Consider the following 1,153,433-nt stretch of genomic DNA (forward strand, 5'->3'; position numbering starts at 1 on the left):
GAAAAAATGAAGCTTTATTGTATAATCTGTCTTAATACAAAACTAATCTTCTATTCCTATAAACCCTCCTTGGCAGCTGGAATTTAAATCAGCAGGAACATAAAAAATGAGCTCAGTACCCATAATTCATTGCTTCTGTCACCCGTTGTGTCATGACCCTCCCCTGCCTAAAAAGGCAATGCAGAATAGACCGAGTATTAACTGTTCTAATAATATAATTGACTAATAATGGATAAGGTTACCTTGAAGTAAACATTTTTTCATTTTTGATCTGAAATTTAGGCAGTAATAAAACAGAAGGGAAGTTTCATGGGTTTAAGGGATTGAACTGTGCCACAGAATAGCTGTGCATTTTAGTGCCCAAACCTGCTTTGCTGGTCCTTTCTGCTGAGTCCCTTCTGATACTGATGATTCTAAAACTGGAGCATAGAAATACATTGTGAAGCATTTCTATTTTAGATTGAAGTTGATATCCTTATTGCAAGCAACAAGCATCCAGTTGTGAAAGCTCTTGCTGGGGGGAGGACTCTACAAAGGACACAGAGGATCTCCACAGTACCACTCTAGGCATGAAAGATCACCTCCTCCTTCCTTAATATTAGCAATGTACTAAGTAACCAAATTCTACATACTTGAAGAAGTTCGTTGAATTGCCAGGAAAGTGGAAATAGGAAACTTAGCCATTATGACTGAAATCACCACTGAAGGTACTGTGAAGGATTGCAGAAATAATGTGTTTCATGTGCTTAATGTCTACATTTGAATGCTCTAAAGAGAGAAAGAAAATCTGTGTTGTGCTGTTAAAAGAAGTTCCAAGTTACTGTGTGAATTGGAATTTACTGCATCAGAATTAGATTACCATAGCTTTCCAAAAATAGCACAGATTGCGCAGTCTGAGAAATTATGTGGGAGAGTTATAGCTGGAGTATGAGGGAGATGGGCAAATTAATTTAAGATGCATGCATTTCAAATTAATTAGGGGAATAATGATTGTGGCAGAGTTGTTGAGATTTCTCACGGATGGCAAAATTAAACAGATCGCTAATATTTGCTCCATCAATTTGTTTGTTTGTTTATTAAAAAATCATTAGATACAAAGAAAGAGATTGATATGATTTAGTTAAAAAGCACCATTATTTGTGCTTTGATTAAAAATTATCCATCGTGTTTTTCTCAACAAGTATGTGGGCTAAAGAATACTAATTGTATTATTTGGAAAGGCCAGATGTATTGTTCAAATTATTTAGGAAGATAATAATAAAATTGTTCAAATTACACTACTCCATTAATAGTGTAAACAGTGCAGTAAACTGTTTCTGCTGATTACTTTCAATGAGTTCAAAGTAATTAAATTGGACAGTTACGTGGAGTGCATTATACTCTCTATTTCAAACCAAGGAAAGGTGAGAATTTAATCTCCTTGCAAATCCACAAAAATATATTCAGAATTTTATTTTCATTAGACTGAGACAGTAAGAATGGCCTGAGTGTAACTGAGGATGATTCCACCTGATATTCTATTTATTAATATAAGTGGGTAGATGATGAGTTGAGTTCTGTTTAGGACATTTATGCAACCCTGCTCAACCTTCTTCTACATAATGCATGCAGGCAATGCTTTATATATGAAGAAGGGTTCAGTCCTGAAGAAGTGTCTCAGCCTGAATCAGGCTGAATCTTTTCCATAGAAGTTGCCTCATGACCTGCTAAGTTCCTCTAGCATTTGTGTGTGTTGCTTTAAAAGGAAAATTTGCTGTTTATTGTTAAAAAGTTTTATCAAGAAATGGTGATAATATATTTTCTGATTTTCAGTGGAGGTTGCTATTTTTCCAACCTTTTCCATGTTTCTGGGTTTATGGAGACAAATACTTCATATGTGACACTGCAAGGCAAGAATATACACGTTATGGCCACAGGTTGCACAAAAATGTGTCTTAGGTTTTCTTGAGCAGCTTCTCCAGGTGTGGGAAGTCAATCTTTCTGTCTCTCTAACTAAAACAATGCTGATTCCAAACAAATACCTGCAAATTAGAACTTCTGAAAGCTTTAGCTGTTTTGCATGTTGGGTCAAAAGAATTTGGCATGGTAGCGTAGTGGTTAGCATAACGCTTTAAGGTACAGGTGACCCAGGTTTATTTCCCGCTGATATTTGTAAAGAATTTTTGTATTCTTTCCATGACTGGAAGGGTTTCCTTCCACAATCCAAAAATGTACTGGTTGGTAGGTTAATTAGTCATTGTAAATTGTCCTGTGATTAGGCTAGGATTAAATTGAGGGATTGCTGGATGACATGGCTCGAAGAGCCAGAAAGACCTTCTCTGTGCTGTCAATAAATAAATAAATATCCTTTGTTACATTAAATTTAAATGTTAGAGAGCAGTGAATTGATTGTTAGACATTAACATGTATTCTCTTGCTTTCGGAGCCATCTCCCAGCTAATCTCAGCCTGGGAGGCAATATTGAGTGCAGACCTGAACTGAGTTTGCAATAGCTTGTTTTAGCAAAAATAATTGATGCAAAGTTCAGGATTAACATCACACTGATGAAGTCTCTGAATGAGGTTTTTCTCAGTGATAAGAAAAACAGAGAAAAGGATCTCTGTGACAAAAGGATAGAAATATCATGTTTCTGGACTAGAAATCCAAAGGTCCAGACTATTGATCTACAGACAAATTCAATATATACCATGGTATCTGGAAAATTCAAGTCAGCTAATTAATTAAGTTATAAACCTTGAATATAAGGCTGATATCATTAACAGTGTCCAGGAAATTACCAGGCTGATGTGAAAAACATAAATTGTTCATTATGTCCATGTAAGGAAGAAACTATACTGTTTTTTCTTTTCATTTTCTGGCCTATATATGCCTTCAGATACACAACAAAGGTTAGGTCATTATTGGCATCTTGCTTCCAATTTTGGATTTGTGACTTAAGAGAGAGTGTGTAGGTCCTAGAGAAAGTGCAGAAAAGACTTAACCTAAAGAATCTAGTGACAGGAGGTTTCAGATAGAGTCATACAACAAAGTCATATACCACTATAGCAGAGAAAGAGGTACTTTGGCCCACCTAGTTCATGCTGAACCATTAGTGTGTCTAGTCACATCAACCTGCACCACGGCCATAGTCCTCCATGCCCCTCACATCCATGTCTCTATCCAAATTTCTCTTGTGTCAAAATCGGCTCTACATCCACCACTTGTGCTGGCAGCTCATTCCAATCTCTCACCACCCTCTGAGAGAATAAGTTCCCCGTCAAATTCCCCTTAAATATTTGAACTTTTACCCTTATCGCATGACCTTTAATTCTAGTCTCACCAAACCTCAATGGAAAAACCTTGTTTGCATTTGCCCGATCTATATCCCTTATAATTATGAATACCATCATCAATTATCTTTCTGTCAGGGAATAAAATCCTAACCTATTTGATCTTTCACTATAACTCAGGTCCTCAAGTCCTGGCAACGTCCTTGTAAATTTTCTCTGTACATTTTCAATCTCATATACATCTTTTCTGCCGGTAGATGACCAAATCTGAACACAATACTCCAAATTGGGCCCCTCCAATGTCTTGTACAAATTTAACATAACTTCCCAAATCCTGTACTCAATACATTGATTTATGAAGGCCAATGTGCCAAAAACCTTCTTTATGAGCCTATTTACCTGTGACACCATTTTCAAGGAGTTACGTATGGTTCTGTATTCCCAGATCCCATTGTTCTACGCACTTCTCAGTGCCCCAATCTTCACTGTTTAAGACCTACCCTGGCTGGTCTTCCCAAAGTACAACACCTCACACTTGTCTGCATTAAATTCCATTGGCCATTTTCCAGCTGGTCCAGATCTTGCTGCAAGTGTTGAGAGTCTTCCTTGCTGTCCACTACACCACTGACCTTGATGTAATCCACAAATTTGTGGATCCAGTTTACCCCATTATCATCCTGATCATTGATATAAATGACAAACATTAATGGACCCATCACTGATCCCTGAGGCACATCACTAGTCATAGGCTTCCAGTTAGAAAGGCAACCATCTACAACCAATCTGGCTTCTTCCTCAAAGCCAATGCCTAATCCAATTTACTACCTCGTCTTGAATGCCAAGCAAATTGGTCAACCTTCTTGACCAACCACTCATGCGGGACCATGTCAAAGGCTTTGCTACAGACAACATCCACTGCCTTACCTTGATCAACTTTTCTCATAACTTCTTTGATAAGCTCCTAAAGATTAGCTAGACATGACTTACCGTGCACAATGTCATTTTGACTATCCCTAATCAGTCCTTGTCTATCCAAAGAATTATATATCCGGTCCTTAGAAAGCCTTCCAGTAATTTCCCCACAGCTAGCCTATAATTTCCTGGCTTATTCTTAGAGCCTTTCTTAAACAACTGAACAACATTAGTTATTCTCCAATCCTCTGGCATCTTGCCCATGGCTAATGATTGTTGTAAATATCTTTGCTAGGGGCCCAACAATTTCTGCACTAGCCTCCCACCGGGTCTGAGGGAACAGACCGTCAGGCCCTGGAGGTCAATTGATCCTAATTTGCCTCAAAACAGAAATACCTCCTCTTCTGTAATCCGTATATAGTCCATGGTCTCACTGCTGCATTGCCTCAGATCAATAGACTCTGTGTCTATCTCCCAAATAAATACAGATGCAAAATATCTATTTAAGATCTCTCTTATCTTTGGCTCCACACATAGACTACCATTCTGATTTTCCAGAGGACCAATTTTGTCCCTTGCTATCCTTTTGCTTTTAACAAATCTGTAAAAGCTCTTAAGGTTCTTCTTCACCTTGCCTGCCAGAGCATCATCATGTCTTCTTTTATCCTTCCTGATTTCCTTCTTAAGTTTTCTCTTGCATTTCTAATACTCCACAAGTACCTATTTATTCCTATTGGCCTATACCAGCTATGCACTTCCTTATTTTTCTCAACCAGGGCCTCAATATCTCTCATAAAGCAAGGTTCTGTAAACTTGTTATCCTTGCATTTTATTCTGACAGAAGCATACAAACTCTGTGCTGTCAAAATTTCACTTCTGAAAGCCTCCCACTTTCCAAGTACAGCTTTGCAAAAAACAATCTGTTCTAATCCATTCTTGCCAGATCCTTTCTGATGCCATCAAAATTGGCCCTTCTCCAATTTAGAATCTCAACCTGAGGACCAGACCTATCATTTTACATTAAGAAAGGGGATGTGCAGGAGCTTTTGGAAAGTATCAAGTTGGATAAGTCACCGGGACTGGACGGGATATATCCCAGCTATGGGAGATGAGAGAGGAGACTGCTGAGCCTCTGGCAATGATCTTTGCATCATCAATTTGGACAGGAGAATTTTCGGAAGATTGGAGGGTTGCAGATGTTGTTCCCTTATTCAAGCAAGGGAGTAGAGATAGCCCTGGAAATTATAGACCAGTGAGTCTTACCTCAGAGTTGGTAAGTTGATGGAGAAGATCATGAGAGGCAGGATTTATGAACATTTGGAGAGGCATAATATGATTAGGAATGGTTAGCATGGCTTTGTCAAAGGCAGGTCATGCCATATGAGACATTGCATTTTTCAAGGATGTGATTAAACACATTGATGAAGGAAGAGTAGTAGATGTAGTGTATATGGATTTCAGCAAGGCATTTGATCAGGTCCCCCATGCCAGGCTTACTGAGGAAGTAAGGAGGCATGGGATTCAAGGGGACCTTGCATTGTGGATCTAGAATTGGCTTGCCCACAGAAGGTAAAGAGTGGTTGTAGACAGTTCATATTCCGTATGGAGGTTGATAACCAGTGTGATTCAGGGATCTGTTCTGGGACCCCTTCTCTTTGTGAGTTTTATAACTGACCTGGATGAGGAAGTGGAGGGATGGGTTAGTAAATTTGCTGATGACACAAAGGTTGGAGGTGCTGTGGATAGTGTGGAGGGCAGTCAGAGGTTACTGTGGGACAACGATAGGTTGCAAAACTGGGCTGAGAAGTGGAAGGTGGAGTTCAACCCAGATATGTGTGAGGTGATTCATTTTGGTAGGCCAAATATGATGGCGGAATATAGTATTAATGGTAAGACTCTTGGCAGTGTGGAGGATCAGAGGGATCTTGGAGTCCAAGTCCATAGGACACTCAAAGCTACTGCGCAGGTTGACAGTATGGGTAAGATGGCATACGGTGCATTGGCCTTCATCAATCGTGGGATTGAGTTCAAGTGCCAAGAGGTAATGTTACAGTGATATAGGACCCTGGTTAGACCCCACGGAGTAAATAGCTAACACAAGAGGGCATAGTTTTTGGCTGCTTTGAAGTAGGTACAGAGGGGATGTTGGGGGTAAGTTTTTTACACAGAGAGTGGTGAGTGCGTGGAATGGGATGTTGGCGACAGTAGTGGAGTCAGATACAATAGGGTCTTTTAAGAGGCTCCTGGATAGGTACATGGAACCTAGAATATTAGAGGGCCATCGGTAACCCTAGGTAATTTCTAAAGTAAGTACATGTTCAACACAGAATTGTGAACAGAAGGGCTTGTATTGTGCTGTAGGTTTTCTATATTTCTGTTTTTCCACAATACCTTGAAACTAATGTCATTGTGATCACCAGATGCAAAGTGTTCTCCTGCACAAACATCTGTCACCTGCCCTGTCTTACTCCCTAAAAGGAGACCTAATATTGCTCACTCTCCTTGCTGGGACTACTATGTACTGACTAAGGAAACTTTCCTAAACACATTGGACAAATTCTTTTCTATCTACTCTTTTACCGTATGGGAGTCTCAGTCAACGTGTGGAAAGTTAAAATCACCTACTATCACAATCTTAACTTTCTTGCAACAGTCTGCAACCTCTCTACAAACTTACTCCTCTGAATCCCATGGTCTTTTGGACGATCCGTAACATAACCCTAATAACATGGTCATATCTTTCTTATTCCTCAGTTCGACTCATAAAGCCTTGCTAGACAAGCTCTCTATTTTGTCTCGTCTGAGCACTGCCATGACATTTTTCCTGACTTTCAATGCCCCTTTAATCCCTCCTGCTCTATCATGACAACAATAGGACCCTGGAACATCGAGCTGCTGGTCCTGCCCCTCCTGTACCTAGGTTCACTAATGACTACAATGTCATAATTCCATGTGATAATCCATGCCCCAAGTCAATCCACCTTCCCTACAATATTCCTTGCAATGAAATATAAACAGCTCAGAATATTAGTTGCAACTCTACAAATCTCTGGTGAGACCGCACTTAGAGTATTGTGTTCAATTCTGGTCACCTCATTATAGGAAAGATGTGGAAGCTATGGAGAAGGTGCAGAGGAGATTTACCAGGATGTTGCCTGGTTTGGAGAACAAGTCATATGAAGCAAGGTTAGCAGAGCTGGGACTTTTCTCTTTGGAGCGTAGAAGAATGAGAGGGGACTTGATAGAGGTCTACAAGATTATGAGAGGCAAAGACAGGGTGGATAGTCAGTACCTGTTTCCCAGGGCACCAATATCAAACACCAGAGGGCATAGGTACAAAATTAAGGGAGGGAAGTTTAGGGGAGACATCAGGGGTAAGCTTTTTGCACAGAGGGTTGTGAGTGCCTGGAATGACTTGCCAGGGATGATGGTGAAGGCTAAAACATTAGGGATATTTGAGAGCCTCTTGGACAGGCACATGGATGAAAGAAAAATGGAGGGTTATGGGGTAGTGTGGGTTTAGTACTTTTTTTTAGGGATTATATGGGTCAGCACAACATGGAGAGCTGAAGGGCCTGTACTGTGCTGTAGTGTTCTATGGTTCTATAGTCTCACCATGCTTGACTTTTCGATTCCTGACATTGTATATAGGCTTTAGCAGTCTCTTTCTCCGCCACCACTCCACTATCTGTTCTGGTGCTTCGGTTCACAGATGTAAGATTATACAGGAGACATTGAGGTGGTTGCCATTGAAGTTTTCTTTTGCAAGAGAAGTGAGGATGATTTGCTTTGTACATAGAGTTGTTAAGATCTGGAATTTATGGCCATTAAATATGGTGGAAAGAGAACCAGTGCATTCAGTAAGTAATTGAACAGGCATTTGAAACTGAATAATTTGTGGTGCCATGGGGGACGTGTAGTGCAGTATCTAAAAGAGTCTAACCAACTATTCATGACAGATAATGAAGTGCAGAATAAAATGACTGGATCGCACACCAGCTTGGTATTGACAGAGTGAAAACTATTTCTTTTGTTAGATTAGACGGATGAACAAGGTCATATGTCTACATCCATGCTGTCTTGCATCTGTGGTAATTCTGATGCCACATAGAAATGATTTGACTTGCTTTGCAGATCCACTAGGTTGCTGGATCATAGTGACACACTATTTATACTGAAATGAAATGTCATCGGAGCATCAGGGGAAAGGTCACCTGAGGCTGTCTGGAATAATCCAGACATAAAGTTTAAGGTATTAAGTTAGTTGCACTGATGAAAATGACACTGATCTTCTCACTGAAATAGGCTGCAGCATTTGAAGCAAGTGAACCCATAGCTTTCTGAGTGAGGAAAGTGCTGTCATCAGGAATTCTGATGGATAGAGAAATCCACATAAGAAAACTGGGCTTGTAAAATCTATGAGCAAGATGGCAGTGTGATAGAAACTAACAGATCTGATGATGCATCACTCTCAGTTTCATCAATCTGGCGCCTTCCTTTATCTCACAATCTTCCTCGTATCGTCACAAACTCAGGGAGACTCATACTGTGAAGCCCATTTCTTCAAGCTAAATTGAAAATTTCTCAAGCAATCCTGCCAATTCTGGACAATGTTTCTCACCCTCTGCACGTCGCCTTGGCTGAACAGAGGAGAACTTCTAGTAATAGACTAAGACAACTGTGCTGCTTTAAAGAGAGCTATACGAGGTCATTTTTACCCTCGGCCATTAGGCTCTATAATGAGTCAACCTATAGCTGGCGAAGTGATGAACCCCCCTGTTAGAGTGTTTATGGTAACTTATTTTTTATTCTTTCTACTTCTATTCTAATATTTGTATATTTGTATATCTGTGCACTTGTAATGCTACTGTGACACTGTAATTTTCTGTGGGATCCATAAAGTACCTATCTATCTATCTTTTTTCCTGCAAAAGTTTTAGCAAATTGTAGCAATTTTACCAAAAATGACACTCTTCGTGCTTTTAATTCCTTATTTCTTTTTTTTTCCTCCCCCTATGGCTGAATTAGGAGAGTGACAATTAAAATTTAATATTCAAGTGTTTAACCTGAAGATGTCAGGAGTAGAGCAGTGTATCATTCTGATGCTGGGCGGAACAATCTAATGGGAATATAATAGTAAAGTGGTTCTGATACCAGGCTAATAACCCATTAGGCCTGCACTTTGTGCCTTGACAACTGAGCTAAAAATGATCAAATCTTTAAACAAATCTGAAATGAAATGTCAGTGTTATAATGTGACAAAGAACATTCTAGATTTGTGTAAAATCTTCATCACTCTCCTCCCCCTTCTTCCACCTTCCCTTTGTCTCACCTGTCTCATGTCAGTTTGTATGTTACACAGTGGCAACAGAGGAGAACCCAAGTGCAGGACACTGGCACATCGACTGAGTTGGGGAGGCTGGCGTAGACCTGAACGTAGAGCAGGAAACCAGAGGGATCTTGATAAGGAGTCAGGATTCACAGGGACTCTCTAGAAACTACAGCAGAACTTAGAACTAACAGTTCTAATCAGAACAGGGAACTAAGTATCATACGAGAATTGACCAACAAACTGGCAACCTGTGTTGCATTCATACGAGTCATCCTCGTATTTATTTCCCAGTCTCTGATGAAAGCCAGGTGTACGATTATTGGGTAACTAGCAGCAATTGACTGAAATTGGGGCATGATCAGGGAGAAAGAAGCGTTAAAGGGGAACGGCCAACCGGAACCATGACATTGTACGACGTCTCCTCCTCCCCCCTTCTTTTCCAGTCCTGATGAAGGGTCTCAGCTCAAAATACTGACTGCTCATTCCCCTCCATAGATACTGCCTGGCATAGTGAGGTCCTCAAGCATTTTGTGTGCGTTGCTCTCTCTGTCTTTATCTCTGTTGATTGGGGAGAAGATAGCATAGGACGTGTAGAATTTTTGACCTGTGTTCTCACTGAAGACAAACTTCATTTATTCATGAGGCAGTAATGGGACAAACAGAACTTTAAAAAACTCAGAATCCATGTGCATCCCATTTTAGGATGACTCTTTTCATCTTCGTGGATACCTCCTTCGTGTCTATGGAAGGTTAGCATGTGGTGCTGGTTTACACTAAGGTCCAGAGAGGAGCCTAGAAGGACAATGTTGTTGCAGACATTCCTATCAGGTTGTACTTACCGTTCCTCTTGTCAATATGGAGCATATTAACTATTCTACTTGGTAGAGGCTTCCATTTCTAGAAATATCACTCCATGGTGCTTGACTCAATGGTCTTCTGCATTCAGAAATCTAATATTAAGTTTCAATCTCTGTTGAGTTGCAGCTCAGATTGTTTTCTTAATTGTTTTAATTTTATGTTTTATAGATCTGTAAGAATGGTTTTTGGGGATGGAGAGGGAAAGTGGAGTCAGGTTCTAGATTAGGGACACGCATGTAGGGGAATTAAAAGTCAGGCCGGAGTCTAATTTTCTGCTCCATGTTTGAAGGCCAGTGATATGGACGTGGGACGTCCATGGTCGGAAGTTAGATGTCAGACTATCAGGGAGAATGAGGGCCTCCCCAGATCAGTGTTGTCAACGGGTTCAGGAGTTGGAGCTCTGTGTGGGCAGGAAGGACAAGTCCTGATGACCCTTTGGGTTTGTGAATCGGTGAGACTGGAGTTGAAGCCCCAGTTTTCCAGGTCCGGCCATTGTTGAGTCTGGAGTTTAAGGCCTGATGTTTGGTTATCGGTATGGCCTGGGGTTGAAGGCTGAAGGTCATATCAGAATCTCTGTGAATCCAATGGAGAGGTCAAAGCCGGTGACTGCAGGCCTGAATCCGTATTTGCTGGTGTTAAGTGGCTGCGTATGTGCATGGGTGGAGGGAGGAATGGGGCTTGATTCTGCTGTTGTTGCTTGTTATGTTCTGTGTTGTTCTGCTGAGCATCGTGGCTATGCTATGTTGGTGCAAGCATGTGTGGCAACATTTGTGGGCTTCCTCCACATTCACTTAGGTGTTCGATTGCTAATGGAAATGATGCATTTCACATTTTTTTTAATGTACATGTGACGAAGAAAACTTGAATCTTGAATGTTGAATCTGACGGTGCTGGTGATACTCAGAGACTACTTACTGGCAGCAAACAGAACAAAGGAAACAACTCAATAATTAGTAAATAACACTTTTTATGGTAAACTTGCACTGCAAACAACAGCCTGTAACTTATCTTTGGACTTGGAGGAGATTCAATGCAGCATAACCGAGGCGAGGTGAGACAGAATCGAGGTGGATCGATTGATTTAAACACCAGGCTGAATGGAAGCAGCGAAGTCCAGGCCCCGGAGCAACTCGAAGCAGCCAGCGCCCTAGGCCAAAAGTGAGGAAAGACCCGATGATCAGCCGCTGGGCCAGATTGAAAACGTTGGGGTGTTGGGGCCGGAGGCGAGGGTCAGGCCGATTCGGCTTGCTGCTCCGCAATGTTTACTCGGCTTTGCGCTGATCTGAGGCTGTTGTTTCCCGTCTGTGAATGGGCTGTCTTTCATGAGCTTCAGTTTTGAATGCAAATTTGTTGGCTTTTATGGTTTGCACAATTTGTTTCTCTCTCTCTCTCTGCGCGTTGTGTGTTTGATGGTACTCTTTTGATGGGTTCTTTTGGGACTCTTTTTTTTGTGATGGCCTGTAAGGAGAGAAATCTCGAGGCTGTACAATGTATAAATACTTTGATAATAAATATACTTTGAACTTTGATCTTTGAAGCTTGTCACCACAGTAACTGTAGAACACAGGCATGGTTATTGATTCCTGTGGTAGGCTTGTGTAGAAACTGAAGTAAATTGACTTCATTACTTGATTGAACATATAACTGCGTATTGCTCATCACACGTCTTACCAGTCTTAGATCCACACCTCAGACTCTTTCTGTATTAATCTGTTTCTTCCACTCTGCCGCCAGATTACTGAATGGACAATAAATGCATGTTCACTGCTTCTTTTCCTGCTCTCTTTTTGCACTATTTATTTAATTTAACTTTTAAAATATATTTTCTTATTGTAATTTATAGATTATTAAAAATTTTAATGTTCTGCTGCCATAAAACAAGAAATTTCACGACATACGTCAGTGGTATAGACCCGATTCTGATTGGGCTATCACATGGTACTCTACACGGTCAGATTAGAATGTGAATTGTGGGAAGTTACAGAGTCAGCTGTTTACAATTTGCATTATTACAGAAAACTGCAAAAGCCACTGAATGTTTAAAATTATAAATTTAAACGCAGTTTCTCAGACGGACACTGTTTTGGGAATTCAGAATTCCTTTGGTCCACCAATTTTCTCAGATTTGGAAGTGAAATTACAGATGTGTACTTACAAGAGGACCTTTCCAGTAGGTTTCTATTTATCAATTGTGTCAAAATGCATTTTAGCTTTGAATTTGGTGTCCAGATGCGTATGAAATTATTATGTAATTTCCTCTTAATTTATAATACATTTCCCTGGAAATGCATAACTTAGTATTGACAGAAACACTGGAGCCGGAATGATTGGTGCTGAGAGTGAGCTGAGACAGTATGAGTGAATTGTATGTTATTGTTCTGAACAAGCTTTGAATGACCAGTGAATGTTCCTCAGTTTTTCCTATGTCAAGCTAAGAAAATAAATGCTTCTTCTTATTAGTGGATGAGTGATAAGTGATGCCACTTTTAATCCAGTGTAAAAGTTCAAGCCCTGTTGCTCCCTCCCATTTGTGCGCAAACACTGCCCTTTAACCCCAGGACAGGCCCCCAGTGGACCCAGCCTCAGGCCTGAAGACACCATTTCAAACTTCCCATCGGACTTGCAGAGATTCTTAATTACTTTTTACTGGAATTGCATGAAAATTACTATCCATCTGCTATCACTGTGATCTTAGTTACTTGATTATACTTGTTGCATCTCTGCAGAACTACATATTAATTAAATAAAAGCACACGTGTGGGGGATGGCTTTAATTGGTGTATTCATGTTGCAGCAAAAGGGATAGAGAACACTGTGCATGTACAAACAACAGGTCAATACATAGTGTGGGGGGGGGGCATTGCTCTAAAAGAAATAGACCCATACATTACCTTTAGATTGGTGGTGGTGGTGGCATCCGTCGGTCTCTAGAGACCATGGATCTGCTCCTGGAGTTTCCAGGGCGCAAGCCTGGGCAGGGTTGTATGGGAGACCGGCAGTTGCCCAAGCTGCAGGCCTTCCCCTCTCCACGCCACCGATGTTGTCCAAGGGAAGGGCACTAGGACCCATGCAGCTTGGCACCGGTGTCGTCGCAGAGCAATGTGTTGTTAAGTGCCTTGCTCAAGGACACAAACACGCTGCCTCAGCTGAGGCTCGAACCAGTGACCTTCAGGTTACTAGTCTGATGCCTTGCCCACTAGGCCATGCGCCAACACTTTAGATTATTGCAACATAAAACTGAATATGGACAAAACATTCAGTTTCCCTTTTGTAAACCCATATTCCAAATAAACATGCCTTCACAATAACAGTCCACAAGTAGCTTCACCGTTCTAAAGATTCAGTCTTTTGGGTGGCACTCAGTTTCTTTCAGGATAGTGCCCCTGGACCTGTGGAGTGGCATCAGGTTTGATGGGCGTCTTGTCTAAGACAACGTTCTTGTTTTCGGTGTCACGTCGCTGTCAGTGACATGATCACCACTGTGAGGTAAATCCAGTGACTGTAATGTGTCTGTCTTGTTGAATGCAATCTGCTCGTGTGTTTTCTTTGGTTGGGCATCCAGTATCTGGTCCACGTGATCTCTCCATGCCTGATTTCCAACATCCACTGTGTACATCAATGGTTCAGTTCTTCAAACTATCCTACTGGGTGTCCACTTGACTTCTCAGTAATCATATGCTAGGACTTCCTGTCCAATCCAGAAGCTCCTTGCTGCATCACTTGGCATCTGGCTGAATAGTTTATTCTGCACTTCCCTTCAGAGGTCTGTTTTCAGGAGGCCTATGTGAGATCTCAGGTTCCTGTTCATGAGCAGCATAGCAGGTGTTTGATTTATCATCGCATGAACGGAGTTCTGAAACACAAAAACTTTGTCCACGTTGTGATGTAGAGAAATATCCTCCTTGACCATCATTTTAATGGACTTCTTGAAGATTTGGATGAACCTTTCAGCTAACCCATTTGTAGCTGGGTGAAGAGGAGTTGACTTGAAATGTCTGACGCCATTTTTCTTCATGAACAGTCTGAATTCTTCTAACATGTACTGTGGTCCGTTGTTCTGGTAAGCTGCTTCTGGCGAAGATAGTCCTCAGAGCAGAGACGGTCTTTGTTGAGGTTGTTGACTACATTGATATAACCTCCGGCCATTTTGAATGAGCATCCACAGCAATCAGAAACTTGGAGTCCATAGATGGCCCAGAAAAGTCAACATGTACTCGTTGCCATGGTGAAGATGGCCACTAACGCTGCCTGTGGGGGTGCACTTTGAACCTTTTGGCCTCTCAAACAGTTTTTGGCCAGGGCTTCAATTTGTTTATCTATTCCCTTCTCAACCACCTTCCGATTAGCATTAAGCAGCTGTGCCAGAGTTTGGTTAGTGCTGCCACTGCCTGTTCATGTCACATTGAGAGCTTTGATTGAGTGCCAGTCTAGTTGGATTTTTCTCAACCATTTAAATTTGAGAAGTGCTAGCCCTCCACTTCTCAATACATAAAGCTCTAGCTGCTGGGTTTGACTTCCATACATCATACCTACCTTCAGTTTGCCTTTAGGAGACATTTTTTCACCTGTGTTGGTCTTTAATATCACTGAGGTCTTCTCTAATGATATCTTAGAGAACTGTCTGTTGTAGTCTGCCTCTGAAATTACAGACAAAGCTGACCTGTTCAAATGCATTTTCACTTTTACAACAGACACAGCTATTGTGATCCATATGATTTTGTCATCTGCTTCAGTAATACGATTCAATTCTAGGCATGACAGCTCACCTTTGTCAGACTCTGTGTTGTCTGTTTCACCTTCAGTCACTTTATGTAATTGCTTGGTTTTGCGTGTGAAACTCTTCACTCGGTGTGGTTTTTTCTGTTTGGTTGGGCTTTTTGCCTGACTTGCACACTCTGTCCATGTGACCCTATCTGTGACATTTTCTGCACATTTTTTCCATAAGCCAACAAGCACTGGGGAAGGGTCTCTTATCCGTAGAGGCCGCCTGGCCTGCTGAGTTCCTTCAGCATTTTGTGTGCGCTGCTTGGATTTCCAGCATCTGCAGATTTTCTCTTGTTTGTGATAATAGTTCATTAAACCACAGTTGTGGAGAATGTGTTTCAAGGAATGAAGGTCTAAAGTTCACTTGGCATAATTTTCTCAGTGGATATAATGAACACAAAACAATCAATTATGACAGACATAAAAGATTCTGCAGGTACTGGAGATCTTGAGCAACACACACAAATTGATGGAGGAACTCAACAAGTCAGGTATCTATTAAGGGGAATAAACAGTCGATATTTCAAGCTAAGACCTTTATCTACTGAGGGGAATAAAGAGTCGATATTTTGGGCCAAGACCCCTCATCAAAAATGGAAAGAAAGAGGGCAGAAACCAGAATACGAAGGTGGGGGCAGGAAAAGGAGACATACTGACATGTGATAGCTGAGACCAGATTAGGGGAAGGTGGGTGTGTGGAGGAGAGGTAATGAAGTTAGAAGTAAAGGTCTGAAGAAAAAAGGTCTAAGAGCATGGAATAAAGGGAAGGAGGATGGGACCTGAACGATACTTACCAAGCTATAAGTAGTAAGCCTGCTTACATGCAAAGGGCAAATAATTTGAGGAGTTCTATCTAACAGAAAACTGTTTTATTTTCCTCTTAAACAATCTGCTGATCTGTGGCAGTCTTATTCAAAGAAGCATATCAAATACCGTCTATGAATTTGCTGCCGATTCAACCATTGTTGGTAGAACCTCAGGTGGTGATGAGAGGGCATACAGGAGTGAAATATGCCAACTAGTGGAATGATGCCGCAGCGACAACCTGGCACTCAATGTCAGTAAGACGAAAGAGCTGATTGTGGACTTCAGGAAGGGTAAGACGAAGGAATACATACCAATCCTCATAGAGGGATCAGAAATGGAGAGAGTGAGCAGTTTCAAGTTGCTGGGTGTCAAGATCTCTGATGATCTAACCTGGTCCCAACATATTGATGCTGTTATAAAGAAGGCAGAACAGCAGTTATGCTTCATTGGGAGTTTAAAGAGTTTTGGCAAATACACTCAGAAACTTATATAGTTGTACTGTGGAGAGCATTCTGACAGGCTGCATCACTGCTTGGTATGGGGGGCTATGGCACAGGGCGAAAGGAAGCTGCAGAGCGTTGTAAATCTAGTCAACTCCATCATGGGTACTAGCTTACAAAGTATCCAGGACATCTTCAGGGAGCGGTGTCTCAGAAAGGCAGCCTCCATTATTAAGGACCTCCAGCACTCAGGGCATGCCCTTTTCTCACTGTTACCATCAGGTAGGAGATACAGAAGCCTGAAGGCACACACTCAGCGAGTCAGGAACAACTTCTTCCCCTCTGCCATCTGATTCCTGAATGGACACTGAATTCTTGGAGACTACCTCACTTTTTTAATATGCAGTACTTCTGTTTTTGTACTTTTTTATCTATTCAATATAAGTATACTGTAATTTCTCTTCTAGATTGTGTATTGCATTGAACTGTTGCTGCTGTTAACAGATTTCACGTCATGTGCTGGTGATAATAAACCTGATTCTGATTCGATAGCATAGCCTCAGAGCAAAGGGATGCCCATTTAGAACAGAGATGAGGAGGAATTTCTTGAGCCAGTGGGTGGTGAGTCTATGAAATTTGTTGCTACAGGCAGCTGTGGAAGAAAAAAAATAGGCTGCTAAATTGATTGAAATATTCATACTGTGATCCAATAAGACCTAATAGGATTTCAGTACCACTTTGATTAAAACATATTTCAGCTCAGTATCTGATGGCGGCTGAGCCAAAGAGAATTTGAAAGCTAAGTTAAATTTAATCTTCGTGGCATTAGCAGGGGGAGGAGAGCTCCTCTAGCCTCCATAAGGAAGCAGAGATTGTTGTGAATGCAGATCCAACGGACCCATCCCCCTTCCAGGATATAGTGGCCTTGTTGGAAACCTGCCTCCATCAGACACAGAGCCATTAAAATCTAGCAGCCTGGTTTCAGCTGCTGTTCTGTAGTGTTTGATAATGAGAAGAAATTGGCTGACCCAGGACAGCCCAGTACTCAAAATGGAGCATTGGAAAATTGCAGGAATTACGGAGTCATAGAACCACGTAGAGCAGAAACTTTGGCCTACCATCTCTATGCTGCCCACTGTATCTTTTTATGTTAATCAACTTGCCAACATTAGTCTCACAGCTTTCTATGCCTTGGCGATTTGAGTACTTGTCTAGATGCTTCTTAAATGTCGTGAGGCTATCTTCACCATTACTTCAGGCAGAGAAGTCCAGACTTCAACAACTCTCTGTATGAACAGTTGCCTCCCTGTCTCTCAGTTATCTCTTATTTCTCACCTTAATCCTATACCCCTTTGCTTCAGGCAACCCATTCACGAGCAAAAACCTTACAATATACTCTATCTATCTATCTCCATTATAATTTTCTCACCCTTCAGCATCCTCCAGTCCAGGTAAAACTAACCCAGCCTAGCAGTCTCTCCTTATAACTGAGAAGCTGTAAACCTGGCAACGTTCTGTCAGTTCCTCTGCATCCTTCCCAATGCAATCACCTCATTCTCAGAGTGGTGACTGAAGTACATTTATCTCATAGTGAGAGGCTAATTGACTTTATATAGCAGATGTAGCCATTTCCTTGAAATATTGATTTCGATATTTAAGTTTGCTTGAGGGTTACTGCTGATCGATGAAACATGCTTGCTTTTGTTATCTATGGCTTGGGGCTGGCTGTTTAACAGTGGTTCAAGAAGATGGCTCTGACTCTCAAAAGCAGCAATGGATGAGCAATAAATCTTCCCTTCCCAGTGATACATGTCCTGAAAAAAAAACGAGCGAGTGAAAAGATAATGCCATTAGATTTTGGCAGCAGAGGATGTTTAAACAATGCATTATTTCAAAGCACCACATAATGAATGAGGAACTTCTCTGGAATCTGGAAATTCATGCATTCTATGTCAACATTATAAAATCACGATAAAAAAGATTAGGAATATTGTTAAAAGGAAAACCAGGAGGGCAAAGAGGGGGTATGAAATGGATCTGCTGGGGAAGATTAAGGAAAATCAAGGTTTTATGGCTAGATTAAGAATAAAAGAGTGACTAAGGAGAGAGAGTCCTTTGAAGGCCAGCCGACCCCCTACCTCAAGCCACAGGAGATGTACTGGATTTTTAGCAAATATTTCTCGTCAGTGTTTACTGAGATAAAGGAAACAAGTGGTGATGATTTGGAGAACATTCATATTACCAGGGAGAAGAAATTCACAGCCTTACAACTCATTAAGGTGAATAAATTTCCAGAACCTGGCCAAATGCATCCTTGATTCCCCTCGCACTGAATGTCAACCTTTCAATCTTCAGGCCTTGTTACTCACAGGCTGGTGTTAATATTATTTTGTGGCTGCATGTGCTAGATTGTAACTGTAGGTGCTGTGTGTGACTGTACGTACTGTGTTTTGTATCTTGACCCCGGAGGAAATGTTTTGTTTAGCTGCATACATGGTTGAATTAGGATAAACTTGTACTTGAATTTGAGATTGTGGGAGGCTAGAGGAGCAATCACAGAGGCCCTTGTGGGGATAATTGTTTCATTGTTAGCCACTGGTGAAGTTCCCAATATTGTTCTGTTGTTTAAGAATGATAGGACAAATCAAGGAGCAACAGGCTGAGCAGCCTGACGTTAGCAGCAGGGAAGTTATTGAGGGATTTCTGAGGGACAGGACCTACCAGCATTTGGATAGGGTGTCATGATAGCCAAGTTGTTAGCGTGATGCTATTACAGCTCGGGGTATTCTGGCGTCCAGCGTTCAGTTCTGGTGCCCTCTGTAAGGAGTTTGTATGGTCTCCCCATGAACCGCACGGGTTTCCTCCGGGTGCTCTGGTTTCCTCCCATGGTACAAAAACTTACCAATTAGTAGGTTAATTGGTCATTGCAAATTGTCCGTGATTCAGTTAGTGTCAAATAAGTTGGCTGCTGGGCACAGCAGGTTGTTGGGCAGGAATGGCTTGTACTCTAAATAAAAAAATTGAATAAATAAAAACTGATCAGTGACACTCCTTCACTGATGTTCTCACAACTGGGAGTCCTGAGTTCTACTAACTTCACCACTGCTCCTGATGGTTCTAATGCACATCCTCCTTTTCTTTAATACAAGTGCCACCACGTAGGATGTGTATGGGAAACACATCAGTCTCGAGATTATTTAGCAACTGGAAAGGAATAGTAAGCAGGCAGCAAGCATTGGACTAATGAGAACATTTTGTTCATAGGCTGGTTGCTACAAATTTACATTGCTTATAATGAAAGGAATGGACCCCTGGTTTGATAATGAGATATACGCTGGGCCATGAAATTATTCATTGAAGTGATATACACACCTGGTTTTGCTGATAAGTCCACAGTGCTTATTGATATCTAATTTCTATACAACACAATGGTGAAGATGGGACTTTGACTCCACAGGACATATGCATAAGCATATGATCAGATAGGTTGAATCCTCCTGTTACGTCATTTACTCCCTGCCACAGACCCAATCAGGTAGGTTAGGGACTTTGACACTTTAGACCATAGGGCATGGGAGCAGGATTTAGCCATTCAGCCCATTGCCCACTGCTCCTGCCTTCTCCCCGTAACTTAATCAAGACATTACCAGAGACTTGACCAGCTGAGTAATCTCTTTGGTCGGTAATTCTTCCAAGTGTTATTCAACTTGGTTAACTTCAACATATTCAACAGCATTGATTCATGGGCTAAAGGAGGATGGTACATGGTAAGCAGGAGGTTCCATCACCATGTAAGGCTTGGTGTCCTGATGGCATCATAGCTTGGTGGCATGAGACTTCACGGATACGGAGTCAACATGAAGATGCTAAGGGCTAGTTCCTCTACTTCCTTTTCACTGTGCCACAAACTCTGGTGGATCTGTCCTGCTACTGGGATAGGACGTATCTACCTACAAAGGAGTCTCCCACTATCTGAAACACCCTGTCCACTCTATCTAGGCCAGTCAAGGGTATAATGTAATATTTCCCACTTGTCTGGAAGAATGCAGTATCAACAGACTTAAGAGAACCTTCAGCACCTGGGACAGAATGTCCCACTCGGCCAACCTAAAATTTCATTTCATCCATCATTGGGGCAGAGTAGTCGCAGAGTGCACCATAAACAGAACACACCATGGTTACTGACTTGGATTGCTCTGAGGGCATTGCTCAAAGCTTTGCTTTTCCCTCCCTCACTAGGAAACGCAAGCACAACAGAGGCATGGAGACACCACCACCTGCAGGTTCCCCTCCAAGCTTCTCGTGCCTCTGCAGTGACATTGCAGTCCTTCATCAATGTTGGGACTAATCTGAAAACTCTTCCTCAGCAACATTGCTTTCATCACTTTTGAGTCATTTATGTTCATCGTTTTTGAACGTAAGTTCATGGTTGTTAGGTCATCGGGGGAGTGTTTTCAATGGATGAACTGCAGCAGTTCTTTAGCCAGAGGGTGGTGAATCTGTTGACTTCATTGTCAGAGATGGCTATCGAGGCCAAGTCCTTGGGTATATTTAAAGAGCAGGTTGATAGGTTCTCGATTAGGAAGGATGTTAAAAGTCACGGGGTGAAGGCAGGAGAATGGTGTTAAAAGGAATATAAATCAACTATGATGGTGCAGATGTAAGACCATAAGAACATTAATATCATAAGACATAAGAGCAGAATTAGGCAATTCAGCCCATTGAATCTGCTCTACCATTTCATCATGGCTGATCTATTTCCCTCTCAACTCTATTCTCCTGCCTTCTCCCTGTAACATTTCATGCCCTGACTAATCAAGATCCTATCAATCCCCACCTTAAATGCACACAGCCAGCTATGGCCATGAATTCCACAGATTCACCACCCCAGCTAAAAAAAATCCTCACCATTCTAAATGGATATCCCTCCATTTTGAGGCTGCGTCCTTTGGTCTTAGACTCCCCCGTGAATGGAAATATCCTTTTTGAGGCCTTTCAACAGTCGGTAGGTTTCAATGAGATCCCCCTCTCACTGTTCTGAATTCCACTGAGTACAGAACCATGTCCTTCAATTACTGCTCATATTCATTTCTGGAACCATTCTCATGACCCTCCTCTGGACCCTCTCCAACGTCAGCAGATCTTTTCTTCAATAAGGGGCCCAAAAACGCTCACAATACTCCAAGTGAGGTCTCACCACTGGCTTATACAGTCTCAACATTAGAACTTTGCTTTTATGTTCTAGTCCTCTTGAAATGAATGCTAACGTTGCATTTGCCTTCCTCACTACCGATTCAACCTGCAAATTAACCTGTAAGGAATCCTGCATGAGGCCTCCCAAATCCCTTTGCACCTCAGATTTTTTTTAAATGTTTCTCCATTTAGAAAAGAGTCTATGCTTTTGTTCCTTCTACTAAAGGGCATGACAATACATTTTCTGATGTAGTTTTCCATCTGCCGCCTCTTTGCCCATTCTCCGAATCTGTCCAAGTCCTTCTGTAGTCTCTCTGCTTCCCCAACATTACCTGCCCCTCCACTTATCTTCGTATCGCTCACAAACGTGGTCAGAAAGCCATCAACTTCATCATCGAAATTATTGACAAACAAACTGAAATGAAGTGCACCCAACACAGACCCCTGTGGAGCATCACTAGTGACCAGCGACCAGACTTGATGGGCCGAATGATGTAATTCTACTCTTATGCTTCTATGCTTCTTTATGGTCTATTTTGAGAAGGTGCATCAAGACCTACACATTGCAGTCAATGCCAGCCTCATTACTGACGTCCAGATCCAAAAAATAAATATAAAAATCTCTGTGGTGACCTTCCCTGAAGTTTTAGTCGCACTTCCAAAGCACCCATTGAAAATTCTTTTTATATCCTTCATTTGCATATGAATAAAAATTGCAAGTTTCATCTTCACTTCCTAATAACAGAAATAATAAAAGATTTTTTTATATATCTTGCTCTGCTGTTCCAGCTTCCACTGCCCTCAGTGCAGCTGGCATTCCCAAATTGCGTTTGTCTATGTTTTGTCTCCGATGACTAGCACCCAGACAGATGGTCATTTGCTTGGCCAGAAACTGGCCGACTGACTCACTCTAAATACAGTGTCTAATGGTAACAAAGATCCAAATATACATATCACATGATTGTTGCCAGCCTCATTCCTCTGCAGAGCAGCAAGTAAAACCCTTGTCCTAAACAATAATTTTTAGGTCAGGTTTTCTATCAAATATAGAAATTGTGTTTTAAAACAACGTGGACATGAAGTATTGGACATTTTCTTGGCATAGTTTCCACCAGGGCAGATATGCCTAACACAAGGGAGCATCATTTTCTGGTGACTGGAGGAAAGTATAGTGTGGGATGTCAGAGGTAAGTTTCTTACACAGAGAATGGTGAGTGCATGGAACACACTGCCAGGGGTGGTGGTAGAGGAGGATATATTGGCATTTAAAAATCTCTTAGACAAGCACATGGATGTTAGAAAAATGGAGGTTTATGTAGGAGGGAAAGTTTATATTGATCTTAGTGTAGATTATAAGATTGACACAACATCATGGGCTAAAGGAGGGAAAGGTTATATTGATCTGAGAGTAGCTTATAAGATTGACACAACATCATGGGCTAAAGGGCTTTTTCTGTGCTGTAATGTTTTATGTTCCATGCTCTAGTTATGTTCAGAAAACGGAGGAGCAGACATGAATGCAGGCGAGGACTCCACATATGTCATATACCACTTATATCAGAGTGTGGTATTGCCAACTCTGTGTGAACAAAAAACTTACTGTAGAACAGGGGTTCCCAACTTTTTTATGCCATGGACCCCTACCCGTAACCAAGGGTAGGGAAACCTTGCTGTAGAAGCACTTTACCACTTTACAGACCAATAGCAGGCTATTTGGGCCGAGGAGGTCAGAGGAGATTTATGCCGGGACATGAAGAACTGATTTACGGAGAAAAGGTGAGCAGGCTAGGACTTTTCCATAGGACAGTGGGAGAATGACAAGTGATCTTATAGAGGAGTAAAACACTCTGAGGGGTGTAGATAGAGTGAATGTGCATTGTCTTTTTTCCAAGGGATGGGGAATCAACAACTAGAGGACATAGGTTTAAGGTGAGAGGGGAGAAATTTAGTAGGAAGCTGAGGAGTAACATTTTCACTCAGAAGTGAATAAGCTGCAGAGGAAATGGTTGAGACAGGGTACACCAGCAACATCTGAAGTTGCTTGGTAGGTAAAGTTTAGAGCACGGGTTCCAACACCAAACACCAGACCTGCAGACAATCAATCTGGCTAGAAGTTCCTTCTTTCAAAATTCTCTTGGAATTAGCTAAGTTTTTGATATACTTTGAGGCCTTACGATGAAAAAGGAGCATACCATACTCCTTTCACAATGCAAGCTCACAACGTTTAGAAGTAACTCCTGACTGAACATAATGGCATCTTAAGAGTATACTAAGTCATGATAAAATTTCTGGCACTACCAGCTATAAAAAGTGAAAAACATGACTAGTGTTACAAGAATTGCCCCTTGTAATAATGATCAAGGAGACACAGCCAGAATCTGTATTAGCCAACAAGTACTGTTATTGTCTCAATGGAAGAACATGTGAACTTAAACAGCCGAACGTCTGTGTTCACACCAACTAAAATTTCCCGACATTCCATGAACAGTCAAAGAACAGAAAATATAATAGCATTTAAAAAGAATTTTCTGCCGCTGGCAACGTATTTCTCCTAGTCCCATTTCTAATCTCCACATGTCCATGGGGCACCTACCATCCACAATAGTTGTTCTACAGAGTTACCACTGCCAGCACACTTGAAGCATCTGTTTTTATATTCATTCTTTACCATTTCAAATATTGCCTTCCAGTGTCATTGGCTGTAGGTCATGTGCTTGACCTTTAACATCTTGTTATTGGCTCTGCTCCAGGCCAGCATCTATGTATTACCCTTTTCCCAGCAAGTGACAATTGGTAATTTATGCTGTTTTGTTCTCAGTCAGCAACCAGATTGGTTCATGCAGAACAGATACAGACTCCAACAATCAAAAGCCTGAATGTTATATTTGAACATCAAAAATCTCACAAATAACTTCTTATCTGGAAATAATCTCTAGTCTAGCAGGTTCCTTGAAGCATCATTGTGCCTTCTTTAAAAGATTGATCAAGCCAAACAACTTAACCTCACAAAATGGAGAGCAGGGTGCCTTCATAAAATGGCAGCCTCCATCCCCAAGCACATGGCAAGAGCAAAGTCAATGGGTCAGTCTGTTTCCACCGTCCATGATTCATTCCAATTCATTGACTTGTAGACTGTAGTTTTTTTCTGGCCCACACTTGGCACAGACATGACTTAGAACTGGGAAAATATCATGTTTCAGTGACTGAAGTAAGACATTAGTGAATAATTGTTGTACCTGAAAAGGCATTGCAGTAGGTAAGGAAGCTGATTATCTTGCCAATCATCTTTATTGCTCTTAATTGTAAACCAAGAGCACAGTTGCTGAAACAAAAAGCTGTGAATGGGGACAAATGGATCTCCTTTTAAACCTACATTGCCAGAAGTATGTTGACATATCAAAATGCTGACCATGTCAACTGTCAAATGTGTGAAGTAACAAATACCAGTAGCTGTGCCAGCACAGGGATATTAATAATGCAAGTTCACAAAGTCCGTTAAAGCAGCGACTGTCCTTGACATTTGGGTAGCATTTCTGATTCTCAATTCCCAATTCAACATTTACTCCTTTCACTTTTGCTAGAATTAAAAGCCTGCACATAACAGGAGCCACTGTTTACAGATTGGAAATTGTTGATATCGGTGTTGTGGCACAGGACTTTTAAGAGCTTAAAGACAGGAGCATATGGAGGTGAGGAGGGAAAAAGAGATAAGAGTGGGGAATGGAAGAAGAAGGAAGGGAAAGGGGGAAAATTATCCAAAATTAAAGAAATCAATGTCATGCCATCAGGTTGGAAGCTACCCAGATGGAATATGATCTGTTGCTCCTCAAACCTGCGAATGAGAGAGTAAATTTGGTTTAAGTTTAGCAGTTCAAAGGATCAACCAAGTCCTCCAGAGGACACTGATAAACCTTTTAATCTATTTTAATTTGGATATTTGGAAGATTTTTAAATGCTCAAGCTAGTGCTTTAGGACATTTATTTTTTACGAATGCTTTAAATCTACTTTTTGCTTAAATCCTATTTTTATAAGTGCCAAATATGTTGGAATGTTTGTGAACATTGCTTGCATTGAAATATTATGGGAATGCGTCTGGCCACCTGCATTCAGTGAGACACTGAGTCTCTGATCAGTTGGGAACTGGTCGACCCTGGAAGAAACAGCACAGTTCAAGCACAAGTGATTGATGAGGTCAGATATGTTGCCGGGCAACAAAAGATCTAATCTAATATGTCCTGTGTCAGGTGTGGCTGGTGTCCAGATACTTGGAAATCATACAGCAACCCTGGTGTAGTCCGACCATCTATATTTGTGTATGCAACATAATCTTTCCTTTATGTTCTAGTGCTCCAGATATACATAAAGTGGCCATTTTATTTTACATTGGTACTCCTGTACATTGCTTGTTAATGCAAATATCTAATCAGCCAATCATATAACCACATAACCATGTAACAATTACAGCACGGAAACAGGCCATCTCAGCCCTTCTAGTCCATGTCGAATGCTTACTCTCACCTAGTCCCACTGACCTGCACTCAGCCCATAACCCTCCATTCCTTTCCTGTCCATATACCTATCCAATTTTACTTTAAATGACAATACCAAACCTGCCTCTACCACTTCTACTGGAAGCTTGTTCCACACAGCTACCACTCTCTGAGTAAAGAAATTCCCCCTCGTCTTACCCTTAAACTTTTGCCCCCAACTCTCAACTCATGTCCTCTTGTTTGAGTCTCCCCTACTTTCAATGGAAAAAGCCTATCCACGTCAACTCTATCTATCCCCCTCATAATTTTAAATACCTCTATCAAGTCCCCCCTCACCTTCTACGCCCCAAAGAATAAAGATTTAACTTGTTCAACCTTTCCCTGTAACTTAGGTGCCGAAACTCAGGTAACATTCTAGTAAATCTTCTCTGTACTCTCTCTATTTTGTTGACATCTTTCCAATAATTCGCTGACCAGAACTGTACACAATATTCCAAATTCGGCCTTACCAATGCCTTGTACAATTTTAACATTCCATCCCAACTCCTATACTCAATTCTCTGATTTATAAAGGCCAACATACCAAAAGCTTTCTTCACCACCCTATCCACATGAGATTCCACCTTTAGGGAACTATACACCATTATTCCTAGATCACTCTGTTCTACTGCATTCTTCAATGCCCTACCATTTACCATGTATGTCCTATTTGGATTATTCCTACCAAAATGTAGCACCTCACACTTATCAGCATTAAACTCCATCTGCCATCGTTCAGCCCACTCTTCTCACTGGCCTAAATCTCTTTGCAAGCTTTGAAAACCTACTTCATTATCCACAACGCCACCTACCTTAGTATCATCTGCATATTTACTAATCCAATTTACCACCCCATCATCCAGATCATTAATGTATATGACAAACAACATTGGACCCAGTACAGATCCCTGAGGCACACCACTAGTCACCGGTTTCCAACCTGACAACCAGTTATCCACCACTACTCTCTGGCATCTCCCATCCAGCCACTGTTGAATCCATTTTACTACTTCAATATTAATACCTAACGATTGAACCTTCCGTGCGGAATCTTGTCAAAGGCCTTACTGAAGTCCACATGGACAATATCCCCTGCTTTACCCTCGTCAACTTTCCTCGTAACCTCTTCAAAAAATTCAATAAGATTTGTCAAACATGACCTTCCACATACAAATCCATGTTGACAACTCAATGCATAAAAGCATACAGACACGGTCAAGAGGTTCAGCTGTTGTTTAGACTTCACTTGAGACTGACCTGTAAACATCAGAATCGGGAAGAAATGTGATCTAAGTGACTTAGACCATGGAATAATACAAAGTAGTCGCTAAAGATTACAGAGAAAACAACCAGTGTGCAGCAGTTCTGTGGGTGAAAACACCTTGTTAATGAGAGAGGTGAGAGGAGAGTTGCCAGACTGATTCAAGCTGCCAAGAAGGTGACAGTATCTCAAATAACCACACATTTCAACAGTGATGAGCATCTTTTTAAAATTTATAACTCATTGGACCTTGAAGTGGATGGACTACTGCAGCAAAGACCATGAACATATACTCAGTGGTCACTTTATTAGGTCGAGGAAATACCTACTACAGTAGCCACTGAGTGTATATTTTCATTGTAATACTATTGTTATTAGCTTGTAAGGATCCTGTATTGCTTAGCCTTTGACTGAAGGAATTTCTCCTTATTTCAGCCCTAGATGGTCCACCTCTTCGCTTGAGACTGACTTGTATCACAGCCTCTCTGTCATAGGTAGTCATCAACTGAAAGTCATACGGAACAGAGACTGGACCATCTGCCATTTATGTCAGGCCGACCATCAGGTACTTAATGAGTTCTGATGAAGTGTCCCAAACCTAAGACATTAACTGTTTTCCTTCCTGCAGTTTCTGACTGACCTGCTTAGCTTTTCCAAAATTTTCTGATCTCAATTCAGTTTTCCACTTTCTGCAGCTTTTATTGAGTGGTCCAAGATGGCGCCAGCAACTAATGTGACTAATGGTGATGTCCTGCAGACAATTCACAAAGCTACTTCTTCCTCTCCTTTTAAATATATGTCTGCTACTAATCTGTGTGCAATTACCTCCTATAATTTACATTTTGATCATGTGTTTTCAGGGTGACTAAGGGACCTGGCACTTTTGATGTCTCCGAGCGTATACGGTGTGGTTGAAAGTGAGGTTGGGAACGGAGTGTGCGGCCTAATGGCAGAGCGCAAATCCATGATTGGCTCCAATTCTTGACCAACTTGCTGGTTAAAGCGTCGAGAGTGATTGAAATCAACAAGGACGAGAGTGGAAGGCATGCTCAGCGCGTCAGCCTGTGTTTGATCAGTCTCTCTCTCTTCCTCTCGCTCGCTCTGCCAGAAGAAGGTGCAGGAGACTTGGTGTTTCTGGTTACTCCATTTTTTAATTGCCACTTTGCACAATTTTGATCAGGGCGGACTGGCTCTGCGGCTTCCAGTCAATGAACAACACGGCACTAAACTGAACATTCCGAGAAAGTTTCAAGGACTCTGTGGTTTGATGTTTAATATTTTGTGTGTTACCTGCTCATATTTTGCTGGTTGTGTGAGTTGATCTTTTTTTGGATGTTTGAGTTTGTTTTAAATGGGTTCCATGGTGTTTCTTTGTTTTGTGGCTATCTGTGGGAAGACAAATCTCAGAGTTGTATACTGCATACATACTCTGATAATAAATGTACTTTGAATCAAACATGAAATGGCAACCAATTAATCTGAAAATGACCCAGGATTTATTTATGGAATGATTTGGACTTCTCATCAAACTCAAGTTGAAGGTAGGCATTGTAAAACCTAACTTTGAAAAAAATCTAGTGTCTCGTCAATGTTGTGACAATTTCAAAGTTCAGATTAAAAGTATATTTTATAATTTTATTAAAAGTATATATGGTTGTAGATGGGTCATATTCTGAACGGAGGTCGGTGACCAGTGGGCTGCCTCAGGAATCTGTTCTGGGACCCTTACTCTTCGTGATTTTTATAAATGGCCTAGATGAGGAACTGGAGGGATGGGTTAGTAAGTTTGCTGATGACACAAAGGTTGGAGGTGTCGTGGATAGTGTGGAGGGCTGTCAGAGGTTACAGCGAGACATTGATAAGATGTAAAACTGGGCTGAGAAGTGGCAGATGGAGTTCAACCCAGATAAGTGTGAAGTGGTTTATTTTGGTAGTTCAAATATGATGGCAGAATATAGTATTAATGGTAAGACTCTTGGCAGTGTGGAGGATCAGAGGGATCTTGGGGTCTGAGTCCAAAGGACGCTCAAAGCAGCTGCACAGGTTGACTCTGTGGTTAAGAAGGCGTATGGTGTGTTGACCTTCATTAATCATGGAATTGAATTTTGGTGCTGAGAGGTAATGTTGCAGCTATATAGTACTCTGGTCAGACCCCACTTGGAGTACTGTGCTTAGTTCTGGTCGCCTCACTACAGGAAGGATGTGGAAACCATAGAAAGGGTGCAGAGGAGATTTACAAGGATGTTGCCTGGATTGGGGAACATGCCTATGAAAACAGGTTGAGTGGACTCGGCTTTTTCTCCTTGGAGTGATGGAGGATGAGAGGTGACCTGATAGAGGTGTATAAGATAATGAGAGGCATTGATCGTGTGGATAGTCAGAGGCTTTTTTCCCAGGACTGAAATGGTTGCCACAAGAGGACACAGGTTTCAGGTACTGGGGAGTGGGTACAGAGGAGATGTCAGGGGTAAGTTTTTTATGCAGAGAGTGGTGAGTGCGTGGAATGAGCTGTTGGCAACGGTGGTGGCGGTGGATACGATCGGGTCTTTTAAGAGACTTTTGGATAGGTACATGGAGCTTAGAAAAATAGAGGGCTATGGGTAAGCCTAGTAATTTCTAAGGTAGGGACATATTCGGCACAACTTTGTTGTCCGAGGGGCCTGCATTGTGCTGTAGGTTTTCTATGTTTCTATGTTAACCCATAAAAAAGGAAAACCATCAAACAGCAAATATGCAAAGAGAAAATAAACAAATAATGCAAACAATAATCGTAAGGAACTAGCTCTCTGAACTGAAGCCCACAAAACGAGTCTGAGTCTGAGATCCATAGTCCAGCAAGGAGCAGAGTAAATGTCGCAGAACAGCAGGCTCTTGCCTCGGGCCCTGATAACGTGACCTTTTAAATTTGGCCCAGTACCTAAATTGACATCCACACATCAAGTTCAACTGCTTCGATGTGCTCTGGGGCTTGGACTCCACTGCCTCATTTCAGCCTGTACCCAACATTTCTGATTCGGCCTGGTGCTTAAATCTCCGTCCAAACATCATGTTCAGTTGCCTTGATATGCTTTGGGGCCTGGAACCCACCACTTCGATTCGGCCTGTGTGGCTCTTAAATCATTGTCCAAACATCATGTTCAGTTGCCAAAGTATCATATGGTTAACATTCAACAACCTGATTGCTTTATAATCACCACATGTTACCAAGGAACCATTGGACTTTACCATCATAAATTTGGGTCTACCTTCATTCAAACTCAGAAGAAATGCTTTAGAGTGAAGTTGTTTATTTCAGTTCTTGCTATACATTTTTCCTTCAGAGCACAGAGTATTAGGTGTGGTGTGATGTGTATAGATTGGATTCCTCTCAACTTTCACTTTGCCTTGAATCCTTGGAGTGTTGGTGTTAGTATAAACACTTGAATGTACCCTTATGACCTTGTCTTGTGATGTGAATTTGGTTAAAGCACTGTATGATTCAGTCCACTTTATCTTCAAAGGATGTAACCATTTTTTCCTTTCAAGGTTTGTTTGCTTTCAGTACAATGATAGACAATTTGACCTTGTATGTGTATAGAACTTTCAACTCTATTTATTTCTCTGTGACTAGTGAGTGCTCCTTGTGAGATCTCTCACAGACTATTCATGGTTAATTGGTTCTGAATTGACTCATATTGATGCACTGGTGTTAACCTTTGTGGTTAATGTTTAACTCCTGATAATTTTATAATCGTTTTTCCTTTGGTGACTGTCAACTGTGTTGTGGGCGGCACTGCAGTGTAGTGGTTAGCACAATACCAGCGAGTTGAGGAGCGGCCAGTTAGCAAGAGGCAGTGCGTAAAAAGAGCTACATTTCAATCAGGTCTGTGTTCTTGATTTAAAAAGACAGAGCTTCATGGTGGTTTCTCTGAGCTGTGGAGAGAGGCATTCATTGGAAAAGGGCAATAAAAATAATGTGAGTGCAGGCGGATTGGCCTTTGTTTGGAGTGTGCCAGTATTTAGAGTGGCCTTGGTTCATCAAGCTTATGTGAGGTAAAATATTTAATAGGTTTCTCTCCTTCTGTCCATATTTGTTCATCCTTATCTGTTAGGGCATAGTAGTGTCATGGGAATGACTCCAGGGGCAATGTTTTGTATTATGTGTGGGATGTGAGAAGTGTAGATGACCTCCAGTCTCCCGGATAAGGACATTTGCACCAGGAGCACTGAGCTACAACTCCTGAGAGAACATATTAAGGAACTGGAGCTGCAGCTCAATGACCTTTGACTGATATGGGAAAATGAGAAGGTCATTAACAGGAGGTAGTTATCCCTAGGTTGCAGGAGACAGGTAACTGGGTGACTGTCAGGAGAAGGAGGGGAAATGCACAGCCAGTGCAGAATACACCTGTGACTATTCCCCTCCATAATTAGCACACAGCTTTAGAGACTATTGAGGGGGATGACCTACCAGAGTAGAGCCACAATAACCGGGCATTTGGCATTGAGTCTGGTGCTGTGGCTCGGAAGAGAAGAGAGGTGAAGATGACTGTAGTGTTGATAGGAGATTCCATAGGTAGAGAAACAGAGACGAGGTTCCGTGAGTGTGATGGAGACACACAGATGGTATGTTACCTCCCAGGAGCCAGGGTCAGGAATGTCTCATATTGGGTCCATGGCATTCTCAAGGAAGAAGGTGAGCAGCCAGAGACTTGGTACGTATTGGTACCAATGACATAGGTAGAAAAGGCGAGGAGGTCCTGAAAAGAGATTTTAGGGAGCTAGGTAGAAAGCTGATAAACAGGACCTCCGAGGTAGCAATCTCTGGATAAGAATAGGATGATAGGGCAGGTGAATATGTGGTTGAGGAACTGGTGTAGGGGGCAGGGGTTCAGGTATATGGATTATTAGGGTCTCTTTTGGGGAAGGTATAACCTGTAAAAAAGAGATGGGTTACACCTGAACCCGACGGGGTCCAATATCTTTGCAGAGAGGTTTGCTGGATTTGCTTAGGAGGGTTTGAACTAAATTGGCAGCTGGATGGGAATTGGAGTGATAGTGCTGAGGATGATGTGGTTGGTTTACAAATAGATCTATGCATAGTGAGACTGCAAACAAGCAGACGCTGCTGATAGGGCAAAATTGCAGTCAGCAGGATGAGTTGCAATGTAAAAGTCAGACAAAGGTGTTATATTTGAACGCGCACAGTATGCAGAATAAGGTCGGTCAACTTGTAGCACTGTTGTGGATTGACATATGTGATGCAAAATCTGCAGAAAAGAGAAAATCTGCAGATGCTGGAAATCTGAGCAACACACACAAGATGCTGGAGGAACTCGGCAGGCCAGGCAGCATCTATGGAAGAAAGTACAGCTTGTACATTTTCCATAGATGCTGCCTGGCCTGTTGAGTTCCTCCAGCATTTTGTGTGTGCAGCATGTAAGAGGTAGTATGAATTATGGCTGAAGGAAGATTATAGCTGGGACCTTAATATCCAAGGATACACATTGTATTGAAAGGACAGGCAAGAAGGCAGAGGGGTTAGCATTGCTCTGTTGTTAAAAAAAATGGAATCAAATCATTAGAATGAGGTGACATAGGGTCAATAGATCTTGAATTGTTGTGGATAGAGCTAAGGAACTGTAAGGGTAAAAAGACACTTCTGGGAGTTTTAAACAGACTCCCAAATAGTAGTAAGGATGTGGTCTTTAAATTACAGTAAGAATTGGACAATACATGTCAAAAGGGCAATACTACAATACTCATGAGGGATTTCAATATGCAGGTAGATTGGGAAAATCAGGTTGGTGCTGGATCTCAAGAGAGGGAATTTCTAAAATGCTCATGAGATAGCAGCTCATGGTTGAGCCCACTAGCGGATCAGCTATTCTGGATTGGGTGTTGTGCAATGATCTGGAATTGATTGGCGAGCTTAAGATGAAGGAAACCTGAGGGGCAGTGATCATAAAATAAGCAAAATCACCCTGAAATTTGAGACAGAGAAGCTAAAGACTGATGTATCAGCATTACAGTGAAGTAAAGTGAATTATAGAGGCATGAAAGAGGAGCTGACCAGTATTGACTGGAAAAGAGCACTGGCAGGGATGAAGGCAGAGTATCAATGGCTGGAATTTCTGGGAGAAATTCAGAAGGCACAGGATACATACATCCCAAACAGGAAGACGTATTCTAAAGGCAAGATGACATAACCATGGCTAACAAGAGAAGTCAAAGCCAACATAAAAGCCAAAGAGAAGGCATATGATGGTGTACATCCCAGGGTTATGAAAGAGATTGCAGAAGAGATTGTGGAGGTGCTACTAATGATAAGAAATGCTGAAACTGGAGAGAGTTCAAAGGATGTTGATGAAAATGATTCCAGGATTGAATGGCTTATCATATGAAGAGTGTTTAATGGCTCTGGGCCTGTATTCACTCAAATTCAGAAGAATGAGCAGTGACCTGATTAAAACTTATTGAATACTGAAAGGCCTTGATAGGGTGGATGTGAAGAGGATGTTTTCTATGGTAAGGGAGTCTAAGACCAGAGGACAGAGCCTCAGAATAGAGATGCATCTTTTAGAATGGAGATGGTGAGAAATTTCTTTTGCCAGAGAGCAGTGAATCTGTGGAATTCATGGCCACAAGCAACTGTGGAGGCCACGTCTTTATGTATATTAAAGGCAGAGGTTGATAGATTATCTGTTTGGTCAGATAGGGAGAAGGTAAGAGATTGTGGTTGAGAGGGAAAATGAATCAGCAGAGCAGCCTCGATGGGCCAAATGGACTAATTCCGATCCTATGTCTTATGGACCTGGATTCAATTCCTGCTGCCATGCTAAGGAGCTTGTATGTTCTCCCTCTGACCACGTTGGTTTCCTCCAGGTGCTCCGGTTTCCTCCCACGGTCCAAAGGCGTGCCAGTTGGTAGGTTAATTAGACGTTGTAAATTGTCCAATGATAGGCTGGGGTTAAATTGGGATTTACTGGTTGGGATGGCATGAAGATCTGGAAGGGCCTGTTCCACAATATAAATAAATAAACAAACAAACAGACAAATAACTAACGTACTCTGCTTTTGGACAGATGATTTCACCTTGCTTCACTGATTGTCAAAGTTCTTCTGTGACATCATTGATTGACGGGGCCCTGGGCAGAGTACTGCCAGCCAGGCTGGGCCCAGCTTCTTTGAGGAAGTTTGTGCCCGAGACATGCTGAGTGTAGGGGAGGGTTCAGCAGGTATATGACTGGTGGGTGTGACCAGTAGCAACTAGGTAGAAATACTAGACTATTTTATCTGTCCTAGTTGTAGACATGTCAGTTAGTAGATTAGTTGGTCATGGTAAGTTGTCCTATGATTAAGCAAGGGTTAAATCGTTGGGTTGCCAGGTAGAGGACTGTAGGGCCTGTTCTATGCTGTATCTCTCAATTAGAATAAATATCCTCAGCAAATCCCAGAGGACTGTAGAGCCAATAAAGTTCTTATGATATGCAGTCACAATTGTAATACAGAAAACCACCACAGGCAATTTACAAACTTCAATCTCTTAAAAGAAACCACATGGCAATAACAGTTTGTTTGGTATGATGTTAAATGTGGAAAAATATTGCAAGATCTCTATAGCTAACTCCTCTGATCTTCTCCATCTACTGTCACGGGATCTTTTACATCCACCTGAGGGACAGACTGGGCTTGAATTAATAGTTCATCTGAAAGATAGCGTTTTCAGTCCTCTGTGCTATACTGGACTGCAATAGAACCCACAACCTCCTAACTCAGAAGTAACAATGTTATCAAATGACCCATAGCTTGAAGGTATTATAATGCGTACTGCTTTAATGCCTGGTATATGTATCTGAAGTTGCAGAATGATCTATTGACCCAGCATATGTAATTACAAGCCCAGCCCTAATCCTGAATGTACTTGTACGACCGGGCTCAAGGACAGCTTCTACCCAGTTCTGAAAGATAACTAAATAGTTTCATAGTCCAATACCTAGCTTAATCATAGGACAACTTACATAGTACAAACTCAGAAGGCAGTTTGCCTCCCAGGTGCCAGGGTCCACGATGCTTCAGATCACGTCCACAATATCCTGAAGAGGGAGGATGAGCAGCCAGAAGTCATGGTACATATTGGTACCAATGACATAGGTAGAAAAAGGGTCCTAAGAACTGAATACACGGAGTTAGGAAGGAAGCTGAAAAGCAGGACCTCAAGGTTAGTAATCTCAGGATTGCAACCTCTGTCACGTGACAGTGAGGATAGGAATAGAATGAGGTGGCAGATAAATGTGTTGCTGAAGAATTGGTGCAATGCGCAGGAATTCAGATTTCTGGATAATTGGGACCTCTTTAGGGACAGGTGTGACCTGTACAAAAGGGACAACTTGCACTTGAATTTGAGGGGGACCAATATTCTTGTGGGGAAGGTTACTGGACCTGTTGGGTGTGGTTTAAACTAATATGGCAAGGGGATAGGCCATGATGGAATGGCAGAGCAGACTCAATGGGCTGAATGGCCTAATTCTGCTTCTATGTCTTGTGTTCTTATAGTCTAATACAATTGATTTTGACTTCGCCACGTATCTCATTCTGAGCTTCCAGTGCAGGTAAACTTATTATTCACCTGCACTGCATTTTCTCTGCAGCTGTTACATTTTCTTTTTCATTGTTATTTTTTCACCTTACTCTACCTCAAAGCACTGTGCAATAATCTAATCTGTCTGAACAGCATGCAAGACAAGCTCTTCACTGTATCTTGGCACATGGAACAATAATAAACAAATTCCAATTCCAAAGCATGTGCTGGGGCACAGCAGTCAACCATTTTGCTTGTTAATTCTGTTGGAGAAAGAATCATAAAGAGAAAGGCTTAAAAGTACAATGTAAATTGTCATATATAAATACCCTTGAACGTATGACAGGCTGCAAGAATCAATAAAATGTTGATAAATTAGAAATGTGTCCTGCTGCATTGTTTCTGATGACTGGAGAGTAAGTAGTCTTAACCTTACAGTCCTTATACATTTTCTGTTCGAATGGGCAGATAGGCAGCTAACTTTTATCAAAAGTTGTATGGGCACCTCTCTTTAGTGATTCTTCACCCATGTCCAGAGTGCATCTTCTCGTAGCAAGAATGTGTCTTTAAGTCAGGAACTACAGATATTGATTTGCTTCTGCAAGACTCCTTTGATGCTTAAATGATCCTTTTTGTTATTTTGGGAGATTTAGAATGGTAGCATTGCGAGTATTTACTGTCATAGCGGTGAGTCCCTTTCTTGAACCACTGCTGTCCATTTAATGAAGGTGCTTTGCAGTGAGTTCTGACATTTGGACCCGTTGATAATGAAGGAACAGTGATATTTTTCCAAGTCCGGATGATGCTTCAGAGCAGGAACTGCAATTGGCTGTGTTTGATTGTGTCTGAAGCCCTTGTCCCTTTCAATGGTACTGGCTGTAGATTTGTAAGATGCTGTCAAAGTAATCGAGTCTCACTGAATTTTGTAGATGGTATAAATGGCAGGTAATGTGTACTGGTGATTGAGGAGATAAAGTATCAATCAACCAGGCTGTATTGAGCTTTTAGAGTGTTGGTGGAACTACATTCATTCAGACAAGTGAAGAAATTTCCATCACACTGGTGGAATGAATGCCTTAGAGATGATGAAAGTTTTTATCACATGAGGAAGTGAGACACGTCACAGAATATTCAGGCCTCTTAATTTTAAAAATAAACCTTATTTTTGGTATTTATACAAGTAATACAATTGGTACATGCTTTTCTGTGCATTCATTGTACCATCTATTCAATACCTTACAACGCATCAAAGCCAGTCGCATCCCCTCCAATAACAATGTGCCCATTGTTTTCAGAGAGAATGCGTTTGGGAGCTCGTGGACAGGGCTCAGCCTCTCAGTGTCCAGGGGTGGTAGGGCTCTAAAGCCTGGTCCTCTCTGGAAAGTCTCCACAATGGCTGAACTGAGCATCTGCCTGTGACTCAACACTTACTCTTGCACCCTGGAATGTGCCAGCTATCAGCAGTCACACGTGGACATCTCCTGATAGTGAAAAACTGAAGGTGCTCAGGCAGACCAAAGAATGCTTTTTGTTGAGTTGATGGTCTTCCAATAGCAATTGTTAACTGTCTCAGGAGCAATGTTAAGCAAGTGCCTAGGGCAAACCCCTGTATGGAGTTTGCATACATGTCCATATCATAGCAAAATCACAGTCTATCGGGACATAGATGATCATTTCATTGGACAATGGCTATTTCTGGGACAGCATACAACAGGAATGAGACTCAGTGTGCAGGAAGGATATGATGTGTAGAATTCTTTTTCCCTGTCATCCGTGTGAAGTCTTGGTGCTTGTGTGTGAATTCTGGCAAGGAGACATCCTGCCAAATGGTTTTCATAGTCTTTCATGGCAACCATCTTGTGGGAACCACCATGTCCTCCTACTATAGGACCTATGGACTTCTTTTTGATGGATCTGTGTTCCTCTGAATGTTGTGTGACAGCTAGATCAGGCCTATTAGTCGCAACAGCAAGGACAATGAAAACAAGACTGGGGTGGTACTTGACATTTGTGTAGTCGGGCTTTTTGCAAAGTTTGATACAACCATATACAAAGGTGATCTTCAGGATGAGGGCTATGCTGGATGCACTTCCCCTCCTATATCAGGACACTTGTGTATCATGCTCTGAAGGAAGAGGTCCATTCTGGATCTCTAGATAAAATAGAAGATGGTTGTATGACTATTAAATTAATGGCTCCATCTGTTTAAGTAGACAATGGATGCGCCCGTTCTGGGGCGCAGACCCGGGTGATGAATATGGAGATTCTGGGCTGCCCAGACATCAAGATCCCCCTCTCGGCCTCGCGGATGTGGTCCAGAGGAATGCGAAGCAGTACATTTGGTATCAGCTTGGCTGCAGGAGGTGGCGTGATACATCATCCAACCACCTTAGGGGCTCCACGCTGGATTTGTGTAGGGTTTACTCCTTAGCCTTCTCTTCTCCTGAAGATACCCAGAAGACAGTGGGATCCGTAACCCTGGATATGGGCCCATACCAGTACTGTCAGCCGGAGACAGCTGAGCCCGGGACTCGTGTAAGGCAGGGTCATCACGCCCTGTAGTAGTGACATATGGAGCCACTACCCACGACCCATTGTGGCTATACAGTGCAAGAATGGGGTATGGGCCACAACTGCAGCTTGGGCTGCCCAGACTGAGTAGTCTGGCACTGAGTAGTGCCCAGAACACTACTGTGATCCTGAAGAGGCAATAGTTACATTGCTGGTCAAACTGAGTTCCCAAGTTATTACTGATAATGAGTGGGGAGCACTTATCAATGTCTAGGGCAGGTGGTTAGGTTCACTTGTGGAGATGCTGTGGTACATTTTTAACATAGCTGTTATCTACCCCTTAATAGCCCGAGCCTGAAAGTTACTTTGCTCTTATTTGATGTAGGCTGTGGACTGTTTCATCTGCTGATGTGTTGCAAAGAGACTAGAACATTGTGTAATCATCAGAGAACATCTCCACTTGTGAGCTTCTAGAAGGAGGAGTTTATTGATCAAACAATTAAAAGATTTCTGCTCTGGGAATGCTGTGCAGGAGGGCCTCCTGCAGTGTTGCTTGTGCTACCATTTACTAGTGCTTACTTAATGCCTGATGTGCACAGTAGGAAATCATTCAACTGTCGGCTATGATTAAAGTCCTGATTTACATGCAAATAGCAGTAATGTCATGAATGCGTTTGGAAAATGTAAGTAAACCTGTTCAATGCCCTGTCCTGAATGTGATCCAATTGTCATATCTTTATGCAAAAAGAAGTTTGAAGTCTGGCCTTTAGACTATGGGATGTTATGTTGAAGTTGTATAAGATGTTGATGAGGCCTAATTTGGCATGCTGTGTACAGTTTTGCTCACCTACCTACAAGAAAGATGTAAATAAGATTGAAAGGGTGCAGAGAAAATTTACAAGGATGTCGTCTGGTCTGGAGGATCTGAGTTATAAGGAAAGATTGAATAGGATAGGACTTCATTCCTTGGAACGTAGAAGACTGAGGGGAGATTTGATAGAGGTATACAAAATTATGAGGGGTATAGATAGGGTAAATGCAAGCAGGCTTTTTCCACTGAGGTTGGGTGAGATTACAACTAGAGGTCATGAGTTACGGGTGAAAGGTGAAATTCTTAAGGGGAACATGAGGCGGAACTTCTTCACCCAGAGGGCGGTGAGAGTGTGGAACAAGAGGCGGATGTGGTTTAAATTTCAATGATTAAGAGAAGTTTGGATAGGTGCATGGATGGGAAGGGTTTGGGGGTGTAGGTCGATGGGACTAGGCAGTTTAAATGATTCTGCGCAGACTATATATCTGAAGGGCTTGTTCCTGTGCTGTAGTTTTCTATGACCAGCTTAGTTCCTTGTCTTTTCCCTGCTCCCTGTCAGTTGTCATAATGACATAGAGGCTGGAGTAGGTCACCTGGCCTGTTGAGCCTGCTCCACCATTCCATCAAATCACAGCCGATCTGGCCATGGGACTCAGCTCCACCTGCACACCTGCCTTTTCCCTAAAACCATTAATTCCCCTGCTTTGTAAAATTGATGTAACTGTATCTTAAATATATTTAATGAGGTAGCCTCTACTGCTTCCCTGGGCAGAGGATTCCAGGGATTCACTACTCTCTGGGAAAAAGGTTGTTTCCTCACCTCCATTCCAAACCCATTCCCCTGAATATCGAGGCTATGTCCCCTGGTTTTACACTCACCAGTGCAAAATGCCTCTATTTATCTATCCCTATCGTAATTTTATGCTTCTATCAGAACCCCTTTCATTCTGAATTCCAGTGAGTATGTCACAGGCAATTCAATCCCTCCTCATATCCCAACCACCTTATTTCTGGTATCAACCTGCTGAACCTCCTGTGCACTGCCTTTTTATAGCCTTGCTTCCCTGTTTGACTCTGATTTGAGCATCCTTGTATACCTGTCATAACATACAGGTAACTTGAGTCTGCCTCATCTTATCGCCTACTGAGATCCCATTTATATCTGTTTGTTTCCATAACTCCCATTGAACTGTTTACCCATCACTTAAAGATTAGATTAAGTTTAGTTTTCTTTGTCACATATACATAGAAACATACAGTGAAATACATCATTTGTGTCAATGACCAATACATTCTGAAAATGTTCTGGCGACAGCCCGTAAACGTCACCATGTTTCTGGCACCAACGTAGCATGTCCATAACCCATACATCTCGAAACCCTAATAACCGTAACCCAAAAACACTCAAATTTCTACAGATGTGTGGAGAGCATTCTAACTGGCTGCATCACCGTCTGGTGTGTGTCAGCTACTGCACAAAATCAAAGTAAGCTTCAGAGAGTTGTACAAACTTAGTCAGCTCCATCATGAGCACTAGCCTCTGTAATATCTGGGACATCTTCTAGGAGCAATGCCTCAGAAATGAGCCATCCATCATTAAGGACCCCCATCACCCAGGTCATGCCTTGTTCTCATTGCTCCCGTCAGGGAGGAGGTACAGAACCAGGAAGGCACACACTCAGTGATTCAGGAGCAGATTCTGCCATCTGATTTCTGAATGGACATGGAACCCATGAACACTACTTCACTACTTTTTAAAATTTCTACTTTTGCATTACTCATTTAACTATTTAATATATATATACACTTAATGTAATTCACTGTTTTTTTTCTCTTTATTATCATGTATTGCATTGTACTGCTGCTGCATAACATCAAATTTCACGATGTATGCCGATGATATTAAAGCTGATTCTGACGCTGATCTGTAGAATGTGGGATGAATCAGAACACCCAGAAGAAACCCACACAGTCATGAGGAGAACATACGTCCAATACATAAGAGGGAATTGAACACCGATCTTCAGATTGCTGGCACTGTAAAGCATTACACTAACTGCTACGCCACCCTGCTGCCCTTACCTCACCTGGCGAGTGTGCAAGCAAGTAATATATTCAAGAAATTCTCGAGTCCCTGTTGCTAACCCCATGATACTCCTCCCAGTTTGTTACTCACTCCTTATATTCCCAACGTATACAGCTAGTTTCCTAAGCTATCTCCCCTCTTGACATCAAAAGTCCTGCTCTCTGGAATTCAAACCACCAATGACGGAGGCCTGGCCTAGGAAGACCACCAGTATGTTTGCAAGCATTTAAATATGGGCGTAGTTAATTGAACCAAAGCCTTAGTGATAAATAAATTTTGATGTGGTGGCTCAGAGATCAAAGCATCATTCCAGTGCATGTTGGAATACTCCCATCTGTCTACAAAACTGAAAACCATCTATTAGCATTTTGGATACTCTGCCAGAACTGTTCTGATGGAGATCAAAACTCAAGGTGTTGATCTTTTGTTTTATTCTCCAAATGTTGATGCATCTTTTGGCTAACCCTAAGTCTTGTTGCAATTGAGAATGAATATATTATAGGGAAAGAAATTACTGAAGATCTTTGTTTTTCAATAGAAATTTCAATTCTTTTGGACTTTAAACAGGAAAATGGTATGGTATCTGGTAATTAACCGCGGATACTTCATTTATATTCAGCCATAATTCCACTGGCATTTCCATAACATTAGCCTGTTGTTCCCAAAGTATTTTACAAGAGTCGTACACATTCATTGATATTTCATTAGCTTCTCATTAAATCTAGCTACATTAAGTCTTTGATAATTTACCATTCAATTATTCAGAAATCCCAAATGTTTGGCATCTGGTAAAATAGGAGAGGTTTACCACATTCCCTCAAAGCTCAGTGGAACCCAATTTCCCATGTTCCCTTTCAAGTTAACTAGGACCCACGTTCAGATTTCCAATTACCTTGGTTCCCATGCTCCTTTAAACTTACTGTTTATTATAACACAGTAGCATCTAAAAAAAAACTTGAATGAAAAGTGTGTTGGGGTCTTAAGGACTTCTAATAAGTCTAGAAGATCTGATAGACCAGCACTACTGGGTTCACAGATGTGCTGGATTATTAGAGATTTACAGTAGGACACTTACTGGCGATTGAGTACTGGGAAGATTTGAGAGTGATGAAATTTTAAATATGAAATATGAAGCAACACATCTTAAAGTGGAAGCTCTTCTTGGTGACAAAAGGTTGAATGTGTCCACTCCTGCTGATTTGCTTTTGCTGAGCTGAGAAGATGGAATAAATTTCTCAGTGCCAGAAGAGACAGTCAGGCAAAGGCTTTTGAACCGTGTGGCGCCTAGCAGCAAAGCTGAAATACCGACCGAGAATATACAGATACACAAACCAAGGCTCCAAGTATTGAGTGCAAACCAAAAATAGGATTAGATAAGGACTAATCTCATTAAAGTGTCAGTCCCTACATTTTCGAAACATCTTCCGTGTTTAAGATATCTTCCTTTGGAAACTATTCCCCCACTTCAGATCCATTCATGCTCATCAGCAAAGGACAAATTATTTTCCTTTCCAGTTTTCTTCTTGTTTGATGACTGGTGCACATTTGTACTTCTATTCCATCATTACATTGTCATGGCAACAGGGAAGTAATTCTTTGAAGCTTGCAATAGCCTAACATCTTCACAACAAACTACCAGTTTACACATTGATAATTCTAGATAAAGAACAAAAAAGTTGCAGGATCAGAGGAGCGTTTTTGCAAAAGTATTCAAAATAGTTCTTTGTGGCTGTTAACAAAATGAGTGATGCGGGCCATAATATTAACTTTAGTACTCTTTATCTATTTGAATAATATCAGTGCAGCCAATATCTATGAAGTGAACATATTGGCATAGAAAGTGGATTCATGTCAGGAGAGCAAAATGGAATGCATTTTGGGAACACCACAACACCCTAATTTACCTGGATGGTATTTGTAGTAGTATCCACACTGGACTTCGAGGTGAGTGGTCCCAGGTTCGAATCTGGCTGGCTCCCTGCACGCTTTCCATCCGTGCTGGGCTGAGTGTCGAGCTAGCAACTCGGCCTCATAAAAAACAGACAAATGCTAAAGAAACTGCAAGATTGCCACCTGTTGCGCCACAAGGCGCGGAGGGGAACAAGAGCAAAAATACCCTATTGATATTATGTAGTGTGATCAGTCCCCCGATTACATTAGCTTGACACCTCTTGAAAATGGCCGAGATAGTGACTTGTGGAAAAAATGGATCTAATAACAAGCATCGTAGAGTAGTTACTCGTTATTCTGGCTAATCTATGACAAAGTATTTTTTAGACAAATGATAAAATAAATAATAATCAGAGATGCTGTGATATTTATGTGTCCAAATGACAGAGAACCTCAAGTAATTGTACCATTTCAATCTTTTTAATTCCAGGGATATGTTTGTATCCTTAGAAATTGCTCATTCATTAAATTTGGTGATCTCTTGGATATGGGCATCTTCCTCCATCGTGTGCTTGGCCTTCTGTATTTTTCCTCTCTTGCTCTCAGTAGTTACATTGTGGGCTTAGCAACACACACAAAATGCTGGAGGATTTCAGCAGGCCAGGCACCATCTGTGGAAATAAGTAAACAGTCGGCATTTCGGGCCGAGTCCTTTCATCAGGACTGGGGAAAAAAATGAGAAGTCAGAGTTAAAAGGTGTGGAGAGGGGAGAAAGAAGTTCAAGGTGGTAGGTGATAGGTGAAACTGGGAGAGGGGGAGGGGTGAAGTAAAGAGTTAGGAAGTTGATTGGTGAAAAAGATAAAGGACAGGATGAGGGGGAATCTGATAGGACAGGGTGGAAGATCATGGAAGCAGGATTTGTATAGTTCTTTTACAATCTTGATTTGTGTATTTCCATACTCTTTAGGTAAATGAAGGTTTCAGTCTGAACCTTTGATGAGAACTGCTCAATGAGATTAATTAGTATTTTCACAACATCTGGAGAATTTAATTTCTTTGACATAGGAACATATCCAAAACTAATGACTGAAACACTGCTGTGGTGATGCCTTATTACAGCAAATCTTGTGAAGACAAAAAAAATTATTCTCCTGATTTAATGACTTTTTTTCTGCTCGCCCAGCAACAATTTAAACTAATTTGCACAACACGGTTAGAAATTATTCTGACTAAGGAATCAATATACTTTAAAACTGCTTTCTTTATTATATGTACCGACATTAGGACTTTGGTTTGTATTGCCATAGAAATGTTTATGTTTTGGAGATGTTTATTCATGTGCAGTATATGACAATTATCATTAAAGTTTAGATTATGTGATATTGTTGTATAACTGCTCGCTGTTACTGTTAGATATGTGGGTTAAGACCAAAGGAAAAATGTCTGGAGTCACTTTGCACTTTAGTACAAGGGTGTTTATTAGGTGGGTCAAAAAATAAAGCTAACAAAAATTAGTGAGAATAGTGAAAATTGCTAATATTTCCAAAAAGATATTTGCCAGAGAACACACTAATAGCTCCATTCTTGCCCAGTGTGACCTCCTGACAGCCCTGATCTCTCTCTCTCTCACATTCAGGGTGATGAGCCCCAATTATTAGGCACCAGGACATACTGTCTTTAATTACTCACTAAGTTAACTTAAGACAGAATAGGATGCACCCCACAATGTGGTTGTAATCAAATTTACAAAACAAAACAGGAGTATCTACCCTAAATACAGTATACTAGCAACGTATACACATTTACACATCCTCATTACATCTGCTGTGTATGGTGGGAAAGGCACCATAAAGCCAACCCAACTGCATCAGCTCAGTTTAGGACCAATTATGAGAACATCCCAGGGCAGACATTGCATACACTCAGTACAACAGCAGCAGAATGACAAGGTAACTTTTGTGTGTGTATGGAGTGCATTTACCTTGCTCTCTACATCATAATGACCCTTTGATTTATTTCATTAGTAGCCAATGGAGCTGCTGAAGGAGCTTAAACTAGATTGATAAAAAAACAAAAACATACACTCGGTGGACATTTTATTAGATACACCTGGATACCTCATTGATCCAAATATCTAATTAGCCAATTACAGCAACAACTCGATGCATAAAAGCATGCAGACATGGTCAAGAGGTTCAGTTTTTGTTCAGACCAAACATCAGAATGGGGAGGAAATGTAGTCTAATTCTGACCATGGAATGATCGTTGATGCCAGACAGGATGGTATGAGTATCTCAGAAACCATTGATCTCCTGGGATTTTTATGCATGGCAGTCTCTAGAGTTTACAGACATTGGTATGAAAAGCAAAACCAAGACATCCAGTGAGCAGCAGTTCTGTGGGGAAAGATGCCTTGAAAATGGGAGAGGTCAGAGGTGAATGGGCAGACTGGTTCAAGCTGACAGGAAAGCAACAGTACTCATTACAACAGTACTGTGCAGAAGAGTATCTCCGAATGCACAAGATGCTGAACTTTGAAGTGGAAGGGCTACAACAGCAGATCACAAACATACAATCAGTGGCCACTTTATTAGGGACAGGAATGTATACTTCAGCCAAGTTGTTTGTTATCCCACTGTGCAACTTTATTTTCAAAATATTCAAGATCAGCTGAAGGTAAATCAGATAAACCATTGTGATTTGCTGATAAACCAACCGCTGTCCATAATGCTGTCATTAAGCAAGCTTTCAGCATGCTTTGTATCTTTTTCTGATTACCTGGCAATTTCTACCCATGACAGACCTCGGAATAGAGTGTCTGCTTTGGGATTCTGATGTCAGCATTCAAATGATGTAGCCTACCTAACAGAGCCACCCTCATTTAACTAGGGCCTTAATACTGGGAATGTTGACTAGGAGAAGACATGGTTATTGTTTAACTTACCCTTCTGGTGAATAAACTCAAAGTCAAGTTTATTATCAAAGTATGTATATGGTATGTCACAAGACACTACCTCAAGATTCATTTTCTCGCAGACATTTATAGGAAAATAAAGAAATGTGATAGAATGGATGAAAAACTATACAGAAGCAAAGACGGACAAACAACCAATGTGCAAAGATGACAAATTGTAGAAATAAAAAAATAAAATGAAAATTTATAAAAAAATTAGTTGGATTTCTTAGAGGAAGATTTGGTGTTATCTCTCCAGTGCTTTGAGGTTTCTGCTGTAGGTTGTCCTCGCCTCACAAGAATGTAGGATGGTGCAGATCACTGCTGCCCAGTAGACCATGAATCTTGTGCCACATTTGTTATTCAATTAACTGAAGACTGTGCAGCTTTTTGTCAGTCGTGGCTAGAATATGTAGCTGGTCCAGTCATATTTATTCACTTAATATTTTGATAACATGAGCGTCAAAGGCATAGGGAGAGCCCAGTTTGAGGCTTGACAATTCTTTGAATGGAATCAGTTCACCACATCTAGATGCTTTCATGCACACCTTGAAAGACAGAATAACACCCCAGCTATGTGAAGCCCCACAACATCTGGCAGCCCTGTGATCTCTGTCTCAGAGACCAAAGTCAGAATATCCTTCAAGAGGGAGAACCCTTGCAAGGATCTATCCTGGACCCAACACATTGCTGCAATCATAAATAAAGCATGCCAGCCACTACATTTCATTCGGAGTTTGAGGAGATTTGGTATGTCAACGAAGTATCTTGCATGGTGATGACCAATCTGACTGCTTACATCACTCCCTGAAGTAGATGCTCCAAAGGTTAGGAGCTCCATCAGGGACACAACCCTCCCTACAATCTAGTACATCTTCAAGAGAAAGTGCCTGAAAAAGGCAGTATCCGTCACTAAGTGCCCTTGCCATCTGGGACATACCCTCTTCTCACTACGACCATTGGGTAGGAGGTAAAGGGGTCTGAAAATGCACACTCAATATGTTGAGTGTACATCTTCCCTTTGCCACCAGATTTATGAACAGTTCATCAACCTATGAAACCACTATTTTATTCAGATTTAGCACTATTTATCTATTCATTGTACTTCAGTCTAATTTTTTATGTCTTGCACTGGACTGCTGCCACAAAGCAACAAGTTTTATGACATCTGTCAGTGATAATAAGCTTGATTCTGAATTGCTCGGCCACTGGAAGAGACATGACTGAGAGACTGCAGCACAAGTTCACTGTAAAAGCTTAGAGTGGCTGTGGAAATGGTGCTGGAGCTGACTCCGAGACAGGGGCCACTGAGTTCAGGGCAATCCCTTTGCTAGGCAGAGGTCCCAACCTTTTTTCAGTGAGGGTGTGTTTTAATTTTAAAAAAAACAAGCAGTACCTTTTGGCCGTCATTTACAAATGTATAAGTACTCTCAAGATAGTTTTTACATTATGATGACAAATATAGAGAAAGCAACTGAACTTGGAATGTAATTTTATGTCATCACAAGTGATTCTAACATCTGCTCTTGGCATTTAGTAGGTAATATCATCATGGAAATCTTGTTGAGATACTCAATTAGATCACACTATTGCTTCAAAGATAGGCTAGGCATGGATATGTTGAGGCTTATGACTCACTTTCATTATTCCATCTACGGGGTGCAAGTTGGAGGGCTGATGGAGTACTTTCCATTTCCCTGCATGAACAAAGTTAGCAACAACTTGCCATAATCCATGACAAAGCAAATTGTTCAAATGGTTCTATTTAATTTCAGAGAACATATACAGTAGACAGCCTGAAATTCTTACTCTTCACAGACATCCATGAAACAGAAAAAAACCCAAAGAGTGAATGATGGAAATGTTAGATTCATTGATATCCAAGGCAAGGCCATAAGTATTCATTCCATTTACTGAGGGAGCATAGTGGGTGCCATATGGCTTGTAGTTACTTGCAAGGCTACACCAACAGCACCTCCCAAACATATGAACTCCAACACCAAGAAGGGTAAAGGTTTCAGGCACAAGGGAGTACTGCTAAGATCAAGTTTCACTCTAAGGCACACATTGCCCTACATGGCAATATATCACCTTCATAATCATATGCAGTTAGTACTCTCTTCATTTCTTTGCTCTTTTTTAGTTTAGTGATAGAGTGCGGAGTTGGCCTTTCTTCCCTTTGGGCCACGCTGCCCCAGCAGCCTCTGATGAATACGATTAACCCTAACCTAATCACAGGACTATTGAGAAAGACCAATTAATCTACCCGGTACATCTCTAGACTGTGTGAGGAAACAGGAGGGCCTGGAGGAAACCAACACAATTCATAAGACTGTAAGATATAAGAGCAGAATTACGCCATTTGGCTGATTGAGTTTGCTCCGCCATTTCATCGTGACTGATCCATTTTCATCTCAGCCCCAGCCTCCTACTTTTCCCCAGAACCCTTCATGCCCTGACTAATCATGGCTGAAAATGTGTGACTGAGAAGCGGGTGCTGGGAGCAGGGGTTCAAGTTCCTGAATCATTGGTTTTTCTTCTGGGGGAGGTATAACGTGTTCAAAAGTGACCGGTTGAACCTGAACTCAAGGAGAACCAATATTCTTGTAGGCAGGTTTGTTAGAGCTGTTGTGGAGGGTTTAAATGAATTTTGCAAGGGGATGGGAACCGGGATGAAGGTATTCAGGATAGGATGGATGGTAAAAAAGCAAAGATAGCATGCAGTCAGACTGTCAGGAAGGACGGGCAGATGATAGGACATAATTTCAGCCAGCAGGCTGGATATTAGTGCATTAGGGATGCAGAATCAAAAAGGTAACAAATACAGTACTCAAACTGTTGGATCTCAATGCACGGAGTACAAGAAATAAGGTAGATGATCTTGTTGCACTTTTACAGGTTGTCTGGTATGATGTTGTGGCCATCACTGAAAGATGGTTGTAGTTGGGAGCTGAATGCCCAGGGTTAAACGCTGTATCAGAGGAATAGGAAAGTTGGCAGAGGGGTTGGTGTGGCACTGCTGGTAAAAAATAGCATCAAATCAGTACAAAACAGTGATATAGGATTGGAAGATGTTGAATCCTTGTGGGTTGAGAGAAGAAAGGACCCTGATGGCAGTTTTACACAGGCCGTCCAATAGTAGCTGGGATGTGGACCACAAATTAAAAGAAGAAATAGAAAAGGCATGTGAAAAGGGCAATGTTGTAAGAGTCATGGGAGATCTCAACATGCAGGTCGATTGGAAAAATCAGGTTGGAAATGCATCTCAAGAGAGTGAGTTTGTTGAATGCCTACGAGATGGCATTTTAGAGCAGTTTGTCATTGAGCCTACTTAGGGGATCAGCTGTACTGGATTGGGTGTTATGTAATAAGGGAGCTTAAATTAAAAGAACACTTCGGAGACAGTGATCACAATATGACTGAGTTCAACTTGAAATTTGATGGGGAGAAAGTAAAGTCTGATGTAGCAGTATTTCAGTGGAGTAAGGGAAATTGCAGTGATATGAGAGAGAAGTTGGCCAAAGTAAATTGGAAGGAGATGCTGACAGGGATGACAGCAGAGCAGCAATGGCTTGAGTTTCTCAGAAAAATGAGGAAGGTGCAGGATAGATATATTCCAATAAACAAAGAAATACTCAAATGGCAAAATAGTACAACTGTGGCTGACAAGGAAGGTCAAAGCTAATGTAAAAGCAAAAGAGAGGCAATACAACAAAGCAAAGAGTACTGGAAAGAGAGAGGATTGGGAAGCTTTTAAAACCCTACAGAGAGCAACTAAAATGATCAGTAGGAGAGAAAAGATGAAATATGAAAGCAAGCTAGCAAACAGTATCAAAGTGGATAGTAAAAGTTTTTTTCAAGTTTGTAAAAAATATAAGAGAGTTGAGAGTGGATATAGGACCATTAGAAAATGAGGCTGGAGAATAATAACAGGGGGTAAAGAGTTGGCAGATGAACTAAATGAGTATTTTGCATCAGCCTTCACTGTGGAAGACACTAGCAGTGTGCCAGATGTTCAAGGGTGTGAGGGAAAAGAAATGAGAGCACTTACTATTACAGGGGAGAACATGCCCAAAAAGCTGAAAGACCCAAGGGTACAAAAGTCACCCGGATCAGATGAACTGCACCCTATGGTGCATGAGGCTGCTTACCAAGCTAAGAGCCCATGACATTACAGGAAAGTTACTGGCTTGGTAAGAGCATTGATTGACTGGTAGGAGGCAGCAAGTGGGAATAAAAAGATCATTGTCTGGTCGGTGACTAGTGGTGTTCTGCAGGGGTCGGTGTTGGGATCGCTTCTTTTTATGCTGTATATCAATGATCTGGATGATGGAATAGGTGGCTTTGTTGCCAAGTTTACAGATGATACGAAGATTGGTGGAGGGGTAGGTTGTGTGAGGAAACAGGATACAGAAGGACTTATACAAATTAGGAGAATGGGGAAGAAAGTGGTAAATGAAATACTATGTTGGAAAATGTAGAAATAAACGTGCAGACTATTTTCTAATACTGGAGAAAATCCAAAAACCTTGGATGCAAAGGGATTTGGGTGTCCTTGTACAGTGTATCCTAAATGTTAATTTGCAGGTAGATGTGGTGCTGAAGAAGGCAAATGCAATGTTAGCATTCATTTCAAGGGATCTAGAATACAGGAGCAGGGATGTGATGCTTTATGAGGTACTGGTGAGGCCTCACCTTGAGTACTATGAACAGATTTGGGCTCCTCATCCAAGAAAAGATGTGCTGGCATTGGAGAGGGTTCAGAGTAAGTTCACAACAATGATTCCAGGAATGAAAGGGTTATCATATGAGGAAAATTTGATAGCTCTGTATCTGTATTCACTGGAATTTAGAAGGATGAGGGGGGATCTCATTGTACCCTTTTTGAATGTTGAAGGGCCCCATGGTGGGGGTGTTTAGGACAAGAGGGCACAACCTCAGGATAAGGGGTATCCATTTAGAACAGATGTGGAGAAATTTATTTTGCCAAAGGGTGGTAAATTTGTGCAATTTATGATCATAGGCAGCTGTGGAGGGCAGGTCATTGTGTATATTTAAGCAGAGCTCGATAGATTTTTGATTGGACATGGCATCAAAGGTTATGGGGAGAAGGCCAGGGAGTGGGGCTGAGGAGGGGAAAAAGGATCAGCCATGATTGAATTCCGCTGCAGACTTGATGGGCTAAATGTCCTAATTCTATGGCATGTGTCTTACGGACTTATGGTCTAATCCAAATCTATCAACCTCTGCCTTAAATATACACAATGACTTGGTCTGCACAGCCATTGAATTCCACAGATTCACCATTCTGTGGTTGAAGAAATTCCTCCTCATCAGTAGATATCCCTCTATGGTCCAAGCCATCTCCACCACCAGAAACATCCTCTCATATCCGCTCTATGCAGGCTTTTCAACATTTGATGGGTTTCAATGAAATTCTACCCCCCTGCCCCCACCTCATTCTTCTGAATCCAAGGGAGTATAGGCCTAGAGCCCTCAATTGGTCCTCTTATTCCTGGAAGTATTCCCGTGAAACTTCTCTGAAATCTGTCCGATGTTAGAACATCCTTTCTTAGATAAAGGTCCCAAGACTGCTCACTGTACTTCTAGTGAGTTTGGAACAGTGCCTCATAAAGACTCAACATTACATCCCTTCTTTCATATTCTAGTCCTCTCGAAATGAATGCCAGCATTATATTTGCCTTCCTCACCACGGGGAGGATGTACAGAGACTCATTACAGGACAGTGCTGGGATTGAACTCTGAACTCCAGAACACCTCAAGTTGTAATAGCATCGTGTTAACTACTACACAACCCAACAACATTGCGGAAGTACCTTCACCTGAAGGATTATTCCCTGAGATTCAGGAGTGTGGGTTACTAACAGTACTATCAGGCTGAGAAGGCTTATTGAGAAAGTAAGGAGGCATGGGATCCAAGGGGACATTGCTTTGTGGATCCAGAACTGGCTTGCCCACAGAAGGCAAAGAGTCATATTCTGCATGGAGGTCGGTCACCAGTGGTGTGCCTCAGGGATCTGTTCTGGGACCCTTACTCTTCGTGATTTTTATAGATGACCTGGATGTGGAAGTGGAGGGATGGGTTAGTAAGTTTACTGATGACACAAAGGTTGGGGGTGTTGTGGGTAGTGTGGAGGGCTGTCAGAGGTTACATCGGGACATTGATAGGATGCAAAACTGGGCTGAGAAGTGGCAGATGGAGTTCAACTCAGATAACTGTAAAGTGGTTCATTTTGGTAGGTCAAATATGATGGCAGAATATACTATTAATGGTAAGACTCTTGGCAGTGTGGAGGATCAGAAGGATCTTGGGGTCCAAGTCCATAGGACTCTCAAAGCAGCTGCGCAGGTTGACTCTGTGGTTAAGAAGGCGTACAGTGTATTGGCCTTCATCAATCTTGGTTGAATTTAAGATCTATGAGGTAATGTTGCAGCTATATAGGACCCTGGTCAGACACCACTTTGTCTGTACCAAGTGTACTCAGGTACAGTACTCAGTTTTGGTCACCTCACTACAGGAAGGATGTGGAAGCCACAGAAAGGGTGCAGAGGAGATTTACAAGGATGTTGCTTAGATTGAGGAGCATGCCTTATGAGAATAGGTTGAGTAAACTTGGCCTTTTCTACTTGAAGTGACGGAGGATGAGAGGTGACCTGATAGAGGTGTATAAGATGAGAGGCATTGATCGTGTGGATAGTCAGAGGCTTTTTCCTAGGGCCGGGGAGTAGATACAGAGGAGATGTCAGGGGTAAGTTTTTACTCAGAGAGTGATGAGTGGTGGCTGCCGGCAATGGTGGTGGAGGCGGATACGATAGGTTCTTTTAAGAGACTTTTAGAGCTCAGTAAAATAGAGGGCTATAGGTAAGCTTAGTAATTTCTAAGGTAGAGACATGTTCGGCACAACTTTGTGGGCTGAAGGGCCTGTATTGTGTTGTAGGTTTTCTATGTTTCTAACTGGTGATAAATACTAGACCTTTTAGTGATGCACCTGCCCAAAAACTGAATAAGTAAAAAAAAATCTCTTACCATGTGAGTGTGTCCACATCCAAGACACAATAATGATACTTAATATTATCAACCAATGAAACGCTGGTAGAAGCCGCATTGGTTGTCACAGCAACAATGGACTTAAACCTGTATTATGTATTGGAAAGGCAACACATTACAGAAGAGGAAATAATTGGGTTTTTTCAAAGAGGCACTGATCTACAGCACATCAATGGAATTGGCAAAACCCAGAAGTAATGAAATGGCAGTCACATTAAGGCAGCTTTGAGTGCTGCTTTCTCTCAGAACATCTGCTCTTTTGGCATTCTAATGCTGACCAGTATGACAGGAAGCCAACTGGACCAGACAACCCTGGCAGCAGCAGATGTACACAGTCAGACACTGACATATTCGAGTACCTAGAAGTGACTGGTCACAGGCACCTCCGAGGTTCCCAATATGAGCAACTGCTGCTTTCTACCAACATTGCCAAGATCAAAGTGCTGAAGTTAATAAGTGGCAGTAACTTCAAATACATCAGTAACACTTCATTGAGAATGATACTCTCAGTTTAACTATTCACCACTCTTTTTTTCTTGAGTGGGCACAATCGGAATCACAGCAGAGATCTGAGGCAGTCACATAGCCAAGCAGGAGCAAATGGCATTTATACAAAATTTGGACAATTGCTTCTATGAGACCCCAGTGGCATTTTAACCAAACCCTGAATGCTAAATCTATTTTTACATTCCTCTTTGGTGAAATAACCAACATTTATTTAGAAGGACAAAGATGATCTTCAATTAGGTTAGAATATGTCCACAGTGAAGCCAGTAGCGGCAAGAAAATCTTCAAGATTCAAGATTGTTTGCTGTCGTTTGACAGTCCACAAGTGTAACCTATTTACTTACTGCCTGTTTAGGGCAGCAGTGAGGTTCCTCCATCTCCCTGGCAGTGTTCAGGGCTTCCTTCATCCTGCCAGTAGCTTCCTCTTGGTTTTCACTACTCTAGGCCATGTAAGTCCTGGGTGGAGACTGAGGAGTACCATCGCACTCAAATGATTCTTCATTGCGCTTTCTGGAACAGTTTTGTTTGACCAGTCAAGGTAGCTAGCTCTGAGCTAAACCCCCAATGGCATGTTGCTACCGGACACCTGGTCCTATTCTCAGGTTCCGGTTCCACATCCTTTATAATGGGATGGGAATTATAAACACCGTTAACTTATTATGGATTATTTCTTCACTACATGTATTTTCTTACCAATTTTACTGTCTTTTTAAATGCTGTAATATATAAAAAATATTATTCTGTGCCACCTGTTGAAATAAAATCATTAACAAGAGTAATTGCCATTGTTTGCCCATTGTAGCTGAGGGCAAGATATTAATGAGTTAATGACTGAATATAATGCAGGCAATTGATCACTGTAGTGTTGTAGATTTATTGCATTATAGCAAGTCTACACGGTCCATTTGATGCTTTGGTTTTATTCTTCTCCTTTGAATTGGTTGCCTAAATTATACGGCAGCAACATTTTATCTTCCTGTTGAAGTACATTTCAAGAGCTAAATGGTGTGAAATGGTTTGTGCTGAAAAATAGTTCTAAGATTTATATTATAACGGGCAAGGATGATACCAAACATGAAGTTGAACATTTCTAAAGAAGTAGGCTATGTTGCCAGTCAAGGTATTTTTAATCAGTACTGTCTTCATATCACTTTATGTTTTGATTATAATGCAAGCTTCCCAGATATAACAGCCCTGAAATGATTCTTCTTTCAAGTTGCCAGACCAGTTAGCTAATTAAGTTCCTTGATGTTGCTAGCCATGCACAAACAAAATTAATGTCACTCTTCCAATTGTTTGTTGACTCAAATTTTAAATACTTTAATTAGTACCTCTGTTTATTATCTTATACTTTTCAAAAGTTTATTCCTTTTTAAATCATTGAATAATCTGCAAGGGTTTTCTAAGCAGAAACTTCAAAGTTAAATCTGAATACATTATCAGCATAAAGTTTGAGAAGGAGGTAAAATATCTTGCCTTCAGAAGCTTTATTTTAATCATTCTCTTGAATAATATCAGAAACCAAGATTTTCTCAGATCTTTTAATGCTGCCCTCCAATTATGGCAGCAAAAATCCAATGATACCATGCCATCATTAAATCATTTCACAGCAGTTTCAAATTTGTAACTGCACTGATTAAAATCAAGGGATGAGAGAAAAGGTCACACATTCCTGCACTGCTTGTGTCATTCCCCATCAGAGAGTTACGCAATTACTTTCCCGAATTCTGCGGCTGTTGTGTGACCATGTCGAGAAACGTGTTCCAGTAAGCTCTGCATTAACTCCAACTGTTCCTTGATTAAAGGCTCTTCCTGCAAAGAGAAATATTAAAAAAGATGCAGTAGGTGGTTATATATTTTAATCTATGTTTCCCCTTACTCTCATCTATTGCATAATAATTTTATACAGTCCAGTTATTCCTCACTGTGATTAATTAAGCAAATTCACAGATCAATCAGCCTTGATCAGGTAATACTTTGTGCCCAGTTGAATTGAAGTAGCTATATGCAGACCCTATTCAGGAATGTGGTTTCATGTGGATTGCTTGCAACAATGATCGGTATTGTAATCCTTCTATCATCATACAGAACCAGGAATGTTATTTTTACCCAAGCTCTTCTGTATCATTACTGACTGGGTCAGCAATTTGATTTTGCTACTGGTCAGTAAAATATTGTGCAACTTCTGCTTATGCGCTTCACTTCCCAGTATCGAAGAACCTACAGATGGGGTTACGTCTCTACCAAAGGAGGTGTAAGGCTTCTCTCTGCTAGCCTGCAGGTCACCTTTGGGCAAGGTGTAGCACCTGCTTAGCCCCCGCCAGCCCCCATCCGATCAGGGTCATGTGAAGCCAAGGAAGCAGGTGGTGGATGGTTGTACGAGCAGCTGGTGCATATCACAAGTCCTGGTTTGTGCAACCACTGACAATCTCTGATAATGCCTGGGGTCACCACCTTGTTAAAACACTGCCTAGAAGAAGGCAGTGGCAACCCATTTTTGTAGAAAACTTGCCAAGATCCATCAAGGTAATGGCGAGAACATGATCGACCACGTCATACAACACGGCACATAATGAATGAACAAACAGCTGTGTCAATGTTAATTTTTAACTTGCAAATATCTGTTCTACTGACAAAAACAGAAGAAATTCTATTGATGCTGTAAATCCAGAGGAACATACACAAAATACTGGAAGATGATATAAGATCAGGCAGTATCTATGGAGAGAAACAAGCAGTTGACGTTTCGGGACAAGACCCGTACTGATGAAAGTGCTTGGCCTGAAATGTAGAATGTTCTTTTTTACCTCCATAGATGCTGCTTGACCTGCTGAGCTCTTGCAGAATTTTGTGTATGTAGTACTGACAGATGTACCTGGTCATCATTCGTTGTGTGAGTGTCATTTATCACATACACATTTAACTACTTCAATATAATGTTTTGAGCGATGTCCACGACCAGATTCTCTAGACTTCCCTGCCTTTCAGTGCCACATGGCCCATGGTTTCCTACCCTTTATGCTCACCTCACCATGCCCCAATGTGGTAGATGAAGATAATGCCTTACTGTATATGTCGCCTTCTACATTTTGGAGGTCTGTGGTGATTAACCTATTTTACTTCTGCCATCAGAGATTTATCAGTACATTGACTAAAATGCATTTTCAGTTAGATAAACACACTAGTGTATTCATCAATGTAGATGCATGAAACACCTGTGTGAGTGACAGAACGAGAGAAACACCACACAAGTTTTCCATACAAATGTCCCCTATCCTGCTCCTCCCACACAACCATCCAGCTACCATCTGCTCAATTTGTGGAGGAGTCTTTGGTTGCCACATTAGCTTTATTAACAGAACAGTGACTACCCTCAACCACCAGGCTCTTGGACCAAAGGGGGTAACTTCACTCAACATGACTTGCCCCATCATTGAAATGTTTCCATGACCAATAGACTCACTTTCAAGGACTTTTCATCTTATGTTCTAGATATTTATTTCTTATGTATTTATTATTGTTGCTGCTTCTTTTGTATTTGTCCAGTTTGTTGTCTTCTGCACTCTGGTTGAACGTCCTGGTTGGACACTCTATCACTGATTCTGTTATAGTTATTAATCTATAGCTTGTTAAGTATGCCCAAAAGAAAATACATCTCAGGGAAGTATATGGTGACACATATGTACTTTGATAATAACATTTACTTTGAACTTTGAGAACACACCAAGTGCAAGTGGATGTAAATCACCTTAGGCCTAAAGGCTCACTATTTTTTTAAGTTCACAATGTTATCACTGATTATCTCTCTGGTATTTGGCTAAAGATACCAGATGAAATATTTGAGACGACATCAGATGAAAATGAGTTGTTAGTATCGGAACCATCTCATTAGATGGGACATCCACCATGTTGTATGAGCTAGAATGTTGTGGGCATAAATATTCACACCATTTCCACTCATGGTATGGCAGAATTTTCTTTCACTCACAGTCTACAGCATTTGTTCTTCAGCATTTTCACTTGTATTTTCTAAAAAGTTATTTGCTGGGAAGAAAATATCAGATCAGTCAATCAAGTTAAGTCCCAGATGTCTCTTGTGCTCTGACATATTTCCAATGTTCAAGTGTATTCTATTTAGCACAACACTTTACAGTACCAGCAACCTGGCTTCGATTCCTGCCGCTGCCTGTAAGAGTTCTGTATGTTCTCCCTGTGACTGTGTGGGTTTCCTCCGGGTGCTCTGGTTTCCTCCAATGGTTCAAAAAGACGTACCAGTTGGTAGGTTAATTGGTCATTGTAAACTACCTCATGATTAGGCTAGGATTAAACATGGAGATTGCTGGGCCGCATGCCTTGAAGGGGCGGAAGGGCCAATTGCGCAGTGTATCTCAATAAATAAAAATATAGAGGCTGGCTTACACTTTCTAATTCTCTGTTTCAGTATTGAGAGATTTAACCTTCTGCTTTACCAATCTTTCTTTACTTTGCTGATTCTGGAAATACAGACCATTACAGTGGCTATCCCCTCCTTGTTGCTAGTCCAGTGTCTTCTTCTTCATGTCCGGCACAGTGGAGTATTATAGAAGTTGTGTAGGCTGATAGTTTCAAAGAATAACACATCTGATTATTCTGGCAGCTGACACACAATTGAACTTGAAGCATGATACAGACAGACAGACATACTTTATTGATCCCGAGCGAAATTGGGTTTTGTTACAGCCACACCAACCAAGAATAGTGAAGAAATATAGCAATATAAAACCATAAATAATTAAATAATAAGTTAATCATGCCTAGTGGAAATAAGTCCAGGACCAGCCTATTGGCTCAGGGTGTCTGAGACTCCGAGGGAGGAGTTGTAAAGTTTGATGGCCACAGGCAGGAATGACTTCCTATGACGCTCAGTGTTTCATCTCGGTGGAATGAGTCTTTGGCTGAATGTACTCCTGTGCCTAACCAGTACATTATGGAGTGGATGGGAGTCATTGTCCAAGATAGCATGCAACTTGGACAGCATCCTCTTTTCAGACACCATTGTCAGAGAGTCCAGTTCCACCCCCACAACATCACTGGCCTTACGAATAAGTTTGTTGATTCTGTTGGTGTCTGCTACCCTCAGCCTGCTGTCCCAGCGCACAACAGCAAACATGATAGCACTGGCCACCAGAGCCTCGTAGAACATCCTCAGCATCGTCCGGCAGATGTTAAAGGACCTCAGTCTCCTCAGGAAATAGAGACGGCTCTGACCCTTCTTGTAGACAGCCTCAGTGTTCTTTGACCAGTCCAGTTTATTGTCCATTTATATCCCCAGGTATTTGTAATCCTCCACCATGTCCACACTGACCCCTTGGATGGAAACAGGGGTCACCAATGCCTTAGCCCTCCTTAGGTCCACCACCAGCTCCTTAGACTTTTTCACATTAAGCTGCAGATGATACTGCTCGCACCATATGACAATATTTCCCACCATAGCCCTGTACTCAGCCTCATCTCCCTTGCTGATGCATCCAACTATGGCAGAGTCATCAGAAAACTTCTGAAGATGGCAAGACTCTGTGTTGTAGCTGAAGTCCGAGGTGTAGATGGTGAAGAGAAAGGGAGACAGGACAGTCCCCTGTGGAGCCCCAGAGCTGCTGATCACCTAATATTGTAATTATAGGATCACTTACTATGAAGTGTATTTCTTTGTGGTAACAGAACTGAGAGAACAATCACACCTCCAGAGTTCTAGGCCAGGAATTTGGGGTCTTCTGATTGGTGAGTGCAGAGTTCATGGCCTGCAGTTTGGAGTCTTGTCATTAGTGAGTCTGGAGTTTGGGATTCAGTCATCGACAAGTCCTGGGGTCTATACCAAAGGAAGTCCAAATGTCGAAGATCGAATTCAACGAGTCCAGGGGGCCGATGGCTGAAGCCCTGGGTCTATGACTTTGTAGGTCGTGGGGGGAGAATTCAAAGGGCCGATGCTTGCATGTGCGCGAGCCCATTGGAGGCTGAAGGTCTGGAGGCAGCCTATCCTGGGGTTGGAAAACTATGTGTGTGTGGGAGAAGGTGGCTTGTTTTGTTATTGTTGTTTGTTTACATTTACTATCAAAGTATATACACAGGATACAACTCTGAGATTCATCCTCCGGCAGGCCGCCATAGAACCTGGGAACCCGTTCAAAGATAACATCAAACATCCAACACGCAAGAAAAAGAGCAAATTGTGCAAATGGCAAAGAGTGAGCGAACAACACACAGAATATCAAACATCAAATGAGGAGTCCAGGAGCATTCAGTTTAGTCCAGTTCAGCGCCACTCCCCAACTGCAGGCTGCGGAGCCAGTCTCCACCGAAGCACCCTAGTCATAACTGATTGCCTCAAACTGCCCAACAACAGTAAATAAAAAGAGTGCCCAGTAAACAGTAACACATACAACATGAAACTTAAAGTTTTGCAAATCAAGTTCACAGCCACAAGCCATGAATCTGGACCTGGTATAACCCAGGGTGATGTGAGGTCTAGTGTCTTCCTTTGTTTAGCATTGATTTACACAGTAGTGCATCAAAGGATGGACATACACTGTGGTGCTTGTACTGATGTATTTTTAAAACACTGCTGTACATGAAGAATGATTACCATGTGAATGTAATCCACCTGCAAGGGAATAAATGTGTGAATCAAGGGTAAGCAGTGAGAAACTAGAAATATCAGCCAGGAGGCTGTGGAAACCTTTGACCACCTTCTCACAATTCTTTTTCTTGTTCATTTGTTATGTGCCTTGTCGTATGACATGGGTGATCATGGTCTGTCCATGGCCGTGATAGTTCTTGGCACATTTTTCTACTGAAGTGGTTTGCCTTCAGTAGATGCACTGCCTTCTTTTGGGCAGTGTCTTCACAAGATAGATGGCCCCAGCCAGTATCAATTCTCTTCAAAGATTGTCTGCTTGGCATCAGTGGTCACATAACTAGGACTTGTGATATGCACCAGCTGCTCATACGACCATTCAGCAACTGCTCTTGTGGCTTCACGTGACCACGATGGGGGTACTAGGTATGTGCTCCACCTTGCCCAAGGGTGACCTGCAGGCTAGCCAAGGGAAAGGGAGCCTTGCACCTCCTTTGGAAAAGATGTATCTGCACCCCACCACCCAGAGATGCTCCATTATCTCCATATTCATAACTCTGAAGGCAATTTCCTGATTCAGTTACTCTCCTTGTGCTAGAAGCAGTTTTTTCCTGCAAATTGATATTAAAAAGGAAATCTGTTGGAAGGGGAACACTGGAACAAGAAAATATGACCTGCTCTGAAATATTGTGGACATCAACCTTCCTACTTGTCTGTGAGCATAGAGAAGTCATTGAACTTTGTGCTGGCAGAGTGCTTGATGTTTGATATTTAGTTAGTGACCAAGGGAACATACCATAGTAGGACAGACAGAAATAATCCTGTATGTACATATATAAATAGATCAGCATTGACTGTGTTCTCTCTGCGTTTGTCTTCTGTGAGGGCAAAACCTATTCAACAGAAGACGTACTGAAGGTGGCTACAAAAATGTCATTTTATACATCACTTGACAACCTTACGTAAGTCAAAACACTTCTGTCTTGTGTACTTTTTTGGGTTCTGAGGAAAACCTTAAAGTGTGGCTGCAAAATTCAAGTCCTTTAGTCAAGAGGGAAATTGAAATGATTTCAGTTCATTATGATAGATTAAGGATCTGGCAGTATAGTGTTGGGGCATTGGATGCAGAGTGAGGTGAATTTCTGTGGGTTTCCCCAGAGAAAATAAAGTACTTTTTATATAGTAGGAGAACATTTAATATTGTTGTTCAAATCAGGATGTCTGGAAAAATTTTTTAAAGGCTTAGAATGCGATTAGGATGGAAAATGTTATATTGGCCTTTAGTTACAAGAAAATTAGAATAGAGGAAACAATGGCCATCTTCTGATTGGACAGAGTCCAATTGATTATCTTGAGGCTTTAGCTCTTCGAGGCTTCAGTCAGAGAAAGCAAAGAAAAGAAAATAATCTAGGTTCTTTTTCCTTCCCTTCTTTACATCTGCTTAGCTAGGACAGTAGAGATGATAGGTAACAGAGCTCAGTACTCCTCATGTGGGAAGGCAGGGAGACCTCCAGTGTCACTGACGACTACAACCATGAGAAGTGCATCCAGCTGCAGCTTCTAAAAATCCATGTCGAGCAGTTGGAGCTGGAACTGGATGAACTCCGGATCATTCGGGAGGCTGACGGGGTGACAGATAGGACATATAGAGAGGTAGTTATACCCAAGATGCAGGACGCAGTAAACTGGGTGACAGTGAGGAAGGGGAAAGGGGTTAAGGAGCCAGTGCAGGGTTCCTGTGGCCACCCCCCTCAACAACAGTTATATCATTTTGGATACTGTTGGGGGGGGGGCGACATAAAAGAGTGGCTTAATCTCTGGCACTGAGTCTGCCTCTGTGACTCAGAAGGGAAGGGGGGCAGAAGAGGCACACTGTGGTGATAGGGGATTTGTTAGGCGAATGGACAGGATGTTCTGTGGCTGAGAATGGGATTCCCAGAAGGCATGTTGCCTTCTGGGTACCAGGGCCTGGGACATCTTGGATCGAGTCCTCAGCATTCTTAAGTGGGAGGGTGAACAGCCAGGGATCATGGTACGGGTAGGATGAGTGACAAAGTTTTACACAGGGAGTTCAGGGAGTTAGGTGCTAAATTAGAGGGTAGAATCTCCAAGGTTGTGATCTCAGGATTTCTACCCATGTGATGTGCTAGTGAGGCCAGAACTAGGAAAATTATACAGTTTCATACGTGGCTAAGGAGTTGGTGCAGGAGGAGGGCATAGGATTTTTGGATCATTGTGCTCACTTCCATGGAAGTTGGGACCTGTACAGAAGGGGCAATTTGCATCTGAACAGGAGGGGGACTAGTGGGAAGGTTTGTTAACACTGCACGGTGAGGTTTAAACCAGAGTTGCGGGGGGAAGTGAACCAGTGTGCTAGAACAGTAAGTGGAGTGGTTGTGGAGGCAGATGTTGGAACAAAATTGGGAATCAAAAGGTTCGGCATGGTGTGACTTGTGTCCTGAGTCGCATATATTTCTTGGTTGCAGGAGGGGCAAGACTGGCAGCTCAGTATTCTGGGGTTCAGTTGTTTTAGGTGTGACAGAACAGGAGAGATTAAAGGAGGAGGGGTGGTGTTACTAATCAGGGAAAATATCACAGCAGTGCTCCTCAGGACAGATTGGAGAACTCGACCACTGAGAAGTTTTGGGTGGAACTGAGAAATAAGAAAGGTATGACCACATTAACGGGGCTATAATACAGATCACCCAACAGTCCTAGGAATTTAGAGGAACAAATTTGCAAAAGAGATCACAGACTGTTACAAGCAACATAAGATTGTGACAGTAGATGAATTTAACTTTGCACATTTTGACCAGGAATCCTATGCTGTAAAAGGACTAGATAGGATAGAGTTTGTCAAATGTGTTCAGAAAAGTTTCCTTCAACAGTATGTAAAAATCCCAATGAGAGAGCATGCAATAATGGATCTGCTATTAGAGGACAAGATAGGACAGGTGACAGAAGTTTGTGTAGGGGAACACTTTGCATCCAGTGACCACAATGCCATTACTTTCAAAGTAAATATGCAAAGAGATGGGTCTGGTCTGCGGGTTGAGATTCTAAATTGGAGAAAAGCCAACTTTGATGGCATCAGAAATTACCTGGCAAGTGTGAATTGAGAAGGCCGTTTTCTGACAAAGGTGTACTTGGAAAGTAAAAAACTTTGCAAGTACAAAACTTCAGACGAGGTGAAGGAGAATCTTAAGGGATTCTTCTGGTATGTTAAGAGCAAAAGGATTGCTAGGGACAAAATTTGTCCTCTGGAAGACCAGAACGATAATTCATGTGTGGAGCCAAAATAGATAGGGAACATCTTAAGTGCATTATTTACATCTGTATTGACTTGTGAGTTGGATGCAGTCAATAGAAGTGAGGCTAAGTGGCTTCAACTTCATGGATCCTGTACAGATTACAGAGGAGGAGGCATTTGCTACCCTGGATAAATCGCCAGGGCCTGACAAAGTGCTCCCTTGGACCCTACAGGATGCAAGTGCAGAAACTGCTGGGGTCCTAGCAGAGACACTTAAAACAGGAGAGGTACCAGAGGATTGGAGGATAGCCAATGTCAGTCTGCTGTTTAAAAAAGGCTCTAAACAGAAGCCAGGAAATTATAGGCTGGTGAGTCTGACATCAGATGTGAGAAAGTTATTGGAAGGTATCCTAAGGGACCGGATATACAAGTATTTGGATGGACATGGTGATAGGGATGTCAGCATGGCCTAATATGTGGTAGGTCATGTCTGAGCAATCTTATAGAGTTTTCTGAGGAAGTTACCAGGAAAGTGGATGAAGCCAAGGCAGTGGATGGACTTCAGTAAGTCATTTGACAAGGTTCTGCATGGGAAGTAGTCAGGAAGGTTTAGTCTCGCGGCATTCGCGGATGAGGTAGTAAATTGGATTAGATATTGACTTTGTGAGAGAAGCCAGAGAGTGGTTGCAGATGGTTGCACCTCTGACTAGAGGCCTGAGGTGTGCCTCAGGGATCAGTGCTAGGTCCTTTGTTGCTGGTCATCTACAGTATATCAATGATCTGGATGATAATGATAACAATCAGCAAATTTGCAGATGACACCAAGATTGGGGGTGTCATGGACAGTGAGGGAGGCTATCAAGGCATGCATAGGGATCTGTAGCATCTGGTAAAATGAGCTGAAAAATAGCAGATGGAATTTAATGCAAACAAGTGCAAGGTTTTGCACTTCGGTAGGACCAAACAGGGTAGGTCTTACACAGTGAACGGGAGGGCACTGAGGAGTGTGGTAGAACAATGGGATTTGGAAATACAGGTACATAATTCATTGAAAGTGGTGTCACAGGTAGTTATAGTCATAAAGAAAGCTTTTGGCACATTGGCCTTCATAAATCAATATATCGAATACAGGAACAAGAGAAAACCTGCAGATGCTGGAAATCCAAGCAATCAAAATTCAGTCCGGCCAAAGGGTTTTGGCTTGAAATGTCAACTGTACTTTTTTCCATAAATGCTGCCCGGCCTGCTGAGTTTCTCCAACATTTTGTGTGTGTTTATTGAGTGCAGAAGATGGGATGTTATGTTGAAGTTGTATAAGATGTTGGTGAGGCCAGATTTGGAGTACTGTGTGCAGTTTTGGTCACCTACCTACAGGAAAGTTGTAAACAAGGTTGAAAGAGTTCAGAGGAAATTTGCAAGGATGTTGCCGGGTCTGAAGGACCTGAGTTATAAGGAAAGATTGAATAGGTTAGGACTGTGTGTTTTAGAACATAGAAGATTGAGAGGAGATTTGAGAGGTATAGATAGGGTATGAAATCCCCTTTTACAGGGCGTCTCTTTGGAGGTGGCTCATGAACCCCTTGTGAACAGCCACCAGACTTGGCGTTGAGAAAACCACTTTTCTCAGACTCCTTACGTTTGGTTTAGATATGACCTGGGTCCCACCAAACCCATGAGGTTGGGATGTTTTGCCCACTCAAACCCTGGTTTGTGTGAATGCTATGAGCTTTACTGTCCCATGCAATTGACCGTCAGCAAGAAATAACAGATCACACACTGCATATAATTATAAAGAAGGCATATTTATGAATGTTATCTTTACCAAACAGTTATAAAAGAAGAGAAATAATTTAAAAAAACAAAAAGAAAGGGCCCATTATAATTAAACAGTCAAACATGCACACACTTGGAGCTCAAATCTTCCAAAAGCCGTTGTGTCCGATGTACTCACTACACCAACTCGTATTCGCTGCATTCTGCATTCCTGCCAGATCGAATCCTTCGGCTGGTTCTCTTGTGCTTCTTCTTGCTCCACCTCCTGCCGAAAAAGACCTTGACCCACCTCAGTGTCCTTCACAAAAACTTCTCCCCCAGCGTTCTCTAGAACTTTGTTCCAGTTCGACCCTGCAGATTGGATGACACAGCATTCCTAAGCGACCCTAATTTTTAACAGTAACCCAAACAATGCCAGTAAAACACACTGCTTCTACAGAAAAACCGTTACACAAAATACCCTACAACATTTGGGTAAACACTTTACCAGGCCATTACAGGTAAATGTAAGCAGTCTTTTTCCACTGAGGGTGGGTGGGTCTACAACCAGAGGACGTGGATTGAGGGTGAAAGGTGAAGAATTTAAGTGGAACATGATGGGAAAGTTCTTCACTCCGAGGGTTGTGAGAGTATGGAGTGAGCTGCCAGCACAAGTGGCGTATGCGAGCTCGATTTCAATGTTTAAGAGAAATTTGGATAGTAGGGTTATGCAGGGCTATGGTCCAGGTGTAGGTCATTGAGAGTAGGCAGTTTAAATAGTTTCAGCATGACTAGAGGGGCTGAAGGGCTTGTTTCTGTGCTGTATTTCTCTATGACTCTAATATTCACTAGACTGATTCCAGAAATGGTATGTATAATTAATGCAAAAGATATTGAGTAGACCAGCTGTATATCTTCAAGAACTTAATGAAATGAAAAGAAGTCTGACCAAAACTTCTAAAAATCTTATGTACTTAACAGGCTGGTTGCAAGATAGTTCAGAAGCAGCATCTTACAATGTGGAATCGCCCATTTAGGACTGCAATGTACAGAGTAGCAGAGCTTTTTGCAATTCTCACCTGACAGGGCTGTGGAAGCTCAGCTATGGAATTTACTCAAACTGTAGACAGTTGGATTTCTGGTTATTAAAGGAATAAAGAGCTATAGGGATTGGGCCAATAAATGGCCTTCGTATACTGTAGCGTAATCACTCGAATCAAGGTGTTCTCCCAAGGAGTTCTTGCCTTGATATAGAATACCTGTGTATGACTTTGCATAACGTGGGGAGGCAGACGTCACGTAGTCTATGACAGATTGGGATCAGGGTCCAGTAGCATGATATGCAAGATGGCTGCTGCCTTTCTGCATTTTCACTGCCACTGTGATGTGACGTCGTCTTCTGCCTGCTCCACCGTTAAAATCTTGGTGGGATCACTATTTTTTCTGAAACTTCCCTTTTGACTTTGTCGCTATGGGTGACCCATGGGAGTTGGTCTCCAGTGGGCTTCGCTCTAGAGATCTCAGGAGCTCACAAGGCTCCCCACCATGCCAAGGCGACGACCTCAAAGTAGAGCTTTTGATGAATAGTGGAGCGGGCCCAGGGATCTATTGTCCTGCTCCTTCCTTCTATGTTTTGTTCTCACCTGCTGCAGAAACACTATGTGAATACATTAAATGCCTCTATTATACTCCCCGTTTCTCAAAAGCTTTTTTTTTTGCCTTTGTTGATTCTAGGCTAAACTTCTGAATCAAGTAAAGCACATTAATCAATCTTTGAAATATAAGGTGTCTGGAAACAATTCCAGTCTCTCCGGCAAGATTTGCATGTAGTTGATGGTTAGAAAGTGACCGATATACCATATATCCATACGTGTTTGGAAGAGAAATTAAGGTTAGACTAGAGAAATAACTTAACAGGTTAAGTACATAATCCATTCACGTCACAGATGATAGTTGCCAGGTGAATTTATTTTGCCAGTAACCACTGGCAATATTGGAATATTACCTTTGGCATTTCATTGGTATATGGTATGGGAGTCTTCAAAAGAACCCTGAAAGGGAAAAATAGAGATATTAAAGATGGAAATAGAGCTGTTTCTGAAGATGCAAGCAAAGGAGTTGCCATTAGGTGCCATTAACCCTACTAAGCTCCACCTTGTTTCATTGACGGAAATAATACATTTCACTATGTACTTTAATATACACATGACAAATAAAGTTAATTCTTCTCTTTAAAGTCTGTTTTAAAGTGATCGATCTGTGTTTTAAAGAGGTAGACGGTCAGGTTGTAGTCATATGAAAGCACTCATGCACTACAAATGACATCATTGTGGTGAAAAATCAGCAATGCCATTTCCGAAGCAGAATCGGAATCAGGTTTAATATCGCTGACGTACAATCAGTGTCCACTTTAGCAGCTACACCTGTTCAGCTGCTCGTTAATGTAAATATCTAATCAGCCAATCATGTGGCTCTTGGTCAAGAGAGTCAGCTGTTGCTGAGTCTAAGCACCAGAATGGGGGGGGGGGGGGGGGGGTGGGGAAGAAATGTGATCTAAGTGACTTTGATCGCTGAATGATTGCTGATGCCAGACGGAGTGGTTTGACTGTCTCAGCAACTGCTGATCTCCTGAGATTTTCATGCCCAGCAGTCTCTAGAGTTTACAAAAAGTGGTACAAAGAACAAAATAAAATGTCCAGTGAGCGACAGTCCTGTGGGAAACAAGGGGACTGGTTCAAGCTGACAGTAACTCAAATAACCGTGCATTACAACAATGATGTGCAGAAGAGCGTCTCTGCACACCACATCAAACCTCGAAGAGGATGGGCTACAGCAGGAGATCACAAACCTAAACACTGTGGCCGTTTTATTAGACGCAGAGGTACCTAATAAAGTGGCCACTGGGTGTACGTCATGAAATGCATTACAGTGCAATACACAAAGAACTATCAGTTACAATAAGTATATATGTAAATTCAAAAATTCAAAAAGAGAACAAAAATAATGACGTAGAATTCACGGGCAGTTTTCAAGTTACCATTTTCAAGGTAATACTTAAAAAATCGTAGTATACTAAAAGATGTGTGGGTTAAAAGGGTTCTTGAAGAACATACGTGGAAATCCTTGAAACCTGCAGCACAGTCTTTTCATACAAGAGAAGGGATGTCATGCTGGAACCAATTAAAAGGTCACAGCTAGTACGGTTCTGGCTATCAAGTACATAGAAGTGCTTAAGAAGGCCTTGGACAGAAATATTGAATGTTTATTCCTTTCCATAGCTACTGTCTGACCTGCTGATTTCCTCCAGCATTTTGTGTGTGTTACTGTGGATTGCTAGCATCTGAAGAGTCTCTTGTGCTTGTGACGGAGTCAAGGAGCAGTGCTTAGGATGTTGCCTGAGCAGAAACTGGCTCAAGTTGATTTCTTTGAAACAAAGGAAACTGGGGGGCAGATGTAATTGTGGGATGTACTGTACAATCACGAGAGAGGCCAACATAGTCTACTTCCCCATAGCAGAAAGGACAGTAACTAAGGGCCACAAATTTAAATGGTCAAATTTAAAGAAGGCATCTGAGGAAATATTTTTTCACTCAATGAGAAGCAGGGTGGAGTGGAGGGGGAAGGGGATTGGGGTTTGGGTGCAGGCTTGTGGCTCCCAGCCTGAAAGGACTGTGGAGGCATAAGTTTTCACCACACTTAGCAAATACTTGGGGTGGGGGGAAATATTAGACAAGTCAGAACCTACAATGTTCCACACCAGAAGCTGGGAAAAGTAGTTCATTTTTTGGTATGATGGCTGAATGACTGCCTTTTGCATTTTTATGACAACATAACTCCCAGTTTTTAATGTCCTCCACACTGTTCCCATTGTGTGGAATGGATTAAAACCTATCTCTTATTCAAAGCATTTAAAATTATGTTAGATGATTATAAAAAAGATCTGTAGCACATTTTAAAGATCTTCGTCAAGTTATCTATATATTATTGATTTATTTTCACAAATATTGGATTATAATCTTGACTATAACATTAATTATCCAGGTTATCCAGTGAGCACTGCTGGCTTTGATGACAAGAATGGAGCTGTTGCAACATCTATGGCAAAGATGTCGAAAAAATCTGTGTCTGATGATCTGGCCTCAACTTTCAGCTCTCCAGCAGCATGGTTCCTAGTCGTGGCTTTGATTGTAACTTGGTCCACAGTGGCTATTGTGATGTTCGACCTGATGGACTACAAGAGCCTTGTTGGTATGTAAAGCAATCCACAAGAAATATTGCATCAAATTTGCAGATAAAAATGGAAGGATTGTAAAAGCAAACATATGCTTATTGTTGTACATTATGATAAAAGTGGGTGGAAACATTTTCAATGTCTTTAAACATTGTTCAAAGTGGGAATTTACTATTTTAAATTAACTACTAAGGTAGTTTTAAATTGAGAGTTTGTTTAAAAGAGCATTATATTACCAAAGCTAGTCAAAATAGACAGTTGAAGATTTATTTTCTTGATATTGGATCGAATACTTACAAAGCTGGAGCTGATCGTTTTCAGTAAATTGCAGGAGTTTACCAGATGCTCATTAAAGGAGATACTTCTCCAATTCTGATGAAGAACCTCATTTGCCAAACTGTGCATATTAGTAATTCAAATTAATATTCTAAACACAAGCCAATATTTATGATATGCACTCTTATCTCGTGAAATTTTTGAGAAATAAACACTCATGGGAAATGCCAAGTGCTGAAAATGGGACTATCAAATATTACAACACTGTGTGGTGTTTCACTAGTTTGCAAGTGCAGTGGTAGAAGTATCCCCTCTCTCAACCCATGAACAAAAAAAAAGCATCAGGCGTGAATACTATTTTTGTCATAATTAATTTAATTTTGAGCTAATAGGTACTTTTAACCGATTAACAAAATTGAAAATTGAAGAGTTCTAAAAACAATCTTCACTGTTTCAAGAAAATCGGCAGAAAAATACATTCAATTTGGTCATGAATATTATTTTAGCTTTTGCTTCATGAGTATCATGATGTACAATTGAAAAAACATCACTACTTTTTATCATTTTGGCGAGGTATTCTATTGACACTTACTTTTATTGCTGGAGGTTTAATGTAGTTCAACAAAAATATGTGACCTCTTAAACTCAGTAGCTCTAGAACCTCGGTCTTACCCGCTGTAAAGCACTCTCTTCCACATATCACCTCCTAGCTTCTCACTTCATCCCCCTCCCCTGCCCAGCCAGCTACCTTACCACTCACCTGCTCTCACCTATTACCTGTCAGTTTGCACTTCTTCCCCTTGCACCTACCTTCATACACTGGCTTTGTCTCCTTTCCTGTCCATTCCTGGTTCTTGGCCCCAAAAGGTAGACTGTTTATTCCCCTCCATAAATGCTGCCTGCCCTGCTGTGTGCCTCCAGCGCTTTGTGTGTGTGTGTTATAAAGCACTCTTTCTCACTAAACTTTGATGCTGTAAAATAGACTAGCAGCAGATTTCCAATTGTTTTTATTATCAGATGTTGACTACTGCCTGTCAATGTAATTCATTTCAAATTTGATGGTGTGAATAGTTTATATGCAGAAAAATGTACTTATACTTAATAATAGCACCCATTCCTTAAAAGCAATCTAAAATAATTAGTGCTTTCTACCTTCCACGCATTGGAATCATTTTGCTTATTTACAAAGTTCACAAGTATTTTGTGGTGCGGAGTCCTGTGGTTTCATGACATCAGATGAGTGTCCAATATCATTGAGGTTCTAGTCTGTAAGGTAACCCTAAGGTATTAAATGAGATATCATTAAAATACAAATGTCTTTTGTCTAAATCATAAAATACTTCGAAAGTGGTGCTTGTACTGCTTCAAGATTCCCTTCCTAAACCCTGTCTGGCAGGTGACAAAGTTGTCACAGATGATATTCTAACCATTTCTCAGTTTGGCCTTCCAAGGTAACTTTGGGACCATTTTCTGATAGCTTTGCTTGGCTGGGAAACTACTGGACAGAAAATTTCCAGAGAGTTTACAGGATTTGCTGATGAATTAGGCAGCATAATAATAATGTTGGTCTGATCAAACAGATCAGGTGACAAAACAGCAGCAGAATATACAGCAAAGGCCTGCAGAGATTGCAAGAAGGCATTGGCAGGCAAGTCTTATTAAAATCAATGACAAGGCAAAATATTTCCAATAATAATTCATACTAGCCAGTAAAAAGTAGTAATTTAACTTCAAGGTATCTACCTACTTGGAAGTAAAGTGGATCCACATCTTTGTTCCAAATAAGGAGCTGTTTGCAGTGAAGATTTTGTTCTGTTGGTGTTGCATTTGCACTAAACTTGTATAGCTGGAAATTGTCTTTAGACAGATTGCATCATAATCAGAGTTAATTTTAAAAGTTAATGGTAGCAAATGCACGATTGAAGATTGAACTAGCACTTATTTTGAGTGTGCTATATAATATCAGCTACATATTAAAGTGAATTTTGGTACAATTATACTGCATGTCAAAGACAATTTCTTCTTGCTTTGGCTCGAGTAACACTTATTATCTAAAATGGTTGACATCGTAGCCATCACAGACATAGTAAAATTAATGTCTATTTGGTCACATTTAATTCTATATTATATTTGTGTCATCTCTCCAGAAATTCTGTATCAGTGAATTGAAAAATTAATTCAAAAAAATAATCTTTAATTTTAAAAATCCTTTCTGATTTTAAACAGCATACTAGATACAAGGAGTTATAAATAGTTTGTTAACAAATTGCAGCTCCCTTTCTGTTGTACAAACATTATAACAAGTGATAGAACAACTTCTACACAAAAAAGAAGTCTGCAGAAATGGTACTGCAGCTGGTAAATATTCTGTCCCCTAGTTAGAATTGGCTCACAGTTTACTGTGTTCAAAGGATACATTCTGAAAGAGAAACATTCTCAGAGTTCTCTAAAGGAAATCAGTGCTCCGATGACAGTGAGGTCAAAGTTGTGACCACATCATCATAATTAAAAGGAATGAATCATCCCTTGTGGGTGTTGATGAAGATAGGGAAGGCAACTGGAGAGGCTTTGCTGTTAGCATCATTTAGAGAGATGCTAATCTTCCCAGCAAATGATTTTTGAGCCAGTGTAAATGGAAGTGAGCCAAACTGGGAGTTGAAGGTATAATCAACAATTTATACAGCTATCAGGCAATGATGCTTTAAAGGGCATTGTTGCTAATTATAAGACTGTCTTTAATAGATTAGCACATTTCACTTAATAGGATAATTAAGTTGGAGGGAAGCTGTCTTACTAATTGACATGTTTCTATTTACATATTAGCTGTGTAGTCAATTTATTTATAGAAAACATTGAGCTTAATTTCAACTTAGTATGCTTGAGAGTTTAGAAGACATTCTAAATAACTAACAGCTAATTAGACCACACTCAGGTGATTTTAACTGCCTCTTTGAAAAACTACAGGGATGGAAACAGGAGTGACTGATATAGCGACATATACTTGTTTTCATTAATCTGTAATACATGGAGTTTTGCATCAACCCCATCTCATTAAAGCAATTGCAGTTCTATTTCACAGGCCTATTTTGTCCTGTTTTGTGAAATACCCATTATCTCCTTAATTTATAAATTTGCATTGAAAACCTCCATACAGATAAAGCTGTTACTATGACAACAGTATTTCAAACCCATGTCTAGATGCTCCCAATGTTAAACTATTGAGAGAAAACAGACTTTTCAAGTATATTATACCTTTATTTTTAGCTTAGAAACTGATGGACAAAAGATGAAGTCTAGTCACATCAAAACTTTATACATTGTTACTAAAGTTCATTCCAATGAAGTCAGTAGAATTGTAGGCAGATCAACTTTGTAGTATGCTTAATTCTGCCAGTCAGAGATGAACTGCTAGGTGCCATTGTTATTGATGAGATGGGTATAGAATGCATAACTTCCCTCATTCTGTCATGGAATCATAAAGGATGAAAACAGGCCTTTCACCCCCCTGAATCCGTGCCAATGACTGAGAATTGATTTTCATTAATCCCATATTAATCTCATTTTAGTCTCCTAACAATTACATTCAGTATCACAGATTCTACCACTCACCTACACACCATGGACAATTTACAGCATCCAATTAGCCTGCATGTCTTTGGGATGTGGGAGGAAAGTGGAGCATCTGGTGGAAATGCACATCCTCACAGGGACAAGATGTAAAATCTTCATAGACAGCCGCTGTGAGTCGGAATCTCGATGTGCTGGACTGCTGTGGTGTTCCTATCCTTGTCTGATACTGTGATAGAACAAAGTCTTCCACCAGACCAGTGGTCAATGTCCAGAATAGGAGAAAGGTTACACATAATAAGTGTATTTTACCATAGATTAAAGTTAATTGAAGACAATGGTCATCAATGTCTGCAATTGAGCCATGCACAATCAGGGTTTACTCCTGAAGCTGTTCCAATGACTGTGTACTGCCTCAAGGCAGCAGAGGTTTGAGATAAGAGTTTTCTTTTAGATGAGCTGCCAATTATGGCTGACAAGTTCCATCTGCCCAAAGATTTTAAGATGCCCGTAAATTGCCTTTGTCCCTTCTCCTGTCAGTAGAAACGCTCCACTGGGCTTAATAACTAAGCCACACACAAAGGCCAGGAGCTGGACTTGGTTGTTGGAGGCTATTTGAGTCGCACACCATTGGGAGCACTTAATAGGCAGTGGGAGCTTGTCCCCAATACCTCCCCCAGTTATGACAACCTTAAGGAACCGAGTCTCTGGCTAGATTAAAATATATTTTAATTTAAAAAATGTAAAATAAAATTAAAAACATGTAAAACAAGGAAAAAATAATTCAAGCTATTCCAACCTTTATTCTTTTCCACAGGTTTATCAACTAATTCATAAATGCTTACATCTTATTTGAGCAATTAATGTTCCACAAAGGGATAGGGAAGTCAGAAAATTAAGCAACCTATTCAAAGTTTGATTGGCTGTCAATAACAATAAAATCTAAATTAACAGTTTATATTAAATATCTTCATTTCTGCTGCAGTTCTAAACAATAGAAATATTAATTGCTAATGCTTTTAAAGTATTCCTTCAATGGGTAGTACCTGAAGACTTTCATGTGTTAAAATGACACCTGGTTCCAGTGGGCTTTGCCCTACAATGTATGCACACCCAAACACATTGCAATGTAGCCATTTCCTAATGTTTTTACTGTCACCTTTCATTGAAGTGATGAATGTTTCTCTGAATTCCTTTGGCATTTGAGTCATTCCTGGGTCCTCATTATTTTTAATGCTTTTCCTCCTCTCTCGACCGATCATGACACACTTCATCTCGCTGGCATCCCGGTTTCTAAAGCTGACATAGATCCTGCCTATTCTCTGTACTGTGACGAGCCCTGTTTGCCACCTGGTAAAGACATACTGCATGCAGTAGTGGTGTTGGAACTGCTTTGATTGCCTTTAATTCTGAAGTGTTTGAAAATACATTTAGGTCTAGCTAGTGAATTGATCCTAATCTGGCATGGCTGATTTTCCAAAAATAATCAAACATTTCTACCTCCCCAATTATGGAGATGATCTATAAATAATTAATTTCTATTATGCCAGCAATGTACTGAATGTTTCTCAATATGTCTCCAGATGCCTGTAGCTGGATGGTTAATACATATGACTCAACACAGACTTACCATGCTCATTAGAAAAAATGAAAGCTTATTTAACTTTCTTGAAATTAGGGATCTAACAGCCTGCTTTTATGTAAGGAAAATCATAGCATGAACCTTGATCTTTTATTTATATATTGGATTTAACCACATTTATTAGGAGGAAGGAAAGAAGAAGACAATTTATAATCAACCCTTACATTCATCTGTGTCATCCTGACTGTTACTATGCCAAAAAATATTTGTGTGAATGTATTATCACAGCACATGAGAAAGGCTGGTTTCTTTATTAAAATGAACAATATCTAGTTCTGGATTGCTTACAAAAGGTAGTTGGGAGCAGATCTAATATAATATACACCAGTGAATGAATTAAATGTATAGTTAAAACAACAGACCTCGAGAAGGACCATAACCTTGTCATAGGGTTTGGAGGCTTCAATGCCTCAATGACAGGGAGAGCTATGTTGGCTGGAGTCAGGGGCTTTTGCCATGGCTCTTGGTAGGGTCAGCAATGCCAAACAGGTAGAGAGGCCTTTGACCTGTTTGACATGGGTGACCCTACCAAGTGGTTCACTGATCCTCCAGGTTTGGGCCTTCACCTCAGCGCTAACAACACTAACGTGTGAAACACAATTGTTATGGAGACAGCAATGAGGAATCCTTCTGTATCAGTGTGCTACTGCATGGACAGACAGAGATGGGGGGCCTTCATTGCTGCCCTAATCACCAGCAGCATAAAAGGCAGTAGTAAGTAGAACAACAAAACCACTTTGATAGGACATCTGCAGTAGGCACCAATAAGTACATAACTGAAAGGCTATCATAAAATGGTATTTACACACACAGTGGAACTTATGAAATCCAAGCAAAGATAGCTTTCAGTGTGCTTTTGCTCCATTTTCAAATGTTTCAGGCTGACTTTATGACAGCTTTATATTTTCTGATTGTCTCATGGTACACAAAGTCAAAGGTGAACGATCATCAGAAAAATAAATTGGCACTGGATAATTTAGTGAAATTGAAGTATATTTAACAAACTCTAACATCTGTAGAATTGCAAAAGTAATATATTCAGGGCAAAAAAGATATTTGACAGTATTATTATTTCTTTGGTAAGGTATGAGTAATTGCTTTCTGCAAGATTTCAGAATTATAGATTAAGCCAAAGTAATAATGAATATTTGTGGTCAATAAAATATTTCTGTATGAATTCAGATCATGAATTCATAAACCTCAGTAGCGTCAGTCACTGCTATTAACTAAGATTCTTCTTAGGAATTGATTAACAGAGCTATCAAGTCATGGAGTAGCCCGAGCAGAAATACACCCAATCGGAGTAGGTTCATAGATTGGTTCTGGGATTAATGTATGAGGTGCACTTGTTGGCTCTGGGCCTGTACTCGCTGGAGTTTAGAAGAATGAGGGGGAATCTCATTGAAACCTAATGAATATTGAAAGGCCAAGAGAAAGTGGATGTGGAAAAGCTGTTTCTTCTGGTGGGGAGTCGAGCACCAAAGGGCGCAGCCTCAGAATCGAGGGATGTCCATTTAGAACAGAGGTGAGGAGGAATTTCTTTAGTCAGATTGTGGTGAATCTGTGGAATTCATAGTCACAGACAGTTGTGGAGGCCAAGTCATTGGGCATGTTTAAAGATGAGTGTTATATTTTGTAACTCCAAAACATTAAATTAATTCAAAGGAAGACACGGGAGTCTGGGAATGTAGGCTTAACTTTGTGGTAGAGTCAAGATGTATGTAGTTAATGTGTTTATACATATAGCCTGTAATGAATTATTTAAATGAACAAGAATTTAAATCAACCAATATAGATACAGAAGATTACTCAAATATTATTGAAATATTGAATACACAACAATGACGCTGATAGGGCAGCAAAGGCAGGAAAATGGGGCTGTGGGGGATAACAAACCAACCATAATGGAATGGCAGGGCAGACTCAATGGCTAATTCTTTTCCCATGTCTTATGGTCTTATTGAAGCTTCCGCCTCACGGCTCCAGACCCAGGTCTAATACCGACCCCTGTGTGGAGTTCCCCATCTGGCTCTTCCAGCTTCCTCTCACATCACAAAAGGTGTGCCGATAGGTTAAATGGTTTGTGTAAATTGTTGCTACGTAGGTGGTGGCAGGAAAATCAAGGGATGAATTGCTAGGCATAAGGAGACTGTGCTTCTTGGAAAATCCATGGGTGGATTTGGATTTATGGGATTGGTCTGAGAGTTAGTATAAACTTGATGGGCCAAATGCCCTTCTTCTATATCTTAGGAAAAATATGAATCAAAGTACAACATAAAAAGTAGCACAGCCCACCATGATTATGCTATAAACACCCATCTACACGAATCCTAATGTTTCCCTCGTAGACTTCCCCATATCCGCTTGAACAATCCACTACCATCTACTTCTGGTCTGAACCAGGTATTCAAAGGACCAAAAAAACATATTTTATATAATGACAGATATGAATCACATAAAGATAGAAACAAATCAGTTTTTTACCCTTCCCCTCCCCTCTTTCTTTTCCCCACTCTGGCTTTTTACCTCTCCTCACCTGCCTATCACCTCCCCCGGGTCCCCTCCTCCTTCACTTTCTCTTGTGGTCTTCTCTGCTCTCCTATCAGATTTGTTTTTCTCCTGCCCTTTACTCTTCCTACCCACTTGGCTTCACCTTTCACATTCTTGCTAACCTCCTTCCCCTCTTCCCACTTCTTTATTCTGGCATCTTCCCCTTCCATTTCAGTCCTGAAGAAGGGTCTTGGCCTGAAAAGTCGACTGTTTCTTCATTTCCTTAGATGCTGCTTGACCTGCTGAGCTGATCCAGTGTTTTGCGGGTGATGCTTTGGATTCCCTGCATCTGCAGACTTTCTCATGAATCACATAGCTGCTTACTGTGGTCACAGAGGCTAGATTGCTTAGTTCAATTTGCAGAATTCATACAGTCAAAGAGTCATGAAAAAGTACAGCACAGAATGAGACCCTTCAGCCCATCTAGTCCATACTGAACCATTTAAACTGCTTAGTCCCATTGACATGCACCTGGCCCATAATTCTTCATATCCCTGTTATCCATGAACCTATCCAAACTTCTCTTAATGTTGTAATTGAGCTCGCATGCATCATTTGCAATGACAGCTCATTCCACACACTCATGACCCTCAGAGTGAAGATGTTTCCCCTCATGTTCCCCTTAAATTTATCAGCTTTCACTCTTATTCTATAACCTCTGGTTTTAGTCCCAACCACCTCAGCAGAAAAGCCTACTTACATTTACACTATCTATACACCACATAATTTTCTATACCTCTATCAAATCTCCTCTCAATCTTTAATGTTACAAGGAATACAGTCCTTAACCTTTTTAATCATTCCTTCTAATTCAGGTCCTCCAGACCCAGCAATTTTTCTCTGTACTCTTTCAACTTTGTTTACTCCTTCCCTGTAGATAGGTGACCAAGGCTGCACACAAGACTCCAAATTCAGCTTCACCATCACCTTATACAACTTTAACATAACATCCCATCAATAAATTGGGCTTCATAAATCAATATTTTGATTTATGAAGGCCAATGTGCCAAAAGCTATCTTTATGATACCATCTGTGATGCTACTTTCAATGAATTATGGACTTGTATTCCCAGATCCCTTTGTTGTACAGCACTCCTCAGTGCTGTTGTATTCACTGTGCAAGACCTACCCCGCTTGCTCCTTCCAAAGTGCAACACCTCCCATTTGTATGCATCGCATTCCATCTGCCATTTTTCCAGCTGGTCCAGATTCCACTGCAAGCTCTGATAGTCCTCCTTGCTGTCCACTGCACCCCGAATCTTGGTGTCACCCACGAATTTGCTGTTAATCACATAGTCGTCTAAAGCATTGATATAGACGACAAACGACAAGACCCAGCACTCCACTGGTCTTATGTTCAGACTCTTGAGTAAACTGTTCCACAAAGCATACAGAATGAATGACCTGAGGTGCCATTCTTCCCTTCTACAGTAGTAGCTTTTCATTCACCCAACCCTTATCACCCACATCCCCATTTTATACAAATAGAAGACTTCACATGAGGGATGGTGCAGATCTGTTCCCTAAACATTCCATGTGACTAAACAGGATATTGTGCCCTTCTAAATTTAGTTTATGAGTGGGGAGATAATTTTCCTTTCATGAGCACTAATGTCTACTTTCTTAACATAGAGCATGGGGCATAGAAGAGTCCAGCACAAGAACAGGCTACTCGATCCACAGTGTTGAGACGAACCAGCTGAAAAGCAAATCAAAAACACCCAAACACTAATCCATCCTACCTACACCATGTCCATATCCCTCCATCTTCACTACATCCAAATGTCTCTGATGAATTTGCCTCCACCACCATACCAGGCAGCACATTCCAGGCATCCATGACTCTCTGAGTGAAAAATTTAACCCTCCTGTTCCCCTTGAACCTATCCCCTCTCACCTTCAATGCATGCCCTTGGGTATTAGCCCCTGGGAAATCGATACTCTCTGTCCACTCTATCTGTGCCCCTCATAATCTTGTGTTTATTTCTATGTCCTCCATTACATTCTTGCGTAGTATGTGGCATGAACTGCAAACTATCTGTGCAACATCCTTTGTTGTGGACTTGCCTTCCTCCTTGATCTATTGGACTGATGACCACCCATTTCAGTTTCTTCAACAATTTTCAGCCTTCGACTCAATCATTAAACATCTTCTGCAAATGATTTCCACATCAATAAATCTCCCCTTGTACTGCATCACCTTCATATTTCCTTGTAAGTTACTTTCATTTATCTTAGCATCTTTGCAATTAGCAAATTAAAACCTTGAACAATGTAAGTGATAAATCCCACTTCCATAACACAGTATAATCAAACTCGTCCAGCTAACCTCTGAGTCACAGCTTTCTTGGTATTCGTTATCATGACTGGAAACCATGATGTTTGATGGTATTCTTGTTCAAGTGACCCCAGCTGTGAAACACTTCTTAGTGTTTTAGTATTCCCGTTAGATTCATCTCTTCTTTGATGAATGGATGAGAAGGTATGGCATTGATTAATCTATTTTGGCTGTCAATTGAATCTAATTTAATTAATTAATTGATTGGCTGAATAGTCACATTTATATGGTGATTTTCATGAGCTCAGAACATCTAAAGTTCAAGTTCAAATTTAATTGTCATTCAACCATATACATGAATGCAAACAAATGAAACAGCGTTCCTCTGGGGCCAAAGTGTAAAACGGGGTACCAACAGTTACACCCAGCACACATAGCACATGCAGTAAACTAAGACTGCAGAAAGTCATACAGCTACAAAAAGATTAAAAATTAATAATAATATATAGCCCAAGTCCCTGGGTGTCATGGCTTGTAGATTGACGGATGATATGCCATAGCCACATTTCTGCAAGGACAGCCTGCAGCAGTTCCTTATCTGGTAGCTGCACACAAATGCAATCTAGCTTGTCTTTACTGGAGGGACCAGCCCCCAACCCAGTAAGGAATCCACTGGCACAGAGCTCCAGCGACTCCGTCCCTGGTGGATGCAACAGGTGACCCGCTAGGTATGAGGACCAGGCCCACCCCACCATTGAGGCACGCACCACTGGTCTCCCCAATGAACTAGTGAATCGGACTTGTAGTATTCTACACCAGCAATGTCCAGCAGGGCCTCATGGTCACAATAAAGTTCAAAGTGCAAAGTACATTTATTATCTAAGTATGAATACAGTATACACCCTTGAGGTTTGTCTTCTTGCAGGCAGCCACAAAACAAGCACAAAGAACCCATTCAAGGAAAAACCCCAAACAAAACCATCAAACGCCTCCTGAGAGGAAAAAAGCACAAACGATAAAAAGTAAACCAGAGACCCAAAAAGTGAGTCCTCAGCGCTGTGCTGATGTTCGCAAAAAAATGAAGAAAGAAGTAAACAAAAACACAAGGACCATGGACTGCAGAGCCCCTGAAAGCAAGTCCACAGCCATAGAGTGCTTGAAAATAAAAATCTCCAAGCCAATCATTTCCACTATTTGTTAGACGATGCCTCCTGCAACGAGACCAGCTCCACCTCTATTGAGTTGGGTAAACCTGCCATACTTGAGATTCTTAATATCCATTAAAGTGTAAATGCACTTTATAGTTAATGAAATACAGTCTCTGTTGTAATATCATAAAGAGTACAGTGTATTCCCACACAGAAAGTCCAGTGAAATTTAAGGTTATACAGTAATTTTATGAAAAATATTGCTTCCAGTTCTAGAGAGGGTTTAGCAGAAGGGATTTCTGTAATTGTAGAGCAATCTGCTTTGTTATATTAGTTACTGCTAATGCCTTCTGAAATCGTAGCTCTAGTTATATGAATTAAATTTGGACTAGAATTTTGGAACCTACAACAGAAATCTGCTACCTTTTTTCTGCCCTGAGAAAGACAATCAATATGTTAGAATATAGAAAAATCATAAAAATAGGAAAACATAGTATTCTCTCAGTACAATTTGAAATGCAAATTCACTGGATTTCACATAAATGCATGTTTACCTTTGACTTCAAAAGTGATGCATTGTGTTAGTATTATTTCTGGTGTTACTGTCACTGATCCTTACAGTTCTGATAAGCTTTCTCTATTGGCTTGTCAGAGATAATTCTGTATTACAGCACATTGAGCACAGTGAACTGATTGTGCAAAAAACCAATGAATTATAGGTTTATTAGGCCTTACAACACTGTCAGTACCAGTGATGCCAGAATACTTTATGAATTATATTTTTATTCCTTAACCTTGCATCAGTTTTAGCTTTTGAACAATTTTTTAAAAGTATCTGTTAAAATACTTTAACTTATTTATTTATTTATCTTATTAATATAATACCCAGTGTTATTGATTGCAATTGATTCAAATGGTTTTATTTTGAGATATGCATAAGTACATAAATTCCATAAAGAGGAATTAATTTTAAATATATTTAAAGTTCTTTTGCAAAGTTTGGTTATAATATGGAAAAAATAACACATTCCTTTAATCTTAGTAATCAATATCTATGAAAAATTAAACAGAAAAGTGTTCATAACTTTTGGAAATAAACTTTGAAACTTTTATGCTTTTTATAATTCTAATTTTACTCCCAAGAATGATTTTAGAATAGCCTTTTATCTTGTTGTTTTTGAATTTCTACCAAACATACATAAATATTGTATCATACATATGAGTTAATCAATATTCTAAATGATTGCTAGATCAATGTACTAGATAAGGACTTCTCGTACAAAATGATTCTAAAAATATAATACACTTTTTAAATTTGGAGGGATCTGATTGGATAATTTTTTTTGGCATGTTGGGTGATCCAATTTCTGTAAGAGTAAAAATGTTATTAAAATTGATGATTTACCACATTGATCACAAAACCTACTATCATCATTTTGTGTCCTCTGTGTTTTTGGTGTCAAAATGCATAGAGGACCTTGGACAGGCATTATAGAATCAAATGATGTGCAGCACATGTCTGAATGCCATGGCATATACTCTGTGTTGATCACTTATGATAAAGCAAGCTTTCACAGTTACTGCGAAACCTACCTCTGACTTAAAGGTACTCCACTGAGACTTTGTCTCGGTACCCATCGCAACACTCTCTCTCAAACTTGCAAACCTTGCCCCACCCTCCATCCTCTGATCTGAGCTAGTTTACTTGGCAATTTGATAGTTCTCAAATTTATCCATGAGAGATCTGTCTGGATATTTATGTTCTACCATCTTTCTGCAATGCCTCGTCCAGCAGTCAGATCTCTGACTGCAATCCTCCACTGCCCAATGGTCAATTATGTTGCCTAATTACTGACTCCCACTCAGAAGCCTGCAAACCTGAACCACCAGTTATTGACTCCAGTACTTCTGCTGCTAATACATCCCTGGCCTGACCCCAAACCTGTCATGTGGAATCCTACAAAATTTACTGGCCCACCCATCCTCCTTTAAGCCATTCACCCATTATTTTGACATAATTCCCACATGGATCAGGATTCCTTTGTGTCCTCTATATCAGTGAATTCTCATTAGAAAGACCACATTTTGAATAGCTCATTCCTTAATTCCTTAGTGATGTCTTACTAAAGAATTAAGCAGTGCTCTAAATGTTGGTCCAGTGCTTAATAACTATTAAGCAAGCCCTTTCAAATATCATCGAAATCTCAGGCCAATGTATTTTCAGACATTGCTTGTCATTCTTAGCAAATAATTCACAAGGTAACATTTACAGCCTCTTTTTGATGAAAAATAATCATTCATCTTAAAAATCCTTAAAGGCACCAAATTTCTCAAAAGATGGTTGAAGAAGTTTGGTATGGGCCCCCAAATCTAAGAACTTTCTACAGGAGCACAATTGAGAGCATCCTGACTGGCTGCACACTGCCTGGTATGGGAACTTACCTCCCTCAATCTCAAGACTCTGCAGACAGTGGAGCGGACAACCCAGCGCATCTGTAGATGTGAACTTCCCGCTATTCCTGGTTCCTTTTTGCAGTTTCAGATCTGTCCTCAGTGTCTTCCTGGCCTCCTCAGTGATCAGGGTGTCAGCTGTTTTCTGTGAAGTGACAGCCACAACTCCAGGCAACGCTTCCCAAGCTGCGTCTGAATTATCAGCGGAGGTCGGATTCACTGCTTATCTGCTCTTTAAGAAACGACAGCATGATTTGAATTAGCATAGGTCGGTTTATTTGTGTGCAGGATACTCAATATTACTTGAGTTTGTGCTACTGGGGAAAATATCAGAATTAGACATAGGCACAATCCACATAGACTACCAGAATGAGCACCGATGGGTGTTGGATCCTTGACTTCCTCACTGGGTGATCACATCTACGCGAATCGGAAAAACATCTCCTCCTCACTCATAATAAACACTAGTGCACCTCGAGGATGTGTGCTTAGCCCATTGCTCTACTTTCTCTACACCCATGACTTGGCACATCTCCAAAACCATGAATAAATCTGCTGACGACACAACTATTGTCAGCAGTATTTATTTGGTGATGAGGAGGCATACAGGAGCGAGATAGATCAGCTGGTTGAGTGGTTTTGCAGCAACAGCTTTGCACTCAGCCTCACACTGACCAAGGGACCGATTGTGGACTTTAGAAAGGGTATGACAAGGGAACACATACCCGTCTTCATCAAGGGATCAGATGTGGAAAGTGTGAGCACTTTCAAGTTTCTGGGTGTCAACATCTCTGAAGATCTATCCTCGGTCCAACATATTGATACAATTACAAAGAAGGCACAGCAGCGGCTATATGCCATTAGGAATTTGAGGAGAATTGCTATGTTAGGAAAGACACTCACAAATTTTTACAGATGTACCGTGGACAGCATTTTGACTGGTGCATCACCGTCGGGTATGGAGGGGCGACTGCACAGAGCCAGAAAAACTTGCAGAAAGTTGTGAACTCTGACAGCTCCATCATGGGCATTAGCCTGCCCAGCATCCAGGACACCTGCAAAAGGTGATGCCTCAAAAATGCAGCATCCATCATTGAGGATCCCCATCATCCAGGACATGCACACTTCTCATTGCTACCAAAACAGAGGAGGTACAGAAGGTAGAAGGTAGAAAGGCATAGACTGCTTTCTAAATAGGGAGAAAAACCAAAACTTGGAGGTGCAAAGGGACTTGGGAGTGCCTGCGCAAATTTCCCTAAAGGTAAATTTGGAGGTTGATTTGGTGGACGGGATGGCAAATGCAATGTTAGCATTCATTTTGAGAGGACTAGAATATAAGAGCAAGGATGTGATGCTGAGTAAGGGATTTTCTGAGACCACACTTTGTGTATTGTGTTCAGTTCTGCCCCTTATCTACTAAAAGATCTGCTAGCATTGGAGAAGGTCCAGAGGAGGTTCACAAGCATGATTCTGGGAATGAGAGGGTTAATGTATGAGGAGTGTTTGATGGCCCTGGAACTGTTCTCCCTGGAATTTAAAGAATGAGGGGTTTCTTATTGAAACCTTCCAAATATTGAAAGGCCTCAATAGAATGGATGTGGAGAGGATGTTTCCTATAGTGATTGAGTCTTGGACCAGAAGGCACATCCTTAGAATAGATGGACATCCACTTAGAGGAGAGATGAGAAGGGATTTCTTTAGCCAGAGTGTGTTGATCTGTGGAATTCGTTGCCATGGATGACTGTGGAGGCCAAGTTGTCGAATATTTTAAAGTGGAGGTTGATAGCTTCTTGATTAGTCAGGACATCAAATGTTACGGTGTGAAAAAGCAGGAGAATGGGATTGAGAGGGATAATAAATCAGTCGTGATTGAATGGCGGAGTAGACTTGATGACACCATATAGCCTAAATCTGCTCCTTTTCTTATGGTCTTATATTAAACTTGAATCTGATTCTGGTCTGCATCTCCCCCATTTTACACATTTTCACTTAGAGAACACAGAACATAGAACAGTATAGCACAATACAGGCCCTTCTGCCGACCCTTTAACATATCCAAGATCAATCTAAAGCTTTCCTCACCCATTGCTTTCCATTTTTCTTTCACTTGTTTGCCTTAAATGTCCCTAATGTATCTGTCTCTACCCTACTGCTGGCAGCATGTTCCATGCACCTACCACCCTCTGTGTAAAAAAAGTTACCTCCAACATCCCTATACTTTCGTCCAATTATCATAAAATTATGCATCCTTGAATTAGCCATTGATGTTCCGAGAAAAAGTATACATGATTACATCTTGTGGTTTATGCTCATGAATAGAATAGAACTTTATTTTCATTGCTCAAGACAAAGAGATTGTGGTGCTATCCAGTCCTGGCAAGACAGATATTTACAATGCATGTGCTATGACTTAATTTAAAAATCCTTTATTTAAATGCAACGAGTGACTTCAATAGTCCATATTACTCAAAGGCCATTGGCAAGCTGGGGAGTTGCATTATTCAGCTGTACAATACCCCTCAGGAAGAAACTGTTTTTCAGTCTTACTGTCTTGGCTAAGATCTTTCTGCATCTCCTACCTGATGACAGGAGATTGAACAGACAGATGGGTCTTTAATGATGTTACAAGCATGCCAAAGGCATCAAGAGTTGTACATTGTCTCCAAGTCCAGTGTTTGAGTTCTAATAATGTGCTGAGCCGTTCTAATCACCCGTTGGAGTGCTTTGTGATCGGTCTTTCTGCAGCTAGAGTACCACACTGTCATTCTGTATGTCAGTATGCTCTCTACTGCACATCAATAAAAGTTGGCCAGCAATTTTTGGGGCAGATTAGCTCTCCTTAAGCATCTCAGGTAGTATAGTCACTGTTGTGCCTTTTCTACTATCAAGGTTGTGCTGATGGACCAAGACAACTCCTCAATGATGTTCATCCCCAAAAACTTGAAAATAGAGACCCTTTCCACTACCTCACCATTTCTGAATAGTGGGGCTTTTTCATGGATCTTTGACAGTTTAACAAGATAAATCGTCTGAATTTTCGTTACATAGAACATTGAACATAGAAAACCTACCAGCAGAATACAGGCCCTTCGGCCCACAGTGCTGTGCTGAACATGTACTTATTTTAGAAATTACCTAGGGTTACCCATAGCCCTCTATTTTTCTAAGTTCCATGTTCCTATCCAGGAGACTTTTAAAACACCTCCACCATTGTCGTTGGCCACCCATTCCACGCACTCACCACCTTCTGCGTAAAAAACTTACCCCGACATCTTCTCTGTACCTACTCCGCAGCACCTTAAAACTGTGCCCTCTCCTGTTAGCCATTTCAGCCCTGAGAAAAAGCCTCTGGCTATCCACACATTCAATGGCTCTCATCATCTTATACACCTCTATCAGGTCACCTCTTGTCCTCCGTTGCTCCAAGGAGAAAGAGCAAAGTTCACTCAACCTATTCTCATAGGGCATGCTCCCCAATCCAGGCAACGTCCTTGTAAATCTTCTTTGCACCGTTTTTATAGTTTCCACATCCTTCCTGAACTGAGGTGACCAGAACTGAGCACAGTACTCCAAGTGGGGTCTGACCGGGGTCCTATATAGCTGTAATATTACCTCTCAGCTCTTAAACTCAATCTCACAGTTGATGAAGGCCCAATACACCGTATCCCTTCTTAACCACACTGTCAACCTGCGCAGCAGCTTTGAGCGTCCTATGGATTCGGACCCCAAGACCTCTCTGATCCTCAACACTGCCAAGAGTCTTACCATTAATACTATATTCTGCCTCATATTTGACCTGACATAATGAACTACCTCACACTTAACTGGGTTGAGATCTATCTGCCACTTCTTAGCCCAGTTTTGCATCCTATCGATGTCCTGCTGTAACCTCTGACAGCCCTCCATATTATCCACAACACTCCCAAAGTTTGTGTCATCAGCAGATTTACTAATCCATCTTTCCACTTCCTTATCCAGGTCATTTACAAAAATCACAAAAGGGGTCTTACAGGTTTACGTGGCAAATAAAAATATAATTAGAATTGTATTCTCTAACTATGCAATAATTAATGTCAAACGCTTGAACAACATAGGCATCTCACTGTTTTGCCGAAAGATAAATTGCCAACTTATATCAAAATATGACATTAACAATTTTATGTTTGCTTCATTCAATAAAATATCACATGCACCTTAAACCCGAGAACAGTAATTCTGCACCATTTCTTCATCTATCAATATACTTTTAAAAAGAAATTGCATCTGAGTTGTTAAGGAAGTCCCACAAAGTATAAAGAATAACACAGAGAGTGATTAGTTAACTAAGTAGAATGAATTTTAAACCCTCAGTTTTATCTCCCTTTGAATCAGTGTTAGCTACGAGCTTGCGAGGAATTTTTTTCTGCACTATCAGCTCCTGTCACATACACCACAAACATGGTATCAAGGAGACTAGATGATCTCTTCTGATTTTTCTTCCTGTGTTGCAAGTTTGTATTACTCTTTGTTCTCCCTTTCTTCATTCATCTCATCCTAACAGGAAAACAGCAAGTTGGTGTCGACAAAGTTTTAAAAGAAGCACCGAGCCTCAGAGGCAAGAACTGGTTTTATGTTGTTCATTAGAATTTTGTTGGCATTACCTTCAAGGAATTCTATCACTTGAGCTTCCATCCCAAATCAATGTGGTAAATAGTAATGCATTCATAAAAAATTGTGTTCTACCATTGACCAAAAGGTGTAATCAATAGAAAAACTGTGTTCCTTGAAGGGAAGTATTTTTGCAGTGGATTGAACACGGATTATGTGACTTTAAAATGCTTGCATTATGAGTTTCATCAGTTGTGACATATTAGTCCTCAATCTATGTCTGATTTTACTGGATATTCTCCACACTGGTTATTTTGACAGGGTGGAATGTATTAAAATACTTCAATATTCCATGAAAATGGACTGATTGGAAAGGAATCAGATTGTACCACATAGAAATTCAGTGAAGTTAAGATACTGAATATCCAAAACAAATGCTAACATCCTGGTGTAGTGCGTTTAGCACTACTGACCGGGGCTGACTAGACAGTTCCCATTCAATGATCAGAAAGATAAGAGAGCTTTACTTTATTCCTAACATGTATTGAAATGTTTAGACACTAATACATAGGTTTTTGGTTTTGTGAATGTTCATTGCATGTTTTCTAAATGAATTGCATCTCTGTCTTTGCTTGTCTGCTTCTGCCTTTGTAGCACCTTTGCTTGCTTGGAAAAATGCAGTATATACAGGCTTCACACAGAGAATCAGGGAAGTTGTTCTTTTTACATCCCCCTGAAGGTAGCAATGGCCTCAATCCTTCAATAAATTCCTCTGTGCATATTCTGTGAACACTGTTGGCTCAAAGCGTATGGGAGTGTATTTTCATTTTGACTGCCTGGCGTAAGCATTAAGTCACTGGATACAGAACCTTTCAGCTGATTTTCAGCTGGGTATGACTGGGGTAAGGATGAGGAGTGTAAAGGCTTTATACCATGTTGATCCACTGTCTAGGTACTGTCTTCCCACTGAGATTTGAACTCGGAGTAGTGACGATACAAATCTAATCCATAACGCCATTAATTCTCACTGCAATAAATTGTACAGTCTGTTTTATCATTCTAGGCTTCATCCTTCCTTCAGTAAATTATCCAAATCATAGAGAGAATATCACAAAACTTATTTAACAAACATGCATTCCAAAGCAACTGTGACTAAATCAATTGAAATTTCATAGTATTTTTTGTGCCCTTGAGAATTCCTCCGCAAATCAATTCATGTACTTGGACAGAGATACTCCATGGAATTTCCAGAATTAATATTTGTGTCACGTTTTCACACATTCACACAAATTAACACTGTTTGCATAAATGGATCTATATCGGTATAATCAAAGAAACATGAATTTCAGATTTGAATAAAATCAATGTTAGTTTTCTGCCAGTCTCATTAATGAAAGTTATTTTCTATTTTTAAAAACATTTCTGACTGGTTTACTTCACATTTTAAATATAATCTTTATAAAATATTTTCAAAATAAAATTTTGGGCTATTTGGAAAAATTATAAGATTTTTGATTTTATTTATAAATAAATAGCACCTCATCAAAATCTATGGCTTCACTCATTAAGTAAATATTCATACGTACATGCAGTAGGTAATTTAAAAAATGCCTGATGCTTTTTAATTTCTTTCATTGCATCTGGTAAACTAGTTCAAAGAGATTTCCCTAGCACTGTTATGAAAAATATATATATATATACACACACAATACTTCTGAGTAAACATTAATAACTTAATCATTTCTGTAAAGAAAAGTTCACACAATACATGATTTTGCTTATGTTTGATTTCTCCTTTTAATCTCTGAACCATGTTCTTTTTTGTTACTGCTCTTTCCTTATATGCATTCAGGAGGTTTTAAAGAATTAAGCTCAGATCCTATGAAAGTCATAGATGAGGCTGTGGAGGATACCTCAAACTGGATCTATGGCTTTATATCTTTACTGTCTGATATATTATCAACAAAAGAATACCCTGATGACGATATGGATGAAGGTATTGGGAATCTGTAGCAGTTGCACATTATACAATAAAAAATGCTTAGGATGATTAAATTATATAAACTCTGTATCCTAACGGCTTAGAGTAATTACAGTTACTTAGTATTTGTGGCATCATTTAAACTTGAGTATTTTAATTTCTAAGCTTGCCCGTTTAACTATTTGGTTCTTCATGAATTTGGAAACTTTGTGCATTGAGAAAATAAGTGGTACATTTCTGTTTTATTGCCAGGTATAATGAAGGTTATCATCTCTTAATTCCATCAGTTCAGAGAGTAGAAAACAAAATATTCAAATTATTAATTGTATTTTATTAAATAGGCAAACAATCTATTTTGTGCTTCTATGAGGAAATCTGCATTTGCTGGAAATTCAAACAACAACACACACAAAATGCTGGTGGAACACAGCAGGCCAGGCAGCATCTATAAGGAGAAGTGCTGTCGACGTTTCGGGCTGAGACCCTTCATCAGGACGTCTTGGCCTGAAACGTCGACAGCACTTCTCCCTATAGATGCTGCCTGGCCTGCTGTGTTCCACCAACATTTTGTGTGTGTTGTTATTTTGTGCTTCTACCTTTTTATGAGTATTACAAATTGTTTGGAGCAATGGGTTAGGAACTTCCATTTTATCCCAGGAATGTCTGATAAGATGAAAATCTCCTGTTGTTACATTCAGTATGAAGTTTGTTTGATCTGCTACAAACCACTTCCCTCCTGATAAAGTTACAACAGGGTGAAAATGTCATTTCACACCAAACAACCACTCTGATTTAAGACGTTCAGAAGATAACTTGCAATGCTTTATTGACCCAGAAGTTATCTAAAATACTAGCATATCTGTTGTATCAGATTTGAGTGAGCTTGATCAAACACCTCATTCAGGCAACATTAACCCTGGAAACAATTGGATAATATATAAAAGAAAACAATTCACTTTCTAGTATGGGTAACAGATCCATCCTTCTAACACGAAGCATCTCCTACCGAGCATGTCCTATATACAGTATATATACATATTCAGATATATATCTACAAAGGATTTCCATTCATTAACTTGCATCAGCAAAAAGTCTGAGATATAATTTATATTGTCAACGAGTAAGAATCTACGGTGGTAATCTATATTTTATAAGATTGCCCCCATCAATTTTTAATTAGTTCTGCCTAACACTTTGCCTGTAAATAAAGATTAAAAGCTTTTTTTTAACTGAAAATAACCAGAGGATAAAACAAATATGATACTTCTAATATTTTTTTAATCTGTGAAAAAAGGTACATAGTTTTTGTCAAAAATGTGTTTTATAGCTATTTGCCATCAAACCTACCACTGTAAAAAGAAAACGATCCAATGCTTTATTTCCTGAAACTGCCTTAAACAGATCTGGCTGCCCTATTAACAGGTTTGAATACTGGGATAGCAATGAGCCATAATTCCATTTTGTTTTAACTCCTGTCCTAACATGATCCCCAAACCATTTTTGTCGTCACACTGTTCCTTCAAATTGGGAAGGATAAAAAATGCCATCCAAGACATGCTGTGAATGGATGATCATGTTTGGAATGATGCTTTGGTTAAAATGCCTTTGTGCCATGTTGATGTTCTTGATTATAGTTATCATTCTTCCTTTTGAATGTCTTATTTTATTTCCAAATAGCCAGTTTCTAGTCAGTGTGTTGAGTGGAAAGAGCAATCAAATGCTTTTTGACTATGTTGATGCCTTGTGAGTGTCAGTGCCAATTCAGTGTATATGATTAATATACAGTAGCATGGATTTTGAGCTTTGATCTATAACTCCTCATAAAAGTAAGTGCTACTAAAGATATGCAAAAGATGCTCTGACTAAAATTAAATCTTTGAATTTAGTTGTGAAAGTCAAAGAAAAAATTTATCAGAATCAGAATGAGGTATAATATCATCGGCATATGTGACAAAGTTTGTTGTATTTGCAGCAGCAGTACAATGCAATACATAACACTACAGAAACAAATGTAGTTACATTCAAAAATATAAATAAAGGAAGTAGTGAGGTACTGTTCATGGGTTCAATGTCCATTCAGACATCAGATGGCAGAGGGGAAGAAGCTGTTCCTGAATCATGGAGTGTGTGCCTTCAGGCTCCTGTACTTCCTCCTTGATGGTAGCAATGAGAAGAGGGCATGTCCTGGGTGATAGGGGTTCTTAATGATGGATGCTAGCTTTTTGAGGCATCGCTCGTTGATGATTTTCTGGATATTATGGAGGCCAGTGCCCATGATGGAGCTGACTAAGGTTACAACTCTCTGCTGCTTACTTTGATTCTGTACAGTAGACCCTCCCACCCCCACCAAACTAAGTGATCGGTTTAATGCTGTAAGTTGCTTTTCAGTTCATATGCTCCACTTAATGGCTCTCAGATTTGTTGCTGGGGACATCTTCTTGTTATTGTTATTCTTCTTCAAAGACCCAAAATAAATTTATTATCAGAGTATGTATGCTGTCTACATTCCTGAGATTCGTCTTCTCACAGACTGCCAAGAAAGAAAGCAACACCATGATTGGCTTTATTATTGTTAACCCGAATCTAATTCAGTCTTTGTATTTGTACATTCACACTTTTGAACATAATTCAGTGAATATCAGTCTGAAAATGTACTCCTAACTCATGCCCCTCTCCATACTTCCAAAGCACCTTACAAAGTGTAAGCAAAATGAAGTTGATTTAAGGCAGCGGTTCCCACCTTGGGCTCCACAGACCCCTCCGTTAATGGTAAGGCTCCATGGCATAAATGTGGTTGGGAACCCCTGATTTAGAGCTATTTTGCAAGAAAAATCTTGCGGTGCAGTAGTTTTAGACTTATCAAAGTTTAGATTAGCTTAGCCACAGTCCCCATATGCAGGAATAAAAGTATGGGGATGCAAAAATGGACAGAATTTGAATAAATGAGTCTATAGTGAAACAAACCTCCAAGAAGACCACAGCAACATGCACAACACACTGGAGGAACTCAGCAGGTCGGGCAGCATCCGTGGAAATGAGCAGTCAACGTTTTGGGCCGAGACCATTCTCAGGACCTGACCACTTCATTTTCACTATGGATGTCCAATCATACAATTCCATTCCCCATCAAGAAAGCCTCAAAGCCCTCCGCTACTTTCTGGACAATAGACCTCACCCGTTCCCCACCACCACCATACTCCTCCGGCTGGTGGAACGGGTACTCACACTTAATAACTCACTTTCTTCAGACCAAGGGTGTAGCTATGGGCACTCGCATGGGCCCTAGCTATGCCTGCCTCTTCGTTGGTTATGTGGAACAGTCTATGCTCCAAACCTATACCGGTACTACTCCCCAACTTTTCCTTTGCTAAATTGATGACTACATTGGTGCTGCTTCCTGCACCAATGGAGAGCTAGTCAATTTCATCGACTTTACCTCTAACTTCCACCCAGCCCTCAATTCACTTGGTCCATCTCATACACTTCTCTCCCCTTTCTTGATCTCTCAAGAAAGACTGTCCACTGACATCTTCGATAAACGCACTGACTCTCATAATTACCTCAACTATACCTCTTCCCACCCTGCCACATGCAAAAATGCTATTCCCTATTCCCAGTTCCTCCATCTCCGCTGCATCTGCTCCCAGGATGAAGCTTTCCGTTCCAGGATATCTCAACTTTCCTTTCTTTAATGATTGTGGTTTCCCTTCTGCCGTCATCAATAATGCCCTAACCTGCATCTCCTCCATTTCCTGCACTTCGGCCCTCACCCCATCCTCCCATCAACATAACAGGGACAGAGTTCCCCTTGTCCTCACCTACCACCCCACCAGCCTCCGGATCCAGCACATTATTCTCTGCAATTTCTGCCACCTTCAACAGGACCCCACCACTAAGCACATCTTTCCCTCTCTACCCCTCTCCGCATTCCGCAGGGATCATTCCCCTTGTGAGTCCCTGGCCTGCACATCCCTCCCCACAGATCTCCCACCTGGCACTTATCCCTGCAAGCGTAAGTGCTACACCTGTCCCTACACCTCCTCTTTTACCACCATTCAGGGCCCCAAACAGTCCTTCCAGGTGAGGCAACACTTCACTTGTGAGTCTGTTGGGGTCATCTATTGCATCCGGTGCTCCCGCTGCGGCCTCCTCTACATGGGTGAGACCCGACGCAGATTGGGGGACCACCTCATCGAGCACCTCTGCTCCGTCCGCCGCAACAGACAGGATCTCCCGGTTGCCACCTATTTCAACTCTGCTTCACATTCCCATTCGGATATGTCCATACATGGCCTCCTCTACTGCCATGATGAAGCCAAACTCAGGTTGGAGAAGCAGCACCTCATATACCGTCTCGGTAGTCTCCAGCCCCTTGGCATGAACTTTGAATTCTCCAACTTCCGGTAATTCCCTCCCTCTCTCTTCCCACATCCCAGTTTCACGCTGCCTCCTCCTCCAACTACCTATCACCTCCCTCATGGTTCCGCCTCCTTCTACTACCCATTGTGATTTCCCCTTACATTCCTTCTTCACCTTTCCTGCCTATCCCCTCCCTCCTTCCCCTCCCCCACCCCTTGACCTTTCCCCTTACTGATTTTTCACCTGGCACCTACCAGCCTTCTCCTTCCCACCCGCCCCCCGCACCTTCTTTATAGGGTCCCTGCCCCCTCCCTCTCTAGTCCTGATGAAGGGTCTCGGCCTGAAACGTTGTCTGTTCATTTCCACGGATGCTGCCCGACCTACTGAGTTCCTCCAGCATGTTGTGCATATTGCTTTGACCCCAGCATCTGCAGAGTAATTTGTGTTTAAGAAGACCACAGCCTTGTCATAGGGTTTGGAGCCTTGCATACCTCAATGACCCAGAGAGCTTTGTTGGCCTTGTGCTTTGGCTCTTGGTAGGCTCACTTGTGCCAAACAAGTCAAAAGGTAGAGGCTAGTCTTAGAGGGTTCCACTCGTCTTCCATGTTCACGGGTTCAGCTCAGGGCTAACGACCCTGATTGGTCAAAAGAACAATTGCTACAGAAACAGCAATGAAGAATCCTTCTTTACAGACAGAGATGGAGGACTTTCATTGTGGTTCTAAACTCCAACAGCATAATGGGCAGTAAGTGAATAAGTATTGTATAGAAAAACAAAAAATAGAATCGAGAAAGGTTGGGGAGGACGATAAAGAAATTAATAAAAAAACAAAGATAAGCGGATGAATGTTCTAGAATAGGGGCTCCCAACTTTTTTTATGCCATGGACCCCTACCATTAACCAAGGGGTCTGTGAGCCTCAAGTTGGGAACCCCTGTAACTAGAGCAGTTGAGGTAAAAGGCATGTTTTATGAAGAATGGAAATTAGGACATTGGAATATCCAACTCTGGAGAAAAGTAGGAAAAGCATAAATGAGGATGTCAGTGCAGGTGAGGGAAATTGGAGGTGGAAGCAGATTATAGAGAGAATATAAACTCTCCATTCACTCTAAAGTCATTAACACCTGTTATAAGCTTAGGTGAGATCAATTAAGCCAGCAGAACTGCTAATGACCTAAAAATTGAGTTGGTTAATGCTTCTTGTCAGCAATGTGTGACTGTTCTTCGCTTATTTGATGGTGGAAGGAAACTACAACCATTTCAGGGTCAAAACGGCACCACGGTAGAATTTTGACTCAGCTCTAGTAGTAACAAATCACCTTTGCATTGACCAAGTGATTGCTCTATTAATCAAGCAGAGAACAATGCTATTCTCGGTGCAATTTGGAAATTAGGTCTCGTTGTTACTTGAGAATTCCAGAGCAACCTTGTTTTATGCTTTCCTAGACCAAGATCTAACCAAGTTATCTGCTCTCCCTAACCCCCATCCCACTCCTCATGATGCTGATTCCTACACTTTCCTCACTTACCAACACTGATCTTGCACCCTCTCCTCGATGACCAATTGCAACCCTTTAGCAATCACCTTTGGTCTTGCATTGTCAAGCTTCAGACCCACTCTCAAAGACTCCAGGCCCTTTGCTACTGAGTTCCAATATGTTTCCTACCCTCTATGCTCCCAATGAATCTCTCAGCCCTGTCCTGGGATCAATTTTCCTGTATTCTGATTTTCCAGTGTCAAGATCAGGGTTCCCAGCCTGGTTTCCACAGACCCCTCGGCTAATGGTACGCATCTATGGCATGGAAAAGTTTGGAACCCCTGCTCTAGATACAGGAAGGTGCATTTTCACATTTTTATCTTCAGTCTCCAGAGTACCTGGTGACTCGGATAGTATAGGATTTTGCATTGGTAGGCTTATGACTGGCATTATTATTGGTATGTCCCCTAACAGCATTTTTAATAATACTGAAGATTCCCCAAGTCAAAACAATATTTACTAATTTGTCCTTTTGAATAGAGGAAACAATATATACAAAATAGATGCCTGGTAACCTCTTGTAGTCTTCTCCACCATTCAATATGATGAGGTTTGATGGTCCACCTCAACCCTTTCCTACCTTGTGGCCTAAATCCTTAATTATCCTTAAACCAGGTCACTCAATTTACTTGTTAGGTTTAATCTTCTGTCAGTAGCGGAGGGGTATTCCATCAGCTAGGCTCAGTAATGGAAGTTCATAGACCCCTTGCTTAATGGTATTGGTCCATGGTGTAAAAAAGTTTGGGAACTCCTGTTCTAGATAATGTATCTCTATAAAAGCAGTGATCCAACCAGTAAGCATTGACTGAATATATATTCCATATCAGTTAAAACATTGCTGAATAGTAAAAGAAATATGATAGGTGCTATGAAAAGGAATGGCTTATGTGTGGTTAAAATGTGCCTTAACACACAAAGCGAGCAGTAACACGTCGACGACTTACTACGCCTTGTGCTTGAGTTTTAGTAGGTGTCAGAGATAGGAATACCACCCCCATCTCCTTCTATTCCCCACTCTGACCTTTTTACCTCTTTTCACCTGCCTATTACTTCTTCCTGAGTCCACTCCTCCTTCCATTTCTCCTATGGTCATTTGACCTTTCCCACCTACCTGGCTTCACCTATCAACTTCCAGCTAGCCTCCCCCACCCCATCTTTTAATTCTGGCATCATCCCCCTTCCTACTCAGTCCTGAAGAAGGGTCTTGGCCTGAAATGTTGACTATCTATTCATTTCCATTGATGCTGCCTGACATGCTGAGCTCCTCCAGCATTTTGAGTGTGTTGCATCAGAAACAAAATCTCCATTTTTCCCTTGGCTTCACTGTTGGTGCCTCGGATCATTGCAGATTATTGTTATTGAGCAACTTGATGGGTTTGGTTGCAGAAAATGACTGTAATATGCAGTGGAGCAGAATTCATAGGACATTATTGAATATATCAAAGTAGTACCAAGAGACTGTGTGAATCACTGTGCAAGAAGGCAGAGTCTAAACTGCAACAGTGGGCTTTAAGCTGATTGAAGTGTTCAGTGTTCCTCTCCTGCAGGAAGAATATTCCTGTGGCTACAACAGCAATAAAAGTAAATGGGATTTTTGCCAAATCGAAAAGCGCCTGAAAATGTGATTATTCCTAAATGAGACTGGCACAATTGGCTAATCAGGTTGGAGTCATTAAAATGTAGTTAGACAGAGACCATAAAGCTAAATTATTCTTTAGCTTCTGTTAAGCAATAGATTTTTATTTCGGACCAGTGTCTGTGGCTTGCGAGGTGCAGCAAGAAGGTTCCAATCAATGCTGCTGATTCTACTAATTTAAACGGAGGGGGAAGAAAGCTTAAAGCATACGAGTTTGGAAAACAGTATGAGAATATACAGAATCTGTATAAGAATTCAACCATTCTGATATGATTACAACACTCACAAGTTAAATACCCTTCAGGGACCAGGAATGTTATTAATGCGGTTCATTACAGATTAGGAGACTCTTCCGAAGATATCTTGCGTTCTATTTTTATATGTTGTCTATGCCACATGTAGCTTTCCTCATAAAGTGTAATGGAGTGTTATCCCTGTGTCTGAAAACTAACTCACATCAGATTTTCAGCATATGATTCTGAAAAATCCATAAAATATAGTTTGAAAGGAGGCTTTCCTGTTGATCTTTGGTTTGGATTTACTTCATCTTGCTAATCCAAAGCTCCATTAAATATTTGTTTCCAGAGCCCTCCTCACTTAACCGCCTTAAGTATAAACAGTCATTTTGGAATTTGCTCATTGATCTTATTTTGGTGTGAGGACTGTTCATTGCTAGTACACCAGCTTGCATATCTTCTTCAGCCTGTTTATTCACATTTCACTCTCTTTAATTTCCTTCAAAAGTTAACCCATGATTACCTTTAACTCAAATACATTTATACTACTCTCTATCCATCTGCCGCCACATACCAACTAATTTCATGATATATTCCAATGATAATAAACCTGATTCTGATTTTGAACTTAGTTCTGACTAAGCTGTTAGCTTTTAATGTGTTTGAGCATAGGCAATTGCGTTCGTTCTTGTTATACTTGAGAATTAGAGAAAAATTATGAACTTATTTCTTTATTGACATACAACGTGGAATAGGCCCTTCTGGACCTTTTGGCAATTTGAGCTTCACTATCCAGTAACCCCCAATTTAGACCATTTCGAAGGAGGCCATTAGGCCTATCGAGTTTGCTCCGCTATTTAATCATGGCTGATCCTTTTTCTCCCCTCCTTAGCCCCACCTCCCAGCCTTCTCCCTGTAGCCTTCAATGCCATGTCCAGTTAAAACCTACCAATCTCTGCCTTAAGTACACCCAATGACCTGGCCTCCACAGCTGACACCCTCTGGCTAAAGAAATTTCTCTGCATTTAAACAGACATCCCTGTATCCTGAGGCTCTGCCCTCTTGCCCTAGACTCCTCCACCATGGGAAACATCCTCATCACATCTACTCTGTCTAGGCTTTTCATCATTCGAAAGGTTTCAATGAGATCTCCCCTCATCTTTCTAAATTCCAGCAAGTACAGACCCAGAGCCATCAAATATTCCTCGTCTGATAACCTTTTGTTCCCGGAATCATCCTCATGAATCTCCTCTGAACCCTCTCCAATGTCAGCACATCTTTTCTTAGATGAGGAGCCCAAAACTTTTCACAATTCTTAAGGTGACGTGGTTTAATCATAGCCTAATTATGGAACAATTTACAACAACTGATTAAGCTTCCAGTCGATATGTCTAAGGTCCATGGGAGGAAGCTGGAGCACTCAGCGGAAACCCATATTCTTTTTGCAATGAAGTTTAAAAGGTTCTAAGCCAAATTTATAAAATTTTCAGGAAGTTCAACAACCATCTGGGTCATTTATAAATTTTACTTCACACTGCTCAGGAATACTTTACCTTTGTTGGGAAGGCTAGGAGCTGTGAGTTTCCGTAAGACTATCAGACATAGGAATAGAATTAGGCCATTCAGCCCATCACACTGAGGGTGACTTCACTGTTGCATTTTCAGTGCACTGTGGAAAAAGATAGGGATCATACTCACAAACTGTACTGCTGCTGTGCATAAAGGTCGATTACATTCTTATCAATTGTAACAACAGGAAGTGATAAATAGTTATTTCATTTGTAGATTGGAACTCCAAAATATTTGTAAAAATATTGCTTTACAACAATGGTCCATTAATTTTCTACTGATTATACACATTTTTTAAGCTTTGAATTTGAAATTTATATTACTTTTTCAAATTTGAGAATATGAAATCTTTATTTTTTCAAATTTTTCAAATTTTCAAATTTTCAAATTTGAAAATTTGAAATCTGAAAAATAATTAACTTTCTCTTTAATACAAATCCAAAGTGGGCATGAAGAGATAGACTTTCTTTCATTAATTATTTTATTCCATTCTTTTCTGAGGAGGAAGTGTTGATGTGCTTAACTGCTAATGTGTTGCATGCACATTCTGTGGATATAGCAGAAAATGGAGAACGCTTAATAATACTTTGGAATTTTAATCTTAATTATCCTAAGTCATTGTTATTTTTAGCATGCTATTCTGTTGGATGATTATAGATCTGTGTAATATTTTGACGCACCAATCTTGTGTTTATCTGCACAACATGATGACTCCAGCTCATCTTGTCTTTGTTCTGGTTTAGGTGAAATCGAATCCCAGACAAAAAAGAAAGGTGGGTATTTACAGCATCACATGTGCACACTGAATACAGATACAATTTGAAATGTTGCTAGTGGTGGCATTTTCAAGTCTCAAGTCAGCTCAACATTGTATGAGTGACATGGGGTCTTTTCATGGGGGCAATTCAATCTTAACTAGATTGTACTTGTAATAATTAACTGACAGACCCTTAATGCTCTGTTAACCATAACACACAATGCCTTCACAGGCCAGTGGAAATGCAGAATTCCTGAAAACATTGCTTTGTAAAACATGAGTGGGCCAGATTCCTGGTGCACTGTTCATTAGATTTTTCAAGTTGTAATTAATTATGTTAAAATATGGTGCTGAGGAAGTCTCTAATACTTGCTATATTTCAAAAGAGACAGGGTGAAATAATTATATCAGAGGAACATGATGATTTTGCCAAAATATAAAATTACATAAAGTAGAGGTACTTTAGTGAAAGAAAGACATGATTCATTCATGATATAAAGATATTATCAACAGACTGTACCAAAACTGAAAGAAAATAAATAACTATCATTTTCATAGGAGATTTCTAAGCCTCCTTGATCCTGCCTCTGATATCTGCTGGGTGTGACTTTGTATCAGCAGAACACAATTAGGCATTGTTTATTAGCTTTTTATAAAGTTAGAAAAATCTATTCTTGAATCATTTTCAGGGTTTGCAATATAATTTATTTAAATATTATTTGCTTTTAATAATGAAATGCTGAGTAGCGTAGAGTTCAAAGTTCAAAATAAATTTATTATCTATGTTTGTGTATGCCACCATACATAGTATCTTGAAATTTATTTTTTTGCAGGCATTCACAATAGAACAAAGAAACACAATGGAATTGATAAATAACTACACACAAAGACTGACAAACAACCAATGTGTAAAAGAAGACAAACTGCTGAAATAAAAAAATAAATAATACTGAGAATGTAAGTTGTAGAGTACTTGAAAATGAGTCGATAGGTTCAGGACCCTGATGGTTGAAGGGTAATAATTGTTCTTGAACCTGGTGGTGTGGGTCCGAAAGCTTCTGTACCTTCTTCCCAATTGCAGCAGTGAGAAGAAGGCATCCATTCCAACACCTCCCTCTCCTTTCTCAAACTCTCTGTCTCTATCTCTGGTGACAGCTTATCCACTGATGTCTTTTATAAAGACACTGACTCTCACAGCAACCTGGACTAGACCTCTTCCGACTCTGCTCCTTGTAAAAATGCCATCCCCTTCTCCCTATTCCTCCATCTCTGCCACATCTGCTCTCAGGATGAGGCTTTTCATTCAAGAACCAAGGAGATGTCCTCCTTCTTCAAACACCATCAATACTGTCCTCAACTGCATCTCTTCCATGTCACACACATCTGCCCTCACCCCATCATCCCACCACCTCTCCAAGGATAGGGGTCCTCTTGTCCTCATCTACCAGCCTCCATGTCCAGCACATAATTCTCCATAACTTCCGCCATCTCCAAAGGGATCCCACTACCACACGCATAATTCCCTCCCCTACCCCCCACTTTCTGCTTTCTTCTGGGATCACTCCCTTCGCTTCTGCCCTGTCCATTCATCCCTCTCCACTGATCTCCCTCCTGGCACTTATTCTTGCAAGCTGAACAAGACCCCACACCTCCTCCCTCACTACCATTCAGGGCCCAAACAGTCCTTCCAGGTGAGATGACACTTCACCTGTGAGTCCAACAAAAACACTTCTACTGTATCTTGGTGTGGCCTCCTGTATATCGGTAAGACCAGAGGTAGATAGGGAGACCGCTTTGCTGATTATCTACGCTCCATCTGTCAGAAAAAGTGGGATCTCCCAGTGACCCCCCATTTAAATTCCACTTCCCAATCCTATTCTGAAATGTCAGGCCATGGTCTCCTCCATTGTCGCAATGGGGTCACATTCAGGTTGGAGGAGCAACAGTTTATATTCTGTCTGGGTTGCATCCAACTTGGTGGCATGAACATTGATATCTCAAACTACCATTAACCCCCCCCCCCACCCTCTTCACGTTCCCCATTCCCACTTCCCTCTCTCTACTTTTCTCTGTACCTGCCCATCATCACCCTCTGGTGCTCCTCCCCCTTCTCTTCCTTCCATGGCCTTCTGTCCTCCTCTATCAGATTTCCCCTTTTCCAGCCCTTTAACTTTTTCACCAATTAACTTCCCAGCTCTTTACTTCACTCCTCTCCCCCCTCCCAGTTTCACCCATTGTCTTGTGTTTCTTCGTCCTATCCTCCCACATTCTTCCTCTGACTTCTCATCGTTTTTTTTCCAGACTTCATGGAGGGTCTCGGCCCGAAACATCGACTTTTTACTCTTTTCCATAGATGCTGCCTGGCCTCCTGAGTTTCTCCAGCATTTTGTGTGTGTTGCCTGGATTTCCAGCCTCTGCAGAATTTCTCTTGTTCTTGAGAAGCATGGCCTGGATGGTGTGGGGCCCTTGTTGATGAATGCTACTTTCTTGCTCCTTGTAGTTGTGCTCAACTGTGGGGAGGGCTTTTCCTGTGACAGACTGATCTATATCCACTATTTTTTGTTGGTGTGTCCGTTCATGGGTACTGGCTTTTCCATACCAGGCCATAATGCAACCAGTGAGGATGTTCTCCTCTGTGCATGTATAGAAATTTTTCAAACTCTTAGTTGATGTGCCAGATCTGTGCAAACTTCTAAAGAAAGTTGAGGTGCACCAGTACCTTCTTTTTAAAGGCACATGTGTGCTGGTCCCAGGATATATCCTCTGAAATGTTATTACAATAGCAAATTATCCCTCAGGGTACATTGCAGGATTTTCTCAGGGCGGTGTTCTGGGCCTAAACTTCACCAATGACCTTACTTCCACTGTCAGCATCTCTGCTGATTATGGATCATTGATCAACTACACTCGCGTCTCCTTAGTAAATGAAGCAGTCTATGTTAAAGATCTAGAGAATGTACAGACATGGGAAAGTACCGACCAATTCCAACATGCATTTTCGTTGTGGACATCAACATCTTGGGATCTCTGTTGAACAGAAGTTCACCCAAGCCAGCCACGCAAGTACAAGAGATTGAAGGTCAGATGGGCATCCTGCAATTACTAAATTATCTCCTAACATCTTAAAACTTGTTTCCCATCTGGAAGGTGGACGTTAGGAAGACTCACAATTCAGTCAGATGAATGCAAGTCCAACAATGCTCTGCTCTGGTTATCTAACTTAATTCAATATCACCTTCCAAATTTAAAACCACCGTTGTGAGTGTAACAGGTGCCTGGGAATATCACCATTCACACTTTCCCTTTTAAGTTACACTCTATTTTTGATCATATATCACCCTCCCTTCATTGCTACTGAGACATAAAAAAATGAATTAAACTATTAACAAATTTCAGTAATAAAAATTAAAGCATAAACACATTGGTACTTGATTTAAAACATTTAAGCAAACTTATTTAATTAAAATCTAAATTATTTAATGCTATTTGTGTCTTCCAAAGCTAATTGGAAATTATTGGGATTGCAGTCCATTTAGTTCAAAAGTGTCAAATGGCTGTTCCAGTCCAAGTTTAATTTAGCATGGCCTCAGCAGACACATTCATCATTCCGATTACTGGAAAAGTTTGGGTCCGTCACTGTTAGAATCCATGAGGAATCAGTGCCAGAATGCAGTCAGCAAAATTCCACTACCGATGGTCTTCGAATATCTGGACAGCAGAAGTGCGTACACTAGGCTGCACTTAATCATCTATAGCATGGCATTCAATACCATCATCCTGTCAAAACTAATTAATAAGCTTTAAGACCTTGGCCTCAATTCCTCCTTGTGCAATTGGATCCTCGATTTCCTCATTTGCGGTCCCCAGACAGTTTGGACTGGCAACAACATCTCCTCCACAATCTCCATCAGCACAGGTGCAGCTCAAGACTGTGTGCTTAGCCCCTGCTCTACTCACTTTACACTTATGATGTGTGGCTAAGTACAGCTCTAATGCCATATCCAATTTTGCTGGCGACACCACTGTTATAGGCCGAATCAGAAGTGATGATGAATCAGCATATAGGAGGGAGATTGAAAATATGGCTGAGAGGTACCACAACAGCAACCTCTTAAGCAATTTCAGCAAGTCTCAGGAGCTGATTATAGACTTCAGGAGGAGGAAACCAGAAGTCCATGAGCCAGTCCTCATTGGAAGATCAGACTTGGAGAGGATCAGCAACTTTAAATTCTACAGGTTTATCATGTTGGAAGGCTAAGCATGTAAGTGCAATTATGAAGAAAGCACTACAGCACTTCTACTTCCTTAGAAGTTTGCGAGGATTCAGCATGATATCTAAAACTTTGACAAACCTACAAATGCATTGTGGAGGGTATATTGACTGGCTGCATCACAGCCTGGTTTGAAAACACCAATGCCCTTGAAAAGAAAATCCAACAAAAAGTAGTGGATATGGCCCAGTCCATCATGGGTAAAGCCCTTCCCACCACTGAGCACATTGACACAAAGTGTTGTCACAGGAAAGTAGCATCCATCATCAGGGACACCCACCACCCAGGTCATGTTCTCTTCCTGCTGCTGACATTAGGAAGAAGGTAAGGGAGCCTTAGGTTCAAGAACACTACCAGGTTCAAGAACAGTTATTACTCCTCAACTAAAGGGGGTAACTTAACTCAACTTTATGTGCCCCATCATTGAAATGTTTTCACAACCTATGTATGGACTCATTTTCAAGGACTCTTCATCTGAAGTTCTCAATATTTATTGCTTATTTGCTATTATTATTTCTTTCTTTTTGTATTTGTGCAGTTTGTTGTCTTCTGCAAACTGGCTGAACACCACCATTGGTGTGATCTTAGTTGATTGTACTATGGTTATATTGGATTCATTGAGTATGCCCACAAGAAAGTGAACCTCAGAGGTGTATACGATGACATATCTGTACTTAGATAATACATTTACTTTGAACTTTGAAGAATATTCAGAGCATGCAGAACATTTCTTAGGAAGATTAGTGTAAGCACTATATAAATGTCCCCAGAATTGGTGGGCATAACAAGAGTATTCAATATAAATTATATAGATTTATAATGGTCTTCCAATCAAAAGATGCAAGAGACTGTGCAATATTTTGACATTCTGTTGCATATTTATAATCAACATCATGCCATTCAATCTGGAGCCTGATTACTGTACAAAATTCATGCATAGAATGCTTGTGGAAATTGTAGTCTTGACCTCATGGGATGTGCTTTTGCATGGAGACATCTGGTCACACAAGTTATTTCAAACAATGAGTAATACATTACTGATGTCCCTCCTGCAATTTTCCACCATGTTTATGAGTAGGAGATACTTGTGATAATCATCACCTGCTTTTACTTAAAGGCCACATTCCTATCTGGGCTACGGTGAGAAAGCCTGGCAGTGAGGTTCCACCAGGATTGTTATTGCAATCATTCTTCTCGAAGTAAAGTGCATTTTTTTTAAGTCCACGGGGCAATGAGTTCCTCAGTCATTTGTCCCTCATGACCACCTCCTCACAGCCAATGTTATATGATATCCGCTGCTCCCTCACTCCTTGTCACGAATCTGCACCAAAGTGAGTTCAGTAAATCCAGCTGTGATTCCATTTGTATTCATCACCCTCCGAGATAGCTGAGATATAACCATGCTTGTAAGTAACTTAAGGATAATCACGTCAATCAATTTAGACATACCAAAAATCCAAAGACAGAAATAACTGATCATTTAATCAATTAATCTATTTTGTGTTGGTTGATAGATTGTTATGTATAACACACGAGGTATTCTAATAACTTCTATATTCACTTGAGAGACAGAATGGAGTTTCAACTTAGCAGCTCTCACTGAAACATTGTTCTTGTCCAATGGACATAGCTGCTCTTCATTTCTTACTCAATTTCACTCAGAATTCAAAAATATTGATTCACTTGTTAACTTTCCATGTATCATTTTATTATTCAATACAAGCTCTATAAGTACTGAAACCTTGAAAATTTTGTGCCAACCCTAAATCTTTTAGAAGTAGAGTGCCCTGAAGTCTGCATATTAATCCTGATCATTTTTACACTCAAGCCCTCTATTTGTAAAGCCAAACGTATTACTTTAATTAATTTTAGCTTTTTGATTAACTTTAAATCTTTTACGTTCCATGGAAGCTTTGACAATTAGATTTGATGTATGCTTTACTGTTGCCTGGAGATCCCATTTCCCAAATGTCCCATATGCCAACTTCATTCTGTTTGAAGTGAAATTTGCTCCATTCTAGTCTCTTGAATTCCATAAATTATAATTTTGCAACATTATAAGTCAGTTTGCATCATATAGATGGAATTTGAAAATGTATTTAAATAAGTAATGGTCTAATTATATACTTACTTGTGATATTAAACGATGGTTTTATTTCACTTTTTTTAAATCTATTTTAGGAGTTTATCACCCCCCAGCTAAAAGAAAAGGTTGGTAATCTCACTGTAAAAAAACTTACTGGTCTTATTGGTAAAATTAATCTCAATGCTTAGTGATCTGAATTCATAGTCATTAATTACTGAAAGAAAGCCATATGTAGACATGTTGAATTAGGATGGAGTTGCACCAGCTGTACAAACTTAACTGCCTTCAATTTAATTTCTCAAATTTATTTGAATGCAGATTAATTAGAATAAGCATGTTTAAGTCTTGTTCAGATCTTTTCTGCAAACTGATGGTATCAGAATCAGATTTAATATTGTCGCTATATGTCATGAAATGTGTTAACTTTACAGCAGCAGTAAAATGCAATGCAAGATAATAGGGAAAAAACACCTGTGAATTACAATAAATATATATAGTTAAATAAGTAGTGCAAAAATAGGAAATAAAAAAAGTAGTGAGGTGGGTTCAATGCCCATTCAGAAATCAAAGAGCAGAGGGGAAGAAGCTGTTCCTGAATCGCTGAGTGTGTGCCTTCAGGCTCCTGTACCTCCTTCCTGATGGTAGCAATGAGAATAGAGCATGTCCTTTTCTATTTTTTAAATATCCTTGCATGCATATGCATTCTTTTTACAATCATAGAATGTAGAATATTACAGCACAATAGGGGTCCCTTCAGCCCGTGATGACTTTTTAAGATCAATCTAATCCTTCCGCACCCCCCCCCCCATTTTCTTTCATAGATGTACTTACCTAAAAGTCTCTTAAATGTCACTAATGTATGTGCATGGGTGGTGGGGTGGAGATACATTTCTTCTAAAGGAGGTGCAGGGTGCTCCTTTCCTCTGCTAGCCTGCAGGTCACCCTTGGGCAAAGTGTAGCATCTGCTTAGCCCATCAGTCAGGGTCAAGTGAAGCCATGGGAGGAGGTGGTGGGTAGTTGTATGAACGCTTGATTCATATCATATCCTGGTTATGTGACCACTAATGCCAGGCAGACAGTCTCTGAAGAGATAATGGCTGGGTATTGATAATTGACACCTGTCTTGTAAAGACACTGCTCAGAAGAAGGCAATGGCAGATCAGTTCTGCAGAAAAAATTGCCAAGAACAGTCATGGTAATGGAAAGACCATGATTGTCCACATCATACGACACAGCACATAACTAACGAACCAATATATCTGTCTCTATCATCACTCTGACAGTGCGTTCCATGTGCTTATCAGTCTTAAAAAACCTAACTTTGACATCTCCCCCATACTCCCCTGAAATTATCTTAAAAATTGTGTCCTCTCCTATTAGCCATGGCTGTCCGGGGGAAAAAAAACACCGCCTGTCCATTCTCTCTATGCCTCGTAACATCTTATGCACCTTTAATAAATCATCTATCATCCTCCTTTGCACCAAAGAGAAAAATCTCATTTAATTTTGCCCTAAAACCTTCACATTGTCTGAGCAGGAAAAGATGAAATTGTATGTCTTATTTTCACTTCTGCAAGAATCCAAAAGGGATATAGATTTCAATCTAAGATGGAGGAATTGAGCTCCCAAGCTTTATTTGTAAGAGCTGCCAGTTCATATCACACTCCACATGTAGCCTGGCTATTTTGTAGGAAAAAAATGTTGAACATTAATACAACTTTTCTCACATTACCAACTGAAAAGAAAGACACATGATAGCAACTGGGTACAAGTAACCTTTCCAGGGCCTGGTCTGATTGCTAAAGAATTCAGAGGATGCAACTAGATCCAATCTCATGTGCTGCAGTAACTGATTTTGCCCTATTCATCTGTTTCTCACACTTCCTGCAGCATAAACCTAACTAATTTTCTCTCTTCACCACTTCTAATGAAGGGCCTTTAACCTTCAATCTGACCTTAAACTTCGACAAAATTCTATAGACGTGTGGTGGAGAGTATATTGACTGGTATGGAAACACCAATGCCCAAGATCGGAAAATCTGACAGAAAGTAGTGGATACAGCCCCATCCATCACAGGTAAAGCCCTTCCCACCACCGAGCACTGTCGCAGAAAAACAGCGTCCATCATCAAGGACACCCACATCCAAGTCATACTCTCTTTTCCCTGCTGGCATCGTGAAGGAAGTGCAGGAGCCTCAGGACTCACAGCAGGTTCAGGAAGTTACAACCCTCAACCATCAGGCTTATGAACCAGTGGAGATAACTTCACTCAACTTCACTCGCCCCATCCCAGAACTGTTCCCACAACCTATGGACTCACTTTCAAGGACTCTTCATCTCATGTTCTCAATATTTATTGCTTGCTTGCTTATTTATCTATTTATCTATTTATTTATTATTTCCTTTATTTTTCTTTTGTATTTGCACCATTTGTTGCCTTTTGCACATTGGTTGTTCGCCTGTCCTGTTGGATGCCATTTGTCATTGATTCTTTTAGATAGATAGATAGATAGATACTTTATTCATCCCCATGGGGAAATTCAACTTTTTTTCCAATGTCCCATACACTTGTTGTAGCAAAACTAATTACATACAATACTTAACTCAGTAAAAAAAATATGATATGCATCTAAATCACTATCTCAAAAAGCATTAATAATAGCTTTTAAAAAGTTCTTAAGTCCTGGCAGTTGAATTGTAAAGCCTAATGGCATTGGGGAGTATTGACCTCTTCATCCTGTCTGAGGAGCATTGCATCGATAGTAACCTGTCGCTGAAACTGCTTCTCTGTCTCTGGATGGTGCTATGTAGAGGATGTTCAGAGTTTTCCATAATCTATGTAGAGGATGTTCAGAGTTTTCCATAATTGACCGTAGCCTGCTCAGCGCCCTTCGCTCAGCTACCGATGTTAAACTCTCCAGTACTTTGCCCACGACAGAGCCCGCCTTCCTTACCAGCTTATTAAGACGTGAGGCGTCCCTCTTCTTAATGCTTCCTCCCCAACACGCCACCACAAAGAAGAGGGCGCTCTCCACAACTGACCTATAGAACATCTTCAGCATCTCACTACAGACATTGAATGACGCCAACCTTCTAAGGAAGTACAGTCGACTCTGTGCCTTCCTGCACAAGGCATCTGTGTTGGCAGTCCAGTCTAGCTTCTCGTCTAACTGTACTCCCAGATACTTGTAGGTCTTAACCTGCTCCACACATTCTCCATTAATGATCACTGGCTCCATATGAGGCCTAGATCTCCTAAAGTCCACCACCATCTCCTTATTAGATTTACTGACTGTAATTACTCAGCATTTGAATGGAATTTATCAGAAAGTATTTGGCAAACTTTGGGAATTATGTCTCTGCAAATTTAGTTCATTAGTTCTTGAATGAAGATTTCCTGCTCCTAATTATTTTTGTTACCTTACATTTCCCAGGATAAATAATTCCCTGAAGATAACTGCTTTGGGAATTATTTAAATCTAGTATATTTTTTGTTATAAATAGATAGTGGAATGCTATTGATTTTATTGAGAGCAAGTGCATTTTTTATTTTGACATAACTGGAGGAAGATTATAACTGCATGAGATTTACAGAGATTTGGAAAATTCAACCATAGGAATTCTGAAATAGGTTTAAAAATGCCAGAACAAAATTGCTTGTCAACATAAACCAGTATATCTGACATTCCTAGTTCTAATGATGAGTCATGGACCCTGAATGTTGACTGCTTGCTTCTCTTTCATAGATGCTGCCTAATTGGCTGGCTTATGCCAGCATTTTTTGTTTTAGTTTCAAATTTCCAACAGCTGAAATTGGAAAGAAAAGTCTATATACTATATAGAAACATAGAAAATGTTATCTTGCTATCTTGACAATTGTACTCCACAAGAACTCTCTCTTATGAGTAGAACTGTGATTATTTTTCATCAGACTGGAAAATATGTGCTGGAGTCTTTGAAAAGCATTAAGTTAGATAAGTCGCTGAGACCAGATGAGATATACCGCAGGCTACTGTGGGAAGTGAGGGAGGAGATTCTGAGCTTCTTGTAATGATCTTTGCATTATCAATAGGGATGAGAGAAGTACCGGAGGTTGAGAGGGTTGCAAATGTTGTTCCCTTGTTCAAGATAGGTAGAGATAACCCGGGAAATTATAGATCAGTGAGTCTAACTTCAGTGGTGGGCAAGTTGTTGGAGAAGATCCTGAGAGGCAGGAAATAGGAGCATTTGGAGAGACATAATCTGATTAGGGGTAGTCAACATGGCTTTGTCAAGGGCAGGTCATGCCTTACAAACCTGATGGAATTCTTTGAGGATTTAACAAAACACACTGATGAAGGTAGAGCAGTGGATGTCGAGTATATGGATTTCAGTAAGGCATTTGGTAAGGTTCTCCATGCAAGGCTCCTTCAGAAAGTAATGAGGCATTGGATCCAAGGAGACCTTGCTGTGTGCATCCAGAATTGGCTTGCCCACAGAAGCAAAGGGTTCTGTATTCTAGTAGATGGTTTGTATTCTGTATGGAGGTTGGTGACCAGTGGTATTCTGCAGGGATCTGTTATGCGACCCCTCCTTTTGTGATTTTTATAAATGACCTGGATGAAGAAATAGAAGGGTGGCTTAGTAAGTTTGCTGATGACACAAAGGTTGGGGGTGTTGTGGATAGTCTGGAAGGTTGTCAGAGGTTACAGTGGGACATCGATAGGATGCAGAACTGAACTGAGAAGTGGCAGATGGAGTTCAACCCAGATAAGTGTGAAGTGGTTCATTTTGGTAGGTCAAATTTGAAGGCAGAATATAGTATTAATGGTAAGACTCTTGGCAGTGTGGAAGATCAGCAAGATCTTGGCGTCCCGAGTCCACAGGACACACAAAGCTGCTGCACAGGTTGCCGGTGTGGTTAAGAAGGCGTATGGTGTGTTGGTATTCATTAACCATGGGATTGAGTTCAAGATCTATGATGTAATGTTACAGCTATGTAAGATCTTGGTCAGACCCCACTTGGAGAACTGTGTTCAGTTCTGGTCACCTCACTACAGGAAGGATGCTGATACTATGGAGAGAGTGCAGGGGAGAGTTACAAGGATGTTGCCTGGATTGGAGGGTGTTCCTTATGAGAATAGGTTGAGAGAACTCAGCATTTTCTCCTCAGAGTGACAGAGGATGAGAGGTGACCTGATAGAGGTGTATAAGATGATGAGAGGTATTGATCATGTGGATAGTCAGAGGCTTTTACCCAGGGCTGAAATGGCTAACACGAGGGGCATAGTTTTAAAGTGCTTGGAAGCAGGTACCGAGGGGATGTCAGGGATAAGATTTTCACACAGAGAGTGGTCGGTGTGTGGAATGCACTGCTGGCAGCTGTGGTGGAAGAGGATACAATAGGGTCTTTTAAGAGCTTCTTAGGTAGGTACATGGAACTTGGGAAAATATAGGGCTATGTGGTAGGGAAAATCTAGGCAGTTTCTAGAGAAGGTTCCATGGTCAGCACAATAGTGTGGGCTGAAGGGTCTGTAATGTGCTATAGATTTCTATGTTCTGGGCCTACCTTTTGGAAATGTCATTTCAAAAAAAACAACAATCATTTTCTTTTCTCCAGGTGAAACTCATCTTCCATCTAAAAGAAAAGGTTAGTGATTTTTCATCTTTAATATTGTGCAATGAAGATTTTTTTTAATAGATTGAATGACAAATCAAATATTGCCAACCTAAAAATTAGAATATCATTGTAATTATTTTGGGTGTCTCAATTGTATTCATTAATTTGTAGGATTCTGGTTTTGTTGAACTTATAGTTGTCATGTTTTGGCTGTCAATGATTAAAAGTATTTAAATTATGTTTGTATATATTTTGTATAAAATTGTGCTTATGTGTATGTGAAGTATATAGTAATAATTCAGCTTTCTCAATTATGTGTTACTACAGAACTACATAGAATGCTGTTATCTTCTTAAATGCAGAAGTTTCAGCATTTTTGCTCCTCAGATTTAAAGTATTCCAAAATTCACTCTATATCTCCTGGGTCTTTCAATTTCCAAATTGCCGATTTGCAATTGAACAGTGAAAGGGATCTCATATTTGATTGTCTATTTGTCAGAGAAGGATGTACAACTGCATATTTTCTATGAAACAATGTAGATAAATAACTTCTGCAATTGACACTGATTCAATTCAGTTTGAACAACAGAGCATTTTTGAACATTTCTTATTCTGTGAAGTACCTGCATTTAAGCCTGATATTGATCATTTTCATTAGATCAATAAGCTCTACAATTGATGATACAATTTAGCATTATTATACTAAAAATAAAGACTTATTTGGATTTGTTATTTTACATTACTTGTAGAAGTACAGAAAGTGACTATTTCAAAGGAGCTTCATTTTTTACTCTTGTTATTTAATGCAGTATTATGAATTTACCAATTTGCTATAAAACTAACTTTATTTGATTGTCTGTACTGCAGTAAACCACTTTATTTCCATTGAATCACAAACAAGAGTAAATCTGTAGATGCGGGAAATCCAAGCAACACACACAAAGTGCTGGAGGAATTCTGCAGGCCAGGTGGCATCTATAGAGAAGAGTACAGTCAACGTTTTGGGCTGAGACCCTTCAGCAGGGCCACCAGCATTTTGTGTGTATTGTTATTTCCACTGAATGTTTCTGTAATATGCATCAGAGAGTCTGCTTTGTAAGTGTGTTAAGTCATTTTACCTATTCTTAAAGAACAGCATTGAGCTATACACACAGTGGCAACTTTATTAGGTGTCTCATATCTATTAAAGTAGCCGTTAAGTGTATGTTCATAGTCTTCTGCTCCTGTAGCCCGCCTACTTCAAAGTTCAAAATGTTGTGTGTTCAGAGATGCTCTTCCACACACCACTGTTGTAACACGTGATTATCTGAGTTACCTTGGTTTTCCAGACTGCTGCCGCAGTCAGGGTATTCTCCTCTAACTTGTCTCAGTAACAAAGCATTCTTACCCACAGAAATGCCACTCATTGGATGTTTTTTTTTTGTTTCTCACACCATTCTCTGCAAACTCTAGAGCTAGATGTGCATGAAAATCACAGGAGATCAGTAATTTCCGAGATAATCAAACCACCCCGTTTTCCACCAATAATCATTGCTTGTTCAAAGTCACTTAGATCACATTTTGTCCCCATTCTGATGTTTGGTCTGAACGACAACCAGATCTCTTGCACGCATGCATGCTTTTATGCTTTGAGCTGCTGCCAGATGATTAGCCGATTAGATACTTTCATTAACAAGCAGGCATATAGGTGTTCCTAATAAGGTGGCTATTGAGTGTATTTTTAATATTACTCCAGAAAAGTTTTGAACAACCTGAGGGGGGCAATTCACGAGTAAATAGTAAATGTTCACTCCACTTAACAACAAAATTAACTCAATTTTTGAATGATTAAAGATCTCAATACTGCTGCTGGTTGATCACCTAGTCAAGCAGTATTATTTCAGCTGTAAATGTAACATCTTCGACACTATGGATGATCGCCCAGATATATATCGAACTATCCAATTATAGACCCCAACGTTCTGCCAATCGTCAGTCCTCCTAATGCGGGACAATCTGATCTCCCATGTCACAATACTCAGCTTCAGATCTGAGAGCAGTTTGATTCAGTTGTGAATGTGCAATAAGTATTCTATGGTATGAATTAGTTATCCTTCAGCATCAAGTAGAGAGTAGCACCAAGGCGTTTGATCATATCTGAGGTGAGAAGAAATTGACGCAGGCCAGAAGATACAATGACACCTGAAAAAACATTAAAAACATGTTGTGGTTTGCAAGGGATTAATCATTCCAGCCCCAGGACATAATTGCAAGAGTTTCTCAAGGAAAATTTGTGTTTGGCTATCCTGATCTTTTAAATCAAATCAAGTTTAATAATCATTTAAATTATACATAGCTGAATGAGACAACGTTCTTCTGGAGCCAAGGTGTAAAACGTTCAAAATAGCAGGCAAACATTCAAAAACAGTGAATAACATTATTCAAAATAGTGAGCAAAGAAGCATATTCACTTGAAACAAAAACATATACTGGTCCTGAGTGACAATGTCATCCAGCAATGGATAGTACGTTCTCCCGGCAATGTACAGACATTCGCAATATAGCCTGACATTCCACTGCTTGAATATGGGACAGCAGCACTGACAGGAGAGGCCGGGCCCCAGTCGCGCTTGGACGCCATACTGTAAATGCTTCCGCGACTCTCACCTGATCTGCAGCAGCAGGCAAGGCCTAGTCCTTGCTACAACCGAGGCTACGCAGCTCCCATGTCGTCTGGTCCCATTCAAGGGTAACAGGCCTGTAGCAACTTACGTTATCACTGTCCAACAGAGTCTTGCACTCACAAGTGAAATGTCCGAGAATGTACGAGACCATCTCCCACGGTTATACTGCACCAACTTTGATGCCGCTGAGTAGCGGGAAGCAACACGACCTGCAGCTAGGTCAGCTCCTCCGAACCGAAACCAACTGCTCCAACTATCCGAATGGCTACTCTGAGATCTCGACCAGCTCCTTCGACACCTTGGCCGACCCCCTTTTGACATCTTGGCGGGCGCTGCCACTGACACCAGTCCAGCTACTCCAATCAATGAGCAGCTCACTGATGGAGCAGCTCTGCAGTACCTAATGTTCTTGGAGCAGAATTGTCTTTGGATCATGAAAAAACACAACTTACAAAGCAAAAAGCACCTTTGGTTGGCCCCTGAGAGGCCATTGTATTTGCACAGTCACCATCTTACCTTGTTTTATCATCTCTTTGGAATTTGATCATTATAGTTGTTTACTGACAATTCCAAGGTGTTCACTTCCACTTACAATTTCTCCAAAAAAATGTTGGCTGTCCCCTCACTGCCCTAGAAAAAGGTGTTGACTGCCCCATCACTCCCTGGGAAAAAGGTGTTGGCTGTCTATTCTTTCTACACGCATCATATAAGAAGCTTACTAGCCAAGACTTGGCTAGGGAATGATAAGTAAGACCTTGGCATTGTTGACAAATATATAAAAACAATCAGTGGCAAATTTCAGTTGTCTTGATACTTGAGTTAGATTTTGATAATTATTTTTGAGGATATGCGACACTAAGATATAGGGGCAGAAATAGCCCCATCGAGTCTGCTCTGCCATTCAATCATGGGCTGATCCAATTCTTCCAGTCATCCCCACTCCCCTGCCTTCTCCCTATACCCTTTGATGCCCACAATAGTAGGACCATCTCTCTTGGTCACAGTCATCACTGGAAAGTAAAAGGTTTCCCTGTGAGTTCACTGTGCGACATGAGCAATTTAGATGCAGGTGGCTTCACCACATGGAGTAACACCATTTCTCAGGCACACAGCTTTGAGACGTGTCACAGTGTGATATAAAAAAAAAAGCAAGTTGATGCACCATCAGTAACTCTCTCTGAGATGTGAAGGCGAGATATCGGCTTTTATTGACTGGAAGAAAGAACAAGCAGTGGTTGACCACCATACTACATCCTGGAGAATGAGGCCGGGCTCAGGCCTCAATCGCCTTTATACCGGGGTCTGTGGGAGGAGCCACAGGAGCAGTCAGTGGGGGGGCGTGTCCAGACAGGTATATGTAGTTCACCACACGTGCAGATTGATTCTAATTATTATTCATTAGTTTTAAAGACACTTTTCCAATTTGAGTTTGGAGGGGAGCACTCCCAGAGAATACTATCCTGTTAGCAACATGTTTGAAATCCTTTGGGCAGCTTTTGGGATATAAAAGGCACCAGCTTTTGAAAAAAGAATTGAACAGGAAAATCAAGGTGAAAGGTTTGGTAGGAAAGTCACAGCATCATCTTTCTACTGCCTCATACAGGTTTTATCAGATTTATGGCTAAACTCACTGGACTAGCTGGGAAAGCAGCAATAGTCATTAACAGTTGCAAAACTGAACAGAAAAAGTTGGTTCTGAATATCTCTGAAATTCTGAAAGTCTCAATCTTTATTCAGTTGGTGCCCTTGTACAACATAATAAGCTGAGTATTTAAGTAATTCAAGGTTCATTCATTTGAAATTTGTTATATGTACCGTAGATTCCGGATTTTAAGCCGCTACTTTTTTCCCACATTTTGAACAGCTTTGAACTTTGCGGCCAATAATCCGAAGCGGCTAATGCATGATTTTTTTCATGCCGCCTCGTAAACATTTTGCCTCATAACAGTAGACCAATAAAATTGATGAGTAGTTCACAGAGGTCCAATGAAATTGTACGATAAATCAAGCGCACTTTCACAATTAAATTATTGTAAATCAGTCATTTGTACTCACCCTCATCAACATGGAAAACACTCGAAGCATTGTGCTGCCTACTTAGTTTAAACTATATTTGTTTTCTGTACTACATCGCGGGATGCTATGACGTCACACCCGGTTTCGCGGTGTCTTGTGGGAAAATGCCGGTTTGCGATGAAACGGGACGGAGGGAGGGAGCGCATTACGCGAGCGGCTTTGGATCTGAGCGAAAACGCTGCTTTTAAGTTAAAGGTGATCAATAACTTTTCCTGGTAGGCTGCAATATATATATTTTTTTACCAGTCGTTAGGAGATATTGGAATGTTGTTCAGTAAAGAAGTATACGCAACGTATATTTAAAAGTAGCCGCGTACGGGCACGGTTCGAAAAAAAGCATTTGCAATATTTATTTGTTTTTGTTACCATATGGATTTAATTAAAAGTTAAAAAAATCCTCACGTGTAATATCTTTGTGTGTAAATATCTCATATTACAACGTGGGACACCTGCGGCCGAAAATCCGGTGCGGCCGAAAATCCGGTGCGGCCTAAAATCCGGTGCGGCCTAAAATCCGATGCGGCCTTTACAATTAAAAAATTGATTTTATTTCTAAAATTAGAGCCAGCGGCTTTTAATCAGGTGCGCTCTGTAGTCCGGAATCTACGGTAGTTTTTCAGATTATTACACATGTACTTTACAAATGGCTGATTGTTTTACTAACTGTACAAGTGAGCTGTATAACTTTATAAGTGACAGTTTCCAAACACCTAGCATTTTTAAAAAATATCGTTTTTTTTAGACAACACATTGTGCAGTTGTTGCCACTGATATCCAGACCTGCTATTGGCAGGAATTTAATCTCCTTTTCGTTTCCAAAAACACTAAATGCAACACATTAATAGTACCAGTGCATTTTTTGGTTGTGCACACGTGAAACACAGCACTTATTGCCACAAAGTCTCCTCTAGCCCACCACACAGAGGTCAACACAGGCCTTAGACTCTAGAAGGTTCCAGAAAGATACCCTTTTATGCTGAAGTCTGTGATCTATTGCAAGTGGGTAGGTCTGTTTCTTCACTGGTTACCTCATCAAAGCTAGCTGGTCACAAGTTGTGGTAAGACCTTTGGAAATCAAATGATAAGGGTTAAGTTATCCCTCTCTGTCACAGCTCCGGACCTCTCTCCTGCATCTGCCATGGACTTCTCTGATAGTGTTGGTCCATGGCCTCCTCTTGTGCCAAGATGAGGCCACCCTCAGGGTGGAGGAGCAACACCATATACTCTGTCTGCTTAGTGTCCAACCTGATGGCATGAATATCAATTTCTCCTTGATAAAAAATACGATCCCCTCTTCTATTACTTCCCACTCTGGCTTATTATTTCTTCTCACCTGCCTATCACCTTCCCCTGGGTCCCCTCCTGCTTCCCTTTCTCCTATGGTCCACTCTCCTCTGCTATCAGATTTGTCTTCTTCAGCATTTTACCTTTCCCACCCACCTAGCTTGACCTATCACATTCCAGCTAGCCTCTTTTTCTTCTCCCCACCTTTTTATTCTAGCATTTCCCTCATTCCTTTCCAGTCCTGAAGAAGGGTCTCAGTTTGAAATGTTGACAGCTTATTCATTTTCACAGATGCTGCCTGACCTACTGAGTTTCTCCAGCATTTTGTGTGCTTGTTGCTTAAATTAATCATGTTCCTGGCCCTAAGTTAATATTGAGTGATTCGCTCCAATCTCTTTACACAGTGGAAACTTACGAACAGATAATGGCGAGAGCAAGTTTGATCTGATATATATTCAGAAAAATGAGGGGTGACCCCATTGAAACTTATCGAATGTTGAAAGACTTCAAAAGTTTAGTTGTGGAGAAGATGTTTCTGATGGTGAGATTGTCTAGAACCAGAGAACATAGCCTCAGAATAGAGGGACATCCATTTAGAATAAAGATGAGGAGGAATTTCTTTGGACAGAGAGTGGTGAATCTGTGGAATTTGTTGCCCCAGGGACTGTGGAGGCCAAGTCATGGGGTATATTTAAGGCCTGTGGATTCTTGATTAGTCAGGGCATGAAGGGATGTGGGTGGAGAAGGAAGGAGATTGGGGCTGAGAGGGAAATTGGATCGGCCATGATGAAGCAGACTCGATGAGCCATGTCCTGTTCTGTTACCTTATCTTGTAGTCTTATTCCAGCCATTTCAAAGAACAAAAGGGGATCTGAGGGAATGATTAAACTGTTTCCAGAGATTAACTAAATAAAAGGAGAGGCAGAAAAGTTAGGAATTGAACAGGGCTTAAAGAATTGGATTTGCAGCTGAAAATGATAGAATGAAAACTAGATCAGGATGGAAGAGGTAACAGAGATAATTTGGGGTATGAAGAGATTTAAGCCTGAATGAGAAGATTTGAACTTTTGAAGTCCAGAGAAATTGAAAAAAGAATGTTATTTAGTGAGGATAATAAGAATGTATGAATCAGAGCAATTGCAAGAAAATTATAGATGTCATTGCTTTGGATTGTGTGAAGTGGACGAGTCAAAATCCATCCACTGAGATAGCAAAATATCTATTGTCCTCCCATCCAGTGTATGGAGACAGTAGTGCAGATGTAACCTACGTGGTACAAGCATTTTCAGTCTGATAACAATAATCACACCTGCAATGTAGTCACCCCTTTACATCTTGCTTCTTGTGATTAGTTTGGTGCCAAGTGTTGTAACAAGTTTAGATGAGAAATATTGCACAACAAAGGGACAATAGCAGGCTCTGTGAGCTATTAGATGAATAAACACTTTTTTCTGAAAATTTAAAAGACTGAAATAAGAAAGGAAGTGTCCTCACTCAGACTTTACCTGACAGAGATTGGAGAGATTCTCATAAAGTTATACAGCATGGAGTCAGTCCATTCGACCCAAATCATCTGTGCTGACCATGTTGGTTGCCTTCCCAAACTAAAAGGAAAGATGATTGGTGAGGAAGGCAAATGCAATGTTAGCATTCATTTCAAGAGATCTAGAATATGAAAACAAAGATGTAATGTTGCAGCGTTACAAAGCACCGGTGAAGCTTCAGTTGGAGTATTGTGAGCAGTTTTGGGCCCCTTATCTTAGAAAGGATGTAAGGAAACTGGAAAGGGTTCAAAGGAAGTTCACAAGAATGACTCCAAGATTGAATGGCTTGTCATATGAAGAGCATTTGATGGCTCTGGGCCGGTATTCTCCAGAATTCAGAAGTATGAGGGGTGACCTCATTGAAACCTATTGAATGATGGAAGGCCGTGATAGCGTGGATGTGGCGAGGATGTTTCCTATGGTGGGAGAGTCTAAGACCTGAGGACACAGCCTCAGAATAGAGGAGCATCCTTTTAGATGGAGATGAGGAGGACTTTCTTTAGCCAAAGAATAGTGAATCGGTGAATCTGTGGAGGCCAAGTCTTTATGTATAAAGGTGGGAAGGCAGGAGCATGAAGGACGAATGTCCTGTTGATTCTTTGTGTCCAATTGCCTCATGTAGAACAGTCATGTTGTTGAAAATTTGGATGATAGATAGAAGTCTGTGAACTAAAACTCTTCACTTTCAGAAAAAAGTGAAATTTCAATGTCTATCATCAGCCTTCCAATTGACATGATGTCAAATATTTATCCATGTTATGACAAATATTCAATTATTAGAAGTCAACATCTTTCTCTGAGTTTTAAATGCCTGTTTTGATGGTGTCCTTGTTCTTTGAAATTATTAATAAGGTACTATATTTCATGAAGTGAGCTTAAATATGTTTGGCTTTCAATAGCTACAATTACCTTCCGTTAGACACAGTTCCAAGGAAGTAGTGGGTCAGTTATAGACCCCATTATAATAAATAAATAAACAAGAAATATCAAGAACATGCGCTGCAGAGACCTTTGAAGAGAGTCCATATGTTGCAGAATCAGTTCAGTGTTGATGTGATTGAAGTTATCCTCTCTGGTTAAGGAGCCTGAAGCTTGAGGAACCTGGTCGTGTAAGTCCACATGCTCCTGACTGCATCGGTGAGAAGAGCACATGACCTGGATGGAAGTGGTGGTGGGGCAGATTCCCTGATGGTTGATCCTGCTTCCTGATGACAGTGCTCCTAGTAAGTGTACTTAATGGTGGGGAGGGTTTTACCTGTGATGAACTGGGCTGTATCCACTACTTTTTGCAGTTCTTTCCATTTGGATGACATGGGAGAGCCATTCATATGCCTTGAAAATATTAAATTGACTGCCTTGACAGAGAGTAAAGCTGGAGGCCAGAATTCACCACCTTTCAAGAATTTCCAGAGGAGTTTTGTGTGCTGAGCTCATGCTGACCTACACCGATGATTTGATCGCATGGCTTGAGGCCCGTGCATCACACAGGACTCTCTCGACCCGCATGATTGACTGTGTCAATCCAGATCTGGTAAATTTGGGGATCTTGCCAAATGGCCGAGCGTGTGAGTGACAAAGCACATTGAGCTAAATCTGAGCTCAGCACATTAACACTGAATCATGATGTGCAACTCAAAGCAAAATGATTTTATTTGTCTCAGCAACTCTCTATAATGGTCATTTGAAAATCATGGTTGTGTTGACTTGACTGTGGAGCTCCAAGTAAAGTAGCCTGCACTGATGAGTGGAGGAGAGTTATTGTTACCCAAAGTTCAGAGAGTCATAGAAAACTACAACACAGAAATAGGCCCTTTGGCCTATCAAGTCTGTGCTGGACCATTTGTTGGAGAAAATAAACGAGACATGAATATTATGCTTTGGAACAGACTGTGACTAATGTCCTAAAAGTTAATTGCCTATAGCTATAACCAAAGGTTTTATACTAATTATCAAAATGGCATTGTTGACTCTAAAGGGCATTGTTTTCAGTACAGACTGATTTGAGAAATAAGAGAAAGTCATTATGAAAAATCAGCAATTTTGGTTTCATAATTTTCAATAAAAGGAATAATAATTAATGGCATTTGTGATATTTTACATTAATAAATCAAGATGAAATCAGCATGTGTTGAAACAAGGAGCAGATAGGAGGCCTATTTGTCATAATGAGAGTAGTTACTTTACATAAAGACATTGCCAAGTTCATTGGGCTTTTTAATAAACTTGATTGTCGTGTAATAAAGAACAAGATTGGTTGTTATGGAAACATGGAATGATGTTCATCATTTTTTGTGTATTACATCTATTGGTCATGCATCTTTTATACTCAGACTTTATCAACAATCTATCATAATGAATAAAGGAGAGAGATTAAGATAAATCACTGTATTTGAACTGTCCTTCAGTGCAATTATATCCTTTTTGCCATCTGCAATAAGTCATAGTGAGATTGCTGCCAAATTAAGGCTATCTGTCTTAATGCCAGCTGCTCCCTCTCCTTGTGTGGACAATATGAGTACCCATGAAGTAATGCATTATATTCAAATTTTATCAATAGATTGCAGACTGGGATCATGCTTCATCAGTGTAAGTGTGCAGATCATTATGCCTCCCAAAGTGGTTGATCAAGTCAGAAGTTTCAGGCTTAAGTAACTTCAAGAAATCTCATGGGTTTATACCAGAGGAGAGCCAGATAGCTTCAAAAGCCTATGTATTTGGTAATGGGCTTAAGCAAGGGTTTTAGGTTGAAGACCTGTATAGCTTGTTGAAGAGGGTCTATGTCACATGCAGTTTAATGTCGAGAAGATAAGGTGTGAATATCTTCATACGATTGTGAGTGCTACTGTACAATGTTCTGAAAGTTGCTGAATTATCCAAAATACCTGAAAGCATTGGGAGGAAATGGGACCACCCCAGGGTGCAGCATAGAATGCATAATCGGAACTTTCCATAGTTTGGAATACCCAAGATGTTTAATGATCTAAGAGAAAATAAAAAAATTACATCATATAAATAGCATAACAGATGGGATGAAATGTGAGCATTTCTTTGCCTTCAGTGAGTTCATATGAATTAATTTTTAATGCTTGTTTGTCATTTTTCAGACTTCGAACTAGCTAGAACTTTTCTTCACATCTCAAAGTAGGTGATTACCTTAGAATGCTGTGAGCCAGATCAGAGTCAGGGCATCTCAGTGGCATAAATCAAGTTTTAAATTTGATGAAGCAGAATTCTGTTGAGGTAAATGCTGAGAATGATGGGCACTTCAAGATTCAAGTGTTTAATGTCATTTCCAGTACACAAGTGTAAAGTAGAATGAAATAATCATTATTCCAGATCTGATGCAGCACAAAAAACACAATAAGCACACAACAATAAAAAGTACATAATAAACATAACTTATATAACGTAGCTACTATACATGGAATGATTGTATGTCTAAAAAGTGATGCTAAGCACAGGAGTATGTGAAAGTAAGGTGACTTTGACCGGAAATGATAAGCAATAGTGGTTGGGCTGGCTTAGTGGGTGGAGGTGTTGATCAGCCTTAATGCTTGGGGAAAGTAACTGTCTTTGAGTCTGGTGTTCCTGGAGTGGAGGTCACATAGACTCCTCTCGGTTGGGAGTGGGACTAACAGTCCTTGAGCTGGGTGGACGAGATACTTTATGATATTGCTGGCCTCTTTTTCTGTGTCAAAGTGATGTCCAGTGTGCTATGGACACTGCAGACAAATGAGTTTGCAGAACTTCAAAAGCTGGATACAATGTGCAGTCACTTTCACGTTGCATATTTAATGAAGATAACCGAAGACAATTTCTACCAAATTTCTATTATTTGATAGAGACTTGAAAACAAAGAAGCTTGGCTTTTATGATTCAGTGTTTGGAAAAGATGGCATATCAGTAAAGCAAAGAAAGTGCCAAGTGAGAATTTGCAAACACCATGGTCTGCTATTGAGATAGGCCAATTAGAGCTGATATGTGGTTTGAATTTTCATCTGCAATCTCACCCTCATTAAAGAGCTATTTTAAAAATGAATAGAGGCACAAAATTTCAAAGGGGCGATACATTGAAGAAAACCTTTCAGCAACTGGAAAATTAATTATGATGCAAATACATCTTTCAGACGCTGTAAAATGTGTAATTCTGGCTCACTGCAGCATTGTGGGAGTTTAGAAATACTTCGTCAAACTAGATCATTCAGAATTGCAAAATACTTTTAACTATCATAGGAAGGCCAATATTAAATCCTTCATTCTGGATGTGCAAACAGAAGATGACATATCAGACAGAACAAATATAATCTGACAGTTAGCAGCCTAATAATTCTAGTCCATCATTAGAATGTAGTGGAATGGTGCAGACACAGGGATTATAGACTAATGGTATGGCTCCCGGCACAGAAGTTGTGGCCAATGCAGTGTTTTACAGATTTTGTTTACATGTGCCTAAGACTTTTACACAGTACTGTATGTGATAAATAAATCTAAATCTGAGGTGAAGAAGCAAGGAAGCAAAGAGATCTCAGACCAAACCATCGACTGCTTATTCCTTTCCAAAGATGATGCCTGATACTCTATAGATGCTCCTGTGAACAGTATATGTTGTTAGAGATGCAGAAATCATCATGTACTTCTTCAAAAAAAAAAGAATAACTGATATTGTGGGTCAAAAGATAAAATCTTAATGGCCAGAAGTGATGCATTTTTACTGTGAAAGTCATACCTAGATCAAAAGCTTACTAATAACAATAAAAAAAAATTGTTACAAATCAGTAGCATTCAAATGTCATCAGGATTTTAATGCCAAAGTAGGAAACTTGTCAAGGAAATTTACTTTCATAGTATCAGCAAAGAGACCACAAAATAAAGACATTACTGAGTAATAGAAGAACCATTTCTTTTCATTGACAGGCAATCTGAGAAAACTACAATCATTCATATTTTATCCAGGAAGTAAACTTTGAAAAGCCTGAGGCTGTACAACCTTAGGCATTTACAGAACAGAAGACCACATGTCATATATGTTGGAGCTCTTTGGTAAAGAAATCTTTGGTCTAGGCAGTCCAATACAAGCAATCCGTGAAATGAATAATACAGCTATATTTGGCACTCCCTGTCTTCCATAGTCTTCTGCCCTCTCTGATCAGATTCCCCCTTCTCCAGCCAATGTCATTCACCAAACAACTTCCCAGCTCTTTATGCTTCAAGCTGTCATTAAGGAAGAAATTGCAAAACACTTAGAAAGGAGTGGTTCCACTAGACAGACGCAGCATGGATTCAGAAAGGGCAGGTCCTGTTTGACAAACTTACTGGAGTTCTTTGAGGACATAATGAGTGCAGTGGATGGAGGGGAACAGGTGGATGTCGTACACTTGGATGCATGTAAGTATACATGTAAAAAGGCGTTCGATAAGGTGCCACACAAGACTTATAAATAAGATACGGATGCATGGAGTTGGAGGAAGTGCATTGGCATGGATAGTGGATTGGTCAACCAATAGAAGGCAGAGAGTTGGTATAAATGGATGTTTCTCCGGTTGGCAGTCAGTGGTGAGTGGGGTGCCGCAGGGGTCTGTGCTGGGCCCACAGCTGTTTACCATTTACTTTGATGATTTGAAAGAGGGGACTGAGTGTAGCATAGCAAAATTTGCTGATGACACTAAACTGAGTGGAAAAGCAAATTGTACAGAGGACGTGGAGAGTCTGGAGAGGGATATAGACAGGTTAAGTGAGTGGGTCAAGGTTTGGCAGATGGAATACAATGTTGGTAAATGCGAGATCATCCACTTTGGAAGGAGTAATAGAAGAGCAGATTATTATTTAAATGGTGAATGATTGCAGCATGCTGCTGTGCAGAGGGACTTGGGAATGCTTGTGCATGAATTGCAAAAAGTTGGCTTGCAGGTACAACAGGTTATTAAGAAGGCAAACAGAATGTTGGCCTTCATTGCTAGAGGGATTGAATTCAAGAGCAGGGAGGTTATGCTGCAACTATACAGGGTACTGGTGAGGCCACACCCAGAGTATTGTGCACAGTTCTGTCTCCATACTCGAGGAAGGATATACTGGCTTTGGATGCTCTGCAGAGGAGGTTCACCAGGTTGATTCCAGAGATGAAGGGTTAACCTATGAGGAGAGATTGAGTCAGAAGAATGAGAGGGGATCTTATAGAAACATACAACATTTCGAAAGGGATAGTTAAGATAGATGTAGGAAAGTTGTTTCCATTGTTAGGTGAGACTAGAACATTGCCTCAAGATTCTGTGGAGAAGATTTAGGATGGAGATGAGGAGAAACTGTTCTTCCCAGAGAGTGGTGAATCTGTGGAATTCTCTGCCTAGGGAAGCAGTTGAGGCTTCATCATTAGATATATTTACGATACAATTATATAGATTTTTACATAGTAGGGAAATTAAGGGTTATGGGAAAAGGCAAGTAGATGGAGCTGAGTTTATGGACAGATTAACCATGATCTTACTGAATGGCAGAGCAGGCTCGATGGGCCGGATGGCCTACTCCTGCTCCTATTTCTTATGTTCTTATGTTCTTATATCACCCCTCCTCCACTCCTGGTTTCACCTATCACCTGCCACTTATTCTGCCTCCTCACCCACTATCTTATTCTGACTTCACCCCTTCCTTTCCAGTCCTGATAAAGGGCCCTGGCCTGAAATGTCAACTGTTTATTCTTCTCAAGATGGCATGTTAAATGTGTTGGAGCTCTTTGGACTGGATAGTGAAAGATAAGCAGTGCATGAAACAAATAAAACGGGTGTGTTTAGCACTCAGCAGTAAACAAATGGTATATGTTGTTTTTACTCTTGCTTTTGCTTCTCAGTTTAAATTGGTATTGTGCACCAGAACATGCAGCATGAAGAAATCCATTTCAATGTGGCACCCTCTCCGAGAGACAGGGAAATTGTGAATTGGGCAAGTCAATCTGTAGTTCAGATCTCTAAAACTAATGGGAACATGTTCTATGTATGGTGACTACACTTCAGAACCATGTTTATCAAAAAAAAAAGGGTCTTAGATTATCCTAAATCCTTTTCTGCAGATGCTGCTTGACTTGCTGAGTATTTTCACCTTTTTGGTTTTTATGTCACAACTTGTCACTGATCACCTGAGTGGAGATAGGCCAGCTACCTGGGATAGAGATATATTTAATTTTCTTTTCCATGCCTGAGGTTACATTGAGGCTGGTTATAAATGATGTACCTGTGATATTGTCTAACATCATTTTGCAGCATTGTTTCAAAATCAAAGTTCAAAGTAAATTTTTATGCCACCATATATTGCCTTGAGATGTATTTTCTTGCAGGCATTCACAGTAGAACAAAGAAGTACAATAGAGTCAATGAAAATTGACACAAAAAGATGGACAAACAACCAAAGTGCAAAAGAAGACAAGCTGCACAGATATAAAAAAATAATTAATTAATGAATATTGAGAACATGAGTTGTCCTTGAATGTTGGCCTACAGGTTGTGGAATCAGTTCACAGTTGTGCTGCTGTGAAGCATACGTTAAGACTATTGTGCTCAGGGATTTCATAACAATCTTTTCCAGAGGTTTTTATTTTGCACGTGATATACAAGGCCTGTTTTGCAAATAATCAGGACATTTCACCGGTTTTCAGCACAGTTATGCATCGTAGCTCACTATTTATGTCAGATGTTGTGCTGGGGGCTGAAAGAGGGAACTACTAAGCAGATGGTATTGGTGAAAACTGTTCCTGCAAATTGAAAGTGGGGAAGGAGCTACTGAGCAGATAGGTTACTGGGAACAGATATTCTGGTTCACCGCCATTCAGCTGAACGTTCTGGCAATGCACGTGATCAGACAATATGATTTCATTTTATAAACAGATTAAATAAGATCTATTGAAATAAAAATGAGGTGTTGTCCTTCAAAAGAACAACGTTCAAATGGCAGAATTTCAGAGGGCTGACTGAATTCTTATGGTCATTTTTATATGTTGTTTGCATCGTTATCATCTTTGCTCTTGTAACGCACTTATTTATAAAAATAGTTAAGTAGAAACTAATCATGTGAATTTGAGTTATTTCTGAGTTTTAATCAAGGATAATATTTGGAGTAGATTAATATGCTTGTAAAATAATAATTTTCCTTGTTTTTGTCTTTTTTTTTCAGCTCCACCACTAGGTAAGAAGAAACTTCCGATGTATTTCTCTTGTTCTTTATACTCTGACAGTGTTGTTGATAAGAGCATGTAATGATACAGGCAATAAGGTGAAGGAATTGTATTCTGCACTTTTTTATTAAAACATTTTATTGGATATCTATTTTAAATGCCTGTTTACTATTCATGATTAAATTAAACCAGATTTTGATGTTTCAAAGATAGTCTTGCACACCATTGTTAACAGAGTTGCCTTTCCTTGACAAAGGATGTTGTTGAACAACATTATTGCTTTCGTTGTTTACTTTTTCATTTTTCCTCAATCTCAGTGTTTGTACTTTCACTAACACAGAGAGTAAAAAACTGAAACCAGAAAAGAAGATCAAAATAAAAGAAGAAGTGAAACAAAAAGCTCCGTTGAAAGGTAAGCTCCAACCAGGACCTACAGAGGCAAAGAAATGTTTGTAGCTTCCTTGTGTAGGTGAAAACAAAGCATCAACATCATTAACACAAGAGATTCTGCAGATGTTAGAAATCTTGAGCAATGCTCACAAAATGCTGAAGGAACTCAGCATGTCAGGCAACATCTATCTATAGTGTTGAGGTTTGAAACGTCATTATTTATTCCCATCAAGATCATTCTTCACTCTTTAAATGAAATAATCTAATTCAAATTCTAAGAATATAACTAGCCTGTATGCATCTCCAAATCAGGGGGTTCCAAACTATTTTTTTATGCCATGGACCTCTATTAAGCAATGTGTCTGCAAATCCCAGGTTGGGAACCCTTGCTCTAAATGCTACATGGGTGTATATGGGCACTGTACCTACAGGTGGCTGTTGTTAGGCAGTAGGCAAGAACATTATTCTTTTTTCTGCCAACAAAGAGCTGCAACAATCCCTAGATGGTAGAGCACAAGATTCCAAGATTGCATCAAATGGACCTTTTAACAATTCTACCATATGGCCAGTTTCTGCGTTGCAGCTGATTGTTCTGCTGGGTTTTAGAGTTGAATAAAATGAGCTTTTTCTGAATAATTTGGCCACAAAAATCTCTCACAATCTTTCACCCTTTGTCTTTGATCTAATATGTCCGTAGAATTTTCTGATTAACATCCCACACAGTCGACGTTTCAGCTGAGACCCTTCATCAGGACTGGAAAGTGGGGGGGTGGGGTGGGGGGGTGAAAGGGGTAGTCAGAATTAGAAAGTGGAGGAGGAGTAGAAGATATATAAGGTGGCAGGTGAGGGGGAGCGGCTGAAGTAAAGAGCTGGGAAGTTGATTGGTGAAAGAGATTAATGGCTGGAGAAGGGGGAATCTGATCAGAGAGGACAGAAGACCATGGAAGAAATGGAAGGGAGAGGGGCACCGGAGGGAGGTGATGGGCAGGTAAGAAGAGAAGGTGTGGGAGGGAAACCAGAATGGGGAATGGTGAAGGAGAGGAGGGAGGTAATTACCAGCAGTTTGAAAAATCAATGTATATGCCATTATTCCTTGTATTTCTGGTAATAACCACCCCTCCTCTTTTTCAATGTTTATCTGAAAAACAGGTCTCAGACGTTACTAACTCATTTTCTGCAGATGCTGCTTGACTTGCTGAGTATTTCCACCATTTCTGGTTTTTATGTTACAACTTGTCACTGATCACCTGAGTGGAGATTGACCAGTTTCCTGGAATAGAGATATATTTATTCTCTTTTCAATGCCTATCCTGAGGTTACAATGAGGCTGGTTATAAAATACATAAATGTGATATTGTCAAACATCATTTTACAGCGTTCAGTCAAAATCAAAGTTCAAAGTAAATTTATTATCAAGGTATGTATATGTCACCATATATTAATTTGAGATTCATATTCTTGCAGGCATTCACAGTAGAACAAAGAAATACAGTAGAATCAATGAAATACTACACAAAAAGACAAACAGCCAATGTTCAAAAGAAGACAAACTGTGCAGATAAAAATATCAATAATAAATAAACAAACAAGTAAATAATGAGAACATGATTTGTAGTGTCCTTGAAAGTTAGTCTGTAGGTTGTGGAACCAGCTTAGAGTTGTGCTGATGTTAAACATGTATATGGTGTTCAGGAATTTCATAAATATTTTTTTTCCAGAGGTTTTTATTTACACATGATATGTAAGGATTTCTTTTGCAAACAAGCAGAATAATTCACCGGATTTCAGCACAATTATGCACAGCAGCACAGTATTCATGTCAGATGATGTGCTGGGGGCTGAATATGATGGTATTGGTGAAAACAATTCCTGCAAATCGAATGTGGTGAAAAGGGTTACTACGCAGATAGGTGATCTTATACTGGGAACAGATATTCTGGTTCACTGCCATTCAGCTGAACATTCTGGCAATGTTTGTGATCAGACAATATAATTTCATTATATAAACAGATTAAATAAAATATATTGAAATCCAGATTAAGTGCAACCCTTCACAAGAACAACATTTAAATGGCAGAATGTCAGAGGGCTGACTGAATTCTTATGGCCATTTTTATATCTTGTTTGCATAGTTAACATCCTTACTCTTGTAAAAATGGTTAAATAGAAACTAGTCATGTGAATTTAAGTTATTTCTGAGTTTTAATTAAGGGTAATATTTGGAGTAGATTAATTACTTGTAAAATAATCACTTTCCTTTTTGTTGTCCTTTTTTCAGCTCCGCCACGAGGTAAGAAGAAATTTATCTCTCTTATTCTTTAAACTTTATGCAACTCTGACAGTATTGCTTAATAAGAGCATGCAATGATACAGGCAATAAAGCAAAAGTACTGTATTCTGCACTTTTCTACCAGGGCATTTTATTGGATTTTCATTTTAAATGACTGTTCTCCATTCATGATGAAATTAAGTCAGATTTTGATGCTTCAAAGACGTTTTTGCACACTATTACTAGCAGAGTTGGCTTTTCTTGGGAAAGGATGTTGTTGAACAACATTATTGCTTTCGCTGTTTATTTTTCATCTTTTCTCAACCTCAATGTTTGTACTTTCACTAACACAGAGAGTAAAAAAATGAAACCGGAGAAGAAGATCAAAGTAAAAGAAGAAGTGAAACAAAAAGCTCCGTTGAAAGGTAAACTCCAACCAGGACCTGCAGAGGCAAAGAAATGCTTCTTGTTTCCTTACGTAGGCAAAAGTAAAACATCAACATCGTTTCCACAAGAGACTCTGCAGATGTTTGAAATCCTGAGCAACACACACAAAATGCTGAAGGAACTCAGCAAGTCAAGCAGCATCTATATTTAGTGCTGAGGCTTGAAACACCATTTGTTCATTCTCATTCATTACATGAAATAATATTCTTCAAATTCAAGAATATAACTCACCTGTCTATGCCTTTAAATCAAGGATCTTTTGTTTTTTAATGCCATGGACCCCTATTAATTAAGGGATCTGCAGACCATTGGTTGGGAAACCCCTGCTCTAAATGCTACATGCAGATATAAGAACACTGTACCTACTGGTTGTAGCAAGAACATTGTTTTCTGCCAACAAGTAGCTGCAAGCACCCCAGGATATTAGATCACAAGATTCCAAGGTTGTATCAAGCGGACCTTGTAACTATTCCATGATATGGCCAATATCTGCATTGCAGCTGATTGTTCTGCTCAGTTCTGGAGTTGAATAAAATGAGATTTTTCCAAATAATTTGGCCACAAAAATCTATCAGAATCTTTCACCCTCTGTCCTTGGAATAATATGCCTGTAGGAGTCTATGAAAGGGAAGAGGAGAATCATCAGAGGGAGGTGATGGGCGAGTAAGAAGAGGTATGAGAAGAAAACAGGATTGAGGAATGGTGAAGGGCAGGGGTAAATACTGGAAGTTCGAGAAACTGATGTTCATGACATCTTCGAGAAATCAATGTTCATGGCATCACATCTCAAACTTCTGCTTATTATCCCCCCTTCACCATTCCCCATTTTTGCTTCCATCTCACATCTTCACTTCTTACCTGCCCATCGCCTCCCTCTGCTGCTCCTTCTCCTTCCCTTTCTTCCATGTTCTTCTGTCCTCCCTGATCAGATACCCCCTCCTCCAGGTGCTTATCCCTTTCGCCAATCAACTTCCCAGCTCTTTACTTCACTCCTCCCCCGCCCCCACCTGGTTTCACCCATCACCTACCACCTTGTACTTCTTCTTGCCCTCCCAAACTTCTTATTCTGACTTCTTTCCTTCCATCCCAGTCCTGATGAAGGGTGTCAGGCTGAAAAGTCGACTGTTCACTCTTTTCCTGATGCTATATTCTATGTGTTGGAGCTCTTTGGACTGGACAATCAAAGATAAGCAGTGCATGGAACAAATAAAACGGGTGCGTTTGGCACTCAGCAGTAAACAAATGGTATTCATTGATTTTACTCCTGCTTTTGCTTCTCAGTTTAACTTGGTATTATGCACCAGAACATGCAGCATGAAGAAATCCAGTTCAATGTGGAACCCTCTTCGAGAGACAGGGAAATTGTGAATTGGGCAAGTCAATCTGTAGTTCAGATCTCTTCAAAACTAATGGGAACATGTTCTATGTATGGTGACTACACTTCAGAACCATGTTTATCTAAAAACAGGGTCTTAGATTATACAAAATCCTTTTCTACAGATGCTGCTTGTATTGCTGAGTATTTCCACCTTTTTGGTTTTTATGTCGCAAGTTATCACTGATCACCCGAGTGGAGATTGGCTCCTCAGTTGGAATAGAGATATACTAGCTTTCTTTTCCATGCCTATACTGTGAGGCCATTTATAAAATATGTGAATATAATATTATCTAGCATTATTTTAGAGCACTGAGTCAAAATTAAGGTTCAAAATAAATTTGTTTTCAAAGTTACCATATATTGTATTATACTGAGGTTCATTTTCTAGCAGACATTCACAATAGAACAAAGAAATACGATAGAATCAATGAAAAACTACACACGAAGATCGACTAACAACCAATCTGTAAAGGAAGACAAACTGTGCCAATAAAAAGTAACAATAATAATAAATACAATAGTAAATATATAATTAATGAGACCACAAGCTGTAGTGTCCTTGAAAGTTAGTCTATAGGTTGCGGAATCAGTTAGAATCGAGGCGATGTTAGGCATACATATAAAGTATGGTGCTCAGGAGATTCACAACTATCTCTTCCAGAGGATTTTATTTACACATGATATGTAAGGACTGTTTTTGGCAATCAAACAAGATAATTGTGCAGGAAGGCACAGAGTCGACTGTACTTCCTAAGAAGGTTGGCGTCATTCAATGTCTGTAGTGAGATGCTGAAGATGTTCTATAGGTCAGTTGTGGAGAGCGCCCTCTTCTTTGTGGTGGCGTGTTGGGGAGGAAGCATTAAGAAGAGGGACGCCTCACGTCTTAATAAGCTGGTAAGGAAGGCGGGCTCTGTCGTGGGCAAAGTACTGGAGAGTTTAACATTGGTAGCTGAGCGAAGGGCGCTGAGTAGGCTACGGTCAATTATGGATAACTCTGAACATCCTCTACATAGCACCATCCAGAGACAGAGAAGCAGTTTCAGCGACAGGTTACTATCGATACAATGCTCCTCAGACAGGATGAAGAGGTCAATACTCCCCAATGCCATTAGGCTTTACAATTCTACCGCCAGGACTTAAGAACTTTTTAAAAGCTATTATTAATGCTTTTTGAGATAGTGATTTAGATGCATATCATATTTTTTTACTGAGTTAAGTATTGTATGTAATTAGTTTTGCTACAACAAGTGTAAGGGACATTGGAAAAAAAGTTGAATTTCCCCATGGGGATGAATAAAGTATCTATCTATCTATCTATCTATCTATCTATCTATTCATCAGTTTTCAGCATGATTATGCATAGTAACTCAGTATTTATGTTAGATGTTGTGCTGGAAGCTGAAAGTGAGAACTACTGAACAGGTGGTATTGGTGAGAACTGTTACTGCAAGTTGGATGTGGGAATAGGAGTTACTGAACAGATAGGTGATCTTACACTGGGAACAAATATTCTATAAACAGATTAAATAAAATCAATTGATATCAAAATGATGTGCTGTCCTTCACAAGAGCGATGTTCAAATGTCAGTATTTCAGAGGGCTGGATGAATTCTTATGGTCATTATTATATGTTGTTTGCATAGTTAACATCCTTACTCTTATAAAACACCTATTTATAAAAATGGTTAAGAAAAACTGATCATGTGAATTTAAGTTATTTCTGAGTTTTAATTAAGGGTAATATTTGGAGCAGATTAATTACTTGTAAAATAATCATCTTCCTATTTTGTTCTTTTTTACAGCTCCACAACTAGGTAAGAAGAAACTTGCAATGTATTTCAGAATCAGAATCAGGTTTAATCAACGGTATATCTTGAGAAATTTGTTAACTTTGTGGCAGCGGTAAAATGCAATACATGCTAAATATAGAAAAACTAAATAACAATAAGTGTACTTGACAAGGTACCCCATGCAAGGCTTATTGAGAAAGTAAGGAGGCATGGGATCCAAGGGGACATTGCTTTGTGGATCCAGAACTGGCTTGCCCACAGCAGGCAAAGAGTGATTGTAGATGGGTCATATTCTGCATGGAGGCCGGTGACCAGTGGTGAGCTTCAGGGATCTGTTCTGGGGCTCCTAATCTTTGTGATTTTTATAAATGACCTGGATAAGGAAGTGGAGGGATGGGTTAGTAAATGTGCTGATGACACAAAGGTTGGCGGTTTTGTGGATAGTGTGGAGGGTTGTCAGAGGTTACAAAGGAACATTGATAGGATGCAAAACTGGGCTGAGAAGTGGCAGATGGAGTTCAGCCCAGATAAGTGTGAGGTGGTTCATTTTGGTAGGTCAAATATGATGACAGAATATAGCATTAATGGTAAGACTCTTGGCAGTGTGGAAGATCAGAGGGATCTTGGGGTCTGAGACCATAGGACACAAAAAGCTTCTACGCAGGTTAACTCTGTGGTTAAGAAGGCATATGGTGCATTGGCCTTCATCATTTGTAGGATTGAGCTTAAGAGCTGAGGGGTATTGTTGCAGCTATATAGGACCCTGTTCAGATACCACTTGGAGCACTGTGCTCAGTTCTGGTCGCCTCACTACAGGAAGGATGTGGAAACCATAGAAAGGGTGCAGAGCAGATTTACAAGGATGTTGCCTGGATTAGGGAGCAAGCTTTATCAGAATAGTTTGAGTGAAGTCGGCCTTTTCTCCTTGGAGTGAAGGAGGATGAGAGGTGACCTGATAGAGGTGTATAAGATGATGAGAGGCATTGATCATGTGGATCGTCAGAGGCTTTTTTCCAGAGCTAAAATGGCTGGTACGAGAGGGTGCAGTATTAAGGTGCTTGGAAGCAGGTACAGAGGAGATATCAGGGGTAAGATTTTTACACAGAGGGTGGTGAGTGCTTAGAATGTGCTGCCGGTGACGGCGGTGGAGGCGGATACGATAGGGTCTTTTAAAAGACTCCCGGAGAAGTATATGGAGCTGAGAAAAACAGAGGGCTATGGGTAACCCTAGGTAATTTGTCAGCTAAGGACATGTTCAGCACAGCTTTATATTTCTATATACATATGTATATTAAATACTTAAATTAAAATAAGTAGACAAAAATGGAAATAAATAAAAATAAGTAGTAAGGTAGTGTTTGTGGGTTCAATGTCCATTTAGAGGGGAAGAAGCTGTTCCTGAATTGCTGACAGTGTGCCTTCAGGCTCCTGTACCTCCTCCCTGACTGTAACAATGAGAAAAGAGTTTGACGTGGGTGGTGGGTGTCCTTAATGATGGACGTCCCCTTCTTAGGGCACTGCTCCTTGAAGCTGTCTTGGATACTACGGAAGCTAGTACCCACGATGGAGCTGACTGATCTTACAACTTTCTGCATCTTACTTTGTTCCTGTGCAGTAGCCTTCCCAAACAGAGACTGATGCAGTTAGTCAGAATGCTCTCCGGGGTACATCTGTAGTAGTTTTTGTGTGTTTTAGGTGACAATCTCCTCAAACTTGTAAAGAAGTATAGCCTCTTCTTTCCTTCCTTATAGCTGCATCAATAGGTTGCAACTAGGTTAGGTGCTTAGGGATATTGACACCCTGGAACCAGAAATTGCTCCCTTTCTCCACTTCTGATCACTCTATGAGGAATGGTTTTGTTCCCTAGTTCTAACTTTTCTGAAGTCCTCCTTCAGCTCTTTGGACTTACTAATGTTTAGTGAAAGTTTGTTGCTATGCCACCACTTAACTAGCTAGAATATCTTGCTCCTGTATACCTTCTCATCACCATCTGAGATTCTGCCAACAATGGCTGCATCATCAATAAATGTATAGATGGTATTTGAGCTATGCCTAGCCAAATAGTCACGGGTATAGAGAGAGTAGAGCATTGGGCTAAGCACACACCCCTGAGTTGCACTTGTCCCTTAACCTTGATACAACTCTGACAGAACTGTTTCATAGGAACACATAATGATGCAGGCAATACAGTGAAAAAATTGCATTCTATGCTTTTGCAGAGGGAGGATGTAGTTGAACAACAATATTGCTTTTGTTGTTTATTTTTCATCTTTTCTCAACCTCAATGTTTGTTCTTTCACTAACACAGAGAGCAAAAAAATGAAACCGGAGAAGAAGCTCAAAGTAAAAGAAGAAGTGAAACAAAAAGCTCCGTTGAAAGGTAAACTCCAACCAGGACCTGTAAAAGGCAAAGAAATGCTTGTAGCTTCCTTGTGTAGGAGAAAACAAAACATCAACATCATTAACACAAGAGATTCTGCAGATGCTAGAAATCCTGAGCAATGCTCACAAACTGCTGAAGGAACTCAACAAGTCAGACAGCATCTATATTTAGTGCTGAGGCTCGAAACGTCATATGTTTATTCCCATCAAGATCATTATTCATTCTTTAAATGAAATAGTTTTGTTCAAATTCTAAGAATATAATTTGCCTGTATATGACTTTAAATCAGGGGTTCCCAACCTTTTTGATGCCACGGACCCCGAGTTGGGAACCCTTGTTGTAAATACTGCATGGGGAGATATGAACACTGTACCTACTGGTAACTGTTTTTAGGCAGTAAGTAAGAACATTATTTTTTCTGTCAACAAGAGCTGCAAGCATCCCTAGGTAGCAGATCACAAGATTCCAAGGTTGCATCAAGTGGACCTTGTAACTATTCTATGAAATAGCCAATATCTGCATTGCAGCTGATTGTTCTACTCAGTTCTGGAGTTGAATAAGATAAAGCTTTTTCTATATAGTTCTGCCACAGAAATGTTCCATAACAATCTATTACCCTATATCCTTGGTATAATATGTTTGTAGCAGTTTCTAATTAACCTCCCATACACATTGGTAAACTTCTACATTTCATCATATAATTAATTACATTAAAAAGATTTCATATGCACAGACTAGTCCCAGTTTCACCCATAGATTTACCTATTGCCCTATCAATTTTGCTCATAAAATATAGGAAGGAAACATGGATTTCAGAAGCGCACAATCACTCAAACTTAAAAGGAAGATCTATAAGCCTTGTTACAATAGTTCAGCTTTATGTTCATTGAAATTGTATGTTTATAAGTAATGATCTGATTTTATATTGTAATAGTAATTGTGCAGATTTAGTCATTTGAGAATTAAATGTCTTTCAGAAGTGTGTTGCTTGGCAAAATTAATTCAGAACAATTCGGCACACTTGTAAAATTTAGAGCATGGGTGTTTAGGAGTGCAATTAGGTGATAGAGATTTGGAACTCTCTCCATTAATAGCTTGTGAATGCAGGGCTGATTAAAATGTTCATGACTGAGATCGAGTGATTTATTTTTGGTGATGGGTACCAAGGGATTCAGAACAAAAGCAGGTAAATGTAATTCAGCCAACATTTAATTGAGTGGCAGAACACTCAAGGGGCTGGATTTTCCCTGTATTGTGCTGATAAAAATGAACTTAATTTAGTATTAATTCTTTTACGAAAGAAGACAGAGAGGTTGTTGATAAGGTTTTACAATGAAGGAATTGGACACAATCCGATTACTAGTTTTGGAATTGCCTTTAGAGACTTGAACTGTAAGTATGCAGATGGAGAATAAGATACAAGTGTTATTGTGCCTAATCAGTGTGGTTGTTAACCTGATAGTTAAAATGAGATAACTGAAAATATCAGAAGAGCTCTAAGAATCAAATATGTGCATCAACATTTTATCATTCCACTGAGTAATTCACTATTACCATGAGACATTAAATAGCTCCCAAGAACATTTCCCCTGAGCAAAACCCAAGGACATACAATTTTACATGCACACTATTTCCGGAAAATTACTTTGAATCCTAGTTGCCTGTAAATCCTTTCTGTTGAAGACTCAGAAGCTTAAATGAGATAGGCCACTTAAAGAAAAAAAACTTCTTTTTCCCAGTAGATAAAAAAGTCGAAGTAACTAAAGTTGAAGAAAAAGTGAAGAAACGGCTTAAGATTATAAAACTGGAGAAAAAGGAAGAAAAAGCCAAGAAACCAGAAAGAAAACCTCAGGAAGACAAAGTAAAGGCAAAGATTCAAGTAAAGAAAGCACATGAGAAACTCAAGACTGAAACAGAACAGAGAGGTGAAAAGAGAGACAAGAAGGGGCCCAGTGAACAGAAGTCTGAGAAAACAAGCAAAAAGGAAGTAAAAGTGAAAGATACCAAAGAAGTGAAGCAAAAAACAAAAGATAAAGGTGAAAAGACAAATATTTACAAAAAAAATGTTAGCAATAAAATACAAAGTAAGGTGACAGAGAAACATCAAAAGAGAAAGTATGGGGCTTAAAGGCAATTTTTATAGATGCTAACTGTCCAAAGCAAAAAAAATTGATGTTTCTATTGGCTTTACTTTGATTTTGTGATATAAGAAAAATCAATGATCTTTTCATAATATTTATACCAAAATCATAAGAAAGGATTAATATAACTGTGAAAAGACAGTGCTTTTTTTCCAATTGTTTATTTGCACTGAGTATCAGATTTTATCTTAGCCTCACCTATATAACTCAAATACACAAAAATCAAAGTGAACCGACAGCTTGTAATAGGGTCTATCTATGCCTTTCATTGTGATCACCGTGAAAAAGATTTTTGGATATAACTCATTAGATATCTTAAGTATGGCATGGTTCATAGCCTCTTAGTTCCAACCATCACAGATCAAAAGGAAAAAGAAAATTTCCTTTCAGCACACTTCGCTAGCATGACTATTCAACTAGCATGAAATCTATTCAGTGACATCAATAATAGGCATTGTCGTTGTTTTACAGAGGGCAAATGTACTGCTGTTAAAAAGAAATGAACATTTAATTTATCCTAACCTTTTTGACTATTCGAAGAATAATTTCGCAATCAAAATACGCTATTGCTAACTACCAAAATAGCCTGCTAATTAAGCTTGTAAAGCTCATTATTGATCTCATCAAATTCAAGATTCTTGGAAGTACCTGATTCTTTGTCAGAATAACACTTTATGCATTTTGCAATGCCAGCATTTGTTCTGCATTTTGAAACATCCAAAAAGACACTCTGGAGTGAAAAGTGAAAATTAGCATGCCTCTGGTAATTCTCCAATAATATAATTATGTTTGAGTGCAGAGCAGGACATTGTAACTCAGGAATCAGCTCTCAATCTTGCTGAAACTTCCACTTAAAAGACATTTTCCGCCTGCAGCTGATTTTGGTGGAAACTTAACACTTTGCTAGGGAATGTTTTGTCAATGATTGACAATGTCAATCAACACTGACAATATGAAAATTACCAATCTAAAATGAACTTGTCCTATTGCACCAAGAATGCACCTACAGTTCTCAATTACTCATCTTAGTGTGTCAGCATTGTCAATAGTGTCAAGCAGAATCCCAATAAAATGAGTTCATGTAAAAACCACATATGATTTGATGCCGGTTGCTGTCACAACAAAATCTCTGTATAAGTTTGCCATTATATATCTTTCAATAGTAATTTCCCTAAATTTCAGAAATAGCGTAATGTTACCAATAATTAGTCATGTAATCACATTCCTGATGGACATATTTTTCTTCTTTATTGATCCCAAGAACAACCCAAATGAAGAGTTATTCTCTGGTTCCCCACATTTCTTTTTATATGAATTGAAACCTCTGTAAACCGTTCTCTCCCAAAGGAAGGGAAAAAATTGAGTCCGAGAAAATGAAACACAAGTACACATTTGATGCTAAGTTAATGCATGTGTAAGTGTTTCGTTTACATGGAAGTAGAGGCAGAGTTCAAAGTTGTTTGTTCCATCACACTTTACAGCTGAAGCTGATACCCAACCCTTCCCCTCAATTTCATCCTGTTCATTGCGCATTGTCTTCATTGCTGTTCTTTTCCTTCTGCCCTGACAGATCAGTATCAGTTCTGTCGCTATGTGATTGACATGTACACTCTTGGGACTATATATCCAGGTACATTTACATCCTTATAACCTTTCTAACCAAATCTGACTCCTCCCCCTCACACCATTTGTCATTGTTTAACTTGGAAATCTCTAACACTTATATGATGACCAATATTGGAAATATTTCCATTTGAAATCATCCTGAGTGATCCAGATATTAATTTTCCCATGTAGAAAAAGAATTAATTTGTAAGACCAGCCCTGCATGAGATTTTTTTTCACATTTTTCGCTAAATATTAATTGGATTGACATAAGGATCTTAAAAAGATCTTGCCACATATAAACAACATCATTAAATATTGGGATTGTAAGCCTTAGATAGATTAACAAACAAAATTGCAGATGTAGCACAGCAAGAATTTGAATACTTTTTAAAACATTGGTTGCACCATTCTAAATAATTCAAACAAATTCACTTGACATTCATTGCTGGCTCTTAATTCAACTGTTATCACTAACTGTGACATAGAAAGAGATGAAAAGAAAAAGTTGTTCTGTTCTCCTCTGTCATTTGGACTTACTGGGCAGTGAAATGCCATTTTCTGCTCCACATTGCAAAAGCAGCAATTGCACATTTGGCTGAGGAAACACAGTTTGCCTAATTAATGAGTTCCAAGAACTAATAATTTCTTTATTTTGCAGATGTTAACATATTTTAAAATTTGGATACATAGATCTTGAAATTCAATCATATAATACAGCATTTTTCAACAAAAAATAAATACAAATTTTCTTTAGTCTAATGTGATAATAACCAGTGTCAATTTGCAACACTCCATCAATTTGATCAAGCACAAGTAATTTGTCTGTATGGGCCGGTAACTAGTCAAGGAATAACATTGTTTATCACTCAACTAACTGTTCAGAACATTGTGTGGGAGATTAGACTAAGTGTTATCATTGTTGAAGATTCCAGGGTCATTTAGTTGTTCACATTCAGGAAAATCCCATGTTTATTCCTGATCCTTTGGATATTCCACATGACATGTCCTTCCTAAACCCTATCTTGCTCTTGAGGCCTACAAGAGACATGCTAATCTTTTTGCATAGTTCTGTCGCTTGCTCAGAATCCTCTTCTTCTTGGCCCCACTCTTTCTTGTAGTTACCACACAGCTCCTCCACCTCCTAAATGGTTGTGTGTGTATTGCTGTGACTTTGAATGTGCCTCGCAGAAAATGGAGCTTTAAATGTAGAAGGTCTTTATTCAGCAAGGCTAGCAGGAATGTCAGAGGAATCCCTCATTGGAAAACTCTGGAAAATATGAAGTCAAGTTACATTGAGATTTTATACTCTTAAAGCACAAAGATAACAGCAGATGATTAAGTAAAGTTCTGACTTCAACATTTCAGATGAAGGTAAATTACTCAGTAGAATTTTTTATTTGCATTGGGAGCATTTCTGAACTGACAAGGGAAAGAGTGATTGGACTCCAGACACTCAAAACAGCTTTCGATTACCACAGTGTAGAGAGATGTTGCACTCTGAAGGCTATGGTGTGTAGTCATGCAGCTATCTGTGTCCTCAGTTGAAGTCTGATTCTTGTTTGTATTCATTGGCTGCTACCCCCATCCCATAACTCCTGAAAGACAGGAGTCTTTCAATCTTACAGTTCCTAACAAGACTACCTACTGCACTCATTTAGATGCACCAGATTTCTATTTTTCTTAGAAATTCATATTTTTAGGTATTGGTGAATGAAATAATTATAGCATTCACGCTAAAAATTATCTTAAGCAGTGACTCTGCATCTGGAACATGACATTTTAATAATAATATTAAATATAGCATGAGCATCAAGTTTGATGCCTTTTGTATTGCATTCAGTTTTAAATTTGGATTAAGCACTTAGAGGGGTGTCAAAATGAGTTATGTTAAGGCTTAGCCAGTAGAACAGAAAGCTGCCAAAAAGTGTCTTGATACTTGTGAGAAGTGTCAGTTTTAGTCAGTTTAGTCGCTATTCTATTTGTCTATGACCTAGTGCAGTCTGTAGAATTATCCTCTTGTTCTCTTCATCTATATTGTGGACAGTTGAGATTTCCCACAGACCTTGACATCATACACTTCTGTGGCAGAGAAAAAAATTATCAATGCATAATTGGTCAGTGGTACTTTGGATTTTAGTTACTTTCCAAGGTTACATAATATTATGATAACAATAATGGATTTGTGCTTGGGCATATGGTAATCAGGTTTATAATGGTTTGGTAAAGTTAGCTTTACTTTTAAATTTACCACGAGGATTGGATGAGCAAGGCTTTTCTAATGGATCACCCAAGTAAAACTTGGCCCCCATCAACCCTGGCATATCAGTGGAACTCTTTAATTAACTCCATCTTTTAATAATTACCCTGATACCCAGATGGTCTGCTTTGGCAGTGTCAGCCCTCTCTACACTTCTCTCTGTTCCACCACTTGGGCCTTACATCAGTCCATCTGGCTTTGGGCAAACACAGTGCAGCCAAATCATTGAGGACAGGACGTTGAAATAGAGAAAGATTCTATGGACACCCTGGCCACTTTCTTTTAAAATTGCTTTTTGTTGGGAGTTGCTATGATAATGAAGGAAGGTTTAAAGCTCTGAATAGATGTGGACCTTTAGTTTTATACATATATGTTTTAAAAAAATCAATTATTTCTCTTAATAATTATAAAGACATTGCTACTGATATTAATTATTCAGACTTTTGTAAGCCATTGGAGTTTCTAATGACAAGCTTTGTAATTAGCTTCAGCTACAAATAAAGTTTGAATATGAACATGATTTGATGTTTTGTTTGATTTCTTTACCTAAACCACCTAAATACTCACTCCAAATGTTCCGGTTCTCATGCAACAATTTGGAAAAAAATTATTAACTCGTGTAACTGCTGCATCTGCATTGTTCAAATCATGTTCATACGGTTCATGATGATGTGTTCTGCTGCATGGCTCCATTAACCCTTCAGTCGTCTTGTTTGTTTGCAAATAATGTTGGGCAACTGATCACTTATAAGTCAAAGAATAAGCTTGCTTTTGCTATTTTGGTTGTGTTATACAGTATATTGCAATCAACCCAGAGTTTGTTTAAATTCAAAATAGTGTAGGGAAACTAATAAGAAATGGCTGAGAATATATGAAGGAAATGGAATGTTATTAACATATGCTAAGGAATATAATTACTCAAACCTTAAAGAAAGAAAATCAATTAACCTAAGAGATATAGCTGATGCTAGAAATCTTGAGTGACGAACACAAAATGCTGCTGGAACTCAGCAGGTCAGGCAGCATCTACGGAGGGGAATAAACAGTCAACGTGTCTGACAAAGGCCCTTCATCAGTTGCTGTCCAACCTGCTGAGTTCCTTCAGCAATATGAGTGTGTTGATCATTGGCTGAACATCAATTGTTTTAGACTTCATGGCTTAAAAGGTAGGAGCTTTCTTGACACTATGCAGGCATGCCTGAAGCAAGCTAATCACTAAACTTTGAGAGACTTCTAGTAGCAAAGCTGATTTCAATTATATGTAGGAAGGGCAGGTGTGCAGGCTACAAGGGGGAATAAGGTGGTTTTGACCTAATCTATCTGAAGATGGGGAAATGATCAGAATACAGTGATGGCTTGATGAGAGAGGTTGTATCAAGGAGTAAGGGTTAAGAGGAATGTGTATTTAATTTAACCTCATCAAATGAAAGAGCAACTTGGAGGTGACAGGTCAGTTTATTTAACATTTCACCTTATTTTAGCCTGTACATTATTTTCCTTCACACTTTCTTACTGCCTGGTGTTTAGGGCAACAATGAAGGTCCTTCATCTCTGGTAGTGTTCAGGGCTTCCTTCACCGTGTCAGTAGCTTCCTCGGTCTTCACTGCCGTCAGTCATGCAAATCCCGGGTGGAGACTCAGGAATATCATCGTACTCTGATGTAGAAGGATTCTTCATTGCAGTTTCCGTAACAATTTTGTCTTACCAGTCAGGATTTTTAGCCCTGAGCTGAACTCCCAAACCTTGAAGATTTGAGCTCTACCCTTTGACTGTTTTGACATGGGTGACGCTACTTAGAGCCAAAGCATAAAGCCCTGACTCCAGCCAACATAGCTCTCTGGCTCACTGAGGCACACAAGCCAGGATATTGTTCATGGAAGAATATCAATGGTTTGCCTAAAATGTGTTCAGGTCATTCCTAAACACCATCCAGCAAATGAGGTGTAGTCACTCTCACAAAGAGGGATGTGATATTGAATAGTTTCAAGTTCAAAAGTTCAAAGTAAATTTATTATCAAAGTACATATATGTCGCCATAAACAACTCTGAGATTCACTTTTGTGGGCATGCTCAATAAATCCATAAAAGAATAATAAGCATAATAGAATCAATGGAAGACTGCACCAATCTAGACATGCAAGTAGTGTGACAAGGACAATAAAATATGCGAATGCAAAAAATTAATAATAGTACATAAATAATAAATTAATAATAAACAAACAAGCAATAAATATTATTCATCGGAGATCAGGTTACCACAAGTGAGTTCAAAGGTGTGGGGACATTTCAGTTGAGTGAAGTTATTCCTTTGGTTCAAGAGCCAGATTGTTGAGGAGGAATAGCTGTTGCTGAACCTGGTTGTGTGAGTCTTGAGGCTACTGTACCTTCTTCCCAATGGCAGCAGCATGGCCTGGGTGGTGGGGTTCCCTTATGATGGATGCTGTTCTCCTGTGACAACGCTTCGTGTAGATGTGCTTAATGGTGCGTAGGCCTTTACGTTTGATGGACCGGGCTATAAACATGACTTCTTGTCAGATTTTCTTTTCAAGAGCATTGGTGTTTCCACACCAGGCTCTGATGCAGCCAGTCAAATTACTCTCCAACACAAATCTATATATCTATGTTCAGAGTTTTATATACTTTGCTGAAGCATTGTTAATTCCTAAGGAAACAGAGGCACTGCCGTACTTTCTTCATAATTGCATTTACGTGCTGGACCCAGGACAGTCCTCTGAGTTGACAACACTGAAGAATTTAAAGTTGCTGACCCTCTCCGCCTCTTGATGCCCGATGAGGACTGGCTCATGGACCTCTGGTTTCCTCCTCCTGAAATCTATAATCAGCTCCTTGGTCTTGCTGAGTAAGAGTTTGTTGTGCTACCACTCAGGCAGATTTTCAGCCTCCCTCCTATATGCTCATTCGCCACCATCTTTGATTTGACCTACGACAGGGATGTCATCAGCAAACTTGAATATGGCATTGGCACTGTGTCATTAGTGTAAAGCAGGTAGAGCAGGGAAGTAAGGCGTGCCTTGTGCTGCACCTGTGCTGATGGAGATGGTGGAGGAGATGTTGTTGCCAGTCTGAACTGACTGGGGTTTGCAAATGAGGATATCAGGGATCCAATTGCACAAAGAGGTGCCGAGGCCAAGGCTTTGAAGCTTATTGATTAGTTTTGAGAGGATGACAGTATTGAATGCTGTGCAATGGTAGATAAGGAGCATCCTGATGTATGCATCTTTGCTGTCCAGATGTTTCAGATCCAATGAGAAGGCAGCTCCTGGGACCTGCTGCTCCACAGTTAATCTGCTTTGGTGGTATTGACTGAGGGATGCACATTCGTTGGGATGTCAGGGTTTTCTTTATTCCTCTTCTTCAGACTAGAGGGGTTCTGGTTTAACAGCTCATCTGAATGGCACATCTGTGTCACTGGAGCACTTGCTCATGACAGCAGCTAAGGTTTTGTGCCCAGGTCTTTGAAAGACATGAACCTACAATTCTCTGACAGGAATGAGAGTGACACTAAATAATTCTCGGGATCAGGGGGTAAAATAGTTAACTACTCATAGCCAAGGCCAGATATATATCTGTCTACGGATAAGCACAAATGTTAGTAACCAGTTTAACTAAAAAAAAAATACAAAATAAAGGATGAAAATAAATCTTCAGTCCAGGAAATTGGCACTGAAGTTACATCAGTTTAGATCAGGGGTTCCCAACCATTTTTATGCCATTGACTCCTACCATTTACCAAGGTTGGGAACCCTAGGTTTTGGTCATCTAGAGCAATGGTATTTCTGAACTCTTTATTTTCAAGCGGGTTCAAAAAATGTTTAGAATTCATCCTAATTTGCAGAGATAAATCTTCACACCAGGAAATTGGCATCTCATTTCATGTTATGTCAGTTTAAACCATCATGGTATTTCTGAAATTTTTATTTTCAAGTTTTCAAAAATATATTCTGAATTTATCCTAGTTGTCACAGCAGTTTTTTTAAAAAAAAAATTACACACAGTAACACTAATAAGCAAAATTGATTCCTTCTCTATTTGTTAAAAATTTACATCTGAAGGACTTTTGAAAACTGACAAGATTGGTTTGAATAGATTTGATTTATGGTTTCAGCATCCATTGTGACTCACCTTTTATAGCAGACCACTTCACTGGCAAATATGAATGCTTCAGTATCTGAAAGTAATTGGCCTGACAAGCAGGTCTGACGGACATGGTTCCTTGATGATTGCAAAGTACCCGAGAAATGATAGATGAAAGCAAAGTTTGGTCAGGGGTTTTATAATTGACCACTTTCATTTTAGTCTCAGTATAATGATTATTCTGGCCCGGATGGTTGAATGTGATGCAGACAATTATGCTGCAGTAAAACTTTGACTTATCTCCCTGGAGAAAACACTTTAACTTAACACAGGCAGTAAAATGACACGCAGAATTAAAAATTGGCTTAAAATTACTTAAGCCTGCCATGTGAAGGAGAGATTTTTCTATGTTGAAGTATCCTTTTTAATAAGTACACTGTAACATATGCTTCTAGCTCTAGAATCAGAGAACATTACAGCACAGAAACAGGCCCTTCAGCCCATCTAGTCCATGCTGAACCATCAATCTGCCTAGTTCCATTGACTTGCAAGTGAAGGGACTTGAGCATCCACAGTTTTTGGTATCCACGGGGGGTCCCAGAACCAGTCCCCCACGGATAAAGAGGACCGACTGTATACAGCATAAAAAGAAGCGGTCCCAATACTGACCCCTGAGGAACACCACTAGTCACTGGCAGCCAACCAGAAAAGGATCCTTTTATTTTCACTTACTGCCTCCTACCAATCAGCCAATGCTCTAACCATGTTAGTAACTTTCCTGCAACACCATGGGCTCTTAACTTGGTAAGCAGCTTCATGTGTGGCACCTTGTTAAAGGCCTTCTGAAAATCCAAATATACAACATCCACGGCATCCCCTTAATCTATCCTATTTGTAATCTCCTCAAAGAATTTCAACAGGTTCATCAGGCAAGATTTTCCATTAATGAAACCATGCTGACTTTGTCCTATCTTGTCCTGTGTCACAAAGTACTCCATAACCTCATCCTTAACAATTGACTCCATCATCTTCCCAACCACTGAGGTCAGGCTAACTGGTCTATAATTTCCTTTTTACAAAAGTGTTAATGGTATTTGCTAATGCCTCCACAATCCCTACCATACCTTTTCAGAACCCTAGGGTGCAGTTCATCTGGTCTGGGTGACTTTCAGATCTTTAGATCTTTCAGCTTTTTGAGTACATTCTCCCTTGTAATAAATAGTAACTGCACTCACCTCTCTTTCCTCACACCCTTCAACACCAGGCACACTGCTAGTGTAATCCACAGTGAAGAGTGATGCAAAACACTCACTTAATTAATCTGCCATCTCCTTGTCCCACATCAATATTTCTCTGGCCTCATTTTCTAGAAATCTTGTATTCACTCTTTTAATTTTTATATACTTGAAAAAGCTTTTACTATCCACTTTGCTACTGTTTGCCAGCTTGCTTTCATAGTTCACCTTTTCCCTCCTAATGATTATTTCTAGTTGCTTTCTGTAGGTTTTAAAAAGCTTCCCAATCCTCCATCGTCCTGCTAATTTTTGCTTTGCTTTGACTTCCCTTGTCAGCCACAACTGTCCTATTTTGCCATTTGAGTATTTATTTGTTTTTGGAATACATCTATCCTGAACCTTCCTCATTTGTCCCAACAACTCAAGCAAGCCATTGCTGCTCTGCTGTCATCCCTGCCAGCATCTCCTTTCAATTTACTTTGGTCAACTCCTCTCTCATTTCCCTTACTCCACTGAAATACTGCTACATCAGACTTTACTTTCTCCCCATCAAATTTCAAGTTGAACTCAATCCTATTGTGATCACTGGTTCCTAAAGATTTCATTGCCTCAAGCTCCCTAACCATTTCCTGTTCATTACATTATACCCGATGCAGTGTAGCTCGTCCCTACTTGACTCAACGACAAGCTGCTCTAAAAAGCCATCTTGTAGGCACTCACGAAATTCACTCTCTTGAGATTCATTACCAAACTAATTTTCCCAATTTACCTGCGTGTTGAAATCTCCCATGACTATCATAACGTTGCCTTTCTGACACACCTTTTCTATTTCCAGTTGTATTCTGCAGTCCACATTCCAGCTACTGTTTGGAGGCCTGTATAAAACTGTCATGAGAGTCCTATTACTCTTGAAGTTTCTTAACTCATCCCACAAGGATTCAACATCTTCTGATCTTATGTCACATTTTTCTAAAGATTTGATGCCGTCTTCACCAGCAGAGCCATGCCACTCCTGTCTACCTTCCTATCCCCCTGATGCAATGTATAACCTTGGACATTCTGCTCCTAACTACAATCATCCTTCAGCCGTTTTCTTTGCTGTCTCCCCCGATCAGTCCTTGCCTTTACAACTGAGTGTAAATCCTATCCTCAATATTTTTTTGAATCATTTTGCTGCGGCTGAAGCTTATCAGCCTACTTCCTGGCCTATGCCTATAATTCTAGAGTATGGAAGCAACATTAGCTACTTTCCAGTTTTCTGGTACTTCACCTGTAGCTAAAATGACACGGATGTCAGAGCCCAGCAGCTATCTCCTGTGTATAGATTTCATCAGACACTGAGGGTTTTTCTGCCTTAATATGTGTTCATATCTCACACAAACTCTCATTATTAATACATACATCTTCCAAGCTATCTGTGTGCACCTCTCCTAACACTCTCCATCTTCCCATTCCTGGTCCCTGGCGAATACTGATGTGATCTATTCTTTTCCTAAGAAACTTCTGGGTATATCTATATTTTAAAAAATAGAATTTTCTTTATTTATGTTGGCCAGGGTCATTTCATGCCTCCCTTTTGCCCTCCTTAATGCTTCCTTCGCATCTCTCTTATACCCTCTATAGACCTGAGAGGATTCACTTAATAACAATTTCCCATACCTGATGTATGCTTCCTTCCTTTTTTTCCTAATATAATCCCCAATTTCCTTTATTAACTGAAATTCTCTAATCCTACCATCACTGCTTTTTAACTCACGCTGGGACATGCTATGTCAGGAAATGGAATTGGAATACCACAAACGTTCTTTTTCTTCTCTCTCCAACCCTGTTCCTTTGCAATTTGAAAAACATCTGATTTCTAATTTCACCAGTTCTGGTGAAAAATCCTTGACTCATTCTGTTAACTTCATTTCTCTCCCCATGGATGCTGCCTTGCATGCTGCGTATTTCCAGAATTCTATGCTTCTAATTCATTCCTAAAATTGCAGTTATACAATTTATTGGAAGTAGCATAATTTCCATCAGTCATGTCGATGATGCACTGGCCAGCCTTGTGCATCTTTTGGAGTTAATTCTTGTAAATAGGTGCAAGCTTACTCAGTTCTAGTTAAATTATTTTAGATAAATTAAGCACAATACACAAGTAAATTAGAAATCCTCTTGGCTGCTGAACTCCATAGTTCTGGCCAAAGGAGTTCATTTGTCTCTCACTGAGGCTTACAAGCCTAGATGTCTCAATAAATTAAGTTGGAGATATGAAAAATATTGGATATAATTTCAAACTTTACTGCTATCACAGAACAGCAATTTTCAATTGGTAGTCAGCTACGTCTGACTGGATATATTGGAAAGGAGGAAGGGCAGCTGTCAATGGAAAATGAAGAGAAATCTTTATCCAAAGGCCGATGTGATGCAATTGTCAGTAGGGCCTGTAAATTGGACTCCAGCAGGTCCACTTGTGGAAGAAAGGCAGTGAAATTCACTTGTCATCATTTTGAAGAGTAATTGAATTCAGAGTGTAGGGGAAGTGCTCTACTTATGTGTTCCAAGTGCTGAGTGACCTAACTTGCAACCTTCAAAGCAGCCTTTGATGCACATGAAATAGATGGTTGTTGAAGAACTCCCTGTTATATACACACGGTGCTGTAGACCTCCTGTCCCTAATAAAACAGCCACTGAGTGTACGTTCATGGTTTTCTAGTGCTGCAGTCCATCCACTTCAAAATTTAATGTGTTATGTATTCGGAGATACTCTTCAACATGGTTATTTGAGTTACTGCCTCCTTCCTGTCAGCTTGAACCAGTCTGGCCATTTTCCTCTGACCTCACTCATTAACAAGGCATTTTTACACACTGAACTGCCGCTCACTATATATTTCTTAGTACTTTACACTATTCTCTGTAAACTCCAAAGGCTGTTGTATGCAAAAATCCCAGGAGATCAGCAGATTATGAGATAGTCAAACCACCCCAGATGACACCAACAATCATTCCATAGTCAAAGTCTCACAAAATAACATTTCTTCACCATTCTGATGTGTAATCTGAATAACAATGGAACTTTTTGACCATGTCTGCATGCTTTAATGCATTGAGTTGCTATCAGATGATTGGCTGATTAGGTGTTTGCATTAACGATGAGCTGTATAGGAGTTTCTAATAAAGTGATCACTAAATGTATCTGAGAAGCCCTCATAGTTGTCAGGATTATAGAAAGGGTGATGAAACACAACAGAAGACTATTCAGCCTCTTGATCTTATTCTACTGTTCAATCATGTCATAGTTATGGTGTATCTGAACTCCTTAAACCCACCTTGATATACTAGTAAGTGAAATTGGTAATTTGGCTTACTGTTTTCACACATACTGAGGAACAGCAAACAACTTTATTTTACATTCTATCCAACCTCACAAAAGGTTGGTTTGCAGGTGAAGCGGGCTATCGAGAAGGCAAATGGAATGTTGGCCTTCATTGCTAGAGGGATTCAATTTAAGAGCAAGGAGGTTAGGGTGCAACTGCACAGGGTACTGGTGAGGCCACACCTGGAGTACTGTGTGCCGTTCTGGTCTCCTTACTTGAGGAAGGATATACTCGCTTTGGAGGTGATGCAGAGGAAGTTCACCAGGCTGATTCCAGAGATGAGGGCGTTAGACTATGAGGAGAGATTGAGTTGTCTGGGACTGTACTTGCTGAAATTCAGAAGAATCTTACAGAAACATATAAAGTTATGAAAGGGATAGATAAGATAGAGTCAAAAAAGTTGTTTCCACTGGTAGGTGAGACTATAATTAGGGGACATAGCCTCGAGATTCGGGGGAGTAGATTTAGAATGGAGATGAGGAGGAAATGCTTTTCCCAGAGTGTGGTTAATCTGTGGAATCTTCTGCCCAATGAAGCAGTGGAGGCTTCCTCAGTTAATATACTTAAGACAAGGTTGGATAGATTTTTGCATAGTAAGGGTTATGGGAAAATGGCAGGCATGAGTCATGGCCATATCAGCGATAATCTTATTGAATGGTGGAGCAGGTTCAATGGGCCAGATGGCCTACTCCATGTTCTTATGTTTTTATGTTTAGACAAACTTCTTTTCTGCTTTCCTGTACACTTTGTGTACATGCCATGAAATCCTTGATTCCATAATCATTTCTTCTGCCAAATAAAAGTTTATCTTCATTAGTGCTTGTTCAATTGTCATGTTGACAACCGCTGTTTAGAGTAGAATGTTTCAGATTTCCATGAATCTTTGTGTGAAAGTCCTTTCATCCTGGCCTCATTCCCTACTCAACATAAACTCCTTATATCAATCTTATATGATTTTTCGATCACTTGAAATATACCGTGGCATTTAAGACAAGTGATTTGGAACTATGGAAGTCCAGGTACGACCTATGGAAGGCTATTTTAAGGCTGAAAAACAATACCAATTGAAGTTAGAGACAGAATTGGATGCACATCGGCTCTGGCAGGGTTTGCAGGCCATTAATTCCTGTAAAGCAAAACCTACCATCATAAATGGCTGTGATGCTTCACTCCCAGATAAGTTCAAAAGTTTTAATGCATGCTTTGAAAGGGAGATTGAAAGTACACCTGTGTGAATCATTGTAGCATCTGGTGTCCCTATGATCTCTGCCTTGGAAGCTGATGTCAGAACATCTTTCAAGAAGGTGAGCCCTGGGATGACGTCAAGCCCTGATGGTACACCTGGTAAGGGACTGAAAACTAGTGCCGACCAATTGGCAGGAGTGTTCAAGGATGTCTTCAATCTCTCACTATTGCCCAGAGGTTTCCTCCCGCTTCAAAAGGGTGACAACCATACCAGTGCCCAATAACAGCCGGGTGACCTGCTTCAAAGACTATCACCCAATGGCACTCGCATCTTCAGTAATGAAGCGCTTTGAGAGATTGGTCATGGCTAGAAGTAACTCCTGCCTAAGCAAGGACCTGAACTCGTTGCATTTTGCCTGTTGCCACTATAGGTCCACAGCGGATGCAATCTCACTTGGCCTTAGATCACCTGGGCAATAATAATACCTATATCAAGCTGCTGTTTATTGATTACAGTTCAACCTTCAACACAGTCATACCCTCAGCTCCAACAATCATCTCCCAAACCTGGGCCTCCATACCTTCATGGTTCCTTGACTCCCTCACTGGCAAGGCAGTCTGCACAGATCAGAACGAACTTCTCCTCCTCACTGCCAATCAACACAGGTACACCTCACGGACACATGCTTAGCCCACTGCTCTACTCTCTCTACACCGACAATTATGTGATTAGGCACAACTCAGATGCCATTTGTAAATATCCTGTTGACACCAATATTGTTGGCGGAATTTCAGATGGAGTTGAGGAGGCATACAGGAGCAAGATAGATTAACTGGTTGAGTGGTGTTGCAACAAGAAGCTTGAACTCAACATCAGTAAGACCAAGTAATTGATTGTGGACCTGAAGAAGGGAAAATCGAGGGGATATGCACCAGTCCTCAACAAGGGATCAGAAATGCAAAAGGTAGCAGTTTCATGTTCCTGGGTGTCAACATCTCTGAGGATTATCCTGGGACCAACATATTGATGTCATTACAAAGAAGGTGCTAGAGGGGATTATATTTCATTAAGAGCTTGAGGAGAATAGGTATGTCACCATACACGCTCACAATTTTCTGCAAATGTAGTGTTCAAAGTTCAAAATAAGTGTATTATTAAAGTACGTATATATCACCATATACAATCCTGAGAGTAATTTTCTCACGGACATTCACAGTAAATACAAGAAACACAATAGAATCAACAAAAGACCAATTTCTATAGGGTGGACAAAAACGAACATGCTGTAGCGGTGTGCTACACGCAGCGCTGAAATAACGACACGGAGTTGATAAACTGCAGCCAAAGAATCAGTTTATTTTAAATTCACAGTCTTGCTTTAAAGCCTGTCTCCCCCACCCGATACCTTGAGAGGCACGTACTCAAAACTCCTTGAGGCTATCTTCCTTTGTGCCTGCACTCTGGCTAATTGTCAGCCGGTTCGAGTGTGCTAGTAATTGGGTCGCCACATGCAAAAAATAAACTGCAAGTACAAAAAGCGAGGGGAAAAAAATAGCAATCATGAATAATTAATATATATGGAGAACGAGATGGAGAGCCCTTGGAGGGTCCAGTTCAGAGTGGAACAGTTCAATGATGGGAACAAGTGAAATTGCGTGAAGTTATCCCCTATGGTTCCAGAGCCTGATGGTTGAGGGGTAATAACTGTTCCTGAACCTGGTATGAACATGAAGGTACAAGATGAGGGTCCTGAGACTCCTGTACATTCTTCCTAATGGCAGCAACAAGTAGAGAGCATGTCTTGGATGGAGGGGGTCCTTGATGGTGGATACTGCTTTCCTCCGACACCATAGATGTATAGATGTGCTCGTTGGTGGGCACGGTTTTTGATGTGATGGAGTTCTATCCAAAACTTTTTTTAAGCTTTTCCATACAAAGGCAATTGTGTTTCCATACCAGGCTGTGATATAATCAGTCAATACTGTATACCCTACACCACATACCTTTAGAAGTTTATCAAAGTTTTAGATGAAATGCTGAATGTAGAGTGCATTTATTCTCCATCGTTAATTGAATGAAAGTTTTGATAAACCATTTCAGAGCTTGGTCACCAATTGATTCAAACAAATTAATGGATCTTTTATCAAAGATAGGGAGATGAAAATGTGTTTACTTACCTAAATGATACCAGCTGGGATTCTGCATTGGTTTGGCACTGCCATTATTGATAATTATATGTCTGCACAAAGATTAGGTTTCTTGCCTATCAAGGTGAAGATAGGAATGTTTATTTAGATCAATCATCCAGCATTTGATGCTAGGTCAGTAGTGCAACCAAAGTCATCAATGCACTGATGATCTGTTACAGCCTTGATATTATTCTGATTATTTTGTGCTCAACCCCTTTCAATAACCTTCATGACAAATCATGGCCAGATCTAATTGCAGCACTCCTGAATGGATCTACTCAAAGCAGGGTGATGTGAACCAGAATGCCAGAGCAGATAGTGGAGTGGTTGTGGGGAAAGATGTTGTAAGCCTTAACAAAGTCAGGAATTGAAAGGTTAAGTACAATGGGACTAATGTTCTGAGTTGTGTATGTTTCAATGCAAGGAATATTGTAGGAAAGGTGAATAAGTTTAGGTCATAGATCAGCATGTGGAGATCCATTAGTGAGATCTGTTTACACGAGGGGCAGGTCTGGCAGCTCGGTGTTCTGGAGTTCTGTTGTTTCAGATGTGATAGAGTGGTAGGGATTAAAGTTGGAGAAGACAGATTATTAGACAAGGAAGATGTCATGGCAGTGCTCAGACAGGACAGACTGGAGAGCTCATCTACTGAGGCTATACAGATGGAACTGGGGAATAAGGAAGGGATGATCACATTTAATGGGATTATATTATATATTGCCCATAGTACACGAGTGGTGCAAGAAATATAAGATTGTGATAGTAGGTTATTTCAATATTCCACATATTGACTGACTCCCATAATGTAAAAGGACTGGATGGGATAGAGTTAGTCAAATATGTTCAGGAAAGTTTCCTTAATCAGTACATGGAGGTCACAACAAGAAAGAGTTTGATACTGGATATCTCCTATTAGAGGCCAGGTGATAGAAGTTTGTGTATGGGAACACTTTGCATTAGTGTTCATGATGCCATTAGTTTCAAGATGATTATTGAGAAGGGTAGGTCTGTTGATTGTGGTGTCAGGAATAAAATCACCTGGTGCCTGTAGCCACTGCCCCTATAGCAACTCAACTGCAGAGAACTACTTGTCTTCTTTTGGAGACATTTTGAGCCCCAGTTGTACCCACAGGCAATGATCATGCTAACACTTATCCATCAGGGAGTCTCTCAGAGCAGCCTTTAAGGGATGGGTGAAACAGTTCACACAGGCCATTGGACTGCAGGTGAAATGCCGTGGTGTGATGCAATTTAACACTGAGTTTCTGGGCCATTGTGGTTCAGAGATTTGACATGAACCGGGGAATGTGGCCAGAAGAAGTATCAGATGGGGTGCCAAACTGAGTGACTTAGGAGTTGATGAAGGCCCGAGTCACATCTGCAGTCATCGTCAATGCCAGAGGGACAACCTCTGACCACCTGGTGTTATTGTCCACCATGGGAAGGAGATGTATGAAACCATGGGAGAGAGGGAGAAGACCAACCAGATGTGGTCAAAAAGTTGTGCAACGACCTCAGAAGCTGCTGATGGTGCCTGAACCTTACAGTCAATTTTCGCCCTCTGACACCTAACATTCCAGTCCCATATAGCTTTGTAAGACTGTGCGACACAAACTTTATAGCAGATTCTGTGAAGCTATCCTGCCAGGATATAAGAAGCCGTGAATGGAGTTAAAAATAGCACACTCCAGTTTGCAGGCACTACAGGGTGAGACATTGCACAGGAGAGAAACTTCTGCATCCCTGAACTTGACATCAGCCAGCCGCAGGCCTGTGACTGCTGCCCTGTAAGCTTGGACATCTTGGTCAGTAGCTTGTTCAGCTGCCATGCCGGTATAGTCAACCCCAATATGTATGGCATCAACAGCAGGCTGAGAGTCACAGTATTATTTTTCCCTTCGATGTGCTGTATGTCAGAATTGAATTCTGACATGTCGGCCAGCTGACATAGCTGTGTCAACATTTCAGCCATAGTGTGCCATCGTGTGCAGGAAGGGTTTGTGATCAACAAATGCGGTGAAATACTGACCCTCCAGTCGAAAATGAAAATGGCGGACAACCAGAGAAGCTCGCAGTCAAATGTGCTCTACTTCCCCTCATGGGGTGGGGGGGGGGAGGGAGGGGGTTTGCAGAGTGTTGGATGAAGAAGGCAAGCAGCTGCCTTATGCCTCCACCCAGATGTTCGTGTACAGCGCCCACAGCATAGTTTGAGGCGTCAGTAGTAATGGCTATAGGTCCATTGGGGAGCAAGTGCACCAGCAGGATCGCATTCAGAAGAGCTTATTTGGTACCATCAACTGTTCTGGTGATGTCTGTTGCCCACTCAAGCATGTGATTAGGGGCATTGGCTTTAAGGGCACTGTGCAAAGCGAACATAAATTCAGCAGCTTGCAAAATGCAATGGTTAAAGAAGTTCACTATACCTTAAAACTCCTGCAGTACTTTGGTAATACGAAGCAGTGGAAAGTCCACAAAAATCCATGCCTCACCTTCTGCAGAGATGTGCTGGCCAAGAAAGTCAATAGTAGACAACCAGAACTGGCTTTTAGTGGGGTGAATAATCAGCCTATAGTGGCTTAAGCAGTTGAAAAGTGCTGAAGTGTTCAGTTTTGGATGAACTAGTGACAAGAATATCATCCAGGTAAACAAAAAGAAAACCTAAGTCTATTAACATGGGGTCCATTAGTCACTGGAAAATCAGTGGAACATTTTCCAGGCCAACAAGCATGTGCAGAAACTCAAGTAGGCCAAATACAGTTAAAATGGCAATTTTGGGAACAAGCACAGGCACTTGATGATAGCCCCCAATTAAATCCACTTTAGAAAAAATTATATTTCTGATCAAACGTGGCAAGAAGTCTTCCATATTGGGACTGGGTAAGGTGGTGGCCTCATTAAGGCGATGGTGATCATCGCATGGATGCAACCATCAGTGGGCTTAGGGACCCTGTGGAGAAGAAGAAGGAGGTGCATAGCAGGTATAGGCAGGAAGGAATAAATGAGGTACTTGAGGAGTATAAGAAATGCAAGGCAACACATCAGAAGGAAATCAGGAGGACTAAAAGAAGAAATGAGATTGTTCTAACAGACAAGGTAAAGGAGAATCCCAAGGAGATCTACTGGTATATTAAGAGCAAATGGATAGCAAAGAGAACATTGGTCCTCTTAAAGACCAAACTGATCATCTATGCATGGAGCCAAAAGAGATGGGTGAGATCTTAAATTGATCTACAGGCTTATTAACTAGGGAGATACACACAGAGTCTATAGAAGTGAGGAAAAACAGCACTGAGGTCATGGACTATATGCAGATTATAGAGGAGGCGAATTAGGGTGGAAAAATCCCCATGGACTGACAAGGTGTTCACTTGGACCCTGTGGGAGGCTAGTGCAGAAAATGCAGGGATTTAGCAGAGATATTTAAAACATCTTTAGCAACAGGTGAAGTGCCTGAGATCGGAGAAGAGCTAATGTTGTTCTATCCCTTAAGAAAGGCTCTAAGAATAAACCAGGAAATTATGAGCCAGAGTGTCTAACATCAGTAGTGGGTAAGTTATTGGAAGGTATTCTAAGGGACTGGATACATACAGGGATATGGATAGATCAGGACTGATTAGGGATAGTCAACATGGCTTTATTGAGAAGCAAGGAGTAGGTCTTTCCAGCCCTTCGAGCCATGCCCTCCCAGCAACCCCAACAAACCCAATTAACTCTAACCTGATCTCGGGACAATTTACAATGACCATTAACCTACCTGGTACATCTTTGGATTGTGGGAGGAAAATGGAGGAGCTGGAGAAAACCCAAGCATTCCACGGGGAGGATGTACAGAGGCATATTACAGACCAGCGCTGGAATTGGGCACCCAACTCTGGAACGCCCTGAGTTGTGATATGGTAACTGCTACAATGTCATGGCTTTGTACATGGTAGATTGTGCCCAGTCAACTTTATAGAATTTTTTGAGGATATTACCTAGAAAGTTGATGCAGTGGGTGTTGTTTAGATGGACTCTAGCAAGGCTTTTGACCAAGTTTCAAAGGGGAGATTAGTCAAGAAGGTTCAGTCACTTGACATTCAGGATGAGGTAGTAAATTGGATCAGACGTTGGTTTTGCCAGAAGCCAGAGAGTAGTAGTAGGTGGTTGCCTCTCTAACTGGAGGCCTGTGACTAGTGGTGTGCCACAGTGATTGGTGCTGGGTCTACTGTAGTTGTTACCTATATTAATGATCTGAATGATAATGTAGTGAACTGGATCAGTAATTTTGCAGATGACACAAAGATTGGGGCATAGGGAACAGCGAGGGAGACTTGCAAAGCTTGCAGTGGGATCAGGACCAGCTGGAAAATGGGCCTAAAAATGACAGATGGAGTTTAATGCAGACAAGCGTGAGGTGTTGTACTTTGAGAGGACAAACCAGGGTAGTTTTTACACAGTGACCAGTAGGGCGCTGAGGGGTATGGTAGAACAAAGGGATCTGGGTTCATAATTTATTGAAAGTGCTGTCACAAGTAGATAGGGTTGTAAAGAAAGCTTTTACACATTGGCCTTTGTAAATCAATGCATTGAATACAGGAGTTGGGATGATATGTTGAAGTTGGATAGGACATTGATGAGGCCTAATTTGAAGCATTTTGTACAGATTTGGTCACTTACCTACAGGAAAGATGTAAATAAGGTTGAAAGAGTACAGAGAAAATTTACAAGGATGTTGCTAGGTCTGAAGGACTTCAGATATATGGAAAGGTTGAATAGGTTAGGACATTAGGACATTATTCCCGAGATCATAGGAGAATGAGTGTAGATTTGATAGAGGTATATAAAATTATGAGAATAAACATAAGTAGGCTTTTTCCACGGAACTAGTGGTCATGGGTTAAGGGTGAAAGGTGAAACATTTCAGGGGAACATGAGGGGATACGTTCTTCATTTGGGGGTGGTGAGAGTGTGGAACGAGCTGCCAGCAGAGTGGTGAATGCGAGTTAAATTTCAATATTTAAAAGAAATTTGGATGGGTATATGGATAGCAGGTCTATTGTGGAATACAGCTTGGGTGCAGATCGAATGGACAAGGGAGTTCAATATGGAATAGCTGGTCTGAAGGGCCTGTTTCTGTGCTGTAATGTTTGATGACTCTGACTAAGACTCCAGACAGCTATAAGACAAATTGCTCTCTTTATATTCAAGCTCTCTTGGGATATATTTTGAAATACTGTTAGCTTTAAAAATATTTTTTGCATCTTATTTCTTGTTTGAATGGTTTGAGGTACCTTGTCTCCTGATTATCCAAGCATTCCTATGTTCTCATGAGGTCATAAAATGATTAGCCATGTGATTGAGCGATTGCATTTCTGATCAAATTATGATTTTGTTAAGTCATCCTGTTTTTCCAAAAAAACTGATCCTTCGCATGAAACGTCAACCCAATATATAAATTAAAACGATATGTTACTGTACACACCCTTGGATATTTATTAACTTGCAGCCATTTACAAGAAAAAAGAAATACAGTAGAAGTTTACAAAGAAAGTGCACAGAATCAAACAAGACTGACAAATATCCAAGATGAAAAAAAAGACAAACTATGTAAATCTAATAATAATGAGATCATTGGTTGTAAAGAGTCCTAGACAGTGAGTCTTCAGATCACAGAATCAGTTCAGAGATGTCCTGAATGAATTTATCTACACCAGTTCAGGAGCCTGATAGTTATAGCATTATAACTGTTCCTGAACCTGGTGGTATGGGACGTAAGGCTCCTGTACCTCCTTCTTGATGGTAGAAACAAGAAGAGAACATGGCCTGGATGGTGGGGGTCATTGATAATGGATGCTGCTTTCTTGTGTCATTGTTCCATCACATATACTCAATGATGGGGAGGGCTTTACCTGTGATGAACTGGGATGTATCCATTACTTTTTGTAGTCTTTTCCATTCCTGGGCATTGCTGTTAGCATATCAGGCCATCATGAAACCACTTAAGATACACTCAATGGTGCACCTATAGAAGCTTGGTCAAAGTCTTTGGTGACATGCCAAATTTACACAAACTTCTAAGAAAGTAGAGGCCTTGTCAAAGCAAGGCAAAATGTAAAAAAGATTATAAGCCATTATGTAGAACCAAAAATACTTTACGATTTGATTAACAGATTAAGGTGCTACCTAGGCTAAAGTAAATACCTACTTTATATTTAGGAAAATATTTTATAATGTGAGGGGTCCCACAACCCAGCTAAGTGGGGCTGTTGTAACGTTAAAATTGCAGTGCTAGCATTGGAGAGAGTCCAGAGCAGGTTCAAAGGTTCTAGGAATGAAGGTGTTAGTATACACAGAGCATTTGATGACTCTGGGCCTATATTCACTGGAGTTTAGAAGAACAAGGGGGGGGGGGGGATTTCATTGAAACATATCAAATATTGAAAGGACGTGGAGAGGATGTTTTCTATAGCGAGGGAGTCTAGGAGCAGATGTTACAGCCTCAGACTAAAGGGACATCGATTTAAAACAGAGATGAGGAAAAAAATTTTTAGGAAGAGGGTACTGAATCTGTGGAAGTCATTGCCACAGATTTCTGTGAGGCCAAGTCATTGGATATATTTAAAGCAGAGGTTGATAAGTTCTTGATTATTCAAGTTGTCAAACATTACGGGGAGAAGCCATGAGAATAGGGTTAAGAGGATGAGCCATGATGGAATGGTGGAGCAGACATGATGGGCTAAATGGCCTAATTCTTCTCCATATTTCCATCAGGTAGAACATGAGCTTTGAAGTGGAAACATGGAAATTTTGTTTCATGATGGATCCATAATGAATAAAAATATCAGAAAGGCATTTAATGGCAATTAATGGCAATATTTTGCACAAGACTCACTTGCAGCTAATCAGATGTCTGGTCGTTTTGTTTTTTCAATATCTTAGTGAAAATAAAGATAATTATGAGTGTTATTCATAAAGCTTCAAGTACTTCATTGTCACAACATTGTCACTGCTCCTCAAGAAGTCAAAGCTTTTGTGTAAGTTATTTCTTTGAGCAACCCACGTACATTTGTTGAGGTAGACGGATATGTTTGGAAAAGTAGTCTCAGAGGGAAGCTGCTTGTGATGTTAACTGATTTCCCTTTGATCTATGCATTTCTTCTTGTTTGATTCATCTTCCACATGAACCGTAAGCATTGATAGATTTTTGATAGAGACACCTACTGTCTAAGGATGTTTCATGATGGTAATAAAACCCGGTTCCAAAGCTGCATAGAAATGCCTTCGATGACAGAGGAACGTCAAAGAAAAGCACTAAAGTATCCAAAAAAAAACCTTAATCCACAGGGCAAACAGCATGATTAAAATCACTTTATGTTGTGAATTGCTTCTTTGGCATTTTTTAAATCTAACAATGGTCGGTACTTAATGTCCTTTTTTATTTATTAAAGGATGCGTGTTTTACTCTTGAGAAGGTAGTTTTGAGGTGCCATCTTGAACTGCTGTGGTCCTTTGGCTGTGTTAAATCCACCATGGTGCTCAGGAAGTTTCATGGATTTGACCCAGTGACAGTGAGGAACAGCAATATATATTTCCAAGGCAGGATGGTGTCCAGCTTAGCGGTGGTGTACCTTTGTTTTTGCTTCCCTTTGGTAGAGGTCGTGGGTATGGAAGGTGCTGTTGGAGGAGACTTGGTGGGTTGCTACAATGCACAGGGGACAGATAGCTATGAGATAGATAGATAGATATAGACAGATACATTATTGATCCCAAAGGAAATTACAGTGTCACAGTAGCATTGCAAGTGCACAGATATAAGTATTAGAAGAGAAGTAGAATGAATAAAAAATAAGTTACCACAGTCTAACAGGATAGGGCTATCGTTTCCCCGGCTATAGTTTGATGCATTATAGAACCTAATGACTGAGGGTAAGAATGACCTCATAAAGTGCTCTTTGGAGCAACGCAATCTATTATTAAAAGTGCTCCTCTGTTCAAACCAAGGTGGCATGCAGAAGGTGAGAAGCATTGTCCAGAATTGCCAGCATTTTCCGTAGGGTCCATTGTTCTACCACAGCCTCCAGTGTGTCCAGTTTGACTCCTGTAACAGAGCCAGCTTGTAAATTTACTGTACATTGGTGGTGGAATGAGTGAATGGTTGTGGATGGGGTGCCTATGAACTGGGCTGCTATGTCCTGCAAGGTGTCAGGCTTCCTAAGTGTTGTTTCCAGAGGCCCAGTCAGTAGTGAGAGCAGAGCACAGCCATGAGGTTTCTCACAGGTTGGCAAAACTTGTTTCAAAGGAGAGCTTCATGGGCATTCGGACAGTCCAGAGGCCCAATCAGTGGCAAGAGCAGAGCACAGCGAATTAAATAAAAGTAGAGGAGGGACGAGCGGGGTGGCCATTTTTGGGAGTAGGCTAATGGTGAGAGTAGGAGTGTCAGGCATTGGCTCAAAGAAGCATTGCATCGGGGTAAACTCTTGTTAAGGTTCCAGGTTGTGGATTACAGGACGAATGGAGACAGGCTCACCCCGACCAACATCAATGAGTCTGCAGTTGAGAGGGTGAGTAGCTTCAAGTTCATTGGTGTACAGATCTCACATGGACGGTACACACTGGCTGTGTGGTAAAAAATACACAACAGTGTCTCTTCCACCTCAGGCAACTGAAGAAATTTGGCATGAGCCTTCAAATCCTCAAGACCTTCTACAGGGGCACCACTGAGAGCATCCTGACTGACTGGATCACCACCTGGTACGGGAATGGCACCAACCTTGATCACTGGTCACTGCAAAGAGTGATACAGACAGCCCAGGGCATCTGTGGATGTGAACTTCCCTCCACTGAGGACCTTTATACCAGCAGGTGCAGGAAGAAGGACTGAAAAGGTCATCAGGGACACCAGTCACCCCAACAATAAACTCTTTCAGCTGCTTCTATCTGACAAGTGATACTTCAGCATTAAAGCCAGGACTAACACACTACAGGACAGCTTCTTTCTACAAGCCATGAAACTTATAAATTTACATGTCTGTACATTGTGACGGAGTCATAACACAACCATTTTTACTCCCTCATGTTGTGGGATGGATGTAAGATTTAAGTAAATTCAAAATCATTGTAGTAAGTGGCCGTTGTGTATTCTTCATACTGGATGTGGAATGCATCCGGCTGCAGCTCCTTGAAGACCGTGTTAGGGATCTGGAGCAGCAGCTGGATGACCTTCGGCTTGTACAGGAGAGTGAGGAGATAATCGATCAGAGTTACAGGGAAGTAGTCACCCTTAAGTTGCAGGAGGCAAGTAGATGGGTGACTGTCAGGAGAAATGGAAATGTGAATAGGCATTTAGTACAGAGCACCCAGTGGCTATTCCCCTCAAAAATAAGTGCATCGTTTTGGGTACGGCTGTTGGGGATGATGTCCAGGGGAATGCCATGGAGACCAGGTTACTGGCACTGAGCATAGGTCTGTGGTGCAGAAGGGAAAGAGGGGGAAGAGGGGAATGGTAGTGATAGGGGACTCAATAGTCAGTGGATATGAATGAGACACCCAGACGGTATGTTGCCTCCCAGGTGCCAGGGTCAGGGATATCTTAGATCTTGTCCACAGCACTTTTGAGAGGGAGAGAGAGCTTTGTGGAGAAATTTCTTCAGCCAGAGGGTGGTGAATTTGTGGAATTTGTTACCATAGGCAGCTGTGGAGGCCAGGTCATTGGATGTGTTTAAGGCAGAGATTGATAGGTTTTTGATTGGACATGGCATCAAAGGTTATGGGGAATGGGGTTGAGGAGGGATAAAAAAAAAATCAGCGATGACCGAATGGCAGAGCAGGCTCGATGGGCCAAATGGCCTAATGCTGCTCCCATGTCTTCTGGTCTTTTGGTCTTGAAGCTGCACTCATCCAGAAAATGGAGAGTATTCCATCACACTCTGGACTTGAGCCTTGTAGATGGTGCACAGGCTTAGGGGGGGTTAGGATTGTGATATTCTCACTACAGAATTCCTAGTCTCTGACACACTCTTGTATCCAGATTATGTATGTGACTACCCTCACCGATTTTCTGGCTTATAATAACCCCCTGGGATAATGATGGTGGGGTTTTCATGATAGTCTTGCCATTGAATTTCAGAGTATGCCAGTGGATTTTCATTTGTTGGACATTGGTATTGCTTGGCACTTGCATGGCATGAATGCTATGACCTCTGGAGATGACATGCAAAGTAACACTGAAGTGAAAAAATAGGCTCAAAAAATTTACTGGAACACCACTTAACTATTCCATTGTTATTTTAAAATTGAGGCTTCCACCTTTTGAAGCATGTCAGCTCTGACTTTTCTGTAGTTGAACTACACGACTTGTGTAGAAAGGGGAAGCTGAGGGGCTCTTATTCACGCAGAGAGAGGTGTAAGAGTGGAACAAGCTGCCAGTGGAAATGGTGGATGTGAGTTTGATTTCAACATTTGGTTAAGTACAATACATAGATGGATCGGGTTTCATGGGTTATGGCACAGGTGTGGGTAGATGGGATTTGGTGGAAAATCAGGCTGGCATGGAGAAGAGGGGCTGAGAACCCGTTTCTTCACTGTAGTACTCTATGACACTATTTTCTTGCTCTTGGTTGACAATCCTGGTAACCAGTACCCACCCAAACCGACTGTCGAACAATTGCGGATTTAAGAAAAAACAGCTGGGGATTCAAATCCTGACTTGTATCCAATTTTTATTGCTGCAGTTTGTTCTGTGAGGAGCACAAGAGTGGTGTAATTTCTGCTTCTGAGATAGAGCAAGGCGAGTAGCAGAGGGGGACTTGAACTCTCAGTTTTAGGTAACATTGTCATGTCAAAAGTGGAGGGCTTGAAGAAATCTGAATAAAGACTGATTAGCTCTGATTCCAGATCCATAATTAGGATCTGGGGCTCCACAGCTGTACAGAGAATTGAGAAGGAAAAGTTTGATCAATGGTAAAGATATAAAAGAAGGACTAACAAGGCAACAAAAAGACAGATACAAAACAACATAACTGGAGCCAATAAAATGCAAAAGAATATTCAGTCCATTACTTTTCACTGTCTCTCCATCATGAACTGTGGCACGGGGTCGTTGTTAGTCTGCGTTTCCTGTATCAACTATTAACCTTCCTCACCAGTTGCCATGGAACCTTTTAAATGCTGAATGTTTCAGACATGGACTGTAGTGTCAAAGACGACACAATCTGGGTGTACGAGTTTCAGAGAATGGGTTTCCTGCTCTGGAGATATGAATAGACAGGAATGTTGAGTGAAATGTGCTGAAAGGTCAATATATTTTAAGGCTCTTTAGATCCACAGTGGAACTGCAAATATTGAAGCAATTCTTGTGGTTTTATTTTATTACAGTGCTTAGAAGAGGCAGATGGGAATTGTTAAAATATGCTTATAGAGTGGATGGCAGTAATTGATTCTAACAGCTAATTTTCTCCCAGACCTGAAGCACCACTTGAGCTTTGGTCTTGCTGGTCAGATGGCACCTGAGTGCCTCAGCCATTTATCATCCATTATGTAAGTGGTGCAGCCTCCCTGTTTAACTGACTTTCTTCAAGGTGGAGGTCATTGTTTCTTCCTACTGCTCAGGCCAGGACATTGTGAGTGCAGACTTTTCATTTCCTAAAATATGAGGCCTGAAGGTGGAGCATACTACAGATATTGGGTTGAGGTGGGAGGGAGGGATGTTTAAAGGAGGGAGTAGGGCCAGTTTTTTAAAGCAGAGTACAGTATGCTAGGTGCTTAAAATGCTTCTGGTAGGGGAGGTTGTAGAAGCAGATCAAAATCAGCCTCAGAGTCAAGTTTAATATCACAGGCATAAGTCGTGAAATTTATATATATATATATATTTATATATAGAGGTAATTCAAGATATTTAGAGGAATAGATAGAGTGGACAGCCAGTGCCTCTTCCCCAGGGCACCACTGCTCAATACAAGAGGACATGGCTTTAAAGTAAGGGGTGGGAAGTTCAAGAGGGATATTAGAGGAAGGTTTTTCACTCAGAGAGTGGTTGGTGCGTGGAATGCACTGCCTGAGTCAGTGGTGGAGGCAAATACACTAGTGAGATTGAAGAGACTACTAGACAGGTATATGGAGGAATTTAAGGCGGAGGGGATATATGGGAGGCAGGGTTTAAGGGTCGGCACAACATTGCCGGCTGAAGGGCCTGTACTGTGCTGTACTATTCTATGTTATAAATTAAATAGGCAATGCAAAAATAGAAATAAAAATGTAGTGAGGTGGTGTCTATGGGTTCAACGTCCATTCAGAAATCAGATGTCAGAGCGGAAGAATCTGTTCCTGTATCAATGAGTGTGTGCTTTCACATTTCTGTTCCTCCTTCCAGGTGGTAGTATTGAGAACAAGGCATGACCTGGGTAATGGTCATCCTTAACGATGGGTGCTGCCTTTGAGAGACATCACTCCTTGAAATTGTCCTGGATACTATGGAGGCTAGTGTTCATGCTGGTGCTGACTGTCTGTAGCTTACTTTGATTCTGTGCAGTAGCAATTTTCGAATGTTTTAGACCATAAGAAATAGGTACAGAATTAGGCCATTTGGCCTATGGAGTCTGCTCCACCATTTCATCATGGCTGATCCAATTTTCCTCTCAGCCCCAATCTCCTGCTTTCTCCCTGTATCCCTTCATGCCCTGACCAATCAAAAATCTATCAACCTCTGCCTTAAATTTACATAAAGACTTTGCCTCCACAGCTGCCTGTGGGAAAGAATCCCACAGATTCATGACTCTTGGCTAAAGGTTGTTTCCTCTAATCTTAGACTCTTCCACCATAGGAAACATTCTCTCTACTTCCACTCTGTCAAGGCCTTTCACTATTCGATAGGTTTCAATGAGGTTGGCCGTCATTCTTCTGAATTCTAATGAATACAGGCCCAGAGCCATCAGACACTCTTCATATGACAAGCCACTTAATCCTGGAATCATTTTTGTGAACCTCTTTTGAACCCTCTCCAGTTTTAGCACATGCTTTATAAGACAAGGAGCCCAGATATGCTCACAATACTCCAAAGTCTCACCAGTGCTTTATAAAGTCTCAACATTTCATCCTTGCTTTTATATTCTCATCCTCTTGAAATGAATACTAACATTGCATTTGCCTTCCTCACCACAGACTCAATCTCCAAATTAGCCTTTTGGGAATCCTGCACAAGGACTCACAAGTCCCTTTGCACCTCAGTTTTTTGCATTTTCTCTCCATTTAAAAAATATTCAAACCTTTAACTTCTTGTACCAAAGTGCATGACCTTACATTTTCAGACACTGTCTTCCATCTACCATTGCCCATTTTCCTAATCCATCTAGATCATTCTGTAGCCTCTCTACTTTCTCAAAACTACCTGCCCCTCCACCTGTCTTCATATTGTCTGTAACCTTTCCAACAAAGCCACTAATTCCATCATCCAAATCGTTGACATATAACGTAAAAAGAATTGTTCCCAACACAGACTCCTGCAGACTAGTCACCAGCAGCCAGTTAGAAAAGGCTCCCTTTATTCTCACTCTTTGCCTCCTGCCAATCAGCCATTGCTTTATCCATCTAGAATCTTTCCTGCAATACCATGGGCCTGCAGGTCGTTAAGTAGCCTCATGTGCTTCACCTTGTTGATGGCCTTCTGAAAATCCAAGTATACAGCATCAGCCGATTCTCCTTTGTCTACCTTGCTTGTTACTTCTTCAAAGAATTCCAACAGATTTGTCAGGCAAGATTTTCCCTTGAGAAAACCATGCTGACTATGGACTATTTTATCATGTGCTCCAAGTTGTCTGAGACCTCATCCTTCAACATTTTCCCAACCACTAAGGTCAGACTAACTGGCCTATTGTTTCCTTTCTTCTGCCTCTCTCCCTTGAAGAGTGGCCTGATATTTACAATGTTCCGGTCTTCCGGAACCATTCCAAAACCTAGTGATTCATGAAAGAGCATTACTAATGCCTCCACAATCTCTGCAGCCACCTCCCTCCGAACCCTGGGTTGTACACCATCTGGTCCCGGTTACTCTAGTTATGGTAACTTCACACACTTCATTCCCCCTGACACATGGCTCTTCCACCATACTATTAGTGTCTTCCATTGTGAAGGTTTCTCCAAAATATTTGTCCACTATTTTGGTGTTCCCCTTTGCTACCTCTCTGTCATTATTTTCCAGCAGGGGTCCGATATCCACTCTCACCTCTCACTTATATTTTGTGTATCTGGAGAAAATGTTAGTGTCCCCTTCAATATTATTGACTAGCTTACTTTCATATTCCATCTTTAACTTCTTAATGATTATTTTAGTTGACTTCTGTTTGTTTTTAAAGCTTCCCAATCCTCTAACTTCCCACTATTTTTTGCTTTATTATATGCCTTCTCTTTGGCTTTTATATTGGCTTTGACTTGTCTTGTTAGCCACGGTTGTGCCATCATCCTTGGATCTCATTTGCCTTCCCCATTTTGTCAGTTTGAAAGAGAGCAATCAACCTGTCTCAGCCTTCTCTGGTACTTTTCCTTTTTGCCTCACAGTATCGCCACACAAGCTATTAGGTCAATGAAGGTGAGGTCTAACAATGTGATCCGTACACAGTCCACATACTTCACCAAAGATGTTAGTATTCATTTTGAGAGGACAAGAATATTAGAGCAAGGATGTAATGCTAAGGCTTTATAAGTCATTACCATGACCAAACTTAGAATATTGTGAGCAGTTTAAGGCCGGTTATCTATCCTATTATATTGAGAAACAGTGCAGAATAGACCCTTGCAGTCGTTCGAGCCACACCACCCATCAATCCCTGATTTAACCCCAGCCTAATCACAGGACGATTTGCAATGACCAATTAACCTACCGACTGTACATATTTAGACTGTGGGAGGAAACCTACACGGTCGCAGAGAGAATGGAGTCAGTGGTTGGAATTGAACCCGTGTCACTGGTGCTGTAAAACATGTGCTAACCACTTCGCTACTGTGTCGCCCCAAATAAAGGAAGGGCTGCCATGAGAGAGGATCCAGAGGATGAGAATGATCCTGGGAATGAAAGGGTTAATGTATGAGGACTGTTTGATGGCTCTGGGCCTATACTTACTGGAGTTTAGGAAAATGAGGTGGGTATCTAATTGAAACCTATTGAATATTGAAAGGGCTAGATAGAGTGGACCAGGAGAGGGTGTTTCCTATAGTGGGGGAGTCTAGGGTCAGAGATCACAACCTCAGAATAGAAGAATGTCCTTTTAAAACAGAGATAAGGTAGAATTTTATTTGCCAGAGGCTGGTGAATTTATGGAATTCATTGCCACAGATGGCTATGGAGGCTGCCTTTGGGTATAAAAAAGTGGGGTTGATACCTCAAAGGATACAGGGAGGAGAAAGGAGAACAGGGCTGAGAGGGATAATAAATCAGCCATGGTGGAATGGCAGAGTAGTCTCAATGGGCCAAATGACCTAATTCTGCTCCTATGTCTTTTTGTCTTATGATCTTATAAAGGATCTCTTGGTGCTCTCAATGCATAAACTGAAGGTTCACAGCACCATATCTTCACTTTGAATGGTCACAAGCCAGGGATTTCCAGATATCATTGTGAATATTACATTTTGTTAAGGAGGCTTTGAGTGCAAGTTTCATTCTTTTCATCATTCCACCTGGTAACCTCATCCCATGTCAGAGATCTGGCACCATGCATTTGAATTGGCTGAATGCCACAAGGGTCTTTATCTTGGAGGTAAAAATCTGGGAGTGGACATTGGTCCTGACGAAGGGTCTCAGCCCGAAACGTCGACAGCGCTTCTCCCTATAGATGCTGCCTGACCTGCTGCATTCTACCAGCATTTTGTGTGTGTTGTTGAGTGGACATTGGTACTGGTTTGCTCATCCTTCCAGTGAACTTGGAGAGTTTGTTGGAAGCGTTGTTGATGTTATCATTAAATACTTTTAAGGTCCTTGATGAGAAGCATGAAGGAACTGCTGCAATTGATTCGGTATCTGGTCTTGATCTTCATTCCTTTCCTCAAGTGAACAAAGACTATGCTGATGCATTGAAGGTGATGGTGAATTCCAATATCAATGCCTGTCACTGTTAAGTATTAGTTCCCAGTATATGAAAATTGTCTTTCAGAATTCAGAATCAGAATCAGGTTTATTGTCACCAGCACGTGTCATGAAACTTGTTAATTTAGTAGCCGCAGTTCAATGAAATACATAATCTAGCAGAGAGAGAAAAAAATAATAAATAAGACATAATAATAAATAAACATGTAAATCAATTACGTATATTGAATAGATTTAAATATTTCAAAAGATTGAAAGAGTTTGGAGAAAATCTACAAGAATGTTGGCAGGACTTGAGGACCTGCGTTATAGGATAAGAGTGAATTGGCCAAGACTTTTCCCCTGGAGTGAGGGAGAATGAGGGGAGATTTGATAGAGGTATACAAGATTATGAGGAACGTAGATAGACTAAATGCAAGCAAGCCTTTCCCGCTGAGGGTGGGTGAGACTAGACTTAGAAATGGTGGGTTAAAGGTGAAAGGTGAAGTGTTTAAGGGGAACATGAGGAGCAACGTCTTCACTCAGAGGGAGCTTAGAGTATAGAACAAACTGCTAGCAGAAGTTGTGGATGCAGACTCAGTTTCAACGTGTAAGATAAATTTGGATGGGTACATGAATGGGAGAGGTATGGAGGGCAATGGTCCTGCTGCAGGTCAATAGGAGTAGGCACGTTAATAGTTGAGTATGAATTTCTTTCTGCACTGTATTATGCTACGACTCTTGTCATAAACTTTATTTGTTAGATGGTGGAGTTATGCTAGGGTGGGGGTGGGGCAGCAGGTTGTTAGCACACCCTTTGTATTGCGTCTCAGGCGCATTGAGTCATGTACCTCAATAAATAATTTGAGGAAGGGTTAACGCTCAGCCTTGACCAGCCCAAGTCAAAGTTGAGTTTATGTGAACAAATGCATGTCTGCACAGGTGCAATGAAAAACTTACTTGTAGCAACATCGCACGCACATAGCATCATATAAACAGCATTCACAAGAAAAACATAAGTTAAACATAAAGTATATACAATTTTTTGCAAGAAAGAACATGATTATAACATAAAACTGACAAACTCCATTTTCAGCCAAAGTGATCAAAATGGCAATAGTGTTGTAGTGTGTTTGGTTGTGCTGCTTAGTTTAAAAATCTAGACAAGATGGTGCCGATGATCATCAGCGATGTTCTGTGGGCAGCAGACTTTGAACCAAACAAGTGAAGGAAAGTAGTTCTTGAACCCTGTGCTGTGGGACTTCAGGATTCTACACCACATGGTAGCTGCAAGTATATGTCATGGTCTGCATGTTGCCTTCTTGAGGAGGGGTGTTGTTGCAATATATTGGGCTGAGTCTTCTCCTCTCAGCAGCTTCTTACTGTATATTCCTTTTCATTCAAGCTGCCATACCTGATCACGTTGCAACTGCTCAGGATACTTTCAAACAGTACACTTGTGGAAATCTCCTTGCGTTTTCGGTATAAGCTAAACCTCTTTAGGTCTTCAAGGATTATCATGGCCTTAAATATTGTCAAGGATCCCACCCATCCATTCTTCATCTTCTTCGACTTTCTACCATCAGGCAGGAGACTCCGAAGCATAAAAACAAGAACGGTCAGGTTAGGAAACAACTCCTTCCTTCAGGCTAATAGGCTTCTGAACTCCCTGCCGCATCACGTTTGAAGTGACACTGTTTAATTTGTTCTGTACACTGCAATATTTAATTTATGTACTATACTTTGCTTATCTATGCGTAATGCATTTGTAGATTTAATTCTTACTTTCTTAAGTTATTGTGTGTTATATATATATGTGTACTACTGATTGAGAAGTTGCAGAACCTGGACCTCTGTATCTCCCTCTGCAATTAGATCCTTGACTGCCTAACTGGAAGACCACAATCTGTATGGATTGGCAACGACATCTCCTCCTTGCTGACAATCAACACTGGTGCACCTCAAGGGTGTGTGCTTAGCCTACTGCTCTACTCTCTATATACCCATGACTGTGTGGTTAGGCATAGCTCAAATACCATCTATAAATTTGCAGACAATTACAACCATTGTTGGTAGAATCTCAGGTGATGACAAGAGGGCATACAGGAGTGAGATATGCCAATTAGTGGAGTAATGTCGCAGCAACAACCTGGCACTCAACATCTGTAAGACAAAAGAGCTGATTGCGGACTTCAGGAAGGGTAAGACGAAGGAGCACACACCAATCCTCACAGAGGGATCAGAAGTGGAGAGAGTGAGCAGCTTCAAGTTCCTGGGTGTCAACATGTCTGAGAACCTAACCTGGTCCCAACATATCGATGCAGTTATAAAGAAGGCAAGACAGTGGCTATACATCATTATGAGTTTGAAGTGATTTGGTATGTCAACAAATACACTCAAAATCTTCTATAGATGTACTGTGGAGAGTATTCTGACAAGCTGCTTCACTGTCTGGAATGGGGGAGGGGGCTACTGCTTAGGACTGAAAGAAACTGCAGAGGGTTGTAAATCTACTCAGCTCCATCTTGGGTGCTCGCTTACAAAGTACCCAGGACGTCTTCAAGGAGTGGTGTCTCAGAAAGGCAGCATCCATTATTAAGGACCTCCAGCACCCAGGGCATGCCCTTTTCTCACTGTTACCATCAGATAGAAGGTACAGAAGCCTGAAGGCATACAGTCAGCGATTCAGGAACAGCTTCTTCCCCTCTGCCATCCAATTCCTAACATTGAACCCTTGGACACTACCTCACTTTTTTTTAATATATAGTATTTCTGTTTTTAATAAAGTTTGTATATTCAATACGTATACTGTATAAAGTATACTGAATATACTGTTGGCGCGTGGCCAAGTGGTTAAGGCGTTCGTCTAGTGATCTGAAGGTCGCTAGTTCGAGCCTTGGCTGAGGCTGCGTGTGTTTCCTTGAGCAAGGCACTTAACAACACATTGCTCTGCGACAACACCGGTGCCAAGCTGTATGGGTCCTAATGCCCCTCCCTTGGACAACATCGGTGGTGTGGAGAGGGGAGACTTGCAGCTTGGGCAACTGCCGGTCTTCCATACAACCTTGCCCAGGCTTGCGCCCCGGAAACTTTCCAAGGCGCAAATCCATGGTCTATCGAGACTGATGGAGGGCTACACTACACACACTGAATAAGATTTACTTATTTATTTATTATTATTATTATTTTTCTCTGGTAGATTATGTATTGCATTGAACTACTGCTGCTAAGTTAACAAATTTCACTTCACATCTCGGTGCTAATAAACCTGTTTCTGATTCTGATACTGTGCTTTACACCTTGTTCTGGAGAAATGTCTTATTTGACGGTATAGAAGTGTATGGTTAATCAACAGTAAGTTTGATTTGACTTGACTATTAAAAAAGTAAAGATGCTGGAATGCCTTTCTTATGATTGCATTTATGTACTCTTTGTATCAGAGGAGAAACAACTTAGGTGTAAGGAGGTGGTTGACGATTCTGTCCCTAAATGGGATTCTTAGTTTGAAATCATGGATTTTCATTTTAGATGAGACATTAATCTAAGTCCATGTGTTGTAATTTAGGTGGAGGCTGAAAATGTTGAATTGTTTAAAGCAGTCAAATAAAATAGTTCAGTGAATGCATTACCCCCAACAAGCACTCTCACGATAGATTAACTCATCAGTTATTTCATTGCTTGAGTGTACAAAATGATTATTGTATTTGCAATGGAACAAGAGTCAGCATTTCAAAGTAACTAATTGTCTGTAAAGTGCTCTGGGCAGTGTTTGATGCTTGTGATGAATTGGTTGTTAAGTACAGTTCATTATTTAATATTTGGATTATATGACACTAATCAAAATTGAGTAGATTTGCAAGTTATATTGCCAGCGATGTATTTGCAAATTTTGCTGATCCATCTTTAATTTTGGTAGTGCTAAGTTCAAATAGTGAAGGCACAAGGATTTTAGTCGAGAGCAATTCTATTTCTTCACTATGGATCTCTTCCGAGAATGCCATAAGCATACGTTTTCCACTGACAAAATAATTTTTAAAACTTAAAATCTCTCCCTGAATTTCATTACCTGCTTTCCTTTCTGCTACATAATCTCTTAAATATTAAAAAAAATCTAGGTCTAAAAATAACCTCCCAGAATGTTGTTTTGCTTCTAGCCTGCAATATCAAAATTCCTGCACTTTCAGGACACAAATTCCTATTAAAAGAAACACTTCTATATTCCACCAAGTTAATGGTTTTTGAAATTTATCTGACAATTAATAATGACATTATTTATCATTAATGCTCAGATTTTTACTTAATTATTAATTTGAAATTTCATGTGGCATTTCCTAATTTATGTCCTCCAGTGTATTTTGTATTCAGATATTAATTATTCAAATGTTTTGTAAAGAATCAGTCAATTTTTGCTTTGCCCCTTTGACTAATTGTGTGCATGTTTTGAGTAGATTGCGCTTTCCTTATTTAAATTTTAATTTTTTGACAACTGTGTTCTTGCTTGTGACAGTTTTCTTGGTAATTTGCTTACTATACCTGAAGTAACGTCTTGCATATTTCTTTACTGAACATTGATGAGAAAGAAAACTTAATTAAAAATTCTGAGCTCTACCTGTAGATTAATTACGTTGTCTTCTCTATTCCCATATAAGTTGTAGTAATTATGAATATAATCCCTCTTATATTTTAATTTGTAACTTCATAATTTGTATTACTTAAATAGTTATCTATTTTTGTCTTCTTTTGTCCTTTGTCCTGTCTAGTAAACTTATTAACAATTAGTTAGCAGATTCCCAAAATAGATGCTCATTGCATTCAAATTGGCAGCTGAGTTTCCTCTATCTCAAAAATGATTATTACATTAAGTTTTGAACTGATTGCAAAAGGCATTACACCACTGAGGTAATGAAAGGAACAGTATAAATTTAAGTTCTTTCTTTTCATTTTGACTATTTTTATTTTGGTCCTGAATTAACATCATTCATTATCCTCCAGTTCAGCATTGGAGTGACATTGCATTGGAAGGTTGAACTTGCTCTTTTACTGGGTAGTTGTATTCATAGTGTATTCATATTCATAGTATTCATAGTTACCTCTTGGAAATTAAATTGAGTACCATAATTCAAAGTGAAGTTGAGAAAGGTCACAGGTGCCAGGAGTTTTGTCCCACTTCATTGTGTCAGGCTTACCATGAGTTCCAGGCTTGAATAAATCAGCAGCATGAAGGGAAATTGTCCTACACTATTGTTATTTGAGTGGACCTACTCCAATTCAATTGTGTCATTAACACAAGAGGTTCTGCAGAAGTTGGAAATCCAGAGTAACACATACAAAGTGCTTGAGGAGGTCAGCGGACTAGGCAGCACCTATGGAAAGGAATACATTGTTTCAGGCTGAGACCACTTATCAGGACTGGAAAGAAATGGGAAGAAGCCAGAAATTGGACTTCTTTTAAAATCAACTGTAATCTTGTATTAATTTGCAACAAGCAAAATAAATAATTTTACAAAGTTATACCTCTGGATAATTTGGCTTCCTCTTAGAAATCCAACTCCTAATGTTATTATAATGATTATTTCTTCCACCTGCAAGTCATTAACTAACAAAAGGATTAGCTTCAGTTACCTACATTTGAAATTTTTTAAAACATTGGAACGTGGGGCTTCACTGAACTCCACAATTGGAGATTTTACGATGAAAATTTTAATTAGTATCAACTTCCTGTTTTGTTTCCTTGAATGGTGTTATGACATGCACTCATCTGCGCTACCTGCCGAGGTTTAGATGCTCTAATTCCCTGGAGTACGGCGAGCTGGCGTGGCTCCTTTAAAGAATCTGCACCATCCTGCAAATTGGCAATCATGGTTTTGATGCCAAGGATTGCGCGTTTAAGGAGCACCTGGACTGAGGTTTGGTGTTCAATCATAAGCCCATTTGTAATTTCATCTAGTGTTTGTTTTGTGCTCAGATTCTTGATCCACTTTGGAACCTTGTCCCAATCCTAGCCTTGGATACTCCAGCATCTGGGTCCAAGCCATTCTTGTCAAGGACTCTCGTCACAGTACGATTGAGTCAGTATGGACCCAGCAGGGTATCTTTCGTCTGCTGTGACCAGCTACAGTGAAAATATTTCCCAACAGAGCCTGGAGATGCATGACCTCCAGGTAGCCATTGGTCAACTCTTTAAGGAGGAGGCCGGAGTCACTTGAGGGAACTAGTCGGTCCCACTTCAGAACCAGTACACCTTCCAAACCCAGAGAGATTCGACAGTGATCGGGTTCTTGCTGCTGCTCCCTCATCCAGTGCTTGTTAGTGTTTGAGCTCCAGCCGTCCCGGTTCCCTTTGGAGTGTGGAAAGGTGGCCTTCATTATCTTGCCTAGGCTACCATGCAATGGGAACACAGATCAGAGATTCGCTGGGACTCGGAGGAATTCATGGCCACCATAAGGGAGGTGCTACATCACCCCACTGGAGACAGCTGAATCTCAGACCACCTGATGAAGGTTCAACAGGGGAGACGGTCAGCAGCCGACTACGCAATCAAATTTTGGGCCTTGGCCCGGGAGAGTGGTTGGGGAACGGAGCGGCCTTGGTCATGCTATACAGCCCCAGGCTCCAAGATAAATGGAAGGATGCCCTCACCATGGGAGAGCCAGCAGAGGGCTTAGAGGTTCTTATCAACCAATCCATCCATCTTGACGATCGTCTGACAGAGCATAAATGGGACTGCGTCATGAGGTTGAAGAGGACCCGCCCGAGTCCGGGGTCAACACACTGTTGTTCCATACCCCAATCCCGGACCATGACCAGATGTCCAGCCCGTCGCCTGCTCACGATCCAGTTGCACCCATGCGGGTCGGTTGCACTCAACTCCCCGCCAGTGAGAGGGCTTGGCACCGGAGTCAAGGTTGCTGCTTTTACTGTGGGGGAGCAGGTCAGCTGTGGGATGAATGCCACCTGGGGAACTGCTAAGACCATCAGTGTCAGGAGGACTGCAATGGTAGCAGCTACCATTTTCTCACAACTGACTTGGATGGCCGCCCGCTAAGTTCTGGGCCGATCCAGCAACAGACTGTGGTTTTGCAGATGAGCGTAGGGGATCATATGGAAGACAATATTTCTGCATTATTGACTTTCCACTCATACCTTTGATCCCCAGGTACCCTTGGCTGTCTCAGCAGAACCCATCTGTGGATTGGAGGGAGGGAAGAATTACTGCTTGGTCCAGCCATTGTCATAGGGTTTGTTTTCGGATTGGTGTTCTAACCCCGAGACTTTCCAGATACCAGCAACCAACAAGGGGACAGGTCTCTGCTCTGGGTGGCCTGCAGCCTTCAGAAAAGCCAGTCCTACCTTCAAGGCTCCAGCCATTAGGCTTGCGCGAGTCCCGAGCCCAATCCAGTCAGGAACGAGATCTCCAGTTCAGCGGCGAACCAAGGAGGTGCCCAAGCAGTCTGGAACACTAGCAGCTAAGCCAAAGGGGCACCAGTTGCCTGGTCCCACCTAAGGGGAGGGCTCCAAGATGGAGATCCTTGGAACTTAGTCCGTACAGCACAAGGACCATTTGTCGCTCCTCGCTGCCAATGTCTGAGGAGACGGACGAGGATTTGGCTTGTCAGTTGGCTTCTGTTTTTACTAAAGACACAATATGTAGATAAACCAACTAGAGGAGAGGCTATACTTTATCTGGTATTGGGAAATGAACCTGGTCAGGTGTCACATCTCTCGGTGGGAGAGCATTTTGGAGGTAGTGATTACCACTCTACCTCCTTTACCATAATACTGGAGAGGGGATAGGAGCAGACAATTTGGGAAAACATTTAATTGGGGTGGGGGAAATATGATGCTATTAAGCAGGAACTAGGGAATATAAAATTGGGAGCAGATGTTCTTAGGGAAATGCACAGCAGAAATGTGGCAAATGTTCAGAGATGGGGCTAGAAGAGGCCATGAGAAGGCCTTGGGGAGCAGGATTAAGGAAAACCCCAAGGCATTCTACAAGTATGTGAAGAACAATAGGATGAGTCATGCAAGAATAGGACCAATCAGGTGTGATAGTGGAAACACGTGCATGGAGCCAGAGGAGGTAGTGCAGGTACTTAATGAATACTTAGCTTCGGTATTCAGCAGTGAAAAGGACCTTAGCAATTATGGGAATGACTTGCAGTAGACTGAAATGCTTGAGCGTATAGATGTGAAGAAAGAGGATGTGCTGGAGGTTTTGAAAGGTATTAAGTTAGATAAGTCACTGGGACTGGACAAGATATAGCCCAGGCTACTGTGGGAAGCAAGGGAGGAGATTGCTGAGCCTCTGGCAATGATCTTTGCATCACTAATAGGGACAGGAGAAGTACCAGAGGATTGGAAGGTTGCAAATATTTTTCTCTTGTTCAAGAAAGGGAGTAGAGATAACCCAGGAAATGATAGACCAGTGAGTCTTACTTCAGTGGTGAGCAAGTTGTTGGAGAAGATCCCGAGAGGCAGGATTTATGAGCATTTGGAGAGACATAATCTGATTAGAGATAGTCAGTATGATTTTGTCAAGGGCTGGTCATGCCTTACAAACATAATTGAATTCTTTCAGGATGTAACAAAACACATTGATGAAAGTAGAACAGTGGATATAGTGTATATGGATTTCATTAAGGATTTGATGAGGTCCTGCATGCAAGGCTTATTCAGAAAGTATTGAGGCATGGGATCCAAGGAGACCTTGCTTTGTGGATCCAAAATTGGCTTGCCCACAGAAAACAAAGAGTAGTTGTAGATGGTTCGTATTCTGCATGGAAGATGGTGACCAGTGGTGTGCGTCAGGGATCCGTTCTGGGACCCTCCTCTTTGTGATTTTTATAAATGACCTGGATGAGGTAGTAGGAGGCTGTGTTAGTAAGTTTGCTGATGATACAAATGTTGGGGGTGTTGTGGATAGTCTGGAGGATTGTCAGAGGTTACAGTGTGACATTGATAGGTTGCAGAACTGGGCTGAGAAGTGGCAGATGGACCTCAACCCAGGTAAGTGTGAAGTGGTTCATTTTGGTAGGTCAAATTTGAAGACAGAATATAGTATTAATGGTAAGACTCTTGGCAGTGTGGAGGATCTGAGAGATCTATGGGGTCCATGTCCATAGGACACTCAAAGCTGCTGTGCTGGTTGACTGTGTGGTTAAAAAGCCATACAGTGCATTGGCCTTCATTAAACGTGGGATTGTTTTCAAGAGCCGAGAGGTAATGTTGCAGCTATATAGGACCCTGGTCAGACCCTACGTTGAGTACTGTGCTCAGTTTTGGTCACCTCACTAGAGGAAGGATGTGGATACTATAGAAAGGGTGCAGAGGAGATTTACAAGGATGTTGCCTGGATTGGGGAACATGCCTTATGAGAATAGGTTGAGTGAACTTGGCCTTTTTTCCTTCGAGTGACGGAGGATGAGAGGTGACCTGATAGATGTGTATAAGATGATGAGAAGCATTAATCATGTGGATAGTCAGAGGAATTTTCCCAGGGCTGAAATGGCTAACAGAAGAGGACATAGTTTTAAGGTTCTTGGAATTAGGTACAAGGGGGATGTCAGAGGTAAGTTTTTCACACAGAGAGTGGTGGGTGCATGGAATTCACTGCCAGCAATGGTGGTAGAGTCAGTTATAATAGAGTCTTTTAAGAGACTCTTAGAAAGGTACATGGAGTTTAGAAGAATAGAGGATTAAGAGGCAGGGAAACTCTTGGCAGTTTCTAGAGTATGTAACATGGTCGACACAGCTTTGTGGGCCAAAGTGCCTGTAATGTGCTGTAGAGTTCTATGTTCTATGTTCATTAAGAAAATATATTGGTGGCCTGGAATGGTGAAGGAGGTCTATCAATACGTGTAGGCATGTGAGGTGTGCAACTGGAACAAGGAGTCCCTCACCCAACCTCAAGGGTTCCTTCACCCTTTGCCTGCTCTGGAAAGACCTTGGGCTCACATCTCCATGGACTTTGTTAATCCTTCTTTGCAGTTCTTTCTCTCTGTCGCTTCCTCTCCCACTCTCTGCCACATGGCATTACTTGCTGCTTGGTTTACTGCAACATGGTCATACTGACCTCATCCGTTATCTGCTGAGGAAAGCTGCTATTTGAAATTAGTGGCAAAACATCCCCCAAAAAAAGCAGTGGGAAAACTATTGGTAAACACCTTTGCCTGCTTACTTTCCTGACTGGTGGTTCTTCTCCTTCTCTATTTTCCACATAGATGGCAACACACAAAAATGCTGGGAAACTCATCATTTGATGAGTTCAATAATGAAGGATTTTGACAGATATTCCCTTGCATAGATGCTGCCTGACCTACTAAGTTCCTCACGCATTTTGTCTGTTTTGCTCTGGATTTCGAGCATCAGCAGGATCTCTTACATGTGGATGGTAAATCCACATTTCTTATGTTTTGTGTTCTAATCCTTTTAGAAAACACTCATCTGTCTCATCATTGTCATTATTATGTTCTGTGTCATATGACGTGGGTGATCATGGTCAATGACCTTGATTGTTCTCAGCAAATTTTTCCACAGAAGTGTTTTGTCATTGCCTTCTTCTGGGCAGTGTCTTCACCAGAAAAGTGACAATACTCTTCAATACCCTTCAGAGTTTGTCTGCATGGCGTCAATGGTCGCATAACCAGGACTTTTGACATACACCAGCTGGTCATGCAACCATCCACCATCTGCTTCCTTAGCTTCATGTGACCCTGATCAGGGGACTAAGCAGATGCTACACCTTGCCCAAGAGTGACCTACAGGCTATCAGACGGAAGGAGCGACTTAGACCTCCTTTGGTAGAGACGTAACTCCACCCTCTACCTAACCGATCTGCCTACACATGTGTTACCGTACCTATTGCCTGCCTTTGAAAGAGCTGTGATAGTACTAAGACTGGCTCAAGCATAGTACAAAACTCAGTGCAAATCTGGTCACTATATTTTTCCAGTATGAAGCTTTTAATTATGCCGTAATATAAATATCCTTCCATTGGATATTTAAAAATTATGCAAGTTATTATATAAACTCAATTTTCTCGATTAATGGAATAAATCTTTTCAACCCAGGACGTTCGGCAGTTACTGATGTCACTCCAGCTCCAGAACTTGCAAAGAAACCTCCTACAAAGAAACCTCCCAGCAAGCCACCTCCTAGATCAGCTGCTCCAGGTATGTCTAAGTTCTGTGACTTACATGTCATGTATAAATATAATGTCTCTGATAGTGGCCTTTGATAGTTACTTTAAAATCTTGCCTTTTCCCATTTTACTGGCAAAAGTTTTTGTGACTTTTGGAAAGAAATTTAAAACTCAACTTTGAATTTGAATTTATTGTCATGTGCATAAATACAGTGCACCAGTGTCATAAAAAACATGCTCCCAGAAGTATCACAAGCACATAGCATCATATACCCAACATTTACAAGGGAAACATAAGTTACCATAAATCTCACACAATTTTCATAAGAAAGAACACAATTATAACAAAAAGACTCAATTTTAATGCAAGGTGATCTCAGTGGTCATAGTGTTGTAGTGATCAGAGTTGTGCTGCTTGGTGGTTGCAGGGCAGTAACTGTTCTTGAATCTGCTGATGTGAGACTTCAGGCTACAGTCCACCCTGCCCATTGGTAGCTGTGACATGGCCAAGAAGGTGGGACCTTTCATGATGTGTGTTGCCTTCTTGTGAGAGAGTCCCCTGAAGATAATACCGATGGTGGGAGTGTTGTATCCTTGATGTATTCAGCAGAGTACCCTATTCTTTACAGTTTATATTTACAAAAGGGTTATCATTGGTAATTGGGATGATATATATACACATGGGTGGCGGAGTGGAGAGACGCCTCTTCCAAAGGAGGCGTAAGGCACTCCGTCCCTTTGCTAGACTGCAGGTCACCTTGGGGAAGGTGTACCACCTGCTTAGCCCTCCAGATCAGGGTCACTTGAAGCCATGGGGGCAGGTGGTGAATGGTTGTATGAGCAGCTGGTTCATATCACAAGTCCTGGTTATGCGACTACTGATGCCAGTCAGACAATCTGTGAAGAGTATTGATCATGGCTGGGCTCACGTGTCTTGTAAAGACACTGCTTGGAAGAAGGAAATGGCAAACCACTTCTACGGAAAAATTTGCCAAGAACAATCATGAAAGACGATGTCTGCCAACAGCAAATGACATGGCACATAATGCTGCTGCTGATAATATATACACAAAGAAAAATTACAAATGGAATAAAGAGAAGGCACATATATGAATGAGGGGATTTTAAATTTAAGAGAATTGATAAGGATGTGTAGTTGCTTATTTACTAAATAGGATGTGGAAATTTATTTGGAGTTTGTGGGAAGTGCAAAATTTATCCATTGCATAAGATATTTATTGGATAAAATATTCCATTCACTGACAAAATATTTCCTTTCATATGTTCCTTATGTTTGTTCCAATTTTCCATAACTACTGAGAGCCACCAAACAGTGACAAATTCACCCACAGATAAGGAATCATGTTCACTCTCCTATCAATGGCCCATAAGTAGGTTTTCCGACATCTATTACTAAGAAATTTATTTGTAAACACTCTCAAAAGCCCAGTAAATAAGCAAAAAATGTTACCTTCAATCAGTAACAACTGTTTTTCACTCTGGTGACAGCTTAGATACTTTGCATGAGAGGCAAGTTGATATTTTCACTCTTCATACAGTCAGTGTCCTTTCAGGGATTCCATGAAAACACAGTGTGTTTGCTGTTTCTTGTCTGTACTCTTGATATTTATTCTATGATTAAGTCTGAACTTCACCTCTGTGATGCTCCCAGTAAACAACAACAATTTTGCAGAGAAAATATACAAGAATGTTTCTGGAACTTGAAGTTTAAGGGAAAGGTTAGGACCTTATTCCCTAGAGTGTAGGACAATGAGGAGAGATTTGATAGAGCAGGGTAGGTTTCAATAAGTAGGTACATTTAATGTCAGAGAAATAGATACAATATGCATCCTGAAATTCTTTTTCTTTGCAAACATCAGGGGAGTCCCCCAAAGAATGAATGACAGTTAAATGCTAAAACCCCAAAGCCTCCCCCCAGCTCCCCCCTCCCTTGCATAAGCAGCAGCAAAGCGACAACCCCCCCTCCCCACCAGCAAAAAAGCAACTGCACCCCCCACAGAGCACTCCAGCGTGCAGCAAAACATCAATAAAGACACAGACTTGTACTACCCCAAAGACTACTCGTTCACCCAGTATTTGACATACCACAGGCTCTCTCTCTCCCTAATAAGGAGAAAAGAGGTGTCCCCGTTTCTCAGATTTATGAGTGGTATAGATAGGGTAAATGCAAACAGGCTGAGGTTGGGTGAAACTGAGGTTGGGTCAGGGGCTAAGGGTGAAAGGTGAACTGTTGAAGGGAATCTCTTCACTCAGAGGGTGGTGAGGGTATAGAACAAACTGCCAGCAGAAGTGGTGGATGTGGGTTTGATTTCAGCATTGAAGAATGGGTACATGGATGTGAGGGTTATGGAGGGCTGAGGTCCAGGTGCAGGTCAATGGGACTAGGCAGCATAATAGTTTGCATTGGACTAGATGGGCTGAAAGGCCTGTTTCTGTGCTGTACTGCTCTACGACTCAATGTGCATCCTGACCTCAGGTTATCAAATAACTTTTACCGGTTGGTGCAGCCATTGCATCTACTCGGTGGGGAGGGAAATAAATTGTGACTGAAAGGTCACAAAGACAGATTCACCAACTGAAAAGCTTCTATGAAGAACAACAAATATCACAATCAGAACCAAATTTATTGCCTGTGCTGAAATTTGTTGCCTTGTTGCAGCAGTCAAGTGCAGGCATAACAAGTTACTGTAAGTTACAATAACAATAAATACATAGAGGAATACTGAGGTAAAGAAGTCCATGGGTTCATGAACCGTTCAGAAGTCTGATGGCAGAGGGGAAGAAGCTGTTCCTAAAACGTTGAGTTCTGGTCTTCAGGCTCCCGTACCTCCTCCCTGATAGTAATCATGAGAAGAGGGCATGTCCCCAGATGGTGAGAGTCCTTAGTGATGGATGCAACGTTTTTGAGGCACCTCCACTGGAAGATGTCCTCGATAGTGAGGTGACTTGCACCCATGATGGAACTGGCAGAGACTCCAGCCCTCTGAAGCCTCCAGGTGGCGATGCAGCCAGTCACACTGCTCTCCATAGTACACCTGTAGAAATTCCTGGAGTCTTTGGTGGCCTAACAAACCTTGTCAAATCTAGTCAGCTGCTGCTGTGCCTTCTTTGTGGTTGCATCCGTAGAGAAGGCCCGAAATAGATCCTCTAAAATGTTGACGCCCGGAATGGGAAACGGCTCGCTCTTTCCATCACAGGCCCTTCAATGACCAGTGTACGTTCTCCCAACCTTCCCTTCCTAAATTCCACAATCAACTCCTCGATTTTGCTGACTTGTGTGCAAGTTGATAGCCATGATTTAGTGATGCAGACAACAGTGAAGCCATTTGCCTTTTCTGTCATTGTGTCAAGGAAACAACAACAAATGCATAATTTAATGTGAAATATTAAGTATCTCATTGTGTTTTTAGTAATTCAGTTTTCTATATAGGAATGACTGGAAATCACTTGAATGGATATTGGCTTACTATATTCACAAATTAATATCACTATAAAATACTGTGAAATGTTATGCTTTATTGATGACATCTACTGTAAATTCTTGTTAACAGCATGCTAAACATAGCATCTGGCCAGACTTGCTGGCTACATAAAGTTAATTTATGTTTATTATAGGTCTTTCACACGTGTTTCAGAGACCAATGAACATACACATTTAAACCTGTTTGAGGATTAGATAATATGTAAAAATACCAATTGCTCTACACTTTAAAAATACCTAAAATACATTACATGTTTAATAATAAAATAATTGAGAAAATAAGGGGCAAGGTAAATAAATAAAGAAAAATAAATGACTTCCTCTTCCATCAAAATTAGTGACTTTGTTCAAATGAACAGGGTTCCACTGTAGCGCTAACCACTTCTTCATATAAAGCTGAAAGGGCTGGATGTGAAATACGTTCAGTTTTGTGTTTGAGCTCCATCCTTCAGCTCACTGTGTAATCAAACAGTGTTATGAGAGGTCAAACGCACCAATATTTGATTTCCAGCTCATTCCTGAATGAGTGAGGATTGGACTGACCTGCTCTGTGCACTCTTTACAGAACCAGAGTATAACAGGCAGCCTCAAGCAGTCAGCCTCACTGTTGCTTCGCTGCTAACTGATCCAGATTCAGATTTATTTCTTTATCACATGTAACATCGAAGCATACAGCGAAATTCATCGCTTGTTGTTAACAAGCAACTCAACCTAAGGATATGTTGGGGGTAAGCTGCAAGTGTTGCCACACATTCCAGTGCCAACAAGAATCACCCACAATGCTCAGCAGAACAACACAGAACACACCAGCAACAAAGCACTCACACTCATGGGCTGGTCTCTGGGTCCCCAGCCTCCAGTGGACTCCTGGGTGCTCGCTGCCATTTTTCAGGTGTAAAAGTCAAAGGCTAACAAAATGTTAATTAATTTTAATTGATTTAATAAGGATTCATTACCTCAGTTTAATAGAGATTTAATCACCAGATTTTCATATAGTCTCTTGTTCAATTTGTCTTTTAAGCACTTGCTGCTATATTTTTTTTCATTTCTGTGAGTAATGGTGGGAATATAATTTTCAGCTTTATTGTAAGTGCATTCTTTCAGGCTCTCTGACGCTGTTTTAGCTGATGCTCTCTTTAACACTGACATTGAGCTATTTTGTTTGGTTGACATACTATGTTGTCATGGTAACAATTTGGTTGTAGAGCACTGCCAGGAAATGATGTGGACTCTTCAAAAAAATAAGTTGGTTCTTTTAAATCCATATATGACAAAAGACTCCTACTTTTTAACTGCAAGTTATTTTTCATGATCAGAAATTGTATGATGGCTAAGAAAATTTTAACATACTCTCCAGCGCAAAAAACCTGAAGCTGGGAAGCAAAATGCATCAAATCAAATTGTCCCAGCAATCATGTTATTGATGATATAGTACAGTTTGATCTCTAGAGCCTGTGTCTTTTAGGTATTTTAGAAGTGGCATTCAGCTTTTTCCATATTTACTGTCACATGTAAATCCTTTATTCTTAATACTTTTCATCGGTTGAAAACTTTTGGCAGTGCCTCTTTGCAGTTATGCCCTACTGGTTGATCCATTAGTTTGTTAGTGATGTGTGCTTTTTGTAATTTGTACTCTTGATATTTATTGCTTTTATGATTCAGAATGAGTACAATGGAATTATTATTTGTCTACCACCTGAAGGTCTGGGATATTTGAATGTAACACATTGTAGAAGGATGAGGGTACGTATCCTCACAAGCTTTCTCCTCCATGGATCATGGCTAACCCATTCTTGTCTCAAATAAAAATGTGGATGTCACTGGTAATGCTGGCATTTATTGTCGATGTTTTATTGTCTTTGAACTGGAGGTTTTTAAGAGTCAATCACATTGGTTGAACTAGAGACATATGTAGGCCAGACTGGGTAAAGATGTCACAACTCCTTCCCTCAAGGACATCAGCAAACAGCTGGTTTTGAGGGAATTAGGTGGTTTTACAGCTACAGTTAATGAGATGAGTTTTTAAAAAATAGATCACACATCAATTTAATTACATGTTTAAATTTCCCAGCTAACAAGATGGGATTCAAACATCTGATTAGCTAAATCATTCAGAACTCTGGCTGCGCTGCACCAGCATAGCGCTAACATTAAAAAAATGGGAGCAGGGTGGGGCTTGAAGATCCATTTGACCCAAAGGCAAGGAATTAAATTCTGGCCACAGCAGAGTAATTAGGACAAAATGGTATTAAAAGAGCTTTCATCAGTAATGATAACCGTAAAATTACCAGGTTGTCATCAGTTTCCACCTGGTTAATTAAAGTCCTTCTGGGGAAGACCTACGCAACACCTAGATTATATGTTACTTCAAAAGCAGCAATATAGTTGACTCTGCCCTCTAAAATGTCCGATGAAGCCTCTCTGTACAGGCTAATTAAAAAAGGACAATTAATTCAGGCCTTGCCAGGCATGTTCAAATTCTCTCAGCAGTCATTGTAGAGGTGGCATTGGGTTTGATTGAGAAACTGCATGATTTAGAAACTGATTTCAGCACTGTATACTTTCTTTCCTGTGCAGAATCCTTTATGAGTGTACCTCATTGCAATTTAGATAAATTAACAATAAATTATTGACCCATTAGTTGGTAAGTGATGCTTGTTTTTTTCCTAATTTGAATTCTTGATAATTATTCTAATTGATTCTTGTTATTGTGGAGGTAAAATTTAAATTCAAGTAGTTTGGTAAATTTGGAAAATTAGAGACTTAATCACTAACACTAACCATGAAATTATTGTGTTGTCCTTAGAACTCATCTTCTCACACTATTGTCCTAACCAGGGAGGTAATCTCCTGTGCATTAACTGTTCCTCAAACCAGACCCAACAGTTTGATTAACTCTTCATTGGCTTCTAGAATAGCCAAACAAACCACCTAGCTCAGGCCAATTAATGATGGACAATAAGTGGTGGCCTTGTTATTCCCATCCTGAATAAGAATAATAGAAAATTCTTGCACGTCTTTATTACTCTTTGACAAACTATTTAAATTAAACAAACTTTTAAGTGGTGAAATTATGGAAAAATAACTTTGTTCATTTCAGTCAGAAAAATATCCTAAGGCACTTCACAGCTTGAATGATTCAACACAATGTGATACTGCAGTATAAGAGAAAAACACAGGTGAATTGTTAATTTTTGTTAGAAGCATTTCAAAACAACTAAAAAGAGGAAGAAGTCAAGGTTTAAGGAGGGACTCCAAAGACATGCATCAGAAGGTTTTTCCAACAACTGCAGACCATTCAAACCCAGGGGCCATGCTCTGCTGGAATTAGAGCTGCCTGATAACGTAAAACTGTAAACTGATTTGAAGTCAAAGTTCAAAGTAAACTTATGATCAAAGTACGTATAGTTCACCATATACCATCTGAAGATTCATTTTCTTGTGTGCATACTCGATAAACCTATAGAATAATAACCATAACAAAATCAATGAAAGACTGCCTAACTTGGATGTTCAACCAGAGAGCAGAAGACAACAAACTGTGCAACTACAAAAAGAAAGAAATAATAAGAAGAAATAAATTAGCAATAAATATTAAGCACATGAGATGAAGAGTCCTTGAAAGTGAACCCATGGGCTGTGGGAACAGTTCAATGATGTGGCAAGTGAAGATGAGTAAAGTTATCACCTGTGGTTCAAGAGTTTGATGGTTGAGGGGTAGTAATCTGCCTTACTCAACTGCATTCCTGGGGGTTTAAATTACTTCTTCACTCCACGTTCTTACCTGAAGTTCAATTCCCCCAGTACTTAGTGAACAGAGATTTTTTGTTTGCTTATTCATGGCTAAGTGTCAGAAAGCAATTCACAATTCAGAAGCAGTGGAGAGGTCAAAATGAGGAGTTAGGGATATCATTAGCATGTAACCTTTTTTAGATGAAGCTGCTAAGGGGAAATTTTTGCAAAGGAAGTACAAGTGAAGGTTAATGATAGATCCTTTGGGATTTTGTGTCTAATAGTCTGAGTGATGAGAAGAAAAAAAACATTCCCTTTAGTTCTATTGATCTGACTGGACAGAAAGGGTTGGAATAGGAATGCATAAAGGAAGCAAGAATTTGTAAGAAGTGGAGGGATTTGGAATTCAAATTGGTTTATTGTCCCATTTATCGAGGCTCATTAGAAGTATACCGTTCATCCAGATCAAATCATTACATAGTGCATTGAGGTGGATTTAATGTGAAATGTTAATTTACTTGCTGGTCAAAAGTTGCTTCTGCCTTAGCAGTTGCTGTTTGGCCTATTGAAGGATGCAGTAGCTTTTTCTCATTGATTGCCTTGCATGCCATGGCAAAGATTCCTCGTTCTCTGCACCTCTGGGGAGGGGGGAGGCGGGATATAAGAATAGCACATGCGAGAGACTTGTGCACTTCCCTTTGTCTCCAGGGGCTCATCTTCACACTGAGTTTGCAACCAGTGCTGAAGAACCAGATATAGGAGGGAACCCATATGCACACTTAGCTGATTACCTGTTTGTTGAATGTTTAGTTCTGCAAGTTGTGTAACTGAATGCTTAGTGTCAATGTAGGGTGACTTACCAAAGTAACTGTTGAGTTTGAAGTGTAACTGAATGTTTAGTGTCAATATAGGGTGACTTAGATGAGCTCTTGTTTGACATGGATTGTTGGTCAAGTGTTTTACTGTTTGTCTGTAATTAAGTGGATAATGTGTTCATTCACAATCCTTATCTTCTGTTTCAACCACCGGATCTTCAAATCTGTTCTTAGATTACATCTGGTAGTGCAGGCAGGGTTCAGTGGCTGGATGGAAGACAAATATCCTTAGAAGGTTATATAACAGAAGCCCCTGTGTGGATGGTGTATGGGGGTGTCAGGCTGGAAGGTGATTATGGGGAAGAGAGGGTAGAGTGGAGTCCAATGATTCTCCCTCAAAATGATTGCCCTTCCCCTTATGTACCTCCTGAAACAATACAGGCTAGGCTGATGACCATGGTGCCATACCCTCTATGGGGGGGGGGGGCACCAGAGGGGAGAGGAGGAGGAGGATGAGGACCGGGAACTTGTGTAGATTAGTTGAATGGGCCTCTCCATTGATAGATAGATAGATAGATAGATAGATACTTTATTCATCCCCATGGGGAAATTCAACATTTTTTCCAATGTCCCATACACTTGTTGTAGCAAAACTAATTACATACAATATTTAACTCAGTAAAAATATGATATGCATCTAAATCACTCTCTCAAAAAGCATTAATAATAGCTTTTAAAAAGTTCTTAAGTAGTTTACTTAAATACATTAAATACAATCAACCCCGGCACTTTAACATATCTTACTCCTGGCGGTTGAATTGTAAAGCCTAATGGCATTGGGGAGTATTGACCTCTTCATCCTGTCTGAGGAGCATTGCATCGATAGCAACCTGTCGCTGAAACTGCTTCTCTGTCTCTGGATGGTGCTATGTAGAGGATGTTCAGGGTTTTCCATAATTGACCGTAGCCTACTCAGCGCCCTTCGCTCAGCTACCGATGTTATACTCTCCAGTACTTTGCCCACGACAGAGCCCGCCTTCCTTACCAGCTTATTAAGACGTGAGGCATCCCTCTTCTTAATGCTGCCTCCCCAACACGCCACCACAAAGAAGAGGGCGCTCTCCACAACTGACCTATAGAACATCTTCAGCATCTCACTACAGACATTGAATGACGCCAACCTTCTTAGGAAGTACAGTTGACTCTGTGCCTTCCTGCACAAGGCATCTGTGTTGGCAGTCCAGTCTAGCTTCTCGTCTAACTGTACTCCCAGATACTTGTAGGTCTTAACCTGCTCCACACATTCTCCATTAATGATCACTGGCTCCATATGAGGCCTAGGTCTCCTAAAGTCCACCACCATCTCCTTGGTCTTGGTGATATTGAGATGCAGGTAGTTTGAGTTGCACCATATCACAAAGTCCTGTATCAGTTTCCTATACTCCTCCTCCTGTCCATTCCTGACACACCCCACTATGGCCGTGTCGTCAGCGAACTTCTGCACATGGCAGGACTCCGAGTTATATTGGAAGTCTGATGTGTACAGGGTGAACAGGACCGGAGAGAGCACGGTCCCCTGCGGCGCTCCTGTGCTGCTGACCACCGTGTCAGACCTACAGTCTCCCAACCACACATACTGAGGTCTATCTGTCAAGTAGTCCACTATCCAATCCACCATGTGAGAGTCTACTCCCATCTCCGTTAGTTTGTGCTTTAAGATCTTGGGCTGGATGGTGTTAAAGGCACTAGAGAAGTCAAGGAATGTAATCCTCACAGCACCACTGACCCCATCTAGGTGAGAGAGGTGAAATAGAGATCAGGGAATTCTCCACTAATGAGTTGGTGATGGGTAAAGAACAAAAGTCAGGACAGCATCTGGCCACGTGCTTATTGAGGATACAGGATACAGAGGCTACTGGAGTGAGCCTATCTAATAGAGAGATGGGCGTTTTGTTGACGCAACATATGGTCCATAACACCCTGACGATGCCACTCACTTCCCATAAGCATAATGCATCATTATGGGATCGGGTGGCAGCGGTGGTCCCTTGCTGGAGGGTCTACAAAAGGCACTGGCAAACCTTCAGAGGCAGCAGGAGTCGGGGGGAGGTTGGCACTTTCCTGCTCCACCCCCGTCAGGAGGGAATTATTTGCCATGCACCCCTAATTCCAGGTGAATGGTTTGAGTTTGAAAAATGTTACCGCGTGTGTGCGTGTGTGCATGCGTGCGTGTGTGTGTGTGTGTGTATACAGAGTCTGTCGTGTTTTTAAAGTCTGTATTGGGAAGGTGTTTTGAATTAATCCTGCACTACAGTGGATAAGGTAGCAAATTGAAATATTTTGCTACATGGTGAAGAGATTTGCAGGAACTCTTATTTTTAAGAGGGCTGTTCACAATGAAAGGTGGCACTTGTGCTGTTATTAATCAAGGATGCTGCACTTATATTCCCTGTGAGTCTGGGAACAACCTTCACCTCACTGATCAGATCTGACAGAGAGTGGAATCAGAATCACAATCAAAATCAGGTTTATTATCACCGGCATGTATTGTGAAATTTGTAAGCTAGACAGCAGCAGTTCAATGCAATACATGATAATATAGAAAGAAAAAAAAAGTAAATCATAGTAAGTAAATATATATTAAATAGACTAAAATAGTGCAAAAACATATAATGTATATTTTTAAAAAGTGGGGAAGTGTTCGTGGGTTCAATGTTCATTTAGGAATCGTATGGCAGAGGGGAAGAAGCTGTTCCTGAATTGATGAGTGTGTGCCTTTAGACTTCTGTACCTCCTTCCTGATGGTAACAATGAGAAGAGGGTATATCCTGAGTGATGGGACTCCTTAATAATCGACACTGTCTTTCTGAGGTACTGCTCCTTGAAGATATCTTGGACACAATGGAGGCTAGTCCCCAAAATGGAGATGACTAATTTAACAAATTTCTAATTTCTGTAGCTTCCTTGGGTCCCATGGAGCAGCCCCTCCCAGACCAGATAGTGATGCAGCCTGTCAGAATGCTCTCCATGGTACATCTAGAGAAGTTTTTTAGTGTATTAATTGACTTATCAAATCTCTTCAAGCTCCTAATGAAATACAGCCACTCTTTTGCCTTCTATATAGCTGCATTGATATGCTGGAACTAAGTTAGATCCTCAGAGATCTTGATACCCAGGAAATTGTTCACTCTGTCCACTTCTGACCCCTCTATGAGAATTGGTTCATACTCCCTCGTCTTACCCTTCCTGAAGTCCCCAATCAGCTCTTTCGTCTTACTGACATTAAGTGCAATAATTGAGTAAATAAGATTAAGTGGAGTTCAGTTCCATAGGAATAACACTTGGGGGGGGGGGGGGGAGCTGGTGACCTTTTGGGGACTAGGAGACTGCTGGACTACTGTAGTCCACTGGGGTGTGATTACTGGGGTGAGAGCCCTGTGTTTTATATATAGTTTAGTGGGGCACTTGCAGGGGCCATGTGAGTCTGAGGGTCAGATTGTCACGGGGTTGCATCTTTCAAGCGGTGAGATGTAATGTGAAAGGTAAGTTTACTTGCTGATTGAAAGCGGGTTCCACCGTGCCGGTCGTTGATTGGTCCATTTGACGGGCACAGCAGCTCTTTCCCATTGGCTGCCTTGTGCACCATGACACCTGTTTTCAGATTCAAGCAGCTGGGGATATAAGTATAGCAAGCGGGAGAGATTTGTGCATTTTCCTTCATACCTAGGGGCTTATCATCACACTGAGGCTGCGAACAGTGCTGAGGACCCATTGGGAAAGGACGCTGCAGATATAGAGGGCCCATACACACTCTAAGCAAAGTATTTGGAGGGGGATGGAGAGCAGCCAGATATCTTGGTACATATTGATACCAATGACATAGGAAGGAAGGGCAAAGTGGTCATGAAAAGAGAATTTAGAGAGATAGGTAGAAAGCTGAGAAGCAGGACTCCCGGGTAGTAATTTCTGGATTACTGCCTGTGCCATGCGCCAGTGAGGGTAGAAACAGGATGATTTGGCAGATAAACGCGTGGATGAGAACCTGGTGCAGGGGACAGGGCTTCAGGTTCTTGGATCTTTGGGATCTCATCTGGGGGAGTTATGACCTGTATAAATGGGATGGGTTGCACCCGAAACTGAGGGGCACCAATATTCTCACAGACAGGTTTGTTAGGGAAGGGTTTAAACTAATTTGCCAGAGGAATGGGATCTGGAGTGAAGGGACTCAGGGTAGGAGAGATGGTGAAGAAGCGAAAATAGCATGCAGTCAGACTGTGAGGAAGGGGAGGAAGATGATAGGACATAATTACAGTCAGCAGGGTGAGTATCGGTGCATTAGGGATGCAGAATCAAGAAGGGTAGCAAATACAAAACTCAAAGTGTTATATCTCAATGCTCAGAGTATAAGAAATAAAGTGGATGATCTTCTCGCACTTTTAAAGATTGCCAGGTATGATGTTGTGGCCATCACTGAATCGTGGCTGCAGGATGATTGCAGTTGGGAGCTGTATGTCCAAGATGACACATTGCATCAGAGGGATAGGAAGGAAGGCAGAGAAGGTGGCATGGCACTGCTGGTAAAAAAAATTGCAATAAATCATTAGGAAGACGTGACATAGGATCAAAAGATTTTGAATCCTTGTGGGTTGAGTTAAGAAACTGCAAGGGTAAAAGGAACCAGACGGCAATTATATACAGGCCTCTAAACAGTAGCTGGGTTGTGAAGTATAGGTTACAACAGGAAATAGAAAAGGCGTAACAAAAGGCCAATGTCATGATAATCGTGGGAGATTTTAACATGCAGGTAGATTGGAAAAATCAAGTTGGTGATGGAGAGTGAATTTGTTGAATGCTTACAAGATGGCTTGTTAGAGCAGTTTGTTGTTGAGTGTACTAGTGAAAAAGCTATACGGGGTTTGGTGTTATATGGTGCATTTTCAACCTATCACTGCTATGGGCAGAAGTTCCCACTTGCTTCAAAAAGGCAACAGTGCCTAGGAGGAATAATGTAAGCTGACTTAATGGCTATTGCCCTATAGCACTCATATCTACAGTGATGAAATGCTTCAAGAGGTTGGTCATGACGAGACTGAACTCCTGCTTCAACAAGGACCTGGACTCATTGCAATTTGCCTATCACCACAATAGGTCAATGGCAGATGGAATCTCAGTGGCTCTTCACACAGTTTTAGAGCACCTGGACAACACAAACACCTACATCAGGATGCTGTTCATTGACTATAGCTCATCATTTAATACCATCATTCTTACAATACTCATTGAGAAATTGCAGAACCTGGGCCTGTGTACCTCCCTCTGCAATTGGATCTTTGACTTCCTAACTGGGGGACCACAATCTGTGTGGATTGGTGATAACATATCCTCCTCGCTGACGATCAACACTGGTGCACCTCTCTATATACCCATAACTGTGCGGCTAGGCATAGCTTAATTACCATCTATAAATTTGCTGATGATACAGCTACTGTTGATAGAATCTCAGATAGTGACAAGAGGGCGTACAGGAGTGAGTTATGCCAACTAGTGGAGTGGTGTCGCAGCAACAACCTGGCACTCAAAAGAGCTGATTGTGGACTTCAGGAAGGGTAAGATGAAGGAACACATACCAATCCTCACAGAGGGATCAGAAGTGGAGAGAATGAGCAGTTTCAAGTTCTTGAGTGTCAAGATCTCTGAGGATCTAACCTGGTCCCAACATATGGTCAAGGGATATGGGGAGAGGGCAGGAACAGGGTACTGATTGTGTATGATCAGCCATGATCACAGTGAATGGTGGTGCTGGCTAGAAGGGCCAAATGGCCTACTCCTGCACCTACTGTCTATTGTCTATATCAATTAATAAGGCAAGACAGCAACTATACTTCATTAAGAGTTTGAAGAGATTTGGTATGTCAGCAAATTCTTTCAAAATCTTCTATAGATGTACAATGGAGAGCATTCTGACAGGCTGCATCACTGACCGGTATGGGAGGGTTTCTGCACAGGACCGAAAGAAGCTGCAGAGGGTTGCAAATTTAGTTGGCTCCATCTTGGGTACTAGCCTACAAGGAATCCGAGACATCTTCAAGGAGTGGTGTCTCAGAAAGGCAGTGTCCATTACTAAGGACCTCCAGCACCCAGGGCATGCTCTTTTCTCACTGTTACCATCAGGTAGGAGGTACAGAAGCCTGAAGGCACACACTCAGTGATTCAGGAACAGCTTCTTTCCCTCTGCCTTCTGCTTCCTAATGAGCATTGAATCCTTGAACACTACCTCACTTTTTAATATACAAGCGGTGATTGATATGTTCATGGCCTATGGTAGAAGGAGTCGATTTTAGAAAATCTAGCACATTTATTTTCCAACATAGTCCCCTCCTGCATTTACACACTTAGTCCAGCGGTCGTGGAGCATACGGATCTTGGACCTCCAGGAAGTGTCCACAGCAGGGGTGATTGATCAGTTCGTGGCCTAGGGTAGAAGGAGATGAGTTATATAGCTATCGTTACATGCACATGCAGGTCAACTCTTTGAGTGATTATGCAGAAAGTTTGAAGTTAATAACTGATCGCCTTCTACCTTGGGCCACAAACTTATCAATCACCCCTGATGAGGAAGGTGCAGGATAGCTGTATTCCAAAAATGAAGAAATACTCAAATGGCAAGATAGTACAACCGTGGCTGACAAGGGAAGTTAAAGCTAATGTCAAAGCAAAAGAGATGGGCATACAGCAAACAAAAATTAGTGGCATGATAGAGGATTGGAAGCTTTTAAAAACCTACAGAGAGCAACTAAAAGAATCATTAGGAAGGAAAAGATGAAATATAAAAACAAACTAACAAGGTGGATTGAAAAAGCATTTTCAAGTATATTTTTTTAAAAAAGAGAGATGAGAGTGGATACGGGACCATTAGAAAATGAGGCCAGAGAAATAATAATGATGGGGAAACAAGGAGATGGCAGATGAACTAAATTAGTATTTTGCATCAGTCCTCACTGTGGAAGACACTAGCAGTGTGCTAGATGCTGAAGGGTGTGAGGGTAGAGAAGTCAGTGCAGTTACTATTACAAGGTGCTCAAAATGCTGAAAGACTTAAAGGTACATAAGTCACCTGGACCAGATGAACTGCGCCGTAGGGTTCTGGAAAAGGTAGCGGTAGAGATTGTGGAGGCATTAATGATCAATGTTGGAAAATGCATGGTCATGCACTTTGGTAGTAGAAATAATTGTGCAGATTATTTTCTAAATGGGGAGAAAATCCAAAAATCAGAGATGCAAAGGGACTTGGGAGTCTATGTGTAGAACACCTTAAAGGCTTACTTGCAGGTTGAGTCAGTGGTGAGGAAGGAAAATGCAATGTTAGCACTCATTTCAAGAATTCTAAAATATAAGAGCAGGGCTATGATGCTGAGTCTTTATAAGGCACTGGTGAGGCCTCATCTTGAATATTGTCAACAGTTTTGGGCTCCTTATCTACAAACGTTTGCAATAAAAGACGTGCTGGCATTGGAGAGGCCTCAGAGGAGGTTCGCAAGGATGATTCTGGCAATGAAAGGGTTATCATATGAGGAACGTTTGATAGCTTTGTGTCTGTGTTTGCTGGAATTCAGAAGAATGAGGAGGGATCTCATTGAGACCTGTTGGAAGTGGAAAGGCCTAGACAGAGTAGATGTGGAGAGGATGTTTCCCATGGTAGGGGAGTCTAAGACAAGAGGGCACAGCCGCAGGATAGAGGGGTGTTCATTTAAGACAGAGATGCAGAGAAATCTCTTTAGCCAGAGGGTGGTGAACTTGTGGGACTTGTTACCACAAGCAGCTGTGGAGACCAGGTCGTTGGTGTATTTAAGGTGGAGATGGGTAGGTTCTTGATTGAATACAGCGTCAAATGTTATTGGGAGAAGGTCAGGGAGTGGGGCCGAGAAGGGGAAAAAACGGATTAGCCATGATTAAATGGTGGAGCAGACTCAATGGGCCAAAAGGCCTAATTCTACTCCTGTCGCATATCTGTTTGTTAAATGTTTGTTTCTGTAGCTGTACAAGTTGGGGAGAATTAACAAAGTACCTGTTGAATTTGAGGTATTACTGAATGTTTAGTGTCATCATTTTTGTAACTTGGTGGCTTAGATGAGCATTTGTTTGTCTTGGATGTTTGGTTAGGTGGTTAGGTGTTTGTCTATAAATAAATGTTTAATGAATTCACTTGCAATCTATATCTTCTGGTTCACCAAATGGATCCTCAAATATATTTCCAGATTACAGTAGAACAAGGTAAAAGAATAACGATTCAGAATAAAATGTATCATCTGCAGAGACAGTGCAGTGCAAGATAAACAATAAGATGCAAGCTCATAACTAGGTAGCTTGTGCAGACCCAGAATCAACTCCTACAACCAAGACGGAGTAGGCTCCAGAACCTGAGATTGTTTCACAGCCACAAGTTTCACTGGCCAAGCAGAGTGACCCCTTGTCAGGAAAGACGCATCCCACAGGTGTAAGAAATCCAGCACAGTGATTAAATCTTTAGGCCTGAATGGGACAATTTAGAATTTACTATGCTGTGGATGTCTGTATAGTAGTTATATTATATCATATACTGTGAATTTAATTGAGATCATTTCCATGGTGAGGCCGAATTTGGAGTATTGTGAGCAGTTTTGGTCACCGAATTACAGGGAGGATATTAATAAAGTTGAAAGAGTGCAGAGAAGGTTTACAAGGATGTTGACAAGACTTGAGAAACTGAGTTACAGAGAAAGGTTGAATAGGTTAGGACTTTATTCCCTGGAGTGTAGAAGAATGAGGGGAGATTTGATAGAGGTATATAAAATTATGATGGTTATAGATAGAGTGAATGCAAGCAGGCTTTTTCCACTGAGGCTAGGGGAGAAAAAAACCAGAGCACATGGGTTAAGGGTGAAGGGGGAAAGTTGAAAGGGAACATTAGGGGGGGCTTCTTCACACAGAGAGTGGTGGGAGTGTGGAATGAGCTGCCAGATGAAGTGATAAATGCGGACTCACTTTTAACATTTAAGAAAAACTTGGACAGGTACGTGGATGAGAGGGGTATGGAGGGATATGGTCCAGGTGCAGGTCAGTGGGACTAGGCAGAAAAAAGGTTTGGCACAGCCAAGAAGGGCCAAAAGGCCTGTTTCTGTGCTGTAATGTTCTCTGGTTCTATGGTTCTATGTTGAGTTGGAGTTTATATCCCAGCAGGAAGAGTGTTGTGTATTTAATATTTCAGTAATATTTGAGTAATATTGTAAATACATTGTTTGATTAAGCATTATTTGTTGTATACATAATTCATTATGGGTTATATGTAAAAGTATATGAATTCCATTATGCCAGTGTATCATATGTGCATACCTCACGTTAACTAGTGTGCACACGTTATTCGCAGCTGTGTGTTTTTATGTTCTGGAGTTACAAATCATAATAGAAGCTATCCTTCAGGTGTTTGTACCTTCTGGGTAGTCTGGTATCCTTGAGATGCGTCCACAAATCTCTGGAGTTTCTTGTGATCATAGGCAGAGCATTTGCCGTACTAAGCTGCAATGCATCTGGATAGGACGCTTTCTGTGTTATGTTCCAACAGGAACATGCTAAATTTCTTTCACTTCCTGAGGAAATAGAACAGAGATTAGATTTATTGGCTGTACCATTTATTGGTTGGACCAGGACAAGCTATTTGTGATGTTCATTCCTAGGAACTTGAATCTCAGCACCGTTGATGAAGACAGTAGCATGAAAATTGCCATTTTTCTGAAGTCAATGACCAGCTCTTTTGTCCTGCTGACTTTGAGGAAAAGGTTGTCCCTCTGGAGCCCGACTCATTATTATTTGAGATACAGCCCACTACAGTGGTATCATCTGCAAAACTGGAGGTAGAGTTAGAGTTGATGGATTAGGCTAGTAGAGAAAGGTGAAGGTGTATGATTAACCTAGTTCTCAGCCTCATTTGTGATTTTGATAAGGGCTACTCTGTTGCTAGGCACAATTAGATTTGAGAAGCAATGACACATTTCAAGGACTCTGGTTGAAAATGGAGCTGTATTCAGAATACAAAACACTAGGGACCTGTGAAGAATTGCCCAGATGGTGTTGATGATGACATACCTTGGGAGGAAAGCAGAACTAAATTTGAAAAGAATAAATAATAACATCTCATGTAAAGTCATGAAGTCTATTTGAGTTGTCAGCAGTTTGTTGGGAATAAGAATAGCAGGAGGTGAATCTTAGGGTCAAAATGAAGTGGGAGAATGTCAGGAAAATGTGAATTCAAGAACAGAGAAGAGAAATCTCGGGATTACTTCTTTGTGTTAGGGGAATGGAAGGGAAGAGCAGGCGAAAATGAAAAATTGTTTCAGTCTTAATGATAAGAAGTTCCAAGAACTCTTTCCTGTATAATCAACAGAGTTAATGAAATAGATAGCAAACTATTTGGCCATCAGCATCAATGCCTGAGGTACCTCACTGGTCACTTCATTCCAATTAAAAATAACCAGTTACTCCAGCTCACAGTTCCTTGATCATTAACCAGTCCAAATCTAGGACCATGCATTCTAAACCTGCTTAGTAATTCCTTATGAGGCACATTACTGAATGCTTGCTTTTACTCAGTGACTTCTTTATTAGGAATACCTGTACACCTGCTCTTTACTGCAAATATCTCATCAACCAAACAAATTGCAGCAACTTAATGTATAAGAGCATGCAGACATGGTCAAAAGGTTCAGAAAGGTAAATTGCGGAGCAGACTTGATGGGCCAAATTGCCTAATTCTGCTCCTATGTCTTATGGTCTTATGAAAATAGGATTTAAGTGTTTTTGACCGTGGGATAATTGTTTGTGTCACACTGGGTGGTTTGAGTATATCAGAAACTGCTGATCTCCTGGAATTTTCATGAGCAACAGTCTCTGGAATTTACATAGAGTGGTGCAAAAAACAGAAAAAAAAGACATCCAGTAAGCAGCATTTCTGTGGGTGAAAATGCGTTGTTAATGAGAGATATCAGAGGAGAATGACCATACGGGTTCAAGCTGACAGGAAGGTAACAGTAACTCAAGTAGCCATGCATTACAACCGTGGTTTGTAGAAATGCATCTCTTAACATACAGCATTGAGCTATAGCAGCAGAAGATCAAGAACATGCACACGGGGGCCACTTCTGTTAGGCACCTCCTGTACCTAATAAAGTTGCCACTGGGTGTCTACCCAACTGCAACACATCAACTGATTTACCCTTTTCGATTTCACTGCTTACAACCTCAAAAATTTCCAAACAAGTTTGTCAAACGTGATTCCCCTTTATACATCTCTGCTGACTCGGGCCAATCCTCTTTATATATAATAGAAGTATAGAAAGAACTTGCTAAATATAAAAAATAAGTTTAAAGTATTCAGCCTACATTACTCAAATCATTATGTGTCTTGAATAAATTAGTTTTGATTGTCTTGATTTGTAGATATTGAGTACATATATAGATATAGCATCATATATACGGTCACATCGTGTATTGTCACTGAAAGTTTACTTCTGTGGACAGAAAGGATACTACACCTAATATTCAGATCTGACAGCTTATGACAAATTAGAGAACCTCAAGGTCCATGATAACACCATGCGTTTAACTTTCATGGTGCTATTAATGTTGAACATCATTTTTCAAAAACGGCTTATTTTTATTTCTCGAGGGTACACCAAGGGCATAATGTGAAGATGATTGGAGGAAAGTATAGGGGGATGTCGGAAGTAAGTTTTTTTTTTACCAAGGGAGTGGGGAGTGCCTGGAAAGCAGCACCAGGGTGGTGGCAGAGACAGATATGCATTTCAGAGACTCATAGACTGGTACATGGATGAAAGAGAAATGGCGGGCTAAATGGAAGGGAAGGGTTAGATTGATCTGGGAGTATGTTAAAAGATTGGCACAACATCGTGGGTCATGGGGCCTAAGCTGTGCTGTACAGTTCTAAAAAGTAGAAAAAAAGAACTAGATGATCTACTTTTTAATTATCTCTGCAATTAATTAATTGAATTAAACTAAATGGGTGATTCAGCAAGAATAACGACAGTGGACTAATTAACTCTGGAGATGAATGCTTCAGGATGCAATTCACTGCACTTTCATAGGATACCTTCAGGCATCAAGTACTTCTACAAATTTCTCTCATACTTTTTTTAATGTGAACTTTGGAATTATTACCAGGTTATAAGTTTTAAGGTGAAATCCTCAAGTTTACGAGGACTTCCTCTCACTTTGTCTCTTTCCCTTTTTGATTAAGTTATTGGTCATTCTGAGCTGTAAGAGATCAGAAAAGGGTTAAAAGCGATGGGATTTTGAATTTCTGCTTTTGGAGAGGAGCAGATTGTTTTATTTTACCTCTAAAATTAGCACTTGTGTGAAAGATATATGCTTTTTAAATAAAGGTGGTACTAATGGGAGTTCAGGCAAATGTCTGGAGTGCAACAGATAGCCAAAGGATATTACAATGAATGATTCATCTGTTATTAGTGCTGCATTGAAGCTGATTCCTAGTTAAAGTTTGTGACAATCTGATGTTTGATAAGACCAAGATAAATGTCCATAGAGAATTTGGGCCTTTAATGCTAAGGATCCAGGATATGTGGTATCGTCAGTCCTGTGCTTGAGTCCAAATGAGAATCAGGTTTAATATCATCAGCATATGTCATGAAATTTGTTGTTATGTGGCAGCAGTACATGCAATACATAATAATAAAATAACTGTAAAAAGTAGTAAATTAGTGGTCATGAGTTCAATGTCCATTCAGAAATCTTATGGCTGAGGTGAAGAAGCTGTTCCTGAATTGTTGAGTGCGTGTGATTCGGCTGCTGTACCTCTTGTCTGATGGCCAGGATGAGAAAAGGGCATGTCCTGGGTGATGGGGGTCCTTAATGATGGATGCTGCTTTTTTGAGACATTCCCCCCCCCCCTTGAAGATTTCCAGAATGTTGGGAAGGTTGGTGCCCATGATGGAGCTGACTGAGTTTACAACTTTCTGTAGCTTACTTTGATCTTGTGCAGTTACTCCCCCCTCCCCCCCCCATTGCATACCAGACAGCGATACAGCCAATTAGAGTGCTCTCCACGGTACATCTGTTGAAAATTGTGACTGTCTTTGGTGGCATACCAAATCTCCTCAAAGTCATGAAGGCACAGAATCAAAGAAAAGTACAGCACAGAAAGAGGCTCTTTGGCCCATCTAGTCTGTGCCAAACCATTTAAACTGCTTTCTCCCTAATGAAATATAGCCAAGGTCTTGCCTTCTGTACAATTACGTCGATATGTTGGACCCAGGACAGATCCTCAGACGTGTTGACACCCAGGAACTTGAAAATGCTCACCCTTTCCACTTCTGATCCCTCGATGAGGACTTGTGTGTGTTCCCTCATCTTACCCTTTCTGAAATCCACAATCAATTCTGGCTTGTCAAGTTGCTTCAGTGGCTTACCAGCGTCAGGTCTGCCCACCTGGATCTTTTCCTTTGATTTAAGCTAAAAACACAGATGCAGCTGAAGGCTAGGCCATTCACTTGAAGCAATCTGACTCTTATTTTTGACAAGTCTAAGAATCGGGGGCATGAAGGGAGTCAAGAATTAACATCCCAGATATTGTTTGCAAGGATAAGTCAAAATTCTCATTTTTGGGCTGCAAGACAGAAATCAATCCCTGTTAGTAAAGGCATGATTCTCCTTTTCATTCCTGTTATGGAATTGAATTTTGTCGGTGAAGTGAAAGGCAGTGTCCTGCTGGAATGCACATTTAGCACCACTAAATGGGGATGGATTTAAGGGCTACATGCACTTCAAATCTCTCTGCAAAGATTTGACAGCATAATCCAAGCAGATGCTTCAGTGCAATATCAAGGAAATGGGGCTCGGTGGTATTTATTTTCCTTTGGATCACCTATCAGTCTGAGGTCTAATTGTTCTCTCTGGACACTGTGGAGGAAGAGGAGTGGAGTTCTTCCAATATTCTGGTCAACATTTTATCTTACAACTACAGACATTAAAGCAAATCATCTGGTTGTTTAGCCTATTCCTTATCGGAGCTCTCTATGTATAAATTAGTTTTGTGTTTCCCTCAGGTGTCATCACATTGTCCAGAGTCATGAAGGCCAATATATATATTCAAAATGCTGGAGGAGCTCAGTAGGTCAGGCAGCATCTATGAAAATTAATAAATAGTCAAGCTTTTGGCCTGAGACCCTTCATCAAGACTGGAAAGGAAGAGGAAGGATGCCAGAATAAAAAGGTGGGAGGGGAAGGAGGTCAAGTGAGAATGCCAGAGTAACAAGGTGGGGGAAGGGGAAGGAGGACAAGGTAGAAAGCCAGAACAAAAATGTAGGGGTAGTACCAGCATGAAAAGTTCCTTAGATACTGCCTCCCCTCTTCCACAATTCTGTGTGCGTTGCTTTGGATTTTCAGCATCTGTGGAATTTCTTGTGTTCAAAATATATTGTTGCCTTCCTCACATCTACTTTTCTGAGCCATAAGATAGAATACAGGCACCTGATCCTTTTTCATTTAGTGCCCTTGCATTCAGACTCTCCAGGGAGAAGGAGGGAAAACAAAACTCAAAGAATGAAAGATTTACTCCACATTTTATTTAAATGAGCACACTTAATTGGTGCCTATTGTAGGCCAGGGAATTGCATAACCCTAGAGGAAATCCTGGATATCTTCAGGCAGCATAAATGTGACAGCAATCTAATATTTTCACACTCATCCCACCATAGGAAGAAAAATTGTACCTCTGAAGTATAATGAAGGAGAAAATGATCATCATTACAGTTTATAATGCAAGGTTTTCTGCCAAAGAGTGTCAATGTAGAAAAGGATGGTAAACATTTCTCAGTGGATCAATGAGACCATATAGAAATTAAAGTACCACTAGCTGGATATTCAGTTTGTTATTCCACTGTGACACAGTAAGCAAAATGAGGATCGTAACATTGTGTATGAAATAACTGAACTTGTCAATCGAACCACAATGCGATTGCCTTCACACTGAAACTGTAACAGAAAAGAATTAATAAAATATAATTACACTAGTAAGCACCCGCTGCACATCATACAATTTTCCTAAGTTTATGCCTTCTCTGCTATCATGATTTCCCTTACCTGAAAGTGTTTCGCTGGTAGGAGAATCAGATAGTCTGCTTCAGAACATAATGTAAACATTTTGCCTTCCTGTTTGGCTTACTTCAAAGGACCTAATTTAATGCAATACACACTGTATGCTGTGTATTCAGCAGATCAGGCAAAATCTATGGAGAGGAATAGACAGTTGACCTTTCCGGCCGAGACCCTTTGTGCTAGGAATCTCTTTTAGTATAGCTTACTTATTTCCCAGGGCCGTATTTCCAGCCTGTTATGCAGAAGTGCATGTAATTGCAGAGAATTTATGGTATCAGTGAGCATGCCTTTTCAAACAAGGGATGCTGGAAATCAAAGTAATATGTAAAATGCTGAAGGAACACAGTAGGTCAGGCGGCAGCTATGGAACCCTGTTGATACTTCTTTTGCCCTGTATATCTTACTGCAATGGAATCTCATTCATTCATTCTGATTATTCTCCAATCCGCTTTAAGCATCTATGTCTACGTTTTGAGAACCTAAACTTCAAAATTTCCTTCGAAGTAAGGAATGCATCTATGAAATGCTCCTGTTTGGTCATGATCTGGTGAACTACAGTTTATTTTGTGGATAATACTGTGAGAATGCATGGTATAATGGATAGCATAAAGGTATTACAGTGACAATAACTCAAGTTCAATTCTGGCGCCCTCCAGCAGAGCTTCCTACGTGCTCCTCATGACTATGTGCGTCTCCTCCAACTGATCTAGTCTCCTCCCACATTCCAAAGATCCCCAGGTTAGTAAGTTGATTGGTCACTTGGATGCACTTGGGGCAGCGTGGGTTCATTGAGGCTGGCATGGTAGCAGAGTGGTTAGGGCAGCACAACTACAGTGCCAGCGACAGGGGTTCAATTCCCGCTACTGTCTGCAAGGAGCTTGTATATTCTCCTCTGGGTGCTTCAGTTTCATCCCACATTCCATTATGGGTGAGTAGGTTAATTGGTCACTTGGGTGTAATTGAACAGCATGGGCTCACTGGGCTGGAAGTCCCGTTATCTTGCTGTATCTCTAAATAAGTAAAGTTTTTAAAAAGGTGTTGCAGGTTTGTTGGCAGTGTAGAGCCCCATTTCAGTACCTGTACACAGACCCATGGTATTAAGATAGCCTGGTATCAAATGACTTCCCATTGTTGCAGAGTGATAGCCGGGACTCTTTGCCATTTGTTTCATAGAATACATCCTTTTGGCTGCTGTATCATACCGGTGAGCTACTCATCAATCACTATCTCTGTAATCCCTTGTCAAACATTGTCTTCACACATATTTTCTCATCCTCACGGTTGTATGTTTGTCCCGTGGTGCGTGCAGCTGTGCGAGCTCCTGCTTTGGTTCTTGAGAGTGACAGATGGTACACTTGCATACGGTGGTTTCTGAAAGTCAGTTGCTGTCCATCTTGTTGAGAGAAAATGACATTTTTCAATCATTGCCTCTGGTTTATGATGTCAGAGTGAGATAAGCTGGAGAGTCTCCCCCAGAGATTCTGGAATGGTCTTCTGCAGTTGGCAGGTTTATTAGGCTTGTACTTTTAGTTTTAATACTGAATAAGCAGAACTGCTATATTCACTTACCTTTCTGGAGACACAAAATAATCTGCACACTTCAATACCCAAGACATGTTTATAACGTAAAGATCATGCTACTTTTAAATGCCTTGAGGAACAATTTTGTTCACGAAGATTGTTGCTGAAACCTTGAATCCACTAACTGAGCACCTCTACTTCCTTAGAAGTTTGTGAAGTTTCAACATGACATCTAACAGTTTGACAGACATCTGTAGCTGTGTGATGGAGAGGGTACTGACTGGTTGCATCACAGCCTGGTATGGAAGCACCAATGCTCTTGAATGGAAAGTCCCACAAAAAGTTGTGGATAGAGCTCAGAAAATCACAGGTAAAGCTCACCTGCACCAAGGACCACAACTACGAGGAGTGCTGTCACAAAAAGCAGTACCTGTCATTAAGGACATCCACCATCCAGGCCATGTACTCTTCTCACTGCTGGCATTAGGAAGAGGGTAGAGGAACCTTAGGATCTACACCACTATGTTCAGGAATAGCTATTACCCATCTTGAATGAGATGGTAGGTGACCAAAATGCATGCAATACTCCAAATTAGGCCTCACCAATGTCTGAAACAACTTCAACATAACATTCCATCTCCTGTACTCAATACTTTGATTTATTAAGGTCAATGTTCCTAAATCCATATTTATGACCCTATCTACCTGTGACACCACTTTCAATGAATTATGGACGTGTTCTCAGATCTCTTTGTTGTACCTCACTCCTCAGAGCCCTACTGTGCACTGCCTAAGACCTACCGAAATGCAACACCTCACACTTATCTACATTTTCCATCTGCCATTTTTCCAGTCCGTCTAAATCCCACTGCAAGCCATGATAGACTTCCTTACTGTCTACCGCACTCCTAATCTTAGTGTCATCTGCAAATTTGCTGATCCAGTTAACCACATTATCATCTAAATCATTGACGTAAATGACAAACAACAATAGACCCAGCACCGATCCCTGCAGTACTCCACTAATTACAGGCCTTCAGGCAGAGAAGCAACCATCTACTACCACTCTCTGGCTTCTCCCACAAAGCCAGTGTCTAATCCAATTTACTACCTCATCTTGAATACTGAGTGACTGAACCTTCTTAACCAACCTCCCATGCGGGACTTTGTCAAATACCTTGCTAAGGTCCATGTAAACAACATCCACTGCCTTGCATTCATCTACTTTCCTGGTAACTTCCTCAAAAAACTCTATAACATTGATTAGACATGACCTACCATGCACAAAGCCATGCTGACTATCCTTGATCAGTCCATGTCTACCCAAATACTTATATATCTGATCCCTTAGAATACCTTCCAATAACTTTTCCACTACTGATGTTAGGCTCACGGGCCTATAATTTCCTGGTTTATTTCTACAGCTTAGCTTAAAAAGCAGTACAACATTAGCTATCCTCAAATCCTCTGGTACCTCATCTGTCGCACAGGATGATTTAAATACCTCTGCCAGGCCCTGGCAATTTCTGCACTTGCCTCCTGCAGGGAACACCTTGTCAAGCCCTGGGCATTTATCCACCCTGAGTTGCCTTAGGAACAGCAAACACTTCCTCTTCTGTAATCTGTATGGGATCCATGAAAGTTGCTGCTGCTTTGCCTCACTTCTATAGACTCTGTGTCCATCTCCTAAGTAAATACAGATGCAAAAAAATTCATTTATGATCTCCCGCATCTCCTTTGGCTCCACACATGGATTACTCCTCTGATCTTAGACCTTAAGACCATAAGATGTAGGAGCAGAAGTAGGCCTTGTGGCCCATCGAGTCTGCTCTGCCATTCGATCATGGGCTGATCCAATTCTTCCAGTCATCCCTACTCCCCTGCCTTCACCCCAAACCCTTTGATGTCCCGGCTAATCAAGAACCTATCTATCTCTGCCTTAAATACGCCCAATGAATTGGCCTTCACAGTGGCAAGTGAAGTCATGCCCTCTTGTCCTAGAATCCTCTAGCATGGGAAATAACTTTGCCATACCTAATCTGTTCAGGCCTTTTAACATTCAGAACGTTTCTGTGAGATTTCCCCCTCATTCCCCTGAACTCCAGGGAATACAGCCCAAGAGCTGCCAGACATTCCTCCTATGGTCACGATGCTGGAAGAACTCAACAGGTCAGTCAGCATCCGTGAGAAAAGAGTAGCCAACGTTTCGGGCCGAGACCCTTCATCAGGAAGGGTCTTCATCTTCATCTTTCCTGATGAAGGGTCTCGGCCCCAAACGTTGGCTACTCTTTTCTCACGGATGCTGCCTGACCTGCTGAGTTCTTCCAGTGTCGTGTACGTATGCTTTGATCCACAGCATCTGCAGTTGTAATTTTGTGTTTTTATTCCTCATATGGTAACCCTTTCATTCCTGGAATCATTTTTTCTGAATCTTCTCTGAACCCTTTCCAATGTCTGCACATCCTTTCTAAAACAAAGAGCCCAAAACTACACACAATAAAGTGTGGTCTCATGAGTACCTTAAAGAGCCTCAACATCACATCCCAGATCTTATATTCTATACCTCTCGAAATGAATGCCAACATTGCATTCGCCTTCTTCACAACTGACTCAAACTTTATGGTATCCTGCACAAGGATATCTAAGTCCCTTTGCATCTCTGCATTTTGAATTCTCTCCCCATCTAAATAATAGTCTGCCCATTTATTTCTTCCACCAAAGTGCATACACTTTCCAACATTGTATTTCATTTGCCACTTCTTTGCCCACTCCCCTAAACTATCTAAGTCCCTCTGCAGGCTCTCTGTTTCCTCAAAACTATCTGCTCCCCCACCTACCTTTGTATCATCAGCAAATTTCATCATAAATCCATTAATCCTATAGTCCAAATCATTAACATACATCATGAAAAGCAGCGGTCCCAACACTGACCCCTGTGAAACTCCACTGGTAGCCTGCAGCCAGCCAGATTAGGATCCCTTTATTCCCACTCTCTGTTTTCTGCTGACCAGCCAATGCTCCACCCATGCTAGTAACTTCCCTGTAATTCCATGGGCTCTTATCTTGCTAAGCAGCCTCATGTGTGGCATCATGTCAAAGGCCTTCTGAAAATCTAAGTACACCACGTCTACTGCATCTCCTTTGTCTACCCTGCTTGTAATTTCTTCAAAGAATTGTAGTAGGCTTGTCAGGCAGGATTTTCCTTTCGGGAAACCATGCTGGCTTTGGCCTATCTTGTCATGTGCCTCCAGGTGCTCTGTAACCTCATTCCTAACAATCGGTTCCAACAACTTCCCAACCACTGATGTCAGACTAACAGGTCTATAGATTCCTTTCTGCTGCCTCCCACCTTTCTTAAATAGCAGAGTAACATTTGCAGTTTTCCAGACATCCAGTACAGTGCCAGAATCTATTGAATCATGAAAGATCATCGTTAATGCCTCCACAAACTCTCCTTCAGAACCCGAGGGTGTATTCCATCACATCCAGGAAGTTTATCCACCCTCAGACCATTAAGCTTCCTGAGCACCTTCTAAGTCATAATTTTCACTGCACATACTTCACTTCCCTGACACTCTTGAATGTCCAGTATACTGCAGACATCTTCCACTGTGAAGACCGATGCAAAATATGCATTCAGTTCCTCTGTCAACTCTGCATCTCTCTTTACAATATCTCCAGCGTCATTTTGTATTGGTCCTATAAGTACACTCAACTCTCTTTTACCCTTTATATACTTGAAAATGCTTTTATTATCTTCTTTGATATTAGTCACCAACATCACTTCCTTCCTAATGACCTTCTTAGTTCCCTTCTGCAAGTTTTTAAAAGCTTCCCAATCCTCTATCTTCGCATTAGCTCTGGTTCCTTTGTATGCCCTCACTTTTGCTTTTACTTTGGCTCTGACTTCACTTGTCAGCCATGGTGGTGTCTGTCTTCTGTTCAAAAAATGTCTTCTCATTCGGAATATATCTGTCTTGCACTTCCCTCATTTCTCACAGAAACTCCAGCCATTACTGCTCTGCTGTACTTCCTGCTAGAGTCCCTTTCCAGTCAACTTTGGCCAGTTCCCCTCTCATGCCATTGTAATTTCCTTTATTCCACTGAAATACCGACACATTGGATTTTATTTTTTCTCTTTCAAAATTCATCGTGAACTCGATCATATTGTGATCACTGTTCCCTAAGGGTTTCTTAACCTTAAGCTCTCTTATCACCTCTGGATTATTACACAACACCCAATCCAGCACAGCTGATCCCCTAGTAGGCTCAACAACAAGCTGTCCTAAAAAGCCATTCCTTCAACATTCTACAGATTCTCTCGCTTGAGGTCCATTACTGATCTGGTTTTCCCAATCCACTTTCATGTTAAAATCCCCAATGATTATCATGACATTGCCCTTCTGACATGCCTTTTCTATCTCCTGCTGTAATTTATAAGACAGAGGATGATATTGTCCCTTGCAATCCACTTGCTCTTAATATATCTGTAGAATCCCTTAGGATTCTCTTTCACCTTGTCTGCTAGAGGAACTTCGTACCTTCTTTTAGCCTTCCTGATTTCTTTCTGGAAGACAAGTTTAGCATGGAGAGATATTTGATGGCCAGCACAGGCATAGAGCCTCTTTCTGTGCCGAATACTTATATGACTGTATAACAGTTATATATTGCATAGCTAGATTTTAGCAAATTATTTTGTACCAGTATTTGTATGAAAATTGCATATTTGGAACAGCAAACAATTATGCAAGGGGTTAAGTTGATCTAGTTACTTTCGGAATTAAACAGGGGAGCAATTTTGATCAGAATACTGTAAAACAAGCAAAGTCATAACAAGAATAGACATTTGTCAGATAAAACTGTAGCTGCAAAGTCTAAAGTGATTCAATATGATAGGTGGCATAACGAGAACATATGAAAATATAACTTTAAAGAAAGTGATGGGATAGCAAGAGATATAGGTGTGGAAATGCACAAGTATTTGCCTGTGGCAAAAAAATTTTAAGACCTTAAGATATAGGAACAGAATTAGACAATTTATTCTGCCATTTCCTCCCAATCTCCTGTTTTCTCCACATATCCCTTATTGCCCTGACCAATCATGAATCTAATGTACAAAGCACATGAAATCCTTGGCATAGAGAATAAAAGTAAGTAAATTATACCAAATCATTATGTCATTGGTTTGGCCTTAGGTCCAGTTCTGAGTCCTTTTTTTTAAAGAGTGTCATGGTCTTAGAGAAGGTGCAATGAAATTTTACAGAATGATGCCAAGATTAAAATGATTAGATTGAAAGAATGGAGAATCCTGGATTGTTCTCTTTAGAGCAGTGTTTTTGATCAATTTAGTTAGAACTACTGAAATCAAATTCAATAGAAACCTGCAAAAGAAAATTGAATACAAATCTGAAAAATCACAAGGTTGAAAAAAGACAAGGAAGTACAATTTCACAAAAGTAATGGATTTTTAAACTATTGGAAACAACTTTGTTAATTTACTGGGTGAATGATAAACCTGGCAGCAAGAAAATCTCCCAAGTCAAAAAGTGAAAGATTCTGGACCCAATTTAATGATAAATTTGTGCAGAAGTTTTGGCCATTGCTTGTATTTCCACTCACTTGACTTCTGGAATGAACAAGCAAGAGATGATTACAATTTGTGAATGCTACTCTTGCATGCATTTAGTACTGGAAATCAAAGACAAATTTCTGCAAGAACTTGGTAATTGTAACAAATTGTTCTGCAAACCATGAATCAATTCTGGTATTAGTTCCATTAATGAATACTGACTCTTTCAATATCAACAGTATTGAGGATCATTAATTTAAACAACCATATTCTGGTGGTGGTAATACTCAGTTGCAAATGTACAATGGGAGATGCTCTTATGGCCAACTGTTCCCAGAATAGTGCCATTTACATTAGTTATTTACGTATTTTATTGAGATACAGTGCAGTATAGGTCTTTCTTGCCCCTCGAGTCATACCACCCAGCAAACCCCCAATTTAATCCTAGCCTAAACACAGTACCATTTACAATGACCAATGTACCTATCAACCAATATGTCTTTGGACTGTGGAAGATAACTGGAGCACCAGGAAGAAACACACATGGTCATGGGGAGAACATACAAACTCCTTACAATCAGGGGCAGGAATTGAACCTGGGTTGCCTGTATTGTAAAGCTTTGTACTAGCCACTACATTACCCATGAGCTGGCATCTTGTGTAAAGGCAAGGAAAATGGTCCGGGAGTTCAAAATTCCATCTTGAGCCCGTTCTTGGCCTCCATCAAAGCTAAAGTGTCACTGTTATTCAAAGAACTGCACCTTTGTCTTTGTCAGCGCTTTGGAACGTCAACTTGGATTATGAGATGAAGTGCTAACTTTGCTGATCCGGAAAATGGATCAAACAAGCATCTGGCCCTATCAAAGGAAAAACTTAAGATGATTATTGCCTTCAGTCGAACTACTTACTTCTTGCAATATGCCAGCAATCTTGGATAGTTTTGGCCACAGGTAATAGTTATGCCTATTTAACTTTCTCTAGAGTAGCTTAAAGAATTATCTGGGTACTTGGTCATGGCTGTATGTAGCTAATGAAATGTTGCACCTATATCCAAAGGGGAAAACATGAGGCAGATGTGATTACTGAAGATGGATTGAGGTACATGTTCCTGATTTCAAATTTGCTCCTGATTAATTCAAATTTCTTGCTGGAAGCTACTTAAAAGTATTACAATTACCAGCCATGAGCACCAAAAATGATGATGTTTTGCACCTTTGAAAGAGCCCAGGAACTTGGAATATTAATCTCAAACAATGGTAGTTTTATTTCCTGATAAATTGGAAACCATGCGATAGGATTTCAGTCAATAATATCCAACCACATGGCCCATGGCAATAAAAAAGCTAAAAAGGTGGAAGTGAACATTGTCCCTGGAGCTTTTTAAATTCTCATTCTCCTTAATGGCACTGAGAACACTATAGGAACTCAAGGTGACCAAGATGAAGTCCTAGACTGTAGCACTATTTCAATCTGCAAGGTGCACAATGCCACTTTGAAAATGTGAATATATTAAGTATCAGAAATAGCTAGCCTGATCACTGTTAGGGCTTTTGACTGGCAATTAAAATATTTGTAAGCATCCATTTATAACATTGCATGACATTTTCCGGGCCAATTCTACAATTTATGACTTGTCCTAGCAAATAAATTGGGGGGAAATAAGCTGTTGCTGTAAATTTTGAGTGTTGCTGGGAGTTGTTCATAGTCTTCACCGTTTACCTCCTGCTAGAGGAGGACTGATCGTACAGCATTTGGATGTCTGATGCACATTAGGAGATGATCAAATGGGAGAAGAGGCATGGGAAGCAGTGTCCCTCAATTCTTCAGAAAGAACCATTTCCATGTCTTAATGACTCAAATGCAATGTACAAGCAAGTTAGACATTGCTTGGATGATTGTCATGGAGATATATGACTCTGTGGAAGAAAGACATAAGATAATGAAGACTAGGAGTTGAGGATGCCATCATCTACCTGCTGAACTGTGTCTACGCCCACCTGGACAAGCCGGCGAGCACTGTGAGGGTCATGTTTTTTGACTTCTCCAGTGTGTTCAACACCATCTGCCCTGCTCTGCTGGGTGAGAAGATGACAGTGATGCAGGTGGATGCTTCCCTAGTGTCATGGATTATCGATTACCTGACTGGCAGACCACAGTACGTGTGCTTGCAAAACTGTGTGTCAGACAGAGTGGTCAGCAGCACTGGGGCTCCACAGGGGACTGTCCTGTCTCCCTTTCTCTTCACCATCTACACCTCAGACTTCAACTACAACACAGAGTTTTGCCATCTTCAGAAGTTTTCTGATGACTCTGCCATAGTTGGATGCATCAGCAAGGGAGATGAGGCTGAGTACAGGGCTACAGTGGGAAACTTTGTCACATTGTGTGAGCAGAATCATCTGCAGCTTAATGTGAAAAAGACTAAGGAGCTGGTGGTGGACCTGAGGAGGGCTAAGGCACCGGTGACCCCTGTTTCCATCCAAGGGGTCAGTTTGGACATAATGGAGAATTACAAGTACCTGGGGATATGAAGGGACAATAAACTGGACTGGTCAAAGAACACTAAAGCTGTCTACAAGAAGGGTCAGAGCCGTCTCTATTTCCTGAGGAGACTGAGGTCCTTTAACATCTGCCGGATGACGCTGAGGACGTTCTTTGAGTCTGTAGTGGCCAGTGCTATCATGTTTGCTGTTGTGTGCTGGGGCAGCAGGCTGAGGGTAGCAGACACCAACAGAATCAACAAACTCATTCGTAAGGCCAGTGATGTTATAGGGGTGGAACTGGACTCTCTGACGGTGGTGTCTGAAAAGGGGATGCTGTCCAAGTTGCATGCCATCTTGGACAATGACTCCCATCCACTCCATAATGTACTGGTTAGGCACAGGAGTACATTCAGCCAGAGACTCATTCCACCGAGATGTAACACTGAGTGTCATAGGAAGTCATTCCTGCTTGTGGCCATCAAACTTTACAACTCCTCCCTCAGAGTGTCAGACACCCTGAGCCAATAGGCTGGTCCTGGACTTTATTTCCACTTGTCATGATTAACTTATTATTATTTAATTATTTATGGTTTTATATTGCTATATTTCTTCGCTATTCTTGGTTGGTGCGGCTGTAACGAAACCCAATTTCCCTCGGGATCAATAAAGTATGTCTGTCTGTTACACTATAGCCAAGACTCTGTTGTCTGCTGGAATCAAGGTCATAGCAACACTGCGTTTTCAGGCTTTCATTGAAGAAATAATACACACCTTGCAACCTCTGAACATTCGGAATATCTCTGTGTCTCTACTGTCTCCGTGCTTACATTCTCCAGAGTTCTACTAGGTTTATTTTTTAAATTATTTTAAATGGTTTTAGTTGGTTATATATTTTGAGGTGTAAAGTGCAGATAGTTCTTAACAATTTCATGCTTTTATATTGGTTACATACTTTTCTGAATGTCAAAAATAATGGGAAATTACTATCGTATTCTTCGTGATTTTCTTGCAGACATTTACAGGAAGAAAAAAAAGAAATACAAAAGAATTTTACTAAAAGCTATACATAAATAGACAGACTGACAAATAAACAGTTTGCAAACGAAGACAAACTGTGTAATAAAAATAATACTGATTTGTAAAGAGTCTTTGAAAGTGAGTCTGCAGGACCTAGAATTCGTTCAGAGTAGTGATGAATGAAGTTATCCATGCCAGTTCAAGACCCTGATTGTTCCTGAACCTGGTGGCGTGGGACCTAATGCTTCTGTACCTTCTGACTCATGGTAGTATCAAGAAGAGGGCATGGTCTGGATAGTGGGGTCCTTGATGATGGATGTTGCTTTCTTGTAGAAGCACTGCAGGTAAATGTATTCAATGGTGAGACAGTTTTGCCTGTGATTGACTGGATTGTATCCACACTTTCTGTAACATTTTTTTTTGTTCCTGAGCATTGATGTTTCCATTCTGTGTTGGAAAGAAAGTAGTTAAAATACTCTCAACTGTGCATCTGTACAAATCTTTGCAAAGTTTTTGTTGACATGCCAAATCTATACAAGACTAGTAAGAAAGTACAAGCAGTTGTGTGTATTCTTTATGATTCTAATGCTAGTCCCAGGACAAATCCTCTGATATGTTAACGCCAAGCAACTTAAAGCTACTAAACTTCTCCACCTCCGTTTCCCAATGCAGACTGGCTCATGGACCTCTGATTTCTTCCAACTGTGGTTGATAATCAGCTCTTTGGTTTTGCTGTTGTTGAGTGAAAGTTTGTTGTTATTGCACTACTCAGCCAAACTTTCAATCTCAATTCTCTGTTGTTGGCCAAATCAAGGGTGGTGATGAATCACAGCCCGATTCATCAGCACCTTTTATTCGGCCAACAACAGTGAACTTAACATCAGCAAGTTTACAGACAGTGTTGGTGCTATACTTAGACACACAAGTATAAAGCAAGTAGAGCAGGAGCTAAACACAAAATATACAGTGCCCCTGTACTGACGATGGCTGGGGTCCGCCAGTGAGGAAATCGATGAACCAGTTCCCGTTGGATGTACGAGGACAAGTCTTTTGTCTTGAGAGGATGATAATCCTGGGTGCTGAGCTGTAGTCAATGAAGAGCATCCTGATGTTTGCATCTTCATTGTCCAGCTGTTCTAGTGCTGAATGAAGAGCCAATTAAATGGCATCTCCTGTTGATGTGTTGGTCTGGAAGGCAAATTGGATTTTAGTTGGTTATTCAAAAAGTTCTCCTTTCTGCAATTGGAAATGGATTACATTCGTTTGAATGCTACCTAATATTATGCAGAATTTCCTTTGCAAAGCATTTTAATTAAATTGAAATGCATACTAAATCATCAATGTAGAGCAATGATTGGTTAAAAAGATCCTAATAACCTTGTACTTTTTTGCTTATTATTTATTTTTGCATCCAAAAGGTATCTACATTTAAATGTTATGTAATCATTGTGTCATTTTATGAGAATAACCCAGTTCTGAAGGAAATAATGATGTTACATTTTCAGGTAAATTTTATTACCTATGATATGGGTTCTTGAAGATCAGCTAAAAGGTCAGAAGAACGTTTTTTTTATGTGTCAGCATGAGGGAATTTGTAGAATGCCTACAAGATGTCTCTTTAGAGGATTTGATGAGGGAGTTTAAGGTAAATGGATCCTCAGGAGGCAGTGATTATAATCTGTCAGAATTCACCCTGCAATTTCAGAGGAAGAAAATGAAGTCAGATGTATCAGTATTACAGTGGAGTGAAGTTAGCTACAGAGACATGAGAGAAGATCTGGACAAAGTTGATTGGAAGGGGCCACTAGCAGGGATGATACCAGAGCAGCAATGGCTGGAGTTTCTGGGAGCAATTTGGAAGGCACAGAATAGATAGAAGAAGTATTCTAAATGTAGAATGACACAACCATGGCTGACAAGGGAAGTCAAAACCAACATAAAAGCAAAAGAGAAGGCATATAATAAGAGCAAAAATTAGTGGAAATTTGGAGGACACTGAAACTTTTAAAAATCAATGATAAGCAACTAAAAAAGCCACAAAGAGGGAAAAGATGAAATATGAAGATAAGCTACCTAATAATATCAAAGAGGCTACCAAACATTTTTTTTCTGATATATAAAGAGTAAAAGAGAAGGGAGAATGGATATTGCACTGTTGAAAATTAACGATGAAGAGGTAGTGAAGGGGGACAAAAGAATGGCAGAACTTTATAAGTACTTTGCAACAGTCTTCGCTCTGGATGGCATGAACAGAATGCCGGAAATGCATGAGTATCAGGGTACAGAATTAAGTGCCGTTGCTGTTATGAGGGAGCAGATGCTTGGGAAGATGAAAGGTCTGAAAGTAGTTAAGTGACCTCAACCAGATGGTCTACACCTTAGTGTTCTGAAAGAGGTGGTTGAAAAAATTGTGGTAGCATTAGTAATGATCTTTCCAGAATCACTAGATTCTGGATTGGTTCAAGAAGACCGGAAAATTGCAAATGTCACTCCACTTCTCCAGAAGGAAGAAAGGCAGAAGAATGGAAATTATAGGCCAGTTAGTCTGACCTCAGTGGTTGGGAAGATGTTGGAGTCGATTGTTAAAGAATGTGATTGTTAAATATTGTTAAAGAATGGAGGCACATGATAAAATAGGCTGTAGTCAGCATGGTTTCCTTAAGGGTAATTCTTGCCTGACAAATCTGTTGGAATTCTCTGCGGTAATAACAAGCAGGTTAGACAAAGGAGAATCAGTGTATGTATACTTGGATTTTCAGAAGGCCTTTGACAAAATGATACACATAAGGCAGCTTAGCAAGTGAAAGCTCATGGTATTTCAAGAAAGATACAATCATGGATTTAGCATTGGTTGGTTGACAGGATGCAAAGAGTGGGAATAAAGGGAGTCATTTCTGATTGGCTACCAGAAAATAGTGGTGTTCTGCAGGGGTTAGTATAGGGACTGCTTGTTTTTATGTTATATATATGATTTGAATGACAGATTTAATGGCTTTGTGGTCACGTTTATGGATGATATGAAGACCACAGGACCATCAGACGAGGAGCAGAGTTAAGCCATTCAGCCCATTGAGTCTGCTCTGCCATTCCATCATGGCTGATCCTGGATCCCATTCAAATCCATACACCTACCTTCTCACCATATCCTTTGATGGCCTAACTAACAGGAAACAATCAATTTCCCTCTTAAACATACCCATGGACTTGGCCTCCACCACAGTCTGTGGTAGAGCATTTCACAGATTCACTACTCTCTGGCTTAAAAAAATCCTCCTTACCTCTAATCTAAAAGGTCACCCCTCAAATGTGAGGCCGTGCCCTCTATTTCTGGATACTCTCAGCAGAGGAAACATCCTCTCCACATCCATTCTATCTAGTCCCTTCAACATTCCGTAGGTTTCAATAAGATCCCTTCTAAATTCCAGTGAGTACAGGCCCAAAGCTGCCAAACACTCCTCTTATGTTAACCCCTTCATTTCCGGAATCATCCTCGTGACCCTTCTCTAGACTCTCTCCAATGACAACACACCCTTGCTGAGATATATGGGGCCCAAAACAATTGACAATAATCCAAGTGCAGACTAACTAGTCCATCATCTCCTTACTTTCATATTCTATTCCTCTTGAAATAAATGCCAACATTGCACCTGTCTTCTTTACTACAGACTCAAACTGTAAGTTAACTTTCTGGGAGTCTTGCATAAAGACTTTTAAGTTCCTCTGTACCTCTGATGTTTGAACCTTCTCCCCATTTAGATAATAGTCTGCACTATTGTTCCTTTTACCAAAATGCATTATCATACACTTCCCAACACTGTATTCCATCTGCCACTTTCTTGCCCATTTTTCCAATTTGTCTAAGTCCTGCTGCAATCACATTGCTTCCTCAGCACTACCTACCCCTCCACCTATCTTTGTAAGATCTGCAAACTTTGCTACAAAGCCATCAATTCCATTATTCAAATCATTGACAAACAAGGTCAAAGGTAGCGGTCCCAATATTGACCCCTGAGGAACACTACTAGTAACTGGCAGCCAACCAGAAAAGGTCCTTTTTATTCCCAATCATTGCCTCCTGCCTGTCAGCTTTTTGGCTATCCATGCCAGTATCTTTCTTGTAATGCTATGGGATTTTATCTTGTTAAACAGTAACATGTGTGGCACCTTATCAAAAGCCTAATGAAAATCAAAGTAAATGACATCCACTGCCTCTCCTTTGTCCACCCTGCTTGTTACTCCCTCAAAGAATTCTAACAGATTAGTCAGGCAAGATTTCCCTTTACAGAAACCATACTAACTTTGACTTATTTTATTATTAGTCTCCAAGTACCCCAAAACCTCATCCTTAATAATAGACTCCAACACTTTTCCAACCACTGACATTAGGCTAACTGGCCTATGTATCCGGTGCTCCTGATGTGGCCATTTATACATTGGGGAGACCCGCCGCAGACTGGGAGACCGATTCGCCGAACAACAGCGCTCAGTCCTCCAGCAGTGGCGGGATCTCCCTGTGGCCGCACACTTCATTTCCACAGACCACTCCCACTCCAACATGTCTGTCCATGGCCTCCTCTACCGTCAAGATGAGGCCACACGCAGGTCGATGGAGCAATGCCTTATCTCCCGCCTAGGTAGCCTCCTGCCTGCCGGCATGAACATTCAACTCACAGACCTCCGTTGACACCCCTGCCGCCCCTTACCCCATCCCTATCTATAATTTTAGTTTGGTTCTCTTTCTCTCTCTTTTATCCCCCTCACTATAATCTCCCCCCAGCCCTACCTTTCTCTCTCTTTTATTTCCCATAATTCTCCACCTTCCCCCCAGCCCATTTCCCTTCAGCCTATCACTTCCCAGCTCTCTACTTCATCCCTCCCCTCACTTCTTATCCCCCCTCGACCATTCCATATTACTACACTCCTGATGAAGGGTTTCGGCCCAAAATGTCGTCACTACCTCCTCCCATAGATGCTGTCTGGCCTGCAAAGCTCTGCCAGCATTTTGCGTTTTTATTTGGCCTAAAATTTCCTTTCTTTTGCTTTCTCCCTTCTTAAAGGAGTGACATTTTCAATCTTCCATTCCTCTGGGGCCATGCCAGGATCAAATGATTCTTAAAAGATTGTGACCAATGCATGCGTTAGCTCTTTAGTAACCTCTCTCAGGACTCTGAGATGCAGTCCATCTAGTCCAGGTGACTTGTCCAACTCAAGACCATTGAGTCTGCCGGGCACTTTTTCCTTTGTAATAATAAACGAAGACAGGTGGAGGAGCAGGTAGGGTTGGGGAAGCAGGGAGGTTGTAGAAGGACTTAGACAAATTAGGAGAATGGTCAAAGAAGTGGCAGTTGGAATACAGTGCTGGGAGATATATGATCATGTACTTGGATAGAAAGAATAAAAGCATAGACTGTTTTCTAAACACAAATTCAAGGTGTCAATGGACTTGGGAGTCTTCATGCAGGATTCCCTTAAGGTTAACTGACAGGTTGAGACAGTTGTAAGGAAGGCAAATGCAATGTTAGCGTTTATTTTGAGAGGACCAGAATATAAAAGCAAGGATGCAATGTGCAGGCTTTATAAGGCACTGGTGAGGCCTCACTTGGAGCATTGTGGGTAGGTTTGGGCCCCTCAACTAAGTGTAACACCCTCACTGAGCTCCTTAGCTGGCTCTGTGAACAGCCACATGACTCAGCGGTGAGAAGGCCTCCTTTCTTAAATAATGGACATCGAGGGTCGGTATGATTTGGGTCCAACCAAACAGGAAAGTTGGGGAGTTTTAATTAATGGAACCCCAATTTGAGGGAAAGCTGTGTAAGTACTGCCAATATACAATTATTTGTCAGTAAGGAGTAACAGATCGTACACCACATAAAGAAATTTACTAATTTCAGCTTGATCAAACAGTTATTAAGAGAAAAAATTGAAAATAAAAAAATCAAAGTATCCATTACAATTAAACCAGTCGAAAAGTGCACATGTCGTTGGAGCTCGATTTGTCCAGAAGTTGGGTATGACTGTTAATCACGGCACTGAATTCTCATCACCAATCAATGGTAGAAGTTCCCATCTTGGACTCCTTTGTCTTACGAATACCTCCTCGCAAACGTGTCTTCCCGTTGAATTGAATCCTACGGCCATCTCTCCCGATCCTCTTTTCTCCTCATCTCCTATCAAAAGATCACAAACCTTACCAGTTTCTGTCACAAATCTCTCTCCGCCCAGCTCTGTCTAGAACCTTCTCCCGATTCCACCATCCTGATTGTCTGACACAACATTCCTAAGTTCAACATCATAGCACCTTATCTTTAGCCGAAACCAAAGCATTCTACCAGCAGGACACACTGCTGTTACAGTAATTTCACTTAGTAGCTTGCTGTATTAGCAGTAAATATCTTAACCCGAGCATTACAAAAGAAAGGATGTGCTGACATTGGAGAGGGTTCGAATGAGGTTCACGAAAATAATTCTGAGAATGAAAGGCTTATTATATGAGAAGTGTTTGATGGTTCTAGTCCTGTACTCACTGGAATTTAGAAAAAAAGAGGGGTAATCTCATTAAAGCCTATTGAATATTGAAAGGCCTAGATACAGTGGATGTGGAGAGGATGTTTGCTATAGTGCGAGTCCAGGAACAGAGTGCTCAGCCTCAGAATAGAGGGACATCCATTTAAACTAGAAATGGAGAGGAATTTCTGTAGCCAGGGGGTAGTGCCTCTGTGGAAATTTTTACCACAGGCGGCTGTGAAGTCCAGGTCATTTAAGGTGGAGATTGATAGATCCTTGATTAATCTGGACATGAAAGGTTATGGGGAGAAGGCAGGAGAATAGGGTTGAGATGGAAATGTATCAGCCATGATGAAATGGTGGACAGGCTCAATGGGCTGAATGGCCTGCCTCTGCTCCTATACCTTATGGTCTCATGGTTTTATGGCCCTGCACATTTAAATAAGACAATATAAAAATCACAAATCATTCCACAAAGCTTTCCATTATAATATTATTTACGGAATGGCATGCCTATAGTGGAGGTGGTGTAATGAAAGTTCACAAGGTTGATTCATGTAATGAGGTGGTTGACAAATGAAGAAAGGTTGAGCAGGTTGGTCTCATACTATTGGAATTTAGAAGGATGAGAGTGTGTTTCCCCTGTAGAGGCATTTAGAACTAGAGATACACATTTCAGAACAAGGGGTTGTACATTTCAGAATAAGATGAGAAGAAATTTCTTTCTTCAGAGGATAATAAGTCTTTGGTATTCCCTATCACAGAGAGGCACAGGAGTGGAGCTATGGGATATATTCATGCTGGAGATTGGGAGATAATTGTACTACTAGGCAGGTATGGGCGAGCAAGAAAGTAGCGTTGAGTTCAAGGTTGGATCATTCATGAAAAACAAAACAGGCTTTAGGGATCAGCTGGTCTCTTCCTATTTCTCATGTTTTTATGTTCTTATTATGCACGCAGATCCAATTTTGCAAAGGAAGAATTAGTGTTCTTTACGGTTCTCCTTAGAGCAAGTATGATCAGATCGGGTGTATTTAAGGAGAATACCCAGAGCAAGTTCTCCACTCATAACTGTATTAAAACTGTCAGGTTTTTATTCACATTGAAGCTTCCACTTCAATTTAACCATTGTGAAAACTGAAGGCATAAAATTCAATAATCCGTGGAGCTGGATATACTCTGTTTTAATTGCTCACCTGTTCTACTCCTAATAAGCTGAGCAAATACACCCCACGTCTGAAATAAACATGGATCTAATTGTATCTTTAATGTGGTAAAACATGCTAAATTGCTTCACAGTGACACTGAGCCAGATAATGAGACAACTGGGCAGAGAAATGGTGAAATATTTGGTCAGTGAGGTAGGTTTTAGAGCAATTCAAAATAAGAGGGGGGGGGGGTTCACAAGGAGGTCCAAAAGTTCGGGGACTAATATCACACTTTGGCATTATTTCTGGTATGAATGGGTAAGCTTTATTATCGTTAGATGTATCAAGATACAATGAAAAATTTCTCTTGCATACCGTTCATTCAGATTCATTCATTATAGCACTGTGTTGGTGCAGTACAATGTAAAACAATAATAGAGTACAGAATAAAGTTACAGAGTAGGTGCAGTGCAGGTAGGCACTAAGGTATACACGCACAAGGTAGACTATGATGTCAAGAGTCCATGATCTTGGTGATACATGCTTATAGGCTTTTGTATCTTCTGCCTGATAGAGGGGTGTGTGGAGAAGGGAGTATGTCCAGAGTGGGCCGGGGTCTTTGCAATGTAAAGATGGCGGCATTACTGAGGCAGCACAAAACGTAGACAGTCAGGTACAAATCTTGTGAAGAAAGGATTAGTGGTCATTCCAGAGTGTACCTTTGGATAAGTATACCTCTGCTATTTTCAGATAGGGTGTTGCTGAGGAGAAAGCCCAGAGCAAATTCTCCACTCATATAGAGCACAGAACATAGGAACAGTACAACACAGGAACAGGCCACTTGGCCCACAATGTTGTGCGGAACCAGCTAAGAAGCAAATAAAAAAAAAACCCAAAAACAAATTCCTCCTACCTACACCATGTCCATATCTCTCCATCTCCCCTTCATCAATGTGCCTATCCAAATGTCTCTTAAGAGCCTGCAATATATTTGCCTCTACCACCATACCAAGCAGTGCATTCCAGGCATCCGTGACTCTCTGAGCAAAGAACTTACCCCTCACATACCCTTTGAACCTACCTCTTTTCACCTTCAATGCATGCCCTCTAGTTATCTGCATTTTAAAATAGTTGGGTTTTTATTGACATTTTGCAAACTTAAATTCACTGGATTGGGTCACCCTGCACATCTGCACCCAGCGGGACTAGATGTAGAGGACTAATGAGATCAGCTCTCCAGATACAAATCAGATTATTGGAGCCCAGATTGCATGGAGCAGTGAACCTCCATGTTCCAAAAAAGTAGGACTGAACCTGCCAAAGTTCAAATGGCACTGATGTTCAGTTATCTAAAAGACACTAAAACTAAATTGCTTCAAACTTTATTAAAATAAGTTTTTAACAATATTGAAAGTAAGGTAATTAAAATCTTCAACAAAGGTAAAAAAAAATAAAATCAAATGCTTTATTTCATATTTACTCCAGCCACCCAGGGTCTTGTGTGAAAATAATGGGATCTAGATATGGGGTCTGACTTGGTGGAAGATCTAAACAGCAACATTCCAGTATGGTGCTGGGAAACTCAAGCAAGTCAATGCCTCTCCATGGTTGTGAAGTGATGCTCAGTAAACCTCAGACTTCCATCTGTGTAAAAGTGTAAAGTCCCACAAATCTCTTGAAGCTTCAAAGGCTTAAAAGAACCATTGACCTGATGATTAAGATTCATTCTATTAATTGCACAGTTAGTAATATCAACCACAATATTACACCTTTGTTTGGCAGAGTGTTCGAGGACAGACAAAATTAGAAGTAATATTGGAATCAAATTTCTCAAAAGTAAAGGATGAAAATGCATGAGATTGTTCAATTTGCTCTGATGAAACCTTTGAGTGCTTTTCTTGTGGAACTTATATACCAGATTCTTTAAGCTGCAATTCCTTTTAGTATTCTGCTCTGCAATTCTACTGCTGTGCCGGGAGATCGAATTTTAGGTAATCTCTAGGTTGTGCTTTCGTAAGATTATAGCAATGACCTGTTATTCTAAATCCCTAGATTCATATAAAGAGCTTCTCAAATTCTCTCACGTCAATTCCTTTTGTAATTTTGGGGATTTAATTCATGTTCCCTTCAATTTTCTTTGTTGAACCGAGAGCAAGTTGAAGCTACTCAGCCACTCCTTGTGCTGAAGCAATGATTGAAACCTTTAAATGATCCTAATTACTTTGATTTTGGCCCTGTGACGTTATTCATAGTCTAGCTTTCAAGCAGAACATGGTTGTTCTGCATTATTCCATCAAGATTTGCTTCTAACAATAGTATTGCTGAAATATGTTCATGTTACTTGATATGGAGCATATATCTTGGACCGTTTATAATTTGCAGTGGCTATTTATCCACCTTTTTGATCTGTACTACAATGCATTTGACCATCTTTGAATTTGACTAAATATTCTATTTTCCTGTGTGGGGGGTGTGAGAACATTATCTTCAGTGAAGATAGATAATAGATAACATGATTCTTTCATAGATTAATAAACTATATATAACAGCAAAACATGGGTGTAGGAGCCATGCATCTATTTTCTATCTGTATTGTATTTTGTGGCCGGTTTATTGTCATGTGGGTTGGGGAGTGATAGAACCAATGTGTGCAGTTACTGTATGTGTTCATGGTCTAGTGGAGAGGGGTTAAGCCATCGAGAATGATTTTTTTTGCTGACTGAAAATTAGGACATTATCAGAATGCTAACTAAATCATTAACTTCACTGAAATATGTGTAGAACACTAATTCTGATATTGCTAAATGGAACGGTAAGATAGCTATATCATGAGTTTAGTTAGTTTTTTAAATCACCATAAGATTGCTCATCTTTGCTGGTTTTTTTAATAAACGATCAAAAGTACCTTTTTCAATTTTGGAACTTCATTAGTTGAAAGTGCGTCATACTGCTTAGTCTCTCAGTGGTTTTGGTTTGTTTTAAAATAACCTCTACAACAAGAAAATAAAACAGGAAGGGGTATTTTCACGGTATTCTGTCTACTATTTAGTTCTCAGTCAACACTACTGACGCCAGGATATCTGACATTGCATTACTACCTTACACAATTCATGTAATGTCTATCTTGACTGCACTTTTCCTATATTCCAGCATTTTGACAATATTTTATTGGCTGTAAACTCCTTTGGCACATCCTGAAAAGGGCATGAACGGCATCACATATATATGTAAATCTCTTTTCGTTTTAAAAGTTAAGGTTTTTCATTAACAAACTCTAACTGTGGAACAAGCTCCTTTCAAAATCTGAAGTAATTGAGGTTAACCGTAGATGGGCCAACAAGCGCTGGATCTGCACAACGGCCGGGAATCTAGTTTTTCTATAAGAATGTGTAATGGAAAAAGCTACTAAGACAGTAACATTAATGTACAGACTGATGAAGGCTGTTTCAAAATCTTAGGTTGTTTTTTGAGAGCCAATTCCTCCAAAACTAATCTGGAACTTTTCAGTTTCCTTTTTGCTATTAAGTGCTAGTGAGATAAAAAAACAACAGGTATTTCACTAATCTAGGCTTGTGGGGAAACATGCATTACTACAGATGCAGTTAAAATGCCCAGAAAAAATGTCCTTCTTCTGTCAATAACTGATGATTTGTCTATTTCTCATTCTAATTTCCATTGAAACAAGGGAAGTGCATTGTTTTATAGTGTAAACATTTGTCAGGAGTGAAATTCAGCAGTCGTCAATCAGGATATAATCCAACTATAGAACATAGAGCATAGAAAACCTACAGCACAATATAGGGCCTTTGGCCCACAAAGTTGGCCTAAACATGTCCCAACCTTGGAAATTACTAGGTTTACCTATAGCCCTCTATTTTTCTAAGCTCCATGTATCTATCCAAAAGTTTCTTAAAAGACACTATTGTATCCGCCTCCACCACCGTTGTCGGCAGCCCATTTCACGCACTCACCACTCTCTGTGTAAAAAAAAATTACCCTTAACATCTCCTCTGTACCTACTCCCCAGTACCTTAAACCTGCGTCCTCTTGTGGCAACCATTTCCCATTTCAGCCCTGGGGAAAAAGCCTCTGACTATCCACACAATCAATGCCTCTCATCATCTTATACACCTCTATCAGGTCACCTCTCATCCTCCGTCACTCCAAGGACAAAAGGCCGAGTTCACTCAACCTATTCTCATAAGGCATGCTCCCCAATCCAGGCAACATCCTTGTAAATCTCCTCTGCACCCTTTCTATGGTTTCCACATCCTTCCTGTAGTGAGGCGAACAGAACTGAGCACAGTACTCCAAGTGGGGTCTGACCAGGGTCCTATATAACTGCAACATTACCTCTCGGCTCCTAAATTCAATTCCAGGATTGATGAAGACCAATACACTGTATGCCTTCTTAACCACAGAGTCAACCTGTGCAGCTGCTTTGAGCGTACTATGGACTCTGACCCCAAGATCCCTCTGATCCTCCACACTGCCAAGAGTCTTGCCATTAATACTATATTCTGACATCATATTTGACCTACAAAAATGACCCACTTCACACTTATCTGGGATGAAATCCATCTGCCATTCTCAGCCCAGTTTTGCATCCTATCAATGTCCCGCTGTAACCTCTGACAGGCCTCCACACTATCCACAACACCTCCAACCTTAGTGTCATCAGCAAACATACTAACCCATCCCTCCACTTCCTCATCCAGGTCATTTATAAAAATCATGAAGAGTAAGGGTCCCAGAACAGATCCCTGAGGCACTCCATTGGTGAATGACCTCCATGTAGAATATGACCTGTCTACAACCACTTTTTGCCTTTTGTGGGCAAGCCAGTTCTGGATCCACAAAGCAACGTTCCCTTGGATCCCATGCCTCCTTACTTTCTCAATAAGCCTTGCATGGGGTGCCTTGTCAAATGCCTTGCTGAAATCCATATACACTACATCTACTGCTCTTCCTTCATCAATGTGTTTAGTCACATCCTCAAAAAATTCAATCAGGCTTGTAAGGCACGACCTGCCCTTGACAAAGCCAATGGGGTGGGGGTATGGGGATAAATTCCCACTACATGCTAAATGCTCTCAATGGCTTGCATCTGAAATAGCTCTGACAACTAAGCCCAGCTTCTGGCCTTCAAGTATGGCTTAGCTACTAAGCACAGCAGAAGCGATTCTGCTGACAGGAGAAGGGGCAGAGGCAGGTTACCTGCACCTTAAGACCAGTTGCTTTAGGCAGATGGGGCTTGTCAGACATGGTTGACAGCTCATCAAGGAGAAGGAAAACTTTGAACTCAAACCTCCACTACCTTGCAGATATACTCACTCATGGGGAATACTTCAGGAGTAATCCCTGAGGAAAATTCTGCAGCTGGAGCCCCTAAGGCATTCCTATGTTGAGTTCAATGTTAACTGGACACTCCTGGTGCCAAACCACATTGGTCTCGCTGTCCCCTTGGATTCATCAGCTGCGTTCAGTGGGGGAGACTACTGCACCGTTAACAGCTTGCTCTCCATATCGTACTGACCTGGCAACACACACACAAAACGCTGGAGGAACTCAGCAGGTCAGGCAGCATCTATGGAAAAGAGTAAACAGTTGAGACTTTGGGCCGAGACCCTGCATCAGGATGCTTCATCAGATCTCTTTCCCATAGATGCGGCTAAGTTCGTCCAGCATTTTGTGTATGTGGCTTGGATTTCCAGCATCTGTAGATTTTCTTGTCTTTGTACTGCCCTGGCTTGCATATTGACTTTGGATAACTGGGACGTAGCATCCATGGTCGACCCCGACCAACGGAGGCCATCATCATCAGTAGTGTCTTTCAACACCTTTGAAGCATCTGCTAAGACATTCAGCCGAAGATAAAAGAGAGAAAAAATATTGTGAATACTGCATATTGGAAACAAGAACAATGTCAGTAATACAGAGAAAATCCAACCTTAATCTGATCTTTCCATTGATATTGTAGGGTATTTCCAGCATGAAACAACTTTTATTTTGTTAATTCCGTTTGTGTAAGTACAAAGTGTATGAAAAACAAATCTCAAATGATGTTAAGGTACCAATGAAACATTCACACATTTAGACACAAAGTAATAGTTCTAACTTCCTTGCTGCATGAAGCTTTGTAGATCAACATTAAAAAGTCAGCCCACTCTTTGATGTAATAAAGAGACATTGGAACAGGGGATCTTTTTGAACTCTGTTATGTTTTTGAGTTCTTTTTTTCTCAGCTCAGACTAACCAAAGGCTTTCTATAGCCTTTCTAGTGTTTGGATTTCAGTATTTTCAGTTGTTCTTTGTACTGTAATCCACTGGATTGAAAGCCTAGCTCATGATGTTCCCTTGCATGGAACAGTGAAATCATCACCATCAGCTGTGCAGATAGGACTTAGTAAATTATCCTGTGGATGGAGGACATAAAGTAGAGATAGATGGTTTTCCTCAGACCAAAGTAAGGTAGAATCACTGTAGTTGACTTCATGGCTAATCCTGTTCAAAGTTTAAAGTAAATATATTATTAAAGTACAATGAGACTGCATTGAAATTTATCTTCTTTCAGGCATATATAGGAAATACAATAGAATTTATGAAATCTGTCCAAAAACAAACATGGACATACAAGCAACATATAAATGAAGACAAACTATGCAAATGAAAATAACATGATTTAAGTTCATTTAATATCAGAGAATGTATACAATACACAACCTGAAATTCTTACTCTTCACAGACATCCACGAAACCAGAGACCCCCTAGAATGAATGATAGAAAATCAAAGACCCCTCCCCCACCTTTGCAGAAGCAGCAGCATGAATTACTCTCTCTTCCACCCCTACTCATGCCAGCTAAAGCACTGATAAGCCCCCCACCACCAGCAGCAAAAGCCCCCAAAGAGAACTTGATCCGGAGTCCATCAAAACTATTGTCCACAATCTAGCACCCAGCATGTTAATATCTCAGACAGGCTCGCTGGGGAAAGAGAGAGGTTGCTTCTTCAACAATCAGAGCAAAGACCAGCAGTTTACTGTTCTGATGTTACAATCTTCCACATCACTTCTCCAAACCCACCGCCCCCCACCCCCCATCTTGAGGCTTTCCCTCTCCATCAAAAGAGAGAGAGAGAGAGGAAGGGACGGATGGACCATTCGGGTACAGAGATTTTCTTCCGACAGTATTAATTGGGGAAAAATACTTCTAATAGGAAAGCTCATAATATAGGGTAACATCAATAACAGAGATGTTGCTTCTGGTGGCGGGGTAGCATAGCGGTTAGCGCAATGCTTTATAGTGCCTGCAATCACTGGGCTTCAATTCCCGCAGGAGTTTGCACATTCTCCCTGTAACTGTATGGCCTTACACCTGGTGCTCTAGTTTCCTCCTACATTTCAAAGACAAATGGATTAGGGGTCATATGTTGCGGGCACGCTGTGTTGGAGTCGAAGTGTGGCAACACCTGCGAACTGCCCCAGCACGTCCTTGGACGGTGCTGGTTGTTATGCAAGATTAATGCTAATTTTGATGTTTTGATGTACGTGACAAATAAAGCTCATCTTTCTTTTGTTCTGTGTGTGGGGTTCCAGAACTCTATCTTTAAGAAGGCCATAGATTCTAACATTGAACAGACTTTGTCATCAATGCCGACTTTAATTGGCATGGAGCTTGGGACTGTGAGAGAACTCACCACCGTACCTATCTCAAATACCAGAATCATGTGTGGAACATGCTCCAGTCCTCAACTAGTAGTGATAGTGATATAACTGTAATGATGCAATTATTTTAATTTCAATTAGTGAAACATGTAAAACATTACATTAAATATCAAATATGTCCATATTCAGCCAATAATGTATACTGTTAACTGTTCATCAGTACTAAGAAAATGAACATGATTTTTTTAAACATAAGTGACATCAATTCAGAATCACAGTATTTGAACAATAAAAACAGAACATTCTGGAAACACTCGGCAGACCAGGAACCATTTCAGGAAGAAGAAATAGAGTAAACAGCTGAGGTTGATTAATCTTTGTCTGAATTGGGGAAGAGAGAAAACAAATTTTGCAGAGATGGATAGGAAATTATTGCTGTGATTTTGTGAGGCAATACTAACTGTACAACGATTTGCTGAGGGATAAGTTGATATTTAGAAATGGACATGTTATGTACTTACTTTATACTGCCCAACATCTTGTGCAAAGAAAGACAGCAAACAAGGATAGCTGAAGCCCACTCTGAGGTCAATCTCCGACTGAAAATGATCATTGCGAATTTCAGGGTTTTAGCCAAACCTCGCTTAAGCTTTCCCATCTGTAATAATGATGGTTATCACATCATTAAAGGATTTTCACATTAAATTTAGTGCCAGTAACTACTAGGGCATGATAGAAAATGTTAGAACAGAACGAAATTTTGAAATTTAAGGTCAGTATTTGTATTTGATGTATTTAAAGTACTGCACAGTACCAGGCATTGGCCTGAAGAGCTTGCGCCACCCAATTACACTCATGTGACCAATTAACCTACTAACCTGTACATCTTTGGAATGTGGGAGGAAACCAGAGCACCTGGAGGAAATCCATGCATTCATGGGGAGTCAATGGCGGAACTGGACCCAGATCGCTGGCCTGAAATAGTGTCATGCTAATCACAGTGCTACATGCAGCCTTGTTATGTTTATTATTTTTTCTTCATGGTGCATACATTTCTAAAATATGGGAACCTACTGTAAGTAAATGACTTTTAGGAAGATGAATTCAAAAGGCCAAATCTTTTCTGTCTTTAGCTGGCTTTTCTAAAACTGATTGGGGGTTTGCTGTAAAGGCAAAAATGCATGAAGTAATTTAAAGTCATCTAGAAATTTATTGAAAACTGGAATAAAGTCACTGCACCACTTATAACCTTCAGGGCAAATGGCTTTGAAAATGCGTTCTGGAACCATACCATACCTCCTTTTCCTTCTGAAACCCACTTATTTAAACATGGAAATGCATTTCATGGAAACTGTTATTTCATTGAAAACTTATAAACAAATCACAAGTCAATCAGTTGAACTGAGCTCTTACTACAGAGTGAAGAAAGGTTCTTCATATATCGATCTTGGGAATTCCAATAAACATATTTGAGAGCAAGATGCTAAGTGATCATGACAGAATTCTTACCAGAGTGACACCCTTAAAGCATAATTATATTGACAACATAATACACTTTACTGCAAACTCCATTCTATGCCCTCTGGTTCTTCATCCTCTCACTGTCCCGATCCTTCATGATTTTTAGCAAATAGATCAGATCCCTTCTCAACCTTCACTACTCCAAAGAAAACTATTCCATTTTCTTCAGTCACCCTGAAGCTCCTAATCACCGGAAACATTCCAGTAAATCTCTTCTGGACCTTCTCTAAGGCATATTTCCTATCAGATATGATCAAAATAGAGTTCTACTGTGACCAAACTAATGTTTTAATGTTCACAACTTACATGCTCACAAAATCTCTGCTTCAGTCCCTTTGGATTTAAAACTATGATTTATATTTCCCCTCCTCATTAAAATTCAATATCTTATATTTTTGGTTTTTTTTCATATTTCCTTAGAATCTTAGATTATAAAATTAGTCCATTCAGTTCGTAAAGTCAATGTCAACACTGAGAGCAATCCCATTCCCTCACCAGCTTCCCTGTAAACCCTTATTCTCTCATGTGTCAATTAATACCACCAGCCCCTAACAACAACACTCCCCCACCAACATAGAGTATCACCCTCATTTTGTTTAATGCATTTTAGCCAATTCACCTAATAACCAGCAGATCTTGATAGAGTCATAGACAAGTACAGCACAGAAAGGGGCCCTTTGGTCCATCCAGTCCAAACTATTTGAACAGCGGACTCCCATCAACCTGCGTACTCCTATCACCCATGTACCTCTTCAAACTTCTCTTAACCATTCAAATCAAGTTCACGTGCACTATTTCAGGTGCCAACTCATTCCACCGTCTCATCAACCTATCAGTGAAGAAATTTTTTTGGATTTATTAATTTATTTCCATAATTTATGTTAATTTTTACGTCTTTCTCTCTACTGTTGCCACAACACAATAAAATTTCATGTCATGTAAATCAGTGATTAAGCCTGATTCTGATTCTGACATGGGGAGAAACTGGAGCACTCGAAGGTCAGTTTGGCCACAGAGAGCGTGGAAGCTCAATGCAGACAGCATTGGAGGTCAGAATGGAATCTGTGCAACTGAAACTATATTGATGCGCAGCCAGCACTGTTGCCATGTCGCCCGGCTAAATTCCAGCTCCAATATATTAACACATTCCACTAGCATCCATGCCTATGAGACCATGAGACCATACGATGTGGGAGCAGAATAAGACATGTAGCGCATTGAGTCTGCTCCACCGTTTAATTTCCATTCTCCCCCTCAGCCCCAATCTCCTGCCTTCACCCTGTATTCCTTCATACCATGACTAATCAAGAATTTATCAACCCCTGCCTTATATATACCCAATGACTAGGCCTCCACAGCTGCCTGTGGCAATGAGTTCCATAGATTCACCACTATCTGGCTAACAAAATTCCTTCTCATCTCCATTCTGAAAGGAAGTCTCTCTATTCTGAGGCTGTGTTCTCTGGTCTTAGACTCTCCCACCACAGGAAACATCCTCTCCACATCCACTCTATCTAAGCCCTTTCATCATTTGTTAGATTTGCATGAGGTCACACCTCAATCTTTTGAATTTTGGTGAGTAGAGGTCCAGAGCCATCAAACGCTCCTCCTATGAAAAGCCTTTCAATCCCAGAATCATTTTTGTGAAGCTCATTTGAACCCTCTCCAATGTCAGTGCATCCTATATCCTCCTTATGTTCATCAGAATCTTCATTATCATTTACTATGCTTCCCACTTTTGTCTCAATGTTTAATCTGAACAGCCATGACCAAGTGCTTAATATATTAGTAAGAAAAATGGTAGTGACAACTAGGGAATAAAACTGGACTTATCTATCTAACCCTAAAACCTCTCACTGTAGCTCTTCACTGCAAATCATCTATGCAAGGTTGACTGTCTCAATTTTTTTTTCACTTCTCTCACTCTAATCTACCCACTTCTGCACTTGTAGCATTCTACTCACTAAGGGCCATCCCCAGTGCTACAATCGAACACCCGAGTCAACGGTAATCCTATGTGGCTTGGTGAACTAACATCTACCCTGCAGAGGTCAAACATCAGTTTTCAAACTCTTCCTCATAATTTCCTCTGGATCATGACTCAACTTTAGATTGTCCCTGTCTTCATTTTCTTCAGAGATCATCCTCCATAGCATCCATCCCAAAAGTCTGGCAAACCCACACAATTAGCCTCTACCTCCTCACTAATTGCTCCAATTTGTTCTTGTCCCAGAGAAGTTATGCCTTCATTCCTAAATCTATCCCATTGAAATTTGTGACACCTCCAGCCCTGACCACTCTTTTGATCATCTAAGGTCTCTTCTGCCTGAATGAAAGCATAATCAGTTCCCCTCCACCATTATAACCATTTGCTTTCATTCTCAGACTGAACAGTTAAACTTGCTTTCTTTCACTCAAGGTGCAGCTCTGGGAATTCTCTGTGCCCGACTCTTTGTGGGATATGTGGGACAAACCTTGTTTCAGTCCAGCTCAGCAACCACCCCCCCACCAACCCCTCCGCATCAATGGCTGTATGCACCAGTGTCTGTATGCACTCATTCACAGCTTAAAAACTTAACTACTTCTGTTGCCAATTTCCCCCCTGCTCTCACATTTACAAAATCCATCTGTGGCACATTCTTTCCCTTGCTGGATATCACTGTCTCCACCTCTAAGGATATTTTACTGACTAAAGTCTTGTTTATGCACCACCTCACCCTGCTTGGTATAAGGACTTCATTTTATTTTGCCATTTCCTCTGTCATATTGCCTCTGATGAGGAGGTTTTCCAAAACGACTTTCCTTCTTTCAATTGTAGTTTCACACCAAGACGAGGTTTTATTATGTGTTATTAGTTATTTGGTGTGTCACCAAAGACTCCAGCGAATGGAGGGCATTCTAGCCAGTTGCATGATTGTCTGATATGGAGGCACCAATGCCAGGATCAGGAACAGCTGCAGAGGGTTGTAGACTCAGCCAGCTCCATCATGGGCACAAGTCTCCTCACCGTCAAGGCCATCTTCAAAAGACAATGCTTTCAGAACGGGGCACCCATCATGAAGGACCCTCACCACACACGATATGCCTTCTTCTCATTACTAATATCAGGGGGGAGGTACCCAAGCCTGAAGACACAATCTTAACATTTTAGGACCTGCTCCTTCTCCTCTGCCATCAGATTTCTGAATGGACAATGAACAATACTTCCTTAATTTTGCTCTCTTTTTGCAGTATTTATTTATTTTTTATATTCTTTTAGTTTATGGCAATTGTAATGAATTGCACTGAACTGCTGCCACAAAACAACAAATTTCATGACATATATCAGTCAGGTTTATATCAGTGATAATAAACCTGATTTTGATTCTCTTCGGTTGTCCATCAGAGTCCGATGACAACATTTACTCCTTTAACAGTGAGATCTTTGATGACTGTACAGTCCTATCCTGGACCCACAAGTTCTATTGCAGGTAGGACATATATATGTGGTATTGGTGGTAATGATGGAAACCATGGCTGCATTTCTCCTGGCTCTCTTCTGCTGTCTTCTGGTTGTTCTTTCCATCTCCAGAATACGAACCTCATCTCTACACAGCTGTCGCCAAGTGTTACGGCCAGCAGCAACATCCTCCAGGTCCTCAGGTCTGATCTTGCACTTCCTTAAAGCATTCTTCATCTGATCCTTATTCACTTCTTCGGCCCTCCAGCTGAGCGTTGACCATGATGTAGCTGGCCATGTAACACTCTGCGGGGTAGCCGACATGGGGGCATCCTTATCACGTGCCCCAGCCACTGCAGCTGATGCTGGGCGATCAGCTGATTCTACTATGGTTGACAGAACACTTGGCCCCATTTCCTATTACCGACACTTTTTGTGCTCAACTCCTCAACTCCTGGCCAGAGCAAGGATAGGGTTCTCCTGGCCCTCTCCTATCACCACATTCAGTGAGATTCCACTACACAACACAGCCTTCCTTCCTTTTCCCTCTGAGCATGTTAAAGAGCCTGTTCCCTTTACGAACTGGCATATTTGTCAGATTTCTTTTGGAAGCAGTTTAATATGGCAGAATGTGATGCGATGCAAAGTAGGCAGAAACATAAAGAAAGGCTAGAACATTTTACTTAAAGAGAGGCATAAGTCACAAAGCGAAGCTGTTATGCAAGGCTCTGCTATTAGCCAGCCCACAGTATTTTGTCAACTTTAAGGTGCTCTACTTTACGAAGACAAAGTATTTGAAATGATGCGGAGGTTCATGAAAACCAAATTGTTATCAGGAAAAAGATTGTTCTACATGGAGTGATCTGATAAATCAACAGTACCTGTCAGTCCTTCTCTGTTCCATTGCAGTAGGCTTGGCATATTTGCTAATTCTATCACTCTTTATTTCTCCATGCCCTTGTCAAGTAAGTTTAAATCCTTCAAAAACTTTCCAGCTAACCTTATTAGAGAGTGTTGTGCATCTGTATCAGATGAGGCCCATCCATCAAACACCTAAACTTGAAATAACAATACAGTTCTGCATTATGTTTGTAATATGATGTTAATTTTGATTAGTAAATTAATATTCCATATAAATAGCTTCTTGAATGTAACTTCACTTGTAAGTGTTTGATGGCTCTGGACCTGTACTCACTGTAGTTTAGAGGAATGAGGGGGATCTTATTGAATATTGGAAGACAGAGTGGATGTGGAGAAGATGTTTCCTATAGAGATGGAGCCTAGGACCAGATGGCACAAACTCCGAATAGAGGGACATCCATTTAGAACAGAGAAGAGGAAAAATTTCTAAAGCCAGAGGCTGGTGAAGCTGTAACATTCATTGCCGCAGATGGCCATGAAGTCCAAGACACTGGGTATACTTAAGGTGGAGGTTGATCAATTATTGATTAATCAGAGCATCAAAGGCTACAAGGCTAAGGCGGAAGAATATGGTTGAAAGGGATAATAAATCAGCCATGATGGAATGGCAGAGCATACTCGATGGGCTGAATTGGCTTAATTCTGCTCCTATGTCTCATGGTCTTGTAAATTTTATCAATGGCCTTTGTGAGTTTGTCAATTTGTGACATAATAGCGCAGGAATGACTTGACCCTTTGCAACAGTAAAGATGACTGATAATGATGTGAATTGATATTTTGTCAACTTGGGAGTCTTTGTGCAAAATACCCTGAAGATTAACTTGCAGGTTTAATCGGTGGTGAGGAAGGCAAATGCAATAATAGCATTTATTTCCAGCAGTCTAGACTACAAAAGCAGGGATGTGATGCTGTGGCTTTACAAAGCACTGGTGAGGCCTCACTTTGAGTAGTGTGAACAGTTTTGGGCTCCTCATATAAGAAAATATGTGCTAGCATTGGAGAGGGTTCAAAGGAAGTTCACAAGGATGATTCTGGGAATGAAAGGTTTATCATACGAGGGATGTTTGATGGCTCTGGGTTTGTATTCACTGGAACTTAGAAAGATGAGGGGAGATCTAATTGAAACCTTTTGAATGTTGAAAGGCCTAGACAGAGTAGATGTGAAAAGGATGTTTCCCATAGTGGGAGAGTTTAGGACAAGAGGGCACAGCCTCAGGATAGAGGGCATCCATTTAAAACAGAGATGCGGGGAAATTTCTTCAGGCAGTTGGTGGTGAATTTGTGGAACTTGTTACCACAGGAAGCTGTGGAGGCCAGGTCATTGGGTACATTTAAGGCAGAGATTGATAGGTTCTTGATTGGACGTGGCATCAAAGGCTACAGGGAGAAGGCCAGGGAGAGGCCCTGAGAAGGGTGAAAAAAAGATCAGCCATGATTGAATGGTGGAGCAGACTCGATGAGCCTAATTCTGCTCCTATACCTTATGGTCTTCAAGTCAAGTCAAGTCACCTTTTATTGTCATTTTGACCATAACTGCTGGTACAGTACACAGTAAAAACAAGACAACGTTTTTCAGGACCATGGTGCTACATGAAACAGTACAAAAACTACACTGAACTACATGAAAACAACACAGAAAAAAAAACTACACTAGACCTACCCAGGACTGCATAAAGTGCACAAAACAGTGCAGGCATTACAATAAATAATAAACAAGACAATAGGCACAGTAGAGCGCAGTAAGTTGGTGTCAGTCCAGGCTCTGGGTATTGAGGAGTCTGATGGCTTGGGAGAAGAAACTGTTACATAGTCCGGTTGTGAGAGCCTGAATGCTACGGTGCCTTTTCTCAGATGGCAGGAGGGAGAAGAGTTTGTATGAGGGGTGCGTGGAGTCCTTCATAATGCTGTTCGCTTTGCAGATGCAGCGTGTAGTGTAAATGTCTGTAATGGCGGGAAGAGAGACCCCGATGATCTTCTCAGCTGACCTCACTATCCGCTGCAGGGTCTTGTGATCCGAGATGGTGTAATTTCCGAACCAAGCAGTGATGCAGTTGCTCAGGATGCTCTCAATACAACCCCTGTAGAATGTGATGAGGATGGGGGGTGGGAGATGGACTTTCCTCAGCCTTCGCAGAAAGTAGAGACGCTGCTGGGCTTTCTTTGCTATGGAGCTGGTGTTGAGGGACCAGGTGAGATTCTCCGCCAGGTGAACACCAAGAAATTTGGTGCTCTTAACTATCTCTACTGAGGAGCCATCGATGTTCAGCGGGGAGTGGTTGCTCCATGCCCTCCTGAAGTCAACAACCATCTCTTTTGTTTTGTTCACATTCAGAGACAGGTTGTTGGCTCTGCTCCAGTCTGTTAGCCACTGCACCTCCTCTCTGTATGCTGACTCGTTGATCTTGCTGATGAGATCCACCTTGGTCGTGTCATTGGTGAACTTGATGATGTGGTTCAAGCTGTCTGTTGCAGCACAGTCATGGGTCAACAGAGTGAACAGCAGTGGACTGAGCACACAGCCCTGGGGGTTTCCCATGCTCAGTGTGATGGTGTTGGAGATGCTGCTCCTGATCCGGACTGACTGAGATCTCCCAGTCAAGAAGTCTAGGATCCAGTTGCAGAGGGAGGTGTTCAGGCCCAGTAGGCTCAGCTTTCCAATCAGTTTCTGAGGAATGATTGTGTTCAATGCAGAACTGAAGTCTATGAACAGCATCCGAACGTATGTGCCTTTTTTGTCCAGGTGGAGGGTAATGGTAATGGCAATGGCGTCATCTGTTGAGCGGTTGGGAGAGTACGCAAACTGCAGGGGGTCCAGTGAGGGGGGCAGTAGTGTCTTGATGTGCCTCATGACGAGCCTCTCGAAACACTTCATGATGATGGATGTGAGTGCAACGGGACGGTAGTCATTGAGGCAGGACACTGAAGACCTCTTCGGCACGTTGGAACGGTGGCGCTGCTCAGGGATATGTTGAAGATGTCAGTGAGAACATCTGCTAGCTGGTCTGCACATCCTCTAAGCACTCTACCAGAAATATTGTCTGGTCCAGCAGCCTTCTGTGGTATCTTATGGTATCATTTCAATTGAGGAACAAAATAAGTCTTTTCCATGTTGCACACACCAAACAAAGTATTGAGAATTATTCTTGATAAACTTTATAAAAATGTTTTTGGTCCTGCTTTTCTGATTATTAGGTTGAGCTTTTGACAATGATTGTATTTACAACCAAGTTTCTACCTGCAATAATTTATTAATTCTCATTCCCATTTTCTTATTAGCTTCCTGCTGTGACAATATTGCATCTGTCTTGGTGCTTCTTAAAACATTATTTGGGTTTCTAGTATTATTGTCAATAAACTCTCTGCAAGTTATAAAATATTGTATTCCCAGTGCAAATAAAGGGAAGGTTACTTTAACGTAAAGGTGAAGCAAGTCATTGATGCTGTGCTCAGCTAATTGTACGTGTCTAATTGAAAAATTTGGTTTTAGCAGAGAACTTCGTTTTTAATTGTTGAAATTCATGAAAGTATTAAAAGAAATCACCTGCCAGTTCAGCATTCAAGAATTGATTTAACTCTATTTTGATGACAGTTCATGCATTACAGTAGTGCAGAGGTTAGTGAGATGCAATTATAGCTCAGGTCGATGGAGTTCTTTAAGGAGTCTCTTATGTCCTCTGCATGGAATGGTGGATTTTCACCGTGTCCTTGAGTTTCCTCCCACATTCCAAAGACATACTATGTAGGTTAATTGTTTATTGTGAATTGTCCTGTAATTGGGTTTGTTGGGAGTTGCTGGGGTGCCGTAGTTTAAAGGGCTGGAAAGGGCTTACTCTGCACAGTATCACTGAAAATAAATGAATCAACTGCCACTGAAAATGTGGAGCCTGCAACAATATGTTTCAAGATACCCACATTAGCCAGAGGCCGAAGTAAAAGGGTGAACAGCCTCTCACTTGTGACACTGAGGAGATGGGATGACTCAGGGTGACTGCAGTGTGCATCAATTCTGCAGAAGCCGTTGGCATTCTCTACAACCTTCTCTGGTTCTTCTTGCATGCTAAAGGATCAGTGTAGCAAGATCTGGATAACAACTTGCGTGCTTATTTCTTTGGCTGACCCACATAAGATGCCCCATAGGATAATGAACTGGAGCGGTCTCTCCCTCTTAGGCAGCGATTTGCAGAAGAGATGTGGATGGATAATTACTAAAGCATATTGCCAAGTATACCATAAGACATAGGAGCAGAATTAGGCCATTTGGCCCATTGAGTCTTCTCTGCTATTCTATCATGGCTCATTCATTATCCCTCTCAATCCCATTCTCCTGCCCTCTCCCTGCATCCATTGACACCCTGATTAATAAAGAAACTATCAACCTCAGCCTTAAATATACCCAATGACTTGGCCTGCATAGCCATCTGTAGCAATCAATTTCACACATTCACCACCTTCTGCGAAAGAACTTTTTCCTCATCTCTGTTCTAAATGGATGTCCTTCTAGTCTGAGGCTGTGCCCTCAGTCTTGTGTCTTTTCAACTACATATCAATTAAATAAAAGCGTGCACGTGGGAGATGGCTTTAACTGGTGTATTCACATTGCAGTGAGAGAGAGAGAGAGAGCTAGAACAATGCGCACGTAGACAACAGATCAACGCACATAGATAAGTTATCAGTCCATACACAGTGCTAAGGGGAGTCATTGCTCTAAAAGAAACAGATCCATATACTACACTCTGGTCCTAGACTCACCCACTACAGGACACATCATCTGCACATCCTATCTAGGTGTTTCAATAATCAATAGGTTTCAATGAGATTCCCGCCAGACTTCTAAACTCCAGTGAATGTAGGCCCAGAGTCACCAAATGCTCCTCGTGTGTTAACTATTTCATTGCTGTGATCATACTCGTGGAAGTCCTTTTGACCTTCTCCAAAGCCAGCACATATTTTCTAAGATAAGCAGCCCAAAACTGCTCACAACTCTCCAAGTGCAGTCTGACCAATGTGTTATAAAGCCTCAACATTACATCCTTGCTCTTGTTCTCTAGTCTTCTCAAAATGAATGCTAGCTTTGCATTTGACTTCCTCACCACCGACTCAACCTGCAAGTTGATCTTTAGGGAATCCTGCATGAGGACTCCAAGTCCCGTTGCATCTTTGATTTTTGAATTTTCTCCCTGATTAAAAAAACAATCCACCCCATTATTTCTTCTATCAAAGTACATGATATTATATTCCAACTACCACTTCTTTGCCCTTTCTCCTAATCTGTCTAATTTCTTTTGCAGACACCCTGCTTCCTTAACATTACCTGCCCTTCCATCTATTTTCATATCATAGAAAATAGGTGCAGGAGTAGGCTATTCGGCCCTTTGAGCCTGCACCGCCACTCAGTATGATCATGGCTGATCATCCAACTCAGAACCCTGTACCTGCTTTCTCTCCATACCCCCTGATCCCTTTAGTCACAAGGGCCATATCTAACTTCCTCTTAAATATAGCCAATGAACCGGCCTCAACTGTTTCCTGTGGCAGAGAATTCCACAGATTCACCACTCTCTGTGTGAAGAAGTTTTTCCTCATCTCGGTCCTAAAAGGCTTCCCCTTTATCCATAAACTGTGACCCCTCATTCTGGACTTCCCCAACATCGGAAACAATCTTCCTGCATCTAGCCTGTCCAATCCCTTTAGAATTTTATACATTTCAGTAAGATCCCCCCTCAATCTTCTAAATTCTAGTGAGTATAAGCCTAGTCGATCCAGTCTTTCTTCATATTAAAGTCCTGCCATCCCAGGAATCAATCTGCTGAACCTTCTCTGTACTCCCTCTATGGCAAGAATGTCTTTCCTCAGATCTAGAAGACCAAAACTGCACACAATATTCTAGGTGCGGTCTCACCAAGGCCTTGTACAACTGCAGTAGAACCTCCCTGCTCCTGTATCATCTGTAAACTTAGCCACAAAGCCATCAATTCATCATCCAAATTTATTGACATATAATGTGAAAAGAAGTGGTCCCAATGCTGAACCTTGCAGAACATTGCTAGTCACTGCAGCCAACCAGGAAAGCTCATTTTATTCCCACTCTTTGTCTCCAGCCTGTCAGCCAATCTTTTATCCATTCAAGTATCTTTCCTGTAATATCATGGGTTCCTGTCTTGTGAAGTAGCCTTATGTGCAGCAACTTGTGAAAGTCCTTCTTAAAACCCAAATAAACAACATGCACTGACTTTCCTTTGTTCATCCTGTCTGTTATTTTCTCAAAGAATTCCAAAAAATTTGTTAGGCTTCTCAAAAGGAAACCATGCTGACTTAGGTCTATTTTATCATGTGCCTCCAATTACCTCAAAACTTCGTCCTTTATAATAAACTCCAACATCTTTGCAACCACTGAAGTCAGGCTAATTTATTGGCCAATAATTTCCTTTCCTTTTCCTCCCCCCCCCCCCCTTCTTAAAGAGTGGAGTGATTTTTCACCCTTCCAGAACAATGCCAGTATTTTGAAAGGTCGTTACTAATGCCTACACAATCTCTTCGCCTACCACTTTCAGAACCCTGAGTTGTAGTCCATCTCGTCCAGGTGACTTTCAGACCTTTCACTTCTCAAGCACCATAACTCACTTCTGTCCCCTGACACTCCCACATTTCTAGCATTTTGTTAGTGCCTTCCACAGGGTCAACTGATGCAAAATACTTACTAAGTTTGTCCACCATTTCTTTGTCTCGTATTACTACCTCTCCCATGACAGTTTCCTGCATTCCGACCTCCACTCTTACCTTTGTTTTACTCTTTATGTATCGGAAAAGATTTTTTGCATTCTCTTTTATGTTATTGGCTAGCTTACCTTCATATTTCAACTATTCTCTCTTTATGACTTTTTAGTTGCTTTCTATTGGTTTTTAAAAGCTTCCCAATCCTGAACCTTTGCAATAATTTTTACTATATTATTTGCCCTCTCTTTTGCTTTTATGCTGTCCCTGACTTCCCTTGTCAGTCATGATTGACTAATTCTGCCTTTAGAGTACTTCGTCATCTTTGGGATTTATCTACACTGTGTCATTTGAATTGCTCCCAGAAACATCAACTATTACTGTTCTGCCATCACCCCTGATCATTTCCCCTTCCAATCAACTTTCCCAGCTCCTTTCTCATGCTTTTCTCATTCCTTTTACTCCACTGCAATACTGATTTTAGCTTCTCATTCTCAAATTGCTACTTAAATTCTATCATATTATGATCACTGTCTCCGAAAGGTTCCTTTACCTTAAGCTTCCTGATCAAATCTGTGTCATTAGATAACACCCAATCCATAATTGCCATTCCCTTAATAGGCTCAATCACATGCTGCTCTAAAAAGCCAACTCATTGACATTCTACAATTCTTCTCTTTTGAGAACCAACCTGATGTTTTTCATTCTACCTGTATATTGAAATCCCCCATGACTATCGCAACATTGCCCTTTTTACATGCCTTTTATCTCTCCCATTGTAACTTGCAGCCCACATCCTGGCAACTGTTCGGAGGCCTGTATATAAAATACCAGAAACTGTATTATCTTCAAGGCTCCAGCAGTAATTAAATAATGAAACCAGATATTTCTTTCAGCAGCAGACAAGCTTATCACCAATGGCTTATTTAGCTGAATAAGTTACAATTAGGGCAAGGTATTAGTTTTAGCGCTGGTCTCCAATTCCAGTTCTCTTAATGAGCACTTGCAGGCAACCTAACTGGCAATCACTGTCTGTTCTCAAAGTAAGCTTCAACTCCTTTTCAAGACAGTGTTTTGTGCAGAACGGAATTGAGAGCAGGGTTTCAGCTTAATATTAGATGACGCATGTGTGTCATTGTTTTGTGTTGAGGAGAACCGCACAAACAAAAGCTCCCTTTTTCTGAATAATAAGGAAAAATATAATTTGTGTATGTAGCTGGGAATTCAATAGCAAGAAAGGAATTGTGTTTAAGTTTAGTTAGACTTTAGAAAATTCAAGCTCAGATTGAAAGCAAAGAGCAATGTGAATGAAATGCCAATTTCACCAGAAAATAGATTTTCTTTTCCCTTCTGGGCCATGGATTTTTATACCATGTTACTTCAAGTGATAGAAAACAGACACAGGCACATTGACCAAGCATATCCACACCTACCATGAAGCAGATAGCTGTACTAATCCTAATTATCAGAATCAGAATCAGGTTTGATATCAAATGTTGGCAAATTTTAAACAATTCTCTATTCATTGATTTGTGTTCATTTACTGAACTTCCTGGAGACCTTTGGATTCATCACTATAATGATACAGCTCTCAATCTGACCAGAGCAATATGTAGAACTCATAATGAATTCATTCATTATGTTCCATGTTGTATGAACTGAGCAATCACGGACTTGATTACTCTTGGCAAGTTTTTCTACAGAAGTGGTTTGCCGTTCCCTAATTCTGGGCAGTATCTTTACAAGACAGGTTGCCCCAGCCATTATCAATACTCTTTAGAGATTGTCTGCCAGGTGTCAGTGCTCAGTGGACTTGTGATATGCACCAGCTGTTCATATGACCATTCAAGACATGCTCCCATCGCTTCACATGACCCTGATTGGGGGGGAGGGGGAGGAGGTGCTAAGTAGGTGCTGCACCTTGCCCAAGGGTGACCTGCTGGTTAGCAGAGGGAAAGAGCACCTTACACCTTCTTTAGTAGAGACGCATCTCTACCCCGCCACCCAGAAATATATGTGCTAAATAAATACGCAAAGAGTTGTCCATACTCTCAGGATCTATCAACAAACCATTATCTTATTTTTCTAGTGTTCAAGAAATTACCAAACGCATATACCTTTTTTCTTTCTGGTATATTAACTCTTTCTTCTTATTATTACTTTCTTCTTACAGAGGTGAAGGATGCTGTTCCAACTAAACACAAGGAGATTAAAAGTAAGTACTCTACCCCAATAATAAGGATTAGTTTTTATTTGAAATTATCCTCTTTACCTGAAGACTATCCTGATAGAATTCTAATTAAAATATTCAATGGAGTTCTTGACAGTGATTTATGTTTGTGTCTTAATGTCATGAACGCCTCAAGGTTTAGGCACTCAAATGTTTTTTTTGAATTTGAACTAAGTGGACCAAAACAAGAGATAATTAATCTTTCTTTTAAATGCTATGTGTCAAATAGGTATAAGAAGCATGACTAGCAAAGATTTATGATCAACGATAATGCTCAATGCTAAAATCTGATGATGTTTGAATGCATTTCGTGCTCTTTCCCAACATTACCTCATCTTCATATTCAATTCACATAATTTGAATCCTCTACAGAAATTATTTTCCTATTTATAAATTTATAAATAGCAAAATCTTGACTGGAGGTAAAAATGATCTCTATCAATCAGGGAAGTGATGTCTGTAAAATCCCATTTCTGAAAAAATAAATACACAGTTTGAGAATTGGTCCCCCCCCCTGGGGTGCATAGATTTAGTTGACTGATGTCTGTCAGATTCATTTATTAAAATCTTTGAAATAAAATGCTTTTAGGAGCTATTTTGAATACTGTATTATATGGGACTTGTCAAGGCATAGGCAGAGATGATGTTTTCCATGGCTGGTGTGTCTGGGAGTCAGTCTCACAATCAGGCGTTGACCATTCAATACAGAGATATGGGAACGTTCCTTCAATTAGTGGTTATGGAATCTCTTGAAATTATTACAAAATATAAAGCAGAAGAGAAGTATGACCATGATTTAATTGAATGTGGAAGGAGATATGAAGTGCTGAATACTCTACTCCTGTTTCTTATGTTTTAGGCTTTTCCATAATTGATCACCCCAGTAGTAGGATTTTCTGGAGACTAACAACAAAGGGTTTCAGGATCAGCACCTAACCTAATAATCCTTCTGCTTCCATTATTATATATGACGAACCATTCAATATTTCAAAGAATGCTAAATACACATATTGTAGTGTTTCCATGAGACCATAAGATATAGGATCAGAATTAGGCTATTCAGCCCATCATGTCTTCGCCATCTCATCATGGCTGATCCATTTTTTTCTCTCAACCGCATTCTCCTGCCTACTCTTCATAACCTTTCATGCTCTGGCTAATCAAGAACCTATCAACTTCCGCCTTAAATATCCCAGTGACTTGGCCTCTGCCTGTGGCAACAAATTCCACAGATTTACCACCCTCTGGATAAAGTTATTTCTCCTCATCGCTGTTCTAAATGAATGTCACTCTATTCTGTGGCTGTGCCCTCTGGTCCTAGGCTCGCCCACTATAGGAACTATCCTCCCCACATCCATTCTATCTAGGCCTTTCAATATTCGATAAGTTTCAATGAGATTACTCCTCATTGTCCTAAGTTCCAGTGAGTTCAGGGTCAAAGCCATCAAAAGCTCCTCAAATGATAAGCCTCTCAATCCCAGAATTATTCTCATGAACCTCCTTTGAACCCTCTCCAATGTCACCACATCGTTCCTTGTGTATTACCCTGGTTGAGATTTTTACTGCTATGCTGTAAGTATTTCATTTTAGCAGATCTGTAAGAACACTCTGTCCTGTTTTCAACCTGTCTCGCTTTGAGCTGAGATGAGGGGCTTTGTTGAACAACTTCAGAATGTGGCGTCAGCCAGTCTGGATGGTGGAACTGGGAGAAGGTGTTAGAGAATGCTGGGCAGAGAGGCATGACCATGGTGTGGGTCAAGGTCTTTGTTGGTGGGAGCTGGGAGAAGCCAGGAGGGAAGATGGCTAAGTCTGCCAGCTGTGTTGCACAAGGTGATTTGTGCTGATGAATGGCCTCAAGGAGGAAGGACCAATGCTCCAACGGGGGAGGCCGGTTGTTCGAGATGGATTTCAAGTGACATTCAGAAGGTGCAGTATGTACATCAAAAATAACGGCTTCTGGAAAATCTGTACTCCACTGTGCACACGTGACTGTTTTATCCTTTTAGGTTTTTTTCTTTCTTTCCTTTAATAACTGGTTGCTTAAGTTAACATTTTTAAGTATGCTTCTTTATAATTGCATACAGTATATGATCTGTTGTATACGTTCTAGACGTACGAAGCCTGAGAAAGGTGAGTTTCTCACCACAGAGTCCCAAGCCGCATTTTCAGAAGCGCCCAGTAAAAAGGGGTTTCACTTGGATAAGAGACCCAAAAATGCTCACAATACTCCAAATGCAGTCTAATCAGTGCCTTATACAGCCTTAGCATTACATCTTTTGCTTTTATATTTCAGTCCTGTCAAAGTGAATGCTAACATTGCATTTGCCTTTCTCATCCCTGATTCAACCTGCAAATTAACATTGAGGGAACTCTGCAAAAAAAGCTCCCAAGACCTTTTGCACCTCAGATTATTGAATTTTCTCCCTGTTCATAAAACAATCCTTCTATCAACGTGCATGACCATATACTCCCTGAGACCTTCACTTCTTTCCCCATTCTCCTAATCTGTCCTTCTCCGGCCTCTCCACTTCCTCAGCTCTACCTGCCCCTCCACCTGTCTTCATATTGTCTGCACACATGGCCACAAAGCCATCAATTCTGTCATCCAACTCATTCACATACGACATAAAAAGAAGCGGTCCCAACACCAACCCCTGTGGAACACCAGTAGTTGCTGGCAGCAAATCAGAGAAGACTCTCTTAATTCTTGCTCTTTGCCTCCTGCCAATCAGCCAACGTTATTATTTTCCCTGTAGTGCCATGGGCTCTTATCTTGTTTAACAGTCTCATGTGCAGCACTTTGTTAAAAGGCTTTCTGAAAATCTATGTATACAACATCAACTAACTCTCCTTTGTCTATCCTGCTTGTTATTTTTTCAAAGGATACCAACAGATTTGTCAGGCAAGATTTTCTTTTCAGGAAACCATGCTAACTTTAGCCTATTCTACCACGTGCCTCCGAGAACCCTGAAACCATATTCTTAATCATGGAATCCAACATCTTTCCAGCTGTTGAGGTCAGACTAACTGGCCTATTACAAACTTGAGAAAATCTGCAGATGCTGAAAATCAAAGTAACACACACAAAATGCTGGAGTAACTCAGCAGGTCAGGCAGCATCTATCGATCGGAGTAAACAGTCAACGTTTTGGACTGAGACCTTTCATCAGATCCAGTTCTGATGAAGGGTCTCAGCCCGAAACGTTGTCTGCCTACTCTTTTCCATAAATGCTGCTGAGACTTGCTGAGTTCGTCCAGCATTTTGTGTGTGTTGCTTGGATTTCCAGCATCTGCAGATTTTCTTGTCTTTGTACTGCCCTGGCTTGCATCTTGACTTTGGACAACTTGGACGTAGCATCCATTTTCGACCCCGACCAACAGAGGCCATCATCATCAGTAGTGTCTTTCAACACCTTTGAAGCATCTAATAAGACATTCAGCCGAAGATAAAAGGGAGAAAAAATATTGTGAATACTGCATATTGGAAACAAGAACAATGTCAGTAATACAGAGAAAATCCAAACTTAATCTGATCTTTCCATTGATACTGAAGGATGTTTCCAGCATAGACAAACTTAATTTTGTTAATTCAGTTGCTGTAAGTACAAAGTGTACGGAAAACAAATCTCAAAAGATCTTAAGGCACCAAAGACACAAAGTGACATTTCTGCCCTATAATTTTCTTTCTTCTATCACCCTCCCTTCTTGAAGACCATAAGACCATAAGACATAGGAGCAGAATTTAGCCATGTGGCCCATCGAGTCTGCTCTGCCATTCAAACATAGCTGATCCTTTTTTTTTCTCCTCCTCGACCCCATTTCCCAGCCTTCTCTCCGTAACCTTTGATGCCATGTCCAGTCAAGAACCTATCAATCTCTGCCTTAAATACACCCAACAGCCTGGCCTCCACAGCTGCACATGGCAACAAGTTCCACAAATTCACCACTCTCTGGCTAAAGAAATTTCTCCGCATCTCTGTTTGAATGGATGCCCTTCTATCCTGAGGCTGTACCCTTTGTCCTAGACTCTCCCACCATGGCAAACATCCTTACCACATCTGCTCTGTCTAGGCCTTTCAACATTCAACATTTGCAATCTTCCAGATCCCTGGAACCATTCCAGAATCTAGAAAGATCATTACTAATGTCTCCTCAATCTCTTCTGAATTTGATGACCTTTTCCTAGAATCATCGAATATCTGGAATGATACACAGGCGAAGAAAGCCATTCAGTCCAGTGTTCTGGTGCCATCTCTAAGTGAGGACCATTAATCTGGTCTCAGTTTATTTTCTATGGACTTGCATATGTCTTAGTGTCTTCTCTTCAATTTCATATACAGTGTTCTCTTGTAATTTCTACAAACACACTTTCAGTCAGTGTACTCCGGACCACAGAAATGAGTTGATTTGTGTTGTCTTTGTTCATTCTGAGAATCACCTTTTGTTTGTGTCTAATGGCTATCAAATTTATCACCAAGGGAAGTATTTTTTTCTCTCATTTATGTTGTCAAAACAGCTTATGATTTAGAATATTTTCATGCAGTCTCCAGTCTCCACTGCTGCTCTGGTTTCTTCAAATCATTGACTTCTCTCATTTTTGACACTGTTCCAGCTGATTTCTTCTGCACCTTCAATGCTTTGATGTTCTTCATAAAATGTGTCTCACATAACCGAGTCCTACAGGAGTAGATCTTGCAATAAGCTAAGATTACAGACCACTATGTCGCTTAACCCGAGGCAAGTTTTTCAGCCTGAGAATAGGAAAGTTGTCGAAATTTTTCTTGACCCTTTGTGGAGTTCACTAATACAGCAAAGGGACAACTACATTCGGCAAGGCCACAGATATTGCCGCTGGCTTAGAAACTTATCAAAGCAGGAAACCTAGGTTATTTTTAATGTAGCACAGAGGCAAGTCCCGATACTGGGATGCCTGGATGATGAAAATCCAGAAAAATACTCACGCAGAGGCTCGGCAATATTTAGAAATATTTTTCTGCTATTCTGAATTCCGTTCCAGTTTTAAGATACCAAAAGCCTCATTAACAGACTTCTCATCCTGTCCTGCCACAGTTAAAAGCTGTTACACATAGAGAGGAAATCTTGGTTTCTTTATCCCTGTAAGAGCCATTCATCTGTTCTCTATCTGCGTTTTATTCTGTATTGCATGTTCTGTATTCTGTTATTTAAGGTAGCTAGTCATGTAGGAGGGGCGTGGTAAATCAAAGGGAATGAATTATATATTCATGTTTATTCTGGTTAGTTTTTAGTGCTGGGACTTCTGGGTGTTATATCTTTTGTTGACCACTTTTCTTCGCCAAATTACATTCGCTTAAGTCCGCTTAAGTACATTTAATAGCTTTAGTTTTAGTTTTGTAAATTTCATTGTTTCAAGATTGTATGTTTTGTTCATTGCTAATGAAGGATCAAAAACATTTCTTCGACTTTTTTGAACATTATTTGATTGAGGAACGACTGCTCAGGCATGTGGATGTCAGCGAGTTAGACTGGCGGGGGGAATTTAAGAAGAAGACAGCTTTATGGAGCAGGTGACAGAGTAGAGGGAGTCAGAGTAAGAGGGCTTTGGCTCAATGGGGCTTCGGCAATAATGGGTCGATGTGTGGTAAATTACTTCTGAAGAAAAGAAATAGGAAGTATGTCTGTGAGGCCAGTGTTCTGTACTGGGTGTCGGATGTGGGATGTCCGGGAGACTCCCAGCCTCCCAGATGGCCACATCTGTACCAGGTGCGTCGAGCTGCAGCTCCTTAGGGGCCATGTTAGAGAACTGGAGATGCAGCTTGATGACCTTCGTCTGGTCAGGGAAAGTGAGGAGGTGAGAGAGAGAGGATCTATAGGCAGGTAGTCACTCCGGGGCCTGGGGAGACATATAAGTGGGTAACAGTCAGGAGAGGGAAGGGCAAGAGACAGATACTAGAGAGTACCCCTGTGGCTATCCCCCTTAACAATAAGTACTCCTGTTTGAGTGCTGTTGGGGGAAATGACCTACCTGGGGGAAGCAACAGTGGCTCAGAAGGATAGGAAAAGGAAGATGGCAGCAGTAATAGAGGATTCTATAGTTAGGGGGTCAGACAGGTGACTGTTTGGATGCAGGAAAGAAACACAGATGGTAGTTTGCCTCCCAGGTGCCGGGGTCTGGGATGTTTCAGATTGCGTCCACGATATCTTGAAGTGGGAAGGTGAACAGCCAGAGGATGTGATATATATTGGTACCAATGACATAGGCAGGAAAAGGGAGGAGGTCCTGAAAACAGACTACAGGAAGTTAGGAGGGAAGTTGAGAGACAGGACCTCAAAGGAAGTAAACTCAGGATTACTGCCTGCACCACGCGACAGTGAGAATAGGAATAGAATGAGGTGGAGGATAAATGCGTAGCTGAGGGATTGGAGCAGGGGGCAGGGATTCAGATTTCTGGATCATTGAGACCTCTTTTGGGGCAGGCGTAACCTGTACAAAAAGGACGGGTTGCACTTGAATCCGAGGGGGACCAATATCCTGGCAGGGAGGTTTGCTAAGGCTACTGGGGAGAGTTTAAACTAGAATTGCCGGCGGGAGGGAACCAAACTGAAGAGATGGATGAAGGGGCATTTGGCTCACAAATAGAGAAAGCTTGGAGACAATGTGAGAGGGAGGATAGACAAGTGGTAGAGAAGGGATGCGCTCAGGCTGATGGTTTGAGATGTGTCTATTTTAATACAAAGAGTATCATGAACAAAGCTTAGAGCATGGATCAGCACTTGGAGCTAAGATGTTGTGGCCATTACAGAGATTTGGATGGCTCAGGGGCAGAAATGGCTACTGAGAGTGCCACGCTTTAGATGTTTCAGAAATGACAGGGAGGGAGGCAAAAGAGGTGGGGGCATGGCACTGCTGATCAGAGATAGTGTCATGGCTGCAGAAAAGGAGGAAGTCATGAAGGGATTGTCTACTGAGTCTCTGTGGGTGGAAGTTAGGAACAGGAAGGGGTCAATGACTTTACTGGGTGTTTTTTAAAGACCACCCAATAGTAACAGGGACATAAAGGAGCAGATAGGAAGACAGATTCTGGAAAGGTGTAATAATAACAGGGTTGTCATGATGGGAGATTTTAAGTTCCCAAATATTGATTGGCGTCTCCCTAGAGCAAGTACCCCAGAGTTTATTGAGAAAGTAAGGAGTCATAGGATCCAAGGGGACCATGCTTTATGGATCCTGAATTGGCTTGCCCACAGAAGACAAGGGTGGTTGTAGACGAGACATAGTCACAGAGGTCAGTGACCAGTGGTGTGCTTCAGGGATCTGTTCTGGGACCCCCTGTCTTCGTGATTTTTAAAAATGACCTGAATGAGGAAGTGGAGGGATGGGTTAGTAAATTTGCTGATGACACAAAGGTTGGGGCGTTGTGGATAGTGTGGAGGGCTGTCAGAGGTTACAGCGGACATCAAAAGAAAGCAAAAGTGGGCTGAGAAGTGGAGTTCAACCCAGATAAATGTGAGGTGGTTCATTTGGAAGGTCAAATATGATGGCAGAATATTGTAATAATGTTAAGACTCTTGGCAGTGTGGAGGATCAGAGTTTTCTTGGGGTCTGAGTCCATAGGACACTCAAAGCAGCTGCGTAGGTTGACACTGTAGTTAAGAAGGCATATGGTTCATTGGCCTTCATCAATCGTGGGATTGTATTCAAGAGGCAATGTTACAGCTGTGTAGGACCCTGGTCAAACACACTTGGAGTACTGTACTCAGTTCTGGTTGCCTCACTACAGGAAGGAAGTGGAAACTACAGAAAGGATGCAGAGGAGATTTTCAAGGATGTTGCCTGGATTGGGGAGCATGCCTTGTGAGAATAGATTGAGTGAACTCGGCCTTTTCTCCTTGGAGCAACAGAGGATGAGGGGTGACCTGATAGAGGTGTATAAGATGATTGTGTGGATAGTCAGAGGCTTTTTCCCAGGGCTGAAATGGGTAAAACGAGAGAGCACAGTTTTATGGTGCCTGGAAGCAGAGATGTCAGGGGTAACTGTTTTATGCAGAGAGTGCTGGGTGTGTGGAATGGGCTGCCGGTGACAGTGATGGAGGCAGATACAATAGTGTCTTTTGAGAGACTCCTGGATAGGTATGAGGAGCTTAAAAAAATAGAAGGCTATGGGTAACCCTAGGTAATTTCTAAAATAAGTACATTTTCAGCACAGCATTGTGGGCTGAAGGGCTTGTATTGTGCTGTAGGTTTTCTATGTTTCTATTATTGTTGGATCGATCAGATAGCGCATCATACAAGATAACTCCCTGTGTGGTCAGCAGCACAGGCATTGTATGTTCGAGTTGCTGCTACAATCCACTTTAAAACTGCATCACACAGAATAATTACAGCTTATACATCTCTCTACCAACAAGTATTACACTAGAAAATGCAATGTGATACAGGAACACTTCTCACAAATGTCAAAAGGGATTTTTGAAATCAGAAAGAGAATTGAAATTGCATTCTAAATGTGCAAAAGGTGCTCTTCAAAATATTAATATAATATTAATATTAGTTATTAATATTTTAAATCAAAATACTGTGATATTCAAAGGAAGGCCTCATCCTTTGAATAGCTGAAAAGGTATGAAACTGAAAATGAGGTTCATTCACAAAAATAAACAGAAGTTTTGCAGATTTATGTTAGAAAGTTATGGAAAAATGAGATGGAAGTACATTTCTTTTCTCTATGCCAAAGTTCTGCTCAGAGATGAAGAAAAACTATCAAAATTGTTTTGGGCATATTTCTACTGGGGTGACAACTTATAGGTGCCCGTACAGATTGCCATTCCAGCTAATCTCCACCTCCCGTACATGCAGATCTTAGACTAGCAAACAGAGTACGTATTTTATTATTATTATCTTCATGTCATAGTGCTGTTAGAAATCAGATCATTCTGCTAATTTTATTTTTAGAAATCAAACCTCAATTGTAAGATCTATTAGAATTAATTTTCCTGGGATATTTAGTTATTTACCATTTTATATTCGCTTTTTGAATTAATATGACCTTCAAACAGATTGGTCAACAAAATGCCGGTTCAGGAAATATTACTTGCAGTGTCAGTTTTGTACCTTTCCCTATCTCATTGGAATGTGCCTATGCAGAGCACCACGCAAATATCCCCTGAACTTTTTTCACATTTCTGCCATATATTTCCCTGAGAACATCTGTTCCTAATTTATACTGCCAGGATATTGGTCCCCCTCAGATTCAAGTGCAACCCGTCTTCTTTGTACAGATCACGACTGTCCCAAAAGAGGTCCCAGTGATCCAGAAATCTGAATCCCTGACCCTGCTCCAATCTCTCAGCCACGCAGTTATCCTGCACCTCATTCTATTCCTATACTCACTGTCTCATGGCACAGGCAGTAATCCCAAGATTCCCACTTCAGGATATCGTGGACACGATCTGAAACATCCTGGACCCTGGCAACTTGGAGGCAAACTACCATCGTGCTTCTTTCCTGCGTTCACAGAATCGCCTTTCTGACCCCCTAACTATAGAGTCCCCTATCACTGCTGCCATTCTCTTCCTTTCCCTACCCTTCTAAGCCACAAGGCCAGACTCTGTGCCGGAGGCGCAGCCACTGTTGCTTCCCCCAGGTAGGTTGTCCCCCCCAACAGCACTCAAACAGGAGTACTTATTGTTAAGGGGGACAACCACAGGGGTACTCTCTAGTATCTTTCTCTTTCCCTTCCCCCTCCTGACTGTGACTCATTTATCTGTCTTGAGGCCTCAGAGTGCCTACTTGCCTATAGCTCCTTCCTCTCTATCACCTCCTCACTCTCCCTGACCAGACAAAGGTCATCGAGCTGCATCTCCAGTTCCCTAACCCGTTCCCTAAGGAGCAGCAGCTCAACGCACTGGGCATGGAACATTTCTGTCGGTGTTCTACGCCAGTCCAGAAGGTCCAGAACTGTGAGTTTGCTCTCAGGTTGGCAGAGCAACAAGCTTTCTCTTTCCACTGATGGATGCAAGCTGCATTCACAGAGGATCCTTGTACAAGAACAGCTGGGGAAATGGGAAAGGCAGGTTTGAGTCACTACAGGGTCAGTACATTATGAATATTACAACAATCAAAATATAATTAGTGCTAGGTAGCATCTGTGGAAAGCAAAACAGTTTAGGAGAGGAAGTTTAGATCAATATCCACATTGGGCACATCTGAGGAGTGATAAGATATAAATTCCTGTATGTTATGTTTATGTATAATATTTCCAAGCTTTTTGATGAGGTGATGCAGCAGTGTGGACTTGTGCAGGTGCAGAGATGCTTCTAGAGGATACAGGCAGCTTAGATGAATGTGTGTGGCTATCCTTTTGATAGGCTAAATAAAAAATACAGAGTCTACCTCAGGTTCCTTAAAGTGTTGAACAATTAATCACCAGAGAGTGGTGAATCTGTGGAATTTGTTGCCATGGGGAGCTGTGGAGGCCAATTTAGTGGGTATATTTAAGGTAGAAGTTGAGAGATTCTTGTTCAATCAAGGCATGAAGGGATACGGGGAGAAGGCAGGAGACTGGGAATGAGAGGGAAAATGGACCAGCCATAATGAAATTGTGGAACAAATGGGATGGGCCAAATGGCCTAATTCTGTTCCTACAATATATCTTATGTTCCACCTGTATTCTGTCACATGGCTCATAATAAACACATGTTGTGTATTTGAATTTCTTAATATGTTAACAAGTTAATTTAAAAGTTTAGCATATTCAACCTTTTTACTCATTTTACAGTAGCATATTTTCCAGGTGACTGAATGGTCTTTTTAAAAATTTATCCACAACTTTCATCAGTATTCCTCAACATGATTGCAACGACACCACTCATCATTACTGGAGATGCAGTTAAGCAATGAAATTAAAGCAAAGGTTACTTAGTTACCTGGGAAAAAAAGATATTTATTTTTTCATTGGGTCAGTGGTTACAGATTATATTGAATTGTTGGCGCTCCAGTTGTTAATGATAAATTTAAAAATGTACTTCTTTTCTCTAGAACCAGAAGTGGCTTCCAAATTAAAAGCAGCTTCTCCACCTCTGACAATAAAACCAGGTAAGTAAATATATCTACATGGTGAACATTGATAATTATTTCTGAAAAGACCAGAGAAAGCCGAGATTTAAATTATGAACACAGAATGGCAACTATGCGTGTTGACATGAAGGATGTTGTCACATGGAAATTTACAATTAGGGGATGAATTCCATTCCTGTACAGAAAGCTGAAAAGTGTTCTTCTTTGTGAGGGCTTATAATACTATGCATGCCATTGGTTGAAATCTGGAATTTGGGGAAAACCAGCAATCCTGAAAAATTTTGGCTTACTGAGAATCCAAAGATGGTGACTTTCATTTCTAAAATGGAACAGTTACTTGACATATAAGTGCCTACACTGCAGCCTGGCTGATAATACAGGTTTGATATGTCCTGGAAATAGCCTTCTATCACATTACTAGTGCCATAAAAGCTGTGAGAGGTTCTGGTGACCATAGCAGTAGAATCTCATCAAATAAGTAGCAAAAGTCACCTGCATTAGAGCCCAGGCTAATAAAGGATATGCCATCTACTGTGATCAAAAATAGCTAATGGCTCCCATGTTCCACATGCCAGCACAGAGGTCTTGGTCAGTTAGTAAACAGGTAGAACTGGCAGCTATTCGGAGCGGTGTAATTCTTCCACAGGGTGTGATGTACAGAGAAGTAGGAGACACCATCTGCTGGTGAAATCTACCATGTACGTTCCTTTTTGAAAATGAACTCCTGAGAATCTGCTGTTTTTCTGTCAGATTTCTTGTCTTTCTCTAACAGCACAATAACGTATGTTTATCATTTCTATTCCATTGAAAAAAATTGTTTACAGTAGAGAAAGGAAGGCATCAAACTGCAAAACAAGCAGCAAGTAAAAATTGCATATTCAGAGCACATCATCTACATCATGGGCACCGGAATTCTTGCTCCAGTTTAATGTTATGCCTCTTATGGATTCTTTGTAAAATTTTGTTTTTGCATAATTATACTGTATATTTTATTACTTGCCCTGTGTAACCACAAGACTCCTGCCATCTAGCTATTCTTATTGAGAAGGGCATCAATGCAAGTTGCACCGATGGAGCCTCTCTCTAGTCGTCCATGACTGATGCACATGACAGCCACAGTCACTCACTTTCCCCTTTTCTAACCTGTAAGCTCCACACTGCTGATAATATTCTGCGCTTGTGCATTGAACCAATTTATTAACAGTGCCTGTATGCTTAAAATATTTTCAATATGATCTGAATATTTGCTGCTGTTAGAAATGTAATTTTAAATAAAAGTTCAAGGACAGCTTAAAGTACATCTGATTTAGTTAAAAATAAATTACAACTGCTATCAAAATTCTTTACTATCTATATATACTAAATATTACTAATGTTTTAAAGTTAACATAACTTGAGAGTATGGCTTAAGTTCATTAAAAATACATGGAACAGACTAAAGAGTAGTACATTGGTAGATTTTACACATGTATAATTTATGACAATATCATTAGTGACAGAGGTTCATTATTAATGATGAATTTTAGTGGTAGGGTACGTTACTGTGATGTATTATCTGTTGTACCAACAAAAATATGATTATGAAACAAAAGCCAGACAGTGTATAACCTTAGAAAGATCTGTGTAGCAAGTACAAAATTGATATCAGAATTTATGTGGATATTATCCGGTATTTGGATGGTGGGGTGGAGATGTGTCTACCAAAAGAGGTGTAATGGTCTTTCTTCCACTAGCCTGCAGGTCACCCTTGGGCAAGGTGAAGCACCTGCTTAGCGACCCAATCAGAGTCACGTGAAGCCATGGAAGCAGGTGGTGGATGGTTGTATGAGTGGCTGGTACATATCACAAGTCCTGGTTATATGACCATTAATGCCAGGCAGACATCATTGAAGAGTATTGATAATGGCTGGGATCACCCATCTTGTAAAGACACTGCCCAGAAGATGGAAATGGCAAACCACTTCTGCAGAAAAATTTACCAAGAACAATCATGGTCATGAGAACATGATAGCCCACATCATACAATATGGTACCTAGTTATAGATAGATAGATAGTTACTTTATTGATCCCAAAGGGAATTACAGTGTCACAGTAGCATCACAAGCTGATAAGGATTATTTCCTCTGAAAAAGACGTCTTTTTTTTTATTTTACAGGTCTGCTATTTTCTTTTTGAATTTTTGGAAAAATAATATATCTTAAGTTATCCAATTTTGTCTTTCCACTTTAGAGTCAGTTAAAGAGAAGCCAGTTTCTCCATCAAAGGAAACAGGTAACTATTAGATTCTTTCATTTGTGATACATATGTACAAGAATTTACACTTCAATTCAAAAAATTTTTTATTTGAGTTTTGAGAAATTATTGACAAAATATGACCTGCCATTTGGCAGTGATTGATGCCTGCCATTGATTGTGAAATGAACGGTGCAGACAGAACCAGGATATGTGAGTTAATGGAGAAGGAACAAAACAAATTAAACAAGTTAAAGGATAGTGAACAAAGAGAAAAAAACCCAGAAAATTACAGTAACAATATTCAGTTTTTCATGTCTCACAATTAAATGTCAATGGAAGAGATACTACTATGTGCAAGGATTAATATTCGGTACCAGAGAATAATTAGCACTTACCACATTGGTAAAATTACTTAAGAGTAGAAATTCCTTAACTTAGTTTTCTGGGGCAAATTTTCTTATTTTGTACAAATGCTGCTCTCTGTAGTTAAATGGGGAACCAAACAAAAGAAACCATTATGGTAAAGCTACTTAGCTTTATGGTAAAAAGTAACCCCTATTTAACTTTTTAAATCATGAATCTATACTCATCATATTTAACTATAGCAATGAAGGGAGAGATGTATTACATTCTGATGCACATTTTTTGATCTATTATTAATTCAATTGACTGAAGCAATTCATTGTTATGGTGTTGGATGAGTATATTTATGGCACAGAGACATAAAACAAACTGCAGCTGAAGATCACCAAGTATGCTTTAAGGCATATTGAGGTACAGATTCTATCACATCAATTAAATCAAAACAATAATAAAATAGCACATTATACAGAAATGTTAAATATCCACTGTGTTAAGTGCAAGGAATGTTTCTATAATATTTATTTCTGTTTTAAGAATAGATTTTGCCTGAGTCAATCTGACCCATAAAATGGAGCTTGACATGAGACTGAAATAATGATTGCCTAGAAACTGGATCATGTAGCATCATCTCCTGTGTACATAGAAATTCTATTTCAATGCAGAATCAACTAGAGAAAAATTATGAACCTGCAGCAAATTCTGTAGCACCCGCCTTTCGTTTCTGTCACCTTTGTGGCCAATGTATTTGTGGTCTGCGGTTGGTCGGTGCCCCAGTTAGAAGAATTCCTGAAATGTGTTTGTGTGCTCTGAAAGGATTTCATCACAGGGAATCTACCTGAGATCTCAGGCCACACAGTCTGGCCTAGGCAATGTACCTCAGACAGGTCATGCTTAAATGTTTCATGTTGAAATCCACTCTTCCTTTTCACCCCCAACCAATTCAGACCATAAAGACTAACCCTGTCCCAATCCTCCCCAGGATCTCTTCACTATCACCTGCAGTTCAATCACAAGAAAGATCATGCAGCTGAGGAAGAAAAACTCCACGAGAGTCCATGTTTAACTTAAGAAGATAAAGAAATCATCAAATATTAGGCAAAAACTGATATTTCTCCTGGACCAGATGGTCTGAATCAATGAGTCTCCGGAGAAATGACTGCAGAAAAACTTGATACTTTGATAGGAATCTTCCAAAATCTCCTGGATTTTGGAGAAATTCCAGAGAATTGTAAAACTCTAAATGTAATACCGCTATTGAAAAAATGCAGAGGATACAGAGCAGCAGATGTAGATTAATTAACTGAACTTCTGTCATTGGAAGATGCTGGAAGCAGTTATTAAGAAAGCAAGACACAACTGTTAGAAAATCATAAGACAATCAAGTATTGCTAATCAAGGATGCCTTTGCATTGAAAGCAGTGTGGTAAACGTTCATGAGGTTAATTTCTGGCATGAAGAGATAGACATATGAAGATTGATTGAGCAGATTAGCTCTATTCTTATTGGAGGAGTTAAGAAAGATGAGAGGCAATCTTATTGAACCATTTATGTTTCCAATGGGAATTCATGGGCAGATGCTGAGAGCTTGTTTACTCTAATGTAGTAGTTAGAATAAGTGGTCTTAGATTCAAAATAAGAGGTTGCCCATTATCACATGGTGGTGAGCAAAAATTACTTCTCTGAAAGGATTGAAGATCTTTGCAGCTCTGTTCCCCAGAAATCTGTGCAAGTGCAGTCAAAGAATATATTAAAGCTGTCGTCTAACCATCATTTAAACTATAAGAGAAGTTAAGGAGTGTGAACAGAACTGTTAAACAGTTTCAGGACCAAGAATATTTCAGCTGTAATTTAAACGAATGGTGGCACAGTATTGAGAGAGCCTTCTCCTGCTCCTCTTTATGATGTTCCTACTTCCAACACATTTAATGATCTCTAGTCCAACCTGGTCAAGTCTTCTGCCTTGACCCAGACAGGAAATACCCCAAATGTACTTTATCCTGCCCAACACCCATGCTAAGCCCCGGAAAATGATCCTGAGCCCCACAACTTGCTGTGTCCACTCCTCTGCAATGGGGAAAACATAAAACGTCTGATCACACTTTTGAGTCTTTATGGCTGCAGGGGCTTAAACAAGGTGCCTCCCAATGACCCCATTCAAGCAATAATTGTTATGTCAAACGTGAGGAAATCTGCAGATGCTGGAAATTCAAGCAACACACACAAAATGCTGGTGGAACACAGCAAGCCAGGCAGCATCTATAGGGAGAAGCGCTGTCAATGTTTTGGGTCGAGACCCTTCGTCAGGACTAACTGAAAGGAAAGGTAGTAAGAGATTTCAAAGTAGGAGGGGGAGGGGAAAATGCAAAATGATAGGAGAAGACCGGAGGGGGTGGGGTGAAGCTGAGAGCTGGAAAGGTGATTGGCAAAAGGGATACAGAAGGGAAAGGAAAGGATCATGGGACGGGAGGCCTAGGGAGAAAGGAAGGGGGAGAGGAGCACCAGAGGGAGATGGAGAACAGGCAGAGTGATGGGCAGAGAGAGAAAGAAAAAAAAGGGGAGGGGAGAAAAAAACGAAAAAAAACTAAATATATATCAGGGATGGGGTAAGAAGGGGAGGAGGGCTATTAACGGAAGTTAGAGAAGTCAATGTTCATGCCATCAGGTTGGAGGCGACCCAGCCGGTATATAAAGTGTTGTTCCTCCAACCTGAGTGTGGCTTCATCTTGACAGTAGAGGAGGCCATGGATAGACATATCAGAATGGGAAAGGGACGTGGAATTAAAATGTGTGGCCACTGGGAGATCCTGCTTTCTCTGGCGGACCGAGCGTAGGTGTTCAGCAAAATGGTCTCCCAGTCTGCGTCGGGTCTCACCAATATATAAAAGGCCAGACGGGGAGCACCGGATGCAGTATACCACACCAGCTGACTCACAGGTGAAGTGTCGCCTCACCTGGAAGGACTGTCTGGGGTCCTGAATAGTGGTGAGGGGGGAAGTGTAAGGGCAGGTGTAGCACTTGTTCCGCTTACAAGGATAAGTGCCAGGAGGGAGATCGGTGGGAAGGGATGGGGGGGATGAGTGGACAAGGGAGTCGCGTAGGGAGCAATCCCTGTGGAAAGCAGAAAGAGGTGGGGAGGGAAAGATGTGCTTGGTAGTGGGATCCCGTTGGAGATGGCGGAAGTTACGTAGAATTATACGTTGGATCTGGAGGCTGGTGGGGTGGTAGGTGAGGACAAGGGGGACCCTATCCCGAGTGGGGTGGCGGGCAGATGGGGTGAGGGCAGATGTGCGGGAAATGGGAGAGATGCGTTTGAGAGCAGAGTTGATGGTGAAAGTAGGGAAGCCCTTTTGTTTAAAAAAGGAAGACATCTCCTTCGTCCTGGAATGAAAAGCCTCATCCTGAGAGCAGATGCGGCGAAGATGGAGGAATTGTGAGAAGGGGATAGCATTTTTGCAAGAGACAGGGTGGGAAGTGGAATAGTCCAGGTAGCTGTGAGTGTCTGTAGGGTTATAGTAGATATCAGTAGATAAGCCGTCTCCAGAGATGGAGACAGAAAGATCAAGAAAGGGGAGGGAGGTGTCGGAAATGGACTAGGTAAATTTGAGGGCAGGGTGAAAGTTGGAGGCAAAGTTAATGAAGTCGACGAGCTCAGCATGCGTGCAAGAGGCAGCGCCAATGCAGTCGTCGATGTAGCGAAGGAAAAGAGGGGGACGGATACCTGTATAGGCTTGGAACATGGACTGTTCCACAAAGCCAACAAAAAGGCAGGTATAGCTGGGACCCATACGGGTGCCCATGGCTACACCTTTGGTTTGGAGGAAGTGGGAGGAGCCAAAGGAGAAATTATTGAGAGTAAGAACTAATTCTGCTAGACGGAGGAGAGTGGTGGTAGAGGGGAACTGTTTAGGTCTGGAATCCAAAAAGAAGCGGAGAGCTTTGAGATCTTCCTGGTGGGGGATGGAGGTATATAGGGACTGGACGACCATTGTGAAAATAAGGCGGTGGTGGCCAGGAAACTTAAAATCATTGAAAAAATTCAAAGCGTGAGAAGTGTCATAAACATAGGTGGGAAGGGATTGAACAAGGGGGGATAAAACACTGTCAAGGTATGTAGAAATGAGTTTGGTGGGGCAGGAGCAAGCTGAGACAATGGGTCTAATTGTTATGTTGTGTAACTTCAAAACATTAAACTAATTCAAAAGGAAGACACAGTAGTTTGAAATGAGGGTCTAATTTAGAGTTCACTGTAAGGAGGCACGCACTTATCACGTGGGAGTGTGATGACATCTGCAATTAAAATATTTATACATGTAATACATAATGGATAATTTAAACAAACAAGAATGTTTAATCAACGTGTGTGTGTGTGTGTGTGTGTGTATATATATATATATATATACCCACACACAAGATTACTCATATATAACTGAAAAATTAAATACTCCACAATAATCAATTCATAAACTGGTGAATATCAGCTGATTACACCTGACTGGCACTTTACACGAGATATTCCAAACCAGGCTCTGTTTTCTTGAATGCACAAGTGTAAAGGTGTATGTTCAATGTCACTCCGTTACTAATCTGAAAAAAAAACTCACAAAGAGTTCAGTACTGTTTCTTGAAAACATTTTCAAAGGGCCGGGTTGTACTCTATCCAACCTGCTGCCCATACTTGACCTCCATCTTCTCTCCAATCCTTCCAATGTAACTCATAACAAGATCCCCGCTTGACTTCTGTGGTAACACAGCTACTACTGAACATGATCATCGATTGCATGAATGTAGTGTGGAGTAGGCCTCTGTTAGTCTCGATAGACCATGGATTTGCGCCTTGGAAAGTTTCCAGGGCATAAGCCTGGACAAGGTTTTTTTTTATGGAAGACTGGCAGTTGCCCAAGCTGCAAGTCTCCCCTCTCCATGCCACCAATGTTCTCCAAGGGAAGGGCATTGGGACCCATACAGCTTGGCACTGGTGTCATCGTAGAGCAATGTGTGGTTAAGTGCCTTGCTCAAGGACACACACACAGCCTCAGCCAAGGATCGAACTAGTGACCTTCAGATTACTAGACGAACGCCTTAACCACTTGGCCACGTGCCAACACACACACGCACACACACACACACACTCACACGCGCACACGCACGCACACGCACACACACACGCACTCGTACGCGCACGCACGCACGCACACCTTACCCATTAAATGAAGGTCTATGTACCCATTTAAGAGGCTATCCAACTAATTGTAGATTAAGTCAATCAGAAGGGAAAGATACAAAGTCACCATGTTTCTAAAATGCCCATTAGAGAAACTTATGCCGTAATTTGAATGTTCCAATTTGCAATTATGAATTTATCTTTCCGTGATTGACACATGAGAATGAACATTTATAAATGCTACTAGATTTGATTTTCTTTCTGCTTGACTCTGGTTGGCTTGGTAGAAAAGTAAAGTAAGCCTTTTGACAGAAAGTAGCATTCTTCGTGTTAATAGGGGCAGAACTGTTTCTGCAGGTTCTGCCATTCCACCAGTCTGCAAGGAACAATGCCACTGCAACATACCAGCTGGTTCTATGACAAGCTGAGAAAAGAAGCATAGTCATGGCATTATCACATTTCTGAAAATTCTCTCAACCAGCTTATCTAATTTTCTCCTTCGAAAATGGAGGCAGCTTCGGGGCTTATACATTTGTCGCTCTTCCCACTTTTACACTTATGTAATGCATGGTTAATTCTCTCATAAAAAAGTTTATTACAACATTTATTTGCCCAAGTTTACTGTGACAAATAGTGTGCCAGCACTCCATGCATTTTAACTTAAAATCAATCAACAACCTTTCTTTAACAAATAATTGATTCTATTCATTATTTACACTTAATTAATTATCTGAGACCAAATCACTTGAAATTGGTGAGGCTGGTGAGATGTTTTACAAATCAGTAATCAACTGAGTAATAATGTACTCAATGTTCTTATCAAGAGAGAATAAAAGGGAGTGAGATAAAGAGAGAGAAAGGAATGAAGAGAGATACTATGCCACTTCCAACCCCATTGCTAACAATATTATTCTGTGCAATTTTCATTGCCCTATTCATGTTAAATAGGAAGCAGCTGAATTCACTATGCCCATGTTACATTATGGTTGTAAGTAAGCTCCATTAAGTAGCCTTGCAGTTCTTATTCCAGCAATATTTTTTTTATTTCACAGTTCCATGGGATCCTATGAATTAGAACCCAACTTGTAAAGTGTTTCATATGGTAGCAAAGTCTAGATCTATGCTAGGCATCCACTCAACTCCGGCATTACCTGTCATAGCAACAGGACTTGATTCTGACGAAGGGTCTCAGCCCGAAACGTCGACAGTGCTTCTCCCTATAGATGCTGCCTGACCTGCTGCGTTCCACCAGCACTTTGTGTGTGTTGCTTGAATTACCAGCATCTGCAGATTTCCTTGTGATTACCTGTGATACTGTATTTTATAAATGACAAAATAACAAAATACAGCCTCCATCAAGGTTAATGGTAATTAAGGGTTATGAGGAAAAGGCAGGTAGGTGGTTTTCAGCCATGATCTTGCTGAATGGCAGAACACACTCTATGGCACAGATAGCCTACTCCTGCTCCTATTTGTTATGTTCGGATATTCTTAACGTGCTGTGCAAACTTTACCAATGAGAAATTCTTCCAAAACAGTCACTATTAAACAGAATTTGCATCTATTATAAGACCATAAGATATAGGAATAGAATTAGGCCATTTGGCCCATCAGGTCTGCTGTGCCATTTCATCATGGTTGATCCATTTCTTTCTCAGACCAATTTCTTGTCTTCTCCCAGTATCCCTGCATGGCCTAACCACTCAAGAATCCACCAAGCTCTGCCTTAAATATATCCAATGACTTGGCCTGCACAGTCACCTGTGGTAACAAATTCCACAGATTCACTGCTCACTGGCTAAAGCAATTCTTCCTCATCTCTGTTCTAAATGAACATCCCTCTATCCTCAGGCTGTATTGTCTGATCTTAGACTATCCCACCACAGGAGACATCCTGTCCAAATCTATCCTATTGAGGCTTTTCAACAGTCGATAGGTTTCAATGAAATGCTCTCCCGCCCCACCATTCTTCTGAATTCCAAGAGCACAGATTCAGAGCTCCCTGGTTTAATTCTGTACCAGACATCTGCAAATCGTTCTTGTTTTATTGGGTAGAGAGTCTGAGACTTGACTAACTCACACAGCGTCAGCTCTCTTGTATCTGGGAGTTGGTCAGTAGAACTGACATGAAAATCAGCATAAACTCCCAAATTTGAGCTCCCTAACTCACTCAGAAGAATCTCACTCAAACAAGTGATTCGGAGAAATTGGATGCCTTATTGAAACCCCATTGATACTGGAAATGTAATAATAATTTTGTGTGCCTTCACTTAATCTAATCAGCATTCCTGTAAAATGTAAATTACAGAGTTAATCTCTGGATAGATACATTTAATTAACAATCAATATAAATTAATGCTAAATCCTTCCCATATCATTTGATCATCCAGAAATACACGCATACTTGCACCCAGAAAGCACTAAAAAAACAACAAGGAGGGAAATTAATGGCATTTGAACACATTATTAATATGTAAATTGATCTGTAGGTTGCAACAAGGGAGACCTAACCTATCAATTGTAGATTATCACTGGCTGCTGATGGATTTGTACTGCCTCATTGTCAATACCACCAAAAGAACATTTTACATTTACCCTCCTCTAGATATGCATTTTGCTGTTTTTTCACATTAATTTCCCATTGAACTCACCACAGAAAATGTGAGTACCTTTTCAATAATTGTTAATGACTGCAAATAAATAATTCTCCCCCAGAAAGTGATTAGATTTGTGCCTTCAGGATAAGTGTTATTTTTAAAAAATATCATACTTGGGCCATACTGTTTTATTTTCATAATTTTACTGCCTGTCTCTTGTTTCTTCTGCCTTCATCCAATTCTTATTTCTCCCTCATTTGTATTCCCTCCCAAGCCCTCTCACATATATTTCTCATTTCTTAAATCTCACTTGTTAACGAGATAGATGGCTAGTAATAAGTGGTTAAGGAGATCAATAGCTAGTAATAAAATCAGACCTGTTACCCTGGTTGAAACTGACACCGAAAATAGGATCGTCTGCGCAATCAATGTAATTGGTCAAGAGGACTTCCAAAGAAAAAAAACATGATAATTTACAGACGGTGATAATGGCAACTGCATTATATCAGATGGACACTAATCTGGGTAGGTGACAGGCCTTAAAAGGCACATTCTCCAAGGCAGCTAAGCAGCAGCAATATACACTTCTACAAATGCCCTAGAGGAGGAGAAGCTGATAATGAACAGTTTCTAGAATTAGTTGTCAGTGTGGTGGGTTCCAATAAGGGGAAATTTAAAAGTTAAAATGGAAAGAATAAAATGTGTTATAATCATGAAGGGACAGTGTATACAAACATAAGAGTTAGGGTGAGAGCATGGACCTACTCCCATTGTTATTTGCTCCATTTTAATGGACATATTCATAAGTGAGATAAATACCAGAAAGATGGTTCTATATGCCATGTGTCCAGGAACCCTCAACCCATTATTATATGACACCAGCAAGAAAGGGCTTCTCCAAGATTTTCTCATCAAGTCAAGTCAATTCAGGTTTATTGTCATTTAACAACATGTATGTATACCACCAAATGAGACAATGTTTCGCTGGACAAGGGTGCAAAGCATAATAGTACTCTTAGCACACATGTAACACACAATAACTTAGGAAAGTACGAAGTAAATCTACAAATGAATTACAAATACTTAAAATAAAGTGAATAAATGAAATATTGTAAAATATTGTACAATACTTTGTACCGATATTAGCCATTTGATTGTATAGAAAGACAGTTGTAGCCAGCCTTTCAATAGTGGGATGATATTCAGTGCAGAACGTTCTGCAAAGGAGGATATGAGGTATTACGAGATGTTACCGGGGTTCTCTCTCAACAATATTTTGTGTAAAGTAAATGGAGGGGCACGTTGTCTGATTTGTGGATGATGATGTTGCATACTTTTTATTTTAAAACATCACTTGACCGGGGAGTTTTCTCCTGCCAGTGCACTTAGAGCCTCCTTCCTCTGCTCTGCTGGTTGATGAGCCTGCTGGGACATTTTTCTCCTTTTCTCTTTCTTTTGCTCCAGCTGTTCGTCCACCTCACAAAGCACATCGATAGATTGCTCCCCCTTGGCACCACTGGTGTGAGCATCAAGACATCCTTGCACCAGAGTCACATTTTCAGAAGAGCAGTGGCATTTTCCCTAACAGTTCTGATTCCTTCATAATGAATTCTGTGTGACATGGAAGGAGCCATTCAACCCATCAAGTTGATGCCAACACTTAAGGCTATCCCTTTCCCTTACTTACTTCCCTGCAGGCCGTTCTAACTCACATGTCCACTCTCCTGCTCCACTGTTGATCTTCACATCAGCCACATACTCTAATGGTAATTTACCGTACTTCTGGGTTTTGGGAGAAAAATGAGGCACCTGGGGGATTTCTGTGGGGTGACAGGAAAGACGTACAATTTCATGCTTCTATGTTTTATGGTCCTCGAAATCCCTACCCTACTACTCTGCATAGTTCAAGCAAACCCCTCTCTTGGGTTCCCTGACCTTCCCTGTTTGTCCCTCGTCATGTCACAGGATCAAATATTCTGTCCTTCCTCCTCTCCTCCCCCTTGCCACCAAATAAAAGTTGCGTCAACTGAAATGCCACGGACTGTTAACCCAGACTGAACCCAGTTCCTCCACTTTGCCTACGTGAATCAGGCAATGATTCAGGCAATGAATCCAACCCTAATTTTTTAAATTTCAAATGTTTATTTTTCACTTCAGGATAAATACAACAATTGTAAAGCTTTTTACCATAATATTAATGGTTGGATCAATATGCAGGTGCATGAGCAACTAAACAGGAAAGAGAGCTGAACATGCTGTTGGATTTGTCGTCAGTCTGTGTAATTTGTAACTCTGTGACTGTTTTTTTTTCTCTGACCTGTAAATAGGTCTTCTGTATTTCATTTAATAAAAGCAGATTATTTATATTCTCTTATTTAGCAAAGAAGACATTATCTCCTCCTGCTATCAGAGAAACTAAAGGTTTGATAAATGCATACACATGCACAGGCATACGAGTGATTAAGCTGCATGTCTGAAACAATGCTTCAATAAGTTCTGCATTGAGATTGATGGCATTCTAATGGCAACATCAGGTATTTCATTAGAAATTTGCTAAAGGCCTCATGTGATGGCAATATGAAAGCTTTGCAGATTCTAATGTGTAATAAATCTATTGTCCAGAAGCCTGTTTCTTTATCTACGGCATGCACTTCAAGCATTTCTTTAACTTCATAATGTTAACCTCATTATTCCCAATAGGAATTCTGCATAATTTTCTGTGCAATATTTTAATGGTAATGCCATGTGAAGGATACTCTCGCGGAGATAAAAAAAAAATAGAGCGTTATGCTAATTAACAGATCATTAGAGAGGATGCAAATATTTTCACAAGTTTAGAACTAAGAACTTCTTAAAATTACCTTTAGTTAATTAACAGCTTGCTGTATATTTCAAGCTGAAGGATGAAATGATAACATCATCTTGGCATATGCATCGTGTTTCGTTGTTGCTATTAGTAAGGATGCTTGTTCTGAAGCTTCTAGAATATTCTTGTCATTGGAATTATGCTAATACCACACTTGCAGTGCACAATCCAGTCATAAATGGCAAAGACAATGACCTCAATTGATGTTGTGGATAGCAAATGGAAAAGCTATTATATTAGACAAATTCTTACAAAAGCTTTGGCAGCTTATTACCAAAAATATATTTAAGAGGAAAAAATAGTTGATTATTAAAGTGCTTGGGAGTATGGAGAGGAGATAAATTTGCTCTAACATCAGCAAGTTAGATAGCAGGATGGGCTGCTGTAATGGTGGCACAGGATAGAGAGAGGCATGGGGAGAGGGGGTTGAATGTAAAACAGCTGACAGTTCAACAGCAGTGAGGCAGGGGAAAGTTTGAGCCTTACATCACTGTGTGGCAGGTAAACAGGAAAGTGGTTGCGCAAGTACAGGCAGGCTTCAGAACCAGCCCATACGTTCAATGAGTTTTGTCAACTATTCACAGCTTACATAGCAAGGACAGAATTTGTTTTCATAACTAACAAAGCTTATCAGGCCCAAGACTGTGCTAAGAATACACAGGCACTGACTGGTTCATTGAAATCAAGTAATTTTACTCCAGATATTGACTTCAACCATATTATGCATGGTTCACAAAAATCTGAGGACACCCTGTGTGTAGTGTAGGTGTAGAAAGTGGAAACATGCAGCTCTTTGACAGACTGAGCAGTTACAAATGTACCACAATCGGAAAATAGGGAAAATTTTCAGTGATTTAATATAGTTCAAAATAGTATCTGTTGCAAAGCTGGTATGATATCTAGCGTGGATTAAATGATCACAATATGAGACATTCCTGAAAACAGCAAAAAATATGTGAAGTTATATCTGTTTCTGAGGGAGGTGTGAAACTAGGCATTGTGAAGTACAAGCAGCAGCAGTGAGGCAGGTTCTCCAGTACATAAAGTCAAGGTAACGTGAGAATATGCATACAAGGGAGAGTTCCCAATGTTTATAGAAGCCAGTTAGTCTATGATGGACATGTATATATCGGATGCACACCGCACACACACACACACACACAAACACGCACACACACACACACACAAACGCGCACACGCATACACAAATGTGTACATGCACACCGGTGCACACACATACACATTTTTAAACGGTGCTTTGTAATGATCTCATTGTGACAAAAGTACTACGTGTGCAATTGTTCTCGCTTTATAATAAATTGTGCACCCTTCTCCAGCTCATATTATTAGAGCATGCCAGAACTCCCAGTCTATTTTGACAGTCCAGCTGCAAATTATTTGCAATGATTTTGTATTAATTAATCGTTGTTCATAAAAAATTTACTGCCTTCTACTGTTTTCATTGGCACAATAATATTGACCCTCTTCTTCAGCTGAAAGTGCTGACTAGTACTGTGATAAGGTTAAATTAATTTTAGCTGGTGCAAGGAAAAAAAATCACTTCCCAATAGCAATTCATATATCAGGCTCCATAAGTTATCAGAGAGAAGATAAGTTTTCTGTTCCAGGATCCGTCTGAATGATTTTCTTTAGGCATTCCTCGCTTCATTTATTAATGGCAACTGTAAGATTAGCTTACATTGTTAAATGGCGCTGAATTGCTTTGCATATAACAATGGGTCTTAAAATTGAATGCTGCTTAAATTTTAACACATTTATGATTCTGTATTTTTGTTGCAATCCTCAGTTAAACCGAAGGATGCTGATCAAGAGATCAAAAGTAAGTGGTACACATTTATATTTTCAACTAGCATCATGCAAGGCTGTTTCACGCTTTCTCACTTTCTGTTGGTTGATTGAAATGACTTCAATGTGTAACAAGTACATGACACACTTGGACTTTATCATCAAACACTCCATCATTCTATTCTAAAACCCGATGGAGCCAGTGTCCAAAGATTGGACTTCTTTGCATCTGTTTCTAGTATAAATTGTATATGGAAAGCATTTTGTGTTTGTGTTGCAATACCTGTTTCTTATTGATGTACTGCCCATCAACAAATTAGAATGGGGATATCCTGAGTTAGTTTGCTTATTTCTCTGTGGAAGTCTGCATATTTGTTTTTGTCTTTGACAAACAAGACTCATTTTAATTACTTAATAAACTCACAGTATAATGAAGATTACTTTATGTTGAGAGTAGATTACATGAGAATTAAAGTCTCCTCCATTCTTATATGTAAAGGGAGAGCATCCGCAATAATATTTGCAGTTTTGTAAATAGCAAGGTTGTTTAAGACCAGATACTCCAGAACTGCAGTAATTTTATGTATTGCTTTGTAACACTGCTGTAAAAATAATCAAATTTCACAACGTATGTGAGTGATGATAAACCTCGCTAACCCCCTTCCCTGGCACTCATTCTCTGCCACCTGTCCCACACCCCTCCCGTGGCACTCCATCCTCGCCATTCCCAACATCGTTTGCTCCCACCAGATTTACAAAGTCATTCTTTGCTCCACGTTGACAAATACAATTCTGTGCAAATGTCCTGGTTTTGAGGTACATAATGGTCAGTTGACTAAATGGAGTAAAAAAAAACACAGCATTAATAATCAGAAAGGGTATTTGACAAAGATTCAAAAATTCCAATATTCAAAGATTCAAAGTACATTTATTATCGAAGTATGTACATACAGAATGCAGCTCCAAGATTCGTCCTCCAGCAGGCAACCAAGGAACAATCACCATGGAACCCGTTCAAGAAAACACCAAACACCCAGTGTGCAAAAAAGGAACAAATTGCACGAAAGGCAGACAGCGAACAAAGAATGCATAGAATATCAAACATCAAACCAGGAGGCAGGGTAGCAGGAGAGTATGGGGAGGGAAGGGAGAATGAAGGGTATTGACTGGACTCTGGTGACATTCAAAACCTCCCGTTCCCCCTCACTCAATACAAACAATGATGAAAAAAACATATTCCAGAAGTGGTTCAACATTAATGCATGATGAAAGAGCTCACAGAAAAATTCACTCTGCGATATAGATTGGATTGAAGATGTTGCGATTCATCTTGAGTAGAATAAGGTTAGTTTAACATATAGTATTTTACTTTCTTTAAACCTATTTGATCTTTCTTTTATGGAACCAGAGGAAGCCACTACAAAGAAACACAAAATTTCTGCTGTTGCATCAGGTAAATACTGAACAATACTGGGAATTAAAATACAATTATGCCATCTACTGGTTGCAGTAATTTGGAACCATCATTTATTCTAAATCTGTTTATTGATGGAGATGATTTAATATGCAAAAACAGTAAATATACAAACCTTATTGATAAACTCTAAAGATATCTAAGTCTGTATTTTATATTTTTTCATTACAGTGAAAGAAACGAAAGAGAGTTAGTAATATTTTCCTATTTTTAAAGCAGATTATGACACTTAGAAACAACGTTTTTGTTCTTCTTGGCATCTTTGCAATTGGTCCCATTTCTCAATGTACTGCCTAATTACAATGCACACTGTCTGAAACAAGTGCCAAGGCTAAAGCTTATTTGAATCGATCAAAAGAATTTGCTGTTAAGTAGAATCTATAGATTTCTTAATACAAACTTATTAAACTGTAAATTGTTGCTTCATTATGATCAATGTCTTGTCATAATACCACTTAGGTAGTGGATTCCAATTTTATAATATAAAATTTACAAGTAAAAATGATTAGGAAAAATATCAGATAATCTTAAACACCAAATAATTCACCGCTTGTAAAAGCAAAATTGTGCAAATGCTGGCAATCTGAAACAAAACCTGAAAATGGTGGAAATGCTCAGCATCTGTGAAGATTAACAAGTGTGAGGTCAGGATTCTGATGAAAGGCCACTGAGCTCAAAGTTAGACAATGTTTTTTTCTCCAGAGCTGCTGCCTGACTGGTTTATTTCTTTTGGATGTAGACGAATTATTGTTAGCCAGTTTGGCCTGAGCAGTCCAAATCCAAATAATTAGCACGGTTTTGAATTGGCCTCATAAGATTATTGCATTACGTTGTTAACAGAGTTTAGCAGTTCAGGACAGGATCATTCATTTTCACAGGTATCTATGGTGACACATATCTATATCCAAAGAAATCTGAGGTATCCTCCTCATAAACTCTCTAACATCATTCGGACTGCCAAATACCTATGCTCTCCTTCATAAAGAATGATTTAACTTGAAATAGTAGAAAGTAATGAGAGTACAGAAAATGTAAGGCATAGGAACAGAATTCGGCCATTCAGGACATCAAGACTGCTCTGCCATTCAATCGTGGCTGACATATAATCCCTCTCAAACCCATTCTTTGATGCCTGATTAATCAAGTGTCTATCAACCTCCACCTTAAATATACCCAATGACTTGGCCTCCGCAGCTGTCTGAGGCAATGAATTCCACAGATTCAGTACTCTGTGGCTAAAGAATTTCCTCCTCAGCTCTGTTATAAGTGGATGTCCCCCTATTCTGAGATTTTACCTTTTATCCTAGATTTCCCCCCCCCCCATAGGAAACATCCTCTCCGTATTCACTCTATCTAGGTCTTTCAATATTCAATAGGTTTCAATGTGATCCCTCCTCATTTTTCTAAGCTCCAGCAAGTACAGGCCCACAGCCATCAAACACTCCTCATATGCTAACCCTTTCATTCCCAGAATGCCAATCTTCTATCCAGGCTACTATCTTTCCTGTAATATCATATACTCATATCTTGTTAAGCAGCCTCACATGTAACATTTTGTCAAAAGCTTTCTGAAAATCCAAATGAACAACATCTACTGACACTCCTTTGTCTATCCAGCTTGTTATTTCCTCAAAGAATTCCAACAGATTTATCAGAGGTGATTTTCCCTTAAGGAAACCATGCTGTCTTTGGCCTATTTTATCATGTGCTTTCAAGTACCCTGAAACATCATCCTTAATAATAGACTCCAACATCTGAAGACAGGCTAAGTGGCCTATAATTTCCTTTCTTCTGCCTTCCTTCCTTCTTGAAGAGTGGTGTGTCATTTGTAATTTTCCAGTCCTCAGGAACCATTCCAGAATCCCGTGATTCTTGAAAGATCATTGCTGATGCCTCCACAATCTTTTCAGACACCTCTTTCAGAACCCTAGGATGTAGACCATCTGGTCCAGCTGACTTACCTACCTTCAGATCTTTCAGCTTCTCAAGCATTTCCTTCCAGGAGAAGATGGCGCCAGCGGATGACGCCACCGGGGCAGCATTGATTTTCCATGAAGCTGCTTGTTTCCACTTCTTTTGCGTCTTCTTTTTCATTCAGCTGTGGTTCTGGTACTGTTGGAGCATATGATCTACACTTTCATGGTATGTTTTCGGGCAGATTGAGTCATCGGGCACTTTGCTGTCTCTGAGGGTGTTCACTGAGGAAGGTGTGGCCTCGAGGCCTGGAAACTTGAAGACTGAGTGTGAGCTCCATCCTTCGTCAATCTTGCCAATTAGAGCATTGAAGAAGATTGAAGACATCGAGGCAGGTGTGGAAAGTGTGCAAGTGTTCAGAGCTCACTGCTGCTGGAGGAAGGTGTCTGTGTGTAATGGTCTCTCTCTCTCTCTCCCTCTCACTCACTGCTCCCAAAGGAAAGTCCCTGAGTCTGAATGGTCTCTCTCTCCCTCGATGCTGTCCAAGGATGGTGCCGAAGTTCAGGATCTACGGTTTGTGGATTGGAATGTAGTTCATGTTCAACAGTTCAATAGTTCCATTTACTATCAGAGAATGTATACAGTATATAGTACAACCTGAAATTCTTGCTCTTGCTCCTTAGTTAAGGGGCAGAGAGGTGTCATACAGTGTGAGGGAGAATAACTAAAAGAAAACTTGCTGTTACAGTGTTAGAGTCTTTTTCTAAGCTCTTCGGCTTGAGAATTGGCAGCAAACTCTCTCACCAATGAGAAAGAAAGAGAGAGACAGCAGATCGCCAACTACAGAGACCTCCGACAGCTGATCCGCTGTCTGCAATATTCCATTTTCTCACCCCACGCTTCAGTTGGTGGTATGGGCATAGAATCAGCTTGTCCACAGGGCTGCAAAGCCTTGCAGCCCCAAAGGCCTGCTTGTCTTCTAGGCAGCACCATTGTGAAATCAAAAAATGGCGGTCAGTGAGCCTCGGGAGCAGGACCCATCACCATAAAGAACCACAGTTTGAGTGCGGCTGCAGGTGAAGGGCACTGACAGAACCCATCCACCTTGAAAAGGGGGAGAAAAAGAGACATTAAAGGTAGAAATTAAGCTGCTTCCGCAGATGATCTTGAAGAATCTGCTCCTCGATGTCATCGTAGTTCTTTTGTTGTGATTGTGGTTCTGGTTGCTCCTTTTCCTGTTACCATTTTGTGCACATTTGAATCGAGGTGGCCTGCAATTAGCCGAACTAAATTATGCCTGGACTCGTTTGATTTCATGTTTTATAGCCTGTAATTTTTTTTGTGCATGGGAGAGGTTGATGTTTGTCTTTAAAAGGGTTCCATAGTTTTCTTCGTTTTGTGGCTGTCTGTGGGGAAGACGAATCTCAGGGTTGTATATTACATACATACTTTGATAATAAATATACTTTGAGCTTTGGACTTTCTTCTTAGTAATAGCAGGTATACTCTTTTCTATCAGCTGACACTCTTAAATTTCAGGCATACTGCTAATGTTTTCCAAGGTGATGCAGAATACTTAGCAAGTTCATCTGTCAATTCTTTCTCCCCCACTACTACCTCCCTAGTGTCATTTTACAGTGCTCTGATATCCACTTTCACCTCATTTTTCCTCTTTATATATCAAAAAATCTTTTGTTTTTCTCTTTTACCTTCCTTCATACTTAATCTTTTCTCTCCTTATGGCTTTTCCATTGCCTTCTTTTGTTTTTTAAAAGCTTCACAATCTTCTATCTCCCCACTATTTTTTGCTATATTATATGCCCTCTCTTTTGCTTTTATGCTGCCTTCGACTTCCCTTGTCAGCCACGGTTAAGTAATCCTCCCTGGAGAATACTTCTTCATCTTTGGGATGCATTTGTCCTACACCTTCCCAATTGCTGCCAGAAACCGTACTTTAGAAAGTAAGTACTGAGATACCAGACTTGCAAGAATATTCTAAGACTGATCCAGTGCACTGAAGCTCCTCTTGTATTAAGTCAAATGAATATTGTTATTGCTAGTAAGTAATTGCAGTTGCTTTTTGTTTTTCTTTTCTTTTCACAGTCAAAACTACAGCAGCAGTGAAATCAGCCAAAGATCTGAAAGAAGGTAATTGTGATTTGGTTGTCTTACAACATTCGGGTTATATCTTTGATCATGGAGTGAAAATACTCTGAGAGTCTGTAGGAGAGGAACTGTTTCATTAAACTGATGTTTATTGGTTTGACACACTTCATTTATTTTGAGGTTTAGACAAATTAAAAATGCTGTACACACAAATACAGGAAAATATATTAATGAATGCAACCAAGGTAATGGAATCAATATATCTAACCCACAATGCACATTGTACTTCACGGTAATCTATGGCATTCTCCCTCACATGAAAGTAAGTTAATCAAGATCATAAACATGAGACATCTCCTGATGGCTATAAAGTGTCATTACTTTCTTTGCAAATATAGCACCTCTTGGCACTAGCGTGGAAATTATTATGCTAAATTACAGTTGTGCACACTTCAGAAGGCTATAATCATCTCTCTCATTTGAGAGGACATGCTCATTTTATTATAGGGGAATGACTACAGAACATCAGTTAGGCATCATTTTAGCATAATGCTTATATTTTTGGGAGCTTTATTATACAGATTTTATTGCCATGGAAACCATTGGTGGAAATACATTTTAGTTGTTTGTACAAGCCATATAATGGAGTAGTAACTAATGACAATGAAACCAAATTTCAGAATGCAACATTTAGCTTTATAATAATCTTGTTCCTTTAATAAAATCAAATAAAGACACACTTCCTCCCCCATTCAGTGCAGGTTTACCTGAGACTTCTTTCATGTAGCAATCCCGCTTCTCAACAGAACTCACTCAGGTGTAATACCCCAACTGCCCTTGCAGAACATCCATTAAATGGTCTTTCCTGCTCTCCACGTTCCATTGATAGTTTTTGAGACTGTTCATATGTTCACATGTATTTAAGTTGATTATTGATGTTTGTGCCAACTATTGATTGCTCCTGGCTGTTTGCGCTATGGTCTTGTAGATTGTTGGTTGAGTGTTGTCTGTAATGGTACTGACCTGTGTTTAATGCTTGGCACTGAACCACAATCAGTTCTGGCATGTTCCATATGCCGGCAATAAAGTGATTCAGATTCTGACATTAGAAATAATTGTGATGCACAGAGGCTTGAAATGCCATTATATTGGAGATATTACTATTAATAATGTTAATTGGAATGTTAGTTCTTCTGATTAAGTACGTGGTGGCAAGAGATTATCGTTTAACTTTTAGCATTACGAAGTGAAGGGAGAAATGGGGGGCAGTGTTGAAGTGTGGAGCAGAGGCTGCTTTGGTAAAGACAATAGAAAAGGCAGACAGCAGGATACTTGCAAATGAAAACTGGATACTTGAAGAGGTAGCATATCAGAGAATATAGGGAGCCGGGTTTACATTGTTCCCAAAAGAGCCAGTGTAGAACAAAAGGCTAAATGATTTTCATCGGAGTGATCAGCATCTATGATTCTACAGAATTCTCCAATGGAATATCATAAAGACTATTATTGCAGGAATTATGAGTTTTCCATTTGCTTTGAACAAGTTCAATGACATACTTTTCCATTAAGGAGAGCAAGGAGAAATCAATTGCAAAATCCAAGCTCTAACTTCAGAGCCAAGGCCTGTGCTAACTCTGGGGGACATGAAGTTGGTGATCGACAGGATAGTCTAAGTCAAAGAAGCAGGCTAGATTTCAAATTAACGAGTTCAAAGTCATTAAAATAGAATTTTTCGGAGATTCACTTTCTTTTGTCTTGAAGTAACAGTCTGGAATGAGCAAAAGGACAATGACATTGGATTTTGTGGGACCTTGGACAGAAAGATGAATTGTGTTGAGAAGTAAGGTCAGCTCTCTTTTGCTTGGTTGGTGAGCTCTGTTTACTTTGATAAAGTCAGTTTTGAAGGACACAATCTCAGAGTAAGAGTGAGATTATAAAAGCAAGAGATTCTGCAGATGCTGGAAATCTGAAGGTTAAAGTACATTTAGCATCGAAACATGTATGCGGCATGCAACTCTGAGATTCTTCTTCCTGCAGATGGACACGAAACAAAGAAATATAATGGAGCCCATTCAGAGGAAAGCATCAAACCCCCGATGTGCAAAAAAAAAAGAGAACAAATTATGCAAGTAGAAAAAATGAGTGAAAAACCCACACTATATAAAACATAACGACAGAGTCCTGAAAACGGTCAAGGAGAGTTCAGATAGTTCAGTTTGGTTCAGTTAGCACTGAGCCCAAGATCCAAGTCTCTGGCACCATTTTCCAGCAGCAGTGAGCTAGAGGAAAGAAAGACCAGTTGAATGCAAGGCCTTCCTCTGGCAGTAGCGAACGAGAGAGGGCGAGCGGGACCAGTCACATGCAGGTAGATGGTGCCGAACACCTGCTCACCTTCCACTCTCGTCTTTGTTGATTTCAATCTTGCACAAAGCTTTAACTGGTGAGATTGGCGAGAAAAGGAGTCGATCATAGGCTTGCACCCCATCTCTGAGTACCACACAGAACATGCTAGAGGAACTCAGCAGGCTCCCTGGATGCTCCCCGACCTGCTGAATTTCTCCAGCATTTTGTAAGAGTGTGATACATGTCACAATGGAAGTTCAGTCAGCATGGACTTACCATTGCAACAGCACCTTTTAAAAAGAAATGTGTAAAATTCACAGCTAAATTTCCTGAATTCCATGCATTCATCATTTTGATCAGGCCATTTGGTTCACCATGTGATGCTGATCTTGATGTCAATTTGTACTAAACGTGTATCATCCATTCCCTTCATATTTGTGTGTCTGTCTCATTCATTCATTCATTCGTTATATGCCATGTTGTATAACATGGGTGACCAAGGTCTTTCCATGACCATGATTGTTCTGGGCAAATTTTTCTACAGAAGTGTTTGTCATTGCTTTCTTCTGGGCAGTGTCTTTACAAAATTGGTGACCCCAACAATTATCAATACTCTTCAGAGACTGTCTGCCTGGCATCAGTGGTCACATAACCAGGACATGTGATGTGCACCAGCTGCTCATACGACCATCCACCACCTGCTCCCATGGAATCATGTGAGCCTGATCAGGGGGCTAAGCAGGTGCTACACCTTGCCCAAGGGTGACCTGCAGACTAGTGGATGGAAAGAGCACCTTACACCCACTTTGGTAGAGGTATATCTCCACCATGCCACACAAATGCATAGGTAAAAGCAATGTGGTGTTAATCATTCCAATGTATTTTCCAGTCTTTAATACTTTAATAGAACAGATTTTTTGATCCAAGCTACTTATGAAGCCTAGATCTGTCTCTCCGGTATCAAACGAACTCAGGTGTACTGTGGGTACATTCTAACCAGCTGCATCACCGTCTACACAAAGTGCACTGCAGATTCTGTGGTCAAAGCAACATGTACAAACAAGCTGGAGGAACTCAGCAGGTCCGGCAGCATCCGTGGAAACGAGCAGTCAACGTTTCGGGCCGAGACCTGACGTAGGGTCTCGGCCCAAATCGTTGACTGCTCGTTTCGACGGATGCTGCCCGACCTGCTGAGTTCCTCCAGCTTGTTTGTATGTGTTGCATCGCCGTCTGTTGTGGGTGGGGACAGGGGGTCTACTGCAGATGATTGAAGTAAGCTGCAGAGAGCTGTAAAATTAGCTCCAACATGGTCACTAGCCTCCATTGTCTCCAAGATGTCTTGGAGAGGTGCTTCAAAAAGACGGGGAAAATCATTAAGGACCCCCATTATCTGAAACATGCCCTCTTCTCATTGCTACCATCAGGAAGGATGTATACAAGCCCAAAGACACACACTCAGTGATCAAGGAACAGCTTTGTCCCTGCTGCCATCTGATTTCTGAATGAACATTGAACCCATGGATGCTACCTCACTACTTTTTTATTTCTATTTTTCTGCACTACTTATTTAATTTAACTATTTATATTTATTTACTGTAAATCAGTTTTTTTTTTCTTTTCTATTATTATGTATTGCATTGTACTGCTGCAAGGAAAGTAACAAATTTCACGACATATGCCGATAACATTAAACCTCATTCTGGTGATATCAACAGTGGTATCACATTTAGAACACATTTCTGGTGAGATTTTCAACCAATTTGCCCTGAATCAAAATTGTTGTCTTTATCTCAGAAGAAAACAAAAACAGATGTGAATAGTGCTGGAGGCTCAGAGTGAATATTAGTTAAAGACAAGACATCCCCTTCTACAATCTGCCAAGACAACCTCAAGCAGACAAATCCAGGACGGTGCATCATTCAGTACCTTAGCCAGGCTTCCCTTGGAATTAAATGCCCAGAAATGCTGGAAGAAATCCTGCAAGAAAAAAGAAACAATAATTCAGATTGGTTTATTGCCATATACACCAGGGTGCAATGAAATTACTTGCTCACTTAAAACGCAGAGAGTAAATATTATACATGGCAATAATAAATAAGATCTGCAGTGATGATCACAAAACAAGAGAAAGCTGCAAAGATTATCGTGCCTCTGAGGCACTTCAAAATGAAATGTTAAGGTGACAATAATGGAATCAATAATAAGGTAGTATTAAGAATCTGAAATGAGGCAGCACTACCAGGAAGGGGATGTGGAATCACAAAGAAGAGAAAATCTCCAGATGCTGGAAATCGAAGCGACACACACAAAATGCTAGAGGAACTCAGCAGGCCAGGTAGCATCTATGGAAAAGCATATGCTTAGGAATAGTCAACATGGCTTTGTCAAAGGCAGGTCGTGACTTACGAGCCTGATTGAATGTTTTGAGGACATGACTAAACACGTTGATGGAGGTAGCACGGTAGATGTAGTGTATATGGATTTCAGCAAGGCATTTGATAAGGTACCCCATACAAGGTTTATTGAGAAAGTAAGGAGGCATGGGATCCAAACGGACATTGCTTTGAGGATCACAGAAGGCAATGAGTGGTTGTAGATGGGTCATATTCTGCATGGAGGTCGGTCACCAGTGGAGCTCCTCAGGGATCTGTTCTGGGATCCTCACTCTTCGTGATTTTTATAAATGACCTGGATGAATGAAGAGTTAAAATTGGCATGTCGCAAAGGTAATGATACAGTTGTCATGGGGGATTTCAACATGCAGGTAGACTGGGAGAATCTGAATGGTACTGGACCCCAAGAAAGGGATTTTTTGGAGTGCCTCCGAGATTGATTCTTAGAACAGCTGGTACTGGAGCCTACCATGGAGAAGGCAATTCTAGATTTAGTGTTGTGCAATGAACCGGATTTGATCAGGGACCTCGAGGTAAAGGAACCATTAGGAGATAGTGACCATAATATGATATGTTTTAACCTATAATTTGAGAAGGAGAAGGGAAAATCGGATGTGTCAGTATTACAGTTGAACAAAGGGAACTATGGAGCTATGAGGGAGGAGCTGGCTGAAGTTCAATGGAACAATACCCTAGCAGGGAAGACAGTGGAACAACAATGGCAGGTATTTCTGGGAATAATGCAGAAGGTGCAGGATTGCTTCATTCCAAAGAGGAAGAAAGATCCTAAGGGGAGTAAGGGGTGGCCGTGGCTGACAAGGGAAGTAAAGGGCAGTATAAAAATAAAAGAGAAGAAATATAACATAGTAAAGATGAGCGGGAAACCGGAGGACTACAAAGCTTTTAAAGAGCAACAGAAGATAACACAAAAGGCAATACGCCAAGAAAAAATGAGGTACGAAGGTAAACTAGCCAAGAATATAAAGGAGGATAATAAAAGCTTCTTTAGGTATGTGAATAGCAAAAAAATAGTTAAGACCAAAATTGGGCAATTGAAGACAGAAACGGGTGAATTTATTATGGGGATCAAGGAAATGGCAGATGAGTTGAACAGGTACTTTGGATCTGTCTTCACTAGGGAAGACACAAACAATCTCCCAGATGTAATAGTGGCCAAAGGAACTAGGGTAAAGGATGAACTGAAGGAAATTTATATTAGGCAAGAAACGGTGTTGGATAGACTGTTGAGTCTGAAGGCTGATAAGTCCCCAGGACCTGATGGTCTGCATCCCAGGTTACTTAAAGAGGTGGCTCTAGAAATCGTGGACACATTGGTAATCATTTTCCAATGTTCTATAGATTCAGGAACAATTCCTGCTGATTGGAGGATGGCTAATGTTGTCCCACTTTTCAAGAAAGGAAGGAGAGAGAAAACAGGGAATTATAGACCAGTTAGCCTGACGTCAGTGGTGGGAAAGATGCTGGAGTCAATTATAAAAGATGAAATTACGACACAGTTGGATAGCAGTAGAAGGATCAGTCCGAGTCAGCATGGATTTATGAAGTGAAAATCATGCTTGACTAATCTTCTGGAGTTTTTTGAGGATGTAACTATGAAAATGGACAAGGGAGAGCCAGTGGATGTAGTGTACCTGGACTTCCAGAAAGCTTTTGATAAAGTCCCACATAGGAGATTAGTGGGCAAAATTAGGGCACATGGTATTGGGGGCAGAGTAAGGACATGGATTGAAAATTGGCTGGCTGACAGGAAACAAAGAGTAGTGATTAACGGGTCCCTTTCGGAATGGCAGGCTGTGACCAGTGGGGTACCGCAAGGTTCGGTGCTGGGACCACAGCTGCTTACAATATACATTAATGATTTAGATGAAGGGATTAAAAGTAACATTAGCAAATTTGCTGATGACACAAAGCTGGGTGGCAGTGTGAAATGTCAGGAGGATGTTATGAGAATGCAGGGTGACTTGGACAGGTTGGGTGAGTGGGCAAATGTATGGCAGATGCAGTTTAATGTGGATAAATGTGAGGTTATCCACTTTGGTGGCAAGAACAGGAAGGCAGATTACTATCTAAATGGAGTCAAGTTCGGAAAAGGGAAAGTACAACGAGATCTAGGTGTTCTTGTACATCAGTCAATGAAAGCAAGCATGCAGGTACAGCAGGCAGTGAAGAAAGCTAATGGCATGCTGGCTTTTATAACAAGAGGAATTGAGTATAGGAGTAAAGAGGTCCTTCTGCAGCTGTACAGGGCCCTGGTGAGACCCCACCTGGAGTATTGTGTGCAGTTTTGGTCTCCAAATTTGAGGAAGGACATTCTTGCTATTGAGGGAGTGCAGCGTAGGTTCACAAGGTTAATTCCCGGAATGGCGGGACTGTCATATGTTGAAAGATTGGAGCGACTGGACTTGTATACACTGGAATTTAGAAGGATGAGAGGGGATCTGATTGAAACATATAAGATTATTAAGGGATTGGGCACACTGGAGACAGGAAGCATGTTCCCGCTGATGGGTAAGTCCAGAACTAGAGGCCACAGTTTAAGAATAAGGGGTAGGCCATTGAGAACAGAGATGCGGAAAAACTTTTTCACCCAGAGAGTGGTGGATATGTGGAATGCTCTGCCCCAGAAGGCGGTGGAGGTCAAGTCTCTGGCTGCATTCAAGAGAGAGTTAGATAGAGCTCTTATAGATAGCGGGGTCAAGCGATATGGGGAGAGGGCAGGAATGGGGTACTGATTGTGTATGATCAGCCATGATCACAGTGAATGGCAGTGCTGGCTAGAAGGGCCGAATGGCCTACTCCTGCACCTACTGTCTATTGTCTATTGGATGTGGAAGTGGAGGGATGGGTTAGTAAGTTTGCTGATGACACAAAGGTTGGAGGTGTTGTGGATAGTGTGGAGGGCTGTCAGAGGTTACAGTGGGACATTGATAGGATGCAAAACTGGGCTGAGAAGTGGCAGATGGAGTTCAACCCAAATAAGTGTGAAGTGGTTCATTTTGGTAGGTCAACTATGATAGCAGAATATACTATTAATGGTAAGACTCTTGGTAGTGTGGAGGATCAGACGGATATTGGGGTCCGAGTCCATAGGATGCTCAAAGAAGCTGCGCAGGTTGACTCTGTGATTAAGAAGGCATACGGTGTAGTGGCCTTCATCAATCGTGGAATTGAATTTAGGAGCCGAGAGGTAATGTTGCAGCTATAATAGGACCCTGGTCAGACCCCACTTTGAGTGCTGTGCCCAGTTCTGGTTGCCTCACTACAGGAAGGATGTGGAAGCCATAGAAAGGGTGCAGAGGAGATTTGCCTAGATTAGGGAGCATGTCTTATGAGAATAGGTTGAGTGAACTCGACCTTTTCTCCTTGGAGCGACGGAGGATGAGAGGTGATCTGATAGAGGTGTATAAGATGATGAGAGGCATTGATCATGTGGATAGTCAGAGGTTCATTCCCAGGGCTGAAATGGCCAGCACAAGAGGGCACAGTTTTAAGGTGCTTGGAAGTAGGTACAGAGGAGATGTCAGACGTCAGTTTTTTACGCAGAGAGTGGTGAATGCATGGAATGGGCTGCTGACGACAGTGGTGGAGGCAGATATGATAGGGTCTTCTAAGAGACTCCTGAATAGGTACATGGAGCTTAGAAAAATAGAGGGCTATGGGTAACCCTAAGTAATTACTAAGGTAAGGACTTGTTTGGCACAGTTTTGTGGGCCGAAGGGCCTGTATTGTGCTGTCAGTTTTCTATGTTTCTAGTACAGTCGACGTTTTGGGCCAAGATGTCTGATTGTTTCAGACTTCTGATAGTAGTTGGGAAGGAACTCTTCTGCACTCTGGTTGTCAGGGCTCTCAAGCTCTTGTATCTTCTCCCAGAAGATAGAAGAGCAGGGGCAGTCAGGACCTTCTGCGTACCACAATTCCTGAAGAAATGTGGACTGCATAGTCGGAGAGTAAGATTTCAAAAGAAGTGAGTGGGGGCAGTAACATTCTGCACACCACAATCCCTGAGGAGATGTTGGATTGTGTAGTTGGAGAGCAGGATTGTGACTGGGGGCAGTCAGGACATTTTGGGCACTACATTTGCTGTGGAGATGTGGGATTGCAGAATGTGAGAGTACAAAAGAAGTAAGCAGGAGCAGTGGGGAAAGAAGCTGTTAAGCCTACATGCAAAGTCAAGAATCAAAAGGTTGAATTGTGTATATTTCAATGCAAGGACTATTGTAGGAAAGGTGGATGATCTTAGGGCATGGATCAGCATGTGGAATTAAGACATTGTAGCCACTAGTGACACTTGTGCCAGGAAGGGTAACTCAATGTCCTCGGGTTCTGTTGTTTTAGTTGTGATGGGCTGGGAACGATTAAAGGGGGAAGGGGGAGAAGTGACATTATTAGTCAGGGACAATGTCAGCAGTGCTCAGGCAGTACAGACTGTGGAGCTCATCTGCTGAGGAGCAGGTTTGCAGAAAGATCTCAGACTATTACGAGAAACATAGGTTGTAATAAAAAAAATGAGGAGGACAAACCAGGATAGGACTTACATGGTGAATGGTAGGGCACTGAGGAATGTAGTAGAACAGATGGATCTGTGAATACAGATCCATAATTCCTTGAAAATGGCATTATAGGTAGACAGAGCCAACACAAAAGCCAAAGAGAGGGCATATTATAGAGCACTGTATTTCCTAGAGTGTAGGAGAATGATGCAAAATTTGATAGAGGTATACAAAATTATGAGGGCTGTAGATAAGTTAACTGCAAGCTGGCTTTTTCCACTGAGGTTGGGTGAGTCTAAAACTAAAGGATTAAAGGTGAAATGTTTAAGGGGAACATTTTCCCTCAGAAGATTTGTGAGAGTGTGCAACAAACTGCCAAGGGAAGTGACGGATGTGGGTATGATTTTAACATTTAAGAGAAATTTGGATAGGTATATGATGGAAAGGGTGGAAAGGGTTAATGTCTAGGGGCAAGTTGTTGCCCTGAGTTCCTCCCACATCCCAATCATGTGAAACGTAATTGGTTGTTATAATTTATCCTTTTATGTCAGTTAACAGCAAACAGAATCAAAGTGGATGGACAAGTGTGAGAGGGAATAAGGTGCAAGGGTACAGGGAAATGAGGAAAGGGTAATATTGAAACCCAGCTTGGACTCAACCGACTGTATAGACTCCCCATGTGTTGTTGTAGATATATAATTTTCAACAGATCAGAGGCGAATAAGTAGGGGAGTAGGTACAGAGGAGATGCCAGGGTTAATATTTTTACTCAGAGTGGTGAGTACGTGGAATGGGCTGCTGGCAACAGTGGTGGAGGCGGATACAATAGGGTATATTAAGAGACTTTTGGATAGGTACATGGAGCTTAGAAAAATAGAGGGTTATTGGTAAGGCTAGTAATTTCTAAGGTTGGGACATGTTCGGCACAACTTTGTGGGACGAAGGGCCTCTAGGTTTTCTATGTTTCTGTGTTTCTAAAACCAAGAGAAAGCTATCTGCAGAAGAGTTGGCCCACTAATAGTTGGAAGTTGTTGGGAAATCGTCTGTAAGGATGTTAGTGCCTCAAAATTTCTCCACTTTAGGCAATGCAGTCCCTTTCAGGTGTGAATGCTAAAACTGCATTTATCAAAACTAGAATGCTCCCCACTTTGCTTATAGAACATTCCTCAGCTTTTTCAGTATTGCAAGGATCCAAGTACTTTAAGCAGAATATCTCATCACACACAGCTTGCAGAGATCCTGAGGCAATGCATATGAGAATGAAGTGGCTTTAACTTCTACTGCGGTAACAGCGTAAGCACCTGTGCTTGCTGTTAGAATTACCTCAGGATACTTGCAGGCTGTCTTAAATGATTTGTGCCAGATACAAAAATTTATTGTTTACTTCTACATGGTAGGAATCAAGAAAAATTCTGTCAGTAAAGTAGTGAACCTTCTATTTCTGAGGAAGATAATTTCTGTATTTGCACCTGGAAGAGACATTTAGCTACCAAGCAAAATTCCCCAAAGGACAGGCATTCATAATGAAAGATACTACTTTTACAGATACCTTTCTTGTAACCTATTGCCATAGTTACCTTTGAACAGGAAGGTGCCTCCTGCATATATAGTCCTTCAGAAGTCTGTGAAGGTCCCTCTGTCCCCTGAAAGTATGTAGCCACCTCCTTCTCATCGATATACAATCCAGCCATTCTTTATGGGCATTCCTCAGTCACCAAAATTGCTGACTGTGTTGTGTGACTTATTAAGCTCACTTCCTGTATCAGAATTGTGCTTCTAATGGCTGATATTTAACCCCAGTGCCCCCAGGTTCTGAAATGGAGTTGTATTATATGAGGGAGCCATCTGATTTTGTTTTGGAAATGGCACAATGATTTCCTTTTCAAGCTCTGTGAAATGGTATTAAGGAGATTGCTAATGCCACTTCGATGCCAAGAAGATGCAGTTTATTTTCTAGATTACCATTTCCAATTTGAAGAACAAATCAAGTCAAGACAAGTCAAGTTTATTGTCATTTAACTATATACATGTATACTGTAATGTATGGACCTATTTCTTTTAGAGCAATGACTCCCCTTAGCACTATTTATTGACTGATAACTTATGCATTAATCTGTTGTTCTCTTGCTGCAAATGAATATATCAGTTAACCTCACCTGCATGTGCGTGCTTTTTTTAATTGATGTGTAGTTGTATAGATACCCACATGACAAATTAGCAATGAACACCATCCTGAATGTCAACGAGTATCACCAACTGCATCAATTGTTACATCATGACAGAATTCAGAGGAAGGGAGAGAGACAGCAAAAGGGAAAAGTGAATCAGTGCAGTGAAGGCCGTCAGGGACGCTAAGAAAGGAATGTGTGAGTAAGTGCATGGTACACAGTGAGAGATACACAACTATCACAGTTAAAGTAACAAAGCGTTAGTTAGGAAAGATGACAAATGTGATAGGGCTGATGAGGACTGGGAACCATATATCGAGAGGGCTGAACTATATTGTAACACGAATGACATGGATGAGGAAAAGATGGTCTCCGCACTTCTTAGCTTACCGGGTGCTAAAACATATAGGCTTTTACACAACTTAGTAACTCCTGAAAAGGCAGGAATCAAGATGCTCAACGATATTGTTGCAATTTTACAAAATCACTTGAGCTGTAAACTGCTAGTAATAGCTGAGAGATTTAGCTTGCACAAAAGAAACCAGTCAAAGGATGAAAGTATTTCAGAATATATTTGCAGAACTATGCAAACTTTCCCAGTACTATGACTTTAGAGATGGATTTCTGATGCATTAAGTGACAGGCTTATATGTGGCATGCTTGGTCAAAGCACTCAAAAGAGTCCAGTGTCAGAAAGAGGAATCAACTTAGAATGGGCATTGACCATGACAATATCATTGGAGACAACAGAAGAGGATACATCGGAACTACAGAAAAATAATTTAGAATGTAAACCACACAAAATGTTCCTGAATGGTGCAAAAAGCCAGAAATGTTAACGATGTGGCAAATCCTCCCATGATGCAAGTGACTGTTGGGTCAAAGAAAAAGTTTGCTGAAAGTGTCACAGACAAGGTTACAGAGATAAAGTGTGCACATCAGACAAAAAGCACAACAAAAGAGAAAAACAACACCAAGTGAAAAGTTTTAAACACAAAACTAAACAAATGCACAGTGACTGAATGTGAAACTGAACCAGACAACACAGAGTTTGACAAAGGTGAGCCTAGAACTGCATAGCATTACTGAAGCAGATCGCAGAATCATATGGATCACAATAGATCTGTCAGGTGTAAAACTTAAAATAGAGCTGGATACAAGGCGAGCTTTGCCTATAATTGCAGAGGCTGACTACAACAGACTGCTTTCTAAGCTACCATGAGAAAAGACCTCAGTCATGCTAAAGACCTACATAGGCAAAGAAGTGTCTTCCAAAGGCAAACTGAAAGAAAATGTGATGTATAGAGACAAAGCACTGCACCTGGAGCTTTATGTGTTGAAAAGTGGAGGGCCAGCACTTTTTAAATAGAATGGTTGAGGAAAATCCAACTAGACTGACACACAATCAACGCTGTCAATGTGTCATCAACAGGGAATTAACAGGCAACAGGCAATGGTTGCACTAACAAAGACTGTCACGACTTCTTAATGCTAATGAAAAGATGTTTGAGAAGGGTATTGGTAAACTCAAAGGCATGAAGGCCAGAATTGAACTAGATGAAGCAGCAACACCAAGATTCTATAAAGCGTGTCTAGTGCCTTACGCACTACGTCCTAAAATGGAGGCTAAACTTCAGAGCTTGGATGCACCTGGCATTCTTTCCCAGGTTGAGTGGAGTGATTGGGCCATACCCAGTGTCCCAGTGATCAACAACGGGAAGGCTAGAACAGTGAGAAGTGAGAACTTCAAAATGAGTGTCAACTCTGTGCTGTGTACTGTGCTGTTTGCCCTGCCATGAATAAAAGAAAATTTTGCAGCTTTGGCAGGCAGAGAGAGGCTTTCAAAGATTGACTTGTCATAAGCCTATCTGCAAATGGAGATTGACGAGTCAAGCAAGAAGTTCCTCACAATCACACTCACAAGGGGCTGTTCCATTATAATTGTCTCATCTTTGGCGTTGCATCATCTCTAGCAATTTGGCAAAGAGCAATGGACTGAGTGCTCCAAGATATCCCAGGACACATGCAATGTGTCCCCTCATGGCATTGGTGCTGTTCTATCACACACTATGAATCGTGTTGTGTTTCCCTCTAAACTGCACACCAGAGTATTTGAAAATCTGCATGAAAGATATCTGGTTACAGTCAAGATGAAGAGTTTCACTGGGAACTACATGTGGTGGCCGGAAATAGACAGATTGAAGATTTGACCAAAAGATGTTCGGGATGCCACAAAGTTCTAAATACACCCGTAGGAGTGGCTGTTTTCTCCATCGCAATGATCATATTTTGACTTTGCTGGGTCATTCATGGACTCCATGTTCCTGATTGCTGTGGATGCTCATTTGAACTGGCCTGAGGTCAACCACCTCAAGACTGTTTCCACTCTGAGGACTAAAGTTATGGACAAGGAGGAGATTTTTCTACAACATAAAATGGACAACTTCCTTTTTGTGTATTGGAACTATGTTCGTGTGTCAACAAATCAAACATCTGCAATGCTGTTCATGAGCAGGAATCTGAGGTCTTGCATAGATCTCCTGAAACCAGATCTACAGAGGGAAGTGTGGAGTAAACAGTTCAGTCAGTTGCCAAGGAAATCAATAAGAAACTTCAAGGTTGGACAAGAGGTTCTAGCAAGTGATTACCGAAAAGACAAGTGGGCACCCAGTAGGAAGAAGCTGTTTCCCATCTGCACCGTTCTTGTCTTTATGCACCGTAGTCTCCTCCCTGATGGTAGAATGTCAAAGAGGATCCTGGATGGATGGGTGGGATACTAAGGATTCTGAGTATGCAGGACTCCTGATAAATGTCACTGATGGATAGTAGGAGACCCCTATGATCCTCACGGTCATTCTCACAGTCCTTTGTAGGGATTTCCATTCTGATGCTCGGCTGCTCCCATATCAGATGGAGATACAGCTTGCCATAATGCTCTCAATGGTGCTCCTGTAAAATTTAATTAAGATGTGTCAGGGGAGCCTTACTTGCCTTAATTGCCTCAGGAAGTGGAGGCATTGCTGTGCATTCTTATTCAGGGAGGTGATATCGAGGGACCAGATGAGGTCGTCAAGGTACCCCATGCAAGGCTTATTGAGAAAGCAAGGAGGCATGAGATCCAAAGGGACGATGCTTTGAGGATCCAGAATTGCCTTGCCCACAGAAGGCAAAGAATGGTTGTAGATGGGTCATATTCTGCATGGAGGTTGGTGACCAGTGGTGTGCCTCAGGGATCTGTTCTGGGACCCTTACTCTTTGTGATTTTTATAAATGACCTGGATGTGGAAGTGGAGGGATGGGTTAGTAAGTTCGCTGATGACACAAAGGTTGGGGGTGTTGTGGATAGTGTGGAGGGCTGTCAGAGGTTACAGTGGGACATTGATAGGATGCAAAACTGGGCTGAGAAGTGGCAGATGGAGTTCAACCCAGATAAGTGTGGTGGTTCATTTTGGTAGGTCAAATATGATGTCAGAATATAGACTCTTGGCAGAGTGGAGGATCAGAGGGATCTTGGGGTCTGAGTCCATAGGACGCTCAAAGCAGCAGCGCAGGTTGACGCTGTATTTAAGAAGGCATACAGTGTAGTGGCCTTCATCAATCGTGGAATTGAATTTAGGAGCCGAGAGGTAATGTTGCAGCTATATAGGATCCTGGTCAGACCCCACTTGGAGGACTGTGCTCAGTTCAGGTCGCCTCACTACAGGGAGGATGTGGAAGCTATTGAAAGGGTGCAGAGGGGATTTACAAGGATGTTGCCTGGATCGGGGAGCATGCCTTATTTGAATAGGTTGAGTGAACTTGGCCTTTTCTCCTTGGAGCGACAGAGGATGAGAGGCGACCTGATAGAGGTGTATAAGATGACGAGAGGCATTGATCATGTGGATAGTTAGAGGCTTTTTCCCAGGGCTGAAATGGTGGCCACAAGATTTCACAGGTTTAAGGTGCTGGGGAGTAGGTACAGAGGAGATGTCAGGGGTAAGTTTTTTACACAGAGAGTGGTGAGTGCGTGGAATCGGCTGGTGGAGGCGGATAAAATAGGGTCTTTTAAGAGACTTTTGGATTGGTACATTGAACTTAGAAAAATACAGGGCTATAGGTAAGCCTAGTAATTTCTATAGTAGGGACATGTTTGGCACAACTTTGTGGGCCAAAGGGCTTGCATTGTGCAGTAGGTTTTCTATGCTTCTATGTCCATGATATGAACTCCCAGGAACTTGACGCACTTAACTCTCTCTTCGGAGGAGCCAAGTATTCACAGATGGGGATGGTTCATCAGCACCTTACTAAAGTCCACTATCATTTCCTTGGTCTTCTCCACATTCAGACTTAGGTTGTTGTCCTCACCTCAGTCCACCAGTCACTCCACTTCCTCTATGTATTCAGACTCATCATTGTTAATGAGGCCGACCATTGTTATTTCTTCCGCAAACTTGATATGAATTGAGCCAAATCCTGCGACACAGTCATGCTTCGGCAGTGTGAACGGCAGCAGGCTAGGCGCACAGCTTTGGGGAGCACCAGTCCTCGGCGTTGTGGGACTAGAGACATTGCCGCCCACGCAAACTGCCTGTGGCCTTTCTGTCAAGAAGCCCAGTGAGGACAGTTTCTGGAGTATTCTGATGCTAAATGCCAAAACTAAGTCTATAAACAGCAACCTGGCATATGAGGTGCCAGATGGGATAGGACAGAGTGACTCATCCAGAAAGCAGGGGACAAATACAAGACTATAGCTTACTGTCAACCAGGCCAAATTACTTTTCCTGAATTCTTCTGATTCATTTGTTTTCTGATGTCATGTACTCTCTTGTATCATATTGTCCTTATGATACTGTGAACAGACAAGCAGTTTGCTTCCATTCGCCTGCCAAACTCACTAACGATTTGGTGTGACAGTATATAGCTGCAGTGTTACTTCCTGACCTTCTGCATTTCCCTTCATTCTGTTTGAGAGGCTTCCCTTTAGCACCAAGTTAGCTTCCGGCACAGCCAAGTTGATCAGCTCTAACTTTGAACGCATGCCTCATGTGATGCCTTGCTGCAGGTTTGAACACTTGCAGATGGGTGCAATTACTGAGTGCTCAATCTATTATTTTATTTATTTGTTTAGTGGTACAGCCTGGACTAGGCCCTTCTAGCTCTTGTGAGCTGCGTCACCCCAGAAACCGTCGGCAACCCCGATTTAACCCAAACCTAATCAAGGGATAATTTACAATGGTTAATTAACCTACTTGGTACATCTTTGGATTGTAGGATGAAATTGGAGCGACTGGGAGAAAAAACTTGCATTCCAAAGGGAGGATGCACAGACTGCTCACAGTGGGCATTGGAATTGTAGTCCAAACTTCAACAATATGAGCTGAAATAGCTTTGTGCAAATCCATGCATTTCTGTGGCATTCACCACGGCAGCGTATTAGCTAATAACCATTTAACTAACGTACTGCACGCAAAAATACATTCTTCCATATTTAAAAGTAAAAATTAACTTTGTTTGTCACACATACATCAAAACATTGAATCATATAGTGAAAAGTATTTTTCTGTGTCAACGACTAACATTGTCCAAGTGTGGCCCTGGTTTTGTTGCCAGCATAGGCTGCTCACAGCTCACTAACCTTAACAGCATGTCTTTGGAATGTGGGTGGAAACTGGATTTTCACATAGTTACAGGGAGAATGTACAAACTCCTTTCAAACAGTGGCAGGATTTGAACCTGTATCCATGATTGCTGGCACTAAGCCTAAGTGCTAACCGCTGCTCTATCGTCTCGTCCTTCTACACTAATGTGTCGCCCTTCAAAGCCATTGCATTTAGTGTTTAACACTAGCTATGCCACCTAAGTTCACTTACGAATATTTCATACCAGTAACCTAGATTGGAAATCTTGTAGCATCAGTTTTGGGCAAATAAATGAAGTCCTACATGTACCATGTACTGTTAATTTAAAACAATCCAGTTTAAGACTCTCCTGCGAGGACCATACCTATCCTTAACTGTAGCTATCCGAAAAGTTAGGGAATTGTGAGCACTGTTCCCTACCTGCTCACTCACTGAAAGGTCAGTCGCCTGGACAGGCTCATTACCCAACACCAGGTCCAGTGTAGTCACTCTTCTCATTAGACTGTCTACATATTGATCTGAGAAACCCTCTAGGATACACTTAACAAATTCTGCCCCATTGAAACCCTTTGCACTTAGAAGGCCCCAGTTTATATTAGGGAAGTTGAAATCCCCCATGACTAACAACCATTTTATCTTTACACATTTCCTTAATCTGTTTACATATACGTTCCTCAATGTTCTGGTGGTTATTGGGGGGGGGGGGGGGCGTGGGAGGTGTCTGTATGATTACACCCTTCCTATTTTTGAGTTCTACCCAAACGGTCTGTAATGTCTCCCCTGTGTGCAGCTATGATATTGTCTCTGATTAGTTGATTTGCTAATTTTTTTTTGTATCTGTTTGTAAGGACACTTCTATTAAGAAAGTATGCTCTGGTATGGGAAGAGTGAAGAAGTACACGGAATTCTTCAATTTCCTAGGCAGTCCCTTGAAATCATGAATGAATCGCCTCAGCTCTGGTTTTGTGGTTTTGGATGTGACTGATGAGATCAGTGTAAGAACTGTAGACTCTTCCAGTGATGAGGTAAAACATGGCTGATGAGATGGGTGGATGGATAAATGTTGAGGCAGTGCACACCTTCTGCCACTTACACAGGACATCTGTGAGCTTCCAAAGCATAGCCTTGAATACTTGATCTCATCTCAGATGCCCCTTCCCTACTTTGAGTAAGTGTGTTCCAGATAATATTGCGTTCCTTCAAGGTATAATTGAGCACATTCTTGAACTCTTTGGTCTGTCCAACTGGTAATCATTTCCCACAGCAGTTCTTGCAAAAGTATCATTGTGTTAGGCATGTGAATGACATGGTGGTCTGCTGAATGTAGCCAAATGAGAAGTAATTAGAGTTTTAATGATATGGATTTTGGCTCAGGAGAGGGTGCTGACATTGACTTGCTTGTCCTTCCATTAAAGTTGGGGGATTTTGCAGAGACAGTGTTATGCCTTCTGTATGTAGTTCATTTCTTGAAGCACAAAGGAGGGGAGAGATCACTGTTGCCCAGTAGATCATGAGTTTTGTTTCCAGATCTGAGGTCTTGATCTTCAAATACCTTTTTCCTCATTTAACCAAATTCTATACTGGCACATTGATGATATTCACCACTTTCATCAACGCCTTCCTTCTCCAAGTGGTGGCTCCCGAGGTACCAGAAGTGGTTCATATTTGTCAGGATGTTGCCGTGACCCGCCGCTGTCAGACAGCACTGTGATGGAATGGAGGGAGCATCAGTACAGGATACTGGTCTTGCAGATTTCCATTAGACAGGACAATAGAAAATGCATGCACTTTGTTCAAGAAGGGAGTGTCACAATGTAGGAAACAATGGGTCAGTTCTTGGGGAAAATATTGTCCTCTTTTACTAGAAAAGTTACAGCAAGACGTTTGGAAAAAATGAAGACAATCAGGTAAAGTCGACTTGGTTTCTTGAAAAAGACATCTTGTTTCACCAATTTATTCTAACTCTTTGAAGAGCTAGTATGTGCTGAATATAAAGGAGAACTATTAGAGGTACAACCCTTAGATTTCCTAAGATGTTTGTTCATATGTTTATAAGTACTTTTTACAGTGAATGCACTTCACAGTCTCTGAAGCTGATGTGAAAGAATCCTTCAGAAGGATGAATCCATGGAAAGTATTTGGCCCAGATGGGGTATTTGGCTGAGTACTGAAGACCTGTGCCGATTAGCCTACTGGAGTGTTCACTCAGATCTGTAACCTCTTGCCTCAGCACTCTGAGATACCCACTGTTTCAAGCAAGCTTCAATTATACCAGCATCTTAGAAGAAATTGGTAAGCTGCCTCAATCACTATTGTCCCATAGTACGTCCATCCACGGTGATGAAATGTTTTGAGAGATTGATGAAACATATCAACTACTGCCTGAGAAGCGACTTGGATCCATTCCAATTTGCCTACTAGCACAACAGGTCCACAGCAGATGCTATTTCTTTGCCTGTTCCCTCAGGATTCTCCAGATCAACTACAACTTGGCATTTAATACTATCATTCCCTCAGAACTAACCAAGAAGCTTTGAGTCATTGGCCTCAATACCCCCTTGTGTATGATGTCCTCACTTTGCAGGCTCCAGTCAGTTCTGAGTGGCAACAACATTTCCTCCATGATCTCCATCAGTACAGGTGCCCTATAAGGCTGTGTGATTATTCTCCTGCTCTACTCGCTTTACACTAATGACTGTGCTGCTAAGCACAGCTCCAATGCCATATTTAAGTTTGATGGCAACACCACTGTTGTAGGCCAAATCAATGGTTGTGACAAATCAGCATACAGGAGGGAGATGGAAATTCTAGCTGAGTGATGCCACAACAACTCAATGTCAGCAAGACCAAGGAGCTGATTATTGACTTCAGGAGAAGGAAACCAGAGATCCATGAGTCAGTCCTCATTGGCGGATCAGAGATGGAGAGGATCAGCAAATTTAAATTCCTCAACGTTTTCATTTCAGAGGACCTGTCCTCAGCCCAGCATTTAAGTGTAATTATGAAGAAAGAATTGCAGTACATCTACTTTATTAGGAGTTTACAAAGTTTCAACATGACTTCAGAAACTTTGACAAACTTCTATAGATGTGTGGTGGAGTGTATATTGACTGGCTGCATCACAGCCTGGTAAGGCAACACCAATGCCCTTGAACGAAAAGTACTACAAAAATTAGTGGATACGTCCCTGTCCATCATGGGTAGAGCACTCTCCACTATTGTGCTCATCTGAATAGAGCGTTGTCAAAGGAAAGTAGCATCCATCATCAGGGACACCCACCACCCATGTCATGCTCTCTTCTCGCTGCTGCCATCAGGAAGAAAGTCTAGGAGCCTGGGGATGCACACCTCCAGGTTCAGAAACAGTTACTATTCCTCAACCATCAGGCACTTGAACCAGAGGGGATAACTTCACTCATTTTCACTTGTCCCATTACTGAACTGTTTCCATAACCTATAGTCTCACTTTCAAGGACTCTTCATCTCATGTTGTCGATGTTTATTGCTTATTTATTTCTTTCTTTTGTTTGTTTTTGCACACTGGTTGTCCGCCCTGTGAGGTGCAGTCTTCTAATGATTCTTTTCTTTTCAAATCTTTTTATTATTATTATTCAAAAATACACAGGTACATCAAAGTAACAACACTTACAATGCCTCAAAAAATAATCTAAGATTGAAAATTTGTTTGAATAGATTTTTTTTAATTCACAAAGTCTTCTAATGATTCTATTATGGTTATTGGATTTACTGAGTATGCCCACAAGACAATGAATCTCAGGGTTGTATGTGGTGACATATATGTACTTCGATAATAATTTTACTTTGAACTTTGAATATCTGTGCCAATATATTTTTTTTTATCAAACTCTTAGCTGAAACCACTTTGCATTATTATTATAGATCATTACAAACTCCCAAGTCATCTCTAAATTGCAGTAGAGTTAAAATCATCATTCAGTAAAAAAGAAGTTTCATCTCCATATATCTGTGAAAGATCAGAAGGACTGCATATCCAATTTTATAACATAAATTAAAGCTGTCACATACTGAAGTTGCAGCTGCAGCTTGACCAAATGAGGGATAATTCTAATCAGAGATTCATTGCAGTTCTGTTCCACTTAAGGCCAAAGATTAAAGGCAACTTGGAGATGAGATAATTGGTAGAGTTTTAATTTGGTCATCAATCCAAGTGGAACATTTCTGAAAAAAATGTATTGTGGGGCACCATTGTTGAGGATAAGCAATCCTTACTATTTCAGTAAGTGCATAACCGATGACATTTACACATACAAACTCGGAGAAGGTGTAGTTCATTCAGTCCCTCATGTGTGTTCTTCAAAGAAACAAGATCAAGGTTGGTCCATTTGCAACTTCGACTCCTTATTCAAATCTACCCTATTGCTTCCCATATTTATCCATCTCTGCCTTAAAAAATATTCCAAAATTACTTTTGCAGCCTTCTGAGAGAAAAAAACTGCCAGAACTCTGCTATTGTACATACTGTATGATGTGACTTTTGCTGTAGGTTCTCTGGCAAGAAGGAACATTTCCTTAACATTAACCTTGTCAATACTGTCAGGATGCATCAACAGAGAGAGATAAAAAGCTAAGATGCCATTTTCTTTTCACAGAAAAAGTAAAGAAACAGAAACTCGCGACTGCTCCGCCTGCTGAAAAAGGTAAAGTGTTTCTATTATCTGAAAGCTGTCACATGGAAACACTGGTCTAACAATTATTTGAAAGCAATAATCTTGTATCTAGTGTGGCTGTCAGAGCCATTAATTCCATCACAGATGTTTTTGTAATGTTAGTGAAAAATCTAAACAGCAGAAAACATCAAAATAAAAGTTATTTTAAGTATACTGAGATGTACAAAATGAAAAGAGGTATAGATAGAGTGAAGAAGCAGAGACCTTTTTCCCAGGGTGGAAATGGCTAATACAAAGGGGCGTAATTTTAAGGTGATTGGAGGAAAATATAAGGGGGATGTCAGAGGTAAGTTCTTTACAAGGAGAGTGGTGAGTGCAGGCGTGCTGCTTTGATTTTTCACTAACATATACCAAAATAGCTGTGTTAGAATTAATGGCTTAGCCAGCCACACTAGATAAGAGATGATTGCTTTCAAATTATTGGTTTATTAGTCCTATGACTAAACTTGTTTGATGAATAATTAAAATAGCGTGCTGGGAGCAACATAAAACATACTAAAAAATGAGGTTTTGGGCCTACTAAAGCTTAAGTCTGGGGCAACATGTGTTAAACAGCAATGAGTCCAAAGGCAGGCCTAACAGATGCTGATATCAGTGTGTCACTGGAATCCTGGATACCAAGTCGCGAATGGAGATTGTCCAACTAATAGGAGGAGGATTGAAACATATTCTCCTCTAGAGTGATGGTGGATCTAGCATGAGTGCAGAAGATGAAGCTAAGACTTCAGGTCAATTTTCAAACAGAACACTGAAGTCTTCAATGTCTCACTGATGCACCATCAATAACTCACGCTGAGACTTAGGAAGTGAGATATCGGCTTTTATTGACTGGAAGAACAACACTACATCCTGGGAAAATGAGGGAGAGCTGCAGACCACAGTCGCCTTTATACAGGGGTCTGTGGGAGGAGCCACAGGAGCAGTCAGCAGGGTCTGTGGGAGGAGCCACAGGAGCAGTCAGACAGGTATATCTAGTTCACCACATTCACCCCCCCTTTGTTTAAAAAAAAAATCCCCAAGTATATTTACAGGTTAAGTCTATCAGGTGGTCGAATCATTCGCTGCGATCTACGTAGCTCCGGCTGCAATTGCACAGGAGCCGGAGGTGGTGTTTGCACCGGAGGCGGAGAGTGGGTTGGTTCTGTCCCAACAGGAGGTGTCAGGGATCCCTCGCGTGTGAGCGAGGTCCCTGGAATAGACGCGTACGGGATGCCCGGTACATGAGCGTCGTGAGGAGTCTGGGTGTGGCACGGTGCGTGCGGTGTCACCTCGGGTACAGGGTTCATAGTTACCGTGGAATGCTCGGGGTAGTGGTCTGCTGCTCCGGCGGGCGCCAGGTCACGGACAGAGACCGTGTCCTCTCGCCCATCAGGCAAGACCACGTAGGCATACTGGGGATTAGCATGCAGGAGGTGAACCCTCTCGACCAGCGGTGAGTACTTATTACTCCTCGCATGTTTACATAGCAGCACTGGCCCCGGGGACGTCAGCCAAACTGGTAGGGTGGTCCCACCGACAGACTTCCTGGGAAAAGAGAATAGGCGTTCGTGAGGGGTGGCATTAGTGGACGTACACAACAGGGAGCGGATAGAGTGGAGTGCCTCAGGGAGGACCTCCTGCCATCGGGAGACCGGCAACCCTTTTGACTTAAGGGCTAAAAGTGTGGCCTTCCACACTGTGGCATTCTCCCTCTCCACCTGGCCATTCCCCCGGGGAATCGCGCGGCTGGACCGCTTCGGCGTACAGCTGCGCAGCCTCTAACGTATCGGCCGTCTCTATCGCGGAGCGTAAGGTAAGATCAGCTTTTTCCAGCAGCCGCTGGCGCAAATACACTGACCTGACCCCAGTCACAAAAGTGTCTCGGACCAAGAGTTCCGTATGCTGTTCCGCTGTGAGCGCTTGGCAGTCACAAGTCCGCACGAGTGCCTGTAGAGCTCGGAGAAATTCAGCAGTCGACTCCGTAGGCCGCTGTTTTCGTGTTGCCAAGCGGTGCCGGGCATAAACTGCGTTTACCGGCCGCAGGTACTGTCTTTTGAGGGCGGCAAGCGCCCCCTCGTAGGTGGAGAGGTCCCTGATGAATGAATAAACTTTTGGGGCGACCCTCGAGAGGAGAAGTCTGAGCCGAACAGCCGAGTCGGTGGCACGAACCTCCTCCAAGTACGATTGGAAGCACACAAGCCAGTGTTCAAAGGCAAGAGCTGCTTCATGGTCTTGGGGGTCCAAATCTAGGCGTTCTGGGCGTAAAACGGTTTCCATGTTGTAATTTCCAGTCAATAAAATTGATGCACCATCAATAACTCACGCTGAGACTTAGGAAGTGAGATATCAGCTTTTATTGACTGGAAGAACAACACTACATCCTGGGAAAATGAGGGAGAGCTGCAGACCACAGTCGCCTTTATACAGGGGTCTGTGGGAGGAGCCACAGGAGCAGTCAGCAGGGTCTGTGGGAGGAGCCACAGGAGCAGTCAGACAGGTATATCTAGTTCACCACACTCACTCCACGCAATTTCCAAAAATGGCTGAATACAAGAAATAAGGGGTAATTCTAAATTGGAGGTTCATTGGAGTTCTGTTCCATTTAAGATCAAAGATTAAAGGCATTTGTAGCTGAAGCAACATGGATTGAGATAATTGGTAGAGCTTTAATTTGGTTTTGGTTTTTAATTTTTATCTTCAGTAATTTAAGTAGGATTTTCTGAAAAAGAGAATTCTACCTTTCTTCAATGTTGTTATTAATTAAGTGAAAGCACAAAGCAGTACTTCAAAATACCTCTGGATTGTGGAGCCATATTAGCATTGCTAAAGGTGAACATTTTCCGTTAAATTCAAACACACCTCAGATGTAATGGACAATGTGCTGACATTGATCACTCATTGCAAAGTGTACAGGTGAGTATTGTGCTGCTTTTTGTGCTACCCATTGGTAATGACTTGAAATTATCACCTTGGCTCCCACAGTAAATGTGCCGTATACTTAAAACCATTGGATCATAGGATATAGATACAGAACTAGGCCATTTGGCGCATCATGTCAGCTCTGCCATTTCAGCACAGCTTGTGCCTGTGAAACTATATACAACATCAGTTCGTACCTATGTGTGAGGAAAGGGAAAAACTGAGACCATTCTTATGACAAATATTAAACTTTAACATATACACTCAGTTGCCACTTTATTAGTTAAAACTGTACAACTGATTGTTAATGGAAATATCTAACAAGACCATTAGACATGGGAGCACTATTAGGCCATTTGGCCCAATGAGTCTGCTCCGCTATTCAATCTTGGATGATTTACTATCCCTCTCAACATTCTCCTGCCTTCTCCCCATAACCATGACATTATGACTAATTAAGAACCTAACAAACTCCGCATAATCGGCCAAATGGCCTAATTCTGCTCTTATATCTTTTACCTTATGGTCTAAATATACTCAATGACCTGACCTCCACAGCCACCAGTAGCAATGAATTCCACAGATTCACTCTCCTTTAGTTTAAAAAATTCCTCCTCATCTCTGTTCTAAATGGACATTACTTGTCTTACACCAACTCATTAGCCACATGTTAAACTGTATAATCTTCTTATTTCTGGCCTCATTAGCATGTGGCACATATGGCAGTCCTGAGATCACAACCCTGGAGTTTCTCCTTTTAGCTTAACATCTAACTCCCTGAACTCTTTATGCAGAACCTCGTTGCTCATCCTACCAGCATCTTTGGTACCTATGTGGGCCACGACCTCTGGCTGTTCACTATCCCACTTAAGAATCTTCCAGAAACATTCCAAAATCTAGTGATTCTTGAAAGATCATTACTAATGCCTCCACAATCTCTTCAGACACTTCTGTCAAAATCCTGGAGTGTACACCCTCTGGTCCAGGTGACTTATCTACCTTCAGACCTTTCAGTTTCCCAAGAACCTTCTCTGTAGCAATGGCAACTTCACACTCTTCTGACCCCTGATACTCTCGCTATTCCTGCATACTGCCAGTGTCTTCCGCTGTGAAGTCTGATGCAAAATACTTATTCAGTTCATCTGCCATTTCCTTGTGCCCCATTACTATCTCACCAGTGTCATTTTCCAGCAGTCCGATATCCACTCTCACCTCTCTTTCACCTGCAGAAACTTTTGGTATCTTCTTTAATATTATTGGATAGCTTACTTATATATTCTATCTTTTCAATTCTAATGACTTGTTAGTTGACTTCTGTTGGTTTTTAAAAGCTTCTCAATCCTCTAACTTTACACAAATTTTTGGTCTAATTTCTTCTCTTAATTCTTGCCCTAACCCTGGCCCCTGGAAGACAAGGTACCATCCGGGTATCTATATCACCTCCACAGAATCTTCTAGTAATACACACAAAATGCTGGAGGAACTCAGCAGGCCAGGTAGCACTTATCTCCTGGGATTTTCACACACAACATCTTCTAGGCCAGCTGGCATCTATGGAAAAGAATAAGCAGTCGATGTTTCGGGCCAAGACCCTTCATCTATTCACTTGGTTTTCCAGCACCTGCAGATTTTCTCTTGTTTGTGATTCCACAGAATCTCCTATCTGCTCCTCCACTAATCTCCTATCATTACTGCATGCCTCTTCTCCCCCTTTTCCCTTCTGAGCTGCAAAGCCAATCTCAGTGCCAGAGATTAGTCACTGCAGCTTCTCCCTGGTAGGTCATACCCCCCCCCCCCCCCAACTGTATCAAAAGTAGCCTAACATGTGACAGCACGTCAATGCATAAAGCATGCAGACATGTTAAGAAATTCAATTGTTGTTCAGACCAAACATCAGAATTGGACAGAAATATGATCAAAGTAACTTTGACCATGGAATAATTGTTGTTGACAGACAGTACGGTTTGAGTATCTCAGAAACTGCTGATCTGGGATTTTCACACACAACATCCTCTAGTGTTTACAGAGAATGGTGTAAAAACTGTAAAAAAAAATGCAGCGAGTGGCAGTTTCGCGGGCAAAGACACCTTATTAATGAGAGTTCAGAGGAGAATAGCCTACTTGCTTCAAGGTGACAGGCAGAGACAGTAACTCAAGTAACCATGTTTTAAAGCAGAGGTGTCCAGAAGAGCCTCTCTATATGCTCAATATGTCAAACCTTGAAGTGGCTGGGCTACAACAGCAGAAGACCACAAACACACAGTCACTGGCCTCTTTATTAGCAACAGCAGGTACGTAATAAAGTGGACTCTGAGTGTGTATCAACAAATATCATCAGACATATTTTTAAATGGATAACCACAGTGTATAATATCTGAAAATTATTGAAATAGGTACAAGATAAAGTATTCTGCCTCTTGAGCCTGTTCCCCAGTTTAATTAAACAATTGTGTTTTCAAAATTACTTCAGCAAAATGAGAGAAATATTTATTAATAGCATTTTGATGGAGTCGCAATAGAAGACTGGAATGACTCCTGCAATAAAATCAGATATTTCCCATGTTATTTCCTTTCCTGCTTTATTAAGGTTAAACTTTGTGCATTGCTGAGGATCAACAGGGGCATGGCAAATGCCTTTATCCCCCTGGATTAGTAGAAGCTCTGCTGCATATTCATGGCCATAGCATCTGCATGCTCGGACCAAGACAAGCTATTGGTAGAACCTAGCTCACAACCATCACAACCTCAGCTTCACTAGTGTAAACAAGAACATGTCTACCATCCATTTCCTGATGTTACTGACCAGCACCTAGGTTTCACAGGCACTTAGGGAGAGGTTGTTGGCACGGCACCAAGTTACAAGATTCTCCATCTCTTTCCTGCACTTGACTCATTATTTTGAGATTCGAACCACTGCGGTGGTTTCATCTTCAAATTTGTGGATGGAGTTAGAGCAGAATCCAGCTGCACAGTCATGAGTGTATAGGGGGATGAGAACACAGCCTTGTAGGGCAGTTGCTGACGATAATCATGGCAGAAGTGTTACTGTCTATGCTTACTCTTTCTGTGATTCTACAACTTATGACATCTACACATTCAAAATAGGAGTGCATTTAGGTCACTCAGTCCCTTAAGCCTCTTCTTCAAATTAATAAGATCAAGGTTGATCTATTTGTAATTTCAACTCATTATTCAAGTTTACCCTATAGCTTGCCAGGTTTTTACTACCTCTGTCTTAAAAATATTCAAAGACATTGTTCTATCATTTTCTTCAAGAAAAAATGAATGCTAGAACTCTGTTACTGTATATGTGACGTCTTATTTTTAGACAGTGATCCTTTGCTCCAGATTCTCTTTGTCAATATTGTCAGGATGTACATCACGAGTGGGGGAAAAATACTAAGTTGCTATTTTCTTTTTACAGAGAAACTAAAGAAAGAGAAACCCACCACTGTTGAAAAGGGTAAAACTTTTGGAGATTTAATTCTATTATGGGCAAGTTATTGCATGACAGAGACAAATATAAAATAATTTGAAAGCTGTAATCTTGTAACTAGTGTCACTGGTAAAGCTACTAACAGCTGCCTCTACCTTCAGTGGGATCCTACCACCAGACCCATCTTAACTGCCCCCACTATCCGTTTTCCACAGAGATCACTCCCTCTATCATTTCCTTGTCTATTCCTCCCTACCGGGACTTATTCTTGCAAGCAACAGAAATGCTGCACTTGCTCATTTATCTCCTCCCTTACCTCTATTCAGGGCCCCAAAGGAGAAGTAACCTTTCACCTGCGAATCTGTTGGGTTTGTCTATTGTATCCAGTGGTCGCAATGTGGCCTTCCACATTACGTGAGACCTGACGTAAATTGGGGGACCACTTTGTTGAGCACTTCCGCTCCATCCGCCAAAAGTGGAATTTCCTTGTGGAAGACCGTTTTAATTCCCATCCCCATTCCTGTTCTGATATGTCGGTTCATGGTCTCCTCTTTTGTGGCAGTGGGGCTGCTATCAGGTTGGAGGAACAGCACCTCGTCACCCATCTAGGTAGCTCCCAGCATGATGGCATGAACATTAATTTCTTCTTCTAGCATAAAAAGTTCCATCCCCCTTCTCTCTTCTTCTGTTCCCTCCTCTGGCCTCTTGCCTCTTCTCCTTGCCTGCCTCTCACCTCCCTCTTGTGCCACTCCTTCTTCCCTTTCTCCCATGATCCACTCACTTATCCTATCAGATTCCTTCTTTTCCAGCCCTGTACTTTTCCCACTCACCTGGCTTCACATTTCACCTTCTAGCTAGTCCTTCTTCCCCTCCCTCTACCCTTTTACTCTGGCATCTTCCCCCTTCCCTTCCAGTCCTGAATAAAGGCCTTGGCTCAAAATGGCAACTATTCATTCATTTCCATAGATGTTGCCTGACTTGCAAAGTTCATCCGCATTTGAGTGTGTTGCTCTAGATTTCCAGCATCTGCTGAATCTCTTGTTGCTTTTCCTTCTTTACTAAGATTGAATTTTGTGTATCTGTGTGCCAAGGCACAAGCATACAAACCATGTGAGGGTAAATGGGATAGGTGTAGATCAAGAATCAAGGCTCAGCTTTATTTACCATATACATTTACATGTATTAGGAATTTGCGGTGGTGTGTTGGCGCAACATGCAACTGCAAAAGAAAATTCAACAAATATAAAAATAAAGAATTATATAAAAAGTCCTGCTGAAGGGTTTTGGCTTGAAGCATCGACAGTCCTCTTTTCCGTAGATGCTGCCTGGCCTGTTGAGCTCCTCCGGCATTTTGTGTGCATTGCTCGGATTTCCAGCATCTGCAGATTTTCTCTTGTTTGTGATTAAAAAGTAAAGTTAAAATATGGGTTAAAATACAGATATGGAATAAAATGTGCATAAATTCATAAATACCAGGATGTATTTACAATGTAAACAACGTTATAATACATGGTTTAAAGTATAGTGCAGTGAGAGGGGTAATAGATAGAAGGGGGTGAGGTGCTAACTAGAGTGGTTGATCAGATTAACTGCCTGGGGAAGAAGCTTGTAAAATGGTGCAACATTTTGTTGTAGTAGCTATAAGCGCTTTCCGGAAGGGAGCTTTTGGGAAAAATACAAAGGCTTTGGAATAGTAGAATGATTGGTGTGGATGTGGTCACAGTGGGCTGAAGGGCATGTAAATTAGTTAATCACTTGTACTGAGCTGCAGTAATAGTTTTGAAAGTCACCCATACAGATCATTTCATCACATCCATACATCAAGTTGGAACAACAGAGTGCAGACTAAAAAGGCGCAGCTACAGAGACACTGCAGTACAGACAGACGTTAAGATGCAAGGCCACGATGAAATAGATTGTGCAGCCAAGAGTCTGTCTTATTGTACAAAAGGTCCGTATAATAGTCTTATAACCCTGAAATAGTATCTGGTAGTACATGCTCTCAGGATTTTGCACTTCTCTCCAGTTGGAGGGGGAGAAGAGTGAATGTTCCAAGGGGATTTTTTTTTCAGTGTTTTGGCCTCTTTACTGAGTGATGCACCATCAATAACTCTCGGAGACGGGAGGCGAACGATAGGCTTTTATTAGCTGCAAGAGACCACGATCAGCAGCAAGAGACCGCCACACAACATCCTGGAGACTGAGGGAGGAGCAGTGCCTCCAATCGCCTTTATACAGGGGTCTGTGGGAGGAGCCACAGGAGCAGTCAGCAGAGGGGTGTATCCAAACAGGTATATGTGGTTCACCACACTGAGGCAGTAAGAAGTGTAGTTTCTGTGATGTGTTGCGATGTGGCCACCATTTATTGTGTTTACCGGCAAAGAGTTGCCATACCAAACTGTGTTGCATCCAGATAGGATGGTCTCGAAAGTGCATCAAGAAAAGTTGGTGAGGATCAACAGGGACATGTCAAGTTTCTTAATCCTTCCAAGGAACTAGAAGCTCTGTTTCACTTTCTTGGACATGGCATCTATGTAGTTTGACCAGGAGATGTTATTGGTGATGCTTTCTCCTGGAAACTAGGTCTCCATAAGCTTTTTCACATCATTACTGTAAACAAGAACATGTGCACCGCCCTATTTCCTGAAGTAAATGGCCGGTTCTTTGGTTTAGGGGAAAGTTGTTGTCTTGACACCATGTCAGGAGGCTCCCTATCTCTTTCCTGTATTCGAATCGTTGTTTGTGATTCGACTCACTACACTGATTTCATCTGCAAAAATGGAGATGGAGTTGTAGCAAAATGTAGCCACAGAGTCAGGGGACTGAGGATGCAGCCTCATGGGGCACCAGGGTTGAAGATAACAGTAGTGTTGTTGCCTAACCTTACTGCGTCTGTGATTCAATAATCTATGACACATACACATACAATGTAGGAGCAGCTGTAGGTCACATAGTCCCTCAAGACTGTTCTTCAAAGAAGTAAGTTCAAGGTTGATCTATTTGTAACTCTGACCCCATATTTAGGGCCACCCTACTGCATACCAAGTACTCAGGATCAGAATCAGGTTTAATATCAGTGGCATTTGTCGTGAAATTTGTTGTTATATGGCAGTAGTGCATTACAATACATTATTATAAAAACTAAACTACAGTAATAAATATAAATATATTTATATTTATTAATAGTTAATATAAATAAGTAGTGAAAAAAGATTTTTTAAAAACATAGCATTGAAGTAGCATTGGTGGGTTTAATGTCTACTCAGAAATCTGATGGCAGAGGGGAAGAAGCTCTTCCTGAATCATTGAGCGTGTGCCGTCAGGCTCCTGTACCAATGAGAAGAGGGCATACCCTGGATGATCGGGGTGCTTAATGATAGATGCTGCCTGGGTACTGGATTTATCTATATCTGTCTTTAAAATATTCAGAGACTTTCTGAGAAAAAAAACAGGACTCTATTCCTGTATGTGTAATGCCTTATTTTTTAATCAGTGAGCCTTTGCTTTAGGTTTTCCCACAAGAAGGAGCAATCACTTCACATCAACACTGTCAATACTCTCCGGATGTACATCAGCAGTGGAGGGAAAAAACTAAGATGTTGTTTTCTTTTCACAGGGAAAGTAAAGAAACAGAAACCCACCACTGCTGAAAAAGGTAAAGCTTTTGAAAATTTAATTCTATTATCTGGCAAGTTGTCACATAACAGAGACCTGTATAACAATAAATTGAGAACTATAATCTTATATCTAATGTGGCTGGCAGAGTCATTAACCTAATCAGAACTGTTTTAAATATTAAACAGTAGCAAATATCTAAAGAAAACCTTGTTTATAATAAGGTTCCTTAAACCAATTTCAGCCACTGCACTGCTTGTAACTCATGGCCGGACATATCCCTTACTCTTAAGTTACCATCAAGCCAGGTGACTAACCCTATTCTGAAGAATAATTGTGATAGCATGCTAGGAGCAACATGAAACGCCCTAACAAACAAGGTTTCAGCCCAGCGAAGCTTAAATATGTGACTGTACATGTGTCAAAAAGCAAAAGGCAACTAAGATATGCAGATATCAGTCAATCTCTGTAACACTGGATACCAAGTTGTGAATAGTGGTTGACCATCTAGTGAGAGGAGAAGGAGGATTGAAACCTATTCTCTGCTCGAGTGACAGTGGATCTAAGCTGAGTGCAGAAGATGAAACTGAAACATTTGGCTCAGATTACACTACAGAACATTAACATTAACCAGCCGTCAGTAACTCACCCCATATGAAAATCGGAAATGGCTGAAAGCATCTTAATGACCCTAAGTGTACCCTGACACCATACCCTCCCCCCCCCACCCCATCAACGTCCTATCCAAATTCCTCTTAAGCGTTGAAATCAATCTTGGCTCACATCCACCACTTTCATTGTGGGCCCATTCCACACTCCCACCAACCTCTGAGTGAAGATGTTCCCTTTAAACATTTCTCTTTTCCTCCTTAACCTCTAGTTCTAGTCTCACCCAACCTCAGTGGAAAAGGTCTGCTCGATTTACTCTACAATCCTCATAATTTTGTATATCTCCATCTATACCCCTCGTAATTTTGTATACTGACTCACCTAGACATTCGATGAAGTACCAACATCAAATTGCTTGACTATCTATACCCTGGATTCAGCTTTGACTCAGAGAGAAACTGGATCATCCACACAAATGCTACAAAACCAGGTCAGGGGCTGGATATTCTGTGGTGAATGTCTCAACACTTGCCTCCCAAAGGTTTTCCGGCCACAGGCTTAAGTCGAGAGTGTGGTAGGATGCTTTCCAGTCGATTGGATGAATATAGCTTCGACAGCACTCAAAGTTAGATGTGTTCCTGTCAAAGCACGTATATGATTAGCATCACTTCAGGCACACACTCCCTCTACCACTGCATGCCATGACTGAAAGATGTACCATTCAAATGATGGCACCTTCCAATTCTCAGCTGCAATTTCCTTCCAAGCCAAGTCTTTAATTGTTGATCATGTTATGTAACAGCGCGATGAGGATACACAGACTAGAGCCTACCACCATCTGTTTAAGGGTAAATCTGGGTGAGCAATAAATACTGACCTTAATATGTCATAAATTAATAAATCAAATATAATCTTTCTTACAGCTGGATGCTCTAATTTTTTAAAGACTTTTAGCATTCTCCAGAGGACTTCTCTGCAAAATGTTATTGATTCATAAAATGATTTCTGGACAAAACTGTGCATAATAGAGTGACATAATGGAAGCATTCTTAAAGTTTAGTTTTGTCACATATATGTTGAAACATCAAAACCTACAGTGACATGGTGTCATTTGCTTCAAAGACCAGCACAGTCCGAGGATGTGCTAGAGGCAGCCCACAATTGTCACCACGCTTCTGATGTCAATGTAGCATACCCAGAACCAATGCTAACCTGGTCACCTCACTACAGGAAGGATGTGGATATGACAGAGAGCATGCAGAGGAGATTTATAATGACGTTGCTTGGATTGGAGAGCATGCCTTATGAGAATACGTTGAGTGAACTCGGCTTTTTCTCCTTGCAGCGATGGAGGATGAGAGGTGACCTGACAGAGGTGTATAAGATGATGAGAGTCATTGATTGTGTGGATATCCAGAGGCTTTTTCCCAGTGCTAAAATGGCTAATACGAGGAGGCAGAGTTTTAAGGTGCTTGGAAGTAGGTACAAGGGGGATGTCAAAAGTAAGTTTTTCACACAGAGAGTGATGGGTGTGTGGAATGCACTGCTAGTGATGATGGTAGAGGTGGATACAATAGGGTCTTCTAAGAGCCTCTTAGATAGGAACATGGAGCTTAGAAAATTAGAGGGCTATGTGGTAGGGAAATTCTTGGCAGTTTCTAGAGTAGGTTACATGGCCGGCACAACATTGTGGTTCAAAGGGCCTGTAACGTGCTGTAGATTTTCAGTTTTCTGCGTATTTGGAATGTGGGAGGAAACCAAAGCACCCAGAGGAAACCCATGTGGTTATGGGGAGAATGTACAAAAATCTTACAGACTGCGGCTCACTGATGCTGGCTCAGAGGTGCTGTGAAGTATTACTCTGACCTCCGCACCACGCCGCTACCTTTTGTTGCATGCACTGAGCTTAGCTACCTGATAAACTGACAATCAGCCTTTCAAACAATGTCTCTGGACAATATTGCACAAAGTTGTTTCCTTTCTACTGGATAGGGAGATTGTCTATTTGAACCAATCAGATAATGCCAATTGAATCAATTAATTCTCCATTGTTGTCTGAAAGTGCATGGGACAGAAAGAATCGTATCTAAGAATAACAGTTGGAGAGTTCCTTTTATTTATTTTTGTTAGTCCTCAGCTAAACTGTGTATTAAAAATAATATACCAGTTTGCCACTTCTGGCTTTTTTTTTTGCAAAAGAACTGTCAGAGGTGACAGTTTGTTGCTTAATATGAAAATGTACTTTGCTCAAAAAAAAGTGTCCTTTTCTGCATTTTCTTAATTGTGATGGAACTGTCAGTTTGATAAATTGGCAAGTGACAGCTCACTGTCTCTGCTTACAAGACAAAAATAATTCTTCCTTAGTGATGTAGTACCGTAACTAGCACAATGAGCCCACATTGTCAAATTATACCAATTAACTGACTAACTTGTACATATTTCAAATGTGGGAGGAAAGCGGAGCAGAAGAAACCCACATGGTCACAGGAAGAGTGTACAAGGTCCTTAAATGCCGTGGCAGGAAATGAATCCAGATCACTGGTACTGCACAGCAGCCAATATGCTATGTTGAAGTACAACCAATGCCATTTTGGTTTATCATTTTGGTTGTGTCTCTGATAGACAACTATAAAACTGCTAATTGTGTTGTGGTGCCTATTTTAAGAGCCACGGTAGAAATTGGTTGCATCACAGCCTGGTATGGAAACACCAATGCCATTGAACAGAAAATCCTACAAAAGGTAGAGGATTCGACCCAGTACATTACAGGTAAAACCCTTCCAACCATTGAGCACATCTACATGAAACGCTGCTGTAGGAAAGCAGCATCTATCATCAAAGATCCCCACCACCCAGGCCATGCTCTTTTCTTGCTGCTGCCATCAGGTAGAAGGTACAAGAGCCTCAGGACTCACACCACCAGGTTCAAAGACAGTTACAACCCCACAACCATCAGGCTCTTGAACAAAAGGGGATAATTACACTCACTTGCCCATCTATTGAGATGTACCCACACCCAATGATTTCACTTTAAGGACTCATTATCGTGGTATCTCATGTTCTCATTATTTATTGCTAATTATTTATATTTGCGTTACACAGTCTGTTGTCTTCTGCACTCTAGATGATCCCTCATTGATCCTGTTATAGTTGTTATTCTATAGATTTGCTAAGTATCTCCTTGGGGAAATTAATCTGGGTGTTGTATATGGTGACATATATGTACTTTGATAATAAAATTTACTTTGAGTAAATTTTGAATATTAAATATCCTACCTGCTGTATTCAGAGTTACTGCCATCCTTTGACTAAACAAATAGTCCATATGTGAATGCTGGGAGCCAACAAAAACATAAATTTAGAAGAAACACAAAATGCTGGAGGAACAATGATTCAAGAGGCATCTATTTGGGTGTGTTGACTAAACAGTTGACATTTTGGGATGAAGCTCTTCATCAGGACTGTAAATCAAAAGTCCTTGTCTGCATGTGGAATGGTTCATGTTGACTTTGGAGTTGCTGGCCGCTGCTAGCTATATGAAGTGGCATTAATCATCAATTAAGTACGGTAGCTAATCATAGACTGGACCATTCAAATCAATGCAAGTCAAGCCATTAAGTTCAATCATCTATCTCTGTTGTTTGAAATTAAATCTTTGTGCATTTTTATAGTAGCACACTTTGGCAAAATTTCATTAGGGGAGGGCATAAGGTGGGATTTGTGTTTCATGATAACCTCTTCGTGGTGCTCGGACGTTGCAACCTTGTGGCATTCTTGTTCTCCTGATTTGGAATATCTAATAATTAAGTGCCATCCATCTTACTTACTGAGAGAGTTGTCTTCCATAATCCTGACCTTAGTTTCCACACCATCAAAGGCAGATGTTAAGCAAACACTTGATATATTGAGTGCTGCTTGAAGAAATCGCTAGCCAGTTATTATCAATGTATCGCCAGCAGCAACATGGCTCCCAACACACCCGACCACTGTTACACTATGATTTGGAATGCCTATAGTTCCATTCCTGGAGCATTTTGTTGGTAATGTGTTTTGCACCTTGGTCCCAGAGGAATGTTGTTTTGTTTGGCTACATTTATGTATGGTTGAATGCTAAATAAACTTGAATTTGATTTTGAGGAAATCCAGTCATCTGACTGTCCTCCTGCCAGCACACAGGCAGAGGCTAAAGAGCAAGGTATCAAGGACAACAAAGAGGCAGAAGAGTGGCTAGAGGATTGCTTCACCATGTTTAAGGACTCATCAGAGAATGTGAATGAATGGTCATCTCAGACTTCATCAAGACTTATGTGGATGAGAATGTCCCCACAACATCATTCGGTGCCTTCCCCAACCTGGATGAACAAAGAGAACCACGAGCTGCTGGGGGCTAGTTCGGCAGCATTCAGACCTGAAGACCGTGGAAAGTACAAGCGGTCCTGGTATGACCTCCGGAAAGCCATTTCACATGTGAAATGGCAATTCTGGACCAAGTTTGAATGGCAGAAAGATGCTTGACAGGTGTAGCAGGGATTGAAAGCTAATACCTGCTACAAAGTGAAACCAAGCAGCATATGTGACAATGAGGTTTCACTTCCAGGTGAGCTCATTACCTTTTCTGCTCACTTTGACTGACAGAACATGTAGGCAACTTCAACAACTCCCACTGCCTCCAATGTCCCTGTGATTTCAGACTCGGAGGCCAACATGAGAGCATCCTTCAAGAGGTAAAGGATGAAAGCATCTGGGCCAGATGGTGTACCTGGCTGAATACAAAAACCTGTGCTGGTCACCTGGCTGGAGTGGTTACCGTCACCTTTAATCTCTCACTTCAGCAGTGTCAGGTACATACCTATTTAAAGCAAGCTTTAATTATATGGATGCCTAAGAAGACCATGGTAACCTGCCCCAATGACTATTGTCCAGTAACACTTATATCCATTGTGTTGAAGTACTTTGAGAGGTTGGTGATGAAACATATCAACTCCTGCCTGAGAAGCAACTTGGATCAGCTCCAGTTTGCCTCCATCATAACAGGTCACAGCAGATGCCATTTCATTGGCTCTTTGCTCAACCCTGGAACATCTGGGCAGTGAGGATCCATATATTAGGATGCTCTTCATTGACTACAGCTCAGCGTTCAACATTATCATCCCCTCATAACTAATCATAATGCTCCAATACCTAAGCCTCAATTCCGCCCTGTGCAACTGGATCTTTGTTTTCGGCACTTGCAGACCTCAGTCAGTTCTGATTGGCAACAGCATCCTCCCGCAATCACCATCAGTACAGGCGCACCACAAGTTTGTGTCATAGCTCCCTGCTCATCAGGGGATCAGAAGTGAAGAAGGTCGGTAACTATAAGTTCCATGGTGTTAGCAGTGCCAAGGGTCTGTCCTGGGTCAAGCACATAAGTGCCATTACAGAGTAGGCTTGGAAACACTTCTAATTTCTTAAATTTTGCAAAGATCTGCCATCTCATCTTAAAACTTTGACAAACTTCTATAGGTACACGGTGGAGAGTATATTGTATCATGGCCTGTCATGGAAACACTAATGACGTTGAACGGAAAAGCCTACAAAAGGTAGTGGACGCAGCGTAGTCCATCACAGGTAAAGCCTTCACCCAAATGAACACACCTACAAGGAGCACTGTTGCAGGAAAGCATCATCCATCATCAAGGCCTCCACCATCATCCAGGCCAAACTCTTTTCCTGGTACTGCCATCAAGAAGGAGATACAGGCTTTAGATCCTACACCACCAGGTTCAGAAACAGTTATTACCTGAAACCCATCAGGCTCCTGAACCAGCATAGATAGATAGATAGATAGATAGATACTTTATTCATCCCCATGGGGAAATTCAACTTTTTTCCAATGTCCCATACACTTGTTGTAGCAAAACTAATTACATACAATACTTAACTCAGTAAAAAAATATGATATGCATCTAAATCACTATCTCAAAAAGCATTAATAATAGCTTTTAAAAAGTTCTTAAGTCCTGGCGGTAGAATTGTAAAGCCTAATGGCATTGGGGAGTATTGACCTCTTCATCCTGTCTGAGGAGCATTGCATCGATAGTAACCTGTCGCTGAAACTGCTTCTCTGTCTCTGGATGGTGCTATGTAGAGGATGTTCAGAGTTATCCATAATTGACCGTAGCCTACTCAGCGCCCTTCGCTCAGCTACCGATGTTAAACTCTCCAGTACTTTGCCCACGACAGAGCCCGCCTTCCTTACCAGCTTATTAAGACGTGAGGCGTCCCTCTTCTTAATGCTTCCTCCCCAACACGCCACCACAAAGAAGAGGGCGCTCTCCACAACTGACCTATAGAACATCTTCAGCATCTCACTACAGACATTGAATGACGCCAACCTTCTAAGGAAGTACAGTTGACTCTGTGCCTTCCTGCACAAGGCATCTGTGTTGGCAGTCCAGTCTAGCTTCTCGTCTAACTGTACTCCCAGATACTTGTAGGTCTTAACCTGCTCCACACATTCTCTATTAATGATCACTGGCTCCATATGAGGCCTAGATCTCCTAAAGTCCACCACCATCTCCTTGGTCTTGGTGATATTGAGACGCAGGTAGTTTGAGTTGCACCATATCACATGGATAACTTCCAACACCCAAACACTGAGGTCCCAACTGATTCCACAATCTGTGGATTCACTTTCAAGGGCTCTGCAACTCCTGTTCTCAATATTACTTATTACATATTTATCTTCTATTATTATTATTATTATTATCATCATCATCATCATCATCATCATCATCATCATTATTATTATATTATTATTTTTTTCTTTTTGTATTTGTACAATTTGTATTTTGCACAATAGTTGTTTTTCTTCCATCTTAGTTCGTATGTAGCTTTTTTCATTGGTTCTATTGTGTTTATTCTATTTATTGAGAATGCCCACAAGAAAATGAGTCTCAAGCTTGTATCTGATGATGTATATGTACTTTGATAATAAATTTGATTTGACTTTTGGAACATTCTTTTAAGGCAGGGATTCCCAACCTGAAGTCCATGATCCCCTTCCTTAATGGTACTGGTCCGTGGCATAAAAAAAGCTGGGCTCCCGATGTTATTGCAATGTAGGAACTTGATAAAATATTTGAAACAGAATGATCTATTTCCATATCCATTTTAAGGCAAATCAGATTGATTGTCATTGCTTCCTGTAATTAATTTGGATCTGCTGCCAACATCGACTTAGACTTAGGGAGTAGTTAAGTCAAATGATCAATTGGTACCGTGTGCTCCTCAGGAATTAGAAGCAGGCTGTTAAAGATTTGAACATAATGGGAAGGAAGACAGTAAATGGATTACAGAGAGAACAAGAATATTTTATCATGGTCCATCTGCTGTTCCATAAATCTCGATAGAAAACAAACAGTTCTCTGTCTCACATATCTCAATTGTTTTCTCTGTCTAACATCACCTAGTTGACTTTTGAATTTTTATTACATCTCTCTGTACAATTCAGATATACTATTACATTTAATAACCAATCTCATTAAACCAAAGCCATCTGGTTACCTACCTCCTTCTAACCTTAAGTCCTGTATGCCATCTATATTTTTGGCAGTTGTATTATTGAAGTTTTGTTTATTTATTTTGTTATGGTGCCATTTTCCATGCCTACACATGGTAGTTCAGTTGCTCATTAAAAGAAGGCTGTTCTTTCAATCTTTGCAGCATCTACTTTTATGCCAAAATGTTCCCATTACAGTATTCTGGAATTACATGAAATAGCTCAAGTGAAGCTTATAACAAGACTTTAAACAGCAACTTCTCCTGACTGAGAAAAAAACATGAGAGTGACTTTGTTATTGGCACTCATGACACAATGATGTGCCACAATCTTGACAAGCTTGAACTCATTTCCAGTTGGGAATGATGAGCAATCTGAATCGGACTCAGGTTTAAATTTGTCGTGAAATTTGTTATCTTTGAGGCAGCAATACAATGCAATACATAATAATAGGGAGAGAAAAAAAGTAAATTATACGAGATATAAGACTATACAACCATAATATATATGAGCAGAATTAGTCTATTTGGCCATTAAGTCTGCTCAGCCATTTCATCATGTCTGTTTCATCATCTTTCAGCCCCGGTCTCCTGCCTTCTCCCATATTGCTGCATGCCCTGACCAATCAAGAATCTATCAGCCTTTGCCATAAGATTCCCACCCTCTAGCTAAAGAAATTCCTCCTCTTCTCTGTATCATCTGCAAACTTTGCAACAAAGCCATCAATCAATTCCATCATCCAAATCATTGACATATAATATAAAAAGAAATCGGCACAACACAGACCCTTGTGAAACACCTCTAGTCACCAGCAGCCAACTAGAAAATGCTCCCTTTATTCCCACCCTTTGCCTCTTGCCGATCAGCCACTGCTTTATCCATGCTAGAATCCTTCATGTAATACCATAGGCTTGTAGCTTGTTAAGCAGCCTCATGTGTGGCACCTTGTTAAGGGCCTTCTGAAGATCCAAGTGCACAACATCAACCAATTCTCCTTTGTTTATTCAAAAGAATTCCAAAAGATTTGTCAGACAAGGAAACCATGCTGATGCAGCCTGTTTTATGATATGCCTCCAAGTACCCTGAGACTTCAGCCTTAATAATCCACTCCAACATCTTGCCAACCACTGTCAGATTAATTGGCCTACAGTTTCCTTTCTTCTGTCTCTCTCCCTTCTTGAAGAGTAGAGTAACATTTTCAATTTTCCAGTCTTCTGGAACCATCCAAAATCTAGTGATTCTTGAAGGACCATTACTAATGCCTCCACAATCTCTTCAGCCACGTATTTTAGAACTTTGGGTGTACACCATCTGATCCAGGTGATTTATTTACTTTATTGTCATCAAACAATTGATACTAGAGCATACAATCATCACAGCGATATTTGATTCTGCGCTTCATGCTCCCTGAATCAAATATCGCTGTGATGATTGTACGCTCTAGTATCAATCGTTACCTTCCGACCTTTCAGTTTCTCAAGAACCTTCTTTCCAGCAATACATACATTAACTAGTTAAATGAAACAAGTAGTGAAAACAAAGATGTAGTGAGGAAGTGTTCATGAGTTCGATGCCCATTCAGAAATCGGATGGCGGGGGGAAGAAAATGTTCCTGAATCGTTGAGTATGCGCATTCAGACTTCAGTGCCTTCTTCCTAATGGTCATAATGAGAACAGGGCATGTCCTGGCTGATGGGGGTCCTTAATGATGGATGCCGCCTTCTCGAGGCATTGCTCCTTGAAGACATCCTGGACACTATGGTGACTGCCCATGATGGATCTGAAGTTTTCTACTCTCCACAACTTATTTCGATCTGTGCAGTAGCCCTGCCCCACCCCATACCAGATGGTGATGCAGCTAGTTAGAATGCTTTTGACAGTACATATGCAGAAATTTGCGAGTGTCTTTGGTGACATACACTCCTTGCCAAAACTAAACCCTTCTTGTGGCACTTCCTTGAATCTAAGAACTTGTTCAGGGACTGTGACCAAGCTCAGATGTGATCCAGGCATATTAGCTGTGACTATACCTCTGAGGACTTCATAACTTATATTTTTAATCACGTGATTATCACTTAGTATTCTTGTGTTCTTAGGCTATCAATGCAATACTAGTGTTCGTCAAGAAGGAACTAAAGTTCTGAAATACATTTAAAATTTTGTTTTATAGAGAAAGAAAAACAACAGATGGCAGCTATTGTTGTGAAAGGTAGAGTTTCCATTTTTTTTGTTTATTGCAATATAGTAAGACATTGGGTATTATTGAGAGTATATTTCCAGTCTGAGTCTTGCTGGGGTGAATAGTTAGAGATATTGACTAATGCAGAATCACATTTGGAATCGCGTTCTCTCTTTTGTGATCTCGGTTTGAATGCACTGAAATATTCATCAAAGTAATTTTTTTCTGGATTTAGTGCGAAGTAATAAATTAGAATAGTTATTTTATTGTGAAAATGAAAGAATGCATGCAATTTTAAGTAGCAAGTGATTTGAAATGATAATGGGGTGGGGAAATATTATGGGTATAAGATTAGACAACAAGCACTTTCCTTCACTTGTTATCATCTAGAATTAAAGATCTCTACTATTTTCTCTGTATCATTTACGGTCCATTTCTGTATGGATTGAATAAATTGCATGGCATTGATGAATTGTTTCAGGTAAATGTTCATGAAACTTGTCAAAATTGGGCCTAATGATGCAGCAAGTGTTTAGCAGCAGACAATTGAATTCTTGACAATAAATTTATGTCTGTATGAATGCAGGGTAATAGCACTATCAGTGTGTATCTGTTGTAATTATTGATGGGAACATAAAAATATCGAACATGGGAAGAAGTCTGCTCCATTCAACCCTTTGAATCTCCATCTATCACTGCAATTATGACACTCATGTACATTCTTTGAGCATATACTTCTTGAAGCATTTTATATTCAGAGAGTTAGTATCTCTTAAAATAAGTGAGATTCAACAATCCCATGTGGTCATTAGTTCCAGAGGTTTACCATCTTCCAAGTAAATATAATTTTATTCATCCTCTATCTCTTGCCTGTACTCTCCATCTGTAACCATTCATTGTGACACCCAGGCAAGGTGAAATATGCGCCCTGCATCCATTCTGTCTAACTGTGTCAGTATTATGTAAATTTTAATCAATATTCCACCTCTTTTTTTCCAATTGCTAATGAATACAAACCTAATTTCACCCTATCAATCATAATGCTGAACATCCATTGCACTCTCTCTAATACAAATAATTCTTTTCTTTAAAAAGGATATTAACATCCCAGACGTGGTTTCACCAAGGTGTTGATTTACCCAAATCCTCTCGCTATGGAAGACAACTTACCATTTGCATTTTTCATGTTTTATCAAGTGTTGCCTTTCTTGGTGTAAAGTGGGAGAGCAGGTTCACAGATCCAATGAGTGAAAGAGGGACATAGAATTAAAAATGCATGTGTGAGGTATTTATTTAGCAAACCAACAGCGAAACACTACATTGGGCATCTAGCTAAACAAGTATTCGCCTAAGCTATCCAAAAAACCACCCCTACACCATGCATTCAGTTCCTTTGAATCATCAGATACTATGCTAAACCCCGATTTATAAAACCCAAGAAGTAAGCATACGACTAACAGATACTTAACTAAACAAACCATGGGGGTAGGAGGGGCCTGTCAATGTCTACAATGTTCTTTCTCAGTGGTCCTTCAGGACTAGTTGCAAACTCAGCCTGAAGTCAGTCCCTATGGGTGACAGGAAAGAAAGAGAGTGAACCCTCTGCACGTGCCATCTTTTATACCCCCAGGGTGCCCAGAACCAGAGACGGGTTCCATTGCACCCAAAAGCTAACCAAAGGGAAAAGAGCATCACAAACTTTAAATGAACCAATCAGCAAGATGACAATGACTTTCAAACAGAATGAACTACACCCTCAGAGGATACTTAGACACAATACTAACCCCATAGTCAAATTAGGAATTATAAAGCTCAAGTGTTTAATTGAATATTGTGTACTGTCTGATATTTTGTGGTATGGTTTTGTAATAGGGCAACATGCCATGCAGCATCCACACAAACGAGATTTCACAAGTTTGGTGGGGCCAGAGACTGTCTTCCCCTAGACTAATGCCGGCAGCCGAGCCTGAGGGTTACATACGTTATATACAAAACAAGTAAACCATAAAAAGGATTCATTGAAGTTGTAGTAGATATTACAACGTTATTTGTGTAGAGTAGATGAAAAGTTATAAAATTTAAGTAGCTCGGTACTACAGAATGGAATACATTGGATGGAAACTTTTATTGGTAATTTTCATTAAATATACTATAGTTATATTCAAATTTCAATTTGTTCCACATTTGCAAGGATGAGTTATTAAAGCCTAGGTTTCTTTTTCCCAATGTAACTATTTTTATAGAGTTTTAACAAGTGTTATTGTTCAGTACCCTGCCATTCAAATTCCTTCCTTCTCAATGAGACCACATTATATATATATCAGATGAGGATTTGTTCAGAGGAAGGGTTTGTCCATGGGGCAGATACTCAGGAGAGCAGATAATGGAGGTTAGAGTGGATGAGATGTCAGAGGTGAAAATATATTATGCAGGCTTGGTTCAGAGAAGAAATGATGGTATAGCTGGAAAAGGATTTGAATTTGGAGAAAATGCAGAGATTAACAATGGTGTGCAAGATTATTAATAGCTATAGGCCTTGGAGTGGAAAACAGAAGAAATAATGTTACAGAGTTAATCAATGGAATATTGCATTGACAAGAACTGTTGGTCAAATAAATGAGAGCTGGTTACAGAAACTCTCGTGAAAGGCTGAAGATATTACCTGCAATTGGCAGAATGGTGTTGAATAGGGGTTGTGTAGGAAGAAATGTGGGGATAGCCAGAGTGAGATGGAATAAATTATTAAAAGATAACACCTTAAGCAAAACCTCTCTGGAAGAAGCAGCACATGCAAAATGCTGAAGGAATTCAGCTGGTCAGGCAACATCTATGGAAGTGAATGAACAGTCAACATTTCAGGCTGAGACCCTTCTTCAGGACTCTGGAACCTTGGACATCCCAGCACCAGCCCACCAGGTTGTGTTGCCTTTAAATGATCTTGATAAAGTTTCAATGTTCTGGTTAAGGCCTGCTTTCATACCTGAAACCTACAGCACCACAGGAACTACAATGTACTGTATGATTTTAAGCAAATAATATAAACATAAGGGTTGCTTGCTGTTTAATTTTACATACTCTAGAAAGAGAAATATAGTGGTTAAGTTACTGACCTATCATTCACAATGCTAGAAAATTAATCCTGAGAACTGGAATTTAAGTTCAAGCAATTAAATAAATGTTGAATTACACACAATAAAAAGCTAGATTTTATGATAGTATCCATAACATTTGAGGATTTTATGAAGCCCATTGGGAAGGAATGAAATAAGCCATCCCCATCAGTATGGCCTTCAGAACTAACCCATCAGGTTGGCTCTTAACAATCTCTTCAGTTCAAAGCCACTTAGGAACAGAAAATAAGTGATGGCATTGCCAGATTACACCTTATAGATGAATAAATAAAAAATATAAATTGCCTTCTCGCTGTCTTCCATACTGTCAAAATTGTACGTGCAGAGAGGGCGGAACAGAAGTCTGGATGTGAATTGTAAGGACATTAATTAAGATTCTATTTTGTTGCTCACAGAAATAATGTGATAAGTGATAACATTTCTCTTCCAAGCTGCTATTAATGGATATTTGTTGAGTCACTCCTTGTGGTTGACTAGGAGAAATGCAAACAAAAATTCCTGAATAAGTTGCTACTTACCAACTCTGCTGTGGTTTTTCGGTTACTCACAAAGAGGTCGGACAGAGGAGGTAAAATTACTTCATCAGATAATTAAGTGTCTTAGCCCTGCTTTAACAGAGAGGTTATGAGATAGACATTAGATATGATTAATATGGATCTGCAGAAACATGGAAAGTAAAGGAAATAAATCATAATCATAAAAACACAAAATGCTGACAGAACTCAGCAGGCCAGACAGCATCTATGGGAGGAGGTAGTGACGACGTTTCGGCCCGAAACATTGTCACTACCTCCTCCCATAGATGCTGTCTGGCCTGCTGAGTTCTGCCAGCATTTTGTGTTTTTATTTATTTCCAGCATCTGCAGATTCACTCATGTTGCCTCTAAATCATAATCATTATTGTTTTATAGAAAAAGAAGAGAAGAAGAAACCTACAGTTGCAGCAAAAGGTAAAACAATTGAGTGTGTATGCTCTTAAAAGCAATAGAGTAGCTGATGGTCCCCACACTGGCTACATTTCTTCGTCTCAGTAATGTGGAAGTTGCTGAGAGTATGTACCAAGAAGATAAGAGCTCAGTTTCAGATGAATGAAGCTCAGTGTCATGCATAGGAATATTATGTGCTACCCCTGTATTATTGATGAAAGCTGAAAGCATCTGAGGCTAAAAATGAGCGTTTAGCTACATTTGTTTGTAGAAAAAATAAATAATATCAAAATCAGGTTTACTATCACCGGCATGTGTCGTGAAATTTGTTTACTTTCTGGCAGCAGTTCAATGCAACACATGATAAAAAATATAGAGAAAGAAATCTGAATTACAATAAGTATATATATATGTCTATTAAATAGACATATTAAATAGACAATTGATATAAGTAGTGCAAAAATAAAACAAATAAAAAAGTAGTGAGGTAATGTTCATGGGTTCAATGTCCACTTGAAAATCAGATGGCAGAGGGGCAGAGGCTGTTCCCGAGTCGCTGACTCTGTGCCTTTAGCCTTCTCTACCACCTTCCTGATGGGGGTCCTTAATGATGGACACCGCCTTCCTGAGGCACCATTCCTTGCAGATGACTTGATACTACGAAGGCTAGTACCCATAATGGAGCTGACTAATTTTACAAGTTTTGTCAATCTTGTGCCTCCTACCCCCGCCATACCAGATGATGCAGCCCGTCAGAATGCACTCCATGGTACACTTGTAGAGGTTTTTGAGTGTTTTAGCTGACAAACCAAATCTCCTCAGACTCCTCATGAAATTTAGCTGCTGCCTTGCCTTCTTTGTAGCTGCGTCAATATGGTGCATCCAGGTTAGGTCCTCAGAGATACTGACACCCAGGATCTTTAAATTGTTCATACGATGTAATATAAAACAGACCTCAAGAATAAACCTTATTGAACCTCAAGGAGCTCAATACTGTGAACTAAACTCCTTTAATAAAGTAAGTTTATCAGAACTTCGAGAAATATTTACTCTGCTAAAACCGTTCACTGGTATCCTTGATCCTATTCCCACAGGCTTTTTACTAGAAATTTCTGATACAGTAATCGACAGTGTACTCAACATTGTTAATTGCTCACTAGTTTTTGGTATTTTTCCTTAAAAACTGCAGTAGTTCGATCCCTGCTTTACAAAAAGATCTAGAATGCTCTGGTTTGGACAATTTTGACTTATCTCCAATGTGCCTTTTCTAAGTAAAATTTTAGAAAAGTCGTTTTTTGACAATTAAGTGATTACCTGAATTAAAAAGTCTATTCTTGACGAGTTTCAATCAGGTTTTCAATCAAATCATAGTACAGAAACTGCATTCCTTGTTCTCTTAGATCTGAGCACAGCATTTGATACCGTAGATCTCAGCATTCTCATAAACTTCTTTAGTCAATGGGTAGGCCTTTCTGCCTTAAGCTAGTTTCAGTCTTAAATAACAAGAAGAATATTCGTAGTTAACAGTGGTGATTGTGTGTCTACAATCTACAATATTGTGTTTGGTGTACCTCAAAGATCAATTCTTGGCCCATTTTGTTCTCATTCTACGTGGTCCCATTAGATCAAATTATTTCAAACCCCAAAGTGAATTCCCATAGCAACACAGGCAGCACACAACCATATTTGTCTATTATGTCAGATGACCCTGAGGCTCTAAACCCACTGGCCTGTGTCTTACTGGCTTTATGGAATGGATGAGTTTGAATTTCCTTAAGCTAATTAGGGGGGATAAAACAGAAATTTTGGTTATTCCTAGCAATATAAAAAGTGTGAATTTTAGAAATAAACTTGATCATCTGGCAATCGAGCCAGAAGTAAAAACGAAATAGGCCTTATTATTGTCTCTGAGCTAAATTTCGAATTACATATTAACCATATTATTAAGTCTATGTTCTTTCATTTAAGGGACATTGCATGAGTTCCACTCCTTATAACGTCTCAAGATGCAGATACACACTTTTGTTTTTAGCTGATTAGACATCTGTAAAACACACAATTCAGAACTGCCTAAGAAAGGTATAAATCAGCTGCAGCTTGTTGAAACTGCAGCAGCAAGAATCTTAACCAAAAAAAAGAAAGTATGGGCATTTCACCTGTTTTGGCATCATTACACTGGCTGACTGTGTCCTTTAGGATCAATTTTAAAATTCTCTTAATTGTATATAAGCCTCTGAATGATCTTACTCCTTCATACATGCCGGAGTGTCTGTTCCCTTACATCCCTAATCGTAATCTTAGATCCGTGAATACTGGTTTTACTCAGTGTTCATAGAACAAGCAAAAAAGAACAGGAGATGCGGCCTTTTGCTTTTGTCACCAAAAATCTGGAATACTCTTACGACTGAGATACGCCAGGCCAGTACTGTGGAATATTTGAAGACACCTCTAAAACCCTACTTCTTTAATTTGACCTACTTATAGGTTTACTTAATGCCTGTTAATATTGATTGCATTTTTATAATGTGGCATATTTGATTTTTGCTAAGAGAAATCATGGTCAAAGGCCATGATTGTCCATGGCATATGATGATGATGATATTTGATTTCAATTTATTTAATATAATATTTGTCTTTGCTTATGATTTTTAATTTTGTCTTGTATTTTTCTGACTATTTAATTATCTTTGCATTCTGTATAAAGCTCTTTGAGTCTGCACCTTAATGTATGCAAGGTGCTATATAAATAAAGTTATAATTATTATTAGCAAACTTGTTGATACAAATGGAATTCTATATGCCATGTATTTAATTCTGGGATAAAGAACAAAAATATTTGGAGTTGTGATTTATCCTTGTGAATGCTATAAAATTTAGGCTAAAAGGTTATCAGTTTTCAATTACCAAATACATTTGGTCTTCATAATCACGTGAAAGAAGCTAGCATTGAATGAAAAGAAAATGGCCCAGGATTTTCAAAGATCAATAAATCATGGAAATATGTCCTTCAGCTCACTTGGTCTGTACCAAACATTTACATTAATCCAAACCAAATCATGCTTTTTCTCCCAACGTTCCGAGCAACTTCCTTCCCACCTCCGCCCCCCCCCCCCAAGTTCCACTATTTACCTACGCATTATAGGAAATTAGCCTATCATATTATAATGCTCCTGAGATACATCTTAGGATGCATTGGGCCACATCGTCAGTGATGTAACCTGGGGTCATCGGGTGTTTCGGGTCTTTCAACACCAGACACTCTCTCCCAGGCAACCAGCCAGGGTTGATCAGTCCCCGAGCTGCGTCCCAGCAGTATTGGTCCATGGGTCACACATCTTGATCAATAGCCATCTAGACTCGCACAGCAGCCTCTATGATGGTCCTGATGGCTCTTTGCTTTGTAGCCCCTGTAATGCCTAGAAGAGAGTAGGTCCTGCACAGTGAACAGCTAGCAAAACCTGTATTCTCCACCTCTTTAGGCTCACATCATGCCCTCCACCCCTGTCTCTGGCACTGCTCTACCAGCCCCTAGTATTTGGCTTTCAGACGCTCTAATGCCTCGTCAATCCAATCTTCCCAAGGAACTGTCAGTTCTACCATGACCTCCATACAGTACATTTTTGGTATTCGAGCAGAAAGAAGTGAACCCAGGGGAAGCCCATACAGTCACAAGGAAACAAACTATACTTAAATAGCATAGGGCTGGGATGTGGGTCACTGCAGTTGCATTGCAGACCTGGGTCATCTCAAATAAGTTTTAGATGAGCTTGCCATATTATGGGTTATTTATCCTCTTATGGAAAACAAAGTACTGTAATTAATTATATTTTTCAAATGCTTATCTTTTACTTTTTATCCTGCCTCCCGTTCTTCTACATTTGGTGTATAAAGTTTTGTCTCACTTGTCAAAGGATAGGCTGGTAAATATACTTCTATAGTTTTGTTTTATGCGGCATTATGCTACTTACATCTCTCATCTTGTCTTTCAGCTAAAGCTACTAAAGAAAAAGCCTCAGGTAAGCTCTTATGACCTAAAAAGAAACACTGAAGGGTCATATAACTTACTTCTGTCTACGATTAAGAAGCAAATTTTACTTTGAGATATGGGCTCAGTATCTTTTTATACAAAAGCTGCAGATGCATATCTTTTTCCAGTTGGATTTGGCCCAGCTCTGTGGCACCACTCGAACAGGTGGCGGAGCATAATGGATTAGAAATTCTTAACAGCTGATCACCAGCAGCTGCTACCGGTTCTCTTTTCATCATTAACAGGGACCAGGAGCAAGTAGGTGCACAGCCATGAAGCGATAATGTCATAAATCCAATTTGTTTTCACTTCTGACCTATTTTCTGTCATTCATTTCCATGCCAAATCAAAATGGCCATTCTGCATGGGTAGTCATCAGCAAGAAAGCAGGAAGAATGAATTGGGAAATGGCCTTTTAGCAGCCCGCTTAAAGTTTATTACTGAATTTTTTTTTTGTTTGATGTTGCCAATTAAATTGCCATCTGTTCAGCCTGAACTTGAAGCATGAGAAGGAAATTGAGGTATAAATATGAACAACTATTTATTAGAGAGGTGACCTGAGAGGAAGAACTGTTGTTAGTGCTCAGGACAAATGCTGCAACTTTTATTGATTCCAACACATACAATAAAGGTGCATTTGAAAAGCTAACACAAAATACAACACGAGGCCATACAACACTGGAGCAGAATAAGGCCATTCAGTCCATTGAGTCTGCTCTACCTGATTTATTTTGCCTTTCAACACCATTCCCCTGCCTTCTCTCCATAACCTTTGACTCCCTTATTAATCAAGTATCTATCAACCTCTACTTTAGACATACCCAATCACTTGGCCTCCACCACTGTCTGTAGCAATGAATTCCAAAGATTTACATCTTGTTGCTAAAGAAACTCCTCCTCATCTTTACTTCTATTCAGATTGAATTGAATTGACTTTATTTCTTACATTCTTCACACACGAGGAGTAAAATCTTTACGTCTCCGTCTGGATGTGTAATGTGCAAATTATAGTAATTTGTAATAAATAGTATGTCCAGGGAGATATACAACAGAACAGTCAATATAGCTTAGAAATACAATTGTGTCAGTGTGAATTAATCGGTCTGATGGCCTGGTGGAAGAAGCTGTCCCAGAGCCTGTTGGTCCTGGCTTTAATGCTGCGGTACCGTTTCCCGGATGGTAGCAGCTGGAACAGTCTGTGGTTGGGATGATATGGGTCTCCAATGATCCTTTGGCCCTTTTTTTTATGTATCTGTGGCTGTAAATGTCCTGAATAGTGGGAAGTTCACATCCACAGATGTACTGGGCTGTCCGCACCACTCTCTGCAGAGTCCTGCGAATGAGGGAAGTACAGTTCCCATACCAAGCAGAGATGAAGCCAGTCAGGATGCTCTCAATTGTGCCCCTGTAGAACGTCTTTAGGATTTGGAGACTCATGCCGAACTTCTTCATCTGTTTGAGGTGAAAGGAATGGCGGGTTATGGGCTGAGTGCAGGTCGGTGGGACTAGGTGAGAGTAAGCGTTTAGCACAGACTAGAAGGGCTGAGGTGGCCTGTTTCCGTGCTGTACTTGTTATGGTTATGGTTATGGAAAGAGGCACTATTGTGCTTTTTGATGTGTTTCTCGGTATGTGTATACCGAGCAACTTAAAGCACTTCACCCTCTCATCCCCAGATTCATTGATGTCAATAGGGGTTAGCCTGTCTCTGTTCCTTCTGTTGTTGTTGTGGCTATCCCTCGAGGTCGAGGATGATAGTCTTCATTCCATTGATCTATTTGAAGATGCCTGTGCGTGTATTTGTTTAACATGTACTTGATGTTGCACTCCAAGAAGCACGCGATACTTCACAAATCAACCAACTGATTCCAATGGCATGGAAACCACGATGATTGGAGCTGATGGATTTGTTGCAGCCTTCATCTGCCTTCACAGCCACTGGGTTTAAAGTAAATTCATCCACCTGTTCCACCGTCGAGGTCTTGGTTGGATTGTTCTTTGTCAGGGACCTCACCCTCGACCTTACCGCCATGGGTGACCCTACCAGGAGCATAGTTCCAGACGGTATCGCTCTCGGGATCTCGGGTTCACACAAGCTTCTCCGCCATGACAAGGTGACAATCCACGGAGAAGTGTTCCTCCTGTAGTCTACAACCGGCTTGTTTGTTTTTGCGACTTTGAGGGGCAGGTTGTTTTCTTGACACCACTGTGTCAGGGTGATGACATTTTCTCTGCAGGCTGCCTCGTTATTATTTGAGATAAGGCCAATCAATATAGTATCATCTGCAGATTTAATTAGCAGATTGGAGCTGTGGGTAACAACACAGTCATGTGTGTACAGACACTAAAGGAGAGGGCCTAGGACACAGCCCTGGAGGGCTCCTGGGTTGAGGATCAGAGGGGCAAAGGTGAGGGAGCTGACTCTTACCACCTGTTGGTGATTTAGCAGGCTGTCTAGGATCCAGCTGCACAAGGCAGGGTGATGGCTGAATTCTCTGAGTTTCTTGTCAAGCCTGGAGGGAATTATGGTGTTGAATGCCAAACTGTAGTTGAAGAACAGCATTCTCACATAAGCATCCATTTTTACTTTCTTTTTTTAATTAATTTTTTAATGTATTTTTACAATGCGACAAAACAATAAAAAAGAGGTTTATACAGTACAAAACAAACATATCAAATGAACAGTTCATAACAATTAAGAAAAAGCACCCATAGCAGAATCGTATAAGGTTAGTTACCCTACCACTACCCTCACGATATATAAAAAAGTTATCAGAACTTTATCACCACAGAGCTGTATTTATAAAAAGAAGCTATATTGCCTGCTACCAGAACTATAATATGTTTACACATCAAATAAAAACGTAAATCTTAACTGTAAGAAGCTGGAAGTAAGGAATTTAAATGCAAAAGAATAAAAGGGAGGAATGCATCCTTAACCTAAAAGGGAATTATGAAAATATTCAAGAAAAGGTCCCCACGCCTTTTGGAACTTTATGCCCGAATTAAGAAGTGAATAATGAATCTTTTCAAGGTCTAAGCAGGACATAATGTCTCTGAGCCATTGAGCATGAGTGGGTGGGGCAGCATCTCTCCACCCAAGAAGGACTGCATGTCTAGCCAAAAGAGAGGCGCCAGACAATGTACAACGCTCAGTCGGAGTCAGGTGCATGTCAACTTTTCCTAAAGTACTGAAAAGAGCAATCAGAGGGTTAGGTTCCAAGTAGCAGTTAAATATTTGAGATAAGCATCCATTTTTTCCTGGTGTGCAAGTACAACGTGTAGAGCTGTGACTATTGCGTCATCTGTCCATCGGGTGCGTCGGTAGGCAAATTGTAGGGGGTCCAGTTTGGGTGGTAACATGCTGCAAATGCAGTCCTTGACCAGCCTTTCAAAGCATTTGTTTGCTATTGAGGTGAGTGCAACAGGACACCAGTCATTCAGGCATGCTACATTAGTCTTTTTAGGTACGGGGACATGGTGGATGTTTTGAAGCAGGAGGGCACTCTGCGCTGGGAGAGGGAGAGGTTAAAAATGCCTGCAAACACACCAGCCAGTTGTGTCACACACACTCTGAGTACCTGCCCTGGGATGCTGTCCGGTCCCACTTCCTTGTGGCTGTCCTCTCATTGGAAACACCTGTGTACTTCAGCCTCAGAGATGACCAAGGTGCCGGTCACATCGGCGGCTCTCCTCGGGGCTTGGTTCAGTTCATCTGGGGGAGAGGCAACGATGTTGGCAGCACCACTGTGAAGTCTGCGATGGTGTGCAGACCTTGCCATATGCTGCAGGTGTTGCTGGTGGTGAGTTGTCTCTGGATCTTGCCCCTATATCGTTGTTTCACTACCTCGATGACTTTGCGTAGATCGTAGCTGCATTTCTTGAGTTCCTGGTGGTTACCGATGGCGAAGGCTCAGTCTCGTGCAGTGAGTTCAGCACACACAGAACTGTTGATCCAGGGATTCTGGTTTGGAGAGACATTGACTGATTTTTGGGGGAAGGCGTCCTAGGTTCATTTCTGAATGAAGCGCGTGACCCCTTCCGTGAACTCGGAAACATCCTCATCATGAAAGACATTCCAGCTGATGTCATCAAAGCAGTCCTGTAGCATGGAGATTGATTGGTCAGTCCAACAGTTTTAACTATGGCCATCTCTCGTTTCAGCTTCTGCCTGTACACGGGCAGAAGCAAGATGGAGGTGTGGTCAGACTTCCTAAACGGTGGACGGAGGAGCACTTTGTAAACATTGTGGAATGGTGAGTAGCTGTGGTCGAGTATGTTATGTCCTCATGTGTTCACCTGGATGTACTGACAAAACTTCAGAGAGACTTCAGTCAGCGATGCTCAATTAAAGTCTCCAGTGATGATGAAAGCAGCCACCGGGTGTACAGTCTCCAGCGTGCTGATGGTTTCATACAGTTCCTTTTTTTTAATAAATTTTTTTATTGTATTTTCAAATGGTTACAGAAGGAAAAAAAGAATTATCAACCCTTCCCCCCCCCTTAACTCCTCCCCCTAACATATCCCTGTAAAAAGAGAAAAAAAAGAGAAAAAAAAGAAAGAAAGGATGCCTGGATATCGGAAGATCCCCACATGCTCCATGGAGTTCATAATAACTTTAGTATATATATTTATTTATTTCCCCAAATAACCAATAATTTTAACTTCGGAGCACCTATATATTTAATCCTATCTTTTGTAAATAAGGGCGCCAAATTTTCAGAAATATTTTGTATTTATCTCTTAAATTATAAGTAATTTTTTCAAACGGAATGCAGCTAAAAGCTATATCTATTTTCATTTTCTTAATGTATGTTAAAATTCTTTTTCTTTTCACCGGTCCATTAAGCCCATTAACATTAAAACTTTAAAAAATCAGTAAATTAGTCATTATTTTTAACAGGGTTACTCCAGTCTATAGTAATACCTAACTTTTCAACTTTCGTAGTACCTTGGGTAATCTTTTTAAAATTCTCCGTGTTGCTATGTGTCTCCCCCCGATTGTCCAGGCAAAGAAAGAAAGATTAAAGAAAAATAGATTATAAAGATAAAAAAAACAAAATACCCCCCTACTGATGTTGTGAATAAAAAAAAACACAACATTACCCCCCTCCGTTGTGCAGGTCATGGCAATCGCCATGATTACACACGTGAATCCCGTAGCAATCGATCCGAAGTTCCCCAAGCTCCCCCATAACATAAAAAAGTATATATAAGAGAAGAAAAAATAATATCAATACTCTCAATTAATATTTCTCAAATTTTTACCTTTCTCCCCCTGTAACATATAATTAAGAATATATTTAAATATTTTTCTGTCCTTAAACATCCATCAACTCCATTCACTGTCCCTGTCTTCATCTTTAATCTGTTTCACTTTTAAATCTTTGGCTGTGGTTAGCGAATATTTGGGAGTTCTTGTGCAAATTCTTCCGCATCCCAATAATCAGTAAAAGATCTTCTTTTTCCATCATCCAAAAAAATTATCATGGTTGCTGGGTGTCGCAATATAAATTTATAACCCTTTTCCCATAAAACTTTTTTTGCTGGGTTAAATTCCTTCTTCCTCTTTAAAAGGTCATAACTTATATCAGGATAAAAAAGAACTGTTTTCCCTTCTATCATCAATGGCCCGTTTCTCTTTCTGGCACGTTGGGCAGCCGCCTTCAGGATCTTTTCTTTATCTTGATATCTTGAGCATTTTATCAAGATTGGTCGTGGATTTTGATCAACTTGAGGTCTTGATCTTAAGGCTCTGTGAGCCCTGTCAATTTCAATGAACTGGGTTCCTTCTTCCATTTCCAAAATTTCCAGAATCCATTTTTGAAAAAAATTTATTGGATCCTCTCCCTCTATACCTTCTTTAAGTCCAACAATCTTAATATTATTTTGTCTGTTAAAATTTTCAAGTACATCCACTTTTTCCAACAACCGTTTTCTTTCTGATGTCCAGGCAGAAATATCATCTTCCATTTTATTCACTCTATCAATGGTGTCTCCCATTATTTCTTCCGTTTTTAATTTTCTTGTCCATTTTGTCCTGTCTTTTCATCATTTTATCAAACATAATCTTCATATTTTAATATCTTTTTTATTACTTTTAATGCTTTTAATTCATGCATTATTTGCACCAAAGATTTTTTTATGTCTCCAATATCACCTCCAACCTCTTCCTGTTGCTCTTCTTTGTTTGTCTCTTCATCTTCGTCTGATTTATCCAGAGAATCTGATTCCACCTCATATTCATTTTCACTTTCAGTCCCGATCATGGCCGGGATTTGTAGTTTGGGTTGCTCGTGTTTGCGCATGCCCCTTCCTTCACACATGCGCAATTCCTGTTGCTCTTTTTTTTTGGAAACGGTTGATGTTGCCGTAGTTTCCTGTTCTGTATCGCCGGAGGTAAAATGCACTTGAGCCCGAGGCTTTTTCATGGCTGCCGGCCTTGATTCTTTTCCAACTTGTGTTGTCTTCAAAGTAGTAGTTTTCTTCTGCTTCTGTTTAGGAGACATATCTTAAGACAATCCTGAGTAGTTTATAAGTAATTTTTTAAAAGTATTTACTAACTTTTCTTCACTTAAACATTATTTTACTGGTTTTTTACGTGAGAGCTGGATTTCCACGTCACGATCCTACGTCATCACGTGACGTCCCCATACAGTTCCGTGAAAGCCAGGTCAGTGTCAGCCTGTGGCGGAACGTGCACCGTTGTGATGATAACAGCCGTGAACTTCCTAGGCAGCCAGATAGATCTGCACAGCAGCACAAGGTCTCCAGATCTGTAAATAAAGATGCAATGGCACAAATGGTAGAACGCAGCAGATCCACCATTGCTCCTGCCTGTCCCTGTGCCATATTGTTTTCTCCACAAAGCCTGGCTCCCATTATTTTGGCATGGACCTAAGCAGCATAGGCGATTTCTCTCAGCATTCACAAAATGGTTTTGGCAACCATTGAAACCCCAGCCCTTGCACTTGGAGAAGCTGGAGCTTTTAGATCTCTTTAATATTCCCAGACATTGAGTGGAGTCCAGACTGCAGTATGGAAACAAGCCCATCAGTCCAATATGTGCATCAAACACCAAATTGCACTACCCCTGTATTGATCTCAATTTTATTCTTTCCATATTCACATCACCTCCCCTAAATTCTAGCTCTCACTTACACAAGGGGCACTTATCAGTGGCCACTTGACCTACCAACCTATACATCCTTTAGTGGGCTAACAGACAACTTGCTGGACAATTGTCCTGAAACGGGTTTAAACGGAAACGTCTGACAATTCTTTTTTGTCCCGACCCCTCACAGTTGCTGCTCGGCCCACAGGATTCCTCCAGCAAATTGTTTGTTGGTCCAAATTCCAGCATCTGCAGTATCCTGTGGTCTCCACCTTTCTCTGAGATCTGTGAGGACAATGAAGTATCCACATGCTGAAAGGGAGAACCTGCAGGTTCTATGCGGACAGCACCGGTGGTCTTGTTTCATTAACACTCAGGATAAATTAAGCAGATTGTTCAAAAATATTAGTTCTTTGTTCTCAACTTTATAATTCTGAAGACTCATGCCATACTAAAACAAATCGATTATTAAAAGTAACTGAAATCAGTATTGAAAACTTTACGATCACCTCTCTCTGAGCAGATAATGTATTTCATTGATTTGTAGAGGTAATACTGTGTTGCACCAGGTTAAATGTGGTTCAGGTTCAGGGACAGATTTGATAGACCTGGGAAATCTTGGAAAGAGCCTATTACCCTTCTGGATTTTACATCAAGCCCAATGGTCACCTCATTATAGGAAGGATGCGGATGCTATGGAGAGGGTGCAGAGGAGATTTACCAGGATGTTGCCTGGTTTGGAGAACAAGTCATATGAAGCAAGGTTAGCAGAGCTGGGAGCTTTCTCTTTGGAGCGTAGAAGAATGAGAGGGGACTTGATAGAAGTCTATAAGATTATGAAAGGCATAGATAGGGTGGATAGCCAGTAGCTGTTTCCCAGGGCACCAATAGCAAAATTACAACACCAGAGGGCATATGTACAAAATTAAGGGCGGGAAGTATAGGGGAGACATCAGGGGTAAGTTTTTTACACAGAGGGTTGTGAGTGCCTGGAATGACTTGCCAGGGATGGTGGTGGAGGCTAAAATATTAGGGGTATTTAAGAGCCTCTTGGACAGGCACATGGATGAAAGAAAAATGGAGGATTATGGGGTAATGTGGGTTTAGTACTTTTTTTTAAGGATTATATGGGTCGGCACAACATGGAGGGCTGAAGGGCCTATACTCTGCCGTAGTGTTCTATGGTTCTATGGAAGCAAGACTGGCCAGCTGGCAGCACAGGTGGCTAAAGTGACGTAGACTAATACTGGCTCTGGAAACTCTTTTGAGGATGTTTGCATTCCAGAATTGATACCAGCTTCAGGTAGATTTCTCACAATAAATAATATTAATAAATGTAATTGGTAATAAGCTTGTCTAGTTATATATAGAGGAGATACACTATCTGAAATATGTTATTGAGGAATCTTGCTGAAATGGCTAATGCTGAATCTGAAATAGAACTTGGAGTTAAGCAGAGATGGAATGTCCAACATGGAACTATCCATACCAACCAATGGGCACCACTCTGTAACAATCCCCTCTTCTAGTACTTGGGCATAGCTTTCTGTGTCTCAAAGTCTTGAGAGTTAACAGAGCAGATTTCCTCTGCTCTTGCCAGTACTAATGTTGCGATTCACCTATATAACTCAAAGGGCACGCAGAATAGAAGATGGTTTCAGTTGTCAGAGATAATCATCCCAATGTAGGATTTTGTGAATAAAACATGCAAAAGCCATGTTATGTGCTTAACAAAAGCCACAGCCCTTTACTTCCATTATGAACAAACTAAATGCAATAACCTTACACTGACGCTGTTACATTTTGACATGATGTTGTGTTCTTAACATGAACACAACAACTCAAAGACGGTGTTTGTGAAGTATGTAGAACAGTTTCTATTATGAACTATTTGTGTCATCTGTCACCCATTACATACACCAGCCCCAGGACATTACTGTTCTTCATGACAGTGTCCTGGGCCCAACCATCTTCAGCAGCAACCTCACTTTCCATCACAACATAAGAAATGGGGATATTAGCTAATGATTTTCCACTTTGAATTCTACTTGCTGCTCCTTAGAAAATAAAACAATTAAAGATAGCAAGCAACAAGACCTGATAGCATTCAGGCTCAGACTGAGAACACTTACACCAAGAGGCACCAGATAATGACCATTTTCAACAAGGGTATACCTATGACTTGTCTTTGCATTCAATGGCTTTACCTATGCTGAATTTTCTACCGCCAATGTCCTAGAGGTCACCATTGACAAGAAGCTCAACTGGACCAGCCACATAAATGCCATGACTACAAAAATGTATCAAGCGCTGTGTATTCCTCAATGGGTGACTCGTGTCTTTACAACCCAAAGCCTTCCCACTATCTACAAGGCACAAGTCTGAGGCATGATGGAATACAGCAGTTGACCGTAAGAGTGCATTCCCAATGTCATTCAAGTAGCCCAACCTGAAGGACAAGATTAAAGGAAAATTTATTATCAAAGTACAAATGTTTGTACATATAGAGCATGTCACCATATACAACACTAAGATTCATTTTCTTGTGAGCATACACAGTAAATCCAAGAGGCACAGTGGAATAAATGAAAGAATGCACTCATTGTGATGGACAAACAACCAATGTGCAAAGGACAACAAACTGTAAATACAAAAGAAACATGAAAAGAAGTATTTCAGTGATGACATGAGTGAAGTTATCCCCTCTCCTTCAAGAGCCTAATGGTTGAAGGGTAATAACTGTTCTTGAGCATGGTGGTGTGGACCCTGAGGCTTTTCCTGTACTTTCTTCCTGATGTCAACTGCGAGAAGAGAGCATGGCCTGGCTGCCATAGCTCAAATGCCATTTATAAATTTGCTGATGATACAACTGTTGTTGGTTGAATCTCCGATGGAGACGAGGGGATGTACAGGAGCGAGATATGCCAACTATTGTGTTGTTGTCACAGCAGTAACCTAGCACTCAACATCAGTAAGCTAAAAGAGCTGATTGTGGACTTCAGGAAGGGTAAGACGAAGAAACACATACCAATCCTTATAGAAGGATCAGAAGTGGAGAGAGTGATCAGCTTCAAATTTCTGGGTGTCAAGATCTCTAAGGATCTAACCTAGTCCCAAAATAATGATTCAGTTTTAAAGAAGGCAATACTATACTTATTTAGGAGTTTGAAGCGATTTGGTATGACAACAAATACACTCAAAAACATCTATAGATGTAAGGTGGAGAGTATTCTGACAGGCTGTATCGCTGTCTGTCATGGGGGTGGGGGGGCACTACTGCACAGTATCGAAAGAAGCTGCAGAAGGTTGTAAATTTAGTCAGCTTTATCTTGGGTACTAGCCTACAAAGTACCCAGGGCATCTTCAAGGAGCGGTGTCTCAGAAAGGCAGTGTCCATTACTAAGGACCTCCAGCACCCAAGGCATGCTCTTTTCTCACTGTTACCACCAGGTAGGAGGTACAGAAGCCTGAAGGCACACACTCAGTGATTCAGGAACAGCTTCTTCCCCTCTGCCATCCAATTCCTAAATAGACATTGAACCCGTGAACACTACCTCACTTTTTTTAATGTATATAATTTCTGCATTATTGCACAATTTTTAATCTATTCAATATATGTATACTGTAATTGATTTACTCTTTTTATTTATTATTATTATTACTTTTTTTCTTCTTCTTCTGTATTATGTATTACATTGAACTGCTGCTTCTCAGTTAACAAATTTCACGACACAAGCCGGTGATAATAAATCTGATTCTTTTGATCGATACTGATTTCCTGCGACTGTACTCCATGTATCACAAACACAAGAAGGCCTGCAGATGCTGGAAATCCAAGGAACACACACAAAATTTTGGAGGAACTCAGCAGCCCTGGCAGCATCTATGGAAAAAAGTAAACAGTCGATATTTTGGGCCAAGAATCTTCATCGGGACTCATAATGCTGCAATTACTCCTGTCCCTCTGATCCAGAAATCTTGCCCTTAGGTTCTCAGTCTTTTTCTCCAATGACTACATTTGTTAACAAGATGCTTGGAAAAGGATTTTTCATTCCTTAGCACTTCAGTTTGACTTGGAGTCCTCCCTTCCTCTCTCCCTTTCGGCCATGGTGATGTATCTTCATTCACTTAAAGACGCCGTACCTGCATCCGTGACCTTCAGAAGATCGTGAGATCACTAGTTCATTAAGATGGTTCAAAAGTACATTGCTTACAGGGAAATTACAGGCTGCAGATTGCAGTGACAGTACTTCAGAAGCAGTGTATTTAGAAATTTTGTAATTTCCCCCATCACCATGGTTCACCAGCACCATCTTTGAACAAAGCATCCAGTTTGATCTACCACCCTAAACATTTATTCCCTCCATCACATAGTGTGCGTTACACTGGGTACGGTAGTTAATGTTAGTGTTCTGCAGTTAATTGCCCAGGTTACTCCAGATCCGATGCAACATAAAAAAAAACACAATAACACAATAAAAACACAATAAATGTAAATACGTAAGATTAGCTTACAGTATACACACAGAAGTATACACTTTATTGTATGTACATAAAGTGGCGATAGGAATCTTTAGGTACCGGAGTATCTGTGCATACGATGACTCTGACTCGAGCAGGAAATGATGAAGTGGTTGTGTTGGGGATCTGGACGGGTTTGTTAATGGGTGTAAGTGTTGATCAGCCTGACAGCTTGGGGAATGTAACCGTCTGGTGGTCATGGCATGGTGCGGCATATCCTCTTCCTTAATGGGACTGGGACAAACAGCCCACTGGCATACGGGTGGGATCTTTCATAATATTGCGGCTTTATTCTGTATATACTGTATGTTGTTGATGGCAGATAGGCTGGCGCCAGTGATGCATTGCGCGGTATTAACCACCCATTGTCCTGCCCTCCTGTCCACGGCAGGCAGTTACTGTACCACACTGTAACGCAGCATGTTAAAATGCTTTCAACTGTGCATCTGCAGAAGGCCGTGAGTATTGATGTACATTGTCCCGCTCTCTTCAGCTTCTTCAGAAAGTAGAGGCATCGGTGAGCTTTCTTGACTGAAGCACAATTAGGAATTTTAAATAAACATTCACATGGCCAGCAATGCTTTGATTGTAGAATAATGAATTAAACAGTGATTTTACAGTCCAGGTGTTGGTGTGATGTAACAGTCATACCTTTGCTTCGCTCCGTTACTTGAAGCTACCTATGCTGCTGGATTCTCCATGGCACACAAGGAGGCAACATGATCTTTCATTGGCTGCCAAACTCCCAAACTGGGGAACCCTACATGTTCAGTCTGTACCAGGTTAAACCTAATGCAAGTATAGTGGTCTATTCAAATCAGCTAGAGACACTGACTGCTAAGGAAAGGATGCAAATTATATCATTTAGTTTCAAAGTTTTAAATTAATATTTAATGTATGAATATGATTTTAATGTTTTAAATATATTATTTTAAACTTTATCTGTCCACCGTAAATCAATTGGCTGATAGGTTGAGGCATCTGGGTTCCCTTCAGGGGCTGTGCTGGAAAAAAATCAGCATGGTTTAGGGGCAGAATCAGAATCAAGTTTAAATTTCACTGGCATATGTTTTGAAATCTGTTGTTTTGCAGCAGCAGTATATGGAATATCTAATAAAAAAACTATAAATTGCATTAAGTATATATTTAAAATAAATTAAATAAGAGGCATAAAAAGAGAGGAGAAAAGAATATAGTGAGGTAGCATTCATGGAGTCAAAATCCATTGAAAATCTAATGACAGTAATGAAGATGCTGTTCCTGAAACATTGAGTGTGTGCCTTCAGGCTCTTGTACCTCCTCTTTGATGGCCCCAGTGAGAAGAGGGCATGGACTGAGTGAATTGGGTCCTTAATAATGGATGACACCTTTTTGATGGTGTCCTGGGTGCTGGGGAGTGTGGTGCCTATGATGGTGCTGGCTGAGTTTCTAGAGTAACATTACTGCAGCTTAGTCTGATCCCATTCAGAGTCCCCGTCTTACCAGACGGTGATGCAGACAGATAAAACGCTCTCCCAAGTACATCCGTAGAAAATTGTGAGTGTCTTCGGTGACATGCCAAGTCTTCTCAAACTCCAAATGAAATAGAGATGTTGTCGAGCTTTCTTTGTAATTGGGTCCAGAGTAGATCTTCAGCGCTGAAGAAAGCCAGGGACTTGAAACTGCTCACCCTTTTCATTTCTGATCTATCAATGAGGACTAGTGTGCACTCCTTCAACTTCTCTTTCCTAAAGTCTGCAATCAATTCTTTGGTCTGCTGACATGGTTGTTGTTGCAACACCACTCAACCAGCTGATCTTTCTCATTCCTGTATGCCTCTTCACCCTCTACCAACAACACTTGTGAAATCAGCAGATTTATAGATGGCATTTAAACCATCCCTAACCACAGAGACGTGGGTGCAGAGGGTAGGGAAGTAGGCTAAGCATGCATCATTGAGGGTCGCCGGTGTTGATTGTCAGCGAGGAGGAGATGTTATTTCTGATCTGCTCAGGCTGTGATCTTCCAGTGGGGAAGTCAAGGATCCAGTTGAGGCCCACTGTTTTGGACTTGTTGATTAGAACTGAGGGTATGGTTGTGTTGAATGCTGAACTGAAATCAATAAGCAGCAGCCCAAAGTAGGTATTACTATTGTCCAGGTAATCCCAGGCCAAGTGGAATGGCAAGTAGATTAATTATTTCAGAAAATTGAAGCCTTATCCATATAAATTGAATCAAAGCAGAATGGTAATCAATAAAGTTAAAACAATACTGAGCAAAATAACCAATAGCAAAACATACCACCAAGGTATTGATTAAACTGCATCAAATTGTAATTAGATTTCAGTTTAAGCTTTTTTGGGTTGATAACTGAACACATAGTGGACTTTTGTATAAAGAAATGCCACAAAACAGATCCATTCCTTGCCTGAATAAGGTGCAAAGAAAACCCGGTCAGGAACTGTTTGAGAAGTTAAAGAAATGAAAGGAATTAATGGAGAATATTCTTCCTCTACTTCTTTTTCTTAAGTTCATCATCCTTACTGGCATAGGCCACTGACAAACCCCCCCCCCCCACTGCCCTGCAAAAAATGCAACAAGAACATCCCCTAATACCCCTCCCCCTGTACAAAAAAACAAACCAAAGCGCATCAAGAACTTCGAACACCCCAACCCCTTCCCCCCACATGGAACACAGAATGAACATTGGCCTCCAAATTTCCCTCTCCTCACACAAAAGTACTAACAAAAAAAATCAAGAACATCAACTCCTGGACCCTCCTCCCCCGCACAAAACCCACAAGAACATTGACCGCACAAATCACCCTCCCCCACAGAACAAGCGAAAAAGTACAGAATATAAAAAAACTGTAAGACTGGAAAGAAGAACTCCATAGACCAAAGTCTACATCTTATCCATGTCCGTATCCAAACTACAGAAAACCTCAGCAGCAGGCCACACAGGCTCCCCTTTCCTGCAGCAGAGTGATCCCCACCAGCAACCAGAAAGCAGGCAGCCGGCGCTCGCCCCCCCCCCCCCACCTCCATTCACCTCCATGTTTCAATCTCCATGTCACTTTAATCAGCAAAATGGAGTCAAACATCGACTCATGCATCCTTGCCTGAAGAATCCGCTCGGAGACAGCAAAGCACTGCATCATCCAATCGATCTCCACACTGCAAGTCTCAGGCTACAACAGTCCCAGAAACGTGTCAGAGATGAAAAACAGACATGGAATACATAAACGAAGAGAAATAAAATAGTTTAGTCGCAAACTCGGATATGTCGGCCGGGTGGAATTGCTGCTGTGCGGACCAAGGGTCTGATATTTTGGCCATCGTGTGCACGACGTTTTTGTGGTCAATGAACGCTGTGAAATGTCGACTCTCTAGAAGAAAACGGAAATCGTGTACAGCCAGATAGAGACCGAGAAGTTCATGGTCAAAGTTCCTTTCGGGTGGATGTAGCTGCCAGTTGAAGAAGGCAAGCAGGTACTACACGCCTCCCAGTAAGAGTTCATGCCCGGTGCCCACAGTAGTAGCAGCTATAGATGCATTGGGGAGCAGGTTTGCATTAGTAAGAAGTCTTTTGGTATCATCAAGTGCCCTCGTCATATTTGCTGATTAGTCAAGCACTTGATTAGGGCACTATACAGGGGGAGCATTAGTTCGGCAGTTTGCCAAATGAAGTGGTGACAAAAATTCACCCTGCTCAAAAAACTCCTGTCGATTTTTTGGCAGCACAGGGCGGTGGGAAATCCACAATAGCAGCTACTTTTATTGGGAGGGGTTCTGTACCTTCTGCGGAGATGCAAAGGCCAAGAAAATCAATGGTTGACAACCCAAACTGGCATTTTACAGTGTAAAGAATCAACCTGTGTTGGCTTAAGTGCTTGAGAATTGTGTGGAGATGGGATATGTGCCCAGATTGATTGCACTGGTGACAAGTATGTCATCCAGGTAAACAAAAAGAAAATCTAAATCTTTTAATACAGAGTCCATCAGCCGTGGGAAACTCTGTTGCATGTGCAAAAACTCAAAGAGGCCAAATGGCGTTATCACAGCCGTTTTGTAAATGTTGTCTGAGCGTAAAGGCACTTGATGGTAGCCCTAACTAACTCGACTTTGGAAAAAAGTTGCTAAGTGTGACAAAAAGTCCTGGATGTATGGGACAATTAATGACGGAGAGTGGTGATCTTGTTACTGTGTCAGAAATTGCCACATGGGCAGGAACCACCATTGGACATAGGGACCATATGGCAGGGCCGAGCAGTCCAGGAGCTATTCCATCAGCATACAATGCCAAGTATTTCCATGTTGGTAAACTCGGCCTTCGTGGTTGCCAGCTTTTCTGGGTCCAGTCTACGTGCACGGGCCTGGACTGGTGGGCCAGTTGTAGAAATATGGTGCTCGAATCCAGGTTTTGTGACTGTAGTTGAGAATGTGGACTTGGTGAGGTTTGGGAATTCACTCAGCAGTTGGCTAAATTCACATGCAGTGGTGCATGTGCTTGACAGAACCATTGTGAGGAATGACTCAAAGTCCTTGACAACTGCAAGCCGGCAGTTCATATGATCAACTAATAGTCCTTGGGCACACAGGAAATCTGCTCTGCGCAGAGGTGTAGCCACTCCAGCCAGGACTAAGTCCGATGTGTAATATCACCCACTAAAGCAGAGCGTCACCAGCCTTGTCCAGTAGATCTTGATCTCACTACTGTTGGCAGCTTCCAGTGAGGTTCCATCGCTCTTTGCCTTCTCTGGCAGCAAACTCAATTGAGCACCCTTCATACAGGACTATTTCCAACCTGATTTTCCCAATTGACCTGCATGCTGAAATCTCCCATGACTATAATAACATTTCCTTTTTGACACACCTTTTCTATTTCCTGTTGTAATCCGTGGTCCGCATACCAGCCACTGTTGCGAGGCCTGTATATAACTCCCATAAAGGTCCTTTTACCCTTGCAGTTGTTTAACTCAACTGACAAGAATTCACATCTTCTGATCCAATGTCAAATCTTTCTACTGATTTGATGCCATTCTTTACCAGTAGAGCCACATCACCCCCTCTACCTTCCTGTCCCTCTGATACAACGTGTAACCTTGGACATTCAGCTCCCAACTCCAACCATCCTTCAGCTATAATTCAGTAATGGCCACAACATCATATCTGACAATCTGTAATAGTGCAACAAAATCATCCACCTTACTTCTTATACTCCATGCATTGAGATCTAACACTTTGAGTACTGTATTTGCTACCCTTTTTGATTCTGCGTCCCTAATGCACACACTCACCCTGCTGGCTGCAATTTTGTCCTATCATCTGCCTGCCCTTCCTGACAGTCTGACTGTATGCTTTCTTTGCTTTTTTAGCATCCGTCCTATCCTGAGTCCCTTCACACTGGTTCCCACTCCCCTGCCAAGTTAGTTTAAACCCTCCCCAGCAGCTCTACAATCCAGCTCACAAGAATATTGGTTCCCCTTGGGTTCAGATGCAACCTGTCACTTTTGAACAGGTTATACCTCTCCCAGAAGAGATCCCAGTGATCCACAAACCTGAAGCCCTGCACCTTGCACCAGCTTCTCAGCCACTCACTAATCTGCCAAATCATCTTGTTTCTACCATCACTGGTGTCTGGCACAGGTAGCAATCCAGAAATTACTACCTGGAAAGTCCTGCTTCTCAGCTCTCTAAATTCTCTTTTCAGGACCTCTTTGCTTTTCCATCCCATGTCAAAAGGACTGAGGGGATTATGAGGCAGAGAAATGTTAGCGAGTTCTGTTACACAGCTGGAACAAAATAGCCTTGATAATAGAACTGGAGTTCTGAATGTCAGTCTGTGATGTTTTATAGTTTCAAAACATTAAACGAATCCAAAGGAAAACAAGAGAGCCGAGAAATGTGAATCTTAAGTTTGTTTTTTATTTTAACTGAGGCACACAGGTATCATGTGATAGCATCATGACCTATGCAATTCATGTATGTTTACATATAACCCATACTTAATTATTTAAATGAACAAGAATTCTTAATCAAACTATATATTTACAAAATTTCTCAAATATCAATGAAATATTAAGCACACAACACAGTTCTTTGTTGAAAACTGTAGAAGTGTGAGCAGCCTCGCTGGCTTCCAACATTTTTAACTGGAAAAAGTTATGCTTCTTCGACAACATAAACCAATGCAGAAGATTTAAAGCAACAAATATATGAAAGCTGATTAAATATTTACAGGAGACAGTGCTAAGGGTCAGCAACTAAATGAAGAAAAGGAAGAATTCAAAAAGAAAGTTAATGGGAATCCCAGGCAATCCATAAGATGGAGCAGAGCACTTTGCCAGAGTTGTAGCAAATTATTTGGAATGGGTAGGAGTGAAATAACAGGAGCAAATGTTACCATTTACAGGAGCAGTGGCTGAAGTTATGGGGGTTGTGGGCAGATGAGTGGTACATGGAGGAAGGAAAGGAGTTGCAATCATGTTGCCTATGGCAAAGAAGAATAAAGTTTAATAACCAGAATTACAGTAGATTCCAGTGATGACTTGGAGAGGGGACAAGATTTTCCGGTTTGGTGAGTAACTGAAGGATTGATAATGATGATGATGCATTCAAGAATCTTGGACAAAGTGTTAATGATAGGACAATAATGGAAGAAAACTCAGAAAATCATTAGATTGTGATGATGTGCAATTATAAATCTCCTTTCCCCTGCCTCAATGTAGTAATGTGTTTAATACAGGATTCACTATCAGAATTTCCATCTAATTGTAAAAATATAAAATGTCAATGCACGATTAACAAAAGCAGTTACTGGGTCAGTTCTATATACAATTTTCTTTAGTGAAAGCAATATCAACAAATTGATGGAGTTGGATTCCCAGTCATTCAATGTCCTGTATGGTTTGTATTAGATGCCTTTAGTAATGTGTTCCCTTGCTTAATCTGAAATTGTAACCTTTCTCAGCCAAAATATGGCAAGAGCTGAGAAAAAAATCAATTCTGTGTTACATGAATCTTTTGATTGGCCATCTTCATGGCTAAATAAAAACACATTTTAATTGTCTGCTTTTCCTTTCAAGCTCCTGACAAGAGCTGTTTTCATTAGACCATAAGACCATAAGGTATAGGAGCAGAAGTAGGCCATTTGGCCCATTGAGTCTGTTCCACCATTCAATCATGGGCTGAACCAATTCTTCCAGTCATCCCCACTCCCCTGCTTTCACCCAATACTCTTTGATGCCCTGGCTAATCAAGAACCTATTTATTTCTGCCTTAAATATACCCAATGACTTGGCCTCCAAAGCCACTTGTTGCAACAAATTCCAGATTTACCACCCTCTGACTGAAGTAATTTCTCCACATCTCAGTTCTAAAAGGACATCCTTTGATCCTGATGTCATGTCCTCTTGTCCTAGAATCTCCTACCATGGGAAATGAGCACGTCATATTTAATCTGTTCAGACCTCTTAACATTCTGAATCTTTCTTTGAGATCCCCCATCATTCTCCTGAACTCCAGGGAATACAGCCCAAGAGCTGCCAAACATTCCTCATACGGTAACCTTTTCATTCCTGGAATCATTCTTGTAAATCTTCTCTGAGCTCTCTCCAATATCAGTATATTCTTTCTAAAACAAGTAGCCCAAAACTGCACACAATAGTCCAAGTGTGGTCTCACGAGTGCCTTATAGAGCCTCAACATCACATCCCTGCTCTTATATTCTATACCTCTAGAAATGAATGCTAACATTGTATTCGCCTTCTTCATAACTGACTCAACCAGGAGGTTAACCTTTGGGTATCTTGCACAAGGACTCCCAGGTCCCTTTGCATCTCTGTATTTTGAATTCTCTCTCCATCTAAATAATAGTCTGCCCATTTATTTCTTCCACCAAAGTGCATACACTTTCCAACATTGTATTTCATTTGCCACTTCTTTGCCCATTCCCCTAAACTATCTAAGTCTCTTTGCAGGCTCTCTGTTTCCTCCACCTATCTTTGAATCATCGGCAAATTTAGCCACAAATCCATTAATACCGTAGTCCAAATCATTGACATACATCGTAAAAAGCAGCAGTCCCAACGCCGACCCCTGTGGAACAAAAGAAGTAGTTTTTTGTTTGACCTATGTTTGGTTTTTTTGAAGTGGAGAATGTAATCTGGCATTTGTTACTTGCCTGCATTAACAGAATGGGGGTACTTAGGGAATGGAACATAATATGAAATGGATTATCTGATTGCCTGGTACTTTCAAGTAAACAATTCTCGCTAACATTTTGATACCCAATTGAAATTACAACTTTACACTTCAGAGATCAACCTTTTCTGACACATGAAGAAGATTAAACAGTATAATGTTTGAAATGTTTATTTCAAAGTACAATATTAACACCAAGTAGGTGAAGGCAGGTTGATTAGTTTGTGGTGTATATGTACACAGCATTGATAGGTTACAGTGCTGGAAATGGCACATAAATTCAGTGAGATTTCTGTTTCCTAATGCTTTCTCTCTGCGTGCCAGAGCAGCGTAGTGGTTAGCGTGACACTATTGCAACTCAGGGCATTCCGGAGTTCAGAGCTTAATTCCGACACAATTCTGTGAGGAGTCTCTGCATGTCCTCCCCATTGAATGCATGTGGATTTTTCCATTGGTGCTCCAGATTCCCCTCACAGTCCCAGATGAATTGGGTAGGGAAAATGACTGGGTTGGTCATTGTAAATTGTCCTGTGATTAGGTTAAGGTTAATCGAGGTTGTGGGGCAGCGTGGCTCAAAGGGCTGGAAGGGCCTACTAAACGTAGTATCAAAAAATAAATAAATGAAATCATAGAACATAGAGACATAGAAACATAGAAAACCTACAGCACAATACAGGCCCTTCGGCCCACAATGCTGTGGTGAACATGTACTTACTATAGAAATTACCTAGGGTTATACATGGCCCTCTATTTTGCGTGCAATCTATGCTCCAAGGCAGCAAACAACTTCCAAGCCAACTGGCGCATGCAGCGCCTCAAGGTGAGTCAAGAAAAACACAGGAAGGCGTCCGCTCCTGCCCCAACAGGCGGTGCTCCTTGCCCCATCTGCAACCATATCTATGCTTCGGACTTCGGCCTCAGAAGTCATATGCGTGCCCACAGATGTTGACTGCGCAACACATTCATCTTCCTCGGACTTCGAGAGAACACTACTATTGACTATATTTTTCTAAGCTCCATGTGCCTATCCAGGAGACCCTATCATATCCACCTCCATCACTGTTACTGGCCGCCCATTCGATGCACTCACCACTCTCGGCGAGAAAACCTTACCCCTGACATCTCCTCTGTACCTACTTCCAAGCACATTAAAACTGTGCCCTCTCATGTTAGCCATTTCAGCCCTGGGGAAAAGCCTCTGATTATCCACATGATCAATGCCTTTCATCACCTTATACACCTTTATCAGGTCACTTCTCAACCTTCATCGCTCCAAGGAGAAAAGGCCGAGTTCACTCAACCTATTCCCATAAGGCATGCTCCCCAATTCAGGAAACATCCTTGTAAATCTCCTCTGCACCTTTTCTATAGTTTCCACATCATTCCTGTAGTGAGGCGATCAGAACTGAGCACAGTATTCCAAGTGGGGTCTGACCAGGATCCTATATAGCTGTAACCTTACCTCTCGGCTCTTAAAGTCAATCCCACGGTTGATAAAGGCCAATGCACCATATGCTTTCTTAACCACAAAGTCAACCTGCGCAGCAGCTTTGAATGGCCAATGGAGTTGCAAGATCTCTCTGATCCCATGTCTCCTTACTTTCTCAATAAGCCTTGTGTGGGGCACCTTGTCAAATGCCTTGCTAAAATCCATATACACTACATCTACTGCTCTACCTTCATCAATGTGTTCAGTCACATTATCAAGAAATTCAATCAGGCTCGTAAGGCGCGACCTGCCTTTGACAAAGTCATGCAGACTACTCCTAATCATATTATGCCTCTCCAAATGTTCATAAATCCTGCCTCTCTTTTCCATCAACTTACCTACCACTGAAGTAAGACCCACTGGTCTATAATTTCCTGGGCTACCTCTACTCCCTTTCTTGAATAAGGGAATAACATCTGCAGCCCTTCAATCCTCTGGAACCTCCCCCATCCCCATTGATGATGCAAAGATCATTGCCAGAGGCTTAGCAATCTCCTCCCTCACTTCCCACAGTAGCCTGGGGTATGTCTTGTCCATTCCTGGCGACTTATGCAACTTGATGCTTTACAAAAGCTCCAGCACGTCCTCTTTCTTAATTTTATAATGATATAGCTTAACTTATTTTTGTAAAACATTGCATGAACATTGCAAGTCATTGGACACATGGGAAGAGATGGCTAAAGGGTAAAGGGGACAAAGAATATTGTTTCAACAAAGGATGTTAATATCTGCAGGGAGGTTGTTGAAACAGTTAACTTTGGTCAATTTAACAAGAACCTAAATGAGTGTCTCAAGCATTGTAACTTGCAACATTTCAGGCAGAGGTATAGGATATCAAGTATGTCTCTGTAGTTCAAAAGCAAAATATTGTAGATGATAGGAAACTTAAATAAAACCTGAATGTGTAAGAAATACTCAGCATGTGTGTACAGATTTTGATATTGGTGCCTATGAATTCATATTTTAAAATTTCCTGTCACTTTTGCAGAAATGGAGAAGAAGAAGGCTCCAGCTTCTGATAAGGCAAAGAAAGGTATTTATTTTAATCTTCTGAGAATATGATTGATCACATTTCTGATCAGGTGGATGCCAGTGAAGAACAATAAACATCTCTTAAACATCACAATAGAACTATAGAACATTACAGCACAGAAACAGGCCTTTTGGCCCTTGTTGGCTGTGCTGAACCATTGTTCTGCATAGTCCCACTGACCTGCACCTGGGCCATATCCCTCCATACCCCTCTCATCCATATACCTGGTCAAGTGTTTCTTAAATGTTAAAAGTGAGCCCGCATTTACCACTTCATCTGGCAGCTCATTCCACACTCCCACCACTCTCTGTGTGAAGAAGCCCCCCTAAAGTTCCCTTTAAACTTTTCCCTTTTCACCCTTAACCCATGTCCTCTGTTTTTTTCTCTCTCCTATCCTCAGTGGAAAAAGCCTGCTTGCATTCACTCTATCTATACCCATCATAATTTTATATACCCCTATCAAATCTCCCCTCATTCCTCTACGCTCCAGGGAACAAAGTCCTAACCTGTTCAAACTTTCTCTGTAACTCAGTTTCTCAAGTCCCGACAACATCCTTGTAAACCTTCTCTGCACTCTTTCAACCTTATTAATATCCTTCCTGTAATTAGGTGACCAAAACTGCACACAATACTCCAAATTCGGCCTCACAAATGTCTTATACAACCTCATCATAACACTTTAACTCTTATACTCAATACTTCGATTTATAAAGGCCAATGTGCCAAAAGATCTTTACTACCCTATCTACCTGTGATGCCACTTTTAGGGAATTATGTATCTGTTTTCCCCGATCCCTCTGTTCTACTGCATTCCTCAGTGTCCTACCATTTACCTTGTATGTTCTACCTTGGTTTGTCCTTCCAAAGTGCAATACCTCACTCTTGTCAGTATTAAACTTCATCTGCCATTTTTTAGCCCATTTTTCCAGCTGGTCCAGATCCCTCTGCAAGCTTGGAAAACCTTCCTCACTGTCCACCACACCTCTCTGTATCATCAGCAAATTTGCTGATCCAATTTACCACATTATCATCCAGATCATGGATATAGATGACAAATAACAATGGACCCAGCACTGATCCCTGTGGCACACCACTAGTTACAGGCCTCCACTCAGAGAAGCAACCCTCCACTACCACTCTCTGGCTTCTCCCATTGAGCCAATGTCTAATCCAGTTTACTACCTCACCATGTATACCAAGTGACTGAAACTTCCTAACTAACCTCCCATGCGGGACCTTGTCAAAGGCCTTACTGAAGTCCATGTAGACAACATCCACTGCCTTCCCTTCATCCACTTTCCTTGTAACTTCCTCGAAAAACTCTAATAGATTTGTTAAACATGACCTACCACGCACAAAGCCATGTTGACTCTCCCTAATAAGTCCCTGTCTATCCAAATACTTGTAGATCCTATCTCTTAGTACTCCTTCCAATAATTTACCTACTACTGATGTCAAATTTACCAGCCTATAATTTCCCGGATTGCCATTAATCCAATAATTACCAATAACAATATTATAAACCAGTAATATTTTTGTTCCACTATTGAAAGCCATGTAATGTTATAGAATACTAAATTTACATGTCAATATTAAAATTGTAAATTGTGATTGTCTGCTGATTTAAAGCTTTTTCATATTTGATTGCCTTGGCCAAATAATGTGCTCATTATCCCATGGACATTCCTATTGCTGAGTCTTGTTCCAGTTTACTGATAAACCATTTCCCCATTCCTGATGAACTTACTGCTGTTGAGGTACTTTCCCGTTTGAGCTTGCCTATTATAGGTCAATCTTCAAATTTTTGTTTCTCAACTTACTCATTAAGGGCATTTATACCTTGGATAGGTAACAGAACGAGCCCAGAACATGTTTTTACTTTCCATCTGATCTTTGTTACTAAAGTGAGAGAGAAGTTAATTATTTCACAAAGAAGTGGAAATTTGTGCATTTGGATTTTCGGGAAGCTTTCAATAAGTTACCAACAAACAATGTTGATGATTAAGATAGAAAACGTGAAGATGGAAATCATATACTGATGGTTTATAAATTGAGATGGGTTATCTGAAGAAAGCACTCCAGTCAGTAGGGAACTTCTCATGGAGTGAAACAGAGATCTGTGGTTTGAATCTGAACTATTTACACCTATATCAATGGTTTTTCTGAGGAGTCCAAATGTCATATATCTAAGTTTACTAATAGCAGAGACCTAGCTGAATTTCTGAGTAGGGAGATGAATATAAAATGGCTTCAAGGGGATGCAAATGAGATAAGAATATAAAATGAACAAAGAGACAAAACTACAAAAAGGAATATAATTTGAAAATTGTTATCCTCGGTGGTGCTCAAGCAGAATAGTAAGGTATTTTTAATATCTTAAGGATTTGAGTAATGCTGCTGTTTATGAGGCCCCATGTGCTCTTGTACACTAGGCCATAAGACCATAAGATATAGGAGCAGAATTAGGCCATTTGGCCCATCGAGTCTTCTCCACCATCCAATCATGGCTAATCCTTTTTTCTATCTACTCCTCAACCCCAGTTCCTGGCCTTCTCCCCGTAACCTTTGATTGCCATCCAATCAAGAACCTCTCAATCTCTGCCTTAAATACACCCAATGACCTGACCTCCACAGCTGCATGTGGCAACAAATTCCATAAACTCACCGCATTTGAAAGAGTGAATCAAGAATTGGTTCATGATATAAAAGGAGCTGAATTTACTCAATTTGTTGTGGTTAGAACAGCAAGCAGTGATTTTATTAAAACTTACAGAAATTTCGCAAGGCACCACAAGCTGAGCCCACAAAACAAGGACAGGTGCATAGACTTCTGGTTTCCTCCTCCTGAAGTCAATAATCATCATTTTGGTCCTGACATTGAGTGAGAGGTTGTTGTTGTGGCACCATTCAGCCAGATTATCATTTTTCCTCCTACCTATATGATGATTCGTCACAACCTTTCAATCAAGGGATGTCTGTGTGATACAGGAAAACTGCATTGAAATAGATGATCAGATATGAATGAGATGGATGGTGGAGCAGCCCCAAGTGACCAAAAGGCCTTCTCCTTGCTTGTTACTGATATTTTTCTCCTGGTGGAGATGGATCACCCAATCATTAGATACCTTGTTCTTTTTATTGTATTAGGTAGCATCAGTCATAAAATCCTTGCCCTCTTCAGTGTCCTTCCCTTAATAGGAAATAGTTTAATTTCTCAGCCAAACATACAAAAGAGCTGAAAAAGCAAGCTCATGCTATGAACCTTTTGTTTTGCAAACTACAAATAATAACAGAACCTTTAAACTTTCTACCTTCTCTTCAACCTTTAGCAGTGAATTACCTTTTCATTTTTATATATATTTACTTATTTAGAGCTACAGCTCGGTCACAGACCTTTCTGACCCAATGGACCCATGTTTGCCAGTTACGCAGACATGACCAATTAACGTATAAACCCGTATGTCTTTGTAAAGAGGGAGGAAACTGGAGCATCCACAGGAAACCCACATGGTCATGGGGAGAATGCACAACTCCTTACAGACAGCGGCAGATGTCACCTCAGGTCTCTGGCCCTGTAATAGTGTTATGCTCAGAATCAGAATCAGATTTAATGTCACTGGCATACATCAATTCGTAACAAGGTGGATGAATTGAATGTGCAGATAGTTATTAATGAATATGATATAGTTGGGATCACAGAGACATGGCTCCAGGGTGACCAAGGATGGGAGCTCAACATCCAGGGATATTCAATATTCAGGAGGGATAGACAGGAAAGAAAAGGAGATGGGGTAGCATTACTGGTTAGAGAGGAAATTAACACAATAGAAAGGAAGGACTTTAGCCTGGAGGATGTGAAATCGATATGGGTAGAGCTGCATAACACTAAGGGGCAGAAAACGCTGGTGGGAGTTGTGTACAGGCCACCTAACAGTAGTAGTGAGGTTGGGGATGGCATTAAACAGGAAATTAGAAATGCATGCAATAAAGGAACAGTAGTTATAATGGGTGACTTCAATCTACATATAGATTGGGTGAACCAAATTGGTAAGGGTGCTGAGGAAGAGGATTTCTTGGAATGTATGCGGGATAGTTTTCTGAACCAACATGTCGAGGAACCAACTAGAGAGCAGGCCATTCTAGATTGGGTATTGAGCAATGAGGAAGGGTTAGTTAGCAATTTTGTCGTGTGAGGCCCCTTGGGTAAGAATGACCATAATATGGTGGAATTCTTCATTAAGATGGAGAGTGACATAGTTAATTCAGAAACAAAGGTTCTGAACTTAAAGAAGGGTAACTTTGAAGGTATGAGATGTGAATTAGCTGAGATAGACTGGCAAATGATACTTAAAGGGTTGACGGTGGATATGCAATGGCAAGCATTTAAAGATCACATGGATGAACTACAACAATTGTGCATCCCAGTTTGGCAAAAGAATAAACCAGGGAAGGTAGTGCACCCATGGCTGACAAGGGAAATTAGGGATAGTATCAAGTCCAAAGAAGAAACATATAAATTAGCAAAAAAAAAGCGGCACACCTGAGGACTGGGAGAAATTCAGAGACCAGCAGAGGAGGACAAAGGGCTTAATTAGGAAAGGGAAAAAAGATTATGAGAGAAAGCTGGCAGGGAACATAAAAATTGACTGTAAAAGCTTTTATCGATATGTGAAAAGAAAAAGATTGGTCAAAACAAATGTAGGTCCTTTACAGTCAGAAACAGGTGAATTGATCATAGAGAACAAAGACATGGCAGACCAATTGATTAATTACTTTGTTTCTGTCTTCACTAAGGAGGACATAAATAATCTTCCGGAAATAGTAAGGGACCGAGGGTCTAGTGAGATGGAGGAACTGAGGGAAATACATGTTAGTAGGGAAGTGGTGTTAGGTAAATTGAAGAGATTAAAGGCAGATAAATCCCCAGGGCCAGATGGTCTGCATCACAGAGTGCTTAAGGAAGTAGCCCAAGAAATAGTGGATGCATTAGTGATAATTTTTCAAAACTCCTTAGATTCTGGATTAGTTCCTGAGGATTGGAGGGTGGCTAATGTAACCCCACTTTTTAAAAAAGGAGGGAGAGAGAAACCGAGGAATTATAGACCGGTTAGTCTGACATCGGTGGTGGGGAAAATGCTAGAGTCAGTTATCAAAGATGTGATAACAGCACATTTGGAAAGAGGTGAAATCATCAGACAAAGTCAGCATGGATTTGTGAAAGGAAAATCATGTCTGACGAATCTTATAGAATTTTTTGAAGATGTAACTAGTAGAGTGGATAAGGGAGAGCCAGTGGATGTGGTATATTTAGATTTTCAAAAGGCTTTTGACAAGGTCCCACACAGGAGATTAGTGTGCAAACTTAAAGCACACGGTATTGGGAGTATGGTATTGATGTGGATAGAGAATTGGTTGGCAGACAGGAAGCAAAGAGTGGGAGTAAACAGGACCTTTTCAGAATGGCAGGCAGTGACTAGTGGGGTACCGCAATGCTCAGTGCTGGGACCCCAGTTGTTTACAATATATATTAATGATTTAGATGAGGGAATTAAATTCAGCATCTCCAAGTTTGCGGATGACACAAAGCTGGGCGGCGGTGTTAGCTGTGAGGAGGATGCTAAGAGGATGCAAGGTGACTTGGATAGGTTAGGTGAGTGGGCAAATTCATGGCAGATGCAATTTAATGTGGATAAATGTGAGGTTATCCACTTTGGTTGCAAGAACAGGAAAACAGATTATCTGAACGGTGGCCGATTAGGAAAAGGGGAGATGCAACGAGACCTGGGTGTCATTGTACACCAGTCATTGAAAGTGGGCATGCAGGTACAGCAGGCGGTGAAAAAGGTAAATGGTATGTTGGCATTCATAGCAAAAGGATTTGAGTACAGGAGCAGGGAGGTTCTACTGCAGTTGTACAAGGCCTTGGTGAGACCGCACCTAGAATATTGTGTGCCGTTTTGGTCCCCTAATCTGAGGAAAGACATTCTTGCCATAGAGGGAGTACAGAGAAGGTTCACTAGATTGATTCCTGGGATGGCAGGACTTACATATGAAGAAAGACTGGATCGACTAGGCTTATACTCACTGGAATTTAGAAGATTGAGGGGGGATCTTATTGAAACGTATAAAATTCTAAAGGGATTGGACAGGCTAGATGCAGGAAGATTGTTTCCGATGTTGGGGAAGTCCAGAATGAGGGGGTCACAGTTTAAGGATAAAGGGGAAGCCTTTTAGGACCGAGATGAGGAAAAACTTCTTCACACAGAGAGTGGTGGATCTGTGAAATTCTCTGCCACAGGAAACAGTTGAGGCCGGTTCATTCGCTATATTTAAGAGGAAGTTAGACATGGCCCTTGTGGCTAAAGGAATCAGGGTTCTGAGTTGGATAATCAGCCATGATCATACTGAATGGCGGTGCAGGCGCAAAGGGCTGAATGGCCTACTCCTGCACCTATTTTCTATGTTTCTATGTTTCTATCAAGAAATTTGTTGTTAGGTGAAAGCAGTACATTGCGATAATTAATAAGTTACAAAAAGAAATATGTACAAAAATTAAAGAAGTAGTGCACAAAAAAGAACAAAAAATAATGAGGTAGTCTGTTGTGCCTTCTTTGCATTTTCATCAATATGTTCAGCCCAGGATAGACCTTCAGAGATGTTAATGCCCAGGAACTTGAAACTGTTCACCCTTTCCATTGCGGACCCCTTGATGAGGACAGCCTCAATTCCCTCAACTTTCCCTTTGTGAAGTCCACAATCGATTTCTTGGTCTTACTGACGTCGAGCGCAAAGCCATTGTTGTGACACCACTCAACCAGCTGATCTCTCTCTTTCTCTCTCTCTCTTTCATGCCTCCTCGTCATCATCTGACGTGCTGCCAACAATAGTTGAGTCATCAGCAGATTTATAGATGGTGCTTGAGCTGTGCCTAGCCACACGGTCATGGGTTCAGAGAGAGTAGAGCATTGAGCTAAGCATGCCCCCCTGAGGAGCACCAGTGTAGGTTGTCAGCAAGGAGATGTAATTTTTGGAATCTGCGTAGACAGTGGTCTACCGATGAGGAGGTCAAGGATCCAGTTGCAGAGGGAGGTACAGTGTCCAAATTTTGGAGCTTATTGATTGGTACTGAAGGTATGATGGTGTTGAATGCTGAGTTGAAATCAATAAACAGCAGTCTGATGTAGGTATACCTATTGTCCAGGTGATCTAAGGCTGAGAGGAGAGCTAGTGAATTTGTATCCCCTGTAGACCTTTTGTGATGATAGATGAATTGCAGTGGGTCCAGGTACTTGCTTATGCAAGAGTTGATTCTATCCATAACCAACCTGTCAAAACACTTCATCACAGTAGAAATGAGTGCCACTTGATGGTAGTCATTAAGGCAGCACACCTTTCTCTTCTTAGGCACTGGTATGATTGCCTTTTGAAGCAGGTGGAAGCTCTGATTTCAGCAATGAGAAAGATTGAAGATGTCTTTGAACACTCCTGCCAGTTAGTTGGCCCAGGTTTTCAGAACCCTACCAGGTACACCATCAGCGCCTGACACCTTGCGAGTGTTCATCCTTTTGAAAGATGTTCTGATGTCAGCCTCTGAGACAGAGATCACAGGGTCATCAGACACTGCAGGAATATGTACAGGTGTAGCTTTATTCTCCCTTTCAAATTGTTCCTTCACTCTTAAAGTAGCCTTCTGTAGGTTGTACCTGGACTGCTCTTTAGTTCAAGTTAAAGTACATTTATTATCAAAGGATGAATGAATTATGCAACATTGAGATTCGCTTGCTCACAGGTAGCCACAAAGCAAGAAACCCAAAAGAACCCGATTTTTTAAAAAAAAGAATAAAAATAAAAATAAATGATCAACACTCGGTGTGCAAGGAAAAGAAAAAAAAATCAAATCATGCAAACAATTGAAGTGAACAACAGCATTCCGTTTCAAAATTGAGTCCTCAGTTCTGAATATGAAAACAGAATATAGTATTAATGGTAAGACTCTTGGCAGAGTGGAGGATCAGCGAGACCTTGGGGTCCATGTCAATGGCAGCAAAGCTGCTGCACAAGTTTACAATGCTGTTAAGAAGGTGTATGGTGTGTTGGCATTCATCAACCGAGGGATTGAGTTCAAGAGCCGTGAGGTAATATTACAGCTATACAAGACTTTGGTCAGACCCCACTTGGAGTACTGTGTTCAGAAATGATCACCTCACTACAGGAAGGATGTGGATACTATAGGATGTGCAGAGGATATTTACAAGGATGTTGCCTGGATTGGAGAGAGTGCCTTATGGGAATAGGTTGAGTGAACTTGGGCTTTTATCCTTGGACTGACAGAGGATGAGAGGTGACCTGATAGAGGTGTATGAGATGATGAGGGGCATTGATCATGTGGATGGATAGTCAGAAGCTTTTTCCCAGGGCTGAAGTGGCTAACTTGAGGGGGCATCGTTTTAAGGTGCTTGGAAGCAGGTGCAAGGGGGATGTCAGAGGTAAGCTTTTCACACAGACAATGGTGGGTGCATGGAATGCACTGCCAGTGGTGGTGGTGGAAGCGGATACAATTGGGTCTTTTAAAAGCCTCTTAGATAGGTACATGGAGCTTAGAAAAATAGAGAGCTGTACGCTAGGGAAATTCTAGCAAGTTTCTAGAGTAGGGCCTGTAATGTGCTGTAGATCTCTATGTTCTATGTAACCCTGGAGTAGGCCCAAAGCCTTGCTTCTCAGTTCATCATATTAGCAGGCACGGACCGCAGCAGCTGGGGCAGTCTTCACTGCCTCAATACCATAGAGATGACCATTGTGGAGAACAAGCAAAATTGGCTCCCCAGTGACACCCTGCTTTTCAGGCTATCTGGGCCGGCATTTAAGTTGACCAGGCAACCGAACAGTGGGAGGCTCCGACCCCAAAGGAGCTCTCAAGCTCTTCAAATCATTTCAGGGCCCAGAGAATCTCCTCTCTCTGGGCCCTGACTTCTCCCTTCAGCACCCAGAGTGATCCAACCTCACTCCTGGGCCACTATACAGGCATCAGAACTCCATCTGCATTGATTCTCCAACACACGATCCCAGCTCATTCCTTGAACTTGCCTCACCATCGTTTGCCCCTTCATTGTTGGTGGTGATAACTTCATACAATTTACCTCAGAAAAGGTATTTTTGGTGACATTTGTAGTCAGATTTCTTAACTTCTTGACTGCCAGAAGCTGTTGCTTGCATTCAGTAGTGCCATCTTCACTGGAAGTAGTTTTAGGTCATCAGCCTTAAATGCCACAGATTCAGCCAGCGGATAAAACAGTGCTGTGTCAAATATTTATTTCAAAAATCAGTATCAGCTCTTAGACATTGAACCTAAGTTGCTTGTTTGTTGTGCATACATACATAAAGTTAATGAGTTACAGTTGAAGTGCTGCAAAGTCATAATAAGTACACTTTCTGTTTCTTAATGCTATTCTCTGAACTCACAAGTCTTAATTTATTTTGTGCACAAACAATGGGAGAGAGTCTATTTATGTATGTGTTTATTTGTTTATTTATATATTTATTCATTAATTAATTTATGTATTTATAAGTAGGCCCTTCTGGCCCTTTCGGCCTTGCCTCCCAGCAATCCCCTGACTTAACCCCTAGTCTAGTCATGGGACAATTTACAATGACCAATTAACCTTACAACTGGTACATCTTTAGACTGTGGGAGTAACCTATGTCAGCATTGTGTTAACTGTGCACCAAATTGGAATACTAGCACCATGCTAGTATTTTTTAGCAGAACACTATGGAACTTTGCCCAGTGCCAGGAGGAATCATGAGAAAGTAATCTTCTGGAGAATTAACACAAAGAATAGTAACTTACAAAGCTTCAGGCAGAGCTATGGATGTGATATTAGCCCGAACAGTTGAGAGGCAAAACATTTGCAGAAGATGAGGCCCAACTATTCTGGAAATATTCGCCATCTATGGAGAGGTTTTGATATTGATGTGAAGGAAATTATAGCTTAATTGTTCCTCTGTCATTTTTACAGAACCAGTGAAAACGAAAGCTGTGGCTTCTGATATGGCAAAGAAAGGTATTTTTTTATTCTCTAATATGAATGGTCACATTCTGATCAGTTGGATACCAATCAGAGACAATAAACTTCACTTAGATTATCAACAATATTGTCATTCCACTATTGAAACCCATGCCATTTTCTTGAATACTAATTTCATTGTGAATACCTTATTAAAATTGCGGTTTTAGCATGTGTTTGTCGGCTAATTGAATGCTCTCTCTTACTTGCTTAACTTCTTGTCTCTGTGTCTTCTCTTACTGACCCGTGGGCATTGCTATTGCTGAGACTTGTTACAGTTTACCAATTTTCAACTCCCCCACTTCTGTTGCACTTACTACTGTTAAAGTACACTTCATTTTGACCCCTGCACTTCATAGGTCATTCTTTAAAATTTTGTTTCTGAATTCACTCATTAAAGACATTTATACAGTGGATGGGTAACAGAACTAGTCAAGTGCATGTTTTTACTTACCATCTTTCTTGCTAAAGTGAGAGAAATATCAAGAATCTCACAGATAAGTCGGAGGTGGTGCATTTGGATTTTCAGGAAGCTTTCAATAAAGTCCAATAAAAAAGGGCGGTCAATAAGTTAGAGAATATGATGATGGGATAATATACTGACATAAATTGAGAGCTAGTTATCTGACAGGAAGTAACGACTGGGATTGAGTGACCATTTCTCCAGTCAGCAGGCAGCTTCTTATGGGATGCAACAGAGGTCTGTGGTTTGGACCTCAGCTGTTCACATCTATATTGGTAATTTGACTGAAGAGATTAAACGTCCTGTATCCAAATTTGCTATTAGTAGAGATCTAGTTAGGTTTCTGAGTAAGGAGATGGATGCAAAGCGTCTTCAAGGGAATACAGTTAAGATAAATGAATGAACAAGAAGGAAGATAATTTGAAAATTGTGACGTTATCCACTGAAGTGCACAAATCACAAGCAGGGTATATTTGAATTCTTGATGTGATGAATCTGAAAAGTACCCATGTGTTCTTGTATACTAGCTACTAAATGTCAATTTACAGCTAAAACAAGTGATTAGGAAGGCAAATGAGAAGTATTTGACTAGTGGATATGAATGTTTTACTGGCATTGTGTTGGGCCTTGGTGACCACAGCTGCACAACGCTGTACAGTTTGGATCTCTTTCCCTGATAAAAGATCAGCATGCCATCTCAAAAGAGTGAATCGAGAATTTATTTGTGATCTGAGGGGTGCTAGACTTTGCTAGACTTGTAGTGGTTAGAGCAGGAGGCAGTGAACTCATTGCGACCTATGGAATTGTGACTGAGTCACTCGAGCTGAGCCCACAGATATTAAGGCTGTCTGTGGTGTCCTGTCTAAAGTGTCACAGTCACAGAATAAGGGGCTGGCCATTTAGGACTGTGAATATGAAAAACCTATACATGCAGAGGCCGTAACCTTTAGACAGAAAGTTAATCACTGAGTTTATTCCAAGCTATGCTTATTACATTTCTGTGAGATGGGGGAGCCAAGGGATGTGTGGATAGTGCTGTAAAATTGTACTGAAATAGGTGTTCAGATATGATTTAGAAAAATTAGAGTCAGGCCCTGGTGATCAAAAGCCATTCTCACAGCCTATTGCTGATATTTTTCTCCTCGTGGAGATGTGTCTTCTAACCATCAGATATCCCGTTATGTTTATTGTATTAGGGCTTTCAGAATCAAAAACCTACCACAACCCTTTCTTATTATGAAATCAATTAACTTCTTAGCCAAACATAAAGGAAAGCTGACAAAGCAAGTTTGAGTTATGAATCTTCTGCTTGGCCATCTCCAAGTAAAAGCAATGTCTGCTTTAAACTGTCGGCTTTTCTTTCAAACCCTAGCAGTGGGCTACGGCATGAGTTGGCGATACTCTCAGCATGATGCCTGTCACTTCCAGCCCAACGAGCCCACGCAGCGTAATTACACCCATGTGATCAATTATCCTATTAATCTTCATGTCTATGGATTATGGGAGGAAACTGGAGCCCCCAAATGAGACCCACATGGTAAACAGAAATGTACAAACTGATTACAGGTAGCGGCTGAACTGAACCCTTATTGCTTGAGCTGAAATAGCAGTAAGATAACCACTACATTCCTGTGCCACCACTTTTCTTTTAACAGTAAATATTTGTTTAGACAATATTTGGTTTTGGTGAGGTGAAGAATGTAATCTGTAACACACAAAAAATGAGGGAGGATCTTGGCAGGTCAGGAGGCATCCGTGGAAATGAACAGTCGATATTTTGATTGTTTGTTCATTTTCATAGATACTGCCTGACTTGCTGAGTGTCTCCAGCATTTTGTTTGTGTTGACCTGGATTTCCAGCATCTGCAGAATCTCTTTTATCTATAATGTAATCTGGCATTTCATACCTATCTCCATTTGCAGGACTTGTACAGTTTAGTGAATTGATCATAATCTGAGATGGATTTCCTTGTATTGACTTTTAAAAGTCTGGCTCAAAGTTTCATACATAATTGAATTGCAACTTTTACCTTTTGAACATCAAACTTTTCTGAGGCATACAGCAGATAAAGTAGCATTGAGTAAAATATTTATCTCAAAATTCAATATGAACACTTAGACATTGAACCTACGTTGATTGTTTGTTGGACACATTTACACTACATTAATGGGTTACAGTTCAAGTGTTGTGAGAGTTTTGAATCTTTGAACTTGAAAGTTTTCTGTTTCTTAATGCTTTTTCTGTCAGCTCACATGGCCTAGTTTATTTTACAAAGCATTGCATTCGCTCGTTAAGTTGTGAATGTTATAGTCTTGGTGCATAAATAGTTTTAGAGAGATGTAAGATGGAATACTAGCACCATGTAGAATATTTTTCAGTGAAATATGTTGGAAGCTTGCACACTGCCAGGAGAAATTATGAGAGAGTAATCTTCTGAAGAATGAGCACTTAAAAGTATTGGAACTCACAAAGCTTCAGGAGAATCTACGGATGTGATATTAACCCAACTAGTTGAGAGACAAAGAAGTCTGCAGATGATGGGATACAAATATTCTGGAAACATTCATCATCTGTGGTGAGATTTTGATATTGATGAAACACAAACTGTAGTTTAATTGCTCCTCTGTCATTTTTGCAGAACCTGTGAAAAAGAAAGCTGCAGCTTCTGATACAGCAAAAAAAGGTATTTTCTGCCCTCTCAGAAAATGTTTGGTCACATTCTGATCAGATGGTTGCCAATCAGAGACAATGAGCTTCATTTGGATTATCATCAATATTGTCATTCTATAATTGAAAGACATGTCATTTTCTTAAATACAAATTCATATGTATATACATTGTTAAAATTGTAGTTGTAGCTTGTGATTGTCAGCTAATTTAAAGCTCTCCCTTACTTGCTTGATGTCCAGACTCTGGGCCAATTAATGCAATCAGTGTCATGTCTTGTTGTGCTTGGACATTGCTATTGCTGAAGTTTGTTGCATTCTTCTCTTGCACGTACTGCTGTTGACGCACACTCCATTTTGACCCCTGCTTATTATAGGTCATTTTTAAAAATTTTGATTCTGAATATATTCAGTAAAGACATTTATACAATAGATGGGTAATAGAACTTGTGGATGTTTTTACTTTCCATCTGCTCTTTGTTACTGAAGTGAGAGAAATATGAAGAATCTCACAGTTAAGTAGGAATTGAATTGAGTTGAATTAACTTTATTACTTACATCCTTCACAAATATGAGGAGTAAAAATCTTTACATTACATCTACATCTAAATGTGTAATGTGCAATTATAGTAATTTTGTAATAAATAGTATGTACAACAGGACAGGTGCATTTGGCTTTTCAGAACATTTTCAATAAAGTCCGATAAGGAAAGTTAGAAAATGTGATAATATGGATAATATACTGACATAAATTGAGAGCTGGTTATCTGACAGAAAGGAACGAGTGGGTTTGAGTGAGCCCACAGATATTAAGACTGTCTGTGGTGTCCTGTCTAAAGTGTCACAGTCGCAGAGTAAGGGGTTGGCCATTTAGGAGTGTGGTGAGGAGAAACGTATACACGCAGAGACAGTCATCCTTAGACAGAGCGCTGTGAGGGTTTATTCAATGAGTTTATTCAAAGCAGTGATCATTTCTTTTCTGTGAGGCTGGGGAGCCAAGGGATGTGTGGATAGTGCAGTAAAAATGAATAGACGATCAGCTATGATTTAGAAGGATCCTGGAACGGACTCTAGGGATCAAAATGCATTCTCCTGTTCTATTTCAGATATTTTCCTCCTGGTGGAGACGGATTTCCCAATCATCAGAAATCCCACAATGTTTATTGTATGAGGTGTCTTCAGTAACAAACACCTTGCAACTTCCTTTATTATGAAATTGTTTAATCTCTTAGGCAAGCAGTAAAAAAAATTGACAAAGCAAGTTTATGCTATGAATCTTTCGCTTGGCCATCTCTAAATGAAAGCAGAGCCTTCAAACTGTCTGCTTTTCTTTCAAACTCGAACAGTGAGCTACTGCATGATTTAGAGATGCTGCACATTACAATGTGCTTCCAGCACAATGAGCACACACTGCCCAATCACACCCGTGTGATCAATTAACCTATTCATCACTCAGACGGATGGTTTGAGATGTGTCTAATTTAATGCGAGGAGTATTATGAATAAAGCGGATGAGCTTAGAGCGTGGATCAGCACTTGGCGCTATGAAGTTGTGGCCATTACAGAGACTTGAATGGTGCAGGGGCAGGAATGGTTACTTTAGGTGGCAGGTTTTAGATGTTTCAGAAAGGATAGGGAGGGAGGCAAAAGAGATGGGGGCGTGGCACTGTTGATCAGAGATAGTGTCACGGCTGCAGAAAAGGAGGAAGTCATGGAGGGATTGTCTACGGAGTCTCTGTGGGTGGAAGTTAGGAACAGGAAGGGGTCAATAACTCTACTGGGTGTTTTTTATAGACCACCCAATAGTAACAGGGACATCGAGGAGCAGATAGGGAGACAGATTCTGGAAAGGAGTAATATTAACAGAGTTGTTGTAGTGGGAGATTTTAATTTCCCAAATATTGATTGGCATCTCCCTAGAGTGAAGGGTTTAGATGGGGTGGAGTTTGTTAGGTGTGCTCAGGAAGGTTTCTTGACACAATATGTAGATAAGCCTACAAGAGGAGAGGCTGCACTTGATCTGGTATTTGGAAATGAACCTGGTCAGATGTCAGATCTCTCAGTGGGAGAGCATTTTGGAGATAGTGATCACAATTCTATCTCCTTTACCATAGCATTGGAGAGGGATAGGAACAGACAAGTTAAGGAAATTTTTAATTGCAGTAAGGGGAAACATGAGGCTATCAGGCAGGAACTTGGAAGCATAAATTGGAAACAGATGTTCTCAGGGAAAGGTACGGAAGAAATGTGGCAAATGTTCAGAGGGTATTTGTGTGGGGTTCTGCGTAGATATGATCCAATGGTACAAGGTCTGTGGTGTACAAAGGCTGTCGTAAATCTAGTCAAGAAGAATAGAAGAGTTTACGAAAGGTTCAAAAAACTAAGTAATGATAGGAATCTAGAAGATTATAAGGCTAGCAGTAAGAAGGTTAAGAATAAAATTAGGAGAGCCAGAAGGGGCCATGAGAAGGCCTTGGCGGGCAGGATTAAGGAAAACCTCAAGGCATTCTACAAGTATGTGAAGAGTAAGAGGATAAGATGTGAAAGAATAAGACCAATCGAGTGTGACAGTGGAAATGTGTGTATGGAACCAGAGGAAATAGCGGAGGTACTAAATGAACACTTTGCTTCAGTATTCACTACGGAAAAGCATCTTGGTGATTGTCAGGATGACTTACAGTGGACTGAAAAGCTTGAGACTGTAGATATTAAGGAAGAGGATGTGCTGAAGCTTTTGGAAAGCACCAAGTTGGATAAGTCACTGAGACCGGAGAGGATGTACCCCATGCTAGTGTGGGAGGCGAGGGAGGAGATTGCTGAGCATCTGGCAATGATCTTTGCATCATCAATTGGGATGGGAGAGGTTCCAGAGAATTGGAGGGTTGCAGATGTTGTTTCCTTATTCAAGAAAGGGAGTAGGGATAGCCCAAGAAATTATAGACCAGTGAGTCTTACTTCAGTGGTTGGTAAGTTGATGGAAAAGATCCTGAGAGGCAGGATTTATGAACATTTGGAGAGACATAATATGACTAGGAGTAGTCAGCATGGCTTTGTCAAAGGCAGGTCATGCCTTACGAGCCTGATTGAATTTTTTGAGGATGTGACTAAACACATTGATGAAGGAAGAGCAGTAGATGTATTGTATATGGATTTTAACAAGGCATTTGATAAACTACCCCATGCAAGGCTTATTGAGAAAGTAAGGAGGCATGGGATCCAAGGGGACATTGCTTTGTGGATCCAGAACTGGCTTGTCTACAGAAGGCAAAGAGTGGTTGTAGATGGGTCATATTCTGCATGGAGGCTGGTGACTGGTGGTGTGCCTCAGGGATCTGTTCTGGGACCCCTACTCATTGTGATTTTTATAAATGACCTGGATGAGGAAGTGGAGGGATGGGTTAGTAAATGTGCTGATGACATAAAGGTTGGGGGTGTTGTGGGTAGTGTGTAGGGCTGTCAGAGGTTTCAATGGGACACTGATAGGATGCAAAACTGGGCTGAGAAGTGGCAGATGGAGTTCAACCCAGATAAGTGTGAGATGGTTCATTTTGATAGATCAAATATGATGGCAGAATATAGCATTAATGGTAAGACTCTTGGCAGTGTGGAGGATCAGAGGGATCTTGGGGTCTGAGTCCATAGGACACACAAAGCTTCTACGCAGGTTGACTCTGTGGTTAAGAAGGCATATGGTGCATTGGACTTCATCAATCATGGGATTGAGTTTAAGAGCCGAGAGGTAATGTTGCAGCTATATAGGACCCTTGTCAGACCCCACTTGGAGTACTGTGCTCAGTTCTGGTTGCTTCACTACGGGTAGGACATGGAAACCATATTAAGGGTGCAGAGGAGATTTACAAGGATGTTGTCTGGATTGGGGAGCATGCCTTATGAGAATAGATTGGGTGAACTCGGCCTTTTCTCTTTGGAGCAACAGAGGATGAGAGGTGACCTGATAGAAGTGTACAAGATAATGAGAGGCATTGATCGTGTGGATAGTCAGAGACCTTTTCCCAGGGCTGAAATGGCTAGCACAAGAGACCATAGTTTTAAGGTGATTGGGAGAAGGTACAAAGGAGATGTCAGGGGGTAATTTTTATACGCAGGGAGTGGTGAGTGCATGAAATGGGCTGTCAGCAGCGGTGGTGGAGGCGGAATTGATAGCGTCTTTTAAGAGACTCTTGGATAGAAACATAGAAATATAGAAAACCTACAGCACAATACAGGCCCTTCAGCTCACAAAGTTGTGCCGAACTTGTCTTTCCCCTAGAAATTACTAGGCTTACCTATAGCCCTCTATTTATCTAAGCTCCATGCACCTATCCAAAAGTCTCTTAAAAGTCACTATCGTATCCACCTCCACCACCCTTGCCTGCAGCCCATTCCACGCACTCACCACTCTCTGAGTAAAAAACTTACTCCTGACATCTCCTCTGTACCTACTCCAAAGCATTTTAAACCTGTGTCCTCTTGTGGCAACCACTTCAGCCCTGGGAAAAAGCCTCTGACTATCCACACAATCAATGATTATCTTATACATCTCTATCAGTCACCTCTCATCCTTTGTCGCTCCAAGGAGAAAAGCCCAAGTCATTCAACCTATTCTCATAAGGCATGCTCTCCAATCCAGGCAACATCCTTGTCAATCTCCTCTACATCCTTCCTATGGTTTCCACATCCTTCCTGTAGTGAGGCGACCAGAACTGAGCACAGTACTCCAAGTAGCTACATGGAGTAGCCATGGATGGCTACACGGAGCTTAGGAAAATAGAGGGCTATGGGTAAAGTCTCGGTAGTTTTCAGGTAGGGACATGTTCGGCACAGCCTTGTGGGCCAAAGGGACTATATTGTGCTGTAGGTTTCCTATGTTTCTATGTTTCTATCTGTGCTTTTAATTCTCATGTCTTTGGAATATGGAAGGAAACTGGAGGACCCGAATAAGACCCATATGGTCAAGGAGAGAATGTAGAAACTCTTTACAGATAGCAGCTCAATCAAACCCTGGTTGCTCATGCTTTAATAGCTTTAAGATAACTTTTTTTTTTAAAGAGTAAATATTTGTTTGGATGGTAATTAGTTTTGTTGAGGTGAAGAATGTAATTTGGCAAAACGCACAAAATGATAGAGGAACTCAGCTGGGCAGTCAGCATCTATGGAAATGAATAACCAGTCAATGTTTTTGATTCCTTGTTCATTTCCATGGACGCTGTCTGAGCTGCTGAGTGTCTGCAGCATTTTGTGTGCGTTGCTCTCAATTTGCAGCATCTGCAGAATCTCTTGTGTCTATAATGAATTTCATACATACCTGCATTGCCCGTCTTGTGCAGTATGGTGCACAGTTCATAATGTGAAATAGATTATCTGATTTACAGGTATTGAATTTTTAAGTCTAGGTAAAAGTTTGATACCTATTTGAATTACATCTTGGCATTTTGGAGATCAAATGCTTCTGAGGCATAACACATCGTTACATAAAATTGCTTATTATCAGCACTTGGATACTGAACCTACATTGATTGTTTGTTGGACCCATTTACACTACATTAATGGGATACGGTTCAAGTGTTGTAAGGTTTTTGAATCTTTGAACTTTAAAGATTTCTGTTTCTTAATGCTTTCTCTGTCAGCTCACGTGGCCTAGTTTATTTTACAAAGCATTGCATTCGCTCGTTAAGTTGTGAATGTTATAGTCTTGGTGCGTAAACAGTTTTAGAGAGATGTAAGATGGAATACTAGCACCATGTAGAATATTTTTCAGTGAAATATGTTGGAAGCTTGCACACTGCCAGGAGAAATTGTGAGAGAGTAATCTTCTGGAGAATGTGCACTTAAAAGTATTGGAACTCACAAAGCTTCAGGTGAATCTACGGATGCGACATTAACCCAACAAGTAGAGAGACAAAGAAGTCTACAGATGATGGGATACAAATATTCTGGAAATATTCGTCATCTGTGGCGAGATTTTGATATTGATGAAAAATAAACTGTAGTTTAATTGCTCCTCTGTCATTTTTGCAGAACCTGTGAAAAAGAAAGCTGCAGCTTCTGATACGGCAAAAAAAGGTATTTTCTATCTTAGAAGAATATGATTGGACATATTCTGATCAGATAGTTACCAATTAGAGACAATAAACTCCATTTAGATTATCATCATTATTGTCATTCCATAATTGAAAGACTTGCCATTTTCTTAAATACAAATTTATATGTAAATACGTTGTTAAAATTGTAGTTGTAGCTTGTGATTGTCAGCTAATTTAAAGCTCTGCCTGACTTGCTTGGCTTTTGGTCTCTGGGACAAATAATGTGCTCAGAGTCTTCTCTTGTGCTTGGGCATTGCTATTGCTGAAGTTTGTTGCAGTTTCTCCATTTACCAATTCCCCCACTTCTCTTGCACGTACTGCTGTTGACGCACACTCCATTTTGACCCCTGTTTATTATAGGTCATTTTTTAAAATTTTGTTTCTGAATATATTCAGTAAAGACATTTGTACAATAGATGGGTAATAGAACTTCTTGTGGGTGTTTTTACTTTCCATCTGCTCTTTGTTACTGAAGTGAGAGAAATATGAAGAATCTCACAGTTAAGTAGGAATTGAATTGAGTTGAATTAACTTTATTACTTACATCCTTCACAAACATGAGGAGTAAAAATCTTTGTTATATCTCCACCTAATTGTGCAATGTGCAATTATAGTAATTTGTAATGAATAGTATGTACAACAGGACAGGTGCATTTGGATTTTCAGCAAGCTTTCAATAAAGTCCAATAAGGAAAGCTGGTCGATAAGTTAGAAACTGTGATAATATGGATAATATGCTGACAAAAATTGAGAGCCGGTTATCTGACAGTAAGTAACAAGTGGGATTGAGTGACTATTTCTCCAGTCAGCAGGCAGCTTCTCATGGGATGCAACAGAGATCATCTGTGGTTTGGGCCTCAACTGTTCACATCTATATTGATAATTTATCTGAAGAGATTAAATGTCCTGTATCCAAATTTGCTATTAGTAGAGATCTAGTTAGGTTTCTGAGTAGGGAGATAGATGCAAAGTGTCTTCAAGTGAATCCAGTTAAGATAAATGAATGAACAAGATGGAATATAATTTGAAAATTGTGATGTTAGCCACTGGAGTGTACAAATCACAAGCAGGGTATATTTTAAATCTTTATGTGATGAATCTGAAAAGGACCCATGTGTTCTTGTATACTAGTTAATAAATGTCAATTTACAGACAAAATGGGACAATTTACAGACAAGAAGGCAAACGGGAAGTATTTGAGTAGTGGCTATGAATGTTTTACTGCCATTGTGTTGGGCCTTGGTGACCGCAGCTGCACAACGCTGTACAGTTTGGATCTCTTTCCCTGATAAAAGATCAGCATGCCATCTCAAAAGAGTGAATCGAGAATTTGTTTGTGATCTGAGGGGAGCTAGACTTTGCTAGACTTGTAGTGGTTAGAGCAGGAGGCAGTGAACCCATTCCAACCTATGGAATTGTGACTGAGTCACTCGAGCTGAGCCCACAGATATTAATACTGTCTGTAGTGTCCTGTCTAAAGTGTCACAGTCGCAGAGTAAGGGGTTGGCCATGTAGGAGTGTGGTGAGGAGAAACGTATACACACAGAGACAGTCATCCTTAGACAGAGAGCTGTGAGGGCTTATTCAATGAGTTTATTCAAAGCAGTGATCATTTCTTTTCTGTGAGGTTGGGGAGCCAAGGGATGTGTGGATAGTGCAGTAAAAATGAATAGACGATCAGCTACATGGAACAGGCTCTAGTGATCAAAATGCATTCTCCTGGCCTATTTCTGATATTATCCTCCTGGTGGAGTCGGATCTCCCAATCATCAGAAATCCCACAATGTTTATTGTATTAGGTGTCTTCAGTAACAAACACCTTGCAACCTCCCTTATTTTGAAATTGTTCATCTCTTCGGCTAATCTCCTGAAATTTACAAGGCTTCAGGTAGCGATACGGACATGATAATAATATCAAAAAGCTGCAAATGATGGCATCCAAATGTTCTGAAAATATTCACCATCTGTGGAGAGATTTTGATATTTATGTCAGTGAAATTATAGTTTAATTGTTCCTCTGTCATTTTTGCAGAACCAGTGAAAAAGAAAGCTGTGGCTTCTGGTACGGCCAAGAAAGGTATTTCTTTTAGCTCTAAGAATACTTTTGCTCATATTTCTGACCACTTTCTCGATTTTTCAATTGCCCCATTACTGTTCCACTTCCGGCTGCTGGGGCACACTCCATTTTGACCCATGCCTATAACAGGCCATTCTTTAAAATTGTGTTTCTAAATTTACTTATTAACGGACGGGTAATAGAACTGTAGCAATGGGGGCCAAACCAAAACCCAATCAGTTGCTGCTGCCATTGACCTTACAGATTTGTTATTGTTGCATTGCATGCCCTCACTCCAATAATGGTTGCTCCAGAAGTTGAGGATATGTATTTCATGGATTACTCCAAGTTTCACCTACCGCCTGGCATTTCTCTGTCCCCTCCCGCCATCTTTCGAGTGTACTGCTCAGCTGTTTTTCTCCAGTCCTGCCAAAGGGTTTTGGCCCAAAACATCGACTGCACTGTTTTGCATAGCTGCTGCCAGGCCTACTGAGTTTCTCCAGCATTTTGTGTGTGCTGCTCGGATTTACAGCTTCTGCAGACTTTCTCGTGTCTGTGATATGTATTCAAACTTCCATTAGCAATTAGCAAATATACAATCTTGAAGCAATGAAAAATAAGCGTGCGTGTTACGTACACGCAACCCTGTAAAAGTATCAGCAGCAATAGAACACACCTGGAGTCTGGTTTTGCTGTTAACAATCACTATTTTATTAGTAACTGCGTAATATATTAACTTAAACCAGGTAAACCAAGCGTTAACAGTGTTATGCATATATAGGTGTAAAAATAAAGTTCCCAAACTTATTCAAGCTCAGGTGGGAAGAGTTACAATCTTACGATGGTATGTAAGAAAAGTTCAGTTCAAATGCGCAGGTTAATTAATGCGCGATGTTTGTAATCCAAAGGCGAATGTTGTGAGAAAGCAATTATGTCGATATTCCAGATCCACGACAGCAATACAAAATAACACTAGCAGTAGGTTTTATCTCCGAAGTTGTTCCACTCCACACACGAAGTATTGCCGACAGTGATCTTCAACAAATATCCTTTCAACACCAGTGGTACCACACCCGAATTCAGCTACGGGTCATCCCAAAGTGGTGACCACAGGATATTCAAACAGAATCCAGGTATGGATTGTCTCCAACAGTAGCTTATCACAAAGGGGACCATTTTCAAGGGAACCACCTCCCAGGCAAGGGTCGACACACCGGTAGATTCCACAAGGCTACCCCAATCACACACAACGTGATAGCCACTTATCCAGTTCCACGACATACAAAATAACTCCAACAATGATTTGCCACAGGCGTGCCTTTCTCAAGTGAAATACCACACCCAGACAGAGGGTAAACACACACGTGACATTCACAAAGGTTATCCCCTCACCAGAGACCCCGCTCCTGTGGATTAACTCTGTGACAAACACACTTCCGTATCCGAGTGTGTGGTAACTTCTACTTTACAAAAGGACCACTCGACAATTTTATGGACAAAGGATCATCTTTATCTGGGATGGCAAATGATATTTACAATACAGAGGCTTCCAGGTACCTCGTGCGGCGTGGGTGGAGGAACTATGTACAATGCATACTGGGAGTAAAGACCCCGCCAACCCCGGATCCCGCCTCTTGTTACCAACAGCTTCCTGATTAGTATTAACTTACTGTTAATAATACTCACATTACAACACTTCTCCTCCTTTAAACTCCAACATTCCCCAAATATAAAAGAACCAGGAAATAACAACAGTGGTATCATTAGCAACAGGTTACCAATACAAAACACCTAAGAAACGTGGCAAATTCAATATTCAATCTAACAACAAAAAAAAGCTATCCAATCAAAGATTCAGTCTGTCAGGAGGTTTGCGAGGGTGCTGCGATCTACGCACTACCCCCGGTGACCCAGCAGGCACTGCTGGTGAGGATATTTTGGGTGGATCTAGTGTTGGGGACATGAGAGGGGTCTGTGTGAGAATGTCCATCCTCCTCAGGGGACCCCGACCCCTCTGCCAGTGTCTCTTCCTGTGGCAAAGTCATCGGTGGACATGCTTTCCTGGTATGCATCAAGTGGTCATTGCTCCTTAACTGTTTTGGACTACTGAGCTTCTTTGAAATCGGTGGCAAGCTAATCTCAGCATTATTGGGATAAACGGCATCTGCAGGTTTGCCACCTGGCTTTGAACGCACTGAAAGGGGAACTTTGGTTTTTAAATCATCATCACGACCGTGGCTCAGAATAGACCCAATTGCAAATTTTTCATAGAGTTCCTTGTTATAACTTGGAACTATCTGGAGTTCAACAGCAGGAAATTGCAATGCGTTTCGGAAAACCTCTTGTGCTTGAACAAAGGTCTTGTCTGTTAAAACACAGTCACTGATTTTGATGATACATTCATTCTCCTGGAGCAGGTTCTCTTTTCTTGAATGGCCGTTCTCTTCAATACTCAGGCCAAGGAATCTTCCACTCAGCGTAGAGTTAAAGGGTACCACATGGATTCCCAAGGGGCTGTCATCTCCGGAAAATTATACCTTCTTTGTCAAATCACTTAGAGTGCTTCTTGAATGCTCTGCTGGTTGTACTGGAGGCTCTGTTCTTAAATCATCTGTGGGTGCCTCGTTTGCTACTGTTATGATTGGCTTCACATGCAGGTTCCTGTTAGCGGGATCATCAGGCTGAGATGCACCTTGCTGTGACTGGGCAGGTGGTACAAGAGCTGGGTCACTGCTTCGCCGTACTAGAAGTGGTGTGCTGGCTTTCAGTGGCGAGGGGGTAACTTCAATTGCTCCTGTAATAGGCTGAAGAGCCGCAAGCTGTGCTGCGAGCTCAGTCTCAGATGTGTCCGGACTATGTCTGTCACTCACATTGCCATCAGTGACTTCATCTGCACACTGTGCCTCTCCGTCTGCTTCTCCTAGGTGGTGTGTGGCTGCCTGAGTCTGTTGAGCTTTCCCCTGCCCAGGCTTAACCTTACCCTTTAAGCTCCTGCACTTTTTAGCTAAATGTCCCTTTTTGCTACAAGCATGGCAGACAGTATCTTTGAATTTGCAATCATTTGCACAGCGCGTCCCTCCACACCGAAAATATTCCACCTGCTTTGCCTGTTTACCAGTCTCCCTCCTGACTTGGTGCACTGTCGCTGACTGCGACCCCCCCATGTCCTTTCTGGATATCCTTAGCATTATTAGCATCCATCTCCCTGCCTTGGGCAATCTCTAGGGCTTACTTGAAGTCAACGGTGGGGTTTCCCCCAACAAGCGGCATTGCATGACGTCATTTTTAACGCCGCATACTAATCTATCAAGGAGCATGTCATCCAACACGGCTCCGAAATCTCAATGCTCCGACAGCTACCGAAGCTTGGCCACAAAATTAACCACACACTGACCTGGCTTCCTGAAATGGCTGTGAAACTTGAACCGTTGGGCTATCAACGAAGGTTTCGGAATGTGGTGGTTCCCCACGAGCTTGACCAGTTCATCATATGGAATTTCCCCTGGTTTCTGTGGCTTGGCTAAGTTCCTTATTAGCTTGTAAGTCTTTGCCCCCCATCCCCCCCACACACACTCAGGAGAATAGAGCGCTTCTTAGCCTCCTCAGTAATTCCATAGTATTAACTTACTTTTAATAATACTCACATTACAACAGAATGGAAACAAGCTCACCCTCACTGGCTACTTGGAGACAGAGTCTAGACAGTGATCTCTTTGTCACAAGGTTTCTTCTGTTTCAAACCTTCCTCTCCTCTCCTCTCCTCTCCTCTCTGCAAACTTCTTCTCGTTGCAGCGACTTGTGAGAGTCATTTATTAATACTCTGGATCAATCTCAACTCGCCCCTTTGGGATACTGAAAGTTTAAATCAGCGACCGACTCACTGGTGTCGTCTATTGACCAAATCCATCTTGACTCTGACTGTGTGTGTCTGTGTGTCCTTGTATATTCAAAACAAGCCGTGCACTTGCATAAACAACTGATTGTCCATCAAATAACTCCACCTCTCTCACCATAGTAACCAAGCAATATTGTAATCAGTAGAAATCCAACCGTGTCCAAAAGTCAGTCTCATTCTCTCAACGCTTTAAAGTGATAGTCCGCAGAAAAAATGAACCCTGGGGGTATATAACAGTACCCAAGTGTAAGCTAAGCTTAAATAACTATTATTGAGTGGTCAGCAAAAGGTAGGACATTCGCCAGCTACAAACTGCCCCGAACAAAGCATGAAGTCATTCTCTTCACTTTTACCACATCCCCACTCATGTGAATAGTTACCATAACAAACATAATAAAAGCGCACACAGAATACAATACAGATAGAGGAAAAAATGCATGCCTCCTACACAAACCATTTAAGAGAAATGCCCTTGTTTTGCATCTGACAGAAATGTCAAGAATCTCACAGATAAGTGGGAAGTGGTGCAATTGGAAGCAAGCTTTCTCAACAAAGAAAATTGGTCAGGAATTAGAGAATGTGGAGATGGAGAGATAATATATTGATATGAATTGAGACAGTATATTGGCTGATAATTTGGCTGAGAAGACTAACTGTCACGTACCCAAGTTTAAGCAATGGGAAAGAGATTGAAGGTGGAATGATTACTGCAGTGTAGCACTCTTTTGAAGAGAACTATTTTGGAAATTTGAACACCACCAGGAAGGAGGATGAGACTGTAATCTTCAGAGTAAACACTTTAACTGTTGGAATTTACAAGCCTTCAGGCGAAGATATGGGATATGAAATTAATCTAAATAGTTGAAAGGCAGAATAAAAAATGCAGATGATGAAAGACAGGAATAAAATCCAAATGTCCTGAAAACATTCAGTAACTGTGGAATAATGAACTGAATTGACTGCCTTTTTTTTCCACAGTGAGATGGTTGTGTCTTTTTTTATGATATATTTTTTTCTTTTGTTTTCCAATTTATTTTTCTTCAACTTTGTTATATTTTCAACTTATGAATGATATATATTGTGTTCTTTTTCTTTTTATTCCTTAAAACAATAAAGCGATGTTTAAAAAAAAACTGTGGAATAATTTTGATATTGATGGCAATGAAATTATAGTTTAATTGTTCCTATGTCACTTTTGCAGAACCAGTGAAACAGAAAGCCACAGCTTCTGATGTGACAAAGAAAGGTATGTTTTGTCTTGTAAGAATATGATTTTGTCACACTTCTTATCTGTCAGATGCCCACTATAGACAATAAACTTCACTTTGTTTAGCAATAACATTTTCATTCCACAGTTTAAAGATCTGGATCACTGACTTTTATCTGAATACTTGGCATTGAAATTGTCATTATAAAATGTACAGTGGGAATTTTCCAGTGTGTATATTTGCCTGTTCATGAATTTTGCTGTAGAACTCCCATCAAAGGAGACACTTGTGTCTCAACCATTTTCCAGTTTCCCACTTAAGTTGGACAGATCCGGCAAATAACTGAAGTACAGTGGACTCCAGTTAAACAGGCCATCATTTAATCAAGGCAGCTGCTTATTTGGGACAACTCTTAAAGAACACAAACAAATTAAGAAAATAGCTGGGCTTCCCTTTGCTTATTTAGGACCACATGCTGCTTAAATGGAGCAGGCAACATTTGCCGAACATTTTCTAACTAGCGTCAGTCGTGTGTACACTAGGAGCCTGTGTTAATTCTGTCCCTTTACAGTCAATCAAAAGAACACAGCAGCGTACACTGGATGAATTCCTCTCTCAGTAACTATTAGGAACTAGTACACAGTTTATAGCATAGTACTGGTTTTGTTAGTGTTTATTCATTATTTTATTTAAATGTATCATTTGTTATGCAGTTAGACGTTAATTTGTCTTTTTTTTTTATACCCTTTTAATATTTCCATGAAACTTGAGCTGATTAGGGCAGCCACTTATTTGGGCCAAATTGTACTGGTCTCACTGTGTCTCAATTAACCAGAATCCATTGTACTTCCACCAGATATTGTGGCTTTAATCTAATCAGCATAGTTGCTTGTTTTCACGGTGCATAATCTCCAGCTATTTCTATGTTCCCTCTCACCTGTTTAATGACAGCTTCTGTTCTCTTGGCCTAATAATGTCTCTCAGAGTCTCCACTCGTCCTCTGGACGTTGCTATTACTGGGGCTTGTTGCAGCTTCCTGATTTTCCTCATTTCCCCATTCCTGAAGCTATCATTGCTACTGACCCTTCCCTATCACAGGGCATTCTTTAAAATCTCATTTCTGAATTTACTCATACTGAAGATGGGAGCCAGAATGAGTTAAGGGCATCCTTTAACTTATATCTGCTCTTTGTTACTAAAGCAAGAGAAAATTCACAGGTAAGTGGAAGCCAATGGATGTGGCACATTTGGGTTTAATGTCAACGTCTCACAGTCCTTCGACTTGTCATGTGAATGTTGCTACCACTGGGGGTTGGTTTTTCCTGATATTCCCATTTCCTATTCCGGTAGCTTTCAGTGTTCCTATTGCCTGCTCCAAGTTGCCCTTCTCTGTCACTTTAAAGTGGCATTTCTGAATTTTCTTGAGAGCAAGCGGTTACACCCAGAACCCGTTTAATTAGGTATCTCCTGTACCTAATAAAGTGGCCACTGTGTATGTTTGTGATCTTCTGCTGCTGTAGCCCATCCACTTCAAAGTTTGATGTGCTTATGTTCAGAGAAGCTCCTCTGCACACCACTGTTTATTTGCGTTATAGTCACTTTCTTGTCAGCTTGAAGCAGTCTGGCCATTCTCCCCTGATCTCTCTCAAGTCATTTTCACCCACAAAACTACTGCTCCCTAGAAGTCTTTCTTTGTTTTTTCACACCATTCTCTGTAAACCCTAGAGACCCTTGTGCAAGAAAATCCCAGGAGATCAGCAGTTTCTGAGATACTTCAACCATCCCATCTGGCACCAACAAACATTCCATGAGCAAAGTCACTTAGATCACATTTCTTCCACACTCTGAAGTATGGTCTGAACAACTGAACCTCTTGACCATGTCTACGTGCTTGATGCATTCACTTGCTGCCATATAATTGGCTTTTAAGATATTTGCGTTAATGGGCAGGTGTACAGGTGTATCTAATAAAGTGGCCACAGAGCGTACAGTCATACATAAAATCAGCATTTAAACTGCAGGCATGGCATGGCACTTTGGTAATGATAACGTGGGTTCTCCTGCTGCTTAAACTGGGAACTGCAAACTATTTATCCTGACATCGATACTGGAAAAATGCTAGAATCTATTTTTTAAAAAGAAGAATAGGATAGTTGGAAAGTAATTGGATAGATCTAATATTTTGGATAGAGCAAGAGGCCCAGTGACTCCCCTCGCACCACCACACAGTCGTATCCAGGTTGGCAATTCCCAGAGTCAGAGGTCTTTGAAATCCAGAAGTTGAAGCACAGAGAATTGTGATAAGATGGGTCCTGGGATTGATACCAAGGTTGAAGCACGTAGGTTAAAGACTGAAGTCAAGTCTGGAGGTCAAGGTCCAGCATTCAAAGCCCCTGGGTCACATGTCTAGAAGTCAAAGGCTGACGTGTGTGAGTCTGAGAGTTCAGGTCATGGACTGGAGTGGGGAGGCTTGTTGTCTGTGAGACTGAGAGTGCAGGGTGAGTACATTGGAGGTGATCTACCCTGTGGTAGGAGGCCTGAGAGTGTGTGTGAGTGGGTGGGAAAGGGCCTGGTTTTGCTGTTGTTGTCTTGTTTTGTTGTTGTTTCTGCTTGTGTTGTTCTGCTGACCATGGTGGGCATGCTGTGTTGGTGCCAGAATGTGTGGTGACACTTGCAGGCTGCTCTCAACGCATCATAAGGTTGTGTTGGTTGTTAACGCAAACAGCACATTTCACTGTATGTTCTGATCATTGTACATGTGATAAATAAATGAATCTGGAAGAAACATCATGTTTAACAAATCTCAATAATATTCTGATGAGTGACATAGATAAGGGCAAACCAGTTGATGTGCTGTATATGAACTTTCAGAATCCCTTACACATTATTAAACAAATTTTTGTTGAAAAGATGGAATGAAGTGTGGATTGATTAATGGACAGGAGAAAGAGGACAGTTAATTGGTTAATGGACAGGAAACATCCATGTCCTTTATGGGCTGGGAGATGGCATACAGATGAATACTGTGACCCCAGATATTCATGTTCATGTCAATGATGAGAGGCCCAAACATATTTGATCCAAATTTGCAGATGATACAAATAAGGCTGGAGGAGTGAGTTGTCTAAAGATGCAAAGAAGCTGTAGGGAGGTTAAGTAAATGGGCAAGTACAAAGCATAATGAACGTTGAGTGGAAAAACAAGTGATGTCATTTGCTGGGGTTGGAAGAAGACAAAGAATGTTGAGCGGTGGAATCACCTGCTCTTGAATGTGGCCAAAACCAGGGAGAAGGCGATGGATTTTAGGAGGAAGAGGACTGTGACGAGTCATGCATACATTCTGGGAGAAGTTGCGGTGGAGATGCCTCTTATTGTTAGTGGGGAGGGGATCGTTGCTTGCTGCCACTTATGCTTGGGAGGGAGGGGAGCTGGGGGGACTTTGGAGTTTTTACATTTAACTGTCATTCATTCTTTGGGGCACTCCTCTGTTTTTGTGGATGTTTGCAAAGAAAAAGAATTTCAGGATGTGTATCATATACATTTCTCTGACATTAAATTGGACCTTTGAACCTTTGGTGAAGGAGAACAAACACCTGAGTGTTCATCTTGACAAGAGACTTGACTGGAAAACCAACAGCAAGGCTGTTTACTAGAAGGGGATGAGCAGACACTACTTTCTAAGGAAGCTGAGATCCTTCAGTGTGTGCAGCAGGATGTTGGAGATCTTTTACCGGTCTGTTGTAGAGAGTGCAGTCTTCTTTGCTGCTTTATGTTGGGGGAGCAGCATCGGTACTAGTGATGCAAAAATACTAAATAAACTCATCAGAAAGGTTGGATCCGTCCTTGGCTACAACCCGGATTCTTCTGAGTTAGTGGTAGAGAGAGGTCACTAAGCAAACTGTTAGCCACTATGGACAATCTAGCACATCCTCTCCATGACCTACTGAATAAGCAGTGGAGCACCCTTTCGAACAGACTCATTCAGCTCCACTGTCGCAAGGATTGTTACAGAAAATCTTTCCTACCAGATGCAATAAGCATATACAACAGTTCAAATCTGTGTGACAGGAGAACATACATCATATAACAATAATCTCTGTTTTATTATTTTGTACATTATTGTACATTGGTAAATTATTATTGTGCATGTTATTATTCCATATGTTATTATTAGTTAAGCCTGCACATGGCTAAGTGTGTTTTTAAATGTAGCTGCTGTGACGAAAGAATTTCCGACTGGGGATCAATAAAGTACTTATTATTATTATTAATTTATTTTACCTGGTAAGAAAATTGAAAAATATTGGTGCTCAAATGGACCTGGTGAACATGTACAATGATCATTAAAGAGAAATGTGTCGGTACAGGAAATGGGAAGATAAGTGGTGATCTCTTGTGATGCCATTTATAGTCAGAGAGCACTACAACTAAGACTATGACTATCAGTGGCTTCACAAGAGAATGCAGACACTGAATCTGGAGCAACAGACAATCTGCTGGAGGAACTCAGTGGAGGGAAATGGAGTCATCGACCCTCAGGATGCAATCCTGCATCAGGACTAGGGCGAAGCCCTGATGCAAGGTTTCGGCACAAAATATTCCTTCTCCCTCACAGATGCTGCTTGACCCACTGAGTTAGTGCAGCAGATTGCTTGTTGAGGCAAGTGGTATGCTGGCTTTTACTGCAAATAGTTTTCAAAACAAGAATAAAGTTCCGTTCTGGAATTATGTAGCATGTTATTGAGAAGTGTGCTTTGGAATTGCAGCTATACATATAGCACACTTACGTAATTGCAGTTATAACTGTGCTTGAACTTTCTGTGCTTTGTTCTTTCTCGTTGTTTTGTGTGCAGGGGCAGAGATTTGGGAGTCAATGTGTCTGTTCCATTTTTGTCCGTTTTTTTTAGTATGGGGAGGAGGGATTTGGAGGTTGATGATTGTGCTGCTGTTCTTTTCTTTCTTGGTTTTGTGACTATCTGGAGAAGAAGAATTTCAGAGTTGTATACTTTGATAATAAATGAACCTTCAAACATCTGATAGGGATGTCTTGAACATTTTGGACAAGTACCACTTCCTTATTTCAGGAAGGATATGAATATTATAGAGGGCCTGTTCAAAAATAAAAAGTAAATTTATTATCAAAGAATGTATGTGTCACTATATACTACCCTGAGATTCATTTTCTTTCAGGCTAACTGCCAGTAACTAATGCTGTTCTGCAGGGATCATCGTTGGGATCACTTCTTTTCATGTTTTATGATAATGATTTGGATGATGGAATTGATGGCTTTGTGACCAAGTTTACAGACAATACTAAGATAGGTGAAGGGGAAGGTAGCATTAAGGAAGCAGTAAGTCTTTAGAAGTACTTAGACAGATTAAAATTGGCAAAGAAGTGGAGATGGAATATAGTGTAGGGAAGTGTATGGTTATGCACTTTGGTAGAAGGAATAAAGACACAGACTATTTACTAAACATGGAAAAAATTCAAAAATCTGAGGTACAGAGGGACTTGGGAATCCTGGTACAGGATTCCCTAAAGGTTACCCTGCGGTTTGAGTCATAGAGTCATTGAAAAATACAGCACAGAAACAGGCCTTTTGGCCCATCTAGTCCATGCTAGGCCATTTAAACTGCTTGCTCTCATCAACCAGGATGGTAATAGTATGCATAGCCCTCTTTACTGTCCAAGACCTACCTAAACTTCCCTAAACTATCCAAACTATCCAAACATTGAAATCGAGTTCGCATGCACCACTTGTGCTGGCAGCTCATTCCATTATCTTACAACCCTCTGAGTGAAAAAGCTTCCCTTCATGTTCCCCTTAAATTTTTTATCTATCACCCTTAATATTTGACCTCTAGTCCCATCCAATCTCAGTGGAAAAAGCCTGCTTGCATTTACCCTATCTACACTCCTCATAATTTTGTATACCTCTATCAAATCTCCTCTCAACCCTAACTTATTCAACCTTACCATATAACTCAGGTCGATGGGCAATGGTAAAGAAGGCAAATACAATGGTAGTATTCATTTTGAAAGGACAGGAATACAAAAGCAAGGATATAATTCAGAGACTTTGTAAGGCATTGGTCAGACTGCACGGAGTATTATGAACAGTTTTAGACCCCTTATCTAAGAAGAGATGTGCTGGCATTGAGAGGGTCTAGAGAGGGTTCAGGGGAATGATTTCAGGAATGAAGGGGTTAATGTGTGAGGCGCGTTTGATGACTCTGGGCCTGTACTCACTGGAGTTTAGGAAAATGAAGGGGCTCTCATTGAAACCTATTGAATATTGAAATGCCTGGATAGAGTGGATGTGGAGAGGATGTTTCCTATAGGGTATATGTCTAGGACCAGAGGCCACATTCTCAGAATAGAAAGATATCCTTTAAAACGGAGATGAGGAGGAAATTCTTTCACCAGATGGTGTGTCAAATGTTAACAGGGAGAAGGGAGGACAATGGGGTTGAAAGGGATTATAAATGGCCTAATTCTGCTCCTATGTTTTATGGCATTGTGGTCTTTTGGTTTAAAAACTGCATACAGCCTGACAAACAATGTATAAAAGAAGTCAAACTATGCAAACAAAAAAAAATTAGTAATTAAATAATACTGAGGACTGTTGACCAAAGCAACTCTTTGGATTGGATAGAGGAACGAGTAAGCAGGCAGGGCTTAAACTTACTAGAATTAAGAAGAATGAAAGATGGTCTCTTAGAAATAAACAAAATCCTATATGGAGTTTCACAGAGTGGCTGCACGGATGATGCTTCTCCTTCCTGTGTCACACTCAAAGTAAGGAGTTAGTCATTCAGGACCAAGATAGAAAGAAATCTTTTCTCCAAAAGGATTCTGAGTCTGCAGTCAGTAAGCTTAGCTGGCTCACTGGCATATCCAGGTCTTTATAACATTGCCTGAGAGATCTGAGATCAACAAACACGAGTATAATAATTGAACATACCAAAGTGAGTTAAGGCATGATCTAAAGATTCATATGAATGTTAACACAGATTTTTATACCTGTAACTAAGGCTGCACTGGCTTTGACAGTTTAATTGATGTGGATGTGGAGAGGGTGTTTCCTATATGTTTCCTATATATATCTCTTGCCACTAGAAACATCTGTGTAATGTAGCTGAAATTCCTTGCTATTGAATTTTGCTAACAGGGTATTAAAACTACTGATTACTGACAAACATGGGAAACATAAGTTTACCAGCTTTGCTAAGCTTTCCTTCCTGCTAGTGCAAGATCTGTCTAAGGGATTGGATGTTCTTTCTTCTATGTTTAGAAATTATTCAATGATGTTAGAATCCGAAGGCATTTCTTGACTTCCATAAAAATTAAACCTATATTGCATTCAATTATGCAAAAAGATGAGCACATGGATAAAGTAAAGTTACTTGAGAGAATTACAGCAGAATTAATTGTGTCAGAGGTAAATATTTTGAGGGGGGCATTTTTCAAGGCCTGTTTGTATTCTGATATGTCTGTTCTCATCCGCTGGTTCTTAAATTTTGCCTTCACTCTCTTGTTGTGAAATGTCTACATGCTTCAACGTGCTATGTCAGCCAAAGTCACTGTGCAAACTTCAGTTGTAATAAGAAGGCTTCCACTACACCTCATTAGGACTTCAACTTGACAGAGTTTTCAATCAGATCATACCACTGATGCATTATTATTTGGTTTGTGTAGATGTCTCACCGGCATGTGAATCCCAGGGACACAGCTGCTAAGACAGAAATCTTGTTCCAAACACTTATCAGCTAACTTTCATATTTAAGAGTGTCATTCTTCCTGCCTTCAAATAAAAATAACTCAATAATTAAAAGTTAAATGTTAATAGATAATTATAGTATTACAATCTCTACTGATACATGGAAAACAGAAGTGTAGGTGCTGGAGTTGGAAACTAAAACAGAAAAGATGGAAGAACTCAGCCGGTCAGGCAGCATCTGTGGAAAGAGAAATCATTCAATGTTTCAGGTCAGTGACTCTTCCTCAGAACTGAATCCACTCTGACGTTTCTAACAGGTTTGCTTACCTTGAACAAGTGAATCTTCTCTCCCTCTGGTGAGATTTCCAGCAGTAGCAGTTGTGATGAAGAGTCACTGACCTGAAACTTTGACTGATCTCTCTTTCCTCAGCTGCTGATTTCTACCGGCATTTAGTGCATATGGATGGCAGATGAATCGTTGATGAGTGAGTGAATGGTGAACTGACAAACAAGAGGAGAAAGAAAGTATCAGTGCACATTTAGTGATTAATCGTGGGCCCTCTAGTGATGGGCTGAAGGACGTTTCAATGTGGTATGATTCTGCGACTGTACAACTTTTGAATCGCCATCATACAGGACTACAAGAGCTGCTGCTTATTGACTACAACATGTACATAAAGAGCAAGGATCTGACCTTAGACCATAAACATGAGGGAGTCTGCAGATGCTGGAAGTCCAAAGCAACACACACAAAATGCTGAGAAACTCCGACCTTGGATATTAATCTGATGGAATTAAATGAAATACTCAGATAGTCACATGAGTGAAGACATGTAGCAACTTGGTGCTCCAACAGGAGTCCCGCACACTTATTTAACGTAATTAGCATTAAAGGCCTTGTACATGTTCCTACATGCAAAGCTTCTTTCCGTAATGTTGTTTGGGTGAACAGAAAGTTTCATACATCTGCTTTTTACAATGTACAACTCATTCACAAGATTCACAAGACAAAGGAGCAGAAGTAGGCCATTCAGCCCATCGAGTCTGCTCTGCCACTCCACCATGAGCTATTCTCCCATCTAGTTCCAATTTCCGGCTTTTTCACCATATCCCTGGATACCCTGACTAATTAGATACCTATCAATCTCCTCCTTAAACACCCTCAATGAGCAGGCCTCCACAGCTGTATGTGGCAACGAATTCAATAAACCCATGACTGTCTGCTTAAAAAAATTTCTCCTCATCTCTGTTTTAAATGGGTACCCTCTAATTCTAAGAGTGTGGAATCTTGTCCTGGACTCACCCACCAAGGGAAACAGCCTTTCCACATCTACTCTGTCCAACCCTTTCACATTCAAAATGTTTCTATGAGATCCCCTCACATTCTTCTATACTCTAATGAATACAGTCCAAGAGCCAACAAACGCTCCTCATATGTTAGCCCCTGCATTCCAGGAATCATCCTCGTAAATCTTCTCTGAACTCTCTCCAATATGTACCCAAACCACAGTGAAATTTCTGTTTTCTGTGATATGGACATTTACAAATGAAAAATAATAAATTTTCTTTATGGCTTATAGAATCAAAGAAAGAAAAAACAAAGACTTCAAAAGAGAAAGGTGAGTTTTTAACTTACACACTTCTACGATAATGATAATATTTCAGAAACTAGAAGGAGCAACATAATGAGAAGTTCAAATAAATGCATAGAAAATGGATTTTGCTGCAACCTCTTTCTTGAAAAAGGGAGTAAATTCCAAATTAACCTTTTAAAGTCCATCGAAAATGAATTTTTTCACTTCTAGTGCTTAATCATTATAAAAAGTATACATCATAATAAATCAACAGGGCTCGGTGTTGGGACTGCTCCTTTATGTTAATGACTTGGATGATGGAATTGATGGCTGTGTGGTCAAGTTTGCAAATGATACAAAGATAGGTGGAGGGGCAGATGGTGTTGAGGAAGCAGGGAGACTGCAAAAATACTTGAAATACTTGTCGTGAATAAAGGAGAAAAATACAGCTCACTATAAAGGTGAAACACGGTATGTTTTTTTTTTCAGTTCACCCATCAAAAGACAAAGAAAAAAGTGGTTCTTTGCTGGCTATTGTAATGTTCAGGAAATTCTATATGTATGAAATGTCTTCTATTTTATGAATCGATTTGGCCAAAGATGCACTTTAGAACATATTGGTCACAAGTGCTCAAAGAGGCAAAATTTCTGGGAAAAGAAGGACTGCTCAATTTCCCTGCAGTCAGTTCATGCAGAGAGCTGGAATGGCTGAATTTCTATTATCCAACAGTTATCCAGTCCAACGTTCCTGTGAGGATCTTAACACTTCGATCCTTTGGGCCAGGTTCTGCTGCCATGAGTCTCCAACCAGGCCCACATCCTGTTCATTTCCTCAGCTGTTTAACTGATCATCAACATAAACTCTCTGTGATTCAGCCCTTCACTCATCCCTACCCTTAACCCTATCTGATCAAATCTATCCTTCAACCTCCGACTACCTTCCGTCTTCAACATGCCCAGGTGTATTTAGCGGAAACCAAAGGAGCTTCCAAAGGAGTCAGATCTTCTTTTAGCATATTCATAAAGTTATTTACAGGATCTGGACGAGGTCTGTATTTAATATTGCTCTCCAGTTGCCCCAGAACTGAGCATGATTAAAAGAAACTGAAGTTATTCATAAACTAGTTAATGTAAGGATTACAGGGTGCCTTTCTTGAGGACATCAGTAAACTAGATGGGTTTTACAATTAACCATTCATTTCATAGTTGCTGAGATTATGCTTTTACCCCAGATTTAAATTTGGATCTCAGAATCAATGGTTCTGAATTCTGGGAACTATTCTAGTAAGAGAACTGCTGCACTACTGTACAGTATGTCTGAGACATTGGACCCAGACACAACATTATCTGTCTTTTGTCGATAGCAAGAAGTGTGCAGTTGCCATGATGAAAAAACACACGAAAGTCTGCAGGTGCTGGAAATCCAAAGCAACACACACAAAATGTTGAAGGAACTCATCAAGTCAGACAGCATCTATGGAAACAAATAAGCAGTCGGTGTTTTGCGTCGAGACCCTTCTTCAGGACTTCCTCAAGTGCCTGGGAAATTCATAAGCAAACTTTTAGAATTCTTTACCTAAGCTTCCATGCCACATGATCTCTCTTTCAATTAAAATTTTCCTTCAAAATCAAATCTTTGTACCAACTCCGTGCTGTTTGGCTTAGTACTTCACTGGGTGCTTTGGTATCATGTTCTGTAATATAATGATCTACAGGATATTTTAATGTTAGTGGTGTCATCTTCAAGTGCAGCTTGTTTTATATTGTACAGAATAATCTGTGTAAGAATAGAGCTCCTGAAAATTCTAGTTGCACAATTTAATATTTTTCTATTTTCTTAAATGTGTATTAAAATTTTCCTCAGGCCTGAGTACCCCAAAAATTACACTGAGATCAAATTTGGATAGTCAGCTGTATTGTCAGACAATTGAGTATTATGCGCGTTACTTGTATAACTCGTAACAATAATTTATTTGCAGAAATTGAAAAAGAAAAGCAAAGAAAGCCTTCAACCAAGCCAAAGGCGAAAGGTAAAAAAGTTTATTTTGCAACTGCAGAAAAGCTTTCCTCGATTTCGGGTTTATGAACATGTGGTGTAGATGAGCAGCTACGCAAAGCCTGCCCTGTACCACGAGAACAGAACACCATAGCTAGGTCCTTCATCTTCCCTGCCCAACCAACGACAAATACAAAGGCTGTTCAGGACCAGCGTGAGAACTGGCAGATGGTTTTCAATGCAAACAAGTGTGGGGTGTTGCACTTTGGGAGGACAAAGCAGGGTAGGTCTTACATAGAGGCACTGAGGAGTGTTATGGAACAGAGGGGTCCAGGAATACAGATCCATAATTCCTTGGAAATGTCATCACAAATAGATAGGGTCATAAAGAAAGCTTTTGACATATTAGCCTTTAAAAATCAATGTATTCAGTAAAAGAGATAAGATATGTTGAAGTTGTATAATACATTGTTGAGGTCTAACTTGGAGTACTGTGTGCAATTCTAGTCACCTACCAACAGGAAAGATATCAATAAAATTGAAAGAGTACAGAGAAAGCATACCACCAAATCCACAAAGTAAGCAATAACTATCTTAGACTAAAGATGTGTGTACAAGGAAAACAGCTTTAGTGCATTTAGATATGAATTAATTTTGCAATTGTTATGCTTTCTGATTTAAATGTCAACAATACATTACATAATGAATAAACTCTTCTCGGGCTTCCAGCCAGATACAGGTATTGATTATAAACAATGTTTTGATGACGAACTCTGCCATTTTCATCAGGGTATCTGTACCCGTCTGGAAGCCCGAGAAGAGTTTATTTGTCATATTCAGCGGGAAAGCACTAGATTCTTTTTCAATCCATTAACATGTTTGTAATACATCAGAAGAAATATGAAAGTGAAAGATTCAACAAATGATTTGTGATGCAATGTCCCAGAAAGCTCTCTGTTTAATGATAAAAGATTAGCTTTATTTGTCATATTTACTCTACTGCAAAACATTGACACATATAGTGAGATTTATCATTTGCATCAATGACCAACATAGTCCAAGGATTGGGCTGGGGCAGCCTGCAAGTGTCACCATGCTCACCATCATAGCATGCCCACAACTCACTAACCCTAACCATCCGTACTTTGGGATATGGGAGGAAACCAGAGCATTCAATGGAGGAAACCAATGTATTCACAAGAAGAATGTACATACTCTTTACAGACAGCGATGGGAATTGAACACCAATCAGTTAACATGTATGCCTGCCTGTTATGCTACTAGTGTTTAGGACAGCAGTGAAGGTCCTCCATCTCTGGCGGAGCTCAGGACTCCTTTCATCATGTCAGTAGCTTCCTCTTGGTTTTCACCACTGTCAGTCATGCACGTCCTGGGTGGAGACCATCACACTCAGATGTAGAAGGATTCCTCATTGCTGTTTCTGTAACAATTTTGTTTTACTAGTTAGGGTTGTTAGTCCTGAGATGAACCCTGAACCTGGAGGACTGGTGAGCCACTCTTAGTCTGTCCTCTACCCTTTGGTATGTTTGGCATGGTGACCCTACCAAGACCATAAGCATAAAGCCCTGACTCCAGCCAATATAGCTCACCAGGTCATTGAGGGATGCAAGCCTCCAAACCATGATGAGGCTGTGGTCCTTTGGGAGGGATCAATGATCACTGGTACTTTCAAGCAACTGTGCTAACCACTACACTACCATGTTGCCCATCTTGGCTACCCATCCTCACCATTTAATTTGATAGTTCAGTGTGGAAATAGATTTGTCCTCTTTTATCATATTTAAAGTATCTCAGACATATAAAAGTACAATATTAATAGTGGAAGAAGGATATAATGATGCTGAGAGTCATTTTTAAGATACTGACATCGCACCATTTGTGCTTGACGTAGAATATTAAATGGCTTGGTACATGTCCATTTGATACTCTGCCTCTGTTGGTTTCCAAAGCTCACAATTGATTGACATGATGTACTGTTTAAAAAGAGATATGGTTCCATTCAGAATAACCTACTTATGACAGTAATCTCAGATGTACAGACAAATTATTTAAATATTCAAGCAAAAAGGGTCCTTCAGTCCATCTCTTGATTTATTTTTAATTGCATTAAATCGTATTATTTGCCTTTCTCAAGAGGACAAGTAATTGACTGAGTTTGTATAGAATCATCCTTCCATATAATTATCTAGCATCAAAGAGGAGTTGAAGGTGCTTGTACGTTATAGCAACAGTCAAGTTAACAATGATCCTGTAATTCATTCTTGGCAATGTGCAAGCTCTTATTCTTACAGTCTAATGAATGCACACCCATTTTGATCCATTTGCGTTGCTTCTGAAGGAAGTTGGTTTGATAAAACTCCATTGTTTGATCTTAAAAAAAGTATTAAAAGGGAAACCAAAAGAGCAACATTATTAGAGATTGAAAGATCGCTCTTTCGAGTTTTCAAGCACTCTTAACCTGTATAACAACTTGTAAGCAAATGAAGGTGGAATAATCGTTGTGCACTTAATATTTCAGTAGTATTTGGATAATCTTTTGATTAAGCATTCTTGTTCATTTAACTAATTCAATGAGGGTTAAATGTAAAAATTGGTGAATTGCATACGTCAGGATGCCTCCACACAGATATGTGTATGCTTTGCTTAAAGTGAAAAACAACAGAAGTTGTAATATTGTCTGATTCAAGCACAACAATCAGGAGTCTAAAAGATTTACATTCAGAGGCAAGACCAGAAATTACGTCTGAGATAATACAAAACTTATTTGGACTTAAAGTGAAGTCTATGTTTGATGTGGATTCCAGCACATGTTGGATTAGAAGGAATAGGCAAGCAAATAAATTAGGAAAGGAGGGAACTAGACAAGAAGTGGACATTCAAATAAATCACAGTAAAGGAGAAATGAAAAGCATTATTACAAGTGAAATCAAAAAATAGTGGAGAAAACAATGGGATGAAGAGTGAACAGGAAGTCATCTTTATAATATCTAGAAAGATATCTAGGTTGAAGAATGCAAAAAAGAGCAGGAGGGAGGAGGTGATGATATCATTAGAAGGGAAAAGATGAAATATGAAAGCAAGCAATGTCGGTAGAGATGCACCTACCTCATACACCAGAAGGAGACCATGAACATGTTCAGATTCAGATTTATTGATGGTGGAGGCTAAAACATTAGGGGTATTTAAGAGCCTCTTGGACAGGCACATGGATGAAAGAAAAATGGAGGGCTATGGGGTAGTGTGGGTTTAGGACTTTTTTTTAAGGATTATATGGGTCGGCACAACATGGAGGGCTGAAGGGCCTGTACTGTGCTGTAATGTTCTATGTTCTATGGTAAGCCGGCAAATAATATCAAAGCAGATAGTAAAAGTGTTTTCAAGTATGTTAAAAATAAAAGAGAAATGAGTGTGGAAATAGAACCACTAGAAAATGAGACAGGAGAAATAATAACAGAGGACAAGGAGATGGCTGCTGAACTAAATGAGTATTTTGCATCAGTCTTCACTGTGGAAGGCACTAGCAGTATGCCTGATGTAGTGTGTGAAGGAAGAGAAGGGGGTGCAGTTACTGTTACAAGAGAGAAGGTGCTCAAAAAGCTGAAAGACCTAAAGGTACATAAGTCACTCAGACCAGAGGAACTGCACCCCAGAGTTCTGAAACAGGTAGTGTTAGAGATAGTGGTGGCATTAGAAATGATCTTTCAAAATTCATTGGTCTCTAGCATGGTGCCAGAGGACTGGAAAATTGCAAATGTCACTCCACTCTTTCAGAAAGGAGGAAGGCAGCAGAAAGGAAATTATAAACCAGTTAGCCTGACCTTGCTGGTTGAGAAGATGTTAGAATCGATTGTTAAGGATGAGGTGATGGAGTACTTGGTAACACAGGATAAGATAGTACAAAGTCAGCATGGTTCCCTTCAGGGAAAATCCTGCCTAATGAACCTGTTGGAATTCTTTGAGAGATTACAAGTACGATAGATAAAGGGGATGCAGTGGATGCTGTATGTTTGGACTTTCTGAAGGCCTTTGACAAGGTGCCACACATGAGGCTGCTTACTAAATTAAGAGCCTATGGTATTACAGTAAAGTTACTAACAAGGTTAGAGCATTGGCTAATTGGTAGGAGGCAGCGAGTAGAGCTAAAAGGATCCTTTTCTGGTTCGCTGCCAGTGACTAGTGGTGTTCCGCAGGGGTCGGTGTTGGGACCATTTCATTTTATGCTGTATATAAATGACTTAGATGTTGAAAGGCCTGGACAGAGTAGATGTGGAAAGGATGTTTCCCATGGTGGGAGAGTCTAGGACAAGAGGCCACAGCCTCAGGATAGAGGGGTGCCCTTTATAAATAAAGATGCAGAGAAATTTCTTTAGCCAAAGGGTGCTGAATTTGTGGAATTTGTTGCCACATGCAGCTGTGGAGGCCAGGTCATTGGGTATATTTAAGGCAGAGATTGATAGGTTCTTGATTGGACATGGCATCAAAGGTTACAGGGAGAAGGCCAGGAAATGGGGTTGAGGAAGAGATAGAAAAAAAAGGATGAGCCATGATTGAATGACAGAGCAGAATCAGTGGGCCAGATAGCCTAATTCTGCTCCTATGTCTTATGGTTTTATGGTCTTATGTTGATATTGAGGTTTGGACACACAAAGTTAAATAGTAGATTGTTTTTAATGAAACACAATAATGGGAGATGTGAGTATTGTCATCAACAATTAACTGTTGCGCAGGTACTGGTGAAGGGTCAAAGGTATAATCAAGAGGGACGATAGTTGATTTTAAAGTTATCAGGGAATAAAATACAGTTTAACATTAATAATGTTTTGCTGAATGGATCATAGGATTATTGATTCCTTCAGAATACAAGTCTTTTTTATAGAATTTAGTACAAATATAAATATATAGGATTTCAAAATCCTGACCCACACTGCAGTACAGAAGGTGGTGGTAATGCACCTTAAGGCTGTTTGCCAACCTCCATAAAACCTCAGAAGAAGAAGGGGAAAAGTAAAAATGGAACTAAGACATGCATTCCCGGCTACATGTTTTATTTCAATGAATTTTACGCTTTGGACTACAAAACAGTACAATGGCGATGAGGAAGTTTTAAACAAGCCCAAGATGACCATCTACCTGTTGAAGCACAGCAAGATGTTTGAGTTAATAAAATCGCAGCACTTTCTTTGTCTTTGATAGAATGGCATTTCTAAGTAACTAAACTGTAGCTTACAGATCTCCAACTAAGACTATATACTGGATAAAAGATAACTCCTGTGGGAATAACATCCATAACAGTGAAATACCACAACCAACAAGCCACATTGGGCTTGTACGTGGTAAAAACAGTCGGTCCAGTATTTTGGTGGGGCTGGTGGGGGGGGGGGTGATTTGGTGTTCGATTGCCTAAGACAACAACAGCTTGATTGGAAATGCAGCCACCGTATGCATGTCATGTTCTCTCCAGCAATAGAGTCAACTGAAAGCAAATTAAGAAAGGTGTTAGATGATGCCACAGAGGTGTCTAAGGATGGCACTGGAACACTCAAACATATCAAGGGTAAAATAATGTTAAATGAAAATGCCACGCCCAAGTTTTGCAAAACACATCTGCTTCCTTGTACCATCCATGATAAAGTAGCCAATGAGCTAGATTGCATGGAGGTTGCAGGAATTCTTTCCAAGCTTGAGTGGAGACCGTGAGCAAATTCTTTGGTCCCATTAGCCAAGAAGAATGGGTCTTTCAGGATCTGTGGCGATTTTAGTGTCACTATCAACCCAGTACTGAGAGTAGGTCAATATCCTCTGTCCAGGTTAGGGGATATTTTTGCAAACCTTTCTGGAGGGGAACACCTCAGCAAAGTGGATTTAGCTGACGCTTACTTATAGATGGAGATGGAAGAAGAGTCTAAAGCACTTCTCACCCTAAATACTCACAAAGGGCTTTATCGTTATAATGGCCCATTTCTGGAGTAGCATCTGCAACTGCACTCTGGCAGGAAGCTCTGGACCCGGTGCTGTAAGGCTGCCCAGGCTCTCAGTGCTACCTGGTTGACATTGTTGTAACTGGTGAGGATGACAAGGAACATCTCCAAAATCTCAAGACAGTGATAAAAAGATTAGAAGATTATGGGCCCTAGCACAATGCAGCAAATGTGAATTCTTTAAACTACGGTAAGCGTCACTTACTGTGGTCACACTATTGACACACAAGCATTACACAAGGGTACTGAGAAAATACACTCAGTGGCGGATGCCCCAAGGCCAAAGGACATGTCACAGTAGTGGTCCTTTTTGGGATTTGTCAACTACTCTAACAGGTTCCTGTCAAATCTGACTATGGAGCTCCATCCCTTGAACTCATTACTACAGACTGGGGAGAAATATACAAAGCAGTGAGAGGTAGCTTTCCAAAAGGTAAAGGAAATGGTGATGTCACACACTGTACTCATACATCATGATCCACATCGTCCAGTGAAGTTTGCCAAGTACTGTTCAGGAAAGGTGTCTGGAGCTATCAAACCAATTCCTGCAATCTTAGAGTCAACTCCTACAACCACCATGGAGGAAGCCCACAAATTGAGATTGCTTCAGAGGCACAAGACTCAACACACACACACACACACACACATATATTCTATATGTTATTGTAACTATATTCTGTGATTAGGCTTTTTTGTTCATTTAAATAATTTATTACAGGTTATATGTAAAAATAAATGAATTGCATATGTTTTGATGCTACTATGCGATAAGTTCACACCTCACTTAAAGTAAAAACAGAACTAAGTCACACATTCCCAGCTCAATTAATTTTATGTTTTGGAATTACAACACTTGACAATTATCCCCTTTGTTCTCATGCTAGGAATACTTCTATTATTTATTGCACCATTGAGTTTATGTTAATTCTGTTTGTGATATGAAAAAATATGTTTAAATCACATTGAATACAGAAAGAGGTCATTGTCTTTGTGACAAATCTCTGAAAGACAATCTGTTTCTTGCAATTCATGTATTAATTTTCCAGCCCATGTTTACTGTCAGCAAGTCCTTCTGCCGAAGATCATTTCAATGAAACTGAGGCAATATTCCATGGAGTGCTTTATTGGATAACACCAGTGTATTTAGGAGGTTGTGGTTCATCATCAGGATCTGTTGCAGATGAAATGTACGGTACCTGAATACTAACTAAACACTAGATGCAGCCCCTGATGGGAACAAGCTCATTGTGCACTTACACTGCAGAAGTTTCTATTATGTTTGTAATTATTTCATTAAATGTACAAAAGGGGCTTACAACTGAAAAGTGCTCATTATTGCTAATCGAAATAGGAGTACCTGTTTATGCATTACAGAAGTTACAAGGATAGCGTGACCATCTGCCAGGAGTGGAGGTAGAGGCAAATGTGTTTGGCACATTGAAGAATCTCTTAGATAGGCACATGGGTGAAAGCAAAATGGAGGGCTAAGTGGGAGGGAAGGGTTAGATTGAGTTTAGAGTAGGTTAATGGCTCGGCACAATATTGTGGGGCTGAAGGGACTATACTGTTCTATGTTTCTAGGTTCGTCTGTAATTGCAATGTTCAAATGGACATACTATCCATATTAATTTTTGTCAAGTTGCAGAATTACCGCACACACCAAGTGTCCCACATTTCTTTGTCTTTTCATAATTTATTGCTCGATTATAAATAATTTTAACATAGTTGATGAATAATTTATATTAGCCTTGTGTTAAAATGAGATTATATTTGTAATTCAGCATTTTTTATTTATCAAGGTTTAAAATCATCCATAGAGGGTCTGGCTATTGACCAGTGATATATATTGAAGAGGGTGATGATGTAGCTAATCCACCCTAATTAAACCAATAGCACAGCCTCTCATGTCACAATGGTGCTAAATTCTAGATTGTATATTAGAAATAGATATACTTTCATGGGAGATCTTCACTGGTACGCAAATGACTTTCTGGATAAAGCATCAAATATCATTCATTAGCTATGTGCCATGACATGGTCTTTTCATGACCATAATTCCTGTTGGCACCACAAACATAAATTGTCTAAATATATTGGATATTTTCTTTCCTATATTAAGTGCAACATTAGATCCCATTTGTAACGATGATCCCTATTATTCTCAATGCGAATCTCATAAAAATCCGCTCATCGTATCACAGATCAGGTATTTTTTTAGGAAGTATTGTCCCCTCCCCCACAGTGTAAAAAGGATGATACTAAAAATGATGAAAGCATAAATGTGAAATGTCTCAATGTGTCCTCCTGATCTCCGTGATTCAATTCCCACCTGTCTTATTGAACCTTTTCTCCAAATCAGCAGCTTTCTGCTGTATTTCAATGAGAACTGCTGCCAAATTAAGGAGTTAGTCGTGAAAGGGCCACAGACACCAGTAGGAAAAGATAGAATGAAATGCTGATTATTCAAAAATAAGGATAAGGCTTTGAATTGGTGGCAATATATACTCATAATTATATTTGTTTGTTTTAACATTGTATTTGAGTTTATGCAACATATTTTCAGTAATGTTTTCATGGATTAATGAAACACATGTATTTATACTATTGAAATTCAGAGATTATTGGTAGAATGTTTAAAAATATCAGAAGGAATTGTTAGATTGATCTTGGAATAGATCAAAGGGCCAGCACAATATTGTGGGCCAAAGTGTCTGTTCTGAGATGTACTGTTCTATGTTTCTACTTTCATCTATAATTGCAATGTTCGAATGGACATACTATCTGTATCAATTTTGCCAAGTTTCAGAATTACAACAGAAACACAGCAACACCAAGTGCTCTACAGTTCTTTGTATTTTCATAATTTATTCCTTGATTATAAATAACTTGAAAATAGATTAGTGCCTAATTAGTGCCAACTTCCTAATTTCTATTCTTTCACAATTATGCCTCTCCCTAAGTGGCTGAAATATTTGAGTTGGATTTTTTTAGTCATTAAGTTCATTACTACATGTGCAACAGAAGGTCAGATGGCTGTCAATTTACAGAAATTAAAACAAGCAAATAATATGCCAAAATTTAAATCAAACTCAACAGAGTAGACACAGTTAAATATGTCTACTCTGTTGTTTGCAAAGCCGATTTGGAAATTAGTTTTGATTATTTTAAGACCAAAAGACCATAAGACATAGGAACTGAATGAGGCCATGCAGCTCAGTGAGTCTGCTCCGCCACTCAGTTATGGCTGATTTATTTTGCTCAACCCCATTCTCCTGCCTTCTCCCTTGTGGTGAACTACATATACCTGTCTGGACACGCCCCCCCCCCGCTGACTGCTCCTGTGGCTCCTCCCACAGACCCTGGTATAAAGGCGATTGAGGCCTGAGCCCTGCCCTCAGTCTCCAGGATATAGCATGGTGGTCAATTGCTGCTTGTTCTTTCTTCCAGTCAATAAAAGCCAATATCTCGCCTCACATCTCGGAGAGTTATTGATGGTGCATCACCCCTGTAAACTTGATGCTCTTACTAATCAAGAACCAATCAACCTCTGTTTAAATATACCTATTGAATTGTCCTCTTTAGTCATCTGTGGCAATGAATTCTGCAGATTCACCATTAAAGAAATTCCTCCTCATCTCTGTTCTAAAGGGATTTTCTTGAATTCTGAGGCTGTGTCCTCTGCTCTTAGGCTCTCTCACACTTGGAAACATTCTCTTTTGGTGCATCCTATCTAAGCCTTTCAATATTTGGTAGAGTTCAATGAGGTCGGCCCCCCCCCCCCCCAATCGTCTTCAATCTCATTCTAAATTCCAGAAAGTACATGTCCAGAACCATCAAATGCTCCCCAAACATTCATTCTCAGGATCATTCTTGTAAACCTCTCAATCCTCTCTAATGCGAGCACATCATTTCTTAGGTATGGAGACCAAAACTGTTCACAATACTTTGAATGTGGTCTGACTAATGCCTTACAAAGTCTCAGAATTTTATTCTATTCCTAGTGGGTATGAGTGAAAAATGTTAGATTGCAAATTTACCATGACAGCCAAAACATGGATTGATGCTGAAAGAGATGCAGCTCCAGATTCAATTGCACATTAATGAAAATGTTGAAAAAATGAAGATGCTGGAAAATTAAAAATAGAAACAGAAAAATTTGGAAAGATTCAGCAAGTCAGGGAGTTTGCAAATGCTTTGGGTCAATGACTTTCAGAAATAAACTAAATTTAAACTGTAAATGGAGGGGGGGTGAGTTGTAAGTGGAGTGAACAGAGAAATGATCTTCGAAGAATCACTTCAATCTGGCCACTAAATGTTCACATTGTTTGTAAATGATTTGGATAATAGAATTGATTGATCTGTGGCAAAGTTTGTGGATGAAACATAGATAGGTGGAGGGGTAGGTAGTGCTGAGGAAGCAATGCAATTGCAGCAGGGTTTAGACAAGTTGGAAGAATGGGCAAAAAATGGCAGATGGAATACAGTGTTGGGAAATGTATGATAATGCTTTTTGATAAAAGGAACAATAGTGCAGACTATTATCTAAATGGGGAGAAGGTTCAAAGATCAGAGGTGCAGAGGGACTTATGTTCAAACATAAGGGATGCAGAGGATCTTGTGCAAGACTCCCAGAAGGTTAATTTACAGTTTGAGTCTATGGTAAAGAAGGCAAATGCAATGTTGGCATTTATTTCAAGGGGAGTAGAATATAAAAACAAGGAGATCATGCTGAGGCTTTATAAAACACTAGTCAAGCGGTACTTGGAATATTATCAACAACTTTGGGCCCCATATCTCAGAAAGGATATGTTGTCATTACAGAGAGTCCAGAGGAGGTTTACGAGGATAATTCTGGGAATGACGAGGTTAACGTATGAGGAGCACTTGACAGCTTTGGGCCTGTACTCACTGGAATTTAGAAGATGCGTGGGGATCTCATTGAAACCTACAAAATGTTGAAAGGACTAGATAGGGTGGATGTGGAGAAGATGTTTCCTATGGTGGGAACATCCAGAACTAGAGGAAAGAGCCTCAAAATTGAAGTAACCTTTCAGAACAGAGGTAAAGAGGATTTTTTTTTTTAAGCCAGAGAGCAGTGAATCTGTGGAATGCTCTGTCACAGACTGTGGTAGACGCCAAGTCCATGGGTACGTTTAAGGCAGCAGTTGATGGCTTCCTGATTGTTCAGGGCATCAAAGGCTTTGGCAGGAAGCAAGTGTGTGAGGTTGAGTGGGATCTGGGATCAACCATGATGAAATTGCAGAGCAGACTCGATGGGCTGAATGGCCTAATTCTGCTCCTATGTCTTATGGTCTTCTGATCCACCCACTTATTGGGAATGAAGAAGTGGTGATATGGTCTTCTGAGCTTTGTCAAATGGATTGGGTACAGATTGTTGGATGTGACATTTGAGGACATCCTGACTTTGACCATAGGAGTGAGATCATTGAACCTATTGAAGAACTGCATTCAAGCTTTAGTGCAACACATACAAATGCTGGAGGAGGAACTCGGTAGGTCAGGCAGCAACTATAGAGGGGAAAATCTGTCAATATTTGGGGCTAAGGCCCTTCATCAGAACTGGAAAGGAAGGGGGAAGGAGGAAGTATAGCTTTAGTGCTTTACTTTTGATGTTGAGTATCAAGCCTATGTGACTACACTCTGTTTTAAGCGTCCGGTGTTTGAAGCCTAGAATCCACCCCCCCTCCCTCAAGCAGGGTCTGTGGTGCAATGTTGCAGGATCTGAGAGAAATTACTAATTTCCATGTAGAGTTTTTCTTCCTTCTCTACCAGTTCAGAAGAAGGTTTAGAATGACTCCTAACTGAAGTGGTGTGGGCCAACTTTAAGTTCAAAATTTAAAGTAAATTTATTATCAACGTACATATATCTCACCATGTACTACCCCGAGTTTCATTTTAATGTGGGCATTCACAGTAGAAGAAAGAAATACAATAAAATCAATGAAAAACTACACACAAGCAAAGACTGACAAACATCCAATGTGAAAAAGAAGACAAATGGCCAAATACAAAAACAAATCATAATAAATAAATAATATATTTTACTGAGAACATGAGTTGTACAATTCTTGAAAGTGAGTTTCATCTGTTGTCGAATCAGTTCAGTGTTGAAGTGAGTAAAGCCATCCCACTGGTTTAGGAGCTTGATGGCTGAAGGGTCATAAATGTTACTGAGCCTGCTGGTGTGGGACCTCAAGCTCCTCCACCTCCTTCCTGATGGCAGCAGCAAGAGGAGAGCATAGGCCAGATGGTGAGCGTCCTTGAAGGTGGATGCCAATTTCTTGTGGCAGTGCGCCTTGAGATGTGCTCAGTGGTGGGGAGGGACCTTCCTGTGATGGACTGGGCTGCATCCACTACTTTTAAATTGTTGGAAGACACTTTAAATATTATTACTCATGTTATTTGACTCCTGTTGAGGCATGCAACTGCTCACAAAGTTGTAGTGCCTGTTGCATCAGGAAGTGATACCAGAATTTCTTATTTATATCTATGTTTTTAGCAATTTTAGACAGCACAGTGGCAGTACATCTGTTTAAGCAAGGTCAGACATTACATCATGCAGATAAATTATTCATTTGCTTTCTGTGGTTTCTTATGATGTAAAGTCTTTATATAGATGCTCCACAAAGTTGACTACTTTGAACAGATTTTCATCATTATTAACCCTGAAATAACTCTGGTGTATCAAGCATTATCTCTTTCATAATTGTCAATCAGAGCAAAATGGTGTAAAAGTGGAAAATGAGACCATTGAACCTATCTTAGGTAAGATTAGTCAAAGATAAAGAAGGCTCATTCAATACTTTTGTGGACACCCAGGTGAAAATTGTCAGGACTAGTGTAATAGAACACATTAATTTTAAAAGGGTAGTTTTACCATCATTCATTCTTGGAGAAATATTTTATCTTGAGTACCTTCAGCACGGTGATTTTCATAATAAGAGCAAAGGACAAATATCAGGAATTTGATCAGAACACCTATTATTGGCATTTTGCCATTAAAAAAGAAAGTTTTGTATGAAGTTGCAAATTAGCATCAAGCAGTACTGAGTCAAAGTCAGTTTCATAGAGTGCAGGCTGTCTCTTGGTAACAAATGTATTCCACTTTACAGATATCCTTAAACTGATTTTCTCCATGTTAGAAAACACACAAAGTCATGTGAGATAGGAGCCACATTGTAATCTGCAGGCAGAAGAACACATAAGACTGATATTTACTCGATTACTAAAAGTGGAACGAGAGGAGAAACTAGTTCCTCATTTCACAGAACAAATATATGGAGTTTTGAATTTAATAATATTATGGGAGCTTGTTCATACAAATGTGTGCCTGCAAGCTGGGTGTTTGTAACTGGGAACAGCCTGTAGGTATAATTCATTTAGAATGATATTGAGGATCTTTATGTTTACTGGCTGAAGGGTCAGTACAGCTGAACGAGGGGCAATGTTTCCATCCTATTGGATTGGCCTGGACCTTGAGCTGGTGTGACCAGAACACTAACCCATTCAGATCTCTGAATGAAACAGATACATTTCTAAGCATTATATTTTCTGTTTCATCTGCCCAACCTTTAACAAAATACCACTGGTATGAAAACTTCCATTTGTACAAGCCAATATTTGCTCAAGGTACTTTAAGTTTCTTTTTAATAATTTTAGTTGTCGCCAGAGTATAAACAATCAGATAAGGATTAAAAACAGGACGAAGCAATTCGACCCATTTGTCTACCCTGCCATTCAGTAAGATCATGATAGATTGTTTTTCTTACAGCTGCTGTTTTTGCATTAACCTTGTGTACTGTACTGAGCAAATGTTTTAGGCTCCTATGTGTAGCTAGGGTTGCAAGACTTTCGCACAGTAGTGTGTTTGTCAACGTGGAGTGGAGAGTGAGTTTGTGAATCTGGCGAGAGCAAAGGATATTGGGAATGGTAAGGGTGGAATGCTGCAGGAGGGCTGTGGGAAAGATGGCGGAGAAGGAGTGTGAGGAACAGGGGGGTGGGGCGGGGGGGGTGGTGTTGGGGAGTAGCACAGGTGTAGACACATCCAGCCCTGAGACATCAGGCAAGGACATTTGATTCCAAACAACTGGTTTATTGATCATTACAGAATGCCTTTCTAGTGCTTGACCTTAGAAACTAGTTGACCTGTATTTCACAACCACTTATTACTGTGATACCTTTATTCAAAGTATCATCATCCTTAATTCAAACCCTGATTTAGGCAATGTTATCAAACTCAGTTCTTACTGATGGATCTCTGTTTAATTTCTGCTCCTTAAAGTTCTTCCAGGAGTCAAGAATGGTGAGGAGTCTTAATTCTAGGATTTCAGTTTATTTTAGAGTACAAGCAAGCACACAAATACTTAGCCAACTAAGCAAAAAGCTGAGAAATGATGCCAAGAGGCGAATTAATGCTAAGGGATATAAGGCAAATGAATAAAGATGGCACTTCTGAAAAATCTGTCAGTTTTATAGATCAGACATTCCAACATAGAAATACACAGCACATTACAGGCCCTTCGGCCCACAATGTTGTGCTGAACATGTAACCTACTCTAGAAATTGCCTAGAATTTCCCCAGCGCATAGCCCTGTATTTTTCTCAGCTCCATGTACCTATCTAAAAGGCTCTTAAAAGACCCTATTGTATCCATTTCTACCACTGTTGCCAGCAGTGCAGTCCATGCACCCAGCACTCTCTGTATGAAAAACTTACCATAAGACATAGCAGAAGAATTAGGCCATCTGGCCCATTGAATCTGCTCCGCCATTCAATCATGACTGATCCTTTTTTTCCATCTCTTCCTCAACCCCAGTTCCCAGCCTTCTCTCCATAACCCTTGATGCCAGGTTCAATCAAGAACCTGTCAATTTCTGCCTTGAATACACCCAACAACCTGGCCTACACAGCTGCATGTGGCAACAAATTCCAAATTCACCACCCTTTGGCTAAAGAAATTTTCCCGCATCTCTGTATTGAACGGGTGCCCCTCTATCCTGAGGCTGCGCCCTCTTGTCCCAGACTCTCCCACCATGGGAAACATCCTTTCCACATCTACTCTGTCTAGGCCTTTCAATACTTGAAAGGTGTCAATGAGATCCCGCCCTCATACTTCTGAATTCCAGTGATTACAGACCCGGAACCATCGAACGTTCCTTGTATGATAAACCTTTCATTCCTGGAATCATCTTTGTGAACCTCCTCTGGACCCTCTCCAATGCCAGCACATCTTTTCTAAGATGAGAGGCCCAAAACTGTTCACAATACTCAAGGTGAGGCCTCACCAGTGCCTTATAAAGCCTCAGCATCACATCCCTGCTCTTGTATTCTAGACCTTTTGAAATGAATGCTAACATGGCATTTGCCTTCCTCACCACCAACGCAACCTGTAATTTAACCTTCACAGTGTTCTGCACAAGGACTCCCAAGTCCCTCTGCATCTCAGATTCCTGTATTTTCTCCCCACTTAGAAAATAGTCTGCACATTTATTTCTACTACCAAAGTGCATGACCATACATTTTCCAACATTGTATTTCATTTACCATTTACTTGCCCATTCTCCTAGTCTGTCTAAGTCCTTCTGCATTCAATCTGTTTCCTAAACACTAACTGTCCCTCCAGCAATCTTTGTATCATCTGCAAACTTGGCAACAAAGCCAGCTGGTTCATCATCTAAGTTACCCCTGATATCCCTTCGGTACCTATTTCCTAGCACCTTAAAACTTTGCTGCCTTGTGTTAGCCATTACAGCCCTGGAAAAAAGCATCTGGCTATCCACACGATCAATGCCTCTCATCATCTTATACTCCTCTATCAGGTCACCTCTCATCCTCTGTCGCTCCAAGAAGAAAAGGCCAAGTACACTCAACCTATTCTCCAATAGGTACACCCTCCAATCCAGGCAACATCATTGTAAATTTCCTCTGCACATCCTTCCTGTAGTGCCAGAACTGAACACTAAGTGGGGTCTGATCAAGCTTTTATATATCTTAGATAGTGATGAATTAATTAATATGATATATAATTAAAACAATTGCATCATGAGAGTAATGTGCCAATGAAAAATGAAACAGATAAACCATTAGTTAAACCATTAGTTTAGTTGCTGTACGGCTTTCTGCCACTGAGTATGAAAATTACATGAGTTTGTTAAAAGGTACAAATCTTATATCAGGTTTTATTTAAAAAGGCGGTGGTTTCCAACATTACCAAAACATAACCATTAATTCAATAAATGCTTCATTTGTTGCCCCGGAGATGTAATATCCCAAATGTAATTTACCATGTGGAGGAAACGAGCACTGGGAAATATTGAGAGATTTTCCTGAGGACTAAACATCAAAGGTTTGCTGAGGAATATTTTTGTATGTCCAATATACACTTTTCTGATGATAATTAGATGATAAAAATCCATGGAGAAATGTCAGTGCTAATGCTATTGGTTGCAATGGTACAAGAAGTAAAATTGCTGAATCAACTTTTGAACTTTGAGTAACAGTTCAACATTTAATAGTGGTTAGGAGTATTTAAAGTTATATCTTCATTTGCAATAATACCAAACAAGGCAGTAAGGGGATTTGGGTCAAATTGGACCCTAAAAAGTTGTGAGAAGGTATGAAATACTTCCCACCAAAACTTTTCAATTTTCGGGCAAAACCAAAACATATGAATTAAAGAGGCATCTGCAGAGTTGCATTTATTACAAAGTTGAGAAACATTCGGGTAAAAACTGGACAGCTTCTGTTTAGAAATGTAAGCTCTATGAACCACTTTAAATTGTAGAAGAGAATGACGAGCACAGAAAGATGATTTATTAACCCGTTTAAGGATTTTATTCCATCTATCATCAGAAATCTGACAATTTAGGACATCCTCCCAAGCTTTTTTTATTTTATCTAAAAAGTCTTGTCTAGAATCAATCAACAAGTTATAGATACTGGTAATAGAACCATTAACAAAAGATTTTAAATTTAAAAGATAGTCCAGTAAATTTTTATCAGGACCTATAGGAAAAGTAGTTAATTGGAAACATAGAAAATCTCTATTTTGAAGGTATCTGTAAAAATGTGTTTTTGGGAGAGTAAATTTATTTGATAATTGGTCAAATGAAGTTTTAGTTTTTACCTCTCTTTTAGCAAGAAGAGCAATCTTGCTTAAGTGGAAGGAGTCTACCCCTCCTACACATCTTCAATGGCTACGTGATATTATGTCTTATTTAAATTTAGAAAAGATCCGCTGCTCAGTCTTAAATTCGAAACAATCTTTTTATGATATCTGGAGACCTTTCCAAAATTACTTTTCCAATTTATAAAGTTTAACAGTGCACAGACTTTTATGTATATTTTTATCTTCTCTTCTTAAGTGAATATGTCTTTTTTTTTCTAATTATCCATTGTCATCCATCAGCTTTTTTCTTTGGTAGTTGGTAGGGGGTTGACTTTTTTTATATAAAAAATTCTTTTATGATGTATGACTTATCTTTAAATTTTTGATTACAGAGTGGTATACCTTTATGTGTTATGCTATAACATTTTGATCAATTTTATTACAATATATGAATGTACACAAGTTATGTTGAGATGTATCTATGTGTATCTCTGTAAATCTTGTTTTTTTTCTTCTGAATAAAAATATTGTAAAAAGAAAAATATTGTAAAAAGAAAAGAACATTTAACAGTGGTGCTGTATTTAATAACAAGGTAAGTTGGCTGCTGTAAAGTGAGGAGATATTAGCAGGTGGTGATATAAAATAAAAGAACTCATCCAAATGAAGAAAATAGAAAGCATACTGCTGGGCCAAGAGTAGAGAGCTAAGGCAAATCATGACTGAAATGATGGAACATTTAATCTAACTGAGATAGGAGGCTGACCTCAAAATGTGTGCTGAGTGTTGTAAGCAAAATCAGGCTCTTGAACCAGCATGAATAACTTCACTCACCTACAACTCTCTTTTTCAGTATTAACTCATTATTTTTATTTGCACTGTAGATCTTCCTTTGGACATTGGTTGTTTGTCAATCCTTGTTTATAGTTTTTCATAAAATCTACTATATTTCTTTATTTTCCTGTAAATACCTTCAAGAAAATGACTTTCAAAGTTTATATGGTGGCATAACATAGAAATCGAAACATACAGCACACGCCAGGCCCTTCGACTCCCAATGTTGTGCGGACCATGTAACCTACTCTAGCAGCTGCCTAGAATTTCCCTAGCGAAAATCCTTTTGTTTTTCTAAGCTCCATCTACCTACCTAAGAGTCTCTTAAACATACATATATGTACTTGGTTAATAAATTTCCTTTGACTTGCTCCTTTATGCACCCAAAATTTCCCTGGTGAAATTATAACAACTTCCATTGTCATGATGCTTTTAGTTTGATGCAAGCGTTGTAGAATTTCAGAATTTCAGATTTATTCCTAGCCTAATCATAGGACAGTTCACAATAACCAATTAACCTACCAACTGGTACATCTGGACTGTAGAGGCAACAAGAGCATCTGGAAGAAACCCATGCAGTCACAAGGAAAATGTATAACCTCCTTACAGAGTGAGGTGGGAACTGAATCCGAGTCACCTGTATTGTAAAATGTTGTGCTAACCGCTACACACCAATGTTTAAGTACTTAGATGTGCCTTGTAGCAAAGGCCCAAAATTAATCAAATATTGTTGCTGATATTATGAATGAACTAGTTTTTCTGTTGTAATGGATCTTAATTAAAAATGGTTTTGCTTGAGGGTGCAGATGACTAATATATATTTGTTACACAATTGCCAATATTTATTCTTACCTACAGAGCCAGAAAAGCTACAAAAAGCAAAATCAGCTCAAACAACAAAAAGAAAAGGTAACTGTAGTATATTTAATATTTTAATAATATTTGAGTAATATTGTAAATATATAGTTTAATTCATTATGGATTATATGTACAAAGTACATAAATGGTGTGCATCATTACACCACCATGTCATGTGTGAGTGCCTCACTAAAGCAAAGCTAAGTCGACCCGTATCCCTGGCTCCTGTGTTTTACTTTCAATTAGTTTCTGGAGTTACAAAACGTAACAGTAAAAAGCAAAGATGATATGACTAGTCATAATGTGTAATTTCAACATTATTAGTCAATGTTTTGATTGATAATTTATATAAGAATGAAGAACCAACAGTTTCCAAAAGTGGAAAGAGGGTACTACCTGAAGTACACAATAAAATCTGATACAGAAGTCAAAAGTTGGCCGTTTATCAAAGGAACTAGGATAGGAAACTCACTACACAGCTTTTAATTAATTGAAGCTCACACTTTATTGTCTCTGCACAAATAACAAGGCCACTATGTTGACCCCAGGCAAATAACAGAGAACAAGAATTCTACTGTTCCCTCTGCACCAGTACACACTCAGACCACTTTCCCAATTTATAACAGTAAAATAGGTGATCTCCGATGGCCAGATAATCGATCCGTTCTTCTCTCTGCCCCTAGCATGGGTGTTTTTCCTTGCAATGTGTTACCGCTGATAGTGCAATTGAAGTGTCCACTTTTATATTTATTCTCTATCAATGGAAATGTAGCATTTCAGTGTCATTGGATAAACATCACCTGGTTGACCCTTAACACCTTTTTGTTGGCTTTGGTTCTGGACTACAACCCATATTGTTCTATGGTTTCTAGCCCCCCCCCCCCCCCCAACCTTGATTCTTTGTTCCTTTCAATTCTGACTGGTAATAACCTAAGCGACTCAGACGCTCAGTCTAATGAGATTGCAGATTGCTCCTCCGGCAAGTCTGGCACTTAACGTAGTAAATAGCTACTTGTCTGAGAACAGTCTCAGGTTTACCAGAAGCTCCTTGTGTCCACGTTCAATTGTTCTGATTAGATTATCCCAGAGCAAGTATCAGTTCAGAATCCACAAAATGTGGAGGGTGGGGTGGAGACACAAAATGGGTGTCTCCATCCTACTGTCCTTGACTGATTCGATTTCGATATTTTCTTCCATATTTCAAATCTGCCATGGCCAACTAGAAGTGCGCTCCATCATGGCGGCCAGCGATTTGCATATTTCCTCAACACACTGCCACCTTTGCACATCTGCTCCATGTTATGTGCTCCACGATATCTAACATTGCTGCCTTCTTTATACTGACATGCACCAGACACTGTGATTTGAGAGGAAAATCAAGGAACTCGCAGACGTAACCCGTGGCGAGGTGCTTATGTCACCTGACCCTTTAACATATGCACGGTTAAATGTGTTAAAGTTAATGTATTCACTGGACACCTGACATGATAGGAATGGTGTCCACCCCATAACTGTAGCAAGAAATGGGTGGATCCAATTTATTTTGGGGCATTACATTCAATAATGTAGGAGGCAGCATGGTACCATAGCGAGGAGCACAGTAGTGCAGTAGCATAGGACATAGTCCAACACTTTACAGCACCAGCTGTAAGATCAGGACTCGATTGCCGCCTCTGTCTATAAGGAGATTGCATGTTCTGCCAGAGACTGTCTAGGATTCCTCCGGGTGCTTTGGTTTCCTCCCACGTTCCAAAGGTGTACAGTTAGGGTTAGTGAGTTGTGGGCCAGCTTTGCTGGTGCTGGACACTTTATGGGATCCCCAGCACAATCCTCACTGATCTGATTTGATACAAACAACATATTTCACCGTATATTTCAATGTACATGTGACAAATAAAAGTAATCTTTCTTTTAATTTCTGCTGAAATAGCATGTTAAGGCACAAAAATTCTCCTGTGATTTTACTAATGTTTGATGTACATTTGTTCATGTTTATTTAATATTTATGTAAGATTGAAGTATGAACAATATTGATCTTAATTCATTTGTTCACCAAATGCTTAGAGGTTGAAACTATGAAGAAAGTGAAACCAAAGCCTGCAGGGAAAGGTAACAAAGTTTAAACTGTATTAATATTAATCTGCAATTCTGACATCCCATCGCTCTTCTTTTCCTTTGCTAAAAGTACAGACCTGCCTGTAGGTCTCTGAGGATAAATGAATATGCTACTGATATTCATAGGAATAGAGATTTGTCCAGTTAAACCAATATTTATCCATACAAATCCATCAAGTAAATAATCTTGACTATTTTGAAAGAATGATAATGATGGCAAAATATGATTAATGTATTAAGCAAACTGGGGCAGCACAGTAGCGTAGTATAGTTGAATTTTCAAAAAGACTTCAGACAAGTTTCCACACATGAGGCTGCTTAACAAACTATGAGCCCATGGAAGTAAAGGAAAGATTCTAGCAAGGATAAAGCAGTGGCTGATTGGCAGGAGGCAAAGGGTGGAAATAAAGGGAGCCTTTCTGGTTGGCTGATGGTGACTACTGGTGTTCCACAGGGATCTGTGGTTGGACCGATTCTCCTTACATTATATGACAATGATTTGGATGATGGAATTGATGGCTTTGTTGCAAAGCTTGCAGATAATATGAAGATAAGTGAAGGGGCTGGTTGTTTGGATGGAATACAGTGTTGGGAAATGTACGATAATGCATTTTGGTAAAAGGAACAGACTATTATCTAAATGGGGATGTTCAAACATAAGGGATGCAGAGGATCTTGTGCAAGACTCCCAGAAGGTTAATTTACAGGTTGCGTCTGTGGTAAAGAAGGCAAATGCAATGTTGACATTTATTTTAAGGGGAATAGAATGTAAAAGCAAGGAGATAATGCTGAGGCTTTATAAGACACTAGTCAGGCTGCACTTGGTATATTGTCAACAACTTTGGGCCCCATATCTCAAAAATGATGTGTTGTCATTAGAGAGAGTCCAGAGGAGGTTCACAAGAATTATTCCAGGAATGAAGGGGTTAACATAGGAAGAGCACTTGGCAGCTTTGAGCCTATACTCACTGGAACTTAGAAGAATGTGAGGGGGGAATCTCATTGAAACCTAACAAATGTTTAAAGGACGTGATAGGGTGGATATGGAGAGGATATTTCCACTAGTGGGGTTGTCCAAGATTGAGAGCTGACCTTTAGAAACAGAGTTAAGGAGAAATTTTATCAGCCAGAGAGTAGTGAATCTGTGGAATGCGCTGCCACAGACTGCTGTGAAGGCCAAGTCCATGGGGATAATTAAGACAGAAGTTGATTGTTTCCTAATTGGTCAGGGCATCAAAGGATATGGCGAGAAGGCAGGTGTATGGGGTTGAGTGGGATGCAGGATCAGCCATGGTGGAATGGCAGAGCAGTCTCAATGAGATGAATGGCCTAATTCTTCTCCTATGTCTTATGGTCTTATAGAGAGGCAGCAGAAAGACTTAGACAGATTAGGAGAATGGGCAGTGGAATGGCAGATGGAATACAGTGACGGGAGGTGAATGTTCATGTACTTTTGCAGACGAAAAGAAAGGGTTGATTATTTTCTAAATGGAGAGAGAATGCAAAAAACTAAGATGCAAAGGGACTTGGGAATGCTTGTACAGAATTCCCTAAAGGTTAATTTGCAGGTTCAGTCTGTGACGAGGAAGGCAAAAGCAATGATAGCATTCATTTCAAGAGGACTAGAATATAAAAGCAAGAATGTAATATTGAGAATTTATAAAGAACTGGTGAGGCCTCTTTTGGAGTATTGTGAGCAGTTTTGGGCCCCTTATCTTAGAAAGGATGTATTGAAAATGGAGAGGGTTCAAAGGAGGTTCAAGAAAATTATTGCAGGATTGAATGGCTTGTCATATGAAGAGTGTTTGATGGCTCTGCCTGTATTTGCTGGAATTCAGAAGAATGAAGGGTGAAGTCATTGAAACCTATTGAATGGTGAAAGGCCTTGATAGAGTGGGTGCAGAGAGGATGTTTCCTCAGGAAGAACCAAGGACCCAGCCTCAGAATAGAGGGGTGTCCTTTTAGAATGGAGATGAGGAATTTCTTTAGCCAGACAGTTGTGAATCTGTGGAGGCCAAGACTTAATGTATATTTAAGGCAGAGGTTGATAGATTCTTGATTGCTCAGGGCATGAAGGGATATGGGGAAATGCAAGGAGATAGGGGCAGAGAGGGAAATTGGGTCAGCCATGATGAAATAGCCTAATTCTGATCTTATGTCTTGTGGTCTTATGGTTTCTTATGGTAGTAGTTAGCACAACACTTTACAGTGCAGATAACCAGAGTTCAATTCCCACTGCTGCCTGTAAGGAGATTGTACATACTCCCTGTGATTGCATGGGTTTCCTCCAGGTGTTCTGGTTTCCTCCCACAGTCCAAAGACTTACCAGTTGGTAGGTTAATTGGTTATTGAAAATAATCCCATGATTAGGCTAGGAGGTTGCTGGGCAGCATGACCTGAAGGGCTGGAGGGCCTATTTCACGTTGTATCTCAATGAATAAAAATAATTAAACAAAATTAAACAAAATCTAACTAAAATCTGTAAAGATTGTCTCCATGAATGCTTTCCCAACATTGAGTCATAGGATACTACAGAACAAAAAAAAGTTCCTTTGGTGCTGAATCTACCTAGTCCCACTGTCCTGCACCTGGACCATAACTCTCCACATCCCTCTCATCCATGTACCTATCCAAATTTCTCTTCAATGTTGAAATCAAACCTGCATCCACCAATTCCTCACAAGCTTAAGTGTTTAGCTTACTAAATCTGCACTTTGATTGTATCTGATACATCCCAAAGCTGAGAATATAAGTAATGTGCTACTGACAACTAAAGAAGAGTCGACAGCTTTTATATTGTTTGCCTGAGAGATATTTAGCAAGCAGTTAAATTTTTCTCTCTTACTTTACTCCATAATGCAGCGTTGAATTTACCGTCACCTTCGTGATCATGAAATGGAAGTTAATCAATGAGCAAGGAGTCAATCTTTATCAAGCAAAGGCAAAAATATAGATTGATGCCAAAACTGATCATTGACTCTGTAGGAGCCATACGTCTGTTTTCTATCTGGATTGTATTCTGGGTTGCGCCTTCATTATGTGTATTATGGTAGCTAGTCACATGAGTGGGGCAGTATGGTGAAAGCGAAGGGAATAGGTTCCGTATCCGTGCTTTCTTCTGGGCAGTTTGGAGTTGAGGACCGACGGATGTCACATCTTTTGTTGACCACTTAGTTACGCTTAAGTTTCATCGCTTCTTTTTTTATTTTGCTAGTTGCTAATAAAGGATCAAATACAGTTCTTCAATGTTTGGAACATTATTACTGGAGTAATAATGATTGGAGGACGCGTCACACAAGAATAACAACACGTGCTAGGTCGCCAACAGCAGTGCTGGCAAATGTGTGCATGAAATTGTTGCCTGCAGTTCTTTTAACTTGCTGATGCTGATGATTGGATTTGGTTCAGATATCAAATCCTCTGCAGTGATATTCCACCTTTCATGTTTGTACAATATTAGTGTCACTCCATCAACTCTACAGTTATTTTGCTTTCACATGAGTCTTTAGGCTGGAAATTGACCTTTGTTCATCTATATTGAATATACTAGGTAGTAGCATATGTGCTTAACTCTTCAGCAAAATTCAATTCCATTTACCGGTAAGTTAATGTTTGGTAATGCTGCTGTGGATAAATCTCTAGCTCAATGCCAAATAGTTTATTCATAAAAACATGTCCTGTGCTGGGTACATTTATGAACCAAAGTTTTGGACCTTCAGCAAGATTACAACCAATATATCTGGTTTTCATTTAATTAAAATTAATTATTTTTAGTTTAAAAATTAAAACACTCTTGAAGGCCTACTTGGAAATGTTGTTTCACTGATAAACATATTTCCCAACACTAAGTGCCAACCAGGGAGAACTCACATTTTTTTTCAAAACGTGATATATAGCTTTAAAAGCACACATGCGGAGTACTGACTAAATTTATTTTTCTTTGGTTTAAAACTTGAACACTAAAACTGAAGGTGAAAAATGTAGGGAGAAACTACAAATTAATGTGAATTATTGAAAGAAAATAAAAATTTGATCCAAATTGTTCAGCCTGAAGCATTTTGTACCAGCAGCTGAAATACCTAACAGAAGTTTTATATTCAATTAAACAACTAATACCCTAGGTTAAAAAAAAGAGAGGCACTGTGTGAGGCACTGTGTTTTGGTCCCATCACCATACATTTCTTGGTAGATTGCTGGTGTTTTAGTCAAACGTGCAGAGGCGTTGAACCAATATGCATGCCAAAATTCATTATGTCATTAAAAAACAGAGTCAACCTTTATAACTTTATAAATTATCTAAATAATGGTATGTTCCTCTAAAGTACTGGTTTCCAATCTTTTTTATGCCATGGACCCTTACCATTAACTGAGGGGGCCTGTGGAACTCAGGTTGGGAACCCCTGCTCTAAACTATCCATCTCAAATGAGGAATTGTCAATAACAGAACAATTTACAGAATCAGTCCACAGACCATATCAAATCAGTCTGTGACTTTGCTGTATCCAGTTACATTTTTCAAGAATGAATACTGTTGCATCTTATTGATTGAAATTTTCTATCAATCAAAAGTAAATGCTTTTATCAAACATTAATGAAAACCCAAAAAAAACGCCTTGCAGAAAGCCAGAACTAAAGAAAGAACAGTTCAGGTCCTAATTATATTTAATGGTGAGTTAAGTGTCAGTCAGAAGAGGGGCACATTTTCACTTCTGCTAAAACCGTGGCAATATGCTATTGATACGAAATAGGATTTAACCCCCATTATGTGTATCAAATGGTGTTGGTGGCACTTCTAGTGTGGTAGTGTAGGGGGTAGTGCTTGTCACTCTTGCTTTCAGCTTCCACCACTGGCTCGCAGACTCATGAAAGGAGAGCTGAATGTGAAAGTCTGTCCCTGCCTGTACATAGTCTCTCCAACAGCAAGCCTTGTGTAGTGCCTCCATGCTGGCAACACACAGAAACTGACTCCGTTTGGACTCAGGCTGAACTACAGAGGACAGGGCGGAGGTCTGGCCCCTGCACATGGAGCACGCAGGCCCACCGATGTGCGGGCACGCCCTGGTGCTCGTGAACTAGATCCCCAGCTGTGGGTAAATAGCACACCTGTCTTGTGGACAGTCTTGGGAGAGGCGAAGGCCACGGGAGGAAACCCAGACAGAAAATCTGGAGTGGAGCCCCTAATAAGGCAGCTGGACTTTACTGAACATCCTTCCGGCAGCTCCTGCAACCAGGCTGGTGCCAAATGCATTGCTTCACTTTCCTTTGGACTATACGGTGAGGCTGAGAGGAAGCTCTTGACAACTGGGCATCCCAGGATCTCCATACCTCCCGGCCAGGCTTATGTCCGATGAGGTGTCGCTTCTCCATTGATCTTTGAGCCAGATGGATGCCACCATCATCAGAATGAGAATCAGGTTTATTATCACCGACATGTGTCGTGAAATTTGTTAACATGATCATCATCATCAACCCAAATCACGTTAATTGGATAAACTTCATTTCTGGATTTCATGTCTCTCATAAGCAAATCCATTGGCCTGACTACTGGTTGTGGACTCTTCGAGCTATGTTTCTGGAGCACTGTCCACACCTTCCACTAATGGCAGGTAGCAGAACATCCTGCAAAAGTTGTGCACTTCAGCTTCCTCAGATCTTTCTCACAAAGAAAAATCTGACAGATTTGACTTGCATCAGATGTCTTCTGTTCAAGTGCGAAATAAGAGGACGGAGTTTTTCATCTTTCCTTAATTCCGTTCTATAAAAGTACCCTTTCTCTTTTATCTCTGCAAATCTCTACTTTGGGATTGCCACATGAAGAGTTACCTATCCCTTGTTAGAGATCCTACATCAAGAATTCCAGGGTCTTGATTAGCATGAAATTTCCTAAATCCCAGTTTGCAGACATTGTTTGAATTTTGACACGTTCTTAATTGTTCTTTGTACTTTTGGCTTTCGCCTGACAGTTTCAACGTATTTTCTTTATTTGTCTGGAACACTGTTAGGATCTACTGCATCATTAAATTTCTTGCTCCACAAGCATACTCTCGCTGCCCCTTAACATGCATGAAAATTGATGTCATTGACACCAGAGTGGCCTGCCTTTTAGCTCTAATGCATTTCCCAATCCAGTATGATCCACTTCTGTCACCAGTCAGATATTGAGTAGACAGTGAATTGGTGTCAAAAGTCAAAGTCAAAGCCAATTTATTGTCTAAGTATGTATATGTCACCACACATTACCTTAGAATTCATTTTCTTGCAGACATTTACAAGAAAATAAAGAAATGCAATAGAATTTCTGACAAGAAAAGAATGATAAATAATAGGTAAAGATTGATAAAACAATCATTGTGCAAAAATAAGACAAATTGCTTAAGTAAAAAAATAAATAATACCGAGAATCTGAGTTGTAGACTGAGTTGCAGATTCCAAGATATTGAGTCTATAGGTTAGAAACATCGAACCATAGAAAACCTCCAGCATATTATAGGCCCTTCGGCCCACAAAGCTGTGCCGAACATGTCCCTACCTTAGAACTATCTAGGCATACCCGTAGTCCTCTATTTTTCAAAGCTCCATGTATCGATCCAGGAGTCTCTTAAATGACCCTATCATTTCTCCCTCCACCACCACTGTCGGCAGCCCATTCCACACACACAGCACTCTCTGCATAAAAAAACTTACCACCGACATCTCCTCTGTTCCTACTTCCAAGCACCTTAAAACTGTGCCCTCTCGTGCTAGCCAATTCAGCCCTGGCCAAAAGCCTCTGACTACCCACACAATCAATTTGTGGGACTGTAGGATTAGCTCGGAGTTGTAGTGAGTGAAGTTATCCACACCAGTTCAGGAGTTTGATGGTTGTAGGTTAATAAGTGTTCTTGAATCTAGTGGCGTAGGACCTAAGGCTTTTGTACCTCCTGCCTAAAAGAGACCATGGCCTGGATAGTGGGTGTCCTTGATGATGGATGCTGCTCAGTAGTGGAGAGGGCATTTCCTTTGATGGACTGAGTTACATGGACCACTTTCTACGTACTTCCTTTTATCATCTTCTGCTTTGTAATTATAAGGCTTCAAATGTGACATCTCTACAGGAGTATCAGATCTTAAAAGATGCATGAGATGGGTGATGCTTTAATAATACTAAAAGGCAAAAATTATCATCTGCACTGTTACTGTATATACCAACGTAAACACAATACAAATTGAGCGTGTAAATTGTGAGACTGATACTTTTTAATATTTGTGTGTAAAGCAGAATACTTAAAGCATCTGATTTAATTGTTTTCTAATTGTTTAGAGACTGTTACTGTGAAGCAAGAGAAACCAAAGCCTACAAAAAAAGGTAACATGGACATTAAAACAATGAAATAATTAAGTATGTTTCTAACCTCACAGGAAAACTTTCACTTAGTCTTGAGGAAGGGGTGGGATTATCACATCAAGCGTACTATAATGCATTGCGGTGTACAGCTCTTGTTGGCCACAAAAGGAAAGTGAATTTTAGAACAATGATAATCATTTCAAAAATGTTTAATTACATCATTAATCTTGAAAGATAATTAATGGCTTACTAAGCTTCCGAAATGATGGGCAGGAATCCAAATGGGCTTTTGGCAAAGGGCCCAAAATGAGTACAAACATTTGGCCCTTTTCCCAAGCAAGCTAACTTTCTCATCCCAACATCAGTTTTTTTGAGGCAGCCAGTGCTAACACACACAATTAAACAAGCTACAGACTGCTGGTAGAAGCACAGCAATTCTAATGCAGCTCACCCACCAGAGGACAACTGTTTAGTACTGCAAGGCTCTTCACTTCCCTATCACAATCATTGACTTAAAAATCACTGATTCCTCTTTACTCAGTCCGCAATACTGCAGCTGCCAATCTCTTTTGGAATCCAAATGAAATCAAGGTTCACACTCAAAATGCTGAAGGAACACAGCAGGCCAGGGGGCAACATTGATAGAAAAGAATATACAGTCAACGTTTCTGACCCAAAATGTCGACTGTTTACTCTTTTTCATAGATGATGCATGGCCTGCTGACTCCCTCCCGTGTTGTTGTGTACTGCTCAGATTTCCAGCATCTGTAGATTTCGTCTTGTTTGGGAAATCACGGTTGGAGCTTCCTGCAATACCTGCCCAATCCACCTCCTGTAGTACGGTTGATTGGGAATAGGTATCTACACTGACTATAGGAGTAGGATCTCGACAAGTTCTTCTCTTTATTGCAAAAAAAATCTCAGATTTTTTAAACAACAGAAAAGCTTAAGTAAGTAGCTTCTTAGAAGACATTCTTCTTTACAATTATGTTATTGCTAAACGGGCTCATTTTATTGCAAAGGCAAATACAGTTAACTGATTAGAGCTATTGGAACTTGCAAAAGCTTATTTTTGACATTACAGTAGTTTTAATTTTCTGATAACTTTTTGGTGTAATTTGATGCATATCAAATTTGCCAGTCATTTGATATATAAAGTCACAAAGCTAATTAGATTTGCTTCCCCAAATAAATGATAGAAAAATGTTTGTTTAATTTAGCTCTAAGATTAATTTGAAAAGGACATAAATGTAATATTTGTATATGACCGATGCACAGGCTTCTTTTGCTGTCAGTTGATTTTTGGAAATGAGTTTCTGCGTTTTCAGTTTGCACTTTGCAATATTTATATGTAATGTTGTCAAGTGTCTGTGCATCTCAGAAAGATAAAATGCTTCAGCTTCTTAATCAGGTTGTTTTTGAAATATAAGCAGAATGTGCTGGACACATTCAGCCAGTTTAGGCAATGTGAATGAGAATCATGTTTCATGTTGAAGTCGTTTAATCAGACTTCAAACATCTACTGTACTCCCATTTTCTTTTGGCATCACCCATGAATTGTGCTAGTCGAATGAAGCAGTTTTAATCCATAAGCTTAATTTAAATGTAATTTGCTTAATTCTGCCAAATTATTACAACATTGTGATTTCATGTTGTCATGAAATATGTTATTTGATAGAATTCATAAGGAAATGTCAAAAATCCACATATCAGAATATGTCAGCCTCTTTTATGTAGACAATAATTTTCTCTGTGCTTCTCATTCTATTCATATACTGTATAAAGCTTTGAGATAAACAATTTTGCAACCTCAACTGGTTTTTCCCTCTCCTTTGAGGCAGCCATCTTATAATCATAGAGCCTGGTGCACAGGAGCTGTTCAGCCCATTGTCTGCTTGCTCTCAGAAAGACAATCCATCAGTCCCATTCCCCCACACCAGTAGCCTTGCAAGGTTTCCTCTCTAAAATGTATCTCATGTCTTTTTGGAAGCTATGATTCATTGTTTCCATTCCCACTGTAAGCAGTGAATTTAAGTTATAGCTATTCAATATTATGCTTTTGTTCACAATTCTATGTTCTCCTCAATGCCTCCTGGGCCCCCTCATCTTTGAGCCAATTGCTGACAGAAACATATTCTTTCTCGTTATCCAAAGAAAACTGTTAAACACCTCGATAAAATCAGCTGTCAATCTTCCTTGCTTTGAGGACATCAACATCAGCTTCTCCAAGTCTAAATTATTTCTGAAACCTCTCGTCACTGAAATAATTCTAGCAAACACTTCAACACTTTGTCATGTCCTTTCATCTCCTTTCTCAAGCAAAGTGATCCAATTGGATGTCAGGTTCCAGTTGTAACCTCATTAGTGGACCATGCACAAGGCTCATGAGGGAATCCTGCCTGAAGAAAGCTTTCTGCACTTATTTTTCTAGTCTTTTTTGATAGCTTCAGTTTTGCCCACTCTCCCCACAGTCAGTCCCTGTTCTTCCCTGCAAGCATTTCTCCTGCTGTAAATGTTATTTTGTTTAACTGCAAAGGCACTTAGCATTCGTTGCCTTGCCCTTCTCAATCAAACCATGTGGCTTCTTAAACTCCCTGTGCACATTTTTGCAAACTAAAAGCAGATTAAACTTTGAAACATTCAAAATGACTTGCATTTTTCTCTGCCAAGCCTTCCTTGGTGTACCATCTGCAGGAACTTATGAAAGATGCTTGATGAAATCATTAGTGTTGGGTACAATAAACCTGACTCTTCTTTCTCTGTATTCAAAGGAATCTCACCAAAGTTAACCTCCACTGGAGGATCTTACTGCCCTTTAGCAGTGAAAGGGGAGGATTACAGCCATTGTTGGGGCAATTTTTCATTTCTGTGCAATAATTATATATTATATATATTACATATAACCTATGACCTCAATTATATATATAAAATAACCTGAATATACCTGTAAGTTAATTTGTATGTTAATGTGACTTCAGATGTAGATCTAATAATTACCTAAATTGTTATAATTTTCAATACCTGTGGAGAGGAAAACAATTTTCAAGCCAAAGATCATCCATCCGAACTTTCGAATCCATTTTGAAATATCAACTATTTTTCTCTTCATTGGTCCTTTCTGGTTAACCTTGGTTCTTTCTATTTTCATGAACAGAAGAGATCCTGCAGATGCTGCAAATCCAGAGCAACACACACAAAATGCTGGAGCAACTCTGCAGGTTTGGCAGCATCTATGGAGACAAAGAAACAGTCGATGTTTTGGGCCAAGACCCTTCATCAGGATTTGAAAGGCTGGATAGCATTTATCATTTTTATGTCCTGATGGAGGGTTTTGGCCTGAAACGGCAACTGCTTTTTTCTCCCCTTTTCATAGATGCTGCCTGACCTGTTGAGATCCTCCAGCATTGTGTGTGTGTGTGTGTGTGTGTGTGTGTGTGTGTGTGTGTGTGTGTGTGTGTGTGTGTGTGTGTGTGTGTGTGTGTGTGTGTGTGTGTGTGAGTGTGCGTGTGTGTGTGTGTGCGCGTGTGTGTGTGTGCGCGCGCACTGCTTTCAGATTTCCAGCATTAGCGGTAGTTTAATGTCATTGAGAACATCTGGTTAATGTCCATCCAACCATCATTAATATTAATTCTAATCCAATGTTTAGAGGCAGAAGCTGTGAAGCAAGTGAAACGGAAACCTGCAGAGAAAGGTAACACAGAAACTGTTTATGTGCACATCTATTCTCATGGCTATTCTCTTTCCCCCAGAACCACAGTATGTCTCTGGGCTGGCTGGGTTATCATGAACTGTTATTGGTATTAGCACCTCGGCACCTGCTGTGGGTGCTACATGGCCTCCTCCCTGATGGGAGTGGGACAATCTATGAACAGTGTGGGTAGGATCCTTCATAATGTTACTGGTCCTTTCCCAACACCTTTCTTTATGTCTTTAAGGAGCTCCTTCAATATTTCACCTTTCACTCTTAACCCATGACCTCTAGTTCTAGTTTCTCCCAGCCTGAGTGGAAAAAGCCTGCTTGTATTTATCCAATCAATACCCTTTATAATTTTGTACACCTTTTGAAAAAATAAATAAACATTTAAAAGACTGAAAGGTAAAACTGTTGATCATTTCTGATCACTATTCAATAACAGATTGATACACCAATAGTAAGGAAGAGTCTATTTTAAAAAGGCTGCAAAATTTTTAACTCAGATTTTCATAATTTTGTTCCTTAACAGCAGAAAAATCAAAAGTAACAAGTGAGTGACTTTTGTGAATATTTCATTCTTGTTTGCTGTTGTGTTAAATGATTAGAGCTGCTGGCAAATCCATTGCAAATTGGGCATGAACTTTCAATTTACACTATTTTAAGATTGTTGGTATCTTTTGTTCCCTGAATGAATTACAGGAAAATCATTATTCTTCACCATACAAGGCACATCATTTTAATGTAACATTGTAAATAAGCAATTATTGATGTTTCATATTGTTCACTTCTAACTTTGGGATATTACAAGTTGTAAGAGCAATCTATAGTCTATTTCTTCTTAACATTACCCTCCTCAGCAAAACTCAATGACACATAAATTCTAGCAATGCTTTATTTTACTTGTGTTTGGTATGTTTGGAAGCATTCAATAAGATGAAATTAATCTTATTGACTCATATTCCTGACTTTCCTGTATGTTGCATTAAAAAGCGAAAGGAGGCTACACTGGGTTGACCATTAACATCACAAACATCTTGTTATAGTGTCAGTTGCATTCTGATCTCAATATGGGTGAAAATCCAAAGCAACACTGACAAAATGCTGGAGGAACTCAGCAGAATCTATGGAAAAGAGTAAACAGTCAATGCTTCAGGCTAAGACTCTTCATCAGTCCTCACCCAACATCACAATTTCAACCTAATCTCAACCCAACATCACAGCTCCTGAAATCAATACAATGCTGAAATGAAGGCCAATGTGCCAATTGTTTTTTTTATGATACTATCTACCTGTGACCCTACTTTCAAGGAATTATGGATCTGTAGGCCCCGATTGCTCAGTTCTACTGCACTCCTCAGTGCCCTACCAATCACTATGTAAGACCTACCCTGGTTGGTCCTCCCAAAGTGCAACACCTCACACTTGCCTGCATTAAACTCCATCTTCCATTTTTCAGCCCATTTTCCCAGTTGGTTCATGTCCAACTGCAAGCTTTGATCATCTTCCTCGCAGTCTACTGCATTCCCAATCTTAGTGTCATCTGCGAGTTTGCTGACCGATATACGACATTATTGGTTTACCAGATCATTGATATACGGTAGATGCTGACCTAGCACTGACCCCTGTGGCACTCCACTAGTCACAGGCCTCCAGTCAGAGAGGCAGCCATCTACAACCGCTCTCTGTTTTTTTTCCATAAAGCAAATGTCTAATCCAATTTACTATCTCATCTTAAATGCCAAGTAACCGAACCATGTGAAATCTTGTCAAAGACTTTGCTGAAGTCCACAATAAAAACATCCACTACCTTGCCTTCATTAGCTTTCCTGGCAACGTCCTCTAAGAACTCTATAAGATTGGTTAGACAGGACCTACCACACACAAAGCCGTGTTGACTATCCCTAATCAGTCCCTGTCTATTTAAATACTTATACAGTCAGCCCTCCTTATCCACAGATTCCGCATGCGTGGATTCAACCAACCGCGGATCGGGAAAACCCAGAAGTTCTCTCTCCAGCACTCGTTGTTTGAACATGTACAGACTATTTTTTCTTGTCAGTATTCCCAAAACAATACAGTATAACAACTATTTACATAGTATTTACATTGTATTAGGTATTATAAGCAATCTAGAGATGATTTAAAAGTACAGGCCGTCCCCGGGTTATGAACTAGTTCCATTCCTGAGTCCGTCTTTAAGTCGGATTTGAAGTCGGAACAGGTACATCCAGTATTATTTAGCGTCAGTTAGTCTTTCGTTTGTCTTATTATATAGTATATATTTTACCTTTCTATGCATATAAAACACTTAAGAAACGTATGTACTTCAATAATTAAACCACTGCATTGCTTAGTAATAATTGTAGCTTTCATCGGGGCAGGGCCTTTCTCATGCTCCATTAAAATTATTCCGAATGTTGATCGATGTAGCCGAACGCTTTTCCAAGGACCGATGGCATTTCACCTCTTTTTGATTGCTTTATTACTTTCACTTTATTTTCAATTGTGATCGTGATTAATTTCGTGAACAGAAACACTGTGGATTCAGAGCTGCGCCGCTGGGTCCTAATGTCCACCGCACTGAGACAGGTTAAATAAGGTCTGGGGTTCCACCGGGTCCTAATGTCCACCGCACTGAGACAGGTTAAATAAGGAACTTGAGCATCCCCGTTTTTTGGTATCCATGGGGGGGGCGGGTCCCGGAACCAATCCCCCGTGGATAAGGAGGGCCGACTGTATACAATATCTGGACCATTAGAATACCTTCCAATAACCTTTCCACTACTAATGTCAGACTCACTGGTCTATAATTTCCTGTCTTATTCGTAGAGCCTTTCTTAAACAATGGAATACCAGTAGCTATCCTCCAAACTACTGACACCTCACCTGTAGTTGAGGATGATAAAAATATCTCATTTAGGGCCCTGTGCTTGCCTTCCACAGGGTCCAAGGGAACACTTTGTCAGGCCCTGGGAATTTCTCCGCCCTAATTTGCCTCAAGACAGCAAACACCTCCTCCTCCGTAATCTGTATAGGGTTCATGATCTTGTTGCTGCATTTCATCACTTCTGTCCTCTTCCTGAGTAAATGCAGGTGCAAAAATAAAATTTAAGACCTCCCACATCAGTCTGGCTGAACGCAATCAAAAGATTTCCATTTTGATCTTCCAGGGGACCAATTTTGTACTTTGGGATCCATTTGCTCTTAATATATCTGTGTTTACTTCCATATGGCTGCAGATGCTGAGAATCCAGAGCAACACATACAAAATACTGAAGGAACTCAGCAGGTCAGGCAGCATGTATGGAGAAGAATGAAAACAACTGTTGTTTCAGGCCAAGACCCTTTCTCGATCAGGAATGTAGACAGTTTATTCCTCTCCACAGATGCTGCCTGACATGCTGAGTTCCTACTGCATTTTGTGCGTGTTTATTTGGAATTAAAATGACTTCATTTTGTATATTCATGCCAATTAAGAACACTTTTCTTGTTATGGTTTTTTATCCTTATCATCAATGGTAATTAAATAGAAATGAAATGGTGAAGGGAAGGTTGGTGAGAAGAATGCAGTGTTGCCTCATTTTTCTATGTAAATCAGAAGGAAAAAAAACAGAATTACACTCCTGTGTGTGACAATAATTGCAGGACTGTATATTCATTTTGAATATTTTGAATATACGTTTAAGAGGTTACTATCTGGCTAATATTCATGCTTAATGAAGATCTGATTATCAATGAAACTAATTGTCCTTTAAACAATTAGAGGCAGAAGAAATAAAGAAAGTGAAAACAAAAGCTACAGAGAAAGGTAATAAATATTCCTGGATTTCATTGCTTCAGGTGTGATAGAATCGGAGGGGCAAGAGGGGGAGGTGTTGCGTTGCTTTTCAGAGAAAATATTACAGTGGTGATTTGGCGGGATAGATTAGATGGCTCATCTAGGGAGCCTATTTGGGTGGATTTGAGGAATAGGAAAGGTGTAGTAACACTTATAGGGGTGTATTATAGACCACATAATGGGGAGCGAGAATTGGAGGAGCAAATTTGTAAGGAGATTGCAGATATTGGTAGTAAGCACAACGTTGTGATTGTGGGAGATTTTAATTTTCCACACATAGACTGGGAAGCCCATTCTGTAAAAGGGCTGGATGGTGTGGAGTTTGTAAAATGTGTGCAGGATAGTTCTTTGCAGCAATACATCGAGGTACCAACTAAAGAAGGGGCAGTGTTGGATCTCCTGTTAGGGAATGAGATAGGTCAGGTGACGGAGGTATGTGTTGGGGAGCACTTCGGGTCCAATGATCACAATGCCATTAGTTTCAATATAATTATGGAGAAGGATAGGACTGCACCAAGGGTTAAGATTTTTGATTGGAGAAAGGCTAACTTTGAGGAGATGTGAAAGGATTTAGAAGGAGTGGATTGGGACAATTTGTTTTATGGGAAGGATGTAATAGAGAAATGGAGGTCATTTAAAGATGAAATTTTGAGGGTGCAGAATATTTATGTTCCTGTTAGGTTGAAAGGAAAGGTTAAAATTTTGAGGGAGCCATGGTTTTCAAGGGATATTGGAAATTGGGTTTTGAAAAAGAGAGAGATCTACAATAAATATAGGCAGCATGGAGTAAATGAGGTGCTTGAGGTATATAAAGAATGTCTAAAGAATCTTAAGAAAGAAATTAGAAAAGCTAAAGAAGATATGAGGTTGTTTTGGCAAGTTAGGTGAAAATAAATCCAAAGTGTTTCTACAGTTATATTAATAGCAAAAGGATAGTGAGGGATAAAATTGGTCCCTTAGAGAATTAGAGTGGACAGCTATCTGCGGAGCCAAAAGAGATTGGGGAGATTTTGAACAATTTCTTTTCTTCGGTATTCACTAAGGAGAAGGATATTGAATTGTGTAAGGTAAGGGAAACAAGTAAGGTAGTTATGGAAACTATAATTGTTAAAGAAGAGGAAGAACTGGCGCTTTTAAAGAATATAAAAGTGGAAAAGTCTCCTGGTCCTGACAGGATATTCCCTAGGACCTGGAGGGAAGTTAGTGTAGAAATAGCAGGGGCTCTGACAGAAATATTTCAAATGTCATTAGAAACAGGGATGGTGCCGGAGGATTGGCATATTGCTCATGTGGTTTCATTGTTTAAAAAGGGTTCTAAAAGTAAACCAAGCAATTATTGGCCTGTAAATTTGACGTCAGTGGTGGGTAAATTAGTGGAAGGTATTCTTAGAGATGGTATATATAATATTCTGGATAGACAGCATCTGATTAGGAACAGTCAACATGGATTTGTGCATGGAAGGTCATGTTTGACAAATCTTATTGAATTTTTTGATGAGATTACTAGGAAAGTTGACGAGGGTAAAGCAGTTGACAAGGTTCCGCACAGAAGGTTAGTTAGGAAGGTTCTATTGTTAGGTATTAATATTGAAGTAGTAAAATGGATTCGACAGTGGCTGGATGGGAGATGCCAGAGAGTAGTGGTGGATAACTGTTTGTCAGGTTGGAGGCCGGTGACCATTAGTGTGCCTCAGGTCCAATGTTGTTTTTTTTTTCAAATACATTAATGATCTGGATGATGGGGTGGTAAATTGGATTAGTAAGTATGCAGATGATACTAAGATAGATGGCTTTGTGGATAATGAAGTAGGTTTTCAAAGCTTGCAGAGAGATTTAGACCAGTTAGAAGAGTGGGCTGAAAGATGGCAGATGGAGTTTAATGCTGATAAGTGTGAGGTGCTACATTTTGGTAGGACTAATCAAAATAGGACATACATGGTAAATGACAGGGTATTGAAGAATGCAGTAGAACGAGTGATCTAGGAATAATGGTGCATAGTTCCCTGAAGGTGGAATCTCATGTAAATAGGGTGGTGAAGAAAACTTTTGGTATGCTGGCCTTTATAAATCAGATCATTGAGTATAGGAGTTGGGATGTAATGTTAAAATTGTACAAGGCATTGGTGAGGCCAAATTTGGAGTATTGTGTACAGTTCTGGTCACCGAATTATTGGCAAGATGTCAACAAAATAGAGTGAGTACAGAAGAGATTTACCAGAATGTTACCTGGGTTTCAGCACCTAAGTTACTGAGAAAGGTTGAACAAGTTAGGTCTTTATTCTTTGGAGCGTAGAAGGTTGAGGGGGGACTTGATAGAGGTATTTAAAATTATGAGGGGGATAGATAGAGTTGACGTGGATAGGCTTTTTCCATTGAGAGTAGAGGAGATTCAAACAAGAGGACATGAGTTGAGAGTATAGGGGCAAAAGTTTCGGGATAACATGAGGGGGACCTGCTTTACTCAGAGAGTGGTAGCTGTGTGGAATGAGCTTCCAGTCAAGGTGGTAGAGGCATGTTCGATATTGTCATTTTAAAAAATTGGATAGGTATATGGACAGGAAAGGAATGGAGGGTTATGGGCTGAGTGCAGGTTGGTGGGACTAGGTGAGCGTAGGCGTTTGGCATGGACTAGAAGGGCCGAGATTGCCTGTTTCCGTACTGTAATTGTTATATGGTTATATAATATAATGTTACATCAACAGAAAATTTACATTTGATGGTAACTTTGCAGATCTTCCTTTTCTACATTGTACATTTCCTTGTACATTTAAGAGATTACCATCTGTTTAATATTCAGTTTCGATGAAGATTTATCAATGAAACTAATTGTTTTTTTTATTAATTAGAGGCAGAAAAAATAAGGAAAGTGAAACCAAAAGATATAGAGAAAGGTACTACAATATTACACCAACAGAATATGTATATTTGATGGTAGCTTTGCAGATCCTACTTTTCTAATGTCAAATGGTAAAAATGATTCCCTCGGGACATTTAGTGCTCCACAGTTGCCGAGGAGATCTTGGATTGCTTAGAGGGAGATAGAATTTCAAAGAAGTTGGCATATTTTGTGTATCACAGTTCCTGAGGAGACATTGGATTGTGCATGATTAGGTATTTGACAAGATCCAATAAAAAGAAGTTAGGTTAAGCAGAGCGGCCATTGTGTGAATGGGCCAGTGTCTAAGTGGAGAGTTGAGGCTTTGGCCTATCAAGGCTTTGGTGAGGAGGGGCAGATTTTTTTTTCCGTTACTCCTTTCCTTTTTTTCTTTTTGCACACTTAGAGCAGTGGGGATGCCAGATAGGGTACTGGAATGCTCCTCTTGCAGGATGTGGGAGGGCAAAGAGACCTCCAGTGTCCCTGATGACCATACCTACAAGAAGCATTTCCTGTTGCAGTTTCTATTTTTTAGACCGTGTTAAGGAGTTGGAGCAGGAATTGGATAAACTCCAGATCATTCGGGAGGCTGAGGGGTTGGTAGGCAGGACATACAGGGAGGTACAGCAGTTATCCTCAAGGTGCAAGATGAGTGTAACTGGGTGATGGTCAGGCTAAAGTGGGTAAGCAGCCAACGCAGAGCACCCCATGTGTGTTCCCTTCAACAAAAAGTATATGCTTCAGTACTGTTGGGAGATGGCCTAGCAGAGAAAAGCTTTAGCAGTCAGGTCTCCAGCACTGAGTGTGGCTCTGTGGATCAAAAGGGGAGGCAGTGGGGGAGAAGAGGTGAGCTGTAGTGATAGGGGATCTGTTGGTTAGGGGAACAGAAGGGATGTTCTGTGGATGAGAATGAGATTCCCAGATGGTATGTTACCTCCAAGGTGCCAGGGTCAGGGACATCTCAAATTGAGTCCATAGCATTTCTTAAGTGGGAGGGTGTGTAGCCAGGGCCTGTGGTCCATGTTAATGGCATGGGTAGGAGGAGTGATGAGGTCTTGCAAAGTGAGTTTAGGGAATTAGGTGCTACGTTAAAGGACAGCACCTCCTGGCTTGTGATATTGTTACGTACCCCGTAACTGGGTGTCTAACCAGCAAAGATAGAAGAATCCGTTGGAGTCTGGTGGTACTATTTTCAAACAGTGTTTATTAGTAAAATACACAAATCAATATCAACAATGCAAATATATAGATAATACACGTTAGCAATACTAAACCAAAAAGTGTGGGTATAATAATAATCAATAATAAACAAGCTCTATCGATGTCTAGGGGATAATGGATTGTCATATGTGAATATAAAGTTCAGTTCAGTTCATACATACTGAGGTAGATGTTGGTCGCTGTGTTGTAATTGTTGGAGAGAGAGAGAGAGCGAGCGAGCGAACAGTAACGGCTACAGACAGGCAAACCTTTCTTTACGTTCTTGATCCGTCAATGTGTTGTGGCCATTCAGGTATGACCCCTCTCTCCTTCAGCTAGACCGTTCTTCTGTGGTGGACTCGTCACTCTGGCTTGAGTGGACACACACACAAGCCCCCAACGGCCCTGCTATAACACTGTGAGTTAAACTGACCGATCCTTTGTTCAGTCCCTGATGCCCCACACCTTCACATGGGTTCCACCACTCAAGCAGTGCTCAAAAGTGTGTCTCCTGGTGTGTCTGAGGGGTGTCTCCCCAGACCTCACTTTTATCCCTACTCACGGGGTTTCAGTTGTCCATCAATTTTGAATGGCTTTGTCCATCAAACCAGCCCACTCCGGCTGTCCACTGAGGAATTTTAATGAACAGAATGGTATAAGGTAAACAACCCTCTCAGAAGCCATAAGTCTTTCAGAAGTCATAATATGGTGAATCAACAAGTCTCTCTCCCCTCTCTTATCAGTAGCAGATGTTCTGGTATGTTTTTGTTCCATCTCTCTCTCATTAGCAGCATAGCAACAGTAACGGTTTATGATTCTCCCAGGGGTGGGGGGACATGGGCAACTCTGCACCCTTCTGCCCATCAGAGCTGTTCATCCTTCGTAACGATATCGGGACTGTTACCTATGCCACATGCTAGTGAGGCTAGAAACAAGAAGATCATGCAGTTTAACGTGTGGCTAAGAAGATGGCGCAGGAGAAAGGGCTTCAACATTTTGGATCATTGGGCTCTCTACAGGGGAGGTAGAACCAGTACAGAAGCAGGGCAGCAGTGTACTGGCATCAGTCTGGACTTCAAGGTGAATGGTACTGAGTTCAAATCCGGCTGGCTCCTTGTACACTTTATACCCATGCTGGGTTGAGCATTGAGGTAGTAACTTGGCCTCATAAAAAAAAGTGAAAACTACAAAAATTCCACCTGATGCGCTACACGGTGCAAAAAAGAACAAGAAGAAGAAGATGGTGCGGGAGGAAGGGCTTCACATTTTTGGATCATTGGGCTCTCTTCCAGGGAGGTGGAACCTGTATAGAAGGGACAGTTAGCACCTGAACTGGGCAGGGGAGGGGCAGGGGAGGGGGTGATCTAATATCCTAGAGGGAAGGTTTGTTGGTGCTACGTGGGGGTGGTGGAGGTGGTGTTTAAACTGGAGTTGCAGGGGGATGGGAATGAGAGAGCCAGAACAGGTAGTGGAGTGGTTTTAGAGAAAGATATTTTTGAGCTAATATACAAAGTCAGGAATCAAAACGTTGAACATGGTGGGACTAAAGTTCTGAGCTGTGTATACTTCAGTGCAAGGAATATTGTAGGAAAGGCAGCTGAACTTAGGGTAAGGATCAGCATGTGGAATTATAACATTGTAACCATTATAGAACCATAGAACATTACAGCACAGAAACAGGCCTTTTGGCCCTTCTTGGCTGTGCTGAACCATTTTTCTGCCTAGTCCCACTGGCCTGCACCTGGATCATATCCCTCCATACACCTCTCATCCACGGACCTGTCCAAGTTTTCCTTAAATGTTAAAAGTGAGCCCGCATTTACCACTTCATCTGGCAGATCATTCCACACTCCCACCACCTTCTGTGTGAAGAAGCTCCCCCCCCTAATGTTCCCTTTAAACTTTTCCCCCTTCACCCTTAACCCTGTCCTCTGGTTTTTTTCTCCCCCTAGCCTCAGTGGAAAAAGCCTGCTTGCATTCACTCTATCTATACCCATCATAATTTTATATACCTCTATCAAATCTCCCCTCACTCTTCTACGCTCCAGGGAATAAAGTCCTAATCTATTCAACCTTTCTCTGTAACTCAGTTTTCTCAAGTCCTGACAACATCTTTGTAAACCTTCTCTGCACTCTTTCAACCTTATCAATATCCTTCCCGTAATTCGGTGACCAAAACTGCGCACAATACTCCAAATTCGGCCTCACCAATGTCTTATACAACGTCACCATAACATTCCAACTCTTGTACTCAATACTTTGATTTATAAAGGCCAATGTTCCAAAAGCTCTCTTTACGACCCTAACTACCTGTGACACCACTCTTAGGGAATTTTGTATCTGTATTCCCAGATCCCTCTGTTCTACTGCACTCCTCCAAGCCCTACCATTTACCTTGTATGTTAAACTTACAAGTTAAACTTGTTTGCAGGAGGGGCAGAACTGGCAGTTCAATGTTCCAGAGTTCTGTTGTTTTAGACCATAGGGCAGGGGGGATTAAAGGGCGAGGGGTGGCATTACAGACAGGGAAAATATCGCAGCAGTGCCTAGTTAGGACAGACTAGTGAGGCAAATGAGGAATAAGGTATGTTGGTACCTTCCACTGGACAGTCGGGGAATGTGGTGTGGAGCTAAGCTAGAATCAGTGCTGCCCCTAGTGTCTGCTCTGCAGAAGACATGCTGCCTTGTGTTTGACAGCAGTCTGCCGCAAGATTCTTAATTCCTTGAAAGTGTTGTCACAGGTAGATAAGGCCATAATGAAAGCTTTTGGCCTTCATAAATCAGCATGGAGTTGAGATGTTATGCTGAAGTTGTATAAGACATTGGTGAGGCCTGATTTGGAGTATTGTGTTCAGCTTTGATCACCTACCTACAGGAATGTAGTAAACAAGATTGAAAGTACAGAGAAAATTTACATTACTGGATCTGGAGGAACTGAGTTATAAGGGAAGATTGAATAGGTTAGGACTTTATTCCCTAGAGCAGATAGGAATGCAGGGAGATTTGATAGAGATATACAAAATTATGTGGGGTATAGATAGAGCAAATGCAATCAGGCTTTTCCCACAGAGGTTGGAGTGAGACAAGAACTCGAGATCATGTGTTAAGGGTGAAAAGTGAGATGTTTAAGGAGAACATGAGGATGAACATCTTCACTCAGAGGGTGGTGAGAGTGTGGAATGAGCTTCCAGTACAAGTTTTGAAATTTGAAATTTTAAGAGAGATTTTAATAGTTACATGGGTGGGAGGTGTATGCAGGGCTATGGTGCAGGTGTTGGTTGATGGGACTAGGCAGATTAATATTTCAGAATGGATAGGTGGGCTGAAGGGCCTGTTTCTATTAACAGTGAACTTATTTACTTATTTAGAGATACAGTACAGTAACGGGCCACGCTGCCTAATCACACCCTTGTGACAAATTAAACAAATAACCCGTAGGTCTTTGTCATGTGGGAGGAAACCAGAGCACCCTGAGGAATCCCACACAATCATGAGAAGAACGTACAAACTCCTAGCAGACAGCGATAGCATTGAACCCATGCTACGGGGCACTGTAACAGCACTGATTCCAATTTTATGTCATTCAATATCAAGATAGATAGATAGATAGATAGATACTTTATTCATCCCCATGGGGAAATTCAACATTCTTTCCAATGTCCCATACACTTGTTGTAGCAAAACTAATTACATACAATACTTAACTCAGTAAAAATATGATATGCATCTAAATCACTCTCTCAAAAAGCATTAATAATAGCTTTTAAAAAGTTCTTAAGTAGTTTAAATACATTAAATACAATCAACCCCGGCACTTTAACATATCTTACTCCTGGCGGTTGAATTGTAAAGCCTAATGGCATTGGGGAGTATTGACCTCTTCATCCTGTCTGAGGAGCATTGCATCGATAGCAACCTGTCGCTGAAACTGCTTCTCTGTCTCTGGATGGTGCTATGTAGAGGATGTTCAGAGTTTTCCATAATTGACCGTAGCCTACTCAGCGCCCTTCGCTCAGCTACCGATGTTAAACTCTCCAGTACTTTGCCCACGACAGAGCCCGCCTTCCTTACCAGCTTATTAAGACGTGAGGCATCCCTCTTCTTAATGCTGCCTCCCCAACACACCACCACAAAGAAGAGGGCGCTCTCCACAACTGACCTATAGAACATGTTCAGCATCTCACTGCAGACATTGAATGACGCCAACCTTCTAAGGAAGTACAGTCGACTCTGTGCCTTCCTGCACAAGGCATCTGTGTTGGCAGTCCAGTCTAGCTTCTCGTCTAACTGTACTCCCAGATACTTGTAGGTCTTAACCAATAAGTGTAAACTGCACAATTGTGCATTTAAAATCTGCAAGAGGGGTAATGTAAGTTTTATTTAAGAACTTTAACAGATGTTAAAGTTTTTAGTTATAGCAGATATGTGTGTATCTGCCATGGCATATCATAAAGCTGCACTAATTTAAATAATCTCACATGTGGATGGATGTAATTCCCAATCAAAGGAGTGAAACATTAATGAATGTTTCTCCTGGTCACAGATCAAAAACAAACTTAAAAAACTGGATACTGGAAGCCTGGAGGCCTGGCCTGGAGTTGTAGTACTACTGTATATGTGTGTGGGTGGGTGACAGGAAGGAAAGCGGCTTATTTTGCTGTGTTATTCTGTGATTTGTATTGTTCTGTTGAGTGAGCATCTTGGGCATGCTATGGTACTGCCAGAATGTGGGGCGACGCTTACGTTGCCCCAGGCAAATAACATATTATTGATTTTTAACACAAATGACGCATTTCACTGGATATCTCGATGAGAAATAAATCTGAATCTGAATCTCAAATGAGTTCACCAGTAAGTGAAGTCCATCTCTTCCACCAAAAACAAACGGTGATTAATTCATATTTTATCTTCATTTGTCTCTAAACAGCGGTGAAGCCTGAAGTAACAAGTGAGTGATTATCGTGGTTTCGAAATTCTATTCCTGTTGCTTGCAAAGTGCTTTGTTGGCATTACAGCTTTCATTCCTACTTAAAATGGAAGATTAAATATAGAACTGCTATCATGTAGAAAGCAAATTGGGCATGGATGACTTGCTGACATGTTTCTATGCTTGTGATATTTATGCTTATAGATTGCTGATATTTCAATTTGAACCAAATTTGCATATTTTGTTTCGTATATTACATGCATAATTATGGTTAGGTGGAACGTAGTTAATTGGTGTGAATGCTAATCCAAATAAAAAAACTAACTAGCAAACTGCAGCCTCTTTTATTAACCCCGTCAACAAAATTTCAAGCTGTAAGTATGAGACTTATTTTGTATTCTGCCTTTGTCATGTGTATGTTGTTTTTGTGCAACTTAGCTCAGTTGAATCTAGTTTATTGGCCGTAGGCAAATTTTATTAAAGGAAATGACAGAGCAACTGTTTCATTGTGACTATCACCAGCATTATTGCACTGTTGTTATATGGCAGTTAGATTCTTATCAAAGATCAAGTTGATTCGCCATATACATTTACATGTATTAAGAACTTGCTGTGGTGTGTTTGTCTGGATGTGACATGCAAAAAAACAAGTAAACAACATTGGGTAATCAAAATCAGAATCAGGTTTAATATCACTGGCACGTGTCATGAAATATGTTGTTATGTGGCAGCAGTGCCTTGTAACGTATAGTAACAAGTTATAAATTAAATTAAATAAGTAGTGCAAACTGAGAGTGAAAAGAAGTAGTGAGGTGGTGTTCATGGGTTTCAATGTCCAGTCAAAAATCTGATGGTAGAGGCGAAGAAGCTGTTGCTGAATTGTTCACTAATTATACAGAATAAAGAATTATATAAAAGATAAAGTTAGAGGTTAAAGGATGTTGGATGCAAATGATTTGCCACAGTGGTCTTGTCCACATCCAAGTTGCTTTTCCATTAGCAAGCTCTAGTTTTGATTTGCACTTCACCTACATATAAACAATTGCTGCATAATTAATACATTGAACTCACTGTTATATAACATGTAATATATATATGTGTGTGTGTGTGTGTGTGCAAATATATATATATATATATATGTATTTACACACACACATACACAGTATATATATAGTCTTGTACAAAAGTCTTAGGCACATATCTGTAGCTAGGGCACCTGAACTTTTGCACAGCACTGTATACTATGTCTTTCTGGTTACCAAATTACACTAACACTACCGAGCTAGTACAAAGCTAAGTACTCTTATTTCTGTTTCCCAACTGCCTTCCTATTTTAACCAATACATAGTACTGTGCAGACAAAGTCTTGGCCACCCTCACTATATATATGTGCCTAAGACTTTTGCACAATATTGTATAGATAACAGTAAAAATTATATTTGAACCCACATAAAATTTTGCACTTTACGATTGCTACAGTTAGTGTCTCTGTAAGAAAATGTTGTCAGTGCTTAGTGTGTTCTGGTAAAACTTTACAGTGGTTAAATTTGATTTACAGTATCATAAGCACAGAAAAAGGTCTGTTGGACAAGCTGTTTGTGGAGTCATCGAGACAAAGCCACATTTAGAAGGAATCAAGACTTGCTGAGAGAAGAGATTCCTCCCTAACTGCATCTCAAATGGACATCACCTCACTCGCAAACTCCAGATTCAAATTCAGATTCATTTATTTATTACGTATACATCAAAACATACCGTACAGTGAAATGCACAATTCGCATTAACAACCAACGCACACAAGGATATGTTGGGGTCACCACACATTCCATCGCCAACCTAGCTCAGCAGAACAACACAGAACATAACAAAAAGAAGAGAACAAACAAGGACAGCAGAACAAACCTCTTTTAACCTCCCACCCCCCACCCACCCACACGATATCTCACTAGAGGCAGAATGCTCTCATTAAATCTCTGTCCCATTGCATTATACTTCTGTTGTGCTTTGTGCATTAGTGTAACCTATTGGAAAAATTTAAATATTTTTCCTGCTCGGAATCACATCCTGATGCACAACGCTTGCTACTGCAAACTCAGATTCATAATTACGGAGTAAAGAAGAACTTTTAATTGGTGCTGGCTCATTTTAATCTGTTCTATTGCCCAGCCTCTGAGCTTGAAATTTTCATACATAGAAAGTTTGTTTACTTGTGTAGGTGGATGCTAGTTTTTTTTAAAAAAAAGGAATGATATCTAATTTGTTTTTTATCTGCAAGATGGCCATTGTCGTTGGGAGCAGTGATTGGGTAATGTATCAATGATTTAAGTTGGGATCCAAGTGAATTCAACTGACTGCTCCTTTTATACTTATTACTCAAGAATGAAGTACTGAATGGATGCTACCAGCAACCATTTACTTGGCCACATCCACCTCCCTATGCACAATATTATTTATTGTATATGAAGTGTTCAGCAGGTTCAGTGTTAATTTATAATTTATGTGCAATTGTATTATAATTGAACCTAATTCAATTGTGGTTAATATGTTTAGAGACAGAAACCATGAAACAAACGAAACAAGCACCTACAGCTAAAGGTAACATGTCTCCACTATGTTACCATGACTAATATTTCAATATATGAAAACAAGTTTTATTTCCAATTGTGTGTCTCCTTGGTGAGCTCCATTCAAGTTGTCTTCTCTCCCTATAAACACTGTCTAATTAGAGTTGCTGAGATTAGATTTTTAGAGCAACAATTCATATCATTCAAAATTTATATTTAACAGTAAACATTATTTGTACTGTGAATTTAAGTATATAATTTTCCCGTTGTAAGACTTCTGGTAGCAAGTGTTATTCATAGTTTGCTTTATCAGTTAAATTATTGATGTTCAAAAACTTAACGATTCACAGCAAGTGTATCCTTTGAATAAAGTAAGAAGAATTCTTCCTCATGGTGTGAATCAAGAATAATCTATTTATTGTGCTCTTCCATCCAAACAGTTTTGGTATCCGGCCTATGAGAAGATTAGTTTTATTGAGACCAATACAGCACAAGAACAGGCCCTTTGGCCCACAATATTATGCTAAACCAATTAAATTAGTAATCAAATCACCAACTAAACTAATTTCTTCTGCTGACACAATGTTTATATCCTTCCAGTTCCCTCACATTCATGTGCCTACCTAAACCTCTCTTAAGAGCCTCTGATGTACCTGCCTTTCCCACCACCCCAGGCAGCGCATTCCAGTCACCCACTGTGGTCAAATTTACATTGTGATACATAATAATTTAAAAAACTATAAATTACTGTAAGAAATATACAGTTCTGTATATAAAATAATTTAATTAAGCAAGCTGTGGAAAAGGAGAGCAAACACAAATGGTGAGATGGTGTTCATGGGTTCATTGTCCATTCACAAGCCTGATGGTGGAGGGGAAGAAGCTGTTCCTGAAGCACTGAGTGTTTATCAAGAAGACTGCTACCTTTCGTTTCACTTCTATAACCAAACTGCAGAATGTTCATATACCAAGGAACTTCCTTTACATTCCTGCTTCCAGACATTTTTTTTGTTCACTTTCACTGTAGTTAATCTTTATCCAGTTCAACTTTTGCCACAAATGGAACTACATTTTATTAACAATTTGCAACAACCCTTTAATCTGCCATTTTATCAGATTCACTGCTCGGCAGAAAATTATGCTCCTGACACCAAGAACCCAACATGCATAAAAAGCTGATTACATTGAATAAGTGTGAGAAAGCTATTCCAAAGAGAAAAGAAATGACCTAGGCTAGCGTTCCTTGTTGTCTAGAAAGGCTTGGCTATGGCGTAAGTTTTAATCTATAATTAATTGTTTGTGTTCAGATGATAAGAATACATTATTCTTATTGGATATTGAAGTTAAAAATATTTCTTGATCATTCTTAACATTTATAGCATATCACCAAGGTTAACTTCAACTGCCAAAATGAACTGCTTTAAAAACAGTATATACATGTGGATGCTACTAGCTGCCATCTTGGAACTATTTGTACCAAACTTTTATTCAAATGGGATTTCATATATCCATAGAATGAACTTACAGTACATTTTATTGGAATTTTGTCAACATTCAAGCACAAATAATAATTGATTAATACTGAACCTAATTTATGTGTTTATCAATTGTTTAGAGACAGAAAAGACAAAGAAAGTGAAATCTAAACCTCAAGAAAAAGGTAACTTAAAAGTTAAATTAATTACTTAGTGGAATTATGTCAACATTCAAGCATAGTTAATAGATGATTAATATTGGGCCTCATTCATGTGTTTATCAATTGTTTAGAGACAGAAAAGACAAAGAAAGTGAAATCTAAACTTCAAGAAAAAGGTAACTTAAAAGTTAAATTAATTACTTAGTGGAATTATGTTGTTACGTACTCCGTAACTGGGTGTCTTACCAGCAAAGATAGAAATGTCCGTTGGAGTCTGGTGATACTATTTTCAACAATATTTATTAGCAAAAATATACAAAATAATATCAATGCAAAAATACAGAGAATATACGTTAGCAATACTAAACCTAAAAGTGCGGGTATAATAATTATCACTAATGAAACAAGTTATATTGTTGTCTAGGGGTTAATGAATTGTCAGATGGAAATATAAAGTTCAGTTCAGTTCATGCAGGCTGCGGTAGTTGTTGGTCGCGGTGTTTCAATTGTTGGAGAGAGAGAGAGAAAATGTGCAAACAGTAACAGCTATTATCTTGCCAACCTTCCTTTACGATTTTGATCCATCGATGCGTTGTTGTTGTGGCCATTCACGTATGACCCCTCCGTCCTTTAGCTAGACCGTTCTTCTGTGGTGGACTCGTCACCCAGGCAAGGGTGGACACACACACAAGCCCCCACCGGTCACGCTACAAAACACTGAGTTAAAATTTACCGATCCTTCGTTCGGTTTCCGATCTCCCACCCTGTCTCATGGGGGTTCTGATGCTCACTAGCGTTTCTCCTGGTGCATCTGAGGGGTGTCACCCCAGACCTCACTTTTATCCCCACTCACGGGGTCTCAGGTGTCAATCAGGTTGGGATGATGTAACCCATCAAACCAGCCCACTCTGGTTGTCCCCGAGGGGTTTCAATGAATAGAACAGTACCAAATAAACAATCTTTCTCCAAAAGACAATAGCAGTAATCAATGGTAATCCTACTTTTGTTAGTAGGAGCCATTCCACCATGGGGTACCTTTTAGCTGTGTCTCTCTCTCTCATTAACTTTCATGAGCTGTTATCAATAACAACTGCCCAGGCAGCTTTCCTGTGTCTGTCTTACTTCCTTGGTAGCAGCATCGAAATAGTAGTGATTTGCGATTCTCCAAAAGGGGGGCATGGGCCACTCTGCACCCTTCTGCCCATCAGAGTTGTTCATCCTTCGTAACAATGTCAACATTCAAGCATAGTTAATAGATTATTAATATTGGGCCTAATTCATGTTTATCAATTGTTTAGAGACAGAAAAGATAAAGCAAGTGAAACCAAAAGCTCAAGAAAAAGGTAACTTAAAATTAAACTAATTAGTTATTGGACTTGGGTGAACTTTCATGCACAATTAGCAGATAATTAATATTGGGCTTAATTCATGTGTTTATCATCTGTTTAGAGACAGAAGAGATAAAGCAAGTGAAATCAAAACCTCAAGAAAAAGGTAACTTAAAAATTAAATTAATTAGATAACGGCATGTTTCTTATCTTAACAATGTATTTTATTCCAATGCTAAATATATTCTGGATATGCGTGATGGATGTGAAACCTACGGAGAAAATTGAAAAGCTGCTCCCAGAGTATTTCTCTCTGAAGTAGCCATTTCCTATCTCTTATGTTGTGGTACTGTATTTAAGTCATTTTTGGGCATATTGTTTGGGTTGTAGATCCTCAGTGAATTTGATGGTCAATAACAATGGAAAGCTCTTCCTGCTTTCAGGAGATAGAGAAATAAATCTATGGAATGGATACATTGACAGTCAGAAGGTGCGATGACACTGGAATTTTAAATGTGTTTTTTGTTATGCATTTAATATTTCATTAATATTTTAGTTATATTGTAAAGATATTGATTGATTAAGTATTCTTTCTTTACATAATTCATTACGGGTTATATGTAAGAAGACCGTGAATGGCATATGTCATTAGGCAACAACGTCATATTTGCATGCCTCACTGAAGTAAAAACTAAACATGCATGAGTTATCCTCTGCTCTGTATTTTTCTTTGAATTAGTTTTATACTTTGGAGTTACAAAGCATAACAGTGGTGATGAGTGTGGAGGAGGCTGATGTGGTCACAGCAGGAGTGTTTGCTTCTATGTCCAGGAAGTCTGGGCAAGGTGTTACTGTGTTTTTCACCCGAGCATCCAGGATTTGGTCCACATAAGTTCTCTCCCACCTGTACTCTATACATCAGTGGCCCATCTATGGCGGAACTTATACCCGGCTGCCACTTTTCAGTCGGGAAATCGCGTGCAAGAACTGACTGTCCCACACTGAAGCTCCGTGTTGACTTAGCATTCAAGTGTTCAAACATCATGCCATACATCTGGTTTGAGAAGATCCATGTGGGACCTCAGGAACACCATCGCTGGAGTCTGGTTAGTGGTTGCATGTACTGCATTATGATAGGAAAGGAGGAAGTTGTCTATCTTGTGTTGTAGTGATCAATCTTCGCTGTCCCTTGCCTTGAGGGCTTTCTTGAATGTTTGTACAAATCTTCCTGTCAAGCCAATTGTTGATAGATGGCAAGGGGCCAATGTAAAGTACTTGACCCCATCGTTCTTCACCTAACCCTGGAGACCTAACCTAACTGCCTCCAACCTAATGCTGGAGACGGGAGCTAAGGTTCATGGTTCTTTACTGGTGGAAACCCAACTTGGCACACATGTACAGATCAATATGCGCCTAATATCAGAAGAAACGATGTGTGCCTACAACATAAAGTAGTCCCTTATTATACTGTAGGTCATACAGTACAGGGTGTAAAACATTTCAACCATTACTTTTATAAGAGAGTTTAACTTCATTACTGATATCAACCATTAGTTTCCATTTTCAACAGTCAACTGTTTCCATTAGTCAACAGAAGGGTGTTCCACTAACAGCAGCAGCACAAATGCAGAAATTGGCTCTGTTTCTTGGAGGACATAATTACAAGATTAAATTCAAGAGGATGACTAATCAAGGAAATGCTGATGGATTGTCCAGTTTATCCTTGAAAAAGAAAATACCAGAAAGATTTAAAAGAGGATACACCTCTTGACGTATTCTCCTCAATGCAAATTCAAATACAAGATTGACTTTCATTGTCTTTCAATCATACATGAATGCCCATGAATACTGCCAAATGAATCAACATTATTTGGGGCTAAGATGCAAAACACGGTACCAACAATCACACAGCACAAGGCAATTATACCATATATAAGAGTGTAAGTACATGTAAGATTTCAGTAAAGTACAGGTACACAAAAAATATAGTCCAAGTCCCTGAGTCCATGAATGTTGCAGCAGTCTGCAGTTGAACACAATACAGCTTGCCTTCTGCCAAGTGAACTCTGGCAGCAGTACCCACTCCAATTTGGACTCCGTGCCACACCTCTTCTGGTGGAGTACACCAACTCCAACGTCTCTCTTCTGGGTGGCTGTAAACAGGGAACAGGCAAATCAAAAGTCTCCCCACAATGGCAGTGATGATGCTAAGGGAAAGCAGGAAAGATTGCACACCGGCGCAGATCTATACCATAACAACCTAACTGGCTGGAATGTGCAGCAGAAACTCAATTTCTCCCATTTTTACCAGCCCTTGATGGGGGTTGCCATATGTGGGAATTTAGAGTAGTTGTACCACCCAAGCTGTGAGTTTACACGTCAGAGGTTATCTATGCCTGGTCAAAATGAAAGTATTGGCTCAAAGCTTTCTCTGGTGGCCTGTGATAGATCAGCAGATTGAGCAGCTGTACGAGATGCCAACATTTCCAGAAATTTCCAAGAGCAGCTCCTTTTCATCCTTGGGAGTGCCCTGCGTTGCCCTGGCAGGGGATTCATGTGAATTTTGCCAGACCATTCATGGGCATAAGCTTTTTGGTAGCAAAGGATACAGCTACAAAGTAGCCAGACGAGTTCCCAATAGCCTCCGCTTCAGTCTCACACAATGTTGAGGTGGTGAGAAGCCTCTTCTTAAGGACTCGTTTTCCAGAGCACTTCTTGAACAGGAATGGAATAAGATATATTACATCTGCACCCTACCACCCAGATACAAATGACTTGATGCAAAGTTTTGTCCAGAGCCGAAGGAACACACTGCGAGCAATGCCAACAGAACACAATACATTGACACTGAATTAGAAGCTCACCAATTTCTTCCTTGCATATCACAGTGCAGCACACCCAACACCAACAACTCACCAGCAATATTGTTCTTGGGTCATCACTTAGGTTCTCAGTTGGATCTCCTCAAACCCAGTTTCAGAAGAGGTACGCAGGAGGACCCGAACAATGGAGACAAATTGAAGGCTTCTCAAACACGAATGTTCGAGGTTTCACTTCCGTTATCCCCAGCTGCATAAATATTGAGTTACAAAACACAACATAAATGATATACATGAGTTTGTTGCTAGGACAACATAATGAGGGCCATTAAGTCATTTGATGAACTTACTGAAGTGTGACAGGCAGTCCATTACAAAATCAGAACCTACTGGAAGTACACAGAAAGTTAAGCAACAACTGAAAATAATCTGTTTTAACATGAATGATTAATATCCTTTCATCGGAATTCAGAATAGCTTCTGGAATGAAGGATGCATAGATAGGAGGGGAATAGATACAGTAAATAAAATCAGCACTTCCCATTGAGATTGGGTGTGACTACATCTAGAGGTCATAGGTTAAGGCTGAAAAGTGAAATATATAAGGCGACCATGGGGATATTTCTTCACTCATATGGTGGTGAGAGTATAGAACGAGCTTCCAACAGAGGTGGTGGTTGCAGGTTCGATTTCAACTTTTAAGAGAAATTTGGAAGGAACACACAATGGATGGGAAGGGTATGGAGACCTAAGGTCTCAGTGCCAGTTGATGGGACTAGGCTGATGGACCGGAGGGACACTTACTATGCTGTAGTGTTCTATGACTCTGTGTTTTCAGTTGCCAAGCAAAGGGGGGGATGGAAGGGTGTGATGGGGTGAAACAAGGAAAGCTGAAGTTAAGATCATTTTTCTGGTTGAGAGCGGAAGTGAAGGCAGGTATATTTTTGCTGTCTCTCTGAGAAAGATGTAAAACAGATGAATGGGAATGAAGTTTGAACTGATCAAGAAAATTCTCCTGAACAGGGTCTCCTGCAATCTTAGTCAATTTGATGGCCATAGTGATTGAATTCCCACTACTCATTGGAGGGAGAGATGTAAATCTATGCAATGGACCAATTGGAGTTCCACTCATGACAAGAGGGCCAGAATATAAACTGAACACAGTATTTAAATTGTTTTCATGGTACACTTCAGTATTACTTTTGGAGCAATACATTAAGAAATATTATAGCAGGCTTGATGGGCCAAATAGCCTATTTCTGCTCTGATTCCTTCCTATGCTTATTGATGAACAATATGGATATTATTGGTGCAAGTCATTCAGTTGTAACCAATAATATTTCATTAAAGTAATACTTCCAGCATCTTCTTGAAGCAGTGTATTGATCATTTGAGTCATGGGTAAATTAAGCGCTTGGTTTTTTAGTGGAAACCAATGGCTCTACTTACCTGTCATACCCAGGAATGAAGACTGACAATACAGTGCATTAATTGGTTTGAGCCACTTGGACTTGGAGGTATTTTTAAGGAGTCAGTAATCTGAAACATGTTTGTCGTTGCCAATACTTGGACTGTGAAAACTTGTATTTGTTCCTCAGTCATATTTCATTTACTTGTGCCCAAGGAGAACAGAGTGGCTCCTGTCACCACACTGTTCAGAAATACAAACAGAGAAAGGCATTTGTACACAGAATTGACCAGCAATTACAGATATTGACCAAATTGTAACCTTGTGTATATTCTGATTAATTGTTTGCAAGATCAATTGTCATTCACAATGCAGGGGTTAAAAGCCAACAGGCACCACAAGGCACCACAACTGATGATACTTTGAAGTATAAAGTAGTTGTTCTTTAGTGTGTGTTTTTTGAATCCTTCTGCGACATTCTCATCTCGTATGTCAAATGGCTCCGAATCCCTGCTGTGCAAAGGGAGCTCTGCTCTTCAAAGATCTTTCTTGCATGGGTTGACAGCACAATATCTGCTTAACCCTTGCTTTGCTGTGACTTCCACAAGTTAAGTAAAGGAGATTGCTGTGTCTGCACAACTACCTATCAAATAAATAAAGGCATGCAGATGGGAGACGAGATTAACTGGTGTATTCAGATTGCAGAGAGAGAGAGTGAGAGAGAGAGGGATTAATGCATATACATGGACAACAGATCAATGCACACGAGTAAATTATCAGTCCATATGTAGTGCTAAGGGCTAAAAAAATAGATCCATACAGTACACTTCCTAACCCTTTAGATTAATGTAACATAGAGCTATATATCTAGCAAAGCATTTAACTTCCCTTTAACAACTCATATTCAAATAAACATGCTTTCACATTAAACGCCCATGATTAACTTCACTACTGTATATTAAAGGTTCAGTCCCTTTGGATGGTGCTCTTTTTCTTTCAGGATAGCGCCTTTGGACTGTGGAGTGGCATCAGGTTTGGCAGGTGTCTTGTCAAAGACAACTTGGTCTGTTGCAGGTGTCACGTTGCTGTTAGTGACTTCATCATCACAGAGAGAGGTGAGTCTGGTGGATGCAATGTGTCCATCTTGTTGGATGCAGTCGACTCAAGTGTGTTCTTTAGCTGAGCATCCAGTATCTGGACCACACGACGTCACCATGTCTGATCTCTAACATCCACCGTTACATCAGTGGTCCGGTTTTTGTAGCTATCCTACCGGGTGTCCACTTGTCTTCTCAACAATCATGCGCTAGGACTTACTGCCCAATCTCGAAGCTCCTTGCTGATTTACATGGCAAATGGCTGAACTGTTTATTATGCACTTCCCTCCGTAGATCTGGTTTCAGGAGGCCTATGCGAGATATCAGATTCCTGTTCATGAACAGCATTACAGGTGTTTCATTTGTCGTCTCATGACCAGAGTTCCAATACACAAAAAGGAAGTTGTCCACCTTGTGCTGTAGAGAAATGTTTTCCTTTTCCATAGATTTAATAGATTTATTGAAGGTTTGGACAAACCTTTCTGCTAACCTATTGCTGGGTGGTGAGGAACTGACTTGAAATGTTTGATGCCAGTTTTCTTCTTGAATAGTCTGAAATCTTCTCACATGTATTGTGGTCCATTGTCACTCAATTTGTTCTGGTAAGCCACTTCTGGAGAAGATAGTCCTCAGAGTGGAAATAGTCTTTTCTGAGGTGGTCAGCTTCATTTATATGACCTCTGGCCACTTCGAATGATCATCCACAGCAAACTGTAACATGGAGTCCATGAATGGCCCAGCAAATTCAATATGCCCTCCTTGCATGGTGAAGATTGCCACTCCCACGGGTGTAACACCAGCTGTGGGGGTGCATTTTGAACTTTGTGACATCCCGGACAGCTTTTGGCCAAATCTTCATTCTGTCTATCTGTTCCTGGCCACCACACGTAGCTCCAGGCTAGACTCCTCATTCTGAATGTACCCAGGTGTTTTTCATGCAGATTCTCTAACACTCTGGCACGTGATTTAGAGGGAAACACAACATGAGATCCACACACCAGTGTTTTTTGATATACACACAGTTGGTCTCATCTCACTGAAAACTCTGGAAACAGAGGACTACCATGAGCTGGCCACCATTGCATGGTGATGTCATAGACTTTTGACAATAATGGCCATTCATTGTTTCCCTTTATATTTCAGAACTTGTTACAGCAACTGATCCACCAATCCTGTGTGGAACTCCTCTGCTGGGTCACAGAATGATGACTTTTCTTCTTCAGTTGCCAACAGTGGAAGGCGTAGCAAATCATCAGCATTGGCCAGTTGTTTGGTACCCTTGAACTCTATGTCATATGAGTGGGCTTCTAGGAAAAGTGCCCAGTGTTGTAAACGGGAGCAGTCATCACTGGGATTTCCTTCCTGGGATTGAAAATGAACACAAGTGGATAATGGTCTATCAGCAGAGTAAACTTTTGTCCATAGAGATAATGGTGGTACTCTTTTATTCCCCATTGTAGACTAAGAGCCTTTTGGTTGATCTGTACATATTTGCGTTCTGCACTTGTTAATGATCTTGAAGCAAGTGCAATCAGACGTTCAGATCTATGTTTCATAATGTGTGACAAGACGGCTCCAATGTCATAAAAGGATGCATTGCACGCCAATCTGAAGAGCAGAGATGGGTCATAATGGGTGAGCAGTTATTAGTCTCTCTGTTTCCTTGAATGCTCTTTCACATCTTTCTGAACAATACCACTTTGCACCTGTCTGCAACAGTACGTTCAATGGGTCCAATATGGTAGCAATGTTTGAGAGAAACTGGAAGTAGTAGTTTACCAGGCCCAAGAATGTCCTAAGCACTGCTTCAGTCTTCTGTTGTGACTTATGTGAGCCATGCTTGTCAATGACACATCCACAATATGAAATTTAATTCTTGAAAAACTCACATTTCTCTCCCTTTGCACGCAGATCATACTCACTCAGCCCAGTTTTCACTTTACCAAGGTTCTGGAGGTTCTCTTCATCATCCTTGCTAGTCACAATGATGTCATCAAGGTAACATTGTGTTCCTATGATATCTTGGAGCACTCAATCCATTGCTCTTTGCCAAATTGCTGGAGCTGATGCAATGCCAAAGATGAGACGACTATACTGGAACAGTCCCTGTGAGTGTAAATTGTGAGGAACTTCCTGCTTGACTCCTCAATTTCCTGTGGCAGATAGGCTTGTGCCAAGGCAATCTTTGAAAACCTCTCCTCGCCTGCCAACAATGTGAAAATGTCTCCTATTCACAGCAGGGGGTACTGCACAATACACAGCACCGGGTTGATGCGCCCTTCGAAGACCCTGCTTATGTGAACAGCTCCAGCCTTCCCTTTCTTGATCACAGGGACAATGGGCATGGCCCAATCACTCCACTCAGCCTTGGAGAGAATATCAGATGCCTCTGAGCTCTGAATTTCAGCATCCACTTTAGAATGTAGTGCGTAAGGCACTGGATGTGCATTATAAAATCTTGGTGTTGCTGATTCATCCGGTTCATTTCTGGCCTTCATGCCATTGAGTTTACCAATGCCCTTCTCAAACACCTTCTCTCTAGCAATAAGCGGCTGTACCAGTCTCTGGTTAGTGCTACCATTTGGGCTGCAATTGCCCATTGATGACTCATTGAGAGTTTTGATTGTGTGCCAGTTTAGTTGGATTTTTCTCAACTATTTATGTCTGAAAAGTGATGGCCCTCCACTTTTCAATACATAAAACTCTAACTGCTGTGTTTGGCCTCCATAAGTCACATCCACTTTCAGTTTGCCTTTGGGAGATACTTTTTCACCTGCGTAGGTCTTTTCTAATGTTAGAAAACAGCCTGTTTTGTTCAGCCTTTGGAATTATAGACAAAGCTGACGCTGTATCCAATTCCATTTTTAGTTTTACACCAGCCACATTTATTGTGATGCTTATAATTTTGTGATCTGCTTCAGTAATGCTATGCTGTTCTAGGCATGACAGCTCACCTTTGTCAGACTCTGTGTTGTCTGATTCTGTTTCACATTCAGTCACTGTGCATTTGTTTAGTTTTGTGTTTGAAACTTTTCATTCTGTGTGTTTTTTCTCTTTTGCTGTGCTTTTTGACTGACTCGCACACCTTGTCTATGTGACCCTGTCTGTGACACTTCCTGCAAACTTGCTCTTTGAACCAATGGTCATTTGCATCATGAGAGGATTTTCCATATTGATAACATTTTTGGCTTTTTGCAACATTCAGGGACATCTTGTGCTTTTAACATTCTCACCTCTTTTTCTGTAGTTCTGTGCTAACCTTAGCTGCAGTCTCTAACAATATTGCAAAGGTCAATACTTGTTCTAAGGTTAGGTCTCTTTCTGACAGTAGCCTCTTTTGAGTGCATTGACTATGCATGCCACATACAAGCTCGTCCCTTAGTGCATCAGAACGTCCATCTGTGAAGTCACAGTATTGGGGAAGTTTGCGCAGTTCTGCAATGAATTCAGAAAGTCTTTCATCCTTTTGTTCTTTTTGAATTTCAGCTATTACCAGTGGTTTAAGGCTCAAGTGGTTTTGTAAAATAGTAACAGTTTTGTCGACTGTCTTGCTTGCTGGCTTTTCAGGAGTTACTAAGTTGCGAAAAGCCTGTACATTTTAGCACTAATTAAGCTAAGAAGCGTGGATACTTTCTTTCCCTCATTCACGTCGTTCATGTTGCAATACAGTTCAACCCTTTCCATATACCACTCCCAGTCCTCATTAGCACTATCAAATTCGTCAACTTCTCCAAATAAGGCCATCGTCAAAAGTTATTAACTTTGCTAGCTGTGCATCTTTCACTGGGTACTATGCAGTTACCCTTTGTTAGGATCCACGACCACCTTCTCCATACTGTTTAGCTCTTTCCTCTCCCTGTCTCTCTGCAATCCAAAGTCTGTCGTTGGTGCAGTTGGTGATGTTTGCTGACATTCGGGTTCGTTCTCGTCACCAATTTGTTGAGTCTGTACAACTACATATCAAATAAATAAAAACGCACACGTTGGAAATGAGGTTAACTGATGTATTCACGTTGCAGAGAGAGAGAGGTCAATGTACGTGAATAGACAACAGATCAATGTTCATAGGTAAGTTATCAGTCCATGAGTAGTGTTAAGGGGAGTCATTGCTCTGAAGGAAATAGAGACAACCACAGTTCACACTGGAATGTGAGGTCTGTGATCAGGTGGGACTGAGAGGTACTGAAAGACTCGTGCTGGTAGTTACTGTCACACAAGGTACTGACAGTAGCATTGATGGACAGACTATCCAACAACTTGAAGGCAGTGTCAAGATAAAAAAAAATGATAACTTCAGATGGAAGTACATTGAAAAATGTAGTTAGTCAAACTACCCAAAGCAGAAAGTACATATTCCCAAGAACCTTGCTGTTTCCAGGAACTGGTAAGTGTTTGTTAGTCTTAAGCACAAGGAGTGAAAAGGAGCAATAAAGATGTACAAGTTGTAATTAGGAATTGAGAGAAAAATGACATTGGAATCCAAGTGATTTCTTGGTGTATGGTCACAATATATTTACCCACTTTTGTCTCCACTTTGAACTCAGAATCAGAATCAGGTTAAGATCAACAGTATATGGGTAGTGGGTCCTGACGAAGGGTCTCGGCCCGAAACGTCGACAGTGCTTCTCCCTATAGATGCTGCTTGGCCTGCTGCGTTCCACCAGCATTTTGTGTGTGTTGCTTGAATTTCCAGCATCTGCAGATTTCCTCATGTTTGCTTGTCGTATAATTTGTTAACTTTGCGCCAGCAGTACAACGCAATACTTGATAGATATAGAAAAGAACTGAATTACAGTAAATATAAATATACAGTTACATTAAATAAGTAATGCAAAAACAGAAATAAAGAAGTAGTGAAGTGGTGCTCATGGGTTCAACGTCCACTCAGAAAAGGATGGCAGAGGGGAAGAAGCTGTTCCTGAATCACTGAGTGTGTGCCTTCAAGCTTCTGTACCTCCTTCCTGATGGTAACAATGTGAAGAGGGCATGTCCTGGATTGTGGGGGTCCATACACTCAGTAGCCACTTTATTAGGAACAGGAAGTATCTGATATTGTATTGAAACTTTAACTAAAATACATTGTGAATGCACACAATGTACATTCTTTTTGGAGATGGAGCCATTCTATGTACAGTGTTTGCTATTTATTGCATTTGCACACTCAATAGTCACATCTGTACAGCTGTACATTAATGCAAATATCTAATCAGCCAATCATGTGGCAGCACTCAATGCATAAAAGCATGCAAATATGGTCGATAGTTTCAGTTGGTGAACAGAGCAAACATCAGAATGGGGAAGAAAATTGATCTAAGTGACGTTGATGATGGAATGATTGTTGGTGCCAGATGGGATGGTTTGAGTATCTCAGAAACTACTGATTTCTTTGTATTTTCATGCACAATCTCTAAAGTTTACAGAGAACAGAGCAAAAAATTAAAAAAAAGAACACATCCAGTGAGTGACAATTCTGAGGGCAAAGTTGTCTTGTTAATGAAAGAGATCAGAGAAGAATTTCCAGACTGGTTCAAATTTCAATCTGACAGAAAATCAACAGTAGCTCAAATAAGCATGTGCTACAACAGTACTGTATAGAAGAACAGCTCTGAATGCACAACATGTCAAACCTTGAAGTAGCTTGGCTACAGCAGCAGCAGACTATGAATATACACTCGGTAGCCACTTTATTAGGTATCTAATGTACCTAATAAAGTGGCCATTGGGTGTATATACCCAGATGTATGGAGTAACCATTAAAAGATTATATTTGGTTCCTATTAATGAAGAATAATATGATGTGTATTGATATTAAATTTCTTTGTGTTTAGAGGCAGAAATGATGAAGCATGTGAAACCAAAATCCACAGAGCAAGGTAAGGGAAAGATTTAACTAACAAGATACAGACCTATGTTTTTACTTTCACAGCTCTCCTTTCTTCCACTGCTAAAAATACATGAACACTTTGCGTCTCAGGGGATACACGTGTCACCATGTCTAACACTCTGTATGGCAATTTGTTTCTGCGAGCAATAGAGAGAAGATTTAGATTAGACTTGTTAAGTTCATGTTTATATGTATGGAATTATCTTGAAAAAACGATCTAAGAAATGTTTGATAATAACACTCCAGGTGATATATAAGAAAAACCAAATAAGTATAAAAATTATAGAACTACTGGGCGTATCATTGCACAGATACCAATTACAATCATTCACAATGTCATTGCAGAGGATAAAGATGTGCCCCATGGTATCACTACAAACTGATAGTCCTTGAACAATAGAAGTGATTGGTATTGCTTAATGAAGGTAGACATATTATATATACAAGTGGACAGGCAGCCGTCGATCCCAGGGGATCATGGGTTTCTGCCTCTGGTGGACTGTGTCCTCTCCAGGGCGCAAGCCTGGGCGGGAACATTTGAAGAACCGGCTGTCGTCCATAAAGTGGGATCCCCCTCTCTATGTCACTGATGTAGTCCAAGTGAAGGGTAAGCGCCAATTCGGCTTGGCACCAGAGTTGTCGCAGAGGCTACCAGAGTGAAGTTGTAAACAACATCAAACTGCCTTAGGGACCCCGGCTCCAGATTTCTTCCTCAGAGTTTACTCACAAAGCCTTTGCCATGGGTGGGTCTGGCTGCAAGGCAGCGGAGGTTTAAAATCAGAGTTTTCCTTCTCCTAGGCGGGCTGCCGTCCAAGGCTGGCGAGCCCACCTGGCCAATACATAGAAACATTTTTTTAAATCTGCAACGCAGTTTATGATCTTAATAGAGCAACATGTTCTCAAGGAATAAAAAAAATAGTGCTGAAAATCTGCAATTAATTGTGTCACTGGGAAATGCTGGTCTCCACTAATGCGCTTGGCCCTGTTTCAGTCTAAAGAACAAGAACTCTCAGCAGAAATGTTATCCTACAAACCACCAGGAAAGTCCTGAAAGTGGTATGATTCACAGCAGCCAAATCTCTGTAACCTTCTCAAGGCTTTCTAACAATTTCTACCCGGTTATCCTTCAACAGACATCTACCCATCTATTTATATTATTGGAACCATTTAAAGGACCTTTCTAAATGAAAATGCTTCATCATGTATAAGGTCTAACACTTGCTCTATATTTATCAAAGGCAAGACCCTACGTATTTCAGGTAGGCTGAGTTAAGTTAAAAAGAGCACATTCCATGGCTTATTATTTCAAATACATCGAAACTTAATGGGGCTATGTCTGCAAAAGTGTCATAATGAAATTGTTACCTGGTTGTTTGAGTACTCAAGTGAACAGATTCAGAATTTCTCTTTCCAGAGAATCACTTAAGGTTTATTGCACAGAAGAAAAGCCATTTGCTCCATCAAATTTGAACTGGCTCAAATGTAAGAACACCTCTGTTCTCTGTAAAATCTTTCCCCTTCAGGTATTCCTAAGATCAAGTTCCCTTCTAAGCACCACAATTGAGTCTGGCTTCGTAATTACTTCAGCAGTGCATTCTAGACTCTAACCACTTGCTATGGGAAAAACAAACATATTCTTGTCAGTTACTTTCATTATCCAGCTTCTGTCTTTGACCCTTCTTCTTATGGGAACAGTTTCTCTACCCAGTTCCCTTGTTGTCTCTCTGTTAGAAGTCCCCCTTTGTTCTATGAAGAGCAACTCCAGATTCACCAGCCTATCCATAAAATGAAAATCGCTTATCTCTAAAATGGCTCCAGTAAGTCCTTTCTATAGCCTCTATAATGCCTTTACATCTCTCCTGAGTGTTGCATCCAGAAATGGACATTACACTAGTTGTGGGTAAAGCAATATTTTATAAAGGTTCAAGTGCTGTCCCCCATCTTGTCTCCATGTATTTATGTTAAAAAGCCCAGGATCCTGCATCCTTTTATTAATCACTGCCTTAACCCACCCTGCAGCCTTCTCTGATTTTTGCACTAATAATGCCAGACATCTTTGTACTTGCTCCGATTTTAAATGCGTTCATTCCAATTTGTATTACTCCTCCATATTCTTCCTACCAATGTTTCATGCTTTACTGTATTATTCACTTGCTAAGGATCCACTAATTTCATTAGCGTGATCATATCCCCCTCATTGACACTACACTTTTAAGGCTTATTTGAATCACTTGTGTTACTTGTACTTCTGTTCTGAGCATCCAATAAACAGTAGACAATAGACAGTAGGTGCAGGAGTAGGCCATTTGGCCCTTCTAGCCAGCACCACCATTCACTGTGATCATGGCTGATCATACACAATCAGTACCCAGTTCCTGCCCTCTCCCCATATCCCTTGACCCCGCTATCTATAAGAGCTCTATCTAACTCTCTCTTGAATGCATCCAGAGACTTGGCCTCCACTGCCTTCTGGGGCAGAGCATTCCACATATCCACCACTCTCTGGGTGAAAAAGTTTTTCTGCATCTCTGTTCTAAATGGCCTACCCCTTATTCTTAAACTGTGGCCTCTAGTTCTGGACTCACTCATCAGCAGGAACATGCTTCCTACCTCCAGTGTGCCCAATCCCTTAATAATCTTTTATGTTTCAATCAGATCCCCTCTCATCCTTCTAAATTCCAGTGTATACAAGCCCAGTTGCTCCAATCTTTCAACATATGACAGTCCCACCATTCCGGGAATTAACCTTGTGAACTTACGCTGCACTCCCTCAATAGCAAGAATGTCCTTCCTCAAATTTGGAGATCAAAACTGCACACAATACTCCAGGTGGGGTCTCACCAGGGCCCTGTACAGCTGCAGAAGGACCTCTTTACTCCTATACTCAATTCCTCTTGTTATAAAAGCCAGCATGCCATTAGCTTTCTTCACTGCCTGCTGTACCTGCATGCTTGTTTTCATTGACTGATGTACAAGAACACCTAGTTATTAATAAATCAGTGGTCCCAGTTTTGATACCCGATACTCCACTGAACACATCTTGTTGCGCATCATGTTGCATCCTGCTTCAACCACCCAGGAAAGAAAGCATCAGAGGCGGTGCTAAGTCGGACAAATGAGTCTTACTGCGATCGTGAGACCCCGTTGGACATTGGTAATGTGGAATGCTGCGAGTCCAGTTCACTGGTTCATTGACGGGGGAGCTGCACTGCCTCGGTTGTCATGCGGACCAGACCCTCATTCCTCAGGGTTGTCTGTGGCGGTCACTGGGAACTGGCTGTGTGCCACTCGATTCTGGACAGGGTTGGGGGAAGGACCCGCCCAGAAATGCTGCCCTCTAATGTATGCTTGGTAGATGACAAGCTGGATTACGTTCATCTGCAGCTGCACTTGTGCAAAATGAGGAACTGCTGCAGGCCTGTTCTTGTGGAAAGGGGGCTCCTAGACAACGCCCATGCACCAGCAATCTACAGGCCATGACACTCAGAGACTTAGACTTTGTCATTATTTTTTTAATTGCTTTTGTAACTGTATGTTTTTCTGCTATTGTATTTATATGTGTTATATATGCTGCATGCTGTGTGACTACTAGTACCGTGCTTTGCACCTTGGTCCTAGATAGATTCTGTTTTGTTGTATTGTATTCATGATTATGGTGGAATGACAATTCAACTGCAACTTGAACATGAACTTGAACTTGATTTTCAATCTCCCAGTTATCTAGCACCCCCAATACGCAGATCCCTCACAATCAGAACCATCACCTCTGTAACTTCCACTCTGTTCCCTTCAACAAGCTAGGATGCAACCCATCTGGACTGGGTGTTTATCCATGAAGAGATCTTGGCTTGACTGCAAAAAAAAAATGCCTGAAAATTTAAAGTTGACCTTTCCTCCAGTCTGTGTGGAATAAGCCAAATGAAAACAAAAGTTCTGATTACATCTGAGCCCAGGGCTAATTTTTTTGGCAGTAGCACTATGCATAACATTCTGCAGAGTAAAGAGCAATTATGATTCTCCGGGCAAAAGAGATGCTTATTGTCTGTGACAATTTCTATCATCAATGGAGTTTCAGTTTTACTGTATATTAAAGGAATAGATACAAGAATTACTCACTCTAGGATTTGGTTATTATTTTACATATCGCATTTAACATTAATGGCTTCTTCACTGGAGCATTTAGAGATGTTCAACCCTATAACTTGCTTGGACTTTCCATCACAAATGTGAGATCACTGCATTCTACATAACATCCAAACTTAACTCATCATCTTCCTCAATCCCTCTACTGCATTGGAAGTGATGTGCCCACAGTTGGATAAGCAAATATTTCCTCACATTTGGAGAACTGAAAACATGGGCTTTTATCCCCACAATAATTCCTATTCTCTTACTTCTGGTTCCTTCAAACTCTTTGCCATCTACTGAACTTGAATTAGATTATTCAAACTGATAGCACCATATAGAGTGCCTACCTGAGTTCGGAATCCATTTCCATCCCAAAGCCATCGACATCACGTCCAACCGCAGCTCGTCCTCATTCATCTCCTGCTGAAACTTTCATCCGTGCCATTTTGGTGTTCAGCTTCAAGTAATACAATTCCTTTCCCACTCTACAGCCAAATAATCAAAAGCATTTCAGCCTATGCCCTAACTTGCATTATTGAGCTCTTCCATCATCACCATGCTTGCTCACCTACACCAGTTTGGAAATTTTCTTGTTAGAGATACAACATGGTAGCAAGCTCACACCACCCAATTACACCCATGTAACCAATTAATCTACTAATTTATATGTCTTTGGAATATGGGAGGAAACCCACACAGTCACGAGGAGAACATTCAAACTCCTTACAGACAGAGGCGGGAATTGAATCCAGTTCACTGGCTCTATAGAGCCATGCACTAATAGGTATGTTCTGCCCTTCTAAAATTCCATTCTTTAATTTTAAAAAAATCTCTCCATGGATTCATCCTTCCCAATCTCTGTAACCTCAAATAACTATCTTAAAAATGTAAAATGACTGTAACAGAAACAGAACTGTTGGAAAAAAAATACTTGACACTTCACCTGGTTGGACTTCTATGTGACTCCTGATTCTTAAAAATGACCCAACAAGACCCTCTATTGTCACAACTTTATTCCTTGAAGCACACCTAGAAATAGGTAATATGCTGTAGACAATAACCAGCTTACAAGCTGATCCAGAAACCTGAATAAAAATACATCACAGTGTGAAGATATGTTTCTACCAAAGGACGTGTGACGTGTTCTTTCCCCCTGCTAGCCTGCAGGTCACCCTCGGGCAAGGTGTAGCACCTGCTTAGCCCCTGATCACAGTCATGTGAAGCCATAGGAGCAGCTGGCGGATGGTTATATGAGCAGCTGGTGCATAAAAACCACTCCTGGTCATGCGACCACTACGACAGGCAGACTAGCTCTGAAGAACACTGGTAATGGCTGGGGTCACCTGTTTTGTAAAGACACTGCCCAGAATGCAGCGATGGCAAACCAGTTCCATGGAAAACTATGCCAAGGACAATCATGGTCAGAGACCAGGATCGCCCACGTCATATAACGATGGTGATGATGCACCATCAATAACTCACTCTGAGACGTAAAGGCGAGATATCGGCTTTTATTGACTGGAAGAATGAACAACACTACATCCTGGAGACAGAGAGGCCGGGCTCAGGCCTCAATCGCCTTTATACAGGGGTCTGTGGGAGGAGCCACAGGAGCAGTCAGCAGGGGGCGTGTCCAGACAGGTATATGTAGTTCACCACAGGTGATAATGATAATACTGCTTCAGTCCTATGTTCTTTTCAGTGTGCTTCTCCTCACAAACATGAGACAGTCTGTAGATGCAAGAAATCCAAAGCAACACACACACAACGCTGGAGAAACTCAGCAGGTCATGCAGCAGTGTATGGCCCACTCTCCTCTCCTATCAGATTCTTTCTTCTCCAGCCCTTGACCTTTCTCACTCACCTGGCTTCACCTATCACCTTCCAGCTTCCCCCACCCCCAACCTTTTCATTCCGGCTTCTCCTCCCTTCCTCCTCGGTCTTGAAAAAGGGTCTTGGCCTGAACTGTCAACTGTTTACTCTGTTCTGTAGCTGTTGCCTGACCTGCTGAGTTCCTCCTGCGCTCTGTATGTGTTGCTCCTCTCCACTCCTGGTTGTTGTCCTTTTGTAACCGAATACTAAATTCTGGACTCGCTCATTAGTTTTCTCCGTCTCTCTACCTCAACAAATTTCATTGAAAAATCAAAGCAAATGTACAGAATTATTTCACACCTCTTCACTTCTAAAGGTGTTTTTTTTGTGGAATCTTGCCTGCAGCCTATAGCATCAGGCATAAAATTTCAGTAGCGGCAGATGCACAGCCAGTTGCACACATTAGCATTCTAAAAAAGCAAGGGGTGGATTTTCAATTGCTTGTCTGGATCCTGCTGCTCATATGCAATGTGCAGGCGGCAATCAGACACCTCCTGAAGCAGGGGTGTAGCATTCTCACAGCATTTTTGTTGATTTATGAGTTAGTTTGAGTACACCAAAAGTAATTGCAAATCTGCTTCTAGTTATATAAGTCTGAATAATATTCAGTGGCAATTTTCGATAGGATATTTTACTTTGAATAAATATTGCATCACTATCAATATGTCTACTAAAGAAATATTTAAAACATATGCCCACCAAGTTAGCGAGCAGTTGATAAATAGCTTGCTAGATAGCAATTACACAGAATTAATGTAGTGTAGTTCCTGTATAACAGGTACATTGTTTGTTCAGCTATGTTGAAATCATATTGTAATGTAATGCATTTATATTGCATTATGCAACTGGGCCGAAAGGTATATTCACATATATATTTCGGTGTGATACATTTTTATTAAATAATCTTGTATTGATTCTTCTTCATATTCAGCTCATTGAGAGCCGAGGTAAGGGGTAAAGCTCCTGAGAACTCTCATTCTCATCTATAATAATGTCTAATTCAGTTTATTGTGTGATTTTTATTTTCAGCCATTACAACAAAGCAAAAGGCAGCACGTACGTAGTTTGGGAAACTCCAGACCTTCAAATTATAAGCATGTACATGCTTCCTTAACACGCACGCATTTGTGTATATATATATGTGACTTCTGTTACTCAACTTCGTTATGGCTTTTTAGCTTTCAGTGTTGCATTTTGTTAACAGACTGACAAGGCTTATAAAGCTCGAATGGATCTAGGGGCATGAGCTGAATGGTGAGTCAGATATCCAAAATTTAAGAAAATCATACAAATCCCACATACACCCAGATAATATTCATAGCCCTTGCTGCAACGTCAATGTGGAATATTGCTGATTAACCTTTGCTGAATATTATCATTTTGTCTATAATCAATGCCTTCATCATGGTGACTCTCAGATGTTCAGGGTAGCATTGCAGAAGGGAGCACGATAACTAATTATCAGGTCAAAGGGGGAATATCCAGGTAGTTTCTCTCCCCATCCTTTCTAATTTTGGTGGAAACTCAAGAAAACCCTGATCTGGTAGAGTGCAAAAAAAGGTACATTGTGAAAACATATTGTAATATCAAAATTAATTGATAAACAGAACAATGGACAAGATCCAAGTGTGTGTACAACTTGATTTGCGCAAACTTCTTCCAATGAGTTATTTAATTAATTAATATCATGGAAAAATGTGTAAATAAAACAACGGAGCAAAAGAGGAAGGCTCTTAAGTAACATCTGAATGAATGGCAACTTAAATGCAACGGGCTCGGTTTTGTTCAATTCTGCGTGCCACCTAGGTTTATTAATAAATATTCAATTAACAAAAAATAATTAAAAGTTGCAGAAAGGCGAAGTAACTCAAATGCAGACCCATCAAAGGATCAGTGAGGTCGCCTTCATGCACCACTCCTCCCTCAACCATGGTAGCCAAGTAGTTAGCACAGTAAACGCTAAGTACGCTGCAGATGCCGGGGTCAAAGCAACACGTACAACAAGCTGGAGGATCTCAGTAGGTCGGACAGCATCCGCGGAAGCGAGCAGTCAACGTTTCGGGCCGAGACGACAACGTTTCAGTCCTGACGAAGGGTTCCGGCCCGAAACATTGACTGCTTATTTCCACGAATGCTGTCTGACCTGCTGAGTTCCTCCAGCGTGTTGTACGTGTTAGTTACAGCTCAGGGCATTGGAGTCTGGAGTTCAACTCTGGCACCGCTTGTAAGGAGTTGGTATGTTCCCCCCATGAACACTTGACTTTCTCCCAGATTTATTCTCACAGTCCAAAGTCATATGAATTAGAAGGTGAATTGATCATTGTAAATTGTCCTGTGATTAGGCTGGTGTTAAATAGGTAGGATGTTGGGTGGCACCGCTTGTTGGGCAGCAAAAGGCCTGTATCTCTAAATATTAACTAACTAACTAACTAAATAAATAAAGAAAGAAATAAATAGAAATATTAAAGTAAGGGTCTAGATCATATATGTCAAACTCAAGGCCCGCGGGCCAAATCCGGCCCGCGGTGGAATTATCTTTGGCCCGCGAGATAATATCTAATTACTATTAAAGCTGGCCCCAGTAATCGAAGCGCCTATGGCGTATGATATGGCTAATGCTGAGTTTATTCAGGTACCAGGTTTTCAGGGTTTTTAGTGTTTATTCGGCAGTCTTGCTCGGCAGTCTTCTTCATAAGAAACAGAATTTGTAAAGTGAAACACTTTGTAGTTATAGCAGAGACTGAGACACATGAGAGCAGGCTGAAAAAACGGAGGCAACGAAAGCTGCGTTCGCAAGCGTCCGACTGATCCGGCCCGCATGAAGCTGCATTTTGCTCAATCCGGCCCGTGACCTAAAATGAGTTTGACACCCCTGGTCTAGATCCAAAGTACATCTGCCCACTCTATCCAACACATCAATGCTCTGCATTAAATTCAGTGATAACTCCAGAGACAGAGCATAGGGCTAGATATAATTGCATCTATCCTCCAGCTCATCTTTGACTTTCATATTTTAATAGGTAAGTCTAAGACATACTAGGCATTAAATGGTTAATGGGTAGTAGTTTCATGAGCATGATTTGTGCCATTCTTACCAGAGGTAAAGATGATGGTTATTCAAAAGAAATGGCTTCAATGAATGTGAGACTTTGTCAAGCCCCCTGAATATTGTTTGTTTCAAAGAGACAATCTTTTCAGACAAACTTCCCACCCCAAGAACCAATCTAGTGAAGCTTCAATACAAACCCTCTACAGAAGTCTATCTTTCTCTTGGTAGGGCAAAAGGGAGTGCTGCCAGTCCTTATATCCTTGATGAGTCCACCTGTGCTCTCAACTCTGTGTGATATAGTTTTGGGTGTATGAGTTGTAAATGGCTCTGAAAATGCTGGAAATTCAACAAGTATCATGATTATTGGTACTTTGGCATATTTCCAGTACTCTCCCCCCTCTCTATCTGTTGCTTGGGTCATGGGTTTTCTGTTAAGCCTGCAGAGTGTTATCTTTCGAGGTATGGTGGAGTTTCCTTCCCAAAAATGCTTTCCATTTATGATTAGTTAGTCTAGGATTTCTCCCTTACTCCTACAATGACAGTCCTGATATTGCATGGCTGAAAAGCCAAGAGGTTCTTTGCAAATACTGATCATCGTGGACGCAAACACCACAATGCTGTGGACACTCTGTTCCTCTTTTCATTGGATGTCATCAGGTGTCTCTAAAGCACTTACTGTAAAAAAAAGTCATGAATCCTTCAATTTGATACAAGTAATAAAGCAGATTAAACAATCTAAGTCATGGTACCTGTCCTGGTAATGGTGAGCAACACCCACAAAACGCTGGAGAAACTCAACAGGCCAAGGAGTCTCTGTAGAAAAGAGTACAGTCAACATTTCAGGCTGAAACCCTTGATATGGGCTTCCTTGTCCTGTCTTGTCTAGATGATACCAGATTAGCTCTTTCTTGAGTCTTTATACCAAAGTCTGAAAACACATTGAATAAACTAATAACTTGAATATCTTTAGAAGAATCTTTAGAATAGTACAGCACATTACAGGCCCTTCAGACCACAATGTTGTGCCGACCCTCAAACCCTGCCTCCCATATAACCCCCACCTTAAGTTCCTCCATATACCTGTCTGAATATGACTGAAAAAAATAGCATTATTGTTTTAAATGGATCAAAGTGGGTTTCTTGCAGTGCTGAGCATCATTTACAGAGGGTAGTTGGACGTATGAAATGTGTTTTCACTTTGAAGAGGACTTTCCAATATTTCTAGGAATTTCATTAATTTGGCATTTCCCTTCTTTCAAGAGTTTGCATGATTATAAAAGTGAACAAACACCAGCTAACTTTTCGGAACAGTCAAATTAAGTTTAGAAGCAAAATCTTAAGCAAAGTGGTATAATCCTGTCATATCTGCTGGCAGTGATTTATGAGAGCTGAGAGCAATCTACATAGAAAGAGTGGGAGATGTTTGGAGCACCCTTCTGCAAATGGTAATTGAGTTCAGTTAATTGTTAATTATAAATATGAAATTGTTAGATTGTGGTTCACTAGATATGCAGTTAGATCAAAGTTCATCCATAATCCCCATTAAATGACAGAACAAGATCAAGAAGATGAATAGACTATCGCTCTCCCTATGTAAACAAACCTGATCGCCTGACAATCTGACTGGCGCTGATGACTTCTAAAACATCTTGTCAATTTAATAGGTTGCTTGAAATCTACAATGCTTTTATACTAAAAGATAAGCCAAAACAGTATTTCTGATAAACTTGTGACTTCCTGAAATACTTCAATATTTCAGATGCATTTTAACCAGCTTTGTTCATTTAATCTCTCTGAAGCATGGCGTGCATGAAAATAATCATTTTGATTTAAACTATGCTCTTGGATTTTATGCTTGCCAATTTAGAATTTACTATTTCAACCAAAGAAATCTTAATCAGTTAAATATTATGAAGCCAAAGAAAATTACTGTGTCAAGGCAACGAAGATATTTCATCTTGTGACTTATTTTCCCAGAGAAACTCTCTCCATCCAAAGCAGCAAGTATGTATATTCAACATTACAAACTCAAATTTTGCTTGCAGTTCATTTTGCAAAGTTGAAATTAAGTTTATTGTCATATGCACAAATTCCTGCATGTGTAGCTGCAATGAAAAACTTAATTGCAGCAACAATTCACAAGAGAAACTAATTATGTATCTTGATTAAAAAGTAAAATCTGGCATTATGGTATCTTTCACTATTATACTCTGATGTTCATATAAATTAAGCATTTTATATCTATTTACTTTTAACTAAAATATGCCATTTTACTTTTAGGTATGACGACTACAGCTAAAAAAGGTACAAATATGCATTTAAAACAATATTGCAATATCTGAGAGACATGATGCAATTTTTTAAAATTACTGTTGACATCTTTATGCAAAGTTATGTCCAATTTATGATGATATATTACATTGGCTTGTGAAACCATTTGCATATTAAATTAAAAGTCATGCATTATTCATAGAGTCATAGAAAAGTACAGCACAGAAACAGGCCCTTTGGCCCATCAGGTCTATGCCAAAACCATCTATCTGCTTAATGACAATCAATTTATTTGGAAAGAACATTAGTTTACAGTTTTCTTAAGTTTGGGGAGAAAGCTTTATACTCAGCAATAGTTCAACAGTGTTGCTGCACTGACAATGGACAAGGGAGAGCCAGTGGATGTAGTGTACCTGGACTTCCAGAAAGCTTTTGATAAAGTCCCACATAGGAGATTAGTGGGCAAAATTAGAGCACATGGTATTGGGGGCAGAGTACTGACATGGATTGAAAATTGGCTGGCTGACAGGAAACAAAGAGTTGTGATTAACGGGTCCCTTTCGGAACGGCAGGCTGTGACCAATGGGGTACCACAAGGTTCGGTGCTGGGACCGCAGCTGTTTACAATATACATTAATGATTTAGATGAAGGGATTAAAAGTAACATTAGCAAATTTGCTGATGACACAAAGCTGGGTGGCAGTGTGAAATGTCAGGAGGATGTTATGAGAATGCAGGGTGACTTGGACAGGTTGGGTGAGTGGGCAAATGTATGGCAGATGCAGTTTAATGTGAATAAATGTGAAGTTATCCACTTTGGTGGCAAGAACAGGAAGGCAGATTACTATCTAAATGGAGTCAAGTTCGGAAAAGGGGAAGTACAACGAGATCTAGGTGTTCTTGTACATCAGTCAATGAAAGCAAGCATGCAGGTACAGCAGGCAGTGAAGAAAGCTAATGGCATGCTGGCTTTTATAACAAGAGGAATTGAGTATAGGAGTAAAGAGGTCCTTCTGCAGCTGTACAGGGCCCTGGTGAGACCACACCTGGAGCATTGTGTGCAGTTTTGGTCTCCAAATTTGAGGAAGGACATTCTTGCTATTGAGGGAGTGCAGCGTAGGTTCACAAGGTTAATTCCCGGAATGGCGGGACTGTCATATGTTGAAAGATTGGAGCGAATGGGCTTGTATACACTGGAATTTAGAAGGATGAGAGGGGATCTGATTGAAACATATAAGATTATTAAGGGATTGGACACGCTGGAGGCAGGAAGCATGTTCCCGCTGATGGGTGAGTCCAGAACTAGAGGCCACAGTTTAAGAATAAGGGGTAGGCCATTTAGAACAGAAATGCGGAAAAACTTTTTCACCCAGAGAGTGGTGGATATGTGGAATGCTCTGCCCCAGAAGGCAGTGGAGGCCAAGTCTCTGGATGCATTCAAGAGAGAGTTAGATAGAGCTCTTATAGATAGCGGGGTCAAGGGATACGGGGAGAGGGCAGGAACAGGGTACTGATTGTGTATGATCAGCCATGATCACAGTGAATGGCGGTGCTGGCTAGAAGGACTGAATGGCCTACTCCTGCACCTACTGTCTATTGTCTATTGACTCAATACCTTGATTAGCTACATTCTTACAATCTTCTGCATTAAAACTGGACCACTTCTTCGCTAGCATATTGGGAAATGTAAGCCCTTTGTCCTTAATATTAGGATACTTCAAATAATTTTTGGTTCTGAGTTTTTGAAGTAAGTATTTATATCTGGCATGAAACATTGAACTTAAATAACAGTTCTTAAAGGCTAATGATCAGTGCCAAATTGCTCTTTTGTAATGGAGATTCTGGGATTTTTTACAATGCTTTTGGATTGATCTACTTGCTATCCTTTTAAAATCAGCTTACTTAACAAAGACAAATGAACAGATTTTATTTTTATACTTCCAAGTAGTGCTCAAAATTTTAAACTGTTGTTCAGGTAGCCATTCCACCTTTGTCTTATATTGATTTTTATCCCTTTCATGCTGGCATTGACAACATGTACTCTTTTGTTATACCAGTAGCTCAGTAAGTAACGTTAAAAGCCTGACTGTATGATCCTCATTCACCAACATCCTGGAGAATTTAACAGCAACTAAACATATTCTCCTTTTTAATCTAAGTGATCTCAGCAACAGGTTTTTTTTTTAATTCATCCTCGTAAATGCAGGATTGTAAAAGAAGGAACTGATTTATTAAGTAATTGGGTAACAGATGTGTTTTGGGACTAAATTGGATAGATGATGATCTCTCCCTTTGGGACACATTTACAACTGTAAATCTATGTGCAATCACACCGAGTGATAGGGAGATAAAGACTTTATACACAATTCCCATTTGTACTTATTTAGAATGATTGTTCTCTAAGCCATGTTGGAAAGAACTGTAGGAGGTATGATGCAGTTGTTCATAGGCAAAGTAAGCATGTCATGATGTCAATCAATATGCCATCATACTGGATGGTGAAGCTTTTGCAGCCACCATATGTTCTGCTTGTGGAGAAAAGCAGGAAGACGGCCCCACATTTCTTAACCCTAGCTGTACACCATTTTACTTTTGATCAATACAATGGAAAGTTTCTGCATTTCATTTTTTAAGAACATTGCAGTTTCAGAAGAATTCAGGAGCTGACGCGGTTAAGGTTAGATTTCTGTTATTCAGTCAAAGTGCCCATCAAGGTATATATTGGTGCTCCTTTAGACTTTCAGAGGACAGGGAGACTGAGGAGATAGGTTACAAAACTGACCGACCTCACAGCAGTGGAAGGACGAGGACAAGCATGGGACTATCCATCAAGCTTCCTTCCAGTCTTTGTTATGTTCTTGGCAACTTTGTCCAAGAATAGAGGGGTTCATTCTTCCTTTCCACATCTTGCACCAAGGCTTAGGGTGCTGCTTTGGAAATCCTTTCATGCAAACTAGTCAAAGCCTCAATTCACTTCAGGTTCCGCTACAAATACAACTCTTCTTTGGAAAGTAACTGGAAAGTTTAAATCAATGTTAGCTATGTTAAGGAGCAATGCTTGCTCCTTAAAAAAAAAGACACAATTCATAATCACTTTATTCCTAAGAAAGGAGACGATTGAGAGGAGATTTGATGGAGGTATGCAAAATAATGAGGGGATTGGACAGGGTAAATGCAAGCAGGCTGAGGCTGGGTGAGACAGCAACTAGAGGTCATGGGTTAAAGGTGAAAGGAGAAATGTTTAAGAGGAATTTCTTCACTCGGAGAGTGATGAAAGCGTGGAATCAGCTGCTAACCTAAGTAGTAGATGCGATTTCAATTTCAACATTTAAGAGAAGTTTGGATAGGTACATGGATGGGAGGGGTATGGGGAGCTATGGTCCCTGTGCAGGTCAATTGGAGTAAGCAGTTTAAATGGTTTTGGCGTAGCCTAGATGGTCTGAAGGCCCTCTTTCTGTCCTGTAGTTTTCTTTGACTCTATGACTCTGACTAAGGCAATATCCAAAGTGCTAGTATTGGCTGACTGATTGAGACAATGATTAGCTTTATTTGCCGCATTTACATTGAAACATCAGTGGCGTGCTTGCTCTACATCAAATCCTATCAGCAATAATTGTGCTGGACAGCCTACAAGTGTTGCTATGCTTCCAGTGCCAACATAACATTCCCCAGCACTTACTAACCTAACCCGTTTGTCTTAGGAATGTGGGAGGAAACTGGAGCACCTAGAAGAATTCCCCATGGTCATGGAACATATAAACTCCATGCAGAGGAGTTGATTCCCAGTTGTTTTATCACTGGTGCTGTAATAACATTACACTAATCAGTATGCTACCGTACCAGACCCTGAAATAATACCATAAAGTTTTTCTGAAGTTCCTATCGAGTAATAATCACAATGCTAATTTTTCAGTGCTTTCAAGCCTACTCTTTAAGATTTTATATTGAACACAGTGGATTGCACACCCATCGAACACACAGCAACCTAAATATTGCACGATACTGGAGAAGAAGTGTTAGTTCAGTGGTCTGAACCATATTTGTTCAATGAACCAGTCCTGCACACTTCTATAGCACAGAGAGCTCAAGGCACTAAGTGTACAGGAGAGGGCTTTTAATACTCAAAGACCTTTAAGCCAAACCTGAGCATACAAAAGGAAAATGATGAACTGTGGGCTTAGGCCAATATTGAGATGGTTATGGATGACTGGAGTTAGGGTGTTGCATATAATGTTCTACCTTCTCGCTGCTACCATCAGGAAGAAGGTACAGGAGCCTCAGGGCTCACACTACCAGGTTCAGGAACAGTTATTACCCCTCAATAATCAGGCTCTTGAATCTAAGGAGATACCTTCTCTCGCCCCTTCATTGAAATGTTCCCACAACCAAAGATTCCTTCAAGGACTCATGTTACAGATATTTATTGCTTATTTATTTATTATTATTTCTTTCTTCTTGTAATTGCACTATTTGTTGTCTTCTGCACTCTGGTTGAAGACCCAAGTTGGGTGGTCTTTCACTGATTCTGCTATGGTTGCTATTCTGTTGATTTATTGAGTATGCCCACAAGAAAATAAGTCTTAGGATTGTATATGGTGATATATAAATGTACTTTGAACTTTGTGAAAGTGATGTATTATAGCTTCAACAAAGCAGTATTGCCAACAAGCCATAGGGGGAAAGGGGTTACTGCAATTGATTTTAAGCATTGATAATGTTTGAACTAGGGATTGTGGATTTGGGTTGGCATTTTGTGAGATTATGACATAGCAATGGTTGGGAACAGCTGTAGACAGGTTGGATCTATACCAGTGTGGTGAAGGCAACTGCTGGAGTAGACATGAGCAGAGATTTGTAAGTGTTGTGATGCTGAGTGGCCAGAGATTGGGGAACTAGGTGAGCTTTCACAAACAAGAGAAAATCTGCAGATGCTGGAAATCCGAGCAACACACCTACACACAGTGCTAAAGGAACTCAGCAGGCCAGGTAGCATTTTGTGTAGGTGGGCTTTCAGATGTGTGGAAGATCAGCACGATGAACCTTTTTTTGTAAAGGAAACAGATCTAATATGAGTTCTCAGCAGTAGATTTTATGCTGTTGGAACTTCTCATTCATGTCCACCTTAGGGCAGTATGGCAGTGTAGCAGTTAGCACTATGCTTTACAATACCAGTGATCCAGTTTCAATTCCCACCACTGCCTGGAAAGAGTTTGTATGTTCTCTCCGTGACCGTATGTGTTTCCTCTGGATGCTCTGGTTTCCTCCGACTGTCCAAAGATGTACCGGTTGGTAGGTTAATTGATCATTGTAATTTATCCCGTGATTACGTTAGGTTATATCTGGGCTTGCTGGGTGGCTGGAAGGGACTATTCCAAGCTGTATCTCAATAAAAAATAAACATAATTAACAATAAAAGAGGCCTCAGAAGCTTTGAAAGGGCTTGTCTCTACATATACGACAACATTATCAGCGGATAATGTGTTGGCGTGTGGCCAGGTGGTTAAGGCGTTGGTCTAGTGAAGCTTGCTAGTTTGAGCCTCAGCTAAGGCAGTGTGTTGTGTCCTTGATCCACACATTGCTCTGCGATGACACCGGTGCCAAGCTGTATCGGCCCTTTCCCTTTCCTTGGACAACATCGGTGGCATGGAGAGGGGAGACTCGCCGGTCTCCCATACAACCCTGCCCAGGCCTGAGCCATGGAAACTTTTGGAGGCGCAAATCCATGGTCTGTCAAGACTAACGGATGCCTATCTATATCTGAAGAAAGTACAGTACATTAGTAAAACAAAGCTGGGAGTTGAGTCCATATATACTTTGATCATTGAATACTACACATTTTGGTTTCTTCATTTATCGGAGAGACCTAGTGACCAGAGAAAAGGCACAGCATAAGAGCTAGATTTTATCTTTACAGCTTTTTTATTCAAATTAAATAAAATAGAGGATAAACTGGTATGCATCGTGGCCAGCAATTTTTCTGAAGGTGTCAATGTATGTCAATGAAGGATGGGTAAGGGCGAAATAACAGCTGAAATTCTTCTGTTATACCTGTATAGCTGAACTTAATCTCCTTATGTGCCATTTTGTTTGGATATTTATTTATTGGGATAGAGTACAGAGTAGGGTCTTTGCGCCACACCCCCCAGCAACCCCCTGATTTAATCCGAGTCTGATCGCAGGGCAATTCACAATGACCAACTAAGCTACTAACCGGTATGTCTTTGGACTGTGGGAGAAAACCAGAGCGTGTGGAGGAAACCCACATGGTCACAGGGAGAATGTAGAAACTCCTCACAGGCAGTGGCAGGGATTATATACATTAATGATTTAGATGAAAGGATTAAAAGTAGCATTAGCAAATTTGCAGATGACACAAAGCTGGGTGGCAGTGTGAAATGTGAGGAGGATGTTATGAGAACACAGGGTGATTTGGACAAGTTGGGTGAGTGGGCAGCTGCATGGCAGATGCAGTTTAATGTGAATAAATGTGAGGTTATCCACTTTGGTAGCAAGAACAGGAAGGCAGATTACTATCTGAATGGTGTCAAGTTAGGAAAAGGGGAAGTACAACAAGAACTGGACAAACACCAGTTTGCCTACTGGGCAAACCACTCCACAGAGGATGCAATCACAACAGCCCTCCATATTGCTCTGACTCACTTAGAGGAACCAAACACTTATGTGAGGATGTTATTTGTGGACTTCAGTTCTGCATTTAACACAGTCATCCCCCATAAACTGGTCAACAAACTGAACACTCTTGGTCTTGGTTCCTCCCTGTGCTCATGGCTCATGGACTTTCTCACAGACTGACAACAGCAAGTCAGAAATGGTAAGCACACCTCCACAGGAAACAGTTTAGGCCGGTTCATTGGATATATTTAAGAGGAAGTTAGATATGGCCCTTGTGGCTAAAGGGATCGGGGGTATGGAGAGAAAGCAGGTACAGGATTCTGAGTTGGATGATCAGCCATGATCATACTGAATGGCGGTGCAGGCTCAAAGGGCCAAAAGGCCTACTCCTGCACCTACTTTCTATGTTTCTATGTTTCCACCACTCTCATCTTAAAAACAGGCACCCTGCGGGGCTATGTGCTGAGCCCTATGCTCTACACACTCCTCACACGTGACTGCACCCCCATCTACACCCCCATCTACACCTCCAACTCCATAATTAAATTTGCGAACGATACCACAGTAGTTGGCCTGATCTTGGACGAGGATGAAACAGCCTATAGGGTCGAGGTGGATCATCTGACAGAGTGGTGTAAGGTCCTTAACACTTCTAAAACAAAAGAGATGATCATTGACTTTAGGAAGTCAAAGGACAGAGTACACACCCCACTCCATATACATGGAGAGGTAGTGGAAAGTGTGGAAAACCTCAAGTTCCTTGGAGTTATGTTGTCAAAACAGATAACATGGACCACCAACACCTCACTGCTTGTAAAAGAGGCACAACAAAGACTCTTCTTCCTCAGAAAGCTGGAACAGGCCAAACTCCCACAAAAGCTCTGAGCAGACTCGATGGACCAAATGGCCTACTTCTGCTCCTATATCTTATGGTCGTAACTTCTACAGAAGCACAATTGAATCCATCCTGACTAACAGCGCCAAAGTGTGGTAGGCCAGCTGCACAGCCGCTGAGCAACAAGACCTGCATCGCGTGGTGAAGGCGGCCCAGCGAATTGTCAGGATGGAGCTCCCAGGACTGGACACCATCTATTCCAGCTGACTCAGGAGGAAAGCAATCAGCATAACCAGAGATACCACACACCCCGGCCACTCCGTTTGGCCCGCTGGCGCCCAGCAAAAGGTTCAGGACACTAAAAGCCAGAACAAATAGACTGAGGAACAGCTTCCCAGAGCTGTGGCCTCCATCACACCACTCCCACAGAACAATGACTGAAACTGTGAGCACACACAAGGACTCAAATACTTGCACTAACGGCACTTTGTGCATTACTGTGACATTCTGGTGCTGCTGCAACTTACTTTCTGCTACTTATCTAATTAATACTGTTTTTCTATTACTGTCTTGTTTTCATCTTCCGCTTTATTTATTTGCCTGAGAGGAAGCCAAACAGAGTTTCATTGTGCCTCTGTATAATGACAATAAAGATCATTCAATTCAATTCAATCTAGGTGTCCTTGTTCATCAATCACTGAAAGTAAGCATGCAGGTACAACAGGCAATGAAGAAAGCTAATGGCATGTTGGCCTTCATAACAAGGGGAGTTGAGTATAGGAGCAAAGAGGTCCTTCTGCAGTTGTACAGGGCCCTGGTGAGACCACACCTGGAGTATTGTGTGCAGTTTTAGTCTCCAAATCTGAGGAAGGACATTCTTGCTATTGAGGGAGTGCAGCGTAGGTTCATAAGGTTAATTCCTAGGATGGCGGGACTGTCATATGTTGGAAGATTGGAGCAACTGGGCTTGTATACACTGGAATTTAGAAGGATGAGAGGGGATCTGATTGAAACATATAAGATTATTAAGGGATTGGACGCGCTAGAGGCAGGAAACATGTTCCTGATGTTGGGGGAGTCCAGAATTAGAGGCCACAGTTTAAGAATAAGGGGTAGGCCATTTAGAACGGAGTTGAGGAAAAACTATTTCACCCAGAGAGTGGTGGATATGTGGAATGCTCTGCCTCGGTAGGCAGTGGAGTCCAAGTCTCTGGATGCTTTCAAGAAAGAGTTAGATAGAGCTCTTAAAGATAGCGGAGTCAAGGGATATGGGGAGAAGGCAGGAATGGGGTACTAATTGTGGATGATCAGCCATGATCACAGTGAATGGTGGTGCTGGCTCGAAGGGCTGAATGGCCTACTCCTGCACCTATTGTCTATTGTCTATTGAACTGGGGTTGGCTGTGCTGTAAAGCGTGCTAACGACTACACTACTGTGCTGCCCTAAGGGAACAATTACAATACAATTGCTTTCCATTCTCCAACATGCAATTCAAATAAAAATTCTATTTATACTTTTATATGCTACTTAGCCGTAAGTTAGTTATAAAACTACACACTGAAAGAAAGAAACTATTAAGTGGTTTGATCGTATGGATAGTCAGAGGCTTTTTCCCAGGGCTGAAATGGCTGCCACAAGAGGACACAGGTTTAAGGTGCTGGGGAGCAGGTACAGGGGGGATGTCAGGGGTAAGTTTTTTACACAGAGAGTGGTGAGTGTGCGGAATGGGCTGCCAGCAAAGGTGGTGGAGGCGGATACAATAGGGTCTTTAAAGAGACTTCTGGATAGGTACATGGAGCTTAGAAAAACTGAGGGCTATGGGTAACCCTAGTAATTTCTAAGGTAGGGACATGTTCGGCGCAACTTTGTGGGCCGAAGGGCCTTTTTTGTGCGGTAGATTTTCTATGTTTTTCTATGGTTACCACATAAACAATCTTTTCCTTTGACAATGTGTCTACCTTAGAGATTTTCATTTACTTGGGGGGAGGAACAAGGGGAATTATAAAGTAGATCTCTTTATTGTGTTAATATATGGCCATTTGCAAGCTAAACAAATTATTTCAGAGGGTGGAAGGTCGCACGAAGCATAAATCCAATTAAGTAATTGCATCAATGTAACGTCTTGGAAAGAGGTTTTAGCAGGCATAGCTGAGGACATTATTGCTGAAACTACAATTTCTTTTTCTCAGGGAGAGTGCTTCGCACTCATAACGGTACATAATATGTCAAGATCCACTTACTACCAAAGCATAAATTGGCTTGACCTTGCTCCAAGTACTTTCCAATTAAATACATTGCTTAAATGGATTAAATGTACAACAGAGTACATGCTTTGCAAGCTATAGTCCGTTGTAAATTTTGTAACATTTACATTGTTTCCTTCATGGAAGAAGCTGAAAAATCATATAACTAATAAGCATTTTATACAGCTACTTTTCATGTAGGTTCTTCAGTTATAAATAGATACGTTAAAAAGCAAACTGGGGCATGTTTAGTATTCAGCTATAGAACAATTTGAATAATTACACCAGTCATTTCAGCTACAATTCCCAATTAGAGTTGCTGCCTGGAAGTACCAGAGCACTGTAGATAAAGTCCTAAGTGACGTCCAGAGAAATCTACACAACATAAATGCTGCATCACTAGGGAAGTGCGAGGAATTTGAAAGATAGCTGTCTAGAAATTGGATTGAACCTCACATTTCCTGTGAACTAACATTGTTGTGCTTAGTGCTAGTACAGTTGGGCCCATCTAAAAAGATCGCAAAATTGGTCAAAAGCAGGTGTGTAATAATGTTAGAGTATGTCGCCCCCAAAAAAAACCCAAAGTGTATGACGTGCGTGATTGTCAGCAGGTCCTGGTTAGTGCCTGTGCAGCCACTGACACTGCTGCTCAGACCTCAAGGAAGGGCTTCACTCTGCATGCACATGGAAAGCAGCCACTTTCTTTTCCAGACACAATACACCTCCCTTTAAAGCTTAACCATCAGCAATGCAGGCTGGTTTATATGGTGTTACACCAGAAGACCATAAAACGAAGGAGCAGAATTGGATCATTCACCCCATTTCATCACGGCTGATTGATAACCCCACTCAACCCCATTCTCCTGACTTCTCCAAGTAATGTTTGATGCCCTCACTAATCAAGAAGCTTTTAGCCTCCACTTTAAATACACACAACAACATGGCTTCCACAACTCTCTGTGGCAATAAATTCCACAGATTTACCCTCTGGCTAAATAAATTCTTCCTCATCTCTGTTCTGAAGGGATCTCCTTCTCTTCTGAGGCCAGGCCCTCTGCTCCTAGACTCTGGATTCCGTATTGGATAAGGCAGAAGAAAATCTGTTGGGTAATAAAGACAGGGCAGACAATTTAAGTAAGTATTCTATGTCTGTCTATATGGATGGAAACGCAGCAAACTTCCCAGAGGTACTAGAGAATACCAGGTCTAGAATGAACAATGAAGTTAAAAGAACTCTCAAATCTACAACTATGTGTCAAAGTATTTGGATAAAAAGTATGCAGCCTAGGTAATGAGTCATTTATTCAGCCAGATAATCTTGGCCATGTTCTCTTCTCACATTTGCCATCAGGCAGGAAGTACAGAAACTTTAGGCCCCATATTCAGGAAACCCTACAACCATCCTGAACCTGGCATGGACAACTTCAATCACCACTCTGACCCATAGTCTCATTTTCAAGGACTCTTTACAAAACATGCTGTCAGTAGTTTTTTTTTGCTGTTTGCCATCTTTTGCACATTGGCTGTTTGTCATTCTTTGTTTATGCATAGTTTATTTGTAGAAATTCCATTGTATTTCGTTCTATTCCTGTAAATGTCACGGTTGTATATGGTAACATATACATACATATCTTGATAATAAATTTAATTTTTGAACTTTGAATGTTTGAAATGTTCTACTCTGACATGAATTATTGAAATTAAGTCTAAATCTTACAACTCAAAAGTCAGAGACCAAAATTCAAAGTAAATTGATACTCAAAGTAAATTTTACCATCCAACACATTTCTGATACATCCAATAAAGTGGACCGTTTCATTGTTAAATATTCTAGACAGCATAGATAATCATATGAAATGAGGTCTCATTACATGCACAGATTTTCTGAGCATCAAATGTGGCAGTCAGACTCCTGATGACACTGAATGTTTTGCTAACACATCACTTTCTCCAGCAGATATGACATTTTATACCATTGCCAAATAAATCTTCACCCATTCATTTCTTGGTTGGAGACCCTTAATTCCTTTTTAAACACATTTCAGTGGTAGTTATATTTTATAATATACCTATTTCTCCATTCAATGAAGTATTTTCCTCTCTAATTCCTTGCAGATCTGAGACAGATTTTAATCATTGATTCTAGATTATAGTAATTATCCATTTTTTGTTATTTTCACTGAAATCAAGGAATGAGCCATTGCCTATTGGGCTTTATAAGCATTTACATGGAGTTTAAGGTAAAATATACCAAAAGGTAAAACGCCCTTTTTTTTAATCCATCAGATTTTCTTCTGCCTTATTCATAAGAAATCTACAGTCTAGGACCAGAGGGCACAGCCTTAGAATATGAGATCCCTTTAGAAAAGAGATGAGAAGGAATTTATTTAACCAGAGGGTGAATCTGTGGATTTCATTGCCACAGAGAACTGTGGAAGTCAAGTCATTGTGTGTATTTAAAGTGGGTGCTGTTGTAGTCCATCCATTTCAAGTTTTGATGTGCCGTGCATGCAGTGATACTCTTCTGCATATCACTGTTGTTACACTTAGTTACTTGAGTTACTGTTGCCTTCCTGTCAGTTTGACCATTTTCTTTGGACCTTATTAACAAGGTATTTTCACCCACATATTAGTCTCTCACTGGATATATATATATATATATTTTGTTTTTCACACTATTCTCTGCAAACTCAAGAGACTGAAAATCCCAAGGGGATCCGCGGTTCCTGAAATATTCAAACCATCTTGTCTGGCACCAATAATCATTCCAAGGTCAAAATCACATGGATAACATATTCTCCCCATTCTGATGTTTGGTCTGCACAACTGGACCTCTTGACCATGTCTGCATGCTTTTATGCATTGGGTTGCTGCCACGTGATAGGCTGAGCAGATATTTGCATTAGCCAGCAGGTGTACAGTACAGGTCTACCTAATAAAATGGCCTCTGTGTGTATAATGTACTCTCAGAAAGAAACTAAATCAACAAGCTGATAATCCATTGGATTCTGCCAAGTGATAGGACTCTGCTCCTTTTTTTTCAAACAGCTGTTTCCTTATGAAACGCGAGACATTTCCACAGTCATGCTAAGACAGTGGTGCCTATAAGCATTTGCCATTGGAGATACTCCAAAGGATAGGAGACAAACTGGTGTGCCATGCAAAAAAAATTACAGTAGAAATTAGGCGACAACCTTTGTGGAAATCTTACCTCCTGATAACCAGGAAAGTTGATAGTGGAGGCTTTAATTGGGTGATGCTGAAACTTGAACTGACAGGCCAAACATCAGGGGGTATCAATTTGAAGCAAGTGGCAGGGTTCAAGGAGAGCTGAGAGAAACAACTTGACTCAGACTTTTGTCCAAATAAGATTTGTTTGAATAGATACATGGATGGTAAGGGTCTGGAGAGCTATGGTCTTGGTGTAGGTCGATAGGACTAGGAGGCTTGGCATGGACTAGATGGGCCAAAGGGCCTGTTTCTGTGCTCTACTTTTCTATGACTATGACTCTAAATGTGAAGATTAATGCCCCCAACTTGTGTTCCTGGTGCAGATCTTCATTGATCAGTTATTTACATTTGAGGTTTTAAAGTGAGGTCAGTACAACTCCATGTTGTAATTTCTGGTACCTCAAACTTGTCCTAAGGTTTGGAGGCTTGTGTGCCTCAATGATCTAGGAAGCTATGCTGGCTAGAGTCAGGGCCTTGTTCTTTGGCTCTGCTAGGGTCACCCATGCCAAACAAATCAAAAGCTAGAGGCCAGACTAAGCATGGTCCACTGGTCCACCATGTTCAGGGGTTCAGCTCAGGGTTAACAACCATGACTAGTCAAAAAACAATTGTTTTGGAACCAGCAATGGAAGATCCTTCTAGAGAGGCAGAGATGGAGAACCTTCATTGCTGGCCTAAATGCCAGCAGTGGTAATGAGTAGTGAGTACTCCTTACAGGCAAAGTGGAACACGTGCCAAGCAAAATTTGGTCTAATGCAGTATGTTCGAACACACAACCTGTTTTAATTGGCAGAAATAACATACCAGTCAGTAAATGTCGTGGATCTGCAATTAAAACTTCCATAGTCAAAGATAAAATGCTTCTTTTATTTTTGCATTTGCTTAATTCATGATGTAGGATTTTGGGATTCCCAGTTTTATGTAGGCTAGAATAATCTTGAACATTTTTATTTGTGTCTCTTCCAAAGCTGGCTTCCAGCAGTTCATTTACCATATCTTTCTGTACCTGTTTTGTATTTATAGAAAGAAATTTCATAAAACATAAAATTAACAATTTTAATCACTATAGACATAGCTATAAATTGAGGTATGGATCTATTTGATATAGTGTCCTTGAAATAATGGAAGACAAAGGAGTTCCTTCATCTTATCACTTTATTGTTTTATTTTCATTTTTAATGACTGTTTAGTTCCTCCAGTTCATTATATGTTTATGTTCATTTACATAATGTCAGTCATCAAATTTGCACTCTTCACTTTGGAGGTTAACATGGTTTAATTGAATTGCAAAATTAGCATTTGTTCACCCTGGATGATGTGTAATTACATGCTAAGTTTAAACTTTCATTTGACATTCAAGAATGCAATTCAAGTTCGACACTCTTAATAAAGTTTCAATACTGTGGCCAAATTTAAAGCCATATTACATGACATACACTGACATGCAAAAAAAAATTGAAATAATTCTAATGTAATGTTACCAATGTGAAGGGCACTATGTACAGCTACATTATTTGGGTCAGTGCTTGGATTGCATTGTTCTCCAATCTCAGCAATTTATTTGTAAACGTTTTGTCACCATGCGAGGATTCAATCAACAGCACATAGAAGATGTCTCCTCACGTGGTGATAAAATGTTTGCAAATAAAGTGCCAAAATCGGAGAACAACTTAAACCAACAATCAGCCAGGGTTAGTCCAATCTAAAATGATTCCAGGATTGAATGGCTTGTCATATGAAGAGCGTTTGATGGCTCCGGGACTGCATTCACTGGAACTCAGAAGAATGAGGGTTGACCTCATTGAAACTTATCAAATGGTGAAAGGCCTTGATAGAGTGGATGTGGAAAGGATATTTCCTATGGTGGGAGAGTCTGAAACCAGAAGACGCAGCCTCTGAATAGAGGGGCGTCCTTTATCACTGGAGATAAGGAGGAATTTCTTTAGCTAGAGGATGGTGAATCTGTGGAATTCTTTGCCACAGACAGCATGTGGAGGCCAAGTCGTTATATATATTTAAGGCAGAGGTTGATAGATTCTTGACTGGTCAGTGCATGAAGGGATATGGGGAGAAGGCAGGAGATTGGGGCTGAGAGGAAAATTGAATCAGCTATGATGAAATGGCAGAGCAGACTCAATGGACCAAATGGCCCAATCTGCTCCTGTATCTTATAAACCCTTCTTCCCAGCTGATTTCCTTCTCTGCAATCAGCTGCTGTGATACACACATCAGTAAAACAATCACAGCTGAAATTGTAGAACATGTGAAATTGGGTCACACTGAATCTTGGCAGTGTATTTTATTAGAGCGGACAATTACAGTACTGTGCAAAAGACTTAGGGACACATATATAGCTAGGGTGCCTAAGACTTTTGCACAGTACTGAATTTTAATGAATATTTTATAGAAAATGCACTTCATTTGTAAATAGTCAGCATTAACATTCAATATATTAATAAGTCTACCTCCAGTTTCTCATTTAGGGACTTAAATCATCTTTAACCTTTACCAAAAAGATGCCAATCATAATTCAGTGTTATTTCCAAAAAGTTCTTTGAATATTGTATGCAGTTTCAAATTACAAACTCAAAAGCAATTAGGAGACATTAGGGGCAATGTTGAAATTGGGAAGGTAGGAATGGTAGCTGATTTTCATTTCACTTGCGCTCAATAAAAATAACTGCTTGTGGCACCTGATCTGCAATGTAGCACCTACACCTTGAGAAAGTGCCGCTTGCTTTTGGATGGATATCAGGTGACAAGCAGATACAATTGATCGTTGATGCAAAATGATACAGATCACTGTGTCGATGTACATGTGACAAATAAAACTAATCTTATCATGAACCAGACATCAAAACAGCTTGGATGGATACAGCAGAATAAATAGACTGTGTTAGATTCATACCATGAAGAATAAGCCAAAATTAATCGATTACTGATTCTGCAACTTTTAGAATCAGAACCATGTTTATTATTGCTAACATACAGTAAGTCATGAAAACAAAGAGAAAGACCTATAATATTGGTAATTCGTTTTTATGCTTGTGTAGGGAGCATAAGTCATGTGTTATGGGTATAGTGAACAGAATTGCTCGATTTCAGTGGCTACAATTTCAATGCAGTTCTATAGACAAGAAGTACATACCTAGCTTTTCCTTTCCTTTCAAGAAGAGGAGATGATGTGGTAGTTAATGAATTAATCTTGTGCCACTCAGTACCCTCTCCCACCTGGGAGGAGCTCAAATACTGTACAAGCCGAGTCATCAATAAAGTTCAGTTGAAGAGCCTGCATGCTCCCAGACCAATGTGTCTGCACTCTCCCTCAATACTGAACACAACATGTCATGACATTCTCATTTTGTGGCTGCAATACAGTGCAATACAAAAAATATCCTATAAGTTATAGTAATAAATACAGAAATAAAAATTAAATAGGTTGTGCAAATGGAAAGCAAAATCTAATGTGACATTGTTCAATTGTTTGTTTATCATCTGATCTCTATCCAAAGGCAAGGGTTTCTTTCTCAAGGTGTAGGTCCAACGTTGGTAAGCAAACATGAATTGAAATAGAAAAATAAGGATGTCTGAAGGAACATTTTATACAGGCACTAATATGGGCTTTTCCACAGAACTAAAAATTACATGGAAACGAAACTGAGGTGTGGAATAAATGTACCACAGACTGATTCCATAATCATTGATTAAGAATATAAATTCGTACTTCACAATGACAAAATAAACTCAAGGAAAGTCCTCCTGCTTCAACTGTACACATACCCTCGGGTCACATTTTAGGTACCTCCTGTACCAAAAGTGGTCACGGAGTGCATATTTGTGGTCTTCTGCTGCTGTATTCAAGATTCAAAATTGTTTAATGTAATTTCCAGTACACAAGTGTAAAGGAGAACAAAATAATTCCTGCTGTGCCCCAATTAACCAGAACCTACTGTATAAGTAAAGAAAAAGAGAATATTACATTGTGACGTTTGAATTTAGCCTCTTTAAATCTGCATGGCTCTATGGACCTGTGGCATATAACTACCTCATATGGATGTAATAAGAAATAATTATCAAATGCTAATTTCATATGATTGAAAGCAACAGCCGCTGTGGAGCACTTTGCTCAGAATGGCAAGTGTGCAGGAGCTTTGGCACAAGCTAAAGCTATGGACATAAGATGTAACACCTCCCTAAAATTTCCCACAATCAGTGCCAATAATCTTTACTGACTGTGTTTACTTAACTGGCATTTGGATTACAGCTGCAAATATTCACTGTAAAATTTGGTTTGGTGTAATCTAGCTTTAGTTTCCAATATTTACATTGAGGAACACTGTTAACAAGGAAACTACTCACAATATTTTTTGAATTAAAGGGGGAAAGGATGGCCAAGGGCCTGAATTTGATTAAGAACTGGCCAAGTTAAGTTATATAAAGTTAAAAAGGATAATAATTTCTTGTTGTGCTCTATCTGTATCATATTCACTTTATTGAATTGATTTCTATGTACTTTATTTTATAGAGACACCTGCTGTTGCTAAACCAGGTAATATAATTCTGATTAAACAATGTATTTTGTATATAGACTTTAACACTACAAGACATAGGAGCCGATTTAGGCTATTAGAACCATTGAGTTTGCTCTGCATTTGGTCATGGCTGATTATCTTTCCTCTTAACTCCAATCCCCTGCCTTCTTTCCGAGTCCTTACTAATCAAGAACATATCAACCTCCACTTTAAATATGCCCAATTACTTGGCATACCCAGCTAGCTGCTGAGAGTTGAAAACTAAGTGCAAACTATTTATTTGCTTGTCTATTAAATCAAAAATGCCTCCCTGTATATTTCAATAGCACATTATCTTCTCAAACATTTTTTAAAGAAATAGCTTTATCATAATGATAGTTCTGTTATGATATTGGATAGCTTAAGGTAGAGCAAATCTTATTATCCTGGGCTGGATGAGAATTTATTGAGTGGCCTGAATAAATACAATTTCCTTCCACACTAAACTTAGCTCTTGACATCAAGGGTAATAATCTTGACATCAAAAGTTTATGGATACAATGGACAACCACAGACAGCTGTTTGGAGAAAAGCATGGGGGATGTCTGAGGTAGAGAGCGGTAGGTCTGGGGAACGTGCTGTCAAGTGTGATGGTAGAGGCAGAAACATTAGGCACAGTTAAGAGACTCTTGGATAGGCACATGGATAAAAGTAAAATGGAGGGCTATGTGGGAGGGGAGGGTTAGATTAATCTTAGAGTAGGTTGAAGGGTTGGCAGAACATCGAGGACTGAAAGGCCTGGACTGCATTATACTGTTCTATGTTCCATGGTGATGGAGGATGTCAATATTGCCAGTTTCCTCCATTCTGATATTCTCTACATTTGTAGTGTGAAGGAAATAAACGATATTACTCCCTGGAGACAGGAATAACCTGGGCAAACAAACATGCTCACTGATTCAATGATAGACAACTTGAGGACCAACGCTAGGGTCTTAAATTGACCCCTATTAAATCAAATCACATTTGTGAGGATGAAACAAAAATAATATTTATATTAAAACCTGAAGGAGAATCTCACCCTCTAGAACTCTTCTGTGACCAATGAGCAATCACCAGTTCACAAGGTTATTGGCTTTACAGAATTGATTGTTGTCCAGATAGCACAGGAGTTTCTATTAGCGTAACAAGCTTAAATCCTCACACTTCAAAGCTTCATTTTATTGTCAAAGTATGCATGTACAATACAACTCTGAGATTTGTCTTCTTCCAGATAGTCATGAATTACAGAAAGACCATGGGGTTTGTTGAAAGAAAAAGACATCACCCCCCCACATGAAAAAGAAAAAGAAACAAAACTCATAAACCCCAAACACCCCACCCCTTCCCTCGCACAAAAACTAAAAGATCACCCACATAGAAAACTGCAGCTGGAACATCAAACCCCAGACTCTCAAGCCGCTCTCCCTCACATAAAAACTCATAGATCACCCTCATGGAAAATGGCAGCTAGAGCATCAAAAACCCCAATCCTCCAACCCCTGCCTCGCAAAACAGAACAAAGAAAATAGCATCAAACCCCCAACCGCTCCCTCGCGAAAAACAGTGGCAATACCCACAAAAATGAATAGATCACCCACACAGGATAATCACCAACAAGAACATCAGATCCCAAATCTCTAAACCCCCCCCCGCACAAAAAGTAACATATCACTCACTCACCAATTGCCAATAAGAAAGAAAATGAAGAAAACTGAAGGAGACCAATATGAACTACAGTCCAATAATCATATAAATCTCAGAGTTTTGAAAACATCCTCCTGTTCGCATTGAAGAGAACGGGTGCATGAACTCAGACCTTCCGTGAAGAGGGACCGTCACACCGGGTCCGAATGCCTCTGACCCGGCTTCCAACTGCTGTTGACCCCGTGACCTCTATGGAGAGCAGCCGCTGACCTACTCCACATTGCCTTCGATGCTCAGTCCTCCTCGACGCTTCGAAATAGAGTTGATCATGTCTTGGCGCCCTGTCTCTGGTTATCTCCATGACGCAGCTCGTGCTCTCGGTCTGCTCCGGGGAGAGCAGAGCACTAGATCTTGATTCTAATGAATACTAATTCCTCTGCTTCAATCAGCTTTCTCGCTGCTATTCTTCCTCATAACTCCACCATTCTCCTCTTCTTACCAGCACACACCCCTTGACTGTCCTTTCACTCTTCTTACCTACTATCTCATTGACTTATTTTTCCACAATTTCACCAGATATCCCCAGTCTTCCCCCTATCACCCTCATGGCTGGAAGCCTACAGCTACTTTCAACCACATAGATATCAGGTTCCATCTTGTTGAAGAAATTGAATGTTATCTAGGGAAGTATTGCTACCTAAAGGTGGGGAAGTTTCAGAGTCAGAGTCAGGTTTAATATCACCAGCATATGCCGTGCAATTTGTTATTTTGCAGCAGCAGTAGCATGCAATGCATAATAATAAAAGCCTGATTTAGAACTGGCGGTAGCAGAACATTGCATTCACAATGGCCACAGGATTGACTGCGATGTACCAAACTACTGGGCCATGCCAGTGGCTTTAGAGTCCACCTGGTGAAGGAAGCCATTGAAACAAAACTGGAGGAAAAGAATTTTAACAAAGATGAAGGTCTCGCTCTAAGTAAGAACTGGAATTTGATTGTAAACAAGGAGAGACAGTGGGCACCTGATTGGATGGGGATTAACCAATCAGGAGGGACAGACAGCCGGGGTATAAATACATGCCCAGGCATCATCCCTGATGAAGATAGCTGAGTTTGTCATCGAAACGTCGATTGAAGTCGACAAGTGTACCCAGCTAGAGGCCTGAAAAGAGTTTATTCATTAATATTATTATTGTAAATTACGCTAAGAAATATTAATATACATATTTTTAAAACTCAAATTAAATAAGTAGTGCAAAAAGAGAAGAAAAATACCATATAATTTCCCAAGCTAAGTCAATATTTGCAGAAGAGATCCCACATTGGGCTTTACACACGAGGTGACATTTTCTCCGGAGAAGAACTTTGGGGTCACTTATTGAAGGTGCTTTTTAATTGTCATCCTAGAAATCAGTCATGCAACTATCTAATGCCAGTTTTTTTTATGATTCCAGAAAAGATTCAACATGGAAAAGAAGGTAAGTCAACTATATGAATTTTGACAAGAGTCCAATTACAATGCATTTTCGTTATTAATTCATTGCCAGGATAGGATCCCGAGGACTGATACTTTGGCACAGTTGCTATTTCGGAGCCAATGGATGTACTTGGATCACTCTCTGTGACATCAAAGCTGGAGAACTTTTCATTAATGTATCAATGTTTTCATATAAAACCATTCAATAGTGTACTGTAATGACAAAAGAATTAGTGGAGTATTGTGGGACTTCTTCTCAAAGATACCACAGTCAACAATGGTAACAGTTTTATTAGATAGATAGATAGATAGATAGATACTTTATTCATCCCCATGGGGAAATTATGGTCACAGAAACGATTAGTGGCCCCAGAGCCCATGAACCTGTCACTTGGCACTGCTCCATGCAACATTCTCCGACCTACTACCAAATGTAAAGGGAGAAGACTCTTGTTATACTTTGTAACTCCAAAACATAAAACTAATTGAACAAGAAGCATGGCACTGGGGAATAACGTGCCTACTTTGCAGTTATTTAGTTAGGCACGCACTTATGATGCGGTGGCGTAATGACTTATGCTGTCCATGTAATCCCTGCGTTTAACCCGTACTGAATAATGTAGACAACAAAGAGTGCCTGATCAACCAATAAATTTACAATGTTACTCAAGTATTACTGAAGTATTAACTTCAGAATGATCCTCATTTGGCGACATCCCCACTGGGATCCCTCTCACTGCCAGATAGATTGCCCCGGTGTGCCCACACAGCAGATGAAGCTGAAGAAATGGAGGCTGTGCTGGAGCACCCTGTACATGAAACTATTTCCCATGTGGCAACTGCATAGCAGAGAACAAAGCCTGGAATATTTTCCTCTGCTGAGCTGAAACCTCCAAATACAGTTCCATTTGATTCACTGATAAATATATCAGAAACCAAAAAAAAACTTACTGAGAGCCTTGGCCAAGCAGTTAATTATAGCTGCCATTGACATGCATGACCACAGTGCATATCTGACAAGGATGAAAGAATATACTAATATAATAGTTAGGCAGACACTCAGATCCCATTATAATTAAACAGGGAGATTTTCTGGTATGGTAAAACCCTGACAATTAAGCATGCTGAGGACTTTAGTGATGCCAGGATGACAGATTACCAGACTAATGGATATTGCACTAATCAATGCCCTCTAACTTCTTAATTCCCCCTTTTTTAGATGTTACATAGTAACATATTAAATTACTCAGAGATGCAGGTAAATTTAATGGGAATGAGGGAAACAGGACCCTGTTCAATTTAAAAAGATTGAGGGAACCAGGGCTCTGGTTAGTCAGAATGGATGGTGGGGACTGGGACTTCAGTGGGATCAAAGGGAGCGTTAGAACTGGAGAACTAGCAAGTTGAAAAGGATGTAGCAAATATTATCCGCTGAGCTAGATGGTGGAACTTTGGGATTTTCAGATAGTTGTACAGCAGTTTATCAGATTTTTACTGTATAGTGTGAAGAGCAATCTTCACTAAAAATGTCTGCCAAATGTGAGATCTAACCTTTTTCTCCACAGAAGTTGGAGTGTGGGTGCGAGTTAGAACATCCAGAACAGTCCTCGGGCAATGCGCCCTGACAGGCTTCCTTCACTAGTTCTCTCCTGCTGTGCAGTTTTTAATCCTGTCGCACGCCTGTCAGCTTTGCAGTTCTAATAGGGAGTTTATGTTCTTCCTACTGAATATGAACTCCAAAGGTCCATGGCGATTAAGCTAGTGTTGTTTTCAGATAATTTGGTTAATATTTCAGAAGTAAAGGATGAGGTTTTGTTTATTTTTGAGAAAAAAATATTCACACTTCTCCAAGAAGCACTTATTAAAATTAATATAACTTCCTTGTAAAATTAGCATATTTACCAAGTGTGTTGCGTTTAATGTGAAATTCAAATTTTTGCTTTAAGCGCATTAGAAACAGAATCATCTGGTAGTCAAAAATATGCCAATCAAATCGTTTCCTGTGGCGTTGGGAGAGGCACCTTGGACAAAAAGCACTGGGCACTCCCCCTCTAAGGCACTTGGTGACTAAACTAATGAGTTGTCAGAAAATTTGGTTAATATTCAGGAAGTTAAAATATTGCTTTGTGCAAACGAATGCTACACAATTAAACCTTGTATTTCTGTTTTTTAAGAACATGATTGCAGCCAAAAGTAAGCCATAAACTGTACTCCAATTGCAAAGCCATTTCAGGCAGGTCAGGCAGTTTCTTTGAAGAGGAATACTGAGGTAATATTTCAAGTTGATGACGGTGAAGGTAAATTGAGGCAAATACTGGACTTGTCATTAAGACATTTGTTGACATTTAAGAGATTTTTGGTCCATAATGTGGAAGAAAGCCAAATAGTCTACAAAAATATTAGGGTGGACAGAAAGAACAAATTCAATCCAAGGACTTAACGAAGCAAAAATTTCCAGAGGAGAAACAAAACAAGGAAATAAACTATAAATGAATGTTAATAAATGTGGAAGAAATGAGATGCCAGGAATCCCTGAGGTAGCAGAATGAGTTGATAAGATGGTTAAGAAAGCTTGTGAAACATTTTCATTTATTGATCATGGCAGAAATATCTTTCTACAACTGAATGGAAAACTAATTAACCCACAAAGAGATTACTTCATACAATACCAATGACCATCACTGAAGAAGGATGTGACAGCAGTAGAGAGAGTATAGAGGCTGCTAGACTGTAGATGTTTATTTATGAGGAAATAATTGACAAGCTGAGACTGTTTTCTTCGGAACAAAAGAGCTGACGGGTGATTTAATTGAACTACATGAACTTATGAAATGTCTAGGAAGGGTGATTAGGAAGGACTTATTTCCTGTAACAGACAGATTATTAAATGAAGTGAGGAGGAAGATTTAAGTCTAGATGGTAAAATAATTAGAAGTGAGTTGAGGCAGAAAGAATCCTGCAAAATGTGACAGAAGTCCGGAATGCATTACTTGAAAATATTGTAGGGAAGCCCTAAAACAGCTAATCTGAATCTGTATGAGTATTTGATGTTCCGTAGTCAATAAGACCGAAGAATAGATGTAGTTATTTTCATTGGCATGGACTAATACTGTCTTCCTGTGCCATAAGCCTATGTGATTTTTATGAACCTGAACTCAATGGTGGCTGTCACATTTGCCAAAATAGGAATACTGATTGTACTTCATCATTGAAAGATCTTTGGGGAGTTTATGAATATGAACTCCTTCACTTTTCAAAATAATGCAAAAGCATTTTATGATCTTTACTTTGTGTTTATTTCAAATTTCAATCAAGATTCTTGGCTGAACTTCAGTGTTTGGAATACCTTGAATAGGGTGGAGAAATGGGACTAGGCAGATTAATAGTTTGGCACAAACTAGAAGGGGCAAAGGGCCTTTTTCTATGCTGTAGTATTCTATGACTCCAAACTGAAATCATGTGACGTCATCAAAAATGATAATCAGACCTCATTTATTTTCTTAGTAAACTATGGTGAAAGCTTGCGATTTTTTGATTCCACTGTTTAGGACTAAGTGTTAAGGATGACAAGCACAATCACTTGGGAAGAATTCAGTTACAAAGGAAAATTTCATTTTAAATTCTTTGTGATCCTTATTGGTGATTCTGGTTGTGCTCTGTGGCAAAGGCAGATTTATTCCGAGTCTCAGGATTACTAAAATGTATTTGGTGACGCATGCTTCACCATTAGAACCGTACAGCACAGAAACAGGCTCTTCAACCCACAATGTTATGTCAAGTATCTAAAAAGTAAATCCAAGCCCCCCCAAAAAGTAACCCATCCTACCTACACAATGTACATATCTCTCTATCTTCCTCATATTCATGTGCCTATCAGAATGTGTCTTAAAACACCTCTAATGTCGCCTCTAGCCATACTAGGCAGCATATTCCAGACATCCACTAGTCTCTGAGTAAGAAACTTACCACTCACATCCCCTTTGAACCTACTCCCTCTCAACTTCCATGCCTTCTGGCATTGTCTGAGAGAACCCTTAGCTCTTTCTGTGGGGAGAACAAACCACCTGGCTTGGAAGATTACCTGAAGACCAATGATGGGAACTCAGTAATAAGTCCTTTTTTCAGTAATTTGATCAGATTTAGATGGAGAAATAACTTCAAACATAGCTGCTTGGACCTATATATTGCAAAAGAGGCTTGTTTCTTGATTTGTCAGTCTTTCGCAAATTCTCTGAATTTAGCATTAAATCCTTTTGTCGCTACCGATCCACTAAATCAGTAGAACTATACAGTGTGCTTAACACAATGACACCACTAATATGCATCCACCAATAGTACCTGCAGTAAAATGAAAGGCAGTTAAAATGCTCTGACTAAATTAGCAATCGATATGTGAATACAAGAACTGAAAAATGGCCCTTTCTCTTCGGAATCAATGTCCTGCCAAGTGCAGGTGAGGTGAGGAACATAAATAGAGAGGAAAGAGCTGGTGCCTGTAGCAGAATTGAATAATAAACTCAGGAAAATGACTTTTTTAAAACAGGAAGTGTTACATAGATATGACTTTACTATTTGATGATGCGGTGTTCGTCAAGCTTGGCAATTAGCTTGCAGACGATTCATCACCGGTCAAGGTGACATCCTCAGTGCATGGTTGTTGGTGTTTTTCACTCGGAGTGCTTGTGTTTATATAGGTCCCCATTTTCTTGCCTGGGTCCTGATTCGCTACCCCTTCCGTTAACCTTTGAATTCTATTGACTCGCATTTCTTTGTCTTTTGGGCGTTCGTGGATAGTGTCTATTTTGATATGTTTGTTTATGAAGTTATCAGAAGAGAACCAGCTTCTCATGCCCGCTCATGTTTGCCTGTGCCAGAGCCTCAGCGGTGTCCCAGTTAAAGCGGTATCCTTCTCGGTCTTCATGTACCGAGATCTGGTGTTTCTGTTCCACCAGTTTGCATTAGTTTATGTCCTGTTCTTGACTATACTATATTCTAATTGGACTAGGGAGTCATGTAATATATACACTTTACAACAGGAACAGGAATAGGTAATAAAGAGGAACTTATAATCATACTATTTATAGCTTTATTGTATTACGTATTCAACCATGTTAATATTTTGGTATCTATTTTCTCCACCTCCATGTGTCAGTACCACAGAGAGGTAGCAATACAGCACTGGTAAAACCAGCTGCCACTTGCTGGTTAATTGCGTTCTGATTTTGACTGACTGGTTACAGTTCAGGAGGTCATTAAAAATGCTGAAGTCTGCATGTAGTTGTAGGACGTCCCCAGGCATTGGTGTATTGAGATGAGACAGGGAGCACAGAACACTTTTAGCTGTGAGGAGAAGGAAGAGATGGAAAAGAAGGATTCAAAGCAGATGCCATGACCAAGCTATTCAGGATAATATCATTTATTGAATTTAATCCTGTAAACATTAGACACCATAGCAAAAAAAATACCACCCTGTATTACTTTTAAAGGAAATAAATAATATGAACTCAGGACTCTTCTCGCAATGTACAGAAAAAAAGACTGATCACATTGCTAAAATTTAACTCTGCTTTGTAGATTTTAATTAATGTAATGAATAACTAACTCTGAAAGATGCACAATTAGTCAATAGATGCTTTGATTTCAGTAAGCGTTTAAACTGGACCATCTCATAGCTAAGTTTTGTAAGATTACAATGCAAGGATAGACGTGCGTGAAATGGAGATGCAATATTTTCAATGGCAAATTTGTTCTACAAACTAAATGTGTTCTTTAATAGTCATTTCTGCAGCATTTATTAATGCAAAATCAAAATATGTGGCATAAAAGATTAGTTTAATTTTTGCATGTCACATTAACAATATCCTAAATCTTGCACCAAATGTTTATTACACCAAGCTGTTATACGTGTGCATTCATAAATTCTAAATTAAATGCGACTTTTTCTAAATGAAGTATGATTAGATGTAAATCATTTATCAATGAATAATATCAGAATAGATTTTGTATTACAGGTGGGCAGCTTATTGCAGGTCAATGCAGTGCACACATTGCTAACATATGAATGTGATTAGACATATTAACGACATTCACTGGAAATTTGTGAATATGTTTACTGTAGAAACTGTGGATGGATTAACAGTGCAGTATTTTCATTTACAGACAAAGTTGCCAAAACAGCAAAGGCACCAAGTAAGAGAGATTTCCCTCCATTATCAGCACGATATTGTTATCATGTGCATGCTTAGAATGGATGTTTATCATCACAGTATTTAACAGGTGTATAAATTCTTGGCAAGGGCAGGAGAAGCCTTGAAAAATGAAGAAGGGGATAAAGACAAAAGGAAGAATTGTCTCTGAGATTTATCAAAAAGTAGAATCAATTTGAAGTTCAAAAGTCCGAAGTAAACTTATTTCCAAAGTACATATACGTGCCACCATGTACGACCCTGAGGTTCTTTTCCTTACGGGCATATTCAATAATGATAAAAGAATCGATGTAAGTCTGCCCAGCTAGGGCGTTCAACCAGAGCGCAGCAGACAACAAACGGTGCAAATACAAAAAGACAAAAATGTAATAATAAATAAGCAATAAATATCGAGAACATGAGATGAAGAGTCCTTGAAAGTGAATCCATTAGTTGTCAGACATTTCAGTGATGGGGCGAGTGAAATGAAGTTGAGTGAAGTTATCCCCTTCGGTTCAAGAGCCTGATTGTTGAGGGGTAGTAACTTTTCCCGAACCTTCGGGTGTGGATCCTGAGGCTCCTGTACTTTCTTCTTGATGGCAGCAGTGAGAAAGGAGCATGTCCTGGGTGTTGGGGGTCCCTGATAATGGATACTGCTTTCCTGCAACAACCATTCATATAGACGTGCTCAGTGTTTGGGAGGGCTTAACCATGATGGGCTAGACTGTACCCATTACTTCTTGTAGGATCTTCCGTTCAAGGCCTTTGGCGTTTCTTTGCCATGAAGTTTGTCAAAGTTTCAGATGTCATGCTGAATCTTTGCAAACTCCTAAGGAAGTAGAGGCGCTGCTGTGCTTTCCTCACTTAAGTGCTGGGTCCAATACAGGTCCTCTGCTATAATGACTTTAAAGTTTAAAGTTGCTCACCTTCTCCAATTCTGATCCTCCAATGCGAAATGGCTAATAGACCGCTGGTTTCCTTCTCCTGAAGTCTATAGTTAGCACCTTGGTCTTGTTGACATTGAGTAAGAGGTTGATGTTATGACACCACTCAGATAATTGCAAGAGGAAGAAAACTTTGTCCATAGTTGTATCTGGACTGCAGACACAGTAACAACAATTAAGAGCATACTATACTGTACTGTGCAAAAGTCTTAGACATATATAGAATTTCATGATGTAAGTGATGATGAACATGATTCTGATATGGGTCTCTATTGTGGATCGAAAGTGGGAAGGGAGCAGTGAGAGATGAATCATGGTTGGGAAATGGGGAAGGGAGAGGGAAGGGAGCAGGAGTCATCAGAGAGACATTCTGTAATAATCATTAAACCAGTTCTTTGGATTCAAATGACCTTGCTTCATGTCTCAGGGCTGGATGTGGTCTGCACCCTCGCCACCCCTCTCACCCCCACTCCTTCTCTGCCACATGTCCCACAGCCCCCTACACCCACCCCCCGTGGCATTCCATCCTCGCTGTTCTCAACATCCTTTGTTCCTGCCTGATTTGCAAACTTGATCTTCACTCCACATTGATAAGTACAGTACTGTGCAAACATATTGGGCACCCTAGCTATATATATAGAACTGGCTTGCCCACAGAAGGCAAAGTGTGGTTGTAGACGGGTTATATTCTGCATTGAGTGGGGTGCCTCAGGGATCTGTTCTGGGACCCTTATTCTTCGTGATTTTTACAAATGACCTGGATGAGGAAGTGGAGGGATGGGGTAGTAAGTTTGCTGATGACACAAAGGTTGGAGGTGTTGTGGATAGTGCGGAGGGCTGTTGAAGGTTACAGAGGGACTTTGATAGGATGCAAAACTGGTCTGCAAAGTGGCAGATGGATTTCAACCCAGATAAGTGTGAGGTGGTTCATTTTGGTAGGCCAAATATGATGGCAGAATATAGTATTAATGGTAAGACTCTTGGCAGTGTGGAGGATCAGAGGGATCTTGGGGTCCGAGTCAATAGAACACTCAAAGCAGCTGTGCAGGTTGACTCAATGGTTAAGAAGGCATATGGTGTATTGGCCTTCATCAATAATTGAATTTAGGAGCTGAGAGGTAATGTTGCAGCTATTTAGGACCCTGGTCAGACCCCACTTGGAGTACTGTGCTCAGTTCTGGTCGCTTCACTACAGGAAGGATGTGGAAGCCATAGAAAGGGTGCAGAGGAGGTTTACAAGGATGTTGCCTGGATTGGGGAGCATGCCTTATGAGAATAGATTGAGTGAACTCGGCCTTTTCTCCTAAGAGCGAAGGAGAATGAGAAGTGACGTGATAGAGGTGTATAAGTGATGAGAGGCATTGATCGTATGGATGGTCAGAGGCTTTTTCCCAGGGCTGAAATGGTTGCCACAAGAGGACACAGGTTTGAGGTGCTGGGGAGTAAGTACAGAGGAGATGTCAGGGGTAAGTTTATTACACAGAGAGTGGTGAGTGCGTGGAATGGGCTGCCGGCAACGGTGGTGGAGGAGGATACGATAGCGTCTTTTAAGAGACTTTTAGATAGGTACAAGGAGCTTAGTAAAATAAAGGGCTATAGGTAAGCCTAGTAATTTCTAAGGTAGGGGCATATTCGGCACAATTTTGTGGCCCGAAGGGCCTGTATTGTGCTGTAGGTTTTCAATGTTTCTATGGATACTGCAATAATAATGGATATATATTGAATAACTCAAGTTAGCTGCAGTAATGTTGAAGATGACTTTGTAAAATGGAAAAAAAAGATTGTCTTCAAGATCAATATATGAGACACCAGTGAAGGTGGTGCAGTACACAGCAAGTAAATCAGTTGTCTCGTAGCTCTATTGACGTGGGTTTGATACTTATACCTGGCACTGTCTGTTTATACACAACCACCCTTGGTTTCCAATTCCTTCCTATGTCCCAAAGATGGAACATTTTGTTAGTAGATATGTGGGTTGTAATGTTGATTGGCTATTACTAGTTTGGCCTAGTGAGTAGGTGAGTTGATTAAGAAAGTGGGGAGAATAAATTACATGGAAAACTGGTGATTGAACGGCATTGCTCTATACAACAGCATATATTTATAGATATAGAGGGTTGAGTGGGCTGAGGGGTACCCGATGATGGATGCTGCTTACCTGCAACAACGTTTCACATAGATGTGCTCAATGGTGGGGGACACTTTACCCCGATGGACTAGGCTATATCCATTTTTTAAAGGATTTTCCATTCAAGGGAATTGGTGTTTCCATACCAGGCTGTAATGCAACTAATTAATATACTTCCCCTTACACATCTTTTGAAGTTTGTCAAAGTTTTTGGATGTCCTGCTGAATTTTCACAAACTCCTAAGGAAGTAGAGGCACTGGTATGCTTTCTTGTACTTAACTCAGAAACTGCTTATCTCCTGGGATTTTCATGCACGTCGGCCTCTAGAGTTTGCAGGGAGTGGTGCAACTGAATAAAACATCCAGTGAGCAGTGGTTCTGTGTGTGAAAACACCTCGTTAATGAGAAAGGCCAGAGGAGAATGGCCAGACTGGCTCAAGCTGGCAGGAAGTTGACAGTAATTCAAATAACCACGTGCTACAAGAGAATGCACGTCAAACCTAAACATGGATGGGCAGAAAACTTTGAACATACAGGAGGTACCTAATAAAGTGGCCACTGAGTGATAAACAAGAGAGAATCTGCCGATACTGGAAATCCATTGAGTGTATAGTTTAATAATGAAAGAAGCAATATGAATTATAAAAACTGATCAAATCAGCTTGATGCCTTAAAAATAATGCATTCAGTGGTATAGTTAGACTGGGTTATAAGGCAGATGGTACTGTATGTCCTGACTGGCTGAATAATTGCCTTCATTCACTTTGGCTTCGTGAAGTGGCTGATGCAGAGCAAGGCCATCTGTTGTAAAGAGGCTTCCACCCAAATCGCAAGATGTTACAACTAGTGCTATTAACTTGCAGCTGTTAATTTACACCTCCCTTCTTCTTCCTCTTACTACGCTGTACTGCTCACTGAAGGGGATGATTAGCAGGGGTGGCAAGCAGGAGAACATGCCTCAGAGCAGCTACATGCAGAGCCATCTTTAATTTGCCAGTCATCAGACTGTAGTCTGCGTGCTGGACTGCTCTGGCTTTGGCTCCAAACACACTCCTACCCTTGGGGATTTATTTTCCCTTCATGTTTGCCAGTGACATCTTTGTCAGATCTCATTTCAGTTTCCCAAATGAGTTTCAGGGCAGGGAAGAGTTGGAAAAAATCTCCTTCCTTTTCCTCCCCTTGTTAATGGTCTTCTTCCTCTTCACATAATTAACTGTACTCATAATTAGAATGTCATGCTCGGATCTGCACTCAGAGGCATGGACAGTTGTTCAAGGCTGATCTTTGCATATTATCAGCGCATTGCCTTTCTGCTAACACCATCATCTCTCCCCAGCTGCACGCACTAACTTAAAGCAGCACCTGACCGAGTAACACACACAGAATGCTGAAGGAACTCAGCAGGTCAAACAGTATCTATGGAGAAGAATAAAGAGCTGACGTTTCCGTCTGAGACCCTTCATCCGGACGCCTGATGCATCAGCCTGAAACATGGACTCTTTATTCCTCTCCATAGATGCTGCCTGAAATGAAAACCATCTCCCATATCCTTCTGTGCTGAAATCTGGAAGCTCAAAACAAGCAGAACAATAATCACAAGTAGACTAAGAAGATGTACAGAGTTCATCACATTAAAAAAAACGCCTTTTCAGAGACCACAAGGCGTCAAGGTTTCTGCTGCCACCTGTCGTGTCAAAGACCAATCCTGGTGATTGTTACTTCAGCTGTCATGGACTATGTGCTCCAATTTGAAACAGCACCTAACCATGCATTTCTAGGTGTAGTACAAGTTTTAGGCCAAAGAATTTCCATTTACTCAGTCCATATCATGTTAGAAATACCAAGTAAACTCCTTATTGTACTTATTCTCATTTACACTTGATAAAGGCTTTTTACAAGGCTCTCTTGATCCATTCATTTTCACTTTTTTCTCCAAATATTGATGGCAAACCTAGATTTCTTCAATCTCTTGATTCTTTGACAGAAACTCAGGAGAGTTCCCACAGCAATTCAAGGCCATTCCATCTAACTTGATTTATTGTGCAATGTTGCCTGTTAATAAAACTTAAGTAGGATATTGCTCTGAGAATTTCATCTGATTTCACTAATACTTTTAATTCCAAGCCTATCGGTTTCACTTCTACTGCTCATGCATAATGACTCTGGCGCTGGCATATTCTTCTTCTTTCTTTAACATGCCACTCGATCTGTTGTTCCATCTGACCAAAGGCATTTCTCCAATTTGCCACACTCTGTGAGAACAGATTTTCACATTGTCATCTGGATTATCCTGGAAAAAGAATATGTGACTCCCTCAAGCTGCTTCGATGTCACGGAACCACAATGCAGACGGAATGGTCAATGTCAATCCTGAGCAGATTGCTCAAAAAACATAGTTTATTCTCATTTTCTGGAATTTTCACCTTCTGAATCCATTGTCTGAAATACCTTACATGTAAAACATCCTTTACTGAACCTATGATTGTTTTTTTAAACTCTGGCATGAGCAAATTGATCATTCCTTTAATACTTCAATACTTTAAGTTAGATATGGCCCTTGTGGCTGAAGGGATCAGGGGGTATGGAGAGAAAGCAGGTACAGGGTTCTGAGTTGGATGATCAGCCATGATCATACTGAATGGCGGTGCAGGCTCGAAGTGCTGAATGGCCTACTCCTGCACCTATTTTCTATGTTTCTATGTTTCAACAGCACACAGTGTTCAGGGTCTTTCTCTTTAGCTGTCAAATGTGTTGCTGGAGATGAGTTCAGAATAAGATTCGGAATCAGAATCAGGTTTAATATCACTGGTATATATCACAAAATTTGTTGTTGTCAGGCAGCAGAACATTGCAATACATAGTAATAAAAACTGTGAACTACAGTAAGAATATATGTTAAATTAAATAAGTAGTACAAAATGTAATGAGATTGCATTCATGGGATTAATGCCCATTCAGAAATCTAATTGCAGATGGGAGGAAGCTATTTCTGAATCATTCAGTGTGTGTGTTCAGGCTTCTGCACCTCATCCCTGATGGTAGCAACACAAAGAGGGCATATCCTGGGGACTGGGGGTCCTTAATAGTGGATGCCACCTTTTTGAGGCATCGCTCCTTGAAAATCTTTTGAGGCATCTCTGCTCTGTGTCAGCTTGATCTTGTGAGCAGAACAACAGGTTTTGGTTTCAAACTCTAAAACATTTTGAGCACATATGTAAAATAGACACTGTCATTTATTGCTAAATTGGTGCTGCCTTTTAGCCAAGCAAACCTTTAAAAGTGATAGCAAACCTAAGCAAAATCCACCTGTTACAGATATTAGAACTCTTGCATTTAGTGTGCTAGAATAATGAAGGAGGTTTCTTGAATTATTATACATGAAAATGAATAGGGTTACATATTATCATTTTGCAATATCAAAGATAAAGATAGGCTTTATTTATCACATGTACATCAAAACAGTAAAACATACAGAGAACACACACAAAATGCTGGTAGAACACAGCAGGCCAGGCAGCATCTATAGGGAGAAGCGCTGTTGACGTTTTGGGCCGAGACCCTTCGTCAGGACTAGGGTCTCGGCCTGAAACGTCGATGGCGCTTCTCCCTATAGATGCTGCCTAGCCTGCTGTGTTCCACCAGCATTTTGTGTGTGTTGTTTGAATTTCCAGCATCTGCAGATTTCCTCGTGTTTACTCTTTAAAAACATACAGAGAAACGTGTTATTTGAATAATATCAAATCAGCAAGAATTTTGCTGCGGGCAGCCTGGGTGTCCACACTTCCAGTGCTAACATAACATGCCCACAACTTACTAACAAAAGCCCGAATGTCTTTGGAAAGTAGGAGGAAACTGAAACATCCAAAGAAAACCCACTCAGTCACAGGGAGAACGTACAAATTACTTACAGACAGTGGCGGGAATTGAACCCAGATCAGTGATTGCTGGCACTGTAAAACTAATGCATTAACCACAAAACCACCGTATTGGTGTCCTTAACAGAACCAAGGAAAGGGAATCCTTCAAAATAATTTAGCATGTAATGTTTTGGAGATATTGTAGAAGTACTTGATGACATATAAAAACAAGCTTTCTTTCAATTACATTTTATCGCTGGTGACGACATAGTCCTCGATTTGCACATTCAACTTTAAAGAGGACATTTTCAACACATTTTTTAATATATTTTTTTTATTAAATCTTTAAGAGAATTACATAGAATGAATAGAATAATAGAGTAATGAAAATTAATATTATCCCTCCCCCCTCCCCTTAACCCTTCCCCCCTTAACATCCTTGTCTAAAGAAAAAGAAAAAAGAAAGAAGAAAGAAAGAAAGAAAGAAAGATAGATTGCCTGGATATCCAAGGATCCCCACATGCTCCATGGAGTTCAAAATAACTTTAGTATATATCTTTACTTTTTTCCCCCCAAATAACTAATAATTTTATCTTCAAAGGACCTATATATTTAATCCTATCTTTTGTAGATGGGGTGCCAAATTTTCAAAAATATATCATATTCATTTCTTAAATTATAAGTACCGGTAATTTTTTCAAGTGGAATACAACTATATATTTCATTATTCCAACGGTCCATAGTTAAATATGAATCTGATTTCCAAGTAACTGCAATAACTTTTTTGGTTACTGCCAATGCAGTTTTTATAAATTTTTTCTGATATTTATTCAATTTAGGTTTTGGTATTATCCCTTCAATATCGCCTAATAAAAATAATATTGGGCTATGTGGAAGTTGTATTCCAATAACTTGTTCCAGTAAAAGTCTTAGATTTATCCAAAAATGTTGAATTTTAAAACAAGACCAAGTAGAGTGTAAAAAAGTACCGATTTCTTGATTACATGGGAAACATTGGTCAGATAAATTTGGGTTTAATCTATTTATTTTTTGTGGTGTAATATATAATTGATGTAAAAAATTGTATTGTACTAATCTAAGTCGGACATTTATTGTATTCGTCATACTATCAAGACATAGCCTTGACCAATTTTTTTCATCAATTTTAATATTCAAATCAGGTTCCCATTTTTGTCTTGACTTATGAATTCCTGGTTTAATTGTCTGTTTTTGAATGAAATTATACATACAAGACGTAATTTTTGAATTAAAGTTTCTATTTCATTAGGTTTTGGCATGAACATTGTTTGACCCAGTTTATCTCTTAAATAGGCCTTTAATTGAAAACAACAGAAAAGAGCGTTACTTGATATTTTATATTTATTCTTTAATTGATCAAACGACATCAATATACCTCCTTCAAAACAGTCACCTATATATCTGATCCCTTTTTGAAACCAGTTATATAAAAGTTGATTATCCATTGTAAAAGGAATGTCTATTTTGAATTAGGGTTCTCTTTGCTAATAAAGATTTCTTTATCTCATCATCCACATTTATCTTATTCCATAAATCGATCAAATGTTTTAATATAAGAGATTCTTTCTTTTCCCGTATCCATCTGGATTCCCATTTATATATAAAATCTTCTAGTATATTTTCTCCTATTTTATCTAACTATTCTAATCCATGCCGATTTTTCTTCATCAAAAAAGATGCAATAAAACTATGTTGATTTGCTTTATAATAATTCTTAAAATTTGGAAGTTGTAACCCTTCTAGGTCAAATTTACATGTCAATTTTTCCAACGATATTCTTGACATCTTACCTTTCCAAAGAAACTTCCTCACAACTCTTGAAAAAAACTTCTGGGGCAGTTGTATTGGTAATGTTTGAAATAAATATTGTAATCTAGGAAATATATTCAGACATTTTCAACACATTATTCCTGTATTTTTATATATCTAATTTTACATTTTCTTATAAAAGGACTATATGCAAAATCATCATGCCATTTACCAAACATGACTCTGTATAGGAAAGATCACCCACCAGGTTCATGAACTGGACAATTGCAGGCATAGACTTCAGCATTTTAAGACGATTCATTCTCTAGTGAAGAACTATAGGCAGAGAATGCTGACTTTAGACATGCCATGAAGCTTCTTCCTGTAGTTCCATGTTCCTAAATGTTATTACACTGGGGAAATGATTCCATGAGCTTAGAAGAACATAGAAGAAATGTTTGGCTAAACTTGATTGAATCAGAATTTCCATTGGGACTCTCTGGATCTCCTGTTGCAATATCAAGGCGGAAGGATCCTGCAGAACTCCCAAACAAATTATATCAACTTACAAGTTCAACCATTACAAAAGTTTACTGGGGAGCCATTGAGAATATGATAAGAGATTTGGACAACATCCAGTAAATTTATTGTTACTACATAGAATTGTAGTGAATCTGACAATGCATAGCCATTTTGGTGGAATCTACAATATGCATTAATGCTTTAGATGAAGGGATTAAAAGTAACATTAGCAAATTTGCAGATGACACAAAGCTGGGTGGCAGTGTGAAATATGAGGAGGATGTTATGAGAACGCAGGGTGACTTGGACAGGTTGGGTGAGTGGGCAGATGCATGGCAGATGCAGTTTAATGTGGATATATGTGAGGTTATCCACTTTGGTGGCAAGAACAGGAAGGCAGATTACTATCTGAATGGTGTCAAGTTAGGAAAAGGGGAAGTACAACAAGATCTAGGTATCCTTGTTCATCAATCACTGGAAGTAAGGATGCAGGTACAGCAGACAGTGAAGAAAGCTAATGGCATGTTTGCCGTCATAACAAGGAGAGTTGAGTATAGGAGCAAAGAGGTCCTTCTGCAGTTGTACAGGGCCCTGGTGAGACCACACCTGGAGTATTGTGTTCAGTTCTGGTCTCCAAATTTGAGGAAGGACATTCTTGCTATTGAGGGAGTGCAGTGTAGGTTCACGAGGTTGACTCCCGGGATGGCGGGACTGTCATATGATGAAAGATTGGAGCGACTGGGATTTAGATTGGATACACTGGAATTTAGAAGGATGAGAGGGGATCTGATTGAAATACATAAGATTATTAAGGGATTGGACACGCTAGAGGCAGAAAACATGTTCCCGATGTTGGGGGAGTCCAGAACCAGAGTTCACAGTTTAAGAATAAGAGGTAGGCCATTTAGAACAGAGTTGAGGAAAAACTTTTTCACCCAGAGAGTTGTGGATCAATGGAATGCTCTGCCTCAGAAGGCAGTGGAGGCCAATTCTCTGGATGCATTCAAGAGAGAGTTAGGTAGAGCTGTTAAAGATAGCAGAGTCAAAAGGGATATGGGGAGAAGTCAGGAATGGGGTACTGATTGTAGATGATCAGCCATGATCACATTGAATGGTGGTGCTGGCTCAAAGGGCCGAATGGCCTACTCCTGCACCTATTGTCTATTGTCTTCAGTATCTCTGGTGAGTACTTCAGTCTGGAGTTGTCTGCACCAGGGAAAGCCACAGTATGGCACAGTGACACAACATGTGAAGCTGCTGCATCACAATTCGAACAACCCGGGTTAAATCCCGTGATGGTGCCTGTGTGGAGTTTGCAAGTTCTCCCTGTGGTCATGTGAGCCTTTGTAGAGTTGATTAGGTTTCTAATCAAATCGCAATAAAGTACAGGTTGTTAAGTTAATTGACTGCTATAAATTGCCCCTAGTATTTAAATAAAATCTGGATGGATTTGATGAGAGTGTAGGAACAATAAAATGCAATTAGCGCAAATGGCTTCTTGATTCTATAACTCCATGAGATCTATAGTAAACAAAACTGAGAACGATGACTCATTAAACCAAAAATTCCCAGTTCTCTACTTCAAAGGGAAATTGGAGACTAGTGCAGAAGGGAAGGGTTCACTGATCCCTGATTGTGGTGGTGAGGTTGTCTGGGTGTGTGCACGTAAAGATATGGTACTGGTGGTCAGCTAGAACTGCTGTTTGAACACACAAGGATTTCAAGGGGAAAATGCAAAAGTGTTAGAACTTTTAGCCACGGTGGCAGGGCCTCTGACACTGAGTCTGACCCTGTGGTGCAGAAGGATGGGATGGAGATGAGGAGAGCTGTTGTCATTGGAGACTCTATAGTCAGGGGAGCAGACAGGAGATTTTGTGGACGTGAGAAGGACACCCGCATGGTTTGTTGCCTCCCGGGTGCCATGGTCCGGGATGTCTCTGACCGGGTGCACGACATCCTGGTACGAGAGGAAAAGCAACCAGAAGTCATGATACATGTTGGTACCAATGACATAGGCAGGAAGAGGGATGAGGTCCTGAAGTGTGAGTTTCGTGAACTAGGCAGAAGGCTGAAGAACAGGACCTCAAGGGTGGCGTTCTCAGGATTGCTGCCAGTACTACGTGATAGTGATGGTAAGAATTGGAGGAGATGGCAGGTGAATGCGTGGCTGAGGAGTTGGTGCAGGGCGCAGGGTTTTAGATTTTTGGATCATTGGGATCTCTTCTGGGGAAGGTGGGACCTGTATTGATTAGATGGGTTGCACCTGAACTCGAGGGGGAGCAATATCCTTACAGGTAGGTTTGCTAGCATGGTTCAGGAGGGTTTAAACTAATTTGCAAGAGGAATGGGACCCGGAGCGATAGAGCAGTGAAAGAAGTGCATGGAGTAAAGCTAGATCTAACATATAGAGAGGCTTTGAAGAAAGAAAAGCTGAATAAAGGGTGTAAAGGTTGTAAGGCAGAAGGGCTAAAGTGTGTGTACTTCAATGCAAGAAGCATCAGGAACAAAGGTGATGAACTGAGAGCTTGGATACATACATGGAATTATGATGTAGTGGCCATTACGAAGACTTGGCTGGCACCAGGGCAGGAATAGATTCTCAATATTCTGGGATTTCAGTCCTTTAAAAAGGATAGAAAGTGGGGGGGAGGGGGGGAGGGGAGGAGGGGGTGGCATTACTGGTCAGGGATACTATTACAGCTGCAGAAAGGGTGGGTAATGTAGCAGGATCCTCTTTTGAGTCAGTATGGGTGGAAGTCAGGAACAGGAAGGGAGCAGTTACTCTACTGGATGTATTCTATAGGCCCCCTGGTAGCAGCAGAGATACCGAGGAGCAGATTGGGAGGCAGATTTTGGAAAGGTGCAAAAATAACAGGGTTGTTATCATGGGTGACTTTAACTTCCCTAATATTGATTGGCACTTGATTAGTTCCAAGGGTTTAGATGGGGCAGAGTTTGTTCAGTGTGTCCAGGACGGATTCCTGTCACAGTATGTTGACAAGCTGACTAGGGGGAATGCCATACTAGATCTAGTATTAGGTAATGAACCGGTTCAGGTCACAGATCTCTCAGTGGGTGAGCATCTGAGGGACTGTGATCACCACTCCCTGGCCTTTAGCATTATCATGGAAAAGGATAGAATCAGAGAGGACAGGAAAATTTTTAATTGGGGAAGGGCAAATTATGAGGCTATATGGCTAGAACTTGCGGGTGTGAATTGGGATGATGTTTTTGTAGGGAAATGTACTATGGACATGTGGTTGATGTTTAAGGATCTCTTGCAGGATGTTAGGGATAAATTTGTCCCGGTGAGGAAGATAAAGAAAGGTAAGGTGAAGGAACCATGGGTGACAAGTGAGGTGGAAAATCTAGTCAGGTGGAAGAAGGCAGCATACATGAGGTTTAGGAAGCAAGGATCAGATGGGTCTATTGAGGAATATAAGGTAGCAAGAAAGGAGCTTAAGAAGGGGCTGAGAAGAGCAAGAAGGGGGAATGAGAAGGCCTTGGTGAGTAGGGTAAAGGAAAACCCCAAGGCATTCTTCAAATACGTGAAGAACAAAAGGATGACAGGAGTGAAGGTAGGACCGATTAGAGATAAAAGTGGGAAGATGTGCCTGGAGGCTGTGGAAGTGAGCGAGGTCCTCAATGAAGACTTCTCTTTGGTATTTACCAATGAGAGGGAACTTGATGACGATGAGGACAATATGAGTGATGTTGATGTTCTGGAGCATGTTGATATTAAGGGAGAAGAGGTGTTGGAGTTGTTAAAATACATTAGGACGGATAAGTCCCCGGGGCCTGACGGAACATTCCCCAGACTGCTCCATGAGGAGGGGGAAGAGATTGCTGAGCCTCTGGCTAGGATCTTTATTTTCTCGTTGTCCACGGGAATGGTACCAGAGGATTGGAGGGAGGTGAATGTTGTCCCCTTGTTCAAAAAAGTTAGTAGGGATAGTCCGGGTAATTATAAACCAGCGAGCCTTACGTCTGTGGTGGAAAAGCTGTTGGAAAAGATTCTTAGAGATAGGATCTATGGGTATTTAGAGAATCATGGTCTGATCAGGGACAGTCAGCATGGCTTTGTGAAGGGAAGATCGTGTCTAACAAGCCTGATAGAGTTCTTTGAGGAGGTGACCAGGCATATAGATGAGGGTAGTGCAGTGGATGTGATCTACATGGATTTTAGTAAGGCATTTGACAAGGTTCCACATGATAGGCTTATTCAGAAAGTCAGAAGGCATGGGATCCAGGGAAGTTTGGCCAGGTGAATTCAGAATTGGCTTGCCTGCAGAAGGCAGAGGGAGTACTTTCAGATTAGAGGGTTGTAACTAGTGGTGTTGACAAAGTGTGACAAAGGTTGGTGGTGTTGTGGATAGTGTAGAGGATTGTTGAAGATTGCAGAGAGACATTGATAGGATGCAGAAGTGGGCTGAGAAGTGGCAGATGAGTTCAACCTGGAGAAGTGTGAGGTGGTACACTTTGGAAGGACAAACTCCAAGGCGGAGTACAAAGTAAATGGCAGGATACTTGGTAGTGTGGAGGAGCAGAGGGATCTGGGGGTACATGTCCACAGATCCCTGAAAGTTGCCTCACAGGTAGATAGGGTAGTTAAGAAAGCTTATGGGGTGTTAGCTTTCATAAGTCGAGAGATAGAGTTTAAGAGATGCGATGTAATGATGCAGCTCTATAAAACTCTAGTTAGGCCGCACATGGAGTACTGTGTCCAGTTCTGGTTGCCTTGCTACAGGAAGGATGTGGAAGCATTGGAAAGGGTACAGAGGAGATTTACCAGGATGCTGCCTGGTTTAGAGAGTATGGATTATGATCAGAGATTAAGGGAGCTAGGGCTTTACTCTTTGGAGAGAAGGAGGATGAGAGGAGACATGATAGAGGTGTACAAGATAGTAAGAGGAATAGACAGAGTGGACAGCCAGCGCCTCTTCCCCAGTGCATCACTGCTCAGTACAAGAGGACATGGCTTTAAGGTAAGGGGAGGGAAGTTCAAAGGGGATATTAAAGGAAGGTTTTTCACTCAGAGAGTGGTTGGTGTGTGGAATGCACTGCCTGAGTCAGTGGTGGAGGCAGATACACTAGTGAAGTTTAAGAGACTACTAGACAGGTATATGGAGGAATTTAAGGTGGGGGGTTATATGAGAGGCAGGGTTTGAGGGTCACCACAACATTGTGGGCCAAAGGGCCTATAATGTGCTGTACTATTCTATGTTCTATGTTATTACCACTACTTTCATCTGTATCTCTGTAATACAGTCCTTTTTTTTACCTTATAGGACAAAGGTCTGTCGCAGAAGTGACATCAAAAGGTTGGCTATCTGAATGCAACTCAGTTATATTTGGTGTGAAATAGGCATTCTGGGTATTTTATTTTACAAAAACAATCCGCAAATAGTGCTATATAAATTAAAATATCATTAAATTGATATTTCTGATTTTTCTCAATGTTCTGTTCAGCAGATGTGGAGAGTAAGATCATAAGAACATTAGACCACCTTCCCATATGGTTGGTTAAAATGTGCCTTGCACTTTTATACAGCTACTACATTAAATCTGATTCTTAATATGGATTAAGATAGCAGAGCAAAGGGCATCAAGCATAATAAGAGTGGAGGGTCTGTTCTATTAAATTCTGCAAATGAAAAATGAGACTAGCCAAAATCCACTGAAAAAAGGCTCATACCAGAAACAAGCAATAAAGCAGAATGTGCAATTCCTATTGGGATTTTGCACCTTGGAAAGCGAGGGACAAAATGTGTAGGGGGAAGGGAATATATTTGCCTGCTCAGCCAAAGAGGAGTTCATGATGTGGTCAATGCAATACATGGCAGCAGAGAGATTCCGTATTATAGGAATGGGCCAGGAGAATCCCCAAGGACAATAAGAAGTGAAAAGGGAAAAAGATGGAGACATGCACGAGGTCGAGCAGCATCTACGTGGAGAAAAACAGAATTTCTGTGTGGGATTTGCAAGTTTTTCCTTTGCGTCCCTGATTTCACGTAGGTTCCCCAGTTCCCCCCCACATCTCGCAATTACCCCGGCATAGTTTTCTGGTAAGAGAATGAAGTGAGATTAATGAGCTTCTTGGGGAATCAGATTGATGGGGTTCCTTTGAGAGCCATCACAGACTCGATGGGTTGAATGCACTATGACACATGAGAATATCAGGGCAACACACACAAAATTCTGAATGAACACGGCAGATCAGGCAGCATCTATGGAAAAAAGAACAATCGACATTTTAGTCCGAAATCCTTTATCAGGGCTGGAGAAAAAAAAATGAGAAGGAGAGTAAGAAGGTGGGGGGGGGTGGGGAATGGGAGAAGAAATGCAAGGTAGAAGGTAATAGGTGAAATTGGGAGAGAGGCAGGGGTGAAATAGAGAGCTGGGAAGTTGATTAGTGAAAGGGATAAAGGGCTGGAGAAGGGGGTATCTGATAGGAGAGAACAGACCATGGTTAAAAGGGAAGGGGAAGGAGTATCAGAAGGAGGTAAGGAGATAAGATAAGAGGGGGAAATGAGAATGGGGAATGGTGATGGGGGCGGCAGTTACTGGAAGTTCAAGAAATTGATGTTCATGCCATCAGGTTGAAGGCTACCCAGATGGAATATAAGGTGTTTCTCCTCCAACCTGAGTGTAGCCTCACTGTGGCAGTAGAGGAGGCCATAGACTGACATGTCGGAAGTAGAACTAAAATTGGTGACCACCAAGAGGGGTAGCTTTTTCTGGTTCTCAGTGAAGCGGGCTCCCAATACACGTTGGGTCTCACCGCTAAACAGGAGGCCAAACCGGAAGCACAGTAGATAACCTCAACAGACTCGCAGGTGAAGTGTCACCTGGAAGCACTGTTTGGGGCCCTGAATGGTAGTGAGGGAGGAGATGTAGTGGCAGGTGAGGCTCTTGCTCTGCTTGTAAGGATAAATAGCAGGAGGGAGATCAGTTGGGAGGGTTGAATGGACAAGGGAGTCATCTAGAGAGCGATCTCTGTGGAAAGCAGAAAGTTGGGGGAGGGACAGATGTGTTTGGTAGTGGGATGCCGTTGAAGATGACGGAAGTTATGGAGAATTATGTGCTGGACACGGAGGCTGGTAGGGTGGTAGGTGAGGAGAAGAGGAACCCTATCATTAGTGGGGTGGCAGGTGGATTGAGGTGAGGGCAGACATCCGCGAAATGGAGGACATGTGGGTGAGGGCAGACAGACAGACATACTTTATTGATCCCGAGGGAAATTGGGTTTCGTTACAGTCGCACCAACCAAGAATAGTGTAGAAATATAGCAATATAAAACAATAAATAATTAAATAATAATAGGTAAATTATGCCAATTATGCAATGAGGGAAAGACCTTTCCATCTTTACATTCTATCCTCCTGTTTCTCCTCTCATAATGTAAATTGATTTTGGATTCCTCTACTCCATTTATGGGCAGCACTGGAAAACCAACTCTATTGTTCACATCAGTTGATTTGAAAGGTTTGGAAGCTAGTAACATAGTATTCAGCTGGATTTGTTTATAGAGCTGACTACAAGCATCTTTTCAGAAGGTTGTTAGTTTTCCAGTTTGCTGTTTCATCAATCCAGTATCTGTTAATGAATTGTTCATGCTATCATTCCAATGAAACCATTTCACATTTCACTGTTGTGGAATTTGAGAATTAGAGATTCTCCCTTGGGAATGGTTGAGGGAAGTGGGGTATAGGCTGATGGTTGAATGTCTAAGATGATAATGTTGTGGCTGAAAGAATAATGATGTCGACTGTGCTAATGTGGAAATGGAACTGCAGCCAAAACCTCAAACTAGAGGCATGAAATGTAGCAGTGACTTCATCCAAGTTTCAGGAAGTCAATAATTATGTTATGGCATTCACCATTTGTTGTAAGAGAAAATAAGATTTACTGTTAAAACTTTGGCAACTATTTTATTTTATTCTGTAATTTTGTTATTAAGTCTTTCTGTAACCACCATTCTGTTATCAACATATAGTTTTACTGGTAATCTCATCAACTGAGAGTGTAAAAGTTAATTGACAGAGAAAATCTGTCTATTCATCTGAAATCTATTTTTAATATCGGTTCCTAGACAAATTCATAGACAGAGACAATCTGCAGATGCTGGAAATCCAAAGCAACACAGACACACAATGCTGGAGGAACTCAGCAGGTCAGGCAGCATCTACAGAAAAGAGTAAACAGTCAACATTTCGGGCTGAGACCCTTCTTCAGGACACTCTTTCCATAGATGCTGCCTGGCCTGCTGAGTTCCTCCAGGATTTTGTCTTTGTTGCACCAGATTTATAGATTTGGCTTTGACTGGTCTCCTGGTACACACCAAGTTTTTTAAAATAAATTGCCCATTATTTAGAACTGCAACTCCATGTACGCTACAATAGTTTTGAAGATGGCTTAATGCAGCATGGCTAATAACACATGTTTTTTACAGCACCAGTCAATATAATGACTGATACAAGGTGAACCTTTGGGTGATGGACTTAATTTTGTGGAGTTGGTCTTATTAACTGGGCATACTACTGTTTCTGGTCCACTATATTATATTATGCACCAATAAGTAACACTAAGTTCTTCCTTGGCTGCCACCTGTAAATGTTCCATAGATACTGCCTGACTTACTGAGTTCCTCCAGCATTTTATTTCTAAATGTTTGCTCAGTTGAATACATTTAAATACATTTACTTTCAGAATTAAGTGACTGACTTAATGATTTTCAGCAACAGATCCTCGATAAAATTTACTCAGCTGACAAAATTAATATGAAGCTCTATTGAATAAAGCTCACTTTTTTGTATTTGCAATTCCTTAGAGTTTCATGCTATTATTCCAAAAGGTATCGAACTTTACACCCAATCTTATCAAGTACACCAATAACTGTGTCATGCTACAAGTGCTACATTCATTTTTAGTCATGTTGCATTTATACTTTTGGTACAATTACACATAAAGTGCTCGCTCTATTATGAACATTCATGGATAGAAGATAACTTTTGCACTAATTGCCTATTCAAAGTTAATAGAAAATACATAAAGGGTACCTGATCAGTCAGGTATTGCAAACAAATTATGCCATTGTATCTTTAAAACAGTTTGTAGCTTTTATTTTAAACTGGTAATATTCAGTGCTTTCATGCTGTCTTCTCTCATACTGCACTGATGAAGCATGAGCCAATTAGAGGAAATTTGCAGTTATGAAGTACCTGTATTTAAATTTGAAGCTTGAGTTTGCGCACTGGGTTTTGAGAGAATTTGCTTGTTTTTTTAGCCCACTACTTCCTTCCAAATGAATCACATGTACAGTATACGGTGGTAGACTGTTAGGATTTATCTGGTTTAAATTAATGATCCTAACCCTCAATTCGGCTGTGAAGTGCAGAAACCGTTCACGTGAGCCAGAAACACACCGGACTGCCTGTTTACATTCATTTCTTTAACAGTGTAACAAACATTAATGTTTTGGTGGAGATGTCTACAATGTCTCATCAACTGTGCATCTACTCTCAAACAGTCTGGCATGTCAAACTGCTCCCTGATTCCATTGCCCAAGTCACCAAAAACTTTTACTCAGTAGGCAGCCACTTTGTCTTCCCAAGTTCCATCTCAATCTTTTTCCAATTGCAATTCCAGCTGATTAAGGAAAAATTGAGAGTGTCTTCCTTTGAATTAAATTGTTGTGGTGTAAATCGGCAAGTAGTTCATTCTAAGACATTAAATAACTCAATGTGTACTTTAATGAATATATTCCTGCAGATTACAAATTTTGTTTTTCTTTGTTTCAGAAGCATTTATTAGAAATTGTGATGTTTTAGACTAAACCAAAATTACTCCAGTTGGTTGCTTCGTTCTAAGTGGTGCAATACACATAGTCATAAACATATTATCGACTGTATTTTCAATATGAAGTACTGTATATAACTCCATCACTCTATGGACATTTTAGTATCATTTTGTCTCTACAGCTCCTCTGCGCTTCTTCCAGTGTGTCTTCCTTGATGCTCCCAATGGATATGGGCCGATGTCAAATGCCTTATTATCTCTTCAAAGCCCTGCCGTGAGCAAAGATCACCACAAGCAGAGTAGCAAATCAGAGAGGAAGGTCAGATCTCCAGGACACTAGGTGAATAGATAACAAAGTTTACATGGAAAGTTATTCTGCACATTTTGTGCCGGTCCTCCTGGTCTGCCTCCGTCTGCAGAACTGTAAAAGGAGAGCACTGCGAAGAAAAAAGCAATTTACTACTGACGGCAATTGTAAAAGAGCAGGAATGATGATCAGTTTGAGTGGATCTCAACCTTATTTAGGACTGGAAAACTGAAATATCTAATTCCTTCTATCAAAACTGTGGTGCTATAGCATTAAATTGCGACCACACACCTGCATTTTCAGCTCCCTTGTCTCCTGTAGTTTTTGCAGGACTTTTGGAAATTCCGGGATGTGTTGGTTAAAAATGTTTTTCAATTGCTTGTAAAGTGCAACACTTCTGCACTTCTGAAACCTATTCAATTCAATCCTCTTTGTATTGAAGAATAACTCCTGTCTATATAATGAGTCCAGAAAATTTAAATTTTTATGTCTTGTGAATTTTTTTTTCAGAATACTTTTTTGCTTGCATCAGTTGTTGTGGCTTCTGTCTGTGTATTCTGGATATTGTTGTAGTCATGGTGGCCCTTTCAGAGAACCAAGGCAATGTACTGTAGGATGTACAGATTGTGAAGCATTTCCAATAATCGTCATTCTATGACACAAATGCCAACGGGCAGTAAAGGTGCCCATCCAAATTTTCAATGTGACAGAAGTGTTGACAGTATGCACTGAAGCATTAGTTCTAAAGTAGAAATTGTTGGAAAACAGATTGTTTTTATGATACTAATTGCCCTTCAGTGTTCAAAAGTACTGTTGTGATTAACTGCCAGCTTGAAGGCTTCATACAGAGCAGATGCACTCTGCTATTTAGTCAGGCTTGTCTCATAGAAAGCTTTGGTGCATCTCGTCTGACAGTGCATGGACTTTTGGAAGCAACCTCACTTCCGCAACTGTATTTTTATAATCCGCAATGATTTGAGAAGAAAAAATAGAGTAATCAGCGTGGCTTTAATTATTTTTCAAGCATGTGGTGTTTTTTGTGGACAAATTTCACAGACCAGTTTTGGGCAATTGCTGAGGAAGCACATGAGGGAAAGATGTGTGGAGTCTGGAAGTCCATGGCTTAAGGAGAACTGGTGTTCTTATTACTGAATGCCAGCAAGACTTTAAAAAGCAAGCATTCTTTTAATACGGGTAATTGCATTTGACTTCAATGCAATTAATGCAGTGAGTGGTTTGAATATTGCTTTGCTCCACCTTAAGTCCAATGAAAGTAACACCAAATTCAGAAAGATTCACGAGCCAATGTGATATTAGTTATACTTTCATTGGCCGCTAATCTCTTCAGGTGCTATAGATTTTTATTAAGTTATTTGCCCTTTTCTAAAGAAAATGTGTGACAGCATCGTCCGGATGTTAACAGTGTTTGCATTCAATGCTTTTGATTTTTGCTGAATTGTTTTGTAATCGCAAAGCCACATGGAAAGCACAACTGACCTGTAGCTTCTCACCATTAGTGCAAATTTATATCTGAATCTCTTTGTTTTTGTACAGAGATCTTATAGATATTATTCTACTTGCAAATAAATTGCCTTATCATGCTTCTGGTGTAAGCATTGGAGCAACAGCATCACGGTGCCTGAGTGTGATTCCAGAAAGAAATTACGTTCTGGGCCCTACGCCAGAGTTCTGTGGCTAGAATTCAGTAAGATGACCCTGGTCTTGAATGGATGAAAATAAGATATGAAAGGTTTTTTTTTTAGTTTTAGCAATCTATTAAGATAGAAGGTAGAGAAAGCAGTTGAACAGAAATGGCTTTTTGAAGATCAGAACATTAAATAAAACTGGTAGTGCTGTCATAGTACAATGTCAATACGGAACAAATTGTGAACCAAAGGAATCTTGACTGTAACCACTTTCAAGTTATTTGTATTCTTTGCCAAAGAACTCTAAGTATTCTGTTTGGATTCAGGTTACTAGTCTGTGTCATTTGCATTGGGAGGTGATTTCTGATTTGCTCAGATGTGAAATGGCAATATGTTACAAAGGACAAAGCTTTCCAATTGCTGGAGTAATCCCGCCCAATCCAATCCTCCAAAACAGATGGATACAGCTTTTTGGAGTCCACGGGGAAGGAAGGAGCATTTGATATTGGCAACAAGATACGTTTAACAGGAAAAGAGCGACTGGAGAATATATTTTTTCTAACAGAAGTTGGAGAAGTTCAGATGACATTATACATAAGATAAAATTTGCTTGTAAATGCAAATTTTAGTAAAGTGTTCCAATTGGCCCATAAGGTTTTTGGCAGTTTATTCATCAAGGTAATGCAAAAGTGTATGTAAGGGGCAAGATAGAGGCAGGTTTTAATTTCCAGAGCTAATGAACTAAAGAATGAAAGATGCAGACGGGACTTTTGCAATGTGTTACACATTTGTGCCATTTTAGAATTTGTGGCTGAGAATTTAAGGCTTATAGTTGTTCATTTGCCAAAAGGTGCAAATGTACCTGCTGATCAGTTTTCAAAGGATTTGCTGCATCAGGCTAAATGTTATTTTACATGAATTTAAATCATGGAGAAGATTAAGACACTAAGTGCTGTGTAACTGCAAGGCTCTTGCCAAAGAGGAGCTCCAGCTATACTCTTATATTGACATTCAAAATGAATGTAATGCCTGACATTCTGTGTTGGTTGAAAGAAATTCAGTGTAAGAACAATAATACAGACTTGCTTCACTTGAAAGGCCACCCAAATAGTGGATAAAGCATTGCTTACAAGTTTGGGCATTTTTAAATTATTTTTAGATAGAATCCCATTTTGCAAGATGGAATAACCTTGTCTTTATTTCTGAGATTTCCTTATGTCATATAAATGTAAAGGAAATCTGCAAGTTACTGGTTCTAAATTGGGTCAGTCCTGTTTGGTAATATAAATTATTAGTCCTCTGTCGGATCACTTTCATTGGCCTAAGCAGAATGAGGAGCCTTCTTAAGGGAACTGGGAATGACATAATCACAATCAGTCTGTCCATCCTTCTTCTTAACAGGAAATGGCAGTATCAAAATTTGGCACAAGTTCCTGTTATATCTACTGATACATTTGCTCTTAACTTGCAATGAAATTTCCTAATATTTGATTTAGACTAAATAGGAGTTAAAAATAAAGTTGATGAATAGCTGTCGGAGATAAAAGAAAATGTCAGTCCTGCATTGAAGTTTCAATTTTTTTTTTTAACTTTGTTCAAATTTGTGCTTAAAAATTCACTTTAAAAATAATTGGGTCAGATAGTGTTGGATTTAGCCACTGTGGGAATCACGCACCATAGTGCCTACCCAGTGTTCCACTAACAAGCTGAGACTATCAATGATATTGGACTGACAGTTGGAGATACTTAAAAAATTAGTCAAATAGATTTAATAATTTAAATGTTAAAAGCATTCAAAATAAATTAAAAATAAACATAATTAAATGCATTGGACCATTTAAAGTATTCTGAAGCATTAAATTAAAATTAAGTGGAATAATGGAAGCACTTAGCTGTAATTATCTTTAGCCACTGGGCCAGAGACCCCATACTAAAGATCTACATGTCATTTCAGACTTTTGTATATGGTTCAGCAAGTCTGAAACAAACTGAGCTGTGAGCAGCCCATGGTCTGTGGTTCCCTTGGTTGGCACGGCGCACAGCAGTTATTGCTGTGGTCGCAGAGTTTCAGGGGCCCGAGTTCAATACAGACACTATCAGTATACAATCTGTACATTCTCTTCATGCCTGCATGGGTTTCTGCTTAATGCCCTGGTTTCCTCCCAAAAGCTCCAGATACACAAGAAGGTTAATTGCCTCCTGTAAATTACCCCCCAGTTAAGGTTAGTTGCAAAATATTCCGAATCAGAATCAGATTTATTATCACTGGCATCTGTTATGAAATTTGTTGTTTTGTGGCAGCAAGACATAAAATATAATATAAATGATATATATAGAGATACACACACATCATAATTATGACTTAGATGGTCATGGTCCCATGACCATGATTGTTCTTGGCAAATCTTTCTACAGACGTGGTTTGCCATTGCCTTCTTCTGGGCAGTGTCTTTACAAACAGGTGGCCCCAGCCATTATCAATACTCTTCACAGATTATCCGTCTGGAGTCAGTGGTCGCATAACCAGAATTAGTGATATGCACCAGCTGCTCATACCACTATCCATCATCTGCTCCCTTGGCTTCATGTGACCCTAACTGGGGGGGCTAAGCTGGAGAAACACCTTGCCCAAGGGTGACCTGCAGGCTGCAGGAGTCTCAGAAAACACAAAATTCACAAAGGAGATATTGCTAAAAGAGACCAAAAATAATAGTGAGGTAGTATTCATGGGTTCATTGTCCATTCGGAAATCTGATGGTGGAGGGGAAGAAACTGTTTCTAAAACATTGAGCTTGTGTCTTCAGTTCTCTTGTACCTCCTTGTTGATGGTAGCAATGAGAAGCGGGTATTTACTGGGTGCTGAGGGTCCTTAATGATGGGTGTCCCTTTTTGAGACATTGTCTTGTGAAAATGTCTTCAATGGTGACATTGATGAGCTAGTGGGATAGAGAATGGAAAATAAGAAACAGCGGAATCGGATTAATGCAAACTGGATGGGCCAATTAACTTCCTTCTCTGCCATTATATGTGAATGACCTGCCCCTCCATCTTCCCTTTCTTCTGTAGTCCACTCTCCTCTCCTATTAGATTCTTTCTTCTACAGCCCTTTATTTCTTCCATCTTCTTATTTCTTTGCCCTCCCTCCCACTCACCCATAGTCCCCTTCTCCTGATCTAACCTCTCACCTGCCAGCTTGTACTACTTCTCTTCTCTCCCCAACCTTCTTATTCTAGCATCTAACCCCCACCTCCCACATCCTTTCCAGTCCTGGTGCAGGGTCTCAGCCCAAAATGTCAATGCTTTATTCCCATCGATAGATGCTGCCTGACTTGCTGAGTTCTTTCAGCATTTTCAGCGTGTTGTTCTGAACAGCCAGCATCTGCAGAACCTCTTGTCTTTATGAGGCCGAATGTCATGCATGCATTAAACACACCCAGCAGTGACACTTGTTGTTTGACTATTTGGAGGGAATAGAAATCTTTCTGAAATTTTATCAAAACAGCACATTAGCATAAAGTGCGTTGAACGAGTCAAATTTTCATTCTTGTGAGTCAACTACACAATACAGAAGTCATTTATTGTTATTTAATTCTATACATGTATATAATGAATATAACCCTATATTGTTCTGTATATAGAAACTAGACAACGGTTCTCCTTACCAGAGTGTAATGTACAGTAGTACACATAACACACAAGGTAAGGATAAAATCTATAGAAGAATCACACATAAATAACAAACTAACGTGCATGGATTAAATGTTTAAGGTACAGAACAGGTTAACCAGTGACACTTCGAATGTAATGCGGCAGGGAGTTCAGAGGCCTAATGGCCTGAGGGAAGACATTGTTTCCCATCCTTGCTTTTTTGCATCGGAGTTTCCTGCCTGATGGTAGAAAGCCACAGAGTATTCTGCAAGTACGTACTATTGCATATTAAATTGCAATATATAGAAAAGGAAAAGGAAAAATGAAATCATTGATGCTACTATGAATCTCAAAAACATGCTGCATGTCTCTTGCTGAGATTAATTCAAGGGACATGATGCCACCACTGCGGGGCATGGTGAAAAATAAATCAGATGCCAACACCCAGCCACTCATCAGTACCTTGGGCAAAAAGGAGAATGTGTGTAAACTATTGTTCAGCTAACTGTATAATAACTTGGAAGCAGTTTTCAGACATGGAACCCAATAGAATTATCCTTCTGGCTAGCTGAATACTTTCACAATGAAGAAGCTAGATCCTGCTGAAAGGAATGAACACAAGACAAAGCTAAAACAATAGCTTATTCACTGGAAGACCCATCAGTTTCAATTCCTAGCCAGTTAAATTATTCACTTTATAATTAAGCAAAAGTGTTCACGTGATTAAATTTATTTGAATGCTTGGATATGGTAATTAGTATAATTGTGAAGAGCTGCTGCTACCATATTAATGTCAACAGATAATGTTAAAAGTAATAGGAATTAAAATATTACTTTCATAATTTTGCTAGAGTTGGTAGTGAGAACTTGTTTCTACTAGAAATTGATTTGATAAATAAATGAGATGATGGATATTTATCTCAAAGTCCCAAGGAATTCTTAGCTTGAGTCATACAAGAGAGGCAAGTGGTCAGCTCTACATAAACTTTACCACTGGACTAAATTAAGAACAACAGAAGTAATAAACATACAAAATATTCACATAGAAATCTCTTCACAGTTAATCAAAATTTTTTGCAGTGTATTCAGAAATGTTAAAAAAAGAGTTTAGGAGGTTCACTGAAGGTTGTGCAAGTAGATTGGCTGTTGTGAAATGTTGTTCAGAATCCTGAAGAGAGCAATCACTGCCCATGTTGCAGGACTCAGTGATCAAAGGGTAAAATAAACAATGACTGAAAATACTGATATCCATTAAAATGTGACTCATGACTATGGCATGCTCAGTTAATGGACTGAGCAAAATTTGATAATGCCTTAAGTCTTGGAAGTATGTTACTGTATTTTGTCTTCAAAGTAAATTTCAATTACTGTGCATAACATTATTATATGGATATTTCTTATATAGAGTCATAGTGAAGTACAACATAGAAATAGGCCCTTCTGCCCATCTAGTCTGTGCCAAACCATTTAAGTTGCCTACTCTTATAGACCTACACCTCGACCATAGCGCTCCATGTCCCTACTATCCATGTAGCTATCCAAACTTCTCTTAAACGTTGAAATTGAGCTCACAAGCACCACCTGCGCTGGAAGCTCATTCCACACTCTCACTACTCTCCGAGTGAAGAAATTTCCCCTCATGTTCTCCCTAAACTTTTCACCTTTCACCCTTAGCCCATGACTTCTAGTTGAATATTTGTAATAACAAACTGGCCACTGTGTGCAACTAAAAGCGTACAGTACAAAATCTAGAACGATGTTCCTCTCTAATGAATGAGTGACTAATTAAATTAACTTCTAGTCTTTTCAGTGTCTCCTCATGAATTATTCATTATATTTACCAGAAATTGACTGTTTGAAATTAAATACCATGTTTCTGTATCTATAAAGCTGTATTGTAAGAGTTGGCATCTCAGTCTGTGTTCTGCCATTGACAAACTATAAAACTCTGGATTTTCTTTTTATGTAAGGGCTATTATTGAAGTGCTTAATGAATTTCTCCTGGTTTTTCATGATATATTTGCCTTTGGGGTTGATATATTAAATCAATATTGTGATTCCTTCAATTCTGGAAGAAATCATGTATTGCTAATTATAATAAATACATGAGGTATTAGCCTATCAAATGGATCTGATTTACTTGAAATACTCTCCTGTTCTTAGATACTGTGGTTCTTTCAGTAATTGTTAACTAACAAATACATAAAAAACACTGAACATAAGTTCAGCAGGATAAGGAAATAATTCTGATGACAAATCAATATAAAAAACCAATAGTAATTTCCTGTAGGATTATAAAATCAGTCGGGGGCAAGACGATTCATTTCAGCATTGTAAGATCATGTTAAGTGATAGTGAAATTTTTGCAGATGGATCAAATAAGGCAAATTGTTTGGGTGACTATGGAGGGGTAGATTTTCTGCAAAATCAGAGGTGCTATTAGGTGCAATTTGTAAACATTTGTATAATTAAAACACTTGAACAAGTAGTTTTAAGCATAAGTTATATTTGGTCCAAATAGGCCTCCCTTATGCTTCATCTATCCATCTTCCCCTTCACCTGGTTTCACTTATCACCCGCCATCTTGTACTCCTTCCACTCCCAATACATTCTTATTCTAGCGTTTACACCCTTCCTTTCCAGTCCTGATGAAAGGCTTTGGCCTGAAATATTGGCAGTTTATTCCCCTCCATAAATACTGCCTGACCTGCCTACTTTCTCCAGAATGTTTTGTGTGTTGCTTAAGGTTTGCAGAACCTCTTGAGCCCTAGTACTGATGTAGCATTGGCCATTAAATACCCCTATACAAACACTAAATGCTCTCTGCACACTTCCTTTTTCTGTAAAAATAGACAGATGTTATTGCTTGTGAGACATTTCAAGGCCTTATTAAAGCAGTTCAAAGGTTCAAACGTACATTTATTATTGAAGTATGTATGCAGTATACAACTCTGAGATTCGCCTTATCCAGATAGCCACAAAACAGCTAAAATTATGGAAGCCATTCAAAGAAAAACATCACCCTGCCCCAGGCACAAAGAAAAACATGTAAATGGTAACATATCTCCCCCACACAAAAAAAATCACATGAACTGTAACCAGAACATCAAACCCCAACCCCCCACCACACAAAAAAACCTGCAAGTCATGCAAGCAGCAACAAGAGTACACAGAGCGTAACAACGTAAAACTGAAAGAGCCCAATTTGAATTACAGTCCACAGTCCAAACTATAGAACATAGAACAGCACAGTACAGGCCTTTTGGCCTACAATGTAATGCCAACCCTATAAATTGAAGAACTTCGGTAACATCCTCTGAGAACATCAGGGGAGAGAGAGACCACTCAGGAGCAAGCAAGAGATCTGTCTCTCACAGAGATTTTCTATGGCAACAGTGAATGAGAGGCCATTACATGCAGACATCTTATCCAGCAGCAGCAAGAAAGAGGCAGGTTGTTAATGCTGAACACTTGCTCGCCTTCTGCATTCACCTTGATGTTTCAATCTTCCTCAACACCTTAATTGGCAAAAAATGGAGCCAATCAAGGTCTCACGCCCCGTCTCTAAGTTTCTTTGCCTTGAGGCCTCTCGCTGCCTGAAATTTTCTCAAAGTCAGCAAAGCACTATCGATCGATCTTCAGCCTGTAAATCGCAGGCTCTAACAGTACCGGAAATGCATTTAAAATAAAAAGATGTAGAAGAAGTGAAATAGATAGTTTCGTGGGCTATGTGCTAGATATCGTCCGAAGAAGTATTGTTCTCTGCCGCCATCTTGACTGGAAGGTAAGGAAAATAATGTGGATCTTAATTCATGAATTTGTTCTGCCTGCCTCATAATAAAGTCTTTCAACCCTTGAGGATAATTTTAATTTTTTTATCAATGACTGTGTTGACAAGAGAAGTGACTTTATCCCAACATATTGATGCAGCTACAGAGAAGGCACAACAGTGGCTATATTTCATTTTGAGTTTGAGGAAATTTGGAATGTCACCTAAAACACTTGAAAATTTCTACAGATGTACTTTGGAGAGCACTCTGACAGGCTGTGTCACTGACCGGTATGGAGTAGCTACTGCACAGGATCACAGTAAGCTGCAGAGAGTTGCAAAATTAGTCAGCTCCATCATGAGTTCGAGCCACCACAGTAGCCAAGACATCTTCAAGGTGCAATGCCTCAAATAGTTGGCGTCCATCATTAAGGACTCCCATCTCCCAAGGGATGCCCTTTTGTCATTGTTTCCATCAAGATGGAGGTACAGAAACCTAAAGGCGCACACTCAGCAAATCAGGAACAGCTTCTTTCCCTCTGCCATCCAATTTCTGAATGGATACTGAAATCATGCACACTACCTGACTACATTTTTATTTCTGTGTTTGCACAACTTACTTAATTTAACTGTTTGATATACATATTTACACTACAATTCACAGTTTTTTCTATGCTATCATGTATTGTATTTTACTGCTGCTATAAAGTTAACAAATTTCACAATATTTGCTGGTGACATTAAACCTGATTTTGATTTTGACTTTATCTGTTGATTTGAGGGGTTTAGTTCTGCTTATAAAATGTGTTGGCTTGGCAACTGTAGGTCCAGATATTACCTCAAAACTCTGGATGGGGTTTTCCAGAAGATTAAACAAAAATGACTGCGACTGGATCTTATAAAGTCAAGAGGTTCTGCAGATGCTGGGAATCCAGAGCAACACACACAAAATGCTGGAGAAACTCAGCAGGTCAGGCAGTATAAACATATGCCTGAGACAGTTTATTATTCTCCTCAGACGCTGCCTGACATGTTGAGTTCCTGCAGCATTTTGTGACTGGATCTTATAACGTGTATTCTGTGATTTGTTTCTTCAAGAAGTATGACGCCTGTTATAGTTTCACCCTTGAACTTTTGGAAGGTACCTGCTACCATTTTGGCAGCTGACACACTTTTGAGGGGGTCAGGTAAGAATGTGCAAAATGAACTTGGTTCTCAGAAGTTGTAAGAGCCAATTTCTTCCCTGAGGGTAAATATCGAATTTCTGCTAGAGGATAAAAGGAAGATAGCAATTAGGCATTTGGTATCAAATCAGCAAAGCAAATGCAAATGGATCGAATTTGCTTTGATCCAATTTATGAAATCTCTCAAATCAAGACCAAGGGTCACTTCTGTCTTCAGGCGTAAACTGTTCTAATTTGGTTTGTACTTCTTTAATACATTCGTGAATCTCAAGTGCTGGTTTCACTCAAAACAGACTTGCGTAATTACTCAGAACCCCAGGCGTAAATTTAGATGTATCCAGGGGATGCCAATACTGATAACAAAGGGAAACTGCCATCACATTAATAAGTGCATGTACAATTAAAGACAAGAAGGGGATTAACACCCAGAATTCTGTGAACATTGCAATACAATGAGACCATTAGTAACCATTCCTATGCATGAATAAGTATTTGTGGAACGGAATAAAATAAAACCTAAACTTGGCACAATGCCCTCCAGTGCTAGGTCCCCTCAGATGAAAGCTGGCCTCAAGAGAGTGTTGCATTAAATATCCTAAGGACAATTTACTTCTGTAACATTCTACAGCACTGTTCCATTCAGATTCAGGGTTCAACTTTGAACTTTGAGATGCTCCAAAATGGCTTCAGTACAGTTACCCATGATGCATTACTCTTGTTGCTCACCTGCAATGCTTGGTCTGCAGGGTAGCCATTCATGTTCTTACAACGCATGACTAATTGGCATGTACACAACTTTGCAAAAGTCTTAGGCATACACACACACACACACACACACACACACACACACACACACACACACACACACACACACACACACACACACACACACACACACACACACACACACACACACACACACACACACACACACACACACCCCCCCCCCCCCCCCCCCAAATTTCATGACATATGTGGGTGATGATAAATCTGATTCTGATTTGGGTCTCTACTGCAGACCAAGAGTGCGAAAGGGACAGGGAGAAGGGACTCATGTTTAGGAAAAGGGGAAGGGAAAGGGAGGGAGTGGGAAGCACCAGAAGGACATTCTGTAATGATCAATAAACCAATAGTTTCCAATCAAATGACCTTGCCTGGTGTCTCAGGGCTGATTCTGTCTGCACCTGCACCACCACCACCCACAATCCTTGACACTCCTTTTCAATTACCTGTGTCCTACACCCCTCCCACAGTGCTCCACCCTCACCATTCCCTATATCCTTTGCTCCCATCAGACTTACAAACTCATACTCTGCTCCATATTGATAAATACAGTACTGTGAAAATGTCTAGCTATGTGTGCCTAAGCCTTTTGCACAGTACTGTACCTCATTTTAGATTCAAATCTTTATTCAGTCCCAAGTGGGTTTATCAGGGCATGTAGAAATGGGTGCTGATACTCCAGCATGTAAGGCCGAACAGACATCACTAGTGCCTACCATTCACTTGGAGGTTTCACTCATATCACCCTGAGTCAGAGAAGATTGAAACCTTGATCGGCATTTATGTTTCATTGTAATGTCCCAGCGAGTGAGCGAGATGGAGAGGCACCACTACGGAGCATTACCTCTGAAATATATCAGCTCACTCAATTCCAGGGGTTAATAATGGAGCTCGGTCAGACTTAAATAAACTGTAGAAGTTATGAAATCCGAAGTGCCAACTTGTGAGTACAGACTGGAGGGAAAACAAGGCTTTCCTGGTGTGGTGTCAGCGGTGATGGAAAACTGTCAGCCAAAGATTTTCCCTGCCTCTCATAAATTTTATGCAAGGCTTTGTCCAACCAAAGAACAGAGTTGTCGGAAAATCATTCTAAATGATGAGGCACTTGTTCTATTTGAAATATTACATGTCGGTCCACAAGATGGCTGTTATCCTGCATTACAGCAATAACTACACTTCAAAACCACTTTATTGGCTGTAAAGAAGCCCTCAGGTCATAAAAAAACTCTTTATAAATGCTAGCTTTTTCCCTCTCTTTTCCCATCTGAGAGAATAGCATCATTCGAAACAAAGGAGCCTCCACAAACTATCATTAAGATTCAATTCAAATCCAATAACTGTAGACAGCTATTGCTAGAGAAAAAGACATGTGAGCCCACACTGCCTAATGTAAGAGCAGGAGTACACATACAATAAAAGCAGATGTCAAAGTAATGTGTTGGAAATTTAAAATGGTAATATAAATCTGACAGCTATATTGTAATTCAGTCAGGAGTCAAGGGAGACCTGAGGGAGCAGACAGGAATAAGACTGAATCACTGTAAATTATGCACAAAGAAATCTATTGCTGCTTCATACAAATTACACGTTGAAGTGGGGAAAATGGCAAACATTTAACAATTAATATACATATTCATACACATGATTAGCTTCAAAATTCTCGCATTTATATTCTCAGAGTAAAGTTAAATATTCCATTGTATACTAATGCATCAGTGACATACCAGAATAAATAGTCACCCATAATCTCAAAGTTCTCGGATCCTGGATTTGTCACCTTAAGAACACACACAAAATGCTGGAGGAACTCAACAGACCAGGCAGCATCTATGGAGAGTAATAAACAGTTGATATTTTGGGCCAAGATCGATGAAGGGTCTCGGCCCGAAAGATCGATTGTTTATTCCTCTCCATAGGTGCTTCCTGACCTGCTGAGTTCCTCCAGCATTTTATATGTGTTGCCCTAGATTTCCAGCACCTGCAGTATCCATTATGTTGTCCACCTTATGTTCTTGTTGAATGCTCTTCCGTATCTCAGAAGAACTGAAATAAAACCTGAAGATCTGTTAGAACAATAGGAATTTTGTGCACGACTGGAATGACATAGTTATAATGCTGGCTGTCCACTGCAATCTACTGCAAAGGATTACTTAACATGACATTTTGTCCTGGATAGTCTATGAAATGAAAGAGCAGATCGGTAGCTCAGCTGGCTGCTTGTTTGTAGGGTTGTTCAAGCCTGGAGGTTAGGTCACAAACATTTCATCACCAGTCAAGGTGACATCATAAGTGGGCAACTGAGTGTTGTTTCTGCCAAGTGCGCGCATTTATATTGATCGGACTGGCTATTCTGATTGGTTGGCTGTCACGCTGGTTGCTAGTCTCCACTCAGTCCCGGGCATCTGAATAGCTGAGTGATCTCCGCTGGCCCAGATCCCTGGTTACCGGTCATTGTGAGTGCTGCTGCCTCAGGTGTCTGCAGCTCACCCCTCAGCCCCAGTCCTGCAGATGTACAGCTTCCAAATAATGTGTCAATACTATTTATTTACACAAAGTTCCAGAAAGCTTAGACCTATGCCATTATTAACTCACTCCTAAAATTACCAAGAGCTCTGCCACACTCTTGCCAAAGATTGGATTTAGGCTGACAGCTTTGCTGCAGCTAATTGAATTGAAAACACGGACAGTCGATATTGCGTGTCTAACTTGGTTTTTACTGTAAGCGAGACATGCGCGTATGACGTGGCAGTGCCATGTTGTATGCAATTAGCTTACTTTTACCTATATCCCATAATGAGTTATTTAAATGAACGAGAATGCTTTAACAAAAAGATATTTACAATATTACACAAATACTACTAAAAAAAATTGGACAGGTATATGGACAGGAAAGGAATGGAGGGTTATGGGCTGAGTGCGGGTCGGTGGGATTAGGTGAGAGTAAGTGTTCAGGATGGACTAGAAGGGCCGAGATGGCCTGTTTCCGTGCTGTAATTGTTATATGCTTATACGGTTTAAATGTTAAGTGCACAACAGGTACAATCTTCACGTCTAAAACTCTTTACACCAGTGCTGAATCAATAGTGTAAGTGGAAACTTAGTGCCAGGAATAAAATGAAATTCTGCTTATTTTCAGAGATTTTCGAATTATTTATTTATTTTAATCCCATCACAATTGTTCCTGGTTGCTAAACTACTCAATTTTGTGTGGTGACGAGTCATTTTGTCTTCACCTTGAGCCTCAGTCAATCTTTAGTTCTTTTTTCTGACCTCCTTTTCTTTACATCTTTGAAATGGAAGTATTCATGCAGTAACTGAGTCCCTTCCTGCTTATGCAGCAAATCCCAAGACCCATTCACTTCTATAGCCAATATTTTAATACAGGATTCTCAAAGTTGCAGCCCAGTAAGATGAGATTGGAAGATGGAAGACTGTTTTGAGGTATGGTAAATCCCATAATTCCCTATCCTATTGTTCAGAAATCCCAATGGCTCATAGGATGCAGATTCTCACACTCCTTTTGACATATCTGGGCCCAGATCCACGAACGTCCATTTGATATTCTGAGTACCCGTTTCCTATGCTTCCTTTATACTTACCAGGATCATGGGAAAATATACTCTTGTGTAATGTCTCAAGAAATGTGGTTTATAAGCATGAAGAACAGCATCAAACTATCTGGAAAATCTGCCCATCTGGCACTTTAAAGTCTTGAGCACATTGGATTAACAGAGGGTAATTGTGCTTTAGCTGTGTCTTTGATCAATTTTAGAATTCAAGTTAATTAAGTGGAAGTTGCTATAAATTCAAGTTCCTTTAGTGGGTATTCTACAGAGTTTAATTAAACTCCTACCGGTTCTCCCAAATAATTGCCTATAACTGCTTTAAATTAGGACTAGGATGAAATGCTTTTCCCTTCAGAGATAATCCCTCGCAATCATGCCTGCCCTCTCACCTCTGGACGAAAGGCGGACAAGGGATCATATTCAAAGCAAATCACATTTCATCTCAATGCTCCTTCAAAGCGATTATTGTCAGATTAATTAAGAAGGACAGCTGCAATTTCAGTTGAACTGACAGAAGGTGCAATGATAACACAGTATGTTATCTTCCCTGTCTGAATGCGATATTGAGGTTGGTTTAGTGATTTTCTGGCTTGCCAATAAATTGTCAAGGCTTGAAGTTATTGCCTTTATCACGGTTAAGAATAGAATGTGAATTTATCGTGGAGCTCACAGTTCTAAAGAAGCTGTCTAAATATTTAAATGCATGTGGCTTTGTGCCACTGAAACGTCTCCAGTTCTCTGCAATGAATTACTGCTGGACAGCGGAGACAATTATGCAGAAAAAACAAACGACTAATTCTGCATCCCACAAAGACGAGTATGGTAGTTTCAGTTCAGAATCAGAATCGCAATCAGAAAAAGATTTATTATCACAGACATATGTTGTGAAATTTGATGGAGATGGCTGAGTCTACTTTTGATCCTGTGCATTGGAGCCTCCATTCCAGGCGAACATGCAGCCAGTCAGAATGCTCCCCATGGTACATCGGTAGAGATTTCCTACAGTCTTTGGTAACATACCAATCCCTCTCAAACTCTGAGTGAAGTATGGCTACTGGTGCGCCTTTTGTTTTCAGTGATATTTCAGGAGTACAACTTGAAATTCAATGATTCAGTATTTCATTCACCCTAGGTATGAATATGCTTCTTTTTCCTGAAGTGGAAGTAAAGTAAATGTTATTATCAAAGTACATATAAGTATAACTCTAATAATCATTTTCTTGTGGGGAAACCCAACAAATCTAGTAGCTATATCATAATCAATGAAAGGCTGCCCAACTAGGTATTCCACCAGAATGCAGAAGACAACAAATGCAAAAAGAAGAAACAATAATATTAATAAATATCAAGAACGTGAGAGTCCTTGAAAGAGATTCCATTAGCTGTGGGATCATTTCAATAATTGGGCAAGTGAAAGCTGAGTGAAATTAACACCTTTGTTCAAGAGCCTGGTGGTTGAGGGGTAGTAACTGTTCCTGAGCTTGATGGTGCAAGTCCTGAGGCTCCTGTACCATCTTCCTAATGGTAGAAATGAGATGACAGCGTGATCTGAGTGGTGGGGATCTCTGATGATGGATGCTGCTTTCCTGTGACTGCGTTTTATGTAGATGTGCTCATTGCATGGTAGGACTTTACCTGCGATGGGCCGCAGTACATAATTTGACCATTTTTAGGTTAAATTGGAGCGTTTTGGAAATGCAGCTGTGCATTTCCAGTCATGACATCTGCCTTGTGCCAGAAATAATCCCATTCTCCATGTAGCAGTCCTTAGAACATAGGAACATAAGAACATAAGAAATAGGAGCAGGAGCAGGCCATCTGATACTTTGACCCTGCTCCACCGTTCAATAAGATCATGGCTGACCTGGCCATGGACTCATCTCCAACTACCTGCCTTTTCCCCATAAGCCTTAATTCCCTTACTATGCAAAAATCTATCCAACCTTGACTTAAATATTCCACAGATTCACCACCCTCTGGGAAAAGCAGTCCCTCCTCATCTCCATCCTAACTTTACTCCTGAGAATCTTGAGGCTATGTCTCACCTAGTCTAACCTACCATCAGAAACAAATTTCCTGACTCTATCTTATCTATTCATTTCATATTTTTATATGTTTCTATAAGATCTCCTCTCATCCTTCTGAATTCCATTGAGTACACTCCCAGGCAACTCAATCTCTCCTCATACTCTAACCACTTCATCTCTGGAATCAACCTGGTGAACCTCCTCTGCATTGCCTCCAAAGCCAGTACATCTTTCCTCAAGTAAGGAGACCAGAACTGCATGCAGTACTCAAGATACAGCCTCAGCAGTACCCAATACAGTTGCAGCATAATCTCTCTGCTCTTAAATTGAATCCCTCTAGCAATGAAGACCAACATTCCATTTGCCTTCTTGATAACCTACTGTATCTGCAAAGCAACCTTTTGTGATTCATGCACAAGCACTCCCAAGTCCTCTGCACAGCAGCATGCTGCAACCTTTTATCATTTAAATAATACTCTGATCTTCTATTTTTTCCTTCCAAGATGACCTTGCATTTACCAACATTATAATTCATCATAGAACCATAGAACATTACAGCACAGAAACAGGCCTTTTGGCCCTTGGCTGTGCTGAACCATTTTTCTGCCTGGTCCCACTGACCTGCACCTGGACCATATCCCTCCATACACCTCTCATCCATGTACCTGTCCAAGTTTTTCTTAAATGTTAAAAGTGATCCCGCATTTACCATTTCATCTGGCAGCTCATTCCACACACCTACCACTCTTTGTGTGAAGAAGCCCTCCCCCCCAATGTTCCCTTTAAACTTTCCTCCCTTCACCCTTAACCCATATCCTCTGGGTTTTTTTTCTCCCCTAGCCTCAGTGGAAAAAGCCTGCTTGCATTCACTCTATCTATACCCATCATAATTTTATATACCACGATCAAATTTCTCCTCATTCTTGTACACTCAGGGAATAAAATCCTAATCTATTCAACCTTCCTCTGTAACTCCGTTTCTCAAGTCCCGGCAACATCCTTGTAAACCTTCTCTGTACTCTTTCAATCTTATTAATATCCTTTCTGTAATTCGGTGACCAAAACTGTACACAATTCTACCAGACCCTTGCCCATTCACTTAGTCTATCAATATCCCTCTGCAGACTCTCCATATCCTCTGCACAATTTGCTTTTCTACTCAACTTAGTCATCAGCAAACTTAGATGCATTACACTTGGTTCCCTCTTCTGAAGCATCACAGCTGTCACTAGCTACGACTGAAATAATTAGGCTTTGCAATGCAGCACTGAATGGAGAACCATCAATCTGCCTCCTACTTACCAGTAAGCATCCCCCAGAAGAAAGGGGGAGGGGAAGGGTTAGAAAGAAAGCATGAAGTATAAACTAGGAAAGGGCAAGGCAGTGAAGCACAAACTTGGTGGGGGATGGAAGGCACAACAGTGAAATGTAAATGGAAGGTAGTGAAGTTCAGAATGGATGTTGGGAGTAGATGGTGAAGCACAAATTGGAGGGAGAGAGTGAAGCACAAGCTGGGGGAGGGGATAGAGAAGCATAAACTAGGGGTGTGAGAAAGTGAAGCACAAAGGGGGAGGAGTGGGCTGAAATACTGAAGAATAAACAGGGTGGAGGGAAAACAACACAAGCATAAACTAAGTCTGGAAGGAGTAACAGTCATAAACTGAGGAGAAAGGCTGACAAAACTCTGTAGGAAACAGCAGATTTTTGTCATCCTGTAATACCGTGTCTGTTTATAGCATATATGTCAAACTCAAGGCCCACGGGCCAAATTCGGCCCGCGGTGGAATTATCTTTGGCCCGCGAGATAATATCTAATTACTATTAAAGCTGGCCCCAGTAATCGAAGCGCCTATGGTGTATGATATGGCTAATGCTGAGTTTATTCAGGTACCAGGTTTTCAGGGTTTTTAGTGTTTATTCAGCAGTCTTGCTCGGCAGTCTTCTTCATAAGAAACGGAATTTGTAAAGTGAAACACTTTGTAGTTATAGCAGAGACTGAGACACATGAGAGCAGGCTGAAAAAACGGAGGCAACGAAAGCTGCGTTCACACGCGTCCGACTGATCCGGCCCGCATGAAGCTGCATTTTGCTCAATCCGGCCCGTGACCTAAAATGAGCTTGACACCCCTGGTTTATAGCATGTGCCGATATTACGTGCTTCTCCTTGAGGCCTGAGACTTACTTCCTGAAGGTAAGCTTTGTTGCTGAGATGTTGGACTGAGTTTGGTTAGGTGAGTAGATTTATGTGTTATTTTTTGTAACTTATTCTGTACAGTAAAACACAAAAAATATATGTACTTTAGTTGGATGTTACATACTGTAATATTGATATTGGAGTAGCTGCTGTAGTTGGCCCTACAGAAGCATTAGCTTTCTGAATATTATTTTAACATCGGAAACTACTCTTTAGTTTTGTGTTCTTTTTTCTTGGAAAATTATGTTGGATCTGGGCCTCTGTACCTTCCTCTGCAATTGGATCCTCGACTTCCTAACCAAAAACCACAATCTGTGTGGGTTGGTGATAACATATCCTTGCTGATGATCAACACTGGCGCACCTCAGGGGTGTGTGCTTAGCCCACTGCTCTACTCTCTGTATACCCATGACTATGTGGCTAGGCATAGCTCAAATACCATCTATAAATTTGCTGATGACACAAACGTTGTTGGTAGAATCTCAGATGGTGATGAAAGGGCGTACAGGAGCAAGATGTGCCAACTAGTGGAGTGGTGTTGCAGCGACAACCTGGCACTCAACATCAGTAAGACAAAAGAGCTGATTGTGGACTTCAGTAAGAGCAAGACAAAAGAACACATACCAATCCTTATAGAGGGATCAGAAGTGGAGAGAGTGAGCAGTTTCAAGTTCCTGGGTGTCAAGATCTCTGACGACCTAACCTGGTCCCAACATATAAATGAAGCTATAAAGAAGCCAAGACAGCGACTACATTTCATTAGTAGTTTGAATATATTTGGTATGTCAACAAATTGTGGTGAACTACGTATACCTGTCTGGACACGCCCCCCCCCCCCCCCCCCCGCTGACTGCTCCTGTGGCTCCTCCCACGGACCCCGGTATAAAGGCGATTGGAGACACCGCTCCGGCCTCAGTCTCCAGGATGCAGTGTGGTGGTCAATTGCTGCTTGTTCTTTCTTCCAGCCAATAAAAGCCTATACCTCGCCTCACGTCTCCGAGAGTTATTGATGGTGCATCACAAATACACAGAAAAGCCTCTGTAGGTGTACCAGGGAGAGCATTCTGACAGTCCGCATCACTGTCTGGTATGGGGTGGGGGTGGGGGGCTACTGCACAGAACCAAAAGAAGCTGCAGAAGGTTGTAAATTTAGTCGGCTCCATCTTGGGTACTAGCCCACAAAGTATTCAGGACATCTTCAAGGAGTGGTGTCTCAGGAAGGCAGCATCCATTATTAATGACCCCCAGCACCCAGGGCATGCCCTTTTCTCATTGTTACCATCAGGTAGGAGGTACAGAAGCCTGAAGGCATACACTCAGCGATTCAGGAACAGCTTCTTCCCGTCTGCCACCCAATTCCTAAATGGACATTGAACCCTTGAACACTACCTCACTTTTTTAATATATATTATTTCTGTTTTTTGCATGATTTTTAATATATTCAATATATGTATACTGTTATTTATTTATTATTATTTCTTCCATATTATGCATTGCATTGAACTGCTGCTGCTAAGTTAACAAATTTCACATCACATGCTGGTGATAATAAACCTGATTCTGATTCTGATTGTTCTTCTCATGTTTAATCAACAAGTCATATCTTTTATTCATGCAGTAAGGCAGTAAACAAGAGACAAATGCTCTAACATTTGCAAACAGTGGGCTAATGGCGCATGGTGAAATGTTGTGTGGTTGCATGCCACATGATTGTGTCTTTAAAAATATATCAAGACAAGAAAAATGGAAATAGGAGTTTGCAAATTTCTTTTCTTGCAAACTGTAAAACATGCTGGAAATTACTGCCTGCACTTTTTTGTCAGCAAAGAAGTTCTGCTAAACCTATTTCCCTTCACTTTTCCACACCTTTTAATTTCCAGATCTTTATTTGGATCAGATAGAATCCCTGCTGTGACTGAACCACCTCCAGGCAGCACTACCTCCAGGACTGGGCTCCCTCTGCTGGAGACATACGGTATGTAACATGTACATAGCACGTCATCTCAAACAATAATTTAAAACAATATCTGTTTGCCTTTGGTAAGTGGAGTAACTGTTGGGTGAAACATAGATCTTGGAAAATATAGAAGGAAAACTGCTGATACTAAAAATCTAAAATATCAACAGAAAATGCTTAATAAAACTCAGCAGGTTGACCGGTATCTGTGGACAGAGAAACAGCCAATGACTTGAGTCCATGACCCCTCATCAGAACTGGGAAAAAATCTATGAAAGTTCATAAGGTCATAAGACCGTGAAATATAGAAGCAGAATTCGGCCATTTGGCCTATTAAGTCTGCTCTGCCACTTACATCATGGTTGATCCTTTACCTTCTCAGCCCCAGTCTCCTGCCTTCTCCCTGTATCCCTGTATCCCTTCATGAAATGACCAATCAAGCATCTATCAAAGTCTGCCTTTAATATACATAAACACTTGGCCTCCATGGCTGCCTGTGGCAACAAATTCCACAGATTCACCACTCTCTGGCTAAAGAATTTCCTCCTCATCTCTGTTCTAAATGGATGTTCCTGTATAGGAGGCTGTGTCCTCTGGTCTTAGACTCCACCACCATAGAAACATCCTCTCCACATCCACTCTATCGAGGCCTTAATGTAAATATGACACCCTTGCACATCCTAAATGGCTTTACCACATTTGTTCTCTGACAGATGGTGTCCACCATGTCTGTCATGTTTTGCACAATAGAAGATCCCAAATTGCCCACTTGCTGTTAAAAAATTCCTTAGCTTAAAAATTTCTCTAATTTAATGTATAAAGACATTCCCTGTTCCAGGAATTAACCAGGAGGAACATTTGCTTTCCTGTCACATTACTCTTCTGATTATAATTTTAAATAGAAGTAATTGATTTCCCCAAAGGAATTAATTTTCAATTGTTTGTTCAAAGAAAGCTTCACATATTGATAAAACTCTTTGTTAAATTCCCTCTTAACTTCACCGACCCGTGGGAATTTGTCCCATTAGTGCACACTTGCAACGACTAGTTTCTCATCACTGACATCGGCCTGATAATATACTGTAAGTTTACCATTTTTGGCAAGATGAATCAATACAATCAGCTTCACTGCAGTCTTTTAGCTGAAGGTACTCCCATAATAATTGAATGATGATTTAGAGGAGATAATGTGTCATCCCTTTCACCTACAGTACGAAATAGTAGAAGCTGCACATTAATCAAGTGCCGTAATGGAAGCCTTTGCACGTTGCCAGAGTACGGTGCAGCCACTCAGTGTTGATGGTGGAGGGACTCGCTCTTTGGTTTGGTGAATTTCAGTGTGTGAACCTGTGGTGAACTACATATACCTGTCTGGACAGCTTCTGTGGCTCCTCCCACAGACCCCTGCTGACTGCTCCTGTGGCTCCTCCCACAGACCCCTGTATAAAGGCGATTGAGGCCTGAGCCCGGCCTCATTCTCCAGGATGTAGTGTTGTTCATTCTTCCAGTCAATGAAAGCCGATATCTCGCTTCTTACGTCTCAGAGTGAGTTATTGATGGTGCATCAGAACCTCTCACAGTTGCTCCAGTTTGGTGGTCCCTGCAAAAGTTCAAATGATAGCTTAAAAATATGAGTGACAGGCATGCTTCTCTTACAGACTGAGAAGGCAGAGGCCAAGGAGCGTTATAAAAAATGTGGTCATTTATTGACGGCTAAATGAAATAGATGGAAAGCCAAGAACAGTCTGAAATAGAAAGGGAAAATGGACAGACTGACGATCCAAACTCAGTCCAATGGGATTAACTTGGACAGACACTTCGGTCGGCACACGAGTTGGCATGAGCTAAAACTTGTAAAGGAGAATCTAAAAAAACTAAGAATGCTGGAAAGCTGAAACAAAAACAGAAAAAAAAAAACTGGAAGTGCTCAACAGGTCAACAGGTCATAGAGCATCTGTGGATAAGAGCAGCAGAGTGAACACTTCATGTCAATGATGTTTCATTATAACAGTTCAGATCAAGTAATTGATTTGCAAGGTGAACTTACCTAGAGTCATAGAGAAATACAGCACATAAACAGGCCTTTCAGCCCATCTACTCCAAACTACTCCCATTGACCTGCATCGGGAACATAGACCTCGGTACCCCTACCATCCATGTACCTACACAAACCTCGCTTAAATGTTAAAATCCAGTTTGTATGCAATGCCTGTGCTGGCAGCTCGTTCCACACTCTCACGACCCTCTGAGTGAAGAAATTTCCCCCTGTGTTCTCCTTAAACTTTTCACCTTTCTCCCTTAACCCATGATCTTTGGTTGGTCCCGTTCAACCTTAGTGGAAAAAAGCATCCTTGCATTACCCTATCTATACCCCCCATAATTTTGTATACCTTTATCCAATCTCTTCTCAGTCTTCTATATTCTAAGGAATACAGTCCTAACCTATTCAATCTTTCCTTATAACTCAGGTCCTCCAGACCCGGCAACATCCTGATAAATTTTCTCAGTACTCTTCAAAGGTTTCAAAGGTACATTTAATGTCAGAGAAGTGTATACAATACACATCCTGAAGCACATTTTCTTCACAACCATCCATGAAAGCAGAGGACTGCCTCCAAAGAACGAATGACAGTTAAATGTTAGACCCCCTAAAGTCCCACCCAGCTCCCCTCCCTCCCACACATAAGCGGTAGCAAGCAACAATCCCCCCCTCCCCCCCACCGGCAAAAAAAACAATCGGCACCCGCCACCGAGCACTCAGGCATGAGCAAAGCAACAGCGAAGACACAGATTTGCAGTTCTCCAAAGGCTTCTAGTTCACCCGGTATTGTGGTAACATACCACAGGCTCTCTCTCTCTCTCCCCAATAAGGGAGAAAGGGGTCTCTGTTTCGCAGCGAGAGGGGAGACATAACAAGCAGCTCACCGTTTTATGATGTTAAAAGTCCGTTGCATCGCTTTTTCCGAGCTCTGCACCCAAAGATCTCAGGTCTCTGGGCACACAGCCTTAGATCTTCCACCTCCCACGACACATGTGTCTCCTGCCCGGACACCGACCTCCGATCCCACCCTCCACCCCGTCTCTAGAGCCAAGAAATCTCGGTCCTCCAAAGGTGAGCGAAGCTATTAGGCCGGGCCCTTGGCGTGCCGAATTACAGCCAGTCGTGAAACCCCAAGAGTGGGTCCCATTCACGCAAAAAGCCACAGTCAGCGTGTAACTCCAGGTCAGGGTCTTCAAAAGAACCCTGAAAGTGAAAAATAGAGATATTAAAGATGGAGATAGAGCTGTTTCCAAAGATGCAAGCAAAGGAGTCGCTCTTTCAGCCTTATTTACATCTTTCCTGTAGGTAGGTGACCAAAACTGAACACAGTACTCCAAATTAGACCTCACCAACATCTTCAACATAACAACCCAGCTCCTGCACTCAATACTTTGATTCATGAGTGTCAAAAGATTCCTTTATGACCCTGTCTACCCATGACCTACTTTTAGCATTTTCTGTTTTTATCCCTCTGAAGGAGCAATCTAAGTCACATCCTTTTACTTATATTTCATTTAGAGATACAGCATGATAACACGCCCTTCCGGCTCAATTATACCCATGTGACCAATTTACTTACTAACTTGTACAACTTTGGAATGTTTTGAGTGTAGAACATATAGTGCTCAAGCATTGTGAATTATAGCAAAGGTATGTTACTCAGTCAGTGCATCATATGGGAATTTATGTATCACAACTTATCGTTAATCTTCCATAAAGCAAATCCTGATGATCCCTCGATTGTTATCCTTGCCGGAGCTGGATGGACTTGGATCGAATTTCAGCCACCTTGATACCAAGATGGTTTATCTCCTGTCAGTCCATGTACTGGTATTAATATTGGTTCATTATTTTCACATGTACTGAGATACAGTGAAAAGCCTGGTATCCACCCATACAGATCATTTCAATTCATTAGTACTTAGAGCTTCTATAATGGAAAAGCAAAAGGATTAAAACTTCAGAGAAGTTCAAAGAAATTTTTATTATCGGAGTACATATATGTCACCATGTGTAACCCTGAGATTCATTTTCATGTTGGCATACTCAACGAATCTATAGAGTAGTAACTATAACATAATCGGTGAATGACCACAAACTACGGTTTTCAAACAAAGTGCAAACTGTGCAAATGCAAAAGGAAGAAACAATACTATAGATAAATAAGCAATAAATATCAAGAACGTGAGAAGAGGAGCCCTCGAAAGTGAGTTCATTGGTGGTGGAAACGTTTCAATGATGGGGCAAGTAAAGTTGAGTGAAGTTTTGATGGCTGAGGGATGGTAAGTACTCCTAAGCCTGGTGAGTCAATCCTTCAAACACATTAGGACTGAGGATGCAGAATAAAGTATTACATTTACAGAGGACGTGCAGTACCGATAGACAATAAGATATGATAAGGCAGATCAAGGTTCAGACTCAACATGTACGGTCCAATCAAGAGTCTTATAACAGAGGCACAGAAGTTATTCTTGGACTTGTGGTGTATGTTTTCAAGCTTTTGTATCTTCTGCCTGATGGGATGGGAAAGGCAGAATGCCTGGGGTGGGAGGTGTCTTTGATTATGCAGGCTATATTTCTTACGTATATTGAATAGATTTTAAAAATGTGCAAAAACAGAAATACAGTTTATTTTTTAAAAAGTGAGATAGTGTTCAAAGCTTTTATGTCCATTTAGGAATTGGATGGACTGAATCACTGAGTGTGTGCCTTCAGGCTTCTACCTGATGGTAAGAGTGAGAAAAGAGCATGCCTCGGGTGCTGGAGGTCCTTAATAATGGATGCTGCCTTTCTGAGACACCGCTCCCTAAATATGTCCTGGGTACTTTGTAGGCTAGTACCCAAGATGGAGACGACTAGATTTACAACTTTCTGCAGCTTCTTTTGGTCCTGTGCAGTAGCCCCTCCATACCAAGCTGTGATGCATCCAAATAGGATGCTTTCAATAGTGTATCTTTAAGTTGGTGAGGGCCAATTTGGTAATGCCAAATTTCCTCAGCCTTTGGAGGAACTAGAGGTACTGGTGTGTTTTCTTGGCCATAGTTACTGAACCAGAATGAGCCATTGATGATGCTGTCCTCTTATTTCCCACTCTGGCCTATCGCCTCTTCTCACTTGCCTATCACCTCCCTGTGGGATCCTCCTCCTTCCCTTTCTCCTATGGTTCACTCTCCTCTCTTATCAGATTCTTTCTTCTCCAGCCCTTTATCTTTCCAACCCACCTGGCTTCATCTATCACCTTCCAGCTATCCTCTTTCCCCTCACGCCCATCTTTTTACTTTGGTGTCTTCCCTCTTCCTTTTCAGTCCTGAAGAATGACCTTGGTCTGAACTATCAACTACTTATTCATTTTTATAGGTGATGCCTGACCTGCTGAGTACCTCCAGCATTTTGTGTGTGTTATTGGAGATGGTTACACCTGGGAACATGAAGCTAGATTAAGGTTAAGCTCAAGAAAGTTATGGAGGTTTGTCCTGTCACCAAGCACTCTAACAAACTTCCACAGATACTGTTGAAATTACCTTGAATGGTTCAATCACGGTTGTGTGAGCAATTTGAACGTGTATGAATGTAAGAAGCCGCAGAGAGTAGTGGTCTCTGACCAATACATCACACCCCACCATCAGGAATAACTAGATGTGACGATGCCTCAAAAAGTCAACATCTATCTTCACCATCCACTCAGAGCTACCACCAGGCAGGATGTACAGAAGCCTGAGGCCCTACGTCACCAGGTTCAAGAACAGCTCCTTCAACCGTTCAGATCTTGAACCAACCTGCACAATTCTAATCACTTCCTCATTGACAGCATCATTATGACCACTCTGATCATGGTGAACTTTTTATTTGTTCTAATTGTATTCTTTCTTGTAAAAATTATCCATCAATTACATTTAATTTATGCTTTCCTTGTGAATGTTGCTTATCTGAAGCTGGGCGTCTGTGTACTGCCGCAAGTAAGTTTTGCTTTGTATTGCACCTGTGCCTACGTGTACTTCTATATGTGACAGTACATTGCACTTTGAGCACCCAACCATCTCCACCTCAAACCGGGGCATCAAAAGTACCACAGTCACATTTGATACTATTGAGAGGCAGGATTATACTTAACTGTGCTTTCCTTAAATAGATTAATTTACAATTTTAAATGATCAGTACACACCCCTGTATTTATCAATGGTGTGAGCTCAAGGTCAAAGTCAAATTTATTGTTATATGAACAAGTACATGTCTTCACAGGTGCACTAAGAACCTTACAGCAGCACATAGCATCAAATAAGCAACATTCACAAGAAAAACATACATTAAATTGTGCACGGTATTTAAGAAAAAGAAAAATCTCATTCTTTGTTGTCGATACACTATTATTAATACACTGAACCAAAGCTTTGTAGCAGCCACGCCAGCATTTATGACTTTCCTGATTTGTTGATTCTTTTTTAATATCTCTGGTGTGCATAGTGTGAACAGAATTTTAATCAAAATCGTTCCACTTTTGGCATGGAATAATTGAACTTGTTATTAATACAGTGTATGTGCTAGTGTGATCCAGAAAACCTATAATTCAAGTACAGCAGATACAAATGTGGTGGAATAGTCCAGGAATTCTGAAATTACATCTTGAAGGGAAGCAAGTCAAATATTGCACACACTGGTATATTCATTTGAAGATCCAATAACAGCAAAGACAGGATTAAAAATGACTTGATGTATTATCAGCAAGTGGGTTATAGACTCGGAAATGTGTTTTTCTCAGCAGTTAAGAACTGGAGCATATGTTGGCTTCACCACATGTCCTTTCAAAATATATAATTAGATCAAAAAAAATCTGCCTCTCAAATATTAATTGATAAGATCTTCGTATTTCTGCAAAAGTGATGAGAAATTGAGGGATTCTGTGGATCTGCGAGGGCCACATGATGGCGCTATGGAGACTAGTTGTTTTCTCTCCAATGTGATTGTTCAGTAATCTGCCAACTGCACCCAGTGCTTCAGAGTGTACTGCATAAATACACGGTTTTCTCCATGGCTCTGAGGTGAGTTTGAACACCTAGTATATCAACACAATGATCACAATGGCCTCCTTTTGTGCAACTAATTTTTGGGTTTGATAACACAGTCCTGAGGATTCCAGATGAGAGATCAGACTAACATTTCAATGTCCTCCACAATCTGGCCATAGCTTCATTTACCTGGAGATAATCTCAGAATCTTTGTTGTTTCCTTTTTTTCAACCGGTCTGAAATAAAATTAAATAGACGAGTAAATTCAGTGCACCTCTGCTCCGTTAAGTAAAATGGATCTTTGACTAAAACTGCAGCACCGATTTTCCCCATCAGACCCTTTTTAGGCATGGTAGGGGCAGCTGAATTTTTGTTAAGTACATCGCTTCTCAGCTCTCAGGAATACTGAGCTCACAAACAGAAGGTACTGTTGGCATAATATTTTCTGAATTGGTGTTCGGAAAGAACATTAAGAAAGTGTTGCACTAGCTACTACCTTACCGCACCATCCCAATGTTGGTTAAGGGATCACAGGAAAGGAACCCTGTTGTAAAAGGGGAAGAACTGTACTAGGAATTTAGCATCTCCTGGCATAAAACGTTCGACCTACCTGGAGGGACAGCACATATTTCCCAACACCTGCTGACTTCCAGAAAGCCGATGCATCCGCACTGGATTTTTAGGCAAGTGCTCCTGGTTTAAATCTGGCCAGATTCTAGCATGTTTTCCATCTGTTGAGCTTGCAACTCAACCCCATAACAAAACAAATAAGAATGCTAAAGGAATGACAAGACTTTCAGGAAAGAGTTAGAGAGAGCTCTTAAAAATAGCGGAGTCAAGGGATATGAGGAGAAGGCAGGAACGAGGTACTGATTGTGGATGATCAGCCATGATCACATTGAATGGCGGTGCTGGCTCGAAGGGCCAAATGGCCTACTCCTGCTCCTATTGTCTATCGTCTATTGACAAGGTTGCCGCCCAATGCGTCGTGAGGCACAGAAGGGAACAGCACAACTACTATGTCAGTCACGTTGTAAACTTCTGTGTGCAAATGAATGCATGATTCAATCAAGCAGAATTAAGTTGAAAATGACTGGAGTCAAAACTGGGATGTCTTTGGTTTGGAAATCAGAATCAGGCTTATTATTACTGTCTTATATGACAGGAAATGTTTAGCGACAGCAGTACAGAGCAAGACATAACAGTACTCTAAATTACTAAATAAATACATAATGCAAACACAAAGGTATAATGAGGTAATGTTCATGGATTCATGGACTGCTCAGAAATCTGCTATTGGAGGGGACGAAGCTATTCCTGAATCATTAACTATGGGTCCTCAGGCTCCTGTACCTCCTCCTTTATGATAGTAATGGGAAGATCATATGACCTTAAGTCATAGGAGTAGAATTAGGCCATTTGGCCCATTGAGTCTGCTCCACCATTCAATCATGGCTGATCCTTTTTTCCCCTCCTCAGCCCCACTCCCCAGCCTTCTCCCTATAACTTTAGATGCCATGTCCAATCAAGAACCTATCAAGCTCTGCCTTAAATACACTCAATGACCTGGCCTGCACAGCTGCCTGTGGTAATAAATTCCACAAATTCACCACCCTCTGGCTAAAGAAATTTCTTCCCATCTCTGTTTTAAATGGATGTTCTCCATCCTGAGGCTGTGCCCTCTTGTCCTAGACTCCCCCACTATGGGAAACATCCTTTCCACATCTACTCTGTCTAGGCCTTTCAACATTTCAAAGGCTTCAATGAGAATCCCCCCTCATCCTTCGAAATTCCAGTGAATACAGACCCAGAGCCATCAAACGTTCCTCGTATAATAACCCAGAGAAGAGGGCATATCCTGGAAGGCGAAGGCCGTTAACGATGGACACCACCTTCCTGAGGTATCGCCTCTTAAACATATCCGAGATGGTGAGATTGTTGTGGCCATGATGGAACTGCTCAGTTTACAGCCCTCTGCAGCCTATCGCAAGCTTGCATATGGGAGACTCTAATACAACCAGTCAGAATGCTCTTCTAGTGAGCTTGTAGAACAGTGTGACAGATTAACCTAGTCCTACACTGAATGCCAAAAACAAGAGACATATTATACTCTACAGCTTCCAAATTAATAGTTTTGTAAAATAAAGATACTCTCTGTAAATGTTTTCCACAGTACACTTCAGATGCAATTCTATGTACGACAATGTAGATGTATGTAAGTGTATATTTGTTTAATGGTGTGTGTATGTGCATATGTGTGTTTGTGAGAGTGTGAATGCACGTGCATGTGTCCTCAGTGGCCGCTTTATTAGGGACGTCTGTTCACCAGCTTGTTAATGCAAGTATCTAATCAGCCAATCGTGTGGCAGCAACTCAATGCATAAAAGCATGCAGACGTGGTCAAGAGGTTCCGTTGTTGTTCAGAATGGGGGAGGAATGTGATTGAAGTGTTCTTGACTGTGGATTGATTGTTGGTGACTGACAGCGTGGTCTGAGTATCTCAGAAATTGCTGATCTCCTCACTCAGATTTTCACGCACAAGAGTCTCTAGAGTTGACAAGGAATGGTGTGACAAACTGAAGACATCTAGCGAGCAGCAGTTCTGTGGGTGAGAGTAGAACTGAACTGAATTAAATTGAATTGACTTTATTACTTACATCCTTAATATACATGAGGAGTAAAAATATTTACGTTACATCTCCATCTAAATGTGCAATTTATAGTAATTTATAATAAATAGTATGTACAACAGGACAATCAATATAACATAGAGAAACAATTGTATCAGCGTGAATTAGTCGGTCTGATGCTCTGGTGGAAGAAGCTATCCTGGAACCTGTTGGTACTGGCTGTAATGCTGCGGTACCGTTTTCCAGATGGTAGCAGCTGGAACGGTTTGTGGTTGGGGTGACTCAGGTCCCCAATGATCCTTTGGGTCCTTTTTATAGACCTGTGTTTGTAAATGTCCTGAATAGTGGGAAGCTCACATCTACAGATGCGCTAGGCTGTCTGCACCACTCTCTGTAGAGGCCTGCGATTGAAGGAAGTACAGTTCCCATACCAGGCAGAGATGCAGCCAGTCAGGATGCTCTCAATTGTGCCTCCATAGAAAGTTTTAGGATTTGAGGACCCATCACAAGCTTCTTCAAACATCTGCAATGAAAGAGGTGCTGTTGTGCTTTTTTCATCACACAGCCGGTATGTACAGACCATGTGAAATCCTTAGCGATATGTTTGCTGAGGAACTTTAAGCTGTTCACCCTCTCAACCCCAGATCCATTGATGTAAATAGGGGTTAACCTGTCTCCATTCCTCCTGTAGTTATCAACCAGCTCTGTTGTTTTGCAACATTGAGGGAGAGGTTGCTTTCATGATTGTGTCAGGATGATGAGAGAGGTCGGAGGAGAATGGTCAGACTGGTTCAAGCTGACAAGAAGATGACAGTAACTCAGATAACCATGTTACAATAGTGGTGTGCAGAGGAGTATCTAGGAACACACAACACATCAAACCGAGGTGGATGGGCTACAGCAACAGAAGATCACAAACATACACTCAGATACTGTACCTAATAAAGTGGCTACTGAGTGTATATTTGTTTTGACTGTTTCTGTTTTAATTCAGTGTACCACCTTTGTGTTTGGGATAGGATTTCAATACATTGTCACTTTATTAACAGTGCACTCATACTTGAATGCTGGCTGATAAGGATGGATCACTTCAATAAAGCCAACTGTCTTAGTGATAAAGGTAATACTTTTCCCAGGTCACCGATGGCAGCTGCTGCTTTGTATTTCAGCCGCTTCCAAGTCGCTTGCTGTGACCTTGTTAATTGTGTTGCCTTCCCGCCCCCTGCTCTGTTCAGTGCCCCACTTTATCAGAATCATGCTGGAGACTAGCCAGATTTAAAACTCGTGTTGAAGGTTTAGATGCTCACATCTCCTCCAGGATTGTCTGTAATATTTGGTCATTTATATTGCTGACAGCTTGAGAGACTTGGCAGTAGATAGGGTGGTCCAGAAACATCGAGAATCCAATGAATGAATTACAGCAGGGCAGGTTATTTACTTCAGGGAAGGTTTTAAATTGACATGAGCTTTGCCTCCCAGGTCAACATCCTCAAATCTTACTGACAATGCAATGGCCATGTTTTTCGTTTGGCCTGTATCAGACGCCTGAAATAGAGGCAGACCAGGGGCAATGTAACGTGGCTATTTAACCAAGCAACCTGCATCTATTTGATGTGGGAAGAAACTAAATCAGACAGATGAAACCTATCCAGTCACAGATGGTGCCAGCTCCACCCGGACATCACTGGAAGTCAGGATTTACCTCATGTCACTGGAGTTGTGAAGCAGAAGTTTTACAAGCTGCATCATTACCCCACCCCAATATAGGGGAATAGGGTGAGAAAATAAAGAACGTAGAACAGTACAGCATGGGACAGGCCATTCGGCCCACAATGTTGTGCCAATCTTGATGCCAATTTATACTAAATGCCCTCCTCCTGTGAATCATCCATATTCCTCCATTCCTTTTATATTCATGGGTCAATCTAAAAACATCTTAAACTCCACCAGCCTGTCTGATTCGCTACTACCCCTAGGTACCTACCATTCTCTGCGTACAAAAAAAAAACACCACCAGGTCATCTTTAAACTTCCCATCTCTGGTGTTTGACATTTCTACCCTTGGGTGATGGGGGTGGAGATACGTCTCTACCAAAGGAGGTGTAAGGCACTCCTTCCCTCCACTAGCCTGCAGGTCACCCTTGGGCAAGGTGTAGCACCTGTTTAAACCCCCCCCCCCCACCTGATCAGGGTCACATGAAGCCATGGGAGCAGGTGGTGAATGGTTGTATGAGCAGCTGGTTCATATCGAAAGTCCTGGCTATGCGGCCACTGATGCCAATCAGGCAATCTCTGAAGGGTATTGATAACGACTGGGGTCATCCATCTTGTAAAGGCACTGTCCAGAAGAAGGCAATGGCAAACTACTTTTGTTGAAAAATTTGCCAAGAACAATCATGGTCATGGGAAGACCATGATCGCCCATGTCAGACGACACGTACTAATGATGGCCATTGGTAAAAGATTCTGTCTGGCTGCTCATATTCCGACTATGTTCCCGTGATTTTAAAAAATTCTATCAGGTTGCCCTTCAGCCTCTGACATGTTAGGGGGAATAGCCCAAACATGTCCATCCTTTCCTTCGAATCCAGGCAGCATCCTGGTAAACTTCTTTTGGACCCTCTCCACACCCTTCCTGTACTAGGGTGACCAGAAATACACACAATACTCAAATGTGGTTTGGCTTGAAATTTACATCTATAACTGCAGAATGACTTCCTGGCTCTTATACTCAACATTTTACCAAGGAAGACAAGCATAAACACTGATGCAAAATCCTCATTTATTACCTCAGCAGTTACTCTGACTACAGGCACAAATTCCTTCCTTTGTTCTTCAGTGGATCTACCCTCTTCCTGGTTATCTCTTTTCCTTGATACAAGTATAAAATACCTTGGGATTTTCCTTGATCTTGCCTGATAAGTACATTTCAAAGTTCCTTTTGGCCCTACAAATCACCTGCTTTAGCATTTTCCTGCAACCTTTATATTCCTTGAGGGCTGAGTCTGAGTTTAGCTTCCTAAACCTTAAGTATATGTCCTTTTCCTTCCTGATTAAATTTATGCCCTCTTGGGTTATTATAGCTACCCTCACATTGGCATCCTTGTACTTAGTCCTTCCTGGAACACGTCGATCCTCAGCTTTGATCAGATGGTCTTGAAGTACCTCCCACACGTACAGCAAGAGACTGCACCAGTAATGGTCAATGTGCCCCGCATGCAATTAACCTGGCTATTCCCTTGGTGTTGATGGCATCTTTGCAAAGTTTTCGCTGGAAAGGGAAGTATAATTGTCCCGTAATGCATCTGGTAATTGATCTGTCATGTCTGAACAACTAACTCTGTCGGATGAGACTGTGAAGCTTGAACAGGGTGTGTTAAAATGGGATGAGGCTTCTGAATTTTACTTAGGAACCTTGATTACTAGGAACTTTTAACAGATGTATGAGAGTGTGTTGCACAGAACGGGATGTGAAGTCAGATGTATATTGTGCTTATCAGGGTGCACTCATGAAGGACTGGACCAAAGTGCGGAGGAATGGCAAAATCCCTAGGAAGAGACGGAAACTTGGGAGTGCTTATTCATGAACCGCAAAAAGTTGGCTTGCAGGTACAACAGGTTATTAAGAAGGCAAACGGAATGTTGGCCTTCATTGCTGGAGGGATTGAGTTCAAGAGTAGGGAGGTCATGCTGCAACTGTACTGGGTACTGGTGAGGCTGCACCTGGAGTACTGTGTGCAGTTCTGGTTTCCATACTTGAGGAAGGATATACTGGCTTTGGAGGCAGTGCAGAGGAGGTTCACCAGGTTAATTCCAGGGATGAAGGGGTTAGCCTTTGAGGAGAGATTGAGTCACCTGGGACTATACTCTCTGGAATTCAGAAGAATGAGAGGGGATCTTATAGAAACATACAAAATTTTGAAAGGGATAGATAAGATAGAAGTAACAAAGTTGTTTCCATTGGTAGGTAAGACTAGAACTAGGGGACATTGCCTCAAGATTCAGGGAAGAAGATTTAGGACAGAGATGCAGAGAAACTGTTTTTCCCAGAGAGTGGTGAATCTGTGGAATTCTCTGCCCAGGGAAGCAGTTGAGGCTTCTTCACTAAATATATTTAAGATACAGTTACTTAGATTTTTACATAGTAGGGGAATTAAGGGTTATGGGGAAAAGGCAGGTAGATGGAGCTGAGTTTACAGACAGATCAGCCATGATCTTATTAAACAGCGGGGCACAATTAACTTAACAAGATTAAAGAGAAAACACAAGGGCTTAACAACTCTAGTTAGGATATTGATTAATAAATTTGGGTGCTCAAAAACCTTAGAAGCACAACACTCATGACAGTGCTGATAGTGACTTTAATGACCTTCATGGAATTTTGAACACTACAGCACGGTTCAGCCCATGATGTTCTGCTGACACTTCAACCTCCTCCAAGGTCAATCTAAACCTTCCCTTGTACATAGCCCTCCATTTCTCTTTTAACCACGTACCTGCCTCTACTACTACCTTTGGCAGTGCATTCCATGCACCCACCACCTTCTGTGAAAACAGACATTGCCCCAACTTTACCCTACTCCACTCACCTGAAAGTTATGCCCCTTCATATTAGCCATTTCTGCCTGAGGAAAAAAATCTGTCTTCTCTCCCAGAATCAGATTTAATGTCACAGGCATTTGTCATGAAATGTGTTGTTTTGCGGAAGCAGTACATTGCAATACATAAAATTAATAAAAAGCTATAAATGACAGTAAGATGCATACATGAATTAAATTAAGTAAGTAGTGCATTTCAACCCACCTTGTCCTTACTGACTGCGATGTCTACCTATACTAATACTATTTGTATGCATTAGGCCTGAATCTTTCTGAGCCTTTCCTATCTCAGTTCCAACTGCCTTTTAAACATTGTAATTGTATCTTGCTCTATCACCTCTTCTGGCAACTCATTCCAGATAATGACCATCGACTGTATGAAAAATTTACCCGTCAGATCTCCTTTAACTTTCTTCCCTCTCACCATAAACCTGTGCCCTCTAGGTCTGGTCTCATCTTCCTTAAGATAAGGACTGTGACTTTCTAACCTATCTATGCCCCTCATTTTTAAATAAACCTCAATAAGATTACTCCTGTGCATCCTACCTCCCAGTGAGAATTAATTCAGTCGATACAACTGTTGGTTTAGATTCAGTGGATCCCAAGATGGAAGATATCGCCCACCAACCCCCCCCCACCCCGACTACAGGGGCAGTAGGAGTTTCCAAAGGGGGGGATAAAGTTAAAGAAGATGGTGAGGGTAGCTGAGGGATTACGGGCATAACTTAAGAAATGAATTCCTATTATATGCATTTGATCCTCAGTGCCTCATAATTGATTATAATAATCACATAATCACCTCATCTCTTGCTAACCCACCGTTCCCTTAGACTTTGCTCAAAGTATGTAATAGTTGATGCAACGCTTCTGTACTTTGCATATCATGAGAAATCTGGACTGAAGTAATCAGGCTATTTGCAGCCCTGGCCCGTGCATTGTTGCAGTACAGTGTTAGCTAGTACGATTCCAAGACTCTCATCACGCAGTGGAAAGTTCAGAATCTGCTTTTATGAATAGTCTTGACAGCATGACCCAACCAAGATATTGCAGCCCCACTCTATGTACCTTCAGGCAGAGAGTCGGGCTTTGCTTGAGCTGTGATGACGTTATACCTTTACCCTTTATTGATTACAACACTCAAGGATGGATTTAAACAATAGGCAAGTGACTGTGGTCATTAATCTATAATGAAAATGGCAGAGGCAGACCAAATGAAAAAGAAGTGTCGACAGCACAGTGTGGAATATCTAAAATATGGATTTACTGTATGTCAGCATCAAGCAACCAAATACAGCCAATGTGTCCACTGTGCAAAGACATTTTTACAAATGAGGCCATAAAACCATCCAGGCTGCTTGAACGTTTGGAGAGAATACACTCTGATAAAGCAAACAAGAACTTGGCTTATTTTCAGTCACGTTGTGAAAACGTTCAGAAACGGAAAACACTTCAAAGCATGTTTGCCAGCACTTCACAACAAAACAGTAATGGTTTGTGTATTTCATACAACACTTCATTGCTCATTGCTAAATCTGGCAAGCTTCATACAACTGGAGAAGAGCTGATTCTGCCAGCAGTAATGGAGGTCTTGAGTATAGTTCTGCATAAGTCACCGGACCGAATAATTAAACCAATTCCAGTAATGTCGGAATATTAAAACACTAGAAAGTTTTTGACAAGAATATGCCATATCTTGCCAAGTTCATATTCACTTAGCTTGCTGAAATAACTGTTGACTTTAGATTTGAAAGTCTCTGAGATATTACTCTCGTTTGTACATAACTAGATAGTTTGTTCCATGTGTCCACAACTCACTCTGTAAGGAAACGATTCCTGATGTTAGTCTGAAATCTTCCTTTAACCAGTCTCCACCTATGGCCCCATGTCCTTGCTGATGGATTAATTTTGAAGTAGCGGCTGACATCTACCTTACTTATATAATGATTTTATCATTCTTTTTTATGCTAATTGCCAACTTCCTCTCATAATTCATCTTTCTTTCCTAATGACTTGCTTAGTTTACTTCTGTAGGTTTTTAAAAGTTGTCCAGTCCTCAGTTTTCCCACTAATTTTTGCTTCCTTGTACGCTGTCTCTTTTGCTTTTATTTTAGCCTTAACCTCTCTCGTTAGCCACACTTGTGCCATTTTTCCATTCATGATTTTCTTTTTTCTTGGAATATATGGTGCACTTTCTAACTCAAGACCGCCCCATTGTATATTTATATCTAATATTTCTATTTCCTGTATGTAATATTTTACATTTATTTACATTAAATTTCATCTGCCATTTATGTGCCCACATCTGGATTTTGTTTACATCTAATTGTATTGATTCTGCTGCCAGAATGTTATTTGCCCATCCGGTTAATTTTGTGTCATCTGCAATCATAACTAGTTTATTTGTTATGTACTTATACAAATCAATAATATAAATTAGAAACAGCAGCGACCTCAAAACTGATCCTGGTGGAACCCCACTCTTAACATCTTCTAGGTGTGAAAATGATCCTGTCACCACAACTCATTGTTTTCTGTTTTTGAGCCAATTCTGCACCCATTTGCACACTTTACCCTAAATCACTACCTCCTGTAATTTCATTATTTACCTCTTGTAGGGTACCTTGTTAAAAGCATTCTGAATGTCCAGTTAAATGATATCAGCCACTCTATTGTTATCATAAATTTTAGTTGCCTCTTCATAGAACAGGCAACTCTTCTTTAGTCCCATCTTCAAATTTGGTGATCCAGTTAGCCACATTATCATCCAGATCAACGATATACATGACAAGCAATAACAGACCCAGCACCAATCACTGTGGCACTCCTTTAGTTACAGGTCTCCAGTCAGGGAAGCAACCACCTACTACCACCAATGTCAAATCGAATTTACTACCTCATCTTGAATGCCAAGTGACTGAACATTTTTGAGTAACCTCCTGAGAAAGAAAGAATACCAGATGATGATCTTCAAGAATACTATGTCCACCTGGGTGAGTTGCATAAAGAGGGATTTCAGGGGGATTTCAGGATCGTCCCTTGATCCAAATTCCAAATATTTGTAATCAGTCTTTGATTGCTGGAAAATTTCCCAATAAAATGAAAATAGCCAAGGTCATTCCAATATACAAAACTGGAGATAAATGTGTATTTTCAAATTATAGACCAGTTTCTTTGCTCTCACAGTTTTCCAAAATATTGGAAAAATATTTGTAAGAAGGTTAAATGATTTTATAACAAAACATAATATACTCCGTGAACAGTAATATGGCTTCAGAAAAAAACAGAACCACTACAATAGCATTAATAGATTTTGTAGAAGAAATAGCAAATGCTAAAGAAAGAAATGAGTACACAGTGAGAATATTCCTTGATCTAAAAAAAGCATTTGACACCATTGACTATAAACTATTACTAACAAAATTAGAAAGAGATGGTATTAGAGGGGTGGCACATGACTGGTTAAGTACCGGTAGTTATTTGGAAGACATGTATCAGTATCTACATATAAACAACTCAAATTCAAAACTTTTGAGGGTAACTTGTGGGGTTCCACAAGGTTCAGTGCTTGGTCCATTGCTGTTCATTTTGTATATAAACGATATATGTATGGTCTCTCAGACATTAAAATGTATAATATTTGCTGATGATACAACTATATTTTGTAGTGGGGATCATCTGAAACAATTTTTGGATACAGTGGAGAAAGAAGTAAAAATTATAAAGAAATGGTTGGATACTAACAAATTATCACTGTACCTAAGTAAAATTAAATTCATAATATTTGGAAACCATGCACCAAACTCATAGAGTAAACTTAGAATAAATGATGTTGAAATTGATAAGGTATCTGAAACAAAATTTTGAGGAGTGATAATAGGTAGTAAATTAAGCTGGAAATCACATATAAATTATGTCAAAGCAAAAATGTCAAAATCTATTGCAATACTGCACAAAGCACAAGATTTCTTAAATCAGGAATCTTTGTATACATTATACTGTTCACTTATAGTCCCATACATGACTTACTGTGTAGAGGTATGAGGAAATACACACACAACAAATACAAACTCAGTTTTTTTACTCCAAAAGAAAGTTATATGAATTGTAAATAAGACAAGGTATTATGAGACAACCAATCCACTATTTATTCAACTAAATACCTTAAAATACAGTGATTTTGTATATTTTAAAATAATACAAATTATGTATAAAATAAAAAAATGGACAGCTACCACATAGAATCCAAAGGTTGTTTAAAATGAGAGAAAGTCAACATGATTTGAGAGGAACATGTATATTTCAAAAACAAAGGATAAGAACAAATGTAAAAAATCATTGTATTTCAGTCAGAGGAGTGAATCTATGGAAGAGTTGTAGTAAGAATTTAAAAACATGCACCACACTTAACAAGTTTAAAAAATTATTTAAAAATTATTTAATGAACAAGTATAAAATTCATGATGTAAAATGAATGGGAATAATGTAAATAAATGATAATTGGAATTGGATTTTGTGCTAAAAGATTATGAATTTTTTTTGTTTTTGATGTGATGATTGACGCCAAATATGTTGTTGTATAAGTAAGAGGGGTAGGCGTAATAAGCTGTAGCTTCAGCCTACACCCTTTCAGTCTGTTTTAAAGAATATCTATGTTTTTTGTTGTAATTTTGTCCTATGAAATAATTGTCATGAAATCATCATTGTAAATGATGCTTTTTGTTATGTTTGTACTGACCGAAATAAATTAATTTCATTCATAATTTCATTCATTCATTCAAATTGGTTAATAAATGTCCTCCCATGATATGCTCTCTTCTCACAGCAGCCATCAGAAAGAAGGTGTTGAAGCCTCAGGGCTCACAACACCAATTCAGGAATTGTTATTACTTCTCAACCATCAGGCTCTTGAACCAAAACTTCACTTCATCATTGAAATGTTCCCACAACCTATGGCCTCACTTTCATGGACTCTTCATCCATTGTTCCCAATATTTATGGCTTTTTTTTCTTTTTGTATCTGCACAGTTAGTTATTTTTTTGCAAACTGTTTGAATGCCCAAGTTAATGCAGTTTTTCATCGATTCTATTATGGATTTATTGAGTATGCCCACAAGAAAATGAATCTCACGTTTGTATATGGTGACGTATATGTACTTTGATAATACATTTACTTTGAACTTTGAAATCCATTCCTGAACACTTGTAATGAGAACTTAACAGGAAGGTTGGAGGAAAAACTGATCTTGCAACAAAGTTGCTTTGAGCTGAAGCCAAAGTTCAAAAATTCATATCAAGAATTTTGGTTGCAGAAAAAAATGCTGTTGTGCACTGTGGGAAAAAAGGTTAAGATGTTCTTTATTGCCTTTCCACGTCATATTTAGTGGAACGTGGTTTCAGTGCAGTTGCCCAACTTCTTTCAAAGCAACAAAACAGATTTCAAATTACTGAACGTGGGGATCTGAGTCTCCTTCTGAGAGACTTTCAGCCTGATGTTGAGAAGCTGGTATCACTATACCAAGCCCATCCATCTCACTGAAAGGTGAGAAAAACAGTGAAGTGGTGAATGTACACTCATGTACACTCTAAACTTGTTAGTGAAATTGTTTTTACTGTAATTAAACAAAGAAAATAAATTATTTCTGGCTTTAAATAGATTTGAATATTTTTTGCAATTATTTGTCACTGCTTTGAATTTACAGTTCCTATTTTCTTTCACTGTGCATCATAAATCAAAATTCTTTATAGTTTTTATGGAATTGCTGGAAAAGGAAAGGGGACCCTGGGGATGTGGTCTGGGAGCTAAAAGACCGTAACCCCAAAAAACGTTTTAGGAAACATTGGTTAGAATTATAGAACCACTATAAATCAAAGGCAGTTGATAAATCAATCTTATAGCATGTGGTTTATCTATAACAATTTCCTTTCCCTTTGATCATTTCCCTTTTTCTACTTATTTTTAAATTACAAAATTCTCCTTTGAATTTTCCCTTATGTTCTAAAGTTCAAAGTTCAACGTAAAATTTATTATCAGAGTGCATACATGTCACTACATACAACCCTGAGATACATTTTCTGCAGGCAAATACATAGAATCTGCCTTCGTAGTACTTCAGTGACACGATGTTTCCTGTGCAGTTAATAGACAATAGACGATTGGTGCAGTAGGCCATTCGGCCCTTCTAGCCAGCACCGCCATTCACTGTGATCATGGCTGATCATACACAATCAGTACCCCGTTCCTGCCCTCTCCCCATATCCCTTGACCACACTATATATAAGTGCTCTATCTAACTCTCTCTTGAATGCATCCAGAGATTTGGCCTCCACTGCCTTCTGGGGCAGAGCATTCCACATATCCACCACCCTCTGGGTGAAAAAGTTTTTCCACATCTCTGTTCTAAATGGCCTACCCCTTATTCTTAAACTGTGGCCTCTAGTTCTGGACTCACCCATCAGCGGGAACATGCTTCCTGCCTCCAGCGTGTCCAATCCCTGAATAATCTTATATGTCTCAATCAGATCCCCTTTCATCATTCTAAATTCCAGTGTATACAAGCCCAGTCGCTCCAATCTTTCAACATATGACAGTCCCGACATTCCAGAAATTAACCTTGTGAACATACACTGCACTCCCTCAATAGCAAGAATGTCCTTCCTCAAATTTGGAGACCAAAACTGCACACAATACTCCAGGTGGGGTCTCACCAGGGCCCTGTACAGCTGCAGAAGGACCTCTTTATTCCTATACTTAATTCTTCTTGTTATAAAGGCCAGCATGCCATTAGCTTTCTAACAGTCATAGCGTCATAAACTGTCCAATTATCTTGCTTAATGCAGTCAGTGAAGTCAGTATTAGGTTGCAAGAGTGCTTCAAACTAAAGTCATCAGAAGGCAGTTACCACCTCAACCCACATTTGTGTCTTTCATCTACGGCATCGCAGCTGATCAGATTAATTGCCATCAGCACCTAGTGATTTCAACAATCTGTATGAGCTTTACTTGCATCTCTGTAATCATCCACTTAAAAATTTCTGTGAACTCATATTGCATGCATCAGGGTCCCGTTGGATGTTGCAACCTGTCCAACTATCGGTGGGTCGTGAATTGACCACTTTAAATCCCTGTCACAGTTGAAAGTGCTGTCTTCTGTTAGTGGGCTAAAGAACAATATCAAGAGCTGGTACAACCTAATATTCTGATCTGTCACAATTTGGGTGTGCTTCTCAGCCAGGTGGCTGGGTGAGGGCAGATCTACTCTATGTACGAGTGGGAGTTATTTTTGGACAGAAACTGGCGTTCCCAGGAGAAGGTGGGACACAGAATAGAATGTGTTTCACTAATAAAATACTATCCTGGTCCCACAAAATGAAACAACAATTTAACAATTTGAACAAACCACCTACTGACAGTTGTTAACCCATGAGCAGCTCAGCGAAGTCACCAGACCCCTAGATTATTTCAAAAAGCAAAAATAAACTTCAGATACGAGAAATCTGGTAATCTGAGAAGGTACTGGAAATATTCATCAAGTCAGGCAGCACCTGTGGAGAGGGAAACCGAGCCGTATGCTTTTCCCTCAGATTACTCCCATTGGCTTATTCCATCAGAAATAGGTACGGGAGAATGCCAGAGGCAAGTTTTTCACACAGGGTGCTGGGTGTGTGGAATGCACTGCCAGCGAAGGTGGTAGAGACAGATACAGTAGAGTCTTTTAAGAGACTCTTAGATAGGCACATGGAGCTAAGAAAAATAGACGGCTCGGCGGAAGGGAAATTCCAGGCAGTTTCTAGAGTAGATAGATAGATAGATACTTTATTCATCCCCATGGGGAAATTCAACATTTTTTTCCAATGTCCCATACACTTGTTGTAGCAAAAACTCATTACATACAATACTTAACTCAGTAATAATATGATATGCATCTAAATCACTAACTCAAAAAGCATTAATAATAGCTTTAAAAAAAAAAGTTCTTAAGTCCTGGCAGTTGAATTGTAAAGCCTAATGGCATTGGGGAGTATTGACCTCTTCATCCTGTCTGAGGAGCATTGCATCGACAGTAACCTGTCGCTGAAACTGCTTCTCTGTCTCTGGATGGTGCTATGTAGAGGATGTTCAGGGTTTTCCATAATTGACCGTAGCCTACTCAGCGCCCTTCGCTCAGCTACCGATGTTAAACTCTCCAGTACTTTGCCCACGACAGAGCCCGCCTTCCTTATCAGCTTATTAAGACGTGAGGCGTCCTTCTTCTTAATGCTTCCTCCCCAACACGCCACCACAAAGAAGAGGGCGCTCTCAACAACTGACCTATAGAACATCATCAGCATCTCACTGCAGACATTGAATGACGCCAACCTTCTAAGGAAGTACAGTCGACTCTGTGCCTTCCTGCACAAGGCATCTGTGTTGGCAGTCCAGTCTAGCTTCTCGTCCAACTGTACTCCCAGATACTTGTAGGTCTTAACCTGCTCCACACATTCTCCATGGTCAGCACAACATTGTGGGCCAAAGGGCCTGTAATGTGCTGTAGATTTCTATGTTTCTATGTTTCTGACCGTCAAAACACAGAGTGCTCAGAAGAATGTAGAGAATTATTTCACTAGCTAATAAGTGAAGAGTAGCGAAATCACCCAAACCTGGAAAACTGCAGAAATGTCTCAGCCCAAAATATTGACTGTTTATTCCCCTCTATAGAGGCTACCCGACCTACTGAGTTCCTGCAGCATTTTGTATGTGTTGCTCTGGATTTATAGAAAAAGAAATCTCTCTTGTTTATAAAATAGAAAACTGACTGTGTTTTTAAACTTCATGGCTTCCATTGCACAGTATTGTTGTGCGACGGCTCGCTGTGATTGAAGGGTAGGCCTCTGTGATCAATTGATGCTGGAGGATGCTACCGCGGTTTGTGCTTATGGATTAGACTATTGCGTTTATGGGCTATGGATTGCCTATGAAAAGTATTCATTCCCCTTTGGAGTTATCAAGTTTTACGTGTTTTATAGCATTGAATCACAATGGATTTAATTTGGCTTATTTGACACTGATCAACAGAAAAAGACTCTTTCATGTCAAAGTGAAAGCAGATCTCTACAATGTGATCTAAATTAATTACAAGTACTAAACACAAAATAGTTGATTGCATAAGTATTCACCCCCTTTGATACAACACACCTAATCATCAATTGGTTCAATTGGTGCATTCAAGTGCATTCAATTGGTTTTAGAAGTCACATAATTAGTTAGATGAAGACCTGTTTTTGGAGAACCTGTATTTCAATTGATGATAGCAAAAATACACCTGCATCTGGAAGGTCTAACTACTGGTCAGACAGTATCCTGGCAAAAACTACAGCGTGAAAACAAAAGAACACTCCAAGCAACTCTGCCAAAAGGTTACTGAAAAGCACAAGTCAGGAGATGGATCTAAGAAAACTTCCAAGTCACTGACTGTCCCTTGGAGTCCAGCTAAGTCAAGAAATGGAAAGAATATGGCAGAGCTGAAAATCTACCATCCTCAAATCTGAGTGACTGTGCAAGAAGGGGACTAGTGAGGGAGGCCACCAAGAGACCTATGACAACTCTGGGGGAGTGAAAAGCTTCAATGGCAGGGATGAGAGAGACTGTGTATACAACTGTTACCCAGGAGCTTCACCAGTCAAAGCTTTATAGGAGAGTGACAAAGAGAAAGTCACTTTTGAAAAGAACTCAGATGAAATCTCATCTAGGGTTGGCCAGAAGGCATGTGAAAGACTCTGAAGTCAGCTAGAAGGAAGTTCTATGGTCTGATGAAACCAAAATTGAGCTTTTTGACCAACAGTCTAAACGCTATGTTTGGAGTAAGCCAAAGCACCAAAGATCATCAAAAACACACCATTCCGATGGTGAAGGGTACCGGTGGTGGCTGCACCATGCTGTGGGGTTGCTTCACTACAGCAGGTCCTGGAAGGCTTGTGAAGGTAGAGGGTAAAATGAATGTAACAAAATACAGGGAAATCCTGGAGGAAAACCTGATGAAGTCCGCAAGAGAACTGCAACTTGGGAGAGGATTTTTTTTCCAGCAAGACAATGCCCCCAAGCGTAAAGCCAAAACTACACAGGAATGGCTTAAAAACAACAAAGTTAATGTCCTGGAGTGGCGAAGTCAGAGTCCAGACCTCCATCTAATTGAGACTTTGTGGCTGTTCACTCATGATCCCCATGCAATCTGACAGAGCTTGAGCAGTTTTGTAAAGAAGAACGGGGTAAATTTGTGGTGTGCAGATATGCAAAACTCCTATAGACCTATCTGTACAAGGTTGTAATTGCTGCCAAAGGTACATCTAGTAAATACTGACTTGCTGGAGGTGAGTTATTGTTATAAATTTATACCAATTTGTAGAAATTTGTTTTCCCTTTGATTGACATGAGAGTCTTTTTCTGTTGATCAGTGTCAAAAATGCCAAATTATATCCATTGTGATTCAATGTTGTATAATAATTAAACATGAAAACTTCCAAGAGGGGTTGAATACTTTTTACGGGCACCGTAAGTCTAATGATTTTAATATTCTGTACTTTTGCCCATTCTTTCTCATATTTTGTACTAGGGCAGAGGGTTTGGGGGGGGGGGGGGGTTGATGTTCTTCTTGCATTTTTCTAATTTTACTTGTGTGGGAGGAGGGGGCCTTGGGGGTCAGTGTTCCTGTTGCATTTTGTGCAGGGAGTGGGGGATTTGTGTTTGATGTTCCATTTTGCTAGTTTTTTTTGTGTAGAGGAGGGAGTTTGGGGGTTGATGTTCTTGTGTTTTGTGCTGGGGCTTTGAGGGATTGATGAATGTGTTACCGCTCTTTTTTGTGCGGGGTTGAGTAGGGTGGTTTGCTGTTTATCTCCGAATGTCGTCCATGGTTTTCTTTGATTCATGGCTATCTGGAGAGGACAAATCTCAGAGTTGTGTACTGCATACACACTTTGATAATAGATTAACCTTTAAAACTTTGAACCTTTAATATCTCTCTTTGGAATGTTTACAAACCTAATTTCCCTCTAAGATTGGGCCAATTAGCCAGCATTGAGAGATGTCTATCAATACCTTTGACTCCAACTGAATCCCAAGTGTAATCATCTTTACTGACAGCCTACAGAATAAAGATGGTCTGTTGTAAATAAAGGATATCAAAACACCCAGGTACCTAAACTAAAAGAAATAAATTCTAATCTACAATAGCAACCAATTTCCAGTTTGCTGAATTATTATAGAGGAGCTGAAAGAAAGCTCAAAATATGGTGGATTATCTTGAATAAAACAACTCCTGTGTGAATTTCCAAATCTGGTTGCCAAGACATGAATTATGTATGTGTCTATCCAATTATATTAAGGGTTAATTTTAACTGAGGGAGAAAATAAATGTTTTGGTAGTGAATGTACAGTATTGTGAAAAGAAGACAATATTTCATAATATCTGAGATAATTTTATTTCAATAATATCTGCAATAGATTTCAGCCCATGATTAACAGCAGGATCTTGACTTTTCCGTTGCCTGGATACAGCCTGTGCATTTTCTTTGTAATGTTCATTGTAAAGAGCAAAGCAGTTGACGCCCGGAGGGACTGGAGCAGACTGCTTGGTAATTGCTGCAATCAGTAAAGGCTCACAGTCTCTATCGACACAGCTGGCTTCATCTGCAACCGACCTCCCTCCCCCCCATATATGCGTGTGGTGTATTTTACAGAGATTATGCACTCAATCATGCTTGCCCTGTGGATGTCTGTCGCACCTGTCTGACCTGCCCAGCAGGGGCTGTGGGACATCTCTGACTGCTTGCATGTTAATGGAGAATGAAATGAAGATAATGTGCCACAGCAACTAACATCATCCTATTGTGGTAAAGCTGCTTGACCTTCTCATATAAAACAGACTCATTTAGGCACAGGGACACATTCTCTCGAAACAACTTGACTTTTCGATAACTTAAATGACTAAAAATTGACATTTTACTTTACTTCTGACTGTTTATTTGAAGATAATTTTACACCTAATTGCACTTCCCAGTCCCACTGCTGGTTTGCAAGAGTAATTTTGTGGGTCTGGTAGCTCATCTAATCATCCAATCCTTCATGAAGGAGGTTTGACTTTAAACACTTGGTGTTTGGAGACCCCTTGTTTGATGCTGGGGTTGCTGATGAAGATGGTGACAGATGAGAGAAGAATTTAGGCCTTTGAAAGAACTTCTTGCTACTGGTTCTGATCCTATTTGGATTGATTATTTTAGCCTTGTGGAATTTTAAGACCAGTGGTGCATGCAAACTTGATTTCAATGTTTAGGAGAAGTTTGGATAGATGCATGGATGGTAGGTGTCACCCGGTGCGGACAAGGTCCAAGTGCGGAGTGAGAGACACTGAAGCAGGTTGATAGTTCACAGACTTTAATGCAAACAGTGTTAAAGGGAAAAGTAAACAGTAGGCCAAACAGGGCCATTAACTAAAACTCTCAAAAGGAAAATGAAGCCTACACTGTTGCTGAAAAGAACGACTAAGAATAAAATGAATACCGCTAGTCTTCAGAATCAGTTGACTCGATGGTCCAATTTCTCAGGCAAGGCAGAATGCAAACAGGCAGCGAAGCGTTGCTGTGTCCAAGTCTCGGCAAATACTATGGAATGAATGGAGTTAAATACTATCACAATGAAATAATTATTAACTGACACATGCATATTCACGAGCGTAATTGTATCCACTGCGCTGCTGAATCAGTGGTTGTGACGGGTTGGGGTATGGAGGACCATGGTCCCAGTGCAGGTCAATGGGAGTAGGCAATTTAAATGGTTCAGCACAGACTAGATGGGCCAAAAGGCTTGCTTCAGTACTGTACTTTCTATGACTCTGTGACTCTGACCTTTCTGAGACCTTTAATGGAAAGCTCAGCAAATAGGGAGAGGGGGCCTAGTATTTTGGAGTGTCTTACAAACACCTATAAATGCACTCATGTAGCTTAGTTAGAAAAATAATACTCCCCTTGGCACTTAGGGGGCAGAAACCTAGCCACTGCTTTTTGCCTCCTATCTTTGCCACTGAATCAGAATCAGGTTTATTATTACAGACATATGCGGTGAAATTTGTTGTTTTGCAGCAACAGTACAGTGCAAGACGCAAAAATAACGACAAATTACAAAATAAATAACTCGTGCAAGCCATGAATAATGAGGTTGTGCTCATTCGTTCATGGACTGTTCAGAACCTGATGGCGGAGAGGAATAAGCTGTTCTTAAAATGTTGAATGTGGGTCTTCAGAATCCTGTACCTTCTCCCAGATGATAGTAACATTAAGAGGTCATGCCCTTGTGGTGAGTGTCCTTAATGAACACTGGCAGAAATTTCCATTATAGAGTTAGGTACATTATAGCACAGAAACCATGAAACATCTCTCCCAACTATGGAAAGTTGGCTTCTAATTTGGATATGTTGTCCAATCATAACTCATGCTTTCACTAGATATCCATTTGGGTTTCTGCATAAGATAACCTATATGTTTTGTACTGTTGGATGCACTGAAGTTAGTTCTAACATCCAAGTGCTAAATTAGCTGAACGCAAATAACTCAAAACAAAAAAAAAAGACCATACCAATTTTAAAATTGTACATGGAAGGTAAACCTATCCCTGGCCCAAGGTGCTCTTTAAATATGGTCCACCAAGATAAAATTAAAATAAATACTTCTCAAAAATATTGCAGATTCTATATAGCTACTTCTGTCCTCCTTACCTCTAGCTATGTTATTCTTCTCTGCACACTGCGGCACATTTGTCTGTTTTTTATGATCCCGAGATGCACAGAGATGAACCCTACATGAACGAAAAGTGTTCAAGGAGCCAGCTGGATTCGAACCCAGGACACTCGCCTTGAAGTCTTGTGCTGAAGCCATTACATCACTGGCCAGTTATTGCTCTAAATTTACTTCTAATTTAATACTTAACCACATATCTACCTATTTATTAAGTGATATCCTTAATAAATTCTGAATTGTTGCTTAAGCTAGTTGACACTCATTTAGGCATAAGAGTAACACTAAATAATGAAATTCTTCTCAGGAGTCGGAAACTCTCTTGATCTCGGCAAGCTTATTTGTCTGAAGCTCTGGTCCTCACACAAAATGAGTTTGAAATTGAATCAAGCAAAAGTAAAAAAATATGGGTACAATAATGGAATAAAAAGCTATGTTGTATTGCTATTAAACTTTACAATAATGTTAAATTTCATTTCCTTTAGAGCTACATATGGAATTTAACACTCTTAAATGGATAGAAGAAACAATATAATTTATAGACAAAAGCAATTAAATTGAAGATGTGATTTGGGATTTTCAGAATGCATCAGATAACTTGAAATAAGAGATTTATTCAAAAGGTGATCCATACGGAGAATAATTCTAACATTAACTATGCAAATATTTTGATTTGTTTCATTCTTTATACTATTCTGAATTATATTTCAAAGTGTGAACCTTCTAATGTATCCTTTCTCAAATTCAGCCATCCACACTCCTGCTCTTTCAATTCAGAGGAATTTCATTTCTACTTTATTGGAGATTGTCAAGCTACCTGCCTTCTGGCATTCTACCCAGTACACAAATGTTATCCTAGTGCTATCCGATCATGGGAATTGCCAGAGCCAAATGAGGAGTTAGAATTCAGAGTGGTGCCATTTCTGGGGTTCTGAAAACTCAAAACTAATTTGTTATTATTCAAATTTTGCTTTAGTATTATCACTTGGCTTGTAGAATGACCATCCTACATATATTTACTCCACATTCAGTCCCATTTATTCAAGCTGTGAGGTGATATCTTGCAGTGTTTCCAATCAATGCAATGGATCAAATTGCATAGAATGATACTGAGAGACTACAAGGGCCTCTTGGTATTCCCACAGTGGTGTAGTCATTGTATGAGAAGAACCAATTCATGAGGGCACTGCATCTATAGAGCATGAGCTCTGAAACCATTGCAGGTCAGAATCAGAATCATATTTAATTTCTCTGGCATATGTTGTGAAATTTGTTAACCTTGTAGCAGCAGCACAATGCAGCACATAATAATGGATAAAAAACTTTGATTTACAGTAAAAAAATACTGTAAAAAATAGAAATAAAAGAAGTACTGAGGTAGGGTTCATGGGTTCAGTGTCCATTCAGAAATCGGATGATGATAAAGATTAATTTATTATAACAAATATACTTGCCACTTCAGAGAGAATTCAACAGCCCATAAAGGAAACTACCTGCAACTATATTCTAATTGGAATCTCAAATCATCCTACTAAGCGGTGCATTTAAACAAGGAATATTCTCAACTGGGCACAGCCAAAGGAAGTAATTCCAAGATTCGCGGCACGCTTACTGAGGAACTCAGACTGCTGCTGGATTGGTCTTGATTGAAGAATGTGGTAATTAGAAGAGTTAGCTGACCAGGACACCAGAATAAGTAGCTGTTCCACTTCAGTCAGCGGAATAATGTAGGCATCTATCAATTTTCTCCTTTTGTACCTGCTGTTGCGTCTAGTTAGTGTGTAATTGCCAGTTTGATTGCCACAGCAGGAAGTCTGCGGGTTATAAAATGCAAATAGAAATTCTTCAGGAGGGAGTCAGCCCGGAAGGTGAGATCTGATAGAACAATAAAGCTGAGATTCCAAAACAGACATAAATGGGACATGGACAACTGATGCTGGTTTTCAGCTCGCACTGCAGATGCTACCTTCTCATGAATTGGCTCTCCTCATGCAATGACTGTCAGCTGGAAGAAGGTTCTATGGTCCGATGAAGCTAAAATTGAGCTTTTAGGCCATCAAACTAAGCACTATGTTTGACATAAGCCAAGCACCGCACATCATCAGAAACGCACAATCCCTATCGTGAAGCATGGTGGAGGCTGCATCATGCTGTGAGGATGCTTCACTGCAGCAGGCCCTGGAAGACTTGTGGGCAAAATGAATGTAGCAAAATACAGGGAAATTCTGAAGGAAAACCTGTTGCAGTCTGCAGGAGAAAAGCAACTTGGGAGAAGATTTATTTTCCAGCAAGACAATGACCCCAAGCATAAAGCCAAAGCTCCACAGATATATTTTTACCATAGTCAATTGAAACACATTGACTACATACAGCCTCCAAAAACAGCTCTTCATTTAACTAATTATATGACTTCTAAACCATTTGGCTGCATCAGCGATGATTTGATGTGTCATATTAAAGGGGGGGGGGAATCCTGATGCAATCAATTATTTTGTGTTTTATATTTGTAATTAATTTAGATCACTTTGTAGAGATCTGCTTTCACCTTGACACAAAAGAGTTTTTTTTCTGTTGATCAGTGTCAAAAAAGCTAAATTAAATCCACTGTGATTCAATGTTGTGAAACAATAAAACATGAAAACTTCCTAGGAGATGAATACTTTTTAGTCTATGATCAGGCCTTGTAGATTTATCTACCTTCATACCTTTGAAGACGTCCAACACTTCCTGTTCTGTGATGTGAACTAACACCAAGACCTACCTATTTTTCTTAGTTCCAATATCTTTCTCCACAGTGAACTCTGATGAGATAAATTCATTAAGGACTTTGTACACCTCCTGCGGCTTTGATCTTTGAGGATTCCTATTCTCTCTAGTTACTCCTTTTGCCATGCTATATTTATGAATCCTCCCAGCCATTGACCACATCTACATGAAATGTTGCCGTAGAAAAGCAGCATCCATCATCAAAGTTCCTCACTGCACGGGCCATGCTTTTTTTAACTACTGAAGGTATAAGTGCCTCAGGATTCACACCACCGGGTTCAAGAACAGTTAATACTCCTCAACCATCAAGCGCTTGAACAAAAGGGGATAGCTGCACTCATTAAAGGACTCTGTTGTATTCTTATATTAATGGATGTTATATTGGCATTTCATGCTTGTTATTTGTTGCTGTTTACTTATGATCTGTATTTGCACAGTTTGTTTACAGTTAACAGTTCCTGATGTTTACAGTTACTGTTCTATTGATTTTTTAAGTTCACCTGCAGAAAATGAATCTCATGGTTGTACAGTATATTGTGACATGTATGTACTCTGATTACACATTTTATTTTGAACTTTTATTAGGAGAATGGGCAAAGAAATTGCAGATGGAATACAGTGTCGGTAAATGTATGGTCATGCACTTTGGTAGAGGAAATGAAAGGATTGTCTATTTTGTAAATGGAAAGAAAAGGGACTTGGGAGTCCTTGTGCAGAATTCCCTAAAGGTTCATTTGCAGGTTGAGTCTGTAGTGAGGAAGGCAAATGCAATATTAGCATTCTTTTCAATATAAAAGCAAGGATGTAATGTTGAGAGTTTATAATGTACTGGTGTGGCCTCACTTGGAGTAGTGTGATCAGTTTTGGGCCCCTTATCTGTGAAAGGATGTGTTAAAACTGGAGAAGGTTAAAAGGAGGTTCATGAAAATGATTCCAGGATTGAATGGCTTGTCATATGAAGAGCATTTGCTGGCTCTGGGCCTGTATTCGCTGGAATTCAGAAGAATGAGGGGTGACCTCATTGAAACCTATCAAATGGTGAAAGGCCTTGATAGAGTGGATGCAGAGATGGTGTTTCCTAGTTTGGGAGAGCCTAAGACCGGAGGACACAGCTTCAGAATAGAGGGGCGTCCTTTTAGAATGGAAATGAGGAGGAATTTCTTTAGCCAGAGAATGGTGAATCTGTGGAATTCTTTGCCAAAGGCAGCTGTAGAGGCCAAGTCTTTATGGATATTTAAGGTAGGGGTTGATAGATTCTTGATTGGTCAGGGCCTGAAGAGATACGGGGAGAGGGCGGGATATTGTGGCTGAGAGGAAAATTGGATCCGCCATAATGAAATGGCGGAGCTGACTCAATGGGACAAATGGCCTAATTCTGCTCCTGTGTCTTATGGTAAGAACAGAATCAGGCCAGTCACCCATTCACTCTGCTCAAATATTCAATCATGGCCAATTTACTATCCCTTTCAACCCTATTCACCTGCCTTTCCCCATAACCTTTGACACCGTTACTAATCAAGAGATAAGAAATACTAAAGATCAATAAAGCAAGGCTGAAGAAATGATCAACATTACTCAAAAATATGAACTTATTTGACCTTCAGATTAAAGGCTAGGCATTTATCAAGAACACAGTACGCACACCGAGGAAGAAAATGTCTTGGGTATTGATTGTCTGTTCTTTGAACTTCAGAATTGATTTTCAGTGCAACAAGTTTAACAACCTGAACGGAGCAGACAGATGAGCTAAGCTGACTGCCTCACTGACTTTCCTTGCAGACACTTCAAATGGGCTTCACTCCGATCATTATCTCTACAGCGCCTGAGGAATCAGGAGTGAAAGTCAGATCTGACAGAGAGTTCTGTCAGGAGTTAGCCCCTAGCCTTTTCACTGCTTCAACACAGCTCCCTGAAATCTTGCACCGAGGGGCTATTTCAGACAATCAGAAAACACTGAGGGCTCCTGGTAAAGTTCACTGTTATTGGAAAAATTCAGAAGGGTTGACACAATAGGTATTACCATACTATAGAAAATCCCCAGATCAGCTGATGTATTCAGATTGGATGTTTTGACCACTGGTGTCACATCCCAGGAAATCATTTGAAACAATGGAAAATAGATTCCAAGTGCTAACTTCAACTTCATCTTTGATATACGCAGAACATGTATTAGGAATTTGCACTGTTGTGTTGGTCAGGGCATGACTATCAGCAAACAAGATATCAACGTTTATCAAGTGCTCAGAGACAGTAGCTGCTTTTATGCTCCAATCTTACAATAATCAATGGCTACTGTGATATCACTGAAGACTATCTGCATGGTAATCTTTTCTCAATGGAGTTCATAGGATCATTGGGGCCAGCAGCCTTTCTAGCCTGCAGGCTTATATGGGTTTCCTGATAAGACCATAAAACCATAAAACTTAGGAGCAGAATTAGGCCATTTGGCCCATCAAGTCTGCACTGCTATTCAATCATGGCTGATACTTTTTCTTCTCTTCAGCCCCACTCCCAGGTCTTCTCCTTGTAACCTTTGATGTGGTATCCAATCTAAAACCTATCAAGATTTGCCTAAAGTACGCCCAATGACCTGGCCTCCACAGCTGCATGTGGTCCACAAATTCACCACCAACTGCCTAAAGAAATTTCTCCGCATCTCCGCTTTAAATGGTTGCCCCTCCATCCCCTCTACCCTTTTGTCCTAGATTTTCTCACTATGGGAAACGTCCTTTCCACATCTACCCTATACAGGCCTTTCAACATTCAAAAGGTTTCAATGAAACCCCCCCTCATCCTTCTAAATTCCAGGGAGTACAGACCTGGAGCAAACAAATATTCCTCGTATGATAACCCTTTCATTCCCAGAATCATCCTTGTGAACCTCCTCTGAACAGTCTCCAATGCCAGCACATCTTTTCTTAGATAAGGAGCCCAAAACTATTTACAATACTCAAGGTGAGGCTTCTTCAGTGCCTTATAAAGACTCAGCATCACATCCCTGCTCTTATATTCAAGACCTCTTGAAATGAATGCTAACATGACATTTACCTTCCTCACCACTGACTCTACCTGCAAATTAACCTTTGGGGTGTTTTGTACAAGGACTCCCAACTACCTTTGCATCTCAGATTTTTGGATTTTATGCCCGTAGTCTGCACGTTTACTGTCACAAGGTGGGGGGCAAGGGTACTCGAGGAGAACCCAAATGCAGGACACAAACACGTTTTTGTCAGGTTAACGAAAATAGAGTTTTTTTTACTCTTTACAAGGAGAACCATGATGCAAGGATAGAACACAGACCTTGGACTTGAAGGAACACAGACCTTGAACTTGGATACTTAGAACACGGAATGCCATGGCCAGGACTTGGATACTTGGAATGCCACGGCCAGGACTTGGATACTTGGAACGCCACGGCCAGGACTTGGATACTTGGAACGCCATGGCCAGGACTTGGATACTTGGAATGCCACGGCCAGGACTTGGATACTTGGAACGCCACGGCCAGGACTTGGAGACGAGGAACACCACGGCCAGGACTTGGAGACGAGGAACACCACGGCCAGGACTTGGAGATGAGGAACTTGGATCACCACAGCCAGCACTTGATACTTTGGACTTGGAACACCAGGGCCAGGACTTGATACTCAAACACAGGATATGAAACACTGAGCCGCGACTCCACCTTCAAACACCAGGCATGGAGCCGGGACTCTTTAACACAGGGTCAGGACCCTTCTAGAGTACAGGGCCGGGACCCCTCTTTAGACAGGACATGGATACGGAGACCACACAACGACAGTCCATGCGAGTAGTGGGAAACGGCCTCCCTACGGCGCTGGATACACGATGACAAAACAACGGATGGTACCTATCACTGGACCCAAGATTGTTCCAAGCTGCAGGAGCTCTTAATTCACCCTGGCGGGTTAACCTTGCCTGGACCCACTCTGGCAAGAGAAGGCAAATCGCTGGCACTTCCTGTGGGAGGAGTCTTGGCTTGCTCCGGCAAGAAACTTAGTTGGCTCCGGCTAGATGGCTTTGGCTTGTGGTAGCTACGGTGACTTCGCTAAGGTTCCATTACACTCTCGCCCTGAATGGCTGAAGCCAGGGGCTTGTAAACTGGCGGTTCGGTTGAGAGTAAATTACCTTAATCACCAAGTTCGAGGAACGTGTGAAACAGAGAATTAAAGGGGAACAAGGAGTCAATGGTCCAGCTCATAACACAACCTAGATAAATTTAAAGGGAAATCGATCCGGGCCATGACATTTACTTCTACTACCAAAGTACATGATCATGCATTTTCCAACATTGTATTTCATTTCGCAATTTCTTGCTCATTTTCTGTAGTCGACCTATTTCTTCAATACTACCTGCCCCTCCACCAATCTTTGTATCATCTGCAAACCTGGCAACAAAGCCATCTATTCCATCATCTAAATCATTTGTATACAGCATAAAAAGAAGTGGTCCCAACACCGACCCCTGCAGAACACCACTAGTCACTGGCAGCCAACCAGAAAGGATCATTTTATTCCTACTCGCTGCCTCCTACGAATTAGCCAATGATCTAACTGTGCCAGTAACTTTCCTGTTCTCAGCTTGGTAACTTAATATGTGGCACATTGTTAAAGGCCTTCTGAAAGTCCAAATATACAATGTCCACTGCATCCCCTTTATCCATCCTGCTTGTAATTTAACCATATAACCATATAACAATCACAGCATGGAAACAGGCCATTCCGGCCCTTCTAGTCCGTGCCGAACTCTTAATCTCACCTAGTCCCACCTACCCGCACTCAGCCCATAACCCTCCACTCCTTTCCTGTCCATATACCTATCCAATTTTACCTTAAATGACACAACTGAACTGGCCTCTACTACTTCTACAGGAAGCTCATTCCACACAGCTATCACTCTCTGAGTAAAGAAATACCCCCTTGTGTTTCCCTTAAACTTTTGCCCCCTAACTCTCAAATCATGTCCTCTTGTTTGAATCTCCCCTACTCTCAATGGAAACAGCCTATTCACGTCAACTCTATCTATCCCTCTCAACATTTTAAATACCTCAATCAAATCCCCCCTCAACCTTCTACGCTCCAATGAATAGAGACCTAACTTGTTCAACCTTTCTCTGTAACTTAAGTGCTGAAAACCAGGTAACATCCTAGTAAATCGTCTCTGCACTGTCTCTAATTTATTGATATCTTTCCTATAATTCGGTGACCAGAACTGTACACAATATTCCAAATTTGGCCTTACCAATGCCTTGTACAATTTTAACATTACATCCCAACTTCTGTACTCAATGCTCTGATTTATAATTTCCTTAAAGGATTCCAGGGGGTTCAACAGGCAAGTTTTACCCATAAGGAAACCATGTTGATGTTGTCCTATCTTGTCCTGTGTAATCATAACCTCATCCTAAACAATTGACTACACCTTCCCAACCACTGAGCTCAGGCTAACTGCTCTATAGATTCTTTTCTTAAAGGGTGGAGTTACATTTGCAATTTTCCAGCCCTCTGGCATCATGATGATTTTTTTGAAAGATCATTAACAATGCCTCTACAAAATGTACCATTACCACTTTCAGAACCCTAGAGTGCAGTTTATTTGGTCCATGTGACTTGGCTACTCTTAGGTCTTTCAGGATTTTGAGCACCTTCTCCCTTGTAATAGTAATTGTACTCACTTCTCTTCCCTCACACCCTTCAACATCTGGCACAATGCTAATGTCTTCCACAGTGAAGACTGATGCAAAATACTCATTTACTTCATCTGCCATCTCCTTGCCCCCTATTATTATTTCTCCTGTCTCATTTTCTAGCAGTCCTATATCCACTCTCATTTCCCTTTTACTTTTTACAGACTTGAAAAAGCTTTTACTGTCCACTTTGATAGTTTGCCAGCTTACTTTCATATTTCATCTTTTCCCTCCTTATGATTCTTTTTGTTGCTCTCGCAGGTTTTTAAAAGCTTCCCACGAATTTTTGTTTTGTTGTATGCCCTCTCTTACGCTATTACATTAGCCTTGTTAACCACGGTTACCTTTTGACTATTTCTTTGCTTTTGGAAGACATCTGTCCTGCACCTTCCTCACTTTTCCCAGAAACTCACACCATTGGTGCTCTCCTGTCATCCCTGCCAGCATCTCCTTTTAATTTACTTCGGTCAACTCCTCTCTCATACCACTCTAATTTCCTTTACTCCTCTGAAATACTGCCATGTCAGACTTCACTTCTACCCTATCAAATCTCAAATTGAGCTCAATCAAATTGTGATCACTGCCTCCTGAGGGTTCTTTTATCTTAAGCTCCTTAATCACCTCTGGTTCATTACTTAACACCCAATCCAGTATAGCTGATCCCGTAGTGGGCTCAATGACAAACTGCTCTAAAAAGCCATCTTGTAGGCATTCAACAACTCACTCTCTTGAGATCCATTACCAACCTGAATTTCCCAATCAACCTGCATGTTGGAATCTCCCATGACTATCATAACATTGCCCTTTTGACATGCCTTTTTTATTTCATATTGTAATCTGGGATCCACATCCCAGCTATCGTTGGGAGGCCTGTATATAACTGCCATCACGGTCATTTTCCCCTGCAGTTTCTTAAATCAACCTACAAGAATTCAACATCTTCCAACCCTATGTCACATCTTTCTACTGATTTGATGTCATTCTTTACCAGCAGAGCCACACCACCCCCTCTGCCGACCTTCCTGTCCCTCTGATACAACGTGTAACCTTGGACATCCAGCTCCCAACTCCAACCATCCTTCACAACATTTCACCTGACAATCTGTTATAGTGCAACAAGACCATCTACTTTATTTCTTATGCTCCATGTATTGAGGCTTAACACCCTGAGTGTTGCATTTGTTACCCTTTTTGATTCTGCATCCCTTATGCTCTGTTACTCACCCTGCTGGCTGCAATTATGTCCTTTCATCTGCCTGCCCTTTCCAACAATCTGATTATCATTGCCTTTTTACCATCCATCCTATCCTGAGTCCCTTCTCTCCGGTTCCTACCCCCCTTGCCAAATTAGCTTGAACGGCTCAAACAAACCTGCCTGTGAGAATATTGGTCCCCATCGGGTTCAGATGCAACCCGCCATGTGAGATAGAATTTTCTGTATTAATGTAACCTGGTCCATAGTCTTTTCAGCAAAGCCTCTTCAGCCCTACTATATTAAAGAAATCAGATGACGGAATGGCATAATGTTGGACATGAGGAAAATGTGCAGAACAAAGTCACTTCATTTTACATATTTGTACTGTATGTTACAGATATTTGAAAACACCAGTGTTCTTAGATGGAAAATAGTGGATACAAACTAGTCCATCATGAGCAAAGCCCTCCCCATCACTGAGCACATCTATACAGAGTGTTGTCACAGGAAATAAGCAGGGCTTCCAGAATCTGGGTTTGCTTGCAGGGGTTCTATCCAACACTGACAATAAGATGGGGCTACCCAAGCCATTGACGCTTTGGATATCTCACTGCGTCACCATTTACCTGATGAGCTTGAAGCAATCTGCATTACTACCTGTCGAACTACTCTGCAATTAGTGGGCGGCAGAGAGGCATGGCGGCTAGCATGATTGCTTTACACTCAGGATTCAGTTCCCACCACTGCCAGGGTTTTGTGTTTCTCCCCAGGACTGCGCGGGTTTCGCTGCGTGCTCCCACTTCGCCCCGCACTCGAAAGACATACGGGTTAAGATGGAGGAGATGCGATGTTGGTGCCAGAAGTGTGGTGGCGTTTGCAGGCTGCCCAGCACAATCCTCACTGGTTTGATCTGATGCAAGCAATACGCTTCACTGACACAAGGAAGTCTGCTGACGCCGGAAATCCAAAGAAACACATACAAAATGCTGAAGGAATTTAGCAAGTAAGGTAGCGTCTGTGAAAAAGATGCTCTATTCTTCTATTCCCCTCTCTGGCCTCTTACCCCCTCTCTCCTGTCTATCACCTCCTCCTCAAACTCCTCCTCCTTCCCTTTCTCCTATGGACTTCTCTTGTCTCCTATCAGATTATTTCCTCTCCAGCCACCTTTCCTACTGACTTTGTATCACCCATCCTCATTCCCCTCCCTCCACCTCTTTATTTTGGCATTTTCTCCCCACCTTTCCAGTCCTGAAGAAGCATCTCAGCCCAAAACGCTAACTGCTTTTCATTTCCTGAGATGCTGCCTAACCTGCTGAGTTCCTCCAGCATTTTGTGTGTGTGTTATGATGCATTTCCCTGTATGTTTTGACGAATATGCAACAAGTCCCCAGGGCCTGATGGAATTTACCCCAGATTATTGAAGGAGGCAAGAGACGAGGTTGCTGGGCCCTTGACCAGTATCTTTGCGTTCTCTCTAGCCACAGGTGAGGTCCCAGAGGACTGGCGAGTGACTAGTGTACCTCTGCTTAAGAAGGGAACAAAGAAAAATCCTGGAATCTATCGACTGGTGAGTCTCGTGTCAGTTGCAGGGAAATTGCTGAGAATATTCTTAGGGATAGGATATATGAGTATTTGGAAAACCAGGGCCTGATTATGGAGAGCCAGCACAACTGTATGGCAGGTCATGCCTTACCAACTTGATTGAGTTTTTGGCAAGATGATGAGAAACATTGATGAGGGTAGGGCAGTGGATGCTGTCTGATGTTAAGGGCAATGTCCCTATCAGTGATTGCCGAGCAGAGAGATCTTGGGATCGGAGTTCATAGCTCCTTGAAAGTGGCTACACAGGTGAATAAGGTGGTTATGAAAGCTTACTTTTATTAGTTGAGGCACTGATTTCAAAAGTCAGGAGGTTGCGTTGCAACTTTACAATAAACTCTAGTTAGGTGGCATCTGGAGTATTGTGTACAGTTCTGTTTGCCCCACTATAGGAAGGATGTTGAAGCTTTGGAGAGGGTGCAGAAGAGGTTCACCAGGATGCTGCCTGGTTTAGAGGGCATGTAATACCACGGGAAGCTGGGTAAACTTAGATAGTTTTCCCTGGAGTGCCAGAGCTGAGGGGAGACCTGATGGAGGTCTATAAGATTATGAAAGGCATAGACACAGTGGACAGAGAGTATCCATTTCCCAGGGTTGAAATGTCTAATACAGAGGGCATGCATTGAAGGTCAGAGGGGGTGGGTTCAAAGGGGAGTTTTTTTATTCAGAGAGTGATGGAAGCCTGGAATGTGCTGCCTGGTATGGTGGTAGAGGCAAATACATTAGAGGCTTTTAAGAGGTGTTTAGATAGCCACATGAATGTGAGTAAGATGGAGGAATACGGACATTGTGTAGGTAGGAGGGATGAATGTTTGGGTGTTTCTGATTAGCTTTTCAGCTGGTTCAGCACAACATTGTGGGCTGAATGGCCTGCTCCCGTGCTGTACTGTTCTATGTTCTAAATAAAACTGATCTTTATCTTTTTTTTAAAACTCAATGGATCAGTTTTGGAGGAGAATACCTTACCCATTTAGCAAACCCTACTTATTCTTGCAGAGATGCCAGGAATTCCTTTACAAACTTCCACTATGAAGCATCCACATCCATTCTTTCTCATTTCCTCTGGGCATCATTCAGTTGGATACTCAAGAAATGCATGCTCGAAGTTGTGACACAATACACCCACTTCACTCTTATATAACTTGCAAGTCTCTGATCGTCTTTGGGTGGAACACTAACCCGGGAATGATAATTAAATCTCTTACCAAGTAATACTTCCTGATGAGTTGTGAAGCTATTTAAATATATAGAGATGCATTTATTTTCAAAGAGTGGGACTTACAGAAACAGTTTACATTTTTCAGCCAAAAAATAGTGAGTATTACTTCAAAAAGATTGAAATTTGACAAACTTGGGCCTCCGTGGTGAAGGCCAACATCATTATACAAAGAGATAATACGTAACATGGCATTTTAATGGAAGCAGTTACATCAGATCAGCGTAACATTTTTGCAGATACATGAAAGAAATTGCTTAACAATAGGTTACAATGCCTTTCCCATAATTTCATGAAAATAATTTATTGTGCAAATTTAAATATTCCAGGTGCAGTAATGATAATTATAGGAAGGTACATGCTTGCAGCAAGCTGACCAGTTTAATTTATCAACAGGTACCACATACAATATGCTGACAAGGTTTCCAAGCTTGAACAGTGGCAAAATATCTAACTTGCGGCTAGTGTATGTTGGAGCACAATGGGGTTTGTTGGTGAGATATCTCACTAACACAGAATTTCCTTGAGACCAAAGAGAAGATAGTCGAACAACACTTCACCAATTTATGTTTGCAAGTAGCAAGCTTGACTCTGCCAGAGTAATTGGGTTAGGACAGCCATCAAAGTTCATTATCATCAGTTGTCATCCACAGCACGCTGATCATAAATCCAACATCCAGTGAGGGAATGGGGAAAAAGCCCCTTTGGCATAGTTGCTCAGAAACATATCCACTACCACTGGAAGAAAAAACCTCTACTTAAAGAAGACTGATGGACAACAATATCATGAGACCAATATAACCCAGCATTCTGACACTTTTAGGATGGAATCCACTCCTCCCCGGTTAACTGGTATTCAGCTCACCACGTGGAAATGAATCAGGAGTTCTGTGGGAATTTTGGTGCGAGAAGACATACAGGCCACCTTGCCCCATGTCCCAAAAGAAAATCTTACTGGCTACTTGGGAGGGCAGTGGTTGGCTTTCCAAGATGTCTTTTATCTCTCCTCATTACTAGGTTAGTGCTGTCCCATTAAGTCCCAAGAGCTAAGGAGACTTGAGCCAGTATCCACTAGATCTAATGGATATTTGAAAGGTAGTGTCTACATGGGAACAAGAAGGACTAGGTATAGTTCTCTATAAGTTAACTTTGGAACATATTATAAAAGGGAGCTATGAATTTACAATAGGCTATACTTTCCATTAGATATGTACAATATAGTTCCTAAAAATTTGGCTGAAAGTCAGAGTAAATTTGGTGAAATTATGTGCATTATAATACTGATGAATACATAAATAAAGATGGATTCAATGAGGTAAGTTAAAATTATAATACTTCACCAATGCATTTTGCATCACTTTGCATTTCATAAAATTTGTGTATGAAAATGCGACTTATCATGCAAGAAAGTTACTTTAATTTTATGTAAATATATGCAAAGCACAAATCACCTGCTTCTGTTTCCTATTTTAATATTGATTTTAGTGTCCGATCCAGATCACCAAAGTGGAGAGAAAGAATGAAAATTGTACAGCTTCAAGAACTGATTGTTTTCTTGTACAAACTTAGAACTGTTGCATCAACTGAATGTATTTTTAAACAACAAAATATACACTGGTAGGGTGGAGAAGTAGCCATTTTCCAGTTACCATAACAACGAGCTCTCATTCTACTTCCATGGCTTAGGTTTTGGCAGATCTAAAAAATGTGTTTAAAGTGGCTGAAAGAGAGCACAGTAGTTTTTTTTAGAAAATAATATAGAACATATTTTATTTGAAACGGGTTTATTTGAAAATTATATTTAAGAAGATCATTGTAACTCCTTTTCACTAAACTGTGATTGGCATCTCTGATATTTTTAATGAGTGAATGAGTTAAATAGTAGTGTTTGTTAATAATAAGCATTACTTCATGCCTATGTCACTTGGATTTGACTTAATTCAACACCAGAGCTCCCCTGGTTATTGTGAATTGTCCCATGATTAGGTTAGGGTTAATTGGAATTGTGGAGTTGTTGGGTTAAAAGGCTGGAAGAGCCTACTCTGCATTGTATCATTAAATAAAATAAAGCAAAGATGCATTAATCCCCAAACAAATTCCTTTTAGTTTTCATTGTTTCTACACTATTTCTACACTATTCTTGGTTGGTGCGGCTGTAACGAAACCCAATTTCCCTCAGGATCAATAAAGTATGTCTGTCTGTTGTTCACAAGGAAAACATATTATTCAGCCAAATTTTCCTGTTATTTAAGATTATGAAACTTATGGTTTTGTAGTTCAGGGTATCATAACTGGTCACTCTACTTAACACCAGAAGAGGTTTAATTCTGCAACTTTTGATTCATTTGTAAGTGCATATACTATGTAGGAAAAGAAGAATTAATATCTTTGACTTAATGACCTCCCCTTCCTTCCTTCCTTCCTGCATGTATTAATTCACACTAAGATGATACTTCAAAAGAGTTATCTGACTTGCATTTGTATTATGACAGATATAATTGAAATTCCATTTTGGATGAAGTATTGTGACTTGTAATTAAAAATATTTGTATTGATTTACAATGACATTTCATGCAACCTCTCAAATGTAAGCTAGCAAACAAGATGAAGAATCCCTTTCATTCATCTCTATATATTAATATAGAAAGAACCAGGATTTAAACAATGGAAAACTTGTAACCACAAGCAGTAAGCATCCACTTCAGATAGCACAAGATCACTGCCTAGAAACTGATCTTTCAGACAAAATGCCGGAGGAACTCAGCAGATAAGCAACATCTATGGAAGGGAATAAACAGTTGACATTTCAGGTCAGGACTCTTCATCAGCAATCCCTCTAGCATTTTGTGTGTGTTGCTCCGGATTTGCAGCATCTGAAGATTCTCTTGGGCTTATGGATCCTTTAGTGCCTGTTGCTTATGTGCAAATCACAAATAAATGTGATTTAACACAGATTGGATTTCATTTATAATCACCTTCAGGTGAAACTGCAACCATTGGGAAGTTGCCCCCATGCATTTTGGTGCACAATTCACCTTAATGCATTTGACGATTTTCATTCAAATGGTGTCACAAGCCAGGCACCATGTTTTCTCCTCTACTAACTCCTGGGTGCAATCTATGACTTTTATGAAACAGTCATAAGAGAAGGACTTCATTTATACTCAGATGGTCAATGAGATATCAATGTTTCTCAATTTTCATATTGATGTCCTATACACAGCAAATAGCAGGCTCAGTTTTCAATGCTCTGCTTGCTCTATATCAATTGGAGCTTTGATAGGCTGTGCATATCAAAACAGCTCATTGCCATCTCTGATAGTTCCACATCTCACTGGCCCAATCTCAGCACTGGCTTTCATCAGGGTAGATCATCTTTTGGTGAGTGTCCATACACAGACTCATCATCATCATTATGTATCATGCCATACGACGTGGGCGATCATGGTCCCATGACCATGATCACAGACTACCTCTGTCTTTGCCTTAGTTCCCTGGCAGCCTTTTTTTGCAACAGTTCTGCAGGTGCCACAGTGGGGGGAGGTGGGTCAGTTTTTAGGTCAGATGCCCCACCCCAAGTCAACAGTGCAGCTAATATCTAGCTTTCAGATCTTTTCATACAGTTACCTTTTTTTTTACTGCATTCTGGGTCTAAAGCACACTGTTCTAAAATTTTTTCTTTACCCAACTCTGCTATTCCTTGTAAGCTACCTGATTCAGTGTTAGTGCGATACATAACAGAGGTTTCAAACAGCAGAAAATGAGTAAAAGAAATTTCTAAGCATGTAGGTCACATAGTAGGAGAAATGTTGTAGCTGGCATAAGCCCACAGGTTTTGATGTGCAGTACCAGTGTGACTAAAGGTTCTTAAATGGCTATGAACATCAATGCAAACCCTAGTCCAGTGAAGGAGGAAGGTTAATTTTGTTTATGTAGAATTAAACAATATTTTAAATCATTAGGAAAGAATAATAGTCTCCTTGAAATGTATATGAACTTCAAGTGGTATGTCATCGCTCTTGCCCATTCCGTTTCTTTTAATGCAAAAATGATCAAAATGGACAATTCATATACCCAAGGAGTATAACTTCAAAAACATGAAATGCGTACACAGGAGGACAAATTCATTGTTTAGAAGTATTTTTGACCCAAGATCAATTGAATTTACTTCAGGTATTTAAAACTACACTGAAAAATTAACAGCAATATGTGAAATTTTTGTATCCTTTTTTGACACAGGTGAGGAACAGAAAAGCTGGAAGGTGGCTAATTTAATTATTAAATTTGAAGATGCCTTTACTCAAGAAGGAATGCAAGGGCCAACCTGGGAACTACAGTGCAGTGAGCCTAACATCAGTGGTGGTAAAGTTACTAGCAGGAATTCTGAGAGATGGGATCTATTTGTATCTGGAGTGGCAAGGATTGATTAGGGCTATCAAGCAATCTGTTGAAGGAACTCAGCAGACCATGCAGCATCAGTGGGGTGAACATTTCAGGTGAAAACTCTGCATCAAGGCTGATTAGAGATAGTGAACATGACTTTGTGCGTAGGAATCTCACAAATTTAATTGAGTTTTTTTTTTGCAAAGGTGACTAAGGCGGTTGACAAGACATTGTCTACTTGGGCATTAGCAAGGCATTCGGATGGTTCCACCAGGTAGACTGGCCCAGAGAGTAAGATCACATGAGCTAACTGTTCAATGAAAACTTGCTTGGTGGAAGGAGTGAGAGGGCGGTATTTTTCAGAGGTTTCTGTTTTTTTACAGATTGGAGGCCTGTGACCAGTGGTGCGCTATAGGAATCAGTACTGGGTTCCCTGCTGTGCCTTGTATCTGAGTGATTTTGGAGAGTATGTAGGTGGCCTGATTTGCAGGTGACACCACAATTCCTGTGGTGGACACTGACTGATGTTACAACAGAATTTAGATCAGATGGGGAAGTGGGCAAGGGAATTTAGATGGCTGGGTGGAGCAAGATCTGTCAGGAAATAGGTGGTCAGCTCTATTACCACCAGATAATTGACAGGCAGATGAGGGAGGGGGAGAATGGGAATGATGCCTGAAGTTGGGAGTTGACAGATTGAAATGGCAAAGGACTGAAGATAATGGAAGGTAGAGCTTCAAAGCATACTTCTTAACACAACCAAAGCCATTAAAAAGCAACAGCAAAAACTGTAGGTACTATTATACTCAGCAGGTCAGTTAGCAGCTGTGGAGACAGAAATGTATTTCACATTGATAACCTTTTCTCAGAACTGAGAAAATTTCTGGTGAAATGTCATTAATTTCAAATATTCACACTGCTCTCCACAGGCAATACGAGTATTTTCAGCATTTCCAGTTTAACAAGAACAAAAGATACTGAAAAAAAATGTTCTTTTCTGAACCACTACATCATCATAGTTATAAAAGCTCATGTTACCTTCCATCTGTTAAGTAAAAAAAGACAGATACAAACAGAAATACCACTTTACATGCTTGTGCACTATTCTTATATGCATATTCGTTAAACATAATGAAAAATAAATATTCAGTGTGTTTTGCAGTTGCCTGTTGTCTCTTTTAACTGTCTAATCAGTAACATCGTTAAACAGTCTTTGACCTTATTAGAAGCAGTTCATAAAAATATTCTCACGAAATGCCATTTTTGTTTGTCATGTGACAGAATATAACAATAATTTTAAAATAAGAAGACTTCCAGAAACACCAAAGAACTTCAGCCTACGTAACATTTTAGTAGATGGAGTACAATTCAGTTTATAATATTTATTCAGCCCAGAGCCGTAGTAGTTGATAGTTCAGATCAGAGGTAGGCCCTTAGTACTATCATTTGTCGGCCCAATTTTCTGATCTACATTCATGTCTTGTTTCTAAGTCACATTCAGTTTACTTTAAATTTCAAATAGAGGTTACAAAAAGCCACTGAAAAATAATACAATTGTGTAACTGCATAATACTTTAAAATCAAGATAAGCCAACCTCATTTAATTTAATCTCAAGATCTTTTCATCTTGACAGGAATCCTCTCTTTGGTTCCATTTAAAATGCTACATTTGCATATTAGTTTTCTTTCTGCCATATGCTGTTGTTCAGCAAAAAAAATCTAAATACAGCAATTTACTGTATGCTTCTAGGCATAAATACACTCCACATACATTGAAAGTAGCTGGCATGATATCTTTCTACAATTAGCATGTGCTTTTTAGCTCAACTTTGTGTTTCTCCAAATATTTCTCTAATGCTTATAACAATAGCATGTTAGAGAACAAAATAAATCCTTAAGTATTTCACATGCCAAAGGAGAAGATGGCTACAAATGAAACGAAGCTTGAAAAAAGCAAATATAACAAATTCTCATGGGATTTCTTTTATCGAGTACCTAGAAGCAACAAACGAAAAATGTACAGTACATCACATTGAAAGAGATTTATAGCATATTCCCGTTGCATTTGATGCTGCATGTAAATCATTATTTATGAATCAACACCATGAATCATAGACAAGAAAATTATTCTTCTATAGTTTGGGTAAGTATTCATAAATGCAGAGACTGTGTTGCAGAAGAAATCTGAGCACTCCATAATCTTTAAAATGTTATAATAAAATGCAGCTCATTTCTCGAAACACATACAACAGCTTTAGCACAAATCAATTAGATCAAAATTTACTTCTAAGTAGAATCTGCATAATTACATTTTGTTCTACATGGCTTTTATTTACATCATTTACCAAACGTGTTCTTCTGATTATAGCATGTGAAGTCTGCTGAAATAAATAATTATGTGCAATATTTATGCAAATAACAAATAATAAATTATTTTTTATAATGATAAATTATTAAGTGGTCACAAAATAATCACGTACTTTTTACTAACAGCTGCTACCTGTAGCAAATTAATTCAGTAATCTTGTAGCTATTATATTCTAGGGGGAAGAACGATTTTGTTTAAACTCAGTATCCACTATGTACTTCACATCCAATCAGTTCTGGAATGAAGATGGGTTCTGAATATACAAAAAAAAAAGTGGAAGACATGGAAACAAGGATAATGCAAAAGCAAAATGCCAATCAACATTTTACAACAAACGTAATTGAGTCAATCCCTGGAACTGGAAATGCCTCTGAAGCATCTATTTTATCAAGAAGAAATACTGTGTATTATTCTCTTTTTCTCCTTCAGCTGAATAATGTGTAACAGATTCTAACTGATGTTGAAAAATTAAATCCGAGGTTCTCAATCAGAGATCCGTAGGGTGGCGGAGGACGGCAAGAAGGCTTCAATCAGTCTGCCAAAAGCACTGGCTGTCAGGGTGTCAATCATTTAATAAAGTTTCCCTGGGCTGGCTTTGCCTCATGGTGACTGTCACAGGAGAGTGCAGATGAATGCATCTTAATTTCAGGAGAGAGGACAATATGCTAGTGTTTTTATTATTTTTTTAAATTGTGAATGTGGCTTCAAATTGCTCATTGAAGATGCTACCATTCTTGTTGTTCAAGCAATTAGAAAGTACAACAGAAGAATTAACAAACATTTGATTTTAGACCAAAGATCTATCTATGTGTTATTTTGGGGTCTTTGTTTAATATAACATGGATGAGAGGCTTTAGAAGCAGAAAGGTTAATTAAAATGTCAAAGAGGGGAGTGAAAACATTATGGGCACATAAAACATTTGGATATTTTAATTTAAATACTCTATTCAATTTAACAGAACAATATATTTGTTGAAAATACTCCATTGGCCATCTAAGCATTTATATAAGGGCTTTAATTGTCAAGAGTTTCAACTTCAGTGAAACATAACTTGGGCAATAGCCAATTATCCATCAAATTACCCTGCCTCGTCTTCCTTTACACTGCAGCTGAAGTTAACTGTCTTACTTGATGGGTTTCCTACAGTCAGTCTGGTTCTATTTTAGCTTTGTACAGTCCACAATGGATTTTCAATTTGGCATAATAACAAAGAATAAAGCCTTAAGCAGGACTTGAATCAGACCTCTGTTTCATCACTCCTACTCTTAAGTTCAACATCTAATTTCTGAGATAAGGTATCATCTTTTAGCTAGCAGTTCGGGTTGTCACACCTAATAACATTTTTGCCTGAAGCCTTAATTTTGTTTTTCTCTCCCTACTAATGCTCCTGACCTGCAGAGAGCCACCATTATCTGTACTTTTTTAAAATTTTAAATTCCCAGCATCTTCAGTATTTTGCTTCCAGTTTTGTTGCTGGTACATGTCTTATTTGCAAAATGAGTGAAATTTTACAATTAAGCTCCTGGTCAAAAGTTCAATGGTTCATGTTCACATATTAAACAGCCTTGTGTCCCAAAATCTGAAGGTTATGTATTCAATCTCTTGACAGAACCTTGGCTGATAGATTTGGACTGAAGTCTCTGTTTTGAATAAGGCATTGAAACTAAACAATCACCTGTCCTTTCAAACTCAAATGCCATATTTCAAAGGATAGACTGTAATCTTTTTTATCTTAACTACTACTTGTGGGAGTGTAGCGTGCAAATTAGTTGTCAGATCTTCTGATCATTTTTTTTTGCTTCATGGTGGCTGCTTATGGCGAGTTGTGTTCCATCACCCTAATTGCTTCTGAAATAAGCAGAGAGAGCAACCATTTAAGTGTGTCTGGAGCCACACTTAGTCAGGGTAAAGATAAACCACAAGGGTTTTTGTAATAATCCAATAGTTTCATGACTACATTTATAGAGACTAAATTCCTGGTTTATTTTCATTGACCTTGTACCTTCGGATCAACAATCCAAAGTTGTATCTGTCACTCAAGTAACTTAAACTTAACACTGCCGAGAGCAAGAATCACACTTCAGAAGTATTTAAAGGGTTCTGAAATTCTTCTGATGTCCTAAGGTCATAAATGCATTGTGTAAAATAGGTTCTTCCTCTTATTTCTCATATATTTAAAGAATAACAGCATTAAATCCAGCATCCCTGACAAAAGAGTGTGTGTACTGGTAAGCACACACACATGATTTACATTCACAGAAATTCTACTATTTCTTACACATGCTATATTCTCTCTTTGTTTGTATGTTAAGAAAAATAAATAGCAAAGGTCCTTAAACTTTCAACACTTAAGTGGTCATGTAAGAGGAAAGCAGGATCTTGGATGGAATAATTTGAGGGATGGGGAAAGATTATTTGAAAATACTGGTCCTTGAGAGTTGCATACTGCTAGGGATCCATTCCTCTGGAGGGATAACCTGACATTATAGCTACTAAGAATACCAATGAAACAGAGAAACAGGACAAAATACCTGTGGTGTAACAAAAGACTTGAAACATCCACATTACAGATTAAGATGGCTCGAAGGTGATCGTATTAAATTGTTAGGGTTCCGACATAATAACTGAAATGTACCCCAGGACAAAATTCACACAAAAAGGCTAGTGTCTTACTTTTTTGGAGGAAAGGAAGAGGGGAGGTGTATAAGATGATGAGAGACACAGACAGAGTGGACAAACAGCATCTTTTTCCCAGGGTGGCAATCGGTTAATATGAGAGGAGGTGGTGATTGGCAGAGTGTCAGAGCCAGGTTTTTTTACATGGAGTGCTGAATACATGATAGAGGCAGATACATTAAGGACAATTAAGAGACTCTTAAAGTAGCACCTGGATGAATGGAAAATGGAAGGCTGTGTGGCAGGGAAAGGCCTGTACTCTGCTGTACTCTTCTATATCCTACGTTCTTCAAATACAGGACAAAGAAACACAATATATGTTTAGATGAGAAATACAACAGCAAAGAGGTTAAATATAACTTATTAATATAGAAGATCAGAGTGGGAAGCAGCTTGTCCAGGAAACTGAGAACAGAGAAGGAAATCAATAAGTACATTGTAGAGAGGCAGAAATACCAAAGGATGCATGGCAGGAAATCAGCAATGTGTGTGTTTTTTTAAGAAACACCAAAGGCTTTGGAATTTGTTCTCTGTGGAGGAGTCTAAAACTCAGTTCCAAATTGAAGATAGCCATTGTAACCACAATAAGCAGCTCAGGAGAAATTTGTAATGAAATATGGTGACTGATATTTAAATGGAAGCTTGATAAAAACATAAGGGAGAAAACTGACATGAGGTAAAATAGGGTAAGACTTATGTGAAGGAAAAACAGTGGCATCTACTTAATGGACTGAACAACTACTTTCTGTTTTGCAAAATTCATTGTAACTCTAAAAAAAAGTGATAACATGATAATTGGAAACAGTGCAAATATATTCTTATAACACTGTAACAGAAATACCTGATGTGAATATTTCAGAACAAGATGGTGCTCAGCTCAGTGTTTGTGTTTCCTCATGGTCGTATTTACCAGTGATTACATTTTCTATTCTTTTCTGAGCGCACTGTGTGTTGGACAGAAACATTCCTAGTGAATTGTTTCGAGGTGTGTCATTACGAGTAGGTGTTATATAAATGCAAGTATTATTCTTATAGTGTAACCGCATTAAACAATCAAACTGACAAGAAATACTGAACCCTAAACTTGGGCCACAGCTACTTTTCTCCAACCAAAGCATTACCTTTCTTGAAGGAAAACACTGTTGGTGAGGGTAAAAGTTTAACCAGACAGTACTTGGTACAGGCTGCACAACCGGTAAACTTGGCTCAGAAAATAGTTCCACTATTATTTTATATTGAATTTTGCTGAATAGCGTTGAAATACTTTCCAATGATGATACGAAAATGTATTTACAATAAAGTTGGCACTTCCACTTTTTGAATAAAGACATTATTTACCAACAGTTACCATCCAATGGGCAGGCAAGGGTGCATCTTCAAATATTACAGCCTATTTCTAGTTTGCAATGTCCATACCAAGTGACATGTTACCATGGCATTTTACACAGAATACTCTGTGTTAAGCGCAGAACCCCCCTTGAAGAAGTGCTTTACTCTCTCTTGAATATTCTGTGGCCTGGAAGGTGTTAATCCAGGGAAAGCAAAGGTTGGGTGTTTTCATCGTCTTTATCTATGTGTTTCAGAACTCCAGCTTCGACCACTGATTGGGATCTGGAAAAACCAAAGCAGAGTACACAAGAGTAGGATGAGTTTATTTTGACTTTGCATTTCCCCCCCAGATATTCAAGCCTGTTATTCTTGAGCCTGCTCTTGCCTATCTGCTCAGTCACCTGGATAAGGCCAGAGAGGAGAGCTGGTATCCAGGGAACTTCACCTAACTTGCCAGCATTGAGTGGAGAGTAGGAAAGGACACAAAATAAAAACATAAACAGAATATTCTGATGCAGCCTGGGAGCCATTAGATTGTCAGTAGATTTTGCAATCAATTGCCTAGCAACCTATTGCATACACAGTACTGTGCTCATATGCGTAGCCAGGGTGCCTAGGACTACTGCACAGTACCATAGTAATTTTATGTATTGCACTGTACTGCCGCTGCAAAACAAAATTCATGAGATATGTGGGTGATCATAAATCTGATTCTGGAGGAGGAGGATGGGATGGTGTCTGGCCACACTGATAATCCCTATGCCAGGGGGCCACTTCTCTCACACATGCTCAGCAACTTTCCCGTGATCTGTCCCCGGTTACGCAGAGAGAAGTTTACAGCGGCCAATTAACATACTGCCACATCTCTGATAATGTGTCAGGGCAGAGGTGGCGGGGTGGGGGGGGGGGGGTAATGGAACCCATGCAAATGGCGGAAGAACGTGCAGAATCCTCAAATCTTCTGCAGAAGAACAAATGTGATTCATACGAGGTCATCCATCATATGGAGAAGATAACGCATGAGCCTGTTTCCAAATCCACCCCCCACTACTCAGAGCTATTACCAAGGATAGGACAGAAGTCTGCATTTGGGGATCCAAATTTTATTTCAGCCAATACTAGGAGACTGTCACAGTGGTACAGAGACCCATTTGCATCTGACCATCTGGCCATTGCATCTTTGTCCACCTAGTCCCCTGAGAAGGAGCCTGATATGCAAGGGATCCTTGCAGACTGTTCCATCAGATGACTACAGGCTGCAGTTTGAAGCTGGGTGGGCCTGCACGACAGGAACTTTACAGAATGTTCTAAACTATCTCCTTACACTCCAACCAGAAGAGAGTGACTTTCCGGAAGGCAGAATAGATGCCACCTCATGTCCACAAGGAGGACATGTTTAAAACTCTTCCAAAGAGAAGAACAATTTCCTTCAGTGTTAGACCACTGATCAACCATTCTAGCTAGACGCCACACACTCACTCTATTAGCCCTGTAACTGCACTTCACTGTAAACACTTTTCAACCACATTTTATAATGCGGTTTACACTGTAAATACATGCTGGTATTTATGTATTTTGATTGCAACAAAAAACAACAAATTCAACAATTTCAAAGACGTTGCCTGGATTGGGGAGCATGCCTTATGAGAATAGGATAAGTGAACTTGACCTTTACTCCTTGGAGCAATGGAGGATGAGAGGTGACCTGATCGAGGTGTACAAGATAATGAGAGGCATTGACCGTGTGGATAGTCAGAGACTTTTCCCCAGGGCTGAAATGGCTAACGGGAGAGGGCATAGTTTTAAGGTACTTGGAAGTAGGTACAGAGGAGATGTCAGGGGTAAGTTTTTTTATGCAGAGAGTGGTGAGTGTGTGGAATGGGCTGCCGGCGGCAGTGGTGGAGGTGGAAGTGATAGGGTCTTTTAAGAGACTCCTGGATGGCAACATGGAGCTTAGAAAAATAGAGGGGTATGGGTAAAGCCTAGGTAGTTCTAAGGAAGGGATATGTTCAGCACAGCTTCGTGGGCCAAAGGGCCTGTATTGTGCTGTAGGTTTCGTATGTTTTAACAGTTATAAAGAATTATATAAAAATAACATTAGAGGTAGGGATATGGAATAAAATGTGAATGTTTTTGTTGCATGCTGTGCCAACACACCAAAGCAGATTCCTAATATATGTAAATGTATATGGTGAATAAAGTTGATCCTTGATCATTCTACCTGAACAGCAAGTGAAAAAAACTCTAAATGACTGAGGAACTAAATGGAATTAATCATTTGTCCCTTCATCTCTGTCTAGCGTCAAGCATCCTCCTGTTAATTTTACGATTCTAATGAACTTCATGAAACAAAACTACAGCTGGTGATAGAGCTGTCAAAATATTGATACACATTTCAAACTCCAGCTTACAGATAGAAATTTCTCAATGAAACTGTAATTAGAATAACATGCAGGGTGCTGAACTCTGGTTCAGTTCCAGTAAAGTCCGAGTACTTCACTGATGACTGGGAATATTGGCTGTTGTACATCTGGGCAGCAAGGAAAAGTTTCTAGTGGTGACAACAAGAATAGGCAAAAGCACAGGTTTGAATATGCTTTCAACAATAGGACTGTTTACCCTTTTTTCTTTACTTCAAATTTAACCATATATGTAACTAGAGTGACAGAGACTTTTGCATGATACTGTAATGATTTTATGTATTGCATTGCACTGCTGATACCAAAAAAAAATCAAATTTCATAACATATGTTTTGAAACTGGAGAGAGTTCAAAGGAGATTCACAAAAAAGGTTCCAGAATTGAATGGCTTGACATATGAAGAGCGTTTAATGGCTCTGGGCATTTTGGTATTCACTGCTATTCAGAAGAATGAGGGGTGACCTCATTGAAACCCATCGAATGGTGAAAGGCCTTGACAGAGTGGATGTGGAGAGGATGTTTCCTATAGTGGGAGAGCCTAAGACCAGAGGACACAGCCTCAGAATAGAGGGGTGTCCTTCTAGAATGGAGGTGAGGAGGACTTTCCCTAGCTAGAGCATGGTGTATCTATGGGATTCTTTGCCAAATGCAGCTGTGGAGGCCAAGTCTTTATGTATATTTAAGACAGAGGTTGATAGATTCTTGATTGTTCAGGGTATGAATAGATACAGAGAGAAGGAAGGAGATTGGAGTTGAGAGGAAAATTGGATCAGCCATGATAAAATGGTGGAGCTGACTCAATGGGCCACATGGCTTAATTCTGCTCCTTACGGTCTTATGATAAACCTGATTCTGATATGGGTCTCTATCGTGCACTGAGAATGGGAAGGGGGCAGGGAGAGGGGAATCATGGTTGGGAAAAGGGGAAGGAAGAGGGGAGGAAATGGGAAGCAGCAGAGAGACATTCTGTAATGCTCAAATAAAACACTTGTTTGGAATCAAATAACCTTGCCTGGTTTTCTCAGGGCTGAGTGCATCAGCACCCGCGTCACCCCCTCCTGGTCCCTAGCACTCCTTCTGTGCCACCTGTCCCACACCCCTTCCACAGTACTCCACCCTCACTATTCCCAATATCCTTTGCTCCTGCCAGATCTACAAACTCACTGTCTGATCCATGTTGACAAATACATGATGAAAATGGAATATCCACATTTTATAGATACAAGTATTAATATGTATTTCTAAGTCTAAATTTGTACTGTCACCTCAAAGTGGGTTTAGACTGAACTACAAAACCAGGTATTAGAACATGTTAGGTCTGCTCTTCAGGTGTAATTTAGTCACAGAAGAGCTTTTACCTAAACTGTGTAAGATTTTCAGATGACTGAAGAATTCAACAGTGCATTTTGAAGCGGCAGCTTAAATTACAATTAGACTCCCGCATAGTTCTGTATTATAACTGGGCTGTTGTGGGTAATGGATGTCTGAACAGTCTTCTCTGCTCAGGATGACCATGTGACCTGGCCCAGCAAGCATCCATGCTAGAACAAAGTGACAACAGAATGAGAAATTGAGAAATGACGCACAAAGGCTGAACAAACAACCACTGTCAAAAGAAGATAAACTGTACAAGTACAAAAGAAAGTAATAAATAATACTGAGAACCAGCTGAAGACTCCTCAACCTTAAGGTGAATGAACACCTTTAATGTGGTGCTGGAAGGAGCTAATTGTTGTAATCAGCCCTCCTTCTATAGCCCCCTACCATCCTTTACACCATGAGCTGTATATTGCTGGCAAGTAGCCATTCAAAAAGAATTATGTGTTAATCTGGGATTTGTTAAGAGATTCAGTTTCTGGTGGCAAGATTGAATTTTGCTGGAGGTCCCAGCATTATACTGGGAATGATGGATCCTGCATTATTCAATCTCGGGCCCCATTGTTATTCAATGGAGAATCTAGGCCTGCAGGTGAGACAGCAAAGGAGAAGTTAAGTTTTAGTTTTAACATGTGCGCTTTAGTTTAATGTTTATAAATTATTTCTGTGTTTTAAATAATTTTATTTTCTATTTTGTAAGCTATCAAAGATATTAAAATCAGTGGATCACCATGGTAGCGTAACAGTTAGCACAATGCTATTACAGCTCGGGATGTTGGAGTTCAGAGTTGAATTCCAGCACTTTATAAGATGACGAGAGGCATTGATCGTCTGGATAGTCAGCGGCTTTTTCCCAGGGCTGAAATAGGTAGCATGAGAGGGCACAGTTTTAAGGTGCTTGAAAGTAGGTACAGAGGAGATATCGGGGTAAGTTTTTTTTACACAGAGAGTGGTGAGTGCGTGGAATGGCTGCCATCAATGGTGGTGGAGGTGGAAACAATAGGGTCTTTTATGAGATTCCTGGATGGCTACATGGAGCTTAGATAAATAGAGGGCTATGGGTAAAGCCTAGTTAGGGACATGTTAGGCACATCTTTGTGGGCCGAAGAGTCTGTATTGTGCTGTAGGTTTTCTATGTTTCTACTGTCTGTAAGAAGTTTGTATGTCCTTCCAGTGAGCATATGGGTTTCCTCCGGGTGCTCTGGTTTCCTCCCACAGTCCAAAGACATCGAGGTTAGGAGGTGAATTGGTCATTGTAAATTGTCCTGTGATTAGGCTGCGGTTAAATAGGTGGGTTGCTTGGCCATGTAACTTATTGGACCAGAAGGGCCTGTTCATGCTGTTTCTCTAAATAAATAAACGGTACAGGAAGTGAAGCTCTATCACAGGAAGGAACTTTAGGTTAAAGTATACCAGGGACATTTCATTGGAGAGGAATTTGCCCAGTGAAGCACAATAGCTATTAGCAGTTCACCAGGAGCTGTAGGTATGGAACAAGGACAACGTTCCCTTGATTCCAGGATGTCAACCTTCAAGCACAGGGTTCTTTCCCGATATCAGATTGGAGCTCTATAAATGGCTGAGCATTCATGAATATTCCAACAATCTTAATTCAAAGTCAAGGCAAAACCAAAGTCAGGTTGAGTAAGCAGTTCTGGAAGAAAGACCTGCCCTTACAGAATAAGTGTAGCCAGATCCATTCTGTTAGTTTTAGTGGTTAACAATCTGTGATGTTTGCATATGTACACAGGAACACACACAAAATGCTGGAGGAGCTCAGGCAGCATTTATGGAAATGAATAAGCAGTCAATGTTGCAGGCTGAGACCCTTCTTCAAGACTGAAATCTTAACACTTTACTCATTTCCATAGATGCTGCCCCACCTGCTGAACTTGTCCATCATTTTGTGCGTATTGCTTTGGATTTCCAGCATGTGCCGAACTTCTCATGTCTACAATAGGTACACAGGATTTGTTCTTTGCATCATAGAGAAGAAGAGCATAGAAAAAGCCTTTTGGCCCATCTAGGACATGCCAAAACTATTTAAACTACCTACTCCCATCGACCCGCACTGGAATCATTACCCTCCATGTCCCTACAATCCATGTACCTATCCAAACTTCCCTTAGGAAGGCCTTTGACAAAGTGCTACATGTGAGGCTGCTTAACAATCTATGAGCCAATGGTATTACAGGAAAGATTCTAGCATGGCTACAGCAGTGGCTGATTGGCAGGTGGCAATGAGTGGGAATAAAGGAAGCCGTTTCTGGCTGGCTGCCAGTAACTAGTGGTGTTCCACAGGGTTCTAAGTTGGGACTGTTTCTTTATACGTTGCATGTCAATAAGTTTGCAGACGATATTGTGTACAGTTCTGGTCACCGAATTATAGGAAAGATATCAACAAAATAGAGAGAGTACAGAGAAGATTTACCAGAATGTTACCTGGGTTTCAGCACCTAAGTTACAGGGAAAGGTTGAACAAGTTAGGTCTTTATTCCTTGGAGCGTAGAAGGTTGAAGGGGAACTTGATGGAGGTATTTAAAATAATGAGGGGGATAAATCGAGTTGACGTGGATAGGCTTTTTCCATTGAGAGTAGGGGAGATTCAAACAAGAGGACATGATTTGAGAGTTAGGGGGCAAAAGTTTAAGGGTAACACAAGGGGGAATTTCTTTACTCAGAGAGTGGTAGCTGTGTGGAACGAGATTCCAGTAGAAGTGGTAGAGGCAGGTTTGGTATTGTCATTTAAAGTAAAATTGGATAGGTATATGGACAGGAAAGGAATGGAGGATTATGGGCTGAGTGCAGGCCAGTGGGACTAGGTGAGTGTAAGCATCAGCACGGACTAGAAGGGCCGAGATGGCCTGTTTCCGTGCTGTAATTGTTATACGGTTATATGATATGGAGATAGGTGGAGGGGCAGGTAGTTTTGAGGAAGTAGAGAGGCTACAACAGGACTTGGACAGATTAGGAGAATAAACAAAGAAATGGGAGATGGAATACAGTGTTGAGAAGTGTCTGGTCATGCACTCTAGTAGAAGAAATGAAATAGTGGACTATATTCTAAATGGAAATAGAGAAAATACAAAAAAAAACTGAGGTGCAAAGGGAAGGGAGTCCTTGTGCAGGATTCCCTAAGAGTTAATTTGCAAGTTGAGTCTGTGGCGAGGAAGGCAAATGCAATGTTTGCATTCATTTCAAGAGGACTGGAATATAAAAGCAAGGATGTAACGTTGAAACTTTATAAAGCACTGGTGAGGCCTCACTTGGAGTATTGTGACCAGTTTTGGTCCTCTTATCTTAGAAAGGATGTGCCGAAACTGGAGAAGATTCAAAGGAGGCTCATGAAAATGATTCCAGGATTGAACAGCTTGTCATCTGAAGAGCTTTTGGTGGCTCTGGACTTGTATTCACTGAAAATCAGAAGAATGATGGGTAGCTTCATTGAAAACTATCAAATGGTGAAAGGCCTTGAAGGAAAGAGTGTGTATGGAGAGGATGTTTCCTGTGGTGGGAGAGCCTAAGACCAGAGGACAAAGCATCAGAATAGTGGGGTGTCTTTTAGAACAGATATGAAGAGGAATTTCTTCAGCCAGAGAGACCACAGGCAGCTGTAATGGCCAAGTCTTTATGTATATTTAAGGCAGAGGGTGATAGATCTTTGATTGGTCAGTTCTGGTCATCTCATTACAGAAAGGATGTGGATACTATAGACAGAGTGTAGAGGAGATTTACAACGATGTTGCCTGGATTGGAGAATAGGTTGAGTGATCTTGGCCTTTTCTCCTTGGAATGACGAAGGACGAGAGGTGACGTAATAGGGGTGTATAAGAGGCTTTCATTGTGTGGATAGCCAGAGGCTTTTTCCCAGGGCTGAATTGGCTACAAGAGGGGACATAGTTTTAAGGTGCTTAGAAGTAAGTACAAGAGGGATGCCAGAGGTAAGTTTTTCATACAAAGAATGATGCGTGCATGGAATGCATTGCCAGTGAAGGTGGTAAAGGCGGATACAATAAGGTCTTTTAAGAAACTCTTAGATAGGACATGGAGGTTAGAAAAATAGAGGGCTATGCAGTAGGGAAACTCTAGGCAGTTTCTAGAGTAGGTTGCATGATCAGCACAACATTGTGGGCCAAAGGGCCTGTAATATGCTGTAGATTTCTATGTTTCTATTTTTCTATGTCAGGGCATGAAGGGATACGGGGAGAAGGCAGCAGATTGGGGCTGAGAGGAAAATTGGATCAGCCATGATGAAATTGCGGAGCAGACACGATGGGCCAAATGGCTTAATTCTGCTCATATATCTTATGGTCTTAAACATTGAAATCAAGCTCGCATGCACCACTTGTGCTGGCTGCTCATTCCACACGCTCACAACCTTCTGAGTGAAGAGGATTCTCCTCATGTTCCCCTTAAATTTTTCAACTTTCACCCACGTAATCTGGTTGTAATCCTACCCAACCTCACTGGAAAAAGCATGCTTGCTTTTACTCCATCTATACCCCTTATAATTTTGTGTACATCTAACTAATCTCCTTACCAAAACTGCATACAATAAGGTGCCACACACGAGGCTGCTTACCAAGTTAAGAGCCCATGGTATTACAGGAAAGTTACTAATGTGGTTAGAGCATTGGCTGATTGGTATGAGGCAGTGAGTGGGAATAAAAGGATCCTTTTCTGGTTGGCTGCCAGTGACAAGTGGTGTTCTGCACCAGTGGTGTTGGGACCACTTCTTTTTATGCTGTATATAAATGACTTAGATGATGGAATAGATGGCATTGTTGCCAAGTTTGCAGATGATATGAAAATATGAAGGGGGCAGGTAATGTTGAGGAAACAGGTAGGATGCAGAATGACTTAGACAGATTAGGAGAATGGGCAAGAAAGTGGGAAATGAAATACAACATTGAAAAATGCATGGTCGTGCACTTTGGTAGTAGAAATAAATGTGCGGACTACTTTCTAAACGGAAAGAAAATCCAGGAATATGAGATCCAAAGGGACTTGGGAGTCCTTGTGCAGACCACCCTGAAGGTTAACTTGCAGGTTGAGTCAGTGGTGAGGAAGGCAAATGCCATGTTAGCATTCATTTCAAGAGGTCTAGAATACAAGAGCAAGGATGTGATGCTGAGACTTTATAAAGCACTGGTGAGGCCTCACCTCGAATATTGTGAACAGTTTTGTGCCCCTCATCTTAGAAAAGATGTGCTTGCATTGGAGAGGATCCAGAAGAGGTTTACAAGGATGATTCCAGGAATGAAAGGGTTTCCATACAAGGAACGTTTGATGGCTCAGTGTCTGTACTCTCTGGAATTCAGAAGGATGAGGGGAGATCTTATTGAAAACTTTTGAATGTTGAAAATCCTAGACAGAGTAGATGTGGAAAGGATGTTTCCCATGGTGGGCACAGCCTCAGGATAGAAGGGAACCCTTTCAAAACAGAGATGCAGAGAAATTTCTTTAGCCAAAGGGTGGTGACTTTGTGGAATTTGTTGCCACATACAGCTGTGGAGGCCAGCTCATCGGCTGTACTTAAGGCAGAGATTGATAGGTTCGTGATTGGACGTGGCATCAAAGGTTACGGGGAGAAGGCCGGGAACTAGGGTGGGGGAGAAGACAGAAAAGAGGATCAATCATGATTGAACGGCGAAGCAGATTTGATGGGCCAGATAGCCTAATTCTGCTCCTATGTCTTATGGTTTTATGATGTAGTACTCCAATTACACCTCACCAACATCTTACAGAACTTTAACGTAACATTCCAGCTCTTGTACTCAATACTTTGATTTAAAGTGATGAGAGCTTCCTTTATGATGCTACCTACATATGACACCATGTTGAATGAATTATGGACCCATATTCACAGATCCCTTTGTTCTACCACACTCCTTAGTGCCCTACCATTCGCTGTTTTAGACCTACCCTGTTTGTTACTACCGAAGTGCAAAACCTCATACTTGTCTGCATTAAATTCTATCTGCCCTTTTTCAGCTCATTTTCCCGGCTGATGCAGATCCCTCTGCGACCATGATGGCTTTCTTCATTCTCCACTATACCCCTAATCTTGATGTCATCTGTAAATTTGCTATCCTAGTTAACAACCTTACCATCCAGATCATTGATACAGATGGCAAAAGAACAAAGGACTCAGCACCAATCCCTGCGGCACACCGCTCGTCACGGGCCTCCAGTCAGAGGGGCAACCATCTACAACCACTTTCTGGCTTCTTCTTCAAAGCTAATGTCGAATCCAAATTACTACCTCATGTTGAAAGCTAAGCAACTGAACCTTCTTGATCAACCTCTCATGCAGGACCTTGTCAAATGCCTTGCTAGAGTCCATGCAGAGAACATCCACTGACTTGCCTTCATCCATTTTCCTGGTAACTTCCTCGAAATACTCCATAAGATTGGTTAGAAATGACCTACTACGCATGAAGCCATGCTGACTGCCCTTAATCCGTCCCTGTCTATCCAAATACTTATATATCTGGTCCCTTAGAACACCTTCCAATAACTTTCCCACAGCTAATGTCCAACTCACTGATCTACAATTTCCTGGTTTATGTTTGGAGCCTTTTTTAAACAGCAGAACAACATTGGCTATCCCTGTCGCTAAGGGTGATTTGAATATCACTGCTAGGGACCCAGCAATTTCTGACACTTGCCCCCCCATACAGTCTAAGGGAACACCTTGTCAAGGTCCTGGGATTTATCCAGCCTGACTTCCCTCAGGATAGCAAACAACCCCTCCTCTGTAATCTGTGCAAGGTCCATGAAGTTGATGCCACTTCTATAGACTCTGTCTCTATCTCTTGAGGAAATACAGATGCAAAAAAAAATTATTTAAAATCTCCCCTATCTGTTTTGGCTCCACACATGAATTACTATTCTGGTCTTCCAAAGGACCAATTTTGCCCCTCGCAATCCTTTTGCTCTTAACATATCTGTAGAATCCCTTAGGATTCTCCTTCACCAAATATAGCTTCATGCGGTATTTCTGTGGTTTACTCTTACACAAGCATTAGCTAATTTTTAACTACACATTTTAACATGAGTTAATGAGCCCCCGATCTGAAAATCCATTTCATTAACAAAATTTGTTAGTATTCATGGCATGTTGCACGAGTACTTAGAGGTCAGATGTGCAATTTTTCTGAATCAGCTGTGGTCTACTGCTCTTAATGGTGGGCACTTTACATTCTGTGAAATAACCAGTCGATTATAACTTCAATCAATGACAGAATCCTTGGGGATACTGCCAGAATTATTCGCAGAGCAAAGGGCATACTTTGGAATAATGTGGCCATTAAAAGGTGTAAATTTTATGTAAATGTTATACCTTATATCTGTTTTGGGGGAATCAATCAAAAATTTTGCAGCTCCGTTCAGTCCTTCTAGTAGAATGAGAATAAAGATATTATTATATTCATCCCTCTAAAAGCTTGTATTCTGCCTGGGGTCTTATAGATGATCAATCAGTCAGATAATAGGCAATGCAGTGACACAGCTAGCAGAGCTACTCTCTCACAACTGCAGTGACCCAGGTTAAACGTGACCACCAGTGTAGAGTTCCTCTCTGTGACTTATATGAGCTACTTTTCCCAAGGAGTGAAGTTGATCAACAGCTCCACCCCTAACCCACCACACCATCCATTACCACTACTTTATCATTTCCTGTCAGAGTTACATTATGCACAAACGTAAATTTAATCTTGTACGTTATCCCAAGGTAAGGCTAGAGTTAAATCAGGGTTTGCTGGACGGCACAAACAAGCAAATAAATAAATAAATAATAAACACTCTGTTCTTTATCTTATTCTTTTTTAAAATGTATGCTGCATTGGATCCAGAGTGATAATTATGTTGTTTCCTTATAAAACTAAACAATCTTGAATCTTGAGTTGCTTCTATTTTCAAAATGCAAGTCTTTGAGTTGTGGGATATAGGTTAATTGGCCACTATAAGTCCATCCTAATGTGTGTCTGAATGATAGATTTTTGAAGAGAAGGAAGTTGATTAGAATGTGGGAAGAATAAAACAGAAAAATGGTGTTTTGCTGTAAAATGAATGCCTGATGACTGATGTGAACTGAGTGGGCCAAAGAATCTGCTTCTGTATTGTGTGACTCTCCGTATAATCTATTGAACATTGTTCGATGCAGTTTTTATTGCATTGCAAGATATCCTGGTCTTAATATTCCTTCATTGCCACTCAGTTTTGTAAAACTGCTTAAAATAGGAGACATCGTTAAAATAAAACAGGACACAGACATGAGATCCTCTAGATGCTGGATATTTTGAAACATTGACTATTTATGCCCCTGCATAAGTGCTGCTCCATCCAAGAGGCTTGTTGTATGGTTTGGGGGCTTGTGTGCATCGATGACCCACAGAGCTATGTTGGCTGGAGTCAGGGCCTTATGCTTTGGCTCATGGTAGGTCACCCATGCCAAACAGGTCAAAGGGTAGAGGCCAGGTTAAGAGTGGTCCACCTGTCCTCCAGGTTCGGGGGTTCAGCTCAGGGCCAACAACCCTGATTGGTCAAAAAACAACTGTTACAAAAACAGCAATGAAAAATCTTTCTGTATCTGTGTGTGATGGTGTGGACAGACAGAGATGGAGGGCCTTCATTGCCCTAAATGCCAGCAATGCAACGGACAGTAAATATACATGCTGCCTGACTCACTGAATTTTGCCAGCATTTTATGCATGCTGCTTAAATACTGCCAATGATGCGCTGGTGTTTAGGCAGCGATGAAGGTCCTCCATCTTCGGTGACGTTCAGGGCTTCCTTCACCATGTCAGTAGCTTCCTCATTTTTCACTATTGTCAGTCATGCAAGTCTGGAGACTCAGGAATACCATCGCTCTCAGATATAGATGTTTCCGTAACAGTTTTGTTTTACCAGTTAAGGTTGTTAGGCCTGAGCTGAATCGCCAAACCTGGAGGACCAGCAAACCACTCTTAGTCTGGCCTCTAACCATTGACCTGTTTGGCATGGGTGACCAAAGCATAAAGCCCTGACTCCAGCCAACATAGCCCTCATGTCATTGAGGCACGCAAGCCTCCAAATCATGACAAGATTATGGTCCTCTTGGAAGAAATGAAGAACTGGCTTTGGTAAACTGCAGATAGCACAAAACAGCAATTCATCATAAAGCATTACATTGATCTTCTTGACAACTTTCTCTCTCTCTTTAGCCCAATCCCTGCTATGATGTTTGCTAGCATTTTGGAGCAATTCAAGTTAATGTTCCTAACATCTCTGTAGAAATCTCTCTAACGAGATTCAATTAAAATGGTCACATATTATTGCTATCATGGCTGATAAAATGGAAACTTAGCGCTCACAGAATGAAATAATGTTTTGATAAGTTTCTGATGTTATATTTAGGATATTTTAAATAATGGAAAAGAAGTTTTAGTATTTAATATCCATATATATTGTTGTCTCATACCAAATATCTTCAAGGCCGATTCCCTAATGGTTGGCATAAGCCAATAATATGGGCATAAAGGTTAACAAGATTATCCATCTTTTAAATTGTCGTAGGTCAAGTGGTCATTGGTAGTTGATATAGTGTCTGGGCGAGTGTTAGCATCTAGAAAAGGCTAATGGGAATCTAGGGAAAAATCTTGTATTTCAAAAATAGAAATAATGTAGCGAATGGATGCTGCACAAACAGAGCAGATTCAATGGGTCAAAAGGCCAGTTCCCATGCGGTATGAATCTACAACTAATACTAATCATGAGTAGCTCTCTCAACAAGCCCACTTAAAATAAAAAAATGTAAATTGGTACTTCTCAAGAACAAAGCAACCATGGACATTTTCCTCGTATATATTCAGATAGATTGGTGCTTTTCTACTTGGCAGATTTTATAAATTGAGATACATTTATCGGAGAGATATACAGGCAGCGTCTCAAATTAGCTAAATAGAATACAAACCTCTTCATAGATTTTGGAGACAAGGACTTCTCCACATCTTTGAAAGACATATTATAGGAATCGCTAACATATTCATTGTCATCATCATACTCGTGTTCCAGCAGAGTTCTTGCCCATGTTCCCATGTCATAGGGTGGCAGCATCCCTCCAAATTCTGAAGGCAAGATTTCGGGATGTATAAGCTGATGAAGACTATTTAGGTTATTTCCATGCATAAATATCTAGAAAGATGACATAGCAACAACATTCATGTTAATATTGGAATATTAAAGCTGCAGCACCTTTCAAAAGCATTTTTCATATTTAAATTAAAGTCCAACATGCTCCTTAAGCTTACTATCTTGAAATATATTTGCCACATTTCTTTTCTGAAACAGCACATGCAAGTTCAGTATTTCCATTAGTGTGGGCTAAGAGGGATGAAAGTGACTACAAATTCCCATTTGTTTCTATGACCAAGGAAATGATTTGCAAATTAATAAGCAAATGTCAACCTACAAAGAACAATTAACCTATAAATGATCTTATGCTATCTGTAAACTCCAGCTGATCTCCAGTTATGTCTATTTATAATGATTGCACCTTATTACCTTAAAGATGCTACAATCATTATACAACACCGAGGAATCTGTTGCTATCAATTATGTGAATTTTCTGCTTTAATTTGCAAAAAAAAAATAAAAAATCCCTTGAGCATTCTTAGGTCAGATCTATCCTAGGCAGGTACAAAGGTCTCTGTGCTTAGCATGAAGGAAAGTCCAACTGAAATATTGTCATCTTATTATGATTTTAAAATGAGACTGCAAAAAATCCAAATGGTGAGTATGATAATAATTTCCCGTGCTTACCTTTTGGGTGACAAAGAATGCAACATTATCTATTAATGCTGCACAAGTGCAGTTCATGTGTTTCTCATATTAGATTTTTGAATAGCTCGTTTAAAACACTCGTTGATACAAAACACTGCATTGATAAAAACACTACATTGATACAAATGTAGAAATGAGCTGGTACCAAATGAGGCAAAACCTCAACAAAAAGATATCGAACATGGAACGGTCCTTTTGCTTCACAATCTCTGTGCCTGTATATGAGTTTCCAACATTCAATTCAGTTACAAAGACCTTTCTCTAGGAGTGTGTGTTGTAACATATGCAGAGCACACCAGCACTTCAGTGGACAAGACTCCCTGTTGAGACTGCAGTTGGAAAATCGCCCTTAGCAGATAAGAAATTTGTCAGATAATAACAATTCTGGGGACAATTTGTTTTACATAACACAATGAAATAAACCTGATCTAAATTCGCTGCTGTGTCTTTTTCATTCAAGGTCAATTCATTGTTCCTGTACACCCAGTGAGGTGATACACTTCAACATAAGTTTTAATAGACAATATTGCATTCCAAGCATCTTAGCACAGTTAATGCCCATGATAATGTGTTAATGGTAATTTATTGATAACAAATTGCTTTGTATCTTTTAATATTTTTGAATATATTTATCTCACCCTTTTTCTAGTCTTCTCTTTCAGGAAGGGCCTAATGACAGTATAAAGAGCATGAATATACCAAGGCTGATTGACAAAATGGATTCCTCCAAAACGAGAGGGAAAGCTGTCCTGAAATAAGAAAAATAAGCAATTAATCTTCCAGCTGTTATACTTCAGTAGATTTAATTGTTTGTCCCTTCACGTACAAGGCAAACAATATACAATGTTTGCTCAATTAAAAAAAATTGTACTGCTCTTGAATTCAATCTAGAACGCTTCATCCAACTAACATATTTAATTAGCGTCTCCTTAAGGAACCGAAACCCAAAATCCTCTTTAATAAAATATTCAAAGTGAAGCTTACTTTCGCTCATTAATTGCAAAATACATGAGATTTTGTAGTGTGTTAATGGGAACGAGAATTATCAACCAATCGCAATTTGTTTTTCAAACTGAACCTTTAAAATGTATAAAGCACTTTACAAGTCATTTATGTCTAAATCTCTGGAGTGTACAATTATCAGAACAAATGGATGAGTGCCAGGAGAGAGAGAAAAAATCTGTAACAAAGGATTCAATGCCTTGCTGGATGCTGTATAGGTTAACATATCTTGAGGTCAAGGTAAGGTCAGGCATAAACAGAAAATATAATAACTAGAGTAATTTGCAATATTAACAATCATAAGAGGAAAGATGGGCTAAAATCACTTGAATGCTGAAGCATAAAGAAACAGCTTGGCTTTTACATTTAATCACTAGCATGTAGGGAAATAAGTAACCAAACAATATATTGTTAACAATGACATAGCAATTACAATAATTATATCATGGAAGTTATTCGCTGCATATACAATAGAAATCTGTGCCTATAATCGCTGCACAAAAACTAATTCCTTTAAAAGAAAAGAGTTATCATTTGCAAGCAGACATGTTTTACAGTAGTCTGTTAATGTGAAGAACAGTAATTTTTAGATGGATAATGGAATATACAATAGCATAATCAAGTAAACATTATTAAACTTTTCATCTTGGGAGAATGGAAATTCCCTGCTGTTCAGCATCACTAAGCTCACTAATCTCTATAACAAATTCCTATTGGAAAAATTGCCATATAACACGATGTTATGTGTCTGCAGTAGGTGGTAGCAACCACACAAGAGAAATCACTTAATACTACTTGGGGGAAGCTCCAATTGACATGTTTAACAGAGGAAGCTTAGAAGACCGAACCACCGGTTGGTAGATGACAGTGTAGAATTACTGGATAGACTTTCTCATTCCAAGATTCAGGCTTTCCGCAACGTTCATCCCTGTGCAGCTGGGATCAGACACACATCAAGTCTTGAGAAATTCCTATGCTTAAAACACCTTAAACATGAGAAATTCTGCAAATGCTGGAAATCCAGAGCAATACACACCAAATACTGGAGAAACTCAGCATGTCTGGAAATTGATAAGCAGTCAATGTTTTGGGCCCAGACCATACTTCAGGAATGGAAAAGGTGAGGGAGTTTTTTTTTTACCAGGAGAAGAAATCAAAATTCATCAGATCATGTGTTGTTCTCATTATTATCATCAGGAAAGAGGTACAGAAGCTTGAAGGCACACACTCAACGATTCAGGAACAGCTTCTTCCCCTCTGCCATCCAATTTCTGAATGGACATTGAACCCACAAACAATACCTCACAACTTTTTTTTTTACACTACTTAACTATCATATATATTTATTTAATTTAATTCATGTTTTTTCTCTATTATCATTTATTGCATTGTATTGTTGCTGCAAAGACAACAAATTCCACGATACATGCCAGTCATATTAAACTAGATTCTGATTATGATCAGGATGCAGGCTACCCAGACAGAATATAAGATGTTACTCCTCCACCCTGAGAATGGCCTCATCATGGCACAAAAGGGAGGCTACGGAATGATATGTCAGAATGGGAATGGAAATTAAAATGTTTGACCAAAACAAAGTTCCACTTTTGACAGATGGATCAGAGATGCTCAATGAAGCGGTCCCCAATTTACCATGGGCCTCACCAATATAGAGGGAGCATCGGACGCAATAGCTGACCCCAGCAGATTCGCAGGTGAAGTGTTGTCCTACCTGTGTAATGTCCTGGTTAAAATGTTTACTCTTATGCTGTAGGTATTTCATTTTATGAGTTCTGTAAGAGCAGTCTGTTCTGCTTTAAGCATGTTTGGGTTTGAGCTAAAGAAAGGGGCTATATTGTTCAACTTAGGAATGTTGTGTCAGCCAATCATGGGGTTAGACTATGAGGAGAGATTGAGTTTCCTGGGACTATACTTGCTGGAATTCAGGAGAATGAGGGGAGATCTTATAGAAACATATAAAATTATGAAAGGGCTAGATAAGATAGAGGTAGGAAAGTTGTTTCCACTGGTAGGTGAGACTTGAACTAAAGAACACAGCCTCAAGATTTGGGGAGTAGATTTGGGACAGAGATGAGTAGGAACTGCTTTTCCCAGAATTCTCTTCCCAATGAAGCAGTGGAGGCTACCTCTGTAAATATATTTAAGGCAAGGTTGGATAGATTTTTGCATAGTAGGGAAATTAAGAGTTATGGGTAAAAGGCTGCTATATGGAGATGAGTCCATGGTCACATCAGCCATGATCTTATTGGATGGCAGATCAGGCTTGATGGGTCAAATGGCCTACTCCTACTCCTATTTCTTATGTTCTTATCAGGATGATGGAAATGGAAGAATATTCTAGAAAATGCTGAGCAGAGAGAGGTTTTTGTGATGGACACCATTTTGAATAAAGGTCTTATGTGCACATTTGGACTGGGATAACTGTAATGGACCCTTTTTACTTCTTTTGTTCTTTTCTTTTTCCTACTAACTGTTCGATAAAGCTGAAATTTGTAAATGTACTTTATTTATAATTGTATGCAGTGTACGATCTGTTATTTCTTGCCGATGGCTAATTGCATGGGGGCAGTATTTACACAGTATTTGCAAAGATTGGGGTCAGGGTGTTGAGACATCCCAACTTCCTGGTTTTGATGGGACTCAAGTCATACTGACTCTAGACGTGTGGAGCTTGAGAAAGGTGGTTTTCTCACCGCTGAGTCCAGTGGCTGTTAGCGGGGGGCTAACGAGGTGTGACTCTAAAAAAACACCTGGTAAAAAGGGGTTTCACCTGGAAGGACTGTTTGGAGCCCTGAATGGAGGGGAGGGAGGAGGTGAATGGGCAGGTGTAGCATTTTGGCCAGGGATAAGTGCTGGGAGGGAGATTAGTGGGGAGGGATAAATGGACAAGGCAATCATGCAGAGAGCGATCACTGCAGAAAGGGAAAGAGGTAAAATAATGTTGGTGGTATGATCCCTTTAGAGATGATGAAAGTAACAGATTTGAAGATATGTTGGATTTGAAGGCTTATAGGGTGGTTGGTAAGGGCAGGAGGGTATTATCATTATTAAGTTGGCCAGAAGATGGAGTGAGTGTGGATGTTTGAGAAATAGTAGAGATGCAGGTGAGGGCAGCCTCAATGCTGGAGGAAGGGAACACTGTTCTTTAAAGAAGGAAGACATCTCTGATGTCCTGGAAAGGAAAGCCTCATCCTGGGAACAGATGCAGTGGAGACAAGGAAACTGAGAAAAGGCATTTTTATAGGAGCTATGGTGGGAAGAAGTCTAGTCAAGATAACTGGGAATTGGTAGGTTTATTAAAGATGTTGGCCGACAGTTTGTTTCCAGAGATAGAGACAGAGATTTATACATACTAATTGACCCAATACTTTTGCTTTGCTTCAGACTTCAAATGCTATTTTTCATTAATTTTATCTTCCATCAGTTAATTCCAAATGAATGGAGTAGATCAAAGAGATACGGTGGAAATACTAACCCATCTTTTGATGTTCAGAATTTAAAATACCAGCAAATTTTTTTTCTCACTTAGAAAATTTTTCATGTCTCAGTGTCTTCACTCTAAGTCTGGGTCAATAAATGCACAGCTGCAAAACAATGGGGCTTTTTTTGCTGCACTCAAATTTGACTTACCCAATTGCTTTGGGTATCTTGCAGGGAGATAACCATCTCTCATCTTCTTCTTCTGGTAGCTGGCAGTCCAACTTAAAAGTGCATTACCACCACCAACTGGACTGGAGTGTGATGCAGAGAAATCTTACTACTTCTCTTTCAGATGAAAGGTAATTTATCCCAAAAGGCACTATAGATTGTAAGTAATGAAAGACAATACTGAGAGCCATCAGCTAGGTAATCAGCTGTGTGTAAATCAGCTACATAATCATTATCTCAATTGCAGCAGGTGAATCCACTTTGGGAGGTTTATCGATTAATGCCCTTTGTAGATCAGTAAATGGTTATGGCCAAGAGGAAAATACTTCGCCAATCCTACTGGAAAGTAGGCGACTAACTGTGACTCACTTACTGATGCTGTACTGTCGAAAGTACTGGTCTATGAAAATATCAAATAGTCTGACTCTCATAAATTTTGAAATGGCTTTGTTGCCCAAGTAGGTTAGCAGGGCAATTTGTTTGCCTAAATAATGTCCACATGACCCCAAACTATTTTAGAGAGCTGTTTTATCTTGTTGTTTTGGGTAGATGGAAGAACCCATCTTGGGAATTTGGAGGCTCTGCAGTGAGTGATCCCTCACTCCAGTAGACATTTAGAAACTGTTAAAAATTAGCTACAGATTTCTACATACAGGATACAAGAGCGGACCATTCCAAAGGGAAGCAAGTTCAGATTTATGTACGGAATTCCGGGAATATCCAGGGCTCTGGGCTAAACCGGTAGGGGTAATTACAAGGCTGGACAGACCTGTATTTGGAGGCTTGTGTGCCTCAATGCCTCAGAGAGTGATGTTGGCTGGAGTCAGGGCTTTGTGCTTTGGCTCTAGGTAGGGTCACCCATGCCAAAAAGGTCAAAGGATAGAGGCCACACTAAGAGCTGTCCACTGGTCCTCCAGGTTCAACCCAAGGTTAACAACCCTAACCGGTAAAACAAAATTGTTACTGAAATAGTAATGGAGAATCCTTCTACATCTGTGTGTGACAGTATTCCTGAGTCTCTACCCAGAAATTTCATTACTGACAATAGTGAAAACCGAGCTACTAACACAATGAAGGAAGCCCTGAACACCACCAGAGATGAAGGACCTTCATTGCTGCCCTTAATGCCAATGGCATTACAGGCAGTGGAGAGAACAGGCCATGACTATCTTAAAATTCCAACAGTTGAATATCCTAAGACTAAGTGAATTCAAAGGCCACCTGTGGTTAATTTTCCACCATTAGGCGGAGAAGAACTTACATTTGTGATTGCCCACTGGTCATTATCCACATATAGATGGTGTTTACGTGATAGAGCTATCTATGTGCAGTGTTAACACTATCTCCAGTAGAATATCCCATTGGAGCAGCAATCCACTGTTGCCATCGCTAATATGCAAATACAGAAAAACCTACAACCTTCATAAGGTTTGCAGGTTTTATTTAGCAACACGAGCTGTAACAGTTATAGAAGGGCTGCTCTATGCACAACAGCTAAAGAGTTCACCTTTAGAGACGTTGCCTTAGCAACAGATGTAAGATTCCAAGTTGAAGTTCTCTTTAGGATTTACTGTAACAGAATAGCAATTATGAACACTGTGTGAATGCCAGCAGTGAAAGATACAGTTTTCATTTCAGTTCTCATCTAAAATTAGAAATCAGTCAGGGTAAAATAAAAAAAAGAAATAACTGCCCACGGAATGGAGCAATCAACATTTCATTAGGACCGAGATGAGGAAAAACTTCTTCACACAGAGAGTGGTGAATCTGTGGAATTCTCTGCCACAGGAAACAGTTGAGGCCGGTTCATTGGCTATATTTAAGAGGAAGTTAGATATGGCCCTTGTGGCTAAAGGGATCGGGGGGTATGGAGAGAAAGCAGGTACAGGGTTCTGAGTTGGATGATCAGCCATGATCATACTGAATGGCGGTGTAGGCTCGAAGGGCCGAATGGCCTACTCCTGCACCTATTTTCTATGTTTCATGATTATTCTGATACTAATGGAATTAAATACCAACAAGCAGAGCTTTGTTTTATATTGAAGTATCTACGTATTTGTGAAGCAATGTGATATTTTTAAATAGTTAAAACTCACTTAGTTGTTAGTTACATGGTGGAAAATTACCTCATTATGGTATCCGTAAACGATTTCAAAATAATATCTCATATTTCCTTACAATACTGAAGGAGGCTATCAAGGTAATAGCATCATAGAGTACTGCAGCATAGAAACAAGCCCCTAAGCCCATCTATTCCATGCCAAACTATTTAGCTGCCCAGTCCCATTGACCTGCATCCAGACCATATTCCTCCATATTCCTCCCATCCACGTACCTATCCAAATTTCTCTTGCATCCACCACTTCTGCTGGCAGTTTGTTCCACACTCTCATCGCGCTCTGAGTGAAAATGTTTCTGCTCATCTTCCCTCTAAACATTTCAACTTTTACCCTTAATCCATGATCTCAAGTGGGAAAAGCCTGCTTTAAACCCTATCTGTACCCCTCTTAATTTTGTATTCCTCTATGACATCTCCCCTCATTTCCATATACTCTCGGAAATAAAGTTCTAACCTATTCTACCTTTCCCTGTGACTCGGGTCCTCAGGTCCTGGCAACATCCTTGTAAATTTTCTCAATCTTATCAATATCTTTCCTGTAGGCAGGTGACCAGAATTGAACACAAGTCTCCAAACTAGGCCTCACCAATGTCTCGTACAACTTGAACGAAACATCCCAACCCCTGTACTCAAAATTTTGATTTATGAAAGCCAATGCGCCAAAAACTCTCTTTCAACCTTATCTAGATGCGATGCCTCTTTCAAGGAATTATGAACCTGCATTCCCAGATCCCTCTGTTCTACTGCATTTCCCAGTGCCCTCACTGTGCAAGTCCTACACTGGTCTGTACTCCCGAAGTGCAACACGTCACAAATGCCTGCATTAAATTCCAAGCTTTAAGAGCATTCCCATCAATCTCATTTCCCCACAATTCCTCATAATATATTCAAAATTCAAAAAACTTTGAAGTAAATTTGTTATCAATGGACTCACACAACCAGGTTCAAGAACAGTTCTTACCCCTCAACCATCAGGCTCTTGAACCAAAGGGTTTAACTTCACTCAACTTCACTTGCACCACACAGAAATGTACCCACAACCTGTGGACTCACTTTCCATGAGTCTTCATCTCATTGTCTTGATAATCATTGCTTATTTATTATTATTATTATTTCTTTCCTTTTGTATTTGCACAGTTTGTTGTCTTTCGTACACTGGTTGAACATGCAAGTTGGTGTGGTCTTTCATTGACTCTATTAAGGTTATTATTCTATTATGGATTCTATTATGCCTATAAGAAAATGAACTGCAGGATTATATATGGTGACATATATATACTTTGTTAATATATTTACTTTGAACATTGAATAACACTGTATGTTACCATATTCTATCTTGAGATTCATTTTCGTGGAGATTCAAGATTGTTTAATGCTATTTCCTGTACACAAATGTAAAGAGAACAAAATAATTGTTTCTCCAGATACATTGCAGCAGCACAAAAAACACAGAAGATAAGGAAAACGATAATAATAGATGATAAACATAAATACAATCTGAAATTCATTTCAAATATATGGAAGCTTGCAATGCAACATAGTGAAAATCATCAAAATTGTTGTAATAAGGATTATAATATATCAGGATTTAACTTCCTCCATTTAATAATGTCATTACACCATGTGGGGAAAATTAATTACCAAGCAGAATCACTAGGACTGTTTTTGAAACATACCGCCAAATAATTATTTATGCATCAGAGTATGTTGAGTTATGTTTGTTAATTTTCCAACTAAAAGCTTAAGCCTTTAAGTGTTGGCCTGAGATTTGCTCAGAGTGGATCACTTACTGTGCTCTTCACCCACCTATTGTTACAGTTGTTTTTACCTTGAGCAAAAACACTATTTAGAACTTCCTTAAAGAAGCTGATGTCAACTCTTCTTAGTTGAAGGGCTGGAAATTCTCAGAGATTGAAAATAGTAGGCCAAACCTCCTGGGCTGAACCAACTGTCAAATAGCTTAAATATTTGTTCATGTTTCACAGACATCCAAAAATTCAAAAAATATTTTAAAAAATTATCAAATCAATAGCAATTCTGAATATTATTTAAAATATTAAATAACAATGTAAAGAATTGAATGTACTTAAATTAATTCAATCAATTCAATAGAAATCTAAATTTGCCTCTCTAGTTTGGAACAATGGTAATTATTGGGAGCTTCTGTACCTACATCAAGTCAAATTAATGCAAGTTCAGCTGACAGTGACCGTAACATAGCTACTGGAAAAGTGAATGTCCACGCTCCATGAATGAAGTGCCCAGAATTGAAGCATAGGGAACAAGACAAGAGTAATTAGCTGTACAGACTTTGGCCATAATCGTGCATGATTGCATTGGAATCCAGTACTACTTTAGATTTACTTGTCTATTTTGTTTAAGTAGAAACAGCAGGCCTTTATAAGTCATGTGATCTGAACTAAACGTATCTTAATTTCTTGGACAAGTTTTGTCTCAAACTGGTGAGACAGATGATTGAATATAAATCTGTTGTGGGAATGCAATCAGGTTGATGACAATAATTCCACATTCTGTTGCTTTAAAATGAGCAGATACTGCCAGAACAGATGCTGACTTAAATTAGACTTTTCTTTTCATTTTTAAATATGGATCACCAAGTTGAGTAGAGTTTAAGATTTTAATTGATGGTATGGGATTAAAAGGGTTCCCACTGAGAAAATACTGGTGATTTATACCAGTCTTTTATTGTTTATTGGCTCTTACACACAATAACAATTATTCCGCTAAAGCAAAAGTAATGAGAAAGATGATAATGTCTGGGAGTTGGACTTGCTTAACAGAAATGGAAGAGATTAAAAGTTCCCATCCTGCGATACCTTTGAGACAATCTTAAACTAGATTGGTTAGGTATCAGATCTCAGCCCCTAATTTTGATCTAATTAGCTCTGATCTCCAGAGAAGAATAAAATAATGAGCAGTGAAACAATATATTAGATTTCCATGCAAGTTATGATATTGCTCCACAATTTGGCAAATGCAATGACTGCAAAATATTCTACCACAAACTCAATATCTCTGTGTATTGCAGAATCATTCAAGGGATCCCACAGTAGGCCCAGTGGGAAAACAAAATGTCAGTCGATTAAATAATCTTATTGGAAAAGAACCCTGGACTCTAATCTAAATCCCAAATACCACTAGTTCTGGTTATGAAGTGTAGGTTATCCAGTACCGAAAAGTGCTAGAATATTCCATTTTCTGACATGGATGACTGCCAACCCTCACTACCCAGGCCATGTTTTCTTCTAGCTGCTGTCATTAGGAAGAAGGCACTGGAGCATCAGGACCCAAACGACCAGGCTCAGGAGCAGTCATTACCCCTCAACCAATGGCTCTTTAACCACAGTGGATAACTTAATTCAACTTCACTCGCTTCATCACTGAACTGCTCCCACTCACTTTCAAGGACTCTCCAGCTCATGTTCTTGATACTTATTGCTTAGTTATTTATTATTGTTATATCTTTCTCTTTCATATTGGCACAGTTTGTTATCCTTTGAACATTGGTTGTATGCCTGTCCTATTGGGTGCGGTATTCAAATAATTCTATTGTGTTTCTCGGATTTAGAGTGTATGGCCGCAAAAAAAAAAAGGGATCTTGGGGTTGTATATGGTGATATATATGTAGTTTACTAATAAATTTATTTTGAACTTTGAACCCTGGATATTGTCTTCTACCTTCTAGGAGAAGGCACAGTAGCTTGAAGGCCTAAATGACCATAGTCAATAACAGCTTCTTCTCCACTGCTATAAGACTTCTGAATCAATCACCTCTTTCACATCTCCTTCCTTGTGGTGCCGACACATCCTCAGACCCCAAATTCTACCTCTTCTGTTATGATGCTTTAGCAATTTTTGCACAGTCTCCGTCTGCAATAATATACTATTCAAATCTTTTGCATTCCAGTGTTTTATATTCTGTGTTTTTCACTTGTTTGTTTTTAACATTTGCATGATTTGTTCTTTTTTTGTGGATTGGGTGTTTGATGATTTCTTTGAACAGCTTCCAAGGTGTTTTATTGTTTTGTTGAGTCCTGACGAAGGGTCTCAGCCTGAAACGTCGACAGCGCTTCTCCCTATAGATGCTGCCTGGCCTGCTGTGTTCCACCAGCATTTTGTGTGTGTTGTTGTTTGAATTTCCAGCATCTGCAGTGTTCCTCGTGTTTGCTCTTATTGTTTTGTGGTTGTCTGTGGGAAGACAAATCTCCGGGTTGTATACTGCGTACACAATTTCATAATAAATTAACTGTATTTATTGCTGTATTATTATTTACATCTATACTGCTTACTCTGTAAGTTCCTTGTGGACAAGGATATGATAGCAAAATAAGCTAACTTATCTAATTTAATTTGAAAATATCACATTCTCCACATGAATTCAATGGCTTCCTTCAGGTACTGCAGTTTGCTCACACATTCCACAGTTTACCACTTAGAGATTAGCTTTACTTGTCACATGTATATCGAAACAAAACATCAAAACATACAGTTAATGACAAAGTCCTCAAGTGTCGTCATGCTTCCAGCCCACTAACCCTAACTCGTGCGTCTTTTTGGAATGAGGGAGGAAACCAGAGCACCCGGAGGAAACCCGTACAGGGGAGAACAGTAGAAGAAGAAGAAAGCCCTTAACTCCGAGTGGAGTCATTGGGACGCCGTCGTGACGGCGTTTTTTTTAGCAGGCTTTCTTGCTTTTACAAGACTTGCTAGTTCGACGCACAACCCAGCACAGATGGAAAGTGTGCAAGGGAGGGAGCCGGCTGGACTCGAACTCGGGAACCTTCACTCCGAAGTCCAGTGCCGATGCCACTATGCCACCAACCAGCATGGGGAGAACAGTGCAAACTCCCTAAAGACAGCAGAGAGAATTGAACCCCAATCATCCGTTCGTTGATGCTGTAAAGTGCTACAATAACCACTACACTTTAATTGGCCACTGCAAATGCTCCATAGACTGTAGGTGAGTGAGGTGAGTAGGTGAGAACCTGGGGGTGTTGTTGATGGGGCCGTGGGGGAAGGAGTATAAAATAGATCAAGGTAGGACTAGTGTGAAAATGGGGTGCTTGGCAGCATATTTAATGCAAATTTAAAGTGACAGCAGTGCTACTTAATCTCTGTAATCTGTTACTTGTTTCCATTACTGAAACCAAGCTTCAATATCCATTCTGACTACACCATGGTTCCAGTTAGATAATGTTAATCTGGAAAAAAATGTTCTGCTGCTCTGCATTTATCCACCTCCTATTCCCTTTTATCTCAGTGCCTCTCCCAAGATATCATTGGCAATTTCATGAACATATAATGTTTACTCAACTCTACCTCAAAAGTAATACCGGCAGATATATTGATAATTCGATCTGCATACTCAATCATGAGTTGGGGATTCCTTCCTAAAAATTATATGGAAATCACAATTTGCTAATTGCAGGTAAAATGCATATTTGGCACTATTCACATTGAAGTGAAATGATGATTGGTCACTGTAATGGTTCACCCTGCTGCACTCCTGCCTGAAACAGACAATTCCAATTCTATTCCAAAGCTCTCGTCGGAATATCCAGGCTAACATACCAATGCAGTTTTGGTGGAATGCCTGAATGTCAACCGTGCCATCTTTCAAGCAGGGATTTTAAAATTAGGCCCTCTCTCTCCTCTTTCTTCAAATTGAATCAGAAGATTCTGTGGGAGTAAGACTGGTGTCTTGACAAATAATTATCCAAGTTCAAGTCTGGGTTTAATGACCGTTCAACCATGCAAGAATACCCATGAGCACAGCAATACACCGGGACCAATGTGCAAAATACAATGCCAACAGAAATTCACAGCACAAGATATATATAAAATCTTTAAACTAACAGTAAGGCATATAGTCACACTAAATATATTTTAATACTCCTTTGATGCAATATTTATTTATTTTGTAATTTATTGCAGTTTTTATGACTTTGTATTGTACTTCTGCCACAAAAGAACAAATTTCACATCACATAAATCAGTGTTAACAAACCTGATTCTGATGAGACTAAAATCAGAGTTTCTGATCATGATCACAGTGAGAATTTGTTGTGTCCAAGAGCAACATTATAACACTGACTTCATTCCAAAAGCAATAAAGTACAATTACAAAGAATGTAATAAGTGGTAATCATGTCATGAAGTAACTGTAGAGACAAGCAATAAGAGTAGTGTTCCCAAATAGCACCCTCTCAGACCATCAGATCTTCTCGGCAAAACTGCTGCTTATGTTGAGTACTTACATAATTCTCTGATTTTATTTCAGATTTTCATCATCTGCTGCATTCTACTTTCAGACCCACCAAAAGTAGTTAATTGGCTGAGAAGTACATTAAGTTACCCTAGATAGCTGCAGAGGCAACAGCTTCTACAGGGCCAATCAAAGCTATTATTGCCTTTTATAAACATATTCTTTACGATTGCAAGTCCCTGCTGGACACTAAAAACTTGAAGTACTGCAGATCTACCTATCAATGAGTAAGTAGCTCATCGGTGGAGAAAGTGAAGGAGCTGGACTTGGTGCAGACGTTGCTGCTGCCTGCTACGGATAGGAGTGAGAGGCATCAGAGTCGATGTGCTAACCTGCTGTGCAGTCTAACAGCGATCGACTGTCTTAGTCACTTTCCTTCTGATCGCGAGACCCTGTTGGACATTGTTAATGTGGAATGCTGCAAGTCTGGTTCACTAGTTTATCGGTGAATGATGGGCGCAGATGGTGGCGGGGCTGCAGGTCCTGTGTCGTAGTGAGGACGAGGCCCCAGGCTGCAGTGTTACCTGCTTGTGGCTGTCCAGGAGAGAGGCATCAGCGTTGATGCGCTGCTCTTCAGTGTTCGCTCAGCAGAAGGCATATTGTGTTCAAGCACAGACTTCTGCAGTCATGGACTCGGGGACTGGGATTTTTTTTTGAGTGGTTGTAATGTTTACTGATATCTTATATGCCTTGTGCTGTGTTTGACTGTTGGTAATGTATTTTGGACCTCAGCCCCAGAGTAACACTGTTTCGTTTGGTATTCATGTATGGTTGAATGACAATTAATCTTGAAACTTGAAACCAGAAATAGAGGCAGTTTGCAACCTGCACATCCAAAAATGGACCAAATGTCTAATTTATAGACCACTATCTCATGAGATGGCCAAGGCCCCTGTAAATACAAATAATGAGAACAGAACATAAGATGCGCATTTGCTGAAGATTAGCTATGTTTGCTCTTCTCTGACCCTGCTCCCACCACCCCAGATCTATTGACAGGACTACAATAGTCACAATATGGTCATTAGTATTCTGCTCCATGAGGTTTTCTCATCTCTGTGCTGAAATGAGGCTGCGGTCTGCAACTAATGAGCTCCTGGATCAGCTGCAGTGATGGCTGGCTTCATGGTGGTGGACTCACTTTCGTGAACAACAGTTCCGAATGTTATTTACTTATTTCATGGTTTGCACATTTGTTTCTTTTTTTCTGATGGTCTTCTTTTAAAATGTGTTCTGGGGGTGTTTGTTTGTGTCTGCCTGTAAGAAGATGAATCTCAAGGTTGTATATAGCATATAACATTAACGTATCTTGAACTTTGGAATGCAGGCTCTACAATCAGCAGCTACTGAATTGAAGCCCATCAGACAGAGTTGTTGAGCTGCTTAAACAGAGTCCGTAAATGAAAATCCCATTGTGTGTCTGGAGGTCCAGTTTGCCTACACCTGGCATTTCATGTTATCACCTGGTTAGTAAGTGGAAACATTTTGAAGTTTGTACCTCTGAAGATGGCGTCAGCGAACAACGTCACAAAGGGCGACATCCTTCAGAGAGTTCACAAAACAATTTATTTCACTTCTTTTGCTCCTTTTTCTTTCAAATGTGATTCTGCTGCTGTTGGAGCCTTTAGACTACATTTTGGTCATGTGTTTTCAGGCTGATTGAGCGATCTGGCACTTTGCTGTCTTCGAGGGGGGTTGGCAGAGGTTTCGAGTGAAGGGTACGGCTTGGAGGCCAAGAAGTCTGGAGACTGGGCACACTTGCCCGCTGCTCCCAGAGGAAGGTACCCACATTTGATCAGTATTTCTGTCTCCCTCTCACTAGATGCCATGGGAAAAAAGGTGACAGAGCCTTGGGTCTAGGCAAGGTTTGTGGATTGGACTCTTTAGCTTATGTAGGATGTGTTTCTGCGTTCTGCCTGCTATTTTTTGTAATTTTGATCAGAAAGGATTAGCTCTGTGGCCTGCAGTCAACAACTAACACAGCACTAGATGGAACTGAACTGAGCTGAACTGAATATGTCTGGACTGTTTTGATGACTTTGGGGTTTGATGTTTTACATTCTGTGTTTTTCACTCATTTTTTTGTGTTTGCATATTTTGTTCTTTTTTTGCACATGGGGGGTTGTTTTTCTTTCAACAGGTTTGTTTCGTGGCTGTCTGTAGGAAGATAAATTTCAGGTTTGTATACTGCATACATAATTTGATGATAACTGTCCCTTGAATCTTTGAAAATGCCACCCAATTGTAAATATGTAACTTTATCAAAAAGTCCTTTGACCCTGAAACCACACTGTTATGATTGAAACTGTGTCTGGCCATCAATAATCTTGGTATTATTCCCTGTGCCACAGGACAGTGAGAATAGGAATAGAATGAGGTGGAGGATAAGTGCGTGGCTGAGGGATTGGAGCAGGGGGCAGGGATTCAGATTTCTGGATCATTGGGACCTTTATTGAGGCAGGAGTGACCTGTAAAAAAAGGACGGGTTGCACTCGAATCTGAGGAGGACCAATATCCTGGCAGGGAGGTTTGCTGAGGCTACTGGGGAGAGTTTAAACAAGAATTTTCTGGCAGGTGGGAACCAAAATGAAGAGATGGAGGAAGGGGTGGTTGGCTCACAAATAGAGAAAGCTTGTATGCAGTGTGACAGGGAGGATAGACAGGTGATAGAGAGGGGTGCGCTCAGACCGATGGTTTGAGATTTGTCTATTTTAATGCAAGGAGTATCATGAACAAAGCGGATGAGATAGCAGAGGTACTTAATGAATATTTTGCTTCTGTATCCACTACGGAAAAGGATCTTGGTGATTGTAGGAATGACTTGCAGTGAACTGAAACTTGAGCATGTAGACATTAAAAAAGAGGACGTGCTGGAACTTTTGGAAAGCATCAAGTTGGATTTTACTGGGACCAGATGGGATGTACCCCAGGCTACTGTGGGAGGTGAAGGAGGAGATTGCTGAGCCTCTGGCAACAATCCTTGCATCATCAATTGGGACGGGAGAGGTTCCAGAGGATTGGAAGGTTGCAGATGTTGTTCCCTTACTCAAGAAAGGGAATAGAGATAGACCAGGAAATTAAAGACCAGTGAGTCTAACTTCAGTGTTGGTAAGTTGATGGAGAAAATCCTGAGAGGCAGGATTTATGAACATTTGGAGAGGCATAATATGATTAGGAATAGTCAGCATGGCTTTGTCAAAGGCAGGCCACACCTTAGAAGCCTGATTGAATTTTTAAAGGATGTGACTAAATACATTCATGAAGGTAGAGCAGTAGATGTAATGTATATGGATTTCAGCAAGGCATTTGACAAGGTACCCTATGCAAGGCTTATTGAGAAAGTAAGGAGGCATGGGATCCAAGGAGACATTGCTTTATGGATCCAGAATTTGCTTGCCCACAGAAGGCAAAGAGTGGTTGTAGACGGGCCATATTCTGAATGGAAGCCGGAGACCAGTGGTGTGCCTCAGGGATCTGTTCTGGGACCCCTTCTCTTCATGATTTTTATAAATGACCTGGATGAGGAAGTGGAGGGATGGGTTAGTAAATTTGCTGATGACACAAATGTTGGGGCTGTTGTGGAGAGCTGTCAGAGTTTACAGTGGGACATTAATAGGATGCAAAACAGGGCTGAGAAGTGGCAGATGGAGTTCAACCCAGATAAGTGTAAGGTGGTTCAGTTTGGTAGGTCAAATATGATGGCAGAATATAGTATTAATGGTAAGACTCTTGGCAGTGTGGAGGATCAGAGAGATCTTGGGGGTCTGTGTCCATAGGACATTCAAAGGTTGACTCTGTGGTTAAGAAAGCATACGGTGTATTGGCCTTCATCAACTGTGGGATTGAGTTCAAGAGCCGAGAGGTAATGTTACAGCTGTAAAAGATCCTGGCCAGATCTCACTTGGAGTATTGCGCTCAGTTCTGGTCACCTCACTGCAGGAAGGATGTGAAAACTATAGAAATGGTGCAGATATTTACAAGCATGTTGCCTGGATTGGGGAGCATGCCTTATGAGAATAGGTTGAGTGAACTTGGCCTTTTTTCCTTGGAGCGACAGAGGATGAGAGGTGACCTGATAGAGGTGTATAAGATGATGAGAGGCAGTGATCATGTGGGTAGTCAGAGGCTTTTTCCCAGGGCTGAAATGACTGACATGAGAGGGCACAGTTTTAAGGTGCTTGAAAGTAGGTACAAGAGGGGAGGTCATGGGTAAGTTTTTTTACACAGACAGTGGTGAGTGCGTGGAACGGGCTGCCAGTGACTGTGATGGAGGCAGATATGATAGGGTCTTTTAAGAGACTCCTGGATGTAAACATGGAGCTTATAACAACAGAGGGCTATGAGTAACCCTAGGTAATATTTCAAGTATAAGGGGCGATTGATATGTTTGTGGCCTAAGATAGAAGGAGCCAATTTTAGAAACCTAGCACATTTATTTTTCAACACAGTCCCCTCCTACATTTACACACTTAGTCCAACGGTTGTGGAGCATACAGACCATGGAACTCAAGAAAGTGTCCACAGATTAGTGATTGACCAGTTCATAGAAGGAGATGAGTTATACAGTTCACGTTACATGCATTCATATAGCTCCTACATTAATAACTCATCTCCTTCTACCCTAGGCCACAAACTTATCAATCACCCCTGATGAGTTATAACTGATGAGTTATTAACTTCAAACTTTCTGCATAATCACTCAAAGAGTTGAACTGCACGTGCATGTAACGAGAGCTGTATAACTCATCTCCTTCTACCTTGGACACAAACTTATCAATCACCCCAGCTGTGGACACTTCCTGGAGGTCCAAGATCCGTAAGCTCCATGACCGTTGGACTAAGTGTGTAAATGTAGGAGGGGACTATGTTGAAAAAGAAATGTGCTAGGTCTTGTAAAATTGACTCCTTCTACTTTAGGCCACAAACATATCAATCACCCATCATAAGTACATGTTCGGCACACCATTGTAGGTCGAACGGCCTGTATTGTGCAGTAGGTTTTCTACGTTTCTATGTTTCTCTCTGGAATTAAGATTTTCTGTTATGAGGAGTGTAAAGACAAAACTTAGCACTGCATCAAAGAAGAAGCTGCTTTTATAGTTGTTAATGACCAGCTGGGTTTTATTTTAAAGCAAGACCTTTCAGTCTCTTCACATAAAAATCCTCGAGGATCGAGGCCCAAGGCTCGAACTGGAAGACTGGATGTTGAAGCCCATTGATGATGAATTTCTGTGAGGGTGCTGAGGAAATGAAAGCTCAGTGTCTACAGATCTGAATTTGAGTCTGCTGGTTGGAGGCTGGAGGCCTGTCCTAGCATTCCGCAAAGCAAGCAACATTATGAAGGAACCCATGCACCCCTCATACAAACTCTTCTCCCTCCTGCCATCTGGGAAAAGGCACCAAAGCATTCGGGCTCTCATGACCAGACTATGTAACAGTTTCTTTCCCCCAAGCTATCAGACTCCTCAATACCCAAAGCCTGGACTGGCACCTTACTGCCCTATTGTCTTGTTTATTATTTATTGTAATGCCTGCACTGTTTTGTGCACTTTATGCGGTCCTGGGTAGGTCTGTAGTCTAGTGTAGTTTATTTTCTGTGTTGATTTTTATGTAGTTCAGTCTAGTTTTTGTACTGTGTCATGTAACACCATGGTCCTGAAAATCGTTGTCTCATTTTTACTATGTACTGTATCAGCAGTTATGGTCGAAATGACAATAAAAAGTGACTTGACTTGACTTGCCTCTGTCTCCATCTCTATCTCCATGTATATGTGGAAGGAACAGGGCTTGATTTCCTGTGTTGTTCCACTGAGCATTGTAGGCTTATTTTGTTGGTGCGGGAACATTTGTGGGCTACCCTCAACTCCCCCAAGTGTGTTGGTTGTTAACACAAGCAGCACATTTCACTGCATGCTTTGATATATAGGTGTAAATAAACTTGAATCTTGATCTTGGAAACACTACAGTCCAGTCAATGGGTCTTTTTCATTTACTCGAGTGTGTCCGCTATTGGATCGTGAACAGCTCGATCACTGTGACGGTCATGATTACACATGGGCTCAACTTGTAGCATGGATGGAAGCGAAAAGTAACAGCCAGTCATTGTGTCAGCTGCTATACTAACACTGCAATCTCTTAAACTCAAGTAAATGAATTTCACCACACAAAGCAAATCTGAACTTCTGATAGTTATTAAAATCCCTAGTCAGGACTTCTGCACAACTAGTGAGGTCATCCCCAATATAAATGTAAGTGGATGGGACGTGGCACCGTTCTTACTTCATCTATTAACCCACAGAATTAAATCAACCACTAGTAATTGATGAATTTATTTTTCATTCCAGATAATGGCAAGACTGTCCTGACATGAAATTAAATTTAAGGTCTAAAGTTATTTTGGCAAGGATTTCCTCACCTCTGTCTTTGCTGACCAAATGTTCCTGAGTGCTCCAAGAAACACTGAGTACCGTTCATTGTTATTGATAATATCATTGCGAGGAGAAACATGGCAGAGCGACAGGAAAAACACCTTTTGACTTTAAAATTTCCCATCCCATTTGGATAGCCCAGAAGCCACAGAGCAAGAACTGCAGTAAGAAATAACTGAGATGGTACTTTACTCAGGTAGACTGGCTGTGATGGGCTGAATGGACTCAGGTACTATGTTTCTTTGATAAGCTTTTTCTGAACAAAGTTGCAACCTAATGCTGACACCAGTGCACGCTCTTTGATTCCAGCCTATGGGCAGCTGTCAGGCAAGCTGGCAGTAGAATTACACTGAGTGGCCACTTTATTAGGTGCCTCCTGTACATAATAAAGTGGCCACTGAGTGTATGTTTGTGATCTTCTGCTGCAGATTGGATTGGGAAAAGTGTGGCAACACAGTAACTCGTCATTGGGCAAGGCTGCTGAGATTTAAAAAGTGAGGCGTTTCCTTCAGTGGGAGATTTGATTGGGAGAAGTGCGGAGTCGCAGTAGTCCGTCACTGTGCAAGTTATTGAGAAGATTTTAAAAAGTGAGGAGTTTCTTTCAGAGAGAGATTCAATTTGAAGAAGTGTGCAGACGCAGTAGCCGGCCATCGTGCAAGGCCACTGAGAAGATTTTAAAAGCGAGGAGTTGCTTTCATCGGGAGTTTTGATTGAGAGAGTGCAGATGCAGTACTTCATCATCGCACAAGCCTGCTGAGAAGGTTCTAGGATAAAAGAGAGACACTGCCTAGCTGAGTGGTCATCGGAGTAGCGCGAGTCAGAGTAGTAGGGCTTTCGCTCATCAGGGCTTCAGTGAAGATGGGCCTAAGTGGGATAAGGAGGTAAGTTAATTTCATATCTCTTTTCATCTCTAATTTAAGAATAACGGGTATGACTGCAAGGCTACTTTTCTGCTCTGAGTGTCAGATCAGCCTCCCTGATTGCCACATCTACACCAGGTGAATCAAGCTGCAGCTCCTTAGAGACCAAGTTAGGGAACTGGAGCTTCAGCTCGATTACCTTTGAGAGGAGCTATAGGCAAGTAGTCACACTGGGGCCTCGTGAGACAGTCAGGAGAGAGAAGGGCAAGGGTCAGATACTAGAGAGTACCCCTGTAACTATCCCCTTTAACAATAAGTACTCCATTTTGAGTATTGTTGGGGGGATGACCTATCTGAGGGAAGCAACAGTGGCTGTGCCATTAGCAGCCGAGTTTGGCCCTGTGGCTCAGAAGGGTAGGGAACTGAAAAGGATGGCAGCAGTAATAGGGGACTCTATAGTTAGGGGGACAGATAGGCAATTCTATGGACTTGAAAAAGAAACACAGATGGTAATTTGCTTCCCAGGTGCCAGGATTTGTGATGTTTATGAGCGTGTCCACAATACCCTGAAATGGGCGGGTGAGCAGCCAGAGGTCGTGGTACGGATTGGTAGCAATGACATAGGTAGAAAAAGGGTAGAGGTTCTGAAAGCAGAATATAGGGATTAAGGAAGGAAGCCGAGAAGCAGGGACTCAAGCGTAATAATCTCACGATTGTTTCCTGTGCCACGCGACAATGAGGATAGGAATAGAATGAGGTGGTGGATAAAGGCATAGCTGAAAGATTGGAGCGGGAGCAGGGATTTCGATTTCTGGAACATTGGGACCTCTTCTGGGGCAGGTGTGACCTGTACAAAAAGGATGGGTTGCACTTGAATCCAAAGTGGACCAATATCCTGGCAGGGAGGTTTATGAATGCTATAGAGGCAGATTTAAATTATATTTGCAGAGAGGTGGGAACCAAAGTGAAGAGAATGGAGCAGTTGGCACACAAATAGAAACAGCTTGTAGGGAGTTTGTGAGGAAGGATAGGCATATGTTAGAGCAAAGATGTACTCAGCCTGATGGTTTGAGATGTGTCTATTGTAATGCAAGGTATATCATTAACAAGGCAGATGAACTTACAGCATGGATCAGTACTTGGAGCTACGATGTTCTTGCCTTTACAGAGACTTGGATGGCTCAAGGGTAGGAATGGTCACTTAGAGTGCCAGGCTTAGATGTTTCAGAAAGGACAGGGAGGGAGGCAAAAGAGGTGGGGGCATGGCATTGCTAATCACAGATAATGTCACGCTGCAGAAAAGAAGGCAGTCATGGATGGATTATCTACTGAGTCAGTGTGGGTGGAAGTCAGAAACAGGAAGGGGGCAATAATTCTACTGGGTGCTTTATTATAGACACCCCAATAGTACAAGGATATCAAGGAAGAGGTAGGGAGGAACAGTGTAATAATAATAGGGTTGTTGTGATGGGAGAAATTAATTTTCCTAATATTGGCTGGCATCTCCTCAGAGCAAGGGGTTTAGATAGAATGGAGTCTGTTTGGTGTGTTCAGGAAGGTTTCCTGATGCAATATGTAGATAAGCCAACTAGAGGAATGGTTGTACTTCATCTGGTATTGGGAATGAACTTGGTCAGGTGTCAGATCTCTTGGTGGGAGAGCATTTTGGAGGTAGTGGTCACAACTCTATCTCCTTTACTATAGTGCTGGAGAGCGATAGCAGCAAACAATTTGGAAAACATTTAGTTAAGGTAGGAGGAAATATGATGCTATTGGGCAAGGACTTGGGACATAAATTGGGAACAGATGTTCTCAGGGAAATGCACAACAGAAATGTGACAAATGTTCAGGAAAAGGATGGTAGGGTAAAAGAACCATGGTGTACAAAGGATGTGGAATACTAGTTAAGAAGAAAAGAAAAGCTTATGAAAGGTTCAAGAAACTAGGTACTGATAGAGATCGATAAAATTACAAGGTTGCCCAGAAGGAGCTTAAGAATGGAATTAGGAGAGCTAGAAGAGGCCATGAGAAAGCCTTGGTGAGCAAGATTAAGGAAAACCCCAAGGCATTTACAAATACGTGAAGAGCAAGAGGATGAGCTGTGTGAGAATAGGACCAATCAGGTGTGATAGTGGAAACGTGTGCTTGGAGTTGGAGGAGGTAGCAGAGGTACTTAATGAATATTTTACTTCAGTAATCATGAGGGAAAAGGACCTTGCCAATTTTGGAGATGACTTACAGTGGACTGAAATGCTTGAGCATATAGACATTAGGAAAGAGGATGTGCTGGAGCTTTTGAAAAGCATTAAGTTAGTTAAGACTTTGGACAGCATGAGATATACCCAAGGCTATTGTGGGAAGGGAGAGAGGAGATTGCTGAGCCTCTAGCAATGATCTTTGCATCATCAATAGGGACGGGAGAAGTACTGGAGGATTGGAGGGTTGCAAATGTTTATCCCTTGTTCAAGAAAGGGAGTAGAGATAACCCAGGAAATTATAGACCAGTGAGTCTTACTTCAGTTGATGTAAGTTGTGGAGAAGATCCTGAGAGGCAGGATTTATGAGCAGTTGGAGAGACATTATCTGATTAAAGATAATCAGCATGGCTTTGTCAAAGCAGGTCATGCCTTATGTGCCTGATTGAGTTCTTTAATGATGTAAAAAAAGACAATGATGAAGGTAGAGCAGTGGATGTAGTGTATATGGATTTCAGTAAGGCATTTGATAAGGTTCACCATACAAGGCTCATTCAGAAAGTAAGGAAGTATGAGATCCAAGGACACCTTGCTTTGTGGATCCAGAATTGGCTTGCCCACAGGTGGTTGTAGATGGTTCATATACCATTTGGAAGTCGGTGACCAGTGGTGTGCCTCAGGGATCTGTTCTGGGACCCCTCCTCTTTGTGATTTTTATAAATGACCTGGATGAAAAAGTAGAAGGGTGGATTAGTAAGTTTGTTGATGACACAAAGGTTGGGAGTGTTGGAAGGTCGTCAAAGGTTATAGCAGGCATCGATAAGATGCAGAACTGGGCAGAGAAGTGGCAGATGGAGTTCAACTCAGATAAATGTGAAGTGACACACTCAAAATGCTAGTGGAACACAGCAGGCCAGGCAGCATCTATAGGAAGAAGTACAGTCGAAGTTTTGGGTCAAGACCCTTCATCAGGACTAACGGAGAAATGAGATAGTAAGAGATTTGAAAGTGGGAGGGGGAGGGGGAGACCCGAAATGATAGGAGAAGACAGGAAGGGAGGGGATAAAGCTAAGAGCTGGAAAGTTGATTACACACACAATGCTGGTGGGATGCAGCAGACACACAAAATGTTAAGTGGTTCATTTTGGTAGGTCAAATTTAAAGATAGAATATAATGTTAATGGTAAGACTCTTAGCAATGTGGAGGATCAGAGAGATCATGGGGTCCATGTCCACAGGACAATCAAAGCTGCTGAAAAGTTGACAGTGTTGTTAAGAAGGCATATTCAGTGGTTTATTCAGTTCTGGTCAACTGACTACAGGAAGGATGTGGATACTATAGAGAGAATGCAAAGGAGATTTAAAGGATGTTGCCTGGATTGTAGAGCATGCCTTATGAGAATAGCTTTAAGGCGCTTGGAGGTGAGTACAGAGGGGATGTCAGGGGTAAATTAAAAAAAAAATATATATATTTATTTATTTTTAACACGCAGAGTGGTAGGTTCATGGAATGCACTGCAGGTGACATTGGTGGAGGATACAATAGGGTCTCAAGAGACTCTTAGATAGGTATATGGAGCTTAGAAAAATAGAGGGCTATGCAGTAGAGCAATTCTAGGCAGTTTCTAGAGTAGGTTACATGGTTGGCACAACATTGTGGGCCAAAGGGCCTGTAATGTGCTGTAGATTTCTAAGTTCTATGTGGAACATCCATTTTAACATTCAACGTGGTGTGTGTCCTGGATGCTCTTCTGCATATCACTGTATTAGTGCGTGGTTATTTGTGTTACCCAGCTTTCTTGCCCAGCTTGAACCAGTCTGGCCATTGTCCTCTGACCTCTCTCGTTAAAAAGGTTCAGTTATTATTATCAAAGCATGCATCCCAATACAACTCTGCAATTTGCATTTCTCCAGATAGCCATGAAACAAAGAAAGAACATGAAGGATATTGAGAGAGAAATATCAAACACCCCCATCCTCTGTACAAAAAAAAAACGGCATCCTGACTATCACCCCTCTAAAACACCCCTCCTCTGCACAAACGGATCAGGAACATCGACACCCAAAAAAAGCAACCTCTTCCCCACACAAAAATCTAACAGAACATCAACTCCCAAACCCCCTCCCCTCACACAACAAAACAGGAAAGGAATTGATGATAAAAAAAATCACAGAATATAAAACCATAAATTTGAAAATTTAAGTCCATAAACGCAATAGTCCAATCCATAAATGCAGAACCACGATACCATCCCCCAATATCGCCAACATTCATCGAGACAGCGTTTTTGCCCACAGAACTGTTATTCATTGGATTTTTATGTTTGTTTTTTTGCCCCATTCTATGTAAACTCTAGAGACAGTTGTGTGTGAAAATCCCGGGAGATCAGCATTTTCTTAGATACTCAAAGAACCTCATCTGGCACCAACAATCATTCCATGAAAAAAGCCATTTCTTCCTCATTCTGATGTTTGGCCTGAATAACCTGACCATCTCTGCATGCTTTTATGCACTGAGTTGCTGCCACATGATTGGCTGATTAGATATTTGCATTAATGAGCAAGCATACCGGTACACATCAAATAAGATGCTGCACCCTACCCCATCCTTACCAGTTCATCAACCTGTTAGAAGGTCAGTTCTTGCTGAGGCCCATTACTTTGCTTTTCCCAGCTGCTGCAGTCACTGTTGTCAGTGTCATGTGCAACTTAATAACAGTGACAGAGAATTAAGCAGCCATAGTAATTGCACTTTAATGAATGAACTGAGTGGGACTGAAATAGCCACAATACTTAACTCTATAAATGGTGTTCCTTGTTACCGATAATTATGGTCATACAAAATGTCTAATTGTACAAGTACTGTGGAAATTGTAATCTAGAACAATCTTCTTCTAGAGTATCATCTAGAATAAGATTTAGATGGTTTACTGTATTTTGATATATTATTTTAAGACTATTTCCAAACATAATGAAAACAAATATAAATTACATATTTAATACAAAATTATAAATTGAAATTTAACAATGAAAAATTAGCAATTTTGATATTAAACTTAACAACTTTATTTAACCAGTCTTTTGTCATCTTTCACCACAGATGTGGCTATATCTTTTTGTTCCATTTCTCTTTTCTTGTCAACGACTGCTGCCTCTAACGTAATTACTGCCACCGGGTTCGGATATGGCCCGAGTGCGGAGTGAGAGACACTGAAGCAGGTCGATAGTTCACAAACTTTAATGTGAACAATGTTCAAGGGAAAATAAAACAATAAACGCTAGGCTAAACAGGGCCGTCAACTAAAACTGTCAAATGGGAAACTAAGCCGACACAGCAGCTAAGAATAAAATGAATACCGCTAGTCTTCGGAGTCAGTTGACGCGACAGTCCAATTTCTCAGGCAAGGCAGAATGCAAGCAGGTAGCAAAGCGTGGCTGTGCTCTGTCCGTGTCTCGACAAGCACTACGATGACAAGTATGGAGTTAGATACTATCACGATTAAATAATAATTCGCTGACATATGCAAATTCACAAGCGCGATTGCCATACCTACTGCGCTGCTGAATCCGTGGTTGTGACAATTACTGCCTCAATAACTTTGGCATGCAACCTTCTCTCTGCTTTCTCCACCACTTGCCCACCTTCCCAACAGACTCAAACTCACAGACATTCCTTCTGCCTTCTCCTTCACTTCCCCATGTCCCCACCCCATACCCCCACCAACCTGTCTGTGTAACGTTCTCTCACTTCCCCGGTTCTGACCAGAAACATTGCCCCTGTTCCCTTGCCTCTCTCTCCACTTAAGATGCTCCTTGACTGCTAGGTGCTTCCAGCATTTTCTGTTCCTGATAAATATTGTAATTTATGCAAATCAAATCTTTTAGCTTGTTCCATTACCAGCTGCACGTTAAACAATGAACCGCACAACCCTCCAAGTAAAACCAGTGGACTGCACACTGAATCTGCTCATTCAAAAGTCAGGATCCAAGATTCAAAATTGTTTAATGACGTTTCCTGTATACAAGTGTAAAGGAGAACAAAATAATTACTACTCTGGATACAATGCAGCACAAAAAACACGGAAGATAAAGAAACCAAAAATATATTTTTTTAAAAAAGCACAATACATAAGGTAAATGCCAGGAAATATTAAAGTAGTGGTGGAACTAGTGGGTGGAGGTGTTGATCAGCCTTACTGCTTGGGGAAAGTAACTGAGTCTGGTGGTCCTGACGTGGATGCCATATAGCCCCCTCCCTGATGGGAGTGAGACAAACAGTCATGAGCAGGGTGGGCAGGAACCTTCATGATGTTAATAATAATAATAATAATAATACATACATACTTTATTGATCCCAAGTGGGAAATTCTTTCATTACAGCAGCAACATTTAAAAACACACTTTGCAGTGGGCAGACTTAACTAACAATAATGTACAGAATAATAATATACACAATAATAATTTAACAATGTGCAATAATAATGTACAAAATAATAAAGCAGAGACTATTGTACTATGATGTGTGTTCTTCTGTTGCACAGAGATGAACTGTTGTATATGCTTATTGAATTTGGTAGGAAAGATCTTCTGTAACAATCTTTGTGCCTTTTCTGGCCCCTTTCTGTATGTATTCCTTGATGGGGGTAGGCTGGCGCTGTGGCAATGGATAGGTAGTTCTGACGTTGGACAGTTTTGACTGTCCTTTGTGGAGCCTTCCTGTCCGCTGCAGTGCAGTTTCCGTTCCAAGCAATGATGCAGCTTGCCAGGATGCTCTCTACTGCACACCTGTACAATGATGTGAGTATGGATGTGCAGAGTCCAGCTCTCCTTAGCCCCTCAGAAATTAAAGAGCTCTCTTGATAGCGTAGCTTGTGTTCTCGGAGAGGTTGTGTGTGATACGCACTGCCGGGAGCTTCAAACCGCTTGCAGTTTCTGCTGCTGTGCCACTGCCATCAAGCACAGTGTGAACGGTGTGAGTCGATAACCATCTCCTTTGTCTTGTTGATGTTAAGGAAGAGGTTACTTGCCAGGCACCAAGCTCTTCCACCTCCTCTTTGCAGGCCATCTCGTCGATGTTGGTGATGACACTGTCGTGTCATCGTGAACTTGATGTGATTGCTCAGGTGTTTGGTTGTGTAGTCGTGTGTGAGCAGAGTGTACAGCAAAGGGCTCAGCACACAGCCCTGAGGGGCACCTGTGTTGAGGATGATAGTGAGGGAAGAGTGGTTGTGTATCCTGACTAAGTGATAAATTATTTTAAACTGCCAGAGGTTACACCATTTTTTGCACACTTACTTTGAGGTGATATACTGACAGTCACCCAGCTCTCACTGTGCTGTGTAATGACAGAACCATGCAACACTAGATGCCGGCAATGCCAATTAAAACTAATCCCCTCTGCCCACAGATGGTTCAGATCTCTCCATTCCCTGCCTCATAAATGTTGCTATTAAATCTGTTTCTACCACTTCCCCTGACAGAATGTTCCAGACACCTAAAACGGCACTGTGTAAAAAACACACTTCCTTGAAACTTTAGCCCGTTTTTAGCAGAAAGCTATGCCCTTCAATATTTGATGTTTGCACCCTAGCAAAACAACTTTATCTGCGATATCCATACCTCTCATAATTTTATATACTTCCATCATGTCACTCCTCAGCTTCCAATTGTCCAGGGAAAAACAACCCAAGCTTTTCTGACCTTTCCACTTAGCTTATGCTCTCCAATCCAGACAATATCCTGAAGAACCCCTTCTGACCCCCCTCAGAACCCTCTATAGTCCTTCCTGTAATGCAGTGATTACAACTGACAGTAACTTTGGCATTTTAGCTCAACAGCAAAAGTTCTGAACGTTTTCAACTGTGCACCGTTTTACAAAAATAGAGTTGAACAACTTGTAGAATCGAGCGCCTTTCATTCACTCACTCTGAAGTGACTGGAATTACATCTAGATTCCCTACAAAATTGAGGCTTGAGCCCTTGGGGTTGCACAGTTGTGTAGTGGTTAGTGCGACGCTTTAGAGTACAGGTGACCCGGGTTCAATTCCTTCCGCTCTCTGTAAGAAGTCTGCACATTCTCCTCGTGACCGCATGGGTTTCCTTTGGATGCTCTGGCTACCTCCCACAGTCCAAAGACGTACTGGTTGGTAAGTCATTGTAAATTGTCTCATGATTAAGCTAGGGTTAAATCAGGGAATTGCTGGCCAGTGTGGCTCAAAGGGCCAGAAGGACCTACATCTCCATAAATAAAATGAACGGGTGTTTATTTCTGCTCTGCCACGCCAATTAATGAGCTGAGCTAGATTAAATTGTCGAAGCTCAAGAGCAGAAATGATCTGAGGACAGAAAATGTGCAGATGTTTAGCCTCACTACTCTGCACTGATTAAAGCATCACGCCAGATTAAAGTATTGTGGGCTGGGAGCAGAATACAAACTGATGTGTCTCTGTGCCAGCCAAGATCCCCCGCTTGAGACCATCCTGTCTGTCTGTGTTTGACCCAGCTCACTTTGTTCTTGCTACTACCCATTGGGCAGGAGGTACAGGAATCTTGGGTCCCACACTGCCAAGTTCGGAAGCAATTATTGCACTGCAGCCATCAAAGTTCAAAAGTTTCAAAGGTTCATTTATTATCAAATCATACAACTCTGTAATTCTTCTTCTCCAGCTAGCCATGACACCAAGAAAGAAAAGAATGGCAATACCCCGCCCCGCAGTCTCCTCACCACAGTGCTGGAAGTTGCTATTTCTCCCCCCAAGAGACAGCAAAGCATTGGATCACCCAAACAACCTCCACGGGCCCCAACAATCCCAGATACACATTTAAGACAAAAAAAAGTTGTAAAAGGCATAAAAGTAGTGAAATAGATAGTTTTGTGGTCTATCCAGAAGATATCAACCATGGGAGCATTATACGCAGGTGCCATCTTAACTGGAAATGGTGTTGTGTAGTTAATATTTCAGTAATATTTGAATAATATAGAAAATCTATTGTTTGATTAAGTATTTTTGTTTGTTTCCATAATTCATTATGGGTTATATGTAAAAGTATGTGAATGGCATACATCATTTTGCCACCACATGATATGTGCCTGCTACTGTCATGAGCCCTGTCCTGTATTTGTAAACGATCTCGGGTCGTTAAGCCCTCGTGCTTTCTGTTTAAAGTTGTCAAGTGTATTTTGACTGGCATGAATTGTCAGTGAACTGTGATTATTTAAAACTGACTCCCAGTTAATGCTGGTCACGGGGGTCCGTGTGTGTGTGTTCCAAGAATGATTTGTCTCACGGCGTTGCTCGGTCAAGCCACCAAACTTCAGTTCAAGTTATGATGAATAAATTCATTTCTGTCTCTACATGGGAGTTAGTCATTCCTTCACACTGGTGTTCAGTATTCTGTCATTGCACACCATGACAGAAGGACCCCGCCAAATAAATGAACCCAGTGGTGATTCAACAGCAGCTTGGACATCGGTTAGCTGGAGGTGTCATCTATACTCAGTGCTTCTCCCAAGGCTACTTTCCGAGTTTCTCTAGTCTACATTCAAGGTCATCAAGTTTTCCTGAGTCTCTCATGGTTCTCCAGGTTTCCAAGGACCATTCCTAGTTTCCGAGCAACGTTCCTGAATTTTTCAATGCTGTTTTGAGTGCTTCAGGTCTGTCTCAAATTTACCAGCCCCGTTTTGAGAGCATCAGGTATGTCTCCAATTTACCAGCCCTGTCTCAAAAGCATCAGGTCTGTTTCAAATTTACCAGCCTGGCCTCGATTTCCACAGGACTCCCTGGGCCATCAGATGCTGGCCTTAGAGAGAGAAGTACTGTCAGGAGCCCTGCTGGCCTTGTACCTGTATCTGTTAATCGTTTTTTAATCTAGTCTTTAAGCCCTTGTGCTTTCTGTTTAATCTTGTCAAGTTTATTTTGATTGGCACAGATTGTCAACATACAGTGATTTTAAAGTAGATTCTCAATTAGCACTTATTGCAGTGTGTGTGTGTGTGTGTGTGTGTGTGTGTGTGTGTGTGTGTGTGTGTGTGTGTGTGTGTGTGTGTGTGTGTGTGTGTGTGTGTGTGTATGTGTATGTGTGTGTGTGTGTGTGTGTGTGTGTGTTTCAAGAATGATTCCTCTCACAGTGTCGCTCGGTCAAGCCACCAAATTTCAGTTGGAGTTTCAAAGATTAATCCCTTCTTTCTGTCTCAACATGGGTATTTGTCATTCCACCGCACCTGGGTTCAGTTGTCTGTCACTGCACACCAAGACAAATTCATTAAAGTAAAACAAAATTAAGCATGCATCTCCTAGCTCTATGTTTTCTTTCAATTAATTTTATGTTTTGGTGTTACAAAACATAACAGTGGTGATGAATAAATTTTAAACGAGCTCAAGATGACTACCTACCTGTTGAAGCACAGCGAGATGTTCACATTTTAAAAAAGGCATAAAATGGATAAACAGTGAGTACCAGGTGGTAATAATTGTAAATAAAAAAGATCAGAAATGGCTGGCTGCATCTGTTGTGCATCAATAACTCATTGATGTACTGAATGAAACGAGCAATATTTTAAAGCAAATGAAATAGCCAATGAGAAACAAGCACCAGTTTTGCTGAGTGCTATTGGTGGAGGAGTGTACAGTCTGATTGGAAGTTCAACTACTCCAACCGAACCAGTGAAGATGAGCTTTGCTGAAAGTAATGAGGAACATTTAGGAACAAAACCACTCTTGATTACAAAATGCTTTAGGTTTCATAAGTGGAATTGAAAGGAAGGGGAGTCCATTACAGTGTATGAGGCTCAATTGAAGAGATTGTCTTAACATTGTCATTTCAGTGATGGGCTTAATGGCACACTGAGAGATTGCTTAGTTTGTGGAAACTACGAGAAAGCTCCTAACCGAAGCACAGCTCACAATTAAAAGAACATTTGAAATTTCTGTATCAACGGAAACGAAAGTCAGAGACACAATTCAGTTGCAGTCAGGAATGAAAGTGAGCCTGAACAAAACATAGAAACATAGAAAATAGGTGCAGGAGTAGGCCATTCGGCCCTTCGAGCCTGCACCACCATTCAGTATGATCATGGCTGATCATCCAACTCAGAACCCTGTACCTGCTTTCTCTCCATACCCCCTGATCCCTTTAGCCACAAGGGCCATATCCAACTTGCTCTTAAATATAGCCAATGAACCGGCCTCAACTGTTTCCTGTGGCAGGGAATTCCACAGATTCACCACTCTGTGTGTGTGCAGCGTCTAAACAGAAAAACAAAACAAAACAGAAACCAGCCTGGTTAAACAGTGTTACTGTTATCGCTAGGTCTCACACACACCAGACCAATGCAGATTCAGAGGTGAAACAAAGCAACAAAATAGGACACATACAAAGAGCATGTCAGGCCGACTATAATAAGTGAACTGCACAGAGAAGAGAAAAAGATAAAAAGTCAAGTTGTAGTTTCAAAAAGAGCATCAGTCTGCATGCTGTTGATGAAAAAACAGATAATGATGAGAGTGACACAGGATTGAGAAGCCTTGAGATTTACGATGTGAAAACTAATCAGAGACAAGCAATATGGCTTACACCAGAAGTGAATGGCAAACTAATTAAAATGGAATTGAGCATAGGCTCAGCACTTTCAGTCATTCCACAAAGCAACTTTGAATGTCATTTCAAAGATAAAGAACTAAAGCCTGCAGATATCCAACTAAGAACTTAAACGCAGAAGCACAAAATGCAGAGATGGGCTCAATTTCTAAGAGGACGCAATTACAAGCCTGAATACAAGAGGACAACTAATCATGTAAACATTGATAGATCGTCCCGTTTACCCTTGGAAAAGGGAATACCTGAAAAATTTACAAAAGAGGTCATTCCTCTTGATGAAAATCCCTAATGAAAATCAAAGGTCTCCCTATTACAGCAGAGATTGTCCAAAAGAAAACCAGAAAGGGCCCCATTCTGGTCTCAGGTCTACATTACAACCTAAAATGGATGGAATATGGAGCAGAAACTCTATTTCCCCCATTTTTTCCAGCACCGGGATGAACTTGCCCTTGATGGTTGTTGGCTTGAGATTTGTTAATACCGTCCAAGCTGAGATTTAAAGTGCTGGAGGAGCTACATGCCAGTCAAAATGGTGCATATGTGTGGTCAAAATGAAAGCATTAAACCCAAAGCTTTGTCTGGTGACCCAGGATGGATCAGCAGATTGAACTGCTTGCCATGACCTGTCTGGGGTGGCAATACATTGAAAAGAAAGGTGTCCAAGGCTGTCAGAACCATTTCTTGCAGTCCCAGAGTCAACTCCCACAACACCAGAGAGGAGGCCCCAGAACTGAGGTGATTTCACAGCCACAAGTCTCATCTGGCAAGTAGAGTGATCCTCCCCACACCCCCTTGTCAGGAAAGATATTAACTCACAAAGCTAAGAAATCCTCCACAGCAATTACAGTTTTAGGCCAGAATGTTATGGATATTTATATTGTAAGTGTATTATATAGTATACTGTATATGCATTTGAGATGCTTTCTATATTAAGTTAGTTTATAGCTAAGCAGTGAGAAATGTTGTGTATTTAATATTTGAGTAATAATCTATAAGGAGAAGCACTGTCGACGTTTCGGGCTGAGACCCAAAGGGTCTTATAGATGCTGCCTGGCCTGCTGTGTTCCACCAGCATTTTGTGTGTTGTTCGATTAAGTATTGTTTCTTGTTTACATAATTCATTATGGGGTTATATGTAAAAGTACGTGAATGGCATACAGCATTGCATTGCCATATCAAATGTACATGCTTCACTTGAACAAAAAACACAGAGCTGGGAGATGTGTGTCTTAGTTTTGTTTTACTTAAGTGAATTTTATATTCGTTTTATATTTTGGAGTTACAAAACGTAACAATGGGTCTCCTGGACTGGCTTCAATCAACTCAGCTTTGAACTGATTCCACAGCCTGTAGATTCACATTCAATGTCTCTACAGTTCATGTTACATTTATTTTTTTTCCTTTAATGCTTTGATCATTTGCACAATTTGTTCTTTTTTTGCACATTGGATGTTTGTCGAACTTTGCTGTATCTGTGTTTTTTCATGGATTCTATTGTGTTTTTTGTTTTGTGGGTGCCTGCAAGAAGAGGAATCTCAAGATTGTATATGATATATACACTTTGATAATAAATGTACTTTGAGCTTTATTGAAAGATTACAAAACTGTAGCTAATCCCAGGAGTTTTGTTGGAACTTCTGCCTGAATAAATTTGCACACAGTGTCAACATCTTTGAAGAGCTATATCCTCAGCCCAACATGTTAATGCAATTATGAAAAATGCACACCATCAGCTATATTTCATTAGGAGTTTCTGAAGATCTGGAATGTCACCAAAGTTTCTAGCAAATTTCTTCAGATATACTGTGGAGAGTATTCTAACTGGTTACACAATGCCTGGTAAGAAGGTTCCAATGCACAGAATCGAAAAAAAGCTACAGAGGGTTGTAAACTCATCCAGCTACATCATAGGCACTATCCTCTCCACCCTCAAGTACATCTTCAATAGGTGATGTGTCAAGAAGGTAGACTACATCATTAAGGACCCCCATTACCTAGGACATGTTGTCTTCTCATTGCTACCATCAGGGAGCAGGTACAGGAGCCTGAAGACAAACACTCAGTATTTAGGAACGGACTCACTTTTTGCTCTATTTTTTCATTATTTATTTTATGCATTTCTTATTGCAGCTTATAGTATCTCTTATATATTTCACTGTGATGCTGCCGCAAATCAACAAATTTCACGGCGTATGTCAGTGATGACAAACCTGATACTGACATTGGAATGGCAGGAACATCTGTAAAGGATAAAGGTAAACTTTGAGGAAGAGTGATTGTACAGCAATAGAATTTTATCGTATGAATTAAAACAACTCAGTTTGATCTAAAGACAGGGATGACATCTAAACAAGTAAACTGCTAAGGTATGAGACATTAGTTGGCTATGCTATACTGGGTATCTACTTTTAAACCTATGATAGTATCAAAGTAAATGCTGACATTTAAAACTCTTACCAGAGCTTGAAACATCCCTTTAAGGCACAAAAACATTAGAGAAATGATCCGACTATAGTTGACAAGGTAGGTTAAGAATTGTATTAATCGTGGATCAAAGGAAAAGAAAAAAAGTAAGCACAGCAAAGGAGGATCCAGAAATTGAAAGGAAAAAGTTAAATAGAGAACAAGATAATTCAGCTAGGAACACAAAATTACAAACAGTCAGTTTCTGCAGATATCTAAAAAAGAAAAAAAAACTTTATGTAGATTCCTCACAGCCTGATACAATTGGGAAATAAGAAAATGAAAAATGAAAGTGAAGGTACTTTTTAGTATGCCTTCATTAAAGACACAGAAGCCTCTCAGAAATGATGGAGAGCAACAGGTCCACCCAGAGAAATTGAGCAGATGAAAGAAATTAGCATTTGTAAAAAAAAAAATTAGAGAATTAATGAAACCGAAAATAGATGAATCTCCAAGACCTGATAACCTGAAAGAGATAACAATGGATCAATTCAGCAGGTACAATCTTCTCAAATCTCATTGATTGGTAAGTAGCAAATCTAACGCAAATATTTTAGAAAGAAGGAAGAGGGAAAACACAGAACTACAAACCAGGCAGCCTGACACCGAAGATGTTAGAACTATTATTAAGTAAGCAGTAAAAAGGCAATTAAAAAATAATAGGATTGCAGCAAATTTAAATGGATGCTTGAAAGGGAAATCATGTTTGATAACTCTGTCACTGATTTTTGAGATTGTAACAAGTAGAACAGGAAACAACAAGATTGAAGCTTAGATACTTTTGTCACATTTACATCAAAACATACAGGGAAATGTATCTTTGCTTCAACAACCAACACTGTCCAAGGATGTGTTTGTGGCAGCCCGCAGGTTTTGGCGTAGTTCTGATGCCCAAACTGATGTGTATGGTTTATTTGGACAGGAGACGATATTAAACAGTGCAGAGCATATGATGAGGGGGTGATAAAACCATAAGGCATAGGAGCAGAAATAGGCTATTTGGCCCATTGGTTCTGCTCTGCCATTCCATCATGGCTGATATATTATTTCTCTCAATCTCATTCTCTTGCCTTCTCCCTGTAACTTCTAATGTCCTTACTAGTAAAGAAACTTTCTGCCTCCCTTTTAAGTATACCCAATGACTTTGCCTCCAAGGCCGTCCAAGGCAATGAATTCTGCCCTCTAGCTAAAGAAATTTCCACTTATCCCTGTTCTAAATGAAATTTCGTCTATACAGAGGCTGTGCCCTCTTGTCCTAGACTCCTCCACTACAGAAAGTATCCTCTACACATCCACTCTATCTAGGCATTTTAATATTTGATAGGTTTCAATGAGATTCCCCTAAACTACAGAGAGTACAGGCCCAGAGCACTCCTCGTACATTAACCTTTCATTTCTGGGATCATGCTCATACAGTTCTTCAGGACCCACTCCAACGCTAGCACATCCTTTCTTAGATAAGAGACGCAAAACTGCTCACAATACTCCAAGTGCAGTCTCTGGTGCTTCCTGCTGCCTCATATTCATGGGTTGGTTCATTGTTCAGAAATCGCATGGCAGAGGGGAAGAAGCTGTTGAGTGTGTGTCTTCAGGATCCTGTATTCCCCTCTGACGGTAATAATAAGAGAGCATGTCCTGGGTGATGGGGGTGCTTAATGATGGATGCCACCGTTCTGAAGCATCACCTCTTGGATATCTCCTCAATACTGCGTGATGGAGCTGGCTGAGTTTACAACCCCTTGCAGCCTATTCAGATCCTCTGCAATGGCCCCTCCTTACCAGACTGTGATGCAACCAGTTAGAATGCTCTCCCGTACACCCGTACAAATTTGCTAGAGTCTTCGGTGAGATACCAGATCTCGTCACAGGAGATACGTAGATGATATTTGCTCTGACTTGGATCTCCAGAACAAAGAGCCACAGGCTCATAATAAGATTGTTCATTGAAAACTTTGATAAGAAGTAAGTTCTTTGTGCAGAGGATAATGAACCTTTGGATTTCTCATTATATATTTAGCTGTTTTAAACATAACCATCTCAGTTTTTTAGATTGAGATGAAGCATTCATAGAACTTAGAGCAGAAGAGCACAGTCCTTTGGCCCATGATGTTGTGCCGGTTTTTTAGAACATAGAACATAGAATAGTACAGCACATTACAGGCCCTTCGGCCCACAATGTTGTGCTGACCCTTAAACCCTGCCTCCCATATAACCCCCCACCTTAAATTCCTCCATATACCTGTCTAGTAGTCTCTTAAACTTCACTAGTGTGTCTGGCTCCACCACCGACTCAGGCAGTGCATTCCACGCACCAACCACTCTCTGAGTAAAAAACCTTCCTCTAATATCCCTCTTGAACTTACCTTAAAGCCATGTACTGAACATTGGTGCCCTGGGGAAGAGGCGCTGGCTATCCACTCTATCTATTCCTCTTAATATCTTGTACACCTCTATCATGTCTCCTCTCATCCTCCTTCTCTCCAAAGAGTAAAGACCTAGCTCCCTTAATCTCTGATCATAATCCATACTCTCTAAACCAGGCAGCATCCTGGTAAATCTCCTCTGTATCCTTTCCAATGCTTCCACATCCTTCCTATAGTGAGGTGACCAGAACTGGACACAGTACTCCAAGTGTGGCCTAACTAGAGTTTTATAGAGCTGCATCATTACATTGTGTCTCTTAAACGCTATCCCTTGACTTATGAAAGCTAACACCCTGTAAGCTTTCTTAACTACTCTATCTACCTGTGAGGCAACTTTCAGGGATCTGTGGACATGTACCCCCAGATCCCTCTGCTCCTCCACACTACTAAGTATCCTGCCATTTACTTTGTACTCTGCCTTGGAGTTTGTCCTTCCAAAGTGTACCACCTCACACTTCTCCGGGTTGAACTCCATCTGCCACTTCTCAGCCCACTTCTGCATCCTATCAATGTCTCTCTGCAATCTTCCACAATCCTCTACACTATCTACAACACCACCAACCTTTGTGTCGTCTGCAAACTTGCCAACCCACCCTTCTACCCCCACATCCAGGTCATTAATAAAAATCACAAAAAGTAGAGAAAGAACAGAAAGAACAGATCCTTGTGGGACACTACTAGTCACAACCCTCCAATCTGAACGTACTCCCTCCACCACGACCCTCTGCATTTCTGCAGGCAAGCCAATTCTGAATCCATCTGGCCAAACTTCCCTGGATCCCTTGCCTTCTGACTTTCTGAATAAGCCTACCGTGTGGAACCTTTTAACCTACACCAGTGTCAATCTAACCTTTCCATTCCACAAAGTCATCCAATTTTTTTTCATCCATGTGCCAATCTAAGAGTCTCTTAAATGGCTGTATTGTATTTGCAATTCCTGGCAATCAAATGGGTAATGGGAAAAGTAGTGGTAGAAGGATATCTTGCTTGTTGAGGATACTATTTTCTCTCCTATGCTTCTAGACCAAATTCTTGGATATTCCTAATGTATTGTTTGCTTTTTCTGTTCCCAGTACTGGCAGATTAGCTATTTAAATTCGGTACAAGGATTTACCTGTTGTGCCTGCACCAGTTTTGGCTGGTGTTTCTAAGGGAAAATTGAGAAAGGCTTTGGTGACTCTCATGGACTCTACTTTCTACAGCATATCTACTTTCTTAGAAGTTTGCACAGGTTCAGCATGTCATCTAAAACTTATATGGATGCACAATGGAGAGTGGTTGCATCACAGTATGGAAACCCCAATACCCAAGAATATAAAAGCCTAGAAAATGTAGTGGAAGCAACCCCGCCAATCACCAGTGAGCACATCTACAAGGGGAGCTGCCACAAGAAAGCAGTATCCATCATCAAAGAGCCTCACCGTCCAAACGATGCTCTCTTCTCAGTACTGCCATCGAGAGAAGGTACAGGCGGCTTAGGTCCCACATAACCAGGTTCAAGAACAGTTATTATCTTTCAACCATCAGGCTCCTGAACCAGAATGGATAACTTCAATCACCTCAACACCAAACTGACCCCACAACCTATGGACTCACTTTCAAGAACTTTGCAGCTCATGTTCTCAGTATTATTTACTTGCTATTTATTTATTAATTATTATTATTCATTGCATTTTGTATTTAACAGTTTATCTTCTTTTGCACATTGGTTGTCAGTCTTTGTATGTAGAATTTCATTGCTTCTATTGTATTTCTTTGTTCTACTGGAAATGCCTGCAAGAAAATGAATCTGAGGGTAGTACATACATTGCTTATAAATTTACTTTGAGCTATGACGTCTTTGCTTGTTGATAAATCACATCGGGTATCGCAGACTTTGTAAATAATAATCCTACTTTTCTTTTCAATAAAATACTGAGCAGCAAGAACAGTATTTAGTGTTGCTAAGGTAGAAACAATGGAAATGCATAGTGCTGCATTAGTCTTGTTTGGAATAAATCTCAATTTTTTGAACTAGGCACACTGAGGCAGATATGTTGAGAGGCTGATGAGTGACAATGGCAATGGCATTGAGAATGGGCGTTTGGCTCAAATCACTTCAATAACTGTGTTGGCACGTGGCCTAGTGGGCAAGGCATCAGACTAGTAACCTTAAGGTCACAGGTTCGAGCCTCAGCTGAGGCAGCGTGTTTGTGTCCTTGAGCAAGGCACTTAACAACACATTGCTCTGCGACATCACCGGTGCCAAGCTGCATGGGTCCTAGTGCCCTTCCCTTGGACAACATCGGTGGCGTGGAGAGGGGAAGGCCTGCAGCTTGGGCAACTGCTGGTCCCCATACAACCCTGCCCAGGCCTGCGCCCTGGAAACTCCAGGCGCAGATCCATGGTCTCTCGAGACCGACGGATGCCACCACCACTTCAATAACTCCTTGTCCTGTTTGCTTTGTCTTCAAGCAAGCCTGAATCCACCCAAAATCAATTGGAATACAGAAATAAATCCTTCCCTAATGGGAAGTGCATGACTTTCAGGAGGGTCCACTTAGTACCACTTAGCAGTTGGAGAAATGAAATTGAGACACTATCATAGGCTGCTTAAGTGTCAAAGGAAACATGCTTCTGAGTGTAACACATCTCTGTAATATAAGATATGATATACAGGCACTTTAGAAGTGATACAGGCAAGAAATGCTTGCATTATTAAAGAACCTGTATTATCCTGTCTAATTTATTAATGAAAAGAACCAATGTAATTACAACATTCCTACACCACAAATGGAACCCTGCAGCACCAGTAAAAACTGGGGTGTTATTACCATATTCAGGCAGATAACTATAGTAAAGTATAAATATAATAAAATATAAAATAATCTCCATTCACCCAAATGTACTGATATCTTTCTCTATTACAGATTAAAGCTGCAAAGTGTATCTGAAAACTATTCCCATTTTAAAATTCATATACTTTTCTTGATTATTTTTTCATAGATTATAGCTTGGTAACATAATGGTCGGTGACTGAGTTGTTATTTAGAGGTCTAGTCTAATGGTCTGGAGTCAACAAGTTTAAATACTACTAAGAAACTTATTGATTAAATAAAACTAGAATTTAAAAAACTGATGTAAGTAATAATCGTCATGAAATCATCAGATTTGTCATAATAATTTGTCTGCTCTTTGAGGAAGGAAATCTACTATTTGAATACTCTCACCCACCAAAGCTCAACCATCAGGCTCCTGAACCAGAGGTGATAACTTCACTTAACTTCACTTACCTCAACACTGAACTATTCCCACAACCTATGGACTCATTTTCAAGGACTCTTCATCTCATGTTTTGAATATTTATTGTTTATTTATTTATTATTATCATTTTGCTTGTTTTTTTTTGTTTCTATGTACTCACTTTGACTGCCCGCATGAAAATGAAGCTCACGGTTGTATACGACGATATATATGTATTTTGGTAACAAATTTTCTTTGAACGTTGTCCTGGATGTTGACTCATAACTCAGTCAGGGGAAATCAGGGTGGCAACATTAACCCCTATCCAATGACTACATTTTTAGAAAACCTTTGTTTGATGATACTATATATGTTCACATGAAGTGTATCTTCCCTCTCCTGCAGTCTTAGAGTTACTTCCCCTCTGTTTTACTCTGGTCCCTATAATTTTTCTTCTCTGACCTACATTTATCTGCTTTCCATTTTTTTATTTGTCGCATTTTCCATTTATCAAGATCAGAATCAGATTTATTACCACTGTCATACACGGTGAAATTCATTGTTTTACAGCAGCATTACAGTGCAATACATAAACTGTACTATCAGAATTATATAAAATAAATAAGTAGTATAAATCCCAGATGCCAGGGTCAGGAATGATTCTAATCGCATCCAAAATATTCTGCACTGGGAGGGAGAACAGCCAGAGGTCGTGGTACATATTGGTACCAATGACATATGTAGGAAAAGGGAAGAGGTCCTGAAAAAAGAGTACAGGGAGTTAGGAAGAAAGTTGAGAAGCAGGACCGCAGGATTACTGACTGTGCCACGCGAAAGTGAGTACAGGAATAGAGTGAGGTGGCGGATAAATGCGTGGCTGAGGGATTGCAGCAGGGGGCAGGGATTCAGATTTCTGGATCATTTGAACCTCTTTTGGGGCAGGCGTGACCTGTACAAAAAGGACGGATTGCACTTGAATCCCAGGGGGACCAATATCCTGCCAGGGAGGTTTGCTAACGCTACTGGGGAGAGTTTAAACTCGGATTGTGGGGGGTGGGAACCAAACTGAAGAGATGGAGGAAGAGGTGGTTGGCTCACAAATAGAGAAAGCTTGGAGTCAGTGTGTGAGGGAGGATAGGCAGGTGATCGAGAAGGGATACGCTCAGACTGATGGTTTGAGATGTGTCTATTTTAATGCAGGAGTATTATGAACAAAGTGGATGAGCTTAGAGCGTGGATCAGTACTTGGAGCTATGGACTCGGATCCCAAAATCCCTCTGACTCTCCACACTATCAAGCATCTTATCATTAATATTATATTCTGTCATCATATTTGACCTGATAAAATGAAAACCGAGCAGCACAATACAGGTCCTATGGCTCACAATGCTGTGCTGAACATGCATTTACTTTAGAAGTTACTTAGGGTTACCCATAGCCCTCTATTTTTCTGAGCTCCATGTACCTGTCCAGGGGTCTCTTAAAAGACCCTCTTGTATCCGCCTCCACGCACTCACTGCTCTCTGCATGAAAAACTTACCCCAGACATCGTATCTGTACCTATGTCCAAGCACCTTAAAACTGTGCTCTCTCATTTTAGCCATTTCAGCCCTGGGAAAGGCCTCTGACTATCCACATGATCAATGCCTCTCATCATCTTATACACCTCTATCACGTCACCTTTTATTCTCTGTCACTCCAACGAGAAAGGGCCAAGTTCAGTCAACCTATTCTCTTAAGGCAAGCTCCCCAATCCAGACAACATCTTTGTAAATCTCCTCTGCACCCTTTCTATGGTTTCCACATCCTTCCTGTAGTGAGGTGACCAGAACTGAGCACAGTACTCCAAGTGGGGTCTGACCAGGGTCCTATATAGCTGTAACATTACCTCTCGGAACTTGAACTCAATCCCATAGTCCATAAAGGCCAATACACCGTATACTTTCTTAATCACAAAGTCAACCTGCGCAACAGCTTTGAGTGTCCTATGGACTCGGACCCCAAGATCCTTCTGATCCTCCACGCTGCCAAGAATCTTACCATCAATATGATAGTCTGCCATCATATTTGACCTACCAAAATGAACCACATCACACTTATCTGGGTTGAACTCCATCTGCCACTTTTCAGCCCAGTATTGCATCCTATCAGTGTCCCATTGTAACCTCTGACAGCCCTCCACACTATCCACAACATCCCCAACCTTTGTGTCATCAGCAAATTTACTAACCCATCCCTCCGCTCCCTCATCCAGGTCATTTATAAAAATTATGAAGAGAAGGGGTCCCAGAACAGATGCCTGAGGCACACTACTGGTTACTAAACTCCATGCAGAATATAACCCATCTACAACCACTCTTTTCCTTCTGCAGGCAAGCCAGTTCTGAATCCACAAAGCAATGTCCCCTTGGATCCCATGCCTCCTTACTTTCTCAATAGGCCTTGCATGGGCTACCTTATCAAATGCCTTGCTGAAATCCATATTCTCTACATCTACTACTCTGCTCATCAATGTGTTTAGTCACATCCTCAAAAAATTCAATCAGGCTCGTAAGGCATGACCTGGCTTTGACAAAGCCATGCTGACTATTCCTAATCATATTATGCCTCTGCAAATGTTCATAAATCCTGCCTCTCAGGAGCTTCTCCATTAACTTACCAACCACTGAATTAAGAGTACCTGGTCTTTAATTTCCTGGGCTATCTCTACTCCCTTTCTTGAATGAGGGAACAACAGAACAACGTCAGCAGCCCTCCAATCCTCCGGAACCTCTCCTGTCCCCATGGATGCAAAGATCACTGCCAGAGGCTCAGCAATCTCCTCCCTCACCTCCCACAGTAGCCTGGGGCATTACTCATCCAGTCCCAGTGACTTATCCAAAAGCACCAGCACATCCTCTTTCTTAATGTCTATATGCTCAAGCCAAGTCCACTGTAAGTCATCTTTACAATTGGCAAGGTCCTTTTCCATAGTGAATACTGAAGCAAAGTATTCATTAAGTACCTCCACTACCTCCTCCAGTTCCATATACAATTTTCCACTGTCACACTTGATTAGTCCTATTCTCTCACAGCTTATCTGCTTGCACTTCACATAGAATACCTTGGGGTCTTCCTTAATCCCGCTCACCAAGGTCTTCTCATGGCCCCTTCATCTGTCTCTTCAGTTTGGTTCTCACCCCCCCATCAGTTCTAGTTTAAACTCTTCTCAATAGCCTTAGCAAACCTCCTTGCCAGGATATTGGTCCCCCTCGGATTCAAGTGCAACCCGTCCTTTTTGTACAGGTCACGCCTGCCCCGAAAGAGGTCCTAATGATCCAGAAATCTGAATTCCTGCCCCTGCTCCAGTCCCTCAGTCATGCATTTATCCTCCACCTCACTCTAGCCCTGTACTCACTGTTGCATGGCACAGGCAGTAATCCGGAGATTACAACCCTTGTGGTTTTGTTTCTCAGCTTCTTTCCTAACTCCCTGTAGTTTGTTTTCAGGATCTCCTCCCTTTTCCTACCTATGTCATTGGTACCAATATGTACCATGATCTGGCTGTTCGCCTTCCGTCTTCAGGATATCATGGTCACAATCAGAAACTTCTCGGTCCCTGGCACCTGGGAGGCAAATTACCATCCGTGTTTCTTTCCTGCATCCACAGAATCGCTTGTCTGACCTTGTAACTATAGAGTCCCCTATCACTGCTGCCTTCATCTTCCCTTCCCTACCATTCTGAGCCACAGGGCCAGACTCTGTGCCAGAGGCGCGGGCACTGTTGCTTCCCCAAGGGCAGGTTCCACCGCCCCCCCAACAGTACTCAAATAGGAGTACTTATTGTTAAGGGGGACAGCCACAGGGGTACTCTCTAGTGCATATATGTCAAACTCAAGGCCCGCGGGCCAAATCCGGCCCGTGGTGGAATTATCTTTGGCCCGCGAGATAATATCTAATTACTATTAAAGCTGGCCCCAGTAATCGAAGCGCCTATGGCATATGATATGGCTAATGCTGAGTTTATTCAGGTACCAGGTTTTCAGGGTTTTTAGTGTTTATTCGGCAGTCTTGCTCGGCAGTCTTCTTCATAAGAAACGGAATTTGTAAAGTGAAACACTTTGTAGTTATAGCAAAGACTGAGACACATGAGAGCAGGCTGAAAAAACAGAGGCAACGAAAGCTGCGTTCGCACGCGTCCGACTGATCCGGCCCGCATGAAGCTGCATTTTGCTCAATCTGGCCCGTGACCTAAAATGAGTTTGACACCCCTGCTCTAGTGTCTGACTCCTGCCCTTCCCTCTCCTGACTGTTACCCACTTATCTGTCTCTCGAGGCCCCGGTGTGACTACTTGCCTATAGCTCCTACCTGTCACCCCCTCACTTTCCCTGACCAGACAAAGGTCATTGAGCTGCAGCTCCAATTCCCTAACACGATCCTTAAGGAGCTGCAGCTCAGCGCACCTGGCACAGACATAGTCATCCGGGAGGCTGGGAGTCTTCTGGACATCCCACATCTGATACCCAGTACAGAACACTGGCCTCACAGGAATACTTCCTATTGTTACATATCCCGTAACTGGATCACTTACCAGCAAAGATAGAGAGGTCCGCTGAAGTCTGATGGTACCATTTTTAAACGTTTTTATTTATAAAGGGGCACAAAAGTAAGGTTAATACAAACATTCAGATAACATACGTCGTCAATACTCAATCTAAAGCGCAGGTATAGTAATAATCAATAAGAAATAAGCTCTATCGTTGTCTAGGGGTAAGGTATATATTGTCCGCTGTATATCTAAAAGTCTCTTGCGTTCACTGCAGTTCCACCAGCTGCCGTCTTTTGGGGTGTCGCGGTGGTGCACTTTTGTTAGAGAGAGAGAGATAGAGATTGAATGAAACAGTTACCCGGCGGGTTTTTTTCCAACCTTTAGGAGTTCGATCCGTCGGAGTCTCGTTGGGGAATGGACGCTCACTTGTGGCCTCTCCTGTAGCTAAGCCGTTCTTCCGTGGTGAGGTCGCCAATCCCAGGCAAGGAAAAGACGCACACGAGCCCCACCACCGGCTGTCGCTATTAAACGCTGTCACAGGATTTCTAGCGTGTCTAGCGTCTGGGGGGCTGTCTTTACAACCCCTCTTTTATCTGAACTCACGGGGTCTCAGATGTCAATCAGGTTGGGATGATGCAATCTCTCTCCGTCTCTCCACCCACGTTGCCCTGAGGGTATACACGTAGTACAGTTCCCAATTCACAAAGGTGTCTCCACGAGACAATGACCACAGTCGCCAGCTTTTGCCTCACCGTGAAACGAGGGACACCGCACGTATCTTTCTCTTCTCTTGGGTCATTGACCCCCCCTTCACTAGGGCTCTTGCGATTTTCACAAAGGAGGGGGCTGGGGTCATAACACTATTCCTTTAACTTACCTCACCTCAACCTGTTATCGCCGAAGCCCCGATGAGCCAAAGCCCTCCTACTCTGATGCTTACTCTATAAAGCTGTCTTCTTTTTAAATTCTTCCCACCGGTCTAACTCGCTGACATCCACATGCCTGCTCAGTCATGCTCATTGTTTCAAGAACTGCTCAGAAATCTGATGACAGAGGGGAAGAAGCTGTTCCTAAAACATTGAGTGGGTGGCTTTAGGCTCCAGTGCCTTCTCTCTGATGGTAGTAATGAGAAGAAGGCATGTTATGGCCGATAGGGGTCCTTAATAATGGATGCTGACTTCTTAAGGCATTGCCTTTTGATGATGCTCTTGATGGAGGGGAGGCTAATGCCCATGATGTGGAGCTGGCTAAGTTTACCATCCTTTTTCTGATGCTGTGCATTGGTGCCTCCACACCAGGTAGTGATGCAACCAGTAAGACTGCTCTCCGTGGTACATCTGTAGAAATTTGCTAGAGGCTTTGGAGACAAACCAAATCTCCTCAAACTTGAATTTTATGAGATATACAGGAGAAATTTTCAGCAGTTTTGAAGATCATGGGGAGGAATTATTCCAAGTTATTTCCATTCCATATCTTTTCATACACATAACTTATACCACTTCCTTATTCCCATTAGATGTCCTGCTCTTTACCTTTGAACTGACACACTGTGAAACTTGTTTTATCCTGATTATACATGGGTAACATTATTGATGATCCATTAGCTTTAATTGATCAGAAAAAAAATATGCCATTGGTGCTTCATATTGAAGTTGAAGGGTAAAGGTTATATAGGTCATTAATTGCCTGAAAGGCAAAAAGCTATTATAAATGGAAGACAGACTACTAAGATGACTAAAAGCACAATTAGCATAAAACAAAATTAGATTCAGCTTTACTTCTTGCATGCAGTTAGTTTGATTTAAGGTTTGCCCTCTCAACTACAGTGTAGGTGATGCATATTAAAAAGCGCACTGAAGATTGTAATTATTCCACTGACAAAATAGACAACATTGTAAATTCCAATAACGATGACAATAGTCAACATTTCATAATATTTACCTATGCATTTACTGAGCCTCTTTTGTTTTTCTTTTATATTGAGATTATTTCCTGCAATAATTTAGCTGATCTATTTTTATCGAATGCAGTTTCATTCTTGATCTTGCTCTATTTTTTATCCACATTATGTCTTAATTATTCTCTTTTCTAGCTTCTTTTTCTAATATATTTTCCTTACCTGGCATGCAGGTAAGATCAGTTAGTCCCTAGGTTGTGGAAGCAATTCAGTGATGAGGCAAGAGAAGTTATCTCTTCCGGTTCAAGAGCCCGATCCTTGAGGAATAATAATTACTCCTGAACCTGGTGGGTCCTGAGGCATCTGCACCTTCTTCCTGATGACAGCAGCAAAAAGAGAGCTTGACCTGGGTGGTGGGAGTCCATGATGGATGCTGCTTTCCTGCGACAATGCTCTGTGCAGATGTTATCAGTGATGGCAAAGGCCTTACCCATGATTAACTGAGCTGTATCCATAATTTTTGTAGGATTTTCTGTTGAAGGGCATTGGTGTTTCCATACCAGAGTGTGGTGCAGCAAGTCAACATGCTCTCCACCACACAACTGCAGAATTTTCTCAAAGTTTTAGCGTTTGTGCTGAATCTCCACAAACTCCAAAGGAAGTAGAGGCACTGTGTGCTTACTTCATAATTGCTCTTACGTGCTGGGCCTCGGACAGGTCCTCTGAAATTATAACAGCAAGGAATTTAAAGTTGCTGACCCTCTCCACATCTGATCCTCCAATGAGGACTGGCTCGTGGACCTCCAGTTTCCTACTCCTGAAATCAATAATCAGCTCTTTGGTCTCGCTGACATTGAGTGAGAAGTTGTTGTTGGGGCACCGCTCAGCCAGATTTTCAATCTCCCTCCTACATACTGATTCGTCACCACTTTTGACTCGGCCAATGACGGATCGGGAAGGAAACATTGTTTCATTCGCAGGTAGTTATTTGTTTTGCATTTTTTCTCTTTACTTTCATCCCTTATTTCTGCCACTATTATGATCACTGTTTCTGCAGCCCTCTATTGCCTCTGTAGTGATTAACGACAGTTAGCTGAAATGTTCCTACAACCTATGGACTCACTTTCAAGATGTCTTCCTGTCACGTTCTTGATATTTATTGCTTATTTATTTATTTGTCCACCCTGTTAGGTGCGGTTTGAAATCACTGGATTATACATAGTGACATGCATGCACTTCGGTAACAAATTTTCTTTGAACTGTGATTCACTACTATGTAGATATAAGGGTGTGTTTTCCTTTGTGCTAAATTTAAGATATCAGGTTTTGGCCACCAAAATCAGCACAGCCTCCCTGAACTTCTACCTTTTCAATTATTCTAATTTGTTTGTTCTTTATTATTACCACTCCATCATCTCTCTGGATCTGGTATCCCTGTTCTTCAAATGCCTTTCCTGAACCTTTTATTCCCAGTCCCCCCCCCCCCCCCTCCCTTTGTCCACCACTTTTCACAGCTTTCCTTCTCCTGTCCCTGTCCTGACCCAAGGAACTGTCCCTAGCATAACGAGAGACACAGAAGGACCCTGAATTGCCTGGCCTGCCTGCACAGCCTGTTATCATAAAATGCAGCCTTCATAACTACTTCTGTCAACATGTCAGTCCTGGAAATAAGGACAGAGGTTAGACCTGAAAAGATATCTGTGGGATAGTGACAGGATCATATGACATTATATGCAGCACTTCCACAGTATTATACTGTATTAAGCTCACACTGACTTATGGTTATGGCTTATGAATATATTAGCACAGGAAACTGGTAGTAAAAATTGCACTAACCAATTACTGCGGAATAGCATTGTGGCGATAAATTTATATTACTCTGCAGGCACCCCTCCCCCATTGTACAAGGATTTTTCAAGCAGTGCTTTGTGAAAGTATTGTCTTGATCACATTTGTCACCATGTGCTTGCAATCATATCAATATATATTTATGACACAGGACAGTTTCCATAGATCACATAGTAGTAAGCTGTCTTCTTTTTATGTCCCTTACTTCAATGGAGACATCTTTCTGCTGCTTTCCCATCATCTACCACCAAAAACAATAAAACACTATGATGCATTAGCTACAATTCCAGGACTCCAATTGTTTGTCAGACAGTATAAAGCAAGCCACTTCTGGCTATTGAAAACATTGATCTGGTCTCCATTAATCAACGAAAGTGAGCGAAGATATCTCACCATCAGGAAGCCTGTCAGAGCTGCTGACAAATGACACGATATGAAAAAATATACTCAAAGCCATCTGTGTGGCATCTTTTAAAAAGCAGTCTTTTCAAATGGTGAAATATTTCTTAAAGTGAGTAATGTTCCTTCTCTGAACTCCAGGAACAGCACACAACTGTCCAGATGACTGATCTTCAGAATTCATACTCTGGAGCAGGTCAATTAATTAATAAATGAAATTGAATACAACAAATGCCATAAGTACAAACAGTGGGCAGTCTTTTCTCTTCCTGAATTTTGAAGTAGAAAATTGGGTGGAGCATCTTCAAGTTCCTGGACATCAACTTCTCCGAAGATCTGTCCTGTGCCCAACATATTGATGCAATTATGAAGAAGGCATTTCAGCTGCTACATTTCATTTGGAGTTTGAGGAGATTTGTTATGTCAGCAAAGACTCTAGCAAATTTCTATAGATAAACTGGGGAGAGTACTCTGACTGTGCCAATGCATGGGGTCAGAAAAACGTTGTGGGGAGTTTTAAAGTCAATCAGTTCCATCATGAGCACTAGCCTCCCACCAATGAGGACATCCTCAAGGAGTTGGCATCCATCATTAAGATCCTCAGCATATAGGATGTGCCCTCTTGTTAATACTACCATCAAAGAGGTACAGGACAACACACACAAATGCTGGAGGAACTCAGCTCAGGCAGCATCTATGGAAATGAATAAAGAGTTGACGCTTCGGGCCGAGACACTTCTTTGGGACAGAGGTAGAAGAGACTGAAGACACATACTCAACACTTCATGAACAGCTTCTTCCCCTTCCCCACCAGATCTCTGAATAGTCCATAAACCCATGAAATCCAGCTCATTATTTTGCTCTTTTTGCACTACTTATTTTTAATATTTCTTATTGTAACTTACCTTGCAATTTTGTATGTATTCCACTGTACTGCTGTTGCAAAACAACAAATTTCATAACATATGTCAGTATTTGATAAAACCGATTCTGATTTCACTATGAAGGACTTGTCCAAGTGTTCAGCAGCCTCTGCCATCTGCTGACCCAGTACCTACTGGGACGAGGGAATCTGCCTTGTTGAGACACGGCAAATACCTGAGCTCGACATGACTAATAGTAGTTAAAATGAAAGTGTAGACACGGAACCCATTGGTAAAACTGGACACGGTCTTTTCCAGCTGATGGTAATAATAGTTGTTGAATTGTATTAAACTGCATCCTATTTTCAAAAAGGACAAGATGATAGATGGAGAAGCGTATGTGAGTACATTTGCTAATCGAAGGCAATAACTTCCAGTCTTTAAAATTTCATAAGATCTTAAGACCATAAGATATGCAGATAGGAACAGAATGAGTTCATTCATCCCATTGAGTCTCCTCGACCATTCCATCACGGCTGATTTACTAACCTTCTCAAACTCATTCTCCTGCTTTCTCTCAATAACCTTTGATGTCCTTATTAATCAAGAAGCTATCAATATCTGCTTTAAATATGCCCTGTGACCTGGCCCCCCACAGCCGTCGATGGCAAAGAATTTCACAGATTCACCACCTTACGGCTAAAGAAATTCCTCCTCATCTCTGTTCCAGGAACATCCCTGTATTCTAAGCCAATCACGCGGCAGCGACTCAATGCACAAAAGCTTGCAGACATAGCCAAGAGGTTCGGTTGCTGTTCAGACCGAACATCAGAATGAGGCAGAAATGTTATCAAAGTGATTTTGACCATGGAATGATTGGTGATGCCAGTCGGGGTAGTGCGAGCACCTCAGAAGCTACTGATTCCCTGGGACTTTCATGCACAACAGTTTCTAGAGTTTACAGGGGCTGGTGCAAAAAACCAAAAAAAAAAAAATCCAGTGAGAAGCAGTTCTTTGGGCAAAATATGCCTTGTTAATGAGAAAGGTCGGAGGGAATAGCCAGACTGGTTCAAGCCTGACAGGAAGGTGACAGTAACTCAAATTACCATGCATATTATATTAGTGTACAGAAGAGCATTTTGAATGCACAACACAGCAATCCTTCAAGTGAATGAGCTGCAGCAGCAGAAGATGGTTCGTTTTCTGCATGGAGGTCGGTGACCAGTGGTGTTCCACAGGGATCTGTTCTGGGACCCCTCCTCTTTGTGATTTTTATAAATCACCTGGATGAAGAAGTAGAAGGGTGGGTTAGGAGGTTTGCTGATCACACAAAAGCTGGGGGTGTTGTGGATAGTCTGGAGGGTTATCAGAGGTTACAGCGGGACATCGATAGGATGCAGAACTGGGCTGAGAAGTGGCAGATGGACTTCAACCCAGGTAAGTGAAATGGTTCATTTTGGTAGATCCAATTTGAAGACAGAATATAAATGGTAAGATTCTTAACAGTGTGAAGGATCTGAGAGATCTTGGGGTCCGTGTCCATAGGACACTCAAAGCTGCTGCGCAGGTTGACAGGATTGTTAAGAAAGCGTATGGTGTGTGGGCCTTCATCAACCGAGGGATTGAGTTCAGAGCTGCGAGGTAATGTTACAGTTATATAAGACCTTGGTAAGACCCCACTTGTGCTCAGTTCTGGTCACCTCATTACAGGAAGGATGTGGATGTCATAGAGAGGGTGAGGATTTTGCACAATCTCTATAACATACTGACAGGATGTTATAGAGATTTAGAAGGATGTTGCCTGGATTGGAAGGTGTACCTAACGAGAATAGGTTGAGCGTACTTGGCCTTTTTTCCTTGGAGCAACGGAGGAAAAAAGGTAACCTGATAGAGGTGTATAAAATGAGGAGGGGCATTGAGGTGTATAAAATTAGGAAGGCCAGTGATGTTGTGGGGGTGGAACTGGACTCTCTGACGGTGGTGTCTGAAAAGACGATGCTGTCCAAGTTGCATGCCATCTTGGACAATGTCTCCCATCCACTCCATAATGTACTGGTTAGGCACAGAAGTACATTCAGCCAGAGACTCATTCCACCGAGATGCAACACTGAGCGTCATAGGAAGTCATTCCTGCCTGTGGCCATCAAACTTTACAACTCCTCCCTTGGAGTGTCAGACACCCTGAGCCAATAGGCTGGTCCTGGACTTATTTCCACTTGGCATAATTTACTTATTATCATTTAATTATTTATGGTTTTATATTGCTGTATTTTTTCACTATTCTTGGTTGGTGCGACTGTAACGAAACCCAATTTCCCTCGGGATCAATAAAGTATGTCTGTCTGTCTGTCTGTCTGATCTATCATATGGATAGTCAGAGGCTTTTTCCCAGGGCTGAAAAGGCTAACACGAGGGGGCATAGTTTTAAGGTGCTTGGGAATAGGTACCAAGGGGATATCGAGGTAAGTTTTCCATACAGAGAGTGGTGGGTGCGTGGAATGCACTGCCAGCAGTGGTGGTGGAAGCAGATACGATAGGGTCTTTTAAGAGCCTCTTAGATAGGTTCATGGAGCTTAGAAAAATAGAGGGCTATGTGCTAGGGAAGCTCTAGGCAGTTTCTAGAGTAGGTTACATGGTCAGCACAACATTGTGGGCCAAAGGGCCTGTAATGTGCTGTAACCTTCTATGTTCTATGTTTAAGATCACAAACACACACTCAGTGGCTACTTCATTAGGTACAGAAGGTAAATAATAAAGTGGCCACTGAGTGTAAATATAGGAATACAAATAAAATCGTCACTACTTATTTTAGGACAGTGAATGGTTGAGGTGAATTCATTAGGGTGAAAATGAAAGCTGAAGGGAATATGAAGCAATCTGCATAAAATAATCCTCCATTCATTCCTTAAATGATGACTTATTGCTTCAAGCTACTTAATCTCTGGCCAGCAGAAGCAAGGGCATACTGACAGGCTGACGTGAAGTGCGGTCAAATGAATCCCAAGTGGAACATCGGCAAAGGCTAAATCAGTTGAATGAGCTGTAAAGTCCAGACAATTCTCTTTAACATTTAGTTGAAAAATATAAATCAGCAAAGAAACTGTCTCTCATACTCGGCTGGATTTACTGTGCAGCAGAATGCTTTAAGTTTCCTTTAGTAACTTCATTCACCACCTTTTCAAAATCAGCATCATACGAGCAAACAGGTCAGTCACAAAGATAACTCCGCTTATTTCAACACTCACGTTTAATGAGTAATCATTGAATATCGAAGAATGCAGCACAGGATCAATCAAGCCTTTTGTCCCTCAATGCCTGCGTCAAACACAAAGCTGAATATTGCCTGTGCACGAGCCACACCCCTTCATTTGTGTGATTTGTTTGCTTTTTGCGTGGGGGGGGGGTTTGATATTGTTGGTGCCATTTGCACAATTTGTTTTTTGGCACAGTGGGGGAGGTTTTGATGTTCTTGTTGCTGTTTGCATGATTTGTTTTTTTTTGTGCATGGGGGTGGTTAATGTTGTTCTTTGAACGGCTTCCATGGTTTTCTTTGTTTCATGGCTGATTGGAGAAGATGAACCTCAGAGTTGCATCCTGCATACACATTTTTATAATAAATGTACCTTGAACCTTGAAACTTCCCCGCATACTCGTGTATCTATAAAACACATTCTTAAATGCTACTATCATACCTGCTTCCACCAGCCCCTAACACCTCCCCCACCTCACACCACAGCCATTCCAAGCACATGGCCAATTTCAGTTCACCATCAACTTTGATCCCAAGATCCCACTGCACATTAAGGGTCCAGCCACTAACTGTTTACTTCCCCCTTACATTTGACCTCCCTACTTATAACACTTCATGCTCGGGAGAGTTTGCAAATAGTATTAGTTTATTCAGTTGCACATGATCAAAAAGGTCAACTAGATCTTAAGACCAAATGATATAGTAGCTTTAATTGGGCCATTTGCCCATTGAGTCTTGTGGTGAACTACATATACCTGTCTGGACTGCTCCTGTGGCTCCTCCCACAGACCCCTGCTGACTGCTCCTGTGGCTCCTCCCACAGACCCCTGTATAAAGGCGACTGAGGCCTGTTGCCCAGGCTCATTCCCCAGGATGTAGTGTTGTTCATTCTTCCAGTCAATAAAAGCCGATACCTCGCTTCTTACATCTCAGAGTGAGTTATTGATGGTGCATCAAGTCTGCACCACCATTTTATCATGTGATTCATTCCCCTCTCAGCCTTAATCTCCTGCCTTCTCCTCATATCCCTTCAACCTCTGCCTTAAGTGTACCCAATGACTTTGTCACCTGTGGCAACAAATTCCACAGATTCACCACGCTCTGGCTAAAGAAATTCCTCCTCATCTCCATTCTGAAAGGACATCCCTCTATTCTGAGGCTATATCCTCTGGTCTTAGACTCTCCCACGATAGGAAACATCCTCTCCACATTCACTTTATCAAGGTCTTTCAATATTTGATAGGTTTCAATCAAATGAAGTTACAGATGACTTAGTCTGCTACTCTTGACATGGATAGAATGCCCCCCCCCCATACTTCTTAAAATGTCAGTGAAACAAAATGCACATTCTGAAATGAATGAACATACAAAATTATACAATACAGAAGGAACCCACTTGTCCTATAATAGCTACATAATATCCTCTCCGGAGGATCAAAAATGTATTAAATGGAAGATGTAAAATATTCAACCCCTCTGGCATTCACCAGGAACATGACTTAATGCCACTTCTGCTTTTCAATTTTATTCCCAAATACTTTGTTATATTTAATCTTGCCTATGATCTGTATTAGATCCAGTGATGAGCTAGTGGTAGAGTTAGTGGAGTCGTAGGCCTGGATAAATTTAATCCAGATACTTCAGTTCAAAACACCATCTGGTTCACTAATGTCCTTCTGGAGGGAATCTGTCGTCCAGGATCACCAAAATAGCTTAAGCGTCCTTTCTTTCACAGACTCTTAAAGTTATAGTCACGCAGGATTGATACAGCCTAACAATTCCATGCTGACCATTTGATCCACCCAGCTAACCCCAATTTCTTGCGTGTGGTCCAAACCTCTCCAGGCCCTTCCCCTCCGTGTACCTATCCAAATGCCCCTTAAATGATCATATTATACCTGCCTCAACCACTTCCCCCAGCAGCTCATTCTATTTTCTCACCATCTTTTGCATGCCCTTTGAAATATTTCCACCCTCATCCTAAATCTATGCCTCCTAGTTTGGAATAGCCTACCTTGGGGAAAAGCCTGCTACCATCTACCTTATTCCTGCCTCTCATCATTTAAATATTTATGTAACTTCGTCCCTCACTCGCCTACAGTATTATGCAAAAGTCTTAGGCACACATAAAAAAATTCTGTATAGTGAAGATGCTTTCAAAAATATTGAAATTAAGTTTCTAAATATAAAAAAGTTTAATATAAAGAGCAGTAAAGTACTAAATCAAATCAATGTTTGGTGTGATCACCCTTTGCCTTTAAAACTGCATCAATTGTCTTTGGTACACTGTCGTGCACCTTTATAAGAAAATCAGCTGGTAGGATCTTGGAGAATTTGTCACAGTCTTCAGCTGTCTCACTTGCTTCTGTCTCTCCAGATAATTCCAGACAGTCTTGGCAACATTAAGACCAGGGTTCTGTGGCGGCCATACCATCTGAAACCATACAAAATATCTAGAGTCGCCAAGACTTTTGTACAGTACTGTGCACTCCAAGGATTAATGACTTAAACATGAGGAAGTAAGTGGAAGCAGCTACTTTGGGACCTGACTAACATACTGGTGCACCAACCGTCTCAGTTCCAGAGCAATTATAAATGGGCAAGAAATGCTGACCTTGCCCCCAAAAGTAGACAAATCCAGCAGATTCACAGGTGAAATGTTGCCTCACCTGGACGGACTGTTTGGCGCCTTGAATGGAGTTGAGGGAGGAGGTGAATGAGCAGGAGTAGTACTTTGCCCACTTGCAAAGATAAGTGCTGGGAGAGTGATTAGTGGGTAGAAACGAATGGGCAAGGGAACTTACGTCTTTTTTCTCCTCAACATCTGGCCAGTTTTTCTCCAAATACCTTACTAATATCATACAACTTTAATAACAGGAAAGGGAAGAGAAACTGCCTCTTTTCGCTGGAGTAAGGAACATTGTATAATCAGATGGAATTAAAGGGCTCCCAATCCAGGTTTCAACTTTGCAATCACTGCCTGAATCTCCTGGGTGACTTGGAGAGAGGGGTGCAGGAAATTCCCCCTGGAGAGAAGACAGAGTTTATTTTTCTTCCAAAGGCCTCTTGTGGTCCAAGAAGAGCAGCAGTTCTCCTCCTCGAGAAAACCATTGACATCTGAACTGCCAATATTAGCTGCTCAATCTTCCAATTACCATGTCACCACTAACACAACACATTAATATGAGTGATTTAGGATGGATTGATTTTACTCCACATTCCCAAACTTCCAATAGACAACAGGACTGTCGATGCCTGTGGAGACACTAGAGACAGAAGATGCTGGAGATAAAGCAAACTGTTGGACGAACTCAGCAGATCAAGCAGCATGTGTGGAGACAGAAGAATGGTCGACCATCCCTTCAGATCTGTGACAGCATTAGGACAAATGCAAGATTGATGAACAGTGCAAGATGATAAGAGGGAGAGATTGAGTGGACAGTCAGAGACCTTTTCCCAGGCCAGAAATGTTTAATACAAGGAGGCATAACTATAAGGTGACTGGGAGGAAAGCAAAGAAGGAATGTCAGAGGCAGGGTTTTTATACTGAGACTGGTAGGTGCATGGAGAGTGTTGCCGGGGGTGATGGTGGAAGTAGCTACTTTAGGGAGATTTAAGAAACACTTAGACACATGAATGAAAGGAAAAGGAGGGCTATGTGGAGAGAAGGGTTAGAATGACCTTAGTGTAGTTTAAAGTGCTGACTAAACATTGCTGGCCTGTACTGTCCTATGTTCTATGTTCTGAATAGAATGTTGAATCCTTCTACACTCAAAGTCAAATACAACAGCTTCTGGAAAATTACATTCTCTGGCCATTTTGGCTTTTTGTCTTTAAGTCATCCATCTTGTGTTATTGATTCTCTCTCTCTCTCTCTCTCTCTCTCTCTCTCTCTCTCTCTCTCTCTCTCTCTCTCTCTCTCTCTCTCTCTCTCTCTCTCTCTCTCTCTCTCTCTCTCTCTCTCTCTCTCTCTCTCTCTCTCTCTCTCTCTCTCTCTCTCTCTCTCTCCCTCTCCCTCTCCCTCTCCCTCTCCCTCTCCCTCTCCCTCTCACTCTCCCTCTCTCCTGAATTATTATCCCATCAATTCCATTTTCCTGTCCTCTCATCCATGACCTGTGGTGCCCTGACTAATCAAAAACCTATAAAGCTCTTGAAGTATACCCAATAATTTGGCTTCTACAGCCAGCTATGGTAATAAATTCCAAAAATCCACCCCCCTCTTGCTAAAGGAATTTCTTCTCATCTGTGTTCTAAAGGGATGTATCTCTATTCCAATGCTGTGCCCTCTGTTACTAGACTCTGCCACACAAAGAAACATCCTCTCCACATCAATTCTAAATAGGCCTTTCAATATTGGGTAGGTTTCAATGAGATTCCTCCCTCATTCTACTAAATTCCATTGAGTACAGGCCCAGAGCCACAAAACACTCCTGATACGGTAACCCTTACATTCTTTGAATCACTCTTGTGAACCTCCTCAGGATCCTCTTCAACATCAAAACATCCTTTCTTAGATAGGATCCCAAAACTGTTCACAATACTCCAAGTGTGGTCTCACCAATTCCTTATAAAGCCTCAGCACTACATCTTTGCTTTATATTCTAGCCACCGACTCAACAGGCAAGTTAACTTTCAGGGAATCCTGCACGGGGACTCTCAAGTCCCTTTGCAGCTTTGATATTTTTAAAATTGTGTCCATTTAGAAAATAGTCTATGCCTTTATTCCTTCTACCAAAGTGCATGACCATATGATTTGATACACTATATTCCATCTCAGAATTTTGCCCATTCTCCTAAATTGTCTGAGTCCTTCTGTAGTCTTCCTGCTTCCTCAACACTATGTAGCCCTCCACCCATCTTTGTATCAACCACAAACTTGGCCACAAAGCCATCAATTCTGTTATTATCCTCTGACAGCCCCTATTTACCCAATAATTGAGCATCTTCTTAATTTATTCCCTCGCAGCTCTGGCCTCACCCTGTCACTGATGTCCACTTTCTCCTAGCCACCCGTTCCCCATGTTTGCAGTCCAGAACAAGCCTGGCTCTTTCTTTTCCCTGTTCTAGTGAAGGGTTGTGATCCACATTCACTCCCTTAGCTGCTGAGAGGCCCAGAGTTTTCTGTTTATACTTCAGACTGGCCAGTGATCAGGTGAGAAATGGCAGCAAAAAATAATGATGAGGTCTTGTTGTCAAATAGCAGAGCTAATGGCGTCAATGTTCCCTGACTAGAAAAATACATACAACCCACATCCGTCACAAATTATTCAAAATATCAAGAAGGACCTTGAATTACTTGTATTATGTTTCAGTGAAGTATAGCCATTGTCCAGGGATTGCCCAGACTTCCATATTAAATACTTTCTAGATCCTCTGAATCATTCAGTCTTCCCTAATCAGAAGCCTTGGATAAACCTTCTGAGGGCCAGATCGGCACTGGTCTAGAGACCAAGAACACTACAAGAGGTGCAGATATGATCTCCAGAATGCTATTTTATGGGCGAAGTGTAAGTTCCAGAGAAAGCTTGAATCAAGCTTGAATCAAGATGCTTGACAGGGCTTGAATGCTATCACCTCCTACAAAGTTAAATCAAGCAACATGGGAGATTGCAAGGCTTCACTTCCAGATGAGCTCAATGCCTCCTATGCTCACTTTGACCATCAGAACATGGAGGAACCTTCGTGAACCTCCACATCTCCTGATGATCCTTTGATCTCAGTATCTGAAGCTGACATGTGGGCCGCCTTCAGGAAGGTGCATCCATGGACAGGAATGGGGTACCTGGCTATGTACTGAAGACCTATGCTGACCAACTGGGTAGTGTGTTCACTGAGATCTTCAATCTCTTTCTTCATTAGTATGTGGTACCCAGCTGCTTCAAACAGACTTCAATATACTGGTGCCCAAGAAGAGTCTGTTGATCTAACTCAATGTCTATCACCCAGTTGTACTTATTTCCTCAATGATGAGCATTTGAAGAGGTTGGTCATACAGTCATAGAAAAGTGCGGCCCTTTGGCCCATCTAGTCCATGCTGAAACTATGAAAACTGCCTACTGCCATGAAGCTACACTGAGATCATAGTCCTCCATACCTCCACCATCCATGTATCTATCCAAAATTTACTTAAACTTTGAAATCTAGCTCGCATGCACCACTTGTGCTGGCAGCTCATTGCATGCAATTTATCCCCTCATATTCCCCTTAAACTTTTCACCTTTCAGCCTTAACCCATGACCTCTGGTTATAGTCCCATCCAACTCTGTGGAAAAAGCCTGCTTACATTTACTACATCTATACCCCTCATAATTTTGTATACCTCTATCAAATATCCTCTCAATATTCTACGTTCTAAGGAATAAAGTCTAAAAGATTGGTTAGACATCACCTACCATGCAAGAAGCCATGCTGACTATCCTTAATCAGTCCATGTCTATCCAAATACTTGTATATCCAGTTCCTTAGAATACCTTCCAATAACTTTCCCACTACTGATGTCAGATTCTGCCGCCTACAATTCCTGGTTTATGTTTAGAGCCTTTCTTAAGCAGCAGAAGAAAACTGGCTATCCTCCAATCCTCTGGTACTTCTATTGTTGCTAAGGATGATTTAAATATCTCAGCCCTGCCAGTTTCTGCACTTGCCTACCGTAGGCTTCAAAGAATCACCTTGTCGGACCCAACCCTGGGGATTTATCCACCCTGATTTGTCCCAGAACAGGGAACACTTCCTGCTCTGTAATTTATATAGGGTCCATGAAGTTACTGCCACTTTGCCTCACTTCTATAGACTCTGTGTCCCTTTCCTTAGTAAATAATGATGCAAAAAAAAAGTAAGATCTCCTCCATCTTTTTTGGCTCCACACATGGATTACCAATCTGATTTTACAGAGGTCCAATTTTGTCCCTTGCAATCCTTTTGCTCTTAACATATCATGTAGAAACCCTAAGAATTCCCCTTCACCTTGTCTGCTAGGGCAACATCAAAATTTCTTTTAGCTCTTCTGATTTCTTTCTTTAGTGTTCTTTTGAATTTCTTATATTCCAAAAGCACTTCATTTATTCCTACTTGCCAATATGTATCTGCTAGACACCTCCTTTTTCATTTTTAACCAGAGCCTCACTAACTCTTGAAACACAAGGTTCCCTGCACCTGTTACCTATATCTTTTATTCTGACAGGCACATACAAGCTTTGGTCCTTCAAAATTTCACTTTTGAAGGCCTCCCACTTATCAAGTACACCTTTGTCAGAAAGCAGCCTGTGTCAGTCCACATTTGCTATATCATTTCTGATACCATCAAAATGGTTTTTTCTCCGATGTAGAATCTTATCCCACAGACCAGACCTACCTTTTTGCATATATACTTTGAAATGGCATTCTGAATGGTTGGTGATAAACCATATCAGCTCCTGCCTGAGAAGAGACATGGACCTGCTCCAGTTTGCTAGGAGCAACAGGTTCATAGCAGATGCCATCTCATTGGCTCTTCACTGGAACATCTGGAGAGCAAAGATGTAGACAGCAGGATGCTCTTAATTGACTACAGCTCAGCACTCAATACCATCATCCCCTCAAAACTAATCAATAAGCACCAAGACTTTGGCCTCAATACCTTCTTGCACAATTGGAAACTGGGTTTCCTTGCTTGTAGACCCCAGCCAGTTCGGATTGGTAACAAAATCTCCATGGTCTCCAACAACACAGGCGCACCAGAGGGCTGTGTGCTCAGCACTTCCCTCCACCAACCCCCTCTGCTCCATTCACTTTACACCTATGACTGTGTGGCTAAGCACAGCTCCAATGGTATTTTCAAGTTTGCTCATCTCAGGGTTGATGCATGGCCAAGTCATTAAGGCACTGGTCTAGTGATCTGAAAGTCGCTAGTTCGAGCCTCACCTAAGGCAGCGTGTTGTGTCCTCAAGCAAGGCACTTAACCACACATTGCTCTGCGACAACACTGGTGCCAAGCTGTATCGGCCCTTGCCCTTCACTTGGACAACATCGGTGGCATGGAGAGGGGAGACTGGCAGCATGGGCAACTGCTGGTCTTCCATACAACCCCGCCCAGGCCTGCACCCTGGAAACTTTACAAGGTATAAATCCATGGTGTCACGAGACTAATAGATGCCTATTTTTATTAATCTCACCATATACATTATTAATGTATATGGTGACATAAAAGTATTTTGATAATACATTGAACCTTTGAACTTTGAAAGAACTTAGAAGACACACATTAGTTGTGACCTACAGTAAGTTTTTTATTCAGAGAGTGGTAAGTGCGTGGAATGGGCTGCTGGCAACGGTGATGGAGGCGGATACGATAGGGTCTTTTAAGAGACTTTTGGATAGGTACATGGAGCTTAGTAAAATTGAGGGCTATAGGTAAGACTAGTAATTTCTAAGGTAGAGACATGTTCCGCACAACTTTGTGGGCTGAGGGACCTGCATTGTGCTGTAGGGTTTCTATATTTCTGTGTTTCTAAATATGAAATTGTGCTTTGCACACCTAAGGAGCAATATCTTTAGTGTCAAACCCATTTACATCTTCCTCTAAAATGAAAACATCTACAATTATCTCACCTAATTTCAAATTGTTTCCACTATTGTTTATTCCATTAACTTCAATTTTTCTCTGGAATGAAAATGTTTCACCATCAACTAACTCTATTCCCAATCAACCATTTTGTTGCATCAACAAAAATGAGATGAGCATAATTTGCCTTTTACAGATCCAGGCTGCATTTCTTTTGTTATTCCATGTAACACTCCATTTTCTCCAAAATTATTGCTCTCAGCAACTTCTCCTCAACAAAAAAAAATTAATACCTTTCCAGAAACTTTCTTCCAGTTCATTTTTATGAACAGTGGATTAATTTGAGCAATTTTCTAATATTCTGGCAATGCTCAATATCCAAAGAGGACCAAATAATGATTCATGAATGCTTTGCTTTTGCATGCCAGAAGGTTTGGTACTGGGGCCTCAACTTCTTACCCTTCATATAACTGGCTTGGATGGAGGTAGCAAAGATGGTTGCAGATTTGCTGATGACATGATGGCGAGTAGGAAAATAAAGGTGAGGAGAACATTAGCAGACCACAAAGGGTCCTGGATAGTCAAGGTGTATCGGCAAAGATTTGGCCAAGTGGGGAATGTGAAACAGTCCATTTTAGAGGGAGAAAGAAAAAACTAAACATATTATCTAAATGGTGGGAGGCTGCAGAGTCTGAGATTGAGGAAACTGGATGTGATAGTGGACTACTTACACAAGGTTGTATCCAGATAAAGATAGATGAAGCTTTTTTTTTTACCGCTGTCAATGATTGTGAGTCTTTATAACTCTCTCCCTCAAATGAAAATGGAAACAGTGTTTAGATATTTTTGAGGTGAAGGAGGTTGAAAGGTTATTTCAGAAAGGAATCCAGATTTGGTGCTACAGTAAGATGAACTACAATTTATTGAATTATAGCCAAAATCCACAACCAATGTATTATATTTTTCCATTATGCATCACTCTAGTAATGAATAGAATTAAGGAATAAAATTACCAATAAATGATACAATGACCATTGCTGAACTACACTGAATGCATAAGAAGGGTCATTGATACACATGGGTAAAAGTGTTCCTCCATTCTGAAAGCACTGTTTACAGCAATAGACTCAGTAACGATGGGGCAAAGGTGCATGAGTGAGCATGGTAATGAATTCACACAAACATTCTTCCAATGAATTAATATCTCCATGGATGAATTCACACTCAACCATTGGATAGGCGATAATATTGAAACAAAAGTGAAGAACTTCCCACTTTGCTAGATTTCCTTTTCATTGATTTGTCATAGTACCACTGCTTTCAAAGAAACTATTTCACTTCTGTGGGTTCTTCAGAATCGCTATCATCAACTCTCCAGGTGTAACACCTTCCAAAGTAAAATGTTTTGCATATACAGGAAGATTTGGGCCTGTAAAAGTCTCACGTTTTCTCCAAAGTGTCTCCTCAACTATTCACTATCAAAATTCACCATTACAGAGCTTGCATTGTAGAGTTATAGAACACTATCAGACAGAAACAGGCCTTTTGGCCCATCTACTCCATGCCAGACTATTAATCTTTCTAGTCCCATTGACCTGCACCTGGATCTTAGCCCCCATACCCCTCCCAGCCATGTACTTAACCAAATTTTTCTTAAATTTTGAAATCAAACTTGCATCCACCACTTACGCTGACAGCTCGTTTCCACCTCTCTGAATGAAGAAGTTCCCCCTCATGTTCCCTTTAAAAATATTACCCTTCACCCTTAAATGGCCTCTAATTCTACTCTCGCCCAGCTTCCGTGGAAAAAGCCTGCTTGCACTTTCCCCTATCTATAATACTCATTATTTTTTACACCTCTATCAAATATCCCCTCATTCTCCTACACTCTTGGAAATAAATTTCTAACCTATGCAATCTTCCCCTCTAACTCAGATCCTCAAGTCTTGGCAACATCCTTGTAAAATTTCTCTGCACTCTTTCAAGATCATCTGGTCTTTATTAACATAGGCATATAAAGGTTCAAAGGTTCATTTAATATCAGATTATGTACACAGTATATAACCTGAAATTCATCCTATTCACAGATATCCATAACAAAGAAACCCACATAGAATGAATGATAGAAACAAAAAACCCCAAAGTTCCCACTCCCTTTGCACAAGCAACAGCAAGAATATTGCCCCTCGCCGCCCATGCTAGCAGAAGCACCAACCTTCCCAAACACCCCACCATGCAAGCAACAGCAGGAGATCCCAAAATGGTCCTTGATCCAGAGACCATCAAACGACAGATCATAAATCAGCACTTCAGTATCTCAGAGTCAGGCTCTCTTTCCCAGTGAGGGAGGGAGAAGTTGCTACCTGCAACAACAAGAGCGGAGACCAGCAATTCGCTGCTCTGATGTTACAGTCTTCCGCATTGCTCCTCCAAGCCCTCCATCTCATGGACCGGCAGGCTCTCACTCTCCAATGAAGAAGAGAGAAAGAGAGAGAGAGAGAGAGAAAGAGATGGAGAGAGGGCGGGAGAGAGGGAGTGAAAGAGAAAGAAAGAGAGAGAGAGAGAAAGAGGGAGAGACAAGGAGTGAGAAGGAGAGGGAGAGAGAGAGAGGGAGAGGGGGAGAGAGTGAATCACTTGAGTACTGGGGTCTTCCTCTAACAGCAGCTGGAGTTAAGTAAATGCACTGCCTGTTGTTTTGATGTTTCAGTCTCTCATGACGCTTCAGTCGGTGAAATCGGCGAGGAAACAGGTTGACCATGTGGCCACTACCTGACTTTCAACTTCCAGGCCTGAGGGTACATGACTTCCAGGCCACTCCTGGAGATAGCAAAGCGCAAGGCCGCACAGTCAGTACAAAAACCCAGCCCACTGGAGTTCATGTTAAATCAGGGTAATGTTCTAATCCATAAATGATCATCCTAATAGAAGCTTCTTGGATGAAATAACTGTCCATTCAGACAGCTGGAAATTGAAATCACCATCAATGGATTGACTATTCATTATATAACTGAAGTAAAAATGAAGTGAATTGTGATGTGTGTCATGGTGCTAATCTAGCTTTCACTATATGCAACTCCCACAAATTGTACATTTCGCAAAATTTTAGATTTTCTATAGTTACGTAAAAATAGATTCTAACTGCAATCTGCTCCACACTGCACACTTTTGGCTTCAACTCAGATGGATTTGAGGATGGAGTGTTGGGCAGTGGATGAGTAAATTCCTCTCAGGAGGTAGATGGGACACTGAAATAGTTGTGCCTCCATATTAAGTAAAACTTTACTTTCAACACCCACAAGGATTATTTCCAATACCTTCTAGACCGCAAGAATTTAACTGAAAATGGAGTAGCACTCTCCATTGAGAACTGCTTGCAAGCTAGAAGGAGCAGAAGTATTTCCTCCACAGTACCACCACCATTGACTACAGATATAAGACCATAAAACCATATGATATAGGAGCAGAATGAGGCCATTTGGCCCATCAAATCTGTTCCACCATTTCATCATGGCTGATCCATTTCCCTCTCAGCCCCAATCTCCTGCCATTTCCCCATATCCCTTCATGCCCTGACTAATCAAGAATCTATCAATCTCTGCATTAAGTATATCCAATAACGTGTTATGTATTTGATATTTCAATAACGTTTGAGTAATCTTGGTTGATTAAGCATTTTTGTTCATTCAAATAACTCATTCCTGGTTATATGTATAAATACATGAATTGCATATGTCATCACACTACCACATGATATGTGCGCACCTTGCTTCATGTTAAGTCAAACTACATCCATATTTTTTGATTCCCATGAGTTTCTTTGAATTGGTTTAATGCTTATAAAATGCAAAACGTAACAACTTGGCCTCCATAGCCTCCTGTGGCAATGAATTCCACAAATTCACCTCTCTCTGGCTAAGGAAATCCCTCCTCATCTCCATTCTAAGTCGACGTCCTTCTATTCTGAGGCTGTATCTTCTGGTCTTAGACTCCCACACCATAGGAAACATCCCCTCCACATCCACTCTATTGAGGCCTATCATCATTCAATAGATTTCAGTGAGGATATTACCTAACCACACCCACAGAATTGCTTGTGCACATATGCAACCTCTTTCTCACACACTTCCTGTCTCAGAGTTAGTAGCAGAGGCACTTAGCATGTCTGACAGCAGCTGGGGAAGAGAAACAGAGTTAACGTCTCAGGCCAGGGGCCCTTTATTGCTCTGTTTCTTTTTTCACTGCTGTTGACTGATGTGTTCAGTGTTTTCAGCATTTACAGCGTCTTTTGATAAATTTTCAGCACAGTCTCCCTATCCCTGGGTTAAGCACTTGTAAATACTTTCATCAGAACAACAAGGGACTGGACATTCAGATATTCTTGATAATCATTATACGATCTACAGTCACTTCCATGTACTGTGTGACATTTGCATAGGTTAAGTGGCTCATTCGCTGATTGTGAAGCATTAAAGATTCAACAGTATCAACTATCTTCTTCCATCATTATTACCAATGAAATCGCTTTCTTAAAACATTTTAAGAAGATACCCCCATTCCTACGTCTTGAATCAAAATGAAAATAGGCAATTGTCCTGTTTTTCATAAAAATACTGCTGTATTATTGAAAGTACAATTGCTAGCAAATAAATTATACTTAAAAGTTGTTTAGAAACATAGAAACATAGAAAACCTACTGCACAATACAGGCCCTTCGGCCCACAAAGCTGTGCCGAACATGTCCTTACCTTAAAACTGACCAGGCTTACCCATAGCCCTCTATTTTTCTAACCTCCATATACCTATCCAGGAGTCTCTTAAAAGACCCTATCGTTTCTGCCTCCACCACCGCTGCCGGCAGCCCATTCCACACACTCACCACTCTCTGCATAAAAAACTTACCCGACATCTCCTCTGTACCTACTTCCAAGCACCTAAAAACTATACCCTCTCGTGCTAGCCTGGGAAAAAGCCTTTGTCTAGCCACATGATCAATGCCTCTCATCATCTTATACACCTCTATCAGGTCACCTCTCATCCTCTGTCGCTCCAACGAGAAAAGCCGAGTTCACTCAACCTATTCTCCTAAGGCATGCTCCCCAACCCAGGCAACATCCTTGTAAATCTCCTCTGCACCATTGTTTGTCTCACCATTTGCAGAATTGTGTCGAAAGATGATTATTAACAATTCTATTTTGTTACGCAAGTTTTATACCAGTTAAAAACAGAATCATCACAGAATTTGTTGACGTAAAAAGGCCATTCAGTCCGTTGTGTCTATCCCACACCATTTCCCCTGTTCAGCTCTCAGCCTACAGATGGTCATATGGACCTTCAAGTGCTCACCCAAGTACATTTAAATGCGATAGCAAACTCCACTATACCTCAAGGAAGGACGACTTACATCTTCAGTATAATTTGAGTGAAAGAAGATTTACCTTGGCAACACTAATTGAGCACATCCACAAGGAACAATTCCACAAGAAAGCAGCATCCCTCATGAAAGTCCTCCACCATCCCGGCCCTGCTCTCTTCTCACCACAGGCAACAGGAAGGAGGTACAGAAACCTTAGATCTCACACTACCAAGTTCAGGAACATCAACCACCAAGCTCTTAAACCAACATGGATATTTTCACTCATCTCAACAGTGAACTGATTCCACAATCTATGGACTCACTTTCAAGGACTGAACAACTTGTGTTCTCGGTATTTTTTCTGTGGGGAGGGGGCTGTATTTACACAGTTCATTTTCTTTTGCACATTTTTGTTTGTCAGTTGTTGTGTGTAGTTTTTTTTATCAATTCTGTTGCATTTCTTCACAATGCAATAAAATGAACATCTGAGTAGTATATGGTGATATAAATGTACTTTAATAATAATTTACTTTGCATTAGAACTTTGGTTCTAATACTATGAATTAACTTAAATTTATACCACTCATTATCGACTGCTGTCAGAGGAAATACAGTAGATTCTTCCTAATAACAAAGAAGGCATTACAGCAACTATATTTCATTCGGAGTTTGAGGAGATTTGATATGTCACCAAAAACACTCACAAGTTTCTCCAGATGTACCGTGGAGAACATTCTAACTGGTTGCATCACCATCTGGTGTGGAGGGAACTACAGCACAGAATTGAACTAAGCTCCAGAGAGTTGTAAACTTAATCAGTTCCATCATGGGAACTAGCCTCCATAGTATCCAGGACATCTTCAAGGATTGTTGCCTCAGAAAAAGGTGATATCTGTCATTAAAGCCTACAATCACCCAGGCCTTGTTCTCATTGCTACCAAAAGGAAGGGGGTACAGTAGCTTGAAGCCACTCTATGATTCAGGAACATCTTCTTCTCTTCTGCCATCCGATTTCTGAATGGACGTTGAACCCATGAATACTACCTTACTTACAATGTTATTCTATTTTTGTACTACTTATTTAACTACTTAATATATGAATACTTACTTACCTCTTGAAACTATATTTTTAACCCTCCAGTCTCCACCTCGCATCTAGCCAACTGATACCATGATGCTGCCCATATATCATTGAAGCAATGTGATATGATTCCTTCTCCCTAGACGTTGTTCAATGTCTTCTTCTAAAATTATCCATCATAGACACTGTGTTGAATTAATTTACCAGAAACCAATATTAATAAAGATAACCTGGATAATAAAAACTGAAGGAAGACTAAAGAGTGCTGTACGAGAGCTACAGAATAGTTATCCCAGAAATGAAAACCATTTTAATCTGTTTCATTTTGTTCTGCAGTTTTTTGCTTGTACTAAGTACCAGATGCTTTTCCTGGGGATAATTCAATTAAACATTTAAAGTATTTTGTTCTTGAAATTTAATTATCACATCAAAAACAAATTATAACATTGGACAGTGCAATATTTTGTACAATTTGCAGTCACATCAATTGCTACCATTATAAAAAGAAAACAGTTTTACCTGTAATCCTTCAATGGCTAATCGGAGCATACTTGGTGTTAATTTGGAGGCTTGCTTGAAAGTAAAGTTGCTCCAGTCTATTATCAAAATAAATCCATTCACTTGAAGTTCCGGGTCTTCAATCATTGCTTCCAATGACAGCAGTATAGAACGCAAAATATCTATAAGGGTATATCTGAAAGTGGAGACACAATTAATTGTATTTGGGACCTTTGAAATGGACAGCAAACATTTCAATCTTGCGATTGAAGTAAGATAACTATTTGGTTTTTCTATTTTTGGGGATAAGCATAATTATGATTATTATTTATTAACAGTTCAGAATATCAGAAAAAAATCCTTTAACATCTAGACACCAATTGGTTTTTCAGAGCAACCAACAACTTAAATGAGAATATATATGGTAATATATACACTCCATGGCCATTTTATTAGGCACACTGTGCACCTGCTTTTGCAAATATCTAATCAGCCAATCATGTGACAGGAACTCAATGAATAAAGCTTGCACACATAGTCAAGAGATTCAGTTGTTATTCAGACCAGACATCAGAACGGGGGAAAAAAAAGGGATCTAAATTACTTTGACTGTGGAATGATTGTTGGTACCAGGTAGGGTGAGTATCGCAGAAAGTGCTGATCTCCTGGGATTTTCACGCACAGCAGTGTATAGAGTTTACAGAGAATGGAGTGGAAAGCAAAACACATCCAGTGAGTGGCAGTTCTGTGCATAAAAAAGCCTTGTTAATGATACTGGTCAGTAGAGGTTAGTCAGATTGGTGCAAGCAGACAGGAAGGTGATAGTAACTCAAATCACCGTGCGTGTTACATCAGCATACAGAAGAGCACCACACATTGAGCCTTGCAGTAGATAGGCTCCAGAAGCAGAAGACAATGAAGATACACTTAACGGCTACTTTATTGCTTTAACATCTGAATCTACGAATCTGAGACTTTTAGCTTAAACCTAAAATTTAAAATCTGAAACAATAACTGATCCACCAACACTCTTTAACAAAGGAAAATTGCCTTTTTTTTTGGTAATGTATGCATGATTCCAAATCTACTCTGATGTGGCTAATTCTTGTGGAAATAAAATAAGAATAAAAGTAGATAGTTCTCGAGTCACAGAGCACAGAAACAGACCCTGCAGCCCAACTCATCCATGCTGACCATTCTAAATTAGTTCTATTTGTCAGTGTTTGACCCATATTCCTCTAAACATTTTCTATCAATGTAACCATCCAATTGTCTTCCCGCTTTTCTTCTTGTACCTGCCTCAGCCTTCTTCCCTAATACCTTGTTCCATATACATAAGTACTACTCTTTGTGTGAAAAGGTTGCCCCTCAGTCTCGTATTATTATTCTATGTACTATAATTACACAACCCTGGGGAAATGACTATCTGTAACTCTCTCACCAGGGCTCGTACACCAACTTAAGTTGTTCACTAACTCTGCCAACAGTCATCTGAATCAGTGGTGAGAAGGCCACCTTTCAGAAGCAGTGTATGTCTAGGGATGGTATGATTTGGGGTTGAACCAAACAGGACCATTGGGACATTCCGATTAAAGGAACCTCCATTTGAGTGAATGCTGCAGAAATACTGCTCATAAACAGTTATTGGTAACCCAGAAATGACAGATTTTGCACCAGCATGATGTTATATAGAAAGTATAATCACCAATTTTCAACCTTATCAAACAGTTACTTGAAAAAGAAAAAGGGCCCAATACAGTTAAACCAGTCTAAATATACACATAAATGTTGGAGCTCATTTTGGTAGTAGCTGGGTGTATTGTTTTACTCACAGGACTGAACTCTCATTACCGATCACAGGTAAAACTTCCTTTCTTAGAATCCTTCGCCACACAAAGCCCTCCTTCCAGAGATGGGATGCTTCAGGCATTTTCTCTGATGCTCTTCTCATCGCACCTCCCACCAAAAAGCCCCAAACCAGACTACTGTCGTTCAGGAATCTCTCCCTGCCTGGCTCTATAGGAGCTTCTCACCATTCCACAATCCTGATTGGTTGACAGAACGCTTCTAAGTTGGACAACATGGCTCCTTATCTTTAGCTGAAACCAAAACATTCTTACCAGCAAGACACACTGCTTTTACATAAACTGCTAAAATAAAATACTTCACAGCATAGCAGCAGAAATCTTAACCAGGGTACTACATCATTTTATATATCTCTAGAAGATCACACTTTAATCTCCTATGCTCCATGGAATATCGTCTTAGCTTGCCAAACCTCTCCCTATAACCCAATCTCTCTATTCTTGGCAATATTCTAACAGGTCTTTTCTGTACTCTTTCCGGTTTAATGGCATTTTCCCATACTCCAAGTGTGCCTGACCAACGTCTAGTACAACTGCAACATAACATCCCAACTTGTATTCTGTGGTATACCTGTCTGGACACGCCCCTCTGCTGACTGCTCCTGTGGCTCCTCCCACAGACCCCTGTATAAAGGCAATTGGAGGCACTGCTCCTCCCTTAGTCTCCGAGATGCCGTACTCCGTTTTGCTGCTAATAAAAGCCTATCGTTTACCTCCCGTCTCTGAGAGTTATTGATGGTGCATCAATTTTATTAGCAGCAATTTTAAAACATGGAGAGCATCTTACGACCAGACAGATTGGATCTCGACCCACAATCCCAGGAAGCCGGCGACGCTTTCGAACTCTGGCTAGCATGCTTCAAATCATACCTGGAGGAGATTCATGTGACCGACCCTGCCACGATTCGAACACGGCTGCTGCCAGTCGCAAGTCCGCACAGTGTTGCTTCTGTGGACTCGAAAAGCACCCCCGAAAACGCTGCCCGGCCCAAGAAGCTACCTGCTCCAGCTGCGGAAAGAAGGGCCACTTCACCAAGGCCTGTACGTCCAAACCACGAGCGGGGTCGAGCAGAGCTGCATGCGAGGCATGGGGGTCGCCATCTTGGTCGCCGCCATTTTGCCTGCCCGCCGTGTGCGAGGCATGGGGGCGGCCATCTTTGTCGGCGCCACCTCGCCCCGCCTCCGACCCACGGGTGCTTACCGGGCACCAAGACGGCGATTCAACTCTGGCCTCCGTGACCCTCGACCAAAGCGCTCCATACCAGCTCGCAAGGTCAATGATGGACATCCTGGTGGAGGGGCACAGGACTAGCTGCCTGTTTGACATGGGCAGCACTGAGAGTTTTATTCACCCGGACACGGTGCAATGCTGCGGACTCGTGACACAGCCGGTAAGCCAGAGGGTCACCATGGCTTCTGGATCGCATTCCACAGACATCCGGGGGGGTTGTGTAGTGACATTGGTGGTGCAGGGCACAGAATATCGGGACTTTGCGTTACTGGTCATGCCTCCACTGTATGCCCCTGTGCTATTGGGGCTCGACTTCCAGAGCCACCTGAAAAGTGTGACAATGGAGTATGATGGGCCCCTCCCACCAATCACTGCCAGAAATCCTCGGTTTTGTGGGACTTCGTCATATACCCCGCGACTGATCACACACACACACCGACCCGCACATCCCACCCAGCACCATGCCAACAGCCGCGCTACTGACACCACTTGCAGCCTCTCCACCCTCAAGATCCCTCCCCCACCGCTGTTCGCCAACCTGACCCCCGACTGTAAACCTGTGGCAACTAAAAGCAGGAGGTACAGCGTGGGGGACAGGGCCTTCATTGTCGGAGGTGCAGCGGCTGCTCAGGGAGGGGATCATCGAGCCAAGCACAAGTCCTTGGAGGGCCCAGGTGGTCGTTGTTTGGACCGGGCAGAAAAATAGGATGGTTGTGGACTATAGCCAGACCATCAATAGGTTCACGCAGCTTGACACGTACCCCCTACCCCGCATCGCGGATATGGTCAATCAGATAGCTCAGTACAAGGTGTACTCGACCATAGATCTGAAATCCGCTTACCATCAGCTCCCCATCCGCCCGGAGGACTGCCCCTACACCGCCTTCGAGGCGGGCAGCAGGCTCTATCACTTCCTGCGCGTCCCCTTCGGTGTCACGAATGGTGTCTCTGTCTTCCAGAGGGAAATGGACCGGATGGTGGACCAGTGCCAACTGAAGGCCATGTTCCCATATCTGGATAACGTCACCATCTGCGGTCACGACTGGCAGGATCACGACACCAACCTCCAACGATTTTTCCAAGCGGCCAAAGCTCTTAACCTTACCTATAACAGGGACAAGTGTGTGTTCGGAACCACCCAACATGCTATCCTTGGGTATGTCGTGGAGAACGGGGTCATTGGCCCTGACCCCGACCGTATGCGCCCCCTGTTGGAACTCCCTCTTCCCACCACACTCAGAGCCCTCAAACGGTGCCTGGGCTTCTTTTCCTATTACGCCCAATGTGTCCCTCACTACGCAGACAAGGCCTGCCCCCGGTCAAGTCCACCACATTTCCCCTCTCAGCCGAGGCCTGCGCGGCCTTCAGCCACATTAAAGGGGACATTGCCAAAGCAACGATGCATGCGGTGGACGAGACCATTCCCTTCTAAGTAGAGAGTGACGCCTCTGACTTCGCACTGGCTCCTACCCTCAATCAGGCAGGAAGGCCGGTAGCATTCTTTTCTCATACCCTTCAAGGCTCTGAAATTCGGCACTCCGCGGTGGAGAAAGAAGCCCTGGCCATAGTGGAAGCTATTAGGCACTGGAGGCACTATCTTGCCGGCAAAAGGTTCACCTTGCTGACCGACTAGCACTCTGTTGCTTTCATGTTTAGCAACCAACAGCGGGGCAAAATCAAAAATGATAAAATTTTGAGGTGGAGAATAGAACTCTCCACCTACAACTATGACATCCTGTACCGGCCTGGAAGGCTCAATGAGCCCCCTGATGCCCTAGCCCAGGGAGCGTGTGCCAGCGCGCAGCTCGACCGGCTATACGCCCTCCATGCAGATCTTTGCCACCTGGGAGTCACCCGACTTTACCATTTCGTGAAAGCCCGGAACCTGCCTTACTCCCTTGAGGAAATCAGGACGATGACCAGGGACGGCCAAGTCTGCACTGAGTGCAAACCGCACTTCTACCGTCCTGGTCACTGAATTATAGGAAAGATATCAATAAATTAGAGAGAGTACAGAGATGATTTACTAGGATGTTACCTGGGTTTCAGCACTTAAGTTACAGAGAAAGGTTGAACAAGTTAGGTCTCTATTCAGTGCAGCGTAGAAGGTTGAGGGGGGATTTGATCGAGGTATTTAAAATTTTGAGAGGGATAGATAGAGTTGACGTGAATAGGCTGTTTCCATTGAGAGTAGGGGAGATTCAAACGAGAGGACATGATTTGAGAGTTAGGGGGCAAAAGTTTAAGGGAAACATGAGGGGGTATTTCTTTACTCAGAGAGTGATAGCTGTGTGGAATGAGCTTCCTGTAGAAGTAGTAGAGGCCAGTTCAGTTGTGTCATTTAAGGTAAAATTGGATAGGTATATGGACAGGAAAGGAGTGGAGGGTTATGGGCTGAGTGCGGGTAGGTGGGACTAGGTGAGATTAAGAGTTCGGCACGAACTAGGGAGGGCCAAAATGGCCTGTTTCCGTGCTGTGATTGTTATATATATGTTATATGTCCTGAAAAGGCTCAACTTATCAAGGCCACCCGCCCCTTTGAGTGACTGAGTTTTGACTTTAAGAGCCCCCTTCCCTCCACCAACCGCAATGTCTACTTTCTCAACATAATCGAATAGTATTCGCGGTTCCCCTTTGCCATCCCCTGCCCCGATACCACTGCCACGTCCGTCATAAAAGCCCTGCACCAGCTTTTCACTCTGTTCGGATATCATTGCTATATCCACAGTGATAGAGGGTCCTCGTTTATGAGTGACGAGCTGCGCCAGTACCTGCTGGCTAGGGGTATTGCTACTAATAGGACCATGAGCTATAATCCCCGGGGGAATGGACAGGTGGAGAGGGAGAATGCCACTGTGTGGAAGGCCACACTCTTAGCCCTTAGGTCAAAGGGATTGCCGGACTCTTGATGGCAGGAAGTCCTCCCCGAGGCACTCCACTCCATCCGCTCCCTGTTATGTAAGTCCAACGATGCCACCCCTCATGAGCGACTCTTTTCTTTTCCCAGGAAGTCTGCCACTGGGATCACCCTACCGGCTTGGCTGACATCCCCAGGGCCAGTGCTGCTCCGGAAACATGCGAGGAGCAATAAATACTCCCTGATGGTCGAGAGGGTTCACCTACTTCATGCGAACCCCCAGTATGTCTACGTGGTCTTACCTGATGGGTGGGAGGACACGGTCTCCGTCCGCGACCTAGCGCCTGCAGGAGCACCAAACCCCTACCCCAAACACTCCACGGTGACTATGAACCCCGTACCCACCAATGTATATACCCACGAGACACTGCGCACACCAAGCCCTACACAGACTCCTCACGACACTCCCATACCGGGCATCTCGCACATGCATGAGGTATTACTGACGCCTAACGGGCTGGCACCTCAAGTCAGGCCGGAGCCAGCACAACCACCGTCACCGGCGCAATCACCACCAGTGCTACGTAGATCGCAGCGACAGACTCGACCACCTGTTAGACTTAACCTGTAAATATACTTGTAAGAAACTTCGCCCCATGGGGACTCGCTTTTAAAACAAAGGGGGGGGGGGGGTGAATGTGGTAAACTATGTATACCTGTCTGGACATGCCCCTCTGCTGACTGCTCCCGTGGCTCCTCCCACAGACCCCGGTATAAAGGCGATTGGAGGCACTGCTCCTCCCTCAGTCTCAGAGATGCCGTGCTCCGTTTTGCTGCTAATAAAAGCCTATCGTTCACCTCCCATCTCCGAGGGTTATTGGTGGTGCATCATATTCACAATGCCCTGACTGATGAAGGCTGGCGACAGAAGATCACAGACACAAGAGATACTGCAGTTGCTAGAAATCTAGAGAAATACACACAATATGCTAGAGGATCTCAGCTTAAACATCTGCCAGTTATTCCTATCCATAGATGCTGCCTGGCTTGCTGAGCTCCTCCAGCACATTGTATGCAATACATCAAAAAAGTCATCGTCATTACCCTTTCTACCTGTGAAGCCACTTTTAGAGAACTATGTGTTTGTATTCCCAAATCCCTCTGATATACAACACTACCTGGGCCATTACTCTGCACTATGAAAATCCTCCCCGGGTCTGACTTCCCAAAACCTTGCACTTAACCTGAATTAAACTCCATTTTCCATTCCTGGGCCCATTTACCCAGTTAATTAAGATCCCGCTGTAATTCTTAATATCCTTCTTTACTGCCTGCGATACTTCCTATTTTAATTTCATCTCTAAATTCATTAACCATTCACAGGTTTTCAGCATAGATATCAAATACAAAGAACTTGAAGGTAGATCAGACCCAGTCAGATTTGAAAATGACACCATTCCTGCTTGAACTGCCGAGCACTTGTATCCCATGTTTTCCTTTTCTGATTTCCAGCATCTGCAATATTTTGATTTTGCATGAATGATGAAAGACAGTTAAATAACCAGCAAGAGCAGTGTGCTCATCCGATCCTCATTCCATCCTGCGTCACAGCAAAATCCAATGTGTGAATGAAAAGGAAGATGAAACATTTACAAACTCCTTCAGCCAGAACTCCAGAGTGAATGCTTAGGCCTCTTTCCCAGCTCCGCACAAATACCAACACTTCCACTAAATGTTGTACTGTGCAAATAGCCCACAAATGTAGTACGTGTATTTTGATTCTCTTTAAGATCGTCATAGTCCAAACTAACAGATTATAAACACTACCATGACTTCAGTTATATTTTCCTGCCAATATTTTGCTCATAAAGGATTTTACTTTCCGGAAATCATTTAACTCCTGTTTTAGACACCAAGGGGTCAATTTTAATTTTGTGTAATGATGTAAAATAGTAATAAAAATCAAGGATGATGCAAAAGTCGTGCCAACATGCTACTACGTGTTTTATCAGATACCATAATTTAGCTTTAGGGGCAGAATGAACAATCATAGCTCAAATTGATTTAATCACTCATGTGATGTAGGTATTACAAACAAGACCAATATTTAATAGCTATCCCTTATTGATCTTCATTCCTTGGATAAATTAGTCATTTCAAGACTTTGTGGGATGAATCAAACATCACAGTGGATGAATCAGCATCCATTTAGTGGCCACCTTATTAGGTGCCTCCTCTGGACTGAGTGTTTGTTTGTGGTTTTCAGCTTTTGGAGACCCTCAACTTCATTGTCCAACATGTTGTACGTTCAGAAATGCTCTTCTGTTGCCGTCTTCCTGCCAACTTGAACCAGTCAGGCTATTCTCCTCTAGGCACTTTTTCCCGTGGAAGTTTGTTTGTTTGTTTGCACCATTCTCCTGTAAACCCTAGAGACTGTTGTGCATGAAAATCCTAAGAGGTCAGCAGTCTCTGAGCCATTCAAACCACCCCTGTCTGGCAGCAATAATCACTCCAGGGTCAAGGTCACTTAGATCACATTTCTACCCCATTCTGATGTTTGGTCTGAACAAAAACTGAACCTCTTGACCATGCCTCCATGCTTTTATGCATTAAGTTTCTGCCACATGACTGGCTGATTAGATATTTGCATTAACGTGTGAAAATAAAGTGTACAGCGCATGGGTCTGGACTGGGATTTCAGTTTTTGAAAATGTCTACCTTCTTACATTTTATATCTCTGCATCTTTAGGGATTAAATGCACAGGGATTTTCCTAACAAATTATTGACAGTCTGAACTCAAGTGCAATCACTGCAAATTACTTTTCAGTTGTTTGTGCATTAATCAGCAAAACAATTTTTGCATTGGTTGTAGTAATGGCAAGAGGTAAAGAAAGAATTAAAAGAATTAGATATCTTTCATCTTTAATTTTTGAAAGAAGTGCCTTAGGTCCCACACCACCAGGTTCAGGAACCCTTCGATCATCAGGATCCTGATCCAATGGGATAACATTACTCACCTCAATAAAAAAAATGACTCCACAACCTATGGACTCACTTTTAAGGACTCGACATCTCATGCTCTCAGTATGAATGAACAAATTAATTAAGTAATTAATTAATGTATTTGCATAGCTTGCCTTCTTTTGCACATTAGCTGCCTGCCAGTCTTTGTGTATTCAATTGTATTTCTTTGTTCTACTGCGAATGCCACAATAAAATGAATCTCAGGGTAGCATACAGTGACATATACATACATGGATAATAATTTTACTTTGAAAATGCTTGTCAGGTGTGAAAAAGATTAAATATGATCTCAAATCTTTGGAATGTTGCTTTATGTAGGAGTCATGTATTTTGTGCTGCACATTTATTATGTATATTATGATAACTACTAGTCACATTTCGTATTCCTGCTTATTTCACAGCAGCTTGTAGCTTGGCACCAACAGAGGTCATATCTTTGCTGACCGCAATACTATTTAATATCACTTCAAGATTGTATGTTGCTAATTGCTAATAACAGATTGAATAAAGGATTTGACTCTTTGGAAAAGTCATTTTTTTTTGGAGCTGAGGGTGAGTCGCTAAAGTATAACAACTCGGTCTGAGGTCCCAGGCTGGCAGCAATTGTGTTGCTTTGATTTTGGATCTATTTTTTGACGCTACATTTTGTCAGCAAAGATTTCAACAGTTGTACCAAGTGAACAACAGCATTCAGACCAGCCTGGAGCAGCTTGTGACAAGAATGACCCGCTTTGCTGTCTCACGCTGTGTGTTTGGATTTGAAACATAGTTTTGTAGTGATCAAATGTTGCCGTGTCCAATTGCTGGACTGGAAAGGCTGTGATAATAGTCAGTTCCCCGGGGGAAATGAAAATATTTTTGATGTCAAGAAACAAGCTGTGACAACTGATAAGTTACAGGACGGTGTAAACACTAAGGACAGCGTGTCTGAGGTGCATGGAGCATATTCTGTCATTAGAAAGATGTCCCATTTGTAAATATATCCACAGAAAGATATTCACTTGCTACACATTAAAATGGAGGCTGATTTGGCTTAGTTATTACTAAGACACAGGTATTGTGGGATAAACATGCCTTGGAGGCGGCACAGCTTTGAAGAGATGAAGAGCAGCTTCAGAGGAAGATAGGGCAGCTTAAGTTGCAGGAAGAAGTTGCAGCCAAGATGGCTGAAGCTGAAGTGCTAAGGGCTTCAAGTGCCATGCATTCTAAAGGTGCTCTAGAGTTGAGAGTTCCTATGTTGACATTGCACAGAGAAAATCCAACATCCTCAATATCAAGGTGGATACATTAGAGAAACAAATGTCTACAAACCATGAATTTGAATCCCAAGGACTCTCAGCCTGCACCAAGGAGGTACTCTAAACCGATGCCGTATCCAGTAGCACAAGGAGCTTCTAAGAACATTGATTGACAGGATGATGACATTCATATTTCAGATGATAAGGCCTAAATGCCACACTGGAGATCATAAGGACACAAAAGGCCCAAGCTTTACTACAGGAGAATTTTGGTGATGAGCAGATCATTGCTGTGGTCTACATGGAATAGACTCTGTCTTGTCACCTATCAAATCAGAAGATGTGAAGGCTCTTCAAGACCACAGTCTTTTTCTTAGAAGTTGTTGAAATGACTTAAAAGACATGCAGGGTATGCAAGATTTGAACATGCCTGCCAACATGTCGATTATCATAGATAGATTGCCTCCTAAACTTAGAAAACAATGGAGATTGGTGGTGCAAAAAAAGACACAACTGGAAGGTTAATTTTGCTGACGTTGTTGACTTTTTTGGAAGGCAAGTAAAGATTGTTACACATCCAGTGCTTGGGAAAGTATACAAAGCTACATCGCTGGAAGTCAAGGTGTGAAAAAACCTGGAGAGCAAACTCATTCTCAAGGTAAAGTAGCTTTGCTATTACTTGTCTACTGCAGAGAGTGAAACTGAAACTGAGCCCGGAACTAATGAAAAGGATACAGATTCAGAACAAGCCATGAATGAAGCAAACACAGCAGAAGTACCGCCCTGGTATCTGATGGTCTTGCAGGGGCTGGTGATCATGATTGTAAATTTCCTATAATTCCAGTTCAGGTGAAGTCTAAGAAAAGTACAAGACGGTGGTTACTAGGTGCTTTCCTTGATCAAGGGCATACAGCAGTGCTCTGCACAGAGAGCTTTATGAACAAACACAACCTGACAGGAAAAGGAACATGCATTCTCTTACGCATCATGGGTCAAGAGAAAATTGTCGGTGGTTAGGTCATTTCAGGATTGAAAGTGGCTGGCTTGGATAGTGAAAACTATTGTGAACCTTAAAAAAGGCTCAAAAAGTAAGCCGGGAAATTATAGGCAGGTAAATTTGACATTGGTAGTGTTACGTACCCGTGACACGTGACAGTGGTACCCTTGTCACGTGACTGGGGTTGAAGTTATACTGGACTTGAGGTAATGGTCTTGTGATGGTGGAGTGACGCCATTTTCCCGCCAGTAGAGGTCATGTGACAGGTTTTTTTTTTACAGGGTATAAAAGGAAGACCCCACCCTGTCAGGTGGGGCAGTCCGTGGCTGGATTTGCCAAGCTGACTTCATGCCACTGCGTGATTTAATGTGATGACGCAGTTTAGTTGAAAAATGAAGTTTTATCTAATGCCTAAAGTTTAAAAGGTCATTGCCAGCAGTTTCTTACAATACTGCTAGTGGAGAGTGAATATCGGAGTTCGGAAGTTAAAGATCGAGCAGAATCGATTTTCGACGGTGGATTGGGTTCGACCTTGTGTGATCCTCATTCGGAAGGATTTCGTTGACTGTTCTCGTGTTAATCTCTGCTGGGATAGCAGGAGATTGAGGACAGAGTGTGGAAGAAGAGGTCAGTGCCTTTAAGCCATTACGTTTCATAAAATTATTCGTGGGAAGAGTTCGACGCTGGGGATCGAAGGACAACGACGTGGAAGAGAATTTAAATCACCTTAAAAAGTCTCTCCTTTTAAATGGACTGTGAGCATTTTGAACTTTCGGCATATCGCTTTAAACAACTGTTTTTGCTGCATCACTTTAAGAACTGTGAAGCTGCCGCACAGCAGCTGATTTCCGGTTACGTTAGTGTTTGTTTACTTTTGGGGGGTTTGTTTTCAGTGTTTAATAAACGTGTTATTTGTTATAAAAGCCCTTGCCTAACTCACATATATTTATCGTTGCCTGAATACGTAACATAAATATGGGGGCTTCGTCCGGATTGGATCGTTTGAGTTTAAATGCTTGTTAACTTTTGAGTCGGTGTTTTGGAAATGGGGAATACTCGATTCTTTTGTTTGATTGGCTTGTGAGTGGTATTCGGCAATGATGGATATTGATGAGTTTCTGGATTCGCCAGACGCGGATTTGTTAGCGAAGGCGAAGAAATCTGATGTTTCTGAGATTGCTAGTAGATTGCAACTTAAAGGTATTTTGAAGACTACATCAAAAGCTGTTATACAGAGAAAAATCGCGTCTCACTATGTGGATTCGGGTGTTTTTGATGAATCAATTTTAGAATCGTTTCCAATAAGTAATATGGAGATACAGTTGCAAATTGAACAAATGAAGTTGGAACAAAGTAAAGCAGAATTGGAGTGTTGTAAATTGGAAGCTGAACAGAAAAAGAGGGAGTTTGATTATGCAATGGAGGAATTAAGGTCTGGGAATCAGTCTTCTGGTTCTAGAAAGTGTTTGTTGCTAGTCAAGATATTAAATTGGTCCCTCCATTTAGTGAAACAGAAGTGGAAAGATATTTTCAACATTTTGAAACTATTGCTCGGATGTCAGAGTGGCTGAGAGATAAATGGTCAGTGTTGTTACAGAGTGTAATTAAAGCCAAGCACAACAAGTTTACACAGCTTTAACTGCTGTGCAAGCATTAGATTATGATACTGTGAAAACGCATATTCTCAAAGTGTACAAATTAGTCCCAGAAGCATATAGAGAAAGATTCAGGAGTTTGAAAAAGTCTGTAGAAAAGACTTATGTGGAATTTGCCTATGATAAAGCTATGTGCTTTGAGAGATGGGTTTCTTCTAAAAATGTAAATGAGGACTATGATACATTGAGAGAGCTGATTTTAATGGAGGAGTTTAAAAGAAGCATTCCTGTTGAAGTAAGGACCTACTTAAATGAGAGGGATACTGATAAATTGCAGGACTGTGCTAGATTAGCTGATGAGTATGTTTTAATCCATAAGAATAAATTTCCTCAGGGTAGAATTTTTAAGAGGAAAAATAATATAGAGACTCAAGGTAAATCAGAAATTAAATCAGAGGTTAATGAGAAAGGTAAGGAGGATGGAAAACCTATGAAGGAAAGACAGTTTGGTCTTATTTGTAACTATTGTAAGAAGCCTGGCCATGTAATAGCTAACTGTTTCAAATTGAAAAAGAAAGAGAAGGAAGCAGTTCCAGATGCTTGTGTGCAACATACTGAAGCACCTGTAAAATTACAGGGTTTGGTAAACACAAATGAGGATTTGTTAGAGTCTGACAAAGTTAGAAAGGGTTATGATCATTTTATAACTGAAGGGTTTGTATCCTTGAAAGAAGGATCTACTCTAGTGCCAATAAAAATCCTTAGGGATACTGGAGCTTCTCAATCACTGATGTTGGACAGTGTGTTGAAGTTTAATGAAGAGAGTGATACTGGTGAGGTAAATTACATAAGAGGTGTTGGGAGTGATTTTATGCCTGTACATTTACATAAAGTAAATTTAAAGTCAGGGATAGTTACAGGATTTGTTAAAGTAGGATTACAGCATAGCTTACCTGTGAAGGGTATTTCTTTATTGTTAGGTAATGACTTGGCAGGTGGACAAGTTTTTCCTGAAGTGCAGTTGACAATGGAGTCAGAGGAACCAGAGATGAATTCTAACACAGATTCTTCCTGTGTTGTGACTAGAGCTATGGCTAAAAAGATTGATGTGCAGAATGAGGTTGTTACCCATGACTGTTCAACTCAGGATTCGAGTTTTGAGGATGTGTCAGAGACTTTCTTACCTTCGTTGTTTGAACAAGATTCTGGGAGTAAGTCTGACTATGAAGATTTATCTCTGTCTCGGAAGGAGATGATAGCAGAGCAGAATAGAGATCCTGAGATTATAAAATTAAGGGAACAAGCTTTACTAGGTAGTGAAATTGAGAAGGTGTCAGTAGGATATTACTTGGAAAAGGAGTGTTGATGAGGAAGTGGAGGTCGCCTACAATTCCTGCAAGTGAGGAATGGAATGTTGTTTATCAGGTGGTTGTTCCTAAAGTTTATCGAAATGAGATTTTGACTTTAGCTCATAGTGTGCCTTTAGGTGGACATCAAGGGGTAAGAAAAACTGTGGACAAGATTTTAAAACATTTTTACTGGCCTGGTCTAAGAAAAGATGTGGCGATGTTTTGTAAAACGTGCCATACTTGTCAAATTGTGGGTAAACCAAATCAGGTTACACCAGTAGCTCCATTACAACCTATTCCAGCATTTGGTGAACCGTTTTCTAAAGTTATTGTAGATTGTGTTGGTCCATTACCAAAGACAAAAACTGGTTATCAGTATTTGTTGACTATCATGTGTACTTCGTCTAGGTTTCCAGAGGCAGTACCACTTAGGAATATAAAAGCTAAAACTGTGACAAAGGCTCTTATAAAATTCTTTACTTATTTTGGATTACCTAAGGAAATACAAACTGATCAAGGCAGTAATTTTATGTCTGGATTGTTTCAACAGATAGTTTATAAATTGGGAGCTAAGCAAATCACTTCATCCGCATACCATCCAGAATCGCAAGGTGCCTTGGAGAGGTTTCATTCTACCCTCAAGAATATGATTAGGACATATTGTGTGGAAAATGAAAGTGACTGGGATGAGGGTATAAGCTTACTTTTATTTGCAGTAAGGGAATCAGTACAGGAGTCTTTAGGTTTTAGTCCATTTGAACTTGTGTTTGGGCATAGAGTTAGAGGACCTTTAGCTTTATTGAAAGAACGGTGGATTAGTAAGGAAGTACACACTAATTTGTTGGACTATGTTTTGAAATTTAAGGACAGGTTACATAAAGCTTGTAGCTTAGCCAAGGAAAATTTAAAGTTGGCTCAGGAGAAAATGAAAACTTGGTATGATAAGGAAGCTAGGATGAGGATGTTTAAGCCTGGAGATAAGGTGTTGGTTCTTTTCCCAGTACAGATAAATCCTTTACAAGCTAGATTTCATGGTCCTTATGAAATTGTGTCTAGAATCAATGATGTGGATTATGTAATAAAAACTCCAGATCATAGAAGGTCAACACAACTTTGCCATATAAATATGATTAAACCATATTTTGGGAAACAATCTGATACTGTGACTGTTGTGGTTAGTGAGAATGAGTTTGATGTAACTGGGAACATGATAGATGATTCATCTGACTTTCATTCTAAATCTAACATTGTTTCTGTTAGGTTACCAAATTCAACCATTCTGGAAAATATGGATGAGAAATTAGCACATTTACAGCTAGAGCAGAAACAGCAGATGAAGGAATTAATTTTTAAATATAAGGATTTGTTTCCAGATGTTCCGAGAAGGACTACTATAGCTTTACATGATGTAGATGTTGGAGATGCCAAACCTATTAAACAACATCCATATAGGATGAACATGGAAAAATGTGAACTTGCTGAGAAAGAAATTGAATACATGTTAAAGAATGATATTATTAGACATTCTAACTCGAATTGGAGTTCACCATGTGTTATGGTGCCAAAACCAGATGGTAGTATTAGGTTTTGTACGGACTATAGGAAGGTGAATGCTGTAACGAAAACAGATGCATATCCAATTCCTAGAGTAGATGATTGTGTAGATAAAGTTGGAAAAGCAAAGTTCCTTACAAAGATTGATTTATTGAAAGGGTATTGGTGTGTTCCATTAATGGACAGAGGTAAAGAGATTTCTGCATTTGTAACTCCATCTGGGTTATATGAGTATAATGTTCTTCCATTTGGGATGAAGAATGCCCCAGGTACTTTCCAGAGGATGATTAACTCTGTGATTCAGGGATTGAAAGATACTGATGCTTATATTGATGATTTAGTGACAGGAAATGATACTTGGGAAGCACACATTATTGCGGTGGAGAAATTGTTTGAAAGGCTTTCAAAAGCTAACTTAACTATTAATTTAGCTAAGAGTGAATTTGGACATGCCACTGTGACTTACCTTGGTTATGTTGTGGGTCAAGGTAAGGTAGTTCCTGTTCAGGCAAAAGTTCAGGCAATTTTAGAGATTCCCACTCCAATGGGGAAAAAAACTCTTAGAAGATTTTTGGGAATGGTAGGACATTATCGAAAATTTTGTAAGAATTTTGCTAATGTTGCCCTTCCATTAACTAACCTTTTGCAGAAGAATGTGAGGTTTGTGTGGACAGTGCCTTGTCAAGAAGCATTTGAAAAATTGAAAACAATGATATGGCAACAACCTGTGCTTAAAGCACCTGACTTTGAAAAACCTTTTTCATTAGCTGTAGATGCTAGTGATGAGGCTGCAGGAGCAGTATTGATGCAAAGGAATGAGGGTGATGAGATTGATCATCCAGTAGCTTACTTTTCTAAGAAATTTAATAAGCATCAAAGAAATTATTCAACAATAGAGAAAGAATTGTTATCTCTTGTTTTAGCTTTAGAATATTTTGAGGTATATGTTGGTACAACTCAAAAACCACTTATTGTTTACACTGATCATAATCCGTTAGTTTTTCTGAGTAAGATGAAAGACAAAAACAGAAGATTATTAAATTGGAGTTTGATGTTACAAGAGTACAATATTGTGATAACTCATGTTAAAGGTAAAGATAATGTGGTTGCTGATTGTCTATCTCGATGTTGAATGTACAATGTAATTTTTTTTTGGAGGGGTTATTTTTCTGATTGTAACACTCCTACTGTATTGTGAGTTGTAAGATGTTATATGATGGTATTGTATATGGTGTATGTTATATAATTTATATGTTTGTTTTTCTTGTAAGTAATTGTTAAAATTTTTGTTCTTGTCAGACCAAAAATGTTTTTTTTGGAGGGAGGTGTTATGTACCCGTGACACGTGACAGTGGTACCCTTGTCACGTGACTGGGGTTGAAGTTATACTGGACTTGAGGTAATGGTCTTGTGATGGTGGAGTGACGCCATTTTCCCGCCAGTAGAGGTCATGTGACAGGTTTTTTTTTTACAGGGTATAAAAGGAAGACCCCACCCTGTCAGGTGGGGCAGTCCGTGGCTGGATTTGCCAAGCTGACTTCATGCCACTGCGTGATTTAATGTGATGACGCAGTTTAGTTGAAAAATGAAGTTTTATCTAATGCCTAAAGTTTAAAAGGTCATTGCCAGCAGTTTCTTACAATACTGCTAGTGGAGAGTGAATATCGGAGTTCGGAAGTTAAAGATCGAGCAGAATCGATTTTCGACGGTGGATTGGGTTCGACCTTGTGTGATCCTCATTCGGAAGGATTTCGTTGACTGTTCTCGTGTTAATCTCTGCTGGGATAGCAGGAGATTGAGGACAGAGTGTGGAAGAAGAGGTCAGTGCCTTTAAGCCATTACGTTTCATAAAATTATTCGTGGGAAGAGTTCGACGCTGGGGATCGAAGGACAATGACGTGGAAGAGAATTTAAATCGCCTTAAAAAGTCTCTCCTTTTAAATGGACTGTGAGCATTTTGAACTTTCGGCATATCACTTTAAACAACTGTTTTTGCTGCATCACTTTAAGAACTGTGAAGCTGCCGCACAGCAGCTGATTTCCGGTTACGTTAGTGTTTGTTTACTTTTGGGGGTTTTGTTTTCAGTGTTTAATAAACGTGTTATTTGTTATAAAAACCCTTGCCTAACTCATATATATTTATTGTTGCCTGAATACGTAACAGGTAGTAGATAAATTATTGGAAGGAATACTAAGAGATAGAATCTACAAGTATTTGGATAGACAGGGACTTATTAGAAAAAGTCAGCATGGCTTTGTGCGTGGCAGGTCATGTTTAACCAATCAATTAGAGTTTTTCAAGGAAGTTACCAGGAAAGTGGATGAAGGGAAGGCAGTGGATGTTATATACATGGACTTCAGTAAGGCCTTTGACAAGGTCCCGCATGGGAGGTTAGTTAGGAAGATTCAGTTGCTAGGTATACATGGAGAGGTAGTAAATTGGATTAGACATTGGCTCAGAAGCCAGAGAGTGGTAGTGGAGGATTGCTACTCTGAGTGGAGGCCTGTGACAAGTGGTGTGCCACAAGGTTCAGTGCTGGGTCCATTGTTATTTGTCATCTCTATCAATGATCTGGATGATAATGTGGCAAATTGGATCAGTAAATTTGTTGATGATACAAAGATTGTAGGTGTAATGGACAGTGAGGAAGGTTTTCAAAGTTTGCAGAGGGATTTAGACCAGTTGAAAGAATGGGCTGAAAAATGGCAGATGGAGTTTAATGCGGACAAGTGTGAGGTATTGCACTTCGGAAGGTCAAACCAAGGTAGAACATACAAGGTAAATAGTAGGACACTGAGGAGTGCAGTAGAACAGAGGGATCTGCGAGTACAAATACATAATTCCCTAAAAGTGGTGTCACAAGTAGATAGAGTTGTAAAGAGAGCTTTTGGTACATTGGCCTTTATAAATCAAAGTATTGAGTATAAGAGTTGGAATTTTATGGTGAGGTTTTATAAGGCATTGGTGAGGCCGAATTTGGAGTATTGTGTACAGTTTTGGTCACCGAATTATAGGAAGGATATTAATAAGGTTGAAAGAGAGCAGAGAAGGTTTACAAGGATGTTGCTGGGACTTCAGAAACAGAGTTAAAGAGAAAGGTTGAATAGGTTAGGACTTTATTCCCTGGAGCCTAGAAGAATGAGGGGTGATTTGATAGAGGTGTATAAAATTATGATGGGTATAGATAGAGTGATTGCAAGCAGGCTTTTTCCACTGAGGCCGGGGAGAAAAAAAAGAGGTCATGGGTTAAGGGTGAAGGGGGAAGAGTTTAAAGGGGACATCGGGGGGCTTCTTCACGCAGAGAGTGGTGGGAGTGTGGAATGAGCTGCCAGATGAAGTGGTGAATGCAGGCTCACTTTTGACATTTAAGAAAATCTTGGACAGGTATATGGATGAGAGGTGTTTGGAGGGATATGGTCCAGGTGCAGGTCAGTGGGATTAGGCAGAAAAATGGTTCGGCACAGCCAAGAAAGGCAAAAAGGCCTGTTTCTGTGCTGTAATGTTCTATGGTTCTATGGTTCTGTGGAACTGTCTAATGTCTATATACAGGGATGTATGCCTGTTTACAAAGGGAACAGTCCTCATCGGAGAGTTCTTCAGGAATGGTCTCACCTGAACCATGTTTATTTGCCAGAAATTGATTGATTCAGAAACTAGGGGCTGTTGATAGGGATGAATGTATCCAAGACACTGGAGTCGCTGCAAGTGATTCGCAATGTTAATGATGAACCCTGTGCAATCAGAACAATGCTGGGTTGGACTGCTAACAGACGATTAAAAGGAGACCATGATGGTGGAAGAGATCACGCTCGGCCAGAGCTGACAGTTAATGGGACTTTAGTTTTGTACTTGGATGAGCCTTGGCAGCTGTGATTCAAGACAGATTTTCCTGAATGCAGTCAGGAGGGACAAACTGGTTTGGCAGGAGAAGGTCACAATCTGGGATAGACTGCTTACCAAAAGAAGACATTTGTGTAAATGTTGAGATTTCATGTCTTTATGTAGTTGTAATTATTATAGTATAACAATTGGGGGATGAAATGTAGGAGCCATGAATTTATTATGTGTATTATGGTAACTAGTCACATGAGTGAAGGCATGGTAAAAGTGAAGGGAATAAGTTTCATATTCTTGCTTATTTCAGTTTGTAGTTTGGGACCACAGAGGTCAAAGTTTTGCTGACCACTTAATATCATTTCATATCGCTTCAAGAATGCATGTTTGCTAATTGCTAATAAAGGATTGAATAAGGATGTGACTCTTTGGAACGATCATTTCATTGGAGAGGAAGGTGAGTCATGCAAATATAACAACTTCATCTGAGGTTGCGGCTGGCAACAATTGTTCTGTTTTGATTTTGGATCAATTTTTTTGCTACCACACTGGATGAAATATGATAACAAATCAGCACAGTAACCAATGTTCTTTAGCATTCATTCCCACACTTTGAATTTTCATACGTGCTGTCCTTTAAAATGTTGCTTCATATAAATGACTTGGATAAACGTTCAAAGAGAAATGCTCAGAAAACATTTCTGTGCGTAGATGTTGTAGTGAATTTAAATAGTGGGTTTTAGCAAGAAAACATTTCTAAAAAGTGACTATGATGGCGAGGTTTCTGCCATAGAAGGTGAAAAGAAAGGAAGGATATTACACAAAAGTCTAGAATTGAACAACACACACAAAATGCTGGAGGCACTCAGCAGGTCAGGCAGCATCAGTGGAAAGGACGTTTCAGGCTGAGATCTTTCTTCAGGACAGAATTGAAAAAGTACTGGAGTGTTTCCTCAGATTGCATGAGGGTGAAATATTAGTGAAGGAGCAATTGAAGGACATGTAAATGAAACAGGGAATTTTGAGATCAAGACACTGAATGGAGAAGGTATTAGATGATTTTACAAAAGCACAGGATTTGGATTAGCAGAGTTTAGTTAACAGAATTCAGGTTAAGAATGAATTGCAGATCAGGTTATCATCTTAATATTAAAGGCTGACTGAGACAATCCGAACAGTAAAATGTGGACGCAAGTTAATGGTAGGAATGATGAGTTTTGAAACATATCTTGCTTTTCAGAAATTCAGAATTCTTACAGAAGTTAAAGTAAATGTTCAACATAGAAACAGGTATTTTACTCAATTAACCCATGCCAATGATTATGCATCAGCTGAGTAACTATTTTATCCTCCCCATCAATACTTCCCATTCTTTTCCTATCCATGAATTTAATGGTTCCCCTTAAAGGTATTTATGCTTTATGACTCTGCTATTCCCTGTAGTGGGGAGTTCAATAACATTTATCAAGCCAAAGTAAAAGATCTCCTCTTGCATTTCTTATTAGAATTTCTGCTGATATATGCAGTACATAGCCATGATTGCTGCTTCTGTGCTCTCCCTTCAAATGTAAGCATCTTCTCTATCTCTACACTCACAAATATTTCAACAATTTTAACAATCTCTGACAGATTAACCACCAGCCTTCCCATTTCTTGGAAAAAGCCCAACCATTCCTGGTACGTGTATCGTATTCTTCCAGTTAATTTTATTAATCTTTTTGGTAACTTTTCTCCAATTTCTCTAGATCATTTTATGCATGAAGACCAAAACAGTGCACAGTTCAGAGTGTGATCGAATCAAGTTTCAACATAAATTTAATATAACCTCTCCATGCTTTCTTTGTAACCTACCAGTTATAAGTCAGTATGTACCAGGAAAGTGGATGAAGGGAAGGCAGAGGATCTTGTCTACATGGACTTCAGTAAGGCCTTTGACAAGGTCCCGCATGGGAGGTTCGTTAGGAAGATTCAGTTGCTAGGTATACATGGTGAGGTAGTAAATTGGATTAGACATTGGCTCAATGGGAGAAGTCAGAGAGTGGTAGTGGGGGATTGCTTCTCTGAGTGGAGGCCTGTGACTGGTGGTGTGTCACAGGGATCAGTGCTGGGTCCATTGTTATTTGTCATCTATATCAATGATCTGGATGATAATGTGGCAAATTGGATCAGTAAACTTGCTGATGATACAAAGATTGTAGGTGTAGTGGACAGTGAGGAAGGTTTTCAAAGCTTGCAGAGGGATTTGGACCAGTTGGAGGAATGGGCTGAAAAATGGCAGATGGAGTTTAATGTGGACAAGTGTGAGGTATTGCACTTCGGAAGGTCAAACCAAGGTAGAACATACAAGGTAAATGGTAGGACACTGAGGAGTGCAGTAGAACAGAGGGATCTGGGAGTACAGATACATAATTCCCTAAAAGTGGCGTCACAAGTAGATAGGGTTGTAAAGAGAGCTTTTGGTACATTGGCCTTTACAAATCAAAGTATTGAGTATAAGAGTTGGAATTTTATGGTGAGTTTTATAAGGCATTGGTGAGGCCGAATTTGGAGTATTGTGTGCAGTTTTGGTCACCGAATTATAGGAAGGATATTAATAAGGTTGAAAGAGAGCAGAGAAGGTTTACAAGGATGTTGCCGGGACTTGAGAAACAGAGTTAAAGAGAAAGGTTGAATAGTTTAGGACTTTATTCCCTGGAGCGTAGAAGAATGAGGGGAGATTTGATAGAGGTATATAAAATTATGATGGGTATAGATAGAGTGAATGCAAGCAGGCTTTTTCCACTGAGGCTAGGGGAGAAAAAAATCAGAGGACATGGGTTAAGGGTGAATGGGGAAAAGTTTAAAGGGAACATTTGGCGGGAGCTTCTCCACACAGAGAGTGGTGGGAGTGTGGAATGAGCTGCCAGATGAAGTGGTACATGCAGGCTCACTTTTAACATTTAAGAAAAACTTGGACAGGTATATGGATGAGAGGGGTATGGAGGGATATGGTCCAGGTGCAGGTCAGAAAAGTGGTTCAGCACAGCCAAGAAGGGCCAAAAGGCCTGTTTCTGTGCTGTAATGTTCTATGGTTCTATGGTTCTAAGTAAGCCATATATATGCTGACAGCTATGGGGTGCTAAACCAGGTGCAAAGTGAACAACAGGAATCCAAAATGATGAGACTGTGGAAGGCAGAAACAGCACAGAAACAGCATTCTTGATGAAGGGTCTCGGCGCGAAACGTTGGCTACTGGTTTCTCCCGGATGCTGCCTGACCTGCTGAGTTCTCCGAGGGTTGCGTACATACAGCACAGGAATATTGCACATGTATGTAGTTCAGAAACGCATCCAAGGATGCTGCAGGACATTAGAGAATAATAAAAATTGTGGAAAGGTTCCAGCACTAAAGGAGGCCAGTTAGCCCCTCACGTCTGAATAAACTCTCCAATGGTATAACTCCCCTATGCCATCCTTTATTCATAACCTTGCACTATTTCCTCCAGCACTTAATTCCTTCTTGAAGGCTGTGATAGAAGATGTCTCCACCATCCCTGCAGGCAAAGCATTCAAGATTTAAACAACAAGCTCTTTCCTCTTTTTTCATACACGTGACCCAGAACTGAACACTAAAGATAAGGCTGGTACAGTACTTGATGATGGACTTTAATACCAGCAGAAGAGGGTACTGCAACAACTAAAGCAGAAAGTTAAATGCTAGAATGTATGTACGACTAGAGAATGTAACTCCAGCAACATAATGATCAAGTCACTGATAAAGATTAGCTTTATTTGTCACATGTACATCGAAACACACAGCGAAATGTTTTGTTTATGCCAATGATCAACACAGTCCATGGTGTCGCCATGCTTCTGGTGTCTGCGTACTATAGCATGCCCACAACTCACTAAGCCTAATGTTGAGAGCAGCGTGATGGCAGAGTGGTTCGCAAAATCGTTTAACAACACCAGCAATCACTGATCAGGGTTCGAATCCCACATCTGTCTGTAAGGAGATTATACTTTCTCCCCACACCCGTGTGGGGTTTCCTCCAGGTGCTCTGGTTTCCTCCCACATTCCAAAGACATTTGAGCTAGGTTTGGTGAGTTGCGGGCATGTTACTTTGGGCACCACGGTAGCATAGCGGTTAACGCAAAGCTACTACCGTTCAGGTGTCAGAGTCCTCTGTAAGGTGTCTCTGCACGTCCTCCCCGTGGAGTGCATGGATTTTCCTTGGGTGTTCCCATTTCTCACACAGTCCAAAGATTTACCGGCTAGCTCAACAGGTCACTGTAAGCTGTTAAAGGTTGTCGGGGGTTGCTGTGGCACAAAAGGCCAGAAGGGACAACTCAGTACTGTATCTCGAAATAAATAATTAAAATAACCGTACGTTTTTTGGAAATCAGAGTGCCCGGAGGAAACCCATTTGGCCATGGGAAGAACGTACAAACTCCTTACAAACAACCCCAGGAGCCGAACCACAATCAGTGGTCGCTGGTTCTGCAAAACACTGTGCTAACCTCTGTGCTACTGTTAGCAAATTGGATTGATTGGTACAAAGTTGCCTAAACTCTTGATCCAAGATCTGAGTCTGAACTTCTCCCTGGTATCTGGTGAATTTCTATGTAACTAATCAAGTAAATTTAGCCTTAAAATTTAGTGCTAATAATATTTACCACAGAATTATTTAAATGTCCACTAATATCTTTTCAGGAAGAATATTTAGATGATAAGATATAGGAACAGAATTAGGCTATTTGGCCCATCAAGTCTGCTCTGCTATTTAGCCATGGCTGATCCAATTTTCCTCTCAGCTCCAATCTCCTGCCTTCACCCCATATCCCATCGTACCCTGACCAATCAAAAATCTATCAACCTCTGCTTTTAATATACATAAAGACTTGGCCTCCACAGCTACCTGTGGCAAAGTATTCCATAGATTCACTATTCTCTGGCTAAAGAAATTCTTCCTCATTTCCATTCTAAAAAGATGAGCTGAGAGTTAAGGGGCAAAAGTTTAGGGGTAACACGAGGGGGAACTTCTTTACTCAGAGAGTGGTAGCTGTGTGGAATGAGCTTCCAGTAGAAGTGGTAGAGGCAGGTTCGGTATTGTCATTTAAAGTAAAATTGGATCGGTATATGGACAGGAAAGGAATGGAGGGTTACGGGCTGAGTGCAGGTCAGTGGGACTAGGTGAGAGTAAGCATTCGGCACAGACTAGAAGGCCAAGATGGCCTGTTTCCGTGCTGTAATTGTTATATGGTTATATAGTTATTCTGAGGCTACGTCCTCTGGTCCTAGACTCTCCCACCATAGGAAATATCCTCTCTACATCCACTCAATCAAGGCCTTTCACTATTCAATAGGTTTCAATAAGGTCACCCTTCATTCTTCTGAATCCAGTGAATACAGTCCAAAGCCATCATAAGCTTTTCATATAATAAGCAATTCAATCCTGAACCCTCGTTTGAACCCTCTCCAGTTTTTTCACATCCTTTCTAAGGGCCCAAAACTGATCACAATACTCCAAGTGAGGCCTCGCCAGCCCTTTATAAAGTCTCAGCATTACATCCTTGCTTTTATATTCTATTCCTCTTGAAATGAATGTTGACATTTCAGTGAGCTGGTGATAGACTTTAGAAAGACTAAGCCTGCACTGCTTTCTGTTACTATTGATGGTGAGGATGTGGATGTGGTGAAGACCTACAAGTACTAGGTGAGCACCTAGATGAGATTTGAGTGGAACACCAACTCAGAGGCTGTGTACACAAAGGGCCAGAGTCTCTCCTACTCCCTGAGGAGACAGAGGTCTTTTGGAATATGCAGGCCTCTCCTTCAGACAAGTTCTACCAGTCTGTTGTCACCAGTACAATCTCCTATGCAGTGGTGTGCTGGGGCAATGACATTAACACGGCTGATGCCAACAGGCTCAATAAACTGATTAGAAAGTCTGGCTCTGTTATAGGAGTCAAACTGGTCACACTGGAAGGTGTGGTAGAACAAAGGACCCTACAGAAAATCCTGGCAATTCTAGACAATGTTTCTTACCCCCTGCATGCCACCGTGGCTGAACAGAGCAGCACTTTTAATAATAGACTAACACAATAGTGCTGTTCCAAAGAGAGCTATACGAGTTAGATATGGCCCTTATAAGTTAGATATGGCCCTTGTGGCTAAAGGGATCAGTGGGTATGGAGAGAAAGCAGGTACAGGGTTCTGAGTTGGATGATCAGCCATGATCATACTGAATGGCGGTGCAGGCTCAAAGGGCCGAATGGCCTACTCCTGCACCTATTTTCTATGTTTCTATGTTACGAGGTCACTTTTACCCTCGGCCATTAGGCTCTATAATGAGTCAGCCTATAGCTGGGGACGAGATGACCCCCCTCCTGTTAGACTGTTTGAGGCAACTTATTTTTTATTCTTTTTTACTTCTCTTCTAATATTTATACATCTGTGCACTTGTAATGCTACTGTGACACTGTAATTTACTTAGGGATCAATAAAGTATCTATCTATCTATCTATCTATCTATTTGCATTCCTCACGACAGACTCAACCTGTAAATTAACCTTTAAGGAATCCTGTACAAGGGCCCTCCCAAGTCCCTTCGCACTTCAGTTTTTGGTATTTTCTCTCCGTTTAGAAAATAGTCAACCCTTTCATTTCTTCCACCAAAGTGCATGACCATACACTTCCCGACACTGTGTTCCATCTGCCATTTCTTTGTCCATTTTCCTCATCTGTCTAAGTTTTTCTGTAGCCTCTCTACTTCCTCAGGACTACCTGCCCCTCCACCTATCTTCATATTGTCTCCAATCTTTGCAACAAACTCATCAATTCCATCATCCAAATCATTGACATATAATGTAAAAAGAACCAATCCCAACACAAACCCCTGTTGAATGCAGCAACCAGCAGCCTGTCAGAAAAGGTTCCCTTTATTTCCTCCTGCTAATCAGCCTCTGCTTTATGCATGCTAGAATCTTTCCTGTAATAGTGTGAGCTCATAGCTTGTTAAACAGCCTCATGTGTGGCACCTTGTCAAAGGCCTTCTGAAAATCAAAGTACAGAACATCAACCAACTCTCCTTTGTTTATAGAAACATAGAAAATAGGTGCAGGAGTAGGCCATTCGGCCCTTTGAGCCTGCACCACTATTCAGTATGATCATGGCTGATCATCCAACTCAGAACCCTGTACCTGCTTTCTCTCCATACCCCCTGATCCCTGTAGCCACAAGGGCCATATCTAACTTCCTCTTAAATATAGCCAATGAACCGGCCTCAGCTGTTTCCTGTGGCACAGAATTCCACAGATTCACCACTCTCTGTGTGAAGAAGTTTTTCCTCATCTCGGTCCTAAAAGGCTTCCCCTTTATCCTTAAATTGTGACCCCTCGTTTTGGACTTCCCCAACATCAGAAACAATCTTCCTGCATCTAGCTTGGCCAATCCCTTTATTTTATATGTTTCAATAAGATCCCCCCTCAATCTTCTAAATTCCAGCGAGTATAAGCCTAGTCGATTCAGTCTTTCTTCATATGAAAGTCCTGTCATCCCAGGAATCAATCTAGTGAACCTTCTTTGTACTCCCTCTATGGCAAGACAGTCTTTCCTCAGATTAGGGGACCAAAACTGCACACAATACTCTAGGTGCAGTCTCACCAAGACCTTGTACAACCTTGTACAACTACTCCCTGCTCCTGTACTCGAATCCTTTTGCTATGAATGCCAACATGCCATTTGCCTTTTTCACCACCTGCTGTACCTGCAAAGAATTCCAACAGATTTGTCGGACAAGATTTTCTCCTGAGGAAACCACACTGACTATGGCCTATTTTATCATGCGCCTCCAAATACCCTGAGACCTCATCCTTAATAATCCAACATCTTCCCAGCCACTGAAGTCAGATTAAATGGCCTATAGTTTCCTTTCTTCTGCCTCTCTCCCTTCTTGAAATGTGGAGTTACATTTCCAATTTTCCAGTGTTCCAGAAACATTCCAAAGTCTAGTGATTCTTGAAAGATTGTTACTAATGCCTCCATGATCTCTTCAGCCACCTCTTTCAGAACTCTGGGGTGTACACCATCTGGTCCAGTTTGGCTTATCTACCTCAGACCTTTCAGTTTCCCAAGAACCTTATAACTAGTTATGGTAACTTCACACACATCATGACCCATGACATCTGGAACATCTAACATACAGCTGGTGTCTTCCACCATGAAGACTGATGTGAAATACTTATTCAGTTCATCCACTATATCATTGTCCCCCATTACTACCTCTTCACCATCGTTTTCCAGCGATCCGATATCCACTCTCACGTCTCTTTTATACTTAACGTATCCGAAGAAACTTTATACTTTTATACTTAACGTATCCTCTTTAATATTATTGGCTAGCTTACTTTTGTATTCCATCTTTACCTTCTTAATTACTTTTTTAGTTGCCTTCTGGTGGTTTTTAAATGCTTCCAAATCCTTTAACTTCCCTCTTATTTTTGCTCTATTATACGCCCTCTTTTTGGCTTTTATGGTAGTTTTGACTTCTCTTGTTAGCCACGGTTGAGTCATCTTCCCTTTGGAGTATTTATTCCTCTTTGGAGTATATATATCCTCTGCCTTCTGAATTGCTTCTAGAAATTCCAGCCCATGCTGCTCTGCTGTCATCCCTGCCGGTGATTTTTTTCCGATCGTTTCTGGCCAACTCCTCTCTCATGCGTTTGTAATTCCCTTTACTCCACTGTAATATTGTTACATCCTACTTTAGCTTCTTCTCACATTTCAGGGTGAATTCAATCATATTATGATCACTTTCCCCTAAGAGTTCTTTTATCTTAAGCTCGCTAATCAATTCTGGGTCATTGCATAATACCCAATTGAAAATAGTTGATCCTCTAGTGGGCTCAACCAGGAGGTGCTCTAAAAAGCCATCTCATATGCACTCTAGAAATTGCTCCTCCAGAAACCCAGCAGCAACCTGATTTTCCCAATCTACCTGCATGCTTGCCATCTTTACTGTGCTTTTTGCATATATGACTCCAGATCCATGAGAGTGATTGATATATCACTGCCTTGAAATGGTCTGGCAAGTCAATCAGGCCAGGAACACTTAGAGATGGATAATAGGTGTCAGCATTGCCAGCAGTATCCATTTCCCAAAAATGTACAATAAAAAGACAGAGTTCAAGACCCTGAAGATGAGCTGAGAAGATTAATGACTTGGGCCCAGCTGCAGTAGTATAAATAATTCCTGTTACTATACATAAAGAGGAAAAAGGAACAGATGCTTAGATTTAACTGCATAATTGCTGTGATACAAGATTATAATGGAGGTAAATGGCTACTTCAAAACTAGAGTTTTTGAAAAGTACAGCACTTGAATTTTATAATTATTATAATATATAAAATTCATTGAAGTTTGGAACCAATTATGTAAATTGCCACGACTGTTCCAAGCAAAGTGTTCAAAGTAAATTTATTATCAAAATATATTAATATCATCATACACAACCCTGAGATTCATTTTCTTGTGGGAAAATACATTTAATACAAAGAAACAACACAAGCAAGTAATTAGAATAAACATATAAGCAAAACATACTGAGAACTGGAGATGAAGAATGAGAAAGTGAAATATGTTGTTAGTGTCAATGACCAACACAGTCCAAGAATTGTGATAGGGGCAACACACAAGTGTTGCCAAACTTCACCAGCATAGCATGTCCTCAATTCACTAAGCCTAACCGTAACCATAGGATTTTGGAAACCACAGCACCCAGCAGAAACACACCAGTCATGGGGAGAACATAATGTACAAACTCCTTACAGACTGCTCCAAGAATTAAAAACAGAGTCCATTAGACTGGTTAAATATTCCCATGTTTTTGCATTTTTTGGAAATATAAGCTACAGTTTAGTTTGCATACATCATACTTTCATGACAAACTTTATCTTTCAAATGAGATTGCATTACTTTTAATAATATTCACTTTTAATTTTCATCAGACTGGCTGCCACAATTAGCCCACTAAGAAAAGCTAACATTGTAATCAGTAGTCTTTACTTGGCTGGATTAATCTTCTATTATAAGTTATCATAACACTCTGCAAGTTATAGCAGAACATACAAAATGGACATCGCTAGTTTTTAATCCTTTCATTTATGATGGGTTACATATTATTTAACAGTTCATTATGTTTTTACCTGAGTCAAACTGTCCAAACCACCTACAAAATTGACAAACTGAGTAAGTAGGTTTGCCGATATGCAATATACAGTGATGCTCAAGCAAATTACAATAACATGTTTGCAAATAATAATTCTGGAAATGGAAATGCCTCAAGATTTTAATGGATTTAATATAGGAATAATTCATAAATTTATAGCCTGTTGATTTGCAATAAAGCCCAAAGGATTACAGAAGTTTCTAGGAACTGATAAAGCCATAATTGATTACACTCCTAAAATCAACATATGGCTCCACTTTGTGTCTTGGTATTATGGAGTATGCAGCCTCATTTTATACATAGTGTGATTAAATTATATTTAATTCAGTTTTACATTTTGTATGTTTTCGTATTTTTTTGTATTTTATTCAGAAATTTGATGCAATAAAGGTTAAATCCAAAGCAGCTTTTATACATAGTTATGTTGAAAACAAATTTTGATGTTAATTTAACCTTTACTTATATCCTGAGAAGTTCTAGATTTCTATAGCTGTCATTCCTGTTAGATTAATAGACTGAACTATGTGCCCTTAGTATATGAAATGTGCCAAAATCCAAGTTTCATAGCATATGGTGGAATGGAGAAAGTGAAAACATAATACATACTTGTTTCTGCATAACATAAAACATTATGCTATTAAAGTCCTTCAAAAGGTCTTTTCTGAATTATATTCAGTATTATTATTGTATATATCCTCCTCATCTACGGAGGTTACATGTATATCATTGTCCAATCTGGAGACAGTATAACCTAACACTGTGGCCATTAGAAATTCATGCAGCAACCTTCAATCAAATTATATATTGAAATAATTTTTGTATCAATATCGGTTTATAGATAAGCACTCAAATATGTTTATTTTAGTCCTGGCACTCCCGACTCTCTACTCCATCCCCACTGTCATGCCCCATCGCCTCTCGACCTGATTCTTAGCTCAAATGTAAAGCAAATTCCTCAGCTTTGGTTTTTATTACCAGGGGTTATTTGATGCTTGTAACTTCATTAACAAATTTTGCACTTGGAAAAAATAATCATGATATGATGGTGGTGATAATTGACACTACCCCGATGATGTCCTCTGGGGATTTTTTTTCTTTGATTCATAAATCAGTCTCAATTTAATTGGCAAACAAGTGTTGTAATGTGCCATTTATGGAAACGTGTCCTGTTATTAGCATGCATAGGTTAAGGATAAATATAATAATCCATAATAAATGTAAAATTGTCGTCTCGAGGTTCAAGCCAAAGGACTGCTCGGATATTTCAGCATCTATTTGTTGCAAAGACGGTTATAGCTATTTGCTAATTGCGTTTTTTCTCCATCAGTATTTTCATGATAAGCGGGTCCTAATAACTGGTATATTTCTCGATCGAGAGTAATACCAGAGGAAAAATATTTCCGGACATTCAAGCTAAATTTGATATAATTAGATCCAATGCTGTTTTATTTGGAGGACAGGGGAAGGGGATGTGGGTTATGGTTGTGGCACTTTTCAGGTGGGTGTATGTAGCTTTGTACCTGCTCTGATCCCAGTTGGAAGCGAAGAGGACCAGGATTTTCCTGCCATAGTGATCCAGGTTAGAAAGCACTCCAGGGAAGCCATCTTTCAGCGCCTGTTTGATTCCCGGATCAGTGGCTTTGAAGTTCTTGAACATGTCCAGGTTCTGTTGGCGATACTCGAAGTACTGAGCCAGGAGACGGAACGCCTCGAAATGGTTAAACTTTCGGGCTCGAAGAAACTTTAAGATGAAAGCATCGTCAGTCCGAAGGAAGCCGATGTCTGGCCGGGTGATAATCATATCTCTGACTTCCTGGATGTCCTGATGTAAGGTGTCGGGGTTCTCATTCAGTTCCAGTTTGGCTTTCTCCAGAGTTTCTGGCGAAAGCCCTGCTTGCAAGTGAGTCATTGTTCTCCCGCTCCCTCTGTTATATACGCAGGATATGTCAGTGCGGATCCGTGCAGCGAACAGGCAGCCAACCTGCCTTTTAGCTTCCGATCATCATCCTGGCTGATCTCCCCCAACAGAACCGTGCGATTTCAGTAACACAATCGAAATGTGTGCATTCAAACGCACAGCATCGACCACGGTGGCTGTCGCCTAGCGCGAAGATATCCGGCTAACACGCGAGGAGTAGATAAATGTACCTCAGATCAATACAACAGCCACAACATTGCAGAATACGATTCCTACCATCATCCAGGCAATGCGGCACCCTGCAGCAAGATGTATTTGAATTTTCAGCAATTATTTTATTGCATTTCAGGAGAGACGCGTTCATGCGGTTGCTCGGAAATTTCCACGTTGAAGTGATGCTGTCCCACTCGTATTATACATCTCTTTCACCCGTGTGCATGTGTGTGTGTGGTTTTTTTGTGTGTGTTGTTTCGTCTCAATGACTCGGCGCCCCTGCCGCTGCGTCCTGTCAGGTTTACGTCAGTGCTGGAGGTGGTGGTGAAAGTGACTTGATGTAATTTCATGGGGAACCTGGGCGTACAATGGAGGAGAGAGGCTCAGCACCACCTGCTCCCGTCGAACCCAACCCTAATGTCGAGCCTATTCATTTTATAAAACAACTCCTCACAACCCTTCATTTTTTTCTCTCTCTCTCTCTCCGGGAATAAAGATCATAAAAAAAACTACCAGTTCCCACTTAACATTGGAAGATGTGGCGTAATAGTATAGTATACGCATTGAAACCATTATTTATGTTGTTTCTGTGTGCAGATTAAAGTGTGTTCAAAATATAAATTCATTTAAATTTAAATGTCTTAAAAAACGCTTGACAGACCGAACATTGGTGTGTTTACAGAGAATGTACTTGATTTTATTCCCTAAATTTCACCGCTGAAAATCATCACTTAATTCGAATAAAATTGCACTGAAGTTGAAACGTGCTGGAAGAATCGTGCCAGCTCGGTGCAGAGGGTCCGGACGGTCCCGTGGCCCTACTGCTCAGCCGCACAGTGGAACGAACGAGCCCTTCCCAGTAAACGTGCAGCTCTGCTTCAATAAAACAAAAAAAAAGTCATCTTACGCATTATTTGCACTTTTCATCTGAGCACAAAGTAACTAGAGCTTGTAGTGGGCTCTGTCCTGGCTGCGTACTGGTTTTCCTGCTGGAACATACAAGGTAATTTTGGTTCCAGTTATTCTGCCTTCTGCTCAAAATTATTATATAACTCACATGGTTTTATTTGCAGTGGCTGTAAAATACTTAATATTTATCCATCTACATTATTAATTGATACATTGGGCCCTTTTACATGTATACACATATAATAGTTTCTAGGAGGTGGAATCAATAATAGATAACAGATGGTAGAAGTAGGCTTCACTTTGGGGCATTGGCCTGATGCCATTATTATCAGAGATCATCATAATATCTATTTGTAAGTAATTTTCTGATAGGCTCATTGGTACAGCTCCACTTTACACGAGACCCAGTTCTGACTACCAACCCCACAGACCAGAGCTTTGCAAAAAAAATAAATAAATGCATAGCGGTTGGACTTTCAAAGCAGGCAGTGGCTCAGTGCCATCAGGATCAGAGTCAGGTTTACTGCCACCAACGTAGTCGTGAAGTTTGTAGCTTTGCAGCACATTCAAAAACTATAAATTACAATAAGAAATACAAATAATTAAATAAGTAGTGCAAAAATAGTCAGGCAGTGTTCGTCGTTTGATTCGCAGAGTTCTGATTGTGGTGAGGAAGGAGCTGTCTTATCAGAGTTGTATTGTGCAGGCATACTTTGACAATAAAATGAGCCTTTGAAGGCTCCTGTACCTCCTCCCTGATAGTAGCAATAAGAAGAGGCCGTGTCCTGAGTGATGGGGTTGTTAATGGTGGATGCCGTCTTTCTGTGGCGACACCTTTTGAAGATGTGAATAAGGTATAGCTTTCAAAATCACATGTTGCTTGTGTTTATGCATAGAAACATAGAAAACCTACAGCACAATACAGGCCCTTCGGCCCACAATGCTGTGGTGAACATGTACTTACTTTAGAAATTACCTAGGGTTACCTGTAGCCCGCTATTGTACTAAGGTTGTGTAGAATGCTTTAGGATAAGGGTAATCAATGACAGCTCTACAGCATTGTCCGGGGTGGAGTTTCTCCCAAAGGAGGTGTAAGGCTCTGTTAGCTGCAGGTCACCCTCGGGCAAGGTTGTGATGGGCAGAGTTGATCAGACCCAAACCAATTCAAGCATCCAGGAGATGTGGCAATAAGCATACAAGCACAACAAAGCAGCTTAAGCCTAATTTATTAGCATAGAATAGAAATCACAAATAAACCACACAGAATGCTACAAAGATTTCAGGGCTCACGACTCGTACTCTCCACTTGATTGCTGCTGTCATTGCGGGATTTGATTGTTGCTGTTGACTCGTGAAACCACCCTACGCCTGGGTGCTAGGCACCATGAATCATGCTTCTTTGGTCTAAGTGAAGTCCCAAGAGCCGAGGAAAATATGCCTCAATAAATTGGGGTTCAGTCCACAAGCATTGTGAGACGCACAAAGGAAAACAAGCTCTTGGGTCTTTCATCCTCGTGCCACTAACTCAGCATGTTTTTTTTAACTCAAGGAACTCGTGTTCATCGACAGCCATCCTGATGCCACTTGTGCCTTGAGACCAAGGAAGTCTCCAGCTGCTATCTGCAAGCATTAGATGTTAATGATGTTTAACAGTGCTTAACTTGCACAGGCACCTTGACACCTTACATGCCGTGAACTCACAAAAAGTCTCACTTGGATTTGTTCAGACTTTTATCCAATATTTCACAAAATTTTAATACACCACAGCACAAAAGCTTTGCACATGCTTAGTCCTCTGATCAAGATCACATGAGGCCATGGGAGCAAGTGGTGAATGGTCGTATGAGCAGCTGGTCAGATGGGCCACCATGCACAAGTCCCTGGACAATGGGGGCATCCGATGTTGCCCTCACCCGGATGGCCAGCTTCATGTGTGGCTGCATCAGGTCGTGTGTGGAACCCAAATATGCAGGCACCAAGTACCACAATGTGCCCAGGTTCTACCTGTCGCCCTAGCTACGAGGGATGGGTCTGGCCCAACTCCCACACAATGCCCCAGTCAGCTGGTTATTGCCGCACTACCTGTCCTTCGTGGAGAAGTTCTTTAAGGACAACGCCTTTGACCACAGGTCCATCAGGCAGTGGTCAGCATGTAAGGTCCTGCTGGCACTGCAGGAGAAGGACGTGATGGACACAGTGGGGTGGTTCCCTGAGCAGACTGTCCAGTTCATCTAGCGAAATGCCTCATCGCCAGACCTCACCAACGGGCACCTGGACCTCGCCTGGCTGGCAGTGAGAGGGGCCCTCCCAGTCAGATCCCTCCTGTACGCCCAGAACATCGTCTCCACACCCCACTGCCCACGGGAGTACTGCAGTGAGGAGAAGTCGGTGACCCACCTCTTTGCACACTGTGGGTTCGCGGAGAAGATGTGGAGGAGGATGGAAGGAACAATGTCACGCTTCATGCCCAGCAGCTGCGTAACAGAGGACTCTCTGATCTACGGGCTGTTCCTGGGGATGCACACGGAAACCAACATCCAGTGCTGCTGGCAGATCATCAACTCGGTGAAAGACGCTCTTTGGTCGGCCCGAAACTTGATGATCTACCAGCACACGAAGATGTCCGTGGCAGAATGCTGCTGACTGGCGCATACTCGGCTGCAGGAGTACGTGCTGAGGGACGCACTGATACTTGGTGCAGCCACCGCAAGGGCCCGATGGGGAAGGACCACGGTTTAGTGTTCTTCTCCCTCGGGAGTGGGAGGGGTTGGGTGGCAGGGAGTATACCCTTCAACAATGATGGCCAAAGACTAACCAACAGAGTGGTATGTGAGTGGCTGAAAGTGTGAAAATGTATAGACTGTAATGGTAATGTTTGTAAAGGATTGAGAGTCATTGAATAGTTTATTGTAAATAATTTTATTTTGAATAAAGCATATTTTGCTAAAAAAAAATCACAAATCCTGCTTATGTGACCATTGACACCAGGCAGAAAATCTCTGAAGAGTCTTCTTTTCTAGTCCTGATGAAGGGTCTGGCCCGAAGCGACGACTGTACTCTTTTCATAGACGCTGCCTGGCCTGCTGAGTTCCTCGGGCATTTTGTGTGTGCTGCTTTGATTTCCAGCATCTGCAGATTTTCGCTTGTTTTTGAGTCTCTGAAGAGTGCTGATAGTGGCTGGGGCTACCCGTTTTGTAAAAACAAGGCCCAGAAGAAGGCAATGCAAACCACTTCTGTAGAAAGCTTGGCCAAAAACAATCATAGTCATGGAAAGACCATGATTGCCCACATCATACAACATGCATCATAATGTTGATGACGATAGCATTGTTTCTCTGAGTGTGTGCCCCTGCTCAGTCACCACCTGCTCTTTGATCATTAGTGAAACCTAACAATTACTTCCCTTTCTGTTCCATCCACAATAATCTGTAGGTTGGTTATAACAGAACTATGACCTGAATAATAAGAAGCAAGAACAGGGATTGATAAACAACATTGAAGTATTTTGTATTGAATGAAATTTACACTCCAAGTAATGTAAGGCTGAAAACCGCCAGATTCAATAATAGATATGTGCAAAATAACAGTAGGATTTTCATGGGTATTACAGAGGCTTTTCAATATCATTATTGATTCAGGAAGCAGGCACATCAGATTTTGGGTCGTCTGCACAAATTTTGTGCTGATTTTACTCAAAAAAATGCTTAATTCATGGATTCTGTGCAGTGTCCTCTATCTTTAATTTTAAAATCAAGCTTCAGTGCAAGACGTTATGCCTAAATGCAAGAATCCAATCAACATTACGTAGCGCTTTTTTTGCCAGAAAGCAAAAGGAAACACTGCTAGGTTAATTTTCTGATTAAATCGGCGATAAGTGGAGGAATGAGCAGAGGTATGAGGGGTTGAAGGAAGTGGCTGGTTTGCCATTACAAATATGTTCCAGAAAGATCGATATAGAATAAACTGACATTCTTGAGGCATGGTGGTAAGTTCTGTGAAAGCAAGCCAGAATTTGGTACCACACTCTTGCCAAAAGACAGTAAAGTTCAAAGGACCATAGATATAAGGAGGAAGAGTAGAGAAGCCGTTCAGCTCCTTAAACCAGCTCCAACATTTAACAGCATCATGGCTAGTATGATGTGACTCAAATCTATTTCAACAGCTTTTTGCCTTTCTGTCACCTTAAAGATTTATTAATAGCAACTGTAAGCTGGGGATGGAGTGGGTCAGCTACTAATTTATGCCCAAGGCCCTCATGGTTTATGTTTAAAGGGACCATGAATGGGAACTTCTTCACTCGGAGGGTGGTGACAGTGAGGAGCGAGATGCCAGTGGAAGTGGTAGATGTGGGATCTATTTCAAAATTTGATAGCTAAATGGATGGGAGAGGCATGGAGGACTATGGTCAAAAGGACTAGGCAAAATAGTTTCAGCATGGACTAGATGGGCTGAAGGGCCTGGTTCTGTATTGTAATATTCTATACAGGTGAGTCTCAACTTTCCCTGTAAGTAATTTATAAATTTTCAATGCCTCTATGATGCTGAAAACTATTATAAGTTGCTTTAATATTGCTAAACGTTCAGGTCAGGAAAAGATAGGCATCAGGAATGGCAAACTGAATGATCATAATTTCATTTGGTAAACATAAGCAACAGAATCATTTATGTTTAAAAATTCACAGCATCAAGCTGAATAATGCACTATATGATTTCTACATTAATTCTCATTCTGCTCCAATGTGATTAAAACTTAAACCGAAATCATAAACACCAACCAATGTGAGGATGCCACAGGAGCCCTTATATTTTGTAGCAATAAAATGGAAAAATAAACGTATAATACTGCAAGCACCATTATTTTAAAGTCTTTGTAGCAATGTTGATGGCTCAAGGATGATGTATGATGTACAGTATATATATGAGGGTTGATTTTGAAATAAAGGATACCACAATATGTTATAAATCTATGAACTAAATCGACATTGATAAACATCAACATAAAATACAGTGCATATGCACATCACTTTGATGTATCTACCTCTTGAGTTTTGCTCTGTTTTATTGAGTACTGCTGCATGACCTTTCATAAAACCTGATATTTGCTATCAAAATCACTGCCACCTTGGAATATTGGTGCACAACAAAAAATCTCTGCTCTTTCAGAGAACATGCTTACAGAGTACTCAGACGCACAATACGCTACATTTCGTAGAAATCTGACCTGTTCCATTTTAGAAAACATCCACCTTTCCAAATGTGTTCCTTGAAGCCAAAATTGATCAACTGTTTCAACGTCAATGGTGGACTTCCTGGTGCTGGCTGTTATGTTGATCTATTTAACATTTTAAATATATTTCAGAAGTTATTAGTTAGACACTAAATCTGTTGGATGTACTGAGGTATTACACTGAGCGCAAAGCTTTTCCTTCCTACAAATATGTAGCCTCTTGTTCTTCCTTTCAACATTTGCACTTATGCATGTTGAATTCCATTCACCCATTGATAAATATTGACTTAGTCCTTTTTTAATTCATTATTTACCTTGTTAAAAGTGCAAAAGGTTCATTTATTATCAAAGTATATATGCAGTATACAACTCTGAGATTAGTCTTCTCCAGATAGCCAAAAAACAAAGAAAAACATGGTTGTAATTCAAAAAGAATATCAAACCACCCCCACCCCGCTCAAACCAGAATGGCAACCTGATCATCAACACCCAAACCCCACTCACTTGCACAAAATGCAATAAAAACATCCACTCCCCTACACAAAAAACTAACAAAATGCAACAAGAACATCAACACCCAGATTCCCTCCCCTGCACAAATGAATTGACAAAATGCATCAAGAACTTTGACCCCCAAACCCAGCTCCCCCACACAAAAAAAATGAGAAACAATAGACAAAAGCACAGAATATAAAAACCATTCGACTGGAAAGTCTTCCATAGTTGCTATGATTTGCGAAGGTGATCTGTCTCTAATCCCAGGTCAGCAGGTACTTGTAAAACTACAGTTCAGTTCAGTGCCATTTCACGGAGCAATCTACTCAGTACATCTTCCCATTCTGGCAATATTTCTTTTACAGGAACCCACTGCTACTCATTGTTTTTCTATTTGCAGCAGCATTTTTGGCTTAAGCTAACGATGCAGCACTTTGCACAGTGTAGATTCTGGAAGGTATCTATGATGGGGTTTTCCAGAATCTAATAGTGATATCAAGAGCAACTTGGTTATATAAATCATTTTTCATGGCCCCAGGGTAGTCATATCACTTCACAACTAATGATGTGGTTTTGAAATATAGTCACTGTGGTAATTCGCAGACTGCCAATTTGGGCATAGCAAGATCTCACAAACAGTGAAATGATAATGAGCAGGTTATGTTTTTCAGTGATATCAATACAAGAGTAACATATCTTCTCTTTTTCATTAGATATTTTAGCATCCACCTAAGAAGGCAACTATAGTCTAGTATATTGTCTCAATAAAAAAAAGCAAAGAAAGGAATTCTCTCATAGCACACTGGTGTGCCTGTTTAGGTTTTTTGTGCTTAACTGCTGAGTGGGACTTGTCACACACCTTCTGGACTAGAGATGAGAGTGCTAACCCCGGTCCAAAAGAACGGATGGACAAGTATTTCCCATCTGCAATTAATTTTGTGTTTGGGAGATGAAAAGTAAGACTTTGTAACCGTTCTGCGCATTTGCTCTGTGACATCAGTGAAATGAAGATGAGACCAAGGAACAAATAAAGTTTGACAAAATACATTTCTTTTAAAGAAGACCATTGGTCTCTACGAGGAAATCTGCAGATGCTGGAAATTCAAGCAACACACACAACATGCTGGTGGAATGTAGCATGTCAGGCAGCATCTATGGCATTGGTCTCTAGTCAGATGTTGTGATTCAGCAAAAAATACCTCACTGAAGCTCTTCAAAAAATGAAATGATGAAATGAAATTGTTGAGGAATATTGTTCCTTTTTCCTTTTACTCCTGGAGAATTTAAAAAATGTAAAAACCCTCTATCTTATATTAGTGGATGATAATAGCTGATGCTTCCATTCCTGCAGGATTAATCCACTTCCCTAGCCCAAAGAAATCATACAATGAGACCCAGCAGCTCATCCCCCAGACCGATAGGAGGCTGCAGACAGCCAATATTGGACAGCACCAGGTAGCTGGTTTAGGATTCCTCCCAAGTTTTCTATTCATGATTGGAGAGATTTTTGCTGGGCCTCGGGTTTTCAACTGCATGGTTTCAGGAAAGAGCAATTGCCAATCATGGAGAAACTTTGAAGAGGGAAAATAGAGGCAGCTGGAACCAATCGACTTCTGAGGAAGTGAGTGACTACCAGATGGAGGGTGACTGGATACCTGGATGGGAGAAGGATGTTAGTAATAGAGAGAGTAAGGAAGGGAATGAGAAAAGAGGAATGGAACAGAGAGGGATGGAGACAGGGGTTGGGTAAGACAGGGGAAAATAATAGTAGGGGCAGGGACATAGCAGGAAAAGATGAGGGAAAAGGGTCTGATCAAGATCAAATATGTTTATATCCTTGTGTGTGCTAAAAGAATTAAGACTCAGACAGCTTTCAGGCCAGAAATGGAGTGGAAGGAGAAATACTAGACCTGAAGCATAGCCTCAGAAGAGATATAACACAAGTGTGAATGGCACATTGATCAGATTTCCAGTGCCTGTTGCTGAAAAGTATCCCCATATTATGATGCTACCTCCAGCATTCTTAACAGTAGGGATGGTGCTACCTGCTGATGTGAAGTATTAGATTTACAACACACGTACCGCATAGTCTTGAGGCCAAAAAGTTCCACCTTAGTCTCATCCAACTGCAGGACCTTCCACATCTTTACAGTATCTTCTAAGTGATGTTTTGTGAAGATTTTACAGGCAAGAATATACTTTTTTTTAAGCCAGAGCTTCTTTATTACCACTGTTCCATAGAAATTTTGGAGCCATAGAACTTATCTCTAATTGCAGCCATTGACTCAGAGTGACTAAAGCTTCTACAAGTGCCATTCTTCTTTGGCGACTAGGTTTAGAGAGGGGGCCTGACCTAGGCTGTGTGGCTGTGGTTTCTTATGTTTTCCACTTTTTAACAATGGACTCCACTGAGCTCCGATGTACATTCAGTGCCTCTGAGTTGATCTTGTACCCTTCTCAATATTTGTGCTTCTCTGTCCTCATTTCCCTGACCTGCATTGAATGCTCTTTTGTCTTCATTTTCGGTTTGTCTGTTGGACATCTACCATACTACTGGACCTTGCAGAGGGAGTAGGTATTTAGTCTTATGAACTCACTGAAAACAGGAGATTTTCCAATTTTCTACATCTGACAAATTGGGTAAGTTGGTAAGATGACACCTATATATTGCAGCTGAGGAAATTTAGGGTAGTAATTACGAAGATGGTGAATACTGTTTCGGCCTCACAATTTTGATTTTTAATTTATGGTAAATTGTTGACAAGTTTTGGAATTTTTCTTTTCGAAACATAGAAACACAAAAAAAACTAGAGCACAATACAGGCCCTTCGGCCCACAATGCCGTGCCGAACTTTAGAAATTACCTAGGGTAACCCATAGCCCTCTATTTTTCCAAGCTCCACCTACTGATCCAGGAGTCTCTTAAAAGACCCTATCGTATCCACCTCCACCACTATCACCAGCAGCCCATTCCATGCACCACCACTCTCTGCGTAAAAAACTTACCCCTGACATCTCCTCTGTACCTACTCCCCAGCACCTTAAAACTGTGCCCTCTCATGTTAGCTATTTCAGTCCTGGTAAAAAGCCTCTGACGATCCACACGATCAATGCCTCTCATCATCTTATGAAACTCTATTAGGTCACCTCTCATCCTCCTTCACTCCAAAGAGAAAAGGCCAAGTTCACTCAACATATTCTCATAAGGCATTCTCCCCAATCCAGGCACCATCCTTGTAAATCTCCTCTGCACCCTTTCTATAGATTCCACATCCTTCCTGTAGTGAGGTGACCAGAATTGAACACAGTACTCCAACTGGGGTCTAACCAGGGTCCTATATAGCAGCAACATTACCTCTCGGCTCTTAAACTCAATCCCACAATTGATGAAGGCCAATGCACTGTATGCCTTCTTAACCACACAGTCAACCTGCACAGCAGCTTTGAGTGTCCTATGGACTCAGACCCCAAGATCCCTCTGATCCTCCACGCTGCCAAGAGTCTTACCATTAATACTATATTCTGCCATCATATTTGACCTACCAAAATGAACCACTTCACACTTAGCTGGGTTCAACTCCATCTGCCACTTCTCAGCCCAGTTTTGCATCCTATCGATGTCACATCCTTAAAAAATTCAAACAGGCTCGTAAGGCATGACCTGCTTTTCACACAGCCATGCTGACTATTCCTGATCATATTATACCTCTGCAAATGTTCATAAATCCTGCCTCTCAGGATCTTCTCCATCAACTTACTAACACTGAGGTAAGACTCACTGGTCTGTAATTTCCTGGGCTATCTCTACTCACTATCTTGAATAATGGAACAACATCTGCAACCCTCCAATCCTCCGGAACCTCCGCCATCACTATTGATGACAGAAAGATCATTGCCAGAGATCAGCAATCTCCTCCCTCACCTCCCACCGTTGCATGTGGTATATCTCCTCCGGTCCCGGTGACTTATCCAACTTGATGCTTTCCAAAAGCTCCAACACATCTTCTTTCTTAATGTCTATATGCTCAAGCTTTTCAGTCTGCTGTAAGTCATCCCTACAATCGCCAAGATCCTTTTCCATAGAGAATACTGAAGCAAAGTATTCATTAAGTACCTCAGCTATCTCCTCTGGTTCCATACACATATTACCACTGTCACACTTTATTGGTCATATTCTCTTACATCTCATCCTCTTGCTCTTCACATACTTGTAGAATACCTTGGGTTTTTCTTTAATCCTGCTCGCCAAGGCCTTCTCATGGCCCCTTCTGGCTCTCCTAATTTCATTCTTAAGCTCCTTCCTGCTAGCCTTATAATCTTATAATCTTTTCTTTTCTTCTTGGCTAGATTTTCAACAGCCTCTGTACACCACGGTTCCTGTACCCTACCATCCTTTCCCTGTCTCATTGGAACGTACCTATGCAGAATGCCACGCAAATATCCCCTGAGCATTTGCCACATTTCCCTGAGACATCTGTTCACAATTTATGTTTCCAAGTTCCTGCCTGATAGCTTCATATTTCCCCTTACTCCATTTAAATGTTTTCCTAACTTGTCTGTTCCTATCCCTCTCCAATGCTATGGTAAAGGAGATAGAATTGTGATCACTATTTCCAAAATGCTCTCGCACAGAGAGACCTGATGCCTGACTAGGTTCATTTCCCAATACCAGATCAAGTACAGCCTCTCCTCTTGTAGGCTTATCTACATATTGTGTCAGGAAAACTTCCTGACAAACTCCACCCCATCTAAACCCCTCACTCTAGGGAGATGCCAATCAATATTTGGGGAAATTAAAATCTTTGAAAATGACTACCCTGTTATTATTACACCTTTCCAGAATCTGTCTCCTTGTCTGCTCCTTGATGTCCCTGTTACTATCGGGTGGTCTTTAAAAAACACCCTGCAGAGTTAATGACCCTTTCTTCTTTCTAATTTACACCCATAGAGACTCTGTAGACAATCCCTCCATGACTTCCTCTTTTTCTGCAGCCATGACACTATAATGATCAGCAGTGCCTCGCCTCCACCTCTTTTGCCTCCCTCCCTGTCTTTTCTGAAACATCTAAGCCTGGCACTCTAAGTGACTATTCCTACCCTTGAGCCATCCAAGTCTCTGTAAAGGCAAGAACATCATAGCTCCAAATACTGATTCATGCTCTAAGCTCATCTGCTTTGTTCATGACACTCCTTGCATTAAAATAGACACATCTCAAACCATTGGTCTGAGCGCGTCCCTTCTCTATCACCTGCCTATCCTCCCTCTTGCACTTGTCTACGAACTTTCTCTACGTGTGAGCCTTCTCCTCAGTTCGGTTCCCACCCCACCAGCAATTCTAGTTTAAACTCTCCCCAATAGCTTTAGCAAACCTCCCGGCCAGGATATTGGTCCCCCTGGGATTCAAGTGCAACCCGTCCTTTTTGTGCACATCACACCTGCCCAAAAGAGGTCCCAATGATCCAAAAATCTGAATCCCTGCCCCCTGCTCCAATCCCTCAGCCACGCATTTATCCTCCACCTCCCTCAATTCCTATACTCAGTGTCACGTGGCACATGCAGTAATCCTGAGATTACTACCTTTGAGGTCCTGCTTCTCAACTTCCTTCCTAACTCCCTGTAGTCTGTTTTCAGGACTTCCTCCCTTTTCCTGCCTACATTGTTGGTACCAATCTTACTGTCCACCTTCCCACTTCAGGATATCGTGGATGCAATCAGAAACTTCCTGGACCCTGGCACCTGGGAGGTAAACTACCATCCGTGTTTCTTTCCTGCGTCCACAGAATCTCCTGTCTGACACCCTAACTATAGAGTCCCCTATCACTGCTGCCTTCTTCCTTTCACTACCCTTCTGAGCCACAGGGCAGACTCTGTGCCAGAGGAGCGGCCACTGTTGTTTCCCCCAGGTAAGTCATTTCCCAACCCCCAAACAGTACTTAAACAGGAGTACTTATTGTCAAGAGGGACAGCCACAGGGGTACTCTCTAGTATCTGGCTCTTGCCCTTCCCTCTGCTGACTGTTACCCACTTATCTGTCTCCCCAGGCCCAGGAGTGACTAGCTGCCTATAGCTCCTCTTTATCACCTCCTCACCTTCCCTGAACAGATGAAGGTCATCGAGCTGCAACTCCAGTTTCCTAACCCAGTCCCTAAGGAGCTGCAGCTCGACGCACCTGGCGCAGATGTGGCCGTCCAGGAGGCTGGGAGTCTCCCAGACATCCTACATCTGACACCCAGTACAGAACACCAGCCTCACAGACATACTTCCTGTTTCTATTCCTCACAGGTAACTTACCTCACCTTGACCCGTTATCGCCGAAGCCCAAATGTGCAAAAGCCCTACCACTCTGCCACAGATCACTCCGTCGATGACCGCTCTGCCAGGCAGTGTCTCACTTTTATGCCTGAACCTTCCCTGCTACTTAACTCACGATTGGTACTCCGCTTATGGCCACTGATAGGCCACGTCCAATGCACAAATGCTCTTGAAGCTAATTTTACATGACATGATGCACATTGCTTTGTAGCTAAGCTCACAGACCCTGTTTCAATATATTTTAAATTTAGAAAGCTGAGACAGTAAAATACAAAATTATTTGTGGGGGCAGAATATTTTTTCAAGGCACGGTAAGAGCTAAACTCGCTGCAGAAATATGGCATATCCTGCGTGTAACTATATGTACTGTTTTTTTCATCTTGGCCCCAGAGGATGTTTAATTTAGCTGTATACATGTGTATTGTTGAATTACAAATACTTGAACTTAGAAGTTAAGACAAGACTTTTTAAGTTTATTTGTTACCAGTCCTGATGAAGCGTCTTAGCTCAAAGCATCGACTGTTTATTTCTCTCCATAGATGCCACCTGCCCTTTTGAGTTCCTCTAGCATTTTGTGCTCAAGATTTCCAGAATCTCTTGTGTCTAAGTTTATTTATTGTTTTGATGCAAAGGACTAAATGCATTCACTATAGACTAAATCCAAGTGCTCTTGGATTTAGAGAAGGAACACCTTCACAATTAATGGCAATTATGGAGGCAGTTAATAACAAAATAAATAATGAATTAAAGAAGGGCCAAATCAAAAGTTATAAATAGGTCAATGGAATTCAATGTGTACAAGTGAAGGAGTCAAAAAGAAGGACAATAGGCTTCAATATGTAACTTCATTTATTTCAAGTGACAACAGATTGAGCAGATTATATGAAATGCTATTGTAGGAAAGCAGCATCTATTATCAAAGATCCTCACCACCCAGGCCATGCTCCTTTCTCGCTGCTGCTCTCAGACAGAAGATGCAAGTGCCCCAGGACTCGGACCACCAGGTTCAAGAACAGTTACTGCCCCTCAGCCATCAGGTAAAGGCCTGAAGTTCAAAGCCTTTGTCCAGTGGTCAGAGGCCTGAGAGTCTGGAGGTGAAATGTCTGCATGTCTGCAAGTCAGAAAGTCCGGGGCCAAGGTCTGGAGGCTAAGAGGCAGCCTGTCCTGGGGTGGGAGGCCTGTCTCTGTGCGTGAGTGGGTGGGAGAGTGCAAGGTGGGAAAGGGAAAGGTGGGAAATTTTGCTGTTGTTGTTCTGGTGAACATTGTGGCACTGGAATATGTGGCGACACTTGCTGGCTGCCTCGCACATCCTGAAGTGCGTTGTTTGTTAACGCAAATGATGCATTTCACTGTATGTTTTGATGTAAATATGATAAATAAATCCAAATCTGAAATATGAAGTCCTTGTAAAATATTATGTTCCACTGCAACTATTATGAACTTCCTTGAGTATATGAAACTGTTGATGACTTCTACAAAAATGTTGATATGTTACTTCAACTTGTTTCAATATTCTGCTAAAGGTTAACACCAGAAATTGTTACTGAAAGCCACATAGGAGTAATTTTCTTGCCATTTTGTCATTAATTATCAGCTCAGTAAGCTTGTAATTATGCTGGTGTTGAATACTGCCACCAGTCATTAGTGGCAAGCACAAATCAGAATGATGATAAATACCAGCTTTAACATTGGAAAAAGCACATTACTATTGACATCAGATTTCACTACTTGTTGATGGGTTTCACATCCATAGGCAGAGATTCCCAGGCAGATAATGTCTAGACCTCAACACAACTCTTACTACTTACTCTGGTGAAGCATGCTTTCCAGTGACGAGGTCCTCACTAATGTCAGTTTAGAATCAGATAACTTTCAAATTCTCTCAGAGTAATGATCCTATTGTCTTGGTATTTTTTTCCCTTTCAAACTGCATTACTTTATCACCATTCACATAAATACACTTGTTTAAATAAATATACTTGTTGGGTGCTGGGGTGGAAATTGGTCTCCACCAAAGGAGTTGTAAGGTGCTTCCTCCTGCCGCGAGCCTGCAGGTCACCCTTGGGCAAGATATTACCCCTGCATACTCCTCCGATCAGGGTTGTGTGAAGCCATGGGAGCAGGTGATGGATGGTTGTATGAGCAGCTTGTGGATATCACAAGCCCTGGTTATTCGACCATTGACACCAGGCAGACAAACTCTGAAGGGTATTGATAAAGAGCTGGAGCTACCCGTCTTGTAAAGACACTGCCCAGGAGAAGGCAATGGCAAACCACTTCTGTAGAAAAATTGGCCAAGGACAATCATATTCATAGAAAGACCATGATCACCCACATCATACAACACAGCACATAACAAATGTATGGACGATATTGTTTGGGCTCCAGAGTCTCTTAATATTGATGGTATATAAAATATGCTAAACGTTTTCTGTGACTAGCGGAACAAGGTAACACTCTGGACACTAACTCACTATTATTCAGCTCTTAAGTTGCCTTTGCTTTTATGTTTAAGTTCATTATGAATCATTATCATGTCATATGACGTGAGTGATTATGGACTTGACCATGATTGTTCTTGGTAAATTTTTCTACGGAAGTGGTTTGCCATTACCTTCTTCTGGGCAGTGTCTTTACAAGACCAGTGACCCCAGCCATGATCAATACTTTTCAGAGATTGCCAGCCTGGTGTCAGTGGTCACATAACCTGGACTTGTGATTTGTACCAGCTGCTCATATCACCTGCTCCCATGGCTTCACATGACCCTGACTGGGAGGCTAAGCAGGTGCTACACCTTGCCCAAGGGTGACCTGCAGGCTAGCAGAGGGAAGGGGTGTCTTACACCTCCTTTGGTAGATCATGCTCCTCACAAAAAGAAAGATTTTGGTTTGGGCTTTCAATTAATGACAGTGGGGGCATCCCAAAGTCTCCTTTTGGCCATTTTTAGCAAAGGCTATGTGAAGGTGATAGATTAACTTAGTGTTGACCTCACAAGCACACGAGCTGTCACTGCCAAAACCAGGTGTTAAACAAACCAAAATATCTTAAGATACTTTGCATTAGAATAGCAATCACTCCTCATTGTTTCATGAGCATGAAGCAAGTTAAGCATGTCTATTACTATTAATGGTGAGGCAATAGATGCTTCCCAATACACATCACTGCATAAATGTCTTTACAAGGCTGAAGCAACTCATACCAATCCATATGCCTGCATTATCTTTTCTGAAGACTTTGAATGCTTTTCTTGATAATTGAGTTTGAATATGAACTTGAAATATATCAAGAAGAGCACTATTAAAGTCTGTTCTGTATTGCAGGGAATTGTAGCATTGACTAAACTGGACATTTATAACATCAGAGAAGTGGGAAATGTAATGGATAACTTGTATATCTGTGAGTGCTCATCATTATTCAAGGCAGGGAATTAGAAGATATGGAAATTTGGTGAATAAGTAGTTCTGAGTGAGCCACAAGCTAATTAGATGGCAAAGCAAGTTCAAAGACCATAGGTCAAGTCCTATTTGCATTAATATGCTGAGAAAGAAATTATACTGGCAATAGTTCAATGTATTTAAGTGTATTTTTCCAAGGCTGTTTTCAGGGGTATCATGTACAGTTTTGCTCACTGATATAGGAAAGACATTGTCAAGCTGGAAAGAGTGTAGAAGAAATGTATTAGAACATAGAAATAGAATAAAACAGCACATTACAGGCCCTTTGGCCCACAATGTTGTGCCGACCCTCAAACCCTGCCTCACGTATAACCCCCACCTTAAATTCCTCCATATACCTGTCTAGTAGTCTCTTAAACTTCACTAGTGTATCTGCCTCCACCAGCATTAGCATAAGCAGCATTAGGATGCTGCTTGAACTAGAAGGCCTGAGTTACTGTGAGATTAGAGTCAGAATAAGGTTTAATATGACTGGCATATGTCGTGAAATTTAGATGTTAAGTGGCAGCGGGACATTGCAATACATAATAATAGAAACAGTAAATTACAGAAAATACGTTTGTATATATATGTATATATTCAACTAAATAGTGCAAAAAGGGATTTTAAAAAGTGAGAGTATTCATGGCAGTTGTATACAGGCCACCAAACAGCAGCCAGGATGTGGATTACAAATTACAGCAGGAGATAGAAAAGGCGTGTCAGAAAGGCAACCCCATGATAATTGTTGGGGATTTTAACACGAAAGTGCATTGGGAAAACCAGGTCAGTACTGAGAGAGAATTTGTAGAATGTCTAAGGGATGGCTTTTTAGAACAGCATGTTGTTGAGCCCACTAGGGGATCAGCTGTGCTGGATTGGGTGCTGTACAATGATCCGGAGGTGATAAAAGAGCTTAAGGTTAAGGAACCCTTAAGGAACAGTGATCACAATATGATCGAGTTCACTTTGAAATTTGAGTGGGAAAAAATAAAATCCAATGTGTCGGTATTTCAGTGGAATAAAGGAAATTACAATGGCATGAGAGGGGAACTGGCCAAAGTTGACTGGAAAGGGACATTTGCAGGAAAGACAGAAGAGCAGTAATGGCTGGTGTTTCTGCGAATAAATGAGGGAAGTACAAGACAGATATATTCCAAATAAGAAGAAATTTTCAAAGGGAAGTAGGACACTACTGTGGCTGACAAGTGAAGTCAGAGCCAAAGTAAAAGCAAAAGAGAGGGCATACAAGAAAGCAAGAGCTAGTGGGAAGATAGAGGATTGGGAAGCTTTTAAAAACTTGCAGAAGGAAACTAAGAAGTTCATTCAGAAGGAAAAGATGAATTATAAGAGGAAGTTGGTGACTAATATCAAAGAAGATATTAAAAGCTTTTTTAAGTACATAATGGATAAAAGAGTCAAGGCTAGATATAGGACCAATACAAAATGACGCTGGAGATATTGTAATGAGAGATGCAGAGATGGCAGAGGAACTGATTGTGTATTTTGCATCTGCCTTCACAGTGGAAGATGGCTGCAGTATACCAGACATTCAAAAGTGTCAGGGCAGTGAAGTATGTGCGGTGAAAATTACGACTGAGAAGGTGCTCAGGAAGCTTAATGGTCTGAGGGTGGATAAACCTCCTCGACCTAATGGAATGCACCCTCAGGTTCTGAAGGAAGTAGCTGGAAAGATTGTGGAGGCATTAATGATGATCATTCAAGAATTGATACCGGATGACGGGAAAATTGCAAATGTTACTCTGCTATTTAAGAAGGGTGGGAGGCAGGAGAAAGGAAACTGGAGTACAGTGTGCAGTTCTGGTCTCCATACTTGAGGAAGGATATACTGGCTTTGGAGGCAGTGCAGAGGAGGTTCACCAGGTTGATTCCAGGGATGAAGGGGTTAACTTATGAGGAGAGATTGACTCGCCTGGGACTATACTCTCTGGAGTTCAGAAGAATGAGAGAGGGTCTTATAGAAACATACAAAATTTTGAAAGAGTTAGATAAGTTAGAAATAGGAAAGTTGTTTCCATTGGTAGGTGAGACTAGAACCAGAGGACATTGCCTCAAGATTCAGGGGAGAAGATTTAGGATGGAGTTGAGGAGAAACTGTTTTTCCCAGAGAGTGGTGAATCTGTGGAATTCTCTGCCCAGGAAAGCAGTTGAGGCTTCTTCACTAAATATATTCAAGAAACAGTTAGATAGGTTTTTTCATAGTAAGGGAATTAAGGGTTATGGGGAAAAGGCAGGTAGATGGAGCTGAGTTTACAGACAGATCAGCCATGCTCTTATTGAATGGCGGGGCAGGCTCGATGGGCTGGGTGACCTGCTCCTGCTCCTATTTCTTATGTTCTAATGTTCTTATGTAAACTATAGACCTGTTAGCCTGATGTCAGTGGTTGGGAAGTTGATGGAATCAATTGTTATGGATGAGATTACGGTGTACCTGGAGGCACATGACAAGATAGGCCAAAGCCAGCATAGTTTCCTAAACGGAAAATTCTGCCTGACAAACTTACTGTAATTCTTTGAGGAAACTACAAGCAGGGTAGACAAAGGAGATGTAGTAGACATGGTGTACTTGGATTTTCAGAAGGCCTTTGACAAGGTGCCACACATGAGGCTGCTTAGCAAGACAAGAGCCCATGGAATTACAGGGGAGTTACTAGCATGGGTGGAGCATTGGCTGGTCGGCAGAAAACAGAGAGTGGGAATAAAGAGATCCTATTCTGGCTGGCTGCCGGTTACCAGTGGATTTCCACAGGGGTTGGTTTTGGGACCGCTGCTTTTTACGATGTTTATCAATGATTTGGACTACGGTATTAATGGATTTGTGTCTAAGTTTGCCAATGATACAAAGATAGGTGGAGGAGTGGGTAGTGTTGAGAAAACAGAGAGCTTGCAAAGAGACTTAGACAGTTTAGGGGAATGGGCAAAGAAGTGGCAAATAAAATACAATGTTGGAAAATGCGTGACCGTGCTCTTTGATGGAAGAAATAAATGGACAGACTATTATTTAGATGGGGAGAGAATTCAAAATGCAGAGGTACAAAGGGACTTGGGAGCCCTCGTGCAAGATACCCTGTAGGTTAACCTCCAGGTTGAGTGGGTTGTAAAGAAGGTGAATACAATGTTGGCATTCATTTCTAGAGGTATAGAATATAAGAGTAGGGATGTGATGTTGAGGCTCTATAAGGCACTCATGAAACCACACTTGAAGTATTGTGTGCAGTTTTGGGCTCCTTATTTTAGAAAGGATATACTGACATTGGAGAGGGTTCAGAGAAGATTCACGAGAATGATTCAAGGAATGAAAGGGTTACTATATGAGGAACATCTGGCAGCTCATGGGCTGTATTCCCTGGAGTTTAGGAGAATGAGGAGGGATCTCATAGAAACATTCAGAATGTTAAAAGGCATGAATAGATTAGATATGGCAAAGTTATTTCCCATGGTAGGGGATTCTAGGACAGAGGGCACAACTTCAGGATTGAAGGACGTCCTTTTAGAACTGAGATGCGGAGAAATTACTTTGGTCACAGGGTGGTAAATCTGTGGAATTTGTTGCCACGAGCAGCTGTGGAGGCCAAGTCATTGGGTGTATTTAAGGCAGAGATAGATAGGTTCTTGATTAGCCAGGGCATCAAAGGATATGGGGTGAAAGTCGAGGAGTGGGGAAGACTGGAAGAATTGGATCAGCCCATGATTGAATGGTGGAGCAGACCCGATGGGCCAAATGGCCTACTTCTGCTCCTATGTCTTATGGTCTTATGGGTTTAATATCCATTCAGAAATCCGATGTCAGTGCGGAAGAAGCTGTTCGTGAACCATTCGATCAAGATATTGGCTATGTTGGAATATTATGCTCTGAAGCACAGATGAACGAGGACTAAACTCACAGAAGTTTACAAAATCATGAGGGGTATAGATAAAGTCATAGTCTGTTCCTCAAGGTTTGGGAGTTCAGAACTAGAGGACACGGATTCAAAGAAATGTGGGTAGGCAATTAAAGGATACCTGGGAGGTATCTTTTTTACACAGTGGGTCATGAGTACCTAAATGTGCCACCTGATAGAGTGATTGAAATGGATGCAACTGTGACATTTAAGAGGCATTTGGATGGTATATAGAGCGGAAGGGCTTAGAGATTAAGGGCTGAAAGCAGGCAACTGGGACCAGCAGGAAGGATGGTGTGGTCTGCGAATACCAGATTGGCCAAAGGGCCCATTTCTGCACTCTATTGCTTTCTGACTCTATGATTAGTCTCAATCGGAGACTTCAGTGTTAAATTCATTTTCCTATTACTTGTCAAAAATGGGTGGCAGGGTGAAGCTGTGTCTCTACCAAAGGAACTGTAAGATACTCTTTTCCTCTGCTAGCCTGTAGGTCACCCTTGGGCAAGATGTAGCACCTACTTAGCCCCCTGATCAGGGTCACATGAAGCCATGGGAGCAGGTTGTGGATGGTCGTATGAGCAGCTAGTTCATATCACAAGTCCTAGTTATGCGACCACTGATGCCAGGCAGACAAACTCTGAAGAGTATTGATCATGGCTGGAGTCACCCGTCTTGTAAAGACGCTGCCCAGAAGGAGACAATGGCAAACCTCTTCTGTAGAAATATTTGCCAAGAACAATCATGGTCATGGATAAAGCATGACTGTCCATGTCATACAACATAGCTCATAATGATGATGATTATGAATAGCTACTCAATGGCTAATTTTGCATTTTTCCTGATTTTGTTTCTACCTGTTTTATTTCCAATGAGAAAAGTTGAAATTTCACTCCTTCACTCAACTATAGATACAAATATTGAACTAGTCTAAAAATTATCTGAACTTTTTATGTTGTAACCTATGTGATTCTTCCAGCCATACAGAGTGTTGTAAGTAGTAATGGTCTTTAAGTAGCCATCTGCTGGTTCTTTGTGATTCCAGGTTTTACAATATTTCCACACAAAACTCATTTCAAACTGAAAAGAAATATAGAGATTGTTTTCAAGGTGAAAGAGTGTTTTTCATTCAAAGATGAAAGGCATTGCTTCAGCAGCACTTAGAAACATAAAAACATAGAAAAACTGCAGTATAATACAGGCCCTTCGGCCCACAAAGTTATGCCGAACATGTCCCTACCTTAAAAATTACTAGGGTTACACATAACCCTTTATTTTCCAAGCTCCATGTACCTATCCAAAAGTCTCTTAAAAGACCCTATCATATCTGCCTCCACCACCATTGCCGGCAGCCCATTCCACGCACTCACCATGCTCTGTGTAAAAAACTTACCCCTGATATCTCCTCTGTACCTACTCCCCAGCACCTTAAACCTGTGTCCTCTTGTGGCAACCATTTCAGCCCTGGGAAAAAGCCTCTGACTATCCACACGATCAATGCCTTTCATCATCTTATACACCTCTATCAGGTCACCTCTCATCCTCTGTCGCTCCAAGGAGAAAAGGCCGAGTTCACTCAACCTGTTTTCATAAGACATGTTCCCCAATCCAGGCAACATCCTTGTAAATCTCCTCTGCTCCCTTTCTATGGCTTCCACATCCTTCCTGTAGTGAGGTGACCAGAACTGAGCACAGTACTCCAAGTGAGGTCTGACCAGGGTCCTATATAGCTGCAACATTACCTCTTGGCTTCTAAATTCAATTCCTCAATTATTGAAGGCCAATAGACTGTACCACAGTTGTCTCTTAACCACAGAGACAATCTGCACAGCTGCTTTGAGTGTCCTATAGACTTGGATCCCAAGATCCCTCTGATCCTCCACACTGCCAAGAGTCTTACCATTAATACTATATCCTGCTATCATATTTGACCTGCCAAAAGGGACCACTTCACACTTATCTGGGTTGAACTCAATCTGCCACTTCTCAGCCCAGTTTTGCACCCTATCAATGTCCCGCTGTAACCTCTGACAGCCCTCCATATTATCCACAATACCTCCAACCTTTGTGTCATCAATAAACTTACTAACCCATCCCTCCACTTCCTCATCCAGGTCATTTATAAAAATCACTTGTCATAAAACAAATGCAGATGTATTTATGGCCAGGCCATGACAAGGACTGGTCTGTTGAAATCACACAGAAGCTCCTCAAGTATTCAAACCATCCACAGCAGTTACAATCAATAATGTCCAACTCCTCTTTTGTAACTTGCATGCTCACAAGTTCAATCAGGAAAAAATAACATTGAATCGTGAAGGAAGAGAAGGTTGTCAGATGAGAATGCAGCCTATGGAAATAACTCACTAATCATTCTTGTACATTGAAATGGATGTGATGTACCACTGAAAAAATATGATTGCCTGACCTGCTCCTTTATCTGGTTCTTACGCTCTGAAAAATCTGGTAAGAACCCTCAATAAATGTCTTATTTCTCCACATCAATGTCTGTCTTTTGGTGTGGTGCCATATTATACTGCATTAGCAAAGACATCAAACAGAATGAAATGTGTTGACTAAATTGAATGATACATGAATAGGATCAATATGTTTGAGGCAGTATTTCCTCTTCATGACTCATACACGGTGTAGAGGAGCCCAGACTGATTCCCTAGTGGAAGGAGTATGTGTAAGGGCCAACTGCGGGTACTTGTTGATAGTTGCTGTGATTGTTATGCCCGTTGGTTTTGTGGGATGCACATTATTTGATGTGACTGCTCCCACTTACTCAGGCTTAGGTGTTTATTCCTTGAAACGTGGGAGATTGAGGGATTTCTGAGAATTCCTGTTTGTCACCCAGGGTTCAGCTCCCAGTGTGGTAGCTTTGCAGTGGCATGGTGGTGTGGCAGTTAGCGTAGTCACTTTACGGTGCCAGCAATCACCTATTAGGGTTCAGTTCCCGTCGCTGTCCGTAAGGAGTTTGTACATTCTCCCCAAGACTGCATAGATTTCCTCTGGGTGCTCTGGTTTCCTCCCACATTCCAAAGACATATGTTTAGGTTTAGTGAGAAGTGGGATTGTTTTATCGGTGCCTGAAGCACGGTGACACTTCCGGACCGCCCCTCCCTCCAGCACGATCCACAGACTGTGCTAGCATTGACTCCGGTCAACATATCTCACTGAATATTTCCATGTTTTGATGTACTTGTGACAAATAAAGTTAACATTTAAAGATATTTATCTTTAAATTATTGGAAGCATGGATAAGGTGGACAATAACAGTCTTTTCCTCGGGGAAGGAGAGACCAAAACTTGGGGACCTCGATTTAGAATGAATGGGCAAAGTTTGAAAGGAGACCTGAGGGGCAACTTTATCATGCAGAGAGTGGTCAGCATGTGAAATCAACTGCCAGTAGTTGAGGTACGTAGACTGGTATCTTTTAAGAAGCATGTGGATAGGTACATGAAGGGAAGGGGCCTGGACAAAATAGGTTGAGTGCAGGAAATTGGGACTCGCTGTGTGGACAATATGGTCACCATGGACTTGTCTGGCCAAGTGGCCTCTATCTCTGCTGTATGATTATAACTCTAAGACTCTGTGAAGCACCAAGCATGCAATTTGCTGGAATCTCATCGAATATGAACCTTTTATTCTCTTTTAATTCCACAGCAACGTTTATGTCTGTCCCTGTAATAGTAATTTCACAACAATATAGAAGCAGGAACAGCTGGCCCAATCTACCTAATGACATTTCAGTTTCTTGACTATCTGCTAATCATTCATATCAGACAAGAGAGACAATAATCCTTCTGTTGCTGATCTGGCCTGCTGGAAAGGAGACCAGCTCTCTTTTAATCCAGACATTAAAAATAGCCCGATGAAGGTTCAGCTCAAAATATCCACTGTTTGTTTATGTCCATTGATGCTGCCTGACCTGCTGAGTTCCTCCAGCGTTCTGTGTGCGTTGCTCTGGATTTCCAGCATCTGCAGGACCTCTTCTGAGTAAAAACAGCCATATTGTCAGTGAACCAAAGGGAATCAGTAATTGTCCCCAACATCCATGGCATCTTCAAGGATCACAAACTTAAAAAGTTTGCTGCATGACTGCGTGGCTAGGGTCAACTCAAATAAGTTGATGCAACTATTGTTGGCAGAATCTCAGATGGTGATGAGAGGGTGTACAGGAGTAAGACATGCCAGTTAATTGAGTGGTGTTGCAGCATCAACCTTGCACTCAACATCAGTAAGACCAAAGAACTAATTGTGGACTTGAGAGCGAATAAGATGAGGGAATACACACCTGTCCTTATAGAGGGTTCAGAAGTGGAAAGAGTGAGAAATTTCAAGTTCACGTGTGTTAATATCTCTGAGGACCCAACCTGGACTCAACATATTGAAGTAGTTATAAATGAGTCTATAATGAGTGGCTAATTTCATTAGGAATTTGAGGAGAGTTGGTATAGAGTCAAGGAGAAGTACAGCACAGAAATGGGCTCTTCGGCCCATCCAGACAATGCTGAAAACATTTAAACTGCCTATTCCCAATGACCTGCACCGGAATCATGGCCCTCCTACTATCCAAGTACCTATCCAAACTTCCCTTAAACATTGAAATTGGGCTTGTACAGACCACGTGCTGTCAGCTGATTCCACACTCTCATGACCCTCTGAGTGAAGAAGTTTCCCCTCAGGTTCCCCCACTTTTCATCCTTCAGCCATGACTCTGGTTGTAGTCCCACCCTACCAATGTGCATGTCACCAAAAACATTTGCAAATTTCTACTGATGTACCATGGGGAGCTGGCTGAATCACTGATTGAAGTAACTGCAGAAAGTTGTAAAATTAGTCAGGTCCATCATGGACACCAGCCTTCATGGTGTCCAAGACATCTTCTTGCCTTAAAAAGTTGGCATCCATCATTAAGGGCCCCGCTCACCCAAGTCATGCCTTGTTTTCATTTCTACCATCAGAAAGGAGGTAGAATAGCCTGAAGGGACACACTCAACAATTCAGGAACAGCTTCTTCACCTCTACCATTTGATTTCTGAATAGGCGTTGAACCCATGAACCCCACTTCACTAGTTTTTGCACTATTTATTTAACTTAATTATGTGTGTGTGTGTGTGTGTGTGTGTGTGTGTGTGTTTGTGTGTGTGTGTGTGTGTGTGTGTGTGTGTGTGTGTGTGTGTGTGTGTGTAATTCAGTCTTTTTTTTCTCTAATATTATGTGTTGCATTGTACAGCTGCTACCGAGTTAACAAATTTCTATCATAGGTGTTAGAACATTACAGCACAGAAACAGGCCTTTTGGCCCTTCTTGGCTGTGCGGAACCATTTTTCTGCCTGGTCCCACTGACCTGCACCTGGACCATATCCCTCCATACCCCTCTCATCCATGTACCTGTCCAAGTTTTTCTTAAATGTTAAAAGTGAGCCTGCATTCACCACTTCATCTGGCAGCTCATTCCACACTCCCACGACTCTCTGTGTGAATAAGCCACCCGCTAATGTTCCCTTTAAGCTTTTCCCCCTTCACCCTTAACCCATGTGCTCTGATTTTTTTCTCCCCTAGCTTCAGTGGAAAAAGCCTGCTTGCATTCGCTCTATCTATACCCATCACAATGTTATATACCTCTATCAAGTCTCCCCTTATTCTTCTGTGCTCCAGGGAGCGTGGACATTGAACCCATGAACACTATCTCACTACCTTTCTTTTTTTTTGCTCTACTTATTCAATTTAACTTTTGTAATATATATATATATATATTATTCTCTCTGTAATTTACAGATTTTTTGGTATTTATTGCAATGTACTGCTGCCGCATAACAACAAATTTCATAACATATGCCAGGGATATTAAACCTGATTCTGATTTGATTGTGATGGTTAAAAATAAGTGATCCACATTTAACTCTATGACTCATGATTTTGGCTGTAATCCATTAAAATAAATATGGTTCCGCTTTGAATGCAGTTGGAAATATCACTCTAATTCCACCTAGAATCACATGCATTGTACATCATGGATTCCTACTGTACTATTTGTCAATACTAATTGATGTTTACCAAATTACTGCACATAATCATTTACAGCTGGCCGGTGGTGTAGTGGCATCCACTCCGGACTTTGAAGTGAGTGGTCCCAGGGTTCACATCCATCTGGCTCCTCGTACGCTTTCCATCTGTGCTGGGCTGGGTAACTCAATCTTGTAAAAATGGACAAATGATAACGAAATTGCAAGGTTGCGGCCCAATGTGGCACAAGACGCAGAAGGGATCAACAACAACGGATAATCATCTAGGTGTCTGTTTGGTTTACATTTCGGAGGATGAGAGGTGACTTGACTGAGGTGTACAAGATAATGAGAGGCATTGATCATGTGGATAGTCAGAGGCTTTCTCCCGGGGATGAAATGGTTAGCACAAGAGGGCATAGTTTTAAGGTGCTTGGAAGTAGGTACAGAGGCGATGTCAGGGGTAAGTTTTTTATGCAGAGAGTGGTGAGTGGTGGAATGGGCTGTCGGCGGCAGTAGTGGAGATGGAAACGATAGGGTCTTTTAAGAGACTCCTGGATAGATGCATGGAGCTTAGAAAAATAGAGGGCTATGGGTAAAGCCTAGGTAGTTCATGTTCAGCACTGCTTTGTGGGCCGAAGGGCCGGTATTGTGCTATATGTTTACTAAGTTTCTATGTATGGACCTGTGGCAACTTTGCATTCGGCGATATGCAAATGATGCAACTCCTATTCAAAGTCAAAGTACATTTATTACCTAAGTATGTATATATCAACATATGCTAGCTTGAGATTGATTTTCTTGCAGGTATTAACAGGAAAATAAAGAAATATGGCACAATGCATGAAAAACTATAAGACTGACCAACACCCAATGTGCAAAATAAGATAAATCATGCAACTATTAAAAGTAAATACATAACATCGAGGTAGAATCCTTGGAAGTGAGTCTATAGGTCGTGGAGTCAGTTCAGCATTGAGGTGTGTGAAGTTATTGTCTTGTTGCTAGTGATGGGTGAGGAAGCATTGAGTCAGCAGGTTAGTTAGGTACTGAAGGATTGATTACATGACCTACCAAGGCCCACTGAAATGTTGCAGTATGGTGAATATGCAGCATAACATACCCACCAGATGTGCAGTAGTTCATGAAAATACAGCTTAATCTAGCAAGGTGACTTTGCATTTTAAGTTTTACCAGATTTATTCATCCACAAAACCTAAAGCAACTGTTCTGCATTCTGCAAGCAGACTAAAGCACTGGCAGTTCTTCAGAAAAAACAAGGACAGCTTATGAAATATATTTCAAATCTCCTTGTTCACATAAGTGAATTGGACACACGTAACAGTTAGTAGAGACCAAGCTATCAAAGAAAATCTACATAACATACAAGGACAAGTGAAGAGCAATCTGTCCCAGATTAGAAATAGGCCACCATGGCATTTACATTTACACTTCACTACAAAGCAAATCACGCGTAGTGGTATTCATTAAAGGCAACAGGCACTGTCTTCCGTGAGCTATTGTAAATGTTAATGTTTTCAGCATTCAGCAAGCTTAAACAACCATATATAACAAAGAAGGAAAACTGAGTCATTTATTAAAAATATTGATGTAACAACGGATCTTATTCTTATTGTACTTGGGTATAGAATACTTCTTGTATTTTGTATCTGATAATGGTAGTGTGTGTGTGTGTGTGTGTGTGTGTGTGTGTGTGTGTGTGTGTGTGTGTGTGTGTGTGTGTGTGTGTGTGTGTGTGTGTGTGTGTGTGTGTGTGCGTGTGCGTGTGCGTGTGCGTGTGCGTGTGCGTGTGCGTGTGTGTTTCCTTGCCTTTTGCACCACTCCACTACTCTGAATCCTCCAAGAGAACCACAACCTTGTCATAGTCACGAGGAAATCTGCAGATGCTGGAAATTCAAGCAACACACACAAAATGCTGGTGTCATAGTGTTTGGTGCCTCAATGACCCAGAGAGCTTTGTTGGTTAGAGTCAGGGCCTTATGCTTCGGCTCTTGGTAGGGTCACCCATGCCAGTCAGCTCAAAGGGTAGAGGACAGACTAAGAGTGGTCCACCAGTCCTCCAAGTTCGAGGGTTCAGTTCAGGGCTAACAACCCCGACAGGTAAAACCAAACTGTTATGGAAACAGCAATGAAGAATTCTTCTACATCTGAGTGTGATGGTATTCCTGAGTCTCCAGCCAGGACCTGCATGACTGGAATGAAAAACAAGAGGAAGCTACTGACATGATGAAGAAAGCCATGAACGCTACCAGAGATGGAGGACCTTCAGTGTTGCCCTAAACGCCAGCGGTGTAACAGGCAGGAAGTAAGTACTACACTAAGTATTGTTGACCTCCACTATCTTCTAGCTGCACGCATAGATTTATAACTAAAAACAACACAACTAATATGCTTCCTTAATGAACAATGCCTGACTTGCTGTAGACTTGACTTTTCTGCTAATGAATTATGATTGCACAGAGCTTTCAATAAGCTTCATTTTTCACTGTATTGTTCAAATACTCAGTTTGTTTCGATAGATAAAGATCATGGAAAAAATAGAGCTGACACCTTGTTAAGCAGCAAAAGTTAAGCTACCCAAAATCATAAATGGATGCAAATAAAAACGGGAAAAAATCATAAATGTAGTGAATGAATCCACATTAGATGATGATATTTTTGCATATGGTAATATCACAGCTTCCTATAAAAGCAGAAGAGGATTCACGGTCGTCATAGCTGTAAATAGAGGGCAGGTTTTTAACTACAGCCTCTCCTGAGTGCGATAGCATGCTTGCCAGTGGAGAAGTGTTTCCAGCAGAGGCTTTCTGATGCTTTGGGTAAAATGGAAACAGCTGTTGGGTTTACAGATTCAGCAGCTTCGCTTATGTCCACATACGGAATTAAATCCTGCAAAGATCATCAGTGGTATTATCTCAAGGGCAAGCGATAAAGCAAAACCTATTCCAACTGGTAAAATGTTAAAGTTAAGTGAACTTTTATGTGGTTGAAATGGCTGGTGTGATGTTACTGAACAATTGTATATTACAATAGTTAGCTATTCACTCTTAAAACTATTTAAAACGGGGGTTCACAATCAGTCCAGTTCATGTAAAGTTTGGAACCCCTGATTTAATATAATAATTTATAGCCTTTTCCAGCAGCAAAGGGGAACAACTCAAAAACATGCTAAGCTGTTGCATATTGTTGTGCCTGTACAACTACATATCAAATAAATAAAGGCACACACTCAAAAGGTGAAGTTACTTTGTAACACGAGTGAATCTGCAGATGCTGGAAATAAATAAAAACACAAAATGCTGGCAGAACTCAGCAGGCCAGACAACATCTATGGGAGGTGGTAGTGATGACATTTCGGGCTGAAACCCTTCATCAGGAGTCTGATGACCCTCCTGATGAAGGGTTTTGGCCCGAAACATCGTCACTACCTCCTCCCATAGATGCTGTCTGGCCTGCTGAGTTCTGCCAGCATTTTGTGTTTTTATTTTTTTTAAAAGTTAATTTGTATATTCACCTTGCAGAGAGAGCAACAAATCAAAGCACATGCGTAAATGATCAGTCAATAATTAGTGCTAAAGGGAGTCATTGCACTAAAAGAAATAGATCTGTACACTATACTTCCTCCCCCTTTGAATGAATGTGACATAAAACTGAATATGTAACAAAACATATACCGTGGGGTGGGGTCGTAGCTTTGCTGCTTCTCAGAAGTTTAGCCTAGCAAAGCCAAGTCGCATGCATGAATTTTGTGTTGTCTTGAATAATTTACTTATTTATTCAGTTTTTAAGATGCAGGCATTGCCTGAAAAGCCATCCATCATCCATAATCATCCCTATTGGTCTTGAGAAGTAAAGCGATAAGCCGCCATCGTGAAGAGCTGTAGCTCTCCACTTCACTGTTGGGTGGGTATGTGGGGGTGGGGAGGGGTGTGGATTCCACGATTTACGGGCGGCGGCGTAGTGTACCAGGAGATACAGCTGCCACACAGCTCCAGGAATCTGACTTACACAGATTTCTCCATGTTCTCCCCAGGACCGCGTGGGTTCTCCTTGAATCTCTCCCATCTCAAATATATACTCATTGGTCGGTTAGTTGGGCTCATAAATTAAGCTTTCCAAAGGTAGTTAGGAGAATCAGAGTGGCGTTAATGGGCATGTGACAGAGAATAGATTACAAGGAAATAAGTGGAGTAACAAGATCTCCCTGAGAGCCAAAATAGACTCAATGGGATGAATGGTCAACGTCTATGTTTTAAGAAATTATTAGAATAGAGATTCAATGATGATGAAAGACTGGTACAATGTCAAAGGAAACACACGAAGGAGATGAGGGGTATAGATAAGGTAATAGATAAGGTAAATGCAAACAGGCTTTTTCCACTGAGGTTGGATAGGATGACAACTAGAGGTCATGGGCTAAGGGTGAAAGATGAGAAGTTTAGGGGGAGCACGAGGGGAAATTACTTCACTCAGAGGGTGGTAAGAGTGTGGATCAAGCTGCCAGTGCAAGCAGTGCATGTGAGCTCGATTTCAACGTGTAAGAGATATTTGGATAGGTACATGGATGATAGGGGTACGGAGGGCTATGGTCCTGTTGCAGATCAGTGGGAGTAGGCAGCTTAAATGGCTCAGCATAGATGAGATGGACCAAAGGGCCTGTTTCTGTGCTGTACTTTTCTATGATCTTATGACTCTATATTCCCACTTGCCCATTGTCCTTGTCTTCCTTGATGGTAAAAATGGCAGGATTTGGGAGGAGCTTAAACATTTTGTCATAGAGTGATAACATCATGAAAGCTGCAAACCCTCAACATCCTCTATTAATCTCATTGTTACTCTCGTTACATTCTCATCAAACCACGCCCCTGATTCTACCATTCACTTACATACTAGGGACGATTGAGAGTGGCCATTTAACCTACCAAACTGTGTGCCTATGAGATGTGGGAGGAAAACAAAGCAACTCAGAGGTAGATGAAGGAGTATTCGTTACCTTGAGGTAAGCACCTCAGATAAATGAATGTGTTTGGGGTGTCAGGCAGTGCATCAGTCAGAATCAGAATCAGCATCAGATTTAATATCACCGGCATACTTCATGAAATTTGTTGTCTTTGTGGTAGCAGTACAATGCAACACTTAATAATAGAGAGAGAGAGAGATTAAATAGGTAAATTAAATAGGTTGTGCAAAAATAGAAATAAAAAATGTGGTGAGGTAATGTTCATTGGGTTCAATGTCCATTCAGAAAACAGCTGGCAGAGGGGAAGAAGCTGTTCCTGAATCATTGAGTTTATGCCTTCAAGCATCTGTACCTCCTCCCTGATGGTAACAATGGAACAAGGCATGACTCGGGTGATGGGGAGGTCCTTAATGATGGATGCCGGCTTTCGAAGCTTTGCTCCTTGAAGCTGCATACAGCATCCAGCCTGTCACCTGTTCGTTTATGTGACTGGTCCAGTTGATTCCCCGGTCAATAGTGAACCCCAGGATGGTGTTGTTGAAGGACGTGACAATGACAATTCCATTGGTTAGGTGATTAGATCCTGTCTCACTGGAAATGGCACATTGTTAGAATCATAGAGACAGAGAGAGATACAACGCTTAAACAGGCACTTCAGCTGATCAAGTCCATACTGATGATAACCACTCATATATTCTAATCCTATACAAAATCCATTGCATTGTTCCCTCAAAATTTAGTCAATTAACATTTTCAAATTCACCTGCATACTTGGCGTAACTTAAAGCTGCCAATTAACCTCCCAACCCACAAGTGTCTATGAGGTGGGAGGAACCCAGAACAATGCTCGCAAACTCCATACAGACAAGTTGCAAGGTCAGGATTGAACACGGTGTGACCCAATGCGTCACTGAGACATTCCATGGATCCCACTTGCTACTTATCAATTTCGATTTGACTGTGGTCTGGGCCTTGCTGCCTGTGAGCATACTGTCATGTTCATCTGCTGCAGACACGCAAATGAAACTGAACATTCTGCTGTCAACAATGAGAGTTCCCTCAGCTGACCTGACGATGGAAGGACCGTCATAGACAAGGCAGCCGAGAATGACTGAGGATACCGTCCTGCGGAGCTCCTGAGATTGAGCAGATTGACCTCCAACCACCACAAACCAGCAGTCTTGGTGTGATCGACAGGCTTGTGTCATCTTTCCTCTTCGTTGCCAATACCCCAGTATGATGATATCGAACAAAAGGCTTTGAAATTTATTCAACTTCTGCCTGAAATCCTCACCTTCACACACACACAAAAAAAACAATCTTTAATTCATTTCACGAGAGATTCTGCAGATGCTGGAAATCCAAAGCAGCACACAGAAAAAGCTGGAGGAGATCAGCAAGTCAAGTAGCTTCTATGGAAATGAGTAAACATTCTGCATTTCATACCGAGACCCTTCATGGAAAGTAAGGTGTCAGAAACTTGAATAAGAAGATGGGTGGAGGGGAAGGAGTAAAGAACAAAGGGAAGAAATTACTGGAATTTAGAGAAATCAATGTTCACGCCATCTTATGCTGACAGAATATGATGTATTTATCCTCCAACCTGTGTTTAGTGTTGTTATGACAGTAGAGTAGGCCATGGATAGACATGTTAGAACGGGAATGGGAAGGAGAAAGAAAAATTGTAGCCATTGGGAAAATCCACCTGCTGCAGCATTCCGAACAAAGGGTGATCCCTTAATCTGTTCCAACAGGAGCACTGGATACAATAGCTGACCCCGACAAATTTACAGGTAAAGTGTCACCTGATTTGAAAGTGCCGTTTGTGGCCAAGAATGATGGTGAGAGAGGAGGTGTAGAGACAGGATTATTAAACTGTGTGTGACCTGAATGGAAAAGATCATCCATGTTAAAGTTATATCTGAAGGAAATTATTCCTTAAGATTTCTGCCCTCTCTGAGGAGAACTAGTCAACAGAACAGAAGCTGTGTTGGTACCAGGATGTAGCCTTACCACCTGAATAATTATCCCTTTCAAGAGATCCAAGTACTGGGTCCTGTAACAAAGAGAAACTTGAGGAAAAAGAAATGGCAGCTCAGAGCAGGCATGGAGAGCTCAGGACATCTAGAAGTTTAAGGAAAGAGAGAGAGAACTTGAAATATTGGCAAAAAATCAAAGATAAATATCTTCTGTAAGCTGGTAAATAGTTGTGCCTGTTGTGTCCAAATAAGGCAAAAGTCAAAGTCAAGTTTTTTATCAAAATACATTCATGTATATGTTACCATATACTGCCTTGAGAGTCGTTTTCTTCCAGGTATTTACAGAAAAATTAAGACAAAATTTATGAAAACTACACATAAACAAAGATTGACAAACAACGAATCTGCAAAAGAAGACAAATAGTGCAAATTTTTTTAAAAATTGAGAATATGAGTTGTAGGCTGTAGAATTGTTTCAGAGTTGTGGTGTGTGAAGTTATCCACGCTGGTTTTGGCGCCCGATGGTTATTCCAAGGTAACACTTTTGAAGAGGCTGAAACCATGAGTGAGGTTCTGAATGAATGGGGAGGAATACGCAAATGTTATAGCTAATGAGGAAAAGTGAGACATAAGGAATGAGGCACACATATGAAGGGAAATATTACAGGCTTAGCATCCCTCCAAGTGAATTAAATATATCCAAGGATATTAAAAGAAGCAAGAGAGGAAATTGTAACCATATAACCATTACAGCACAGAAACAGACCATCTCTGCCCTTCTAGTCCGTGCTGAACGCTTACTCTCACCTAATCACACCAACCTGCACTCAGCCCATAACCCTCCATTCCTTTCCTGTCCATATACCTATCCAATTTTTTTTTAAATGACAAAATCGAACCTGCCTCTACCACTTCTACTGGAAGCTCATTCCACACAGCTACCACTCTCTGAGTAAAGAAGTTCTCCCTCGTGTTACTCCTAAACTTTTGCCCCTTAACTGTCAACTCATGTCCTCTTGTTTGAATCTCCCCTACTCTCAATGGAAAAAGCCTATCCACGTCAACTCGATCTATCCCCCTCATAATTTTAAATACCTCTATCAGGTCCCCCCTCAACCTTCTACGCTCCAAAGAATAAAGACCTAACTTGTTCAACCTTTCTTTGTAACTTAGGTGCTGAAACCCAGGTAACATTCTAGTAAATCTCCTCTGTACTCTCTCTATTTTATTGACATCTTTCCCATAATTCAGTGACCAAAACTGTACACAATATTCCAAATTTGTCCTCACCTATGCCTTGTACAATTTTAACATTACATCCCAACTCCTATACTCAATGCTCTGATTTATAAAGGCCAGCATACCAAAAGCTTTCTTCACTACCCTATCCACATGAGATTCCACCTTCAGGGAACTGTGCACCATTATTCCTAGATCACTCTGTTCTACTGCATTCTTCAATGCCCTATCATTTAGCATATACGTCCTATTTTGATTAGTCCTACTAAAATATAGAGCCTCACACTTACCAGCATTAAACTCCATCTGCCATCTTTCAGCCCACTCTTCTAACTGGCCTAAATCTCTCTACAAGCTTTGAAAACCTACTTCATTATCCACAACACCACCTACCTTAGTATCATCTGCATACTTACTAATCCAATTTACCACCCCATCATCCAGATCATTAAAGTATATGACAAACAACATTGGACCCAGTACAGATCCCTGAGGCACACCACTAGTCACTGGCCTCCAACCTGACAAACAGTTATCCACCACTACTCTCTGGCATCTCCCATCCAGCCACTGTTGGATCACATTCATTTTACTACTAAGTTATAAATTGTGGAAACCAAAGTCATTGTTTTTTAATGATCATTGGCCACAGAAAGTTGCCAGAGTATTGGAGAACTGCTAATGTTCTACTGCTGGTTAAATAGGAACTGATAGACCCAATAATTACTGACAAGTTAGTTTAACTTCAGCAGTACGCAGATTATTGGAATCAATGCTGAAGAACAGCACAAACTGTCCTTTAAAGAAAAGTACAAATTAACACGGGCAGTTTGCATGGCTTTATTAACGGAGTATTGTGAGCTGCTGATTTGATTGATTTTGCAGAGATAATAAAAGAGGATGAATAAGGGCACTTTGTCTGATGCAGTTTACATGGATTTTAACAAGGCTTTTGAAAGGATCGTAAACAGCAGTTGAGTCAATAAATTAGAAGCCCATGCAATCTACGTGAAAGTGGCAAGTTGGATCCAAAATTGTCTTAGTAGCAGTAGTATTGTGATAACTCAAGACAAGCATGATATTCTCCTAAAGGGTTGTCTATTGGTGGGTCAACAGGGTGATGCAGAATCCAGAATCACATATCCACTTCCTGATCGCCATGGGACTTAATCAGAATCAGGTCTAATATTATAAACATAAGCCGCTGGAAATCCAAAGCAGCGCACACAAAATGCTGGAGGAACTCAGCAGGTCAGGCAGCATCTATGAAAAAGAACAAATAATCAACTTTTTGGGCCAAGACCCTTCTTCAGGACAAATTTAAAATCACTGACACAATTTGTGAAATTTGATGTTTTGTACCAGCAGTACCATGCAATACATAAAAATCTATAAAATAATTATTAATAAATTAATAAGTAGAGCAAAAAGGAACCAAAATAGTGAGGTTAAGGTTTGTGGTTTGGTTCATTGTCCATTCAGAAATCTGATGGCGGAGGGGAAGAAGCTGTTCCTGGAATGTTAAGTGGCTTCGGGCTCCTGTATCTTCTTGCTGATGATAATCATAAGAGACCATGTCCTGGATAATGGTCACGTCATGCAGAGTGCCCCAGTTACTGTTTCGGCAATGAAAGCACTGCGTCAGCACTGTAACTGATCTACACTATTTGTATTTATTTGGCAGTATGGCTTTCACTGATGCTACGCTGCTGACATGTGCATTCACTGTACAACCGGAGTCATCAGCTGTGCCATCAGCCGAGAGCGTTCTCTGCCCAGTAGCAACCCTTTGGCTTTCCACAGTGAATGAAAACGGACAGGCAGCACCTTTCTCCCAGTGTGACAATGACCAATGCCAGTGAGCATCCGTTAGCAGAGATGTCAGAAGTCGGTTCTTTTTACAGAGTGGTAAGCGACTGTCGGAGATGATGATAGAGGCTGATACAACACATTGAACAGATGCAGATAGGCTCATGGATGTAAGAAAAATGGAGGATTTTGGGGTTGTGTAGGAGGGAAGTGTTAGATTGATCATAGAGTCGGTCAACTCAACATTGTGGGCATAAGGATCTGTAATATGCCATACTGTTCTTTGTTCTATGTTCACCAAGCCTGGCTATTTCTTTGACTACCTCTTATCTCTAGAACATATTTTATCTCTCTACTAAGCTAGTCTTTAGGATAAGAGGTCCACAACTCCTTTATCCTTGTTCTTTTTTTTGTTTACCTCTTATTCTTCCTGAGTGGGTTAACATAATTTTTTATTGTTATGAATGCCTATTAAAATGGCTGTTATTAGCCAGGGTACCCAGCACTTGCCGGGTATCCTGGCTGCGTACCTTGCTACCTAGGAAAACACATCAGTTCAGGATCAGAAATCCCATTTAGTCATGGCAGAGGGTGCAGTGAACATGTGGCCGAAAATATATGGCACACGGAGCCAGGGATGAAACCCCTCAACAATTGCTCCTTCCGTTCCTCAGCCTGAAATTTATTCTGTTTATTCATTTCCATAGATGCTGCCTGACCTGCTGAGTTCCTCCAGCATCTGGTGTGTTTTGCTCTGGATTTCCAGCATCTGTAGAATCACTTGTGTTTATGAAGCCTCGTTTCCTAGAAAAACTGTGTGCTGTCCTGCCACCTGCTGGTAGGAGTGAATAAATAGTAATTAGCTCAGCCTGTGTAGTTGGTTGCTCCAGCCAGTGAACTAACTAACTATACATTGCATCTTTAGGAAGGAGACAAGTAGATAAAAGTTCTTTACAGCTGTTTATCTTGATAACCCTTGGCTATGTAACCCTGGTCCTGATCTGAGATAGCTGAGGATGTCAGATGTCAGTATTTCTCAGACACTGACACTTGCTCATTGCCCCCAGTAGAATTGCTCATCTTGACCATCCCAGAAGTGCTCATTTTACCTCCAAAGAGACCAGAATGATTGCTGTTCTGTAGAATCTTATCCAAAAGCTTTTAAAAATCCAAATATATACACTAGTTTAACTTTATACATCCTCAAAATCTAATAAATTGGAATGAGTTCTGATAAAATGTCAGGTAAAGTATCAGACAGGATTTCTTGATTCTAAACATGATTCAGAGTATTTCCTTCTTGTCTTGTGTATATTGGATATCTCCTTTGTGAGATCGAAAATAATGGGTTTCTTTGCAGCACCCATTACCTGATGCATAACTGCATAGCTGCTATTATTTGGCACTTACAAGAAATTCTCCAGATGCTGAATATCTGGATCAGCACAAACAAAATGCTGGAGGAACTCAACAGATGAGGCAGCATCCGAGACCCGGGTCATGACATGAAATGTTAGTTGGTTCGTTTTCTTCATAGACGCTGCCCAACACATCCAGTTCCACCAGTACCCTGATCATCTCGTTTTCACTATGGACGTCCAGACCCTATACACCTCTCCACCCCCATCAGGAGGGCCTTAAAGCTCTCTGCTTCTTTCTAGACAACAGACCCAACCTGTTCCTCTCCACCACTACTCTCCTCTGTCTGGCAGAACTGGTCCTCACTCTCAGTAATTTCTCCTTCGGCTCCTCCCACTATCTTCAAACCAAAGGTGTAGCCATTCACACTCGCACGGGTCTCAGCAATGCCTGACTTCTTGTCAGCTACGTGGAACAGTCTATCTTCCAAGCCTACACTGGAATCGCTCCCCAACTTTTCCTATGCTACATTAACATCTGCATTGGTACTGCTTCCTGCACCCTTGCTGAGCTTGTCAGCTTCATCCACTTTGCCTCCAACTTCCATCCTGCCCTCAAATTTACCTGATCCATTTCTGACACCTGCCTCCCCTTTCTCGATCTCTGCGTCTTTATCTATAGAGTCAGTGTATCTGATTACTTTGATTGCACCTCTTCCCACAGCGCCCCTTGTAAAAAATGCCATCCCCTTCTCTCAGTTCTTCCATCTTCACTGCTTCTGCTCTCAGCATGAGGCTTTTCAATCCAGAACTAATGAGAAGTTTTCCTTCTTCTAAGAAAGGAGCTTCCCTTTCTCCACCAACAAAGATGTCCTCACCTGCATCTCCTTCATTTCGCACACGTCTGCCCTGACCCCATCCTCCCACCAACCCACCAGGAATAGGGTTCCTCACCTACCACCCCTCTACATCCAGCACATAATTCTCCATAACTCTCTCCATCTCCAACGGGATCACACCATCAAGCACATCTTTCCCTCGCCCCCCCCCCCCCCCACTTTCTGCTTTCCACAGGAATCACTCCTTAAGTGACTCCCTTGTCCGTTCGTCCATCCCCACTGATCTCCCTCCTGGTATTTACCTTTAGCAGTGGAACAAGTGTCACACCCACCCCTATCCCTACCCCTCACTACCATTCAGGTCCTTCCAGGTGAGGTGACACTTCACCTGTGGGGGAGATCTGCTATATCCGGAGCTCCTGGTGTGACCTCCTGAATATCGGTGAGAGCTGATGTAGATTGGGAGACCGCTTTGCCAAGCTCCTTTGCTCCATTCGCCAGAAAAAGTGAGATCTCCCAATGGCCACCCATTTCAATTCTACTTCCCATTCCCATTTCAACATGTCAGCTCATGGTCTCCTCTACTGTTGCGATGAGGCCACACTCAGGTTGGAGGAGCAACACCTTATATTTTGTCTGGGTAGCCTCCGACCTGATGGCATGAACATCGATTTCTCAAAATTCTGATAACTGCCCTTCCTCCACCTTCACCATTCCCCCATTCCCATTTCCCTCTCTTACCTTATCTCCTTACCTGCCCATCATTTCCCTCTGATTCTCCTTTTCCTGCTGTTTGTTCCATGGTCTTCCACCCTCTCCTATCAGATTCCCCCTTCTCCAGCCCTTTATCTCTTTCACCAATCAACTTCCCAGCCCTTTACTTTACTCCTTCCCCCTCCCAGTTTTACCTATCACCTACCACCTTGTACCACTTCCAATCCTCCCCCACGTTATTGCTCTGAATTCTCATCATTTTTCCAGTCCTGATGAAGAGTCTCAGCCCAAAATGTTGACTGTTCACTCTTTTCCATTAATGCTGCCTGACCTGCTGAGTTAGACCATAAGACATCGGAGCAAAATTAGGCCATTCAGCCCATCAAGTCTGCTCCTCTATTCCATTATTACTAATCCTGGATCCCACTCAACCCCATACATCTATCTTCTTGCCACATTCTTTGATAAGCTTACCGATAAGGAAACAATCAACTTCTGCCTTAAATATCCCACGAACTTGGCCAACACCATAGTCTGTGCCAGAGCATTCAGACAGACAGACAGACATACTTTATTGATCCCGAGGGAAATTGGGTTTCATTACAACCACACCAACCAAGATTAGTGAAGAAATATAGCAATATAAAACAATAAATAATTGAATAATACGTTAATTATGCCAAGTGGAAATAAGTCCAGGACCCGCCTATTGGCACAGGGTTTTTGACACTCCGAGGGAGGAGGTGTAAAGTTTGATGACCACAGGTAGGAATGACTTCCTATGACGCTCAGTGTTACATCTCGGTGCAATGAGTCTCTGGCTGAATATACTCCTGTGCCTAACCAGTACATCATGGAGTGGATAGGAGTCATTGTCCAAGATGGCATGCAACTTGGACAGCATCCTCTTTTCAGACACCACCGTCAGAGAGTCCAGTTCCACCCCCACAACATCACTGGCCTTACGAATGAGTTTGTTGATTCTGTTGGTGTCTGCTACCCTCAGCCTCCTGCCCCAGCACACAACAGCAAACATGATAGCACTGGCCACCACAGACTCAAAGAACATCCTCAGCATCGTCCGGCAGATGTTAAAGGACCTCAGTCTCCTCAGGAAGTAGAGATGGCTCTGACCCTTCTTGTAGACAGCCTTAGTGTTCTTTGACCTGTCCAGTTTATTGTCAATTTGTATACCCAGGTATTTGTAATCCTCCACCACGTCCACACTGACCCCTTGGATGGAAACAGGGGTCACCGGTGCCTTAGCCCTCCTCAGGTCCACCACCAGCTCCTTAGTCTTTTTCACATTAAGCTGCAGATGATTCTGCTCACACCATGTGACAAAGTTTCCCACCATAGCCCTGTACTCAGCCTCATCTCCCTTGCTGATGCATCCAACTATGGCAGAGTCATCAGAAAACTTCTGAAGATGGCAAGACTCTGTGCAGTAGATGATGTCCGAGGTGTAGATGGTGAAGAGAAAGGGAGACAGGACAGTCCCTTGTGGAGCCCCAGTGCTGCTGACCATTCTGTCTGACACACAGATATTCCACAGATATACTATTCTTTGGCTAAAAACAATTCCTCCTTTCCTCTGTTCTAAAGGGTCACTACTCAGTTTTGAGGCCGTGTGCTTTAGTTTGGATCCCCCGCACCATAGGAAACATCCTCTCCATATCCACCCTTTCAACATTCGGTAGGTTTCAATGTGTCTCACAAACCTTTAACATTATCTCCTTGTTTTTATATTCTATTCCCCTTGAAATAAATGCCAACATTGCGTTTGTCATCTTTAACACAGACTCAAGCTGTGAATTAACATTCTGGGGGTCTTGCTCAAGAACTCCTAAGTCCCTCTGCATCTCTGATGTTTGAACCTTCTCCCCATTTAAAAAATAGTCCACACTATTGTTCCTTTTACCAAAATGCATTATCATACATTTCCCAACACTGTATTCCATCTGCCACTTTTTTGCCCATTCTTCCAATTTATCTGTATTGCTGGAATCGTATTGCTTCCTCAGCACTACCTACCTCTCCGCCTTTCTTTGTATCATCTGCAAACTTTGCCACAAAGACATCAATTCCATTAACTAAATCATTGACAAATAATATGAAAAGCAGCAGTCCCAATACTGACCCTGAGGAACACCACTAATCACTGGCAGCCAACTAGAAAAGGCCCTTTTTATTCTACTCTCTGCCTCCTGCCTGTCAGCCATTCTTCTATCCATGACAGTATCTTTCCTGTACTGCCAAGGGATTTTATCTTGTTAAGTACCCACATGTGTCACCTTATCAAAAGCCTCCTGAACTTCCATCCTTCTACGAGTCTGTGGTGGCCAGTGCTATCATGTTTGCTGTTGTGTGCTGGGGCAGGAGGCTGAGGGTAGCAGACACCAACAGAATCAACAAACTCATTCGTAAGGCCAGTGATGTTGTGGGGGTGGAACTGGACTCTCTGACGGTGGTGCCTGAAAAGAGGATGCTGTCAAAGTTGCATGCCATCTTGGACAATGACTCCCATCCACTCCATAATGTACTGGTTAGGCACAGGAGTACATTCAGCCAGAGACTCATTCCACCGAGATGTAACACTGAGCGTCATAGGAAGTCATCCCTACCTGTGGCCATCAAACTTTACAACTCCTCCCTCGGAGTGTCAAACACCCTGTGCCAATAGGCGGGTCCTGGACTTATTTCCACTTGGCATAATTAACTTATTATTTAATTATTTATGGTTTTATATTGCTATATTTCTTCACTATTCTTGGTTGGTGCGGCTGTAACAAAACCCAATTTCCCTCGGGATCAATAAAGTATGTCTGTCTGTCTGTCTGTATATATAACCATATAACCATATAACAATGGTTATATATAACGGAAACAGGCCATCTCGGCCCTTCTAGTCCTTGCCGACGCTTACACTCACCTAGTCCCACTGACCCGCACTCAGCCCATAACCCTCCATTCCTTTCCTGTCCATATACCGATCCAAGTTTACTTTAAATGACAATACCGAACCTGCCTCTACCACTTCTACTGGAAGCTCATTCCACACAGCTACCACTCTCTGAGTAAAGAAATTCCCCCTCATGTTACCCCTAAACTTTTGCCCCTAACTCTCAAATTATGTCCTCTTGTTTGAATCTCCCCTACTCTCAATGGAAAAAGCCTATCCACATCAACTCGATCTATCCCCCTCATTATTTTAAATACCTCTATCAAGTCCCCCCTCAACCTTCTACACTCCAAAGAATAAAGAACTAACTTGTTCAGCCTTTCCCTGTAACTTAGGTGCTGAAACCCAGGTAACATTCTAGTAAATCTTCTCTGTACTCTCTCTATTTTGTTGATATCTTTCCTATAATTCAGTGACCAGAACTGTACACAATATTCCAAATTCGGCCTTACCAATACCTTGTACAATTTTAACATCACACTCCAACTCCTATACTCAATGCTCTGATTTATAAAGGCCAGCATACCAAAAGCTTTCTTCACCACCCTATCCACATGAGATTCCACCTTCAGGGAACTATGCACCATTATTCCTAGATCACTCTGTCCTACTGCATTCTTCAATGCCCTACCATTTACCATGCATGTCCTATTTGGATTATTCCTACCAAAATGTAGCACCTCACACTTATCAGCATTAAACTCCATCTGCCATCGTTCAGCCCACTCTTCTAACTGGCCTAAATCTCTCTGCAAGCTTTGAAAACCTACTATAGTATCCACAATGCCACCTACCTTAGTATCATCTGCATACTTACTAATCCAATTTACCACCCCATCATCCAGATCATTAAAGTATATGACAAACAACATTGGACCCAGTGCAGATCCCTGAGGCACACCACTAGTCACCGGCCTCCAACCTGACAAACAGTTATCCACCACTACTCTCTGGCATCTCCCATCCAGCCACTGTTGAATCCATTTTACTACTTCAATATTAATACCTAACAATTGAACCTTCCTAACTAACCTTCCGTGTGGAACCTTGTCCAATTAAATGACATCCACTACCTTTCCTTTGTCAATCCTGCTTGTTATTTCCTCGAAGAACTCTAACAGATTTGACAGGCAAGATTTCCCGTTACAGAAACCATGCTGAATTTGACCTATTTTATCATTAATCTCCAAATACTCCGAAACCTCATCCTTACTAAAAAAACTCCAACACTTTCCCAGCCTCTGAGGTTAGGCTAACTGGCCTATAATTTCCTTTCTTTTGCCTTCCTCCCTTCTTAAAGAGTGGAGTGACATTTGCGATCTTCCAGTCCTCCAGGACCATGCCAGAAACAAGTGACTCTTGAAAGGTCATGATCAATGCATCTGTTATCTCTTCAGCAACCTCTCTCAAGATTCTGGGATGTAGTCCATCTGGCCCAGGTGACCTATCCACCTTAAGACCTTTGAGTTTACCTAGCACTTTTTTGCTTTGTAATGGCACTCACTCCTGCTCCCTGACACTCACGGACCTCAAGCACACTGCTAGTGTTTTCCACAGTGAATGCAGATCCAGTGGCTGCATCACTGCCTGGTATGGGAACTGTACCTCCCTTAATCGCAGGATTCTGCAGAGAGTGGTGCGGACAGCCCAGCACATCTGGAGTTGTGAACTTCCCACGATTCAGGGCATTTACAAAGACAGGTGTGAAAAAAGGGCCCGAGGGATCATGGGGGACCCAAGTCACCCCAACCACAATCTGTTCCAGCTGCTACCATCTGAGAAACGGTACTGCAGCATAAAAGCCAGGACCAACAGGTTCCGGGACAGCTTCTTCCACCAGGCCATCAGATTGATTCACTCACGTTGATTTGAGTGCATTTTATGTTACTTTGATTGTTCTATTCATTATAAATTATTATGATTGCACATTGCACATTTAGACGGAGACATAATGTAAAGATTTTTACTCATGTATATGAAGGATGAAAGATATGAAGTCAACTCAGTTCAATTCAAAGCACCCATTAAGTTCATGTGCCATTTCTTTGTCCCCATTATTACCTCACCAGCATCATTTTCCAGAGGTTCAGTATCAACTCTCACCTCCCATTTACTCTTTATTTAACTGAAAAAAAACTTTTTGTATCCTGCTTTATATTATTGGCTAGTCTGCCCTCATATTTCATCTTTCCCCTTTTTATAGCTTTCTTAGTTGCCTTTTTTTGGATTTTAAAAGCTTCCTAACTGTCCAAATTCCACACACTTTTGCTACCTTTTATGCCCTTTCCTTTGCTTTTATACAATCCTTAACTCCCTTTGTCAGCCACGGTCACCCTCCCTTGCCATTTGAGAACATCTTCTGTGGGATGTATCTATCCTGCGACTTGTGAACTATTTCCAGAAACTTCAGTCATCTCTGCTCTGCTGTCACTCCCGTCAGTATCCTCCTCCAATCCACCTAGGCAAGTTCCTCTCTCATGCCTCTGTAATTCCCTTTATTCCATTGTAATATTGATATATGTGAGGAATGTTTCTCCCTCTCAAATTGCAGTACCAATTCAATCATATGATAGCCTTTCCCCGAGTAGGCTCAAGCACAAGCTGCTCTAAAAAGCCATCTTGTAGGCATTCAACAAGTTCCTTGTGATCTGACACCAGCCTGATTTTCCCAATCCCCTTGCATATTGAATCCCCCATTACAATTGTGACATTATCCTTATAACATGCCTTTTCCAACTTCCTTTGCAGTCTCAACCCCACACCTTGACTATTTTTTGGAGGCCAATATATGATTCCCATAATGATTTTTTTTTTACCCTTAAGCAGTTTCTTAACTCAACCCACAAAGATTCAACATTCTCTGACCCTATGTCAATTCCTTCTAAAGTTGTAATTTCTTCTCTTACCAGCAGAGCCACACCACTGCCAATGCCTTCCTGCCTGACCTTTTGATACAAAGTATATTGTTTGATTGTATATCATAAAGCAACCAATTATGGGCAGCCACGACTCACTGATGCCCACAGTGTCATACCAACCAATCTCTAATTGTACATGAGTTCATCCACCTTATTGCGAATGCAACACGCATTTAAATACAGTACCTTCAGTCTTGCAATTTTTTGCCCATTTGAATTTTGCCTCTGTGGTACAATTTAACTCTTTGCTTTGTCTGCATTTGTACCCAATCATTGGCTTGTCCTTCCTTACATTCATCATCTACCTGTAAACCTTGCTGGCTCATCCTCAGCTCTATCATACTGGTTCCCATCCCCCGCCATATTAGTTTAAACCACTCCCAACAACTCTAGTAAATCTGCCCGCAAGAATATTGCTCCCCCTCAGATTCGAGTGCAACCTGTCCATTTTGTACAGGATCCACCTGCCCCGGAAGATGCCCCAATTATTCAGAAATCTGAATCCCTGCCCCTGCTCCAGTTCTTCAGCCATGAATTTATCTGCCACCTTATTCTATCCCTGTCCTCACTGTCACATGGCAGAGTCAGTAATCCCGAAATTACTACCCTTGAGGTACTGCTTCTCAGCTCCCTTCCTATCTCCCAATAGTCGTTTTTCAGGACCTCCTCCCTTTTTCTTCCTATGTTGTTTATACCAATATATACCATGACTTCTGGCTGCTCACCCTCCCCTTTCAGGATATTGTGATGCATCCAGAAACATCTTGGACCCTGGCTCCTGGATAGCAAACTACCATCCATGTTTCCTTTTCGTGTCCACAGAATCGCCTATCTGTACCCTAACTAGAGATTCCCTTAACACTGCTGCCATCCTTTTCCGTTTCCTGCTCTTCTGAGCTACAGGACCAGACTCAGCGCCAGAGGCACGGCCACTGTTGCTTCCCCCAGGTAGATCATCTCCCCCAACAGTACTCAAACTAGAGTACTTATTGTTGCGGGGAAGGTGGCCACATGGGCGCTCTCCACTATCTGATGGTCTCCCTTCGCTCTCCTGCCAGTCACCCATTTATCTGTCTCCAGTAGCCTTGGGGTGACTACTTCCCTGGAGCTCCTGTTTATCAGTGCCTCACTTTCCCTAACAAGCCTAGGCAAATTCCTTCAGCATTTTGTGTGTGTTGCTTGGATTTCCAGCATCTACAGATTTTCTCGTCAGTGTGTTAATTTCTCTTTTTAAGTGTTTTTCAATAGGTACATTTAATGTCAGAGAAATGTCTACAATATACATCCTGAAATGCTTTTTCTTCGCAAACATCCATGAAAACAGAGGAGAGCACCAAAGAATGAATGACAGTTAAGTGGTAGAACCCCAAACCACCCCCCAGCTCAAGTCAAGTCAAGTCACTTTTATTGTAATTTTGACCATAACTGCTGGTACAGTACATAGTAAAAATGAGACAACGTTTTTCAGGACCATGGTGTTACATGACACAGTACAAAAACTAGACTGAACTACGTACAACACAGAGAAAAAAAACACACAACAACTACACTAGACTACAGACCTACCCAGGACTGCATAAAGTGCACAGAACAGTGCAGGCATTACAATAAATAATAAACAGGACAATAGGGCAGTAAGATGTCAGTCCAGGCTCTGGGTATTAAGGAGTCTGATAGCTTGGGAGAAGAAACTGTTACATAGTCTGGTCGTGAGAGCCCGAATGCTTCGGTGCCTTTTCCCAGATGGCTGGAGGGAGAAGAGATTATATGAGGGGTGCATGGAGTTCTTCATAAGGCTGTTTGCTTTGCAGATGCAGCGTGTAGAGTAAATGTCCGTGATGGCAGGAATCGAGACCCCGATGATCTTCTCAGCTGACCTCGCTATCCGCTTCAGGGTCTTGTGATCTGAGATGGTGCAATTTCCGAACCAGGCAGTGATGCAGCTGCTCAGGATGCTCTCAATACAACCCCTGTAGAATGTAATGAGGATGGGGGGGTGGGAGATGGACTTTCCTCAGCCTTCGCAGAAAGTAGAGACGCTGCTGGGCTTTCTTTGCTATGGAGCTGGTGTTGAGGGACCAGGTGAGATTCTCCGCCAGGTGAACACCAAGAAATTTGATGCTCTTACCAATCTCTACCGAGGAGCCGTCGATGTTCAGCAGGGAGTGGTCGCTCCGTGCCCTCCTGAAGTCAACAACCATCTCTTTTGTTTTGTTCACATTCAGAGACGGGTTGTTGGCTCTGCACCAGTCTGTTAGCCACTGCACCTCCTCTCTGTAAGCTCCCCCCTCCTATGCAAAAGCAGCAGCAAAGCAACGACCTTTCCTCCCCCACCAACAAAAAAAGCATCAGCACCCTCCACCGAGCACTCAAGCATGCAGCAAAGCATCAACAAAGACACAGACTTAGAGTACCCCAAAGACTACTCGCTCACCCGGTACTTCAACATACCACAAGCTCTCTCTCTCCCTAATAAGGGATAAACAGGTGTCCCCATTTCACAGCGAGAGGGGAAACATAACAAACAAGTCACCAGTTTATGATGTTGAAAGTCTGTTGTGTCGCTTTTTCCAAGCTCGGTGCCAAGAGAGCTCAGGTCGGCTAGCCAGCCAGCAGCTCGCCTGCTGCTCCCGATGTTCTGTGTTCTCCTGCGACACTTCACTCAGGGACACCGTCCTTGAATCAGCCCATCCCCAGAGGCATGAAAATCCTGCATGTTAATCTTCCAGGCCATGTCCTTGGGAAATCAGAAAGAGGCTGGTCATGAGGCCCTGAAAGCGGGTTTCATTCCCGCAAAGAACTGAAGGCAGAGTGTACCTCCAGGTCGGGGTCTTCAAAAGAACCTTGAAAAGGGGAGAAAGAGATGTCAAAGATAGACATAGAACTGTTTCTGAAGATTCAAGCAGAGGAGTCACCGTTTAGCTCCATCATGGCTTTGCTCCACCCTCCGTCTACCATCAGGAATGAACAATGCCAATGAACAAGAGGAGCTTAATTTCCTCATGTTTTCTTACAGTCATCAAACTCACTTCCTTATTCCATGCTGTCATGGTCCCTTCTGGCACCTGGCTATCTTTCTCAGGAATTGGGCCTCAATCATCTCGTTTAGTTCCCAATCATTCCCAGGTTCCACCAACTACAAATACCTGCTTTCCATCAGCAAATGCAGTATAAAGATCCTGTGACCACAACAAGGAGGTGCCAGTTTGTTGGTTGACTTGTGCATGAGTAACCTCGTTCCATGGTTCTTAGGACTATCAGTTCTAAGTCTAGCATCGTTCCTGAATTCTGTACTAACCAGGACTCTGGGTAAAGACTCCCTTGGCACCCATCCCAGGCTCGCTACAACTGTAACGTCTCCTGACTCGGCCTCCGTGCCCATGTTCAGCACTTGGGTTCGTTCCTCCGCCACGTCCTTGCGACACGTGCTCCTTTCATTATTCAACAACTGACGTAAATGTAGACTACCATTGCAAGGCCTTGGAGTAGATGCAAGTAATTCAACTGATTCCTAAAAATGGTCTTACCTCTGCTACATTTTCATATTGTAAGCCAACAGTAACAGACTTGGTGACTTTGTATGACAATGTCTTAAGAAACAAAGCTATGTTACGTACCCCGTAACTGGGTGTCAGACCAGCAGAGAAAGAAGAATCCGTTGGAGTCTGGTGGTACCAAACTAAAGGTGTTTATTAGTAAACTACACAATACAATATCAAAAATGCAAATATACATATAAAACAAGTTAGCAGTAATAAACTTAAAAGTGTAGGAATAATAATAAGCAATAATAAACAAGCTCTATCGATGTCTAGGGGTAAATGAATTGTTATAGAAAAGTATAAAGTTCAGTTCATGTGTGCCGAGGTAGTTATGGTTGTTGTGTTGTAAGCGTAGGAGAGAGAGAGAGAGAGAGCGAGAGATTAGGCAGCTTCAGCAGGCAAACCTTCTGTTCCTTTCTTATTCCGTCGTATCGTGTGGTCATTCAGCTATGGCCCCTCTGTTCTTCAGCTAGACCGTTCTTCTGTGGTGGACTCGTCACTCTGGCATGAGTGGACACACACACAAGTCCCCATTGGTCCTGCTGTAACACTGTGAGCTTTATTGACCGATCTCCTGATTCGGTCTCCGAAGCCCCCACCTTCCTTGTGGGTTCACAACACTCAGTCAGTGTCCACTGGTGTGTCTGAAGGGTGTCTCTCCAGACCTAACTTTTACCCCCACTCACGGGGTCTCAGCTATCCATCAACTCTGAATGACTGTGTCCATCAAATCAGGCCACTCCTGCTGTCTCCTGAGGAATGTTAACAAGCAAAGTAAAGTCCATGTAGTGAAAGGTAAATAATCCAGGAAGAGTCAAAATACAATAAATCAACAGTCTCTCTCTCCCTCTTATCTGCAGCAGATGTTCTTGCTTGGGCTTTATCTCTCTTTCTCAGTAGCAGCATAGCAACAGCAATAGTTCATAGTTCTCGGGTGGGGGGGGGAAATGGTTAACTCTGCACCCCATTTCCATCAGGTCTGTTCATCACTCATAACAGCTAATAAAAATGAAGAGGTAAGAAATACATTGAGGATGGCAAAGTTCAAAGTAAATTTTTTATCAAAGTACATATATGGCACCATTTACAACCTTGAGATTCACATTCTTGTGGGCATACACAATAAATCTAGGGAATAATAACCCATAACAGAATTATTGAAAGACCACATGAACTTGGGCATTCAACCAGTGTGCAAAATATAATGAAGTGTGCAAATACAAAGAAGGAAGAAATAATAATAATAATTAAGTAAGTAGTAAATATCAAGAACATGAGATGAAGAGTCCTTGAAAGTGAGTCCGTTGGTTATGGGAACAATTCAGTGTTGGGGCAAGTGAAGTATGGTGTATTTATGCCCTATGGTTCAAGAGCCAGTTGGTTGAGATGTATTAACTGTTCCTGAACCTGGTGAAGTGAGTCCTAAGGTTCCTGTGCCTTCTTCCTGATGGTAGCAGCAAGGAGAGAGCATGCCCTGGGTGGTGGGCAACAGCATTTCATGTAGATGTGCTCAATAGCCGGGAGGGCTTTACCAGTGACAGACTTGGTCATATCCACTACTTTTTGTAGGACTTTCCATTCAAGAGCATTGGAGTTTCCAAATCGAGCTGTGATACAGCCAGGTCAATATACTTTCCATTACCCTTCTAAAATTTTGTCAAAAGTTTCAGATGTCATGCCAAATCTCTGCAAACTCCAAAGGAAGTAGAGGTGCTGCCATGCTTTCAGTGTAGTTGCACTTACATGCTGGGCCCAGGGCAGGTCCTCTGAAATTATAACAACGAGGAATTGCTGACCTTCTCCACCTCTGTTTCTCCAGTGAAAACTGGCTCATTGGTTAAAGTAGTAAAAATAAATAATGTCATAAATAATGTAGTAAGTCATAAATATGGATTTCACTAAGCACTTTCAACATGGAATAAATAGATCCATCTCTTTGGGGAAGCCAGAGGACAGACAGTGATTAGTGGAGCAATGAACACATCAGTCCTGAAGAAGGTCTTGGCCTGAAATGCAAACTGTTTGTTCATTTCTTTTTTCTTTTTCAATCTTTTTATTAAATTTCAAATTAATAAATATATCAATATTGATAATGTTACATAGAAATCAGGATTACTTTAGTAACAGTTAACATGTAAAAACAGATATTTCAAATAGCAAATGGAGTTTAGCCTCCCAATCTCTTAGAAATTAACCATGAAAAAGATATTTATAAAAAGAAAGAAAAAACCCTCTAAACTAAGAAAAACTAAACTAAAAAAAACAAAAAGAAAAACAAAGAATGGGCTGCCATGTTTCATCGGTTAAAATTATAATTAGCCGTTAACTCCGCTCCTCTATACATGAACAAAATAAATGACTGAAATAAGGATTCAGAAAGGGTCAACTTATATCATATGAAAATATTGAATAAATGGCCTCCAAGTTTCTTCAAATTTAACTGAAGTGTCCATGGTACCACTCATAATTTTTTCCAAATTTAGACATGCTATCGTTTGGGAAAACCATTGAAATGTGGTAGGGGGATTGGAATCTTTCCATTTAAGTAAAATGGATCTTCTAGCTATTAATGTCACAAATGCAATTAAATGACAAGCTGATCGGGATAAGTGACTAGAGTATATCACTGGTAGTCCAAGAATTGCTGTAATAGGATGAGGTTGTAAATCAAAATGCAGAACTACTGAAATAATATCAAAAATATCTTTCCAATATTTTCCTCGAAAAGGACAGGACCAGAACATATGTGTCAAGGAAGCTACTTCAGAATTACATCTATCACAAACAGGATGGTAAAAATGAGTTAACTTATCCTTGGACATATGAGCTCAATGAACCACCTTAAGTTGTATCAAAGCATGTCCGGCACACATTGAAGAAGTATTAACTAGTTTAAGAATTTTCTCCCATTTCTAAGTAGATAAAGATATTTGAAGTTATCTTTCCCACTCATTCTTAATTTTATCAGATGTACCTAGATATATTTTCGTAATCAAATCATAAATAATTGCTATTAAACTCTTCTAACAGGGGTTTAAACCTAAAATATTTTCTGTAACTTTGATTTGATGTAATATCGGAAAGGTAGGTAAAGTAGCATTCAGAAAGTTTCTAATCTGTAAATATCTGAAAAAGTGTGATCTAGGCAAATTATATTTGTTAGACAATTGGTCAATCATAAAACAATCGTCCATGAATAAATCAAGAAAGCATGTAATTCCTTTTGTTTTCCATAAAAAAAGGCTGCATCAATTCTAGATGGTTGGAAAATAAGGTTAGATATAATAGGACTTGACAGAATAAATTTATTCAATCCAAAAAATTTACGAAATTGAAACTATATTTGTACTGTATGTTTTACTATTGGATTTATCATTTCTTCATTCAATTTAGTAAATGCAAAAGGAAGCGCAGCTCCTAAGATAGAAGCCAGTGAAAACCTCTGTATAGACTCCCGCTCGAGGCTCATCCATCGTGGGGATTGAGTTTCATCCAACTCTTGTGTCCAAAACATTAAATATAGAATATTAATTGCCCAATAATATAATCTAAGATTCGGCAAAGCCAAACTGCCTTCCTTTTTTGATTTCTGTTCATAGATGCTGCCTGACCTGCTGAATTCCTCCAGCATTTGGTGTGTGTTGCATCTGTCCTTGGGCCCAAGCTACTTACAATATATGTACACTTAGTGGCCACTTTATTACACCTGTTCATTAATGCAAATATTTAATCAGCCAACCATGTGGCAGCAACTCAATACATATAAGCATGTAGACATGAGGTTCAGATTTTGTTTGAACCATACATCAGAATGGGAAAGAAATGTGATCCAAGTGACTTTGACCTTGAAATGATTGTTGGTGCCAAACGGGGTGGATTAAGTACCTCAGAAACTGTTGATTTCCTAGGATTTGCATGCACAATAGTCTCCAGAGTTCACAGAGAATGATGCAAAAAACAAAAAAAGCACAAGTTCTGTGAGCAGCAGTTCTGTTGGTGAAAATGACTTGTTAATGGGAAAATGGCCCAACAGGTTCAAGCTGACAGGAAGGTTACAGTAACTCAAATAACTATGCTTTACAACAGTGGTGTGCAGAAGAGCGTCTCTCAATGCACAACACATCGTACCTTGAAGTGGATGGGCTGCACGAGCAGAAGACCATGAATATATAATTGGTGGCCATTTTAAAAGGTACAGGTGTATCTAATAAAGTGGCCACTGAATGTATGTCAATTATTTGGATGAGGAAATTGAATGTAATGTTTCCAGGTCTGACAACATCACTAAACTGCTAGGACAATGAGTTATGAGGAAGGTGCAAAGATGTTTCTGAAATTGGCAATTGGACATACGCAAAATAAAATGAATAGATTTGAAATTATCCAATTCAGCAGGGGAAACAAAGGCAGAGTATTAAAAGACAATAAACTGGGAAAAGTTAATATAAAATAGAATTTGGAGCAAATATACAAGTGGTAAACATTTAAGGTGGAAAGAGATATATTGTTCTTTATTGCAAGAAGTTTTGCATAGAGTTGCAGAAACAATACAATTAAACCAACCCAGGGTACTGTATACATCAATGGGACTGCAGGAATTCTGGGCTGACAGGCTGTGATACGAGAAGAGATTGGGATAAGCAGGCTTGGATTCATAGAGGTTAAGAGACTGTGGAGGATCCCATTATAACATACAAAATTTTGATAGGGCTGGGCAGACTGGATATGGAAAGGATGATCTAGAATGAGAGGTAACGGTCTCAGTTCTCAGTACTGTGGTAGGAAGCATTTTGAAATGAGGTGAGAAGAAATACAAATTTATTTGTTTTTATTATTTATTGAGATACAGTGCAGAACAGGCCCTTCCGGCCCTTCAGACCATGTCGCCCAGCAACCCCCCGAGTTAACCCTAGCCTAATCACAAGACGCTTTACAATGACTAATCAACCTACCAGCTGGCAGGTCTTTAGACGATGGGAAGAAGACATAGCAGCCAGAGGAAACCCACATGGTTACGTGGAGAACATACAAACTCCTTACAGACAGCAGCAGGAACTGAATCCAAGTCACTGGTACTGTTAAATGTCGTACTAACCACTACGTTACCATGCCAATTTCTGAGAAATAGACGAGGCTGTAGGATTCTGTACTCCAACAGGTAATGGGGACCAAGTCACTAAATCTATTCAAGGAGAAGATAGATTTCCAGCTAACTGGAAAGAAAGAAAAAATATGGCATTGAAATAGAGAATTAGTCATGGTTGCATTGAACAGTAGAACAAGCACAGAAGGCCTATTTTCTATACTTAATCGTAGTACATCATTACATACAGATTCACTAAGCCTATATGTGAGAGTTGAAATAAAAAAATGTCTGAGGGAAGGGTGATAATGTGTGAACATTTAGGTGAGAACTAAACAGATTGATTTGGTCTTGGCAGCATCAATATGTTAGATATCTGATGTTTGAAAGATCCTCAGCAGAGTTGGAAAGGGTATCAAGCTGTGATTGAGCAATAAAGCAGAAGGTTATCGGCATCTGTGCGATGTTGAGCCCAGGCCAGCTAAGGCTGTTGCAAAGTCGCTACGTGCAAATTGAAGGAGGATGACAAGGATGGAGACTTGGGACATGTTCAATGTGATCAATGCATTCAGAAAAAGTAATTGCTATTTAATTCCAGTTTCAGTACCAACTGTGTGTCAAGATGAGGCCACTCTCAGGGTGGAGGTGCAACACCTTAAATTCTGTCTGGGTACCCTCCAACCTGATGGCATGAATATCAATTTCTCCTTCTGTAAACTAATTTCTCCCCCTGCCACTTCCTCTGTTCCACACTCTAAACTTTCATTTCTTCTCACCTGCCTATTACTTCCCCCTGGGTCCCCTCCTCCTTCACTTTCTCCTGTGGTCCACTCTCCTCTCCTATCAGATTCTTTCCTCTCTAGCATTTGACCTTTCCCATTCACCTGGCTTCATCTAACACCTTCCAGCTAGCCTCCTTCCTCTCTCCCCCCATCTTTTCATTCCAGCCTTCCCCCTTCCTTCTCGGTCCTGAAGAAGGGTCATGGCCCAAAACATCGCCTGTCTGTTCATTTCCACAGATGCAGCCTGACCTGCTGGGTTCCTCCAGCATTTTTCTTGTGTTGCTTTGGATTTCCAGCATCTGCAGACTTTCTCAAATTTAAGCAGCAGCCAAACAGCTAAATATAGAACCAAGTGTTGGCATGGAGAATGGGAGCAATGGTTAAGAAACCGTACGAATGGGTGTATTGGACACTGGAAAGTTAACAGCAAGAGCATGGATTAAAATATTATTGCGCCAACTACCAGTGAGACAGTACAAGGATATCTTCACCAGCAATCTCTGCAGTTGCCCAAAAAGGATTTAAAATATAGCACTAATCCTAACCAAAACTTTCTAATGTTGGGACAATTTAGCTAATTAAATCCTCATAGCAGGTACTAGAAATGCTGCCTCAAAACAAGAAAATGGAGCAAACAGTGGTAGGAGGTTTATGGCATCTCTTTTTTTTATAGCGGACATGTTCATTATAAGAGTAGATCATAGAGACTAGTCCTTATTCTCAGAGACTGGACCTTAGTGTCCTGCAGTGTTAGAGCTCTCCAATCATCAGCTTTCCATTTAGCCACAATGGGTTTCAGTTCTGGTTGCCTGCATATGCAGAAAGGATGTCGTTAAACTGGAAAGAGTTCAGGAAAGATGTTACCAGGACTGCGGGCTTGAATGATAATGAGGGGGTGGGACTTTCTTCCCTGAAGTGTAGAAGGTTGAAGGGTGACCATACAGAGGCTTATAAAATCATGAGGGGTGTAGATAAGGTGGATGATCACTGAGCTTTCTCCTAAAGATGTCCACAAAATAGAGAGAGTACAGAGAAGATTTACTAGAATGTTACCTGGGTTTCAGCAACTAAGTTACAGGGAAAGGCTGAACAAGTTAGGTCTTTATTCTTTGGAGCATAGAAGGTTGAGGGGGTACTTGATAGAGGTATTTAAAATTATGAGGGGAATCGATAGAGTTGACGTGGATAGGCTTTTTCCATTGACAGTAGGGGAGATTCAAACAAGAGGACTTGAGAGTTAAGGGGCAAAAGTTTAGGGGTAACACGAGGGGGAATTTCTTTACTCAGAGCGTGGTAGCTGTGTGGAACGAGCTTCCAGAAGGAAGTGGTAGAGGCAGGTTCGGTATTGTCATTTAAAGTACAATTGGATAGGTATATGGACAGGAAAGGAATGGAGGGTTATGGGCTGAGTGCAGGTCGGTGGGACTAGGTGAGTGTAAGCGTCGGCACGAACTAGAAGGGCTGAGATGGCCTGTTTCTGTGCTGTAATTGTTATATGGTTATAAAGCAGGGTGTCTAAGGTTAGAGGTCATGAGAGAGGAAAAGGATGGTGGATGTATGCAATGATCTGCCAGAGGAAATATTGGGCTGGGTACAACTACAATGTTTAAAAGATATGGGGAAAAATACAAAGATAGGGAAGGTTTAGAGCAATAGGGATCAAGTGCAGAGAAACAGGACAAGCTGTAATAGACAACTTGATCAATATGGACAAGTTAGAACATAAATGTGATTTTGTGCCAGGCAACTCTACGAATAATCTGACAGAAGAAAATTCAAAGTTTGTCTCACTCTGGTTTCTTTTACCATTTTACCATGATGCCTTTTATGCAGAAACAGAATCAGATTTACTATCACCGGCATACGTCATGAAATTTGTTGTTTTGTGACAGCAGTATATTGCAATACATACTACACTAATAAAACTAGAAATTACAATAAGTATATTTATTTTCTATAAATACTTACTGTAATTTATAGTTTTTATTACTACCGTATTCATTGCAATATGTGTGACATCCGTTAGTCTCACGAGACCATGGATCTGCACCTGGAAAGTCTTGCTTCAGTCTGGAGTGTCCTCTCCAGGGCACAGGCCTGGGCAAGGTCATATGGAAGACCGACAGTTGCCCATGCTGCCAGTCTCCCCTCTCCACGCCACTGATGTTGTCCAAGGGAAGGGCAAGAACCGATACAGCTTGGCACCGGTGTCGTCGCAGGAGTTGCCAGAACAAGGTTGAGACAACATCGGACTGCCTTAGGGACTCCAGCTCCGGATTTGTCCTCAGGGTTTACTCCTGAAGCCTTTCCCATGAGTGGGTATGGCCGCAAGGCAGCAGAGGTTTGAAATCAGAGTTTTCCCTCTCTTAGATGGACTGCCTTCCCAGGCTGACGAGCTCCATCTACCCGAAATACTGCAATATACTGCTATCACAAAACAACAAATTATATATACCACAATAAGTATATAGAAAAAATAAATTATTAGTCAAAAAGGGAGAAGTAAAGATACTGAGGAAGTGTCCGTGGGATCATTGTCCATTCAGAAACCTGAAGGCGGAGGGGTCTACTTCAAAGGGGACAGTCATACCGGTGTCCAAGAGTAGGGTGAACTGCCTCAATGACTATCACCTAATGGCATTCACATCTACAGCTACAACCTACAGAAGCCTAACTTAAGAGCAAGAAACAATTCTGATTGAGGTTTGAGATGAATTGTATGCACGTCAGCTCTAGATGAGTTTGCAGACCATTTCTTCCTACAAAGCAAAATCCAACATCATGAATGGCGATGGTACTTCACTCCCAGATGAGCTCAATGTCTTTTATGCATAATTTAAAAGGGAGAATAAAACAACATCTATGCGAATACCTGTAGTATATTGTGGCCCTGTGATCTCTGTCCCGGAGGCGTATATTGTCACATCTTTCAAGAGGGTGAACCCTAGCAAGGCATCGTGCCTTGATGGTGTACCAGGAAGGCCATTGAAAACCTGCACAAATCAACCATCTTCAATCTCTCACTACTGCAGTTGGAGATTTCCATCTGTTTCAAAACAGCGACAATCATACCAGTGCCCGAGAAGAGCAGGGTGAGCAGCCTCAATGATTATCACCCAAAGACCCTCATATTACTGTGATGCAGTTCTTTGAGAGGTTGGTCATGGCCAGGATCAAGTCTTGCCTAAGCAAGGACCTGGACCTGCTGCAATTTGCCTGTCACCACAATAGGTCTACAGTGGATGCAATCTCACTGGCTCTCCACTCAGCCTTGGATCACCTGGACAATGGCAATACCCACTTGAGGCTGCTGTTTATTGATTACAGCTCAGCATTCAACACAATCATACCTCCAGTTCTAATCAATAAACTCCAAAACCTGGGCCTCCATACTTCTCTCTGCAACTAGATCCTTGATTTCCTCACCAGGAGACTATAGTCTGTGCAGATCAAAAATATCATCTCCTCCTCGCTGACAGCAACACTGATACACCTCAAGGAGCGTGCTGAGCCCACTGCTCTACTCCCTGTACATCCATGACTGTGTGGCTAGACACAGCTCAAATGCCATCTATAAATTTGACAATAACGCAACAATTGTTGGCAGAATTTCGGAAGGTGATGGGAACAAGATAGATCAGCTGGTTAAGTGACATTGCAACAACAACCTTGCACTCAATCTCAGTAAGACCAAGGAATTGTTTGTGGACTTCAGGAAGGGAAAGTCAATGGAACACACACCAGTCCTCATCGGGGGATCAGCTGTGAAAGAATGAGTAGTTCCAAGTTCCTGGGTGTCAACATCTCTGAAGATCTATCCTAGGAGTGATGCAATTACAAAGAAGGCATGACAGGAGCTGTATTTCATTAGGAGTTTGAGGAGAATTGGTATGTCACCAAAGAGCCTGGCAAATTAGGGCGGCATGGTAGCATAGTGGTTAGCACAATGCTATTACAGCTTGAACTTTGGAGTTTGGTGTTCAATCCCAGTGTCCTCTGTAAGGAATCTCTGTACCTCCTCCCCATGAAATGCATGGGTTTTCTCCAGGTGTCTGATTTCCTCTCACAGTCCGAAGGCATACTGGTTAGGTTAATTGGTCATTGTACATTGTCAATTGATTAGGTTAGGATTAAATTAGGGTTGTCAGTGGTTGCTGGGTAGTGCAGCTCAAAGGGCCACAATGGCCTATTTCACCATGTATCTCTAAAGAAAATAAATAAATAGAATAAAAATTTCCACAGGGGCACCATGGAGATCATTCTAACTGGTTATACCTCAGTCTGATATGGAAGGTCCACTGCACAGGATTGGAAAAAGCTGCAGAAAGCTGTAAACTCAGCTACCTCCATCGTGGACTCTAGCCTCTCCAGCATCCAGGACGCATTCAAAAGGTGGTGCCTCAAAACGGCAGCATCCATCATTAAGGACCCCGTCACCCAGAATATGCTTTCTTCTGATTGCAACCATCAAGGAGCAGGTACAGGAAGCTGAAGGCACATATTCACTGTTACAGGAACAGCTCCTTCTCCTCTACCAACAAATTTCTGAATGGACAACAAACCCATGAACACTAACTCACTATTTTATTTGCTCTCTCGTTGCTTTTTGTGAGTGATGATAAATCTGATTCTGACATGGGTCTCTATTATCGACTGAGAGTGGGAAGAGGGCAGGGAGGAGGGAATCACAGCTGGGAAAAGAAGAAGGGAGAGATGAGGGAGCGGGAAGCACCAGAGAGACATTCTGTGATGATTAATAAACCAATTGTTTGGTATAAAATGACCTTGCCTGGTGTATCAGGGCTGGATGTGTCTGCACCAGCATCACCTTCTGCCCCTGCACTTTTTCTGTGTCACCTGTCACAAACCTCTCCTGTGGCACTCCATTCTCATTATTCCCAACACCCTATTTATAGTCAGTTATAGTTTTTTTATGTACTGCTGCTGCAAACCAACAAATTTCACGACATATGGCGGTGATATTAAGTATGATTCTGATTCTTTTGTGCTCATAGGCATTTTGCAGGACAGTACCAAAATGTTATGTGGATACATCAATTAAATGCAAAAGTGGAGAAACACAGTATTTCATTTATCAGTTTGAAAGCAGTATCCACATTCTGCAACTACCCAATTGAAAACGGATGGTTTCTTCTTTGTGGTTACACTTTAGATTTTCATTAAGTACTTCCTATTAGAATTGAACAGAATGTGACTATCACAACAATGGACAAGGGAGAGGCAAGATAATAGACAGAGAGTGGCGTAATGCTTTTTGACAACGTATATAAGTTGATTATTCACAGCTTGGATTGCCTCTTTTTAATTCTTAACCTATTTTCTTAACATTTCATTTCCTTTGCAGAAGTACCAACATTTTTTTAAAAGCGTTGAGCCTGCAGTGGACGCATTCCACCAGTAAGGGGGCGACAAAATATTAGTGAAGGTATTCATTATACTGCTTCTGGGCATCAGAAAAAAGTAGGTCAGTAGTCTATTGTTTAATAATAGAAACATACCATTATGATAAGGTATTAACATACCTTTGGATGCTTGTTTTCTGCAGTTAAAATGTGGCAAAACCTCACTAAAAATTTAAATTTACCAAACTGGTAAACTGGGTGACACAGTACTAGAGTGGCTCAGTAGAATAGTGGTTAATGTAACACTTACAGTGCCAACGACCCTGCTGTCTGTAAGGAGTGTGTACGTTCTCCCCGTGACTGCGTAGGATTCACGCAGGTGCTCCAGGTTCCTCCAGCATTCCGTATAGTCCATATATTCCAGCATCAGTGACCAGCTACATCAGCAAGTGCATTGCTGATGTTACTCTGTCCAAGACCATCACTATACACGCTAACCAGAAGCCATGGATGACCGCAGAGGTGTGTGCGCTGCTGAGGTCCCGCGACTCCGCCTTCAGAGCAGACGACAAGGCAGCCCTTACACCAGCGAGGGCCAAACTGTCCCGAGCCATCAGAGGGGCAAAGCGTGCACACGCCCAGCGAATCCACAGTTACTTCCAGGACAGCGGCGACACGAGGCGCATGTGGAAGGTCATCCAGGACATCACCAATTACAGGACAACATCACCTGACTGTGCAGGTGATGCCACCCTCCCAGATGCGCTGAATAACTTCTACGCCCAGTTTGAGGCAGAAAATGATGTGGCGGCGAGGAAGTCCACCCCTCCTGCGAATGACCAGGTGCTGTGTCTCTCCGTGGCCGATGTGAGAAGAACCCTGTGCAGGGTCAACCCACGGAAGGCTGCTGGACCAGACAACATCCCTGGTAGAGTGCTCAGAGGATGTGCAGACCAGCTAGCAGATGTTCTCACTGACAACTTCAACATATCCCTGAGCAGCGTCACCATTCCAACGTGCTTCAAGGCCACCACCATCGTCCCTGTGCCGAAGAAGTCTTCAGTGTCCTACCTAAATGACTACCACCCCATTGCACTTACATCCATCATCATGAAGTGTTTCGAGAAGCTCGTCATGAGGCATATCAAGACCCTGCTGCCCCCGTCACTGGACCTCCTGCAGTTTGTGTACCGTCCCAACCGCTCAACAGATGATGCCATTGCCAACACCCTCCACCTGGCCCTAACCCACCTGGACAAAAAAGACACATACATTCGGATGCTGTTCATAGACTTCAGTTCAGCATTCGACATAATCATCCCTCAGAAACTGATTGGAAAGCTGATCCTACTGGGTCTGAACACCTCCCTCTGCAACTGGATCCTAGACTTCCTGACTGGGAGACCTCAGTCAGTCCGGATCAGGAGCAGCATCTCCAACACCATCTCCAACACCATCACACTGAGTATGGGGGCTCCCCAGGGCTGTGTGCTCAGTCCACTGCTGTTCACTCTGCTGACCCACGACTGTGCTGCAACACACAGCTCAAACCATATCATCAAGTTCGCCGATAACACGTCCGTAGTGCGTCTCATCAGCAAGAACGACAAGTCAGCTTACAGAGAGGAGGTGCAGCGGCTAATGGACTGGTGCAGAGCCAACAACCTGTCTCTGAATGTGAACAAAACAGAAGAGATTACTTCAGGAGGACACGGAGTGACCACTCCCCGCTGAACATCGACGACTCCTCAGTAGAGATTGTAAAGAGCACCAAATTTCTTGGTGTTCACTTGACGAAGAATCTCACCTGGTCCCTCAACACCAGCTCCATAGCAAAGAAAGTCCAGCAGCATCTCTACTTTCTGCAAAGTCTGAGGAAAGTCCATCTCCCACCCCCCATCCTCATCACATTCTACAGGGGTTGTATTGAGAGCATCCTGAGCAGCTGCATCACTGCCTGGTTCGGAAATTGCACCGTCTCGGATCACAAGACCCTGAAGCGGATAGTGAGGTCAGCTGAGAAGATCATCGGGGTCTCTCTTCCTGCCATCACGGACATTTACACTACACGCTGCATCCGCAAAGCAAACAGCATTATGAAGGACCCCATGCACCCCTCATACAATCTCTTCTCCCTCCAGCCATCTGGGAAGAGGCTCCAAAGCATTCGGGCTCTCACGACTGGACTATGTAACAGTTTCCTCCCCCAAGCTATCAGACTCCTCAATACCCAGAGCCCAGACTGACACCTTGCCCTATTGTCCTGTTTATTATTTATTGTAATGCCTGCACTGTTTTTGTGCACTTTACGCAGTCCTGTGTAGGTCTGTAGTCTAGTGTAGCTTTCTCTGTGTTGTTTTTTTTTACATAGTTCAGTCTAGTTTTTGTACTGTGTCATGTAACACCATGGTCCTGAAAAACGTTGTCTCATTTTTACTATGTACTATATCAGCAGTTATGGTCCAAATGACAATAAAAGTGACTTGACTTGACTATAAAGACGTACACTTTAGGGTTATAAATTGTGGGCATGCTATGGGGGTGCTTGAAGCATGGTGATCTATGTGGGGTGCCTCCAGCACATCCTGGTCATTGATGCAAACAGCACTTTTCACTCTGATGTACATGTGATAAATAAAGCTAACCCTCATCTTTCATTTGGACCAGCATTGACCAGCATAATCAAAAGTGCAGTGTACTGTCAAAAGAAATGCAATGTTAGCAAACCAACTGTGTGAGCAATTTATTGAAACTTTGCATCACCATTCATCATCAATCAACCACAAACCGCATGTCAACAATTGGGGTGGCATATAGCACAGTGGTTAGCCCAATGCTTTACAGTACTGGTGACCCGGGTTCAATTTCCATCTCTGCCTGTAAGGAATTTGTACATTCTCCCCGTGACCGTGTGGGTTTCCTTTGGGCGTTCTGGTTTCCTCCCACAGTCCAAAGACATACCAGTTGGTAGGGTAATTGGTCATTGTAAATTGTCCTGTGACTAGGCTAGGATGAAATTGGGGGATTACTGGGCAGCAAGGCTCAAAGGCTGGAAGAGCCTATTCCACGGGGTATCTCAATTAAAAAAAAATCTCTTTCAATCTACTTTTGCTTGAGGTCTACTTATTTCTTAGCTGCATATATATTTAAATATTAAGCAAACTAAAAAAGATCACGCTCCATATTTCAAGTTATCAAAGTTATAAAGACTAAGGAAGTTAAGAGCCAATGGTCACGTGATGAGAGAGAACTAGGCGATAAAAGGAGGATGATTATGTGAACAGAAGACCAGTAACTCACCATCAAAATCACTGGAGGAGCTCCACCACCCAGGCCATGCTCTCGTCTTGCTGCTGCCATCAGGAAGAAGGTACAAAAGCCTCAGAACTCATCCCACCAAGTTCAGGAACAGTTATTACCCCTGAACCATCAGGCTCTTAAACCAGAGGGCATTAAAGAGACATGGGAGTGTGGAACGAGCTGCCAGGGCAGGTAGTGCATGCAAGCTTGATTTCAACATTCTGGAGAAGTTTGGATTGGCATATGAGGTAGATGGAGGGCTATGGAACCGGAGCAGGTCGATGGGAGTAGGCAATTTAAATAGTTCATTCTGGACTAGATGGGCTGAATGGCCTGTTTCCCTGCTTTGTTTTTCTATGGCACTTTAACTTCTCTTGCCCCATCACTGAATTGTTCCCACACCTATAGGCTCATTTTCAAGGATCTTCCACCTCATGTCCCCGATATTTATTCCTTATTTATTTATTATTATTATTTGTTTTTAGTATTTGTGCAGTTTGCTGTCTTTTGCACGTTGATTCTATCATGGTTATAGTTCTATTATGGATTTATTGAGTACGCCTGCAAGATTACTGAATCTCCGCATTGTATAGGGTGATGTTTATGTACTTTGATAACACATTCACTTCGAAAATGAGATCCAGTTCAAACTTGAGAAAGAGCATCTCATTTTCTGTCTGGGCATGTAGCAGTCTCCTGCACTCAATACTGAATGTTATAAAGTGATTTCTGCTTATAGCAATCATCCATCTGTGATATTGGCTCAGCTTGTTTGTTTTCTCCCCCCTTCTGTTGATGGAGAATATACCCAGCTGAACTTACCAGGCATGCTTCATGTTCAGCATTTCACAACCCTGTCTATACTCACACTCTCTAACTGCCACCTTTCACTCAATGAATAGATATCTTTCCCGGCAGCTTATTTCTGTGGTCAATCTGTTTCTACCCAATCAGAGACATACACCACCCCACCCTTCCTGCAACTTAGCAAGCATCTTTTATCTTCTCTGACAGAAACCTCGACTCAGATTCTCTTTCTAAATATTTCCATCAATTTACACTTTCACTTTAGATTTCCAGCATCTGCTGGGAGGCTAGGGAAGAAATTGTGGAGACCCGTGCAGCGATATTTGCTTCATTGCTGGCCACTGGTCAGGTTCCTGAAGGTGGTTATCATCATTCCATTGTTTAAAAAAGGTAGCAAGGACAAGCCAGGGAACTGCAGGCTGATCCGCCCGACAGCAGTGACTGGGAAGTTACCAGAAAGAACTCTGAGCGACAGCATCTACCAGCATTTGGATGGACAGAATCTGATTAGGAAGATTCAGCATGGCTTTGTGTGTGAAAACTCAAGTTTGACAAACCTTTTGGAATTGTTTGAAGATGTAACTGAAAGGAGTGATGAGGGTATGACAGTGGATGTTGTCTAATTGGACTTTAGCAAGGCTTTTAACAAGGTTCTGCACAACAGACTTATATGAAACGTTAAGTCCCATGGAAAACTGCGAGAGCTAGTTAGGTGGATTCACAAGAGATCCACAGGTAGGAAGCAGAAAGTCATATAAAAGTACAGCACAAAAACAGACCCTTCAGCCTATCTAGTCCATACTGAACCATTTAAACTGCCTACTCCTATTGACCTGCTGTGGGACCATTGCCCCTCTGTACCCTTCCCATCCATAAACCTCTTAAGCATTGAAATCAAAATCGCATCCACAGCTCATTCCACACTGCCTGAGTGAAGAGGTTTCTCCTCATGTTCCCCTTAAACTTTTCACCTTGCACACTTAACCCATGACCTCTGGTTGTAGTCCCACCCAATCTCAGTGGGAAAAAACAGCTTGCATTTACCCCTCATAATACTGTATACCCTTTTCAAATCTCCCCTCAGCCTTCTATGTTCCAAGGAATAAAGTCCCAATCTTTCCTTATGACTCAGGCTCTCCCATCATGGCAACATCCTTGTAAATTTTCGGCACTCTTTCAATCTTAGTGAAGGGGCTGATGGCTTTTTCTTGAAACAGAGACCAGTGATAGTGGCATGCTGCAAGGGTCAGTGTTGGGACCCGTGCGAAACATTATTTATATAAATGATTTTGGTGTGAATCCACGAGGCTTGATTACCAACTTTATAGATGACACAGAGTTAGTTGGTGCTGTTGATAGTGAAGGCTATTGCAGATTACAAGACGACCTTACTCTGTTAGAAAAGTGAGCTGAGGAGTGGCAAATAGATTTAAATACAGCTAAGTATGAGGTGATGCATTTTGGAAAGTCAAACCAAAATAGGACTGTGAGTAGTTTGATATTGTCATTTAAAGTAAAATCGAATAGATATATGGACAGGAAAGGAATGGAGGGTTATGGGCTGAGTTCAGGTCGGTGGGACTAGGTGAGAGTAAGCGTTCGGCACAGACCAGAAGGACCGAGATGGCCTGTTTCCATGCTATAATTGTTATATGGTTATATAGTATTAAGGCAGATGTGTTGAAAGTGGTGTCACAAGTAGCAATGGGGTGAAAAAGGCTTTTAACACTCTGGCCTTCATCTGTCAGGGCACAGGCAATAGGAGCTGAGACACGATGTTGCAGTTGAGCAAGTTGGTGATGAGGCACACTAGGTTTGGTCATCCCGTTATAGGAAAGATATTGTTAAACTGGAATGAGTGCTGAAAAGATTTACGAGTATGTTGCCAGGACAAGAAAAGCTGAATTATAGGGGAGTTTGGCAAGGCCAGGATTATATCCCTTGAAATGCAGGAAATGAAGGGTTTAGAAATGTTTAAAATTATGAGAGATATAGACTAGGTGTATGTGCAAGGCCTCCATCGGTCAGGATTGACCATGGATGTTGTGTACTAGTTACCGAGATACGTAGGCCTGGATGGTACAATATGGAGAACAAGCTTCCTCTCCCCATGCATTTGATGAACTCAAAGGAAGAGCAGAGACCTATACAGTTTGGCACCAGATGCATCACAGGAGTTTCCAGTCAGCATTGAACTCAACGTAAGGACTACATTTAGGGACTCCAGCTCCAGATTTTTCCCTCAGAGTTTATTCCTGAAGCCTTCCCCATGAGTGAGTATAGCCACAAGACAGTGGAAATTTGAGATTAGAGTTTCTCTTCTCCAAGATGAGCTGCCAACCACAGCTGACAAGCTCCATCTACCCAAAGTGACTGGTTTTAAGGCACTGGTAACCCACCTTTGCTCAGGCCAAGTACTTAGTGTGCACACCAGAGCATCTTCATGCGTACAGACTGCTGTCCCCACATGCTTCAAATCAGCCACCATAATCCCTGTACCAAGGAACTCTACACCTTCAGAACTAAATGACTACTGCCCTGTGGCACTGCCGCCAATCATCACGAAGTGATTTGAATACATGGCACACATCAAAAACTCTATTCCTGTCACACTGGGTACTCACCAATCTGCCGCTCTATAACAGATGATAGCACCTCTCATACATCTGGGCCCAACACACCTAGTAAACAAGGACACATGTCAAAATGCTTTGTTTGGATTTCAGTTTGACACTCAACACAAACCCTAGTGAACAAACTCCTACTCCTCAATCTAAATACACCACTGTACAACTGGATGTTTGACTTTCTACAGGCCTGAGATAGTCAGGATGAAGAATTGCTCCTCCCTTCCCATCATCCCCAGCACAGGTGACCTCCCCCCCCCCCCCCCCACTGGGCTGTGTGCTGAAACCACTGATGCTCACTCTACTCACACACGACAAGCACCCGAGTAATCACACTGTCAATATTGCTGACGACACGACTGTAGTGGGGGTCATTGCCAAGAAGATGAGAGGGACCACAGAAATTAGGTGGAAGAGCTCAATGCCTGCTGCCAAACAAATACCCTCCTCATCAATGTCCACAAGATAAAGAAGATGGTTATTCTCACACCACTCACATCCACACCTTTACATCAGTGGCATAGCAGTGGAAACTGAATAGTTTCAAACTCCTGGGAGCAGACATCTTGCACAACCTCTCATGGCCCCAAAACCCATCCTACACAGTCAAGAAAGCTCACCAATGCCTCTACTTTCTGAGGAGGCTGAAGAGAATTGTACTATATGCATTAATAAGAACATAAGAAATAGGAACAGGAGTAGGCCATCTGGCCCATCGAGCCTGCTCTGCCATTCAATAAGATCATGGCTGATCTGGCCATGGACTCATCTCCACCTACCTGCCTTTTCCCTTTAACTCTTAATTCCCCTACTATGCAAAAATCTATCCAACCTTGTCTTTAATATATTTATTGAGGTAGCCTCCACTGCTTCATTGGGCAGAGAATTCCACAGGAACTGGGAAAAGCAGTTCCTCCTCATCTCTGCCCTAAATCTACTCTCCTGAATCTTGAGGCTATGTCCCCCAGTTCTAGTCTCACCTATCAGTGGAACCAACTTTCCTGCCTCTATCTTATCTATCCCTTTCATATGGGATATCTATCCCAATGGCCACACATTTTAATTCCACGTCCCATTGCATTCTGATATGACTATCCATGGCCTCCTGTACTATCAAGATGAAGCCACACTCAGGTTGGAGGAACAACAACTTATATACCAGCTGGGTAGCCTCCAACCTGATGGCATGAACATTGACTTCTCTAACTTCCGGTAATGCCCCTCCTCCACTTCTTACCCCATCCCTGACATATTTAGTTGTTGTTTTTTTTCTCTCTCTCTGCCAATCACCCTGCCTGTTCTCCATCTCCCTCTGGTGCTCCCCCACTCCCCCTTTCTTTCTCCCGAGGCCTCCCATCCCATGATCCTTTCCCTTCTCCAGCTCTGTATCACTTTCGCCAATCACCTTTCCAGCTCTTAGCTTCATCCCACCCCCTCCGGTCGTCTCCTATCATTTCGCATTTCCCCCTCCCCCACTACTTTCAAATCTCTTAGTATCTCTCCTTTCAGTTAGTCCTGATGAAGGGTTTGGCCCGAAACATCGACAGTGCTTCTCCCTATAGATGCTGCCTGGCCTGCTGTGTTCCATCAGCATTTTGTGTGTGTTGTTTGAATTTCCAGCATCTGTAGATTTCCTCATGTTTGCCCTTTCATAACTTGATATGTTTCTATAAGATCTCTTCTCATTCTTCCAAATTCCAACAAGTACAGTCCTAGACAACTCAATTTCTTCTCATAGTCTAATCCCCCAGTCTCTGGAATCAACCTGGTGAACCTCCTCTGCACTGCCTCCAAGGCCAGTATATCCTTTCTCAAGTAAGGAGACCAGATCTGCACACAATACTCCAGGTGCAGCCTCACCAGTACCCTGTATAGTTGCAGCATAACTTCCCTGTTCTTAAATTCAATCCTTCTATCAATGAAGACCAACATTTCATTTGCCTGCTTGATAGCCTGCTGCACCTGCAAACCAACTTTTTGTGATCCATGCACAAGCACTCCCAAGTCCCTCTGCACAACAGCACTATGCAATCTTTTACCATTTAAACAATAACCTGCCATTTCATTTTTCCTTCCAAAGTGGATGACCTCGCATTTACCAGCATTGTACTCCATCCACCAGACCCTTGCCCACTCACTTAACCTATCTATATCTCTCTGCAGACTCTCCATATCTTCTGCACAATTTGCATTTCCACTCAATTTAGTACCTTCAGCAAACTACACTCGGTCTCCTCTTCCAGATCGTTAAATGTTGCGGGCCCAGCACCGCTCACCACTGAATACTCACGGCCTTCTACAGATGCACAGTAGAGAGCATCCTAACATGCCACATCATTGTGTGATAGAGAAACTGCGCTGCAGTGGGCAGGAAGGCTTTACAACAGGTAATCAAAATTACGCAAAGTATCACTGGCACTAGCCTACCCATCATTAAGGACATATATATAAAATGGCACTGGAGAAAGGCCGGATGTATGAGGAAGGATCCTTGCCACCCTGCGCTTCGTCCGTTTGTCCCACTCCTATTTGGAGGAGGCTACGTAGCCCCCATGCCAGGACCACCAGACTCAAAAACTGTTCCTTTCCAGAAGCAGTAGGGTTGATCAACTCCTCCATTAACTAGCTCACTCCTCCACCATTACTTTATAATTTCCTATCAGCATCGTCTAATGTACAGACACTCCTGTACCTAGCGTCACCTTATGTAATCAATGGATATGAGTTAAATTATTTATTTTTACAGTGATTTTATTGTGATTTTTTTATTATTGCGTTCTTTATCTTAGAGTGTTTTCAATATATTGCATTGGGTCTGGAGTAGCAATTACAAACACAAGACAATCATCAAGAGCTGGAAAGCTTGAGGAACACATGCAAAATGCTGGAGGAATTCAGCAGGACAGGCAGCGTTTATGGAAAAGAGTAAACAGTCGACATTTCGGGCCGAGACCCTTCATCAGGACTGGCAAGGAAGAGGGAAGAAGTCAGAATAAGAAGGGGAGGAAGAAGTATAAGGTGGCAGGTGATAGGTGAAACCGGGAGAGGGTTATGGGGTGAAGTAAAGAGCTTGGAAGTTGATCAGTGGAAGGGGGAATCTGATAGGAGAGGACAGAAGACCATGGAAGAAAGGGAAAGAGGAGGGGCACCAGAGGGTGGTGATGGGCCACTTAGAAGAGAATATGTGAGCAGGAAACATGAATGGGGAATGGGGAATGGGGAATGAATTGGGCTTGTATGCACTGGAATTTAGAAGGATGAGAGGGGATCTAATTGAAACATATAAGATTATTAAGGGATTGGACACGCTGGAGGCAGGAAGCATGTTCCCGCTGATGGGTGAGTCCAGAACTAGAGGCCACAGTTTAAGAATAAGGGGTAGGCCATTTAGAACAGAGATGCGGAAAAACTTTTTCACCCAGAGAGTGGTGGATATGTGGAATGCTCTGCCCCAGAAGGCAGTGGAGGCCAAATCTCTGGATGCATTCAAGAGAGAGTTAGATAGAGCTCTTACAGATAGCGGGGTCAAGGGATATGGGGAGAGGGTAGGAACGGGGTACTGATTGTGTATGATCAGCCATGATCACAGTGAATGGCGATGCTGGCTAGAAGGGCCGAATGGCCTACTCCTGCACCTATTGTCTATTGAATGGTGAAGGAGAAGTGGGGGGGGGGGGGGATGGAGTAATTACCGGAAGTTTGAGAAATTGATGTTCATGCTATCAGGTTGGAGACTACCCAGATGGAATATAAAGTGTTGCTCCTGCAGCCTGGCTATGGCCTTATCATGACAGTGTAGGAGGCCATGGACTGACATGTCTGAATGGGAATTGGAAATAGAATTGAAATAGGTGGCCATCGGGAAATCTTGCTTTTTGAGGCAGATGGAGTGAAGGTGCTCAATGAAGTGGTGACAATTATTTTGTTCGCCTTTACAGTTGTGTACTGGGAATGACATTAAACAATCTTGATTCTTGAATTCTGAACAAGACCAAACTGAGTTACAGACAAACAAAATTAAGTAGTTGTCCGCCTGACCACCGAGTGCATCATTCCCTGCTGAGAAACACTTCATTTACTGCAACAGTGAGAAGGATTGTGAGAACGGTGCAGAGACATAAATCTGGAAAATTATCCTGCTTCTGAGACAAAACAATATCAACCTGTTTTTTTTTTAAGTATGACTATAAACAACTAAACCATGTTCAGTTCCTGACCTTTGTGAGATATGGCAAACCTAGATCGGTTCCTTCCTGTCTTTCTCAGCCTCCGATAGTCAGGGTCGACCATGGATGTTGCTTCCTAGCTGTCTAGATATGTAAGCCAGCGGAGCAGAATAAGGAGAGCACGCCGTTGCCCACGTAGCAGGCTCCCCCTCTCCACACGGTTGATGAATCCAAAGGAACGGCAGACGCTGATACAGTTTGGCTCCAGCAACATCATAGGAGTTGCCAGTTAGCATTAAACTCAACATAAGACTCCAGCTCCAGATTTTTCTTGGGGGTTTGCTCCCGAAGCCTTCCTCCATGAGTGGATACAGCCACAAGGCAACGGAGGCATGAGATCAGAGTTTTCCTTCTCCTAAATGAGCTGCCAACCACAGCTGATGAGCCCCATCTGCCCAAAATTGGTTCCTTTATCCTTCTTAAAAAAAAATCAGGAATGCAAGAAAATAAAATGTAGCAAGAACTCCATATGGAGTGAGAAGAACATAAGATTAACTTTGCTAAATCTGTGGGTAAAAGGCAAAGGATAAAATATCATGATGGTGCTTTCATGTCAAACCTTACATCAACCACATAATTGCGAATGATTCTGATATGTCTAACTACTGCTCTACTGGACCCATCTATTTTCTTCTCTTGTTTATTCACCACCCTCTTTTATCTTGGTTTAAGATCCTTTTATCATTTATTCTCTCCATCCTTCAGGGGCTTTCCGTTTAGTTTTCCTCCTCTCTTCTCCACCTGTTCTCTCCTATCTGTTACACCTGTTTGAAAGCTCTTGCTTCTTTGAAATCAAGAAACCTGCTGGGAATTCTCCGCAGGACTGGAACCATCTCAAAAGTTTAAAGTTTGAAAGTTCAAGGTAAATTCTATTATCAAAGTACATATATGTCACCATATAAAATCATGAGATTCATTTTCTTGTGGGCATACTCAGTAAATCTATAGAAAAATAACCCTAACAGAATCTGTGAATAAACTCCTAACTGGGGCATTCAACTAGAGTGCAGAAGACAACAAACTGTGCAAATCCAAACTGAAGAAATAGTAAAAAAAAAATAAGAAGTAAGTATCGAGAATATGAGATGAAGAGTCCTTGAAAGTGAGCCCATTGGTTGTGGCAACATTTTCAATGATAGGGCAAGTGAAGTTATCCCCTTTGATTCAAGAGACTGATGTTTGAGGGGTAGTAACAGTTCCTGAACCTGGTGGTGTGAGTCCTGATACTCATGTACCTTCTTCCTGATGGTAGCAGCGAGAAGAGAACATGTCTTAGATGGTGGGGGTCCCTGATGACTTTCTGCGTCAGTGTTTCATGTAGATGTGCTCAGTGGTTGGGAGGGCTTTACCCGTGATGGACTGTACCTTATACACTACTTTTAGAAGGATTTTCCATCTAAGGACATTGATGTTTCCATACCAGGTGTGATGCAGCCAGTCAATATACTTTCGACTACACATCTATAGAAGTTAGTCAAATTTCTAGATGTCATGCAGAATCTTCACAAACTCTGAAACAAGTAGAGGAGCTGTTGTGTTTTCTTCATAATTTCCCTTACATTCTGGGACCTGAGCAGGTCCTTGGAAATTGCACTACTGAGGAATTTAAAGCTGCCAAGACTCTCTATCTCTGATCCTCCAATGAAGACTAGATCATGGACCTCTGGTTTCCTCTTAATTAGCTCCCTGGTCTTGCTGGTATAGAGTGAAATGTTGTTATGGCACCATTCGGCCAGATTTTCAGTCTCACTCCTATATGCTGCTTCATCACTACCTTTGATTCAGTCTACAACAGTGATGTAGGCTGATCTGTGCTGATGGACATCATGGAGGAGATGTTGCCAAATCAAACTGACTGACGTCTGCAGATGAGGAAATCCTGGATCCAATTGCACAGGGAGGTACTGAGGCCAAGGTATTGGATCTTGTTGATTAGTTTTGAGGGGATGATGGTACTAAATACAGAGATTTAGTCGATGAAGTGCTTCTTGATGTGTACGCCTTTGCAGTCCTGATGTTGGAAGGCTGAGTGAAGAGCCAATGAGATGGCATTTGCAGTGAACCTGTTGCACAGTTGGGCAAGTTGGAACAGATCTAAGTTCCTTCTCAGGCAGGAGTGGATATGTTTCATCACCAACCTCTCAAAACTTCATCAGTGTGGACGTATGTGTTATTGGGTGGTAGTCACTGAGGCAGGTCACCACCCTCTGCTTGGGCACCAGTATCACTGAAGTCTACTTGAAGCTGGTGGGTACCATCTGCCGCCAAAGTGAGAGGTTAAAGCTCTCAGTGAACACTCCAGCCCGTTGATCAGCACAGGTCTTTAGTACTTAATTAGGTACGGCATCCGGGCCAGATGCATCTTGTGGGTTTACTCTCCAGAAGGCTGCTAGCACACCGGATTCAGAGAGTGATATCATAGGATCATCAGGGGATATGAGAGTTTCAAAGGTTCAAAGGTCAAATTTAATGACAGAGAAATATATACAATATTCATCCTGAAATTAAAGAGCAAACACGAGGAAATCTGCAAATGCTGGAAATTCAAAAAACACACACAAAATGCTGGTGGAACACAGCAGGCCAGGCAGAATCTACAAGGAGAAGCATTGTTGATGTTTCGGGCCGAGACCCTTCGTCAGGACTAACTGAAAGGAAAGATAGTAAGAGATTTGAAAGTAGTGGGGGGGGGGGAGGGGGAAATGCGAAATGATAGGAGAAGACCAGAGGGGGTGGGATGAAGCTAAGAGCTAGAAAGGTGATTGGCGAAAGTGATACAGAGTGGAGAAGGGAAAGGATCATGGGACGGGAGGCCTCGGGAGAAAGAAAAGGGGAGGGGAGCACCAGAAGGAGATGGAGAACAGGCAGAGTGATGGGCAGAGAGAGAGAAAAATACAAAACAACTAAACATGTCAGGGATGGGGTAAGAAGGGGAGGAGGGGCATTAACCAAAGTTAGAGAAGTCAATGTTCATGCCATCAGGTTGGAGGCTACCCAGCTGGTATATAAGGTGTTGTTCCTCCAACCAGAGTGTGGCTTCATCTTGACAGTAGAGGAGGTCATGGATAGACATATCAGAATGGGAATGGGATGTGGAATTAAAATATGTGGCCACTGGGAGATCCTGCTTTCTCTGGTGTTTAGCGAAACTGTCTCCCAGTCATGACTTCTCTAACTTCTGTTAATGCCCCTCCTCCCCTTCTTACCCCATCCCTGACATATTTAGTTGTTTGGTTTTTTTCTCTCTCTCTCTGCCCATCACTCTGCCTGTTCTCTATCTCCCTCTGGTGCTCCCCCCCCCCTTTCTTTCTCCTGAGGCCTCCCGTCCCATGATCCTTTCCCTTCTCCAGCTCTGTATCATTTTTGCCAATCACCTTTCCAGCTCAGCTGCATCCCACCCCCTCCGGTCTTCTCCTATCATTTTGTATTTCCCCCTCCCCCACACTACTTTCAAATCTCTTACTATCTTTCCTTTCAGTTAATCCTGACGAAGGGTCTTGGCCGGAAACGTCGACAGTGCTTCTCATTTTAGATGCTGCCTGGCCTGCTGTGTTCCACCAACATTTTGTGTGTGTTGTTCATCCTGAAATGCTTTTTCTTCGCAATCATCCACTGAAACAGAGAAGTGCCCCAAAGAATGAACAACAGTTAAACATGAAAATCCCAAAGTCCCCCCAGCTCCCCACTCCCGCGCATAAGCAGTAGCAAGCAATGATCCCCCCTCTCTCCACCAGCAAAACAAAATGCGCATTGGTACCATCACCAAGCCCAAGTGTGTGCTAAGCAATAGCAAAGACACAGACCAAAGGTACCCCAAAGACTTTGCATTGTATCTGAAATCTGACATACCACAGTTCTCTTTTTCCTGGCAAAGGAGAGAGAGGTGTGCACCACTTTCACAGTGAGCAAGAGACATAACAACACACCGCTGGTTTACAATGTTAAAAGTCTGTTTCGTCGTTTTTTTCAAGTTCTGTGTCCGACCTTGGGTCTTCGGGCCCACAACGAAATATTTTCCGGTCTCCCCGCCGACACGCGAGTCTCCTGTCGTGACACCGACCCTCAATCCACCCGTCTTCAGAGCCCCAAGAGCTTAGGCTTCCGAACGCGATCGAGATTCTCAAGCCAAACCCTTAGCGTGTCGAATAATGGCCTGTCGTAGAACCCCGAGAACAAGTCCCGTTCCCGCAAAGAACTGAAGCCTGCATGTAACTCCAGATCAGGGTCTTCAAAGGAAACCTGAAAGGGAAAAATAAAGATATTAGAGGTAGAAATAGAGCTGTTTTCGAAGATGCAAGCAAAGGAGTCGCCGTTAGGTGCCATCATCCCTCCTAAGCTCTGTTTGTGATGGTTCCTCCATGTTTTGACAGTCGAAGTAACCAGAGACGACATTGAGCTCATCTGGAAGTGAATGTCACCTATGTCACTTGATTTCACCTTATAAGAGGTGATAGAATTCAAGCACTGCCACAACTGTCAAGCATCTGTTGATTGAAGTTTGGTCCAGAATGATCACTTAGCTTGTGAGATGGCTTTCTAGAGATTATTGTAACATTCTTGGTCGCAGGACTCGAATACCACTGACCTGGTCCTCAGCAGTTTGTGGAAAAGAGAAGCAGAATTAACATTTCAGATCAAATACCCTTTTCGTGAAGTGTTTGTTCTGTTTCTTTCTCCACACATGCCTGCTGACCTGTTGAGTATCCTTATCAATTATTGGTTTTAATTCAGATTTCCTCATTCACATTTTGCTTTGATTGCATCTCCAGATTACTTAGATCTAATGGGAATCAATCAGTTTTAAAATGCAACACTCTTTGTTTATCTTCAAAATTCAAAATAGAATAAACATATATTACCGTATACTACCTTGAGTTACAGTCATTGAGTACAGCAGATAAATAGGATCTTCAGCCCATCTAGTTCATGCCAAATTATTATTCAGCCTAGACCCATGGACCTGAATCTGAACCAAAGCCCTCCATGCCCCTCCCATCCAAGTAGTATCCAAAATTCTCTTAAATGTTGAAATTGAAACTGCATCAATTACTTCCAGTGGCAGATCGTTCCACACACACACACATACCCCTCTGAATGAAGAAGTTCCTCCTCATCTTCTTACATTTCACCTTTCACCCTTAACCAATGACCTCTCATTCTAGTCTCAACCAGCCTCAGTGGAAAAAGCCTGCTTGTATTTACCCTATCTATATCCTTCATAATTTTGTATACCGCTGTCAAATCTCCCCTGATTCTCCTACACTCTAGGGAATAAAGTCCTAACCTGAAAGCCCTCACTGGAAATGAGATTGATCTTCTTACAAGGCATTTACAGGGAAAAAAATACAATTGAACTTTATAATAATCACTGTACATAAACAAAATCTGACAGACACCCCTTCCCACTCATGCTGCTCAACTTCGAGTATTCTGGTTCCTTGACCGTTTTGTTCACAAAGTTCAAAGTAAATTTAATATCAAAGTTCATGTATGTCATCATTTATAACCCTGAGATCCATTTTCTTGTCAGCATACTCAATAAGTCTATAGATTAACTATTGTAACAGAGTCAATGATAGAACACCCAACTTCAGCATTCAACCAGAGTGCGGAAGACAACAAACTGTGCAAAAATAAAAAATAATAACAATAAATTAATAAGCAATAAATATCAAGAACATGAGATGAAGAGTCCTTGAAAGTGAGTCCATTGGTTATGGGAACACTTCAATGATGGGTCAAGTGAAATTGAGCGAATTATTCCTTTAGTAGAGCAACTTTTCAATTAGTACAACTACCTCTAGTACTTCTGTGATATCAGTTTTTATTTTTGAAGCGTCTGTGTAGGGATTCGTATTGGCAAGCATAACCCTGCAATCAAAGTCAGAATGAAGACTTAATCCAGTCATAGAGTAGAAAGGTTTGTGAACATGCCTTAGGTTAACACGAGGAAATCTGCAGATGCTGGAAATTCAAACAACACACACAAAATGCTTGTGGAACACAGCAGGTCAGGCAGCATCTTTAAGGAGAAGCACTGTCGACATTTTGGGCCGAGACCCTTCGTCAGGACTAACTGAAAGGAAAGATAGTAAGGGATTTGAAAGTAGTGGGGCGAGGGGGAAATGCGAAATGATAGGAGAAGACCAGAGGGGGTGGGATGAAGCTAAGAGCTGGAAAGGTGATTGGCGAAAGTGATACAGAGCTGGAGAAGGGAAAGGATCATGGGACGGGAGGCCTCGGGAGAAAGAAAGGGGGAGGGGGGAGCACCAGAGGGAGATGGAGAACAAGCAGAATGATGGGCAGAGAGAGAGAGAAACAAACAAACAACTAAATATTGTCAGGGATGGGGTAAGAAGGGGAGGAGGGGCATTAACAGAAGTTAGAGAAGTCAATGTTCATGCCATTAGGTTGGAAGCTACCCAGCCGGTATATAAGGTGTTGTTCCTCCAACCTGAGTTTGGATTCATTTTGACAGTAGAGGAGGCCATGGATAGACATATCAGAATGGGAATGGGATGTGGAATTAAAATGTGTGGCCACTGGGAGATCCTGCTTTCTCTGGCAGACCGAGCATAGGTGTTCAGCGAAACAGTCTCCCAGTCTGCGTCAGGTCTCACCAATATATAAAAGACCACACCGGGAGCACCGGACACGGTATACCACACCAGCTGACTCACAGGTGAAGTGTTGCCTCACCTGGAAGGACTGTCTGGGGCCCTGAATGGTGGTGAGGGAGGAAGTGTAAGGGCAGGTGTAGCACTTGTTCCGTTTACAAGGATAAGTGCCAGGAGGGAGATCGGTGGGAAGGGATTTTGCCTTAGGTTAATATGGTTCTTCAGGTTTTAACCCACTATAAAGTCCTCTACTAGAGTAGTTTGCAGGATTAGGATCCTGCAAACATTCTCTCCTTTTAGACAGGGTAAAACAGTCACAGGTGCCAGCGTGGACGTACGTCTCTACCACAGGAGGTATAAGGAATGCCTTCCCTCTGCTAGCCTGCAGGTCACCCTTTGGCAAGGTGTAGCACCTGCTTAGGCCCCAAGTCAGGGTCACGTGAAGCCATGGGAGCAGGTGGTGGATGGTTATGTGAGCAGCCGGTGCATATCATTAATGGAGAATGTGTGGAGCAGGTTAAGACCTACAAGTATCTGGGAGTACAGTTAGACGAGAAGCTAGACTGGACTGCCAACACAGATGCCTTGTGCAGGAAGGCACAGAGTCGACTGTACTTCCTAAGAAGGTTGGCGTCATTCAATGTCTGTAGTGAGATGCTGAAGATGTTCTATAGGTCAGTTGTGGAGAGCGCCCTCTTCTTTGTGGTGGCGTGTTGGGGAGGAAGCATTAAGAAGAGGGACACCTCATGTCTTAATAAACTGGTAAGGAAGGCGGGCTCTGTCGTGGGCAAAGTACTGGAGAGTTTAACATCGGTAGCTGAGCGAAGGGCGCTGAGTAGGCTACGATCAATTATGGATAACTCTGAACATCCTCTACATAGCACCATCCAGAGACAGAGAAGTAGTTTCAGCGACAGGTTACTATCGATGCAATGCTCCTCAGACAGGATGAAGAGGTCAATACTCCCCAATGCCATTAGGCTTTACAATTCTACCGCCAGGACTTAAGAACTTTTTAAAAGCTATTATTAATGCTTTTTGAGAGGGTGATTTTAGATGCATATCATATTCTTTACTGAGTTAAGTATTGTATGTAATTAGTTTTGCTACAACAAGTGTATGGGACATTGGAAAAAAGTTGAATTTCCCCATGGGGATGAATAAAGTATCTATCTATCTATCTATCTATCTATCTATCTATCTATCTATCTATCTATCTATCTATCTATCTATCTATCTATCACAAGATCTGATTCTGTGACCACTGACGCCTGGCAGACAATCTCTGAAGAGTATTGATATTGGCTTGTAAAAACACGGCCCAGAAGAAGGCAATGGCACACCACTTCTGCAGAAAAATCTGCCATGATCTTCCGTGTGATAAAGGGCGGCACATAATGATGATAATGATGATGATGATAGCAGTCACACCATAGAACATTGCCTTGTTTGAAAGAGATCTCATTTTCCAAGTTTCCTTTTGCATCTCTAGAAAATGAGATCTATTTTTTTTTCAGAGCAATGCAATTTCTAGGTCTACATGATTCTAAGAGAACAGACAAGATGCCTTCTCCAAAGGGGTGCAAAGATGTGGAATCTACCCATGGGTTAGCAAGAGCTAGGATGACATTCAAGATTAAGTTTGCTGGGCTGACAAAACAAAAAACATCTGAAAGAATAAGGAGTCAATGTAAGTACATATCGGAATGGGAATCAGAGGCAGAATTTGTTCATTATTGTCAATATGTGTCAAGATACAGTGAAAAGCTTATCTTGCATACGGTTCATATAGAGCAAGACATTATACAGTGCATCGAGGTAAAGCAAGGTAAAAAAAAATACCAATGCAGAATAAAGTGTAACAGCTACAGAGTAGGTGCAATGCAGGTAAACAATAAAGTGCAAGATTATAATAAGGTAGGTAGTGGGGTCAAGAGTCCAACCAGAGAGTTATTTAGTAGTCTTCTAACAGTGGGGTAGAAGGTGTCCTTGAGCCTGGCCATGCATCCTTCCAGGTTTTTAAATCTTCTGCCTGATGGAAGAGGGGTGAAGAGAGAATGCCCATGGTGGGTGGTGTCTTTGATTATGTTGGCTTGGAATGAGTTGGTTTGCTTACCTGAAGGACAAATAGAGTCATAGAACTGTAGAGTAATAGAAAAATACAGGGCAGAAACAGGCCCTTTGGCCCATCTGGTCGGTGCTGAACCATTTAAACTGCCTACTCGATCAACCTGCATTCATGCCATAGCCCTCCATGCCCCTATCATCTCTTTAACATTGAAATGAAGATCACGTGCACCACTTGCACTGGCAGTTCATTGCCATTCTCATGACTCTCTGTGCAAAGAGGTGTGTCCTCATGGTCCCCTTGAACTTTTCACCTTTCACCCATAACCCATGACCTCTTTGTAGTCCCACCCAAACTCAGTGGAAAAAGCCTGCTTGTATTTACCCTATCTATACCACTCTTAATTTAGTATATCTCTATTAAATTTCCCCTCAATCTTCCACATTCCTAGTCTAATAGTCCTAATCTATTCAATCTTTCCTTATAACTCAAGTCCTCAATCCCAGCAGCATCCTTGTAAATTTTCTCTGTACTCACTCAACCTTATTTACATCTTTCCTGTAGGTAAGTGACCAAAACTACACTCAATACTCCAAATTAGGCCTCACCAATGTCTTACTTAATTTCAACATAACATTCCAAATGTAATGTAACAAGACCCAAAGACCTATTGCATTTACCCAAATCAACTTACCTATCTAAAACTCTTATCAGCATCAGCATCATTAATGGCATCACAATGTAATTCCAGGAATGGAAACCCCATTCCTGATTTATTAACCAGAATCTGAACTGTTACTTCTGTAACTCAGAACATGCCCTTCTGTTCATCTCAAAGAGCTTTGCTCATCGAGTGCTGGTTACTTGTCTCAATTTCTTGTTGCCCTTAAATTTGAGCTAACTGCTGGAAAGCCCCGCTTGAGTAAAATTGTCCATTCCTGAAAGATTTTTATAGGGCTCTAATTACATTCCATTTCTCCAGGAAGTAAGTCCAAGGAAGGACTGTCTTTGACCTCAATCATGCATAAATATCATATTATAAGGACTGATAGAAGTTCAACATTGGCTCAGGTACCTTGGCTATGCAAACTAGCATTTTGTTCATTTTCTCTTTTTTTCTGTCATTATTTTCATTTTAATAAACATTCTACAATAAAACCCAAAGATATAATTTCTGCTTTGTTGGCTAAAGTATGCTGAAATGTTAATCCACAACATGATCAACATTAAATCTTACACTTGCATTAATCCTTGTTAAATTCCATCTACCATCACTTTCTAGTGGCTGTAAAAAGATTGTTAACAGCTATATAAAAGAATCCTTACATTCAAAAAAATAGACACGGTAGAAAACTCCTAATTAGATATTTTTAATTTACACCTTTCAAGACAGACTAATATCTTCACAGTGTCTGCACCAACGTCAGTGCTGAGTACTTTAATGACAATGTTAAAGACACAGATAACAGAAGTCTATTTCAATACTGAGTATTTGTCACACTTCTTGTTTTTCATATAATTAGGAAAAAGTTGTGGCTTAGTCAGCTATGATAAACTGTGAGAAAACAGTGAATAGGTGATGATTCTTACATATGAGACTGTGAAAGCAAAATAGTGAAAATTAAAATTGACAGGATACCTAAAGACGTTTGAATCCCATTTAGAAAAGAGTGACCTAATTTCATCCCACCCAACCTTGCCTGCATAGACTTGAGTAACAAAAAAACTATTAATTAAAATTAACTTAGCAGCAACCATCTTTTGAGGAAGTGAATTTTGAGGTCTTATGCTTACTGACCTACATAGGCTCTCAATACACAAATGGATTGATATTAAAATTTTTATTGCACATATTCAAATCCCCAAATTAAATATGTCAGTCATTCAATAGTTTCATTCATGATCATTATTCCAAATCTCTGGAAACCATAGCTTTTAATCTTTTCATTGAAATGATCTTAATTTTTTTTGTTTTTTTTTAACGCAAGGACAGGTTTGAAGTTCTTGTTTCCATTTGTACGATTTGTTTGTCTTTTGTACGCGAGGGTCTTGATGTTCTTGTTTCTGTTTATGCTTTTTATTTTTTGTGAGTGTGTGTAGGGGGGTTAATGTTTTTCTTTGAACAGCTTCCATGGTTTTCTTTGTTTCGTGGCTGTCTGGAGAAGATGAATCTCGGAGTTGTATACTACGTACATACTTTGACAATAAATGTACTTTGAACTTTTGAGAACATTTGAAAACACTTTTAATTTTCATTGTATCCACTGTTTTGTTAAATTTACACTCCTTTCTAACTGCCTACCTATTGAAAGTGAAAGTCTGTCTTGTGTGTATTTCACATGTAAAAATATGGTGATAAAATGAAAGGTCAGAATCAATCAAGTTTTGACATTGATGCACAGTGATTTCCTTCCTCAACTATCACAATCTTTCATTCCTACATTTCAACTATTATGAAATAGATTCTTCAATCGAATTTCAAATGAATAACACTGTAATAAAACAAAGACCATTCATTGAGAAAGCTCATTTTGAGATGTTCATTAGAATGCACCAAGTGTACGAAGACAGTCTCCAAGTTGCAGAGATGGCATTTTTCCCAGGCTTCTTCAGTGCTGGTCGTAAAGGCTGAAGGAGTGACTACTACTTTATAGTACCCATCGTCTGATGGTGATGTAAGCGGCAGAGCACACACTCAGTGGCTGTAACCAAACTGGTCATGCTCAGTCCATTTGAAGCACAATCCGCTTAGGTCTAAAGCAGAGCACTGTGAGAGGCCTTGTACACAATGCACACTGAAGGAAGGTATTCACAGACTGTCAGATCCGCAGTGAAGCATGAGACTAAAGGATATCCCACTAAGTGCGTAGACTTTTCCCACTCTTCAATGACATAATGTGGGAAATAGATCAACAATCCTTGTGTACTTAGTTACAATAGACGAAACATCATTCCATTTATCAAACTGCTTCCACATAGACTGGCAAAGAATAGTGCAAAATTACCAAGGGAAAGCTGACAGCACATTAGAATAATTTTGAATGTAAAATTTTTGGCTGGTAAATGTGCACTCGGCCATTTCGGAGATGTTTCCTTGCGTAAACCGAGCTGTCTGAATTTAAAACAGGAATCAGAAATTGAGTCTTCAGCATTTAATTAATCAGGATTTACAATGGAACAAATCTGTAGTGACCTTTGCTGACAAGGATTACCATATATAGTCAGTTGGGGTTATTTGGCAGCACTGAGATAGTGGCACTGAGTGCTGGAGATAAATGGTGAATTTTATTCCATCACATAATATGACAGAAAGTGGTCTTTCCTTAACATTTTGTTTTATCACACAAATTAAATATTTAGTATATTGCAGATGGGTTCAGTAATGAACCTGTGAATATTCAGTATTTATGACCTCTTATGTGCTGGAACATATATCAATATTTCTTGAATGAGTCTGAGATCTATGTATATATTGCTATAATTCTATTCTTAGGGTTGTAAAGTAAGCTTTAAAAAAATATTCACACTTCTTTACTTTCATGCGATTTGTTTGCAAGGATTTTAAAGGCTATAATTCACAGACCAAAACATACTCTTTCAGATTATTGATCTACAAAGCAGTCAGAAGGGAAAAAAATGGAAATTTATATTTAAGTATTCAAATCAAGATATTGATATTCAAAAATTGTGTTTGCTGCAAAAATTAATGATAAAAAATAAACAGCTCACATCAAGACATTTGCGACAATGATCTTCATGGTTTTCTGTGCAGTACTAGTTCACAGTGCCCAAGAAAATAACCCCCCCATTTACCATGAAATTGACTTTGAAAAGAGGATCAAAGTCACAGCTAATAAAATTTAAGTAGTCATCTACAAAAAGGCCTGATATTGTGAAAGAATGAAGCAACAGGTGGAATGAGTGTTCATCCCACATTTTAAGCAGGTATCCATTAAGAAGTACTTAATAATAATTTAATAGCAATCTGTACAATATTCCCTAAAACTAACTACATTCTAAGAACACAAAGTGTTGGCAACTCAACAAAAGATAAGGAGCATTAAATAAAATCTCACATTGGTTAATCTGATGGAATTTCCTGAGCTCTGAAGCTTTCCCTTGGAGAAGGTTTGTTATACCAACTAATATTTTATCATTGCTGAGCGCTCTTGACAACCACCCCCATCTCTATGAGTATCCAGGCTTACTTGCTAAGCCAAGAGGTTATTATCGTTCAGTCTGTCTCATTAAGAGCATTGTGAACTCTTAGGCCAAGCTGAATAAAGATTAATCAGTGTGCAGCACAACAGGCAGCTGTTATTCATACTCCAATAGTTGCTTTCTGGCCGAGAGTCAATACAATAGGAATATTGTACCTTGTCAGCAATGATGCTGAATGACAGTAACTTTTTTATTCAGAGTGCCAACGACCACATCAAAATAGATCTAGAATACTAATTACAGATTTAATAAATTCAAGACAGTTTTGAAAACAAATAGATGTGTTTAGTTCTGTTAAGAGTAGCAAAAGTGAAAGTAAAACATTATATTTTGTTTCCATAAATGTTTAGTTCAATTTGAAGAGATGCTGCCCTAACTTTAAGCAGCATGATGTTATTTAGTAGGTAGTTAAAGGCCAAACAATGAACTGCATTTAAATAGCAACATCAGGTCTCTGATACTACAGCAACTCAACTCAACAATGACTAGGAAACTTGCCTAATCATATCCTCCCTAATTTTAGTCCTGAAGATTCTGTAGCTCTGATTAAACTCTTCTTTTCCTTAACAACATCAAAATGCAAGACAACCGGTATTTTCTTTGTTCAGTTGCTATGGGATTTTCCTTGCCACTGCCATGATATTTCTCTGCTCAGCATTAACTTTCATTCCTTAAGAAAACTGCACTATGAAGCCCTGATCTGTTTCAGCTTCAAGCTTACCAATCCATACTGGAATTCTGACAGAATAAATTTCCTTTTAAATAAGGAAATGGCATTATTCCTTTTAAACAGGAGATATTAAAGTATTTTATGTTCTTACAAGTAACAAGTTCAATTGCTCTGTTTGCAGGACAGTGGAAGAAGTGGGACTTGTACATTTTTTGTGGCATTTTCTTTTATATACGGTTTTGGTCTAACCTCTCCCACAGCTTAATCTTTGCAAAGTTCAGACAAAAACCAGTGCTGTGCATACAAATTAAAATACAGAGCTACTTGGCTGTGAAAATGATTGTACTTCACTAAACCGTTGCTGCTGAACATTTGTATGAGCTGGTTAATCGTCATAGCAACGAACACAGGAAAAGTAACCAGACCTTTTAGATATCAAAAAAATCTCATCTAGCCATAATTCAGTACTTTCTCATCAATTAAAATATAGAAAATAAATATTCCATTGCATTGATGTAGACATTGATGAAGTCCCATTACATTATGTAGAAGTTAAATGGTAATTATAGATTGAATGAATAAATTAACACTTGAACTATATCCCAAAATTACCAGAGAACTCAGAATCACAAGACAGAGTAGTGTTGTGCATCATTAGCATTACCCATTTTAAGTACCCATTTTTCTTTATTGCTGGATTGAAACTAAATTTTTATGATGGATTTTTAAAAAATGTGATATTGAAAACTGGCAGGATAAATGTAACAACAGGTTCAACTAAAGTGCACATCTTCTGACAGCACTAATCGCTTGTGCTGTCATTTTTATCCTTTTGAAACATAAATTTGACTACCACAACACAGGAGAGAGATGAACTTACCTGGATAATCCTTTGGCTTTTCTTAAATTCTACCTGAAACACAGTGCATTCATGTACAAGGTATGAGGTTTCAGATTATCACACATAAGCATAATCACAAGCTATGGATTCATTTTCAAGGACTCTTCATTTTATGTTCTCAATATTTATTGCTTATTTATTATTATTATTATTATTATTATTATTATTATTATTATTATTACTTTCTTTTTGTATTTACACACTGGCTGAATGCCCAAGTTGGTATGGTCTTTCATTAATTCTGTTAAGGTTGTTATTCTATGGCTTTATTCAGTATGCCTGCAATACAGGGTTGGATATGGTGACATATATGTACTTTGATAATAAATTTATTTTGGAAAACATCTTTAGAGTACTGGGGAATTAATACCACATCCTCAGCAGGAAAATGCATTGTGTGGAACACACTCCACCATACATTACTTGGAGTCTGGTCCTGCACACAGGCACCTCCATTCTGATTAATGTCCATCTGCTCCACACTTTACCAAAATGTACCATCACGCTACAATTAAGAACCTGGAGATATACCAGCATAACTACAAATCGCTGTTTTTCAAATTGGGCTTGCTTTATGAGCACATACATCCCGACTTCATTATCCTCCCCGGTCTTCATGCTGAATTTCATTCAAGTAATGAAATATCAAGTGCCAGATCTCTTCCAATAATTAGATGCATAAGGAGTCCATTGGAAGAAGCACAACACATAAGAAAGCATGAAATTAATCCAGCTAATTTCCTAAGGGAAAACAAAAACTAATATAACTGATGTTCTAAAACCCTTGCATAGCATCTCATTCTGAATCATTGACTTCTCATACATTCTATCTGAACACACATACTAAGCAATTCACCCACTTGGTATGATTTTCTGTGATCTCACTGACTCAGGAATAGTAACATGTAATGCAAAGACCAATTGGTCCTTCAAAGTCAGACTCTTTGTTTGAACCAAAGACCAGTTAACTTGTGTTTCACCAAAGATCCTTGTTCTGAGCACCAGCATCAGCCTAATCCAGCAGAGGTACCTTCCATTAACACGTACAACACGCAGGAGGAACTCAGCAGGTCGGGCAGCATGCGTTGAAACGAACAGTCAACGTTTCAGGCCGAGACCCTTCATCAGGACTGAAGAAGGAGGGGGCAGGGACCCTATAAAGAAGGTGGGGGAAGGGGGGGAAGGTGCCAGGTGAAAAACTAATCAGAGGAAAGATCAAGGGATGGGAGAGGGGAAGAAGGGAGGGGATAGGCAGGAGAGATGAAGAAGGAATGTAAGGGGAAAGCACTATGGGTAGTAGAAGAAGGCAGAATCATGAGAGGTGATAGGCAGCTAGAAGAGGAGACAGAGTGAAGGTAGGATGGGGGAAGGGAGAGGGAGCAAATTACCGGAAGTTGGAGAATTCGATGTTCATACCAAGGGGCTGGAGACTACCCAGACGGTATATGAGATGTTGTTCCTCCAACCGAAGTTTGGCCTCATCATGGCAGTAGAGGAGGCCATGTATGGACATATCCGAATGGGAATGTGAAGCAGAGTTGAAGTGGGTGGCAACCGGGAGATCCTGTCTGTTATGGCGGACGGAGTGGAGGTGCTCGACAAAGCAGTCCCCCAATCTGCGTCGGGTCTCGCTGATGTAGAGGAGGCCGCACCAGGAGCACCGGATGCAATAGATGGCCCCAACAGACTCACAAGTGAAGTGTTGCCTCACTTGGAAGGACAGTTTGGGGCCCTGAATGGTGGTAAGAGATGAGGTGTGGGGACAGTTGTAGCACTTACGCTTGCAGGGATAAGTACCAGGTGGGAGATCTGTGGGGATGGACGTGTGGACCAGGCAGTCGCAGAGGGAACGATCCCTGCGAAAAGTGGAGGGGGTAGAGAGGGAAAGATGTGCTTGGTGGTGGGGTCCTGTTGAAGGTGGCAGAAGTTGCGGAGGATAATATGCTGGATCCGGAGGCTGGTGGAGTGGTAGGTGAGGACAAGGGGAACACGGTCCCTGTTGTGGTGACTGGAGGATGGGGTGAGGGCTGAAGTGCAGGAAATGGAGGAGATGCGGGTGAGGCAGAAGGGATACCACGATTCTTAAAGAAAGAGGACATTTGAGATGTCCTGGAACAGAAAGCCTCATCCTGGGAGCAGATGCGGCAGAGATGGAGGAACTGGGAATAGGGAATAGCATTTTTACATATGGCAGGGTGGGAAGAGGTATAGTCAAGGTAGTTATGAGAGTCCATCGGTTTATAGAAGATGTCAGTGGACAGTCTATCTCCAGAGATGGAGACCGAGAGATCGAGAAAGGGGAGAGAAGTGTCTGAGATGGACCAAGTGAATTTGAGGGCTGGGTGAAAGTTAGAGGCAAAGTCGATGAAATTGAGGTATCTTCCATCCTGCCTTCTGTCCCACAGTTGGCTTTAAGGACTGTTTCCTATAGCGAGAGAGTCTAGGGCCAGAGAGCACAACCTCAGAATAAAGAAACATCCATTTAGAATGAAGATGAGGGAGAATTTGTTTAGCCAGAAGGTGGCGAATCTGTGGAATTCATTATCACAAGTAACTGTGGAGGCCAGTTTATTGGGTTTATTTAAGGTTGATCGATTCTTGATATATCTTGACAATAAACTGGACTGGTCAAAGAACACTGAGGCTGTCTACAAGAAGGGACAGAGCCGTCTCTATTTCCTGAGGAGACTGAGGTCCTTTAACATCTGCCGGACAATGCTGAGGATGTTCTACGAGTCTGTGGTGGCCAGTGCTATCATGTTTGCTGTTGTGTGCTGGGGCAGCAGGCTGAGGGTAGCAGACACCAACAGAATCAACAAACTCATTCGTAAGGCCAGTGATGTTGTGGGGGTGGAACTGGACTCTCTGACGGTGGTGTCTGAAAAGCGGATGCTGTCCAAGTTGCATGCCATCTTGGATAATGTCTCTCATCCACTTCATAATGTACTGGTTAGGCAAAGGAGTACATTCAGCCAGAGACTCATTCCACCGAGATGTAACACTGAGCGTCATAGGAAGTCATTCCTGCCTGTGGCCATCAAACTTTACAACTCCTCCCTCAGAGAGTCAGACACCCTGAGTCAATAGGCTGGTCCTGGACTTATTTTCACTTGGCATAATTTACTTATTATTATTTATGGTTTTATATTGCTATATCTCTACACTATTCTTGGCTGGTGCAACTGTAACAAAACCCAATTTCCCTCGGAATCAATAAAGTATGTTTGTCTGTCTGTCAAGGCATGAAAGGTTACGGGGAGAAGGCAGGAGAATGGAGTTGAGGGTGAAATGGATCAAAAAGCAAAGAGGATTTGATAGGCTGAATGGCCTAATTCTGTTCCTATGTCTTATGGTCTTATCTTCTGCTCAAGCCAGTATAAACTTCTGTAGACTTCCCAGATGTCAGGTTACACTAAGTTAACAGTCAAATGAAATGAAGACATTCATTGCCAGAAGTAGAATAATTTTTATATACCTGCTTCATTTTTGCTTTTTTGTTTAAATACATGCATGAGGTCTGACATAATAAGTGTTTACGTACAAGATTTTGTTTTTAAATGGGTCTCAAGTGATACTAGCTGGCTATGAACAAAGATATGTATAAACATTCAATGACCTCTCTAATGGTGATACCTTAGGCAGGTAAGGCTGCGCCACTTGTTGAAGCAAAATTTTAAACACAAGAGGTTCTGCAGAAAGTGGAAATCCTGAGCAACACTCACAGAGTGCATGGGGATCTCAGCAAGCCAGGCAGCACCTATGGAGGAGAATAAACAGAGGAAAATTTGGGCCAAGGTCCTTCATCAAGTTGTGAAAGGTTCAATTCTGCTGCTGTCTGTACGTCTCCCTGAGACTGTGTGGGTCCCTCAGGGGGCTGTGGTGTCCTCTGCATTCCAAACATATATAGGTTACTAAGTTAATTGGCCGCATGGGTGTAATTGGGAGGTGTGGGCTTGTTGGACTGGAAGAACCGATTATTGTGATGTATCTCAAAATTTAAAAAATATACTGTATCGTTAATTTTTATGTCTTTATTTATGAACTAATCTTTGATAGTTCATCTGTTGCTTATAATGAAGAAATTTGTTTAAGATAAATGACAATTTAACTTCATATGCAGGGAATTTTCAACAGTTTGACTTTTTTTTGTAAAATGGATTGTTCAAACTGATTCCTGCACTCATATTCACCTAATTAGTAGACTAATTAAAACTCTGACAAAATACCCAAGTAGGTAAAGTTTTATTTTAATGATCCTTATTTTAATGATGTATAGATCATAGATCATACATAGTGCTAAGGAGAGTTATTGCTCTAAAACAAATAGATCCATACATTACACTTCTTCACCCTTTTAGATCAATGAAATATAACTGTATATGTACAAAACACTCAATTTCCCCTTCATGAACTCATATTCCAAATAAACATGTTTTCACAATAACAGTCCATAACTAACTTCACAGTTCTAAAGATTCAGTCTTTTGGGTGGCGCTCTGTGTCTTTCAGGAGAGCATCCCTGGATTTGTGGAGTGGTATAAGGTTTGGCAGGTAGTTTGTCAACAGCAATATTCTTGTTGCATCTCTGGACCTGTGGGTTTTGTAGGTGTCTTGCCTAAGTCAACGTTTTCAGTTCCCATGCCATGTTGCTGTCAGTGATATGATCATCAGTGAGAGGTAAGAACAGTGACTGTAATGCCCCCGCCTTGTAATTGCAATCGACTCAGATGGGTCTTTGGTTGAGCATCCGATATCTACTCCACATAACGTCTCCATGCCTGATCTCCAACATCTACTGTGTACATCAGTGGTCCAATTCTTGTCGCTATCCTACCGGGTGTCCACCTGTCCTCTCAGTAATCACGTGCTAGGACTTCCTGCCCAATCTCAAAGCTTCTTGCTGCTTAAATTAGCAACTGGCTGAGCAGCTTATTTTGTGCTTTCCTCCGTAGATCTGGTTTCAGGAGGTCTATGTGAGATCTCGGATTCTTGCTCATGAAAAGCATCGCAAGTGTTTGATCTGTCATCACCTGAACAAAGTTCTGTTATACAAAAAGGAAGTTGTCCGTTTTGTGTTGTAGAGAAATGTGTTCCTTGTCCATAGCATTAAGCGACTTCTTGAAGGTTTGGATAAACCTTTCAGCTAACCCGTTCATTGTGGGGTGGTGAAGAGCTAACTTAAAATATCTGATGTGTTTTTCTTTATGAACAGTTGAAATTCTTCTAACATATATTGTCGTCTGTAGTCACTCATAATTGTCGTGGTCCCGTCTGGCAATTCCCCATTACCTCTTTAATTGGCCCCTAACCCCCTTGCCTGATTTCCAATCATTCCCAATTCAGCAAATTAAACACACCTGCTTCCCATCAGTAACTGCAGGATAAAAAACCCTGAGAACACATCAAGGAACTGCTAGTTTGTTGGTTAACTCTTGTATGAGTAACCTTGTTTCATGGTTATTTAGGACTGGCAGTTATAAGTTCTGCATTGTCTCCAGGATTCTCCATGTGAATCTTGTCTCTGTATAAAGACTCTCTGAGATACTGGCTCTCTGTTTGCAGTGGTGCTAATGCCTAATGACTCTGCCTCAGTGCCTGTGTCCTGTACCTGGGTTTGCCCCCAGCCATGTCCTTGTGACAATAATTTGTTCTGGTAAGCTGCTTCTAGTGAAAATAGTCCTCAGGGCAGAGATGGTCTTAGTTGAGGTGGTTGACTGCATTGATATAACTTCTGGCCACTTCAAATGAGCATCCACAGCAATCAGAAACATGGGGTCCATGAATGGCCCAGCAAAGTCAATATGTACTCTTTGCCATGGTGACGATGGCCACTCCCACTGGTGTAACAGCACCTGGGGGTGGGGGGGGGGGAGATGCATTTTGAACTCTTTAGCCTACCGAACAGCTTTTCACTAAGTCTTCAATCTGTTTATATATTCCCGGCCACCACACGTAGCTCCATGTGAGACCCTTCATCTTGACCGTACCCAGGAGTCATTCATGCAGATTCTGTAACACTCCGGTGTGCAGTTTACAGGGAACCACAACACAAGACCCACATTTTATTTTTTGGCATACTGACAGTTGGTCTCATCTCGCTGAGAAGTCTGGTTACCAAGAGCTGGCCATCCATGCATGGTGATTTCATAGATGTTTGACCGTATTGGGTCATTCCTTGTTTCTCTTTGTATTTCCAAATTTGTTACTGGCAACTATTCCACAAATGTGGTCTGGAAAACGTCTGCTGAGACATTGTATGAAGACTTCTTCAATTGCCAAACAGTGGAAGATGAGACAGGCCATCAGCATTGCTGTGTTGTTTGAGTGTGATGAGTTTAGAGTCATTGTAACCAGATGGCAGACATCACTGGAATTCCCTTCCTGGTATTGAAAATGACGTAAGTGGCTGGTGATCTGTCACTAGCGTAAACATTTGTCTGTAGAAGTAATGGTGGAACTTCTTTATTCCCCATACTAGACTAAGGACCTTTTGGTTGATCTGTGCATTGCTGTGTTCTGTGCTTGTCAGTGATCTTGAAGCAAACACAATCAGACGTTCAGATCCATCTTTCATGGTATACGGCTCCAATGCCTTAAGGAGACACATTGGATGCCAGTCTGATGGGCAGGGATGGCTCATAATGCGTGAGCAGTTCATCAGATGTTAATAGTCTCTTTATTTTCTATGTTAGTAGCCTCTTTCACATCTTTCTGATCATTCCTACTGTGCTCCTGTCTGTAACAATGTGTTCAATGGATGCAGCAGTGTTTGGGAGAAACCGGTGGTAGTAGTTTACCATATATATTCTGAATTCTGACTTATTTTCCAGTTTGGGTTTCACTTTTCAACACAAAGCTCTAACTGCTGTGTTTGACCTCCATGCATCACTCTCACTCTCAATTTGCCTTTGGAAGACACTTTTTGCCTGTGTAGGTCTTTAAAATCACTGAGCTCTTCTCTAAGGGTCTGTTGTTGTCAGTCTTGGAAATGATAGACACAGCTGACACTATTTCCAGCTCCATTTCCTTATGATTTTGTGATTTGCTTCAGTATGACTGCTCACCAGTATCAGGCTCTATGTTGTCTGTTTCACATTCGGACACTTTATGCACTTCCTTAGCTTTGTGTGTGAAACTTTTCACTTGGTGTGGTTTTTCTCTTTGTGCTTTTTGTCAGTCTTCCACATTCCCTCTACGTGACCTTGTCTGTGACACTTTCTACAAACTTTCTTTGAACCAAAAGTCATTTGCATCATGGAAGGATTTGCCACATGACATCTTTGCTTTTTTGACGATTCAGGGACATTTTGAGCATTTCGCATTTTAACCTTCTCTTCAGTAGTTCTGCTGTATTCTTTGCTGCAGCTTCTAACAATATTGCCAATGCTCGTTCTAAAGTTAGGTCTCTTTCTGACAGTAGCCTCTTTAGAGTGCTTTGACTATGCATGCCACATACAATCCTGTCCCTTAATGCATCAGAAAGTCCATCTCTAATGTCACAGTATTGGGAAAGTTTGCACAGTCTGGAATGTATTCAGAAATGCTTTCATCCTTTGACAGGTTCCTTTTGTAAAATCTAAATATCCCAGCTATTACCAGCATTTTAGGACTCCAGTGACTTTGTAAAATTGTAGCAATTTCGTCAAACATCTTTTCAGGAGTTACTAGGTTGCCTAAGAGACTGTATATTCTCGCAGCAATGAAGCTTTCTTTTGCTCATCCACGTTGTTCGCCTTAGAATACAAATCAATCCTCTCAATATGACTCCCAACCTTCATTAGCATTAACAAATTCATCATCTCTCCTTACTGAAGCCATTGCCACATTATTTTCACTTTAACTTTGCTCATTGCATCTTTCACTGTGTACTGTTACTCACTCATCTTTTTCTTAGCGTCCATGATGACTTTCTGTGTTTAAATCTTTCCTCTCACTTTCGTCCCTTATCTGTCAGTGCAGTTGGTGATATTCTCTGGCATTTAGGTTCGTCTTCATTGCTATTTTGTTGTCCGTGCACAATGACATGTCAATTAAATAAAACACACAGGAGATGGCTTTAACTGGTGTATTCACATTGCAGCAAGGGGGAGAGAGAACAATGCACATGCACAGACAACAGATCGTACATTGTGCTAAGGGGAGTCATTGAACTAAAACAAATAGATCCATACATTACTAAGCTAATTTGGCAGGGTATAGGAACTGGCGTGATAGTGCTGAAGATGAGGTAGTTGGGTTACAAACAGAGGCAATGTGTAGTGAGACTCCTAGCAAGGAGAGACTGATGATAGGGCAAAATTGCAGATAACAGGATGAGATGCCACATAAAAGGCAAACAAAATGGAAAAGGTGAATACAGGACCAAAGGTGTTACATTTGAATGTGTGTAGTATATGGAATAAGGTCGATGAACTTGTAGCACAGTTACAGATCGGCACATATAATGTTACAGGCATTGCTGAATCATGGCTGAAGCATGATTACAGCTGGGTGCTTAATGTCCAAGGATACACATTGTATCAAAAGGATAGGCAGGTAGGCAGAGAGGATGGCAATAGTAAGGATGTGGTCTACAAGTTACAAGGGGAGATAGAAAATGCCTACCAAAAGGGCAGTGTTACAATAGTCAATATGCAGGTAGATAGGGAAAATTAGGTTGGTGTGGGATTCCAAGAGGCAGAGTTTCTAGAAAGCCTATGAGATGGCTTTTTACAGCAGCTCATGGTTGAGGTCACTAGGGGATCAGAATTGTGTGTTGTGCGATGAACTAGAATTGATTAGAGAGCTAAGGGAAAAGAATCCTTCAGGGCAGGTGATCATCTCATCGACTTCACCCTGAAATTTGAGAAGGAGAAGCTAAAGTCAGATGTATCATTATTACAGTGGAATAAAAGAAACTATAGAGGCATGAGAAAGGAATTGGCCAGAATTGATTGGAAAAGAACACTGGCAGGAATGACGGCAGAGCAACAATAGCTGGAATTTCTGGAAGCAATTTGGAAGGTACGGGATATGTACATCCCAAAGAGGAAGAAGTATTATAATGGCAAGATGGCACAACCAAGAGAAGTCAAAGCCAACATAAAAGTCAAAGAGAGCATATAATAGAACAAAAAGTAGTGGGAAGCTTTTAAATGCCAACAATGAAAGTCATTAAGAAGGTAAAGATGGAATAGATAGATAGATAGATGGATAGATACTTTATTCATCCCCATGGGGAAATTCAACTTTTTTTCCAATGTCCCATACACTTGTTGTAGCAAACCTAATAGCATACAATACTTAACTCAGTAAAAAATATGATATGCATCTAAATCACTATCTCAAAAAGCATTAATAATAGCTTTTAAAAAGTTCTTAAGTCCTGGCGGTTGAATTGTAAAGCCTAATGGCATTGGGGAGTATTGACCTCTTCATCCTGTCTGAGGAGCATTGCATCGATAGTAACCTGTCGCTGAAACTGCTTCTCTGTCTCTGGATGGTGCTATGTAGAGGATGTTCAGAGTTTTCCATAATTGACCGTAGCCTACTCAGCGCCCTTCGCTCAGCTACCGATGTTAAACTCTCCAGTACTTGAATGTAAGCTAGCCAATAATATTAATAAGGATACCAAAAGTTTCTTCAGATACATAAAGTGTAAAAGAGAGGTGAGAGTGGATATCGGACCACTGGAAAATGATGCTGGAGAGGTAATAATGGGGAACAAGGAAATGGTGGATGAACTGAATAAGTATTTTGCATCATCTTCACTGTGGAAGACACTAACAGTATGCTGGATGTTCCAGGTGTCAGCGGTTATGAAGTGTCTGAAGTTATCATTACTAGATAGAAGGTTTTTGGGAAACTGAAAGGTTTCAAGGTAGTTATGTCACCTGGACCAGATGCTGTACACCACAGGGTTCTGAAAGAGGTGGTTGAAGAATTTGTGGAGGAATTAGTAATGATTTTCAAGGCTCACTAGATTCTGGAATGGTTCCAGAAGTCTGGAAAATTGCAAATGTCACACCACTATTCAAGAAGGGAGAGAGCCAGAAGGCCAGTCAGTCTGACCTCAGTGGTTGGGATAATGTTGGAGTTGATTGTTAAGGATGTAGTTCCAGCGTACTTGGAGGCACATAAGAAAATAAACTGTGGTCAGCATGGTTTCCTCAAGGGAAAATATTGCCTGACAAATTGGTTGGAATTCCTTGAGCAGGAAAGACAAAGGAGAATCAGTTGATATTGTATACTTGGATTTTCAGAAGGTCTTTGACAAGATAACACATGTGAGGCTGCCTAAAAAACTATGATCCCATGGTATTACAGGAAAGATTCTCACATGGTTAAAGCAGTGGCTGATTGGCAAGAGGCAAATTGTGGGAATAATGGGTGACTAGTGGTGTTCCACAAGGGTCTGTGTTGGGAATGATTCTTTTTGTTATATGTCAATGATTTGGATGATGGCTTTGTTGCAAAGTCTGCAGATGGTATGAAATCCTTGTGCAGGATTCCCTAAAGGTTAATTTGAAGGTTCAGTCTGTGGTGAGGAAGGCAAATAAATGTTAGCATTCATTTCAAGAGGACTGGAATATAAAAGCAAGGATGCAATGTTGAAACTTTATGAAGCACTTGAGAGGCCTCACTTGGAGTATTGTGAGCAGTTTTGGGTCCCTTATCTTAGAAAGGTTGTGCTGAAACTGGAGAGGGTTCAAAGGACATTCACTAAGCTGATTCCAGGATTAAACAGCATGTCATATAAGACCGTTTGATGGCTCTGGGCCTGTATTCACTGGAATTCAGATGAATGGGGGGGGGGGGGGGGTGACCTCATTGAAATCTATCTAATAGTGAAAGGACCTGATAGAGAGGATATGGATATTTCCTAGGGTGTAAGTGTCTAAGACTAGAGGACAGAGCCTCAGAATAGAGGGGCACCCTTTTAGAATGGAGATGAAAGGGATTTTTTTTTTAAACCAGGAAGCAGTGAATCTGTGAAATTCATTGCCACAGGCAGCTGTGGAAGCCAAGTCTTAATATATTTAAGGTAGAGATTGATAGCTTCTTGACTGGTCAGGGCATGAAGGGATATAGGTGAAGGAAGGAGACTGGGGCTGTGAGGGAAAATGGATCAGGACTGGTGAAATGTTGGAACAGACTTGATGGGCCAGATAACCTAATCCTGCTCCTATAATTTATGGTCTTATTCCCTAGGGTGGAAATGTCAACTACTAAATAGAAGAAATTTAGGATATAAGGGGGAGACTTTGAGGCAAGTTTTATTTACTCGGATCATGGTAGGTTCCTGGAGAAGTGATGGTATCAGATATGATAGCAACGTTTAAGGCACCTAGTCAAACTTGTGAACAGTCAAGCTATATACTGTACCCAATAAAGTTGCCACTGAGTGTATGTTTGTGATCTTCTGCTGCTTGTAGCCCAGTAACTTCAACATTCAATTTGCTGTGCATTCAAAGATGCTCTTTTGCACACTACTGTTGTAATGTATGGTTGCTTGAGTTACTATCACCTTCCTGTCAGCTTGAATCAGTCTGGCCATTCTCTTCTGATCTCTCTCATTAACAAGGCATTTTTGCCCATAGAATTCACGCTCTCTGGACTTCGTTTTCACACATTCTCTGTGAGCTCAAGAGCAGTGATTCCCAGCCATTTTTATTCCATGTACCAATACCATTAGGCAAGTGGTCTGTGGATCCCAGTTTGGGAACCCCCTGCTCTCAAGAATGCTATGTGTGAAAATCTCAGGAGATCAGCAGTTTCCGAGATGCTCAAACCACCCCGCCTTACACCAACAATCATTCCATGGTCACAGTCACATAGAAAACATTTCTTCCACATTCTGAACCTCTTGACCATGTCTGCATGCTTTTATGCATTGAGTTGCTGCCACATGATTGGCTAATTGGATATTTATGTTAACAAGGTGTGCAGGTGTACCTAATAAAGTGGCCACTGAGTATAGACCAGGAACAGGCAGATACACAGTTGAAGTTGGCATTATATTTGACACAGACATCACAGGCTGAAGGATCTGTTCCTTTACCAACTAGAAGAAAAATCTTCAAATGATCATTCTTAATCAAATATATGACCACTTTTATCTTCATTAAAAGAATATTTACACATTTCAGGTTAAGTGATCTCTAATCCATTCATGCTATTAGTAATCTAGTAACATACCTGTATCTACAACAATGCAGAATTTCTTCTCTTCAGCTGATAATTATTCATACATAATGTGGCTTTAATGAATGTTCCTTTCTGCTGGGTCATGCCTCGGGGGTGGAGAGTGGGTGGTTGGGGACTGTGCTACTGATGGGAAACTGAACGATATCTTGAATAATAAAGAAGAACAAACAGGGATTTTTGTTGCAAACAAGAGAAAATCTGCTGATGCTGGAAATCTGAGCAATGCACACAAAATGCTGGAGGAGCTCAGCAGGCCAGGCAGCATCTATGGAAAAGAGTAAACAGTCAATGTTTTGGGTTGAAACCTTTCAGCAGGACTGGAGGGAAAAAAGCTGAGGATTAGATTTAAAAGGTGGGGAGAGGGCATGGGGAAACACAAAGTGATAGGTGAAACTGGGAGGGTGAGGGGTGAAGTAAAGAGCTGGGAAGTTGATTGGTGAAAGACGGGCTGGAGAAGGGGGAATCTAATAGGACTGGACAGAAGGCCATGGAAGATAGAAATGGAGGGAGGAGCAACAGATGGAGGCAATGGGCAGGCAAGGAGATAAGATGAAAGAGGGAAAAGGGGACAGGAAATGGTGGAGGGGGAGGCATTACCGGAAGCTCAAGAAATCAATGTTCGGGCCATCAGGTTGGAGCCTACCCAGACAGAATCTAAGGTGTTGTTCCTCTAACCTGGCTGTGGCCTCATCACAACAGTAGAGGAGGCCATGCATAGACATATTGGAATGGGAAGTGGAATTAAAAGGGGTGGCCACTGGGAGATCCCACTTCTTCTGGCTTAGGTGCTTGGCAAAGCAGTCTCCCAATCTACATTAGGGCCTCACCAATAGACAGGAGGCCATGCCGGAAGCATGGTCACAGTATATGACCCCAAAAGACTCACAGGTGAAGTGTTGGCTCATCTGCAAGGATTGTTTGGGACCCTGAATGGTAATGAGGGAAATGGTTTAGGGGCAAGTGTAGCATTTGTTCCGCTTGCAAGGATAAGTGCCAGGAGGGAGATCAGTGGGGAGAGACGGTTGGACAAGGGAGTTGCATTGAGAGCGATCCCTACAGAAAGCGGTAAGTGGGGGGAAGGGAAAATGTGTTTGGTGCTGGTATCCCATTGGAGATGGAGGAAGTTATGGAGAACTGTGTGCTGGACGCAGAGGCAGGTGGGGTGGTAGGTGAGGACAAGAGGAACCCTATCCCTGGTAGGGTGGCAGAAGGATTGGGTGAGAGCAGACATGTGTGAAATGGAAGGGATGTGGTTGAGGACAGTGTTGATGATGGAGGAAGGGAAGCCCCTTTCTTTGAAAAAGGAGGACATCTCCTGGAATGAGAGCAGATGCAGCGGAGACAGAGGACCTGAGAGAAGGGGATTGAGTTTTTACGAGTAACAGGGTGGGAAGAGGTATGGTCCAGGTAGCTGTGTGAGTTTGTAGGTTCCAGGTAGCTGTGGGAGTCTGTAGAATGAATTTCTATTGCTTTCTTTTAACTCAATCACACCAGAAACAAATTTCTTCCAAATTTAACTCAATATTTTTTCCTGTTATTGAGTCCCTTCCCACTTTTATTGTGACATTTTGGAATTCAATGGCATCCAATTCCATTCTCTGTTCCTAACCTGTTTATCATTACCATGGACATACTACACCCCCATCTAACATCACAAGGAGAAGCCTAACTCATTCCCCTCCACCATTGAACATGCATCCTCACATTGACCAACTTGTCATTCAGCTTCCATTTTGAATAAATGTGGTAATAGGTCCCTGCAAGCCGATCTTTTCTGTGGAAAATGGAGAACTGTCCTAAGAGTGATGCTGTCTAGTGGATGCTCCTGGTAGGATCACCCATGTTGGTAAGCTCAAGAGGCTGGCTCCAGACGAAGAGCAATCCAACCAAGGCCTAAGTGGTGGGACTGGCAGAAGATGATGTCACTTTGCAATGTTAGTGAGGGTGGAGGAAGGCTGCAGCAGTGAGGCATCTCCATTCATCTTGCTTTTGATGCTATTGCACACCAATACTGATCTGTCAAGGACTGTGTGGTGGATACGCATGCATCAGCCTCCCCACATTAAGCAAAAACGCACATGGATGTTGTCCATTAAGGGAACTTATTGATCATAGAACATCACAACACAGGACAGGTCCCTCAACCCATGATGTTGTATTGATACTGTAACCTATGCTAAGATCTGTTGAAACTTTCCCTCCCACATACCCCTCCATTTTTTTCTATTATCCATGTGTCTACCACTAGTTCTGGCAGCATATTCCACCACTCGGTGTAAAAAGCTTACCTCTGACATCTACCCCCATACTTCCCTCCAATCTGCTTAAAACTATGCCTCCTTGTATTAGCCATTTCTACCCGGAGATAAAATCTTGGGCTGTCCACTCAATTTATGCCTCTTATCACCTTGTACGCCTCTATCTGGTCGCTTTTCACCCACATTTGCTCACTTAACCTTTCTTCATAAGGAATTCTCTCTAATTCTGGTAAATCTCTTCTGCATCCTGTCTAAAGCTTCCATATCCTACCTAGAATGAGGCAACTAGAACTTTCATAGCCACATTCTTTTCCTTTAGCCTTCTATATTATTCATAGAGGCAGAGAACAATATAGTCCAGAAACAGGCCCTTCAGCCCATCAAATTCATGTAAAATTATTAAAATACCTAGACGCATCGACCTGTTCCTGGACCACAGCCCTCCATATCCCTCCCATCCACGTAGAAGAACACCATACTCAAGACAATACGCACAAATGCTGGAGGAACTCAGCAGGTCAGCTGTATAAACAATAGATGTTTTGGGCTGGGATTCTTCTTCAGGATTGGAAGGGAAGGGGGAATATGCCAGAAACTCCATGCTCGGCTCCAGTCATCACAATACTGCTACTATCAAATGCAACTTTAGATAGCTCGGTCTGCCTTTCCATTTGTATCAGAAGTCAAAACAATCACTCTGACTGGGCTTTTCTTCCCCTTGTCTCATCTAGCCTGCTGGGAATGCCCCAAAGACTGACATATCACACAAACAAAGAAAATGAATTTTATCTTAACTGTCACATTACATCATTTGACCTTGCCCTAGCAACAATATTCCCTTTGTTCATTCACCTTTCTCGTTCTGTGACCTAAAACAATTTATTCCTCTCAAAAGAGTGACCTTTTGCTATTATTGACCATGCTTCCAAAGTTCCATTTGCCTCCAGCCTCAGCAGATGCTCTGAAACAAGTGAGTAGTGACCTTGTTCTTTGATCCACAATTCCTAACTCATGCCAATCCTTCTTGGCTGCGGCATGATTGAAGAAAATGCACAAAATACTTCATAAACAGGAGAGATACTGCAAATGCTGGAAATCCAGAGCAAGATACTTCATTCAATCTGTGTGAAAAAAGAAATTTAAAACGTCTTTAAAGATATGGATTCACATATTGTTACAAATTCACAGCCTCATGTAATCATATAGACACTACAATATTGAAACATTCCAACTGACTGAAGTTCCATTGTACAAAATAATGTTAAAATTCACTCTACTAGGCCATAATAAGATTTCTATTTTTCCCTAAGTTGTCTACATTAGTATACCAGCAATTTTGTGCTTTGTTTCAAATGTACATTTAAGGATAATATGCCAAGCCTCATACTTTGCAGAGGTTTAAGCAAAGTTTGACACAATGAACATCTCTGTGCATTGTGTATCTAAATAATGGCAGCAGAATAAATGGGTCCTCTCCTTTCTCTCTCTCGTCTTTAATCTCAAATAAGAGGTAATTTTCCATCAAGCAAGATATAAAAAAAAACATTGAGGTGAGTGTGGTAGGCAAGCAAGAGCTTAGTGCTATCTACCAGCCTCTCTCACTGCTCCCGAAGGAAAGTCCCTGCGTTCAAGTGATGTCTCTCTCTCCGTCGATGCTGATGGAGGATGGTGCCAAAGTTCTGAATCTGCAGTTTGTGGATTGGACTGTAGCTCACATTATGATGTGTTTCTAGTTTCTGGACAGCATTAGTGAGCCAGGTGGCTTTTTTACTTCAGCACTTCAGTAGTTCAACAGTTAGAGTTATAGAGGCTAGTTTCAATTCCAGATTTTGTTAATACTGAATTTGTTTGTAAGCTGTCTTGGTGGGGTCCGAACCGTGAATTAATCATTTAGATATTTGGCTTATAGTCCAGTCAAGTAAACACTGTTCTATTATACCCATAAAATAATTCAATTTAGGAACAATTGACTGGGTCCTATGTGGAAAATCCAATAAAACTGGACAAGATGTACCCCAGGCTATTGTGAGAGGTGAGGGAGGAGATTGCTGACATTGCCGAGCCTCTGGCGATGATCTTTGCATCATCAATGGGGACAGGAGAGGTTCTGGAGGATTGGAGGGTTGTGGATGTTGTTCCATTATTCCAGAAAGGGAGTAGAGATAGCCCAGGAAATTATAGACCAGTGAGTCTTACTTCAGTGGTTGGTAAGTTGATGGGAAAGATCCTGAGAGGCAGGATTTATGAACATTTGGAGAGGCATAATATGATTAAGAATATTCAGCATGGCTTTGTGAAAGGTAGGTCATGCCTTATGAGCCTGATTGAATTTTTTTGAGGATGTGACTAAACGCATTGATGAAGGTAGAGCAGTAGATGTAGCATATATGGATTTCAGCATGACATTTGATAAGGTACCCCATGCAAGGTTTATTGAGAAAGTAAGGAGGCATGGGATCCAAGGGGACATTGCTTTATGGATCCAGAACTAGCTTCCCCACAGAAGGCAAAGAGCGGTTGTAGATGGGTCATATTCTGCATGGAGGTCGGTCACCAGTGGTGTGCCTCAGGGATCTGTTCTGGGACCCCTACTCTTCGTGATTTTTATAAATGACCTGGATGCAGAAGTGGAGGGATGGGTTAGTAAATTTGCTGATGATACAAAGGTTGGAGGTGTTGTGGGTAGCGTGGAGTGCTGTGAGGTTACAGCGGGACATTGATAGGATGCAAAACTGGGCTGAGAAGTGGCAGATGGAGTTCAATCCAGATAAGTGTGAAGTGGTTCATTTTGGTAGGTCAAATATGATGGCAGAATATAGTATTAATGGAAAAACTCTTGGCAGTGTGGAGGATCAGAGGGATCTTGGAGTCCATAGGACACTCAAAGCTGCTACCCAGGTTGATCTCTATGGTTAAGAAAGCGTACAGTATATTGGCCTTCATCAATCATGGGATTGAGTTTAGGAGCCGAGAGGTAACATTGCAGCTATATAGGACCATGGTCAGACCCCACTTGGAGCACTGTGCTCAGTTCTGGTCGCCTCATTACAGGAAGGGTGTGGAAACTATAGAAAGGGTGCAGAGGAGATTTACAAGGATGTTGCCTGGACTGGAGAGCATGCCTTATCAGAATAGGTTGAGTGAGAGCCTTTTTTCCTTGGAGCAATGGAGGATGAGGGGTGACCTGATAGAGATGTACAAGATAATGAGAGGCATTGATCATGTGGATAGTCAGAGACTTTTTCCCAGGACTGAAATAGCTAGCACAAGAGGGCACAGTTTGAAGGTACTTGGAAGTAGGTTCAGAGGAGATATCTGAGATAAGTTTTTTTTTTACGCAGAGAGTGGTGAGTACAAGAAATGTGCTGCCGACGACGGTGGTGGAGGCGGATACGATAGGGTCTTTTAAGAGCCTCCTGGACAAGTACATAGAGCTCAGAAAAATAGAGGGCTATGGGTAACCCTAGGTACCTTCTAAGGTAAGGACATGTTTGGCACAGCTTTGTGAGCCGAAAGGCCTGTATTGTGCTGTAGGGTTTCTATTCCTTTTTCTGTTGCTATTTCTAGTGACTGAATTGGAGCATCATGCAGATAATGAACACTGAGGCGTACTGAATTTGGACTCTATCTATTTTTTGTTTTATATTCTGTGTTTTTTGCTCATTCATTTTTGTTGCTGCTTGCTTGATTTGTTTTTTGCATGAGGGGTGGGGTCTGATGTTTTTCTTTGAATGGGTTCCATGGTTTTCTTTGTTTCGTTGCTGTCTGTGGGAAGACGAATCTCAGGGCTGAATACTGCATACATACTTTGATAGTAAATGTACTTTGAATCCTTAATTTACTGTCTGGTCAGGAGGTAGTTTGGCGATTAGAAGCTGAAGGTAATGAAAACATATTAAAGCTCTGCTACTGGAAGTATTGATAGAGATAAAGCATATCTCTACCTTTCACGTCGTTAATATAAAGAGAGGCCAAAGTAAAGATGGAATTTATCTATATGCATTCAGAGAACTTACCCAAAGTGCCTAGCTTGCTGCTACACTTTGCACTGTGTGAGTCGTAACATGGCGCAGCTCACTGTTAAGTTGAACAATGTTCTTATTTAACACTGTTAAACAAGAAACTTCCCACCCCCACGCACTTCAAATCATACTCAGGATCTTCAATCAGGATTGTCTGAAGAAATCTTGGCCCAATTATCATCAGCATATAACCTGCAGTACCAGGGGCCCCAATACACTCGACTACGGTTACACTACAATCAGGAATGCCTAGACCACACTTCGGGAAGTCTGATCACTTGGCTGTCCCTCTCCCACCAGCGTACAGGCAGAGACTAAAGAGCAAGATTCCAGAGACAGGGACAACAAAGGAATGGTCACAGGAGGCAGAGGCAGAAGATTGTTGAGTTGTTGTTGTTCAAAGACTTGTCACAGGTTTCTAAATGAATACACCACGGTTGTTGCAGACTTTATATAAAACAGGAGTGAGACTCTGATAAGTGGCATTCAGGTCTGACACTCAAAGCCTTCTATGCTCGCATTGACCATCAAACCATGGAGGAAACATCATGAACTCCCACAGCCCCTGATGACTCTGTGCTTTAGGAGGGTGAACACATGAAGTTTGGGTCCAGATGGGGTACCGGGCCAAGTACCAAAGACCTGTGCTGGTCCACTGGTTGGAGTGCTCACCTTTATATTTAACCATTCACTTCTGCAGCCTGAGGTATCCACCTGTTTCAAGCAGGCTTCAATTATGACAGTGCCTAAGAAAATTGTGATAACTTACATCAACAACTATCATCCAATAGCATTTAGATCTGATGTGATGAAATGCTTTGAGAGATTGGTGATGAAACATATCAAATCCTGCCTGAGAACCAACTTAACTCTGCTTCAATTGGCCTACCAGCTCAAAGGGTCCACGGCGCATGCCATCTCATTGGCACTTCACTCAACTTTGGAACATCAGGACAACAAAGATACATACACATATTGGGAAATTCCTTAATGACTACAGCTTGACGTTCAGTACCATCACCCCCTCAAAACTAACCAATAAACCTCAAGACCCTGGTCTCAATACATCCCTATGCAATTGGATCCTTGATTTCATCACTTGCAGACCTCAGTCAATTTGGATTAGCAACAACATCTCCTCCACAATCTCGATCAGCACAGGTGTACTTAACCCCCTGTTCTACTTGCTTTATACTTATGACTGCCAGGCTAAGCATAGCTCCAATATCATATTTAAGTTTGCTGATGACACTACTGCTGTTGGCCAAGTCAAAAGTGGTGACAAATGAGCATATTGGAGAGACATTAAAAGTCTGGCTGAGTGGTGCCACAACAACAATCTCGCACTCAAGTGTCAGCAAAAACAAGAAGCAGATTATTGACTTCAGGAGGAGGAAACTGGAAGTCCATGAGCCCCTTTTGATCAGGGGATCAGAGGTGGAGAAGGTCACAACTTTAAATTCCAGTGTTATCATTTCAGAGGATCTGTGCTTGGCCTGGTGTAAGTGTAATTATTAAGGAAGCTTGGCAGCACTTCTGCTTCCATAGAAGTTTGCAAAGACTTGGCAATAACATCTAAAACTTCAACAGACTTCTATAGATGTGTGGGGAGAGTATAAAGACTAGTTGCATCATGGCCTGGTATGGAAACACCAATGCCCTGAAACAGAAAATCCTACAAAAATTGGTGGATACTGCCCATTCCATCAAGGGTAAAGGCCTTACCGCCATTGAATACAACTACACTGAGTGCTGTCGCAGGAAAGCAGCATCCATCATCAAGGATCCTCAACACCCAGGACATGCTCTCTTCACAGTGCTGCCATCAGGAAGAAAGCAAAGGAGGCTCGGCACTCACACCATCAGCTTCAGGAGCAGTTATTACCCCTCCAGTTATAACCATTTGGCTCTTGAACTGGGGGGATAACAGTCATGTCTGTACACAACTACATATCAATGAAATAAAAGCACACTTGCTAGAGATGGCTTTAACTGATGCATTCACATTGCAGCGAGAGAGAGAGCAATGTGCATGTGCAAGCAACAGTGCATTTGCAAACATATAAATACGTAGTGCTAAGGAGGATGAAGGATCATTGCTCTAAAAGAAATAGATCCATACATTACACTACCCACTTTAGATAAATGCAATATAAAACTGTATATGTACAAAACATTCAATGTTTTCAAAAAGCCCATATTCCAAATAAATAGGTCCATACATTACACTTCTTCCCCCTTTAGGTTAATGTAGCATATAATGGTAAACCTGCATTCAATTTCCCTTTCATGAACCCATATTCCAAATAAACATACTTTAGCATAAACATGCTAAACAGTCCATAACTAGCTTCACAGTTCCAAAGATGCAGACTTTCGGGTGGCTCTCTGTTTCTTTCAGGAGGGCACCACTGGATTTGTGGAGTGGCATCAGGTTTGGCAGGTATCTTGTCAACAATAATGTTCTTGTTGCACCTCTGGTCCTGTGGGTTTTGTAGGTGTCTTGTCTAAGTCAACATCCTCAGTTCCCATGCCATGTTGCTGTCAGTGATCTGATCATCACTGAGAGGCAAAACCAGTGACTATAATGCCCCCACCTTGTTGGATGCAATCAACTCAGGTGTGTTCTTCAGTTGAGTATCCAGTATCTGCTCCACATAACGTCTCCACACCTGATCTCCAACATCCACTGTGTACATCAGTGGTATGGTTCTTGTAGCTATCCTACCAGGTGTTTACTTATCTTCTCGGTAATCATGTGCCAGGACTTCCTGTCTATTTTCTAATTTCAAAACTCCTTGCTGCTTCACTTGGCAACTGGCTGAACTATACGTTCTGAACTTCCCTCTGGATTTCTGGTTTCCAGAGGGTTGTACAAGATGTCAGATTCCTGTTCCTGAACAACATTGTAAGTGTTTGATTTGTCATCGCATGAACAGAGTTCTGATACACAAAAAGGAAGTAGTCCACATTGTGATGTAGAGAAATATCCTCCTTCTCCATCACTTTAATGGACTTCTTGAGGGTTTGAATAAACATTTTTGCTAACTCATTCGTTGCTGTGTCGTGAGGAGCTGACTTGAAATGCCTGATGCCAATTTTCTTCATGAACAGTTGGAATTCTTCTGACATGCATTGTGGTCCATTTTCACTCACAATTTATTCTGGTAAGCGATTTTGGGTAAAGATTGTCCTCGGAGTAGAGACAATCTTTGCTGAGGTGGTTGACTTCATTGGTGTAACTTGCGGCCACTTCAAATGAGCATCCACAGCAATGAGGAAAATGGAGTCCATGAATGGCCCAGCAAAGTCAGTATGTACTCTTTGCCATGGTGAATATAGTACCTGTGGGGGTGCATTTTAAACTTTTTGAAGTCCTGAACAGCTTTTGGCCAAGTCTTCAATCTACTTATCTATTCCCGGCCGCTACACATAACGCTGGCTGAGACACTTCATCTTGACTGTACCCAGGCGTCCTTCATGCAGATTCTCTAACACTCTGGTGTGCAGTTTAAGGGAAACACAACACAAGATCCACATATCAGTGTTCTTCGACATACTGACAGTTGCGTCCATCTCACTGAGGACCCTGGAAACATAGGGTTATCATGAGCTGGATATCCTTGCATGGCGATTTCATAGACTTCTGACAATGTTGGGTCATTCCTTGTTTCTCTTCGAATTTCAGAATTTGTTATCAGCAACTGGTCCTTCAGTGCGGTGTGGAACATTTCTGCTGGGTCACAGTATGAAGACTTTCCTTCAGTTGTCAATAGTAGAAGGTGTAACAAGCTATCTGTGTTGCAATGTTTTTTGGTGCCCTTGAACTCTATATCATAAGAGTGGGCTTCTAGGAATAGTGCCCCATATTGTAACTGGGAGCAGTCATCACTGGAATTCCCAGTTCCTGGGATTGAAAATGGACACAAGGGACTGGAGATCTGTCACTAGCATAAACTTTTGTCTGCAGAGGTAGCAATGGAACTTCCTTATACCCCATAGTAGACGAAGGACCTCTCAGTTGACCTGTGCATAGGTGCATTCTGAACTGCTTGGTGATCTTGAAGCAAACAGAATCAGATATTCAGATCCATCACACATAATGTGTGACAAAATATCTCCGATGCCTTGAGGGAACACATAGTATGCCAGTCTGATGGGCAGGGATGGGTTATAATGGTGAGCAGTTCATTGGACGTCTCTGTTTTCTTGAAAGCTTTTTCACATCTTTCTGATCATTCCCACTTTGCTCCTGTCTGTAACAATGCACTCAATGGATGCAGCACTGTAGGAGAAACCGATGGTAGTAGTTTACAAGGCCCAAGTATGACCTGAGTTGTACCACATTTTCCGGTTTGAGTGCCTGTAGCACTGATAATCTTCTCGTGACTTATATAAGCCATGTTTGTAAATGACATATCCACAATATGAAATTTCAGTCTTGAAAAAGTTAGGTTTCTCTCTCTTTGCATGCAGACCATACTCACTCAGCCTGGTAAGCACTTTACTAAGGTTCTGGAGATGCTCTTCATCATTTTTGCCAGTCATAATGATGTCATAATGGTAACATTGTGTCCTGGAGCACTTGGTCCATTGCCCTTTGCCAAATTGTTGGAGCTGATGCATCACCAAAGACGAGATGATTATACTGCAACAGTCCCTTGAGAGTGTTGATTGTGAGGAAATTCCTGCTTGACTCCTCAATCACCATTCGCAGATAGGCTTGTGACAAGTCAATCTTTGAAATCTTCTCTCCACCTGCCAAAGATGCAAAAATATCTTCTATTCATGGCAGGGAATACTGCACAATATGTTGATGTTCACCTTACATACCCCACATATACAAATGGCTCCAGCCTTACCTTTCTTGATCACCGGGACAATGGGCATGGCCCAATCGCTCCACTCAACCTTGAAGAGAATTGCAGACACCTCCAATCTCTGCAGTTCAGCATCCACTTTAGGATGTAATGTGTAAGGCACTGGATGCACTTTATGGAATCTTGGTGTTGCTGTATCATCCAGTTGAATTCTGCCCTTCATGCCTTTGAGATTACCAATCCCCTTCTCAAACACCTCCTCATTAGCATTAAGCAGCTGTGCCAGTCTCTGGTTAGTGCTACTATTTGGGCTGCCATTGCCTATTGATGTCACACTGAGAGCTTTGACTGAGTGCCAGTCCAGTTGGATTTTTCTCAACCATTCATGTCTGAATGGTGCTGGCCTTTCACTTCTCAATACATAAAGCTCAAACTGTTACGTTAGCTCCATTCATCATATTTACTTTCAGTTTGCCTTTGGGAGACACTTTTTCACCTGTGTATGTCTTTAGCATCACTGAGGTCTTCTTGAATGGTATCTTAGAAAACAGTCTGTTGTTTTCAGCCTCTGGAATTATGGACAAAGCTGACATTATGTTCAGATCCTTTTTCAGTTTTACACCAAATACATCTATTGTGACCCAGAAGATTTTGTGATCTGCCTTAGTAATACTATGCAGTGCTAGGCATGACCGTTCACCTTTGTCTGACTCTGTGTTGTCCAATTCTGTTTTACATTTGATAACCTCATAAATTTGCTTAGTTTTATGTTTGACACTTTTCACTCGGTTGTGCTCGTTGTCTGCCTTGCTCGTTCTCTCTCTGTGACCTTTTCAGTGACACTTTTGGCAGTATTTTTCTTTGAACCAATAGTCATTTGCATCATGAGAGGATTTGCCACATCAATAACATCTTGGCTTTTTGCATTTCACATTCTAAACTCCTTTTTTTTGTACTTCTGCTGCATCCTTTGCTGCAATCTCTAACAAAATCAGAATGTTCAATGCCTGTTCTAAGGTTAGGTCTTTTTCGGATAATAGCCTCTTTTAAGTGCTTTGATTCAGCAGGCCACATAGAAGCCTGTCCCATAATGCACCAGAAAATCCAGCTCTAAAATCTCAGTACTGGTGAAGTTTGCGCAGTTCTGCAATGTATTCAAAAGTGCTTTCATCCTTTGACTGGTTCCTTTTGTAAAATCTAAATACTCAGTTATTAACAGTGGTTTAGGACTGATGTGACTTTGTAAATTTTTAACAATTTTTTTGAACTTCTTGCTTGCTGGCTGTGCAGGGGTTACTGTGTTGTGTAAGAGACTGTACATTCTTGGGCCCCATTAAGCTGAGAAGTGTAGTGGCTTTCTTTTGCTCTCCACATTGTTCACGTTATAATATGGTTCAACCCTTTGTGAGTGAGAGAGAGATCTCTAAGTGCATAGTACTCAGGTGGGGGGTGTCATTGCTCTAAAAGAAATAGATCCATATAGAACAATAATTCCACTCGCCCCATCATGAACTTTCCCCACGACCTATGGACTCACCTCCAAGGACTCTTCATCTTATGTTCTCTATTTATTGTTTATTATTTATTATTATATATATTTTTCTCTCTTTTGTATTTGCACAGTGTGTTGTCTCTTACTCACTGGTTGTTTGTCCATTTTATTGGGTGCTGCCTTTCATTTTCTATTGTGTTTCTTGAATTTACTGTCCATGTCTGTAGAAAACTGATTGTATATGGTACTTTGATAATAAAGTTACTTTGAAAGAAAGGGTGGTAACAGGAAAGTTGTCCATTTATTCTTGCAAAGCAGCACATACTGAAGTTTAGATTCAAGAGGGAGGTGCTGACAACAGATTGAGCAAGTGCTTCACACTGAGCTGCAGTTGCAGTGGCCATCAAGGAAACTTCGGACCCAAATCTTCCTGACTGCCTACTCAGCTTCAACCTCTTATTCTCAACCAAGTTCTCATGTGTCCTTTCTAGATACCTGCCTACCTTTCCCTCATGTTTGACACATTCTAATTCTTCTCCTGCTCCTATTACATCATTGAAAATAGACAGAACAAAAACATTTACATATGACATGTTATATTAAAAAAAAATCAAAGAGACTCCGGAGATCTGAAATACAAAAGGAAAATGACAGATTGTCATCTATAGAAAGAAGTGCTCATATTTGAGATATCTCTTCATTAAAAAAAGTGGAAAGAGATTCGTGCTGAGCAAATACCGGCAGTTTGTAGCTCTGGATTCCAGCATCTGCAGTCTCTTACATCTCTTGATGAAGTATGTTCCTGAAAACCAGCAGTGTGCAGAAGAGCATTTCCGAATGCACAATATGTCAAACCTTGAAGTGTTTTTTTATAAATTTTTTTTAATTGAATTTTTGAAATGGTTACAGAAGGGAAAAAAATTATCAGCCCTTCCCCCCTCCCCTTAACCCCCCCCCCCCCCGACATATCCCTGTAGAAAGAGAAAAAAAAGAGAAAAAAAAGAAAGAAAGAATGCCTGGGTATCAGAAGATCCCCACATGCTCCATGGAGTTCATATTAACTTAGTATATATATATTTATTTCTTTCCCCAAATAACCAATAATTTTACCTTTGGAGCACCTATATATTTAATCCTATCTTTTGTAAATAAGGGTGCCAAATTTTCAGAAATATTTCATATTTATCTCTTAAATTAAGTAATTTTTTCAAATGGAATGCAGCTAAAAACAATATCTATTTTCATTTTCTTAATGAATGTTAAAATTCTTTTTCTTTTCACCGGTCCATTAAGCCCATTAACACTAAAACTTAAAAAATTCATTGAATTAGTCATTATTTTTAACAGGGTTACTCCAATGTATAGTAATACCTAACTTTTCAACTTTCGTAGTACCTTGGGGAATCTTTTTAAAATTCTCCGTGTTGCTTTGTGTCTCCACCCCCCCCCCGATTTTCCAGGCAAAGAAAGAAAGATTAAAGAAAAATAGATTATAAAGAAAAAAAAAACAAAATACCCCCCTACTAATGTTGTGAATAAAAAAAAACACATTACCCTCCTCCGTTGTGCGGGTCATGGCAATCGCCATGATTACACACGTGAATCTCGTAGCAATCGATCTGAAGTTCCCCCAGTTCCCCGTAACATAAAAAAGTATATATAAGAGAAGAAAAAATATGACTACTCTCGATTAATATTTCTCAAATTTTTACCTTTCTCCCCTTGTATCATATAATTAAGAATATATTTAAATATTCTTCTGTCCTTAAACATCCATCAACTCCATTCACTGTCCCTGTCTTCATCTTTAATCGGTTCCACTTTTAAATCTTTGGCTGTGGTTAGCGAATATTTGGGTGTTCTTGTGCAAATTCTTCCGCATCCCGATAATTAATAAAAGATCTTCGTTTTCCGTCATCCAAAAAAATTATCGGGGTTGCTAGGTGGCACAATATAAATTTATAACCCTTTTCTCATAAAACTTTTTTCACTGGGTTAAATTCCTTCTTTCTCTTCAAAATGTCATAACTTATATCAGGATAGAAAAGAACTGTTTTCCCTTCTATCATCAATGGCCCGTTTCTCTTTCTGGTACATTGGGCAGCCGCCTTCAAGATCTTTTCTTTATCTTAATATCTTAAGCATTTTATCAAGATTGATCATGGGTTTTGATCAACTTGAGGTCTTGATCTTAAGGCTCTGTGAGCCCTTTCAATTTCAATTAACTGGGTTCCTTCTTCCATTTCCAAAATTTCCGGAATCCATTTTTGAAAAAAAAAATTATTGGATCCTCTCCCTCTATACCTTCTTTGAGTCCAACAATCTTAATATTGTTTCGTCTGCTAAAATTTTCAAGTACATCCACTTTTTCCAACAACTGTTTTCTTTCTGATGTCCAGGCAGAAATATTATCTTCCATTTTATTTACTCTATCAATGATGTCTCCCGTTGTTTCTTCCAAGTTTTTAATTTTCTTGTCCATTTTGTCCTGTCTTTTCATCATTTTATCAAACATAATCTTCATATTTTAATATCTTTTTTATTACTTTTAATGCTTTTAATTCATGCAATATTTGCACCAAAGATTTTTTTATGTCTCCAATATCACCTCCAACCTTTTCCTGTTGCTCTTCTTTGTTTGACAATAGGCAGTAGGTGCAGGAGTAGGCCATTCAGTCCTTCTAGCCAGCACCGCCATTCACTGTGATCATGGCTGATCATACACAATCAGTACCCCTTTCCTGCCCTCTCCCCATATCCTTTGACCCTGCTATCTATAAGAGCTCTATCTAACTCTCTCTTGAATGCATCCAGAGACTTAGCCTCCACTGCCTTCTGGGGCAGAGCATTCCACATATCCACCACTCTCTGGGTGAAAAAGTTTTTCCGCATCTCTGTTCTAAATGGCCTACCCCTTATTCTTAAACTGTGGCCTCTAGTTCTGGACTCACCCATCAGCGGGAACATGCTTCCTGCCTCCAGTGTGTCCAATCCCTTAATAATCTTATATGTTTCAATCAGATCCCCTCTCATCCTTCTAAATTCCAGTGTATACAAGCCCAGTCACTCCAATCTTTCAACCTATGACAGTCCCGCCATTCCGGGAATTAACCTTGTGAACCTACGCTGCACTCCCTCAATAGCAAGAATGTCCTTCTTCAAATTTGGAGACCAAAACTGCACACAATACTCCAGGTGGGGTCTCACCAGGGCCCTGTACAGCTGCAGAAGGACCTCTTTACTCCTATACTCAATTCCTCTTGTTATAAAGGCCAGCATGCCATTAGCTTTCTTCACTGCCTGCTGTACCTGCATGCTTGCTTTCATTGACTGATGTACAAGAACACCTAGATCTTGTTGTACTTCCCCTTTTCCTAACTTGACTCCATTTAGATAGTAATCTGCCTTCCTGTTCTTGCTTCCAAAGTGGATAACCTCACATTTATCCATATTAAACTGCATCTGCCATACATTTGCCCACTCACCCAACCTGTCCAAGTCACCCTGCATTCTCATAACATCCTCCTGACATTTCACACTACCACCCAGCTCTGTGTCATCAGTAAATTTGCTAATGTTACTTTTAATCCCTTCATCTAAATCATTAATGTATATTGTAAACAGCTGCGGTCCCAGCACCAAACCTTGCGGTACCCCACTGGTCACAGCCTGCCATTCCAAAAGGGACCAGTTAATCACTACTCTTTACTTCCTGTCAGCCAGCCAATTTTCAATCCATGTCAGTAATCTGCCCCCAATACCATGTGCCCTAATTTTGCCCACTAATCTCCTATGTGGGACTTTATCAAAAGCTTTCTGGAAGTCCAGGTACACTACATCCACTGGCTCTCCTTTGTCCATTTTCATAGTTGCATAGTCTCTTCATCTTCATCTGATTTATCCAGAGAATCTGATTCCACCTCATATTCACTTTCACTTTCAGTCCCGATCATAGCCGGGATTTGTAGTTTGGGTTGCTCGTGTTTGCGCATGCTCCTTCCTTCACGCATGCGCAATTCCTGTTGCTCTTTTTTTTTGGAAACGGTTGATGTTGCCGCAGTTTCCTGTTTTGTATTGCCGGAGGTAAAATGCACTTGAGCCCGAGGCTCTTTCATGGCGGCCGGCCTTGATTCTTTTCCAACTTGTGTTGCCTTCAAAGTAGTAGTTTTCTTCTGCTTCTGTTTAGGAGACATATCTTAAGACAATCCTGAGTAGTTTATAAGTAATTTTTAAAAAGTATTTACTAACTTTTCTTCACTTAAACATTATTTTACTGGTTTTTTACGGGAGAGCTGGATTTCCACGTCTCAATCCTACGTCATCACGTGACGTCCCCAAAACCTTGAAGTGTTTGAGCCACAGCAGCAGAAGACCATGAACATACACCCAGTGGCCACTTTATTAGGCTCAGGAGGTATCTAATAAAGTAACCACTGAGTGTATACTCACAACGTGAGCTCCCTTTCCTCAAAGAAACCAAACACATGGGGGACATCTGCGGGAACGTCCCTGTTATTTAATTCTCTGCCTTACCTCCATCCATCTGTCTGTGGTCTCCTGCATTATTTGAATGAGTCCCCTGCAAGTTTGAGGAACAGCACCTCACCTTCCTTCTCGGCATACTGCAGTGTCTGGACTCAACGTCAAACTGAACTCACTTTCTCTGGTTGTACCAGAAGTGGTCATCCATCCACACTAAACCAAGCTTCTGCTCATCTAACACAACCTGGGCATTTCTCAGCTCGTGTGCACTTATTTCAAAGTTTTCTCTCTAACGTTCCTCATTAGTCTGTCACATGCTGTTAATACTTTGAAGTTAAAACAAGATTACCATGGTGATGGGCTTCCGACAGAGATATTCCTGTGTCATATCCATCCCTCCCCCTGTTCAAATAATTCAGTAATGGGATGGATGAAATGATAGACTGCCAAGCACATATCAACCAATCCCCAAATAACCTTCATGTTTTAATAATATACATGGAATCAATAAATATGTATGTTCACTTCACTATGATTACTGAAACACCAAAACCAACACTGGTTTTTCTTTGCAAGGAAAAGGCAGGGGACCCATGAAGCATCTCAGGAGCCAGAACATTTGAGACAGTGGGTGTGGCTATCCGAGGGCTCTGCACACACTCTTGATATGGTGAGTGAGAGTTGGGGGAACTCGAAATAAAAGTGGCATTACAGACTGTAACATCGAAACAGCGAATATTTGTCTCCTCTCTCGCTGTGGAAGGAGTGGCATCTCTCTCTCCCTTGGTAGTGAGCGAGAGAGAACCTGAGGGATGCCGAACTGTTGGGATGAACAGTTTCTGATGGACTGTAGATGATGGCTGTTTTTTGGAGCTTTGCTGTTATTTACATGGTGGGTGGTGGGAGTGTTGATGCTTTCTACTAGAATAAGTAGGGGGAGGGGATGGGAGAGGGTTGATGCTGCTTGTACAGGGGAGGGGGCAATGGTCTTTGGGGTTCTTTCATTTTTTTCCCCATCATTCTTTGTGGTTTTTCTTCTGTTTTGAGGATGTCTGTAGAGAGTAAGAATTTCACATTGTATATTGTATACATTCTCTGATATTAAATGGAACCATTCAACAAATATCAAGCATTCCTCTTCCCTCAGGACAGCAGCCCTTCTGCCCATTAAGTCTCAGGACTCATAGCTTCTGTCCTTGCTCAACAATAGTTCTCATTCCACTGCAGTGAAAACTGTATAATCAATGAACATTTTTATCAACCATCTAAACAGAGCTGATACTTTTTTTTTGGGGGGGCACCATAAAAACCACTAGAGACAGGTGGAAGTTGTACATTCTGTTGTTCTTATTTGCTTGATAATCAATACAATTAAAGCTGTATTGTTTTAATCTCATTTTCTTCAAGTAAACTCCATATTCCTGAATTCTCCCAATTTGTAAGAATCTATACCTAAAAGTCTTTAATATATTTAGCGACTGTTCCTTCTTAGTTAGAGAATTGCAATAACTCACTACTCGATGTGTAAGAACTTCTCAGCTCTGCTCTGGACCAATGCCAATATTGTGCTGCTCAGTAAAACTTCTAAAGCTCATTGTAATGTCCTGCTTATGTTTCTTTCTCCTCATTCGACAAATTCTCCCACCCCAATGATTTAGTTTCATCTCCCAGCATCCAGTTAGTGAATTCCAGCACCCTCATCACAAGTAATATAAACTGGAAATACAATTGAATAGTGACCAGGCTAAATGCCGAAATGAAATCTCAGCAGGTCAGACAGCATCCATAAAGAGAGAATCTAGCTTCCTGTTTCAGGCTAATGACCTTTGTGGTCCAAAATTTAAATTGGCACTTGCGTATTTTGTTTTAGAGTTCCCCTCTGCACCTTGTGACACATCATGCAGCAACCTTGCCGTTTCTTTAGCATTTGCTGTTTTATTCTTTTTTATGATGTCAAGTTGCTAGCTCAATGCTCAACCCAGCATGAATGGAAAGTGTGCAAAGAGTCAACCAGATATGAACCTGGGACCACTTGCCTCGAGGTCTGGTGCAGATCCCACTACACCTCTGGCCATCTTATTCATATTTAATAACCTGTTAATGGGCTATGACTGATGATTTTAAAAATCTATCTAATGGAACCAAAGACAACTTTTTAAAATGAAGAATTATCTCTGATACAAAGAAAGACAACAAAATTCATCCAAACTCAAGAGACAATGTATTTTAAATACAAAACAAATTAAAACCAATTCACAACATGACATTCATGTGTTCAACATAATCAATAGAAGACAGAATTTCATTTAATAAAATGTAAACAAGCAGCTTTCTTACTCAACCAGTGGATGCATAATTACTCATACATTACAGCATTTAATCTTGAATTGAGTACTCACATCTTTGAAGTGCAGTTGGAACACCACCCCGCCCCATTTGAGTTGTAACCCAAAAGTGCAAAAACTGAATCAAGGCTGACAATTAATTTCCTTATGGTAAAGAAGGATACCCTTCAGAATATTGTAAGATTTATTTAAAAAAAGAAAATGAAATGATGCTTGGTTTTATTGAAAATGACAGATAACCAATGAAACTTTATGACAGTGAAATCTGCCATTTGTGTAACTGCATGAGTATTTTACATCAGTCTTCACTGTGGGAAAACACTAGCAGTGTGAAAGATGTTGAAGAGTGTGAGGGATGAGAAGCATCTACAGTTACTATTACAAGGGAGAAAGTGCTCATAAAGCTAAAAGACGCAAGCTTCTCGGGCCAGGTGAACTGCACCCTGGGTTCTGAACGAGGTAGTGGTAGAGACTGTGGAGGCATTAGTAATAATCTTTCAAAAATCATTGGACTCTGGCATGGTGTCAGAAGACTGGAAAATTGCAAATATCACTCCACTTGCTAAGAAAGGAGGAAGGCAGCAGAAATGAAATTATAGACCAGTTAGCCCTACCTCAGTGGTTGGGAAGATGTCAATTTTTAAGGATGAGGTGATGGATGACACAGGACAAGATAGTACAAAGTCAGCATGGTTTCCTTCAGAGAAAATCTTGCCTGATGAACCTACTGGAATTCTTTGAGGAGATTACACATGGGATAGATAAAGGGGATGCAGTGGATGTTGTATATTTGGACTTTCAGAAGGCCTTTGGCAAGATGTCACACATGAGACTGCTTATCAAGTTAAGAGCCCATGATATTTCAGGAAGGTCACTTGCAAGGTTCGAGCATTGGCAGATTGGTAGGAGGCAGTGAGTGGGAATAAAAGGATTCTTTTCTGGTTGGCTGCCAGTGACTAGTGGTGTTCCTCAGGGGTTGGTGTGGGACCACTTATTTTTCTGCTGTATATCAATGATTTAGATGATAGGTGGCTTTGTTGCCAAGTTTGCACATGATACAAAGATTGGTGGAGGGGCAGATAGTGTTGAGGAATCAGGTAGGTCGCAGAAGGACTTAGACAGATTCGGAGAATGGGCAAGATAGTGGCAAATGAAATACAATGTTGGAAAATGCATGGTCATGCACTTTGGTAGTAGAAATAAATGTGCAAACTATCTTCTAAAGTGGGAGAATCCAAAAAATCTGAGATCAAAGGGATTTGGGACCTCTTGTTAACTTGTAGGTTGAGTCAGTGGTGAGGAAGGCAAATGCCATGTTAGCATTCATTTCAAAAGGGCTAGAATATAAGAGCAGAGATGTGATGCTGAGGCTTTATAAGGCACTGGTGAGGCCTCACCTTGAGTATTGTCAACAGTTTTGGGCTCCTCATCTAAGAAAAGATGTGCTGGCATTGGAAAGGGTTCAGAGGAGGTTCACAAGGATGATCCAGGAAGGAAGGAGTTATCATATAAGGAACATTTAATTGCACTGGGTCTGTACTCACTGGAATTTAGAAAGATAAGGGAGAAATCTCATTGAATCCTTTCAAATGTTCAAAGGCCTAGACAGAGTAGATGTGGAAAGGAAGTTTCCCATGGTGGGGTAATCTTGGACAAGATGGCACAGCCTCAGGATAGACGGGTATTGATTTAAAACAGAGGTGTGGAGAAATTTATTTAGCCAGACGGTGGTGAATTTGTTATGGCAGGCAGTTGTGGAAGCCAGGGCATTGGGTGTATTTAAGGCAAAGCTTGACCGGTTCTTGACTGGACACGGCATCAATGGTTACAGGGAGAAGGCTGGGGAGGGGAAAAAAGGATCAACCATGATTGAATGGCAGAGCAGACTTGATGATGGGCCAAATGGCCTAATTCTGCTTCTACATCTTAAAGCATTATGGTCTTATTTGATCCATTTAGCCTCTGCTAATCAATACCCAATTTAACCCTGATTTTCAGCTCTATGCCTGAGGGCCTGCAGAGATAGATTGCTGCTACTCTCAGTGAGAAAGGTGTTTCCTCAAGTTTTTTCATATCTTTCAGTGAATTACTTTGAACCTGTACCCGATGAGATATGCTGTGGAAAATAGGTCCTTCCTGCCTACTTTACCTCAAGACCCATCCATTAAATCTTCTCTCAGCAATGGAAGCAGAATCAAATTCTTAAAGCACTAATTGAATGTTAACATCACATTTTACAATACAATACTAATACTTTATTGTCACCAAACAATTGATACTAGAGCGTAGAATCATCAGTGATGTTTGTTTCTGCGCTTCACACTCCCTGAAGTACAAATCAAAGTAAATATAATAAAAATTTAAATTATAAATCATAATTAGAAAATAGAAATTTTCCCTTCATCACTCAACTTTTGCAGGTTGAGTCTGTGGTGAGGAAGGCAAGTGCAATGTTCATTTCCAGAGGACTAGAATATAAAAGCAAGGATGCAATGTTGAAACTTTATAAAGCACTGGTGAGGCCTCACTTGTGAAGTATTGTGAGCAGTTTTGGGCCTCCTATCTGGAAAGGATGTGCTGACATTGGAGAGAGCTCAAAGGAGGTTCATGAAAATGATTCCAGGACTGAAAGGTTTGTCATGAGGAACATTCGATGGGTCTGGACTGTATTTATTGGAATTCAGAAGAATGTGGGGGACCTCAGAGAAACCTATCAAGTATTTTAAAGGCCTTGATAGAGAGGTTGTGGAAAGAATGTTTCCTATGGTGGAAGAGTCCAAGACCAAAGGACACAGCCTCTGAAGAGAGGGACCACCATTTAGAACAGAGATTAGGAAGAATTTATTCACACAGAGTGGTGAATCTGTGGAATCCGTTGCCACAGATGGCTGTGGAGGCCTAGTCATTGGGTAATTAGGTATATTTAAAGCAGAGGTTGATAGATTCTTGATTAGCCAAGGGCATGAAGGGATATAGGGAGAAGGCTGGTAACTGGAACGGAGAGGGAAATTGGATCAGCCATGATGAAATCTCAAAGCAGATTTGATGGGCTAAGTGGCATAATTCTGCTCCTATATCTTACAATCTTGTGGTAGTTAGGCCCTAGCTAAACTGCAAATTTCTACAATTGAGGCAGATGACAAATCCGTTAGAGACAGACAGACATACTTTATTGATCCCGAGGGAAATTGGGTTTCGTTACAGCCGCACCAACCAAGAATAGTGAAGAAATACAGCAATATAAAACCATAAATAATTAAATAATAATAAGTTAATCATGCCAAGTGGAAAAAGTGGAGAGACAGGGTACTGAGAAGATTCACCTCATGTGACAATTGTGTGATTTTATTTGCATGGAGGAATTAGCGAAACAAAAGGCTCTCCTGAAAAAAAAAGAGCAGAGATGGTTGAAGGATATTTAAGTTCAAAATTATGGAAGGGTTTTGACTGAGTAAAATAATGAGGAAATTTTTCAGAAAATATCAAATAATATAGATTTAAGATTATTTTGAAGATCAGAAAAACCTTAAAGAACACAGCAAATTGGAATCTGGAAAGTAATCTGAAAAGGATATTGGAAACAGATTAAAAAATAAATAATGAAAGCTAGAAATATTTCAATGTTATTGGTAAAGCGTATCAAGTAGGATTATTTAGATTACACTTTAGAGAGCCAGAATAGTCAAAGGACCAAATTACATTTCTCAATGCATTACATGGACACTAACATTCAGAAGAGAGAATGTACAGTGGAAATTTCAAAATAAAATTTCACGTCAGCAGCGAAAAAAAACTGCACCAGATTAAAACAAAACTGAAACTCAATGTTGGGAAGATGCAAATGACTGAGCATATGTACATAAAATTAAAAAAATAACTAATTTAAAACAAGCAAAATGTACCAGCCTGCCAGAAAATAAAAATAATGATTTTCTTTTAAGCTTAAGTATTGGACAAAAGGCCCGTTAAGTGCCTAATACAAACATTTCCCCTGAAAACGCTCTATTTCAGTCCCTTTTGAATGCAGTTTGAGTATGAAGTGATATCTAAATACCTTATAGCGCATACTTGTTTTACCTTACAAAGGCCAACACATTTCTTTCTTGTATCATAGTTGACTAAGTAATGGTTATAATACATATCAAATTTCTCACTTTGCGGAATTATGAACTGATCAGTTAAACCATGCATAGACTGTGGATGCAAATCCTTTATGCCATAAGCTGATGTCATGATGTATTCCAACTTCCAGTCGGGCTGCTTCTTCTCATTTGCTTCTGTAAGGTTCAGATAATACTGCCAGAAATCCTGAAAGAAAATAATATTTCTGCACAATATTTTCTGGTAAACAGGCAAAAGTTTGTATTAGTTATGCAATTTCTGAAATAATTATCATGCAAACGAGATCAGGCTGGATCAGCTGACGTTATAGATCTGTAGACTTTTTTTTAAGAATCAGAATTAGGTTTAAAATCATTGGCATATGTTGTGAAATTTATTGTCTTTGCAGCAGTTGTACAATGCAGTACATAATAATAGAAAAAAGTGACTTACAGTAAATATATATTAAATAGTTAAATTCAATAAGTAGTGCAAAAATAGGAATAAAGTAGTGAGGTAGTGTTCATGGGTTCAATGTCCATCCAGAAATCAGAGGGCAAAGGGGAAATTTGCCATTATACTATTGTAGCAGAACAGGACCAAAGGGACTGTTTCTGTACTGTAGTGCTCTATGACTCCTCGACGTTTCTACCCATTTTCTGTCAGGAAACTAACAGAGTTACAGATAAAGGGAGTAGTGCCACAAAATATTTTTTATTCAGCAAAGCATCCCCGAAGTCTACCTGCATTCTCCCCTTCTCTGTAATGCAACAGCCTGATTGATTCACAGTGATAAAGGCAGAGAGCATCTTTCAAGTGCAGAGCAACACACCAAGCAAACTCTCCTAGACTTCTGCAACCAAGTTTCCACTTATTTCCAACACAATCTGTACAGATTCAGCCACACCAGCTCAAAATTATAGAAAATGTTAAATGCAGGAGTATTACAGCTGAATACAATTGGGGTGCCACAGTAGCTTAGCAGTTAACAGGATGATCACAGCTCGGGACTTCAGAGTTTGGAGTTAAATTTCCAGTAAGCAAATTTTTATAATTATATTCCTTCCTGTGTGCACATGGGTTTCCTCCAGGTGCTCCAGTTTCCTCCCACATTCCAAAGACTTAGGAGGTTAGTACGTTAATTGGTCGTTAGAAATTGTCTCGTGATTAGGATATTAGTGTGTCTCTGGGCGGCATGGCTCGAAGGGGTGGAAGGACCTGTTCTGTGCTGTATCTCGAATAAATAATATGTTAATACAGTCACCTCAGGATTTTATAAAATCTACTGGAAAACAGCCATTCTTCTCCCATTTCTGTCAATGGCACAGGTTCTGAAAGCACTTCAGTTGCATACATTTTTTTTTAAGAGCAGTACCAATATTCAATTTAACTAAGAACCCGGCCTTTCTTACAGTGGTAAAACTGCAGTGATTGAGTCTAGGATAACATAGATAAAATGCTGGAGGAACTCAGCATGTCAGGCGGCATCAATGGAAAGAAATACAGAGTTGACATTTCGGGCCGAGACCCTTCTTCAGGACTGGGAAGGAAGGTGGAAGAGCCCAGAATAAGAAAGTGGGGGGGGAGGGGAAAGAGTACAAGCTAGAAGTTGATAGGTGGAGCCAAGAGAGTGGGGAAGGGAGATAAAGTGAGAGTTGTGAGGTGATAGGTGGGAAAAGTAAAGGACTGAAGAAGAAGGCATTAACACCGATTTCTCAAAACAGGACGTGATATGAAGTAGCTGCTCCTACGACTGTCTACCGCCTGCTCCTAAGACTTCACGTGACCCTGATCGGGCGGCTAAGCAGGTGCTGCACCTTGTCCAAGGGTGACCTGCAGGCTAACAGAGGGAAGCAGCACCTTACACCTCCTTTGATAGAGACGTATCTCCATGACCAAGTCTAGGTTTTCATTTAAGTAAACTTCAAATAATTTAAAATCCAATTTCTAGTAAGTGTAACACTAGGTACCCTCATTAAAATGTCTGTTGTTAAGGATAAATCCATTTTCAGCCAGATTAAAATTGTATTAGGTTAACACTCAAACACAAAGCACGTATTTTAATAGGGAAACAAAGCTACATTCCATTCAGCTGAATGGAATTATGCTGTTTTATAGAATTTGGTATTTTCATAAATTTATTTTTTTAAACAAGAAGATTGAAGGCAAACCACACCAGTGGAAAGTCTCCAGTGCAGACTGTGCTCACTTTGGAATGTTAATTCACTCACAGGCAGCAGATACTTACCAGCAGACTGTAATCACTTGTGTCGTACTTAAACAGGCGCAAGCCTGGGTTGTTGGATACTTGCTCTAAAATTCCTCTTTGAGGGGTTACAGCAGGTGCCACAAACAAAGAATTGATTGGATTCCCTAATGGAGAGATTATGAAATTAAATTTTACTGATTTAATGTAAATGTTTACATTTTTAAAGAATATTTTTTCCTATCACTAAAATATAAATGTAAAATGATTCACTTTAAAACACAGATTACAAAGTACAGAATTCATTACCAAAACATTTATATTTATTATATACATTAATAGCAGCAAATGCATCAGCATTATTCTTAATTTAATATAGTTGAATTTTAGTCAAGAAGTTGAGGTTTAGTTCTGCATATGGACTGATCTTATAGACTCAGCCAGGCACCACCCTCCCCACCACTGAGAGCATCCTGAAACAGTGGTACCTCAAGAAGAGGGCATCCAGGATATGCCCTCTTCTCATCGCTATCATCAGGAAAGACTCACTCTTAGTGTCTTAGGAACACCTTCTTCCTCACCACCATCACATTTCTCAATGGTTGATGAACACTACCTAGCTATTTTTCTTTTGCAATCTCTACTATGTTACAATAAAAATGCAGAGAAGTTTTATATTTGGCACTGTACCTTTCCCACAAACATTAAATATCTTGACATGTCATATGTCACTGATAACAAACCTGATTCTGATTCTAATATTACATATCATTGGATTATTGAGGGAGGTCTCCATTCCTCAAAATGCTGTCTTGCACTCAAGACCTCAGCTGACTTCTCCAGTGCGTACAAAATACAGGAGGGTTTTCCCAATTTACCATATCAATCATCTCTGAAACAGACAATCTTCCATTTCATGACTGTTGCCAGAAACTGAATGAATTGGTTGTTCTACTAGTTTACGAAATCAATAGTGACAAAACAATATGTTAATTCACCACAACTGTAGTAGTATTTAGGTAGATTTTAGGTCAAAAAAATTAATAATGATGTCTACATCTCTAAAAAGTGCCATCTCTTTTGCTGGAATGTCTCCAAGGTCTTCAACAATAAAAAAAAATCTTGTTCATATTTACAAACATGTACGGCATGAATAATACACAAATAAAATGCATTGTAGTAGATTTCATCTGATTGAAAAATTCTCCTTCATCAATTCCCAATGTTTTTCTATCAAATGTAGTTATCATTATTTCTATCTTTACCAATACAGTGGTACTTTTGCTCAGCTAAAAAGCATTCCACTGCATATTTCCTGACATTCCCAATATTTTAAAATCAAGACACATCACAATTAAATTTCTATCCAGCATCTGAAAATTATAACATTTTCTCAGCACTGCTTACCATTAGGAGCTTAACACACTAATTGCCTTAAATGCATCCAAATCTAGCTCAATATCATGCTGAGGTTTGGAACTGAGTGCTACTTCCTATTCTGGAAGTAAAGGCTGGCAAGTAGGTTGTTGATGAACTGGAACTGTTCAATGATATCATTAATTCTGTAAGTTCATGGTGATTAGAAACAAAATAACAAGGTATATTTTTCTGATCCTGTAAACTGGTGCCTCCACAGATAAAGCCCAATATTTCCACAGTCATTTTCACCACTGTTTCACAGAGGGTCCACGGAAGTTTCGTACGAATGATTGTAGGAATGAAAGGGTTAGCAATTGAGGACGGTTTGATGGCTCTGGGCCTGTACTTGCTGGAGTTCAGAAGATTCAGAGAGGATCTCATTGAAACCTATTGAATATTAAAAGGCCTACAAAGAGTGGACTTGGAGAGAATGTTTCTTGTGGTGGGAGAGCCAAAGATCAGAGGGCACAGCCTCAGAATACAAGGACATAGAAACATAGAAAACCAACAGCACAACACAAGCCTTATGGCCCACAACGCTGTGCTGAACATGCACTTTGTACTTACCTTAGATATAACCCAGGGTTACCCATAGCCCACTATTTTTCTAAGCTCCAAGTACCAATCCAGGAGTCTCTTAAAAGACCCTATCAATGGCCCATGTTGGTTAGTGTCTTTTTTTCTTTTTATTTCTTTTGTTCATAAATACTATGAGTTTGGGAGGCTATATATATTGATTATTATATATTTGAATGTCTACTTAAACTATCAACTATGTACTCTCAAACACTTTGTATTCATGTTTCATTTATGTTTGCTTAAAAAGATTTAAAAAGAAAAAAGACTCTATCATATCTGCCTCCACCACCATTGCCCATTCCAAGCAATCACCACTATCTGGTAAACAATTTACCCCAGACATCTCCTCTGTACCTACATCCAAGCACTTTAAAACTGTACCCTTTCACGTTAGTCATTTCAGCCCTGGGAAAAAGCCTCTGACAATCCACACAATCAATGTCTTTCATCATCTTATACAGCTCTATCAAATCACCTCTTATCCTCTGTCACTTCAAGGAGAAAGGGCCAAGTTCACACAACCTATGCTTATAAAGCATGCTCCCCAATCCAGGCAACATCCTTGTAAACCTCCTCTGCACCCTTTCTATGGCTTCCACATCCTTCCTGTAGTGAGGCGACCAGAACTGAGCACAGTACTCCAAGTGGGGTCTGACCAGGGTCCTATATAGCTGCAACATTACCTCTCGGCTCTTAAACTCAATCCCACGGTTAATGAAGGCCAATGCACTGTATGCCTTTTTAACCACAGTCAACCTGCACAGCAGCTTTGAGTGTCTTATGGACTTGGACCCCAAGATCCCTCTGATCCTCCACACTGCCAAGAGTCGTACCATTAATACTATATTCTGTCATCATATTTGACCTACCAAAATTAACCACCTCACACTTACCTGGGTTGAACTCCATCTGCCATTCCTCAGCCCAGTTTTGCATCCTATCAATGTCCTGCTGTAACATCTGACAGCCCTCCACATTATCCACAACACCCCCAACCTTTGCGTCATCAGCAAATTTACTAACTCATCCCTCCACTTCCTCACCCAGGTCATTTAAAAAAAAATTACAAAGAGAAGGGATCCCAGAACAGATCCCTGAGGCACACCACTGGTCACCGACCTCCATGCAGAATATGACTCATCTACAACCACTCTTTGCCCTCTGTGGGCAAGGCAGTTCTCAATCCACAAAGCAATGTCCCCTTGGATCCCATGCCTCCTTACTTTCTCAATAAGCCTTTCACAGGGTACCTTATCAAATGCCTTGCTGAAATCGATATACACTACACCTACTGCTCTATCTTCATCAATGTGTTTAGTCACATCCTCAAAAAATTCAATCAGGCTCAAAAGGCACGACCTGCCTTTGACAAAGCCAGGCTGACTATTCCTAATCATATTATGCCTCTGCAAATGTTCATAAATCCTGCCTCTCAGGATCTTCCCCATCAACTTAGCAACCACTGAAGTAAGACTCACTGGTCTATAATTTCCTGGGCTAACTCACTCCTATTCTTGAATAATAGAACAACAACTGCAACCCTCCAATCCTCCGGAACCTCTTACATCCCCATTGATGATGCAAAGATCATCACCAGAGGCTCAGTAATGTCTTCCCTCGCCTCCCACAGTAGCCTGGGGTACAACTCGTCCAATAAAAACTCCAGCACATCCTCTTTCTTAATGTCTATATGCTCAAGCTTTTCAATCCACAGTAAACCATCCCTACAATCGCTAAGATCCTTTTCCGTAGTGAATACTGAAGCAAAGTATTCATTAAGTACCTCAGCTATCTCCTCCAGTTCTATACCCACTTTTCCACTGTCACACTTGATTGGCCCTATTCTCTCAAGTCTTATCCTCTTGCTGTTCACGTACTTGAAGAATGCCTTTGGGATTTCCTTAATCCTGCTCGCCAAGGTCTTCTCATGGTCCCTTCTGGCTCTCCTAATCTCATTCTTAAACTCCATCCTGCTAGCCTTATAATCTTCTAGATCTCTACCATTACCTAGGTTTATGAACCTTTTGTAAGCTTTTTCTTCTTGATTAGATTTTCAACAGCCATTGTACACCATAGTTCCTGTACCCTATCATCCTTTCCCTGTCTCATTGGGATGTACCTATGCAGAATTTCACGCAAATATCCCCTGAATATTTGCCACATTTCTGCCATACGTTTCCCTGAGAACATCTGTTCCCAATTTATGCAAGTTCCTGCCTGATAGCTTCAAATTTCCCCTTACTCCAATTAAACACTTTCCTAATTTGTCTGTTCCTATCCCTCTCCAACGCTATGGTAAAGGAGATAGAATTATGATCACTATCTCCAAAATGCTCTCCCACTGAGAGACCTGACACCTGACCAGGTTCATTTCCCAATACCAGATCAAGTACAGCCTTTTCTCTAAAAGGCTTATCTACATATTGTGTCAGGAAACCTTCCTGAACACACCTAACAAACCCCACCCCATCTAAACCCCTTGCTCTAGGGAGAAGCTAATCGATATTCCGGAAATTAAAATTTTTCAACACGACAACCCTGTTATTATTACATCTTTCCAGAATCTGTCTCCCTATCTGCTCCTCAATGTCCCTGTTACTATTGGGTAGTCTATAAAAAAACACCCAGTAGAGTTATTGACCCCTTCCTGTTTCTAACTTCCACCAACAGAGACTCAGTAGACAATCCCTCTGTGAATTCCTCCTTTTCTGCAGCCAGACTCTGTGCCAGAAACGTGACCACTGTTGCTTCCCCCAGATAGGCTGTCCCCCCCCCCCCCCCAACAGCACTCAAACAGGAGTACTTATTGTTAAGGGGGACAGCCACAGGGGTACTCTCTAGTACCTACTCTTGTCCTTTCCTCTTCTGACTGTCACCCACTTATCTGTCTCGAGGCCTCAGAGTGCCTACTTGCCTATAGCTCCTTCCTCTCTATCACCTCCTCACTCTCCCTGACCAGACGAAGGTCATCAAGCTGCAGCTCCAGTTCCCTAACCCAGTCCCTAAGGAGCTGCAGCTCGACGCACCTGGCGCAGATGTGGCCTTCTGGGAGGCTGGGAGTCTCCCGGACATACACATCTGACACTCAATACATAACACCAGCCTCACAGACGTACTTCCTGCCTCTATTCTTCACAGGTAGCCTACCTCGCCTCCACCCATTATCGCAAAGCCCTGACATCACTTTAGAATAGAGATGAGGAGGAAGTTCTTTAGCCAGAGGGTGGTGAATTTATGAAATTCAATGCCACAAACGGCTGTGGAGGCGAAGTCATTGGAATGATTTGAAGTGGTGGTTGATAGGTTCTTGATTAGTAAGGGTGTCAAACAATATTCCCTCTAATTTTTTTTCACAGCTGCACAGATGACCTGAAAACCATGTGGCACTTTAATTTTCTTTTGTAATATGCATACTTTGAATATTTAAAATGAAAATTGTAAATCACATGCTTTTTGATTTCGTTAATTGAAGGGTATAGGAAAATAACAGTACAACAAAGAAAATCTTTCATGTTTTGTAAACTTTTTCAGGTCTGGCTTTATTGCAACAATGGCTATGTGCATTGGAACATTTCAGTTATTGTGTGGCCGTGCACCCACACAGCTCAGAGCAAACAGCGGCAAAGTCATGGGAAGTAAATAAGTCAGCCATGATGGAATGGTAGAGCAGATTCAATAGGCCAAATGGCCTAATTGTACTTCCATGTCTTGTGGTATTATGTCCTGGCATCAGGTGCACAGAACTACCATCGATTGCGGCTCTGAATAATTACTCCTCAGACTGGAGGAAGTCATGCAGTGATATTCCCCAAAGGTCAGCACCAGAAGCACTTCCTTTGTTGAATCATACATTGACTTGGACACCATTTTGAAATGTTCAGACATCAAAACCTGGAAATGTATAAAACCTTGGGGGAGGGGGGAGAACAATGATAACTTCAAGGATAGAGTCAGGCTGGTGTAATGAGTCGAAATGAAGCAGAATGCAGATACAGTAAGCTTGTGTGAAGGAGAGCTCTGGGTAAATGCACTCCTTACACATGTGCAATTACACACACATACATTAGCGTATCATTCTGCGGAGTGTGCACTCTTCAGTATCCTCCCCCCCCCCCCCCCACCCAGTATATTCTCATAATGGGTTGGTTTTATGGTGCCTTTCCTGCCATAGACTTCAGAATACTCCCATTTCTTTAGTAATGGGGATGTGTAAATGTGTATGTATTGCTTGCATACTGTATTTAAGCTAGATACATCTGCTTATTTTGTTATATGATTATAATTACATTGTGGGTGCACCATATTCTGATTCATGCGTAGTCTTAAGTTAACTCTGTGGGTAATTAAAGATGGTATGTCCTGGACCATAAAAGACTGCGTCAGTTCTCTCAGTAGCAGGAAGAGAGAGAGATTGAACTGCCAAGGATTCACACTGGGCAAAAATAGTATGGAGCTATTTATTCTGTTTCCTAGGTAAATATTGGCAGTTTTCTTTTACTTTTTTCACTAATTTTTGTAAGTTTGATTTTTAACAGACGTAGTAAACACCCTTGCATGAGAATGCTAAGCGGCTCCAGCCAATTTTCCCTTCAGTCATTACAGCCTGGTCTGATGAAAGAATGAGGCAAGGCAATGTATTATAACGGATACAATTCTAAACAGACGCAGGAACAGAGCAACTTGTGTACGTCTACAAAACAGACTGAGTAAGCAATTTAAAAAAATAAGATATTACCTTGATCATCCAAAAGAACCATTATGCTGTCCTTGTGAGTGTGGCCAAAAAATTGTCCAACAATGATATTGCTGTACTTGCGAAGTATTTGCACCAGTCTTTCATTGTCCTTCTCCCTAACTGCAGTGGTATTCAGTGAATCTGGCAAGTAACCAGGAGGAACGTGTGCTATGACATAAACCTGGAAGGAAATAAATTTATGGGAATAATCTAATTGGCTGAAAATCAAACCTCTTGAATTATTGTATGTATTTATCCATTTTCATTCCAGCATTCTACTTACTTTCTAAGACGCAACAGGCAGTTCAAGTACAGCCATTAAAGACAATAGTCTTTAGAAAGCGTAGTCTTTAAGGGTTACACAAGTCCTGAAGAAGAGTCTCAGCCCGAAATAGAAACATAGAAATCAACACATTACAGGCCCTTTGGCCCACAATGTTGTGCTGACCATGACCAGTTTCTACTCTTGAAACTGCCTAGAACTGCTAGAATTTCTCTACAGCACAGCCTCTATTAGCCTAAGTTCCACTTAGACTAAGAGTCTCTTAAAAGATCCTATTGTATCCGCCTCCACCACCTTTGCTGGCAGTGCATTCCATGCACCCACCACTCTCTGTGTGAAAAACTTACCTCTGACATCCCCTCGGCACCTACTTCCAAGCACCTTAAAAACGATGTCCCCTCGTGTTAGCCATTTCAGCCCTGGGAAAAAAGCCTCTGGCTATCCACATAATCAATGCCTCTCATCATCTTATACACCTCTATCAGGTCTCCTCTCATCCACCGTTGCTCCAAAGAAATAATACTAAGTTCACTCAACCTATTCTCATAAAGCACGCTCTCCAATCCAGGCAACATCCTTGTAAATCTCCTCTGCACTCTCTCTTATAGTATCCACATCCTTCATCTAGTGAGGTGACCAGAATGAAACACAGCACTCCAAGTGGGGTCTGACCAAGGTTTTATATAACTGTAGCATTACCTCACGGCTCTTGAACTCAATCACATGGTTGATGAAGGCCATCTCACCTTACGCCTTCTCAACAACACTGACAACCTGTGCAGCAGCTTTGAGTGTCCTATGGACATGGACCCCAAGATCTTACTGATCCTTCACACTGCCAAGAGTCGTACCATTAATACTATATTCTGTCTTCAAATTTGACGTACCAAAATGAACCACATCACACTTATCTGAGTTGAACTCCATCTGCCACTTCTCAGCCCAGTTCTGCATCCTATCGATGTCACGCTGCAACCTCTCACAACCCTCCACACTATCCATAACACCCCTAACTTTTATGTCATAAGCAAACCTACTAACCCACCCTTTTATTTCCTCATTCAGGTCATTTTTATGTTGACTATCTATTCATTTCTGCAAATGCTGCCTAAACTGCTGAATTCCTCCAGCATTTTGTGTATGGGTCTTCAGAGAAGATGTTCTCCAATTATTTTTCACATATCTTCACCATTAATTTAAAAATAGTCAAGAAATCCAAATTTCAGTTTTTATTTATATTGTTTTTCTGTGAAATCATACTTTAGTGTGATAACAGAGCATAAACTGAGTCTAATGCAAAACATGAGTTAATTAAAAAATCAGCAAATTTACAAGTCACTGTCCGTACGTGTGCATGGGTGGGGGTGGGGGTGGGGGGGAAACAGGCCTTGTTTTGATGTTGTTCTACTGTTATTGATTGCATTGTGATGGTGGATATCCTTGGGTTGTATTGCTCGTCAACGCAAATGTGCACTGGACTCTATTGTTTCGATGTACGTTTGATAAATAAATGGATCTGAAATCTGAAGTCTCTGGATTTTATGCAGGGCTTCTCACAAAATTCAACCCTAACCTTGTGGTAGTCAGAGGATTAAAACAGCTATCAAAGAATAGGCAGTGTACATATAACTTAATATGCATTTGGAATTTGGCACAGAGCGATTAATAGTCTGAGATGCTCTCTGAGAGGTTTAAGAAAATATAAGAAAGGAGATAGAAAATATCTTTAATCCTGACTGATAAAGGTTGATTTCAAAAAGTGTTGGATCTCTGGATGATCCAAAGTGGAGTAAATGAATGATACTCTAATTTGAAATGCTCTCAATTTCACTAAGTAGAAGTCTAAACTTAATAAAATTGCTCACAATCTTAGAACTGTAAGTCTCAGAGGCCGAGTAAATAGGAGACAACAAGGCCGTGTCCATCTGGCTGTAGTGAGATGAACAAGAGGGTCACAAGATTCTGAAATCTGGAGCAACAAACAATCTGCTGGAAGAACTCAGCAGCTTGAGCAGAACCTATGGGAGGGGGAAGGAATTACTAACTCTTCAGATCAAATCCATGTCTCAGCACTAAAGAGCTTCCTATCAACTGAAGCCTGGATGTTGTATTGGCCTTGCTGCATCTGGGTGACAATAGACAATAGACAGTAGGTGCAGGAGTAGGCCATTCAGCCCTTCTAGCCAGCACAGCCATTCACTGTGATCATGGCTGATCATACACAATCAGTACCCCGTTCCTGCCCTCTCCCCATATCCCTTGACCCCGCTATCTATAAGAGCTCTATCTAACTCTCTCTTGAATGCATCCAGAGACTTGGCCTCCACTGCCTTCTGGGGCAGAGCATTCCACATATCCACCACTCTCTGGGTGAAAAAGTTCTTCCGCATCTCTGTTCTAAATGGCCTACCCCTTATTCTTAAACTGTGGCCTCTAGTTCTGGACTCACCCATCAGCGGGAACATGCTTCCTGCCTCCAGTGTGTCCAATCCCTTAATAATCTTATATGTTTCAATCAGATCCCCTCTCATCCTTCTAAATTCCAGTGTATACAAGTCCAGTCGCTCCAATCTTTCAACATATGACAGTCCCACCATTCTGGGAATTAACCTTGTGAACCTACGCTGCACTCCCTCAATAGCAAGAATGTCCTTCCTCAAATTTGGAGACCAAAACTGCACACAATACTCCAGGTGGGGTCTCACCAGGGCCCTGTTCAATCCCAGTATCTTAGTTTTCTAGAAATGATTAAGCTGTTTGAAGTCTAAATAAAACTGATACAGTGTATGCAATGGTGTGTACACATGGCCACTCCAAACAGAAGTGGAGCTGTATCCAGCTTGTCACGTCCCCTTAGTCACAGGACCTCATGTCAGAATGACCTCATTCTAGATATCAGGATTGGGGGGGGGGGGGGGGGCGGGGGGGGGGGAGGAGGAGGTTGGGAAGGAAAGCCATAGGGAGGAAAAAGAAGAAACATTGAAAAAAATGGAAGGGAAAGAGACAGGAAGGATTAAAGGAATAGGAATACATTTCTTTACACTTCCTTCTCCTCCATTCACTCTTTCAAAGGTGGACTACACTCATTGCTCTCTCCTTTTCTATGCAACTCCCCAGATGCATTCTACTCCCAATGGCTCAATAGTGAAGATCTGTGCCACTTACTTGACCTGCTGCAGTCAACAGACTCCATGTCAAGGTATAAATTTCAAGCTAAACTTTGAAGGTTTCACAAACCCTGTGACCTGAACTTGAAGTTTCCCCATGCATTACGTCACTTACAAAGTGAACACCTCATGGCCACATGGACAGAGAATAGTTTATGAAAAGGTCCTGGGTATTTTTCAAGCAATATACTTTCCCAGTATAGAAGTCCCAGAAAGGTGCATTGACTAGGACACCAGATTACAGTGTACATAATTAATTTACAAAAATGTAAAGTGCTATACTACATAAAATAAAACCATTAATTCCAGCTCATACAGGATTTGTAATGCATTGCTTCAACAATTATCTTTCTTAAGAGTCATAGAAAAGTCCATGCTGAAATATTTAAGTTGCCTAGTTCCATCGACCTTAGCCCTCCATACCCCTCCCGTCCACGTACCTTTCCAAGCTTCTCAAACGTTGAAATCAAGCTCGCATGCACCACTTGCTCTGGTAGCTCATTCCACGCTCTCACATTCCCTCTGAGTGAGGAAGTTTCTCCTCATCTTCCCCTTAAACTTCTCACCTTTCACCCTTAACCTATGACTGTTAGTTGTAGTCCCATCCAACTTCAGTGGAAAAAGCCTGCTTACATTTACCTGTCTATACCCTTGAAGATTCGCGAAGATTAAGTCATTGGTTTACCTTCTCTTTGTTCTGTTGGGCTTTCTTCAGTGTCTTTTCTAGCCACTCATATTGTCCTGCAGGATCTGGCAGTCTCTCAGTCACTTCATTTGGACTGTAGTACAAATTTGTATTCAGGCCGATTATCCGGAGACTCTGCTGAGTAGCATTACAATTAAAAACCTGGGTGTAGAAACCACCTACAGGGAAAGTCACAGTAATTTTATTATCAAAGTACATATATGTCACCATAAACTACCTAGATTCATTTTCTTGCAAACATTTACAGGAAACTAAAGAAAAAACGTTTATGAAAACTCTACATGAACAAAGACTGACAAACAACCAATGTGCAAAGGAAGACGAATTGTGCAAACAAGTGAGTAAATAATACTGAGAACCCGAGTAGTAGAGTCCTTGAAAGTGTGTGTTGCAGTTTGTGAAATCAGTTGAGAGTTGGGGGTGAGTGAAGTTATCCATGCTGGTTCAGGAGCCTGTTGGTGTAGGGTAATAATTATTCCTGAACCGAGTGGTGTGGGACCTTAGGCTCCTGTGCTTCCAGTCAGGTGGTAGTAGCAAGAGGAGTACATGGTCTGAATGGTGGGGGGGTGGGGTGGTTCTCGACGACAGACGCTGCTTTCTTGCGGCAGCACTCCATGAAAATGTGCACGATGGTGGAAGGCCTTTGCCTGTGGCAGACTGGGCTGCACCCACTTCCTGTACACTTTTCTGTTCCTGGGCGTCGGCGTTTGTATAATAATGCAGCCGTAATGCAGCCTGTGCAAACTCAAAAATGCGCATAGTGACTAAGTAAAATAAAGTTATCTCCAGAAAAGCTTTCATTGACAGATGCAGCATTTTTTAAAACGGCAAAGAAATATAACAAAATTATCCTTTAGCACAAATTAATAAAACCCTAATGCGAGTAGAATGAACAGCAATGATATTTTCAGATGAAATCAATTTAGAAAAAATATTACTGTACATTAGAAAACAAACTACTTGAATTATACATGTAGATAAAAGTAACTGTATCATTTTCCCTTTCTGTCAATGGAAGCTTTAGACTTTAGGAGTGAGAGCAGGGAAAGTTGCTGGGAGAGGAGAGTGGTGGTTAGGAGGTACAGCATCAGATCACAGTGACAGAACCCCAGGGGAGTAGGACGGTCATAAGCAGTCAGAATGTTCCCTAAAAGGAAGCAGTGTGAAATGTGATGACTGTTTAACCTGAGCATCATAGCTGGGAGTCATTGATTAAACATGCATACTGCTGCTGAATAAATTCCACCAACAGTCCAAAGATGTACCCGTTAGTAGGTTAACTGGTCACTGTAAATTGTCCTGCAATCAGGATCGTGTTAAATAGATGGGTTGCTGGGTGCAGTAGCTCGCTGGGCCGGAAGGGCCTGTTTTGCACTATATCTCCACATAAATAAGTTGAGCCTGCATCTTACAATCTGTGGACACATTCAATACTGTACAATGTTCATAAAAAATGAACGTGTAGAAGCTGTCCTTAAAGTGGAGACAAAACAGGGTAACAAAACTACCGACAGCATGCTGATCAGGGAATTACTGGATGGCCTGTTGGACCCGGAAAGAACACTCTTGCTCCTTCTGGTCTGTAAATAAGACATAAGCACACTTAACTCATGCATTAGGCAGTTTACTTTCTGCTCCTATCAGTGCCGGATTTTCCCAGAACTGGTAACATACCAAAGTCTAATACTGGCTGTTAAAATGATAGCAGATCATTTTCTCTTAATTATGGCTTCTCCTATTTCACAGAAGATAGGTTCTCCAATCCTTTCTGCTGTACAGCCTGCATTTGTACTTTCACTCACATTGCTCTCAGCCAGAACAAGGTCTCCAATTAATTTTGCTGCATTCAGTGCTCACAGCTTGGTCTACCGTACACCGGAGAAACCAAGTGTAAATTGGGTGATCGCAGAACATACTCTGCAAGAGTGAGCTTGAACCCCAGATGCCTGTCCTTTAACTCTCCATCCCATTCCCACACTGTCTGCATGCTTCCAGTAGTTCCCAATGTGCGCTTGAGGGTCTGTGGTTTGTAATCTGCTGCCGGGCTGTTCAGAAATCTTGACGATTTGGTAGCTGGCTCACCAGGTAACGTTTGCTGCATCCATACCTACTCAAGGGCCCTCCACTCCCTTTCAAATGGTTCACTGGACAATTTATTGGCATTTTGTGTAACCTTTTTATTTTGGTAATTGGTTTATTGTCAGATACACCAAGATAAAACGAAAAACTGTTTTTTTGCATGCTATGCAAACAGAGCAGTCCAAACACAAGTATATCGACGTAGCACAAAAGGAAAGACAATAACAGAAAGTGAAATATTGTGTTATAGTTACAGAGGGAGTGGAAGTAAAGTGTACAAGGAAAGTAACACAAACAGAAGAAAATCTGCAGATGCCGGAAATCTGAGCAACACACACAAAATGCTGGAGGAGCTCAGCAGGCCAGGCAGCATCAATGCAAAACAGTAAACAGCCCACAGTTCAGGCCCAGACCCTTCAGCAGGACTGGAGAAAGAAAGATGAGGAATAGAGATAAAAGGTGAGGGGAGCGGAGGGAGAAACACAAAGTGATAGGTGAAGCCGGGAGATGGGGAGGGGTGAGTAAAGAGCTGGGAAGTTGATTGGTGAAAGAGATAGAGGGCTGGAGAAGGGGGAGTATGATAGGAAAGAACAGAAGGCCATGGAAGAAAGAAAAGGGGGGTGGGGAGGAGGAGCAGCAGAGGGAGGTGATGGGCAGGCAAGGAGATGAGGCGAGAGAGGGAAAAGGTAATGGGGAATGGTGAAGGGAGGAGGGGACATAACCGGAAGTTTAAGAAATCAATGTTCAAGCCATCAGATTGGTGGCTACCCAGATGGAATACAAGGTGCTGTTCCTTCCTTCAATCCCAGTGTGGCCCCTTTGTGATAGTAGAAGCGGCTATGCATGGACATATCGAGTGGGAATGGGAAATGAAATTAAAATGGATGGCCACTGGGAGATCCCACTTGTTCTGGTGGACAGAGTGTAGGTGCTTAACAAAGCAGTCTCCCAATCTGCCTCAGGTCTCACCGACATACAGGAGGCCACACCAGGAGCAGTGACCCCAACAGACACACAGGTGAAGTGTTGACTCACCTGGAAGGACTGTTTAGGGCCCTGAGTGGCAGGAAGGGAGGAGGTGTAGGGGCAGGTGAAGCACTTGTTCCGCTTGCAAGGATAAGTGTCAGGAGGGAGATCAGTGGGGAGGGACGAATAGACAAGGGAGTGGTGTAGGGAGTGATCCCGGCATGGCAGAAGTTGCAGAGAATTATGAGCTGGACGCCGAGGCTGGTGGAGCGATAGGTGAGGACAAGAGGAACCCTATACCTATTAGGGTGATGGGAGGATGGGATAAGAGCAGACATGCATGAAATGGAAGAGATGCAGTTGAGGGCAGCATTGATGGTGGAGGAAAGGAGGCCCCTTTCTTTGGAGGAGGACATCTTTGTTCTGAAATGAAAAGCCTCATCCCGAGAGCAGATACGGTAGAAATGGAGGATTTGAGAGAAGGGGATGGCATTTTTACAAGTAACTGGATGGGAAAAGGTACAGTCCAGGTAGCTGTGAGAGTCTGTGGGCTTATAAGGAAAGTAACGCATTTCCCTTTTCACTAATGTGTGTGTGTGTTGATCTGGATTTCCAGTATGTGCAGATTCTCTTCTGTTTAGAGAAGTGCAGTGCACATTCTGGAGGTCAGAGTCCTGACCTGGGTTTGGAGTCCTATCTGTGTATGTGTGGGTGGGAAAGGGCTTGCTTTGCTGTGGTTGCTTGCTGCATGATAGGGGAGTGTTGTTCTGCTGAACACTATGGGCATGCTCTGTTGGTGTTGGAATTGCTGTGACACTTGTGGGCTGTGCACATCCTCAGATTGTGTTGACTGTTAACGCAAACAATGCATTTCACTGTACGCTTTAATGTACCTAACCTAATCACATCTAAGAGCAAGGTGCAAGAGTGATGACAAGGTAGATTGAGAGATCAAGGGTGTATCTTTATCGTACAAAGATTCAAACTTTCAAAGTACACCTATTATCAAAATATGTATACAAAATACAACTCTGAGATTCGTCCTCCTGCAGGCAGCCACGAAACACACACATACCATGGAACCCGTTCAAGAAAGCATCAAACACGCAACGTGCGAAAAAGAACAGATTGTGCGAACAGCAAAAAGTGAGCGGGCAACAGATAGAATATCAAACATCAAACCAGAACTCCCGTAGTATTCAGGTTAGTTCTAATCAGCACAATATAACATAATTGAATTCATTGTTATGCTTATCTTGTACTGAAGAGAAATTAATTGGTAAGGTTTAAGTCATAATTCCAAGTTATAACAAGCATGAGAAAAGTAGGGTGGGGTGGGAGCTTTTTAAATTCAACACAGCTGGATCCCATCCCTGAGTGTCCACAAACTCCACTGTCATGGAATACTTCAAAGCAAATTCCAAGATAAGGTTCCAAGATATGATTTTGAGTGAGTGTAAATAAATATGGAATATAAATCTGAAGAGAAGCAAGAACATTAAAACCAACACGCAAGAGACCCCATCACTTCAGCTCTTGCTAACACACAATATAATTTAAGCTTTCAATCAAGCAATTGAATAGGAAGTTGGAAAATGGCTATCCTATTGATTTAATATCTGCTTACTAATTGAACTAATTTGTTTCAGTATGTTACACAAATAAGCCAAGCAACGTTAGCCAATTACTTAAGACGTACTATCATTGCAAATTAATTGATTTAGACAGGTGCTCTGCACTGTGTGCTTTTACATATTACAAATCAAATCTGATTCATGCAGACTTCATTGAATTTGCAAGGTTCAAGATTAAATTAATTTTGATACAAGCAAATGAACATGGGCAAGTTTAAGAAGCAAAATAGAAAACATGCTTTAATTATTAGCTTTTCTCCATCCAATTGAAACATTACATGCAATAGTTTTACCTTGGAGTAAATCCAAAACTGTAACCAAAAAAAAATCCTGGATGCTCTCAGCAGTTCAAACATCGCCCTTGGGATGAGAAACAGAGCTAACAGTTCAACTAGAGAATTTCTCATCAGAAATGCAGAAGAGGAAAGAGTGAAGCAGAGTGGTGTGATAATGGCTATGATCAGGTACAGAGCTCAGTTGTCAAGGTAACAACTACTTTAAAAGCCAGCAGCTAAGAGACACAAGAAGAGTAAAAAAAAACCCACAAAAAATAGTAAACTTAACCTGAGACATCCTGGCTCTGTATCTAACTCACATCAGGGTCTTTATCCCTTGGCGTTCCTTAACACTATCCACAAAGATTCTACATCTTCCAATCCTATGTCACCCCTTTGATTTTATTTTTATTTTATTTTGATTTGATTTTATTTTTTACCAACCGAGGCACTACCTACCTACCTGCCTGTCCTTTTGATGCAATGTATCCTTGGATGTTAAGTTCCTAACTATGATTCAGCCATGTCTCAGTGACGTCTACAACATCATATCTGCCAATCTCTAACTGTGCTACAAAACCATCTACTTTATTCCATATACTGTGTGCACTGAAATGTAACACTTTCAGTCCTGTATTCATCACCCTTTTCGATTTTGCCCCCACGTTACACTTCACCTCATTTCATAGTCTGCAATTTTGCCCTATCATCTACCTGTCCTTCCTCAAAGTTCCATTATACAATGCATCTACATGTATACCAATTGACCCATTCTCGGCCCTATCACTCCAGTTCCCATCTAACTTAGGTAAACCCTCCCGAGTAGCTTAAACAAACCTGCCACAAGGTTAATGATCCCCCTTGGGTTCAGGTGTAAGCAGTTATTTTTGTATAGGTCATACCTTCTCTAGAAGAGATCCCAATGATCCAGAAATCTGAAACCCTACGCCCTGCACTAGCTTCACAGCCACTCATTCATCCTATTCCTGCCTGGACAAGCACATGCAAGTGGGAGTAATCCAGAGATTACTACCTTGGAAGTCCTGCTCTTAGGCCTCTTTCTTAAGTCCCTATACTTTGTCCTCCTTTCTAGCTATGTTATTGGTGCCAATGTGCACCACGACTTCTGGCTGCTCATCCTCCCTCTTGAGAATCTTCTGCAGTCGCTCGGAGACATCCTGCACCCTGGCACCGGGGAGGCAACACACCATCCTGGCTTCTCTATCGGAGCCACAGAATCAGCTGTCCTTCCCCCTAACTATCAAGCCTCCTATCACTACGACTCTGCCTAACTTTACCCTTCCCTGTTGAGCTTCCTAGCCGGCCACAGTGCCACTGGCCTGCCCGCCTCTGCCGCGCCCTGGTAGCTCATTCCACCCAACCACACCCCGACAGTATTCAAAGGGGTACACTTGTTCTGAGATGAATGGGCACAGAGGAACCCTGCACTAACAGCCCAATCCCCTCACTTCTCCTGGTCACCCATCTACTGTCTGAAGCCTGCCCTCTGGGTACGACCGCCTCAGTGAATGACTGATCTACGAGGTTCTCAGCCACCCGGGTGGTCCTGCACGCATCCAGCTCCAGCTCCTTGTCAGTCAGAAGCTGAAGCTGGGTACAGTTTTCAATTTTCAACTCACCTTTTAAATTCATTTGAAAATACACACCTCCAAGTTCAAGTAAGCTTCCATCCCACTGTTACATAACAAACCTCTCCATCTTCCTTGCTACGACCCTTGCACTATTCTTCTGCCTGCACTTTCTCTTTAAGTGTATCACTTTATTCCACAATCTGTAATTGTTTTTTTCCATTGTGCTACCTCAATGTACTTGTGTTTGGGATGATATGCAAAATTAAAGCTTTTCACTGCATCTCAGTACATAACAGCAGATGATAATAGGAGCAGAATTAGACCATATGGCCCATCAATTCTGCTCTGCTGTTTCACCATGGCTGATCCTGTGAAATCTGAAATAATAAGGCAGGTCAGGGAATAGTCAGTGAAATCAGTACTAATGTTTCTGGTCCAACACCCTTCATCATAGCTGAGAAATGGAAAAAGTTTTAGTTGCAGAGAGGATGAGGAAGTGATGGGTAGGACAGAGGGCACAGCACTTCTTGAGTATGCAGGACAAATGTTGCCCAGGTGATCCCAATGTTTACAGTATTTTAATGAGGGCAGTTACAGAGAGAACTGAGATAAGGTTCAAGTGGCAAAATACAGGTCAGAATGCTGCAGCAAATGTAATGAAAGCTGACTGCTCCTAACTTCCTCTTACCTTGGACAACTTATCTTCCGTCTCCAATCAGTCTCTCCAAATCAAACCTGTAGTTATGAGAACATACAGGGGCACAGCTTGGGCCCCCACTGGACATGTGAACTGAGGCAGCGGCCTGCAAATAATGGACCAGCTGCAGTACTGTCTGGCTTCAAGGCTGTGAACTCATTTTCTTGAACTTTAGTTCTGAAAGTCATTTTCTTACTTTTTATGGTTTGTGTGATTCAGTTTTTTTTTGCACATTGAGTGTTTGATGGTCTTTCAGTAACGAGTTGAATTTTGGGTTTCTTTGTTATGTAACTGCCTGTAAGGAGACGAATCTCAAGGTTGCCTATAGTATACTGTATATACTTCAATAATAAATGTACTTTGAACTTTATTTCAGTCCTATTCAAGCATTTAAAGATTGCATGGATAAACTACAACAATTGTTCATCCCAGTTTGGCAAAAGAATAAACCAGGGAAGGCAGTGCACCCATGGCTGACAAGGGAAATTAGGGATAGTATCAAGTCCAAAGAAGAGACATAATAATTAGCCAGAAAAAGCGGCACACCTGAGGACTGGGAGAAATTCAGAGTCCAGCAGAGGAGGACAAAGGGCTTAATTAGGAAAGGGAAAAAAGATTATGAGAGAAAGCTGGCAGGGAACATAAAAACTGACTGGAAAAGCTTTTATAGATATGTGAAAAGAAAAAGATTCATTAAGACAAATGTAGGTCCCTTACAGTCAGAAACAGGTGAATTGATCACAAGGAACAAAGACATGGCAGACCAATTGAATAACTACTTTGGTTCTGTTTTCACTAAGGAGGACATAAATAATCTTCCGGAAATAGTAGGGGACCGAAGGTCTAGTGAGATGGAGAAACTGAGGGAAATACATGTTAGTAGGGAAGTGGTGTTAGGTAAATTGAAGGGATTAAAGGCAGATAAATCCCAGGGCCAGATGGTCTGCATCCCAGAGTGCTTAAGGAAGTAGCCCAAGAAATAGTGGATGCATTAGTGATAATTTTTCAAAACTCTTTAGATTCTGGATTAGTTCCTGAGGATTGGAGGGTGGCTAATGTAACCTCACTTTTTAAAAAAGGAGGGAGAGAGAAACCGGGGAATTATAGACTGGTTAGCCTGACATCTGTGATGGGGAAAATGCTAGATTCAGTTATCAAAGATGTGATAACAGCACATTTGGAAAGCGGTGAAATCATCGGACAAAGTCAGCATGGATTTGTGAAAGGAAAATCATGTCTGACCAATCTTATAGAATTTTTTGAGGATGTAACCAGTAGAGTGGATAGGGGAGAACCAGTGGATGTGGTATATTTGGATTTTCAAAAGGCTTTTGACAAGGTCCTACACAGGAGATTAGTGTGCAAACTTAAAGCACACGGTATTGGGGGTATGGTATTGATGTGGATAGAGAATTGGTTGGCAGACAGGAAGCAAAGAATGGGAATAAACGGGACCTTTTCAGAATGGCAGGCAGTGACTAGTGGGGTACCGCAAGGCTCAGTGCAGGGACCCCAGTTGTTTACAATATATATTAATGATTTAGACGAGGGAATTAAATGCAGCATCTCCAAGTTTGCGGATGACACGAAGGTGGGTGGCAGTGTTAGCTGTGAGGAGGATGCTAAGAAGATGCAGGGTGACTTGGATAGGTTAGGTGAGTGGGCAAACTCATGGCAGATGCAATTTAATGTGGATAAACGTGAGGTTATCCACTTTGGTGGCAAGAACAGGAAAACAGATTATTATCTGAATGGTGGCCGATTAGGAAAAGGGGAGGTGCAATGAGACCTGGGTGTCATTGTACACCAGTCATTGAAAGTGGGCATGCAGGTACAGCAGGCGGTGAAAAAGGGGAATGGTATGTTGGCAAGAGGATTTGAGTACAGGAGCAGGGAGGTTCTACTGCAGTTGTACAAGGCCTTGGTGAGACCACACCTGGAGTATTGTATGCAGTTTTGGTCCCCTAATCTGAGGAAAGACATTCTTGCCATAGAGGGAGTACAAAGAAGGTTCACCAGATTGATTCCTGGGATGGCAGGACTTTCATATGAAGAAAGACTGGATCAACTGGGCTTATACTCACTGGAATTTAGAAGATTGAGGGGGGATCTTATTGAAACGTATAAAATTCTAAAGGGATTGGACAGGCTAGATGCAGGAAGATTGTTTCCGATGTTGGGGAAGTCCAGAATGAGGGGTCACAGTTTAAGAATAAAGGGGAAGCCTTTTAGGACCGAGATGAGGAAAAATTTCTTCACACAGTGGGTGGTGAATCTATGGAATTCTCTGCCACAGGAAACAGTTGAGGCCAGTTCATTGGCTATATTTAAGAGCGAGTTAGATATGGCCCTCGTGGCTAAAGGGATCAGGGGGTATGGAGAGAAAGCAGGTACAGGGTTCTGAGTTGGATGATCAGCCACGATCACACTGAATGGCAGTGCAGGCTCAAAGGGCCGAATGGCCTACTCCTGCACCTATTTTCTATGTTTCTATGCCTCCTACCCAGGCTTGGTTTCCCTTCTGTAATGATGCTGTTCCATTCTTTCAGCTTCTCAGTTTCTAATTGGTTTGCTCTGATGACAGGATGTTCCACACCAGGGCTTCAAGATGTTTTCTTGTCTCTGGTAACCATTAGCTCCTTTCCTTACAGTAGATAGGGCATTTTCTTTATAACTCTACTTTCTGTACCCCTGCTCTCATCCCAATTAGAACAAGGATAATGTTCCACTAAGTTCAGGAATGGCTACTTTCCTTACACCCATCATGTTCTTGATCCTACTTGCCTACTCTAACACTACCACAGCAATGGAACACCATGATCCACTTAGAAATGTAGAAACCCGACAGCATAATACAGGCCCTTCAGCCCACAAAGCTGTGCCGAACATGTCCCTACCTTAGAAATTACTAGGCTTTACCCATAAGCTCCATGTACCTATCCAGGAGTTGTCTTACAAGGCCCTAACGTTTCCGCCTCCATCACTGGCGTCGGCAGCCATTCCATGCACTTACCACTCTGTGTAAAAAAACTTACCCCTGACATCTCCTCTGCTCCTACTTCCAAGCATCTTAAAACTATGCCCTCTCATGCTAGCCATTTCAGCCCTGGGAAAAAGCCTCTGACTATCCACATGATCAATACCTCTCATTATCTTGTACACCTCTTATCCTCCCTCACTCCAAGGAGAAAAGGTCAAGTTTACTCAAGCTGGTCTCATAAAGCAAACTCCCTAATCCAGACAACATCCTTATAAATCTCTTCTGCACCCTTTCTATGGTTTCCACATCCTTCCTGTAGTGAGGCGACCAGAACTGAGCACTGTGCTCCAAGTGGGGTCTGACCAGGGTCCTATATAGCTGCAACATTACCTCTCAGCTCTTAAACTCAATCCCATGATTGATGAAGGCCAATGCACCGTATGCCTTCTTAACCACAGAGTCAACCTGCATAACAGCTTTGAGTGTCCTATGGACTCGGACCCCAAGATCCCTCTGATCCTCCACTCTGCCAAGAGTCTTACCATTAATACTATATTCTGCCATCATACTTGACCTACCAAAATGAACCACCTCACACTTTCTGGGTTGAACTCCATCTGTCACTTCTCAGCCCAGTTTTGCATCCTATCAATGTCCCACTGTAACCTCTGACAGCCCTCCACACTATCCACAACACCTCCTTTGTGTCATCAGCAAATTTACTAACCCATTCCTCCACTTCCTCATCCGGGTCATTTATAAAAATCACGAAGAATTGGGGTCCCAGAACAGATCCCTGAGGCACACCACTGGTCACTGGCCTCCATGCACTTCTTGCACTACTCTAGAAATATCTTCAATACGTCTTAGTTTTTACCGTACGATCTTGTTTTTTAAAAAACTTTATTGAACAAACACATATCTACAAACAAGCATCGGCTATGAGTCCACAGTTCACTGCACAATGGTAAATACCTTTGTTAACAATACCAGGGGTAGAGAGAGTAGGAGCAACAGAAAGCAGGAACAAATAGCACATACATACAATTACATACAAACACAAACATACACATGGTCTACATACTTTACATCACCCCCAATGTGCATTTACATCTATTTTATATAAAATCACAATCCTCAGTAAATCAACTGAAGTCCTACGTTTTACCAGGCCCCTGTATGGGCCTTTCACTGTATGGATCTTATTTGTTTAAGATTTTTTCCACTGTATGGTCTAATTTTATGTGTGATCTATGCATAACTTATATTCTTCTGTTATTTGTAGCGGTTCCTGTGATGTTGCTGCAAGTTTTTCCATTGTACTATACCTTACTGTACTTTTGCATATAGAAATAGACAACATGACTCATTCTTTCCTTCTACCCGCCATCCACTGTGATTTACATAACGTGCACCACATGTATCTCCCACTCCCCAGGACTCTGAGGGTACCTTTCTCGTGCCTCCCTGGTCCAGTCTTCCATTTCTACCAACCACTCCATTTCTCACATCGCCATCACTTCACACCCACAACTGAAGATGCTGCTACATATGCACCTTTTATTTCTTCCATTTCCGCCATCCAGGGACACAAGCAGACCATCCAAGTGAAGCATTAGTTCACCTACACTTATGACAATTTACAGTACGCTTTTGGTACTCCTATTGTGCTCACCTCTACACTGGAGAAACCAAATACCAACTGGAATATTACTTAGCAGAACACCTCCATTCAGTCCACAGGAATAACTCCAAGCTTCTCGTCACCTTAACTCTCCATCTCATTTCCACAATGACATCATCAGATCACCATATTGATTCATCAATCTCCAACATACGGTTAAGGTAAAGCACTTTGTCATCTGTCAGGGGATGGTGCAACCCTTGGGACAAAGTGGCCACCCAAGATGGTGCTGTCGAGGCACATGATATTTTGTAGGCGTCTAACAAAACTACAAACTATTCGACTAAATATACTTTTTCTGGACAACAATCACTGCAATCCGCAGCCTGTAATTTCCACTGGGAGTTGTGCTTTCAAACCATTGTATGATCTGGCATTTTTGCAGTATCCTTCAGGATTTGGCAAATTGGACTCTCAAGAATATAGACATTCAATTGCTGGAGTGGACTTGGGCTGGGACTGAATCTTTGGGCCAGACTGAAGCAGAGGGGTCCAGGCCCAAGAGTGGATAATGAACCACTGTTTGGCTGAGCCAGACTTAAAGGATTAAGGCGTCGAGGCAGAGGGTGGAGGACGAACTGGTGTTCAGCTTACTACTCCGGGTGGCTTTATTCAACCTCAATATGGAACAGAGTCTGTAGCTGTGGCCTGCAGCCATCGACACTCGCCTCAGCGCTAAACCTGGCTCTGTAGCTGCGGCCTGCAGCCATCGACACTCGCCTCAGCGCTAAACCTGGCTCTGTAGCTGCGGCCTGCAGCCATCGACACTCGCCTCAGCGCTAAACCTGGCTCTGTAGCTGCGGCCTGCAGCCATCGACACTCGCCTCAGCGCTAAACCTGGCTCTGTAGCTGCGGCCTGCAGCCATCGACACTCGCCTCAGCGCTAAACCTGGCTCTGTAGCTGCGGCCTGCAGCCATCGACACTCGCCTCAGCGCTAAACCTGGCTCTGTAGCTGCGGCCTGCAGCCATCGACACTCGCCTCAGCGCTAAACCTGGCTCTGAAGCTGCGGCCTGCAGCCATCGACACTCGCCTCAGCGCTAAACCTGGCTCTGTAGCTGCGGCCTGCAGCCATCGACACTCGCCTCAGCGCTAAACCTGGCTCTGTAGCTGCGCCCTGCAGCCATCGACGCTCGCCTCAGCGCTAAACCTGGCTCTGTAGCTGCGGCCTGCAGCCATCGACACTCGCCTCAGCGCTAAACCTGGCTCTGTAGCTGCGGCCTGCAGCCATCGACACTCGCCTCAGCGCTAAACCTGGCTCTGTAGCTGCGCCCTGCAGCCATCGACACTCGCCTCAGCGCTAAACCTGGCTCTGTAGCTGCGGCCTGCAGCCATCGACACTCGCCTCAGCGCTAAACCTGGCTCTGTAGCTGCGGCCTGCAGCCATCGACACTCGCCTCAGCGCTAAACCTGGCTCTGTAGCTGTGGCCTGCAGCCATCCACATTCGCTTCATTGCTAAACCTGGCTCTGTAGCTGCGGCCTTCAGCCATTGAGACTCGTCTCAGCGCTAAACCTGGCTCTGTAGCTGTGACCTCAGCAAATCAAATTCCTGGACTGGCTGCCACATTTAGCCAGCTCTGTTGCTATGCACTCACTTTCGGAGATTCTGCAGTTCCTGTTCTGTGTGTTATTTGTGTTTTTTTACTGTTTGCACAATGTGTTCTTTTTCACACATTGGATGTTTGACAGTTTTGCGGTGTGGGTTTTTCAAGGATTCTATTGTGTTTTTTGTTTTGGGGTTGCCTGCAAGAAGATGAATCTCAAGGTTTTATATGGTATAAATACTTTGAAAATAAGTTTAAAATATAAACTTGTTGACTTTGACCTAATATTGATGATATTCAGCTAACCAAAATCTTTTCTTTCTGTTTTCTGTCTCTCTTTGAATGCTAGTTTTTAAATTAATTAATTTGATAACTAATGTCTCTCATCTCAGATGTCCCTTCTGTTCTCTCCACATGTCCCTCACTCTGTAAATTAAAGCAGACTTCTCTTCTCACTTCCCTATTTCTGCTAACTTAAGCAGTGATGTCCCAACATTCTCTACTTTTTGACCTTTTACCTTTTAGCAGGGTAGTACGTGCTTCGGACGTCAACCACTGTTTCCACATATCCGCTGCAGCGACGTAAACTTCGCTCACGTTAACTGGAAGCTGGTCCTAACAACAAAAAGAGACTATCGTTTAAAAGACAGATTTATCACACGTACATGGACACTTGCACTGAAATGTGTTGTTTGCATCAACATCCAGCACAGCCTACAAGTGTCGCCACACATTTCAGCGCCAACATTGTATGACCACAGGGCTTGGCAGAACAACACAGAACACAACAAGCAACAAAACAACAGCAAAACAAGCCCCTTTCCTCCCTCCCACCTACACACACCAACAGTTTTCCAACTGCAGGACTGGCTTTCGGGCCTCCAGTCTCTGCACTGCGACTTCCCGACTTACAGATTTTGATCTTCAAACACAAAAAAATCTGCAGAAGCTGGAAAGCCAAAGCAACACACACAAATTGCTGAAGGATCTCAGCAGGCCAAGCGGTATCTGAGCGTAAACAGTCGACTCTTTGTGCAGAGACCCTTCATCAGGACCTCCGACTGACCAGACCTCGTGCTTTCTGCTCGCATGGATATCCCATCCCGCAACAGATAAACTTAGGAAGTGCATTTTCAAAGTAAATTCTGGTTTTATTTTCACTTCTGTTGTTCAGCTCTTTTACTCAAACTGCTGATTTTTTTCCCAGCATATATTTCAATTAAAAATTCTTCTTCAGAGATGACAAATTGCTTGGAAGATAGCACACTTCAATTCAATTATTAACTAATGTTCACACACCTGCGCGATTGGGCAGAACCTCCTGATTTAACATGGCCTGCTGCAAAGCTGAAGATATCCTCGGTCCATTAAGAAAATCTGTAGGTGTTACTATAAATCAAACCAATTAGTCGCATGCAGAATTGTGTTTTGCAGCTTCTTTGTTCTTATTCAAGCCAACAAAAGTGAATGGAATATATCCATATAAGATATACGTGTCCAGGCCCCAGAATGCATTGACGTGACTGAATCGATATTTGAACAATGACTTAATTGGTGAGCCAAATTGGAAAGGTTGGGTATAGGGCAAATTGAGGCGGCAGAGTGCAGATCATATCGAAGCAACTGAACCCATTGCTTGGATGATGAGTTAATCACCGGGCTAGATAGAAAAAGTCAGGGTGTCGGGGCCTGAGACGAAGGTTTAGCTCGCTGCTCTGTGACGTTTACTCAGCTCTCAGGGTCTGTGGACGGACTCTCTTTGTGAACTTCAATTCAGAAAGCAACTCGTTTACTTTTATCGGCAGAGGAGAAGGGTCTCGACCCAAAACGTCGACGGTGCTTCTCCCTATAGATGCTGCCTGGCCTGCTGCGTTCCACCAGCATTTTGTGTGTTGTTGTTTACTTTTACTGTTTGCGTTATTTGCTGTTTTTTTTTCTTTCTGCACATTGGGTGTTTGACGGTTTTCCTTTCTTTAAAAAAATAAGTTCTTTTGGATTTCTTTGTTTTGTGGCTGCCTGTAAGGAGACAAATCTCCAGGTTGTATAATGTATACATAGTTTGATAATAAATGCACTTTGAACTTGAATTTTTAAAGTTCTAGATCAGTGTTTCCCAACATTTTTTAGCCCAGCACCCTCCTAAAGTACTTTCATATTTGCCAATGTCCCTCTAAAGCACCCTCATACTTGCCAAAGCCCATCTCAGGCACAATATACACTCCGGCACCCCCCAGCGTAAAAACATGTCTACCATATGCTAAAATGAGAAAAATAATTCTGCTTTAAATTTTTGGTGGTATAAACTAGGTTTAAAGACAATACATGTGTACTGCACAGCAGCTTTGATATCAATATGATTATTGAGCTTGGTGGTTTTTAGCAGGAGTTGAAATATCTGGTTCAAGTTATGACAGCAAAAGCCTTGAATCCCCATGTGCAACAATGCCCAAGCGGTTTCGGTTATTTGTGAGTATGTAGTTCACTACACTGATGCCTCTTTCAACAAGGTCGGAGGATGGAAATGCAACGAAAAGCAGGTTGGCTCATTGCCAAAAAAACAGGCAACTTCGTATGACAGTGTAACCACATACCACAAAACCTAACATTTCTGAAAAGCACTTTTGCTTCTTCAACATTCTGCATTTTGATAACTTCTTGCAAACTCTCTTCCTGTTCTTTCACCTTGTAAGCAAATGGGTTAATTCCCCAGGTTGGAATTTCCAGATGCTCAAATCCTTGAATCAATTCTGAAAATCCTCTTTCAGTGACTGAAAGTGTAAGTAGTACTCCTGCAAATCATCATCTGTGAAAGAGAGTGACATGCTTTCCATGCAAAGAAACTGCAAGATCATTCCTCTCCCAATGTTTTGCTTAAATATTTCCGATTTTCCTATAGAAGTGGACACTGCACTTTTTGCCCAAATTAAACTGACATTCTCACCCTGCAGTTTTATATTTAGAATGTTCGTTTTGTCATACAGATCCACTAGGTATGCCACATCTCCACGTAGAAATTAAATTGTTTCCCAAGCTCCTATTGACTTTGAGCAAAAATTCAACCACAGTGACAAAAAGATCAAAGAAACATTTTAAGCAGCAGCCTTTTGATAGCCAACACACTTCTGTGTGAAGAAGCAAGCATTCAAACTCTTCTTTGATATCTTGGCATAACTGGCAAATATTCTGCTATTTAATGGATAAGCTTTAATTCTGTGGATAGCAGATATTACAAGAATCATGCTTGAAAAAGTCACTAGCTGAGGTTTTTGGCTGTGAGATATTGACCATGATACACAATGGATTATATACAGACTTGGAATTTCTTTTTTCATAAATGCCACTAAACCAGCATGGCGACCAGTCAAATACAATGCTCCATCTGTTGCACAAGGAATCATGTTCCTAATTGGAATACTTTTATCTCAATATACATTTTGAGCTTGTCATAGATTGATTCTCTGTTGATATTTGTTTTTAACTTTTTACAAGAGAATCTCTTCATAAACTTCTCCATTATTGATTAACCATATTCATGCCTCATTGTCTCGCACAGTTGACTCATCCAGTTGTATCCCAAATTCTGTTTTTTGTAGCTCTGTGCATAGTTGATACTCAATGTCTTCACTTATTTCATCAATACGACAAGATACAGAGTTATTACTCAGAGGAATTAATTTTAAAATACTGGTATCCATTTTGGGAGCAGTGGTGAACTCTTCCGATACAGCAGGCATTATTAATTTTCATCAATTATATGAGATTTTCCACTCTTGGCTATCAGTTTGGAAATGTGATAAGAAGCAATGAGACCATAATCAAGGTCATTTTTAACTCTCTTGGCAAATGACCCATGTGTGCAAATGCTTTTCAAATGCTTCTTTCATCTTCTGGAACTGAGTAATACCATAAGTAGCCTTTTCAGGATTTCTTTTCCAGAAGTGTTCCTGCAATCTTGATGGTATCATGGCTTCATTGGACAGTGGGGCATTACAAATAAGACACATGGGGTGTCGTTGATCTGACAGGCACAGAATAAAACCATGCTCCAGGTATGTAACATTGTATTGACACACGTTCTGTAGTTACTGATTCTTAGCAGGATTAGAATTCAAGGCTTTACCACCTTTGTAGAGATCGCACCATATGTATTTATCTATTATTTATGGGGCTAAATTAAAATATTAAAAAAACACAAATTGGGAATGCCTATCGGATATTGACGACGGTAGTGAGTTGGCACAGTTGGAATGATGGTAGCAGCACGCAAAGAAACAGACGAAGATGAAGAGAACGACAACAGCGAAAATTGCATTGACAAGGATTCAGATTGGACTCCAGATGTCAGTTGGGATAGAGCTGGCGTTTGGCAAGCTACCTTTATACTACTCCAGTTAGCGGGACTGACCAACCACGCAACATCTCATAATTATTGTGCCATAGTTAGGGTGCCACTTACTGCACCCCCCCCCCCCAAGAATCCTGAATGCCCCCCAACAAATTTTATTCCCCCTAACATCCCCTTAGCACACATAATCATCCCCCTGGGAGTTGGTACTGGACCCGTTGGGAATCACTATTCTAGATGATCTAATTAGGGTGCCTAAGACTTTTGCAGAGTCCTGTACTTGCCTACATGGAGTAGAGAGCGAGTCTGTAATTCTGGCGTGAGCAAAGAATGCTGAGGATGGAGCACTGCAGGAGGGGTGTGGGACTGGTGGCAGAGGAGAAATCCTGGGGCAGGGTCTGCAGACACACCCAGCCCTGAGACACCAGGCAAGGTCATTTGATCCCAAACAATTGGTTTATTGATCATTACAGAATATATCTCTGGTGCTTCCTGATCCCTCCCTTCCCCTTTTTCCAACCATGATTTCCTTTTCCCTAATCTCTTCCCTCACTCTAGATTCACAACAGATTCAGGTTTATCATCACTCGCATACTGAATGTAATAAAATTTGTTTTTCTTTGCAGTAGCAGCACAGTGCAATGCATAAAATTACAAAACTCTGCAAAAGTCTTAAGCATCCTAGTTCATGTTCCTAAGACTTTTGCACAGTACTGTAAACACCATATTTTTCCTACAGTTAACATAAATAATGCTGCTACCTGTGGCCAATAGTCATGGTTTCCCAACACAGGAAAAACTTGTAGATCTTTGAAGTGATCCTGAATAGTCTGTGTCATATTGTGGAGGATGTCGATCACAATCCTTGTAGAGAGCTTTGCAGCTGGCACGTGAGGGGGACTATCCCTGTTTTAAAGAAAACTAAATGAGCGTAAATAGGCATTGGAAACACTGACATAACCACAAAAGTTTCTGCAGATGCTGGAAATCCAGAGTAACACACACAGAATGCTGGAAAAACTCAGCAGGTCGGGCAGCATTGACGTTGAGGAATAAAAAGTTGACATTTCAGGCCAAGACCCTTCACCAGTCCGAAACGTTGAGCCTTTATTCCTCTCCAGAGATAATTGCTGACCTGGTGTGTTCCTCCAGCATCTTGTTTGTTGCATGGAAAACACTGAGCCCAACTGCCTTGCTAATCCACCTTTATGGAAATCATTACGACTTAATGCTCTTTCCATTGGCCAACTAAAAGAACATAGATGATGACCATTCAGTCCATTGATTTTTTTTTAAATAATCCAGCTTGCCTCATTCCTTACCCTTTCTCGACATACAGAGTATTTTCTGCTGTTCAAGATGCAAAGAAATGCAGGTGAGAAATAGTTGTTCAATTTCAGGAATCATGCACTTACTGGTGACCTGTCCTAGGGATCATCGGGGGTGGAGGGAGAAAAGAACTAAGAACATTGGTGTCTGTGATTCAAGGTGATACTTGGATGGGGTAAGAATATTCTCATTTATTCAAATTTCTTAACCTTAGTCCCAGTCACTAAACGCTATTCCATTATTTTATTTCTAAATTTGGCAGTAGAAATGAGTATTTAAGTGTTAGGGTCCAATAAATATTTAAACTAAAATCTTGTCAAAGATCTACTTGCAGCGATGGAGAAACTAGGCCAAAGGCCATCATCTCTATCGAATAATTTTAAAAAGTGGGCATCATTGCATTTCCATTAGACAGCTAATGATAACTTTACAATCATCCCTGGCTTCAGAAAAAGTGCTAGAGAACTGAATGCCAAATAATATTTATCATTGTTTAAAAACAGAAAGGAAGAGATAAACCAAGCTACAGAAGGTTAGTTAGCTTAACTTTGGTGGTAACCTTAATGCAGAAGACATGATAATGAAGTCTGCATAACACACAAAAGTTGACGATGTGTTAGACAAAGAGGATGGAAGTTCTAGAGTGCAGAATGATGTGTATAGCCTGGTCAGGTGGACAGAAATATGGCAAATGGGATTCTATGCAGTGAAGTGTAATAATTCAGGTAAGATGGAAGGAAGTGAATGTGATATACAATAAATAGAAACATAGAAAACCTACAGCACAATACAGGCACTTCGACCCACAAAATAGTGCTGAACATGTCCCTACCTTAGAAATTACTAGGGGTACCCATAGCCCTCCATTTTTCTAAGCTCTATGTACCTTTCAGTCTCTGCCCATTCCAATCTCTGCGTAAAAAAACTACCCCGACATCTCCTCTGTGTTTACTTCCAAGCACCTTAAACTTGTGCCCCCTTGTGGCAGCCGTTTCAGCCTTGGGAAAAAGCCTCTGACTATCCACACAATCAATGCCTCTCATCATCTTATACATCTCTATCAGGTCATCTCTCATCCTCTGTCACTCCAAGGAGAAAAGGCCGAGTTCATTCAACCTATTCTCATAAGGCATGCTCCCTAATCCAGGCAACATCCTTGTATATCTCCTCTGCACCCTTTCTATGGTTTCCACATCCTTCCTGTAGTGAGGCGACCAGAACTGAGCACAGTACTCCAAGTGGGGTCTGACCAGGGTCCTATATAGCTGCAACATTACCTCTTGGTTCCTAAATTCAATTCCACGTTTGATGAAGGCCAATACACTGTATGCCTTCTTAACCACACAGTCAACATGCGCAGCTGCTTTGAGTGTCTTATGGACTCGAGCCCCAAGATCCTCCACACTGCTGAGAGTCTTACCAATAATAGTATATTCTGCTATCATAGTTGACCTACCAAAATGAACCACTTCACACTTATCTGGGTTGAACTCCATCTGCCACTTCTCAGCCCAGTTTTGCATCCTATCAATGTCCCGCTGTAACCTCTGACAGCCCTCCACACTATCCACAACACCTCCAACCTTTGTGTCATCAGCAAACTTACTAACCCATCCCTCCACTTCCTCATCCAGGTCATTTACAAAAATCACGAAGAGTAAGGATCCCAGAACAGATCCCTGGGGCATACCACTGGTCACCAACCTCCATGCAGAATATGACCCATCTACAACCACTCTTTGCCTTTTGTGGGCAAGCCAGTTCTGGATCCACAAAGCAATATCCCCTTGGATCCCATGCCTCCTTACTTTCTCAATAAGCCTTGCATGGGATACCTTATCAAATGTCTTGCTGAAATCCATATTCTCTACATCTACTGCTCTTCCTTCATCAATGTGTTTAGTCACATCCTCAAAAAATTCAATCAAGCTCGTAAGGCACAACCTGCCCTTGACAAAGCCATGCTGACTACTCCTAATCATACTATACCACTCCAAATGTTCATAAATACTGCCTCTCAGGATCTTCTCCATCAACTTATCAACCACTGAAGTAAGATTCACTGGTGTATAATTTCCTGGGCTACCTCTACTCCCTTTCTTGAATAAGGGAACAACATTTGCAACCCTCCAATCCTCCGCAACCTCTCCCGTCCTTACTAATGATGGAAAGAACATCAACAGAGGCTCAGCAATCTCCTCCCTTGCCTCCCACAGTAGCCTGGGGTACATTTTGTCTGGTCCCAGCAACTTATCCAACTTGATGCTTTCCAAAAGCTCCAGCACATCCTCTTTCTTAATATCTACATGCTCAAGATTTTCAGTCTGCTGCAGGTCATCACTACAGTCACCAAGATCGTTTTCCACAGTGAATACTGAAGTATTCATTAAGTACCTCTGCTATTTCCTCCGGTTCCATACACACTTTCCCACTGTCACACTTGATAGGTCCTATTCTTTCACATCTTATCCTCTTGGATGCACATATATCAAAAGATGAGCACAAATAAAGCAACCTTTATCCACTTTTACGCAATTGTTTAGAACAAATAAAGTCAGACAGGTAGTTAAGGTGGTTCAAAATAAAAACAAGAGGATGGGAAGTTACACTGGAATTGCATGGTTCATTTTAATATCAGAGAATGTATACAGTATACAACTTGAAATTCTTACTCTTCGCAGACATCCACAAAACAAAAACAAATTCCAAAGAATGAATGACAGAAAAATGTTAGAAACCCAAATTCCCCAATTTGTCCCTTACTGGGACAAATTCTTGACCTCTTCTAACAAAGACAAGGACTATTCACAGATGGTAACAGCGCCTGCAGATTTCCTTCCAAATCATACATCATTCTGACTTTGGGCAAGCTGGGATCTGTCTACATCCAGTTGTGAGGTCACTAATAAATGCACACCCCGCAGCAAAAAATTCCGATAGCCTGTGCCCTGTGGCCACTCCAGCAACACCATGTAAGCACAAACTGTCAGCAAGATCTTCCGTGACAGATTCCTTTCCGGTTGCTGGTCTGTGTGGGAAGATCAGGACAACAAAGTAACTGGAAACAGAGCAGACAGTGCTTAGTTGTACCGTCTCTTACCATACAAATATTACAGTCAATGTTACGGAGGCTGCCTGTGGGACCCACTCCACAGGGACAGACAGATCACAGCAGCAGACTTGGATCTTGGGATCAATGTAACATGATGGTGGTTTTCATCATCCTTGAGGCATACTGAATGTGCTTTGGCACCAAATTGTAACAAACAAACAGCAAAACATTTCCACGCTAAAGTTTATTTGATGCACGCCTAGAAGTAGCTTCAGGTAGTGGTGTTTCCTTAAACATGCTTAACTTGTCCTTCTGTGAGCAAAAGTCACACAATTTTTTAAAGAAATGTTCTTCAAGAAACCTTAGTGAGTTGTAGCTGTTTATACGCTGATAATGCATACTACTATCATTGTACTTGTAGAAAGAATGCTAGTCATGTGAAGTTTTGTGTAACATTGATGCTTACCCAGTCCATATTACAAAGGAGGGTTGAACTTTAGCACCCTTCATGAAGTTAAAAGCAGATTGGATAAGATTATATGGTGAATCACACAAATAGTCTCCATAAGGTCCTGCGTGCTTTGCCGGGTATCCCTTTGACGAAAAGCAGACTTTGGTAGGATCAGGTGTCAGATGATAGGTAGGATCCAAATGCAAGTCAGTCACATGCCAGAATTCACCTAATAGAAAAAAAAGGCAAAAAGATGTTTTTCACAGAAAGGTCGGTGCCTGTTAGGCCCAATCAAACATGTATATGTCAAGCAACAGTATTATTTCACGTGCGAATTTCCTTAGGTTTGCTGACTAATGCTTGCATTACTGCTGGACCTTTTTGAAATACCACTGTCAATGCCTTGGCAAAAACCAATTGTTTTTTTATTGTAAATATTGATTACATTGCAGTTCGTTCTTATCCTCCATGCATTAGCCCCTCTAAAATTATACCCTGTGTTTTTTTATATGGGTGGTAGGGTGGAGATACTTCTCTATCAAAGGAGGCATAAGATGCTCCTTCCCTCCACTAGTCTGCAGGTCACCCTTGGGCAAGGTGTAGCACCCACTTAGCCCCCCGTGGGTTCTGCACTGTTCAAAATTAGCTCTACGTATCTATAGTAGCACCTGGACGATTAACAGTAAATTATGTTCAAATCCTTTAAAATACAACCAAAAGAGAAATGACAGATGATTCAATGAAGTTGCCAAAATCATTCTGCTACATGAGCTGCGAAAATCTATGAAATTACCTGATCTGAAACCCAAATACAACTGTGTTATGTGCAAGTGGATATCACAACTGTAAGAAATAAAATTACACTTACATTGAAAAAGTTGCCCATTTGTCCCTATTTGCATTAGCATTCATCAAGATCATGGTTCACCTTACACCACACATTATGTTTTCTTGACCTATCCCTTGATTCCTACAATGTCCTGAAAGCTCATCCCTCTCCACTGATCTCCCTCCTTATGCCTGCAATTGTGATATATGGTGTACCAGCCCCTACACCCCCACTCAGGACCACTTCACCTGTGTGTCTATCAGGGGCATTTATTGTACTTGGTGCTCTGAGTGCAGCCTCCTCCACATGGATGAAACGCTGAGCAAACTGCAGGGTCACTTTGTCAAGTACCTTTTCTCTGTCCGCTGTAACACCCAGGATCTCCCATTCCCATACCAATATGTCTGTCCATAGTCTACTCTACAGCCATAATGAGGCTAAACACAGCTTAGGGGAGCAATAACCTAATCATATAAACATCAATGTCTAACTTCTGACAACTCCCCCTTTCTTTGTTCTCTCCATTCACCCCTTCTCTTCTCCTCCTCCACCCTCATGACCTGCCCATCGCCTCCTAGTTCCCCGTCACCTACTGTTTATTCTACAATCCAGTGTCCTCTCCTATTAGATCCCTTCTTCTTTAGCCCTTTACCTCTTCCACCTACCTCTCAGCTTATCACATTATCTACCTCCCTCACCCACCCACCTTTCCCCTAACTTTCTCTCACCTATCACCTGCCAGCTTGTGTTCCTCCCTGTCTACCCCCCTTGTTACTCTGGCTTTGTTACCCTTCATTTCCACTCCCACTTCCACCTGAAATATCAATTCTTTACTCCCATCCATTGATGCTGCCTAACTTGCTGAGTTCCTCCAGCATTGTGTGTGTGTTGCTGAAAGCTATCGATCTTTGTGTTGAATAGTCAAAGCCCTAGTGTCCATAATCTACCAGAGTACATAATTATGAAGATTCATCACCATTGCAAAGCAGCGATTTTTCTTTATTCAATTCTAAATAGCTTACCCCAAAAAACAGCTTAACTTTAAACATTAAAGCACTTAGTTACGTGACAAATGTACATAAAGCTACTTATTCACCTGAGAAGATAATTGAGAGCATTGAAATACTGAAGCTAAATATTTGTTAACCAGTGAGCTTCCAATGTTATCATATAAATCAACATCAGGAAAAGTGCAAAGTTCAGAACTTCATGAACAGTACACAAACTACGACCCAACTAGTTAGCTTTCTTGAGTGAAAGAAAAGGAGTTAGAGTAAGCTTCGTCAGATCCCACTGGCTCTAAATCATATTCGATTCATAAAAAAGTAGATGAAGTTACTTAACTAAAAGCTTGTAGAGGGATTTGGACAAGCTGGAAAAATGGGCTGACAAGTGGTAGATGGAGTTTAATGCAGACAAGTGTGAGGTATTGCACTTTGGAAGGACAAACCAAGGTAGAATATACAAGGTAAACGGTAGGACACTGAGGAGTGCAGTAGAACAGAGGGATCTGGGAATACAGATACATAATTCCCTAAAAGTGGCATCACAGGTAGATAGGGTTGTGAAGACAGCTTTTGGCACATTGGCCTTTATAAATCAAAGTACTGAGTACAAGAGTTGGAATGTTATGGTGAGGTTGTAAAGACATTGGTGAGGCCAAATTTGGAGTACTGTGTGCAGTTCTGGTCAACTAATTACAGGGAGGATATTAATAAGGTTGAAAGAGTGCAGAGAAGGTTTACAAGGATGTTGCCAGGACTTGAGAAACTGAGTTGCAGAGAAAGGTTGAATAGGTTAGGACTTTATTCCCTGGAGCATAGAAGAATGAGGGGAGATTTGATAGAGGTGTATAAAATTATAAAAGTATAGATAGAGTGAATGCAAGCAGGCTTTTTCCACTGATGCTAGGGGAGAAAAAAAAAAGAGGATATGGGTTAAGGGTGAAAAGGGAAAAGTTTAAAGGGAACATTAGGAGGAGCTTCTTCACACAGAGAGTGGTGGGAGTGTGGAATGAGCTGCCAGATGAAGTGGTGAATGCAGGCTCACTTTTAACATTTAAGAAAAGCTTGGACAGTTACATGGATGAGAGGGGTATGGAGGGATATGGTCTAGGTGCAGGTCAGTGGGACCAGGCAGAAAAATGGCTAAGAAGGGCCAAAAGGCCTGTTTCCGTGCTGTAATCTTCCATGGTTCTAAAAGCGGAATCCAAAACTGATTGTTACCCATTACTTAGTCTGTTACCCACAGGCCACCTCTCCAAGTACAGGCCCAGATTCTTCATAGAATATAATGAGGGTTTCTACTTTTAGAATCATTTCAAGATCATCAAGTCCAAGATCCTTACCATCCTCAGAAAAAATTATTTTTCTCCTTATCTCCTATCATTTAAGAACTGAGCTAGAAAGGGCAGCATGGCAGTGTAGTGGTTAGGACAGCACTTTAAACTACCAGCAACCTGGTTCAATTCCCACTGCTGCCTGTAAGGAGTTTGTAAGTTCTCTCCATGACCATGACCAAAACTGTATGGTCTGATACAATCCAAACCATACCAGTTGGTAGGTTAATTGGTCATTGTATACTGTCCCATGAGTAGACTAGGTTTAAATCAGGGGATTTCTGGGCAGCAAAGCTCGAAGGGCTGGAACGGCCTATTCCTTCCTGTATCTCAGTAAATAAAAGACTAAGCTGCAGGATCTTCATAGCGGCTTGGTAGTTCAGATTCAGAATTGGCTTGCACATAGAAGACAGAAGGTGGTGGAAGAGTGTCCTACTGACACAGAAAGTAGTGCTGGGACTTCTGTTGTTGGTGATATAAATAAATACTTGGATGAAAATGAAAATGGGTGAGTTAGTAAGTTTGCCAACAACACAAAGTTTGATCAATTTATGAATAGTGTTGAGAGCTATCAAACGATATAGCAGAATATAGATTAGACGTGGATATGGGCAGATGAAGTTTAATCTGAACATGTATAAGGCAGTTCTAATACTTGAGTAAAGGGACCTGGAAGTCCTTGTGCAGAGCACCCTGAAGGTTACCTTGCAGGTTGAGTTGATGGTGAGGAAGGCAAATACAATGTTGGCATTCATTTCAGGAGGTCTTGAAGATCAGGGATGTAATGCTGAGGCTTTACAAGGCACTGGTGAGGCCTCACTTTGAGTAGTGTGAACAGTTTTGGGCTCCTCATCTAAGAAAGGATGTGCTGGTATTGGAGAGGGTCCAGAGGAGGTTCACAAGGATGATTCCGGGAACGTATCATACGAGGGATGTTTGTTGGCTCTGGGTCTGTACTCACTGGAATTTAGAAGCATAGGGGGAATCTCACTGGAACTTTTTGAATGTTGAAAGGCCGAGACAGAGTAGATGTTGAAAGGATGCTTCCCATGGTGGGGGAATCCAGGATAAGGGGGGGAATCCAGGACAAGAGGGGAGTCCATTTAAAAAAGAGCTGTGGAGTAATTTCTTTAGACAGAGGGTGGTGAATATGTGGAATTTGTTACCACAGGCAGCTGCGGAGGCCAGGTCATTGGGTGTAGTTAAGGCAGAGACTGATAGGTTCTTGATTGGACACGGCACAAAGGTCACAAGGAGAAAGATCAGCCATGATTAAATGACACAGCAGTTTCAATGGGCCAAACAGCCTAATTCTGCTCCTATGTCTTATAGTCTTATGGTCTTAAAGCACACAGTTAATGGCACGATACTTAACAATGCAAATGAATAAAGGGACCTTGAGGTGGGGGTGGGGGGGGGGTCCAAGTCCATAGCTTACTCAAATTAGCCACGTAAGTGGATTGGGTTGTAAAAAAGGGTGTATGACATTTTTGTCTGCATTGGTCGAGGCATGGAATCTAAGAGTCAGTAAGTAGTGTTGCAGCCACATCAAATTTTGGTTAGGCTGCACTTGCTGTAATGTGTGTAGTTCTGGTGCCCCACTGCGGAACATGGAGGCTTTGGAAAAGGTGCAAAAGAGGTTTATCAGAATGCTCTTGGAATTAGTGTATGAGGTGTACAGAGAGTTTGGACAAACTTGGGTTGTTTTCTCTGGAGCATCAGAGGCTGAGGGGAGACCTGATACATTTATAATACTATGATAGGGATAGCTATGGTAGACGGTCAGAATCCCTTTTCCAGGGTAGAAATGTCAAGTACTAGAGGACATCCATTAAAGGCAGGGGTCCATGGATTCCTTCTGTAATGGTATAGGTCCATGACATTAAGAAAAAGGTTGGAAACCCCTGACTTAATTGAGAGGGAAAAAGTTAAAGGAGGTGTGTGGGGCAAGTTATTTTCTCCCTTATGCAGAGAGTGGCAAGTGCCTGAGGGTAATAGTGGAAAGATATATGAGGCTTTTAGATGGACACATGAATATACAGAGAATGTAGAGATTGTGGATCATGTTCAGGCAGAAGTGTTGGTTTAATTTGGCATCACGCTCAGCACAGATATTGTAGGCTGAAGGGCCTGTTCATGTGCTTACTGTTCTGTGTTCTCAAAGGACCCCCGACCAACCATCTTCAACATTCAATGGTATTGTCACAGAGACTCCACCACCAATGAGGATTAACTAGAAATTCAAATTAAAGCAGCCACACGATCAGGTCAGAGACTGCAATTAACAGCTCACCTCCAGACACGCTGACGTCTGTTTACCACCAGTAAGGCACGCATAGAGAATGCAACAAAACATACTACGTCTGCCTGAATGAATGTAGCTCCAAAACTCAACCCCACTAAACAACATAAATACTTCATTCCTCCGTAACTAGCAATGGTTTCTAAGATATAGCCACTCCCAAACCCATGATCCCTACCAACATGAACACTGGGTACACTGAAATAGCATCTTCACGTGGTTCTCCAAGTCACATACCATCCAGCTTGGAAAAGAATCACCAGGGCTCATTTGTATTTTAATAGGATACCAATGCTTAATACAAACTCAAAGATTCAGTAACATTACAATCCATTTTTTTATCAAAAAGCCCAAATTATGTATGTGCCCTCCATCTTCTCAATCAGTGCACATCATTTTGCCTGTTGTACAGATACAAATTAGGAACAGAAGACCACCTATAGGTCCTGGGAGCCTATGCTGCCATTCAATAATATCATTACTGATTGATCATAATTGATTAAGGACTCCCACCATTTAGGCCAGACTGTCTTCTTGCTACCACCACCTGGCAAAAGGTATAAGGGGCTTTAGGTCCCACACCACCGGGTTCAAACAGTTATTACCCTACAAACATGGATAACTTCACTCACCTCAATAACAAAGTGATTTCACAACCTACAGACTCACTTTCAAGGACTTCACAACTCATGTTCTCAGTATTACTTAGTTCTTTTTGTATTTGCATAATTTTCTTTCTTTTGCACATTCCTGGTCAGTCTTCATGTACAGTTTTTCATAAATTCTAGAACATAGAAATCTATGGTACATTACAGGCCCTTCGGCCCACAATGTTGTGCCGACCATGTAACCTACTCTAGAAACTGCCTAGAATTACCCTATTGCATAGTCCTCTGTTTTTCTAAGCTCCAAGTACCTATCTAAGAGGCTCTTAAAAGACCTTATTATATCCGTTTCTACCACTGTCGCCGGCAGTGCATTACACACATCCACCACTGTCTGTAAAAAACTTACCCGACATCTTCTCTGTACTTACTTCCAAGCACCTTAAAGCTAAGTCCCCTTGTGTTAGCCATTTCATCCTTGCGAAAAAGCCTCTGGCTAACAACCAGATCAATGCCCCTCATCATCTTATATACCTCTATGAGGTCACCCCCATCCTCCATTGCGCCAAGGAGAAAAGGCCAAGTACATTCAACCTATTCTAACAAGGCACGCTCTCCAATTCTTGTAAATCTCCTCTGCACTCTCTCTATAGTATCTACATCCTTCCTGCAGTGCGGTGACCAGAACTGAACACAGTATGCCAAGTGGGGTCTGACCAAGGGCTTATATAGATGTAACATCTTCTCATGGCGCTTGAACTTAATCTCATGGCTGATGAATGCCAACACACCATACGCCTTAACAACACTGTCAAACTGCGCAACAGCTTTGAGTATCCTATGGACACAGACCCCAAGATCTCTTTGATCCTCTACACTGCCAAGAATTTTACCATTAATACTATATTCTGTCTTAAAATTTGACCTACCAAAATTAACTCTTTCACACTTATCTGGGTTGAACTCTCTGTCACTTCTCAGCCCAGTTCTGCATCCTATCGAGGTCCTGCTGTGACCTCTGACAACCCTCCAGACTATCCACAACACCCCCAACCTTCATGTCATGAGCAAACTTCACTAACTTATCCTTCTACTTTGTCATTTAAAAATTTTTAAAAATCACAAAGAGATGTGGTCTCAGAGCAGATCCCTGCAGAACACCACTGGTCACTTTCCTCCATGCAGAATATGACCCATCTAAAACCACCCTTTGCCTTCTGTGGGCAAGCCAATTCTAGATCCACAAAGCAATGTCCCCTTGGATCCCATGCCTCCTTACTTTATGAATCAGCCTTGCATGGGGAAATTATCAAATGCCTTACTGCTATCCACTTACACCACATCCACTGCTCTACCTTTATCAATGTGTTAACTAAGTCATGCTGACCATCCCTAATTAGATTACATCTCTCCAAATGCTCATAAATCATGCCTCTCAGGATCTTCTCCAACAACTTGCCCACCACTGAAGTAAGACTCACTGGTCTATAATTACCTGGGTTATCCCTACTCCCTATCTTGAACAAGTGAACATTTGCAAACCTTCAATCCTCTGGTCCATCTCCCATCCCTATTGATGATGCAAAGATCATCGCCCACAGGATAAGCAATCTCCTCCCTCACCTCCCACAGTAGCCTGGGGTATATTGTGTCTGGTCCCAGGGACTTATCTAACTTAGTGCTTTTCAAAAGCTCCAGCACATCCTCTTTCTTAATGTCGATGTGCTCAAGCATTTCATGCAAAATTCTATTGTACTTGTTTACTTTCCTGTAAATTCCCACAAGAAAATGAATGTTGAGGTAGTAATATGGTGACACACCTACTTTGACAATATATTTACTTCGAATTGGCAAACCTCAATTCAACATTCTTGCCTACTCTCCATAATCTTTTAGCTTATTTAATGAGATCCTCTCCACTGCCACTTTACCAACATTAAAGTGCTTAAGTTCCATAACTCTGTGGGCAAGTTTCAAAGCCTTATGATCCTCAAAGATAAAAAGACAAACACCCCTTACCTCTGTCCTAAACACTGTACCTTAGATTTAAATTCATGTACAAAAGAAGTATTTTCTACACATCCATGCTGCAAAGAACCATCAAGAACGTATTTCTTTCCATCAGCTTCTCTGTTGTTCCTCTCTACTCTAATGGGTACAGGTAGTTTCTGCAGATTTTTCACATAATACAGGCTGCTCATTTGACATAACAGTCTTGTGAACCTCTGAACTATTTTGAAATGTCTATATCCTTCCTTGAGTTGGACCAACATTGTGTACAACACTCCAAGTATGGTCTCGCTAATGCACTGTATAAAAAAGCATTTTCTACTACTATTGTCTTCAACTCCCTCCACAGTAAGTGATAACATTCTGTTAGTTTCCCTAATAAATTTCTGTGCTTGTCTACAAGCACTTTGCAAATCAGGACAACATCAGGACCTCTGCATCTCTAGATCTTACCATACCTTCACCGTTTAGATAATGGGTCTTGTTACTTTTCCTGTGAATATGCACGATTTTGCAGAAGGCTCTCCTCTTGCAGCACCCCAACCATCACACCATTCCTCAAGTATGATAATTCCATTATGCGACCCACCGCACTGCAATACTGCAGAGGAATTTCATTGGAAACTAGATAGAGTGCATGTGGAGAGGTTGTTTTCTATAGTGGGGGAAGTCTAGGACCAAGACGTCATAGCCTCAGATTATTGGGACGTCCATTTAGAATGCAAATAAGGAGGAATTTCTTTAGCCAGAGTGTGGTGAATCTGTGGAATTCATTACCACAAGCAGGTGTAGAGGCCAAGTTTTTAAGTATATTTAAGGTAGAGTTTGACAGGTTTTTGATTAGTCAGGGCGCAAGAGGTTACAGGAAGAAGGCAGGAGAATGGAGTTGAGAGGGAAATGGATTAGCCGGATGAAATGGCAGAGTGGAGTCGATGGACAGAATGGCCTAAATCTGTTCCTATGTCTCATGGTCTTATAACATGTAAGTCACATTGTGTGAAACTGCAGGGTCTTCAGAAAAGCTGTTTTTGTACAGCTCTTAGCCATGACAGGCATACATAATTAAACAAACTAGATAAACAAGTTTGCAGTCTTAACAAGAAGGAATTAAACTCTCATAAATAGCAAAAACATAACCAAGCTGTACAGTTGTAAATATTTTTTCACACTACTGATATCCAATTGCCATACTTAATTACTTTCCCAAACTGAGATTTAATTGTTTAATTTTTATGCTGTCTTTCACCACTCCCCAATCTTGAGCAAAAATATTTAAGAAACAAATGAAGTGGTTTAATTGTGACTTGCACTTATGCTTTCAATGACAGTTGGCAACTTTTATCAAGTCCGCAATCCATCCAAGTCCATTGTTATTTTATCAAGTTACAAAGAAATATATTGCTGCTAAAAAATAAAGTCTGATAGTCAACTTCACTCTTTATGCTTCCTGTCGAATAAGCTTTATTCTATTCTGTTAATGCTGAAGTGATCAATACGCTGCAGGATCATAGAGCTCATTGTACAAGCAGATGTTAAGCTTTTAGCTAGAGAAATGTACTCATTATCAGAGAAAACTTACTTCACTGGAGGCCATTCTGTCCATCATGTTGATTCTCCAGATTTTCCACATAATACAAGCTGCTCAATTGACATTACAGTTTCTGAACATTCCAGTAATGAATCATTGTGATGATAGTAGACACTAATTTCTCATCTAAGAAGCTAGTCCAAGACCCCATCCACTCACTTGGTGAAAGAATCTTTCTTCATCTCTCATTTGATCCTTTTACTACTCAATAAGTCTATGCTCCCCATTTTGACCCCTCTATTAAGCCCTTCCACTTCATCTAGACTTTGTAATTTTATACTGCTCAGTTAAGTCACTTTTGTCTCCTACTGTTTCAAAGAAAATTACTTTGCTCTATCCAACTATTCCTCTTTGCTACAACTTTCCAGCTCTGGCTGCATTCTCAACTCTCCTTAGCATCTGCTCTGCTCTAGTGCAATCATACCCTTCCAGCAATGCAGTGACCAGAACTGGACACACAGTCCACACTGGAGTTTGACTGGTGTTGCATTCACTTCAAGAAAAAAATATTCCCTCCTCTTACATTCCGTGTCTCCGTTATGCTGGAAAGGTTCCCAAGTTTCTTAATCCACCTTACTAACCTGCCCTGCTACTTAAAAGGATTTCTCCAAGGTCCCTTTGCACAGATCCCTCAATATCCTGATATTTTTACATGAATCCCTTCGCCTTGTAACCCTCTCACTTTTCAAATTTCATTTGCGACTTCCTGCCCAACTCACTAGACACCCTATACCTTCCCAAATCCTTCCTTCCTCTGTCAATAATACATTTTTTTGCATCTGATCAGAATTTTTATTATTATTTTTTATCATCTACTCAAAATCATGCCCATGCTAACAAGCAAGTAACCACTGATACTAATCCCATTTTATCTTCTAAATAGCTCTGTTGCCTTGAAGTGCACAACCATTTCAGCTTTAACCAGGGTTCTCAAAGCATTCTATGCTATTCACTGTGTAAAAACTCCTGTAACTTCCCTTATAAGGAAGGAGCTCATATTCAAAATCAGCAACCAGACAGAATAGTCTTTTCTAGCAAAATCATTCATAGGTTAAAAACACCAGAAGGACATCACCAAAGTGTCCGGTATTTGCATTAATCTGAGTATTTCCTCATAACTACTGCTTCTCATGCCTAGTTTCACCCTGGTGATACAATGTACACTTTTTTTCAAGGCTCACAATACGTTGCACAACTTTGGCCATCTTCAGCGAGTGTGCCACTTATGAAAAGAGTTTGAAAGCAAATAAAATACGCATGGAAGTAATATGATGGAAGTATATATGAGAATATGAGTGTGAACAGGTGCTTTATTGAAAAATTCTAATTTTCCAAGGAACACCGCCCAATATTGAATCAAAGTTCATGCCTTCAATATCATGATTTAGTGATGAATTGTGTGGTTTTTTTCTGATATTTACTCCTTTAGTCACTAATTTAAAGTGGGAGAACAGCTTATTCATAGCAAGCTCCTCATGTCTGATAGTCTGTTGGTTTATATTTATATATATATATTTATTTCATACACAGTCTGAAAGGGTGAATATTCAGCATATCCTAATATCACTGTCTCAACACATTTCTCCTCTGTGTCAACATAGTATATTTGTAGTGCAGCCTATTTTAAGGAGTCACAAGAAAAGTACAGCACAGAAACAGGCCCTTCAGCCCATCTAGTCTGTGCCAAACTATTTAAGCTGCCCAGTCCCATCAATCTGATAACCACAGAGTTCATTAAGAATTGCTATATGGGGGTAGGGGCAGTAACCAAACATAATTTGAATTTGGACATTCTCTACATGAAATATTCCCTATCAAACCCTTTCAACAGGATATGTATTAAAAATGCAGATCAAGATTATCTGATTTAAATCAACAATAATCAACTTAGAACTCTGTCCATACATAATTCAGACAGCTCCTAAAATATAGAAATTTCAAATATATCATTCATTGTAAGGAGATAGAGGAGAGCAGTCAGGAGGATTATGTACAGAGGGTTGGATTACCTACATTAAATATTGCTGGACAAGGGGAAGATTGAGAAACAATGTCCTGGTTTGAAGATTCTGAAAAAAAAGGGGTGAAGCCAAAATAATAGAATCTGATAAAATGGCCTGTATTTAAAAGTTAATCTCAAAAAATATCAATAGAATATTCTGTCTTGTAATGATAATGAAGCAGAGCTACTTATATGTAAATTAGATCACCTGATTTAGTAAAATAACTTCTTGGGAAAATAACGTTTGAAAGATTAGGTGATTTTAGGCCCTTTTTCCAAAACAAGTGCAGTTTTCCTATTGTATCAAGAGTCCGCTCCAACTAATTAATGGACTGATTCTGATGGATTTTTGCAAACAACTGGTGAGGAACTCTATTGTTGTATCGCATAAACTCAAGGAAAACCTGAGGGAGTTAGGGTTTATTTGTCTATCAATCTTGTTTTAAACCGCCACCACTAAAGGCAGTCCGGAGGTCACGTATTTATTTACTGCTGTCATGCTGATGCAGATATATTTTCCCCAACTTATTTCCGGATTGGCCATTTTAAAGTTTCGGCAGGATGAGAAACGAGCGCTTTCTTTTAAGTATTCAGTCTCTAATACAACAAACTATAATTATCATTTTACCCAAGCACAAGCTTAAAGCACCAATATTCCCAAACCAATTGTACATAGTAGTCGGCAATACTTTTACCGAAACTATTATTTACATTGCTTTATTCATACCAAAACAACTTCTGGGGGAGAGGCAGCACACTGCGCAACTTTAAGCCCCCAAACAAGCAAATGAACACTTCTGCCACGCCTTTATCTCTTGAACACTCGGACAACAGTCACTTCCACTCCACGTACCTGCGAACTCAGCGCTCGCTCTTTCCTGATGCCGTGCGGCGACGGGCACCGCTGAGTTGACGGCGACCTGGCACAACGCGCAAAGCGCCCACAGCCACACAACCGCCGCAGCTGCCATCGCCATACCAGCGCGCAGCCGCAGCGCACGCCAGCACGTCACCCGCGCAGCCCCGGACCGCGTTCGGATCCGGTCAGCCAGTCGGCGCGACACCCTCGCCGTGGAAATGTGCGCTCGCTCGAGCAAACAGCTCTCCAAAAGCAGAAGAAGCGAACCACGTCAATTTAAATCTGATAGCCAAGTTCACTTATTTTAAACAATGACATGAGATTCTATGTTGCTTTCTGAAATAAATGAGACGATTCCTTGTAATGTAGAATTTGGCCGATGAAAACCCACCCATTCGTATAGGTAAAGGGCTACTCTATTTCAGCAATTCGAATTTGAATCTGTACAGGTAGAAGTTTGTTCCCAGTTCAATTGAAGTAAACTGGAACTGGCGAATTTGTAGAAACAAACGCTTGTTTTTTGTTTGTTTTGGTGTCAACTCTTGTTTTTATTGTTGTCAAAAGCACACTTTGCAACGAAAATGAATGTTTAAAATAGTGATAAAAATTTGCTAAATTAGAGCAAATTACATATCCACTAATTAAGATTAGAAAAATATCAACACTCTTCTCGGTTGCCAAAAAGTATCAACTGCTGTGCAGATATGATGCCTGTCCATCGTGATCTGGCCCAAGAAAAAAAAAACTGTCTGCAAATGAAGCGCGACCTGACTCGTTTTCTTTAGACCCAGACCCTTGGAAAACGGAAAATGTGTACATCACTAACTATATGCACGTTAGCACCTTCTGAACAACTTGCAATTGGAATCTAATTTTCATCGCTGTTCAGCACGGTTTTATTTATTATCAGAGCTGAATTTCTTAAGTTCTGAAACGTTGGTCCAACAGTTCTGTCCAAATTTGGTCGACCGTTCGTGAACAATGACTATGAAAGTACTGGGGCTGTACGGACAAACTAAACCCTGACTAATTCGGTACACTTGTCACGTACAGCAACCACTTGGTTTACTTTAGGAAGGCAAGAAGCTGAGAGTTGCGAACTGTTATAATCTTCTAAAGTATTTAAACACTTGAGAGTTCATCGCACCTTTAGAAATGAACTAATTCTTTGTAAGATGAACCCCTTGGGCAGCGGTTGAATATTGGCGATTAAACACTTTTGCAAATTGTTTAAACAGAAATGTTCACGGTAAGCACAAGAACCACACAACCATCAATTCCAGAGCAACACGTTTATTGACCTCTTCAACTTCCCAGTCTGACTAAAACACGGGCCCATCGCGACTAAGTTCCGTTTTATAAAAAATAAAAAAAAACCGTGGATAAGTGATGTACAAGTATTAAAAATGCTATTCTGTTAATTTTTTTTTACAACGTAAAAGCAGTATTTCGTAGCTTGTTACAAAATAGGTTCGTAGATTGGCTCCTCATTGGAAATCCATGGAAGTCACAGTCCAGTCAGAGGAAGAACCATTCCAGATTTCAAATACTGCCGCGAGCCCAATGAACTGGACCCGATTGCTCTGCTGGGGGTACAGGCCTTCCCTCGGAAAGTTATGCCTTCTCGTAGGTACGAACCGCAACGACATCGCCGTATGTTAGGGTCTGTTCAAACATAATTCAACAAATCAACACTAAGCCTTTCAAACTGAAGGAATACAATAGAAATGAAACATGGTCGCACGTTAACGTACCATAATCATTTTCCCATCTTTAATCTCTCTGACAAAACTAGTTTCCTTTCCATCCCATTTCTGAACATGGACAAGTTTCTCACCCTCCAACTGTATCGTCGTCTGTTGGCAAGAAAAAAAAACGAATGATCGATCTGCGAACTTAGTTACGATGAACATCATTTGCGGTTCTCGTAACACAATTATAGTATTTAAATACAAGTCAGAACATAAAGATAATGCAGCACGTCAGAAACAAATCTCTGCTTACTTTCTTATGTGCTCTTCACCTGGAGATCGGGCACGGAAGAAACACTACTTTTTAGCTCATTTATCTATGAATCTAATACTGAATGGGAACGCCATTCCCCGCACTTACTTTGCAATTTCGGTCATCTGCTGTGGTTTCGTCGAACTCCTCTCCCAGTTTGAAACTGATTTCGGTGTTCTTAAAGGTGCTCAGGGTCTTCAGCGTCACCGTATCCCCCTCTTTGCTGATGACAATCGTCGGTTTCGTGACATTCCCGACCTGTCTGGTGGCGAAACTCACACCTGCCAAAATACAGACATTGCGCCAATTTCCACTCTCTATTCAAAGCGAGAGAAAGAAAGACCGACCATACAGAGCTCGCCCCGAACGGACAATTGAAAGGAATCATTTACACTGAAGAAAATAAATCGATCAAACTTAAGTTTCTTCATGGTTTCCCGCGTGGTTCAAAATGAAATCGTGTTCTGGTCTGGACTGCCCGATTTAAGATTCATTAATTTACAGGTCGGCCGGTTTGCTTACCCACAGCTTTCATATACGAATCGAAATTCTCGCTTTCAGTGAGCTTCCAAGTTCCGACGAAAGCATCGACCATGGTGACGGTGCCGAAGATTGGAGAAATTTGAAGAAAGTGAAAGGAGAGACTTCAGGTCGAGAACTAGTCTCACAGTTGGAACTAGCGGTCCAGTTGGCTGCAAAACTAGTGGTGCGGCTCGGCGCGATACCCCCTAAATACAGACCCACCGGCGAGGAGGAGTCACGGGCGGAGCATCTTCATGGAATCAACTGCATTCCGTCAACTGTGAATGAAACACCAGAAAGTTTCAGAAGGAACTCAAGAAAGTAAGAAGAAAACATTAGACTATTTCAAAAAGAGGAATTAAAACGAAGAACAAAGGTTTTTTGTTAAGTCTATGAATTACAACATGAATAAATTCCTCTCCAGGTGTCTTCTCACTGCGAAATAAAACAGACTTTTCTGATCTATCAAGCAAAATCTCTATTCCCGGGCACTGTATTCAGATTAACGTCCTACCTGAATTGCATTAAAATGTACGCGAATAGATTTTTTTTTCTGAACGGCAAGGGGGATCTTTACGTTTAGCTTTAATGCCATTTAAATGCAAGTTGTATCGTTGCAAATAAGCGTCCTCTGTCGTAATTGTTGATCGATGGAAAATGTATCTCAGTGTAGTACACTGTGACAGATATTGTGCTTTGATAAAACATTTACTTTGAACTTTGGATTTGGTTTCTAAAAGGGTATTTTAGATGGCATTTAATTCAATCATTTGATTAAATGCGGTGTTTCATATTTGTAACTATGGAATCCAGTTAATTGTCTCCAAGGTGATTTTAAAACGAATTAGTTACAAAAAATTGTGCCGAATCGGGTTTAGGAAATGAATGAGTAAACCCGCCCCCAGCAGATTTGTCACGGCGAAAGCGACGCCTATTGTTCAGTTTAGTGACAGCGTGACGCTCGAAGGGAAATGCCGGCGGATAGTTATTATTAAAATATTTGCTTTTCATTCAAATGTGCCTACACTAGAGTTGCTAAACAGCGATGAGAATTGAGTAGCACTTCTGAAAACTGAAATATCCTTTATTGTTAAGCATTTTTTTCTGGATTTGTGCTTAAATCAGATTTCCATTGTAGATATGCTCTGTTGGCGCTGGAATGTTTGGCGACACTCCTGGACTGACACCGCCAGCACACCGTTAGGTAGCTAACACAAACGCCGGGTTTCACTGTATGTTTCGATGTGCACATGATAAATAAATGAATCTGAATACGAATGATTTGGTCTGCCCCATTTTGCTTGCCTACTTCTGTAGAAGCGAAGGACTATTTTTTTTGTTGGCAAGTTCGAAACAATGAGATGTCCGGTCACTGAGGCAGCTGGGCGACGCTCCAGATCTGGAGGTGTGGCCCATGGACCAACGCTTCTGGGACACAAGTGGGGGCCTGATCAACCCTGGATGGGTTGTCTGACCGAGGATGTCTGATGTTGAAAGACCCGAAATACCCGATGACCCCAGGTTACATCACTCATGATGTGTCCCAGCGCATCCTAAGATTCATCTCAGCATCTATTCATTTGTTTCCTTGTCAGTTCAACCTGAGAGAAAGTGTGTAGTGTACCAATCATCAATGGATCAATGATCTATAATTTCAGTATTTACTTATTATTAAGTGGACATGCTGCCAATTTGGTATCAGCTCATCCCTCTGCAATTGGACCTTGGACTTTCTGACTAACAGACCCCAATCTGTTAAAGTTAGACAACCTTTCCTCCTCCACTCTCACCCTGAACACCGGCGTGCCTCAAGACTGTGCTGAGCTCTCTTCTGTACTCCCTTTTCACCTATGACTGCGTTCCTGTGCATGGTTCTAACTCCATAATCAAGTTCGCAGACGACACCACAGTGGTTGATCACTGATCAGCCTGATCAGAGAGGATGGTGAGATGGCCTACAGGGATGAGGTCCAGGACCTGGCTGCATGGAGTGCTGACAACAACCTGGCCCTTAACACCCAGAAGAGCAAGGAGATCATTGTGGACTTCAGGCATGCTGGGAGCCACACTCATATCCCCATCTACATCAATGGAGCTGTAGTGGAGCGTGTATCAAGCTTCAAATTCCTTGGTGTCCACATTTCCGAGGATCTCTCCTGGACCCTGAACTCCTCCATCCTGATCAAAAAGGCGCAACAGCACCTTTATTTCCTGTGGAGCATCATGAAAGCTCACCTCTGTCCCAGGATACTGACGGACTTTTACCACTGTACCATTGAGAGCATACTCACCAGCTGCATCTCAATGTGGTACGGCAATTATCCCGTATCAGACCACAAAGCTCTCCAGCATGTGGTGAAAACTGCCCAGTGGATTATCAGCATCCAATTGCCCACCATTGAGAACATCTACCACAAACGCTGCCTGGGCAGGATGAAAAGCATTATCAAGGATGCATCTCACTCTAACCATGGACTTTTTACTCTCCTCCCATCTGGTAGGCGCTACAGAAGCCTCCGCTCCCGCACCAGCAGGCACAGGAAGAGCTTCTGCTGAACCTCACATCATAACGCTAAGCAGTATTGCACCCATATTACACTGTCTCAGTACTTTTATATTTGTGTGTTGTAGCACTTACTTTTTATTCGCAGTTTTTTTGTAAATAACACTATTCTTTGCATTTCTGGTTAGATACTAACTGCATTTCATTTGGCTTTGTATCTGTACTCGGCACAATGACAATAAAGTTGAATCTAATCTAATCTAAACAAGGCAAGTGCCCAGAAGCTTGGGCGCTTTAAGCTGACTCAACTAAAGGATAGTGAGTGGGGTGCAAGAGGGTTTAAAATCTTTAGCAGCTGAAACATCAGCAACAAGCTGCACCATCATTTTGGACACAACCAGGATTGGAAAAGAAGGACATGACGGATGGATGTCCACCAGTAGAAGAAAATTTAAAAACAAAACCACAGATACTGGAAATCTGAAGTACAAAATATGAAATGCTGGAAACAACAGTCCCTGGAAGCGTAGTGGGAATTCTAAAAGAGCCAGCGTTTCTGGCTGAAGACTCTGTGTTGTAACCAGGAAATTGAGAAAACTATTTAGTTTTAAACTGCTCAGAAGGTAAGGTGGGGGAATGGTTAGGACAAAGAGTTCTCATTGATAGGGTGGAGCGAGGATTATCATGGAAATGAGATGCAAATGAGTCTCCCAGATGCTGAAATAATATGGCCAATTAGAAAGAGGATCCAGCAATAAAAGCTATGGAATGAGAACAGTTAGAGATTGAGAACACAAGCCAGTGAACATAATGTTGTAATATCCCTTCTTCAAGCAATTCCAAACTGTGGGCTTTGAGTTTGGTTAACTTTTAACCTTTGGCTTCAGGACAAGATTAATTTGCTGGTTTGTGCTGTGCCCATTAATGTGCCCAGTGCTGATTTGGCCATTACCATCTACCAGCCGTCTTTGCATGAGACCCATCCCTGCTTTTCCCTTTGACTTAACAGGTCAAGCTGTCAGACTGCCCAACTAGGCAGCACTACTGCAAGAAAAAACCTGAGCCTGTCATGGTCCGGTCCATGAAATCCACATTCCGGTTCACGGTGCTGTCCATGCTCCTTATTCCAGGTTTTCCGGGTTTCCCCAGTTTCTGTTGAGGCAGCTGATTCTTGTTTGGGCTGGCCTCATAAATAGCTTCAGGATTCAGCCTCTGGCTGCTGGATTGTTCCTGTCCAAATCCCTTGTCTGTATACCTTCTCTTCACCTTCCTGCCTGGAGCCTTGCCTTGGCCTCTGCCTGGAGCCTCGTCCTTTTGGAACTGTCTGTCTGTGTCCATGCCTTTGCTAAGAAGGTCTGGCTGTTTGCCGCTTCCTAGCGTTGGGAACTGTCTGTGTCCACTCCTTCACTAGGTAGGTCCAGCTGTTATGCCACTACCTAGTGTTGGGAACTGTCTTGTTGTGTTCAGTGGTCTGAGTAATGAGTCCTGGCCCTATGTCCTGTACCCAAGGAGGAGTCCTGGCTTGGTGTTCTATACTCCTGTTTCTCCCTTAACCAAGGCTCTGGGTTCTTGTCATGTCCATGTGCCGCGCCCAGCACAGGAGTACCTTGCCCAGCCCGGTGCTGGGATTCCCTCTTTCTGTGCTGAGGTTCCCTTGTCCTGTCCAGGAGTCTCACGTCCAGCCCTGTGCCTCTCCTCATAGCCATGTCTTGTCCTCGCCTGGTTCTGGAGTCTGAGCCCAAGTCAAGACCCAGGTTCTGAGTCCTTGTTCAGTCTCTGGCTTGGAGTCCAAGCCCAGGCTCCTAGTTCCCAGTTCCATGTCCTAGTTCCCTATCCTAGTTAGGTCCTAGCCCAGGCCTGGAATCCTTGTTTCATCTGGGGCCAGTGTCATGCCCAGTGTCTTTTCTTCCTCTCTTCCCCTGCTTCCTTCTCACACCTAGTCTTGTTCCTGGTGGTTCAGTGTCTGTGTCTTGCATTTGGGTGTGTTATGACAGATTATGACAGATCCAGCATCATGGGCAGACTAGTCAGTTCTGATATAGAGCAAGTGAAGTTATAAATTTCCTAATTATGTCTGGGAGGATGCAAAATCCCTACATGAAAGTTGAGGTGCTGTTCCATCAGCCAACATTGGGCTTCATTTGTGATGAGAAACATAGGCAAAGATTAGGACCCAAGTGCTGGAGTAGCCGAGACTAGAATCAAAACACAATACAAGACTGAGGCAAGAACTGGGTTCTAAACTAAATGCTAGACAAGAATTCGAAGTTGAGCTGATGACAGACCACCAAACCTCAGTTCAGATCCTCTTTAAATATTTAAATCCTGGCACCAAAACATGGCCTGAATCTTTAAACGGGCTTTGTCAGCTATCCATATTCTGGAGAATGGGAGCATCTAAACCCCAGAAGCTGGCACAGTTGGGTGTGAATCATAACATCATTATAACAATGCATGGAAGGTTAGAATAGAAATAGGATGGAAAATTAAAATGAGAGGTAATCAGAAGCTCAAGGTTGTTCTTGTAGACTGAGCATATGTTCTCCAAGGTGATTATCCATTTTGAATTTGATTTTGAAGAGACCATATTAAGAACATCAAATGCAGTATTCTAGGAGAATTAAAATGATCCCTAGTTCATCTAGATCAGGGAGTTCCCAACCTGGTTAATGGTCTATGGTTAATGGTTCCTCGTTTAATGGTAGATGTCCATGGCATAAAAAAGGTTGGGAACCCCTGATCAAGATGAACTACTTGGGTCCACAGATCAATCCTTTGCTTGTGTTCTCTTTTCCAACTCTTCCTTCACTTCATATTCTGCATTATTTACATTCTTTCTCTTTCTCCAGCAACCCTACTGAGTAATTGACAAGATGATCCCAGTAATGGTATATTCCTACAGAAACTGTGATTTCACCTTACGTCTTCTCTACAAATTAAAGCCAACTTTTTTCTCCCTCCCCCTATTCTGATACAGGATCTTTGACTTGAAACATTAACCATTTATTGTAGATTTCTGTCATCTTGGATTTCTTTAATTAAATTGGAAGGCAATCAAAGATTCAGGGTTGCTTCTGGGGCAGAGATTTTCATGTAGTAGTAGTCTCTCGAAGTCCGAGGAAGACAGATGGGTTGCACAGTCAATGTCTGTGGGCACGCATATGACTTCTGAGGCTGAAGTCCGAAGCACAGATATGGTTGCAGATGGGGCAAGGAGCACCGCTTGTTGGGGCAGGAGCGGACGATTTCCTGTGTCTTTCTTGACTCGCCTTGAGGCGCTGCATGCGCCAGTTGGCCTGGAAGTTGTTTGCTGCCTTGGAGCATAGAGTGCACCACTTGGACCGATCAGCATCGATCTCGAACACACTGCTGATTTTCATGTACTGCTTGATGTGATCTCACTTCTCTTCCAGGAAAGTTAATTGTTAGAGATTCTTCTGGATAAATCCCTAACAATGAAATTAAAGATAGCATTTATTAATAAAAACGAGTCTTCAGGAAGTAAAACCAGTTCATAATTTAACTTCAACCGATACATTAAGCCAATTAAATCAATTATTGGATGGCTGATATTCTGATTCTCTACCATTGTGACTACACAGAGGAAGACAATAAATGAATGTTTATATTAATTTACCCTCACTGAAACCTTTATGATAAGATCCCTCAGCATTGTAACAAGAGATACTGCATATTTTAGTTGTTTGGAGTTTATGGGCAGAAGCTCGCAGATCAGCCACCAGTACCTGAATATCCAAAGGCTATTTGGGATCCACTATTATTGTAAATAGATACAGTAATTCTGCAAAGTTTCTGCTGCATTCAAGATGTTGAAATAGGTATTTATAGCCATTGAATCTGTAGATAATCTTTTGTTACCTGTGTGTTTAAATAGTATAAAACATTGTATGGAGAGAAGAGAAATAGATTCTCCAGAGGATCTGCTGTGTTGAATCTATACCTTTCATAACTCCCATCTACCGTCTCTGATTCATTCAGTCCCACTGTTCCCTCTAAGCAGTACGGGTGCGTGGCCGTGCAGTAACTGAAATGCTCCTCTGTACACAGCCGTTGTTGCCATGCAGCTGGAATAAAGACATATTAGAAAAAGTTTACGAAATGGGGAAAGATTTTCTTTGTTGTATTGCATTTCATTATATCCTTTTAAAATCTTTTTATTAATTTTCAAATACATAGTCATAATCACAATAGTAATACAGAGAGATTGAGAATACATAGTTAGTAAACAGTATGTACAAGTTATAGATAACACATATGCACTAAGGCTCCCAAATTCCTGATATATTTAAGAATATATCCTTCAACTAATAAATAAAATCAAAAGTATCTACATTTTTCATTCTAGATATTCATAGTATGTCTATTACAAAAAAAGCATTTACTGTGGTGCTGTATTCAGGCCATGGTGGGTCCATCCATCTGTAAAAAAAAATCAGAGGGAATGTGGCTCAGTACAAAAGTCACAACACCAAACCTGAAGTTCTGGTTACCCCCATCTGTTTATTTTGCTTTTTCCACCCTCAGAGATTTCTGTTTTGAGAACATTGAACATAGAATGGTACAGCATAACAGGGGCTATCAAGCCCATGTTGGCCTGGAACATCGATTGTTCATTTCTCTCTATATATGCTGCCTGATCTGCTGAGTTCCTCCAGAGACTGTCATGGTCCTGTCTGGCTGTCCCCCATCTCGCTCCTATCTCCTTGATTATTCCTTAATTCCAGTCGTTAGATTCCCAGTTGCTGCTAGTTCACTTAATTACAGCACATCTGGTTCCCATCAAAGACTGCAGGATAAGAACTCTGTCGTCACAACCACGAGTCGCCAGTTCGTTGGTCGATTCCTGTGTGTTAACCTCGTTTCCCCATCACTTAGGACCGTTAATTCTAAATTCAGCGCCAGTCTCTAGATATTCTATGCAAACCTCGTCTCCGGGTCAAGACTCCGCTGGTTATCTGTGCCACGTTCGCGACTGTGCAAGCACCTCTCAACCCTGTCTCCGTGTCTGTGTCCTGCACTTGGGTTCGCCCCCAGTCACTCCTTGCAACAGATCGAACTGGCCAGGAATGAACCCAGCGGACACGAACCCCCTGCAACAGGACCTCGCCAGCCAGGGTACCCGACTGGGTCTACACCATCAACTGCTCAAGATGACATGGAGAACCTCCGAGACCTGTCCGAGGATGTAAAGTAGGTCGGCCGGGGATCCACTCCTCTTACTCCGTCCCTTCCGAGAACCCGGTCAGACCAACCCGCACAGCCTGGGATGGGCAACGCCCGATGGGTCGGCAACACGATCGCCAAGAGAGCCGCCCGTACCCGAACCGGAACCCTACGCTGGGGACCGAGGGAAGCTCTTACTGCAATGCTCCTTGATTTATGAGGAGCAGCCATCTACACATGCCACGGACAGATCAAAGATTGCGTACAGCATGGGGTTGTTGCGAGGGAATGCCTTAGCATAGGCCACCGCGACGTGGGATAACCAGCCAGAGACCTGCTCTTCTTTTCCCACCTTCATCTCTGAAATGAGGAAGATTTTTGAACATCCCATTCGCGGTAAGGACGCCGCTAAGTGCCTACTGATTCTCCGTCAGGGCTCACGGAGTGTAGCCGAATACTCCATTGAGTTCCGGATGCTAGCGGCCGACTCGACAAGGCAGACTGTGACAGGATAAAAGATGAATTGGCGGCGAGGGATGACACAAACAGCTTGGACTCTTTGGTCTCTCTAGCCACCAGGCTAGATAACCGACTGTGAGAACTTCAGAGAGAGAGAGAACCTCACTCACGGCTGGAGAGTCGTGAAACCCCACTCCTCGGGTCACCCCACGGCCTGTTTTACCATCTTCAACCAGCCCTAATCTCTCACCCCCTACCGCTCCTAGCATAACTCCCGCTCCGACCGTTCCCACTACCCCGGGGGAGGAACCGATGCAGCTGGGACGGAGCCGTCTCTCTCCCACCGAGCGACTCCGGAGATTAAGATCAGGGGATTGTCTCTATTGCGGCCAGTCTGCACACTTCCATGATACCTGTTCACTTCGGCCAAAAAGGGAGGGCTCACCAGTAGAAAGGGGGGCCCTGGTGAGCTAGACGACGCTCACTTCAGGCCCCCAAACCCGGTTGCAGGTCCAGGCTACTGTGAACTAACACCAACAGTCCCTGTCTCTGTCCGCCTTGGTAGACTCCGATGCTGAGGGAAATCTGTTGGATGAGGACATAGCCTCCCGGACCGGAGTTCCTCGGGAACCGTTAAATACCCCTCTGGAAGCCCGGATGCTTGACGGAAGACCTCTGGCCCGGGTCACCCACTGTACGCCACCCCAGACTTTGATTCTGCCTGGAAACCATCGGGAGCAGCTACAATTTAATTTAATCTATTCTCCTCAAGCCCCTATAGTTCTGGGATACCCCTGGTTGAGCCACCATAATCCCCACGTAGACTGGTCTACTGTGAGGATAGCCAACTGGAGCCCGTTTTGCCACTCCGCCAGTCTTCAGTCAGCCCTATCCCCTAACCGTTAAAAACAAGTACCCACTTCCCCTCATAAATTCAGCTTTTGAACCACTTCACGACGCCAGCATCTTCTCGAAGTTGGACCTTCGAAGCGCCTACCATCTACGAATACGTGGTCATGCCGTTTGGCCTCACCAATGCCCCCGCCGTTTCTCAAGCCCTGATCAACGATGTGTTGAGAGACACATCGAGTGAGAGCGGATCCCGAGAAGATCCGGGCGTTGGCGGAGCGGTCCGGACCCACGACCCGCAAGCGACTCCAGCGATTTCTGGGGTTTGCGAACTTCGACCGCCGGTTTATCAAGGATTACAGTCGGGTGGCGGCGCCCCTTACCCGACTTACCTCACCTTCAACACCTTCTTTCTGGGACTCCGAGGCCGACTCAACATTCGCTGAACTGAAGAGGCGTTTCACGTCCGCTCCCATCCTGGTCCAACCGGACCCCTCATTGTGGAGGTCGACTCCCCCGACTCCAGGGTGGGAGCGGTCCTGTCCCAACGTTCTGGACATGATCAGAAACTTCATCCTTGCGCCGCCTTTTCTCGCCGGTTGCCTCCCGCTGAACGAAATTACGACGTGGGGAACTGGCGTTGGAAGAATGGATGCACTGGATGGAGGGGACGGAACACCAGTTTATCGTATGGACCAATCACAAGAACATTGCATATATCCAAACCGCCAAACGCCTGAATTCCCGCCAGGCCCATTGGGCGTTATTTTTCGGCAGGTTCAGGTTTACTCTCACTTACCGTCCGGGATCCAAGAACAGGACACCTGACGCGCTCTCCCGTCAATACCATTCCAAAACAGTCCTTTCCAGCCCGGAGACCATCCTCCCACCATCCTGTAGTGGCTGCCCTCACCTGGGAAATCGAGACCATAGTAAAAGAGGCCCAACGGGCTGAACCTGACCCCGGCAACGGACCCGCCAATCGAAAATTCAGTTCGATCTCAGGTTCTCCAGGAGGGCACACGTCTCCTTTCGCCCGCCATTCCGGGAGTGATCGGACACTGTCTCTTATGAAAAGACACTTTTGGTGGCCTTCCATGGACACTAATACCCGTTCCTTTGTCTCTGCATGTTCCGTCTGTGCCCGTGGGAGGACCGACCGCCTGCTGGATTACTTCGTCCCCTACCTGTCCCTAGTTGTCCTTGGTCTCAGATAGCACTGGATTTTGTCACGGGACTAGCCCCTTCACCATGGGGACACCGCCATACTCACCGTGGTGGACCATTTCTCCAAGACTGTGCACTTTGTAGCCCTCCCTAAACTCCCTTCTGCTCAGGAGACCGCTGACCTTCTCGTCCACCACGTCTTCCGCCTTCACGGAATTCGTTCGGACATTATCTCTGACCGGGGTCCCCAATTCGTTTCGCAAGTCTGGGGATCCTTTTGTCGATCCCTGGCTGCCTCAGTTAGCCTGTCGTCCGGCTTTCATCCACGGACGAACGGGCAAACGGAACGTATCAACCAGGATTTGGAGGCGGCGCCACGGTGCAGCCAACAACCCGTCTACCTGGAGCGACCACCTCGCCCACAACTCTCCGGTCAGCAACGCCACCGCAAGATCTCCTTTTGAATGCTCTCGTGGTTACCAATCCCTGTTGTGTCGTGCTCAGGAAGAGGATATTGCGGTGCCGTCTGTTCAGGACCACATCCACCGGTTCCGCAAGGTCGGGGAAGACACACACGGCCCCGCTCCGCACAGCCGATCGCCAGCGGACTCCTGCACCCGAGTATCGACCTGGGCAGAAGGTGTGTCTCTCGTCTAAACACATTCCTCTCAGAAATGAGCCCAAGAAGCTCGTCCCTCGCTTCCGTGGACCTTTCGAGACTGAGAGTATTATCAACCCCACAGCGGTTCGACTCAAACCGCCTAAATCTATGCACATCCATCCTACGTTTCACGTTTCCCGATTCAAACTGGTTTCTGTCAGCCCCTTGTGCCCTCCGACTGAACCCCCTCCACCCGCCCGAATCATCGTCGACCACCCGGCGTACACCTTCCGGCAATTACAGGATGTGCGCCGTCGGGGCAGGGGCCTCCAATACCTGGTCGATTGGGAAGGGTACGGCCCAGAGGAACATTCCTGGATTCCCTGCTCCTTCATCCTGGACCATTCCCTCATCCCTGACTTCCATGGGGACCATCCAGACAAGCCTGGGGGGTCGCCTGGAGGCTCCCGTTGGGGGGGGGGGGTACTGTCATGGTCCCATCTGGCTGTTCCCCATCTGGCTCCTATCTGCTTAATTCCGGTAGTCAGATTCCTAATTGCTGCTAGTTCACTTAATTACAGCACACCTGGTTTCCATCAGAGGCTGCAGCTTAAGAACTCTGGCATCACAACCAGGGGTCACCAGTTTGTTGGTTGATTCCCATGTGTTAGCCTCCTTTTCCCCATCACTTAGGACCGTTAGTTCTAAGTTCAGCGCCAGTCTCTAGATATTCTGTGAAAAGCTCATCTCCGGGTCAAGACTCCCCTGGTTATCTGTGCCACGTTCACGACTGTGCAAGCACCTCTCAACCCTGTCCCCGTGTCTGTGTCTTGCACTTGGGTTCGCCCCCAGTCACTCCTTGCAACAGTCTTGTGTGTGTTGCTCAAGGTTTGCGGCATCTCATGTACCATATTTAGTGGGACAATGGGATTGTACAATGAGCTAGCATAGACTTAAAAGGGTAAAGTGTAAGAAAACAAGAAATGAAATGAGGCAATAGGGTCAGCCCTCAATCATCTCCTCTGAACCATGAACACTGAATATCAAGCCATTGTCTCCATACAAACCTGGATCTCATTTCCTTGGGAGACCTACCTTTCATTACTTACACAATTATAGGTTTCTAAATTCCACACAGTCTGCTTCTCCCCTCTATTCAATGTCCACAAGCAAGTCTGTCCAAACAGACCCGTTGTTGCAATCTGCTTCTACAATACTGAATATTTTTCCCACTTTGAGGGTGTAATTTCTTCCTTTCCTTCCCGGTAATACCCATGATACCAGTACTGCCCTCTGGCACTTCGACACCTTCCAATTCCCTGATCCTAACTGGCTCGTCATGGCTGTACAATCCTACTACACCTCCATCCCGCACCAAGATGGTCTTCCTTGAACAGGGATCCAAATTTTTGCCCTCCACCAGCACGCTCAATCATCTGGCTGAACTCATTTCACACTGAACCTCTTTCGTCTTTTATTGACTTTATCCAGATCAAGGGAACTACACCAGTCTTTTTGTGTGGGATACATGAATCAGTTTGTTTTAGGCTCTCTTATTCTTGCAAGTAGAACTTTGTGAAAAAATATATTCATAACTTCATTAACACAAGAAATTCTGTAGATGCAGAAAATCCAAAGCAACATATATAAAATATGTCCTGACGAAGGGTCTCGGCCCGAAACGTTGACCGTACTTCTTCCTGCCTGGCCTGCTGCGTTCCACCAGCATTTTGTGTGTGTTGCTTGAATTTCCAGCATCCGCAGATTTCCTCATGTTTGCGTATATAAAATGCTGTAGGAATACCTTCTAGCTACCCTCCTTCCCCTCCCCCTGCCTTTTTATTCTAGTGTCTTTCCCTTTTCTTTCCATCACTAAAGGAGAGTCACGGCCCAAGTTATCGACTGTTTATTCACTTCCACAGATTATGCTTGATCTGCTGAAAATCTCTAGCATTTTGTGTATGTTTGGGTCGTTCATTGATTATATTATGGTTCTCACTGTATTATGGATTTACTGAGAATGCTTTCAAAAATGAATCTCAGGGCTGTATGTGGTGAGATATACTGTATATACTTTGATAATAAATTTACTTTGAACTTTTGAACTTCATTGGCATTGTTTCTTGTATACATTCATACACAACTCAAAGGGCTATTTACATTTTCTGCCGATTTACACCCAGCTTTTACCTTCACGTGGTCCTTCTCTGATGGCAGTCTCCATCTCGACCTCTCCTCCAACTGCAATGTTCCCTCTACAGTCGTGATGCAGTGTCTCGGCCCAAACCATAAAGGTTCTCGTTTTCTCCACAGGTGCTGCCTAACCTGCTGATTTCTTGCAAAAGGTTATCACTTGCACCTAAGGTCTCCATCACATTCCCACTCTGACCTATCTGTTGGTGGCCTTCTGTACTGTTCTGATCTAACCCAATTAACCGTAGCTCATGGAAAAATGACCCCATTCTCTGTCTGCACACATTGAAGCTGACCTGGACTCAGCAGTTAATTCGATAATTAAAGGTAGTTCATTAACTTAGTCTATGTCAGAATTGATCAGTACATCAGTGAAATTAGCTCATTTTTCCTCTCTCGGAGAACCTGATGCTGGGCAACTGGGACTAGCAGGTAGGATGCAGTGGTCAGCATGGACTAGTGGGGCTGAAGGGCCTGTTTCTGTGCTGTATTACTCTACTGGCATGTCCTGCCACTCTGCAATTTATGGTTACATTCTCAGTCTCTAACTGTCCTTACTTCATAGCTTTCCTGTTGCTTTGTTCAGATTCACTCTCCAGCTGGTGGCCCCGACTTTCCCATTAGCTTATCGACTGGGTGAACTGTTTTAGAACATAGAGAACATAGAACAGTACAGCACATTACAGGGCTTTCGGCCCACAATGTTGTGCCAATCCTGTTTGACCACGCCCTCTCAGAATACTGCCTTTGTCCTCGCCCTCTGTAACAGAGCTAACTTTTCTTTCTGTCCCATTTCTAATGAAGTGTCTTCAACATCAAACTAAGCCCAGGTTCTCTTTCCACAGGTGCTGTCTGAACTGTTGAATGTTTCCAGCATTGAACATGATATTCAAGAGCAATCCTGTCACCAATCCCCCACTATGAATGTTCTGGATATAACCATCAACCAGATGTTAATCGTATGAGCCATGTAAATGTTGTAACTGCCTGATGGATAACTCAGGTTTGCCCCATTGACAATTTGTCAGAAAATAAACAGGTCATGCCTTGTTCTTTTTGCTACCATCAAGAAGGAGGTACAGGAGCTGGAAAGCACACAGTCAACGATTCTGGAACATATTCTTCCCCCCTGCTATCCGATTTCTGAGTGGATATTGAACCCATGGACACTGCCTCATTACTTTTTTATTCTTATGAGAGAGTGAGAAAGAAAGAAAGGGACTGAGTCGTCGGAACTCAGTTGGATGACTATTGCTTATCCTGTTTACCTGGATTCCTCTATTCCTTGACATACTTAAATTTCTGTTGTGCAAATCCTATGCGACATCTCTTGTTAGTTCAATGACAAGAAGAGCATCTCTGAATCAACTTGGCCAGACTGGTGGATTCACCCTGAGCACGGAATCAGAATGAGCAATTAGTACTGGTATCTCGGGTGCAGAACTCTTGATGGAAAGTGAGCAAAATGTTCTTTTAACTAAAGGAAGATTTACTTAAGTAATTTGTTTGGAAACATGGCAAAATGGAATATTAAAAAAATGGTGTTTTGCATGCCATAGTGGGATGCTTTGGGAACAAGAGGAATAAAAATGGTATGTTAATAAGTAGCTTGCAGCCAGGGCACCCAGCCCACTCTCCACTGCTCATGGCTACTTACCAAGCAGTAATGGCCACAGTACAGAAGCACTGGGGCGTATTGTCTGCCAAAATCTCATTGACCTTGCTAAACATCTGACTGAGTTTGGCATTTTCTCTCTCTAATGAATTTTGCACCAGTTTGGTCATATCAGAGTGCTCAGGCCACTCTGCAGACGTCATGCAGGCTGATGACACAAGTGCTAAAGGCACACTGAACTGACCAAAACAATTTTCTCAGTTGGTAGGTAATGCATGTGACCTAACCTTCCTTTATTGAGAAGGATGGAGAAAACAGCAGTTCTTACACTGTGTGTTCTAGCATTCTGCATTATATGAACTATCTGTATGTAATCTACATACTGTACAAAACGTCTCTGGATAAGCACATATAAACAGCTGGGTGCCTAAGACATTTGCACAGTACTGTATTTGTTGACATGGAGCGGGGAGCAAGTTTGTAAATCTGGCGGGAGCAAATGAAATTGGCAATGACAAGGGTGGAGCACTGTGGGTGTGAGGCAGCCGGCAGAAGAGGAGTGCCGGGGCTGGAGGTGGTGCTGGTGCAGACACACCCAGCCCTGAGACACCAGGCAAGGTCAGTTGATTCCAAATATTGGTTTATTGATCATTACAGTGCTTCCTGCTCCCTCTCCTTTCCCCAACCATGATTCACCCCTCCCTGCCCCTTTCTCACTTTCAGTCCATGCTAGAGACCCATATCAGAATCAGGTTTATCACCTCTCACATATAACAGTACAGTGCAATACAGAAAATTGCTACACTACTGTGCAAAAGTCTTTGGCACCCTAGCTTTATAAATGTGTCTAAAGCTTTTGCATGGTACTGTACATTATTATAATACATAGCGATAGTATACAGAGTTAAACTCCGTAAGTTATTTTGATGATTTCCTAACGCCTGCAGTTTCAACGTCCCGCTTTGGTGATATTTGAATGCAGTTCGGCTTCTGCAGGAATTTTGGGTTCTGCAGAAGTGTTGGATTTGGGTCTAAGTTGTCATCATTCTTACAGTTTGATTTTCTCAATTCTTGTTTGTATGTTTGTATAATCACCTGCTTCTCTGTAAAAGACGCCACGGTAGTGTAGTAGTTAGTGCGACACTATTAAATGTCAGCACGTTCCAGAGTTCAGAGTTCAATTCCGACCTGTTAGGAGTCTGTGTACCTCCTCCCGTGAAATGCGTGGGCCTTCTCTGGGTCCTCCAGTTTCCTCCCACAATCCAAGTACTTACCGGGTAGGCTAATTGATCATTGTGAATTGTCCCGTGATTAGGGTTGGATTAATCAAGATTGTAGGAGGCTTCTGGGGGTGGTGTGGCTTGAAAGGCTTATTTCATGCGGTGCCACTAAATAAATAAATACACGGATAGATAGATAGCTAGAAGTTCAATGGATTTTCAGTAATTTGGAGTGTAGCTAGATCTGTTACTTTTGTTAGATGCTTTGTCTGCAGTCTGTGTCATGCCAGCGCATATCACAGGCTGTTCTTATCAAAGGAACTTTCTCAGCTGTCTAGTTTGAGCTAGTTTTCTGTATAAAGACAACCACCAGGCAAGATTCTCTGTCCTCTTTCTTTGGTCCTTTCTTTCTTTTTACTTACAGTAGAGTGAGTTTGTTACTGTCATTTGCCTGTGACGAACATCTAATACGACATCTCAAATCCCAAGATTTTCATCTCATTTTTGGCTTCTATTAATCTTCTGGACAATATTATCTCTGGAGCCAACAAACTTGCTAAGAGTTTTATATACTGTCTGACCTGCTAAGTTCCTCCAGCATTTTGAGTGTTTTGCTCTGGATTTCCAACATCTGCAGAATCGCTTGTGTTTATGTATAATAATCGCTCTACTCTTAAATCTATTGCACATTCTGTTTTCTATTTACTACGCTGATGTAATTCTGTATGGCATGATATATCTGGATGGCAGCCAAAACAGAAGCTTTTCACTGTAGCTCGATAGGTGATAATAACAAATTAATGCCAATAACTCCAAGACTCCAACTATGACCTGGACTTTCCCTCAATGATCTGGGTGACCCACCACCATCGCCCACCTCTCCACTGTCCTAGCTTCCACCCTTCCCTAATCATTTGCTTAGCCAAATTTCTAGATCTCCTGTCAGAACACCTATCCCTCTGTCATCCTCACTAAGAAGCCCTTCACACTGTCATTGTCCGCCCCACAGTAAATAAAACATTTCTACCTTTGTAATGTATGGAGGTACTGGGTGAACCCCATTATTACGTGAAGATTCCTCCAGGCAGACCGCAAATTTGTCATAGGGTTTGGAGGCTGAGTGCCTCAATGAGCCAAAGAGGAGTCAGGTCCTTGTGCTTTAGTTGTTGGTGGGATCACCCATGCCAAGCAGGTCAAAGGGCAGAGGCCAGGCTAAGAGTGGTCCATTGGTCCTCCAGGTTTGGTGGGGGGGGGTTCAGCTCAGGGCTAACAACTCTGACTGGTAAAATAAAATTGTTATGGAAACAACAATGAAGAATCCTTTTACATCGAAGTGCGACGGTATGGACAGATGGAGAACCTTCATTGCTGCCCTAAGCGCCAATGGCTACAGCCTCTTCAGTGAGAAGATGAAGCATTTTTCTTTGAGCTTATGTTATGTATCTTTAGAATAGTTCAGCGAGACCATCTACAGAGCCATCAAGAGAGGGTGGAGAATTAAAGTGACAGGTAACTAAAACTCAGTCAGGGGTCATTCCCAGCTTCTAGTTGCCTGTCACTTTAATTTCTTTCTGAATGGCATCAGAATTTTTGCTTTCAATGTTGATTTACATCATCTTCAGTTTGTGCTGCTTCAGAGGCTAATTGTTTAAGGTTAAGGAGATTCAAGTTTAGAGCCAGCGTGACAATAGTACCCCTCTTTGCTTTAGAATGTGTTTTAATTATGAACATCGAAAGACACTGTTAGAAAGTGCCTAGTCTCTCTTATTTTTATTTTCCGGGATGTAATATTTATTGTGAGTCATAGAAACAGGACGAGGCAACCACATACACACTGACCATCGAGTGTCCATCTGCACATGTCCCATTTATCAGTACTTGTTCTGAACCTTCCAAGCCTTGGTACATTTCCTATCAAATAAACTTATTTGTGATCCCCACCACACAATAAACCGCTAAGAGGTGATCCCACATATTTGAATCTTCAAATTGTGTTTGAAGTTCCCAATCCAACCTAATCTTTAATGAGAGAGCAGTGTTCATTTTAAATGCTTGTGGATTCCTGTTGCCCTATCAAATCCTCCCTCATGTGGGCAGTATTGGTGAATGGATCTTGGATTCTCTCAGACTTAATTAAAGAAACCATCGAATTACATGTTAAAAATAAATTAATTTTCTCTGACCCCTACCTAATCATCCTACTAGTCCCAGACTCAGTTAGAGACTCCGCCCCACCCAGGATCTGAAGGAAAAAATCGAGAAAATGCTCCACAGCTCCACTGACCCAAGTTCAATCTCATCTCTCTTTGGAGTCTGCAAATTCTCCCCTGTGACCTTTAGAGTTTTCCCTGGGTGTTCTGATTTCCTCCAACAGACTAAAGACATACAGGTTGGTAGGTTAATGGGCCACTGTCGATTGCCACTAGAGTGTGAGTAGGTGAGTGAAAGATACAGGCTGCCACGGTGGACTAACAGTTAGCACGACATCATTACTGCTTGGAGCATCAGAGAGTGGAGTTAAACTCTGATGTCTGCTGTAAGTAAGTTTGTACGTTCCTTCCTGTGTGGATGTGGGTTTCCTCCGGGTGCTCCTGTTCCCTCCCACAGTCAAAAGATGTGCTGGTTAGTGGGTTAATCGGTCATTCGAAATTGTTCTGTGATTAGGCTAGGGTTAATTTGGCGGGTTGCTCAGTGACACGGCTCAATTGGAGTAAATTGATGAAAATGTGGGGAGAATATAAAAGATTATTTAAAATAGGATTAACATAAATGGATTGTTGATAGCATGAACATGATGGACTGAACAGCCCTTTTCAGTGTCGTGTGACTCTACAAATCTATTTGCCTCCCACCACCCAGTGGTCCAGGTGAACCTCCACTGCCACCTGACACAGACGCAGGGACGTGCCTCATTCTGAGCAGCTTGGCAAGAAACCAGCAAGCAATTCATGAGAAGGGCATTGTCCTGGGAACTAGTGAGTAATTCCGATGAAACTTTTGGCCTGTGCAAAAGACTGCTAAATCAGAAAATTAAAAATATTGGGGATTTCAGGGTGGTCCGTGAGCACCTCTGGAGAGAGAAATTGAATTAATGTGTTAGGTTAATGTGAAAGGTAGTTGGCTGCAACTGTCAGTGATCGGTATGATGTGAATTTGTGTTGTGAAAAAGTGCGCCATCTAGTGGCAGATTGAAATAGTGAATGCTGAACAATGAGGATCACCAGCAGCAAATGAATACTTAATTGAACCCTCCTGTAACCAAGTACAAGAGAGACTGTCTGCTTGCAATGGAGATCAGAAAATTGGCTCATAGATAGGTATAGCTTGTCAAGGATCCCATTCGGATTCCCTATCTTTAAATGTATGTGACTTTCTTTAAGATATATGCTTTGGTCTTCCTGATGGTCGAATATTTACGTGATCTGGACAACCCTGATACTTGGCAAAGCAAGACAAGAAACTGAGCATCAACCAAAAATTGTTCTATCTGTTGGCTTGATATTCCTCTGGTACCTATTTTAATTGGAACTATCCACATTAAAAACAACACATACAAAATGCTCAGCGGGTCAGGCAGCATTTATGGAAAAGAGGAAACTGTCGACAGGCCAAGAAATCAAGAAAGGGGAGGGGGCGGTCAGAGATGGGCATCCCTGTCTCCTCCCTCCATCCTCTATTCTCCACTCTGACTTTTCACATCTTCTCACGTGCTTATTATTTCTCCATGGATCCCCTTCCCCTTCCCTTTCTCCTATGGTCCACTCTCCCCTCCTACCAAGTTCTTTCTTCTCCAGCCCTTGAATTTTCCCACCCGTCTGGCTCCTCCTATCACTTCCAGCTAGCCTCTTCCCTCTCCCCACACCTTACAATTCTGGCATCTCACCCCTTCCCCCTCAGCCCTGAAGAAGGGTCTTGTCCCGAAGCATCGACTGTTTACTCTTTTCCATAGATGCTTCCTGACCTGCTGAGTTCCTCCAGCTTCTTGTATGTGTTGCTTTGAATTTCCAGCATCTGCAGATTTCCTCATGACTCTGCTATCCACATTAAAATAGCACATTGAAGTGCACAGTAGCATAGCATCTAGTCTGATGCTTTACAGCATTACAATCAGTGAGGTTGGGGTTTAAATGCTGCCAGTGTCTGGAAAGAGTTTGTACGTTCTCCCCATGACCATGTGCATTTTCTCTGGATGCTCTGGTTTGTTACCACATTCCAAAGATGTAGGAATTAGGACTGGTACATCGTGGGCATGCTTTGTAGGTGTCAGAAGCAAGGTGACACTTGTGGGCTGTACTCAGCACATCTTCAAACTGTGCAAATGATGCATATTTCATTGTACATGTGACAGAAGTAGCTAATCTTTAGTCTCTGCCTCTCTAGCTTATGGATATGACAAAATGGATGCATTTCACATCTGGCCCCTCAGCTTTATGCCTGGCATATATAATGTACCCCTAATCATTGGTAAGAGGCTGTCAATCTTCATTTGGAAGCTAATTTTAGCAATGGCTATTTTACTTCCTTTTGTTGCATGATAATGTTTTAATAAATGCAGGTGAATATTTTTAATTGTTAATTTTAAAAAAAATTGGTTTCCAAGTTTTGATGAGCATCAGAAGCATCTCCAAGGCCATTTGATGGAGCCATCAGGAGGCCATCAAGCTGTCAGGGCAAAGCCTTTTCATGTGCCAGTTGTACCTCACTGCACCATGTGGGAGGGCTGTGCCAGTGACACCAGCCTGTACTGGGAGTCACGCTGTCGCAAGGATTCAGTCCAAATGCATAGCCACTACAAATGGTGATGCCAAAATGCAGTCTGGGGTCAGTGCAATATGGCTCTTCAATTTACTTCAATGTTTTAATTTCTTCAAAGTGCTTTAATTCATTTTTTTAATAATTACTCAAAAATTTGATTACATGAACATTTCACATCGAAGAATATTCTGCTCAAGATTTCTGCAGGAGAGGTTTACTTTGGTTCCTTCACAATGGGATTTAAGTCAGAAAGGTCCATTCCAGGATAGGCCTGGCTGCTAAGGATCAGGACTATTCCCCCATTGTCACTGGCATTGAGAAATATTCAAAGTATTCAACAGTTTTGAGAGAGACTGTACCTTAACTGGCTGTCAAAACTATCTATATTTTTGTGGGTGGGTCTTCTGTCGCTACATTATGTAGTGGAGCAACACAGTGCTGGAGGAACTCAAAATAAAATGGTGGAGGGAAGGGGTATGGAGGATCTTGATAGTCGGTCGAGACCCTTCAGCAGGAAAGAAGGAGGGGAAGTAATGAGTATAAAATGGTGGAGGGAAGGGGTGAAGCAAAAGTGGGGAGGAGAATGGGTGGGAGGTGTATAAGGATGATCAGCCAATGGAGTGGGAAAGATGGAGCTAGTTGAATCAGGAGGAGAGAGAAGAAAATAAAATGGGGGAGAAGGAATGTGCGGGAGTATTCCTATTGAGACTGTGATGTTCACTACCCCAGGTTGGAGACTGTCCAGGTGGAATATGAGGTGCCATTCCTCTAATTTGCATTCGGCCATGACCTAGCAGTGGAGAAGGCCATGGACAGACAGGCTGGTTTGGGAATGGAAAGTGGAAATGAAACAGTTGGCCACCAGGAGATCTGGGCTGGCACATCAGACAGAGTGAAGATGCTCGATGAGGTGGTGTCATCAAGAAGGCCCAGACATCACATACTTCGCTGATAAGGACTGGAAATGGTAATTCTTTACATACATAGAAGGCAAATATGAGTGAATCACCAGTGGGAAATGGTTTTACAAATAATTATTTAACAGGTCTGTAGACAGCTGGCAAGTTCAGCATTTACTGCCCCTTGCTTTCCAGGTCAGATCAACACCTGCTCTTTAATTCATGATTTGTTTAATTAATTGAATTTACATTTCCTAGCTGCTGTGGCAGAGTTCAAGTTCAAGCCTTCGGATCACAAGGCAAGATTACTGATTTCCCAATCCAAACCTGCAATGAATAATGCATAAGGCCAAGCCTCTGCAACTATATTACCTACATAACTACCCTGAATGTAAGTAAGGAGAGGATGTTGAATTTCCCCAAGGACTTGCCCAGGATTCAATTGATAGTATAAAGAAGCAGAAAACAAAAAGAAACAAATAAATTTTTTTGTTGCAACACACACAAATGCTGCTGGAACACAGCATTATATAAGGAGAAGCACTGTTGACATTTCGGGCCGAGACCCTTCGTCACACTGTTCACTCAGATTTTAGAGTCATAGAGCACGACAGCACAGAAACAGAGCTGTCGGTCTTTCTGGCCCATGTTTAATTGTTATTCTGCCTAGTTCCATTAACCTGCTCCCAGATTATAGCCCTGCACACCCGACCCCTCCCATGTACTTATTCATAATGTTTATTCTTAAACTTTTCTTATAAGTTGCAATTGAACCCAAATCCACCATTTCCACTGGCAACACACACAAAATAGTGGAGGAACTCAGCAGGCCAGGTAGCATCTGTGGAAAAGAGTTAACAGTCAATGTTTCAGACCGACACCCTTCATCGAGACTCAGCTCATTTCCCACTCACACCATCCTCTAAGTGAAGAAGATTCCCCTCATATTTCTCTTAAATATTTCACCTATCATTCTTAACCTCTGATCTTGAGTTCTAGTCTCACCCAAACTCAGTGCAAAAAAACCTATTTGCAATAATCTTATTTATGCCCCTCATAATTTTGTATATTTCTATCAAATCTCCCCTCATCATCCTACGCTCTAGGGAATAAAGTCCTAACCTGTTCAATCTTTCCCTGTAACTCAGATCTTCAAGTCCTGGCAAAATCCTCATAAGTATTTGTTGCAATCTTTCAATCTTAGTGATATCTTTCCTGTTGGTAGGTAGGTAGAATGCTGCAGAATCCAAGAGAGCTACAGCACAGGAACCGGCCCTTCAGTCCATCTGGTCTGTGCTAAACCATTTAAACTTCTATTGACCTGCACCCAGACTTTTGCCCTCCATACCCCTACCATCCATGTAACTATCAAAACTTCTCTTAAACAGTGAAATTAAGCTTGCATGCAGAACTTGGTCTGGCTGCTTGTTCCACACTATCACCACCCTCTGAGTGAAGAAGTTTCCCCTCATGTTTCCATTAAGCTTTTCACCTTTCATATGAACATAAGAAATAGGAGCAGGAGTAGGCCATTTGGCCTATCAAGCCTACTCCACCATTCAATAAGATCATGGCTGATCTGACCATGGACTCATCTCACCTACCTCCTTTCTCCCCCATAACCCTTATGTAACACTCTGTAAGGTTTCACTGCTAATGTAGTGGCCTCTCTGTAATGTTTCATGGCTAATGTAGTGGATTCTCTGTAGCAGCAATGTTTGGGTTATGATGAGATAATGGGGGCTTTGGAATACACAGCAGCCAATGAAAGGTGTTGTTCCTTTCTTGTGTGTCTGAGAGAAGGTATTTGTGGTCTTTTGTTGGCAAGAGATAAAGAGAGAAGACATGAGTGGAGAGAGCTGGTAGACCACAGGGCAGAGTGGACTTGGAGCGAGGGTCCAGGAGTCGCCAATGCTCGGAAGAGGTCGATGGAGAACGAATGGACAGACAACTGTGAACTCCAATGTGCACATTAGACTGTTTTATTAAAATGGGCCATTTTTATTTTTATTTTCTTTACCAACCGTATAGTCAGATTAAGAATTATAAATCTCAGTTGCTTAATTGCATATGGTGTACTGTCTGATATTTTGCAGTACAGATTTGTAACCGGGCAACACATCACACAGCATCCACACAAATGAGATTTCTCAGTTTGGCTGGGCCGGAGGCTGCCTTCCCCTAGGCAAATGCACGCTGGCCAAAGCTGAGGGTTACAATTGTGGGGGCTCATCTGGGATTGATTTTGTTGGATGCTGTGTGATTGCCCTGAGCATTGAAGCAGTGGCTTGTGTGTTTAAGTCTATGTCAGCATGGATGCAGTCAGGGTGAAGTGGTGGTGTGCCTCCATGGGGTTATTGGTAACTAATGGGTGTGTTGTGAGTGGGGTAGATATTCATACTCCATATGAATTGTAAATTCGACTTTTGAGTACTATTAAAGTTGTTGGCAAAGCCACAATTGCAGGGCAGAGGTTTGATAAAATGGCGGGCACAAACCTTGTTTTAGTTCAAACTAGCGCAGACCTAGCAGCAGTAGAACTGCCCGCGTCTATCGGTACACCAGGTGAAGCGGGGCTATGGCCTGTCCATATTGTCAAGGAGGAGGGGAGTGTAGCAGAGAGGGTTGAAGCACAAGTCTAGCTTTCCATAGCTGGGGGCGGAGACTTCAAAGACAGGACTCTATCGTTTCTGAGGAGTGGGGGAAGGATTGGTCAGATTTGGAATGTCTCTGTTTCCCCCAATGAGGAGTAAGAGTCCTGAATTAGCATCAGCCCTTACCTCTCTGGTGAATAGGTGGCCCAGTCTGAAATAACGCCCACCCCCGAGGGGAAGAAGAGTATGAGACTTGGGCAGAGCAGACCTCTCAGTTGCTTAATGAGTGGCAGTGCGACAGAGATTGGTTGAGAGTTTGAGGGGGTTGATCACTGACATGGTGAGAGCTGTGAAAACACGACAGCCCCTAGCCAACACTGCCGATTATCCGGGAACATTGGAGAATGCCTTTGACACGACAGGGAGTCCATTGGAGCTCATGACGGGGGTTTCAGAACATGCGGCAGGAGAAGGGGAGAAGCTTTCTGCTTACATTTTTTGGCTAGAGAGGCAGCTAAATTTCTTGCGTTGCAGAGGGGTCATTCAGGCGACTGAGGTAAATCAGTTAAGAGTGGATCAGACTGCTAAGCAAAAGCCTATCCTACCTTGTCTTAAATATATTAACTGAGCCAGCCTCCACTGCTTCATTGGGCAGAGAATTCCACAGATTCACCACTCTCTGGGAAAAGCAGTTCCTCCTCATCTCCATCTTAAATCTACTTCACTGAATCTTGAGGCTATATCCTCTAGTTCTAGTTTCACCTATCAGTGGAAACAAATTTTCTGCCTCTATCTTTCTATCCCATTCATGATTTTATATGTTTCAATAGATCTCCTCTCATTTTTTCTGAATTCCAGCGAGTACCATCCCAGGCAACTCAATCTCTCCTCATAGTCTAACCCCAGCATCTCTGGAATCAACCTGGGCAATCTCCTCTGCACTGCCTCCAAAGCCAGTATAACCTTCCTCAAATAAGGAGACCGGAACTTCACACAGTATTCCAGGTGTGGCCTTACCAGTTGCAGCATAACCTCCCTGCTATTAAATTCAATCCCTCCAGTAATGAAGGCTAACATTCCATTTATCATCTTGATAACCTGCTGTACCTGCAAACCAACCTTTTGTGATTCATCCGCAAGCACTCCCAAGTCCCTCTGCACAGCAGCATGCTCCAGTTTTTTACTATTTGAATAATAATCTGCTTTTCCATTTTTTCTTCCAAAGTGGATGACCTCGCATTTACCAACATTGTATCCCATCTGCCAGATGCTTGCCCACTCACTTAATTTATCTATATCTCTCTGAAGACTCTCTGTATCTTCTGCACAATTTGCTTTATCACTCGGTTCGGTATAATCAGCAATGATGATACACTACACGGTCTCTCTTCCAGATCGTTAATATATATCGTGAACAGTTGTGGGCCAAGCACCGACCCCTGCAGCACACTGCTCACCACTGATTGTCAGCTAGTGTAATACCCATGTATCCCAGCTCCCTGCTTTCTATTGGTTAACCAATCCTCTATCCATGCTAATACATCACCCTCCAACTCTATGCATCCTTATCTTATGGGTAAGTCTTTTATGCAGCACCTTATTGAATGCTTTCTGGAAATCCAAGTAAATAATGTCCATCTATTCCCTTTTATCCACAGTGCTCGTTATATCCTCACCTTTAACCCATGACCTCTAGTTGTAGTCCCACCCAACCTCAGTGTTTGCATTTACCCTATCTGTGCACCTCATAATTTTGTATACCTCTATCAACTCTCAGTCTTCTATGTTTTCAGGAATAAAGTCCTAACCTATTCAAACTTTCCTTATAACTCAGGTACGCCAGTCCCGGCGACATCCTTGTAAATTTTCTTTTACTCTTCTCAACCTTACTTACATGTCTGTTGTAGGTGAGTGACCAAATCTGCACACAATACTCCAAATTAAGCTTCACCAACATAAGTTCAATTTCACAATAACGTCCCAAATCCTGTACTCAATACTTTTATTTATGAAGTCCAATAAGCTCTCTTTACAACACTATCTATCTGTGGCAGCTCAGTATGGATCTGTATTCCGAGATCCCCCTGTTTTACTGCTCTCCTCAGTGCCCTGTGAATTAATACCTCTGCAAATGAAGGGATTTTTAAGATAATTCAAGATGACTGAGTGTTGATGCATTAAAGTCATGACGTATACATGTTCAGTTTACATTAACTGTTCTATGGAATTTTTTAATAAAAATGACAGAAATAGCCAAGTTCATTTCAAAAGGAAACTGTATATTTAAAAAAATCACATCTAAAAGTTTTCTTTTACAAATGTCATACAAACTAACAGCAGTTTTAAATCAATATCCAGTGAAACACAGGCTGGAATTTAAGAATACCAGAGACAGTACAACACTATTAGGACAGTTAGGTGCAAGTGGCATTAAGTTAGAATTATCAGGTATTAATGCCACTTTCTGGGAACTATTGCTGAAATTATGATCAGAAAATAAACCTTTTGAGACTTTAAAAAAAATTACATTGCAAATCACACATTCTAGTCACATCTCTCAGATCCAGGGTTAGCTATATACATTTACTTTGAATGGATCATGTCAGCGTCTCAGGAAGTGGCATGAACAAAAAGAGATATAGATATTAGAAGCAATGAAAATAAAATGGGTTGTTCAATTTTTATTTAGGTATTCGATCAAATTTCTCCTTGCTGACACAACAGAATTAAATATCAAGGTTGCTTCAACTTGAAGTTGCAATCTCTGGTTTTAAACTTTTGGTTAAATTGGTGCTCCTTAACGCCCCATGAAAATCATACACACACATTGTAGTTAGGTGACCCGTTACAATGCATCACTCTTATCTTCACGTTCTGCGGATTTGGGTGGCGCTTCCGATGGGGATGTTTTTCCTTCTCCTTCATCTGGGATCAAACCAAGAACACAAGGAAACATTAAAAATACTGTAGTTATTACTTCGAATATACATTCAGTGGCCACTCTTTTCGGTAGACCTTTCAGTTTATGCAAATATTTAATTAGCCAATCATGTGGCAGCAACTCAACGTATAAAAGCATGCCAGCTAAATCTGAATCAGGTTTAACATCACTGGCATATTTCATGAAATTTGTTGTTATGCAGCAGCAGGACATTGCAATACGTAATAATAACAAGTGTAAATTACAGTAAATATATATATTTTAAAAGTTAAATTAAATATGTAGTGCAATAAGAGAAACAAAATAATGAGGTAGTGTTCATGGGTTTAAAGTCCTTTAGGAATTGTACAGCAGAGTAGAGGAAGCTACTTCTGAATCATTGAGTGTGTGTCTTCAGGCTCCTGTACCTCTTCCCTGATGGTAACAATGTGAAGAGGGTGTGTCCTGGGTGACAGGGGTCCTTATTGATGGATGCTGCCTTTTTGAGGCCTGACTCCTTGTAGATGTCCTGGATGCTGGGGATCCTCTGCAGCAGCCAGTGAGATGCCCTCCACAGTAAATCTGTAGAAGTTTGCAAATGTCTTTGGTGACATACCGAATCTCCTCAGATGCCTAATGAAATATAGCTACTGTCGTGCCTTCTTCGTAACTGCATCGATATGTTGGGCCCAGGATAGATCGTCAGAGATGTTGACACATGCAACCAAAGTACATTGGCTGCTGATCATTAAGCCTTTTGCAAGTGCCTGAACACCATTAGCACATATGCGGAACTGCACAATGTTTTCAAAGAAATCAGAGCATCTAAGAGTGTGTGACCCTATGGGGAGTTTAAATTCTATTGCATCAGAAAATCCTCAGTGCAAAGGCAGAAATTACTGTATTTTGTAATTGAAATTACTTTTTGAACAAATGTGTCCCATAATATTTCAGCAGAGGTAAGTAGTGTGCAGTAACATCACCCTTTTGTCAGAGGGTGAAAATATACTGTTTCAGATTGCTGTAATTGTTTGCTGCCTCTAATGAACAAAAATATGCCAGGAATTATATGGCAATTTTCTCACTTCACACCTTGTTTTAATTTGAACGTAGAACAGATTATAGAATATTCTCATTCTACAATGCGAACTCGAGTCTCAGAAACTCTGTGCAGTACGGATCCTCTTTCTTCATTCGAAGATGAGAAAGCACGACCAACGAGCTTCAAGTATTCATGTGCAAGAGGCCGACAAGCAAAGTATTCTGGGAAGAGTATTCCCTGTTCAAACTTCTCCCAGCTTATCCTTATGTAACTCAAAACTGAGCTGAATAATCCATGGGGAAATTCCAACTGTCTGTCCCTCCCTATCCTTTCAATGGTACGGTCAAAGTTTTAAATCAGGGACATAAATGTACTGTGCTGGGACACCATCACAAACCTCATGGTGTCAGCTTCTTCCTCACACATGAAGCATATATTCAAGGTGTTACATACCCCGTGGGTATCTTGTGACTGTCACATGACTATGATGTAATTGAGTCTCTGCTGGGCATGATGTAATGGTCTTGTGATGGTGGAGTGATGTAATTTCCCACCAATGTGAGGTCACATGATGTAATTTTCCCGCCAGTGAGAGGCCACATGATGGCCTGTTTCAACAGGTATAAAAGGAGAACCCCTCACTGTGACACAGGTCAGTTCGTGGTTTAATTCGTCAGTGGCTCCGTTCTGCTGCATTTTTGATTTCATGACGCAGTTTCGTTTTAAGGTGGTGTTTTAATTTCTACTGTAAGAATTGTTGTGCCAGCAGTTCTGAAAATTGCTGCCAGTTAAAGTCCAGTCAGAGAGTGAAGAATTATCGAAGTTCGGGAAGCTGAAGGATTGAGTAAAGTTGGTGTCGGCGGTAATACAGGATCGACCTTCTAGAATCTTCATTCAGAAGGTAGTAATCTGCACCCATGATAGTCCCTGCTGTAAGAGCAGAAAGGACTGCAGCAGTGAGCTATTCACCAGAAGGAAAGGTCAGTCCATTTAAGCCGTTTTTATTTCCTTCATTGTAAATCCTTCGGGCAAGGCATATATCGGCTGGGATCAGCAGTAACGTCACGTCGTAAGAGAATTTATTACTTCAAGGGAAGTCTCTCCTAATTGACTGTGTAAATCATTTGGACTTTTGCATTTACTACTTCTAAGAACTGTGCTCTCATTTCTCGGTTAAGGATTGTTCGAGCTGTCGTATAGTAGCTGACTTCCGGTTAAGTTAGTCGTTTGTTTACTTTTGGGTTTTTTTGAGCAGAGTTTAATAAGAGTTTTATTTGTTTATAAAAAACCTGTCTCAATTCTATATTCATTGTTGCTGATTTGTAACAAAGGTAAAAACATACCTGAACTGTCTGTGGTAGCTGAAAATAGTTTAACAACGCGTTATATTGTAGCTTAATGTACTCATTCACTGGTGAGTACTGTCAATGCAGGTGCTTGGTGTTTTGGTAGAAACATATCTCCACCTCACCACCCAAAAAGGCTGAGGATAAGGGCAAAAATCAATGAACTAGATGTTTTTATATGATAATTGGATAAAATGGCTTTTTCCTAGTATTCCAAATTCATTTAATTACTTAAGTCAAATGCCCAAGGTTTCATGGAAATGGATTAGAAACTGTTTCCTCTGAATCAACGACCCAGAACTCTGACTGGTAGTCATTAACACTACCGCCCCTCAATTGTTTACATACGTAGGAATCTAATTGCTTTACCAATGGCCTACCTATGTTCAGGGATAGCGCTGACAGTTTCTGTGGTAAATCCACTGAGCTGCCTCCTGTTGGAGAGCCCAGGATATCAGGTAAGGCATTTCTACGGCCCGTCCGGCCCGATGAGACAAAATCTGTGACAACAGGCTCCACATCAGTCATTTCTGAGTCGTCTCCTCATAGCAACAGCTGAAAGGAAAGAAGAATTGTGAGACAGTGACACTTGAACATTGGACAAACTCAATTAATAAACGCAGTCCCCTTTTGTTCCAGATGGTGGATCCTGTTTGATAATCTCTCTACTTTGGCTGGGTCCTGACACTTTAACATTTAAATCATCTGTACTCTGTCAGAGACATTACAGCAATATTCCAAACTGATTAAGTTGTTTGAAACTTTTCCTAACACTTGTTTATTTATTTATTTCCATGCTTATTTATTTATTGAGACGCAGCGTGAAATAGGCCATTCGGGCCCTTCGAACTGCGCCATCCAGCAACCCTTGATTTAATGCTAGTCTAATCACAAGACAACTTACAATGACCACCAGTTAGCCTACCAACCAGTAGGTCTTTGGACAATGGGACCAAACTGGAGCACACGGAGGAATCCCACGTGGTGATGGGGAGAACGTACAAACTGCAGTGAGAATTGAATCTGAGTTGCTGATACGGTAAAGCATTGCGCTAAGCAGTACTCTACCGCGCTGCCCTCTGAAGTGTTGATTCCACTGACTTCAAATGTCAGCCGTCAATTCTCCCTCACCTGTTCTATGCTATAACAAAATGTCAAGCTCAATCTCACTTCATGGAGGAAGGGTGAGAGATGGAACTACCTGCCTCTTGATGCTTAGTGCTCTGGGAAACCCTGAACTAATATTTTCTCATCTGTGCTATCTGGAGGAAAGTGACAGGGAGAAAATGAGTAAACAAAGAGATCTAGAAATATTCTCTTTCTACATGTTTTTTAAGATGTTGGATAAACATAATGCTCCAAAAGGACCACAGCCTTGTCATGGTTTGGAGGCTTCTGTGCCTCAATGACCTGGAGAGCTAAGCTGGCTGGAGTCAGGGCTTTATGCTTTGGCTCTTGGTAGGGTCATCCATGTTAGATGGGTCAAAGGGCAGAGGACAGACTAACAGTGGTCCACCAGTCCTCCAAATCTGGGGTAAGGACCTTGACTGGTAAAACAAAACTTTTGCAGAAGCAGCAATAAAGAATCCTTCTCCATCTGAGTGTGACGGTTTTCCTGAGTCTCCACCCGGGACTTGCATGACTGACAGTAGTGAAAACTGATGAAGCTACTGACATGATGAAGAAAGCCCTGAATACCACCAGAGATGGAGGACCTTCACTGCTGTCCTAAACGCCAGCAGCATCACGTAAGTAAAAGGATAAACATAATCTGATTCTTTCCTCATTTGTTCACCAAGTATCGTCTTTACTGATCAGAATGGCATTTATTCAACATCGTTAATAGTTCCTGCATTGAATAGCTCACGGTGTCATTTCAGAGAAGATTTCATAAGCATTCCAGATCAGAGTTGTGCCCCAAAGGTCATTTACAAATCAGATATAATTTTAAACATGGTAATTATTTCAATTATTTCAAATGTGTAACATCATCTGAATGTGAATTTCCCAGCTTCCATGATAGGACTGAAACCTGAATCAATCACCATTCACTAAGGGACACCAGATGGTTATTAACAATAACTGTTGTTCCTCCTTTGCCTTCTGGTACATCGGGTGTCAGCCTTGCTGTTTCTTTAGTATTTGTCAGTTTTTTTACAAGACCGAGGTACTTGCTCGACACTCAGCCCAGCACGGATGGGAGCCGGTCGGATCTGAACCCAGGACAACTCACCTCAAAGCCAGTGCTGATGCCACTACACCACCAGCCAGCTAACTGACAATAGGAAATGGCTAACAGTGGATCTGTTGCATTCAGTGATCAGGAATAACAGCAATTCCACCTTATGCACTTAACTACAACTTGTAAATAATTTCTAAGTGGTTATTTAAATTTGATAAAGTAAAATTCTCTCAAATTTAGCATCTGCCAGTTGGACATTCTGTCATGAATCTGAAGTCTCCGTCATTTGTACAGGTGGAGACTCAGAAGAGAAGCACAGTGAGCTGTCACTTATGCTTTTTTTTACAATATTTTTATTCAGAAAAAAAACAAGATTTACAGAGTGCAACACATAGATACATCTCAACATAACATGTGTACATTCATATATTGTACTTATGCTTTAATATTAGAAAGCTACCATAAGTTCTGCAGCTTACCTAAAACTTTCTGGACTTCAGTTAAACTGCATATTCAACTAATAAGAGATCAACTCCATTTAATGATAAACTTTGAACTAACATTTCTTTGGTTATTCACTTAAAATTGGTTCACGCCTTTGCAAAATCTTTAGTATAGCCTTTTCATGAGAAGGTCCAAGGCACTTTTGCACTTATTAAACAACAAAGCATTATATTGAAGTTTGCAGTTTTTGCAATATATTATGAGCTGTCGCAATTCTTTGTCATACTTTTCATGACCGTAATGTGACATGTTGACGTAAGGCCAGGTTTTGTCTACCTTCATTCAATTTTAATCAGGGTAGTTGGATTGAATTTCTTGGTTTAAATTCTAGATGAAAACAATTCTGTAGCAAGATGGTCAATAATTTCAATTAGAAAAAAAACCATGGTACAGCAGTATTTAAATAATAATAGATTAAGAGTAGACCTTGGGAAATTGCCACACAATGTCAGCGAATAATTTTATCTTCACGCACAGTAGAGAGCTGCAGCAGTGTCTGGTGTGGATACTGCAATGCAGTAGACAGGAGGCTCTACAAAACTTCCCAATACATCACTGGCACCAGCCTACCTGCCATCAAAGACATATATATAGAATGGTGTTAGATAAAGGGCAGCTATATCATGAAGGATCCTGCCTATCTTGCTTATGGACTGTTTGTCCCTCCATCTGGGAGGAGGCTTCGTAGCATCAATGCCGGGACCAGCAGGACTCAAACACGATTACTTTCTCCAAGCAGTAAGGCTGATCAACACCTTCAAGTCAAGTCAAGTCAAGTCACTTTTATTGCCATTTTGACCATAACTGCTGGTACAGTACATAGTAAAAATGAGACAACATTTTTCGGGACCATGGTGTTACATGACACAGTACAAAAACTAGACTGAACTACATTAAAAAAACACAAAACAGAGAAAGCTACACTAGACTACAGACCTACACAGGACTGCGTAAAATGCATAAGAACAGTGCAGGCATTACAATAAATAATAAACAGGACAATAGGGCAAGGTGTCAGTCCAGGCTTCGGGTATTGAGGAGTCTGATAGCTTGGGGGAAGAAACCGTTACATAGTCTGGTTGTGAGAGCTCGAATGCTTCGGAGCCTTTTCTCAGATGGCAGGAGGGAGAAGAGATTGTATGAGGGGTGCATGGGGTCCTTCATAATGCTGTTCGCTTTGCAGATGCAGCGTGTAGTGTAAATGTCCGTGATGGTGGGAAGAGAGACCCCGATGATCTTCCCAGCTGGCCTCACTATCCGCTGCAGGGTCTTGCGATCTGAGATGGTGCAATTTCCGAACCAGGCAGTTATGCAGCTGCTTAGGATGTTCTCAATACAACCCCTGTAGAATGTGATGAGGATGGGGGGTGGGAGATGGACTTTCCTCAGCCTTCGCAGAAAGTAGAGACGCTGCTGGGCTTTCTTTGCGATGGAGCTGGTGTTGAGGGACCAGGTGAGATTCTCTGTCAGGTGAACACCAAGAAATCTGGTGCTCAACCAATAACGCCACCCCTCCACAGCCCCACCACCACTACTTTATCATTTCCCTTTAGAGTCACCTTAGTTACAGACTCTCCTGTATCTAGCATCACTTTCAGAATCAGAATCAGGTTTATTATCACCGGCATGTGACGTGACATTTGTTAACTTGGCAGCAGCAGTTCATACATAATCTAGCAGAGAGAGAGAAAAAATAATAATATTAAATAAAATAAAATAAAACATAATACTAAATAAACAAATAAATTAATTATTTATATTGAATAGATTATTAAAATTGTGCAAAAACAGAAATACTGTATATTTGAAAAGTGAGGTAGTGTCCAAAGCTTCAAAGTCCATTTAGGAATCGGATGGCAGAGGGGAAGAAGCTATTCCTGAATCGTTGAGTATGTGCCTTCAGACTTCTGTATCTCCTACCTGATGGTAACAGTGAGAAAAGGGCATGCCCTGGGTGCCGGAGGTCCTTAATAATGGACGCTGCACAGGGAGGCACGGTAGTGTAATATTTAACACAGTGCCTTACAGAACCAGCGATCCGGACTCATTTCCACTGCTGTCTGTAAGGAGTATGTATGTTCACCCCGTGACCACATGGGTTTCCTCTGGGTGCTCCGGTTTCCTCCCACAGTCCCAAGCCATACCAGTTGGCAGGTTTGTTGGCCATTGTGATCAGGCTGGTATTAAAATCGGAGGATTACTGGGCGTTGTGGCTTGAAGGGGTGGGAGAGTGTGTTCTGTGCTGCATCTCTAAATAAATAAATATAATCAATTTTTGTATATAACATTTCTTAGAATCAGAATCAGTTTTATTATCACCAGCACGTGTTGTGAAATTTGTTAACTTAGCAGCAGCAGTTCAATGCAATACATAATATAGAAGAGAAAAAATAAATAAGATCCAGTAAGAGTGTGTGTGTGTGTAAGTATATACATATATACACACACACACACACACACACACACACACACACACACACACACACACACACACACATATATATATATATATATATATATATATAGAGAGAGAGAGAGAGAGAGAGAGAGAGTATTAAATATATTGCAAAACAGAAATACTATATTTAAAAGTTGAGGTATTGTTCATATATTATGTATTTACTTTTATGTGTTTTATCTAATTATTATGTTCTTTATCTTAGTGTGTTTTTTATATCCTGCACTGGATCTGGCATAACAATTATTTCATTCTCCTTTACTCTTGTCAAATAGCATTAAACAATCCTGAATCTACATTCACCGACTTTGAAAATGTCAGCACACAAGTCTATTGCCAGCAGAGGTCGCTATTCATTTAGATTCAGGGGAAAAAGTTTCACTGCTGATCTATGGTTTGAAGGACATTCTTGCTGCCAATTTGAAATAAGCATCTCACGTTCATTCTCCACTGAGAAAGGACACAAACAAAGGTCGGAAGTATTACGGACTGTGCTAGTTAAATATTTAGTTCCTCCTGGCTCCACTACAAGATAAGAAGTTATCTTCTGAGCTGCGACCTCCGTGACTCAGTGTTTGAGATGTTATTGCCAGATGCCTCTAACCGACCAGAGCACAACGTGGACAGCACATGCTGTTGTCAGTCACCCAGTAAATTCTGAAACTTGCCATCTCATACTGACTTACAAAATGGGATGTGGGTTGCTAGGTAAGGTATATATAGGGAGGTGCCATCTTTCATGGAAAAAAGCACAGTCGACATTTTGGGTCAAAATTCTTTGGAAGGACTGGAGAAAAAAGGCTGAGGAGTAGATTTGAAAGGTGGTAGGAGGGGAGAGAGAAACGCCAGGCGATAGGTAAAACTTGGAGGGGGAGGAATGAAGCAAAGAGCAAAGAAGTTGATTGGTGAAAGTGACAGATGGGCATAGAAGAAAGAAGAAAGGGAGTGGGGGGAAGGAACACCAGAGGGAGGCAATGAGTGGGCGAGGAGATAACCTGAGAGTGGGACAAGGGGATAGGAAATGGTGAAGGTGGGGGTGGAAGCATTATTGGAAGTTTGAGAAATCGATGTTAATGCCATCAGATTGGAGGCTACCCAAATGGAATTTAAGGTGTTGTTCCTCTAACCTAAGTGTGGCCTCCTCCACTGTTGACTGGACATATGAATGCTGAAGGGTTTCGGCCCGAATCATCGACTGTACTTTTTCCCATAGATGCTGCCTGGCCTGCTGAGTTCCTCCAGAATTTTGTGTGCGTTGCTCGGATTTCCTGCGTCTGCAGATTTTCTCTTGTTTGCCATCTTTCATGTTGGCACTTCTACCCCGATGCAATACCAAACATGTTTTTCATTAATGTTCAGTTCCTGATTTTATTTCTGCTTGCCTACATTTTTATTCATTTATTTCCCCTCACTGTCTTTCTCTTAGGGTGATGAGGCAGAGATGTGTCTCTACCAAAGGAGTTGTGAGCCACTCCTTCCCTCCGCTCGCCTGCAAATCAGCCTTGGCAAAAGTGTAGCGCCTGCTTAGCCCCTTGATCAGGGTCACATGAGGCCATGGGAGCGGGTGGTGGATCGTCTTGTGAGCAGCTGATGCATATCACAGGTCCTGGTTATGCGACCACTGACACCAGGCAGACAATCTCTGAAGAGTATAATGATGGCTGGGGTCATCCATCTTGTAAAGACACTGCCCAGAAGAAGTCAATGGCAAACCGCTTCAGTAGAAAAATTTGCCAAGAACAATCATGGTCAAGACCATGATCACCCAAGTCATACAACGCGCCACATAATGATCTTTCTTTTGCTCCTTTTTTCACATTAGTTCTTTGGTAGTTTTTTTCAACCACTTTTGCACCAGTTTCATTATCCTTCAGTTTTGATGACGATTAAATTCAAATACCAGTCATTTTTCTTTACTGGTGCTGAAAATGTACTATTCCATTTTCATATATTGTCTTCATATTTGGTTGAAGACTCCATTGCTGTATCTAGCGGACTGAAAGAAGCTTCTATAGCAAAACAGGATAAGATGGAAAACCAGAGCACCTCTAATTTCTTTCTCTGACCTTTTTAGATCGACATCCTATTTCCATGGTGATGATCAGATGACGATATTTTTGAACACCCAGTAATGCCCACAGTTTAACATCAGGTTGCATTTTAAAATGAGGAGCATACGACAACTCAGCAATGCTGAGCCACTACAACTCTCCCAACCTGATTATTCTTATTTGTTGCTTCTGGCCTCTTGAGTTCCCCTCAAGTTAGCAGAGGCTAAGTACGGGTCTGATAGCAGCTTGTATTTCAACCACTCTTCCCTCTTCATGAGATGCTGCGATTGCTTCCTTTCAGTTCAAGTTCTTTAAATCGTTAGAACTAAATCCCACAATTATATTTGATGCTTTGAATTCAGGGATTTTGAATTAGTTTATTTGACAATAATGATTCCTTAGTTGGTTACTTATAGCCTGGGATAAACTCCCACTAACTATTAAATGCCCCCAAAGGATTGTGTCTCAAATTGCCTCTAACAACTAAGTCCAGCTCCTGGTCTTCACGTGTGGCTAAGCTACTAAGCTTGCTGGAACCATTTCTACCAACAGGAGAAGAAGCAAAGGCAGGTTACTGTCTTCTTAAGGTCAGTCTCTTTGGGCAGATGGGGCTCGTCAGCCCTGGTTGGCAGCTCATCTAGGAGAAGGAAAACTGTGATCACAAACCTCTATACTAACTCATGTGGAAGACTTTGTGAATAAACCCCGAGGAAATATCCAAAGCTGGAATTCCAAAGGCAGTCCTATGTTGAGTTCAACACTCACTAGCAACTCCTGCGATGCTGCTGGTGTCATGGTCTGGTCCATGAAGTCCGCATTCCGGCTCACGGTCCGGTCCGTGGACTCCAGACTCCGGGTCTTCCGGCTGTCCCTTGTCTCATTTAGGGCTTAATCCTCCGCACCTGATTCTCGTCTTGGGGTTGGGAATAAAAGTGGCCCCGGGTTTGCATGTAGGGGGTGGTTTGTCTTGTCAGTATCCTGTCCTTGCCTCTGTGAGGGGTAAGTCAGGCTGTCATTGCCGTTACCCTGAGGCTGGACTGTTCCGTTACTTCCATCTGAAGCCTTGCCCTGCAACCTGTGCCTGGAGCCTTGCCTCGCCTTGCCTGTGTCTGGAGCCTTGCTTTGTTTGGAACTGTCTGTCCATGTCCACACCTTCGCTAGGTAGGTCTGGCCATTTTGCTGCTACCTAGCATTGGGAACTATCTTGTCGTGTTCAGCGTTCTGTGTAATGAGTGTGGCCCTACATCCTGTATCCAAGGAAGGGTCCCTGTTCTGTGTAATGAGTCCTGGCCCTATGTCCTGTACCCAGGGAGGGGTCCTGGCTTGTTGTTCCATGTTCTGGTCTCTCCCTCGATTCTGTGTTCTGCGTTCCTGTTCTCCCTCGACCAAGGCTCTGTGTTCTCGTCTTGTCGACGTGCCTCACCCAGCCCAGGAGTACCTTGCCCAGTCTGGTGCTGGGGTTCCCTTGTCCTGTCCAGCAGTCTCACATCCAGTCTTGTACCTCTCCTCGTCCTATAGCCACATCTTGTCCTCGCCTGGTTCTGGAGTCCGAGCCCGAGTCTAGACCCAGGTTCTGGGTCCTTGTCCAGTCTCCGGCTCGGAGTCCAAGCCCAGGCTCCTAGTTTCCAGTTCCATGTCCTGGTTCCGCTATCCTTGTCAAGTCCAAGCCCAGGCCCAGAGTCCTTGTCTCGTCCGGGGTTGTGTCATGTCCAGCGTCCTTTCTTCCCCACTTCCCTTGCTTCCTACTCACGCCTAGTCCTGTTCCTGGTAGATCAGTGTCTGTGTCTTGCTTTTGGGTCCACTCCCAATGCGCCCCACTATGACAGCTGTGCCAACTGTATTGGTCTCTGCCAATAATTTGGATTCAACAGCTGTGTGGAAAGGGGGAAGCTGCTATGAGGGCAACAGCTGTTTCTCCAAATTGTACTGCCCTGGCTTGTGTCTCATGTAGACAGCTGGAACACAACATCCATGTTCGACTCTGACCAAGCTGCACAGGGTTGTAAATCTAGTCGGCTCTGTCTTGGGTACTAGCCAAGGACATCTTTGAGGAGCGGTACCTCAGAAAGGCAGCGTCCATGGACTGATACCTGGAAATATGATGTTGTACCTATTAGTGAAACATGGTTGCAGGAGTGGTGTGATTGGCAACTAAATATTCCTGGATTTTGTTGCTTCAGGTGTGATGGGACAGGAGGGGGAGGTGTTGCGTTGCTTGTCAGAGAAAATATTACAGCGGTGCTCTGGCAGGATAGATTAGAGGGCTCGTCTAGTGAGGCTATTTTGGGTGGAATTGAGGAATGGGAAAGGTGTAGTAACACTTATAGGGGTGTATTATAGACCACCTAATGGGGAGAAAGGATTGGAGGAGCAAATTTTCAAGGAGATAGCAGATATTTGTAGTAAGCCCAGGGTTGTGATGGTGGGAGATTTTAATTTTCCACACATAGACTGGGAAGCCCATACTGTAAAAAGGATGGATGGTTTGGAGCTTGTAAAATATGTGCAGGATAGTTTTTTGCAGCAATACATAGAGGTACCAACTAGAGAAGGGGCAGTGTTGGATCTCCTGTTAGGGAATGAAAAATAGGTCAGGTGATGGAGGTATGTGTTGGAGAGCACTTTGGGTCCAGTGATCACAATGCCATTAGTTTCAATATAATTATGGAGAAGGATAGAACTGGACCTAGGGTTGAGATTTTTCTTTGGAGAAAGGTTAACTTTGAGGAGATGCGAAAGGACTTAGAAGGAGTGGATTGGGACAATTTGTTTTATGGGAAGGATGTAATAGAAAAATGGAGGTCATTTAAATGTGAAATTTTGAGGGTACAGAATCTTTGTTCCTGTTAGGTTGAAAGGAAAGGTTAAAAGTTTGAGAGAGCCATAGTTTTCAAGGGATATTGGAAACTTGGTTAGGAAAAAGAGAGAGGTCTACAATAAATATAGGAATATAAAGAATGTAAGAAGAATTTTAAGAAAGAAATTAGAAACGTTGCTTTGGCAAGTAAGGTGAAAATAAATCCGAAGGGTTTCTACAGTTATATTAATAGCAAAAGGATAGTGAGGGATAAAATTGGTCCCTTAGAGAATCAGAGTGGACAGCTATGTGTGGAGCCGAAAGATATTCCAAATGTCATTAGAAACAGGGATGGTGCTGGAGGATTGGCGTATTGCTCATGTGGTTCCATTGTTTAAAAAGTGTTCTAAGAGTAAACCTAGGAATTATAGGCCTGGCAGTTTGACGTCAATGGTGGGTAAATTAATGGAAAGTATTCTTAGAGATGGTATATAGAATTATCTGGATAGACAGGGTCTGATTAGGAACAGTCAGCATGGATTTGTACGTGGAAAGTCATGTTTGACAAATCTTATTGAATTTTTTGAAGAGGTTACAAGGAAAGTTGACGAGGGTAAAGCAGTGGATGTTGTCTATATGGACTTCAGTAAGGCCTTTGACAAGGTTCCGCATGGAATGTTAGTTAGGAAGGTTCAATTGTTGGGTATTAATATTGAAGTAGTAAAATGGATTCAACAGTGGCTGGACGGGAGATGCCAGAGAGTAGTGGTGGATAACTGGTTGTCAGGTTGGAGGCCGGTGACTAGTGGTGTGCCTCAGGAATCTGTACTGGGTCCAATGTTGTTTGTCATATACATTAATGATCTGGATGATGGGGTGGTAAATTGGATTAGTAAGTATGCAGATAGGTGGCGTTGTGGATAATGAAGTAGGTTTTCAAAGTTTGCAGAGAGATTTAGGCCAGTTAGATGAGTGGGCTGAATGATGGCAGATGGAGTTTAATGCTGATAAGTGTGAGGTGCTACATTTTGGTAGGAATAATCCAAATAGGACATACATGGTAAATAGTAGGGCATTGAAGAACGCAGTAGAACAGAGTGATCTAGGAATAATGGTGCATAGTTCCCTGAAAGTGGAATCTCATGTGGATAGGGTGGTGAAGAAAGCTTTTGGTATGCTGTCCTTTATAAATCAGAGCATTGAGTATAGGAGTTGGGATGTAATGTTAAAATTGTACAAGGCATTGGTAAGGTCGAATTTGGAGTATTGTGTACAGTTCTGGTCACTGAATTATAGGAAAGATGTCAACAAAATAGAGAGTACAGAGAAGATTTACTAGAATGTTACCTGGGTTTCAGCACCTAAGTTATAGGGAAAGGTTGAACAAGTTAGGCCTTTATTCTTTGAAGTGTATAAGGTTGAGGGGGGACTTGATAGAGGTATTTAAAATTATGAGGTGGTTAGATAGAGTTGACGTGAATAGGCTGTTTCCATTGAGAGTAGGGGAGATTCAAACAAGAGGACATGAGTTAAGAGCTAGGGGGCAACAGTTTTGGGGTACCACGAGGGGGAATTTCTTTACTCGGAGTCGGAGCTGTGTGGAATGAGCTTCCAGTAGAAGTGGTAGAGGCAGGTTCAGTATTGTCATTTAAAGTAAAACTGGATAGGTATATGGACAGGAAAGGAATGGAGGGTTATGGGCTGTGCAGGTCGGTAGGACTAGGTGAGAGTAAGCATTGGGCACAGACTAGAAGGGCCGAGATGGCCTGTTTCCATGTTGTAATTGTTATATGGTTATATTAAGGACCTCCAGCACCCAGGGCATGCTCTTTTCTTACTGTTACCATTGGGTAGGAGGTACAGAAGCCTGAAGGCACACAGTCAGTGATTCAGGAACAGCTTGTTCCCCTCTGCCATCCAATTCCTAAATGGACATTGAATTCTTGAACACCACCTCACTTTTTTGATATATACTATTTGTTTTTTTTTGCATGATTTTTAATATATTCAATAAATGTATGCTGCTATTTATTTATTATTATTTTATGTTTTCTATATTATGTATTGCTTTGAACGGCTGCTGCTAAGTTAACAAATTTCACGTCACATGCCAGTGATGATAAATCTGATTCTGATTACTTGTTGCCAAATCCTAAACATAGTACAGCTTTAATTTTTGAAAACAATTATCTTTTTAAGACCATAAGTCATTAGAGTAGAAGTAAGCCAGTTAGCCCAGTGAGTCTGCTCCATCATTTTATAATGGCCGTTTTATTTATCCTCTCAACCCCATTCTCCTGCCTTCTCCCTGTAACCGTTGATGCCCTGACTAATCAAGAACCTATCAAGCTCTGCTTTAAATACACCAAATGACTGATCAAATTATGAAGACTTTAAAATAATCTAACACTTAAATTTTTTTAATTGCTTATGGTACACAATTCAGAAAGCAAACATGATTTATGATGCAATATTTAAATTTCTTATGTGCCTCAATAAAGTCTTCACCGACAAATCTGTACTGGGGAAGGAGAAATCAGTTAGCCTTGATTGGCTGTTAAAGTCTTTTTGCTGAAAACATCTAAAATGCTTGCAGAAATGTCCATTAAGTAGCTTAGGAAATAGAAAGCTTAGACAACTTTTCACATTGAATGTTTAGATCCAAGTTCTAAAGAAGCACTGTTTGTCAGAGATTTCTGAAATTAGGTCAGATGGTTTGTATTTTAATGTCTAATTTAGTAGTGTTGAAGCAACCTAGCTAATGGTAAATAAGCAATATACCCATTTTTTGCTTAGTAGTTAATAATGCTTGTAAGTTGCCATTTTGCCTTTAATTGTTTGAAATTTATGCTGTATATTGAAACCGTTTCCAATTGTACTTATATACTTACTGCCCTTTATGCTGCTGGCACTTAGGGCAGCAATGAAGGTCCTCCATCTCTCTCTGTCCTTGGCCCTATTGTGCCACAGGTGTGGTTCTGGGTCCTCACTTATGCCTCTGTGGCGTCAAGTTGTCTTTGGTTTCCTACATTTCCTCTGTCTTTCAGGGGTCCAATGGAGTGCTGCCTTGATGGAGTTTTTTCTCCTCTTATCATGTGGCCAATCCATCTCCAACATTTCCTCATGATGATTGTGGCTATTTCCTCTGAAGGAGAAGGGTGTGATTGGAGATATTTCTTGGCCAGAAAATACAGAAGATCTTCTGGAGAGTCATGATGTGAAATGACAGCATTTTGGCAAGATCGCTCTCTATTTGCCAACATGCTGAACAATACAAGAGTGTGGACAGAACACAGCTCTGGTACAACTTCACCATGGAGTAGATGCTGTACTTGCTGGATCACCATATGTTGCTCATTGATCTGAAGATGTTTCTAGCGTTGGATGTAATCCTTAGTCCCACTATCCTGCTGAATGATGCTGCCCAAGAAGGTGAATCTGCTGGTGTTGGGGAAGTCAGTGCCATTTGCCTTGATGGAAGGAGGCTCTGCATTGAGGGTCTTGGTGTCAAATCTTTCATTTGCAAAATAAAGCACATCCATCAATGTCCCAACAAAAAAAAAGTTACATCACACTACTCTCCAATTAAAAGAAAGCAAATTCACTTCATAATTTCTATTTCATTAATTCAGATGAAGAGATCTGGAATGATGTTACTCTTCTACTGTGGCCTGCCTCCAATATATCATGGTTTGAACTAAGGTTACCTCTAAGTGATGGTTCCACGATAAACTCTCTAAAACTACACTTCTGCTCACTTTGGATCCCTGTATACATGCATTCTAAACACGCAAAGTTCAAAGTAAATTTATTATCAAAGTACATATGCCATGATGAGCCATGATCTCAAAATGGTGGTGCAGGCTCGAAGGGCCGAATGGTCTACTTCTGCACCTATTGTCTACATATGTGCCATTAGTTACAACCCTGAGATTTATTCTCTTGTGGGAATAATTAATAAATCCATAATGGAATAATAAGCATTATAAAATCAATGAAAGATTGCATCAATTTGGGCATTCAACCAGTGTGCAAAAGACAACAAACTGCAAGCACATAAGTAAATAAATAGATAAATAACCAACCAACCAATAAATACCAAGGATATGAGTTGATGTGGTCTTGAAAGTGAGTCCATAGGTTGTGGGAACATTTCAATGATGGGACAAGTGAAGTTGAGTGACAAAATCCCCTTTGGTTCAAGAGCCTGATGGTTGAACGGTAATAATTGTTCCTGAAACTGGTGATGTGAGTCCTGAGGCTCTTGTACATTCTTCCTGATGGCAGCATTGAGAAGAGAGCATGACCAGGGTAGTGGGGTCACTGATGATGGATGCTACTTTCTTGCGACAATAGTTGGTGTAAATGTGCCCAGCGGTGGGGAGAGCTTTACCCGTGATGAACTGGGTCATATCCTCTACTTTTTTTGTCAGATTTTCTGTTAAGGGCTTTGGTGTTTCCAGGCAGTGAAGCAGCCAGACAATATATGCTCCATTCATATCTATAGAAGTTTGTCCAAGTTTTAGATATAATCTTCACAAACTTCTAAGGAGGTGTGGCCCTACCATGCTTTATTCATAATTGCACTTACGTGTTGGGATCAGGGCAGGTCACCTGAAATAATAATATTGAGGAATTTAAAGTTGCTGACCCTCTCCACCTCTGATCCTCCATTGAGGACTGGCTCATGGACCTTTGGTTTCCTCCTCTTCTAGTCAATAATCAACTCCTTGGTCTTACTGCCATTGAGTAAGAGGTTGTTGTTGGGGCACCACTCAGCCAGATTTTCAATCTCCCTCCTATATACTGATTCGCCACCACCTTTGATTCAGCCCACAACAGTGGTGCTGTCAGCAAACTTGAATATGACACTGGAGCTGTGCTTGGTCACCCAGTCATAAGTATAATGCGAGTAGAGCAGGGAGCTAAGCACACAACCTTGTGGTGCACCTGTGCTGATGGAGATCATGGAGGAGATGTTGCTGCTCATCTGAACTGACTGGAGTCTGCAAATGAGGAAAGCAAGGATCCAATTGCACAAGCAGGCATTGAGGCCAAGGTCTTGAACTGTAGTCAATAAAGAGCATCCTGATATCCAGGGTTCAGTGATGAGCCAGTGAAATGGTATCAGCTGTGGACCTACTGTGCCAGTAGGCAAATTGGAGTGGTGGCTTCTCCAGCAGGAGTTGATATGTTTCTTCATCAACCTCTCAAAACACTTCATCTCCATGGACGTAAGTGCTAGTGGATGATAATCACTGAGGCAGATTACCATGTTTTCCTCAGGCCCTGGTATAACTGAAGCCTGCTTGAAGCAGTGCCTCAGACTGCCGAAGTGAGAGGTTAAAAATCTCAGTGAACAGTCTGGCCAGTTGATTAGGTCAAGTCAGTAGTATTGGGCAACATATCCCATCTGAGCTGGATGCTTTCTGTGGGTTCACCCTCCTGCAAGCTGCTCTCACGTCAGCCTCAGAGTCTGAAATCACAGGGTCATCATGAGCTCTGGCGGTTCGTGATAGTTCCTCCAAGTTTTGATGGTCAAAGCGAGCATAGGAGGCATTGAGCTCATCTGGAAGTGAAGCCTTGTTGTGACCTATGTTGCTTGATTTCACTTTGAAAGAGGTGATAGCATTCAAGCCCTGCCACGGCTGTCGAGCATCCTTCATTGCTTCAAGTTTAGTCCGGTATCGCCACTTTGCCCGTGAGATAGCTTTCTGGACATCTCACCTGGCTCTCTTGTAACTTTCTTGATTGCCAGACTTGAGTGCCTCGGATCTGGCCCTCAAAAGATTGCAGATCTCATGGTTCATCCAGGGCTCTAGCTGGGGAAGAGGCTGAATAATTTTGTGGGGACAAGTTCTTCTATGACTACTTTTGTAAAGTAGTGGTGTATTCGTTCAGATTCACAGATGAGTCCTTGAACATGGCCTGATACAAAGCCACTCCTTCGTCTCTCACCACCACCTCTTTGTTGTCCTAATCTCTGGAGATTTGCTCTTTAGCCTCTGCCTGTGTGTAGGTAGGAGAGGGACACTCAAATAATCAGATTTCCCTGCTTCCCAAACATTACCTACCCCTCCAACGACCTTTGTATAATCTGCAACCTTGGCCACAAAGCCATCAATTCCATCATCCAAAATTGTTGACATAATGACATATAAGAAGGTGTACGGTGTATTGGCCTTCATCAATCATGGAATTGAATTTAGGAGCCGAGAGGTAATGCTGCAGCTATATAGGACCCTGGTCTGACCCCACCTGGAGTTCTGGTCGCCTCACTACAGGAAGGATGTGGAAGCCATAGAAAGGGTGCAGAGGAGATTTACAAGGATGTTGCCTGGATTGGGGAGCATGCTTTATGAGAATAGGTTCCGTGAACTCGGCCTTTTCTCCTTGGAGTGAAGGAGAATGAGAGGTGACCTGATAGAGGTGTATAAGATGATGAGAGGCATTGATCGTGTGGATAGACAGAGGCTTTTTCCCAGGGCTGAAATGGCTAGCACAAGAGGACACAGGTTTAAGATGCTGCGAAGTAGGTACAGAAGAGATGTCAGGGGTAAGTTTTTTACACAGAGTGGTGAGTATGTGGAATAGGCTGCTGGCAACGGTGGTGGAGGCAGAAACAATAGGGTCTTTTAAGAGAATTTTGGATAGGTATGTGGACCTTAGAAAAATAGAGAGCTGTAGGTAAGTCTAATAATTTCTAAGGTAGGGACATGTTTGTGGGCCGAAGGGCCTGTATTGTGCTGTAGGTTTTCTATGTTTCTATGTAATGTGAAAAGAAGTGGTACCAACACCATCCCCTGTGAAACTCCATTTGTCACCGGCAGTCAACCAGAACATGCCCCCCTTATTTGGACTATTTGCCTCCTATCAATCAGCCAAACTTTATCCATTGTTGTATCTTTCCTGTAATACTATGAGCTCTTATCTTGTTAAGCAGCCTCATGTGCAGCACTTTGTCAGGGGACTTCTGAAAATCCAAGTAAACAACATCCACTGACTCTCCTTTGTATATCCTGTCAATTATTTCCTCAGAGAATTCCAACAGATTTGTCAGGCAAGCTTTCCCCATAAGGAAACCATTCTGACTTTGGCCTACTTTATCATGCATCTCCAAGTACCCTGAAACCTCATCCTTAATAATAGACTTCAATGTCTTACCAGCCACTGAGATCAGGCTAACTAGCTTATAAGTTCCTTTCTTCTGCCTCCTTCTCTTAAAATGCGGAGTGACATTTGCAATTCTCTAGTCTTCCAGAACCATTTTAATGCAGAGAAGAGTGAGGTGTTGCACTTTGGGAGGACCAGCCAGGGTAGGTCTTACACGATGAGTGGAAGGGCACTGAGGAGTGTAGTAGAATAGAAGGATCTGGGAATAAGGACCAGAATTCATTGAAAGTGGAAATAAATATATTCAAGACACAGTTAGATGGGGTTTTGCATAACAAGGGAATTAAGATTTGTGGGAAAAGGCAGATAGATGAGCTGAGTCCAGGGTGAAATCAACTATGATCCTATTGGATGGCAGAGCTGGCCTGAGGAGCCAGGAAGCCTACTCCTGCTCCTATTTCTCATGTTCTTTTAGGCAGAAAATACAAAAGCTTGAAAGCACATGCGATCAGACTCAGGGACAGCTTTTATACCACTTTAGATCAGTTCCTATGATCACAAATTGGACTCTTGACCTCTCGTTATGGCTTTGGTCTCAGTTTTCTCTGTAGCTGTAACACTTTATTCTGCATTGTTATAGTTTTTCCTTGTACTACTGCAATGCACTGTTGGCATGAAATGAACTGCATGGACAGTGTGAAAGACAAATGTTTCTGTGCTCCTCCGTAACTAATTTACCAGGTTTCTTTGTTTTAAGTTAATGATCAGGGAATTTTAAATTCTGTTCCAAAACCATTTGACGGTGGTGAGCCATCAGAAGTTAACAGGCTGCTCAGGTGGTTTTTCTCCTGATGATACATTTCTGAGGCCTGCATCCCATGGAGCAACCCTCAGCTAGACTAATGCCACAAATTGCACATCAAAGCAACATTAGGGCAATCCAGCCCAAAATAGCTTTGAAGGTCAACTGCTCAAAGAGAATACAATTTACAAATTCTGAACTAATCAGTGATTCTTAAAATATTATAGTATTATAAAATGTTGCAGCACAGAAGAAAGCCATGTCTCCATGTCAACCTGTTGGAAAGATTTATTGAATCCTTCAATGGATTATGGAATATTGACCATCTAGAGCACAATGTATTTCGGAACAAATGTCTTAATCTCAGTTTTGGTTCATTTTCCACTAATCATCGCTGCATCACCTCTGCTTATTGAACCTGTGATACTGGAAACAGTTTTCTTTTTATTTTATTGCCTCTAGATGAGGATTATTTTCTCCGTAGCATTCTTTCAAAATAAACGTTGTTTTGTACACCTTAATCTATTTGCCCACCACTTCTGTTTGATGGTCTAGTTAATAAATGAACATCAGTTAAGTAAATCCAGGAGTCATTTCTCAATGGATAAACACTGAGTTCAGTACTTGGTGGCTTTCCCACCACCAAAGTTTTTTACTCATTTTCATAAATACGTGTTCTGTAATGAAGCAAAGATATCACCTTTATTCCATTAACAGCAAAAAGGAAGTTTATAGCATAGTTAATCAATTTCCAAGTGAATGCACCATTTTAGGTTTGTACTGCAATAGCTATTTCTTTGTTTTTCTTGTTAGAGCTATGGAGGGTCTGGTTCATTGCCTTATGTTGTAAAGTTTCTCCTGTGCTTCGCAGGCTCAGCGGGTGGCAACCTTGCCCTTTCTTTAGCGTTTGTCTGCTTTACGAGGCCGCGTTGCTAGCTCGACACTCAACCCAGTATGGATGGAAAGGCAATGGCCAAATTTAAACCCGGGACCACTTGCCCCAAAGTCTGGTGTAGATACCCCTACACCACCAGTCAGCTCAGCCTTATGTTATAATGAGGGTAAAATCCTCAAGGAAGTACATCCCAGGGTAAACGTAAAGATGAGCACAAATTCTGCCAACAGCATTCTGGGTCAGGGGTAATCCTTCAATAAAATATCAGTGCCAGGTGTCTGTCCCTTCAGAGGCACAAAAGTAGAAATGCTCTTCTGAGAGCTGTTAAAGAAAGGCAGAAACTAAACTGCTTTTAACTGCTCTGTTTCACAACACCAACCATTCACCCATAACCACCCCAGATTTGTAAGGGGATGCTGTTATTGGCTTTTTTTTTTAAAAGTTTGGTAATCATTTCTTTGTTGTGTCCTAGCTTAATCCTAACCAGGATTTCTAAATAGTCCCCACTTATGCCAATAGTTTGGAATTTGTCTGAAAACCCTGCAAAAATGTATTCATATCCAGGATAATATTATTCCAACTCCTCCAAAAGGATTTCTAATGTAGCTGAAACAAAATTTATATAGCGTCAGTCCATTTTCTTAATGCCATCCATTATTGGTTGTAATCTTCACACAATCATATTAATAACTTTATCCTAGATTACAAGTCATCAGAATAAGTTCAATAACATTACAGAGAAGGGATAAAGTTAATAAAATGCACTTGAATGACACATTTGTTAAGAAATCTGTTTACTGAAATGTCATAAATCCACACAGAATTAATCCTATTTGTAGGGTCAAAATAGGCTGAGTTGGCATGGAGTTCCACTAATTTCCAGATTTTCTCAAAGGTTAAAGTCAGTCTCAAGTTTGATGCAACCGTGGAGTGATCTTACATGAGCCAGCGTGCTTTGGACAATGAGTTGTGACTCAATGTTGCCTGACCTCTGCAGGAGAGCTTTGTGAAAAATTACTGCTGAGGTATGTTTGTGACTGCGCAGTAAGCTGGAATTTTATACACTGGATATCTGAAGTAGTGGGCCACAATGTTGGCACTGTTCTCTTTTTCTATGAAGTAAGTAATAATAACTAGTTCCATTTATTCCTGATCTCTTTAAACCCATGGAAAAGCACTGTGCTGGCAGGCCATCCATCTTAGGCAAAGTAACCAATTTTATTAAAGGAGATTATCCAGAAACAAACATAGATCAATGGGTGAAATAAATTATTTGCCTTTGAAAGGCAAATTGAACTGTTTTTTAAGTTCATCTTACTGGAGCGGTTCAATGTTTTGAAGTTCTTGTAGTAAAATTCCTTAATAAAAGTTTGCCTCGACATGACTTTATTAAACAAACAAAGGCTACATCAAGCAACTTTCATATTCATATAGCTTAATCTGTGTGGCTGCTGAGTTGTCAATCAACCAAAATCAAATTATTATGGTAGCAAGTAGACAAATAAAGTGTGTCAAAATGTATCTCGAAGTAAATTTTATCACACCCAGTCATGCAATTATGATAACACACACAAAATGCTGGAGGAACTCAATGGGTCAGGCAGCATCTATGAAAGTAAATAAATATAAATAAATATTTTATGCCTTGGGCTGAGACCCTATTTCAGGACTAAGAAGGATGAAGGAAGACAACAGAATAAAATCCCCCCCCCCCATCAACTCCTGTCCAATTTTCTCACTCCAACTCCATCTCTGACTCTGTCTCCATTTCGACCATGCCTCAACCTCACTCTGAACGCTTCTCCTTGAACGTACCAAACTCTGACTCTGTTTTGCACTTGTGCGGCCTAACCCTCGAGTCAGCCTTGCCTTTGCTCACCTCTTCATTGTTTGCGGTGATAGTATACCACAATTTACCACAGAAAATGTGTCATTAATAAAGTATTTAGGCATATTTCTTTCCTTTTGAACTACCAGTAATTTGTCTCCCAACTTCAGTAGCACCACCTTCAACCGGGGCATATAGAAACACAGTAGGACAGTGACAGTGTCAGTGCAGGTATGAGGTGTGGAGTGTAAGCATAAAGTGGCAGTGCATTGGGGGGATGAATGCTGCTGAGGGGTTGTGGAGAGGAGTAGATGCGGATATAGTGGCGATGGGGTGGGTTGATAATCAGAGGTGTTGATCGGCCTGACGGCTTGGGGGACATAACTGTTTTTGAGTCTAGTGGCCCTGGTGTGGATGTTACATAGCCTCTTCCCTGATCAGAGTGGGACAAACAGTCCTTACAGTCATGAAGAAGGGAAGGAGGGGGTCATTATAAATGGAATATGAAACCATTTTTAGAGCAATACAGAACAAGATATCCTTGAGTTTGGTGTGAAGAATTTTAGTGCTAAAGTTTTCAAACTCTAGTGAATAGTCACCATCATGAAATAGAACTCTGATTCTCTCTTCATAGAGGCTGCCTTACCCGCTAAGTACCTCCAGCATTTACTTTTGATTTCAGATTTCGATAATCGAGAATTTTAATTTTAGGAAGCCATTAAGTCCTGATTCAAGTCTTACTTCAGTCAATTTAGATCTGGATCAAGACATTTATTAGCTTTTAGATGTACTGATAATCCAGAGAAATGTTGTGGCACATTTATATTTTATGAACTTATTTGTGGTAATATCTTGTTTCATGTTGTGTGTGAAATATATGTCCGGTATTGTGGGTGCACTGTGGTCCAGAGGAATGTTGTTTCAATTAATTGTATATACATTGTATGTACAGACAGATGACAATAAACTTGAACTTGAAACAGGGTTAACTGATTTTAAGTGAAAATTAGTGATGCTGAATATCTTAAAGCAAGGTTTTTTTCCATGACATCATTGTCCTTAATTAAAGAAATGAAGGATTAAGGAAAAATGGATTGAAAGAAATCCAATTAATTTTTATGATGCACATTTGAGAACATGCCTTTGCTGGGGGGCCTGGAAATTATTGCCTTTCCCTAAATACACTGCAGAAGGTAATGCTGAGCATCAGTCCCAACTTGTTGCAGCCCTTCTTGTGAAGGTGCTCCTGCAGTTCCAAACAGCAGGGAATTTCAGGATTTTGTCTAGTGAAAATGAAATAAGGCCATAAGACCATAAAGATATAGGAGCAGAATTAGGGAGGTGGCCCATCAAGGCTGCTCCACCATTTCATCATGGCTGATCCATTTTCCATCTCAACCTCAATCTCTTGCCTTCTCCCCATACCCCTTCATGCCCTGACCAATCAAAGATCTATCAAATTCTGCCTTCAAAGAAATCCACAGATTCACCACTGTCTGGCTAAAGAAATTCCTTCTCCTCTCCATTCTAAAACAATGCCCCTCTATTCTGAGGCTGTGTCCTGTAGTCTTCGACTCTCCCACCATAGGAAACATCTTCTCCATGTCCATGCTATCAAGGTCTTTCACCATTCGATAAGTCTCCATGAGGTCACCCTCATTCTTCTGACTTCCAATGAATGAAGACCCAGAACCATCAAACAGTCTTCATATGACAAACCATTCAATACCAGAATCATTTTTGTGAACCCCTGTTGAACCTTCTCCCATTTCAGAATATTGTTTCTAAGATAAGGGGCCCAAAACTGCTCACAATACTCCAAGTGAGGCATCACCAGTTCTTTATAAATTCTCAACATTACATCCTTGCTTTTCTATTCTAGTCCTCTTGAAATGAATGCTAACATTGCATTTGCCTTCTTCATCACAGATTTAACCTGCAAAGTAACCTTTAGGGAATCCTGCACAAGGACTCCCAAGACCCTTTTCACCTCATTTTGTTGTATTTTCTCTCCATTTAGAAAATAGTCAACCATCTCATTTCTTCTACCGACACCGTATGGTGTATTGGTCATTGGTCACCACCGTATTGCTCATGGTGGAGGATTACAAATACCTGGGGATACGAATTGACAATAAACTGGACTGGTCAAAGAACACTGACGCGGTCTACAAGAAGGGTCAGAGCCGTCTCTACTTCCTGAGGAGACTGAGGTCCTTTAGCATCTTGCCGGACGATGCTGAGGATGGTTTACGGGTCTGTGATGGCCAATGCTAACATGTTTGCTGTTGTGTGCTGGGGCAGCAGGCTGAGGGTAGCAGACACCAACAAAATCAACAAACTCATTCGTAAGGCCATTGATGTTGTGGGGGTGGAACTGGACTCTCTGACGGTGGTGTCTGAAAAGAGGATGCTGTCCAAGTTGCATGCCATCTTGGACAATGTCTCCCATCCACTCCATAATGTACTGGTTAGGGACAGGAGTACATTCAGCCAGAGACTCAATCCACCGAGATGCAACACTGAGCATCATAGGAAGTCATTCCTGCCTGTGGCCATCAAACTTTACAACTCCTCCCTCGGAGTGTCAGACACCCTGAGCCAATAGGCTGGTCCTGGACTTATTTCCACTTGGAATAATTTACTTACTATTATTTAATTATTTATGGTTTTATATTGCTATATTTCTACACTATTCTTGGTTGGTGCAACAGTAACGAAACCCAATTTCCCTCGGGATCAATGAAGTATGTCTGTCTGTCTGTCTGTATTCCATCTTCTATTTCTTTGCCCATTCTCCTAATCTGAGTCCTTCTGTAGCCTCTCTACTTCCTCAAAACTACCTGCCCCTCCACCTGTCTTCATATTGTCTGCAAACTTTTCAACAAGGCCATTAATTCCATCATCCAAATCATTGACATATAATGTAAAAAGAATTGGTTCCAACACAGACCCTTGTGGAATACCATTAGTCACCGGCAGCCAGCCAGAAAAGGTTCCTTTTATTCCCACTCTTTGCCTCCTGCTGATCAGCCACTGCTTAATCCATGCTGGAAACTTTCCTGTAACACCATGGGCTCGTAGCTTGTTAAGAAAACTCATGTGTGTCACCTTGTCAAAGACCTGCTGAAATCTAAGAACACAACATTCAACAATTCTCTTTTGTCTATCCTGCCTGTTATTTCTTCAGAGAATTCCAACAGATTTTTCAGCCAAGATTTTCCCTTGAGGAAACCATGCTGATTACAGCCTATTTTATCATGTCCCTCCAAGTACCCTGAGACCTCATCTTTAAAAACTGACTCCAACATCTTCCCAACCACTGAGGTCAGACCAACTGGCCTATAGTTTCCTTTCTTCTGCCTCTCTCCTTTTTTAAAGAGTGGAGAGATAATTGCAATTTTCCAGTTTTCTGGAACCACTCCAGAGTTATTACTGATGCCTCCGTGATCTCTTCAGCCACCTCTTTCAGAACTCTGAGGTGTACACCATTCTGGTCCACGTCACTTACCTACCTTCAGATCTGTCAGTTTACTCAAGAACTTTCTCTAGGTATGGAAACTTCATACAACTCATGATCTCTGACATCTGGAACTTTCATCATACTGTAAGTGCCTTCCACCATGAAGATTGATGCAATATACTTATTCAGTGTTTTGAACTGATAATAAATAACAGCTGAGTGGATATTGTGTGTTATGTCTTACTGAATGTGGGCAAAACAAATGTTATTCATTGATTTCGAAAAGTGGTGGAAGTTCACCCTCTTAGATGTCATGGTCAGGAAAGATTACAAATGTCTCTACATCCTCAGGAGGTTAAAGAAATTTGGCATGTCCCCGTCAACCCTTACTGATCTTTATCAATACATCATGGAAAGCATTCTACCTGGATGCATCATAGCTTGGTCTGGCAATTGCTCTGCATGTGATCGCAAGGAACTGCAGTGAGTTAAGGGAGCCAGCCTCCCTTATCTATACTTCCCATTGTATCAGTAAAGCAGCTAGTGTAATCAAAGACCCCACCCATCATGAACAATTTCCCTTCTCCCCTTTTCCATCAGGCAGAAGATACGAAAGCCTAAAAGCGTATACCACTGGGCTGCAAAACAGTTTCTTCCTCGCTGTTATAAGACTATTGAATAGTCTCCTAGTACAATAAATTGGACTTTCGATCTCACAACTGACCTTGTTTTGATCTTGTATCTTAAAGTTTATCTGCACTGTTCTTTCTCTGTATCTGTTACACTTTATTCTCAATTGTTATTGTTTCAAGTTATTCTACCTCAATGCAGTGTGTAAACGATCTGAGAACAGTATACAAGACAGGCTTTTCACTGTGTCTCGGACAATAGTAGACCAATTCAAATTGATAGGTTTTCAAGTAATGATGTTTCCATCTGCTCTCTAATCGTGCCTATCTCAGTAGTGAACGTTGCGAGTTGGAAGGACGTTATCAGAGTTGATCCAGATGGCACGCCCTGCAGTAATGATGCAACAAATGAACGTGTAGTGTGAACCAGAAAAGCTGATGTGATTACAAATGAATGGTGGTCACATTGAAAGGCAAGACAGCAGCTACATTTCATTAGGAGCTTGAGGAGATTTGGTGTGCCACCAAAGGCACTTTTAAATTTCTACAGATGGACTGTGGAGGGCATTCTGATTGGCTGCATCCCCGCCTGGTATGGGGGAGCTGCCGCACAGGATCAAAGTAAGCTGCGGCAAATTGTAAACTTAGTCATCTCCAGCCTGAGCACTAGCCTCCGCAGAAGCAGGACATCTTCAAGGAGTGATACCACAAAAAGGCAGCGTCCATCATTAAGGATCCCCATCATCCAGGTCACGCCTTGTTCTCATTGCTACTGTTGGGGAGGTGGCACCAAAGCCTGAAGGAACATTTATATATACTGCAATTTACATTTTTTCCTCTAATATTATGTATTTCCTGCCACAAAGACAACAAGTTTCATGACATATGCTGGTATTATTAAACAAAATTCTAGTTCTGTTTCTGATTAAATCTAATAAAGTTGGTAAAATGGCTTTCACATAGTTCGATCAAACAATTAATATTGAGCCCTTGAAACCCAAGTTACGACATATGGAGAAGCAAGTGAGGCAGCTGTGATTCTTCCAAAAATGTTGTTTCAAGTTGCTTAATCTTTATATGTATATGTATGTATATATATATATATGTGTGTGTATATGTATATGTATGTATATATATGTATATGTATGTATGTATATGTATATATGTATGTGTGTGTGTGTGTGTGTGTGTATATGTATATATTCCAGATTTATATACTTTATCTAGAATTTATCAAGATTGGCACAGATGGCTGAAATGGTCAAGGTTCATTATCATTTTAAATAATTCTGCCCTGATTGTTTAGATGAGCAGTGTATATTAATTTCCTGATTTCCATTTTCTGAGTGGAATTTGAGAATCTCTCTTTCTCTGTCATGTATTATTAAACATTAAGGCTTCCTGCTTGTGTTAACCCTGACTATTCCCAAATGCTCCTTTACTCGGATTATCTTTAATATAATCTTTGGTTATTATTTCAATGAGTTTAGCTGCAAAACAAAGATATATTCGATGGATAAACTGCAATTTCCCTCAAAGCTGATAAATGTTTTTTTCCAATAATGATAGCAACTTGCATTATGCAGAGACGTATAGAAACACAAATACCAAACCTGATTATTTAATAGGATTTAATCACTGTTAATGCTTGAAGAAATATTGTAAAGGGTCTTTTCCCAGTATCTTATTCTAGACATTTCAAATTGTTTCAGATGCTCAGTTAAGAAGAGCCTAGAGCTTTAAATTAAGATGCTTCAAGTTGATACCTCAAAAGGATTCACACACTTGAAAAGGATTATTCATACATTTAGTGTACACATAAATCCATTGCCAAGATTCCGCCATAAATGGTCCCAAGCCCAGCTGCGAAAGTCGGAGGGTCGGGCATGGGGCTAGTAACTCCAGCCTGTAAAAACCCAGGACTACAGAATCGTCAACAGAAGCTCCAAAGACCTCATTCCTCGGAGAGGAAGGATCTTCATTTAGGAGATGTATGAAGTCATGTGGTAAAAGCAGAAGTCACGGGATTGATCAGTCTTTGGCCTAGGGCAGAGGACTCTGGTAAGCTCCTGTCAATGGCCCATACCCCAGTAGGGAGGATGAGCTGAAGAAGAATAAACCATAGTCAACTGTTGAAACTCTTTCAGTTAGTTGTCTATTTAATAAGTTTATGATATCCCCTTCTCACAATTCCTCCGTCTCTGCCGCATCTGCTCTCAGGATGAGGCTTTTCATTCCAGGACGAAGGAGATGTCTTCCTTTTTTAAACAAAGGGGCTTCCCTTCTTCCACCATCAACTCTGCTCTCAAACGCATCTCTCCCATTTCCCTCACATCTGCCCTCACCCCATCTGCCCACTATCCCACTTGGGATAGGGTTCCCCTTGTCCTCACCTACCACCCCACCAGCCTCCAGGTCCAACGTATAATTCTCCGTAAATTCCACCACCTCCAACGGGATCCCCTACCAAGCACATCTTTCCCTGCCCTCCTTTCTGCTTTTCACAGGGATCCCTACGCAACTCCCTTGTCCATTCATCCCCCCCCCCCATCCCTTCCCACCGATCTCCCTCCTGGCACTTATCCTTGTAAACGGAACAAGTGCTACACCTGCCCTTACACTTCCTCCCTCACCACCGTTCAGGGCCCCAGACAGTCCTTCCAGGTGAGGCGACACTTCACCTGTGAGTCGGCTGGTGTGATATACTGCGTCCAGTGCTCCCGATGTGGCCTTTTATATATTGGTGAGACCCGACGCAGACTGGGAGACCGTTTCGCTGAACACCTACGCTCGGTCCGCCAGAGAAAGCAGGATCTCCCAGTGGCCACACATTTTAATTCCACGTCCCATTCCCATTCTGATACGTCTATCCATGGCCTCCTCTACTGTCAAGATGAATCCACACACTCAGGTTGGAGGAACAACACCTTATATATTGGCTGGGTAGCCTCCAACCTGATGACATGAACATTGACTTCTCTAACTTCCGTTAATGCCCCTCCTCCCCTTCTTACCCCATCCCTGATATATTTAGTTTTTCTCCCCCCTCCTTTTTTTTCTCTCTCTGCCCATCACTCTGCCTGTTCTCCATCTCCCTCTGGTGCTCCCCTCCCCCTTTTTTTCTCCCTAGGCCTCCCTCCCCATGATCCTTTCCCTTCTCCAGCTCTGTATCCCTTTTGCTAACACCTTTCCGCCTCTCAGCTCCACCCCACCCCCTCCTGTCTTCTCCTATCATTTCGGATTTCCCTCTCCCCCTCCTACTTTCAAATCTCTTACTATCTTTCCTTTCAGTCAGTCCTGACGAAGTGTCTCGGCCCGAAACGTCGACAGTGCTTCTCCCTGTAGATGCTGGCTGGCCTGCTGCGTTCCACCAGCATTTTGTGTGTGATACTGTAGTGGGTGCATGGCCGGGCCAACTGTTACTAATGCTGTTGACTGAGCCAAACTCAAACCAATCACAGGTCAACGTGCACAATTGTGACACGAATGTATAGATAATTGAAAGAACTGTACTTAATTCACTTACAACAAAAATGCAGTTTAACTCAGGGTAACCTACTAAACCACACTCCATTACAAGAGACAAAATATCCACTATCTTGCGAGTTTAAACTGAGGGGCACAAACCTCTATGCTCTATAACGCCATCTTCTTATTCTGGCTTCACCCCCTTTTCATTCCAATCCTGATGAAGGGTCTGGGGAGAGTCTCAACTGTCCATTCCCTTCATAGACATTGCCTGACTTGTTGAGTTCCTCCAGCAGTTTGTGTGTGTTGCTTAAGACTTCCCATACCTGCAGAATCTCTTGTGTTTATACTCTATACCAATTTTATGTTGCTGCAATGCTAAACACATTTGCAAAGTATGAAAATACTCTACACACACAAATAGACAACAAGTTGGTGCTGAACAACAGCTGCTGAGTGATCACTGCCTGTCTCATGCCAACAAATGTCAACAGCTCATATTTCCTTGTTGAAATGGCCATACCAGAATCTAAATAACTGCTTCAGCCAAGGAGTAAGAAAACAACCAGTGGATAATGCCCGATACCTATTACGTGGTTACCTCACTACAGAAAAATGGTTAAAGTTGTGCAGGTAGCCAGCTGTACCATGAGATCACCATGATCACCTATGAGAAGCTATGGACTGATTCACACACCTTGACAATGGGAACAACATTAATTTTAGATCAATAACAGTATTGTGCATAAGTCAGCCTAAGTCAGCATATAGCTAGTGTGCCTAAGACTTTTGCATAGTACTGTACTTGTCAACTTGGAGCACAGAGTGAGTTTGTCCATCTGGCAGGAGCAAAGCATGTTGGGAATGGCAAGGATGGAGAGCTGCTGGAGGGGTGTGGTACAGGTGGCAGAGAAGGAGTGCCAGGGGTGGGGGTGGTGCAGGTGCAGACAAGGTTACTAGATCCCTAAAAATTGTTTTTTTTCATCATTACAGAATGTCTGTCTGGTGATTCCTGCTCCCTCCTTTATCCCTTCCCCTTTTCTCCTCTCCCAGCCTCCTTCCCACTCTCAGTCCACAACAGAGACCCATGTCAGAATCAAGTTTATCATCACTCACATATATCATGAAATTTGTTTTTTTTTGCAGCAGTAGCTGTACAGTACAATACAAAAAAAACCTACTACAGTACTGTGCGAATCTCTCTTGTACCTTTCCTATATGTATGTATGTATGTTTTGCACAGAACTATATATGGCTCCCTGTGGGAAACCAGAGGGGAAATAGACCAGCTAGGAAGCCCTACGCTACATCTGCACCCAAATCAGACAGTCAAGGCGAATGTAGTGAAAAGGAGCTTTACAGTTATGGAGCGAGGCCAAGCAACTTTTCAAGAGTAGGAGCAGTGGAAGATCATGTCAAGGCCATCTGCTGAGGTCTGCACTGTGCCCATCTGTGAAGAAGTGTATGACATTGGAGTATAAGTGTAAGACGAGAATCAGGCAGCCTTTTCTACAAAATAAATATGTGTGGCATGACGTAAGGCTTCAGAATAGAAAACAAACAAAGTTAAGCAGATATAAGCAGGTCCATCTCCATAATTGCAGTTTATCCTTTCAACAGATTATTATCTAATAAAACCTTCTGAGTTGCTGTCCAATTCAGCATTTAAGTAAGCTGAGTCGAATACTTGAATTGCCAAAGGAATATTACCCTGGTCAAAGTATGAAAACAACTTTATTCCCAGTCTTATTTCAAAACTTAAAATCTGCATGATCATGTTTTACATGGCTATTAACAATGATTTTCATATGCAGTGCACTGTTACCAGGGCACAGCTGCATTCTCAATATGCTACACAACATTTGCTCAGTAGGACTGTGTGTAATTAATTATATTTTTCCAATGACACTGTTGCAGGTATTCAGGAGGTACTGTGAAGTGTGAAGGAACAAAAAGTTGTGGAAATCAAGAGGGCATTGGAGGGATGGGAGATCAGAAACACAGAGGAGAAGGAGGAGTATGGAAAGAATGCGTATCCACTTAGAACATTGTCCCACCAGGCGTTAACGTGCCTCCCTTCATTCAGACGGTTAGGTGCGACAACTTTGATTGGTACTGCATGAATTTCTATTAGCAGCCTTGCCCTTTGGTGCAAAGGCTTATAGATACACAATGAGGAGCTCAAAGTGGCAGAGGTCCCCATCAGAGGCCTAAAGGAAAGCATCTGCAGTCATCAAAACAACTTCAAATAGAAAATGCTTTAAGTACTGACAATTACAGAAGCAAGTGCTAATGGAAAATGTGTCCCATTATAAAAAGATTCACCAGGCACATCCATAAGCTATCTGTTATTCTTGCAAAATAAGGCTAGCAACCATAGGTTTTGGTAAAGATGTACAGTAGATGCTTTGTGAGGGGTTTCTACAGCTTAAGCCAACGTGACTAAATAACATCAAATAACGTGGGATGAGGTGAAGGGCTACATAGCAGGCCAAGGTCAGGTAAAAAAAGGTGTCCAGGCAGGGGGTGTGGTCCTGGATGAGGTTAGCAAGCGGGAAAGGGCAATAAAAAGAATCATGCTTAACAATGGAACGAGATGGGCTCATAGATTAGCAGGAACAGTGATGAACTGAGCATTCAAATAGATATGCCAGATTAATATTTTGACAAAAATCTTGTCTATTTTAAAATCATATCTGGTTTCAATTCCACAATATACAGAATATTACAATAATTTTTAAAAAATCTAAATTTTATAGTTTTCTTTAGTTACGGTGGTTTATGGCAGATTTAATGATACAAAGATGAATCTATGGAAACAGAATCAAAAAAATGTTAATATTATTTCAGATTACTCCCAGACCTTCATTTTCTGCTGGTTATAATGTTTTCACTTCATTCTTCACAGCTTCAGCAAAAATCCTGACGGTTATCCACACTATGATATTGTGATAATTTTGTTTGTGAATTATTTATTGATTTTGTTCTTGTAGGTCACAGTACAGAATTAAAAATGGCTATCTGGGAGCAGTTTCTGCAAAGAGCAGATCAAATACCTGATGATCAAGTTCCCACAAATCTTAATATATAAGGGCAGGTTCTTTTTTTTAATGGTCCAAGGTGGGGATTCATCGATACATACTGAATATATTAAATCATTACCTTGAACAATTAGCATTTGATAAGGCTAGTTACTGTGCACGTCTTCCCCAGTAAATGTCATTGTGAACGATAAGCTATCTAAATATAGTGGTGAAGTGTAGAGATTTAATGCTGACTACTCTGGGGCATTTTCAAAGGAATTTTAGTTAGTACTGCAATAAGGTAGCTGAATTGCCAGTGAGGGAAAGATCTTTGTATATTTCAATGTTGGTTTGAAGTTGAGACGTCATACTGATGTTTCTTCAGAGAGAAGATAAACTGATATTTAATATAGATCCACTAATTGTACTGATTGCAGTCAGCAGTTATACACTTACTGACCACTTTCTTAGGCTCGTTTATGCAAATATCTAATTAGCTAATTACATGGCAGTAACTCAATGCATAAAAGCATGCAGACATGGTCATGAGGTTGAGTTGTTGTTCAGACCAAACATCAGAATGAGGAAGAAATGTGATCTAAATGATTCTGACCATCACATGATTGTTGATACCAGATGGCGCAGATTCAGTATTTCAGAAACTACTGATATCCTGGGATTTTCACACACAGCAATCTCTAGAATTTACAGCACAAAACAAAAAAAAATCATCCAGGGAAAGGCAGCTCTGTGGGCAAAAATGCCTGGTTAATGAGAGAGGTCAGAGGAGAATGGCCAGACTGGTTCAAGCTGACAGGCAGGCAACAATAACTCAAATAACTAGGTGTTACAACAGTGGCGTGCAGAAGAGCATCTCTGAACACACAGCATATCAAACCTTGAAGTGGATAATCCATGGCAGCAGAAGACCATGGACATACACTCAATGGGTATTATATTTGGTGCAGGAGTTTCTGAGCAAAGTGGCCATTGAGTGTATATTGTAGACAAGATCATGAAGCAGATTGTGATATTGTGATTTCTCTCTTAAGTGGTTATCTGGAGAGCGATGATAATAATTTCAAAGCAATTTATGAGAATTTGCCTGACATTAAGTAAAAAAATGTCTTGATGAAGGGTCTCGACCCAAAACATCGACTGTTTATTCCTCTCCATAGATGCTGCCTGACTTGCTGACTTCCTTCAGCATTTTTTGTTTATTCCTCTAAATTTACAGCATCTGCAGAATCTTTTGGACTTACGATTTTCTAAAGGTACGTTGGAATTAGTTCTAAAGCCAAGAGGACTACTGAAAAGTGGGACAACATGAGAGAAAGCTAATCCAAAATTTACCGAGGTTGCACTGGAGGTTATGAAATTAAAAATGTACAGGTTGAAAGATTCTAGTCCACGAGCCTTGGGACCTGATTAGTGCTGGATGCAGTCAATCTGCACCTCAAACATTGCCGTTCATCACCTTCCTCTGAGCATTGTCTTTTAAGTATAGACATTCCCATGGTCATGTAAGGGTTCCAAATACTGTCCACAAAGCAAGTCAGAAACGTTGTTGGCTGACATCACATAAATAGGTTAATTAGCTATGAATTACTGAGATCTGAGTTAATTTTAGATCTTAGAACTAATTAATCCATGGTTCAGATCTGTGCTACAGGTTCAAAGCATGTGGACCTCTGGGAGTTGCCTGACCATAGTACGCAGAGAGTTTCAGCCTGCAGATTTCATGGCCGAGGAAGTGGGAAAAGAATGGTGTTTAGCGCAATCGCTTTGAGGTGGCAGCGATAGCCGATCCTTCAAACACAGAGACAGCGGCTCTCTATGTTGTGGATAGATTAGCTAAAAACACCATAGTGGCCTGAATTTGGAAGGAGTTAGTGTGTTCTCCCTGTGATCATATGGGTTTCCTCCAGGTGCTCATGGGTCCTCCCACATTCCAAAGACATTTAGGTTAGGGTTAGTACATCGTGGGCATGCTATGTCGGTGGTAGAAGTGTGGTGACACTTGTGGGCTGCCCCCAGTATGATCCTCACAGACTTGATTTGACACGAACAGCATAAGTTTGAATGCTTTGATGTGCATGTGACAAATATAGCTAATCATTAAAAATAAAGGATTATTTCAGATAAGATGAGGAGGAAGCTGACCACACGATGCTCCTTTGCCTGTGTGATGTGTTGTATATATTGAGGCTGGGGGAGGTGCCCAGCTGGCCAGACTGAGACAACCGAGGTTAAATGACTACAGGCAGGAATGGCCACCTGCTTTAGAAAGAAAGACAAAGTGAGCTATGTAAAGCTGGAGAAACAGAGAGAGTCCAGAAGGCTGTAATGTCCCTAAATGGAAGACGAGATGTTACTCATTAAGCTGCACTGGGCCTTATTGTACTTTTGCAGGATGCCACAGATAGAAAGCTCAGAGGCAGAATGGACAGTAAAATAAATTGGCAGGCAACTGGAAGTTCATTCAGTCTTGGGGATAAATGCAGGGGCTCCACAAAGTGATCATCCCATCTAATTTTGCTTTCTCCAGTGTAGAGAGGAGAGGGGATGATGGTGTGAACATGGAGGTTTGTTGCTGGAGATGGAGAAGATTATTGATGTGCTCTATTGACAGGCATTGAAACCTTGAGCAAACTTCCCAAAAGGCAATGGAAGCTGATGATGATAGTGATCAATGCACTAGAAAGCCAATGCTCAAAGCTGTGGTCAGTGTATATTCTGATAACACATATTTTAATCTGTATATGGTTATTTACACTAAATAGGACTTACAGTATACGACTGGTTGATATTCATTTCCAAACTCACTATTAGAAAGGGCATCAGAGTACCCATTTAGCACCAGCAAACTTATATCATTAATTGGACAAAAGGCATCAGATACCAACCAGCATCAATCATTTTGTCTTTTCCATTTGTTCAGCTGTTTGTTACTGTTACCAGAGGATAAGACGTGAGAGAATAGGACCAATCAAGTGTGACAGTGGAAAAATGTGTATGGAACCAGAGGAGATGGCAGAGGTACTTAATGAATACTTTGCTTCAGTATTAACTATGGAAAAGGATCTTGGTGATTGTAGGGTTGACATGCAGCATATTGAAAAGCTTGAGCATGTAGATACTAAGGAAAAGGATGTGCTGGAGCTTTTGGAAAGCATCAAGTTGGATAAGTCACTGGGATCAGACGGGATGTACCCCAGACTATAGTGGGAAGCGAGGGAGGAGATTACTGAGCCTCTGGCAATGATCTTTGCATCATCAATGATGACAGGAGAGATTCCGGAGGATTGGAGGGTTGCGGATATCATTCCCTTATTCAAGAAAGTGAGTAGGGGTAGCCCAGGAAATTATAGACCAGTGAGTCTTACTTCAGTGGTTGGTAAGTTGATGGAGAAGATTGTGAGAGGCAGAATTTATAAACATTTGATTAGGAATATTCAGCATGGCTTTGTCAAAGGCAGGTCATGCATTACGAGCCTGATTGAATTTTTTGAGGATGTGACTAAACACATTGATGAAGGAAGAGTAGTAGATGTAGTGTATATGGATTTCGCCAAGGCATTTGATAAGGTACCCCATGCAAGGCTTATTGAGAAAGTAAGGAGGCATGAGATCCAAGGGGACATTGCTTTGTGAATCCAGAACTGGCTTGCCCACAGAAGGCAAAGAGTGGTTGTAGACAGGTCATATTCTGCATGGAGGTCGGTGACCAGTGGTGTGCCTCAGGGATCTGTTCTGGGACCACTACGCTTTGTGATTTTTATAAATGACCTGGATGAAGAAGTGGAGGGATGGGTTAGTAAATTTGCTGATGACACAAAGGTTGGGGGTGTTGTGGATAGTGTGGAGGACTGTCAGATGTTACAGTGAGTCATTAATAGGATGTAAAACTGGGCTGAGAAGTGGCAGATGGCGTTCAATCCAGATAACTGTGAGGTGCTTCATTTTGGTAGGTCAAATATGATGGCAGAATATAGCATTAATTTAAAGACTCTTGGCAGTGTGGAGGATCAGAGGGATCTTGGGGTCCAAGTCAATAAGACACTCAAAGCTGCTACACATGTTGACTCTGTGGTTAAGAAGGCATACAGTGTATTGGCCTTCATCAATCGTGGGATTGAGTTTAAGAGCCAGGAGGTAATGTTTCAGCTATATAGAACCCTGGTCAGACCACAGTTGGAGTACTGTGCTCAGTTCTGGTCACCTCACTACAGGAAGGACGTGGAAACCATAGAAAAGGTGCAGAGGAGATTTACAAGGATGTTGCCTAGATTGGAGAGCATGCCTTATTAGAATAGGTTGAGTAAATTTGGCCTTATCTCCTTGGAGCGACAGAGGATGAAAGGTGACTGATAGAGGTGTACAAGATAATGAGAGGCATTGATCGTGTAGATAGTCAGAGGCTTTTCCCAGGACTGAAATGGCTATCACGCGAGGGCGTAGTTTTAAGGTGCTTGGAAGTAGGTACAGAGGAGATGTCAGGGGGAATTTTTTTACGCAGAGAGTGGTGAGTGTGTGGAATGAGCTGCCGACGGCGGCAGTGGAGGCGGAAATGATAGGGTCTTTTAGGAGACTCCTGGATGGATGCATGGAGCTTAGAAAAATAGAGGGGTATGGGTAAAGCCTAGGTAGTTCTAAGGTAGGGACATGTTTGGCACAACTTTGTAGGCCAAAGGGCCTGTACTGTGCTGTAAGTTTTCTATGTTTCTACTGAACATGGAATGTGGATCTGTCTCTAGGTCACATCCACAGCACAGTACAGTAACAATCTTCATACCCAAACTTCCACAAACTGTTATCTATTCAACTGGAGCACACACATCTCATAGGCTCCTTTCCAGTCTCATCTGTCTTCTGTATTACATACTCAGTGGCAACTGAAGGAAACTGGTCAGGGACTGACACAACCTTGTCATTGCATCACACAGAGGAAATGGTTTCAATCATCAGTGGAATGTCTGTTGCCAACACTATGGTCCATGGGACGGCTGAGATTACAGCACTGTCATATTGTGTTGTCCTTCTTGCATCTTGCAGTGCTTGCATTGTAGGATCTGACTTACAGATGCAGCTGAATAAGTGTGCATCACTTTCTCCTCCATAGATGCCACTTGATCTGCTGAGCTCCTCCAGCATTTTGTGTGTGTTGCTCAAGATCTCCAGCATCTGTAGTATCGCTTGTTTTTATCCATCACTTCTCACCATTTCTCAACTTGAGAAAATCTGTAGGTGCTGAAAATCCAAAGCAACACACGCAAAATGCTGGAGGAACTCAGCAGGCCAGGCAGCATCAATGGAAAAAGTAAACAGGTGACGTTTCAGGCTAAGACCATTCATCATTTCTCAGCTTCCTTCATACAATAAGCAATAATCACCCAATCTTTGGATATAGATGAGCAGGCTTAGAGCTCTGCTATGCAAGCCCAGAAGCAACCAGGGGGTCACAGCAATCTCTCCTGCTATCTCCCCCTCAGCCAATTACTAAATCAGTTGAGAGAATCTCTAGAGAGTAACAATGGCTCCATGAGTCTGCATTTCTCTCTTGGGATGACAGCATCAGCACTCTCACCATCTCCAGCAAACTCTACCAATGCCCTTGTTGTTCCCTGTCAACCAGCTGACCCAAAATGCCACTCCCTGTGTGAAGTAAACAAGTGTCGTTCGATTGAGGAGAGAGAGAGGGCAAAGAGAGTAGATGGAATATCTTCGCAAATAAATGTTGCCAATTACCTTAAAATCAGCCGTTAGAATCCAAACATGAGGAAATCTGCAGATGCTGGAAATTCAAACAACACACACAAAATGCAGGTTGGAGGAACAACACCTTATATACCGGCTGGGTAGCCTCCAACTGATGGCATTGAACATTGACTTCTCTAACTTCCGTTAATGCCCCTCCTCCCCTTCTTACCCCATCCCTGACAATATTTAGTTGTTTGTTTTTTTTTCTCTCTCTACCCATCACTCTGCCTGTTCTCCATCTCCCTCTGGTGCTCCCCCCTCCCCCTTTCTTTCTCCCGAGGCCTCCCGTCCCATGATCCTTTCCCTTCTCCAGCTCTGTATCACTTTCGCCAATCACCTTTCCAGCTCTTAGCTTCATCCCACCCCCTCCGGTCTTCTCCTATCATTTCGCATTTCCCTCTCCCCCCACTACTTTCAAATCTCTTAGTATCTCTCCTTTCAGTTAGTCCTGACGAAGGGTCTCGGCCCAAAACTTCAACAGTGCTTCTCCTTATAGATGCTGCCTGGCCTGCTGTGTTCCACCAGCATTTTGTGTGTGTTGTTAGAATCCAAAAATAAGCTTAGAATTGAATCCGAATGGTGAAGCCTTAGAGACAGGAAGAGCAAGAGAAAGACATGGGGCCTAGGGCTGCAAGACTTTTGTACGCAATTTCTAGGCTTCTCCATAGACAGTCAGCTGTCTCTTGCCTAGAATGGTGAAAACAGTAGGGTACCTAGATCTATTAATGCTGGGATAGGAGAACACTCAGGCAAATGGGGAAAAATTAATATTTAATGGTTATGGACAAAAAGCTTGCTTTGATTTGTACAATTTTTGCACCATCAGTGTGTCACCATCAGTTATGATTGGTTGTATGAATTGTCATCGCTCAGTCCATGACATTGGCTCACACAATCCGATTCCTCCATGTGCTTCCAAATCACCAATACGCTGTAAGTTGCCATTCATATCGCAAGAGTGTCTGTACACATTAGACACCATATAGGCATCAAAACAGAATACATAGAACATAAAAATCTAGCACTACAGAAGTTAACTATGTAAATTTGTGCCCCTGATATTCAAGACTTGGGTATTTTATTCATCAATGTTTGTTGATTTAACATTATTGATTCAACTGATTTCATGACATATTAAACCTGATTCTGATTCAAATTCAATTGGAAATGTAGAATAGTAATGTGCATAAATACAAATCTTAAGGAAAAGCTGTAACTTCAACAACTGAATATAGCTGAGTGAATTGTTTATAGAGCCGCAGTAAATAACTTTGCAGTTCAATTCTGGCCGTGATGTTATAGTCACTTATAATACAGTGATATATTAGTAAAGTAAAGATTTTTATTTCTCATGTATGTGAAGGATGTAAGAAATAAAGTCAATTAAATTCAATTTTAATTAGATTTGTTAAATTGTTCTTTACCTTAAGAGACACCATTAGTTAAACATCAAATATATGCTATTGTATTATCATCCATCTTTACTTCCCTGCTCCATCTCCTGAAATAAGATGCATTTAAGTAGAAAGGCATCTAATTTTTATGTTACAGTGCTTGTCATTTCTAGACTTGCTGATTGCCTTTTCCCCATGACAAATCTTCCAACAAGAAGCTACTGTTTAGCAACAAGTTATTTCTGTTTTTATACTTCTCTAAATAGAACAATTTCACAATCATCACAACTTTTTTAAAAACCAAACACAAATAAACTGGTTGTGGAAAATTTGCTACATTTTCAAAGCAAATCCTTTCATCATTTTATGCCCTTTGATTTTAATCCAAGAGTCAGAATTTTTCTATAATAAGACATAAGCATATGTATTAAATGCATGAAGGTAAATAGTTTTTGAAAGCAGAAAGAACTCCTGTTTAGCAGTATTGAAGATTGGATTAATGTGATGCTGCTAATCTTTATCCTAGGTTGGTGATGCTGAAATCAGAATCAAAATCAGGTTTAATATCACTGGCATATGTCATGAAATTCATAGTTAAGCAGCAGTATAATGTAAGTCTATACATATATTAAGTAGTTGAATTCAATAAGTAGCACAGAAATAGAAACAAAAAAGTAGTGAGGGAGCGTTCATAGATTCAATATCCATTCAGAAATTGGATGGCAAAGGGAAAAAAGTTGTTCCTGAATTGTTGAGTGTGTGTCTTCAGACTTCTCTAGCTCCATCCTGATAGTAGTACAGAGAACAAGGCACATCCTGGTGATTGGGATCCTTAATAATGGACACCATCATTTTAAGGCATTGCTCCTCGAAGATGTTCTGGATACTATGGAAGCTAGTGCGCATGATGAAGCTGACTAAGTCTACAACTTTCTGCAGCTTATTTCGATCCTGTGCAATAGCACCCCACCCCACCCTCTCCCACACCATACCAGATGCACCCAGTTACAATGTTCTCCACTGTCTTTGGTGACATACCAAATCTCCACAAACTCCTGATGAAATATAGCAGCTGTTGTGCCTTCTTTGTAGATATATCCTAGGATGCACTAGGACGCATCATCTGGGGTCATCTGGTGTTTCGAGTCTTTCAGCATCAGACACTCTTGCCCAGGAGGCCCAGGGTTTGATCAGACCCTCGTTTGTATCTCAGCAACATTGGTCCCATAGGCCAAACCTCTTGATCCATTGCCATCTGGAGGCTCACTCAGTAGATTGGAAATTTATTACAGCTGTTATTTTACACATTTGCCAGATGTTAACCTGATAAACTTTTAATGATTTAAGTTTAGGTTTTGCTTTTGTGATTTGAATGAGAGTTCACAACGTTTTAAATCAAGTTAGTTTATAGCAAAGTCTAAGTTCAATGTGTCAGTTTGAATGCCATATTACTAGTAACCTCTAATCTATATATGTTATTGTCTGAATATGCAGCTTTACAATATAATGTTACCCTACAAATCCACCATTTAGAAAACAGTCTTGAAAGAATGCAGATGTTATCTTATCTGCAATACAGGGATGGTGCTACACTGGAGCATCCTGACAAGCTGCATCTCCATCTGGTATAGGAGCGGACAAGCATCAGGGCTGTGAGATCAGTTGAGAGGATCATAGGGGCCCTCCTATCATCCACTGGGGAATTTATCAGGCCCTTAGCATTATCAAGGATCCCACCCATCCATCCAGCATCCTCTTTGACTTTCAACCATCAGGCAGGAGACTCTGATGCATAAAAACAAGAACTGTTAGGATGGGAAACAGTTTCTTCCCTCGCGCCACTAAGCTTCTGAACTCCCTGCTGCATCGTATTCAAAGTGTCACTGGTTAATCTGTTCTGTGCTTTACAATATTTAATATTAATGCACTTTAGTTTATACATTTATGTGGAATTCATCGGTAGATGTTATATGTATGTTATGTGTACTACTGTGCTTTACACCCTTGTCTGGAGAAACGTTGTCTTGATTGATGGTATACATGTATATATAACCATATAACAATTACAGCACGGAAACAGGTAATCTTGGCCCTTCTAGTCCATGCCAAACGCTTACTCTCACCTAGTCCCACTGACCTGCACTCAGCCCATAACCCTCCATTCCTTTCCTGTCCATATACATATCCAATTTTTTAAAATGACAATATCGAACCTGCCTCCACCACTTCTACTGGAAGCTCATTCCACACAGCTACCACTCTCTGAGTAAAGAAGTTTCCCCTCGTGTTACCCCTAAACTTTTGCCCCCTAACTCTCAACTCATGTCCTCTTGTTTGAATCTCCCCTACTCTCAATGGAAAAAGCCTATCTACATCAATCTATCTATCTATCTATCCCCCTCATAATTTTAAATACCTCCATCAAGTCCCCCCTCAACCTTCTACGCTCTGAAGAATAAAGACCTAACTTGTTCAACCTTTCTCTGTAACTTAGGTGCTGAAACCCAGGTAACATTCTAATAAATTTCTTCTGTACTCTCGCTATTTTGCTGACATCTTTCCAATAATTCAGTGACCAGAACTGTACACAATACTCCAAATGACAATAGTTAAATGACAATAAACTTGACTTGATATTTGCTGTTCACAAGGTTAAAGCAACGTATCTCCAGCGACTTAAGTTCGACTCTGACCTTTGGTGGAGTTTGAACCATGTGGCTTTTCACCCCGGGAGCTCTGGTTCCCTCCCAAGTGACAAGGACGTGCTGGTGGGGAGGTTCTTTGGCTACTATAAACTGGTCCTTGTGTAGTTGGGTGGAAGGGGAATTCATGAGGAGGTGATGGCCGTGCAACAGAGGATAGGTTAAGGGAAATGAGGAGCCAGCATATAGTCAGTAGATCAAGTGTCCTTCTCCCATCTCATAGGGAGATTCGAGAACAGATGTTGCTTTTCCCAAGAACCAGAAAACTAATTAAAAAACTCATTTAAACAGCTGTCATTTACTGCCTTACTGCTAAACCAATTGTGCAAAATAATGCCCTGTGGAATAGGCTGGAAATATAACAAATTCTGTTCAGAGAAAGAAAGGATTAATGTACAGTACTTAGACACAAAACATGGTTAGAAGTGTTACCACAAGCAAATTTTCCTCTAAATTATATGTCATTTCTTGGTAAAACTGCAATGTTAAAAACCAATTTGTATCCACTTAGGAAAATTTTAATTTTAACTTATAACGTGAACTGGTTAGTCAACTGATTATTCATTGGCAAAAGACAAATTAAAAATTGTAATTGTTCCCATCCTTACCTTCAGAATTGAGCATAAATCCATATTATAATTATTGGTTCACGTAATATTTCTTAGTTTATTGAATTTTTGACTTTGCCAAAATTCAGATTTTCCTTATTATCTCAGAATTATTACAAAACAATTAGTTTTAAATGTCAAACAATGAATAGAAAACAAACCCATGGCATTTACAAGTCATGCCTTGCTACCGCTTGGTGGTAATGACAGATTACTGACTCACCCGTCCAAATACAATTAACTCTTGCCTTCCTTTCGTGAAGCAGTCCTACCCAAAGTGCATGGGAACGGCTGCCTGCATCTGCTGTTTATTTCATGCGCGCGAGGACCAAGAGAGTGCTTGAGTGAGCAGAAGAGACAGTAATTGCTGCCGCAATATTAAATTACATAGTTGGCTGTGCCTTCTCTCTTAGACAAACGCACTTATCAGTTCACTAATATTTTATAATTATTAATTTAATGAATATGTTAAAACTATAAATTATAAGTACTAATACTGTATATAAAACAGTACTAAATTTTTCAACTTACAAATCCTATTGTCCATGAGGTCACGAAGAGTCGGACTTGACTGAACAACAAAGCTTGATTAAAACCCATCATATTGCCAAAGGGATTACTTTCTAATTTCATTGCTTTAGAAAAGAGTCTGAGAATGTCAGAAAAATATTCAGATGCAGGCTAAATCCACTACCTTATTTGCTCATTGTTCTTTCACATCACACTAGGATGAAACAGCCTATTCTTTTCAAGAAACAAAAGATGCTGACAGGATATTGGACATTGCTGCATTAGCATTTATAAAACTACACGTTGAATTGTCCACAACTTGGGATAAATTCATAATTAATTTTTTTTACAGATTTAAGACAAAAGATGACAAATTTATTTCCAATCGCATTCAAGAGAAAGATCCTGGAAATCCAAGCAACACAAATGAAATGCTGGAGGATCTCAGCAGTCCTGGCAGCATCTATGGAAAAGAATAAATAGTTGAAAGAATAAACAGTTGATATTTCAGGCCGAGACCCTTCATCAGGACTTAAATTTATTTGCCTGGAATGACAAAATTTCTTGGCAAAGCAATTAGTACACCTGAATTTTGGAAGGAGATTACAATAATTTAGAAAAATAAATTTGAAGGGAAAATTTGTTATTCCACTAACAGATTTTAAAAGTAATTGATTGTGTTCATACAAGCCCTTAGTTGGCACAATTAAATGAAATAATTTAGAAAAATAAATTTGAGGGAAAAATTTGCTATTCTACTAACAGATTTTAAAAGTAATTGATTGTGTTCATACAAACCCTTAGTTGGCACAATTAAATGAAATAATTTAGAAAAATAAATTTGAGGGAGGAATTTGCTATTCTACTAACAGATTTTAAAAGTAATTGATTGTGTTCATACAAGCCCTTAGTTGGCACAATTAAATGAAGTAAAAGTGATTTCTATGATGTTCCTTGATGTTCTGTGGTGTTCAGTAGGTGGAGGCAACAGATAAAGAAAATCATGTTGATGAAACACCATTAGAAGTCTTCATGACACTTTTCAACTCACCATTGCTTTGGCAAAAATAAAGGAGGAGGAATTTCTTTTACCAGAAGAAGAAAACCAATATCCATGCCAGCAGATTGGAGGCTACCCATGTGAAGTATAAGGCATTGCTCCTCCACCCTGAGTATGCCTCATCTTGGCATGAGAGGAGACAATGGACCAACATTTTGGAACGGGAATAGGAATTGGAATCCCCCTCCTCTCTTCTAAATTCCCCACTAAGACCTTTTACCTCTTCTCTCCTGCCTATCACTTCCCTCTGGGTACCCAACCCCTCCTTCCTTTTCTCCTATGGCCCACTCTCCTTCCCTAAAAGATTCCATCTTCTCCAGCCCTTCACATTTCACCCCGACCTAGCTTCACCTATCACCTTCCTGCTTCCCGTCCCCATATCTTTTTATTCTGGTGTCTTCTCCCTTCCTTTTCAGTCCTGATGAAGAGTCTCAGCCCGAAACAGTGACTGTTTATTCATTTCCATAGAGGTTGAGTTCAACACAGTAATTTGCATGTGTCCTTCTAAAAACTCATCTCGGTTTCCATTCATGACTTTGGGTTTATCAGAACAATTGTTAATATCCCAAGTTATTGTTTCCATAAGTTTCCCCACTACGGAGTTTTATCCAACTGGCCTGTGGCTTCTGGGTTTAATTTTACTCCTTTTTGAACAGACGTGTAACATCTGCAGTTCTCCTGCTAACTGACACCACACATGTATCTAAGGAAGATTAGAGAACTATGGGAATGCTCTAGATTAAGAGTTCATGTGTATGGTATTTTGGATATTATCACAAAAAGGTAATTCATTTCATGAATTAAAACCATGATGACTTGCTCTAAGTTTGGGGTTTTAGATGTGCTGTACGTAAGCTCATGTGATTAAACAGAGCAAACTTGGAGAAGGTGTAAAACCTTGAATTGCACAGACACTTGGGGGCAAGACTACTGAGATAGCTACTTCAGCTCCAGGCACATTCATCAATAATCTTCTAGATCTGTTTCATCAGCAAATTGTTAATTATATCGTCACAATTGTATCTAATAGATGTCCAATGCCCCCAAAACTTCCCAGTACAGCTGAAGTGATTGTGCTTCCCAATGACCTTTAAACCTCTCAAATTCCAACCCTACATCCCTGTTGTGAGAGGTGAAAATGGGTAAGGTCAGTCAACAGGGCTCTGGTGTAGCTGTGTCAGCAAATCCCCTCTACAGTGGATACAATCGATTACAGAAACAATGATGAATTCCAACCATACCATTGACTTTGGGAGATGAGAGGTCATCAATGGCCGATGCTCCACTGGGAGCTAAGGGTCCAAGAAGAAGAGGAATAATTTTTAAGAAAGCCACCAAGAAAATCTAGCAATTCCTATCTCAAGTTCTCTTTATTCCAAACACTGCATTAAGCAACCAGCAACCATAATGTCATCAAGCTGGATGAGTAGACAAAACAAATGTTAATTAGAATAGACACAAGTAACTAAAGCAGCAAATGAAAAGTAACTAAATCCTCTTTTTTAAAGTACTGAAGGAACTCACAATGCATTTCATAATTTTTTTTCCAGTGCCAAATGTTTGGTTTGTGATATCTATAGCCTAGCTGACCAATCTTCTTCTTATCATGTCCACAGACAGTCTATACATGGCCCAGCCTGAACTGGACACATTTTTGTGCCTTGTTGTTGAATTCGGCAAGATCTGCAACAGTACAGGGTTCCTCTAGCGTTGGGCATTGCAGGAGATGCTTGTGGCTCAGTTCCACATTCACAAGTTGTCGGGCTGGTTGTATATCCCCATTTGCTTACTGACACCTTTGAACGACCTACACCAGTCCTAAGTCTGTTAAGGAACTTCCAGGTTGGGGCCAAAGTATTCATATTGCAGCCCTGTTTCAACCAATTCTACCACCACCACGCGCAGCGAGAAGCTGACCAATAAAACCAATTGATAGATGACGCAATAGCCACACCTCTACACACCGTCCTTACACACCTGGAGAAGAGGGATGCTTACGGGATAATGCTGTTCTTGGACTACATTTCAGCATTCAACACCATAATTCCTCCAAGCTTGACAAGAAGCTCAGAGACCTCAGCCTTCACCCTGCTTTGTGCAGCTGGATCCTGGACTTCCTGTCAGATCACCGGCAGGTGGGAAGAGTGGGCTCCCTCACCTCTGTCCCTCTGACTCGCAACACAGGAGCCCCTCAGGGCTGTTACTAAGCCCCCTCCTTTACTTTCTGCATACCCGTGACTATATCCACAGCTCCAATCTGCTAATTAAAGTTGCTGATGATACTACATTGATTGTACATTCAAATAATAATGAGGCAGTCTACAGAGAAGAAGTCGTCACCCTGACACAGTGGTTTCAAGAAAACAACCTCTCCCTCAATGTCACAAAAACAAAGGAGCTGGTTGTGGACTACAGGAAGAATGGAGACAGGCTAACCCCTATTGACTAATGGATCTGGTGTTGAGAGGGTGATCAGATTTATGTTCCTCGGCATTCACATCACTGAGGACCTCACATGTGGTGAAAAAAGCATAACAGCGCCTCTTACACCTCAGATGGTTGAGGAAGTTTGGCATGAGTCCCCAGATATTAAGAACTTTCTACAGGGGCACAATTGAGAGCATCCTGACTGGCTGCACCACTGCCTGATATGGGAAATGTACTTCCCTCAACCACAGGATTCCACAGAGAGTAGTGCAGACAGCCCAGCCCACCTGTAGATGTGAACTTCCCACTATTCAGGATATTTACAGAGACAGGTGTGTAAAAAGGGCCCAAAGTATCATTTGGTCACCCCAACCACAAACTGTTCCAGCTGCTACCATTTGGGAAATGGTACCGCAGCATAAAAGCCAGGACCAACTGGCTCCGGGACAGCTTCTTCCACCAAGCCATCAGACTGATTATTTCACACTGATACAATTGTATTTCTAAGCTATATTAACTGTTGAACATGCTATTTATTACAAATGACTACAAATTGCACATTGCACATACAGAGATGTAGCATAAAGATTTTTCCTCCTCGTGTATGTGAAGGATGTAAGAAATAAAGTCAATTCAATTCATTTCAATTCAGACTGACGTTAGTGTTGGGTTATTTCAAGTGCCTTAACATATATATATATTCTGCAATTCATGTTATTTTATGTCATCTTTTAACATTCCATTGAATAAGACTACAGAGAGCACAGCTTGGAAGGTTACAAAATCATTGGTTAAGTACACAACCCTGAAAATATCAAAGTTTCAGACACTCTCATGGAAAAATAACAACGAAGACTGGAAGTTTCACCATTATTATTGGAGCAAAATCTCACAAAGTCTAACCCTACATCCCTGCCGTGAGAGGTAGAAATGGGTAAGGGCAGCCAGCAGGGCTCTGGTGTAGCTGTGGATACAACCGATGATAGAAACATTGATGAACTCCAACTATACCATCAACTTTGGATGATGGAGATGGGAGATGGGAGGTTATAAATGGTCTATGCTCCACTGGGAGCTAAGGGCCCAAGAAGAAGATTGTGGCAAAATCTGGCCCAAGATAATTACAGGGCAACAATTCCTTTGATGCAGAAGCAAGTGTGCCTAAATGCTTCTTAAACTTTATTTACTTTCCTTAAAGTGCTTGCTCTTACTCAACTGAGTATTGCAATTATAGGTGGGGCAGATATTTTTGAGGTTACACAATTTTTGGTTGAGAATGAATGAATAAAACATGAAGCATTTTTGATAAACCCTCTCATGGGCCCAGAAAAAAATTGGATACCACCCCTGTAATTTAAATAATGTGTATATGTCATGTAAAGCACAATTTATTAGAAGTATAAAGAAAATACATTTCCTTCTACTACTGTGGAGCAAGATTCTGTTTCAGGATCTGTCTTAATCACAAAACTACCATTAACCGACTGGTATTTTGTTATTCTCTCCTTTCAGATTCCTTCCTCTCCAGCCTTTTATCTTTTCTCCCCACCTGGCTTCACCTATCACCTTCTAGCTATCCCCTTTCCCCTCCCACCACTTTTTTATTCAGGCATCCTACCCCTTCCTTTCCAGTTCCGTAAAAGGGTCTCAGCCTGAAACATTTCCATAGATGCTGCCTGGCCTGCTGAGTTCCTTCAGCATTTTGTACGTGTTGTTTTGTTATATCGATTAGATAACGCCAATACCAGCATTTCTGAAACAATTTCTTTGGTATAATATGTATAATATACTCTCCTCTGAATACTTAACAGTTTCCTCTCTTCCTGTCTGTTTTATCTGAATTCTACTTGCATGCCAAGCTATATGGATAGCCTGGTTTCTAGATGACAATATTGTGTGCACAGACTGAGGGGATATTGAACGTGAGCTGTAAAATGGGTTCAACTTCAATACATCTTTCATAGTGTGATGCACTGAATAGCTTCCTTCTCTTCTGTAAATTCCTCTGAATACATACAACTTGGAAAAGAAGGACAGAACAATAGTTTCAGTTCTCAAAGAAATTGACCAACAAATAAAATGGGGTGGCATGGTAGCATATTGGTTAGCACAATGCTTTAGAGTACAGGGTTCAATTCCTGCCACTGCTTTTAAGGAGTTGGTACATTCACCCCGTGACCACGTGGGTTTCTTCAGGGTGCTCTTGTTTCCTCCCACAGTCCAAAGACGTACCGGTTGGTAGGTGAATTGGTCATTGTAAATTGTCCCATGATTGGACAAGGATTAAATCAAACGATTGCAGAGTGGCGCAGCTGTAGGTCTGGAAGGGCCTATTCCATGCTGTATCTCAATAAAATAAAAAATAAAGTAAAAAAAAAGGTGCTGGAATTGTTTTGTGGGAAATGGGGTCAGACTGAACAGATTTGAAAGACGGAGTCCTTGCACAAGCAGTAAACACATGCCAAATGAATGCTTTTTTTTTGCACGGGGAATCCACTTTTCTAGACTGTAGGTGCAATATTTGCACCAAAACTGGAAGCTGCCACTCTCCAGCCTCTAACATTGAGCTGAGAGATTGCACCTATTCAAGTACATAGTACTTTATGTTGTGTTCCACTGTTTATTTCTGCATGATGTGACCAAAAACGTACATAGCATGTAATGAAACTTAAGAATGGACGATACGCAAAATACGAAATTCTGAGGGGTATAGACAGGATAAATGCAAGCTGGTTTTTTCTACTGAGGTTGGGTGGAACTACAAACAGAGGTCATGATTTGAGGGTGAAAAGTGAAAAGTTTAAGGGGAACATGAGGGGAACCTTCATCACTCAGAGGGTCGTGAGAGTGGGGAACAAGCTGTCAGCGCAAGCGGTGAATGCAAGCTTGATTTCAACGTAGAAGGGAAGTTTGGACAGGGAAATGGATGGCATGGGTATGGAGGGCTATGGTCCCGGTGCGGGTTGATGGGAGTAAGCAGGTTAAATGGTTCAGCATGGACTAAATGAAGGACCTGTTTCGGTGCTGTGCTTTTCTATGGCTCTATGACATTGCAGCCCTTAACATTGAACTGATAAATTCCACCTGTTCATGTAAGTAGTATATTAAGTTGTGTTCCACTGTTTATTTATGTAGGATATTACCAAAAATGTACATAGCATGTAATGAAACATAAGGGTGTACACTATGCATTAACCCAGATGTACAATTAGGCACTTCCAACAACAAACACTTCCAGTTCCATGTTCCTTTTGGACAATTAACTGGTAAATTAGTCTGAACTGTCTTGGAAGTGATTATCAATACTCTCACACATTTTTCTAGCTTCCTCCATAACATATCTGCTGTTCAATTCAACCATTCCATGTGGTAGCCGAGAATTTTGGAAATAATTACCAAAATTCAATGTGGATTGCATACTGACAACATGAATTCTAAAAGTCACGAAAGGATCAAGAGAAGCCATTAGCCTCATTGTTTCCATGCTCTCTAAACTGTGCACACTTTGCCAAAAAGACAGGAGAGTGACCAATGCAAGTTCTCTGGTTCAAGAAATGATAGCGAAGTAAACCAGATATCTGCACTCGGGTTCATCTATTCTTTCTTGTGGGTGAATCTATAATTTCTGATTAAAATTAATGAGTATTTAAAAATGCATAACTTAATCAAGGACAGCTGGCATGAATTTATTAAAGGCAAATTACATTTGACAGATGTAATCAACACTTTTCGAGAAGTGACATCTCTCGTTATCGAAGTTTATTCAAGCGTGGATAAAGGGACTGCAGGAGAGTGGCAGATATCAATTCCCAGAAAGCATTAATAACATCCCCTGTGAAAGGCCTGCTATGAAAACCCAGGCACAGTGACCAAAGGAAAGGTAAATAGCAGGGAACAAAGTGACTGAAAATAGGCTGGAAGCATTGTAGCCTAATCTCCCTTTTAATAATATATAACTTATTTGCATAGGCTCGAGAAGAACATGATCGTGTAATTCACCAGCCATGCAAATCGTAGGGGTTCTGTAAAAAGCAAGGAATACTGGAAAAGAGATTAATGCAGCGGTCAGATTTAATAATGGGATAAATAAATATATTTGAAAAAAAGAATAAATTATGAAATGAAATGAAATTATTAATTCAATTGTTAAATGAAATGTATATTAAATTTTTTTTAAATGAAGGAAGAGACCCATGCATTGATAGAAAGAGTTCAGCAATATGGTCGCAGAGATCAAGCCCATAATGAAGAGGAAAGAGAGAGGTTATCTTTATTTGTCATAGTGAAATCCAAACTTGCATGTCCATAACTCACTAACCCAAGGGTTGACAACCTGCGGTCCACGGACTCCTCAGTTAATGGTAGGGGTCCATGGCATAAAACGGTTGGGAACCCCTGCACTAACCCTAAACAGATGGATTGGAAGGCCACTTTCAATGTAGCAGAGGGTGAGGCATTTAATAAGGCTTTTATGATAATTATGAACTTTTATGATTGACTTCAAAGTTAATCCTTGTTGTCACACTACATTTCAAATCCAGCTTCATTGATTCAAGTGGAAATGATATTCATAAATAGAGCACAATAAAGAGCCTAGCACATTTAGCACAAAATGACTGGGGCAAATTTCCACCCAATATTTCTTTCAGGATGTAGCTTAAGATGATTTTAGACAACCTTAAAGATGGAAAATTTTAAAGTGGTTACTATTATAAATGCTAATACCAGTGAGAGTATATGACAGTATGCTGGTTATGGGAAGAGACACATCTTGGATTTCTGTGAGGAGCAGAGGGATAGGGCAAGATGAATCAAGTTGGAAGAATATGACCAGAACTTGAGAAGATGCACCAACCTTTTCATAAACATTTTGTGAAGTCAACCATTGTTTTTTTATACATTCTTCTTTTCTGAATCTTTTTATCTCCAAATACCTTGACATGGGTGGCTTTAGACCATTCAAAATTTAATTTAGGCCAATTAATTTAATTTGAATTAATTTAGAGATACAGCATGGCCCTACGACCTGCTCCATACAATCAGACCCATATGACCAATTAACCTACCAATCCATGTGCCTATGGAATGTGGGAGGAAACCAGAGCACCTGGGGAAACCACATTTTAGCAATATGAATACCTTGAGATTCGAAACATATTTTTACAAATGACAGAAACTCCTTTCTCTTTTGTATGAAACATGCAAAACACATGATCATATTTGTAATGAGTACCAGTTCTGAAATTGAAATCAATATAATAGATTTATGAAGTGAATTTTTATGTGCAAACGTTGCTGTGTATGTAATAAAAAACTTCTTTCACTTACACAGATTAGATACACTTGTCATTTGTCACATGTGTATCAAACTTACTTATTACCCGTTTCACCGCTAGTGATTAAGGCAGCAATGAAGGTCCTCCAACTCTGTCTATCCTTGGCCATCTTCTCTACTGTGCCCCTGGTGTGGTTCTGGGTCTTCATTTCTCCCTCTACGGTATGGTGCCAAGTTGTCTTTGGGCTCCTCTGTCCTTCAGGGATCCAGTGAGGTGCTGGCTTGATGATGGATTTGTCCTCTCTTCTCATCATGTGCTCAATCCACTTCCAACACTTTCTCATGATGATTGTGCCCATGTTCTATTAATGTCATCAAAGGAGTAGGGTGTGACTGGAGATCTTTCTTGGCCAGAAGGTATGGAGGATCTTCCAGAGGGTCATTGTATGAAATAATGCCAGCTTGGCGAAGTGGCTCGTAAAAGATGCCTTTTTCTTCAACCTCACTATCATAGCACTGGATCACAGTCGTGCTTACTTGTTTCCCTTTCAGACTGACTTCCATCGGCGTCTTGTTGATTAGTTTCCACTCCAGCAAGCACATCTCAATGGCTTTCTTCAAAACGACATCATGATACTGACCATCTTCCCTTCGTGAGGAAAAAACTGTTTCAGCACATACAAACTGATCCACATTCACTAGGGAGATGAGTAGAAGACAGTGTTCATAACATCTGCTGGCCACAATAAGTATATGCTGATGCCTTTTGGACTTTCCAACAGTCCATCCTTTTTCCAAGCCTTCATCAATGAGGTTCTCTGAGACATGCAATACAGGTATGTGTTTGTCTGCACCAATGACTTTCTCATCTTCTCCAACGAACCCCAAGACTATGTCTTTCACGTTTATTCAGTCCTACAGCATCTACTTGAAAATCAATTGTTCTTCAAGTTGGAAAATTGCCATTTTCACACCCTAGTCATTTCCTTCCTGCATTATGTCCTTTCACCCCAAGGAAGAACCATGGACTCAGTAAAAATGCACATCATCACTGAATGGCCCCGAACCCGACTGCGCTCCCTTAAACAAATACAGCACTTCTTAGGCTACTCCAAGTTCTATCATCGTTTCATCAGGAACGATAATGAAATTGCTGCTCCTCTCACCTCCCTCACCAACTCACCCATGTCACTGCCGGCCTCCTGCCATGAGCCAAGCTTTTGAGGAGCTTTAGAGACCCTTCACCATTCTCCACCATCCAAAACCATTCGGACCTTTTGTGGTAGAGATGGTGCATCTGAGGTGGGCACCGGGGCCATCCTCTGCCAACGAGGATGGGAAGATACACCTTGATGCCTTCTTATTGTGCAAATCCAACTCTGGACAATGCTGTTCTCCTGCGACAGATGTGCTCTATGGTGGGGTGAGCTTTATTTGTGATGGACTGGGCCATGTCCATTACTTCTTGTCGGCTTTTCTGCTCAAGGGCATTGGTGTTTCCCTATCAGGATGTGATGCAACCAGTCAATATACCCTCCACCACACATCTGTAGAAGTTTGTCGATGTTTTAGATGACATGCCAAATCATTACAAACTTCTAAGTAGAAGCACTGCAGTGCTTTGTTTGGAATGGCACTTACATGCTGGGCCCAGGACAGCTAATCTGAAATATTAACACCAAGGAATTTAACGTTCCCCTCCCCACCGCTGATCTCCAAATGAGGACTGGCTCATGGATAATCGGTTTCACCCTCCTGAAGTCAATAATCATTTCCTTGATCTTGCTGACATTGAGCTAGAGGTTGTTGCTAAGCACAACTCAGCCAGATTTTCAATCTCCTTCCAACTATAAATGCTGATTCGTCACTATATGGTATCGTCGATAAACTTAAATATGGCTTTGGAGCTGTGCTTAGCCTCACAGTCATAGGTGTAAAGCATGTAGATCAGGGGGCTGAGCACACAGCCTTGTGGTGTGTCTGTGCTGAGGGAGATTGTAGAGAAAATGTGTCAAAAAAGCCAAATTAAATCCACTTTGATTCAATGTTGTAGAACAATAAAACATGAGAACATCTGGGGGGGGGGGGGTGGTGAATACTTTTTGTAGGCACTGTATATACTTAATGTAATTCAGATTTTTTCCTCTATATTTACCATATGTAGCTCTTGCTTCAGCTAGCGGCTTAATATAGGGGAAAATAGCCCCCCCCCCACCCCCCTGGCCCAGCTAAACTTAAGAAATCTTGTTTGGGTGGATGCTGCGTGGTGTGTCCCCTGTTACAAATCAGTACCATGAAATAACAAACAATACACAATATGCGATTAAACAGTTGAGCTTTATAATTCTTAATTTGACTATATGGTTAGTAAAGAAAACTAAAAGAAGAAAAGGGGCCCATTCTCAAGAAACAGTCTAATGCGCAATGTTGGAGCTCACTGATGAGGCCGTTCATCCACCATCGACCTCCTCTGATCGTCGCGGACCATCGGACCCTCGCTCCAAGTCTACTCTGTCTGGCGGTCTACCAACTCCATTCGCGTCCCCTCTCCTCATTGCTCCCCCGGCAAAATACCGCAAATTCCCGGCTCCCAGACACACAAGAAAGAACAACATCCTGCTCATTGGCTAACATGCCCATTATCTCTAGTCATAACCCAAACATTGCTGTTACAGAGAAACCATTACCTCAGCAGTGGAACATTACAGAGAAGCCGCTACATTAGCAGTGAAACCTTACAGTGTGTTACACATGCACTTCATTGTACTGCTGCTGTAAAGTTAACGAATTTCACCATGTATGCCGGTATATTAAATGTGTTTCTGATTTTGATTCACCTGTGACTCATTCCCAACTCATCACCTGCAGTCTATTTGAACCCAACTTATATCCACTGGCCTTCATTAGCATTCATTTCAATAGCAGGGATGTGATGCTGAGGCTTTACAAGGCACTGATGAGGCCTCACCCTGAGTACTGTTAACAGTTTCGGGCTCCTCATCTAAGAAAAGATATGCTGGCATTGGAGAGGGTCCAGAGGAGGTTCACAAGGGTAATTCCGGGAATGAAAGAGTTGTCATATGAGGAATGTTTGATGGCTCTGGGTCTGTACTTGCTGGAATTTAGAAGGATGGGGATCTCATCGAAACCTTTCAAATGTTGAAAGGTCTGGACGGAGTAGATGTGGAAAGGATGTTTCCCACGGAGGGGAGTCTAGGTCAAGAGAGCACAATCTCAGGATAGAGGGGTATTCATTTAAAACAGAGATGGGGAGAAATTTCTTTAGCCAACGGGTGGTGAATTTATGGAAATTATTACCACAGGCAGCAGTGGAGGACATCCTTTGGGCGTATTTAAGGCAGAGCTTCATAGGTTCTTGATTGGACAGCATCAAAGATTACAGGGAAAAGACTAGGGAGTGGGGTTGAGGATAAAATAAAAATATCAGCCAAGATTGAATGGTGGAGCAGACTTGACGGGCCAAATGGTCCAATTCTGCTTCTATGTCTAATGATCTTATGATCTTTGTTCACTCATCAAACTAGCTGGCCTCCACCAGTTGCTCCTAGCCTTCAGTTACCTTGGTACCTTGTCAAATTATGCATCTGTTCTCTCTTGTTTTGTGGCCTTCCCTGACATGCTATTTCGCATTTTATTCATAAAATATCACTTACTGCTGAATCATCTCCGCCGCACTGCTTTTGGGTCAAATCTCCTCTACATTTCCAGACAAGGTCACATCAAAAATGCCACCATCAAGGCTTTTTGGTTTTTCCTTGTAGTTACATCATTACTATTGATTTTCCAGTCAGAATGTGATAAATCACATGCCAATATACAGAATTAATGTTGTTTCTTGTTGAACAAAATATGTGATATCAAGGGCAAGTTACTCCAGGGAAGGTTCAAATATCTATCTGGAACCAAGCAACACACACAAAATGCTGGAGGAACTCAGCAGGCCAGGCAGCATCTATGGAAAAGAGAATAGTAGATGTTTAGGGCAGAGACTCTTTAGCAGGACTGGAGAAAAATAGATGAGGAGTAGATATAAAAGATGGCCGGGGGGAGTAGGGAGAAACACAAGGTGATGGGTGAAACCGAGATGGAGGAGGGGTGAAGTAAAGAGCTGGGAAGTTGATTGGTAAAAGAGATACAGGTCTGGAGAAGCAGGAATCTAATAAGAGAGCACAGAAGGCCGTGGAAGAAAGAAAAGGGGGAGGAGATGGAGGCAATAAGCAGGCAAGGAGATAAGGTGAGAGAGGGAAAAGGGGATGGGGAATGGTGGGGGTGTGGGCATTACCAGAAGTTTGAGAAATTAACGTTCATGCCATCAGGTTGGAGGCTACCCAGACAAAATATAAGGTGTTGCTCCTCTAACACCTCATCATGACAGTAGAGGAGGTCATGGATTGATATATTGGAATGGGAATGGGAAGTGGAATTAAAATGGGTGGCCACTGGGAGATCCCATTTCTTTTGGCAGACAGAGCATAGGTGCTCAGTGAGGCGGTCTCCCAATCTGTGTCAGGTCTCACCAATATACAGGAGGCTGCCCCAGGAGCACTGGACACAGTATATGACCTCAACAGACTCATAGGTGAGGTGTTGCCTCATCTGAAAGGACTGTTTGGGGCCCGGAATGGTAGTGAGGGAGGAGGTATAGGGGCAGGTGTAGCACTTATTCCACTTGCAAGGATAAGTGACAGGAGGGAGGTCAGTGGGGAAGGGTGAATGGACAAGGGAGTCATGTAGGGAGCGATCCCTGCAGAAAGTGGTGGGGGGGGTGGAAAAATGTGTTTGGTGGTGGGATCCAATTGGAGGTGGAAGAGATACAGTTCAGGGCACCATTGATGGTGGAGGAAAGGAAGACCCTTTCTTTGATGAAACAGGACATCATTGTTCTGGAATGGAAAGCCTCATCCTGAGAGTGGATGCGGTGGAAATGGAAGAATTGAGAGAAGGGGATGGTGTTTACACTCGTAACAGGGTGGGAAGAGGTATAGTCCAGGTAGCTGTGAGAGTCAGTGGGTTTATAATAGACATCAGTATATAAGCTGTCTCCAGAGGTAGAGACAGAACGACCAAGAAAGGGGAGGGAGGTGTCGGAAGTGAACCAGGTAATCTGAGAGCAGGGTGGAACCCAGCACAGCAGCAACCATGAAACACAAAGCCTATGCAGCAGTTCTTCAGCCTGATTTTCCCACAAGATGTCACTATCATTCCTTGTCATGACTAACCTGTGTAACAAAGATTCTCAGTAATAAAAGTAGCTTTGTGTCGAACTGAATGTTTATGCAACCCAGTACATTCTGCGATACAAAGGCCTTGCGATCTAAACCAGATTTTAAAAAAGCCAGAAATTTTCTCTCTTTTGCGTGAAATATGCAATGAGTGCCACTCCTGAGACTGAAATCAACAGAAATCCACTGCGTCAAAAACAGAAAGAAATTACTTTACAAACACTGTAAGTCTTTAAGAAGTGAATTTTTATGTGCAACCGTTGTTGTGCATGCAAGAGAAATACTTTCGCACATACAAGCGTTTGTAAAGTAATTTCTTTTTGTGTTTGACGAATGACCAAAACAATTCCAGTACGATCAGACGTAAAATGCCAAACCCTACACTGAGCAACTGAGATGAATTCTCAGGAGGGTCTGAGGGACATTGGGGTTGCTTGGAGACAGTCAGGAAATCAGACGTGGTGCAGATTCAGCAGGGCCATAGGCACAGCACAATTCATTCTTTTAATTTTTCTGCATCCATTAAGAAATGGATAATGTTCAGAATCGATCCTTATTTCATTGGCCTAGATTGAGATGATCTCTTTGCTGGTATCATCCACTTTATGAACTAAAACAATATTTGGAGTTCATACACGAGGAAATCTGCAGATGCTGGAAATTCGAACAACACACACAAAATGCTGGTGGAACGCAGCAGGCCAGGCAGCATCTATAGGGAGAAGCACCGTCGACGTTTCAGGTCTCGGCCCGAAACGTCGACAGTGCTTCTCCCTATAGATGCTGCCTGGCCTGCTGTGTTCCACCAGCAATTTGTGTGCGTTGTTTGGAGTTTATACATATTTTAGAATCAGAATGCAAAAGCTGAAACTAAAATCATGGCTTTGGCTACATTTCATCTTTACCTCATGGTCCCTGGATTCTGAAATTCCCCTTCATAATGCTAATGTAGATGCATCATATTTCAATCGTTATGTGCTGTGTCATATGACATGAGTGATCATGGTCTTTCCATGACCATAGTTGCTCTTGGCAAATTTTTCTTCAGAAGGGGTTTGCGATTGCCTTCTTCAGGGCAGTGTCTTTACAAGATGGGTGACCCAGAGATTGTCTGCCTGGCATCAATGATCACAAAACCAGGATTTGTGATATGCACCAGCTGCTCATACGACCCTCCACCACCTGCTCCCATGGTTTCATGTGACCCTGATTGGGGGCTAAGCAGGTGCTACGCCTTGCCCAAGGGTGACCTGCAGGCTAGCGGAGGGAAGGAGCACCTAACACCTCCTTTGCTAGAGACGTATCTCCACCCCACCACTCATAGAGTCCTTCAAAAAGAGGCCTTGTTTCACCCATCTCAGGGTAATCTGGTGCATTGAACTACAGTACCTCCAAAGAATAAAATATATTTTTTGGGACACTCTCAAAATACTCTAAGGAAGAATATCTCCATCAACCCATGCCCCCTTTACGTAAGACAATGAAGAGATTATGAGACCATAAGACCATAAAACTTAGGCCATTGAGCCCATCAAGTCTGCTCTGCCATTCCATCATGGCTGATCCCGGACTCCACTCAACCCCATACATCTTCCTCCTTGCCATATCTTTCGATGCCCTGACTGATCAGGAAACTATCAAATTTTGCCCTAACTATACCAACAGACTTGGCTTCCACCACAGCCTTTTTTCCATTATTCATTCACGGAATGTGGGCATCACCAGTTAAATCAGCATTTATTGCCCATCCTTAATTGCCCTTGAGAAGGTGGTGATGAGCTGCTTTCTTGAACTGCTGCAGTCCCTGACATGTAGGGACACTGACGGTGCAGTTAGGGAGGACCCCATGAAGGAACGATGATGTTTCCAGTTCAGGATGGTGAGTGACTTGGAGGGGGATTCCCATAATGTTTTTTTACCCTTGCAGTTTCTTAACTCCACCCACAATGATTCAACATTCTCTGACCTATGTCACCTCTTTCTAAAGATGTAATTCCATCTCTTACCAACAGAGCCACACCGCCGCCTATGCCTTCCCGTCTGTCCTTTTGATACAAAGAATATCCTTTCATGATAAGCAACTAGCTATGGCCTCCTTTCAGCCACGACTCAGTGATGCCTACAACATCATACCAACCAATCTCTAATTGTGCTACAAGTTTGTTCACCTTATTCCAAATGCTACATGTATTTAAATACAGCATTCTTCGCCCTTTTGAATTTTGCCTCCGTGGTACAATTTAACTCTTTGCTCTGTCTGTGTTTGTCCTTCCTTACATTCATGTTACATCCATCATCTACTTGTAAACCTGCTAGCTCCTCAACTTTATCATCCTGGTTCCCATATGAGTTTAAACCACTCCTAACAGCTCTATTAAACCTGCCCACAAGAATATTAGTTCCCCCTCGGATTCAAGTGCAACCTGTCCCTTTTGCTTAGGTCACACCTGCCCCAGAAGAGATCTCAATTATCCAGCTATCTGAATCCTTGCCTCCTGCTCCAATTCTTCAGCCACACATTTATCTGTCACCTCATTCTATTCCTACCTTCACTGTCGCACGACACAGGCAGCAATCCTAAGGTTACTACCCTCGAGGCTCTGCTTCTCAGCTTCTTTCCTAACTTCCTGTATTCTGTTTTCAGGACCTTCTCCCTTTTTCTACCTATGTCCTAACATGTACCACGACTTCTGGCTGCTCAACCTCCCTCTGCAAGATTTTGTGGATGCGTTCAGAAACATCTCAGACCCTGGCACCTGGGAGGCAAACTACCATCCATGTTTCTTCATTGTGTCCACAGAATTGCGTATCTGTCCCTCTAACTATAGAATCCCCTCTTACAGCCACTATCCTCTTCAGTTCCCTACTCCTCTGAGCCATGGGGCCAGACTCAGTGCCGGGGCACAGCTGTTGTTGCTTCCCTCAGTAATCTGCTACACATTTCCATTATTGTCTCATCATCATGTTTGCAAATTACAGATTCACAGATTTAGAATATGCCCACTTTTACTATATTTTATTCAATTAAATAGGAATTGAAAATCCCAGGTTATATTTTAGACAGTTCTGCCCAATTAAGTGGCAGCTTGAATCAGTCAAGTGCAAAGAATGAATCTGTGATGAAGTCATGTAATTGATTGACATTTGGTTTCAGTGTGTGAGCAGAATGAGAGATTCTAATGAAGTATTCATACTTCCTTCTCAAAGTTTATGAGTAAAAGAAATTTCATGAATTGAATTGAATTGAAAATACACATGAACTAAGATGTTAACTGTCCTGTGCTATCATCAGTTGATCTGCCACCTGTCTTCAGGAGTTTTGGCCCGCTTATGATCAAGACTCCCTCGAGGTGGTGGACCAGCAGTGCTAAAGCACCACCTCCCACTGATGAGCTTAACAACTTGGCATCTGCCTCTATCAGAGTTGTTGGTTGCTTCCATCCAACAGATGGTCTACTCTTCAGGTGTCTACGCAGCTACTGAAGAGTTTACAAAAGATGGATACACTGTCCAACTATCTGTCCCTCTGGATGTACTCTGGACGTACTTGTAATGCATGAAATATGAGAGGTAGAAGAGGAGAAGAGGTTAGCTAAAACAGCTGGCCTGACCAAACAAGGGGCTTGGACCTTGTGGGAAAGAGTTGAACAATGACATCTATCTTGGAATGTCCTGTGGCAGATGGAACCGCTCCGCATTTCTTTTCTATATAGAGCAGCGTATGTCCTGCTCGCAACACCTGCCAACCTCAGCACCTGGTATGAAGACAGACAGGTGTGCTGCTTGTGGCGAGAAGGGAACACTTCAACATATTTTGAGTGCATGCAGAGTCAATCTTTCCAGCGACATGTACACTTGGAGACATAACAACGTTCTCAAAGTTGTAACAGAAGCAGTTGAGCAGAGAGTACTGCAGCACAACTTATCTCATGCCCCGTGCTGCACAGAACATCGCATATCATTTGTGAAAGAAGGCTCCAAGTCAAGGGTGTACAGCGCAGGCCCACGATCAAGCATACTTTCTTCAGCCAATGATTGGTGTGTCAAGGCCAACCTGGATGGGAAAGGCAGTTTCCCGGAGCAAATAGTTTTCACCACATTGCGTCCAGTTATAATCGTCTGGTCTGACACCAGTAGAGCAGTGGTTATTGGTGAACTCACAGTCCCCTGGGAAGACAACATCGATGAAGCCCATGAGCGCAAGTTAACCAAGTATGCAGAATTAAGATCAGAGTGCAGAGACAGAGGGTGGAAGGTCTCATGCTATCCATTCGAAGTAGGTTGCCGTGGCTTTATTGCGTTCACTTTCCAGAAGTGGCTGCGTGACCTTGGCTTCACTAGAAGAGAGATCAAGTCAAGCAGCAGGGCTGTAGCTGAGGCAGCAGAGGCAGGATCATCATGGGTGTGGACCAAGGGAACTGATGCTATTCCCATGCCAGTCCTAAATTTATGTGGATCCTCTGTAAACCTAGGGTGTTTTAAATGACAGATATCAGCCCATCAGTCAGTTTGCTCTTCCTTTGGATACAGCAAGGATCCAACAGTATGGCCTGAACCACTGGGATTTCCAAATAGAATGATTCCTCGTATCTGGTCTTCTGCCAATCAAATTTGACACAGTACTGGCGAACATGTTAAGTTCAAGCTAACTCAGGCCCTGGAAGTTAGGACAAAGGTGAATACTTTTACTGATCTTATTTTGATCAACTAATTTTTTTAACCTTTCAAATTTTTTTTAGTACATTGTAATTAATATGCAATGTTTAAAAAAAATTGAACATACTTAATAATTATTTATAGTTGCTTTATTAGGTCTTAACTATCTCAAAACATCAGAAACTTTGAAAAACTATAAACTAAAATCTTCACATGCTGTTTAAAGGTAATGTTAGCGATTTTGATGATGGCGTGTCCAGTAGTCAGAGGTCCGATGTCTGTGAGTCTACAGGTTTGTGCCAGGTATGAACCTGGGACAGCAAGTCCGAGGATCAGAAACCCGTGCAAGTCTGGAGTTCAAAGCCTCATAATTGGTGAGTCCTGGGATTGATACCAACATCTGAAGCACGAATGTTGATGATGAAAGTCGGCAAGTCCGTAAGTGAAGTCCCAATTGTCAAAGCCCCTGGGTGGGGGCAAGGGACACTGCTATGGCAACTAGTGTGCACGTGGCTGCAAGAAGCTGCAGAGAGCATGGACACAGCTCAGGACATCAGTCTCCCCTCTCTGGACTCTGTCTGGACTTCTCGTCGTCTCAGTAAAGCAGCCAGGATAATCCAAGGCCCCACCCACCCCAGACATTCTCTCTTCTCCCCTCTTCCATCGGGCAGAAGATACAAAAGTGCATACCAGCAGCTCAAACACAGCTTCTATCATACTGCTGAAGGTCTCTCTTGTGCAGTAAGATCTCACAATCTACCTCATTGTGGTTTTGCACTGTATTGTTTACCCACTCTGTACTCTCATGGTAGCTTTTTACAGTTTAAAAATGCAAACATGAGGAAATCTGCAGATGCTGGAAATTCAAGCAACACACACAAAATGCTGGTGGAACGCAGCAGGCCAGGCAGCATGTATAAGAAGAAGTACAGTCGACGTTTCGGGCCAAGAAACGAAGGGTCTCGGCCCGAAACATCGTCTGTACTTCTCCCTATAGATGCTGCCTGGCCTGCTTTGTTCCACCAGCATTTTGTGTGTGTTGCTTTTTACACTTTATTCTGCTTTGTGAGCATTTTCTCTTATTCTGATTAATAAAGTACAGCACAGAAACAGGCCCTTTGGCTCATCTAATCCATGCTGAAACCATTTAAACTGCTTACTCCCATCGACCTGCTCCGGGACCATAGCCCTCCATATCCCTACCATCCACGTACCTATCCAAACTTCTCTTAAATGTTGAGATAGAACTCACATGCACCACTTGTTCTGGCAGCCCATTCCACACTTCACAATCCTCTGAGTGAAAAAGTTTCTACTCATATTCCCCTTAAACTTTTCACCTTTCACCCTTAATCCATGATCTCTAGTTGTTCTCCCACCCAACCTCAGTGGAAAAATGTCTGCTGCAATTATCCTGTCTATACCCTTCATAATTTTGTATGCCTCTACCAAATCTCTCAATCTTCTATGTTCCAAGGAATAAAGTCCTAACCTATTCAACCTTTCCTTATAACTCAGGTACTCCTGACCTGGCAACATCCTTGTAAATTTTTGATGTACTTTTTTAACATTATTTACATGTATCCTGCAGATAGATGACCAAAACTATACACAGTACTTCAAATTAGGCCTCACCAATGTCTTATACAACTTCAACATAACATCCCTTCATAACATTCAATTTCAGGAGAAAATCTGCAGATGCTGGAAATCTAAGCAAGACACACAAAATGCTGGAAGAACTCAGCAGGCCAGGCTGCATCTATGGAAAGGAGTACAGTAAAAGAGACCTGATGAAGGGTCTCGGCACAAAACGTTGACTGTACTCTTTTCCAGAGATGCTGCCTGGCCTGCTGAGTTCCTCCTGCATTTTGTCGGTGTTCTTAGAACATAGAACATAGAAATCTACAGCACATTACAACCCTTTGGCCCACAATGTTGTGGCCATGTAACCTACTCTAGAAACTGTCTAGAGTTTCTCTAATATGTAGCCCTCTACTCAGTTCATTGATTTATGAAGGCCAATGTGCCAGAAGCTTCCTTTACAAATTTATCAATGAAATATCGACCTGTATTCCCAGATCCCATTGTTCTACCCCAATCCTCAGTGCCCTACCGTTCACTGTGTAAGACCTACCCTAGTTGCTCCTACCAACACTTATCTACACTAAATTCCATCTGTCATTTAAAGATGGAATTTCCAGCTGATCCAGATCCAGATTCCTCTTCAAGCCATGATAGTCTTCCTCGCTGACTACTCCTCACAAATTTGCTGACGTGTATGTATGTAGGCCTCCATTAGTCTCGATAGACCATGGATTTGCGCCTTGGAAAGTTTCCGGGACGCAAGCCTGGGCAAGGTTGTATGGAAGACCGGCAGTTGCCCAAGCTGCAATTCTCCCCTCTTCACGACACTGATGTTGTCCAAGGGAAGGGCATTGGGACCCATATAGCTTGGCACCGGAGTCGTCGCAGAGCAATGTGTGGTTAAGTGCCTTGCTCAAGGACACACACGCAGCCTCAGCCAAGGCTCGAACTAGTGACCTTCAGATCACTAGACAAACGCCTTAACCACTTGGACACGCACCAGCGCTTGCTGACATAGATCACAAATGACAATGGTCCCACTACCGATTCCTATGACACTCCACTAGTTCATACGAGGAATGTTTGATGGCTCTGAGTCTGTACTCACTGCAATTTAGAAGGATGAGGGAGGGTCTCATTGAAGTTTTTCAAAGGCATAGACAGAGTAGGTGTGGAAAGGATGTTTCCTATGGTGGTGGATTCTAGGGCAAGAGGGCACAGCCTTAGGATAGAGGGAGTCCTTTTAAAACAGAGATGAGGGAAAATTTCTCTAGCTTGAGAGTGATGCATTTGTGGAATTTGTTACCACAGACATTTGTGGAGGCCAGGTCGTTGGATATATTTAAGGCAGAGATTGATAGGTTCTTGATCGGCCACAGCATCCAAGGTTATGGGGAGAAAGCCAGGGACTGGGCAGAGAAGGGGGAAGAAAAGGATCAGCCATGATTGAATGGCAGAGCAGACTCAATGGGCCAATTGGCCTAATTCTGCTCCTCTGTCTTACGGTCTTATCGTCTCTGGTCTACAGTCCATATTGACAATATCCACTACCTTACCTTCATCCATTTTCCTGGTAACTTCCTCAAAAAAACTCTATAAGATTGGTTAGACATGATCTACAACTCACAAAGCCTAGCTGGCTATCATTAATCAGTCCACGCCTATCCTTACACTTATATATCCGATCCCTTAGAATACCTTCCAATAACTTTCTCACAACAGGTGTCAGATTCGCTGGCCTTTAATTTCCTAGTTTATGTTTAGAGCCCTTTTTAAGCAAAGAAACAACATTGGCTATCCTCCAATCCTCTGGTATCTCTCCTGTCACTAGGATACTTTAAATATCTCTGCCAGTGCTCCAGCAATTTCAACACTTGCCTCCTGCAATGTCCGAGGGAACACCTTGTCAGGCCCTGGGGATTTATCGACCCTGATTTGCCTCAGGGTAGCAAACACCTCCTCCTCAGTAATCTGTAGAGGGGCCATGAAGTTAATGCTGCTTTGCCTCACTTCAATAGACTCTGTGTCTGTCTACTGAGTAAATGCAGATACAAAGAATTCACTTAAGATCTCCCCCTTCCGTTTTGGCTTCAAACATGGATTACCATTCTGGTCTTCCAGAAGACCAACTTTGTCCCTTGTGATCCTTTTGCCCTGAACATATCTGAGGAATCCCTTCAGATTCTTCTTCATCTTGTCTGCTGGAGCAACTTAATGCCTTCTTTTAGCCTTCCTGATTTCTTTCTTAAGTATTCCCTTGCATTTCATATACTCCATAAGCACCTCATTTGTTCCTGCCTGCCTATACCTACTATGCACCTCCTTTTTTCTCTTAACCAGGGCTTCAATGCCAAGTACAACTTTGCTAGGAAAAAGCCTGTCCCAATCCACACTTGCTAGATTGTTTCTGATGTCGTCAAAATTGGCCTTTCTCCAAATTAGAATTTCAACCTATGAACCAGACCTACATTTTTCCATTTTTACTTTGAAACTAATGACATTGTGATCACTGGAGGCAAAGTATTCCACTACACAATCTTCTGTCACCTGCCCTGTCTCATCCCCTAATGGAAGATCAAGTATCATACATTCTTTCATTAGGATTCCTAAATACTGATTAAGGAAACTTTCCTGAACAGGTTTGACAAACTCTACCCGATCTGGTCCTTTTACAGAATGGGAGTCTCAGTCAATATGTGGAAAGTTAAAATCACGATCTTGTGTTTCTTGCAATGGTCTGCAATCTCTCCACAAACTTTTTCCTCAACTTCCCTCAGAGTGTTGGGTGGTCTGTAATATTGCCCCACTAATCTGGCCATGTCTTTCTTATTTCTCTCTTCCACCCATAATGGCTCACTAGACAAGTTCTACAGTCTGTCCTAACTGAGCACTGCTGTGACATTTTCCTTGACTAGTAATGGCACCCATTCTCCTTTAATCCCTCCCACTCTGTCACTTCTAAAACAACGGAACCTGAGAATATTAAGCTGCCAATCCTTCCCCTCCTACGACCGAATCTCAAGATTGGTTGCATAATTCCAGGTATTGATCTATGCCCTCTGCTCATCTACCTTACAAAACAGTGCAAAACAAAAATAAATAATAATAATAACAATAATTTTTTTTAAACAATAGATATTGAGAACTTGAGATAAGGAGTACTTGAAGATGAGTTCATAGGTGGTGGGAACAGGTTAATGATGGACCCGTGAAGTTGAGTTAAGTTATCCCTTCTGGTTTAAGAGCCTGATAGTTGAGGGGTAATAACTGTTCCTGAACCTGATGGTGTGTGTCCTGAGGCTCCTGTGTCTTCTTCCTGATGACAGTAGTGAGAAGAAAGCATGACCTCTGTATGTTTTGATGTACATGTAGCAAGTTAATCTTCATCTTTATCAAGTCCCCCGAGGATGCTCTGTGCAGTTTTGTGAATATTAAATGTTGATCATTTTTATCAAATTACAACTTCTCAGAATTATAATTCACAGAATAATTAGATGATTCCAATTCAACAAGACATGTCCTAAGAATTAACAATTCAGCTGTATACAAACTGCAGATAATGATGCAAATTTCTCAGGCTGTTTGGTGGCACTGAAACGTATTCTTTATTTTATATTTAAATTTGAAATTTATTTTCTTAGTGTTCTGATATTGAACGAGTATGGCATCAAGGTGCCCTAGCTAAAATGGAGTCAATGGAAATTAGGGAAAAACCCTCCACTGGTTGGAATCATACCTGACACAAAGGAAGATGGTTGTGGTGGATGGAGGTCAATCATCTCATCCTCAGAACATCACTGCAGGAGTTCCTCAGTGAAGTGTCTTGGAGCAACCATCTTCAGCTGCTTCATCAATGACCTTCCTTCCATCATAAGGTCAGAAGTGAGGATATTTGCAGATGGCTGCACAATGTTCTGCATCACTTGCGACTCCTCAGATAGTGAAGCAGTTCAAACCCAAACGCAGCAGGACCTGGACAATATCCAGGCTTAGGCTAACAAGTGGCAAGTAACATTTGAGGCATGCAAGTGCCAGGCAATGACCATCTCCAACAAGAGAGGCTCTAACCATCATCCCTTGACATTCAGTGGCATCACCATCACTGAATCCCCTACTATCAACATCCTGGTTGTTACACTGTGGCTACCAGAGCAGGTCAAAGGCTAGGAACCCTGCAGCATGTAACTCACCTCCTGACTCCCCTAAACCTGTCTACCATCTATAAGGCTCAGGTTAGGAGTGTAATAGAATACTCGCCACTCACCTGGATGAGTGCAGCTCCATCAACACTCAACAAGCTTGACACCATCCAGCACAAGGCAGCCCACTTGATTGGTACCCCTTCCCCAAGCACCCAATCCCTCCACCATCGATGAACAGTTGCAGCAGTGTGTACTATCTACAAGATGCACTGCAACAACACATCAAATTTCCTAAGGGATCACCTTGCAGACCTACGACCACTACCATCTAGAAGGATGAGAACAGCAGATACCCAGGAACACCACCACTTGGAAATTCCCCCCCAAGTCACTCACCATCCTGACTTGGAAATATATCGCCGTTGCTTCATCGCAGGGTCAAGATCATGGAATTCTCTCCCTAACAGCACTGTGGGTGTACCTACACCTCGGGGACTGCAACTCATCATCACCTTCTCAAAGGCAACTAGGGATAGACAATAAACGCTGGCTTAGTGGCGACGCCGACATCCCGTAAATGAATAAATCTTAAAAAACGATATAGGGTACTGCTGAGACCACACCTGGAATACTGTCTGCAGTTCTGGTCTCCTAATTTGAGGAAGGATATACTGAGTTTTGAGGCGGTACTGAGGAGGTTCACCAGGTTGATTCCAGAGATGAGGGGGTTAGACTATAAGGAGAGTTTGAGTCACCTGGATCTGTACTTGCTGGAATTCGGAAGAATGAGAGGAGATCTTATAGAAATGTATAAAATTATGAAAGTGATAGATTAGATAAAGGCAAGAAACTTGTTTCCACTGATAGGTGAGACTAGAATTAGGGGACATAGACTCAATATTTGGGGGAGTAGATTTAGGACGGAGATGAGGAGGAACTGCTTTTCCCAGAGAGTGGTGAATCTGTGGCATTCTCTGCCCAATGAAGCAGTGGAGGCTACCTCAGTAAATATATTTAAGACAAGGTTGGATAGATTTTTGCATAGTAGGCGAATGAAAGATTATGGGGAAAAGACAGCTAGGGGGAGTGAGTCCATGGCCAGATCTTACTGAATGGTGGAACAGGCTTGACAGGCCAGATGGCCTGCACCTGCTCCTATTTCTTATGTTCTAATGTTCTTATGCTTACTTTCAATTAACAACAGCAGTATCTGAATACAGGAGCAAGGAAACCCTACCGTAATTGCGGAGGGTCTTGATGAGACCATCTTGGAGTTGTCAGTTGTAGGACCTTCAGCCCATCTAGTTCATGCTCTGTTATTCTGCCTAGTGTCTGTAATCTTACAGACAATGTTGGTCTGCATGTTCAAAAGAAGATGTACTTACAGGTGGTGAATGCAGTGAATGTTCACCCAAGTGGTTCTAGAGCAGGCATGGGCAAACTACGGCCCGCGGGCCATATGCGGCCCGTTAAGCTTTTTAATCCGGCCCGCAGAACTTGATGAAATTATATTAATAAACCTTGTTAACACCTCAGATCCATCCTGAGAATCGCCACAACAAAACTAAATCCAGACTTTGATGCGCTGACTAAAAAGGGAGACCAACAACACTGTTCCCATTGAAATTAAAAATAAGTTTCTTCGTTGTGTTATGTAAAAAATGCATTTGAAAATATTTTTTTCAATAAGCCTTACATGTTACATGTCATTTCTGTTAAGTGATGGACATGAGTAGTGCGCAGGTGCACGTACGTTCTCAAAATAAAAAATGCGCTCCAGATCAAATAACGCGCTCCGCTTACTGGCGCGCTGTCACTGTTCTGTCAGTGACACTGGTCATTGTTGAGTTTTGGCACAGGGGACAATTGAATAAGAAGGAGCAGGACAAGTAGACCTGCATCTCCTACCGTTTTTGAAATAAAGACTGTCAGGAGGAGAGTGATGATGATAATATCTTGAAGGATAACAGAATTTTCAGTGCTTTAAAATAATAACTGTTACTATTTTAAAAAGCTGTATTTTATTAATTTAATTTTCAGTGTTTTAAAAGTCATTTCAATAAATAGCTAAATACCATGGGACTTCAAAGACAGATGTTTTGTTGTAATGCATTTGTTCATTTTCAATTGAAATTAAAGCACATGTTTTCTACATATCCCATGATATTTTATTTTCTCTTATGAGGTGTATTACCAAAACACTCCATCCATCTGCTCCTGGTCCGGCCCCCCTGTCAGATTTTAGAACCCTTTGTGGCCCACAAGTCAAAAAGTTTGCCCACCCCTGTTCTAGAGCAACACACACATAATGCTGGAGGAACTGGCTGGTCAGGTAGCATCTAGGGAGAGGGATAAACATTCAACATTTTGGGCTGAGACCCCCAGAGTTGGTGGGTTTTCTAGTTGAGGAGACATTAAGTAGCTAGTACCTCTATTCTTCAAAGATTAGAAAAATGAGAGGAAAATTCAGTAAAGCCTCCAAAACTCTTACAGGAGTTGACAGGCTGGACACAGGGAGGATGTTACCCCTGACTTGGGAGTCTAAAACTGGATCACAGCAAAGCACTATGGAGATATCTAAAGAAAACTGAGATGAAGGGACACTTCCTCATTTGGGGGTGAACTTTTATGAACTCTCTTCCCTGGGGGGTTGGAGGTTGTCACGCTCATTCAAACAGAGGTTGTTAGATTTCTGAATATTAAAAGGATATGGTGATACTGTTGGAAAACAACACCGAAGTGAAGCAGATGATCAACACCTGCTCTTATTTCTTATGTATAGAAACAAGTATTTCTAATAAAGGGCGATATTTCTCATTGCATACAAAATTTCAAAGTTAACGTGTCTGTTCCTGTTACTGGGATAAATTCAATTTACAGGGTGGCAATGCAGGAAGCTCAATGGAACAAAACCTCATTATGTTTGTATGTATTCATGCCTCAACTTGAAGTCGCTCACACCCGTCGCCGGGAGAACAAATGAGAAAACTAGGAGTAATCCACAGAGAGAGAGAGAGCGGGGGGGGGGGGGGCGGGGAGAGGGAGATAGAGAAAGAGGGAGAGACAGGAGGGAGAAGGAGAAAGAGAGAGAGAAAGAGGGAGAAGGAGAAAGAGAGAAAGAAAGGGAGAGAGAAAGATAAGAAGAGGGAGAGAGGGAGAGAACAGAGAGAGAAAACACAGACAGAAAGCAAAAGAGAGAGAGAGAACAGAGACAATTAGAGAGGGGGAGCAAGAGTGAGAGAACACAATGTTGTGCCAGCATTTTAATCTACTCTAAGATCAACCTGTCTCTACCCTCCTACATAGCCATGTACCTTTCTATTATTGATGTGCCTGTCTGTTTCTTAAATGGCCCTAATGTACAGTATCTATCTCTAGCACCACTCTCTGTGTAAAAAAATACTTACCTCTGAAATCCCCCTATACTTTCCTTAAAATGATGACTCTCATATTAGTAATTTCCACTTTGGCAAAAGAGTATCTGGCTATCTATTCGATCTATGCCTTTTATAATCTTGTACATCTGTATCGTATAACCTCTGATCCTCCTTCACTTCAAAGAGAAAGCCCAAATTTGCTCTGCCTATCCTCAGAAGATGTGCTCTCTAATCTAGGCAGCTTCATGGTCAATCTCCTCCACACCTGCAGAGCCAACAACCTGTATCTGAACGTGAACAAAACAAAAGAGCTGGATGTTGACTTCAGAAGAGCACGGAACAACCACTCTTCACTGAACATCAATGGCTCCCCCGTAGAGATCGGTAAGAGCACCAGATTTCTTGGTCTTCACTTGGCGGAGAATCTCACCTGGTCCCTCAGCACCAGCTCCATAGCAAAGAAAGCCCAGCAGTGTCTCTACTTTCTGCAAAGGCTGAGGAAAGTCCATCTCCCACCCCCCATCCTCATCACATTCTACAGGGGTTGTATTGAGAGTATCCTGAGCAGCTGCATCACTGCCTGGTTCGGAAATTGCACCATCTTGGATCATAAGACCTTGCAGTGGACAGTGAGGTCAGCTGAAGGGATTATTGGGGTCTGTCTTCCCGCCATTACAGACATTTACACCAAGTGCCTCATCCGCAAAGCTAACAGCATTGTGAAGGACCCCACGCACCCCTTATACAAACTCTTCTCCCTCTTGGGAAAAGGCACTGAAGCAATCGGGCTCTCACGGCCAGACTATGTAACAGTTTCTTCCTCCAAGCTATTAGACTCCTCAATTCCCATAGTCTAGTCTGACACCTAACACAAACACACACACCACTTTGCAATTTTTGCTCATTTCTTTCTCAATTTCTGCTAAAATATTGTTTAGATTTACATTTACATTTACTTCATTTACTATTATATTGTAATTTGCCCTTTACTGTGTCTTTTCTCGTGTTTATTAATTATTGTACTGTCTTGCACTGTTTTGTGCACTTTATGTAGTCCCGTGTAGGTCTGAAGTCTAATGTAGTTTTGTGTTGTTCCGCGTAGCGCCATGATCCTGGAGGAACGTTGTTTCATTTTTACTATGTACTGTACCAGCAGTTATGGTTGAAATGACAATAAAAGGGACCTGACTTGACTTGACCTTCTCTAAATCTTCCACATCCTTCTTATAATGAAATGAACAGTAATTAACACAATATTCCAAGTGTGGCCTAACCAGTGAACATAATGAAAAGTTCATTTCTGATATTGGAAATTTTGATGCAACTACATTATTACCTAAATATGGGGGGGATAATTACAATAGACACTGAAAATAGATGTTGTATCAGAATGCAAAGATAAAACATGTCCATTCAGTGTCAATAATCCAGTAGCCTCGGACAACAAGGAAAAGGTGAAACACGCAAACTGCTAAAGAAACTTAGCAGGTCAGGATGAAGGGTTTCAGCCCAAAGCGTCGTCACTACCTCCTCCCATAGATGCTGTCTGTCCTGCTGAGTTCTGCCAGCATTTTGTGTTTTTATTAGCAGGTTAGGAAGCATTTATGGAGGGAAGTGAACAGTGGATATTTCGGGCTGAGACCCTTCACCTGAGCAAGCCTTCTGCAGAGATGCACAGGAACCACATGAGATGCAGAAGCAAGGGCTTTCCAAAATGGTTGTTTTTCCCCGTAGCAGACTCCCACATACATTGATAGTTGACATGCCAAGCCACTGAGCGTGAGGCAAAGCAGAACTTTCCTGGAGCACTACTCGGCCATCTTGGACAGCCCTTGCTCCTAAACTTCATGAGTTTCTTGCAAATTTCTGCAGAAGGCTTGTTCAGATGAAGGATCTCGACCCAAATTTCAGGTCTATGACCTTTCATCAGAATTAGGAACAGCTGAAAAATCAAATCTATTTAAAGCCACAGAGAAGAGGGGAATGGGAAAACGAGACAGTAAGGATGAAAACAATGACACAGATAGTGATGGCAGCTGAAAGAGTGTATTGAACGATGAGAGAAATAGAGTTAACAATGTAAGCTAATGACTTTCAGGACTGGTCAGTTCTGATACAATCTGGAATGGCGTGTTATCTGAAATTGTTGAATTTAGTGTTGAGGGATGCTACGTGGAAGATAAGCTACATTTCATTGAGTTTTTAAATTGGGTTTCAGTGGAACATGCAAAAGGCCCATGACAGACAGGGTGGAGAATTAAAATGATAGGCAATTGGAAGCTTAGCAAAAGCTTGCAGTCATCTGATCTGTATTTGATTTCTCCAATATGGTGAAAACCACATCATAAGCATTAAATGTAATATGCAAAGTGGAGAAAGGGTAAATATTTTAGAAACAGCTTCTTTCCCTCTGCTAACAGGTTTCAAAATGGTCTGTGGAAATGTATCTGTAACCCTGAAATCCTAATGAATTTATAACTTTTTGTAAAATGTAATATGACAAAATGGAACCTGATTGAGGTCAGAGTGCTTTGCTGGTTTGTTGATGTGTGTGTGTTTATGGCAGGGAGAGTTTTGACAGCAGAGAAATACAGGACACAGCTGTCCTTAGAGCAGTGGGGAAGAACACTCAAAGACAAATGGGTTCATTAAAGACAAATGCAACTCATTTAAGACAGATGCAGATTTGAAAGGAATGCAATTAAGGATTGAATGACCTCTAAAACATGAAGTTGATGAATTACTGGACTCTGTAAGTGTATAAAAATGATCTGTTTTGAGCTGCAAGATTGAAGCTACCAACTGAAGTTCTAACCTATGAAGGTAGACTTTCCCTTGCAAATAATAAAAGCGCTTATAATTTGATCCATTCTGTGTTTGTTGTGGTCTATTACTGTATACCTAGAAGATCAGTCTGAATTGTACTCAACACGACCTCACTGTTTTGCTCTCTTTTTGAACTATTTATTTATTTTTATATTTCTTAGAGCAAGCTATAGTAATCATGTATTACATTGTATTGCAGCCACAGAATAATAATTTTCATGAAATACATCAATAACAATAACTCTGATTCTGATTTGGATTGTAACCAGGACTGGTACAAGGAGAACATAGGTGCCAGTTTACTGCAGGATAATGGTGCATGCCAGTTCTTTTGCAGAAGATTTAAAGGAGAAATTCAATGGGGCAGTCTTCAAACAAAGGATGCTATGGAGCACCTGCAGATGGGAAGAACCCAGATGCTTAAATGTCCTGGACTATCGGGTGACTGTGGAAATGAACTATAGATTATGAGAAGTTGCTTATTGTTACGTTTTTGTTACAGTACACACCTTTTTGTGCCAGCCCCTGGGGTTTAGTCTCTCGGATTCTCCGGAGTATGGATAGCTGATGCGGTCCCTTTAAAGATCTGGCCTGCTCTGTTAATCGGTGGCCATGATCTGGTGCCAAGATTTGGATATTTGAACAGCACTTGAACTCAGGTTTGGTGCTCATTTGTCAGCTCAGCTGAGATTCAGTCTGCAATTGCGTTTGGGATTTCTGTCTCATTTGGATTCTCATCCAGTCTCATCAGATTTTTTGTCTAGCATCTAATCATGAACCCTATTCTTGTTTCAGTCTTGAAATTCTGTCCCAATTCTAGTCTTGGATACACCAGCACATGGGCTGTTATCATCCTCACCTAGGCCTCTCGTCACAGACATGTAACTTCAAAACATTAAATAAATTCAAAGCAAGACATGGGGGTCTGGGAATGCTGGTCTAATTTTGTGTTTTCTTGAAGCAAGACGCACGCATATTATGTGGTAGCGTGATGACGTATGCAATCCACATTTTTATACATATAGCCCGTAATGAATTATTGAAACAAACGAGAATGGTTAATCAAACAATATATTTACAAGGTTCAAAGTACATATATTATCAAAGAACATATAAATTATACAACATTGAGATTTGTCTGCTTACAGGCAGCCACCAAGCAGGAAACTCAAAAGAACCCAATTAGAAAAAAATAAAGATCAAAACCAGATGCGCAGAGAAAGAGAAATCATGCAAATGATAGTAGCGAGCAACACCATTCCGAACCAATTTGAGTCCTCAGATCCGAATCCCCAGAGCAGCCTAGAGTAGGCCCAAGCCTTGGTCTCAGTTCATCATATTAGTAGGCAAATCACTGCGAAACTCACAGACACAAACACAACAGCCGAGGTCGTCTCACAGCCTCAGCATTGTGGAGAGATGAGTGAACATCATGGGATTACTCAAATATTACTGAAATATTAAATACACAACACTTATATTTGCTCTTCGAAGAGGGACCTTTGCCATTTATTCTTTCATGCTCTATTCTCTGTAGAGTGCCGACTATTGCACCATTCTTGGCAGACATGATAGTGAGTAGAAGCCCAAGGTCATAACAATTTTTCACCACCTGCTGCACCATTCCCTAAAGGGTTTTGCAACCCAAAACAACCAAAGAATGCAGTACCTAACTCTAGTATTGCAACCAATTTAGCCTGCAACTTGACAGCAAGTACAAAACAATTTCCTGATTTAGCACTGGTGAAGTTCTCAGAGCTGAGGGGGTGAAAAACTACCGGAGGTTAAATGGGAGCATTGGCCTGGGAGCTGAATTTCAGGGTGGGAGCATGGCCATCAAATCAGCTCTGTTAATTTTAAACAACCTGCTGTGTGATAGCCATATCTGCCAACAAATTCCTGATTCTTCTAATTCCTCATTAAAAATTTTGTTGCAAGTTTGGGAGAAATTGCAATTTTGGAGAGACATCAGGGATTTCTTTTGTTCTTTGGTTGTTTGTCTGCCTTCGTTTGTATGTAGTTTTTTTATTAATTCTATTATGTTTCTTTGTATCTACTAAGAATACCTGTAAGCAAATGAATCTCAGGGCAGTTAATCGTGACATATATGTACTTTGATAACAAATTTACTTTGTGCTTTTGAGCTTTGATTTCTATTGTTCTGTTTAAGTTTCCTTGGTGTGACTATTTCAGAGGACCTGTCCTGGATCCAGCATGAAAGTGCAATTGCAAAGAAAGCACAGCAGCGTCTCTACTTCCTTAGGAGTCTGCGGAGATTTGGCATAATATCTGAGATTCTGCCAAACTTCTATAGGTGTTTAGTGGAGAGTATATTGACTGGCTGCACCACGGCCATGTTCTTGTTATTTATTTATATTTGCATTGTGCGGTTCATTGTCTTCTGCACTCTGGTTGATCTTTCATTGATCCTGTTATAGTTACTATTCTATAGATTTACTGAGTATGCCGACAGGAAAATGTATCTCAGGATTGTATATGATGACATATAGGTACTGTGATAATAACATTTACTTTGATCTTTGAACTTTGAAGTTTCCAAAGCTATTTGGAACAACTGTGGAAATTGTCAATGAACAATGTTTTGACCCTTTTACAAACCATTAGGTCCTCTGTCAAGTCACCTTTCATCCTAGGGGAATGAGAGATGTATAGGTGTACAGGATGTTGAGATGTATAGATAGATAGCTAGAGATTTTTCCCAGGGTGGAAATGATTTACACAATGGGGCATAACTTTAAGTTGTTTGGATGAAAGCATGGGGGGGGTGCCATCGGAGCTGGTTTTGTTATTTTCAACACAGTGGTAGGTGCATGGAACATGCTACCAGGGTAGTGGTAGGGACAGATACATTATAGACATTTAAGAAAACCTTAGCTAGGCACATGGATGAAAGAAAGATGGAGGTGTTATGTGGAAGGAAAGGGTTAGACTGATCTTAGAGTAGGTTAAAAAGTGGGCAAAACATCATGGGCCACAGGGCCTGCACTGTGTTGTGCTGATCCATGTTCTGTGTTGTATGTAGCTGTGGTGAACTACGTATACCTGTCTGGACACGACCCCCCCCCCCCCCCACCGCTGACTGCTCCTGTGGCTCCTCCCACAGACCCCGGTATAAAGGCGATTGAGGCCTGAGCCCTGCCCTCAGTCTCCAGGATGTAGCATGGTGGTCAATTGCTGCTTGTTCTTTCTTCCAGTCAATAAAAGCCGATATCGCGCCTCACGTCTCAGAGAGTTATTGATGGTGCATCAGTAGCTGAAATGCTGCTTCCCTCTTCCTCACCCACACGTCACTTAGTAAAAGATTGATTTTCATATAATGCTGTTCATATTTCTTTCAGAATATCTCAAAGACTTTTGTGGGAACTGGAGTACAGTGTATTTAGTGGTGTGATAGGAAAATCAGAAACAGTAACAAGGCATTTAATAACATGGCAGCTGACTGGTCACCTACACTCAATGGCCTCCTTTAGGCACACCTGTATACCTGATCGTTAACGCAAATCAGCCAATCATGTGGCTGCAATTCAATGCATAAAAGCATGCCGGCATGGTCAAGAGGTTCAGTTGTTGTTCAGACCAAATATTAGAAAGGCGAAGAAGTTTGATCTTAGTGCCTTTGACTGTGGAATAATTGTGCCAGACGGGGTAGTTTGAGTATCTCACAAAAAGCTGTTGGAATTTTCATGCACAACAGTCTCTAAAGTTTACAGAGAATGGTGCAAAAATAAAACATCCAATGAGCAGCAGTTCTGTGGCAAAAATGGCTTGTTAGTAAAGCAGGTCAGAAAAAAATAGCCAGAATGGTTCAGACAAATAGGAAGGTGACAGTAACTCAAATAACCTCATGTTATAACAGTGGTGTGCAGAAGAGCATCTCTGAATGCACAACATGTCAAAATTTTAAGTGGATAAGTTACAGCAGCAAAGACAACAAGCATACACACAGGTACAGGAGGTACCTCATAAAGTAGCCATTGAGTGTATATACCCTAAATATCAAAAGATCTATCAATCCATCTATTAAATGATACATGGGAATTAATTTGGACAACAAGCTGTCTTAAACAGAAATGCAATAATGACCAGATAATCTGTTTCAGAAATGTCCTTTATGAGAAATGGTGGCTAGAATATCAGAAGTGACCTCCCTGTTCTTCAAAATAGATCTTGTATGCCCAATATTTGGCAGCTCAGATAGTGAATCACTCCCATGATATTGCGCTGGAGTGTCAGCCCAGATTGTTGTGTTCGAGGATTTAGAGTGGGATGTGAAACTGAAACTCTTGAATTCAGAGACAGAAGAGCTACTGGCTGAGACACAGCCCCTAGTTTTGACCTCTGCAGCTGAGAGAACGCTCACATGATATTACAATGAGCCAAGTGCATTAACCTCTTCAGCACTATATATAATTCTATGACATACAAATATAATTCTATGATATCTCAGGAAGTATTATAGATCAGAATAATGCTTTTTCCCCTCATTGATACTGTATCAAATTTTGTAGACCATTTCCATTCACAAGCAGAACTTATCAAAGGTTAGAACTGCTGGCCTCAATGTTCACTTAATTTTACAACGTTCCGGTAGCGATACAGCACTGGAAGGGAAGAATTATTTCTCTGGATATGCCAGACAAGTAGGTCAAGAAACTAACCAAATTCTTTCTCCATTAAAAACAAAATTTCAAATGAAGGAAGCGGCATCAAAATGACTGAACTTAATTATTGGAACAAACACCATGTAATCACGTTAAATGACTTCCCTAACTGCAAACCTACAAGCATGGCTTAAGCTTAAGAATCGGAATCTGAACCTGAATAGCCTAATAAAATAGGCACTGTTGTGCTGTGGCCATTGTACTGTCTAAAATTTCCAGTTTCATTGAGCAGTGTGCTTAGATTCCTGAAACTAATTGTGATGACAAACAAAATGAGTGCACTTCAGAATAATTGAAACCTAGTAGCTATTTTTTTTTCCACACAAACCACTGAACTGAAATCAGCCTATAATAAGCACTTTCAATGGGGATCGGCACTCTATGCCAACAAAATACAAAAACTCTGGGAAATGAAAGCCCGCTCTTTATCTTTCAGCTCTAATCTGCTTCTCCACTTAGTTAAAATGTTTAATGATGCATTTACACTTGCTCTACAACATTAATACACTGAAGTTAATTAGACAGAACATCCTACCATGCCAGATAATTGCACACAGATTATAGCTTCGCTAATAATTATTTAAAAAAAACAAAATAAATCATACAATCTACATTTTATGCAAATAAAATTTGTGATGCCTATTTTTAAGGAAGTCTTTTTTCTTCTACAGTTACAACTCCAATGTGACGGATGAATCCACACAGCTCTGACAGTATTTAAACTCTAAACACCTCAAGAATTCTAATTTAGTATTTTATCAGTTTCTGCAATAACTGATTTTTTGTGCAGTCTGTGTACTCACCAAGCAGCAGGGCTATAGGAATCTTCTTATATTCACTCAGCAGCCACTGTAATGATTAATATCCTGAGAGAAAGGTTCAGCAGAAGAACACATGTTGGTCTATATTTGTGACTGGCTATTTCTGCCTGGCTGATTTTTATGTGAGCATCACATTGCCTCTGTGATACTGTGACATCAGCCAAGCTTGCCTCATCCACACAATGAAGAGAGGTCTGAAGCAAAACCCAAACCTGTTACTTTTGATTACAATGCAGCAATGCTTGATTAAATGAGTTGTTTATAGACTATAAAAGCCACAAAGCCTGTAATTTAGGCTTCCATTTGTTATTTAAGTTCAACGTATGTTGAAACAAATGGAGACACCCCATGATTAATTATTCCATTGGTAGGGTCCAAATTATTGCAGAAAAGGTGATCTAGTTCATCATAGAATGCCTCTCATCTGAAGACTTAATTCAGATGAATTTCCAAAGCTGTCAATGACATCAAAATCATGAAGTGATATCTGAGAGCAGTATGAATGATAATGGTCTTCAGGAACATATAAAACACAGTCTCCAGTTACAATTAAGAGTGGCATGCACCGTAATTTTAAATTAGGTTAAATTATTATTAACCTTAACTGAAAACACCACTTTCCATTGAGGCAATTCACTGAAAATATTGTTAGAGTTATTATGCTCATTTACCAGAATACGTATAATTCTACACAGACAGCCGGACTGAAGAGATTCAGTACTTTTAAGTCCACACAATATGTGAACAGCACTCTGCTTGATGAACTATATGGCTGAATATTGTTTTGTACAATGGGAAAGAATTAAATGGTAATCTGGATGCAAAGATATCTTTTGAGCAGGGTTTCCCACATTTCTTTATGCCTTGGACCATTACCATTAACTGAGCGGTCTGTGGACACCAGGTTGGGCACCTCAGCTTTAGAAGAAGAGTTTTCTATAATTTAACATTTTGCAGATGGTTTGGAAGTGATGTAGTTCATGACAAAATTAGGGTCTTAAATCTCGAGAAATGTGAGGGGATGAATTGAAAGTAAGTTTGGTTGAACTGAAGTTAATACAATATAACTAATTATTCCTTCCCCTGTCTTTAATCTGCCCTTGGCTATTGTGAATGCCAAATTTGCTGTGTTTGGCTATTGTTACTCCCTTGTCTTGCTCAGAATTCCACCCGCACACCGCTGCCAAGCTGGTTTAAACATCCGATATAACACTAACAAATTTCTCTGCAAGGATATTTATTCCTCTCTGGTTAAGTACTACTTTTGCTTCTTGTGCCTGTCACCTTGACCCCAGAAGATATCCAAATGGTCTAAGAATCTGAGTTCTGCTCCCTCTCCCACACCAGCTCCTCATCCTCACCTAGCCTATCCTTCTATATCCCAACTCATTAGTAGATAGTGCTCAGGATAGAGAGCTATCCACATCTACTGTGCACTTTATGTGCTGAATCTCCATGGTCAGACTGTCTGTATACAATTATATATATCCTGACAAATGGGCATCAGTAACACTATAGCAATATTTTCAGTGGATTGCCATAAATGGAAAGTGGACCTTTCAGTTAAGATTCACAGACATTTAACTTAATATATGGAGTTCATTAAGGTTGAGGTTCTGTTTTTTCACTTCTTAACTAACACACAATACTCATTCTGCAGGACCTCATCCCTTGTTTGACCTAACATCATTTTCACCAACGCAGACAACCACCTCTGGTTACCCTTCTGATCAAGAACTTTCTGCAGCACCTGTGAAGCAACAAGCTATCCTGGTATCTTCTCTGTAGTCACAGAACCTCTTGAGTATCCTCCTGACAACTGAGTCTCCAATCACTGTTTGCTGCCTTTCCCTCAGAGCCTCAGAACTAGTCACAGAACCAGAGGCCTGACAACTGCTGCTAGCTCCTGAAAGAACATTGCCCTCAACAGTTAGTGAGGGCAACAGTCTGCTGCACTTACATTTCCTGATGGTCAGCTCTCTTTCTGAAGCATGAAATTTGGGTATGACTCAGAATAGTTATTACCAACAAATTAGTACCAGAGGAACCAACACATTGAACCACAGTTACACCACCATCAAGAGAGCTTACCATTCAATTCCATGCCCACACTTCAGAAAGTCTGATCACCTGGCTGTACTTCTATTCCCTGAGTATAGACGGAGACTGAAGACTGGTAGTGAGGAGCAAGAAGGTATGGACAGGGGAGGTGCAGGAGTGCTTTGAATCGGTGGATTCCGTTGACCTTTGGCTTGCACAGGATAGTGAGAAGATCATCAATCAGAGTTATAGGGAAGTAGTCACCCCTAAGTTGTGGAAGGTGGGTAGCTGGGTGATTGTCAGGAGAAGGAATGGGAAGGTGATAGGCATTTGATGCTGAGCATCCCTCTGACCGTTCCCCTCAATAATAAGTATATTGTTTTGGAACTGCTGTGGCGGGATGAGCTCCCGGGGGGAATGCCACAGAGACCAAGTTAATGGCACAGAGCATGGGTTCATGGTGAGAAGGGAAAAATTCAGAAGAGGGGAGTGGCAGTGATAGGGGATTCAATAGTCAGAGGAACAGACAGGATATTCTGTGGGCCTGAACAAAACATCCAGATGGTATCTTGCCTCCTAGGAGCTAGGGCCAGGAATGTCTTGGATCACATCCACAACATTTTGGAGGGGGAGGGGGAGCAGCCAGATGTCTTGGTACATATTGGTACCAATGACATGGGAAGGAAAAGCAAAGAGGTCCTGCAGAGGGAATTTAGAAAGCGAGGCAGAAAGCTGAGAAGCAGGACCTCCAGGGTAGTCATTTCTGGATTGCTACCTGTGACATGCACTGGTGAGGGTAGAAACAGGATGATGTACCAGAAAAATGTGTGGCTGTGAAGTTGGAGCAGGGGGCAAGACTTCAGGTTCTTGGATCATTGTGATCTCTTCTGGAGGAGGTATAACCTGTACAAAAGGAACGGTTTGCACTTGAACGTGAGGTGGACAAAAATTCTCATGGGCAGGTTTGTTATAGTTGTTGGGGAGGTTTTAAACTAATTTGGCAGGGGGATGGGAACTGGAGTGAAGGGACTCAGGATAGGACTGATGATAAAAAAGTAATGATAGTGTGATATCAAACTGTCAGGAAAGGCAGGCAGATGATAGGACAGAATTGCAGCCAACAGGGTGCGTATCAGTGCATTAGGGATGCAGAATCAAAAAAGGTAGCAAATACAGCACTCAAAACATTATATCTCAATGCATGGAGTATAAGAAATAAGGTGGATGATCTTGTTGCACTTGTACAGATTGCTGGGCATGATATTGTGGCCATCACTGAATCATGGCTGAAAGACGGTTGTAGTTGGGAGCTGAATGCCCAAGGTTACACATTGTATTGGAGGGATAGGAAGGTTGGCAGAGGGGACGATGTGGCTCTGCTGGTAAAAAATGGCATCAAATCATTAGAAAGATGTGACATAGAATTGGAGATGTTGAAACTTGTGTTGAGTTAAAAAACTGCAAGATTGAAAGGACCCTGATGGCAACTATACTATATATAGAGGCCACCAAACAACAACTGCGATAAGGACTACAGATTATAATGGGAAATAGAAAAGGCATGTTAAAAGGGCAATACTACGATAGTCATGGGAGATTTTAACATGCAGGTAGAATGGGAAAATCAGGTTGGTAATGGATCTCAAGAGGGTGAAATTGTTGAGTGCCCAAGAGATGGCCTTTTAGAGCAGTTTGTCATTGAGCCTATGTAATGAACTGGAGGCAATTAGGAAGCTTAAAGTAAAAGAACCCTTAGGAGGCAGTGATCAAAATGTGATTGAGTTCAACTTGAAATTTGATAAGGAGAAAGTAAAGTCTGATGTAGCAATATTTCAGTGAAGTAAAGGACATTACAGAGGCATGAGAGAGGAGTTGGCTGAAGAAAATTGGAAGAAAATGCTGGCAGAGATGACAGCGGAGCAGCAATGACATGAGTTTCTCAGAAGATATGAGGAACAAAAGACCATAAGACATAGGAGCAAAATTAGGCCATCTGGCCCATCGAGTTTGATCCAGCAGTCAATCATGGATGATCCTTTGTTCTATCTCCTCCTCAGCCCCAGTTCCCCGCCTTCTCTTCAAAACCTTTAATGCCATGTCCAATCAAGAACCTATCAATCTCTGCCTTAAATATACCCAATGACCTGACCTCCACAGCTGCATGTGGCAACAAATTCCACAAATTCACCACCAATTGGTTAACAAAATTTCCCTGCTTCTCTATTTTGAAAGTGCGCCCCTCTATCCTCAGGCTGTGCCCTCTTGTCCTAGACTCTCCCACCATGGGAAACATCCTTTCTACATCTACTCTGTCTAGGCCTTTCAACATTCAAAAGGTTTCAATAAGATCCCCTCTCATCCTTCTGAATTCCAGAGAGTACAGACACTGAGCCATCAAATGTTCTTCTACGGATAATCCTTTTATTCCTGGAATCATCCTTGTGAACCTCCTCTGGACCCTGTCCAATGCCAGCACATATTTTCTAAGATGAGGGGCCCAAAACTGCTCATAATACTCAAAGTGAGACCTCACCAGAGCCTTATAACGTCCTTGCTCTTGTATTCTAGACCTCTTGAAATGAATGCTGACATGGCATTTGCCCTCTTCACCACTGACTCAACCTGCAAGGTAACTTTCACCGTGTTCTGCACAAGGACTCCCAAGTCCCTCTGCATTGCAGTTTTTTGGATTTTCTCCACATTTAGAAAATCGTTCACACATTTATTTCTACTACCAAAGTGTATGACCATGCATTTTCCAACATTATATTTCATTTGCCACTTTCTTGCCCATTCTCCTAATCTGTCTATGTCCTTCTGCATCCTACCTGTTTCCTCAACACTACCTGCTCCTCCACCAATCTTCATACCATCTGCAAACTTGGCAACAAAACCATCTATTCCATCATCTAAATCATTTATACAGCATAAAAAAAAGTGATGCCAAAATTCTGCTCCTTAGTCTATGGTCTTATAGACTAGCTTCTCTTTAATTTTGAAGTCAAGCTTGCATGCAGCATTTGTACTGGCAACTCATTTCATACACTCATTAATGTGCAACTCTCAAAATTGAAAATAACGTTTTCTTCCATAGATTATCCATCTGTAATGTTGACTCAGTCATTCTCTTAACATTACCTAAGTCTAATTACTTCCTATATAACCAACTGCAACAAAGCCATCTATTCCATCATCTAAATCATTTATTAACAGCAAAAAAAGAAGTGGTCCCAACACCGACCCATGCAGAACACCTCTAGTCACTGGCAGCCAACCAGAAAAAGATCCTTTTATTCCCACTTGCTGCCTACTACCAATCAGACAGTGCTGTAACCATGTAACTTTCCTGTAATACCATGGGTTCTTAACTTGATAAGCAGCCTCACGTGTGGCACCTTGTCAAAGGCCTTCTGAAAGTTCAAATACACATCATCCACTGCATCCCCTTTATCTATCCTACTTGTAATCTCCTCAAAGAATTCCAACAGGATCATCAGGCAGGATTTTCCCTGAAGGAAACCATGCTGACTTTGTACTATCTTGTCCTGTGTCACCAAGTACTCCATCACCTCATCCTTAACAATTGATTCTTAACATCTTCCCAACCACTGAGGTCAGGTTAACTGGTCTATAAATTTCTTTCTGCTGCCTTTGTCCTTTCTTAAAGAGTGGAGTAACATTTGCAATTTTCCAGTCCTCTGGCACCATGCCAGATTCCAATGGTTTTTGAAAGATCATTTCTAATGCCACCACAATCTCTGACGCTACCACTTTCAGATCCCTAGTGTGCAGTTCATCTGGTCTGGTGACTTAAGTACATTTGGGTCTTTCAACTTTTTGAGCTCTTTCTCTTTTGTAACAGTAACTGCACCCACACTAACTTTCCAGATAGGTGTATTCCAAAAACAAAGAAATACTCAAAGTGCAAAATAGTACAACTGTGGTAGACAGGGGAAGTCAAAGCTAATGTAAAAGAAAAAGAGAGGGCATACAACAAAACAAAATTCATGGGAGGACTGCCTTGACAAGCACCTCTGCTCCATCCGCCAAAAGTGGAACTTCCCAGTGACCAAACATTTTAATTCCCGTTCCGACATGTCAGTCCATTTCCTCCTCTTGTGCCAAGATGAGGCCACCTTCAGGATTGATGAGCAACATTTTATATTCTGTTTGAGTAGCCTCCAATCTGATGGTGTAAATATCGATTTCTCCTTTATTTAAAAACAATTGTTTCCCTTCCCCCTCCCCTCCTCATTTATTCCCCTCTCTGGCCTTTTGCCTCTTCTTATCTGACTATCACTTCTCCTGGGTCCTCTCTTCCTTCCCTTTCTCCTAAGGTCCACTCTCCTCCTATCAGAATTCTTTTTCTCCAGACTTTTACTTTTCCCATCCCACTTAGCTCAGCTATCACCTTCAAGCTAGCCTCCTTCCCCTCCCCTCACCTCCTTATTCTGGTGTCTTCCGCCTTGATTTTCAGTCCCGCAGAAGGGACTTTACCTGAAACTTCAATATTTATTTATTTCCATAGATGCTGCCTGACCTGCTGAGTTCCCACAGCATTTTGTGTGCGCTGTTCTGAATTTCCAGCATCTGCAGACTTCCTTGTGATTATATTGAAGTTATTGCCTGTTTCTGAATGGAAGCTTTTATGAATCCCCATTAATAATGAAAGCCCAACCCCATATCCCCTACACCTTCCATAATCATATTCCCACACTTTGATTGGGAATAGGATTTCAGATGAGTGTCTTGCAACTCCATCTTGAGGGAAGGGATTTTTCTGGCCTGACTTCCTCTTGAAGGATTTTAGATGGTGGCTTGTCCTCAAATGCTTCCTAATATGCATAATAGTTTCAGCACTTCCTTATTTTAATTTCAAATTTCTATTGCCTATACCATTTTGCTGTTGGTTCTGGTATTGTTGTAAACCTTTGTCTAAAACCAGACATCAAGCATGTTGAGAAGAGCAAGAAGCTCACAAATCATTCAATAGCTAGGATGAAAAGTTAGCAGTCTGAAAACCTAATTCCTTAATGACGTGAGCTGAAACTGCCTGGCCTGCTAACCATTTCCGATATTTCCTGTTTTTATTCAAATCTTCGGACTTTTTTCTGCTGAATATTCGGAATAAGTAATTACGCAAATGCAACAACCGACAGATGTACACTAGATCAACACAAGGTGCTGGAGGAACTTAGCATGCTAGGCCAAATCCATGGAGGGGAATGAACAGTCAAAGTTTTAGACTGAAACCCTTCATCAGGACTGGATCAGCTGAGTTCCTATAACATGTTGTGTGTGTTGATGCAGATTTCCAGTATCTGCAGTCTCTTTTGTGTCTCTGGCAGATGTAGACTCTCCAGATTTAAATCCCTACATAGATTAATTCCCAAACAATATTATTTTACCTAGTTTAGCAGACTGGCAATAGAATTACCTTTTTGACATGCATTACAGAGGATTAATCTCATTGTAGTATAAATATGAGCTTTAGATGTCCCCAGTATTTTTGTGTTCACTGACAATGCATATGAACCTCGAAGTTCTAAAGTTCAAAGTAAATATATTATGAAAATACACATATGTCACCATATACAACCCTGAAATTCATTTTCTTGTGGGCATACTCAATAAATGCAACAGCCATAAAATAATCGGTTTAAGACGCTGTGTACAACCAATGTGCAAAAGACAACAAACTGAGCAAATATAAAAATAAAGAAGAAATATTAATGATGATGATAATAATAACAATAATAAGCAATAAATATCGAGAACATGAGATGAAGAGTCCTTGAAAGTGACTCCATAGATTGAGGGGAACATTTCAGTGATGGGGCAGATGAAGATGAGTGAAGTTACCTCCTGTGGTTCAAAAACCTGATAGCTGAGGGGTAACAACTGTTCCTTAACTTGGTTGGTGTGAGTCCTAAGGCTCCTATACCTTCTCCCTGATGGCAGCAGCAAGAAGAGAGCATGGCCTGGCTGGTGGGGGTCCCAGAAGATGCATGCTGCTTTCCTACGACAACCGTCCATATAGATGTGCTCAGTGATGGGGAGGTCTTTGCCTGTGATGGACCTGTGCTCTCAATGATCATTTTCTAAGAAATGAATAAAGAAATAAAAATAATTTTAAATGGAGAGTTGGTAATGTAGCCTAAGAGAATAGACAATTGTTTTTTTTCTCAGAAGAGCATATTTTTAAGAGAGAAGGTGTAAAGGAACAAGAAATAAGACCATAACAAATAAGAGCAGAACTAGGCCATTCGGCCCATTGAGCCTGATCTGCCATTCCTTCATGGATGATAATAAATTCCTCGTAGCCTCATTCTCCTGCCTTCTCTTCATAACTTTTGATGCTCTTACTAATCAGGAACCTATTAACCTCTCTTTTAAAGACTTGGCCTCTACAGCCATCTGTGGCAATGAATTCCACAATTCTACCCCCCCCCCCAGCTAAAGAAATTCCTCCTCATCTCTATTCTAAATGAATGTCCTTCTATTCTAAGCCTGGGCCCTCTGAACCAAGACTCCCCCATTAAGGAAACATCCTCTCCATGCCATTCTATCAAGGCCTTTCGGTATTCAATTGGTTTCAGTGAAATCCCCCCTCATTCTTCTAAACACCATTGAGTACAGGTCCAGAGCCATCAAACACTCCTCAAACATTCCTGGGATCATTCCTGTGAGCCTCCTTAGGACCCTCACCAATGTCAACACATCCTTTTTTAGATCAGGGGCCCAAAACTACTCACAATGCTCCAAGTGCAGACTGGCCAGTGCCTTATAAAGCCTCTGCATTAGATCCTTGCTCGTGTAACCAGATAAAACAAAGAATTACCCCTTTTGTTTCTGGCCGGAGGGAAAGCAGCGTGGGTCCATCCTTCCCGTGTGGCCTTAAACTCGGTCAGTGTCTAGTCCATAAGGGGAGGAGAGTGGCAATACTGCTGATCCTTTTAGTTCAATTATTTTAGTGACCATGTGTACCTGCGTGAGGTGTGTTACTTATGCAGCTCCTTTTGTACATTTCAGGACGGTGTAGGTCTTTGTCTGAGTCACTGCTTTAGCCCTTTCACTTAATGTCTTTTGCTTAACTTGAGTTTGACGTATTTATATAGTTAGTCTTAAATCTCCTTGCAAACCTGAGGCACTGATACTCTTTATTATACTGGTGTACTAACTTTACCTAATAAACTTCATTGCACCTTACTCAGTCTGATGATAACCCAAGTGCTGTATTTTATGTGAAATCTGACTTGCCTCTCCATGTACAATGGTTTTAACAAAACTGCTGTTTGTAAATAAAATTTGTTATAACTTTAAACTGCCTTGTCAGAATGCCTGCCTTAAAGGTGCAGAACCTGCCTGTAACCTGACATTGATAAGTTTTGTCTTGTTTACCTGGTTGATTTGTTTGCTACATATATAGAAAATGTCTAATGCTGATGTGTTGGCATCCAGGCCATTGGAAGTTGTGGCAATGGACTTCACAGTGCTTGAACCAACGTTCAAAGACCAAGACAAACTGCAGGCTGGCCAAAGTAAATTGGAAGGAGCTGCTGGCAGTGATGTCAGCAGAGCAACAATGGGGTGCAATTCTGGGAAAAATGAGGAAGGTGCAGGACATCTGTATTCCAAAAATGAAGAGATCAGAATCAGGTTTATTATCACCGGCATGTGATGTGAAATTTGTTAACTTAGCAGCAAGCAGTTCAATACAATATATAATCCAGCAGAGAGAGAAAAACACTAATAATAATAGTAAATAAAATAAAACATAATAATAAATAAACAAGTAAATCAATTATGTATATTGAATAGATTATTAAAAATGTGCAGAAACAGAAATACTGTATATTAAAAAAGTGAGGTAGTGTCCAAAGCTTCAATGTCCATTTAGGAATCGGATGGCAGAGGGGAAGAAGCTGTTCCTGAATCATTGACTGTGTGCCTTCAGGCTTCTGTATCACTTACCTGATGGTAACAGTGAGAAAAGGGCATGCCCTGGGTGCTGGGGGTCATTAATAATGGATGCTGTCTTTCTGAGACACCATTTCCTAAAGATGTCCTGGTTACTTTGTAGGCTCAAGTGGTAAAATAGTACAACCATGGCTGACAAAGGAAGTCAAAGCTATTGTAAAAGCAAAAGAAAGGGCATACAACAAAGCAAAAATTAGTGGGAAAATAGAGGATTGGGAAGTTATTAAAAAACTACAGAGAGCAACAAAAAAAATCATTAGAAGGGAAAAGATGAAATATGAAAGCAAGCTAGCAGATAATATAAAAGTGGACAATAAAAGTTTATTAAAGTATGTTAAAAATAAAAGAGAAATGAGGGTGGATATAGGACCCATGAGAAAATGAGGCAGGAGAAATAATTTTGGGGGACAAGGAGTTGGCTGATGAACTAAATGAATATTTTGCATCGGTCTTCTCTGTGGAAGACACTAGAAGTATGCCTGATGTCGTAGAGTATGAAGGAAGAGAAGTGCTTCCTGTTACAAGAGAAAAGGTGCTCAAAAAGTTGAAAGACCTACAGATACTTATGTTACCGACCAGATGAACTGCACTCTAGGATTCTAAAAGTGGTAGCATTAGAGATTGTGGTTGCACTGAGAATGGTCTTTCAAAAATCACTGGAATCTGGCATGGTGCCAGAGGACTGGAAAACTGTGAATGTCACTCCACTCTTTAAGAAAGGAGGAAGGCAGGAGAAAGGAAATTATAGACCAGTTAGCCTGACTTCAGTGGTTGGGAAGATGTTGAAGTCAATTGTTAAGGATGAGATGATGGAATACTTGGTGACACAGGACAACGATTTTCCTTCAGGGAAAATCCTGCCTGATGAACCTGTTGGAATTCTTTGAGGAGATTACAAGTAGGATAAATAAAGAGGATGCAGTGGATGATGTGTATTTGAACTTTCAAAAGGCCTTTGACAAGGTGCCGCACATGAGGCTGCTTATCAAGTTAAGAACCCATGGTATTTCAGGAAAGTTACATGGTTACAGCACTGTCTGATTGGTAGTAGGCAGCAAGTGGGAATAAAAGGATCTTTTTCTGGTTGGCTGCCAGTGACTAGAGGTATTCTGCATGGGTCGGTGTTGGGACCACTTCTTTTTTTGCTGTTAAATGATTTAGATGATGGAATAGATGGCTTTGTTGCAGGTTGGTTATATAGGAAGTAATTAGACTTAGGTAATGTTAAGAGAAAAACTGAGTTAACATTATGGATGGATAACTTTGCGAGTTCCACACTTATGAGTTTATGAAATGAGTTGCCAGTACAAATGGTGCATGCAAGCTTGACTTCAAAATAAAAGAGAAGCGAGTCCATAAGACTTATGAATAGAATTAGGCCATTTGGCCCATTGAGCTTGCTCCGCCATTCAATCATGGCTGATCCTTCCTTTCTATCTTCTCCTCAACTCCAGTTCCCGGCCTTCTCCCCATTAACCTTTGATGCCACGTCCAATCAAGAACCTATCAAGCTCTGCCTTAAATACACCCAATGACCTGGCCTCCACAGCTGCATGTTGCAACAAATTCACCACCCTCTAGCTAAAGAAATTTCTCCGCATCTCTGTTTTGAAAAGTTGCCCTTCTATCCTGAGGCTGTGTCCTCTTGTCCTAGACTCCCCCACCATGAGAAACATCCTTTCCACCTCTACTCTGTCTAGGTCTTTCAACATTCAAAAGGTTTCAATGAGATATCCCTTCATCCTTCTGAATTCCAGTGAGTACAGACCCAGAGCCATCAAATATTCCTCTTATGATAACCCTTTCATTCCTGGAATCATGCTTGTGAACCTCCTCTGGACCCTATCCAATGCCAGCACATCTTTTCTAAGAAGAGGAGCCCAAAACTGTTCACAATACTCAAGGTGAGGCCTCAGCAGTGCCTTATAAAGCCTCAGCATCACATCCCTACTTTTGTATTCTAGACCTCTTGAAAAGAATACTAACATTGCATTTGCCTTCTTTACCACATGACTCAACCTTCAAGTTAACCTTCAGGGTATTTTGTACAAAGACTCCCAAGTCCCTTTGCATCTCAGATTCCTGGATTTTCTTCCCACTTAGAAAATATTCAGCACATTTATTTCTACTACCAAAGTGCATGACCATGCATTTTCTAACATTGCATTTCATTTGCCACTTTCTTGCCCATTCTCCTAATCTGTCTAAGTCTTCTGCATCCTACCCATTTCCTCAACACTACCTGCTCCTCCACCAATCTTTGTATCATCTGAAAACTTGGCAACAAAACCATCTATTCCATCATCTAAATCATTTATACAGAATTAAAGGATAATACGAAAGATGTCAACAAATTAGAGAGTACAGAGGAGATTTACTAGAATGTTACCTAAGTTTCAGCACCTAAGTTACAGGGAAAGGTTGAACAAGTTAGTTCTTTATTCTTTGTAGCATAGAAGGTTGAGGGGGGACTTGATAGAGGTATTTAAAATTATGAGGGGGATAGATAGAGTTGACATGGATAGGCTTTTCCATTGAGAGTAGGGGAGATTCAAACAAGAGGACATGAGTTGAGAGTTAAGGGGCAAAAGTTTAGGGGTAACACGAGGGGGAACTTCTTTACTCAGAGAGTGGTAGCTGTGTGGAACGAGCTTCCAGTAGAAGTGGTAGAGGCAGGTTCAATTTTGTCATTTAAAAAAAATGGATAGGTATATGGATAAGAAAGGAATGGAGGGTTATGGGCTGAGTACAGGTAGATGGGAATAGGTGAGAGTAAGCGTTTGGCATGGACTAGAAGGGCTGAGATTACCTGTTTCCGTGCTGTAATTGTTATATGGTTATATGGTTAAAAGGAAGTGGTCCCAACACCAACCCCTGCAGAACACCATTTGTCACTGGCAGCCAACCAGAAAAAGATCCTTTTATTCCCACTCGCTGCCTCCTACCAATCCGCCAATTTTCTAATCATGTTAGTAATTTTCCTGTAATAGCATAGGCAGCCTCGTGTGTGGTACCTTGTCAAAAGCCTTCTGAAAGTCCAAATATACAACATCCACTACATCTCCTTTATCTATCCTATTTGCAACCTCCTCAAAGAATTCCAACAGGTTCATCAGGCAGGATTTTCCCTGAAGGAAACCATGCTGACTTTGTACTATCTTGTCCTGCGTCACCAATTACTCCATCACCTCATCTTTAACAATTGACTCTAACATCTTCCCAACCACTGAGGTCAGGCCAACTGGTCTATAATTTCCTTTCTGCTGCCTTCCTCCTATCTTACAGAGTGGAGTGTCATTTGCAATTTCCCAGTCCTCTGGCACCATGTCCAATGATTTTTGAAAGATCATTTCTAAAGCCACCACAATATCTAACACTACTTCTTTCAGAACCCTAGAGTGCATACATCTCTGAAGGAGGGTAAAGAAAGGGTAAAAAAGAGAAGATACCTCTCTGGGAATACAAAATTTGCAGCACATCTTCTCTAGGGGAAGAAACTCAGGAACTTTGTTGCTGTAGAGCGGTCCGCACTTAATTAATTGCCACTCCAGAGTTAATGGCACACTTATGAATGCTTCATTAAAGGTTACAAAAACAGTAGATTGAACTGACCTTTACCTTCCTCTTCTACTGAGGAACAAATTAGTTTCTGGTAGTGATTAATATGTTCATAGATTAGGGAAGTTTGGAAGGTTACTTTGACCTTTAAGAAGTTTAGAGAATTTTTGTAGACTGAGATGCTCTAAATTGCAATGAATAAATCAGGAAATTAGAAGCGCACTTAACACCGACTATATGAATGTCATGGAAGACTTCAATCTGCATAGAGGCTGAGCAAATCAAATTAGTAGTAATAGCCTGGAGGAAAAATTCATGAATTGTATAAGAAGTGGTTTATCAGATCAGTCGTTGACGAATCAATGAGAGAACAGAGTACATTCGACACTTTTTCTTTGTCGTGAGCATGGGTTAATTAATCGGGTAGTTAGTGAACATTTAGGCATAGCAATCAAAGCAAAACAGTGTTTTTCACAGAAATTGAAAATCGCTTAGTTCAATCTGAGACCAGATATATGAAAAAGTGAACTGTAAATGTCTGAGAAATGAGATGTGAGTTGAATGTGGCAGCCTGGAAGTTGGCACTGTCTACATTCACCTGAAGTATGTTTATCTAAACAACGGGGAGTTTAAACCAGTATGGCCAAAGTCTTAGCCAAGTCTTAGCTAACTTCCTCCCTCTGGCCTCTCCTATCTTCCAAAGTGAAGTGACCTTTTTCTGGATCTCATATAAATAGCTCCCCTCAATTGTGTGTCCCATGGTACCTATCAGATTGCAAGAACTTAGTCCTTAATTTTAACCTTTGCCTCCCCCTTACTTAGTGGAATATCAATATTAACGGCACTGACATGAGCAGGGATCTACAAAAAGCAGTCATACACTTCCAAATACCCCAGCTGTAATATTGTTTGTTCAATTTCCTACAAATCACCTGGATGACTATTGGACACACTCACCTTAAGACTACACAGTACAGAGAAGGAATCAGAACAGACAGCAACACAGTTATGCTGTACGTCCTCTATCCACTGCAAAGCCGGAAGGATTGCCACCACTTCAACAGTATAAACTGGAAGTTTATTAGATAATCTTCTTTCTAATTAGCACCTGAAATTCTGGGACATAGATGGCTGAACCACTGTTATGAGCCATCTGTAAACACTGGAACCTTTTCATGACATTGATGATGCACAAATAGAGTCACCACTACCTCTTCAGATATTCTCTGGGCACATTCTGACAGCCTCTCCCAGAGAGTCAAATCTACCCCCGGTAAAGGAAATAGCCAGGAGGAATAATAGATAAAGGCACATTTGGAGCATCAGTCATATAAAACAGAGCCGTATTCTCTGCTTGATCATTTCCTTTCTTTCCATATGTTCTTAGTTGGATGATCATGATGACCCTCTGGACTCTCTGTGTACTCAGTAATTCATAGCCATCTGCAATCTTCACAAATGCAACGTCATCTGACCCATTTCCACCTGCAGAGCAGAGACAGAAGAAGACCTAATGGCATCACAGAAAAGGCATAAAGTGTGGGCTTGGGTAACATCCATTGATTTCAAAAGTGAGAGGGCAGCAAACCCATATACAACACAGTCATAATCAAAGACTGCTCTAACCAATGCATGGTACAAGATACCCTATTAGCCCCCCAGCCATAAGCCCACCAAACACCCAAGCACAGTAAGGCCAGCCTTGCATCTACCAAGTATTTTATCAACACTTTGCTTCAATGTTACAAAGTAGTTTCACATCCATCCACCATACCAAGAAACCACATACGAAGAAACTGACGCCTGTTTCGACATCTGTCCATACAGTCTAAACTGAATCTCTTGACCATGTCTGCATGCTTTTATGCATTGAATTGCTGCCACGTCATTAGCAGATTTGTATTAACAAGCAGGTGTACAGGTCTATCTAATAAAGTTGCCACTGACTGCTTTACAATTCAACCGCCAGGACTTAAGAACTTTTTAAAAGCTATTATTAATGCTTTTTGAGACGGTGATTTAGATGCATATCATATTTTTTACTGAGTTAAGTATTGTATGTTATTAGTTTTGCTACAACAAGTGTATGGGACATTGGAAAAATAGTTGAATTTCCCCATGGGGATGAATAAAGTATCTATCTATCTATCTATCTATCTATCTATCTATCTATCTATCTATCTATCTATCTATCTATCTATCTATCTATCTATCTATCTATTGTATAAAGTAAGTTGTTAGTGGAGTTCTTGTTCTTGTCTTGTTTTGTCTGGTGGCTTTAGAGCTCCCTTCCTGGGAACGCGCTGAGAAAGTAGCGTGATATTAATACGCAGCAGCCTGTGTGGACTCTGGATTGGGGATTGCCAAATGTTATGTGGATTTTCTGGTGTAGTCTGTTTTGTCATATGCTTTTGTGATATCATTCTGGAGGAACGTTGTCTCATTTTTTTAACTGCATTGCATTTGTGGTTTCTAAATGACAATAAACTGAATCTGAATCTGAATCTGAAAAAAATAATGCTCTTGTCTAGCTCAGAGTTTTTTGAGGCTTTTGTGTAAAGATTTGCTATATATGTAAGTACATACAACATAAAAGATAGAAGGAGCCATTTGGCAGTATGTAAATGCTACACTGTACAGTCTTTTACCTCAGTGTCACAGTCTTGTTCTAAATGTGTACTCTCTGCACAGGAACCTTTTCCCATACAATATAAACAGGAAATAGTGAGAATCCTCAATACAGCCAATTGAACAATCCTCAAAGAGTCATTCAAAGTGGAAAGCAGAGAGTAAAGTTAAAATATTTAATTTAATATAAAATCTTGTAAAGAAAGCAAATTCAAGAAGGGAAAAAGCTGGGATTAAAATAGAAAGAAATCAGAGAGACAAAAAGAAAAACAATGATCTAAGTTATCAATGGTAATGAAATTTTGAAAGAATAGTACTCAATGCTTAAAAAAATTCTGGAGCAGAGAGGTTGTCTTCAGTATTTAGGACTAATCAATTCCTTAAGCCTTGACCCACACCAATCCTATATTTTTCTGGAATGTTTAGCAGGTAATTACTTCATACTTGTACCCTGGGTGTGTCAACGAGGTACCAGCATGACATGATTTATAGTGTAGATAGAAATATTATAGAGCTGCTTCCAGATCTCTGAGTTTGAACTGCACGTGTTTTCCACAAATTGCTGTCCGATAGCCTCATAATTATTGTTATGATGATCAGCTGTATGCAGGCATAGGTGTGGAATCAGGAGACAATGAGGAAGGCTGAAGGAAATGAAAGCACAGGTAATGATTAGGAAAGGATGGAAATGAAGCTGAGAGAAGATAAAAAGCAAGGAGAGATAAAAGAGTTTGGGTAAAGGGAAAAAAATCTCCAATATTGCAATAGAAGTTAGTTCCCCTATTAGACAACCGAAGAAAACACATCAAAAAATAGGAAAAGGGACATATGATAATAATACTGTTGGAAAAGTATATGAAATTTAAGTTAATTTTGTGTAAGATGTACAGTTCATGGGTTATTAATACATTTTTCATAGTATTGTTTTCAAGTTTAATTATTTGCTATGCTACCTAATGTTTGCTTGTATTTAGATCTCTAGAAAATGCTGACAATTTGTTGCAGAAGGTGTCAAGGATTTTTCCAGCAGGATCTATAAGAACTTTATTAATGATTAGGCAATAATTCATTCATGAATGTTAGTCAGTGCTCGAGCCCTGAATGCAATTTCACAGCTAAATGAATCAGAAAGTAAGAGCTGCATTCCTTAATCAGTTTGAGTTATCTTATTTCATTACAAGCTTAATAAGCACTGTGTTTCCACATTGTTTACGGCTAAATCAAGGCAACAGACCAAGAGCTGCAAAGTGGGGTAAAGCCACATATCTTTACTTCAATCAATGTGGAGAGGAAGAGCTAAACAGCCTTTCTTATTGTAAATTTTTGAGACTCTTCTACACATTCCATTAATTTTGTTTAGCTCTTGTTCAAACATGATTTTTCTTTTGAGGGAAGCAGGTAACATTGAAAATGAAGAGTTATAGAAAATAGAACATAAAGTATTACAGCACAGTGCAGGTTCTTCAACCCATGATGTTGTGCTGACCTTTTAACCTGTTCAAAGATCAATCCAGCCCTTCCTTCCTACATAGCCCTCTATTTATCTGGCATACATGCGCATATCTAAGTGTTTCTTAAATGCCCCAAATGTATTTGCTTCCACCATCACCCCCGGCAGGGCATACCACACACCCACCACTCTCTGTGTACTGGATATACATATAAAAAAACCACCCACCTCTGACAGACCTGCTAAATTTTCCTCCAATCAACATCAGTTATAATCAGCATCAGAATCAGGTTTATTATCACCAGCATGTGCTGTGGAATTTGTTAACTTAGCAGCAGCAGTTCAATGCAATACATAATAGAGAAGAAAACAAAATTAAGAAAGTAAATCAATTATAGTATATGTACATTGAATAGATTAAAAACTGTTCAAAAACAGAAATAATGTATGTTAAAAAAAGTGAGTTACTGTTCATGGGTTCGATGTCCATTTAGGAATCAGATGCCAGAGGGGAAGAAGCTGTTCCTGAATCACGGAGTGTGTGCCTTCTGTACCTTCTATCTGATGGTAACAGTGAGAAAAGGGCATGCTCTGGGTGCTGGGGGTCCTTAATAATGGATGCTGCCTTTCTGAGACACCGCTCCTTGAAGATGTCCTGGGTACTTTGTAGGCTAGTACCCAAGATGGAGTCGACTAAATTTACCACCCTCTGCAGCTTCTTTCCATCCGGTGCAGTAGCCCCCTATATCACACAGTGATGCAACTTTTCAGAATTCTCTCCATGGAATATCTATAGAAGTTTTTGAGTGTTTTTATTGACATACTAAATTTCTTCAAACTAATGAAGTATAGTCACTGTCTTGCCTTCTTTATAGGCGCATCGATATGTTGGGACTAGATTAGATCCTCAGAGATCTTGACACCCAGGAACTTGAAACTGCTCACTCTCTCCACTTCTGATCCCTTTATATAGATTGGTATGTGTTCCTTTGTCTTACCCTTCCTGAAGTCCACAATCAGCTCTTTTGTCTTACTGATATTGAGCGCAAGGTTGTTGCTGCGGCACCACTCCACTAGTTGGCATATCTCACTCCCGTACACCCTCTCGTCACCATCTGTGATTCTACCAACAATGGTTGTATTGTCAGAAAATTTATAGATGGTGTTTGAACTATGCTTAGACACACATTCGTGGGTATAGAGAGAGTAGAGCAATGGGCTAAGCACACACCCCTGAGGTGCACCAGTGTTGATCGTCAGCGAGGAGGATATGTTATCACTAATCCATAGAAATTGTGGTCTTCCAGTTAGGAAGTCTAGGATCCAATTGCAGACAGAGGTACAGAGGCCCAGGTTCTGTATCTTATCAATTAGGATTGTTGGATTGATGATGTTAAATGCTGAGCTATAGTTGATGAACAGCATCCTGACATAGGTGTTTGTATTGTCTCGGTGGTCTAAGGCCATGTGAAAAGCCATTGAGATTGTGTCTGCCATTGACCTATTGTGGCAATAGGGAAATTGCAGTGGGTCCAGGTCCTTACTGAGGTAGGACTTCAGTCTAGTCATGTCCAACCTCTCAAAGCTGTAGATGTGAGTGATAGTCATTAAGGCAGCTCACATTATTCTTCTTAGGCACTGGTATTGTTGCCTTTTTAAAGCAAGTGGAAACTTCTGCCCGTAGCAGTGAGAGATTGAAAATGTCCTTGAATACTCCCGCCAGTTGTTTGGCACAAGTTTTCGGAGCCTTACCAGGTACTCCATTGGGACCTTCCGCCTTGCGAGGGTTTACCCTCATGAAAGACAGCCTAGCATACCCCCTCATATTAGCCATTTCAGCCCTACTAAAAGGTCTAGCTATCCATTTAATCATTGTCTTTCATCACCTTGTACACTTCCATCAAGTCACCTCTCATCCTTCTTCACTCCAAAGGGAAAAGCCCGAGCTCACTCAACTAATACGCTTAAAACATGCTCTCTAATCCAGGCATCATCCTGGCAAAACTCTACAACCTTTCTGATGTCTTAATAAAATAATACACACATAACAATAATAAAATGTATCCCTTTATGTATTTTATTCAGCCAAACATAATGGCACTAATAGTCCAATAATGTAATGTTTACAATGTAATTTGTATATATTTAGAAACACAGAAACATAGAAAACCTACAGCACAATACAGGCCCTTCGGCCCACAAAGCTGTGCCGAACAAGTAATTACTTTAGAAATTACCTCGGGTTACCCATAGCCCTCTATTTTTCTAAGCTCCATGTATCTATCCAAGAGCCTCTTAAAAGATCCGATTGTATCTGCCTCTACCACTGTCACCGGCAGCCCATTCCACGCGCTCACCACTCTCTGTGTAAAAAACTTACCCCTGACATCTCCTCTGTACCTGCTTCCAAGCACCTTAAAACTATGCCCTCTCATGTTAGCCATTTCACCCCTGGGAAAAAGCCTCTGACTATCCATACGGTCAATGCCTCTCATCATCTTATACACCTCTTTCAGGTCACCTCTCATCTTCCATTTTTCCAAAGAGAAAAGGCCAAGTTCACTCAATTTTTAATTAATTTCACATACACTATTATGGTTTAATACAAGTCTCCCTTAAAGTCAATTAGCATAAATAAGTGTTTAATTTAGTGTAGATAGGTACTTGATGGTTGGTTCCATAAGGTGGGCCAAAGGACATGTTCCTGACTTGTTTGACTGTGAGTAAACTTTGAAGGAGAGATTATATATCCTTTCTTTATAAGCACATTCCTGTTTCTTTTTTTAAGTAAATCTACAATGCATTTTATTTCACTACCTCTGTTATTAATGTATTTTATTTTTATCGTACAATTCTGATGAAATGTTGCTAAAGCAATAAATTTCAAAGATCAAAGTTCAAAGTCAATTTATTATGAAAGTACAATTTGTCACCATACACTACTTTGAGATTCATTTTCTTGTAGGCATTCACAGTAGAACACAATGGAATCAGTGAGAAACCACACACAGAGACTGACAGCCTACAACAAAAGAAGACAAAATGTGCAAAACAAAAGGGAAAAAAAGAAAGAAAAATGATAACACGAGTTGTAGAGCCCTTGAAAGTCAGTTCATAGATTGTGGAATCAGCTCAGTATTGAGGTGAGTGAGGTTTTCTATGTTAGTTCAGGGGCCTGATGGTTGAAGGGTAATAACTTTTCATGAACCTGGTGGTGTGGAACCTATCTACGACTATCAAGGCAAAATGATTCTTTCACTACTAGTTTTTAAAGCCCCTTGCCAAGAGAGATAGTGAGGAAATTCCATAAGTTTAAAATTGAGCAAAAAATGTAGAACATATGGCAAACATTTAGCAAAGTGATTGCCAAAACCCACTTTACCACTTTGTTGTTTATCTATCTTGTCCCAATCTCCTTTACTCGTCATTCCCCATAAACTCCCAGGTACGATGATGCAGTGGTTCGCACAACACTTTACAGTACCAGTGTCCCGGGTTCAATTCCCACCGCTCCCTCCCGTGCCCATGTGTGTTTCTTCCAGATTCTCTGGTTTCCTCCCACAGTCCAAAGACGTAGCAGTTGATGGGTTAATTGGTCATTGTAAATTGTTTTATGATTAGGCTAGGGTGAAATAGGGAGTTGCTGGTTGAATAGGGGACAACACAGCTCAAAGGGCTGGCAGGGCCTATTCCACATTCTATTTCAATAAATAAATACATTTCTTCATGGGTCCTTTATGTTTTGACTTCACCAGTCATGTTGATTGAAAAATGGTTTCATTTTCTTCTTGATACAATAGAATGTCCTCTGGTCTTCGTCCTCATTAACCCAGGCCTTCACTCAGCTGATAAACTTCGACCATAAATAATGTTTTGTGAGGGCAATGGACAGAAGGATGGAGGAAAAGACATTCTCTTGACATTTCCCACTAAAACAACCTTTTAAATCATGGGATCATTGCAACCTTCTAGCGTTATATTTATATTTTGATCGCCAAGTTTTCGGTGAACATACAGAATCTTTGGCAAAAATTTCAATATTGAAAGGGCAAAGAAGATGCTGGGAAATATAAAATTGCTGCCTTTGTAAGGAAAGGGTTAATTTAATTTTCATATATAATCATAATGCAGAGACTAAATACAAAAATAACTTGAGATTTTGGACAATGGTTATATTATCAGGGAATAGAGAAACATTTAATTTCAGATTGTTATGGCTCGGGTCATTCTCTTGTTCTGCTGGAGCCAACTGAGTCGAGTCATGAATCCAAATTACTAAGTTCAGTTATTTTCTAAAAATAATAATAATGTTTGAATACAACATTAACAAGTCCATAAGACATAGGAACAGAATTAGGCTATTTGACTCATCATGTCTGCTCTGCCATTCAATCATGGCTGATTCTTTTTTAACCCCCTCCTCAGCCCCACTCCCTGGCCTTCTCCCCGTAACCTTTGATGCCATGTCCAATCAAGAACCTATCAATCTCTCCCTTCAGGACACCCAACGACCTGGCCTCCACTGCTGCTTGTGATATTAAATTCCACAAATTCATCACCGATTGACAAAATAAATTTCTCTGCCTCTCTGTTTTAAATGGATGCCTCTCTATCCTGAGGCGGTGCCCTCTTGTCTTGGACTCCCTTGCTATGGGAAATATCCTTTCCACATCTACTCTGTCTAGGCCTTTCAACATTCAAAAGATTTCAATAAGATCCCCTTTCAACCTTCTAAATTCCAGCGAGTACAGACACAAAGACAACAAATGTTTCTCATATGATAACACTTACATTCCCGGAATTATCTTTATAAAAATCCTCTGAATCCTCTCCAATGCCAGCACATCTTGTCTTGAATGAGGAGACCAAAACTGTTCACAATACTCAAGGTGAGGCCTCACCGGTGCCTTATAAAGCCTCAGCATCACATCCTTGCTCATGTATTCTAGATCTCTTGAAATTAATGCTAAATTTGCATTTGCTTTCCTCACTACTAACTCTACTTGCAAGGTAAACTTTAGGGTATTCTGCACAAGGACTTCCAAGTCCCTTTGCTTCTCAGATGTTTGGATTTTCTCCCCACTTAGAAGATAGTCTGCACATTTACTTCTGCTACCAAATTACATGACTATGCATTTTCCAACATTGCATTCCCCAACACTACTTGCTCCCCCACCAATCTTTGTATCACCTGTCCACTTGGCAACAAAGCCATCTATTCTATCATCTAAATCATTAACATACAGCATAAAAAGAAGCGGTCCCAACACCAACCCCTGTGGAACAGCACTAGTCACTGGCAGCCAACCAGAAAAGGATCCTTTTATTCCCAATTGCTGCCTCCTACCTATCAGCTAATACTCTAACCATGCCAGTAACTTTCCTGTAATACCATGGGCTCTTAACCTGGTAAACAACTTCATGTATGACACCTTGTCAGAGGCCTTCTGTCGGTCCAAATGTACAACATCCACTGCATCCCCTTTATCTATCGTACTTGTAATCTCCTCAAAGAATTCCAATAGGTTCATCAGGCAAGATTTTCCCTTAAGGAAACCATGCTGACTTTGTCCTAGCTTGTCCTGTGTCACCAAGTACTCCGATACCTCATCCTTAACAATTGAATTTAACATTTCCCAACCACTGAGGTCAGGCTAACTGGTCTATAATTTCCTTTCTCCTGTCTTCCTCCTTTCTTAAAAGAGTGGAGTAACATTTGCAATTTCCCAGTCCTCCAGTACCGTGCCAGAATCCAATGATTTTTGAAAGATCATTACTGATGACTCCACAATCTCTAACACTGCCTCTTTCAGATCCCTAGGGTGCAGTTCCTCTGGTTTGGTGAATTAAGTACCCTTAGGTCATTTAGCTTTTTGAGCACCTTCTCCCTTGTAATAGTAACTGCACCCACTTCTCTTCCCTCACACCCTTCTGCTGTTGGCACACTGCTAGTGTCTTCCACAGTGAAGACTGACGCAAAATACTCATTAACTTCATTTGTCATCTCCTTGTCCTCCATTATTATTTCTTCAGCCTCATTTTCTAGTGGTCCTATATCCACTCTCATCTCTTTTTTATTTTTTACAGACTTGAAAAAGCTTTTTCTATCTCCCTTAATATTGTTTGCTAGCTTGCTTTCATATTTCATATTTTCCCTCCCTCATGGCTCTTTTATTTGCTGTGTGTAGGTTTTTAAAAGCTTCCCAATCCTCTGACTTCCCATGAAATTCTGCATTGTTGTACTCTTTCGCTTTTACATTACCCTTAACTTCCCCTTTCAGCCACAGTTGTACTATTTTGCCATTTGAGTATTTAATTGTTTTTGGACTACGTCTATCCTACACCCGTTCTCATTTTTCCCAGAAACTCACTTCATTGCTGCTCTGCTGTCATCCCTGCCAGCAGCTCCTTCCAATTTACTTCGGCCAACTCCTCTCTCATATCACTGCAATTTCCTTTACTCCACTGAAATACTGCTACATCAGACTTTACTTTCTCACTATCAAATTTCAAGCTGAACTCAATCATATTGTGATCACTTCCTCCCAAGGGTTCTTTTACCTTAACCTCCCTAATCACTTCTGGTTCATTACATAACACCCAATCCAGTATGGCTGATCCCCTGGTAGGTTCAATGACAAACTCACTCTCTTGAGATCCATTGCCAGCCTGATTTTTCCAATTGATCTGCACGTTCAAATCTCCCATGACTATCATAGCATTGCCCTTTTGATAAGTCTTCTCTGTTTCCTGTTGTAATCACTTTGTGTGCTGCATTTGCTACCCTTATTTGATTCTGTATTCCTAATGCACTGATCTCAACCTGCTGGCTGCAGTTTTGTTCTATCATCTGCCTGCCCTTCCTGACAGCCTGACAGCACACTATCTCTGCTTTTTACCGTCTATCCTATCCTGAGTCCCTTCACTCCGGTTTCCGCCTCCATGTCAAATTAGTTGAAACTCTCCCCAACAGGTCTAACAACCTTGCTGATGAGAATATTGCCCCCCGCCCTCGGGTTCAAGTGCAACTCATCACTTTTGAACAGGTCATACCTCCCCCGGAAGAGATCCCAATGATCCAAGAACCTGAAGCCCTGCCCCTTGCACCAGATTCTCAGCCATGTATTAATCTGCCAAATCATCCTGTTTCTATCTTCTCTGGCACAGGGCACAGGCAGTAATCCAGAAATTACTATCTGGGAGGTTGTACTTCTCAGTTTTCTACCTAGCTTTCTAAATTCTCTTTTCAGGACCTCTTTGCTTTTCCTTCCTATATCATTGGTACCGAAATGTACCAAGACGTCTGGCTACTCGCTGTCTCTCCAAAATGTTGTGGACATGATCCGAGATGACTCTGACCCTGGCAGCTGTATTGGTAACAATCATTGACAAAGAAAATTCAGGCTGCTTAACAGGATTATCTTTCAAGTTCTTTCAATCTTTCTATTTTTATTCCTAGCAGACTAAGAACAGTTTCATAAAGAATGGTTCAGCAGCATCAGCTCGCATAAATTGACATATATCTGTTTTTTTCTGAGCAACACAAACAAAATGGTGAAAGAACTCAACAAGTCAGGCAGCACCTGTGGAGGGGTATAAACAGTCAACATTTCAGGATGAGACCCTTCATCATACATTAAATCCAAATCACTGGGTTCATTTGTTTTCGCTGAGATAATAGTAAAGTCTGTATACAAATAAATCTGTGGGTTTGGACATCTTGTATTGGCAAAGATTATGAAGAGACTGACAAAGAAAATTCATTAATTGTTCAATGATCAGAAAAAGTAGTATGATATCACCATACAAATTATTTACCCAGAGGATAATAGATTTTTAAAATACTCCATTGAAACAGACAATTCTGATAAATCAAGAAACAATTACAATCTTCTCTTGATGGTCTGAAGAACATTCACATTATTAGATAGTTTAGTGTTGAACTGCATTTAAGATGGTTCCACCATTTGCTTAGTGTAGTTTCCTATTCAAATAGTTGCAAAACTAAATATTGCTTATTGCAAAAATAAAATCTATCATTTGTAATTCTGAAAATTAAAAAAATTACATCCATTTGGCATCTGGACAGAAAAAAAAACATTATGTAGCATTATACAGTTTTTATTTTCACATCCAAAAAAAATCTCTGACAACATGATACCATCTGAGGAACAGAGGTATGCAAGGGCTAGGAGATATGGTATTAAATTTGGTCTATCAGAGGAAGCTTTTGTTTAATTATAATACTTCCTCCCTCCTTGTGTTATATTAGATTTTGTGAAACATTGGATGAATGTCTGGAGGGTCAAAATCATGATTTAGCACTTTCCAAGTTTGCAGTATGTATACAGAGTAAATAATGTTCATCTGTAGAATGTTTACTGATGGTAGCTAGATTCTTTATTAGTTCCAAGCACCATTAAAATGCGAAGGTATGTCAAGATGACTTGAAGAATTATTTCTGGATTTGAGCTCACTGTGCATATACTGTATAAACATTAATGTACTCTTCTAAGTCCAAAGCAATGTAAGGAGTGACTATTACAATGCCTAATTAATTCATGAAGAATCTGTTAATGGACATAGGATATCTTTGAAGAAAAGAGAGACTGTGTTGGAACAAAAGATCAAAGAGTTTGTCTGTCTCTGTGTGTCTCTGTACGTCTGAAACTTCAACTTATGTGGGTGCCTTTTCCAATTTTGTTGGACTTCAACCAAGGACAGAAGTCGTGATGGTGCCTCGGACCCAAGGGCATCTTCACGAAAGGGTCAGAATTCAGAACTCCCCCAACAGCAACAATTACGTGGTGATTAAGAATTGTGAGTCCTGAAATCTTTTTGGTTTGCAGAAATCTTTGAGATTTACTCTGTAGTGTTTTCTGTAGTTTATTTGTACTTTCTATAAATTAGGCTTAAGTTACTTGGTTGTGCTTGCAAGCTTATTATCACATCTCCAGGACACTCAAATTGTTGGGACTGATTAATCCAGCCCATTGCACTATTTTAGGAGTTTTGATGATAAGTTACACTACACAGGGAACCTGACCCAAAAGGACAACTTTACATTGTTTTCTGCATTCTGTCTTTTTACTGCCTCTATGTACTTATGTATGTACAACCAATTGATCCAACAGGCTCAATTACTTATTGCATCACAATAATGAAGTAACATTGTCTTTTCAATAGTAAGGCCAACTGGAAGTGAGGTATGTAGTGGAAGAATGTAACCTTCATAGATGTAATGGTCACAGAAAACAGGTGGCTTTGGGTGCTTTACACACAAAATGCTGAAGGACTCAGAAGGTCAGGCAGCATCTGTGGAGAGAAATAAACAGTCGATGTTTTGGGCCAATATGCTTCATCCGGGTCACAGCCCGAAACATCAACTGCTTATTCCTCTCCATATATACTGCCTGACGTACGGAGTTTCTTGAGCAATTTGTATATGTTGTTCTGGATTTCCAGAAGATGCAGAATGTTTTGTGTTTAGGATTTGGGCAGTTGTAGTCACACGTGAGGCTGCTCAACAAGGTATTAGCCCACGGTATTACAGGAAGGGTATTAGCAGGGATAGAAGATTGGCTGACTGGCAGGAAGCAAAGAGTTGGAAGAAAGGGAGCCTTTTTTGGTTGGCTACTGGTGACTAGTGGTGTCTGTAGGTGTTGGATGTTGGTGCTGCCTCTTCTCACATTATATGTCAATGATTTGGATGACAGAATTAATCTTCTTGTGGCCATGTCTGAGGATGATGCAAAGATCGGTAGATGGGCAGGTAGTGGCGAGGAAGCAGAAAAGCTGCAGAAGGGCTTAGACAAATTGAGAGAATGGGCAACAAAGTGGTAGATAAATAAAGTGGAGGTAAGTGTATGATTGTGCACTTTTGTACAAGTAGTAAAGACAGAGACTATTTTCTAAATGGAGAGAAAGTTCAAAGAATCAGACGTGCAAGAAAACTTGTGAATCCTCATCCAGGATTCCCTAAAGGTTAACGTATAGGTTGAATCAGTAGTAGGGAAGGCAAATGCAATGATAGCATTCATTTCAAGAGGACTAGAATATGAAAGCAAGGAGGCAATGCTGAGGTTTTATAAGACATTGAGCAGACGACGCTAGGAGATTGTGGTGATTTCTGGGCCCCTTATCTAAGAAAAAGTGTTGGCATTGGAGAGGGTTCAGAGGAGTTCATGAAAATTATTACAGGAATGAAAGGGTTACCATATGAGGACCGATTGATGGCTCTGAGCTTGTACGCATTTGGATTCAGGAAAATGAGGGGCATCTCACTGAGATCTGTTGAATATTGAAAGGCCTAGATAGAGTGGTTGAGGAGAAGATGTTTCTTTTAACCATATAACCATATAACAATTGCAGCATGGAAACAGGCCATCTCAGCCCTTCTAGTCCATGCTGAACGCTTACTCTCACCTAGTCCTACTGGCCCGCACTCAGCCCATAATCCTCCATTCCTTTCCTGTCCATATACCTATCCAATTTTACTCTAAATGACAATACAGAACCTGCTTCTACCACTTCTACTGGAAGCTCGTTCCACACAGCTACCACTCTCTGAGTAAAGAAATTCCCCCTCGTGTTACCCTTAAACTTTTGCCCCCTAACTCTCAACTCATGTCCACTTGTTTGTATCTCCCCTACACTCAATGGAAAAAGCCTATCCACATCAACTCTATCTATCCCCCTCATAATTTTAAATACCTCTATCAAGTCCCCCCTCAACCTTCTACGCTCCAAAGAATAAAGACCTAACTTGTTCAATCTTTCCCTGTAACAGGTGCTGAAACCCAGGTAACATTCTAGTAAATCTTCTCTGTACTCTCTCCATTTTGTTGACCTTTCCTATAATTCGGTGAACAGAACTGTGCATAATACTTCAAATTCGACCTTACCAATGCCTTGTACAATTTTAACATTACATCCCAACTCCTATACTCAATGCTCTGATTTATAAAGGCCAGCATACCAAAAGCTTTCTTCACCACTCTATCCACATGAGATTCCACCTTCAGGGAACTATGCACCATTATTCCTAGATCACTCTGTTTTACTGCATTCTTCAATGCCCTACCATTTACCATGTATGTCCTATTTGGATTATTCCTACCAAAATGGAGCACCTCACACTTATCAACATTAAACTCCATCTGCCATCATTCAGCCCACTCTTCTAACTGGCGTAAATCTCTCTGCAAGCTTTGAAAACCTACTTCATTATCCACAACACCACCTACCTTAGTATCATCTGCATACTTACTAATCCAATTTACCACCACATCATCCAGATCATTAATGTATATGACAAACAACATTGGACCCAGTACAGATCCCTGAGTCACACCACTAGTCACCAGCCTCCAACTTGACAAACAGTTATCCACCACTACTCTCTGGCATCTCCCATCCAGCCACTGTTGAATCCATTTTACTACTTCAATATTAATACCTAACGATTGAACCTTCCTAACTAACCTTCCGTGTGGAAGTCAGGGAGGTCAGGGAGTCTAGGACCAGATGGCAGACTCCCAGAAGAGAGGGACGTCCATTTGGAACAGAGATGAGGAGAAATTTCTTTAGCCAGGGGGTAGTGAATTTGTGGAAGTCATTGCCACAGATGGCTGTAGAGACCAAGTCATTGAGTATATTTAAGGTGGAGCTTGATGGGTTCTTAATTAGTCAGGGCATCTCAATAATTACAGGGAGGAGGTAGGTGAATGGAGTTGAAGGGGATAGTAAGTCAGCCATAATGGAATGGCGGAGCTGAGTTGATGGGCAGAATGATCTAATTCTGCTCCTATGTCTCGTGGTCCTGTGAAGCTCAATTATGCTTCATTCCTTGTGAGTGATATCCACGAATAAGAAGCACTGGATTTGGATATTGGATTTCAAGAATGATTTATTTGTGCCCAAGTTTATTCTTGATGACTTTGGAGCCAGAATTCTAACAGATCTGTGCTTTCCCTAGGTATCCTGATGGACTTGTGCAGCTCATCGGCACCGAGCTTTACTGCTAATTTCTTTGCATGTCAGAACCTGCCTTGTCATCCTGGGGATTGCACAGAATTGCATCACTGGAAATGACAGCATTGCCTTTTCTACTTTTAAGTGCTGAAGCTGAGCTCAATCCCAAAAGTGCCCAACTACGAGATAAAAATATGTATAAACACAGGAGGTTCTGCAGATGCTGGAAATCTTGAGCAACTCACACAAAATGCTGGAGGAACTCAGCAAGTCAGGCAGCATCTATGGAAGGTAGTAAACAGTTTTGGGCGGAGACTCTTAATCAGAAAAAAATTGCAATCTTTATCTTCACTCTTTGATCACATAAATCATTTTTTAAGACTTTTTGGTTGCTTTGGTGTAATTTTCCCTAGATGTCGCGAAATTACTTTGCAGTCTTCAAGATTTTAGGTGTGAACTTGGTGTTAATGGAATCACAGCATAATAAAAATATGCACCATAGATTTCCAATAATCCTGGGCTACCACAGTTCCCTTGAATGGCCTGAATGTACTAGGGACTGTACAGTAGATTAGGAAAAATAATATTCAATGATTTATGACAACATCTTTAGACCAAGGGTTTCCAACCCGAAGTCCATGGACCCCTTGCTTAATGGTATTGGCCCATGGCATAAACAGGTTGGGAATCCCTATCTTAGAATGACTTATTTGACATGTCTCTTGCTATTGTTTCCTAATAGAGGTTACACTTTTAATTATCAATTAGCAGCTTTACCTGAGCTAGCATGTCTACAGAAATGATATTGTCTGGAATCACTGGACAACAAAGATTTTGCTTCCTGAATACCTTTAGGTGTATCTTATGTATTTTAGGCTACTGATCATGAAAGTCACCATGAAATTTCCCTATCATGCACCATTTTTTAAACAAACTTATGTTTATTATTTAAATTCATAATTCAAGTCAATTAAAATGTTGCCTACAATGTAAGCTGGTAAGTTTCCTATCTTGTCCACGTGGCCGCTGCATGGCAGGACAGGTTTTAGTAATAATTATTGGGTTCCGGACTGTAAGGATGGAATTTGCTATCACCAGGCACGAAAATTTGTATGAAGGATTTTGATATATGAGACAGATGCTTCCCAGAATAACTGATGCCAAGATTAAGGAAAGCAATTTTGTTGGTCCACAAATCAAACAGGTCATCAATGACAGGCAATTTGAAGAATTTCTAGTGGGACTGGAGAAAATCACATGGAAGGCATTCAAGGAAGTTGTTGAAATTTTTCATCAGCATCTACAAAGCACCAAACTACATGAAAGCATGCTTCAAGCATATAAAACCATGAAATGCAACATGTCATAAAAGATTCGCTTTCTGCATTCCCATTTAGACTTCTTCCCTGCAAATCTTAGTGCTGTTAGTGATGAACATGGTGAAAGGTTTCACCAGGACATTGCGGTCATGGAGAAAAGATACCAGAGCAACTGGAATCCATCAATGCTGGTGAATTATTGTTGGACACTTAAGTGAGAAGCCTCAGACATTGAGTACAAATGAAACTTATTAACAAACTACTTTTAACTTAGTTGAACTATCGCAAAGCATCAGCACCATTATGCAATTAACATTATATTCAATAAAAGTGATTTGTTGTTTCTCCAAATTCCTATGTGATACAAGTATTCTGAAATTATATTTGTGTTCACCTTCAAGTAGTCTGTCATAAACACAAAAAATTCTGAGGAAGCAACAATTTTGAAAAAAATTGATATTAATTTATTCTTGATATAATGAACAAAAGAGTTAAGAATAATGGAAAATGATTGATTCATTAATTCCACTTTACCTGACAAGTACATAATTGGTAGATGCTGGTTTCATTGTAATTTCCTCTCAGGTTCCATGATAGACATTATGGTTCATCAGAGCTTAGTGCAGTAATATCAAATTGGCCATTATACCTCCACCCCCTTTCTCTTCTAAACAACAATTGAAGAATTTGCATGAAGTATATATAAGCCATTAACATTCTCCCATATCATGTTTATTAAAGGCTATGTTTCTTTCTCCATTAGTCTAGCTGCTCTTGAAACTCATCATTATCAATACTCCTGTAAATTAATTTCTAACTAAAGGGAAAGTATTTATTTTTGAAGTAATCATATCATGCCTTTCATTGTGTCCTCCAGTAACGCAGTCATTATAATACGGCCTTAATACATTTTAGCAATGCAATATGAATGTGATGTATGAGCCAAAAGATGATTTGATATTGAATCTATTCTACGTAGATCACAATCAACTATATTAGCAAATAATTCCATATGTGTTGTAGGAACAATAGGGAAATCCAAATAAAGGAGTCAGTAAGGGACAAAACTCACAAATTTTACTGGAGAACATGAGAGGGAAACTGAAACACATTTGGTCAGTAAAATATGATGAGCTGTTATTAAAAAGACAATGCATAATGATAGATTAATTATAGATTGAAAGGGGAAAAAGACAACTAGGTACCAATCTACATACTTACCAGTGTAGAACAGTCAAAAAAAATCAAATGCCTCTGCACTTCAGAGGTCTAAGTCCTTTGCTTTATCTGAGGTGTGACTCTTCAAGATTTATGACTCAGAGAAAAAGAAGAAGTGGAGAAGACTTAAGAGTTGAGAAATCTGGGTAAAATGAAAGCACAATATATATCCCATCAATGTATAATGAGTAAAAATTCTGCTTTTAAAACATTGTAGTATTACCATATTGCTGTTGAGAGCAATTCTCAAAGGTTATGAAAATGTGTCAATCTATAGAACCCAAATCTTATCAATAAAATTAAACTGTGACTGAAACTAATGTTTCATAAAGTATCATTACAAATATGATACTTTTAATTAATCTAATTAACTTAGGAGTAGGCAATGGAGGCAGCAGTTAGGGCAGTTGAGTGCTCCGTTTGCAGTATGTGGGAAGTCAGGGTGAGCACAGCTGTCCCTGATGACTACACCTGCAAAAGGTGCATCCAGCTGCAGCTCCTGATAAACCGTGTTAGGGAACTGGAGCTGGAGCTGGATGAACTTCAGATCATTCGGGAGGCAGAGGCAGAAAGAGACAGGAGTTTCAGGGAAATAGTCACCCCTAGGAGTCAGGAGACAGGTAGTTGGGTGACTATCAGGAGAGGGAAGGGGAATAGACAGGAAGAGCAGAGCACCCCTGTGGCTGTTCCCATCAACAATAAGTATACCATTTTGGATACTGTTGATGGAGACAACCTAATGGGGACAAGTTGCAGTGGTTGCGTCTCTGGCACCGATACTGGACCCTCAGCTCAGAAGGGAAGGAGGGAAAAGAGGAGAGCAGTAGTGATAGGGGATTTGATAGCTAGGGGGACAGATAGGAGGTTTTGTGGAAGAGATCGAGAATCCTGGATGGTCTGTTGCGTCCCTGGTGCCAGGGTCCGCGATATCTCAGATCAAGTTCTCAGTATTCTCAAGAGGGAGGGTGAGCAGTCGGATGTCGTGGTCCATGTAGGGACCAATAACATGGGTAGGAAGAGTGAGGAGGTCCTGAAAGGTGAGTTTAGGGAGCTAGGTGCCAAGTTAAAGGACAGGACCTCCAGGATAGCAATCTCAGGATTATTACCAGTGCCACATGCAGGTGGGTTTAGAAATAGTAAGATAGTGCAGATCAACATGTGGCTGAAGACATGGTGCAGGTGGGAGGGCTTCAGATTTATAGATAATTGGGCAGTTTTCCAGGGAAGGTGGGACCTGTTCCAGTGGGACGGTTTACATCTGAACTGGAGGGGGACAAATATTCTTGCAGGTAGGTTTGCTAGAGAGGCTCCAGTGATTTAAACTAGATATGAGGGCAGAAGGGAACCAGAGTGTAGGAACAGATGTACAGGAGAAGGAAGTAAAAGAAGACAGTAAAGTTCTTTGTACTGTTAGAGATAAAGAGAGAGGAAGAGGTGGAAAATTTCTTAAATGCATTTATTTTAATGCTAGGAGCATTGTAAGAAAGGTGGATGAGCTTAGAGCATGGATTGATACCTGGAAATATGATGTTGTAGCTATTAGTGAAACATGGTTGCAGGAGGAGTGTGATTGGCAACTAAATATTCCTGGATTTCGTTGCTTCAGGTGTGAGAGAATCAGAAGGACAAGAGGGGGAGGTGTTGCATTGCTTGTCAGGGAAAATATTACAATGGTGCTCTGGCAGGATAGATTAGAGGGCTCATCTAGGGAGACTATTTGGGTGGAATTGAGGAATGGGAAAGGTGTAGTAACACTTATAGGGGTGTGTTATAGACCACCTAATGGGGAGTGAAAATTGGAAGAGCAAATTTGCAAGGGGATAGCAGATATTTGTAGTAAGCACAGGGTTGTGATTGTGAGAGATTTTAACTTTCCTGTAAAAGGGATGGATGGTTTGGAGTTTGTAAAATGTGTGCAGGATAGTTTTTTGCAGCAATACATAGAGGTACCAACTAGAGAAGGGGCAGTGTTGGATCAATGAAATAGGTCTGGTGATGGAGGTATGTGTTGGGGAGCACTTCGGGTCCAGTGATCACAATGCCATTAGTTTCAATATAATTATGGAGAAGGATAGGACTGAACCCAGGGTTGAGATTTTTGATTGGAGAAAGGTTAACTTTGAGGAGATGTGAAAGGATTTAGAAGGAGTGGATTGGGACAAATTGTTTTATGGGAAGGATGTAATAGAGAAATGGAGGTAATTTAAAGATGAAATTTTGAGGGTACAGAATATTTATATTCCTGTTAGGTTGAAAGGAAAGGTTAAAAGTTTGAGAGAGCCATGGTTTTCAACGGATATTGGAAACTTGATTAGGAAAAAGAGAGAAGTCTACAATAAATATAGACAGCATGGAGCAAATGAGGTGTTCGAGGAATATAAAGAACGTAAGAAGAATCTTAAGAAAGAAATTAGAAAAGCTAAAAGAAGATACAAGGTTGCTTTGGCAAGTACGGTGAAAATAAATCCGAAGGGTTTCTACAGTTATATTAATAGCAAAAGGATAGTGAGGGATAAAATTGGTCCCTTAGAGAATCAAAGTGGACAGCTATGTGTGGAGCCGAAAGAGATTTTGAACAATTTCTTTTCTTCGGTATTTACGAAGGAGAAGGATATTGAATTGTGTAAGGTAAGGGAAGCAAGTAGGGAAGTTATGGAAACTATAACGATTAAAGCGGAGGAAGTACTGGTGCTTTTAAGGAATATAAAAGTGGATAAATCTCTGGGTCCTGACAGGATATCCCTAGGACCTTGAGGGAAGTTAGTGTAGAAATAGCAGGGGCTCTGACAGAAATATTTCAAATGTCATTAGAAATGGGGATGGTGTCAGAGGATTGGTGTATTGCTCATGTGGTTCAATTGTTTAAAAAGGGTTCTAAGAGTAAACCTAGCAATTATCGGCCTGTAAGTTTGACGTCAGTTGTGGGTAAATTAATGGAAAGTATTCTTAGAGATGGTATATATAATTATTTGGATAGACAGGGTCTGATTACGAACAGTCAACATGGATTTGTGCGTGGAAAGTCATTTTTGATAAATCTTATTGAATTTTTTGAAGAGGTTACAAGGAACGTTGATGAGGGTAAAGCATGTAGTCTATATGGGCTTCGGTAAGGCCTTTGACAAGGTTCCGCACGGAAGGTTAGATAGGAAGGTTCAATCATTAGGTAGTAATATTGAAGTAGTAAAATGGATGTGATCCAACAGTGGCTGGATGGGAGATGCCAGAGAGTAGTGGTGGATAACTGTTTGTCAGGTTGGAGGCCGGTGACTAGTGGTGTGCCTCAGGGATCTGTACTGGGTCCAATGTTGTTTGTCATATACATTAATGATCTGGATGATGGGGTGGTAAATTGGATTAGTAAGTATGCAGATGATACTAAGGTAGGTGGTGTTGTGGATAATGAAGTAGGTTTTCAAAGTTTGCAGAGAGATTTAGGCCAGTCAGAAGAGTGGGCTGAATGATGGCAGATGGAATTTAATGCTGATAAGTGTGAGGTGATACATTTTGGTAGGAATAATCCAAATAGGACATACATGGTAAATGGTAGGGCATTGAAGAATGCAGTAGAACAGAGTGATCTAGGAATAATAGTGCATAGTTCCCTGAAAGTGGAATCTCGTGTGGATAGTGTGGTGAAGAAAGCTTTTAGTATGCTGGCCTTTAGAAATCGGAGCATTGAGTATAGGAGTTGGGATGTAATGTTAAAATTGTACAAGGCACTGGTAAGGCCGAACTTGGAGTATTGTGTACGGTTCTGGTCACCGAATTATAGGAAAGATGTCAACAAAATAGAGAGAGTACAGAGAAGATTTACTAGACTGTTACCTGGGATTCAGCACCTAAGTTACAGGGAAAGGCTGAACAAGTTAGGTCTTTATTCTTTGGAGCGTAGAAGGTTGAGGGGGGACTTGATAAAGGTATTTAAAATTATGAGGGGCATAGATAGAGTTGACTTGGATAGGCTTTTCCATTGAGAGTAGGGGAGATTCAAAGAAGAGGACATGAGTTGAGAGGGGGCAAAAGTTTAGGGGTAACACAAGGGGGAATTTCTTTACCCAGAGAATGGTAGCTGTGTAGAACAAGCTTACAGTAGAAGTGGTAGAGGCAGATTCGGTATTGTCATTTAAAGTAAAATTGGATAGGCATATGGTCAGGAAAGGAATGGAAGGTTATGGGCTGAGTGCAGGTCAGTGGGTCTAGGTGAGAGTAAGCGTTCGGCATGGACTAGAAGGGCCGAGATGGTCTGTTTCCGTGCTGTAATTGTTATATGTTTATATGGTTATATGGTGAAAGAGGCATTTGCTACATTCATCAGACCAATACATAGGTGTGCTCAGAGCACCCTCTTGTGGAAATTCTAAAATTTAATTGAAGAATATAATTTTGTTTTTGGAAAATCATTTGATTTTTTATATATTAAAGTATTTTAGAGATTTTTATACTGTGGTTCTTTGATTTGATTGAACAAACTTCAGGCCTACATGTACTATCTTCTTCTTTGACATTCCCTTAAGACTGAAAATGGTATGCTTCCATATCAAATTTCAGGGCTCTAATGTTGCCAATGAGAGAACTACAGGCTCAGCCATATGTGGAGCAGGAAGAGTATGATGGGGTGTGTTGTGTTCTTTATATTAATACATATTGTGCGTTTCTAATAATGAAACATATTCTGGAAGAATAGAACTTTTATTTACTACAGCAACAAAACCACACGTGTCTTACAGCACCATGCTTCACCATGTTTCACCATGTTTCTAGATCTTTCTGCGCACGCTCAGAACTCTCTCCAACCACATACTTACATGTGATACCACCACATCTTCCTTTCCTTGAAAAGAAAAACTATTAGCAACATTGACCATAGCAAATGCATAATTTAACATGTCTTTATCAGTCTCTCTGGGGATTTACAAACACGAGTAGACCTTCTAAGTGGTTCACACAGTTCTTGTGTTTCGTTGTTACTTCCATGTTTTGTCTGGTCTGCTCAATTAACTGAAACTTTGAAGTTGGCTCTTTCTTGAGGTCTTTGCGATTTCTTCTTCATACTGCTCCTTCTTCAGTTTGGACCATGTATGATCTGGGTTGTACTTCTTCAAGTACTGTAGCTTTCTGTGTCCATGTGTTCACATTGTCTTGTATCCTCACTTCATCTCCTTGGTGCAGTTCAGGTAATGGAGGAGAACATCTGTCAAAGTATGTTTTCTGCTTTGCATTGTGTTCATCTTTCCATCTTTTCACTTGATCACCTTCCTCTGTTCTCAGAAGGCTCTCATCTACTGACAGATTGGATCTCAAATGGTGTCCCATCAAGAGCTGAGCAGGTGAAAATCCACATTCAAGTGGAGTACTGCCATAGGCTAACAAAGCTTTATAAAAATCACCTCCACTATCTTTTGCTTTGTGCATCAGTTTCTTGATAATTTCTACTGACTTCTCAACTAATCCATTGGACTGAGGGGAAAATGGACTAGATGTTGTATGAACAAAGCCCCGTTCATGAGCAAACTGTCTCATACATTCACCGCTGAATTGTGGAGCATTGTCTGTGAAAACGTCATCAGGTACAGCATGTCTGAAAAAAACTGATTTCATGCCTGTAATTACATTCTCTGCTCAGACCACACACTTCAGGATACAATGAGTAGTAATCTGTTATTAATAGATAATCTTTGTTGTCAGTTACAAAAATATCAATGCCTAACTTCTGATAAGGTCTCTGAGGACTAGGATGTGGATGCAGTGGCTCCTTAAGGTTGCTAGGTTTGTATTTAAGGCATATTTGACAAGAAGACACCAATTTTACCATTTCTTGGTTCATTCTAGGCCAATATATCACTTCCCGTGCCCTTCGCCTACATTTTTAAATACCTAGGTGCCTTCATGAATTTTCCCAAGCATTTCTTTTTGGAGACTTTTAGGAATCACAATTCTGCTGCCTTTGTACATTATCCCATCCACAACAGACAGTTCTGATCTGTGGTTCCAATAATCTTGTACTACTGAGGTACAGTCATGCCTATTATCTGGTCATCCATCCATCACCACTTGTATTACCTGACTGAGAATTTTGTCCTTCTCTGTCTCAAGATGCAGCAGTTCCAACTTTTTGAGAGCAACAGGTACAGTTTCTATGACTATATCAACAAATACCTCAACATCAACAGCGTCCCTGTGACTGTCTTTTGTTGCTGGATCCACAGCTCTGGAAAGTGTGTCCACCGTGTACATGAATTTTCCAGGTGTGACTGACACTTTAAATGCATATCTTTGTAATTTGATCATCATTCACTGAATTTGCAAAGGACAGTCGCTTAAATGTTTGTTAAACAATGCAATCAAAGGCTTATGATTGGATCAACATCAATAGATTGCCCTGACACAAACTGATGAAATCTCTCACAAGCAAACATAATGCTGAGCAATTCTTTTTCAATTTGGGCATACCTTGTTTCTGGATCAGATAATGAACCAGATGCATATGTCACTGGTAGCCATTCCTTATCATGTTTCTGGAGTAATACTGCCCCTAAGCCTGCTTGAGATGTATCACATGAGATTTTGATGGGTCTCTCAGCATCACAGAATTTCAACACAGGTTCTTTAGTGAGCACTTTCTTGAGATTTTGCCATGCCTTCTCCTGTTCATGATTCCAGCTCCATTCGTTTTTCTTTTCTGTTAGCTGCCTCAATGGAGCAAGCTGTTCTGAAAGATTGGATATGAATTTTCCCATGTAGTTGACCATTCACGTTATCCTTTGAACATCCTTTGTACATTGCGGTCTTGGCGTGTCTCAATAGCAGAAACCTTCAATGGAGCAGGATGCACATCCTCTTTGCTGATGATATCACCCTCAAAGGTAAGTTCAGTCACTCCTAACTGACATTTGTCTTTATTCAACTTCAGGCTTGCCTTGTATGTTGCCTCTAAGACTTGTCTGAGTCTGGCGTCATGCTCTTGTTTAGATGATCCCCAAACAATAATATCATCCATGGAAGTATCTATGCCCTCAATGTGCTCATATAGTATGTGAATGGTTTTATGGTACACTTCATGAGCTGATGCAATTCCAGACAGAAGCTGAAGAAAACAGTATCTGGCAAAAGGAGTGTTAAAGGTACACAATTTGGAACTCGGTTCTTCTAGTTTAAGTTGTCAGAATCCAGAGGATGCATGTAATTTACTAAAGTACTTTGCATTAGCAAACTGTGACATAATTTCTTCACGAGTAGGCAATTTGAAATGCTGTTTTATTGGCTCGATTCAAGTCTTTCGGATCTAAGCAAATACTCAGTTTTCCATTTTTCTTATCAACAATGACAAGCGAATTGACCCATTCAGTCGGTTCATCAATTTTTTTTATGAATCCCAGCCATTCCATTCTGTCAAGCTGTGTTTTCAGTTGATGACGTAGTGCAAAAGGCACTTTTCTACACGGATGTACTACGGGTGGCACTGTGTTGTCAATTTTAATCGTGTGCTCTCCTGGAAGACAACCAAGCCCTTTGAACAAGTGCATTTACTTGTTTTATTTTCTTTCTACTTCTGCAACAGCATGAAAAATTATTACTCTTACCACAGTCGTTGCACATTTTCCCATGCGCTGGATACTGTTTTGGCCAGTGCTGCCACCCACAGCTATCACATAGCTTTTGTCTCTCAGATGACGTCTTGCTCTCTGTCGGTTTTGTTGTCATTTTATTATTTTTTCTAATATGTTCGTGCACAATGTGTATGTTGCAGTTCTCAATAAAAAGCTCATTAGCCTGCAACGTCATGGTTTCTGAAGCTTGGCAGAGTGCCAAAGCTTTTTCCAAATCTAAATCTTGTTCTCTTAACAGTCTTTCTCTCAGACCATTATCCAAAATGCCACAAACAATTCTGTCTTTAATGAGAGAGTCTGTCAATTCTGCAAACTCGCATGTTTTACTGCAGTGTCTCAACTTGGTAATGAATTGATCAATCATTTGACCAGCTCTCCGCTGACATGTAAAGAATTTGTACTGTTCTTACATCACATTACGCTTCAGTATACAAAGTGCCTCAAATTTGTCCATTATCGATTTTAGATTCAAATTACCTCCATTTTCAGAAGTAAAATGGTTATATACCGCAATTGCATCGTCACCTATTATGTGGAGTAGAGGTGCAGCTTTCATTTTTTCTGTTTTTTTTTATCTGCTCCAATCGCCAATAAATAAATTTCAAAATGTTGTTTAAATTTTCTCCAGTTCTCAGCTACGTTCCCAGACAATTGAAATGACAGTGGCAGTTGCAGTCCTTCCATTTGCAAAACTGTTAGCAATCATCAAAACACTTCAAACTCTTTTTTTGTCCTTTGATTATCTTCGATTTTCCTGTATTCGGAAATGTATTATTCTTGTTACGTATTCAGGCAACAATAAATATAGGTGAGTTAGGCAAGGGTTTTTATAACAAATAACATGTTTATTAAACACTGAAACAAACCCCCTCAAAAGTAAACAAACTCAAACATTGACCCGAATCCAGCTGCTGGCAGCTGTTCAAACAGTTCCTAATAGCGTTGCAGTCTCAAACAGTCTTTAAAGCGGTATTGAACAAAACAGTTCTTTAAAGCGATATGCTGAAAGAAAACAGTTCTTTAGAACGGTATGCCGACAGTTCAAAAGCTCACGGTACTTTTAAAAGGAGAGACTTTTTAAAACGATTTAAATTCTCTTCCACGTCGATGTCCTTCGATTCCCAGCGTCGAACTCCCACGTCGAATTTTATTAAATATAACGGCTTAAAGTGACTGACCTCTCTTCCACACTATTCTCAAACCCTTTCTGGTCATCCCAGGGATCAACAGCGAGAATAGTCAACGAAATCCTTCCGAATGAGGATCAAACAAGGTCGAAATCAATCCACCGTCGAAAATCGGTTCTTCTCGATGTCCATCTTCCAAACTTCACTCTCCATCAGCAAAGAAACCGTTGGCTCTGACCTTTTAAACTTTAGGCATTATATAAAACTTCATTTTTAACTAAACTGCGTCATCACATTAAATCACACAGTAACATGAAGTCATCTTGGCAAATCTAGCCACGAACTGCCCCACCTGACAGGGTGGGTCTTCCTTTTATACCCTGTAGAAAAAACCTGTCACATGACCTCTACTGGCGGGAAAATGACATCACTCCACCATCACAAGACCATTACCTCATGTCCAGTATAACTTCAACCCCAGTCACGTGACAAGGGTACCACTGTCACGTGTCACGGGTACGTAACACCTCCCTCCAAAAAAACATTTTTGGTCTGACAAGAACAAAAATTTTAACAATTACTTACAAGAAAAACAAATGTATAAATTATATAACATACACAATATACAATACAGTAGGAGTGTTACAATAAAAAAAAACCACTCCAAAAAAAAAATATTACATTGTACATTCAACATCGAGATAGACAATCAGCAACCACATTATCTTTACCTTTAATATGAGTTATCACAATATTGTACTCTTGTAACATCAAACTCCAATTTAACAATCTTCTGTTTTTGTTTTTCATCTTACTCAGAAAAACTAACAGATTATGATCAGTGTAAACAATAAGTGGTTTTTGAGTTGTACCAACATATACCTCAAAATATTCCAAAGCCAAAACAAGAGATAACAATTCTTTCTCTATTGTTGAATAGTTTCTTTGATGCTTATTAAATTTCTTAGAAAAGTAAGCTACTGGATGATCAACCTCATCACCCTCATTCCTCTGCATCAATACTGCTCCCGCAGCTTCATCACTAGCATCTACAGCTAATGAAAAAGGTTTTTCAAAGTCAGGTGCCTTAAGCACAGGTTGTTGACATATCATTGTTTTCAATTTTTCAAATGCTTCCTGACAAAACACTGTCCACACAAACTTTACATTCTTCTGCAGAAGATTAGTTAATGGAAGGGCAACATTAGCAAAATTCTTACAAAATTTTCTATAATATCCTACCATTCCCAAAAATCTTCTGAGAGTTTTTTTCCCCGTCGGAGTGGGAATCTCTAAAATTGCCTGAACTTTTGCCTGAACAGGAGCTACCTTACCTTGACCTACAACATAACCAAGGTAAGTCACAGTGGCATGTCCAAATTCACTCTTGGCTAAATTAATAGTCAAGTTAGCTTTTGAAAGCTTTTCAAACAATTTCTCCACCGCAATTATGTGTGCTTCCCAAGTATCATTTCCTGTCACTAAATCATCAATATAAGCATCAGTATCTTTCAATCCCTGAATCACAGAATTAATCATCCTCTGGAAAGTACCTGGGGCATTCTTCATCCCAAATGGAAGAACATTATACTCATATAACCCAGATGGAGTTACAAATGCAGAAATCTCTCTACCTCTGTCCGTTAATGGAACACACCAATACCCTTTCAATAAATCAATCTTTGTAAGGAATTTTGCTTTTCCAACCTTATCTACACAATCATCTACTCTAGGAATTGGATATGCATCTGTCTTCGTTACAGCATTCACCTTCCTATAGTCCGTACAAAACCTAATACTACCATCAGGTTTTGGCACCATAACACATGGCGAACTCCAATTCGAGTTAGAATGTCTAATAATATCATTCTCTAACATGTATTCAATTTCTTTCTCAGCAAGTTCACATTTTTCCATGTTCATCCTATATGGATGTTGTTTAATAGGTTTGGCATCTCCAACATCTACATCATGTGAAGCTATAGTAGTCCTTCTCGGAACATCTGGAAACAAATCCTTATACTTAAAAATCAATTCCTTCATCTGTTGTTTCTGCTCTAGCTGTAAATGTGCTAATTTCTCATCCATATTTTCCAAAATAGTCAAATTAGGTAACCTAACAGAAACAATGTTAGATTTAGAATGAAAGTCAGATGAATCATCTATCATGTTCCCAGTTAAATCAAACTCATTCTCACTAACCACAACAGTCACAGTATCAGATTGTTTCTCAAAATATGGTTTAATCATATTTATGTGGCAAAGTTGTGTTGACCTTCTACGATCTGGAGTTTTTATTACGTAATCCACATCATTGATTCTAGACACAATTTCATAAGGTCCATGAAATCTAGCTTGTAAAGGATTTGTCTGCACTGGGAAAAGAACCAACACCTTATCTCCAGGCTTAAACATCCTCATCCTAGCTTCCTTATCATACCAAGTTTTCATTTTCTCCTGAGCCAACTTTAAATTTTCCTTGACTAAACTACAAGCTTTATGTAACCTGTCCTTAAATTTCAAAACATAGTCCAACAAATTAGTATGCACTTCCTTACTAATCCACTGTTCCTTCAATAAAGCTAAAGGTCCTCTAACTCTATGCCCAAACACAAGTTCAAATGGACTAAACCCTAAAGATTCCTGTACCGATTCCCTTACTACAAATAAAAGTAAGCTTATACTCTCATCCCAGTCACTTTCATTTTCCACACAATATGTCCTAATCATATTCTTGAGAGTAGAATGAAACCTCTCCAAGGCACCTTGCGATTCTGGATGGTATGCAGACGAAGTGATTTGCTTAGCTCCCAATTTATAAACTATCTGTTGAAACAATCCAGACATAAAATTACTACCTTGATCAGTTTGTATTTCCTTAGGTAATCCAAAATAAGTAAAGAATTTTATAAGAGCCTTCGTCACAGTTTTAGCTTTTATATTCCTAAGTGGTACTGCCTCTGGAAACCTAGACGAAGTACACATGATAGTCAACAAATACTGATAACCAGTTTTTGTCTTTGGTAATGGACCAACACAATCTACAATAACTTTAGAAAACGGTTCACCAAATGCTGGAATAGGTTGTAATGGAGCTACTGGTGTAACCTGATTTGGTTTACCCACAATTTGACAAGTATGGCACGTCTTACAAAACATTGCCACATCTTTTCTTAAACCAGGCCAGTAAAAATGTTTTAAAATCTTGTCCACAGTTTTCCTTACCCCTTGATGTCCACCTAAAGGCACACTATGAGCTAAAGTCAAAATCTCATTCCGATAAACTTTAGGAACAACTACCTGATAAACAACATTCCATTCCTCACTTGCAGGAATTGTAGGCGACCTCCACTTCCTCATCAACACTCCTTTTTCCAAGTAATATCCTACTGACACCTTCTCAATTTCACTACCTAGTAAAGCTTGTTCCCTTAATTTTACAATCTCAGGATCTCTATTCTGCTCTGCTATCATCTCCTTCCGCGACAGAGATAAATCTTCATAGTCAGACTTACTCCCAGAATCTTGTTCAAACAACGAAGGTAAGAAAGTCTCTGACACATCCTCAAAACTCACATCCTCAAAACTCACATCCTGAGTTGAACAGTCATGAGTAACAACCTCATTCTGCACATCAATTTTTTTAGCCATCGCTCTAGTCACAACACAGGAAGAATCTGTGTTAGAATTCACCTCAGGTACCTCTGACTCCATTGTCAAATGCACTTCAGGAAAAACTTGTCCACCTGCCAAGTCATTACCTAACAATAAAGAAATACCCTTCACAGGTAAGCTATGCTGTAGTCCTACTTTAACAAATCCTGTAACTAACCCTGACTTTAAATTTACTTTATGTAAATGTACAGGCATAAAATCACTTCCAACACCTCTTATGTAATTTACCTCACCAGTATCACTCTCTTCATTAAACTTCAACACACTATCTAACATCAGTGATTGAGAAGCTCCAGTATCCCTAAGAATTTTTATTGGCACCAGAGTAGATCCTTCTTTCAAGGATACAAACCCTTCAGTTATAAAATGATCATATCCCTTTCTAACTTTGTCAGACTCTAACAAATCCTCATTTGTGTTTACCAAACCCTGTAACTTTACAGGTGCTTCAGTATGTTGCACACAAGCATCTGGAACTGCTTCCTTCTCTTTCTTTTTCAATTTGAAACAGTTAGCTATTACATGGCCAGGCTTCTTACAATAGTTACAAATAAGACCAAACTGTCTTTCCTTCACAGGTTTTCCTTCCTCCTTACCTTTCTCATTAACCTCTGATTTAATTTCTGATTTACCTGGAGTCTCCATATTATTTTTCCTCTTGAAAATTCTACCCTGAGGAAATTTATTCTTATGGATTAAAACATACTCATCAGCTAATCTAGCACAGTCCTGCAATTTATCAGTATCCCTTTCATTTAAGTAGGTCCTTACTTCAACAGGAATGCTTCTTTTAAATTCCTCCATCAAAATCAGCTCTCTCAATGTCTCATAGTCCTCATTTACATTTTTAGAAGAAACCCATCTCTCAAAACACATAGCTTTATCATAGGCAAATTCCACATAAGTCTTTTCCATAGACTTTTTCAAACTCCTGAATCTTCCCCTGTACGCTTCTGGGACTAATTCGTACGCTTTGAGATATTTGTCTTCACAATATCATAATCTAATGCTTGCTCAGCAGTTAAAGCTGTGTAAACCTGTTGTGCCTTGCCTTTGATCACACTCTGTAACAACACTGACCATTTATCTTTCGGCCACTCTGACATCCGAGCAATAGTCTCAAAATGTTGAAAATATCTTTCCACTTCTGTTTCACTAAATGGAGGGACCAATTTAATTTCTTGGCTAGCAACAAACGGTTTTCTAGAATCAGAAGACTGATTCTCAGACCTTAAATTCACCATTGCATATTCAAATTCTCTTTTCTTCTGCTCAGATTCCAATTTACACCTCTCTAACTCTGCTTTACTTTGTTCCAACCTCATTTGTTCAATTTGCAACTGCATCTCCAGATTACTTATTGGAAACGATTCTAAAATCGATTCTTCAAAAGCACCCGAAGCCACATAGTGAGACGCGATTTTTCTCTGTATTACAGCTTTTGATGTAGTCGACAAAATACCTCTAAGTTGCAACCTATTAGCAATCTCAGATACTTCAGTTTTTTTCGCCTTCGCTAACAAATCCGCGTCTGGCGAATCCAGAAACTCATCAATATTCATCGTTGCCGAATACCACTCACAAGCCAATCAAACAAAAAGAATCGAGTATTCCCCGTTACCAAAACACAGATTCAAAATTCAAAAAGCATCTTTAACTCAAACGATTCAATTCCGGACGTAGCCCCCATATTATGTTACGTATTCAGGCAACAATAAATATAGGTGAGTTAGGCAAGGGTTTTTATAACAAATAACATGTTTATTAAACACTGAAACAAACCCCCTCAAAAGTAAACAAACTCAAACATTGACCCGAATCCAGCTGCTGGCAGCTGTTCAAACAGTTCCTAATAGCGTTGCAGTCTCAAACAGTCTTTAAAGCGGTATTGAACAAAACAGTTCTTTAAAGCGATATGCTGAAAGAAAACAGTTCTTTAGAACGGTATGCCGACAGTTCAAAAGCTCACGGTACTTTTAAAAGGAGAGACTTTTTAAAACGATTTAAATTCTCTTCCACGTCGATGTCCTTCGATTCCCAGCGTCGAACTCCCACGTCGAATTTTATTAAATATAACGGCTTAAAGTGACTGACCTCTCTTCCACACTATTCTCAAACCCTTTCTGGTCATCCCAGGGATCAACAGCGAGAATAGTCAACGAAATCCTTCCGAATGAGGATCAAACAAGGTCGAAATCAATCCACCGTCGAAAATCGGTTCTTCTCGATGTCCATCTTCCAAACTTCACTCTCCATCAGCAAAGAAACCGTTGGCTCTGACCTTTTAAACTTTAGGCATTATATAAAACTTCATTTTTAACTAAACTGCGTCATCACATTAAATCACACAGTAACATGAAGTCATCTTGGCAAATCTAGCCACGAACTGCCCCACCTGACAGGGTGGGTCTTCCTTTTATACCCTGTAGAAAAAACCTGTCACATGACCTCTACTGGCGGGAAAATGACATCACTCCACCATCACAAGACCATTACCTCATGTCCAGTATAACTTCAACCCCAGTCACATGACAAGGGTACCACTGTCACGTGTCACGGGTACGTAACATTCTTCCAAACTGACTTCTGACACCATGATGTGTTCTTTATGTCAATGCGTACAATGGGTTTCTAATAACAAAACATATTCTGGAAGAATAGAACTTTTATTTACAACAGCAACAAAACCACACGTGTCTTACAGCGCCATGCTTCTCAATGATTCTAGATCTTTCTGCGCATGCTCGGAACTCTCTCCAATCACGTTCTTACACATTATATCACCACAGGGTGAATAATGAGTGAGGTGGCGTGCTGTTTCCACCATTCACAATGGGCTTCTGTAAGCTGTTTGCGCATTGATTTCTTACTTGGTAGCTTACTTGGTTGGCACAACATTGTGGGCAGAAGGGCCTGTAATGAGCTGTAGATTTCTATGTTCTATTAACATATGTAGAGTGTTTGTCAGCTTTGGGCCTGTGCTCACTGGAATTTAGAAGAATGCGTGGAGATCATACAGTGAAATGCATTGTTTGTGTCAACAACCAACACAGTCCGGGGGCAGCCTACAAATATTGCTATGTTGCCAGCACCAACATAACATACCCACAACTTAATAACCCGTATGTCTTAGGAATGTGGGAGAAAACCAGAGCACCTGGAGGAAACTCACGCAGTCACAATTAGAGTGTACAGACTCCTTACAGACAGCAACAGGAATAAACCTCTATTGCTGGTGCTAAGGCATTACAGCCACACTAGTATGCCACCCTAAGAGATGACATTTATGACAGTTTGTTTATTATGTCATGAATTTGGAAGATTAATGGGAAATTGTCAGTCTATACACTAATAATCCAATCTGAATACATTATAAACATCCTAGAAATAATCTCTGCTCAGAGAGTCATAGAATCATATAGTAGAGGAATAAGTTATTTGGCCCATCATATCCATGCTTACCATTAAGTACCTATCATTTAACAATACTTGATAAATGTCCCTCTATACCAGTGGTTCCCAACCTGGGATCTACGGCCCTCTCTGTAAATCATATAAAAAAAGGTTGGGAATCTGACGAAGGGTCTCGGCCCGAAACGTCGACAGTGCTTCTCCCTATAGATGCTGCCTGTGTTGTTTTGGGTGTGTTGTTGTTTGAATTTCCAGCATCTGCAGATTTCCTCGTGTTGGGAATCCCTGTTATCTTCTCATGCAGGTACAGGTGTACCCCCCTTTTGCAAAGGCAGAGCGTTCCTATGAAACCTTTCTTAAGCTGAAATGGCGTAAAGCGAAGAACCATTAATTTATATGGGAAAAAATTTCAGAAAAGTGAAAATCCTCTTTGTAATGCGAAAACAGGTTACTAATGTTGGTCTTTTGTAAAAGCGAAGTGGCATAAAGCGAACATTCTTAAAGTGGGGGGACACCTGTACTTTTGAAAGTTGTGGTAGTCTTTATCACCACCTCCTTCTCAGGTATACGATCTAGAGTGAAAACTCCCTCTGGTTAAAAAGTGTTTCCTCAGATCCCCTCAAACCTACTTATTCCTTGGGTTGAACTTATACCCCCAGGTTTTAGACATAACTGTTGTAGGAAAAAGTTTCTCACTATCCATCCCACCTCCAGCCTTGATTGGATTCCCACTCAGGCTCTCCAGGCCAAGAAAACAAATACAGCCTAACCTAGTTTCTTCTTATGTGAACATCCCACCCCCTCACTTACTTAGTTTCTTACTGCCCATTACACCGCTGGAGTTTAGGGCAGCAATGAAAGTCCTCCATCTGTCTGTATAAAAGGGTTCCTCATTTCTGTTTCTGCAATAATTGATTTTTTTGACCAATCAGGCTTGTTTACCCCAAACTTGGAGGACCAGTGGACCACTCTTATTCAGGCCTCTACCCTTTGTCATGGGTGTAACCAGATAGCTGTGCCTGTCCCATGATAGCACTGCCCTCACCTGGTCGGAGGTCACACTATCTGCCAGTCAACATTTCGCCCCTCCCAACTAATCAATGCACACTTAACCATTGGCCACCTTAATTGGATTAACCTGTCTAGCACCAAGCCATTGGCTCCCTGACCTATAAAGCGTGCCACATGTGCTTGGCTTGTTCTCTTTTGCCATCCTCGAGGGACCACCCTGCTTCACTCCAGGTAAGGTGTGCATTGAATAGGGTTGTAGGAGCATTTATTGTTGTCCCTTTAGCAAAGAGCCGTGCTTGCCCATAGCCAAAGGGGGGGAGGGGCAAGTATTGCAGTTACTTTTCCCCTGCTTGTATGTGTATCTGTACTCCGTCCTCACACTGTTTTCCCATGTATTGTATTGCAGACCTGACTTTTCCCATGCTCCTCTATTCTAAGCGCGTTTGTAATAAAACTGTAGCCGCTTGTGTTGTTCCCAAGCTTTTTCTCCCCTTGTAAATAAACTCCTTATTAAAAATGTGTGTCCAGAGCTCTTGCCTTGAGACCCAAAGAACCTTTCTCATTTCCATCACAACATTAGGTGACCCTACCAAGAGCCAAAACATAAAGCCCTGACTCCAGCCAACATAGCTCTCCAGGTCATTGAGGCACACAAGCCTCCAAACCCTACGACAAGGTTGTGGTCCTCTTGGAGGTTCCACCCTCTCAGGTGCATTCATATCCTCCTTATTCTGTGGTGACTGGAATGACACACAATATTCCACTTGCAGCTAACTGAAGTTTTATAAAATTGTACCAGGATCTCCATGCTCTTGAATCCTATGCCAGCATTCCAAATGCCTTATCACTGCTTTATCCATCTGTTCACTCCTGTTTTGTTGAGGCAACAGAAAGTGTCTGATTGGAGACTATGTTGGTGAGTGGCTAAAGCTTGGCAGGACAATATCATTCATTTTGTTTGTCTATTCTCCTCCTGAAGGTAAAGAGACAATTTAATGCAAAATAGCAGAACATAATTTAATCTAATTACTTGCAATGTTACCTTGCATATCACTCTACAATACATATAACAATGGTACACCTCCCTTGCAATAACTGATCATTGATCATATAAGATTAATTTTGTTTTATAGACCATGCTTTTGCAGAATTATTTATACAAAATTATGGAAGGTTTATTGTTATTATTCAATTAGTTTTATCTATTTTGATGTGGAATAAGGAAAATTTTAAAAACAAGAGAAAATCTGCAGATGCTGGAAATCAAAATAATACACATAAAATGCTGGAGGAACTCAGCAGATCGGGCAGCATCTATGGAAAAGAGTAAACAGTCAATGTTTTGGGTTGAGACCCTTCATTAGGGTTAATACTGAATATTAATTAATGCTGATTCAACACTACAGACCACCGGGAATAATAGATGATCTCAGTGCTTTTATTGTATTGGGGGGGGGGGGGGATGGGGAGGGTGGAAATTACGTTAATACAATGTATTTACATTTAATTTATGCATTCTAGTGAGTCCGTTCTCTCTGTGATACTTGAGTCCACTCGTCCATCTCCGCCAGTATTATTCCTCACGCTACCATGCCACTAGAGGAGATGCAACATCTTTACCCCTACACCCACAACTATGTGGTTAGGCTCAACTCAGACACCCTCTATAAATTTTCCAATAACACAACACTTTTGGCAGTCTTTCAAATGGTGACGAGGAGACATACAGGAGCAAGATATATCAGCTGGTGGAGTGGTTAACCTTGCACTTAACATCAGTAAGATCAAGAAATTGATTGTGGACTTCAGGAAGGGGAAGTCGAAGGAACACTCACCAGTTGTCATTGGGGGATCAGTAGTGTAAGATGTGAGCAGTGTCAAAGTTCCTGGGCGTCAACATCTCTGAGGATCTATCCTGGCCCCAACATATTGACGTGAAGTCACGACAGCGGCAATATTTCATTGGAAGATTGAGGAGATTTGGAATGTCAACAAAAACACTTGCAAATTTCTACAGATGTACCATGGAGGACAGTCTAACTGCTTTCATCACTGTCTGGTATGGAGGCTGCCGCAAAGCAACAAATTTCATGACATGTGCTGGTGATATTAAACCTGAGTTTGATTTCTCTCCTCTCTTTTGCTATTTTAGATTTCACTCAACTGAAACATCCTTATGAAAGCCCAAAGTTTTCTTTACTATTTTAATGCATTTGTTAACTGAAATATGGATATTTCATAATGGTAAACTGGAGGAGTATTGTTATTCTTTCATGGGTTGTGGGTGTTTGCTGTTAAAGCTAGTGGAGTTAAAGCAAAGTAGCAAAGCTAGTTAAAGCAAAGTACTGGAGAGTTTAACATCGGTAGCTGAGCGAAGGGCGCTGAGTAGGCTACGGTCAATTACGGATAACTCTGAACATCCTTTACATAGCACCATCCAGAGACAGAGAAGCAGTTTCAGCGACAGGTTACTATCGATGCAATGCTCCTCAGACAGGATGAAGAGGTCAATACTCCCCAATGCCATTAGGCTTTACAATTCTACCGCCAGGACTTAAGAACTTTTTAAAAGCTATTATTAATGCTTCTTGAGATAGTGATTTAGATGCATATCATATTTTTTACTGAGTTAAGTATTGTATGTAATTAGTTTTGCTACAACAAGTGTATGGGACATTGGAAAAAAGTTGAATTTCCCCATGGGGATGAATAAAGTATCTATCTATCTATCTATCTATCTAGTGTTTATAACTGAACCCACTAATGTTATGCTGCACCAACTTCTTGAACATTTGAATCGCTGGGGTCAAGGTGCCCTCATTGCATTGTTGAGTATGGTCATTGTTATTGCTCCTTCTGCATCTTCTGGTGCTTTGGGCACCATTCCTTTAGCATTTTTGTCTGTTTTTTTGATGCCACTCAACCTGGCATGGATTAAAAACCTGCAAGGCACTGGCTAGATTCAAACCCAGGACCACCCGCCACCAGTTGGCTATTGTGCATGGAGTTCCAAGATTTCAGTACTATGATGATGATGGAATAGTGATGTGTTTCCAGCTCACATTGATAAGTGATCATTGTTAATGACTGATATTTTTGTTGATTTTATTGTATTTCTTTGTTCTGCTGTGAATGCCTGCAAGGAAATTAATCTCAGTGTTGCATATGATGACATTTATGTACTTCAATAATAAATTTACTTTGGACTTTGAATTTGGGTGCAGCATTTTGGTAGTGATATTGCCAGTGCCCTGCTTCTCTTATCCTGGGCAATGATGGCAGCAACAGTAAAATGTTGAATTCATTTGAACCTCCTGGAGTGTTTTAATTTCAGATATTTAGTGCCTGTAGATTTTAATTTTCAATAGAGACTGTGGTATTGAGATGCTATTGGAGAAATCTGTGTTTGAGTGGGTGCATCTGACAAAATCCAGTAATCCCAGGCATTATCAATATTCTTCAGAGATTGTCTGCCTGGTGTCAGTGGTTGCATAACCAGGACTTGTGATATGCACTAGTTGCTCATCTGACTATCCACCACTTGCTCCCATGGCTAAACGTGACCCTGAATGGAGGGGCTAAGCAGGCGCTACATCTTACCCAAGGGTGGCCAGCAGGCTAGTAGAGGATGGAGCACCTTACACCTACTTTGGTAGAGATGTATCTCTACCCTGCCAACCAATATTCTTCTTTCTTGGGATTCCTTACCTAAAAGCATTAAGGAAGTCCCTTGAGTCCAAGATGGAAGATAACCACCACTTTTTCAAGGGAAATTAAAAATAGACAACCCTAAGATCCTATAAATGAATGGATTAAAAAATTGCCTTACCGTTGCTAATCAGTCATCATTCCAGACTGCTGTCACTCATGACAAGGTTATCTGTAGTCTCCTCCATTGCATTGAGTGGATCATTCACCAGTCCGGCCAAAGTCACTGAAGGTAATTCGTAGACCAGGCAAAATCTTCGGGATTGGTCACTGGTCAACAGCTGTTGGCTTATGACTTTTAGATTTGATAGGGCAGAGTATTCATGATTTGTGGTCAAGCAGTGACAGTAGAAAGGTGATATGGCCTTAGTTCCTGGACCAGATTCAGATGATAGATTAATTGTTTCTTTGAACAAAAAGTAGGACTTTTTTTACTAGTAATTATTTTAAATAAGGATTCAAGTTCCTTTTTATCTGTAAAATTAATTGGGACATTGTGTGACTTGGAAACTTTGCACTTGGTGATCCCAGTTTAATTACTGTTATTGTCATTCCAGATGGTACAAATGACTAGCTTTGGGGAGTCTTTGAGGCAGTTTTAATGAGTTGATGCCATCCATTTTAGAGGTGGTAATACACAATAGATGTAGTATATTGGTGGAAGACAGCAATTACATTTGAGGTCTCGGTCAAGTGGATTGCTTTGCCTTGAATGAACTCGTGCTTCTTCGCTAAATTTTGAGCTGCAGTGATTCAGACAAATACGGAAGCTTACCTGCATGGTTGGAGCTGCAATTTTCTAGGTGAGTGGAAAAACTCTCTTCCGCTTTCAATTAATTACACCTCGTATATTTTGGAAAGGCTTTGCAAAGTCAGGATTTAAGGGTTTAATTGCAAAATATTCAGCTTCCAATATGTTCTTTCACCCATAATAATATAATCAGAGCTCCATATCAGTTTCTTGGCAATAATAACCCACTAATGCCAATGACTTTCAAGAGCTGATTTCTTCCTACTGGAGATATCCTTTCATAAGATATAGGAGGATAATTAGGCTATTTGGCCCATCAAGTCTGCTGCACCATTACATCATGGCTGATCAAATTTCCTCTCGGCCTCAATCTCCTGCCACTACCCCATCACACCCCCCCCCCCCCGTATCCCTTCATGCCCTGACCAATCAAAAAACTATCAACCTCTACCTTAAATATACCCAATGACTTGGCATCCACAGCTTCCTGTGGCAACAAATTCCACAGATTCACCATTCTCTGGCTGAAGAAAATCTTCCTCATCTCCATTCTAAAAGGGTGCCCCTCTATTCAGAGGCTGCATCCTCTGATCTTAGACTCTCCCTCCTTCTTTGCACTTCTGTGCTTCAACCAGTCAAATATCAACTTTTCAAATATTGCCCCGACCTGACTGATTTTCTCTTACTTTGTTCTTCAAATACATCCTCCTCCTCCAACTTTACCTGCATTAGTGAGGATGTAACAGTAACTCTCTCTGGAGAGGAATGCAGAGTGCCCACAAACTGTTCTAGGTATCCGGAATGCCGATTGAGGATTCCTGTTACTTTTCCTACAATGTCCCTTGTAGCTCCATTGCTCCCATTGTAAATTTTCTCGGCAGTGCCTTTGTCCCCCAAGAGACTTTCAGTGTAATAGAGTAGCTGGAATATGGTGAATGCAAGCAGTCTGATCAAGAATGAACAAGTCTTCCACATTTCCTTGTTGCTTGGCAATGGCCAACAGGATGCGTTATAGAAGTTACACTCAGTGAGTGATAATGCTTTTTTATTGTAAAAGTTCTAGTCCTATGCTTACCCTTAATTCCCCATTGCCGTTGGCCTATCTGGGAAGTGCTCAGACTGGGCACACCCCTGTGCTCATGTGACATGCTGCTCCTTTTTTAAAAGTCAAACATGAATCATAGTTCAAGGTAATTTTTTTATTAAAGTAAATCCCTAAATAATATTCATGAATGTATATGTTACAATATTCTGCTTTGAGGTACATTTTCTTGCAAGCATTCATAGTAGAACAAAAATATAAATAGGATCAAGGATAAGCTACATACAAAGACTGACAAACAAAACAATGCAAGATAAACTGTGCAAAACAAAAGTAATAATAATAAAGGCTGTTAAGAATAACTGATAAGATTCTGTAATTCTAATACAAGCCTGGCAGAAAAGCAGAAATCCTTCATGTTGTTATATTGACCTCCAAAAAAGATTTGATTCTGTCCCACACTCATGGTTAATAGAAGATCTTAATCTATAGAAACTACACCCAATAATTCTAGAATTCTTACACTATTGGCTTACCCTAATCACCCTGTCTATTAACAACCAAAAAAGAGCAAACACCGTTATCAAAATAAACAAGTATTTTTTAGGGTGACTCTCTAAGCCCACTAGCTTTAAACCCACTCCACATCGACAAGGAAGTGTTGATGATTCAGAGCTGGAGACCTCTTCCCAGAAACAGAAGGGAAGATAGTGGCAATATAGGACAAAAAAAATCAGAAATACATAATTAAAAGACCAACAAATTCAAGATGATAAATGCAGAAAATGTCAAGAGAAACCAGAAACAATCCAACACATCACAGGATTCTTCAGCAGTTTAACTCGATCTGATTACTTACACAGGCACAATCAAGTGGTAAGCATCTTTCACCAAAATTTTTGCTTTAAAATGCAAACTCATAAAAGGTATTCTATAAATACAAGCCTGGTCCAGTTTTAGTGTCAGAGTCCGACCAACTATATTACTATCAGCACTATTAGGTGCTGGGTTTCAGCACCTAAGTTACAGGGAAAGGTTGAACAAGTTAGGTCTTTATTCTTTGGAGGGTAGAAGGTTGAGGGGGGACTTGATAGAGGTATTTAAAATTATGAGGGGGATAGATAGAGTTGACGTGGATAGGCTTTTTCCATTGAGAGTAGGGGAAATTCAAACAAGAGGACATGAGTTGAGAGTTAGGGGGCAAAAGTTTAAGGGTAACATGAGGGGGAATTTCTTTACTCAGAGTGGTAGCTGTGTGGAACGAGCTTCTGGTAGAAGTGGTAGACACAGGTCCGGTATTGTCATTTAAAGTAAAATTGGATAGGTATATGGACAGGAAAGGAATGGAGGGTTATGGGCTGAGTGTGGATCAGTGGGACTAGGTGAGAGTAAGAGTTCTGCACAGTCTAGAAGAGCCGAGATGGCCTGTTTCCATGATGTAATTGTTATATGGTTATATGGTTATCAATCCATTATTACAGATAGGACAATCCATAATAACTGTATGGGTATAATAAAAACAAGATAAACCGGCAAGAACAAATTACTTAATAGATATAGGCATTCCAAACACACATAATATACAGAAATCAATAAGTGAAAAACACTAGAAAAATGCTGAATTAAAAGAGGAAATTGAAAGACTGTGGAACATGGACAGGGTATGCATTATCCCAATAGTAATATCTACAACTGGTGTCATGCTAAAATCACTTCACGAAAGCATTAAACAATCAGAGCTACACAGCAATATTTATGTAAATCTTCAGAAATCTACACTTAAATAGTCCAAAAGTTCCTAGTGATTGCGAAAACAGTGTGCTTAGCTATGCCCATACCTCAGGTTTTACCAGTTTGAGCTGAGAAAAAAGTTAATAACAACTTTAATAATAAAGACTGATAACATGAGTCATAGAGTCCTTGTAAATTAGTCCACAGGTGGTGGAATCTATTCGGAGTTGAGGTGAGTGATGTTATCCACACTGGTTTGGAAGCCTGATTTTTGAAGGGTAATAACTGTTCCTGAACCTGGTAGTAGGGGAGCCTCCTCCCTAATAGCAGCAGTGAGAAGAGAGCACTGCTAGACGGTGGTGGCCGTTGCTGATGTGCTTTGGCTGAAACATTGACTGCTCATTTATTTCCATGAATGCTGCCACCTGCTAAGCTGCTCCAGCATTATTTTGTGTGTGTGTGTGTGTGTGTGTGTGTGTGTGTGTGTGTGTGTGTGTGTGTGTGTGTGTGTGTGTGTGTGTGTGTGTGTGTGTGTGTGTGTGTGTGTGTGTGTGTGTGTGTCTCTGTCTCTGGATTTCCAGCATCTGCAGAGTCTCTTCTGTCTTGATGCTGCTTTCTTGTGGTACCCTTCCAGGAGGTGTGACAATGGCGAGGAGGGATCCTCCTGCGATGGATGGTGCTGTACCCTTCACTTTCTGTGAGCTTTTCCAATGTCGGGCGTTGGTGTTTCCGTACCAGGCTGTGATGCAGCCGGTCAGGATTGTCTCCACTGTGCACCTACAGTATGGATGTTTGTCAAAGCTTGAGGTGACGTGCCAAATGTTCACAAATTTCTAAGCCAGTAAAGGTGCTGCTGTGCCTTGTTTATGATGGCACACACTTACTGGTCTGAGGACAGATGCTCTGATATGATGACACTGAGGAATTTCCACTGCCTTGGGAAGCAAGTCTCAGGGAAGTCAGAATTACATTGATGAGTCCAAAAAAAAAAGATTCATTGGAAAATAGTGGATTATTTGTTTATAATTGCCCTTTCCTGCCATTGGGTAGTACAATTTAAAACCAAAGCAGAGACAGAATAACAACTATAAAGAAAATGTGTTGCAGCTGCAGATGTAACAGGAGAGAGTGCTGATGCTTTGCCTAGCTGTATCTTTCACTTCCTCTGAATATTGCGCCACTTTGCTAATACTGTACCAACCCATCTATGGATAGATAGATCCTAACTGGGGAGTACTTCCAGGACCACTAAAGCTTTAGCAGAGTACAGCACCACCTAATCGTGGTTAAGTGTGTGAAAGTTTTAAAATTAAAATCCTTAGTGAAATTACCTTAATTTAACAAAAAAAAGAAGAGAATCATAGAAAAATTGCCATACAAATGGAGGCGATTTGGCCCATCGCAGCCAGGCCATTCCAAAGAGATTTCTAACCTAACCCCACCTCTAGAACTTGAACTTTGCTCCTGAATGTTATAGTTCTTCAAACACACATGGAGGCATTTCCTAAATACGATGGGGTTTTTTTGCCTCTTAAATCCTCGCTGGCAGAGAGCTCCAGACTCCTATTATTCCTCATTTCCACTCTAATACTTACATCAATAATTTTGAATATGTGCACTCCAGTTTTCGACCCTTCAGCTAATGGAAAATTTCTTTCCTATTTACTCAGTCCAGACCACTCAGCACTAATTTTCTCACAACAACAGTGAAAGCCAGGGATATACTACAGAGAATCTTTTCTTCCTTTCTCATCTGAGTGACTCAGCACATTAAAAAGCACCATTATAAACCTGGCAACTATCATTTGTATTCCAGAAGGTTCTTTAGTGACAGGGCTCAAGGAAAAGAGTGGGCTTCAAACAAAAGGTGAATTGTGCTAAGATCATAATAAAATCTGAAGCATTTTACTCAGAGCAAGCTAATTTGACTATGATTTCATGTCTTATTCCTTTTTGTAAATGTGAATAATACAGCTATAATTCTATGGATTGCTGAGTCCTCAATCTCCTGCCAATTTAAATGACTATCCTGGCATGAACCTACAAATAATATTCAATTTTTAATAAGTGCTTTTTCTGCTTTATCTGCATTCTATAATGATTCTTTAAATTCTCAGCTTCTATATTTTGTTTTATATTTTGACTTCATATATATTTTCATCTTGGTTACTTAAGGTTGTCATAGCCGAGGGTGGCAGAGGAGATAAAGCTCCAACTACCTATTAAATGTTCCCAATGTCGCGCATCTCAAATAGCCTCTGACAACCAAGTCCAGCTCCTGGCCCTCGTGTGTGGCTTAGCTACTAAACCTAGCAAAACTGTTTCTACTGACAAGAGAAGGGGAAAAGGTGAGTTACTGGCACCTTCAGGCAAATAGGGCTTGTCAGCCATGTTTTGCAGCTCATCTACGAGAAGGAAAACTCTGATCTCAAACCTCCCCTGTCTTGTGGAGTACCCATTCATGGGGAAGGCTTCCAGAGCAAACCCTGAGGAAAAATCTGTAGCTGGAGTTCCCAAGGCAGTCCCATAGTGAGTTCAATGCTTGCTGACAACTCCTGCAACACTGCTGGTGCCAAATTGTATTAATCTCTGCTGTTCCTTGGGATTCAGCAGCATGGAGAGTGGGAGCCTGCTGTGTGGGCAACAGCTTGCTCTCCATATCGTACTGCCCTGGCTTGTGTGCTGGCTTACATCATCCATGGTTGACCCTGACCAACACAGGGCCTCAAATATCTTTTCAAAAATTTCTGTTTGTGGTGTATTCAATTTTGTAAAATATTGGATGACAGTCTGAACAGCTCCAATTGATACTTTAACTCTTTGTGAGCTCACAGCATACAAGGTGTCAAGGTTTCTGTACAATTTGAACACTGCAGGTTTGTTGAGATCCAATGTTTGCTGCTAGCAGCTGGAGTCTACCTTGGCCTCAGGCACCGGTATCTTGAGAGCAAAAGACCAAAGAGTTTATCTGTCTCTGCGTGTCTCTCAGTGCTTGTGGAACTCCCTATTTATCAGGGTACCTTTCCCTCAGCTCCAGGGACTTCACCTTGACCAAAGAATTGCAATTGAGTTGTGCCTAGGACCCAGACCCAGAGCTGGAATTCGGAATTCCCCTAACAACGGTGGCAATCAGGTACCCAACACCAGCAACAATCAAGTTGGAGACTAAGAACTGAAATCTTTGTGGAAATCTTCCTAACTTACTATGTAGCATTTTGTGTGGTTTATTTTATGACAATAATTAAGGCCTGAGTGTTGTGCTTGTACCCTTATTACCACATCTCCTGGACACTCAAACTGGTTTGGGTCCGATCAAACCAGCCCATTACAACATTTATCCATTGCAAATCAAGGTTTATCACATTTATTCTTTTCTGGTTTGCCATGCCAAGAACCCGTTTAGGTGGTGAAACAATAAGGGTCACAGCTGGTGGAGAGCGAGCGGTTGTTGGAGAATTAGAATTAAAGTATGTGGCAACATGAAATATGTGGGGCTGTGGGATTAGAGACAATCAAAGAAATGGTGGGCTGTGGGAAATGGAAATGGAAAACAGGAACAGGAATAGGAGGCAATGAATAAGAATCAGGTTTATTATCACTGACATATGTCATAAAATTTAGTAATGCAGTGCAATGCACAAAAATTACTGTAAGCAATTTTAAAAATAAACAAATGGTGCAGAAAGAGCATAGGATTGGGGTAGTTTTCATGCATTCATTGACTGTTCAGAAACCTAATGACAGAGGGAAAGAAGCTGTTTCTAAACTGTTGAGTGTTCATCTTCAGACTCCTTGACTTCCTTCTTGATTGATGGCATTAATGAGGAAAGGACACATCCTGATGATGAGTGTCATTGATAATGGATTCAACCTCGGTTGTATTGAGAGCATCCTGAGCAGCAGCATCACTGCCTGGTTCGGAAATTGCACCATCTCGGATCGCAAGACCCTGCAGCGGATAGTGGGGTCAGCTGAGAAGATCATCGGGGTCTCTCTTCCCGCCATTATGGACATTTACACTACACGCTGCATCTGCAAAGCAAACAGCATTCTGAAGAACCCCACGCACCCCTCATACAAACTCTTCTCCCTCCTGCCGTCTGGGAAAAGGCTCCGAAGCATTCGGGCTCTCACGAACAGACTATGTAACAGTTTCTTCCCCCAAGCTATCAGACTCCTCAATATCTGAAGCCTAGACTGACACCTTGCCCTATTGTCCTGTTTATTATTTATTGTAATGCCTGCACTGTTTTTGTGCACTTTATGCAGTCCTGTATAGGTCTGTAGTCTAGTGTAGTTGTTGTGTGATTTTTTTTTCTGTTGTATGTAGTTCAGTCTAGTTTTTGTACTGTCATGTAACACCATGGTCCTGAAAAACGTTGTCTCATTTTTACTATGTACTGTACCAGCAGTTATGGTCGAAATGACAATAAAAGTGACTTGACTTGAACCTTCTTGAAGCTTCACTTTTTGAAGATTCCCTCAATGGTGGAGAGGCTAGTGTCCATGATGGAACTGTCTGAGTCTATAACCCTCTATAGCAGGGGTAAACAGACCTCTTGCTTAATGATATTGGTCCATGGCATAAAAATAGTTTTGAACCTCTGCTCTATAGCTTTGTGAAATTCTGTACATCAGAGCCTCCATACACAGTGGCAATGCAACCAGTCAAATGCTCTCCACAGTTCATCAGTAGAAATTTGCTAGAGTCTTTGGCGACATAACAAATCTCCTCAAATTCCTCATGAAATATACCTGCTGATGTACCCAGGGATCCTCTGAGAAGATCATGCCAGAGAACTTAAAACTGTTCATCCTTTTAACTGGTCAGCCCTCGATGAAGACCGGTGCATGTTCTCCTGACTTCCCTTCCTGAAGTCCCCGATCAATTTCTTGGACATACTGACATAGTGTGAGCTTGTAATTGCAATACCACTCAATGAAGATAATTAGTGCTCTGGGATGAAGTAAGAATTTGGGATTACGAATATTCAAAATGTGGACACTTTTTAAAGCTCAGTTGAAGACCAAGTTTTGAGTTCTATAGAAATAGAGAGAAGTGCAGAGATTTAAGATGGGTACTGCCAACGTAGGATCAACGTGATTGAGATATTTAATATAACAGCAGCTCAAAGACATGCAGAAGAAAAAGGCAATGAGAGGTCTAGGTGATCACAAATGAAGGAATTATCATGGTTTTACACTCTGAACGCAAGACTAGAAACCAGAAAAAGTGAGGAAGAGGCTCATGGAAAGCATGAACACTAAAGATTCTGCAGATGCTGGAAATAATAATAATATTTTATTGATCCCAAGTGGCAAATTCTTTCGTTACAGCAGGAATATTTTAAAACACACAGACTGAACTAGTAATGAAGTACTAAATAATAATAAGAACAATAATAGTTTACCAATGTGCAATAATAATCCACAAAATAATAAAACAGACTATAATAAATTCAGAGACACACACGGCCAAAATGCTGGAAGAACTCAGAAGCATCTATAGACAGGATCCAGGGTATCGGCCCAGAAAGTCGACTCCTTAGCTACTGTCTGAGCTGTTGAGTTCCTCCAGCGTTTTCATGTGTAGTACTCGTGGATTGCAGCCACTTCGCTCGACAGGGAGGCAACTCATTCCGACGGGCTTCACAGTTGCCCGGAGACTGGGATCACGCAAAGGCAACTGCGCGCGTACTGTAACCGCGAGGGGGCGAGCGCCGCGCCGGTCGCTCGGACCCGGAAGCGCGCGCCCCGCCGCCGGACGGGGATTGGCGGGGGCGCGCAGGCGGAAGCGGGGTGCGAGTAAACAAGCCTGTCAGTCCGGGGGTATCGCAGCGCAGGCGGGCGGGCAGGCAGCCGGAGCGATGGGCGCCGCTCTCGGGGCTTGTTCTTTAGCCAGCTGGGTAGGTATTACAGATCCGGGGAAATGTCGTTTTACCCACAGGCGTGTGCTGCAAACTGCCGGAGACGAATTGTCTCTCCCCCCCTCCCCCGTCAAGAACCGTGCGAACAAAGGCGCACAACAACACGGGTTCGGGACCCACTGTTACCTTTGTTCTTTTCTGTGCCGGGCGGGGGGGATTTCTCTTTTAGTGTCGAGCGTTGCTGCCGAGTGCTTACTGCCTTTTGTCTCGGCTGGTTCGCGGTGGTAGTGGCTGGCGAGGCTGAAGAGATGAGTCATGGCGGTAGGGCCTTTAGAGAACGGGTGCTGGAGACCGGCCGAGACCCACTCGCTGTTGTTTCTGCGCGTTAGCAGCGTCTACATTGTCTGGCGACCGAGGGCCCGGGATGGAACTGCTGCCGAACCACGGCGAGCCGTAAATCAGCTTTATAGATGGATGCGAGACAGGTCAATTTGTTTTTTTTAATCAAAAGGGCAGTGATAAATGACTGCGTGTCTGGGTGGGCGGTTGTTGAGATGGCTGGTTGTGTTAATTTTTTTCTCCTTTAGTTGACGCTGCGAATTTCTTCCGTTTGTATATAAAGGTTAAATGTGATGTGTATTACTTGATCTGCAGTGCAAACGCTAATAGAGATTGATTGCATCCTAGTTTGCCTTTCATCTTGCCCTTTATGGGACAAGCTGCGGTTACTGGCTGATAGGGCGAGAGAACGTATTGTGGAACTGGGGCGTGATGTTCTCGCTGGCTCACAGGTGCCAGTTGGGTGGCTCTCTGTAAGAAAACTATCACCCAACGTGTTGAAGCTGATGTACTAATTTGTTACCTGTCTGCATTCCATGGCACATCGCAGTTTTCTTTAAACACATTCGTCACCTTGTGCGAGAGTTCTTTCCAACGTGATTATTTCATCAGTTTTTCCAATGTGATTATTAACAGATTACAATAATTCAAATTATTGAACATTGCAGTTGTACCTCAAATCATGATTATATAGTTTATCAATCTATTCTTTTCTCTCCGCACACGCTATTCAAATGCATTTCTAAATTAAAATATAATATGGTTTCCATTTCTGGTCAGTAATTCCAAATGAATCCATGTTGCATTTCATCCGCCATTTCAGTGCACAAATATAACATTATTAGTATTCTCTGTGGGACTTAACCGATTTCCTGAAATCCCAGTTTATTATTGAAGGTAACAGTGAGAGTGTACACTTGATAATTTAAGAACAGTGTGACTGCCAGGAAGCCCTGAGTACACCCAAGCTGTGTGTGCACAGTTTGCAGTCCAGACACAACCTGGTTCATTGAATTTCATACAGCACCACACAAGGTTACTGGTTTCAGTTGTTAATACCCAGTCCAGTGACTGAAAGTGTTAATCATTTAACACTAGGTTTTTTTCATAAAATTCACATGAATTTTAGAGCAATCTACTTAAAGGTAACATACACTGTTTTACATGTATGGCTTTATGGAGAGGAACGCATACAAAATGCTGGAGGAACTCAGCAGGTCAGGCAGCATCTATGGAAGAGCCAATGATGAAGGGTCTTGGCCCAAATGTCTGCTCTTTATTCCTCCCCATAGATTCCACCTGACTTGCTGAGTTCCTTCAGTATGTGTTACTTTGGATTTCCAGCGACTACAGAATCTCTTGTGGCTTTCTAGTTTTATTAGTTCATTTCTGATTCTTTGCAGATACCGTGCCTATGTGGCAGTGCACCATGCCTTCTTTGCGGATGCTGTCCCAGTGGGAAGAACTCAACAGTGACTCGTCTGATTTTTGCATTCTTTCTGCTGCTCGGAGTGGCAGTGGCTTGTATCATGTTAATGCCAGGAATGGAAGAGCAGCTCAAGAAGGTTGAGTATCTGTCGGCCATCTGGCACAAGTGCATCTTTATATTTTAAATGCCAGTGTGGCAAAAATGTGCAGATGGCTCTCACGGGGAGCATTGGGTCTAATGAATTCATGCATTTAATGCTAGTTAAGTAAACAAGGGAGAAAGGGTTAGAGGATCATTATTGCAGAAGGTTGGGGAAGGCCAAGGCACATAAATATCCCTGAAAGCAGGTTAGTCACAAGGCATGTTTCTGTAGAGTTTGCTCCAGGTAGTTGTTTTATAATTTAGAAAGTTCTTCCCCCCCCCCCCCCCCCCACTTTTCAACTTTTTTTTCATTTGACTAAATTTGCTTTTTAACAATTGAACTAAAATGTTTAGCCTCATGAATCCATGGTGGTACTAATGGTTGTCACCAGAAGCTTGCCTGGGAATTTGTGGAATGGCTCAAGAACTTAGTAACTGGGTTTGCCGGGTCCTTCCATGCACTAAAACATCTGGGATGAACTATTGGATATATTTTTGCTTTCCCAATTATCCCTCTGACACCAAATGAAGATATTATTGTACTGTGGGGAGGTGTCAAAGCTAAAGTATATCTGCAGAGGCAAATTCAGCATGCCAGGTGGATATAGCTGGCCAGGTAATATAAGGCATAATGCATCTGGATCATGGTGCGTAGCGGAAGGAAAATGCTTCAAATGTGGATTCATCTGGAGAGAGGATCACAATGTCCTTGTATTCACTCTTGTTGGGCATTTGCCATCTTAACAATGGTGGGTACCTTACATGTGCTACTTAAGTCTGTTGTCAAGCCAAGTATGGATGTCCATTAGGTTAATCAGTACAGGTTTCCAGTAGATCAGGGGTTCCCAACCTTTTTTATTGCATTAACCGAGGGTCCTGTGGATTCCTGCAGTAGATGGATCTTGGAAGTTTTTCAGGAGCTTTATGAAAAGCTTATTTTAGACAAGCGAGTGTTGCTGAGAAGATTGGTACTCACTTTCTATCTGGTTTCCACTGAAAGTGTTATTATTTGGAATTGATGGAGTGTTGATGAGTGACTGATGTTCTGGGTTTGGCCAGGCAAATGTCTGCCATCAACTTCATAAGGATGTTAGTGAATCATTAATACCTGGTTCTTAAAAGAACAATTTTAAATGCCATAATGGTATGTTGATACTTTATTGGTCCATGGACATAAGCTGTGTATGCCTGTACTTATTCTTGAAAGACTGGCATCTTTTTATTTTTAGTTAATAAACAGACACCAGGGACTGAAGAATAGAAATTTTCATGGACGCTAGAAAGGGGATGTGAATTGTCTTCAAAGTAAATTTAATAGTTTGTGTTTAGACCACAGTGGAATAGCCTTTTATCACTTCATAGTCATGTATCATGTTAATTAAAATCACTGAGATGCAACAGGCCCCTGGTCTTAGAACGAGGGATGACCCGATGTTTGAATGCTTTAAACACTGGGCCAGATGGATTGAAAAGGCAGGGTGTCCGAACCAGAGGGGAGGGTCGGGCCGGTTCTGCTCATTGCTCCGTGACGTTGGCTCCACTCTCCGCTGTGCTGAGGCTGGGGCCTGCTCTAGCTGCTCCAGGTTTCATGTCTGCAGGCTCAGTGATGATTTGCTCTGCTGTGTGATGAACTGCGGTTGAAGCTGTGAGCCTTCTCCGGGCTTTATGTCTACGGACTCACTTTTGTTCTGAATGTTGTTGCTTGCTTTTATTGTCTGCATGATTTTTTTCTCTCTCTCTGCACACTTGGATTTTTAAAAAATGGGTTCTTTTTGGGTTTCTTGTTTTGTGGCTGCCTGTAAGGTTTCAAATCTCAAGGTTGTATGATGTATACATAACTTTGATAATAAATGCACTTTGTTCAACACAGATACGTTTTAAGAGCTATGAAGTTACTTCTCCATAGAAGTGTTTTTAATTTTACTTACAACTTTCTTGTATTTAAATGATGAGTAATTTTAATTTCTCTTATTTCCCCCATTTCCTATGCAGATTCCTGGGTTTTGTGATGGTGGAATGGGCACCACCATCCCTGGTATCCATGGACAGGTGAACTGTGATGTGCTGGTTGGATACAAGGCAGTGTACAGGGTTTGCTTTGGCATGGCAATGTTCTTCCTTCTGTTTTCCTTGCTGATGATTAAAGTGAAGAGCAGCCAGGACCCAAGGGCTGCAGTACACAATGGGTAATAGATTTCATTCTGGTTCTAAGTGGGAGAGGTACCAGCAATTTTAGCTTCATGTGACAATTAGGTAATCAGCTTTAAGTGTACTGTGTAATTGCTGGTGTTGTGGGAGTAAGTTTAAAGCTGCCTACTTATCTTCTCAGCCAGTTTTTGAGACACTTTTTTAAAATTCACTATGAATCACTCTAACACCCCCCCTCCCCCCCCCCCCCCCCCAACCTCAGGACACATCAATGTTGCACCAGAAAGATCTGCTGCTAAGTGATACACTCACGGGTTCTATTAATGCTTTCTGTAAAGGACTTCTTAAAGCTGAGTGTAAAGAAAAAACATTGAAACAATAATTGAAGGCATTTCTAATTAAATTACCTTGAGTATGAGGATGATTGGAATAAGGATCAACTTTATTTTTCAGATACATTTACATGTGTTAAGAATTTACTGTGGTGTTTTGGTCCGGGTGTGATATGCAACAGAAAAAAACAACTTTCAACAATTGTAGCAAATAAAGAATTATAAATACAATGCTAAAAGTTAGAGAAAAGCTAATAAAAGTTAAATGTTTTCATTGGCTTTCTTCAATTTTTCCTTTTACTTTTGTTAACCTTGTTTCTATATTTCTCTCCTTTAAAACTTTACTTGGTCTTGAGTCCCTTATTTTTCACCTTTTGCGAAGCATTCCTGGAGCTTTTTATTATAGAGCTTCACAAGACGGAAATGGGAATCCAAGCCCATCTACATTTATCCTTTCAAATTCTTAACCATGTCCTGCCCTCCCCAAAATCCCTATCATCCACTTTGCCGCAATTTGCAGTAGCCAATTAACCTTTGCTTTAAGGCTGTGGGAAGAAACTGGAGCACCCAGAGGAGACATGGGGAGGCCATGCAGACTTGGTATGTTTAGGGTCAAATGCAGGTCTGCAGAACTGAGGTGGCAGTAGTAACTTGCATCACTATGCTACCCAAGTTTCTGTTTTAAAGCATTGCATAAATTGTTATTTTGAAACCTGTGTGTTTTCGAGTGACGTTCAGCATACAGCCGGCAGCTCAGAACACGAGAGAAGGAATACCGGTATTCTTCAAATCCAGTGCCAACGTCACCATTCTGTCCCAGGCCAACATCCCAACATCAAGAGCTTAGCTAGCTCTAGCATTGTGGCTCGTGCTAGACTCCCAAAAGCAGTTACTCTATTTTGGGCTTTGACGGGAGGGCAGAAAAGTACCATTCAGACCATAAGATATAGGAGCAGACCTCTTCCTTAAGTATACCCAATGACTTGACCTCCACAGTTGCCTGTGGCAAAGAATTCCACAAATTCACCACTGTCTAGCTAAAGAAATTCCTCCTCCTGTCAATTCTAAAAGGACGCCCTTCTATTCTGAGGCCATGTTCTATGGTCTTAGACTCTCCCACCATTGGAAACATCCTCTCCACATCCACTCTATTGAGCCCTTCTAACATTTGATAGGTTTCGCTGAGGTCACCCCTCATTCTCCTGAATTCCAGTGAGTGGAGACCCACAGCCATCAAATGCTCCTCATATGACAAGCTTTTCAATCCGAGAATCATTTTTGTGAACACCTTTTGAACCCTCTCCAATGTCAGCACATCCTTTTTTGGATAAGGGGCCCAGAACTGCTCACAGTACCCCCAAGTGCGGCATCACCAGTGCTTTATAGAGCCTCAATATTACATCCTTCCTTTTTTTAAGGACTTCTATCACCCAGAACATTCCCCCTTCTCATTACTGCCATCACGTAGGAGTTGAAGTAGCATAAAGACACACACACACACACAATGTTTTAGGAACAGGTTCTTGCTCTCTGCCATCAGATTTCTGAACGGACAATGAACCCATGTACACTAACTTGCTTTTTCCCCATCTCTTCTTGCATTATTTATTTAATTTGTTTTTTTATATATTGTAATTTATAGATTTTTATTATGTATTGCACTGTACTACTGCAAAACAACACATTTTATGAGATGTTCCATGATATAAACTTGATTCTGAAATGATTGAAGATGTTCTCATAGTCATCTTGGGGAGAAAAATAATTCCATTGTTTCACAGGAATTCCTTGCTGCTGATGGATCATAAGGAGATTTCTGGATGCTGTGAGAACCTTCCTTTGTTTGTAGTACACAAACTGACAATATTCTCAACTCCAGTTCCTCCTGCCCCCACCATGAAGAGTTCTGCAGGTTGCACATTGTCCCTTCACAGAACTGGAATGAAAGGAATTTGTTTTCAATCCAAAGGGTTTTCTAAGACAAAAGTATAGCTTAAATTTCCTTAAATCTCAATCTACTGATGAAACTATCTCATGGAATATCTCTGGCTGTAATATGTCATAATTTCTTGATTAGCAGCAGACATTGAAGTACAACCTGACACGAGTCTGACTTGACTCTTGTTTTTTTTTCCAACAATGAGATTTTGAAGCTTTTCAATTAAGATGTGTCTGAGGATGAGTTTGTGCCCACAGAATTTGACATTTTGACTACTTTTTGTTCTCTCCGCTGAAGATATCTGGCTACCGTAATTAATTGAGCTTCATAGTTGTACATAAAATAGCAAAGGAGAAGATGTTTATGCCATTATTGTTCCATTAACTAGTTGTATTTCTGACTTCTGTCCTAGGAACTATTGATATTAATACAGTAAGACATTGACTAGAACATCATTGATTAATGATGAAGATTTTAATTAATTAATTAATTAAATTTAAATTAGTTAAGGTTTTGCCTCCTGTCCCCTGGCATTGGAGTGAAAGTACTAAATTTTGCACATTTTATCATTTTAATGAAAACATTTGTTTGAATGAGTTGAAATCTTTTTATCAGGAATATAATAATTTATTTGGGCACATACAGTATACCTTTTGTGCTGCTGGTTAGTGCCTGCTTTGACAACAAAAAGGATATTAAGAAACATGTTTAGAACTGTAGATTGTCAATGATCTTGCTGCCTTTTACTCTTTTCTAGATTTTGGTTCTTTAAATTTGCCACAGTGGTTGCAATCACAGTGGGTGCCTTCTTCATTCCAGAAGGACCCTTCACAACAGGTTTGTACAATGGATGTACTGATAATTCTTACCAGGTCATTTAATTGCAAAATGTGGCCTATTGGTGTGGACGAGGTCTTAGTTCAATTACAATACACCCCAGTTGTAGTATGGATATTGCGAGTTCAGCAATTTACATAAAATTTTGACAGCATTGATTAGCAGTGAAGGAAAGTCTGTATTTAAGGTCAAGCAGGGAAAATATTTCTACAGGAAAATAATTTCAGTTAATTTGCAGAGCAGCAAGTTATCTACACAAAATGCTGGTGGAGCTCAGCAGGCCAGGCAGCACCCATGGAAAAGAGTAAACAGTCGACGTTTTGGGCCGAGACCTACCATCAAGAGTCCTGATGAAAGGTCTTGGCCTGAAACTTCAACTGTTTACTCTTTTCCGTGGATGCTGCTTGTCCTGCTCAGTTCCTCCAGCATTTTGTGTGTGTTGCTTTAGATTTCCAGCATCTGCAGATTTTCATATATTTGCAATTGACTACCTAATTTACTTGGCACAGTATTGCACAAAATATACTGCATGGAGTCAGCATTTTGGGTACAGCCAGTCCATGTTGGCATATATGCTGCATGTGAACCTCCTTCCAAAAATCTTCCTATGAATTTACAGCTCTTCCCTTTTCTTGTTTGTCCACCTTTCCTTAACTGCTCCTTTGCTGTTCAAGGCAGTCACTCATGACAACAGTAGGTTCCACATTCACACCTTTTTTGAGTAATGAAGTTGCCTATCATATTACTTCCTTCCTCACAAGAAATCATACTCAGAATGTTTTGTAATTTTAAAGACCTCTGTTAGGTAAGCTCTAAACTGCCTTTTCTTGACAGTCCCAGTATATACGTGCATCTGTAATATATATACTCTTTCACTTCTTCAGTCTTGTAAATCGTCTGCCAAGAGAATTATAAATAATAGTCTTAAGCGTAGTTTAAACAAAGCTTAGTGCAAATTAGCACAAATTTCCTATTTAGCAATTAACCATTTTGCATTAATATTTTTAAATATGTAAACTGACATGGTCATTATTAATTTTTATTTCTGTTATTCCATCAATAGAAATTGCAAAAAAGTTTTATATCAAGGGCTTTTAGAAAAAAATTGGTTACTGTTGTGTATTTAATATTTCAGTTATATTTGAGTGATCTTTGTGTGTGTGTATACACACACATGTTCTTTAAATAATTCATTATGTGTTATAAGTACAAATATGTGAATTGTAAGTGTCAGCAAGCTACCATGTGATACATGCATGCCTTGCTTAAAGTAGATTGGAAGCCAGACCTGCATTCCTGGACTCCCATGTCTTCCTTTGATATTTAATGTTTTGAATTTACAAAACATAATAGTGTCCTAAATGCACAATTTAAAATTGTATATAATGTATGTTAAACTGCCATATTAAACTGTATTTTTACTCATTTGCAGTCTGGTTCTACGTTGGAATGGCTGGTGCGTTCTGTTTCATTTTAATCCAGTTGGTCCTACTCATTGATTTTGCCCACTCCTGGAATGAGTCATGGGTTGAAAAAATGGAAGAAGGCAATTCCAGGTGCTGGTATGCAGGTAAGTACAGCATACTAGAGAATAATAACTCCAAGGGGTAGTGTGGATGTGCGTTTTGTGTGGTGGGTTTATGAAAGTAGGATGTAGGTGAAAATTGAGACTCTACTGAAGTTTACTGAAATTACTGTTCAGATTTTGCACTAGATGGTTAGAGTATTTATTCTTTCTCTTACAGCCCTGCTGTCGGCAACTGGCGTGAACTATCTTTTGTCCTTGATTGCCATAGTTCTCTTCTACTGCTACTACACGCATCCTGAGGGCTGCATTGAGAACAAAGTCTTCATCAGTTTAAATATGCTGTTATGTATGGCAGCCTCTGTTATGTCCATCCTGCCAAAGATACAGGTATGTTTTGGAAACTTCAGGACAGTTGACATGATATTTGGAGTTCAGGATTCAAATCAACAAAAAACATAAATTCTGCTTCTCACTTCTGTTTTATCTCTCCAGGTAAATGTTTGTAGGAGCAGGGTAACACAGTAGCTCATAGTAATACTACAGCACTTTTCCTGGAATTATAGTGGATCAAGGCTGATGTGCAACTTATTTATAACCTCCACCTATGGTCTTGACAGTTACAATTGGTTCAGGATCCACAGTATTTTAAGGGGTAGAGTGAGAAGAAAGTGAAATGTAGATTTATATTCTGTATGTGCATAAGGGAGAGGGGTGGCAGCCAGCGCAATGCTTTCTTATTTCAATCCCATCAATTTGCCTCTAATTTTATATTTCTTTATGGGTTCCTCTACTAAAGGCAATGCATGCCTGATCTTCTACTTCAAATCATTTTACCCTTTTGAAGACATCTCATTCTTTCCAGTGCAAGAACATAAGCTGAATTTGTTCCATGGTTTCAGAAATGTAGCCCTCAAGGCTTGATTTGTGCCAATGCACAATGCAAGGTCAAAATGGCTGCCTTGAGATACAGTGCCCAGTCAAGAATATTATATCTCAGATGATGTATGACTCAGCCAGTTGCTGAAACATTATTTCTTCAAATTTACATTGCATTGCATTCCCCTTGAAATGAAAGGCCAACTTGCCTTAATGTTTTTATCACACTTAGGACCTGCACACTAGATCTTTGTTGTTTTATCTTTGTACCTGGTCATTTGTACTCCTTTGCTGCTCTGCACATCTGGAAAATACTGTGAACTCGTCCTCTTTGAATCAAAGTGGATGATGACGTACTTGTTCAAACTCCAGCCAAGTTTTTCCCTACTCATTTAATCTGGATTTTTCCAATGACCATTTTCCGTACTTGACTTATTGAGCCTCTTGTGTTAACTGCACATTTGCTTAGGCAATCATCCTTTCTTGTATTAGCATTTATGTGGTAAAGATCGCTGAAAAAAACACTATTTCCAACCAATCAGGGTTCTGATTTGATCTCTACTGTCTTGGACTTCCAAGTAGTTATCAGTCTTGTTAAGAAGTTGTCTGTAGTTCCATCTCTGGCATAATTTTTTTTCTGTTCCTTCTCCACTGAGTCAGAATCTAGAATTGTGTGCAATATTCTGTGGTCTAAACAACATTCAGAACAAGTTAAGCATATCTTTCCAAATCTTCAAATGGCTCTTTGAGTTAATTCATTTTAAAAATATGCTGGCATGTTGGTAATGATTTTCAATTCTGCTCAACCAATGGCTCTTAAGGTATTTTGGTTCTCACAACAAAACCTTAGCTCAGTGAATTATGAATCTTTTTTGTATTCAAAATGCACACCTAATTTTATAAATGGCAAATATAATGCATTTGAGCTTTAGTTTACACTTTTTTTTGGAATATCTCTTGTGAAGAGTTAAGCAAATGCTTTTTTGGGAGTTTATAGAATATCCGCCCAGGCCTTGGACAATTATGCTTGTGAGCTCATCAATAATAAATTTGCAATACATGATCATGCTAGGGGAAGTATGCAGGTATAACATGTTGAAACTTGCAAAGACAAAATGATTGAACCTACTAACTAATTAAGCTAGCATTGAATAAGACTGTAGGCCTTTGCTGTCTGAATATTTGGTCATGTCTTCAAAGTTACCTTAAGGAAAAAGCATATTCTGCAATTTATATGATGGGTCTATTTTCAGGAATCTCAGCCCCGATCTGGTTTGCTGCAATCCTCCATCATCACTTTGTACACCATGTATCTTACATGGTCAGCAATGACTAATGAACCAGGTACTTTGATCATTTTCCTAAACTATGTCATAAAGGAGGTATATTAAAAATAATGCTCCTTGTTATACATTAAGCCTGAAACTCTGATACTCTTTGGCACTGTGAAGATGGTGTCATACTGAAATAACATGTTGGAAATACTCAAGCCAGGCAATCCCAGGGTGGCATTGAAAATGGCACTAAGTTGCCTTAAAATGAATTAAGAATTTCAGCACTTAAAAATATAGGGGGTAAAAACACCTTGTCTTGTTTTACTACTTTCCAGATCGATGGGAGTAGACCTTAAAAGATTAAACCCAAAATACTCTGCAGATGCTGGGGTCAAAGCAACACGCTGGAGGAACTCAGCAGGTCGGGCAACATCCGACATGGCCTCCTCTACTGCCATGATGAGGCCAAACTCAGGTTGGAGGAGCAACACCTCATACCGTCTGGGTAGTTTCCAGCCCCTTGGCATGAACATTGAATACTCCAACTTCCGGTAATTCCCCCCCCCCCCCCCCCCCCTTCCCTCATCCCAGTTTCAGTCTGCCTCCTCCTCCAGCCTCCTATTACCTCCCTCATGGTTCCACATCCTACTACCCATAGTGCTTCCCCTTACATTCCTTCTTCACCTTTCCTGCCTATCCCCTCCCCCACCCTTTGACCAGCCTTCTCCTTCCCACCCTCCCCCCAACTTATTTGTAGGGCCCCTGCCCCCTCCCTCCAGTCCTGACAAAGGGTCTCTGCCTGAAACGTTGACTGTTCATATCCACGGATGCTGCCCGACCTCCTGAGTTCCTCCAGCATTTTGTGTGTGTGACCTTAAAAGATTATTTTTCAAAGACAAAAAAAGGTCTTGGCGATATTGTCAGTTAGCTTACTGCTGGTATTTCCTCACAATTGATAGATACTTTATTGATCCCAAGGAATTACAGTGTCACAGTAGCATTACAAGTACACAGAAATAAATATTAGAGGAGAAGTAGAAAGAATAAAAAAATAAGTTACCACAAACAGCCTAACAGGAGTTTGGACTGTTGGGTGAAGGTACAATGCTCTCTGCTTTTTCTTATTTTGTCAAATGAAGATGGGAATCATGAAGGTAACAGTGTAACATATGGCACAGTTCTTTCACAGCTCTTCTGACCTGAGTAAAGTTTGTGGTATGGGTTTTCCCTGGGTGTTTTGGTTTCCTACAATATCCCAGGGATGTAATGGTACAGAGTTAATTAGTTACTACAAGTTGTCATTAGTGGTTGGCAAGAGAATCCATGGGTTTTGATGGGCACATCAGTGAGAACAGGTTATTGAGAAAATACGTAATTTGGTTGAATGGAATTGATGAGGTTGCTCTGAGTTAGTGGACCCTTAGTGGACTGAAGGGTGTGCAAGTTTGTTGGTGCAATAGAAATGAATAAATTTAATGATAACATTTAATTGAATAAATTGAATGTTAATCTGTTTCTGCTTACATATGTGAGGTCACTTCTCAGAACTGTCTGTGGTGCACGGAATGGGTAGAGTGATCGTGGCCTTTTCTCCTTGGAGAGACTGAGAATAAGAGGTGACCTGACAGAGGTGTATAAGATGATGAGAGGCATTTATCATGTGGATAGCCAGAAGGTTTTTCCCAGGGCTGCAGTGGCTAACACAAGGGGCATAGCTTTAAGGTGTTTGGAAGTAGGTACAGGAGGAATGTCAGAAGTAAGTTTTTCCACACAGAGTGGTGGGTGCGTGGAATGCACTGTCATCAACAGTGGTAGAGGTGGATACAACAGGGTCTTTTAATAAGAGACTCATAGATAGGTAGGTGGAGCTTAGAAAAATAGAGGGCTGTGCGGTGGGGAAATTCTTAGTAGTTTCTAAAGCAGGTTACATGGTCGGCGCAACATTGTGGGCTGAAGGGCTTGTAAAGTGCTGTAGATTTCTGTTCCTATCTCATTATATATTCCAAAATCTGGAAAAAAATCAAAAACACTTTTGGCCTCGAGCATTTCGGATAAGGAGGTACTCAACCAGAATTGTTTTTATAATTAATTTAATTTGGTCTTTAAAATACTTGAAATATCCCTTTACAGATTTAAGAATGTTATTAACTGGAACATTTAGATCTAACAGAGTCAGAGTACTGCAGCATGGAACCGGGTGAAAATTCAGCTAATCGTGTAATTTCCTTTTCGTGTGTGTGTGTGTTTTTTTTTTACAGACCGAAAATGCAATCCAAGTTTATTGAGCATGATTGGGTACAATAGCACAGGGACTCATGTCCCCGGTCAAGTCATCCAGTGGTGGGATGCACAAGGCATTATAGGACTGATACTGTTTTTACTTTGTGTTCTTTATTCAAGGTCAGTAGATGTACATTTTATCTTAATCTCATCAGGAGTATTTTTATTTTTAAAAAAGTGTCTGGAGAATGACTAAACATGTTAGCCAAAATTGTATTGTGACAGTAAATTGTGTTTATATATCATGAAATAATGGGTGAATGGATAGTGTGGATAAGTGGTCTTTTAACTTCTAATTTTGATCTGACTTTGTCAGTTTGAGTTGTCACTTCCTCAGAGATTAAATAGTATAAAACATTTTTAGTCCAATTTCTTCCCTAGAATTGATATTAAGCTAATTTATTTGTAGTTTTATCTCTTTTTTTAATGAAGGACTTAATTTGACTGTTTTCAAATGTTTCTCAAATCAGGGGAACTTCCAAAAATTGAAAGCAGTGCTTCAGCTATCCCATTACCCACTTCTTTTGGGGACTTGTCAGCCTGCTGTTTTTGTAATTTGCTCAGTATTACTTTCCGATGATTAGCTTTCCTTTTGTATTTCATTTCCTCTCTCGGGATGTTAACCTCTGTAGTGAAGACTGGCGGAAAATGCTTGTTCAATTCATCTACTATCTCCTTGATTTTCTTTATTTTGGTGAACAATTAATATCTTTCTAAATTATTTCTAAACTTTTTTTTACTATCTGACATTCTATGGCATCCTAGTTGAAGATGGAACACAATACAGGCATGGTGGCAGAAGAAATGAACAGTTAGAATGGTTCATGAGATTGCAGTCCAAACAGTTGTATTTTCCTGCATGGTATTTAGCTTGTTGGTTTTGGAAATACATGTCCAATCAAGCACAGGATATTGCTATGATTTCTGCCTTATAAATAGTAAAAAAGGCTTTGTGATGACTGGATTTCAAGCCAATTCCTGTCTTGATTGCAAACTAACATTGTCCAAATTTTCAGCAAACCTGCCTACTTAATACTTTGCATTATTTCTGAAGCAGCGGTAGCTGTTTAGGGCTGAAATTGCTGTCTTGGGGATTTGCTGATAGAATGTCTTCAACAGGATTTTTATTTTGTGCAAATTATTGACTCCAGCTAATCAGCCCTTTGTATCTTGACTTTGGATTTACTGCCCATAAATCATGTTTTTGACTTAATGTGATATCAAGGGCTCAGATTTCAGAACAGCCACATTTCTGAAGCAGAATTCAATGTATACGAATTGTACACTGTCCACTTGTATTGAGAACTAATTTCTAACCCCAGATTTTCCATTAGCTTTCATAAACCTTGAATACAAGGTAAACACTGCAACACACAATGACTAATTTTGTTAATTTCTCCCAATTCTGAGTGAAGTGTTCATAAGCAGAGAAAATGAATTGGCATAATGTACCAACGCAAACTAATTTGCCGTGCAGCAATTGCTTGTTTATAGCAAGTAACTAACGTTTAGTCTTTTGAATATTGACAGTATTCGAACATCAAACAACAGCCAAGTTAACAAACTCACTCTAACAAGTGATGAATCAACACTTATAGAAGAAGGAGTTCCTCGAAGTGACAGCTCACTGGATGATGGCAACAATGCAAATCGCGCAGAAGACAATGAAAGAGACGGTGTCACTTACAGCTATTCCTTCTTTCATTTTATGCTATTTTTGGCGTCCCTTTACATTATGATGACACTAACCAATTGGTATAGGTATGTAAATATTTTACACCAGAACATTTCATTTACTGATGATAGTCTTGAGTATTCAGTTTACACTTGTTTTTCTATGGGAAAAATAAGTAGTTTGAAATTGAAAATAGTATTTAATGTAACTATCATTAAGAATTAGGTATTATAGCTTGAGGCATGATAAGTTTGTACTTGTTCCTTTTTTATATTGGGTTTGGTGATAAAGATTCTTCTTTAGCGATACTACATTGTTATTTTATTGACGTGGAATGGACTCTTTCAGCCTTTTTTTAACCGTAGCGTAATCATGGGAGGAAGCCAGAGCACCCATGTGGTTCCTGGGAGGACGTACAAACTCCTTACAGGTAGCTGCAGGAGTTGAATCCAGGTTGCTAGAACTGTAAAGTGTTATGCTAACCGCAATGCTGTCATGCCACCCTAAATAAATTTTGTGCTCAGCGAGTCTTGCTGGAAAACAAGCATTTGTTGATTTGGAGAGAACTGAACTTCATGTAAGCTCACCAACCTTGTCACCACAGGTGGCTGTGGAGACCAAGTCATTGGGTATATTTAATGCAGAGGTTGATAGATTCTTGACTAGTCAGGGCTCGAAGGGATAAGGGGAGAATGTACAAGATTGGGGCTGAGAGGGAAATAGATCAGCCACGACAAAATGGTGGTGCAGACTTGATGAGCCAAATAGTGGAATTTGACTCGTGTATCTTATGGTCTAAGATGAGATTCAGTGCTGCTGTTCAGAATCCAGTTATGACCAGCAAGAGCAATACACCACCTTCTGTATATAACTAATGAAGTGATGATCTACCTACTGTCTCATAGCAGGGGGTGGTCATTTTGTAAGGAGCAGGTAAATTACCAACTTAAAGTGACTTGGCTAATGCACATAAAGATAGATGGCACACTTAAGGATACATACCTTGTGGATATTTTATCATATTCAGCATGCTTTGTGTGTCAACGATAATTGTGTTTTCTCTTTTCAGTCCTGACTCCTCTTATGAAATGACCAGCAAGTGGCCATCAGTTTGGGTGAAGATTTCTTCCAGCTGGATTTGTATTCTGCTCTATGGATGGACACTGGTTGCACCACTTGTTTTGACAACTCGTGACTTTGATTGAAGAGCCAACATTTAAAGCATGTGGCTTGTTGTTTCAATGTCTAGTTAGTCTTGTGATTAAAACTCAGCTAACAGTATTTGAAGACCACCGCATAATTATAAACATGGGTGTGTGTGTATAATGCTTTTCACTTTTATTGCATGGCTAATACCTCAGCTTTGACATGTTCAACAGATTCAGTGGATAATCTAGTGCTGATGAATGCAAACATCAAAATGATTTACCTATATTGATGGTAAATATCAGTGTCATATTAAAATATTGTTGTATACTAAATATTTAAAGAGGAAAAAGCTAGCTTTTGTCTTAATGTGTAACTGGTCTGTAGAAATTTTCTTAGTGACAAGGATAAAGCTAGTCAATAATATGATTTAGAATACTATCTACAAAATAAATGACTCGCTGTGTAGTGACAAATGCAACTTGCACTTAAGTATTGGAATTGTTTTCTGGAATTTCAGGGTGTATATACTTAATGTTAGATTTAAAGATAGATCAATACTGATCGCTGACTAGCCTTGCTTTATCAGATTTAATTTTGCCATTTAGTAAACTAGAAGTGATTGTGGAAATGGTTGTGGATTTTATTATAAACATTAAATTTGGAAATGAGTATCGCTTTAATATAAATTTGATGTTAACTTTATTGAAACTTCAGCCAGGAATGAGGTAGCAAAAGTGATAAGGATTTCAAAGTACTGACTTGTAAATTGGAAATTAAGAAATCCTTCATGATGGAAAAACAACTATTTATAATAAGGATAAGTTTCTATTGAAGCTTTAATCCCAAGATCAGTATCAATTAATTCTATGCAAATTTAAATCTAATCAGTTGCTGTATATGAATAATTTTAAGATCAATCTACATGTCACTTAACATTTCAACTTTGTATTGACTTAATATTTTTAGTTGTGTTGTATTTCAAATAAACCTCAAACCATGATTTTTTTTAATGTTACTGCAGATAGTTAAAACCTCTCCAATTGCAATATGACCCAATTCATAGCCCATGTCTTGCAGCATATCTTAAATGGCATCAGTTCTGTAAGGAAGTCCCTTTAAAATACAGGACTTTTAGATAGATTATTAACTATTATTACATTTGACAATGTAAACTTATGCAGATTTTCCTATATATGTAGGGAAAATTCACCTGTTTGTGCTACTTTAGACAAAGTAGTTAAAATTTTACTGTATTGAGTATTTCAATTGACAAACATTCCAGAACTATTCATCACAAATGAGAAAATCTGCAGATGTTGGAACTCCAAGGTAACACAAACAAAATGCTGGAACAACTCAGCTGGTCAGCAGCATCTATGGAAAGGAATAAACAGTAGCTGTTTGGGCTAAGACCCTTCATCAACAGGTCTGGAAAGGAAGGAGAGAAGTCAGTAAGGAGGTGGGGGAAGGGGAGTAAGTAGTACAAGGTGGTAGGTGAAACCAGAAGGGGAATGAAATAGAGCTAGGAAGTTGATTGATTAAAAGGGCTGGAGGAGGGGGAAATCTGATAGGAGAGGGTAGACAACCATGGAAGAAAGGTAAGGAGGGGCACTAGCAGACGAGTGATGGACAGGTAAGGGAAAAGGTGGTGGGGGGGGGGAAGAGGATTACCAGAAGTTTGAGAAATGGATATTCAGACCATTAGGTTGGAGGCTACCCAGATGGAATACCAAGTGTTGCTCCTCCAACCTTTGTGTGGCCTCATCACAACAGTAGAGGAGGCGATAGACTGACATGTCGCAATGCGAAGTGGAATTGAAATGGGTGGCTACCAGCTTTTTCAGGCAGATAGAGCACTCTCCCCATCTATGTCAGGTCTTGCAAATGTACAGGAGGCCACATAGATACCAAGGAAATCACAGGTGAAGTGTCACCTGGGCTGGGGAGACTTGTTTGGGGGCCTGAATGATAGTGAAGGAGCTGGTGTAGGGGCAGGTGTGGCACTTGTTCCACTTGCAAGGTTAAGTACCAGTTGGGAGATCAGTGGGGAGGGACCAGGGAGATCAGTGGGGAGGGACCAGGGAGTTGTGGGTAGGAAGCAAACCCTGTGGAAAGCAGAAGAGTGGGGGGGGGGGGGGGGGGGGAGAGAAGATTCCATTGGAGATGGTGGAAAATTATGTGCTGGATGCAGAGGTGGTAGGTGAGGGCAAAAAACACTACCCCTAGAGGATGGTGTGAGGGCAGACGTGCAAACTCAAAGAGAGATGGGTGAGAGCAACATTGATGGTGGAAGGAAGGCCCCTTTTCTTTGAAGAAAGAGGATATCATTAGTTCTAGAATGGAACAGAGAAGGGGGTGGCATTTTTACAAGTGACAGGGTGGAAAGAGGTATAGTCCAGGTAGCTGAGAATCAGTAGGCCTATAAAAGATACCGGATGGACTATCTCCAGAGGTAGAGGCGGAAAGATTGAAAAGATAAGAGAAAAGAACTGTTTATGGTTGGAACCTCACACTAGGCCCACTCCAAGAAAGCATTTAGTGGACCAGAAAGCAGCAAACTATAGAATTTATCTACATTTGGTGCACCAGCACAATGATGCAAACTTGTGCAAGGGCAGCAGTGTGAAAGTTGATTGGAAAGATTCATTCTATAGATGCTATCTTGCTTGTACAATTCCAGGATTTTTCTCTGACCTACAACCTCCTCAATCTTATTTATGGTATGGTACTTCTCAAAAGACCAAGTCTAAGCTGAAGCTCATTTCTACTCTGAAGCCAAGAGTTCTGTAGGCACAGATCAATTAGAATACAAAGCTAAAGTACATGCATTGTTGACCTTATTCCCACATTATATTCATTTGAATGCAACTTGATTTTTGTACATATGCTTTTCTGTGCTGACCTCCAAATATATAAACATGTCACTATTGGAAAAATAACCCTCAAGGTTATGCCAAAAATAAGCACAAAACCAAATACAGTTGCCACAGACTGACCTTAGCTGATTGCTTGTTCCAGTGTCATTTGGGCAAACTATTTAACCTGCCCTGCAGGTACTGTCAGTAATAAAGAGCTGAAAACAAGGCTTTTACATACAGAAACAAGGAAACAGTTTCCGTGCGTACAAAAAACAAAACCAGAACACCATCACTGTAGTTCAGACCTGAAGCTAACTTAAAAATATAATGACATGCTTTGTAGTTCAAGCATTTCATTTCTATTCCAAGTCCTTTAGCCCTCAAAATATAGAATCCTATGTTTTCAAATAATATTTCTACTCAAAGTTTTAGACAATTAAGGATCTGATTAAAGCAGCTACAATGTATCAATGAACATTGGCCAAACCTTAGCTGACAAGACAATACATGCAGTATTAATATTATTCCCTTTAAGCTTTATGGAATGTAGGGTAGTGCTTTTAATAATCCCAAATTGATTTTGGGTAAAAAGAAAATTTACACAAGTTCAAAGGTATTGATTTTCCAATTTCTTACATTGTTGCCATCAGTAACAAAAATAAAACAATGCTCAGTAATGCCACAGCAATAGTACTAAAGTCACTTGAACATAGAGCTGATTTCTGATGGAGTTATTAAGAATATAGTGGAACAAAGTACTCTGCATATATTAGCAAAAAGAGAGCAACATATTTACAAGAATTTCAATATAGGACCTGAACTACACAAACCAATCTTACAGTATAAATTAAACATTTCAAGTTTTAAGTTAGTTATTTGCTAGATGTACCAATACAAACCTTTAACTTATTGGCTAACTGTCCAGTAAAGAATTTTCACCATCTAATGTACTTGACGGTGTCAGTTCACATAAGTAAAACAATGTTTCTTCTTTTGCTTCTTCTTCCGTGAGAGGCTCTAATTTAAAAAGTTGACTTGTCTTTTTCTTCTGATTTTCTCCTTCTACTAGCTCACTTTTCTGCAGGTGATTGTCATCAATTGAATATTTATTGCTTGGAGCAATGTGTTCCTTTTCTGATATAGCTGAGGTAGTTCCATCCAGAAAAGCTAGTACAGGATACATATTATACTGCATCAACTGCTTACCTGCAAATAAACCAGGAACAACTGATGTTTTTTGGACCTTCCCAAAATGAGCTCTTGAATATAGAACTGTTAAAAGTATCAAAATCTACATTGAACTAGCAAGTTAAGATCATGATTAGTAAGGGTATCAAAGGTTATGGGGAGAAGGCAGAAGAATGTAAAATAAATTAGCCATGATCTAAAGAGGTGCAGACTCAATGGACCAAATGGCTTAATTTTGCTCCTCTGTCTTAAGAGTCTAATAGACGGCAATTTCTTCTGAATGGGTATACTGATGCCAATACATGGAACTCCAAGTCTACCAACAGAAGGAATTAATAGATACAAATTGGTCATAAATGCTCTTCAGAATACTTCCCAGGCTACACTGTGGGCACTGAAATGTTTGGTTACACTTACAGGCTGCCCCAGCATATCTTTGTTTTTTTACAACAAAAAAATGCTTTTCCCTGAATGCTTTGATGTACGTGTGATAAATGAATGAATCTGAATCTGATAATAGGGGAGGCACATTGCTGCCATGACAGAACAGAAGTGGCTTCATCTGAAAGGACATTTATAAAATTTACTTGTATAAGCCTTAGTCTAACCTAGCGATGCTGCTTATCAGAAAATTCCTCAGGCACGAGCAAGTTAGTCTATACCACCTAGACTCCGGAATCCCAGCAGACAAATCCCACTTTAATCCTTTCAATCTTTCCATGATCGCTAAGAGTGCAGTGGGCTTCTGACATGCGACTATGCCTAAATACCTATCAGTTTCAAGTCTGAATTGCCAAAAAGTTAAAATTAGGCAAGAGCAACCTAACCTTCCAAACGACTTGACCCATCAAGTCAACCAAGCTTAAATGTGATGGAGTTTGGTCTTGGACTGGGCATTCTATCTTGATCCAATGACTAGACAAAGGATGAAACATGAAAATTCACCCTTTATTATAACTGCCAATGGCAAATATTTAACAGATTCTATAACCACTAACCAGTATTAGAAGACTTGCTTTCATCCACTTTGGATTCTGTTCCATTAAGACTTTCTTTCGTTCCTGATACCTGGCATTAAAAAGAAAATCATACGAACACGTTAAATTTTAAAAAACGGTGCAAGTATACTTAGTTCTAATAATATTCAGTAGCAGCTCACTCACCACCCATCAAGTTACACCCAGAAGTTTGGATTTAAGTTTATAAGATTACATTCATGATTACAAAATTAATATTTAGCCCACAAGATTCTCTACAATACTTACTGAATTAAATCATAAAATGGGAAGTTCATCCAGATGCTTGTGTACAACAGATTAATCTGCTATTGGATGGTTTGACATATGCTCAATGTGCTGTTTCCCCATACACCCTTAAGATCATGAGGACCCCATTTCCCCATACTTTTCAAATTTCCCAGGCCCCATTTGCAGTGCCCCTTTTAAACTCAATAGGGGCCCGTTTCCCACATTTCCTTTAAGCTCGTCAGTTTCATTGGGATTTTTTATACTACTGATTATCAATTTACAAAGTAAATTAAAAGAATGCTGCAGTAACATTAGGAGTAATACCCTATTATTACTGCAACACCCTGGGAAACATTGGAAAATCTACAGATCTGGCACCATGCATGTCCTAAGGGTGGCAGAGGTTACAGTGTATTGGGAATAGAAGGTGACAATGGTAAATTACAGCTACTGATGCATCTATGTAAAGTAGAAATTAAAACCTTTCCCCCAAATTGCTCAAGCTGGAATTTCAGAGGGAGAAGGTAAAGTCAGAGGTATCAGCAAACAATATCAAAGTAAAAGCTTTTTCATGTAAAGAAGAGGTAAGATATAGGATTACTAGACAAAGAGGCCAGAGGAATAATAAAACTGCATCCCTAAGGTTTTGAAAGAGGTAGTGGTAGAGATTGGAGAGGTGTTAGTAATGATCTTTCAAAAATCATTGGACTATGGCATGGTGCCTGAGGACTGGAAAATTTCAAATGTCACTCCACTCTAAGAATGTCGCACCCAGGCGGTGCGACAAAGAGTAGCTTATGTCCTTGAGTGACGAGTCACGAATCATCAGTCAGCCTGCTGCCAGTGTGCCTTGAGAAGTGGTAGTAACGTTTGTCCCAAGCACACTCCAGTCTCCCACTGTCCGAGTCAGCTCGTTTTGATTCACAGGGAACTCTTCCAAAATTAGGTTTTGTTTCTGTTGAGAAACCGCTACTTCTTGCTTCATACCAAGTGGCATATAAAGTGGCCAAATCCAAGAAGCCCCATACAATTGCAGCAGATCTCATCAAGCCATGTGCACTGGAAATGGCAACAGTTATCCTGGGCAAAGAAGCAAGAAAAAAATTTGAACAGGTGCCGCTATCAAATAATGTCATTCACAACCGAATCAGTGATTTGAGTGAAGATATTTTGGACCAAGTCATCTCAGATGTCAGAGCTAGCCCTCTTGAAATCTCTATTCAGTTGGATGCGTCAACTGATGTCTCCAGTTGTAGTCAACTCATCACATTAGTGAGGTATGTCAATGATGGTGCTGTGAAGGAAGATTTCCTGTTTTGTAAAGATCTGAAAACAAACACAACTGCAAAGGATGTGATGCAGCTGGTGGAAGACTTCTTTGCCAAACATGATTTAGATATCAAAGTCATTGGTTCTGTGTGCACTGTGTGCACCTGCAATGCTTGGAAATAAATCTGGCTTTCCTGCATTGATGAAAAAGGAGATTCCAGACTTGCAAGTTACCCATTGTTTTCTTCATCAGCATGCTTCGGCATCAAAAATATTGCCTCTAAATTTGAAGGAAGTCCTTGATACTTGAGTGAAGATCATCAACTGGATCAGGGGGCATGTTTTGAACCATCGCATCTTCAAATCATTTTGTGAGGATCTGGGAAGTGAGCATTCAGTTTTGCTTTTCCACACAGAAGTCCGTTGGTTGTCACGAGGACAAGCTTTAACCTGCTTCTTTGAAATGCGGGAAGAAATCAAAAGTTTTTCTGGAGGAGCGTGAATGTGATCTGGTTGGGGCAATGGAATCACAGGAATTCGCCCAAATGCTGGCTTACTTAGCTGACATTTTCACTCGTATGAATGACCTGAGTGTTTCTCTTCAAGGAAAAGGGATAAACATATTGAAGGCTTGTGAAAAGTTGAATGCCTTCAAAGAAAAGTTACATCTTTGGCGTCGAAGGATGGAAAGAGGCAGTCTCTTAAATTTTCCTTCACTAGAAGAGATGGTTGATGATGCTGGATCCATAACTCCTACTGTGCGTGAAGAAATTGTGGCTCATTTGGAAATGTTGTCAGAATCGTTTGATGAATATTTTGCTGCTGGAGACCTGAAGATTTCAGAAGAATGGATCATGAATCCATACTCCTACAATTTGGAGAAAATGTCAGGTGATTAAGAGCTGAAGGAAGATCTTTTTGTCCGCAAATCAATTCGAGCTCTTGAAATGCAATTTGAAAGCAAGACTTTGGAGGAGTTTTGGTGTGCAGCACTAGATATGTTCCCAAGACTTGGTGGAAAAGCACTCCGTGTCCTCATTCCATTTGCAATAACGTACTTGTGTGAATCTGGATTCAGTTCTCTTTTGTTCATTAAGACAAAATCTAGGAATTGCCTGAATTCGCAGGCAGATCTGCAGATCGCAGTCAGCAAGAAAGTTCCATGTTTTGACAAAATCATGAATGAGAAGCAGGAACAAAGAAGTCATTGAATTTTATGTTCACAATTGGGATTGATTTTACTGTTTACAATTTTTTCTGAATAAATTAGAATCTAATTGCTCAATTTATATTTGCTTTTTATGCACAGAGTTGAAAGCTTATTTTTTAAAGTTCAATTTGTTCACCCGCAGTATTGTATGTGGTTCAAAAATTAGAAATTAGACTTCTTCATCTTCAAATGTGATATTACTTTTGTAGGGGGTGTGAACATTAATCAAACATTTCCTAGGGGTGTGGGGCACAGAAAAGGTCGGGAACCACTGCCCTAGAGCAAGGGGTTTAGACGGATAGAGTTTGTTAGGTGTGTTCAGGAAGGTTTCTTGACACAATATGAAGATAAGCCTACAAGAGGAGAGGCTGTACTTGATCTGGTATTGGGAAATGAACCTGGTGAGGCATCAGATCTCTCAGTGGGAGAGCATAATTCTAACTCCTTTACCACAGCATTGGAGAGGGAAAGGAACAGCCAAGTTAGGAAAGTGTTTAATTGGAGCAAGGGGAAATATGAAGCTATCAGGCAGGAACTTGGACGCATAAATTTGGAATAAATGTTTACAGGGAAATGTACAGCAGAAATGTGGCAAGTGTTCAGGGGATATTTGCATGGCGTTCTGCATAGGTATGTTCCAATGAGACAGGGAAAGGATGGCAGGCTACAGCAACCATGGTGTACAAAGGCTGTTGAAAATCCAGTCAAGTAGAAAAGCTGACAAAAAGTTCAAAAAATAGGTAATGATAGAGATCTAGATTATAATGCTAGCAGGAAGGAGCTTAAGAATGAAATTAGGAGAGCCAGAAGGGGCCATGAGAATGATTTGGCGAGCAGGATTATAGAAAACCCCAAGGCATTATACAAGTATGTGAAGAGCAAGAGGATAAGACGTGAGCAAATAGGACCTATCAAGTGTGACAGTGGAAAACTGTTTATTAAACTGGAGGAGATAGCGGAGGTACTTAATGAATATTTTGCTTCAGCATTCACTACGGAAAAGGATCTTGGCGATTGTAGGGATGAATTAGAGCGGACTGAAAAGCTTGAGCATATAGACATTAAAAAGAGGATGTGCTGGAGTTTTTGGAGAGCATCAAGTTGGATAAGTCACCGGGACCGGATGAGGTGTACCCCAGGCTACTGTGGGAGGCAAGGGAGGAGATTGCTGATCCTCTGGCAATGATCTTTGCATCATCAATGGGAACAGGAGAGGTTCCGGAGGATTGGAGGGTTGCAGATCTTTTATTCTTTTAGAAAGGGGGTAGAGATAGCTCAGGAAATTACAGATCAGTGAATCTTACAGATAGTAGGTACAGAGGAAATGTCAGGGGCAAGTTTTTTTTAAATGCAGAGGGTAGTTAGGGCATGGAATGGGCTGCCAGCGACGGTGGTGGAAGCGGATACGATTGGGTCTTTTAAGAGACTCCTGGATAGGTACATGGAGCTTACAAAAAAATAGAGTGCTATGGGTTACCCTAGGTAATTTCTGAAATAAGTACATGTTCGGCACAGCATTGTGGGCTGAAGGGCCTGTATTGTGCTGTAGGTTTTCTATGTGTCTAACTTGAATCTGTGGAATGCTGTGCCACAGACTGTGTTTGAGGTTAAGTCTATAAGTATACTTAAAGCAGAAGTTGATAGATTCCATCCAGGGATATGGTGAGGGGGCATGTGTAAAGGATTGAATGAGGTCCGTGATCAACCATGATGAAATGGTTGAGCAGACTCCCTGGCCTAATTCAACTCCCATGTCTTATGGTCTAACTAAAAAAAGTCATAAAGAAGGAACATGAAGATAAGCTAGCCAATATTACCAGAGGTTAGCACAAGTTTTTTCAAATATATAAAAGAGTAAAAGACAGGCAAAAGTGGACATCAGAAAATAACACTGAAGTAGTAGTAATGGGGGACAATGTGGATGAACTAATTAAGTATTTTGCATCCATCTTCACTGTGGAAGACAATAGCAGTACATTGGTAGTTCAAAAGTGCCAGGGGGCAGAAGTATGTCTAAGTGCTATTACTTGGGGAAAAATGCTTGTGAAGCTAAAAGGTCTGAAGGGGGATAAGTCACCTGGACCAGATGAACTACAGTCCAGGGTTCTGAAAAAAGTGGATGGGGAGACTGTGGAGGTACTGGTAGTGATCTTTCAAGAATCGCTGCATTCTGGCATGATTCTGGAAAACTGCAAATGTTACTCCACTCTTCAAGGGAGGAAGACAGAAGAAAATAAATTATAGGCCAGTTAGTCTGACCTTAGTGGTTATTAAGATGTTGGAATTGATTGGCAAGGATGAGGTCTCAGGGTACTTGGAAGCACATGATAAGATAGGCTGAAGTCAGCATGGTTTCTGGAAAATATTGCCTGACATATCTGTTGTGAAATTCTTTGAGGAAATAACATGCAGGATAGACAAAGGAGAGTTGGTGGATGTTGTGTACTTGGGTTTTAAGAACGCCTTTGACAAGGTGTCACACATGAGGCTGACTAACTAGTTAAGAGTCCATGGCATTACAGAAAGATAATAGCATTGATAGAGCATTGGCTGATTGGTAGGAGACAGAGTGGGAGCCTCTTCTGGTTGGCCACTAGTGACTAGCGGTGTTCTGCAGGGACTTCCTTTCACATTATATGCCAGTGATTCGGATGACAAAATTGAAGGTTTTGTGGCCAGGTTTACGAACAATAGTGGAGGGGCAGGTAATATTGAAGAAGCGGAGAGGCTGCAGCAGGACTTGGATTAGGAGAATAAGCAAAGTGGCAGATAGAATAGTGTTGGAAAGGTACAGTTATGCACTCCGGCAGAAGGAACAAAAACGTAGACTATTCTCTAAATGGGCAGAAATTTGAAAATTCCCAAGAGACTTGGGAGTCCTTGTGAAGGATTCCCTAAAGGTCAACTTTCAGATTGAGTCGGTGGTGAGGAAGGCAAATGCAATGTTAACATTCGTTTTGAATGGACTAGAGTACAAAAAGCTAGGGTGTAATGCTGAGGCTTTATGGGACACTGGTCAGGTCTCACTAATGTAAGCAGTTTTGGGTCCCCTATCTAAGGAAGAATGTGCTGAAGAGGGCTCAGGGGAGGTTCAAAAGAATGATTATGGGAAAGAAAGGGTTATTGAATGACTTTTGATGGCTTTCAGCCTGTACTTGCTGGAATTTAAGAGAACGGAGTGGATGTGGAGAGGACGTTTCCTATGGTGGGGGAGACTTGGACCAGAAAGCAGCCTCAGAATTGAGCAGGGGTTTCCAAATATGGAGTCCACAGACCCCTTGGTTAATGGCAAGGCTCCATGGAATAGAAACCCCTGGAATAAAAGGACACTCATTTAGAACGGAGATGAGAAGGAATTTCTTTAGCCAGAGGGTGGTAAATCCATGGAATTCATTGTAGCCGGCGGCCGTGGAGGCCAGGTCATCGGGTATATTTAAGCGGAAGTTGATAGGTTCTTGATTAGTCAGGGCATGAAAGGTTATGGGGTGACAGCAGGAAAGTGGGGTTCAGAGGGAAAATGACTCAATCATGATAAAATGGCAGAGCAGACTCGATGGGCCAAGTTACCTAACTCTGCTCTTATCTGGTATTCTTATGGATATATTACAAAACTAAAGCATTCATTTTTCAACTACATTCATTTGGATTTAGTTCCCAAAATTCAAAAACCTCACAAAGCTACAAGTATGCAATGACAAGCTGCACTGGCTATATATCTACTCTATATTGCTGGTTGGTGTTTCCTTACTGCTACAATATACTCAGAGTTATTTCTTGATTTATTCTATTTCATGAAACAATAACTTATATACTCATTGCACAAGAAACTATCTGACAAGAGTCATTTGTGACAGGGGGCCGACGTAGCAAAGCCATTAGCACAAAGCTATTACAGCTCAGGCGTCAAGGGTGTTCATTTCTGATGTCATCTATAAGGAGTTTGAATGTTAACTGGTCATTATAAATTGTCCTACGATTAGGCTAGGGTTAAACTGGGAGTTGCTAGGTTGAGTGATTCGAAGGTCCCCCTCCCTGGCACACCTCCTCTGCCACCTATGGTTGCCATTTCCAAGATTGTTTGCTCCAGCCAGATTTACAAACTCGCTCTCCACTCAAGTGGACAAATACAGTACTGTGCAAAATTCTTAGGCACCCTAGCTATATATGTGCCTTAAGACTTTTGCACAGTACTGTTAGTGTAAAAGTCCACCTCAAGCTGAACTTCAAGATGGGACCTGCAATAAATCTCTGCCTTGTGAGGAATCAGCTTCTGGGAACTGGGACAACTATAAGTCAGGCCAGGTATTAGCTTTAGAAAGGCAGAATATTGTATTAAAGGTAAGTCTCTTGGCAGTGTGGAGGATCAGAGGGATCTTGGGATCTGAGTCCATAGGACACTCAAAGCTGCTGCACAGGTTGACTGTGTGGTTAAGAAGACATACGGTGTATTGGCCTGCATCAATCACGGGATTGAGTTCAAGAGCCAAGAGGTAATGTTACAGCTATATAGGACCCTAGTTAGGCCCCACTTGGAGAACTGTGCTCAGTTCTGGTCACTTTACTACAGGAAGGATGCGAAAACTAAAGAAAGGGTGCAGAGGAGATTTACAAGGATGTTGCCTGGATTGGGAGCATTCCTTATGAGAATAGATTGAGTGAACTTGGTCCTTTCTCCTTGGAGTGACAGAAGATGAGAGGTAACCTGATAGAGATGTATAAGATGATGAGAGGCATTGATCATGTGGATAGTCAGAGGCTTTATCCCAGGGCTGAAATGGCTAGCACGAGAGGGCATAGTTTTAAGGTGCTTGGCAGTAGGTACAGAGGAGATGTCAGGAGTAAATTGTTGTTGTGTTTTTTGTTTTTTTTAATTATTACACAGAGGGTGGTGAGGGCTTGGAATGGGCTGCCAGCAAGGGTGGTGGAGGTGGATTCAATAGGGTCTTTTAAGACTCTTGGAAAGGTACATGGAGCTCAGAAAAATAGCGGGCTATGGGTAAACCTAGGTAATTTATAAAGTTCATGTTCAACACAGCATTGTGGGCTGAAGGGCCTGTATTTTGCTGTTTTCATTTCACAGCTTGTCACACCAGACAGCCAGCCACTCTAGTGTTGTTTGGTTGATGTTGAGCAGGTCAGTGTCAGCTAAATCAGGTGAGAGTGGGCAGTTGCACAGAACGTGTTCAATGTTCTGCACCCTTTCGCCACACTCACAGGATTCGCTGGTCTTTAAACCCCACTTCACCATATTGTCTCCCGTCCTACAAACTCCCGCTCTCGCTCTGTGAGAGTGCACCACTTCCGTCTGTCAATCAGTGCCCCATCTGGCAACAGTTCTGTGGGGTCTTGCACTGTATTGTTTGGTGGGGTTCTGGCTTCTGCTTGTTGCCAGAGGTCAATCCTGTATGCTTGGGGGGGGGGGGGATGTTCCGTGCGGTAGTTCCTCCACTGTAGCAAAGCTTTTCCTCAATTAACAGGTTTTTCTATGTTCTAAAGCATCAGATGTCAATGTCTTTGATACAGGATGATGAAGAATACATGATGAAGCAGGCCCTACAGGCCCTGACTTGACCAGACTAGAGAAGGAATAATTACTGGACAGTTTGAATAAGACATGATGAGCAACAAATCCAGAAAGCGATTTGATCTATTGTAAGAAGTTAGTATCAACACAACTGAAAGAAGCTTACAGCTTCTTATTAGCACAAAATAGATTTCATGTTTGCTCTTGGCACATATCTTGTTATATTATTAATGCACACGAGCATCTATAAACAGATTACTAGACAAAGTGATTATCAGCAAAATGAGTTAAATGCCATAAACATAATTCTAAATATAGCGAATTCCGGTTAATTGGGACCAATACATTTTGGCCTAAATAAGCGGCTGTCCTTATTAGCCAAAGTTTTATGGAAATAGTTTTAAAAAAAGACAAACTACACTTAATTGAGTTACAAATTATGTATTTAAATGAAACAGACCAAATTAGAACACTACCAATATTACTACAGTACTATAAAACTGTCTATTAGTTCCTAAAAGATATCGACTGAGGAATTCATAGTGTTAGCTGCTGTGTTTTTTTGATTGAATGTAAATGGAAAAAAAAACAGCGCTAATGATGAAGGGTAAGGTAAACTTAGGTAGAGGGATAAGTAGATGGGGTAATGGATTAAGGGGTATGATTAGCTTATGATCAATTTTCTTTTTGGTACCTTATGTTATTGAGCAGTCAGAAAGAAACTCTACCCGGCAATAGGTGACGCACTAGGCATTGTTCTGTAAAAGTGCTAAGCATAACTAAATACGGGTATAGTATGATTGAAGGAGCATCTCCAGGCATTACTAAATATGGGACAGAATGCTCGAGAGAAGAGGGAAGTGTCAGGGGGAGGTGCCAATATGAGGAAATTAAGTTGTATCCAGGCTAGTCTTGGCATCAATAATTATAACTAACCAATAATGATTTTACATCTAATTGTATCTTAGCATGTGATCAAAACTATTCTAAAACTGTATTAACTCGCGTAATTATAATATTTCCTGTAATGATCAATGTAATAAATTGTGTGGAATTGTGTTCGGGGGAGGGCAGTGTCTCTTTCGGAGATCAGTCCGTAACTTCCCCCATAGCATGCTATGAATAAAAAGTGAAGTTTGACAAAGTATCGCTTGCTTTATGGTTTTATTGAATTCTTGGTACCTTGCATTATTGCATCGGGTCGATCCGCCTCTGACACTAACACTTTGTGCAGATAATGGACTGCCATCATTGCCTTCCTGAATGTCTAAAAATCACTACTTTTTAATTCAGTGTTCATTGGCACAAATGAGTTACCTAACACAAGCATATGCAAATAACATTATTTAAAAACTGTTCACTTTTGACACTGTGTAGAGTCTAATGGCCACACAAGTGCATGTGACTGACACTAGTTAGAAATTGTTGCATTCTCTAAATCTTTATTTTCATTGTAACATTCAAGATGATTGTCGATACGCTTGAATTCCTTGTAGTTCGTGACTTGTTGAATTAGTGAAACCGTTTCATTTTTAATCCCAGCTGTTTCTCACATCTCTAACCCCAAATGCTTGAATTGCAGTGAGCATAAAGTTCTGAATTCTCTTATTTCTTGCCAACTATCAGTGACAAAAATCACTCCTTTTTGAACACACACATGCCCAACTGATGCTATTTCAAAATTGTTCACTCTAAGCATGGCATCTAATGGCCACATAAGTGCATGCAAATGATGCTAGTTGGAAACTGTTTAGCAAGTCTCCTGTCCCAATTAAGCCGCTGTGTCCCAAACAGACAAAGGAAATCCCAGCTATTTTCTCGATTGGTTTTAGTTCTTTAAGAATTATCCCAAATAAGCATCTGCCCCAATTAACCAGAATTCACTGTACTTAATATAAAAGAAAGAAAATCTAAGATGTAGTTTTATCTCATGAATAATTAGCTACCATCTAGTACAAGTGAGAAATCCAGTTTAGACCTAGTTACATGATGGGTACTTACATCTGACAGAATATCTGGATCCACATTGAATTGTTTTCCTGATAACGTAGCCTGAAAATCTTCTAAACTACAGTCAATACTGTCCAAATAATCCATAAGTTCTACCCTGCAAGGCCAGAAATTGTTTAATACTTGTTAATGTGGTATTGATTCAAGCTGATGGAACTTTGAATAAGGACAAAGTCTACGTTTATGACATATACTATGACAAAATCAGTGAATCTCATAAGTAAATTTAAAAAAACTAAATTCATATATACATGCATTTTTATAAAGTATACTCATGGAAGAGCCAGTTGTGTGCAGTTTCACATAATACAACTCACAATGCTGATCTAGCAACAGGATCATCAAACTCAGTATATATTTAAGTACATTCTGACATGAACATATATTGACTTCATCTAGAGTCCTAAAAGAAATGGTGTTGGCTGTTGCTACTATATACAAGGAAATGATTTATTAATTTGTCTACCAAGAAAATCTCAAAAACATCACAATCTAGAAATTTGTGCAACTACTTAAGCAGACAAATGCAAGTCAGTAAGCACACAGTAATATTTTAAATATGTAGTGTAAAAATACACAGAATACATCTCCACTTCTAAGTTTAAAAAAAATGTTCCATGTGGAATAAGTGGAAAGGGTGATTGATTTCATGTTCCTGGGTGTCAATATCTCTGAGGATCTACCCTGGACCCAACATATCGATGCAATTACAATGAAGGCATGGTGACGGTTATATTTCATTAGGAGATTTGATATCACCAGAAACACTCTGTACCATGGAGAGCATTCTAACTGGCTGCATTACCATCTGGTATGTGGGAGGATACTGCACAAGATTGAATTAATCTGCAGAAAACTTAGTAAACTTAGTCAGCACTAGCCCCTATAGTATCCAGCACATCTTCAAGGAGCTGTGCTTCAAAATTGCTGCATCCATTATTCAGGACTCCTCCCACCCCATCAATCCAGGTCATGCTTTATTCTCACTGTTGCCAACAGGAAGGAAGTACAGAAGCCTGAAGGCACACATTCAATTATTCAAGAATAGCTTCTTCCCCTCTGCCATCCGATTTCTGAATGGACATTGAACCCATGAACACTACCTCACTACTTTTTTTACTTCTATTTTTGCACTACTTATTTACACACTCACTTATTGTAACTCATTTTTTCTATTATGTATTGCATTTTACTGATGCCGCAAAGACAACAAATTTCATGACATAGGCCGGTGATATTAAACCTGATTTTGAACTTGTATTGCATCAAAAATCAAAAATAAAACCTCACATTTACTCACTTGCCAAGAAGATTTATGTTCTGTGAAATAACTGCATTGTCTTTCAAAATGGAGTCCATCATAGATATGGGATCTTCAGAACTTATTGATGATTCGGTATTTGTTATTTCAACATTGTCGTTTATCATAGTATTCATAACTTGGTCAGTACTGCATACATCCATTATCTCAGATGATGGAAGTGATTCCTGATTTTTAGTATTTACTACTTTATGTGAAGAATCATCCTGTTCTGTAACTCTGGAAAGATCAATAAGAATGTACAAAATATTGATTCAACAATATTGAATTTTGGAACTTATTTAAAGTTGTGTACATTTTGTTTTACACAGTTATACGAAAAGAAAATTAAAGACACAAATTGGGTACTTTATAACATATCTTCAGCAATAGTGCTAAAGTACAGCATCTAACACCTTTCAAAATTCCCATTTTCCAAATGGTACTAATCTTTTAATTTAAATAAATCAATTTAAATATTGTTAGTGGATCTCCAAAACACTTTCCCAAGTTGCATGGCTTTGTCGAGTCCAACTATGCATTGCAATGATTTTTTTTCTCTTGTTGAACCGCCACTATTTAGAAGCACTCACAGTATGGTTTAAAAAAAAACAACAAAAAACAATACAGATTGAAGAGGTTCTTACTTTTGTAGTACTTTTTACAGGTGTAGAGACCTAATACCAAAGAAATCTGGAGGAACAGATTCAATGGCATCATTAAGTTATGCAGAGACATGGAAGTATTCTCAGAAGTACTTTCCACACAGTACAAAGCCACATTTTGTGCAGTAGCATTAATCACACTATATTTTCATAAATAATGCTGCAACAACCAACTTTGTAGGTCTCAGCATACCCAAAATTGTTCATAATTGTCTGAGTCAAAACTAACTGGAGAGCTTTGAGGTTCACAGAAGTCATCTGAAATTCCCATGGTGTGTTTTTTTTTGTGTATCCTGAACAACACAATCAGATCTGATTTGAAAGTTCTGTTCCTTCCTCTCCACCCCTTTACCTTTCTTACCCACCTGGCTTCACCTGTCACCTTCTAGTTATCCTCCTTCCTCTCCTCTAACCTCTTTATTCTGGCATCTTCCCCCTTCCTTTCCAGTCCTGAAGAAGGTTCTCAACCTGAAACGTTAACTGTTTATTCATGTTCTATCTATGAATCTTATGTATATTATGACATTAAAAGTAAGTAGAAAAGGTGCATATTTAGAAGGACATTATACCACACAAAACTGAACAGAACTTGGCTGTTTATCCTGTGATTTTTCATTGTTAATTTTAAGGATGAAAATTAAGAAGCTGACAAATACAGTCAAGATCCTACAGCACTTCTTCCCCACCCCCTAGATGAAAGAATTCAATCTCAAATCTCCTCTAAAACTTCAACCATGTATCTTTAAACCCATGGCCACTAGTTATAGACACCTCTAAGAAAAGTTTCTAATGCCTCCAGTTTTGCATACCTCAATCAGATTTCCCTGCAACATGCTCAGCTCCAAGAAAAATAAACCTGACCTACCTTGCCTCCCCTTATAGCTAAAATGCTCCATCCCAGGCAACAACTTGTACACCTTCCATTACAAACACATCCTTCTTACAGCATACCAACCAGAACTGCACAAAGCTCTCCAGTGTGATTCAACAAGTTGTCCCAGAATCTTCCTGCTTTTATATATCTCAGGATGCTAATTCTAGGTATGCCAAATGCCTTCTTAACCATCCTATTCACTTGTGCTGAAGCTCCAATTCGAATACTTAGACTCCGATACTCTTTACCGTGCAACCTCAGAGGAACTTGCTGGCCCTGAATTTTAACTATCTCCCATTTAAAAGACTCACACTTGTTGGATGCTGTTTTACTTGCAAGCAGGTGCTTCTCAATCCATTTTCACCAGGTTCTGTTGTATATTATTAAAATTGGTCTTTCCACGATTTAGAATATTAATTTACAGCTCATACGTCTTCCTCTCCATTATTATCTTAGAACTTACAGAATTATGATCACTATTCCACTCCATCACTTGCCTTATTTAATTTCATGAAAGTAGTAGACTATCCATATATTGGCTCAAAAATTGTCCTGGATACACCATTAAAAACTCTTCTCCATCTAAGCCCCTCACATCAAGGTTAAGTCAACAGAAGGATCAATAGTTTATAACAATGAAGGTAGAATCCTCCATAATTTTAACCCTATTATTCTTGCACATTTCTGTGATAAGCCCATATATACACTCATCATCACTCATTGACTGCTGGATGGGCAGGAATGTAGTATAACCCAAAGTGATGGCCCCTTCTTATTTCCAAGTCTTACACTTACAGTTAAGAACATTTCTGCAACTGAATACTGTAATACAACAATCACAGTATGCAAAATAACAATTGGGAATTAATCATACTCATTAGTAGCAAATACAGATGCTTCATCCTTTTCAGATTCTTCTGTTGGCCTGTCTGTGATGTCACAAATGACAATATCATCTAAGTTTCTAACACACTGCTTTACACCATTTGGTCCATGCACAGGTACCTAACAAGAAAGACATAAATTTTAAAAGTCATTTCCAACCTTACATCTTAAAAAGTGGAAAAAAAAGTTAAAACTTCAAAAAGGTGCTTATTTACATGAGTCGCATCATCAGGTTCTTTGACTATGTGATGAAAGTATTTTGGCTTAGAAGGTCCAGAGGTATTAATCATTATTGGCCTAGAGTAATGAAAGAAAAGTTATGTACAAGCTTAAAATATGAACCAAGTTAATCTAAGAACCAAGCATGAAATAGTAAAACTGAACTAACTAGATTGTGCAATTCTAGCTTCTGGATTTATTAATATACACAAAAAATAAATTGGAAGGCTAGGCACTTGATTGATAAAGAATATTACTGTAGCTTGTTAAATATTAGCTTGTTGCCAGGTCAGGAGTACCTGAGTTATATAGAAAGATTGAATAGGTTAGAACTTTATTCCTTGGAACATAGAAGATTCAGAGATTTGATAGAGGCATACAAAATTACAACAGGTATAGAAGGGTAAATGCAAGTAGGCTTTTTCTACTGAGGCTGGGTGGGACTACGACTAGAGATCACAGGTTAAGGGTGAAACGTGAAAACTTTAGGGAAACATGAAGGGAAACTTCTTCACTCAGAGGGACGTTTGAGAGTGTGGAACGAGCTACCAGTCCAAGTGATGCATGTGAGCTCGATTTCAATGTTCAGAGAAGTTTGGATAGGTTGATGGATGGTAGAGGCATGGAAGGCTATGATCTTGGTGCAGGTCGATGGGGGTAGGCAGTTTAAATGGCTCGGCATGAACTACATGGGCCGAAGGACCTGCTTCCATGCTGTTCTTTTCTATCACCCTATAAATACATTATATCCTAATCATAGCCAGAAATATTCTTTCACTTACATAACGCAAAATTCTATTAAATTACTAAGTGGATACAAATGATGGCGTCATCTAACTCCCATACAGCAGTGAATTTACTACTAACAGTTTGCTTCACGAGTTATTTAATTTCAGCCTGATGGATAACATTTTGAGGTCTTGAAAACTCAGATTTCTGGGAGAATATAAATTTTCTTACCTCTTCAAGAAAATGCCCAACAGTTTTTATATAAACATTCATTTTGAGTAGACCAAAGGAAGAATAAGCACAGTTAACAATGCACCTCAGAGTTATTAACTCTGTACTGCCCTTTATAAATCAAAAACTGAAGTGACCTCTCTAAAATAATGATAGTCAGACACCTCACAGCAAATCTGACATTGTTTTAAAAAAATTAGCAATCAGAACTACATTTGCATGACAAATTGTTGTCATGTGGTATTTGAACCCTATATTAAAAAAAGAAAGTTGTACCATATATTTATGTACTTTCATATTAGGGATTTTAAACATTCACTGCCTGATTGCTATAACCACGGCGAACTATCAAGCTGCATGAGAAAAATGTTGCTTCAATCTGTATCATTCTATATACATGTTTTTATTCAAATAAGCAGAGCTTAACGGCAGAAATATTTAAAGGTCTACGCACTGCCATTTAAATTACAAACTGCTTGTTACAAAACAGACAAATAATCCATATGGCTCAGCAGTATTTCAAAACAGCAATCAATTGCCATTAGATTTTGCCATCAATGGTCTGAACGGCCAATGAACCCATGAACATTACCTCACTATTTTTGCTCTTTTTTAATGTATATACATTTCTTATTGCAATTTGTAGTATATTTTCTGTATAGCGCTGTCCTGCTGCCACCAAACAAGCTTCATGACATATGTCAGTGATAGCAAACCAAATTCTGATTGCGTTATTTTTGTTGTCACTCACAAAGTCAGTATGTTACTGGTAATCATCAAGCATTTATCTGAAACTGTACAAGTAAACAACTTTTGTGACAGAAGGCAGGATGTAATCCAAATTTGAAATTAAAAGCTACTATAAATGAAAAATTGATAAGATTTCACAGTACATATTGAGGTGCTAAGATATGCCAATTTGCAGCTGTCTTGAGGAATTTCGTACTGAAGTTAAAAATTGAAATTTAAAAGCAGCTACAACAAAGCACATTTTCTTATATACTTTAAGTCAATAAACATTGCACTATGTACAAAATAATACGGTTTACTTTCTGAAATTTCTTGAGAAGTAAATTAAAGAACATTATTCTCATGAGCTTGAATATCCAGAAATTAACACTTACCATTCTACCAACTAATGTTTCAAAAGATTTTTCATTCAAAGCTATATTTACAAACCAAATACAATTACATGGAGACCTGAATGCTTTCAAATTATTGGGACATGACTGAAACAAAAACACACCCCAATGTGAAAAAATATATTTGCAAAATAGACATGCATACCTCTTCCGCTTCAAAGTTACAATTTGGTTATTCTGCACCAAACTAACGATAAATTTAATAATCTGAAAAACAGGGAGTGTAAATATTTTGAATTTTCAACTACAAGTCTGAAAAGTCAGTATCTTTCCCCTAACAAAGTTATAGACAGCTGTAAATATGTTCACACAACCACTGCTACACTAACAGTAAGAAATATCTGATTTTCTCCTGGTGTTACTATCTAGGAGATCCATGTAATACTGTGTAAACACTAAACAAAAGTAGTTAACCATTTCTTAAAAATGCAAAAGCATTAGACATTATATGAAGCTCAGAGGCCTATACTTAAGAACCACTACTTATATACTTACTCCTCTCTTCTATCAGACTTTCGAACCAATCACCTCTTTCACACCCTCTTCCTGTTGGTGTAACCATGTTCTTGAAATCTTAACTCTCGCTCTCTCTATTATTCTATTGTCACTTCAACAGTTCTTTTTGCACTGCTTCAGATTGCAAAACACTCTATGCTCTGTTCTGCACTTGTATTTATTGGCAGATTTGTTATTACAGTGTATACTGTTTACTGAGTTTCATGGAAGGAACTTCCATTATATCCAGGTGTATTTAGAAGAATGACTGGATCTTACAGAAACATATAAAATTATGAAAGGGGTAGATAAGACAGAGGCAAGAAAGTTGCTTCCACTAATAGGTGACACTAGAACTGAGGGACATAGCCTCAAGATTCAGGGGAGTAGATTTAGGACGGAGATGAAGAGGAACTTATTTTCTCAGAGGGTGGTGAATCTGTGGAATTCCAATGAAGCAGTGGAGGCTACCTCAGTAAACATATTTAAGACAAGTTTGGATAGATTTTTGTATAGTAGCAGAATTAAGGGTTATGGGGAAAAGGCAGGTAGGTGGAGATGAGTCCAGAATGGCGGAGCAGGCTTGGCGGGCCAGATAGCCTACTCCTGCTCTTATTTCTTATGTTCTTACATGACAATAAACTATACTAATTTTAATGCAGGAAAATAAACAAAATTAGTTTACAGATGCTTCTTCTGAAAAAAGCAAAGCAGATGATAGCTTAAGGACAAGTGAAAAGAAGTCTGAGAGAAAAGCTTGGTTATTTTGTCAACTAGGCCCTATGATGGTGGAGAAGGAAAGGAGGATGAGAATGACAGTATTAGGAGTGGAAGATAATCAAATCTGGAGAGATGAAGGGAGGAAGTCATTGAGGGGTTTAAACCTGAAACACTCATGGGGCAATGGCTAATAAATCTGAGCCAGTGGGAGCTTGCACAAGTCTGAGATTAACAATATCTTGGATGAATTTAAGTTTGTGTAGGTGGAAGATGGGGTGCAAAGTTATTGAAAAGTAAAGAGGTAACAATACCACAAAACATGTTTTGTGGAGATCAAATCATGAAGTGTTCTCTTGCAAGGAACAATGAAAATGTATTTAAGATGTGGGGTCAGTAACAGATTCAGCTAACGTGGAAGCCAGAAAGTCGGCTTGATGAAACTTTAGTCAGAATAAGATCAATAGAACGGTAATCAAACCAAAAGCAGAATCTAGCACTGATGGCCTAGTTACATTCAATCAGCTATACTGGGCTGACCATGTTCTGCATTCTCAAACCAGACCCCAAACAGACACACGGGTTCCAAGATCTACGATAGGAAGGGTTCAGATGTATTGAAGAAAAGACTCAGGGATGTGATTAAAGTTCCACTGAAGTAGAACAGCATACTTATTGACTCCTGAGAATCTCTAATCTGAATAGATCAAAGCAGAGGAGCAGCAAGTGGGCATTTCAAAGCTCTGTATGCATCGGGGTCATACAAAAGCTCTGTGATACAAAGAGCACACCACCTAGCTCCTAACCAATCCATGGAAGAGTCCACAGTTCCATTAGTAGTCTGACCAGCCATCTCACAATGCACAATACCAGACTGGAAACATATCATTGATGATCTATAAGACAAAATAATCCTCCAACTAGTTGGTCTCAACTACTCAGTCATGTTAGAAATTGGTATTTTAATTTCAGGGAATACAATACACAGATACAGAGATACACACTTCAAACAAAATTAAGGACTAAAATTAAAATTTTCAATCTTGTAACATTTGTCCTGATCTTTCTATCAGTCTTAATATCATTTGATGGTACTGCTCCAAATATTGTTAAAGTAGGGATCGTTTAACATAATCCTTGGAGCAGCATAAACACTAGTATGTTTTATTGAGTTTGAAGAATGCATTGAATTTTGGAAACCGTATAACAAAAGCAAAAAATTAACAGTTTAAGTCAAACTTTAAGAGTTATTCATTCTGAGTCATTTGTTATTTTTTTGTTGTGGAATGAGACACATACTGGATTAGCATGAAAAGATTAAATTTGAAATAATTTTTGCAAATTCAAATTTGAAAACACCATTGCAGCTTTCTTAAACAGCTTGGAAAGGACTAATAAGCTAAGTACACAGGACAAGTATTTTTTTTTAAATCTCTTTAATGACACTTTCCATAGAATTTGAAACAATGTAGGAACATTTTACCTGTCTGATTACTTGCTGTTGCTGTGCATGCTTCTGTCTAAGATCACCAATCTCTCTCCACAGAGTTTCATTTTCCCTGTCGATCAGCAAATAAAAAGTCAACTTGACAGCAATGCTTTCTAATTGTTAAAAACCAAAGTGACAATAATGAATTATCTATGAACCATTATAGCTTGAAGTGTTACTATCTACAATTAGGGCAGGTTGAAAATAAATATCAACAGATTTCAGTTCATTTGTATGTGGCTTTGAATTAACATAGAAATGGAACCAGACTATATAGCCCCTTTAGCCTCATCAGCCAATGAGTGTCATGACTTAACAGTATTCCCTCACTTTTGGCACACATCTCCAAGGAACACTGAACAAAAAAAAATGCATTTCTGATTTAAAATTAAGTTATTAGAACACCTTTTACCTTTTGCAGCCTGCAGTTTTTCCATGAAAGACAAAAAGACTGATGCCCCTTGCCTTAGCCTGAATTAGAGAAAATAGTCCCCAACCTCTTTATAAAATAATTCTCATTGAAAACTCCTTCCCTCCAGCAAACCCTTAAATTTCAGGAATACAATGAAATTATATAATCCTTATATATTAATTCTTGGGAGTCTAGATATCCTTTAATCAAGTTCATTCAACACTCTGACCTAGGTGTTAGCATTCTCCATCTTGTAAAATTGAAGCTTGCTTTGGTTCTCACTCTGAACAAAAAACTAGACTAAGTGATTACTGTACATTATAGATTTTACCCACTTAATGAGATTTTTAAATTCAGGGTCCCATCTGGCACTTGGGAGATATAATAGACTAACTAGCACTATTTCAAATAGGATGGGAGTCATTCCTCCATTAAAGCAGGGGTTCCCAATATTTTTTATGCCATAGACCCGATACCTTTAACCGAGGGGTCCGTGGACCCCAGGTTAGAAATACCTGCATTAAGATAAAGATGAATTTATCCTATCAGACTGCTCATGGTGGAAGCTTCCTGTATGCAACATGGCTAACATATTTCCCATATTACAAAAAAAAACTTCAATTTAAAATTACTTTAACTATAGAGCATCCTGTTGGCCTTGGGTAAATTTCATAGATCTGCAAGGCTTCTTGTACCTTTAATACTCCTGGATTTATTTATTTATTTTATTTATTGACATGCAGCATGAAGTAAGCCCTTCTAGCCACAAAGCCCAGCAATCCCCCAAATTAATCCTAGCCTAATCACAGGACAATTTACAATGACCAATTAACTGATCAACTGGTACATCTTTGGAATGTGGAAGGAAACTGAAGCATGCGGAGGAAACCCACACGGTCACAAAGAGAATGTACAAACTCCTTACAGGTAGCGGCGGGAATTGAACATGGATCACCTTTACTGTAAAGTGTACTAACCATTATGCTACTGTGCCACCACCACTTAAAGTACCTTATTCTATTTTTTTAGCTCCAAATTATGATATAATGCTTTTATTTACATTGTTTAAGATGTTCTTTTATGTGCCATCTGATAAAATATTATAAATATGATTTATTGCAAATCCACTAGTTATATCCTGATGTTGTTCTTTTCTAACATGCAGTCAATTCCAAATTGACTGGGATTCCCTCATTATTTCAATTACACCTTCAAAAGATTTCACATTTTATCAGCCACAAGTAACATTAATGAAGTTATCTAGACTCCTTTAAAAAGATGTCCAGTCAGCAGTCTAAATTTATAACTTTCCCTAACAATAGACATTAAGCCATCTGGTAGATAGCAGTTAATACTCACTTTCTTTTATCAAACAGTAAATGTGCATTTTCCAGCCCCAAATAGCTTCTCCTTATTCAAATTGGTTGATTTAGGAGAAGCTATTTGGGGGTTTTCATTAAAAAAGAACTCTACTAAAGTCACTTGCCCTGGGAAATTGTCACTCTAACCCATTTTCTTTATTATTATTTTTCTCACATTGAAGTGGTCAATTCCTAGCCAATTTATTATTTACTTGGAAAATGCATCATGCTAATTGTTTTTATACTGTAAATATTAATATAAAGTAATTAATTTCTAATCTCTCCATTCCCTATTTAAAATACATTGTCAATTTTCAAGTTTTCTTAACTTCATTTGCAGCTGATTATGTTCTTCCAGTCAGATATTAGCCAATACATATACTGCTGTATATCTCTTTTATACGTGCTATTCTTTGTTTTGTTTTGGCAATTATGGATCTTGCTCATCAAGATTAATAAGTTTTGCAGTGAATTAAAGTTACTCCTGTACAGACTACGCTTGCTTCTCACTTTATTCATGAGCAGCTTTGCCTAGTTTAATATGGATGGTGTGAATTATCCTACAATATTTGACCGTAGCTAAATCTTCTCCTTTTCTTTTTCCACGTTTGTTATTAAATAAACGTCCAATTGTCACTTAACTGTTAATTGAACCTGCTTCATTAATAAATATATGATCTCTGGCTTTATTAGTCCTGTTTGATCTCACTGCAGAAAACTATTCCAAATCCACAAAAAAGTATTTTTTTCTGACAAGACCAATATCCAACTAATCAAAATGCAAGTTAAAGACTATCAAAACATTTCTAATCATTTCATTTAATCTCTTAATTTTCACGTTGCTCAATTTAAACTACACAATAGAAGATAGTAATAGCAGCCATTGCAATCAGAAATACATTTTTAAATACATTAATTTTACCTATACAATTTCCCCTACATGGGGATTCTTAACTTCAATTTCTAGCAATTTCATCCTTAATAATTTTGGCTATTCCTATCTTGTCACCATTTTCCCCATTCTTCCTTTAGATCTGATAATTATTGTTGAAATACAATAATATTGCAATACAATAAGAGATCAATGTCATCTTTCCCAAAATAGAACACTATACAGGGAACCATGGGGAAGAAATAAAAATCATGGAGGGTGCATCATGATCTATCTTTCTTAAATGAAGAAAGCATTCCCCTACAAAGATAATTCAAAATAATTTATTTATATTTTATAAAATTTAAGGAAATTTATTTTATTTGGTCCTCCTTACTCAGAGAAGGCATCCAGCAAAATATGAGTGCCTAGTTTTTAGGAAATCCAGTTCTCAGTTTGTTCTAGTATTTATTGCATCGACATGAACCAATAAACCCAAGGACAAGAACAAAAAATTCCATTCCCATTTTGTAGCCTGGTAAAGGAAACTATTAACAAGCACTACATAGCAATACCATTTCAAGGAAGTCAATCTTGAGTCAAGGCTTTCTTGCTTTGCTTGTATTTCTTGAACACTGGATAAAATAGCATTCAAGCCCTCCTGTTGAAGTTTAGCTTCATCCGGTTTAATTGAGGATACCTACGATACCATAAGCACAACTATGTTACCAAACACAAACACAAAATGTGGATTTACACTGAAAAGCTTTTAAAGTCCTCACAAATTTCTTCAATTAAATCTTAATTTGTGACTAGTTAGAAATGTAAATTAGAAAGCCATTCCAATATTTTTTAAACACAATTTACAAGATTAAGACATAACAGTAAAACATGTAGAGACTTTATAATGCCTATACTCATTACTGTAGATATCAATTACTTAGAGTAGTAGCCTGTCATTGATCTTAGGGGATCATGGGTTTGCGCTTCTGGTGGACTGTGCCCTCTCGAGGGCGCAAGCCTAGGCAGGCAGATATGAAGAACTGGCTGTTGCCCATGCAGTGGGTTCCCCTGCTCCACATCACCGATTTTGTCCAAGGGAAGGGAAAGCACGGATACATCTTGGCACCAGAGTCGAAGAGATTCCCAGAATGAAGTTGTAAACAACATTAAACTGCTTTAGGGACCCCAGCTCCAGATTTCTTCCTTGGGGTTTACTCCTGAAGCTTTTCTCATAGGTGGGTCTGGCCACAAGACAACGGAGGTTTAAAATCAGAGTCTTCCTTCTCTGAGGCAGGCTGCCGTCCAAGGCTGACAAGCCCCACCTGCCCGAAGCAACTGGTTTTGAGGCACCAGTGGTCCGCCTTTGCCCCTTTTCTTGTCAGTAGAAACAGTTCCACTGGGCCTAGCAGCTAAGCCACACGTGAAGGCCAAGAGTTGGACCTGGCTGGCAGAGGCTGTTAGTGACGCACGCAATTTGGAGCACTTTATAGGTAGTGGGAACTTATCCCGACTACTACCACTGGCTTAGGAACCTATTACTATTTAAAGAACACAGAAAGCTGAAATCTCACATTTACTAATTTTTCTGAAGAAACAAAATTCTGGTTGCTTCAAATTCAAATCAACTTTTTTTTAAAAAAAACACTGAGCTTAATAAAGAACAGAACACTTAATTCATGCCATTGTGGCATGTCAGGATTGAGCACCCACAGAAAGGGAAGAATTGATAAAACCATTTCTTAGGTTAAAGTCCTAAAATTGATTGAATTGAATAGGAAAGATTGAATAGGTTAAGATTTTATTCTTGGAATGTAGGAGATTGAGGAGATTTGATAGAGGTATACAAAATTTTGAGAGGTATAGATAGGGTAAATGCAGTCAGGCTTTTTCCATTGAGGTTGGGTGGGACTACAACCTGAGGTCATGGGTTAAGGGTGAAATGTAAACTGCTGAAGGGGAACATGAGGGAGAAATTCTTCACTCAGAGGGCTGTGACAGTGTGGAATGAGCTGCCAGCACAAGTGGTGCATGTGAGCTTGATTTCAATGTTTCAGAGAAGTTTGGGTAGGTACATGGATGGTTGGGAATGGACGGCTAAGTTCCTAGTGCAGGTTGATGGGAGTAGGCAGTTTAAATGGCTCGGTACAGACTGGATGGACCAAGGGGCCTGTTTCTGAGCTCTACTTTTCGATGACTCTAAATTAGTCATATCAAGTTTATTACAATTTTGCAAAAGAAAATAGATCTACAAAACAGAGCTGTGTACATATGTACAGTATAAAGGGAAAAGGGCTAAGAAACTGACGTGTTGCTAAAAGCTAGAGAGTAAAGGTTTTCAGTTAGACAAAAGTGATACAGGATTGGTAGTGGTCTTTCAAAGGCCAAAATGCAATCCACAAGTTTATGGGAAAACAGCAATAGTTTACAAATAGACGTTTGAAAAGGGGTTAACAAGAGTTAGAAGGCATGATCCCAGTTTCATTTTGGCTCAATAATTCTAGGTATGTAAAAGGTCCTTATCCTTAACCATTTACAAAAGAAAAGTTACAAAAAGTTATTAAAGTTCAGATTCAGATTGTCATATAGAAACCACAAATGCAATGCAGTTAAAAAATGAGACAACGTTCCTCCAGAATGATATCACAAAATATGACAAAACAGACTACACTAGAAAATCCACATAATGTTTGGCAATCCCCAATCCAGAGTCCGGAGAGGCTGCTGCGTATTAATATTGCGCTACCGTCTTAGCGTGTTGCCCGGAAAGGAGCTCCAAATCCACCAGACAAAGAAAACCAAAAACTAAAGCTACAAGACCTGTACAAAACCATAGTTACAACATATAGTTAAACAATATAGTGCAAACAATAGCATAATTGATAAAAAAAAGACTATGGGCACAGTAAAAATAGTCCAAAGATGTTAAAGGACTATAAGTTCAAAAGAAATCACCACAGTTTCCACAAGTCCCCAGGGTCCCGACAGACTCGCCATCCCACGCCGGCGGCAGAAGGGAATACCTCCGCTATGGACTTCCACGGCGCCGCCCGACTCAGCCTCGCAGACACAGCACACAATGAAAGCTCCGTCGAACCCAGCCTCACAGACGCAGCACACACCGAAAGCGACCTGACCGTAGCGGACTCCGAGTCCGTCGAACCTCCGAGCCGACAACTATCCCCTCCGGCACAGCTTCTCCGAGCACCATCCTCTGCCAAGCGTATTAAGGTGGCCCCGCCAACGGCCATCGGCAACGCAACCCCGAGGACTGGGGGCCTGTTCTTCCCAGCAGAGTCCCGGACCTCACAGCAGCAGCAGCAACGAAGAAGGTCTTCCTGGAGATTTCCCTATGTTCCTCCGTGCTCCCACGTCCATTTTCAATCGATTATGATTGCGCACGGCACCCCACTTCACAAATAACAGATAATCAGCTCCGGAGTGGCCGCTGCAAACTGCATCACGCCGCCATCTTACAAGTTACAAGGCAAAGTAATGGGCCGCTCTCTGAGAATTAATTGATGGTGCAAAAAGTACCAAACACAAATAACATCTTAATGCTTCAACTATTAACAAGCTAATCTGTGACCCCTTATTATTTCAGGCCTGGGGACTTATCCCTCAAATGTTAATCATCTCCATCACCAGAAAACTCTCAGCAGGTTCCTCACTTTTGGTCTTCCACCCTCAACTTGTTTCTCTATTGAACTGCTTTCAAACCCATGCCTTCCATACCAGCATTTCCAGTAAGTAGGTCACTGCCTTATGTCCTGAGTAATCCTCTGGCATATTTTCAATATAAACGAAGTCAGGAGCAATGTTCCCTCTAACTTGTAATGACTAGTGTGCGCAAAAATCTTGGGCTGTGCAATTTTTTGCCCAATGACAACAACATGCACACACTTGAGTTTTTAAGTAGAAGTAAACCTGAAGCTATTCTAAGGATAATAAACTACCAAGTCCAGTTCATTGCTCAAAACAAACAAAATAATAGTGAGTCTTTTCTTATATACTATACGACAACATGCAATATAGATATCAATCTTTTCATGTTATTTAAGTTGTTTGAAATGGTCAAACAGAAGTTATAAAATTACAATGCTAGTTGACAAAATCTGCACTCTCATAAAACATACGCAGCAGGTCTGTAGTGGGTATTGAAGGATCTTCTTGCTGGAGCTTTTGCATAGCATCCATATGATTTGCTTGCTAAATGACTCTTTAAAAAAGGTCAAGTTTCTAAATATCACTTCACTTCTCCCCTTGTGCTAATTCTCTAGCAACTTTTGCATCACGCCAATACGTGCAGATAACACCAGTTTCTGTATTGTACATAAATATTTCTCATAGCTGCACATTCCTGACCATATGTTTTTTCAGTATAGCAGTTTCTACTGTTTCATTAAGTATTTCCACTTTAAATGAACTACCAGGTCTTCTGCGCTTCATGTTATTTGCTTTTTTGGAATGCGACCAAGTGAATCAATAATTTCTTCAATAAAAACAGTATAAATAAGCCAGTTCTAAAATCTGCAGATGAATCATTACAAACCCCACGTTGTCAACACTGTCCGCATCAGAAACCAGATAAGGAAACTTGGTTGTGTACAATCGTGAAATATACCTCACACGCCAACCAGACAGAAGGTGACAAACTTTGGAGTGCAGTTTAAATTCCTTTGTGCATAGTAGGGGAATTAAGGGGTATGGGGAAAAGGCAGGTAGTTGGAGATGAGTCCATGGCCGGATCAGCCATGATCTAATTGAATGGCGGAGCAGGTTCGACGGGCCAGATGGCCTATTCCTGCTCCTATTTCTTATGTCATAACACAGCAAAAGATGTGTACGCGCGCGTATACCTTACAGGGAACATTGGTCAGGAGGGGAATAATGAGAGTTTAAGATGGCCAAGTCATTAATTGACACAGTGAAACCATATCTTGCAATTAGTTTGCTTGTTTCAGCCAAAAGCTATTACTATGTCCATGCTCATCAAAAGCACATTTTAAAGCAGGCAAATAACACAAACAGGAGAATATCTGGAGATGCTGGAAATCCAAGCAACAAGTGGAGGAACTTAGCAAATAACACAAGTTGTTTTCCGTAACCATGGAAGTTCAATACATACTTCAATGCAAGTTTCTATCACTTATGTTGCTCAAGTTTTCTGCCCCATCGTGTCATACTTTGGTTTACATTTTATCCCTTCAGTACCCTGTGCTGTGTTGGATGGTCAACAGGCTTTTTCCCAGGGCTGAAATGGCTAACACGAGAGGGCAGTTTTAAGGTGCTTGTAAGTAGGTACGGAGATGTCGGGGTAAGTTGTTGTTATTGTTTTAAAAAACACAGAAAGTGGTGAATGGGTGGAATGGGCTGCCGGCAACGGTGGTGGAGGTGGATACAATAGGGTCTTTTAAGACACTGGTACATGGAGCTCAGAAAAATAGAGGGTATAGGCAACCCTAGGTAATTTCCATAGTAAGGACGTAGTCGGCACAGCTTTGTGGGCTCATAGTGTTACGTATTCAGGCAACAATAAATATATATGAGTTAGGCAAGGGTTTTTATAACAAATAACACGTTTATTAAACACTGAAAACAAACCCCCCAAAAGTAAACAAACATTAGCTTAACTGGAATTCAGCTGCTGTGCGGCAGATTCACAGTTCTTAATAGCGTTGCAGTTCAAACAGTTCTTAAAGCGGTATTGAAAAAAAACAGTTCTTTAAAGCGGTATGCCGAAAGTTCAAAAGCTCACAGTCCTTTTAAAAGGAGAGACTTTTTAAGGCGATTTAAATTCTCTTCCACGTCGTTGTCCTTCGATTCCCCGGCGTCGAACTTTCCCACAAAGAATTTTATGAAATATAACGGCTTAAAGGCACTGACCTTCCTTCCACACTATTCTCAATCTCCCGCTATCCCAGCGGAGATTAACACGAGAACAGTCAACGAAATCCTTCCGAATGAGGATCACACAAGGTTGAACTTCCCACCGTCAAAAATCGATTCTCCTCGATCTTTATCTTCCAAATTCTTATCTTCACTCTCCACCAGCAAAGAAACCGCTGGCAATGACCTTTTAAACTTTAGGCATTATATAAAACTTCATTTTTCAACTAAACTGCGTCATCACATTAAATCACGCAGTGACATGAAGTCAGCTTGGCAAATCTAGCCTCACCTGACAGGGTGGGGTCTTCCTTTTATACCCTGTAAAAAAAACCTGTCACATGACCTCTACTGGCGGGAAAATGACGTCACTCCACCATCACAAGACCATTACCTCAAGTCCAGTATAGCTTCAACCCCAGTCACGTGACAAGGGTACCACTGTCACGTGTCACGGGTACGTAACAATAGGCCTGTATTGTGCTGTAGGTTTTCTATGTGTCCTTGAGGATGGTAAAACTGTTTCAGCCACACTGGTTCAATTCTAAGCGCTGGTACTTGCTGCGAAGAGTTCGCAGGTTTCTCTGCAACTGCACTGGGTTTCCCCAGGGCGATTAGTTTTTCCTCCTACATCCTATAATAAGCACATTGACAGATTAATGGCTCACTTTACATTGGCCCTAGTGTTTAGTTGAGTAGACATGAGATTTTGCATGTGCCGAAATCTTGAGCAACACGCACAAAATGCTGAAGGAACTCAGCAAGTCAGGTAGCATCTATGGAGAGGCTGATGAATGGTCTTGGCCAAAATATCGACTGTTTATTCCTTTTCAAAGATGCTGCCCGACTTGCAGAGTTCCTCCAGCATTTTGTGCGTGTTGCATAGGTGAGTAGTAGAATGGGCAGATTCGATGATAATTTGTACTTTTCTCAGACAATAATCATGCAATTGTTACCTTTGTAGTTCTGTTTTTCAGTTTTACCCATCAGCAAATCCTCTTTCCTAGTTCAACCAATGCTATCAGAGCCCAAGTGGACCACAGTAAGTGTTCCTTTCCCTCCCATCTCAATTTCCACTCAAGCTCAAAGGGATATCTTTGACCTAGGCACTGGGCAAGTGACAGAGCCTTTGCTCCAAAGAACCACCTCTCCTTTAAATGTCTTGGCAATCATCTTACGCCCTCTACTTCTCAATTCCTCTGCTCCTGGGCAAAAGATTCTGGCCATGTATCCAAACTATGCTTCTCAACAAGGTCACGCCTCAGCCTCCTGCATTCCAATGCGAATAAAGACAGCCTATCCAACCTCTACTTACAGATAAAGACAAAATCCTGGTGAATCATTTCTGCACTCCTGTAGTGTGGTGACAAGAACTGTATATCATACTCTTAAGTGCAGTCTAACCAATTCCAAACAATTGAAGCAGGACATCCAACTCTTATACTTAATGCTGAAGCTTATGAAGGCAAACCATACCAAATAATTTTCTCACTACCCTCTCAGTTTTAGGGAGCTATGCACTTGCACTCCAGGATCTCTCTAAATATTCTAAGGTCCCTGTCATTTATTCCATATGGAATATTTTGCTGTTATTTACCATCTTGCCAGGGTATTTCGAAAGGCAGATACGAGATAACTGCTTCGCTAGGATCAGAAAGGCAAGAAAAGATATGGATGTCAAAACAGTATTTACATACTGTCTGTACAACCAGTTAAACAACTAAAGATAATGCCCATGAGGCAAAGATTTTGATAATATTTTCATAACTGTCCCTTAATACAGGATAAATTGGTCCCAGTACATAATTAAAATGAGTTTCTTTGAGTACTGCATAATACTGATATATAATTAAGAAATCTATTTGTATAACACACACAAAATGCTGGTGAAACACAGCAGGCCAGGCAGCATCTATAAGGAGAAGCACTGTCGACGTTTCGGACTGAGACCCTTCGTCAGGACTAGATTTGTATAATCAATTTGTATAATCACTTTCAGATTTCAATGGTACAAAAGCAATAGCACACATTCTGGAAATAGAATTACAAAAGAAAAAAAAACATTCTCAAGCAGCTGACCATTTTCAGCTTTTTTTTTTGTTTTCCTTTCTGACATCAAGTTGTAGGCATGTTATGAACACAAGTAACGTTTAGGAAGTTTGTTAATATTTTTTGCAGAATTACCTGCTAAATGAGATTACTTCAGCATTTAGCAGTAACACTGAAATTCAATTTAAACTTGTCTCCATTAAAGAGCACCACAGATGGACTCACTGGGGGTGCTCTCATTTCAGATTTGACATTATGTCATGAATTCATTTGGCATCCTTTTGGATTAGATTCTTTTGTTTAGCTCTCTACTTAAACATTAATCATTCACAATTGTTCTTAAACTAATGTATCACCCCTTGAAAGAAACAATATAAAGAACCAAGGCAAAGAACAGAAGTACAGTAAACAGTTAATAAAAAAGGAAAAAGGGAAAATTAAGAGATGCATTTTCCCCCCAGTACACTAGAAATTATGGCACTTACCTTTCGTTTTATGTTTTCCAGTAAGTCATCTTGTCCTTGCTTGAAAAATGGATGTTGAAACTCTACGGGTCCGTCACGTTCCTGTTTGACTATACCTCCATCGACATGCAGCACTTTACGAAAGCCATCTATAAAGCATTTACAGATTACTTCAGCATTAGGGAAAGATCCTTGAAAGATTCAGCAAGTCACTTGCTCCAGATAACTAAAAACACATTGGGATTTCAGTAACATGATAAAAATAATAGATGATAAAAAAACAAAATGATACAAAATGAAAGGAGGGAGACAATGGTGGAATCATGACAACAAGCAGATCCTAATTATTAAAAACCTCAGCTGTGTAAGTAAAATAAAACATATTGCTGAAAGCTTTCCACTCATCTCAATTAACTATTTTCAATTGGACTCTTTTTTTTGGAAAGGGCAGTCATTCTCACCACTGAAACTTAGGTTGTGTCCAAACTGAGGACTGGTGAATACATGCCCCTTGGTAGCAATTAATGATCCCATCAAGCAGTAAGTACATTAGCAAGGCATTAAATGTTCAGAAAGCATTTGTCTCACTCCTGTCTACAATAGAAATCTTCCAAGTCAGACTGGCTGAAGATACGGCAAGTTGTTGGCTAGTCTTCAACACATCAGCTAAAGTAATAAAGTTACACTCAAACATGGGAATATCTTAGAGATTATGAAAAAAAGACCAACACATGAAAAACATCTGCAGCAAGAAGAATGGAAAAGCTGAATTTATTCACCTTAGAGTTATGAGGAAATCTAACAAAAATATTCAAAACCATTAAGAATTCAGGTAATTGCTAGTGGAACTGTTCATGACAAAAAGCCAAAAATGTAACATGATCAACTTAAGAACCAAAGGTTAAATGTGAAAAACTTATTCTGATGCAGGATCTTGACCAAAACATTGACCATTCTTCCACTTTAAAGATTTTTCCCTGACCACGAGTTGTTCCAGCAGCTTGTATTTTTCTACATTACCCTTGGTTTCAACTTCGAACACAGCAGATAATTTTTAGGTATATCCAGTGCTGTTTCTTGCGACTGTAGTTATTAGACTGAGGACAGTTTAAATAAAGTGCATTGAGGTGAGGGTGTGAGGTAGAAGATGGTAAAATGAACTATAGGAATCTGACATTCATTCAGAACTTTCCCTGTACAATTCACGGAACACACAAGATATATGCACATCACTAAATCTTAGGGTGGATATTGAACTTGCATTACTGAAGGAAGGACTTCAACATACACCAAGTGGCCACTTTATTAGGTACACCTGCTTGGTAATGCAAATAGTGGTCAGCAATTCAATGCATAAAAGCATACAAACATGGTTAAGAGCTTCTATTGTTTCAGACTAATTATCAAAATGGGGAAGAAATGTAATCTAAGTGATTGTGGAATGACTATTGCTGCCAGATGGGCTGGTTTGAATATCTCAGAACTGCTGATCTGGGATTTTCATGCACAACAGTCTCTAGAGTTTACAGAGAATGGAACAATAAACAACAAAAAAAAATCCAGTGAACAGCAGTCTGTAAGCAAAAATGGCTTGCTAATGAGAGAGGTCAGAGGAGAATGTCTAACCTCGTTCAAGCTGACAGGAAAGGTGACAGTAACTCAAACAACCACATGTTACAACAGTGGTGTGCAGAAGAGCTTCTCTGATTGCACAACATGTTGAACCTTGAAGTGGATTAGCTAGAGCAACAGCAGACCATACTGGGTTTCACTCCCTATCTAATAATGTGGCCACTGAGTACATGACCAAAAGCATCCACCCACTACAATTCATCTACTGCTCAGTGAGTTTAGTATCAAAGTAGCTACCATCTTTAGGATTCAATTTTCCAAAAATGAAGAAATTACTATGTAGATCATTCAGCCAATGATAAACTTGAAGTTAATGAATCGTCTTATGTAGCTGTAGGGCTAAAAGCCAAACCTTGGACCATGATAGGGAGAAAGTCCTTCAACTAGCTTGGTATAAACAGAAAGCTTGATAATTATAATTACAATTTTCTTCACTATTTTTTCCCACTCCATCCAATTTCACCCAGTAACCTTGCTTGAGTCAGAAGCAAAATTGAATGCAGAAGCAATAACTGCACTAACATTGTTCAGTTTAAACCACTGATTACATCTTCAACCACAAATACCCACCACTAAGCACATCTTGCCTTCCTCCATATGCAACTCCCTTGTCCACTCATCCCTCCCCACTGATCTCTGTCCTGGTACTTATCCTTGCAAGTGGAACAAGTGCTACACCTGCCCCTACACCACCTCCCTCACTACCATTTAGGGTCCCAAACGGTCCTTCCAGGAGAGGTGACACTTCACCTGAGTCCATCTGGGTCATATGCTGTATCCGGTATGGCCTCCTGTATATCGGTGACACCTGTCATAGATTCAGAGACCACTTTGCCAACTGCCAACAATCCATCCGCCAGAAAAAGCAGGATCTCCCAGTAGCCACCCATTTCAATTCTACTTCCCATTCTCATTCCAACATGTCAATCCATGGTCTCCTCTACACTCAGGTTGTGGCTGCAACACCTTATATTCCCACTGGGTAACCTCCAACCTGATTAACATGAATGTCTATTTCCTCAAACTTCTAGTAACTGCACTGCACCCCGCACTTTACATTCCCCCACTCCTGTTTCTCTCTCTCACCTTATCTGCCTACCTGTCCATCAGCTCCCTCTGGTGCTCCTCCCCTTTCCCTTTCTTCCATGGTCTTCTGTCCTCCCTTTTCAGATTCCCACTTCTCCAGCCATTTAACTCTTTCAGCAATCAACTTCCCAGCTCTTTACTTCACCCCTCCCCCTCTCTCGGTTTCACCTACCATCTTGTCCTCCCCTTCGCCCACCTTCTTACTCTGATTTCTCATCTTTTTATCCCAGTCCTGATGAAGGGTTTCGGCCCAAAACATTAACTATCCTTGTTGTCTGGCTTGGAGAGCATGCCTTATAAGAATAGGTTGAGTGAACTTGGTCTCTTCTCCTTGGAGCAACGGAGGGTGAAAGGTGACCTGATAGAGTGTATAAGATGATGAGAGGCTTTGATCATGTGGATAGACAGAGGCTTTTTCCCAGGGCTGAAATGGCTAACACAAAGGGGGCATAGTTTAAAAGTGCTTGGAAGTAGGTACAAGGGGAATGTCAGAGGTATGTTTTTCACACAGAGAGTGGGGGGTGTGTGGAATGCACTGCCAGCGACAGTAGAGGCAGATACAAAAGGGTCTTTTAAGAGACTCTTAGGTACATGGAGCTTAGAATAGAGGGCTATGTGGTAGGGAAATTCTAGGCAGTTTCTAGAGTAAACACGAGGAAATCTGCAGATGCTGGTGGAACACAGCAGGTCAGGCAGCATCTATAGCATATATGTCAAACTCAAGGCCCGCGGTGGAATTATCTTTGGCCCGCGAGATAATATCTAATTACTATTAAAGCTGGCCCCAGTAATCGAAGCGCCTATGGCGTATGATATGGCTAATGCTGAGTTTATTCAGGTACCAGGTTTTCAGGGTTTTTAGTGTTTATTCGGCAGTCTTCTTCATAAGAAACGGAATTTGTAAAGTGAAACACTTTGTAGTTATAGCAGAGACTAAGACACATGAGAGCAGGCTGAAAAAACGGAGGCAACGAAAGCTGCGTTCGCACGCGTCCGACTGATCCGGCCCGCATGAAGCTGCATTTTGCTCAATCCGGCCCGTGACCTAAAATGAGTTTGACACCCCTGATCTATAGGATGAAGTACAGTTGATGTTTTGGGCTGAAACCCTTCGTCAGGACTCTTCTTTCTAGGGTAGGTTACATGGTTGGCACAACTTTGTGGGCCGAAGGGCCTGTAATGTGCTGTAGATTTCTATGTTTCTATTTACTCTTTTCCATAGATCTGCCTGGCCTGCCAAGTTCCTCCAGCATTTTGTATGTGTTGCTTACATCTTCAATTTAAACTTGTTCCACATAGAACATATAGATTATTCACAGCTTATGAAGACCCAACATACAGTCTATATAGCCTGTATGTGGGAGAATACACTTGGGAGGGTGGAAGATGGATTTCAGGATGCCGTGTGGCTGTAGGCAGGCAACTGTTCTTGAAACTAGCTGGAATTTTGCAACATCGAACCCACAAAGCAAAAGTTCCAGTTAACACACTGATGTCAATGTTGCAAATCCATTCTAGAGACACAGCATCTAGGCCAACAGGAGTGGCTTTTTTAAAAACCATCAAAAGCATTTAAAACCTCACCTACAATGAAATATTTTAAACTGTCATTGGTCAGAAATAACCTCATACTAAATTTATTAATATCAGCTGTTTAACAAAAGTGTAAAAAAAACACAAGATTTAAATTGCTTCTCCAGACCATCTATTTCTGTGCGACTATCCATCACAGCAGGCATCTTCTGCCCTATGAGAATTTGGTTTGTGGCTGGCAAACTGGGTAACAAATAGCTGCCAGGAATGGAAATCTGCCAAAACTTGGGAAGGACATATAAATGTTGCAATAAAAAGAATGGAGAAAGGATTGAATTGCATGGGACTGTGCTGTATGGAACTTGGGAAGAAGAATGGGGCGAGTAAATTTATATAGACATATAAAGTTGTGAAATGAATAAAATAAAATATAAAGTTGTTCCCACTGGTGACTGGACCTAGAACTAGGGGACACAGGCTCAGGTTTTGCAGAATATATTTGGGATGGAGGGGACTTTCCCAGAGAGCGGTGAATCTCTAGCATTCTCTGCTCAGGTAGCAACAGAGGCTACCTCTTTATGTACACAGATATTTTTTGAATAGCTGGGGAAATTAAGGGTTATAGGGAAAAGGAAAGCAGGTGGAACTAAGTACATGGCCAGATCAGCCATGATCTTTTTGAATGGCACAGCAGACTAAACTGGTCAGATGACCTACACTTATTTCTGATGTTATGATGTTATCCTGGGCCAAACATGAAGAAGGCACACTGGGGGCTCTACTTCATTAAGAGTTTGAAGACATTTGGTAGGTCATCAATCTCATGAAAAATTCTACATATGTATGGTGGTTGGCGAGCATTTTGACTCATTGCATCACAGCCTGGTGTGGATGGTTACAGGAAGCTTCAAATGGTTGTGGACTCGGCAACCTCCATCACGGATACAACACTCCTCTCCTCCCCCATCAAGGATATCTTCAAAGAGGTGCCTCAAGAAGGTGGCAACCATCATTAAGGACCCTCACCACCCCCACCCCAGGACATGCCCTCTTCTCATTACTACCGTGGGCTATGAGATACAAGAGCCTGAAGACTCACACTCAACATTTTAGGAAAGCTTCCTACTCTCCACCAGATTTCTGAGCAGTCCAGGAACCCAAAAATGCTGCCTTGTTATTCCTCTTTTGCACTGTTTCAGTAATTAATAGGAATGTCTGTTTTGCTGCAGCAAACCAACAAATTTCACAACCATTGACACCTATAGTAAACTTGATTCAAGAGTGAAGAGCATTTATTAGAAATAGAGTAAAAATAGGCATCCTGTTACCAAAGAATCACTACTTTAACTGTTACCGACAGGAAATCTAGTGAAGTTCTCACAGGAATGGGAATATAGCAAGATGCTAAAGACAACAGGATTGATTAAATTGTGGATAAAGAGAGCACAGGAGGAAGATTCATGGGGTGTTACGGCCAGTTCTGGCACCAAAGAGACCAATTCAAGGTGGACAGAGTACACCTCAGTAGCAAGGGTATCAACATTTGTGTGGGGACTGGAGAAGGAATAAGTATTCCTTCAAGTACGAGCATGAAGTAGTAAAAGTGAATAAAGTTTTGAATTAATAAAGGATATTAAATTGGGTATATTAAAAGCAAATCGTTTGACCAACTCAAGTTACAGAAGGTGATTGAAGTGAATGCAGATTTCAATGTTGATTTACAGAAGGTGTTTATGAATGTGCTATTTGTAAAATTGAGGTTGATGAATTAGAAGTCTTTATAAATAAGTGCTTTCAGACAGAATGACATATAGTAATGTCCCACAGAAGTCAGTGCTGAAACTAATGCAGTTTCTAATGAATTTTAATTATTTGGATTTGGTTGTTCAAGACACTATTTTAGAATTTAGATGATTTTTTTTGAGGATAGCAACAAACCGCGACAGTTTATAGATAGGCCAACATAATGGATAGATAACTTGCAGATTAAGTTCAATACTGAGAAGTGTAAAGTGATACATTTTGGCAAGATGCTAAAAATATAAACAAAATGCATGATTTGAAGGACATTCAGGAACACAGAGATCTGAATGTATACATGTATTAATCATATGAAAGCAATCAGTAAAAGACAGAAGCCTGGACATCAGAAACAGGCATTATATTGAATCTCTATAAAATATTAAACTGACTGCAATTCAAGTATTGGAACTGATTCTTGTTACTATGGTTAAGTATGAGAAATCTCAGTTACAAGTTTCGACTGTAAAGCTGTGATCGTACATTGTGTAAGCAAAGGATGAGAGGATATTTGGTAATTGGTTTATTATTGCCATATGCACCAAGATACAGTGAAAAGCTTTAATAAAGCTTTATTTGATAACGGTATTCAAGATAACATCGGGTTTAATTTGAGTAAATAGAGAGAAGATGTTCCCAAGAGAAAAGATTCAGAGAGCAGCAAAGACAGATTTAAAAAGATGAACATCAGATTAAGAAAAAAAACAACAGTAGGTGGTTATGATCTGGAAATCAGAACTTGAAAGTATGGTGGAAATCAGTCAACGAGGGTTTAAAAACTAACTGCACAAGCACTAGGAAGAAAAAAATTTGCAGAGCTAGAGAAACAGCTGACAGCCACAAGACTGCTCTACGTAATACAGGTACAAACACAAAGAAAATCTCCATTAACAATAAGGAAATCTCTCACTGTAATTCTTGTCTACATTTGTAACTTCACTGCAAATTCAAACCTTTCTCACAATTTGGTGGACTGTGCAAAAATCTTACGCCGTATATAGCTAGGATGCCTAAGATTTTTGCACAACACTACATTTGTCAGTGTGAATCAGAGGAAGTTTGAAAATCTGGTGGATGCAAAAAATGTTGGGGATCGTGAGGGTGCAGCACTGCAGGAGAGGTGTGGAACAAGTTGCACAGGTGTGTGAGGGGCAGGGTTGAGGCATCTTTCCCATTATAGAGCTTCAGATGGAGTGTCTTTTCCAGGATGCTAACGACTAGTGCTGGACATCCAAACATTGTAACTTACCTAAGAGAGCAACTAGGGCCACACTGACTGGGAAAGGGCACTGACATTGATTTCCTTATCCTTCTAGTGAACCTGGACCACTTTGCAGATATGAATATAACTTTGCTTCGTTCTGCTCTGCTGGAATCCCTGCTATAAGTAATTGTGTGTACGAGATCAGAGATTACTATGGCTGGTAAACCATGCGTTTTGTACAGATCATTGGGTACAAATGTCCATCAAGCATCATTTTCCTCAATCAAAAGCTGTCCTCGTTCATTAATAATGATATTCACTGTCTTCAATGTTGGGGCGGCAGCTCCCTCGACATGGGAAGTTGTTCACATTTTGGTAAGACTTGCTATGAACTTCTAATGTTGCAGGGAGTGGGGGCAGGAGAGCAATTGCTTTGTAATGGGACAGGATGAGAGGTCATGCAGACGTTAAGCATAGGGCCCATCCTCTTATTCAGTTCGTAATAAAATCAATGGCTAAAGTTCTTTCCTACCCTACCTTTCCCAATTTTCCTATGTTAATCGTTTAATTCCCAAGGATGGAAGCACAAACCATCTACACTTGGGAGATTGAGGCATGCAAGGTTCCCCACACCATCGAGTGCTCCCTGTCTGGCTGTTTCGTTGTGTGATACAGAACATGCAAGACATCAGACCACAAGACTCTACAGAGGATAGTAAAAACCGCTGAGAGTATCATTGGGGTCTCCCTCCCCGTATTTGTGACATTTACTGGGAGCATTGTATATGAAGGGCCCAAAGCATTTCTGAAGATCCCTACCACCCATCTTCTCACAATCTATCTGAGCTACTACCATCAGGAAGGCATCAACATGAACATCAGGTCTAGGACTGCCAGACTGGGTAAGGTAACAACTTCTTACCTCAGGATGAGAGACAAATACCCTGCCATCACCGAGCTGTATGCTATTTACCAATGTTGTACACTACATGCATTTTGAATTATATTTCATTAACTTATTTGTGGCAATATTTAGTTATATGCTATGTGTGATATATGTTTTATGGGTGCACTGTGGTCCAGAGGAACATTGTTTCATTTGGTTGTACCCATGTACAGTCAGATGATAATAAACTTGAACTTGAAGATGTTACAGCTTCAGAGAGCATAAAATAAAGCTTAACTGTAGTCTAATAAGAGTTATACAACACAGAAGCAAGTCATTCATCCCAGCTTGTCAGGACTGACCAAGTTGTTTATCTAACCTTGTCTCATTTTCCTCCAAACGGTTCCCATTATTGAACATTTCTAAATTTGTTTCAAATGTTGTAACTGTGCCTGTCACTACTGCTTTCTCTGCTAGCTTGTTCCATATACCCACCACCCTCTGTGAGAAATACTAGTCCATGTTCCCTATAAAACTTTCCCTCCTCACCTATGCCTACTAGTTTTTGCTTCCACTAACCTGAAAAAAAAATCAAGCATTCACTTAACTTTAAAGATCGGCCCTCAGCCTCTTATACTTCCGGGGAAAAAGTCAAAGCCTTGTAACTCAAGTCCTCGTTAATCTTCGCTGCACCGTTTCCAGCTTAATAACAAACCAGAACTGAACATAATATTCTCACATGTAGCCTCACCAATGATTTTTATAGTTGTAATATTCATGATTAGACAACGTAAAACTATCACGATAAAATTAGATTACTTTTCTATCATTCCATCTAAACGACTTTTGGTTTATGGAGTATTACCAACGCAACACGGGCGTTACCTTCACTGCCTTTATTTTATTATGCACGAGGAGAATTTAAAAAGGAAGAACCTGTTGTGATGGGTGAGACTAGGCCTGCGTGCCTGATGCACATGCCACCAGGAAAAAGCGTGTTTACACTTACACATATTGAGCTGCCGGACGAAACTGGCCATGTTATTGTGCTTGAAGTACATGGGTAGGATTTCCTTGGAGAACCGCTGCTCGTCCAGGACCAGGAAGCCGTGGCCATTCTGCAGTCAGAAAGGGAACCAAGAAGGAGATGTGACCCAGAGCCTTTCATCACACTCACCCCCGGCACCAGCCCCCTCCCCGCACTCCCTACACCGGGCCCCGAGGACTGCAACACCGCCTGGGCCGGCTCCCGGGCTCGGCCACACGGAGCGGCATCACTCCTTTTGTTTTCCTTCCGGATCCACGACCCACGGCCACCAGGCAACGAGCCGGCCCCGGCGAGGGGGAGGACGCCGCTTCCCCGCGGCTGGAGCACAAAGGCCCCCGGAGGACGCGAGGCAGCTTGCAGCGTCGCTTCACCTGGTTCCAGCAGATGAACTCGTTGGTGTCAGGATCCTCGACCAGGGCCCACAGCTTGGTGAGGAAGGCCGGCACCGCCACCGTCTGCTTCATCCTCACAACGGGTCCGACTCCGACCCTCCTCCCCGCCCACAAACCGCCGCGGGCACCCGCACGTCCGGCTCGACGTCACAGAGCAGCGGGGAGACGCGTTCCCGATCCGGGGCGGGGCGGGGCCGTCGCAGCAGCGATGGGGAGGGGGGTGTCGCTTCCGTCAGGGGGAGGAGGAGGGCTATGTAGGGGACTTGGAGAACAATGATTTTTGTGTGCTGCTGGGGGGTGGTCACAAACAAGAAGATGTTGGAACTCCATGCAACACACACAAAGTGCTGGTGGAACTCAGCAGGCCAAGCAGCATCTGTGGGGAAAAACAGTACAGTCAACGTTTCGGGCCAAGACGTCGACTGTACTTTGCATAGATGCTGCCTGGCCTGCTGAGTTCCTCCAGCATTTTGTTTGAACAGTGACATGTTTGAGATGGGAAGGAAGGATGTAACGGACTTGGGGAATAATGATGGAGGGTGTAATAGGGAGGAAGGAGATGTAGGGGATGCCTTGGGGGAGGAATGAAAGAGAGATGGGACTTGGGAAGCGGTGATGGGAGAGGTGTGTCTTGGGGAGGATAGGAGGGAAATTCCAGGGGTATGATAGGGAGGGATGTGATGGGGAGGAGGGAGATGCAGGGGATATAATAGGGAAGGAGGGGAGTCAGCAGTATTGTGGCTGTAGGAGAACTGTGGGTGTGTGATGGGGAGAGAAGAAGTGAAATGTATGGATGTGATGGGGTAGGAAAGAGGCATTTGATGGGAAGGGAAGGAGGTGGGGTGTAGGGGATGTGATGGAGGGGCTTAGGGGGCAATGATGGGAGGGAAGATGGAGCTGTTGTGGATGTGATGGGGAGAGAAAGAGCTAGTTGCTGGGATGTGATTGACAAGCTGCTCGGGTGTGAGAAGGAGGGAGGGGGTTTGCAGAGATATGAGCAAAACGCTGTCTAGAGTTTCCACTGCCAGCATAATCAAAGACCCCACCCACCCTGGGCATTCTCTCCTTCTCTCTTCTTCTCTCACACACACACGTATATACCTAAGGCTTTTGCACGGTACTGCAGCAATTTTATGTATTGCACTTCATTCCTTTTCTGCCACCTATCCTACACCCTACTGTGCTCTACCCTTGCCGTTTCCAACATCCTTTGTTCCTGCCAGATTTACAAACTCATTCTCTGCTCCATTTTGACAAATACATGGCTGTGCAAAAGTCTTAGGCAAAAGAAAACAAATTTCATAACATATGTGAGAGATGATAAACCTGATTCTAATAGGGATCTCTATTGTGGACTCAGAGTGGGAAGGAGGCATGGGGAGGGAAGATGGAGCTGTTAAATGAATAACAGTTAAATATTAGAACCCCAAAGCCCCCCCCCCCCCAGCTCCCTTCAGAGTTCAATTCCAGCACCATTCTGTAAGAAGTCTCTGTACATCCTCTCCATGACATGGGTGGGTTTCCTCCCATAGTCCGAAGACCTACCGGGTAGGTTAATTGGTCATTGTAAATTGCCCCATGATTAGCTTAGGATTACACAGTCGGCCCTCCTTATCCGCGGATTCAACCAACCGCAGATCGGGAGAACCCGGAAGTTCTCTCTCCAGCACTCGTTGTTTGAGCATGTACAGACTTTTTTTCTTGTCATTATTCCTTAAACAATACAGTATAAAAACTATTTACATAGCATTTACATTGTATCGGGTATTATAAGTGATCTAGAGATGATTTAAAGTATATGGGTGGATGTGCATAGGTTATTGCGGATTGGGAATAAAAAAAACAGAAGTTCTCTAAGTCGGAACAGGTACATCTAGTATTATTTAGCATCAGTTAGTCAAACGTTTGTCTTAGTATATTGGGTTTGCTGGGGTAAGCATGGCTCAAAGGGCCTACACCGTTAAATAAATAAATCTGCTAAACTTGCATACTAAGCAAAATATATGATTTTGAGCAACTGTTGCCCTCTGCTGACAAGCATGAGTAAACACTACAAATGCTGAAAATCTGAAATAAAAGCAGGAAATGTTGCTTCTGTTAGTAGATCAGGCAGCATCTGTGGTGAATGAGAGTTAAGATTGCAGATCACAAATATCTCATCAGAAAATACCTATTAAATGCTTATCTGTATTTTGGGTGAAGTATGCAACAGTAGGTTTATACCCATTCAACCGTGATAGTAGAGAATGGTCAATGCCTGTGAGTCTGACAAGCTGGAGGCCCTGAGGTGGCCTGTCCTGAGGTTGTAGGACTGGGGTAGTGTGGGTTTAGTACTTTTTTTTAAAGGATTATATGGGTTAGCACAACATGGAGGGCTGAAGGGCCTGTAATGTGCTGTAGGGTTCTATGGGTTCTATGGACTGTGTGTGCATTAATGGGTTGGTGGGAGGGAAGGGAAAGAGGCTTATTTTGCTGTTGTAGCCTTCTTTTCATGTTGGTGCTGTTGATTGTGGGCACCAGAATGTGTGGTGTCCCCTTGGTCTGTTCGTTGTTAACGCAAATAACGCATTTCACTGTATGTTTTAATGTACATGTGATTAATAAATCTGAATCTGAAATGTAATATTTAGAATTGTTGGTCTTCCATCTGACCACCACAATTTATAATGACTTTCCTTGATAGGACTCCATGCTATATTCTGCATAACTGAGCCTCTGACCAGGAGTTATTATCCATGCTGGAAATTGCTGATGGTAAATCACAGGTTAATTTTCCTTCGTATTCTGCATGGAAGACGGTGAACAGTGGTGTTCTGCAGGGATCTATTCTGGGACTCCTCCTCCTTGTGATGTTTATAAATGTATTGGATGATGGGTTAATAAGTTTGCTGATGACACAAATGTTTGGGGTGTTGTGGATAGTCTGGAGGGATGTCAGAGGTTACTGTGTGACATTGATAGGCAGAACTGGGCTGAGAAGTGGCAGCTGGAGAAGAGAGGTGTGAAGTGGTTCGTTTCGGTCGATCAAATTTGAAGATTTAATGGTAAGACTCCTGACAGTGTGGAGGATCAGTGAGATCTTGGGGTCCAGGTCCATAGGACACTCAAAGCTGCTGCGCAGGTTGACAGTGTTGTTAAGAAGGCATACGGTGTGTTGGCCTTCATCAATCATGGGATTGAGTTCAAGAGCCGTGAGGTAATGTTACAGCTTAGTTAGGTCCCACTTGGAGTACTGTGTTCAGTTCTGATCTGTGCTGTGGATTTTCTATGTTTCTCTATGTTTAATTCTTTGTTTATAATATTTAAAAAAAATAAAACTTGATTGCTCCCATAGAGAAACATTTGAACCTCCGATAAGGAGTGGAATCAATTCAACATGAAGGCTACAGGAAAAGAACGTGGGTACATTTTACCCACCTTTTGCTATTTTGCTCTCCTTTTACACTATTTTTAAAAATCTATTCTTATTGTAATTTATAACAATTTTTATGTATTCCACTGTACTTCTGGCGCAAAACAATAAATTTCACGACATGTGCCAATGATAATAAAACAGATTCTGATCCTGAAGTCAAACTAGTATAAACACAAAGGTCAAAATGGACATAATGGGCTAAAGTTCAAAGTAAATTTATTATCAAAGTATGTATATGTCACCATATGCTACCCTGAGATTCATTTTCTTGCAGGCATTCACAGTGGAACAAAGTAATACAAAAGAATCAATGAAAAATTACACACAAAGACTGATGAACAGCCAATGTGCACAAGAAGACAAACTGTGCAAATACAAAACAAAAACAAATAATGAGTGAGGCCTCTGTCGGTCAGACTTGATCATGGATATTGCATCCTAGCTGTCTAGATACGCAAGCCTGTGCAGTACGATGTGGAGAGCAAGCTGTTGCTCATGTAGTAAGCTCCCCCTCTCCACACAACTAATGAACCCAAAGCAACGGCAAAGACCAAAACAGTTTGGCGCTAGCAGCATTGCAGGAGTTGCCAGTCAGCACTGAAGTCATCGCAGGACTGCCTTAGGGAATCCAGCTCCCGATTTTCCCTCTGTGTTTATTCTCAGAGCCTTTCCCATGAGTTGGTATAACTGCAAAACAGTGGAGGTTTGAGATCAGAGTTTTCCTGATGAGCCCCATCTGCTCAAAGTGACTGGTTTTAAGGTGCCAGTAACCTGCCTTTGCTCCTTCTCCTATCAGTAGAAATGGTTCTGCCAGGCTTAGTAGCTAAGCCAAATGTGGCCAAGAGCTGAACTTGGTTATCAGAGGTTACTTGAGGTGCACACCATTGTGAGCATTTAATAGGTAGTGGAAGCTTGTCCCCTTTACCACACGAGGCTACAAAAACTTTAGGAAGCAAAAATAAATAAATAAATAAGCAAATAAATAATACTGAGAACATGAGTTTTAGAGTCCTTGAAAGTGAGTCCAAAAATTATGTAATCAATTCAGTGTTGAGGTGAGTAAAGTTATCCACGCTGGTTCATTCAAGGACATAATGCTGTGCTCTACAACTCTATGATTCCCCCTGAGTCTATAACTCCTAATTGGTTAATTACTTAGTGCCTCAATTTTAAAGAAGGATTAAATTACATAAATTGCTCAATTATCTTTCACTGGTGTACTGATTGTTATTCAAATAGATTTCATGTGAAAATGTGGCTGGTTCCTTGCCAGGAGGTTTGAGATTTTCCAATATGTTTGTCAGAACACAGATACTGAAGTTCCTAACTTGTAACACACAAAATGCTGGAGGAACTCAGCAGGTCAGGCAGTATCCATGCAGAAGAATAGAGTCAATGTTTTGGGCTTCATCAGAACGGGGTAGATGCACCATCAATAACTCTGAGACGTGGGTTAAGGTAGGCTTTTATTGGCTGGAAGAAAGCACAAGCAGCAAGTGACCATCACACAACATCCTGGAGACCGAGGAAGGGTCTGTGCCTCCAATCGCCTTTATACTGGGGTCTGTGGGAGGAGCCACAGGAGCAGTCAGTGGGGGGAGGGGGGGCATGTCCAGACAGGTATATGTAGTTCACCACAGGGCTTACATGTATTAGCCAGCATTTTCAGAGCTAAGCTCTAACACTGTGTAACAGAGGAGTACGAAGTTAGGACAAGTTGCAGCAATTACTCCAGAGTTTCTGCATGAACAGGCTAGACCTGAAACAGGGAATTCCTCACCACCCATTTTTAGTTGGGAGGGATTATAATGGACATCAGTTTTTTAGATACATTTTAATTGAATTTATTTGATTTTAAAAATAATGTTCTTAAAGTATTTCTTTTAATTTTATTTCACTGATAGCTTGATTTATATTTAGGCAATTATTAAGAACATGTAAATTCACAAGGATTTTGGCAGGTCTGGAGGGCTTGAATTAAACTGAGATTGGATAAGCTGGGCTTGTGTTCTACAGTGAAGGAGACTAAGGGGTGATCTTATTAAGGTTTATAAAATCATGAGGAGCATTGATGAAGTGGATGGTCACAATCTTTCCCCTAAGGTAAGGAAATCCTCGGTGGTGAGATGGAGATATGCCTCTGCCAAAGAATCACCTTCTCTCCGCTAGCCTGCAGGTCACCCTTGGGCAAAGTGTAGCACCTGCTTAGCCCCCCGATCAGGGTCACGTGTAGCCATGGGAGTAGGTGGTGAATGGTCATTTGAACAACTGGTGCATGTCACAAGTCCTGGTTCCATGACCACTGATGCCAGGCAGACAATCTCTGAAGAGTATTGATAATGGCTGGGGTCACCTGTCTTGTAAAAACACTCTCCAGAAGAATGCAATGGCAAACCACTTCAGGAAAATTTGCCAAGAACAATCATAGTGAAGACCATGATCGCCCGTGTCATATGGCACAGTACATAATGATGATGATGATGATGGGAATTGAAAATTAGAGGGCTCAGGTTTAAGATGAGAGGGTCAAGATTGAAAGGGGACATGAGGGGCAAATCTTGCACATAGAGTGAAGTGGTATATGGAACAAACTTCTAGAAAAGTTTGTAAAGGCAATTATAATGTTTAAATGACATTTGGACAGATTCAAGAAAGAAGGGTTTAGATTAATATGGGCCAACTTCAGGCAAATTAAATAAACTCAGGTATACAACTTAGTCTGCATGAATGAGTTGAACTGAAGGACTTGTTTCTGGGCTGTATAACTGACTCTAAGCTACCCACCAATGTCTCAGGTCTGCCACTCTTGTTTGAGCAGGAGCAATATCTCTCTCCCTCGCTAGTGAGGGAGAGTCTGTTTGAGATGTCGAACTGTTGGAGTGGACAGTAATTTTTTGATGGGCTCTAATCATGGTTTCTTTGAGGTGCTTTGCTATTGCTTGCATGGGGTGTCAGTGTTGTTGCTAGAGCAAGTGGGGGTAGGGGGAGGGGGAGGTCAATGCTTTCGCTGCTCCTTGTGCATGGGAGGAGGGGTAGGCTTTGGGATTCTAATGTTCCTGTCAATCATTCTGCGGGGTTTTTTTTTCTGTTTTGTGGATGGCTGCGAAGAGTAAGAATTTCAGGTGGTATTCTGTATCCATTCTCTGATACTACATTGAACCACTGAACCATTCCATTCCTGTGAATCGGATGTTCCTGTATCGAGTCTAATCTGGCACAAGTTCAGAGGGCACATTCCCCAGGATAAATAAAAGTAGCAATGCTGGAGATACTTAGCAGGTTAGAAAGCATTTGCGAACAGAGAAGTTTAGTTAACAATTTCCAGCAAATGCAGTTTTCATTTTGCTTTTCGCCATCATAAATGCTAGAGAGAACCGTAGTTTACAGCTCGCTGCTGGATTCTGTGAGACATCCAGCAGCAGATCATAATTACAAAGTCTCCACCTGTTAGGAAGATTGAAACTTCTGAGGGTGTGAGGTGCCCCGAATATTCTGACAGTTGCACAGGTAAGTACAGGCAGTTACACAAGCAAGTCCTGATATTTCTCAGATCACTGAGTAAGTGGGAAAAACTGTGGGAGTGGGTTTCAAAACAGGCAAATATTAGTTAATTCATTTATTTAGCTCAGTTCTGCTGAGCATAACCAGGAACCATGCTCCACAGGACATATTTATTTGTCATTATTCAAAGAACACCAGGAAGCAAAATGACCCTTGAGGGATATGCTAATCTCCAGAGTGTCATTGGTTGCATTCATTGTAGTCTCCAATTCTACTCAGGGAACCTATAGGATTTCTGCATTGGTGTGTGATTTATCAATATTGTGGTGGCAATGTCGTCGCCGACCTAAGCTACCTGCTTGCTCTTTTTAAGAGTATTATAAATACAGTCCTTTAGTGAAGCTTGCTTAATGGTTTATTATGGCCACATGTACCAAGATACAGCGAAAAACCTTGTCTTGCAAACTGTTTATACAGATCAAATCATTACACAGTGCATTGAGCTAGAATAAGGTAAAACAATAACAATGCAGAATGAGTTGTAAAAGCTACCGGTGCAGGTAGACAATAAAGTCCAAGATCATAACGAGGTAGTTTGTGAGGCCAAGGTCACGTGCAGAGCAGTTGCCATATCAAGCTGTGCATCCAGACAGAATGCTTTCCATGGAGCATCAGTAAAAACGGGTAAGAGTCAGTGGGGACAGAGATGAGAACTTTAGCTGTAGAAAGGTTAATGTGAAGATTGAGCTGAAAAATGTTATGGTTGTGGAGATCAATCCAGCATTGCCACTTCTGTCCTTTCAGTCATCTCCAAAACAGCAAAGTTGAAAGAGATGAATTTATATCATCAGTATTCTTATTATTTAATATAAACTGATCTAAAGCCATCAACATAGGTGATGTCATGCGGGTGAAAAGTCCATGTACCAGATTTCCTGCCACATGGAAAATCCAGTCTGTTGTGACTCCTCCAGTTGTCAGTAAGCTTTTAAGATTGCCTGTTCAAAAATTCACTTGCGTGCACATTATAAAATTGGAACCAGATTTGTTGCACTGTTTTTGATTAATACGTTTATGTTACCCAATGAAATAAAATGCAAGGCATGAGAGGTTGATATTTAGCAGGGCTTTGAAATGTTTCTGTCTCTCTCTGTGCCAAACCTACCAGGCTGTGCTGTCATTCACCAGATGTATTCTATTGAATTACACTTTTCTGTGAAATGACATAGAATAATCAATGAAGAGTTAGTTTTTTTTCTAAGCTATGTGGAGTGAAATGCAGCCATGCTAAAAATCTGCATAGCCTGCAAGAAATGATGAAGACAATTATAGACTTCATATAGAAATTTGCTTAAATCAATGGAAATGTTTCCTGCATCTCTTTTGAAAATGAAATAACACACAAAATGCTGGAGAAACTCAGTACATCATGCAGCATCTATGGGAAGGAATAAAGAATTGACATTTCCGGCTGAGCCCCTTGAGTCTCAGCCCGAAATGTCAACACTCTATTCCTTTCCAGAGATACCGCTTGACCTGCTAAGTCCCTCCAATATTTTGTGTTACTGTGGTTTCCAGCATCTGCAAAATCTCTTTTGTTTACGCAAAAGAAATAAGATCTGTTTATTAGACAAGTTTCCTGCCTTTCGTGAGCAAATCTTTTACAGAAATGTTTAACAAAAAAATTAAATGCGAGTTTTATGAGTTATATGAGCTCATGGACTGTTTGTCCCACTCCCTTCAGGGAGGAGGCTACATAACATCCATGCCAGGACTACCAGACTCAAAAACAGTTACTTTCCCCAAGATGGTCAACACCTACACCCAATAACCCACCCCTCCACACTATAAACTCTCCCCCACCCAATCCTTGTCGGAGACAATATACATACAGACACTCCTGTGCTTAGCGTCACTTTATGGACATACAATTGATCTATATACACAGTATATAAGCTATCTTATGTATTTGTATTTATTGCATTTTTTAAATTATTGTGTTCTTTCTTTAAATTATTGTTTTTCTTTGTGCTGCATCGGATCTGGAGTAACAACTCCCCTTCCTTTCCAGTCCTAAAGAAGGGTCTCGGCCTGAAACGTTGACTGTTGACTCTTTTCCGTAGATGCTGCCTGGCCTGCTGAGTTCCTCCGGCATTTTGTCTGTGTTTCTTTGGATTTCCAGCATTTGCAGATGTTTGTAACAATTATTTCATTCTCCTTTACACTTGTGTACTGGGAATGACATTAAACAATCTTGAATCTTATAAAAGTGAGGCAACAGACTGCAGATCCATATCAGTGTATCATTGATAATGATACCCAGAAGAGTCTAGTGTATTAAAAAATTGCGCGATTGATTCTTGTTGATGTATGCTTGCAGATCTGCTGACATTTACTCCTCCGAGTGTAAGCAAGTACAGATGTTGAAGCAGGTGTGTCCAAATCCAAGTCCAGCTGGTGAATCTACCAGTAAGAACTTTGCATGGAGTCCAAAATCAGAACACAAGCCTACTGAGATCCCCAGCAATCATACTGGGAGATCAACTCAATTGTCCTTCACCAGATCAGGCACTTCACTTCAATGGCTATTTTACAGCCGTGCGGAAAGAAGACAGGCTACTTTTTAATTTGTTGCAATTTTTAAAAGTTTGTATGTGTCTGAGATGATATAGCTAACTTCTTTAATGGAATATAGTCTTTTTGTGAAAGCAAAGACATAAAAAATTACTATTAGTTCCTCATCATCATTATGTGCCGTGTTGTATGATGTGGGCGATCGTGGTCTTTCCATGACCTTAATTGTTCTTGGCAAATTTTTTGGCAGAAGTGGTTTGACATTGCCTTCTTCTGGGCAATGCTTTTACAAGACAGGTGACCCCAGCCATTATCGATACTCTTCAGAGATGTCTGCCTGGTGTCAGTGGTCGCATAACTAGGACTTGTGATGTGCACCAGCTGCTCATACGACCATCCACCACCTGCTCCCATGGCTTCACATGGCCTTGATTGGAGGCTAAGCAGGTGTTACACCTTGTCCAAGTGTGACCTGCAGGCTAGCAGAGGGAAGAAGCACCTTATACCTCCTTAGGTAGAAATGTATCTCCACCCCACCATCTGCCACTACCAGTTACAATAAAAATGTTGTATTCCATGTTACATTGACTGTTCTATTTATTATAAATTACTATGATTGCACATTTAGATGGAGACATAACATAAAGATTTTTACCCTTCATGTATGTGAAGGATGTAAGAAATAAAGTGAAATAAAATAAATAAATGGTGTAAAAGAGGAACAGTGCAGTATAATTGTCAGCTTGCTTGTGCCTCTGTGGACAGATGATGAGCTAATATACTCGATGCCCATTAGCTCTGTATCATGAATGCTGAGGGTTACACTGACATTGTAACCACTGAGAGCGGGAGATGGGTGTTGTCTTCCTCTGGAGTAGAAATTGGAAGTCACATATCAAATGGCACGGGCTCAGATGTTAAAATGGGCAATAGAATAAGAGCACAAACCCAAAACCTAAATAAGATCAGTAATGATCAACACAAGAGATTCTGCAGATGTTGGATCCAGAGCAGCACACTCAAAATGCTGGAGGAACTCAACAGGCCAGGCGGCGTCTATGGAGTGGAATAAACAGTGAACATTTCAGGCAGTGATCCTTCATCAGGACTAGAAAGGAAGGGCGAAGAAGGTGGGGGGAGGAGAAGATGTACAAGCTGGCAGGTGACAGGTGGAACCAGGTGAGAGGGAAGGGGAATGAGGAAAGAAGTTGGGAGATGATAGGTGGAAGAGGTAAAGCACTGATAGGAGTCAACAGTGAACCATGGGGAAAAGGGAAGGTGGAGGGGGCACCAGAAGGGAGATGATGGGCAGGTGAGGACAAGAGAAGGGTTGAGAGTAGAACCTGATCCTGAGTATTTTCTGTTCCATAATGAAAGTATTGCAAACAGCCTGCAAAAAAAGAGAGAGACAAACTCATTTTAGACTAACTTGCTGGACAAGAAATTTGCACACCTTTAATTAAAAATAGAAGATTGACAAGAAAGAATCTGAATATTCTAATGGAGTACAGTTAAATAAGATGTAAAAATTATATTTAGTAAGTACAGATGTTTTCCCTTCAAAGTACTCAACAACAGTCAACCTAATAAATTATGAAGAAATTGGTAAATTGGTTTATTATTGTCACAATTACTGAGGTACAATGACAAACTTGCCTTGCATATTGTTCATACAGGTCAATTCATTACAACAGTGTGTTGAGGTGACAAGGTAGATTGAAAGGTTCATAATCCATTTTATCATACTACGGAGTCATTTAGTATTCTTATAATGGTGGGAGAGAAACTGTCCTTGAATTGGGTGATCCGTGCTTTCAAGCTTTTCTATCTCCTGCCCTGTGGGAGGAGGGAGAAGAGAAGATGTCTCAGGTGGGTGGGGTCTTTGACACGCTGGCTGCTTTATCGAGGTATTGTGAAATGCATAGAGTCAAGGCTGGTTTCCACGATGTGCTGAGCTGCGTCCGCAACCGTCTGAATTTTCTTGTGCTTATGGGCAGAGCAGTTGCCATACCGAGCTGAGAAGCATCTGGAAAGGATGCTTTCTATGGTCCATCATTAATCATTAGTGAGGGTCAAAGGGGACGTTAAGTTTCCTTAGCCTCTTGAGATTTCTTGGCTGTGGCATCAGTGTCATTGGATCAAGGCAGGCTATTGATGATGTCCACTCCTCATAACTTGAAACTCTGGACTCTTTTGACCTCAGCACTGTTGAGTACACTCATCGGCCATTTTATTATGTACACCTGTATACCTGCTCATTAATGCAAATATTTAATCAGCCAATCACGTGGCAACAACTCAGTGCATAAAAGCATGCAGGCATGGTCAAGATGTTCAGTTGTTCAGACCAAAGAGCAGAATGGGGAAGAAAAGTGTTCTAAGTGATTTTGTTGCTGCCAGACTAGGTGATTTGAGTATTTCGGAAACTGCTTATCTCCCAGGATTTTCACGCACAACAGAATTAAGAGAATGGTGCCAGAAACAAAATATATATCCAGTGAGCAGCAGTTCTGTGGGTGAAAATTCCTTGTTGATGAGAAATATCAGAGGAGAATGGCCAGATTGGTTCAAGCTGACAGGAAGTCAAGAGAAACTGAAATAACCACACAGTACAACAGTCATGAGCAGAAGAGCATCTCTGAATGCACAACACATCAGACCAGGGGGCTGAGGATGCAGTCTCATGAGGCACCAATGTTGAGGATTATCGTGGCAGAAGTGTTACTCCCTATCTTTACTAACTGCAATCTGTTGGTCAGGAAGTTAAGAATTCACTTGCAAAGGGTGGTGTTTAGTTCCTTTTCTAGAAACTTGGAGATGAGGTTGCTTGGAATTATACTATTAAAGTTGGAGCCATAATCCATAAACAATAGACTAATTAGGTATCTTTACTGTCCAGATTTTCCAGAGATGAGTGTAGGGCCAGGAAGTTGGTGTCTCAGCAGTAGACAAATTGCAGTGATTGTAGTAGTCTGAGAGGCTGGAATTAATGTGTGTTAGATCCTTGAAGTACTTCATGATAGGGTGGATGTAGGAACTACCAGGCAGTAGTAATTAAGACTTGTTACCTTATTTTTCTAAGGTATAGGGAAAATAGTGGCCCTCTTAAAGAGCATGGGAACTTCAGATTGAAGCAGGGAGATGTTAAAAATATCTGCAAATATCCCCACCATCTGATCTGTGCCATGTAAGGACATGGCCAAGGACATCATCTGGGCCCGTTGCTTTCCATGGATTCAGTCTCTGGAAGGTGGTCTATAACAGTGACTGTGGGTTCATGTGCATTTGAGGCCGTCGGGCCGGGTGGTGACTTTCCAATCCTCTTCTGTTCAAAAGGACAGAGAATGCATGAATCTCATTGGGAAAGAATGTGCTGTTGTTGGCAATGCTGCCTGACTTTGTCTTGAAGCCAATTATTTTATGTAAGACCTGACACAATTGACAGCTTGTCAGGGACAAAATATTGGCCTGTTACTGTCTCTTGGCATTTCTGGTAACTTTTCAGCAGTCGTATCTCAATTTCTTCTAAAGGTCACCGTCTCTTGATTTGAATGCTACAGTCCTGGACTTCAGTAGAGCATGAATCTGGTTTCTGGTTTGGAAAAGCCCAGACTTGTCTTCGGTACATAGTACTCAGCACACTTGCTGGTAAAGTGACGGTGGTGACGTACCCATCTAGGCTGGCTGCTGAATCTTTGAATATGGACTAATGGTTCAATAGTTGCAGTTAATATTGGAGAATCTATACAGTGTACAACTTGAAATTCTTACTCTTCGCAAACATCCATGAAACAGGAGAAAAACCATAAAGAATGAATGATGGAAAAATGATAGAACCCCAAAACCTGCCCTTTCCCTCCCACACACAGGTAGCAGCAAAGCAACAACTCTCCCCCTCCCTCTTCCCCCACCTACCACAGCAAAAACATCAGCCCCCCCCACCACCTGCCATGCAAGCAACAGCAAAGCCCCCAAAGAGACCATGATCCAGAGGGCATCAAAAACCCACTGTTCATCCTAACACTTTGCCATGCCACGGGCTGTCTCTTTCACTAACAAGGGAGAGAGAGATATCACTCCTGCCACAGCGAGAGGGAGACCAACAGCTCGCTGTCTTGTTGTTCCAGTCTGCCGTACTGCTTACTTCAACAGCACTGCGCACTGCTACTTCGATGTTCTGATCTCCGGCGAAGCTCCTCCAGTGAGGAGTCGGCTCATCCATAGAGCTGCAGGTCGCGCCCAGAAGGTGCGTGTCTTCCCGGCCGCTCCTGGAGATACTGAAAATGCTAGGCCACTTGGCAAGCTTTGAGAGGCGAACACGCTGCCATGAAGAGCTGAAGTTTGAGTGCAGCTGTAGATCATGGACTCCAACAGGACCCCAGCCACCTTGAAAAGGAATGAGGAGACACTAGAGAGAAGAAATTCGACTGTTTCACAGATGAATTTGAAGAAGTCACCCTCTGGCACCAGTCAACCTTCTGAAATCAGTCAAGTGGAAAATCATCTATTTCCTAAGACCAGCGCTAAATGACTTTCTGAACTAGATCTTCACATTTCAGGTTCTCATTAAGGCAACGATCTTATTTTGCTTGTTGTGCTGGAGGAGCCTTACAGGGAAAAGCTGTTGGAGTTCGTGTTTAAGAGTCGGTGCTGGAATAAAAGGTTGGCCAGGGATTTGGGGGGGGGGGAGCTGGGGGAATTTGGTGCTAAGACACAGGGGATTTAGGATTCGATTTTTCAGTTGCAGGGTTGTGCTGGTGGAGGGATAAGAGTTGAGGGTCCAGACAGGGTGGAGCACGTGGGGCCCGAGCGATTGTAAAGGTGAGTTAACATCTTAAGCGGAACCTTCCTGAAGCTGATTTCAAGCATTTGATTCATAAGCTGGGACATGTTCAGCCATCTCCATTTCAACGTATAGCTAAAGTAGACTTCAGGCTCATGGATACGGTTTGTTGAGTGTTGTGTGAAACATGGTTCCAGGAGAACTCCCCATGCACCACTGATCTTCTGGCCTTGCCACTCAGGGACCTGTGCTCGTATTATTTTGCTACCATAGCTAACACGTCATGTGTTGTGTGTGACTGTACATACAATGTTTTGCATCTTGGCCCCAGAGGAGCACTATTTTGCTCGGCTGTATATATGCGTATGGTTGAATGACAGTTAAAGTTGAACTTGAATTTGTATTTGAACTTAGTTGCCATCTATGTACCAAGCATATAACATCAAACTTCTTGGAAATTACCTCAGGGAGTCATTACACATCTATGGATGCCCTGATTCAGTTCTGGGTGCTTCCATATGTAATACGCTGTAAGGTTTCACTGCTAGTGTAATGGGTCTCTGTAATGTTTCACTGTTAAGGTAATGTTTTCTCTGTAGCAGCAATGTTTGGGTTATGACTAGAGATAAACGGGGCATGTTAGCCAAAGAGCAGGATGTTGTTCTTCCTTATGTGTCTGGGAGCAGGGACTTTGCGGTCTTTTGTCGGGAGAGGTGAAGAGAGAGGACATGAATGGAGAGAGTTGGTAGACCACCAGACGGAGTGGACTAAGCAGTGTGGAGGAGGTCGACGGGAACAAATGGATGACACTGTGAGCTCCAAAGTTTGCACATTAGACAATTTCATGAGAATGGGGCCCTTTTCTTTTTTTTTATTTCTTTACTAACCATATAGTCAAATTAAGAATTATAAAGCTCAATTGTTTAATTGCATATTGTGTACTGTTTGTTATTTCGTGGTACCAATTTGTAACAGGAGACATATTGCGCAGCATCCACCCAAATGAGATTTCTTAAGCTTAGTTGGGCCAGGGGCTATCATCCCCTAGATTCAGCCACTAGCCAAACCGAGGTTCACACACAGATGTTAATTCAATATGCTCAGGGTCTGGAAAAAAATCTTGGAAACTTGTTATTAAATCAACAAGAAAATGATACACTTCTGATAAAAATCCATTTCATGGCATGTTTTACTATTAAGTAATAGAATTCCCAAATCATAGATCTAGATATTCAGATTCAAATTCACATGTACATCAAAATATACAGTGAAATGTGTCATTTGTGTTAACAAATGGGGGCAGCCTGCAAGTGTCACCACACACATTCTAGTGCCAACGTTATTTGCCCACAATGTTCTGCAGAACAACACAAATAGCAGCAGCAACAACTGCAACATCAAGAAAACAAGTTTAACAACATTAAAACCAGCCCCCTTCCCATTCCTCCCATCTACTGACATTTGCAGTCAGGCCTCCAACTACAAGTCAGACTGCCTCTGGGCCTCTAGTCCATGTCCCCCAGTTGAATAAATGATTTCTACTTTTGCTTCACATCTTTTTTTACAACACAGAAGGGTGTCATTTAACCTATTGAATCTTATGGATCACAAAGGGCAGGAGTTGTGGTGGAGAATGTCCCAGGGTGGGGAAGGTATGGATCTTCAGTTGAGGTGAGGTGATGCCTCTATCATTCAGGGTCAACCATGGATGAAGCATCCTAGCTGACTAGATAAGCAAGCCTAGGTAGTACGATTATGGAGAGCAAGCTCCCCCTCTCCATGTACCTGATCAACCCAAAGGAATGGCAGAGACTGATACAGTTTGGCAACAACAACACTGCAGGAGTTGCCAGTCAACACTGAACTCAACATAGGACTGACTTAGGTACCCCAGCTCCAGATTTTTCCCTTGGGGTTTACCCACAATGCCTTTCCCATGAGTGGGCATAGCCGCAAGGCAACGGAGGTTTGAGATCAGAGTTTTCCTTCTAGATGAGTTGCCAGTCATGGCTGGCAAGCCCTATATGCCTGATGAAGGTGAGACTGAACATTGGTGGTAGTTGACTGTTCTGGGCAATGGTTGATGCAGAAGTTGAGTTGCCAGCAGGCTTCTTCTAGTCATGAGAGAGCTAAAGAAAACCTGCAGCAAGAAGCAGATCCAAAATTTATGGGACATCCACTCTGTAACTGGCTTTAAGCACTAGACACTAGTGTACTTGTCCTGGTCAGCTTGAAGCCTCCCTTAGTTACAAGGATTTGTATTTGCAAGAGTAGTCTTTGCCAAATGAAGGCCATACATGCCCAGTTAAAATTTGTGGTAGTATCTGGTATCTGGGTGTGCATGTATGGAATTGGATGCTATGCACAAATCTGGGTGTCTCCTTTTGTAAACACACCGTATATACATTTACTGTTATTTAACAACTGTGAACAACTTCTCTTGGTTTTCTGCTATATTGCTACCGTGCGGTACACATAGGCTTTAGAAATTATGCTAAGATACACAAAACATAGCAGAGCAGTAGTAAACCTATAAAATAATCAAAGCAACTTTATTTGACAGCTGAATTACACATTTGAAGCATAGAATTAAAAGATAGAAGTCATCTCAGGTCACTGTGATGCACAGCAACTGAAGAAAGAAATATGTTTATAAAAGGAATGGGTTACACTTGCCAGGAATCTAGTAGTTAAAACATATTGACTTAAGGGTTTTGTCAGAACTAGAGTCTGGTCCAAGTGTGACTTATAGCAAAAGTTTAGTTACTTAAGCAAATAAGATTCCTTCCCTGCTAATTGCCTCTGTTAGTTTTTTTTTTGTTGTTCGCTAATTGGAAGAGCTTATCACTGAACCAGATGCACTTTGGAAAATATTACATGTTAAGGCACCATGCAAGTGCGCTATCGTGCCAGGCCTGTTATTAATTCACTGAAAAATCAGGTGATAATTAGAATACATGGCCCACTGCTCCTGAACTTGTTCTTATTTGGAAAACTGGCAACATTTTCTTCACTTTGTAGGAATGCACAGCTGAAAGAACCTAGTTCTATGATATTATGAAATTAATTGTTATAGCAGGGAAGGAGGCCATTTGGCCCATCAAGTCCATGTCAATGCCTAGTAGGGCAATTACATCAATCCATTCTCCTATACTTTTCCCATAGATCATATCTGAAGTGTTATCCTGTTCCTTGAAGGATATCTTCAAGGAACTGTAACTCAAAAAAGCAGAGTCAATCATTAAGGACCTCCACCACCCAGTTACGTGTAAAAATGCCATCCTTTTCTCTCAATTTCTCTGTCTCCACTGCACCTGCTCTTAGGATGTGGCTTTTCATTCCAGAGTGAAGGAGGTGTCCTCCTTTTACAAATAAAGGGGCTTCCCTTCCTCCACCATCAAGCTGCCCTCAATCTCCACAACTCTTCCATTTCATATACACCTGCTCTTACCCCATCTTCCCACCACCCTACCAGGGATAGGGCTCCTCTTGTCTTCAGCTACCACCCCACCAACCTCTGCATCCAACACATAATTCTCTGGAACTTTTGCCATCCCACACGGATCACACCACCAAACACATTTTCCCTCCCCTCCCCGCCACTTAGTGCTTTCGGCAGGGATTGCTCCCTACGAGACTCCCTTGTCCATTCGTCGCTCCCCATTGATCTCCCTCATAGAACATAGAAATCGACAGCACATTACAGGCCCTTCGGTCCACAATGTTGTACCAATCATGTAGCCTACTCTAGAAGCTGCCTAGAGTTACTCTAACACATAGCCCTCTATTTTTCTAAACTCCATGTGCCTATCTAAAAGTCTCTTGGCATTTATCCTTGCAAGCAGAACAAGTGCTACACCTTCCCCTACACCTTCTCCCTCACCACCATTTAGGGCCCTACCAGTCCTTCCAGGTGAAGCGACACTTCACCTGTGAGTCTGTTGGCTTCATATACTGTGTCCGGTGCTCCTGGTGTGGTCTGCTGTCTATCAGTAAGATACGACATAGATTGGGAGACCACTTCGGCGAGCACCTATGCTCCACCTGCCAGAAGAAGTGGGATATCCCATTGGCTACCCATTTTAATTCTACTTCCCATTCCCATTCCAATATGTTACACCATGGTCTCTACTTTTTCAATGAGGCCACTCTCAGGTTGGAGGAACAACACCTTATATTCAGTCTGGGTAGCCTCCAACTTGATGGCATGAACATTGACTTCTCAAACTTCTGGTAATGGACCCCTTTCCCATTCCCTTTGCCCTCTCTCACTTTGCCTTCTTGTCTGCCTGTTGCCTCGTTATGGTGCTCCTCTTCCCTTTTCTTCCTTCTATCACCCTCTGTCCTCTCTTATCAGATTCCCTCTTCTCCAGCCTGTATCTTTTTAACCAATCAACTTCCCAGCTCTTTATTTCATCCCTCCCCTTCCCAGTTTCACCAATCACCTTGTGTTTCTCTCTTCCCTCCCCCACCTTTTAAATCTACTCCTCATCTTTTTCTCTCCAGTCCTGCTGAAGGGTCTCAGCCTGAAGCATCGACTGTACTCTTTCCCACAGCTGCTGCCTGGCCTGCTGAGTTCCTCCAGCATTTTGTGTGTTTTACATGCCCATTTCTCATTGCTACCATCAGGAAGGAGGTACAGGAGGCTGAAGACACACTCAGCAATTCAGGAACATCTTCTTCCCCTCTGCCATCCAATTTCTGAATGGACATTCAACACATGAACACGACCTCACTACTTTTTAAATTTGTTTTTCTTTTGCACTACTCATTTAAATTAACTAAAATGTATATATACATATACATACATATACTTACTGTAAAGCACAGTTTTCCTTTTTTCTCTATTATCATATATTGCATTGAACTGCTGCTGCAAAGCTAACAACTTAATGACGTAGGCCGATGATATGAAACCTGATTCTGATTCCCCTTTGAAGGAACTAATTAACTCTGTACTACTTCAAAGGCAGTGATTTCTAGATTGTTGCTACATCCGAATGAAAATATTTTTCCATATATGTTCCATGTTTTGCCTAAACTTTTGAATCTGTGAGCAGTATTTTTACTTCCAGACACTGCATGCAATAGGCCATTTGGGTTCTTTGAGCTGCACTGTCCCACAACCTCAGACAGCCCCGATTTAACCCTAAACTAATCACGGGACATTTTACAATGACCAATTAACCTACCCTGTATGCCTTTGGACTGTGGGAGGAGACCAGAGGACCTGGAGCAAACCCACGCATTCCATAGGGATATCATATAGGTACTCCTTGGAGAGGACGCCAGGATTGAACTCCGATCTCCGATGAGCTGTGATAGTGTAGTGCTATGGTAGTATGGCACCAAAGCTTCTGGACTACTGGGAAAAGCTTCTCTCGAGTTACCATATCGAGATATTTCTTGAACACATACACTTCAGTCAAGTGTCTCCAGGAAGATAACAAGGTTTTTTTTCAATCTGGTCTTGCAGCTGAAATTAATTATCTTTAGCAACACAAGAGACTGCAGATAATGGAATATGGAACAACGTACAATCTGCTGGAGGAACTCAGAAGGACGAGCTGAATCTGTCCGTCAGAGGAAAGAAGGCATAAAAGACTCATTCCACCAATCACCTCAAAATCCTCTCTTGCCACTCTCCATCTTCCCTCTGTGCTGGCAATCTCACCTCTCTACTGTCAGTCCTGTGCAGGGTTTTGACTAACAATATCCAGAATTTCCCCCGCCCCCCCCCCCCCCCCCCCAACCGCCCCATTGATGCTGCTCAGTTCTTCCAGCCAATTGTATCTCTGGAGGTATTTGAGCCAACCTTCCCTGCATTGTCTTCATTTATGCTTCCTTAATTACCGTGACCTACAATAGGGGCAAAACCCGCATTACGTAATGCGTTCGTTATGTGCCATGTCGTACGATGTAAGCAGCCATGGTCTTCCCATGACCATGATTGCTCTTGGCAAAGTTTTCTACAGAAGTGGTTTGCCATTGCCTTCTTCTGGGCAGTGCCTTTACAAGAGGGGTGACCCCAGCCATTCTCAATACTCTTCAGAGATCGTGTGCCTTGCATAACCGGGATTTGCAAAATAGAGCAGCTGCTCATATGACCATCCACCACCTCCTCCCATGGCTTCACGTGATCCTGACTGGGGTCTAAGCAGGTGCTATACCTTGCCCAAGGATGACCCGCAGGCCAGCAGAGAGAAAGAGTGCCTTACACCTCTTTTGGTAGAGATGTATCTCCACCTAGCCACCCAACAGTTATGTAGAGGTTTAACAGAACACCCCTTGCTGTCTAAGCTTCTACTTATGGCTCAGAATGCTAGATATTTAGTTTAAGGCAAAAAAAAAACTGCTGAAAGAACCCATCAGGTCAAGCAGCATCTGTAGAGGCAAAGAGATCATTGCCATTTCATATCAAGACCCTGTATCGAGAGAGAGAGAGAGAGAGAGAGAGAGAGAGAGTGAGAGAGAGAGAGAGAGAGAGAGAGAGAGAGAGAGAGAGAGAGAGAGAGAGAGAGAGAGAGAGAGAGAGAGAGAGAGAGAGAGAGAGAGAGAGAGAGAGAGAGGGAGAGAGAAAGAAGTGAGAAGAAAAGGTAGATGATTAGAGTTAACAAAGAATTCACAGTACAATAGTTAATTAGAGTTACCTTGCACAGATAATTTACATAAGAAAAAACTTTAGAGGCTTGGTCTCATTATTTCTAATGAGCAAATTAGACAAAGATAAGGAAGGCTTCAGTGGTTACAGACACCAACGTTTGAGGTAAATAAATCTTTCCAGGTGGTGACTAAAACTGATTGCACATTTTTCAATAATGTAATCAACTCAAGTGTAAAAATAAACAGGTCAATTTTAAAGATAAATGTGTTTTAATTATAAATTAATTAATGGTTTCTGTTTTATCCTTAGTTTTAGTCAAGGTACATGGTTTAATTATAACAAAACAGCAGTAACAGCATGGAACTCCTGTTGCCTGAGTTGCTGAGTATTTCCAACAGTACTTATTTGTTTTTATTTCAGATTTTCAGCTCCTCCAAATTTATTGCATGTCTTTGGTAATTGAAGGGAATTTTATAAAACAGCATCTGTGGTCCTGAACAACGGAGGCTTTGTGATCCAACGTGGAAGATGTAGGTAGGAGGAAAAATCTAGCCCAACTCCAATTCCATCAGAACTTGCTGGGTCAGATCTGATAAAAGGACGAAGGTGGACATCCTGTTTCAGTTTCGGGGCCTTTGTTGTCCCTGGGCTGGCAGATCAATCAGAATCAGAACTGGTTTTTATTATCACCGAAATTTGTTGTTTTGCAGGAGGTAATATTCATGGTTGGCTCATGGTGGATAGGAAGAAGCTATTCCTCAAGCATTGAATGTGGGTCTTTAGGCTCCTGTACCTCCTCCATGTGGGTGGTGTGGTGGAGATACATCTCCACCAAAGGAGGTGTAAGGTGCTCCTTCTCTCCTGTAGCCTATAGGACACCCTTGGGCAAGGTGTAGCATTTGCTTAGCCCTTCGATCAGGGTTACATGAAGCCATGGGAGCAGGTGGTGGATGGCAATATGAGCAGCTGGTGCATATCAGAAGCTCCAGTTATGCGATCATTAACACAAGGCAGACCATTTCTAAAGAGTATTGGTAATGGCTGGAGTCACCCACCTTGTAAAGGCACTGCCCAGATGACAGCAATGGCAAATCACTTCTGTAGAAAAACCTAACAAGCACAATCGTGGTCACACACACGGCACATATCGAATGCACGAGCTTCTTCCCTGATGGTAGTAATGAGAGCTGTGCTTGTTCAGGATGGTAAGGGTCCATAATGATAATTGATGGTGGGAGGACTGTGCCCTTGATGGTGCTGGCTGAGTTTATACCCCTCTGCAGCCACCTGCGACCCTGTGCAGTGGAGCCTCCATAAAAGGCGATGCTGCAACCTTTACCTGGAGGTTGAATATGCTGCTTTTATACCCAAGCTTGCAAAATAATTGAAGCCATTCTTACTTCAAGCACAAGGAAGAGATCTCACAAATATTCTGCAACTAGGCATCTGGAGATCAGACACGTGCGGAACTGAGGCCATGTGGCAGCATCTCATCAGTAAAGTGTTTTGCCCCTGAAGATCCTCATTCCGTATCCTTGTGGAATTAGGTTAGAAGTGTCCCTGAACATCCTCATACCCCCTCCTCCTCCGTCCCACCTTTCCCACTTAGTGCTCTCTACATCTGTGGTTCAATTTTGCTACTGTTTGTGCCATCTCCGTCACATCACCAGATTTATACCGCAGCTGGAGCACCATGCATAAACGAGCTGTGGCTAAAACACCACAAAATAGTTGAGACTTGCTTTATTTAGGCTTCCCAGCTTGTCAGTTGTGTTTATCCGGACAGTGCCTGCAGTTACCAGAAGAATGCGTTGGGTGGCGCTGTGCACATTTAAAACCGCCTTAACATCATCGCTGATCCCAGCGCTGCTGATGGGGTTGTTTGTCCGATTTGCTTTAGGAGCATAACAAAGAACAAGGATCAAGGATAAACATTATTCCCCATATACATTTAGAGGTATTAGGAATACCCTGTGGTGTGTTGGCACTACATGCAACAAAACCAACATTCAACAATGATTAAGTATAAAGAATTATCAGAATCAGAAAAAAATTTGATATCACCAGCATGTCATAAAAGTTGTCAACAATATAATGCAAGTCATGATAATATAGAAAAAAATCTGTGAGTTACAGTAAATATATATTAAACGCATGAACACTCCCTTGTTACTTTTTTATTTCTGTTTTTGTACTACTTATCTAATTTAGCTATCTTATATATAAAATATATATTTCTGCATCTCTCCTGCACCTCTTTTCTGATGGTAGTATTGAGAAAAGGGAATGTCCTGGGTGGTGGGGTCCTTGATAATGGGCACCCCGTTTTTGAGACACCGCTCCTTGAAGATGTCTTGGATATTATGGAGGCTAGTGCCAGTGATGGAGCCAGCTAACTCTCTGCAGCTCACTTCAAATGGTGTGTGTTCCCTCATCTTAACATTTCTGAAATCCACAATCAGCTCTTTAGTCTTACTGACATTGTGTGGAAAATTGTTGCTGCAACACCACTCAACTAGCTTGTATATCTTGCTCCTCTATGCCCTCTTGTCATCATCTGAAATTCTACCAACAATATTTGTGCCATCGGTAAATTTATAGATGACATTTGAGCTGTGCCTAGCCACACAGTCATAGGTGTATTATATAAAATACAGTGAGAATGGTTATGGACTAAAATGTACATAAATAGATAAATACAAGCATGTATTTAGAATGAAAGAGCACTTGGAGAGGAGCTTGTTACCAATTCTTGGGTCAGAGAATTCAGGGGAAAAAGTGGCACGACTGACTTTATCATCGTAAGTCAGCAAGTTGTTTTGTTGTGTCTCCCCTCTCGCTGTGAAAAGAGACTCCTCTTTTCTCCTTAATTAGGCCTGTGGTATGTCAGATTGTCGTGTGAACAATTAGTTTTTGTTGTACTACTGGAGAAGACCAAAGAGGAGAGAGCTGGAGAATGAGATTGGGCAGAATAGCGCGCTGTAGAAGTGTGGAGAGGCATGAAGACCATCGCTGGCTTCAGCCTGGCTGTAGAGCCTCGGAGTGCAGCCATGAATGGACTAATGAGTTCAACCACTTCTTCAATAGGTTTAACAACTGCCCTCCTGTTCACACCCGCCTTAGCACCCCAATCCAGGTGCCGAGGCACCCAATGCTTCCTCAGCACCAACACCTCTCCTCCTCCCTCCTCAATCCTCTCCTCCTCCCCTCCAGTTCAACACGTGGATGAACAACACAGGCTACCACTGTCTACATCCCCTCCTTGCCCTGCATCTACTACACACATCCACATACCAACTGCTATCTTCATTCCCCCTTCTATAGCACAAGAACAGGCCACTCGGCCCACAATGTTGTACTGAACCTGTTAAATTAGTTCTTAAACTTTAAATGTTGGGGAAAAGAATAGAGATAAATGTGAAGAGAATCCTTTGTACATAGAGAGTGGTTGTTGGCTGCAGCTCATTGCCTGTAAAGTGTGAAATAATTTTGAGCTTTTGACAGGAAATTAGATAGGTATTTCATAAACACAAGAGTTTCTGGAGATGCGGGAAACCTTGAACAACACAAAGTACTAGAGCAACTCCGGCGGTATCTACAGAGGAGAAATTTGCCTGAACTATGGATGGCATGGTGGCACAAAAGCTGGTGCTGCTGCTCCCAGCTCTGGTGATGCAGGTTCAACTCTGAGCTCAGGCACTCTCTGGCAGAGCTTGTATATTCGTTCTCTGAGAATGGGGGTTTCTCCTGGATGGTTCCACTTTCCCCACATGGCCTTGCTCACCATACCCTCATTGCAGGTTGATGACAACAATAATCAAAAGGGGGAGTTGTTGTGAATGTGCGAGAGAGGATAAGTTACAAGGGCACAGGAAAAGAAGGAGTGGGAATGGGATAAAATGAATTCCTCTCCCAGGAACTGTCATGGATCCATTGCCCCAAATTATCTCCAACTATGTTAATATAAGTATCAGACTTTGCAAGACTTTGAGAAAATAGGACTTATATAGTGCAATGCTGCAGTCAGCATTGGTAAGACCAAGGAACTGATTGTGAACTTCAGGAATGGGAAGTCAAGGTAAAGCACACCAGTCCTCCTTGAGGGATCTGAAGTGGAAAGGATGAGCAATTTCAAGTTCCTTCGTGTCAGCATCTCTGAGGATCTAGCCTGGGCCCAACATATTGATACAATTGCAAAGAAGGCATAACGACTGCTATATTGCATTAGAAGTTGAGAAGAGTTAGTTTGTGGCCGAAGACTCTCACAAATTTCTCCTGATGTTCTGTGGAGAGCATTCTAGCTGGTTGTATCACCAGCTGGTACGGAGGGGCCACTGCACAAGACGGGAAAAAGCAGCAGAAAGTTGTAAACTCAGCTCGGTCCATCATTGACACTAGCATCCCCAGCATTCAGGACACCTTCAAAAGGCAATGCCTCCAAAAGGCAGATTCCATCACCAAGGACCATCATCCCCCAGGACATGCCCTCTTCTTATTGCTACCATTGTGGATGACGTACAGGTGTTGACGGCTGTCAACAGAACTAGGTTAGGAAATTCATTACGCAACTCGTAATTAATTGAAGCTCACCCTTCATTGTCTCTGCACAAACAGTAATATAACTATGTCGACCCCTGGCTAACATCTTAAAACATGAATTCTACTGTTCCCTCTGTACCAATACTCACTCAGACAACTTGTCCAATTTATAACACCAAAATAGGCTGGATGATCGATCCTTTCTTCACCCATCTCCTGGCATGGGGATTCTTCTCTTGTGATGGTGGGTCTCTGGAGAGAGTTATTGCTGACAGCACTATTGAAGTGTCCACTTTTATACTCAGCCCTTACCAATTCCAGTGTCACTAGCTGTAGGTTATCTGATTGACCTTTAACACCTTTTTTATTGGCTCTGCTCCAGGCTGGCATCTATTTGTTGGCCTCTTCTCAGCAAGTGACAGTCAGTAATTTATGACTCTTCGTTCGCTTCAGTAACCAGCTCGAATCACTGCAGGCAAGCACCAGCCCCAACATTCACAAACCTGCATGCTACATTATATCAAAGAACACCTCACCAATAACTTCTCCCGAAATTATCTCTAGATCAGCAGATTACCTGAAGTATCACTGTGTCTACTTTAAAATAGCTTTTATTATCATGTATTACAATGCACTGCTGATAGAAAACAACCAATTTCACACCATAAGGCAGTGATCTTGAACCTGATTCTGATTCTGAAATTGCATTCATAGGAGTTGACATGAACTTTTGGGGGCATATGTTCTTCTGCCAAGGCTTAACAATTCCATTAAATTGCTTACACTCACCCTAGTGAGAAAGTTCAGGGTTTGTCCCATATGTTAGGTTCAGATACAAACTCCCAAATGCATTAAAACCAAATCAGTATCAATGCAGAATAGCTCCAATCAAGCATGGAAGTTTATGTCAAAGGTTTTTATGTTTTTCACTAGATGCAGTAGATTCTGACTTAGTGTAATTAATGAAAAATAGTATTTCCATTAAGTTAAATAAAAATCAGGGCAAGGGTCACAGCCCAAAACATTGATTGTTTATTTCCCTCCATATATGCTACCTCACCTGCTGAGTTCTTCCAACATTTTGTGTGCACTGGTCAATGAAATAGGCTGTCAGCTAATAATGATCTGTTTTACACAATCAAACAAAATCATAATCTTCTCAGAAGTTAGCAAACCTTGAAGATTTTTAAATACTTCATTATGTGTCATGTCATCTGACGTGGGGGATCATGGTCTATCCATGACCATGATTGTTCTTGAAGATTTTTTCTACTGAAGTGGTTTGCCATTGCCTTCTTCTGGGCAGTGTCTTTAGAAGATGGTTGATCCCCAGCCATTACCAATACTCTTCAGAGACCGTCTGCCTAGCATCAATATCGTATCACCAGGGCTTGTGATGTGCACCAGCTGCTCATACAACCATCCACCACTTGCTCTGGTGGCTTCACGTGACCCTGATCAGGGTGGCCTGCAGGCTAGTGGAGAGAAAGAGCGTCTTATACCTCCTTTGATAGGGGTGTATCTCCACTGCACCACCCAGTTTTAAATAGTATACTTTTGAAATTAGTTTTCAGGTTAACCCACTGCTCAGTTTTCATTGAAATTGAGCAGGTCAGTTGCAGACTTTTACAGGAACATCCTCAGAGCTCTGCTTTCACCACACCTGTCGGCAAGGGTTAGGTCAGCTGGCCTAACAGGAGATTAGGTTCTCCTGTTTAAAATACAGTTTTATTGCATTAGCTCCAAACAACTGCAGCCTCCGAGTTAAGTTCAGAATTAGCTATCAAACAAGGAATACACTAATATAACAAAGTTTTCTTTCCCCTAAGGGACAAAAATGTGCGTTAGTAATAAAGAGAAGTCCACTAAGATATACTGTAGAGAGGTTTGGAAAGTCTCAGCTGTAACAATATCGTTGGAAAGGTCACGGAGGATTGAACAGCCCCTCCTCAGGCCACTCCACATTCTACCAGCTTAATTGATAAGCCAGGCCCTCAGTTAAATGCCCACAGGCAAGACGTAAATAACATTCAGAAGTTATTGTAACTTATGGTCAATGAGAGTGAGGGGACACCCAAGGAGTGGCAGCAGAGAGACGGAAGGTGCCAAATCTGCTCTCACCTTCAGGACTAAGAGGGGCAGAGATGCTCCTCCCAGGGTTAACAAGGGAATCATCAGTAGCCTCCAGTCTCAGCTTCTTTCTCTTTTTCTTGACTTGTTAACTTTGGTGGATTGTCCATTTGCATCATGTTCTTCAGGATTGTAGGATAAAAATATAACAAGGAACAAACATTACCACAGGTGGCTCTGGAGGCCAAGCCATTGGGTACCCGTGAGCATGGGCGTTTTCTCCAAGAGCTCTGGTTTCTCCCAGAGCCCAAAGACATACTGATCAGTAGGTTAATTGGTTATTCTAAATTGTCCAGTGATTATGCAGGGTTAAATATCTGGGTTGCTGGGCAGTGCGTCTTGTTGGGCCAGAAGAGTCTGTTCTGCGCTGATCTCTCAATATGTGAAAAGAATAAGCAACGCACACAAAATGCTGGTGGAACGCAGCAGGTCAGGTAACACATCTATAGGGAGAAGCGCTGTCGATGTTGAGGGTCTCGGCTTGAATTTCCAGCATCTGCAGATTTCCTCGTGTTTGCCAGTGAAAAGAATAACTTTGTTTAAAGCAGAGGCTGATAAGTTCCTAAATAGTAATGGCATCAATGTTTTGAGGAGAAGACAGGAGAATGAGGCTGAGAGGGAGAATTAATCAGCCATGATGGAATGGCAGAGCAGACTCGATAGGCCAAATGGCCTAATTCTGCTCCCATGTCTTTTATCTTAAACTCCTTTATAAAGCCACGGGAGTACTAGATGCAATGTTGGCTTTAGTAAGAACAGATTCCCCGAGGGAAATGTGAAAACATTGCACCTAAGCTCATGGAAATGTTCTGCATTAAGCACCATAATTTCATTAATTCCAGAATGGTGTGATACACCCTGATGTTATCAACTATTCGATTGGAATCCACATTTGCAAAATGAACATAGTCTTTAGTGGATTCATAATATTTGCAGTTAAATAAAACAGAACATTTTCCTTAATTGAATGATGAAATAGAATCAATACAAGATGCTCTTGTACTGCTGTGTTACTGTGGATTCTGGAACATCACTCCCTCCTCTGCTGGATTCACATTAGTGTAAGATTGAAGGTTACGTTGTTGAGAGGGAACTGAGCTGAACAGAAGTTGCTTTCTGTCTACTTCCATTTTTCTGTCTCTGTGGCTGGATCCCCCAGTGCTGACTTTAAAACATTTGCCCTGGGAAAATGATGGACAAACACAGAGACTGTGGGCTCTGAGGTAATCAAGTTCAAGTTCAGTTTATTGTCATTCAAGTGTTCACATCTATACCACCAAACAAAACAACATTCCTCTTGACCAAGGTATACAACACAGCACATACAACTCACACACATAAAGACTATAAGACCATAAAAGAGAGGAGCAGAGTTAGGCCATTTGGCCCATCAAATCTGCTCCACCATTTCATAATGACTGATCTCCTGCCTTATCCTCATATCCCTTCATGCCCTCACTAATCAAGAATCTATCAACCTCTGCCTTAAATAAACCTAATGACCTGGCTTCCACTGATTCATCGCTCTAATAAAGTGATATTACCACAAAATATTAGCAAATAATAAGGTGCGTATATGATACAAGTTAAAAAGTAAATCATATAATGCTACTGGTACTTCATACATGATGAGACCTGAGTGGTGGCAAGGAGTTCAGTAACATTACAATCTACTGTTCCCTATGCTAGCAGTTCTTGTCCTAATGCAGTGGTACCTCCTGCCTGATGGTAGGGTGTTAAAGAGATTGTTGGACAAATGGGAGGGATCATTGACAATGCGAAGGACTTGCGTATACAATGCTCCTGTTAAAAATGCTCACAGGTTCTGGAGCTTAACACAGAAAGTATGAATGCGTTTCTAGGCAGATATCTCTCATAAGGCCAACTCGTACAAAACAAGGAACTTCAGATTTTGGTCTGGCAACAGTAGGTTAATGTTAAACTCAGGAGATTCTGCAGATGCTTAAGATCCAGAGTAACACACACAAAATGCTAAAGGAACTCAACATGTCAGGCAGCATCTATGTAGATGATGCTTCAGGCTGACACCTTTCAATGGGATTGTAAATGTACTGCTCACACAACTCCAGCTATGAGTTGTATGTGTTCCTTTCTCAGTGCTGCAGTCCCTTAAGGATACAGAGTATGGATATTGTCTCTGTGATTGCGTGAGTTTCCTTTGGTTTTCCCTGTTATCTCCTAGTCTAAAAACACCGTTTTGTAGGCCAATTGGTCATTGTAAACTGTTGTGCGATCATTTAACATTCAGAGAGGGGAATGTCCTAAGCACGTCACTAGTTTTAAGTGAAGATGAGTGTTTCCTGGCTTCTTGGCATTGCAGGACTCTTCATTACCTTTGGTTTTCTTCGGGATGCTGAATCACATAAATCAAGTTACTGCGAACAATATGAACAAAAAGAAATGATGCTGCAGTAGTCAAGCTTCAACCTTGGCTAGGATTTCAAAGGAAGTCTCTGATCCAACATCACTGCCAAATTTCTGCATGCAACACAAAAAAACACCCCAAAGTCATCTCAAGTTATTGAATCAGTCAATAAAACTTGTTCAGTGTTATTGATGCCCCGGCATTTTTTGATCCACATCATACCATATTCCCTCGATCTCCATTAATCTTGGCACACTATGGAACATCGTGGTTAGCATGATGTTATTACAGCTCTGCATTGTTGCTGAGTTTGGTATTGAATTCCAACACAGGAGTTTGTATATTCTCCCTGTGACCATGTGGGATTCCTCTAGGTATGCCCGTTCCCATACAGTCCAAAGACATACAGATTTGTAGGTTCATCGGTCATGGTAAATTTTCATGTGATTAGGTTAGTGTAAATGGTGGGTTTCTGAGTAGCACAGCTCGTTGGGCTAGAAAACTTTGAACCATACTGTACCTCCAAATAAATCCTGGTTCTGTGAGAAGCCTATTTCACCACATACTAGAACACCAAAGGTTTTATTTTGTAATAACTATACTTCACTATCTGTAGCCTGGGTTTATCTTTGAGGTAGAAACAGAAAACGTTGAGATACTCAGCAGATCAGGCAGCATCTGTGGAGAGAAAAAAAAAGAGTTAATAAGAGTTAATAAAAACCTGCTTGCATTAATCCTATCTATACTCATTATTGTATCCAAAATTTTGAGGGATATATGTAGGGTTAATGTGAACTGGCTTTTTCCAGTGATGTTAGGTGAGACTAGAACTAGAGGTTATAAGTTAAGGGTAAAAGGTAAGCATTGTAGTTAGTGTAACTCTTTACAGTGTGAGTTCTAAGATCAGGATTCAGTTCTTGCCGCTGTCTGTAATGTTTTTGTACAATCTCCCTGTGACAGTTTGGCTTTCCACCTGTTGCTCTGCTTTCCTCCCAGCTTCCAAAGATATACATGATAGTGTATTGTGAGCATTCTATATTGGCACTGGAAGCAGACCGAGACTTGAAGGCTGCCCCCAGCATCTCGTTGGGCTATCTTGGTCATTGATGCATTTTACGGTAAATTTTGATGTTTCAATGTACAAGTGACAATTAAAGCTAATCTTATCTTCCAAAAGTGGGGCTTCCCTCTACCATCATTAGCAGAGGCCTTACATGCATTTTCCTCTATTGCCCATACTTCTGTTCTTAACCCCCTTTTCCCAGGCAGAACAGAGATAATTCTCCATTTGTCCTCAACTTTCACTCCATGATCTTCCTCATTCTCCACCAATTCCCCCAACGAGATCCATCAGCAGTTGCAACTTTCTCCCTGCCCCACTTCCTGCTTTCCACCGGGACCAATCTGTCTGTGGCTTCCTCGTCCCCTCGTGCCAAGCCTGTTCCCTGGCAATCCCACCTGCAGCTGAAGGTGGTTTAACACCTGTTCCTTCATGTACACCCTGACGGCCAAAATCTGCTCTTCTAGGTGAGGCAGAGATTCACCTGTATCTCTGCCAAACTGGTCTACTGCACTAGGTGCCTGTGATGTGGCCTCCTTCACAATGAAGAAACCAAGCAACTCATTTGTGAAGCACCTGCTCTCTTTCTGCAACAGCCATTTTGAACTTCCAGCTGCATGTACACTTTAAATCTCCTTCCCAATTCCATGGCGGCCCCTCTGTCCTTGGCCTCCTTCATTGCTACCATAAACTCAAGAAATTCTGGAGATGTGGGAAGTCCATATTAAGACACACAAAATACTGGAGGAATTCAGCAGATTGTGCAGCATCTGTGGAAAGGAATAAAAAGATGATGTTTCAGGCTGAGGCCCTTCAACAGGATTGGCAAGGAAGGGGGAAGAATCCAGAGCAAGAAGTTAGGGGGTAGGAGAAGGAGTACAAGCTAGAAGGTTGGTGGTGAAGCCAGGTGAAGGGGAAGGTAAGTGGGTGGGGAAGCAAGTGATGAAGTGAGAAGCTGAGTGGTGATAGCTGGAAAAGTTAAAAGGGATGAAGAAGATGAAATCTGATAGGAGAGGAGATTGGACCATGGTAGAGAGAAAGGGAGGAGGGGCACCAGAGAGGAGAAATAACCACAAGTTAGAGAAATTATTATTAATACCATCAGATTGGAGACCACCAAGATGGAATATGAGGTGTTGCACCTCCAATCTGAGGGTAGCCTCATTGGAAGCCATGGACTGTCATGTCAGTAAGGGAATGGGAATTGGAATTAAAATGGTTGGCCAGTGGGAAACCCTAAGAGGTCAAACAAAAACAAGAAAAAACATCTCATATTACACCCGATTTGCTCACAACTCAATAAAAATACCAATTGCTTTTGTGTCTGACATTTGAGTTGACTGAAGTTTCATCTATGTTCCTTAAGATGGTGAACCGGAAGTTGATGGTACATGTCCATGCTGGAGTCAGTGCTGCCCCCAGTGTTTGCTCAGTAGAAGACGAGATGTATTGTGTTCAACTGGAGACTACTGCAACATTCATGCGCTCAGGGACTTGGAATTTTTTTTACTCAGTCTTGCATGTGCTACGTGTGCCTTGTGCTGGGATTGATTGCTGGTACTGTGTTGTGCACCTTGGTCCTGGAGTGATGCTGTTTCATTGGGCTGTATTCATGGGTATTCCTGTATGAAATTGAATGACAATTCAACTTGAACTTGATCATTCATTTATTCAGCAATCTCCTCTCAGTACAAACATCTGTTTCCGTGAATCTCTTTTTGCTACATAAGGACTCTAGTCCTAGAATTAACCTCAGAGTTCTTCTTTGATCCTCCTCCAATTTATCAATTTCCTTTGAAGGGCTTAAATCTCAAATAGCACCACAAATCGAGTCTCAGCAATGATCTGTTCAAGGCTAGAATAATTTGTTTCACTTTATAATCAAGTATCCTTGAGATCTATTTCATTATAGGATTAACCTTGCTGATAACAAACTCTTATTGAACCAATGCCAGTAGATTACATGTAACATTTATAATCAAGTGACCTTGGAATACTTCCTCTCATATGATTTATATAACCAATAACAACATCATGTCCACTGGTTACTTTTGTTGAAGGATGCAGAACTATACAAATTTTCATTTTCTACCTTTTCTAATGGATACCTCTTCATTCTGAACATATTTCATTGCTCTAATTTCAACTTTTATTGTCCCACTTACTTGCTAGAACGATTTATGTTCAGTAGTTTTTCCTTAGCTTATTTGGTTTAACCACTTAATTGGTTAAAGTCAATTTGAATTCAATCAAAACTTCTAATGCTAATGAGATCGAATAGCAGCTTATCAACAGAGCTTATTTTCACAAAGGACATGATTGAAGAATATTGCAAACAACAGAAAGCTCATACAAATTCCTACATGAATCCCCAGCCTGAGTATTCATCTCCATATATTATCATCCTTTACTGATAAGCCAGTTTAATCTAGTTAACTGCTTGCCATTATACTAATGGGCTTTTCCCTTTTGAATAAGGCACACTTCAGAAACCTTATGAAATGCTCCATGAAAATCTGAAATGATATTTCTGTATTGTTCTTAGCAAACAATTGAATTACTTTATTTGGAGGGCATACTGGTGCTTATAAAGGCCTTGCAAATTCAGAAATCAAGTGCCTTTCACCTCCATAAGTGCCTTGTGGCTAATAAGTTACTCACTCAAGTTATAAGAAACCCAGTAGCCAGTGTGCGCAAAATTGCCAAGGATTCTTGTATCATAAATTTATTTGTTAATTTCTTTGGGGCAGTGTGTGTGTTTGTGTGTGTTGTTTCATTTGGCAGTATATCTGTACATGTGTACAGTTGAGTGACAATAAACTGAGCTTGAATACTATCTAATCGAGTAGGCAACCTCAGAGCAAGATCAAGTCTGAAAGAGTGTACTTCTCAAAGTGTAACTGTGCAGAGGCAGCAGTCTGATACTTTTCTGCAGCACCACATACGAAATGCTGGCGGAACTCAGCAAGTTAGCCAGCATCTGTGGAAATGAACAAACAGTCAACGTTTTGGGCTGAGACCCTTCTTCAGGACTGGAATGGAGGGGGAAAGACACTGGAATAAAAAGGTGGGTGGGGAGGCAGGGCCGGATGAAGCTAGTGTTGGGCCTATAGCATATGTTATAAAGGGGCCCTAAATTTAAAAAAATGCACATAAGTATTAAAACTTAAATTATTTACTTGCATAGTAAAGTAATTCAATTTTTTTCATTTGCTATACAGCCAGATAATATGACAAATGTCTGACACTTCAATAATAGTATTACTTACATGTAGGTGTCAATTTCAATGTCAAAAGTAACAAAACTACATTTTAAAAGTTAGATGTTCTAGATTTAGCATGAGCAAATTTATTAATGATACTGGAAATGTCTATTTCATGCAGAAGTTCATGTTCAATGCTCATTAGAGTGAGATTGTTCAATCTGTTTTGACCCATGGTGCTCCTTAGTTCATTTTTAATCCTTTTTAGTTTTGAAAATGAGCATTCTCCACTGCAGTTGGTATCCATAAGTGACAAATAGATGCACAAGGCATTTTTTACATTTGGAAAACATGACCTCAAAGAATTGTCAGTTATCAAACGGTACAACTGACACTCTACAAGGTTTTGTTTGGCACCAATATGAGAAGCAAGATCAGTTTTCAACAGTTCAGTAAACCACACAAATTCTTCATCAAGACTTTCTTCCAGATCTTCTGGATATGATTTAATAAGATTTGATGACCCCTTAACGATCTCTTCAGGTGTAAATGACTGTAACTGATGAAGGAATCCAAAAACACCATTCATCTTTAGACAGGGCAGAAAGCAAGCTGTCAATAATCATAAGAAATGTTCGACGTCTAAACTTCTGAGAAGGCATTTGAGATTCAACAAGTAGAACCACTGAAATCAACATATGCGTGATTTTGCTTGTGTTTTCTTTGAGTTTGCTGTTGATAATCTTCACACTTAGTCAGATCCTTGGCTTTTTGCTCAATGTCTGAAAAAGTAGACCGCATAGCTTGAATATATCCAGGCAAGGATTCATAGAGTGCACAAGCTGTGTTCAAGTCCTGGCCAGAAGATTGCAAAGAAGCACTGGTCATTTGAAAATGTTGTAATACTTGATCCCACAATATGACCATTATTCCTGTTTCCAGCTTCACCATGGTTGAAAGTAGTCCACGAGCCTGTTGTCGACATTGTGCCTTCTGATCATTGTTATTTGAAATGTCATCCAAGACTTGTTTTATTGCAGAAAAGCTGTGTGCTTTTGTTGCATCTGCACGAGCTGCCCACCTGGTACCTGACATTCTTTTCACAATGGGCAAATGAGCACCACCATCAGATAATGCAGCAGAAGGGAGATCCCACCAATAAGTAGAAGCAGAAAAAAATGTGTACAGGCTTTCTACAAATTGAAAGAAAATTAATGCTTCTTGACAACATTCAGCAGCACATTTTCCAACTAAATTTAGTGAATGTGCAAAACATAGAATGTAATCTGCAAACTCATCCAGCTCTTTAATTCATGCTTGTAAGCCACTATACTTGCCACTCGTGTTGCTAGCATTGTCATAACTTTGACTACGGCAGTCTTTTATATCAATGTCATTCTCCTTTAAAAAGTCAAGTAAACTTCGAGCGAGCTGTTCAGCACTATGACCTTCCATATCCAAAAACTTCACACATCTTTCAACTGGTCCAGACATATCACACAGTCAAAGTCAGCTGGTCCACATTAGATATATCTGGAGTAGAATCCAATGAAACAGAATAGTACTTGTATTTCTTCACTTCACCAATAATGTGATCCAGCTTGCTGGATCCAATCAGATTGATGAATTCCTCACATGTTGTTTTAGATAGGTATGATTTATGTCCCCTTCCTTGGTTTGCATGAGCATTTATATGCTCTGCCAGAGAAGGGTCAAACTTGGCCAGAAATTCTAACAACCCCAAGTTGAGGAGAGCCAACAGTTTCATCACTACCATGAAATGAAAGGCCTCTTCTGCTAAAAACTTGAGTGTGCACCAACATTTTTGTTCAGTCTCCATTTCTTTTACAGAGTAGGAATCGACTTGTTTAGCTTTGATTTTGTGCATTGACAGTGAAATTAAAGCTTGTCTGTGTGAGGAACTTTCTTCATGTTGACGTAATAGATTGCTTGCATTTTTCCAGTCAGTAAACCCCTCTTCACTAAACTTTGATGAACATCCTGAAGTCATAACCTTGTATAAACAGAATAGGCTTCCTTTGCTTTCTGAATAGCATAACCAATTTCTTGCATGTTGCTTGTTTGTAGGACTATGAACATATGTAAAGTAAGACTTCTGACAGTGCCGAGGTTTCTTTTCATTGTCATACAATCGCATGGATGAAGAGAAGTCACTCTCAGCATGTTGACATTCATCACTTCCCTTGGCTATCCAATATTCATGATCACAATCATCTAGATTGTTTGTCCATTCACCGATATTATTAAAGTACTTGTTCTTTCGGATTCAATAGATGCTGGCTGTTGCTGTATCACGTCTTCTGCCGCACTAGAACTAGTTGTTCCTATATTCCCAACTTCACCCATTATAGCACCATCACCATCTCCATGAACATCAAAATATTCTGTCAACTTACGTTTTTGATATCACAAGTTGGTCTCTTCTTTCTTTTTCTTCCTTCACTTTACGTTTTGGACTTCCAGAAGCATAATGACGACCAATATCTCCGGCTCTATTGCTCATTACTGTCTGCAATAGAAGAAATAATGAAGCATGCATTTAAAATCAAGTAGTTTATGTTACAAAAGCTAAGTAACGGTATCAACAAAGACTAATGAACAATAACCAATTTATGTGACTGTTGTGGCTATGAGCATGTGTGGATCACATGCACTCAACAACCAACTAGGAATAGTGTTCTGAAAATTATCTGTTTAGTTGCTTATTGAAACTCATTTCAATTGGGAAATACAGGTTGAAACTCACAGTCTAATCCGATCTTGTACGTTCCTGAACTGGACTACCTAAAATCAGGAAAAAAATGAGGAATCATGAATTGGGTCACATAAAACTGTTGAGTCGCTGGAGAGGAAGGAATCTGATAGGAGAGAAGAGTGGACCATAGGAGAATGGGAAGGAGGAGAGGACCCGGGGGGAGTAATAGCTTGGTAAGAAGAGGCAAAAGGCCAGAGTGGGGATTAGAACAAGAGGAGAGGGGGAAGGAAAGTTTTTTTACAGGAAGGAGAAATTGATATTCATACCATCAGGCTGGAGTCTACCCAGATGCAATATTAGGTGTTGTTCCTCTTCCATGAGGGTAGCTTTATCTTGGCACGAGAGGAGTCCATGGACTGATATGTTAGAATGGGAATGGGAATGGGAATTAAAATGTTTGGGCCACTGGGAAGTTTCACTTCTGGCGGATGGAATGGAGATGCTTAATGAAGTGGTCCTCCAATTTATGACGGGTCTCACTGATGTAGAGAAGCCACATCAGGAGCACTGGACACAATAGAAGACACTAGCAGATTTGCAGGTGAGGTGTTGGTGTGGAGGGATGAATTTACAAGGGAATCATAGAAGGAGCAATCAAGGCAGAAAGCAAAGAAAAGGGGGAGGTAAAGATATGTTTGATGGTAGGATCGCTTTGGAGATGGCAGAAGTTGCAGAGGAGGATGTTTTGGATGCGGAGGCTCATGGGGTGGTAGGTAAGGACAAGAAGAACTCTATCACCGTTAAGGCAGTAGGAAGATGAGGTAAGCACGGATATTTGAGAAATGGAGGAGACGCGGGTGAGGACAGCATCCACGATGAAACATAGATATGGTGCTCTTGACTGGAACTTGAACTCACAACCATCTAATATAGAGGCAACCATGGTCTCCGGTAAGCCACAGCCAATACCGGCAGAGCTGTACATTTGAGGTGGGACAAGAAGGATTCCGGCACTGGTGGGTGCATGGAATGCACTGCCTGGGATGGTGGTAAAGGTAGGTACATTAGTGACTTTTAAAGCACATTTAGATAAGCACATGGATGTGAGGGAAATGGGTGGATATGGACATTGTGTAGGCAGAAGGGATTAGTTAAGTTGGCAATTTGGTTACTAAGTTACTAATTAGTTTGGCACAGCATTTCGGGCCGAATGGCCTGTTTCTGAGCTGTATTGATCTATGTTCAATGTAACACTGTGGATCAAAAGGACCGTACTGTGCTGGACTATTCTATGTTCTATGGCTTCCAGCAATGCCATCGCTGTCCCACAATGCAAAGCATTCCAGTTGTGGCATTTGGTAGCCTATCTGATTCTGATAATCAGAGGCATTGAAAACATTTGAAATAAATTTAAATTCAAATTTAAAACTATGCACAAAAGTAATCTAAATTAAAATATAAATTCAGTTATTGTGCACTGTGTTAAACCATACTATAAATTGAAACATAGAAACTTAAATAAAAACATCATACAACAACACACACAAATGCTGGTAGAACACAGCAGGCTAGGCAGCATCTGTAGGGAGAAGTGCTGTCAACGTTTCGGGCCGAGACCCTTTGTCCTTTCGCCCTTCGGCCCGAAACGTCAACAGTGCTTCTTCCTGCAGATGCTGCCTGGCGTGCTGTGTTCTACCAGCATTTTGTGTGTGTTGTTGTTTGAATTTCCAGCATCTGCAGATTTCCTCATGTTTGCTCTATAAAAACATCATGTTCACTTCCCTTTTTATGAAGGTTGTTACCCCTATTCTAAGCAATGGGTTGTATTTGATAAAACTAGTCTAGCTATAAAGTCTAATCTTGCTCTCAGATCAGCACCATCTGGAAATCCTTGGAGGCTTGGAATGACATTCAACTCCTAACACGCTAAGAGGTTGTGAAGACACTGACACATGGATAACATAGCGAGCAGTTCATAATCCTTTTTATGTTTGTGAGATATTTAAATATATTAATTATTTTGATTAATTATGGGAAAATGTTATCACTGTTAAAATAATGTTAGGTGATAGAAAGGATCTCAAAGGATCACCTATTTATTTAAAAGATTATGAATTTCCATACAACAACTCTTTTTAGGACTAACTAGTTCAAATCAGTGGTGGGTAAATTAATGGAAAGTATTCTTAGAGATAGTATTTATAATTATCTGGATAGACAGGATCTGATTAGGAGTAGCCAGCATGGATTTGTGCGTGGAAGGTCATGTTTGACAAACCTTATTGAATTTTTTGAAGTAGTTACGAGGAATGTTGACGAGGGTAAGGCAGTGGATGTAGTCTATATGGACTTCAGCAAGGCCTTTGACAAAGTTCCACATGGAAGGTTAGTTAAGATGGTTCAGTCGTTAGGTATTAGTGCTGGAGTAATAAAATGGATTCAACAGTGGCTAGATGGGAGATGCCAGAGAGTAGTGGTGGATAATTGTTTATCGGGATGGAGGCCGGTGACTAGCGGGGTGCCTCAGGGATCTGTTTTGGGCCCAATGTTGTTTGTAATATACATAAATGATCTGGATGATGGGGTGGTAAATTGGATTAGTAAGTATGCTGATGATACTAAGGTAGGAGGTGTTGTGGATAATGAGGTGGGTTTTCAAAGCTTGCAGGGAGATTTATGCCGGTTAGAAGAATGGGCTGAACGTTGGCAGATGGAGTTTAATGCTGAGAAGTGTGAGGTTCTACATTTTGGCAGGAATAATCCAAATAGAACATACAGGGTAAATGGTAGGGCATTGAGGAATGCAGTGGAACAGAGAGATCTAGGAATAACAGTGCATAGTTCCCTGAAGGTGGAGTCTCATGTAGATAGGGTGGTGAAGAAGGCTTTTGGAACGCTGGCCTTTATAAATCAGAGCATTGAGTACAGAAGTTGGGATGTAATGTTAAAATTGTACAAGGCATTGGTAAGGCCAAATTTGGAATATTGTGTACAGTTCTGGTCACCGAATTATAGGAAAGATATCAATAAATTAGAGAGAGTGCAGAGACGATTTACTAGGATGTTACCAGGGTTTCAGCACTTAAGTTACAGAGAAAGGTTGAACAAGTTAGGTCTCTATTCATTGGAGCGTAGAAGGTTGAGGGGGGATTTGATCGAGGTATTTAAAATGTTGAGAGGGATAGATAGAGTTGACGTGAATAGGCTGTTTCCATTGAGAGTAGGGGAGATTCAAACGAGAGGACATGATTTGAGAGTTAGGGGGCAAAAGTTTAAGGGAAACACGAGGGGGTATTTCTTTACTCAGAGAGTGATAGCTGTGTGGAATGAGCTTCCTGTAGAAGTAGTAGAGGCCAGATCAGTTGTGTCATTTAAGGTAAAATTGGATAGGTATATGGATAGGAAAGGAGTGGAGGGTTATGGGCTGAGTGCGGGTAGGTGGGACTAGGTGAGATTAAGAGTTCGGCACGGACTAGGAGGGCCGGAATGGCCTGTTTCCGTGCTGTGATTGTTATATGGTTATATGGTTATATGGTTATTATAGTGGGAATAAATATAAAATTAAAATTATCCCTGGCTTATGGCAACTTTTTAAGCTACATAAATACATTAATTGGTCATCTTATTAGGTACACCTGCTCATTAGTGCAAATATCTAATCAGCCAATCATGTGGCAGCCACTCAATGCATGAAAGCATGCAGACATGGTCAAGAGGTTCATTGGTATTCAGACCAAACATCAGAATGGGGGAAGAAATGTGATCTGAGTGACTTTCAACATGGAATGATTGTTGGTGCCAGGCGGGGTGGTTTGAATATTTCAGAAACTGCTGGCCCCCTGGGATTTTTATGCTGGATGTTCCCTAGAGTTTATAGAAAATGGTGCAAAAAAAACAAAATATATATCCAGTGAGCAGCAGCGCTGTGGGTGAAAATTCCTTGTTGATGAGAAATATCAGAGGAGAATGGCCAAATTGGTTTAAGCTGACAGGAAGTCAAGAGCAACTCAAGTAACCACACAGCACAACAGTCATGTGCAGAAGAGCATTTCTGAATGCACAACACATTGAACTTTAAAGGAGATGAGCTACAGCAGCAGCAGACCATGAACGTACGCTCGGTGGGCACGGTGTATACCATTCTTTCAGGAGATTTTGCTGTAATTTTAAGTGACATAATTTAAATAAGACTACATAAGAGTAGAGTAAGTTCTTGGATTTTAACATATTGAATAAATTATTAGGTAAAACAAACATTTCATCGGAGTATTTATTATTTTCATTACCAGTATAATTCTTGCAGAACTTAAGCAATGGAAAATATGATGTGCTACAAATTGGAAACAAAACTTAATGCTGAAGGAATTGATAAACAATACAGGACTGGTAATCTACTGTCAGGTCTGTCTTTTGCAATACACGGAATTGGCCAAATATTCAGTGAAATTATTCTCAAGAAATTCAATTATTCAGTATCATTTATTTCATCTGCAAAAATGGCAGAGTAAATTGTTCTTCAGCACTCTGGTATTAACTTCAATATTAGGCACTAAATCATTTAGTAGTAGTAAGTTAAATTGTACAACATTTCTCAAGTCGTGGCTGCTTTCTTTTAATACTAAAATTCTGTAAGACTAATCCTTTTTAAGGTTTTACAGTTGTGTTTTCTATTTTAATCACAAAATATCTGTAATGACTGTGAGGCATTAAAATGGTCTGAGTTATACATTCATTAAAGTTTTTACATTGATTTATATTGACTATTAGCTGAATTAATTGGGTTCGCCTAAAAGCCCTATTTATTGGAAATAGATTTATTATACTAAATTTCTTTGAACATCAAAGGACTTCAACAGTAACTCAGAATTCAAATAATTAACACAATACTTCAAGAAACTGAGTGACAGTAAAGGCCAATTCTCGGTCAAAATATTGTTTAAAAATACATCTAAAACTAATCTGCAGTTTGCATAGAAGAAAGCCCAACCATAAATATTTGATCTTTTCTGTCACTGAGAAATTTTACCAAGATTGTGAGATTACTTGGTTTCAAAATATAGAAGAACAGGTTCCGACATCACTTTTTGAACGTAATCTGGCACCAGTTTCAACCCCCACTCTCACCTTCTCCTTCACCTCTGTGCAGCTTCAAAATTAAAAAAACAAAGCATTTTATATGTTGGAGGAATATTAAGTATGTTTTTAAAGTGATTTGGGAAGCATACTGATTGAGTTACCAGGCTAGTGGCCTGAGTTCTGGATCGTGCAGAAATATGAGTTTGATTTCTACTAATGCAGAAGATTAATTTAAATTCAAGTAGTTTGCAATTAAAATTAGTCTAATTAACGGCAATCATCAAACTACCAGATTGCCATCAAACCCAACTGGTTCAGTATTGCTCTTCAAGGAAGAAAATCTGTTGTCCTGACTTGTTTTTCATTATATGTGACTCCAAGCCTACCAATGTGGATGAATTTTAATCAGTACCTCAGTTTATTATCAATAATTAGGGATAGATGCTAAATGCTGGTGTTTCCAGAAATGTCTACTTCTGTGGAAATATTAAAACAAAAATCCAGCTTTAACTTTAGTGATCTTTGTTCTGTAGTGAATTTGTATATGGATATAAATACAAATGAAGCATGAGGCACATTGGTCCTTCAAGGTTGTTATAAATGAGTGTGGTAATGAGGACAAGCTCCAATGACCTATTTGCTCCCAATGGCGTGTGCCTCAAATAGCCTTTGACAACCAAATCCAGCTCTTGTCCTTCTTGAGATTCTTAACTACTAAACCCGACAGAACCATTTCTACTGACAGGAGAAGGGGCAAAGTCGGGTTACTGATGTCTTAAAACAAGTTGCTTTGTGTAGATGGGGCTAGTCAGCCGTGATTGGCAGCTCTTCTAGGAGAAGAAAAACTCCGATCCCAAATCTCTGCTGCCTTGTAGCTACATTCACTCATGGGGAAGGCTTCGGGTATAAACCCCGAGGGAAAAATCTGGAACTGGAGTCCCTAAGGCAGTCCTACATAGAGTTCAACACAGACTGGCAACTCCTGCGACGTTGCTGGTACCAAACTATATTAGCCTCTGCCATTCCTTGAGGTTCATCAGATGCATGGCAAGGAGGAGCTTGCTACATGGCCAACAGTGTGCTCTCCATATTGTGCTGCCCAGGCTTGTGTATCTAGACAGCTAGGAGAACCATCGACGATCCTGACCGACGGAGGATTCACTTGCTCGCTCTCTCATTAGACAGGGTAAATATTTTAAACTTTATATATTGGTAGGGTCACCCATACCAAACAGATCAGAGGGTAGAGGACAGACTAAGAGTGGTCCACTGGTCTTCCAGGTTCAAGGGTTCAGCTCAGGGCTAACCACTCTGACTGGTCAAACAAAATAGTTACAGAAACAGCAATGAAGAATCCTTCTACATCTGAGTGTGACGGTATTCCTGAGTCTCCACCTGGGAATTGCATGACTGACAGTAGAGGAAACCAAGAGGAAGCTATTGGCACAATGAAAGAAGCCCTGAATGCCATCAGAGATGGAGGACCTTCATTGTTGCCCTAAATGCTAATGGTGTAATGGGCAGTAAGCTAACTTTTATGTATTACTGTTTCTGTGGCTGAAATGAAGACAGTAAGATAGCAAGGATAAATAACAATTAAGGTTATAAGGAAATAATCATGATGAATTGGCTGGTATGAAGAGGTACAATTTTCATATGGATCATAGGGGAGGGAAGTTCAAGGGGGATATTAGAGGAAGGTTTTTCACTCAGAGAGTGGTTGGTGCGTGGAATGCACTGCCTGAGTCAGTGGTGGAGGCAGATACACTAGTGAAGTTTAAGAGACTACTAGACAGGTATATGGAGGAATTTAAGGTGGGGAGTTATATGGGAGGCAGGGTTTGAGGGTCAGCACAACATTGTGGGCCGAAGGGCCTGTAATGTGCTGTACTATTCTATGGTCTATATTCTATGTTCTATCAGCAATGCTAAAAGCACAATAGCTATTTTTCTTATTTTGACTGTAGATATGCAGTATTCCTTCAGTAACACGCTTTCTCTAACACAGATCAGAATTGAAACCTTCAACAGTGCATCAAATAAGGAGCTTAACACTCCAAACATTTGAATTAAATCTCTATTATTTATTAATGTATAAAGGAACCTGACAATATTCTTTTGTGCAGTTCAGCAAACTCTTCTCAAATCACTATGAACTTCATAGTGATGAAAAGTGATTTCATAGTGATTCATAAGTAATTCAAAACCTTTGTTATTTTGAGCATGTTATCAATTCTGTAGGCCACATGTGGTTCTGGACGGTGACCTTCATGTTAATGTTTTTATTGAAATGTGACTCTCTTTTTGTCCTTGCACTTGTCCCCACTTGGAACAGTTAAATTTATTTATTTATGAGTTGAGATACAGATGACCTCCTCCCACTCCTATTTCTTATGTTCTTCTACAGTGTGGAACAGGCCGTTCTGGCCTTTTGAGCCGTGCTGTCCAGCAAGTCCCCCTGATTTAACCCTAGCCTAATCACAGAACAGTTTACAACAACCAATTAACCTACCAACCGATGCGTCTTTGGACTGTGGGAGGAAACTGGAGCACTCGGAAGAAACACGACAGTCACGGGGAGGATGTACAAACTTCTTACAGGCAGTGGGGATTGAACCCAGGTCGCCGATGCCATAAGCTGTTGTGCTAACCACTATGCTACCGTGCTACTTATGTCTCAATAACGTCGTATTGGAATTTGTTTCTGGAACATGGAACATTACAGCACAGTACAGGCCCTTCAGCCCATGATGTTGTGCCAACATTTTAACCTACTCTAAAATTATTCTAACCATTCCCTCCCGCATAGCCATCCATTTTTCTTTCATTCAGGTGCCCATCTTAAGTGTCTTGAACATACCTACCTGTACCACCAACCTCTGACATCCATCTCTATACTTTCTCCAATCACCTTAAAATTATGCCCTCTTGAGTTTGCCATTTCAGCTCTGGTGCAAAGGTCCACTATGCTCCTTCCCTCGGCTAGCTGCAGATCACCCTTGGGCAAGGTGTAGCACCTGCTTATTGCCCCCTCTCCCCCACCCCCGATCAGGATCACGTGAAACCATGGGAGCAGATGGTGGACGGTCGTATGAGCAGCTGGTGCATATCACAAGTCTTGATATGTGACTACTGACGCCAGGCAGAAAATCACTGAAGAGTGTTGATAATGCCTGGGGTCACCCGTCTTGTAAAGACACTGCCCAGAAAAAGGCAATGGCAAACCACTCCTGCAGAAAAATTTGCCAGGAACAATCACAGACATGAGACTATAATCTACTACAATGCTATAATGATTTATTGTTGTTCACCAATCGAGACACCAGTGTCTAGACACTTGTTTCATTTTATTAAAAACACAAAATGCTGGCAGAACTCAGCAGGCCAGACAGCATCTATGGGAGGAGGTAGTGACAACGTTTCGGGCCAAAACCCTTCATCAGGAGTGTTTGAGTTGTTTCATTTTGTTTCATTTTTCCTGATGTCAGCATATATGGGTAATAGTCAAGTATTTTTTTGAAACCTTTGCTGGCTTAAGCTGATTGTTCAGGGTGGCATGTATGTGACAAGAGCAGGAGCCTGACCAATAAACCCTTTTCTAGTTCAGGAATGCTGAGGTCAAACACTATGACTGCTGCATGTCTGAAACAAGCTAAGCCAGCACGAATAACAAAATTAACTCTTTATCCACCTCAATATTATTTTGTACGTCTCTAGTCATTTCTCGTGTCAAATTTGAAACAAAGCTTTGTAACCTTACTTCAAACATGGGTTAATCTGGAAGACTGGTTTTCTCCATTTGATGAAAGAATAATGAATTTTAAAGAGAACAATAAATTAATCTCTTCTGTTCATGTTAAAGTGGGTAATACTTGGGAAGGCACATTTTCTTTTTATTTACTTTGGACACCATCATGCTATTCCAGCTCAAGAATATCACCAGCAAATTAAGAGCATAATAGTTCTATTTTGTCCCGCAAGTTTGCGTTATTCACCACCATCTCAGTACAGCCCATATCCCTTAGAGTCAAAGATTCAGTGAACATAACAACACAGAAGCAGGCCCTTTGGCCCATCTAGTCTGTGCCAAACTATTAGTCTGTCAAGTCCCATCAACTGGTACCCAGATTCTAGCCCTCCATACCCCTCCCATCCACCTACATTTCTTTTAAATGTTGAAATTGAACCCACGTCACTACTTCCACTGGCAGCTCGTTCATCACCCTCACCACTCTCTGAGTGAAGAAGTTCAGAATCAGGTTTATTATCACTGGCATACGTCATGAAATTTGTTAACTTAGCAGCAGCTGTACAATGCAATACATGACAGTATAGAAAGAAATGTAAATCAATTATAGTAAGTATATACATATATGTATATTAAGTAGTTAAATTAAAAATAGTTAAAAAACAGAAATAATAAACTAAAGGAGTGAGGTAGTGTTCATGGGTTCACTATCCATTTAGGAATTAGATAGCAGAAGGAAATAAACTGTTTCTGAATCACTGAGTGTGTGCCTTTGGGCTTCTGATCTCCTTCCTGACAGTAACAATGAGAAGAGGACATGTCCTGTGTGATGGGGGTCTTTAATAATGGATGCTGCCTTTCTGAGGCACTGCTCCTTGAAGATGTCTTGGATACTACAGGGGCTAGCCTCTTCAATCCTATGCAGTAGCCACCCCGACACCACCCCCCCCCCCCCACCCATACCTGACAGTGACGCAGCCTGTCAGAATACTCTTCAAGGTACATCTGTAGAAGTTTTCAAGTGTTCTAGGTGACCAACCAAATCTCCACAAACTCCTAGTGAAATATAGCTGCTGCCTTGCTGTCTTTATACTGGTATTTATATGTTGGGACTAGGTTAGATCCTCAGAGATCTTGTCAACCAGGAACTTGAAGTCGCTCGCTGTCTCCACTTCTGATCCCTCTATGCGGATTGGTTCGTGTTCCCTTGCCCTACACTTACTGAATTTCACATTCAGCTCTTTGCTCTTACTGACATTGAGTGTAAGTTTGTTGCTGCAACACCACTCAACTAGTTGCTATATCTCGCTCCTGTACGCCCTCTCACCTCCATCTGAAATTCTGCCAACATTGTCCCTCATGTTCCTCTTAAACATTGCACCTTTTATCTTTAACCCATAACCTCTAGTTTTAGTCACATCCAACCTCAGTGGAAAAAAACTCCTGCTTACAATAACCCTATCTATACCACTCATAATTTTGTATAGCTCTATTAAATCTCCCCTCATTCTTCTATGCTGTAGGGAATAAAGTCCTAACCTATTCAATTTTTTTCTTATAACTCAGGTCCTCAAGTATTGGCCACATCCTTGCAAATTTGCTCTTCAATATTTCAATCTTATTGACATGATTTCTGTAGGTAATGGCCAAACTGAACACAATACTCCAAATTAGGCCTCGCCTAGGTCTTATACAATTTCAACATCCTAACTCCCGTACTCAATACTTTGATTTATGGCCAATGTGCCAAAAGCTTTCTTTATGGCCCTAGCTGCCTGTGATGCGGCTTTCAATGAACTATGGATCTATATTCCCAGATTCCTCTGTTCTATGCAATCCTCAGTGCCTTAACGTACACTGTGTAAGTCTTACCCTGGATTGTCCTCCCAAAGTGGAACATCTCAGACTAGTTTGCATTACTGTGCATTCCATCTGCCATTTTCCAGCCCAGTTTTCCGCCTGGTCCAGGTCCCGCTGTAAGCTCTGATAGTCTTCTTCACTGTCCTCCACACCCCAATCTTGGTGTTATCCTTACATTTGCTGATCCATTTGACTACATTATCATCCAGATCATTGATGGGGATGACAAATAACAGCAGACCCAGCACTGATCCCTGAGGCACACTGCTAATCACATGTTGACTATCCTCAATCAGTCTCTGTCAATCCAAATACACATATATCCAGACTCTTAGAATATCTTCCAATCACTTACCCACTACTGATGGACAGCTCACTGGCCATCATTTCCTATCACTTTAAAGATCTCTGCTAGGGCCCCTGCACTTTCTGCACTAGACTCCCACAGGTCCGAAGAAATACCTCGACAGGCCATGGGGAATTTTCCACCCTAATTTGCCTCAAGACAGCAAGCATCTCCTCCTCTGTAATCTTTATGACCTCACTACTGCTTTGCCTCACACCTATATAGACTCTGTACCCATCTCCTGAATAAATACAAATGCAAAAATCCATTTAAGATCTCCTTCATCTCTTTCTGCTCCACACATAGATCACCACTGTGATCTTCCAGAAGACCAATTTTGTCTCTTGCAATTGTTTTGCTCTTAATATAACTGTAGAAGCCTTTATGATTCACCTTCACCTTCTCTGCTAGAACAACTGCATACCTTCTTTTAGCCCTCCTGATTTCCTACTTGTTTTCTCTTGCATTTATTAACTCCTCAAGTACCTCATTTGCTCCTTCCTGCCTATACCTGCTATGCACCTCCTTTTTCTTAATGAGGGAATCAACATCTTTCGAAAACCAAAGCTCCCTGTGGTAAACTATGTGTATACCTGTCTGGACATGCCCCTCTGCTGACTGCTCCTGTGGCTTCTCCCACAGACCCCTCTATAAAGGCGATTGGAGGCACTGCTCCTCCCTCAGTCTCTAAGATGTTGTGGTCACGTCTGCAGCTAATAAATGCCTATCTTTTGCCTCCCGTCTCCGAGAGTTATTGATGGTGCATCATTCCCTAAACCTGTTAAACTTGCCTTTTATTCTGACAGGAACATGCAAACTCCGTACTCTCACTTTTGAAGGCCTCCCACTTACGAAGTACACTTTTGCCTGAAAACATCCTGGCCCATTCCACACTTGCCGGATTCTTTCTGATGCCATCAAAATCGGCTATTCTCCAATTTAGAACCTCAACCTATGGGCCAGCCATATGCTTCTGCATCATTATCTTTCAACTAATACTATTATGATCATGGGATGCAAAGTGTTCCCCTGCACAAACTTCTGTCACCTGCCCTGCCCTGAGTGTGTTTTGTGGATTTGGAGAAGGTCAACAGGTTTGCTTTTATTGGCATCTCCAGTTGCCTCTGTTTCTTATCTTCTTAACTATTTTTTTTCATTTTTGTCTTCCATTAATAGAGACCAATTCCATTCTCCCATTCTCCAATAAACAAGTGATACTCAATGGTTAACTGAAAACAAGCAAAATCAATGTAAATATATACATACATTTGACTTGGGCGTCCTAAGACATACATAGGACACAAATTTTCCTGGAATGATATTGAGGAAAACTGGGCTTCTATGAATGTTTTAGATAGATAGATAGATAGATAGATAGATACTTTATTCATCCCCATGGGGAAATTCAACTTTTTTCCAATGTCCCATACACTTGTTGTAGCAAAACTAATTACATACAATACTTAACTCAGTAAAAAAATATGATATGCATCTAAATCACTATCTCAAAAAGCATTAATAATAGCTTTTAAAAAGTTCTTAAGTCCTGGCGGTTGAATTGTAAAGCCTAATGGCATTGGGGAGTATTGACCTCTTCATCCTGTCTGAGGAGCATTGCATCGATAGTAACCTGTCGCTGAAACTGCTTCTCTGTCTCTGGATGGTGCTATGTAGAGGATGTTCAGAGTTTTCCATAATTGACCGTAGCCTACTCAGCGCCCTTCGCTCAGCTACCGATGTTAAACTCTCCAGTACTTTGCCCACGACAGAACCCCTAAGTTGAATATTTATGAAAAGAAATAAGCACACATACATTGTATATTCAAGCCCCACTTTCTTAAGACATTGAAAGAGAGAATCCAAGACTACTTCAGTGATACTAAGGGATTACCATGGAATCAGGTGGAGCAGCACTACTGGCTTGCATTCCCCCCAAAAAATCAGTTAAAGTAATGGAAGCATACGGCATGGAACTCGGCCATTCAGGCCATCATCAACCACCCATTTACACTAATCTTAGTTAGTTCCTTTTTTATCCACTCCATATTCCTGTTAATTTCTCCCAGATTCTACCATTATACTACACACCAGGCACAATTGTGTTCAGCCTATCAAGCGTCTTGTTTTTGTGATGTGAGGAGAAGCCTGAACAGCTATAGGAGGCCCAATTGGTCACAGGAAGAATATGCAAACTTCTCACAGAGACCAGCGTGTAGCCTCTGTAACTGCATTGCCTAATTTTGCATTTCCTAAGTCAGTGCTGGTGAAAGGAATAATTTTTGCAGGTTAGAGAAATCAATGTTCATGCCAAATTGCTATTGAAGCAAGGCCTAAGTATAGTTTAAGCATCCTGTGTGTTGTGTTGAGCAGGAAGATCACTGAAGTAGTTCCTCTTTTACACACAGGATGAAACTGCATTCCTGCCAAAGAGTCTCGGCCCAAAACACCGACTGTACTTTTTCCCATAGATGCTGCCTGGCCTGCTGAGTTCCTCCAGCAGCTTTTGTGTGTTGCTTGGATCTCCAGCAAGATTTTCTCTTGTTTGTGACTAAAACTATTAAACCTCTTCCTTTGTGGGAGAAAATTTGCCTTGGATTCCTAGGCAGCAGACTAGGAACAGGTTAATAAGTTTCATCAATAAGTTAATATCTTACTGATGAAACCCAGAGCAAGATTATACTCTTCAGTGTATTCTTTCCTTAGACCTTCTGTATGTGCAAGAATTTCATATGTCTGCCATCTGACCAAGTTTCTTTAAATGCAAGTCATACATATGCATTACACATATAAAATTTGCAAAATTACCCAATAGATTCACAAAGCTCAAAGTTTTAAATAAAACGAACTCACAATGTTCACAAAAACCTTGTGTCCCTGAGTTACTTTCAAAACTTAGCCTTTATCTTACATCACGACAAGTATTTAGCAACTTAAATTGCTCATACTTTTTCATTTCTTGTTGTAAATAACTCTCTGTCTTATCCACTTTTAATCAAGAACTTCCCGTAACAATGTCCAAATGTTTCTACTGTGTTAATTTTTTTCATCTTTTTTTTAGGTCAGTTATTTTTAGAATATTAGTTTCCCTTAAACAGTATTATTTCAGACGGCACTATATATTCTTTTCTTATTTAATTATTATTCCAACCTGATTTGGATACAAGTGCAGTACGGTGTTCAAGTTTTGGTGACACACCTGACATAAACTCTTCGGAGAGGATGCAGAAGTTAAGCAGGGATGAGCGATTTTCATCATCTGGTTAGACAACTTAAGCTTGGGTTTTCTTCTCTAGGGGTCTCGAGCAGGAGGTCCCAACTGGGGTCTACGGACCCCTAGGTTCAACAGAGAATATTTCAAAATAAATTGTTTTTGGTATGGGATAATTGTTGGGAGATAGAGTGTGGAGTGGCTTGAGGGAGGACTGGGCAAGAGACAAAGGACATAGATTAAAGGTTATAGGCAAATCAGAGATTAAATGAGGGTATTTTAATTGTACGCAGTGAGCGATAAGGATGCCGTGAGGGGTAGTAGTGGAAAGAGATTCATTTGTAAAGTTGAAAGTGGATTTTGTTATGTCTATGAAAGGAATGAATTTTCAGAGCAGTGGGGATAGAGCCCTGAGGGACTGGGACTCCATAGACTTGGACATGACCAACAGACTCTCCTTCTGTGCTGCAACCATTTTGTGATCCTGTGAATCTTATTTCTTTTACTTCCCACTTCTCAGTGCATTATTTTCTTTTTCCTTTGTTTCCAGCTGCATTAAACAAATGTAGAGCTAATTTTCTAATTTGCAGTTTCAGATGTAGACAGATAATCAAGTTTGCTATCATAGTCACTGTCATAGTCCGAATCAAAGGTGGCGACGAATCAGCGTATAAGAGGGAGATTGAAAATCTAGCTGAGCGGTGCATTATAACAATCTCTTACTGAATGTTTACAAAACCAAGGAGCTGATTATAGACTTCAGGAGAAGGAAACCAGAGGTCCACGGAATCGAAGGAATTGGAGGATCAGAGGTGGAGAGCATTAGCAACTTTAAATTCCTGAGAGCTAGTCGCTGTTCCTGAACCTGGTAGCGTGAGTCCTGGGCACAGAACATAAGAGCCATTAGGAAGAAAGCATGGCAGCACCTCTACTGGCTTAGGAGTTTGTGGAGATACAGCATGACATCTAAAACTTCGACAAACTTTTATAGCTGAGTAGTGGAGAGTATATTAACTGGCTGCATCAGAGCCTGCTATGGAAACACCAACGTCCTTGAGTGGAAAATCCTACAAAAAGGAGTGGATATGGCCCAGTCCATTACGGGGAAAGGCCTCCCTACCATTGAGCACATCTGCATGAAATGCTGCCACAGGAAAGCAGCATCCATCATAAAACCATAAGACATAGGAGCAGAATTAGGCCACTCAGCCCATCGAGTCTACTCTGCCATTCCATCATGGCTGATTCAGATCCCACTCAATCCCATACATTGGCTTTCTCACCATATCCTTTTACAACCTGACCGATCAATTTCTGCCTCAAATATATGCAACGGCTTGGCCTCCACTGCAGTTTATGGCAGAGCATTCTACAGGTTTACTACTCTCTGGCTAAAAAAAATTCCTCCTTATCTCTGTTCCAAAGGGTCACCCCACGCTTTTGAGGCCATGCCCTCTAGTTCTAAATAACCCCATCATTGGAAATATCCTCTCCACATCCACCTTATCTAGTCCTTTCAACATTCAGTGGGTTTCAATAAGATCCCCCCTGCATACTTCTAAATTCCAGTAAGTACAGGCCCAAAGCTGCCAAACGCTCCTCATATGTTAACCCCTTCATTCCAGTAATCATCCTTCTGAACCTCCTCTGGATTCTCTCCAATGAAAACAAGTGCTTTCTGAGATATGGGGCCCAAAACTGTTGACAATACTCCAAGTGTGTACTCCAAGTGTCTCAGAAAGTCTCAGCATTATCTCCTTGCTTTTATATTCTATTGCACTTGAAATAAATGCAAACTTGGCATTTGCCTTCTTTACTACAAACTCAACCTGTACATTAACCTTCTGAGAGTCTTACATGAGGACTCCTAACTCCCTCTGCACTGCTGATGTTTGAATCTTCTCCCCATTTGATAATAGACGGCACTATTGTTCCTTTTACCAAAATGCATTATCATACGTTTCCCAATGCTGTATTCCATCTGCCACTTTTTTTGCCCACTGTTCTAATTTGTCTAATTCCTGCTGCAATTGCGTTGTTTCCTCAGCACTACTTACCCCTCCACCTATCTTCGTATCATCAGGGACTTCTACCACCCAGGACATGTTCTGTTGGCAACAGGAAGAAGGTACAAGAGCCTTAGGACTCAGGAACAGCTGCTACCGCTCAGCCATCAGGCTCTTGAAGCAAAGGGGATAACTTCACTCAACATCACTTGCCCCATCATTGAAATGTTCTCACAACCAATGGATTCACATTCAAGGACTCTTTGTCTCAGGTTCTCAATATTTATTGCTTATTTATTTATTATTATTAATTCCTCTTTTCGTATTTGCGAAGTTTGTTGTTTTCTGCACTCTTATTGAATGCCATAGTTGGATGGTCTTTCATTCATTCCTTTATGGCTATTATCCTATAGATTTATTGAATATGTCTACAGGAAAATGAATCTCATTATTGTATATGGTGACATAGATGTACTTTGATCATAAATTTACTTTGAACTTTGAACATTTCTTCAAGTACCTTCAAATTCTGTTATAATTTTTAATATATTTTTGTTTATATTTTTCTCCTTCATTAGATAAAGCCATCGGTCTTTTCTGCTTCCTTTAACCAAGAAGTTTCTGTAATAATTTCAAGCAATACCAACTGTATCAATTTTTAATACAGACCTGAAGAAGGTTCTCATCCTTTAACTTTGACTGTTTATTCATTTCCATGGATGCTGCCAGACCTGCTGATTTCCTCCAGCATTTTGTGTGTGCTGTTTTGGATTTCCAGCATCTTTACCTTTTGTGTCAGGCTTGAATACAACTAAGAACTGTTACTTTCATGTGTATGTGATGAATTTTTATCCAGTACTTCTTAACTATTATTTGCCCCTTTCATTTGTCACAGAACGAACAACTACCACATGATCTGCTTAATAGGCTTCCCACTCTTCTTTTCTCAGATGAGACAATTCATCACATTTTCTTTCTATGCCACTCTATCTGAAGATGCATTTATTGGATTTCACACAACAATTACTTGTATTATATGTTCCTGTGATCTATCCCCACTAAATACTCTACCTGTTATGGTCCATTAATTAAACTGGCAACAAAGATCTTGCTTCCTGAATACTTTTGGGTATACCTTATGGATTCTGGGCTACTGATTATGAAAAGTCACAGCGACTTTTCCCTATTATGCACTATTTTAAAAACAATCACTTTTAATTGTTATTTCAACTCATAATTTAATTCCAAATAACTGATGCCAAGATTAAGGAAAGCATTTTTATTGGACCACAAATCAAATAGGTCATCAATAACAGGCAATTCAATGAACTTCTAGTGGGACCAGAGAAAATCACATGGAAGGCTTTCAATTTTCTTGGCAACTACGGAACACCAAACAACATGCAGCTGGTTGACGACATGAATCCAGCATACAAAACCATGACGTGCAACATGTCACTAAAGATACATTTTCTGCATTCCCTTTTAGATTTTTTCTTTGCAAATCTTGGTGCTGTCAGTGATGAGCACGGTGAAAGGTTTCACCAGGACATTGCGGTCATGGAGAAACAGTATCTGGGCAACTGGAATCCGTCAATGCTGGCTAACTATTTTTGGACACTTAAGCAAGAGGCCTCAAACACTAAGTACAAATAAAAATCATCAACAAAACATTTGTAGCTTAGTTAAACTATTACAAAGTTTAATTATTAATTATATTTGTGTTCAGCTTCAAATGGTCTATCATAAACAAAAAAATTCTGAGGAAACAACACTTTCAAAAAAATGTGTTGTCCAGTGTAATTCTTCTCTCCTTGTTTATAACATGCCATATAATTACTTTACTCTTTGTTTTCAGTATGTTAGGGCTTCATAATATATTCATAATTTCTGCAGTTTTAAATAATTTATAATAATTCTGACTTATATTTAAATTCAGTCATACTCATTATCTCAATAACTATTTCAAATGTTAAGTATTTTTATTATGCTGACATTGGAGGGCTTTAAATGCTGGCTTTGTCAATGACAACAATGCCTTCTGTATGAATACAAGAGATCATTCTTAATTCATTCAGATTTATTAATTATCGGTAAATAATTGTCATGAAAGCACAGCATTATGTAGCAGGGAAGCAGACCATTCATCCCACCTCAGACATGCCGGCTGTAACCCTCTCACCGGGCTTGTGTGCAAGTTTGGTTTGATAGCTAACTCAGCTAGCAGCCTTGGGACTCAGAGGTGAGGCCACCTTATAAACAATATACTGTATGTCTAGAGCAAACACAAGGAAATCTGCAGATGCTGGAAATTCAAACAACACAGACAAAATGCTGGTGGAACACAGCAGGCCAGGCAGCATCTATAAGGAGAAGCACTGTCGACGTTTCGGGCCGAGACCCTTCGTCAGGACTAACTGAAAGGAAAGATAGTAAGAGATTTGAAAGTAGTGGGGGGAGGGGGAAATGCGAAATGATAGGAAAAGACCGGAGGGGGTGGGATGAAGCTAAGAGCTGGAAAGGTGATTGGCGAAAGTGATACAGAGCTGGAGAAGGGAAAGGATCATGGGACGGGAGGCCTCAGGAGAAAGAAAGGGGGTGGGGGAAGCACCAGAGGGAGACGGAGAACAGGCAAACAACTAAATATGTTAGGGATGGGGTAAGAAGGGGATGAGGGGCATTAACGGAAGTTAGAAAAGTCAATGTTCATGCCATCAGGCTACCCAGCTGGTATATAAGGTGTTGTTCCTCCAACCTGAGTGTGGATTCATTTTGACAATAGAGGAGGCCATGGATAGACATATCAGAATGGGAATGGGACATGGAATTAAAATGTGTGGCCACTGGGAGATCCTGCTTTCTCTGGCGGACAGAGCGTAGGTGTTCAGCGAAACGGTCTCCCAGTCTGTGACGGGTCTCACCAATATATAAAAGGCCACACCGGGAGCACCGGACGCAGTATACCACACCAGCCAACTCACAGGTGAAGTGTCGCCTCACCTGGAAGGACTGTCTGGGGCCCTGAATGGTCGTGAGGGAGGAAGTGTAAGGGCAGGTGTAGCACTTGTTCCGCTTACAAGGATAAGTGCCAGGAGGGAGATTGGTGGGAAGGGATGGGGGGGAAGAGTGTACAAGGGAGTCGCGTAGGGAGCAATCCCTGTGGAAAGCAGAAAGAGGAGGGGAGGGAAAGATGTGCCTGGTAGTGGGATCCCATTGGAGGTGGCAGAAGTTACGGAGAATTATACGTTGGACCTGAAGGCTGGTGGGGTGGTAGCTGAGGACAAGGGGAACCCTATCCCGAGTGGGGTGGGGGGCAGATGGGGTGAGGGCAGATGTGTGTGAAATGGGAGAGATGCATTTGAGAGCAGAGTTGATGGTGGAAGAAGGGAAGCCCCTTTGTTTAAAAAAGGAAGACATCTCCTTCATCCTGGAATGAAAAACCTCAACCTGAGAGCAGATGCGGTGGAGATGGAGGAATTGTGAGAAGGGGATAACATTTTTGCAAGAGACAGGGTGGGAAGAGGAATAGTCCAGGTAGCTGTGAGAGTCTGTAGGCTTATAGTAGATATCAGTAGATAAGCCATCTCCAGAGATGGAGACAGAAAGATCAAGAAAGGGGAGTGAGGTGTCAGAAATAGACCAGGGAAAGTTGAGGGCAGTATGAAAGTTGGAGGCAAAGTTAATGAAGTCAACGAGCTCAGCATGCGTGCAGGAGGCAGCGCCAATGCAGTTGTCGATGTAGCAACAAGTGCTACACATGCCCTTACACTTCCTCCCTCACCACCATTCAGGGCCCCAAACAGTCCTTCCAGGGGAGGCGACACTTCACCTGTGAGTCGACTGGTGTGGTATACTGCGTCCGGTGCTCCTGGTGTGGCCTTTTATATATTGGTGAGACCTGACGCAGACTGGGAGACCGTTTCGCTGAACACCTACACTCGGTCCGCCAGAGAAAGCAGGATTTCCCAGTATTTTAATTCCACATCCCATTCCCATTCTGATATATCTACCCATGGCTTCCTCTACTGTCAAAATGAATCCAAACTCAGGTTGGAGGAACAACACCTTATATACCGGCTGGGTAGCCTGATGGCATGAACATTGACTTCTCTAACTTCCATTAATGCCCCTCCTCCCCTTCTTACCCCATCCCTGACAATATTTAGTTGTTTGCCTGTTCTCCATCTCCCTCTGGTGCTCGCCCCACCCCCCCTTCTTTCTCCTGAGGCCTCCCGTCCCATGATCCTTTCCCTTCTCCAGTTCGGTATCACTTTCGCCAGATCACCTTTCCAGCTCTTAGCTTCATCCCACCCCCTCCGGTCTTCTCCTATCATTTCATTCCCCCCCCCCCACTACTTTCAAATCTCTTACTATCTTTCCTTTCAGTTAGTGTTGACGAAGGGTCTCGTCCCGAAACGTCGACAGTGCTTCTCCTTATAGATGCTGCCTGGCCTGCTGTGTTCCACCAGCATTTTGGGTGTACTGTATGTCTAGGGTCAGTATGATTTGGGGCTCAACCAAATTGGAAAGTTAGGATGTCTGATTGAAGAAACCTCGATTTGAATGAATGCAGTGTAAATACTACCCATACACAATTGCCGGTCAGCAAGAAATAACAGATCGTA

At 41.0% G+C, this 1,153,433-nt stretch overlaps 6 protein-coding genes across 7 annotated transcripts; 2 read left to right on the top strand and 4 right to left on the bottom strand.

The window, feature by feature from the left end:
- The first annotated feature begins 475 nt into the window (after nucleotides 1-475).
- trdn (triadin) lies at nucleotides 476-508,040 on the top strand. The gene is made up of 59 exons (XM_073055375.1): nucleotides 476-707; nucleotides 69,407-69,613; nucleotides 74,739-74,792; nucleotides 88,049-88,102; nucleotides 89,948-90,091; nucleotides 100,158-100,187; nucleotides 106,624-106,653; nucleotides 112,129-112,158; nucleotides 127,853-127,883; nucleotides 128,171-128,265; nucleotides 130,522-130,533; nucleotides 130,866-130,937; nucleotides 134,140-134,151; nucleotides 136,436-136,507; nucleotides 138,253-138,546; nucleotides 140,222-140,281; nucleotides 181,683-181,784; nucleotides 245,637-245,678; nucleotides 256,711-256,767; nucleotides 258,980-259,021; nucleotides 269,486-269,527; nucleotides 271,780-271,812; nucleotides 273,187-273,231; nucleotides 277,270-277,314; nucleotides 298,937-298,984; nucleotides 305,337-305,375; nucleotides 308,965-309,003; nucleotides 319,286-319,324; nucleotides 323,337-323,375; nucleotides 327,341-327,367; nucleotides 349,673-349,717; nucleotides 359,734-359,778; nucleotides 362,884-362,928; nucleotides 368,930-368,974; nucleotides 371,027-371,071; nucleotides 376,147-376,191; nucleotides 385,455-385,493; nucleotides 387,428-387,478; nucleotides 406,262-406,312; nucleotides 408,326-408,370; nucleotides 415,677-415,721; nucleotides 419,347-419,391; nucleotides 419,924-419,944; nucleotides 423,158-423,202; nucleotides 426,079-426,123; nucleotides 432,235-432,255; nucleotides 434,785-434,829; nucleotides 436,414-436,458; nucleotides 436,566-436,610; nucleotides 437,733-437,777; nucleotides 437,884-437,928; nucleotides 448,915-448,959; nucleotides 456,000-456,026; nucleotides 459,997-460,023; nucleotides 460,300-460,323; nucleotides 477,759-477,782; nucleotides 480,888-480,911; nucleotides 487,070-487,099; nucleotides 506,315-508,040. The coding sequence occupies exons 1-59, from the start codon at nucleotides 686-688 to the stop codon at nucleotides 506,470-506,472; spliced, it is 3,120 nt and encodes a 1,039-aa protein (XP_072911476.1). The 5' UTR covers nucleotides 476-685; the 3' UTR covers nucleotides 506,473-508,040.
- A 59,705-nt stretch (nucleotides 508,041-567,745) lies between these two features.
- On the bottom strand, nucleotides 567,746-693,750 carry clvs2 (clavesin 2). The gene is made up of 5 exons (XM_073057369.1): nucleotides 692,901-693,750; nucleotides 661,648-661,822; nucleotides 593,744-593,854; nucleotides 592,237-592,457; nucleotides 567,746-578,765 (listed from the first exon to the last, which is right to left on the bottom strand). The coding sequence occupies exons 1-5, from the start codon at nucleotides 693,287-693,289 to the stop codon at nucleotides 578,681-578,683; spliced, it is 981 nt and encodes a 326-aa protein (XP_072913470.1). The 5' UTR covers nucleotides 693,290-693,750; the 3' UTR covers nucleotides 567,746-578,680.
- Nucleotides 693,751-810,274: 116,524 nt separating this feature from the next.
- Nucleotides 810,275-862,891, bottom strand: smpdl3a (sphingomyelin phosphodiesterase acid like 3A). Its single transcript, XM_073057370.1, has 8 exons — nucleotides 862,767-862,891; nucleotides 850,255-850,468; nucleotides 846,169-846,313; nucleotides 841,581-841,677; nucleotides 827,591-827,769; nucleotides 823,456-823,636; nucleotides 816,765-816,889; nucleotides 810,275-814,723 (listed from the first exon to the last, which is right to left on the bottom strand). The coding sequence occupies exons 1-8, from the start codon at nucleotides 862,888-862,890 to the stop codon at nucleotides 814,418-814,420; spliced, it is 1,371 nt and encodes a 456-aa protein (XP_072913471.1). The 5' UTR covers nucleotide 862,891; the 3' UTR covers nucleotides 810,275-814,417.
- A 1,158-nt stretch (nucleotides 862,892-864,049) lies between these two features.
- Nucleotides 864,050-865,490, bottom strand: fabp7b (fatty acid binding protein 7, brain, b). The gene is made up of 4 exons (XM_073057371.1): nucleotides 865,299-865,490; nucleotides 864,885-865,057; nucleotides 864,527-864,628; nucleotides 864,050-864,437 (listed from the first exon to the last, which is right to left on the bottom strand). Exons 1-4 carry the CDS (start codon nucleotides 865,369-865,371, stop codon nucleotides 864,387-864,389), a joined length of 399 nt encoding a protein of 132 aa, XP_072913472.1. The 5' UTR covers nucleotides 865,372-865,490; the 3' UTR covers nucleotides 864,050-864,386.
- A 169,416-nt stretch (nucleotides 865,491-1,034,906) lies between these two features.
- On the top strand, nucleotides 1,034,907-1,051,974 carry serinc1 (serine incorporator 1). 2 transcript variants are annotated; one of them, XM_073057372.1, is made up of 10 exons: nucleotides 1,034,907-1,035,066; nucleotides 1,036,770-1,036,931; nucleotides 1,038,929-1,039,122; nucleotides 1,042,113-1,042,192; nucleotides 1,043,625-1,043,762; nucleotides 1,043,938-1,044,107; nucleotides 1,045,850-1,045,940; nucleotides 1,048,129-1,048,270; nucleotides 1,049,681-1,049,911; nucleotides 1,050,895-1,051,974. In XM_073057372.1, the coding sequence occupies exons 1-10, from the start codon at nucleotides 1,035,028-1,035,030 to the stop codon at nucleotides 1,051,028-1,051,030; spliced, it is 1,383 nt and encodes a 460-aa protein (XP_072913473.1). In that variant the 5' UTR covers nucleotides 1,034,907-1,035,027; the 3' UTR covers nucleotides 1,051,031-1,051,974. The 2 variants fall into 2 exon arrangements, with proteins under 2 accessions (XP_072913473.1, XP_072913474.1); XM_073057373.1 differs by lacking the exon at nucleotides 1,034,907-1,035,066 and adding an exon at nucleotides 1,035,383-1,035,512.
- A 2,394-nt stretch (nucleotides 1,051,975-1,054,368) lies between these two features.
- On the bottom strand, nucleotides 1,054,369-1,095,782 carry hsf2 (heat shock transcription factor 2). Its single transcript, XM_073057374.1, has 12 exons — nucleotides 1,095,633-1,095,782; nucleotides 1,095,223-1,095,331; nucleotides 1,086,094-1,086,221; nucleotides 1,078,246-1,078,370; nucleotides 1,075,021-1,075,096; nucleotides 1,072,471-1,072,532; nucleotides 1,070,220-1,070,301; nucleotides 1,069,994-1,070,124; nucleotides 1,067,581-1,067,820; nucleotides 1,066,272-1,066,377; nucleotides 1,056,019-1,056,088; nucleotides 1,054,369-1,055,038 (listed from the first exon to the last, which is right to left on the bottom strand). The coding sequence occupies exons 1-12, from the start codon at nucleotides 1,095,723-1,095,725 to the stop codon at nucleotides 1,054,746-1,054,748; spliced, it is 1,515 nt and encodes a 504-aa protein (XP_072913475.1). The 5' UTR covers nucleotides 1,095,726-1,095,782; the 3' UTR covers nucleotides 1,054,369-1,054,745.
- Nucleotides 1,095,783-1,153,433: the final 57,651 nt, after the last annotated feature.

Source organism: Hemitrygon akajei, chromosome 9 (genome assembly GCF_048418815.1).
Source record: "Hemitrygon akajei chromosome 9, sHemAka1.3, whole genome shotgun sequence".
NCBI classification, from domain to species: domain Eukaryota; kingdom Metazoa; phylum Chordata; class Chondrichthyes; order Myliobatiformes; family Dasyatidae; genus Hemitrygon; species Hemitrygon akajei.

What these genes read in the sequence shown, in the direction of transcription:
- smpdl3a (XM_073057370.1), bottom strand. Translation starts at nt 862,890, where the DNA reads ATGGCGATGGCAGCTGCGGCGGTTGTGTGGCTGTGGGCGCTTTGCGCG. An exon ending in ACGTACTACCCTGCTAAAAG is followed by an intron (nt 827,770 to 841,580) that starts GTAAAAGGTCAA and finishes CTTTCCCTGTAG; the next exon opens with GTGGTTTCTACACCCAGGTT. An exon ending in GGTTCTTTTGGATGATCAAG is followed by an intron (nt 816,890 to 823,455) that starts GTAATATCTTAT and finishes TCTCTCCATTAG; the next exon opens with GGAATCCAATCAATTCTTTG.
- trdn (XM_073055375.1), top strand. Translation starts at nt 686, where the DNA reads ATGACTGAAATCACCACTGAAG. An exon ending in TGCTCCGCCTGCTGAAAAAG is followed by an intron (nt 298,985 to 305,336) that starts GTAAAGTGTTTC and finishes TTCTTTTTACAG; the next exon opens with AGAAACTAAAGAAAGAGAAA. An exon ending in AGAAAAATCAAAAGTAACAA is followed by an intron (nt 419,945 to 423,157) that starts GTGAGTGACTTT and finishes TTAAACAATTAG; the next exon opens with AGGCAGAAGAAATAAAGAAA.
- fabp7b (XM_073057371.1), bottom strand. Translation starts at nt 865,371, where the DNA reads ATGGTCGATGCTTTCGTCGGAACTTGGAAGCTCACTGAAAGCGAGAAT. An exon ending in CAGATGACCGAAATTGCAAA is followed by an intron (nt 864,629 to 864,884) that starts GTAAGTGCGGGG and finishes TCTTGCCAACAG; the next exon opens with ACGACGATACAGTTGGAGGG. An exon ending in AAGATGGGAAAATGATTATG is followed by an intron (nt 864,438 to 864,526) that starts GTACGTTAACGT and finishes ATGTTTGAACAG; the next exon opens with ACCCTAACATACGGCGATGT.
- clvs2 (XM_073057369.1), bottom strand. Translation starts at nt 693,289, where the DNA reads ATGACTCACTTGCAAGCAGGGCTTTCGCCAGAAACTCTGGAGAAAGCC. An exon ending in TCCAACTGGGATCAGAGCAG is followed by an intron (nt 661,823 to 692,900) that starts GTACAAAGCTAC and finishes CTCCACTTTCAG; the next exon opens with ATATACCCTTATAGATATTT. An exon ending in TAGCCATTGAAGGATTACAG is followed by an intron (nt 593,855 to 661,647) that starts GTAAAACTGTTT and finishes TTCTTATTTCAG; the next exon opens with GACAGCTTTCCCTCTCGTTT.
- hsf2 (XM_073057374.1), bottom strand. Translation starts at nt 1,095,725, where the DNA reads ATGAAGCAGACGGTGGCGGTGCCGGCCTTCCTCACCAAGCTGTGGGCC. An exon ending in AACAGCAAGTAATCAGACAG is followed by an intron (nt 1,072,533 to 1,075,020) that starts GTAAAATGTTCC and finishes CCTGTTTTTCAG; the next exon opens with ATTATTAAATTTATCGTTAG. An exon ending in AACATAAATCTTCTTGGCAA is followed by an intron (nt 1,066,378 to 1,067,580) that starts GTGAGTAAATGT and finishes CTGGCCTTGCAG; the next exon opens with GGTAGAACTTATGGATTATT.
- serinc1 (XM_073057372.1), top strand. Translation starts at nt 1,035,028, where the DNA reads ATGGGCGCCGCTCTCGGGGCTTGTTCTTTAGCCAGCTGG. An exon ending in AGGGCTGCAGTACACAATGG is followed by an intron (nt 1,039,123 to 1,042,112) that starts GTAATAGATTTC and finishes ACTCTTTTCTAG; the next exon opens with ATTTTGGTTCTTTAAATTTG. An exon ending in AGAAGGACCCTTCACAACAG is followed by an intron (nt 1,042,193 to 1,043,624) that starts GTTTGTACAATG and finishes ACTCATTTGCAG; the next exon opens with TCTGGTTCTACGTTGGAATG.